At 40.8% G+C, this 1,153,433-nt stretch overlaps 7 protein-coding genes, 3 long non-coding RNA genes and 3 pseudogenes across 36 annotated transcripts in view; 9 read left to right on the forward strand and 4 right to left on the reverse strand.

Annotated features, from left to right (window-relative positions):
- The first annotated feature begins 3,470 nt into the window (after positions 1-3,470).
- Positions 3,471-35,340, forward strand: FRRS1L (ferric chelate reductase 1 like). 6 transcript variants are annotated; one of them, XM_015436683.4, is made up of 5 exons: positions 3,863-4,197; positions 22,001-22,085; positions 24,849-24,987; positions 30,387-30,633; positions 34,404-34,722. In XM_015436683.4, exons 1-5 carry the CDS (start codon positions 3,960-3,962, stop codon positions 34,574-34,576), a joined length of 882 nt encoding a protein of 293 aa, XP_015292169.3. In that variant the 5' UTR covers positions 3,863-3,959; the 3' UTR covers positions 34,577-34,722. The 6 variants fall into 6 exon arrangements, with proteins under 6 accessions (XP_065386322.1, XP_045229530.2, XP_045229529.2 ...); XM_045373593.3 differs by having other exon boundaries at positions 3,863-4,059; XM_045373595.3 differs by lacking the exon at positions 22,001-22,085 and having other exon boundaries at positions 3,545-4,059; positions 34,404-35,340.
- Positions 35,341-53,306: 17,966 nt separating this feature from the next.
- On the forward strand, positions 53,307-159,763 carry TMEM245 (transmembrane protein 245). Of its 18 annotated transcripts, none has more exons than XR_012424480.1 (19): positions 53,307-53,909; positions 64,533-64,650; positions 66,492-66,593; positions 80,701-80,817; positions 83,133-83,366; positions 86,951-87,120; positions 89,620-89,710; positions 93,364-93,468; positions 100,688-100,770; positions 109,857-109,947; positions 113,389-113,487; positions 115,921-116,052; positions 123,320-123,442; positions 123,585-123,730; positions 135,916-136,016; positions 137,666-137,840; positions 140,528-140,722; positions 154,178-154,269; positions 159,416-159,763. XR_012424480.1 is itself a non-coding variant. In XM_005581117.4 (19 exons), the coding sequence occupies exons 1-18, from the start codon at positions 53,328-53,330 to the stop codon at positions 154,221-154,223; spliced, it is 2,643 nt and encodes an 880-aa protein (XP_005581174.3). In that variant the 5' UTR covers positions 53,307-53,327; the 3' UTR covers positions 154,224-154,269; positions 159,416-159,763. The 18 variants fall into 18 exon arrangements, 16 of the variants coding, with proteins under 16 accessions (XP_005581174.3, XP_065386325.1, XP_073872970.1 ...); XM_005581117.4 differs by lacking the exon at positions 89,620-89,710 and adding an exon at positions 88,261-88,284; XR_012424479.1 differs by lacking the exon at positions 159,416-159,763 and having other exon boundaries at positions 154,178-156,433.
- An 868-nt stretch (positions 159,764-160,631) lies between these two features.
- CTNNAL1 (catenin alpha like 1) lies at positions 160,632-233,436 on the forward strand. 2 transcript variants are annotated; one of them, XM_005581116.4, is made up of 19 exons: positions 160,632-160,829; positions 175,694-175,883; positions 182,787-182,974; positions 184,741-184,860; positions 189,040-189,129; positions 190,173-190,343; positions 193,988-194,188; positions 196,736-196,822; positions 200,978-201,136; positions 203,276-203,368; positions 208,157-208,307; positions 217,787-217,824; positions 222,780-222,830; positions 222,910-223,064; positions 227,424-227,472; positions 231,983-232,039; positions 232,184-232,297; positions 232,963-233,046; positions 233,183-233,436. In XM_005581116.4, exons 1-19 carry the CDS (start codon positions 160,689-160,691, stop codon positions 233,246-233,248), a joined length of 2,205 nt encoding a protein of 734 aa, XP_005581173.3. In that variant the 5' UTR covers positions 160,632-160,688; the 3' UTR covers positions 233,249-233,436. The 2 variants fall into 2 exon arrangements, with proteins under 2 accessions (XP_005581173.3, XP_065386326.1); XM_065530254.1 differs by lacking the exon at positions 200,978-201,136.
- On the forward strand, positions 183,037-183,196 carry LOC123569272 (5.8S ribosomal RNA; annotated as a pseudogene).
- On the reverse strand, positions 213,504-216,605 carry LOC141408619 (uncharacterized). The gene is made up of 2 exons (XR_012424481.1): positions 214,845-216,605; positions 213,504-214,447 (listed from the first exon to the last, which is right to left on the reverse strand). It is a non-coding gene; the product is annotated as an uncharacterized lncRNA (long non-coding RNA).
- ABITRAM (actin binding transcription modulator) lies at positions 224,549-241,519 on the reverse strand. Of its 2 annotated transcripts, XM_005581115.4 has the most exons (6): positions 241,371-241,519; positions 240,261-240,312; positions 239,512-239,641; positions 236,696-236,772; positions 236,529-236,598; positions 234,389-236,439 (listed from the first exon to the last, which is right to left on the reverse strand). In XM_005581115.4, exons 1-6 carry the CDS (start codon positions 241,447-241,449, stop codon positions 236,305-236,307), a joined length of 543 nt encoding a protein of 180 aa, XP_005581172.3. In that variant the 5' UTR covers positions 241,450-241,519; the 3' UTR covers positions 234,389-236,304. The 2 variants fall into 2 exon arrangements, with proteins under 2 accessions (XP_065386327.1, XP_005581172.3); XM_065530255.2 differs by lacking the exons at positions 234,389-236,439; positions 236,529-236,598; positions 236,696-236,772 and adding an exon at positions 224,549-224,784.
- Positions 241,520-241,850: 331 nt separating this feature from the next.
- ELP1 (elongator acetyltransferase complex subunit 1) lies at positions 241,851-307,391 on the forward strand. Of its 2 annotated transcripts, XM_065530251.1 has the most exons (38): positions 241,851-242,007; positions 245,033-245,237; positions 246,394-246,546; positions 248,879-248,960; positions 249,709-249,789; positions 253,377-253,462; positions 257,268-257,364; positions 257,714-257,804; positions 258,916-259,039; positions 260,279-260,372; positions 263,132-263,362; positions 264,447-264,617; positions 267,197-267,296; positions 269,071-269,253; positions 271,917-272,023; positions 272,327-272,430; positions 273,587-273,640; positions 273,738-273,843; positions 274,669-274,784; positions 275,150-275,223; positions 276,285-276,363; positions 276,454-276,533; positions 277,742-277,879; positions 277,989-278,074; positions 278,385-278,533; positions 281,320-281,443; positions 282,355-282,452; positions 284,032-284,233; positions 286,037-286,098; positions 293,858-293,920; positions 294,615-294,675; positions 296,230-296,343; positions 296,834-296,945; positions 297,640-297,767; positions 298,242-298,396; positions 300,282-300,399; positions 301,415-301,490; positions 306,856-307,391. In XM_065530251.1, exons 2-37 carry the CDS (start codon positions 245,088-245,090, stop codon positions 301,441-301,443), a joined length of 4,002 nt encoding a protein of 1,333 aa, XP_065386323.1. In that variant the 5' UTR covers positions 241,851-242,007; positions 245,033-245,087; the 3' UTR covers positions 301,444-301,490; positions 306,856-307,391. The 2 variants fall into 2 exon arrangements, with proteins under 2 accessions (XP_065386323.1, XP_005581171.3); XM_005581114.3 differs by lacking the exon at positions 300,282-300,399.
- A 4,892-nt stretch (positions 307,392-312,283) lies between these two features.
- ACTL7A (actin like 7A) lies at positions 312,284-316,593 on the reverse strand. Its single transcript, XM_045373591.3, has one exon. It carries the CDS (start codon positions 313,712-313,714, stop codon positions 312,407-312,409), a length of 1,308 nt encoding a protein of 435 aa, XP_045229526.1. The 5' UTR covers positions 313,715-316,593; the 3' UTR covers positions 312,284-312,406.
- A 2,519-nt stretch (positions 316,594-319,112) lies between these two features.
- ACTL7B (actin like 7B) lies at positions 319,113-321,807 on the forward strand. Its single transcript, XM_074016879.1, has one exon. The coding sequence runs from the start codon at positions 320,470-320,472 to the stop codon at positions 321,715-321,717; it is 1,248 nt and encodes a 415-aa protein (XP_073872980.1). The 5' UTR covers positions 319,113-320,469; the 3' UTR covers positions 321,718-321,807.
- A 12,087-nt stretch (positions 321,808-333,894) lies between these two features.
- Positions 333,895-842,819, forward strand: LOC102138910 (uncharacterized). 2 transcript variants are annotated; one of them, XR_284535.4, is made up of 4 exons: positions 333,895-334,178; positions 780,605-780,859; positions 838,156-838,255; positions 842,706-842,819. It is a non-coding gene; the product is annotated as an uncharacterized lncRNA (long non-coding RNA). The 2 variants fall into 2 exon arrangements; XR_010581725.1 differs by lacking the exons at positions 838,156-838,255; positions 842,706-842,819 and adding an exon at positions 802,842-803,216.
- Positions 340,621-340,883, reverse strand: LOC123569057 (ATP synthase subunit f, mitochondrial pseudogene; annotated as a pseudogene).
- A 220,864-nt stretch (positions 842,820-1,063,683) lies between the features above and the next one.
- LOC102138543 (mitochondrial intermembrane space import and assembly protein 40 pseudogene) lies at positions 1,063,684-1,064,368 on the forward strand (annotated as a pseudogene).
- An 88,418-nt stretch (positions 1,064,369-1,152,786) lies between these two features.
- LOC141408721 (uncharacterized) overlaps positions 1,152,787-1,153,433 on the forward strand; it is a 9,458-nt gene continuing 8,811 nt past the window's right edge. The window contains exon 1 of the long non-coding RNA XR_012425034.1: positions 1,152,787-1,153,127. This is a non-coding gene — a long non-coding RNA (uncharacterized lncRNA). The remainder of the gene's footprint in view (positions 1,153,128-1,153,433) is intronic.

The following is a 1,153,433-nucleotide window of genomic DNA, read 5'->3' on the forward strand; positions in this document are numbered from 1 at the left end:
GTGGCACATGCCTGTAATGCCAGCCACTAGGGAGGCTGAGGCAGGAGAAACGCTTGAGCCCAGGAGGCAGAGGTTGTGGTGAGCCAAGATTGTGCCGTTGTACTCCAGCCTGGGCAACAAGAGTGAAACTCCATCTCAGAAAATAATAATAATAATAATAATATTGTTATGAACATTTGTGTACAAGTTTTTGCGTGAACATCTATTTTAAATTCTCTTGGAATTGCTGGGTCATATGGAAACTCCATGTTTAACTTTCTAAGGAACTGCCACAATCAGCTTTTATTTCTTACAAACCCAAAGTAAAAAATTATATATACTAAACAGTCAGAAGCCTGGGCAAATCAGTTACTCATCAGATACCAAGATGCAGCACTGATTTGTGGGAGTTTTTAATCACAAAAAAGGTTGTTTCAGAGAAATGGCTTTGAGGTGGAGAGAAAATAAAGGTGCTGTTTTTCTTTTTAAGATGAAAATGAATTTAAATCTGGTTCATCTCTAAGTTTTTGTTTGAATGGCCAGCTCTTGTGCAGCCAGTGGTCTCAGAACGTTCAGGCAAAGTTCCTCCCCAGAAAATGTGCACAGTCGAGGAAACTACAATATTTCTTAGCTGTCCAGTAGAGTCACATTGGTGGGGAACAGAGGGTCTCTGCAAACCTAGGATGTAACTAAGAGCGGAGCATGTGCTTAGGGTTGGAATAGGTCTGCCTCCAGTCTTTCCAGGGCGTAAATCTTGTCAGAAAACACACAGAGTAAGAAAATCCCCAAAAGCAATTTGAGTTAATGGGAAAGAATCTCATGAAATGGAAGCGGCCGAATAGGTTGCTAGGCACTGAGAAAGCATAAGGCTTTGAATGATCCATAAAAGCTATAGGTTTTCCCAAATACCGCATGTTCTCACTCATAAGTGGGAGTTGAGCAGTGAGAACACATGGACACAGGGAGGGGAACATCACACACCGAGGCCTGTTGTGGGGTGGGAGGCAAGGGGGGAGAGCATTAGGACAAATACCTAATGTATGCAGGGCTTAAAACCTGGATGATGGGTTGATAGGTGCAGCAAACCACCATGGCACACATAACAAACCTGTACGTTTTGCACATGTATCCCAGAACTTAAAGTACATAAAAAAAAAAAAAAAAAAACTTTGAACATGGAAAAAATAATTCATAAAAAAAAACTATGGGTTTTCTCCCTAGAAAAACCCATACATCACAGCATTATTCCAGCACTTTCATAAGGTCCTCATATCACCCCTGAAGCCTATCTGTGGCCCCCTGTGAGTCTACATGAGTAGAGAGAGAACTGAAATCTACAGATTACCTGCAAACTTCATTTTAGGCTGTAGTTGCAAACTGTCCCCAAAATTCCCCCATGAAAGCAATATAGAAAGCCCACGGGTTTTTTTGTTTTTGTTTTTGTTTTTGGGGGGGGTCTCAGCTCACTGCAATCTCCACCTTCCGGGTTCACGCCATTCTCCTGCCTCAGCCTCCCGTGTAGCTGGGACTACAGGCGCCCACCACCATGCCCGGCTAATTTTTTGTATTTTTAGTAGAGACGGGGTTTCGCCAAGTTAGCCAGGATGGTCTCAATCTTCTGACCTTGTGATCCGCCCGCCTTGGTCTCCCAAAGTGCTGGGATTACAGGCATCAGTCACCATGCCCGGCTGCCCACGTGTTTTTATATCAGATTAATTTTTTTTTTTTTTTTTTTTTTTTTTTTTTTTTTTTTTTTTTGAGACGGAGTCTCACGCTGTTGCCCAGGCTGGAGTGCAGTGGCGCGATCTCGGCTCACTGCAAGCTCCGCCTCCTGGGTTCACACCATTCTCCTGCCTCAGCCTCCTGAGTAGCTAGGACTACAGGCGCCCGCCACCGCGCCCGGCTAATTTTTTGTATTTTTAGTAGAGACGGAGTTTCACTGTGGTCTCGATCTCCTGACCTTGTGATCCGCCCGCCTCGGCCTCCCAAAGTGCTGGGATTACAGGCTTGAGCCACCGCGCCCGGCCTATATCAGATTAATTTACGAGGAGAAGAATGGCCTGGTTTTCATTTGCCTTCTATTTGTGCACCATTATTAATTTCAGTAACCGAAATGAAGGGAATAAAAAGAAAAGTAAAAGGTAAAAGCTTGTATTCCCAAACCAGAGAATCTACACTGAAATCAAAGTCTAATGCTTTCTTTTTTTGGCTAAACCTTGGTCCATTTTAAATTGACCATACCTTCCCTGGTGAACAGAGAGAGAAGAACAGAAAGAAATTTCAATGTTTTTTTTTGAAGGACTACACTTTAACAGATTTTCAATCTGTTGGATTAGCTTTTTTAGAATGTTATGCATTGCCAAGCTATGCTTTTTGGGAAGAAGTCTCTTGATTTTTTCAAGTAATCATAGTTCATCTTACCGTTTTCAAATAAATCTGATCTATTTTTTGTGACAACTACTATGTTGGGGGACCTAGTGAAGCCCAAGGTTTTCATGAATTACACCTCAATTCAGCCATCAGGATTAACATGTTTAAACTCCAGTTGGACAGCCCACTGTTAGCTGATACTTAATAGAAAATACGTGACCTCTAAGTCACCCATCATGTGTCCCCTATTTCAACAGCACTACCCTTATCTCTCAGTCAACCAGGCCATAAAGGGTTAAGATCACTAGTTTCCTTTTCAATATTAACATTTCATAATATTGTGTACAAGTGTGCATGCCGCTTATAGCACTGAACTCTATTGATCCTTACCTCTATGATCTTGCCTAATCTTCATTGCATCACGTCGATGACTAATCATAAGAGATCAGGCAGTCTGACTTCTAGGTCTGCATTTGCTACCTCTATGCTTTTCTGCCTCCATAATTATTTTGTTTATGCAATAAAATAAAATAATAGGAAAAGCAGGTTAAAATGCTGGCTCTGCAACACCAGCATGAAAGGAATTGTGTCCCCGTCTCTAATGGCAAACAGCTTAGCAATTCGAATATATCACCCCAACAACCATCATCAGAAGAAAACCCTGGGACCTGGCATAAAGCAAATGCTTGGTGTGAATCAATGGATGGCTGAGTAAATAGCCAAAACTGAATTGCAAGCAGCAGGAATGGATTTGAGAAAAATCAACAATTCAGCATGGCCCTCAGACATGGGCCTTCCAAGGCCTGTGCGTACTTGCTGCAGGGAAATAAGAGTAAACCAGAAGCCTAGTTTTGAAGAGAGACAGGTTACCTACTGGCACCAGCCTCTGTTGTTTACACACCGCAAGAGCCTGGAGAGGAAGCAGGTGAATCCAGTCTGGAGATCTGGGTTCCAGTTTTTTCTCTGTCTCTAAACACCTCAGTTTACCTAGCTCTATAGTGGGGGTGTTGGAATTTCAAGTTCCTTCTGTGATGATCCAAGAAATAACAGGTCTAGGAAGTGCTTTATGTAAGCCAAAAAGCGCCGGCACAAGGTTGAGGAGGCAGCCCTGACCAGGTGTGTCCAGGGTAAACTCTCTGGAGGAGTGTTTCATAAATTGAACTTGCATTGGGATGTCCTGGGAATTTTGGTGAAATGAACATCCAGCTTCATGGGTCTGGAATGGGGCCTTAGTGAGGCTAACAAGCTTCCAGGTGATGCTGATGCTGCCGGTCCGCGGACCACACTCCCGAGTAGCAAGGGGGTAGAAGGGCCAAATCTGCCGGAGTGGAGGGAAGTCGGGGAGATGGGGAGAATGGAAAGAAGGACAGGAGAAGGGAAGCTGCTAGGAAGGAGAGTCCGGTGGGGGGAGGAGGGGGTTCCAAGAGGAAGAGGGAGGCTGCGGGGCTGGAGCGAGGATGCGCAGACCGAGACAGGGAGGCGGGGGTGCGGGAGGCTCCGCGGCTGCGCGGGCGCGTGCTGGTGGCCTCGGCGGCGGCTCAGTCCCGGCCCGCGCCCGCGGCGCCCCAGCTGCGGCCCGAGCGGCCTGGCTGCGGGATCTGTGCGCAGCGATGGCGCGGCCGCTCCGGCAGCACCCGAGGGTCTGGACGCCGCTGCTCCTGCTGTTGCTGACGGGACCCGCCGCCTGCGCAGCCAGCCCAGCCGACGACGGTGCGGGCCCGGGGGGCCGGGGACCCCGGGGCCGCGCGCGGGGGGACACGGGCGCCGACGAGGCGGTGCAGCGCCACGACTCCTCCTACGGCACCTTTGCGGGGGAGTTCTACGACCTGCGCTACCTGTCGGAGGAGGGTGAGGCTGCGGGAGGGCGAGGGGTTGCGGGAGGGGAGACCCGGGGTGGGGGACCGAGGATGGGGGAACGAGGAGCAGGGGAGAGGGAGGGGGAGGGGGTCGGAAAAGATGTCCGTGGAGGCAGCTCTGGCAGAGGCGAGGCCAGGATGGGGAGCGCAGTGCCCAGACCTTCGCCGGCTTGGAGGAAAGGCCCAAAGAGCTGTCGATGCCTGCCGCCCGCTTTACAGATGGGGAGAGTGAGGCTGGGAGAGGGAGGGATCACCCAAGTTCTGCAAGACTGTGGATAGGGGTGGGTGCTGAGTCTAAGCTCCCCCAGTTCTTAGATCTGGCTTCCACCTTTGCCGCCTGGGGTTGGGTTATAGGGGAGGAGGCCGCCATCTGGCCAGAGCAATTGTGGGGAAGCAGAAAAACCACAACCTAGAGAGAGAGGTTGCCTTATTTCCTCCCTGTCTGTATTGACCTAAATTTGCAGTGACCAGCGCCCACCTCGTAGCGTTCTGTTCTTGCTTACTGACCCATCAGAGCTGGGTCACATCAGCCTCCCCACTCCCATCCCTCTTCTTTTATGATGCCACATATGTTATGGTCCCCTAGTGTGAGCCACCATTGTTGTGGCCTGCTGGGCCCACGGACTGGGAGTTTGTCAGCCAAGGGCCTCCCTGTAGAGCTGCTTCAGTGAGCACAAAAGCCAAGCGGATGGTGGTCAGAAGGAACGGAAACTGGCCTCTTACTTTAGCAACTTTGGGAAGTAGTGATTTTCCTTTTCTTCTGCTAAGAAGGATATCCAACAATCAAGCTGGGGTGTGAAGTGTTGAGTCGCAGAAGCTCATATCTGTTAGTGGATGTCTCTGTTGTTAGGATTAAGTTCAGCTGCATACAACAAGCAAACATTAATAGCTTCAACAAGATAAAAGTTTCTCTCTATGGAAAGAAACTGAGAAATAGGTAATCCAGAACTGGTGTGGAGGCTCCTTGGTCACCAGGGCCTCTGGATCCTGCCCTTCTGGTTCTTCACAGTTCTTAGCATGTAACTTCATGGTTCAAAATAACTGCTTGAGCTACAGCCATTATATTCACATTCCAGACAGTGGGAAAAATGAAGCAGGAAGAAGGTCACTGACTACTTTATAAGGGGATTACTCAGAAGTTTCATATAACAATTTTTATACTTCTTTGGCCACAACTTAATAATGTGGTTGCACATAGGTACAAAGGAGGATGGAAAGTACAGCCTATTAGCTGAGACATAATATGCCCAGTTCAAAAATCAGAATTATTGTATTAAAGAAGATGGAGAGAATGGATTTGGGGAAATGTATTAACTAGAGGCTTAACTGCTGAATTAGAGATTTTTACGTATAGTGGTTTAAATAAGGTAGTTTATTTTTCTCTCTGATAAAAGTCTGGTTGGTCTGGGGCTGGTGGGAGGACTCTGTTCCACAAGGTCATTCTGGGACCCGGGTTCTTTCCATCTTGTTGCTCTACCATCCCCCTGAGGCTTTGTCCTCATCTGTACAGTAGAAGCCAGGTTGCTTGCATGTCCTTGTTCAAGATTGAGAGAAAGAAAAAAAGAAGTTCAGAGCAAGTAGTTACCTTTTAGGCTGGCTGCCCACATTACTGCTGTTCACATTCCTTTGGCAAAAACATAGTTACAATGACCTAGCTTCAAGGAAGGCTAAGAAATGTAGTCTTCTAGCTGGAGAGACATGTGGCAGAATCTGTCACTCTGGAAAAGAATAAATATCCCAAAGCCCATCTGTTTCTGAAAGCATCTAGTGTATCTTTACATTGTACACAACCTAGTGCTGCCAGGTGACTGAAATGTGGTATGCGAGAGCTTCTATTCTGATTGGGTTCATGCATCTAACAAATGAAGGGTAGGGTCAGATTCTGTACGTCCTTTGAGTCTCTCTACAGAGAGAATGATATGTTCATTGTATGGTCCAGAAAGTTTTATGAACATGGACATCAGGTGGGCCACAGCCATCAAGGACAGCTTTATAGAGTCAAGCTATGAAGTAGGAAAGACTTCAGTGACACAGAAGAGGGAAGGCATTTAGATGAGGTGACTGCACAGCAGGCAGCAGGGCTTTGCTACGTGTGTACCAGTCCCTAGTGTGTCTGCTTCTCCCTCCCACCATTCTGCACATAAAACTGGTTTAACCCTCCTGAAGCCTGCTTCTAACCTGTTGGCATTGCACTCAAAAGTCTGTGATGAGGCCAGGCGCGGTGGTTCACACCTGTAATCCCAGCACTTTGGGAGGCTGAGGTGGGTGGATCAGGAGGTCAGGAGTTTGAGACCAGCCTGGCCAACATGGTGAAACCCCGTCTCTACTAAAAATACAAAATCAGGCGGGCGTGGTGGTGCATGCCTGTAATTCCAGCTACTCAGGAGGCTGAGGCAGGAAAATCACTTGAACCCAGGAGGTGGGGAGGTTGCAGTGAGCTGAGATTGTGTCATTGGACTCCAGCCTGGGCAACAGAGTGAGACTCAGTCTCAAAAAAAAAAAAAAAAAAAAAAATTCAACCTGTTCCCCGAATGAATATTCAACTGCTTTATCTGAAATTTCCTCCCTGACTCAACTTCCTTTTATAACCATATCTCCGCTTCCCTCACCCTGAGCTTTTACTCTCCGTTCTTCTCCTACCCTCTTCTCTCTGACAGTTTCACTTCCTCTTTGCATACATATTCTACCACCATCTGGTGGGTGCTAGTTGGGATGTAAGTGGTGTGGGCCTATCAGAGGCAGTGCCTCTGCTAGATTACCCTGGGCCTGGGCTTCAGCCCTGTGGGTCCTGAATAGAGACTTTCCCAAGATGCCTAGAAATAAACAGTGACATTGCCTTAAAAGCGGGGGCTGAGGAGGGGTTGTCAGAGAGAGGGAAGAAGAACCAGGAGAGAGGGGTGTCCCAGAAGGCAAAGGAAAAGAGCCTGTTTCCTACCAAGGAGAGGCCTGATAGCATGAAGACTCAAAATTATCGATGGATTCAGGAGATGAGAGGTTATAGGTGGAACTCTCCTAGGATAGATTCAGTGGAGAAGGAAGGAGGGAACCTGACTGACCTTGGAGGATGTGGCAAGTGAAGAAGTGCAAGGAATGCCTTTGACTTATTCTATCAATACACTTGAGGTTGTCCATTTCTAGTGACTGGGCTACTTGTTCCCTCTGTGCAGGGTACCCCCTTCTTATGTCTCAAATAGCCATGAAACTGAGTACAAAAATCAGAAAAAAGGAATTTGAGTAATGGAGGTGGGAATGGAAATTCCACTGAAACTGAGACAGAGCTTACTGATCATTACCTACCCTACCTAGAGACTATTTCCCCAGTATCCAGATTGCCCAAGGCCCTCAAATCCAGAGGCGGGATGCTGGCTAATTTGCTGTCTCAAAAAAAGATCACCCCCTAATGTGGTCATTTTTAAAAATTTAAGTTGTGTTTTGGTTTAACTGTGCTAGTGTTCAGAATTCTTTGAGGGTCCCACTGTCTAAGCGTATACTACTCATCCTTACAGTCTCAGCTCAAATGCCACCTCTTTCAGGAAGCCTTCCCTGATTTTCTCCTCCCACTAGGCAAAGATATGCTTCCACAGCACACAGTCTGCCATGACCCTCTTTGCTCTCTATGGTCAGGAGTTCAGGTACGGTCTTAGTGCTTGAATCCTACCACTCATACTTCGTTCCCTTGAGGTTCTTAACCCGGAATCTACATATTCAGAGCAGTGATAGAATGTGGAACAGATTACCATTTGATTATGGGCAAATGCTCATTTCTGAGGGTTCTTTGGGGAAAAACAAACAAACAAGACTGAGTTGGATGTTGGCTAAGGGTTAAGTCACAAATGAAGCTTGCTTCTCCCTGCTGCTAAGATGGCCAGGTTTGAGAAGCAGACCCTGAGTCTTAACCCAGCCAGCTACATGGATGATGTTAACTGCCTGACCCTTGGAGCCATACCCTGCCTAAGAAGGAAAAGACAGAACATCATTTGTGGTCACTTATCTTTAAGGCATAGTCATCTGACTACTTGTAAAATGTGGCTCAATCAAGGATTTTCTGACCATTGAGTTCTGATCACAGTTTTTCTTGGGAAAGAGCTAGAGAGGTAGAAATGACAGAACATGGGGCAAAGGGCAGACGTTTCATCGTCTCCCTATATCCTTCCCCCATCTACCATGGACAGTATGTGGTTATATTACTTACCACTCTACTAATCTGGAAGTTCATTAAGGGTAACAATTTACATCTAATTTATCTTTGTATCCTTCATGAATCTAGCCTGATCATAATACCAATTGGAGCAACTTTTAATATGTGATTACTATGCAGCAGGCACCACTTTAAGATACTTTGTCCATATTAATTTTAATCCTTACAGCAACACTGTGAATTAAATACTACTATTATTGCTACTGTAGAGATAAAGAAACTGACCCACAGAAAGTTTGAATATTTTGGCTAAAGTCACACAGCTAGAAAGTAGAGAGAACTCTGTGGATTTGTTGATAGACTTAATGGACAAGGTGGTTTAAGGTGTCCTGTCCACCTGGAATGGAGGGTCCCTGTTGACTTGCACTAGGACATGGATTGGACAGGTAGAATTGGTTTTTTGTTTTTGTTTTTGAGACAGAATCTCACTCTGTTGTCCAGGCTGGAGTGCAGTAGTGCGATCCCAGCTCACTGCAACCTCCACCTCCTGGGTTCAAATGATGCTCGTCCCTTAGCCTCCCAGGTAGCTGGGATTACAGGCATGTGCCATCACACCTGGCTAATTTTTGTATTTTTAATAGAGACAGGCTTTCACCATGTTGGCCAGGCTGATCTTGAACTCCTGACCTCAAGAGATCTGCCTGCCTTGGCCTCCCAAAGTGCTGGGATTACATGCGTGAGCCACCACGTCCAGTCTAGAATTAGGTATTTTTGTGAGTGAACTTGAGAGGGTGGGTTCGGAACTGATATGGTAGACAGTTAGGGCCTACAGTTTCCTAAGCAGTGGAGTGCCACCATGAAGACTGAATTCACTTCTGTGTGGAACTTTACACCTTATAAAACCCCTTGATATTTTTACTTCATAATACGACCCTGAAAAGAGAAGGAACAAAAATTGAGGCCATCCAGAAAGAGGCTGATGCAATAGTTCTCGGATGAAACTGAATGGTGTGGCCAGACAATTAAAACTTAAACTTCAAGGAATCGAGTACTAAATTAATACCTAAAGGCTGTGAGCCAAGCAGTTAATTAGAAGCAATAAATAGCAAACCAGAAGCCATTAACCACTCAGTAGAGTATGGCAAAACAGGCTCAAGGGATTGCAAAAAAGGAAAAGATAGTTTCTTGAATTAGACAAGAATGGAAACCACAAAGCCAGATTAAAAACCTAAAAAATCAACCAAGAAAATAAGTACCTCTCATGGTTCAGGAATAAATGAAGGGAGTATAAAATAATAGAGAGGAAAGGAGGGAGAGAAAAAAAAATGGCTCAAATTGTTCTCCAAAACAGAAGTTACTGAAAGAGCTTATAGAGTCCATGTCAGAAGAAGGAAAGAAATGGAAGGAGAAGAATTGATACACCCTTTTTTAGAAAAGCCCCAAGCCAATATTATTTAGTCTCATTCAGGTTTTTATTTTAGAGGGAAAAAAATAGCATCAAAATGGAAAATGGAGAGAAAGGAACAAGCCAAAACAATTTAAGTGATGAAAAATGGGGGAATGGACAGAGCGAAGGGAAGAGGGAAAAGCTGGCTGTGTCTGGGTGGTTCAACACATATGTCTCAAGACTAAGGAGGACAGGTAGGTGTAGGGGAGATGGAATGTTGAGGAGTACTATGAGGAGCAGTGGGATGACAGCATTAGATTTCTGCTTCAGGCCGGGTGAGGTGGCCTGTAATTCCAGCACTTTGGAAAGCCGAGGCAGGTGGATCACCTGAGGTCAGGAGTTCAAGACCAACCTGGCCAACATGGTGAAACCTGTATCTATAAAAATACAAAAATTAGCTGGGCATGATGGCAGGTGCCTGTAATCCCAGCTACTCAGGAGGCTGAGCCAGGAGAATCACTTGAACCTGGGAGGCAGAGGTTGTGATGAGCCAAGATCGTGCCATGGCACTCCAGCCTGGGCGACAGAGCAAGACTGTCTCAAAAAAAAAAAAAAAAAAAAAGATTTCTTTTTCAAAAAGATGGCGGCAGGGTGGAAGGAGTGAGAGAGAAGCCAGAGAACCAGATAAGAGGTAGAGCTACAGACAAAAGTCAGGCTCTGGTTTCTGAGGTAGGAATAAAAAGAAGTGGTCAAGTGCAGTGGTCCATGCCTGTAATCCCAACACTTCGAGAGGAGCCTCAGAGTTTGCGATCAGCCTTGGGCAACAAAGAGATACCCCATCTCTACAAAAAGATAAAAAAGTTAACTGGACATGGTGGCACACACCTGTGGTCCCAGCTACATGGGAGGCTGAGGCAGGAGGATCACTTGAGCCCAGGAGGTTGAGGCTACCGTGAGCCATGTTCACACCACTGTACTCCAGTCTGGGTGAGAGAGTGAGACCCTGTCTCAAAATAAATAAAAGGAATAACAGGAAGTGATGACTGAGTAAATGTGCCAGGTTGGGGAAAGGGAGAAACTTAGGACTGAGGCTTCAGGATTGCGAGACTGTAGGTGGCTAGTGGGATTATCCACTAAGATAAGAAACATAGGAGCAAGAGCTTTTGGGAGGTGGAGGAACTCATCTGGAATTGATTTGCTTGTGGAATATCCAGGGAGAAACCCCTGGAGGCAGTTGGCTGTTGGATTTAAACTGATAGAAGAAAAGAAGAAAGACCGAAAACTGTGAAGTGAGAGAAAGAAGGGAATAAATCTGAAGATAGTAGAAGGAAACAAATAACGAAATAATAAAGATATAGCAGGATTAATGAAATAGAAACCAAATATTCAGTAAAGGGGATCCACAAAGCCAAAAGTGGTTCTTTGAAAACTTAATAAGACAGATAAGTGTATAATCAGGGTTTTCCAGAGAAACAAAACCAATAGGATATGTATCTATGTAGACAGATTTATGTTAAGGAATTGGTTCACATGATTATGGAGGCTACCAGGTTCCACAATCTGCAAGATTGGTTGGCAGGCTGGAGACCCAGAGATGAGCTGATGTTTGCAAGTCAAGTCCGGAGGCCATCTGCTGCTACATTGCTTGGTGGAGGTCACTCTTTTTGTTCTCTTCAGGTCTTTGACTGATTGGATGAGGCCAACTTGTGTTATGGAGGGCAATCTACTTTGCTCAGAGTCCACCTACTTAAATTTTTTTTTTTGGTTGTTGTTGTTGTTGAGGCGGAGTCTCGCTCTGTCACCCAGGCTGGAGTACAATGGTGCGATCTTGGCTCACTGCAACCTACTCCTCTTGGGTTCAAGCGATTCTCCTGCCTCAGCTTCCTGAGTAGCTGGGATTACAGGTGGGTCCCACCACACCTGGCTAATTTTTGTATTTTTAGTAGAGACAGGGTTTCACCATGTTGGTCAGGCTGGTCTTGAACCCCTGACCTCGTGATCCACCCGCCTTGGCCAAAGTGCTGGGATTATAGGCATGAGCCATCGCACCTGGCCCACCCACTTAAATGTTCATCCACTCCTAAAACACCCTTAAAGAAATATTCAGGTTCTTTAAACCACATATCTGGGCACTTTGGCCAGCCAAATTGACATATAAAGTTAACCATCTGGCAAAATTAATCAAGAAAAAAATAAGAATGACAAAGGGAGAACCTCAGACATAGCAGAGATTTAAAAGCTAATTGTGATTATTACAACTTAATAAAAGGATAATCCAATTTAAAAATAGAAAAAAGCTTTAAAAAGACATTTTTCCAAAGAAGACATACAAATTGCCAACAAGCGCATGAAAAGATGCCCAACATCATTGACTGTTAAGGAAATGCAAATCCAAATCATAATGAGATACCACTTCACACCCACTAGGATGGTGATTTTTTTTTAAAGGAAAATAACAAGTCCTGGCAAGGATGTGAAGAAATTGGACCTCTCATACATTGTTGGTAAGGATGTGAAATGGTGCAGCTACTTTGGAAAATAGGTTGGCAGTTTCTCAAAAAGTTAAACACAGAATTACCATATGATGCAGCAGTTCTACTCCAAGGGAACTGGAAACATATGTTCACACAAAAACTTGTCCATAGCAGCACTATTCATAATAGCCAAAAAATGGAAACAACCCAAATGCCTATCAAACTGATGAATGGATGTACACATGTATGTGGTTGATCCATACAATGGAATATTATTTAGCCAGAAAAAGGAATGAAGTTCTGATACATGCTGCCATGAACCTTGAAAATATTATGCTAAGTGAAGGAAGCCAGACACAAAAGGCCACATGCTGTATGATTCCATTGATATAAAATGTCCAGAATAAGCAAATCCATAGAGGTAGAAAGTAGATTCATGGTTGCCAGGAACTGAGAGGAGGGGGAATTGGGAGTGACTGCTAACAGGTACAGGGATTCTTCTTGGAATCATGGAAGCGTTTGTGAATTAGATAGTGGTGATGGTTGCATAACCTTATGAATACATTAAAAAACACCGATCTGTATACTTGAAAAAGGTGAATTTTACGGTATGTGAATTATAGCTCGCTAAAAGTGAAAGCAGATAAGCTAATAAGAAATACAGCGAACAGCTTTATGCCAATACACTTGAAAATTTAAATGGACAAATTCCTAGAAAAAAATGCAACTTACCAAAAACTGACTCAAGAAAAATTAGAAAAGCCAAATAATTTTTTACCCATCAAAGAAATTGAATCAGTTAAAAACATCTTCCAACCAAGAAAACTCCAGGCTCAGTTCTACCAGACACTCAAGTGACAGCTGATGCTAATCTTAAACACATTATTTCAAGGGACACTCAAAGAAGGAATAGTTTCCAGCTTGTTTTATGAGGATAACATAACCTTATTAGCAAAACCAGACAAGTACACAATGAGAAAGGAACATTACAGAAGAGTTTTGATCACATACATAAATGCATAAATACTATACAAAATATTTCTGAAGGAATGGAAAATGATATTTTAGGCAAAGATGAACCATAAGAAAACCAAGATGACAGTAACATCGGACAAAATATAGAAGATAAAACATAAGGAGCAAATTATGTCATATGCCGATAGAAGAAACCAATCAGGGATGTTTACCTGTAACAGTATCGTGTCCAAATAAAAGCAATAACTGATGGAAATAGTGTAGAGCAAAATATAAACCGACATTTGTAATTGGACATACCACCCTTGGTATTGAAAAATCAAACAAAGTTTTAAAATGAAAGATATAGGGAGACCAAGGCGGGAGGATAGCTTTGAGACTAGGAGTTTGAGACCAGCCTGGACAACATATTCTCTATACAAAATAAAAAAAATTAGCCAGGCATGGTGGCACCTGCCTATGGCCCAGCTGCTTGGGGTGCTGAGGCAAGAGGATGGCTTGAGTCCAGGAATTTGAGGCTGCAATGAGCCATGACTGTGCCACTGCACTCTAGCCTGGGTGACACAGTGAGGCCCTGTCTCCAAAAAATAAAAATAAAAGATATAGATATATATCATATAATAGATATATAGATATATATCATATAATTTCAATTATATGAATGATAAGTTCAATTAAATAGATATGTAAAATCCACAAATACAAAATCATACTCTTTTTGAGCACATAAATCCACTAAAATCAGCCATATACCAGAATATAAGAAAATCAACAAATTACAGTTTACATCATACAGATGTCTTCTGATTCCAATGCCGTAAAATTTGAAATTAACAAAAGTATAAGGGGAAAAATCACCTATGTCTGTAGGTAAAAACAACAATATTAACCTATATGTTAAGGAGAAAATCATAAAGAAAAGATATATGCATATAATGACCATCTAAGCATGGCATGTCAAAATATCTGGTGTGAATCTAAAAGAGAGCTTAGAGGGAAATTTATAGTTTTGAATACATTTATCAGAAAATAAGAAAGATTAGAGGCTTGGTGTGGTGACTTACAACTGTAATCTCAGCACTTTGGAAGGCTGAGAGGGGCGGATCGCTTGAGCCCGAGAGTTTGAGACCAGCCTGAGCAACATGGCAAAACCCTGTCTCTACAAAAAATTTAAAAAATTAGCTGGGTGTGGTGGCTCATGCCTGTGGTCCCAGCAACTTGGAAGGGTGAGGTAGGAGGATCACCTGAGCCCAGGAGGCGGATATTGCAGTGAGCCGTCATTGCGCCAGTGCACTCCAGCCTGGGTGACAGAGCAAGACCCTGTCTCAAAAAATAATAATAATAATAATTAATTAATAATAATAATAAAAGGTTGGGTGCAGTGGCTCACACCTGTAATCCCAGCACTTTGGGAGGCCTAGGCGGGTGGATCACGCGGTCAGGAGATCGAGACCATCCTGGCTAACACCGTGAAACCCTGTCTCCACTAAAACACAAAAAAATTAGCCAGGCATGGTGGTGGGTGCCTGTATTCTCAGCTACTCAGGAGGCTGAGGCAGGAGAATCGCTTGAACCTGGGAGGCAAAGGTTGTAGTGAGCCGAGATCACGCTGCTGCACTCCAGCCTGGGTAACAGAGTGAGACTCCGTCTCAAAACAAACAACAACAAAAAAGTAAGCTAAGCATTTAATTCAAAATGGAAACGAAAAGGAAGGAAATAACAGATCTGGGTGGGAATAAATGAAATGGAAAACACATGTGAAAATGAGAGTGATGACCCCAACTGAATGTGGACTGTTTGAAAACTCTCATAAGATACACAAATTTCTAGGGCCGGGCGCGGTGGCTCACGCCTGTAATCCCAGCACTTTGGGAGGCCGAGACGGGCGGATCACGAGGTCAGGAGATCGAGACCATCCTGGCTAACACGGTGAAACCCCGTCTCTACTAAAAAATACAAAAAACTAGCCAGGCGCGGTGGCGGGCGCCTGTAGTCCCAGCTACTCGGGAGGCTGAGGCAGGAGAATGGCGTGAACCCGGGAGGCGGAGCTTGCAGTGAGCTGAGATCCGGCCACTGCACTCCAGCCTGGGCGACAGAGCGAGACTCCGTCTCAAAAAAAAAAATAAAAATAAAGATACACAAATTTCTGGCATGACTAATCAAGGGAAAGGGTGAAAATACACATAAACTACATATGAAATTAAAAAGGAGAAATTTGACGAGTAAGATAGATGAACTCTCTCTGCATCTACCCCAGACTCTCTAGTGTTCCAGCCCCTGATGCAGAGGCTAGAGTATTACCTGGAATCCTGAGTTCTGGATACGATTTTGATTCCATCAATCATGTACATGACACTTGAGTCAGAACTGGGTATGTGAAGGGAGGGAATGGGATGCAAGACATCCATTGTTTTCTTTTCTTTTCTTTTTTTTCTGCAACAGTTTTATTGAAATATAACTCACATACCACACAATTCACCCATTTACAATGTACAATGCAGCACTTTTTAGTATATTCGCAGGGTTGTGCATTTGTCACCACAATCAATTTTAGAACATTTGCATCATCCCCAAAAGAAACCCTATACCCTTTAGCTATCACTCTGCAGTCCCTCGTTCCCCTCCTCCCTACCCCAGCTCGAGGCAACCACTAATCTTGCTGTTTCAATATTTGTCATCCTGGACATTTTTTTGTTGTTGTTGTTGAGATGGAGTCTTGCTCTGTCGCCCAGGCTGGAATACAGTGGTGCAATCTCAGCTCACTGCAACCTCCACCTCCCAGATTCAAGCAATTCTTCCTCAGCCTCCCAAGTAGCTGGAACTACAGGTGTGTACCACTATACCTGGCTTTTTTTTTTTTTTTTTTTTTTTTTTTTTTTGTATTTTTAGTAGAGACAGGGTTTCGCCATGTTGGCCAGGCTGGTCTCAAACTCCTGACCTCAAGTAATCTGCCTGCCTCAGCCTCCTAAAGTGGTGGGATTACAGGCATGAGTCACTGCGCCCAACCTTATCCTGGACATTTCATGTAAATGAGATTATATAATGAAGGTACGTCCATGTTGTAACATACATCAGTACTTCATTTTTTATGACTGAATAATATTCAGTCTTACATATGTGGCTAGATTTCCAAAGGGAAAAAATCAACAGAATGAGATGTTCTGCACAGTGTCATTTATGCAAATTAAAACATATACAAGTGAAATATTAAGAGCACACCTATGTAAAAATAAACATAGAGGTGAACGGTAAGTTGCAGTGGGCCCTCACTGGTCTGCTCTGTTTGGGCATTTCCAGACTTTGTGCATGGCCATAAACAGGCTAATGCAGTGCAGCTGTGGGCAACATGGCCAGGGGTGCTGTTGGCAGAGTGAGAAATTGTGCCTGGAACCTGAACCTTACATCCAGGATCTGTTGAAGGCCATTTGGTAATTATCTTGTAAGGTAATCATGCAAGAGTTTCAGGATGATGATCTTGGGAATATGAAAAACTTTCTGCAACCTGGCAGGACTTTACCCTGGACAGGGAGAATTCCATGCTACATGGAACGTACTGAGATGAAAACCTTACCCCTACCACCAAATTGTCTGTTATCCATTATTGCTAATGTGTCCTTTCAGTTTATCATAGTAAAATATTGCTTTTCTAAGACGTATGTGTCAGAGTGTTCATTTTTTGTTAAAACTTCTATCCTTGGGAGAAGGATATGCATGAAATACACTGGATCTTGTGTCTAAGGTGGGGAATAAAATGGAATTAGTGATGGATTGGAGAAAAAATCTAAGATTGGCGCCGGGCACGGTGGCTCACGCCTGTAATCCCAGCACTTTGGGAGGCCAAATCACCAGGTCAGGAGAATCACCAGGTCAGGAGATCACCAGGTCAGGAAATCAAGACCATCCTGGCTAACACGGTGAAACCCCATCTCTACTAAAAATGCAAAAAATTAGCTGGGCGTGGTGGTGGGCACCTGTAGTCCCAACTACTTGGGAGGCTGAGGCAGGAGAATGACGTGAACCCGGGAGGCGGAGCTTGCAGTGAGCTGAGATCACGCCACTGCACTCCAGCCTGGGCAACAGAGCAAGACTCCATCTCAAAGAAAAAAAGAAAAAGAAAAATCTCGGATTGGCTTTGCATAGACTGATAATTAGTGTTCCATAAATGAAGAAATATCAATTTAATTCTGTGCACCTAGGGTAGTTAGAATTCTACAATTAAAATAATTTCCCATTAGGATTATGTAATGCATGTAAAACATAGATCCTATTGAATGTCTTTATTTTCTAGCCTTCAGATAAGTACTAATAAGCTACAGTTTTGGCAAACACATTGTGTCAGTATTCAAAGGTTAATCCATTTAGTCTGTATCAGTCAAGGTCCAGTAAGAAAGATAGAAATCATACTAACTGTTTAAACAAAAGACCAGCCCAGGGAATTGTCTAAGTAAGAAGTTGCAGGACTGGAGAAGCAAAAAGGAAGTACCAAGATAGCATACAGAAAATAACTTCAGGAAAGTTACCACCCCTGGGGCTGGAGTTGCAAAGAGAAGGGCTTGAGATTATAAAAAGGTCCCAGACCAGGGCCTTACAGAGCTGTGACCCATCCTTTGAGAATGAGGCTGTGCTCAGCTGCTGCTGATACCTTGGAGCAGCATGGGATGAGGCTTGTTGTGGGAGCCTAGCACCGAACTGAGAACTCAGACCAACTACCAGGATGAAGTAGAGTTGCTGAGAACTTGCTTATTGGAACAGCAATCACACAGGAAGGAACAGTCCTCTTTCCCCCCACGTGCCTTCCTCTAATGCTTGCTATTGGCAGAGTCTAAGCACCTGGCAAAGGAGAAATGGGTTGCAGAGTACTCAGCCTATAGAAGGCTGGGTTGTAGCTGAGACAAGAGCTTAAATATTGGTACATGGTCCAAACTTATTTTATACCAAATAGAGATCATTTAATTTCAGGAAAAAAATCTAATTCTGCTCTGCTTATATTCCAATATCAACTCCCCACTGGTGTACTGCAATTCAGTTCCTACACTAATGACCCAGAGTTAGTGCAGATCCCACAAGTGAAAGGGCATGGTTCACAATAAGACTGTCCACACCTCAGACCAACTGGCTATAGATGTGGGGTCTTCCCACAAGATAGAAGAAGCTTCCCACTTCAGCTTCTGTTATTTGCTAGAATGTTTCACAGAACTCAGGCAAAAAAAGTGCTATTTGTACTATGACAGTTTTGTTATAAAGGATACAACTCAGGAACAGTCAATGAAAAGACACATAGGGTGAGGTCTGAGGGGCTCCCAAAGGCAGAGTTTCCATGCCTTCTCCTCGTAGGATTAGCACATTGCCCTCCCATCACATCAATGTGTTCAACCAGGAAGCTGCACTGAGCTTCAGTGTCCAGAGTTTTTATTGGGGTCTCACTATGTTGGCATGATTGATTTAATCATTGGCCACATGGTTAAACTCAATCTCCAGCCCCACAACCCCCCCAGAGGTAGGTCTAGCACAAAGCCCCAACCTTCTAATCACATGGTTTTTCCAGTGACCAGCCTCTATTCTGAGTCATCTCATTGCTTGGCATTAACTCAGGTGTGATCCAAGGGGCTCATGAAGAACAAAAACACTCCCATTACTTGGGAAATTCCAAGGATTTAGAGTTTCTCTCCCAGAAACCAGGGACAAAGGCCAAATCCTTTATTTTTCAAAAGTTTGCAATATAAGAGGAAAATGTTATTAAAGGCATGTCCAAGTGCATTTGACAGAACACAAGTTCCTATTACAAGTTTTAGAAGCATATATGATAATAGAAAATTAGTGCTAGAAAAGCCCTGAGAAGCCATTTGCCAACATGAATAAACTAGTTCAGAACATTTATAAGTGAGCTTTGTTCCAAAATTTGCTTTCATTTGGAGTTTAGAAACCTGTTGTTCTTAAAGAGACAATTGTACCCAATGGTATTACTTCTCAAGCCAGTTTACAAAATTTAATAGGGATAATAGGCCAGGTGCAGTGGCTCACACCTGTAATCCCAGCATTTAGGGAGGCTGAGGCGGGCAGATCACAAGGTCAGCAGTTCGAGACCAGCCTGTCCAACGTGGTGAAACCCCGTCTCTATGGAAAATACGAAAATTAGCCAGGCGTGGTGGTGGGCGCCTGTAATCCCAGCTACTCAAGAGGCCGAGGCAGGAGAATTGCTTGAACCCGGGAGGCAGAGGTTGCAGTGAGCTGAGATTGTGCCATTGCACTCCAGCCTGGGTGACCGAGCAAGACTCTGTCTAAAAAAAAAAAAAAAAAGTGATAATAATCCAGTAGTAATAATAACTTGTATTTATTGAGCTGGAAATCCGCTTTATGCTGATGTATTATTCTAGATGCCAGGAAGTAGTGAGGATGATATGTTTGAAAATGGAAGAAGATGGGGAACCTGAGTCAGATGCAACATTAAAAGAGATTGTTCGTGAACTATAGAATTTCAAAAACATGCAAGTGAACAATTGTTGAATTCCTGGATAAATATTCTGAGAAAAATGGCCTCAGGATTGTAGTGAGAAGTAAGAGGAAGAAGGTATACGAAGCTGCTTAACATACAGTGGTTCGTAGTGGCTCAATAACTATTCAGAGAAAAACAAAACTCATTCAAGTCAGGACTCAGTCTATAGCAGCGGCCCCCAGCCTTTTTGACACCAGGGACTGGTTTAATGGAAGACAATTTTTCCATGGACTGGGTCAAGGGGATGGTTTTGGGATGATTCAAGTACCTTACTTTTATCACGCACTTTATTTCTATTATTATGACATTGTAATATATAATGAAATAATTATACAACTCACCATAATGTAGAATCAGTGGGAGCCCTGAGCTTGTTTTCCTGCAACTAGACGGTCCCATCTGGGGGTGATGGGAGACAGTGACAGATCATCAGGCATTAGATTATCATAAGAAGCACACAACCTAGATCCCTCACATGTGCAGTTCACAATAGGGATCCCACTCCTATGAGAATCTAATGCCACTGCTGATCTGAGAGGAGGCGGAGCTCAGGCAGTTTTGCAAGCCATGGGGAGTGGCTGTAAATACAGGTGAAGCTTCTCTTACTTGCCTGCAACTCACCTCCTGCTGTGCAGCCTAGTTCCTAACAGGCCATGGACTGGTACTGGTCAGTGGCCTGGGGATTGGGGACCCCTGGTCTGTGGTACTGAAGCAGATATAGGACCTAGCATAAAATAAGCATAAAACTAGAAAAAGTAATGCATTTGACCCAATTACTTAGGTGGTAAAAAGTTAGGATTGTACTTTATCATGTGATCAAGATCTAGGATAGTAAAAATGGACTATTCAGAGTGCACAGAAGTGTGCCTGAAAAGTGTGACCTGGTGGCTTTTTTAAAAGTATAATAAATCTAATAGAGAAAATTAGCAAAGTCTCACTTAAAAAAAAAAAAGTTACAAATCCCAAAGAAAAAACTTAAAAGTTTGTACTGATTTACATTTCCTAATGTCTGTGGGTGATTTTATTTGTTCATTTGACAGTCATTTATTCAGTGTCCAGTGCCACTATGCTGGGCAGAGAATACAAGATAAGTCACACATGGTTCCTGTGTACGTGGAGTAAACAGTCTAGGAGAAAAGATTTCTTTCACAAAGTGGAGGCATAATGCAGCCTTACCCTTCAATGTATGGTTTGGTGCATTATGGTAATATAAGAAAGATAGACAACTGTTAGAAGTGATGTGTTTAAAGAATTTAGTGACAAGCTGGATGTGGTGGCTCACACCTGTAACCCCAGCACTTTGGGAGGCTCAGGACGGTGGATCACTTGAGGTTAGGAGTTCGAGACCAGCCTAGGCAATATGGTGAAATCCTGTCTCTATTAAAAATACAAAAATCAGCCGGGTGTGATGGCAGGTTCCTGTAATCCCAGCTACTCCAGAGGCTGAGGCAAGAGAATCGCTTGAACCTGGGAGGCAGAGGTTGCAGTGAGCCAGGATCGCACCACTGCATGCCAACCTGGGCAACAGAGTGAGACTCTGTCTCAAAAACAACAAAAAACAAAAACAAAGAATTTAGTGACATAAGAAAATGTTACCTACAGCTTAATGCAAAATGGAAGTTAAAAATGGAATGGAAAAATCCTATTATCAAGTATATAAATGGATACTTTGGGAGGCCGACGTGGGCGGATCACGAGGTCAGGAGATCAAGACCATCCTGGCTAACATGGTGAAACCCTGTCTCTACTGAAAATACAAAAAATTAGCCGGGCGTGGTGGACGCCTGTAGTGCCAGCTACTCCAGAGGCTAAGGCAGGAGAATGGCTTGAACCCAGGAGACGGAGGTTGCAGCGAGCTGAGATTACGCCACTGCACTCCAGCCTGGGCGACAGAGTGAGACTCTGTCTCAAAAATAAAAAAATAAATAAATGGAAAAACCCCACTATCAAGTATATAAATGTATCATTGTTAACTTTTTTCTCTTAGAGCATGTATATTGTATTAAAAGTATGATTCTCAAACTCTCAGGGGACAGCGGTAAGCACGTGGTTATATGAAATTGTGCCTCTCTGAGTGCCCCAGGTTCCTCTCCTGTAAAATGAGAAAAAGACACACCTACTCCCAGTTCACATACAAGATTAGGTCCAAAGGTGTGTGTCCTGCACCCTCCCCCATGAAGGGGATGATTAGGCTTCATCAAAGCTGTTTTCTGAGTCTTCAAACATTTCTCGATATGTGTGAGAAAAAACAGTCAACACATTTTTAAAAATTCTCATTGGAACAGTTGTTACTGGATTTTCTAACCCTTCTTTATTCTCACTGCCCAGGTTACCCCTTCCCTACTGCTCCTCCTGTGGATCCATTTGCCAAAATCAAAGTGGACGACTGTGGAAAAACTAAGGGATGCTTTAGGTTGGTGGAACCGCAGGTTGGATAACTTTAAGGCTAAGACTGATTTACTTCTCAGGGTAGTATTTAAATTGCATGCAGTTCCTTCTGATCAGGGGACCTGAGCTCCTTCATCACCTCAGCAGGGTTGTGAAGTTTCGTAATGGCCATCCCGCTTTTCAGTCTTAAAGGCCTTTTAACTTTAGTATGTCCTGGGCCCCGGACCATTCTTCCATGGTTCTTCTGTAGCTGTACCACCATTGCTCCCGGTGTCTTCTACTCACCAATTGCTGATATGCAGAAGACTCATGTGACGCAGAATGTGTCCGTGCTTATTCAGCAGGGGCTGAATAACATTGGAGGGCAGGCAATGATAAACATGTTTAATACCCAATTCCTTTTTTAATAAATAGTCATGACCTATGGATATCTGTGTGATTCTAATTAGTCATTAAGCATTCATTGTTGCTAGCTTGTTATCTCGGGCATGGTGAGTCTCCACATGATTATTAGTAGTATCACGCGACATGACAGACTGGGCTAGAAAACAGTCGTGTGGACAGTGGGCCTCCCATCTAGACAGCTCTGCTTCTTTGGGAAAGCCTCCTCCTTTGAACCCTTTACTTCCTAAAACAAGTTGCCCCTGAGTAATTTGATGGTCGGGGCAATTTGCTGGCCAGGGGCAAAGTTCTGATGGTCACTGCACTGAAGGTTCTGGTTTTGCTGTTGTTCAGTACTTGAGGTCTAAGGAGGAAAAATTGAATACAGGGGCTTTGAGCTTTCTTTGGATTACAAGGCCATTTCTAAGGAATACATAAAAATATCCAATAATATTCTTATTGAAGAAGATGGTCAGCAATGTATAAATCTGGTGATTGGGGGATGTTTTGAGAAGGGAGGGAATTTTAGTACTCTACTGGCTTCAAAGTGACTTGTTTTCTTGTCCATTTACTCCTTTTTTAACTTCCCTTGCTCCTTTTCATCTTTTTCACCCCGGTGCCCTGTGGCCTTGATCCTATATCTCTTCCTGGCTGCTCAGGTATCTCTGCCAATATAGTAGTACATTCCTGTCCCCTCCTCAACACTTAGCACCCCATGCCCTGTTCCTTTAGATACCTTCCATCTGCGATTAGATTGTCCCGCCCATTGCTTCAACTTTCTTTTTTTTTTTTTTTTTTTTTTGAGATGGAGTCTCGCTCTGTCGCCCAGGCTGGAGTGCAGTGGCGCGATCTCGGCTCACTGCAAGCTCCGCCTCCCGGGTTCACGCCATTCTCCTGCCTCAGCCTCCCGAGTAGCTGGGACTACAGGCGCCCACAACCGCGCCCGGCTAATTTTTTGTATTTTTAGTAGAGACGGGGTTTCACCGTGGTCTCGATCTCCTGACCTTGTGATCCGCCTGCCTCGGCCTCCCAAAGTGCTGGGATTACAGGCGTGAGCCACCGCGCCCGGCGCTTCAACTTTCTACCATTCTGCAAATGGCATAATACAGTGTTCCCCAAACCAGGGCTTGCCAATTCTGAAAGGATCCACGCATCCTCTGTAAGAAAATTTAAATTTGTGTTTTCCTTTGAGTGGTGCTCTTGAAAAAACATGAATGTCTGCATAATCTCACTATCTGGATAATCACCTTATATTGTATGTTTTAGTGCCTGAATTTGTAATTGTATTAGCAGAAAGTAGCCCAACAGAACAAAGGCAAATTTTATAAATAAAGCAAGTGCAGTGGCTCATGTCTGTCATCCCTGCACTTTGGGAGGCCAAGGCAGGTAGATCACCTGAGGTCAGGAGTTCAAGATCAGCCTGACCAACATGGTGAAACCCCATCTCTACTAAAAATACAAAAATTAGCCAGGTGTGGTGGCCCACACCTGTAGTCCCAACTAGTTGGGAGGCTTAGGCAGGAGAATTGCTTGAACCCAAGAGGTGGAGGCTGCAGTGAGCCAAGATCCCGCCACTGCACTCCAGCCTGGGCAACAGAGTGAGACTCTATCTCAAAAAAAAAAGAAAAAAAAGTTATAAATATATATCGCATTCATTCATGGTCCATGAGTACCAGATGGAGGTATTCATTTGGTGTATTGCATAAATGAGGGTTTTGCAGCAGTTTAAGCAGATAAAAGTGAAGAGTTGAGTCATCATGCTATAGAGAGTAGTAAGAACATGCTCTCAACTCCAAAGACCCTGTATGATCTAGTCAGATACCACATTCACATAAGCAGAAATTTACTTTCAGTAAAGCCCCATCATCTGTTGCAAGAATGCTGTGAATTTCAATGTTCCTGGTTTATCAGTTTAATTTATATTGAATTTGTAAATTTGTGTTAGTTTGATTATACGAAAATTTGTAAGTTAAAAAGAGTTGGTATACATTTAATTAACGAACAATTTAAATGGTTAACTTGGAGAATCTTTCTCCATTAAAAGGGATTCAGAAATAATTCAGTAGTAACTAACATGTAAAAGACTCTAATATTAGTATAATGTAGAGAACACTGGCTGGGAGTTTGGAGACCCAGGTTCAAGTCCTGTTGCAACTGCTGACTTCACTATACAACCTTGGGCAAGCCCCTTCCCATCTCACAACGGCAGTTCTTGGGTATAAAGAGGGGCAGATCATCTCCAAGGTTCCTCCTAAGAGAGTGAAACTGTGTTTTTAAGATTCCAGGTAGCAAAAATCCAATGTGTTTAATAATATTGCTTAGCATCCCACCTGATACATAGTAGATGCTCTCTTAATGTCTTTTGAGTAAGTAGAAGCAGTGATGTCTCTTTTGATGTATCTTCTAGATATGGCAAACCAGGCTGTAATGCAGAGACCTGTGACTACTTCCTCAGCTACCGGATGATAGGGGCTGATGTAGAATTTGAGCTGAGTGCAGACACAGATGGTTGGGTAGCAGTTGGATTCTCTTCAGACAAGAAAATGGTAAGATGCAAAACATGATAGAAGCTGATTTTTTCTCTTCAGTTGGCTGTGCTATTTTGATTTTAGAAGCAAGTTAATTGATCAAAGCAGTATAATGATCATATTAGTTATGGCTCTCTGATTGCAAGTTAAAAAAAAAAAATTCAGTCTAGCTTAAATGAAAGGGTTGGCTATCAGAATCCAAGCTGTCTTGTGGCACCTCTATTCATCAGCTGTTTCCACAGTAAGGCTACAAGAAGAGACCCGCATGTTATAAGCCTTATATGGCTTACAACAATGAGCATGTATTGCTTGCTCACATGTGCATGGATTGACTGGGGTGCAGCTCATTTTAGGTGGGGCTCAGCTGGACTTGACTCCAGTCCATGAGTTGGGTTCAGGCTTTCTGTGTTTTCACTAGTCATCCAAGGTATATTTTTTTCATGGCAGAAGCAGAAGTGAAAAAACCACTTAAAAGAGGGAAAAACAACATTTTCCCCTCTCTACTCATATTCTCAATACAGAAAGAACATTTCTGTGACCAGATGTGTGGGGGTGTTCCCCCACACCCCAAGCATTTGTCCAGTGGACAGCTGGGTGTCCTCTTAATTCAATTTGTTTCTGACACTACCTACCTGGAGACAGAATCAGATCCCAAGGTTAAGGGTTCAACACACAAGACTGCCCCCATTTCAGACACCAGTCACAAGCCCCAGGTTGTGACCTGTATTTCTGACCAACCAGCTATAAATCTGGGGTGCCACCACCCCCTCACGTTCAGTTAATTTCCTGGAATGGCTCACAGAACTCAGAGAAACACTTTACTCATTCATTCATTCATTCATTCAGATGGAGTTTCGCTCTTGTTGCTCAGGCTGGAGTGCAATGGTGTGACCTCAACTCACTGCAACCTGCACCTCCCAGGTTCAAGCAATTCTCCTGCTTCAGCCTCCCAAGTAGCTAGGATTACGGGCGCCTGCCACTACACCCAGCTAATTTTTTGTATTTTTAGTAGAGATGAGGTTTCTTCATGTTGGCCAGGCTGGTCTCAAACTCCTGACCTCAGGTGATCCACCCGCCTTGGCCTCCCAGAGTCCTCAGATTAAGGCATGAGCCACCATACCCAGCCTGCTTTACTCATTTATTATGAAGGCTATTACAAAGGATACAGATAAACAGTTAGATGGAAGAGACACTTAGGGAAAGGCATGGGGAAAGGAGTGAGGAGCTTCAACACTCTGTTGGGTGCACTACCCTTCAGGCACCTCCACCTGTTCAGCAATCTGGAAGCTCATCTGAACCCTGTCCTTTTGGGTTTTTTTGTTTTGTTTTGTTTTGTTTTGTTTTTTTCGAGGCAGAGTCTCACTCTGTTGCCCAGGCTGGAGTACAGTGGCATGATCTCGTCTCACTGCTACCTTCGCTTCCTGGGTTCAAGCAATTTTTCTGCCTCGGGCTCCCAACATAGCTGGGATTACAGGCGTGCGCCACTGCACCCAGCTGATTTGTATAATTTTAGTAGAGATCGGGTTTCGCATGTTGGCCAGGCGAACTCCTGGCCTCGAACTCCTGGCCTCGAGCAGTCTGCCCCCCTCAGACTCCCAAAGTGCCGAAATTACAGGCACTTCCGTGCCTGGCCTCTTTTTGAATTTTTATGGAGGCTTCATTATAATAGGCATAATGGATTACATCAGGGAAGTTAAGAATTTGGTTCAACAATTTTGTCTTCCTCTGTACCCAGGGGCAAGTAAACATCTGGACCTCAGACAGGACAGTGGCCAGGCACAGGCGGGGCCTCAGGCACACAGGCAGCTGTCATTACTGGCCCCTGCTCTTCACTGAGCCTTGCTGCATTTTTTCTCTCTTTCCTCTGGGGCCCCATTCTTTGCCACTTCACTGGGCCAGGCTTGTTCCCAAATTATCAGACTTTCTCAGGCCTCTGTGCCTTTGCACTTGTTGCTGTTTCTGCCTAGAGCACCCCGCCCTTCTCTTCATCTGGTCTATTTTGAGGCTAGTGTAGGGCTACAGGGGAGAGAGAAGGGCGGCTCAGACCAAAGTTCCAGCAGTGACAGTGGTGAGAAGGGCTCAGATTTTGGATGTTTTGAAAGTAGCACTAACTGAGGCCGAGGTGGATCACCTGAGGTCAGGAGTTCGAGACCAGCCTGGCCAACATAGTGAAACCCCATCTCTGCTAAAAATACAAAAAATTAGCTGGGTGTGGGGGCGGGCGCCTATAATCACAGCTACTTGAGAGGCTGAGGCAGGAGAACCACTTGAACCCAGGTGGCGGAGGTTGCAGTGAGCTGAGATCGTACCATTACACTCCAGCCTGGGCAACAAGAGTAAAACTCTGTCTTAAAAAAAAAAAAAAAAAGAAAACAAAGAAAATAGCACCAACTGGCTGGGCACGGTGACTCACACCTGTAATCCCAGCACTTTGGGAGGCCGAGGCAGGTAGATTGCTTGAGGTCAGGAGTTTGAGACCAGCCTGGCCAATGTGAAACCCTGTCTCTACTAAAAATACAAAACTTAGCCTGGTATGGTGGCAGGCGCCTGTAATCCCAGCTACTCGGGAGGCTGAGGCACGAGAATTGCTTGAGAGGCAGAGGTTGCAGTGAGCTGAGATCGCGCCATTGCACTTCACCCTGGGCAACAGAGCGAGACTCTGTCTCAAAAAAAAAAAAAAGTAGTACTGACTGACAGGATTTGCAATTGGATATGGGTTGTAGGTGTGTTGTAGGAAAAGACTGGGAAGCCGTCTAAGCAGTGGCTGCTCTGGTGGCTTTATTCTTGGAGAGGTCACCAGGAGAATAGCCTTCAATGAGTTCTAGTCCAGGTGGTAAGACAATGGGTACAACTGGTAAGACTGCGTGGATAGATACTAGTCTACTTATCTCTTGCCCTAGAGGCAGTAGGAGAAACAGCAGGGCATGCCACACCCAGAAGCTGGCTTGCATTGAAAGTGACCACTTCCCATCCTAAATGCATTTGCACGCGTGATGGGGCTGTTAAGGTGAGAGGAGTGAGGCAGAGTGAGGAACATTCAAATTTTGTTTGATATTTTGCTATCTAAAGGCCTATAAAGTATCTACTGTCATATTATCTGTGAAAGTAGAGGTCTCTTTTTTTCTTGTATTATTCCAAGAAATAGCATAGATTAATTTTTTTTTAAAGCCTAATGCATAGGAAAAACAAAATGCAACCCCTTTTTAAAAGCCTTTAACTTTTTAAAAATGGTGCATTATTAGCCGGGCGCAGTGGCTCACAATCCCAGAACTTTAGGAGGCCGAGGCGGGGAGATCACCAGAGGTCAGGAGTTTGAAACCAGCCTGGCCAACATGGTGAAGCCCTGTCTCTACTAAAAATACAAAAATTAGCTGGGCATGTTGGTGGGTGCCTGTAGTCCCAGCTATTCAGGAGGCTGAGACAGGAGAATTGCTTGAACCCAGGAGGCGGAGGTTGCAGTGAGCCGAGATCGCGCCACTGCACTCCAACCTGAGTGACAGTGAGACTCTGTCCGGGGGGGATAAAAAGGTACATTTGTGTGTGTGTGTGTGTGTGTGTGTGTGTGTGTTTTAATTAGACTTTATGTTTTACAGCAGTTTTAGGTTCACAGTGAAATGGAGCAGAAGGTACAGATTTCCCTTATACCCCCTGGGGAGCCTCCCTCATTGTCAACATCCTGCACAGGGTGGTACATGTGTTACAACTGATGAACACTTTTTTTGTAACTTTTTATTTTTTTGAGATGGAGTCTCACTGTATTGCCCAGGCTTGGAGTTCAGTGGCACTATCTCGGCTTACTGCAGCCTCCATCTCTCAGGTTCAAGCAATTCTCTTGCCTCAGCCTCCCGAGTAGCTGGGATTATAGGCACCCGCCACCACACCTAGCTAATTTTTGTATTTTAAGTAGAGACAAGGTTCCACCATGTTGGCCAGGCTGGTCTTGAACTCCTGACCTCAAGTGGTCTGCCTCAGCTTTCCACAGTGCTGGGATTATAGGCGTGAGCCATCACACCCAACCAAACTTTTTTAACTTTTTAAAACTTGTTTTGAAAAAAATGTAAACCTAGAGACAAGCAGGAAGGATAGTACAGTAAACTCATATACAGAAAATCTAGATTAACAAGATAATAACTTTTTTATTGTGGTAAAATGCACATAACAAAATTAACTATTTTATTTTTTGTTGTTGTGTATTTTTATTATTATTATTATTTTGAGACAGGGTCTCACTCTATTGCCCAAGCTGCAGTGCAGTGGCACAAACAAGACTCACTGCAGCCTCAACCTCCCCAGCTCAAGTGATCCTCCTACCTTAGCCTCCTGAGTAGCTAGGACTACAGGCATGAGCCCCCAGGCCCAGCTAATTTTTTTATTTTTTGTAGAGATAGGGTCTCACTGTATTGCCTAGACTGGTCTCGAACTCCTGGGCTCAAATGATCCTCCTGTCTTGACTTCCCACGGTGTTGGGATTACAGGCGCCAGTCACCACATCTGGCCAGAATTGACCATTTTATTTTGTTTCTTTGAGACAGGGTGTCACTCTGTCATCCAGGCTGGAGTGCAGTGGCACCAAAATTTACGATTTTAAAGTGTCGATTCAGTGACATCGACTACATTCAGTGTTGTGCAACCATCACTACTTCCTAGTTCCAGAACTTTTTCATAAATAATGACATTAGCCACACATGCTTTATTCTCTCTACTACTGCTGCTACTGCTACAACTACTGATTATTATTTTTTGATTGTTATTTTCTGGAACTTTGGCATTTAAATAACAAATATCATAATCCTTTAACCCTAAATACTTAAGTAAGTATCTCCTAACATCAAGAATGTTCTCTTTTATTATATTGTTTATTAAATTCAGGAAGTTTATGATATGAGAGTATTATTAAATATATTGTTTGTTTTCATATGTTGCTACTTGTCCCAATACTGACCTGTAGGAAAATTTTGGGTTTATAGCCCAAATTTCTATGTAGGAACACCTAGAACTGCATTTTGTTGTCATGTGTATTTTGAAATAGTTTTTTAGCCTTTTTTTTTTTCTTTTTTTGGTCTTTTATGACATTGACTCCTTGAAGATTATAGGCTAGGTTTTTTGTTTATTTTTTTGTAGAATGACCTTCAGTTGAGTTTGTCTTATTGTTTTCTCATGATTAGGTTGGTTTGTGTTTTGGGCAGGAATACCATATAGGTGGTAATGTCTTCTCCAAACATCAGTCAGGAGGCATTGAATGTCACGTATCGTGCTGGTAACTTCGGTCTCCTGGTTGAGACTTTTTAATGGCACTTAAAAGAATTTTTTTGGTGGGATTTCAAATTGCAGAGGTGATCAAATGTATATTTCTAGTGACCAGTGTGCAAAAGATGAACCTTTGACTTTTTTTTTTTCTTAATCATTTCTCATGTTAGGGTGGTGATGATGTCATGGCCTGCGTCCATGATGACAATGGCAGGGTCCGCATACAGCACTTCTATAATGTAGGCCAGTGGGCAAAGGAGATTCAGAGAAACCCTGCCAGAGATGAAGAAGGAGTTTTTGAGAATAATCGCGTCACCTGCAGATTTAAACGCCCTGTGAATGTTCCCAGAGATGAAACAATTGTTGATCTGCATTTGAGTTGGTATTATCTGTTTGCTTGGGGTCCAGCCATTCAGGGTAAGCTTACATTTTAGCATCTGGATTAAACACCAGACATCACTGTGCTTGTGTTCATTCTTAATTGAAGTCACACTGTGTGCACAAGAGAGCGATAAGCACTCTGGGTCATTTAAAGGAAAAGGAGATGCGACTCCTACCTTCAGAAGGTTATAATGGACTTATTATAATGGACTTATTATACAGACGAACAAATGAACAGTTATACACATGCAAAGCTACAGCAGTACAAGATAGTATGTCATGAGTGATGTGCTTAATGAAACAGATCATACATCTGCTGTATGTAGGGCTCTGTTGAATTCTCCCAGCATTCTCATTTACTCCTCACCATGTCCTTGAGAGGTATAGGTATTATTGTCCAGGTTTTAGAGAGATTAAGAAACTTGCTCAAGGTTATACAACTAATTAGTAGAAGAATTAAAATTCAATCCTAAGTGTCTGACCCCAAAGCCCATGAATACTCTTAACTCCTATGCTGTAAATATAAAAAGACTGAACAGGGGCAAGATGTGGTGGCTCAAGCTATAATCCCAGCACTTTGGGAGGATGGTTTGAACCCAGGAGTTCAAGACCAGCCTGGACACTATAGTGAGACCCTGTCTCCATTCAAAAAAAAAAAAAAGAGGAAGAAAGAAATAATAACAAGTACTGAACAGGAAGGGCTTCTGGAGACTTCTCCAGAGATTGATACCAGGCATTTCATTAGGGCCCACTTTGTGACTATTCTGTTAGTCACAAATCTACCAAATTATCCCATAGTTTAACCCATTACTCCTTAAATATTTATGTGTATAGGAATTACCTGGCTATATTGTTAAAGTGCAGTTTTCTGTAGGTTTTCCCCTCTCCTCTCCCCTCCCCTCCCTTCCCCTCCCCTCCTCTCCCAGGGTCTTGCTCCGTCACCCAGGCTGAAGTGCAATGAAACAATCACAGCTCACTGCAGCCTCCCCCTCCCAGGTTTAAGTGACCCTCCCACCTCAGCCTCCCAAGTAGCTGGGACTACAGGCATGCACCACCATGCCTGGCTAACTTTTTTTTTTTCTTTTTTTGTAGAGACGGGGTTTCGCCATATTGCGCAGGCTGGTCTTGAACTCCTGGGCTCAAGCGATCCACCAGCTTTGACCTCCCTGAGTGCTGGGATTACAGGTGTGAGCTACCGCACCTGGCAAGATTCTACATTTCTCATAAGCTCCCTAGTCATGCTGGTTCATTGATGACCTCATTTTGGGTGGCAAGACTCTGCAGCATTTCCCCAAAAAAGACCCAAGGATATCATGAGACCTTTTAGAGACTGCTAAAATCAAGTTACACTGAGCCTTGAGCATTCCTTCTGGTTGATTAGCCTGAGGGCCTGCTCAAGAATGGAAGTGAGTTTGGTTTGCAGTCCTTGCACTGAGAACTCATTCCGGCTCCTGGTAATTGCATCTTTCTTTACTGTGTGCTCATCAACTATGTGCTGCCTAATCTGATCTGGTTGTTTTTTTCCTTCAATTGGTTTCCACCGATCAGCCCAGAGATGACATAATCTACCTTTTATTTTGCCTGTTGCCAACTGGGAAGACACTTGGCTGCCTCCAGATTGGGGACACCTTTTCCATTTGCTAATTTCCCTGATTACCAACAGTGGCGCTGCAGTTATAACTTCAATTCCTTTCGGTACCCTGGGAAATAAATTATATCTCAGCCTGGAGAAATGGAGTCATCTAAAATAGTGGGATTTGAAGTCTAAAAATTTGAGTCTGAGTATTGGTTCTGCCCCTTGGTAGCTGTATAATATTTAGCCTGTTATTTAATTTCTGAATTTCATTTCCTTATATCTAAAGTGGGGATAATAATACTTCCTATTCCATGGAATTATTGTAAGGATTAAGTGAAAACAAGTATTTTAAGTTGCTTTACCAATTGGAAAAAGCTGTATTTTCAGGTCATCTTTTTACATACATGGCAGATATGGCAGACTAGCCTAAAGTTCAAAACCTTCTCCAAATCTGGTCCTGCTTTACCTGATAAGCTCTCTCAAGACTTCTGTTCTTCTCACTAACTCTAAGCAAACAGGCACATTCGTACCCCATATACAGGCTTCTGCTTTTCTTGTTTCCTGAATACCCTTCTTTTTTTCTTTTTTGAGATGGAATCTCACTCTGTTGCCCAAACTGGAGTGCAATGGCATGGTCTTGGCTCAGTTCAACCTCAGCTTCCCAGGTTCAAGCGATTCTCCTGCCTCAGCCTCCCGAGTAGCTGGGATTACAGGCACCCACCACCACACCCAGCTAACTTTTGTATTTTTAGTAGAGATGGGTGTCACCATGTTGGCCAGGCGGGTCTCAAACTCCTGACCTCGTGATCTGCCCACCTCAGCCTCCCAAGTGCTGGGATTACCAGCATGAGCCACCACTCCTGGCCTCCTGAATGCCCTTTTAATGCCTCTTTACTGATTATATCCTACTCATTCTCCTAAGGTCTCTGTAAGGGGAAAAACTTTGAACTAAGGCTTGAAAGGGGTATGAGGTTGGATTTCACTCAAGGAAGGCATGAACTGCAGACACATAGTTGAGCAGCCCATGCAGGTGACCAATGAGCTGAGGTTAGGTAGGAGAGGTGAGTGGGATCTATTGAGAGAAAAGTCTGCTCTGTTACCCAGTCTGGAATGCAGTGAAACAATCACAGCTCACTGCAGCCTCCACCTCCCAGGTTTAAGTGATCCTCCCCGCTCAGCCTCCCAAGTATCTGAAACTACAGGCATACAAACCTGAGAAGTTTGATTTTTGCTAACTGGGGCCAGCACGGACACTAAGCAGGGACCTGGACATGACAAGTTTGGCAGGGCTTCCCTAGCAGATAGGACCTTAAAAACCCTCACTCTGAGCCCTATTCCTAAGGAGACCTTTGCACTGAATGCATATGCCTTAGTCTCCCTAACCCAAGTTTCATATGGATTATTCAGAAGGTCAGATGCTTTCAATCAACTGAAGATTATTAAATATATTTTAACACAGTCTGTACTTCTTGCCACTTGTAACCAAATTAAAAGAAAGTTTCCCATCGAAAGACTTGTTTGGTACCTTAATCATCCCACTTTCTGTACCATTCTACCCTAATCTGCCAGACACACAGACACACACCCAGCATACCACACTCCCTCTGGCATGGCCTGGGCAGGCTACTAAGTGTCCCACAGACAGTAGAGGAGGGCTTCCATCTGTAAGGGAGATGTTAGGAGTTGCTGATGATCCATATATATACACATGTATATATATGTGTACACATGTACACATCCATACATATATATGTATATGTTGATGATATACCTATATATACAAGATAGATTTGAAGGAAAAAAGTTAGTAGTCTCTGCTGTTTGAAAGAAAAATATAGTTTGCCCTTTTGGGTATTAATAAGACAAAACTCATTAGAGCCATTTAAAGAAGACAATCATACAATAATCATAATCATACAATATTGTATGATTATGACTAGGAGTCTTAAAATTTGGATGCCAGGAAACAGACCAACAGCATTGTTCCTATAGGGGAGTGCAGATTAATGAGAACTAGTCTTTTTGGATAAATTTAACTAATTTCTATGTTCTTCATCATATGTACAATGATAGAGAATTCTGATAACTCAAATACCTGAATCCAGATCTTTGTAACCACTGCTTATGTATTCAACACTAAATAGACTTTTGATTTTTCCATTGTTTGCCTATACCATTATAAATCTGTTCTTTTTCAATTGCCCCCCACCCTTCTCCTTTTTTCTTAAAGGCTCTATCACTCGACATGATATAGACTCACCACCAGCTTCAGAGCGTGTTGTCAGTATTTACAAGTATGAAGACATTTTTATGCCATCAGCTGCCTATCAAACCTTCTCATCTCCATTTTGTTTGCTTCTGATTGTTGCTCTGACCTTCTACCTATTGATGGGAACCCCCTAACCACAACTGCAGGGCCAACAGATTACATGGATTGGGAAGTCTTTAGTATAAATATATTTTTAAAGAATATCCAGTATAATTTTAGCTTCAATTATTTAAGGAAAAAAACCCTCATATAATTTCAGCTTTTTGGGAGAAAGAACAAGCTTCTTTTCTAGTCAAAGAAGATTGTTTAATAATGACCCTATACTTTTGGAATGTACTTACACCTTTTCTAAGCACTTTCAAATATGTTTTCTTCTTTAACTTCGCAACATCTGTGAGTTGGATTGATGAAAATTATGATTGCCATCTTCCTGAATGGGATTTGAGACCCAAAAAGACCGCCTTTTTATGATCCACATACCATATAACTTTGGCTAGAAATGAAAAATAGAAAGGCAGAGAAATAATTAGGTATAGAAATAATGTCTCAAAACAGTCTTAACTATGAGTGCCATAGCACAGAGAGTTATTTTGAGTATTACTAGGGAGAACTTTACTGAATGTCATAAGTTCACAGTCACCTTTTGGGGAGAAGAACTTTCAAATCTCCGTAAAGCAGAAGTGCTTTTGGATATTACGCAGCCAGTGGGGAGATTGGAGGAAAATACAATGATACGAAAATAGTTCATATTTATTTGAAATTTTGGCCAAGCACGGTGGCTCACGCCTGTAATCCCAGCACTTTAGGAGGCCGAGATAGGCAGATCACCTGAGGTCAGGAGTTCGAGACCAGCCCGGCCAACATGGTGAAACCCCATCTCTATTAAAAAGTACAAAAATGAGCCAGGCGTGGTGGTGCACACCTGTAATCCCAGCTACTCAGGAGGCTGAGGCAGGAGAATTGCTGGAACCCAGGAGGCGGAGGTTGCAGTGAGTCGAGATTGTGCCACTGTACTCCAGCCTAGGTGACAGAGCCAGACTCTGTCTCAAAAATAACTAACTAAATAATATTTATTTGAAATTTCTTCTCAGTTAGAGAGTAGCTATGATAAAACATTTTTACTTATTTGGAAAGGTTAGAGACCAAACTGTGAGCATTCCTGAAGATGTAAAGTTGTGTTAATGATATTTTTTAAAAAAAGGGAATTCTTAGCAGTTAAAATTTGAACTTTTCTACCACTGAATTTTATAAAACTAAGGTATTCATCTGTGGTTACAGTGAATTCTCTTGTCAGAGCCAGCATGCATTAAGTATGATTTAAAATGTTTTGTTTTGTTTTTTTTTTTTGAGATGAATTTTCCGTCTTGTCACCCAGACTGGAGTACAACAGCATGATCTCAACTCACTGCAACCTCCACCTCCCAGATTCAAGCGATTCTCCTGCCTCAGCCTCCTGAGTAGCTGGGATTACAGGCACGTGCCACTATGCCTGGCTAATTTTTTTGTATTTATAGTAGAGACAGAGTTTCACCATGTTAGTCAGGCTGGTCTCGAACTCCTGACCTCAGGTGATCCGCCTGCCTTGGCCTCCCAGAGTGCTGGGATTACAGGTGTGAGCCACGGCGCCTCGCCTAAAAATGTATTATATCAGACAAAACATCTTAGTAAAAATTTAGGGCATTTTAATAATAAGCCAACAGCTTTTGAGACTGTAGAGATTTAGAGTAGAATTTTTTTTTATGAGGTGGCTTTTTAAAAAAAATTTGAAAATGGGAAAATGACCCATAAAGTGAATTCACCTAGAATATCCATTTAAAATGTTCAGACTTGTGGCTGAGTGCGGTGGTTCACACCTGTAATCCCAGCACTTTGGGAGGCCGAGGCAGGCGGGTCACCTGAGGTCAGGAGTTCGAGACCAGCCTGACCAACATGGCAAAACCTTGTCTCTACTAAAAATACAAAAATTAACCAGGTGTGGTGGTACACGCCTGTAATCCCAGCTACTAGGGAAGCTGAGACACGAGAATCACTTGAACCTGGGAGGCAGAGTTTACAGTGAACTGAGATTGCGCCACTCACACTCTAGCCTGGGCAACAGAGGGAGACCCCGTCTCAAAAAAATAAGTAAAATAAAATGTTCAGACTTAAAAACTGGACAGGTAGTCAGCATAATTCATAATAATGCCTTCACATATGCTTTTTTTCTAAAGGAGCCCCAAAGTTCCTTTGTTCCAAATGTCTGTGCTAACAGCCCATTTTGAGGAGAGAAGTCTGCAGGTATAGTTAGTGTTGCTGAGACATTTCCACTGTGGCATTCTAGAGTTCTCTGGCTTGCCCTTGTTGCTTTAAAGCTGGTTCCAACTTTGTGGGCTTTATGATTGAACAACACTGGTGATTGTGATTTCTAATACCACCCTCCAGGTTCATGTCACAGGTGAAAGTCTGCCTGTGAGGAGAGCTTTCACATTCTCCTGGAGTTGAACCAAAATAAGGAAAACATCAACAAGCACAGTTACCAAAAGTTTGCAAGGGACAGAGGAGAAATACTGTTCATTGCAGATGGGGAGAAATTAAATGACATCAAGTGCATAATGGAACTGGGTAGGATTCAAACTCAGGTCCCCTGGTTCAAGTCCTTGACTTCACTCTGGTCATGGCTAAGTCTGGCCTGTGCCTCATCTTCTCAGCTCTAGCGGCTGTTTAGAGGTGAAGATACTGATAGGCAGGCACCCACGTTGTAAATAAGAAGCAAATATTTTTATATTTCTCTCTCTTATGTGTATAATATTTGAGCTATAAACAGGTTAAAACGAAAGAGAGACTTCAGCTTAGTAGCAGGCAGGGAAGGAAGAAGTGAATGCAGCTTCCTTCCTCTTACATTTCTAATCAAGCTAATTATTTCACTAGTGATTTCTCATTTGATTACCTGTTTTGCTTATTTATGCTTAGAACTTTCAGTGACTTCTCAGTGCCATTAAGGTAAAATGAAGTCTGTGACCTGCAATATCATCGTTTGCCACTCCTCCCCGTTTGCTATGTCTTAGCAAGACTGAGAGGCTCTCAGTTCTTCAGACCTGCTCTATCTCACCTCTCATTTTGTTCATATTCTCCACCTCTTGTGCTTGATGAACTCCTACTCACCTATCAGGTCACAACTTAAATATTTTTTCCTCCAGATCTCTGGACTACATAGGTCCAGGCCCCTATCAAATGCTCCCATAGCACATTAGGCTTCCTCAGCAACATGCTCATCATACTTTTCTGGAATTGCTGGCTTGTCTTCCTTGTTATCTCCCTAATGCAGAGACCGTTACTCATCATTGTAGCAGACATTTATCCATAGCAGGCACTCAGCAAACATTTGTGGAATGAATGTATATGTGAAACTCTACTTTTATGGCAAGTTTGTTTGGCTCAGAAGGCTTGCCTTTCATGTATATTATGAGACTGGCCAACATTTTTATATTCTTCCTCCTGTGCTCAAACCGTAAATAATTATGTTAGCAAACACTGAACTTTGTCTTTTGAAAAATAAATAGAAACATCCTTAGTAACAGTACTAACAAGAATTCACACCAGTGACACAGATGGCCTTTGACCATTATCTCAGAGAACAACCAATTGATAGACATGCTGAAGTAGTAACTCCGCAGACTTCAGTTTCATTCATCCCTACTTAATATAAGAGAATTAACTTCTATTTTATGTCTGTATTCCCATTTTCTAATATACTACTTGTCACAGAGGAGATGCCCAACCAGTGTTTTCTGTAAAGCACCTGAACTGATTAATAATAATGCTAGTGAAATGTATTTATTGCTGTTCTAAGCACTTTACACGAATTAACTCATTTAATCCTTACCGCAACCATAGGAAGTAGATTCTATTATTTATCCAATTTTACAGATGAAAAAACTGAGGCTGGTCATTTGACATAAATTACCAGTGCTGGCCAGGACTTTAGAGACCATTTAATCCAATGCTCTTATTTTACAGAGGTGCAGCTGAAGCCTAAGTAAGTGATATGATTTCCTACACATTCATGCACCTTCATGCACATCCACTAAAACTTCTATTAAATGGAACCGACTATCCACACTCCAATTAGCTAGGTGCCTTCTCCCCCCCCCCCCATTTAGTAATTTACAATTAATTGGAGGACTTTTTATAGTTATATTTAGAGGAAAGGAGCATGTTTTACTTTATATCAACTTTCTTCTCTGCTGAAAAACATTTTGATTCTTTATTTCGCCAGTCATTTTAGTTCTTTCAATAGGGTTAATACACAGATCAAACAAGACTTAAATACATTTTTAACAATTTGACAATTTAAAAGTGAATTGCCTAAAACCTAGGTCTTCTAAGTTGGAGCCCAATGCTTTTTTTTATTGCTCCACTGTAGTCAAAGGTGAATATATAAACGTGATTTCAGATAAAATGCAGAAGCTGTATTTAATTAAGTTGGCTTTTGTCATGAAAGAAATCAGAAAGTTTGGACAACTCAGGAATGGATTTCCATCCTAGATGGTACTTACTACTATTTCTGGAATTAAGTTTACTGTCTATATTCAGGATTTTGTGCATAAGAGATGTGACCACTGAGGTTGTGTGTCATTCTTAGTTCTAATCCAAGGGTCAGCAAACTTAGTCTCTGTTAAGGGTCAGATACTAGTTTTTTGGCTTTTCAGTCTGTTTGGCTCTGCTATAAACAATACATAAATGAATGAGCATGGCTATGTTCCAATTAAATTTAACTGACACTGAACTTTGAATTTCATATGCTTTTCAAATGTCACAAATGTTTTCCTTTTGATTTTTTTTTAAAAAGCCATTAAAAAATCCAAAGACCATTCTTAGCTTGCAGTCTGCACAAAAACAGGAAGCAGGCTGGGTTTGCTGATGGATTGTGGTTTTCCCACCCTTGTTCTTAGACAGGGACACACCAATATATCATGAATGTTGTAAAGGATACTGCCAGTAATGTATTATTACTGGTTAGTTGTAAGAAGATCAAAGTTAGTGAATAATTTGTTTTTAAAATGAATTATTGTTGATTTATTTTTATAAATAAATGGCACAGGGCATTCTCATGCTCTTGCATTCTAATATATTTTCTGGAATTGATGCAAAAGTGGTGGCAGTAAAGTACAGAGCTGACTAAGCAGCAGTTTTGTCTTAAGTGTGGTGATCGTGGACAACGATTACTGCTGAACTGCTCTTCATGGTAAGGATTTCAGTGTTTCAGAGTAATTCATTAACCTAGAGATGTTTTAAAAAGTTGTATCAAAATCTGCTGCACCATGGGAGTGTTTTACACGTGTGATGTACATCTACCTTATGTACCATAATGGAAAAATGTTTGAGAACCACTGCACTAGGCCAAAGGCTGGGATGTGTATACTTTGCTGTCGTGTATAATTGTATGTCCTTGTTCTCTAAACAGAATTGGTTATGTTTACTGAACAGTTAGGTGGTTCTCTGTGTGTTTATATACACAGATGATCCCCCAAATTGGATGGTTCAACTTCAGAGTTTTCAAACTTACAATAATATGAAAGTGATATACATTCGGTACACTCCTACAACTTACAATGGGGTTATGTCCCATAAGTGTTTGACTTATGATATTTTTCAACTTACGATTGATGGGTTTGCTGAGACGTAACCCTCTTGTAACTTGAGGAGCATCTGTATATTTGTACATACATGATGGTGTGTGTTTATACATAAATGCCTGTATATACACACCATGAGCATTTGAAGGTCTTTGTCAAGGTTATTTCTGTTTCTGATCTCTTGCGTACTGTAAAACCCAAGAGATAGAACATTATGCATATTACAGGCAAAACTATGCTTGAGTTTATAGCAATGTAGTTTGTAGAAAGGATTCCTGGATCTTTTACTAAGCCTTGCTTCCTCCATTCAACATTATGTGAATTGTTAAGAACATATAAAGTACCACTGTTGAATGTGACTTTTCTATACTGTTAGTTAAGAAACCGAAACTAGTGTTAGCTGAGTAACTGGCATGTTGATGCAACCTATACAGGTTTTGTATTTAATTAGGTTCCTTATTCAGTTATTCAAGTATCCAGTTATTTAGTTTCAAGTTAGATTTCTTTGTTTTTATATTTAATAAAAGACTTGCATATAAGTTCCTCTTCAGGAAAATAGTGGCTAGGCTAGTGTGATTTTTAAGTATGTCTGGCAACTCAAAATGTAATGGAATCATCAAGCTATTTGGGATTTTTAACATAAAATACACTGCTGCTTGATTAATGTGTTCAGTTTTCCCCTGGATATTTGCTATTAGGCTGATAGCCATTCAGTTGGATTCTTCTGGAGAGTAATTGATTCTCTAAGGTAATGGGGTGCTGCAGTGGGTGTGGCATTCACCCAGGTCACTAGAGTCCTACCTGTTTCATCACATAGAAGGCCCTGGCCATGGGGAAGAGTGAATGCAGCTTCTCCGGATGCCTTATTCCCACAGACATGCTGATATGCTGGAACAATCTGGCTCCAGGAGTATTAATATACTTTTTTGAGACTGTCTACAAAATACTATTTTGTAAAAACTATGCCTTTACATAGACATTGATAGGTTATATTTCTTTTATAACAATTGTGTACCTAATGTTCGATTGTGATTAATTTTGAGATTTATGTATATTTATAAGCCTGTCTCATGTAAATTTTTACTCTAAGATGTGTAGCACATTACTAATAAAGACATGGATTTCTATTTATGTAAAGTAATTGTAGCAATATTCCTAGATGCTACCTAAATGATTGTTCTGTCCGTTTGCCATCATAAATACTTTTATCTTTGGATGATTATGTTAGTCAGAATATGTTAACTAGGTTTAAACTTTAAAATAAGAATTCGCAACGTAGTTTGAAATTCTTCCTGTTGATGTAATTAAAGTTAGTTTATAATTCCTTATTGCTTTGCTCTGGTACATTTTTCTTTTTCTGTTTCTTGTTTTAAATCTTTCATCGGTAAAGTCACTCTCATTTCTCCCTGAATCTATAGACCTTGGAGAAGACGATAGCCTGTCTTGTCTGACAGAGGAAAATCATGTTGCTGTCATCAGGTAAAAATCCCTGTAGAGACACAATTTGTAAAATGTAATCTTACATTTATAGCTTTGGTTTAATACTTTATTAGGTAGTGAATGGAGGCCTATAATCCCATTTCAAGTGTATCATTTGGTTAATTCACATGGCCAGCTCTAAGAATTTCAATAATCGGCCTTATTGGCAACTAAATCATATAATACGTTGAGAATAATTAGAGTTTAGTTGTAGAGCATAATGAACCACCAGGGAGGTCGTTGAGCTGCCAGTACTACAGGGGCTAGCTTGAGAAGATCAAGGAATGGCACGTTAAGAAAGAATCAGGCATTACCACATTCTGCATTCGAGGCTCTAATTTTCACACACACACACACACAAAACTTCAAATATTTTGTCCTTTGTTTAGTAATTCTGCTTGTTCCGTGTAGTATTTATTTTGCAGGATCCTGAGTGGGTAGCCCAGCTGTGAAACCTGAGCCTGGCTGGTGTTTGACTTGGAGATTTCTTAGGGCTCAGTCACAGGTACGAGGATCAGATGATCAGATGATAAGCTATAAGAAGAGACAGAGGAACTGCAATGGACATAAGAGTCACCTGCATCCAGGAGGTTAAGAAGCTTTCACCACTCATTCAATCAATCAATCAATCAATATTTATTTATGTATTATTTTATTTGTTGATTTATTTTTATTTATTTATTTTGAGATGGAGTTGTCCTCTGTCGCCCAGGCTGGAGTGCAATGGCGCAATCTCGGCTCACTGCAAGCTCCACCTCCCAGGTTCATGCCATTCTCCTGCCTCAGCCTCCTGAGTAGCTGACACTATAGGCGCCTGCCACCACGCCCAGCTAATTTTTTCTATTTTTTAGTAGAGACGGGGTTTCACCATGTTAGCCAGGATGGTCTCGATCTCCTGACCTCGTGATCCGCCCGCCTTGGCCTCCCAAAGTGTTGGGATTACAGGCTTGAGCCACCGCACCCAGCCTATTTTACTTTTTTTAGACAGGGTCTTGCTCTGTCACCCAGGCCAGAGTGCAGTGGCACGATCAGAGCTCACTGCAGCCTCGACCTCGTGGGCTCAAAAGATCCTCCCACTCAACCTCCCAAAGTGCTGGGATTACAGGTGTGAGCCACCATGCCCGGCCAATAAATATTTATCTGAGACTCTTATGTGGCCAGTCCTTGTGCCAGACATTACACAGAGAGGACTCTAGGAAGAACAGTTCTTGATTTCTGCCCCACCCCAGGGCTCACCCTGGGGGCCTGTTTGGGGAGTCAGACAAACACACACCATGACAGTACTTCGTGGTGAATGCAGTGGTAAGGAACAGCTCAGGTCTGATGCTAAACCTGAGTGGAGGTCCTCACGCAGCCTGGGGCAACTAGGAAAGCAGGTGATGATACTGAAGTGAACCTTAAGGAAGGCGTGCTATGGACTGAACATTTGTTCCTTCCAAATTCATATGTTGAAACCTTAATCCCCAGTGTGGTGGTATTTGGAGATGGAGCCTTTGGTAGGTAATCAGGCCATGAGGGTAGAGCCCTCATGAATGGGATTAGTGTCCGTATAAGAAGAGACAGGAGAGAATTTTCTTCTTTTCTCCACTCTTCACCATGTGAGTACACAATGAGAAATTGGCCATCTTTGAACCAGGAAGAGGGCCCTCACCAGAACCCAATAATGCTGGCACCTGCTTTCAGGCTTCCCAGCCTCCAGAACCATGAGAAAGAAATTTTTGTTGCTGAAACCAGTCCGTCTGTGGTAATTTGTGAGAGAAGCCTAAATCGATTAAGACAAAGGGGTAGAAATATGTTAGGCAAAGGGTGTACAGGGGCATCACCAAGAAAGGGGAGAACAACCCAACAACCTCAGACGAAAGGCAAGCAGGATGTATTCTGGAGCCATTGTCATCTGACAAGGCTTATCTTAGTTTTCTATTGCTCCTGAAAACAATTTCCACAAACATAGGGGTTTAAAACTACAGAAACACATTTTCTTACAGTTCTGGAGGCCAGAAATCTGAACTGAATCTTACACAGCTAAATGTAAGGTATTGGTGGCGGGGCACAGTGGCTCACACCTGTAATCCCAACACTTTGGGAGACTGAGGTTGGTGGATCAGTTGAGGTCAGGAGCCTGGCCAACATGGCGAAACCCCGTCTCTGCTAAAAATACAAAAAATTAGCTGGGCTTGGTGGCAGGCGCCTGTATTCCCAGCTACTTGGGAGGCTGAGGCAGGAGAATCACATGAACCCGGGAGGCAGAGGTTGCAGTGAGCTGAGATCCTACTACTGCACTCCAGCCTGGGTGACAGAGCGAGACTCCATCTCAAAAAAAAAGTTAATAAATAATAATAATAAATGTAAGGTATTGGCAGGGCTGGTTCCTTCTGGAGGCTCCAGGGGATAGAATTCATTCCTTGTGTCTTTTAGGTTCTGGTAGCTAACCAAATTCCTTAGGCTGTGGCCTCATCACTCCAGTCTCTGTCTCCCTGGTCAGATGACCTTCTTTTCTTCCATAGTCTAATCTCCCTCTGATAAAGATACTTGTGATTATATTTAGAGCCCACTCATATAACCCAGGATAATTTCCCTACCTCAAGATCCTTAATTACACCTGCAAGGTGCCTTTTGCAATGTAAGGTAACACTTCATAGGTTCCAGGAATTAAGGCTTGGTTACCTGTGGGGATGATTATTCCTACCATCCCAAGGCTGGAGGATAAACGATGAAATGAGGATGGGGAGAGGTGAGGCAGGGTGAGCAGGGTCCTGTTCACAGAGGACCTTGCAAATCATAATAAAGAACTTCGACACCTTCCCACAGGGGCTAAGGAGGCTTGGGGAGGGACTAGCTTGTGTTTTAGAAAGATCATGCGGACTGCCATGTTGATTGGAGTGGAGCAAGAGGATGAACTTAAAGACTAGTTAGAGGCTGCAGTGACATCAGTGTGGTACAAAGTGTATAAACATGTAGCACTTAGAATTCAAAACCAGCAGGACTTAATCTACAAATAAAGTTGGTTTCTTTACACATAAAGAAAAATTAGTCTGGCCCAGCATGGTGACTCATGCCTGTAATCCTAGCACTTTGGGAGGCCAATGCTGGAGGATTGCTTGAGCCCAGGAGTTTGAGACCAGCCTGGGCAACATGGCAAAACCCCATCTCTACCAAAAATACAAAAATCAGCCAGTCTCATAGCTAGGTCTCAAAATAAATAATAATTTTTTTGTTTAAAAGAAAGATTAGTCTTGGCAATTTTTTTTTTCAAGATGGAGTTTCGCTCTTATTGCCCAGGCTGGAGTGCAGTGGCATGATCTCAGCTCACTGCAACCTCTGCCTCCTGGGTTCAAGTAATTCTCCTGCCTCAACCTCCTGAGTAGCTGGGATTACAGGCGCATGCCACCAAGCCCAGCTAACTTTTTGTATTTTTAGTAGAGACGGGGTTTCACCATTTTAGCTGGGCTGGTCTCGAACTCCTGACTTCAAGTGATCTGCCTGCCTCCGCCTCCCAAAGCGCTGGGATTACAGGCATGAGCCACTGCACCTGGCCTAGTCTGGGCAATTTGAAATGCATCCACCATCTCCTGTTTTTCAGTCTTCCTCAGGTTTGCAGCAGAAGGCTGATTGTTTAAGCCACTTGGTTGCCTCAGCCTTAGCGTGAGCATATTGTAGGGAGTAGAGCCAAGGAAGCATGGGCTAAGAATTCCAAATCCTGGGCCCTAAGGCTTAAACTTTAACTATTCTAGGTAAAGTGTGAGCCATTCCTGTGAGGAGGAGGAACCACTAGTGATGGACACTGGAGGCCAGCCACTTTCTGGAGAGGGAATTCTGGCTTTCAGCGCATAATTGTTCGTTACAAAGTCCCGCTTGCAAAGCCCATCCTTCCTACCAACTTTCTTTCCACCTTAGGAAGGGAAGGAGGTGCCTTGTCACAGACTTTTAAAAAATTATGGATCTCTACACTTCATTTTATTTATCTGGCCCTCTCCTGGGTACATCAGTTTCAGCAGGGTTGGTTGAATTGATTTGATAAGCTTTTCACTGAAACGTTTCACTAACTGGTAAATCGTTGACATGGCACGATATTGTATGGGAGGTTAGCTGCAGCTGGATGGCACAGACCAAAAGGACAGGAAAGGCTACCCTTGACTCAGTGAACTAGCAGGACCTGCACTGTGAGTAGGGGCCACATGTCCAGCTATGGGAGTGGGAGGGGTGAGGGGGAAGTAGGTAGGGAGTCAGGCGGGGCCTGATGGTATCAGACTTGCTTGCATCATTTATCCTTCAGCCACTGAGATTTAAAAAAAATCTTGGCCTATAATTCCAACACTTTTGGAGGCCAAGGCATGCAGATCACTTGAGCTCAGGAACTCGAGACCAACCTGGGCAACATGGCCAAAACCTGTCTCTACCAAAAATACAAAAAAATTAGCCAAAGTTGGTGACATGTGCCTGTGGTTCCAGCTACTGGGGAGGCTGGGGTGGGAGGAGTGCTTGGGCCTGGGAGGTGGTGGTTGCAGTGAGCCGAGATCGCGCCACCGCATTCCAGCCTGGGTGACAGAGTAAGACCCCGCCTCAAAGAAAAGAAAAATAATTTTTCTTAGTCATTTCTCACATACACACTAACCTTACCTTCCCAAACTCCTTTTTTTCTAAATCAATTATCTACATTTTTAGACTACCAATTTTGTCTAGTAGCAAACACTCAATGGCTAGTTATAGCAGTAAAGGCAATTAACTTTTATCTTTGTGTGGCTACAGTGTTCATTTGGTAGTGGTTCCTTGGAATGTTCTGCTGAGAAAGATTTTAAGGCTATGTCTAGGCTTACTGAGAAATAATTCAGTGGCTGGGCGTGGTGGCTCACACCTGTAATCCCAGCACTTTGGGAGGCCGAGATGGGCAGATCACCTGAGATCAGGAATTCAAGACCAATCTAGCCAACACAGTAAAACCCCGTCTCTACTAAAAATACAAAAATTAGCCGGGTGTGGTGGCGTGTGCCTGTAATCCCAGCTACTCAGGAGGCTGAGGCAGGAGAATTGCTTGAATCCGGGAGACGGAGGTTGCAGTGAGCCAAAATTGCGCCACTACACTCCAGCCTGGGCGACAGAGTGAGACTCTGTCTCAAGAAAGAAAAAAAAAAAAATAGAAAGATTCAGTAATAGTTCAGTGATAGATTAATAATGTTTGCCATGGACTTAGCAAAGGAAAGTAGTAATTCACATGCCAGGCAACTGCCAGCCCTGGTTTACAGTAATTGTAACAAAAGACCTTGTTATAACTATTCCAATAGTCACTGTTTGAATTTCTATTGTAAAGTAACCATCATAGCTGGGTTCAGTTCCTGGCAGCTAAGTACTGTGTATAAAGGGGCCCAAGGGAAGGTAAGTAATGACTACTCTGTGGCCAAGTACCATATTAGTTATTTACATAAACTAGTTCTAGTCCTCACAACAGCTCTGCAATGTAGATGTCTTCTCTCTCGTACAAATGAGGAAACATGCTCAGTAAATTAATTTATCCAAGGGTATACAGCAAGAAAGCAGTAGAGCCGGGATTATAATCCAAGCCTGTCTGCCTTAAAAGCTTGTGTTCTTTCCAGCACATCTTGCAGCTTCTACAATAATATGGTGTCTACTCATTTTTTAAAAAAAATTATTTTAAAAAGTGTGCAAAGTACTGGAGCAAATGCAAAGAAGTTTATTGATGAGTTTTGATCCAATGGGGAATTCAGGTATTTGTGAAAGTGATTACCATATAATGTGGTTGGTACTTGAGAAGAGGCAGCTGTAAGTACTACACGGTAAAGATAGCTGCTAAGTTTCCCTGGATCAGGAAAATTCCACAAAGGAGATGATTTTGATCTGAGGCTTGAAAGATTAATGGGAATTATCCAGATAGGCAAGAGGGAAGAGCTGGGGCTCAATCATCTAGGGCATCATGTACCATGCGAAAGCTTCCATTCTTTTGGCAATGGGGAAGCACCAGCAATTCGTTTTTAGCAAAGGAGTGACATGACTAAGTGCCTATTTTAGAAATATAATCCTTGTAGTGAGAGGGACAAGATTGGGAGCAAAGACACCTATTAGGAGAGCATTTTACAGCTGAGACACCACAAAAGTGGTGAAGGTACAGACTGGAGAGTTATGTATCTGTCTGGAAGGCTGGTGCTATGAAGATATAAAAGATGTCCAACGTATGGTTGGTTGTCTAAGGAGCTCAATGTGTTGCACAACTGCACAGGATGCCAAATGTAAATAGCGCCCCCAAATGTGAATTGTATCCCTGGAATTGTGCAAAGGGGTGGCCCTGGACCATGGAGAGATACCACAATGCAGTCCCGGGTGGAGCCTCGCTCTGTCACCTAGGCTGGGGTGCAGTGGCGCGATCTCGGCTCACTGCAACAGCTACCTCCCAGGATCAAGCGATTCTCCTGCCTCAGCTTCCCTAATAGCTGGGATTACAGGTGCCCACCACCATGCCTGGCTAATTTTTGTATTTTTAGTAGAGACGGGGCTTCATCATGTTGACCAGGCTGGTCTTGAACTCCTGACCTCAGGTGATGCGCCCGCCTTGGCCTCCCAAAGTGCTGGGATTACAGGTGTGAGCCACCGTGCCTGGCCTCTGGGTGTTTAATATATGTTATTCTCCAATTTATTCTTTACTGCCACCCTGTGAACAAGGATCATGCACCATTTATAGATGAGGAACTGAGCTCAGAGATGCTATGTAACTTGTCCGGGATTATACAGATAATAAGTGGCAGATTTGGAATCTGAATGCATGTCACCCTGATTTCATTTTCACATGATCACTTCTTCTGCATTTTACATACTACTTTATACACAACGCACATACCACATTGTAAGCACTGGACTTTGTACAAAGCAGATACTCAGCACACCTTAGTAAATGTTTGTGGAGACACTTGGAGAGCTCTAAGACAGACACCATGCTGGAGAATCCTCTCCCTACCTGTGTTTGTAATATCTCTGGTGGATGTTATCTTGATACCCTGGGAGTCGGTAGACATCAGTTGTTTAAGAGATACCCCTTATCTTTTCTAGGACAAAACTAAGAGTTACCCCGAGAGTCACTGTCAGATTCTCACCATGTCAGAGACACTGTGGTACTGTTTTATACATACTTTCTTATTTCACCTTCACAGCAACCATTTTTATAAATCAGGAAGCTTTCTGTTGCAAGTAATAGAAATCTAACTAAAACTGGCTTAAATGATTACAAAATTCATTCATTCACGCAACTGGAAGGCAAGAGGCAGTGTGGTCTCCAGGGTCAGCTTGATCCACTACTCTGAATGTCTTTCACTTCTACTGTATCCTGCGTGCCGATGGAGGCTGTTTGTCCCTGAGGTTGTTGGAGTGAGTTGTCATGTGAAGGCCAACAGAGAGAACCCGAAGTAACCTCGTATTTTGGAGGAGATATCTAAAATCATATGACTTTTGACCTAGAGATTTGAGTGGACAATTGACTTCTTTCTCAAATTTAGTTTTTAGGTCCTATGTCCCAGTATTTTAATTTTTCTCTGCTCTCAACCACATGGATGCTCAGTAGAAACATCCCCAGGTTTCAGTATCATTTCTCGCAGGAAGCACAGACAGTCTTTTTTGAAAGGACACCACTCATTCATTCTCTTGATCAGCGAACACTGAGTTCCTACTCAGTATGTCCTATGCTGTGCCAGGTGCTGGGCCCACGGAAATGAAGAAAACCCAGTCCCTGTTCTCAAGGAGCTCTGTAGGGAGACAGACACATAAACCACTAACTTTGACTGCATTGTGGTGAGGACAATCATAGGAGGGGTGAGTGAAACCCTGTGTGAACTCAGCCTTGTGCTAGGCCACATAAAGACTAGTCTAGTTAGATTCTCGTGCTTCAGCCTTCATTTCTGTTAGAGTTTCATTGACTAGAAATGCTGAGTGACACCTGTCAGTCCTCTGGCTTTGGCCATTAGAACCATCTTGAAATGCTCAGCAATTTTCACTTTCACTGAGACTTGGAAGCAAAGCACCGTGACAGGGCATTTTTTTGATTTGCTGAGTTGTTGCTAAATTGTGGCCCAACACAATTTAGGCAGCATTAACACCCCATGTCCTGTCCCGCTTCTGCTTGCTTCCACTGATAAATGCTTTTGTTGTGTAACATGGGAGCTCTCATTTTGTAACTAGAGGAAGAGAGTCTTTGGTTGGAGCAGGACAGAGAGGAGGGTTCAGTCTTTGTTCCCTCACTGATCCATTGGATGGGTTTTGAACCCCTGTGGTTAGAGGACTGAAGGCCAGACATGGAAGGAACTATTCATGAGAGGAGTTATAAACACTGGGCATTGGCCAGGCACCGTGGCTCATGCCTGTAATCCCAGCACTTTGGGAGGCTGGGGTAGGTGGATCACTTGAGGTCAGGGTTTCAAGACCAGCCTGGTCAACATGGTGAAACCCCATCTCTACTAAAGATACAAAAAATTACCCGGACGGGGTCATGTGTGCCTGTAATGCCAGCACTTTGGGAGGCTGGGGTAGGTGGATCACTTGAAGTCAAGAGTTCAAGACCAGCCTGGTCAACATAGTGAAACCCTGTCTCTACGGAAAACACTAAAAATTAGCTGGGTGTGGTCGTGTTGTGTGCCTGTAATCCCAGCTACTCGGGAAGCTGAGGCTGGAGAATCGCTTGAACCCAGGAGGCGGAAGTTGCAGTGAGCTGAGATTGCATCACTACACTCCAGCCTAGGTGACAGAGCAAGACTCCATCTCAAAAAAACAAAACAAAACAAAACAAAAAACCAAAAAACTAAAACACTGGCACACTGACCTACTTTAGGGATTGGGTGACAAAATATTTGTCAAGCGAGGGAGAAAGACTTTTTCGCCTTATCAGAATTAAATGCAGCTCTGCTTTGGTACCTTGAGGATTAGAAGTTTGGGAGTATCCAGGATCTGGGGATAATCATACAGGCACCAGAAATCTTCCTATGGGCACTAGACTCAGTTGAGCTATGTGGGCAGCAGGGTGGTTGGTAGCAGCTGACTCATGTCTCTGGGTATATGTGAGGAACCTCTTTTGGGACCCCCCATAGAAATCACCAAGGACTTTTTAGGAAGGAGGTTGAGGCCTTTGTTATTATGTAGATGGGGGCTTAAGTCAGTGTAACATGGACTGAAGGCAAATGTGACCATACTTTATAATCGTAATCCCAGAAAGCCTGAACAAATAAAGAAACAAAGTAAAATGTAGGAACAACTGAAACAAAAATATTTACAGAGTCAAACTGTAACTGAGTACCCTCATTTTTTCTGAGAGATAGTTTATTCTTTCTTCTTTTCTCATTCCCCTAGTTTCTCGCTTCCTACTTAGCCCTTTAAAAAGGCAAATGTAGGCCAGGTGCAGTGGCTCATGCCTGTAATCCCAGCACTTTGGGAGGCTGAGGTGGGTGGATCACATGAAGTCAGAAGTTGGAAACCAGCCTGGTCAACATGGTGAAAACCCATTTAAAAAAAAAAAAAACAAAAAAACTATCTGGGCATGGTGGTGGGTGCCTGTAATCCCAGCTATTTGGGAGCCTGAGGCAGGAGACTCTCTTGAAGCCAGGAAGGGGAGGTTGCAGTGAGCCGAGATCGCACCATTGCACTCCAGCCTGGGTGACAAGAGCGAGACTCTGTCTCATAAATAAATAAATAAATAAATAAATAAATAAATAATTTAATAAAGGTAAATATAGCCTTTTACCTCGTCTTCACCAAACAGTCCCTATAGGGCAAGTTCATCTAACTATGTGCTTAGGAGCTCCAGAAAGGAACTCTCACCCACCAGGAGGATTCCTCAAGAGATAACATCCAATTTCTACAAAACTCCCTCCCACCAGGAGACTGCCTTGAGAAATGTGAAACTCTCTTCCATCTGGGGGGTTTCTGGCTTAGTCCTGCAGACGAAGGTGCCAGCAGTCACCAGCTTGACCACCCAGTAGATAAGGCATGCAGACCCCTCCCCCGACAACTGCTTGCTTCCTTCAATTTAAAAGTGCCTACTTTCAGAGATCGAGACCATCCTGGCTAACAGGGTGAAAACCCGTCTCTACTAAAAAACAGAAAACAGTAGCCAGGCGTGGTGGCGGGCGCCTGTAGTCCCAGCTACTCGGGAGGCTGAGGCAGGTGAATGGCGTGAACCCGGGAGGCAGAGCTTTCAGTGAGCCGAGATCGCGCCAATGCACTCCAGCCTGGGCGACAGAGCAAGACTGTCTCAAAAAAAAAAAAAAAAAAAAAAAAAAAAAAAAGGCCTGCTTTCTGCTCCACAAGTACCGTTAGGGAGGAAACCTGTACTTCTTCCCCTGAGCTAGCTTTGGAATACATCACTTTCTTTCTGCCAGACCTTACTCTTGTTAATTGGAATCTGCAAGTGGTGAGCAACTAACCCTGCGTTATTTCAGATGTATTCAGATTCCAAAGGCCATCTGAAATACTGAGACCTGAAACTTAGAAACGAGATGGATAGGGAATTACTTTTTCCTTTACTTCCTTTACTAAATCCCTTTGTCTCCAAAATCTATCAAGCAATAGTTTCTTCATCTGAAAACTGTGCATTATGATACCTGTCTTGTCTGCTTTAGAAGGGAAACAAAAATTATGTTGAAATTAATAGAAATACTTATTGAAACAGGAAAGGGATAACTTGCAGGGTTTGAAGCAATCACATGTTGAGAACTCAGTCAAGGCTTTCTTAATTTTTTAAAAAAATCATAATGTTAATTGGGATATTTTATGGGTAGTGGGCTTGGATCTCAGCACTTTTCCAATAGGAGAACAGAAGCACCTTGTACCGCCCCAGAGTTTCCTTCCCCCACCCACAATAACCCTAAAGCAAAAGGTATTATTATTATCATCGCCTTGTGACAGAGGAAAACTTGAGATTGGGGGCTTAACTGACTTGACATCAAGTCTCAAAAAGAAACAGTGGCAGTTTGAGACTTTGATCTACGACTCTTTAAGGGTTTAGATTGCTTCCACAGCGAAACCTGCACAAACAGTTGTCAACAGCTGCTGCAAATTACAGGCTTCTGAGGAACATTTAAAAAATGCCAAGAGTTCTTTCCTCAGGCCAAATACTATGGCAGATAAAAGTATTGCTTTTGGAGCCGGAATCCTTGCGTTTGAATCTTGCCTGTGCCACTTGGTAGCTGTGTAACTCTGGCTACGTACTTAACGACTCTGTCTCAGTTTTTCTGTTTGTAAAATGAGGATAATTACACCTTCTTTGTAGGGTTCTTCCAAGGATTAAATGAGTTAATAGGAGTGAGCCACTTAGAATATGGCCTATTATATGGTAATCTCTATTTAAAATCCTGTCAGATACACCAAAGCAAACACTTTAAAAGTTTCTGTTAAATCACTAAAATAGAATCGGGGCATTGGTTCTTTAAAAGTACTCCCTCACGGTATTCTAGTATGTAGATTGGGTTTTAATATCTGAATGTGGCGCCTTTTGGGATCTCGCCTCGCGAGAAATTGACATTAACGAATGAGTGAAAGCAGCTTTTTTCCCCCGCCCCCCCCCGCCCCCTCCAGGAAGATGTAGACCCTACAAACTTGTTATCAGGACCGTGCGGAGACCAAGGGGGCGGACGCGTTCTCCCCATTCCCCTTTGGGAGTTGTAGTTTCCTTTAAGCGCTTGGTGGTCCTAAAAAACCAGTGTGGAACTACAACTCCCACAATCCCGCGCGCCTCCCGCCCTGCCTCCCGCCCGCGATTCTCGCCCGGCTCCCATTACCGCCCCTCGGGGGCGGCTGTGGCGGAGGGATGATGGCCGACGGCGGAGGCTCTCCGACGGCGCCCAGCCCGCGGGGCTCTCCCGGGCCGGCGCCACGGGTTCCGCGCGCAGTCGGACCGAGTGGCGGTGGTGGGGAGACCCCGCGGACTGCGGCGCTGGCGCTGCGCTTCGACAAGCCCATCAAGCAGGCCTTCTACAACACCGGGGCCGTGCTGTTCGTGTGCCTGTGCTGCGGCGCCGCGGTGTTGGTCTACTTCATCCTGGAGGCCTTCCTGCGGCCGTTGCTCTGGGCCGTGCTGTGCGGCACTTTCCTGCACCCCTTCAAGAGCTCGCTGACGCGCCTGGGCCGCCACTGGCTGCAGCGCCTGCACCGCGCGCACACGCCCATCGTCCTGGCCGCGCTGCTGCTGCCGCTCTGCTTCATCGACTACGGCGTCGAGGCCCTGGGCGAGCAGGCGTTGCGTCGCCGCCGCCTGCTCCTGCTGCTCGGCGCCGGCGGCCCGCTTCTGTACGGCCTCTACTGCCTCGGCAGCTACCTGGGCGTGCAGGTGCTGCTGTTGCACGCTGCCGCGCTCATCTGCCGCGGGCTTGACTACTTCAGCAGCCTGTGGGTGAGTGAGCGGCAGTCCGCCTTCGCCCCCAGCCCGTGGTCCTGGCGTACTGGGATGCAATCCTGCAGTTCCTCCCCGTGCAGGGGCGACGAGGGGCCACACTTGTGCTGCAGTGACTGTCCGTCTCCGCTTTCCTTCTCACACCTCAGGAATTTGGCGCACATTCTTCCAAAAAGAGGGCGGGCATAATTTGAAATTGCCTCCCTGCTTCCCGCTTTGCCTCAATCCTCGCAGGCCCTTTTAGGGAGATAGTGCCCTGGATTGAGAATCGCTATTCCGCTTTGCAGACAGAGGCCTCAGAGCGTGGCAGTGGGCCTTGGTTTTACTCCTGGTTGGAGAGGGCGGGAGTGCTTCGGCCACCCTCAGTTCTGCGCATCTGAAAGGGACCTTCAGAGATTCTAGGCCAACTTGCCATCCTGCAGATAGGAAAGGTGACCCCTTACCAGGCTGGGGCTACTTAGGGGCAAAGAGGGGTCTGAGTGTCTTAGATTTCTCACAAGTCCTAAAACAAAGCTTGCTTAACTGGCTGGTGCTGCCTCTCGCTCGGTTCAGGTGATTTCTGTATAATTTGTGCAAGGCAGTGGGTGCTGAGCCGCCTGTGCCTCTTCCTCTCCACGATTTACTTTTTGGTAACTACTACTGTTGTGCACGGACTGGTATACCAGAGCAGACCTCCTTCCGCTTGGAGTAAAGCAGCGGACCGCGTGAAGGAGAGAGACGTAGATTTGTGATGCTTGGATTACCCGGAGCTTACTCTTAGAAAATCAGGGAGCTTTCGAATTGGAAGGGATTTCAAAGATAATCTAGTGACACAATTCCTAACTCAGACTATATTGTGGACTAGTTAGTTATCCACATCTTTAACTGGTGACTGTTCAAAACAAGTGGAGATTTAGTGCGTAAGAATGCCACTTGATTCATAAACAGTACCGTTTACAAATTTTGATTCACTACTTTTGTCAGTGAAATAAAGTTCAGTGTACCTTGACATCATTAAGTTGCAAAATACTAATTCCCCTTATCTGTCCAGCAGTGTTGTGGCTTGCCTGAGGTTATTGGCAGAGTGGTGAATGACCCCAAACACCCTTCTTCTCTTGTTCCTTCAATACCACCTCTTGGTTCGTGTTTAAAGTTGATCGAGCATATGTTAGGTACTGGGCTTTGTGAGGGATTTAAAAAAGGACTAAGATACGGGTCCCGTCTTCAAGGTATATGAGCATATTCTAATGGAGATGACAGACATACAGATAAATGCTCATGACTCACCAGTTATGGGCCACAGGCCCAGAGAATGTGATTGGTCCAAAGTCACATTTTGTGGTTCACTTTTACGGAGTGAATCTGTGGTTCACTTTTATGGAGGCCCAGTTCAGTGCTTTTTATCGTTTATCTTGCAGTTTCACAATTCAACTAAGTGGATCGAATACTGCTTATCTAGAAGGCAGAACACTGTGTGCTAAGAAAAATACACTTGGTTATTTTCCTCAAGAAATTCAGTTTTGTAAAAGACACATAGATTCTGCGAACATTTTTGACTGTTGATACTGCTCAAGGAGCTTATCCATCAAACTGTAGGAAATTAGAAAAGAAAGGCCTGCCATATGTAAATAGTATATTTTCATACTAGAGTAAGAAATTGAATACGTGAGTAATTTGGCATGATTATGAGGCATTTCTAGCAGTCTGTCTCAGATACTCAATGGAAAGAGTTGAGCACTTCTAAAGAAACATCCACAGCTCGGAGTATACCTTTGAGTATCTTTTTACTGAAGATAAACCTTCATCTTTGTATTTCATTTGTATGGGTTGTGGATGAGTGGAAGAGAAGTAGGGGCCAACATTGATTAGACCTGGGAGTGGGAGAAGGAAGGTCCAACCAATTAATGATTTTTTAAAAGCTTGAAATTGGCCGGATGCAGTGGCTCATGCCTGTAATCCCAGCACTTTGGGAGGCCAAGGCGGGTGGATCACCTGAGGTCAGGAGTTCAAGACCAGCCTGGCCAACATGGTGAAACCCCATCTCATCAAAAATACAAAAAAAAAAAAAAAATTAGCTGGGTGTCGTGGTGGGCGCCTGTAATCCCAACTATTTGGGAGGCTGAGGCAGAAGAATCACTTGAACCTGGGAGGCAGAGGTTGGAGTGAGCTGAGATTGCACCAGTGCACTCCATCCTGGGGGATAAGCGAAACTCCATTCCCCCCCCCCCCCCCAAAAAAAAACCCTTGAAATTCAGCTGTTTGGCTCAAGTGTTGGGAGCAAGGAAAAAGAGAGAGGGTTAAAAAAAAAAACCGAACAAACTCAACATAATAAGAGTATGAGTTTAGAAGTGAGTAGGGAGTGGTAGAAGGGCTAAATTTGAAAGAGAAGCTTCAGGTTGATAGAGTTTCAGAGAAACAAGGCATGGAGTTGCATTTTGCTCAAGCAGTGTTTAAGGGTGGATAGTTGGTTGGGGTGAAGTATACCTGGGAAGACAAGGAGTCCTTGCTCTCATCCAAAAGTGCTGATTAAGGCCAGGTGGGGTTGTCCACGCCTGTAGTCCCAGCACTGTAGGAGGCCCACACAGGTGAATCACTTGAGGCCAGGAGTTCGAGAAGATCAGCCTGGCCAACATGTTGAAACCCAGTCTCTACTAAAAATACAAAAAGTCAGCCAGGCATGGTGGCTCACGCCTGTGGTCCCAGCTACTCGGGAGGCTGAGGCACGAGAACTGAGGCACTTGAACCCAAGAGGTGGAGGTTGCAGTGAGACGAGATTGTGCCACTACACTCCAGCCTGGGCAACAGCAAGATCCTGTCTCAAAAAAAAAAGTGTTGATTAAAGGCCAGGCACAGTGGCTTAGTGCCTGTAATCCCAGCACTTTGGGAGGCCAGTTGCTTGAGCCCAGGAGTGTGAGACCAGCCTGGGCAACATAGTGAGATCCCCCCGCCCCCGATCTTTTAAAATAAAAAAGAAAGTGCTGATTAAGGCCTGACATGAAGTGAAAGTAGGTTATGTGACTGGGCAGGAGGCCCATTCTGGAACTTTTCCATCCCACAGTTCACAGTGGTTTGGCTTTATGAGCCCAAGCAGGGCTGCCTGGTATAGAACATGGTCTTTATGCTTTCTAGGCTACTTTAACTATGGGCCTGCTGCTGAAGAGCAGTATAGATGAGGGAGGCAGAGAGAATAGTTAACTTTAAGTGAATCCCTGTTTTGATGAACTGACAGTTCATCCATTTAAGATCCAACTTTTAAGCATCTGCCATGTCCCAGGCACTAGATTAGGTTCTTTTACATGGGTGTTACTTCATTCTCACAATGTCCTGTGAGGTAGGAGGGAGGGATTTCATATGTGAGAAAACTAATTCAGAGATTGATCTGTTTATGCTGTCAGTAAATGGCGTTCAATAGACCTAGCAGCAGTTGAAGTACTGCTGTTATCAAAACTGTTTGTAGTAACCTTCAGTAAGGATTTTTAAAAAGTTTTCCCTAATTCATTGTGTTTAATTATTTTTAATATAAATGGATTCTAGGCTGGGTGCGGTGGCTCGCACCTGTAATCCCAGCACTTTGGGAAGCCATGGCAGGTGGATCACCTGAAGTCAGGAGTTTGAGACCAGCCTGGCCAACATGGTGAAACCCTGTCTCTACTAAAAATACAAAAACTAGCTGGGTGTGGTGGTGCATGCCATAATCGCAGCCACTCTAGGCAGGAGAATTGCTTGAAGCTGGGAGGCGGAAGTTGTAATGAACCCAGATTGCACCATTACACTCCAGCCTGGGCGACAGAGCAAGACTCTGTCTCAAAAAAAAAAAAAAAAAAAATGATTCTAGTTACTAGGAAAAAACAGAAGAATATCAGCATTCTACTCATCTAGAAACCTTATTCATCTCTCTTCTTTCTTCTCTTTTATTTTTATACCTGTGCAGTTTTCCAGATCCCATCAGTTTTCCTTTTTAGTGTTCTTGGGACCTATGTTTTTCTTTTTTCTTTTTTTCATTTTGTATATTGAGACAGAGTTTTGCTCTTGTTGCCCAGGCTGGAGTGCAATGGTGTGATCTCGGCTCACTGCAACCTCCACCTCCCGGATTCAAGCAATTCTCTTGCTTCAGCCTCCCGAGTTGCTGGGATTATAGGCACCCACCACCATGCCTGGCTAATTTTTGTATTATTTTTAATAGAGACGGGGTTTCACCATGTTGGCCAGGCTGGTCTTGAACTCTAGACCTCAGGTGATCCACCCGCCTTGGCCTCCCAAAGTGCTGGAATTACAGGCATGAGCCACCGCGCCTGGCCTGGACTTACGTTTTTCTTTGTCACTAGTTTATCCTTCCAGTTCGGTTCCTCTTCATGCCATTTGTAGATTTCTTCAGTCTCCTAGAACTCCATGCTGCTTACAATTGAAAAACTATCATTTATGGGATGAGTAACTCTTTTTCAGCAGTTTTGGATAGGTTAGAAGATTGCACTGACTTAGTAAGTGACTTCAGAACACTTAAAAAAAAAATCAGCTGTTGCACTGGGTTCATATGTTACTCAGTTCTTGGCATCTTCCCATAGTGGAGTTATGCAAGGTAAATTTGAAAAAGCTGATGGTGTGCCCTGCTCCACCATTTCTCTCTGTTGGGGGGCATTCTGATCTTCCTCATTCTGTTAATTTAGACTTGGTGGAAAATTTGAAGACCATTTAGTTTTTGCAGTAATAATAGATTTGTTTTTTTCTGTGGTCTCTGATCCTATTGTTTCCATCTTTTTAAAGAAGCATGAGGTGGAGAGAATAGTGGCTGAAAGATTAAAAAAAAAAAAAAACAAAAAACCTTAAGTTCTAAAGTTGGCTTTGCTAGTAACTAACTTTGTGACCTTGGGCAGACCAGGGCCCTCCTCTGGGACATTCAGTCCCAGTTGTGTAAAGCGAGGGGTTGGCTTGAACAATTTCTAAGATTTCACAATGTTCTATTTTACAGATCACAAGAGGCTCTTCAGCAGTGGACATTAGTCAGCCATTCACTACTGACTCACTTTTAAACACATTTCTGGGTTTGTTTCTGCTTGCCTGGCAGCAAGAAACAAGGAGAGGAAAGTTTCTAATACTTAGTTTTCTCAGTGAAAGACTTTGAATGTAAAAATTGTTGACTCTAAGTTGCCATATAACAAAGAGAATGTTTTTCTCATTAGAATTAAGTGGATAATTGAAGGACCTGAAGCAGTTGCTGCTTGAGGCTATGATTAGGGCTGTGACTCCTTAACTTGGAAGGAGGTTTGTAGTTGTGGTATTTTTTTGCAGGGAGACGGATTTAAGCTCTTGTTGCCCAGGCCGGAGTGCAATGGCGCGCTCTCGGCTCACTGCAACCTCTGCCTCCCAGGTTCAAGTGATTCTTCTGCCTCAGCCTCCCGAGCAGGTGGGATTACAGGCACCTGCCACCATGTCTGGCTAATTTTTTGTATGTTTAGTAGAGATGGGGTTCCACCATGTTGGCCAGACTGGTCTCAAACTCCTAACCTCAGGTGATTGACCTGCCTCGGCCTCCCAAAGTGCTGGGATTACAGGTGTGAGCCTCTGCGCCCAGCCTGTAGTTGTATTCTCTCTAAAAAAAGCTTAAACTGTTCTGCAAAAATGTGTAACAGAAGCAACCAAGTTGTTTTTCCAGTTAATGCCCAGATGACAATAAATGAAACAAAGACAGTTGAAAAGGCAGAGTCTCTAGTTAATGTTTTCTACATTTAATATGTTACTTAACCAGGAAAGTATATGTGGATAATTGTGTGAAATGAAAGGAAAATGTGATTGCCTATTAGTTCCCTTTACTTGAAGTGCTAAGTAAATGTTGCCAAATTTTATGCAGTCTTATGTAGTGTCTAGCACATTGGTGCTATAAAAACGACTATGGAATGTGTATTTTGAAAAGGACATCTCGTTTTGGAGAACATAAATTTGGAAAAATATGCCCTCTTATCTGTAACTGTGGCTCATTGATTTAATGCCTGGAATAAATTCACACTTGAATAGGTTTGCTCAGAGGCTAAACATATATAAAGTTGACTTGTTAACCTCATGTTTCTGTGTTAGTGAAGATTTAAGAATTAAAAAACTCTTAAGGGTTCCTAGACTAGAAATTATGTGTAAAACATGAATGTACAAATCCTTATTTTTGTTATTTTAAAGGATATTTAGTGATTCAAAATGTTGACTCAAGTAAAATGTTTGTTACATTTGAAAAAAACATAAGCAGAATAGAAGTTTATATGATAAAAGTGAATTATCCCTTTTCTTGTTTTTTCCCTGCGAGACGGATTCTTGCTCTGTCACTCAGGCTGGAGTGCAGTGGTGTGATCTTGGCTCACTGTAACCTCCGCCTCTCTGGTTCAAGCAATTCTCCTGCCTCAGCCTCCCGAGTAGCTGGGATTACAGGTGCCCGCCACCGTGCCTGGCTAATTTTTGTATTTTTAGTAGAGGTGGGATTTCACCATGTTGGCCAGACTAGTGTTGAACTCCTGACGTTGTGATCTGCCCATCTTGGTCTCCTAAAGTGCTGGGATTACAGGCGTGAGCCAACGCGCCCGGCCGAATTATCCCTTTTCTCCACCACTAGTCCCACTATTCAGATGTTACTATTGTTAACTGTTTGATGTAAAGGCTCCTAAATTCATTTCTATGCCCATGTGAACATACAAAGTAGAAGGTTTTGGTTTTTTGTTTTTTAAAACAAAGATGAGATAACATACAGTTCTGTACTTTGCTCTTTCATTTATCATTGTACTGTGGATATCTTTCCTTGTTAGCACTTAGAGATACACGTCTTTCTTTCTTTCTTTTTTTTTTTTTTTTTTTTGAGATGGAGTTTTGTTCTTGCTGTCCAGGCTGGAGTGCAATGGTGCAATCTCGGCTCACTATAACCTCCACCTCCTGGGTTCACGTGATTCTCCTGCCTCAGCCTCCCGAGTAGCCAGGATTACAGGCACATGTCACCACACCTGGCTAATTTTTGTATTTTTAGTAGAGACAGGGTTTCTCCACATTGGCCAGGCTGATCTTGAACTCCTGACTTCATGTGATCTGCCCGCCTCAGCCTCCCAAAGTGCAAGGATTACAGGTGTGAGCCACCGCGCCTGGCCACTTCTTTCTTTTTAATACTGCTACAGTATAAATCTTTTTCCCCCCGGATTTCTAAAACACTTTTAGAAAATGTTTTTAACAGATTTTCTTAGCTCTGAATTTGTATTAGAATACTTTGATAAACATTTTTAACCATTGGTAATTGTATAATCATAATGGGCTTAATATAAACTCTAAAGTGTTTTTATAAATGGCCCGTACCTCTTAAACTGATATTACTTCTGCGAATCTTTTCTGAGGAAACACTTCAAAATACTGGAAAAAAATCCAGAAGCCAAAAGAATTTCCTAAAAGTTAAAAATACTTCTTTTTCTGTTTATAAAGATACTACATAACCTTAGTAGAAAATTAAGTACCTGTAAAAAAAAAACATAAGCAAATTACTCCTTGAAGTCCAACCATGTAGAGATAATATTTTAAAATATTTTTTGTTTAGTATGTTTTCACCATTATAAATTTACAGACGAATAAACTGACATTGTAGCACTGCATATTGATGTCCATCATACTGTTGAAAGTCTGAGTAATTACTCAATTTTTGGAGATAGCATTATTTAAATAGTTCCCTATAAAATACCTAAGTTGTTTTCAATTTTTTATATTGTAAATGGCAACAGTGAATATTTTTATATCTGCCTGCACAGTGTGCTTCTGTAAAACACTCCTAAAAGTAGAATTGGGGAGTATATTTTAAAATGGTTATTTTAAACTGGAATGGGGTAATCTGGGAGTTTCAGGTTGATAGATGAAAATACATGCTTCTTGTTAGATCATAAATTTCTCTTAAAAAATCTGAAGTATGCAGTCTCTTATTTTTTCTCTCCCTGCAAATGATATTAATTCCTTATGCATACAGATAAGAAACAAAAACTTATTGGAGGTACTGTATATATTGTGACCTCCAGTTCAGCTTCTTATTAAGGGTAGTACTTACTTTGTCATCTCTGGTTGACGTTTGCTTAAACACTTTTAGTGATGATTATTCCATTTTGGATAGCTGATTCCTTCTCTTTTCTAAGCAAAACTTTTTTTTCCCCCAGCTACATTTATATATCGCGTTGTGATTTCTATTTCCTTTCCAAGGCTGAATTTTATTGTGTGGTTTGGTGTGCAAAATTAATTGAAACAATCACTTTCCCTGATATGAGTATTGTACTTTCAGAAATAAGTGCTTCTACTAGTCATATGCTGACTCACACTGAACTGAAAAGTGGTTTAGATGTTCTCTTTCGATTCCATACTTGTACAGTTGAGTTTTGAACCTCAAAGCAGAACTTTGCATTTCTTTTCATATAATTTAATCTTATCTGGATTAGCCCATTGTTCTGGCTTCAGGATATCTTTTTGCATCATGATATGTTATCTCAGTGTTTATTGACAACTCAGTTTTGTGTAACTGATTTGTGTAAAATCAGTTTTTTAGATTATTGTGCCTCTAGTCTTTCATCTAAGTGACTGACATATGTTTAATAGGGTGGGGCTAACTGACGTACCTCTGAAGACTATCCATTTACTGAAATTTTTTCTTTTAACTTTCAACAAGTTGTAGTTATCAAAATTGACTATTTTAATTTTCCCTTGTGAAAATCTGAGCAGCTTTTGTTTATCTTTGGTATTCTAGCACCACACTTCTTTCTCCTTATGGTTAGAAAAGTGCACTCTGGAGCCAAATTCCTGGGTTCTAAACCTGCCTCTGTCATTTATTAGCTTTGTGGCCTTGGGCAAGTCACTTCTCTGAAATTTGAGTTTCTTTCATGTGTAAAATGAGGATCATAATAGTACTTATTTTGTGGGGTTATGAGGATCAAATGAGTTAGTATATATAAAGCATTAGAATAGGGCCTGGCACATAGGACTGTTATATAAGTGTACTATTATTGTACTCAGATTTTTTTCTACGCTCTACCATCAGATCTCAAATTCTTTGAATTCCCAGGGTTAATTGGTCTGGTCCAGCAAGACTGGACTTTTTGAAGCAGCTGTAGTCTCACTTCCCATGTCCTCATATTTTTGAGCTTCAGAGCTCTTTAATATTTCATCTGATAGAGTTACTTGAAGAAGATATTTTAATGTCCTTTTTATTATAAAATAATTAGTGCTTATTAAAGGCAATTTGGAAAATACAGAAAAAAGTGAAAGGAAGAACAAAATCTTACCACCCAAATACAGCCACTAACTTCTTAGTACATTTTCTTTTCCTCCCACCATATAGTAGATGTAATCACATCATATACATTCTTTGTATTTTACTTCTAACTTAGTATGATATTGGGAATTTTAAAACTGTATAGTCTTTGTTTTTAAGAAGTGATTTTAATGGTTGCATAACATTTTATTGAGTAAGTCATAATCGTTTCCCAGTTGTTGACCTTTTAGGTAATCACTTTTTCCACTGTTCTGAATCATACTCTGATAAGCTTCTTTATATTTAAAGCTTTTTCAGAATTTATCATTATTTAGTAAGGATAAAGTCTGAAAGTTGAATTCTGAGGTTAGAAGCTATAAACATTTTTAAGATGTGAAGATTATTTTTATTGACAGATTTGACCAAAATAATGTAGGAGATAGTTTTTTTCTGTCTTTTTTAGTAATCCCATCAGTTCTTTTTTCTTCATGCTCTGAATTACATAGCTTGAAGTTTCTTTTTGTCTTAATGTGCTTTTTTTTTTTTGGCAAGATTCGTGTCAAACTTGAATTTTAGCTTCTTGGTCTTATGTTAATTAAGTTCTTTGTGCTCAGATGTGTTCTGGATTATGTATTCCCTGTGTTTTATAAATGTTCTATTAAAATATGAGTTTCTGTGTAGGCTATACTGGTTTCTTTTGATGCTTCTTAAGCTCTAGAGTCATTTAACTTTAGTATAGAAAGAACTGAGGAGGGTATCCTGGCTGATTCTTCTGTTCTGAAATCCTGCTGTTTGTTCCTCTAATAATATTTTTTTTCAGGCACACTTCTTCAGCTGGTACATCATAATTCTGGATTAGGTTCTAATCATCTGTTGCCTAGATTATTTCAGCAGGGTCACACTTCAGCTGGCTGCTTTCTAACTTTTACGGAGTTATTTTCCTAGTAACAAACATATTTTATAAGCTGCAATAGAATCTTAACCTGATTCTTTTTGGAAAGCTTTCCTTTTCTTGTTTTTTTTTCTTTCCATTTCTTTTCTAAACATTGATTAACAGAGAAAACTAGGAATTCCACAAGATTAGACTCTTAATTTAAATCCATGGTTTATGCTTTGTATATTTTATCTCAAACATTTTATGTATAAGATGGTTTTTGAGCTATGTATCTTTTGTTAAACAACTATTTAATATCACTACGTGAGATTTCAAATGCCTAATGTTTCAAAACTTAGATTCTCTAAACGAGGAGAACCTAGGCACGTTTCTTTGGCGCCATCAACCTTTATCTTTTCTGTGCTATGTCCAGAGCCCTCCTGCTGTATAGACACAGATTTTATATAATTCTATGTTCATTTTCATGTGTATAGATTTTACAGCCGTGTCTTTATTTCATTTATTTAAGATCTGGACGTTGGTGGTTGGCTATGTGTTGACTGTTTCATTCAAGTGGAATGCAAGCACTGAACGCTACTTGAGAGCAGTTTCAATTCCTATCTGGATTATATTGCTTTTTCATTTAGGTGGGTTCCTTCTTTTTTTTTTTTTTTTTTTTTTTTTTTTTTTTTTTAAAGTCTGGCCTAAGGTCTGCAGAGGCTGACTGTGAATGGAAGTGATTTTTTTGTAGTGTTATATGTTGCATTTAAAATTCTTTAATCTTTAGAAAATGTTATGCTTTAATCTTTCATTAAATTTTAATGAAAATGATGTGCTTTAAAATGTCTTTAATTATGTTCATTTTCCAAAAGGTCCTTTTAAAAGTCAATACATCTTAAAAAGTAGAGCACCCTTGGATTTTCATATCATTTCTGAGTGTCATACTTAAGGGAGGATATAGATAAGCAGTCAACGATAGGAAGTCCTCAGAATCATGTGTGAGAACCAGTTAAAGGAACTAGAGATGTTTACTCTGGATAAGAGGAGGGAACTGGGGGTCTAGGGTAGAAAGGAGATAGAGGTAAGGAGGATATAAGACATGAAAGCGTATTTCTAATATTTGAAGGACTGTCCTGTGAAAGAGTGCTTTAAACAGATCTCTAACCATGAGGGAGAGATGTCAAGAGTCGTGAGTAGCTTCAGAGAGACAAATCTCTTTTCCACATAAGGATGTTTGATGTCAGAGCTGCTCAGAGTAATGGGTTCCCTGTCATGTTAGCTGGGTGGCTGACTGCTCAGATGTTGATTTTTCAGTGTGGTATTTATGGTTGAGACTTTCATCTCCCAAGTTTGAGCCCGTGGAAACATTAAGTTCTAATTTAACAACACAATTCAGTAACCCAGAGCAGTGGGTAGCCTTAGTTTCTAGAACTACTACTTATTGTTAAAAATAAAATAAAAAACAGCTATGTCTCTGTCTTTGTTTGATGTCAAACAAAGCATTATTCTCTAGCTTTGTTGAGTTGGAATGATAGAGGAATTTATCTCCTAGATCCTATATGTCAGATATGACTCATTTTGAACTTGAGGAAGGCAGAGGAAGGAGGCAGGCAGGCAGGGATGTTTATGAGGTTTTAGGTGGACTCAGGGAAATGGTTATGGCTAGAGACCTGTTTCTTGGTGACTTGTAAACATTTTTTTTTTTTTTTGACACGGAGTCTCACTCCATCGCCCAGGCTGCAGTGCAGTAGTGTGATCTTGTCTCACTGCAGCCTCCAGCTCCTGGGTTCAAGCAATTCTCCTGCCTCAGCCTCCCAAATAGCTGGGATTACAGGCACGTACCACCACGCCTGGCTAATTTTTTTTTGTATTTTTAGTAGAGACATGATTTTACTATGCTGGCCAGGCTGGTCTCGAACTCTTGACCTCAAATGAGCCCACCTGCCTGGGCCCCCACAAAGTGCTGAGATTACGGATGTGAGCCACTGCATGTGGCCAACTTGTAAACATTTTTGCATTATACACTGAGGAGGAGACATTGACTCTTTTGCTGTGCTCTTTTGGGCCATTCTCTTTCTTGAGAGAGAAAGTTCACACCCGGTGGTATTTTCAAGAAACCAAGTCAGACTTTATGACTTTGAGATCTATGCCTAATTCTGGTCATTCTGGGGTGAAGTAGGTGATTTGAGTTCGGGATGGTTTTAGACCCTTGATATGCATTACAATAGACTGTCTTTAAACCACATTAAAGGTAGGCTGCATATACCCTATCCCTTTGACCAGGGGCCTCTGAGAACAGGGATGAACTTAATTTTGGGAAACCTTGAAGTTTAATCTATCTAATGGACTTAAAAAATTTTTTTTGCCTGATAAGTAATTCTGTAATTAACATATATACCAGATTGTTCTGTCAAACTACAAAATTCGGTTTTGTAAAAACAAGTACTATGTTTTTATTTCACTAAAAATGTTAATTCTTAATTTGCAGCATCCCTCGCTGGCTCATGGAGAATTCCAGTATTCTTGGTTATTGTTTTCCTGATGTCTGTGGGCACCCTGTATGAAAAACAGAATGGAAAAGAGTCTTCTGGTAAGAAATAGGGCGTTCTATTAGTATTACTCTTTGAAGCATTTTGGAGAGTAGCTTTTTAAACAATGCTATGATGAAATAACTTTTAATTTATTTAAAAACCTATGATGGTTTCTGAATGGAAAATAAATCGTTTAAAATGTTTTAGGTTGTTAGACCATGCTTTGTTTTGGTATTATTTTATTGAGGCATATATAACTTAAAATTAATCATAAGCCATTGTATTTTAATTTTATTAAAATATCTTATTTTTATAAAATAAAATATTTTTATTTTATTTTTATAAAATAAAATATTTTTATTTTATTTTTATAAAATAAAATATTTTTATTTTATTTTTTAGTGATGGGGTCTTGCTGTGTTGCCCAGGCTGGAGTGCAGTGGCACAATGATAGCTCACTGTAACCTTGAACTCCTGGGCTCAGGGGTTTTCCAACCTCAGCCTCCCAAGTAGCAAGGGCTACCAGTGCAGTAACCATTTAAAAATGGCATACAGGCTGGGTGCAGTGGCTCACGTCTGTAATCCCAGCACTTTGGGAGGCTGAGGTGGGCAGATCACGAGGTTTGAGACCAGCCTGGCCAATATGGGGAAACCCCATCTCTACTAAAAATACAACAATTAGCTGGGCATGGTAGTGTGTGCCTGTAGTCCCAGCTACTTGGGAGACTGAGGCAGAAGAATTGCTTGAACCTGGGAGGTGGAGGTTGCAGTGAGCCAAGATCGTGCCAGTGTACTCTAGCCTGGCGACAGAGTGAGACACTGTCTCAAAAAAAAAAAAAACAAGGCATACAATATATCACCATGTTGTGCAACCACGACCTCTATCTAGCTCCAAGACATTTTCATCACCTCAGAAAGAAACCCTGTACATATATCAGTACTTCATTCCTTTTTATGGCTGAATCATATTCCATGGTAAGAGTATACCACATTTTGTTTATCTGCTTGTCAGTTGATGGATATTTGAGTTATTTCTACCATTTGGCTATTGTGAATAGTGCCTCTGTGAACGTTTGTGTGCAAGTATTTATTTGAATACACGTTTTCAGTTCTTTTGAATATTTACCTATGAGTAGAATTACTGGGTCATATGGTAATTCTGTGTTTAATTTTTTAAGGAACTGCCAAACTATTTTCCATAGCAGATGTACCATTCAAATTTCTACCAGCAATGTATCAGGATTCTAATTTCTCTGCATCCTTGTCGACATCTATTATTTTTCACTTTTTGATAATGGCCAGTCTAGTGGGTATGAAGTGGTATCTCGTTGTTTTCATTTGCATTTCCCTAATAACTAATGATGTTGAGCATCTTTTCATTTGCTTTTTGGCCATTTGTTTCTCTTCTTTGGAGAAATGTTTATTCAGATTCTTTCCCCTTTAAAAAATATTAAATTGTTTGCCTTGTTGCTTGTTGTTTCATTTTAAGAATTCTTTATATAGCTACTAGACCCTTATCAAATATATGATTTGTAAATATTTCATTGGTGGGTTATATTTTTACTCTCTTGATAGTCCGTCTGTTTTGATGCACAGAAATTTTTTTGATGAAGTCCAATTTATTTTTTCTTTTATTGCTTGTGTTTTTGGTGTCATCTGAAAAACAATTGCCAAATCTACGGTTGGTGAATACTTACCCTTAAGTTTCCTTTTAAGAATTTTATACTTTTATCTCTTATATGTAGGTCATTGATCCGTTTTGAAATAATTTTTGTACATTAAGTGAGGTAAGGGTCCAACCTCATTCTTTTGCCTGCATATATTCAGTTCTCTCAGCACTGTTTGTTGAAGATGGCCTTGGCACCCTTGTCAGAAATCAATTGACCATATATGTATGGGTTTATTTCTGCCCTTTGTGTTGTGTTTCACTGATCTATATGTCTATCCTTATGTCAGTTAACACATTCTTTTGATTACTGTAGTTTCGAAATTCAGAAGCATGAATCCTCCAAATTTATTCTTCTTTTTCAAAATTGTTTTGACTATTTTTTGGTCCCTTGCATTTCCATATTTAAGATCAGCTTTTCTGTTTTTACAGAAAAGCCTGTTGGGATTTTGATAGGGATTGCATTCAATCTAGAGATCACTTGGGAAAGCATTGCCATCTTTACAATATAAAAAAACAAAACCACAAAAACCTTACAATTTATGAGCATGGGATGCATTTCCATTTATTTCATTACACTTTAATTTTTCAGCAGTTTTTTTTTTTAAATTTTAAATTTTATTTTTTGTGGCTGCATAGTAGGTGTATATATTTATGGGGTACATGGGATGTTTTGACACAGGCATGTAATGTCTAATAATCACATCAAGTAAAATGGAGTACCCATCTCCTCAAGTATTTATCCCTTGCTATAAACAATCCAATTATACTCTTTGTTATTTTAAAATATACAATTAAATTATTGACTACAGTCAATAATTGTTTTGCTATCAAATACTAGGTCTTATTCTTTTTAATTTTTTTGTTTTTTTGAGATGGAGTCTCGCTCTATTGGCCAGGCTGGAGTGTAATGGCACGATCTCAGCTCACTGCAGCCTCTACCTCCCAGGTTCAAGCGATTCTCCTGCCTCACCCTCAGATTGTGCTATCAAATACTAGGTCTTATTCTTTATTTTTTTTTTTGAGATGGGGTCTCGCTCTGTTGGCCAGGCTGGGGTGCAATGGCATGATCTCAGCTCTTTTCAGCCTCCACCTCCCGGGTTCAAGTGATTCTCCTGCCTCAGCCTCCTGAGTAGCTGGGATTACAGGCACCCACCATTATGCCTGGCTAATATTTGTATTGTTGTAGAGATGGGGTTTCACCACGTTGGCCAGGCTGGTCTTGAACTCCTGATCTCAGGTGGTCCGCCTGCCTTGGCCTCCCAAAGTGCTGGGATTACAGGCATGAGCCACCGTGCCCTGTCCATTCTTTTTAATTTTTTTGGTACCTATTAATAACCACTTCCAGCTTCCCCTTACCCTCCCACTATGCTTCCCAGCCTCTGGTAACCATCCTCTGCTCTCTATCTCTGAGTTCAATTGTTTTGATTTTTAGATCCCACAAATAAGTGATAACATTAGATGTTTGTCTTTCTGTGCCTAGTTTATTTCACTTAGCTTATATGGCCTCCAGTTCCATCCATGTTGTTACAAATGACAGGATCTCATTCTGTTTTTTTTGGCTGAATAGTACTCCATTGTGTATAAGTACCACATGTTCTTTATCCATTTATCTGTTGATGGATACTTAGGTTTCTTCCAAATTGTGGCTATTGTGAACAGTGCTGCAATGAACATAGGAGTCAGCAGTGTTTTGAAGTTTTCTTTGTATATGTCTTGCACCTTTAATTTATTCCTTATTCTTTTTGATACTATCATGTGGAATTGTTTTCTTAATTTTCTTTTTGGATGGTTTATTGCCGCTGGGTAGAAATAAAACAGATTTTTTGCTTGTTGATCTTGAATCCTTCAGCTCTGCTCAATTTATTAGCTTCAGTAGTTCTTTGGTATATTCTTTAGGATTTTGCATATATAAGGTCAGTCATCTACAATAGGGATAGTTTGACTTCTTCCTTTCTAATTTGCATGCCTGTAATTTATTTTTCTTGCCAGATTGCTCTGGTTGGAATTTCTAGTACAAAGTTGAATAGACCATGTGCTTTTAAAGATTAGTTTTGAGGTACCCTGGCTGTGAGTGACCTATATCTGGAAATAGTTTGTTAAAGGTAGAGGTCTCTAAGGAGTTGAAAGTGGGGAGGTTGTCAGGATATAGTAGTGGTCCTCAAATCATCAGACCAGACTTCTGGTTACCCAGCCGTGTGGAAGCAGCTGTGACTGGAGAGGTAAGTCTGAACACAAAGCTTCTGTAGTTGACCAATACTTTGCTCCTTGCTTCTTTCTGATGGCTGTAATAAACTCCAAGAGCAGATTACTAGCTGCAGTATGTTTTAAAAAGAATTAATTTCTCAGATAATATGTGTGTTGCAGTAAAGCGAGGAAATACAGAGAAACAAAAGGAAGAAACTAAAAATCACTCAAAATCTCACCGTCTACAGATTATACCAAAATGTTAACTAATAGTTATTTTGCCTTCAGACTTTTAAAAGCACACAAAAAACTAGATTACAGTGAACATTCTCTTTTCTAACCCACATTTTAAACTTAATTATGTCATGATCAACTTTCTGTGTCAATGAATACACTTATACAGCGTTATTTTTAACGTCTTCATTTTATTCTAATCATGAGGCTGTTTGTGGCACTCTGGTGTGTTTGTACAGGTACCTTGCAAAAGTTTTAAAAAATTAATTTGCTTTTTATTATTTTATTTGATAAATGAGTAATATCTAGCAATTGTAAGCCATATTTTTATTTATAAATATATATTTAGAATTTTAAAATACCTGAAGCAAAGTAACCTTAACTACATATCTCTCTCACAGTGGAAAATAGGGAGGATTTTATTTTATTTTATTTTATATTTTGGTGTCTAAGTTTTCTTTGTTCAGCCTGTCTTTCTGGTTATAATCTGTTAAACTTTGTGGTTATATATCTGCCTAGTGGAAGTAAATTTCCTGTTTTGGCAACTGTTGTAGAAAGCTTGGCAGTTTCGACTTGTTTCTCTGGTTAGTTTTATCTCCTGTGTTTTCGTTCACCTAATAGCAAGTGACTCAGACAGCTCTGCTTACCCTTTACCCCTTACCCCAGAATGGTTTCCCCTTTTGACTACTTTTGTCCAGGGCCAAGTAAGTAATTATTATAAAAATATAAGTAATTCAGGTCTAAACCAAAGGTTGCAATTCTGTTTTCTCTATGGTGTAAATTCTAGTCATCTGATGACGTCAGCCTAGAAAACTGTAAGGATAAGACTTCTAAGACCAATTTTTGAGCAAGGGGAAAAAGGAGACCATGGTCGATGATGATTACCAGCCGTAAACTTAGAATAGTGATATGCTGATATGCAAGCCAGATTGCTGTTATTTGTATTACCGGCTATGACAAGGAAGGAAATCACAGACACACAGAATAAATGTTGAGTACAGATTTGGAATCTTGGTTTTATTTGTTTTCTTTTACTCTCATTTCAACCTGCGTCAAGGTAGGTGATTACTGATCTAGAATCCCTTTCTGGACTTCTAGTCTAAATAATCCTCATCATAAAATAAATCTTTTAAATATTTTTTTTTTTCTAAATTTTTGAGTATTTTTTTCTTCTTGCCCCTAAGAACATTGTTTCTGTTTAAGTATCAGAACTCAAATCATCTGGTGTGTAATGGGACAGCCCTTCTCTTATACTTACAGTTTCCTGCTGTAGATGTCACTGTAATATAGGTAGGTACGGGAATGCTTTAGTATACTGCCACGACAATGTGTGCATCTGCTCTTTCCTTGTCATTTCCAATGTCCCGTTGTGTCACTTGCTCTTGTTTTCCAGTCACTTGTGTGAGTATCCTTCTGTGTGTCTTCTGAGCTTTGAAGGTTTTGTGCTGTAGAAACTTTCGTGATCTGTGGTTCACTAGACTCACAGAATTAGTCCTGGATTTCATCAGAATTCAAAGCCTGAATTTGGTTCCTAGACCCAGAATACTCTTCTATTTATTATTCATATTTTTGTTTTTAGAGACTGACACTCGCTCTGTTGCCCAGGCTGGAGTGCAGTGGTGTGACCATAGCTCACTGCAGCTTGAACTCCTGGGCTCAAGCAGTGCTCTCACCTCAGCCTCAGAAAACTCTTCTTGTGAATCATTGCTGAGTTAGTTTCAGTGGTTCCTTCTCAACCCAAGGGTCTTACTCAGTGGTTTCCTCTTAGACCTGAGAAGTTCTAACATAGTATTTCCCAAAAGCTTAAGATAATAAGGGAAGAATATTTAAGTGCCTGTCATGAGCCAAGAACTTTTTTTTTTTTTTTTTTTCCCTGAGACGGAGTCTCGCTCTGTCACCCAGGCTGGAGTGCAGTGGCCGGATCTCAGCTCACTGCAAGCTCCACCTCCTGGGTTCACGCCATTCTCCTGCCTCAGCCTCCTGAGTAGCTGGGACTACAGGCGCCCGCCACCTCACCTGGCTAGTTTTTTGTATTTTTTAGTAGAGACGGGGTTTCACTGTGTTAGCCAGGATGGTCTTGATCTTGTGACCTCATGATCCGCCCGTCTCAGCCTCCCAAAGTGCTGGGATTACAGGCTTGAGCCACCGCGCCTGGCCGCCAAGAACTTTTAAGTGCTTTTAAATGTGCTATCTTTTTAAATCCACAAGCAAACAAAACAGAACCCATACAAATAAATCTTTGTAAAATAGATGGTATCTTCATTTACAGATGAAGATACTTCTAGAGATTAACTGACTAGCCTGCAGTCACACAGGTGACTAGTGGAGCTAAGATTTAAACTTAGGTCCTTGGCCAGGCATAATGGCTCATGCTATAATTCCAGTATTTTATGAGGCCAAGGCAGGAGGATTGCTTTAGCCCAGGAGTTCAAGACTAGCCTGGCCTGGGAAAGATAGTGAGACCCTGTCTCTACAGAAAATAAATAAATAAAAATAAAATAAAATAAAAATCAGCTGGGTGTGGTAGTGTGCATCTATAGTCCCAGCTACTGGGAGGGCTGAAGCTGGAGGATTGTTTGAGCCCAGGTCAAGGCTGCAGTGAGTAGTAATCATGCCACTGTATTCCAGCCTGGGCTACAGAGGTGAGACCCTGTCTTAAAAGTAATAATAATGATAATAAATAAACGTAGGTTCTTGACCCTAAGCCCAGTGTTCTTTCCCCTCCCCAGGCTCTTTGAGTAAGTGTCAGTCATCCTGAAAAAGTATTGACTACTCATCCTTCTTGCGTCAGTTGTGGTTGTCAGCTCCTTCAGTTTTCCATATTGGTCCTGTTGACTTAACTACATGACCTAGCTTCCTTGCCTCCTAGATCCCAGAAACCTTACTTAGTAGAAACCTTATGTCTTAGTCTGTTTTGTGCTGCTGTGACAGAGTAACACAGACTTGGTAACTTGCAATGAACAGAAATTTATTGGCTTACAGTTCTGGAGGCTGAGAAGTCCACTGTCAAGGTGCTGGCATCTGGTGAGAGTCTTCTTGCTGTGTCATCACGTGGTACAAGGGCAAGCAAGAGAGGACTGGGGCTGAACTCACCTGTTTGTAATGACATTAATCCTACCCATGAGGACTGAGCCCTGATGGCCTAATCACCTCTTAAAGGTCCTACCTATTAATAATTGTGATAATGACAACTAAATTTAACACAAGTTTTGGAGGACAAACACTCAAACCATGGCACCTGGAATCCACCTTCAGTATGTTCCCTTGGCGTCTGAGGAAAGAGGGACACTAGCATCGTTATCTCCTATAAGCAAGGCTGTGTTAGACTCTTAAAAAATGCTCAATTTTTTTTAAGCAGTCTAGTGAGATTGGTGTTATACTTATTTTACAAATGAAGAAACTTAGGCTCAGAGAGCCATTTTTTCTGAGTATAAGAAATTTCTTCAAAAGTTAGTGAAACAAGCATCAGATATATCTATAATAGCCTGGGTACCCAGCCTGAGAAGTACCAGCGAGTACTGCTGAGTGCTGTTCCTCCTGGCATTGGTAATTGTTTGTAAATGACTAGAAATGTCTTTGCAGAGACAAATCCTGATAGTTGCCTTACTTGTTTTGGGATAGCATGAGATATGAACAAGTTTGGTTCAGTCAAGCCCAAATTGGAAAAAGGGAGCAAACCAAATGTTTTACTGTTCCCCTCCCACTCCCCAGTTCTGATAGTGCAAGTTAAACAGGCCTAGAGAAAAGTCTACTGGTCCATCTGCAGGCCCTTGTGACGTGATACTAGAAACCATTGAGAGGGAGTTGTATTTTCCACATTAGTAATGGAAACAGAAGCCTTCTTCAAAGGGAACTTTGCAGGCTGGGGAGGTTTTATTTAGTTGGTATGCAGTGCCTCCTTCCAATAAGCATGTTTGGATGTATTTCTGTTAACTGCTGCTATATCTGTGAAAAAGAATGGAGTGGATCAAGAAGTATCTCCTTATTTAGACTGGCTTTAAAGTATATTTACCAATGCTTGTTAAAAAGGTTAGTCTGTTCATCATTGAGTTGCTGTATTGACAGATACTATCTGACCTGAGGTCTCTTTCTTGTGTGCCGGACTCTTTGAGTTTCTGTCCCCTGGTGCTAGGCTGCTAATGTCAGTAGCATGCTTGCTTGGATTTGTGTAGATCCCTGTTATTTGGCTTCTGCTTAACGCTGGCCCTGTCTCTGGGTAGATTGATACCTGAAACCTTGGATGCTCTTTCCTTTTTTTTTTTTTTTTCGGTCCTTGAGTCCCAAGATTATGTTCCCTTGTTTTTGTGCCTATTTTTAGCTGTGGCTTTTAAATCTAATACCATTCTAATACCACAACTTGGCCAAGAGTCTCAGTCCTGGCATTCTTCTGTTAGGTTTATCATCTCCCTGCCTGGACTGTTGTTTTTTGGGTTTTTTTGGACTCTGGTTCCAGGCCAATTCCTTGAGGTTTTTGAAGTGCTGAAGGGTATCACTAAGACAGAAGTCATTAAAGTACAGATCTGTTGGATAAAAGCAGTTTGCCAAATCTTGTATTCATAATTTTCAAATACTTTGTTGATTTTCTGTATGTGCTACTCCTTTCATGCTTTTGTGAAGTTTGAGGTGCTCGAAAAATTTGCTGAGTCATTTGTGTATTAACTAGAAAAATATTGCAGCTTCCATTGATGTAGCTAAGCTTTATTGCATATTTACTGCATATTTTAGTGCCATTAGCAAGTTGGAGAGTTATTCCTTAAGCCACAGTTTTGAAGATTTAATTGATTGGTTTTAGCTTTTTCTTGAATCTTTCAGTGCCTACTCTATAGATACAAGATACTTTGCTTAGCTTTGTGGGGAGATCTAAAAATATCTACTAAGGGAAAATAGATGGCTATAATATAAAGTAGAAAGGGGAGGAGAGGTGCAAAGAAATACTATAGAAGTGTTAGTGGCTTCTACTTCTAGTTTATACTGTCAAAGCCAATAGATTGATATTGATGATGATGATAGCTAACATTTATTGAGTACTTCCTACATACCCAGCGTTGTTCTAAACTTTATTTATTTATTTATTTTTCGACATGGAGTCTTGCTCTGTCGCCCCGGCTGAAGTGCAGTGGTGCCGTCTTGGCTCGCTGAAGTGTCTGCCTCCCGGGTTCAAGTGATTTCCTGCCTCAGCCCCAAGAAGCTGGGATTACAGGCGCATGCCACCACACCCAGCTAATTCTTTTGTATTTTTAATAGAGATGGGGTTTCACCATGTTGGCCAGGCAGGTCTAGAACTCTTGGCCTCGGTTGATCTACCTGCCTTAAGCCTCCTAAAGTACTAGGATTACAGGTGTGAGCCACTGTGCCCAGCCATCATTCTATATGTATTGTTTCACTTCATTGTCACATTAGATACAAATTTATGTAAGCCTCATTTTTACACATGAGGAGACTGGGACATCTTGATGTTAACTAACTCGCCTATAGCCATCTAGGTAGTAAGAATAGACCTGGGATTTGAACCTGGGGAGTCTTCTTTCCTCACCTGTGCTTCCAGCCACTGAATCGTGCTGCTTCCTCATAGTAAATGTGAGACCTTTCGTGCCCGGATCCCAGCTTCCCTCTGCGTTCTTATGCTACTCTGCTGTTCTCATTCACACTATCTTCCAGCCTGATTGAACTTCCTAGAGTTCTTTGAAGAGGACACTCTGCTTTTGCTTGCCTTTGTGTCTTCACACCTGCTTTTTTGTCTTCCTGAAACACTTTTCTCCCCCTGCCCTCTAAGACACCAGTCTCTCAGGAGCTTCCTTTCCGAGGTAGAACTGTTCTGTCTTCTTTATCTAGCTCACTTTTGTTAAAATGGATTTAAAGGATGGCATCTTTCAATATTCTTGTCAGACAGCTCCTTTGGAAACCTTTCCCAGACCTCCCCGCATGGGTTTGATTTCTAAACTACTCCCTAACAGTTTACACTTACTTTACATTAGCTCTTAAGTATCAGACTGAATTTGAGACCAGGGTCTTAGTTTCTTATATCAGCATATAGCCTATTCGCCTATTTGGTGAGTGAATGCTTAGTAGGCATTTAGAAATGTAAGTTAAAATGCAGCTGAACTGAAAGTCCATTATTTGAAGAGTTATCCAATGATCTTGTTATTTTGCAAAAACCATCAAGGGACTTAATTTTCTTTTTCTTTTTCTTTCTTTTTTTTTTTTTTTTTTGGAGATGGAGTCTTGCTCTGTCGCCCAGGCTGGAGTGCAGTGGCGTGATCTTGGCTTACTGCAACCTCCACCTCCTGGTTTTGCGCCACTCTCCTGCCTCAGCCTCCTGAGTAGCTGGGACTACAGGCGCCCGCCACCACGCCCGGCTAATTTTTTGTATTTTTAGTAGAGGCGGGGTTTCATCATGTTAGCCAGGATGGTCTTGATCTCCTGACCTTGTGATCCGCCCGCCTCGACCTCCCAAAGTGCTGGGATTACAGGCGTGAGCCACCACGCCCGGCCAGGGACTTACTTTTCTTTTTTTTCTTTTTTTTTTTTTTTGAGACGGAGTCTCACGCTGTTGGCCAGGCTGGAGTGCAGTGGCGCGATCTCGGCTCACTGCAAGCTCCGCCTCCCGGGTTCCCGCCATTCTCCTGCCTCAGCCTCCTGAGTAGCTGGGACTACAGGCGCCCGCCACGGCGCCCGGCTAATTTTTTGTATTTTTAGTAGAGACGGGGTTTCACTGTGGTCTCGATCTCCTGACCTTGTGATCCGCCCGCCTCGGCCTCCCAAAGTGCTGGGATTACAGGCTTGAGCCACCGTGCCTGGCCGGGACTTACTTTTCTTACAGTGTCTCTAGATGAGTGACGAAGAGTGACCACTTAATTAAATTACTCTTGAAGAGGCCAGTTTAGTAATTCAAGACCCTTGACTAGTCTGTAATCTTATGTAAGAGAGAATTCTTAATTTTTAAAATTTTTGACCTGAAGGTCTTTGTTTTTGTTTTTCCTTTTTCTACTGTATTGTCCCAGGCCATGAGGTGTTCCCAAACTTTGCTCTTGAGTGGGGCCTAAAAGATCCCCCCTGGGTGTACTGCTGCGAAGCTAAGTCTTGCCCCATCTCTGGTATAGGTCAGTTTGTTTGTGGAACTTTTTTCTTTTTTTTTTGTGAGACAGTCTCACTCTGTCACCCAGGCAGAGTGCTGTGGTCTGATTTTGGCTCACTGGCGTGATATCAGCTGAATGATGTGATCTCAGCTCAGTGACGTGATCTAGGCTCACTGCAACCCCTGCCTCCCGGGTTCAAGCGATTCTCCTGCCTCAGCCTCTTGAGTAACTGGGATTACAGGCATGCGCCACCATGCCCAGCTAATTTTTGTATTTTTAGTAGAGACGGGGTTTCAGCGTGTTGGCCAGGCTGGTCTCGAACTCCTGACCTCAGGTGATCTGTCCACCTTGGCCTCCCAAAGTGCTGGGATTACAGGCATGAGCCACTGCACCCAGCCTGTTTGTGGAACTTCTATCTGAAAGTCTAAAAATAACTCTAATATGCCAAAAATCTTCATCCAGTTCTGCTACATGTTCTCTATCTAACCATAGTCTGGAAACCTGGATACCATCATCTCTTTGATTCCCTTTATTGCTTCCTCACCAAGTGTGGTCCACTTTGACTCTTCTATGTTTCTTTAACGCAGCCACTTTTCCCCATCTCTCCTGTTGTGGCTATAGACTATGCTGGCATCATGTCTTTCCTATAGTACTGCAACAACTTATCTCCCTGTACCCATTATAGGTCCCCTCTAGTCTCTCTTTCTCCAGACAAGCAGGAATGGTCTTATATCTTAAACGGGTTATTTATTTACAGGGTGGTGAGAGGGGTGAGAGGCAGTTGAGTGTGGTTATAAAAGGTCAACATGAGAGACCTTGTAGTGATGATGCTGTTCTGTATCTTGTGTCAGGAGAAACTGGACAAATGGTGGTACACTGGGATTATTTCTTGCAACTGCATATGAGTATACTTTTATCTCAATAAAATTTCAGTGAAAAAAAGACTACTATCCTGTTTGAAACTCTTCAGTGCTTTCTTTTTCCTCTTAGAATATTCTAAGACTAAAGTCCTTCATACAGTGTTCTGTGATCTGCATCATCTGGCTTACCTCTCCAGCCTTGTCTATTTGATACCAGTTTCTTACTAGCTGTCTGTGTTCCAGACACACTGACCTTCTTTCACTGTCTTCAATATGCTGGGTTCTTCTCACAGCTTTCCTTCTGCCCAGGATATTGTTAGGATGTCACAAGATACCCAGGATTTTTTTTTTATAGCAACCATAATTTGTATACACACGTTTATTTGTGTGGTTCTTTAATTAATGTCTTTTACTAGACTCCCTGGGGGCAGGGTCTGTGTCTTTCTCCCCAGCACACAGTACATGTAAGAAATGAAAGACCGTTTTTCTCTGTCAACCCTTGCTGTCTTATTGGCATTTCAGGAGGACCTTGGATACACAGGCCAGGAGAGTAAGGTCCTAATCCAGAAATCTAACTTATGCTTTCCTCTCAGACCATGAGTTTGAATTTCTCTAATATTGAGAGATATGATACCATATCTAAAAATAAACTCTTTCAGGTCACAGGGGCATTTATTAGAGGAGGGACAGGGTATGATTGAGCAAGGTGAGTACTCTTATCCTGATGTCTGAATCTACCAAAGAGCCCCACCTCAGGCTCTGGCTTGCTGCTTTCTGGGAGAGGGCCAGCCTTGGATATTTGGGTGTGTGGAGTTAATTTGGAGCTGAAATTCATCGGCTTTCTGAAGGGTCGTGGCTCTTTTCATTGGCGTGGCAGAATCCTATGTTACCATACTGAGTCTTGGCCTACCAAAAATAATGTCTCAGTTGTATGAGTGTGGGTGTATGATTTGGTGACTAGGAATTGCTAGTGTTCTTAGTTGTGAACAATAGAATCTATTCCAGGTAGTTTAAATAAATAGTAGGAGGTATTGGTTAGCGCTTACAATTTTTGCACATGGAATTTCTGGAAAGACCAGACAACTAATCTTGGAATCTGACACAGGCAGAAGCAGTGCAATCAGGAGAAATGCTCAGTGACACTGAAGGACTGTTTGGGCAGAGGGCCACGGCTGCTGCTGCTCACCGTGAAGTTAGAGATCAGACATCAGAACTTCTGCTAAGTTGCTGCAGAAAAACTATATGCCTTCCTGACAGACTGTGTTTGACGCGAGAGCTCTGTGGCTTCCAGATTACAGTGTGCCACTTCAGGCTCTCAAGTCTTGCACAGGTGTACCTGCTTGTTAGAAACTGTCACGTGTGAGACCTTAGCTACAGGGGAATCCAGAAATACAATTTTTTAGCTCTCCAGTCTAGTGTGCAAGAAAGTGTGCTAGAACCTGATGATGTGTGAGCTATTCTTCCTTGTCTGCTGTAGAAGGTTAAAGGTTGACAGACCTCCTTTGCCAGTGAATGTTTTGCTTGAATTTAGTGCAAATGATTGAGGTTGGCACTACCTATTAGGAATTTAACATGGAAATATATAACATGAAACAAGGTCATGTTGTTCCTTTAGATTTTAAAGTGGTAGATTTTGCCTGTACTGAGTTATGTAATTTATAGATCTATATGGTTTTGCATAATACCCATATATTTGCATACTCATTTGTGGAATGTTTTTATTATGATCACCAAATGTGGGCTGTCTTGTACTAAGATGAGACCTAGTCATACAACACAGCCTAAGACAGATCAGGGAGCTCACAGACTTGATGTGGTAGTGTTTTTCAATAGAAGTATGCATTAAAATCAACTTGTTAACAAATATAAGTGTGGGACTCCAAATTTACATGTGTAGTGTCTGCCACATCCACCAGCATGAAGTTCCCAAAGGAGAAAGGTATACAGAAAGTCGAGGGATTTGCTTTTTTAGCACACTCTCATGTCGATTCTTAATGGTTCTTCCTTGGTGAAGAACCACTTATTCAGTGGGTCAGTAGTAACCATTTTATTTTGTTGTTGTTGAAAACGTTGGACTGTGTTTAAATTTGCAGCCATTATTTCCCACTTTAAAGAGTTTTGAAAATGGATGCTTCTTTTACAGGGGCAGAGTTACCAGGGCAGGTTATCTCCATGGCAGCTTCTACTCTGGCAAACTTGGCCATCTCTATCACAGGGTATGAATCAAGCAGTGAAGACCAGCTCTCCACTCAGCCTGCAGGTGACTGATGTTCTGGTGACATTCAAGGTTATTCTGGAAAATGAAATGTACATAGAATGTAAAATTTAGGACACTAGCATCACAAAATGCTACTTCTGCTGATCCTTCATTTATTCTCTTTGGTTCCTTTTTTTATGCCCTTTTCCCTCTCATCTTCGTTCTCATATATCATGTTTTAAATACATTTAATTATTTACCTTTTTGAGTTTCTGATCTTAGTTCTTTGTTCTTTCCTTTTTAAAAAAAGGCTTTTCTTATTTTTCTTCTGTTCTTCATTCCTTTCTTTTTATTTTCCTTTTCTCAGTCTCCATTTACCTTTCCCACATTTCCCTCCACTTTTTGCATATCTTATCTTGATTTCTTATTTTCCATTTCTTTCTTCTACAACTGTCAGTTCTCCTCCATGATTTTATTTTACCCTGTCTCTTCCTGTTGTTTTTTCTTTCTTTTGTTCCCTTTTCCCAGCTCTCTTTTTGGGGAGGACTTTTATTTTCCATGTTGCAGTCATCCATTTCTCTGTCATTCTTTCTCTGAAAGTTTGCATGCTTCATGTGTTAATATGTTGACCCCTAAAACAGACCTCTCTGATTGTTTTGGACTCATTGTCATGTGTGGCCTGGCTTTGGGAATTGCAGGCTCCTGAGGGATCCAGCTGGTAGATATACCAGCTATAGAGTCATGCTGTTCTCTTGAAGAGTTCTGGAATGTAAAAGGCCACCTTAGTCTGTGCTTAGAGGTCCATTAGTGCCAGAGGTATTTGGAGTTAGGCAATATTTAGAGTGAATTCTCCTTGAAGAACTGACTTTTGAAATGTCAGCTAAGAGAAAGGAATTTGGTGTAGTAGGAACACTTATTTTTCTTGCACATGGAATTATGTTTCCAAAGTGGAGAGGAAATGATGTTTTGGTTTTGGACTCTTTCTTCCAAATATCTGTCACACCCACCAACATGAAGTTTCCAAATTAGAAAGCTACTTAGAGCAGAGTCAAACAAAAGCATCTGTTAACTAGCTTGGGCTTTAGCCCTGAACTTGTAAGGGTAGAATGTTGGTCCTGGTGAGGTGAGCTGACTTACCAGGGTGCAAGTGTTCTCAGTAGTAAAAATTTATTAATAACTGAACATTTAACATGAAAAACATTAAGGAAATTATGATACAGCACTTAGTGGGCTACTGTGTGGGTGGTTGCTTATGAAAATTATGAAACAACAGGGAAGTCATTCATTTACATATTTAGTGAGCACCTCCTGCATATGAGATACTATTGTATGTGCCAGGAATTCAGTGGAGGGAGAACAAAATAGACAAGGTCTTAGCTCTGGTGGAGCTGACGTTCAGCTGAAGAGAAAGAATGAGAAAGGATAAGTAGAACATGCTACGACTAAGTAAAAGACCAGGGGGAAAATGTGAGGTTGGGATTATGGGAGTTCTTATTTCTTTTCTCTTTTTTCTAGACTTTCTGACATATGATACTTTTGTAATTAACAATCCACATGTTCAACATGACATACTTTATTGTAATTAACATTTTTTTCTAATGAAAGGCAAAATGCAAGTTTTAGGATCTTAATAATTTTCATTATTATAGTATATATAGAGTAATACTGCTTTAGGAGTTATGTAATTTCTGATGTATGTGGTATATCTTATTAAAACTAGGAAATAGAAATAATAACACCCTATAGTAAAACGTAACATGGTGGTTGTATTGTTAGGAAATGGTGTCTTATGTGAAATAATCCAGTATGGTTTCCTTTATTTGAAAATCCTCACCCGAGAAATCTGTCACTGTTTTTGTATCTCACTCATGTTTTATATCTTCTATCTGTTTGAAAGCCCTGGGTTCTTGTAAGATCAGTTCGTTCCATTTTAGGTGAAATAACACTGAAAAGTCTTCTTGTGTCAGAAACGGTTATAAATACATCTAATCTAAAGTTCTATTAAAAGAAGAGGGATTTTTAAATATAGAATTTCTAGTATATGTTAGCATTTGTTTCTTTAAATAGTTTGAATAAGTTTTATGGGATAATTATAATTCTCAGCTACTTTGTCATGTATTTTGTTTTAATGACTCCCAATTCTATCACCAACTAACTTACTCTTCTAGATTCAAGCTCTGTTGGCATTGTGATTCTCCACGTTTTTCAGTGCATATGCAAACATGGGTCCAAATAATTTTGTCTTTTTTAACCCAATGTAATCATACCATATCAGCACATTTTGAAGGCCTGAAACAGGCTAGCCTAACGAGTGGCTCTGTATCCCATTTCCTCATGTGGACTAATACGGTGTGTGGTGTTTTTCTTTCCCTTTTCAGAAGCATTGGACAGGGGAGAATCCCCTCCAACGTTGTCCACCTCCCCTTCACCCTCCTCCCCTTCACCCACTTCCCCTTCACCCACTCTGGGCAGACGAAGGCCTGAAATAGGAACATTTCTTAGAAAGAAGAAAACTAGTGACATCTACTTCGTTTCTCTGGTTTGGGCCATTGTCGTCGTGCAGATCTGGTTGAACCTGTGGATTGTACAGTTGCTGCCAGTGCCGATTGCAGGTTGTTATCTGGTTAAGTACGATCTTGTCTTGTCTTTGAAGATTTTTTTCTTCTTTTTTTACTTTTGGATTTTAATATTTGAGATAAATTTACTGTCTTGCAAAGTAAAACAGTCTTACGTTTGCATTTAAATAGTAAACACCATTTTGTTAATTTATTATTTTGATGCATCTTTAATATTTCACTTTTTTTTTCTTTTTTCTGTTTTTGAGACCGAGTCTCACACAGGGTGGAAGTGCAGCGGCGTGATCTTGGCTCACTGCAAGCTCCGCCTCCCAGGTTCACGCCATTCTCCTGCCTCAGCCTCTCAAGTAGCTGGGACTATAGGTGCCCGCCACCATCCCCAGCTAATTTTTTTTGTTTTTGGTAGAGACAGGGTTTCACCATGTTAGCCAGGATGGTCTCGATCTCCTGACCTCATGATCTGCCCACCTCTGCCTCCCAAAGTGCTGAGATTATAGGCGTGAGCCACTGCGCCCAGCCAATATTTCACTTTTAAGCTCAGAAAATGTGTTTAGCCTCTTACAGTTTCATGTAGTATTTGAGATTAATAGCTCCATGTAGAGATTTGACTGATTAGCCATCCATGATTCTGTGGAGGAGAATGTTAACAATCATCTGTGTTTTGGAATTTGAAGATCGAATGATTTTTTTTTCTTTTTTTTTTGAGATGGAGTCTCGCTCTGTCACCCAGGTTGGATTGCGGTGGCGCGATCTCGGCTCACTGCAGCTTCCGCCTCCTGGGTTCAAATGATTCTCCCACCTCAGCCTCCTCAGTTTCTGGGACTACAGGCACGCGCCACCTCCTCTGGCTAATTTTTTGTATTTTTAGTAGTGATGGGATTTCACCATGTTGGCCAGGCCGGTCTCGAATCCTTACCTCAAGTTATCTGCTCACCTCCGCCTCCCAAAGTGCTGGCATTACAGGAGTGAGCCACTGCACCCAGCTGAGATTGAATGATTTTTGAGAGCTACTCTTAGGGAAGCACATTTTACCTTGCCTTTTTAATTCAAAGGAAATGTAGGTTTTGAGAAATATATGTATGTAAAGTCTTGTGATTTGTTTGACAGAAAAATTAAATTACATGTATGTATATATTATATGTATTACATCAAAATGGAATCCTGATTTTCCATAATCCATTAAATCAGGTCTTTGTATCTTAATGCTGTGGTAATTTAAGGCCCACCAGTTTTAATTCTGTCTAAAACTGTCTTTCTTCTAAGACTAGATAAAGAAGAGTTTTCTCTGACAGGTGCGTTGTAGAAACATCTTTTACCTAATACTTTCCTGATTATTTGGGCTTTCCTCTTGCGGCAGCCATATTTTGTGCCAAATTCATTGAGTCCTCAATGGCTGCTGTGGATTTTGCCATCTGGGTACCTCCTACATTTGATTACTCCTTATTTCCTATGTCAGGGTTTTTCATATTGATTAAAACGTAATCTGATTTTTGAAAGCTATTCTCCACCGTAGTCTAAAAGTCTAAACTTATTGGCGCATTTACCTTCTAGATCATTAGTTTTCATCACTTATTTTTATTTTTCCTCACTAAATTGGATAGTTAATTGAATAGGCATTATTTTTTTAACATTTATTATGACCAGAGCACAGTATAGTAGTGCCTGTCCTCAGGGAGCATACAATATAAATGGTTGAAGTGTGTATCTGGGTTTTTTTTTTTTTTTTTTTTTTTTTGAGATAGGGTCTCGCTTTGTCACTCAGTCACCACAGCCTTGATCTCTCAGGCTCAAGTGATCCTCCTGCCTCAGTCCCCCACCAGATAGCTGAGGCTACAGGTGCATGCCACTGGCTTTTTTTTTTTTTTTTGAGACAGAGTCTTGCTCTGTTGCCCAGGTGGGAGTGCAGTGATGCGATCTCGGCTTATTGCAAGCTCCGCCTCCCAGGTTCACGCCATTCTCCTGCCTCAGCCTCCCAAGTAGCTGGGACTAGAGGCGCCCACCACCACGCCTGGCTAATTTTTTGTATTTTTAGTAGAGACGGGGTTTCGCTGTGTTAGCCAGGATGGTCTTGATCTCCTGACCTCGTGATCCGCCCACCTCAACCTCCCAAAGTGCTGGGATTACAGGTGTGAGCCACTGCACCTGGCCACCACTGGCTGTGTTTTTTGTATTTTTTGTAGTTTGCCATGTTGCTCAGGCTGGTCTCAAACTCTTGAACTCAAGCAATCCTCCCACCTTGGCTTCCCAAAGTGCTGGGACTACAGGTGTGAGCCACCGTGCCCGGCCTATATCTGGTTCTTGTGTCCTCAAACAACTTCTGTTAGGCAGTTCGAATAAGATACAGCTTTAATTAAGCAAGTCAGAGAGCAGATACCATCGCCATGCTTCCTGTTAAACTGAGTGGAGCAGTTTAAATTGCTCTTCTAGATTGTTCCATACTTTGTTTTTTTCCAGATGATTTTACTCTGCTGGCAAACTCTGTCAGATGCTGTTGCAACTCTCTTTTCCTTAAAGTTTGTTAGCAGGAATTTCATTTCTCTTAGTTGTAGCTTCATCTTCTGGTCACCATAGGAATTTGACATGATCTTGGGAGAGCAGGCTGTGAATAATGTGGCCCCTAAAAGCTTTTCTACAGCTTGTAATTACCTGGACTTAGTGAAACTATAGGAGCTCTTCTAGGACTTTTTTAGGGATTTAAAAATGGTAGTAAAGAAATTGTGGAACTTGTGTGTAACACTGAGCTCATGGTTCAAAACAGCAAATTGTGAACCTTTAGGTTATAAGGCCAGAGCTATGAACACAAATTTCTAGAGTTAGAGAAATTATATACTGATTGAGATCCAGGGTCCAAACTTCAAGGCAAGCCTCACAGTTGAGTAACACTTCCTTCTGGCCCTACCACCTTCTTAATTGGCTTCTAACAGGAAGCTTAACCTCTGCTTAAAGGCCACTTCACTGCCCAACTCCAGGAGGAGATGGTGTGGTCTGAGAGTGGTCCCCACTGAAGTTGCAGTGCACAGCCTTGGGCCATTTGTCGCAGCCCTGCTAGTACTCAGCTTGCTTCTCTATTGAACCCTGGCATCTGTTCAGATGTTGAGAGCAGCATCAAATGGGGAAATAGGAACAACATTGCTCTGCAGTGGTACAAAATCATGATGCGTATGGAATACCTTATGCTTTTCTGGTCACTAAATAACGAGCAACCAAGGAAAACAAGAAAATTTGAAAAGCCAAGGAGATGAGGAAACGTCAGGGTTTTGTATTCTTTACTCAGGAAGGGGGAAAATATGTGAGGGGCCAGAATTATAGTCACTGAAATCTTCACAATAAGAGTATCTTATGTTTATATGGGCCATAACATAATCCCAGACTCTTCAAGGATTCAGACTTCATGAAGAAGATAATATATAGGCAGTTGGGGATGGTTTGAAAAGTTACATTGTCCAGTTCCATCTGTGTGGAATAGTTTGAGTCCTACCCTGCATTTTAACATTGATCTTCTTTTTAATACTAGTTTTACTATTTTAGAAAGGTCATGTGAAATTAAGGAACCTTTTCATGTTACAACTTGTTAATGTATATCTATAATGTTTATATTTGTATTTTTTACCTTTTTTTAGTCTGGATACTCAAAAAGCTTGTCATTCACTTTGGAGTTGTGGACTTCCTGGAGAAACACTACCATGTGTGGTGGGGTGTTACAGAAAGCTTCCTGAAGGAGCGGCAGGGGGCTCTCGCACCTTGGCCCATTGTCGGGCTTGGAAAATTCTTATTAAAAGTTGATAGCAAGGTATTGTATTTTAAGGACTTGGGCTGTCTTAATGGAGTTAATATATTTCATGGTTTGAAATCTTCCATTCCATGTGTTTATATTGTAACTGTTGATAACACGTGTAATATCTAATTCTATGATGAAAGTTTAACATTTAAAATTATGGTTTACACAAGGATAAGATGGGTTTACTTTAAATAAGGCTTGTGTAAGTATTTTTTCCTCATAAAAATGGGAGAAATGGATCTTCTGATTAAATTCCCTTATTATATTAGGACCAAATTGAAATCCAGAGAGGTTAAGCGACTTGCCTAAAATTATGTAGCTAGGCAGTGGCTCAGTTTAGTGAGTATTTTTGGAGTAATTCCCATATGTCAGATACTATATTAAGTCCTATGGAAAATCAGATGAATCCTGGAAAACCAGATACAGAAGCCTTGTTTGTTGGGGAAAGACAGCAATTCATAAAAATTCAGAGATGGTGGTTAGATTTGGAGCCTTAGTGGTTAAAGAGCATGGACTATGAATCCATTAACTTTCCTAACCTTTCTGTGCTTTGGTTTCCATACCAGTAAAATAGGTACAATAGAACCTACCTCCTAGAGTGGTGGTAAGGGTTAAATGAGGTAATATATGTAAAATCCCTAGATCATTGCCTGGTACACAGTAAGCTCTATGTAAGTATTAGGAATTTATGTAGGAAAAGTGTGTACAGGATACAGTGGCAGCACTGAGCAAGAAATGACTCACTGTTAATAGGGTATGAGAAAGGGAACGGCAGCGGAGGAAATGATCCTGGAGCAAGTTTTGAAGCACAGGTGGGAGTTTCTTAGGTAGACGTGGCCAGAAGGGCAAGCAGGCGGAGCAGTGCAAAGGCATGGAGACACTAAGCCTATGGGCATGCAGGTTATTTTATGTATTTTTAATTGTTGGATTCCCAACAAAGATGTGGTTATCATTTCAATCATTATATATCTTAAAATTCTCTTGATTTTAAAACTTTATTGTGTTAGTTTTTCCATCCCTAGTTTTTCCTTTGTCTGGGACAGTTACCTTCTCATGCTTTCCTTTTCTTTTCTTTTCATACTGTGATTGCATTCTCTAATGATATTCCACTGTTCTTATCTTCTCTTTCTCACCTTACCCACTATCCTCAAGCTCTGGCACTGGCTAAATAAGAAGGTAAATGAACATCCAGATGTTGGTTTTTACTATTGAATTCTGTAATGCCCCCGTATCGCCTTTCTCACTGTTTCTGTCCATGTGTCAAACTAAGTTTTTGTTTTCAAGTTTTAATTATAAGCTATGGAAGGTCGTGAAGCATGAATACTATCACAGTATAATTTGCTAAAAACTCAGCAAAGGCTGTCTATGATATGGATGGCATCTCCTTGCTCAAGTGTAAGAAGTTCTGTCTCCTAGTCCTTTTGTCCACTGTAAATGATTTTCATTCCTTTTCAGTTATGTAAATGTGGCTTAGCCTGACATTCTAGTCTCCTTTGATGTGTGAAAACACGTTAGGCAATAGTTATTGTAAGGGCAAGAGAGAACTCTCTGTTTGCTACTTTTTCTATAAAAGACACAGGAATTTTTTAAAAAGACAAATCTGTGAATTATTTGTATGGTTTCCTTGGCAGATAATTTTATATGTTGTCTTTTTTTTAAATAACTAGTATTTCAAAATTTATTTTTAACTTAAAACAGATTGTAGTCATGACCTGTGACATCGAATTTTGTATTTTCTCCAAGGTATGAGGTTGTATCTATGGTAAATGCTTCACATGATTGGCATGGCATTATAATTCAGTTTTAATAACTTCAGTAAAGGCTAATCCAGATATATTAGGAATGTTCTACCTTGACATATAGTCACATATTGTAATGTTTAAATTAATTTTAATGAATCAAATAGCCAGGCATGGTGGCACACACTTGTAGTCCTAACTACCCAGGAGACTGAGGCAGGAGGATTGTTTGAGCCCAGGAATTCAAGGTTGCAGTGAGCAATAATTGCACCATTGCACTCCAGCCTGGGTGACAGCAAGACCCTGTTTCTTAAAAAAATGATAATAATTTCAATGAATCTCTAGGACAGATAGCAAGAGATGACATCATTTATATATGTTGTGTTTAAACATAATAAAACTCTCTCTATATATATGTCTTTTGTGGAAATATTATATCAGGCCTTAAGAAAGATGTGGTACTTCTTGAAAATAGATCAAAATGGGACTTTTGGATGGGTTAGGATTTCATTTTTTTCTGTTGAAATGGAGGAGAGGGGAGACTTTTTACAATACCTAAAGTTTTAAACTTGGGTTGGAAAGAAGCATTATGTAAAATAAACACTCCCACAGTCTCACATGGTTGTATATATATCTCCATTCCCTATAAAACTAGTATGGGTAAGCGAGTTCAATCCTTGGCAAATGATGTGCAAATATAAGTCACGTTTTAAAATTTTGACCAAAGAAGGTGGTTTCTAAAAAATTTTTATTTGTTTCAATTATCTTTTAGAGACAGGGTCTTGCTCTGTTGCTCAGGCTGGAGTGCAGTGGCACAATGAAAGCTCACTGCAACTGTGAACTCCTGGGCTCAAGCGATCAAAGTAGGTGGTTTTGTACTTTTCTTCAATTTGTGTTATATTGAAATGAAATTGCCCTCAAGAGATGGGGAAAGGAGAACTAAATTCATTGGATTAAATTTGATTTAACCTTCAGTGGACTAAATGAGCTAGATTACCTAATTTATGAGCCTAATTCATAACTGAATCATTGAGTTAATTTTAAAAGATCTCTAAGATCAAGTACCTTTTTTCTTTCCTTTGATGATTCCATGTAACATAGTAAAGCATTGGTGTAAAGATAGAGTAACTGCTTGAGATTTTGAGTAGGTATATTCCAAGAAAGGACATACATAAGTTGAGAACTATTTTGTTATATTACATCACATCTCAAAGTCAGAAAATTGCAGCACTGGGTAATTTTGGTATGTAGAAATTTCAAGTGGAGTGAATTAGGAAACCAATTCGAGAGAAGAGAGGGTGAGAGAGCATACATAGGTTAATTGAAATGTAACCCACAGAGTTATTTGTTTTATTTCTTTTCCTTTTTTGTTTTTTTGTTTTTAAATTTGAGACAGGATCTCGCTGTGTCACCCAGGCTGGAGTGCAGTCACGTGATCTTGACTCACTACAACCTCCACCTCCCAGGCTCAAGCAATCTTCCCACGTCAGCCTCCTAAGTAGCTGGGACCACAGGTGTGCACCACCATGCCTGGGGCTTTTTTTTTTTTTTTTTTTTTTTTGGTATTTTTAGTAGAGACGGGGTTTTGCTATGTTGCCCAGGCTGGTCTTGAACTCCTTAGCTCAAGTGATCAGCCTGCCTCAGCCTCCCAAAGTGTTAGGATTATAGGCGTGAGCCACTGCACCTGGCCTTGTTTTATTTCTTAGTATTGATTATTTGCACTAAAACTCAAGTGGAATTTTGTTTAAAAACAAAGCAAAATGAAAAATCTGTAGGCGCAGAATAATGAAAGAGAAGAAAAACTCGGTAGTGGAATACTCTCTTAATAGCTTGATAAATAAGGCCAGTTAGTGTAAAAGTTTTAGAGTACCTTTTGGTGTAACTATAAATTTACTGACATCTCTTAAATTTAAAAAACGCATGCCCTTCATTCTAATTTGAAACATTCAGAGTGTCATTTTAAAATTATTTCTCTTCTCTTTTTGAAAAATAAACTTTAAAAATTAAAGTCACTTCTCAGTCTTTCAGCATGGAAAGATTGGGGACATTTAGAGACTTGGTAATTTCTATGCGAGGGCAAGTGGATTGGTTTCCTTTGCCCAAAGCAGAACGTGGGACAGGATCAGCCTCATGAGATAGCACCTCTGGCCTTTGGTCCCCTTCTCCATTGCTTCCTCTCTTTCTGTTTCTCTCCTCTCTCCGAGTTGCTGTTTCTTTGTGAGTCTTGTACTATTCAGTCTTTCAGGGAGTTGGTTCATCTTTTCCTCCTAAGTTTTTTATCCTCTTTGCTTTTTTTCCTCTTTTGGTCCTTAGTTTTATGTACCAACTCCTCCCATCCCCATTTTTTTTTCCTCTTGACTTTCTCTGTTTCCTTTTATTCTTGAATAAGTCTTAGTCTCTGTTTCTCTTTCCCACTCTTTCCTCTCTCTTACTGTCTCCCTTCTTGCCCTGTTCTCAGCTAACTTAACTGGCCACATGTGATGAAAACAACTTCTTAGCTTCTTTTTTGAGCATCTTAAATAATTTTGTTTATTTTAAATTTCAATGAAACATCCAACCCTCACTGTCATCCTTTGGATATACATTTTTATTTAGGTGACTGTGAATTTTTTTCTACCTTTATGGCTTGTGTTAGAAAAATTTTACCCTAACTTAAAACTAAAAAATTTGATATTGTAATGTTAATGTACATAATATGTTTTTGAATATTCTTTTGAATATAATTTTATATGTTAAAAATACTCAAACATGTTTCTAAATAGATATTTACATTTAAAAATGCATTTCAGGATATGACTTTTCTGAAAAAAATAGAGGCTCCTACATTATTTTCAGAAATTGTAATTTGTGGTTAAAAATATAGTCTTAATTTTGAAATTATTTTATTTATGCTTGCTTATTCAAACACATAGTAATTGAATGCTTACCACATGCTAAGCGCTTAGATTTTGGAGATACAAAGAGAAGTGATACAAACCTAGCTCTTTCCTCAGGAAGCTGCCTTGGGAACTAGTTTTTCAGTTGGTTTCTAATTGTGAAAGTTTTCAGTTTCATTGATTTTAGAATTTAACTTCGGAATATGACATCTGACCTTCCATATCTTAGAAACCTGTTATTCCTTTTTTTTTAGTCTGCATTGTCTTTGATGCTTTGGTAGCATGCACTGAAAATTAACTCTTCTGTTTGAAGCTGTAATTGTCAAGATTAAAGATTAACTTTTTATCTTTGAGTTCACTTTAGCGTTGATCTCTTAGTGACAGTGTCCTTGATGAAAAACAGATAAGGAGGGCACAAGCTTATAAATGTCAAGTGAAAGTAAATGCTGCAGAAGTCATGTTGTTTTTTCAACCAACATTCTTTGCTTTTGGATGTTTAATTCACTGTTTAGAGAGCATAAATCAGATCTAAATTAAGAATAACTTATTAAGCAATGCTGTTGCTCACGTTGGGGTTGAGCGGTGCATTGTGGTGTTTCAGCAGTTATTAATCTAGTTAAATGTAGTTTTGAGATGTTAGATGGTAGCTTTGCATGAAAGGAATTCTAGCAATCTATCAAGTATATATTCTGAAAACACAAGTTGTTTAAAATGTAGGATTATTTGTGGTTGTGAAAGATGAGGGAAGTTATAGCAAGACAATGTCAGATAGCATTTAGGGAAAGCACAATTTTAATTATTGATTAAGGAACAGCTACTGTATTGATTAATTTATATCAATTACAATCATGTCATAAAGCTTATGTTTTCAGAATAATAGAAACTTAAGTAGAATATCAGATTTTGAAAAGCATTTTAGTATGTATTATGAAATATTTCAAACATAAAAAGATGTAAAGAATACCCATTTATCTATCGGTGACTCCCCCCTTAATAAAACAAATTAACCTGAAGCGTGTTTTGTGCCCCTCCTTGATTGTGCATTCACCTCCCAACCCCTCACTCCTTGGGCAACTGTTATCTTTGTTATTTATCATTGCCTTAACATTCGATTTTCTTTGTTACTGCTTTTGTAATTCTAATGATATCAAATGGAAAAAATATTTTGAATGCAACTCCTCTTTTAATTTGCTCCAATTTTATCTGTATTTTTTAGGCCATGCCTGTATTATAAGAGACTTTTGCTAAAGTCTTGGATATTTGTTAAACTGATAATACAGCTTCATGAGATTTTAGGTCAGCTAATGGATTGTCAATATTTTGTTTAGAATACTTACCAGGTTATAAATTACAATTTGAAACATAGATATCCTACAGTTTGAGAATTTGAATATAGATAAAGGTTATGTTGAAATCGACTGCCTTTTTCTTAGCTATGACAGTAATAAACTATGTAACACCAGCAGTAATGAGTGCTGTGAAGTTTTTAAAGTTGCTTAAAGCTTTTATTGCTTTAATTATTATGCCATAATTTGCTTTGCCATGCTGAAGATCCTGTTTTGTCTTTATGATAATTGAGTATCTGTATTTTTAAAGTTCTACTTTAAAGATAAGTAATTCTCTTTTTCATTTTTGTGCAGATGATCATCTGGTTGGAGAAGATGTTAGATAAAATAATTAGCATTTTCATCATATTTTTGTTAGTGATAGGAACTCTTCTTTTAGCCCTACTCCTGACTGCAAAGGTAGAGTACAATAATTATTATTCTCATTAATAAACCCTTAATTGTTAGAATTGTAGTCTGGATAAAAAGCTAGCAGAAGCAGCATGGAAAATGTTAACTTGACTTACAAGTATATATACTAGCTAAAGGATTTATGATTTGTATATTACTAATTTTGCCATGAATTTGCCTAGTGTTTTTCTTTTCAGAACTCTTTTACATGCATTTTTATTTTATCAAAACCCTTGGGAGGAAATACAAATGAAAAAAAATGAGATAATGAAGAACAAGTGGCGCTTTCTTTTTTTTTAATAGAAGAATTAGGATCTGGTCTCATGAATTCTAATCTGGTTAGTACTCTTCACTAGATCAGAATTTGCTGATTAGCACATTCCATCCTTGTCTCATTGATCCTTCTTCTGATATATACCATAGCACCTTTATTTCTCACTTCCCAGGTCCTTCCAGCTTACAGTTCCTTTCCCCATTTCCATCTCATCAAAGAAAATTATTCTGTAAAGCACACCTAAAATGTTATCTTTATAGTGATATCTCTTACTATTTTTTTTAGGCTTATCAAGCCTGACAAGTTTTTTTCCTCCCACTTTTATAGTACATTTTAATCTTTATTTTATCTGAACCGTATCGAACTCTACAACCCAGATTTTGGTATGTTGTTTTCAAGGAATTGGTGAAGCTTATGTGAAATCATGGATCCAAATTTTTTTTTATTCCTTTAGTCCCATAGAGACCTGTTGGTAACTATAATTGATAATCTAATTAACCAGTTTGCTAAAGAACTGCATTATTTCTTAAGTGGCATCTCCGCTTGGAAGTCCTATTCTTAGTGTCATCTTCAGTACACCCTCAAGCTATCTTATCATTTGCTTCTGAAAGCCTCCTCTTCTTGTACTTCTGTGTCAGTCTATGTATAGTTTCTGTGTGTTCCTTGGGTATTAATTATGTATAGTCTTGTATATATACTGTGCAGACTTATTTAGAGGCTTTGTTTTTGTCATATTTTGCTTAAGCCTGGTACTGTGTAATCTTACATTCCAGTTCTTCATTAGAGAAAGCTTTCATTAGTATGGTCTTTCATTTTCCTTTCTCCTCTCTCCTACACTTCTATTCTACTTTTCCTTCTTTGTCCCTTTGCGTAGCATCTTTTGCCTGGCCATCTCAGTTTTATCTTTTAAGTCTTTTTTCTTTGTTCATCCCCTGCTTCAGTGAGCTTTTGCTTCTCTGAACTTTGATAACAAGTATTACTGAACCATTTCTTTCTGGGTGTAGAATTCATCCAAACTGAGTTTTTGAGGGAACCTTGTTGGTTATCTAATTCATTCTCCCGGCCAAGAAAGCTGTCATTCTCTGAAACATTCATGACAGTATCTACTTGAATGTTTAATAGACATCTCAAATGTAACGTGTCAGAGACTGAATTCCAGACCTTCCTCCGCTTGTCTGTTCTTCTCATAGTGTTCAGTGACAACTCCATTCTTTCTGCTTGCTCAAATGAAAAGTCTCAGGATCATCTTTGACTACTGTCTTTGTTTTGTATCCACATCTAGTTTGCCAGAAAATCCTTTTTGGCTCCTCTTTACTAATATGTCCTGGGATAATAGCAGGGTGAGGATGTCAGGTAATTCCTTTCCACAGAAATCAAGAATAAAACAGCATGAAATTATTTAAAACACCATTTAAAAGCATTAGAAAATGACCAGGTAGGCAACCAGGAGATCTTCCATTGATGAAAAGCTGCTACTGTAGCTAGTGAAAACAGATACCTTTTCTTTACAGGTAAAAACAGGTGGCGTTCTCACATGGGCAGCAAAACCTGCAGCTTTTCTTGAAGGAAGTGTTCTTCGATGCACGGATGTGTTTAGGTTTAATGTAGCTTCATTTGTCAGTTTTTGCCTTTGCTTTTGGTTGTTGCCTGTGCTTTTGGTGTCAGGTCCAACTGGAGATGAGCAGAGCCTCAGACACCTGTGGGGCAATGTCAGACGTTCTAGCAGACATGTAATAGGTATCCTAGAAGATGAGAAGAGGAAGAGAAAAAGGTAGAAAAAATTATTTGAAGAGATATTGCTAAAAAATTTCCCATGTTTGGTGAAAAACATTAACAGATCCAAGAAGTTCAACAAACCTTCAGTAGAATAAGCATATGCAAACACAAAACCATACCTAGCTACATCATAGTCAAACTGCCGAAAGACAAAGATAAAAAGAAAATCTGGAAGGAAGCAAGAGAAAAATTACACATCACAAACAGGGGAACAATACATTTAGTGACTTAATTCTCTTAATAAACAGCAAAGACTAAAAGACATTGGAGTAACATATTTAAAGTCATAGGGAGAAATCTCTGTCAGACAATACTTTTATAGTCAGTGAAACTGTTCTTTCAAAGTAAAGGCAAAATGAAAACATTTCTAGATAAACAGATACTGAATTTTTTGATAGCAGACCTGCACTTATATGGAAAGCTAACAGAATTCCTTCGGGGTGAAGATAAATGACTCCAAAAATAATCTGGATCCAAAGAAAGGAATGAAAGCACTTGGAAAATATGTGGGTTATATTTTCTCCTGTCTTCTTTTAGTTTATTTAAACAAATATGACTATTTAAAGAAAAACAGAAACACTCATGTGGCCTTTATAACATATATAGATGAGTTATGCATATATAAAACCATAGCACAAAGAAGAGGGCTGGAAAGTGGAACTGTACTGGTGTGAAGTTCTTAAAATATTTTCCTGGATATAAGTCAATATTAACTGGAAGTAGGTTGTGATAAAAGCTGAGATAAGATTTAGATAAGTTAAACAGCAGGCAATAAATAACCTAAGGATTAGGGGAACTAAAGTGGTATACTAAAATTTGTTGAACACAAAAGGCAGTGCAGGAAGAACAGAGGACCAATAGAGATGGGACAAATAGAAAGCAAGTAGCAAAATGGCAGACCTAGACCTGGTTATGACAATACTTAGGTTACATGAGAAGCAACTAAACAGTCAAAAAGCAGAGATTGTCAGACTGAATATAAAATGCAAGTTACGGCTGGGCGCGGTGGCTCAAGCCTGTAATCCCAGCACTTTGGGAGGCCGAGACGGGTGGATCACGAGGTCAGGAGATCGAGACCATCCTGGCTAACATGGTGAAACCCTGTCTCTACTAAAAAATACAAAAAACTAGCCAGGCGAGGTGGCGGGCGCCTGTAGTCCCAGCTACTCCTGTAGTCCCAGCTACTCGGGAGGCTGAGGCAGGAGAATGGCGGGAACCTGGGAGGCGGAGCTTGCAGTGAGCTGAGATCCGGCCACTGCACTCCAGCCTGGGTGACAGAGCGAGACTCCGTCTCAAAAAAAAAAAAAAAAAAAAATGCAAGTTCCAACTTGCTTTTGGTATCTGTTAGAGACACACTTTAAATTCAAAGTCACAGGAAGGTTGATAGTAAAAAGATTAAAAAGCATACACTGTAAACTGTCCACAGAAAATACGTGCAGTTGATTATATATTATCAGACAAAATAGATGTCAAAAAGAAATACTACTAGAGGCAAATTAAGGACTTTTCATATGGATAAGAGTTAATATTACCCTAAGATAACAGTTATAAATGTATATGCTCCTAACAGCGGAGCTCTAAAATACATGAAATCAAACATTCAGAATTAAGAGGAGAAATAAATCTATGATTATAGTTCAGGATTCAATACTCCTTGCAATAATTGAGGGAATAAGTAGTTAGAAAATTATAAGGATATTTAGAAGCCTTAAAATCCTGTGAGTCAGCTGGGTGTGGTGGCTTATGCCTGTAATCCCAGGACTTCGGGAAGATGAGGCAGGTGGATCCCTTGACTCCAGGAGTTTTAAGACCAACCTAGGCAACGTGACAAAATCCCATCTCTATAAAGAATAGAAAAAATTAGTTGGGCTTGGTGGCTTAAGCCTATAGTCCCAGCTACTTGAGAGGCTGAGGTGGGAGGATTGCTTGATCCCGGGAGGTTGAGGCTGCAGTGAGCTGTGATCGTGTCACTGCACCTCAGTCTGGATGACAGGCAAGATTTTGTCTCAAAGCAAAAACAAAAACAAAACACACACCAAAAAATGCAGTCAGTCAACTTGACCTAATTAACAATTCGAAATTACGTTCTTTTCAAGAAAACATGGGATACTCACCAGAATAAACAGTATGTTCAATACATTTGGAAGTATTAGGCAAGGCACAGTGGTACACACCTGTTATCTCAGCTACCTGGGAGGCTGAGGCAGGAGGATTGCTTGAGCCCAGGAGTTTGAGACCAGCCTGGGCAACATAAGGAGACCCTTATGTTTAAAAAATCAGGTGGGCATTGTGGTACATGCCTGTAGTCCCGGCTACTTAGGAGGCTGAGGTGGGAAGATTGTTTGAGCCTGGGAGGTGGAGGCTGCAGTGAGCCGTGATTGTGCCAGTGCACTCCAGGCTGAGTGACAGAGATCACTGTCTTAAACAAAAAAAGAAAAAATGAAGCATTTCCTGACACAGAATTAAATTAGAAATCAGTAATAGAAATTTAGGAAATGTCCAAATATTTAGAAATTAAGCAGCATACTTCTAAACCTGAATCGAATAAATTTCGAAGGAAATTAGAAGATTTTAAAATGGAAGAAAAGTCGCTGTGTATCAAAAGTTGTGGGATGAAGCTGAAGCAGTGTCTTGTTGGAAATTTATGGCATTAAATGCTTATATTTGAAAAAGGAAAATCAGTGACCTAAGTTTCCACCTTCAGAAGCTAGCAAATAATAGCAAATTAATCCAAAGTAAATGAAAGGAAGGAAATAAGGGTCGAGTGTAGATGAAGGAAATTTGAAATGGAGATACAATAGTAAACATTTTAACTCAAAAGCTGGTTCTTTGAAAAACACCAATAAAATTGACAAATTTTTAGCCAGACTGATGAAGAAAAAAGGAAAGAAGATACAAATTACCAATATCAAGTACAAAAGAGGAAACATCTCTGCATATCTCACGGATCTTAAAAAGATAAGGGAATATTGTGAACAACTTTATGCCAACAAGTTTGATAACATTAAATGGAGAAATTCCTTGTAGAGAAGGAATGGAACAGACTCAAGAAGAAATAGAAAAATTGTAGCCCACTATGAGGACAAGAAATTGAATTAGTGTTTGAAAATCTTCCTACCAAGAAGCACTCAGGCCCAGATGGTTTCACTGTTGAGTTTTATCAAACATGTAGTGAAGAAATACTGCCTGTTCTACACAATGTTGTTCAGTTAGCAAAGAAGTAACACTTGCCAGCTCATTTTATGAGGCTAGTATTGCCCAGATAACCAAAGTCAAAGGCATTTACAGAAGGGAAACTGCAGACCAATATCCCTTATAAATAGACACAAAAATTCTTAACAAAACGTTAACAGATTAAATCCTGCAATATGTAAAAAGGAAAATGTATCTATGTGAGGTTTATTTCGGGAATGTAAAACCCGTTTAACATCCAACAGTTGGTTAATGTAAGATAGCTCTCAAATCCAGTCACTTCTTTTTCAGTACCGCTACTGCCCTGCTCAAAGCTATCCCTGTTCTCTCTTGAATTGTTCCTTAGCCTCATTTAGTGTGTTTTCAACACAGCGTCCAAACTTACTTTAAACATCTAAGTAAGATTATATCCCCTAGTTTACAGCCATCTCGTTTTCCATATCCCACAAAATGCTAGCCTAAGTCCTCACAAGAACATATCAGGCCTTATTCATTCTGGCTGTATTTTAGGCGTTGCATCTGAGTTGATTATCTCTTCATTGTGTCTGAAATCAGTTTCTTTTCCCCTTCTTGGTACAGTTTGTATTCTGTGTTCTTGCTACTTTTCTGGGGCCTGATAGAATTGGAAGTGGTATCACTTGATGGCTTAGCTGGCTATGTATCTTTGTTAGGATATCTAGACTCTGGTCTGTTCTGGGTTGGTATGTGACTTGCCCTAGTGATTTTGCTACTTGGTTAATCTCATACCCATGCCCATGGAAAAATACCGTCAATCTTTGTACTGTCTCGCTCAATTCCTTGCATTCTGTGGAACTTTCACTGCAGAAAGGGACAGAGATGAGGGGTGGGTATGGGTGGGGGACTTTGATCTCTTTCCTCTGATTTGTTCTTTTCTCCCTCATTACACTTTCTTTCCCTCTGTCATCAGAAAAGGATAAGGATGTGGCTTCTTTTCTCCCTGTTACCGGTGAGTTGTAATATATTTGTCAGCTCACCTGTGTGGCTCCTGGGTGATGGGGTCAGTTTAGAAGTGAGCTGTTACGCTCTCTGTTGTGCTCCAGAATGTTTTGTTTCTTTACCTGATGGCTGAGTGCCAAATTGTATCAGATTATGTTTCTTTCCTTGTTTGGATGTCCTGGGTGAAAAAAAATTTTTTTCAACTGGTTAATTCCCATTTTATCCCCCTCATTTTGTTGGATATTGGGCAAGGTAAATTCAGAGGTGCAGCTTCTGTTGGCTTTTTTTACTCAGAAACCTTACTTAGTTGCAGCTGGGTGCGGTGGTTCACACCTGTAATCCCAGCACTTTGGGAGGCCAAGGTGGGTGGATTGCTTGAGGTCAGGAGTTCAAGACCAGCCTGGTCAACATGGCAAAACCTTGTTTCTACTAAAAATACAAAATTAGACAGGCATGGTGGCGAGTGCCTGTAATCCCAGCTACTCAGGAGGCTGAGGCATGGGAATCGCTTGAACCTGGGAGGTGGAGGTTGCAGTGAGCCGAGATTGTGCCACTGCACTCCAGCCAGCCTGGATGACAGAGCGAGAATCGGGCTGAAAAAAAAACCCAAAAAAACCCTTAGTTCCTTATTTGCCTGTTTGTCTCACATGTCAACAGGTTCTACATGACGAACCTGTTAGCTCACAAAGTGCTGGTATTGCTTACATAGATATACAAACACATGTATACAATATATCCATGTGAATGAAATGTATGCACATGTATGTGTCAAGTATTCGAACATATCTATGTATTTTTTCTTAAGTCATTTGTTGAACAGGGAGCTAGCATGTACTTTTATTTCCCATAGAGTGCATCATTAGATATAATGTATAGTAACTTTGAGGTGCATGTTTCTAAATTAATTAAAGCAAAGATGTGTATTTATTTGGCTCTCAAAGCATTGTTCCAATAATAAAGTAGAAAAATAAATGTTAAATTGGGTTTATTTTTTACTGAGATTCTTTTCTCTCTTTATCCGTAATACAGGTACATCAAGAGAGTGTACACATGATTGAAGTCACAAGTAATTTGATTAATGAAACTCTAGCAAATCACCCTGAGTGGGCAAAGTAAGAATATTGTTTTGAAAAAGAACAGAGATGAATAACCTAATTTCACCATCTGTTTGTATGAAATGACCTTCATTGATGCAGCTGCATTGGAAGATAAAAGATAGGGTTTGCCAGAGCTTTGACAAATATTGTCATTTTTGCAGAAGAATGGCATATAATACAGAGGGTGGGAGGAAAGTGCTCAGGATTTTAGGTACAATTTATGGTAAATGATACTTTATGTTTTATAATTGAGGTTTACAGCATGTTTATAATTTACAAAGCACTTTCATCTTTTTTTGTTTTTTTTTTTTTTTTTGAGACGGAGTCTTGCTCTGTTGTCCAAGCTGGAGTGCAGTGGCGCGATCTCGGCTCACTGCAAGCTCCGCCTCCTGGGTTCATGCCATTCTCCTGCCTCAGCCTCCCAAGTAGCTGGGACTATAGGCGCCCGCCACTACGCCCGGCTAATTTTTTGTATTTTTAGTAGAGATGGGGTTTCACCATGTTAGCCAAGGTGGTCTCGATCTCCTGACCTCATGATCCGCCCACCTCGGCCTCCCAAAGTGCTGGGATTACAGGCGTGAGCCACTGTGCCCGGCCAGTTTCATCTATCTTATGTCATTTGTTCCTCACAGTGACTGTGTGAGATAGATTGAAGAGATTTTCCCCATTTTACACATGAGGAAACAAGATCAAAGGTTAAGGAACTTGAGATGATAATCCCCCAGTGGCAGAGTCATTTATAACCACTGCTCCCGATCAACTGAAGGAAAGTTTCCACTATAACGTGGAAACTGCAACTCCTCAACTTTCTCTATAATTTTTAAATTTGTTATTTATTTATTTATTTATTTATTTATTTTTAAGAAATGAGGTCTCACCATGTTGTCCAGGCTGATCTTGAACTCCTGGGCTCAAGCAGTTCTCCTGCTTTAGCCTCTGGAGTAGCTGGGACTACAGGTGTATACTACCATGCCCAGTTTTATAATTCTTTTTTTTTTTTTTTTGAGATGGAGTCTCGCTCTGTCGCCCAGGCTGGAGTGCAGTGGCCGGATCTCAGCTCACTGCAAGCTCCGCCTCCCGGGTTTGCGCCATTCTCCTGCCTCAGCCTCCCGAGTAGCTGGGACTACAGGCGCCCGCCACCTCGCCCGGCTAGTTTTTTGTATTTTTTTAGTAGAGACGGGGTTTCACCGTGTTAGCCAGGATGGTCTCGATCTCCTGACCTCGTGATCCGCCCGTCTCGGCCTCCCAAAGTGCTGGGATTACAGGCTTGAGCCACCACGCCCGGCCCCAGTTTTATAATTCTTGACATATTCCCATATTGTATTATTTTTGAGGAAGGATAGGTGAACTATGGTCCAGGGCCAAATTCAGCCACCTCCTTTTGTGTTGGGGACCAGCCTCAACACCACCCATAGGATACCTGAAGTCCGCTGGTGACAAAGAAATGAGAAGAGACAGGTTAAGAGTTCATAAAGGTGGGAGTCAGGGGGCCAGTTGCATAATGGAGGCTGCAAAGGCAGTGAGCTCTGGTCTCCAGACTATTTATTTAGTCACTTAGATCTAAGAAGCAGATGTTCAGGGTGAAACAGTGAAAGGGAGGCAATACGTCATAAGTGTAATCTATAGCAATAGCAGTTTAAATGAATCTCCTTTGTGCTCAAACAGCGTATCTTTAACTTACTGGAGAGTAGCTAGTGGGGCTTAACTAGGAGCCTGCACGTCTGTCCACATTCCAGTGTTTCAAAGGAGTGTCTTTCTCCTTGAACACAGTGTTTACAGAGAAGAGAGCAGGTCTCACTCTGAGTATGGGAACATGATGGCAATTAGCAGGCTTTCCTCCTCAGAAGCCTATTGTGGCTTTCCACAACTTACTGTCCCATATTTTTATGGCACCCCACAAGCCTTTTTCCCAACACTTTTGTAAATAAAGTTTTAGTGGAACACACCTGTGTCTACTCGTTTACATATATTCTCTGGCTGTTTTGAGGTTTCAAGGACAAACAGAATTGAGAAGCTGTGGCAGAGAGTATATGTTCTGCAGAGCCTAAAATATTTACTCTCTGGTCCTTTACAGAAAAATTTGCTAACTTCTGTTTTATAGGATCTCTGTGTACATGTTTAATTTGGCTTCGGGAAGAAGGATTTTCAGTTTTTGTGGGGGATGTTCAGCAGAGCTGTGTTATCCACATAACACCTTGATGACACATTGTATGACCTGCCTTTTATTAACCTCAACACAGTCATAAGTCAGGAAATATTCTGCCAGTTTTAGGCTTGTAAGTTGAGATTTAACTTGATTTTTTCCTTTGCCTCTACTTTATTATTTTCTGTAAAACCTGCCTAGGATATTACTTGAACTTGATTTAGAATAATATTTGATTTATTTTATTTTTTTTTGAGACAGGGTCTTGCTCTGTCACCCAGGCTGGAATACAGTGGCGCAGTCGTGTCTCACTGCAGGCTTGATCTCCTGGTCTCAATCAGTCCTCCCACTTGAGTCTCCTGAGTAGCTGGGGCTACAGGCATGAGCCACTATACTCAGCTAATTTTTATATATTTTGTAGGAGTTTCACCATGTTGCCTAGGCTGGTCTTGAACTCCTGGGCTCAAGTGATCTTCTCTCCTCAGCCTCCCAAAGTGCCGGGATTACAGGCATGAATGACTGCACCTGGCCTATTTGAATCTTCGTAAAGGAAGTGTATTTCTTTTGAAATATAAATTGTGGTATATTTATCCAGTGAAATATTACTCAGCATTAGAAAAAAAAATGGACTAATGATACATATACCAACATGGATGACTCTCAAATATGCTGGCCGGGTGCGGTGGTTTACGCCTGTAATCCCAGCACTTTGGGAGGCCGAGGAGGTCTGATTACCTGAGGTCAGGAGTTTGAGACCAGCGTGGCCAATGTGGTGAAACCCCGTCCCTACTAAAAGTACAAAAATGAACTGGGTGTGGTGGCACACACCTGTAATCCCAGCTACTTGGGAGGCTGACACACGTGAATCATTTGAACTCGGGAGATGGAGGTTGCAGTGAGCCAAGATTGTGCCACTGCACTCTAGCCTGGGCAATAGAGTAAGATTCTGTCTCAAAAAAACAACAAAAAAGTGTGCTGAGTGAAAAAATTTGTGCAAAAAACCCGAATGGTACGATTTCATTTATTTAAAGTTCTAGGAAATGCAGACTAATCTGTAGTGACAGTAAGATTAATGGTTGCCTGTGGATTGGGGTGGAGCTCTAGGGAGGACATACATACAGGTGCAAGGAAATTTTGGGGAGTGATAGATATGTTTATTATATTGATTAAGGATATAAGAAGAGAAGTAGAATCATCAGATTTCATTCTAGAACAGGCTTTTCAGCTGCTTTGTGGAGAAAAGATTGAAGGTATACAAGATGTGAGCCTTTGAGACAAAAGCTTCTAGAGTAAACTGGATGAGAAGTGACAAAGCCCTGAACTATAGACAGTTTCAGTGGAGGTGAACAGGAGGGACAGATTTATAAGGTCTTGAGGGGTTAGTTGGTGATTAATTGAATATAAGAGGAAGAAATCTAGCATGACTGATGTTTCTAGCTTTGGAAATTACTGAATGATGACAGATTCACCAAGATAGGAAATAGAAGAGCAGATTTGGTAGGGAAACTAATTCACCTGTTTACCTGTTGAGTTTGAGGTGACTGTTGTAAGTAGAGGCATCCAGTAGGCTGTTGACTCTATAGGTATGAGGTTCAGGAGAGATGGGGTGAAGTTAAAAAATGGGCAGTTGCTGTGTAAGTCCAGGAATCAGACGAGAGGTCTGGGTTGGATCTTGAGTTTTGAGAAGCATCAGCATAAAGAAAGAATGTATATAAGGTACGGAGAGGATGTCTGGAGGTGCGCCCTGTGGGTATCTTAAGCCTTTAAGGGTGAACAAAAAACAATAGGTTGACAAAGGAAAATGAGAATGGGCTATGAGAAAGGTAAGAGGAAAACCAAGGAAAGAGAACATTTTGAGAAAGTAGTAGTGGTCAGCAATGTCAAATTGCTGCAGAAATTTGTAAGAGTGAAATTGGATTTAGCAACTGCAAGAGCAGTTCATTTAATTGGTGTAGCAGAAGCCCATTAGATCATAGTGTGTTGAGAAATTGTTGGGAACAAGGAAGTAGAGAAAGCAGGTATAGACTTCTCTTTCCCAAGTTTGCCTATGGAACGTAGCTGGGAGGGAGGTATAGAGCAGTTTTGTTTAATTTTTTAAGATGGAGAAGCCTTGTTTATATGCTCCAGGGAAAGAACTGGTAGAGTGGAAGGGATTGTAATATTAGGAGAGAGATAATTCTTAGTGCGTTTCTCTGAGGATGAAGCATGAGATGAATCCATGGCATGAATGGAACAGCTGGGGAAAGCAGGTCAGAGTGGGTATGGATATAAACACTGTGAGTTCAGTGGAGTGGGGAAGGTGGGAAATTAGGGGCCATATATCTTTGAAGTAAGAAGTGAGGTCTTCTGTCCTCTGGCTCTTTGGATATAATACATTTTAAAAGGAGGATGGGAAAAAAGAGGAACCAACATGTATCAGGTATGGGATTTTAGGAAGGAGCCATCTTGGATCTAGGCAAGTGGATAGAGCCTTTCATGGGATGATAGACCTTCCAAGTGTTGTCCTCTAGGACTCAGCCTCAGCCTTTACATCCAGAGGGCTCCTTTTCTTTGGGTCATTCTTCTGTACTGGAAGTAAATGCAGAGCCCTTCTGTACTGGTTTTGAATAGTAGTAGCATTCTCTCTGCAACTGTAGCAAAGGCACACGATCTGAGCAGCCCCAGATCAGATAGTGGAAGAAAGGTTTTTTTTTTGTCTTGAAATTTTGAGATCATGATTATAGATTCACAGGGAGTTGCAAAGACATATACAGGGAAGACCCATATACTCTTCACCCCACCTCCTCCAGTGTTGTCATCTTGCATAACTGTAGTACAATAAAACCGGGAAATTGGCATTGCTATAATACACTTCAGATTTCATCATATGTGTAGTTTCATGTCAGCTACCAACACAGTACAGAACTGTTCCATTGCAGGCTTCTTCCCCTTAACAGCCACACCCACCCTCTACCCTCTCCTTCAAGATTTCTGTAACTCTTAGCAACCGCTAATCAGTTCTCCATAGCTATAAAATCATTTTGAGAGTAATACGTAAATCCATTCATGGAGTATGCAGTCTTTTGAGGTTGGCTTTTTGTTGCTTAGCATAATTCTCTTGAAGCTCATCCAAGATGTTGTATATATCAAGTTTGTTCCTTTTTATTGCTGAGTAATGTTCCATTTAGGAAGTTTTTTTGTTTTTGTTTTTGTTTTGACACAAAGTCTCCCTCTTACCCAGGTTGGAGTGCAGTGGTGTGATCTTGGCTCAATGCAACCTTCACCTCCTGGGTTCAAGCGATTCTTGTGCCTCCTAAGTAGCCAGTATTACAGTCACGCACGCAACAGTCACACATGCACCACCACGCCCAGCTAATTTTTGTGTTTTTAGTAAGAGACAGGGTTTTACATGTTGGCCAGGCTACTGTTGAACTCCTGACCTCAAGTGATCCACCCGCCTCGACCTCCCAAAAGGAAGGCTTTTTAAAGCTGCTTAGACTTTGATGATTCATGGAAGGTCTGATTCTTTTGCAGCAGATAAGTGGGAATGGGATTGGAAATAGTAGGGATTGGCATGAAATAATGATAATGGTTTCCTCCAACTCTCAGTACTCAGTGGATTCTGTCAGGAGGAGGGTAGTTGGCCTTGTGGGGGATTCATGTGGATACTCCTAGTGGAGAAGATACAGTTAAGAATAAGTCCAGATGTACTTTCTTCCAACTTGGTGTGGTTTTATATGGCCCATGTAGTCCCTTGACTTCTGCTGGATGTGCCTCGTAAGCTGGTGGGTAAATTAGACAGATTAGGATCATCTTAGTGGAGCTCTAAAGAAAATGAGGTTGATGCACATCCTGATTCTTGTCTTTGGCAGTTCTGTTAGTTGAGAGCTCATTTTCTGCTTTCTCCTGGCTTGTCTCAAGCCTGATTCATGCGTCTCAGGACCCTCATTAGGAGATGGTACTGAAATGGTTCTCAGTTGCACTTATCCCTTCGCTTACTTGGGAGAAACCCAGTAGGCTAAACTAAGTTGATTTTAATCAGGGTTGTTCTCTGGGTAGGTCGTAGGTGATAGAGATTAACCTTTACCCAGGAAGGTGAGGGCAGACCAGTCTAAACTGTAGGGCATTGGTTTCTGCTGAGGAATCCCTCTTGAGTGAGTAGGGGAGTTAGCGATAGGCTGAGGCAGTGAATCTCCAAGGAAGGAGCTCATTTCAGGGCCTGTAGGTGTGTAAGGCCAGAGTACAACCCAGCTAAGGCGGCTCCTGTGTTTCTGGCCCCATGTCTCCTGAGGGAGGCTGGGACTGAGCCAGTGCCTCTACCTTGTCCCCAGAACAGCTCCTCTCATTTGTTGCTCTTAGGAAACCTGTGTGAGTACATTGGGAAAGTGTTTTCATAGTGGCCAGTAAGACATTTTCCCAGGCCCAGTAGATGTATGTGAATCATTAAGAATCTGTCCAGATACCTCTATGAATCTTCACACTTTTTTTTTTTTTTTTTTTTTTTTTTTTTGAGATGGAGTCTTGCCGTGCCATCCAGGCTGGAATGCAATGGCATGATCTTGGCTCACTGCAATCTCTGCCTCCCGGGTTCAAGCGATTGTCCTGCCTTAGCCTCCCAAGTAGCTGGGACTACAGGCGCACACCACCACACCTGGCTAAGTTTTTCATTTTTAGTAGAGATGGGGTTTCACTGTGTTGGCCAGGCTAGTCACGAACTACTGACCTCAGGTGATCCACCTGCCTTAGCCTCTCAAAAGTGTTGGGATTACAGGCGTGAGCCACTGCGCCCTGCCCATCTTCACACTTGTAAATAACACTACAGGATAGTGTTATCAGTATAATATATAATATCAATATAATACCAGTATATCAATATCACATCAATTATGAGTTACCATATAACTGAAAATATTTAGCAATCCCTTCAAGCCACTGATGAATTTATAAAGGAGTAATTTAAAAGCTACCTAATTTCTCCCAAATCACATTTCAGTTTAGTGATCCAGATTTCCTGTTTATGTCCTTATACTGTACATTATTATATTTGTGTCTAAAATTTTGAAATTTTGACTTGCTGAGTTTTTTGAGACAGTCTTGACCTTTTGCCCAGGCTGGAGGGTAGTGGCATGATCTTGGCTCACTGCAACCTCTCCCTCCTGGGCTCAAGTGATTCCTGTGCCTCAGGCTCCTGAGTAGCTGGGACTACAGTTGTGTGCAACCACGCCCAGCTAATTTTTGTATTTTTTAGTATTTTTGTATTTTTTGCCTTGTTGGCCAGGCTGGTCTTGAACTCCTGGCCTCAAGTGATCCGCCCGCCTTGGCCTCTCAAAGTGCTGGGATTACAGGCATGAACCAGCGTGCTGACCTTGCTGAGAAATATTTGAATGGACTGAGGAATTTGCCAAGAAGTTTCACAGATACTTTATTTGGAGTGTGGGGCAAACTGGTTAATACTTACGATTCAAACCTACTAATTTAATAGTCTACTTTTTAATTCATTCAAAGATCTCTTATTTTTTCTAGTTAAAGACCACTTTCCTAGGCACCCAGACTTTGTGGCTGTCAGTGGCAACTGACTTTCTCTTTATGACCATCTTGCTCATACACAACACATACAGCTGCAGTGAGTTGAGGATGTTGCACATTTGACTTTACCTAATTGACCCTTTTATGTTAGAGTTGTAGGATGTGTCATTTTGAGGCCTCAGGAAAGTAAATGACTAGCTTCTTCTTGCCTTCACCTTTTGGCTTCACTTTGGAATAGTTGAAATGAGGACTGTTAAATTTGTGAATGTCAGCATCTCCAGCATATATTATTAAAAGGAACAATTTAGAGAATACGTGAACATGTTTTCTCTTGTGGAAACACTATGGTTGTGTAAAGGATTCTTGATTAAAGTATATGGTGCAGCCTGCTTAGTCAACAGGAGAGTGAGGAGGCCACCTCTCACTGCACAGCAAGTAAAGCTTGTGGACTATGATTCCTTACATAGTTGGAACTCTGTTCAGGAATTCTATCTTTAAAAGATCTTCAGCAGATAACCAAGTTGAGGATAATGATTCACTGTCTTCATTTCCTTCATTCTTTCTGATTTCTTCACTTCCTTAGATGAGTGATTCTCAAACTGTAGCATGCTTCAGTATCATCTACAGGGCTTGTTAAGGTACAGATTGCTGGGCCCCAGTCGTGTTCCTTTTTCAGTAGATCTGGGTTTGGGCCCCAAATTTTTCATTTCTAACAGGTTTCCAAAAAGTTTTGATGCTGCTGATTTGTGGACCACACTTTGAGAACCCTGTCCCGGATGTTGAATATCCCAGTCTCCCAGAACCACTTTCTTTGGTGCCGAATAAGGCGGATGACTCAGGACATGTGAACAGAGAAACCAGGCAGAGTAGAATGAAAGGGAGGTTGTGGGGAAAGTGAGTCTAAAAGCTAAGGAAACATTGAGGCCGGGTGCCGTGGGTCACGCCTGTAATCCCAACACTTTGGGAGGCTGAGGCAGGTGGATCACTTGAGGTCAGGAGTTTGAGACCAGCCTGACTAACATGGTGAAACCCTATCTCTACTAAAATACAAAATTAGCCAGGTGTGGTGACATGCCTATAATCTCAGCTACTTGGGAGGCTGAGGCAGGAGAATCACTTGAACCCAGGAGGTGGAAGTTGCAGGGTTGCACTGAGCCGAAATCGTGCCATTGCATTCCAGCCTGGGCAACAAGAGTGAAACTCCGTCTCCAAAATAAAATAATAAAATAAAATAAAATAAATAAAACTAAGGAAAGATTGAAAGGACTTTTGAATGTTAGACTTAGGCCAGTTAAGTCTGGCAGTCCTGCTCATGATGCTTCAGTATCTGTGTATTGATGAATGATCAACAGTCTGTCTGTTATGGATTAAGCATATCCAGTTCAAAGCATTACTGGTACGCTACACAGAAAGTGTACTTTTTTCATTCTTTTCTTTCTTTGTTTTACATTAGTTGGCTTCCTGAGGCTCAGGTAGTCCAAAGAGCCCTGAATTCTGCGGCTAACAATGTGTATCAGTATGGACGAGAATGGATAACTCACAAGGTAAGGGAAGAACCTTTCTTTGTAGCTTTCTCTTTTCAGGGTCTTTACTGGTGATAGCTTCTTGCTTTGATAAAACATAAATAGAAATGCTATTCGCAGCAGTAAATAGGCTTAAATAAACAGGTAAGCAACATACAATTAAATCTTTTGAAAGATCACATTAAATAGGGGTAGTGGCCTAAATAATCTGAGAGGTTGGTCGTGTACTTTTTCAAGATAGATCTGATTCATTACTTGTGAGTTAGGACAGAATGATCACTTGGTTTGGGTAGTCAAATAAGGCTTTGTAGAGAAAAAGGTATTCATGCATGTTAAATCTTATTATCTGCTGATAACTATCTTTGGCAGTTTCCAGTTATTTTCATTTAATTTTTTTTTTCTTTTACTGTTTCTAAGAAGTCTGCAATATAAATTATTTTGCCTACTTTGCAGATGAGGAAACAAGACTCAGCAAGGCTGAGTCAGTTCCCAGGGGTCATGTAGTAGATTGCAGAGCTTAGTTTGAAACTGAAGCTTAACTTCAAATCCTTTGTGTCTACTGTAGGATGCTTGCAGTGTGTGCCCAGAACTGGATTAAGTGCTTTGATGTGGCACTTGAGATAAACCTTGAAGTAATGACAGATCAAGAAAGAGTGGCTTTTAAGAAGGGTATTTGTGTGAGCCAAGATGCAGAGACAGGAGTGTGCTTGAAGAGATGATTGAGATGCTGAGACAGGAGTGTGCTTGAGGAAATGATCTTGACTGAAGTGGAGGGAGCTTTGTGAAGGGGAAATGAATGATAGAGGAAAAGACAACACAGTTAAGGATTAGGTTCCACAATATGGATTTGGAATATTCTTTCCCTCCCTAGTATTGCCTGTAGGAATAAAGGTAAGTTGCACTTTTAGTATACTGAAGTAATTAGGATTATGTAAGAATCGGCAAGATTTGTTCCCAGGCGAGTGCAGTGGCGCGATCTCAGCTCACTGCAACCCCCACCTCCTAGGCTCAAGTGGTCCTACCACTTTAGCCTCCTGAGTAGCTGGAACTACAGGCATGCACCACCATGCCCAGCCAATTTTTCTATTTTTTATAGAGACGTGGTTTCACCATGTTGCCCAGGCTGGTCTCAAACTCCTGTGCTTACATAATCCTTCCACCATGGCCTCCCAAAGTGCTATGATTACAAGGCATGAGCCACGATGCCTGGCCAAATGGCTTTATTATATTGAGTATTTTGTTTTCAGTTTATGAATAAATCAAATATAAAGGAACAAATTGAACAGATATGTTTGCATTGAATATGTCTAGTAACTGGTTCACATATCTGTAAGGCCAGAATCAAACAGACAAAGAGTAAGGAAATAGATGTTGTAAACTAACACGGGAAAATGGTCACTCCTTTCGTTACTAAATAAGAAAATAATAAATAATGGCTACATTTCATACCTGTTAAACTCCCTAAAAATTGTCCAGTTAGTTCATAAGGCTTTGAGGAAATTGGGTCATTTCTGTAAATTTGAAAAGCATTAATTGGTATATTTCTTATTATAGAAGTCAGTTTACCAGTGCGTAGCAAGAGCCATTAAAATGCTCATTGTCGGCTGGGTGTGGTGACTTATGCCTGTAATCCCATCACTTTGGGAGGCCGAGGCAGGAGGATCACTTGATCCCAGACCAGCTTGAGCAACATAGTGAGACCTTGTCTCTACAAAAAAATAAGAAAATTAGCTGCGTGTGGTGTCATGCGCCTGTGATCCCAGCTACTCGGGTCTCTGAGGTGGCAGGATCGCTTGAGCCCGGGAGGTCCAGGCTTCAATGAACCGTGAACATGCCACTGTACTCCAGCCTGGATGACAGAGTAAAACCCTGTTTCAAAAAAAAAAACTCATTTTCTTTGGTTCCAGTACATTTATTTATGTCACAAGTAACCCTGCAATGAGCATCCATAGATACCCTTAAAAACTGTGTAAAAGGATGTTCATTGCAGTGTTACTCATGACATTAAAAATTAGGATTCATGGCTCGGCACAGTGGCTCACGCCTGTAATCCCAGCACTTGTGGAGTTTGAGGTGGGCAGATCACTTGAGGTCAGGAGTTCAAAACCAGCCTGGCCAACATGGTGAAACTCTGTCTCTACTAAAAATACAAAAATTAGCTGCGTGTAGTGGTGCACGCCTGTAATCCCAGCTACTCAGGAGACTGAGACAGGAGAATTGCTCAAACCTGGGAGGCAGAGGTTGCAATGAGAGCCAAGATTGCACCACTGCACTTCAGCCTGGGTGACAGAGCAATACTTCATCTCAAAATAAAAAAAAAAGAAAAGAAAAAAAAGAAAAAAGATTTAATTATATATCCTTAGAGTGGGTAATGATTAGCTAATACCAGAACATAATGAACTAATAGAAAAGTATTGAAGATGAAGGTTAGTGATGGCTGAAGATTAAATGTTTATAATGCAGTAGAAAATATAGAATTCTAAATTGTCTCTATGTAAACAGGCAGAAAGTTGCAGAGGAAATAGAAAAATGGAAACAATTGTATTAAGGAAGTGGGCCTACAAATTTCTTTTAGGAATTTTTTTTTTTTTTTTCCTGAGACCAGATCTTATTCTATTACTCAGGCTGGAGTGCATTGGCATGATCACGGGTCAGTGCAGCCTCAACCTCCTGGACTGAGGTGATCCTCTCACCTCAGTCTCCCAAGTAGCTGGGACTGCAGGCACACACCACCACACCTGGTAATCTTTTTGTATTTTTTGTAGAGATGGGATTTCACCATGTTACTCAGGCTGGTCTCAAACTCCTGGGTTCAAGTGATCTGCCCACCTCAGCCTCTGAAAGTGTAAAAATTGTTTTTTATGTTATAATATGGTTTTAATAATAACTAAGTGGGATAACATCTACAATGATAGCCTTCCTCTAAGTTACGTCGTCTCAGTGTACTTGATTTCCACAAACCCGAGGCCAGTCTGATCAATTGTAAATGAGACCACACATCTCTCAGCATGCAAATGGAGGGAAGGATTTGTGTTTATAGCCAGCGTCCTAAAATTTTACTTAAAGTTCTGTGGTAATTCTTAATAATAGAGATAAATGTAACATGAGACATATGTATAATGGAAGAGCACTGGGATTACAGGGGAAAGATTTTTCTCTAGACAGGTAAGATCAGATAAGTCAGCAATCATGGCTTCATTTGCATCATTCTCTGATAGCGTGAGGTAGCTCTCTTAGAGACCTGAGAATAGAGCAAACAAGATAGAAGCAAAAAGATGAGAAAGGAAATTTACTGGGAATAGTCAGGAGTAGAGTTTAAGGAAAGAACATAATGTGGCTAGAGATAAATAGTCTGGAACATTTTTGTTTGATTTGAAACAAATGTAAATACGCAGCATATATTAAATTTACTCTATTGTTGCCTGAAATATTGTACCAGGTCGTATCTGTGTTTTTTTCTAGCTCCATAAAATTCTAGGAGATAAGGTGAACAATACTGCTGTAATTGAAAAGCAAGTACTAGAACTTTGGGACAGACTGTATCACTCTTGGTTTGTAAAGGTAAGTTATTTTAGCTAAGGTTTTATGTTGTAAACTAATAAAGTCCTTTTATCGACTCATCAACTAGATAGGATTATATTCACAGCGGGATTTCATTCATGGAAATTTTAAAACAGCAAAACCCTTAAGCTTCAGGTCACTAAAGTCAGTGTGAGTTGATGGTTAGTCTCCATGGCAGAACCTGCCTACCTCTCTGGTGCATCAGTATTCCATCCTCAGTCTGTTGTCATGGACATCTCATCCTCTAGACCAGCTCTGTGCGGGAGAAGTGTAATGCAAGCCACATAAGGTAATGTTAAATTTTCTAGTACTTATACTCAAACAAATTTTACCTGTTTTAGTTTTTCAGTGATACTTTATTTAATCCAGTATACCCCAAATACTATTATTTTAATATATAATCATTAGAAAAAATTTAATAAGATATTTTATATTCTTTTTTTTTCCATACTGTCTTTGAAATCTAGCATGCATTTTATACCAGCAGCACGTCTCAGTTTTTGAGCTAGACATACTTTAAGTGCTCAGTAGCCACATGTGGCTAGCTTCTACTGGCTACTGTTTTAGACAGTACAACTGTAGGCATTAAGAACTTTTCTTTGAGGAAGTGAAACTGGATCTAAAAGCTTAGAGATCTTTTACTTTTTATTTTTTTTTATTATTATTATTTTTTGAGACAGGGTCTCACTCTTGTCACCCAGGCTGGAGTGCAGTGGTGTGATCTTGGCTTACTGTAACCTCCATCTCTTGGACTCGAGTGATCCTCCTGCCTCAGCCTTCTGGGTAGCTGGGATTACAGGTGCATGCCACCATGCCTGGTGAATTTTTTTGTATTTTTTGTAGAGATGGGGTTTTGCCATGTTGCCCAGGCCATCCTATACACTAGTTCTGGCAGGGCCTGTGGGCTAGCAGGAGCTGTGCTATGTATAGAGTGGGCAGAGTTGGTGGTGATGATTCTGAGTTGATGTAAGGAGAGCAAGTATATATGTAAGTCTCTTAATGTAGGGTGGAGGGGGAGGAGGGCTGATTTTAAATTTGAATTTGTTCCTTAGTGACTTGTTTGGGATTACGTACTCTTGCTTTGGGATGAGTTGAGGGAAGATTGTTAGTTTTTATAGATTTCAAAGACTTGGGAAAAAATATCCAGGGAATATCTAGGTGAGTATCATAGATTTGATCTCATCTGCTGAAAAACCAGATAATTAGAAAGGTGTATCTATTTCTTTTGCTAACTCTGGGACTGCTTACAGACAAATAGCTTTTATTACCCCTCATACCTCGTGAGCTTTATTTTATAGTAGAGGAAGGTCAGTGTTTCATAAGCATGGGTTTGTTAAGTGGTTAAGTACAGTGTGTCCCCCAGTGTGCTGGATGATCGGTCCTAAGACACCCCACTGGTACCAAAATCCAGGGATGCTCAAGTTCTTTGTACAAACTGACATATTTGTTGGCTGGGCATGGTGGCTCATGTCTGTAATCCTGGCTGTTTGGGAGGCTGAGGTGGGAGGATCACTTGAGGCTTGAAGCTTCAGACCAGCCTGGGCAACGTAGTGAGACCCCATCTCTACAAAAAATTAGCTGGGTGTGGTGGTGTGCGCCGATAGTCCCAGCTACTTGGGGAGACTGAAGTGGGAGGATCACTGAAGCTCAGGAGTTGGAGGCTGCAGTGAGCTATGACTGCACCATTGCACTCCAGTCCAACCTGGTGACAAGGCGAACAAGACCTTGTCTCTAAAAAAAGAAGACAACATTCCTACCATCATGCGTGTCTAATTTTTAAATTTTTGTAAAGATAGGGTCTCACTGTGTTGCCCAGGTTGGTCTTGAACTCCTAGGCTTAAGTGATCCTCTTGCCTCAGCCTCCCAAAGTGGTAGGATTACAGGTGTGAGCCATTCTACCTGGTCTTTATCTCTTTCAAAGTTAGTTATTCTCGTATCTCTGCCAATGTCTTCCAGATAGACAAATTCTATTTACTGCCTTACATTTGCTTGTTATATTCTTCTCTCCTCGTTTTGCTTATCTTGTATGGTAAATTAAAAAGAAAAATGAGGAAAGGAGGAGAAAAGCAAAGATGGGAGATCAAGAGAAAGGTAGAGGACCTAAAAACTAAAAAAAAAAAAAAAAAAAAAAAAAAGTAAATGCTATTTAGTGTGTTGTTGTAGATACTGAGGAGTAAGATGTGTTTGCAAATGTATTTAGGAGGGAAGCACTGGAGCAAGACTTAGCCAAGGTACCTAGAATATAAACAAAAGCATTTTTTATTTCAGGTCTTTAAATGGAGTTCTTAGCTGATTTCTTAAATAATGGAAAGTTCTTCTCCTTGGAGTACTTACTGAAGTGATTAAGGGGACCTGAAGCAAAATGTGACTTTTATACTTTTTGATCTTTAGATTAAGATGGGAATTTCATGTCTGCACTGTTTTATTCCATAGAATGTAACACACTCTGGAAGGCACAAAGGACAGAAGTTGCATGTCAGTCGTCAGAATAGCTGGCTGGGAGACATTCTGGACTGGCAGGATATTGCTTCCTTTGTTCACGAGAACATTGAGACATTTCTTTCGGTAAGAAATAGTATTTATAGTTAAGCTGAAGTTCAAAATAAAAGACACTCTAATTCCAAGTTTTCCGTATGCATTTTGAGGCCTCATCTATCCTGTTTTTAACGTCATGACATTTTCATGTTTGAGAACTCTGAATGCACTAGGATGATGTTCAAAAGCCACAGGCATCAGGTGTCACCACTCCTTGGTATTTCCCCTGTGGTTGTAGAGTGAGAGATGCTTGAGTCCGGAGTGATGCTGTGTGATGTGAGTGATGCTGTGGGCTGCCAGATTCTCAGATAGGGATCCTCGTCCTCCCTCTAGGCTGATCAGGATGTCTCCAATTGGACTACTAGAGAGGGACCTGCCTTTGTGGTGTATGAAGTCCCTTGACTAGATGGAAATATGGTTCCAGTTACATTGGAGGGATGGGATGTGTTGAATGCTTAGCTTGTTACCTTCCCACCTAACCTCCCACCGTGCGCCATCACCTCTGCAGTCTTTGCAGCATTCCTAAGTGCTAACTACTGCTCCTCCTCATTCCATAGCATATTTTGTATGGTGTCTTGGACATAGAATTTCACAGAGAGTAATTTTCTTGTGCATAAATTTGTGACTTTCATCAAGTGAACAAAAATTGAGGTTTGCTGTACTAAACTTTTTAAAATTAATTTTTTTTTGAGACGGAGTCTCATTCTGTTGCCTAGGCTGGAGTGCAGTAGTGTGATCTCAGCTTACTTCAACTTCCGCCTCCCAGGTTCAAGCGATTCTCCTACCTTAGCCTCCTGAGTAGCTGGGATTACAGGCGTGCACCACCACACCCAGCTAATTTTTTCTTTTTTTTTTTTTTTTTGCATTTTTGTAGATACAGGTTTCTCCGTGTTGACCCAAACTGGTCTTGAACTCCTGACCTCAAGTGATCTGCCTGCCTTGGCCTCCCAAAGTGCTGGGATTAGAGTCATGAGCCATCGCACCTGGCCTAAATTTAATTTTTATCAAAATAATACATGACCATCACTGAAAAGGCAATAACGCTGAAAGATTTGAATAAGCAGCAGTGCCCTGCTGTATGCCTCCCAATTTCCCATCTTTTTCTTTACAAACAACTGTCAATTCTTTTAGCTTTCCCTGGGTATTTACCTCTGAATTTCTAAAATAATGCTTATGCTACTTTTTTCTTTGTTTTGCAGTTTTAGATGTTATCTTTTGCCTTCTTAATGTGGAAGGTGAAGTGCTATTAATCACATATTGGGCCTTTAACATGGATTCCTTAATTTTGAAAGCCTCTTTTCTGTTTTCTATCTCTTTGTTTTCTTTTTCCCCTGAGAAATAGCTTCAGCTTGCCTTTGAAACAGTGATTGAGGGTGGGCGCGGTGGCTCATGCCTGTAATCCCAGCACTTTGGGAGGCCGAGGCGGGCAGATCACCTGAGGTTGGGAGTTCAAGATCAGCCTAACCAACATGGAGAAACCCCGTCTCTACTAAAAATACAAAATTAGTCTGGCGTGATGGCGCATGCCCGTAATCCCAGCTACTCAGGAGGCTGAGGCAGGAGAGTCACTTGAACCTGGGAGGCAGAGGGTGTGGTGAGCTGAGATTGTGTCATTGAACTCCATCCTGGGTAACAAGAGCGAAACTCCATCTCAAAACAAAACAAAAAAAAAACTGTGATTGAAATTTTCATTTTTCCTGCTATCATACTTGTAATATCCAACAGCTCTTTCTTCTGAACCCTCCTTTTTTACTTATTTGAGAATATTACTAATAAAATATTTAAAATGTCTTCTGCTCTCTCTTTGCTCTACGTTTCTTTAAAGTTTGTTTTGTTTTCTCTTTTGTTACCTGTCTGGGGATCCCTGGCAGTATGTTCGTTTTTAAGAGTGCAACACTAAAAGCAGCTGGAAGGTCCCTGCCAGATCAGCCTATAGAAAAGCCCATTAGTCAGTCAGCAGGTTCCATCCAGTATCCTGGACCTTCCAGTTGGCTCTTTAATGCCAGTGCATACACAGAATAGTGTATCATCTAATAATACCTTTGAATGTTTGCTTTCCCCCAAAATTCAGGTGTGTTAACTAAAAGTTACTGAATCCCTTGTTTTGTTTTGTTTTGTGACTGTAGTCATTGAACTTAAAAGCATCTGGTTTTTGTTTTGTTTGTTTTTTTGAGACAGGGTCTCGCTCCGTCACCGAGGCTGGAGTGCAGTAGCGCGATCTCGGCTCACTGCAAGCTCCGCCTCCCGGGTTCATGCCATTCTCCCGGGTTCAAGCCATTCTCCTGCCTCAGCCTCCCGAGTAGCTGGAACTACAGGCACCCGCCACCATGCCCGGCTAATTTTTTGTATTTTTAGTAGGGGCAGGGTTTCACCATGTTATCCAGGATGATCTCAATCTCCTGACCTTGTGATCCACCCTCCTCGACCTCCCAAAGTGCTGGGATTACAGGCGTGAGTCACCGCGCCTGACCTAAGCATCTCTTACTGATGAATGAAGTGACAGTGTTAAATCATACTAAGATAGATGATAAAGAAAAATTAAATTTTATAAATTCTTATGGAAAGAGAAGAGGCAGTTTTTGACACTAAAATAACAGTTTTGCTGTGTAGTCCCTCAAAAAGAAAAGTACAATTTCTGTATCCCTAAACACATTTAAATATTGAGTAATGGACAGTTCAGGGAACAGATGATTATTTAGTAGTTTTTGTATGAAATATTTTGTGTCAAATATTGTGCTAGGTGCTTAATATTTTCCAATTTAATTCTCCCAGTGATTCTGCAAAACTAGTATAATTGCCTTCATTTTAATAACCAAAAAAAGGCTCAGAGGTGTTAAATAGTTAGCATGGTAAATAGCAGTTGATATTCAGATTCAGTTCATCTTTCCTTGGCTCCAGAGGCCAGACTTTATATGTAATGTTGTGTTATCTTTCAAACTGTATTTCATCCTCTAGAGAACTCAACATTTCTTAGTCTCATACCTTTATATTTTTATTTGCTTTGTTTTGTCAGTTTTTTTTTTTTTTGGATATTGTTGTAAATAGTTGGCTTAGGCCAGTCTTGTTCATGAAATCTTCACAGTGTATTTCAGAACACAGTGAGGTTTCTCCACATTCAGATTCCTTTTGCATTTATTGTTTTCACTCTTTTGATACCTAAACATATTTTTGACACTTTAGTGTTTATACCCAATCTTCTGGACTAGATTATAAGTTTTTGGAGGTAGAAGGAATCTCATATATCCCTGCCTTAGAATTTAGTACAGTGTTAGGTCCTCAATTAAACTAAGAGAAGCACATTAGACTGTAGTGCAGTGATTTGACTGTGGCTTACTGCATCCTCGACCTCCTGGGCTCAAGCCATCCTCCTGCTTCATCCTCCTCCTTCTTCTCCCTGAGTAGGTGAGACTACAGGCATACACCACCACACCCAGCTGATTTTTAAATTTTAAGTTTTTTGCAGAGATGGGGTCATGCTATGTTGCACAGGCTGGTCTTGAACTCCTGAGCTCAAGCTATTCTTTCACCTCGGCCTCCCAAAGTGCTGGGATTACAGACATGAGCCGCTCAGCCAATAATTATTTTTGTATTTAGAAATACAGTGGCTGAGTTGAAATGGTGTTTTGAGGTCACCTGACTCATCTCCCTTCCTTTATAGATAGATAAAAAAGATTGGAACTAGAGAAAGATAGCAGAGCTCATGTGGTCCATTGTCTCCAGGCTCCCTCCCAACTCTCTGAGGCAGACAGAGGTGGCTGAGTTCTGCCAGGGGAGACATTTTCCCTTATTTAGACCTCTGCATCTCTGCAATGTCCTGTTCCTCCTCTGTTTTTCTAAACTGTTGCCTTTGAATCTCCTTCACTGGCTCCATAAGAAGATGGGCTGATGGCTCTTAATAAGTACTGGGAAATCAAATTAATAATCAAACAGTTGTTTGGTGAGTGGTGGACTCAGAGTAAAGGACTGCAGAGCCACTGGAGATGGTGAGGCCTTGTTGGTCAGTTCTTATCCACAGTAGAGACCACCTTTCATGACCACATTGCTTAGTTGGTTCAGTAAGTCTCTTGGGCTTTTTATATGTTTCATAATGAACTCTTTGTGATGTTCTTCCAGTACTTACATTGCTATTGTTGATTAAACTGATATCAAACCTGGCTCATGTTTTCTACTTATGAGTTAGGATCCTTTTTTTTTTTTTTTTCTTTTTCCAGAGACAGACTCGCTTTGTCATCCAGTCTGGAGCGCAGTGGCATGATCTCAGCTCACTGCAACCTCCACCTCCTGGGTTCAAGAAATTTTTGTGCCTCAGCCTCCTGAGTAGTTGGTATTACAGACCACCACATTCACCTAATTATTTTGTATTGTTAGTAGGGATGGGATTTCACTATATTAGCCAGGCTGGTCTCAAACTCCTGGCTTCAAGTGATCCGCTCACCTTGGCCTCCCAAAGTGCTGGGATTACAGGTGTGAGCCACTGCACCCAACCTGAGTTGCAATACATTTTGTCTCCATAAATCTGTTTTGTTTTCAGAGTTTCATGGGCCTTGGTATTGTGCCTGCCTTTACCCATTTTCTCCTCCCTAAGCCTGCCATATAAATTAAAACCACTTTACTTTAAGGATTTAGTTAATATTCTAGAAATGTTTTTTCCTCTGTTTTCTCCAGTTGATTCCCTTTCTTTCTTTCAAATAGGAAAGGTTACTTTTTTGTTGTTGGAGACTAACAGTCTAAAATTAATGTATTTAGTTAATTTCTTAAGAATTACCACAAGGTATTTTCTCTTAATGCAACCCAGAAACTTTTTTTTTTTTTTTAATAAAAATTCCAAAATGACTGAAACTGCAAAAAGAATGCTTGTCAAATCACAAGTAAAGGCATTGTTGGCTTGTTTCTTGGAACTGATGGCATTGTTCATTCATTCTTTATCCCACGAGGTCAACTAGTCAATCTTGCATATTTTTGTGGGCATTGTGAAGCATTTTCAAGGTTTTATGTAAGGAGTTTTTGTAAATGAAACCAGCCTGCCAGAGTTCTCTTAGGAAACTGAGCTGAGGTTTGCAAGAAATGCCAAGGGCAACAAAGTATGCCTTTATAAATGGTACATCTGAAGTAGGAAAGGAATGGAGAGGACTTTTCATAGAACAGATGGACATATGACAAAAACCAGAACTGCTGTTTTGGGAAGGGCACCAAAACAAAAATCAGATGTTGTGAGTTCTGCCCCACAGCATATAAGCTCTAAGCTCTAGTTCTACTTACTAGCTTTGTGCCCTTAGGCAAGTTTTTTAAAAAATTTGTGAACTTCAAATTATGTATCTATAAAATAGAGATAATATCATCCACATTTCTTCACTCATGGCATTGTTGGGAGGTCTGTGGAAGCATTTTAGAAATGGTAACGGGAGGTGTTTTTCTGGTCATTTTGCTTTTGTATTTTTCATTAAGAGGAAGGATAGTCCACTTGGGAAGAATGGAACAGATATTATAATAAGGGGATTTGAGATCGTAAATGAAACATGCAGGTATACTATAAATATTGTACCTCTCCTTTATTAATATTTAACATCTATGAGAAACCTTCCTCATGATATCTGGTTCTAGTGAATGTGTAGGTGACAAATCAGCTGAACTCAGTAGACCTCAATATACTGGTCATTGCCTGTCTCAGGAAAGATTTTTGGCCTCAGAGCACTGCTCTTGTCCCTGTCTGTTGATTGCTTTTCTTGTGATTTAATGAAGTCATTGAGGTGATGCTTTTTATATTTGTAGATAGCTCTAAGTTGGAAATGGCAAGGGTGGGCGCCAGGCAGCCAGTAAAGCAAATACTGGAATTTCATGGCCTGCACTTAGGATCCTACAAGATAAATGTCACCACAGGTTGTACTCTAGCATATTCCCCTGGAGGTAAAGTCATGACATGTGTCACATAATAATGTCTCTGTTAATGATGGGTCACACAATGCAATCATGGTCCCATAAGATTTATAGTACTGTATTTTTACTGTACCTTTTACATGTTTAGATATACAAATACCTGTATTGTGATTGCATGTGGTATTCAGTACAGTAACATGCTACAAAGGTTTATAGTTTAGGAGTAGTAGGTTGTATCTCATAGCCTATATGTGTGCCAGGCTTTACCATTTAGGTTTGTATCAGTACACTTTATGACGTATGCAGGGTGAAATCGCCTAATGACACATTTCTCAGAATGTATCTCCATCATTAAGTGATGCATGACTATATTTTTTCTCTGCTTGCCAATTTTGCATAGCTACAATGATATATATATATATATATTTTTTTTTTGGGGGGTTTTTTTTTTTTTTTTTTGAGACGGAGTCTCGCTCTGTCACCCAGGCTGGAGTGCAGTGGCCGGATCTCAGCTCACTGCAAGCTCCGCCTCCCGGGTTCACGCCATTCTCCTGCCTCAGCCTCCAGAGTATGTGGGACTACAGGCGTCCGCCACCACGCCCGGCTAGTTTTTTTATTTTTTTTTTTTACTGGAGACGGGGTTTCACCGTGTTAGCCAGGATGGTCTCAATCTCCTGACATCGTGATCCGCCCGTCTCGGCCTCCCAAAGTGCTGGGATTACAGGCTTGAGCCACCGCGCCCGGCCTACAATGATATATATATGTATGTATGTATATGTGTGTGTGTTATTTATTTATTTATTTATTTATTTATTTATTTATTTTGAGACAGTGTTTTGTTCTTGCTGCCCAGGCTAGAGTGCAATGGCAGGATGTCGGCTCACTGCAACCACTGCCATCTGGGTTTAAGCGATTCTCCTGCCTCAGCCTCCCAAGTAGCTGGGATTACAAGCATGCGCCACACCACACTTGGCTAATTTTGTATTTTTAGTAGAGACAGGGTTTTACCATGTTGGTCAGACTGGTCTGGAACTCCTGACCTAAGGTGATCCACCTGCCTCAGCCTCCCAAATTGCTGGGATTACAGGTATGAGCCACCATGCCCCACCAATTATATATAAAAATTTTTAATCCTGTTTTTTAAATTTAGCATTTTATTGTAAAATATTTTACCATGTTATAACAGTGATGTTTTTAATGGCTGTCTATATTATTTGGTGTGGATTCACCATTTTCTTTACTATTGATTATACAACTGTTTGTGGTTTATTTTTTAATTTTTTTATTTTTCATTTGAAGTAATCCTCAGTTCTTAGCTTTTCAGTTCATGTTACTAAAACACTGTATTAAAAGCACACTAGATGGCTGTAGAAACTTTTTTCATGAGGATTGGTTCTGATATCCAGCTTTTCCTCCTCGCCAGATCTTGGAGTCTCTGTGGATCGTTATGAGCCGGAATGTGAGCCTGCTCTTCACCACTGTCACTACACTCTTGACCATCCTCTTCTACAGCGGGACAGCCCTTCTCAATTTTGTACTTTCTCTGGTATGTCCACATAGATAAGTACACCTCACATTTCCTTCCTTGTTAAAGCATATTTCTGATTTCATTTGCAATTACAGATGTCTGTCTTCCTATAGTTTCCAAATACGATTTTTTTTAGGAGATATTGTCCTTTGTTTTGCAGATAATTTTCCTGACCACACTATTTTATCTATTAAGTTCCAGTGATGAGTACTACAAGCCAGTGAAGTGGGTGATAAGCCTGACTCCACTATCTCAGCCAGGTCCTTCTTCTAATATTATTGGCCAGTCTGTGGAAGAAGCTATCAGGTAGGGATAAGGTTTATGCTATTCTTATTTCTCCCAGAATTTTTTTCCATGATAAGCCTGTTTTTTGTCATGAGCATCCTGATAACATTCAGTGCTAAACTCTGAAGGACTCTGGTATTTTCAAGGTTTTCATCTCATTTTGAGAGGATAAATATGCACAGTGCAGTTGTTAATAAGAAAAAGATTCAGGCCGGGTACAGTGGCTCATGCCACTCAGATTGCTTGAGGCAGGAGGATTGCTTGAGGCGAGGAGTCTGAGATCAGTCTGGACAACATAGTGAGACCCTGTCTCTATAAAAAAAATTTTAAAAATTGTCTGGGCTTGGTGGCATGCAGCTGTAACCCCAGCTACTTGGGAGGCTGAGGCTGGAGGCTTGCTTGAGGAACTTGAGGTTACAGTGAGTTGTAATCACGCCACTGTGCTCCAGCCTTGGTGACAGAGCTAGATCCTGTTTTCTTTGTTTTTTGGAGATAGATTGCAGTGGTGTGATCTTGGCTCAGTGCAGTCTCTGCCTCCAGAGTTCAAGTGATTCTCCTGCCTCAGCCTCCCAAGTAGCTGGGACTATAGGCGTGCACCACCACACCCGGTTAATTTTTGTATTTTTAGTAGAGACTCGGTTTCACCATGTTGTCCAGGCTGGTCTCAAACTCCTAACCTTAAGTGATCTGCCCACCTCGGCCTCCCAAAATTCTGGGATTACAGGCATGAGCCACCATGCCCGGCCAAGACCCTGTTTCTTAAAAAACAAAAAAACAGACCGGGTGTGGTGGCTCACATCTGTAATTCCAGCACTTTGGGAGACCAAGGCAGGAGGATTGCTCGAGCTCAGGAATTTGAGACAACCTGGGCAGCATAGTGAGACCTTGTCTCTACTAAAAATAAAAAAGATTAGCCAGGCATGGTGGTGTGCATCTGTAGTCCCAGCTACTTAAGAGGCTGAGGTGGTAGGATTGCTTGAGCTTGGAAGATGGAGACTGCAGTGAACTTGGTCACACCACTGCACTGCAGCCTAGGCAACAGAGTAAGACTCTGTCTCAAAAACAAAACAAAATTTAACAATTCAAAGCAGTTTTGATAACCTTCTCTCAAACCTGTGATTTACAAAGATGTAATGGTCTATCTCCATCAGCTTTCCATCAGCAGGATCTTAGACTAGCTCTTAGCATCATGTCACTTGCTTAAGAGAACCCCCGCTTCCACCACCCCCATCTCCAACTTCTTTCAGAACCCTCTGCTGTCAGGATTTCTAGCTTTGCTCCAGAAGGAGAGTAGGTGGCGTTCCTGTTTCTCCTCTGTCCTAAAGCCAAGCTGTGCCCTCCGCGAGGGGTAGGTTGGATACTGGAAATGCAGAATCGTTGTTTATCTCTTAAGTTATAGGCTCTGTATGCACTGGAGGTTCTGGCCAGAAACTTTCATTATGACTTCTGGCATCCATGTATTTACAGGCTTGGTTTCTGAATGAACTTCAACTTTTCCTCCCTATAAGCTCTTTCCAGGTCATTGGCTCTTGACTTCCTTTATCTTTTCCTCTTCATCATTTCTGGTAGGGAGGGCCCTTTTGCAGAGCAGGCCTCTCTCAGCCCCTCTTCCAACCCCTGTTCTCATTGCTCATTAACAAGACTCAACTACATTTTTACTTCTTATGCATACATCTCAAATTAAACCCTCCTATTGTCCATTAGAGCTCCTTTTTCTAATATGTTGTTAACCAGGTAGTCTTAAGTGTCTCTTGAATAGTGAATCTTTGGCTGGCATTTCTGTCTCCACATACTTTTAATAAATACCATTGTCTGGAACTAGTCTTCCACAGAAATCTTGATTTCTTTTTTTTCTCTGATAATTGTATCTTATTGATCTTGGTTTATTTTTTCACTGTGTTCATGTAATAGCTAGTGAGAATCCCACTTTGATTGTTAGAAAACCTTCAGTTAACATTCAAACAGGATGCATGCTCCTAAAATATGATGTCTGTATAACTTTTGCTAAGTTCTCTCCCCTTTTCCTACTAGCAAGGCCTGGATAAGGTCTTCACCAATACCTTGTTTGTGCGATTGGCTATCAAGTGGGATTAAAAAAAAATGCTCTTAACACCTATATAGTGCCCTCAGGTATCCGCATGGGGGCCATCTGTAAAGATTCCAGATTTCGGAGTATATTATCCAGTGTAACAGCATTTGGGGTGAAGCTGTTTTGAAGGAAGTACCGGCTATAGCTTCCCTCCTAAGTCCTATATGACCATTGACTATCATCTTTACTGAATAAATGAAATGATGAAAATTCTAGCAATAGATTATCTTTGTTTATCTAGGATCTTTCTGACTCAAAAAAGCTTTTGCAAATGCTGTACCAAAAAGGAAAGCTAATCTTTTATCTTCCCAATAGGATAAAGCTATTGGAGCAGCCATATCAAAGGCTGGTAGGAATTCTCCAGTCAGTGTGGCTTAAGCCAAGCTTTGCAGAAAAATATCTACCTTGTTCATAAAGAACTTCAGGAAAGATGATGCTTCCATTTTCCTCAAGTAACCTTCATTGTTACTGACTCTTATTCTTAGAAAAATATTTCTATTTTCACATCACAGTTTTGAATTTTCTGTTGTTCTGCTTTCTTAGAGCAGACCATCCTCTAAATGTCTGTCACTTTTTTTCTTACCAAATATGCCACCTTTTTTGTTTTAAACTTAATTCCTAGATGTTGTGTTTGCCAGTCAGTGGTAAGTAAAGCTGTTAGTCACACCTAGGTTCAGCTGATTGAAAGCACATATTCTGTTACACCATGATGCCTTCTTTCAAGAGGAGCTGGTTAGGGAAGATCATGACTTATATTTGTGGACATAAGAGGGTGGCACTTAGAAATTCAGGTCTTTGGCTCAGGAGAGAATTTGAGATTAGAAAGAGTGCTGTCATCTACAGGGATATGAGGAAATCGGTCTTTTACAAATTAGATTTGACTTACCTTCTTGGGAGTGCACACACTAATTATGTATTATAACAGTAGCTCATGTCTTGGTTCCATAGTATACTGGAATTTAAAAACCATTTGTTTTATTATCACCTTACTTTAAATACAGAAAAAAATTTAACAACCTTTGGTACCAGAACTATAGTTGAGTGGTTCTCAGAATTGATAGATTTTTATGAATCTGATAAATATGGTACAGACTAAATGGGTTATGGCCTGAGCCATTTTTCTAACCAAAGCTATATCAAGTTATATAATTTTAAGATTGTAATTCAAGGTGATTTTTTTTTGTAATTTAAGTTCCTAGGGCTGTTTCTTTACTGGCGCAAATTCAAGACTTGAAAGGTACAGGTTTTATAGAGATTCCTCTGAAGAGCTTTCTCCTGTGGAGAAGATGGTAGTGAGTTCTCTAAGAGCTCCTGTTGGATTTTTCATCCTGAAGGTTTGTGTTGAAGAGGCAATATGTTTCTTCATGGAAAAAGATTTTGAGGGAAAAATAAGTGGTTATGATTTATAATTTATAAATGACTCTGAAAATACTGTAATGTCCTCAAAGTGCAGTTTAGCCTACAAATATCAGTGATACCAACTTTTATAAGCATCAGTCATTAATCATCATCTATGTTGCAGCTAAGTGGAAATCATTACATTCATTTTTATGATCTGTGAATAAGTCAAAAGTGGAATTGAAATTGGGTGTTAATTGCATGACCAGACAGTGAAAGTGTCTGCTCGTGAAGCTTTGCCTTCTGAAGTATGTGGCTTCTTTATGATCACTATCTCATTGAAGTTTTGAACATTACTCATTATTTTGAATCTGAATAAGTATTCTTCTCAGTTGAATACATTTGCAATTGGGTTTTCATTTCATGAAGTTTTGAGTCAGTGGCATGCATCCTTTATCCCCAGACCATTTTCCTCTCTTTAGCAGCATGTTGTCTCCTGAATGTATACATCACACCCTTCTTCCCTGATGCTCCCATTCTGCTTGCTCTGGTGGAGATATTGCACATTACTAAGTTGCATGTTGTCACGGCCTCAATGCAATTTAGTGTGTGTGATATTTTCACATGAGTGCATGCACACAGGTATGGCTCTTGCTTGCTGGGATTACAGCTTTTCAGTGCCAGTGGGTGGGCGTCCTGATGAATTAGATAAGAGAATGTGTATGCCATGCAATTCTCATTTGGAAAGTGAACATGCTTCCCACTGGTACCTCCCAATTTTGGAGAAATAAAAGTGTTTGGATTAAAAAAAGTGAGCGTTGATCATTTGGTGAATCAGTGTTTCCATTTTTTGCTTTGAGCAAATGAAATATTTATTACAAATTCTCATTGATTTAAGAGTATAAACAATATTTAAATGTGTAAGGAAGAATGTAAAGCTGTAAGAAAATGTATTTTCATTTATTTGAAGAAATCTTTCCCAACACTGGAATAGAGAAGCAGAAATCTCTTACGCCTATTTGGGGAAATTAAATTAGCTGGAGTTCTTAAATAATAATCAAGACAGTAAAGGTATGCTTAACCTACTTGATGAAAGAATCTCATAAACTTAAGTTTCCAAGGTAAATTACCTTAAAAATGTTTCTTTTAGTTTCTCATTGTGATGCTTTGAAAACTACTAAATTCATTTTAATGGGCTTATAATGGAACTAGTTTTGAGTTACATGTTTACTATTTGCCTATGTAATTGAAACAACCCCTTGTTATTTTTTTAGTTAGCATTAGAGTAAGTGTGCACAATCACTAGGTATTGTCAAGGACACAAAACCATGTATTACTGTATAAAAATATTGAATTAATATTTACTACTGCCATAGCCTCCAGATGATCTAGTGTGATGCTGTCATTCTATGTTTCTCTGTTTCACCACTATTTTGGAGGGTGAGAATGGAAGAATTCCACATAAGCAGCTCATCCCCTGTGCCCCTCAGCAGCTCTCTAGGGCTGAATGCACAGTGTGGCCGTTCCCCTCATGCTGGAAATTTAATGTCAGCCAGGTTGCTATATGACACCCTGTGGAGCTGGGTTTCCAGGGCAAATGAATCAAGAAAGGGAAGATGTGACATCTCAAGGGAGGTTGGGGCTGGGAAGGGGTGGGTAGAGAGAGATGTGTTAAAGGATACAAAAAAAAAAAAAAGGATACAAAACTTAGAAGGAATAAGTTATAATGTACTACAGTACTGTAGAATGACTGTAGTTAACAACAATAAATTAGTTTCAAGTAGCTAGAAGGAAGATATGGAATGCTCCCAACAAAAGAAATGAGGCCAGGTACGGTGGTTCACACCTCAAATCCCAGCACTTTGGGAGGCCAAGGTGGGCAGATCACCTAAGGTCAGGAGTTCAAGACCAGCCTGGCCAACATGGAGAAACCCCATCTCAACTAAAAATACAAAAATTAGCTGGGTGTGGTGGCACACGCCTATAGTCCCAGCTACTCGGGAGGCTGAGGAAGGAGAATTGCTTGAACGCAGGTGGTGGAGATTGCATTGAGCTGTGATCATGCCACTGCACTGCAGCCTGGGCGACAGCGTGAGACTCTGTCTCAAAAAAAAAAAAAAAAAACCAAAATGATAAGTGATCAAGATGATAGATATGCCAATTAACCCATCTGATTACTATACATTATATGTATTGAAGCATTATTATGTACCCCATAAATATGTAGAGAGCTGTCAAGGGAGCTGGGGAGTACTTTTCCCACTGGTAATTGTATATGCTGTGTCTCTAAAAGCTGACTGGTCTCTCACACTAGCTCACTTTCTACTTGAGATATGCCATATTGCAGTGAGGCTAGAATACTGGGAAGAGAAATGACAATCCTTTAGAAAAGAGGGTGGAACCAGTGTAAGGAAATGTGGAGGAGGCAGAATTTCACTTTGAACTCTTCACTTCTCCTTTTCTTCATTATTTTTCTTCTTCCTTAGACAGGTAATTCCTACTCAGCTGTGGTCTAAGGCCCTGTGTACACTGAGTTCATAGAGCTTCTCTGGACTGGCTTGTTACTCTCCCCATCCCACTCCTTGCTTCAAATATCATTCCATTAAAAGCAGGTCATCTGATTAAATCCTGAATTGTCTTGTTATTTTTTTCTTACTCAGTTTAGAAAAGTAGCAAGCACAATCTGGTTTGTCAGAAAAGAGAGGGTTGAGAGCTAAAGTTAAGTGTCAGGAAATGTGTGAAAAAGTAAGTTTCATCCTAGAGTTTATAAAGGATGAAGATCAAGAGCTGGTTAGAAAGAGTTAACATTGTAAACAATCATTTGAAGTCAACTCAAGCTCCTGGTGCAGAGGAGTTATTATTATATATAGTTGTGGAAAGGAGGCATGAATATTCACACCTTTAGTGCCATACGGTATAAATATACAACAGGCTTTATTAGGGGAAAATCCTAGCTGAGAAAAAGCTGATCCTGCCTAACTCTTGGAACTTTTATTCCACAGAGAGGTGTGCTTAGGTGGGGCATAGCTGGATTGGATGCACGATGGCCTACCTTCCAATAGACAGGAATCCTGCCCTGTAATAGTCTATATATAGTATGGGGCAGGAGAGCATCTCTAAGACTATGTAGTAATGGGAGGTCTATGAGTAGGGAATAGGCCTTGTTAGAAAGCGGTGCCTCCAGCTCAGTGGCTGGTGTGTCAGTCTCTTCTTCCGTTGAGCTAAATCAGGTCCACCTGAGCTACCAAAAGGAGGGAGGAAAAGAACCTCCAGAGTCTTTGAATTTGATTCTCATCAACTACTGAGTGCTAGGAGAGCTTGGAGTAAAATTAAAGAACAACTGTCAATAATCTTTGAAGAATCACTGAAGAAAAAGGTCCCAGAAAACCAAGAACAGGCAGATATTTTTTGAGACATAAAGGTGGAAGAAGCCTATATATTCCATAAATTTTAGACTGGTTAACTTGATGTAAGTGTTCTGTCAATTTCTGCAGTAAGTGCTTGACCACATGGTTGTGAGCAGTTACAAAGGGAAGGGTAATGACCATTGGCACCGTGGATTCACACAGCATAAGTCATACACGGTCGCCTTTATGGAATGCCAGAAGCCCACGTCTATCGTGATTTTTGCAAGAGAGTTGATGAACTGTATCATAATGTCTTTCATAGATAATAAGACAGGGAAGTGCTTATTGAATTTGAGTATGCAAAAAAATGTTGACTAACTGGTTGATGTCAACCAATGAATGAATGAAATGGGGAAATGATCTTTCAGTGGTATGATTGTAAGTAATATTCTTGCATTGATTAATGATTTCTGGTAGCCCATTCAAACTATATGGTGCTTGCCATTAGTTATATGCCAGATGACGTTTTATTTGACTTTGGGAGTAAATTATTCCTAGCAGTCTCTGAAATTTAGGTTCCAAAGAACCCTGGAGACGAATGATAATTATATGCCCAGTATTATAGGTTATTTAAAATAACCAAACCAAAACTTGTGTGTGCACAGCATGTAACAGTGGTTGGCACGTAGGGGGTTGTGTGTGCACCTGTAGTCCCAGCTACTTGGGAGGCTGAGGTGAGAGGATCACTTGAGCCTGGGAGGTGGAGGTTGCAATGAGCCAAGATTGCACCACTGCACTCAAGCCTAGGTGACAGATTGACACCCAGTCTCAAAAAAAAATTATCAGCTATACCTTTATTATTAATGAAAGAAGAAAAACAAGTTTAGAAAAAGTCCTTATAAGAGGGAGGAAGTTCTAGAATTAATGGTGATAGTTGCACAAATTATGAGTATAATAAAAACCACTGAATTGTATACATTAAAATGATGGAATTTATGTTATATAAGCTTCATCTCAATAAAAAAATTTTATTAGAAAACAAAGGCAGGAGAGTCAGAATGAAGGAGACATGTGGACAGAAGCAGAGCTGAGAGATGGAGAGAGATTGGAGGATGCCACACTACTAATCTGAAAGATGGAAGATGGGGCCTTGAGCCAAGGAATGAAGGCAGCCTTTAAAAACTGGAAAAGGCTAGTCCAAGTGTGGTTGTATTTACAACTAAATGATCACAACCAGTTACACATTGCTCTGTTGCCTCTCAACTCTCACTGCTTTACTTGGCTAGCCTAAAAAAAAAAACTACTGAAAAAGAAGAGAAAACAGATTCTCCCTTAAATCCTCCAGAAAGAATGTGGCATCTTGGTTTTAGGACTTCTGACCTGAATTATAAGATAAAAAGTATGTTTTAAGCCAATTGAGTTTAGGGTAATTTATTACAGCTGCAACAGGAAACTAACACAGCCCACTACATGCCAAGCACAGTTATGTGCTGTGCACATGCAGGTAGCATACCAAAAAGTTTTAGTTTGGTTATTTTAAATTGTAAGGTGAAATAACCTGTAATACTGGGCATATAATTATCACTGAATTCCAGGGTTCTATGGAACCTAAAATTCAGAGATTGCTAGGAATAATTTACTCCCAAAGTCAAATAAAACTTCATCTGGCACATAACTAATGGCACACACTATGCCTGGCTAATTTTTTGTAGTTATACTAGAGACGGGGTTTCACCTGTTGCCCAGGTTGGTCTTGAATTCCTGGACTCAAGCCATCCACCTGCTTTGGCCTCTGACAGTGTTAGGATTACAGATGTGAACTACCGCAACCAGCCAGGCAACACATAAAAATGCTATATATTTATAGTTTGTAATATAATGTTACATTGTGAAATGGTTAAATCAAGCTAATTCATATATTCATTACGTCACATACCATTTTTGTTGTGAGAACATTTAAGATGTACTCTTTGCAGTTTTAAAGTATACAGTGCATTATTATTAACTGTAGTCACCATGCTGTACAATAGATCGACTGAAATTATTCATCCTAACTGAAACTTTGTACCCTTTGACCATCTCTCAGCCCCTGGCAACCACATCCTACTCTCTATTTCTGTGAGTTCAACTCTTACATTCCAGATGCAGTATTTGTCTATCTGTGCTGCGCCTGGCTTATTTAACTTACCATAGTGTCCTCCAGGATCATCCACGTTGTCGCAAATGACAGGATTTCCTCCTTTTTTAGGGGGGTGCTGAATAATATTTCCTTGTGCACACACCACATTTTCTACTAATAGCCACTGCTTATTGAGCATCCACTGTGCACTACGTCAGTTACTAGGAGCTTCAGATGCATTGTCATTTAGTTTTTCATGAGCTGAATTGTTCTTCCTGCCAGCATCCACTCACATAAAACTGTGAGGTTTAACCTCATACCTTGAGGAGATATGCGGTGCGGTAGGAGGCAGTGGCTTCTGGGTTGGTGTCCGTGGACTCTTAGTTTTTTCTGAATTGAGAGATTAAAGCTAGTATTCGTTATAAAGTTAAATAGATACCATATGACCCAGTATCTCCACTCCTAGGTATTTACAGACGAGAAATGAAAGCATATGTCCCCAAAGACTTGTACACAAATGTTCATAGCAGTATTATTCATAATACCCCCAAACTGGAAACACTTCAAATGCCCATCAACTGGTGAATGGATAAACAAATTCTAGTCGATCTGCATAATGGAATACTACTCAGTAATAAAAAGGAACAAACTACTGACATACTCAACAATGTTGGTGAAGCTCAAAAGCATTATGCTAGGTGCAAGAAACACCAAAAGCACATGACAACGTGAATGTACTCAACACTATTGAAGTGCACACTCAAAATGATTCAGATGCTAAATATTGTGCCATGGATATTTTGCCACAATTTAATACAAAGCTGTATAATGTATGGTTGTGTTTACATGAGATTCTAGAGAAGGCAGAATTATAGTGGCAGCATATCTAATGGCCGTCAGAGGCCAGAGTTTAGGAAGGGTTTGACTATAGAAGGGCATGAGGGAACTTTTTGGGGTGATGGAAATATTCTACATCTTGATTGTAATGATGGTTGTAGAATGTTTATATTTGTCCAAATTACTGAATTGAATGCTTAAAATTGGTGAGTTTTATTATTTGTAAATCATAGTTTAATAAAGCTGATACAAAAAAGAAAAAGTTGCTAGGAATTTGAGGGAGTTAAATTCTGTTTTCTGGTAAATTGTAAGAGGATTTTTCTCTGCTGTTTTATTTATAAAACTTCTTGTGTGCCAGATCACGAGTAATGAGGTAGAAGGGAATATATTGTCTTCTCATCCCTCACTAGGTTACATGAATATGTTTAGTAACTGCAAACAATATATAGTGCATTTAAAAGTTGCCTTGAGAACATTACCAGCAACCAGTATTCTCAGCGGTGAAAGAAAGAAGACTGTGCTGTTTTCTGCACGTGATCCTTACTGGATTGAGCCTTGGTTACTTGCCACCCAGAGGGGTGATTGAGTTGCAATATTCTGTTGCACCTTTGATGTCAACTTATTTTTGGCTTAAAATTTTTTAAATAACATAAGGTTAAGGAAGGATCATGATAGCTCTATCTTTTCCTCACTGACCTCCCTAGTTCTAGACAAATTCTATACTTTTTTCCTTTCTTTTTCTCTGTGGTCAATGATGTCATTATTCCCTCCCCCTCAAAACCTACCTTCTCCCTTGGTCTCCGGGAATACTGCACTCTAGTGATTTTCCTCCTACTACAGAAATGATTTCATTACCTCTCTGGCTGTTATTTCTTTGTCTTTAGGTCCTTTATGAAAACACAACCTGTTGCCCTTTTTTCTCTCCACTTGCCCCTTTAGGATGTCCTATACTCTTCTATAATTATTCTGGTGCGTCTCAGATGTCTTGTTCTGAATTTTCTATTAAGCCTTGTCTCTTATTTCAGCTGCCTCTATGGTATTTTCATCATCCTTTTTGAGTTCCTGTTGCCCTTACTAAACAAACTCCCCTTTTCTTCCATGCTTCTTCCATTCTGGCCTTCTCCATGTCTTTGAGACACTGCTATTATTTCCCCCTCAGGTTTAAAACCTGAAGCTCTGTTATTTTCTTTTTGCTCTGTCCTCTCTGTTTAGTTGTTGAGCAGATCCTTGGTATTTTCTTTGGGGTCTTTCCCTTCCTTTTGGTATTTTTGATACCACTTTATTCTGGGTTCTTGTTGCAGAGTCATATGGCACCTTTATGACATTGTCTAGTGAAAGCTATTGGTCAGGATGACAAAGCAGATTTTATAATTGGGGAGCCATTCTGCCACTGGATCCATGTCCCAGAACCCTACTAAATGACTGAATCACTAGATTACAGGGCTTGACTTTGCTCCTAACAGTATACCTCTTTTGGGATGCTTTAGAAAAGCTTGGTGTTTCCTTTTGCATGTACAAGGTCTCCTTTGCTGCTAACGTCTTCTTTTTCAACTACAGCTTTTCTTCTGTGGTGAACGTATGAGGGTGCTTTCCCTGCACCCCTCTGCACCACCCCATAGAGTCCAGGTTTTTATGATTTTGTGCTGCCTTGAGATTACTTACAGGTTGCTGCCTTTGTGCTCTCTGAACAGTTCCTTATTTCCCCTCCTTACAGTCCTGCCTTACTAATCTTCCAACTGAAAAACACAGAGCACCTGACATTGCAGATTTTCATGTACTGAATTCCTGTATTAGTCACCAAATATATGTGTCTGTTTTTATCTCTCTTGTATTTTTCTCTCTGATTTTACTCTGGAGTTAGGAATCTTTTTTTTTTTCCTATAAATTCTCTCCCAATGACCTGCATTCTTTGATAGAATTTGTAAGAGATGTTACTTTGTAGGCTTAGTTGCGTAGTTTAAGAAACGTAGGAAGGTTTTGTTAAATAAAAGAAAGATGGTGAAATACAAGTTACACTGTCCGTTACTGGCTGTTTCCAAAAGGGGAGGACTGGCCAGAGCCTGGGGTTTCTTAGAGTTTAAACTGTATTCTTGGAAACATGTTATTCACACTTGATTTTCTTTCCATTTGTTTTGGTGGTGAAATATCTGCTTCAGAGTGAAAAGTTGATGAATTATTTCAGAGAATAGGGTATTTTAAGGTGTTTCAGTTATTTTTTCCATCAGAAATTTAAGGAATAGTTAGTAAATATATTTCCAAATAAAACATATTTCATATTACATGAAGAATAACTTAGTAAATGTATTTAAAATAAGGTGTTTATGTTTCTTTGAAATAAAATGAAAACAGCATTCTCAGGCCAGCAGAAAAACTAACGCTATTACTTGATTTGGAATCAAGTGGCCACGTGATTTTTCTGAATCATGATATGACACTGTGTTTATTTACTCTTTATTTTTATCTTTGGGCATTCCAGAGGGGTATTTGATGCTTCCCTCAAAATGGCTGGCTTCTATGGATTGTACACCTGGCTGACTCATACTATATTTGGCATCAATATTGTCTTCATACCATCAGGTAACAACCATATTACACCTTCCACTGTTCTCTGTTTAAGGAAAGTTAAACCATTTTACATACGTCTAGGAAATGTCTACTTCCTCAAGTTTAAAAAACTAAATTTTTTGGCTTGAGATCGAATCTAGTCCACATTAGGAACAGAAATATGATTTATAATGTGTTTGTTGCTGTATCCCCAGCAGCTAGAACCATACCCAGCACATAGTAAAATTGCTATTAGTCTGTTCTGTCACTGCTATGAAGAAATATCTGAGATTAGGTAATTTATAAAGAAGAGGTTTAATTGGCTCACGGTTCTGCAGGCTGTACAGGAAGCATAGTGGCTCCTGCTTTGGGGGAGGCCTCAGGAAACATAATCGTGGTGGAAGGTGAGGGGGAAGCAGGCATGTCTTACATGACTGGAGCAGGAGGAAGAGAGGGGAAAGGTGCTACACAGTTTTAAACAACCAGACTCACGATAACTCACTCACTCACTCACTATCATGAGAACAGCACCTAGGGGTGAAATCTGCCCCCCATGATCCAGTCACCTCCTACCAGGTTTTACCTCCAACATTGGGGATTACAATTTGACATGGAATTTTGATGGGGACACAGATCCAAACCCGTATCAGTTGCCCTAAATGTTTGTTAAATGAATGAATGTTCTAGCACTTGGCATAACACGTAGGACATAATTGACTCTCAGTAATGTTTGAATTGAACTGATTGGCAGGGAGCAATGTGTTGTCAAATAGCTTTGTCCATGAGGGATTACATCCCAGGGCAAGATGAATGCTTCTGAGGGCACATAAGCTGCCTCCATACCTCTTAAGATATGTTGTGGTGGTTCGTCTACTTCTCCTTCCTTTATTTCTATGGCTGCTTGTTTTCCTAAATATCTCTGCCTTCCACATTGGCCTCTACCACTATCCCCCTCTTCCCCATTTGTCTGTGCTTCCTTCTACATTTTCAAGTTCATTCACGTTCTTCCCTACTGTGATGTTCACAAACCTACCCTCTGGCCTGCAAGCACCTTGTGAGGTGGAGTGGTAGACTTTTCATATAGATGAGAGACCAGTTTTCCAAGGTCACGTACCTGGCTTCTGGTAGGACCAGAACTAGAAGGTACATCTGCTTTACTCTTAACCTGGAGAGAAGCCAGATGGAGGAAGAGCGCTTGAACATAACTGCTCTGAACGGGAATGACCTTGAAGCAGGGTCCTTCATCTCAGGATTTTTTCTGTTTATTTTTATTAGAAAGAAGCAAAGTAAAGAATATGCTGAGGTTTAGAAAGTGATTTCTGATTGGGCTTTGGATTCAGTATAAGTTTTGACACATGTTCTGTAGGTATATTTATAGGACCGTATATTAACTATTGATTGAGAGTAACAACTCCAGAACCCTCAAATTCTATTGCTTAAGAAGAGATCCATAAATAAGACACAGACTTGGAAAGATTTTTAGTATCACGTTTTAAGATACTGAGCCTTAGCTAGAAAATTCAGTTAGATAGGGCATATCATTTCCCTAATATTTGAGTTTGTGAGTATTTAACTTGTTTTGTTGGAAATTGTTGAGGAGGAGGAGCTACGGCTTCGATTCTTTTGCTTTGTTAGTGTTTTGCCGATGATGTTAAGTTGCTTTTCTTTTACTCTTTTTTCAGCGTTAGCAGCAATCCTTGGAGCAGTGCCATTCTTGGGGACATACTGGGCAGCAGTACCTGCAGTTCTCGACCTGTGGCTGACACAAGGGTTAGGATGCAAGGCCATTTTACTGTTGATTTTTCATCTCTTGCCAACATACTTTGTAGATACTGCAATCTACTCTGACATATCAGGGTAAGTAAGCCACAGAATTTCTTAAGTTATTAGTGAATCCTCCAGGCATTTCTGTTGTTTTTTTTTTAAAGGAGGATTTTTTCCTCTCGGGTATACAAAAGAACTGGTAGTAGGAGTTTTCAGTGAAATAGCCTTTTGTGTTCCCACTGATATAATGAAATTTTCATTTAAAATAATATTGTTTACAAGGCATGATATTTTGGGGTGTTTTTTTTTTTTTTTTTGGTGGTTGTTGCCTGAAAGTTCCAGAGCAACTTTTTTTTTTTTGAGACAGTATCTCACCCAGACAGCTGGAATGCAGGGTGCAGTCATGGCTCATTGCAGCCTTGAACCTTGAACTCCTAGGCTCAAGCAATCCTCCTGCCTTGAACTCCCCAAGGCACTAGGATTATGGGAATGAACCATCATGCCCTGCCAATATTTTATTATTACATATGTATTATTTATCATTAATATATGATGTCCTGGGTTAAAACCAAATTGTGAATAATTTTGTCTTGATTTAGTGACATTTAACCTAGAAAAGAATTATGACCTGATGTACATCAAATATTTTAAGTACAGTGAACCGTTAATGATTATATTTATCTCTTCTTTGGTTTTGGAGAAAATGATGTTAGATTATATGTCTGAGGATTTCCATGTGAAACCAAATCTCAGCAAGTTAATTTCTGGCAAGCAGAACTCTCTAAAGGTATAATTGGAATCGTTCTGTGATAAATACAGATTAACTCTAAGTCAGAATCAACACTTTAGCCATATAATACAATAAATAAATGTCTGTTTTCATAGGTTTTGGTATCTCTTTTAGAAATTGCACTAAATAAATCAAGCCAGTTCTCAGTCATATTAAAACTTGAGAGAGAAAATTAAAAGGCTGAACGTCATAGTGTGGTTAACTAGTGTGTCACAGTTGACATTTGAGTAGGACTAAGTATGATTTATACTTAAGTGCTTTTATTTCTTTAAACTTTGCTGTACATTTTATATTAAGGTTTACAGCTGGAATTAAAGAAATACTGTCTTTTTTTTTTTTTTTTTTTTTTTTTTTAGGCAAAGCCTCCCTCTGTCACCCAGGCTGGAGTGCAGTGGCACAGTCTCACCTCACTGCATCCTCTGCCTCCCAGGTTCAAGCCATTCTCCTGCCTCAGCCTCCTGAGTAGCTGGGATTACAGGCGTGCACCACCACACCTGGCTAATTTTTGTATTTTTAGTAGAGATGGGGTTTCACCATGTTGGTCAGGCTGATCTTGAACTCCTGACCTCAGGTGATCTGCCTGCCTTGGCCTCCCAAAGTGCTGGGATTACAGGCGTGAGCCACGATGCCCGGCCTAAAATACTGTCTTTAAACGTTGTCATTGGGAAATGAAAGGTTTGGCATAAATTGTTTTAGTTTTTAGTAGGTTAAGCTTTTATTAATAAACTCCCACACGTTTTTTTTTTTTTTAAAGCTTTAAGGCTGGGCATAGTGGTTCAAGCCTGTAATCCTATCACTTTGAGAGGCCGAGGTGGATGGATCACTTGAGCCCAGGAGCTCAAGACCAGCCTGGGAAACATGGTGAAACCCCTTCTGCACAAAAATAAAAAGATTAGTTTGGTGTGGTGGCACATGCCTGTAGTCCCAGCTATTCAGGAGGCTGAGGTGGGAAGGTCATTTGAGCCTGGGAGGTCGAGACTGCATTAAGCCGTGATTGCAGCACTGCACTCCAGCCTGGGTGACGGAACGGGGAAAAAAGCTTTAAGCATTTTTGATAGTTTTCCTTGAATGTGTTGTTTAGGGAAGAAGTTTACTTAGCAAACATTGAATACTGCCCTAAATCATTTTTTTGGAATGAGAAAGACAAACACATTATGAATATAATACATTGGTTTCCTGAAGACTGGTTCTCCACAAGTCTTACTTTGATTTAACTGTAATATAGAACATCCTTCCAGGATATTTAGTTATTTGCCCTTCACTGAATTGTTCTTCTCATCTATGTTTAAAACTAGAAACAAACAGAATGTGACTTATTTCCCAGTCCTTCTGATGTCAGTGGTCCTTTCTTGTCATTGTCAATGTGCTGTGCTACTGTGTTCTATTTTATTTCATTCCACTTCTGTAAGTGATACTGTAATAAGCTGGAGGGCATTTGTGATTCTCCTGTGAAATAGAAATCTTGGGCTTTGTGACAGATATTTTCCTCAGGAGGCCTTTTATCATTACCTGTGTTAAAAACTGTATTTTAGGAGGTTGCCAAAAGTCTGACCTTTGAGTAACAGGGATGCTATCGTCGTTGTTGTTGTCGTATAAAAGCATAATTAACTGAATTATACGCTCACTTAATTATCCTTGATGGAGGAAAACTTAACAGGTGACTCCTAACCAGTCCTAAGCCAACATTAACCCATCATAGGCAGGCACCTGAAATGGGTATAAAATATCTATTAACATTGCTGACTTTATTATTTCATTCCTGGAGCTATAAAAAGAGGCAGATGTCACCCATAGGAAAAAGAAAATCTTGCATCTCAATGTTATTGCAGTCAGTGTTCATTGTATGCATCGAGGTGATCTAAAGAAAGATCTAAAGAAAGCTGATAATATGCCAAAAAGCATAGTGTATTAAAGAATGAACATTGTATTAGAAATGTATTTCAGATTTACTCCAGTTTTTGTGTGTTAAAGGTCATGCTCTTTATTCCAGAGGTGGCCATCCTTACCTGACAGGCTTGGCAGTGGCCGGTGGAGCATACTACCTAGGCCTGGAAGGAGCAATCATCGGGCCTATTCTTCTCTGCATACTTGTGGTTGCTTCCAATATCTATAGTGCCATGCTAGTGAGTCCCACGAATTCAGTGCCCACGCCAAACCAGACCCCATGGCCTGCTCAGACTCAGCGGTGAGTTAAAGCAGAATAATCGTAAGCTGTGTTTATACATTGAGCTGTCCTGTCTCTGTATTTGATAAGTAGCTTCATCCAGACTTGTCAGGATAAAGGTATTTGAGTACCAATGCTGTGATAAAGGTTGCAGAAGACACTAAGTGAATACAAATCGTTGGCAGAGTTTTGGGTTTCACATACCAAGAAAATTTAAAACCTATATTGGGGCAGGGAGCAGTGGCTCACACCTGTAATCCTAGCACTTTGGGAGGCCAAGATGGGTGGATCACCTGAGGTCAGGAGTTCGAGACCAGCCTGGCCAACATGGCGAAACCCCATCTCTACTAAAAATACAAAAATTAGCCGGGTGTGTTGGCGCATGCCTGTGATCCCAGCTGCTCGGGAGGCTGAGGCAGAAGAATTGCTTGATCCTAGGAGGCGGAGGCTGCAGTGAGCCCAGATTGTGCCACTGGACTCCAGCCTGGGCAACAGAATGAGAGTCTGTAGACTCAAAGAAAAAAAAAACCTATATTGTTTGAGAATTGTTAATGTCATGAAAAGCCAAAAATAAAGTTAAAAAATTTAATACCATGTGGAACATGGTATACCAGATTGAAAGAGACTCAAGAAATAGGACAACCAGGCCAGATGCAGTGGCTCACACCGCTAATCCCAGCATTTTGGGAGGCTGAGGTGGGCAAATAACCTGAGGTCAGGAGTTTGAGAGCAGCCTGGCCAACATGGTAAAACCCCATCTCTACTAAAAATACCCAAAAAATTAGCCAGATGTGGTGGCAGGCACCCGTAATCCCAGCTACTCGGGAGGCTGAGGCAGGAGAATCGCTTGAACCTGGGAGGCGGAGGTTGCAGTGAGCCGAGATCATGCCATTGGATTCCAGCCTGGGCAACAGAGTGAGACTCTGTCTCAAAGGAAAAGAAAAAAAAAGGAAAAGAAATAGGACAACCAAATGCATGGCATGAGTCTGGGATAGATTTCTGGATTGGGGATGGGAGGAATCTATAAAGAATATTTCTGAAACAATTGGGGAAATTTGAACGTGGACCATATGTTAAATAATATATCAATGTTAAATTTGGTTTAACCAGTTTAATAATGATACTTCGATAACCAGTGATACAATGATAGCCAGTCATAACCAGTGACACTTTTGTTCTGTAGAAGAATGTCCTTTAAAGATGACCGGTCATGATGTCTGCCACTTATTTGCAAGCAGTTCAGCCAAAACAGAGGGAGAGAGGAAGTGGCTGTAGCAAAATATTAACAACTGGTGAATCTAGATGAAGGACATATGGTTGTTAATTGTACCAGCATTTCAATTTTGTGTAGGTTTATACATTTTTAAAATACAAAGTTGGGAAAAAATTATTTGGGACGCCAATATAGCAACGTGTTATTTTGTAAGTACAAATATGAAAATAACAATTGCTGTTATCTGCTGTCACCAGCATTTCATAAAATAAATTATAATGTTTGAAAAATTTTCCCAATTGTCTTATAATTTTCTTAAATTTCTTTAGGTATAATTTATATATGATGAGGATGTACATCTAAGTAGCCACATATACCTCTAAATAGACAGGTTGATTTTTCCATATACTCACACCCATGTAACCACTACCCATATCATGATATAGAATATTTTTGTTATTCTAGGAGGCTTCTCCCTGCCTCCTCTCAGACCCCACTGCCTGCTGATATTCTAACTGTAGTCACTTTTCATTAGTTTTGCCTGTTTCTGAACTTCATGTAAAAGAAATCATATGGTAGGTACATACTCATATAGTCAGCCCTCTTTGCTCAACAGTGTGTCTCTGTGTGATTCATCCATGTTGTTGGATGTTTTACTCTGTTCATGGGTCATTCTTTCATTGTTGTCTAATCTTCCATTACATGAATATATTGCAGTCACATTTAATCATTGTAGGACTAATAGATATTTGGGTAGTTTGCAGTTTATGTCTGTTATAATTCAAGTTGCTATACTTTCTTTTTAAAAAAAAAATTCTTATTTTGCCATGAACGTTTTTGTACATGTCTTTTGGTGGACATGCGCATAGTACTTACTGTAGTTGGACATATACCTAAAAGTGGAATGTCTGGTTATACATCTGGTTTTAAGTTTAGGTGGATACTTAAAAACAGTTTTCTGTGTCGTGTGCCAGAAATTACATTTTAACAACAAAAAAGTAAGAAGGACAGTCTCAGAATAAAAAGTAAAAGATTTTTAACTTTCCATAAACTATATGCATTTACCTTGTTATCTGCAATTGGAAAACACTAGTTTTCCTGCCACTGGATATTCTTGTATAATCAAGGAGTCATTGACAAGTTGTTTCTGACAATGCATTTAATGAAAATATTTTATGCTTTTATGTAAAATTCTTTAACAACATATGATTCTGTTTAATTTTGTTTTCAGTGTTATATTTTGTGAAAAGAGACATGGTCCTTTAACTCGGGACAAATGCAGTACAGTCTCTGAGTTAGAGCCGGTTAGGGGGCCATTTTAGCCAATGCATGATCCTTACTTGATGACAGGGGAAAATCAGTTTTTCCAAAAGAATAAAAGGAGAGATGCCTCGGTGATTTTGACAAGGGCCTTCCCAATTTGGTAGTGGTGACACTATGATATCCTTTTCTGCCTTTGCCTCTTAAAGACAAGTGCTCAGGTACCTGAGATGCCAGTGTGCTCAAAAGCAACAGAATGCACTTGCTAACTTGAGGCTGTGTTCCATGGGCTTGCCAAACACAAAGAAAAAAGAGAATTGATCAATATTTTGCTGTTATTTTGAGTAAAACTTAATGATTTCAAGTTACTAAAGCAAGAGTTAGTTTTTAAGGCGAAACAAAAGCAACTTAAATGAATTCTTTTAGAGGTAATAAACCTTTTTAACCCTCTCTCTTTCTAAAAGTACAAAATGCTTATGTGGTATGGCGGAGTAGAAAAAGATAATGTGAGGACCCATGTATATAGCCTTTGTCTTTCAAAGTTACTCATGCACGTAGTTTAAAGAGTCAAATTTCTACAAAACTCAGTGAAAAATAAGGGCTTTGCCTTCTCCCTCTTCCTTTTTCTAAGAGGAACCACTTTTTGACCCTAATTATTTTGGTATTTACCTCCATATCTTGAAATGACATGCTTATTTCTGATTTGGTCATGTATAGGCATCATCTAATAACTTCCCACTTGGAAGGTTAGAAGTTAGCTTTCACTACCCATTCCCCTGGAACAAACTGTGATACTGGTTAGATCAGTATTCAGGTTTCACATTATTATGACTTTAAATTATATTCATATTTGAGCCTTGTCATATATTCTAATATTTCTTTACCCCTACGACTTTTGCTTTCTCTTGAGTTAGTAAAGATACTGGTTTTTATTTGCTTTGCTTTCCATGTACTTATAACTAATCCCATCTCAAGCTCCGCACCAGGCACTCGCCTCTCCACTTGGTATGTTCAGTTGCACCAGGCATAGTTGGTCTTCTGAACAAGACTCTCCTGAGTATCTTGGTCTGCCCCATTGGAGTGCTGTCCTTTTGGCTTGCTGTTCAGCTATCACCTTGGATATTCCCTCAACTCTCCCTTGCGTTGGAATCCTTATTTCTTATATCCTATATAATTTTCTTTCTTGATTTATTCCTTTTTGGTGGAGCACATCGTCTTGTAGATTTTCAGGAAAATATGCATAGGAGGTAAATTTTGAGGGACGATGCATGTCTGAAAAAGCTTTTCCTAATGTCATACTTAATCCGATAGCTTTCCTATGTAGAGAATTCTATGCTTGACATTTTTTCTTTAACATTTCTTTATTCATTGTTTTCTAGCTTCTAGGATTGTTGTTAAAAGTCAAGCAATTTTTATTCTTGATTCTTGTTAATTTAACTGTTTGAAGACATATAAGATCTTTTTGTTTATCTGTGTTTTTTGTCCTGATGGGCACTTGCTAAGACCTTTAAAAGTGAAAACTTATGTTCTGGTGTTCTGACATTTTTCTTGAGTTGTTTCATTATTTCCTTTTCTTCTTTCAGAAATTTATTTTATTTTGACGTTGACCCTCATGGACTGGGCATTTCACATTTTAAATACTTTCTTTTTTCACTTGTGTCTTTTTGGCTCCATTTTCTGGGTGATTTCTTCAACTTTATCTTGTAGCTTTACTATAGCACTTTCCATTTCTACTTGCACATGTTTTTCAGTCTCCTTTATTGAGGTGTTATTTCCTTAGAATAAAATGTGCCTTTTTAGCCTAGAGGTTTATGTTTTGTATGACATGTAACAAATTACACGTTTAGCAGCTTACTATACATTTACGACACAGCTTCTATGGGTCAGGAGTTCAAGCAAAACTTGGTTGGTTCCTCTGCTTAGGACCTGACAATCTGCAGTCACAGTTGGGGTTTCATCTGTGGATTGGAGTCCTCTTTCAAGCGGTCCTGTTGTTGGCATAATTCATTTCTTTGTAGTTGTGTAACTGAGACTCATGGCTCCTAGAGGCTGCCTCTCTTCATAGGCAGCTGATAATCTGGGTTTTTGCTTCTTTAAGGCCAGCAGGAGAGTATTTTTCTAACTTCAGTCTCTGACCCCTAGACTTTTTAAAAGAAGAGCTCACCTGATTAGACCTAGCCCACCCAGCATAATTTCTCTTTTTTAAGTCAGCTAATGAGGGACATTTATGACATCTATAAAATCCATCCACCTTTGCCATACATGTTGAGCATCCCAAATCCCAAGTTGGAAACTCTACAGAATCAGAAACTTTTTGAATGCCAACATGATACTCAAAGGAAGTGTTTGTTGGAGCATTTTGGATTTTTTTTTTTTTTTTTTTGAGACAGAGTCTCACTCTGTCACCCAGGCTGGAGTGCAGTGGCACGATCTCGGCTCACTGCAACCTCTGCCTCCCAGATTCAAATGATTCTCCTGCCTCAGCTTCCTGAGTAGCGGGGACTTACAGGTGCATGCCACAACGCCTGGCTAATTTTTGTATTTTTAGTAGAAACAGGGTTTCGCCATGTTGGCCAGGCTGGTCTCCAACTCCTGACCTCAGGTGATCTGCCCTCCTCAACCTCCCAAAGTGCTGGGATTACAGGCATGAGCCACTGCACTCGGCCAGCATTTTTGATTTTGGATTCTTGGATTTGGGGTTAGTATAATGTAAATATTCCCAAATGCAAAAAAGATGTGAATCACTTCTGTTCCCAAGCATTTCAGATAAGGGACACTAACCTGTATTAACAGAACCACAATATCGGGTATTGAAGATGTTTGGCTGTTGGCTCATGTTAAGAATGAGATATGGCCGGGCGCAGTGGCTCACGCCTGTAATCCCAGCACTTCGGGAGGCCACAGTGGGTGAGTCACCTGAGGTCAGGAGTTCAAGACCAGCCTAGCCAACATGGTGAAACCCCGTCTCTACTAAAAATACAAAATTAGTCAGGCATGGTGGCATGCACCTGTAGTCCCCACTACTCGGGAAGCTGAGGCAGGAGAATCATTTGAATCTGGGAAGCAGAGGTTGCAGTGAGCCGAGATTGTGCCACTGTACTCCAGCCTGGGTGACAGAGCGAGACTCTGTCCCAAAAAGAAAAGAGACTCAGAAGCTGTGGTGGATTATGATATGTGTTACCATAATATAATGTGGCAGGGCCACTGCTTTGTCCAGCCCTTAATGTCAGTGATTTTGGTCCCCTTTTTGGGCTCGTGTAGTCCTCAAAGAAAGAGCTTCTAATCTGGCTAGAGACTAAAAGCCTGGCTGCCAGCCTCCCGGGAGCCAGGAGGAGGAAAGGGTCTGGACAGCCTTCAAGATGTAAACATCCACTTAATCTCCCAGTGTTGGGATGGATGCCCACTCTCATTTCTGCCTGTTGTGCACTAGTTCAGAGACTTTTTTTTTTTCTTACCTCCGGAGGGGAAAAACCTCTAGTTTTCTGCCAAGGAGGGGAGAGGGTGGAGTCAGCTGCTTGGCTGGGTGGGAGGTGGGGTGAGGCTATCAGAGGGTGTTGTCTTACTGCTCTTTAAGGAAACTGTAGAGCAGTCCTGTGTTTTCCCCCACCTCCGACTCTACTTCCAGAGTTACTTGATGTCACCAGTTCCTAAGCCTGGGGGATTTCTCCGAATAAATCAAAATGTTTCCTGGCCTTTCTCACTACTGGTTTAAGATTCAGCTTTTTAGGGTCTTGTGTTAGTCTGTTTTTCATTGCTATAAAGGAATTCCTGAGGCTAGAAAATTTATGTAAAGAAAATAAGTTTATTTTGGCTCATGGCTCTTCAGACTGTACAAGAAGTATACTGCCAGCACCTGCTTCTGGTGAGGCCCCAGGAAACTTCCAGTCATGGTGGAAGGCAAAGGGGAAGCAGGTGTGTCACACGGAGAGAGAGGAAGCAAGAGAGATGACAGGCTGTTCTAAACAAACTGCTTTTACCTGAAGGAATAGAGCAAAAACTCATTTATCATTATTGGGGGGAGGGCACCAAGCCATTAATGAGGGATCTGCTCCCATGGCGCAGACACCTCCCACTAGGCCTCACCTTCAACATTAGGGATCACATTTTAACATGAGATTTGCATGGGACAGACAGCCAAACTCTATCACATATGCCAGATCATAGCAGTCCCACCCGCTTTCCACCTTCTTAGTATTTGTTGCTTTTGCCTCTTAGTTCTTTTTTGTTTTCTTTCATGGCCTTTGCTGTCCATGGTGCAGCCACACTGGCTTTCCATCAGGCCTCAGATACACTAGGTGCCATTGAAACTCTGGGCCTTTGTGCTTGCTGGTTTCTCTATGTGGATAATCCTTCATCTGGATAATCCCCCCATCTTTCCTTCTTAAGGAACTCCTAACTATTCAGATCTCAGTTCGAATGTCAGTTCATCAGAGAAGCGTTTCCTACCCCCAAGATTAGGTTATGGCCTCCTTGCCAGTTTAATGTGTTTATAGTTTGTACCTTGTACTTATTTTTTTTGGAGTACAGTTTTCATTTATATACTTGATTATTTTTCTCTCTCCCCCATCCCAACTTGACTATAGTTGCTGTTACTGCCAGGGCCAAGTCTGTTTTAATTACTGATGTCAACCTCTGTCAACAGTATTTTGTACTCAGAATGCTCAATTCCTAGTGGAAGAAATGAATGGGCTGTGAGGGAATAGTAGCTACAGAAGCACCAGCTCTGAAAGGGCTTGGCTTTTTCTAGGAATTTGTATATTGTTACAGTGTGACAATACAGGATAGACGGTTGCATTTTATTAAACAGACATACCTCTTAATTCCATACCGCAAAAAAACTTGTTGGACTACTATCTTCACACAGATGAATGCCCATTCTCCTAAGGAAAGATTGTAGGAAGGAAGACCTTCTCTGCTGCTCACTGTTGATAGTGAGAATGTAGTGGATACAGCACAGTTTTGGGCTGCCAACTATTTTGGCCTCTACTGAATAATCAGAACCTTTCACTTCCTTTGTTCTCTATTAATAGTGGGCTTGTTTAGGGAGATGGGATGGTAGGGAAAGGCAAAAACATCCCTGTAATCATGCGTACTTTCTTGATTTTTGGACAGGATAATCAGACTTGCTTTGATAGACTTCTTTCACTTCTACTAAAAATTGAGCAGCAGTCTGTGAATATTAAAGCCCAGAAAATCCTGTAAGGAGTATATCCCAGGAAGTCTTTGGGGGATGCTATTCTCCATATTATAGTTTTCCTTTGCCCTCTGTTACACCTTGACAGTGTTGAAGGTGACAACTGGAATGTGGTCCTTTAGGAACTCAGCTTTATGTTTCTCTAGGGAAGATTTAGTAACTTGTGGCTGTTTTTGTACTCGCTTTCTTAATCTGAGGTTTATATCTTTCATAACTAAATACCCAAAGTATAATAAAAAATGAGTATCTGCTGGGCATAATGGCTTATGCCTGTAATCCCAGCACTTTGGTAGCCCAAGGCAGGCGATCGTTTGAGTCCAGGAGTTCAAGACCAGCCTGAGCAACGTGGTGAAACCCCATCTCTGGGTCTCTGTAAAGTGAGGCATAAAGATACGCGCCATAAACCATCCCCACTTCTGCAGATCTTTACGCTAACCCTAAGAATTTCAGTTGGGGTGCACTTGCTGTCTGTCATTCCACTTTAGAAGATTGAGAAAAGAGAGTAAACTGGGGTTAGAAAGGGAATACATTTGATTTACTTTCTGTTACTTGAAAATTTCCTGAATCTGTTCATCCTCTTTACTCCCAGCGGTGTGACCCACTGCCAGGATTGCTTCAGCAGCCTCTTTACTGGTGCCTGCCTCGAGTTTGGCCCCCCTCTAGTCTGTTCTTCATAGCACCCTCTCTCTGATGTTTCTGAAACATAAATATTCTACTCTGCTGCTGCTTAAAATTCCCACAGTGGCTTCCCGTGGCCTTCAAGATAAAGCTGACATATTAATTTGTCCTGTCAGACTTCTCTTCTCATGCCTTTTTTCTGTCCACTTCTCCAGATTCATCTCTGTGCTGTGTGCCTTGCATTTCATTTTTCAACCTTATTAAACTTGTTTTAGTTACCAGAAGGCAGTGTCATCTTTGCAGTGTTGTCCCCTCTGTAAAGAATACCACTTCCCTCCCAGCCAAGTCCAATATCATGGTCATACAAAGTACCCTTTTTGTGAGAAATATTACTGAAACTGAACTAGGTAAGAAGTCCTTGTTGTGTCCCTGTGGTATCTTATACTTCTGTTGAAACTTAATACATGTTTTATAGATGTGTGTTTAATTCATTGTTTTTTCCCATCAGTTGGTAAACTTTTTGAAAGTGGGAGCTATATCTAACTTGACCACTGTTTTGCTATTCGTAACGTGGTGTTTGGTGCATAGAAAGTGCTAGATGAAGATTTAGTGAAGTTGTGAATTAGTGAAACCAAAAGCAGATTAGATAAAAAGGATTTTTCAGTACAACCTTGAGGCTGATAAAAGAGGATGGGACATAGTAAACCCTAGCCTTAGAACTTTATTCCAAATTTGTTGGAAGGGAGGGGATATGTATAATAGTGGTTGCATGTGGTCTGTCACAGGATTGTATGCTGGCACTGGTGTAGGAAATATACAGTCAGTGCTGGGGAGCCAGCTAAGTAAGTTAAATTAGTCAGTTATAACTTTCAGGCATCCATAACTTATTCTGCACGTCTAGGAAGCTGGAAGTCAACAAGTCTTCCGTTGTTAAATCATAAAAGATTTAAACATTTACATGGAGGGAAGAGGGTAGGGGGTGAAATGAATTTGTAAAGATCTCATTGAAACTTTGAGGCAAGCAGATCCCAAAATATTTTCAAAGAGCAAGGAATAGTGAGAGACTACACTGCACAATCCCTGTTGCTCTGAAAGGAGGTGTAAAATGTTAACAGTCCTGTAGTCCCCCAGTTACCTGTGGTCCCGTTCTGCATTGCTTATTCTTAGATGAGAAATTCTATAACCATGATTCCTTGCAGCATAATAATCCTTAGAATTTGTGAAAGAATACTGTATTTAAATGGTTTAGGTAGGATGTTAAAACATTTTCAGAAAATAGTATCAATGCAGTGTTTATTTTTAACACAGAGAGTTATAGTTTTGTGAACTTTGCTTATTAGTTAGAGCTGTGCCTCTGTAATAAGCCAAAAACCAAATAATTTCTGCATCTCTAGACTATAGATACTGTTTTCCTGGAGATAGAGATTTGTTCAAGATCAGTGTTACTTCAGTAGGGTTCTATACACACACACACCTCCCGCTCCATCACCCTAATACCCTACATACCTAGAGAGAACATTGAGATGAAAGACTCTTAGTAACTAATTTCTAAGCTTGCTTCAAGTTGTTGGTTTTCTTTGTTTTCCTGAGTCGTTTTGGAGGCTTTCTTGGCCTGGAGACAAAATTTAATAGTAGGTAGGAATTTCAAGGTTACAGCTAAGCTTACTTGTCAACAGAGAGCAGTGACTAGACTAACCACAGCCTTAATCTTATTTAATGTGTCTTTGCCCTGAGGCAGAAATCTTCATTCATAATTTAGAGGAAATGAATAGTTAATAGATATAAAATTGTAGGTATCTGAGAAATTTGAAAAGATGTCAGAGAACCCCGTTGGGTATTAGAAAATGCTTTGTAGTATTAGCCAGTTTTTGACTATTGCTTGCAAAGATTTTCCAGGGCTTTTCAGAATTAAGTGCTACCTGAAATTCATATTGTCTGAGACAGCAGCCAGCTTGGCCTGTAGACAAATGTAAAAACACAAACTTGGGTGAGACTGAAAAATAGCTATCTAGAGCTATAGTGCTGACAGGAGTGTGAAGGTGATTTTTTTTCTCCCCAGACATTTTCTCATGTCTGGAGTCATTTTGATTGTCATTCTAGTTGGATAGAGGCTGGGGATGCTACACAACATCTTATAATGTAGAACAATGTCAAGATTGAGAAACACTGGTTATAGATAGATAGATAAATAGATATTAATGCATATAAACATACATGTGTGTATACAAATCTTCACTTTCGGACTTGTTTTCAGAACATAAAAATCTTTAAGAAAAGAAAATTCATTTCAATTATTAGATCAGCCAGCATCTTTAAAAATGGTTGGTGTATTCTTGTCACACATAAACCCTCTCAAAGCCTCAGGATCCATAGCCAGGAGACTCACAGTTTTTCAAAGTAGAGCTGTGCTAGTAGAGGTGTGCTTCAGAGATCCAGCGGCTTAGGGCACCATCCTTGAAAGAGCCTTGAGATAAGTGAACATCCTTGAAGGTAATTTCTTTTCTGTGACATTTTACCTGTTCCCCTCTTAACACTGAAGTATTTTCTTCATTGAGTGCTGCAAGGTTAGTCTTTAATTGAACTCTGCCTTGCCTGTGGGCCTCCTAAATATTTGTATGAATTGAGAGTCAGGAGAGAAAAGGAGTAAGGGAGGGGGCATGATTGTGGAATTACATTTGAAGTTCAGATTGTTTGTTTTGTAAGTTTTTAGGTGATTGTACCTAATGAAAGCTTTTTGTTATCTTTAGTTTCTACTACTGTGAGCTGTTTCTTAAGTTTATGGAACACTTACTTTATATTGTACTTCATTTTATTCCTTCTTCCCTCCCTCCCTCCCTTCCTTCCTTCTTTTTTTTTTTTGTGGGGGATGGTGGTGGTGGTGCAGGGTCTCATTTTGTTGCCCAGGGTGGACTGGAGTGGCATGACCTAGACTCACTGCAGCTTCAACCTCTTGGGCTCAGGTGATCCTCCCACCTTAGCCTCCCAAGTGGATGGGACTATAGGCATGTGCCACTATGCCTGGCTAATTTTTAAAATTTTTTTTTTGTAGAGATGTCTCACTGTTGCCCAGGCTGGTCTTGAGCTCCTGGCTCAAGCAGTTCTACCTCAGCCTCTTAAAGTGCTAGGATTACAGGTGTGAGCCACCATGCCTGGCCTTTAGCTCTATTTCTAATGAAAAAGTTGAGTAATTTGTTGACAATAACCAAGAGTTATTAGTATGAAATAAACTTAGCTTTATTTGACTATGATTTAAAAAATCTGCCAGGCACGGTGGCTCACACCTGTAATCCTAGAACTTTGGGGGAAGCTGAGGTGGAGTTACTTGAAACTAGGAGTCTGAGATCAGCCTGGGTGACATAGAGAAACCCTATCTCTACTAAAAAATTTGAAAAAAAAAAATTAGGCATAGCTCAGTCTCAGCTACCTGGGAGGCTGAGGTGAGATGATCACTTGAGCCCAAAGCTTCTTGAGCCCAGGAGCTGTGATCACACCACTGCACTCCAACCTGGGTGACGGAGTGAAACCCTGTCTTTAAAAAACAAGTGTTTTTATCTATCTATCTATCTATCTATCTATCTATCTATCTATCTATCTATGAAGAAACAACATAGTATATGTGTATGTGTGTATAAAGAAAAAATATAGTGATATTGCAAAGTAATATAACTTTTAACATCATTTACATAATTATAAATTTAATATAAATTATATAACTTTATATTATATAATTAATATAACTTTTATTATAATATTAAAATTATTTGGGGCCGGACATGATGGCTCATGTCTGTAATCCTAGCACTTTGGGAGGCCAAGGTGGGTAGATCACTTGAGCTCAGGAGTTCAAGACCAGCCTGGGCAACATGGTGAAACCCTGTCTATACAAAAAAGTACAAAAATTAGCCAGGTGTGATGTCATGTTCCCTGTAGTCCCAGCTACTCAAGAGGCTGAGGTGGGAGGATGGCTTGAGCCCAGAGGCAGAGGTTGCAGTGAGCCGAGATAGCACCAGTACACTCCAGCCTGGGCAGCAGAGTGAGACCTTGTCTCAAAAAAACAAAACAAAAAAACAAAAACAAACTGTAAAGGCAAATATTTTTCTGTATTTCTAATATGTGGACTTACTGTAAAGGAGCAGCAATATAACTTCTATCTGAAAGGATGGTAATAGACTGTGCTTTATATCTGTATCACTTAAGGTAGTTTAGGCTGTACATAACCAAAAACTAAACAAAAAACCCATCATCAACAAGACTCAAAGTAACAATGACTTAACCTAGTAGTTTATTTCTTGCTTGTGTAAAAGAAGGTAGGCCATCCAGGGCTTGAATGACTGTTGCATAAACATCTGGTCCCAGCCTCTCTTCATCCTGATATACTGTCAGCCTTGGTGCGAGGCCTTTTTGTCTTATATGGATGCTTGAGCTTATGTTCATTGATAAATTCTGACCTGGCCATTTGGCTGCCAGCATAGATGTGAATTTAACCAGGTGATTTATCCCAGCTCAGACATGTAAATTATGTAGCAAAAGCAAGCTAGCTACTACAGTCCTGAGGTAGACATTTCATGTATGCAGCAGCCAGGCATGGTGCTCAGCCACCATCATCCAGCCCAGATATTACCTGCCAATAACATTGTTTGCTTAGCTTGTTTAATGTGTGTCAGAAACAGTAGAAGTACAAGGTCACTTGATTGAAAGACCTACCCCATTTTTCCTGCACTGAACCACATCCCTTAGAGCTTGGACTCTGTTAGATTATAATTTCTATTTTGTAATAAAATGTATCCACTTAGCATTTCATCTTTGATCTCTTAGTGTTTTTTCTCTTTAACATCAATCATCATATCCACTTGGAGCCAGTAACAAGGTGGAAGAGCTGAAGAAGATTGCTCTTTTCTTTTAAGGAACTGCCCAGAAGTTGCACGTCTACTTAAATCTCATTGACCAAAGTATAGTCACATGGTCATGTGTAGTTTCAAGGGAAATAGTCCTTTGGACAATGGATCCAGCAAAAAAATGGAGTTCTTGTTGATAAAGAAAGAGCAACAACTAGCAGACTTTGAAACAATACTCAATGAAAATCTTAAGAAAAAATAGTGACTGTATAATCTTATTAGGGCTCCAAAAGATTGTAAAACTAGGATACTGTTTTATGGTAATCAACTGATCATTCCGTCTTTTTTTCTTTTAGGACTTTCCGTGACATTTCTGAAGATCTGAAATCTTCAGTAGGTTGATATGGTTTCCTCTGCAGTGATTTTTCTAGGAAGTTCAAATTTGACAGTAAGTTAAGCCTTCTGCCCTTTCAGCTGTGCCTAGCAAGCAGAACCCAGGAAAGAAGCAGAAACCTCCTGGCCTTACATATAGAATGCCTGGACAAGAGAGAACTTGCTGCGGGATGCTTTGTATTTTAAAACACAGCTTGAGAGTTCAGAATTGGTAGTTTGCTCACTTAACTGTTGTTAAGATGGCTTGAAAAGTTTCATTTTATACACTGGTACCCTGGCTTGAAATTTTTCCACTTTGGTTATCTATATTACTATATTATATATTTATAAAGTTATTTTAAGAACTCTAAACTACCTGCTGTTAAAAGAATATATGGTGTAATTTTTTCCTGGTTTAAGAAATCTGTTGTTAAACTTTTCTAAGACAGTCACTTTTCAAGGAAGAGGGCTTTCACTTTTGAGTGTGTAGTTGAGTGAGCAGGAAAAATGAATCTTCTACGCTTCTCCCACAATGTATTATACGTTCTTTAAGAAAGAATAAATCATAAGTATAAGGGTGGGGTGGCTTATTTGATGTTCAGTTTTGTGTTGTATCCTTGGAAGATACAAAGATTGAAGCTCTTCCTCCTCTTCCTCTTCTCTTAACGCTCCTTTACACTATTGCCAAATTATAAAACTTGGCTGACCACGTTGAAGTGAAATACTTATTAAGCTGCTATGAATGGTAACAGTATGATAAAATTCATGCTGTTGTTAGGTTTTCTCCTTCCAAGTGTTTGAAGTGAAAAATCTCAGGTGTAGCAATACTTTGATTTGTTAAATGTATCCGTTTCATTATTTGGAACTCTGCCAATAAGTTAGTTTTCAGCAGAATTTTATATTTATGTAGTATTTTCCCATCTTTTAGCACAGTGCCTTGCACATGACTCTAAATGAATGCTTGTTGAATTGAATTGCAACTTTAAAAATATCTCAGATATCACAATAACCAGCATAGTGCTTTACATTTTTACAAAGTCCTTTTGCACATACTATTTCACAAGTACATCACATCAGCTTTCATATAGCTTTATATTATTTTACATCAGTTTTACACTGATGGAGAAGCTAAAGTTCAGAAAAGTGACCAACTCAAAGTTGTAAAGTTTAGTAGGATTTGGCCTCAGATCTTTGACTCCGTTGTCTGCAGATTCTGCTGTACTAGTGTTCCTTCTAAATACTGTATGCAGTTTTCCCAGTGTTACGAGACAGGTGTTGCTATCCATTTGTTGTGAATGAAGACTTGTCCTATAGTATATGACAGGGCTGAGAGTGGACTGTAGTTCTTAGCTGAACCCTTTCTACTGTTTAAAACAGTCATCAGGCCTATCCTCTGCTCCCAGGAGAATGTGAAAAAGAACAGGGTTCTCTGCCAGGCTGTAGGTGGTGGCTCACATCTGTAATCCCAGCACTTTGGAAGGCCGAGGTGGGTGGATTGCTTGAGCCCAGGGGTTTGAGATCAGCCTAGGCAACATGGCGAAACCCCATCTCTACAAAAAATAAAAAAAATTACCTGGGCATGGTAGTGTGCCTATAGTCCGAGCTACTCAGGAGGCTGATGTATGAGGATCACCTGAGCCCAGGAGGTTGAGGCTGCAGTGAGCCAAGATGGCACCACTGCACTCCAGCCTGGGTGAGAGAGTGAGACACTGTCCCAAGGAAAAAAAAAAGTGGGGGTAGTTCTTAAGTGTTGAAGATTTCCTTTTTGGAAAGTATTTAAAGGTAGAAATATTAATAATTTGTCCTAAAACATCTCCCTAAGAAGTTACTGATAATTATGATCAGCTTAAATTTATTCGTACACTGCTGAAGAAAAATGTTATTTAGAAAAGGCCACCATGAGATCTTCTGTTTGTATGGAGTAGGCTGCATACAGATCTCTTTATTTCTATTATGAATGCTTTAGCGATTATAATCAGCTATTTCACTGAGTATTAGATTTGGTCACTAAGTAACTCATGCTCTTCTTTAGTCAATCATTCATTCATTCACTAAAACATTTCTTGAGAGTTTGCTAAACTCTAGGCTCCATGCCAGGCACTGTACAGCGTGATGGAGATCACTCATAAGAAGGCCTCTTGGCCGGCGCGGTGGCTCAAGCCTGTAATCCCAGCACTTTGGGAGGCCGAGACCATCCTGGCTAACACGGTGAAACCCTGTCTCTATTAAAAAATACAAAATAACTAGCCGGGCGAGGTGGCGGGCACCTGTAGTCTCAGCTACTCGGGAGGCTAAGGCAGGAGAATGGCGTAAACCCGGGAGGCGGAGCTTGCAGTGAGCTGAGATCCGGCCACTGCACCCCAGCCTGGGCGACAGAGCGAGACTCCGTCTCAAAAAAAAAAAAAAAAAAAAAAGCCTCTTGCTCTTAGCCAGATAATAAGTAATATAAAATTTAATTTTTTTGCATTAAAAGGCTAAAAAATCATTGATTTTTGTTCATTATGCACTGGTTAGTGTATAGCTGTAATTAGTACATATTCATCAGAGACAAATATATACAATGAGTTACTATACATATACAAAGTGATTTTAGCTGTATAAAGTGATATTGCAAAAAACTAGAGCTAATGTTTCTTGCTGGGATAATTATTAGCATAAATATAAGGTTCTTAGAGGTCTTTAAGATAATAGTTTAGAGCTACCAAAATTAGCAGCAGTGATGTAATATCACCCTGAAATACCAGGAGCAGAGGTGCCCCAGAGTGCTTCACAGCCATGATCAGGAAACTTGAACTGCCCCATTGCTACAGCAACAGCAGAAGGACTAGGAAGGTCCGCCAGCTGGGTAGGTCTTCTTGGAACCCTCCAAACCAGAAAGAAGCATCCCAGCACGATTCCTCAGATGCAATGAGGAAAGTTTACAGAATTTGAACAGGGCAACAGAGATCAAGTGGTATGAAAAGGTAGGAGTTTTAAGCTCAAGTCTCAAAGATAACCTGCCTTTACAATCTCAGTCAGAATTTGACCCAGAAAGAGGAAGTTTCTTCGGAAACAGACGGTACATTGATGAAGTAGAAGTCACTTCAGTAAAAACTGAGTACAGAAATTGGTCATAATATCTTGCATTTTATAGATTTATTAAAGATTAGTTTCAAGTTCACATTCGCTATTCAGTTGTAAACCGAATGGATGGGAAGGGAGAAAATACAAGCTCTCCACACAGGTATGCTCCTCTCTTTTCTGAGAGAGAAGAAGGCATAGGATTTTCAGCATAAATTCCATGATATGTGAGTGCTGTTTGAGTTCTGAAGTGTTCCTATCAATGTCGGTTCCTGCAAGTGATCTCTGTAAGACCACCGTACATGCTGGTCTTAGTTATTGTTAAAATTGCAAGGTTTCTTCACGCCCTCTTTGATAAGAAGTGGTTAGCTGGCAGAGCTTTCCCTTGACTTCTGAGACTAGTGTGGGTTGACCCATGACAGTGGGAAGAAATCCAACATGTTAGATGGAGACCCTGTAAGTAAACAAACTCTGTAGCCTTTGAGCTGCTTATTACAGTTAAAGGGCTATTAAATGGCTTGCAGAGGAGATCATCTGGCTCACCTTGATCTTCACATGAACTCATTGTGACCTATCTGGATTTCCTAGGCCCTGTAGTTTCCATTTGGGTTATATGAGTGCCTCAGGAATGTGTCACTACTGGGCAAGAAATACTCAGAAATTCAGGCTGTGAGGGGTTAGATTAGAGGAAAGTAATTTAGGTGAGCTATCCAGAGCTTTCAACCTCAGGGTTTATAGGAAAAAAAAACCCAAAAACAAAAACCTTTAGGACTTCTCATACTCTAACCCTGACCTTGCAGTTTCCTCAGAGGGGCCTCCTAAGACCCTTACAAGAATATTACACTAGGACTTTGAATGTGCATTTCACAGTGGAAATTGCCTCTGGCTAGCATTACTTCCAAATGCTAGTTCCAGCTAAAAACGAGTACTTTTTATTAGTTTCTTGTCTTTCAACATTCTGCCATCAAAATATATTCATTTTATTAACTTACTGATTATTGGGAACCTGCAAAAAAACACACATGCTATCTGCAGCCACTGGTTATTTTTGATAGTTCAAGAGAATTATAAATCAAGTTGTTCTGTCTGCTAGAGTCAGAAATTCTGTGCTAGAATGGGACTTCTAAAATTAGGTAGTCCTGTCACTTTCTAGAGAAAGACACAAGTTTATAGGTTTAAGTGACTTGTCTGACATACACATACAGCCAGTTAGTAACAGAATTCAGAGTAGAATAGAGTTCTTTTTTTTTTTCTGTCCGTTGTTCTACCTCTCTTTCCTTTTCTTCATGGTCAAGCAGCTTTTGGCAAAATGTATTCCTTATAGCAGTAGTTCCAAGAGATGTTAATAGATGTAAGAGAAAAAAGTATGTGTGTGTTGGGGGTGGGGGATTGCATGGTCAATTAAAATGAAGGAATGCTGAGTTTGTTTCCTGTCTGTAGGACTTCTAAGAGTTTTGAACATGCTATTACACATTGTGAATTTATAAGAGGGGACGAACACTGTTTGACCTTAGACTGCACTCCCCTTCTTTATTCCTCAGAGCATCTCAAAGGACTACAGGGTCCTTTGGGAAACATGGCCCTTGATCAAGTTTACAGCTGTTTGAGAAGACATCCCTAATGGAAATACTGAATGACAGATCTATTACTGTGGTACCATGTAGTGTGTAATAAATCTTGAAGTCTAGAAAGCAAGCATATTTGCTGTTTAGAGCTATACTTAAGGTATAGAGATTCTTTTCCACCTATGGTGTGTAAAATCAGTATTTGTGTTTAATTTTGCAGGTTTTTCAAGGATTAACTAATGTGCAAATACAGTGGTGATATATTGATACTACATTTTAATAATGCTTTTGTATGGCACTTTATAGTTTTCAGACACCTTTTGTAACAGCCCTGTGAGACAGTACTATCCTTGTTGTAAAGTTGGGGGGGCTCTGGAGGCTCTGAAAAGTTTTTGGTGATATTCCCCTAAGTTTATACCACAAAATGATGGAGCCAGAATTTAGGTGCAGAACTTCTGACTCCAAGTCCAGAGTTCTTTACTAGACACCTGGTTTCTTACTAGCTTTTTGCTAGGTTTTTATTTAACAGTGAAAAGTATGGAAGCAAATCCCGATCATTTTGGCTTATTATCAAATACCATTTCTTTTTTATTGCAGAGACCCAGCAGATGTCACTCTCATTGTAGCCATCCCAAAGAAAACCCTTTGCAGTGCCACTTATTTAGGTAACTGAAGTGTATTTCCAGTGCAATTTAATTTTGAACTAAGATTTGATATAGAGTTGTAATTGGCTTACATGACTCTTTGAAAATATATCATCCCCGGGTTCTCAGGCGAAGGAGGCAATTCAAAAGTAAAAAAGAATATTCGAATACAGTAAATACTCTCTGTTCTCACACAAATGCTGTTTCTTAGCTTTAACTTGCTTTGACAACCTACTGATGTAACTTCTTTGTTAATGTGAAATATTTATATTTTGAAATAAAATTACTAGTGTTGAATGAATCAGGTGGTAAACTTAATCTCCTGTGTGTTGAAAAACTTGATCTTTTGTGAAGCCAAACTTCCATGAATCCATCCTTAGGCCTTCTGTCTTGCCATTTCCTCCGGCACCATTTTGTACACTGAATTCTTATGAAATACTGTCAACTTCATAAGGGAAGGTGTGTCTGGGGAGTGGACACTGGGTGCCTTATAGAGGTCAAGGGCCCTCAGTGCACAGGGGAAGGTGGCCTTGTGATAGGTAAGGAAGTGGTGAGATGGTTGGCTGAGAAGTAAGAATTGGAAGAAAAAGTTGGTTTAAGGACCTGTCCTTTTTGAATGAAGAAAAAGAAGCTGAAGCTTGGCTATCTTCAATATCAAAGACATCTGCGCAGCACTGGTAGGTGGATGAAGCTGAAGCGACAGGTTGAAGCACCGTGAAGCACCTTTCAGCGGTGCTTGGGAAAGAGCTTTCTGATGCCTCAGGTTGATGTTACCCAGCTCATCAATCTGGTCTTATGGAAGAAGAAATGATCCAGGCCAAGGTGTCCGAGTGGACTGGCAAGCCTCAGATTCTTTTTTACTCTGATAGGTTCTCACTGGCAGATATGGTAGTTGACAAAACATTTTTTCATGCTTCTCAGTCTGTTGCTTAAGTCTCCTCGCTACCCTGGCGAGATGGTGCCTGGAACCCTTGGAAGGGGTCTGAGACGAGATAGGGGCGGGGCTGTGCGGGGGCGGGACCTGGCTTAGGGGGCGGGGCTGCAGGGAGCCCACCCTAGGCTGTACTGCGGGGGTGGGGCCATACGGGGACGGCGGCGGGGACGCAGGGTTGGGGGCGGGGCCTCGGGCGGCGCGGGTGTCCTGTCGCCACCGCCGCGGGCGGTGGACTGACTGGTGGCGGGCTAGCAGTGGCGCGGAGTCCCGGCTGCGGGATAGCCCGAGGGCCATGGCCGCCTCTCCCGGACCCGCCGGCGTTGGCGGCGCCGGAGCAGTCTACGGCTCCGGCCCTTTGGGCTTTGCCCTCGACTCGGGACTGGAGATCAAAACTCGCTCGGTGGAGCAGACGCTGCTCCCGCTGGTTTCTCAGGTAAAGTGGCGCCCGGCGCTGCCCCTCTTCTCCCTCCCACCGCGGCCCGCGATGGCGGCCGCCGCTCGCACGGCCGGACGAGAGGCAGTCGCTGCCCCACTTTCCGCGCCCGCACTGCGGCTTTGTTGTCCGACCGCCTGTGTGGGGCTCCGGGACGGGCCTCGGCCCGGGCGGCGAGACACTGGACAGTCTAAACTCCGGCGGCAGGGTTGAGTGGACTCGGCAGCAGGGGAGGCTGCGGGGCGCGGGTGCCGGCCCGGGCCTTTACCGCCAGTACCTGCCTCGGGTCTGCGGCTCCCAGGGGTCCCCGGCCGGGCGAGCCGCCCTCCGCGGGGCTAGTGGTCGAGCCCAGCTCCAGAGGGAGAGAGGACCCCCGCGGGGCCCCCCGCTGGCACTTAGGGCCCTCCTCGTTAACCGACTCTGTCACCAGTTCGCAGCCCGGTCCCGAGCCCGGCTCCTCCGCCTGGGATATTCCTCCCGGCCTCCCCGCCTAGCATGCGCTCCCCGATCCTTTGTCCCACCCCGCTGTGGGTCAGTTGGCCGGGCTCCCATTCATCCCAGCCACCCTGCCCCTTCCCCTGAACTTGCTGCTGCTCACTTCTGCCCGCTTCTGTCCGGCCTCGTGGAAAAGTGACGTGGAGACTGTCCGACAGTTAATCCAGATGCACACCGTTTTGCCCAGTCCCGTTTGGGATGTGTGCGTTACTGTATTTGCCAATCAGCTAACCGACGCCCTGAGTTTTAGGAAAGTTTTTGTTTCTCCGAGCTGGGTTATATGCAGCTTCAGGGCTAGAATTCCTCACTTAGGTCTGTGGTAGGATGCCAAGCACTGTGGGGAGTGAATTCTGTGCCTTCGGGAGCGCGTTGGCGATGTGTGACTCACATCTAGGTTGTAACCGCTTCGTGACTCACACTAGGATTACCAAGATTTTAGAGATAGAAGAAATCTTAAAGATTATCCAACTTTAAAAATTCTTTCTTGTAGCATCCTTAACACCTGGCCGCCAGTACCTTGCTTAAACATGTTCAGTGAAGGGGAGCCTGTAGCTGTTGCATAGAATTCTCAATGCTATTATCTCTTCTCCAGCCCAGCCCTGCAAATATTTGAAAACAGCAGTCACACATGTCACTGGATTCCTGTTATGCTGGTTAAATAAACATCCCTATTTTCTTCACCTTCGCATGGCTAACACAGCAGTGATGAATATACCTGACACTCTCCCCCTCTTTTCCTGTGTCTCATAGAGGCTCTGACCAGTGGGAAGGGGTGCTGGGATCCCTCAGTAATGTCAGATCCACCCCTCCTCCCCATCTCCACTAGCACAAACACAACCAAAATGAGAAATATTGGAGCAGTTTTAAGAGGCATTAATTCTCATTCTCATTAATTCTCATAACAATCATGTGAGGTAGGTATATATTCTCGTGGTTTGGGCGAGGAAACTGAGGAATAGTGAGGTTAAATAATGTGTCATTAGGGCTTTCAATAAGTGCCAAACTGGGATTTGAATCCAGGTACCCTGACTCCAGACGGTTCTCTTTGCTACACCGTATGCTGTGTCCTCTCTAGAGATTAGAAGCAGTAATGAGGTCCTTAGAAAAAGATAGTACACAGTGGAAAAACAAGCTAGAAAGTCATAATCTGGAGAAATGGCAACTTTTCACAGTATCACTGCTAAAAATGTATCAGTCTTACAGTTCTGCATTGTGTAATTCTGGGGTACAAGAAGCCAGCGAAGAGTAGGAAAGCAGAGGAAGAAAAGTATAAATCACTGCTGAGAGTTAGAGGTCAATGCCAAAGGGGAAGAATGCCTGCCTTTGTTTTTTTTTTTTTTTTTTCCCCCCTGTTAAAACCTTGTTCAGGGTCACAGCTGAGTTTTTGCATCCCACACATTGTGTATCTACAGCTACGTCTCTACCACAACACCATAACTGATATTCTTCATAATTGGCTGTCCTTAACAAGAAAAAGTTAAAATCAAGAAGTGTATTAAGCATGGCCAGAATACTCGGTTAACAAAGCAGGGAAGTACAATTTAGAATGATTTTAAAGTTTCAGTGTTAGGCGATTAAAACAGCAGTTCTCCAGAAAACTCATATGTCCAAAAATCTCATTCTCTGAGAATGCTGTATTATTACCCAACTCATGTTTCACCATCTCATCCACAAGGATATTTTAAGCATTTTAAGCATGCATTTATTGTGTGCTTATTTGTTGCTGTTTTTTGAGGGGCTTATATTCTAGTTCGTAGATAGGTCATGTATAGAAGAGCACATGCAAAATGTCAAATGAACATCATCAATGGTACATATTCTAAAGGCTCAGAGAAGGCATGAATGAGTCAGCAGCAATGTCATGGAGGAGGCAGGGTTTTGAGGTAAACAAGTAGGACTGGCACTATACAGTTTAACGTAGATAGTTTCTATTCTGGTATCATCTAGCTTCTTCTGACTCGCCAAGTGAAAAGTCCTGGGTTACTGGCCTTATTCTAAGAATGCAAGATTATATCAATATTAGAAAAATGTGTACAGTTTTTTTGCATTCACAAATTAGAAAAGATATATTTTCATAACAATGATGCAGAAAAAGCATTCAACTAAATTCAACTTCTAATAATGATAAGAAGCACTTAGGAAACTAGTATTAGGAAAAAATGTCCTTAACCTGATAGAGTATCTACAGAAAACTTTTAGTTAACATCATAGCCACAGTCAAATTTAAAATAAACATTTCCTTTAAAGCCAGAAACCAGAGTGATATGCCTGCTATCACAGATTCTATTCAACACTGCACTGGAAATTCTAGCCAGTGTAATAAGACAAGGAGAAGAAATAAAAGGAATAAATATAGGAAAGGAAAAACCAAAAATCTCAATGTGATATAATAACCTACATAGAAAACTCAAAAGAGTCTACAAGTAAATTATAAAAATTAGGAGTGTTGGCAAGTTCACTGAATGTAGGACACTAAAATCAATTGCATTTTTCTACGTTGATAACAAACAAGGCACAGGCGCTCTGGCTGCTGCCTGTAATCCCAGCTACTCTAGTCTCAGCTATTCAGGAGGCTAAAAAATGGGAGGATGGCTTGAGCCCAGCAGCGCAGGGCTGCAGTTAGCTGTGATCATGCCACTGTGCTCCAGCCTGGCCAACAAGGACCCTATCTTTAAAAAATAATTTAAAAATAATAAAAAATACATAGAAAAAGTAATTATTAAAAAATCCAGTTATATTAACAATAACAGCAAAATATGAGCTTCCTAAGAATATATCACTTTTGCTATATATATACAGAGATAGAGATCTTTCTCTATACATACATAGCAAAAGTGGTCAAACTTCATGGAGAAAATTTAAAAATTTTTCTGAAAGCCAACATGGTTCTAAATAAATGGGAGAAGAGTACTGTGTTCGAACCTAGGTTGACGTATTATAGACATATCAATTATCCCTTTTGATCAATTTAATGCAATTTCCATGAAAATTTCAGCAAGATTTTTCAGCAGAACTTGATAAAAGTAATTCTGAAGTTTATATGAAAGCACAAAGGGCCAAGATTAGGCAGAAGAGAAACAAGGTGGATGGACTTGCTTTGCCAGATTTCAAGACTCATTATAAAACTATAGTAATTAAGACAATATGGGTATCAGAACAGGGCTGAAAAACGTAGACCTATGAAACAGAATAGAAAACCCTAGAACAGATCCACACATATATGGAAACTTGGTAAATGACAATTGGCATTGCTGGTCGGTGGGGAAAGGAAGAACTTAAAAAAAATTAAGCTGGGACAATTGGATATCTAAATAGAAATATATGAAATTGGATCTCTGTCTTATACCAGTAAAAACATCAATTTCAGATGGATTAAAGACAATGTGAAAGGAAAAGCTCACAACACTTTTAGGAAAAAAAAATAGGGCAATATCTTTTTTTTTTTTTTTGAGACGGAGTCTTGCTCTGTTGCCTGGGCTGGAGTGCAGTGGCCGGATCTCAGCTCACTGCAAGCTCCGCCTCCCAGGTTTACGCCATTCTCCTGCCTCAGCCTCCCGTGTAGCTAGGATGGGCAATATCTTCATTACCTTATGCTGGGAAAGGATTCGTTACTATACCTCGAGTACAAACCTTAAGAAAAAAAATGGATAAATTTGACCTCTTTAAAATGAAGAACCTAGGCCAGGCGCAGTGGCTCACATCTGTAATCCCAGCACTTTGGGAGGCTGAGGTGGGTGGATCCCTTGAGTCCAGGATTTTGAGACCAGCCTGGGCAACATAGTAAAACCCAGTTTCTGCAAAATATACAAAAAATTAGCCGGGTGTGATGGTGTGCACCTGTGGTCCCAGCTACTCTGGAGGCTGAGGTGGGAGGATTGCTTGAGCTGGGGAGGTTAAGCCTGCTGTGAGCTGTGATCACAACACTGCATGAACCTCTGTTCATCAAAATGAAATAAGTCGTTAAGTGGGAGAATATGATTCCAACACAAATAACCAACAAATGATTTGTAGTACCTAGAAAAAACAAAATACTCCAATGAACAAAAATAAAAAGATTAGCCATTAAAAATCAGTTAAAAAATAATTTCACAGAAGAGGAAACAGATAAAAGATCTAAATAAATGGGAGAAGAGTACTGTGTTCGAGCCTAGGTTGACATATTATAGACATATCAGTTATCCCTATTGATCAATTTAATGCAATTTCCATGAAAATTTCAGCAAGATTTTTCAGTAGAACTTGATAAAAGTAATTCTGAAGTTTATATGAAAGCACAAAGGGCCAAGATTAGGCAGAAGAGAAACAAGGTGGATGGACTTGCTTTGCCATCCAGGCACCCTGCATCAAGCCCGGCTAATTTTTTTTGTTTGTTTGTATTTTTGTAGAGATGGGGTTTCACCATGTTGGCCAGGCTGGTCTTGAACTCCTGACCTCAGGAGATCCGCCAGCCTTGCCCTCCCAAAGTGCTGGGATTACAGGTGTGAGCCACCACGCCCGGCTAATGGGTACAATTACTATTTCCATTTTCACAGGTGAGAACACAGAGTCGCAGAAAGGTTATATAACTTGCCACGTGGTCACATGGCAGAGCCAGAATTCAAACCCAGGCAGAATGATGTCCATGCCCTTAACTGCTGGGATATGCGTTGGTGTTTTGCACTTCTTGACACCCTTTGTTAGAACAGCTAAAAGATGTTCAACTTCATTAGAAATCAATGAACTACAAGCTAAAAAAATCCACAGTGAAATTAAGTGTTGGTGAGGGATGTGGACATGGTAGGAATATCCTTGTTACAACCATATTGAAAATGATTTGGTGTAATCTATTATAATTGAAGGTGGGCATTACCTGTGGCCCAGCAATTCAATTCAACTCCTAAGTCAGTACCCCTAGAGAAACCCCTGCACGCCTATTAGAAAAATGGATTGGGGCCGGGAGTGGTGGCTCACGCCTGTAATCCCAGCACTTTGGGAGGCTGAGGTGGGTGGATCACCTGAGGTCAGGAGTTCGAGACCAGCCTGGCCAACATGGTGAAACCCTGTCTCTACTAAAAATACAAAAATTAGCCGCGTGTGGTGGCGCATGCCTGTAATCCCAGCTACTTGGGAGGCTGGGGCAGGAGAATCGCTTGAACCTGGGAGTCTGAGGTTGCAGCGAGCCGAGATCATGCCACTGCACTCCAGCCTGGGCAACACAGTGAGACTGTATCTCAAAAAAAAAAAAAAAAGAAAAGAAAAGAAAAATGGGTTGGAATGTGGGTAGCATTTTTACTTCTGATGGCCCCAAACTGGACTTCCCAAATGTCTTTTAACAGTAGTATGTGTACATAAATTGTGCTATGTTCATATAATGATATACTCTGTCACTGAAATGAATAAACTACAACTATAATTATCAATGGGGATGAATCTCAAAAACATAATGTTGAATGAAAAAAATGAAGATTCAAAACCAGATAAAACTAAACCAAATATCATTTAGGGTATACTGTGTGTGTAGTAGTTATAATAAGGGAGTGATGAACACAAAATTGGGACAATGGTTTCTTTGGGGACAAGGGAGTGATAGGGACCAGGAGTAGCCACAGAGTACAGGGGCTGTCAGAGATACTGACATTGTTCTCTTAAGCTTGGTGGTGGCTGCACAGGTCTTTCTTTCATTTCTGTAAACTGCACACATATATGTTATATATACTCATATGTTTTATATTTTATAATTCAGACAGTTTCTTAAAAAGCCCTGGGCTAAGAACCAAGCATATTTTATGCAGAGCAACTCCCCACCTCCTTTAATAATCACTTTATTCTTCCTGTCAGAACTCCCACTCCCAGTCTTATAATGCTTTTATCCAAGGAAGGGAAGAAGGATATTTGCCACAGAGCTCCACCCTGATGTGGAATGTTATTCTAATCTTTTCCTGTCTATGATAGATTTCCTTTATTCACTATTTGTACAGACCCCTTATATTTCTAAGGTAGCCTACCTCATTTTCCCATTACTCTCTGCATTGTCCTGGAAGCTTTTCAGGATTCTTGTTGCAGTAAGTTGTGGATGAAGAGAGTAGATAAGGTACCCTCTCTGCTCTTTGCTGATTTGTATAGGTGAATATATGCGTGGTTTTTTTATGTTTGTTTTTGTTTTTTTTTTTGTGATGGAGTCTCACTCTGTCACCCAGGCTGGAGTGCAATGGCGGGATCTCGGCTCACTGCAACCTCTGCCTCCTGGGTTCAAGCAATTCTCCTGCCTCTGCCTCCCAAGTAGTTGGGATTACAGGCACCCATGCACCCTGCATCAAGCCCGGTTAATTTTTTTGTTTGTTTGTATTTTTGTAGAGATGGGGTTTCACCATGTTGGCCAGGCTGGTCTTGAACTCCTGACCTCAGGTGATCCACCAGCCTTAGCCTCCCAAACTGCTGGGATTACAGGCATGAGCCACCACGCCCGGCTGATGGGTACAATTACTATTTCCATTTTCACAGGTGAGAATACAGAGTCACAGAAAGGTTATATAACTTGCCACATGGTCACATGGCAGAGCCAGAATTCAAACCCAGGCAGAATGATGTCTATGCCCTTAACTGCTGGGATATGCGTTGGTGTTCTGCACTTCTTGATACCTTTTGTGAGAAGCTATCATGTAAACCCTAATTCTTATTCTTTTATTCCATAGCAGAGTTCTTCAGTACACCAGATCTTCTTTCTTCCCCAAGGGATGCCTTTTCTGCCCTCTTTTCTGGTTCATTTAGGCATTCTCTAGACGCTGGTGTCAGGGCAACTCCAAGTTATGACTCTTAATTTAGTATGCCTCCTATTTTGCAGAACTATAGCTAAGATTGTATTTAGCATACTATAATTTACAAAGCACTCTTGCTAGTTGTCTTTCCCTTGATCCTGGAAGGTAAGAGAGACAGTGTAGTGATTACGAGTGTAGGTAGTTCCCCTGGCTTTGTGACCTTGGGCAAATACTTAACCTCTTCAAATTTCAGATTTTTTATCTGTAAAATTAGGGTAATAATAGTATGTACCTATTAGATGCTGGAGAAGCAAGCATTAAAAGAATTGATACATGTAAAACACATAGGCTAGTGCCTGGTACTGTTGTGCTTAATAAATGTTAACTAGTCTTATTTTTTATATAAGAAGGAAATTAAGGTTTAATCTCAATTTTGTAAAACTATGTATTTAAGTATCTGTATATATAAAGCAAGACTGGGAAGAATTATGCCAGAATTCTCAGAGGATAGTAGAATTATGTGTAATTGTTATTTCTTGAGGCTCTCCTGTATTTTCCATTTCTTTTTATAAACAATCAACATGTATAACTTATGAACCTACCTTTTAAAACATTTGAAACTAATTTTAGAACACAAGTAGACCTTAAATAAGGTATGTTACATATTGACTTAGTTCCTCTAAATAAAATTTTAAAGGCATGCTATATTTGGATTAAACATTTCCCAGACTGCTTTCCAGTAAAAGGAAGGCAGCCACACCTAATTATGCACTGGGGAGGTGCTTCTTTTGGAACTGAACAATAGTTGATATTTTAGCCTAATTGCAGGATCTTTTCTTTGTAACTGAAATTTTAAAACTTTATGTAAATGAAATATTTAATACACAGAACCACCTTAATCTGTTTGGGTTGCCATAAAAAATACAATAGACTGGGTGCCTTAAACAACAGAAATTTATGCCTGACAGTTATGTAGGCTGGGTAGTCTAGGATCAGGGTTCAGGCAGGTTCAGTATCTGGTGAGGGCCCACATTTTGGTTCATGGACAGTTGTTTTCTCACTGTTCTTTCAGGATGGAAATGAGTGAGAGAGCTTTCTGAGGCCTCTTTTAAAAGGCATTAATCCCATTCATGAGAGCTCCTCCCCCATTACCTAATCATCTCCCAAAGGCCCCACCTCCTAATACCATCACAATGGAGGTTAGGATTTTAACATAAGGATTTGCGGAGGGGGAGGGGAATGGGACACAAACATTCAATCTATAGCAAGAACTTTGACTCCTTTCCACTGCAGAGTCTCTTCCAAGATGGTAGCTTGGAATAGTCAATGCTGGGCAAGTTCTCTTTTTTTTTCATGTGATAGTAACAGTTCCCTAGAGTCTGTCAGGTGTGGAAAAGGATTAAGCTGGTGCCAACAGGATTTGTATTTGTTCTCTGCTTCCCAGCAGCATGGCCGACAGTCATTCTCCAAATTAAAATTGTTGTGACTCTTTCACATGATTATGCAATAGGCTTTTAGGTAACATTTCAATTTAAAAAAAAAAAGGAAAGATTGAAAACCTCCAGTAAAAGAAAGAATATTAGGTGGGATTTGGTGTCAGTTTAAACCTGGGTTCAAATTCTAAACTAGGCTACTTATTAGTTGTATGAGCCAAGTATGCAATTTCACTCAGCCTCAGTTTTTTAATCTTTAATAATACCTGAGGATTAAGTAAGAGAGCTAATTATAGTATGTTTGAACGCTTACAATAAACTCTGTTTATGGTACTATGTTAAACACAATACTTTCATTATTTTATTAACTCTTCTTATTTATTTTTTTCAAGACAGAGTCTCACTCTGTCACCCAGGCTGGAGTGCAATGGCATGATCTCAGCTTACTGCAACCTCTGCCTCCCAGGTTCAAGCAATTCTCCTGCCTCAGCCTCCTGAGTAGCTGGGATTATAGGTGCATACCACCATGCCCAGCTAATTTTTGTATTTTTGGTAGAGATGGGATTTCACCATGTTGGCCAAGCTGGTCTCAAACTCCTGACCTCATGATCCGCCTGCCTCGGCCTCCTAAAGTGCTGGGATTGCAGGTGTGAGCCACTGCACGCAGCCAACTCTTCTTGTTAACATTATAAGACAGAGAAGGCAAAATGGCTAAGTGGCTAAGAGGCTAGTCTCTGCAGTCAGAATATCTGGATTTAAATCCTAACTCTCCCACACTTCTTGATGTCCAACCTCCTCATTCGTAAAATAGGGATGATTATTACCCCCATTTTCCAATTTGGGGAAATGAGGATGATTAATATTAACCTATTCCACTGGGTTGTTATGTGACATTATAGGGTAGTGTTTAGGAGTACGGTCTCTAGAATTGAAATGTCTGACTCTGAATCCTAACTCTACCACTTATTAGATATGTGACCTTAAATAAGCACCTTTTGGCATCAGTTTCCTTAGGCTCATCATGTGAGCCTTCCCACTGGGACAGTCAAGTGTCTTCGTGACATGGGAATTGTCTTTCCCTAGGGTGAACAGAGAGAAAGAAAGATGGAAACCACAGTGACTTTATGAGTTGCCCTCAAAAGTAGCATACTGTCACTTCCACTTTATTCTACTAGTTAGAAATAAGTAGCTAAGTTCAGCCTGTACTCAAGGAGAGGGGAATGAGACTTCACCTATTTAAGGGAGGAATAGTAAATAATTTGTGTACATTTTTAGAACTCCCTACACTCTAACCTCTGCCCACAAATTGTTTACCTTATTCCCACCTGCAAGTAACCTCTCCCCATCCTTATCCTTTCCAAAGTCACAACATCAGCTGGAAATCCACAATGTTGGCATCTATTATAAATATGATCCAGGAGAGACTTCTTGTATGTAGTAGTTCCTTGAGTGTAACATCTTTCAGCTTTAGGGTGACCTCTATAGACTCTACTGTTCAAAAAACAAGAAAATATAAAGTGTAGAATAACTGCTATATACTCCTGTTCAAAAATGGAAAAAAAATATGAGACACTGGTTTATGGTATTCTGAACTCCTTGTGGGCAAATGTTGCCAGTTCCTTGATTAAGACTCAAGTCCTGGGAATAGTTCATGGCTCTTCGTTCTGCCCTCTGAGTCATTCTATGTTTGCAGCAGCATAGATTTCTCAGACTATTGACTGCCTTTGGAAGTTTGGAGCAGGGGCTGGTATGAAAGCTTCTTTTCATACAAAGATGTATTCCCTTTTAGTCCAAGCTGATAGTGTTTCTGCCAATACAATTATCTTAAAAATTTTGTCTGTCTCCTGTGAGTCATATTGAATTCATTCTTCTAGACAAAAGCCACACCCACGAGTCTCTTGATATATGCTCTTCTTTAACTTGGGCTTCTGCTGGGACTGCTTTAGGCTTCTTTGGGGATCTGTTGTTTAACTGAATGGTTGTCTGAAGCAACACCTTGGACCTTTCTGAGATCTTAAGAATTTTTTTTTTTTGAGACAGAGTCTTGCTCTGTCACCCAGGCTGGAGTGCAGTGGTGTGATCTCGGCTCACTGCAAGCTCCGCTTCCCAGGTTCATGCCATTCTCCTGCCTCAGCCTCCTGAGTAGCTGGGACTACAGGTGCTCGCCACCACGCCCTGCTGATTTTTTTTGTATTTTAGTAGAGATGGGGTTTCACCGTGTTAGCCAGGATAGTCTCGATCTCCTGACCTTGTGATCTGCCCGTCTCGGCCTCCCCAAAGTGCTAGGATTACAGACGTGAGCCACCACGCCCGGCCGAGATCTTAAGATTTTATAGTCTTACCCTTAGCTTCATCTTAAGGTGCTTTCTTGACACAGCCCTAGATTTTATTTTTGCCTGAAAGCCATTCTTAATTTTAGTATGGTGTGCCATCTGGAGAAGATTTTATTTTATTTTATTTTATTTTTTTGAGATGGAGTTTTGCTCTTGTTGCCCAGGCTGGAGTGCAATGGCATGATCTTGGCTCACAGCAACCTCCGCCTCTCAGGTTCAAGGGATTCTCCTGCCTCAGCCTCCTGAGTAGCTGGGATTATAGGCATGTGCCACCAAGCCTGGCTGTTTTTTTTTTTTTCTTTTCTTTTTTTTCTTTTTTTTGTGAATTTTTAGTAGAGACGGGTTTTCTCCATGTTGGTCAGGCTGGTCTCGAACTCCTGACCTCAGGTGATCTGCCCACCTCGGCCTCCCAAAGTGCTGGGATTATAGGTGTGAGCCCCCATGCACAGCATGGAGGAGGAATTTTTAAAACCAGCAAGTTCTGGCTTGTTTGTATTTATCAGTGTTTCCTTTAATTTTTCTCTTCTCTTACATTGTACTGTAAGCAGCAAAAAGAAACCAGGTAGCACCTTCAAAATCTGCTTTGACATCTCCTTAGTTAGCTCTTCCAGTTCATTAGGTATATTTTCTCCTTTTCATGTTAATGAAGGTGACTTTCTGTCATCATATAACAAGGAACCGCTTTTCTCCAGTTTCCAGAAAGATTTTTCTCACTTTTCCTTAACCTTTCACCCGTAGCTTCTGCTATGGCCTGATTGTTGGCATTCCCCCAAAGTTTATGTGTTGGAACTTAACCCTCATAATGATGATTAAGAGTTGGGGCCTTTGGGAGGTGATTATGTCACTAGGGAGCCTTCATGAATGGGATCAGTGTTCTTACAAAAGAGACTTCAGGGAGCCTTGTGAGGACATAGAAGACACCACTTGTGAGGAATGGGTCCTCCTCAGTAGACACCAAATCTGTTAGTGCCTTGATCCTGGACTTCCCAGCCTCCAGAACTGTAAGCAATATATTTCTGTTATTTATAAATTACTCAGTATAAGGTATTTTGTTATAGCAGCCCTAATTAAGACAGCTTCCTCAAAGGTCATCATGCTTCTGCAAAGTTTCTTTGACATTTCTAGTTTTTATTCACTCAAAGTTCATTTAACTTTCACTGCCCAATTTTAGAGCTGCTCTCACATTTTAAGTTTTGTTACAGCCTCACCCCAGATCCAGGCACCAAAATCTATATTAGTTATCTATTGATGCAGAACAAATTAACTGAAATTTAGTGCATTAAAACAACAAACATTATCTTATGGTTTCTGCGGGTTAATTCCAGAGTGGCTTACCTGGTGGTTCTGGAGTGAGGTCTCTCATAAAATCAAAATAAGGGTGATTGACTGAGCCTGTAGTAATCCAAAGACTTGACTGGGGCTGGAGAATCTGCTCTCAAGTTCATTCATTCAGCTGTTGGCATGAGGCCTCAGTTCTTCACTATCTTTTGGCCAGAGCCTTCAGTTACCTTGTGGGGCTCTCCATAGGGTTGCTTGAGTGCCTTCCATTCTGTGGCAGTTGGCTTGCTCCCACTGTGATTGATCCTGCAGAGAGTGAGTGAGTGAGTGACTAAGATGAAAGCCACCATGTGTTATATGACCTACTCTTAGAAGCACTCTATTATTTTCACTTTATTCCATTATTAGAAGTGAGTCACCAAGTCCAGTCCACATTCATGTGGAGAGAAATGAGGCTCTACCTCTTGAGGGGAGAATTTGTGGACATGTTTTAAAACCACTACAGAGATTATAACACTTTCCTGCTTAGAAAACCTTCAGTGGCTTCAAACCACTGCAGAGATTATATCACTTTCCTGTTTTTAAAAAACCCTTCAATGACTTCAAATTACTACAGAGATTATAGTATTTTCTAGTTTAAAGGCTCTTAAGTATCTTCCTGTAATACATAGAATAAAATACAATTTTTTTTTTTTTTGAGATGGAGTCTCACACTGTCACCCAGGCTGGAGTGCAATGGTGCAATCTTGGCTCACTGCAACCTCCACCTCCTGGGTTCAAGCGATACTCCTGCCTCAGCCTCCCAAGTAGCGGGGATTGTAGGCATGTGCCACCACACCTGGCTAATTTTTTTTTTTTTTGTATTTTTAGTAGAGATGGGGTTTCACTATGTTGGCCAGGCTAGTCTCAAACTCCTGACCTCGTGATCCGCTCACCTCGGCCTCCCAAAGTGCTGGGATTACAGGTATGAGTCATCACACCTGGCCAATATAAATTCTTTATTCCAATTCCAGAACCCTTTATTCCAGGCTGGTCCCTGCCCATCCCATCTCTTGGATATTGGTTTTAACTTGCCCCCGACCCACTATCCTTTAGCCACTTCTGACTTCACCTCGTTCCTTGAACAGGAGAGGCTCATTCCTAAGGGCTTTTTGTTTTTTTTTCCCTCCACTGTTTCTTTTCCTAGAATGCTCTTTATCCTTTGACGTTTGCCAGTCTAACCACTTCGCTGTCATTTAGATCTCAGCTTAAATATCACTTCCTCTTAGAAGGACCAATCAATTTCAGGTAGCTATACAGATACTTTTATCACACTATCCTAACATTTTGCACATAACAATTATATTAAAGTTTATTTTTTGTTTACCTATTTATGTGATTATTGGGTCTCCCCCTTCACTAGAATGTAAGCCCCATGGAAACATGGGCTTTTCTTTCTTGTTGATTGTTATTTCAGGTTTGCCTAGAATTTTATTTGGGATATGATAGTGTGCAACAAATATATTTCGTGTAACTGAATTATTGCTATTCTACCATAATGTAAACCTAATGGGGGCGGGATTGTCTTAGTCTTGTTCATTGATGCATCCTTAGGAACTGGCCTATAGTAGATATTCAACATTTGATGAAAAACAATATTGTAGTTGAGGAAATTTAGAGATTAAATTTCCCTAGACTACTTAGCAAGTAGTCACCGAGCCAAGACTCAAACCTAGGTCTATTAATTCTAAATTATTAATACCTAAACATACATATAAAGTGCTTGACACATAGTAGTTGTACAAAGAGTAAAAGTGATTCTCTTCCCCTTCTTGTAATTCTCTTGCTCTTCTTTTAATACTAGTACATGTACATTGAGCAGTAGTTGTTTTTCATACAACATTTCTTTAATAAATATTCTTAGATGTCAGCATAGTTCATGTACTAGTTTCCTAAGATATTTTGAAGAATTATGTTTGTTTCAGTGAGCTGAAGTTGTCACCTTTTGTATTTTATTTCAGGGCCTGGGATCAAGTGTTAAGACTCTTGGTATTTCATTTATTTTGAGTTGGATGCAACAAAACTTAGCAAAATATAAAATATAGATTACAATGCTCATTCTAAAGTATCCAGTTAATTTGGTAAACATGTATGGCACAAGTACTATTTTGTACAACCTGGGCACCATGGTAGGCAATGGAGTGGAATGGAGAGGAAGAAGAGCTGTCTCTACTCTCATAGCATCTGAAGTCGTAGTAGAGGAAACAAGACCTGAAGTACTTTGACTTTCTGAATGTAATGATCTATCCGCTCCTACTTTTCTCCTTAAGATTTGTTGAAAGATCTGGAGGGCCTCTGGAACTGTATGCCGCAGATAAACTGCATGCCCCAGATAACTGCCCTCAGGTGAACTTGGAGTTGTAATTAATGGAAACATTGTCCTAAGGAATGATGCAGGATACTTTGCTGGTTGTCTCAGTTGAAACATCTCTAACTATTGATTTAGTCTGTTGAGCTATCCTGTATGCTAGGCTTAATTTTCTTTGACTTTGTGGTACAGCTTAAAAAAAAGAGGTGTTGAGATAAAAGTTGCTTTTATCTTTTATTTTTAGATCACCACACTTATTAATCATAAAGATAATACCAAAAAGTCTGATAAAACTCTGCAAGCAATTCAGCGTGTAGGACAAGCTGTCAACTTGGCAGTTGGAAGATTTGTTAAAGTAGGAGAAGCTATAGCCAATGAAAACTGGGATTTGAAAGAAGAAATAAATATTGCCTGTATTGAAGCTAAACAAGCAGGTAGGTGGATATTGATTTTGAAGAGTATTCAAACCACTTTTATTGCTTTGGTTATGATGAAAAATTATTGTTTTATTTTGAATGAAGATATATAGCTCTCTGATTATGGCTGCCTCAAACATTAAAGGTCTGGATTAGCTTCCATAAATATTGCACTTCGCTTGGATCAAGTCCTAAATCTGAAACATAGGACTCCTTCACTGGTCAGAGTTAGTGATTGGCCATCCTCACCATCAGCCATTGAGATGTGAGACAGATAAAGAAGTGGGAGCTGTGGCCTCTATTCTCTAAGAACGTATTAGTCTACTTTCCACGACATAGGAAATGGAAATAAGCATTAGTATCCATTAGTATTCTACAGTAAACAAATCATAGTGACTTCAGACTTCATGATGGTTCATGGTTCTCTATAGATGGTAGCACAGAAGCCTTTGAGAACCTAGGGTGTTCTGAGAACTGTAGCTTTGTTGAAGTATCATTTATCCATTAATTTTTTCAACAAATATTTACTGAATGCTGGTGATATACCAGCGTTCTTTTAGGCCATAGCGAGATAGGCATGGACAAATCAGTCCAAAATCTGCCATTGTGGGCCTTGCATTCTGCTGAGGGAGACAGATCATAAATGAATAAATATGTAATGTCAGGTGGTGATAGTTACCATGTTAAAAAAAAAAAAGCAAGGTAAGAGTTAGGAGACCAATGAAGGTGCTGTTTTACAGAGGGCAGGGTTTTTTAACTTTGGTGCTACTGACATATTGGGCTGGATACTTCTGTGTTGTAGGGGGTTGACCTGTACATTGTAGGATGTTTATCAGCATCACTAACTTCTACCTACTAGATGCCAGAAGGTCCCCTCTCCTACTATGTGACAACCAGCAATAGCTCTAGAAATTGCCCCCAGTTGAGAAAAGTGGCCCCCAGTTGAGAACTCCTGGGATAGGGGATTAGGAAGACCCACTGAGGAAGGGACATTAGAGCAGAGACTGCAATGAAGTGAAGGCCTGAGCTATGTGGATACTTGGGGGGGAAGGGCATTCCTGGCAAGGAGAAAGTGAGAATAGGCAAAGACTGGAATTTTGGACTATGTTCTAAGTGGAATGAGGGATTAGTGGGAGATTTTGTGCTGGGCAGTGACATGATCTCATTTGTATTTTAAAAGGGTAACTGGTGGCTCCTGTATAGAAAATACATTTTAGGGGGTGTGAGGATGGATTCAGAGAAACCAGTTAGGAGGTTGTCACAGCGGTCCAGGTGATAGATGATGGTGACTTAGACTAGACGATAGCATTTGAGGTGGTGAAAGGTGACTGTGTTTCGATATATTGCCAAAGTGGAGTTGATAGGATTGGCTGATGGTTTGGATGTGGGATGTGATAGAAGAGCCAGGGATAACTCCAAGATTTGGGATATGAACAGCTGGGCAAATGGTGGTGCCATCTACTGAGATGGGGAACTCTGAGGGAGGAGCAGGTCATCAGCGAGAGGAGAGTGATTGCGATAAAACCAAGTATATGTGGAGGGGTGGACAAGATCATACACGGTCCTGTATGTTATGTGGATGATTTCAACTATTATTCTATACTAGGAGTCGTTGAGAAATTTTGAGCCAGATGAAAGGCGTATTGCTTTGTGTTATTCTGTTTTTTTTTGTTTTTTCTTTTTTTTTTTTTTTTTTGAGACGGAGTTTCGCTCTTTTTGCCCAGGCTGGAGTGCAATGGCACGATCTCAGCTCACCACAACCTCCACCTCCTGGTGCCTCAGCCTCCCGAGTAGCTGGGATTACAGGCATGCGCCACCATGCCTGGCTAATTTTGTATTTTTAGTAGAGACAGGGTTTCTCCATGTTGGTCAGGCTGGTCTTGAACTCCCGACCTCAGGTGATCCACCTGCCTCGGCCTCCCAAAGTGCTGGGATTACAGGAGTGAGCCACCGCGCCCGGCCTTGTTTTGTTTTTTCAAAACAAGAACATTTCACAGATGTTTTGTGTTAGATAGAAGTCTTTCTGATAGTATGAAGGAAATGAACGAATGAGGACAGACCGAGAGAAGGTTGAGACTGAAGGCAGGGAGACTAATAGGGAAGCTTTTGTGGTAAAACCAGCTAGGCCAAGTCAGTGTAATAGGACTGTAAAGAGCAGGAAGAGTACACAAAATACTCATTAAGATGGGTGAATAGGTAAAAGTAGGTTGTTGACTAAAGGAAAGGGAAGACCCTGGGTTGAGTCTTGGATTTCTAGCCATTCACTGGGATAGAGAATAAGTTTTATGTGGGAAGCAGGGGGAGATATCCTTATTCTATTCATAATTCATATTTTTCCTACTTTAGAAAAGGATATGAAAGCACTTACAATAAAAGACATGTTCAATAAACTTATTAAAATAGGATGTGAAAATAAATAAACCAGAAACTTTGGCAAACATTATTATTTTAATTAAGCATGAAATTTATCTTTGTACTTCCTGGAAGTCAAGACAAAAATGTTGGAAACAAAGGATTATATAATCTCATTGTTTGTTGAAAGGAAACAAACCAGCTTGTAAGAGGAGAGACTTTTTTTCCCGACACTAAATTATTGTGTGGGTGCTTATGAAACAGACATTACATAATGGACAATTCAACAGAAAATGTGGAGATGTTCTTCATATTACTGTTTCTTTTTGAAGAAAGCTTTGTGGTTAAAAAAAAAAGAAATAAAACAATTACTGTTTCTTCTAACAACCACTGATTAAAGCAGGAGTATAGTATTTTTTAAATGAAAGGACAAGCTGAGTCCTGTGCTCCTTGTTGGCTTTGTAGCACGTCATTGTGCTCAGTGTAAGGTGAGAAAGGAGGACGTGGTACACTGACATGAGTACCATACGCCCAGGCAGCTCCATAAATGGAGTATTTTGAAAGATATCAGGTGTCATGGGCTCCACATGTCATCTTCCTCCTAGTGTCACTCAGGTAAGAGTATGAGAATGATACCTTCTGGAGTTGTAAAATATAGAAGGCTTTTTTCTCTTAACACATACAAACTTAAGACTTCATTAAATCACTCCTGTAATGTTTCTAGCCCACTCAGCCCCTACGAATGATTTTCTTTTTTCGGCGACAGCATTCATTTGAGGGAACTAATATAAAGCAGTAGATAAAGAACTGGAGCTGGCTAGGTGCCGTAGCTCACACCTGTAATCCCAACACTTGGAGGCTAAGGTGGACGGATAGCTTGAGCTGTGTTTGAGACCAATCTGGGCAACATAGTGAGACCCTGTCTCTACAAGACATAAGAAAAATAAAATAGCCAGGTGTGGTGGTGCATGCCTCCAGTCCCAGCTACTTGGGAGGCTGAGTTGGGAGGATTGTTTAAGCCCAGGAAGGTTGAGGTTGCAGTGAGCAGTGATGGTGTCACTGCAGCCTGGGAGATGACAGAATGAGACCCTGTCTCAAAAAAAAAAAAAAAAAAAAGAACTAAAGTTTTAGAGTCGGACTGCCTAGACTTTAATCCTAGTGCTTCTACTTGCAAGCAGGGGATATTGGGCAATCTATTAAACATTTCTAAACCTCAGTGTTCTCATCTATAAAATGGGACTGTTAGGGTTTATAGAGGTGTTTTGATGTAATGCTTGTATCATTTCACACATAGTAAGTGCTCAATAAATATTAGTTGTCATTATAATAATCAATTTTTATTCTTACTTCCCTGTGTTGAACTCTTACATTATATTGTTGCTTTTTACTTGGCTACCAGGCAAGGTTTATATTTATGTTTTCTATGGAAGTTCAACAAATATTTGTGTTTGATTGACCTTGGGTTTTCCTATTAAGATGCAACACTAGTAATTACATATAATAAATTAAAAATGATACCTGTGAAGCTGTAAGACAGCTTTGTGACTTTTTTAGGGAACTGATTTCTGAACAGTTTATACTTTGAACAACTTTATAATGTTAAGGAAGCATTTAACCATGGTGGTGGAGCTGACCAAATGCTACTATCCCTCGTACTTATGAGTTAAATGCCTGGGGTCGGGCCAGGTGCGGTGGCTCATGCCTGTAATCCCAGCACTTTGGGAGGCCGAGGTGGGTGGATCACCTGAGGTCAGGAGTTTAAGACCAGCCTGACCAATATGGAGAAACCCTGTCTCTACTAAAAATACAAAATTAGCTGAGGTGGTGACGCATGCCTGTAATCCCAGCTACTAGGGAGGCTGAGGCAGGAGAATCGCTTGAACCCAGGAGGCGGAGGTTGCGGTGAGCTGAGATCGCGCCATTGCACTCCAGCCTGGGCAACAAGAGTGAAACTCTGTATCAAAAAAAAAAAAAAGCCTGAGGTCTACTCAGAAAAATGAAAGGTTGAATAATGCTGTATGTGCAGGCTTATATGTGGTATCTTTTGTGGTTGAGAGGTGTAGAAAAAAATTAACATTTTCCAGAGGATCAGAGGAAATATTTTTATCCTTTTAGCTATTAATGATAGAATGCAAAGTGATACTTTTCCTCCTGCCCCTTCTGTATGCTTTAAGGTTAATTCTAAGCACTTTTGTTCTCTGTATATTTTGCTATCAAAACTTTGTATTAGTTACCTATTGCTGTGTAACAAATTAACCCAAACTTAGCAACTTAAAACGGCAAACATTTGCTATCTCAAACAGTTTTTGAGGGGGCACCAATCAGGGAGTAGCTTCACTGGGTGGCTCCGTGTCAATGTGTCTCATAAGGTAGTGGTCAGTGTTTTGACCAGGCCTCTGTTACCTGGAAGCTTGACTGGACTGCAGGTCTGCTTCCAGCCTCCCTCTCATGGTTGTTGGCCAGAGGCCTCACTTCCTCTCCACGTAGGTCTCTGCGTAGTAAGGGCTGCTTATGACATGGCAACTGGTTTCTCTCAGAGAGAGAGAGCAACCCAGACAGCTGCCTCAGTTATTTTAGAACCTAAGCTTGGAAGTGACATACCATTACTTCCACCATACCAACCCTCATATGATGTGGGAGGGGACAGACAGCACAAAGTTGTGCATAACAGTAGGTGGGGATCATGGGGAGCCTTCTTGAAGGCTGGTTACCACAGAATTCCTCTATCTGTAGAGCTTCAGCAATTGTCTTTATAAACAAGACATCCAAGTCTGCATTACCAGTCCATGTCGCATAGCTTATTTTTGGTGTATTCCTGTGTTATTTCAAGCTCCTGTTGTCTGAAAGTAAAATTATCATCTCCCTTCCAATGCCCTTCTGATTTTCTTTAAGCAACTTAGGTTTACAACTTTGAGGCCATTTTTTCACTCGTTCTTTCCTTCTTATCATTGGTCAGGTACTAATTTTATGTTTTCTCATAAAAATGTCTCCCAAATCATCTTCTTAATGTTCCTATGGCTACTATACTAGTAAGGTCCCTACTATTTCACACCCACAATTGATATAATAGCCTGGCTTTAAGTCTTTCCTTTCCATTCTGTTTTATGTACTCCTACTAGATTGATCTTTCTTTTTTTCTTTTTCTTTTTTTTTTTTGAGACCAAGTCTCACTCTGTCACCCAGGCTGGAATGCAGTGGAGCCATCTCAGCTGACTGTAACCTCTGCTTCCCAGGTCCCAGTGATTCTCTGCCTCAGCCTCCTGAGTAGCTGGGATTACAGGCCCCTGCCACCACACCTGGCTCATTTTTGTATTTTTTTAGTAGAGACCGAGTTTCGCCATGTTGGCCAGGCTTGTCTTGAACTCCTGACCTCAGGTGATCTGCCTGCCTTGGCCTCCCAAAGTGCTAGGATTACAGGTGTGAGCCACCGTGCCTGCCAGACTGATTTCTAAACCTTGACTTATATTTCACCCTGTGGCCTCTCCATTAAGATTCCAATACTTTCTACTCAAGATCCTTAGCCTATGAGCAGACACATTATTGTGTATATGTAATAGAATTGACAGGAGGGCTTTTGTAAGAAAATCAATCCGTTAGGCACATAGGTATATTTAGGACTTTAAAAAATGATCTTGAACACTATAAGTTGGTTAAAAGTTTATTATCTTTAAAATCTTTTTAACTTATAACAGTATGGAGGTTTCAAGAATGTTATAGCCTTGAGGAGGCAAACACTTGTATTATTTTATTAGTAGATAATTACCATTACAGAAATCAAAAGTTTTTATGGCAACAGTGAAGAAGATAATTTTTCTAGAGGGTTGGGAGGGAGTTCAATTAATAGAATGGTTTATGCCAGGCATCATATGAAGTTTATATAAATTCAAACTGCAGCGTGAATGAGGGCCAGCCTGTCGTTTGAATTCTCAGGACGGAGGCTTTAGTTTTGTTTACTTTCCCCACCCAAAGTCCAGGCTTTGTTTGTCTGACAGACAAACTTCCTTATTGTTTCTTTTTGCCTATTGACAGTTATTTATGGGTCTCCAATATATTGAAGATGTCATCCCTTGGGGCCCAAAGCCCTATCTTTTTTCTCTCCCTGAGGATTCCTGAAAACCTAAGCCCCTTCAGCTTGTGGAGATCGGCAGTGACCCCTGACTTCTCCCTGGCCTGGCCCCAGTCCAAGCCTTGGCACCTGCTTACTGCTCTGGTTTTAGGGTATTCTTTAGTTTTTGACTCATGGGACTTCTCTTACTGTCGTGTAGGGCAGGAGCTTTTAGATTGTGTAGTTTGCATTACCACTGGAAACAAAAATTATGATGTTTTTCAAACTGGGTGAGGGCAAAATTTGTCACCATTCTTAAGAGTGTGCTATTATTTTCTGGTTAGAAAGCTTGGTATGATAATCCCTGCAATCGTCAAGGTGAAACTGTTTCTTGTTCCTGAAGTAAGAGTCCAAAGCGGAGTTCCTCCTCATTGTGCCTTACCTTCAAGGTTAGAGAAAAGTTGAGATTTGAATTTGTGTGTCTTACTGCCAGTTTAACTTTACCCTCTCTCCTTTCTTGTTAGGAGAAACAATTGCAGCATTGACAGACATAACCAACTTGAACCATCTGGAATCTGATGGGCAGATCACAATTTTTACAGACAAAACAGGAGTGATAAAGGCTGCAAGATTACTTCTTTCTTCAGTGACAAAGGTGTTGTTGCTGGCAGACCGAGTAGTCATTAAACAGATAATAACATCAAGAAATAAGGTACTTACCTTTCTGATGTTGCTGTATTTTTGTCTTTCTGTGTTGTTCAAAGTGCTTCTTATGACTTTTAGTGGTGGATCACTTGGCTCACATGTGGATGAAGAGTGCAGCTAGCTGTGGGAATTAATGTGAATTGCAGGATACATTGACACATTGATCATCTACACATTGAATACACTTGGGCCCTGGGTTCCTCCTGGAGCTATGCCTGTATGAGCGTTTCTTTAAAAAAAAAAAAAAAAAAAGTTCTTTTTAGGTTAATTTAAGTAATTTGGCAATGCTTGACTATTATTGTTTATAACTCTGTCTGTAGTTTAAATTCTTCTATATGTGTAATTCTTAAATGATGAGTATACTGTGCCTAAACTTCTGAATGCAAGTAATGTCTCCTCTTAGAGAATCATTATCTGCTTGTTGAGGCTTATTGGTAAAAGCTTCAAATGTGTACAACATTTGGAAAGAAAAGGCAAGCACTATGATAGTGTATGTAGCAGAAACTTAGTTGATAAAAATACTGAATTCTTCAGTACTTTTTTTCCCTCCCAAATCAGAGACTAACAATATATAACTTAAGACACAGTTAAATCAGTGGAAATGATAATTATCCACAGCTACAAAATTTCTGCATGCAGAATTCCTAAATGTTATTGAATAATCTCAAAACGTGCAGAACAGATTTAGACTCTTCCAGTCCAGAAGTTAATCTCTCAGATGATGATCATGCTCCATGATCATCTGGGAATCCAGGGTCTGTATGATCACTTCTTTCTTTGGATAATTCCCTAGGCAAAGAGGAGAGCAGTTGGCCAGGGCAGGAGTTGTCCTAGTAGGATTTGAGGATAAAACCACCTGATGAATGTTGAATGAATGAGAAATGGGAGAGGTGGATCTGGCAGCGCTAGAGAAACAGAAACAACCTTCCTCTCTTTGAAAGATGGAGGTTCTGCACAGCAGTGGCAATGAGCCTTATCTGTGTTAGCTGCCTGAACTTCCTGAGCTGCCAGGGCAGATTAACATGCCAAATATTCATCATATTCTCATGAAAAATAAGTAAACACAGGATATCTGTGTTTTTTTAACCTATCTTGTTCTGACTAAAACAATCTAGTCATGTTATTTTAAAGAAAAGTATTTGAAAATATGTTTCACATCTATTTACTTTATTTCTTACATCAAGAAAACACATAACATTTTAGTCATTGGCTCTACCACAGATTCACACTCTATATTCACCCCTGACGGCCCATTCCTGACTGAACCAGACTGATTTTCCTCCTCTTAAAGTCCCACACTTCCCTTTTGACTCCATACTCTGCAGATGATGAGGTTCCTTCTGCTTTCCTGAGAATGTTAGGGTTCCTGTTATCCTGGTTCACTGAGCCTTAAAGCTTGTGTGTGCTGACTTTTATCCTCACCCCTTCCCAGTTCTCTGAAGATTTGATTACTGTAGTCCTGCCCATGCTCACCTCCTAGACTTGGCTACATAAATGATCCCTTCCTTTGTATATGTAGTCATTTCTTTTATTCTTTTTCTTTTCAAATAACTCAAAATCTCATCCTATAAACAAATCATTCCCCTAATAATTCTGTGCCTTGAATCTACTTCTACTTCTCTGAGCATCCCCTTCTGTGTCTTCTTTCTGGCTCCTCCTTCTCAGCTTTCACCTAGAATTCAGAATTTTCCCTTTTTTCTCTCTACTCAGCCTTGACAATCTCAGTCTCTTGCGTAGCTATCACCAAATAATGAAATATTCTCTGTTTTGCAGGTTCTTGCAACTATGGAAAGACTAGAGAAAGTGAATAGCTTTCAAGAGTTTGTCCAAATATTCAGTCAATTTGGAAATGAAATGGTGGAGTTTGCACATCTGAGTGGAGATAGACAAAATGTATGTATTCATCACATTTTACAATCTTCAGATAAATACATACTTTTCAGTTTGGATGGAGGTATGATCTTTAGGATTGTTTGGATTGGTTTCTTTGCTTATTAAGTCTATAGCCTTGGTCTTGAAAGCCTTTCACAAATAAGCCAGCAAAGTAGATCTGTAAGTAGATCTGTATGTCTTTTTTTGTACATTTATAACAGTTAATTTTGTTCCCGCCTCACACACTGGGAAAGGTCATACTTGCCTTCAGGGCTCAACTTAAGTACTTCTTCTTTGTATTTGGTTACTTTCTCTTTTATGAAGCTTTCCATTTGATTCCTCTCCCAGGGCTCAGGCACGTAAAATTGAGTCATCATACGTATTCTTATAGTATCTTGTTAGATATTTGTTATTCTTACCATATTAGATTAATAGTAATAACCCAAGCTATTATTTATTTGCACTGCCTATGTGTTAGGTACTTAATGTACATGATCTCATTTAATTCTCAAAACATCCCTATGAGGTAGGTATTGTTACTACTGTTTTACATACAGGGAAACTGAATCTGAGACAAGGATAAACTTTCCCAAGGTCACTATTCTTGCAGATTGAACTCAGTTATATCTGATACTAAAGCCTGTAGTTCTCAAACTACAACATGATAGTCGTTTTTTATTTTATTTTATTTTATTTATTTATTTTTTGAGACAGAGTCTTGCTCTGTCGCCCAGGCTGGAGTGCAGTGTCATGATCTCGGCTCACTGCAACCTCCACCTCCTGGATTCAAGTGATTCTCCTGCCTCAGCCTCCCGAGTAGCTGGGAATACAGGCATGCACCACCACGCCCGGCTAACTTTTTGTATTTTTAGTAGAGACTGGGTTTCACCGTGTTAGCCAGGCTGGTCTTGAACTCCTAATCTCGGGTGATCCGCCTGCCTCAGCCTCCCAAAGTGCTGGGATTACAGGTGTGAGCCACTGTGCCCAGCCAATATTAGTTCTTTGTGGGTCTGTTCCCCAATTCAGACAATAAGCTCCTCAGTTTTGGGAGACAGAAGACCATATTATGTCTAGGATTGACTTTTCCTTGTTGGGGTATTTGTGTAGGAGTCTGTCTTGTTGGCAGGTTAAATATATATAATAATTGACCATTTCTTGGGATGGTTCTGGGTGTAGTCCCATAGGTATTCTCTCAGTTTTTGATACGAACTTTCCCGGTTGCAGCTGGAGTTGAAAGATGGGTATTGGTCTGGAAAGTGGCAGGCTAAATAATGGCATTGGTTTCTAATACCAATGATGTTTCTGTAGGCAGGTACCTTATTGTTTCATTTTCTCTCTGCCAGTATTGTTCTTTATAAAACACATTTCCTTTCTTTTCCTTCTCTTTCTCTTAATCTTCCTTCTTCTCCTCATTCTCCCCAATGAAAATTATTAGCCTGAATATTTTTTTATTATAATAGCTTATCATCTAGCGTTTTCTTGATCCCTTGAGCAAGTGTGGCATGAGTCATAGGTTCTAAAGCTGCCATCCTTCAGTTACACTTCCTACAGGATCCTCTTCAGCTTCTGGACATAACTGAAAAACTTTCACCATCATTTTGATTTGTAGTTAGAAATTTGGCATGGAGAACATTTTATTTTTCTCAATTCTTGTAATATTGTAATCCAACATTTAAAAACTTCTGGCTGAAGAGATACCTGTTTTTAACAATTTAGCTCATTAAATGTGAGACCCCTGAAACTTACTGGCAGCCTTTTTATCATCTTTGTGTTTGATAAGTGCTACTCCTGGGTCATTTTTGTGGAATATGCATCCAGGGTTGAAATACTTTCTCCTTTAGAATAGTCAGAATATCCTGCAAAGAGCTATAGGTCAGGTGCATTCTCAGTTTTCTCAGCAAATATTCATAAGCTGCTTACTGTTAACCAAATACTACACTAGGTGTTGAGGATTCAGCAGTAAATAAAAGTGACAAAAGCCTCTGCACTCGTGGAGCTTATATTTTAGTAGGGGTGGGAGGAGATAGACAATAAATCAGAAACATGCATGGCGTGTTCAAAGAACACGAAGGCCAGTGGATGGATCAAAGTGAGCAAAGGGGAAGGGTAATAAGATGAAATCAGAGAGGTAGTGGGCAGGCCAAACTGCGTAAGGACTTTGACTTTAAGTAAAATGGGGAGCCACTGCAGGTTTTGAGTAGAAGAATGACATTCTGACTTACATTTTAACAGTATCACTCTGGCTGCCATGTTGAGAATAGTTTGCATGGAGACAAGGGCAGAGACAGGGAGACCACTCAAGAGGATATTACAGTAATCTATTGAGAGGTGATGGTGACCTGGACCAAGGTGGTAGAAAGTGGCAGTGGTAAGGCTGGGCGTGGTGGCTCATGCCTGTAATCCCAGCACTTTGGGAGGCTGAGGTGGGTGGATCACCTGAGGTCAGGAGTTTGAGACCAGCCTGGCCAACGTGACAAAACACCATCTCTTCTAAAAATACAGCAATTAGCTAGGTGTGGTGGCACATGCCTGTAATCCCAGCTACTCAGAAGGCTGAGGCACGAGAATTGTGTGAGCCCGGGAAGCAGAGGCTGCAGTGAGCTGAGATCATGCCACTGCACTCCAGCCTAGGCAAGGGAGGGAGACTCTGTCTCAAAAAGAAAAGAAAGTGGCAGTGGTGACAGCCTTACCCAAGTCTGGGAAAGTACTTCTTCATGGACCATCTGGGTTTTATGGACGCCTCTGTTTTGTCCTGTGGACCAACCCTTTCCAGGCTGAGATGCCTTCTTTTTCTGTCGCTTGTTATCACTATTCATCATATGGTGTCATATGTGGCTTATAAGTGTTAGGTATGGAATACACACCTGATGAATTGTCAGCTAGACCCACAGGTGGTTTTGAAAGGAGTCCTGTCCAAAATGTTAAAGACAAGAGGAATGAGTGGAAATTTTATAAGCAACCTCAACCTTTATCTATAGGTACCCATGATGGATGATACTCACATATAGGACACAGTTCTTTGGGATGTGATCTGCATTAGCTTTGGGGTTATACGCACTTTGTTGTACACTATTTGTAATTCCATCTCTATCTCTTATTAAATCTATATTGGGATGCAAGTGAGTAAGAGTGATATTGTGTAGGACTATCTTCTGAATCCATTCTAATTTATTCAAGCAAATTTACTTTCAAAGGCAAATCATACTCAAACTTTAGGTTTTTCTTATTTGTAAGAAAGGGCCTTTAACTTACAAATAAAAAAGACTAATGTGACAGAGAAAAATTTTATGTAATTCAAATTTCAATGTCCATAAATAAAGTTTTCTTGGAACACAGCCGTTCTTATTTATTTGTGTATTGTCTCTGTTTGCTTTCACACTACAATGATATAATTGAGTAGCTGTGATGGAGACCATATAGCTCAGAAGGCCTCAAATGTTTATCTGGGCTTTAATTGAAAGTATTGCCCACTTCTGATTTAGATATAATAACCAAATTATTAACAGAGTATTTTGTTGTAGATTTGATCAGCAAACTTTGGCTACCTCATATAATAGCACACGTTCTATTGAGGGCTCTGTGAGGAGAAGCCACCCCCCAGCAAAACAAATTCAATCCACAATGCTTTCTTAAGTGTTCCTTTTCAATCTTGTTGGGGAAAGTAATCTACCAAAGAAACATCTTAAGAATATTTCAGAGCAGCATATTGGTTAAGAGTAAGACAAATGAACCCCAATTTGAGATGTATAGCAGTTAGATGGGATTAGACAAGGCTCCTTAAATAATCAACTTTTAAGTATCTGTTTTGAAGGAAATAATAGTCGATAGATGCTCAGAAGACATTTACTTTTAATTAAGTAAGACATAGGCTGGGTGTTTCTGGTTAGGGGTGCAGTGTGTGCACTTGGCGTGAGAATGTCAGGTATGACAGAACACCAGAATGTCAACCATGTACAGCCTCTACTTGTGTCTCAGTTCCTGGCTCTCCAGGCCTTACTAAGAGTAGCTTTTTCTTTCTACTCATATTGTGTTGATGTGTTTATATTGAAGCAGTGACACTTTGTAAAACTTTATCCTGTTTTTTTATTTTCCATTTAATATTATTGAATTTTTGAGTATTATTGTTGAATAAATACTTTCTTAAGAAATTGGATTGTTTACATGATCTTAGAATCCTCCTTGATTTTATTTCATATTTAGGATTTGAAAGATGAAAAGAAAAAGGCAAAAATGGCAGCAGCTAGGGCAGTTCTTGAAAAGTGTACGATGATGCTCCTTACAGCTTCAAAGGTAAGAGAATTTTTGTTTTAATGTGTAATAAATTAATAATTAGAAAACCTGACTAAATGCATTTAACTTACATAATTTGCATTTTAAAAAAGATCAAAGTGATAACTTAGAACATAGGCCTGAATAGTTAAATCTCAGTTATTATTTATAAGAATGCTAACTTTCTTCCCCAACTCCAAATAATAATTAATTTATGAGTCAGCTTTGATTGAACAGCTCAGCAGAACATGGTGTATTAGGTGCTGTGAATTAAAGCCTGTCACACATGGTCGCTGCCTGCAGGGTTTTGCCAGTCTCATTGAGGAGCCAGCATATGTGCTCTAGAAAAAGCGAGGCAAGTTAAGATTTGTTAAGTACAGTGGAGTAAGAAGTCACCCCTTGGTTATTCTGTAAATTCACCCTTTAATTCCTTTTTCCACTTTTAACAAAATTATCAGTCAAGAGTATTTCCAAACAGCAATTGGCCAGAAAATTGGTGCAATTCTAGAAAGAATGAATAAAATGTCTCATTAGCAATTTGTTTGGAATAACCTTTTCTTCTGAGAGTATTTATCCTGTACTAGAATCAGTGAAGCCACAAAAATAGAGACTTCATGGAACCCACTCAGAAGGCTCTGTTTTGTCTAGGCCCTTGAGTTTTTCATTTACAATATTTTTTAAAAGTCAAGATGCATCCATGATCATATTTCATCTCTGTTCATTTCATTTTTCTTCATTCTTTTTCATTTCTTGCATGTGTAAGGCAACATTTAAAAATAGTTTTAATCATGATGGAGAGATTTTTTTCTCAAAAAATTTTTAAGTAAACTTACTATTGAAGTATAAAGGTATAGTTCTGCACTCTGCATTTTTTTATTTAACCTTGCTATCGCTTTTTACTCATCCTGCTTCCACTTTAGTGAGGAGAAGCAGCTGAGTGAGCCAGGGACCCAGGAGATTTTGGTAAAGAACCATTTTTCTTAGCATGACATGTTCTCTGTAAGATTTTTGTGCATTATGACATAAATCAAATATTAAAATAAAAAATTTCAATTGTTTTGAAGACATGTCTGAGGCATCCCAACTGCGAATCAGCCCATAAAAACAAAGAAGGAGTATTTGACCGCATGAAAGTGGCATTGGATAAGGTCATTGAAATTGTGACTGACTGTAAACCGAATGGAGAGACTGACATTTCATCTGTCAGTATTTTTACTGGAATTAAGGAATTCAAGGTAAGAATAAAGAGAGTATATTTTGATTTTTCTCTTTCCATTTTATTTTAATTTTTTGAGATGGAGTCTCGCTCTGTTACCCAGGCTGGAGTGCAGTGGTGTGATCTTGGCTCACTGCAACCTCCGCCTCCTGGGTTCAAGTGATTCTTGTGCCTCAGCCTCCCAAGCAGCTGGTACTACAGGCATGTGCCACCACGCCTGGCTAATTTTTGTATTTTTGGTAGATGCAGAGTTTCACCATGTTGGCCAGGCTGGTCTCAAACTCCTGACTTCAGGTGATCCGCCCGCCTGGACCTCCCAAAGTGCTGGGATCACAGGCATGAGCCACTGCACCCAGTCTTTTTTTTTCCATTTTAATGGAGCACCATTATGTATAGTATCCATATTTTTGTGTAATGTTTTAGAACAATGCTTCACAAAAGCAAATATATCTATTTAAAGCAATGCCACTCTGTACAAACCTGTTGCTCAGTAATATTTACATTAGAGGTATATTTATAAAGAACACTGGTCTTTGGTTATAGTAGCTACTCTGGCCCTTTTTAGCTGTATGATTTAGCTGTAGCCTGCTGTTTAAAAGAATGTTCCCTTCCTGTTTTTTGAGCAGTACCATACATTTTTGAGCAGTACCATCCATGGGATGATGGCGAGCAGCAAATCATTTCTGCTAGAATTCCTGCTTTTCTCTGTGTTAGAGGGTTGATACTTTGAGACTATAGTGATAGAATTAGTAATAATTAAAATTTAAAAATAAACAGTAATACACACTAACAGTTATTGAGTCCTTACTCTGTGCCAGCCCTTTTCTGAGTGCTTTAAATATATGAACTTATATAATCCTCAAAGAATTATTGCTATTATTTCCATCACACTTTTGAGGAGCTTGAGAAACAGAAAGGAGATTAACTTGCTGGCTACTAAGTACCGGAGTTGGGATTTGAAACTAGGCAGTGTGACTCCAGGAAGTCTCACTTCTCATCAGAAGTCATAGACATGGTGAAGATGCTTTTGGGGTAAGAGCAGTGTCTGAGTTGGGAGGGCCCTAAGAAGTCATCCAGTACAATGCCCTCCTTTAACAGATCAGAAAACTGAGGCCCTGAGAAATTATCCAAATGCTAAAGGTTCCCACCTTTCTAACAGACAGGACTGTGATGAGAATGACATTCTTTCCATTTTACTGCACTTTTATTTATTTTATGTATTTATTTTTGAGATGGAGTCTTGCTCTTGTTGCTCGGGCTGGAGTGTGATTGCATGATCTTGGCTCTCTGCAACCTCTGCCTCCTGGGTTCAAGCGATTCTCCTGCCTCAGCCTCCTGAGTAGCTGGGATTACAGGCACCCACCACCACACCTGGCTAATTTTTGTACTTTTAATAGAGATGGGGTTTCACCATGTTGGCCAGGCTGGTCTCGAACTCCTGACCGCAGGTGATCCACCCACCTCAGCCTCCCAAAGTGCTGGGATTATAGGCACGAGCCACCACACCCGGCCGTACACTTTGATTTCTAATTGTGTGAAGGTCTAAGTAGGAACATGGGGTGAAAGACAGTAACGGGAAGAATATCTCTCTTTGCTCTTAGTACATATTTTATTTAATTCCTACCTGCCCTTTAGGTGAATATAATTATATACTGGGTTTTTTTTTTTTTTTTTTTTTCTTTTTGAGGAGAGCTAGTAAGTGGTAGAACCCTTCTTTAGGCCCAGGATTCTCTAATCCCAAAGTCCACGACCTTTCACTTTACACCTCGGGGTTTGTTTATATGATGCCAGTCCTACCACTGAGTCTTCCTGAAGGGAAAGAAGCTTATAGGGACCAAACCTTCTCTTAAAAATTTTATTGCTGAAAGCGATCTTAGAGATTATTTTTCTAATCCTCCCTTTTTATAAATGCTGAGGGAAGAGATGTGTTGTCAAAGGATAATGAGGGAAACAAGTCGGATGAGAGACATCTTTCGCCTCTTGCTGCTGCATTTCTGGTGCAGGTGAAGGAGGGGCAGTGCTCTGCCTGTGGCTGCTGCCGACAGCTCTGGCTGCTGCCCTCTCACCATCAGGCATGCTGGAGGCAGAGCTGTTATAAATAGGCTCAGTCTCACTGTCTGGGATTATCTCTTTGGCGTCTTACTTTTTTTCTGATGGAGAGTATTATCTGTGGAGGGAAACTGGATACTTTATTGTATTTGGTACTATGAATATATGGACACATGTTATGAAACCATATCAATAAATAGCCTCTTTAAAAAAAAAACCCCACAAAACTCCACTAAGTTGCTGTCTAAAAACATGTGTATTTTCTCTCTAAAGGGAAAATAAAAAACCTTAACATAAATGGTATGAGGCCAATATAACTGATTTTTATGTTTTAATTCTGTTTAAATTCTCAAATTTAATTCTCTTAAATTAATAAAATAAATTTAATTCTCTGAGAAGATCCCCATTGTAAATTCCATACCTTACTATTATCCATATTCTTTCCTAGCTTAAATACGAGTTTCTGTCTACCTAGGATGGAGTGATCACCTGACACAACTTGGGCCAAGAGCAGGAGGGGAAGCAAGGACTCTCCTCTGGCATCTTGACTTTCCCAAACTTTGGTATTTTCATGGATCGTGTTAAAATGGGTCACACGTAAGGATTAATTAAAATAACATTTGTGAAAGGACTTTAAAGTGTTAAACAAATGTAAGCTATCCTTATTATCACATTCATTGTGACCATAATCATGATCATTACCACTTGTTGCCTCTTGGCCCAAGTTGTCTGTGTGACATATTTCACGGACTATAGTGTTTTGTAGGGTTGAAGTGGCATGATGCATCGTAGAAAGCTGAGAGAGAAAGACTGCATACGTGAGCATGTGTTCATCACATAGTCAAGGAGCTCCAAACAGGGTGGCTGAAGTGAAAGGTTGTTAGGGGGTTCAGGGGGGTGAGATAGACTGTTAGAGAGGTATATAAAGACAGGCCATAGAGGATTTTGTGCTATAACATAGATGTTTGGGCTTGATTCTCTATAGATAGTGAGGAGCTATTAGAGGGAGGTGGCAGTATCAGACGGTTTACATTTTAGATTATATAGACCCTCTGGTAGAGGATGTTTGGGTTAGTAAGGTGCTGTTGGGGACTTTAAACAAAATTTAGGGAGACCAGTTAGGTAACTAGGAGAGTCTTTGTTGAATTAATGAAGGAAAAATGGATGCCTTCCCTAGTCCTTCTCACACCCCACATCTTCCACATCATCCTTCCCCCTGGGCTCAGCACATGTCATATTTGGGTGTAAGTTATCTTCCAGGACTTTGCCTACGCATTTTCTCAGGTGCAAATCTTTTACCTGGAGGCTGGTTCATTTTTCCTACTGGTTGCTAGAGGATGATGCTCTTTCTGCCTTAGTATTCACTGATTCCACAGAAATGTCATTGTATTAATTATTCTGGGAATGATGCTTTGCATGTATATTGAAGGCTTTTGAGCAATGTGTCCTCCTGGGTTAGTGGAGAATATAGATATCATTGGTGGCTGTATTTCCCCTCAGCTTCGAAAAAGAAAATGTTAGTGTTTTCCTGGGCACTGTTAGAAATTACAACCCATTTTGGTCAAGTGTGTATATTGACTCACATTGATGGATGGATGTCCTTTTTGTTCTCAGATGAATATTGAAGCTCTTCGGGAGAATCTTTATTTTCAGTCCAAAGAGAATCTTTCTGTGACATTGGAAGTCATCTTGGAGCGTACGGAGGACTTTACTGATTCTGCCTACACCAGCCATGAGCACAGGGAACGCATCTTGGAACTGTCAACTCAGGCGAGAATGGAACTGCAGCAGTTAATTTCTGTGTGGATTCAAGCTGTAAGAACTTTTTTAAAAATCAAAGTAAATCTTATATAATGGCTTTCCCATAAAGTTTTGCAAGATGTGGAAGCTAACATAATCACCAGGAGTATGAATTTGTTCCAGAATGGGACAGGATGTCTCATCCCTTTTCTCCCTCCTAGTTGGCCAAAATATCCTTCCCATCTAGCACTCACAGTACTTGACATTTATTTCCAGGCCTGTTGACTCTCATTCTAGCCAGTCTGAATTCTGTGCCTTTGTCACTATCACTAGTTTACTCTGTTGTCCCCACTCTTTCACCAAACTCACCTCTGGAAAATTCCTCCCCAAAATGCTTCTTCAGAGTGAAGAACAGAGGAGTAGACCCCCATCTAGAAGTTCTTGGGACCTGAGCCTGACTGCTGGAGCCATTCAGATGTACACAGTTCTTACCTCTGAGGACAGCTGATTTACAGACACAATGATTTGGAAAACTTATTGGGGTGTAGATTCAATGAAAACAAGGGTAGATCCAGCTGGCAAGTAAAAGCTTTTCACCCTTGCACAAATTCCTGGTCTAAAATTGGTGGGCGGCCACTCTATGAGCCTTAAATGGGCTGTTGGTGTGCTTCAAGCAGAGGAGTTTATTTGGGCAAGAATGAACGGCCAAGACTGATGGAAATGGGACAGCATAAGAAGTGTGTACACAGTCTCTTATAGCAGGTGGATTGCAAAATGGAGAGACAGAGCCCTGGGATATGTCTCTAGGATTATTTATTTCTTAGGCCCAGGCTCTGTCAAAAAAGTATTTAACATGGCTTACAATATACAGCAGCCATAGTACAAATCTGGAAGTCATGAACAAAGCTTTGGCAGTAAAGATGATGAAGGAGGGTGGATATGGCTGAGACTGAAGAAAGAAGCAGCAGTTGATTTCCTTGTAAATAGATTAATTTATGAATGAACATAGATATGAATCACAGATTTCTCAGATATTTTCTGGGCATCACAGTAGTGCACATATTCTTATTAACACGGAATCTTGCCCTAAAGTAGAGTGGTGTGAGAGACTTGAGCATTGTTTTGTGTTTAGTTTGAATTATCTGTGTGATACACAATCTGAAGTGTAGATTGCTTCAGTGTTAAATTTTAAGTCCAACACTCACTATAAAGAGTTGCTTGTGATGAAATACTCTGTGTTGGGAATGTGATTCTATTAATACTCAAATTTGCAATTAGCAAATGTCAGAAATTTTGCAAATTTACCCTGTGCGTATTTCACAAGCACTCAGATCTCTGATCCTGCATGCTAGATGTGTTTTTCGTTCATTCATTTTTTTCAGCAGTTGTTATTGGTACCTTTTATATGCCAAGCACCATAAATCTAAAGATGAATAAGATAAAATCTTTGTCTGCAAGAATTTTACAATAAAGAAATTTGTGGGAAGGGGTGAGACAAGTACAAATAGCTTTGTAGGTATCCTAAGAGAAGGCGTAGACTATGCATTGAGACGGTTTGAAGGAGGACAAACTTATATTAGGGAGAGGGCTCAAGAAGGCTTCATGAAGTATTGATATTTAATTTTTATTTATCATGCAAAGAATTGAATCTCTACTACCTATTGTTTGCTATGCCAGGTACTGTGGATTTAGTGGTGTGCAAAATAGATGTGAACCCAGCTTTCATGGTCTAGTGGGGAAGATAGACTTTAAACAAACAAAAAATAAAAAATTCCAGATGGTTTGGACTGAAAAAATAAATATGTAATTGCAAACTGGGATGATTATTGACCAAAAAGATTACAATGAGTAAGAAGAGGGTCTGATTTAGATTGAATGATCTGAAAAAGCCTTTCTGAGAAAAAGACATTTATGTAAGATCTTAAAGACGAGTAGGATTTTAATTTTTAACTAGGTTAGGAGTGAAAGCATGGACATTCTAGGCAGAAAATAAGAGATCAATTTTAGACTTGATGAATTTATTAAAGAAAATTAGATTTTGAAAGTTCACCTTTCAATATAATCCATAGGTTCACAGAAAAATAAATAAATAAAAAACAAAAGTTCACCTATTTGTAGTTAGCATTGAAAAATATAAAGTGGGCCGGGCGCGGTGGCTCAAGCCTGTAATCCCAGCACTTTGGGAGGCCGAGGCGGGTGGATCACGAGGTCAGGAGATCGAGACCATCCTGGCTAACATGGTGAAACCCCGTCTCTACTAAAAATACAAAAAAAAAACTAGCCGGGCGTGGTGGCGCGCGCCTGTAGTCCCAGCTACTCGGAGGCTGAGGCGGGAGAATGGCGTGAACCCGGGAGGTGGAGCTTGCAGTGAGCCGAGATCGCGCCACTGCACTCCAGCCTGGGCGACAGAGTGAGACTCCGTCTCAAAAAAAAAAAAAAAGAAAAATATAAACTGAAATTTTATTTTCCACTCTAACTTTAAACAGGTAAATTTTGAAAACCTACTTTTATAGTTCACAGAATAATATTAAAATTTATTACAATTTACAGTTCAAATAAAATTGGAATTAACAGATTAAAGAGATGCGGTAACACTACATATATACTTTTTAAAATTTTTAGCAAAGCAAGAAAACAAAAAGCATCGCTGAAGAACTGGAACTCAGTATTTTGAAAATCAGTCACAGTCTTAATGAACTTAAGAAAGAAGTAAGTATAGTTTGAAATTTAGCTTCTTCTAATTCTTTGCTAATTTTCATGTTGTATGGGTGTATGAAATGCATTAGTATTAGTATGCCTCTGTGCCTAGAAAATGGTTTTGAAAGTTTTCCTTTGAGGCCAGGCATGGTGGCTCATACCCGTAATTCCAGCACTGTGGGGAGGCCAAGGTGGGAGGATCACTTGAGCCTAGGAGTTCGAGATTAGCCTGGGCAACATGGCGAAACCCCATCTCTACAAAAAACACAAAAGATTAGCCAGGTGTGGTGGTTAGCGCCTGTAGTCCCAGCTACTCGGGAGGCTGAAGTGGGAGAATCACCCGATCCCCAGGGCTCAAGGCTGCAGTGAGCCATGATTGCGCTGCTGCACTTCAGCCTGGGTGCCAGAGTGAGACCCTGTCTCAAAAAAAAAAAAAAAAAAAAAAAAGGTTTCCTTTGACATAGTTATTTTGAAGCCATGATTTTATTAATGCCCTCATTCTCAAAGTTTATACATGAATTTTCATAGCTTTCTTCATAGTAACAAAAAACTAAGAACCACCTAGAATTCCATCAACAGAGGAATTGATAAATGAATTTTGGAATAATTCTACCAAATACTATTCAGCAATAAAGGAGAACAGTATTGATACATGCAACAATATGGATGAATTAGTGAAGACATACTAAGCAAAAGAAGCCAGACACAAATGATTATATGTATAAAATTCCATTTAGAAAAAAACAATTCTAGAAAAGGCGAAACTAATTTATAATGACATAAATCAGATCAGTGGCTATCTCATGTCAGAGGTTGGGGTATATTTACTGCAAAAGGGCATAGGAGGACTTTTTGGCATGTTGGAAATGTTCAAAATTAATTGTGGTGGTGGTTACATGGCTGTGTATGTTCATCAAAACTCACTGAACAGTACCTTTAAAATGGGTACCTTTTGTTGTATATGAATTCTATCTCACTGAAGTAAATTTAAAAAAATATTCCTTTGGTTGAGAGGGTTTCCCTGTTCCCTGAATAAAAAGTTGGTCATCTCATGACTTACTTGTCCACTCTCAGGTTATTGAAAGTCCTATGGTCACTTTAAGTCAGGTGTTCACAAACTACAACTGGACCATTTTTGTCAGTAGAGTGTACGGGGACACAGTGCTGCCCATGCACCTACTGTCTACTGTTTTCTCACTACAACCGCAGAGTTGAATAGTCGCAATAGGGCCTAAAATATTTACTCTCTGGCCCGTTACAGAAAAAGTTTGCCAATTCCTGCTTTAAGTCACAAAACACAATCTCAGTTGAAAACTTAGAATGTTCCCTCCAATATATTAATCAGTATTTAAATCTTCATTTAGTTGTAGGGCTTCTCCCCTGTTCCCTGTTTTCCCAGCTCCAATTAGATAGAGCTTTTGGGAAGATGTGGTCTCTTCTCCCTTTTTCACATTCCTCACCCTCCATTACGTAGCTGTTGTTGATTTTTGTTAGGTTGTGGCATAGAGACAGAAGAGAGAAAGTTGAGAGGCAGAAGGTTTTTAGTGACCAGCACCCTTATCAAATGGCTTTGGGCTTGGTAGACATTTACAGCAGACTCTCACTCTCATGGATACTTTAGTGGTTCTTCAGAGGCTTTCCTGTTGCCCCCCACAACCCCCACTCCCTCCCCTCAACTCCTATATCCTGTTGCTCCCTCCACTTTGAGGCATGCCTGGAGGAGGGAGTCACAGTGGGCACCCAGCAGCTCTCCAGACAGACCCTCCTCACACAGACCTCTCCTTTCCCTTAACTCTGCTTTCTTAATTCTTTTATTTTTGTTATTTATTTTTTAAGATAGAGTCTCACTCTGTTGCCCAAGCTGGAGTGCAGTGGCGTGATCTTGGCTCACTGCCACCTCCACCTCAGGGGTTCAAGTGCGATTCTTATGCCTCAGCCTCCTGAGTAGCTGGGATTACAGATGCAAGCCACCATACCCAGCTAATTTTTGTATTTTTAGTAGAGATGGGGTTTCACCATGTTGGCCAGGCTGGTCTCAAACTCCTGACCTCAAGGGATCCACCCGCCTTGGCCTCCCAAAGTGAGCCACTGCACCCGGGCTTAGTTCTTTTATATTCTTGAAGATGGTCAAGGGCCCAAGACAATGAAATTAGAATTTTAAAAACATTTTCTTATTTTTGAGATAGGGTCTCACTTTCTTGCCCAGACAATGGTGCGAACATGGCTCACTGCAGCCTTGACCTTCTGGTCTCAAGTGATCCTCCTGCCTCATCCTCCCATGTAGCTGGGCCACAGGTGCATGCCACCATGTCTGGCTAATTTTTTGTAGAGACTGAGTCTCACTATTATAAACTCAGGCTGGTCTTGAACTCCTGGGCTCAAGCAGTGTTTCCACCTTGGCCTCCCAAAGTGCTGGGATTACAGGTGTAAGCCATCATGCCTGGCTGAAATTGGTTTTTGGATGTTTCTTATATAAATTATATACATGGTGATCTGTTTCACATCTTACTTGGTGCTGATATGTCTATTGAAATCATTTAAACATCCTGTTAAACATAGAAAGACATGGGTTTCTATGCTTTATAATAAAGCCTGCTGCCCTTGACACAAGGAAAAAACAAAATAAAACAAAAAGGAAAGAAAAAACCCTACCCATTTTATTCCAGACTATTCAGTTTTAACTAAAGTATTGTTAAAATCCTGACTATCAGTAGAACATGGTCTACTGGTGATAGACTGAGTGGCTTTCCATAGGCTTCATTTTCGTTACCTCTTATATGGGTATATCCATGTCAACCTCATAGAATTCTTGTAAGGATTAAGGGAGATAATGTATATAAGGCTGCTGTCAGGACGTGGCATAGAGCAGGAACTTTGCGTTCGTCCTGCCTCCCTCTCTTACACGTGAGAAGAGTTACGTGACCTTGGCAAGATACAGTCTCTGTGGAGCTGTTTCATAGTCTGTAAAATAAATGACTGGCATTAGATATTCTCTAAGGTCCTGCTGGCAAAGCAAAATCTTTTTAAGTTCTTATGTGGCATTTAGTTTCCTAAGGAAAGTGAATTTTAGTTTCTTTGTTCTAACTGTAATTATTCTCACTTAGTTGCATGAATGTAGAGACTATCCTGTTGTTAATTTTGGAGACAATCCTCTAATTTGAATTGACATTGGATTACTTCCAGGAAAAAAGAAGTCACTTCATTCAAATAGATTTAATTCAAAGTCAGATTTTTCTGAGAACAATGTTATTAAAAATGATCTATTTTTGGACAACCCCAAAATAACCTGTCATGTCATTAAAAAAAAAAAAGGGCAAGATAAGAAGAAAAGATTTTGGAGTAATAGTGTCCAAAGATATCCAGTCAGTGTGAGCCATGCATTCCACCCAAAGTCAATAAAACCACGGGGTTTGTGTCACCCTTTAATCTGTTGTTTTTCCTGGGACCCAGTTTGTTCGTAGAGGTAGAGAGTAAAGATCTGGATCGCAACTATAGACAGATTCTGACCTCCCTGAGAGCAGGGGTTGTGTCCTACTTGTCATGTATGCCCAGCCTCTAGTACAGTGCTACAGTGCTTGCCATGATATAGGTTTTTAATAAATTTTGTTAAATACCTAATTGACTGAATCTCACATTGGTACTTTTTCAGAAGTATGCTAAAGAACTTATTAATGATCACAAAATGCCAATTTTCTTAGTACTCTAAATATTGCACTCTTAATACTCTTAATACTCTTAATGCTGTTTCATTCCTCACCAACTTTAAGACTAGCAGAAGCATTTTTCACCTAAGGGAGAAACTACATGGGAAAGAACTGGTTGATAACAGAATGGAAAAGAGACAAGATTACTCAGCGAATAACCAGTTCATCTTTTAGAAACAGCATTAGCACTAGCACCAGGGGGTTAAAGGATGAATTAGATATCACTCCTGCCCTTGAGAGAAACTGTAAGCTCACCAGTGCTACACAACTCCTACTGTTACACAGGGAACTTTACACCCTCCCCTCAGTGGAACCCATGGAACTGCTTTGCGGCTTCTCTTTATCAATAGTTTTAAAGTGCTGATGTGGTGCTTGGTCACAAAATGTTATTGTTTGTTTTCTTTCCTTCATCACCCTTCTCCTTCTCCAACCCCCACTCCCCCACCCACACACACATCTGCAGCTTCATAGTACAGCGACACAGCTGGCAGCAGATCTATTAAAATACCATGCTGATCATGTGGTTCTAAAAGCATTAAAACTTACTGGAGTAGAAGGAAATTTAGAAGCTTTGGCTGAATATGCCTGTAAACTCTCTGAACAGAAAGAGCAGCTTGTTGAGGTGAGTAAACAAGGTGCTAAAGAAATTGTAGTTTAATAATGGCTTTATTAAAGCCATTATTCCATTCCCATTATGTGGGAATGTTAACACAAATACACTTTTGGGTCAATTTATCTCAGCATTTTCTCTCTCCTTTGGAATCTTGAAAGCATAGCATGTATCTGTTCTGTTCCTGCAACGGTCTGGTCTCTAAAACAAAACCAAAAAAGTGCTAAGACCCACAAAAGAACTTCTTAATCTTCTTTTCCTTATCCTCTCAGAGAAGTTAGACCTTGGAGTAGAGCCATGGAGGTATGTTGTATGACCTTGTTTCTGTTTGAATCCGTCAGGGTCTCAGCAGGGAGGAAATGGCACACTCAAATTAGGATAATTTGAAGAGAGTTTAATAAAGAAGCTATTTACAATTGCATAGACAGGGCATGGGGGAAACATACATGAGAGAGCAGTAATTGGGGCGAGTGGTAGCAAGGCTGGTACCACCCCAGGCCCACATTAACAGGGGAATGTGGAATGTGGAAGCCTTTCAGAGAACTGCCTTGAGAGCTTTGTGATTTTAGGACTAGGCCCAGAGACAGCCCAAGGCGACCCTCCTGGGAGGAGCATGGGAGTCGAGGAGCGTGGGAGTCAAAGCCCATTCTCTCCTTGGTTCTGTTCATCTGTGGATGGGGCTTCCCACTGGATATCCCATTAGGATAATCCCAATTATCCACACATAAGTGTAGACAATATAGGTCAGTCTCCCAGGGCAAATGGCAGATGTGAGAAGGGAGGAGAGCAGTTAAGGAGGGGCAACGAGAAGACATCTGACACACAATTCCAAATCTTAGTTATGAGTTACTGATGCTTCACCTGACACTTGTGTTATAATTCCAGTTAGGCTTATTAATTGATATTCTGAGCCTTCTGCCTATTGAAAATGTCAGATATCTACTAGAAAAAAAAACCCAACTGTATTAGTCTATTCTCACTCTGCTGATAAAGACATACTCAAGACTGGATAATTTATAAAAAAAAAAAGGGGGGGGGGGCTTTTAATGAACTCACAGTTCCACATGGCAGAGGAGGCCTCATAATCAAAGCAGAAGGCAAAGGAGGAGCAAAGGCACATCTTCCATGGCAGCAGGCAAGAGAGTATGTACAGGGGAATTCCCGTTTATAAAACCATCAGATCCTGTGAGACTTATTCACTATCACTAGAACAATATGGAGGAAACTGCCCCCGTGATTCAGTTACTTCCACCTGGTCCCGCCCTTGACATGCGGGGATTATTACCAATTCAAGGTGAGATTTGGGTGGGGACACAGCCAAACCATATCACCAACCAAACAAAAAACTGAACCCATGTATAGCTTATATGTATGAGGTAATTGCTAGCCAACATGTATATAAACGCACAGATATGAACCATTTGGCGATCTTCACATAATCTAACATACCCTGCTCACCAAATCTCAAAGACTAATGGTTAAAAGGAACCTTTAGACGAATTGAACTGCCTTCCTCTCCTTTACTTGTTTACATGGAAGCCTAAAAACTTCTGGGGGAACATTCTTAAAATGACTATAGATATAGCTTCTTCATTTAATAAATTTGATGCTGCTGTGTTTATAAACCAAATATTATAACTATAGGGAAACTGCTTATTTTAGGAATCCGGCAGCAAATCTTTTTAACATTGAAAAAAAAAATGTTCTCTGATTTTCTGTTTTAAGCATCAAGATTTTCAGTAATTTCCTCTGATATAGGGTCTCTCCTTATTATACCAGTCTGCCTAATCCAATGTTAGCTCCATTGGAAGATGGTGTTGATAGAACATGTAGCTTGTAGCAACTCTGACATAGTTTAGCTATGAGACCTTGAGCAAGTTACTTCTCTGAGCCAAATTTCTTTATATATAAAATATGTGGAAGGACACTACTAGGTCCTTCCAAAGGTTCCTTATGTTTCTAATATTCTGTAACCAGAATATTAAATGTTTAAGTTTAATTAACATTTCTTAATAAACAGAAATGTTTAAGTTTATTTTAATAGGTTTTAAGAAATTTTATTTGTAAAATTTTCTTTTTAATTATAAAATGATACTATGTATTGTGGAGGATGAGGATGTGAAAGTTAACTGTAGACATGTTTTCTTGTAGACCTGTCGATTGTTACGACACATATCTGGGACAGAACCTATGGAAATAACCTGTATACATGCAGAGGAGACATTTCAGGTGACTGGCCAACAGGTATGATTATAGCAGATTGCTCCTTCTGTATTGTGTCCTATCTGAGCGTTGTAACAAATTGTGTGGATGGAAGCTATAAATGGTTCTTCGTAACTAAAGTCCAAATCTATGTAGAGAAAGAAAGATAATGGAATTTCTGTCGGTAGTGTGCCAGAACATGGCTAACCTTCCATTGGAGCTGGTCATCTGCCATATTGGAGACTGGTTCATTTAACTAATACTCTAGTTTATATCTATTTTAAAGGAAGCTGTTTACAATGTACTTATTATAACATGTTTGGAGATTAAGTTATCATGACATAAGAAGCCATATGTTATGTAATATTCACATTTCAACCTAATATTCAAATACGTTTCATGGTAATAATTAGGACATGCGACTAAGACACAAACAAAACAATGTTATGATATTACTTATAAGATTCAATTGGGACCAGGCATGGTGGCTAACACCTGTAACCCAGCACTTTGCGAGGCTGATGTAGGAGGATCACTTGAGTACAGGAGTTTGAGACTACCCTGTGTCACACAGCAAGACCCTGTCTCTGCAAAAAATAAAAATTACGCATGTGCAGTGGTGCATACCTGTAGTCCTAGCTACTCAGGAGGCTGAGGCAGGGGGATAGCTTGAGTCCAGGAGTTTGAAGCTGTAGTGAGCTATGATTGTGTCACTGTACACCAGGCTGGGTGACAGAGCAAGTGTCCATATCTGGGGGAAAAAAAAAGATCCAATCAGAAGCAAAATAACTATCTTAAATTAGGCAAATAGTACATTATAGTGTTAAAATAATAATTATGATAACCAGAATTAGCAACCACTGAAAGAATGTTCTGTTCAATGTTAAATGAAAAAAGTAGGGTACAGATTTGTATGTATACAAATTATTTCCATAATTTCATATGTGTAGAAATGTATATACATATGAAAATACCTATATGACAATATCCTTGTGTAGCTAGGGGTTTTTTTCTGGATTTTCTATAGTAGAGGTAACATTTGTCCCTATAATCTTCAAAAGCTTTTTTAAAACTGATCATCTTATTTAATACTGTTCCTGTCAAATTAATCTAAGGAAAGTGTTTAAAGACAGAGCTTCCTCCTTTTTTTTTTTTTTTTTTTTTTGAGACGGAGTCTCGCTTTGTCGCCCAGGCTGGAGTGCAGTGGCGTGATTTCGGCTCACTGCAGCCTCTGCCTCCCAGGTTCAAGCGATTCTCCAGCCTCAGCCTCCTAAGTAGCTGGTATTACAGGCATTTGCCACCACACCTGGCTAATTTTTTTATTTTTAGTAGAGACAGGGTTTCACTGTGTTGGTCAGGTTGGTCTCAAACCCCTGACCTTGTGATCCCCCCACCTCAGCCTCCCAAAGTGCTGGGATTACAGGTGTGAGCCACCTTGCCCAGCTGTTTCCTTCTTTTTTAGAGTCTAAGCTGTAAAATAAAGTTTTGCAGTTGTTCTTTTATTTATATTTTAATTTATACTTTATTTATATCCGTTTATTTACTGTCAGCCAAAAGGATTCCTCCTAACTTGCAGTATTGGGCAGTAGAGGTTGAGTCCCTGGATCTTTGATTTATAGCTGAGAACAGTGCAAGTGACCTAGACTCAATGATGGCATGTGCCCTCTAGGAGAATCATGTTGGATGTTGGAGGGATGATCTCATGCTCTCCTGTAGAGAACAGTGTCAAAGGCTTATCATGAAAGCAGGAATTATATGAATGAACCTCCACAATGATTATCTGCTGAACACTTTATTACAACCAGGAGACATGTTTGCTGGGAGAAACTGTGTCTTCAATATTGGTATGCGAGTCACTCTTCTTGCCTTGGCTGTGAATGTATTCCAATAGAACTGGAGGGCTTGACTCTCCTGCCATATGCAATCAGTTGTTGCTCCTATCCTGAGGCCCTGCTTGCCATCTGGTTGCAATTTTTGGTTTATTGTTTCTATTGCAGCAGAGATATTAGGAATAGTCATATTTTCTTCCCCAGGATAGTGGCAGAGCATGTTGTTAATAACGTGTATAACTTGAGAAGCTTTTTCTGTTCCCAAAGCCTCAGCTTCCACTCCTAGTCTTTGCCATCTGCCTCACAAAAGGATAATTTAAGGACATTGAGCATGCCTCTGGGATAATTTATTTCTGGATATCTCTGCTTTGGCAATGTTATTTTTATACTTCCTTTAAAATGTTAGACATACTGAGGGAACAACTGAACAGTTTGTACACTAGTTGAGAGGAGAGCAATGCCGAAATCTAGCCTGTAGTCCATGGCAAGTTATGTGCCTGCTTTCCCTGAAGGGGGGAACCTTGTTCTTATAACACTGCCATCTGTCTGGCAAGTGCTGTGCCTTTGACACTATGCCCACCCCAGAGGGAGGAGCACCTAGTTGTAATTCATTCAAAGGAACCAACTATTAATATATTAGCTAACATGGCCCTGATCATATTAATCTTCTATAAGTTCTCCAATGACTTTCTCACTCAGAAGAAAATTTTACCATCTATGCTTATCCATTACATGGCCACTGGCCACCTTCCTTTTGCTCATGTCAGTCTGTTCCTCTGGCTTACTTGCTATTCCTCGAACACTCCAGAAATGTTTCTGCCTCATCCCAAATGACTGCTCTTCGATTTCCCTGTAGCTCCCTTACCTTTTCAGTGACCCTCTAACTTAAAATACTGTGACCACCTAAAGCCCTCCATCATTCTCACCCTTTATTTTGATACATATTTTTTATTCCCTTCTAAAATATTTTATAATTTATTTTAATTGTGTCTCTCCCCACTGCTTGTTATAAGGTGAGTCCCATGAAGCCAGGGACATTTATCTGTTTCATTCACAGCTGTTTCCCCAGCACCTGGAATGTGGACACAGTGCCTACCAGTATGTAGTAGGTGAATGAATAGTCGTGTTAGTTGTATACATATGTGTGTGTGAATAATCTTATATAATAAACTCCATGGAACAGCAACATCACTTGTTAGTAATGGGCATCTCTATCACATTGTCCTGTTAATTTCCCTCATAGCACTTATCATAATTTATAATATTTTAATTGTGTGCTTGTTTATTGTTCCAAATCCCCACTAGAGTATAAGCTTCATAATAGAGGGCTTTTATCTTCTTTTTTATCACCTTATCCCCAGCACCTAGTATTATTTTTACACATAGTGGATTCTCTAAAATACTACTTACTGGATGAGTGTTTGATATAATACCCCCGGTCTGTGAAACAAGAAGGTAGAAAGAATCAAGGACTGTTGTCATAAATAGAAGGTGAAGTGGTAGAAGGATCTGCTGTGAATATATCAAGACTGAACTCTGAATTCCTAGCTCCTGGATCTTTGTGTGTGTGTGTGTTTTATTTAATGGGCCATCAGGAGATTTCAGTAGGTTGGTCTGGTCGATGGCTTCTATTTTGAGGTAGAAGCTAAAGTTTAATTTCTATTGAATGTCAGGTCAGGAGGTGTGTAAAGACTCAACCCAGCCATCTATTTTCTGCCTACATTACAATTAGCATCCATCAAGTCCTTTGTGTTAGAGAGTGATTATTATATGAAAGATAAAATGTTAATTGATTCATTAATTCATTCATGTAGTAGCTAACACTAAATAAAACCCCAAATGCCAAAATCTCAGGCTTAATATAATAGCAGTTTATTTCTCACTTGTATTAAGTCCTGATTAATGGTATGTCTTTTTCCCTCTTGGCAATCTGGTCTCCTTTCATTTTGTGCCTCGTTAGCCCTTAGGACCTCAGAGTCCCTACTGGATCCTGTGCACTGAACCATCAGATGTGGAAGGGAGAGAGCACTGAGGGGCATGAGGGAGGTTTGGATCAGTTATGATGGAAGTGGTGACCCACATTCAAGTGAGGATGGAACTCAGTCTCTTGGCCTTACGTCTCCACTAGGGAGGCTGGGAAATGTAATCTTCCTGTGTATCCAGAGGGAAGACAAACAGATTTTGATGAAAACATAGCAGTCTCTGCAACAATTCATTTATTTATTCAACACATTTATTCAGCCCATGTGGTGGTACGTAAAAGTACCAGGATGATTTCTGCCCTCTTTACAAGTGTTTTGTGAGAGGCAGTGTGATGTGATGGAAAGAGCCTGAACTTGAATCAGGTAGATCTGTGTTTAGATATCAACTCTGTATATACTTGTAATAGGATCTGGCACAAGTTACTGGGTATCTCTGAGCTTCAACTTTTCCAGCTGAAAGATGGGAACAATGCTTATTTGGGAAAAGTAGTATTTTATTTGTATATTTTCGGTGATTTTAATGTATTAATATATCTCAAACACAAACACAGTATCTCAAGCATGTATCTACCAACTACTTATGGGTGTATATATATGTTACTTATTATTATCACTACCTTTCCTGCTACTACCACTGCTGCTACCACCACCACTATTACTGCTACCTTTGCTACTCTGTATACAATACACTTTTTATGGTCTGAGTATAACTCTTTGAATTATTCTATGGGAACAACTTTGTTCAAACAGTTTTACTTGAATGAAGAGAATTGCTCCCTGAATGCAGGTTTGTATATAATAATGCATACTATTTATCTGCAGGTCAGATTATAAGATACAGCAAATTTTGTCCTACTGTGTGTCTTCATATTGCCCAACATGGAGCTTGTGTATGGAAATTACTTCATAGTTGTTTATTGAGTTGAATTGAACAGCAGATTTACTTACCTTTGGTCTCCAAAGTTATTCTGAGGGCTAAGATTTTGAAATTCACACAGGTGTGTATTGTGTTTCTTTAGATAATTTCTGCTGCTGAAACATTGACATTGCATCCATCTAGTAAAATTGCTAAAGAAAACCTAGATGTGTTTTGTGAAGCTTGGGAATCCCAAATTAGTGACATGTCAACACTGCTAAGAGAAATCAGTGATGTGTTTGAAGGAAGACGAGGTGAGAAACTATCCACATAACGAAATGTGTTATTATTTTAATGTAACTCTTGTTAGTTTTTTAATGCCAAACCTCAACTGCAAATGAATTCTTGTTGTAACCCTGCTGGGTTATTTTTGTAGTAAAATATTGTTCACAAAAAAATTACAAAAATATTATTTTATCCTCCTTTATTTTAGTAGCCAAGCAGTAAAGTTTGTTGTACAACAGTGTAGTAGGGCAGGTGTGGTGGCTCATGCTTGTAATCCCAGTGCTTTGGGAGGCCGAGGCAAGTGGATCATTTTGAAGTCAGGAGTTCGAGACCAGCCTGGCCAACATGGTGAAACCCTGTCTCTACTAAAAATACAAAAATAAGCCGAATGTGTTGATGTGTGCCTGTAATCCCAGCTACTACAGCTGAGACATGAGAATCACTTGAACCCGGGAGGCGGAAGTTGCAGTGAGCTGAGATGGTGCCACTGTACTCCAGCCTGGGCGACAGAGCAAGACTCTGTCTCAAAAACAAGACAAAACAAAACAAAAACAGCATAGTAGATCTCTGAATTAATATTAACATTCTAGTTTTCCTGTTGAAATTGTCATTTACTTCTTCTAAATTGTTGTTTAGTTATAATACAACAGCTCTTTTATAATGCAGTAATTCTCTGTTTTAATTCTAATAACTTAATAATGAAATGAATGTAGTTATTTGATTTTTGAATTGCTTTCCTTCCACTTGGATGGAATCTCTTTCCTTGATGACTACATAATCTTGGAATATTGCCTGTGGTGGGTAAGTTCATTGGTATTTCTACAACATGTAGAATAGCGCCATACAATGTATAGGAAGGCATCATTTTTATTCTTTATTTTAATATTGAGTGGAAGTTTTGTTTATTTCCCATTGTACTGTGTGTCCTGTTATTTATGTTTACATGTTTATATTTTTTCTCTTCAAATGGCTTCTGTAGTGTCAAAGCTTGCTTATTTTTTTAAATAAAATGTCATTTAAAGTTATTATATCAAATTACATATTTTTTACTGAGTATGCCCATTTAAACATTTCATATTTTAAAAATACTCATTTAGGATAAATGTTAATTTGCTTAAAAATCAGGGCATAATAGAATTATAGCTGTAACATTGGAAAGTATGATAAATGTTTACCATGCTTCCATATTTAAAAATTTCTGTGATAGTCGAATGGCATATGATTTTGATGCTTTGTAACATATTTATAGTTACATAGATTTTTATATGAGCCAAATTTCAGATATTAAAAGGTAAATGATATAATTGATCCACCTTTAAAAGGAAGAGTGGTCACTTAGCCTTAGGGACTGTTGGGAAATGAAGAGAAGTGGCTTGCTGTGGTGATAAGATACCTGGTGTGGGTTATCCTGGAGTATCTGTAAGGCCCAGCTCTTTCTCAAACTGGTGTTAGGCTGTTCCCTGCTCCCAGCCCAAGTGTCCTTGGCTCAATAATGAAAGTCTTAGATTGAGTGATCTCAGTGACCTGTCAGCTCTAAAAGTCTTTTGTGAGCACTACCTGAAGTTAGTGTACTTTCAACTTCTGGGCATAGAATATACCCTGCACTGTGTCTTTATCCTGCCTGGCTCTCTTTAAAGGCCAGAGGAATATTGTCTTCTGGCTTTATCAGTTGTCATCAGCTCATGAAAATAGGGAGGCTGGAGGAGTGCCACAGGATGGCTATTTTTCTGGCATGTGATTAACTCTGCGTACTTGTAAACGTGTTCCACATGCACTGTGAGAAGCTTTACTAATAGCTGCAGCCATTCTGAAAAGAATATGGCGTCAAGCCTGGCCAGCTGCTTCTCCTCTTTACCAGAATGCCATTAAGCGTAGTACAGGTTTCTCCTATACTGTTTTCAGTGCTGAATAGGTTTTTGTTTTCATTCATGTAAACATGGGCTATGGCTGACTTTTCATTACTTGTACTTCTTCCGTGTCCCTAGGCCAGTGAGTTCATCATCATCTGAAACGGACATGGTTCTAGTCTTCTTGACCAAGGGCCTGAGCCCCCTTCCTCTTTGTGTTTAAGATCCTCACAGTTTCTCAACCAGGCTGTTAGACCAACATTTTGGTCTATCTTTTATCTTTTATTTCCTTAAGAAGAGGAGTTATAACAGCCTTTTCCCCCCTCTCAAGAAAGATAGCAGTCATTTAACAGTTATTCTCTGCCTTAATCCCAGGCGATGTTCTGAGTAGCAACTACAGTAGCAATTAAAAGTTGATAAGCTTGGCAAGGGGGTTTTCTTTCTATAAATACGAGTAATTTTTTTCCCTTAAAACAGAAAACAAACCCAAGTTGCATTTTCCATCAAGAGGTCTCTTCCTTCCTCTGAGATCTGAGTGCTAATCTCATGTTAGGGATAGAATTGGGTAGAAGTTGAAATCCAGGTTCTGAAGTGGACAGCCTAGGTTCCAATCCTGCCTCTGCTATTTCCTAACTTAATCTCTCTGTGCTTCAAGTTTTACATCTGCAAAATGAGGATAATGATGACAAAACTACCTAATATGGTAAGTGTGAAGATTAAATAAAATAAGTTAATTCACAGTAAATTCTCAATAAATGTTACCTCTATCAGCCTCAGCATCATGACCACTGTTGCCTTGCAGTAAAACTAAATAGTTTATGAGAAAACATTAGGTCCGATTTCTCTTCCTTAACCTCAGTCTCTCCAACTTTCTGGCATCCCTCTCTCCCTATGTCCTTTCTCCTACTCTACTCTAGGGAGGACTAGCCTGTCTGGCCCCACCATAGAAAAATCTCTAGATCTGCAGAAGCAAAGGTAAACTCCTCGCTGCTTTGTACAAATGAAGTTCATCCCTTCTCCAATGGTGAATTGACACCCTCTGAAAGATTCCTCTCACCGGACATCTAATGCAACATTAATTCAGTGTCCTCCTTTTCTGTCTCCGAGATTTGCCTTTCTTCTACCAAAGTTAGGCTCTTCAAAAAAAAAAAAAAAAAAAATAGCTAGGGAAGTTTAAGGAAAAGTAAAAGCCACAGGCTACTAAGGTCTGTGTGGGTAACATTGTAAACATGATCCTTCAGGGGTCTATGACTATTACAACCATAAAAATAACAGTAGCTGCCATCTATTGAGAATTTACTGGGTTCCAGGTACTTTCATAAGTACTGGATGTCCATTTTCTCATTTAATCCTCTCAGTAACCTGGAGACAGGTATTATTTCCACATATTACGTATGATGAAACTGAGGCTCAAAGTATCCCACAGTGAGTAAACTACAGGAGCTGGGACCCTTACTGAGGTTTGAATGATGCCAAAGATGAAATTTTATTAACTACCCATACTCCATTACTCAAGCAGTTAAACTCCACTCCAATCCTAAAGTTTTCTAACGAGAATGAACCAATTCTGTGAAAAATGCTCAGACTGCAGCTCTGAGTTCTGCTTTTTTCCCTCCCAAAGCTATTCCAGAAATGACTGAGAGATCCCAGGAAGTACAGAGCAAGGAACAAGTAATGACTGGATTCTTGTTTTGGTTGGCCCGCTTATTGGCTGAGGCCGGCTAAATTACAGAAGAGATAAAACTATCTGTTAGTAATGGAATCCCGGGCACATTACCTGCCCTTTTGAGTTTGTTTCTTTATTTCAATGGACATAAATGAAATAATGTGTCATAGTGCTTGCACATCCTATACCTGTTTTCAGACTACATGAGCACTGTAGTTTCTTTTACTTTCAAGCTGGATATTATATAAATAATCTCTTCTTTAGGTTCAGTTAACTTATGTTCAAAAAATCAGCATTACCCAAACTTCCTAAGGATGGAACAGAAATTCCTTCTTATGTGGGAAACTCCTCAGCCTTTAGTCAATGGGACACCTATTGTTTCACTGGGAACGTGCCTCTCTGTTCAGAAAGGGTTTATGTAGGGTTCATTGAGATGGAGTTGGTTGATTGTGTGTACTGCCTTTATTTGTCCTGATTTTTATCATGAACCTCATGAGCATAGCTTTTTCCGCAAAGAAGTCCAACTCTGGGTTAACCATTACTGACTGAACTGAGTCCAGTGCCACAGTGTTGTTTTTCCTGTTATGCATGGTTGGTGTGACAAACCTGCCCATTACCTTGCACCTGCCCACTACTTTCATACAAAGGTGTATTCTTCAGGTCCTGATTTATCTTTGCTGCTGTTATAACTCCTGTTATGACTATTATTGAAAAGCCATTGCTGTATTCTAGCCACTTTAGTTCTGCTCTGCATAACTTGACTCCTGTGATTGGCAAACTACCAGACACACTTGTAAGTATCATTTAACCATCCAACTAAGTCGTAAACATCACGCTAAGCAATAAGAGGGAGGCTTTAGTGTTCACATGCTAAAAGTTAGCCTGAGAGCTAGGTCATTGTTCACCTTAACCCCAGACACTTAAATTTCACACAAGGACCTCCTGGGATTATTTCAAGAAGGTAAAAATCAATACTTGTCTTCCTGTCTTCTGCTTTCATCCCATTCTGCCTTCTCACCTCCAGAGAGGTTGTGGCCCTTGTGTTAGAAGGGACCAGACCTAAAAGACTCCACTTTTCCTTAGTGGTGAATATATGTCAGTTTAGAATTCGAGATTATTTTGAACAATAAATGTCAGAAAAAAGCCTTATTTTAGAGGTTGCAGTCTCTATCCCTCCTTTAAGGAAGCTGAATTCCCTTTGTTCTATTTGAATCATTTCAGAGTAAATATGACTACACTTCAGTTTATAGAGATGCAGCTCTAACTAAACTATGTAGGGCAGTTATGATCATGGATGGCATACTTTCATAAACCACTTTTTTTTTTTTTTAAATCAAGGATCCTGCCAAGAATCTTAATTTGGTTTTCAGTTCTACTGAAATTTTCATTTTCTCATTTTCCTGGTAGCCCTATTTCATAGCCCTGAACTTACATTATCGTTTGGCAGATTGGATGCCACTTAAAATGGGGGCACAGGAAGATAAACATGTTCGTGGGTAAAGATGAATTTATTTGGGGATGGTAGGAGCCTGCAACAAGGGGGTCATCTGTCCAGAGAAGAGATGATGGCCTACACTAGGGTGATGATAGTCAAGATGAAGATAAGGGGACTAATTTAAGAAGAATTTAAAAACTAATATTGGTAGAGTTTATCGGTCAATTGAATATGGAGGTGAGGGAGAGGGAGGAGTTGGAGGATGATAGCTGGGTTTAGAATAGAATACTTCATTCCTGCTCCTGAGTTTAGCTGATAAGCTGCCTATCCTTTAGTGGTCAGGGATTAATTTTAAGTGGGTCTGGGGACGTTAATTTTTTAATTGATCATACTATATAGAGTGCCTCCAGCACTAAAGATAGCTAATTATAAGAAATGTGAATCAGGGATAATTTAGCACATTTTCAGTGAAATAATAACTCTTTTCCATTCTTGGGGAATTAGCTTTATTTTGTAGATATACAGAAAGGCTCTACATATTGTAACTGAGAACATTTCTCAATTAGGTTTTCATAAGAAATAATTGTAGTGCTCCCTTAAGATGAGAGGGCCTTTGAACTTAATTGCGAACTTAATTTATATGAAGGTATAAACTCAGAAGATGGCACAATTGTAGTGTTGACTAAACAGGATTTAGGGAGTATTAAACATATAACACCTCGTTGAGGACAGTGCTTTGAAGACAATTCTATATATCAAATCTGTACTAAGTATATTTTCTCCAAATAGTCCTGTTTTTCCAACTATTTTTAATGTTTATAATATGATAGAGTTTGTTTATGCTACTTCTTTGATATAACAGCTAAACATAATTTAGCCAGTTTATTTTATTATTATATTTTAGAGACAGGATCTCACTTTGTCACCCAGGCTGGTGTGCAGTGGTGTGATCATAGCTCACTGCAGCCTCAAACTCCTGGGTTCAAGGGATCCTCCCACATATCTAGAACTATAGGTGCTGGCCACCATACCCGGATAATTTTTTTTTCCCCCCAGAGATGGGAGTCTCGCTGTGGTACCCAGGCTAGTCTTTTTTTTTTTTTTTTTTTTTTTTTTGATATCAAGTCTCACCCTGTCACCCAGGCTGGGGTGCTGTGGTGTGATCTCGGCTCACTGCGAGCTTTGCCTCTTGGGTTCACGCCATTCTCCTGCTTCAGCTTCCTGAGTAGCTGGGACTACAGGCGCCCACCACCACACCCGGCTAATTTATTTTTTGTATTTTTAGTAGAGACAGAGTTTCACCGTGTTAGCCAGGATGGTCTCGATCTTCTGACCTCGTAATCCACCAGCCTCGGCCTCCCAAAGTGCTGGGATTACAGGCGTGAGCCACCACACCCAGCCTACTCAGGCTGGTCTTGAACTCTTTGCCTCGAGTAACCCTCCTGCACTGGCCTCCCAAAGTGCTGGGATTATGAACATAAGCCACCATGCCTGGCTGAGCCAGTTTATTCTTTTTTTTTTTTTTTCTGCTTAGAATCAATGGCAATAATTAGATGCACATAGAAATAACATCTGTAATTAGCTGAGCGTGATGGCATGCACCTGTAGTCTCAGCTACTCGGGAGGCTGAGGCACGAGAATCGCTTGAACCCAGGAGGTGGAGATTGCAGTGAGCTGAGATTGCACCACTGCACTTCAGCCTGGGCAACAGAGTGAGACTCTGTCTCAAAAAAAAAAAAAAAAAAAAAAAAAAGTGGGAAATAATGTCTATAATTAACTGTAATTTAGATCTCTGTTAGAATTAGATTGCTTTTTCTTGTGTTATTGTCAACTTGTTTGGTTTCTGTTGGCACTGGGGGAAAGAAGAATCTTACCTGCATAGTATGTGGAGGAGGCCTATCTGAAAAAATGATCAATTTTGCAATTATCCTCAAATTCGTATAAATCATTCTGAGTCTAACTGAAGGATGGGAATAGGAAGCAAAACAAAGTATCTGTAAGAGGACCAGAGGGATTAGAACTATCAAGTGATAAATACTACTAGGTGGATGAAAATGGTAGCAAACCAGATTACATAAAAGCTTTCTTTTCACTGGATTTATTTCTCAATGCATTTATTTATACATTCTACTTTCTTTAACTCTGTGGTATCTTAGAGATATAAGAGATACTGAAACAGTTGGTTTTGTCCCAACTTGTGGGAGTGAATATGAACATTTTAGGGCCATGGGCACTATAGAGGATTACTAAGTTAGATAATACAAGATTAATTCTGTAGCTGATTACATTTAAGTAATGATGGTGCCCTTTCAAAATTCTTTTTTATTATTTATTTATTTTTAGTACTTTCCCACTTCTGTTTTTTGTTCTGTTTTTTTTTTTTTGAGACAGTCTTGCTTTGTCACCCAGGCTGAAACAAAACAAAACAAAAAACAGAAAAAAGAACAGACTACAGGCATGCACCACCACGCCGGGCTAATTTTTGTATTTTTAGTAGAGATGAGGTTTCACCATTTTGGCCAGGCTGGTCTTGAATTCCTGACTTTAGGTGATCCACTTGTCTTAGCCTCCTAAAGTGCTAAGAATGCAGGCGTGAGCCACCACGCCTGGGTTCCTACTTCCGTTTAATGTGCTCTTTATAATGTGCTAAGACCACTTTTTAAAGGATATTATGGACAGGATTCAGACTTTGAATTAAGACAAATGGTGAATTTTGAAATTCTGAGTGACCTGAAGACTATCTTCTGTTAATATTGCAACTAAATCGGGCACTTTTTTTGCATCAGAGCTTAGAGACAAGGCATGAAAGTAGCCTCTTCCTTTTTAAGTTTTTTCCCCTCACCATTCTGAGATCAGAAAGCCATTAATTAATAAAATTCCCTTACAATTTTGACATTACAAGGAAATGATTTGAATCATAAAGCTATTCTCAAGTACCATTAATTCACTCTTAGCAACAGTTCTTCTTCTAGATAGGCACTGTCCAAGAGAAATAGAATGTGAGACACATATGTAATTTGAAATTTTCTAGGCTAGGCACGGTGGCTCATGCCTGTAATCTCAGCACTTTGGCAGGCCAAGGCAGGAAGATCCACTTGAGCCCAAGGAGTTTGAGACCATCCTGGGCAACATAGTGAGACCTCATCTCTTAAAAAAATACAAATAAATTAGCTGGTGGCACATGCCTGTGGTCCCAGCTACTCAGGAAGCAGAAGGTGGGAGGATCACCTGAGTCCAGGAGGTTGAGGCTGCAGTAAGCCTGTGATCTCCACCACTACATTCCAGCCTGGGTGACAGAGCAAGACCCTGTCTCAAAAAAAAAAAAAAAGAAAAAAAAGAAAAAAAAATTCTAGTTGGCATAAGAAAAATGAAAAAGAAACGTGAAATTTGTTTTAATAATAATTTTTAACCCAAATATGCAAAATACCATTTAAATGTATAATCAATATTTTAAATTAATATATTTCACATCTTTTTTTCTCCCTTTGTACTACGTCTTCAAAATCTGTTATGTATTATACACTTACAGCACATCTCAGTACAGACTAGCCACATTTCAAGTGCTAAATAGTCACATGTGGCTAGTAGGTTCCACATTTAATAGTACAGTTCTAGATGAAATTTTAAATATTTGTGTAAGCCATTCTGAGACTAACAGGTTTGCCCATTTCATGTAATAGTCATTCTATGAGAAAAGGTGTGATTTAGTGCTCTTATATTATGTTTACTTTTATTAGTTTGGACCATATGAAATTTCAAAATGGTTGAATACCAGCAATTTCATATGGTTCAAACTAATCTATTATAGCTAAATATACTTGTTTTCCTTGAAGAAGAAATTTTTCTTCAAGAAGCAATTACTATGTAGGTCTTGAATTTTTACTCCAGATGACACAAACCAGCTTTTATAAAAAGTCTATCATTCATTGTAACCTGACTGTATTCAGGACCTGAAAGTTGTAAAGATGATAGATGGGGCAGGGATGATGTGGGCATTACCCATCTCCTTCCTTTCTTCATTATCATGCTTCATGCCATGTGTCAGTTCACAGCCAAAAAACCTCCTGTTATTTGCTTTACTTCATCTTCCTATCTTGTACAGAGGGTTTTCTTCTTCCCTGACCGAGAGAATACATTATGAGGTTAGTTGTAAATTATTTGGTCTGGTACTTGCAGCAATGGAAGAAGCGCAGATACTGGTACTGATAAAAGAGGAATCAGGTTTCATTAGAGGTAAACTGCTGTAAAAGGAGCACTCTGTGAATGAAGCTGATTGTAAGTGGCAGTAAATGTCAGTGGGACATTTGCCAGTCTCCCTTTATGTTGGGAGAGGTGGAGATTGGCCAGCATAGGTACCTTAGACATGTAGCTGTTGAGAGTCTTCATGTTCACTAGCCAAATTACAATTTTATTTCTGAATTTTATGTAATGAATAGACTAAGTTATCAAAACTAATGTACTAACATTCCTGTTTGTTTAATTAATACTTTAAAAGTTAAGTGTGAGTAATAGAAAAATATATTAATAGAAAAATTTTTAAGTTATATGTGTTATTTGTAGGAGAGAAGTATGGCTACCTTTCACTTCCAAAGCCAATGGTAAGTAGAAAAATAATGTACATTTTGGAATGTTTTTATTCAGAATTCAAATTATGCTCTTGCCTGTTGCTACTCTCTCCACCACCAATAATTGACGTGACAGAAAAAAGTTAGGATATTAATGTTGACCTCAGAGTTGTTATTCTGGGTAGCAATCTAGATGTGGCTTATACTCTGAATATTTGTTTTAAGTTTAGGGGTTTGAGAGAATAGATAACATAATTTGTGATTAATAAAAAGCCATATCCCAGTAATAGCATCATAAAAATAAATAAATAAGATATTAAAAAGCCATATCTGAGGTCAGAAGTTGTTTTGTTCTTCCCTAATTTGCAAAGTCATGTTGGAATCACTTTCAGCAAACTAAGGACTTTCATATGCTTTCTACCTAGATGAAAATATGTCATGTCATACATAAGAGAAGAGATACAGAGTGGTATATTAACCAAGTAGTGGTCACAAGATCCCTTTTGGGGGTCAAAAATATTGGAAATTGTGGGCCGGGCATGGTGTCTCATGCCTATAATCCTAGCACTTTGGGAGGCCGAGATGGGCGGATTACCTGAGGTCAGGAGTTCGAGACCAGACTGGCCAACATGGTGAAACCCCATCTCTACTGTAATTAGCCAGGCGTGGTGGCACCTGTTTGTAATCCCAGCTGCTCAGGAGGCTGAGGCAGGAGAATTGCTTGAGCCTGGGAGACAGAGGTTGCAGTGAGCTGAGATTGTGCCACTGCACTCCAGCCTGGCCGACAGAGTAAGACTCTGTCTCAAAAAAAGAAACAAAAAAAAAAAAAGGAAATTGTGGATCAAAAATATTTGAAAAAAATATAACAATACAACAATAAAAAATAATGACAGGAACGAAAATCGCTATCTTCTGGCTGACAGCATTTTAACATCAGTCATGTTACCCAGGTGGCATTTTGATGACCTTAGCAATTCATTTATAGAGATCATTCTATGGAAAGTTATAGTTTTGAATAAGATAGATATGGAAAGTAGAAATGATAGTAAAAAAAAATCAATTATCAAGAAGGACTAATCTTCTGAAACTACCAGGTGTCCTAATAACTGTAACTTAAGAAGTAAAGGAAAACAATGGCCCATGTAGAAGTAGTTTCTGAGCAGGAAGTAATCATGACAGCAAATGAGAAAAATGAAAGACTTGTAAATTATGCCCAGTGTAAAATTATACCCAGTTTCTCAATCACAAAGAAAGGAGTACTTTGATGGCTCACAATATTCATAATAGGCCAAATTATAGGTCAAGGAGGGACAAAAATATTTATTTTATATTAAATACTTCTTGATCACCTACTGTTTGCCAGGCATTTTGCTAGGCCTTGATGAAAGAATGATGTAAAAGACACTAAAATATAAATTCCACAGTAGGGATTTAAAAAAATATTTTGTTCCCCTTGCCTAGACTGTCTGGTATTCCCCTTGCCTTGACTGTCTGGCACAAATTTGACACTCATAAAATAATTTGATAATTTGCTGAGTCAATGGAAAAGACAGGCATGGCCTCTGCTACTGTGAAGCTTACCTTCTAGCCCAACATTGATCAATAGAAATATACAGTTGGCCCTCCATATCTGAAGTTTCCACATCTGTGAATTCCACATCTGTGAATTCCACCAATTGCAGATCAAAAATATTTGGGGGAAAAAAATACAAAATAACAATATAATGATAAAAATACCAATTTAAAAGCCAAATACAGTGTAACAACTATTTACATAGCATTTACATTGTATTAAGTTGTTTTGTTTTGTTTTTTTGAGACGGAGTCTCACTCTGTCGCCCAGGCTGGAGTGCAATGGTGTGATCTCAGCTCACTGCAACCTCCACCCCCCAGGTTCAAGCGATTCTCCTGCCTCAGCCTCCCAAGTAGCTGGGATTACAGGCACTCACCACCATACCTGGCTAATTTTTGTATTTTTAATAGAGGCAGGGTTTTGCCATGTTGGCCAGACTGACCTGAAGAGATCCGCCCGCCTTGGCTTCCCAAAGTGCTGGGATTACAGGCATGAGCCATCGTGCCTGGCTGTATTAGGTTTTATAAGTAATCTAGAGATGATTTAATGTATACAGGAGGATATGTATAGGTTATATGCAAATAATATGCCACTTTATATAAAGGACTTGAGCATACTGAGGGATGACTATAAATCAAGACATATATATAATTAAAAATTTTATAGTAGTCGTATTAAAAAAGAAACTTGTGAAGTTAATTTACTATCTTTTATTTAATCCAATATATCCCAAATATTATCACTTAAGCATGTAATCAACATATAATTAGGGTAATTTTCTTACAGTCATTTTGTCATACTAAATCTTCAAACTCTGGTGTGTATTTTACCCTTAGGGTGTATCTCAATCCAGACTAGCCACATTTTAAATGTTCAGTAGCCTTGTGTGGCTAATGGCTACTGTATTGGATAGGTTTAAACTTGTATAAAAAGAAAATGAATAGAGAAGAGAGAAAAATTACTGATGATTATCAATAGTAACAGTGTGGTGAAGAACAGATGGTGAGTATCAGAAGAAAGAACTTGCAATGAAGAGAGATATAAAAGTCTTAAGTCTGGAGTTATAGAAGTGATCGTGGGAATGGTTGATGATGTAGGAGAAGAACAAATGATAAATCAAATCCCCAAATCAAAAAATGGTCCAAACTTAATTAGTACATTTTTTGAAAAGGAACTGGTATTTAATACTGAAATACAACATTAGGAACTGAATGCAGCTGGTGAAAAAGCAATCACAATACTGCAAATTAATTCTGTGACTTAAAAAAAAAGAAAACAGTTTCTATGCCGTAAGCTATTGTCAGAACAGTTTGAAAGTACGGATAGCAATTTGTCTACTTTTGTTATTTGAAGCTAACTTAACCCTAACAGATGGTTTTGTAGCTAATATCCTACTGGGTTTGAGCAAGTAATGATAGACTTACTGTTTTTGTAAGTGTGATAACTTAGGGCTACTACAAATAATTTTTTGAGAATTAGAAAAGGCATCACAAAGCTTTTAACAGGTTGAATGGAGCAAAGATTTTATTCAACTGAATAGTATTTTTGTCTTTAGTAACAAATCATTTCAGAATCATGAAACATTTTCTTAGTTGAGGATAGCATAGCTAATTATATTCCTAGAAAATTATAGTTCTGTCTTTTAGGAAGCAAAGTTAGAGTCTGGTGCTATTTATATTTAGGGGGCTGACATCTTTAGCTTTACGTAACTGAAATGAATGCATCTGACTGCATTCCAAAATAGTGTCCACTAGATGGCAAACTTGGCTACATTATTAAGATGGTTTATTTACCTTTTCAGGCAATCACCTTTCAGTCGTCATTAAACTCTTTAATAATCATCATCATTAGAAAAAGTAAAAATAAAAATAATGAAAATGCAACTAAATTTAAAAGACTAATATAAGGTATAAAATTCCAAATAAAATAAAACCTGAAAACCTTGAGGGTGTTCCTTACTTTTTTAAATGTTTTTTCAATTGCCTATTGTCAACTCGACCAAGGATGGAGATAAAGATGATGTGATCATTCAAGGAGGAGCCAGACAGATCATTGGTCATATATGTTTATTCTCTCTCTCTCTCTCTCTCTCTCTCTGTGTGTGTGTGTGTGTAACAGGAGTTCCTTTATTTTCATTTTCTGTCCTTCACCTATTTCTTTAATAGTAAACATCATTAGAAAATCTCAAAAGGGCTATGTTCCATGAGCAGATCTAAACTCCATGAGACTGTTTTGTTCTGTGGTGAAACTAGTGACAGAATAGTTGGTCAGAAGTAACAAGTCATGGTAATAAGGGCAACAAAATTATATGTATGGGAAGATCTTTTTCCTTAAAGTATTTGTGATCATTTTCCTCCTTAAGCTAAGTGGACACATGAGTGTTTTGTTTTATTGTAATTTATACTTTGTGTGCATGTATGTGAATCCATACCCGATGTGTGTTTGTGAGTGTGTACGACTTAAGTATATGTTTCCATTTTTAAAAGTTCGCTCCCTGCATCTGCTGGCCCCCTTTTCTCTACAAACCCTAGCCGTTCTGGAACTCCTGCCTCTACTATGGGAGCTTTCACCAGATCGCAGAGTTGGAGGAACCCCGTCTGTGGGCTATCAGCTTCAGAGAACTTCGGAATATATTTTTCAAAGAAATATTGCTATTGGTGGTGGTGTGATTTGTCCTGGTGCTCTATTCTTCAAGTACACTGGCATCAGTGGACTAGCCTGGTAACTAACTAGTATGGAATATTTTCTCCCCTTCTAGGGAAAATACACTCTGAGGTGCAGATAGTTTACATGAAAACAAACTCTCTCTTTCAAAAATAGGGAACCATTGAACATTGGTTCACGTATTAAATTCAGAATCCTAAGTATAATCTCTTTACACCTTGGGATATGAGATTAGCAGTTGGGATATCAATGAAACTAGAGTGTTGAAATTTAGCCTTCTAAGAGCAAATTAGTTAAAGGAATTGAATTCTGGAGTCATAACATGAGGAATGTATAGAAAACTACATGTAGTGGCTAATTTTAATATATCATTTCATAAGAATAATTCAAGTATTTTAAGAATCTTGTTGAACAGAGAGGCCAGGGAGGTTTGGGGGCATAGTAATTGGATTCCAGGAATACTGCAGAAGTTGTCTTGTGTCCCTGGAAGCTCTTGTGAAAAGAGGAGAGCAGCTGTAAGCACAGAGGCCACAGAGCACAGAGGGCACTGACCTGCTTTCTCTGGCTCCAGATTTCAAACTAACAACCTATTCAAAGCTGAACTCACCTACTAGTAGAGTATTTGTCATTACATACTGAATATTTTAAACTGTTGTTACAAGTACTTTGTTATGCTTTGTATTACTGTTGCATTTCCTTACAGTTTAATGTACTGCTTTTTAAGATAATCTTAATCTTTTTATTGTCACAGAAGAATAATGCAAACCTGAAATCATTAAAGCCAGACAAGCCTGACTCTGAGGTAAGACCTATTCCTACATCTAATCTGCCTTTTATATCAATAGTGATAAAGTCGTGTGATTAAAATGTATGTTTCGTAGGAGCAAGCCAAGATAGCAAAGCTTGGACTTAAGCTGGGTTTGCTCACCTCTGATGCTGACTGCGAAATTGAGAAGTGGGAAGATCAGGAGAATGAGATTGTTCAATATGGACGGAACATGTCCAGTATGGCCTATTCTCTGTATTTATTTACTAGGTAAATGTAGTTGAATTTTTATTTTTTAAATCCGTATGATAATATCTGGTATAAAGAAAAAAAGTTCCATGTGAAATCATTGATAGGTTAAAGTCAGTATCAAATATATGGTCAAAGACTAAGAATAGTTACTATGACAAGTTACTTAAGTGAATGCAGTAAGAAGACACATGTATTTAATTAGGATTTACATTTAGAAGGGATCTTCTGCTAGGTTTCTGCCCACTCTTTCCATCATTGAAATAATTTTACTTCCTGCTTTTTTGTTTTCCTGCATATTGATGCCTCTCCCAGCCAGCATCAGTACGTTAACAAAACATGCCTTTTATGCCTTTATACAGTGATTGACTAGATACAGATGAAGATTGATTAGACACAGATCACAGAATAGAGCTATGAGGCCTATGTCAATAGCGTGCCAAATCTCTGTGAGTCAGCATTCATTATGTAGAGAATTCCCCTAACTTTAATGTTATCTGACCTATATTCTCTGTCTTGTTCATATTACAAGACTCTTGATCAAATGCCTTGTTGATATCAATGTTAGTCATATTTCGGTCTTCCATTATACTAATCTATACATAAGGTATAGTAATTCTGCTTAGTTAAAATCAGTTATCTGCTCAATAATCCATTCTAGAATTTTCTCAAGGAATAACTTCAAGCTTTCACTCAGTTTCTGAAATCTATCTTTTTCACTTTTGGAAACCTGGGAAATACTTGATATCTCCAGTTTTCTGGCTCCTCTCCTACTCATTCTGATTTTGAAAAGGTTATCCACAGTGGGACACACCTGTAGGTTGCTTCAGTATTCTAGAGACTGAGCTCAACTAAAGTTGTGAAGGATATCTGCAACTGTGTGGGATTTGGGACTCAATAAATAGCACCCCCTGCCGGGCACGGTGGCTCACGCCTGTAATCCCAGCACTTTGGGAGGCCGAGGCAGGTGGATCACGAGGTCAGGAGGCCGAGACCATGCTGGTTAACACAGTGAAACCCCGTCTCTACTAAAAAAAAAAAAAATACAAAAATTAGCCGGGCATGGTGGCGGGCGCCTGTAGTCCCAGCTACTCAGGAGGCTGAGGCAGGAAAATGGTGTGAAACTGGGAGGTGGAGCTTGCAGTGAGCCGAGATCGTGCCACTGCACTCCAGCCTGGGTGACAGGGTGAGACTCCATCTCAAAAAAATTAAAAAAATAATAATAATAAATAAATAAATAAATAGCACCCCCTTTTCCCACCCAAGTTTTGAGCAAAATGAAAAATAAGCAAAAGAGTAGGTGGATGGGAGCTGGTAACATTTATATTGATAAAGCTGATATTGGAGAATGTAGTTTATGTCCATAGGCAATTAAGTTTTGAAAAATGATCCCTAGAATTACAAAGTCTTACCTTATAGGGACACAATGTATCTCTATAAAACACGTGGAAGACCAGTTATATCTGAAAGGCAGCTTCACTTCCAAGAGAAAAAGGAGAAAAGAAAGGGTTAATGTATTCAATTTATTTTCGCCAAGTCACCAGGAAGACTGAAAAGATAAGATCCACTCCCTTTATGGGATGGGATTAGGTGAGGCGGCAGAGAGAAGTGAGGGATGCTGTGCTGGTGAAGATTCCTTCCTATAGGAGGAGGATTAAGAGTGGGGAAGATGCAGTCCCAAGCTTAGAGGCATCATTTTCCTCTTGATGACGTCTTCTACCTTTTCTAGATAGATAATTCTCTGGAAAAAGAAGGCAGAAATGATAGGAGTTAGAAATTTTGCTGCTGTTTAGCTATCATTTGTCAGTACCTTATCATATTTTCCATCATTGGAGATCATTCCTTTGGTGGTTTTCTTCCATTGTTCTTAACTGTTGTTAGCAAGCTTCTCCTGTGATTTGAGTCTTCCCAACATGAATTTTGACCTTTTTAAGTTCATACCTTTTTATAATCTGATGGCCCAGGTCTCCAAAAGAATGCAAAATGGAACTCCTGTGTTTACCCACAATAAATTTGCACAGACTAACTGAAATAACAAAAATCTCAGCTTTTGGCTGGAATCAAGCTAGTTATTTCCATGGTGATGAAAATCATGCTTTTAAAAAATGTTTTTGAATAATAAGACTTGGGGGAATATATTATTACTTAACGAATATAGTTTGATATGTAAAATCTTCCCAGATGAAGGGTTTATCAGTAGACTTTTCTGGTTTTTTTTTTTGTTTTTTTTTTTTTTTTGAGATGGAGCCTTGCTTTGTCGCCCAGGCTGGAGTGCAGTGGCATGATCTCGGCTCACTGCAACCTCCGCCTCCTGAGTTCAAGCGATTCTGTTGCCTCAGCCTCCCGATTAGCTGGGATTACAGGCACACATCATTATGCCTGGCTAATTTTTGTTTTTAAAAAAATTTTTTTTTTTTTTTTAGACAGAGTTTTGCTCTGTTTCCCAGGCTGGAGTGCAGTGGCACAATCTCAGCTCACTGCAGTCTCCGTCTCCTGGGTTCAAGTGATTCTCCTGCCTCAGCCTCCCAAGTAGCTGGGATTACATGTGCCACCATGCCTGGCTAATTTTTGTAGTTTTAGTAGAGATGGGATTTCACCATTTTGGCGAGGCTGGTCTCGAACTCCTGACCTCAGGTGATCTGCCCTCCTCAGCCTCTCAAAGTGCTGGGATTACAGCTGTGAGCCACCACGCCTGGCCTAATTTTTGTATTTGTAATAGAGATGGGGTTTTGCCATATTAGCCAGGATGGTCTCAAACTCCTGACCTCAGGTGATCTGCCCACCTTGGCCTCCTGAAGTGCTGGGATTACAGACATGAGCCACCATGTCTGGCAACTTTTTAAAAAAAGATTATAGTATCCCCTTTAATTAGTTGTTATTTCAGAATATTTCAGGATGGCATGCTCAGTATTTTTTGTTTCAGTGTCAGAATAGTAGAGAGTATCCCATGGACACTGGGAAACATGAGGGGTTGCACTGTGAGGGGAAGCTCTGTGGAATAGGACTTCTTCCTAGAATATAGTTATTGAATAGTAGTGATGACATTCCAGAGAATAAAATGGGTTTTCTGTAATAGATAAATACCTTGTGGTGGTTTTCCTGGTCAAATTTATAGCCGTTCCTCAGGCTACTGTTTAAGGTTCTCTTAATAATTTATATGATTTCTTAATGATTTACATGTAATCATTCATATTTCTTAATAATTTATATATTTAAGATTTTCTAGTGCCTTATAGTTTTTCAAAATTTCAAACTTACTAGTACCTTATAGTTTTTAATGTGGTTTTTGCTTCATCATTTCATTTGACCTTCACAACGGTTTATCAGCGAACAGGAATGATATGTTCACATCTCCTGTCTCTGAAGTGGAAGAACTGGTTGCTACTAGATTCCAGATTTTGTGACTTATCCCTAGTTCTTTTCTCCTCTTAATGCATTTGGTTATTCTTATTATAATTTACTTTACACTTTTTAGGGTTCTTAATTCTTTTTTTTTTTTTTTTTTTTTTTTTTTGAGACGGAGTCTCGCTTTGTCGCCCAGGCTGGAGTGCAGTGGCCGGATCTCAGCTCACTGCAAGCTCCGCCTCCCGGGTTTACGCCATTCTCCTGCCTCAGCCTCCCGAGTAGCTGGGACTACAGGCGCCCACCACCTCGCCCGGCTAGTTTTTTGTATTTTTTAGTAGAGACGGGGTTTCACCATATTAGCCAGGATGGTCTCGATCTCCTGACCTCGTGATCCGCCCGTCTCGGCCTCCCAAAGTGCTGGGATTACAGGCTTGAGCCACCGCGCCCGGCCCTTAATTCTTCTTTGTAGTTTTTAATCTGCTGTTCCTCAATCTTCTGATGAGAGTGGTAGCACAAGTATTATTATGACTACTTTATTCACTCAAAATTGAATATTAAGTGATATGCCTCATCAAGGTTAGATAATTGAGTTACTACCAGAATTGAAATAAGAATTAGAAGTGAAATGTTCTGACTTTTGGTTTGATCCTCTTTCCATTATATAACAAAGGCTTTTGGTCAAGACATTATCAGATCTCATATATTTAATTTATGAAATAAACTGAAAAAGGTTAAAAAGAGAAATGGAACTTCAATATAACTTGTTTGTTTAAATTTTTTTATATTATGAAATTAACATACATAAGGTTTACTTGGGAAAAAAGTATCCTAAGAAATAATTGTTAAATATTAAAGTTGCTTTAAGAATAAAGTTACAATATTATCAATCTATTCATATTATTCTTCAAAATTTAGGATTTGTTAATACACAAATAAATGTATCTCCTCTATTACATGTTAATATAAAATGTTAATATTATAAAATAAATTTTCAGGTAATAACTTTTTGTTACCTTCTTAACAATTTTATTTTAGAGGAGAGGGGCCACTGAAAACTTCTCAGGATTTAATTCATCAACTAGAGGTATGCCTTGTTTCCCTTTTATGCTAGTACTTTGATTTCGGGCTAAAAGTGGGTTATAAATGTTTTCCACATGATTTATTACATCATGTGTATATGCTTACATCTGTACATACCTGTGTGCTACAGAGAGCAGTACAAAAGTAGAAAGGTAGATGGCTTGCAGTGACATTTTGCAAAACTATCCTGACCTCATTGGAAAGAAATTTAAAATATTATGAGCATAAAGTAGAATGGGCTTTACTGATAGTCAACAGATGCAATAATAAGCTTTAGGTTTACCTAAGTAGATGAAAATACCCTGTAAGCAAATGTAAATCCAGAGTTCTAGAAAGACTTTTGGCCTCTTCATTATCGAATTGGATAAAATATATTGATTAAATGAGATAACACATGAGAGAGCATCTGTTAAAATGCTTAAGACTATTAGAGGATATTAAGTACATGTTAGTTTCCTTCTTTCCTGCCGTATTCATGATAATTTAGGGCATGAAAGGAGAGACAGATATGCTAACACTCACTCTTGTGCCATGTGTCTTAACAGGACTCCACGTAGGCCCATCTGTAATTCTACTCCCTCTAGTTAGAAGTTTTAGATTGGCAAGTGGGTTGCAAAATTCCTTTTATGTTTTCCCTGATCCCCATGTTAGCCTGTTTGCCTCTCTAGAACCAAGAGCATTCTTGTATGTAAATTTGAAATTTCTGTCACTTTATCACTCATATAGTTTCCTTTGGCATTCCCATGTATATCTGAGATTTGAAATTTCTATCACTTTAGGCCGGGCGTGGTGGCTCACACCTGTAATCCCAGCACTTTGGGAGGCTGAGGTGGGTGGATCATGAGGTCAGGAGATTGAGACCATCCTGGCTAACATGGTGAAACCCCGTCTCCACTAAAAATACAAAAAATTAGCTGGGCATGGTTGCGGGCGCCTGCAGTCGCAGCTACTTGGGAGGCTGAGGCAGGAGAATGGCGTGAACCCGGGTGGCGGAGCTTGCAGTGAGCTGAGATCATGCCACTGCACTCCAGCCTGGGAGACAGAGAGAAACTCCGTCTCAAAAAAAAAAAGAGAAAAGAAATTTCTATCACTTTATCATTCTTTTTTTTTTTTTTTTTTTCTTTTGAGACGGAGTCTCACTCTGTCACCCAAGCTGGAGTGCAGTGGCCGGATCTCAGCTCACTGCAAGCTCCACCTCCCGGGTTCACGCCATTCTCCTGCCTCAGCCTCCCGAGTAGCTGGGACTACAGGCGTCCACCATCTCGCCCGGCTAGTTTTTTGTACTTTTTTAGTAGAGACGGGGTTTCACCATGTTAGCCAGGATGGTCTCGATCTCCTGACCTTGTGATCTGCCCGTCTCGGCCTCCCAAAGTGCTGGGATTACAGGCTTGAGCCACCGCGCCCGGCCCTCACTTTATCATTCTTATATAGTTTTGTCTGGCGTTCTGCAGGAAAGGGATTTCAGCTTAAGAGGATGATTGTCAACGTAATCAGAAGTATTATAGAAAATATGTCCTCCAGATTTTTCTCTAGACTATAAATGAGCTATTTCGCTTAAGATAGTTGAAATAAATGCTGGACTTTTTTTTTTTTTTTTCCAGTTTGGCCCAAGTCCATTCTGTCATACCGCCCTGTAGGGTTGTTTTACTACAAAAGATCCACTACTTACCTTCTTCCTATGTGAGCTTAGTCATTAAACCAGTGTCCATTGAATTGTCTCCAAACTGTGATGAACATAAAATCACATACTTCATTCAACAAATAATTATGGAACTTGTGCTATATGTCAGATCTGGGAGAAAAGAACTCTGTGGAGAAAAGTGAACAAGGCAAAGCTCCTGCCCCCATAGAGCTTATGTTCTAGTGGCAGAATACAGACAATAAAAATTTAAGCATTCAGTGCACATATGTAAGTACATGGAGATAAAATCATGTAGGACTAGAATACAGAGGTGGTAGAGGGGTGGTCAGAAAAGACCTCTCTAAGGAGCTAATGTTTGAGTAGAGACAGTAATGAAGTGAGAGAGTTGAATGGATAAATGAGGGTAGAGGATTTTAGATAGCCAAAACAAGTGCAAAGCCCTGAGGTGCAGGGTAGGGCTGGGTGTATCACAAGAGTAAGGAGGCAATTATAGATGGGAGTGAAGTGAGCCAGAAGGAAAGTGGTAAAATATGATGTCTCTGTAGGCCATGGGGAGAACTTAAAATTTTTTTTTTTTTTTTTTTTTTTTTTTGAGACGGAGTCTCACTCTGTTGTCAGGCTGGAGTGCAGTGGCACGATCTTGGCTCACTGCAACCTCTGCCTCCTGGGTTCAAGTGATTTTTCTGCCTCAGCCTCCCGAGTAGCTGGGACTACAGGTGTGCGCTACCACAACCAGCTAATTTTTGTATTTCAGTAGAGACGGGGCTTCACCATGTTGGCCGGGATGGTCTCCATCTCTTGACCTTGTGATTCACCCACCTCAGCCTCCCAAAGTGCTGGGATTACAGGCCTGAGCCACCACGCCCAGCCAATCCTATTATGTTTTAAGTAAGGTTTTTGGCTTGGCCAACAGAGTAAGTGGTAGTGCCATTTTCTGAGACAGGGAACACTGAGGGGGAACACTAGATTTAGAGGGTGGAAATCAAGCATTTTGTTTTGCACATGTTAAGTACAGGTCAGATAGGAAATACACTTGGCCTTCCTTATCTGCAGGTTTTGCATCTGCAGATTCAACCAACTATGGATTGAAAATATCCAAAACAGTAAAAACAGGCTGGGCACAATGGCTCACTCCTATAACCCTAGCACTTTGGGAGACCAAGCTGGGAGGATCACTTGAGTCCAGGAGTTTGAGACCAGCCTGGGCAACATAGTGAGACCTTGTCTCTACAAAAAATAATTTATAAAAACTAGCGGGGCATGGTGGCACACATCTGTAGTCCTAGCTACTCAGGAGGCTGAGGCAGGAGGATTGCTTGAGCCTGGGAGGTCGAGGCTTTAGTGAGCTGTGATCCCACCACTTCACTTCACTCTGGGCAACAGAGTGAGACCCCTGTCTCAAAAAAAAAAAAAAAAAAAAAAAAGAAGAAAACCAATAAAACATAACTACAGTTAAAAAAAAAATACATTTTAACAAGTTAGAGTTCCAAGGGGGGAAAAACAATACAGTATAACTACGATTTACTTAGTATTTACATGAACTATAATTATAATTTAGAGATGAGATGATTTGAAGTATATGGGATGATGCGTGTAGGTTATATGCAAATACTACACTGTTTTATTTAAGGGACTGAAGCATCTACAGATTTTAGTATCCTTGGAGAGGTCTGGGAACCCATCTCCCGTGGATACTGAGGGATGGCTGTACAAGACAGATGTCAGGATAGTTCAGGAGTGCAGACAGAGACTTGGGAGTTATCAGCTTTCAGGTAGTTTTAAAACCATCATACTCTATGAGACAGATATGGATTTTGTCCCCAAGGGGTTTGCAGTCCAGAAGGAAAGAGAAAGTGTGCAGAATAGAAAGTGGTAACATGAAGTGATAAGGAACACTTGGGGAAGTGAATCATTTCATTTGGTTGGAATTTAGATGTAAAGTTTACTGGTTTCCCTTTTAAAGGGAAGGTTGCAAAGTACGATTTGACCTTGAGATCACTTTATCCAATGATAGCAAGGTGTTAAGCCTTTTGAATAGAGGGTAAAAACTAACTCTGGAATTATTGCCTCCTCCTTCTTAGTATTCTTTAATTTATTTCGAAGACCTATTACTTTCATTCACAAATCACTCTCAGATTTTCCCTGTTCTCTCCATTATTACTGCTGCCACCTAAAACTAAGCCTTCCTCCCTTTACTCCCCTGGCATCTCACTCCGAAATACTCTGCAAACCATCTTAACATAATATCCTAAATACTTCTATCATACCTGCCCAACCTTATTTTTCATGGTTCTTCTCCATCATCCTGTTCATCTCACTAAATTATAGAATTTATGGTACATGGTGAATAGTGAAAATTAATCTGAAAAAAAAAAAAAAAAAAAAAAACCGGAACAAAACCCAACCACCTGGATTGGTTCTCTCAAATGTCTGGTTATGGATGGGTGACAAATTTTGCCTTGCCTAGATGGAAGTGGGAAGGTCCTAACCCTTTTGACCTCATGCTTGAAAATTCATCATCCTTTTATAATTGAGCATATTTGAGATGAGCTCTAGGTCCCTTGAGTAATCTAGACATAATTTGTGTGGCTGAATATCACACAACTGCGTGACCCTCCAGAATAATTGGAGGTCTGGTGTAGAGAAGCCTCTCCAGGGATGGATTCTGCATCTGGTCTGTGAAAACTCCTTCAGAAAACAGGTAAACACTTGTGCATTCCTGGTACAGGAAAAAGTTTAGGAGTTCCATGACAGACTTTTTATGTCTAGGCTTTATTTTTTAAATTCTATGTAAAAAACATTAGTAAGTGTATTTCTTACCAACTATCCATAGACATCAGTCTAAAATAGTGGTGTTTTCTCTTTCTATCAGGTTTTTGCTGCAGAGGGTTTAAAACTTACTTCCAGTGTACAAGCTTTTTCAAAACAGGTAACACATGTCTACCTGCCTGGTGCTGGTGGTGGTATTATATATACCCACTTTGGGGGTATAATATCAAGGTATAAAGGTATTTAAGGTATTAAAGATGGAGTTTTGTTGCGGGCTGTTATAACTTGCTAAATTACATTTCAGCTGAAAGACGATGACAAGCTTATGCTTCTCCTGGAAATAAACAAGCTAATTCCTCTATGCCACCAGCTCCAGACAGTAACTAAGACTTCTTTGCAGAATAAAGTATTTCTAAAGGTAAAAGAGACATTTGAAAAACGTTCACATATCTATCTTTATCTGGTTAGGGAAAGCCCCTTTTTCTTCAAATAAAGTGTTAATACCCACAGAAGGGCAATTTTATTTCCTTTTTTTCATGCCTTGTCTACAAGAATCATTTATTATCTACCCTTATAACTGACCCCAGAGAGTAGCAGATTCACCAAAGAAAGTAGTTTTTGGGACATCATTAATTCCATAGCACTGAGCAGCTACCCTTCAATTCTGAAGTCATTTCCTCTGTAACTAGGACACAGGTGCCTCCGAGTCTGGTCTCCCATAATTTGTCTGAGAGAATATGGGTTTGTGCCCACAATGCAGAGTGCAAGGAATTGCAAAGGATGAGATTTAATTCCACTATTTGGAGTGTTTTGGGAAGCCCCTAAACAGCCTGCATTAGAATGATGAATTTTCCACCCACTCTTTCTGCTGAGGTTCCATGAGATAGACATGAGATGTAGGCAGTGACCCCTGCACCTGTGTCCTGGGGCTTTAAGTCAACTCATGTGCCTAAATCCATGTATCTTTCACAATCCCTTAGATTTCCATATGGAGAAAATTTTATCATGTTAAAACTAAATAAATGGTAAGGTCTTTTAAATACTACTTTTAGAATATCATTTGCATGCTTTTTGTCACTGTAGGTTGATAAGTGTATTACAAAGACAAGATCCATGATGGCTCTCTTAGTCCAACTTCTTTCACTTTGTTATAAACTGCTGAAGAAGGTGAGATAGCTTTTCTATTTTAGACTCATACTTTAAAAATTGGTTAAAAGGAAAATGCAAAAGAAAATAGTTACTACTTAATTTTGTAATTTTTTTTCAGAGTGAAACAGATACTAATTGTCTTAACTCTTTCCAGCTTCAGATGGAAAATAACGGATGGATCTCAGTTACAAATAAGGACAGTATGGATGGTAAAATTTGAGAGGCTTATGGGATCAGATCTCGGGAACATCATGTGATGAAGCTGACATTTTAAAAAAGCAAATGATCCTTTATGTTTTTGGATATTCATCAATTTTATAAAGAAAACAATATTGAAATTTTGCTCTATTTTCTGATCATGAAACTGTAAAGCTTTTTGACAACTAATAAATGTCATGGCAATTGCTAGATTCTAATTGTAGTGTGATTTAAAAATGGAACATTGCACTAGTGTTCTTTAAAAGTCAAACCAAATATCCCAACTGTCCAAAGGATAATTTAATCCAAAGAAGCTATTTTGAATATGTGTTCGCCTTTGGCATATTTTACCTTAACTGTTTTCTTTCTTTATCATCTAGATCACTAATTTCAGCAGCAAACATACAGTAGTCTGGGTGAACGCAGGGTTTTCCTTAAACCTGTGGACTCTTCTTCAATCCCTCTCTTTACCAAGTGTGACAAAAATCCCCTTGATGACCCTGTCCCAGATCATCCATGCGAGCAGCAAGTTTGTCCCCTAATAAGCATTTTATACAGCAAGGGTGGGTCTGCTGTGCTATGTATGTCCCTCTCCTACTCCTAAAAGCAAGGTAATGGAACTCCACAGAATCCTTGGTTCTAGTTCTAGCGTAGCTGACTGAATTATTAGCTGGGATTCTAAGCCTATCTTTTAGGCTTAAAAGATATTTTGAACTTTCTCAGTATTGATTGATGGAATGGAAGATAAAGACAGAATAAGGAAGCCAAGAAGCTATCTAAATTCTGAATATCATCATATATATATATGAATATCATCATATATATATATATGGCTTTGAAATGTTCACTATAAAACAAAAACATCATTGTTTAGTTTTTTAAATTTAGGAGTTTAAAGCTTTTCTTGTTTTTGTGGGTGGGGTCATGATTGAAGGATCTGTTTTACAGGTTTTCTCCTTATAATATAGTATGGCCAACTTTGTGGTGGGCTCCAGTCATAGTATTTGTATCTTAATGCTTTGACATTCATTTTGAAATCTAACAGGGCATGCCAGTTATCAAATGGCAGTAGATAATATAAGCTCATCTGATGATCTTTATCTGGGTAAGCCACCACAATCAGTATTCACAAAAGATCTGGAAGAACCACAGTACTGTCAACTGACCACAGCTAGTCAATATTTTATTGAGGAAAATTTTCACTGTAGTCCTTCGGGAGAAAATGTGATGCATTCAGCTCTGTTAATAACCTTTGTAAAATTGTTCCTTAAACAGTCAAAATCATTAAGCATGATTTTTATTCTCTGAAACCAAAGTATTATTTTAAATTACAATAGAAATAATGGGAGAATGATGTGAGGTAATGTTATATGTAAAATGCTATACACAATTCTTTTAATATGTTTAGTCTTTGTTTATGAAGCCTTCAAGAGTCATTGTGCTACTTAAAGTGAGGATCTGCTGGTTTGTTTATATTTTCAGCTAATAGCACCATCATGGAGGTGTTTATCCACTTACTACACGTTATCATGTCTGGGGGTTATATTTAGGGAGACAGTTATCCTGGTACTCAGATTGTAAGTTTTTCCTGTGAACCAAAATGTTAAGTTTTATTTACAAAATAATACTTTGTAAATCATTAAAACTTAAAAATCCCAACCCCGACTTGTACTTTCATCAGATAATATTTTTGCATACCTGAAAAAATAATATTCTCTAATGAAAGACCAAGTGGAGGTTGGAAAGGGGTAACTTACGACTTCAACAGCATAAAAGGATAGATAACTAATGGAATTTATATATCGAATGATTTCTTCTGTATAAAAGTGTATTTTATTTAAAAACAGGGATATTGAAATGTATGTTATAGCCCTCATAGAAAAATAACATGTTTTATAGTCCTTTTATTTGAAATTCAGTGTAAATCACTCTTAAACTATAAATTCATAGTTGTTGGAGGTTTTTTTTAGTTTAAATGATGTGAAAGCATTTGTTCCATTCAAAGGCCTCTATGCCTTTGAATGACATATTCTCAGTAACTTCTTTGCCAGTAACTAGAGATTGTGAGACTGAGTGACTATAATGTGCATATTTCAAGAATTCGCTTCCCACTGCATTATAACACATTTCGTAGGAAAGCCTTTGTATTTTTCATAGCCTTTTCACATATCCCTCATTTAAGAAGTCACAGTGTTGCAGTTTTACTTTATTTCAGAGGGGAAGGCCATCTTGTTGGCATAAGCGGGGACAGAAGATACAATATATTCTCCACTCTGGCCTCTTCCCTACAACCTAAAAGGGAGAGGAGTTGAGGCAGGTGGGTTAGGACTAGGCATTTTGGTAGGCACATTATAGGAGACTGGGTAAGAAAGGCAGGTTAGGTTTTTTTAAACTTCAAACTGTTAGGAAAATGAGGCAAAAGCAATAACCATACCATATGTTCAAACAGAAGTAGGTTAAAATGTAGTAGTTATCCCTTGGTTTACATAGGGGACTGGTTCCAGGACCTTCCACATATACCCAAATCCATACATGAGTACTCAAGTCCTGCAGTTGGCCCTTCGGAACTGAGTATATGAACCTGCTCTATAAGTGGGTTTCATGTTTGGTTAATGATTTATTTTTGATTCATTGATAGTTGAAAACAGTGCGTGCATAAGTGGACCCTGGCAGTTCAAACCCATGTTGTTCAAGGGTCAAATGCATTTACTTTTGGATTATGGGATGATGGGTAAATTATTTTTACTTGGCTACTTAAAAATTTTCTGTATTTTCTAAATTTTCATCAAAGAGCTTTGTTTTTAATCAGAAAAACATCCCTTGCATACCAGTTGTTAGAGAGATACAAGAGAACAGGGTGAGTACATGGGCAGGCCAGATCTGGCAGGCTGTAGACAAATGGGAACCAAGGCTCATTATGCAAGACAGAGAGGGAAAACTAAGTGAAGCACTAGGCCTCCCCTGCATATGGCTGGCTGTTAGGTATGCTTTACATATACTGGTTCTTCTCCTTTAGTGCCCTGATGGTTTAGGCCAGGTAACAAGAATCCCGCTTCACTTTTTATTCCATGTCAATCCTCATGACGTAGTTGTGGCATTAATGCGTTTCACCATGACTTCTTCATATTGTTTTTGTGTCAGTAACCCTTCTGTTATGCTTTTACTTTCTTCAAATTTGGGTAACACAACTGCAATGTAGCCTTCAGTGGATGGCTGGAAAGGAAAGAACATTTAGTACTGTCAAATGATGAAAAAAATCCAATAAAAGGTATGCGGATGAGATCATACTTTTTCTCTTTTACCTTTTCTTGAAGAATAGATGGCTTATGGAGAATGTTTTCATTCACTTCCATCAAACGTCCTCTAACACAACTATTAAAAAAATTTAAGATTTCAGCGTGTTTACTTAGTAAAAAAAAAAAAATTCCCTCCCTTTGGTCTTCTAAATGGTGGCTAAAACGTTACTCACCTAGATACAGTATATTCTTCACCATCTGAGCAGTAAATCTTACAGAGAGGTGCAAGCTCTGTTAGAAACTGTGCCCCCTGCGTAATGAGACGGAAGAAGTAATCAATTGATGGACATTTCCACTTTTCTTTGAGAAATAGCCCTTAGGTGTGTAACAGGATGTATTCCTGGAACTGGTGTTTTAAATCAATTACCTCAGTATATAAAAACCATTCATTAATTTCAAAACCTATATGAATATAAGTACTTACTGTGTGCCAGGTGCCATCCCATTTTTTTCTAGGGAAAAAAGCTAATATACATGATAAATGGGAATTTAATTACAGACTACTAATATATTTTATCAACTATAAATGAGAAAACTACATATAACCAGGCATAAAGATTTCAAAAGTGTGGGAAAATCCATCAAGAAATAATATAAAATTCAGTGTGTCATAGTATGACAGCAATATTTTATAAAGTTAGTTTAAGACTTCTACCTCATTTTAATATTAGAACTTAATAGATAAAGGAACTTATTTACCAGGGTCAATCACTAAGACTTTTTGGATATTGTTCTTTTTTCTCCCCCCTCTCTTTTTAAATCCCTAGTGTGTTAGTAAGGTATATTTTTTCTAATTAAGAAAAACAAAAACATGCACTTTGAGGAAAATGTGGAAAACAAAAGTTTTAAGTAGCAAAATAAAAATAATTGACCCCTGAGTCAATACTACATTTTGATGTGTATGTGTTTGAATGTTATGGCATGGTTATTGTTTCATGTACTCCACTAGATGAACATACCTGGGGAGGCTCTCACAAGTATCTACAGGGAGGCTCATGAGAGCCAATGCAGGCATGTTTCATGTGTTGCCCTCTTTTCTCCTATGAATTTTTCCTGTAGTGGACATCGGCATTTCAGGTTAAGACGCTATTCTTTATGACCCCTTTATTTACCACTCAAAACATTTTTAGATGGCATTCAGATATTACTGTATTGGCTTCACTCCTCTGCACGTGGGTTCTTCATTTTAAAGTACTAGTTATTGTGACTCTCTGCTTCTGAAAGGAAGGGGAAGGCTTGTGTCAAAAGAGCAGACACAAAAGAGCTAGGTCTGTGCCAAAAGAGCAGAAGTATTTTGATGCCTTTTTATCACCTCCTTTGGGAGAATGATTGGCAGTTCTGAGATCCAATGAACACTTACCTGTAGTGGGTTCAATATGCAGGTCCTTCTCTGTTCTTCACTTGTAACAAGAGTGTTACTTGTTTTTTATTTTTATTTTTTTGAGACAGGGTCTTTTTCTGTCATCCAGGCTGGAGTGCAGTGGTGTCATCATGGCTCAGTGCAGCCTTGATTCCTGTGCTCAAGCAATCCTCTTACCTCAGCCTCCTGGGTAACTGGGACTATAGGCGCATGCCACCATGCCCAGCTAATTTAATTTTTTTTTTTTTTTTTGGTAGAAATGAGGTCTTGTTATGTTGCCTAGGTTTGTCACAAATTCCTGGCCTCAAGTGAACCTCCCGCCTTGGCTTCCCAAAGTGCTAGGGTTATGGGCATGAGCAACTGTACCTGCCTTAAGTGTTACTATTTTGGACAGAGATTTATCATTGAAACTTTGGAAGTCTTAAGTGTTATTGTAACTTGTAGACTATCTTTTAAGAAAGGTGCATGCTTTTCTAAGTCCACTCGTTTCTTGAGTGAGGAAAAATCAATAACTGTAAGGCACATTATTAGGGGACTTCAGGCCTACAAAGGGGGATTTGAATAAGGGTCTCCTAGAATAGTGAGAGCAATTAGCAGAAACTCTTAGTATGAACTCAGTAAATGAAGGACGTAAATCATCCACAGAAACTTTCCCAACAAGTGGGTTTGTAAAGACATTTTAATACGTCACTAAATTCTCCTTGGTATGATACTCTTTTAATCATCTATCCATTTTGCCTAGAGTTACAGAGGGTAGAGCTAGCATTCTGTATAACCAAGTGTTGTGTGCAGGTACAGGGGGTGGGTAGATGTGTATTACATTGACAATGCTTTAGGAATGGAAAAACGTAAGGAGCAAATACCATATATTTTCTCATATTCATGTTTTTTTTTGTTTTTTTTTTTTGAGACAGAGTCTTGCTCTGCCGCTCAGGCTGGAGTGCAGTGGTGCGATCTCAGCTCACTGAAACCTCTGCCTCCCAGGTTCAAGCCCTTATCCTGCCTCAGCCTCCCGAGTGGCTGGGATTACAGGTGCCCACTACGACGCCTGGCTAATTTTTGTATTTTTATAGAGATGGGGTTTCACCACATTGGCCAGGCTGGTCTTGAACTCCTGACCTCGTGATCCACCCACCTCGGTCTCCCAAAGTGCTGGGATTACAGGCGTGAGCCATTCTGACTGGCCCATGTTTTTTTTTTTTTTTTCTTACTCCCCTGGGAATTTTTTTTCTGTTTAATTTACATGTGGAAATACATGGTAAAGAAGAGTTGATCACCTAAATTTTACAGAACTCGAGATACTAGTTTAATACAACTAGAAGGGACAAAATATCTTGTTATATTGCTATTAGAGTTCTCCTTTCAAAGGCCTGCCTTCCCCCTCCCCCATCCTGGGCATTATAGAGATAGTAGCACAGAACCTAATAAAACAGATACTACACCTCCTGAGATACCTAATTTTTGGGAGTCTAAGAATTTCTTTAGGTGAAAGTACACTTAAAATCAGCACCTCAAACTGCTAGAGAAGTATGCTAAGTATATGCTATTGGATTCTAAGGTTCATTGGATCTATCATTACCATGAATATAGAGGATGTAAGTAGATAATCACAGAATTACAGGAACATACCCGCTTAAATTTCCCAGAGACCTTGTTCTGAAGTCTGCTACAGTTGGTACTGATCTGATAGGAAATGCTTTTAATTGTTTTTCCACTTTGAAGAACTGGATGAGATTCTGCCAATGTGATGACACATATTCTACAAGGAGAAAAAATTGATCCTATGTGATTGCTTGGAATAATTTTTCCTCCCATAATTCTTATTGGAACAAGAATGTATGAACTGGTATTTGTTTAGTCAAACTATCATCTTCCCCCTTTTTTCTTTGGCTACTATTGGGGCATAACTGTAGAAAGGAGAATACAATAATAAAAGAGAAAACAAGATTGAATTTCTTTCCCAGGAAAGGGAAGAGTACCAGAGATCTTTAGGTAGGTTGCACTGGGGTAGAAGACAAAAAAATAAGGCATGCCTGTGTATACAAGATACCATGTATGTCTCTACCGTAGCCCTTTCTGTGGGCTCTTAACAGTTCAGTAGTTGGGAACAGACTGGCCACTTCAGGTAGTAGCTGATGATGTGGTCCTCCATTTGGGTGTTTGAATAATCAAATTTATTTGTTTAGAGTGGCCAGGCACTGGAATACTCATTCTTGCCAAACAAACTCCTATAATAATACCATTTCAACACAGTAGAAGATAATTAATGCATGTTTGTTTAGTGAGCATTTGTTCAATCCAAGACCACAAGACCATACCAGGCTACAATACCAGAAAAAAAAAAGGTTTTGATAATTTAAAATTCCCAATTTGCTTACCGGTTAGAGTGCTGTAGTATACAGTGGTCCTCACAAAATTTTCCTTTGACATCTAGAAGAATAAATGAGTCTGTTGGTGGCTGAAATCAATACTTACTACCACTATGTGGTCCTTTTTTGGGTCATAGAGATAGTTAATAATGAAGATTGGACACATACATGCTGCATGCTGGTCACTTCTATCCCTACATTGCTCAAAAAGACATACCCAAAGGCTTCCTGGAAAGTATTTAAAGAGATCTGGCCCAGACAGAATAATTTATTCAACATTAAGGTAATTAACTCCTTGCTCCATCTTCCTTTACACTCACTTCAAAATGAGTACACACAGTATTTTTGCTAGGAAAATGCAATTAGCATCCCATTCTTTATGATATATATTTTTTGTTGGTGGTTTCCAGGACTGTTCTGATGCTGGTGCAAGTCCGACATTCTGGGAAACCCCTCAGTCATGGGTCAACTAGGACAGGTTGGTCACCCTATGTTTGACCAACAGAAAATATGCTACAATATATATTTTTTTAACTGAGTATAACCATTATCACTGAATGAAAGGAAGAAAGGAGAGTCCCAAACGATGCTCCCGCCACTGGTACTGCTTACACAAAACAGTACAAAAAGAATACCTACTTCTAAGTGGCAGATGAACAATACCGGTGGCGTCTCCTTAAGTAAATGTGTAATTCTGCTTTCTAAATGTCTGTAGCCCACCCTCTTCTCGCCAGCCCTACTGCCTCTACCTTGGTTTCGATCTGATCATTTACATAATTTTATGTATTGCTAATCGCTGTGACAGTGAGCCCCTCAATCCCTCCAGGCACTTCAGGACTGTGGCAACCTAGCCCTGCGCCTACCTCCGGGGCCTCCGTGAGCTACACCCTAGAGCTCGCACTGCAATCGCCGGTCCCAGAATGCGCCCTGAAGTATTTCAGGCCACCAGGTCTTTGCAAATGCCACTACCTGGGCCTAGACGGAACACAGAAGTCCAGCTCCTTCTGACGTGGGGAGGGAGCGCCAGGGAGAGAGCGCGTGGCTTACGATCTGTCAACGTAGTCTCCACAGCATTAGGCCAATGCGGCCAAGGAGGGATCAACATCACTCTGCACTTACCCGGTTTGTACCAGCGAGTGAAGTATCGATCCACGAGCGAAGGCACCACCGGCTCCGCTGCTTCGGGCTCGGTAGCCATGGCGACCTCCGGCGCCGCCACCCCCTCCCTCCCGGACCCCAGCGCTTCCTCCGCGCAGCCCGGGCTGGGCGTGCTCTTCCGGCGCGCAGCGCGTGTCGTGCGCACGCGCGCTTCTGCCAGCTCCGCAGGTTCCGCCCCCCATTACTGTGCTTTGGGGTTCCACATCAAAAGAGATCAAATACAAAAGTGTGGGCAGATGGGCAGGAGGGCAGAGGGACAGGGGATGCGGCCAATGTAGTTCCTCTACCTCTACGGTGCCAGGGCTACAAAGAAGGCCGGTCCCGGTAAGTGACCAAGAAAGCGGACCCGGCCACGCCTCCGCCGCTGGATGACGTCACCCCGCGCCGCCCTCCGCGGGCCGGGCCATCCTAGTTGACGCGACCATTGCGCAGCTGGCCTCTGCAGTGCTTCAGCGCACCCCTGGAGGCCTAGTGCGCTCGGTGAGAGAGCGGGAGCCTAAGACCGAGACGCGTGCGCAGTTCGGGGCGGACTCTGGGTAGCCGGCTGCGCGTGGCTGGGGAGGCGAGGCCGGATGCACCTCTGTTTGGGGGTCCTCAGGTAAGCGATCCATCCGGGGCAGGGGCACGGGAGTGGACCCCTCTGCCGGCAGTGTCCGGGTGAAAGAGACCGGAGGCTCCTCTGCCTGCTGCGGGCCGGGGACTGGAGCGCGGGCTGCACCACCTCTTTCCTAGAGCCTTAAATTCTTTTTGCAGTTTTGCCACCTGCTCCATCGGGGGCGCTGGGAGGCGCGACAGCCCAGGGATACCTGCAGCACCTCTAGCCAGACTTAACCCAGCCTCTTGATTGCTTGCAGGGGGTTGATAATAACGCTGAAAGCTAGAGCATTAATTCACGATGGAAGGCGGCGGTTAATAGAGGCTCGGGTGCTGTCGTGCGGGTCCTTTCTGGCGTCTGAGACTTTTTCGTGGAGGTGGTGTCCTCTGTGCTTCTCCATCTAACGTGGTGTTTTAACGTGGCTTTCTTTCCCGTTAACGATGATCTCCGTGGAGACAGTGGCTGCCTGAGTAATCTTCAGATCCCAGCACTTAGCAAGTGCCCAGTCGGTGTTGGATGTAGGCCACAAACCGGATCGTAAAGAATTCAACAGCATATTGACAGCCACAGCCACGGCGCTAACCAATGAATAGATCAATATGAAGAGTAAGCAGAAAGGCAGCAAAGACAGTTTTCCAGCTCGGGGACATGGCGTAGAAATGGCCTGTCCCGAAATAGTGGGAACTGTCATTTGGGGGAAGAATAGCAAGTTCTTTGCTTTCCAGGTCGCATTTGATGTGCATGTGAGACTTGCTTGTGATATTATCAGGAGGTTAAAAATGTGGGTTTAGTGGTCAGTTTGGGCTAATTCAGTCGGGGCTAGGCATTTAGGCCTAATCAGCGTATTCGTGATCTACCTGGTACATGTAATCATGCATACGATGTCTAGCCAAGAGGTGGATAGTTGAAGGGACAAGGGAAGAAAATGAAGGAGTTGTCAGAAAATTTAAGAGAGAATTCACTATTGACCTTTGGTGTGGAGGAATCTTTAGTACATTCAAGGACTGAGAAAAGTTTGAATCAGTAGAGGCAGGAAGTTTGGAGGTTGCAGATGTCAGAGAAAGAGTATCAATAGGCCTAGGTCCTGTGGCAATGTGGAGGATATTCCTTTCCTACCCTGGAAGGAAGTGGACGGAAGTCTTCCTTTAAGAAGATAAGGGAATAAGGCTGATGGGTGTCAAATTTCAAAGAAACTAGTTTTGAGGCGTTTTTATGATGTTTAAAGATGAAAAACGCGGCCAGGCATGGTGGCTCACGCCTGTAATCCCAGCACTTTGGGAGGCAGAGGCGAGTGGATCACTTGAGGTCAGGAGTTCAAGAACAGCCTGGCCAACATGGTGAAACCCTGTCTCTGGCCGGGCGCGGTGGCTCAAGCCTGTAATACCAGCACTTTGGGAGGCCGAGACGGGCGGATCACGAGGTCAGGAGATCGAGACCATCCTGGCTAACACAATGAAACCCCGTCTCCACTAAAAATACAAAAAAAATTAGCCGGGCGTGGTGGCGGCGCCTGTAGTCCCAGCTACTCGGGAGGCTGAGGCAGGAGAATGGCGGGAACCCGGGAGGCGGAGCTTGCAGTGAGCCGAGATCGCGCCACTGCACTCCAGCCTGGGCGACAGAGCGAGACTCCGCCTCAAAAAAAAAAAAAAAAAAAAGAAACCCTGTCTCTACTAAAAATACAAAAATTAGCTGGGCATGGTGCCGGGCGCATGAAATCCCAGCTACTCGGGAGGCTGAGGCAGGAGAATCGCTTGAACCCGGGAGGCAGAGGTTGCGGTGAGCCGAGATCGCGGCCATTGAACTCCAGCCTGGGCAGTAAGAGTGAAACTCTGTCTCAAAAAAAAAAAAAAAAAAAAAAAAAAAAAAAAACCAACCTGCATGATATGTTAGAGGTTTCAAGTAATTTCTAGAAGTTTTTGAATATAATTGTCACCAAAACTTAATAAAATCATTGTCTGCCTTGATTTCCTCACTTCCATCATATATAAACTTACCTTCCTCTTATCCCACATTATATATTATATAATTCCTATTATATGTGACATTATCTTCTCTGTACTATTAGGATTGATTCATCTTTATTCTTTCTGTGTCATACATATGTGGGGTGCCAAGATGAGAGAATTTTCCTTGGATTAAAGTGACAATGAGGCCAGTATGGTCCTTGTAATTGCTACCCCAACATAACTTAGGGACTTACAATCATAAGCCTTAAAGGGATCTGAATATAAATAACTAGCACAGCAACATTTTTTTTTCCCTACTTAGGTAATGTTATGCATTTAAGCAAGTCTGATTTTGCCAGACCAAAGTAGACATTCTGTTTAGCACTCTTTTCTCACGTTTTCTATTGTCCTGGGAAAAGCCTGGCCAGAAGAACAAAGTTACTGGAAGTAGTTATGTCAGATCATCAAGGTCCTTGAAATGTTGGTCATCATTTTCAAGTAAATTGTTGTCATGTCCCAGTATTTTATCTTCTCCTTTAGAACAATAAATGCTTTTCTATCTTTGATTTCATTTTTTTAATGAATGTATAAAGCCAGTTTATAAATGAATAGACCTGGTGAATATTAAAGTTGTTTCCGATTCTCTTCAACTGCCAGTATATAAACATGGATTTTCAAATAGTGCTAATCAGTGGGATACCCTTTTGTTTTTCCTTATGATTTTATAAAGATGTCCTAACATGCAAAAATAGAACGTTTCCCCATTCATTTGTTCTTTCACCTTTCCCAAAGGAATAACTGATATTACATCTTTTTTAAAGATGAGAATCTAAAGTTGAGAATCTTGCCTCTCCTGAAAAGTGAGAACATAAAATAGGTTTGAGAATTCCTAATTTGTAGACTATAACTGTATAGTGGGTCAGGTTGCTGCTATAATCCACACGTGGATGTGTACTCAGAGAGCTAAGTTTTTTCTTTTCTTGGCTGTTCTGATTCTAACTACCACTTCTTCACCCCCTGAATCATTTCACTTAAATAAATATGGTCATTTATCACTATTAAGCTATTTCTTTCTCTCTCAGGGATTAATGGTTCATCAAGGGATAGTTGTACTCGTCTCGTGGGAATCACTTCATCATGCGAAATCTGAAATTATTTCGGACCCTGGAATTCAGGGATATTCAAGGTCCAGGGAAACCTCAGTGCTTCTCTCTCCGAACTGAACAGGGGACAGTGCTCATTGGTTCAGAACATGGACTGATAGAAGTAGACCCTGTCTCAAGAGAAGTAAGTTACTGATGGAGAATGCTAGCAGATGGATCTGACCCTTGATTTGTCTTCTTCCAAATTTCTTTCCCCACATAGTCTTTCTTTACATCGTACTGAATTTATATCCTCCCAAATAAACATCCTTTGCTTCATGTATGTGCCATGTTAGACATAGGTTAAATAGTAACCCTTCTTTAACTCTGCTACTGTTTTAACCTAAGTCAGTAAAACTCTAACTTTACTTTTTGAGTGGGTTCCCTACTTTTTACCCTTTTTGTCATGCAAATTCTGTTTATAAGAGTGGTTCTTAATTGGGAATGAACACGAAAGTTGCCTGTGGAGCTTTCTAAAAGTTTGAGCCCACATCTCATGTCAACTAAATCAGAATCTTTAGTGTTGGCTGCTAACTATATGTGCTTTAAAAACCTCTGTGGGTTGGTTTTCATATGGTCCCTTGATTATATTCTTCTACTAATACATTTTAGGCAGCTACATCCTTTAGTGCCTTTTCCCTGTACTGTAGCAATCTTAGAAAAACATAGTTATTAGCATCATGTTTTATTGGGCATTTTTAAAGAGACCAGACTTATTGTTTTTGTTTTTATCTTTGTTTGGCAAGGTCATATTACCTATTTTTCTTGTTAAAGATGACAGAGTAGTGATATTTCTTAAATGAAAGTTTGGGTTTTCATCTGGAAAAAACATTTTCTAAAGCTTTTATATAATTAAAGAAGCATTAGGCCGGGCGTGGTGGCTCACGCCTGTAATCCCAGCACTTTGGGATGCCGAAGCAGGCGGATCATGAGGTCAGGAGATCGAGACCATCCTGGCTAACATGGTGAAATCCCGTCTCTACTAAAAATACAAAAAATTAGCTGGTCGTGGTGGTGGGCGCCTGTAGTCCCAGCTACTCGGGAGGCTGAGGCAGGAGAATGGCGTGAACCTGGGAGGCAGAGCTTGCAGTGAGCTGAGATTGTGCCACTGCACTCCAGCCTGGGCGACAGAGCGAGACTCCGTCTCAAATAAATAAATAAAATAAATAAATAAATAAATAAAATTTTAAAAATAAAAATAATAAAAGAAGCATTAAAAAGTATTTTATTTCTGGAAATGTTATCAATTATTCTTGAAAGTAGACTGGGTTAATTTGCTTATGTGTTTACTTTGGTGAAAGGTGAAAAATGAAGTTTCTTTGGTAGCAGAAGGCTTTCTCCCAGAGGATGGAAGTGGCCGCATTGTTGGTGTTCAGGACTTGCTGGATCAGGAGTCTGTGTGTGTGGCCACAGCCTCTGGAGACGTCATAGTCTTTAGTCTCAGCACACAACAGGTAAGTGGAAGAGTCCAGTGAGTGGGGAGTCTCAAGCGTCCTCAAATAGGTTACTTGGTATTTGTGGAAGTTTTCAAATCAGTTGCCATAATATTTAACCTTTTGCAAATTAGTATTTGCATTATATATTTCTTTATTTAAAAAATTGTTAACATGGCTTTAGCTGTATTTTAAGATTCTTCTAAAACTCAGTTTTGTCTGCTGCATCTTTTAATCAGAATAATCAGAACATTCCAAATGAGAATATATTTTTTTAAAAGTTAAAACTGGCTATTCTTGTGTGGTGTAGATCACCTCTTATCAGACCCTCATCCTGAGTTGCAACCTTTGTTTCTCAATTTAGGAAGTCTTTGAATGTTTATCTGACATAGATTTTCTGTTGTGGATGTTGATTGGCTAACTTTAGAGTCCCTGAACTCTAGGCACTGAAGTAATACATTATCATTACCTGCATATTTGATGACTGCCAGGAGAGCTAGACTTCAAGCAATTGCTTCTTTCTCTGCTCTAGTATGTAGTTGAGTTTCAAATTTCTGTCCTCACCTTCTTAACAGCAAGGGTTTCAAATTACACTTGCCTGATTCTTTAAATCTTCTTTGATTACTTCATTAGTTGTGACCTCCTTAACATTGATTATGTCACAGAAGTTAGAGTATTACTAATAGTAGGATAATAGTAACAGCTTACATTTATTAACTGTTTACCATGTGCCTGGCACTTTTTAAAGTGCTTTTCATGCAAATTTATTTAATCTTCACTATGACCTTATGTGGTAGGTTGTTGTTTCCTCTTCTTCAGAAGAGGCAGTTGAGGCACAGAGTGCTTAGGTGATTAGACCGGGGTCACACAGTAATCAAATGGAGTTTGACCCTAGCAGTCTAAATCTGGTACCTTTGCTCTTAACCATTCCGTTTAGTACAATCATAAACCTTACTCTCAGTTCATGGTGGGAAATATCAAACCTGTCATGCCCAGCTTAATTGGTTTTTCTCATATTTAAGTGATAGATGCTTTTACTTTCAAAACATTTTGTAGCATTGTTTCCTGGTTACTGAGCTCTTCCAGTCTATTTATCTTCATTTAATGGTGCTGATTCTACCCTTTAGTGGCTTCTCAATTGTCTGGAAGGCAGAGCCCATTTTACTTATTGTGCCTTATAAGCCCTTTCACTATCTGTTCCCCACATTCCTTTATAGCCCCATCCCCCCATTGTTCCCATGTGTATGTATACTTTATGTTTTAGTTGCAGCTGATTTTTAACTGCTCTTTTTTTCTGGCTTTGTGCCTCTACACTGTGTTTTCTTCCTGGTCTCGTTCCTGTCCTTATTACCACTCTTTGAAACACGTCAGAAAAACTTTTTGTGGACTCTGGGCCACTTGTCATTCTCTGTGCTGAGATGCACTTTGCTTTCCAGAGATCTTGGTCATTGCTGTCATCTTCTGTAGAGTCATCTTTTATCTCCCTCATGAGACAGCTCTGGGAAGAAAGAGATTTATTTCTAATCCCTGTGCCCGATAACAGGTCTATTCTCTTGATATCCATTACTGAAGAACTGTGTGTTGAATAAGTTCTTGTTTTAATTTTTTAATTTAAATTTTTAATTTTTGTGGGTATATAGTAAGTACATATATTTATGGGCTTGGCTATATGAGTTGCTCTGATACAAGCATGCAGTGCAAAATAGCCACATCATGGAGAATGGGATATCCATCCCATCAAGCGTTTATCCTTTGTGTTACAAACAATCCAATTACAGTCTTCTAGTTATTTTAAAATGTGCAATTACTATTGACTATAGTTACCCTGTTGTGCTATCAAATAACAGGTCTTATTTATTCTGTCTATTTTTTTTGTACCTATTAACCATTCCAACTTCCCTCAGCCCCCTCACTACCCTTCCCAGCCTCTGGTAACCATCCTTCTATTCTCTGTGTCCATGAGTTCAATTGTTTTGATTTTTAGATCCCACAAATAAGTGAGAACATACGATGTTTGTCTTTTTGTGCCTGGTTTATTTCGCTTAATGTAATCATCTCCAGTTCCGTCCATGTTGTTGCAGATGACAGGATCTTATTCTTCTTTTATGGCTGAGTAGTACTCCATTGTGTATAGTACCACAATTTCTTTATCCAGTCATCCGTTGATGGACACAGGTTGCTTCCAAATCTTAGCTGTTGTGAACAGAGCTGCAACAAACATGAGAGTGCAGATATCTCTTTCATATACTGATGTTCTTTCTTTTTGTTTTTTTAATTGTTTTGATTGAAGTTGCAGTCAATTTTTACTAAGATGCTAGTGTTTTGAGTCTCTCTTTTCAATTTTCTGTCTCAGCTGGAGTGTGTTGGGAGTGTAGCCAGTGGTATCTCTGTCATGAGTTGGAGTCCTGACCAAGAGCTGGTGCTTCTTGCCACAGGTAAGCTTGTTACTGGTGGCTCACTCGCTTTTCTAAAACGTTACTCCAGGTGTCTTACAGGCTTCAACAGTTTTGGGCTGCTTGAATTTCAAAAAATTTCTTTGAACCAGTATAATACCAATATTATACTGTAGAGTGAATTTATTTTTATTTTTTTATTTTTTTGGTGACTGAAGTTTTACCTCTTAGTCTATCATCATAAAAAGTTGTTTCATATAACTTTCTCAGTTTTTGGGAGTAAGAAACAAAGTCATAAAACTTGGGGAGGCTGCTAAGTCCCCAGTTAGAGTTAAAAATGTCAGCAATATATATTTTAACTCATTCTAAGAGTTGCTGTATGAATACATTCTAAAAGCCCTTCTTGGGTTCTGTTGCTGTTTTTCCCCTTTAAGTCTCATCATTCCAGATGAGTTTAGTAAACAAGCTCCATTGATGACATATATATTTAGAGGTATCTTGGGGACAGGGAGTGTTGAAGTTAGTGGAGGAGGGCTTTGTGGACTTTTATGTTCAACTGTACACACATTAATAGCGGAGCATAAGCACCAGGTGACTCATCTAGGCAAAGCTGTTTGGGTTTTTTTTTTGGTCATTGTTGATTGTTTTTTTAAGTCAAAGCATTTTGGATGAATTCTCTCCGCTTTGTTCAGACTAACTCCAGCTCCTTAGCTTACAGTGCCATAGGTACTTACGGAATGGCAAATTTGTTACGTGGAAACAAAATCATTTTTGTTTGTGTTTCTCTAAGGTCAACAGACCCTGATTATGATGACAAAAGATTTTGAGCCAATCATGGAGCAGCAGATCCACCAGGATGATTTTGGTGAAAGTGAGTATAGGTTTGTTTGCAACATTTTGTGACCTACGTTTCTTCCCATTTTTGACCATTTCCTTGTACACTAATAGCCATGTCATTAGGCCAAAGAACTGTGAAGGTTAAACCCCCAGTTATTAAATGTCTATTAGCTCAGTTCCTTCAGCCCATCCCAAATCTTAAAAGGCCTACTGGTGCCTCTCCAGGTCTGAGGGTTGGCTTTGTCAATAACCTGGAAAATATAAACCAATGTTTAAGGTCACTTAGATAGTTATTACCCAAACCCTGGAAAAGTCTTAGGCTGGGTCTTCAGTGAAAGGGACTGTACAAGCTAGAATAAAGGTAGTATTTCCGGGATACAGTTTTAGGGAGAAGAAAAGAAAAATGGGATAGAAGGCTGGTTTTTGTTCCTACTGATTAGATCCAATCTGCATTTCCATGGAAACAATCAGATTATTTTCTTGCCAAAATCTAGCCAAGGTCATCTGGGCATTACGGCTATGGGAGTATTGAAGGGCAGTGCAGAAGAAGAGAGATGTTTATTAAGTATAAGCTTTGGCCATCTTGAAGTCATCAAATAACTGGCCTGATTGAAGAGGGATGGGGAAGAAGATATTCCAACTTCTGTTAAGGTCTAACTTCCTGCCTTCTTGCTCCATCAACTCTGAGAAATTATTTAGACAACTTCTACCCATTTGTTTACAAATAATGTATTTGTTCAGAAGTGATTTTGGAGGACTGGGCACAGTGGCTCATGCCTATAATCCCAGCACATTTGAAGGATGAGGCAGGAGGATTGCTTGAGCTCAGGAGTTTGATACTAGCCTGGGCAACATAGGGAGACCTAGCGTCTACAAAAAATTTAAAAATTACCTGGCATGTTAGTATCAGCACAGTAATGACATGATGTACAGGTATTAGGGTAGCATAAGGGAAGGAAACCAGTAACTGGAGAGGGATGATTTCCCCAAGGAAGCTGATTTGAGCTGAGTCTCAGCTGAATCGGTGTTGGGTAGGTGACGGATAAGGATGGGGAGTGGTCAGCTGAATTGGTGTTGGGTAGGTGAGAGATAAGGGTAGGGAACAGTCCAAGCAAGTGAATGTGTCCATTTCAAGGGAAGGTTATTTCATAGAAACATTATAGGTTACTCAGGGAACTGTGAGTAAGTCAGCATTGCCGAAGTGGCAGGATGTGAGTGTAGAATGAAATGAATGGGACAGATTTGATTGAGTTTGTAGTGGGGGATTTGGACATTGATCAGCCGTTACAAGTTTTGATGATAAGAGGTTTAAAGAGATTTATCTACTAGAAAGATGGCTTGTGATGGCCATGTTGTTTTTGTGTATGGACAGGAAAGAGACTAGAGGCAGGATGATCAGGTAAGAGGTTGCTGCAGGAATCCAGATGACAGATAAGGAAGGTTTATGTGCGGCTGGAAGCAGGAATGATTCAGGAGAAACTTGAATCTCAATGAGGATGGGAGTACATTTTTTAGAATTAGCTAAAAAACTTTTTTAGAATATACGTGCATGGTTCCCCTTCTGCCCTAGGCCAGTTTGAGAAATACCAGTTTAGAAAGTGAAATAAATAGGCTTTGCGTATGTAAGGTGAATAAGAAAAAGTTGAGCAGGACTCCAGCCAGAACCTCAGGTGATGGGAATAAAGATGCCAGTAACTGAGAGGGAAGATGGGGAAGTGCTGGTCTGTAAGGGGTGGGTGGTGAGATCTGTTTTGGATTTGTTGAAGGACCATATGGGATTGCCATGTGGAGTAGGCAAATACAAGGCTGAAACTCAGAAAAGGCCAGAGCTATGGACTGAGAGTGGTGGGTATGTAGGAAATTCTGACAATTTTGGGAACAGATGGACTTGCTCAGAGAGCAGATGCTGTACAGGAAGAGTCTGGAATCCAGGGTGGAACTCTGGGGCATCCAGCTTTGAGGACAGTCAGAGAGAGAGTAAGAGCACACAGTACACTTTGGGATGGGAAAGTACTCTGGGCCTGGTGTTTCCCACCGACTTTTCCACAAAAATCCTAATGCAGTAAATCAAAGGAAATGTAGTCCAAGTTAAGGTCTTAGGTCTCAGAAATGTGTTTCTCAGTACAAAAATTAAAAAAAGAATCATTCTATGGAGTGTTGAATATTTTTCCTCTATTCTGGGGTCAGTAAACTTGTTCTGAAAAGGGGCTAGGTCATAAATATGTTCAGCTTTGCAGGCTATATGATCTGTGTTGCAACTACTCAATTCTAATGTTGAGGTGTGAAAGTTATACACGATACATAAGCACGGCTATGGTCCAGTAAACGTTTGTTTGTAAAAGCAGATGTAGGCTGTAGTTTTGTAAATCCCTGCTATAACCCCATCATTTCTTGTCTTCCACTGGAGAAGTTCTCTTTCTTCACTCCTTGGTCCTTAATCTTTCTGTGGAAACTTGCAGATAGAAGCCTGGGGGTTTGCACCAGGATAGTCACTACCATTTGTATGCAGCAGCAAGTTATGCTTTGAGGTACTGTAGTGCTTGGATGTGAGCAGACAGGAAATGGTCATATGGACCATGATTTATAGGAATTGCAAACAGCCCTGCTTCATCAGAATCAGAATCAATGGCAGGAGAAAAGTATTGGGTCCTGGATTGGGTGATGCTTTCAGGACCATCTTTATTGTGCCTCTTGCAGATGGATCCTACCTCTGGGAACAGAAGCGTTGTGTTGTTTCAGCAACTCTGCCTTTATAGTTTATGTAAGAGAAGCATTATGATCTAGAAAGAACACCAGTCAGCCTGGAAGGCAGAAGACCTGTGTTCTAACTGTGGGCTCCACCGTTAGGGACGGTCTCAATCTCTTAAGTCTATGTGAGGAGCTATTTTGTGACCTGCAGCCCCTCTATCACCAGTGAGGAGCCTGCAATCAGAATTTTATTCCCAGTTCTCGTCTTGGAGTTTTATGTTCCGGACATATTTTGTAAACTCTTCATGTTTCATTCTTCTTACTTATAAGGTGAGGGTGAGATCCCTGACTTGTGTCATCTAAGAAACTTGGCAAGTAAGTTATAAGATGGCAGTAAAATGCTTTCCAGAATAAGGAAGTGCATTTTAAATTCTTCAAAATCATTGCTGCATATAATATGAAACGGGTTTTGTTTATTTGTTTGTTTTGACATGGGGGTCTCGCTGTGTTACCTGGGCTAGAGAGTGCAATAGTGCAATCATGGCTCACTGCAGCTTTGAACTCCTGGGTTCAAGTGATCTTCCTACTTCAGTCTCCTGAGTAGCTGGGAGCACAGGTGTGTGCCATCGTGTCCAGCTAATTTTGTGTACTTTTTGTAGAAATGGGGGTCTCCCTCTGTTGCCCAGGCTGGTCTTGAACTCCTGGACTCAAGTGATCCATCTACCTCAGCCTCCCAAAATGTTGGGACTATAGGCATGAGCCACCACACCCAGCCTGAAACATAGGTTTCTCAAATACTGACTGCTGGTCAATTTAGTGAGAGGTCTTAGAGGACCCGAGTAATTGCCAGTGACTAACTTCATGAAGAATAGCAGTGAAACTTTTTGTTTCATTTCATGCAGCTTATTGGTTGTCTTGCCAATTGTTCCGTAGGCAAGTTTATCACTGTTGGATGGGGCAGGAAGGAGACACAGTTCCATGGATCAGAAGGCAGACAAGCAGCTTTTCAGATGCAAATGGTAAGTTTGTGGTTTGATGGATAAAGAGCCTTGACTGGAACAAATGTAAGTTTGCCACCCACCAGGAATTCTGTTGTGTCCACTTAGATGCCAGTAATGAACAGTTCTCTTCTGCTTTAGTAAAACTGCCTAGAGCTTTCAGGAAATGAGTCCCCTTAGAAAGATCCTTTTTTTCCTTGTTATTGCCAAGTTGCTTTGTGATTTATTATCACGGTAGCAAATAATTAGAACCAATATTCATCATCCAGTTCAAAAAATAAAACATCACAGACAAAGGAAATCCCTTGTGTATCCCGTCCCGATGTCCCTCGCCTTCGTCCCCGGAGAGAGCTGCCATCCTTCATTCACATGCATGTTCTCATACTTCTCCCATATATATGTATGTTAGATATTTTTCTTATTCTGTCGGATGAAAGTCTTTGTTTTCCTTACTTCTGGATTAGAAAATTCTAAAGACCATATAATGATGTCTCGATGACTCAAGGCAGTATTTCTTAATCTTCTAATGTAGGCAGCCCCTGAAGGCAGAGGTATGTGGACCCAAGAAGAGTGCAAACTCTTGGGGCACCTGGGGAAGTAGTGTGCATGTCACATTAAATTCATTTAAACTCTTATATTTTATTTTAATATGTACAATATGAATATTTTTTTAAAATATGAACTGAAAAGTATTACCCTTGAGTAAAATTAATGCCCCAAGAAGGTGTGCCATATTTACCCTCTGGCATACTGCCAGGTACCCCCAGGAGCAGTGTATGTCTCTGTTAGAAAAGTACAGATTACGTTATCCTCATAACATTTAGAAGCTATGAGACCTTGGCAGGGAAGTTTCCTAACATTTCTGAGCCTCGGTATTCTCTGTAAAGTGGACAGCATAATGTCTCCTTACAAGGGTTGAGATGAGTGGGTAATAACATAAAAAACAGCTACCACAGCATCAGCACAGCGTAGGCACTCAAATAGTAGTTGCTGCTCTTATTTTAGTAGACAAATAACTTTTGAAACTTTTTTTTTTTAAAAGCATAGTTTTATTTCAAAACAACTGTGTAGTGAGTAAAATATGCATGGGGGTCTAATTTAACATTCTGAAGGCTGTTGACTTATTAGAATAGTAAAGGATTATTAGAGGGCGGAAACATAGAGTAAGTGTTCTCAGACACAGCCTTGTTTCTTTGGGGTGATCCACTACACATGCCCAGCTTTGGACGAGTGGTTTTCTTGTCCCCCTGATTTTTAAGTGATTTTTTTTTTTTGGCCGAAGGACTTAAAAGGTATCCATGACTAAACAGAAACTTGACCAAGTAAATAGTTGGTGCAATCTGAATATTCTTTCTTGCTGCAAGCAACAAGTAAATTATGTTACAACTTTCTTTTTTTTTTTTCTTTTTCTTTTTTTTTTTTTTTTTTGAGACGGAGTCTCGCTCTGTCACCCGAGCTGGAGTACAGTGGTGTGATCTCAGCTTACGGCAACCTCCACCTCCCACGTTCACGCCATTCTCCTGCCTCAGCCTGCCGAGTAGCTGGGACCACAGGTGCCTGCCACCACGCCTGGCTAATTTTTTGTATTTTTAGTAGAGACGGGGTTTCACCGTGTTAGCCAGGGTGGTCTCAGTCTCCTGACCTTGTGATCTGCCCGCCTCAGCCTCCCAAAGTGCTGAGATTACAGGTGTGAGCCACCACGCCCAGCAGCTTTCTAAGACCATATATTTTCGATTTAAAAGTAGTACTTTACTCATACATATTATGACATGGATAAACCCCATAAAGATTATGCTAAGTGAAAGAAGCCAGTCATAAAAGATCGCATATAGTATGATCCCATTTGTATGAAGTTCCCAGAAGGGGCACATCCACAGAGGCAGAAAGTAGAGTAGAGGTTGCGTAGGGCTGTGGGGCAGGGTAGGGAAGGAGTGACTGCTAATGGATATGGGGTTTCTTTTTGGGATGATGAAAATGCTCAAAATTCAGATTACGGTGATAGCTGTTCAACTTTGTAAATACACTTTAAAAACAATGATTCTTACCACTGAGTTGAAACAAACAAAAAAAACCATTGTGTAATTCAAATGGGTGAACCTTCATGAAATGTAAATTATATCCCAGTAAAGATGTTTAAAAATAGTACTTTAAGGGAATCTATGGTAGTATTGAGAATAAGGCAGTTTTCCATACTTTGTTAAACTCTGGAGGAGATGACATTTTACTACTGGTACCTGCTAGAGTAAGACTTATCTAGTATTGCCAAAATTAGGATTTATTAGTGATATAGGATGATCCAGGTAATGGGGGAAAAAAACCCCGGGCATCCTATTATCTAATGTACTATCCAGTAAACTACTCTAGCTTTTTTTCATGAACTTTTTCTAAAGGCTTTCTAGGGCCTCGTCTTGGTTTGAAAGTTCACAGCTACCCTTCAGAAAAGAAAACAAAAATCCATGGAGTAGTCAGACGCAAGTACTCATGTGAGCATAATTTACTTTGATTTTTTAAGTTGTGTTGTTCTAGCCCTCAGTCTGTTCCCTGCCTGGGCTCTCCTAGTGCCCAGTAACACTGATTCAAGAGGTTGCATTTAGCTGGGCACGGTGGCTCACACCTGTAATCCCAGCAGTTAGGGAGGCCAAGGTGGGCGGGTCACCTGAGGTCAGGAGTTCGAGACCAGCATGTCCAACATGGCGAAATCCCATCTCTACTAAAAATACAACAGTTAACCAGGCATGGTGGCAGATGCCTGTAATCTCAGCTACTTGGGAGGCTAAGGCAGTAGAACTGCTTGTACCCGGGAGATGGAGGTTGCAGTGAGCCAAGATTACGCCACTGCACACCAGCCTGGGCAACAAAGCAAGACTCCCTCTCAAAAAAAAAAAAAAAAAAGTAGGTGAGAGAGAGGAATTGAGGAGGATATCAAGGGTTGGGCCTGAACAAATGGAAGCATAATTATATGTAGAAATTTCTATGAGCTACTCTTCTAGAATAGATGACTCAATAATACCCTGCTTGCCATCTACGTTGTCTGTCCTCAATTATTTCCAGTTCTATTTCATATAACGCCTATTTCAGGCCTTAACCCTTCACTAAAGGAGGTTTGGTTTCTATACCATAGGACAGTTTCATTGAGAATAAATTTGGTTAGGCTACCTATGTATTCCCTACGGTGCAGACTATAGTATAGTACTAGCAGAATTATTAGGCTGTTACTAGAATATGATGAAGAATGCCCGGGTGGTCATCTGTCTCCCACCCAGTAGAATTGGCTTCAGGATTGAGATACACGTGGTCCTGGAGGAGACGTTTCTTCCCGTCATGCTGCAGAATGAGAACATTTCCATGTTTTCGTCGTTGTTTGCTGCTGCCTTTACCACCTCTGTGGCTCTTGCCTATTCACCTTCTTCACATCTTAACTCATCTGTGCCCTGTTGTGAAGCTTACACAATATTTAAACAAAACTCTAACCTGTTGGACAAACAGAACACTTGTTTCCTTGTAGTTACCTGATAGGTTCCTTAGCTCATTATATTCGGGATCTAGATCTGTAGCTCTTTTCCTCTTTTGCTGTTCTCAGAGGCCACTTTCTTTTTTTTTTTTTTTAATGCCCAAAGGAGGATTTTGTTTGTTTTACATTTTTTTCTCTTTTTTGGTGATTTCTGGGTTAGAAGAACCAACCCTTGGATGGTTTCTGATTCTAGAGGCAGGCTTTCAAGGTAGCTTAAACCTCGTACAAAAGATCTATATCTAGTGGTGTGAGGCTTGTTTGATTCTGGGATACTTAAGGTCCACCAGTAATGTTGGTGTTTCTTCCCCTCTTTAGCATGAGTCTGCTTTGCCCTGGGATGATCGTAGACCTCAAGTTACCTGGCGTGGGGATGGACAGTTTTTTGCTGTGAGTGTTGTTTGCCCAGAAACAGGTATGGAAATATATTGCAGTTAAACAACAATTTAAAAAAAGTCTTATTAAAATTAAGGAAAATTTTCTTTCTTTTGTTTTGAGTAAGGTATTAATTATACATACGAGGCAAGGATGTACTGATTTAAATGTGAAATGAGTTTAGAGTTAAGAATTAGAAGAGTCCTTTGCGGTCACCTGGTCCATCCTCCTACCTGGTGGACACAAATTTTTAACAAGATTAATCTAATTGGCTGTGTAAAACCGTGGCATTTTTTGTTTGTAAGGAAGGTGTTTGAGTAGTTCTGATTTGACAACTTGTATCATAATGTTCTAAGTGTGTGTGTGTGTTTAACTCCACTCCCGTACAGGGGCTCGGAAGGTCAGAGTGTGGAACCGAGAGTTTGCTTTGCAGTCAACCAGTGAGCCTGTGGCAGGACTGGGACCAGCCCTGGCTTGGAAGTGAGTGGGAGAAGAAACCTTAGAGAAATTCTTGGAACCAGGGTAGAGGTGGTGGTACCCATTGATACAGATGATACAGATGTTTGTGTAACCCAAAAGGATTTTTACATTTCTTCATTTGGTTGTAAGCCTGTATCTATGTTTGTTTCTTCTTCTTTTTTTTTTTTATTCTCTAAAGTCTGAATTCAACTTGAATAGTAGATTTTACGCGTCTTCACAGATTCCATCATTCCAAGGCCCCATATATTTTGCATTCCTAATTCTTAAAAGGCTGTGGTTTTAAGGCAGGGTGTATATGAAGCCATTGTACAGAGCAGAAAATGGTGTTTAGAAGGGAAGGCCCAGTTTGCAAGACTCTATGGGGCAAATGGAGCTTTTGTGGAAATTAGGGAAAAAGCTTCCTTCCTTGGCACAAAATTCTCACGGTGGAGGATCTGCTTGCCAAGGAACATGCAGGCTGGATTCAGATCCCCCTCTTTCCTTCTCTTCTCCTCCTTGGCCCAGTACCCTTGTGCAGGTCACAATTTGCCTGTCATATGTGGCTGCCTGATTTTAGATAGAAGATGTATCTCTGCTGTTTCAGTGGTATCTGTTGTATGTAGACCTCTTGTTTCCCACCAGTTATCTGAATGGTATTGTATGATAGAGCAGAAGAGAAATGTATTTGAATTAAAACCCTAGAGACAAATATGAATAAGATGAGGCATTTAAGATGTTTTCAACATTTGGAGAAGTCTTAAAAAAGACCTAGCTGAGCGTAGAATATTTGCTGAAGTCATATAATTGAAGGAGAAATAGATTTTGATTTTTAGGACATTATACGTGCAATGGTTTAGATAACTTATTATTTTTAAAGTCATCCAAATGCAGTGTAAATATGTAAGGCTTTGTAGGCAAATGGAACCTCTGTATAAAATAGGATAAGACACTCTTTCCTCTGGCAAGTAAAGTCCCACAATGGGGTGAACCGCTTGCCAAGAGACAAGGGACACATGGGATTTAAAACTTCCTTAGGTAAAGATACTCATTTATTCATTCATTCATTCATTCATGTTTGCTGTCTTTAGTTAGAGGAGCTTTGGATGTTGTAACACTCTGAGTTTGCTTTAAGACCCTCAGGCAGTTTGATTGCATCTACACAAGATAAACCCAACCAGCAGGATATTGTGTTTTTTGAGAAAAATGGACTCCTTCATGGACACTTCACACTTCCCTTCCTTAAAGATGAGGTTAAGGTAAGTGCCTGAGTTTGTTTCGCCCTCAAATGTAGAGGACTTTCCACAGCTATAGAGGGAATTTTTTTGTTTTGTTTTGTTTTTTGAGACGGAGTTTCACTCTTGTTGCCCAGGCTGGAGTGCAATGGTACGATCTCGGCTCATCGCAACATCCACCTCCCAGGTTAAAGCGATTCTCCTGCCTCAGCCTCCCGAGTAGCTGGGATTACAGGCACCCGCCACCACAGCCAGCTAATTTTGTATTTTTAGTAGAGACAGGGTTTCTCCATGTTGGTCAGGCTGGTCTCAAACCCCTGACCTCAGGTAATCCACCTGCCTCAGCCTCCCAAAGTGCTGGGATTACAGGCATGAGCCAGCGCGCCTGGCCTATAGAGGGGATTTATATTTGATATGGATACATAAATAGAAGCTTTAGAGTAAATAGTAATAAAAATGGTGGTTTCTTAGAACTGATTTTTTTTGTTAAATAAAAGATATATTGTTTTTCCAGTGATTTTGCAACTAATAGCATTTCTCCCCCACCTTAGATAAAAGAGAAATAGGAAATAAAAATGCTAGTTTTTATTGTTTATTTTGACAAAAGCATGATTTTTCCAGTAATGAAGATGCTTTTCATTTATAACATGTAAATCTTAAGCGGTTTGTATACCATTTCTTAATTGGTATACAACTAAGAAATTGACTGAAGTGAGAACACATCAAATGGTATCTCTGTGTAAAATTGTAAACATCTTAAGTTGAGAGACAAGTTTAATGAACTCCCATGTAACTTTTACTCACTTTCAGTAGATACTAACATTTTGCAAAACTATTTTCATCTATCTACAACTCTTTGGCCTATACATACACATACTTACATGTATTTTTATTTCCTGGAGTTTTAATTCCAGAAATCGTATTTTCAATATTTATTTCTAACAGTTAAGGACATTTTTCTTTACATAACCATAACTCCATTATTACATCTTACCTCAGTGTTGTCTAACACCCAGTCCATATTCGAATTTCTCTGATTGTCTAAAAATGTCACCTGGTATTTGGTTAAGTTTCTTAAGTTATGTATTTCTTTTTTTTAAGTCCTCTACATAATAATGACATATTTTACAGATTTGTTTAATGCCTCTATAAATTAGTAATTTACAGCTAGGGATGAGCTCAGGTAGTGGGATTATTTGATTATAAAGATTTGGAAGTAAATCCATAACTGAAAGCCAATGATGGATCTTTTTTCCCTCCTAGGTAAATGACTTGCTCTGGAATGCAGATTCCTCTGTGCTTGCAGTTTGGCTGGAAGACCTTCAGAGAGAAGAAAACTCCATTCTGAAAACCTATGGTAAGACAGCTGTAGTACCCCAACCTTCTGCCCCATAGAACGTAGTTGAAAGTGGACAGGTATTGGGATTTCCTTCATCCCTTCTACTTAGTCCCTTAGTAGAATCAAAGATGCTGAAGTGGGTAGATGGAAATGGGGGTGATTAGGTTTTGGTTGATTGTGGATTTCAGTCATGTATTGGTCGGGATTCTCTAGAGAAACAATTAATACATACATATAATTCGTCCCTCAGTATTCTTGGGGAATTAGTTCTAGGATTGCCCATGGAAACCAAAATCCACACGTGGTCAAGTCCTGCAGTGAGCCCTGCAGAACACTCAGATATGAAAAGTCAGCCTTTTGTATACTTGAGTTTTGCATTCCTCAAGTACCATATTTTTGATGTGCATTTGGTTGTGGATATAGAATCCACAAGATGAAGGGCTGACTGTATTCATTGAAAAAAAATACGAATATAAATGGACCTATGCAGTTCAAGCCTGTGTCGTTTAAGGGTCAACTGTACTTATATAGAGAGACAGTGAGAGAGGGAACAGGAGAGGGTGGGAGGGAGAGAGAGTAATAGAGTGTGGATAGATTTACTTTAAAAGATTGGCTAATGTAGGGGATGGCAAGTTTGAAATTTGTGGGGCAGGTTGGCAGGCTGGAAACTCAGGTAAGAATTGATGTTGCAGACTTGTGTATGAAATCTGTAAGGCAGGCTGGAAACTTAGGCAAGATTTCTGTTACAGCCTTAAGGCAGAATTTCTTCTTTTCTGAGAAGCCTCAGTTTTTGCTTTGAAGGCCTTCAGCTGAATGAATGGGACCCTCCCACATTATGGAGAATAATCTGCTTTCCTTATAGTCAGCCCATTATAAATATTAATCACATCCACAGAATACTTTCACAGCAACATCTAGAGTTTCAGCAGACAGCTGGGCACCATAGCCTGGCCAAGTTGACACAATAAAATTAACTGTTGTAAGTCATCACGTGCTTTTCCTAGTGGATGGTATTACCACAGAAAAAAACAATAACCAAAGGTATTCTGTGGATGTGAAAGAAGGTTTAGATTAAATATAAAAGGAAAGAATATTTTTTATAGCTTTTAAAATATATCAGTGTGTGGTTTTAAGTATGAAATAATACTTGAAAATGTTAGAAAATAAAGATGAGAAAAAAAGAAATCTCATAGTTCTGCCACTCCGTAATAATCGCTATTCAAATTTTCTTGTCTTCTAGTTTTTTCATGTATGTATCTCAGTATAGCAATGATCTCATTTTTGTTAAAAGTATAGGTATGGGCCAGGCGCGGTGGCTCATGCACTTTGGGGGCCCAGCACTTTGGGAGGCCAAGGCGGGTGGATCACGAGGTCAGGAGATCGAGACCATCCTGGCTAACATGGTGAAACCCCATCTCTACTAAAAATACAAAAAATTAGCTGGGCGTGGTGGCGGGTGCATGTAGTCCCAGCTACTCGGGAGGCTGAGGCAGGAGAATGATGTGAACCCAGAGGAGGCGGAGCTTACAGTGAACGGAGATCGTGCCACTGCACTCCAGCCTTGGTGACAGAGTGAGACTCCATCTCAAAAACATGTGTGTGTGTGTATATATACATACACATTGCACAAGAACAGTCACAACATCTGTGCTTACAGAACATCAGCATGTGGTCTAACTTCAAAGTGTTGTAATAATGCGGTTTAAGACTAGGTTGTATTTGCGGTGATCACTAAGTTAAGCATTAGTGAGCAAGGAGATTAAGAAAATGAATTCCTTAATATAACTAATATTTCTTAATATAAATGTAATTCCTAATATAACTAAGGTCTTAATTTATACGTGTCATCTGTTTAGTGAAGGTTGGTTTTGGCATGATTAAGTCTTACTTAATAGATGTTGGAAGGATAATTGCATGCTTATCTTCTTCGGGCAGCTGAATCAGGGTTAATACCCAGATAGCCTGGTACATAAGTGCGTGCAAAGCACCTGAAAGAAAATAAGCATATTAAGCCCAATACAACACAATGATGCTAGTCTAGATCTTGGATTGAGTGTTTTAATACTTTTAATCTAATTGCCAAGTTATCTTCTTCCTAAATCTTCATGAGAAAACCCACTAAAAGAATGCTTTGTCCTAGTAGCCTTCCATCATGATCATAAAGTTTGGAAGTAAAGTTGAAAATAAACATATAGGCCGGGCGCGGTGGCTCACGCCTATAATCCCAGCACTTTGGGAGGCTGAGGTGGGCAGATCACGAGGTCAGGAGATGGAGACCATCCTGGCTAACACGGTAAAACCCTGTTTCTACTAAAAATACAAACAAACAAACAAAAGTTAGCTGGGTGTGGTGGCAGGTGCCTGTAGTCCCAGTTACTCGGGAGGCTGAGGCAGGAGAATGGCTTGAACCTGGGAGGTGGAGCTTGTAGTGAGCTGAGATCGTGCCACTGCACTCCAGCCTGGGCGACAGAGCGAGACTCTGAGTCAAAAAAAAAAAAAAAAAAAAAAAGAAAAAAGAAAGAAAATAAACATAAGAATAAAAATTGAAAGTAGAAAAAAACAGGAAAATAAACATGTATTTCTTACCTTATTGATTCTTGACATTTTATCTGCATGGAGAGCTACTTTTTGGCAATTATTATTGTTCTTATTTTAGAGAAGAGGCTGAGCAGGAAGGGTCCTTTGAAAAAGAAAAGATTGCCCTTGTCCCCCTCTGGCAAGTGGGATGAAGTCTGCTTTCCAGCCTCTAATGGCCTTCTTTTCATTTTCCCTTGCAGTTCAGCTCTGGACTGTTGGAAACTATCACTGGTATCTCAAGCAAAGTTTATCCTTCAGCACCTGTGGGAAGAGCAAGCTTGTATCTCTGATGTGGGACCCTGTGACCCCATACCGGCTGCATGTTCTCTGTCAGGGCTGGCATTACCTCGCCTATGATTGGCACTGGACGACTGAGCGGAGCGTGGGAGATAATTCAAGTGACTTGTCCAATGTGGCCGTCATTGATGGAAGTAAGCTGCTGGGAAGTGTGTCCATGAGCCTGCAAGGGGTCCTGAACCTACGGCCTGCAGATGTGGTGGTTTGATTGCAACAGTGGGGAATCTTTATTTATTTTGGCTGTTTGGGTTACTTGTTTGATTTTTTATTGAATGGGATATAAGGTGGGGTATATTCTTTCCTGAGAACCATTGTCCCCGCTCCCCACCCCAGTTTCCTGTTATACTGCATCTGTGGCCTTCACACATTTACTTGCCTGGCCTTTGAAGACACTGAAAACTTTGACTCCAGGTAGAGAGGATGACCACAGTAGAGTCTTGCGGGATTGGTTAGCCTTGTCTGTTTGCCCTGACACAGATTTATAATTGATCCTTGTACCACCCCACTTGTGCTGCTTTGTTTCCTGATATAAATGCTTGCTGATTATATACTTCTCTAGTATGTTCAGTTCGTGCGTAGATGTTTGCCTAATATGAAGATTAGGTTGATATTTTATAATTAGGTAGAAGGTTTTTTAGGGGGTGGGATGGGGAGGGCAAGATTGAGGAGTGAAGTAGTCACCTTAATGAATAGTTTTATTGCTGATAATAAAAGGGAACACTGGCTTCTAAGATTGTAATGTGAGGTGGTATACTAATTCATATTCTGTGTAATGTTCTATATTATACTGATTTTATAGTCATGTATTCTATATAGAGAACTTAATCAGATCTGCCTTATTACCAAATCCACACATAGGAAAGTGCTTTAAGGATTTTGAAGGTATTAATTTCCTTGGTTTAGTGTGGCTTGCTTGCAGGCCTGGATTTAAAGCTAGAGCTCTGACCTCTTGGCCTTTTTGCCTTAGTCCCTGGCACCTGAAACTCCAGGTTCTGAGATGGACTGCTCTAGGCCTGGAGGTGACGATGGCCAAGTATAGACAGAACCCATGACGTTTCCCCACCCCACACTGTTTTTAAACTTGTTCATGAGAAAAACACTGAAAGTTATTTTTTTGTGAATTGCCATTATTGTTTGGATATACTGTGCTATTCAGATGGCTTATCTTACAAATTGAATATCCCTATGTCTAATCCTCTTCTTTCTTTTTCACTGCAGACGGGGTATTGGTGACAGTCTTCCGGCAGACTGTGGTTCCGCCTCCCATGTGTACCTACAAACTGCTGTTCCCACACCCTGTGAATCAAGTCACATTCTTTGCACACCCTCAGAAGAGTAATGACCTTGCTGTTCTAGATGCCAGTAACCAGATTTCTGTTTATAAATGCGGTATGTTAAAAAACTTTTACCGAGATGTTCTGCATCAAATCCCTTCTACTCCTACATAAAAGCAAATTATGGTTTGGTGTTGCCATAGGTCTAGTGTTTCTCAAAATTTTGAAGTCTGCAGTTGATATCATTATCATTATGATATTTAATTGGCTTGGAATTTTTTTTTTTTTTTTTAATCCTAACACTGGTTTGTATGAGCCATTCCTTTTCCCTTACTAAACTTGAAGAGTCAGTTATTTAAGAATAACATTGAACTCTGGAAATAACATAGTATGTTATACATTGTTAACATGTTTTACTATTTTCATTGCCTTTACACATATTTTCAGTTGATCTCATCCCTCCTAGGAGCTGTGTCAGAGATGGGATTTTCCACTTTTATACATGAGGGAACACAGTGTCAGAGGTTTTGTAATTTGTTTGAACAAGAATGGACAAGGACCTCGACACAGGTGTTCTAGCTCCTAATCCACTTGTCCTTCCACAGCCCCGTTGCTGTCAGTTCCTCATTGTTTTCCTGATGTGCTGGAGAATCTGAAATTAGTTTTTACTTGTGAGTTCTGTGGTTATGTCATAAATTCTGCTGGCATATGGCAGTGGTAGCCTTGTTTTCAAATATCTTTTGAATTTTCAGAAAAAGCCCTAGATAGTTGCCAAGAGAGTAATCAAAATTAATTAATTTAAATGGGAATTCCTTACTTTCATATCAGCTTTTCTGTTAAGTCAGCAGCCCACTGTGTACATGAATCCTATCTGGATATATCACCACTTTCTCTGATTATAGTTTCAGTGTGTCAAATGCTGTTACAGTCCTCCTTAAGCTTTTAAAAATAGCTTTTAAAAAAGTGCAAATATGTTCATTGTCAAGGCAAAAAGAATCAGATGTAAGGTAAGCTTTTGTGGGACTTACCCTATGATGCTAATGAGTTTGTATGTCACTTTATGATGTATGGAATGCTTTGTTCTGTGTTCACTTAAAAAATGGCTTTATATCATTCGTCTATTTAAAGTGTACAATTCAGTGGTTTATATGTGTGCTTATGCATATATATACATATATCTTTGTATATATATTTTCACAGAGTTGCATCCATCACCACGATCAATTTTAGGACATTTTTATCTCCTCAGGATGAAACGCTGTACCACCCAGCATTCATTTTCCTTGAGAGAAAACTCCCTGTGATGAGATAGGACAGGCTGAGAGCTCCACTTTTGAAAGATTGTTCGGCATCAGTATGTGGGGTTGGCCATAGGTTGGGGCACCTGGAGGCAGAGGTTCCAGTTAGGAGAAGCTGTTGCCAAGTGTCCAGGCAGGAGCTAGTGAGAGCTTGAGCCAGGGCAGTGTTCATAGAAATGGAAAGAAGAGAAAGATCATAACAAATCCATGAACTAAAAACCCTGAGAAGTTAAAGAGCCCACTGGGGAGAGTTTGGATATAAGAGAATCTGGAAAAAGAGATCTTGGACTGGAATAGGTCAGGGCTCAGTGCCCAAGCAGAAGGGAAATTAACAACTTGGAGCCAAGTGGTAGACATTTGAGTGGTGTGGAGACAAGTTAGTTCCCTAAATTTTCAAAGATGGTGTTTGATGCATCCTGAGTATGACTCCTTTTTCCCCCTCATTGTTTCTTGTTTATTATATGCCAGCCTTTTTCTAGTACTTGGCTTGTTGTACGAGAAAACTAGTTGTCCTTTGTCTACAACTTGTTATTCTAGGTGTAGACAAAAGATACCAATTAAATATAATGTATCAGATGGCAAGTGCTGTGGAGAAAAATTAAGCAGAATAAGGGACAGGGAGAGCTTAAGGATAAGGTTTTACAGGGGGAAGGTGGCTCTCCTATTTAGTGTGATTCCAAAGGCCTCTCTGTGAAGGTGAAATTTAAGCAGAGACCTGGTGAGAATCACAGTGGGAGCCACGTAGACATCTGGGGTAAGAGCGTCCTAAGTATTCTATGCTTGAAGGTGAAGGAAAAAAAAAGTGTGTTCCAAGCAGAGTAAAAAGCAACCACCGAAGTGTTTAGGAAATAGCCAGGAGGCCAGGGTGGCTGCAGCAGAGCAAATGAGGGGAAGGTGGTGGGTGAGTTCAGAGAGGTGATGGGAATCTGCTCTTGTAGGGCCCTGCGGCTTTTACTCCGAGTGAGGTAGGAGCCACCAGAAGGCTTAGAACAGAGGAGTGCAGTGTTCTGGCTGAATTTTTTAAAGGCTTGCATTGGCTGCTGTGCAGTGAATAAACTGGACGAAGAATAGAAAGAAACTTTTAAGCAGGTGCTTAGGACTTTGGAGAATTGGAGGATATTGAGAGGTGGCTGAAGGCAATGGAGGAAATTGTCCACAGCACTGGGCTGAGAGGGTAGCCCCTCCACTGGGTCTTGCTGAGATGTGGCCTTTATCAGGGAAGATTATGACTGATGTGTTCTTAAGGGAAAAGCAAAGATTTTAAGGAGGTTGAGATGTGATTATTTTCTAGATTGCTGTTTGCCTTCTAGAACTCATTAATTGCAGACACCATCCCCTTAGTATTAGGTGAAATCTTATAATTTACAATGATAGTATTTGCATTTTTGTTTTCCAGGTGATTGTCCAAGTACCGACCCTACAGTGAAACTGGGAGCTGTGGGTGGAAGTGGATTTAAAGTTTCCCTTAGAACTCCTCAGCTGGAAAAGAGATACAAGTAGGTTCTTAATTATCTTGGGCTCTGGGAACAGAATCAGCCAGCATGCAGTCCTAAATTCAGCCAACTGATAGAGTTCTATGCCTGCTGCTGAGTGGAACAAGAAATAAATACAATGGGCAGGTCCTGATTTTTGGATCTGGTTGGAGAAGCCAGTCATGTAGTTTGTCTGAATGCCATATAATTTGATAGGTAGCAGGAGAGCATGAGTTGTAAGCTGGCCTAGGACCTACTCCCAATAGCGCTTGGTTCTCCAGGAAAAGTCACTTGGGAAAGATGGAGATGACAATGATAAGACGGAGTTGCATTCTCTTACATAAATGGGGATGTATGGGTTGTTAACATGGATGACCTAATGCATCCTCTATCTTTGCTCCATCCCAGAATCTAGAACTTCTGGGTGCTGTGTTTTGAGGCTCCTGGGATGGAAATCAGAAAGCAATCTTCCATTGAAACAGTATTATAAACAGTTGGATGTAATTGAATACCTTAGGTACGCTATAGGCATTTGCAAAATGACCTAGAAACCAAATTATAATGCCACTTCTGTGAAAGAACTTTTTAAAAGTACCACTTATTGAGTACTTACAGATTAAAAAAACAAAACATAGAGGTTAGTTAACTTACCCAAGGTCATGGACCTGGTAACTAGAGAATCTAGGATTTGATTCTATTCTGTTTGATAAGTCCATGTTCTTCATTTCTAAATTACTCCACCTCCAGGGAACATTTATTGTTAGATTAATAGAAATAATTAACTAAGTACAACAAATAACAGAATTTAATAAATAATGTTTCTTAAATATGTGTGATATAGTTAGGCTGCCTGTATAATGCTTAGTAGTTTTTAAAGAGCATTTACATGCATTATTTCATTTCACAGACTTGAAACCACTAGAGTAGAGATAGAAGACAAATTAGAAAGTATGAGACAGTTTAGAATATAGTTTCATTTAAAAAAAATTTGATGGGGATAGTGCCAATTCGTCTGAGATTTCACGAAAGACACGAATACTCATCGTGATCCTTGGGGAAGGGATAGGTTTGGGGCTGGCAAGGAATTGGGAACATTGGGTCTGGTGGGGAAGAAAGTGTCAGTGAAAGCCAGAGGTGGGACTGCTCCTCCATGGGATACTCTGTGTGAATGCAGTGGAGAGCCTGAGTCCGGGGACAGATGTTTGAGGAGGAAGAGCAGGCTAGTGACCAACTTCTTCAGTGGGAGCTGCGGATTTGCCATCTGATCTAAAAGGCAGGAAGTAGCCATTATCGGTTCCTACGTGAGGTGACAAGAACAGTGCCATGGTCAGGTGTATAAATGCTGCCGAAGGAATGCATTAGAGACATGGAGACCATCCCTCAAGCTAGTCAGTCAGTTTAATGTGAGGTGCTTAGGAAAGGACCCTACTGCAAGTCACATACGTGCCAGAGCCTGGTTTCAATGCCGGTAAGTTGTGGCAGTGGAAAGGCTCCAGGGTTCTTTAGTGTAGGGACTCGGGCAGGTAATTTTCTTGTGTAGTCAGTTTCCTCAAGTGTTCTCTTCAAATCGAAAGATTTCGGGGTATGAGAAATCTAAGGAAAATATAAAAACATATTCTTAAGCCAGACAAACATTAATTTTAGGTTTTCTAGTATTTGGTAATATCTCAGGTTTTGTCCCTCCAAATAATTAGGAGTTGACTGTATACAGGATGCTTCAGTCTTCCTTCATCCAGGAACATCTCAGTGGTTTTTAAGTTTTATTCATGTCTTGGATATTCTTCAATATTTAAAACAGAATTCAGTTTGAGAATAATGAAGATGAAGACGTAAACCCACTGAAACTAGGCCTTCTCACTTGGATTGAAGAAGACCTCTTCCTGGCTGTAAGCCACAGTGAGTCCAGTCCCCGATCTGTCATTCACCATTTGACTGCAGCTTCTTCTGAGATGGATGAAGAGCATGGACAGCTCAATGTCAGGTATTGCAGTTTTTCCCTGTACTCCGCGTGTTAAGCAAATGGAGTTAGGTTTTTGTCTTTTATGATGATACAACTTTTTTTGACTTCCATTGAGCAAGGTTGAGGAGCAGTAGCTTTCTTGTTAGACGCACTTAAAAAGATTAAATCTAGTTTTGAGCCATGTCAAAATAACAGACCAAAAGTATATCAAAAAGTAGTGGAAAATAGGATAAATATTAATAGATGAAGCAACTTTTTAAAGATGTGTTAAATATTTTAATTCAGCATCTACTCACGTTTTTCCAGGATGTTTGTTATATGTTACAATTGATTTTAATAACTGTGAAGCATAATTAGAGTGGCTAATTCTCATGGGCTAATGTGATAGGAAGAAATTTTGTATAAATGCAGTCATGCGTATATATATACATGGATGTGTGTGTGTGTGTGTGTGTGTGCATACCTTTTCCATGTTTAGATACACAAATACTTGACATTGTATTACAATTGCCTGTAGTATTCTGTAAAGTAACACACCGTCCAGGTTTGTAGCCTAGTAGCAATAGGCCATACCCCATAGCCTAGGGGTGTAGTAGGCTATACCACCTAGGTTTGTGTAAGTACTGTATGATGTTTGCACAATGATGAAATCACCTAACAACACATTTCTCAGACATATCCCCATCGTTAAATGATGCATAGCTGCGTATATATGCTTTGTTTTGATGTGGTGACTTCAAAATGCTTCTTCCAGCCTCCTCTTCTTTATATCCTATTGTGTACTTGACTACATTTACCGTTAGAAAGTCTCTATTCTTCTTTGTTCTCTGGGCCTGAGTTTTGTTTTGATTCCTGACTATATCTTCATTATGTAACAGGTTTCAGTTAATGAATGCTGTTCTCTGAAATGCAAGCCCTGTTGTGTAGTAGAGAGCATTTTCTAGCCAGTTCCCAGAACTCCTTGTTTCCAGTGTCAAGACTTGGCACCTTTGGCCACTGATACTGATCCCCAGATTAATTTGTAATTAAAGCCCTACTGGTGAGATTTCTCTTCTGAGAAACGTTGTTGCAAAATTAGGAACCTTTCCTTTATATATACATTACATACATTTACAGACATAAAACATTTTAATGCAGTCATTTGCTCCTACTCTGACTCATGGTGCTTCGTGATATTTTGAAAAAGCCTTTTGTTAACATGTCTAAATGCAGAATATGTTCTAGAAATATGTAGCACTTAAAGTAAGCCAGTAGATTACCTTTTGAAAAGCAGAGCAATTTACTTAAGTTTCTACTTCTTCAGATTTGAAATTCTTCATCATTAGCTTGTAGAAACAAAAGCTTGATGCAGTCATCTCATTTGCTATAAAGGAAATGAGAAGTCATTTACAGTATATTTCTACTGCTTTGACTTTTGTTTCTCAAAAAGACTGTTTTGTTCATATAAAATATTAATGCTTTTGAGAACTTCAAAGTCCCTCAATTAAGTAGTCTACATTTACTGTAGCTTGTACTTTGTAAAAAGTACTTTTCTAAGTCCTTTCTCTGTCTTAGCTTATTTATTTCTCATAATACCTCTTTAAAGTATGTGCCATTTGCACCATCATTTTACAGATGGGGCAACTAAGACATGGAACAGTTAGGTAACTTGCCTGAGATCATGCAGGTGGAGTCAGGATCGAATCCCAGCCAGTCTAGCTCTAGAGTTTGTTCTCTTCCTGACAGATAGTTTATCCTCATAAAATGTGAGGCATTTGTAGAGGAAGTCCCTATTGTTATAATTTTTAGTTTTTTTGTAGATTGGTTAAAAACTTTGAATTAAATGTTCCCATTAACATCATTTGTTTTTATCACTACCTTTTTGTCTCCTTTTTTTTTTTTTTTTAATCACTACCTCTTCCTTCTCTTTTAAGAAATTCTGCTTCTGTGGCTATGGTCCAAGCTACTTGAGAAGCTGAGGTGGGAGATCACTTGAGCCTAGGGGGTTGAGATTGCAGTGAGCTATGATTGCGTCAACTGCATTTCAGCCTGGGCAACAGAGCAAGATACTGTCAAAAAAAAAAAAAAAAAAAGAGTGAAATTTTACTTATCTCCATTGACTCAGGGAAAAAATGTAACGGTGATAACATATTCCCTTGATCTCGTTAGTGAAAATCCACAATTTTCCATCAATCGATATGCTAGTGATACAGACATTGAGTGTGCTCATTTTCCTACAGAGGAGCTGCTTTAACTATTTTAAGCAGACAGAAATGATATTGGTACCATCCATGTCTAGTGAAGGCAATACATTGTAATAAGTTGCAGTAAGTTGTGGCCAGAAGAGGAGTGATGACTTCACAGTGTAAATAACTGTCTTATTGCCTTATTGGGTTTGTGGAAAATGGTGTCATGTAGCAGATGTGGCTTTATCTGGGCTTTGGTTTAGAATAGTTTTATCTATTCATCCAACCATCCATCTGTCTTATCCAACCATCCATCTGTCTCTAAGTGTGTAAGTGTGTGTGTGTGTGTGTGTGTGTGTGTGTGTAGTATTGGGTCTGTATATATGTACTTAGTCTACATTGTATTGAAATAGTGCAGCACCAAAAGGAGATTGTTGATTTTCAAAATCAGTGAAATGTTACTATTTTTGAGAAAAAAAGATTTACACACCCTCCTCTTTTTTTTTTTGTTTTTGTCAGTTCATCTGCAACAGTGGATGGGGTCATAATCGGTCTATGTTGCAATTCCAAGACCAAGTCAGTAGCATTACAGCTGGCTGATGGCCAGATATTTAAGTACCTTTGGGGTGAGTATCAAGGTGTTAGGAAAGCATATTATGACTTACATAGATGCTTAGTTCTTAAGAACATGTACTTGGATCTTGTCAGTACAACATTGATTGTCAGGTCTTTTAACTATCCTGGAAAACCCTAAGCTTTAGAGTGGAATTGGCAGGTGTATTCTACTCCTGTTTCCTCTTTTAATGAACTAACGTACTCTTACAAAAGTGATTGAAATTGCATGTTGAGTGTTTTAGCAAGTATTGATGTTGATGGTTTTTACAAAGAGCACATCAGCTATTTGTAAACTAGATCTGTTAATCCTGCAGAGTCACCTTCTCTGGCTGTTAAACCATGGAAGAACTCTGGTGGATTTCCTGTTCGGTTTCCTTATCCATGCACCCAGACCGAATTGGCCATGATTGGAGAAGAGGTAAGTGAACACGGAGCAGGAAACTTACTTAGTTACCCAGGGACTGATGGCATTAGGTAGAAAGAAAGTGGGCTTTGGAGGTGGACTTGGGTCTCCACTAAATGCCTAGGCAATAGTGGGAAATGATCTCACTTTCATAAGCCACACCTTATTCATCTATAAAATGGGCAAATCAATATCTATCTATCAGGGTTCAGAAGACTAAATGAGATAATATATGTGATTAGCAACCTTTTATCCCTAGCCGTACAAATCATTCAAAGTTAATTTTATTTAATATCTTTTGAGGAAAACAGAAATATGATCTTGAAAATAGTTTTAGTAGATTTTTATTCAACACATATTAGAATGCCTGTAATTGTGGTGGATGGTAGAATACAGTGGTTGGAAAACAAAACCACTTAACTAATTCCTGCTCTTCTGGAATTTGTGATCTATTAATTTCAATGTAATAATTCCCTTTGTTGGGAGTGTGATGGAAATAGACAGGGTGTGCTGGTAGAGAATACTGAGATGTTTGAGGGGTAATTTGAGGATGGTGGCTATAAGAATGAGAGTCCTGCATTTGGTGGTCCAGGAAGGCCTCTCGGAGTCAGTGAGGTGTGTGCTGAGATGTGAAGAAAAAGAAGGCTCTCTCTCCAGGCAGAAGGAAGAACAAACTCCTTGAACTTAGCAAGAACTCATCTTATTCAAGGGACTGAATGGAAGCATTGTGGCCAGAGCTCAATGACAGTCAGAGAAGGGAGTTTGGGTTTTTTAATTGAACAAAGATTAGAAACTTCTAGTGATTTTTAATCAACAGAGTAATGTGTTCTGCTTCATGGTTTGGACAGTGATTCTGGCTGCCCAGAAGAGAGCTGGTTAGAGAGTGACAAGATTGGAATATGGAATCAACACAGGTTGAGTGGAGTTAGTGAGGGGAAAAAGGAGATGGGTTTGAGATATATGTAGGAGATGGAGATGTCAGGGCTCACTGATGGATTGGATGGCTTCACATTCCATTTTGCACTGGGCCAGCTGCGTTTTAGGTATTTTTAGTCCTGATTACAGGAACTTGGGTGTGAAATCATAGGGCGGTAGAACTATGTGATAGAAAAGGTAGGTTTAACTGATTTGAAATAGAGTTGCTTATGATTTCAGTTTTATTTCTTTGCAGGAATGTGTCCTTGGTCTGACTGACCGGTGTCGCTTTTTCATCAATGACATTGAGGTATCAAGGCTTGGTTTGGTATTGGATCCTTTTCACAGTGTTGGCTCCGAGTAATCAAGCTGCCTTTCCCCCATGCCTTTCTGGTCTTCTCTTGTAGGTTGCGTCAAATGTCACGTCATTTGCAGTATATGATGAGTTTTTATTGTTGACAACCCATTCCCATACCTGCCAGTGTTTTTGCCTGAGGGATGCTTCATTTAAAAGTAAGTTTTCAATGTATAAAATAGAAATGGTCCCACCTCCAATGTCTTTTGGAGTCTTGATGACTTTTTGAATTCTTCATATACTTTGGCTTTTTATCAAGGAATCCTATGCTGGAGAAAATCTTTAGAGTTATTTTACTTAGACCCTAATCTCAACATAATGTCTCAGTTGAATCATTCTGCACTTTAGTAAAGACATCCAAGGAAGGGAGTTCCTTCCTTAAGCAGCACATTCTAAACTGAAAATTTTTCAGGAAATTTTATTATGTAATTGATCTAATATTTTATTTGGAATTACTATGTAGATCCCAAATGTTTTACCTTCTGTGTAGTCTTTTCCCACTGTGCCCACCCCCCACTTTACATCTGGGCTCCATCTCGTGTTTTGTAGGATATTGGCTGCATTTTGTCTTCTGTTCCATGCCCTGTCTATCTCTGCGTGTGTGGCGTGTATGTGTGTGTGTCTTCCTTATTCTAAAAGCCAGCTTATTTTCTTTGCTTCCAACTTGGAAATAGGGAATCTTCCTTTCATTGATATGATTATAGTACACTGATAATGCTAAGAAATAGAGAAGTTGCCCCGATTCTTACTGTGTTTCTCCAGATCATTTGAGAAGCTGTGTATGTGAATATGCGTGAGGGCTCTGTAAGAGAGAGGGCATGTTCATCAGCAGGGCTGATAGTGTTGAGGTTCAGTGGGAGAGCTAAGGCACATGGTTGTTATTTGTTCTCTTCTATTTCACATAGTATGTGTGGTTTCAATTGCAATTAATGGAGAGTGGCTTATTGTGATAATTAAGTCTTATTAGTTAATGGTGTGTTTAGCATTACAGGCTGGCCTGAGCAGCAATCACGTGTCCAATGGGGAAGTTCTGCGGAAAGTGGAAAGGGGTTCACGGATTGTCACTGTTGTGCCCCAGGACACAAAGCTTGTGTTACAGGTAAGCTGGTTTTTCAGACAAGATAGATAGTCTGATTGTCATTCAGCCAAGTACCAAGCATAATTCTTTCAGGTTGTATTTTAGGCTCTCTTATTCTTTGTATCGCTTATTGTAAACCTTTCCTTGATAGCTTTCTGTTCACTTTATTCAAAGTAGTATTGATACAGGCTGTGACCAGTAAGGCTCAAAGGGAAACTTTTCTTGAAAGTCAAGATAAATATAGAGAACAACCAGATTCTGCTAAAAGTGTGCTCATTTTAGAGAGTTGTGGTAGTTCTCTGTGAAGAGTTAGGTAAAATTCTGTATCCTGGCTATTTAAATGTTTTCTACTTAATTAAAAATGTTATTACTTTAATTTATTTAAGATGCCAAGGGGAAACTTAGAAGTTGTTCATCATCGAGCCCTGGTTTTAGCTCAGATTCGGAAGTGGTTGGACAAGTAAGTGCCATTGTACTGTTTGCGACTAGTTGGCTTGTGATAGACAATAAGTATTTTATTACAATTTTGAGAACTTAAAAGTATGAAAAGCACTCATTACCTATATCATCAGATTCTTAGGGACGCTTTTTTTTTTTTCTTTTTTTTAACTTTTTGACTTTAATACAGTATTTTGTAGTGGAGATTCCTAGCAGAAAGAATCGTGACGCTCATCATATAAAGGAGGGCTTCTCTTAACCTGAGGGAACACCTCTGGGTTTTAGGCGGCCTGTGAACCCAGGGAGATAGTACACACCAAACTTTGTCTTTGTGTATTTATCCAAGTAGAAAGCCCACAGCTTTCAACAGATTTACAGAGGGGACTATGACCCAAAAAAGACTGAGCCACTCTTGTGAAGGAAGTGACTGATTTTCTGAACCTATTTGGAGGAAACTTTGTATTAGAAAGATCTATACTAATATTTTGTTTAAAAAGGAGACCTAAATTCCATGATGATTTTCTTTATTTTTGATTCAGAGTCTTGCTCTGTTACCCAGGCTAGAGTGCAGTGGCACAATCTCGGCTCACTGCAACCTCTGCCTCCTGGGTTCAAGCAGTCCTCCCACCTCAGCCTCCTGCATAGCTAGGATTACAGGCATGCACTACCATGCCTGGCTAATTTTTTTTTGTATTTTTAGTAGAGACAGGGTTTCACCATGTTGGCCAGGCTGGTCTCAAACTCCTGACCTCAAGTGATCTGCCCACCTCGGCCTTCCAAAGTGCTAGGATTACAGGTGTGAACCACCGTGGCTGGCCTTCTGTAATGATTTTCTGTTGTATGTATGTGAAGATGTAGTTCTCAGACAGCCATGATGAATAAATCACACCTTTTAAGAAGGTAAATGAATGTGGTACCTGATTTTTGTATTCTGTAATTTCAGAGTAGAAATTCAGTAATAGTAGATTGGCACTGGGGCTGTAATCTGATTATAACTGGTTTGTATCCTAATGAAAATATACTGGGTCCGTGGAGCTCAGTTTTTGTGAATACCTGTTCTGTTTTTTCTCTGTCTCCTCACAGACTTATGTTTAAAGAGGCATTTGAATGCATGAGAAAACTGCGAATCAATCTCAATCTGATTTATGATCATAACCCTAAGGTAACTTTCTACGCTGCCATCCACTCCAGCTTACTTTGTACTTGAACTAATGTGATCTGAACGAAGGTGTTTTGTCCCTTCTTTTGGTAGGTGTTTCTCGAAAATGTGGAAACCTTCATTAAACAGATAGATTCTGTGAATCATATTAATTTGTTTTTTACAGAATTGAAGTAAGTATTCTGAATAATTCATGAGTATCTTTTCCATAATTTTCTCTCTTCTTGTTAAAGAAATCAAATATAAATAGCTAGAGAAGAAAAATTACTTACCGTGCATTTTAAAAAATTGCTATAACTCTTAGATGCCAGTTGGTTTTTTGCTCTTTTCCTTTCTTTTTAAAACAGCCTGTTTAAAACTATGTCTTTAAAATATGTCATTCAGAATTATTTGACTTGATTTTTAGATATACATATAGAACTATTTTTTTTTCTTAGGAGATTGAAATCAAATGGCATCTTTCTCTCTGATGATCTTTCCCCTCAACTTTTTAATGAAACACTTTCAAAATAGAGAAAAGTTGAGAGAATTGTCCAGTAAGCAGCCTATATATACCCTACCTGGATTCGCCAGTTTATATTTTTCTGTATATGCATTCTCATGCTGTATAATCTGTCCATCCATCATTCATCTTGTTTGTAGACAAATTTCTAAGTGAGTTGTAGACATCAGTCCACTCTACCCCCTGTACTTCTTATATATCATTAACTAAAGGGCATTCTTTGTGTGTGGGATGGTTTTGTTGCATTTTTTAAGGTCATATTTATCTACATTGAAATGTCCAAATCTTAAGTGTGTCATTTAGTGAGTTTTGGCAAATGTATACTTCATGTAACCTGAATGAACCTCTATCAAGTTAGAGGGCATTTATTCCTTTTCAGAAAGATGCATCAAATTCCTTTTCAATCAGTCCCTGTCCCATTTCCCAGGCAACTACCCTTCTGAATCTTTCACCATAAATCAGTTTTGCCTGTTCAAGAACTTCACCTAAATGGAAGCATACAGTATTACTCTTCTGCATAAAGCTGCTTTCATTCAGCACATTGTCTTGAAATTCATCTGTGTTTTTCTATGTATCACTAGCTCATTCGTCTTTTATGGCTCAGTAGTGTGCCATTGTATAAATACACCACTATTTGCTTATTCATTCCCCTGTTGCTGGACACCTGGATTGTGCCCTGTTTGGGGCTCATGTGACTGAAACATCTACAAACATTTGTATAAGTCTTTTGTGGAAATGTTTTATTTCTCAATATTTTTATAATTCAACACTTCCAAAAGTCATTTTTATTTATCATCATCAGCATGCCAGGTGTATGTTAGTAATTTGATCGCTGGGCTACATGTTGTTGATGACCTTTCCATACACACCTGTTCTTAGAGAAGAAGATGTCACAAAGACCATGTACCCTCCACCAGTTACCAGCAGTGTCCACCTATCCAGGGGTCCTGACGGGAAAAAACTAGACCTTGTCTGCGATGCTCTGAGAGCAGTCATGGAGAGCATAAATCCTCATAAGTACGTATGCTGTCACCAGGAGGCATCCTTTGAAAAACAAAAGTGTGTAGTTGTCCTTGTCCAGCCTATTCGTCTTTCTCATTCTGGTGTTCTTCACTTATTACCTCAGATACTGCCTCTCCATACTTACATCTCATGTAAAGAAGACAACCCCAGAACTGGAAATTGTACTGCAGAAAGTACACGAGCTTCAAGGTAGAGATCCGCTCACAGAGAAAGTGCTAACGTGGCCGTAACTGCCACTAGTCTCCTGCAGGTGACCATCACCATGTCATTGCCACACCACAGATTTAATACGTGACCTTTTAGTTGCCATTTTAAGACCCATGTCAGTTGTTTTCAGGGCTGCCCTCTAAAGCATATCTAAAAGTATCAGAAGTGTATATAATTCTTCTGATGTCCAGTTCTGTTGAGAAAAAGTTATTGTCTTTTTGGTTATATTGCTGGGTCTGCGGGTTTTTTCCCCAAATGGTTGTATTCTGTTTTGTTTTCTAAACACTGTTAGGAAATGCTCCCTCTGATCCTGATGCTGTGAGTGCTGAAGAGGCCCTGAAATATTTGCTGCTTCTGGTAGATGTTAATGAATTATATGATCATTCTCTTGGCACCTATGACTTTGATTTGGTCCTCATGGTAGCTGAGAAGTCACAGAAGGTATGTGGAGTTGTTACTTGGTTCTTGTTTATATATAAGAACCAAACCTTGTATGTGAAACACTGCTTCTGGTAGTGCAGTATCTTTTCTGCTATCACCCTGTGAGTGCAGGGCTGGAGACAGATCTGTGAGTTTCTAGGGCCCACGTTCCTAAGCCTCTGGATTATGAGATTGAGGAAGTGAAGTAAAATTACATGGCTTTTTTTTGAGACAGAGTCTTGCTCTGTCTCCCAGGCTAGAGTGCAGTGGTATGATCTCGGCTCACTGCAAGCTCCGCCTCCTCAGTTCATGCCATTCTCCTGCCTCAGTCTCCCGAGTACCTGGGACTACAGGTGCCTGTCACCACGCCAGGCTAATTTTTTGTATTTTTAGTAGAGACCGGGTTTCACCGTGTTAGCCAGGATGGTCTCGATCTCCTGACCTTGTGATCCGCCCGCCTCGGCTGCAGGATTACAGGTGTGAACCACCGCGTACAGTCTAAATTTATATGGTTATTTTTAAGATGATGGGCATATGTGTGAGCTAATTTCTTCTCTTGTAAAGGAAATGTAACAAGTGATTCATGTTCCACTCCAGTTCTTTCTCACATGGCTCTTTTTTCTAGTGGAGGGTGGGCACATGGAGCACAGAAGGCTCATGGCCTCCTTTCCTATGTTGGTACATGTGCTATGATCAAAAACTTTGAGCACCCCTGGTATGCTTATTTTTATCTAGTTTTTTGCAGCCTCAGTCTCTTCCCCATGATTTCTCCAAAAAGGAAAATCAGATCCTTCATCTCTGCTTAAAATCTTTCATGAGCGCCGGGCGTGGTGACTCAAGCCTGTAATCCCAGCACTTTGGGAGGCCAAGATGGGCAGATCACAAGGTCAGGAGATCGAGACCATCCTGGCTAACACGGTGAAACCCCATCTCTACTAAAAAATACAAAAAACTAGCTGGGCAAGGTGGCGGGCGCCTGTAGTCCCAGCTACTCGGGAGGCTGAGGCATGAGAATGGCATGAACCCGGGAGGCGGAGCTTGCAATGAGCTGAAATCCGGCCACTGCACTCCAGCCTGGGCGACAGAGCGAGACTGTCTCAAAAAAAAAAAAAAAAATCTTTCATAAGCTCCCACTGTTACGAGGATAAAATTCAGAAGCCATAATACTGCTTAGAAACCCTTCCTTGACCTGGCCTCTGTGTATCTTTCCATTCTCACTTCTTGGTATTGTCTTTTTTTCCTCCGCCCATGGAGGAAAGACAATGCTTTTGTCCCCCTTCCCTCGCCCCTCACCACCACCAGCCACCACATGCCTTGGTAGGCAGCATTACTTCTGCCACCCATGGGCTTTGACTGTTTCCACCCTCACCATTCACCTGGCTCATTCTCACTAATCTAGGTTAAAGGATGCCAAGGTGGCCTCTTCCCAGTAAGCCATTCATGCTTGCCTTCAGGGACTGGGTGAGGTGACCCTCCTATATGCTTCTGTTGCACACAGCGCCTGCAGGGAAGTTGCGTTAAAAACAGGAACACCTCTCCATTAGGAAGAAGAGCAGTTTGCTTACAGGGCATGGCACAGAGCCGGAGATGATAGGGCCAGTAAATACTAGGTTGGCAGGGTCTCAGAGTTTGGTGTCCAACTCAGTATAATTTTATTTTTTGTTTTAATGTGATCTTTTCAGGAGGGCATGGAATATCATGAAAACAGCAATGTCTTAGACTTTTAGGAGAAGCTTACATGCATTTGTTGAATATCTTGTAGACTGAAACCTTATTTCCCTTACTAGCCTATGAAATAAATGATACTGTGAGACTTAGTTAAGGAAGTTACTGTTGTTCCAAATGTAACTTAATATCTGTATGTGAAAGCATTTTTACCAAAACTTGTTTGGTGTTCAGCTGACCCTTGCACAACGTGAGTTTCAACTGTGCGAGTGTGAACTGTGTGGGTTTATCTAAATGGAGATCTCTCGCAAATACAGTTGGCCCTTTTTGTCCACAGGTTCTGCATCCACAATCAGTGTGGATCAAAAGTACAATATTTGCAGGATTTAAAACTTGCAGATGCGGCCGGGTGCGGTGGCTCAAGCCTGTAATCCCAGCACTTTGGGAGGCCGAGGCGGGCGGATCACGAGGTCAGGAGATCGAGACCATCCTGGCTAACACGGTGAAACCCCGTCTCTACTAAAAATACAAAAAGAAATTAGCCGGGCGAGGTGGCGGGGGCCTGTAGTCCCAGCTACTCGGGAGGCTGAGGCAGGAGAATGGCGTAAACCCGGGAGGCGGAGCTTGCAGTGAGCCGAGATCGCGCCACTGCACTCCAGTCTGGGCGACAGAGCGAGACTCCGTCTCAAAAAAAAAAAAAAAAAAAAAAAAAAAAAAAACTTGCAGATACAGAGAGCCAACTTTTTGTGTATCCAGACTCCATGGGGTCAAATGTAGGACTGGAGTATGCTTGGATTTTGGTATCCTTGGGGCGTCCTGGAACCAATTCCCCATGTATACTGGGGAACGACTGTGGTTTGATTTTATATATTATATAATATGTAGTTAATATATAATATACATTTAAAAATTATGTAGCTTTGGGTTTATTGCTGTATATAAATGCTATTTGTTGCTGTATATAAATGCTATAGCAATAATAGCTATATATAGCTATTATATATATAGCTATTATGTGTATAGCTATATATATAGCTATTATTGCTATATTGCTATATATAAATGCTATATATAAATGCTATTTATATTGCTGTATATAAAAATATCACAAGTAATAAAGTTCTCATTAATCATTTTTTTAGGATCCCAAAGAGTATCTTCCATTTCTTAATACACTTAAGAAAATGGAAACTAATTATCAGCGGTTTACTATAGACAAATACTTGAAACGATATGAAAAAGCCATTGGCCACCTCAGCAAATGTGGTAAGCATGGGGATTAGTATGTTCATCTCTACTTTAGATCTTCTTTGGAACTAGGCAAGGTATAAATTAAACTGTTAGTTTAGACAGTGATTGATTTCACTTCCTACTCCTGAAAACTCTAACAATGATGTATGCTCACCTTGTTTTGTCGTGTATTCTGAAAAGCTGAAGGTAAAGAAATCACTTTTAATGAACTGGAAGAGCTCCCTAGGTAAGAACGTCGAGCAGGTCCTTTTATGGTTAAGAATGAGCACCTTTTCTTAACCTTGTTTGGTTAAGAATGAGCACCTGTGAAATTAACGTCAGTGTCTCAGAATCAAAATTGGTTGACAGTTCTTCCTTCTCGTGCTGTTTGCAGATATGTCAGGGAAACTCTGCTTGTCTGGAGTGAGTGATGAGGCCACCTCCCCATGCCCTGCAAGACACAGTTTTAGTTGACAGTGATGGGGTGCCATTTGTTCTTCTCATGCTGTAACAGTTGTGATTCTTTACTGAGGACTGGCGGGGTGGGGTTGGAGGGGAAGGAAAAATCACCTGGGGTGCATGTTAAGCCTTCAGCTGCTGGCATCCTTGGAGAATCTGATTCAGCTGATCTGGGATAGGACTGAGGTGTGCATGTGTCTAATAAGCTTCCCAGGCGATGTCTTTTCAAGGAGGCTGAGAAAACACCGGGCTGGAAAGCTGGGACTCTTAAGTAGGACGCTGATCTCAATCAGTGCTTCTCTTGCCTCAGAATCTGCAGTGGTGCTCATTAAAAATTCAAATTCCAGGATCCTGTTCTTCAGATTCTCTGATTATTTAGGTCTTAAAAAGGTCCCTCATTGATTTTGTTTGGTGACCACTGGTATAAATGAAGTCCATTATGCTTCCCATGTCTTAAGCCTGTCTTTGTGTGACTCTTATTCCTGCAGGACCTGAGTACTTCCCAGAATGCTTGAACTTGATAAAAGATAAAAACTTGTATAACGAAGCTCTGAAGTTATATTCACCAAGCTCACAACAGTACCAGGTATGTGGTGTGTGAAATGAGGCTGTCCTGGTTTTGCTTTTTGCTTTAGTTGGAAAGGAGTGGGGATCTTGAGTTCATAACACCATTCTTGGCTTCAAAATTTATCGTAAAACTGATTAGCCTCAATTTGAACTTCTTATCTGGGAGAATGGTCCTGACGTGTTCTCTGATTCCTCATCTGCAATACCATAGCACCTTCCCTGTGGGGTTTCCTGCTTCCTTCCCACCCCTCCTCTTGTCCAACCTCACTGCTGTGAGACTGATCATCCTAACAAGTACAGATCTTTCCCATATGTTTCAGCATAAAGGGAAAGTTTTGTTTGTTTAAAAAAGCATCCCTTTAGCTTTTTTAATATACCACACATGCTTATAAGCTAAATGTGTTATATGATCTTCTTGACAGCCTAATGGGGTGCTGTGCACACTTTGTAGATGAGGAAGCAACTTGCCTGAGGATCCGGAGCTACAGAGTGCTGGACCTGGGATACAGAACCCAGGCTGCCCGATCACCCTGCCCATGCTATTAGCCACTAGTCTACCATGCCACCAGCATAACCATTTTCAATTTGTCCTCAGACTACATACACATCTTTCTGTGATCAAGCCTGCCAGTTTCTTCAGCACCAGCTTCTGCCACTGTCCACGTTCCCAGTTACTTGTAGGTAGTTCTACAGATGTCACATCATGTGATTCCTCTGCCATCTCTTTACCCACCAGCCTTCCTTTAGCCCCACTTGTCCATCAGAACCCTTGGGTTACTCCTGAATGCAATTCGCGGACAGGCGCCAAACACTGAGCTCCCAGAGCAGCCTGCCCTCACCTTGGTGATTGCGTTTGTCGAACTGCCGATTAGCTGCTTTGTCTCCTCCACCAGGCTGTGGGGCTTCTTAAGGGCAGGGACTCCATGTTGTATTCCTGTCTGCATCTCTGCCTAACATCCAGCCTGGAGAATCGAGGATTTGGCCAGTGGCTGCCTCTTCGCCCTTGTTTTCTGTTCTCTCCCACACTCACTTTGCTCCAGTCACACTGGCCGTCCCGTTGCTCCTCAGACCTGCCATACACATTCCTGCTGCGTGGCCATGGTGCCTTCTGTGCTCTCTGCCTGTACGCTGTCACCTATCTCGTCACGTGGTTTATTCTCCTGACAGCCTTCAGAGCTCACACTCCCTGAGGGCTACGAGGAGACTGTCCTCTGTCCCTTAACCCACCTTTGCCATTATGCTATAGACCGTATTTTGTCCATCAGTCCATCCTCTGTTACTATAAGAGCAGCAACTTGGTGGTGGTTCTTATATGGTTTTTCATTTGTTTGCTTTTATTTTTTGCCTTGCTATATTATCCATACTGCTCAGAATGGTGCATATGTAGTTAAGAGTAATTATTTGTTGAGTGAATACATGGCACATCCTCAGTAAGGTTTTGAATGAAAAAATGATTGCACTAACTGGTCAACTGTAAGATTTTCCCAGGGAATTCTTTCAAGGGAGTTTGAAGTTTAGGAACTAAGGCAGCTACACTGGAGCTTTAGAGAAATGATTGTCACGTTTCCTCCTCAGTCCTAAATCTCCTCTTGTCACAGGATATCAGCGTTGCTTATGGGGAACACCTGATGCAGGAGCACATGTATGAGCCAGCGGGGCTCATGTTTGCCCGTTGTGGTGCCCACGAGAAAGCTCTGTCAGCCTTTCTGACGTGTGGCAACTGGAAGCAAGCCCTCTGTGTGGCAGCCCAGCTTCACTTTGCTGAAGACCAGCTGGCTGGCCTCGGCAGAACTCTGGCCGGTAAGTACAATCATTTAGATGTCTACATCTACAAAGGTTTTAAAACATTTATTTCTTTGTGTTGTTTGGTAATTTTGCAAATAAATTTAGGGCAGAATACCCTGAGACAGTCTCGTTCTCACTGATAAAAATTAATTTAGAATGCTTTAAAGGATAAGCTACTACAACAAGAGTCCCAGAATGCAGTGACCCAATATGGAAAGATGTTTATTTCTCTCTGCCATAGGGATTGATCGGCCCTTCCGTTGTGTGGCTCTGCATCCTTTTAGGTAAATGGTTGTAGCTGGGTTATCTCCACATCTGTGGGGAAGGAAGCAGACTGGGGAGAAGTTAGAGTCATGGTAAAACATTTACTTTTAAGTTGGAAATGACCTGGATGGAAGTTAAACTATCACCTTCTATTCCATCTCGGCCACACCATGTGGCTGGATGGGCTATGCCCTGTAAGAAAGTAAAGATGAATTTTGGGATGGGTCCATTCTGGTATAGCCAGTAGGTTGTTGGAATAGCCAGGAATGAGGTGGGGGGAAAAAAAGGCCAAATGTCCAAGCATTCTGAAAGCAAAGGCAGTTTAGCTGCATCAGGGACAAGGGTTGCCCGAACCAGAGGTGAGGCTGGTACCAGGATCTAGTACTAGAGTGGAGGAAAGGGTAAGGACACCTGTGAAAAGAGATGAGCAGAAGCTCTGGTCCTCTCAGCAGTGCTTGAAGTAAAGCAATGACTAGTATATTTTTTCCTCTAACTTGTAAATATTGTTGAGATCTCAAAGAAAAAAATAAAAAGCAGTCCTAAAAAAATTCCATACTCTATCCTGTTAAATTTATGTACCTGTCCTTCTTTGTCATTTGCATTATTCTTTTTTTCTTAGGATTATAACAATGCATGGGATTATCACTTTTCTTTTTCTGGTTATTAGCCCTTCCCAAATCCCTCCATTTCCAAGCTGGCCTCTTTTTACAAATGTCAAGAATTCCTTATTTCAGGCCTTTTAGTTGTTTGTTCAGTCTCCATTGTTCCTTTCTGCTTTAGAAATTTATGATATTGGTTGTTTATACCTTCTATCTCTGTTCTTGGATCTTTGTCTTCTATTCTTTACAGCTCTTAGCTTGCTATTTCCCATGTCTTATAATGGAGTATTTCTAGTTTTCTCAGATGTTTAGCAAAAGTAGGTGGGGAGGGCAGTGGTCAAAGATGTTTGAGAAATGTTACACACTGGAGTCACTCTGTGTGTACATTTAACATAGGCAGTTTACACAAGAGAGCAAAAGAAAGAAAAGGTAACTATTTAAATAGTGGAGGTGATTTTACCTACCTTTTTTAGTGATATATGCCCTGGAGTGAGCATGCAATGAGAGACCAGAATCTGCCAGCCCCTTCGAAAGCCTCGGGTTCTCTGTGCCTCTCAGTGTGATTTATCTCAACTGGGCTAAGTCTAGGATCTAAAGACACCGCATGACTCAGACATAAGTCAGCTACCTCCATCTAGTGTTCAACCAAAGAAATAGTGGTTTCTTGCTGTTAAGGGACGAAGTGGGTTTGTGAGAGATACCAGGTCATTTTCCCATGTACATGCCTTGGAAGCATCTTTCAAGGCTAATTTTGGCTGTATATGATTTTCAATTCCTGTGCTAATTTTAGATTCTAGCTGCCATTTAAGATAGGACTCTATGTTGTATATCCCTATTCCCTCACAGAAATTCAGAAAGTACATAGTTTCATGCATAATGAAGACATATTAAAGAAGCACTTGAGCCAAAGAATCTGTTTAACTTTGTAGTCAACTGCTGCTTATTGTCTCTACAGGAAAGCTGGTTGAGCAGAGGAAGCACATTGACGCAGCCATGGTTTTGGAACAGTATGCCCAGGTAAACTCAATTTCTCCCTTCTAAATAAACCCCCTAGTCAGCAAGAAAGGTCTTCTCATGATCTTAGTGATGATGAAAGTTAAAGGAACTGTGCATAATTATTAAGTCCAGAGATAGTGTTTGCCCCAGCAGTCTTATCTTGCTGGCTTGACTTGGAAGTCTAAATTTAGTACGTCTATCAGTTTTGTGAGGTAGAATATGAAAGGGCTGTACTTTAACATACTAGTGGTTTGACCTTGGTAGAAAGCACTTAATTACCTCTAAAGGTCTTTGTGCTTTTAAAAATTGAGTTTGCCAAAGTAGAAACAATGAGAAAGGACCATTATAAAACAGGATCATTGAAGACTACATATTCTTGGCTTTTACTCCCATTCTCTCCATTGGAAATGTCTCTTTTACCTCGGGGAGCTGGAGGTTCCAGTTTTACAGCAGATTATAAGGATAAGTACCCATATGAGCATTTGGTAGTATAATAGGATTTATTATGAAAATAAGAACACTGCAGTCACACTGGCCACAGACTAACAGTACACAGGTGCACGGTTGACACCAGGGATTATTGCCTTGTAGAGTTTTGACCTTTGATGAGAGAGTGTTTTTTACAGTTGTTACTGAGAGCACATTTATGTAACTTAATTGTGCTTTAAAAATATTCAATTGTCTCTTATGAAATAACAGTGAGTGAAAGAAGATAACTAAAATTTTGTATCATTAGATCCTGGAGAGAGTATTTGTTGGGTGATTGAGTTGAAAATAATCAGTGAATGAAACATACCTAAAAGAGTAGAGAGGTTGGGGTGGAAAGATATACCACATAGAGGGTTAATTAAATGGATAAGATGCCATTATCTTTTTTTCTTTGTAAATGAAGATTAATGCATAACCTTATTTTGTCTAATTTACATACAATAAAATTATGTGTGGTACAGATGTATAATTTACAAATAATGAAGTTAATTCACCAATTTTAGATGAAGAATTGAGTACATTTTGACAGATGTTTGTAGTTGTGTGACCACCATTGTACTCATGATGTAGAACATTTCTAACACCCCCCAAAATTCCCTACTTCCCCTTTTGCAGTCAGCCTTCTCCCTCCACTGCCAGCCTTTGGCAAACTGATCAGTCAGTAAAGTTTCGCATTATCTAGAATTTCATATAAACAGAGCCATATGGTATGTAGTCTTTTTAGTCTGGCTTCTTTCACTCACATAGTGCATTGGAGATGCATCCATGTTATAGTTTATTCCTTTGTATTGCTGAGTAGTATCCCATTGTATGAATATGTCAGAATTTGTGGATCTGTTCACCAGTTGATGTACATTTGGATTGTTTTCAGTTTGGGGTTATTATGAATAACGCAGCCGTGGACATTCTAGTACAGGTCTTCGTGGGGATGGGAGTGGGAATGCTACATCCCGTGGTAAGTGGATGTTTAGCTTTTTAAGGAGCTGCAGAACTAATCTGCAGTGGCCGTATCATTTTGCGTTCCCACCAGTGATATGTGAGAGGGCATCAGTGGCTCCTATACTCACCAACACTGGGTGTATTACTGTGACACTAGATGTATTATCTATTGCTATGTAACAACTTACCTTAAAAGCTGGCAGCTTAAAACAACAGACCCTATTATCCCACTGTTTCAATGGGCCAAGAATCTTGGCTGGGCTTAGCTGGGGCCTCTGGCTCAGGTGAGTCCTTTACAAGGCCGCATTTAAGGTATTGGCCGGGGCTGGCATCATCTCAAGGCTTGACTAGCTTTTAATTTCATTTTATTGACCTTGTATCCTGCAACCTTGTTAAACTCATTTATTAGCTCTAGAAGCTTTTGGGTGTATTCTCTAGGATTTTCTACATTAACAAACACAGTTTCTATAAATACAGTTTTATGTCTTTCTTACAATCAGTACTTTTTTCTCTATCTCTATTGCATTTTCTAAGGCTTCCAATGTGATGTTGAATAGAAGTGTTAAGAGTGAACATCCTTGCCTTTTTCCTGATGTTGGAGAAAATTCAGTTGTCTTTTATCATTAAGTATCATATTTGCTTTTTAAAAATTTGATTCTATTTTATTTTATTTTTGAGACAGAGTCTTGCTCTGTCACCCAGGCTGGAGTGCAGTGGTGTGATCTCAGCTCACTACAACCTTGACCTCCTGGGCTCAGGTGATCCTCCCACCTCAGCCTCCTGAGTAGCTGGGACTACAGGCACATGCCACAATGCCTGGCTAATTTTCGTAATTTTTGTAGGGATGGGATTTTGCCATGTTGCCCAGGCTGGTCTTGAACTCTTGGGTTCAAGCGGTTTACCTGTCTCAGCCTCCCAAAGTGCTGGGATTATAGGTATGAGCCCCCGTGCCCGGCCTGATATTTGCTTTTTTTTTTTTTTTTTTTTTTTTTTTAATGCTCTCTATTGCAGAGTTGGCAAACTACAACCTGTGACAAAGTCAGCTTATCACCCGTTTTGTAAATAAAGTTTTATTGGAGCATAGCCATGCTCATTAGTTTACATCTTGTCTATGGCTGCTTTTACACCACAGCAGCAGAGTTAAAGAGTTGTGACAGAGATAGTTTGGTCTGTAAGGCCTAAAATATTTACTGTCTAACCTTTTACAGGAAAAAATTGCAGATTCCTGCCCTCTTATTTGAGGAAATCCCCTTCTATTCCTTGTTCTGAGAGTTTTTTTTTTTTTTTTTTTTTTTTTTTTATCATGAATGGGTGTTGAATTTTGTCAAATGCATTTTCAACTATGATGATTTTTTGTTTTTAGACCAGTGATATGGTGGACTAGGTGATTGATTTTCTCTACTGTTAAACCAACCTTGCATCTCTGGGTTCAACCCCACTTGGTATTATATATTTATTATCCTTTTTCTCTCCTGGTAGATTAGATTTACTAAAATTTTCTTGAGGATTTTTGTGTTTGTGTTCATGAGGGATATTGGTTTGTAGTTTTTTAGTGTCTTTGCCATGTTTTGGGTATCAGGATAATGCTGCTGTCATAAAATGAGGGGTGGTGGTCTTTATACTTCTGTTTTCTGGAGGATTTCATGAAGAGTTGGTATGAGAGTCTGACTCATGGTTAAAAACCTATGTGTGATGTTTCAGACCTGACCATAAACAATTACAGACTTTACCTAGGAGGCCACATGAGGAAGAGCTGCCCTCCCCACACCAGGCTTGGCGTACTGCCAATGCATTACAGTTTCTAAAGGGAGTTGCAAGCAAGGACTCAGGGCCCCCTGTTAGTCATGCTCCTGTAAACAGTATTTGCATTCAGATTCCTGGCGCTTTCATTCCTAGGTCTCTATCTGAGGCCATGGGCCAAGGTCTTCTTCAGGCACCTCTGCCAAGTCCTCTTTATGTAAGAAGGAATGGAAAAACCTTAACATTTTTTCCCACTGTGACTCACTACCCAGTACTTTTCCACCCTTAGCCCCCTTCCTTTGCACCCATACCCCCAAGATCCATCAAACTGCTAAAGCCTTTTTTTTCAAGCTCCTTCAACAGTGAACCAACCCTCATGTCTGTGTGGATCCAGCTGACTCTTGAATAGTGAGTTGTTCTTTGGGAAAAAATGGAACAGAGAGAGTTGGTGCTTTCCCTGGTTTTAGCCTCTTGCTTATACCAATGCAATGCCTGAAGGCTTAACTCATTTTTGACTTGTTGCTTTGGTCAGCTACTCCAATACCTGACAGCTCAGCTCTTGGGAGATATTTTTTTCCTCACACGTTTAGTAGAATATACCAGTAAGTCCATCTGGGCCAGGGGGTTTCTTTAATGAAAGTTTTTCACTATTAATTCAGTTACTTTAGTAGACATTAGCCTATTCAAGGTTATCTGTGTCTTCTGGAATGAGCATTGGTAGTTTATGTCTTTCAAAGAATTTGTTCATTTCATCTAAATTGTCAGATTTATTGGCATAAAGTGTTTGTAGTATTCTCTTATTTTATTGTCCATAGGGTCTATGGTGACGTCTTGTCTTTCATTCTAGATATTGATGTGTCTTCTTTTTTTCTGATTATTCTGGCCAGAGGTTTATCAATTTTATTGATCTTATTAAAGAATGAAACATTTCATTGTTTTTCTCTATGATTTTTCTGTATTCTATATCATTAATTTTTAAAATTATTTTCTGTTTATTATTTTATTTGCTCTTTATTTTTCTAGTTTCTTAAGATGATGGCTTTTTTTTTTTTTTTTTTTTTTTTTTTTAAAGAAACAGAGTCCCAGTCTTCTCAGGCTGGAGTGCAGTGGCACGATCATGGCTCACTGCAGTCTCAAACTCCTAGGCTCAAGCTATCGTCCCCCCTCAGCCTCCAGAGTAGTTTGGATTACAGGTGCATGCCACCATGCCTGGCTAATTTTTAATTTTTTTTGTAGAGATGGGGTGTTACTCTGTTGCCCACACTGGTCTGAAACTCTTGGTCTCAAGGGATTCCTCTGCCTCTGCCTCCCAGAGTGCTGGGATTCCATGCGTAAGCCACTTGGCCTGGCCAAGGTGATGGCTTAAAGCCATTGATTTGAGATGATTCCTTACTTTATAGTTTAAGCGTATAATGCCATAATTTTCCTCAAGCACCGTTTTAGTTACATTATACAAATATTGAAATGTTTTGTTTTCGTTTTCTGATTTCCCTTGTGATTTCTTTATTGACCCTTGGCTTATTTAGAAGTATGTTTGCCGGGCCCGGTGGCTCACGCCTATAATCCCAGCACTTTGGGAGGCCGAGGTGGGTGGATCACGAGGTCAGGAGATTGAGACCATCCTGGCTAACACTGTGAAACCCCATCTCTGCTAAAAATACAAAAAATTAGCCGGGCATGGTGGTGGGTGCCTGTAGTCCCAGCTACTCAGGGGGCTGAGGCAGGGGAATGGCATGAACCTGGGAGGCGGAGCTTGCAGTGAGGCAAGATCACACCATTGCACTCCAGCCTGGGTGACAGAGTGAGACTCCATCTCAAAAAAAAAATTTATATATATATATATGTTTAACTTGCAGATATTGGAGATTTGCCAGCCATCTTTTTGTTATTAATTTCTACTTTAATTTTGTTGTGAGTAGAGAGCATGCATTTTATTAATTTAAATTTATAATTTGTTTTAATTTATAATATGGGCTGTTTTACAGAATGTTGTGTGTGTATTTGAAAATAATATGAAAGCTACTATTATTGAATGGAGTGTTCTATAAATGTCAGTTAGATTAGGTTGATCATGCTGTTCTAGTTTTTTATATCCTTATTGGTTCCTCACTACTTGCTCCATCAGTGACTGGGAAAGTGTTAAAATCTCCCGCTGCAATAATTTATTTGTCTGTTTCTCCTTTCGTTCTACCAGTGTTTGCTTCACGTGTTTTGCAGCTCTGTTATAGGTGCATACATGCTTACGGGTATGTCCTAGATGTATTCATTTTGATATCCATCTTTCTCTGTTACTATTTCTAATTCTGAATTCAACTTTAATGTTATTAGTATAGCTTTTCCACCTTTCTCTTGGTTAGACTTTTCATTGCGTATCTTTTTCTATCCTTTTACTTTTAATCTAGCTGAATGTAGTCTTCATTTTGAAGATGGGTTCCTTGTCGATAGCAATAGTTGTTTCTTTTTTTTTTTAAATCTAATTTGACAATCTCTGCCTTTTAATCGGAGGGTTTAGACATTTGCATTGAGTGTGATTACCAATATAGTTAGATTTAACCTTCAATCTTGCTGTTTGTTTTCTGTTTTTTCATTGATCCTTTGTTTCTTGTTTTTTCTTTTTTTGCTTTCTTTTGGATTTAGTATTTTTCATAATTCCATTTTACCTCCACTGTTGGCTTATTAGCTATACATCTTCATTTCAGTATTTTAGTGGTTGTTCCAGGATTTATAATAAAAATCATTAATTGACCATATCTTCAGATAATAGTATACCACTTCATATATAGTATAAAAACCTTACAAGAGTATTCAGTCCGTAATACTTTGTTACTGCTTTTGCTTTAAGTGATCATTATTGCTTAAGGAAATTTTTTAATGACCTGTCTTTCATGTTTATTCTTTTTTTTTTTCTTCAAAAGAAGCTGGAAAGGATTTTTATTCAATATTTTCCGAGTTTTCAAAAACTGCTGGCCACTCAAAATGGATCAACAACAAAAATTTAAGAGCTAAAACTGTAAAACTCTTGAAGGCTGGGCACAAAGTTTCATGCCTGTGATTCTAGCACTTTTTGAGAGGCTGAGGGAGGATCACTTGAGCCCAGGGGTTTGAAACCAGCCTGGGCAACATAGAAAGACCTTGTTTCTACAAAAAACAAAAACACAATTACCCAGGCATGGTGGTGTGCACCTGTAGTCCCAAATCCTTGGGAGGCCAAGGTGGGAGGATTTCCTGAGCCCATAAGTTTGAGACTGCAGTGAGCTGAGTTCACGCCACTGCACTTCAGCCTGGACGACAGAGTAAGACCCTGTCTCAAAGAAAACCAAAACGAAACTATAAAACTCTTAGAAGAAAACAGGGTTAAATCTTCATGACTTTGGATTTGGCAATGGATGGTTGGAATTAATACCAAAAACACAATCAATAAATTGACAAATTGGATTTTATAAAAATTAAGAACTTCGCGGTGGCTCAAGCCTGTAATCCCAGCACTTTGGGAGGCCGAGACGGGCGGATCATGAGGTCAGGAGATCCAGACCATCCTGGCTAACACAGTGAAACCCCGTCTCTACTAAAAAAATACAAAAACTAGCCGGGCGAGGTGGCGGGCGCCTGTAGTCCCAGCTACTCGGGAGGCTGAGGCTGGAGAATGGCGCAAACCCGGGAGGCGGAGCTTGCAGTGAGCTGAGATCCGGCCACTGCACTCCAGCCCGGGCGACAGCGCGAGACTCCGTCTCAAAAAAAAAAAAAAAAAAAAATTTAAGAACTTGTGTGTATCAAGGGCATTGTCAAGAATGTGAAAAGACAGGATATAGAATGGAAGAAGATATTTGCAAATCATGTATCTGATAAAGGTTTAGTATCCAGAATACATAAGGAACTTCTGCAACTCAACAACAGAAAGCCAGATAAATCAATTTTGAAAGGAGCAAAGGCCTGTAATCCCAGCTACTTGGCAGATTGAGAAAGGAGGATTGCTTGAGGCTAGGAGTTCAAGACCAGCCTGGACAACATAGTGAGACACTGTCTCTAAAAACATTTTTTTAATTAGCTGGGTGTGGTGGCATATGCCTGTAGTCCCAGCTACATGGGAGACTGAGGCAGTAGGATCACTTGAGGCCAAGAGGTCAAGGCTGCAGTGAGCTATGATTGTGCCCCTGCATCCCAGCATGGGCGATAGAGTGAGACCCTGTCTGAGAAAAAAAAAAAAAAGAAAAAAAAAAATTTAGAAGATTGGTATTCTAGTCTACTATTTTTTCAAAGTGTGGTCTTGTTAACAATTCTGGAGCCCACCTAAACCTGCTGAATCAAACTTGGTAGTAAAGCTGGGGAGATAGGCATGTCTAACAGACCTTTCTGGTGGTTTTGATGTCCAGGCATGCAGAGAGATGATGCTTAGCTTGTGTTTTGTCATTATTTTCAGAATTTACACTGCTCCCTTGTCTTTTGTATCAATATTTATGGAGACATGAACTCTAGGATAGGCATGATGTTGAGAACTAGGAGTTCTCCCCTGGCCAGGGAGATAGAGGCAAGTCTGTGGTTAGTTTTGCAGTTGGCTGTGATGACATCTGACACACTCTCTTCACCTGTTGTCTTCTTCCTGTTCCCTTGTCAGGATTATGAAGAAGCTGTGCTCTTGCTGTTAGAAGGAGCTGCCTGGGAAGAAGCTTTGAGGCTGGTAAGAATCTTTTAAACCCTCTGGATATTGGGTGCTAAGCAGAGAGGGCGAGCAAGGGATTCCAGATCAGTTGGAATCTCTTGTCTTCTGAGGCTTGTGAAATAAGTAGAAATAGGTCAGGATCTTGGCTTAAGGAAAACGGTGTTTTTAAAACCATTTTTGTTTATTTATTTATTTTATTTGTTTATTTTTTGAGACAGAGTCTCGCTCTGTCGCCCAGGCTGGAGTGCAGTGGTGCAATCTCGGCTCACTGCAAGCTCCGCCTCCCGGGTTCATGCCATTCTCCTGCCTCAGCCTCCTGAGTAGCTGAGACTACAGGCGCCCGCTGCCACGCCCGGCTAATTTTTTGTATTTTTAGTAGAGACAGGATTTCACCGTGTTAGTCAGGCTGGTCTCAATCTCCTGACCTCGTGATCTGTCCGTCTTGGCCTCCCAAAGTGCTGGGATTACAGGCGTGAGCCACCGTGCCTGGCCTTATCATTCTTGATAATATTTTGGAATTAATCCTCTACATTTGAAATATTACTGTCTTTTTACTGAAATGAATTGAATTTCCTTGGCTGCCTTGTAGGAGGCCTGTTTTTCAGGAAAATATTCTGATGACCTCTGAAAGTAATCCATGTCTGTCTAAGTATCTTAACTCTCCAATGACTAGAAGTTTTCCTTCCTAAAATTATTGTGTTTTTCCTTCTAGGTATACAAATATAACAGACTGGATATTATAGAAACCAACGTAAAGCCTTCCATTTTAGAAGGTGAGGGTTCCATTTTAGATAGAATTCCTCATTTGGAAGAAGGAGAGGAGAGAGACACGGGAGAGTCTCCTATTACTGTGTTTTTTTTAATAATATGTCATGTAGACTCAATCAAAATTACCCATTGGATATAATATTTAATTCTCACTAGAATTTTTATATATGCTGAGTAATTAAATGGTAACAAATAAAATATTTAAATGTTAGAAACCTGTCCTGTAATCAAATATGATTAAGAATCTTTGTATTTGGGAATAGTTGGTAAACTTGAATATGAACTATATTAGATAATAGTGTAACGGTGATAAATTTCTGGCATTTAATAATCACGTTGTGGTTATGTAAGGTAATATCCTGTTATTCTTAAGAGATAAATGCTGAAATATTTAGGAATGAAGGATCATATCTCTACCTTACTCTTAAAAGGTTTCACAAAAGTAATAATGGATATGTGTAAGCATGCAGAGAAACAGGAAGCAAAAAAATGTCAAAATGTTAATAATTGGTAAATCTAGGTGAAGGGTATATGTGTGTTCATTGAACTCTTACAACTTTTATGTAGTTTTCAACTTTTTCAAAGTATTTTTAAAAAATTACCTTTTCAAATGAAGTATGTGGTTCTTGGAGAACATATGAATATTACCAGTTCTAGAATACTCAGATGGTCACTGTGACCCCTTAAAAGCGAAGCGGAGAAGGACATCAGTTTGGCTTACAGAAACCTTAGGGAGTGGTTGATTTTAAGCTCTGCCTTTTTATGCAAATCCACCCTGTAAGTAACATCTGGCCTTTCTGACATTTACATGTATGCACATTCTTACCTTGTCTGCACCCCCCTTCCCCCATCCTAATTAAAACGTTGCTGGGGTACTTTTTATGTTATTCACTTTAGGTACCTCTAACTGAGTGCTGAAAGCATGATTCCTCATCTATAATAATCTAACCAGTTCTTGGATTTTCACCACTAATGAGAACCTTTCTTAGAAAAATGCCGATAACTCCATCTGCCTAGGCCCAAAACCTATTAATAAAATACATCCTTGGATAGTACTATTTTGCTTTTTTAAAATGTATTCTACTAGTGTTATTTTCCTCTTGCGTATTTTTCCATTGGACAATATTTTGCAGAAATCATTAGATACATTTTTTCCACGTCCATGGGCATTTTGATGGATGTTTAGCCAGAAATGTTTAGGTAACTTTCTTCTTACTTTTGTTAACTGTGCCCCTTCCCCCCTACCGTTTTTTTTTTTCCCCCAATCCTCTCTTGGTTTAGGTATCAAGTCTTCGTTCAGGTGATTTTACAAGTTCAGTGGTAGCGCGTATTCTGGGATAATATTGATGAACTCTAAGATCTGGAATTTCAGTCTCTAATTTGTTAATGCTTATTAAGGAAAAAAATTCGTAACCGAGTAGAAAAAAAAAACCTACTAGGAAAAAACCTAGTAACCTCTTTCTTTTTGCAGAATTCTAACCCTCCTTCACTGCTCCACACCTGTAGTTTTTTCTCTGCTTAAACCTCATGCTCAAACTATTTACATTCTGCATCTCCAGCCCAGAAAAATTATATGGCATTTCTGGACTCTCAGACAGCCACATTCAGTCACCACAAGAAACGTTTACTGGTAGTTCGAGAGCTCAAGGAGCAAGCCCAGCAGGCAGGCCTGGGTGAGTGTCTGCGTGAAGACCATCGACACGTGCAGGGCCATGGGGGTCGGGTAATGCCACACATTCTCTCGATTGCTTAGTGTTCCTCCTGCAGTCTGATTACTGTGTCATGGGGAAGTGTGAGGCCTCTGTGGAGCCCCTTCAGGGCCATCTGTGTCTGTGTTTGTGTGCTGGTGAGGGCAGGACCAAGCATGAACGGGAAGAGCTCTGCCGACGTTCCCACTGACCCCCATTCAACCAGAGCAGCTGACCACTTCTGTGTCTAACAAAATGAGTTTCCTCATTTCCAGAAAAAAGTTCAGGAAGCTACTGATTTACATTAGTAATTACTGTATTTAATATTATCTCATTCATTTTGAGATCAGCTTTGCAATCATTTTCATCCATCCTTTGATATGCCCCAGTTGACTCTAGTTCATTTACCTCCCTGAAAGTAAACCCACACATTAGCAGGCAGTGTTTTCATCTGCTTCTGGTTCTTCTTTTCTAGATGATGAGGTACCCCACGGCCAAGAGTCAGACCTCTTCTCTGAAACTAGCAGTGTTGTGAGTGGCAGTGAGATGAGTGCCAAATACTCCCATAGTAACTCCAGGATATCAGCGTACGTATCACATTGATTCAGCACATTGACCATGCCCTGGGCATATGGGGAAAGTGGAAGCAAATAGGTTGGTTTTCTACTGGGACAGTGTAGTGGGAGTGGAGAGAATATTATTCAATGTTGTGTGGAAGTTGTTCAGAGACTTTCCCAGCATATCTGAGACATTAAACTTGGCATTGAAAGGTCTTCTTCCTCAGCTTCACGGCCTGTGTGTTTTCCCATTCCCCATGAGGCAGTTCCTCCACTGAGTGCTCAGTCTACATTAACATCCGATTTTACGCTTTGAACAAATGTTGTGACTAAGGTATAGGCACTGAAAAAATGAAAAGATCAAGCTTCTTCAATTCAAAATCAGGATTGGAAGAGACCATACATGTAAAATAAGTCATCACACTTTTACCAATTATAGTAATTTGTCAGAAATATTCATGCAACACCCGTATGGTAGGTGCAGTAGATGTTACCAAAAACTTACAAGGAGGTATGAGTTATAAGAGCTTGAAGTCTTGCTTGGAATATGTAAAACAATGCAGTATTATATATTTAAACTGAATTATGCTTTAGGAATTTGAAATGGAGAACTGTGAAGTTGTGTGGGATGATCAGCAACTGCAAGAAAGTAGCCAGGCAAGGTAGCACATGCCTGTAGTCCTAGCTACTCAGGAGGCTTAAAAATATCTGTAATTTCTAACAGGAGATCATCTAAGAATCGCCGAAAAGCAGAGCGGAAGAAGCACAGCCTCAAAGAAGGCAGTCCGCTGGAGCACCTGGCCCTCCTGGAGGCACTGAGTGAAGTGGTACAGAACACTGAAAACCTGAAAGGTATATTCTCAGTCCTGATGATGATTCCTGACTCCAAACAATAGTAAACAGGCAGCACAGACAGGCAGAGTTCAGTAGGTGATTAAGCTACCATTTTCCCAATTTGAGGAAAGATGAGAACTTTTAGCAGGAAGGGTCATGTCAGCACACATTCCTGAAGCAGCCCTTCTTAGCTGGTAACTGAGAAGCCTTCCTCCGTTTGGCATCCCCCTAACTGAACTGGGAGAGATGCTTAAGCCAGGATAAAGAATTGTGGGACGCTGCTTTCTGCGTGGGCCCCCCAGTGTGCTTGATTTTCTTTTTGTAGTACATGTGTTTAGTTATGCCAGCATTTGGGAAGAAAAAAGATAATGTAGGAGAAAGGACCTGCAGTGGAATCATAGAAATTTTTGGCTTTGGATAGAAGCTATGGTATGATTTGGTCTATGGAGCTGGGAATATAACTTACCACTCTTTCAAATTTCTTCTCTCTAGATGAAATATACCATATTTTAAAGGTACTCTTTCTCTTTGAGTTTGATGAACAAGGAAGGGAATTACAGAAGGCCTTTGAAGATACGCTGCAGTTGATAGAAGGGTCACTTCCAGAAATTTGGACTCTTACCTCCCAGCAGAATTCAGCTACCCCTGTAAGTTTTCTCAAAGACGGTGTGCATGTTTTTCATCATTTTCATGGGTTATTATGTTCACACCCTCCCCAAGTCAAAAAGTTTTCCTGTTCTTAAAAACGTAAGATGCCGTAGTTAAATTATCTTAGATTTATGTTTAAGCTGTCAGTAAGATTTTATATTTGCCTGTAGAGTGACTAGTACACCTTGGCGTAGGTTAAATGGGCTATCATTTTCCTTTCTGGGTGAAGCAGGTGTCATGGAGAAAATGAGAAAGTCACGCAGTTGCTCCTGGCCTTCAGTGAGGTTGGAGTGGGGAGAGAGCGGGGAAGAGGGGATCGGAGACGGCCTCTCACTTGGATGGGATCAGGCTTTAAAGGGACCCCAGGCAATTGCTTTTCCTTTTGTTTTATGAAAAATTTGACTTGTCACTTCTGTGTTGTTACGATGGACTTTGCTGGTTGTGTTTAAGGCTGAATCAGCTTTGTGTTGCAGAATTCTAATGTATTGTCGTCTGTTTGTTATTTATACCTCTGTTCACTCTCTTATACCTCAAGTCTATTGTTAAGAGTTTTTATTTGGATTCAAAAGGCTGGTATATAAGTCAAGATCTAGAAAGGAAAACAAAAGCCTACCTATTATTTTATCACAGAATTTAATACATGGATTGGTTAAATAAGCATTAGAGGACTAAACAAGGCAAAAGGGAAACACAGAGGAAGGACACTGAGATAGTAACTATAGGAAGCAGCTTTACCCTCCCTGAGGGAACAGGAGGAGGAGTTGGGGATCATTAGAATTTAGAAGCCTGGAAGTGGGGCCCTGTAGAGCTGACTCTTGAACCTCTGAGAGGAGGGTGCCAGCCAGCTAGTCCTGGCATTTCTGAGGGGGCTGGTTCCAAGTGTACAGAAGTAAATGGAAACTGGAAGGAATAGTTGCTGCTGGGGGAAAAGCCAGCCAGTCAGGCCAGGTGCAGTGGTGGCTCACGCCTGTAATCCCAGCACTTTGGGAGACTGAGACGGGTGGATCACCTGAGGTTGGGAGTTCGAGACCAGCCTGCAACCTGGCCAACATGGAGAAACCCCGTCTCTACTAAAAATACGAAATTACCCAGGCGTGGTGGTGCACACCTGTAATCCCAGCTACTCAGGAGGCTGAGGCAGGAGAATCGCTTGAAACCTGGGAGGTGGAGGTAGCGATGAGCCAAGATCGCGCCATTGTGCTCCAACCTGGGCAACAAGAACAAATCTCCATCTCAGAAAAAAAAAAAAGCCAATCAAGGAAGAAATCTAGAAATCTTTTGTTTATCCTCCAGCTTTGTACTCCCCGTCTGGTGTTCACTGTAGGCAGGACATGATGGGAAGCCAACAGCAAGGAGGAATATCTTTCAGGTGCCCAGCCCCAGCACCACAAGCAGTGGATAGAAGGGTGGGTTGGAGCTGAGAGATTACAAATCAGCTCACTGTTTAGAAACACATATGTTTATCGTGTCTTGATTTCCTTATTTAGAAATGGGCATAAGACTTCCCTGTGTGCTTCAATAGAATGCTTTGAAGGTTAAATAAGAGGGTGAATGTAAAAGCACTTTACAAACCATTGAAATAAAAGCAACTAGGAATCAGGACCCTACAACCTCTTGAATTGATTATAATAGGTATTTCTTAGAAGAAATGTGATCATCATCTTCAAAACTGTAGTACTTTTGATGATAATTGTTTTTGTTTTTGTTTTTGAGACAGGGTCTCACTCTGTTGCTCTGGCTGGAGTGCAGTGATCACCACTCACTGCAGCATCTGCCTCCCTGGGCTGAGGTGATCCTCCCACCTCAGCCTCTTGAGTAGTTGGGACTGCTGGCACATGCTACAACACCTGGCTAATTTTCAAATTTTCTGTAAATTTTCTGTAGAGACGGTGTCACCATATTGCCCCAGCTGGTCTTGAACTCCGGGGCTCAAGCGGTCTGCCCACCTCAGCCTCCCAAAGTGCTGGGACTGTAGGCATGAGCCACCGTGCCCTGCTTGAAGGTGATAATTTATGATACCACTCCCATGCCGTCCCCTTCCGTCTTCTCTTCTGATCACACGATCACTTTAAGGTCTTATTTTATTTTATTTTTTTTCTTGCTCTGTCACCCAGGCTAGAGTGCAGTGGTGATGTGATCCATCATGGCTTGCTGCAGCCTCGAATGCCTGGGCTAAAGCAGTCCTCCCACCGCAGTCTCCTGAGTAATTGGGACCACAGGTGCACACTACCATGCCCAGCTAATTAAAAATTTTTTTTTGTAGACATGGGGAGTCTTGCTATGTTGCCCAAGCTGGTCTTGAACTCCTGACCTCAAGTGATCCTCCTGCCTTGGCCTCCCAAAGTGCTGAGATTACAGGTGTAAACTGCCATGCCTCCCACATTAAGTTCTAAGACATCCATTTTATTATTGTGGTTTTGATTGGTGAAGTATGGTTGTGGTATGTGCAGGATACTGTGAGTGACTTCTCATGGCGTCGCTCTTGAGAGTGTGCCACCAAGGGTCTGCACTAACCAGGGGTGTGCCCAGAGGCTCGCTGCAGGCTTGACATTCCTGTGGAGTCTTGTGTTTTACCTGGAGCACATGTGCACAGTTTGCATTCTGCTCCATAGTATGCACATATTTGTATTTATTTCAACCTAAAAATGTTTGTTTCCCACAACTCTTTGCATATAATTGATACTCTGCGTATTTATAGCCTCTTGTACTGTTTCCCTGCTCCTCAGGGAGTGGCTTGCTCATTTGGAAAAGGCCAGGATATATCATTGTAGAGTTTCTTTTCTTTTCCCCCACCCCCTATCTTTACCTTGTTCTGGGAGAAAGGAGAATTAGAGGTCTGAATTGCAGCTGGAGAAACTGGCAAATTAAAATCACATCAGGAAAGAGAGTTACTATGTTTCACACCATACCAGTAGAAATGACAGGCTGTTTTCTGCTGGTAGGGATTTGGCCTTTGGTATTGGCAGTCTTGAGAAGTATTAGATAATCTTTGCTGATACAGTCTATTTTCTCCTTAGGTTCTAGGTCCCAATTCTACTGCAAATAGTATCATGGCATCTTATCAACAACAGAAGACTTCGCTTCCTGTTCTTGGTTAGTATTTTTTCTCATTTAATATTACAATACTAAGCAGCAGGACTATCTTTCTGTAAGTATTGAGAAGATCAGCAGTAGAAGGAGAGATTGGATACAATTTTTCACTACAAAAAATTGACTACAATTCTTCCTCAATTCTAAGACCACATCTTTAGTATGATCAGTTTCATGCTTCTAGCGGTGGGGGACCTGGTGCGGGAAAATTCATATATGACCATTGTATGTGTAATTTTAAAAAATATTTTATGTGGCATATGCTTTTTCATAAAGGCACATCACAGTTCCAGTTTCAGTCTAAACCATCTACATTTACATATATATCAAAAGATTCTTCTGAAGCATCATTACTGGCTGTTGGCAGTTACGCGTTGCATCTTGGGGGCATTTTCATAAACTTGCTTATGAGTGGGACCTTTTTATTATGTTTAGAATTGACAATATAATTTGAAGGCAAATCCAAAGAATATTAGCATTTTATACATATTTCCTGTTTAGTTATGCATGAAGTGTTTTATTTGTTGAGGGAGATGATTCTCAATTAGATTACTTATATCCTTAAAAATTAAAAACCCTAAACGCTTTCTTTTGAAAGTTGGTTAGAAACATTTAATGGGTCAACTTGGGACTTTGAGTATTTGCCCTTACTTATAGTTGGGTCAATCAAGCATTTTAGCTTTGAAAAGTGAATATTAGTTTCTAAAATAATTAGCAGTTTTAACTGCTGTTACTTGCATTTCTAGCATGTGACAGGCAATTTTCTGAAATTTTTTTCACCGAAGTGCTACACTGTAATAGCATTTTGATGATATTTGAAGTAGCCTGTGGGGATTCAAATTAAGTTTGACTTTAACAGCTTATGTTGCTACCAGGAAAGAGCAGCTACCTTCCATCCCAGCTCAACTCATACATCCAGACAGTAACTACTGTATTCCTAGCTCCTCTTCTGTCTGGAGAATGGCAAGGTACTTTTGGTATCAATTTCAACACATCCACTTATTCCTTTTTTTTTCTTAAATTTTTTTATTAAAAAAAACAGAGGGGGGTCTTAATATGTTGCCCAGGCTGGTCTCAGACTCCTGGTCTCAAGTGATCCTTCTGCCTCAGCCTCCCAAAGTGCTGAGATTACAGGCGTGTGCCCCTGTGCCCAGCCCACTTATTTCTCAGATGCTAGGAACTTACATTAGACCTGAGGCCATTTGGTCATTGTTTATTTTGTGCGGTAGTGCAATCCAGTTGTGATTTCTGCCTCCTGTGTTCCTCGTTGCTGGCCTGATGCTGACCTTCAGGTCAGGTCAGTCCCACCATCCCCCGGGGTATTCTAGATGGCTTTCCCACTTCAAAGAGCACTTTCTTGTTTTCCAGCTGAGCCTTAAAGACACTCTGTAATATTTGAGAGCCCCTCATTATCTGAGTGTTCATTATCATTACCCTTGTGGTTTCAAGATTGTATAGGAAAAGGGAAGTTCCTATAATTCAAAAATTGCCACTGATGAACTAATCACAAAATTAGTCCCCCTCAAATATTACTCAGCTCCCCTCCCCAGCTAACAATAGTTGAGTATATTCACACATCCCCACAAGCGGAATCAATGACTTGATAGGTCCTTTCTGATTGTTTCCTGCTTTGATACAATACAGCAGCATGCAGATCAGTTGCAAGCCTTAAAAAAATTTAGTATTACATAAAATAGATTAAAATGATGTTGGAAAAGTACTTGAATCACTGCTGGGTTGGACTCGTTGCAGTTGATGACAAAATAAGTGCTTCAAGTGGTTTTGACCATCAAAGGATTGAGAGAGCTCCTTAGAAAAATTGCAAAGCCCTCAAGGTATTTTTATAAAAATGACTTTTTTGTGTGCTGTGAAATTCAAATATGGAAATGTGAAATATGTCATGTCCTGCTGTCATATAATTTGTCAGAATAATTACTTTCTTGCCCAAAAGTCTATACTTTGCGTTTATTTCAAATTAAGTCTGGAATCAAATATAATTGTAGTTATGCCTAATTTTAAAAAATGAGGTAGAGCACATTATTTTCATAACTAGTTTTTTAAAGATAGTCTTATTCCAACTTTAATTGCTATTTATGAAAGTATGGACCTTGTTGACAGTGAATTTATTTAAGTAGCCTTTTTCCAGTATTGATATTCTTTTATCTTTATGGCACCATTTAGTGGAGAGAAATATAAACAAACATAAAGCTGTAGTATGAAATCATAACTGCATAAAATTAACTGTAGTACATACTGCACTACTGTAATAATTTTGTAGCTACCTCCTGCTGCTATTGTGGTGGGTGAGCTCAAGTGTCACCAATATCTGCTTAAAATGCCATGTACCACTAATCATGTCCACATGAGCAGCACATGACAGTCTCCATTAATTGCATATGGCAGCGAAAAGTGATCTCTTGCGTTCTCATGTATTTTTTTATCATGTTTAATGTAATATCGTAAACCTTAAATAACACCATGAGACCTATAGGAAGTACCACAAGTGATGCTTCCAGGAAGCAGAGAAAAGTCATGACATTACAAGAAAAAGTTGACTTGCTCAATACGTACTATAGATTGAGGTCTGCAGCTGTGGTTGCCCACCATTTCAAGATAAATGAACCCAGTGCCAGGATGATTGTAAAAGAAAAGGAAATTCATGAAGCTGTCACTGCAGCTATGCCAGCAGGGATGAAAACCTTGTACTTTTTGCAAACGACCTTTTTATCTTGTATTGAAAATGCAGCTTTTATGTGGGTGCAGGATTGCTATGAGAAAGGCATTCCTATACAACTAATATGATTTGAGAAAAAGCACAGTCATTGTATGAGAACTTAAAGCAAAAAGATGAAGGATCTAAAGCTGGAGAATTTAATGCCAGCAAAGGATGGTTTGATAATTTTAGAAAGAGGTTTGGCTTTATAAATATCAAGATAACAGGAAAAGCAGCTCCTGCCATCCAGGAGGCAGCAGCAAAGGCAGTCAGGTTTATGATCAGGACTGCTCTTATCTGTAAAGCTGCTAACCCCTGAGCCTGGAAGGGAAAAGATTAACACCAGCTACCAGGCTTTTGGTTGTACCATACAACAAGAAGTCTTGGACAAGGAGAGCACTTTTTCTGGATTGGTTCCTTTGTCGATTTGTCCCTGAAGTTAAATAGTATCTTGCCAGTAAGGGGACTGCCTTTTAAAGTTCTTTTGATACTGGAAAATGCCCCAGGCCACCCCTAAACCCATGAGTTCAACACTGTGAAGACGTTGAAGTGATCTACTTGCCCCCAAACACACATCTCTAATTCAGTCTCTAGATCAGGGGGTCATAAGGACCTTTAAGGCTCATTACAAACAGTACTCTATGGAAAGGATTGTCAAACGTACGGAAAAGAACCTTGCTAGAACATGAAAGTCTAGAAGAATTACACCATCAATGATGCCATCATTGTTATAGAAAAAGCTGTGAAAGCCATCAAGCCCAAGACAATAAATTCCTGTTAGAGAAAACTGTGTCCAGATGTGCATGACTTCACAGGATTTATGACAGCCTATCAAGGAAATCATGAAAGAGATTGTGGATCTGGCAAAAAAAAAAAAAAAAAAAAAAGTAATGCATGAAGAATGTCAAGATAGTCAAGATAGGGGTCTTGGAGAAATTCAAGAGGTGATAGACATCACACCAGAGGAAGTAACAGAAGATGACTTGATGGAGAAGAGTGCTTCCAAACCAGTGCCAGACAATGAGGAAGATGACATAGAAGAAGCAGTGCCAGAAAATAAATTGACATTTGTTCCAAAGATTCCAATTATTCAAGACTGCCTTTGGCTTCTTCTACAACATAGATGATTCTATGATATGGGCACTGAAACTAAAAGAAACTGTGGAAGGATTGGTACCTTAGAGATATGAAAAGCAAAAACATCAGAAATTATGGTGTATTTCTGTGAAGTTAGTGACTGAGTGTGCCCACCTCTGTTGTCTCCTCTTTAACCTCCCCTACCTGTTTCATCTCTACCGCCCCTGAGACAGCAAGACCAACCCCACCATTTCCTCCTCCACTTCAGCCTACTCAACGTGAAGATGACAAAGATGAAGACCTTTATGATGATCCACTTCCACTTAAAGAATAGTAAATACTGTTTTCTTAATATTTTCTCTAGCTTACTTTATTGTAGGAGTATAGTATATAATACATATAACATACAAAACATTTGTTAACTGACTTTTTATGTTGCCAATACGCTACCGGACAACAGTAAGCTATTAGCACTTGAGTTTTGGAGATTCGGAAGTTAAACATGGGGCCAGGTGTGGTGGCTCACACCTGTAATCCCAGCACTTTGGGAGGCTGAGGTGGGTGGAACAAGACCAGGAGTTTTGAGAGTAGCCTGGACCGCATAGTGAAACCTCGTCTCTGCAAAAATTAGCCAGGTATGGTGGTGCACACTTGTAGTCCCAGCTACTTGGGAGGCTGAGGTGAATCACATGGACCTGGGGTGTCAAGGCTGCAGTGAGCCATGATCATGCCACTGCACTCCAACCTGGGCAACAGAAGGAGACCCTGTCTCAAAAAAAGAAAAAAAAAAGGTACATGCAGATTTTTGACTGTGCAGCGGGGGTCCACACCCATAACCTACCTTCAAGGATCAACTGTAATTTGTCATGCCTGCATAGCTCATATGTACAGATTCACTGCTGGAAGTTTATCATAAATAATGCTGAAAAAGAAAATCCTTATATATACATATTTTCTCATATCTCTGCTTCCAGTATGTGATTCCTGGTTAGAAAAGAGACTTAACAAATCTAAGTGAAAGAGTGCCTGGGAGTTTTAGGTTGCAATGACAGAATCTTTTCCTAACCCTCTCTCTCCATTTACTTTTTTTAAAGCAGGGGCATCTTTATTGATCGACATGTTTGTCGAAGTTTCATCATAGTTTCTGTCCATTAACTTCACTTACTGAATATGTGCTACCACATTTTGCTATTCTTTAACAATTGAGATAGACTTTATATATAGTGAAATGCAGAGATTTCAGGTGTACAACTTGGTAAGTTTTAATAAATGTATACAGCCATGTAACTGCTGCCACCACCCCTCCCACCAGATTGAAATACAGAACATTGTTCCATTTTGAATCACTGAGTGAGCATGCCTAAGGTTGAAATGCAGTCCCTCCTCTCAGGGCAGGACCTCCAGGCTGTGTTTGCTCTGACCTGGAGGTTGCAGGGGTAGCAGACACATTAACTCTGGCTCTGATGGTCATATTGCTGCAAACCCCACCTGCCTAGTTTGTTTAGTTTGGAGTTACTGCCTCAGCGCCCTCCAACAAGGGTATGTCTGTCACAATTTCCCTTCCTTTCTTACTTTTAGATGCTGAGCTTTTTATACCACCAAAGATCAACAAAAGAACCCAGTGGAAGCTGAGCCTGCTAGACTGAGTGACCACAGTTAGGAGGGATCCAACAGAGAAGACCATTGCCACTAATTCCTGTTGTCCTACCACCCCTTGCTCTTTAAGGCCTGTCTGTTGAGAACTGGAAAGAGTAAAGTGATAACTTACCTTAGCGTTGCCAAGAACTTCAGCAGACAACAAGCAATTCTGTTTTATTTTGTGTATACATCTTAATCATTAGCAAGACGTTAAGCTTTAACCATTATGGCATCATTATGTGAGAATGATTATTCTTTCACTTGGGCTGTTTGAGATTATGGTAATCATGAGATTAATGTTTCATGGTTTCTACCTCAAAAGTGTGAAGACAAGTAAAATAATGTTTCTAAATTGTCTTATTGGAGGAGAAGATTACAATGGCTATTAGTGCTACATTTGGTCAAATGTAATCACTTAAATGGCTTCTTGTCACCTTAAACTAAAGCAGAATAAAAAGTATCCTTTGAAATTATAAGCCCTCCTTTGCTGACAGCTGTTATTTTGTAACATCTTACCAGGTCATGTGCTTTCAGTTATAACTGGGCTGAGCCTCCTATAATTACAGTGTCTACAGGGACTGTTTTACTGCCTGTGTATTTTCTGCTAGAGAGTTAGCAATGTTAGAGCTGGAACAGATTAGAATTTCTAAACAGTATCATGCACGTTTGGTATGAGTGATCAGTGTGCATTGTATGGCATGCATGGTTGTGAATTATTCTCTGTTCTCCAAATGCTGTTTCTTTAACTCAGATATTTTTGTTAGTGTCTAGGCCACTTCATTTATTTTTCTTTATGGTGCTTTACTGACTTCTCTTTTACTCAATTCTCCATCCCACCCCCGCACCAAAAAAAACTGTCTCAAAATGAGAATATTTTATTTTTATGGTGAGTCTAGAAAACGCCCACTTCATTCTAATTAAAAATTCTTCCATGTTTTAAATATCAGAACCAGACCTTCCTGACTGTGTATCTTAGTCCATTTGTGTCTCTAAACAACCAGCTTTCAAAGGAACTAATAGAGTGAAAACTCACTCATTACCACAAGGATGGAACCAAGCCATTCACGTAGGATCTGCCCCCGTGACCAAAACACCTCCCACTGGGCCCCACTTCCAACATTGGTGATCACGTTTCAACATGAGGTTTAGGGAAACAAATGCCCAAACTACAGCACTGTACATAAACAAACAGGAAATGCTGCGTTTGATCCTCAAAGAAGTGATATAGCCAAAATTGTAATTTAAGAAACCTTTCCCAGTATAGCAAGGTGTCAACTACAGAATCAATCTAGGAGTATTCACTGTAAAATTCAACTTTTCTGTATGTTTAAACATTTTCACAAAATAATAGCTTTTAAAAAGAAGAGGAAGAAGATACACTTTACTTTTGAAATCTGCTTTTTGACTTACATGGATTTGCTGTAATTAAGTGCCCAATATTGAAAGGCTGCAAGTACTTTGTAGCCACTCTTTGGCATGGGTAAATAAGCATGGTAGCTTATATTTGAATATATTATAGTGCTCTTGCTTTGGATAATTGTAAAGGGACCCATGCTGATAGATTGGAAATAGAAGTAAATGTGTTCATTGATAATGGTGTGAATTTTCCTGGACATTCAGTTTCCTTAAATAATGTATTGAAGCAGCAAGAAATAATCTGTTTGAATGCAAATTACTATCAATTACTGTTTCTGTCATCTGAGCAGGATTGAATTTTGTTCATTTTTAGAAGCAGCAGGCAGGAGGAGACCTTCCAAATTGAGGCAAAGCCAAGAAGAATTCATGGGGGAAAACCGAGTGTATGAGGAAAGGAGAGAACTCCTCTGAGTGGTGAATGCTTAATTTGGGGGCAAGATTCTGTCAAGTTTTAGAAAAGAGTACATAAATTTGGATTCTGTCCCAAAGCAAGTTCATGCTGCAATAAGGTAAAACCTTCACTTTTCTTGGTTCCATCGAGTCAGATAGCTTTGCTCAGATGCTCTAAACTTCAAGAGGGAACTTGCAGAAGACTGTCTTCTTCAGTTCAAAGTGCATTTTCAATTTATGCTTTTTAAAAAACTGAGGCCGACTGCAGTGGATCACACCTGTAATCCCAGCACTTTGGGAGGCTGAGGTGGGTGGATTACAAGGTCAGGAGTTTGAGACCAGCCTAGCCAACATGGTGAAATCCTGTCTGTACTAAAAATACAAAAAAAATTAGCCAGGCGTGGTGGCGGGCACCTGTGATCCCAGCTACTTGGGAGGCTGAGGCAGGAGAATCACTTGAACCTGGGAAGGTAGAGGTTGCAGTGAGCCAAGATCATGCTACTGTACTCCAGCCTGGATAGGACAAGAATGAGACTCTGTCTCAAAAAAACAAAAAAACAAAAAAAAAAACTTAGGAGCAATTTTTATATGCCTTTATGGATGTAGCTTGGTGCAATTTCTTAGCCCTGCTGCATATTTTAAATTTAATTATATATGCATGTATATATACATACACATTTGAGAGATTTGTCATAGCAATAACTGAAGAGGGTGTTTTTAAAAATAAATAAAACTGACGATGCTTAGTAACCTAAGGTGACTGCAAATTTGAGAAGCAAAATTAGATTTGTTCTTCTTCTTGTGCTGGTTATTGTACTCCCATATTCTCTAGAAGCACCGCCTGGACAAGCCCTGGGGAGTCTTTGGCTGTTCTTTCTTGTTTGTCATATTTATTAGTAACTGGCTGCAAATACATCTTAGGAGCTAGGTAGCTGTACATATTCACGAGGCTGGAGATCAGGCAAGGCTAATTCGGTAACATTTGGCAGTGCTGAAGGCCTGCTTTGGATTCTCGTGCTTCTGTGTTCTCTGTGCTCCCTGGGCCCTTACCACTGGGCTGCTCCACCACTATTCCTACTGGCTCTAAAGTCCCCAGACCTTTAAGAACAACAGTTGTTGGGTTGGTATAAAGGAAAGAACAAGGCTTTGGGCCATGTGTCCAACCCTCTTAGCAGTCTTGGACAAAGTCACTTAATCTCACTGAGCCTTGCTTTTCTTCAGTCTTATGTGTGCCCATCAAGCTAAGCAGAGTTTCTCAATAGCACTGTTGTCGTTTTGGTTCATGTCATTCTTTCTTTGGGTGTTGGGAGGTGCTTCCCTGCACATTGTAAGATCTTTAACGACTTGCCTGGTCTCTAACCCCTAGATGCCAGTAGTACACACTCCCACCCCTGTTATGACAACCACAAATATCTTTAGACGTTGTTAAATGTCCACTACAGGCCAAAGTTGCCCCCACTTGAGAACTACTGTGCTAAGGTAAGTTCCAAATACTTAGTAAAACTATCGCTTTTTATGAGGAAATTCTCTTTTTCTGCGAGGGCATACTTGTGAGCATCAAGTGAGAACATTCATAAAGTGCTTTGAAAAAGACTGTACAATTGCTCAGCCTTCAATTGGTATTTTTTCATTTAGAAATGAACATTGAGACCTAAGAAGGCCTGGAGGCGCCCATCCTCCAGAACCACCTCCCAACTCTCCTCTTCATTAAGACCCTTGCCTTTTTAGGGATCTGTGACGTGGGGTTCATACATCCCGAAGGGATCGGTAGATAGAGCATATCTCTATAAGATAGGTTTCCTCTGTAATCATACACTGTATTTTACGCATTTAAAAACATTATTCTAAGACGAGGTTTATGGGTTTACCACCCTGCCAAAGAGGTCCAAAGGTTAAGAACTAACCAGACTTCAGCTTGCACATCAGTGAATGATCATGGGTTGACAGTAGAGCGGTTTGGGCAGAAACTGAGGTAAAGATGTCCCTCTTTCTCAGGTCAGTGTCCCCAACTCCTGATTCCTTGACAGTCCAGCATAAGGCTTAGTCATCCGTGCTGAACCATGGGAACCTCACATGCCCCTCTGTGGCTCTCTCTCTGCCGGTACCAGCCAGATACTCTTACTCACCAGGCCTGGATCCAGGGTCAGGTACTTTAGGCCTTTCAAGGCTGTGTAGGCAAACCTGGAACCTGTGAGGGCGGCTCTGGAGGGCTTCTCCCTGGAGATGGTGGAGGTGCCAGCTCTCCTCTAAATGCAGAATGCGTGCCTTTGAGTGCCTGTGTGACTAAGGACTATAGTAAGAGACTTTTGGCCTTCTGCATAAGAGGTAGAAACTTAAAGATACTAGCTGGCTGTTGTGAGCACCTCCAGGAGTCTAGTATTGGTATTCAGATGTTTTTCACTGTTTTCCAAATCAGCTGTGTGAGGTAGGCATTCATACTCAGTTTTGCAGGCAGACAAACTCAAGTCACACACCTAGGTGGTAGCAAAATAGTGTTTCAAACCACAGAGTCCAGAGCCCATGTTCCGTCCACTGTTTTATGCACCCACTAGTGTTCAGATTCTGAACTTTAAAGACAGGACAGAGAATGTACTGGGGGCTCTTCTAAAGAATCTCCAATTTAAAGTGCTCATATTACAAACTCCCCCTGCAGGGACACCATAGAGTTTGCTGGGCCCTGGAAGGGCTTCCCTGGCTACTGAGGGTCTCTGTATTCCTTTGGGCTCCCAGTTGGGTTAGAATGACCCACATAGGGCAGCCTCCCACAGACCCATACCATCAGCCCCAGAACCTGCAGCCTCTCTCCTGAGCACACCCCAGACTCCAACTGTGTGTGTTTTAGGCTGATGGAGAATCCAGTCTGCTGGGAGATGGTCAGCTACTACTTGAAGTGTCTAGAGAATGACTGTAGCTTCAATCCCTAACCTCTCTGCTGATAGCCCAAGATCAATCTTACTTCGGTTTTTAAAAAGGGAAATCTGTATGGCACTTGTTCTCTGAAGAGTTGCCCTTTAAGGCACATACATATGCCTTGCTTGTAATATGCTAGGCTTCAGCAGCCAGTCGCCGTGATGGCTTAGTAAGAACTGGTATTGAGATATGTCTCAATAAATGACTGTTGAAACTAAAAGAAACTCCTGTTAAAGCAGGGCTCAGACAGCTTTGCCAGCTCTTTCCAGTCCGTCCGGGTTGCTGATGAAGTGTGAAATGGACACTGATGCTTTGTGGGAGGTTGCACTGTTACAGCATGCTTCCTACTGGCATTGATGGAAAGGGAACTGCTTATATGCCCCAACAGCATTTACCGTCTAATCTTCATTGCACTCCCCCCTCCACGCAGAGTTTAACCATAAAGTAGTTCCTAAAGTGGGGAATGCACAAAATAAGGGACAGCATAATTTTAGAGCAAGTGAATGTTTAAGCAATCCACATACAATGCATGTCCTTTTTCGTTCATCCTCCCCCTACTCCTGCTTTTGTTTTAGGAAATGTATATTTTAAGGCAGATGCCGCATGTGTGAAATTGTTCTCATGAAGTCAGGAAGTAGAGAAACACACCGAGGAGGGGCATATGAGGGGTGTTTAATGCTACAGGAATAAGCACCGGCTCCACCCCTGTGTGTAGGAGTGCGCTCACCCCGCCGAGGGTACGCACTGCCAGTGCAGCGGCCGTCCTCATCGCCGTTCAGAAGCACCTTCTGTAGAGGAAGAAAGGCCCGTGTTCCTCGTACTCAAAGCGGTGGACCCACAGTGGTTGGAAACCCTGAAGTGAGGCCAGGATGGAGCCACCGGTCCACACGGCACTGTCTCTCTCAGGCAGCACGTTTACCTGCGGGGTGTCATTGGGACACATGCTGCTTAGCTCCTTCTGCAGACGGTTGGGGAAGCCACTGAGCATCGTGCTGCCCCCGCAGAGCAGGATGTTCCCCATGAGGTCCCGTTTGAGGGCGATGTCACACTTGTTAAGGCAGGACACGGTCTGGGTGTGGAGGCCCAGCTGCATGGACTTGATGAGAGACGGCTTGAAGAACATCTCTGAGCAGAGGAACCGTTCCTGGCACAGCTGAATCTCCTTCCCATCCGGCAGCACGTAGCGGATCGTATGCTCACTGAGAGGGACTTTCTTCTCCTCAGTGGGATCCAGGGCCACAAAGCAGCATTTCTTCTTGATGTCCTCCACGATGCCCATCTGGTCCTGGGTGAATTCGTTTCCCGCACTGTTCAGCAGGCCTAGCAGGTAGGCTGTCAGGTCAGAGCCTGCATAGTCCAGCCTTCCGGTGATGCTGGGCAAAGGATAACCCTCGTAGATGGGGACCACGTAGGACACGCCATGGCCAACCTCCACCACCAGGCCGGAGGTCCTTCCATAGGAGTACATGGACAGGCGCGACTGGTAGGCGATGTGCATCGCAGGAGTGTTGAAGGCTTCAAACAGCATTTCAGCATATTTCTCTCTGTTGGTGTGTGGGCTCAGCGGTGGGTCTGAAACCAAGACCGCATGCTCCTCCGGCGCGATCTTCATCTCTTGTCGGAAGAGATATTCCCAGATATCCTGCACTGTGTCCCAGTCCACGATGATGCCATGTCGCAGAGGGTTAACCAGCTTGAGATGAACGTTTGTGTTGTTGAGTTCCTGTCCCACGAATGTCTCCTTGCGATTATCCCCAGTCTTGGCGGTCTCCATGTAGGGCTTGCCCACCATTGTTGAGATCTTGTGGGTGGGTCTTGGCAGGCCGGCAAAGCCACATTTACAGTAGCCAGTGCCCAGGTCCACGACCACTGCTTTGGTCACCTCCTGCTTGGGCCTCTCCTTGGCTGCCTTTGATTCAGTAGGTTCCTGTGGCTCTGAACTCCTGCGGCGGACCCACACGGCCCGCTTTGCCGGACCATCCCTTAAAGAGGCAGTCTGGAGGGCCTGTGTCTGCAGGGGGGCCTGGTTACCCACCTTCTTGGCGGGCCCATCCCCCATGATTGCTGCCGGTGGAGCCCACATGTTGTCAAGAGCCGCACCACTCTTAGAAAGTTCTCAATCCCACTGGATTCAAGGCCTGAAAGGCCTACATCAGAGGATACCCTGAGAATTTTCCCAACAATGACATCACTAATTATGATGTAATCTGGTGACCTGGGCTTTCTAGATATTGCAAACCCTTATCCTGTGTTAGGGTACATTTGGGATATTGTTTTTGAAATGGCTCCCCTTTTCCTAAATTTTGTAACAAGACTGATTTATTCAATTAATTAATATTTCTTGAGTGTCTGCTATATACAAGGCAGCTGGGAATTCAGTGGTGAAAAAAAACCAGACAAAATCCCTTATTCTAGTTGGTGGGGGGTGGGGGTGACAGACAATAACCAAAATGAGCATTAAGAGCAAAAGCAGGGTGGCAGTGCTAGGGTGGCCTTGGCAGAGCTTCCTGAGAGGGTGACATCTGAATGAAGGACCTGCAGGAGGTGAGGGAGAGAGCCACGTGTTTGTCAGGGGAACAGCAGGTGCGGGGGACTGGAGGCAGATGTGTGAAGAGTTAGATCAGGGGTCAGCAGGCTGCAGTCCAGTCCAGTCCCCAGCTTGTTGGATTGGAATACAGCCGTGCTCATTCATGTTTGTATCGTCCATGGCTGCCTTTGCAGCACAGCAGTAGAGCTGAGTCACGGCTTTGAAGACTGTGTTGCCCAAAAAGCTGAATGAAAGTAAGTATTGACCGGCCCTTAAAAAGTTTGCTGACCTCTTGAGTTAGAGGAGGAACAGGAAGACAAATGTGGCTGGCATGGAAGGAGTAAGGAAAATTAGATGAGATGGGGTGGGGGAAGGCGAGCAGCTCACAGTAGGCCTCATAGGCCAATGCGAGGATCATGCCTAAGGTCAGAAAGCACTAGAGGATTTGGTGCAGAGCACCGACACCATCTGATTTAGATGTTAGCGGGATCCTTTGCTGCTATGGTGACTATGTCAAGGGCACTAAGGGTGACACTTAGAACAACCTTAAGAGGAATTATTTTTGGATATACATTTGTACACTTACTGTGCCTTCATCAGGGTCATTGGCTAGGCAGTGAAATTAGACCCTAAAAAATCCCACTGACAACACTGAGGCTTGTAGGTGCGTAGCTCATCCAAGGATATCCAACCAGGAGTAGCCAAGCTCTCCCGACTGTGGCTTCCTCCCCAGGATGTGCTGGGACACAGCTTGATGGGACCTAGTATGCATCTTTTGGGCTGCTTGGCCACCATCTTGCATGCCATTTCTGAAGCTGGACACATTGGTGTGGATGCCTGCCACACTCAGGGCAGAATCCAGCCTTATGTGATGCCATACCTTGAACCTGATCCCAGCCCTTCATAAAAGGCAGTCACCACAATAATGGGCTTTCTCCTTTAGAGAGGCTATGGGTCCTTCTTTCAGTTCCTTTGGGGTATGAGAGAAGAAAAGGACCAAGTCCAGTCTCATGAGGTTTGTGACTATCTGATGGGGGCAGCAAGGTGTCATCCCAGGGACAAAATCTCAGTTTCTTGCTTCATTGGTTAGTGGGTGAGATCATGGCATGGAATTTTGAAGGAAAAATAGGAAAGTACTTTCGATACCTGGCTGCCTGAAAAACAGTTTAATTGCCTCTGCTGTTCAGGGATTTGCATGGACAACTCAGATTGTTTGACTTTATTTCAAAAGTTCTGTATATGGTAACCAAAGGCATATGTAATTTAAAACCCTCCATTTTTTTTCTCCCCAAACCCTACTTGAATTTTGAGAAATCTATAGCTGCTTGGTACCTTTTCACTAATCTGGACTCCTAGAAGAGCCTGTATTAGCTTCCTGTTTCTGCTGTAACAAATTACCGTGGATGTAGTGGCTTAAAGCAACTCACAGTTATTATCTTACTGTTTTGGAGGTCGGAAGTTCGTAATTCTTCTTAGTGGACTACAATTAAGGTTCTTTTAGGGCTGTATTCCTTCTGGAGGTGTAGGAGACAGTACTTCTTCTTGCCTTCTCCAGCTCCTAGAGGCCACCTGTGTTCCTTGGCTCATGTCCCTTCCTCCATCTTAAAAGACTTAGAGTCTCAGACTACAGCTATCATTGTCACATCTGTTTCTCTGCCCTTGGCCCTCCTGTATCCCCCATATAAGGACCCTTGTGATTACATTGGCCCCACCCAGGCCATCCAAAATACTCTCCCCATCTCAGATTCCTTCATTTACTCCCATCCACGGAATCCCTTTTGGCATGAAAGTTAATATACTCACAGGTCCCAGGGATTAAGATGTGGACACCTTTGGAGGACCCTTTCACCTGTCCTGTGCCTCCCTCTTCACTAATACACTCCAAGCCTGACATGCTCTGACTCGTTTGCTCTTCCTGGGCTGCCCAGGCTTGCCCATCTATCATCTGTCATTGCCCTTTCTGCATTTGTGTGTGGAAGAGGTGATGCCTTAGTGTAAGGCAGTTATTCTGTCTAGTCTGTAAGGTCCTTGAGCATAGGGATTCCCCTCACATTCTCTGAGCAAAAGCCAACGAAACACTTGCCCTCCTTTTCTTCACCTCTCAGTTTCACATGTTGGGTACCCCCAATCAAAACCCTGTTCCCCCTAAGCTTCCTGTTACTCTCTGTGCCTCTTCTCTCCCTCTGTGGGTCAGCACACGGTTAGCGGTAATGATGGAAGAATGCAGAGACTGTTGACACCGTGCTCCAAACCTCTACTGCCTAGCACACAGCCCCCCACAACTGTCATCAGCTAAGGTCTGTGTGGGCTCCCTGGGGTCCCTAGTGAGGTCCCTCTAGGGAGAGGCACCCTATATTGCTCAAAATATGTTGGGCCATATTTTCTAATGGGATCACACATACTTTTAGTCCTCTGGCTCAAGACCAAAAAAACCAAAAAAACCATGGGATGACTCCTTTTTGAAAGCAACCCTGGGGTCTTTTTTTTTTTTTTTTTTTTTTTTGAGACAGAGTCTCGCTCTGTTGCCCAGACTGGAGTGCAGTGATGGGGTCTTGGCTCACTGCAAGCTCCGCCTCCTGGGTTCATGCCATTCTCCTGCCTCAGCCTCCCGAGTAGCTGGGACTACAGGCGCCCACCACCACGCCTGGCTAATTTTTTATATTTTTAGTAGAGACGGGGTTTCACCGTGTTAGCCAGGATGGTCTCGATCTCCTGACCTTGTGATCTGCCCGCCTCGGCCTCCCAAAGTGCTGCGATTACAGGTGTGAGCCACCGCGCCTGGCCAACCCTGGGGTTCTCTTCTATAGTGGAGGGAGAGAACATGGAAAGATGAGATTAAAGAACACACTTATCCCTGAGGTGCATCCTGGCTCCTGGCTTCAATTTTTGAGACACTACCCGCCCTTGACCTTTGGAGGAGAGGTGAGCCAGGCCCCTGGAAGTTTAGCAGCTATAGGAGGGAAAAAATGAAAATCTGGTGTGACATTTCTTCTCATGAATCACCTGTAGTTTTTCTTAAAAATTACTGGAGTCCACCACAGCCTTTCCAACTCTTGAATATGCTGGAGAACCCCTGAGTCAGGAGCTCTCAACAAAGAAGATCCTTGCCAAACAGGCACTTTGAGCTGCTTTCTCACAGCTCAGACCCCAGTGTGGACACTCAGGTCCCAAGACTGTGCCCATTTCCCTGAGGTGGAAGGGAGAGGAGCTGTCTTCAGGGGGAGATGAGCTACTGAGCAGGCAAATCTGGATCCGAATGCTTCCCCTTCCACGTGCTCCAGCCCAGTGTCCCACAGCCTAGTGGCCTTTGGGCATCTCTAAGTCAGCATGCCCTAGTTGGAGCTCATTCTCTCCCCGCACATGCCTTCCCTTCCTCCCCCTGCATTCCATGTGTTTGTTTGTGGTGCCACCATCCACTTAGCAGCTCAAGGCAGAAACCTGGAGGCCATGGATATGGGTCAAATTGGTGAGGGGACATAGCAATATGGTAATCACATTCAAACGACATTTCAAGTAGTTTATACAAAGTCATACAGATTATAAATAATAAATCTGTGTTTGAACCCAGGTCTCTGGATTCCAGTTCCTTGATCTTCCCTCTGCTCTGTACTGTCTTTCCGTAAGGAGTGGATAAAAAGTAGTCTCTGGCAGTCCATGAGCACTGCCTTTAAATAGCCTAAGAGTTGTCGTGGAAGAATTTGCTTGCTCTGTAGAACTTCAAGAGTAGACGCAAGACCAATTAATGGCTTCAGAGAGGTACACATGCCAATCCAGTGTGACAAAACATTTATCACTCATGGCTGGCCAAAACGGGGTAAGCTGTCCATGTCAGACTGCTGGATGGGATGTTCTAGAGGAAACTGAAGGGTCCAATCCTGAGCTTCTGTGATTTCATGATCCCACCACAGGGCATTTCTGGGTCATGATGTTCATAATTGTAACCCTTAGAAAGTTGTTACCCAAATAATATAGTTGAATGCTGCCATGTTCCAAGAAACAATTCAGCAGGCTGGGTGTGGTGGCTCACACCTGTAATCCCAGCACTTTGGGAGGCCGAGGCGGGTGGATCATGAAATCAAGAGTTCAATACCAGCCTGGCCAACATGGTGAAACCCCGTCTGTACTAAAAATACAAAAATTAGCCAGGCATGGTAGCAGGCGCCTGTAATCCCAGCTGCTCGGGAGGCTGAGGCAGGAAATCCCTTGAAACTGGAAGGTGGAGGTTGCAGTGAGCCGAGATTGCACCACTGCGCCCCAGCCTGGGCGAAAGAGCGAAACTCTGTCTCAAAAACAAACCAACAAAAATTCAGGAAACAAAAATCCCCACACGTTCCTCATTAGCATTCTTACATGCTCCATGGCAGTATTTCTTAACTCTTTTTCTCCCATGCATGTTGCCTAATCAATTCCTGAGGCACCTCTGCTTGTCTTAATTCTCCCAGAAAACTTCCTCAGGCCCAGTTGCTCTTCCCCTTTTTTTCTTGACTCTTCACCACCAAAGCCCTAATCTGCCTTTTTGATTTTGGAGTGGGAAGGGGCAGCTTAAGTTGCAGGTCCCTCTGGCACTCTAGTGAATTGGTCCTTTCTAGATGACAAGCCATCTTTCTTTGCTCGGGTCCAGGTAAGGGATTCATCCTTCCCTCTGCCCCACATCCCACATCACAGGAGCCCATGAGGGAAGGCCTCAAATGCCAGAGTAAGAGCTTGGATTAAAGTGAGGGATGGTTGGGGAAACAACAGATTGGATTCTATTCTACTTTCTAAATTTCTGTAGAACCAGGCTCTTCCTCGCTTCCACACTCTCACAGCCCTAGGTCAGGCCACCTTCAAGTCTTATCGGAATTTCTCCAGTGGCCTTGTTTCAGGTCTCAGCTTCTAGTCTTGCTCCTCCCATCCATTCTCTACATAACAGCCAAATGCCAATCTTTCTAACATTTTTCTTTTTCTTTTTCTTTTTTTTTTTTTTTTTTTTTTTTTGAGATGGAGTCTTTGTCCTAGGCTGGAGTGCAGTGGTGCGATCTCAACTCACTGCAACCTCTGCCTCCTGGGTTCAAGCAATTCTCTGCCTCAGCCTCCCAAGTAGCTGGGATTACAGGTACCCGCCACCAGGCCTGGCTAATTTTTGTATTTTTAGTAGAGATGGGGTTTCACCATCTTGGCCAGGCTGGTCTTGAACTCCTGACCTCGTGATCCACCCGCCTTGGCCTCCCAAAGTGCTGGTAGAATTACAGGCGTGAGCCACTGCGCCTGGCCCTTTCTAACATTTTTCTAGAGAGCAAATCTGATCATTCCCCTGCTTAAAGTCTTCATAGATTCCCTGGCTCTCCTCAATTTAGTCTAAACCTACTCCTGGTATTTGATGCCCTCTCTATTTGGCTCTGTGACTTCTCTAGCTTCATCTGTTTTTCCAAACACTTTCACTGCGGGAAGTTCTTCACTGTGCCTCCATCTGAGCCTTTGCTCAAGCTGTACTCTCTGCCTGGGATGTCTTCCCCTCCTTTTAACTACTTGACAAATACCTACACCTCTTCCAGGATTCAACTTAAGCATCACCCCCTCTCTAGAGCACCTTCTGACTGCCGGTCTCAAATGAGTTCTCCAAGTAGACTTCTTCCTGCAAACCCGCCGGCACCCATTCCATTTTCTTGTCTAGACTGGGCACTGCTGGTGGCCTGGGTTTTTATCATCTATCACTGGCAGGCTGCACTGGGCGGGACCTACTACATACTCCAGTAAATGTTGAATGAAGGGAGGAAAGAACTCTTGGGGCGGTCAAGGGGGCCTAGTGCATTGGAGTTTGATGAATTTGGGTTAAGGTACAAACACCCCAAGTGCTGTTTGCTCTTGGGCAAGTCCTTAGAATTCGGAGCCTCATTTCCTCAGCTCTGCCTACCTGCAGAACAACACAAGTGAAGTACCTAGTGCAGTGCCTGCCTTACTGGAGGGACTCAAATACTTAGGCCTTCTCCACCAAGAGGCAGAAGAGGAAAGGTGTCCAGCAGTGAGCAGGTTAGGCATGGAAATGCAAGGGGGTTGAGCAGAAACCTCTGAGACCCCAGTGTGCTTGGATTTCTAAAACTCCCAACACGTGCTCTGTCCTGGAGCAAACTTGAGTTACAGAGATGGGGGTGACACACCAAGAGTCGGCCAAAGCCAAGCCCTCCCCCCGCTGCCTGAATGGACCAGCCCTGAGTGACATCACAATCCCAGGTGGTTGCCATGGCACTACTGGGGGTGGGTGGGGGGGGGTGTCTCATTTCTCCCCAGGGAGCTCTAGGCTGTGGATGTGAGAAGGGGAGCAAGAGAGGCAGATGGCGACAAGGAACAGCCCCATGGCCCTGGGCACGGCTCAGGGTGACCCTGGAGAGGCAGGAACACGGCCAGGCTCTGACGCCGGCCTCCGGGACACAGGTGCGGCCACTCAGCTCAAGATGAAGCCCAGGAAGGTGCGCAAGATCAAGGCGGTTGTCATCGACCTGGGCTCTCAGTACTGCAAGTGCGGCTACGCGGGAGAGCCGAGGCCCACCTACTTCATCTCCTCCACCGTGGGAAAACGCTGCCCCGAGGCGGCCGACGCTGGCGACACCCGCAAGGGGACCCTGGTGGGCCATGAGCTGCTCAACACGGAGACACCTCTCAAGCTGGTGAACCCGCTGAAGCACGGCATCGTGGTGGACTGGGACTGCGTGCAGGACATCTGGGAGTACATCTTCCGCACGGCCATGAAGATCCTGCCCGAGGAGCACGCTGTGCTGGTCTCCGACCCTCCGCTCAGCCCCAGCAGCAACCGGGAGAAGTACGCAGAGCTCATGTTCGAGACCTTCGGCATCCCCGCTATGCACGTGACGTCCCAGTCGTTGCTGTCCATCTACTCGTACGGCAAGACCTCGGGGCTGGTGGTGGAGAGCGGGCACGGCGTCTCGCACGTGGTGCCCATCTCCGAGGGCGACGTGCTGCCGGGCCTGACCAGCCGCGCCGACTATGCTGGGGGTGACCTCACCAACTACCTGATGCAGCTGCTCAATGAGGCGGGCCACGCATTCACAGACGACCACCTGCACATCATAGAGCACATCAAGAAGAAGTGCTGCTATGCGGCCTTCCTGCCCGAGGAGGAGCTCGGCCTGGTCCCGGAGGAGCTGCGCGTGGACTACGAGCTCCCGGACGGCAAGCTCATCACCATTGGCCAGGAGCGCTTCCGCTGCTCTGAGATGCTCTTCCAGCCCTCCCTGGCGGGCAGCACCCAGCCGGGCCTCCCGGAGCTCACGGCTGCCTGCCTGGGCCGCTGCCAGGACACGGGCTTCAAGGAGGAGATGGCCGCCAACGTGCTGCTGTGTGGCGGCTGCACCATGTTGGATGGTTTCCCCGAGCGCTTCCAGAGGGAGCTGAGCCTCCTCTGCCCCGGGGACAGCCCTGCGGTGGCTGCAGCTCCTGAGAGGAAGACCTCCGTGTGGACCGGCGGCTCCATCCTGGCCTCCCTGCAGGCCTTCCAACAGCTCTGGGTCAGCAAGGAAGAGTTTCAGGAGCGGGGCAGCATGGCCATCTACAGCAAGTGCTGAGCCTGGGCATCTCCACAGACAAGGCCCCCAGCACAGGTGGCCGCAGGCCACTCTGTACACATTTACAGAATTTCACATAAAGCTTTACTCTGAAATGACTCTTGTCTAGTCTGGGTTTCTTGCTTCAATCTGATAGCAGAGGGTTGGGGGGAGTCGGGCTTAGAAGTGGCAGCACCTTTTGCACTGGAGGTGTGGGCTGTAAGGAAGGGGCTACCATACTGGTCCCACCCCCTCTGCCTGCCTCATGATGGTGACATCATCTCAGGGCCTGGAAAGTGGCCTCCTGTTTTGTTAGCACCTCCAGGTTCAAAACCTGATCCAACAGACATGCCTCATCGCTCGCTCAACTAAGGGGGTTGGCTCTGATGAAGGGACTAGCTTGGGTCACCTAGCAGTAGGTTGGAGGAGACGCACAGCTGGGTGTCCGACTCCAGTCTCTTGTTTCTGCTGCTCACAAGTACTCCCAACCTTAACACTGCTTGATCACTCCAGGTTCCCTAACCTCCCTCTAGTGCCTGCCACCCTCAATGTGGGAGCCTAAGACTGTGCCAGTGCATCTCCTGAGTGTGAAGCGCCATTTCTACCCATCTGTGGGTGTACCCCTTTCAACCGCAACCAAAATTGGAGCTATTTTTCCAGAGTTACAAAGCAGAGCTGCTGATTGCAGAGGATGTCAGGGGAACCAGAAGGTCCTTTAGAAATCAGGTACTCTCCCTGCTATAGAAATGGGGAAACTGGGCTGGGTGTGGTGGCTCACACCTGTAATCCCAGCACTCTGGGGAGCTGAGGCAGGTGGATCACCTAACGTCAGGAGTTCAAGACCAGCCTGGCTAACATGATGAAACCCTATCTCTACTAAAAATAGAAAAATCAGCTGGTCATGGTGGTGGGTACCTGTAATTCCAGCTTCCCCAGGAGGCTGAGGTAGGAGAATCACTTGACCCCAGGAGGTAGAGGTTGCAGTGAACTGAGATCACGTCATTGCACTACAGCCTGAGTGACAGAGCAAGATTCCATGTCCAAAAATAGAAAAACAAAAAGAGATGGGGAAACTGAGGACCAGAGAGGAGAGGGCCAGCCTAATGCCAGTGGTCGAGCCCAGGTCTCCTGATCCACATCAAGATTATTCCCAGAAGGGTGAACATGGTTCTTAATGGTTAGTCAGCAACCCAAAGCACTTACCATGCATCTACTGTGGGCTAGGCCCAGTGCTGGGGACTGAGAAATGACCAGAAGAGTCTCTACCCTTGACAATCACACACAGCTAATGGACCACATTGATAGGGAGGGAAGGTCTGAGCTAAGTGTTCATGGTGGCGAGAAGGTAGTGGTGATGCATTGGAATGCTGTAAATGGAGAAGTTGCTGGGCATGGTGGCCACTTACTGGCTTTGGGGCTGAGGGAGAGGCTGTGGAGGCTTGTGAGATTTCAGCTGGTGACTAACTGCCTACTTAGAAGAGTGGGTTCCTGCTCCCTTCCCTACCCTCACCTTCCAATGGAGTTCACGACCCAGTTGGTGCCATCTATGGGATCAGACATCCATGAGCTGCATAGTCTGGGATGGGCTGAGACTTAAATATCGCTGAGTCATCTCTTACCTTAAGCAAAGGGTCCTGATTTGGGGCACCCCATGAGGCTGCCTCTGTCCTGGACCCAGTGCTGGGGGCTGCAGACTTGGGCAAGAACCAGACACAGTCATTATCACTTAAGGCCCTGCTCTTTAGTCCTTCCCCATTGTCCAGAATTGGGCATCTAGCCTGGAGTTTGAATACCCCTGGTCAAGCAGGGCCTTGGCAGCAGGCATGGAACCTGGGCTCTTTCCTGTAGAGGGATGTTGCAGACTGGAAGCCTGGAGGCTGAAGGTGGCCAATAGACGTTTTGTTTGGCCGTCACAGTGTACAAGTGTTTTCTTAAATGTGAATTTTTTTCTGTGGGGCTGCGTTTTCCAGGTTGCCAACGTCCCTGCCACACTGATGTCTTCATATATATTTGTGGCTTCAACACAACTTCTTCCTTAGCATTAGTTTCTGTTGCTTGCAACCCAAGTGATCGTAAAAAGCCTGATGAAATACAGAGAGGGAAGCTGAGGCTTATAGAGGGAAAGTGATGTACCCCAAATCACACAAGCAGTAAGTGCTACATGTGAACCCCACTCCCACACATCCTCAGCACCTTCTCCTGCCTCTAGTCACAGCTTCAGTCCCTTCACTACCTGGTCATCTCCTTGAAAGCATCCCTCATGTGGCAGGGGTTGTAAAAACAGTAAGTAAATTGCTAGATCCCTGACATGAACCTATTTAAGCTAACCAGAGGATTCAGCAGGAGATTTATTTTTGGTGGAAAAACACGGGTCAGTGACTTCTAGCTTAAGATGACCCCCTGACCCGGTGTGTTTATCTCCCCTCCCTTCTCAGAGTCCATGGAGTCATAGTAGAGAATATAAATGCACAAGCTCAGTGCAAATGAAGAGGATGGTAGGGGAACTACAGGGACTAGACATTTCTACCTGATTCTGGAAGAAAGAGAGTGGAGGTGGGAACCAAGGAAAGAAACAAGGGTAGGAATTTCCTGTCCTGCAGAATGGGCAGGAATTTGCAACTTGGAAATTCCAGGCAGCAAAGACATAGGAGTGTAGTGTGGGAGAGTGGGAATGGGCTGAGGAGGGGTGGTGCCCGTGGTCTCTATCTGAAGAATTGAGGCTTTCCATGTTCACAGAGAGGGGTGAGCACACTGGTCACCTCTACAGGTATGTTTCTTAGGAAGAAACAAGTTGAATTCTCTCTCTAAAGATGGTGCTGGTATAGGAAAAGGAGGAGGGAAGCTTATGAAGAACACACCAGGAGCCCCACCTCCACCCGCTTGTCCCTTCTCCAGACCAGAAATCACACTTGGAACTAGCTCATATTCCCGAGGTGGAATATTTGATGCCTCCAACTTTCCTCTTATCCCTTTCCATAACTCCTGGTTTCTGCATGGGCATCGGATGTGACCCAGGACTGACTTCCTTTCCAGCACCAGGGCAGAACATGTGATTTAGGCTCAGCCAATCAGAACATCCATCTCTTAGGTCATAATGATTGGTTCTGGGTGAACATGCGATCTCAGTAGAGTGAGTCCTGGAGAGTGAATCCTATGCTTTTTACTTGGAAGCTTGATGTGAAGTTGAAGGGTGTGTCCTAGCACTGCTGTGGCATTTGTTACTAGGAAAGAAGCCAGCTTGGAACTGACCCACCAAGGATTGTGGAGCTCAGAGAAACAAAGCTGGTGCCCTGGGGACAAAGTGAACCTCTGAATCAAACCATGCCTAGAGTTTGAACCCACTCCCAGGTATTTCAGTTCTGTGAGCCATGCATTCAACTTCATCATTCATGTCCTTTAGGGTTGTGTGTCTGTTACCTGCAATGGAGAGCATTCTAGCTGCGTCAATTTCCTTCTCAACAACAGCATTCCTCTGGAGCAGGTTTGCATGGAGAAGAGACTGGGGTTAGGGAGGCCTCTTTTAATTGAAATATTAAGACCAACAATTCATTTTTTCCTTATGAAAAAACTACATAAGAAGAGTTTTTATCAAGGTACCAGAGGATATCAGATAACATACTACACTGAAGGGCAGAGACCAAAGAGTGTCTGTTGACCATTATCTTATATATTCACTTCTTAGATATTTGTCCCTAAGGTTAGACTCAGAGCTTCTTGAGGGCAGGAACTGTGTTTCCCTCATTTTAGTTTTCTCAGAGTCTGGTGCAGAGTATGGCACAGAGTTGGTGCTTAGTACATGCCAAATGAACTCATTTATTCCCAGTCTGTGAGATGGACATTACAGTATTTCCCCCCATTTTACAGGTGAGGACACTGAGGGCTGGAGAGGTTAGGAGTCTTGTGCAAGGTCACCTATCTGATAAACCAAAGTCTTGTGCTAAATCAAAGTTTTGAGATTCCACAATGCCTTTTTGCCCTTGTCACTTACCTTTCTGAAAATTATCAATCTCTTTTCCAAGAAGAAAAATTTACATATAAAAATTGCTTTCAAATCATGCACAACAAATTTGATATAATTTCATAGTCATTATCCTGAGGTTTCAAAGTTAAAAATGCCAATCTTTTAGCAAAGAAGAGACTTGTCTTGCTGGAACCTTCCACAGACATAAGCATTAGAGTGACATCAAGTGGTGAAGTCCTACCACTTCCACATGTCAAGATCCTGTTTTCCTCACTGTCCAGGCAGTCTGATCTCTCTCCCCAAAATGTTTGTTACCAAGTTTGCCCTAAGAGTTATTTGCCCAAGGTCTTTTTTGTTTTTTGTTTTTGTTTTGTTTTTTTGAGATGGAGTTTTGCTCTTGTTGCCCAGGTTGGAGTGAAATGATACAGTCTCAGCTCATGCAACCTCCACCTCCCGGGTTCAAACAATTCTCCTGCCTCAGCCTCCTGAGTAACTGGGATTACAGGCACCTGCTACCACACCCAGCTAATTTTAGTATTTTTAGAAGAGATGGGGTTTCACCATATTGGCCAGGCTGGTCTCGAACTCCTGACCTCAGGTGATCTGCCCAGCCATGGCCTCCAAAAGTGCTGGGATTATAGGCATGGGCCACCGCGCCTGGCCCCAAGGTCTTTTTAAGAAATTAACTTTATAGCCTGGGCACAGTGGCTCACACTTGTAATCCCAGCCACGTGGAACTGTAAGTCCAATTAAACCTCTTTCTTATGTAAATTGTCCAGTCTCAGGTATGTCTTTATCAGCAGCATGAAAACGGACTAATACAGTAAATTGCTGAAAAGATACCCGAAAATGTGGAAGCAACTTCGGAACTCAGTAACAGAAAGAGATTGGAACACTTTGGAGGGCTCAGAAGAAGACAGGAAAATGTGGGAAAGTTTGGAACTCCCTAGAGACTTGTTGAATGGCTTTGCCTAAAATGCTGATAGCATTTTGGTCTCAGATGGAGGTGAGGAACTTATTGGGAACTGGAGCAAAGGTGACTCTTGTTATGTTTTAGCAAAGAGACTGGTGGCATTTTGCCCCTGCCCTAGAGATTTGTGAAACTTTGAACTTGAGAGATGATTTAGGATATCTGGTGAAAGAAATTTCTAAGCAGCAAAGTATTCAAGAGCTAACGTGGATGCTATTAAAGGCATTCAGTTTTTGTTGTTGTTGTTGTTGCTTTTTTTGTTTGTTTATTTTTGTTGTTGTTGTTGTTTTGAGACCGAGTCTTGCTCTGTCACCCAGGTTGGAGTGCAGTGGCATGATCTTAGCTCACTGCAACCTCCGCCTCCCGGGTTCAAGGATTCTCCTGCCTCAGCCTCCCAAAGAGCTGGGACTACAGGCATATGCCAACACACCCAGCTAATTTTTGTATTTTAGTAGAGACAAGGTTTCACCACATTGGCTAGGGTGTTCTCAACCTCCTGACCTCGTGATCCACCTGCCTCGGCCTCCCAAAGTGCTGGGATTACAGATGTGAGCCACTGCACCCGGCCAGAATTCAGTTTTATAAGGGAAGCAGAGCATAAAAGTTTGCATAAAAGTTTGGAAAATTTGCAGCCTGACTATGCGATAATAAAGAAAAACCCATTTTCTGGGAAGAAATTCAACCTGGCTGTAGAAACTTGCATAAATAGCAAGGAGCCTAATGTTAATCCCCCAGACCATGGGGAAAACGTCTCCAGGCCATGTCAGAGAACTTCCTGGCAGCCACTCCCATCACAGGCCCATAGGCACAGGAGGAAAAAGTGGTTTCATGGCCCGGGCCCAGGGTCCCCATGCTGTGTACAGCCTAGGGACTTGGTGCCCTGTGTCCCAGCCACTCCAGCAGTGGCTGAAAGGGGCCAACATACAGCTCAGGATGTGGCTTCAGGGGGTGGAAGCCCCAAGCCTTGGCAGCTACCACGTGGTGTTGAGTCTGCAAGTACACAGAAGTCAAGAATTGAGGTTTGGGAACCTCTGCCTAGATTTCAGAAGATGTATGGAAATACCTGGATGCCCAGGCAGAAGTTTGCTGCAGGGGTGGGTCCCTCATGGAGAACCACTGCTAGGGCAGTGTGGAAAGGAAATGTGGGGTCAGAACCCCACAGAGAGTCCCAACTGGGGAACTGCCTAGTGGAGCTGTGAGAAGAGGGCCACCATCTTCCAGACTCCAGATCCACTGACAGCTTGCACTGTGCACCTGGAAAAGCTGAAGACCCTCAATGCCAGCCTGTGAAAGCAGCCGGGAGGGAGGCTGTACCCTGCAAAGCCATGGGGGCAGAGCTGCCCAAGACCATGGGAACCCACCTCTTGCATCAGCATGACCTGGATGTGAGACCTGGAGTCAAAGGAGATCATTTTGGAGTTTTAAAATTTGACTGCCCTGCTGGATTTCAGACTTGCATGGGCCCTGTAACCCCTTGGTTTTGGCCAATTTTTTCCATTTGAAACGGCTGTATTTACCCAATACTTGTACCCCCATTATATCTAGGAAGTAACTAGCTTGCTTTTGATTTTATAGGCTCATAGGTTGAAGGGACTTGCCCTGTCTCAGATGAGACTTTGGACTGTGGAATTTAGGGTTAATGCTGAAATGAGTTGAGATTCTGGGGGACTGTTGGGAAGGCATGATTGGTTTTGAAATGTGAGGACATGAGATTTGGAGGGGCCAGGGATGGAATGATATGGTTTGGCTCTGTACCCACCAAAATCTCAACTTGAATTCTATCTCCCAGAATTCCCATGTGTTGTGGGAGGGACCCAGGGAGAGGTAATTGAATCATGGGGGCTGGTCTTTCCCATGCTACTCTCGTGATAGCGAATAAATCTCACAAGATCTGATGGGTTTATCATGGGTTTCTGGTTTTGCTTCTTCCTCATTCTCTCTTGCCACTGCCATGTAAGGAGTGCCTTTCACTCTCTGCCATGATTGTGAGACCTTCCCCAGCCACATGAAACTGTAAGTCCAATTAAACCTCTTTCTTTGTAAATTTCCCACACTTGGGTATGTCTTTATCAGCAGCATGAAAATGGACTAATACTAAAATCTATTAAGTTTTTTAAATGAAGCTAAAAAAAAAGACAATCTACAAAGGCTGGGTGCGGTGGCTCAAGCCTGTAATCCCAGCACTTTGGGAGGCCAAAGAGGGCGGATCACCTGAGGTTGGGAGTTCGAGACCAGCCTGGCCAACGTGGAGAAACTCCGTCTCTACTAAAAATACAAAATTAGCCAGGCATGGTGGCGCATGCCTGTAATTCCAGGTACTCGGGAGGCTGAGGCAGGAGAATTGCTTGAACCTGGGAGGCAGAGGTTGCGGTGAGCTGAGATCAGGCCATTTCACTCTATCCTTGGCAACAAGAGTGAAACTCCATCTTAAAAAAAAAAAAAAAAGAAGCTAAAAAAAAAAATCTACAGACTGAGTGAAAATACTTGCAAACTATATATGTTAAATATAGCCAGCAAAGGACAAGTATATAGAATTTTTAAAGACCCCCCTCAAAACTAACAGTTTAAAAAATCCAATTTAAAAAATGAGCAGAAGACATGACAGACATTTAACCGAAAAAGATATATAGTTGGCAGATAAGCACATGAAAAGAATGTTCCACATCACTAGCCATGGAAATGCAAGTTAAAACCATGATGAGACCTTACTATCCATCTATCAGAATGGGAAAAAAAGAAGAAACCACCAAAGCTGGTGAAGATGAAGATGAGGAGAGACTGGGTCACTCATAAATTGTTGGTGGGAGTGTAAAATGGTACAGTTATTGTGGAAAACAGTTTGACAATTTCTTTAAAAATGAAACATGCAACTACTATGCTACAAGTGGCACTTGCACATTTTTCCCAGAGAAATGAAAACTTACCTATCTTCACACAACACCTGTACACAAATGTTTGTAATGACTTTGTTCATAATAGCCAGAAACTAGACACAACTCAGATATCTTTCAATGGGTAAATGGTTAAACTGTAGTGGATTCAAATTTTTCTAGCAGGGCCAGCCACAGTGGCTCATTCCTATAACCCCAGCACTTTGGGAGGTCAAGGCAGGAGGATTGCTTGAGGCCAGGAATTTAAGATCAGCTTGGGCAACATAGACCCCATCTCTAAAAAAAAAAAATTAAAAAATTAGCCAGGCATGGTTGTGCATGCCTGTAGTCCTAGCTACATGGGAGGCTGTGGTGGGAGGATCACATGAGCCCAGGAATTTGAGGCAACAGTGAGTTCTGATTGTGCCACTGCACTTCAGTCTGGGCAACAGAGCAAGATCCTGTCTCAAAAAACAAAGCAGGTTTTCCAGTTCTTACTGAGAGGCACCCATGAGGACTGGAGAAGAATAAACTATAGATAGATGCAACAACTTGGATGAATCTCCAGGGAATTATGGTGCTAGAAAAAAGTCAATCCCTGAAGGTTACATAGTGTGTAATTCCATTTATGTATCATTTTTGAAAAAACAAAATTACAGAAATGGAGAGCAGATTAGTTGTTCCAAGGGTTAGGGTTGAGTGGGTAGAGGGAAGTAGATATGGCTATAAAAAGAACATTGGGAGGATCCTTGTAGTGGTGAACTGTTGACTTCTTCTCGACTATATGAATGCCAGTATCATAATTGTGACATTATACTACAGTTTTGCAAGATGTTACCATTGGGGGAAACTGGTGAAAGGTACGTAGGATCTCTCTGTATTAATTCTAATAACTGCATGTGACTTTACTGTAATCTCATAATAAAAAATTGAATTAAAAAGTTAAATGAATAGATAGGAAAAAATATATATCCTAATGTCTAAGCCACACCTTTTACATCAAAAGATTTTTAGACCTTTTGAATCAAAATGTCTAAGGGTGGGACTAGGTATTAATATTTATAAGATTTTCAGATGATTCCAGTGTGCAGCCAAGTTTGAAAACCAGTGTCTTGGCCGGGCGCGGTGGCTCAAGCCTGTAATCCCAGCACTTTGGGAGGCCGAGGCGGGTGGATCACGAGGTCAGGAGATCGAGACCATCCTGGCTAACATGGTGAAACCCCGTCTCTACTAAAAAAATACAAAAAAACTAGCCGGGCGTGGTGGCGGGCGCCTGTAGTCCCAGCTACTCGGAGGCTGAGGCGGGAGAATGGCGAACCCGGGAGGTGGAGCTTGCAGTGAGCCGAGATCGGGCCACTGCACTCTAGCCTGGGCCACACAGCGAGACTCCGTCTCAAAAAAAAAAAAAAAAAAAAAAAAAAAAAGAAAACCAGTGTCTTAGCCACCTGTGTGGAGCATGAGGAGCCAGCGTAGGAGGCCGTGGACCGTGGAGAGCTTTGGGGCTGTACACATCAGTGCAGACGAGTGGTGTGGTTTTGGGCAAGCCATTTAAACTCATGTAGCCTTGGGCTCTTCTTTGTAAATTGGTTATAACCTGTCCTTACTTCCCAGAACTGATTTGAAGATCAAGGAGAAAATGTAGGTTAAGTGTTTTATAAATTGTAAAGTGTAATGTAAATGTCCTGATCAACAGGCAATGCATATTGTACATATGTACAGATATGTGTGTTTTTAAATATGTACTGTATGCAGATATTTTCATGCTTAGTATCTCATTTAATCTCATCAACAACTCAGCAGTGTAAGAGTTGTGATCCTAATTTTATAACGAGAAGCCTGAGGCACACAAAAGGTAATAAATAATAATACTTTTGGCTTTAGCAGTCCAGATTCTGTTCCAGCAAAACTCCATCTGCCATAGTTTACCCAACAGAGGTGGTTGTCAAGGTCACTTAGATTTAAAAGTAAGTCCCTGCTTTCAAGTCTAAGAGACTTAAATGAATATGTAAATAAAATTCCTGTAAGGGCAATTTTGGTTGCATTATCTGGGTCATCGTCTGAATTGTGCACTTCACTTTGCCAATATAGATGAAGCTAAGCATAAGAGAGAAAAATGGATGTTGAGAATGAGAAAGCGCCTGATTCCCAAATAATTTATGCCCAGAAGAAGTGAGAGGCCACCTGGGATAAGAACAAGCTAGGACTTGTGGCATCCCATTAGTGAATGTTAAATCCCTTTTAATGCCTGTGTTTGATTTCAAAGGTAGTTAAAAAACACATTAAGTATGGAAAAAGCTGATTCTGGCACCAGGCTTTCACCAAGTAAAAAGAATGACAATGTAAAGGAGAAGGAAGCTATTCTCTTTGTATGTGCTTCTGTTATAAATTAAATTAATTAAATTACTGGCACATTTGTAAAAATAAAGTCAAAGCAGGATCCATTCAAAATATAACAGAAAACTGAGACAATTTTATGTTTAAAAGTCCATATATGCAACTGGAAATGTCTAGTTCAAATGTCTAGATGCTTTTTTGGATTATTAAGACAATTACTTGATTGACCAGCTGTGTTTATATAAATAGAGACCAAGTAATTCAAGGTCTTCTACCTCCCAAATGGATTTGGAGCACGGGATCAGCCTCAGAAGTGGCCATTTGGCAAAGTTTTTCTAATGATCTTCCAAGAATTTAGAGCTTTGCATAAACTAGCTACCCACCATCTTTCCACCTCTGAAGAACATTTTTTCATTCACTTTGAGTTTGCTGGTTCCCAGTTAAATTAAATCCTTAAAATTCTGGTTCAATGAATTAGGGGCAACTCTCCAAATGAATCTTAAGAGATCGGAGAAGGTATAATTAAAGTCAGTGGGCAGCTGGGTTGAGTGGCTCACGCCAGTAATCCCAGCACTCTGGGAGGCCAGGGTGGGGATGGCTTGAGCTCAGGAGTTTGAGACCAGCCTGGACAACATGGTGAAACCGCATCTCTACCAAAAACACAAAAATAAGCTGGGTGTGGTGGCATGTGCCTGTGGTCCCAGCTACTTAGGAGGCTGAGGTGGGAGGATCCCTGGAGCCTGGGAAGTCAAGGCAGCAGTGAGCCATGATCACACCATTGCACTCCCGCCTGGGTGACAGAGCTAGACCTTGCCTCAAGAAAAAAAAAAAAAAAAAGGTATTTTTGTATTTCTGCATCCTATTCTGTTTTTCCTTTTGAAACCAAGAAGAAACCTTTCTACTGGCCCAGGTCTTGGAGAGAGATGGCTGGTTTCAGTCCTAACTTAAGGATGTCTGAGCCTTGAAGAAGTTACACAAAGCATTTCACTGTTCTTGATCTTATTTTCCTAACTGGTGATATGGTACTGATGTGGTTTGGCTTTCTCTTTCTCACCCAAATCTCGTGTTGATTGTACAACATGAGAAAACTTAAATAGACAGGGAAAAAATATATATCCTAATGTCCAAGCCACACCTTAGACCTTTTGAATCAAAATCTGTAAGGGTAGGACTAGGTATTAATATTTAAGTTTTTCAGATGATTCCAATGTGCAGCCAATTTTGAAAACCAGTATCTTAGCCAACTGTGTGGAGCATGAGGCATCAGTTTTAATGTTAATTGAACTAACATCACCTGGGATTCAGACGGTGGAAGAGAGTCTCAAACTTTAATATTTATGTGAAACACCTGAGGATCTTGCCAAAAATGTAGATTCTGATTTTGCATCTCTCACGTTTTCAAGTGAGGCAGATGCTGCCCCCCTGGGACCACATTATAAGTAGCATGACAATGGAATTTCCCGCAGGGAAAATAATCTCATGCCCCTAGCTAAACCTGAACTTCACTCTGCTAATTTTCAGTTTTGTTCTGTTCCTAAGGAAGGCAATTTCTTTTTTTTTTTTTTTTTTTTTGAGACGGAGTCTCGCTCTGTCGCCCAGGCTGGAGTGCAGTGGCCAGATCTCAGCTCACTGCAAGCTCCACCTCCTGGGTTCACGCCATTCTCCTGCCTCAGCCTCCTGAGTAGCTGGGACTACAGGCGCCCGCCGCCTCGCCCGGCTAGTTTTTTGTATTTTTAGTAGAGACGGGGTTTCACCGGGTTAGCCAGGATGGTCTCAATCTCCTGACCTCGTGATCCGCCCGTCTCGGCCTCCCAAAGTGCTAGGATTACAGGCTTGAGCCACCGAGCCCGGCCGATTTTCTTTAAAGAAACAAACTGATATGGTTTGGCTCTGTGTCCCCTCCCAAATTTCATCTCGAATTGTCATCCCCATGTTCCGGTGAAGGGACCTGGTGGGAGGTGGCTGGATCACGGGGGCAGTTTCCCGTATGTTGTTTTCACGAGAGTGAGTGAGTTCTCACGAGATCTGACAGCTTAAAAGTGTGTGGCGCTTCCCTCCTCGTTCTTTCTCTCCTGCTTGGGCGTGGTGTAGGCGTGCTTGATTCCTCTTCGCCTTCCACCATGATTCTAAGTTTCCTGAGGCCTCCTAGCCATGCTTCCTGTACAGCCTGCGGAACTGTGAGTCAATTAAGCCTTTTCTTCATAAATAAGTGTGTGGCGCTTCCCTCCTCGTTCTTTCTCTCCTGCTTCGGCGTGGTGTAGGCGTGCTTGATTCCTCTTCACCTTCCACCATGATTCTAAGTTTCCTGAGGCCTCCTAGCCATGCTTCCTGTACAGCCTGCGGAACTGTGAGTCAATTAAGCCTTTTCTTCATAAATGACCCAGTCTTAAAGGTACTAAGAAAAACGACATGGAAAGCCATTTGGCAATCTTTTGTGAACTTCCTGGCATCAGCCTGGGTCCCTGTGGATTGGGGTTTCTGCGTGGACACCTAGCAGGGCAGTATTTAGGCAGTACCTGCTACTGTTTCCAATGGATACTTCCCCTCTGCTCTTCTTGTTACCATCTTCCTGGCTATCAGGGACCACCTGGCTCTTCTCATCTTTTCAATTCCTTCTCCCTCCTTCTCTGATCTTGCACTTCACCCTGGCTCTTAGATTGCCAAATTCCATGCTATTCCTTAGCAAACTATCAGTAGCTCTCAATATATGAAACTATTGAAAAACTGAATTAGATACAGGCTATTTCCCTATCACTAAATTTGAACTGCCAGTGTTGGTGACAGTCATCCTTCACAGCAGCACTTTGCAGTTACAAAGCACCATTGCCCCTCCTTTGTCACATTTGATTCTCACAAGTAGCCTAGAAGAAAGACTACTAGGTGGGTGTTTAACAGTATTCTCTTTTTATAGATGGGCAAACTGAACTCAGTTTTGTGTTGGATTTAGTTGCTGTGCACATAGCACTGTGTCTAGTGCATTGGGAGTACATAAGAGACTATTCCTTATGGCAGGATGATAAAAGCAGACAAAGGAAGCCTCCTTTTTTTTTTTTTTTTTTTTTGAGATGGAGTCTCAATCTGCCACCCAGGCAGGAGTGCAGCGGCACAATCTTGGCTCACTGCAACCTCCGCCTCCCAGGTTCAAGCAATTCTCTGCCTCAGCCGGAAACCTCTTTTAAGCACCTGACTTCAATTCAGTACAATGAACAGAATGAGTACCCACTTGCTCCACACACTGCCAGCTCCTGAGGGTGGGCGGGTGCAAAGTAAAAATGCATAAGCCCTGCTGTCAAATTGTTTATGGTTTGAGGTGGGGATGGTTGTCAGATTTAGCAAATCTAGATAATGATGCCCAGTTACATTGGAATTTCAATAAATAATTTTTCAGTGTAAATATGAACCATGCAACTTTTGGGGGCAGTATGTTAATTGACAACCCTTCATGGGAGAAGAAAGACTAAAAGTCTGAAATTATGATGATAATAGTAGGGACTCTGGGAAGATTTCCTGGAGAAAGTAACAGCTGAGTTGGATCTTAATGCTGCAGAGGCCACAGAAGGAGATCTAGGTACAGGAGGCACAATGGAGTCTGGGAAGTTAGGGAATGGAGATCTTACTATTTTAGTCTCAGTTTTCTCATCTGTAAAATGGGTATAATAATAGTACCAACCTTGTCAGGTTGTTGTGAGGATAAAATGAGTTTACATTCATAAGGCACTTAGGGGAATGCCTGGTACAGAGTGAGTGAGTGGTGATGATAAAACTAACGAGATCAGTGGAAAAAGGTGAGAAAGAGGGGCTGGGCACAGTGGCTCATACCTGTAATCCCAGCACTTAGGGAGGCTGAGGCGGGTGGATCACTTGAGGCCAGGAGTTGACCAACCTGGCCAGCATAGCAAAACCCTCTCTCTACTAAAAATACAAAAAAATTAGCCAGGCATGGTGATGCATGCTTGTTACCCTAGCTCCTCAGAAGGCTGAGGCATGAGATAGCTTGAACCCGGGAGGTGGAGGTTGCAGCGACCCGAGGTTGCACCGTTGCACTCCAGCCTGGGCAACAGAGTGAGACCCTGTCTCAAAAAAGAAAAAAAAACACATTCCAGAGATTCAAGTTATTACTGGACTGGACTAACTGGAGGAGCAGAGCCATGAGGCAGAGGGAGGAGAAAAAGAATGACATTCCCAATGGGGTTGAGTGAGAAAAGTGGGAGTCTGGGAAGAGGCAAAGAGAAGTAGGTTTCAGAGAAAGTGATCAATTCTATTTGTAACTGAGTGCCCAGTCTATGTGAAGAGATGTGGCTGGAATTAAATACAGGCTCTAAACAAAAGGCCACAGTCAGGTGTAGAGGTCTGGGAGGCTTCAGATTGGAGGGGAGGAAAGCCAAGGACATGTATTATGAAATCTCCAAAAGCCTGAATGAGAGATGAAAAAGAATGCTGAGGTCACCACCTGGCCAGTGCTCTACTTGCAACTCTGATTTTCTTTGATTTAACTTATACTCAGTAAGGCAATCCCATAAAACCCAGGGCAACCATGAAATTCCACAAAGTTACAGACCTGCATATATGCTTGGATAGGTGTGGGCTGACCTGGAAGGCAGACCTCAGAGAGAACTGAGAAACCAGGGAACTGGGGTGAAGGAAGAAGTCACTTTTTGCTTTCTACCTTTTTATTACTTTTATTTTTCTCTCCAAGTATGAATTTTTTTGTTTTTTTGTTTGTTTGTTTTGTTTTGTTTTTGAAACTAGGTATTGCTCTTGTTGCCCAGGCTGGAGTGCGATGGCGTGATCTTGGCTCACTGCAACCTCTACCTTCTGGGTTCGAGCGATTCTCCTGCCTCAGCCTCCCAGGTAGCTGGGCTTACAGGTGCCTGCCACCATGCCTGGCTAATTTTGGCATTTTTAGTAGCGATGGGGTTTCATCACGTTGGCCAGGCTGGTTTTGAACTCCTGACCTCAGGCAATCCACCCACCTCAGTCTCCCAAAGTGTTGGGATTACAGGCATGAGCCACCGTGCCTGCTGAAATTTTTTTCAAAAATCTTAAAAACTAGAGATGTTGGTAAACTAGTGTAAGAACCTGGAAAAGGTGGCTCCTATTTGCATTTTATTCTTTCATCATCCTGGAATGACTTTTGTGGACATCTGTGACTTTGGTCATTTTCACCCCTGGAAACAAGACTCTATGCCTCAGGATGCCTCCACTCACGCTTTGGATGTGTCCATAGAATCTTAAGAAATATTGCTCCAACGATTGTACACATTTTTCTTTTATTTTAGGTTGGGGTACAAGTGCAGGCTTTTTATATAGGTAAACTTGTGTCACAGTAATTTGTTGTACAGATTATTTTGTCACCCAGGTACTAAGCCCAGTACCCAATAGTTATTTTTTCTGCTCCTCTCCCTCCTCCCACCCTCAAGTAGACCCCAGTGTCTGTTGTACCCTTCTTTGTGTCCATGAGTCCTCCTCATTTAGCTCCCACTTATAAGTGAGAACATGTGGTATTTGGTTTTCTGTTCCTGTGGTAGTTTGCTAAGGATGATGGCCTCCAGCTCCATCCATGTGCCTGCAAAAGGCATGATCTCATTCTTTTTTATGGCTGCATAGTATTCCATGGTGTATATGTACCACGTTTTCTTTGTCCAGTCTGTCATTGATGGGCATTTGCTATTGTGACTAGTGCTGCAATGAACATTTGCGTGCATGTGTCTTTATGGTAGAATGATTTATATTTCTCTAGGTGTATACCCGGTAATGGGATTGTTAGGCCGAATGGTGGTTCTGTTTTTAGCTCTTTGAGGAATTGCCATACTACTTTTCACAATGGTTGAACTAATTTACACTCCCACTAACAGTGTATAGGTGTTCTCTTTTCTCCACAACCTCACCAGCATCTGTTATTTTTTGACTTTTTAGTAATAGCCAATTTCACTGGTGTGAGATGGAATCTCATTATGGTTTTGATTTGCATTTCCCTAATGATCAGTTGTACACATTTTTCATTTCTCTCTCTGCCTGATGTCTGCTTCAGTCTCTCCATAGACTTGGATTGTGGGAACCATTTGTCAATGCTGTGTTAAAATCCCTTAGACACCTGTCTGAGCCTAGCCCAAAGTACTAGCCCAGGATCCTGGTCCCCGGAAAGTACAAAGGGAGAGTCACTTAGGAGTCCTAGGATTTTCCACATCTGGTAATGGACATGGGAGAAAGAGTGAGAGAAGAAGGGAAAAACTGTCTATTCCCTATAGTTACTGCTGTACTGTTCCAAAAAGAGAGAAGAGGCCATGGACATGAACCGTTTTTACTCACAACATGTCTGGCACCAAATGTGTGGGATTTCCCCTAATTTTTCACACCAATCAATTTAACAACTCTTTAGACATCAGCTGGGTGTCCTGCAATTCAATTCAATCCAAACATTAAGTATTTAGAGTTGGCACAGACCCCACAGGTTAAGGTCTCAGTCCTACAAAACTGTCCCCCATGCTGGGCAAGGCGTCAGAGCCCAGCATTGAGAAGTGATGGACTTGTGGGTTGGTAAGAATTACAATAGTATAGGTTTGAAAAAGAAAGTTTGTTAGAAAAAACTCTGCAGAAGACTGCAATAGAGGCCGGGCGTGGTGGCTCACACCTGTAATCCCAGCACTTTGGGAGGCCAGGGTGGGTGGATCACTTGAGGTCAGGAGTTCAAGGCCAGCCTGGCCAACATGGCAAAACCCCAACTCTACTAAAAATACAAAAATTAGCCAGGTGTGGTGGTGGGCGCCTGTAATCCCAGCTACTTGGGAGGCTGAGGCATGAGAATTGCTTGAAACCCAGGAGGCAGAGATTACAGTCAGCTAAGATCGTGCCACCGTACTCCAGCCTGGGCCACAGAGCGAGACTCCATCTCAAAAATAAATAGAAAAAAATTAAAATGTATAAAAGAAGAGTGCAACTTGGTGCCTCAGTGAGAGGACTGAGTGTGCCTCAGTGGGTTTTTTCCTTAGAAGCATTTATGGACCTTAAAGCAGAAGCTTAAGGGTAATTTGGACCATGTTAGCCACGTAGGTCATGATAAATGGTTACATATTTTTTTTTTTTTTTTTTTTGAGACGGAGTCTTGCTCTGTTGCCCAGGCTGGACTGCAGTGGCCGGATCTCAGCTCACTGCAAGCTCCGTAGACGTCCTGATGTCAGCATGGTTGCGCAATGAATTTCGGTATAGCATTCTGGAGATGTATAGGAATTCTAATTTTTTATAAACTTTGGGTGGGGGGCGGGAAGACCTGGTACCAGTGCCTGCTTTAGATAATAGGGAAGTCTAGTTACTTCTCATTTCCCCAGATAAGGAGTTTTGCCTCCAGAGGGCCTGCTAGATAGTCACCAGGTGGTCTTCATTTCCTTCTAAATTCCTCAGATGAGTTTTTTTCTCTGGGGCCTCTTCAATGGTCACCAGGTGATTGCCCTCTCCTCACTCCACTTCAGATGCTAGTTACAGGTCCAAGGTTTCCACCTGCACTTCTGACCAATCGCCTGTAAACTGGGGGTTCCTGTGACCCCCTCTTCAGGTTTGATAATTTGCTATAATGACTCATAAAATCAGAAAGATGCTTTACTATTATTGGTTTTTTATACAGGATACAACTCAAGAACAGCCACATGGGAGAGAGGTAGAGCATAGGGTGAGGTATGGGGAAGGGGTGTGGCGCTTCCTTGCCCTATTGGAGTGTAGCACCCTTCCAGCGCCTCTGTGTGGTCTCCAACACCAGCTCCAAACCCCATCACTTCAGGGTTTTTATGGATGCCGCGTTACTTAGGCATAATTGATTAAATCTTGGTTGTTGGTGATTAGCTCAATCTCTAGCTTCTTTTCTCTCCCTGGAGGTCTGAGGGTAGAGAGGGAGGCTGGAATTTCCAAACCTCCGATCCTGCCTTGGTCTTTCCGGCAGCCAACACCCATCCTGAAGCTACCTAGGCGCCCCCACCAGCAGTCTTTCATTAGCATACAAAAGAAACTCTCATCACCCCAAAGATTCCAAGGGTTTAGGAGCTATGTGCCAGGGGCAAAGGCCAGAGGATTTTTTTTTTTTTTTTTAATATCACAGTGGACAAGTAGGAAACTGGAACAGAATGAGAGTTTTATAAACTGTAGGAGTGCAAAGATTAATAATAAATCCAATTTAGTCAACATTTTTTAGTTGAGAAAACAGAAGCTCTTGGTTGGGAAGTGACTTGCCCAAGGACACACAGCTGACAAATGGGGAGCTGAGACCACTGTAACATTTTCCAGTTTCTGGTCTTGCACTCTCTCCACATTATTAAAGCCTCCAGTTCAGCTACGTGCAACTCAGCACATCCAAAGCCTTTGCACTGCCTGCTTTTTAATCCTTTAAGAATCTCTTAAAGAGGAACAGACTTGTCTGCGGGTACCAGTGACCTGGCATGAGCATTCCTTTTGCAGGAACAGTGTTATGTTCTCCACAAAGAGTAGGTGTGAGTCACCTCCAGTCACAGCCAAGCCAGCGTCTCTCACAATATTGTGGAAAAAGGCCCCATACATCAAAACTGTCTTTTTAGAAAACAGCCAGATTTGTGCTCGGAGAAGAGCTCTGGCCCTGGTCCGAGCTCCCAGGGATCCCTCTTTGGGCCCCAGCTTTTCTTTTATTTTTTAACCAGTCATCTTTTATGTGGAGGTTAATTCCCATTAGGATATAAAAGGATTCAGCAAGGATCACATTCCTTAAGGACTGGTGTGGGCAAAGGAGGTCGTGGTCAGGGTGGCAGAGCCTGCTGTCTGCAGGCGCCTCTTCAGTGGTACTTGCATAGCTGCTTATGCTTGAGCTCCTTGCAGGAAAGGCAGTAGCTGAAGAGCAGGTAAGCTGCCAGTACCATGGAAACCTGAGACATCCTTTCTTCACGTCCATGTACTAGTTGTAGTACCAGTAGTAACCTCTTTGAAATGCTCCAGCAGTGCCACTAGGGGTGAAATCTCGCATCAGTATCCAGGTAGGCAGCTCCCCGAGTTTGACATCCAGGAGTTTCTTCTCCTTCACTGGTACAAGTGATGCCATCTTGGAGTGCCACCTGTGGGGCCCAGCTTTTCTTTCAGTGTTAAGAAGCTTGAATGGCTAATCGCACCTCACCAGGAGGTCTGATGGCACTGAGGAGGCTTCCCCCAGGTAAGGCCCAAATTAGTGAATGGCAGAGGCTCACAGCTAGAACAAAGAGAACGTGAAGCAGGATGAAGAGCATGGCAGAGACTGATAGTTGTCTAGGAAAACATTCCCCTCCTTCAACATTAATGAAGTTGTAGCTGGGTGTAGGGCTGCCCAGTTGGAGGCTGCATTACCAATCTCCCTTGCAGCTAAGTGTGGCCGTGTGACTAAGTTCAGGCCAGTGAGGGGTGCATGGAAGTGCTAAATGCAACTTCTGAGTCATCTTCAATGTAAAGAAGCTCCTTGTCCCGGAGCAGCTCTCTTCCTTCTTTTTTTTTTTTTTGAGATGGAGTCTTTGCTCTGTCGCCTGAGCTGGAGTGCAGTGGCCGGATCTCAGCTCACTGCAAGCTCCGCCTCCTGGGTTTACGCCATTCTCCTGCCTCAGCCTCCCGAGTAGCTGGGACTACAGGCGCCCGCTACCACGCCCGGCTAATTTTTTGTATTTTTTAGTAGAGACGGGGTTTCACCGTGTTAGCCAGGATGGTGTCGATCTCCTGACCTTGTGATCTGCCCGTCTGGGCCTCCCAAAGTGCTGGGATTACAGGCTTGAGCCACCGCGCCCGGCCTCTTCCTTCTTCCCTTGAGCTGAATATGAACGTGCCTGTGGCCTAGCACTAACTGTGCAGACAAGGACAATGCCCTTGGTGATGGCAATAGGATGGAGGGAACCTGGGTTCATTAGTGACTGCATGTAGAAAAAGCCTTCACCAACGTGGACCTCAGCATTGTTAGTGACAGAGGAACAAACCTCCATCTCCTTTGAACTATTTTTGAGGTCTTTGGATACAGTAACGTATCCTTTACTCTGACTTCACAAATGAAAAGGTCTTGGCTATTTCATATTATCAGGAAGCTGTAATTTCCATACCCAATTATAAATGACCAGGGATTTGACAATTCATTTATATTCCTGTTGCTTGGGACTCAGATCATGCTCTTCCACAGAATCAATGTGATTCATGGTGACACATGTCATCCCCAGACTCAATTAACTCATAGCCTCAGGTCAGGGTCTAAGGAGCAAGGAAAGAGTCACGGTAGAGATTATGATCCTCCAATGACCAGACAACCCCATGCCCATTCTGCCTACGCTTCTGGCCTGCCTGACTTCCAGGTTGCTACATACCAGGCCTCAGATTGCCACCTCCCCTACAATTCAACCAAATGCCTAACTTGGTCTCATTTCATGTAGAAATAAAAGCAGCAATCTGCCTGAACTGATTTATGCTGACAGGATTTTTATCTAAGAAAATCTATGTAATTCACTATGGTGGACTTAGAAAAGTTTGGGTTCTATACAGTACATTTATTGCAGTGCAGTTGTGGTCTATAAGCATGCTTCCATCTGTCTAGGCAATTAGGTTATCCTACTGACCACATTTACTTCCTGCAGACAAAGTTTAAAATGGAAAGGACCTTAAAGGAGAGTGAGGCAGGGAAATAATTTCAAAAGGCAAGCAGACACTTGGCTGCCTAGTCCAATTGCTAGGAGACTAGATTGCATTTATGGAGTATGGAAAGTAAAGGAGTGATCTGGAAACACAAGAGCTGGTGTAAGTGCTTTGTACCATATCCATAAGAATTGGGTTCAAGAAACAATCCATTCTGAATACTGTAGACAGGAAGAGAATTTTAACACATGGAATCTTACAAATTTTGCTTACCAAAATAGTTGTGAAGTGGGAGTGCTTCACATGTTATCTCATTTAATCTGGAGACTATCTCTAGGAGGCAGGCACTGTTATTCTCATTTTCACGTGAAGAAACCAAGTCTCAAAGTCTGGGAAAATGCCCACTTCCAACATGAAATGGGATTTGAACTGTGTCTCTTTCTAGAAGTTGCTGCTCTTCTCTGCTCCTCACATTCCTCTACCTCTTGAGAGAAAAAGTAAAATCTAAACTATATCCCCCTGATGTATTTATGAACCACTTTAAGCATCACATGACAGGGTTGGGAGTGAGACTTCTCTGAATATAACTTACTTTTGAACCATGTAAACTGTTTGACATTTTTCAAAAAAATAAAATCAAGGAAAATAAAGTTAACCCTGAAATTGAAAATAATAAACTTTATCAAATTGGTTACATAATCACATAGAGAAAAGAATTATTCCAAGTGACTTTGGAACATGTTTCTCTTGTATATATTCTTGGTGGGATATATTCTAAGAAAAAAAGAATTGCAAATAATTTTAAACTTCCCTCAGTAGTTTTATTATTAGATGTAATATTTGTGTTATAATTTTGAAAGTATTTCATATATAATTAGGATAAAAGATAAGAATGTTAATATTGGCTGGGTGTGGTAGCTCACATCTAATCCCAGCACTTTGGGAGGCCAAGGCGGGTGGATCACTTGGGCCCAGGAGTTTGAGACCAGCCTGGGCAACATTGAAACCTCATCTCTTATTTAAAAAAAAAACTTTTTAAAATGAATGTTAATATTATTAAGATCCAAGATTTTGATTAGGAGAGAAAGATACAAATAAAATAAATGAAACACTCTGTAATGTTAAATTTGTATAGGATATATTAATATGAACTCAAGGTAAAACTTTACTTTCTCTGCTCACTTAACCTATAAAAAATGATATTCCAGTAGCAATGTTAACAGAACCTTTCCCTTATTCTTGATAGTTTTGCTGCCAGTTCTGGCAAAGTGTCATCATCTGGATGGGAAGAGATTGGATGCCAGGCCAAGGTTGTAAGGAAGTAATTTAATTTAATTTATTTTTTTTGAGATGGAGTCTCTCTCTGTCACCCAGGCTGGAGTGCAGTGGTGCCATCATGGCTCACTGCAGCCTCAACCTCCTCAGGCTCAGATGATCCTTCCACCTCAGTTATTTTGTTTTGTTTTGTTTTGTTGGTATTTTTTTGCAGAGATGGGGTTTCATCATGTTGCCCAGGCTTGTCTCACTCCTGAGCTCAAGCGATCTGCCTGCCTTGGCCTTCCAAAGTGCTAGGATTACAGGCGTGAGCCACTGTGCCCAGCCAGGTAAAGAAGTAATTTAGTCCTTAATTCTGCAGTTGGGATTTTAAAGTTGTTTGCCAAGCCTCTTCCCTGGCCCTCGTCATCACCCTTACAATATCTTCTGTAAAGGCTACATTGCTTACTAATGCTTTTATGTCCAAGTAGACTCTTCTGAGTGAATCTGAAGGTGGGGTTGTGTCCTATGTCTGAGCCCATGAAAGGTGGGAAGCTGAAGTTGAAAGAGAATCCGGAGAGTACAAAATTCCTGGTAATCAGCACAAATTCCTGGGAGAACTTCCGACTTTCAAAGGCTATGTAATTGGTAGAATCAAAGCTGAGATGACCGAAGGGGTAAAGGATAACCCAGCTAACATCTGGGTTTTAGGTGGAATAAAGAGAAAATAGCACTGCAGTTTATTTATGATTTGATGAAAGAGTAGAATTGGAAAATAGTAAGGTCCAGAGAGGATGGAAGGATTTAGAAGGCCCAGGAAGGGTGGCAAGATCTGCTTGGCTGGATGCTGTTGGGGAGGGATTATGGGTTCACTTTCCTCTTTAACGGCCCTCTGTCACCCCCCAAAGATACTGTCACTGTTCTCTATCTCCATGACGTGGGCCTAGACCTCTAGTCCAGAGCACACATTCTCTGTGCTCAGTTGTCTGAGGCAGCTGTCGGATCAGCTCTGCTCTGCTCTGCTCTGCTCGGGCGCATCTCAGCCGTGGGGCACTAGTTCCGTCCATCCTTTGTGCATTGTGAGGCATCTGTTGCTGTTCCTCTACTATTTACAGAGGAATCAAAATATAACCAACGCTTAGGCCGGGTGCAGTGGCTCACGCCTGTAATCCCAGAACTTTGGGGAGCTGAGGCAGGTGGATCACTGGCGTTTGAGAGTTCGAGACCAGCCTGGCAAAACCCCATCTCTACCAAAAATACAAAAATTAGCTGGGTGTGGTGGTGCATGCCTGTAATCCCAGCTACTCAGGAGGCTGAGGCAGGAGAATCATTTGAACCTGGGAGGCGGAGGTTGCAGTGAGCTGAGATCACGCCACTGCACTCCAGCCTGTGTGACAGAGTGAGACTCCGTCTCAAAAAAAGAAAAAAAATATATAATCAACACTTAGAAAACACAGGCACATCAATCTGGCAAGGGAACCCTAGGGCCAACTTCCAGGAGAGTGCAACCTTTCCCTATTTCCCTTCCCAGTTTTCTAGATCAATTTTGTTGGCACAGAGAGCCACCTGGCATAGACATTCCCAGGAAAGATTAGAATATCATCAAGGGGAACAGACCAGAGGTAGGAGTGGGAGCTAGGGTTTATATCTGAAGCCCACAGATCCCCTCTCTGGGTAAGGTCTCCAGGAAGGCTCCAGGATAAAACCCTAATCCCAGTGATTCACTGGCCATGGATTAGATTATTAAGAGAGTTCAGGGTACCTATAGAACAGAGTTCCTCAACTGTTAGTCATGGGCCACAGTCCCATCTTAGTGTTTCTGGGTCAAGGCTGTGTTAGGGCTGTTTTGTGTTAGGGCTGATAGGGAGAAAAATGCTCTGAGCCTGTGAAAGCCTCAAGTCAGGTGCTGGGGCTCACGCTCTGTCATCAGGGGCAGAGAACCCTGGGATGGAGTACACATTCTTCTGCAGTTCTGGGAATCTGTGCCCTTCATGAGAAAGGAGGGTAGGGACTGAAAAAGTCAACTGAGTATGATATGCAGAAAACCCTTCTTGAAAATTTCAAAGAAAAAGAACATATTTTAATCTACTTTAAAGTGAATAATAGGATGGATCACAGAGCTGTTTATTCAAAATAGAACATCAGATGACCTATGAATAATGAATGTCTGCAGCTTGCCTAGAGGGAGAGGACAGTGAGAACTGGATCCCAACCACTCTTGTCTCTCAATATCAGTGCAGAGTCAAAAAGAGAAACAGAGGCGTAGCATTAAAGGATAAGATTTTGTTTCATCAACGCAAGGCTTCCCCAAGGGCTAACCTTGATCTCACCTTTTTTTTTTTTTTTTTTTTTTTTGAGATGGAGTCTCTGTCTGTCACCCAGGCTGGAGTACAGTGGTGCGATCTTGGCTCACTGCAACCTCCCCCTCCCGGGTTCAAGTGATCCTCCTGCCTCAGCCTTCCAGGTAGCTGGGACTATAGGCATGCACCACCACGCCCGGCTGAGTTTTGTATTTTTAGTAGAGATGGGGTTTCGCCACGTTGGCCAGGCTGGTCTCAAACTCCTGAGCTCGAGCAATCCATCACCCTCGGCCTCCCAAAGTAGATATCGCCTTTCCATGAGGGCCCAGGTCCACAATCTCTGAGGATGTCAGTGCCTAGAGCAGGTCCCTGTTAGAAAACAGAGCTCTCAGAGGGGAGACCCATGGCAGCCTGTCCTGCCTGTCCATCCAAATGAAAGTGTAATGGAGCTGAGTCACTGGTCCTGCCCACCAGGGGCAGGTGGTGTGAGATACATTGGAACCACTATTAGTTTTGGAGGCAGAACTTCCAGGTCCTGATTTTCGACAAGCTGCTTAACTTCCCCAAGGTTCAAGTACCACCTCCGAGGTAATACCTGGCCTCCATACCTCACAAGTTGTTCTGAGGCTCACGTGAGATTATGTCTGTGAAAGGCCTTCCTGTAATTGTCAGGGACCATTTCCCCTTCAGTGCTAATCTTGATGCTTTCAGAGTCTAGTCTTTTAAGAGTCTCCCCAGGATCATTCGACTGAGCCTCCTCACCTATCACTTCATTCCTCTCTTCACCACATTTAGCACAGGCTCTTGGTTCCTCAAGTTGGAGTGGCTGCCTGAAAGGACCTGAGGTAGCAGGGGATAAGCTTTTCCAGGGCACAGGTCATTCTGCTCGTTCCCCTCTTTCTAGGATGGCTATGTAGTGTCAGGGCCCAGTGAAGTTTGAGGGAGGGGAAACCCGAATGGAAGGAACATGGAAGAAAGCCTTGGGGCGATGAATAGGCAGACTGTTGTGAAGCTGGCAGGTGGGAGAATGTGGCATGCTTCCTGCTCTGCCAAGCCACCCCCCAACTCCTTTGGTTTTTGCTTGTTCCTCCTGTCTTTTGCAGTCCCCTGGACAAGCTCCTTGCTGTAGGCAGTTTGTGGAAATGGCTTCCTCAGGATCCCCACTGTGAACGGTGCAGCATAGTGGCCATGGAAGCTGGCAGTCTGCTGTCTGGGGAGCCTGTGGAAGACACGGCTACCTCGGAGACCCAGGGCTTGCCCTGCTCCTCTGTGGGACCATCTTTATCCCTGCCCTCAATCTCTTACCAGCCTCCCAGGAGACCCAAAGTAGCTCCTGTCTCTGAGCCACCTTCTACCTCTCCTTTCTCACTGGATTCTACAGAGGTCCAAGCCAGGCCATCTGCTGCCCCTGTGATACTGGTCACCATCTTCTATGTGGCTTCCCAGAGGCTTCCTGACCTTCCTGGCCTCTTGTCTGAGGACTCCATGGAGACCACTTTCCCTCACTGAATCCTTACTCTTTCCTGACCTCTCATTGTATTCTGTTTTCTCAAAGCACCTCACCGTCACACCTTTCATCCCCATCACCGGCTTTCCTTCTGTGAAAATTTGGTTGGAAAAGCTGTTTCCAACAAACACAAAAGGTTTCTGAGAATTGTTTTGTTTGGTATTGAAACCTTCCCTTCTGCTTATGATGTGGTGGGAGTTTCAGGGTTCTGGATATTTGGCCTGTGACAGTATTTGTCATCCCCAAATAACTTCTTGGTTGAGTCTCATTACTTAGGAAATCAGCGGATTAATTCCAAGAAATTGGTAGCAAAGGAAGCTGGGTGGCACCCGGAGGAGAGTAGGTACAAACTCAACAGACAGTGTAATTGCATGCTATAGCCTCATCATGAGCAAATTGTAGCCTGCTGCTGGACTCATACCAAGGAGTGACTAAGGCTGCCAAAAAAAAAAAAAAAAAAAAAAAAATTAAGGATAAAGACCTTAGAGCTATCATAGTTAATAAACAAGAAGTATCAGCAATTTAAATCTTAACTTGGCAAAGAGGAAAGAACAAAGAAAAAGAGCAAAAGCACATGCAGATTATAGCATAATAATCTTTGGCTCCGGACCACTTGGGTAGTGGGTCGGGGGGAGTTGTATACGTCATGAAGTCACCAGCTTGGTCTCGATCTTGGGTAGAAGGTGCCCCTTCCTGAGGTCTTCTGCTTCAGAATGGTTACTCCAATACATCTGTTTGAGATCTCTGTTCAAACAGCCTTTTTGTGATTCTAGTGTGGCTTAAGTCTTTGTATTTGGGAGGTATAAGATTTACTGTTATGTTGTTAATAATACCTGGTAAGGTCCTTCTCATTGAGGTTCAACAGCAGTCCTTGATGTCTAATCCACTAACAAATAAGAAAATTTGAGCTAAAATTATTCAAGAGAATGCCAGAAGGACAGAGTTAATAAAATATTTTGGTGAGTCAAAAGAAAACTCTGTTATCTGGGCATCAAATAACTTGCTCATTTTATAGAAAGGAAACACTAATTTTACTCTTGGGGTATATCTGTATTAAAATTTGCAGAAAAACATGTATAAGCCTTTTTTCTGTGACTAATTTCAGGCATATTCTATTTACATGGAATATAGCCTAAAATTTTGTCTTTTTATCATTTATAGGATTTTTAAAAATGTTAATATATCTTTATATATGTAGATGTACATAAATACACATAACAAAATTTTAGTTTTAAGATATAATTGCCGGGCGCGGTGGCTCACGCCTGTAATCCCAGCACTTTGGGAGGCCGAGGTGGGCGGATCACAAGGTCAGGAGATCGAGACCACGGTGAAACCCCGTCTCTACTAAAAATACAAAAAATTAGCCGGGCGCGGTTGTGGGCGCCTGTAGTCCCAGCTACTTGGGAGGCTGAGGCAGGAGAATGGCGTGAACCCGGGAGGCGGAGCTTGCAGTGAGCCGAGATCGCGCCACTGCACTCCAGCCTGGGCGACAGAGCGAGACTCCGTCTCAAAAAAAAAAAAAAAAAAAAAAGATATAATTTATCTTAGCATATTACAACAGATGTATGTATTACATTGAATCACCATTTTTAAAAACAAAGTAATAATTCCTTAACATACCGTATTCACCGTCTTGCATATACATTCATACTTTCCTGCAGTTACTGGTTGAGAATCCCTAATATGAAAATCGAAAATCCAAAATGTTCCAAAATCTGAAACATTCGAGTGCCAACATGACCCTACAAGTGGAAAATTCAGTATCTGACCTCATGTGATAGGTTGCAGTCAAAACTTGGTTTCAGGCATAAAATTATAATATTGTACAAGATTACCTTCAGGCTATGTGCATAAGGTGCATATGAAACTTACATGGATTTCATGTTTAGAATTGGGGTCTATCATCAGGATATCTCATTATGCATATGCAAATATTACCAAATCCCCAAACTCCAAAATCTGCAACACTTCTGGTCCTAAGCTTTATGGATAAGGAATATTCAATCTACATTATACTAGTATAGTCGTAAGCATTTTATTAATTGCCACAATTAGCCAAGGTAACCAACTTTTGTCTTCTCCAAATACAGAGAACACTAGAAGGCAAGAAACCAGGAACTGCTTAGCTAAGTTTTGTTTCTTTTTAATTTTTATTATAGATTTTTTTTATTTCAATAGGTTTTTGGGGGAACAGGTGGTGGTTGGTTACATGAATAAGTTCTTTAGTGGTGATTTCTGAGATTTTGGTGCACCCATCACCCAAGCATATACACTGTACCCATTGTATAGTCTTTTCTCCCTCAAACTCCTCCCACTCTTTCTCCTGAGTCTCCAAAGTCCTTTGCATCACTTTTAGGTTTTGCGTCCTCATAACTCAGCTGCCACTTATGAGGGAGAACGTACAATGTTTGGTTTTCCATTCCTGAGTTACTTCACTTGGAATAATTATCTCCAATTCCATCCAGGTTGCTGTGAATACCATTATTTTGTTCCTTTTATGGCTGAGTAGTACTCCATGGTGTGTGTGTGTATGTGTGTACACACGCGCACACACACGTCACATTTTCTTTACTAGGTGATTGATGGGCATTTTGGCTGGTTCCACGTTTTTGCAGTTGCAAATTGTGTGCTATAAACACGTGTGTGAAAGTGTCTTTTTCGTGTAATGACTTCTTTTTCTCTGGGTAGATACTCAGGAGTGGGATTGCTGGATCAAATGGTAGATCTACTTTTAGTTCTTTAAAGCATCCACACACTTTTTCCACAGTGGTTGTACTAGTTTACTTTCCCACCAACAGTGTGAAAGTGTTCACTTTTCACCACATCCATGCCAACATCTGTTGTTTTTAAATTTTTTGTTTATGGCCATTCTTGCAGGAGTAAGGTAGTGTCACATTGTGGTTTTGATTTGCATTTCCCTGATAATTAGTGATGTTAAGCATTTTTTTCATCTGTTTCTTGGCCATTTGTTTATCTTCTTTCAAGAATTGTCTATTCATGTTCTTAGCCCACTTTTTGATGGGATTGTTTTTTTCCTTGGTGATTTGAGATCTTTGTAGATTCTGGATATTAGTCTTTTGTCAGAAGCATAGATTGCAAATATTTTCTCCCACTCTGTGGGTTGTCTGTTTACTTTGCTGATTGTTTCTTTTGCTGTGCAGAAGGTTTCTAGTTTAAGTCCCATCTATTTAACTTTGTTTTTGTTGCATTTGCTTTTGGGTTCTTGGTCATGAAGTCTTTGCCTAAGCCAGTGTCTAGAAGGGCTTTTTTTAAAAGTTAACCTTAGATTTTTTATGGTTTCAGGTTTTAGATTTACATTCTTAATCTATCTTGAGTTGATTTTTGCATAAGGTGAGAGATGGGGATCTAGTTTTGTTATTCTATATGTGGTTTGCCAATTATCCTGCACCATTTATTGAATAGGGTGTCCTTTCCCCATTTTATGTTTTTGTTTGCTCTGTCAAGCCTAGCTAAGTTTTCATGAGTTCACATTTTATATTACCTTTCACATTTTCAGGCAGCAGAATGAACACATCATCCAAAGGCAATTACACATTCTACTAATCTATAGCTTTTATATAATGTATTTAAGTAACAATAAATTAAAACTATATGTTTTGTATTTTTTTTAGCTTAGAAACTGTTCAGGAATCCAAATATTATATATCAAGCCAACATTTTCCAAGATTGTAAAATTTTAACTCATATTTGGAAATTACAATTTTAACTAAAACATAAATTCTCATGATTTGTAGTATTGTAAGAATTTTACAAGATCAAAACCATTTTAAAAGACATCTGTGCTATGATTTCACTTAAAAGCAATTTTATATTTTGTAAGCTTAAGAAATTTGTTCCAACAATGATCCCCTTTCTTGTCCCATAAAATCTGTATAGGAAATTACAAAAGTTTAAATCTTGAGAAGTTATAAATATTGTATAATATTTAAACTACAAAGTTATTAATATATGACTGAATCAGTCTTATATAAATTAGAATATTAGCATTATTTTACATAATCAAATGAGGGCAATATAGATATTGAGTTGTCTTTGATCAACATAAATAACTCATTCCAATTTGTCCAAAATTTTTCTATTTATCAGAAAGATTTCAGGATGCTTTAAAAATATATTTTATAAACTCTGTATTCATGAGACAGATGTTAAATTTAAAAGTCATATTTAAAGTCATTTATATTGAAACTAAGATGTTTTCTCTCATAACTATAGTAACAAAGCCTATTAATTTTAAAATACATTTGTGTACTTTTTATTTTTTCCCTGAGTAGAGAACACCAGTGATATTTGTCTACTTTTTTTTTTTTTTTTTGAGCTGGAGTCTTGCTCTGTCACCTAGGCTGGAGGATATTTCTTTACTTTTTTAATGGAAAAGGGAGTTTAACTCTTTAATGACATTTTTGACTGCCTAATATATACCATAATAACAATGATTTTTTTTCTGAGCAGTTAATCTTTACAATTTCCCAAGGGAGAAGGATAGAACAATATGAAGTTATTACTGTAAGAGGTTATTTTTCCTTCCATAAGAAGGTAGAAAATGTAGATGCAGGGACCCCTTTTTTCATGTACACATAGACACAAAAGAGAAAGTCATTATAGCTAAACAGTAACCCCGGCCCTCAATAATTTTATCAAAACATACAATTAAAAGCCACTGCTTATTAATCCTCAAAGAATGGAGATGGAGGGGAAATCTGCTACGTGAATCGCAGTGATCTCCTCCTTCTAGACCGAGCAGATATATAATCTCCTCTTGAGGGTCTCTTTGCCCTTTTTGCCTCAGTTACTTCTCAAATGAACATCCTTGTTCATGTCAAAGTTCTCTAAGTGGCCACTGTAGTTCTAATTCATCCTCAGTGAAGTTATGTGAGGAGATAGCGCAAGCTTATTAGCAGACAAGCTCATGAGAAATTGCTTGACTGTTGATCAAAGGTAAAATATTACTTGTGTTTCCTACCCTCAGCCCCGAGGTTAAACTGCCTCTACTTGATGTCCTGAGAAGTTAGCAGCCACTTGGCACAGACTGTGTGGAGAGATCTTTCCCAAAGCCAATTTCTCACACCAGGGAAGCCAGGGGGAAGTTCTCTTACATGAACAGAAGATGGGGACACACAGAAGGCAAGAGACAGTGTTAAAAGGCAAATTTCACCAAGAGACACCAAAATCTGACTGGAAACCAAAAATTTCAGGAAACACATAATAAATCTCATACTGAACAGCCAAGGAAATAAGCAAAGCCTAAATTCAGTGTAAAACCACACAATTCAACACAGAGAACTTGAGCTTGACTCAAAGAGTCTCAGATGTGCACATTATTACTGAGTTAAGGTGGCCAATCCATGGTACTGGGGATCTCAAATCTCAAAGGAATCTTACATGTCTTCACCTGGCCAGCCTCAGCCCACCAGGAGCAAATTCACAGTCCGACAAAGTCAGGCTTATTGGCTCATTGCAACAAACGAGATCACACACCCGAAGAACCGTGGACTGTATCACCAAGAAAGGGCAAAGCTATGATACGATTTTGGGGAAGGGTGGTGGTTAGGTGAAGCTGAGAAGAAACGGTATTTTGGTAGGTGAAAGCAAAGCAGGGCTGTGTGTAAAGGGACAATATCGGGTCCGAATGGCAAAGTAGACACAAGGTCTCTTTTCCTTAGAAACAAATCAAGATGTGGAATGTGAGGTCCAAAAGCCCCTACGGAATCTGTACCTGGGTTGAAAAATCAAGGCTGCTCCTCTGTGTCAAAGTGAATTAGATCTTGCAGCCAAGAGTGAGATGTTTTGTTCTTACTGAAATGATTTCAGAAACAAAGTTTCTGATAAGCCAGGATTTTAGAAAACTAGATTTATTAGTACCAAAGTAGTAGTCATGCTACAGTAGTCATGTTAGTGTCATGAGGTAGCTTCACAGCTGCAGTGTATCCTTGGGAGAAATAGAATTTTCTGCTAACTTTGCAGCTGGCTTTATCTGCATCTGTTTTCCCAGCCTGATGAATGGCATAGCAACATTTCATTTTCTCAGGTTAAACGGATTTTCACTTTCCTAACATGTAGCTCAGTCTCCTGCTTTATCAGCTTGTGGAACTCTCCAGAAAAGCTGTGGTGGTGTGGGGCCTTTTCTGGAGGTTATTACTCTCTTCCTTTCTTTGCTGTTTCCCTCTTCCTGGCATGGGCTGTGCAATTTTAGGACCCCGGGTCAGCCTGGGGTTGTTCCTGAAGAAGGAATCCCTAAGGAGCACAACCTGAAAGCAAGCCTTGGGGTGAGTGAGACACAGGAGTTGGTATTACAGAGTTTAAGATGGGGGAGAATGGTAGGGGCCAGCATGCAGCATGCTTCAGGTGCCCATCCCCTGCCAGACCCGCTTGTTCCTACTGTTTCTGGCTGAAGCTTGCAGCCTCTTGCAGCCACTTGGGCAAGCTCCCTGATTAACACAGTTTTACTAACTGTGGGTCATGATCCATGCAGGGAGAGGTGTGGAAGCATGACTGGCTGGTGACCTTGTGCTTTCGGGAAACTGTGAAAGCTGCTGCTCCCTCTGTGTCCCCTGTGGTTCCTGGCTCCTGTTCCTGAGCTTTCTTGATCTCTGGTTTCCAGACTCTTCCCCTGAGCCCTTTCTACCTGTGGCCTATTATCAGCCTCTCTGCCCGGGATCCTCTGAGTTGCATTTCCCTTTCTGTACCCCAGCTGTCTCTGCCTCTGCTCCTGCCTAGGCTGGTTTCTTCTCATTGCACCCTGCCTTTCACAATGGGTCCCACTCTCTCGCCACTCCTTCCGCCCCCATTACTGGCCTCCTCTGCCACAAGAGGCTGTATGATTGACTCCCACATTCTCAGTCATCTCTTTTTCCACTCCCATCATGGCCTCATCTCCTCTGCCATGGGAGTCCTCCTTACCCCGTCTCTCCTAATCTTTCACCCATACCCCTCTTTTACCCCAACTACCAGCTTTCTCATCTTTTCAGCCAACAGATGGAAGGTCCTCTCTACTTCTCCACCTCCCCCTGAGCTCTTTATTCAATCTCAACCCTCAGCACCAGATCCCTTTTTGCCAATATGAACTGCTACATAGTTCTCAAATTTTATTCTCCTCTCAGTTCTTACCATCATCCTGGTAGTTCAGGCCCTCATCTGTTCTCAAACCATGCAGTAGCCTCCTAACTAATCTGTTTCTTTAGTTTTGTCCTTAGATTCTTTCCCCTTGCTACTGTCAGAACAATCCACATAAAACAAACGTGGCCATTAGTTAAAATTCTTCACTGACACTGTTGCCTACCAAATGAAGTCTGCTGTACATTTTTCTACCCCAGTAATCAAGAAACCTCTGTTTTGTTCAGTGCTTTTACATCTCTATTCATTAAGGTTTCTCTATCTGGAATTGCTTAGACAGATAAACACTGGTATTCTCAAAGTCTACTACACTCCCCAAATAGACGGGAAGCTCCTTCAGGTCACAGGCTATGTTCTTTTTCAAGGAATTTATCCATTTCATCCGAGTTGCTGAATTTATTGGCATAGTTGTTGATATGATTTGGCTGTGTCCTCACCCAAATCTCACCTTGAATTGTAATTCCCATGTGTCAAGGGCAGAGCCAGGTGGAGATAATTGAATTGGGGGGCAGTTTCCCCCATACTGTTCTCATGGTAGTGAATAAGCCTCATGAGATCTGATTGTTTTATAAATGGGAGTTCCCCTGTACAAGATCTCTTGCCTGCTTCCATGTAAGATGTGACTTTGCTCCTCCTTGGCCTTCCACCATGATTGTGAGGCCTCCCTAGCCATGTGGAACTGTGAGTCAATTAAACGTCTTTCCTTTATGAATTACCCAGTCTCAGGTATGTCTTTATTAGCAGCATGAGGACAGACTAATACGGTAAATTGGTACCAGGTAGTGGCGTGCTGTGGAAGTGACTTTGGAACTGGGTAACAGCCAGAGGTTGCAACAGTTTGGAGGGTTCAGAAGAAGATAGGAAAATGTGGGAAAATTTGGAACTTCCTTGAGACCTGGAGGGCTCAGAAAACAGGAAGATGTGGGAAAGTTTAGAACTTCCTAGAGGCTTGTTGAATGGCTTTGGCCAAAATGCTGATAGTGATATGGACAATAAAGTCCAGACTGAGGTGGTCTGATGGAGATAAGGAACTTGTCAGGAACTGGAGTAAAGGTCACTCTTACTATGCAAAAAGACTGGTGGCATTTTGCCCTGCCGTAGAAAACTGGAACTTTGAACATGAGAGAGATGATTTAGGGTATCTGGTGGAAGAAATTTCTAAGCGGCAAAGTGTTCAAGAAGAGGCAGAGGATAAAAGTTTGAAAAATGTGCAGGCTGATGATGCAGTAGAAAAGAAAACCCCTTTTATTGAGGAGAAATTCAAGCTGGCTGCAGAAATTTGCATAAGTAACGAGAAGCCAAATGGTAATCGCCAAGACAATGGGGAAAATGTCTCCAGGGCATGTCAGAGACCTTCATAGCAGCTGCCTCCCATCACAGGCCAGGAGGCTGAGGAGGAAAAAATGGTTTTGTGGGCTGGGCCTAGGGCCTTGCTGCTTTGTGCAGTCTTGGCACTTGGTGCCCTGTGTCCCAGCTGTGGCTAAAAGGGTACAGCTTGGGCCACGCTTCAGAAGCTGCAAACCCCAATCCTTGGCAACTTTCATGTGGTGTTTAGCCCATGGGTGCACAGAAGTCAAGAATTGAGGTTTGGGAACCTCTGCCTAGATTTCAGAGTATGTATGGAAATGTCTGGATGTCCAGGCAGAGGTGTGCTGCAGGAGCAGAGCCCTCATGAAGAACCTCTGCTAGGGCAGTGTGGAAGGCAAATGTGGGGTAGGAGCCTCCACACACAGTCCCCACTGGGGCACTGCCTGGTGGAGCTGTGAGAAGAGGGCCACCTTTCTCCAGACCCCAGAATGGTAGACCCACTGACAACTTGCACCATGAATTTGGAAAAGCCACAGACACTTAACGCCAGCCCATGAAAGCAGCCGGGAAGGAGGCCGTACCCTGCAAAATCACAGGGGTGGAGTTGCCGAAGACCATGGGAGCCCACCTCTTGCATCTGTGTGACCTAGATATGAAATATGGAGTCAAAGGAGATCATTTTGGAACTTTAAGATTTGACTGCCCCCCACCCCAATTTTGGACTTGCATGGTGCCTGTAGCCCCTTTTTTTGGCCAATGTTTCCCATTTGGAATGGGAGGATTTATCCAATGCCTATACCTCCCCCCCCCCCGCCGTTGTATCCAGGAAGTAACTATATTACTCTTGATTTTACAGGCTTATAGCTGGAAGGGACTTGTCTCAGATGAGACTTTGGACTGTGGACTTTTGAATTAATTTTGAAATGAGTTAAGACTTTGGGGGACTGTTAGGAAGGCATAATTGGCTTTGAAATGTGAGGACATGAGATTTGGGAGGGGCCAGGGCAGAATTATATGGTTTGACTCTGTGTCCCCACCCAAATCTCACCTTTAATTGTAATAATCCCCATATGTCAAGGGCAGGGCCAGGTGGAGATAATCAAATCATGGGGGCAGATTCCCCCATACTCTTCTCATAGTAGTGAATAAGTCTCACGAGATCTGATGGTTTTATAAGTGGGTATTCCCCTGCACAAGTGCTCTTACCTGCTTCCATGTAAGGTGTGACTTTGCTCCTTCTTTGCCTTCCACCATGATTGTGAGGCCTCCCCAGCCAGATGAAACTGAGTCAGTTAAACTTCTTTTCTTTATAAATTGCCCAGTCTTGGTTATGTCTTTATTAGCAGCATGAAAACAGACTAATATAGTTGTTCATATTTTCTTTTTTTTTTAATGTTGGTAGATCTGGTGATGTTCCCTCTTACATTCTTTTTTCATTTTTGAGAGAGGAGCTTGCTCTGTCACCCAGGTTGAAGTGCAGTGGCACAATCATGGCTTGTTGCAACCTTCACCTCCTGGGCTCAAGTGATCTTCCCACCTCAGCCTCCCAAGTAGCTGGGACTACAGGCATGTGCCACCACACCCAGCTAATTTTTGTATTTATTTATTTTTTGGTAGAGACGGCATTTCACCATGTTGCTCAGGTTGGTCTTGAACCCCTAGGTTCAAGTGGTCCACTCACCTTGGCTTCCCAAAGTGTTGGGATTACAGGTGTGAGCCACTGTCCTTTGCCTTAAATTCTTGATATTGGTCATTTGTGTCTTTTCTGTCTTGATCAGTCTGACTAGGATTTATTTATTTATTTATTCAAAGAAAAACCTTTTGGTTTCATGGAATTTTTTTCTTTTTAATTTGTTTTTCTGAGTTTTATTTCATAGGTTTCTGCTCATATCTTTATTATGTTGCTCCTTATGTTTGCTTTGGATTTATATTGCCTTCCTTTTTCTAGTTTCTTAAACTGAATACTTACTCAGTTTAGATCATTCTTCTTTTCTCAATATGTAGGTTTTTCTAAGTGAGCATAACCTCATGATTTTATTGTTTTCAGAGTAAACAAAAGTTGTAGCTCAGATCTGGATCTTTGACTTTTTCTCTTATGTCTTCTCAGTTCAAAATGCTTGTATCTCTGTTAATAGCTGGCATTTTCTTAGATTTGCAGTTGGAGTTTCTTAGATCAAGTATTCAAGCCTCAGCATAATCTTCTACATAGTTTCAGCTTTTCTTCTGGAAATTTGGCTTAGTCTGTTTACCATAGCCACCCTGCCTCCCATTACAACACTGCTCTCCCTGGGCATACAGAGTTTGGGCCCTCCTGTACCGTGTCATTTTGTGGGCTCAGTGCTTGCTACTCTTCTTACTGAAAGCATGGTGGGTTTTAGGAATGTTCATGTTCTCAAGAATGCTATCATTATAAACTTTTAATGCTATGAATTTCCCTGTAAACAGTGATTTAGCTGTATCCCACAAATTTTAATATATTTTTTCATTTTCATTCAATTTAAATTATTTCTTACTTGACTTCCTCTGAATTATTTAGAATTATATTTTTAATTTCCAGATACTGAGGATTTTCTACATATCTTTCTGTTCTTGCTTTCTATTTTAATTCCACTGTAGTGAAAGAGCACATTTTGCACAATTTTACTTTTTTGAACTTTATTGAGATTTTGTTATGACCCAATATGTGGTGTATCTTGGTGACTGTTTTATTAATATTTGAAAAGAATGTCTCATCTGCTGTTTTGGATGGGATTTTCTTTAAATATTAGTTGCTTTATGCTGTTGTTCAGGTCTTCTATGTTCTTCCTGATTTTCTTTCTGTTTCATTTATTAGTAAGAGAGGATTATTGAAGTGTCCAACTGTAATCACAGAGTTGTCTATTTTTCCTTTGAGTTCTATCAGTTTTTGCTTCATGCATTTTGAAGTTTTGCTGTTAGATGTATATACATTTAGGATTCTTGTATCATGTTGATGAATTGCCCCCTCCCTCATTATCTAATGACTCTTGTATCTTGGGTAATACTCCTGTACCGAAGCCTACTTTGTCTGGTATTCATAAAGGCACTCCAGCTTCCTTTTAATTAGTGTTTGCATGATACAGCTTTTTTCATTCCTTTACTTTTAACATAGCTGTCTCTAAGGTAGGTTTCTTGTAGGCAGCATATTGTGGCATCTTGCTTTTTTTTTAATCCAATCAGACAATCTCTTTGTCTTTTAATTCGGACGTGTAGGCCATTTACATTGTGTATTAGTCCATTCTCACACTGCTATAAAGAAATACCTGAGATTGGATAGTTTATACATTAAAAAGGTTTAATTGGCTCATTATTCCACAGGGTATATGGGAAGCATGATACTGATATCTGCTTGGCTTCTGAGGGGACCTCAGGAAACTCACACTCATGGCAGAAGATGAAGGGAGAGGCTGCCCTTCACATGGCCAGAGCTGGAGTGAGAGAGAGCGAGCCAGGGAGGTGCTACACACTTGTAAACAACCAGTTCTCACAAGAACTCACTTTCACAACCAAGGGAGATGGTGCTAAACCATTCATGAGAAACTGCCCCCACGATGCAGTCACCTTCCACCAGGACCCACCTCCAGCATTGGGGATTACAATTGAACACGAGATTTGGGTGGAAACAGATTCAAACCATATCACATTGTTATTAATGGGATATATATTTAACTTTCATTTTAGTTTCAGGGTTACATGTTCAGGTTTGTTATATAGATAAATTGTGTGTCACGGGTTTGGTGTACATATTATTTCATCACCCAGTTAATTGTAGTACCCAATAGATAGTTTTTTATCCCCACCCTCCTCCCATACTCCCCCCTCAAGTAGGCCCTGGTGTCTATTGTTCCCTTGTTTGTGTCTATGGTATACTCAATGTTTAGCTCCCACTTATAAGTGAGAACATGTTGTGTTTGGTTTTCTGTTCCTGTGTTAGTTCACTTAGGATACTGGCCTCCAGCTCCATCCATGTTGCTGCAAAGGACATGATCTCATTTTTTATGGCTGGATAGTATTCCATGGTGTATATGTACCACATTTTCTTTATCCAGTCTACCACTGATGGGCACCTGTTGATTCTATGTCTTTGCTATTGTGAATAAATTGTGATGAACATACATATGTGTGTGTTTTTATGGCAGAACGATTTATATTCCTTTGGTTGTATACCCAATAATTGTATTGCTGGGTCAAATGTTAGTTCTACATTCTTTGAGAAATCTCCAAACTGCTTTCCACAGTGGCTGAATGAATTTGCATTCCTCCAGCTGTGTATAAATGTTCCTTTTTCTCCACAACCTTGCCACCATCGGTTATTTTTTTACTTTTTAATAGTAGCCATTCTGACTGGTGTAAGATGACATCTCCTTGTGGTTTTGATTTGCACTTCTCTAATGATTAGTGATGAACATTTTTTCATATGCTTGTTGGCCATGTATATGTCGTCTTTCAAAAAGTGTTAATGTCCTTTGCCTACTTTTTAATGGGATTGTTTTTTGCTTGATAATTTAAGTTCCTTCAAGATTCTGGATATGAGACCTTTGTCAGATGCATATTTTGCAAATATATTCTTCCATTCTGTGGGTTGTCTATTTACTCTGTTGATAGTTTCTTTTGCTGTGCAGAAACTCTTTAGTTTAATTAGGTCCCACTTGTCAATTTTTGTTTTTATTGCAAATGTTTTTGGCATCTTTGTCATGAAATCTTTGCCAGGGCCTATGTCTAGAATGGTATTTCATAGGTTTTTTTTTTTTTTTTTTTTTTTTCCCAAGGGATTTTGTAGTTCTAGGTTTTACATTTAAGTATTTAATCCATCTTGAGTTAATTTTTGTGTATGGTATAAGGAAGAGGTCCAGTTTCATTCTTCTGCATATGGCTAGCCAGTTATCCCAGTACTATTTATTGAATATAGACTCCTTTCCCTATTGCTTGTTTTTGTTGACTTTGTCAAAGATCAGATGGTTGGTGTACAGCTTTATTTCTGGCCCGTCTATTCTGTTCCATTGGTCTATGTGTCTGTTTTTGTGCCAGTACCATGTTGTTTGGGTTGCTGTAGACTTGTAGTATAGCTTGAAGTCAGGTAATGTGATGCCTCCAGCTTTGTTCTTTTAGCTTAGTATTGCTTTGGCTATTTGTGCTCCTTTTTGGTTCCATATGAATTTTGGAATAGTTTTCAAAAAAAAATTCTGTGAAGAATGTCATTGGTAGTTTGATAGAAATAGGATTGAATCTCTGAATTTCTTTGGGAAGTATAGCCATTTTAACCCTATTGATTCTTTTTTTTTTTTTTTTTTTTTTTTTTTGAGACGGAGTCTTGCTCTGTCGCCCAGGCTGGAGTGCAGTGGCCGGATCTCAGCTCACTGCCAGCTCTGACTCCTGGGTTTATGCCATTCTCCTGCCTCAGCCTCCCGAGTAGCTGGGACTACAGGTGCCCGCCACCTCGCCCGGCTAGTTTCTTGTATTTTTTAGTAGAGACGGGGTTTCACCATATTAGCCAGGATGGTCTCGATCTCCTGACCTCGTGATCCGCCCGTCTCGGCCTCCCAAAGTGCTGGGATTACAGGCTTGAGCCACCGCGCCCGGCCCCCTATTGATTCTTTTATCTATGAGCATGGAATGTTCTTCCTTTTGTTTGTGTCATCTCTGAATTCTTTCAGCAATGTTTTGTAATTCTCGTTGTAGAGACCTTTCCCTTCCCTCATTCACTTCCTGGGGGGGTTGTGTGTGGCTATTTTTTTTTTTTTTTTTTTTGGAATTTTGAGACAGAGTCTTACTCTGTCACCCAGGCTGGAGTGCAGTGGCATGATCTCAACTCCCTGGTTCAAGGGATTCTCCTGCCTCAGCCTCCCGAGTAGCTGGGATTACAGGCGTCCACCACCACACCCAGCTAATTTTTGTATTTTTAGTACAGACAGGGTTTCACCAAGTTGGCAAGGCTGGTCTCAAACTCCTGACCTCAGGTGATCCGCCTGCCTTGGCCTCCCAAAGTGCTGGGGTTACAGGTGTGAGCCCACTGTGCCTGGCCATGTGTGGCTATTTTGAATGGAATTATGTTCATGATTTGGCACTCATCTTGGATATTATTGGTGTATAGACATGTTACTAATTCTTTTACATTGATTTTATATTCTGAAACTTTGCTGAAGTTGTTTAGGAGATCTAGGAGCTTTTGGGCAGAGACTGTGGTGTTTTCTAGTTATAAAATCATGTCATCTGCAAACAGATAGTTTGACTTTCTCTATTCCTATTTGGGTGCCTTTTATTTCATTCTGTTGCCTGATTGCTCTGGCTAGGACTTCCAGTACTATATTGAATAAGAGTGGTGAGAGTGGGCATCCTTGTCTTGTTCCAGTTCTCAAGGGGAGTGCTTAGTGCTTGATATGGTTATATTGAAATATATCATTTACTATTTGTTTCCTGTTTGTTACATCTGTTTTTTTGGTTACCTTTTCCCTCTTTGCCTACCTGCCTTTGGATTGATTATTTTTTACAATTCTATTTTATCTTTACTCTTGTCTTATTTGTTAAACTTCTTTTCCTAATTTTTCTTTTGTGTGTATTTCTCAGGATTTAAAATACTCATTAATATTCATAAATAGCCATCTTTAAATAATTTACCACTTCATATATAGTGTAATAACTTTACAACAGAATATTTTTCTCTCATTCTTTGTACTATTGTCATATACTTAGGGACTGTATTTTTCAAATAATTTTAAATTTATTAAGTGATTATTTGACCTAAAATATTAAAGCATTTCATGTAGCTAAAGTCCCCTCAGCCAGCTGCAATGGCTCATGCTTGTAATCCCAGTTCTTTGGGAGACACAGAAGAGGGGTGATCACATGCGGCCAGGAGTTTAAGACCAGCCTGGGCAACACACTGAGACCTGTCTCTACAAAGAAATTTTTAAAGTTTTCTTTCTTTTTTTTTTTTCTTTTCAGAGATGGGATTTCACCATGTTCCCCAGGCTGGTCTTGAACTCTGGGCTCAAGCAATCTGCTTGCCTTGGCCTCCCAAAGTGCTAGGATTACAGGTGTGAACCATCGCGCCCAGCCTAAAAGTTTTTAAAAAGTCCCCTTGACCATCCCTTCTGTGGTGGTACACAATGTTACCAGTTTTTTATATATTCTTCCAAATCTTTGCTATGTCTTTACATATGTGTGTGTATGTATACATCTATATATGTGTGTGTGTGTGTATATATATACACTTAGAATATATACAGTTTTTACATAAGAGATAGTATACTATGCATATCATCTTATAGCATGCTTCTTTTATTCAACAATGTATATTGTCAGTCTAGCCATATTAGTACATATAGCTTGATCTTATTCTTTTGAACTGCTGCATAGTATTCCATTAAATGGATTTCCCAGTTTGTTTTTTGGATTGATAGACATCCATTATGGTAAATAAGGCCTCAGTGAACACACTTCTTTATGCCTTATTGTAGGCATTGGCAAAATGCTTCTCTATAGTAGATACATGGAAGTGGAGTTATATTTCTTGTAGATTCCTCTAGCAAGAAAGGGAGAGACAGAAATTAAACCTAGAAAGTTCTAGGGTTGCAGTTAAATTGGGGCTAATGGGGAATGGTAGTGGGGGTAGTAGGTGAGGTAGAAATGCAAGAGGATTTAAAGCCTTGGAAAGTCTTTGGAAAATCTTATATAGCAATGATGTCATCTTTGGAACTCAGGGACATCTGGGGGACATTCATTGGTTATTATTATCATGCTTTGGGTATAAAAAAAAGCAACTTTTTAACTTCATCCGAGATAGGAGAAGGGTATAGAAAAGGGAAGCCCAGTAGGGTTAGGAATGTAATGGAATTTAGAGATCATCTGGTTAAGCACCTTCACTGTTCACATGGGAAGCAAAGATTCCGGGGGAGACTTGGTCCAGGTTCCATATTGAGTCAGTGGTAAAGCTGGACCTCCAGCCCTAAGTGCTGGCATATCTTGGCCCAGCAGTAGGAGGGAGAAAAGCAGAAACAGGAAGGAGATAGCTTAGTCCAGCTAGGGGAAGTGGTGGGGGCAGGGGGGCGCCACACAGACACAGAAGCAAACAGCATTGCCGCCCACTCAGCGCCCGGCAGCTCACTCTCTTCCTTTCTCCAGATTCCTGCGGACTTCTTTCTTCAGCAGCATCAAAGAAGTCCAAAAAGGAAAACTAAACAATCCAAATTACAGGATAGAGAAAAAGACCCATTTCCATGTAAATGTTACCATTCTGCAGCAAAACAAACAGTGGAAATAAGGAGGCTTTGGTTTGGATCTGTAATGTGGAAGATGGACCTTGCTTATAAATAGTCTTTAAACCAACAAGTAGAGCTGCAGTAATTCTGCCTTGGAGGGTAGAAGGATGGGGACTGAACACATCACCCCAAAGCAGCTATTCAAAAAGTGGTCCAGGTCCTCTCGCAATGATTCATAATACATTTCGGGCAACAAAATGAAAGGAACAAAAGGAAACAATAAAAAGCAAGGTTGGATCATTAAAACAAAAAAGCTGGGTAGTCCAAAGACTTCTCACAGTGGGCAAGTTGTGGAAACGAGATTTGAAACTGTTTCCCTCCAGAATCTTGTCCACTTGTACAGCATAAATCCTTAAATCGGCCTGCCCGCCGTAGACTGGATGCCCTTTGAGAGTGCAGCATCCTGGAATGCTGTCTGCTGAGGACTTGAGAACAGTCTTCTGCCCAGTAGTGCTCCAGAGCAAGGTATACCTCCTCCCTGTGTTGGGATGCCTGGGATGTCTTTTACACAGGCACCCTGAATGACTCACCCCACTCCAGTCCTGAATCCGCATTTCTGGGGTGGGCCTGGGAACCTGCATATTAAATAGTCACCCAGGTGACTCTTGTGCCTGCCTGCTGATATCTGGCCTGGAGGGAGCTCGTCCAATGACTTTACAGTGACGAAGACACTGTCTTTTTGAGGGCCTGCGTAAATTACATCGAATCCCTTCAGTGTGCTGCTGTTACTTCTTTATTTTTGGTAAGTCAGAATAGTCCAATATTGGCAATTTCATATGGTTCAGCTGTGTATCTTTTGTTTTTCTTTAAATTTCAACTGAGCTCTGGAAAATAAGCTTTCTAGATCTTTGATTGGACACCTTTGGGGTTAAGAGATTTTTCCAGATGCGAACATCAACTGACAAGTTTAGGAGCCATTTCAAGGGATACCTTAGAATTCTTCTTTCCGTTTGGAGCCAGGAAGTTCAGAGAAACATTTTATGGGGTAGCAGGTCTTCAGGTTTTAAAGGTAATTATATTGTTATTTGTGTTTTTAGATTCAACCTATTTTTATGATCATTACAAACACCATGGGAGGGGTTTCTCCCCACAATGCAGAAAAGGATTTGAGTAAGGTAGCCATGTTCCACCTCTGCTGGAATAAGGTAAGGGGATCAATCAACCAAGACAAAACTCTCCGTGGTGAACTGGTAGGGCCAGGATCCCATATATAGCAAATAGGAAAATTAGACTTTGAACTTAAGTCTTTGGAAATACCCTGGTGCTAAAAAAAAAAAAAAAAAAAAGCTATAAATTAAATTGAATTTTGGCCTAAATTAGGGCTGCCACTTAGTAGTTAGTTGCGTGATCTTGTCAAATGAAGCACCTTCCTCCGGTTCTCTGTGTCTTGCAGAGGTGGGCTGGGGGTACTGTTCTTGGGGGAGCTGAGTGAGACCCTCAGTGCCACGCGTGTCCATAAAAGGTGCTCAGTAGTTTATTACTAGTGAATTTTAGGCTGGAAGTTTTTCCAAAGATGCACAGCAGCCTCTTGAGTAAGAAAAGAAGAAAAGCTGCAACCCTTCCCTCTGCCCCTAATCCCTTCATACATACAACTGCCCTGGGGCATTTACCCTCCAAGGGATAATCCCTGGTTGAAAGTAAAGCTGGCACAGCTACTGTGGGCGCCAGCAGGTGCCAGTACAGGCTAAGCTTTCAGAAGGGTTGCCTGGCCTGACTTTATCATTTCTTCTGTCTTTCAGTGTGACTCATGAAAGCCCAGACTTCCTTTCCTTTCATCCAGAGTGATTTCTGTCTCATAGCCTTTTGTTTGTTTGTTTACATAATATGTCCATCTAACAATCTCATAGCCTTTCTTGCTTGCTATTCTGAACCTGGGAAAAAATGCTCAGGGTTTGCACTGTCAAGTATCAAGGAAGAAGAAAGATCTCCTGTTTTGGAGATCTTCATAACAAAACTAATAAACACCAGTGGCTACTTTTGGGCAGCACTTCACAGTTGGCAAAGTACTTTCGGATTCGTCAGTTCACTGAATATTTTGCAAAGCCCTGGCAAGACAGTGTGATGGCTAAAGGCTGGGCTCTGAGGTCTGCAGATTGCCTTCAAATTCCCATCTTCACCTCTTCCCAGCTGAATCATCTTGGGCAAGTATAATTTGCCATCTCTGAACCTCATAGATTTAAGTGGAAAGTACTAAAATAGTAGCAATAAAAGCTTAATAATTGTTAGCTATTATTTCTATCATGCCCATTTAACCAAGTGACTTCGTTTTTCCAGAACATCTGACCTTAACCTAACAGGTCAAACTTCACTTTATTCACTTTTACACCTTCATCCTTTCCTCACAGTCCCCTGCCTCCACCCCTCCTCTGCCTCCACCCCTCCTCTGCCTCCACCCCTCCTCAGCCTCCACCCCTCCTCAGCCTCCACCCCTCCTCAGCCTCCACCCCTCCTCAGCCTCCACCCCTCCTCAGCCTCCACCCCTCCTCAGCCTCCACCCCTCCTCTGCCTCCACCCCTCCTCTGCCTCCACCCCTTCTCTGCCTCCACCCCTCCTCTGCCTCTCTTCCCCATCACAGCCTACACTAAATTTTCCTGTTGGGTACAGGCTGTCCTCTGTCCTGAATATGCCACGCTTCCTGGTGAATACCCACCCATCCTTCAAGTAGACTGACTTATTCCCATGCTCCTGGTTTGCTTTCTGCACACCTTGGTTACAACAACTATGTAGACTGAGCTGGTCTCTTTCCCCATCTGCTGTCATATTAGACTGAGTGCTTTATGAGAATAGGAACCAGATCTCCTTGCTTTTGGGATCTGCCCCAATATCTATGGGATACCAAATAAGTGTTGGTTTGAATGAACAAATGCTGTAGAATGTATAAATGCAGTTAAAATGATCTTAGGTGAGCACTGGGGTCATGGAACCCAGAGCTTGTGAGCCAGTCCTGGAACCCAAGCTCCTGCTCCCAGTCCCCATGCTTCCTGAGCATCCTCTATGCTGCCTCTGGGTGTGGCCATCTGACATTGTTGAGTAATTTTTCTTAAGCTGGACACAGAAAGATAAAAACTAATGAAATGAAAGCACTAGATTTCATATTTACAGGCCCAATAGTAGTTTTCAATGACACCAAGCAGCCAGTGTGCAAGGCCTGCTTTTAATGTATCAGAAAAGACAAAATTACAGGATGACCGCCTTTTGATGTCCCATCTGTTTCGTCTTTCTGAATAAAAGGGAAACTCTGGCTCCAGGCTGATTTTCAATTGCAAAAATAGACTAAATTCCAACCCTTAAATTATCAAAAGTGCCACATACTTTACAAGCAGCTAAGCAGAGTACAGAAACGACCAAGTTAGTAATTAAACAGAGCTTAAGTCAAATTAACAGAGACAGACATTCTTGTCTGGCGGTCAGAACAGAGGCCTGGGGAGCCCAGGATCTGACTGTGGTGCCTGCGTGTGTCAGAGTCAAGTTCTGATGTGCGGCCGCAATTGCCAAGGAGAGACCCCCTGGGCTCCCTCCACCCCCATCTATCGTGGAAAGGCTCCCAGGGTGGGAGGGGGGATGTTCCTGTTGAAAGATACGAACGGGGGAGGGGAGGGTAGGCCTGAAAGGAGTCAGGAAGAGGCTGAGAGTGCTGCCTCGCTCCTCTCCATTTCAGAATCTGTTTCCAAATATTGCAAGAGGCCGTGGAAGATTATTTTTTTTTTCATATCATGATTGGCACTTAGGAGCCCTTATAAGTATTTTAATATAAATTATCTGTTCACTCAAACAATTTTGAGTGCTTACAACAGTGGACAAAGCAAAATCCTAGATTTGGAGAGCTGACATGCTGGTAGGAAGAGGCAGACAATAAAAAAGCAAGTAAATAGTATTTCAGGTGGCTTTAAGTGACATGGGTGTAACCATAGAGGAGGAAGAGAGAGTTCAGGAGGGAGTTGGGGGAGAGGTAGGCTGGAGTTGCTATTTATATTAGGCAGGGAGGCTTTTCTAATAAGGTGATCATTCAGCAGAAACCTAAAAGTAGAAGAGAATTCCAGGCAAAAGGAACAGCATGTGCAAAGGGCTTGAGATGGAAGAGTGCTGAGCATGTTAGAGGGAAAGCAGGATCCCAGAGCAGGACCAGCATGGAGGGAGTGGTAGGAGATGAGACTGGAAAAGGATTAGGGGCTAGATCATGTAGGCATCCTGAGGATGCTGGCTTTTAGTCTAAATTAAAAGTGAAGGCATTGAAGGATTTTGGGCAGCTCCGACCTGCTGTACAGGGTCACTTGGGCTGTGTGTTGAGAGCAGATCGTAAGGCAAAGGTAGTAGAAAGGCAAGGGTAGAAGAAGGGATACCTCTTATGAAGATGCAGCAAGAATCCAAAGGAGACGCGATTGTGGCTTAGATCAGATGGTGGTCAAAAGTGGTTAGATTCAGAATTTTGAAAGTAGACCTTATAGGATTTGCTGATAGTTTGGCTCTTGGATGTAAACGGAGGAAAGGATTCAAGGAAGACTTTAAGGATTTTGGCCTGAGCAAGTGAAATGATGGAGTTCCTGTTTAATGAGATGGGGAAGAACAGGTCTGGGGGATGGACATCAAAAATTTATCTCTGTCTATGATGATTCTGAAAGGCCTCTTCTATGACCATGACAGGTATTGTGAAGAAGCACAGCTCCAGGGATGCAACCTGAGTCCAACTTTATTTTTGTCTCTGAATGTCCCTTTAACATTTGGTAGAGTAGTGGTCTTCTGTGCCGTCGGGTAAAAACTCTGGGAGGCACCATGATTTTTCTTGTCATTCTTGTGTATCAGAAAGTTCCATGGTTCACTTTAGGAAAATGCAATGTTGATCCAGAAAAAAATGTCCAGTTCACTCTGTTAATCAATACTTATGTCATCATATGGTGTATACTCATCACATGGTGTATACTCAATGTAGAGGCTGATTAAAAAAATACACGTTTTTTAATATGAAGAGGTCATGGTTCTTCTGCTTCCAACTCCCCCATCTTAAACCTCTCAAGCTTGTGCCTATAGCACATAGGCTGCCACACTGGGGAAGAAGTTATGGTCAGCTTTTTTCTCTTTCTTGCTTATCTTCTCATTACCTATGGTTTCAACCACTCCAGAGTTGGAGACCTTGGAGGATAGAGCAAAAAGAGATCAGAAAGTTCTTACTTGAGTGATTCTGTCCTAACATGGTTACACTTTCCCTGGGGCTGGCTAATATTCAACGCTGAATCTTCCTTGGTTCTTTTGTGAATTCTCTGGTGGCTCCTCTTTGCAAGACCGCTGGTGTGGGTAATGCATCCTGTTCCTCCAGCAGCTGCTGGTTTTTCTGCAGCTCACTACACAGACTTTCTCAAGTATAGTCCTGTTATTCTGCCAAGCAGAACACTTGAGAAAGAATGATAAGGGTCCTGGCCCACTCTTTCTCCTGCACGGCCCACCGCTTGTCCACGGGACACACACACCCTATGCCTTGGCTGATCCCTGAGGGGTCATCTTTTCTGCTACCATCCACTGCTTTAGCAGCCTCCTACCTTTACATTACCCAGGTAGGAGTCACACTCCAATTAAGTGGCTTCTTCCCCTTCTCCAAACTGCAGGGAACACCTGTCAGCTGTCCAAGTCATCCTCTGTCAGTAGATCTCTATTTTCCATGAAAAGAACTTATTCACAGCACAGCTTTCTTCAAAGAAAACCTTTCACAAATCCTTCCTACCCCCCCTTAATCTCTAGTAACAAGACCATTTTATGCCCTTGATTACAGTGAGGGGCCCAAGTCAAACTCTTCTCAGATATCTACCTTGAAAATACTCATTTGCATTAGCTTCTGACCTTAATATTTGATATCTGTTGTGTTGGAGCCTTGCCCAAACTTTAACGTCTTGTTACATTTTCAAAATTTGGGAGTCAAGAGCATATGAAGAATCATACTTAAAGCCATGAGATTAGAGAAAACAACCTGTGGAATGAACAGCAGAAAGGTCCGAGGATTGAACCCTTAGGCTTTTAGAAGTTGGAGAAATGAAGAACCAAGAATGGATGTTGAGAAAATGCATTCACAGTCTGCCCTTCTTCTGGATTGGCTTAAAAAATGAACAAGCAAAAACAAAACACTTTAGGCTCTTAGAACTCATTTTCTATCCAGATTTATACTAATACTAGAGCAAGTTTTTACGTTTTTCATGAGGCCATTCTTCGTATGATCTCACTCCTCGTATGTAACTGTCCTTGGCATTTACGAAGTGTTCATTGTCTCTTTTTAACCACCTGATACCCCTGTGAGAAAGGTCTATTACAGATGTGGAAACTGAGGGCAAATAACTTTAAGAGGCTTTCCCAAGTTCTAGAAGTAAGAGGCACAGGGTGGGCTTGAATCAGGTCTTTTGGTTCCAAATTCAGCTCTTTTTTTTCATAACTGCCTCAAAGATACTCATGACAATCGCAGAGTTTATTTTTATTTTTATTTTTTTTTAGGTTTTGCTAAAGTAGACATTTAGTAAATGAATGGTAAACGTTTCATCTCATACCAGCTCCTGTTCGTTAATCAAGGCTATCTAGAGAGCTGTGTTGAAGGATACTGAGGCATAATGAGGTTTGGCAGGAAAGAGTACTTGATCAATTAGTTCAACTGCCATTGGTGTAGGAGGGGTTCTGGTGGCTGATACACCGTGCATTTGCTATCCTTCATTTAATTATTTCGTGAGAGGGAGGGAGTGGGCGAGAGAGAGAGAGTGTGAGTGTGTGTGTGTGTGAATCATTTCCTGGAACGGTTGTATTTTCTCAGCACGTATTCTAAGAATGGGAAAAGGAATAAAGAACAGTCTAGGCCGGGCGCGGTGGCTCAAGCCTGTAATCCCAGCACTTTGGGAGGCCGAGACAGGCGGATCACGAGGTAAGGAGATCGAGACCATCCTGGCTAACACGGTGAAACCCCGTTTCTACTAAAAAATACAAAAAACTAGCCGGGCGAGGTGGTGGGCGCCTGTAGTCCCAGCTACTCGGGAGGCTGAGGCAGGAGAATGGCGTGAACCCGGGAGGTGGAGCTTGCAGTGAGCTGAGATCCGGCCACTGCACTCCAGCCTGGGCAACAGAGGGAGACTCCGTCTCAAAAAAGAAAAAAAAAAAAAAAAAAAAAGGACAGTCTAAATCCACACTGGGTTACATGTATTCTGTATACATGCATTCTGAGAGCATATACTTAAGATGTGGCATGAGCAAAGGAAACAGCCCTGAACTCACAGCAGCCTTGCAAATAAAACTGGTCACTGTTCCCTAGCAGTTTTCTGTCTAATTTTTTTTTAGATGGAGTCTTGCTGTGTTGCCCAGGCTGGAGTTCAGTGGCGCAATCTTGGCTTACTGCAATCTCTGCCTCCTGGGTTCAAGTGATCCCCTGCCTCAGCCTCCTGAGTAGCTGGGACTAAAGGCGCATGCCACCACGCCTGGCTAATTTTTGTAATTTTAGTAGAGACGGAGTTTCACCATATTGGTCAGGCTGGTCTTGAACTCCTGACCTTAGGTGATCCACCTGCCTTGGTGTCCCAAAGTGCTGGGATTATAGGCATTAAGCCACGGTGCCTGGCCTCTAAATTTTTATTTTGACAAATTTTGATCCAAAAGAAAAGTTAAAAGAAGAATAGTACAATGAATGCCCATATATCATTTTCCTGGTTTCGCCAATTGTTAACATTTCTGTCTCTGCTTTAATTTGGAATACTTTGAAAGTAAAAATTCGAGACACTTCAACATTCATTCCTTAAGAACAAGGACCTCCTACATAATCATGTAATATACATAATCATACCTGCAAAATTAATGTTGATTCAACAATATCAGGAACTTATAGGCCATATTCAAATTTCCCCAGTTATCCATAAAACTGGGATGAGACTAAATGTACTACTTTTCTTTTTCTTTTCTTTTTTTTTTTTTGAGACGGAGTTTCACTCTTGTCGCCCAGGCTGAAGTGCAGTGGTGCGATCTCAGCTCACTGCAACTTCTGCCTCCCAGGTTCAAGTGATTCTCCTGCCTCTACCTCCCGAGTAGGTGGGACTACAAGTGCCCCCCACCACACCTGGCTAATTTTTGTATTTTTAGTAGAGATGGGGTTTCACCATGTTGGCCAGGCTGGTCTCGAACTCCCGACCTCAAGTGATCCACACGCCTTGGCCTCCCAAAGTTCTGGGATTACAGGCATGAGCCACTGTGCCCGGCCTAAATGTGCTACTTTTCAACCATACTTTATTTTGGTAAATGATATATTGTAATTTTTTAATTTCATTGATAAAGTATCCTTCAGAAATGAACATACTCTTTTTTTTTTTTTTTTTTTTTTTTTTTTTTAACTGGGATATAGTGCACTTTATTTGACCAGCCCTTTACTTTTGGACATTTAACCTATTTCCTCTTTATTGATTGCTCATGCAAATGCTGCTGTAGTGAGCATGGGGACATGCTGGCATGGTGAAGTGGCCTTATATACATTCCAGCCTTTTTCCGAGGGCCCTTCTATACTGAAAGGCTGTATTTTTTTCCAGCCTGGCTTGCAGCTGGAGGTTTTTTTTGTTTTGTTTTTTGTTTTTTTCAGACGGAGTCTCGTTCTGTCGCCCAGGCTGGAATGCATGGCGCGATCTCGGCTTACTGCAAGCTCCGCCTTCTGGGTTCACACCGTTCTCCTGCCTCAGCCTCCTGAGTAGCTGGGACTACAGGTGCCCCCCACCATGCCTGACTAATTTTCATATTTTTAGTAGAGACGGGGTTTCACCGCATTAGCCAGAATGGTCTCGATCTCCTGACCTTGTGATCTGCCTGCCTCAGTCTCCCAAAGTGCTGGGATTACAGATGTGAGCCACTGTGCCTGGCCTTTTCTTTTTTTTTTTTTTTGAGATGGAGTATTGCTCTGTCGCCCAGGCTGGAGTGCAATGGCGCGATCTCAGCTCACGACAACCTCTGCCTACTGGGTTCAAGTGATTCTCCTGCCTCAGCTTCCTGACTAGCTAGTATTCCAGGCACCTACCACCATGCCCAGCTAGTTTTTGTATTTTTTAGCAGAGATGGGATTTCACCAGGTTGGCCAGGCTGGTCTCAAACTCCTGACCTCAGGTGATCCACCCACCTCAGCCTCCCAAAGTGTTGGGATTACAGGCATGAGCCACCATGTAAGTTAGGTTCCACCAAAGCACTTGCACTTACCTAAGATGGGGAAGGCAAAAGCAAGGCAGAGGTCATGCTTGTGCTGTTCCTGCATTTCTCTTAGGAGTTTGACCGTTGATTTTTTACCTGCCTTGTTGGGACAGGCTATGGAAAGCCATTGGAGGGCTGAGGGCAGAGGCAGGGCACATCTGATGTAATTTTAAAGATCATGCAGGCTACTACTATGTGGAAAATAGACTGTAAGGGGGCATAATTGGAATAGGGAGCCAGTTGGAGGCTCTTGCCACCTGGATGGAGATGATGGTGGTTTGTATTGGTAGATAGGGTGAGAAGTAGTTGGATTCAGAATATACTTTGAAGATGGAATTATGAGAATTTACTGCTGGACTGTATATGGGGTATGAGAAAAATGATCCCTGCACTCCCTTGTAGGTAGCATTCTGGATGTAATTCAGGTTCCACCTATCAGATGCACTCATGTGAGATTTGGAAGGCAAAGTTGGGGTAGAGATCATGCCTTTGCTGTTTCTCCAGAATCTGGGGGGCTTGAGCAACTGGGTGAATAATGGTGTCATTCACTAGACAGGGAGAGTCAACATTTTGGTGGGGTTGGAGGTGGACATTTCATAGTGCTTCTCTGAATGTCTATTAGAAATCTAAGTGAGATGTTAAGTAGGCAGTTGGATATATGGAGATGGGTGAGGGCAGGCCGTTAGTGTACATACTATATTTATGGCTATAAGATTGTATAAGTTCATCTAGAGAGAACTGAGCCCAGGAGCACTCCACCTTAGAATTTGAGAAGAGACTAATCTAACAAAGGAAGGGGAGGAGTGGTGATCAGATACGAGAAAAAGCTGGAGAGTGTGAGGTGTTAGAAGCAAGGAGAAAAGCCTTCTGAGGAGGATGAAGCAATCAGTGTGACCAGAGCTCATGAAACAAGGAGCTAAGGGTGGAGAATTTACCATTGGAATCTGGCAATGTGGAGGTCATACGTGATGCTGACAAAAAGTGTGTTGGAGAAACCTGAGTGGACCTGGGTTAGAGAGAATTGGATTATGAGGAAGTGAAGGAAGGGGACTCTTTCTTGAGGAGTTTTGCTTTAACAGGAGAGAGAACTGGAGCCATAGTTAGAGACAGAGATGGCGTCAAGGGAGGGCTTTTTTTTGTTTTGCATATATTAGGTATTTTGCATGCTGATGGGAATGATTTAGTGAAAAGGAAAGAAAAATGATGGTGCAGGAAGGGATGATTGAAAAGTCCTTGTTTATCTGAGAGGAAATAGACTCAGAAAACAAATTCACAGGTTATTCCCCTTGTTACGGGTTGAACTGTATCTCCCCAAAAGATATGTTGAAGTTCCAACCCCTGGCAGCTGTAAATATGACCTTATTTGGAATTAGATTTTTTTTGCAGATGTTATCAAGTTGATATCCTAGCAATATCCTGAGATGACATCATTAGGGTAGACCCTAATCCAATATGAATGGCAGCCTTGTGAGAAGAGTAAGAGACACAGAGACAGATATAGGAGGAGAATGCCTGTGATGATGGGGACAGAAACTGGATCAACGCATCCAACCCAAGGAATGCCAAGAATTGTTGGGAACCACCAGAAGCTGGGAGAGGCAAGGAAGGATCCTTCTCTAGAGGCCTAGCAAGAGCACTGATCCTACCCAACATCCTAGTTTCAGACCCCTAGAGGATAGCTAGCTTGTTGTTAACTGAACAATTCTCTACTTTCACAGAGTTATCCATAAAGCATCACCTTTGACTTCATGATGAATCAGTGCAGCAAACTAAAGCAAGGAGATTCTCACATTGTCTCACTTGTTATATTTAAACCTTGGGTTTCAAATAATAGTTGTCTTGAAAAGTGCTGCTGGGTTTAAAGATATTTTCTGATTCTGACCTATCCCCAAAGGTCTGTGCCTTTCCAAGACATGCCTGCATCTCCTCAGGAGGCTGATAATGAATGTTTCTGTAAGACAAATGACCACCTGTATTTAAAAACTTGAAAGGTCTGTGCTATCTTTTTGATCATTCTGAGAAAGAGTTTGCTAAGTCAGCCTTTAAAATTTTGCGTGATAAAATCAGTCATTCTTCTCATGATCAGTATTTCCTTTTAGAACATGTTGGGGATTTTTCATTTTTCCCCCCCATCATCTTTTGATATATTGAATTCTAATTTCTTGATTTAAATTTATTTACTAACTTCTAAGTATCCTCAGATTGGAGTTGTTTAGATTTTATGTAAGGCATTTGTGATACCAGTAGTGGAAAAAGTATTTGATTTGGAGCTAGAAGATACAATTTTGAGTTCCTCCCCTACCATGTCCTGACTTTGGGTTATTCAGTTACATTCTCCAGACTGTTTCCTTATTGTAAAACAAGGGTGATACCCACCTCTTATAGTTACAGTAATAATGACAGCTAACATCTCTATAACTGCATGGTTTTTTTTTTTCTTTGCATATCATCCTATTTAATCTTCAACTCCTTGAGCTTGGTGGGGAATAATCATCAACCCTTTCTTTATACATGGAAACTGCAGCTGGGCAAGCCTAATGTAAAAGATCCAAATAGGAAGTGTTTGAGCTGGAATTTGAGTGCAAATATTTTTCCTAGGAAAGCCTATAGGAAATTCCACCCACCATATTTCATTGGGCTTATATAGCATTTTAAGGATCTCAAAGCATTCTGCAATAGTAAAGAATTTTCTTTTTCATTTTTTAAAAAAAATTTTAAGTTCCAGGATACACGTGCAGAATGTGCAGGTTTGTTACATAGGTATACATGTGCCATGATGGTTAGCTACACCTATCAACCAGTCGTCTAGGTTTTAAGCCCCACATGCATTAGGTATTTGTCCTAATGCTCTCCCTCCCCTTTCCCCCCACTCCCAACAGGCCCTGGTGTGATATTCCCCTCTCTGTGTCCATGTGTTCTTATTGTTCAACTCCCACTGATGAGTTGAGAACATGTGGTGGTTGGTTTCTTCTTCGACCATTAGTTTGCTAATAAACTAGAATGATGGCTTCCAGCTTCATCCATGTCCTTGCAAAGGACATGATATCATTCTTTTTTATGGCTGCATAGTATTCTGTGGTGTATATGTGCCACATTTTCTTTATCCAGTCTATCATTGATGGGCATTTGGGTTGGTAAATGAAGAATTCTTATTTCTGTAATGTTACTGTTTCTGAGTGGACGTCTGTACAGTAAGAGTTCTGTTCTGAAGATAGCCAGACCTGAAGTCTGCTTATCTAGAACTGTGCTGGTCATTATGGGGGGCGCTAATCCCGTGTGTCTGCTGAGTTACTGAAGTGGGGTTGATAGTACTGGGGAAGTGAATTTTTAAAATTTTATTGAACTTTAATAAATTTAAATTTAGAAGTAGATACTCAATTTATTTCTTGGAAAACTTTTAAGTAAGTTTGAAACAATAGGGATTTGTGTATCCATTTTTTCAGCTATAAATTTTATGTTGTAAACACAGATCAAATATTTCCCATGAAAATTTAGTATTCTGTTGAATGCTGCTATGTGGAAAATATACTAGATTTTTATATGATAGATGTAAAATATCTCTAATTGTCTTTTTATAATGATACATTTTGAAATAATACTTTGGATATATTGTTTTAAATGAAATAGATTATTAAAATTAATGTCATCTGTTTCTTTTTCATTTTTTAATATGGCTACTGGAAAACTTTACATTTGTATCTTGTATTATTTCTCTTGGATAGCACTGCTCTAGAATTAGCGTGAAAGAATATTTGTGTTAACTAGGGATTTCCAGACCAGAACGGTACAGACCATATGTCAAATTCCACATTTTGTTTCACATGAGGAATTTTCAGGAAAACCTATTCTCTATATTAGGTGCTAATTATTGCTCCCTCTGAACTCGTGGAGACTTTTGTGGCTGCTCATTGAGGTGTGATGATACCTGTGTGGAGGCTTCTTAGTTCTCCTTCTGTCTGTAACTACCCAATGGGTTGACCTTGCCCACTGCCTAGACAGAACTGATTTATCGAGACAGGGGAATTGCAGTCGAAGAGTAACTTACACAGAGCCAACTGTGTAGGAGACTCGAGTTTTACTATTACTCAAATCAGTCGTCTTGAGCATTCGGGGATTAGAGTTTTTAAGGATAATTTAGGGTGTTGGCAGTGAGTCTGGAGTGCTGATTGGTTCGGTCAGAGATGAAATCACAGGGAGTCAAAACTGTCGTCTTGTTCTGAGTCAGTTCCTGGGTGGGGGCCACAAAGTCACATAAGCAAGTTTATCAATATATGGGGGTGCCAGCTGATCCATCAAGTGCAGGGTCTGCAAAATATCTCAAACACTGATCTTAGATTTTACAATAGTGTGTTAGTGATGTTATCCCCAGGAGCAATTTGGAGAGGGTCAGAATCTTGTAGCTTCCAGCTGCATGACTCCTAAACCGTAATTTCTCATCTTTTGACTAATTTGTTAGTCCCACAAAGGCAGTGTTGTTTTGGGAAAAGGCTGTTATCATCTTTGTTTCAGACTATAAGCTATAAACTAAGTTCCTCCCAAAGTTAGCTCAGCCCACGCCCAGGAATGAACAAGGACAGCTTGGAGGTTAGAAGCAAGCTGGAGCTGGGCAGGTCAGATCTGTGTCACTGTCTCAATTATAATTTTGCAATGGTGATTTTATGTCCTTAGTCCCAGCGTGCTAGGAGTAGCTTCCTAATTCTCCTTTCCACTCTCAAGGGCTCTTGAGTTTGTTGACTTGCAGCTCACCTTGACTTGGTGTCTGGGGATGATTCTATCTGATTCTACACCTGTGTGGTTTAGGTGCTGCCTGATGAGCCTGCACCTGGGTCTGCACTGGCTTGCCTATTTCCTTGGTGTGTTCCACTGTGTAAGATACTATCAGACACAGCTATGGAAAAAGCCAGATTGCAGGCAATTCCTTACTTTTATATATATACACCTTCCTGAATACTTATGCAAAAGTTGAACACATCCAGTAATAGATAGACCAGGTATAAGGTGAAGATTGTAAACCTAATAGGTGAATATAGCCTCAAATAATACCTTGTCTTTTAGTCACAATCTTTGATGCTATCTTTCCAACATTTCATATAAGTTCTTTAATTTTGTTATCATAGTCACAATTGAAAAACACCATTAACTAGCTCAATAAACCAATAAGGCTAAAGATTTTCCACTTTCAACATCCCTAACAAGTACCATTATTTTTCTTAAATATATTAAGTTTGTAATCCCATACCTCTTATTAATAGTATTCATATTTTCACCTGCCCGTTGTCTTTTTTTGAAAAAAATGTTAAGGGTAAAGAAAACAATGCTTTTCAAAAATTTTTAGCTTTGGATTTTTAGCCATTTTTTTCAAATGAAACCTTATGTGCAAGCCAAATAAGTAAAACAGATGACTACAGAATGCTATGGTAGGAGCAGGGGGTGTGTGTGTGTGTGTGCGCGCGCGCGCGTGCATAGGAGCAGAGAAGGGGTGGCAGTGATGGGGAAAGGGTGCAGGGGCTCCAAGGGAAGCAGAGAGAGTGCTGATAACTCACTGTATAGAAAAAACAAAAAACAAAAAACCAGTGGGCTGGGTGCAGTGACTCACGCCAGTAATCCCAGCACTTTAGGAGGCTGAAGCGGGCGGATCACCTGAGGTCAGGAATTCGTGACCAGCCTGACCAACATATGAAATCCCGTCTCTACTGAAGATACAAAAAATTAGCTGAACTTGGTGGCACATGCCTGTAATTCCAGCTACTTGTGAAGCTGAGGCAGGAGAATTGCTTGAACCCAGAAGGCGGAGTTTGCAGTGAGCCGAGATCGTGCCATTGAGTTCCAGCCTGAGCAATAAGAGTGAAACCTGATCTCAAAAAAGAAAAAAACATCACCAAATCACTGAAATTAACTGTCTATACAAGGCACAAACCCCTCTTTGGGGCACAGAAGGTTATGCTGCTGAAACTGTTCTTGGCTGTCAGGTGGTACCACCGTAATGGTTTTGGGCTGTTATACAAGACCCTAAAGTTAGCAATTGAAAGATGGCTTAGGGATGTCACTGTGTCATGTACAGAAGTGGGGCTTGTTCACTTGAGGTTTTATTGTTCCCTTGCCAGATTCTTGAATCCCATACTGGGCAATTCTGGAGGGAAGCCCTGTGTGTTTTTTCCTATGAGAACATGCCTGTAATTTGCGAGCGGAGGGGAGAACTACAGATAAAGATACTTTGCTCCATGTTCCACCATGTGGTTTTATTTCCTCTTCATTCAATTCCCCAAGGAGCGTGGGTGATTTTCCTGGCTAAATATGGCTTATAAATCAAGACAGTGAAGTATACGAGGCACTTGCTAAACACATGAAAACAGACTAGAAAGTTCCTGAAGGCCCTCCTTTTCCACTCCCCACTCCCTGGTCCCTACCTGGTATGTTTTGGTGTGGTGGTGGGAAGGGAAGAGTTTCAGCATCTCAGATAGACATGATTGACACCATGTTAATACGTGAATCTTCTATTAGCGGTAAGGAAATCCCCACTTTTCCAAACAAGATCTGGTTTCAGGGAGGGCAGAGACTATGATTCCTATGTAGGTGAATGGTTTATCAAATCGTTCTGTGAATGAAAGGAAGTAAACAGTTTATCAGACACCATCCTTCTCAACATTCAATTTCTTGGTCCCTGCACAATGGCCTGTAGTTCTTGAAGGATGTAAGAAAAAGATGACAAGGGGATGCTAAGTGTTATTTACCATATGATTGACTCCTGCTAGATATTTAAGCTAATTAACCTCATACTCTGAAATTTAATCAGTGACAAAAAACCTACCAACCAAAAAAATTCCTGGACCAGAACAATTCACTGTTGAATTCTACCAGATGTACAAAGAACTGCCGAAATTATTCCCTAACTCATTCTGTGAAGCCAGCATCAGCCTAATACCAAAATCTAGAAGAGAAGGAAAAAAGAGAACTTCAAGCCAATATTGCCGATGAACATAGATGCAAGATTCCTCAACAAAATATTAGCAAAACAATCTAGCAGCACATCAAAAAGCTAATATACCACAATCATGTAGGCTTTATTTCTGGCATGTAAAGGTGGTTCAACATATGTAAATCAATAAAAATGATTTACCATATAAAGAGAATTAAAAACAAAAACCATATGATCATCTCAGATACAGAAAAAGCTTTCAATAAAATCCAACATCCCTTTATGATAAAAAACCCTCAATAAACTAGGCATTGAAGGAACATATCTCAAAATAATAAGAGCCGTCTATGACAAACCCATAGCCAACATAATACTAAATGGACAAAAGCTGGAACCATTCCCCTTGAGAAATGGAATAAGACAAGGAGGCCTACTTTCACCTCTCCTATTCAACCTAGTACTGGGACCCCTGGCCAGGGCAATCAGAGAAATAAAGGAATCCAAATAGGAAAAGAAGCTAAACTGTCTCTTCATTGACGATATTCTATACCTAGGAAACCTGAAAGATTCTACCAAAAATCTAGCACTGATAATGTTAGTAAGTGTATTAGTCCGTTTTCACATTGCTGATAGACATATCTGAGACTGGGCAATTTACAAAAGAAAGAGGTTTAATGAACTTACAGTTCCACATGGCTGGGGAGGGGCTCACAATCATGGTGGAAGGCAGGGAGGAGCATGGCACATCTTATGTGGATGGCAGCAGGCAAAAAGAGAATGACGAAGACGCACAAGTGGAAATCCCTGATAAAACCATCAAATCTCGTGAGACTTATTCACTAGCACGAGAACAGTAAGGGGGAAACTGTCCCCATGATTCAATTATCTCCCACTGGGTCCTTCCCACAACATGTGAGAATTATGGGAGTACAATTCAAGATGAGATTTGGGTGGGGACACAGAGCCAAACCATATGAGTAAGGTTACAGGATATTATATCAGTGTATAAAAATCAGTAGCATTTCTATACACCAATAATGTCCAGGCTGAAAGTTAAATCAAGAATACAATTGCATTTACAATAGTCACAAAGAAAATAAAAAACCTAGGAATATAACTAATCAAGGAGGTGAAAGATCTCTAAATGGAAACTACTAAACACTGCTGAAAGGTATCAGAGATGACACAAATAAATAGAAAAAATCCCATGCTCACAGAGTGGAAGAACTGATGTCATTAAGATGGCCATATCACCCAAAGCACTTTACAGATTCAACACTATTCCTATAAAACTACCAAGGCTATTCTTAACAGAATTAGAAAAAACAGTTCTAAAATTAATGTGGACAAAAAAGAGCCTGGATAGCCAAAGCATTCTTAAGCAAAAAGAACAAAGCTGGAGGCATCATATTACCTGACTTCAAACTATACTAGCCTTATACTATACAAGGCTATAGTAACCGAACAGCATGATACTGGTACAAAAACAGGTACCACTGGTCTCAATGAAACAGAAAACTCAGAAATAAACTTGCACAGTTACAACCATCTGATCTTTGACATATCTGACAAAAACAAGCAATGGGGAAAGTACACCCTATTCAAGTGGTGCTGGGATAACTGGTGAGCCATATGCCGAAGAATGAAACTGGCCCCTTACCTTTTATCATGTACAAAAATTAACTCAAGATGGATTAATGATTTAAATGTAAAGACCTCAAACTATAAAAATCCTAGAAGAAAACCTAGGAAATACCCTTCTCAACATTGGCCTTGGCAAAGCATTTTTGGCTAAGTCCCCAAAAGCAATTGCAACAAAACAAAATTTGACAAGTGAGACCGAATTAAGTGAAAGAGCTTTTACAAAGCAAAAGAAACTATCAGTAAACAGACAACCTACAGAATGAGAGAAAATATTCACAAACTACGCACAATTCTAATACTGAGAAACTATAAGAAACTTAAGCAAAAACCAACCCCATTAAATGGGCAAAGGAGGCCGGGCGTGGTGGCTCACACGTATAATCCCAGCATTTTGGGAGGCTGAGGCAGGTGGATCATCTGAGGTCAGGAGTTCAAGACTACCCTGGACAACATGGTGAAACCCCACCTTTACTAAAAACACAAAAATTAGCCGGGTGTGGTGGCAGGCGCCTGTAATCCCAGCTACTTGGGAGGCTGAGGCAGGAGAACTGCTTGAACCCGGGAGGTGGAGGTTACAGTGAGCCAAGATAGCACCATTACTTTCCAACCTGGGTGACAGAGCGAGACTGTCTCCAAAAAAAAAAAAAAAAAAACAACAAAACAAAAAGGCAAAGGACATGAGCGGACACTTCTCAAAAGAAGACATACAGGTGGCCAACAAACATGCAAAAATGCTCATCATCACTAATCACTTTGAGCTTGGGGAAGGCCTATCATCATTTCAACTATAAGCTAAATGTCTCCCAAAGTTAAGCTTGACAGCTTGAAGGCTAAAGGCACAGTGAGGGTTGGCTAGATCAGATCTCTCCCAATGCCATAATTTTTTTTCTGATATATATTTTGCAAAGGCAGTTTCAATGGGGATGTGCTGCTGTCTCTATTTCCTTCCCAATGGACTGACTTGGGTCTTTGCTTTAGGTGTTGTAATTGTGGATACGTGTGATATAATTAGCCCATTTGGAGAAGAGATCCACGGAATCTGAGAGAATGGTTAGAATAAAACTATTTCCCAAACAATTTTTAAAAGCATTTATTATTTTTAATCAGCAGTTTGATTGTAGGGAAGCTTTTTAGGGAACTGGTGAAATTCATGCAATTTCCAAAGACTTCTCTAGTCGTTTTCCACAGGAAATGTGAAAGCACACATTTAATTTTAGTTCATTTGAATGTCTTTCAGGAAAATAGATCTAATGTGAAAATGGGGAAAGATATATTAATAGGTAAAAACCCACTTTTTAAAAAAAAAATCAGGAAATGAGTGATTGCATGTGATTTTATTGCAACCCAGTGAACACTAATCATGCCTCCCGTTATTTGAAGTTCAGCTGTCTTTTGGAGGCGAAGTTGCTTCTCAGGCTGCCTCTGAAGGACAGGGGTTAGTCCTTTTTCTGATCAGCACAGCGATAAACACAATTAGGGCTCAGCACATCTGTGTTGAGTTAGATGTATACTAACATTAGAAAGAGTTTCAGTAATGAACCTAACTGATTCATATCTTAAAACTGTGAGGAGAGCATCATGTAACCGCCCAAGGGGTTCTTCCAGCCCACTGCATAAAGAAAGATCATGGTATTGTAGTAGAGAAAGAGTTTAATAAACACGAGACTGGCTGTGCAACATGGGAGATGGAGTTCACACTCAAATCATCTCATTAGTAGGTTAGGGCTTTTTCAAAGGCAGTTTGGGGGAAGGGGTAAGGGTGACCAAGTAACAAGTACTTGCTGATTGATTGGGGTGGAAAGGAAATCATAGCGGGTCGAAGCTGTCCTCTTGGGGTCTGAATTGCTTCTGGATGGGGCCACAAAAGTGGAGTCTTTGGGTCCAGGTAGAGTTATATGGGTGTCAGATATGAAAAAAAAAAAAAAAAAAAAAAAAACCCAAACTGGAAAGATATCCCAAAAGGCCAGTCTACAATAGTGGTGTTATTTGCCGGAGTAATTGGGGAAGTTTCATGTCTTATAACCTCCTTTGCTTTTTCATGGGATGCACCAGGATTCAGGCTTCTCTCGTCCCGGCAGCCTGATGGCCTGCCATTAGCTTTACAACTGTGGTTGAGTTTTGGGCAAGGCCTATAATCATTTAAACTGTAGCCTAAATGTCTTTCATTGTTGGCCCAATAACTCAGGAATAATTAGGGGAAAGGCAAGATGGGAGTTGGGTTAGCTTAGCTTACTGTTATAATTTTTTCACTGATAGAACTTTTGCAAAGGCAGTTTCAATCACAGACTGCTGGCCATTCTGTGGGGGAGATCAGTTTGTAAGTTAATTAGTCTCACATATATTACTGTGTTCAATTCTTTTTTTAAATATCAGTTTGCTTTTTCATAGGATGCTTTCAATTCTAACTGCTTGTGAGCTTTAAACAGATGGCGTTGCTTTATATGAGAATCAGTATCTATAAATAAAAATGTTTGATTTTTCTGCACTCTGTTTGTGTCTCTATCATGTATGTTATAGCAAGATCCAAAATTAATAAATTATTTTGACACAGAGAAATGTAGTCAGGAACTTTTTAGTTAAGTGTTTCAGTGGTTCTCCACAGTGGCAGTATAAATAGAATTCTCTTTCTCTCTTTCTCTTTTTTTTTTTTTTTTTTTGGAGAGAGGGTCTTGCCTCTCACTCTGTCACCCAGGTTGGAGTGCAGTGGCACAGTTACAGCTCTCTGCAGCCTTGACCTCCTGGGCTCAAGTTATCCTTTCACCTCAGTCTCCTGAGTAGCTGGGACTACAGGTGTGTGCCACCACACTGGCCAATTTTTTATTTTTTGTAGAGACAGGGTCTCACTATGTTGCCCAGGCTGATCTCGAACCCCTGGGCTCAAGCGATCCTTCCATCTTGGCCTCTCGAAGTGCTGGAATTATAGGCATAAGCCACTGTGCCCAGTTTGAATTTGTTAAAAGATAAAATGGGTCATTTTCATCAGGTCAATCTTTTGCTTATGCAATTAAAAAACAGAACAATTAAGGACACCTTATGGAAACCCTTCTCACGTATTTTATGTAAGTGGCTTATGGAGATATAGCTGTGATTCAGGATATTTTCTTAACACTTTCACGGGACTCACAACAGGGTACCTCGTTTACTCAGGCCACCCTGTTCAACCCCTCATGGGAGGCAGGCAGGAACACGTGTGTGAGCAAGTACAGGAACAGGCCACTTCTGCGCTGGCAGGAGCAAACTCTGGGTGGGCCCTGCGGCAGCACCTAGGTGGGGTGCCTGTGATCCCAAGGCCCCAGAGGGTGTGTTACAATGCTGTCTTAGCTCTGCCATCCACAGACAGCAGCTCACTGGGCCCTCTGCCTCATTGCATGGGGCAGCTGCCTTCTGCCAGTGAGGGCAAAGGGCCAGTGTGACAGCCTGTTTGGATACTTGCACCTGATGTGTTCCAAATTCTTGTCCGGTGCCCAAGAGGAATGAGGTCATGTAGACAAATTGAAGGATGGTGAATGTGAAGAATTTTATTGAGTGATGAAAGCGGCTCTCAGCAAACAGGGGAACTGGAAAGGGGACAGGAAGGGCAGAGCCCTGAAATCAAGCTGCTTTTCTGCCTCTCTCTCCTGAAGTCAAATTGCCTTATCCAGTTGCCGTCTCAGAGTCACCTATCCCTGATGTCCAGTTGCTTCTGCCTGACGTCCAGCTGCTGCTTTTTTCTGCCAGCCAAGTATGGGGTCTTTATAGGCACAGAATGCGGGCAGGGCAGGCCCTAGGTAGTTTTGGAAAAGGAGAAATTTGACTGGTTTAAAACAGTATTCAGAAAGAACCAATCGGGAGAGAGTAGACACACAAGAATGGAAGTTCTCACTTTGGGCTGTGAGTTTCAGGCATTTTGGCTTAAAGGTGGGGTTTTGCCAGGGACCCACCCTTGTCTACCTAGAATTTATCTGCCTCCTGCCTCTATCATTGTATCATTTCTCCCTCTGAAGAGGCACATCTAACTGCCATTAGCATATGGATGATGACTGATCTTAGCTACTTCCTGCTAACTGGGGCGGTGGGGGGTGTGTGTTGTTTTGGGGAAAATGGCAGTCAGATTTCCCTCAGAGGTCTACCTAAGGGTCCCTGGCAAAAGGGAGCCGTTCTCCGAAGTTGTATGACCATTTGGAGCTTGATGGCCTCTAGGTGAGAAGAAACAAGTTTTACGAGGTTAAGTATACATGGATTGAATATATTATACAAAAAGGAGTTAAAAGGAAAGAATCTAGTGCCAAAGATTACAGAAATAAGTGAAATATACTCATCCTTCTGAAAACAATATTGCGCCCTGAGCTGTTTCACCCTGGTGAAAGAAATTAAACCTTATATAAAACCAGTTACACTTTAGGGGAGAGATAACTGTTTAGGGAAATGGATATTCCCATAGGCGTTCAGGATTAAGGGGTCTTTGGTAAAGGCGGCCCATGTTATAGAACAGAATGAAGGTAAGAACATCAAGGATAGGCAAGACTATAAGGAGGATATTCATGGAAAGTTAATTATTAACACTTATCTTTTGTGATTTTTAGCTTGAGTTCCCCAATTTCTTCACATTTGTACTTTGGGTGCTCTTCTGCGTCAACAGAGGTAACTCCATCAGCTTCCCAGGCCTTTACTTTGAGTATAATGAATCAAAAAATCTGTTCCAGTGACATTCACTGCCATAGGAGTAGAAAGAAGTACAGTGTAGGGTTCCTCCCAGTCTGGGCTTATAGAGGGAGAAAGGGAAGGGGGACTATACTTACCAGTACCAGCTCCCCTGGGTTGAATAGACATTGCCCTAGTTCAGTTCCTGTTGGAAATGGGCCAAAAAAGTTACATGTTTAATCAAATCAGAGGTTTCTTGGTCTAGCAAGAAATCATTGTTGAGAGAAGGCTGTCCATACATAATTTCAAAGGAACTCAGACCCAGCTTTGAAGGGGTGTTTCTAACACATAGTAGGGCTATGGGAACAAGGGTAGTTCAGGGGAGGTGAGTGTCCTCACACAGTTTCCTGAGGTTCCTTTTGATAATATCATTTGTCTTTTCTACTTTTCCTGAGGATTGTGGTCATCAGGCACAATGAAGATGGTACTGTATGCCTACTACCTTTGAGACCCCCTGGATGACAGCTGCCTTGAACAAGGGGCCGTTATCACTCTGGATGTACTTAGGGAGTCCAAAGCAAGAATTTATCTCATTAATTGCTACTTTTATCACCTCAGAGGCTTTCTCTGTTTGACATGGAAATGCTTCTACCCAGTTAGTGAAGGTATGTATCTTTCCATACTAGGAGATACTGGGTGCCCCTTGCCTTTGGCATAGAGGTGAAATCCATTTGCCAGTCTTCACTTGGGTAGCCTCTTGTTCTTTGGGTTCCAGGGGAAAATAACCATTGACTGAGGGGTTGATTTTTAAGGCAAGGCTTACAAGCATTAGCAACCTGTTTAACCATTTATATCAGTTTTTTTTTTAAACCTGAGAACAACCTCTGGGCCAGTTGATAGGTTTTATCCTTACCTAGGTGGAAGGCCTGCTGAAGGCCTTAGGAACTTTCCATTGGTTGGCAGCTGGTAGATGAAGCTTGCCATCCTCCAATTTTAGCCATTCTGAGGACTGAAAGATGTATCCACAAGAGGTGGCCCATTCTATTTCCGAAGGAGAATATTGAATTTTTATTTCTCTCATGGAGCCCTCTCAGATCAGAGGGGCTTCAAATGAATCAGAAATCTGGGGCCCTCTCGCTGCTGCTTTAGATGCTTGGTCTGCCAACCTATTTCCCTCTGCTCTTTTATCCATCCCTTTTTGTTGGCCTTTACAGTGTATTGCTGCCACTTCCTGTGGGAGGAAAACTGAGGATGATAGTTTATTAATTTTCTGATAGTGTTTAATGGGAGACATGTTAGCTGTGAGGAAGTTCCTCTCTTTCCAGATAGTAGCATGGGCATAGAGGACTAGGAAAGCATACTTAGAATCAGTATAAATCTTAACTGCTTTCCCTTTGCTTATTTCAAGCACTCTCGTGAGGGCAATTAGCTCAGTTAGTTGAGGACTTGTGCCCAGGGAGACATGCACTCTCAATAATACCATTCAGGGTAACTATTGCATACCCTGCTTTATGGATCCTTTGTTCTGCAGAAGAACTTATGTCCATAAAGAGAATCCAGTCTGGGTTCTTTAATGGGGTTTCCTTGAGGTCCTTTCTGGCTGCATAGGTTTGTACTACTTACAGGGGGTTTCTCTGGCTGCATTAGGTTTGTACTACTATCTGTTCACAGTCATGTCCCAGCTCCCCAGCTTCCTCTTGGAGGATGGTGGCTGAATTTAGGGAGGGGCAGTTTTTGAATTGAGCTGCAGATCCCTGTAATAACAGAGCTTGATATCTGAGGAGGTGGTTGTCCATTAGCTAGAGACTCCCCTTAAAAGACAGTCCTGCCACATTATGTGGAGTGTAAATGGTGAAGTTATTCCCCATCATTAACTTAGTAGCCTCTGGTACCTGAAAGGTACAAGCAGAAAAGCTACTGCTGCAATTGCCAGAGGCAGGCCAGCCATCCTTTGGCTACCAAATCAAGCTCCCTACTTAGGTAGCCTACAGGCCACTGGGCTGGATCTTGGGCCTGTGTTAGAACTCCTGGGGTGTGAGTAGCTGTGAGCCATTCCTCCTTTCTGACACGTAAAGATTAATTGTCTTCCCTATGGGAAGACTAAGGGCTGGTGCCTGAAGCAAGGCTTGTTTTAATTGGTCAAAGGCCTTTGTAGCCTCTGGTTCCTAAACTAGGGAGTGAGTTTTAGCTCCCTGAGTCTCCTTTATTAAGTGATATAAGGGAAGAGCTATTTCATGTACCCAGCTATCCATACTCTGCAGAATCCTGTAATGCCCAAGAATCCCCTCAGTTGCTTGAGGGTTCTGGGGAGGGGAAAGGAGGAGATGGGCTTAATCCTTTCTTCACCCAACACCCTGGTCCCCTCTGACAAGACTAGACTTAGGTACTTTCCTGAAGTCTGCAGAACTGAGCTTTAGATTTTGAAACCTTATATCCTCTGTTAGCCAGAAAATGAAGAAGAGCCATACTGAGAGACTTTTCTCAGTTGGAGTGCAGAGGAGAATGTCATCTATGTATTGTAAAACTTTAACCTGAGGTTAAAGGAACTCAGGTCTTTTGACAATGCCTGCCCAAACAAGTGGGGGCTATCTCAGAATCCCTGAGGTAACACTGTCCAGGTTAGCTGGGTGGTTTGGTTAGAGGGATCTTCAATTGCAAATAAATACTGGAAGTCAGGGTATAACAGTATGCAGAAGAAGGCATCCTTTAGGTCCAGGACTGAGCACCGTTTGGTTCCCTAAGGTATTTGAGCTAGCAGGGTATATGGATTGGGAACCAATGGGTGAATTGGAACCACAGTATCATTAACGAGGCAGAGGTCCTGAACTAGTCTCCATTCCTTGTTAGGTTCTTGTATCCCCAATATCGGAGTATTACAAGGGCTGTTGCAGAGTTTGAGGAGGTCCTGAAACCTTAAGTTATCAATGATGGCTTGTAGTCCTTTTCTGACTTCTGGTTTCAAGGGATATTGTCTCTGGTTAGGAAAGGAGGTGAGATTCTTAAGGTGGATCAAGACTAGTAGGGTGGTTGTGACTCGGCCAATTTTCCGTTGAATAGCCCAAACTTCTGGGTAATATCTATCTCCACCAGGGGGAGATAAAGAGTTTGTCCTGGAGCCATGAGAATGGTGGTCCTCATATGGGGCAGAATATCCCTGCCCAACAGAGGAATTGGGCTTTCAGGCATTATTAGAAAGGCATGGGTGAACAAGAGGTCTCTCCAACTACAACTAAGGGGCTGGGAAAAGTATCAGGTTAAAGACCTTCCTGAGACACCCCTCATGGTCATGCTAAGAGAGGAGAGGGGGGCCCAGATTGGAGAGGAGAACCAAGAGACCCATCCCAGTGTCCAGAAGGAGTTCCACTTTCCCCTCTTCGATTTCCAGAATTCCCTGGGGCTCCTGGATGGTACTGGTGGTCTGGACCACTGGAGCTGGAGAGAGGAGCCCCAGGACCCATCAATCCTGCTAGACCATTTGGGAGATTGGCTCTAGACCCAGCGACCACATCCCTGGGGACAGTCTGCCTTCTGGTGGTCCCCACTGCAGATTGAACAGGGTCGAGGTGGCTCCCTCATGCTGCCTGGACAATTTTTCCTAAAATGCTCTGGCTTGCCACATTTGTAGCAGTTAATAAGTGCAACTTGGGGATTCTGGAGTTTGTGGGCTTCCACGATGGCCATTAAAGACTGTGCCTCTTTCCCATGTCTCCTCTCTCTCTCTCGGGCCTCCCTATTCCTATTGTAAAAGACCAGAGTGACCATTTTTAGGAGGTTCTCTAAAGTACTATTTGGTTCCAGGGCCTTTTCTGTAGCTTCCTCTTGATATCAGGGGTTGCCTGAGTAATAATTCATCCTTTAGGATTAGTTGTCCCTCAACTGAATTGGGATGTAGGTGTACTTTACCAAGGCCTCTCTTAGCCTTTCCAGGAAGGCAGTGGGATTCTCATACAATCCCTGGTTTGTCATGGATAGGTTGGTATAATTGAGAATCTTAGTTCTAGTCTTATATAGGCCCTCTGTTATGTACATCTGAAAGTGTTTCCTCTTCCATTCTCTCATCTCATCATTGGGATCCCATTTAGGGTCATCCAATGGTACTGCTTCTCTGCCAGTCGGGTAAAATGTGTCCCCTTCCCTGATACTACGTGAGTACAAAACTCATCCCCAAATCTCTCTGCCACTTGCAGAGCAACCTGCTTCTCTGTGTTAGTCAGGGTTTGATACAAAAGTAACATAATGTCTTTCCAGGCCAGGAAAATTCAAATACATGGGTTAAATTCTGGAAAGCTTCGATATATCCATCAGGGTCATCTGAAAACTTGCCAAGATTCCTCTTAATTTACCTTAAGTCCTGTAGAGAGGAGACCTGGACCTTACTGGGGCCAAATTCACCAGGCATCTGTTGGAAGGGCAAGAGTGAGACTGGGAATTGTCTAGGGTAAGGATTTCTAGGAGGGGGCAAGTGAGAGAGAGAAACTGGATAGAAACTGGATAGGGGGAAGAGGGTGGACCTGGAGAAGCAGGGCCAGAGGGAGCTGGCTCTCTTGTCCGAGGTGCCTCTGGGGTTTATTTCCTTAGTTCCCTGGGATTACCTCTTGCAGGCTCTCCTGAGATGGGAAAACATGAGGGCAGGATCAATCCTACTGGCTTCTGAATTACCCTGCAAGGTAAAGAAAGCCTGCACATTTGGGGCCTCAGAAATTTGCCCTCACGTTTACAGAAAAAATCCAACTGCAAGATGGTATCAAAATGAATGGTTCCTTCCTGAGGCCAAGCCAGTCCTTCCTGCAGATCATAATTTGGCCAAACCTTTGTGCAAAGGGCTATGAAGTGTTTTTCCTCCAGAGTCTGAGGGTCAAGGCGGTCCCAGTGATTCAGGCTGCACTCCAGAGATGTATAGACTGAGGATAGTGAAGATGGTTGGTTGCCCATTCTTAAAGACAGGGAAGTAGGCGCCCCTCATTTCTCTTCCCTCTTTCAGTGAAAACCCAGGGCGTGAAAGAAAAAAAGGGTGTTCCTCTTTTGTCTTCTGTCTTTTTATCCCTGAGTCCCAGTAACCTTAGACAGACACCGCCCATGGGTGCCAGTGTGGCCTGCACCTGTGAAGCAGGGAGGGACTAGAGAATAGGATTTATCCGCACTCACCTACACCTCCATCCCCCCTACTGTTGGCAGCATTTGGGTTCCCTGGGCCTCATCTATGCCATGGAGCATGGCCTCCTTCCATGAAGCAGGAGCTTAATCAGCAGGAATTAGTCTTGCCCATTAATACTGTGCCTGTTGCCTGGCTTTAGATCCCTTAGATCTGGCTTTCCTTTCTAGAGATTCAACCCAAGGCTTGGAATAGAGTTTGCAACAAAAGGGTGTATCAGGGAGGTGCATGGGTTCATTTAGATTAAGTCCCAGCCAGCGGGGTCACTCCTCCTCTGCTTCCCTATCATAAGCAGAGTGCTGAGGTGGGAAGAGAACCCTCTTGTGTAGAAGAGGAAAGAGGAAAAAAAAAAAAAACAGCTTAAGTGGGAGAAAACCTCTTGCCCTATGCAGATAGGTTCCTTTAATGACTGTATCCTTCCTCTGGTTTGGACCAAGCTGGACCCCTCGGCCAGGGGAGGAAAGACTGTGTAGGTGCAAGGTGGAAGGGGGCGGTGAGTGGGAAATGCTGGCCAGCTTGACCCCCGAGACTGCCCTGGGACCTGGGCGACAGCCATGGTTCTCTCCCACCCTGTGTGGCCACTAGGTATGGCACATGCATGCTGCAGACACGTCCAAGCACCCCAGCCGGGATAGGGGAGTGGAGCCACTGTGTACCTGAAGCTGTTGTGGTGGGAGTGGGGATGGAACCTCTAAGAACAGATGGAAATCACATTGTTCTGAATTGCATATCTGATGGTTGGGCCAAATGCTCATGCTATGTAAACGTTTCTGCAGTTTGCAGCAATACCCTTAACATTATAAAAGAAGAGATAGAAGCCATGAAAGAAGGAAGTAAAAATAGCACAGAAAAGTCTGGGGGTCATGGCTGACACACTTACGGGCGGTTGGGGACAGGGTCAAGTCTAGGGGTCTTCTGGCAACAATGGGGCAGGGCCTTGGCCAGATGCTTTTGGTTGCCCCAGGACCTTATCCTGGTCTCACGCGACGGCTAGACCTCTGTGAAGGGAAACAGCCAACATTCCTTTCACACAAAAGAAAGAGATGTGATAGGGTCACATCCTGTCCTCTGCAGCTGTGCTGTTTGCCCTTAACTGGCCACTCAGTGGTTTGGTGGGTCATTTGCCTTCAGAGGAAAGTTTGAGGGCAAGAAGAGACAGATCTGACAGATCCACCTTTACTCATCCTTCTGACATATCCCAGATGAGCCCCCAGATGATGCAGGATATTTTCTTGACCCCTTTGTGGGACTTGTGACAGGAGTGCCTCATTTACTCAGCCTGCCCTGTTCAACTTCTTGCAGGAGGGAGCATGTGACCCAACAAGTGCAGGAACTGGCCACTTTGGCTGTAGCAGGAATGAACTTGGTTCACTGGGGTCCACTGGGCTCTGTTCCTTGGGAGAGGGAGTAAGCAGGCAAGTGAGTGCAGGAACCAGAGTGAGCAAGTGTGGGAACTGGCTGCTTCAGTGTTGACAGGAGCAAATCTGTATGGGCCCCACAGCAGCATCCAGGTGGGGCGCCTGCAAGCCCAAGGCTGCAGTGGGTGTGTTCCAATGCTCTCTCAGCTCTGCTGTCCACAGACAGCAGTGTGTTACCAGTTCAGTGGACCCTTTGCCTCGTTGCATGGGGTGACTGCCTTCTGCCAGTGAGGGCAAAGGGCCAGTATTACAGCATTTTTGGGTGCTCACACCTGGTGCATCCTGAATTCTTGTCTGGTGCCCAAGAGGAATGAGGATGAATTGAAGGATGTTGAATATGGAGAATTTTACTGAGTGATGAAAGTGGCTCTCAGTAGAGAGGGGATCTGGAAAGGGGATGGGAAGGGAAGGTCTCTCTCCCCTGAAGTCAAGCCATCTCTCTGCCTCTCACTCTTCTGAAGTCAGGTTGTCTCACCCAGCCACTGTCTCAAAGTTGCCTCTACCTGATGTCCAGATGCTTCTCTCTGCCAGCTGAGTATGGGGTCTTTATAGGCACAGGATGGGCGTGGAGCAGGCCATAGGTAGTTTTGGAAAAGGCAACATTTGATTGATAAAAAGACATTATTCAGAAAGAACAAGTCAGGAGAGAGTGGGCACACAGGGATGGAAGTTCTCATTTTGGGCTGTGGGTTTCAGGCTTTTCAGCTCAAAGATGGGGTTCTGCCACGGACCTGACCCTGGTCTGCCTAGAATTTTTCTGCTTCTTGCTTCTATTGTATCAGCTGGACTTGCCACATATTTGAAAAGTCTTACAGTAAAATATACATACAGAAAAACAAAAAGACTGCAAGTATATAGCTTGCATTTTCACAAATGGAACCCACCTATGTAATTAGCACTCAGATTAAGAAACAGAACATTACTAGTACCTAGAAGGTTCTTCTGGGTCCCCTCGCAGTCTCCTGCTGTTTGTTTTTTGACAAACACACAAGTGCGTCTTTTTTCTTAGGCACAGAAGGAAGGAAATCTTTTTGTTTCCATTCATTCTCTATTAGGTCATTTTCACCCTGCTGATAAAGACATACTTGAGACTGGGCAATTTACAAAAGAAGTTTATAATGAACTTACAGTTCCATGTGGCTGGGGAAGCCTCACAATCATGGTGGAAGGCAAGGAGAAACAAGTCACATTTTACATGGATGGCAGCAGGCAAAAAGAGCTTGTGCAGGAAAACTCCCCCTTATCATAACCATCAGATCTCGTAAGACTTATTCACTATCACGAGAACAGCATGGGAAAGACCTTCCCCTGTGATTCAGTTACCTCCCACCAGCTCCCTCCCACAACACGTGGGAATTCAAGTTGAGATTTGGGTGGGGACACAGCCAAACAACATCACACTCTTAATACTATCCAAAAGTAAATGAGTTCTACTAAATGCACAGCTATTCCTTGAATTATTCTTAAGATAATAAGTCTGTTTAACAGCAGTCTTATATTCTACTTAAATTATTTTGGAAGTACTTTTATATTTGTTTTCTCATTTAATTTTTAAAAGCACCCCTGAGATAAGGGATGGTTTTCACCACTTCATACATAAAGAATAAAGGCTCAGGGAGGTCACACAGGCAGCACACCCACCCAGCTGGTCACACATGCAGGACCGAGGGACTCCAGGGCAGAGTGTGTGTTGCTGTACCAGGAACAGAAGAGATGTATGATCTTTCACTGACCAGAAAGTGTTGTGGCCTCAAAGACCTTGAGAATCCCTGGCTTAAGTGACCTCCAAAAGGAGACATCTTCATCCTTCATTCAGAGACATTCCAACTATGCAGAAAATTCAGGACAGGACTGGGGTAAAAGTTACCATTCATTTGTTCACTCTTTCCTGGTTAACTCTTCTTTGCCAGGCACTGTTATAGACACTAGGGATACAGCATGCAACATGATGGGTACTGCCCTTGTTCTCTCTTGGTGCTTAAATTCTAGAGGAGACAGAAAATAAACAGACATAGACAAGATCATATAGTTATAACACCATGAAGAAAATACATAAGACCAACATGAGATTGAGAGTGTTACCGGAAAGGAGTCCTGATCCAGACCCCAAGAGAACATTCTCGGACCTCTTGAAAGAAAGAATTTGGGGCAAGCCCATTGAGTAAAGCGCAAAAAGTAAAGCGAAAGCAAGTTTATTAGAACATGAAGAAACAAAAAGACTAGCTACTCCATAGGCATAGCAGTGGCGTGGGCTGCTTGACTGAATACACTTATAGATATTTCTTTTTTTTTTCTTTTTTTTTTTTTTTTTTGAGACGGAGTCTCGCTGTGTCGCCCAGGGTGGAGTGCAGTGGCCGGATCTCAGCTCACTGCAAGCTCCGCCTCCCGGGTTCACGCCATTCTCCTGCCTCAGCCTCCCGAGTAGCCGGGACTACAGGCGCCCACCACCTCGCCCGGCTAGTTTTTTGTATTTTTTAGTAGAGACGGGGTTTCACCGTGTTAGCCAGGATGGTCTCGAACTCCTGACCTCGTGATCCGCCCGTCTCGGCCTCCCAAAGTGCTGGGATTACAGGCTTGAGCCACCGCGCCCGGCTTAGATATTTCTTATATGCTAAACAAGGGGTAGATTATTCATGAGTTTTCTGGGAAAGGGACAGAGATTTTCTGGAACTGAGGGTCTTCCCTTTCTTAGACTATATGGAGTAACTTCTTAATGTTGCCACAGCATTTGTAAATGGTCATGGCACCGGTGGAAGTGTCTTTTAGGATGCTAATCCATTATAATTAGCATATATGAGAAGTGAGGATGACCAGAGCTCACTTTCATTGCCATATTGATTTTTGTGGGTTTGGGCTGGCGTTTTATTTATTTATTTATTTATTTATTTATTTATTTATTTTTTTTTATTTAAACTGTATCCTGTTTTATCCGCAGGGTCTTTGTGACCTCAGTCTTGTGATACCATTCCTGCCAACTTGTTATTCCATTCTGTGACTAAGAATGCCTAACCTCCTGGGAATGTAGCCCAGTAGTTCTCAGCCTCATTTTACCCATTCCCTATTCAAGATGGAGTTGCTCTGGTTAGAATGCATCTGACAAGAGGGTGGGGAGCATGCGGTGGTCAGGGAAGGCTTCTCTGATGAGGTGACTAATTTTGTAAAAGAAACTTTTCATTGAAGTATAACACATATACAAAAAAGTGCACAAGTCAAATGTACAGCCTGATGAATTTTTGCCAAGTGAACACACCCATAACCACCCCCCATATCAAGAAGTGGGACATTGTCAATCCCCTAGAGGCAGCTCTGTGCTTTGAGGAGGTGACTTTTGAAGTGATCCTTAATGCTCAATTGGTGGCTGTGCAAAGATCTGGGTTCAGAGTGTTCCAGTAAAAGAGGACAATATGAGAAGGCAAGGGGAAGAACTTAGCATGTTTGAGGAAAAGAAAGAAGGCCAATTTGTACCAGTCTATTGATTTAGCCCAGCAGTATTTGGGTTTTGTGTTTGTGGCATAGTTTTCAGTGTGGGACTGGAAGGGAAGCATCACTTTGGGATCCCAAAGGCCCAGCTTATTGATGGATGGTCCTGGAATTGCAGTTCTAATCAAAGTAACATGGAGCAGAGAGTCTTAGCAGAAAGTCTTAGGATATTTTATTGATCACATGGTCTCCACCACATCTAAGGTAGGCAATATCCCAATCCATTCTCAACTGAGATATAGGTACTTTCACAATTTGAGGGCCTATATCTTAGTTGAGGATGGATTGGGATATTGGATATATTCACAGACTTTATAATAGCTCCAATGACAATCACTTCTAGATGCCTTTCAGTCTATTGATCTTCCCCCACCATGGCAACCCATTAAACAAAATCTCTCCTGCTATCATGTCCAAGGCCTTGGTCTTGACACTTGTTATTCTAAGATTAATCATGACCATGTGCTTGAAAATCCCAAATTATCTAAATGTTTGCATATAGGCCAGATTGGTTCCTAAGAAGGAATGTAGGGAAATAAGAGAGGCATTAGGAAGCATTTACATAACAGGGAACAATAGGAACACTGGGAGAATCATCACACAAATGTCTTCTACTCCAGCTTATTATGCTCAAAGGAGATAATGTCAAATTGTGGTAGAGGGTGCAGTCTCGAAAGTATTTTGCCTGCTCTACTGAAATTCTAATTTGGCTTTAACATTTGACTGTCTCAAGATTATTGATATTTCATTCTATTGACAACACTCATTCAGAACCTGACAAATGAGAACTCAGGAGACAGTGCTGCCTTTGCACTGAGCACGTGACACAAATGCTTGGCCCTGACCACCCATGCAGAGGCTTTAGCTGGGCCCCCAGCAACTCTTTAAGGCATGTTTCCCATGAGCTCAGGGTGTGTCTGCTGTTCTCATGTCCATGCCAGGCCACCATAGATGACTGCAGGGTGTGGCTATCTCTCTGGTGGGCATTGCTGCTGTAGGGCAGGTGCTGTGGACTGAATGTGCCCCACTCTCAAATTCATAGGTTGAAATCCTAACTCCCAAGGTGAAAGTATTAGGGGGTGGGGCCTTTGGGAGGTGATTAGTCATGAGAAGGGAGTCCTCATGAATGGGATTAGTGACCTTATAAAAGAGGCTCTAGAGAGACCCTCACCCCTTCTACCATGTAAGAACACAGAAGGCGCCGTCTATGAGGAAGCAAACAGGCCCTCACCAGACATTGACTCTGCAGGCACCTTGATCTTGGACTTCCCAACCTCCAGAGCTGTGAGAAATAATAATTATTTATAAGCCACCTGGCTTATGGTATTTTTGTTATAGCAGCCTGAAAAGACTAAGACAGTGGGTATGGCTGGAATGCTGTTCTGCTCTGTGCTGGTCTGTAAATGGCTGTAATTCTCCTGTAGCTCCTTACCGCTGCCATCCCACGCCCTCAGATGTCTGAGGTGTGTGGAGGAAGACTGTTTCCTTCATCTTTGCCACATTCTGTTAGAGGGGCCCCAAAGGAGGGCTGCCCCAATCCCAAGGTATTTCTGTTTTAACTTACAGCCTCTTGTTCCACTGGGGACTCTGACATGAACCCAATGGTGGCTGGGTCAAGAGACAAATTGGATAGGCAGATACCTCCCTGAACTCAGTATTAAGAGATTGTATCCCATCCTTAGAGCCTAATGGACTCTTCCTTCCCTTAGGATATATCCCTTCCCAGGAGGCTCCTTAGACAGTTCTCCATACAGACACCATCAGGCTGCTTCCCCTCTGTTGGATAAGCCAGACTTCCTGACTCCCTAGCCTGGGCTCAGCACTGGCTCTTTCTCAAGGCAGCTCCATGGCCCAATGATGGTTCATTGTAGATTCAGGAAGGCCTGCATCTTGCAGCCTCAAGCTGGGAGCCCCCACTCCTCTTAAAACTATGTGCAATTAAAACTGTGCTTGTTTATTTTTTCATCAACCAGAGCCAGATCCTTGTTCTGACAAGTCCCGTCTCAACACCAGACGGCAGCACTTGCCGCCAAACCACCTTAACGTGTAAATCTCCTAGGAAGCTGGAGCTTTGTCTTATTCTCGTTAGTGAGGAGGATGAGAGAAGGCGGGGGCTCCTCACAGATCTCTCAGACCAGAGGCTCGCCTCTGCAATGTATCTGCTTGCACAGGGCCACTCAAGTCATCTTTCTAAAATCCGGAGTCACACCTGTGCTTTCAAAACTGCTAATGCTTGTCGTTTAAAGGCCAGATTCTTCATAACAGGCAAGCCCTCCACTGATTTCAATTTCCCCTATTTTCCCCAGCATGTCATACTTCCCAGTCATACCAGACTGCTCCAAGTCTCCCTGCCCCATGCCAGCCAGCCTCTTTTCTCATGCTGTTCCCCTTGTGTGGAATACCACTCCCCACTCCGTACTGCTGCCTGGCAAGCGACTCTTTCTTTAGGTTCAGCTCAAATGTCCCTCATCTGAGAAGCCCTTCCCCCCATCTCAAAGGTCGTCTCCATTCTAGAGAGACGAGTGCGCAGCCAGAACTGCAGGATCTGGCTCACAGCATCTCAGTCCCATTTGAAGTTTTATTCAGGGACTGGTTGTTCCTGAGGCATGGTGCACCTCTCTACAGGGCATGGATTTTTCTCTCTGGTGTGCATTTGTGAAATGCACCTTCTCTTCTTATTTGGCTCCTGGGGCTCAGTGTACCATCCATGAGTACATCAGGGAGTTGCCTGTTTCGTGCGAGCTCATCAGCCTCCTTAATCTCCTTTGTAAGTGGATTATGTCAGACTTTACTGTGTGCCTGGAGGCTTCCCATGGGTCTAATTTCAAAATAGCAGAAATGTCATACTAACTACCCTCTCACCCAACCTCCCACAACAACATATTTATTTTTAAAGCCGTTTAATAGAATTACATCTAGGGAAGAAACAGAAGCAAGAGAAAAAGAAAAGCCAAGTAATCCTCCCAAGCTCACAAGGCAGCTCATGCATTAAGTATGTCAAAGGGCTCTCAGCTCCTCCAGGAGGTCTGCAGGAGAATGAAAAGGAGTCACAGAATGCAGGGGCAAGCTTCCTTTTCCACTGGACAGATGACACCACATTGGGCTGCCAGTAGGGAGGGTCCATTATCAATAGGGTCCTTTCATCAAGGCCCAAGCCATTGCTAATTTACTAGATATTAAAGCAGCAAGAGGCAGATGCTGGGGGTGGCAGTGGGATGGGGTAGAGTAGTAAGGTTGAAGGGTGGGAGGATTAAAGTCTTGGAAAGGCAGAGTTGCACTTAGAATGTGCTGGATTCTCTGGTTTGTGTTATTCATGTCCCTCATCTGCCATAGCTACTTCCCTCCCTCCTCTCTTCCCTAAGCTCTGGTAACTACTCATCTGTTTTGTAACTCTATAATTTTGTCATTTCAAGAATGGTATATAAATGGAATGATATATTACGTAATCTTTTGAGATTGGCTTTCACTCAACATAATGTCCCTGAGATCCATCCAAGTTGTCGCATATATTAATAGTTCATTCCCTTTTATTGCTGAGTAGTATTCCATGTTTAGATGTACCACTGTTTGTTTAATGGTTCTATAAAAGGGTGGTAGCACTCGGATTCCCTGTGATGGAACTATTCTGTATCCTGACTGTGGTGGCAGTAATAGGAATCTACACCTGTGATAAAATTGCATAAAGCTGAACACATGCACAGACACGTGAGTGCATATAAAACTGGTAGAGTTTGCATAAGGTGGGTGGTTTGCATCAATGTCAATTTCATGGCTGTAATACTGTACTGTAAGATGTCAACATTGTGGGAGACTGGATGAAGGATTTCTCTGTATTATTTCTTACAACTGTATATGAATCTATAATTATTTTTTTAAAAGCCTTTGGTGGCACTTTTTTGCCAACAGAATAAAGGCTAAACCTCTTGGTCTGGGACTCAAGAGGTCCTTCCGTATTCTAGCTACCCTGCCTGCCTTTTGTCTTCTCTCTCACGACTTTGACTTGGCTGACTTGTTTGTTTCTCATCACACTATGCACTTCTCTTTAACCTTTTTTTTTTTTTAATTTTTATTTGAAGTATAACATTGAAGTAAAAAAACTCAAATAATAAAGGGACAGCTTGATGAATTTTCACAATGTGAACCAGATCAAGAAGTAGGACATTGCCAAGACCGTAGAATTCTCCACCTGCCCCTTTCCGGTAACTACCCTCCAAAGGATAATTGCTGTCTGATTTTCATCATATGTTACTTTTGCCTGTTTTTGAATTTCATATAAGTGAATTCATGGATTCTTTTTCAACTGGATTCTTTTGTTCGACACGTTGGCTGGATTTACTTATGTTGCAGGTAGCAGTAGTTTGTCCATTATCATTGTTGTATAGTAGTTATTACATTGTGTGAAGAGAATATAATTACACAATTTATACATAATCCTGTTGATTATTATGTTGTTTACAGTTAGGAGCTATTTCAAGTAGTTCTGCCACAAATCTTCTTTCGTAAGTCTTTTGGGCCTCACGTGTACTCTTTTCACTTGGATATATACCTAGAAGTGGAACTGCTGGATCCTGGGATATGCACATGCTTCACTTTAGTAGGTACTGCCAAATAGTTTTCCCAAGTGGTTGCACCAATTCAAACTCCTACCAGAAGCATATGAGAGTTCTTGTTGCTCTATGTCCTTGCCAATCCTTGGCATCATCAGTCTTACTAATTTTAGCCATTCTGGTGAAATATGGAGCCATAACTCATTTTCTAAGACCAGTTGCAGGGGAGTTTCTGCTCCTCCCCCTACAGGAGATGGCTGTGGCTTGTTACTTGGTGTAAGGCTCATAATAGGGCAGAGAGCTTTTCTCCTCCTCCTCCAGGGGCGGGTGGCCTGGTTTCTATCCCTTATCCAGGGACAGGTGGCCTAGTTTCTGTCCCTTCTCCCGACAGTGGGTCTTTGCCCAGGCCTTGGGAGTGGGAGGGTAGCCTGCTCTTACCCTTAAGGCTTTGGGTTCTTATAAGGAAAAGTTCTGGAAAATGGGTGGGATTTCATGCCTGTGGGCCAGTGAGGGCTCTCTTGGCTCTCCTGCCTGGCCCAGTCTGTCTTCTGAGCACCTGGTAGGGGTTGTGGAAAAGAGCTGGGAGTATGAGCTCCTGTGTCTGGGCTCCCAGAGATTCTCAATTGTCACACCCACCCACACTGGGCTTTTCAGAATCTGTTATAGTGAATAATTTATTGTATATTTCAAAATAGCTGGAAGAGTAGATTTTGAATGTTCTCAACACAAAGAAATGACAACTGTTTGAGGTGATGAATATTCAGATTACCCTGATTTGATTGTTACATGTTGTATATGTGTATTCAGAATATCACAGGTACCCCAGAAATATGTACCATAATTATGTATCAATTTTTAAAAATAATTAGTTATGGTGTTAACTCTTCTTCTTTCATATGCAGCCACCACCACTTTCTCCAAAGAGGCTCTGGCAAAGGTGGGAGAGTATGTATGTTCTGTCTCTATGGAGGAGCTTGTCACTCTGGAATTCAGTTCTCCTGATTGCCTTGTAATCTCAGCTCTCTGATGGGTTAAAGGAAGTAGGACCATTTCTATCATCTGGCTTTTCTCTTGTTGATAGAGGGGGAGTAATGTTCTCTTCTGGCTTCTTGTCTTTCACTGTGGTTCTTAACTTGAATTTCTCCAGTGGCTAATGAGTTAGAATGTCTTGATGTGTAACAGCCACGTCTAGCATTTTTGTGCTCCTTGAATGCCCTTTCCTTTCATTCTTTGCTCATTCCTTCGAGGGTTAGTTCAAGGATCCCTTTCTCTAAGCAGCTGTCCCTAACCACTTCTGTGTGCATCTGCCTCCCCCACCAAACCTTGCTCTCTCGTCCCCTCCTTCCCCAGTATTTTGTGTTGTTTGGATTAGACAACTGGGAATTGGGAACAGTACGACTTCTTCCTGGTTTCCGTCAGTTTTCCTTATGATGGTCAGCTGGGAGAAGCAGAGTGGGCGGGTGAGAGGCAGTGTTTGTGTCCAGGGTGGATTTTCCTTGGGTCTTGGAGAGGAATAGTACACAGAGACCACTTGTTCCACCGGAGTTAAGGCTGCAACTCGTTTCTCCAGCAGCAGAGGCAACGTTGCTGCTGTTTGCTGTCTGGGAATTCCTGGGAGGGTCCCCCCGTAAATGCCCCAAAGGCCTCCTCCTGGTTTTGGTTGTATCTTTGTTTCTTACCAGGCACTTTCCCTGCCTAATTGAGCCCAAATTGCTGAAAACAAACTTTCTCAGGGTTATTCTCATCCTGCTGGGTATCAGCTTTCCCTAAAACCAAAATTGCTGCTTAGTCTAGACCTGCGCGTTGTGTTCTATTTTAGGAGAAGCCCCAACTCACTCCACCCCAGAATAGCAGATGTGGCCGCTCCACACAAGGCTGCCTTTCCCTTTGTCTCCCTCGCAGCCGTGACCCCTTTGTACAGTGTCTGTCCCTGGCGGCTTCTGAGCAGACCTCAGCTGCTCTGTTACTGCCGAGGGCAGCAGCGAAGATAAAAACAGCCTTTTCAAAGTGACAGAAGAGAAAAATAGCATAAACTTTGGCCATCAAAAAGTGAACCTGAAATGTGAGGCGGTCACAAAGGATCACCTGTGGATCAGGCCACGTCTAGTGTGCAGGGTGGGGTATCCCTCAGTCTTGCTCTTCCTCTGACTCCATGACCTGGAGTTTCTCTTTCCATTCTGCTTCCCTGCCTGGGCTTCCTGGGTGAGCTGGGAAACACTTTCTGTTTCTGAGATACTCTCTACTGTGACTTCGGGACAGTGGAGGGCTGGTAAATGTTGCAGTAACTGACCCTTCAGGAAAAAACACCTGGTTTGCAATGGTTGCCCATTTCCGTTGTGTAAAGACTCCCACCACGGCCGACTTTAAGCTACTAACATGATATCTCAACATGGAGTTGGGAAAAGATTTGTAGCAGCACACCATTATACAGGGCTTCCGCAGTACAGGTGAAATGCATGTAAATAACCTTCAGGGCAGAGATCAGCGGTTGGCAAATTACAGCCTGTAGGTCAGTTCTGACCTGTGGCTTGTTTTTGTGCAGCCCGTGAGCTAAGATGGGTTTTTATATTTTAAAAAGGTTAAAAAAACACACAACAGTGTGACAGAGATTGTCTGTGTCCCTCAAAGCCTAAAATATTACCTGTCCCTTTACAGAAAATTTCACTGACCCCTGGCATCGATAATAGTGAACCATAGTAAAATAATTAGGAAGTAAGGAATTTGAGCACATTTACTGTTGGTTTTTGGTATAATGTATTTAATTGTAAATGTATATTTACATCTAGTTTTTAATTTTAAAATGCATATTTATATTTATTTTTTCTAATGGCTGTGCTTACCTCCAGGCTCACAAAATTCCCCCCAATTTAACAATTGGTTATCACAAGCCAGTAAGAGTGACTTTAGCACACCACTGCCTCAAGGGCCATTGCTGGAAGGTTCTTTAGTCCAGTCTCTTCACATTGTAAATGGGGAAACTGAGGCCCAAAGAAGAGAATGGTTTACTCAATTTGCTACTTGGCAAATTAGCGGCAGTCAGGTTTCCTAACCTGCAGTTCTGCTATCTTTGCTTATTTGATGCTGCTCAATAAACACCCATGCTTCCCTTTTTTTTTCTTTTTTCTTTTCTTTCTCTCTTTTCTTTTTTGAGACGGAGTCTCGCTCTGTCGCCCAGGCTGGAGTGCAGTGCAGTGGCGCGATCTTGGCTCACTGCAAGCTCTGCCTCCCGGGTTCACGCCATTCTCCTGCCTCAGCCTCCCGAGTAGCTGGGAGTACAGGCGCCCACCACCACGCCCGGCTAATTTTTTGTATTTTTAGGAGACGGGTTTCACCGTGTTAGCCAGGATGGTCTCGAGTGCCTGAACTTGTGATCCGCCCACCTTGGCCTCCCAAAGTGCTGGGATTACAGGCATGAGCCACCGTGCCTGGCGGTTCCCTTTTTCTTGCTGTGACCTCTTTGGACTCGATTTCTTTTGCTGCCTGAGGCGGCCAGTGGGCACCACATGCGAGGAGCTGGCCTGCGATCCCCACAACGAGATCCCCACAACGCGCAGCCTCAGCACGGGCTCACCCTGAGGACTCTTGCCCCCCGCGAAACCATGACCCCATTCAGTTTACTGATGTTTTGCTTTTTCTGTTTACTTTGAGGATAAATATTCTTTCTGTCTCCCTTGGATTGTTGCCCTGGGTATTTTATCAAACCCTGACTTTTTATGCAGTCTGATCTTGGCTTCTTTGGACAGAATGGGTGTTCTTGGATTAGCCTCCTTGATCCACCCACCTCCACTTTGGACGTTGCACTGAGCACTCTTTGTGCTAAATCACTGTTCTCGGCGGACTCAGACCCCCATTTATGGTGACAGAACCTGATGCCTTCTGAGGGGTGAGGCAAGGGTGGGGAAGAGGCTGGCCTGAGGAAGCCAGGAGACTGCCAATGTCAGGATCTCGGCGAGTGGCTGGGGCTCTGTACCCTGTGAAAGAGAGGCGGGGAGAAAGAAAGAAAGAGATGATCACTGGCTTCCCAAGTCCCACAAAGCCCGCCTGAGCTTCTTGTGCTTTTGGGGTGCTGCAGATGTCTCCAGGAATCTTACGATCAAGTCTCACATAACCCAAACTCATTTAAGGGGATTCCAGCTCCTTGTGACCAGTCTCTGATGAAAACACCAGAAATCTCAAAATCCTCATACACTGGCAGCAGTGGAGGTGCTGAGAGGCAGCCCTGTGCAGAGGAGGCACCTTTCCTGCCCTGTCGGCTGCTGCGGAGCCATGGCGAGCTCCCCTTCAGTGCGCCTCTTGCCTTCTGTTGTCTCCTCTTCCCAGAGTGGGGGAGTGACACACTGTTGTTACAGTGCAATAATGCTGCCAAAGTCAAGGAGCAATGGCAGATATTGGCCTGATTTTTTATGTAATTTAAGGTGCCCAAAGAGAAAGTGAAAAATTATAAACGATCCCATGTAAAATACAGAATTAAAAATCCTAGTTTAAAGAAAGACATTGTGTGTTTATTTCTGTAGAGTGAAATTAAATTTCCTTGAGTTGGCAGATAGATAATTTGGGAAAGCACACACATCTGGCACTGAAAAGCCAGCAGGGATGTTATAAACTTACTTGTTTGACGTTGTTAAGATATCAAAATGGCATTAAAAAAACACTTGTAAAAAATGTATCTAGGCCGGGCACGGTGGCGCAAGCCTGTAATCCCAGCACTTTGGGAGGCCGAGACCATCCTGGCTAACATGGTGAAACCCCGTCTCTACTAAAAAATACAAAAAACTAGCCGGGCGAGGTGGCGGGCGCCTGTAGTCCCAGCTACTCAGGAGGCTGAGGCAGGAGAATGGCGTAAACCCGGGAGGCGGAGCTTGCAGTGAGCTGAGATCCGGCCACTGCACTCCAGCCTGGGCAACAGAGCGAGACTCCGTCTCAAAAAAAAAAAAAAAAAAAAAGTATCTAGAATTCTACTTCCCTGTAAATAGTATTTTCATTTGGCCTGGTGTCTTGCCTACTGTGATTTACATAATTATACTTTAACACAGTTGCGTTCATAATATACATACCCATTTTTCAGTTATGAAAACCTATGTTGCTACAATCTATAACATTTTAATTTCTATTGTTGAATAATATTGTCACAGTTTGCTTCATTTTTCCTTTATAATGAATATTTAGATTGCTTCCAGTTTTTGGAATCACAATGAACAATACAGTGAACACTTTTTATTTTTGATTTTAAAATTTGAAAGTAAAATTTCTCAGCATGAATTCCCGGGAGTGGGATTATGGGGTAACCTGAAAAAGCTGGCACTGGAAGGAGCACTGGCTTCAGAGTCGGAAGACTTGGGATTGATCGCTGTGTGATCTTGGGCAACTTTCTTAAAGCCATTGAGCTAGTGTTTTCTCATCTGTAAACTTGATTTGTATTATGTCATACTTCATGAGATATGTGAGTACTAGCACATAGTAATTATTCTAAAATGAGTGGGTTTCAGTAGAAAGGGATAAACTTTTTTTTCTTTTTTCTTTAAGACGGAGTCTCTCTCTGTCCCCAGGCTGGAGTGCAGTGGCACGATCTCGGCTCACTGCAAGCTCCGCCTCCCAGGTTCACACCATTCTCCTGCCTCAGCCTCCTGAGTAGCTGGGATTCCTGAGTAGGTGCCCGCAACCACACCCGGCTAATTTTTTTGTATTTTTAGTAGAGACGGGGTTTTACCGTGTTAGCCAGGATGGTCTTGATCTCCCGACCTCGTGATCCACCTGCCTCGGCCTCCCAAAGTTGGGATTACAGGCGTGAGCCACCGCGCCCGGCCCCGGGATAGACATTTTTCTTCTTGATCCACGATGTCAGATTCCTTTGCAGAAGGTAGAATCATCAGTGATGTAATGAGCAGATGCAGCTCTCAGTGCAAACTCACCAGCGTTGAATTTTCTGATTTCAAAGGTCAACGTAGTAAGTTACAAAAGGTGCTTAGGGAAGTGTGTAAAAGAAATGCTTAGATAGTAAAAGGTTAAAATCACAAAAGCAGGCAAAGCACAGCATGGCATTACTGACTGAAATAAGAGAAAGGATCAGAGAGAATGGGGTGTGGTGGAGGAAGGGAGTCAGTATTTTCCTCTGTGTCACTAACCCATGTCAGGTGGCTGAGGGTGGGCTGCCATGGGAGCATTCAACACTTCCCTTCCTCTAGATGGGCACTCTAGCTTTTTCCCTGGCCTTGGCAGGTGCTCCCTGACTCAGTTCTCTTTCTCTGCCCTCCACCCTTAGGGGAACAGATGTTGCAGGGAGGGAACAATGTCTTCATTGTAAGCCCAGCTGCCACACACAACTCCCTGCTCCCCTCCCCACCACAGGGACTGCCCCCCTAGGCTGCCGGAGCCTCCAGCCCACTCCTCTGCCCACTCAGGCTCAGCCCTTCGAGACCCTGAGGGGCAAACAATGCCTGCCTGTTTCCTTCTCTTTGCGGGACAGTCCACCTCGCTGTGCCCATCTCTGTCTCAGGAGGGCAGGGCTGTCTATACAGGTGGGTCCTTGGCATTGGAAACAGAGATAGCCACTTATGTTCCAGGGGACCTGGTTGAAGTGACCCTGACCTATCCTTTCCTCTTGGGAGGCCTCAGTGGTTTTGACCGTGAACTGAAGGGGAAACATCAGAGAAACTCTGATGAGCCCTAAGCTTCAGAACTGCTCTTCTGGAAACTTCCATGGTCCCTACAACAGCACTTCTTACAAAGCACCCACACTGTGGACTGAAGGAAACAGTCATCTCTGCATCAGGTGGTTGATTTAAATACTGTCTGAGGTAGGGAGAGGATTTCTTCCACTTTGATGGTGCTCTTTATTCTATAAAGCCCATTTCCATCTGTTCTCTATGAGGGAAACAGGACTCTAAATGGGGAAACTGAGGCCCAGGGATGGAGAGTAGTTAATACGTGTGGGAGCTGGGACTTGGGAATCTAGGCCAGTGGTCTTCTGGGTAAAAGTGTGTTCTTCCCACTCTGACACATTGAGCTTGTTAAAGAGGATGTGGGGAAGCAAGGAGGGGTCAGGAGACAGGACAAACCCAAGGATGTGGATGGGGTCCCGGGGCAGGTGCCTGGAGGGACTCTGCCAACAGCAGAGCTCCCCTGGGAAGGGCTTATGGAGTGGAAGTGACACAGGACTCTCTGATTTCTGAGGTTGGATTGCACCAGAGTTTCTTTTTGATTTCCCATGACCCTCCCTCTTCCGGGGTTTCTCTGGTTTCTGGTTCTTAGGACTGAGAGGGCTGTTACAAGCTGAGCGTGCTCAGCAGGTGTGTGAGCCTTTGTGAGAAGCCAGGGGCTGGGGGCAGCTGCCCAGGATGGGATTGTACTGGCGGCGGATCCCAGGTCACCTGTGTTAGAGATTGACAGCATATGCTTCTCTCTTCTGTTGGACCCTCAGTGCTTCTCCCTTCTAGATCCTTCCCTCAAGTATCATTTAAAAAGCAAAATCTTTCTGCTCATTTTCGAAGGCTTCTCATTCGCTGAGGGAAAATACTGTTCCTGTAAGGTGATGCACAAGGTCTTTCTGGACCTGTATTTGGCCTTAGCCCCTGCCCTCCTCCCCACTGCCTTTTCCCACCTGATCCTGTGCTCCCACCATGCAGAACCTTATCAGGTTCCTAAGTGTAGCGCACTGCTTCATGCCTCCGTGCTTTTGTCCACGCTATCTCTCTGGCTGGAGTACCTTTCCCTCCATATTCGCCTGTAGAATTCCTATTCATCTTTGAAGATCCTGGTCAAAGAAACCTTTCTACCTCAGGGGAGCATCCTGTGATCCTCTCCTGTTCCTTCTGCCACCATTGCCCCTATTACAGCACGACTACTCTGTTTAGTTTCTGCCTCTCCAGACCGAGCATTCTTGGAAGACAGAGATCAGCTGGAATCATTTAGGTGTCCCTTGGTGATCCCCTTTGGGAACCATTTTGATTCCCCCAAATGATCAGAGGAATCATTTTGTCTCCTGGCACCAAGCCTAAGTCAGAAGGCTTGTTGAGTGATTGGTCAAGGAGTTTTCCCTGGGCATCTGCACGTTTCCTCCTAGTGGCTCCAGTCCATGTTCACACCATAGCTAGAATGTTCTTTTAAAAACATAAATGGTGTCATATCCCTCATCTGGTTAACACCCCTCAGAGGCCTCCTGATGCATTCAGGATGAAATCTTTATCATGGTGGCTCTTGATTCCATCTGATCTCACTACTGTCAATGGAGCCATAGTAAGTCTTTCAGTTTCTGGAATGTTCTTTCCTGCCTTAACACCTGCAATACTGTCTCTTCTACTTAGAGTGCTGTTTCCCCACTTTTGACATGAAAGAGCAGCCTGCCTCTGTCTCAGCCTATGAATGGAAACCCCTGGGTTCTGGTGGCTGAACTCTATGAGCCATGTGATTGCTTAATGCTAAAGCTTACACTTGTGTGCCCATGACTTGTGTTGACTTAAAGTCATGAGATCTATACATCGGGAAAGGAGAGCTTAATTTTTTATAAAGGGTTGCAGCTGCAGGCTGGCCATCTGCAGGCTGGGAAGCACAGCCTCCAGCAGAAACCAAAAGCAAGCACTTGGAGGAAGGCTGAGACAGGAATTTATGCTGAACAGCTTGGCTAAGTATACATATTCAACAGGTTATAGGAAGAGCTATGAATATTCGTGAAAGGGTGTGCATGCATAGTAAGCAAATATGCACGTTACATATGTCCCATGTTCACTTTGGGGTGGAGACTTAACATTTAAATGCAGTGAATTTAGGCTCCGTAAGTCAAAAGGGGAAATGGAGGACACAGAAGTGCCCCTGTGTGCAGTCTCCATGGACTGGCCAGAATCAGTCTGTGGTCAGTGGTCTCTTATCAGGAAGGAATGCTGGTCAGCTGCTGTGTCAAAACCACAAAAATGGTGGGCAGTCCAGCTGCAGCATCAGGTGGTCGGTGGAAATCAGCGGTGGAGCAAATCTTTTGAAAGGGCTGGTTTCAGCTGAACTCATAGGAAAGAAAGTCTAATGGCATTCAGTGAGGGAGGGGGCACAACAAGGCACATCTGAACTCCTCTCCCACCCTGTCATGGCCAAGAGCTCAGTTTGTAAGTTTCTTTGTGGTCTCCTTGGCCAAGAGGGGGGTCCATTAAGTTGGTTGGGAGGCTCAGGATTTTATTTCTCACCTACATTGGTTATCACCCTTACAAAAAAAATGAAGAGACATAAAGTGTGCAGGATTCCTGAGGATAAATTGTCGAGGGAAAGAAAGAGATCAGATTCTCATGAGATAGTCCTGCATTCAGATCCTGGCCCCACACTTACTATTGGCACTATGGGCAAGTGACTTGATCTCTTTAACCACAATTTCCTTACCTTTAAATGGGGTTAATAATGCTTCTTGCTTCATGGTGTCATCATGAGGTTTGAATTAATGTGTATAATGCAGTTAAGCACAGTTCCCATCACACTGTAAGCAATGAATTTTATCTATCGTTAATGTGCTGTAAGGCAGCATATATAAATATGTAAATAAGTATTTATTTAAAATAACTTCAGAATCCTTCCTCCCTTTTTTTTCTTTTTTCTTCTTCCCTCCTCCTTTCTGTCTCTTTTATCTCCCACTACTCCTTTGTTTCTTTCAAGCATTTAACAAACTTTATTGGGTGCCTACTGAGTGCCAGGCAATATCCCAGAGCCTGGGAAAAGATTTCAGAGAGAAGAATGTGTGTTTTGTTGTCTTCTCTTGCCTGTGTCCCAGAGTGAACTTTGAATTTGTCTATATGACTTAGCCTCAAATGACAGGCCCAGCAAATCTGGGAGGTGGGGGAGGGCCGTGTGGGGCTGAGAAGGGTTTCAGCTGGGTCTGCCTCCCCTTATTCTAGCTCTGCTCCACCCATGGCCCAGCAGGAAGCCTCCACTTGTGATATGAAAATGCCTTTTCAATAGCTCAGTGTGGAAGCTCAGATGTTGGTAACAGTTGCTTAATTTTAGGAACCAAGATATGTTTTGCCAAGTTGTGATCCCAACGGACCTCCAGGCAGTTTGAACTTGGAGTGAAATCCAAACTATGAAGTCTTAAACTCTTGAAACTGGAAAAAAAAAAATTTTCCAGGTTCAAAGAAAAAAGCTTCACCAGACTCCAGGATGAAAGAGTTTATCCAAAATATTACCATCCAAAAATAATACTCTGAAGTTTTATTAAAAAAAATCAGAGACCTATGGGTGAAACTTCTTTTATAACAGAATTATAAAGAAGGTGTAGTGTGGGGGAATGGGTCTCTTTTGGAGAACATTAAAGGAAGAGTTGTTTCGTGATGTCAACTGCTCAGAGAAAAGAAAATGCTTTTTGTTTTTGAGCAGGATAGATTTTTCTATGGCTAATGAATTTACAAGTTTGAATCCCCAGTTGTATTGCTGATGTGGATTTCATAATTAACCTCTCTGGGGTTGGACAGGCCTTAAAATGAGCTATACCAAAGACTATTTGCGTAGTTCAAAGCAGACATGGAGGATCACAAACAAACTGTGATTATGAAGGGCAGTTATGCTGATGTAATATTAATAGTTCCTTCCACCCTTCAGGCTGCAAATCCCATTTCAGCTCTCTGTAAAGCATTCCTTACTCCTCTTCCCCTCAGCCCCATGTCCCCTGACTTTCCCACCTATTTCCCTCCTTATTTCAGCCAGCTACCCATTCTTTCATCCCTCCGTAAGACCTGCTCATTCATCCTCTCTCCTTCCCCAGGAGAAGCCTTAAAAACCCACCCCTAGGGTTCAGGCCCCACAATGCCTGAAATATTTGGGAAAAGAGTGGTGTGGAGTTCTAGCTAGCCCAAGACTATTTAAAATCCGAGGAGTTTTTTATTCACACAGCACTCTGAGTTACAGGGGTTTCTTACTCCATCTGCCTGGTTGAGGGGAGAAATGAGGATACAAAGAAGAGAGGATACAGAGGTTCTTGGCAGGGGGAATCACTGGCTAGAGTCTGAAGGCTCTAGAGGGAGGGACCACATATTGTAGAGCTGGTCTCAGAGGGTCAGACGTGGCTCAACGAGCCTTCCAGGTCATCTAGTGGGGAAGAGAGAAGAGCTTACAGGCGATGGCTCTGCTGGCTTCAAAGTCTCCTTGGACCATGGGAGCAGTGAGGCTTTTGGGGCCTTAGGAAGGTCTGCCTGGGGGCAGGGGCGGCTCAGCAAGCGGGGACCAGGAGTTTGTGCTTCAGGCTCAGTCATGGCTGCCCCAGCAGTGAGGTCTATGAACCTCACTTGATAGGATTAGAAGCTTCCGGAGGAGTAGGAACTAAAACCATGGGGGATTCCTGGGGTGGTGAGCTTAGCCTGGGACAAGAAAGGGAGAAGCTTGTATCCCTAAGGCAGGATCCATTCTGTTTTGTGGCTTTGGATTCAAGAACCACAGTTAATTCCAAGAAAGGCCCATCTGTGGAGCCCTCTGTCTGTCATCTGTCCAGCCCTCTGTCTGTCATCTGTCCAGGAAGCTTGCAGGTGGGCATGGGCAGAGGAGAAGAATGCACATCTCTTGGGTTAGAACTGTAGCTTCAGGAAAGAGCTCCAGTGGGAGAGTTTATAGTAGTACCAAATGTGGCTTTAAAACAGGTTCTCAATTTCTTGGCCACTCCACCCATCAAAAGGTGGAATCTAATTCTCCCCATGATGCTGGCCGGCCATTGGTGACTCATTTCTTTCTTTTTTTTTTTTTTTTGACACAGAGTTTTGCTCTCGTTGCCCAGGCTGGATGGAGTGCAGTGGCATGATCTTGGCTCACTGAAACCTCAGCCTCCAGGGTTCAAGCATTCTCCTGTCTCAGCCTCCTGAGTAGCTGGGATTACAGGCATGTGCCATCATGCCCGGCTAATTTTTTGTATTTTTAGTAGAGATGGGTTTTCACCATGTTGGCCAGACTGGTCTCGAACTCCTGACCTCAGGTGATCTGCCCACCTCGGCCTCCCAAAGTGCTGGGATTACAGGCGTGAGTCCCAAGCGCGGCTGGTGACTCACTTCTAACTGATAGAATGTGGCAGAAGGAATGCTGCATGACTTCTGAGGCTAGGTCTGAAAAGGTGATACAGCTACTCCTTACACTCTTCTTGGGATGTTCACCCTGGGAACCCAAGCTGCCATGTTGTTAGGAAGCCCAGGCCACAAGGAGAAGCCATGTGTAGAGTAGGTGTTCCAGCTGACAGCACCAGCTACAATCTCAGCTGACAGCCAGCCTCAACTTCCAGACACTAAATGGGAGTGTTCCCCCTGCCACTCCACTGTACCTGTCCAAATTGCAGATCTGTGAATGAAATAAATGTTGCATTATTCTAAGCCACCAAGTTTTGGGGTAGTTTGTTACATGAAAATAGAGAATGAAAACACCAAATCCCATAGTTCCCTGGCTTCTCTCATTTCTTCTTTTTTTTTTTTTTTCTTTGAGATGGAGTCTCACTCTGTTGCCCAGGTTAGAGTGCAGTGGCGCGATCTCGGCTCACTGCAAGCTCTGCCTTCTGGGTTCACACCATTCTCTTGCCTCAGCCTCCTGAGTAGCTGGGACTACAGGCGCCTGCCACCACGCCTGGGTAATTTTTTGTATTTTTAATAGAGATGGGGTTTCACCGTGTTAGCCAGGATGGTCTCAATCTCCTGACCTAGTGATCCACCCACCTTGGCCTCCCAAAGTGCTGGGATTACAGGCGTGAGCCACCGCGCCTGACCTGGCTTCTCTCATTTCTTTGTCACATAGGTTTGTTGTTTGCCCACCCACAGGAGAAGGGTTCAGTAAATCATGGCATGCCCAAAATATGAAACATTCTGCAGCCATTAAAAAATGCTGTTTTTGAAAAATTTCTAATAGCTGGGGAAAACGTTATGTATTTATAATATTGAGTTTTTAAAATCAGATAAAATTGCACGCATAATAGAATCCCAATTTTGTTTTAAAAACGTGCATAGGAAAATAACTAGTAAGAAATGTACCTACATGATGGAAGTACTGGGATTATAAGTGATTTTTAATAATTTCTGTCCATTCAAAACTTTTTATCGTATGTTTTCATAATCAGAAAAATTGTTACATTTAAAAAAGGTCGATTCCTTTCCTTTTCTTACATTAAGCATGATGTTATTTTCTCATTCTTCGTTTCTACTTGCCAACTATGCATAAGTGGAGAATCATGTTCGCTCCAGGAAACAGTTCCAAATAGATAATAGTAATTGAAAAATTGGCTTTGTCAAAACTCATTTTGAATAAATGGGCTTTTAGTGTATGGCCTTTCAAAAGTTAGTCTTTTTAGTCCTCCCTTCTTCTCCTGTCTCTCCTTTTTTACAAGCCTGACTCTGAACCCTATTTCATCTCATTGAGTGTCAAAGGCTTCTTGAAACTTTCAGCTTTCTGGAACAGTCTCCTGGAGTGGCCTCCTTGTCCTGCTCTGATTCCCATTCCCAAACTTATGATTTCTTGCTCTGGAATTGTATCTCTAAAAGGTACATGGACTATGTTAAATTAGCCTCCAGATGAAAGTGCATGCACTCTCTCTCTCCCCAGCCCTAAGTCAGCTTTGTAGTCCAGGAGATAGTATAATGGAGTCCAAGAATGTTAGATCTGGAAGAAACCTCACAGATTATCTAATTCCACCCCCTTCTTCCAAAAAGAAAGCAAGCTCAAGGTCCAAGGAGTTTAAATGGCATTTCCAAGATGATATAATAGAATGATAAGAAAGTAGCACCAGGGCCAAGTTTTTCCATCATTTTGGGGCAGCAGAACCTGATAGAAAGAATGAGCATGTTGGTACCAAAAGCTCATTTCTATTTTGCCAAATAATGACCATAAAGTTGGGCAAAGATACTTCATCTCTCCTAGCCTCAGTTTGCCCTATCTGTAAAATGAGAATAGTGTATACTCTGCAGAACTGACGTGATATTAGAAATACTATATTTCATCTTCCTTTTAGATAATCAGAGACAAAGTTGTTATTGCTGGGTTTTATTGGAGCAAATAGCTTCTTCAGGTGAATTGATTCAAGGATTATTGACACAGACAACTGTTCTCCCAAGAAACAAATATAGGCATTTTCAAGGCCCACAGTTTTAAACATCTGAGTTAAAGAATATCTTTCCCAGGTGGAGCCAATGCTCCCCTAATCTGTCCACTTCACTCCTAACCACCTGGTGGCTGGCCACTGCCCCTTGATTTCCTTTGGACACTGGCTGCAACCCTGTTCCCCTCCCATAGAACATGGCTTATTTTACTTCTCAACCCATCTTTTAACAAAATTCCTTTCCTTCTTTTGTATCTCCTGCCACATGTGAATTACCTCAGGAAATCTTTTTTTCTTATCCATAAATTAAAAAATTCCTGAAGTTCTGGAAGACACGTACAATGATACTTATGGTCACAATTCACTTGTGTGCAAGAAAATGAAATCCACATGTTTTTTAGTGTTATTAGGTTATAGTAAAACATGATTGAAAGTGAAGTAACAGTTTTCATCTGTTAGATTGGCAAGAATAACAAAGACTTATAGTATTTATTATTGATAAAGGTGAGGGGAAACTTGTGTTATCATGTAATTTGGTCAGAGTGATTATTGCTATACCCTCTTTGGAGAGCATTTTGCTCTATCTCTAAAAATAAAATATTTATCCTTTATTCATATACATGCACAAAGAGACATGTCCAAGAATGTTCACTAAAGTACTATTTACAATATAAAAAATTAGAGGCAACTTAACTGTTTCTTAGTAAGGAAATGATTAATTATGATTCATTCATTATATGGAATATCCTGAAGCTGTAAAAAATAACTGTCTGTGTCTGCCAACAGATCTTAGCCATTGTTATGTGAAAAGGGCAAGCTAATGAACACTATGCGTGGTATAATACCATTTGTAATAAAGTCATCCCTCAGTATCCTTTGGGGACTGGCCCCAAGACCCTCTCAGATACCAAAGTCTGAGGATGCTCAAGTTCCTTATATAAAATGGTGCAGTATTTGCATATAATCTATGCACATCTCCTGTATACTTTAAGTCATCTCTAGATTACTTATATACTTAATGCAATGTAAATGCTATGTGGATAGTTGTTATACTGTATTGGTTAAAAAATTTTATATTTTTTTATTGTTGTATTGTTATTTTTTACCATTTTTCTTTTGGGTATTATTTGATTCGTGGTTGATTGAATCCATAGATGTGGAATCCATGGATACAGAAGGCCTACTGTATATAATTTTATAAAAAATATGTAGAAGGATATGCTCCAAATGGGTAAAGAGAGGTTATTTTGGGGAGAAAATTGGTTTTTTTCTTTTGAAAATGTTTTAATAACAAGGATTTTTTTCTACTTAAAAAATTTTAAAATAATATTTTAAAATTAAACTATGACTAAAAACATAAAAGCTCTTCATGTGACTTTGATGTCCATGCAGGACATCATAATCTGTAATCTACTGCTGTGTAACAAAGTACCTCAAAATTTAGCATTATAAAACAACACATTTTGTTGTGCACACTTTCTGTGGGTCAGGAATCCAGGCATGGCTTACCTAGGTCTTCTGCTGTAGGATCTCTGAAAAGGCTGCAATCAAGGTATTGGCTGGGGCCTCGGTCTCATCTCGAGGCTTGACTGGGGAAGGATCTGCTTCTAAGCTCACTTCCACATGGTTGTTGGCAGGGTTCAGTGCTTTGTAGGCTGTTGAACTGAAGGCCTCTGTTTCTTAATGGCAATTGGCCAGAGGCCATCCTCGGTTCCTTGCCATGTGATCCTTTCCAGTATGGTGGTTTGCTTCCTCAAAGTGTGCAAACTGAGAAGGCAATAGAGCATGCCAGTAAGATAGAAGTCATAGTCTCTTGTATCCTAATTACGAATGTGACATACCATGATTTTGCTGTAATCTATTCATTAGAAGCAGATCACTAGATTCAGTCCACTCCCAAAAGGAGGCAGTAGACAGGTGCATGAACAACAGGAGGAGGAATCATCTGGAGCCCTGTAGATGCTTCTTACTGCAGAAACCATTAACTTAGGTAATTGAGGAAAAAAACAATCTAAAAATGAACTTGTTTTTCTCAAGCACCATCATTTATATTTTTAATTTGCTAGTTCAATTGCACTTTCAACTTTAATTATAATAATTAAACATTTTTACACCTCATCTCTTAAGCAATATCTTTTATATTGGTAAAATACACTTTTGTGGAACCCAGTCATCCTTGTAGTCAGAATTTCTGTAGGAAATGCATGTTGGGTTCTTTAGAGCACTTCCACAGATTTTTGAAACATCACCCACTTGGAAACTGGGGGCACAGGATCGCTCAATTCAGAGATTAAAAAAAATATCAAATATACTTTGAAATCTTTTTCTTGCTTTGTAATTTGCTTACAATGGGTATCTGTTTCAGTTAGCTGTGCTGTATAAATACAACCCTAAACACAATGGCTTAAAACAATGGCCATTTTATTGTTGTTCATGAGTCAGTGGTTGACTGGGCATTTTGCAGTCAGCTGGCCAGTGGGCTAGGGCTGGATGGCCTAGGAGGACCTCACTCACATGTGTGGAGATTGGTAAGCTGGTTTTTCTCTGGGGCATCAGATGGGACACTCCTCTCTACTTCACATGGTCTCTCATCTTCCAGTAAGCTAGCCTGGGCTTCTGCACATAGTGGTCTGAGGGTAACAAGTGAGGGGAAATCTCATTGGTCAAAGCAAGTTACATATTCAAGCCTAGAGTCAGTATAGGAGGGGACTTCCTAAGGGATGCTTGATTCCTTAGGGGCCATTACTGTACATTACTACCACCATGCCATATAGTTTTCAAGATCTTTGGTCATTTCTGTGTTCTGTACTATTTTGTTAAGCATAGCCACCAAAAGATATGAATCTTGTCAACCAGTAAAAGAGTAGCTACAATTTTAGGTCTCACCAGGGAGTACAGCTCGTTAAGGATGGATGGAACCAATCCTTGTCCAAAGCTTGGCCAGGACTACTGTTGTTTGAGGAAGTGACTCTGAGTGAGGTTTTATCCATTTATCCCTATACTCGGAACTATGTCCTCATCGTAATAAAGACCAATCAGCATTACCATGCCTACCTGAGCTGCGTTAACTCAGCTGCCTGCAAGTCAAAGGCACCACTGAGTAACAGTTTAATGTCATGCTTTAACTCTTATTCATGGCTGATATGAGAAATGACCATGGGAAGAAATCCTATTTGTATACCTTTAGTAAAATCAACATGGAGGATGTTGTTGGGGATGATTTTCAATGTCTCTCATATAAAGTGTCAAATGATAGGTTCCTACCACAAATTAGTATAAGGAAAATTCATGTTTCACTTGATAAATGGTAACCAATTTTCCTTTATAAGGCAATAAGAAGTCTATAACTTCCTCTGCCCCCTGCCAACCCTTTTTCAGTGTTGGAGGCTGGAAATAGCTAAGTAAAGTAATGTTTTGTTACAATTACTCTATTAGCCTTATTGGCTCTGGGTGTTTTTTTAAGACAGGGTCTTGTTCTGTCCCTCGGGCTAGAGTGCGGTGGCGTGGCCTTGGCTCACTGCAGCCTCAATCTCCTGGGCTCAAGCAATCCTCCCACCTCAGCCTTATGAGTAACTGGGACTACAGGTGTGTACCACCATGCTTGGCTAGTTTTTGTATTTTTTTTGGTAGAAATGGGGTCTCACTGTGTTGCCCAGGGCTATCTCTGAGATTTTGATACATATATTTTCCTTTCTACCAGACGACGTCTTTGTGTTTTGGTGATCCTAATTTTTGAGAAATGTTAGTGGGCTAAAATTACAAATACATGAATCAACAAATAAACATATTTGGTTCTGCCGCTCACAAGTTGTGCAATCATTTAAAAATAATTCTCCCATATGTATAAGATGTTGGAATAAATTTGGACTATGTGATATTTAAAGTCCCTTTGCTTTTAGTAACTTCAAAACTGTTTCTCCTGTGACTCTCCCGCTTGAGCATTTTATACTTTATGAGGCATTCCAGCTATTAAATGTCTTGCATGGCTCAGTAGAAAAAGAGGTAAATTCAGACCTGTTTCCGTGTGGTTGAAGACTTTTTCAAACATCTTGTGTTTGGCCACAATATGATGAATGTGGGCAAGCTTTTTGTCCCTTGTGTTTAAAACACAGGTGTACAGTATTCCCAGGGAACCATAAAGTGTGTGGTATTGATTTCTAGTACAACTCACTCACAGTGCTCATCAAAACCCATTAGATACCCAAAAAGCCTTTATGGCTTGACATACAAAAAGTCTTATGTGGCCGTGCGTGGTGGCTCAAGCCTGTAATCTCAGCACTTTGGGAGGCCGAGACGGGCGGATCACGAGGTCAGGAGATTGAGACCATCCTGGCTAACACAGTGAAACCCCGTCTCTACTAAAAAATACAAAAAACTAGCTGGGCGAGGTGGCGGGCGCCTGTAGTCCCAGTTACTCGGGAGGCTGAGGCAGGAGAATGGCATAAACCCGGGAAGCGGAGCTTGCAGTGAGCTGAGATCTGGCCACTGCACTCCAGCCTGGGCGACAGAGCGAGACTCCCTCTCCAAAAAAAAAAAAAAAAAAAAGTCTTATGTTTGACTTGCTTTTTAAAATAACTTTGTTGCTAGCAGTGGCCAAAAGGCAACTATTGACTCAAAAGTGTTTTGAAATTCAGCCAAACACCTTCCTAATTGTAATTAGAGGTGATTTACCTTTTAGACACTATTCTGGGATTTCATTGTTTAGATTGGTTGATTTGCTGTAAGGAAACACTTTTGAAAAAGGGACTTATTGGAGTTTTATATGAAAGCGCGATATAAAATATAGAACCCCTGCAGGGTTATTCCCATGTGATTTACTAACTGCTGCTATAGAAGCAGAAGGAAATTCTATTTGAAGGTGGTATAGTCTGTGAAGACAAGTGGTCCCCAACCCTTTTTGGCATCAGGGACTGGTTCTGTGGAAGACAATTTTTCCACTGATGGGCAGGGGGGATGGTTTGGTATGATTCAAGTACATTACATTTATCATGAACTTTATGTTTATTATTATGACATTGTAATATATAATGAAATAATTATACAAATCACCATAATGTAGACTCAGTGGGAGCCCTGAGCTTGTTTTCCTGCAACTAGATGGTCCTATCTGGGGGTGATGGGAGACAGTGACAGATTATCAGGCATTAGATTCTCATAAAGAGCCTGCAACCTGAATCCCTTGCATTCGCAGTTCACAGTAGGGTTTGTACGTCTATGAGAATCTAATGCAGCTGCTGACCTGACAGCAGGCGGAGTTCAGATGGTAATGTGAGCAGTGGGGAGCGGCTGTCAATACAGATGAAGCTTAGCTTGCTCTCCCGCCACTTACCTCCTGCTGGGTCACCTGGTTCCTAACAGGCCACTGACTGGTACTTGTTCATGGCCCGGAGGTTGGGGACCCCTGGGTTAAGAGATTAACTATGGATATCAAACCCTACATCTGCCTTCCTCTCTGCATGACCCTGTTACTTTTCTAAGACTTTTTTCCCTAATTTTTAAACGGGTGGTAATATTATACCTACATTGTAGAAGTAAGTGTAAACAGGAAATATTGATTAACTCTTTAGAACGGTACCTGGCACTTGGAACACACTTAATAACTGTTAGCTATCATTAAAGCTACTATTATTAATGTTAAATTATATAGGATTAGCTCATTTCCCCCTATTATACCCCTGTTTATGTGCAAAGCTTTTACTGAGACTGAAATGAGTTGGGTGAACTTAGAATTGCTGATAGTTGCTGATAGTTAATTTATCATGTGTGTGAAGAAGGAACCGGAAGACCTGGGCTTTTATTCTGATCCCTTCACTTTTCAACTGTGTTACCTTGCACATGTTTCTTCACATCTCTGAACTTCATTTTTTTTTTTTTTTTTAAAAATCATGATGCCGATTTTCCTGCCAACATGGCTGCTATGTAATGCACAGGGCTCCTCGTTCAATCTGCAAAACAGTTTGCCTTTTCATGAATAAGCACACAAAACTCTGATACCAGAAGTTGTCTACAATGCTGGTCCCTGATGACCCCACATGGTGTTCTCAGGCTGCAGATACTTGGAATAAGTTTGAGGTTGCTTCGAATGTCACAATGATAGGGGATATTGACATCAATTAGCAGGCAGGGGGCAGGGATTCTAATTGTTCTATAGCACATGAGACAGTCCTGCACAGTGAAGAACTGTCCTGCCCCAAATATCCATAGTATCTGTACTGAGAAATACTGGGTTAGAGGGATGAGGGGGAGGGGTCTCTGGTTTGGAGTCACAAGTTTAATCAAGTATGGGTGGTGGTGCCGCCCCCACCCCTAAACCAAGGCTGCTGACTTGTTTGAGGTTTAAGGATGTCTTTGTGATTGGCATCTTCTCCAAGATCTTGGTACTGGTATGTGTACTGAGTGTTATACTTAAAGTGCCGTACAAAAATCACAGCTTTTCCAATAAGATGGCTGTGACACTGCCCATGCTCTTCCTTCAGGGCCTTTGCACTGGCTACAACCTCTGCTAAGAATTCTTCCCCTCAACAGCTCCATCTCCACCAAAGTTCATATGTTCATGGCCTTTCTCAAAGACATCTCAGTAGGGACTACTCTGACCAATCTATATAAAATTGCAACCTCCTTCAGCACTTCGGAATCCCAATACACTGCCTTCCCCACACTGTAGGTAACATCCTGTGCAATATTATATTACCTACATATTGATTATATCTCTTTTTTATTTTTCCCCACTAGAGTGTAAACTCCACAAGGGTGAGGTGTGAGTATGTGTGTAATTCATGCGTGAATGAAACCAAGCCCTTAGGACATAATAGATACTCCATATATATATTTGTTGAGTGAGTGAAAGAATAAATGAATGAATATGAGCAAAACCAGCTAGTATAATATCCGTATAATAGGGATAGAAGGTCCCAAGCATAATGGAAGTAGAAAAAGACTTAACTAAAAGGAATAAACTTGAGAAATATGCAGGCCATGTGTGATGAAAACTAGAATGTGTTACAGAGGGGCTGAAAAAAGACTGGAGTAGATGATTCCTTGATAGGAAGATTTTATATTAAAAAGAGGGGCATAACTTTAGTGACATGTCTGTAAAAATTCTCACGAGCTTTTTCAAACTAGACAAAAATGGTTCTCAAATTCTTTGGGAGAATAAACGTGAGAAAAGCTAAGAAATAGGCATAAAGAAGTGTAGAGAGAGTCACACCACCAGCTTTATTGAAACCAAGCATAACACTGAAATAATTAAAGCAGTGTCCTACTGGTACAAGAGTAATTAGACAAAGCAATGGGGCAAAAGAGAAACCTCAGAAAAAGACACAAATATAGACAGATCTAGAGTGGCATAAAGGCAGTACAGCTTATCCTTGAACACACGGGATTTAGGGGTGCTATCTCCCATGCAATTGAAAACCCATGTACAACTTTTGACTCTCCCCAAATTTAACTGCCAGTAGCCTACTGTTGACTGGAAGCCTTACTGGCAGTATAAACAGTCAACACATGTTTTGTATGTTATATGTATTATATACTATATTCTTACAGTAAGCTAGAGAAAAGAAAATTTAATTAAGAAAGTCATAGGCCGGATGCAGTGGCTGAAACCTGTAATCCCAGCACTTTGGGAGGCTGAGGTGGGTGGATCATTTGAGGTCAGGAGTTCAAGACCAGCCTGGCCAACATGGTGAAACCCTGTCTCTACTAAAAATACAAAAAAAAAAAAAAAAAAAAAAAAAAAAAAAAAAAAAAAAAAAAAAAAAAAAAGAGCCGGGTGTGGTGGCACATGCCTGTAATCTCAGCTACTCAGGAGGCTGAGGAGGGAGAATTTCTTGAACCCGGGAGGTGGAGGTTGCAGTGAGCTGAGATTGCGCCACTGCACTCCAGCCTGGGCAAAAGAGCAAGACTCCATCTCAAAAAAGTAAAAAGAAACTCGTAAGGAAGAAAAAAATATATTTACTATTAAGTGAAAGCGGATCATCATAAAGGTCTTCATCCTTGTCTCAGCATTGAGTAGGCTGAGGAGGAGGAAAGTGAGGGGTTGGTTTTGTCTCAGGAGTGGCAGAAGCAGAAGAGATGGAGGAGGTGGAAGGGGAGGCAGGAGAGGTAGGCACACTCTTACTGAAAAAATCTGCATACATGTGGACCCCAGCGATTCAAACCCTTCTTGTTCAAGGTCAACTGTAGTTTGAATTAATAGGGAAGAAATACTAATAACATTTATTGAAACTTATCTTTTTGCCTGTCTCATGTAAAGGGCTTTCCATACAAAATGATAATGTATTTATTTACATTTATATGAGACAGGCAAAAAGATAATGCAGTATTATTGCTGTATTATTTATTTACTTCTTGCAATAGCCCAGGAAAGCATCAATTATCATTACTCATTTATTACAGACAAAGGAATGAAGCTTAGGCGCAGTCACTGCCCAGCCCAGAGTCACCCTGTTAGTATGATGTTGAATCAGAATTTGAACCCAGACCTAACACTGAAGTTCCCACCCTTAACCTCTACATTATATGAATAAAAGATGTGGAGCTACTGGTTAAATATTTGGAAAAATATGTCACACATAGATTTAAATGTGAAAGAGGAAAATGTAACAAAACTCTAGCTTTAAGAATTTTTTAGTGTTGTTTTCCTTAGAAGAAGGTAAAAAATAAAAACCCAAGAATAATAATAAAAGAAATAAATGGAATAAAAGGACTTTTACAAAAATTTGAAGCCATATAAGCTTCATTTTCTATTTTTAAATAGTTACACATTTCAAAATTAGCTAAATCTATAAATTAGAATTTCAAACAATTATAAAAAAGTGAAGAATATTTAATTGAGAAACTATTCACAGGATAGGTGGAAAAAGGCAGTTTGCAAAATAGTGTGTAAAGTATGATATTATTTCTATAGAAATGTATTTATATACATCAACAAAAGAAAAAAAATTCCTGCCACGTAAATTCTATGTATGTAAAAGACCAGCATGTGAAGAAACCTGTGACTGTTTTTCTCTCTTGTGGGATAGTTTGCTGCCAGTGCCAAGCAGAAAATGGCACCCTGGTACCTTGCAAAAATAGATGCCCAGATCTTCTTTGGCCACAGTCATTTCTTAACCTGTCAGTTCTATCAACAAGCCAAAATAACAGCCTGACTTTCACAGTGTAGAGTTCCCATAGGATCCAGTATCTTCCTTGACCTGACAAGTCAACCCCTGTAAAAGACAAATTGGAAGGCTTGTTAACTCTCTTTTGACTCTGCCTTGACTTGGAGCGTTTGAAGGTTTAGACTGGTTAATGATGTCTGTTTTTTTTACAGCGATTCAACCCAGGGCCTCATTTCTTACATAAGTGTCAGGCTGGAGGCAGGTGGTTCTTCATGTTGGCCTCACTAACAATGCAGTGGTCTACGCACCAGCTCCCTGCTTCCCCGGGCCTGAGTGCTGAGTCAGGGATGCTCTGGGGTTCGGGAGGACTGGGATCCCGGAGCACATGAACTGGACTCCTTTTGCAAACAGCACTTAGGACTTTGCGTTCTGGTGATTTAATATGAGTCTGCCTGCCCAGTTAAAATATGTGAATGCGGTAAGATCAAACAGCCCATCAGGTTCTGCATCTTATTCATCTCTGTATCCTTAACGCTCTGTACTCAATGTGATGTTGGGGAGGGAGCTCTGAACTGGGAATTCCGCAAATCTTGGTTGGAATCCTTTCCAGCTTGGTAAGTCTGAGCAAGTGATTGAAGCTTTTTGAGCTTTTCTTTCATTGTCTATAAAATGGGTCTAGTGAGAGTCACCTACTGTGAGCATTAATGATACTAAGTATGCAATGCCACATAGCCCAGAGCTTGGTCTAAGGGAGGCTCTCAGTTGATATGGACTGATGATGTCCCGGTGAACCTCGGGGCAGGGCCGATGGCTCCAAGTGGGAGAGCAATCCAACTCGGCAGTAATCTGGATACGCCACTAGGAGGCGTGCGAGTTCCGTAGTTGATTTTTGTCTCCCACTCAGTATTAAAAGCCAGTCTCTGCCCAATTCAGTCTCTGCAACTTTAACTTATTATTTAAGAGTGATAAATGGCCTGCTCCTGCATTCCTTTTCCATTCAAATCACTGTCATTAAGATTAAGACAGTGTAGCCTGCTAGTGAAGAGTTGGCACCTTTTTGTTTGTTTCTTGCTGCTCTCCACGTGGGGTTCCAGACCCCTGTGAGCTGAGTACCTAAAGCTTGGCCTTCACTTTGTTCTGTGTAAGCTCAACACACTTGGCTGACAGCATGTGTCTTGGGTCTTGATCCGAAGGTTTGTATTATTTGTGGGAAGGAAAGTGAAACCAGTCTTGATGGATTCTATTTTACGCAACAAAAGACAGCCATCTGTAGCCCCCAAATGGGCCATGGATCCTTCTTTCTCTTGTCTTAGAAGAAGTATACTTGGCTCCATTTTGTTTATTGTTTCTGCCATGTTCCCTTCCAGGCCAGAGATTAGTGCACTTCCAGGCCAGAGAGCTGGGTTTGAGCCTCAGTGGCGCCTCTAGTCTCATAGATGGTTAGATTAGAATGAACCTCAATGGAGGAGTGAGTTTAACTTTCCCTCAGATGAGGAGTCTGAGGGCCAGAGTCGGGCTAGGATCTTGAACTTCAATTCCTTTATGGGTAAAACAAGAGGACTGGGCTGGGTATTTCCAAGATCTTTCCAGCATGGACATTTTTTCACTTTCAAATCCAGATGCCATGCTCATAAGTCTGAATCTCCAGCTCACCTGAACTGTGTGAATTCCATTTATGAAGAGCAGACAGAGATGTTGTGAACATGAGTGTCACTGCGATTTATGAGTGTTGCGGCAGCCTAGCCCTAGGAGCCATACTGGAGCTTTCTCAAAGTAGACGCTACGCCTTGGAACAAGCTCTTCTGATGAGCAACACAAGGACACACCAAAGGCTCCAGAACCTTCCAATTTGCTTCGGCGCCTGTGATTCTCCTTTTTTACAGTCCTGTGACATTGAGACAGCATTAGCATTTACTTCCATTTGCTAAGGGCAGGACAACATGCCACGAGAAGGTTCTGGTATTCTCATGGAAGCCAGTGACCAAGCGAAAGGAGAGTTGTCAGGCATTTGATATTGACTGCAGCAAGAATATGGAGGAATGAGCCCATGACTTGGGGCAGGGCCTGCCAGGATTTAAACCCTACCTGCCATTTACTGGCTGTGTGAATGCAGGCAGGTAACCTAGCCCCTGCCCGTAAAGTGGGATAGTAATAACCCACTGCTCAGGGTTGCTTTTGAGGATCGAGACGAAGGTAGTACTGTGCAAAGTGCTCATGAAATATGAGACTGTTTTTATTTCTTTCATTTTGAAGCCCAAGAATTATAAAACATGTTTTTCTATTCTGAAATGTAGGATTAGGGTAGGGTTAGAAAAGGGAACACAATAATGTGAGAACTTGAAGAACCTCAGTGAACAGCAGCAGAGTCTGAATTAAGGACATCCGAAAAATAAAAGGAAAAGAGTGGGATTAAATGACCTGCTAATGTTGCTGAGCTCCTGAAGGGAGGGAACCCAGTGAAGCTGTGTTGTTGTTTGGGGTTGATACCCAAGATTCGTTGTGTCACAGTCACGGAAAACTAGGATGTGGACACATAAAGAGTGTGAGGTTCAGAGCGCAAGTTTAATGGGTGAAAGAGAAGAGCTGTCTGCGGCAGAGAGGGATCCTGGAGAAGTGGGTTGTTGCTTTCATGGTGAAATGCAGGAGGTTTTATAGATGAGCCTGAAGGGAGGCAGTGTCTGATTTACATAGGGTGCAAAGGATTGGTTGGACCAGGTGTTTCATTTGCATAGGTGTGAGGTTCTGGCTGCCCTCACCCTAATCTTTTGTCTTGCAAATGGTTCTCTGCCTGGCTGGCGCCATGTTGCCTGTTTCTTTACTGTACACGTGGTGACAAAGAAAAGAGAAGATGGCACCTCCATGTTGAACATGCCTGGCCCCCAGGTAGCCCTTTTCTATTGGCACAGCTGCCGGCATTCACCTGTGCAGGCTTCCAGCTTGCTTATCTATGTCTGCAGCTCAAGTTTTCAGGCTGCTCTTTGTTAGAAAAGAAATGATTTTGGGGCTGCTTTTTGTTAAAAGGGAAATTCGGCCAAGGACTCTTTTACCCTCCATCTCTGCCTAAATAATTTCTTTCTAGCTCCCGTATCACCTGGTATCTGGAGTTCATTGGGGATTTCTGAAGGACTAGATTGGCAAGAATCACATCAGGCTGGTGACTGTGACTTACTTTCTATTACCAATTTGCCCAGAGTATCTCTTCTCTTTCTGAGCCTTCTGTTGCATTGGGTTATGCAAACATTGGCTGACCACCTCTGCTAAGCTAGGAACGTGTCACTGCTGGGGACACAAGGCAGCTGAGCACAGGTCCTGGCCTTCTTGGTCTGATAGAGAATACCCAGGAGAAAAGGCAAGTTCATTATTCCTACAACAAAGGGCCTCAGTCAAGGTCTGCCCCAGCAAGGAGGGATGGTGGGGGAGCCTCCAGCCCTGCCTTCTGGATGGAGGTCAGGAAAGACCTGCCCAAGGGGGAAGTGTCTAGGCTGGGAGTAGGGGCTCCTGAGGGGATAGGGAGCCAGTGATGGGTAAGAGGAGAGCCAGCTCCTCCTGGGGAGCAGGGTGCTACCTGGATGGTCAGGGTTTTTGGAGGATGCTGCTCTCTTTCTCATTCCTTTTCATGTCAAACACGAGGGTCCAGATTATTCCACAGAGGAAACTTAAACCCCAGTGGGAGACCCTTCTCCTGCCTTACACTCTAGGAAGGCCATTCAGGTATATCAGTGTCCTGTTTTAACTCTGACATTTGTAACTGCCTGAGGGGTTCTCTTGCCCATTGGATAATGAAAGACCATGGCATTGTAGTGGAGAAAGAGTTTAAGAGACACAGACTAGCCATGCCACATGGGAGATGGAGTTTGTACTCACGTCATCTTGCTCACAGGTTAGGGGTTTTTCAAAGGTGGTTTGAGGGAGGGGGTGAGGGTGGCCAGGTAACAGGTGCTTGCTGCTGATTGGTTTGGGGTGGAGATGAAATCATAGAGGGTTAAAACTGTCCTGTTGTGGGCCGAATTGCTTCTGGGTGGGGACCACAGGAGCTTGTCCTGGTGGAGCCATGGGTGTCAGACATGCAAAAATCCTGGAAAGATATCCCAAAAGGCCAATCTACAACAGTGTTGTTATTTGCGGGAGTAATTGGGGAAGTTGCATATGTTGTAATCTCTGGAATAATGTCTGCACCTTAACAGGATTCAGGCTTCTCTCCTCCCCACAGCCTGATGGCCTCCCATTGGCTTTACAAAAGTGGTTGAGTTTTAGGCAAGGCCTGTTATCATTTAAACTATAGCCTAAATATCTTCCAAAGTTAGCTTGGCCCAGTAGCCCAGGAATAATTAAGGGAAAGGCTAGATGGGGTTTGGGTTAGCTTAGCTTACTGTTATAATCTTCTCACTGACAGAACTTTTGCAAAGGTGGTTTCACATTCATCTGAGAGTGTCTGTCTTGGTTAGTTTGGACTTCTGTAATGGAATACCATAGACTAGGCAGCTTAACATCCAACATTTCTCATAGTTCTAGAGGGCGGGAAGTCCAAGATCAAGGCACTGGCAGGTCCAGTGTCTCGTGAGGGCCACTTTCTGGTTTGCAGATGACCTTCTCGTTGTATCCTTACATGGTGGAAGGCAGAGAGAGAGAGACGAAACACTCTTTTTTTTTTTTTTTTGAGATGGAGTTTTGTTCGTCACCCAGGCTGGAGTGCAATGGCACAATCTTAGCTCACCACAACCTCCGCCTCTTGGGTTCAAATGATTCTCCTGCCTCAGCCTCCTGAGTAGCTGGGATTACAGGCATGCACCACCATGCCCGGCTAATTTTGTATTTTTAGTAGAGACAGGGTTTCTCCACGTTGGTCAAGCTGCTCTTGACCTCCTGACCTCAGGTGATTTGCCCGCCTTGGCCTCCCAAAGTCCTGGGATTACAGGCATGAGCCACCGTGCCTGGCAGGAACAAACTCTTCTGTGTCTTTTTGTAAGGACACTAATCCCATTTGTGAGAGCTCCACTCTTACGCCTAATTACCTCCCAGAGTTGCTGCCTCCTAATACCATAACACTGGGGGTTAGGAATACAACATAAGAACTTTGGGGTGGGACTCATTCAGTCCACAACAGTATCATCTCATATACTGTAAGAAGCCTCTGAGGGAAGAATAAGACTGCTAGGGAGCATATTTAAATCCATAGCTTGTCTTCAGGGACTGTTGTAAACTAACTCAATTGGCAAATGTTTGAAAAAAATGTTAGCACTCAATGCTGATGAGTTTCTGTTGAAAATGACACATTTGCTGTCTCTGCTAGTAGTAAAAGTTGGTAAAATGTCTTGGGAGAACAATGTAGTGTTAAAGCAAACCAAATATGGCCTGAGAAGGACTCCATACTTCTATATCTTGTAGATGAACTGTAATCTAGCTTAATAGTCAAACAAGATTGAAAACCTAACTTAGGAGTATGCACCTGTAACAATTACTGAGTTTTGGCCAATCCCAACAGCCATACTTCAACCACTCATAGACTGCTGAGTGTTCAAACTGTGTTCAAATAAGGCAAGTGCCAACCTGTAACCAATCCAGCTGTTTCTGTATTTCACTGCTGATTTCTCTATGTCATTCCCCCCCGCCACATTTTTTTTTTTGGTCTATAAATCTTCTTCCACCATGTGGCTGTGGTGGAGTCTGAATCTACTGTGATTCTAGGGGCTGCCCAATTCATGAATTGTTCATTGCTCAATTAAACTCCTTTAAAATTAATTTGATATTTTTCTTTTATCAGTAGTAATATTATGGTAGCAACAGCCATGAAGATGCATGCTTCCTTCAGCTGCTCCTGGCCTTTAGTTCTATTTACCTGCCCTCTAGAGGAAGGAAAGGAATCTGCCCTAAGGAAGTAATTCCCTAGGGTGAGTTACATAAGCTCACACAGGATGCAAATGGCATCCCCTATAGTTGTAGGCTGCTACAGTCTGGACAGCAGGGACTTCATCTTATTTACTGCTAGATCCTTGGGGGCCTAGAATTGCATCTGGCACACAGCAGGAGCTCAATAAATACTTCCTGCCTCACTGTGACATGCTCAAATGGTATGCCAAAACATGTGTCCATGGTCCAGAAATGTAAAGTGATCATTGTGAAGATAATGCATGAATTCATTCAGGCTGAAACTTTGGGGAAAAAAAAGCAAGACTTAAATATTGCTTCTATGTAATTACAACCATGCAAAATTGTATATAATTATGAAAACAGGGCCTGAAAGAGAATGGGTAAAAATAAAAATAATTCTGTTAGTGTGCCGAGATTATGGGCCATTGCTTTTTAATGTTAAATATTTCCAAAATAAAGTGAAGTCAGATAATTTTTGACCACACATTTTAGGTTGATTTAAGAAAAACAAGGCAAGGCATTATTAGTAGTAGAATTCGATTAAATAACTACTTTATTTCACAGCTTCATCCTCCCTTGGAGTTAATAAATGTTCTTCAAGCATCTGTAATCCATACTTTGTAGCATCAGTCCCAAGGCAATCAATAAACTCAAAAGCAAAAGGACTGCCAAGAGGGGAACTGAGAGGAGAACTTTTGTTTTCAGTATGTACTGTGAGAATGCACGCAAATGAGTGTTAAAGAACCACAAAGAAAAAGCAAGCCCTGAGTTATGGAGGGTTTAGATTCACTACCTGACTATTGTGAGTCAGGAAGTATTTATTGAGTTCCTGCTGTGTGCCAGATAGAAAATCCACAATGAACTGAGGATGCAGTGAGGGTGCAGTGAGGGTTCAATGGGGTCCACAGTTTTCTAAAGTAGGACTGGCTTTGCCAGTGAATAGTCTAATTTGCCAGCTTCGTTGGTGAATATTCTATTTTGCTAGCCTCTATTCCTTCACACTGCAAGGACGGAGGAACTCTTAATTGTGGAACAGAACCTGAAGTGAAGCTTTCTGGGTTGAGTTTCCCATTCCACAAGGAACTCTGAGTCCTTGGAGGAAGATGCATGTTTTTCCATGTCTAATTTTCTCAATCTGTGGTTGGCCAATGTTGTTTCTTGCCACTGATCGCAATGCGAGGCTGTGTTCAGCAGAGGTTCTCAAAGTTTAGCAGGCATCAGAGCAGCTGGAGAGCTTGCTGACAGACTCAGAGGTGCTGCTGATTCAGTGGGTCTGAGTGGGGTCCACAGATGTGATTTCTAACCAGCCTCCAGGTGATGCTGCTGCCGCTGTTTGGGCGACTACATGGCATCACACTGGCATACAGCTTTCACAGGTGGTCCTCCCATGGTGCTCTGGAGGGGCTTCTGGATGAGGATTTGCCTACCTTCCCATGACCAGGTCACAGTTACTCCCTAACTGAAGTGAACCCCATTGATTTCTTGACAGGCAGCTGGACAGAGTACGAAGAACAGGAGTTTTAGAATTTGGTCCAGGGACAGATCTCTGCTCTGGACTTTTGTCTGTGACTGTGGAACCCTAATCACTCTGAACTTTATTTCGTTGTCTGCAATGGGGCTGTTGTCTATTTTAGAGGTCTTTTAGAAACAAGGTTGGGAAAATATCTTGTACAGTGCCTGGCTCATAATAGGCACTCAATAAGTGATGGCTTTTTTTTTTTTTTTTTGAGATGGAGTCTCACTGTCATCCAGGCTGGAGTGCAGTGGCACAATCTTGCCTCACTGCAACCTCCGCCTCACGGGTTCAAGTGCTTCTCCTGCCTCAGCCTCCTGAGTAGCTGGGATTACAGGTATCACCACTATGTCCAGCTAATTTTTTGTATTTTTAGTAGAGACGGGGTTTCACCATGTTGGCCAGGCTGGTCTCGAACTCCTGACCTCAGATGATCCACCTGCCTGGGCCTCCCAAAGTGTTGGGATTACAGGTGTGAGCCACTGCTCCTGGCCAGTGGTGGCTCTTAATAGAATTCTCTGGAGATTCTACAGATACAAAAATGCTATTCAGTTAATTCTTTAAGCATCTGCAGGGAGGTTCACAGGAGCACCTTTATGGGGTAGATGGATGGAACTAAAGGTTAGAAAGGAAAGTGGAAAGGGGAAAAATTTGATATAATTCATCAGATAACTTCTTTGTTAGCCACATTTTTGTTCTGTGATGGAAAATACTTTCTGCTCTGTTCTATCCTACCCTATCCTACTGTCTCCTCTCCTCTCTTCTTCTCTCATCTCCTATCATATTCATAAAAATGTGAAGTCTCTAAAATGCCACATACTACCCCAAGTGTTTTCTATCCTTAAGGAGAAACTTCATGACAAAATGCCAAAGGATGCAGATTTTGAATCAAGTTGATCTGGGTTTGAATTCAGACTTAACCATCTCCCTTTTATATGATATCCAAGTTGCTCATGTCAGTTGTCTGAGCCTTAGAGTCCTTGTTTGTAAAAGGGGGAGATTAAATAGCACAGGAAGCCCTAGGAGGGAAGGTGCTTGACTGACTTGACTGACAGGGAACATCTGTTGGAGACTGTGAGGGACAGACAGACAGTGATGGATGGATGGAGACTGCGGTGGATGAACAGAAACTGGGATAAATGTATGGAGACTATGCTACATGAACAGAAACTAGGATGGATGATGGAAACTGGGTTGGATGGATGGAGACAGTGATAAATGGATAGAGACTGGGATGGATGATAGAAACTGGGATGGATGGATGGAGACTGGGATGGATGGATGAAGACAGTGATGATGGATAGATACTGGGATAGATGGACAGAGACTGTGATGGATGGACAGAAGCTGTGATAAATGGATGGACACTGGGATGGATGATGGGGACTGGGATGGATGGATACAGACTGGGATGGACGGATGAAGATAGTGATGATGGATAGAGACAGGGATGGACAATGGAGACTGGGATGATGGATGGATCGGGGATCCTGCTTGGACAGGGAGCCCTCCTCACAAGGCTAGATGGCTTCCCTGTTCACTCTGAACAGAACTGTAGCCCCTCCACCAGAATCTTGGCTCTTCAGGCACCAGCACGGGGTGGGTGGCTTTCCCTGTAGGGCAGAACTGGACCTCTGATGTTTCCTTGGAATAACAGTGAAAGGCCAGGTAAATTGTGGTCTATGAAATCATCTAGACCTGAGCTAGATCCTGGTCTCCCTATTTATCATAATGTGACTTCGGGAATACATTTATCCTTTACTTGTAACATAGGACTGTGAGGATAATGAAAATAATCACTTAATACAGTCTGGGCATAGAGTAGTTTAAAAAAGATTCCCTTCCCCCCATTATTTTTCTAATCCTCACAACAGTCTATGTTTATTAAGCACTTACTGGATACCAGGCACTATGTTTAATGCTTTACAGGGTGATCTCATTAAACCTCTCTACCACCACCTACCAGTGAGGTAGGCATCATTATTATCATGCCAGTTTTTAGGCAAGGTAATGGAGTCATAAGATAGTTAAGTAACTTGCTACTGGTCTTGTATTCATGTGATATAGTTTGGGTCTGTGTCCCTACCCAAATCTCATCTCAAATTGTAATTCTCACATGTCGAGGAAGGAACCTGTAATCCCCACGTGTTGAGAGAGGGGGGTAATTGGATCATGAGGGCAGTTTCCCCATCCTGTTCTCAAAATAGTGAGTTCTCACAATATCTGATGATTTTGTAAGTGTTTGGAAGTTCCTCCTTCATTCTTCTCTTTCCTGCCACCTTGTGAAAAGGGTACTTGCTTTTACTTCACCTTCTGTTATGAGTGGAAGTTTCCTGAGGCCTCCCCAGCCATATGGAACTATGAGTCAATTAAACCTCTTTCCTGTATAAATTACCCAGTCTTGGGTAGTATTTTTATAGCTGTGTGAAAATGGACTAATATATCATGTTAAAAGAGGAGAGGACCTGAACCCCAGCAATGTGGCTTCATCCCTGGAAGGTTTTGGCATTTCCATTCTATTGATGGCAAGCCTGGGGCTCACATTGGGGAATGACCTTCCTGGATGTCAGCTCTTTGACTCCAACACCCAGGCTCTTTTTTTTTTTTTTAGTTCCTTGAGCCCATCAAGTTATTCTCTCCTTTCCATGGCTTCTTCCCAACCTTCCTGGCTCAGCTACAAACTCTCTTCTTCAGAAGCCTCTTCTGACCCCTGTACCCGAGGAAGCTCCCACCTCAATCCTCTATCCTTTCTCCATGTTTGTTTTCTTCTTAGCACCTTCTTAGCACTGTTCGTAATTACTTAGTTAATGGTTTTTCTTTTGTTGTTGTTCATTGTCTCTTTCCCCCACTGGACTGTAAGCTGCAGGAGGGCAGGAACAACATGCCTTAATTTAACGCTTATCCCTTGCCTCGTCAATTGTCTGTCAAATATTTGTCTAAATGGATGAATAGACAAGCGAATGAGTGGATGAATGAAATGCAGGCATAGCATAAATCATTGTTTCCTGCCCTGATGTCAGTTACTAAGTGACCGTAGTTACTCAGAGCCTTTGAGTCCTACATCACAGAGATGTTGTGACAGTTACATCAAACAACACATATGAAAGTGCTTTGTTATATGCCATATTGTGCTGTTCTTATGTGAGGTGAATAAGAAATAGTTCTTGTTTCAGTGTAGGACTTTTATAAATATCCAAGGCTGCCCCCACTACCCCTGGCCTTCTCAAGTTTTTTTCTTTCAGTCTGATACATTTCTTGGTAATAGAGGAAAAACTTAATGCCACCTTAATCATGAAATCTAATGACTTGCTGCTAAGGTAATTTTAAAGTAATTGTGCCTGACGTGGTAACAGCAATTCTTCCCAATCTCTGTGGAGGCACTTGATGTCCTGTCTTGTAGTTGCAGGTTTGTTGGTTGGTCAGGTAGTCTGTTGTGGGAAATGATTTCTGAACTTAAATTTAGAGACCCAGGTTTCAATCCCAGCTCTGTCAAGTGATAGACTTTGGGCAAGTGTCTTCCCTTCAACACAAAGACAATGTCAGGGCTGGAAGTTAGAGATCCTCTAGCCCAGGAAAGGCAAACTATGGGCCCATGGGCCAAATCTGGCCCACCATCTGTTTTTGTAAATAAAGTTTTATTGGGACACAGCCATGCTCATTCATTTACATATTGCCTACAGTTGCTTTCTTGCTACAATGACTGAGTTGTAACAGACCAGATGGCCTGTGAAGCTGGAAATATTTACTATCTGCTCCTTCACAGAAAAAGTATGCTAACTTCTGCTCCAGTCCAACTTCCAACCTCTTTTAAAAACAAATGTGGATATTAATTCCAGAAAGAGAAAGGAACTTTCCCAAGATCATATAAAGTAGCAAAAGCAAAAAGGCGAAAACTTAGGAAAGAAAAAAACTAAGATTAGTGAATATTCTGCTACAGTTGAAAGGCTACACGTATCAATTAATCTAAGATCATTCAGAGATACTTGAAGGCTTTTCCCCTCCTCATTTGATATCTGTCCAACTAGGACAAGTATTATATTTAAATGGTTCCAAAGAAATAACTCCCTTGGAGAGTCCTATAACAAAGGTTTTGCTGTGTCAATCTGACTAATTCATTATAATGAATTTATGGCCAAAACATCCATTGCTATTTGTTTTTGTAATAATATCTCTGATATCATGAGTCATTTGAATTTCACTGATTTTGAAGCTGTGCTAATTTGATGACATAGGCTTTGCTAAATTTATATACTGCCTGACAAAATGCCTCATTAAGCAAATCAACAGTGTAAACAAGATTTTAGGGGGGTAGTACTTAAGTTACTGAAGAGGATGAACAATGGTTCAGGCACTGCCAAATCATTTGGAAATGTTTATTTGAAAGTATATGATGACTGTGCAAATCTCAAATCATTTCTATCTGCTTATTAATATATGTTCAAGGTCCTTCTAATTGGAAAATGTTTTGACAACATTTCTGTTTGGATAGTGAAAGACATTTTTTTCTCAGAATAGTCTGTAACTCACATTTTCCACTAATTATGATCATCCTTTCTCTATAGGAAGGCAAAAATGGGATATCAATGCAGGAGAAGACCCTAGATACTGTCAATTGTATCCTACCCCAAAGGAGTATTGAGATAATTTAGGTGATATAGTAGGATATTAACTTTGAGTTCTGTAGTGAGAAGTTATTCTAAGTTCTCTTTCAATCTTTTTGATTAGAAAAGAGGAAAATTTCAGGTGGATGCTGGGATGTCCTCAACACTGCTACCATTTACTAACCTGCCTACTTCAAAAGGAGAGGGTGAATCTCAGGCAGCCAGTCCTCAACAGGCATCCCTTTCCAGAGATAATTAAAAGCATCATTCTCCTTTATTTTATTTACATTCATGACCGCCTCTGTTCAGACAAGTGATTTCTATCCATGGTAATCCTATAAAATTTCTTTTTTTTTTTTTTTTTTTTTTTTTGAGACAGAGTCTTGCTCTCTTATCCAGGCTGGAGTGTAGTGGCACAATCTCGGCTCACTGCAACCTCTGCCTCCTGAGTTCAAGTGATTCTCCTGCTTCAACCTCCCAGGTAGCTGGGACTACAGGTGTGTGCCACCACGCATGGCTAATTTTTGTATTTTTAGTAGAGACAGGGTTTTACCATGTTGGCCAGGCTGGTCTCGAACTCCTGACCTCAGGTGATCCACCCGCCTTGGAAGTGAGCCATGGCGCCTGGCCTAAAATTTCGTTTTTAAAGTCAATTTCAAGAAAAAAATGTGAGGAAGTGAGAAAAGTGTAATTGCAAATGTAAATAGTGCAGATGACATATAGATGTGACAAAAATCACAATGTGGAATATGTCAACAAGGGAGACATAGTAAAAATGGGTCTTACATGACTGAAGTTTGGAAAAAAATAATTGCCTTATTTTATGGCAGATGAAACTGATGACCAGGGAGGGCTAGAGGCAGGCTAAGGTCAAACAGCACAGGTATCAGAGCCAAGATTTGGAAAAGGCCCAACTCTTAGCTTACTCCCTTCCCTCTACATGACACTGCTTTTCATTCATTTTGGTGTTCCCGTTCAGGTACAAGCAAACATTTGGCAATGTGAGCTTGTTCTCTGAGTATAATTTTTTTTTTTTCCACCAGCCTACTCTGCATCAAAACGTTTGCCTCAAACTAGCCCTGTGGCATTGAAAAAAGTTTGTTGGAATGATAGTCAGTGGAACATAGAGTCAGGCCCTCACCCTATCGTGGTTCTAATTCCCTCCATGGCTTTCCTCACACAGCATCAGGAGGCCGTAAAACATCAGCTGTTTGAGAAGAGAAAGATTCTTCCTCAGACTGGAGTCTACTTCTCAACAATATCCCTGAAGTATTCACGTTCCCCTCTCAATGGGAAACCCAGTTCTTTATAATGCAGCCTGTTGCATTCATGACAGTAAATGGAATCTTGCGAGTCCATTTTGCAAGTATTTAACACATGTCCACATGGGCCTATCTACCCTGATATATGGATATGGCTGAAAGACTTAGATATTGTCCCAAACATGGCAGGAGCTGGTACTTTCAGATGATCTTAACCTGAGGGACCAGGTAAGTGACAAAGCACTGCCCACTGTGTCTTTTTAAGCACATGGTATCCTGCTGCCCCAATATAGAAGACAGCCTCCTTCTACCAGTCAGGAGTCAAGTCCAGGCTGGAATCAGTTTGCAAGGCTTAGTACAGAGTCTACTATTTTAGTTTTTTATTTCAAACACTTTAATTGCCCGGGTGAGAGTCTAGTTTTTCTCACATCCATATGATTGCCATCCCATCTCCCCTGCCACTCAAGTTTAACACCCTCTTTCCTAAATCACCAAGTGTATGGATAATGTTCATGTTTTCCCCATTTTTATGTTACCTTAGCTTTTATTCTTCCAAATGTTTTTTTTTTCTTCCCAAGTATACATACAGAACTTGAAGTGGCATGTTAAAACTTTTATCCAATGAGGAATAACATATATATGGTAGAGTGCATAAATGGTACTAACAGTCTTTATAGCTGGATGAATTTTTTTTACTAACATATGTATCTATTGCCTTTAACATGCCCAGATCAAGATAGAAACACTTGATGCTTCCCAGAAGGTTCCTAAAGGAGGCTCTAATGATAGGGTAGGAGTTTCCAGCTTTCTCCCTGTAAGTCTCTGGGAGAGACGTCATAATGCTGCTGTGGTCCAGGTAAGGTACAAGGAAGCGTGGTTTCTTTCTTTTTCTTTCTTTTTTTTTTTTGAGATGGAATTTTGCTCTTGTTGCCCAGGCTGGAGTTACAGTGGCGCGATCTTGGCTCACTGCAACCTCTGCCTCCTGGGTTCAAGCGGTTCTCCTGCCTCAGCCTTCCAAGTAGCTGGGATTACAGGCATGTGCCACCAGGCCCGCCTAATTTTGTATTTTTAGTAGAGGGGGGGTTTCACCATGTTGGTCAGGCTGGTCTTGAACTCCTGACCTCAAGTGATCCACCTGCCTCAGCCTCCCAAAGTGCTGGGATTATAAGCGTGAGCCACCGTGCCCAGCGGAAGTGGTTTCTTCATGAGGTATTAAAAGCTTTCTCAACAGGACTTTGGGGAGCGACTGGTAAGGGGGCATAGGGGATGGGTTAGGGCCTTGAGATTTCAGATGCCAACTTTCTTAGAGCTCAACTGGCAGAGATACTGAAGCCTCAGACCTTAGAATCCTGATGGGAGAACGGGGCTACAGGAATGGCCTCCTTGGTTTCTGTCTCTCCTTACAGAAAGCCTGGAGGAGGACTTGCAGGGCAATGGGGTAGGTGATCACTCCCATTTTCCCCAAATTCGTGGCATCTGAGAGCAGCTGAGATGCTTGGGCTATTCTGGTATGGGGACCTACCCATTTGCTCTGTTTCTGACATCTCAGGCAGGTGGAACACGGACAGATATCACCTTCTTGCTTCAAAGGTAAAACAGCAGAGGGGACAAAACCTCACTTCTCAGAGTATTACGCCAGTATACATATTCCCTATGCATTTTTCAGATGCCACGTGGCGCATCTGAACCATAATTGTCCTGAAACCACATGCCAGCTCTCATGGCACATGATGACATTCGTTTTCAACAGTCACCCTTCAGACGACACAGATGGTTGGTAAATCAAGAGATGAAAGGCCAGATGAGGACACCAGCTAGAGATCTGTGTCTCCCCTTGGTCCAAATTTAGGAATCACTGCAGCAAGATTTAAATAATGGTAATACAGTTGTTTCCATTTATTGAGCATCTACTTTGAGCCAGGCATTATTCTCAGAACTCGATTTCTCTTGTCCTACTTCATTCCTTCAGACAGTTTTAGAGGTAGATATTATAGTCCTTAATTTTTAGATGAGAAAATGAGACTCAAAAGAGGATAACCAACTTGTCTACGGCAAACAGCCACCAAGAGACACAGCTGGGATTGGATTCCGTGTCTTTCTGATGATGGAGCCCATGGTCTTTAAATCGCATCAGCCCTTATACAAACATTAGGTTCTCAGGACTCTCTGGTTTTGCCCAGATTACACTATTAATCAGTGACACATCGGATAAGAGTGCATTAAAGGAGAAATATCATTACAAATTGGGGGAGGGCGGACATGAAAAGGAAAAGATTATTGCTGGCTTGTGTCTAATCCTTGAGGCAGCTGTCACTTGGTCTCAAGTCCACCAGACTGTGGGTGCAGCAAGCATAGGGACCAGTGCCCTGCACAGGGCTTGGCAGGCAGGGGGCTCCCAGGCAAATTGGATTTAGGATGATTTTTACCCTTGAGACCTTGAATAAACCCTCATTGGAAAGAGAAACAGTCATCAAGAACAGATCACATTAAAATTGGAAGAATATTATTCATGAATGTTTCACATTTTTAGTTACCAGTTTTCAAAAATACTATGCTCCTTTCCAATATGCTTCCTGACTGTAATTACATCATTTGGATAACACCTTCTTACATCCAATTTTCCCACCTCTAGGCTTTCTCTTCCAATCCAACTAATCTCCCTTGGTCCTGCCAGGATAAGGAACATTTTTTTCCCAGCACAATCCTGATTAGATCTCTCTTCATTGAACCCCTCCATTCTTACAGAACCCTCTTTACCCTGAAGTTTGGAATATTTTTTATTACGTTTTGATGATTTTTCTCTCTGTGAATACTGCTGTGCCAGACCCAAGTTTTAATAGTTTTTTTTTTTTAATCAAAGACATTTGTAAAACAAGAATGCACTTCTCGTTTTTCTTAATTAAAAGACGTTTCCACTCATCCCTAAGTTTGTGTGGGGTCAGGTTCCTAGAAGTAGCCTTGGGATGGGGAGAGTTACACCTGTGCCTTAGTGAGTTCTCATAGAAGAAAAGCCTGTAAGGAAGCAAGGGACACAGGATAAGGCAAGGATGATGCCAATGAAAGTGATGGTTTCAGCTGCTTCCATTGATTGACAGGTGGTCTGGTCTCACTCTGATCCCACAGGGAGCTCAGGAGTGTGCAGAGCACGCTGGAAGCCAGGGAACCAGACTTTTCTACTCTGAATCAGCCAGGTATTGACTGAGAGTTGCTCTTGGGTTTTTGATGGATGGGGAGGGTGCATAACCTCTCGGGCACTGTCAGGCTAGGTGACTTCTGTCTGCTGCAGGCAGTTCTCTGGAAAGGCATCTAGGGGATGGGCATGCCTACCAGGTAGAGGAGAGCTGGGCTAACAGCACCAACAGCTCCTACTGTAAAGACAGAGCTCAAATATCACCTCCTCTGTGACTCACTGGGGTAGGGCTGAAAAATTACTGCTTTTTACTGTTATAAGCATAGAACTTGCTGCCTTGTTCAACATGTGAATTCCTTGCTAGTAATGGAATAGATTGAGGCTTTGGAGCCAGACACACCCTAGTTCAAATCTAGCTTTGTCCCTTATTACCTTTGGTACCTTAAACATCCTGTTACCAGTCTGAGCTCAGTTTCTGGCTGGTAGAATTGTTGCAGCACTACTTTAGCTATGGGCCCACAGCATCTGGCCCACAAGAGGTTCATAAGAGCAGACAGAACCAGTGAATGAATGAGCAGACTTGCAATGAATTTTATGCTTTTCAAAGAGCTGTTAATTTTCATTGCTGTTCTTATCCCTACTATATGGATGAAGAAACAGTCAGCAGATCTGGTCACTTGGAGAACTGGCAGTGCTAGGTTTTATTCTGGGACTCTGTTAAGGAGAAGCATGAGTGGATTGGCCATGTCTTTCCATGTAGCACAACATTTTCACCTCTGAGAAACCCCAAGTGATAATTAGTTTGAAGCCATATTTTATTTTTCTGGGTGAGAAGGCAGATCCAAAATAGAATTGATAAAAAGACAAAACTGGGCCAGGCACGGTGGCTCACTCCTGTAATCCCAGCACTTTGGGAGGCCAAGGTGGGTGGATCACGAGGTCAGGAGATCGAGACCATCCTGGCTAACACGGTGAAACCTTGTCTCTAGTAAAAATACCAAAAAATTAGCCAGACGTGGTGGTGGGCGCCTGTAGTCCCAGCTACTCAGGATGAGGCAGGAGAATGGCGTGAACCCAGGAGGCAGAGCTTGCAGTGAGCCGAGATTGCGCCACTGCACTCCAGCCTGGGCGACAGAGTGAGACTCCATCTCAAAAAGACAAAACTAAGGAGGCAGCATGGAAGCAGTAAAACAACAGAGCAGTCAGTGGTTGTCAGGGGTTGGGGAAGGGAGGGATGAAGAGGGGTAGCACAGAGGATTTTTTAGGGCAGTGAAACTACTCTGAATGACACTGTAATGGTGGAGGCATGCCATTATACAATTTTCCAAACCTATAGGATGTACAACACCAAGAATGAACCTTAATGTAAACCATGGGCTTTAGGTCATAATGATGAGTCAATGTGTGTTTATAAATCATTAAAAATGTACCATTTTGGTGGGGGGTAGTGATAATGGGAGGCTAGGCATGTGTCGGGGCAAGGGGCATATGGAAAATCTGTTTTCCTCTCAGTTTTGCTGTGAACCTAAAACTACTCTAAAATCTGTTAAAAACAAGAACTGATACTTATTTGGCACCTACTCGGTGCCAACACTAGGGAAGCATTTTTGTACCTGTATTAATCCTCATAATCAGGTGGGAAATTTCACCCCCAATTATAGACAGGGAAGGAGAGTTACTTGCTCAAGTCACACGTTTACTATGTGGACACCAGGCTCATCCTCTTGGAACAGAGGCTGCCTTCTTCGGGAAGGAGAGGTGGCGCCTGCAGTTGTCCTCTGCTGTGGTCTGATCTGACAGTAGCTGCTGCTTCCACCCTCATTCTGTGCCGCCTCCTCCCTTGCTGTGTCTCCAGCCCTGCCCAGTGTGGCTGCAGATGGTATTTTTATTGCTGTGGACCCACAGAGCTAGACTTTTCCCAGGCCAGTGCCATCTGTCTTCCTGGTGGACACTGGAGGCTCTTCAGAGCACATGCCATCCAGAGGCCACATTCCACACACTGCTCAAAGGCAGCCTTGTGTGGGTCAACGTGTGTGCACTTGCCCAAGCCCCTGGGATCAGTCTGTCAGAATGCCTCTCGGGAGAGGTTAGTGTGTCTGTCTCCTGCTGTCTGTCAACAAATGTCCCCGTGCAGTGCCATGGTGCCTGCAGCCTTGCTGCTCCCTCTGTACACAGAAGGGGGATATGGTGGTGGTACAGCCGCTCCTCCTCATTCATTCGTCCGTTCAGTCATACGTTCCACCCCGGCTTACCGAGCTTCAGCTGAGTGCCACCCAGCCTTTGTTCTAAGACGCTCAGAAGGTAATGGGAAACACACTGAAGGGAAAAGATAATTATAATCTAGTTTTCAGAGAGACGAACAATCATCTGAAATTTGCTACAGCCCTCCAAGGCGAGTGGGTGGATCCACATCAGGGACATTCTTTACACTCAAGCCTTTCCTCTTTTGTGTATTCTTCCTTGATGGGTTCAGGCAAGGTTAGCTACTCACTTTTCTGTACACAGCTCCCTGTAGTCACATCTGTGGTGGCAGATGTCACTTCTGTTGTAACTGTCCATCTTCTTGTCATGGTCTGCTGTCACACTGTGAACTCCTTCAGAAGTTGGATACTGTCTGGTCTTTTTGATCTTTGGATGCAGTGTGGTTTTGGAATTAGAGAAACCCAGATTAGACTCCCATAGCTGCTGGTTACTAATTCAGGGCCAAGACTAGAGGGAATGGAGTGAGTGAGTGGAGTGAGGCACTCACCTCAGGTACAAATCTAAGGGGGCAGCAGCAAATTCAGTCATCGAGAGAGAGATATGTATGTGTGTATATATATACACATACACATATATATGTATATATACATATATACACATATAAAACACAAATTTTATATGATTTATATAATATATACATTTGTATTATTATATATGACATTTGTATTATATATAAAACATTTGTATTATATACTATATATAAAATTTATACACACACACACACACACACACACACACACATATTTGCAGACAGAGCCTCGCTGTGTTGTCCAGGCGACAGACTCACTGCAGCCTCTGCCTCCCGGGTTCAAGTGATTCTCATGCCTCAGCCACTTGAGTAGCTGGGATTACAGGCATGTACCATCACGTCCAGCAATTTTTTTTGTTTTTTTTTGTATTTTTAGTAGAGATGGGGTTTAACCACATTGGCCAGACTGGTCTCGAACTCCTGGCCTCAAGAGATCCTCCTGCCTTGGTCTCCCAAAGTGCTGGGATTACAGGCATGAGCCACTGCACCTGGCCCAAGATAAATATTTTAATGCAGTATTTAAAAAAATTAACACTGATGCAAAAAGTCCATGATGAACAAAATGTCAAAATTTTAAATAAAGACAGGATCTGACCCAAAACTTGCATGACCTACCTTTCCATAATACCGGGCCTGTCGTATTAAGTTTGCATGAATTTGAATTAATTTCTACATTAATTTTGACTTAAAAATATTGCCCTCAAGGAGCTGACATTCTAGTGGGGGAGGCGCACATGTGCACAGATAACCATAACAGATTCCCTAAAAAATGTGCCACATACCCTGGGAGTGCAGCAAAAGACGCAACCCATCTTCCAAGATGGCTGCTGCTGGTAGTGGAGTAGATGTTGGGAAACGCTGTCAAGAGGTGATATTTGACCTGGGTCTTGCAAGACAAGTCAGAGTTTACCAGCTGGGTGAGAGGTGGATGATGAAAGGGAAGCAGAGGGAATTGCCTGGGAAAGAAGCACAGAAGCATGGGAGTGCTGCCATATTTGGGGATTGTCAAGCAGGTTGGGTGTTAGGTTTGATAAGAGAGATTTGATTGGTAAGAGGAACGAGGCCAGGTGCGGTGGCTCACACCTGTAATCCCAGCACTTTGGGAGGAGGAGGCGGGTGGATCACAAGGTAAGGAGATCGAGACCATCCTGGCCAACATGGTGAAATCCAGTCTCTACTAAAAATACAAAACTTAGCCAGGTATGGTGGTGCATGTCTGTAATCACAGCTACTCGGGAAGCTGAGGCAGGAGAATCGCTTGAACCAGAGTTGGAGGTTGCAGTGAGCTAAGATCGCACACCACTGTACTGCAGCCTTGCGACAGAATAAGACTCTGTCTCTTAATAAATAAATAAGCAATGATTATTTCCATTCTTGATGTGTTGTGTTGCCAAGAACATTCAGGTGATGTTTCCCTGCAGGCAGGCAGAGATCCAGGCCTGGAAATGAGAATGGAAGAGAGATTTAGGGGTCAGAAGTTGCAAGAGGTAGGAGATAAAGGCATGAAGGAATGTTTCTGAAAAGAATGGTGCAGGCTATCCAGCCCTTCACAGAAAACCTAACACCATGGCCTTCTTGAATCCATGAACCTGATCTATATCTCCATGTACCGAAGTCTTTAATTGTTCTAAGCAGTGTGTTGTAGTTTTCTGTGTAGAAATCTTGCACATTTTTCATTAGATTTGTTCCTGGATATTTGATGTTTTTAAAGTTGTTACTGTAAATAGCCTTGGTTTAAAGATTTTCATTTTCAATTACTTTTTTTTAGGTTATATATATATTATATGAATAATTATATTCATAATTGCATATAGCAAAATGCACATGTAAGTGTTCAGGTGGATGAGTTTTGACAGTTGTATAGACCTGTTTAACCATCATCCCAAACATGATATAGAATATTTCCATTATCTTAGAAAGTACCCTCTGACCCCAGTCTGGTCAATTTTCTCCTTTTCCAGCAGCCCCAGGGAAAACCATTTTTGGATTTCTATTGCCATTAATTTTTTTTTTTTTTTTTGCCTGTTCTTGGACCTTATGTAAATGAAATAATGTGGTATCTACTCTATTATGCTTGTCTCCTTTTGGTTAACATGATTTGAGATTAATCCCTTTGTTGCATATATCAATAATTCATCCCTCTATCGCTAATTGGTATTCCATGGTATGAATCTACCATAATGTATTTATTCTCATGCGGATGGACATTTGGGTTGTTTACAGTTTTGCCTGATAACAATGCTATGAACATTTTTGTATAAATATTTTTGTAGATACATACTTTCATTTATTTTGTTTATACACCTAGAAGTGGAATTACTAGATTGTTTGGGTAGACATATATTTAACTTTACAAAGAACGGGAAAATAGTTCTCCAAAATGGTTGTACACTCCTACCAGCAATGAGAGTTCTTCTCCAGTATCTGTTATTGTAAATTTAAAATTTTAAACCATTTAGTTGGTATAAATTAGTATCTCATGGTTTTAGTTTGCATTTCTCTGATAACTAAGGATGTTGGGCTTTTTTCTCTGTCCTTATTGGCCATTTATATATTTACTTTTGTGAAGAGTTTGTCTTTTGCTCATTTTAATTGGGTTGGGTTTTTTTTGTTGTTGTTAGTTGTAAGGGTTCTTTGTATTTTCATTGTTTCCACAGGAATATACAGTGGTGTCAGTACCATTTTTTTTCACAACAAAAACAAACAACAACAAAAAACCCCCAGCTTTTCTCATTGAAGAATTAATCACTCCGCTTCCCTGGGCTCCCACAGCAACAAGTTTATCCATCTAGTGTAGAACTTGTCATAGTTTGATTTTATTAAATTTATATGCCTTGGTAAAAAAAAACCCTTTTCTCATTAAATTGACTTCATATCTCAGTTAAAAAAACAAAACTGATGTTGTATGTGTGGATCTATTTCTGAACTCTCTGTTTTGCTCCATTGTTCTGTTTGTCTTCCTGTGAAGGTCACATTGTTTTGATTACTGTAGATTTTTAGTGAACCTTGAAATCAGATAGTGTAAATCCTCCAATTTTGCTTTCCTTTCTCAAGGTAGTTTGTTTTGGCCCTTCTAAGAATTTTATCTTTGGCCGGGCGCAGTGGCTCACGCCTGTAATCCCAGCCCTTTGGGAGGCCAGGGCGGGCGGATCACCTGAGGTCGGGAGTTCAAGACCAGCCTGATCAGTATGGAGAAACCATGTGTCTACTAAAAATACAAAATTAGCCGGGAGTGGTGGCGCATGCCTGTAATCCCAGCTACTTGGGAGGCTGAGGCAGGAGAACCACTTGAACCTGGGAGGTGGAGGTTGTGGTGAGCTGAGATTGTGCCATTGTACCCCTGCCTGGGCAACAAGAACGAAACTCCATCTCAAATATATTAATAATAGTAATAATAATTTTATCTTCTATGTAGGTTTCAGAATTACCTTGTCAGCTAGGATTTTGGTTGAGCTATCTTTTAAACTCTAATTTGGTAGAATGGGTACCTAACACCATGGCCTCTTTGAATCCATGAACTTGATCTGTATCTCCATGCTCCGAAGTCTTTAATTGTTCTAAGCAGTGTGTTGTAGTTTTCAGTGTAGAATTCTTGCACATTTTTCATTAGGTTTCCTCCTGGATTTTTTTTTTTTTTTTTTTTTTTTTTTTGAGACAGAGTCTCGCTCTGCTGCTCAGGCTGGAGTGTTCAGTGGCATCATCTCCCCTCACTGCAAGCTCCGCCTCCTGGGTTCACACCATTCTCCTGCCTCAGCCTCCCGAGTAGCTGGGACTGCAGGTCCCCGCTACCATGCCTGGCTAATTTTTTTGTATTTTTAGTAGAGAGAGTGTTTCACCATGTTAGCCAGGATGGTCTTGATCTCCTGACCTCGTGATCTGCCCGCCTCGGGCTCCCAAAGTGCTGGGATTACAGGCATAAACCACCATGTCTGGGCTCTTCCTGGATATTTGATGTTTTAAAAATTGTTACTGCAAATAGCGTTAGTTTTAAAATTTTCATTTTCAATTATTTGTTTTTATGATATAGAAATGTAACTAATTTTTATATGTTGACTTTGTATCCTGAAAACTTAATAATATTTTTTAGGTTCTGCAGGATTTTCTACACACATAGTAATTTCATCTATGATTACAGTTTTACTACTTCCTTTCCAATTTATGTATTGTTTATTTCTTATTGAGCCTTAATGTACTAGGTAGATATCCGATAATATGTTTAATGAAAGTGGTGGTAACATTTTTCTTTGCTCATATTCACATTAGAAGAACATTTCATCACTAAGTATGATAATAGCAGTAAGTTTTTTGTAGAGTCTCTTGATCAGATTGAAGAAGTTTCCCTTTTTCTCACTTCAGTTTTTTTGTATGCATGTGTTAAATTTTGTCAAATACTTTTTTCTCATCTATTGAGTTAACCACATGAATTTTCTCTCTTATTCTGAGAATGTGGTGAATTAATTGAGTTGATGGATTCACTAATGCTAAACTAAGCTTGCATTTCTGGGGTAAATCTCACTTGGTCTTGATGTGTTATCCTTTTTATACATCGCTAATATTTTGTTAAGCATTTTCAATATATAATCATGAGTAATTTTCTTGTAATGTTTTATTTGGTTTTGATATTAGGTAATGCTGGCTTCAAAAAATAGGTTGAGAAAGTATTCCCTTCTATTTTCTTGTTTGTATAAATTTGGTATTATATTTTCTTTAAGTGTTTGAGATGATTTACTGGTGAAGCTATCTGGACCTGGAGTTTTCTTTGTTAGCAGGTTTTTTGATAGTGAATCAAATACAAAAAATAGATATGGGGCAATTGCTTTTCTAATTCTTCTTGTGTCAGTTTTGTTCATTTATCATAGTTATTCAAATTTGTTAGCATAAAGTTGTCTATAATATCCCGTATGTCCATTCCTTCATGTCTTATGTGGGTAATTTATGTTTTCTCTCTTTTTTAGTTATTAATCTTGTTAGCGTTTTATCAATTTTCTTTTTTTTTTTTTGAGATGGCGTCTTACTCTGTCACCCAGGCTGGAGTGCAGTGGCTTGGTCTCAGCTCACTGCAACCTCCACCTCCCGGGTTCAAGTGATTCTCCTGCCTCAGCCTTCCAAGTAGCTGGGACTACAGGTGCGTGCCACCATAGCCGGCTAATTTTTGTATTTTTAGTAAGAGATGGGGTTTCACTGTGTTAGCCAGGATGGTCTTGATCTCCTGACCTCATGATCCGCCTGCCTCAGCCTCCCAAAGTGCTGGGATTATAGGCATGAGCCACTGTGCTCGGCCATCAATTTTATTGTCTGATCAAAGAACCAACTATTGACTTAAATTTTCTTTGTCCACTTCCTATTTTATTAATTCTGCTGTTATTTTTATTTCTTTTCTTCTACTTAGTACTTTGATCTTTTTTTCTAGTTTCTTTTTAAATTTTTAATGTTTGTGCGTACATAGTAGGTGTATATATTTATGGGGTACATGAGATATTTTGATATAGGCATAAAATGTGTAATAATCACATCAGGGTAAATGGGGCATCCATCACCTTGAACATTTATCCTTTGTGATACAAACAATCTCTTTTAGTTATTTTTAAATTGTAATAGTCTGTTCTTATGCTACTAATAAAGACATACCTGCGACTGCATAATTTATAAAGAAAAAGAGGTTTAATGGATTCACAGTTCCACGTACTACCAGGGGAGGCTGGTGAGGCCTAACAATCATGACAGAAGGCAGAGGAGGAACAAAGGCATGTCTTACATGGTGGCAGGCAAGAGAACATGTACAGGGGAATTGCCCTTTACAAAACCAATAGATCTTGTGAAACTTATTCATCATCATGAGAACAGCATGGGAAAACCTGCTGCCATGATTCAATTACCTCCCACTGGGTCCCTCCCACGACATTTGGGGATTATGGGAGCTGCAATTCAAGATGAGATTTGGGTGGGGACACAGCCAAACCATATCATAAATGTACAATAAATTATTGACTGTAGTCACCCTGTTGTGCTATCAAATACTAGATCTTATTCTGACTGTATTTTTATACCCATTAAGCATGGGAAATGGGTACTCCCTCCACAACTACCCTTCCTAGCTTCGGAACCATTGTTCTACTCTCTCCATTAGTTCAGTTGTTTTAATTTTTAGCTCCCACAAATAAGTGTGAAAATTCAAAGTTTGTTTTTCCTTTTTTTTTTTTTTTTTTTTTTTTGAGATGGAGTCTCTCTCTGTCACCCAGGCTGGAGTGCAGTGGCCGGATCTCAGCTCATTGCAAGCTCCGCCTCCCGGGTTTACGCCATTTTCCTGCCTCAGCCTCCCGAGTAGCTGGGACTACAGGCGCCCGCCACCTCGCTCGGCTAGTTTTTTGTATTTTTTAGTAGAGATGGGGTTTCATCATGTTAGCCAGGATGGTCTCGATCTCCTGATCTCATGATCCGCCGGCCTCGGCCTCTCAAAGTGCTGGGATTACAGGCTTGAGCCACCGTGCCTGGCCCAAAGTTTGTTTTTCTGTGCCTGGCTTATTTCACTTAGCATAGTGACTTCCAGTTCCATCCATGTTGTTGCAAATGACAGGATGTCATTCTTTTTTATGGTCAAATAATACTTCATTGTGTATATGTACCACATACTCTTTATTCATTTGTCCGTGGACACGTAGGTTGCTTTCAAAAATTGGCTGTTGTCAATAGTGCTACAATAAACATGGGAGTGCAGATATCTCTTCTATATACTGGGTATATACATAACAGTGGGATCACTGGAACATATGATAGCTCTATTTTTAGTTTCTTGAGGAATTTCCAAACTGTTCTCCATAGTGGTTGTACTAATTTATGTTTATGTATACCAATAGTGTATGAGGGTTCTCTTTTCTCCACATCCTCGCCAGCATTTGTTATTGCCTGTCTTTTGGCTAGAAGGACTTTAACTGGGGTGAGATGGTATCTCATTGTAGTTTTGATTTGCATTTCTCTGATGATCAGTAATGCTGAGCACTTTTTCCTATAACTGTTTGCCATTTGTATGCCTTTTCATATAATTGTCATTTGTATGTCGTCTTTTGAGAAATTTCTATTCAGATCTTTGGCCCATTTTTAGATCGGAGTATTAGATTTTTTTTCCCTGTATAGTTATTTGAGCTCCTTATATATTCTGATTATTAATCCCCTGTTAGATGGATAGTTTGCAAATATTTTCTCCCATTCTGTTGGTTGTATGTTCACTTTGCTGATTGTTTCCTTTGGTGTGCAGAAGCTTTTTAACTTGATATGATCCCATTTATTCATTTTTGCTTTGCTTGCCTGTGCTTGTGGGATGTTACTCAAATAATCTTTCCCTAGTCCAAAGTCATGGAGAGTTTCCCTAATGTTTCTAATGTTTTATTTTAGTAGTTTCATGGTTTGAGGTCTTAGATTTAAGTCTTTAATCCATTTTGATTTGATTTTTTTATATATGGCAAGAGATAGGGGTCTATTTTTATTCTTCTGCGTATGGATATCCAGTTTTCCCAGCACCATTTATTGAGGAGATTGTTCTTTCTCCAGTGTATGTTCTTGGCAACTTTGTTGAAAATGAGTTTACTGTAGGTATGTCAATTTGTTTTTGGGTTTTTAAATTCTGTTCCATGGGTCTATGTGTCTGTTTTTATGCTAGTACCATGCTGTTTTGGTTACCATAGCTCTGTAGTATAATTTGAATTCAGATAATGTGATTCCTCAAGTTTTGTTCTTTTTGCTAAGGATAGCTTTGGTTATTTTGGGTCTTTTTAACTTTTTTTTTTTTTTTTTGAGTCTTGCTCTGTCGCCCAGGCTGGAGAACAGTGGTGTGATCTTGGCTTACTGCAACCTCCACCTCTCAGGTTCAAGTGATTCTGTCACCTCTGCCTCCCAATTAGCTGGAACTACAGGTATGTGCCCCCATGCCTGGCTAATTTTTGTGTTTTTTAGTAGAGATGGGGTTTCACCATGTTGGCCAGGCTGGTCCCGAACTCCTGACCTCAGATGAACCACTTGCCTTGGTCTCCCAAAGTGCTGGGATTACAGGTGTGAGCCACCATGCAGCACCCTCTACCTCCTTTTAAAAGACAGTAACTCTTATACTTGCCTTTTTAGAGCTATTTTCTAGATCCTATAAGTATGCTTCATTCTTTTTTATTTTTCTTTTGCCTCCTCTGACTGTGTTTTTTTTTTTTTCCTTTTTCTTTTTCTTTTTTTGAGACTGAGTCTCACTCTGTCACCCAGGCTGGAGTGCAGTGGCACCATCTTAGCTCACTGCAACCTCTGCCTCCCAGGTTCAAGTGATCCTCCTATCTCAGCCTCTCAAGTAGCTGGGACTACAAACACGTGCCACCATGCACAGCTAATTTTTTGTATTTTTAGTAGAGACGGGGTTTCACCATGTTGGCCAAGCTCGAACTCTTGATCTCAAGTGATCCGCCCACCTCAGCCTCCCAAAGTGCTGGGATTAAAGGCGTGAGCCACCATGCCCAGCTGACTGTGTATTTTCAAATAGCCTATCTTTGAGGTCAGTAATTGTTTCTTCTGTTTGGTCAATTCTGCTGGTAAGACACTCTAATGTATTCTTTGGTATGTCAATAAAATTTTTCTTTTTCTTTTTTTTTTTGAGACAGGGCTCTATTGCCTAGGCTGGAGTGCAGTGGTACAATCGTGGCTCACTGAAGCCTCAACCTCCCAGACTCAAGAGATTCTCCCACCTCAGCCTCCTGAGTAGCTGGGACTATAGTTGTATGCCACAATGCCTGGATAATTTTTAAATTTTTTGTAGCGATGAGGTTTCCCTATATGGCCAAGGCTTGTTTCAAACTCCTGGGCTCAAGTGAACCTCCTTCCTCAGCCTTCAATTGCATTTTTTCAACTCCAGAATTTTTGCTTGATTAACTTTTAATTATTTCAATCTCTTCAAAAGTTTTATCTGATAAGATTCTGAATTCCTTCTGTATGCTATATTGAATTTTGTTAAGTTTCCTCACAACAGCTATTTTGAATTCTCTATCTGAAAGGTCACATATCTCTGTCTCCCAGGATTTATCCCTGGTGCCTTATTTAGTTTGTTTGGTGAGCTTATGTTTTCCTAAATGGTCTTGATGCTTGTAGATGTTTGTCTAGGCATTGAAAAGTTAGGTATTCACTGTAGTTTTTGCAGTCTGGGCTTGTTTGTACCTATCTATCTTGGGAAGACTTTCCAGGTATTCAGAGGGACTTGGGTGACATAATCTAAGTGTTTGGTCTCTGCAGCTATAGCTGCCTAGAATTGGGGACCCTAAGAATCCACTTAGTTCTCCACCCCACTGAGGCAGAGCTGGTACCTAAGCTGCAAGACAAAATTCCCTTTACTTTTCTCTTTGCTTTTCTGAAGCAGAAGGAGGAGTCTCTTCTTATAGCTGCTATAGCTGGTAATGTGCTGGGTTACACCTAAAGCCAGCATGTCTCAGATTCTCACCCAAGGCCCATGGTGATTGCTGCCTGGGTATCACTGCTGATTAGTCAAGGGGCAAGGGCTTTTTAGGCAGCAGGTGATACATCCTGCCAGGACTGGGTCCTTCCATTCAAGAGGGCAGGTTCCTTTGTGGCCCAGGGTTTATATAGAAATGTCATCTGGGAACTAGGGCCTGAAATGGGGGCCTCAGGACTCTGCCTGGTACCCTATTCTATTGTGACTGATATGGTTTCCAAGTGGAAAGACAAAGTCCTCTTTCCTCTTCCCTCTCCTCCCCTCAAGTGGAAGGAAGAAGTAAGTCTCTTTCAGAGCTGTGAGGTACACTATCTGGGGTTGGGGGAAGAGTAACGCAAGCACTCCCTTGGCTGCCCTGGCTGCTGTCTCACTAGGTTGTGTGCCCTCCAAGTCCACTGTCTCTGAGCCCAGCACAGCACCAGGATTTGTCCAAGAATTGCAGTCCTTGTGGCCTAGAGTGCCTTTCAAGTTTATTCAGGATCCCAGGCAGTTTAACCCACTGAGTTGCCTGTTGGAACTCAGGTTCTGACTGCTGGGATGGATAGTTCCCCTTCGGCTAGGCTGGTCTAAACGCTTCCTCTTTGGGCACCAGCTGAGTTCTGCCTGGTGTTGCTTTCTGTGACAGGACAGCACTAAATTCCACTGCAAAGTCCAGCAACCACTCTGCTTTCCCTCCCACAAGTGCAAAGATTCTGTCTCTGCAACCCATGACCCCTGCTGGGGGATGGAGGAGGGGTGATGTTGGCAATTCAAGGCCCTCATCAGTTCCTTTTTCAGTGATATGAAGTTAAAACCAGGTACTGTGATCACTCACTTGACTTTTGGTTCTTATGAACATGTTTTTGTGTGGATAATTGTTCAGCTTGGTGTTCCTGAGGGGGGAGGATAATTGGTGAAGGCTTCTATTTGGCCATGTTGCTCGACCTCCTCTACCCCAAGTATGCTTTTGTTTAATAGCTTTTCCTCTTGGATGTGCTCACAAATACTGGCCCTGCCTGCCTCCAGCCTACTTACTGCTCTTCATATTCCACGGCTGGCACCCCATAACCTTTCTCAGTGAGCTCCAGCCAGACCCAGCATCCAGGAGAAGACCTGACTAAGGGGCTCTAGCTTCTTAATACGCAAGATTAGATTACTGATTTTCATTTTATATTTTTTTCTCATATAGGAATAGTATTAGAAAAAATATTGTATGCTGCATCCCACGCATTTATGTCATGTTTTTGTTATCATTTAGTTTAAAATATTTTCTGTTTTTTTCTATGACTCCTTTTTAAACTTATGTGATATTTAGAATGTACTGCTTAGTTTCCAAATATTTTGGGGGAGTTTTCTAGATAGCTTGTTATTACTGATTTTTTAGTTAATTCAGTTGTGGCCAGAGAACATCCTCTGTATGATTTCAATTCTTTGCAATTCATTGAGGCTTATTTCTTGGCCCAGCGCCTGGTCAAGTCTGGCGAGTGGTCCATATGCGATTAAAAACAAGGTATATTCAGCAATGTGACATATAGTGTTCTGTAAGTATTTGGTTGGTAGTGTTGTTCAAATCTTCTATGTCTTTATTAATTTTTGTCTACAGCTTACATAACTTACGGAGAGAAGAATGTTAAAATCTCCAGCTGTGATTGTGGATTTGTCTATTTCCCCCTTTAGTTTTGTAACTTTTTCATTTATGCAATTTAAGTTGTGCACTTAGGGACATGCGTGTTTGGAATTGTGTATCCTTGATGAATTGACTCTGATTCTCATGAAATGTTCTTTTAGTATTTGATAGTACTTATTGTTTAAAAAATTATTTTATTTTAGATTCAAGGGGTACATGTGCATGTCTGTTACATGTGTATATTGCATACTGGTGGGGATTGGGCTTCTAACGTTCACTAGTGTACCAAATAATGAACACTGGACCTGGTGGTTATGATAGTATTTTTCATGTTTACATTTTTGTGATTCATATGGTCACACCAGCTTTCCTATGTGTAATGTTTGCAAGGTTTATCTTTTTTTCAACTTTACTTCCAACCTGTCTGTGTTATATTTAAAGCATATTTCTCAAAAACAGCATATAGTTGGGCTTTGCTTTTTAAGTCTAGTCTGATTATCTTTGCGTTTTAATTGGTGTGTTTCATCTATGTACATTTAATGCAATCATTGATATGGTTAGTTTAAATCCACAATCTTGGCAGTTATTTTTTATTTGTCCCACTGTTTTTTTCTTTCCTGCTTTCTTCTGGGTGAATTGAGTTTTTTTAAGCAGGGTATTTTATTGCCTCTATTATCTTTTGCCCTATATCTCCTTGTGTTTTTTTGTGGTTTCTCTAGAGAAGAATTTTTCAATCTTGGCACTATTGCTATGTAATTCTTTGCCATGGGGGGCTGTGATATGCATGGTAAAAATATTTAGCATCATCCCTGGTCTCTACTCACTAGGTGCCAGTAGCACCTCCTCTCTCCAGTTGGAACAAACAAAAATATCCAGACATTGCCAGATTTCCCTGGAAGGCAAAACTGCCCCATTGAGAACTACTCCTTTGAAGATTACAATACTCATCTTTACTTTACAGCAATCTACCTTCAAATAATATTATACCTCTTCATAAACAACACAGGAATTTGACAACAATATAATGCAGTCTTCCCCTTCTCAATCTTCGTGCTTTTGTCATATACTTTACTTTTAATTATGCTATAAATCTCATAATACATTGCTATTATTTTTGCCTTAGTCTTTCAAAGAAACAAAGATGTCTATGTATATGTATGTAAAATTTTCCTTTTCATTATCTTTAATATGTATTCCCTCTTCTCTTCTGCTGCTGGTTTCTGCTCCTTGAGAGATCTATCTCCATCCTGCTGTCCTGACCCCAGTCTTCAAATGCCCACTGGAATGTGCTTTGTAAAGCCCTGGAGGGCCTGGCGGGCCTGGTAGAGAATTCTCTCAGTTCTTTTGCTTGCCCGAGTTTTGAAGGTCACTGATGAGCACTCTGTGAAGTCCTGGAGACTCAAAAGGATTTTCCTCAGTTCTCCTGGTCCTACTCTTAGGTATCAGTAGTCTCCTACCTTTTTCCAGGGGAAGTATTTATGTACCTTGAGGGAATCTTTCTCAGTTCTCCTGCCCTGCCCAAGCCCTTGGCATATCCTGATACACTTGGGGAAGGCCTGTGGGTTGTTGGGGGCAGACTTACTCTGGAATTCGGATCCATCACTGCACCCTACACCCAGGTATTAACAGTTCGTTGAAGGTTCAGCTGCTTTCTCTTTTCCTTGACTGTGGTGAGTCTTTCTCTTCTCTCCTGGAAAGTTTGCCACTTTCTGGAATTTAGTTTGCTTGGGTTTCTTTATGTCATCACTTCTCTGATAGGTTTTTTTAAAAGCTATGATCTTGGAGCTTACTTGACTTTGTCGTGTTGTTACTGTGGGAATGATAGTCGCTTCTGACTTTCTACATCCTTACTGGAACTGCGTCAGACTTTTAAACACATACCCAGGACCATGAGTATTATCTCAGTTGAGTTCTTGCTGAAAAGCCCTGCTAAACTTTCAACATCAGTGACTTGTCACTTACCATCCCCCATCCCTACTCCTCACCCCATCAGTCACCCAGCTGCTGAGTCCTTAATGCTCATAGAACGTGCTAGACTCAGCTTTTGTGTTGGATTTGAAGAGTTCTCTCCTCAGGACAAATAGCTTGGTTATTAAAGAAAATAGTATAGGGAAGCAGATGCTGACGTTATGGTTCAGGACTGGGTGCCCTTTAATTTGTGGGCTTTGTGTGTTGAGAAAGAATAAAAACTTCTAGCCTGTGACACACCCTGCCCAGGACTTGTTATAGCAGCTAATGATTATCAGTCATAATATTTTTCATGTTCTGTTTCAGGCTGCCTGCAATCTTGTCCCCAATAGGCAGATAGGTCACAGCAGAAGTGGGTGAAACAGGAATAATAAAACCCATTCTCCAGGGCTGGTAATGATGAAATGAGGTAATGTCTATGACATGGGTGGTGTGTAATAAGTGCTTAATAAATACAACCTCTCATTACCTTCAGTTAGAAGAACGGGGCTCTCAGAATTGAGGATGAGTTTCCTATTTTCATGTAGAGGCCATATGGGACTGTTCAGAGCTTGTGTAGCAAGTGACTCAACTTCAACTTGGCCCCACTGGATTCAAACCTGGAAAGAATGCTGGTGGAGTGTGCCAGCAGGAATCTGTTTTTGTTACCCACCGTGGAGCCTCTTACAAAAAGTTCATCCTATGAGAAGAAGGAATTAGGCATATGAACTTGGTCCAATAGCAAAGTCCCAGGTCTCAAGGGCAGGTACAACTCTGACCCTGCCTCTCCCTGTATTTCTCCTCTGCTTCAGCGCTTAGGAGCTCATGTCTTTGTATTGAGAAGAAAGGATCCTGTGTGTAAAAATAGTTCTGTTTTAAGAAAATTGATTTAAAGTCATTCTGTGATGCTGAGTCCAAGGCCATACAGCTTTAGCACCAGTGTCATAGAATGTGTCATGAAAGCGGGAGGGGGGTTCTCTTGCCTGTCAGGGGACAGCACAGGGCTCTGGCTGTCTCCTAAAGGGTCTTGGCTGAGTGGCTGATGTCAGTGGGTAGAGGCAGGGTCATCAGCTGGAGAATCATGGTGACATTTCAGGCTCTGTCCAACTTAGAAATACCACCTTTCTCTGGGCCTGACCATTTTGCTTTTCTTAATGTTGATGGGATAATAATTTTGGGCCACAGCAGACAGAGATTGGTAAAGAGTTTTATCCAGGTTTTATTCACTACCAAATGCAATGCTTAAGCAATATTTTGATGGAGCCTGCTTGACAGCGAGTGTCTTCCATTGTTTGAATGGTCTTGGATCCCAGTGCTGAATGGGTATAGATCAAGACAGTGGGATCGTCCTCACCCCTGAAACTCTCTTGGCCAAAGCTGCCCCTCTGGCAAAGAGAGGGACTTCTTCTGACCCTTATCATAATTTGCTTTGGTGCAGAAATTGTGGACCCAAAGTGAAATTCAATTATATTTATTTTTGCTTTATTCGGGACATAGAGACGAGTTTCTCTTTATTTACGGAAACAAATATTTCAGAAGAGCAAACAACACCCTGTGAAAGCAAAGGAGGTTTAGGTGTGGGTTTAATGGGCAGTATCTCCTTTCTTTTAATGCAGACTTGCAGATACCTTGGAGGGATGCGGGATTACCTTGGATTGTTTAGCTCTCCCTGTGTCCATAAGGAGAAAAAATCCTGGCAAGACTGGTGCCAGCTGTTTCAGGGCCCAGTGTGGGATTTTCCTGAGGCTCCTCCATGGCAGGTGGTACTAGCATCTTCATTAGGTGGTAGCATCAGGAGCTATGACAGGGATTGAGAGTTGCAGCATTATTAGCAGCAGCATAAAGCTGTGTAATATGAAGTCCCGGTGGTTTTATGGACATCATGGGATAGAGCCTCTGCTGTGACTCACTGTGCCCTTGCTGGTGGGTGCTGATGGCGTGGTGGCAGGAGGCACGGTCACATGACTTGCCACCCAGTAGAACCCCAAGAGCCGACAAAGGATGGCATAACAGAGGCGAAGGAACCCAGTGGGCACTGGGTGGGGGTGGGCAAGGCTTGTGTGCCCACATGAGGTCTGCTTGCTCCATGGAGACAGAGTGGAAACTTTGAAAGATGGGGGTCTATTAATTTCCTGATGTAACAAATTGCCACAAACTGGGTGACTTAAAACAACAGAAATGTATTTTCTCACAGTTTTGTACGCCAGAAGTATGAATCAAGGTATTGGCAGGGCTGTGCTTCCTCCTAGGCCTCTAGGGGACCACGTGTTCCTTGCCTCTTCCAGCTCCTGGAGGCTGTTGGCGTGCCTAGTGGCTGCTTCACTCCAGTCTCTGCCTTCATCTTCTCTTGGCCTTCTCCTCTTTGTGTTTCAAATCTCCCGCTGTCTGTTTCTTTCCTTATCCTCTCTCTCCCACTTTCTTGTGGTAGGAACAGATAACATGAGATCTACCCTCTTAACACATTTTTAAATGTACAGTACAGTTAACTATAAGCACAATGTTGTATGGCAGATCTGGAGAACTCACTCATCTTGCATGATGGAAACTGTGTATCTGTTGAACAGCAATGCCCCATCTCCCTCTTCCCCCACCCCTGGTGACTCCCATTCTACTCCACTGTTTTCTTTTCTCTTTTCTTTTCTTTTCTTTTCTTGACAAAGTCTCACTCTGTCACCCAGACTGAAGTGCAGTGGTGCCATCTCAGCTCACTGCAAACTCGGACTCCTGGGTTCAAGTGATTCTCCCATCTCAGCCTCCTGAGTAGCTGGGATTACAGACATGCACTGCCATGCTTAGCTAATTTTTGTATTTTTAGTAGAGATGGGGTTTTATCATGTTGGCCAGGCTGGTCTTGAATTCCTGACCTCAAGTGATCTACCCACCTTGGCCTCCCAAAGTGCTGGGATTACAGGCATGAGCCACCGTGCCTGGCCTCACTGTTTTCTTATGAGGACACTTGTCTTTGGATTCTGGGTCCATCCAGATATTGCAGGATAATCTTATCTCAACATTCTTAGTTTGATTCCATCTGCAGAGTTCCTTCCTTTTTCCAAAGAAGGCAACACTTACTGTTCCTGGGGATTTGACATGGACACATCTTTTTGGAGGCCACCATATAGCCCACTGAAGAGAGTCAGGGCCTAATGATCTGGTGGGTGAGTTGCAGCCAGAGAGATCAGTCAGTGGAATTGTGAGTCGTCTTCACCCTGTGCTTCTGAGGCTGGCCTTGAGCATCATCCCTCTCTTCAACCAGACACCCACTCTAATCTTGAATCGCAAAGCTCCTTCTTGGTCCTGCCCCTCACACAAATGTGCAATGAAATACCACCTTCTAAAGCCTTCCTTCACCTTTCGATCAAAGGGCCATTTGCTGATATTCATGAAGCCTCAAAGTCTCTTTCTTTACCAGATAATTAACATGGAATTTATACTTATGTGTGTCTGTATGTTAAATGATTGCCTTCTTGCAGAAAACAACTTGGAGGGCCAGCACCTTCCCCGTATCTACAGGCTCATTGACCTTCTTTCCCCTGTGCCTCAGTGTCACCTGGTGACACTTGTGTTTTCAGGCTGGGACCAGTGGGCTGATGGTAGAAGGAAATGAGAACCGCTCTGGAGTCAGACCTTGGTTGGATGTTGACTGAGCCACTTGACTCTGGCAAATCACTTGTCCTCTGTCTCCTTGTCTGGAGAAGGGGGATAATAATCCCTATTTATAGGATGGAGGTGGGGATTTAAAAAAAAGTGCATTTGTGGCACCTGGCACGGGGAGGTGCTTCATAAGTTCCCTTTATCCTGTATTTCCTCTCCATTTAGGTGTCTTGAGAAATCACCTTCCTGTCCCCCTAAAGACATAACTCACTTCTAGTACTTTAGCTCTGAAGACAAACACACAAATTGTTCAGCAGCGACCAATTTTGTACCATGGCAACCTGCTGTTTTTAATTACCCGCCTTTACCCTGTAGCAGCTGTGGAGCACTTGGCCTGGCCAAATGTAATTGCAGTCTTGTGACGTGCTCCAGATGTGGAGGTACTCTGCCAGGTGTTTATTCTGAGCGTTACTGTGGCATTTTAGCACACTCCTCCTTTCCCCATCCCCCCTTACCCTACTCCAAGTGTTCTTTCAGAAAAGGTCCTGGCTTGGCTTAGGCCTCCAGTTCCAGGCCTGGGACTTATAGCCAGCATTGTGAGTTTGGAGTCTTTTAAACTGGGCTTCCTACCTCTTCTGGGGTTCTCCAGGTCCCTGAGGCCTCCTTTGTTAATTAGGAAAATTGCTGCTACTGCTTTGAGAAGGAGCCCTTGCAGTGCCTTGGGCCTTGCCACCTTCCACGGTGGTCTGGGTCAAGTCTTTTGGGCTTCCACTTGGCCAGGATAGGCGTTGCTTGGTGACTTCACTTTCTGGGCACAGGCTTATCCTCTTATGGGGGAGGGAGCACTTCCCCTTAAGAATGAGGCTTGAACAATTAAAAAACACACACATTATTTAGAATCCAACACTCTCCAGCAATGCCAGACTGAACGCATGAGATTGCTCATGCTGCAGTGCCCTGAGCCCTGCCTGGACCCGGGATCTGGCTGTCACTGAGTACAAATAGGGCCACTGTGTCCAAGTGCTGCCTTTGGAAGTGGAAATGTATTTTCAGATTTTGTTTTCCTTTCCTGTGATCTTTGTAAATGTGGGACAAGTCCTTTGGATTTCTAAAGTGTTTTTCCCTCTTTTGCCCTGGCTTATTTGCATTTGATCAAAACCTTTGGGGTAATTTGTTGAAAGCATTGAGCAAATTTGGCTGATGATGGCTGGTATGAAACTGGGTATAGGTTGTCATTTAATTCAGTTTTCACGTTTAAACCAATGTAGTCCACTTCATTACATGTTCAACAAATATTTTTTAAGCACCTACTATATGCTAGACACTCTTCTAAGAAATGATTGTGAGCAAAACAAAGTCCCTGACCTCATGGTGCTTATGATCTAATAGGGAACAAAAATAATTAACAAGTTAAACAAGGAAATAGATGTTATTATGTTAAGTGTAAGTGCTAATAAAAATAAAGCCAGATGAGAGGATAGAATATGAGAATTTACTCTTTTAGAACCTTCCCCCAAACAGCAGAATGAACCAGCTAGAATTACATATTTTTTTTCTCAGGCAAAATCAAGCAGTCTGTTGCTGCTAAAGTAGCTCTGAAATCATCAGAGACCCAGCTCCTTTTTTTTAAAAAAACTTTTTTTTATTATACTTTAAGTTCTGGGATATATGTGCAGAATGTGCAGGTTTGTTACATAGGTATACATGTGCCATGGTGATTTGCTACACCCATCAACCTGTCATCTACATTAGATATTTCTCCTAATGCTATCCCTCCCCTAGCCCCCCACCCGCCTAATAGGCCCTGGTGTGTGATGGTTCCCTCCCTGTGTCCATGTATTCTCATTGTTCAACTCCCACTTATGAGTGAGAGCATGCGGTGTTTGGTTTTCTGTTCTTTGTGTTAATTTGCTGAGAATGATGGTTTCCAGCTTCATCCATGTCCCTGCAAAGGACATGAACGCATCCTTTTTTATGGCTGCGTAGTATTCCATGATGTATATGTGCCACATTTTCTTTATCCAGTCTATCATTGATGGGCATTTGGGTTGGTTCCAAGCCTTTGCTATTGTGAACAGTGCTGCAGTAAACATATGTATGCATGTGTATTTATAGTAGAATGAGTTATAATCCTTTGGGTATATATCCAGTAATGGGATTGCTGGGTCAAATGGTATTTTGGTTTTAGATCCTTGAGGAATCACCACACTGTCTTCCACAATGGTTGAACTAATTTACACTCCTACCAACAGTGTAAAAGCATTCCTATTTCTCCACATCTTCTATAGCATCTGTTGTTTCCTGACTTTTTAATGATTGCCATTCTAACTGGCGTGAGATGGTATCTCATTGTGGTCTTGATTTGCATTTCTGTAATGACCAGTGATGATAAACTTTTTTTTCATATGTCTCTTGGCTGTATAAATGTCTTCTTTTGAGAAGTGTCCATTCATATCCTTTGCCCACTTTTTGATGGGGTTGTTTTTTTCTTGTACATTTATTTAAATTCTTTGTAGATTCTGGGTATTAGCCCTTTGTCAGATGGATAGATTGCAAAAATTTTCTCCCATTCTGTAGTTTGCCTGTTGACTCTGATGATAGTTTCTTTTGTTGTGCAGAAGCTCTTTAATTAGATCCCATTTGTCAATTTTGGATTTTGTTGCCATTGCCTTTGGTGTTTTAGTCGTGAAGTCTTTGCCCATGCCTGTGTCCTAAATGGTATTGCCTAGGTTTTTACGGTTTTAGGCCTTTGTTTAAGTCTGTAATCCAGCTTGAGTTAATTTTTGTATAAGGTGTAAGGAAGGGGTCCAGTTTCAGTTTTCTGCATATGATTAGCCAGTTTTCCCAACACTATTTATTAAATAAGGAATCCTTTCCCCATTGCTTGTTCTTGTCAGGTTTGTCAAAGATCAGATGGTTGCAGATGTGTGGTGTTATTTCTGAGGCCTCTGTTCTGTTCCGTTGTTCTTTATATCTGTTTTGGTACCAGTGCCATGCTGTCTTGGTTACTGTAGCCTTGTAATATAGTTTGAAGTCAGGAAGCGTGATGCCTCCAGCTTGGTTCTTTTCTCTTAGGATTGTCTTGGCTATATGGGCTCTTTTTTGGTTTGATATGAAATTTAAAGTAGTTTTTTCTTATTCTGTGAAGAAAGTCAGTGGTAGTTTGATGGGGATAGCATTGAATCTATAAATTACTTTGGGCAGTATGGCCGTTTTAATGATACTGATTCTTCCTATCCGTGAGCATGAGTGGTTTTCCATTTGTTTGTGTCTTCTCTTATTTCCTTGAGCAGTGGTTTGTAGTTATTTTTGAAGAGGTCCTTCCCATCCCTTGTAAGTTGTATTCCTAGGTATTTTATTCTCTTTGTAGCAATCATGAATGGGAATTCACTCATGATTTGGCTCTCTGTTCATCTATTATTGGTGTATGGGAATGCTTGTGATTTTTGCATATTGACTTTGTATCCTGAGACTTTGCTGAAGTTGCTTATCAGCTTAAGGTAATTTGGGGCTGAGATGCTGGGGTTTTCTAAATATACAATCATGTCATGTGCAAACATCACCACCAATCCCACAGAAATACAAACTACCATCAGAGAATACTGTAAACACCTCTATGCCACTAAGTCACCTCTATGACTTCCTCTTTTCCTATTTGAATACCCTTTATTTCTTTCTCTTGCCTGATTGCCCTGGCCAAAACTTCCAATACTATATTGAATAGGAGTGGTGAGAGAGGGCATCCTTGTCTTGTGATAGGTTTCAAAGGGAATGCTTCCAGCTTTTGCCTGTTCAGTATGATACTGGCTGTGGGTTTGTCATAAATAGCTCCTATTATTTTGATATATATTCCATCAATACCTAGTTTATAGAGAGTTTTTAGCATGAAGGAGTGTTGAATTTTGTCGAGGGCCTTTTCTGCATCTATGGAGATAATCATGTGGTTTTTGTCATTACTTCTGTTTATGTGATGGATTACATTTATTGATTTGTGTGTGTTGAACCAGCTTGCATCCCAGGGATGAAGCCCACTTGATCATGGTGGATAAGCTTTTTGATGTGCTGCTGGATTTGGTTTGCCAGTATTTTACTGAGGATTTTCACATTGATATTCATCAGGGATATTGGCCTGAAATTTTCTTTTTTTGTTGTGTCTCTTCCAGGTTTTGGTATCAGGATGATGCTGGCCTCATAAAATGAGTTAGGGAGGAGTCCCTCTTTTTCTGTTGTTTGGAATAGTTTCAGAAGGAATGGTACCATTTCCTTTTTGTACCTCTGGTGGAATTTGGCTATGAATCTGTCTGGTCCTGGGCTTTTTTTTTTTTGGTTGGTAAGCTGTTACTGCCTCAATTTCAGAACTTGTTATTGGTCTATTCAGGGATTCAGCTTTTTCCTGGTTTAGTCTTGGGAGGGTGTATGTGTCTTGGAATTTATCCATTTCTTCTAGATTTTCTAGTTTATTTGCATAGAGGTGTTTACAGTATTCTCTGATGGTAGTTTGTATTTCTGTGGGATTGGTGGTGATGTCTCCTTTATCATTTTTTATTGTGTCTATTTGATTCTTCTCTCTTTTCTTCTTTATTAGTCTGACTAGCAGTCTATCTATTTTGTTGATCTTTTCAAAAAACCAGCTCCTGGATTCATTGATTTTTTTGAAGGTTTTTTTGTGTCTCTATCTCCTTCAATTCTGCTTTGATCTTAGTTGTTTCTTGTCTTCTGCTAGCTTTTGAATTTGTTTGCTCTTGCTTCTCTAGTTTTTTCAATTGTGGTGTTAGGGTGTCGATTTTAGATCTTTCCTGCTTTCTCCTGTGGGCATTTAGTGCTATAAATTTTCCTCTAAATACTGCTTTAGCTGTGTCCCAGAGATTCTGGTACATTTTGTCTTTGTTCTCATTGGTTTCAAAGAACTTACTTATTTCTGCCTTAATTTTGTTATTTACCCAGTAGTCATTCAGGAGCTCGTTGTTCAGTTTCTATGTAGTTGTGTGGTTTTGAGTGAGATTCTTAATCCTGAGTTCTAATTTGATTGCACTGTGATCTGAGAAACTGTTTGCTATGATTTCCATTCTTTTGCATTTGCTGAGGAGTGTTTTACTTCCAATTATGTGGTCAATTTTAGCATAAGTGTGATGTGGTGCTGAGAAGAATGTATATTCTGTTGATTTAGGGTGGAGAGTTCTGTAGATGCCTGTTAGGTCCACTTGGTCCAGAACTGAGTTCAAGTTCTGAATATTCTTATTAATTTTCTGTCTCGTTGATCTGTCTAATATTGACAGTGGGGTGTTAAAGTCTCCCACTATTATTGTGTGGGAGTCTAAGTCTCTTCGTAGGTCTTTAATAACTTGCTATACAAATCTTGGTGCTCCTGTATTGGGTGCTTATATATTTAGGATAGTTAGTCTTCTCGTTGCATTGATCCCTTTACCTTTATGTAATGCCCTTTTTTATCTTTTTTGATCTCTGTTGGTTTAAAGTCTGTTTTATCAGAGACTAGGATTGCAATTCCATTTGCTTGGTAAATATCCCTACATCCCTTTATTTTGAACCTATGTGTGTCTTTGCACGTGAGATGGGTCTCCTGAATACAGCATTGACTCTTTATCCAATTTGCCAGTCTGTGTCTTTTAATTGGGGCATTTAGCCCGTTTACATTGAAGGTTAATATTGGTATGTGTGAATTTGATCCTGTCATTATGATGTTAGGTGGTTATTTTGCCCATTAATTGATGTAATTTCTTCATAGCATCAATGGTCTTTACAATTTGGCATGTTTTTGCAGTGGCTGGTACCAGTTGTTTCTTTCCATGTTTAGTGCTTCCTGCAGGAGCTCTTGTAAGGCAGGCCTGGTGGTGACAAAATCTCTTAGCATTTGCTTGTCTGTAAAGGATTTTATTTCTCCTTCAGTTATGAAGCTTAGTTTTGGCTGGATATGAAATTCTGGGTTGAAAATTCTTTAAGAATGTTGATTATTGGTCCCCACTCTCTTCTGACTTGTAGGGTTTCTGCCAAGAGATCTGCTGTTAGTCTGATGGGCTTCCCTTCGTGGGTAACTCGACCTTTCTCTCTGGCTGCCCTTAACACTTTTCCCTTCATTTCAACGTTGGTGAATCTGCCACTTATGTGAGTTGGGGTTGCTCTTCTTGAGGAGTATCTTTGTGGTGGTCTCTGTATTTCCTGAATGTTGGCCTGCCTTGCTAGGTTGGGGAAGTTCTCCTGGATAATATCTTGAAGAGTGTTTTCCAACTTGTTTCTATTCTCCCTGTCACTTTCAGGTACGCCAATCAAACGTAGATTTGGTCTTTTCACATAGTCCCATATTTCTTGGAGGCTTTGTTTTTCTTTTTACTCTTTTTTTTTCTCTAGTCTTGTTTTCTCACTTTATTTCATTAATTTGATCTGCAGTCACTGATACGCTTTCTTCCACTTGATCGAATCAGCTATTGAAGCTTGTGCATGCATCATGAAGTTCTTGTGTCATGGTTTTCAGGTTATTTAAGGTCTTCTCTACACTGTTTATTCTAGTTAGCCATTTGTCTAATCTTTTTTCAAGGTTTTTAGCTTCCTTGTGATGGGTTCAAACATCTTCTTTAGCTCAGAGATGTTTGTTATTACCGACCTTCTGAAGCCTACTTCTGTCAACTCGTCAAAGTCATTCTGCTTCCAGCTTTGTTCCACTGTTGGTGAGGAGCTGCAATCCTTTGGAGGAGGAGAGGAGCTCTGATTTTTAGAATTTTCAGCTTTTCTGTTCCGGTTTCTTCCCATCTTTGTGGTTTTATCTACCTTTGGTCTTTGATGTTGGTGACCTACAGATGAGTTTTTGGTGTAGATGACCTTTTCGTTGATGTTGATGCTATTCCTTTCTGTTTGTTAGTTTTCCTTCTAACAGTCAGGCCCCTCTGCTGCAGGTCTGTTGGAGTTGCTGAAGGTCCACTCCAGACCCTGTTTGCCTGGGTATAACCAGCGGAGGCTGCAGAACAGCAAATATTGCTGCCTGATCCTTCCTCTGGAAGCTTCGTCCCAGAGGGGCAGCTGCCTATATGAAGTTTCTGTCGACCCCTACTGTTAAGTGTCTCCCAGTTATGCTATACAGGGGTTGGGGACCCACTTGAGGAAGAAGTCTGTCCATTCTCAGAGCTCAAACACCATGTTGGCAGAACCACTGCTCTCTTCAGAGCTGTTAGACAGGGATGTTTAAGTCTGCAGAAGTTGTCTGCTGCATTTTGTTCAGCTATGACCTGCCCACAGAGGTGGAGTCTAGAGGCAGTAGGCCTTGTTGAACTGTGGTGGGCTCCACCCAATTTGAGCTTCTCTGCCGCTTTGTTTACCTACTCAAGCCTCAGCAATGGTGGATGCCCCTCCCCCAGCCAGGCTGCCACCTCGCAGATCGATCTCAGACTGCTGTGCTAGCAGTGAGCAAGGCTCCGTGGGTGTGGGACCTGCTGAGCCAGGCACGGGAGAGAGTCACCTTGTTTGCTGGTTGCTATAAGACCACTGGAAAAGCACAGTATTTGGGTGGAAATGTCCCATTTTCCCAGGTACAGTCTGTCATGGCTTCCCTTGGCTAGGAAAGGGAAATCCCCTGACCCCTTGGGCTTCCCAGCTGAGGCAACGTCCCACCCTGCTTCAGCTCGCCCTCCGTGGGCTGCACCCACTGTCCAACCAGTCCCAGTGAGATGAACCAGGTACCTCAGCTGGAAATGCAGAAATCACTTGTCTTCTGCATTGATCATGCTGGGAGCTGCAGACCAAAGCTGTTCCTATTCAACCATCTTCTCAAAACCCTTTTTTCTCTAATCTTGTCTTCACACTTTATTTCGTTAAGTTGATCTTAATCTCTGATATCCTTTCTTCTGCTTGATCAATTCGGCTATTGATACTTGTGTATGTTTCATGAAGTTCTCATGCTGTGTTTTTCAGCTCCATCAGGTCATTTATGTTCTTCTCTAACCTGGTTATTCTAGTTAGCAATTCCTGTAATCTTTTTTCAAGGTTTTTACCTTCCTTGCATTGGGTTAGAACATGCTCCTTTAGCTTGGAGGAGTTTGTTATTACCCACCTTCTGAAGCCTACTTCTGTCAATTCGTCAAACTTATTCTCAGTCCAGTTTTGTTCCCTTGCTGGTGAGGAGTTGTGATCCTTTGGAGGAGAAGAGGCATTCTGGTTTTTGGAATTTTCAGCCTTTTTTTGCTGGTTCTTCCTCATCTTTGTGCATTCATCTACCTTTGGTCTTTGATGTTGGTGACCTTCGGATGGGATTTCTGTGTGGAAGTCCTTTTTGTTGATGTTGATGCTATTCCTTTCTGTTTGTTAGTTTTCCTTCTAACAGTCGGGCCCCTCTGCCGCAGGTCTGCTGGAGTTTTCTGGAGGCCCACTCCAGACCCTGTTTGCCTGGGTGTCACCAGTGGAGGCTGCAGAAACAGCAAAGATTGCTGCCTGATCCTTCCTCTGGAAGCTTTGTCCCAGAGGGGCACCCACCAGATGCCAATGGGAGCTTTCCTGTATGAGGTGTCTCCCAGTCAGGAGGCACAAGGGTCAGGGTCCCACTTGAGGATGCAGTTTGTCCCTCAGTAGAGCTCGAGCATGTGCTGGGAGATCTGATGCTCTCTTCAGAGCAACCCAGCTCCTTTTATCCCTTGTTCCACCATCTTCAATATGTGCTTTGTGTATTATGACCCCATATGGCTGCTCCACCTCTGGCCATCACATCTGCATCCTAGTCAGCAGGAGGGAGAGAAGGAAGGGAGAAGGGCACAGCTCTCTCGGGAGATAGTTCCTGGAAGTTGCACATACTACCTCTATGTTCATCCACCTGGCCAGGACTTTGTCATATGGCCATACCTAGAGAGGCTGGAAAGTATTTTCTTTATTTTGGGTAGTCACACATCTAGGTAAAAGTCAGGGGTTTTTTACATAGAAAAAAATAGGAGGATGATATTGATGGATAACCATAGGTCATGAGGGAAGACCTGTCTGAGGAGATGTCATTTGAATAAAGACCAGAATGATGATTTTTTATCCAATCCATTTAATCAGTCAGATCACCTGAGTGCCCCCTCTATGCTTGGTATTAGAGGCAGAAAGATGAATAGCTCATGGCTCTGGCCTCAGTGCTTGCAATCCAGAAAAGAGGGGGCAAATTGCTGGTATGAGGGTAGTATCCAGCCAGTGGGTGTAATTTGTTTGGTCAGTATATGTTTTAACAATTAGGTCTAGGCGTGGTGGCTCATGCCTGTAATACCAGCACTTTGGGAGGACAAGGTGGGAGGATTGCTTAAGCCCAGGGTTTCAAGACCAACCTGGGCAACATAGGGAGACCCCGTCTCTACAAAAACCTTTAAAAAGTTAGCCTGGCATGGTGTCATGTGGCTGTAGTCTCAGCTATTCATGAGGCTGAGGTGGGAGGATCGCTTGAGCCCAGGTGTTAAGGGCTGCAGTGAGCCATGACTGTGCCACTGTACTCTAGCCTGGGCAACAGAGTCAGACCCTGTCTCAAAAAAAAAAAAAAAAAAAAAAAAATTAGGAAATTTCACATAAACAGTCAGAGTTCCAACCTTTCATGAAAAAATCTGTTAGTGTAGGATATGCATTCCCACACGTCCACAGCTGAAGAGTGGTGGACTGTTTCAAGCTGCGCATTAGCTCTGCAGTTTTCCCTAGTCTCCACCACTCTTAATTGTCATACACTTGTTTGTTTCCCTCTCTTTCTTTACTTACCTGCCTTTATAGACATTAGAGTTTGCAGTTCATGATTTAAAGAGAGACAAGGCAATAATTAAAACAAATTAGGCCTCAGTGATCTGCTTTGTCCCTCTCACCTTGAGAATCCACATCTACTTGCCTCTTTCTGAAACCTCAAGTGCCAGAGGAAATCATGGGAGTTACAGGCCCATTCACTCAGAATTTTTGTTTTTCTTGATCACATTGATATAGGTGGATAAAATATCAGACCACGAGTCAGAAGGCCTGAGTTCAGGTTTTTTCCCTTATAGCTAGTTGGGTGAATAATCTTGGAAAATTTACCTCCCTTCTCTGGGCTTCAGTTTTCCTATTGGTAAAAGATGAGCGAGGGTCATCACTCCTGGTCGCTTGTCTTCCAGATGTGAGAAAAACCAATCAAGACAATGGAGGTGGAAATGATTTGTAAGTTGGATGGTGCATCATTGTGTCAAGGAGCAGAAATCTATTTGGGCCTTAGCATCTAAAAGAGCCCTGAGACTCCACTTAGAAATGGAGCACAGCCTCACCTGGTAGGAACTGGGGCTGGAAACTGGGAAGCCATTGAAAATGGAGGCTGCTGCTTTCTCTTTCTCTCTTTGGAACCACATGGATTCTTTTCAGTTTTTCTCTGAGTCAGTCTCCACCTTCTTTGCACTGGCTTTCTCTTGTTATTCTGTATGAGGTCAAAAAGGTTTGTCCCAGCTCTAGTGCTGCATGGCCTTTCAGTTTGGTCACCACTGATTAAGGACAGTCTCTCTGTCTCTTACTTCAAATTCTCAAGATAAAGTTTCTTAACTGATACATTGGCTTCTTCTGGGCCTGGTGACCAGCCATGGTCCAACCCCCTGAGACCGTGGGAGCAGCATCATGTAGTTCAAATATGATGGCTTAGGCTTAGCCCTTTGGCAGAGGCCAAATGCAGTGCAGGCTGCCCTGGGGCAAGGAATATTGTAGGGCAAGGACACCAAGCATGGCTCCTGCAGCACAAAATGTTTATTAACATTGCAGCTGGGATGATTCTGTCTTGAGTAGCTCTGCTGACAGTTCTTCTGGCAAGGGGGCTGAAAGGCTCTTTCTGAAGAGTCAAGTCATCTGAGACAACTCTGTAATGAAAACATGATCACTTCCATGTTATAGACTTGTATACCAGCATCCTTTGCAATATCATACCACCTTGCCGCTCTACAGAGCATATTTAATCCATGGTTGCTGCTAACTTCTGAGCTCCAAAAGAAGGAATGGTGCACAAAGAGACAGTCTGAGGAAATGAAATGAGAGTTTCCATGGCTACGGGCTTGAGTGTGCATAAGACAAAAGTTTTTGAACTGCAAAGCATCAATTCATCCAAAATATTTTCCCTCTTCTGTTTCTCTTGTTTACTTGGTAAGCAGAGAAACAGAGCAGGGAATGTTCTGGTACAAATACATAGCCTGGGGGAGTCAGAACTTTTCCAGCTGCCAGGAACATCCCAAACAGAGCCTTGAATGTTCAGCAAGCTTTGGAGACACTCAGAACTGGCTTGGGTAGATGTGGAGACCAGGAGCTGGGGTCTTATTCCTGCCAGTCTCTAGCTGAGTGATGATGGGTGAATAACTTTACCTCTCTGAGTCTAGTTGTCCCGTCTGTAAAAGAAGAAAATGCTGGGTGAACCGGAATCTGAACCCTATTTGGGTTAGTGTTAACAACTTAGATAGGCTACAATGAGACTCATCTGAATGTGAAGGCAACTCAAAAGTAGCTTTAACACTTAAAGTTTTATTCTTTTGAGTAAAAGGCAATGATGATGTGGGAGAATCACCAGGGACTGCAGCTCCTCATTTCTGTTTTCTGATCCACCATCCCTAGGTTGTGGTTCTGATCTTCATGGGCCAAGATGGCTGCCAGAACTCCAACCATTATATCCATGTTCTAGGAAGGATGATGGAGATTGGTGCTTTTCTGTAATCCTCTTCTCTTGAGTCTGGGCTGGAGTTAGTGATTCACTCCGGAAGAATAGGATACAGCAAAAGTGATGTGATGTCACTCCTGATTTGGGTTAGGAAAAGACTGTAGCCTGTCTTCTCCCCACCCCCTTCTCTCCATCCCCTTCTCTCACACCCCTTCCCTTCTCTTTTCTTTCTCTCTCTCCTTCCTGGTGCTGAGGGAAGCAGCCGCTAGCTTATGAGGCAGCGCTATGGAGAGGCCCAGGTGGTGAAGGACTGAAGCTTGCTGACAGCCAGATGGGTGAGCTTAGAAGGGGATTCTCCAGCCTGAGTTGAACGTTGAGATGACTGCAGTCCAGCTGACAGTTTGACCACAATCTTATGAGTGACCTTGAACTAGAGACACCTTGCTAAACTACACCTGGATTCTTTTTTTCTTTTTCTTTTTAAATTTACATTGAAGGTCTATGCAGCTGGATTCTTGACCCGGCGAAACTTTGAGATAAGAAATGCTTGTCATTCTCAACAGCTAAATCTTGGGGGTAATTTGTTATGCATACATAGAAAACTCATTCACCCTGAAACTGTTTTAGAGGTATTTGGTGGAAGTTTTGGGTAAATATACAGAACCCCACAGCCAGCCTTTTTGGGAAACTGGACTTGGAGCTTCTGGTTCCCGGGCAGCATTTGGGCCAAAGCTTTGCTTAATTTCCTGTCACTTGAATATTTTCCTAAAATTTGCTTAGGGGAAAAGAATGAAACCACCACAAGCCCTCCACGCATAGAGCAGAACTTAGCACACATTCTCAGAGGCTGCTGTGTGCATGCCATGGGTTTGACCCTGTGCTCTGGGGCACGGGGCATAGATCTGGCACAGAAACAGCAGATAGAAGGCACCACTCTTCTTGCCCTCACTGGCTGCGGCGTTGTTCAGTAGTGGGCCCTCTGGCTTCAGGGTCTTCCGTGGCTAGCGTCAGCCCTGCTCAGAGGCCAGGACACACGGCGCCTTTGTGCAACCCCACAAGGGCCCCCTCCCCTGCCTGTTGTGGCTGTGCCAGGGACTGGAACAGGCTGGCTTTCAGCTCCCATGTGTCTCCCTGGATTCTAAGCAGGGCACAGTCTGTACCACTATAGGCGATGACGCTGCCTCTTAGGACCAGTTTCACCAGTCAAAAAGAGGACGATAAATAAACTATTCTGGCTCTTTTCACAGGGCTGAGCTAAACTCAAAAGAATGACTTTCTTAAACTTTTCTTGATTTTTCAACATGTATAACTTGAGTGAAAAAAGAACAGGTCACAAAAGAGCATGATAATATATCATTTCTTAATAATTATAGGCACACACCCACATATAAACACACTCAGAGTGATTTCCTGAAGTCTTAGCATTAAATTGATAATTATCTCTGGATAGTAGAACTTTGGATAATATTTCTTCTTTTTTTAATACTATTTTATTCCTTTTAAAACAGAAGCACATGTTATTTTATTCTTTTAAACAGAAAAACCCAACAAATTCTCTTTTCATTTTTAAAAAACACATTTTTTTTCTCATTTGTGTTGTGCTTTGCAGCTTAGCAAATAGTTTTACATGTATTATTTCCTGTAAAATCTCATAGCTGTTCTAGAAACGAGATATAATTATTCTGAATTCACAGATGTAGCAACTGAGGCACAGACAGGTGGAGAGCCTTCTACTGCAACTTCTCTCTGGTCCCTCCCCTAGGTGTTACATTCCCCCACCTCCAGAATTTTATCTGACACCATCAAGACTATATAACTTGGGCTGGTCATTTCCCTTCTCAGTTTTCTCATATAAAATGAAGCTAGTAATAGCATCTAGCTCAAAGGATTATTGTGAGGATTAAGCGTGATGATGTGCATGAAGCATTTAGCACAGCCCCTAGTCCCTGGCAATCAATAACTGTTAGCATTTGTTATTCTTGGGCAACTTCAGAGTAAGCATTTCCTTCCTTTGGGTCTACTTCTTCAAATTCAGAGTAAATCGGTTGGACTTACTGATTACTGAAAATTCTGCATTTCAGTTCTCTGAATCCAAGATTTTGTTGCTGTTATATGAAGCAAAATTGACTTCAAGATGCTGGATTGCAAGAAACAGCTGTCATTCACTCATTCCTCTGTCCAACTGAAAAAATGATCTGAATGTATGAACAACTAAAAAAAGGCTGGGGGAAGGGTGTTCTTGGCAGAGGAGTTGCATGTGTAGACACACACCCAGGGTTAAGCAGCCTGGAGGAACGGATGAAAGTGAAGTCAGGTGCCAGTGACATGGCCTGGCAACTCTTTTCAGAAACGGGTCCTTAGCCATAGTCAAGGGAACAGTGCCCTACCCCTCACTGAGCCCACCACCCCAGGTTGCAGGATAGTCAACGAGTGTCCCATGTAGGTGTTTTCAAAGACACCCAATATTTTCTCAGTTCCAGTTTTATATATCTGTGTTTGCTCATTTTTGTTGGACTCAAGAATATGAGAAAAGTGTTGAGCTCATGCCACATCATAAATCAGAGGTCTGGATATGACTTTTTCATCTTTAACTATAGTCCACTGAAAACCCTGTGGGAATTCTTGCCTGGCTGAGCTGATGGTGGAGCAGGTAAGGTGGCTGAGGAAGCTGCTGGAACAGTGGCATTCTGAATGTCCCTCTTTGAAGCTGATTAAGGAGGTACAGATGCTTAATTTGGGAACTTGGGATGTCTGGGTCACTGGGAAGTGTGGATCCTTCTAGGACAGGCAGCCAACTGTTGCCATGATCTGGTGGGGGAACAATGTCACGGCCTTTATTAATTAGCTGAAGATCGCATGCCCTTTGCTCTGGTGCCATTGTGCTTCTCTGGTGTGAGAGAATAGGTCAACAACATTGATGGACAGTGAAGAGAGTCATTTTTATTCTGCTTTGTGAAGATGTGAATGGAATGAGAAGGCAAAAACAAAAGAAAACACAATAAAATGGAAGTTGCTGACTAGTGGAGGCTATCCCCCAACACCTTTCCAACTCTCCATCCATTTTTCTTACCTCCTGCTTGGGGACTGATGAAATAATTTTATCTTTGGACTCCTCTTCTCTCCCCTCCCATGCATTTTTCATTCATTCAACTCTTCAGGGTGCTTTGCTAGCCCAGTGACCTGCTCATATTATTTCCCTTTTGTGGCTTCCTACCAGCTAAAGTTCAAGTGCCTGAGCATAGCGGGCAAGGCTTTTCGTGATCTTGTGGTCTTGTGCTAATCCTTCTTTCCAGCCTCTTCTTGAAGCAACCCCATTTTCTCCATGCTCGAATCATAGACTACCAGAACTGGAATGCATTTGGGATCTTCTTTTTTTTTTTTTTTTTCCTAGAAAAAAATGAAAACTTAAAAAATCTGAAACAGTGACATCTAAAGAAAGAGGGCAGAGATTGTTTAGCAGAAGGGGCTGTGATGGTGGTGGGAGCCTCTTGTGGTGGGAACCCCTGCTAGGACTCCTTATATAATTTTTCTCCAAAATCTGCAGTGGCTTCTGAATTTATACAGAGAGACTACAGGGCTTGGTGGAGGCGCTTGAACATCATTGATTTTATTCAGTTCTCTCCTGTTATGTAGAAATTGAGTTGTTTGCCCAGGGTCTCTGAGCTGGTACATGGCAGAGCCAGGACTCAAAATCAATTCTCCAAGATCTGGAGTAGAGGCCTTGCCTACTTGTGTTCCCATGCTCACCCCACAGTGATCCTGCTCTGATTTAGATTGTAAACTCCTTTGAAGTTATTCAGTTCCATCTCCAGGCAAAGTTCTTTCCACAAGGGGCTGCTAAAGGAAGGTGCCTAGTAACCTCGGTCATGGGTTTCTTTCTCAATCGCTTGGTCTTTAGGGTGCCACCTGAGCACCCCAATGGCTGGATTGCTTTGGGATGTCATCAAAACCCACAAAATCACAATAAGGAGCCTCTTCTTTTTTGCAGGTTTATTTACTGATGAGCCCTCTGGAACATCTTTCTACTCTTAGGGAGTATTTTCTTCCCAAGTGGACTTCTTGACACAGTATCAGATTTACCTTTAGAATCCCATCTCTGCTTGCTTATTGAGCTCTCTCTCATCATTCTGAGGAGTCTTCCTCCGGCACCCAGGGGGAACAAGGACAGAGAAGGTGTCTCTTTCCCCAGTGTCGAGCTGTGCCCTTCCGTGTCTCTGCCCTGTCCAGTTTCAGGTGGAATTTAGTGAGAACTGACTTTGTGCCACTCAAGTAGTAACAGTAAGTGTTTCAATTCATAACCAACTGATTATGTTTGGTTTAATAAATGGGACAAGGGAGGCTGGGCCTGACTGGAAATAAATTGGGGTGCTTGACTTGAAGCTACAAAACAGTCTTCCTGACTAAATGAAGATAACGATGATGATGGTGAAAACAACCAAGATTAATTTTGCATTGACTACATACCAGGCCCCAGGCTAAGTGGTTTACATGGGTGATCTTTTTTGTTTTTTAACTGTCATGACAATCCCACGAGAAAGACTCCTTTTACGGTTGAAAAAAATGGAAGCTCAGGGAGGTTAAGTTGTTGCTCCTGGTTTTACAGCCAGAAAATGGTGTTGCTGCCTAAGACTAGGCACTTGGTTACAACTCTCTAAATGATACCATCTCGCTGCTCAACTCAAGAACACAGAAACACAGTGCAAGAAGTGTCAACCAAAGGTTAAGTTGTCAGAGCCCAGGGGAGAATCTAGTTTCCTGAGAACCTCACTGCATCCCCATTCCTAGGAAAGGCTCCTTGGGTTGGACTGGGCAGCCGTTTGGTACCAGGTGATGCCCACCATTGATCAGCGCTGACTGCTCCGGGTGTGGATGCTTGACCACAGTGGTTAATTTAATCACCCTAGCCTAATCAACAACTGATTAGACTCCCCATGCAAATCTGAAGTGAGATGTGGAATCTTGAGGAAGTTGGTCTTTGGCCCTTTGCCCAGTGATGAGTCAGAGTGGAAAAGAAAACTGAAGCCAGTTTCTCTGTGTGCTGATCTCTTTAACAAGTCCATTGAAAAATCTGTTCCGGCACTGGCCAAACTGATGGTAGGGGCAGGTGTGGTGGGCGAGGAAGATGCTGGAATAGTGGACAAGAGACTGCTCTCTTGTTTTGAGACCTGGATAGGGGACAGGAAGGGAACAGGCTTTGAAAGAAGAAGAGATATGGGTGCACTTGTGCTCTGTCCCCCATCCCAGGGTCACTATGATCTTGCCCGGTGACCTTGGAGAGACAGGAAATCCAGGGTGGGGTGGGGGTAGGTGGGGGATGGGGGTAGATATGACTTGGCTTGCCCACCAGTGGGTGGTGGCAATGGGCCTAGATCCCAGGGACTGCTGCTCAACCTGTGGGAGGGAGTGTGGGACGGGGGGACTCAAGAAGGCAGAGGGAAGATTGTGTTTCTTCCCTCTGCATCAGGCATTTGGAAAGGAGAATCCTGTTTCAAGGAGGTAAGTTTCCATTATATATCGCCCTGGTGACATAAAGAAAATTATCAGACCTACATCAAATGCTAATATTTCATAATAATCATTAACTTCTGCCCAGTTTACCAGTAGGGATAGGCATGTGCATATCTGGGTTGATAAAGAAATGCACAAGATTTCATGAAGGTATCTCTTCCTAAAAAACTGGAGGGAGAGGGAAAAAAGGAGACCTGGATGAAGCAGTGACTTCAAGCTGAGCTGAGATTCCCTCCTGCAGTGTTTGGCGTGAACCGCACTTGCACCCTGAGAAATGTACCTTGTCCCATCCCAAGTGCTTTTTCTCCATCATTAAGGTTGGATACTAGCAATGCTGTTTATAATGCACTGTGGGTTTAGTTACTCTTTAGTGTAACATAATCGTCATTAACATGACTTCAGGAAAGCAGGAATTGTTGTTTTGATTGTTGTTACCATGGCGATGAGTGGCCTGCTGGTCTGGTGACAGACAATGCCATAAGTAATAGTTGTTGAACTTCTCCTGTGACACTCAGCATGTTTCCTGGTTCTTCTGTTACATTGTTGCAGACAAGTAGCAGATTACGTTTCCAGTTGCTCACGTCAGGGTTTTGACATGCCTGGGCGTACTCAGGGAAAGGCCAGGAGTGGGCAGAGAGCTTCCTCAAGGAGAGACAAAGGGTGAGGTCTGACGCTGCTGTCATCAGGATGTCCTTACCCTGCCTCTGCTTTGTCACCTTCTCCCAGGCGGGACTCAGTAACCTCCCCTCTTCCAGCTGGCCTCTGCTTGGCCCTAGGTCCTTCTGAACTCGAGTATGCAGCCCCAGCCCCATGGAGACCTTTTTTGTCTCACACTCTCGTTCCAATCAAATGTTTGGTCCGATAGGCCTTTTGTGAGGTCTGAGCCTTAGTCCTGCCTGGGACCTAGTTGCCTCTCAGGGACAGGGGTCTGTTGACCACCTGTGGTCATTTCTGACACATGGTATCAGCTGGTGCAGCCTGGCTTTCCTGTCTCTGCCTCTCATGACACTCTGCCCCTTACTGCAACACCCGTATGTGTGTTCACCTTGTAATCCCACCATCCACTGAACCTACCTCTTTGGACATGATGCTTTGCCTGTGCCTTGCCTACCTGGCTGAGTGTCCACTGACATCTGGACCATTCCTCCCCCAGAATCTTCCATTGTCTTTATAGGCCTGGCTGGATTCATCTCTGACCCTTCTCTGCCACCTGGTCTTCTAGCCAGCATCAGACACAACTTGGTCATCTTTTCTTAAATATGATCGGCCAGTGGGACAGATGTTGAGTCACTTTCTGGGAAAATAGGGCCTAGGGGCATCCGTGAAAGTTCATCACATTTCACTGAAGCTTTCTGCTGGCTTTTACAGAAGAATGCACCAATAGTGCAGGCCCAGCCACAGATCAGAGCCACAGAGAGGTAAATCCCTGGCCTCGACTCTGCCTTAAGGTCCTACAACTCCTCTGATTTTGGGGAACAAAGTAAGCCTCTTTGCTCAAAAAGTATTATTGCTTTCTCTTGGTTTCCAAAGTAAAATTCAGTACTTTCCCAAATCTGTCTTTAACTTGTCTGCAGCTTGTGGCACTGATTTGGTATACTTAGAAAATGGTTTTATTTTTCTCCTGTTAGTGCTCCTTCTTTTACCCCATGGGAACAGCTGGGGACAGAACCCATCACTTGCTGGTCACTTTCAGCCATGAGCCATACCTCATTTCAAGGACAGGCTGAGTATCCGTTTCCGAAATGCTTAAGACCAGAAGTGTTCCTGATTTCAAAGTTTTTTTGGATTTTGGAATATTTGCATATGCATAATAAGATGTCTTAGGGATGGCACTCAAGTCTAAACATGAAATTCAAATTCATTTATATTTTATATAAAATACCTTGTACACAGAGACTGAAGGTCATTGTATAGATATTTTAAAATAATTTTGTGGATGGAGCGAAGTCTGTGTATGTTGAACCATCAGAAAGCAAAGGAGAGGAGAGCTAGCTATCTCATATTGGTGCTCGAAAAGCTTCAGATTGGGAGTATTTTGGATTTTAGATTTTTGGACTAGGGATGCTCAACTGGCATTAAAAGCCCAATTCAAACCAAAATCTCAGTCCACACCCAGTTCAAAACATGGCTCTTCCCCGACCCAGTCCCCACCTCAGACATGGCCTGTAGCTTGGGGACCCACTTTGTGGCATTCTGGCCAGCCTGGCCTCCTGACAGACCCCAGAACTCAGCAGCCGTGTTGTCCTTCAGAGCCCATTCGTCACTCACCCCTGCAGGAGTGTGTCCCCATAGCTCATTGCATGGCTGGTACCATCTCAGCCTTCTGGGTCAGCTTTGGTATCTCTGCTCAGGAGGTGCCACCCTGACTACCCTCTCTGAAGGTGCCCAGCTGCGATCTCTAGCACATAGTAATCTGAGTTCTTTTAACCGTTTTAATTAGTTTGATTTGTTGTTGTTAGCTGAAATATGGTCTGCTTTCTCCTACAATAGTGTTAATTTCACTCTGAGACAGCAGAAACTATGCTTGTCTTGTTTGAGAGTTACGTATCTGTGGCTTCACTCTGTGCCTGTCTACCATAGGTGCTCAAAAATATTTGTTTAACTAATAATGAGTTCCTACTTGGAATTAAATTTCAATATTTTACTTAATGGCCAAATAAAAGTTTAAACCTTTGAAATTACTGATACCTGACCTTTTTTTTTTTTCTGGTTTTAGCCTGGGAAAGTGTCAGTTTCATATGGTTCAATCTGATGTTTGAAGCATTCCCATTAAAGTCAACAGCAAGATCAAGATGGGTTTTATTGCTATTACATGTTCTTGGAAGTTTAGTTCTGGTCAGCATAATGAGGTGAGGAAAAACAGATAAAATATTGGAAATACTAGCTGCAGAAGGTAAAATTGCCTACCTGCAGAACCAACAAAAATCAACTAAAAAATTAAGAGTCCTAATAAATTAGTTCAATAAGATGACCATACAAAATATAGACAACAAGAGAATAATAGAAAATATCTCATTCATGATAGTAACAGTAATGGTGATAACATTATAAGACTATCAATAACAACCACAAACTCTGGCAACTAAGATATCTATGTGATTCCGTATAAAGAAAACTATAAAACTGCTCAGAGGGTCTTTAAAGAAAGACCAAGAAAACTTGGTGATTGGGATGACAAAGATATTTTGGGGTGAGAAGACTCAATGCTATAAAAATTACACTTCTCTCCAAAATTAATGTCATTATTTATTTCCATTCCAATCCAAATTTGAATAGAACTTTGGGGGCAACTTGACAAAAACAAATGCAATGATTATCTGAGAGAAAAAATCAGATCAGCCAAGCGTTTTCTCAAAAAGAGAAATGTGTAGGAAAATGTTCTGTCAGATACTAAATAAACTATCATGCTGTGGTCATTAAAACAGCGTGACAATGACCCATGAATAAGGTTACATATGAATGAGGTGGAATAGGAACTCGAGAAGCCAAATCACTTTTATACAATAAGTTCATATATACCACTGGCTGCACTTAAATCCAGAGGGGAGATGATATACCTTATAAGGCATTTGAAGATCACTAGCTACCATTTAGAAAAATAAATTCCTGCCTCACAACTCATACCTAAATTTCCGATGAATTAATTTAAATATTTCTATACAAGTTAAACCATAAATGTTCTAGAAGAAAATGTAAAAGGATGTGGTTATTCCATCTGAGATACAGATAGACTTTTAGTAAATAAGCTAAACATAAAACTTCAAAGGAAAAAAACTACAGAACTGAAAGGAAGCTGTCAAACTGGGATAATGTTTTTAACATAAATGTTATAAAAATGGTTGAAATTTATAATATATAAAGAGTTTTTACAAATTAAAAAAAGATAAGTATCACAATTAAAATGGGCACAGGACATAAATAGGCAAGTCATGAAATGAGAAATAGGATCAGACGATAAGCCTGTATACAAAGGTGGAATTAACCAGCACAGGAACTGCCCCACCTCAACTCTTCCTGCTATATGAAATAATGCACATTTCAGTCAAATTATGGGACTGTATTGCAGGCCACAGGCAGAAAGAACTTCTCCTAGCAAAGCTGTATATTCTTCTCTTTTGGCATTCAGATGGGCCTATTTCAGTTAAGATTGTCCCTTTCTTACAGAATGGTACTGATGGCAAATAGATTTTAGGCTACCCATGCCAACATCCCAAGTTGTTCTTGCCGTTCTCCCAGTGCTGTGCATCTGAAGGCACAGAGTTAAGGTCCTAAGGTATTGCAGGTGAGAGGTTAAGAAAAAGTTTCATGGCAATATAAAAAGAGTCACCAACTTCTTAACCTGAAGTAATTGGGTCATCTCCGCCTAGGACACTTTCTCTACTAGTTAGCCAATTTAACCTTTAGGGTCAATTTCTTACAGTATTCCACTCTTGATACCAAAGTATGGATCAGTAAGGACTGCAGATAACTTTGGTTGTAAATAACAAACAACAAGCAACAATAGCAATTGCCTCAGCTCAAAATGGCTTAAATGTGCATTATTTCACATAGGATGATGCCCAACAATGTAAGATTAGTTAAATAAACTAACCATGCAATGCTCATGCTATTTAAAGTGAAAAAATGAGAGCGTTACCAGAACATTGGAGATTGGAGAGGAATCTTTGGGCATAATTAATTTTATGATCACTACTGTTTAATAAACAATTGCTATGTATATACCGGTTATTGTGCTAAGGGCTTTACCTACATTACTTCATTCGATCTGCCCAACTGCACTGTGAGGAAGGTACTATTCTTACTCCTTTTGCAGATGAGAAAGCCAACATTGAGATTTCATAACTTGCACAATTAAATGGTGGAACAAACAGTTGAAACTCAGGTCAGCTTCATTGCAATGCCTGTGCTTAATTAAAACTCTGATATATTTTTGCTTTTTCTATCTGTTTCCCTTGCCACGGTATTCAGTAAATTTCCCAATCCTTTCCTTTCTTCCCTTCCCTGCCCTGCCCTCCCCTCCCTCCCCTCCCTCCCTCCCCCCCTCCCCCTTTCCCTTCCCTTCCCTTCCCTTCCCCCCTTTCCCTTCCCCTTCCCTTCCCTTCCCTCTCCTCCTTTCCCTTCCCTTCCCTCTCCTCCTTTCCCTTCCCTTCCCTCTCCTCCTTTCCCTTCCCTTCCCTTCCCTTCCCTTTCCTTCCCTTCCCTTCCCTCCCCTCCCCTCCCCTCCCTCCCCTCCCCTCCCCTCCCCCTCCCTCCCCCTTTCCCTTCCCTTCCCTTTCTTTTCTTTTCCCTTACTGTTCTTTTTCTTTCCCTTCCCTTTCTTTTTCTTTCCCTTTCTCTTTCCTTTCCCTCTTCCTCCCCTTCTGCCTTCTCTTTCTTCTTTTCTTTCCTAACAGGGTCTTGCTCTGTTGCCAGGATAGAGTGCAGTTGTGTGGTCATGACTCACTGCAGCCTTAACCTCTTGGGCTCAAGCAATCCTACAGCCTTAGCCTCCCTTGTAGGAAGGACTATAGACGTGCACTACCACATCCAGATAATGCTTTTTTTTAGATTTTTTTTTTTTTTTGTAGAGACTGAGTTTCAGCATTTGGCCAGGCTAGTCTTGAACTTCTGAGCTCAAATGATCCTCTTGCCTCGGCCTCCCAAATTGTTGGGAGTATAGCATGAGCCACTATGTCTGGCCTATCAATTCTTTCTTTAAATTTTATTTCTGTACTTTCCTCTTATGTCCAATAATAGCTGAGTTCTGGCCCTCTTTATTTTTGGCTTGGATAATCCCTGTAGTCATCTCCCTTTTCCATGTTCTGTTGCTCGTACTGTGAATTCATTTTATCTATTACTTCCAGATTAATCTTCTGAAATGAAAACATTCCTTTCTCCACAAAATGTCTGCTCAAAAAAATCTCCAGGGACATCTAAATGCTTACCAAAGTCTAAACTCAATGACTTGGTATTCAAGGCTCTTCACAATTTAATTTCACCTTACCTGGTCAACTTTTTCTTTCATCATTTCTCTAAATCCAGAGATGTCCTGGAACTGTTTTGTAAATAAAATTTTATTGGGACACAGCTATGCCTATTTATTAGAATATTATCTATGGTAGCTTTTTGTGTAGCAGAGATGAATCCTTGTGAAAGAGATTATATAGCTTACAAAACCCAGAATATTTACTATTTGGCTTTTTATAGAACAAGTTTGTGAACACCTGCTGTAGATGAACCCATTACTCTAACCCAAATGGGTCTATTTGTCTCTGCCTTAAATAATTTTTGGAAAAATACAGGATAGTTAAAAAAATGTATAATATTTCTTGGACACCACTTCAATTTTCTTGCCTCCATGCCTTAAAATTTTTTTTTCTATTCAATGAGTGAGTGGTTAAACAAATTCCATGGTACATCTATACTATGGAATATTACTCATAAATAAAAATAAACTTTTGAATCATGCAACTTGGATGAATCTCAAGGGAATGATGGTGAATGAAATCCCAAAGGTTATATACCGCATGACTCTATTTCTATACCTTTTCTTGAACTGATACAATTATGGCGGTATAGAACAGAGTGCTGATTGTTGGGGGTTAGGAAAGGGAGATGGGGAAAGAAGTTGGGTGTGGTTATAAAGCAACAGAGGAATCATTATGATAAAGTTATCGTATATCTTGACTGTTGGGGATGCATGAACCTACACATGTGATAAAAGTGTACAAATAAAATGAACAAATAAAAAGTACAAATACAATGAAATTTGAATAAGATCAATGGATTATATCAAGGCCAAGGTCCTGGTTTTGATATTTACTATAGTTTTTGTAGTTTTGCAAGATGCTACCATTGGAGAAATGGGGTAAAGGGTACATGAGCTCTCTATTATTTCTTATAACTGCATATGAATCTACAATTATCTCAAAACAAAAAAGTTTAATTAAGAATGCAATATAAAATAAGGAGAAACCATAAGTGGTCAGTTTTTTTTCCGTGTCAATAAATGCTAGACTTTAAATTGGATAAAAAGCCTGTCTTAAGCTTTGGAAATCCAAGGCCTTTCTCTTTTGACAAAGGTTGGTTCAATAAATGTGTAACTATTTATCATGTATTAAGTTGTGTAAGATATCGACAAAAACAACTTTTAGAAATGTGAAATAGCCAGTATGTGAGATCAGGTACAATAAAGTAACTTAGATACAAATGTATATATTGGATCTTTTATTTCAGATTAATACTGTTAATACAACATCACCATGTTTTCCTAATCAGGGAGGCACTTTCCCTGCATCTGCTCAGAAAAACACATCAATGGTTAAAGTCAAATTCTATTGTTACCTGTTAATGTCTGAAAACTTTTTTTTTAATATGGAGAGATTTGTTTCTGAACTCTTCCCGTAAATTACCCTCACCATTCCAGATAGCTTAAACGTTTTATTATACCACTCAGATGTGTTTGTTTTATCTCTTTCAATCAAATTTCTGATTCTTTTAGTGCTTTCCAGGATATAAAGGCACTTGTAAGTTATTTTTTTCCCATCGTATTCACATACGCACAGCAAACCAGTACGGGTTCACAGTGATAGACAAAGAATTGCCTTTTTTTTTTGGTGGAAGAAGGTAAGGCATTCTGAGGTTCCTTGATTTGCCAGTTGTCACACTGCTGGAAGGCAGAATGGCTGTACTGATCCTTGGAGTCCAAGTTTAGTGCTGATTGTCTTTACCATCTCCCTGAGAACAGTAATAAGGTAGCTTGAGCAATTCCATTCTAGTATAGTTCTGGCGTTGGGAAGCAGTCAGGGAACCACAGATCAGTAGTTCTCAAAGAGTGGTCCTTGGACCAGGAGCATCAGCTGCTTCTGGGAACTGTCAGAAATGCAAATTCTCAGGCCCCACCCCAGACCTATTGAATCAGCCACTGGAGGGTGGGGCCCAGCAATCTGTGTTTGAACAAGCCCTGCTGGTGATTCTGATGCACGCTCAAGCTTGAGATCCTCTGGCCTAGGTAATCATGAGACATACTTCCTATTGCTCTTCAGTCTGACCTCGGTACCACACAGCAGGAAGACAGGGACATACCTGACACTGTTTTTGGTAATGATTTTCAATGCAGTTAAATGATCACAGGAATAGCAAGGGAGTTCAGTTCACCAAAATGTTGTAACTGCATGTGCTGTACATGAAATTAATGAAGCTTGTGGCTTTTAACATCGAGTCAAAGACTAGAAATGTCTTCTTGTATTACTTTGGATTTACCCCAATTAAATAACATATACCTTCCCACAGGAGAACGGGAGAGGTTAGCACTTCAGTAAGGGTAGAACTCATAGTGTGCTTTTCTCACAGATGCAATTAATAAATGAATGAACGAATTTATCCATTTAAACATCATCTGTGGAGTGTCTAGTACTGGCCAGACACTGGAATGGTCTTGTAATGCAGCTACAAACAGGTAGATGAATATTTACAATATAATACAATATGGGTTGTGACAGAATTTAGCACCAGACACAAAGTGATATGGAGAAGGGAATAGTGCCCTACGTGTGTGTGTGTGCATATGCGTACGTGTGTGTCTCGTGTAAGGCAGAATGGTTCAGAGAGAGGTGGTGGTCGAGATCTCACAAAGGAGAACTTCTTGAGCTGGATTATTAAGATCAAGGATTTCAGCAGGTAGACAAGGAAGAGAACATTCTGCACACATTGAATAGATCATGTAACTACAGGGAGGCGTGAGATAGATAGCAGAGTGTGTTTAGGGAGCCACCAGGGGCTTGGTGTCGGTAGAGTCCCAAGTGTTTAGGAACAGCTGGCAGGGAGGCTGGAGAGGGAGTCAGGAGGCAGATCATGACTATGAACATGCCCCTAAAGAGTTTGCTTTTGAACCACGGGCTAGTGTTTCCCCAATTGCACACACCATGCAACACGGGGCCCAGGGGCTTGTGTTACATGTCCTTTGAAAAAAAGATTAGTTAAGTAAATGTGAAAAGTTTAATAAAACTAAATGGATTTCTTTTCTTGGAGAACCTTGAGAGTCTTCAATATGCTGATATGCATTAAGAATACCCAAGAGTGGGATTCAAAGGGCATAGGAAACTTTTTTGTCTTTTTTTTTTTTTTTTTTGAGATGGAGTCTCGCTCTATCACCCAGGCTAGAGTGCAGTGGCACCATCTCTACTCACTGCAATCTCTGCCTCCCGGGTTCACGCCATTCTCCTGCCTCAGTCTCCCGAGTAGCTGCGATTACAGGTGTGTGCCACCACCCCCAGCTACTTTTTGGTGGAAATGGGGTTTCACCATGTTGGCCATTCTGGTCTCAAACTCCTGATCTCAAGTGATCCTCCTGCCTCAGCCTCCCAAAGTGCTGGGATTACAGGTGTGAGGTACTGCAACGGCCAGCACAGGAAACTTTCTTTTTTTAATTTTTATTTTTACTTTAAGTTCTGGGATACATGTGCAGAATGTGTAGATTTGTTACATAGGTATACATGTGCCATGCTGGTTTGCTGCACCTGTCAACCCACCATCTAGGTTTTAAGCTCCACATGCATTAGGTATTTGTCCTAACGCTGTCCCTCCCCTTGCCCCTGACCTCCCGACAGGCCCTGGTGTGTGATGTTCCTCTCACTGCAGCACAGGAAACTTTCTAATGTGCTTCTTAAACATCCTAAATTTCTCCGGAACAGGCTTTGGGAAGTGCCACTGTGCACAGGGGGACTGTTATTTAGCTGAATCCTCTTAGGATAAAATCCAAGACCTTAACATAGCCTCCAGAGCTCTGCAAAATACAGGCCTACCTCTCTTTCTGGACTTGCCCCTGCCCCTCTTCCTTTGGAACATGGCCACGTTCATTCCTTTACATATTGCCTGTGGTTGCTCTTCAACTACACCGGCAGAGCAGTTGAGACAGCGCCTACCTAAAATATTTATTATCTGGTCCTTAACAGAAGAGATTTGCTGCTCCTTGCATGATGGCATTTCCACAGTGTTTCCTTCTCTGTCTGTTCCTCTAGATTTGGAGCTCCTAAATGACAGGGCATTTGTCTTGTTACTTTTGACCAATTCATCTTTGTGTCATCCACTATAGAAAACACCCAGTGAATGTTTAATGAAAGAATGAATGCAACTCTGTAATGATTAAGCAGCTAACATTTGTACAGGCTTTTTGGTTTAGCATATATCATCTCTTTTAATCTTTATTCCAGTTCTGTGATGGATGATCAACATCCTTGTTTTACATACGAGGAAGCAGAGGCTCAGAGAAGTCAAGCGAGTTTTTCAAGGTGACACAGCCACTCGGATGTGTGGGTGGTCTTCTGCCGCCATATCCCACATTCCCCACATTGCCCCTGGCTGTCTCACACCATTCCCCTCACAACCAGATCCCTCTAGCAGTTTCAGCGCAACTCATTTGTCCTTTGTATAGCTTCTCCTACCGTTGAATCCTCCCGTAAGTCTAGCTCTCTCTGTCCCAACATCCAGCTGCCTTCCTCCCCTTTCCCCTAATCGTTTCCCTCCCTCTCCTCATTCACTCCTGACCTCTGTGGAGTTTGTGGCTTAATCACTCCGCAGAGGAGATGTGTTTCCTCAGAAGGCCATGCACGGCACGATGTGTGGCCATCTATATTTGGGATAGTTCTTGTTACAGTTAGAAGATGTCGAAGGCCCAGAGGACAGCTGTTCTTTAAACCATGCTTCACCAGGACGGACAGCCTCCTCTGCCCACAGACAGGGCTCTGAACTTCAGGAGACTGGGGCAGCTGCTGCTCTGCTCACAGAACAGTGCTCCAGGCCTGTGGAGAATTGCACGTGGCCTCTCCCCTAGGAAGCTCATGAACTGCCTTGTGGGTACAGTTTACAGGAAAAATATTATATTCAGCACCCCTGAGAGAAAATGAAGTCATTGCTTGCCTGAGAGTGATTTATTCTTTCATTAATAACATATTTGCTATCTTTTCCAGTGGTAAATTAGGTCCTTATGGCAAATGCTTTTGTTCCTAACCTGGCTGAAAGGCTGGGCTGTGCATCACTAACAGGCTGTCAGTTTTCCTGATGTTCTTGTTTAGGCAGCTGACAAATCCCTCAAACTCATCACTAGCTAAAATAGGTTTGAACTTTGTTCTCGAGCTGTCTCATTGTCATACGATACGAAGCAAGCGTCTAGAAGGAGTTGCTTTTTAATTAGCAATTTGGCTTTTGAAGGAGGTATATGCAAAAGAAATTAGGTGAGAAAAAAAAATTAACACCTTCTCTATCGAAGTTATTACCCAAGGTCCAGATATGAACTTGCAAAATAAAATCTGAGGTCATTAACGTGCTTTGCACATCTGGAATCTTGCCTGTGGCAGATGTTCTAAAACTTGAGATGCTGTATTAATGCAAGGAAAAGAATATTTCCTGAATGCCTACTATGTGTTAGGCTTTCTTTCACTTTACCTCATTACAGCAAACCTGTGAGCCAAGGTTATTATTATCATCAGTTTACATAGTCAATAACCTAGAGAAAACTAAGATTCAAATTCCAACTTTTGGAACCAGAATCTCATCATCTTCTGAGTACATTTTGCTGCCAAGTCAAGAATATAAAAAAAATTTACCAAGGACACCAAATAGTTTCACCTGGGGTACAGGAAGGATTCTAGTTCCTCAACACTCACGAGAACAACTATCTTATGTGGGGGGACTGATGGAGAGCCTTGAGCTTAGGTTTGGAACTGGGTTTTGAGATAAGATTTTGCATCCATTGGGTGCCTTTAAAATGAATGCTGACTGGCTGGCTATTTATTTATTTATTATTATTGAGATGGGGGTCTCACTCTGATGCCCAGGCTGGAGTTGCAGTGGCATGATCTCAGCTCACTGCAACCTCTGCCTCCCGGGCTCAGGTGATCCTCTCAAGGAGCTGGCACCACAGGTGTGTGTCACCATGCTTGGCTAATTTTTTGTGTATATTTTTTTTAATAGAGATGGGGATCTCCCCACGTTGCTTAGGCTGGTCTTGAACTCCTGGACTCAAGTGATCAGCCCCCAACTTGGCTTCCCAAAGTGCTGGGATTACAGGCATGGGCCACTATGCCTGGTACCCCCATATTTTTTGTACAATTTTTTTCTGTCAACCTAAAACTGCTCTAAAAAAGTAAAGGCTATTCACAATTTTTTAAATGGCAAAAAAAGAATTGTTCACGTGAGAGTAAGTGTTCTAGAGAAACTCTGAACCTCCATCACAAGCAAAGCTTCTGCCCTGCCTGTTGTCACATTCAAGGTCCACTTCTGCGACCGCATTCACTTGAAGATGATCTGTTTCTGCATTCCTGCTCACCCGCTTCCTTGTGGCTGCACTGGCATCACCAGCCCTTTGTCCTTAGGGCTCACCCCACCCTCACTCCCCACAGGCGGCAACATCTTTATTTCTCTGTCACTTCTTCCTGATGATTCACCTTCAACTGGTTTCCCGGATCTCACCTGCTTCAACCTGGTAGCCTTCTCTGGGCTGTGCCCTAAATATCTTACTCTGCAATTGCACCAGCAGAATTCAGAGTGCATCTTCTTTTCAAGTGTTCGCTCTTTTGGCCTAAGCCACTCCCAGCAGTGAGAACAAATTTTCCTCTGCTCAACTTAGCTTGTGTCACTCTGCTCCTCAGAATGAAATGCTAGCTCCTGGTTGTCTCTTTAAAACAAGATGCACGGGCAAGCATACAATTTTTGTGGCTATTACAAAAGCAATTCATGCTTGATGTGCCAAAATGTCAGAATGCAGGAAAACAAATGGAAAAATAAACAGATCACTTACTATTCAATCACTTTAAGATAATCACTATAAATATTTCGATTTTTTCCTGTGTGTCTGTATTTTGTCAAAATGTTGTCAAATGGTGCACACTATTAATACCTCACTTATTTTTTTGAGATGGAGTCTTGCTCTGTTGCCCAGGCTGGAGTGCAGTGACGTGATCTTGGCTGGGTTCAAGCAATTCTCCTGCCTCAGCCTCCTGAATAGCTGGGATTACAGGCACCTGCCACCACGCCCGGCTATTTTTTGTGTTTTTAGTAGAGACGGAGTTTCACTATGTTGGCCAGGCTGTTCATGAACTCCTGATCTCAAGTGATCCACCTGCCTTGGCCTCCCAAAGTGCTGGGATTACTGGTGTGAGCTACCATGCCTGGCCATACCTCACTTTTAAAAGACTTAGTCATATATTCTGAATACTTTCTCATGTCAGTAAATAGGCCAATTCAATGACTCAATGGCTTCATTGCAGTCCAGTGAATAGATTTGACCATAATCGACTTATTTAATTCCCTGTTTTAAAGCATTAATAGATTTTATTGTAAATAACACTATACTATGTTCCTACATGTATCTTGTACTTACTTACATTTGTCTTGTATTTTATAAAATTTTGGGGGGTAATAAATCTGTAGAGATGGAACTGCTTCGTGTAAGACTACCCATATCTCAAGATTTCTGAGACATATTACCAATTGCCTTTCAAAAAGTGTGTACTAATTATTATGTTCTTAGCCGTAAACAAGAGTGTCAATTTCTAAACACCTTCAATGAGGTGTTGTCTTTGCCAACTTTAAGGAAAACCTACCTCATCTTAAACTTTTAATTTGAATGGTTTTGATTAATAATAGAGTTGAACATTTGTTCATATAATTTACTGACTATATTTATTATTTTGGAAACTGGTTCCCTTTTTATAAGGTAGGGCTATTCTTTTTCTCATTGCACTATAAAATCTTCTAAATGTATTAAACATATTATTTCCTTACCTATCATATATGTTTTATTTAAGTTTTGCAGTTTGTCACTTTTTTCTCTTCAGTACAAATGTTCTTTATTTTCAGATAGTCCTGTGTATCACTATTTCTCCTTAAGCTTTCTGACTTTGTTAAGGAGGACCTTATGTGTGTGTCTAGGTGTGTGTATATATACATATATAAATAAATAAAATATATATTCTATTTATATTTATGATGCCTATATTCTAAAAATATACTATTTATGATGTCTGTGTATATATTGATTACAAATGCTATATGTATATACACACAGACATACACATAAATACATCAAACATATATATTCTATTTATGATTTCTTTAAAACCATTGGCTCTTGAATCCAACTGTAGCTTATTTTGGTTTATGAAGTAAGCTAAAAGTGTGACTTAATTTACTTTCATGTAGCTAATCCATTAGTTCAACAAAATTTTCCATGGAACATAAATGCTGTTTTTGTCATTTAATAAATTCTTAAGTAGTTCTACTTGGGGCCCTCTCTGAGCTTTCTCTTCTGCTACTTTGATCTATCTTTCTCTTCTGGCACCTTTACAGCAATATTTTATTGTAGCTTTATAGTACATCTTAAAATCTAGTAGAGCAAGTTTATTCACATTATTTTTCTCTTTCAAAATTTTCTTGACAGTTCTCACACATTTATTTTTCTATTATAGCTGAACTTAAGAATTATTTTCTCAAGTTCCAAGAATATCATTGTAATTTTGATTCAAAAAGAAGTACGTCTGTAAATTAATGTGAAGGCTGACCAGCTTTGCACAGCCTGACTCCTCATCCAGGAGCATGGAATTTCTCTCCATTTATTCAATCCTTCCTTTATGCTTCACTGTAAAATTCTGAAGTTCAGTGAATACTACTTGTTAAGTTTGTTAGCAGATATTTCAGTGATTTTGTTTCCTTAGTTTAAATGGAGTCTTTTAAAAATACTGTTTTCTAACTAGTCATTGCTGATCTTGCTGATCCCATTGAACTCTTTTTAGTACTTCTAAAATAAATTCCCTGGGATTTTTCTAGGAGAGAAATCTTAGCATCTGAAAATAATTATAATCTGATTTCCTCCTTTAAACTATTTCTATCCCTTATTTATTTTTCCTGTCTTATTGCATTGATTAAAACTTCTAAAACAAGGTGGAAAAAAATATGAGTGAGGGTTGGCAGTTCTTCCTGGTGTTTCACAGTTAAGTAGATTACTGGGTGTTGCTTTCAGATAGTTTTTCTTTCTCATGTTAAAGAAGTAGGTTTCAATTCCCAGTTTTTTTATTTTTTTTATTTTTATTTTTTTTAAATCTTGAATGACGATTGGATTTTATCAGATGTCTTTTTGGCATCTTTTGCAGTGATCATATGGTTTTTCTCCTTTGACCTGTTGATGTGATGAATTATGTTAATATAGTTCCTCATATTAAACTATCGTACATTCCTGGAATAAACTCTACTTAGTCATTCTGTATTATTCTTCAAATACACGGCTGGGTTTGATTTGATAATATTTTATTTAGGATTTTTGCTTCTATGTTTTTGAGATTGGCCTATAGAGTTTTTTTTGGAGTAGTGTCTGTGCCAGGTTTTGATTTCAGGGTTTTTTCTGGGTTTCAAAAATAAAACGGGATGGTCTTCATCTTGAATCAATTAGGCGACATTCCTAATGTGGATATGAAGTCTCTCAGTATGGTGTGATGGAAAGAACACAGGTCTGGAAATTAGAGGACAAAGGTTCAATTCCTGACTTTGCCCCATCAGTTCCATAAATTTGGACAAATTTTTCACCTCCGTAAAATTCAGTTTTCTTATCTTTAAAATGGAGGTTATACCCAGTTTCTGCCAAACTACCTTGAAAGGTTGTGTGACAGTCCAATGAACTAATGAGGAGGGAAACATTTTGCAAAGGAGGGAAACAACATGTATCAAGTACTTGTTCCACACAAGGGGCTGTGTGTGGCATTCTACATAAATTGTCATTACTGAGAGTCCTCACTATAATCTTTGCATGCCCCAGTCACAGTGAAAACTCCTGAGAGCCTCACAGCTCAGTGATCCCTGGACCAGCATCATTAGTATCACCTGGGAGAATGTTACAAGTGCAGAAGAATATCCAGTCTCATACACTGAATCAGAACCTGCATTTTCACAAGACGTGCAGAGCCCTTTGCGTTCATGTTAAAGTTTGAGAAACACTGATGGCTCCCAGATTGTAATGGTGCTGATTCCCCAGCATCCAAATAGAAATACAACTGTAACATTTAGAAATGATTCCAATGATGACTCTCTTGTTCAGTCTTCTGGTTTCTGGATGAGATGGCTGCACCCTCAAGGCTGTAAATGTTAGTCATTTAGAGCAAATGTCATGCATATGCACACTACTTTCCATTCCAAAGGTGACTGCCTTTGGAAACTGAGCAAAACTGACCCGTTATGAGTTATTTTTCTATCAAGTCCAAAATTTAAAAGTAGTTTTAGTGCCTGCAGATGTACTCTCCTCTGGGGAGACTCAATCATACTGCATTCCCATCAGTCAATCCTAAGGAATTTTTCAGCTGATCCTATGAGCAACCACAGACCTTTCACTGGGGCAAGGATTACTATATCATTTTCATCACAAAGATTACACTAGTCACTCCTCAAGCATGTTTTGGCTTCCATTAAGAGCAAAGGGCTGCATGCACTAAGCCTCAGTGCACACATTAATATACATACATGCATGTACACACACGCTTAGAGAACGTCAAAGATCAGGACAGAAACAGATACCATGGAGACTAAGAGATCAACAAGGATTCCCTCCATGGGAGTTTGGAAGGATGTGTAATGCAATCGAGGTAACTGTTTGCAGCCTGTGGCTGACAGTTGCCATGGAGACAGGCAGTTGGGTGAGGGAAACCCTCCTCAGTGACGTTGCCAACAGCTGTTTCATTTCTCTGTGTCTTGCACGCAAGCAGTTCTTTCATACTCTATGTAGGAGAGAGGCACAGGTGTGTCTTTTGCTAAGCTGGGGATGCACAGTAGAAAGTCCAATGTAAAAATATTCTTAATTATGACATTCTTTCATGATGAAGAAACTGTTTCTCTTAGAGTTTCAGTGGACATTAAAACAAATATCCGTTGTGTCAAGAATGCTATTATGTCAACCCAAAGTGTAGAACTTTCTGTAAATGTGAAATGATTTCACTGTGTTAGAACTTCCTTCTCAGTTTAGATGTTGTGTCTGTAATGCCTTTCCTAATTCCCTAGGGTAGAAATAATTGCCTCTGTGGCAACATGCCCTCAGAAATTTGTTTATAAGTCTAATCACTTTGTAAATTATATTGTAGTTTTAGTATAACTATCATCTCTATTTAACTAGTTCACCTCCCAATATCCCTACTTGGGACTGAGTTCTTAGCCAAACCAGGCTTACTATGACTGCTGTGCTTAGAATAGTGCCGAACACAAAGCATATTTATGTCTGTGTTAGTTATGTGTTGTTGTGTAACAAATTACCATAAACTTAGTGGTTTACAAAACATGTATGTATTATCTTATAGTTTATGTGGGTCAGCTGTCTGGCCCTGGTTCCTCTGTTCAGGGTTTCATAAAGCAGCCATCAAGGTGTCAGTTGGGCTGAATTCTCATCAGGAGGCTCAATTGGGGAAGAATTCGCCCCTAAGCTCATTGGATTGTTGGCAGAATTTGTTTCCTTCTGGCCTGTGGGAACCAAAAGCTTCACTTCTCTAGGCTGTCCAAGTTTCCTACCACATGACCCTCTCTATAGGCAGTTCACAGTATAACAGCTGGCTTTGTCAAGGGCAGCAGGAAACATGCATGAACCTGTTGGCCTTGACAAAGTAGACAGAGTCTTACATACCATAATATAATCATGGGAGTGACATCTCATAGCTTTTGCCTTATTCTGTTGGTGAGAAGCAAGTCACAGGGCCCCTTCATACTCAGAAAGGGTATCAAAGAGTGTGAACACCAAGGATTGGGGGGTCACCCTAGGGTCTGTCTGCTATAATGATCCTTTGCAATTTGTTTGATGAACTGGCCTTTCAGGTACATCAGAAACAGGAATATTCCATTTGAGCTGGTTAGGATGGGAAAGGAGACATCCACCCATCACAGAACTCTATTATCATCTACATTCTGTATTCTTATCAGAGTTGAGTTTTATCATATAGAGGATATCTTGAATTGTCTTCTGTGCTGAATCCATGTCTCTTATAAGGGCTTTATTTTATTATATTGGCTATTTTTATATTTATATTTCCCAAAATGGCAAAATGTCTAACCAGATTTACGAATGAAACCACAAGTGTTTTGAAAGAGTTCTAAATGTTTTACGTGATTCTGTAGAAAATTATCACGGCAGCCATGAGAAAGAGCCTCTCTGACTATAGGGAATGTGATCAGCCAAGAGCCCAGCTTCTCTAAAGTTCACTGCATTCATGCCAAAGCCATACTTTACACAGGTTTCTTTTAGCCAGTGACTCAACTTTGTATAGATACTAAAGGGAGCCTGGTTCTGGGTGATGAGAAATGCCTTGATGGGCTACTTTGGCCTGAGGACTCCCTGAAATGGCCTAGTCAAACTTTTCTTAGGCCTGAATGGCATCTGAGATACTTCTACCCCGTATTCCCTCTTTCCTTCCTTCCCTTTCACTCAGGATCAGATCTACATTGTGATCTGATATCTGATGTGTCTATGGCTCTTCCACATTTCCCTGACTCTCTTGTCATTTTTTTTTTCTTGCAGCTGTTTCCTGTAACACATTTCTGGCTCCTTTAATCTTGTCTTGATATCTGCTGGTCAGATAACCCAGACTAATACAATTATCATTTGCATAAGTCTGCAAAAATTATTCAGTGCCAGGTATTTGAGTAAGCTTCTTCCCTTTCAGCTGACTCCAGAAATGGCATAGGGGGCATTAAAAAGAACATGGACATCACACCTAGAAGACTTGGGGTAGAATCTTGGTATTACCTGGGCAACTTTAGGCAAGTCACTTAATCTGTGTGAGACTCATTGACCTCATCTGTAGAATGGGAATAAGAATAATACATTTACCAAATAATTAAAATTATACCTAAGAACATAATACCTGTAACAGAGTAAGTACTAAAAAAAGTGCTATGTTGATATATTTTGCAAGACATAGTAAAACAACGATACTTTTTATAAATCGAGAGGATGTATTTTCATGACAGGCATCTTTTCATAAATCTCATTGTCAGAGGAAGAAGGGCTATAGGAAGCACAGGATGCTTTCCAGGGCATTGCTGTGGGTGAGAACATTGGGAAAAAAAACAACTAAATTAACATCTCTTGACATATGCCCATGGATTACTGGGCAGGGAGTGGGGAGGAGCTCAGTGGCATCAGGTCACTTTCCCCAAGCCACATAGTAAGTGGCAGATTGCAGATGGGGCCCAGGCTTTCCAGTTTTATGTCTGGTAACTAGAATCTAGTGGGGTTTAAAGTTAGGGCAGTGGGAGGAGGCTAGGTTCATGCTTAGATGGGGAAGGTGGGCAGAGTCTGGAGGAATCTGGGTGGATAGGTCCTGTGGCCACTGTGCCCCTTTCTAGCTGGGCAGCGGAACTTGCAATGGGGATGATGACTGGAGGGCCAGTCATCAGAGGGCCTGGAGAGAAGCCATTCCTGGGGCTTCTCTCACTCCTTTCTCCTGTTCAATTTAACCTCTCCTTTACCTTCCAGGTGGGATTTGTGGCTAGATCTAGTGAGATTTCTGTGGTTTCCTTGACCTCTCCCATCCCTCCTGTCTAATTCTTAGCTTACATAAACCACCTTTAGCAGGAAACAGAGTCCTTTCTTCTACTTTTAGGTATAACCAGCTAGAAGTGGAGATGCCTTTGGGGGAAGCATGTGACTCAGGGTGCATAGCTGGTTCACATGCTCATGTTGCAACTAAAAGCTTAGGTTTTGGATTCAATCACGTCAGGCTTTAAACCCTGCACTCCTCTTCCTGTGGGACCCCCAGGCAAGCTGGTCAGCCTCTCTGAGTCTCATTCTCCATCTGGAGAATGGGGTGATGGTCTCTTTCTCTTTTTTATTTGTTTTTGAGACGGTGTCTCGCTCTTGTTGCCCAGGCTGGAGTGCAGTGGCGTGATCTCGGCTCACTGCAACCTCTGCCTCCTGGGTTCAAGCAATTCTCCTGCCTCAGACTCCCAAGTAGCTGGGATTACAGGGGCCTGCCACCATTCCCAGTTAATTTTGTAGTTTTAGTAGAGATGGGGTTTCATCATGTTGACCAGGCTGGTCTCAAACTCCTGACCTCAAGTTATTTGCTGGTCTCGGCCTCCCAAAGTGCTGGGATTATAGGCATGAGCCACCGTGCCCTGCCTGGTTTCTTTCTTTTATACTGCAAGGACTGATGGCCTCTTACAGGGGCTGCATAGGGGATGGACTCAAAAGTTAATGCCTTCCTTTCTTTGTATGCAATATTGTTTAAAATGGTTTTTCCATCATCCTAATAGCAACTGGTTCCTGATAGCAATATATGAAACAATGCAGGAGCGATTTACGTGTGTTTTTCCAAGTTGTGGTCATTGAGCTTCGGAAAGTGAGAAATGCAGTTGAATTGTGTGTCTGACAGTGAAGAGTAAACGGCCTTGGGCCTAGCTCCAGAAGTTGGCCTAAAGAGAAACATACCATCCTTAAAAAAAAAGTAAGAAGCAAAAAGCTTTCATATGTATAAATGTTAGAGTCATTCTGGCAGTGTAGGCCAAAAAGCTGTTTTTAGTGGTCACAAGAAAAAAATACTTGAGGGATAGGCAGAAACCTTCTGTCTAGAACCTTCCCACCTTCTTCTGTCTCTTGTTTTTCCCAGGAAGGGAAGCAAAGTGCTAGCTGTGGGGATCCCCCACTCCAAATGAGGGTTCCAGGGGAAGCAGAGCCAGGGCAGGTTTCTTTACCATGTGACCCTCTCTGTCCTATGCCAGAGGCAGAATGGGAGTGGAAAGTTACCAGATCTAGAATCTGAAAACCTGGGTCCCATCTGCCATCTGCCACTTACTGTGTTGCTTCGGGCAAGTCACTTCACCTCACTGAGCTTCAGTTTCATGATCTGTAAAATGGACATAAAATTAATTACAACAGAGGGCTGTTAGGTGGCTCAAATAATGAATGCCTTGTGAAGCTAACAGATGTTAGCTATTTGTTGGAATATTATGTCCTATTGCAATCCACCTGAGTTAGAGCCTCCTGTGGTTATCATCAAAAGACAATCTTTAAATCATGGAGTCATGAGAATCCAGATTAATGGGGTCTATCGTACGGTGAATGATGATGATAATGGCAACATTTGCATGGTTTGACATGGCTGCTTCTATACAGGAGGGATTGAGGAAAGTAATTTGGCTGGAAGTAGCTGCTAAGAGACTTATCTGGAAACTTCCCTTGCACAGCATGCACACTATTCTTACCTGTAGTATGCATTTATTCATTTAGGGAAGCTGGGGGAAATGTTGGAGATAATGGAGAGGGAGGTGGGGCTAAGGGGAGACTTGAGTCTAAATGTTTACACAACTTTTTAAAAAGAAATTTGAGATCCCTTGCGTCATTTGAGCCTCCCACTTGCTCTTCTGTTCCTATCCCCATTTTACAAGGAAATTGAAATGCAGAGAGGTCAGTTAACTTGCTTTTGGCCACACAGCTCACATTGTGTGAGCTGAGATTCCATTCTATGGCTGACAGGATGCCCCCAAGACAATGCCATGTGTCAGGGCTTTGTAAGCAGTACAACTCCATGAAGGTGGACATCATCACTGCTGTTGCATTTAAACAAAGGTGACAGCAGAAGCCCAGAGAAGTACAATGGTTTGCCGAGGTTACACCGCTTAGGAGTAATAGAGTAGCTGGAAGCTGAATTTCCTCATTCCTAGAACAGGGACTGCTCGACCCTGGCTTCAGCCTTAGGAATGCTCACTAACTCTGTCCTCTTTTCCTTTTTAAAAATTAATAAAAGGCAGCCAAACAATGGCTAATGGGCTCATGAGAGGTTAGGAAACATACTTGTAAGGCAATCACAGGATTGCTTTCAGCGAAACACATTATCTTGGTAACAAAAGAAATATAGAAATAAATTTCTTTGAATGCTCTTCAACCTAATCAGCCCTGATGTTGCTAAACTGTTCCTGACATTCTCTGGTCCCCCCTCCTTTAAAGCCCCAAATAAAGCATAATGAAATAAGCTATAAGCATTTGGGGGTGATTCAACTCTCTGAAGTGCTTGAGGATGCAATTTGTAGGCAAGATGTTAAGGAATTAAAAAAAAAAAAAAAGCTGGCTGGTGCCAAGCCGCGTTGTACCAATTTCTCCGTGGCCCTGCTGCATGTTAGGTATGCATATGGTCCACACATTTTTCGAAAACATACCCCCAGGTGTCAGGGCCTGTTCTTTAGAGCGTATCAACTAAATGTGGAGAGACGGGTGTGCTGAGGAAATGAAAAATAAAATCCCAGCTGCTCCTTAGAACATTGCTGTAATTTGGAGGCTTGGCGTGGGCTGCGCGTTCTTGTCTAGAGCCCCACAGATGCAGCACCCTCAAAGGTGAGCTGCTCCAGGACGGGACCGGGGCACTGACTCCATGGGATCTGGCACAGAGTAGGGGCTCAGGAAACTACAGATGAACAAATGAATAAGTGAGTGACGGGAGCAATTAAATTGGCACAAGGAGAGAAAGGCCCTTTGGATAAAGCTAATGGAAACAAGCCCAATCCCACTCCCACTTAGTCAATTCCTGCCTAAAATTCAACTCCCGTTTTAAAGAATCAGTTGCATGGTGAAGCGGAAAAAGGGACAAGGAATGATCTTAGAAGACTTGGGTTTGTGGCCAATGGGATTGTATTTGAGCCCCTTTATTTTCTAATAAGATACAGTACTTATAGAGCAACTAGTGCAATGTTTGGTGCACAAGCAGCCTTCATTTCATTCATTCATTCATTATGTCATTCAGAGCTCAGTAACCTACAATGTGCCAGACCTGATGTCAAAAGCCAGTGGTAGAAAAGTTATCACCCTCAAGGAGCTCAAACTTGCGTGGCTATGGGGAGCCTTACCTCATTATTTAATTCCTGAAATGACTCCATCGAGTTGAGATGATTCTCTTCCTTGAGTGATAAGGAAATCAAGCATCAGAGACCTTCCATGACCTGCCCCTGTCCCATAGCTGTAAGTGATGATCCCTGAAGTGGAATGCAGCATCAGAAGTCACCAACAGGCAGCTCACAGCTCAGTTCTGTCTCAACCCATGTTTAGCCTGGGGTGCCCGTTGTTAGCAGAGAAAGAGAGTATGGAATGGGGATGCCTTCAGACAGGTTCCTTACGCTTCCTTCACTGCTGAGATCTAACTCTAGGCCCTAGTCACACTTTTCCTTTACTAACCTGACCCGTGGATTACTGAGTGTGTAAATCCCAGCTCAGATTTGCTGTTTCCATGCCCAGTGTTGTTTCCAGTGGAAAAATGGGCATTACCTGCCTCTGAGAGGGCCTAAATCTATGCTACGGATCTCTCTGGATCTTTCCTGACTCAGTGCTGACTGTCACCACTATCCCTTTTACGGTTTCTTCAACCCCATGAACTGACCATCAGCTTTGGGTTGAATAGACCCAAACCATATGTGGCCAGCACATGTTCTGCTATAGTTCCTGAGTGTTTTGGGGACTGGGATGGTGGCAGTAGTGGTGATAGCAGTGGGGATATTGTACAACACATTTGGTCAGTGTTTCCCAAGGAGAAGAAAAATATTTGAAGCTAGCTTCTTCCAATAGCTCCAATTAAAGTTTCTCTTTGCTTCTTTTAAAAATAAGGAATACTCCTGGAGTTACATGCAGTTCACTTTCCTCAGTTCTTTCACAGAAAGGGCGGGTAGCTGGTATTACATCTCCTAAAATGTTTCCATGCTGAAGTCATCTCTTCCATTTCATGTAGAATGTGGAACTTTGGGGTCTCCATTAATCACTGGGAAGTGAATTGGAGAAAATCCAAATCTCCCTTCAGAAAATCACACTGGCCTCTGGGTGCCCATGCCAGCCCTGCCTTGGGCTGCCTTGGGTGTGGGCCAGAGAAGAACGTGGTCCAGAAATGTCCTCAGAAGAGGTGCAGCCTCCCTAGTTAGGAGAAGAAGGAAGGGCCGTTGACTGGGCTTTACTCAGTAGCACAGACTGTCTGCCCCATACCTACTTGGGCAACTTAATAAGGAACTGAGTGAGTTTTAGCAGTTTTCTGGAGCTTGTTAAACACATAAGATGCACAATGGACCATAATCGATCAGGTTGAGGTGGAATAGACTGATGCTTAAGAGTAATGATTCTAAGTCAGACTGCCTAGTTACAACTCTGTCTCCATTACTTACACACTTTAAGACTTTTGGCATATTAATTGTTTCTGTAGGCCAGGTACAGTGGCTCATGCCTGTAATCCTACCAGTTTAGGAGGCTGAGGTGGGAGGATCGCTTGAGGCCAGGAGTTTGAGACCAGCCTGGGTAACATAGTGAGATACTACTTCTACCAAATAAATAAATAAATAAATAAATAAAAATAAAAAAATAAAAAGAATTGAAAAGCCTCTAAATTTTTTAACAATTAAAAAAGTCTAAAATTTTTTTTAAATTGCAAAAAGTGTAAAAATTTAAAAGAGACTCTAAAAGCCTGTAAATGATTGATGCCAGGAGTTGGAGACAAGACTGGTCAACATGGCAAAACCCTGTCTCTACTAAAAACACGAAAAAATTAACTGGGCGTGGTGGGGCATGCCTGTAGGCCCAGCTACTCAGCAGGCTGAGGCAGGATAATCACTTGAACCCAGGAGGCGGAGGTTGCAGTGAGCCGAGATCGTATCACTGCAGTCCAGCCTGGACAACAGAGCAAGACTCCCATCTCAAAAAAAAAAAAAAAAAAAAAAAAAAAAAAAAAAAAAAATTAAAAAGTAAAATGGGAGTAATAGCACTCACCACATAGGGTGGTTTAATGAGGTTATTATATAGAAATGTCTTAGAATAGTGCTTGGCACATAATAAACATTCTTCCATTTAATGTAGAATGTAGAACTTCTGTATTACTTAGTAAAACAAGTATTACTATTATCAGTCTTTTAAGATTCCCCCAATTTCACCACTGAATTAAGTTTGATCCACAGAAAGCAACTGAATTTCATGGACCTAGGTTTGATGTGTGACCCCTTTGTCAATAGCACTTGATGCAAGAATTGCATTTGTATTCTCTTATAAATGGCAGTTGGGGATGGCCTCATTGTCCATGCGAGGCAATCCCAGAAAGACACTGACCTCTGTCCATGTATGTGTTTGCTTTCTGTTGACCGAAAGAAAACGCAAGTGATGTTACTATGTTTTATTTTCTGTCTCACCTGTCAGGAGATTTAGAACATTACCTACTGCTTATTGGGAGTGTTCAGGAGCATATATTTATTCCATGCCACTTAAATGGAATATTTATCCTAAACCAGTGCTGCTTAATTTCCCCCCTGCCTCAAGGCACCACTAAAAATAGCAAAGTATAGTGACTGAAGGGAATTTGAGTATAGTCCTAAGAATCCAGAAGCCTGAAATTCCTCTCAAATCTTGTGTTTGAACTTAAAAATCTCCACATATTTTGAACTTGAGCATGTTACTTATCTATGCTTGTTCTACTATTAAATCAGTGTTTTGAATGATCAACATTCAAGCAAAATTGATGCTCTAGGAAGGTACCCCTCCAAATTGATGCTGCGGCTCCTTGTGTTGTTAATTAATGCTGTTCATCCAATATTTCTGATTCTTCCTCCTTCCAGGCACATAGTAGGACTGGGTGTCCTTGTCTCCTTGAAGTCAAGGGTGACTGTGTGACTAGCTTTGGCCAAGAAAAGTATATAAATTCTGGCCAGTGTGCAGTTTGCCACATTCCCTTGCTGTGGTGAGGCAGGGGCGTGGCCGAGAGGAAGCCTTCATCAGCTGGATCCCTGAGTGACTCTGAGGAGCCGAGTTCTTCTATTAAACTGTGTTGGATAGGTTGAGTGAACAAGAGGCAAATGCTGTTTTTGGCAGCCACTGAGGGTCAGGTTGTTCATTGTCACCATGTGGCCTAGCCCATCTGGATGGACACACTCCTCATACCCTTTGGCTACCCTCAAGTTCCTGAAGGGGAGTCTGTCCCCCATTTTGAAAGCATGACTTAAGGTATCTTGCCTAACTACACATTTGGGAAGATGAGGAACACAGATGTGAAATGAACATTTTCAAATGCTGAATTTCCCCTCTTTTATGAAACCTTTTTTTACTTATTTCTTCTTAATTTTTAAAAAATAGTGAATCGTGTAATATTTATGAGTCCTTCTCAGAGGGCATTATACTAAGTGAAATAAGCCAGACACAAAAAGACCGTATTTCCTAACCTCACTTATATGTGGAATCTTTAAAAGTTGAACTCATAGAGACTAAGAATAGAAGGGTGATTATGAGGGGTTGCCTGGCGTGTGGGTATTCCCCTGGGAGATGTTGGTCAAGGGTCGCAAATTTTCAGTTATAGGATGAATAAGTTCTGGAGACCAAATGTAGAGTGTGGTGACTACAGTTAATCATAATGTATTATATAACTGAAATTTGCAAAGAGGGTAGATCTTAAGTATTTTCATACACATGTACAGATATAACGATGTGGGGGTGATGGATATGCCAATTAGCTTGTACATTTTGAATATACACAATTTTGATTTGTCAATTATACCTCAATAAAGCTGAAAAGAAGTCTCAATATATAGACTAAAATCGACTTGTCATTTTTTAATTCTTAGAATGCATCACTCAACATTTGTTTATGTGAGTGTTCAGGACTATGTGCTGTGTCTGAAAGAAGTATGAATTATAACTTTAAGTTGAGCTGCAAACCTGTGACCCTTGGATTTCTGTTGCGGTACAGTGCCTAGAATATAGCAGGTGCTTGACAAATGGTATGGATTGAATGAGTGTCCAGCACGCAAACTCACAGGCCCTTCACTTGCTTCCATTTCACTTTAGCATCAATTTCATTTTGTCCTGTTTTATAGGCTTGCTGTTGAGATATTAGTCTTTTTGACTAAAATATTAACTCTTGTATGCAGGAATTAGACAATTTCATCTCTGAGTCTTCCAATGGAGATCAGCTTAATTTCTGAGCAGCAGGTGTTTAAGAAAGGCTTGCTGAATTGCATTGAGTTAGGTGATAAATTAGTGTGATTTTGGAAGCCAGTGACACCGTGGTGTGGCCTGACAGTATACATGGGATTCCCCTTGTTCTGACTGGAATTCTTAGCCAAAGCTCACCCCTGTTTCTCTGGCCAAACCTTCTCACCTTGAAAAATGCAGTTCCTGAGGCCTGTTACATGGGCAAACTACGGTAGCAATGTGGCATTTACCATCTCTGTTTTCCCAGCGATGAAATGAAAATAGCCCCAGCTCCTCTTTTATATAATGCTGCAAGATTCCTCCTTCCCCCACTGGTAGAACCAAGGAAACTATCAGGGAATTTGCATATGTCTAAAGCACCTAGGAAACCAGCTGACCGATTTGCATTAAAAAAAATTTGCCATCCCAGACTTCAGGAGAAGAGGAAGAGAAATAAAACAATGAATATGAGGCCTGGTGTGGTGGTTCATTCCCATAATCCCCACACTTTGGGAGGCCTGGGGTGGGTGGATCGCTTGAACTCCGGAGTTCGAGACCAGCCTGGGCAACATGGTGAAACCCCATCTCTACTAAAAATACAAAAATTAGCGGCATGGTGGCGTGTGTCGGTAGTCCCAGCTACTTGGGGGGCTGAGGCAGGAGGATCACCTGAGTCTTGGGAGGTGGAGGGTGCAGTGAGCTGTGATCACACTGCTGCACTCCAGCCTGAGCAACAGAGTCAGACCCTGTTAAAACAAAACAAAACAAAATGAAAGAAGAACAAAAATGTGACATGTGGGAAAGGCAAGAACCCTAGAGACATCACAATGTGGGTGCTTTGGTTATCTATTGCTGTGTAACAAATCCCCCCAAAATGTAGTGGCCTAAAACCATTTGTTACTGCCTTTCACACTTCTGTGGGATGACTTCGGAAGTTCTCTTTTGGGATCTCATATAGCTGTTGCTTGGTGGTGGCTGGGGCTAGGGTCAGTTGAAGACTTCAGTGGTTGGCTTCTGAGTTCTCGTGTCTGTTGCCTCAGTTTCATGGATGCAGTAATTCAAGGCTGGCCAGTCCTCCCTCTCCACACAACTGGCCTGGACTTCGTCTGGCATGGAGGTCTGAGGGGAGTAAGACTTATTTCATGGTATTTAGCTTCCCTTAGAACAGGACTTCTCAATCTCAGCACTATTGACACTTTGGCCCATTATGTTGTAGGGCATGAGACGGGGGTCTGTTCCATGCATTGTAGAATGTTTAGCAGCATCTCTGACCTCTATCAACTAGACATTATAAGAAGGGCCTCTTACCTCCCTCCCCACATTCAGGTGTGATAACCAAAATTGTCTCCAGACATTGCTAGATATTCCTGGGAAGGAAAATTGCTTTAAATCAGGAACCATTGCCCCAGAGTGTTGCAAGAAGCCCAGGTGGAAGCTGCAAGGCTTCTTATGACCTGGCCTTGGAAGTCATGCACAAGTACTACCTCTGCATTTTTTCAGTCCGAAGGGAGTTCAAGGGCCAGCCAGATTCAAGCATAAGAGAACTATGCAGGGAGATATGGTTCGTGGGAAGGGAGTCACCTTTGGAAACTAGGTGTTTAACAGGGTAACTCATGGAAACAATCTTCCAGGACTGTCTGCACTGTCAGATCCCTTCACCAACTGTCTGCTGGATGCCCACTTTGCCCCTGGAGAAGATAACACCTAAGTCATGGTTTCTGTTCTTGAGGGTCTTGGAGGCCATTTGGGGAGACAGATTTAAAGCCAGAGAGTTTCTGCATGATGCAGTATATGATGGGATGCAGAGAGCAAAAGGCGAGGAAGGAGCAGAAGGAAGGGTTGCCATTCCAGTACAGGAGTTCTCTTCCTGGAGAAGGTAACATTTAGGCTGAGACTTAAAAGGTGCGTGAATCTTTCAAGATTTTCAAGCTGAAGGGATATGGAAAAGGCATTCCTGGGCAACAGTACAGTGCAATGAAACAGCACAGCCCACTGGTCCATGCAGTGGCTACCAGCCATAGGTTTGTACATATGGGGTGGTCATGGAGTGAGAGCTGATTCTTTTAGGAAGGGCAAAGGTTGAATATGGGGGCACCTGTGTACCAGGCTAAGGAACCAAGACTTGATGCTGTGTCAATTTCTTGATTATTGATTAGTCATACCCAGTTACCAGGAAATGATACATTACTATTTTTAAAGCGAACAGCAGTGAGGGCTTCCTTCCAGGGCACCTGCAACCTGAGGTTACAAGGGATGCAACACCGAGCACCGTAAACCAGGCTCAACATGATTCTCTCTACCAGGACAGGTGAGGAGGCCACAGGGGCAGTCAGGTGTGTCAGGTGCCTACAAAGCAACAAGGCCCTTTGACAGGGGCTTTAGAGACCTCTCAGTACAGCCCTGTGGGTACATTATCATTTGTAGATGACATAACAGAGTCACAAACTTTGAATGACTTGATTATTGTCTCCTCATTCATGAGTTGGAGAGCTAGGCTTGAGCCCAGGTTTAGAATATTGACATATCTATTAATATGTTGAGTGTTGTCAAAAAAAGGAACAAAATAAGGAAGAGACAGAGAAAATCCAGCAATGGAATGCTATTTGTTTCATGGCCAAAGCCCTAGAAAACATTGACTTGCAGTTATTGCCTTGGAGTGCTGGGGCTCAGTGAGGTGCCTGGGAGTGTCCACATATCCCTGAGGTTCTGGTGCCTTCCCTTCTTGCTCTGTGCATTTGCTGCCCACCCTAAGATTCAGAGGAGCAGCAGCCAGTCTGCATGGGGGCATTTCTAACAACCTTGAAGGACAAAGTGGAGGATCTGGGTTCTCAGTTGTAAAGGGGCCTCCAGGTAGGAGAGACCAGGTGTCTGGGCAGACACCTGGTTGGACCGTGAAATCCTTATGCATTCACTTAACTGTCTGGGCCCACAAGCTACCAAGATGAACACTTTTGCTATTAAAAATAGTCTGTGGAAGGCCGAGCTGGGAAGATCTCTTGAGCCCAGGAGTTCTAGGCTGTAGTGAACTATGATCACATCACTGCACTCCAGCTTGGGTGACACAACAAGACTGTGTCTCAAAAAAATTTTAAAAAGTCTCCAATTTCAAATGAGAAAGTGTGTCTACATGGATCCACCCATGGCAAGCCCCCACTAATAAATTCATCCTTTGTTCCCAGGACAAAATGTGAACTTCTTTGCATGGCATACTAAGCCAGCTTCCTTCTCCAGCCTCATCTCCTGCTGTTCACGGTGCCACACCCATACTGAAATACTTGTCCTTCCCCAGAGGCCCATGCTCTGGGCCTTTCTTCATGGTAACCTTTTCCTGTAATGCACCTCCTTTCTCCATTCTGTCTGGTGACTCCTACTCATTCTTTGAGATCTTGATTACTTATTTGGCACGCATCTATGAGCACCTCCTATGAGCAAAACCCTGTGCTATGCATGGGCGACACGGTGATGAGTAAGACACAGTCCCTAACCTCAGAGAGAACCTCAAGTATCACTTTCTCTGTGAAAATGTCTTTAATCTCTTTGGTAATTCCCAAAGCATGCTCTTAGGGTCTTTATTGTACCACCAATTCCAATGTATTGCAGTTATTTGTGTATGTGTCCAACTAACTTTCTCATCAACCCAAGAGGGTAGACACCACGCCTAACTTGTTCATTGTTGCTCATATTCACAATACCTAGCTCACGTCTGGATCACAGTCAATACATATTTTAAAGTAAATGAATAAATGAATGAGTGAATGAATAAGTAAATGCAGCTTCTTGGCACTTAAGCATACAAATCTTCACCACCATGTGCCTCACACTAGTGGATGGGGAGAATGATTTCCTATTCTGTATGGAAGTTCTCTGTAACGATTTCTATGCATGTACTTTGCCTCTGCAACCTCTTAGTGGAAGAACAGGTTTTTGATATGCAGCCAGCAACCCTGACAGAGTCAAGTCACTTTCTTTAAGAAGATTAATGAACAGGGACTTAAGAGAAGGGATGGGTGAACTGGTTGCTAACAAGTAAGAACCAGCCATAAGCTCAACCCTATTTTGGGAACAAACCAAACCAGGATCTTTAAGGCTGAGCTTGGCTTGGTTCAACTAATCCTTCTCCTCCTCTTTGTGCCTCGGCTGCTCCCACACCCACTACAGCCTTTCTCACTCATCTCTGTTGAATTATGAATCACATCCCTGTAGCACCTCCACGCTCTCTGTCCTCTGTTGGGTCTGGCATTTTCCTCACTTTGCTGTCCTATGAGGACAGAGAAGACTGGAGGTGGAGGGAGAGTCTTAGATAAATATATCATTTCAAGTCTTTCAGGGAGAAGGAAGCTCTGAGTGGGCCTTGTGATTCATGGTAAAGGGAAGATGTGGAGGAGGGAGCTGGGCTGGGCTGGATGAGGATCAGAGGCAAAGAAAGGGAGGTTAGGCCATCTTATGGGGATGCGTGGGAAAGGTGAACCACCAGATCCAGATAAGGAGTGGAAGGTTTGAGGCAGGTGGGTGAAGGACTACAGGCAGAATGGAAACACAGATAGGTGCACCTGACCTCTTCTCCCTGGGCAATTTCCTAGTCAATGTTCAGGATCCAACTTGAACACCCCTTCCTTGGGAAACCTTCTCTGACTCTGTTTTTTTTCCAAATTACAAACATCCTGTGGTCATTTGCCCTGCCATGTCACTTTTCACCCTAGTCCATACTGTCTCCACTGCCTTCTCTTTTAGACCGAACACCTCAAAGGGCCGAGACCATTGCCTCCTTCACTTGTGTATGCCTAAGCAGGGTCTGGCACACATTTACACTGAACATCTTTTCCTAATGCAAACTTGAGTCACATGGTGTGGCACAGTGTCCACCACGTGGTCTGAGCAAGGCACAGAACTTCTGAAATGAGGACCATCTTGGAAAATCTGCACCGTATGGTGAAAACGTGCTGAAGACGCCTTGTGTACTAAGAGTCAGCGGAATTTAATAGTATTCATTTTATTGCCTTTCCCCCCACATTCCTGGGTTTCTGTCTTCCCTAATATGAAGATGCATTTTGCTGAAATGATTCATTTTGCAAAATTCCTGCAGGCCAAACAAGAAGCGGCATGCACTTAGGTTTCAAATGGAGACACATGACGTGGGAATCTGGGGCTTCAGTTCCAGTTTAGTTTATGAAATGTTCAGCTGGTTGTTTCAGACCTCCGTTTCTACTCATGATCTCAGACAGAAAAGTGAGGTGTGCCAACAGAACCAGCCTGCAATGATTGAGCCCCTGCTGTATGCCAGACCCTTTTGCTTACATTATTCCATTTAGAATCATCCCAGGAGACAGGCAGGTATTCACTATGTATTTTAAACAGAGAGGGGACTTTTCTGCTCCTTGAGGAGCAGAAGTGATTTATTGCTTCATTTTGAGGCTAACCACCTACGTCACAATCTAGATAGTACAAACTAAAACGAGCTCTTGTCTTTTTGAGAATCTGGGGACAACAGCCGCTCTTGTTACCTTTGTAGATGGGCAAGAGTCCCTTCTCTGGGACACTGGAGGGCAGTGTCGTACAGTGAATTGAGTTGGGGATTTGGAATGAGGAAATTTGGGTGTGGGTTTGAAAGCTGTGTGGCCTTGAGTAAGTTAGGCAGCCTCTCTGAGTCTCAATTTCCTTGTCCCCAAATGGGAATAATCATTCTAAGAACCACTTTACTGGGCTGTTGTGAGGATCAGGTGGACAGGGGGCGTGGGAAATGCATTGTAAGCTGTGAAGAGCTAAACACCTAATATCATTATAAACGCATAATTTGGGGTCAGGGGCTCCTAGGTCCTACCCGAGTAAAAAATATTTCCTTCAAAACTCATACCTTAATGCTGAACTTTGAGCCTGGAGTTCTCTCTTGGGGTTCAAGAAGGCCACTGCTCAAGTAAGCTTGCATTCCCTGAAATGCAGGTGGGGAGGGGTAGCCCAGGATTAATAGGGGGGTCCATTTATCAATTTCATCTTGTCTCAGAAAAGGGAAGCAGTTTGTTCAGGGTCCAGGACAGGTACATTTGGCTGGGGAAGAGGAATGTGCCCAGCCTGGGTATTTCTGGAGTCCAGAGGAACACAAAGGCCCTGGGGACTCTCTAGGTTTGGAGCCTGTGCTTTGCTGGAGAAAGAAAGACACAAGTCAAAAGTGAATTTGGGTTGGAGGGTGAGTACTGAAGATCCAAGAATCTTGGACTCTCAAGGCAAGGAGGGACCTTCTTGCCCATAGTTTCCTCGTCTTCGGTCGTTGATGAATTTTGCCATGTCTGCGTGCTCCTTCTATTGTCTTTTACTTGATGAATTTCTTTACCTCAATTTCCCCACGTAATAAGCTTCAGCCTCATCTGAATCAAGCATTTTTGTGAGATCTCCATACAACTATTAAAACATATTCATTCATATACCACCTAAAAATCACCCTATGACCACTAGTTGTCCATGCATTAACTTTGCTGGGAACTTGTGTTCCTGATCATACACCCATCTGGAGATGAAGTCTGCTCTGCTGCCCCTTCAACAAGTTCTCACGCTGCCTCCATTTGCACATCTGTAGTGATGGGAAGCTCAGTTCTTCTCTCGAGGCGACTCTGCCCTGCCAGAAAGTTCTTCTGTAGATTGTGCCTGAATTTTCTTGCCCATAGTTCTAACCAGTGGTTCTAACTCTTGCATCCCATAAAGGATGTCTATTTTCACTTCCCAACATGGGAAATCTGAAGCTGGCTCTTAGGTACCCTATCTCCCAGCCAGGCTGGAGACATCCACTCCCATCTAGCCTTCCTCTGCTGACAGGATTTCAAGTGTCTTTGATGTCTTTTGTCACTGTCCTCTAAAAGGCTCAGTTTCGGGGTCATCTCTTAAAAGATAACTTACAGCATGGAACACAATCCTCTAGGTATGGTCTGGACAAGTAAGAGTGAATGGGACTGTCCCATCCCTCATTCTAGATATGCTACTACTATTAATACAGCTTAAGTAACACCCTCTTCTTAATGCACCTGCCAGCAGTCAGTGGGTTGGTACAGAATAACTATCTCCTACATCAGTGTTGATACCTCACCATGACCATTGGGTTGGTAACACTCTCCACCTGACCACCCCAATGCCAGTAGAAGGCACGTGTGGGAACGTCATCTGGAGCAGCATTCTTTAAACCTTTTTGATTATGCAAACATCTCAGTAAAAATATATTGAGCACACATCTCTAATATGTATGTATTTATTATAAATTGTATAATGAACTAATACATGTAGTGCATGCAAGAAATGGGAATTTAAAAGTATGAAATAAATCAGAAGTAAAAATCCTAATCAGACCCTCCCCTTTTTGGACTGTCTTACATATCACCTGTGAATGTTTCCCTCCAGGATCCAGAACACTCATTGCCCTCCTGCTAAACAAAGCCCATCTCTGTATGAAAGGACAGAACCTCTAGTTGTGGTGACCCCAGCACCAGGGTCGAATTCATTGTTTTTCAAACTTCCCAAATAATGCCAGCAACACCCTTGGATATGCACCTGGAAGAATCAGAGTGAACAAAAACGGGGTCATCTCTACCCACCACCCCATTCAACCGTGTGTGTTCTGCTTTGTCAACACACGTAATTTTTCCTCTTCCTTGTGGCTGCGCCTGTCTTCTACTCTACAGCCTTTGTGCATTTTATCCCCAAAGACCAGAGATGTCTTTGGAATGCACAGAGGTGTAGTGACACGCAGAGAGGGAATTTTGTTTTTGAAGTCTTTGGAATAAGAATCCTTCCAACATAAAAATTGCAAGAGATTAAGCAGGAAGTGATTCTGGCCTTGGCATGAGTTCAGAGGAACATGAACAGAGTGCGGGTAAATGTAAAATCACACTGTGGGGAGAGGCTGGGGAATTGGAGGGCTTTTACCAGGAGAAGAGTTCTCAGATGCCTGATGGGTGTTGAGCAGAGGTGGAATTAAACCTTTTTCCTGCGGCACTTGGGGGTAGAACAAGGAGGAGTATTGGACTCTGTATAAGGAAGGCTTTTGAATGGTCAGAGCTGTCTACTGATCACTGGGTTGCTGGGGAGGAGGTGCTCGCCCTTTCTGGGAGGGGTCTAGAGTGAGCTGGGTGAGCAGCTGATGGAAGGGTATCAAGGCCATTGGGTCCCTTGCTGGCAGCCTGGACTAAAACAGGGCCAGGACAGATTGGGGTATGATCGTGAGGACTGTATTCTCTCCTGAACCCCCATGACCCCTTCATGGGCCTGTCTCCCTTGCCTGGAGTTTTGACACTCTACTTTTTTCTGCAGGCCCAAGGTTGCCCCCTTTTGGAGTGGTAGAGAGGCTTGGGTGACCACCACCTGCCATTGTGGGCAGCCTACCCAGCTGGGTGTAGACAAGCTTTGAAAAGATGTGTTGCCCCATTACCTTTTTGCCCTCAGGACATCCTCTTGAGTTTCCATCTATATTCATTAGGAAGCATGTGAGATCTTAGGATCGGGGGTTGAGGGGACTTATTTTCTTTCCTCAAGGCCAGAAGAAGACATTGGGACCATCCCTTGTGGGTGAGTCATTTCCCTGGTGCTGCCTTACATCCTGTGGAGACCGAGTTGACACAGTCTACTAATTTGGCCCAGGAATGTCTTGGGGATCCATCTGTCCCTTCTGCCACTTCTCTGGTTCAGACCCTTGTCATCCTTCACCAGGATGGAGACAAGAGCCTCTCGCTGCTTGGAATCCTGGCCCCTAGGCTCTCTCCTCTAGACCACCCTCTTCAGAGTGATCATGACCAGATCACCCCACTGCCCATGTTACCTGTGCACACAGGACTATAACCTGTAACAAACTCAGCCCTTCACAGCCTCTCCTGTCTCCTCTCCATCCATGAGTCCCATGTCCCTTCAGGGTGCTCCTGCCAGGGCAACTCCAGACTTTCACATATGGGGTTTTAGTTTCTCAGAATGTCCTCATCCACCTTTTCTGCTTGGAAAACTCCTTATCCTCTCTTAAGACCCTCCCAAATGTCGCATTTTCTGTGAAATCTTTCCTGACTCTCCCAGAGTTTGGGCTCCCACCTGTCTGCTTGTGGAGTTATCTGAGCTGCTACAGTGCCATATTTAGGATGCTTGCTATTGAGTCTGTGGCTCACATGTGCGTTCACCAATGGCCGGGACGGAGATGTGCTTATGGTGGCACTTTATGTGCATGCAGTAAAGATTAGTCCAAAAAATGAATCATCAAATCCCCTAACCTGTAATTCATTTGACCTTCTGACCATCCTGTAAGTGGTCTGATATTAGGCTTTCCCATTAAAAGTCAACTGAAATGGTGTCCTGTTCAGAACTATTGGGTACGTAGCAGACAGAGTGCTGTATTTGCGTCCGGGGGCTGCTGTAACAAATTTCCACAAACTGGGTGGCTTAAATGAGAGACATTTATTGTCTCACATTGCTGGAGACTAGAAGTCTGAGATCAAAAGTTTGCTGAGGTTGGTTCTTTCTAGTTTCTGAGAGAATCTGTTCCCTGCTTCTAGTCTAGGTTCTGGTTCTGGTGGGTAGCTGGCAACTTTGGATGGTCCTTGGCCTGTAGAAGCATCATCTGGATTTGTCTCTTCCTTCATTTGCACATGGTGTTCTTTTTTTCCTTTTTCTTTTTCTTCTTCTTTTTTTTTTGAGATGGAGTCTCCCTCTGTTGCCCAGGCTTCAGTGCAGTGGCATGATCTCAGCTCACGGCAACCTCCGGCTCCTGGGTTCAAATGATTCTCCTGCCTCAGCCTCCTGAGTAGCTGGGATTACAGGCATGCACCACCATGCCTGGCTAATTTTTTTGTATTTTTAGTAGAGACGGGGTTTCACCATGTTGGTCAGGCTGGTCTTGTACTCCCGACCTTGTGATCTGCCCACCTCTGCCTCCCAAAGTGCTTGGATTACAGGCATGCGCCACTACCCCGGCTCTGCACATGGTGTTCTACCCGTGCCTCTGTCTCCAAATTTCCCCTTTTTATAAAGATACTTGTCATATTGGATTAGGGTCCACCCTAATGACCTCATTCTAACTTCATTACCTCTCTGAAGACGATCTCCAAATAACATTTCATCCTGGGATGCTGGGGGTTGGGACTTCAACATATGAATTTTGGCAGGGCACAGTTCAACCCATAGCAAGTACCAAGTCTTTCGGAATATGACTTCGCCTCTGTGAGTGTCACTTTTCACACCTGCGGAATGAAAGGATTGGGTTAGTTAGATAAACCTTGAGCCTTTATCTTGTAGTCTTCTCGTTCACTTTGGAAAGTCCAGTGGTAGCGTTATTTTCTTTTTTTTTTTTTTTGTTTTTTGAGACGGAGTCTCGCTCTGTCGCCCAGGCTGGAGTGCAGTGGCGCGATCTCGGCTCACTGCAAGCTCCGCCTCCTGGGTTTACGCCATTCTCCTGCCTCAGCCTCCTGAGTAGCTGGGACTACAGGCGCCCGCCACCGCGCCCGGCTAATTTTTTGTATTTTTAGTAGAGACGGGGTTTCACCGTGGTCTCGATCTCCTGACCTTGTGATCCGCCCGCCTCGGCCTCCCAAAGTGCTGGGATTACAGGCGTGAGCCACCGCGCCCGGCCGGTAGCGTTATTTTCATCCATTTGTTTAACAAATATTTATTGAGTGTCTTCTATGTCCCAGGCACTTGGAATTTGTGCTCTGTAAGCAGTGTTATCTTAAATGGTTCATGCCTTTCTGTTGAGTGAAACATAATGAAGTGTCCATGACATATCTATGGTCGGCATCTTCAATGGAACCTTGTGTCATTCGATTGGGAATCCGCCTCATCAGCTATTTGAATATTGGTTTCATAATCTGAAGAACAGGCCTGCGGTTGCCAGGCTTAAACCTGAGGCATAATCTTGTTATGAAATCTGTTTGGAAACACTATGACTGAGCTGCTTTGCTTGGTCATTCTCCAATCCCACGTTTCTGGCTTTAGGAGGCTCAGGCACCATTTATTTGTAAAGGAAGTAGTAGCGCACACCTCCTAAGGGCCTACGTTGTTCAAAATAAGCCTCATTCTAAATGTGCATAACGTAGCCAGTGTCCATGCAGCAGGAACCAGGGGCTGGACACCTCCTGGGGTGGTAGATGAGCCAGGTCCCCGAGGGGCCTTCTTCCTCATCGCAGTGCACCAGGGTTGTGTTCGTCATTTAAAAATCATCCTTGAGGTCAGTGCTTATGTGCCGTGGGCTCTGTGCTCTGTGCTGAGCACCTTTAGTATTTCCGCAGCATTGTGAGGTTGAAACTATTATGACCATTTCACAAGGAGAAACTGGGTGGAGGCTGGTGTTGGGTAGGCAGGAGGTTCTCATGCACCTGCTCTGGGCCCAGGAGGCCTGCAGGCCCCCACTTAGAGACCCAAGTTCCCAGAGCTGGAGGCTTCTTCTAGAGGAGCTGCCTGGGGTTTTCTGCTATCTCCAGCTTGGCCCCATGATTCTCAGAGCTCCCTGAGCAGCCCTGCTGTGGGCTCAGCCCAGGGGTTCCTGTACTGGGTAGCAGTGGGTGTGGGATTGGGCTGAAAGACCCTTCCTCCCTTTTCTCTCCCTCCCTTCTGCACATGGTGAGGGAGACCCTAAGCCTTTCACTTATGCTTCATTTGAGAAGCTTCTGTGCACTGAGGGTAAGAATGAGCACTCGAGTCCTCTCATCACACCCAACCCATGAGTAAGGCTGGCACCAGTTTCTAGTCTACTCTGTAAGGCAGAGGAGAATCCTACCAGAGCACAAGACACAAAGCAGGGAGACCCCTTTGTCAGTAGCTGCACACTGGTGGCCTCAGCCAGGGAGGCCCTGTCAGCTCTTTCCAAGTCATCTCTCAGAGTCCTCCTGCAGCCCTGAACTGTCTTTACTCTCACTATATCCCAGAGCTCCCACTTTCATATGTCATATTCTTATGAAAAGAAGGTACATGAACAAAGCCCCAACAGTAAATATATGTGTTCAGTGGGGTTCTTATTACTTGAGAGCTGAAAAGCAATATGAAATCCCTATTTTGACCTTGTTTTGGATAATGTAATTTCAGCATGAAGACTATGTTTTCATGTTTTAGTCTTCTCCTTCCCAAGTAAGAGCACAGTCTGGCTTAAGTCCATCAAATGTCTAAATGAGGCAGAAACCTGCCACTATCAGCTTGCTTAAGGCTTTCCAGTTGAGTGAAGTTTCAACTGGAGATCTGAGCTGCTCATTGTTAGTGTCAGCTGGTTAATGCTCCTGTTTTCCAGGCAAGTTGTGTAGGGGACAGTGCCTTCCCATCTCTCCTGTTCATTCTTCTCAGCCTCTCCTGCTGTCCTCCAACATACAGGGAGGTGCTTCTAGAAAGATGTGACTTCCCTGAAAGAGGCTCTTCTAGACCTTTAGGGTTCTGCTGGCAGAATTTTTGCTGACAAGCACGTTATTGAAGGGCAGGGGAGTCCTTTCCTAGCCCAGGAGTAGGCTGTGGACTGTCGAAGGGGTGCTTAGGACATTGAGGGCATTGGACAACCTCCTAGGCTAACTGGGGTTTATCCCTTTCTTTACTCATTCAGCAAATATTGAGTGAATTCCAGGCACCATGCTGGGACCTGGCCCTGTCCCAAGGGACTCAGACTCCTGGTAGGAGAAATAGAAATGTAAATAAGCAACTGAGTGCAGAGTGCAAGGGCAGGGTCAGCAAGGGGGCTATAAAAATGCAGAGCAGAGATTGTAGTTCTCATTTATTGTTTCTGTCATTTTTTTTCAGCCAGTGTCATTCCAAAGCCTGCCATATATTTGCTCTGCTCACATTTATGATGTGGTATGACTCAACTTGTGTATCTGTTAGGAGTAAGAATAACTCCCTTATGGGTTTCTCATCAAACATGGCCACCAACTCTCATTGTTCCCCAGGGGAGAATTTAAATTCTTTAAGAGGAAAAATCATGTCAAGTTGATTCTCTAGTATGCACACAGCATCTAGTAGCAAGATTAATGAAAAGGATAGCGAAGGAAAGATGACCTTTGGGGGTGGCTCCTAAACTTTAACATAAGAATCATGTGCAGAGCTTGTTAAACATAGATTCCCACCCCCTAAGACTGATGCAGTAGATCTGGGGTGGAGCCCAAGTGTTTGCATTTCGAAGGGCCACAGTTTGAGCAGCATCAGCCTGTGGGGTCTTCTTCCCTATCTGAGATTGATGAAAAGAGGTGGCACTGCATGTTGTTCCCAAAGAACTGCCATGGGGTTTGCCACTTGCCACCTTCTTAGCAGGGGCCTGGGCTTGTCATACAGGACAGGTCCAAGCGATTGGGGTTCTGTACAGGTGCAGGATGACATAGCCATGATGCAGGCGTTTTTAACACAACCAGTGGAAGTATGAATGTGTGCCTTCAGCATTCAGCTTGTTAAGTGAAATATGGGGCTGTTAAAATATCTCTGCTTGTGAATCCCTTTTGTCTCTCTTTTAGGATTATTGTCCCTTCTTATGCAATCGGCTTCTTTAAGGAAAAGGACCTGCTCTTGTGGCCACTTGGGTCTTAGTTATTCATTATCACTGCCTATTCATGCTGAGTAAGGTTTAATTGTCTTTGAAATTAAGCAAAGAGCCCAGTGCTGGTGATCTGGCTGTACGAACTCTCTCACCACACTGCTGAAGAATGCATTGACTTCAGGCACAGGACAGCTACTCACCCACCTGTCAAGTGTTTCTGAATGAAGAGATCTGACTCAGTCTCCATGAAACTCTGTTGTTTCTTTCCTTTCCACCAATATTTGGAGGCTAGTGTCCCTGCTTAGACTTACTGCAGACCTCAAGTATCAGGGCACCTTTGCAGTCATTGCTGAAAGCTGTCTGTCATTTGTCTGTTGAAATAAGCAGTGTGGTGAAGTGGAAAGAGCTTTGGAGTCTTTCAGGACCTCATTTGGGTGTCCTCTGCCCCAGGACCTGGACTAGGGCAGAGACCTCATCTCTATACACACAGCACCTGGCTTTTCCCTATCATAGCTTGCAACAGGCCTTACTGAAACCAGGCCGTGTGCCTGCCTGCTTCACTGGATTTGGAGTTCCTTAAGCGTAGGGATTGTCTCTTCTTTCCTCTTTAGCTGCAGAGCCCAATGCAGGGCCGACTGCTTGACAGCAGCTCATTCAGTGACTGCTCTCATTAGGAATTATACAGACCCATGCTCACATCCTAGCTGGGGATCTCTTACTTCTCTGAGTTGTCACTTTCCCTTTCTGAAAAATGAGGACGATAATATGTATCTGAACATGGGCTATCCATATGCCAGGCTTGATTCTATGTGCTTCATGAGTGATGTTTCATTTAAACCTCAAGAACCACCCTATGAGTGGGTATTAACATTAAGTATATTTTCAGTTAAGACCATTAAGGAACAGAGAAGTTAATGTAAGCTCACTTGACAAATGGGTAGTCAGGATTTGAACTCTGGCTGTTTGACTTCAGAGTCTGTACTTTTAGCCACTGCAGTAGTGGTTCTCAACTGAGGATGATTTTGCCTCCCAGGGAACATTTCACAATGTCTGGAGACAATTTTTATTGTCACTGTCAGGAGGAGTTGCTACTGGCATTTAGAGAGCAGAGGCTAGGGATGCTGCTAGGCATCTGACAAGGCACAAGACAGGCTCCCACAACAAGTATTCATTCGGTCCAAAATGTCAATAGTGTCTCGGCTGAGAAACCTTGCACTACGTTGTGCTCCCTCCATAAAATCAAGTTTGCTAAGAGCTGGGCCCAGACCAGGCCCACAATAAATGATGCTCCGTTCTCAAAGTTTGCAGGTTGTAGTTCAGAGAAGAATCACTCAGTCTCCAGCTTCGTTCAGCAGCTCAAGTTTTATTCTTAATGGTTCCCAGCTGCTTGGCATCTGTATCTTGGGAGTTCCTGTTTTTGTGAGACATGCTGACAGTTATCAAGAGTTGGGGCAAAACTCTCCTTGGGAGAAGTCCAGCTTCTCCGAGATCTGGCAAGTTCGGACATTCCACAGAGAATGCACACCTTCCTGGCCTCTGACCTCATGGCACACATGATTCTGTGTGGTTGGGTTTTATGCAGTAAGTTTCTCCTTTCATGGGAACTGACATTTCTTACCCTTTGCATGGAAGACCTTGTGGGGTGCTTGCCACCATCAATGAGGCATTGGTATGAATGCCATCATGGTTTTGGCTCTTGAAAATGGATAAGCCAAGGAGAAACATGACAGATGGCCTATCATCTGGAGTAGCAGCCATGCCTTACACGCTGGGCACTTTGGTTGGAGAGCTGTGAGACCATGGTTTTTCCATTGACTCACCAGGTGACCTTGGGAAATGCCTGGAGCTGACTTCTTTTACTGCCAGCATGAAGTCCTCCCACCTGCCCTGTACAGTTCCATGGAAGACCTTTGGACAAGCTGGAATTCAGGATCTTTTTATTTATACATTTTCTAGCTATGAGTATGAGGAAGTTTGACTTAAAATGTTGACCATGTATGCAGCATAAATTCACTCTGGAGTACCAATGGCAAACAATGAACTCTTATATCCAACCTCTTATATGAGCAGAAGCAACTGGCTTCTCTGAGGTCTAAGGAAAAATCTAGTTTTAGTCAGGTTGTTACTTGGAATTTATGTGCTGAAGAGAATTTGTTCTAACTGATAGACATAGGATTCCAGATGGAAGAGTCAGTTGCCTCTCTTGGGGGCTGAGTGGGTAGGTGAGGGGAAAAAAGCCCACAAGAGGACTTTTCACTGCTCATGTTTCAGATGATATGAGGATATTTGAAGGACTCTGCAGAACTGAGAATGTACACTTATCATCACTGACAGGGTTCAGAGCTTTGAGTTTCATGAATAGAATTGACAAATTGGCCTGGGTTCGCCGCAAGTATCGTAGGGTGTGACTGCTGCCTCCTGGCTGCAAATATGGAAAATTCTTGGCTAAAATGTAAGAGGGCAATAGAGCAAATGATAAAGTCCTCCCATGTGACCTCTTATCTGAACCAAGTTTGTCACCTAAATGTGACCTAGACAACCATATCTGGTGAACTGGTCTCAGTCACACCACAGAAGTGAAAGGAGCAGTTCCTGACTAAAACACGGACTGCAGGCACAGTGCTTGCCCTCAGGGGCACAGTGGGCTCAGACCCATTTTCTGTTCAGGTTGGGAGGTGCCCCTCACATTCTATTTGCAGAGAGGCAAACATCAAATTGAAAGGCTGTTCAAAAGCATAATGAAATTTATGTCAGCTGATTGAGTTTATATCATGTTTCATCAGATGAACTTGACTCTGTGTATTAGTCTTTCTCACATTGCTATAAAGAAATATCTGAGACTGGATAATTTATGAGGAAATGAGGTTTAATTGGCTCACAGTTCTGCGGGCTGTACAGGAAGCATGCAGCTGGCCATCTGCTTGGCTTCTGGGGAGGCCTGAGGAAACTTACAATCATGGTTAAAGGTGAAGGGGAAGCAGGCTCATCTTCCATGGCTGTAGCAGGAGCAAAAGGTTGGCAGGGGTGCTACACACTTTTAAACAATCAGATCTCATGAGAACTTACTCACTATCATAAGGACAGTACCAAAGGGGAAATCTGCCCCCATGAGCCAGTCACCTTCTACCAGGCCCCACCTTCAACATTGAGGATTACAATTCGACATGAGATTTGGGCAGGGACACAGATCCAAACCTTATCATTCTGCCCCAGCCCCTCCAAAATCTCATGGCCTTCTCACATTGAAAAATACAATCATCTCTCTCAACAGTCCTTGAAAGTCTTCACTCATTCCAGGATAACTCAAAAGTCCACAGTCCAAAGTCTCCTCTGAGACAAGGCTATACTCTTCTGCCTATGAGCCTGTAAGATCAAAAGCAAGTTAGTTAGTTTCAAGATATAATGGGGTTGTAGGCACTGGGTAAATATTCCCATTACAAAAGGGAGAAGTTGGCCAAAACAAAGGGGCTACTGGCCCCACGCAAGTTCAAAATGCAGCAGGGCAGTCATTAAATCATAAAGCTCCAAAAAATCTCCTTTGACTCCATGCCTCACATCCAGGGCACACTGATGCAACAGGTGGGCTCCCAAGGCCTTGGGCAGCTCCACCCCTGTGGCTTTTCAGGGGTCAGCCCCTGAGGTTGGCATTGACAGCCTGCAGCTTTTTCATGTTCAAGGTGCAAGCTGTCAGTGAATCTATCATTCTGGGGTCTGAGGGATGGTGGCCCTCTTCTCAAAGCTCCACTAGGCAGTGCCCCAGTGGAGACTCTGTGTGGGGTTTCAAATTCCACATTTCCCCTCTGCACTGCCCTAGTAGAGGTTTTCCATGAGGGCTGCACCCCTGCAGCAGGCTTCTGCTTGGACATCCAGGCTTTTCCACACATCCTATGAAATCTAGGTGGAGGATCCCAACCCTCAACTTTGCATTCTATACGCCCGCAGGCTTAAAACCACATGAAAGTTGCCAAGGTTCATGGCTTGCACTCTCTGAATCAGTAGCCCAAATTGTACCTGGGCCCCTTTTAGCCACAGCTGGTGCTGGAATAGCTAGAATGCAGGCAGCAGTGTCCTGAGGCTGCACAGGGCATCAGGGCCCTGGGTCTGGCCCAGGAAACCATTCAGTCCTCCTCAGCCTCCAGGCCTGTGAGGGGAGGGTCTGCCCCAAAGGTTCCTGTAATGCTTTTGAGAACTTTCCCCATTGTTTTGGATATTAGCACTTGGATCCTTTTTATCTGTGCAAATTTCTACAGCCTGCTTGAGTTCCTCCTCTGAAAATGGACTTTTCTTTTCTACCACATGGCCAGGCTGCAAATTTTCCAAACTTTTCTGCTCTACTTCTCTTTTATATGTAAGTTCCAATTTGAGGTCATTTCTTTGCTCAGACATATAAGCATAGGTTGGTAGACGCAGCCAGGCCACATCTTGAACACTTTGCTGCTTAGAAATTTCTCCTACCAGATACCCTAAATCATCACTCTCAAGTACAAATTTCCACAGATCCCTAGAGCAGGGGCACAATGCAACCAACCTCTTTGCTAATGCATAACAAAAGCAACCTTTACTCCAGTTCCCAATAAGTTCCTCATTTCCATCTGAGACCTCCTTAGCTGGACTTCATTGTCCATATCACTCTCGGCATTTTGGTGAGAATTTAAAAAGTCTACAGGAAGTTCCAAAGACAAGTTTCCCTTGTCTTCCTGACTTCTTCTGAGCCTTCCAAACACATTCAACTTCTACCTGTTATCCAGTTCCAAAGCTGCTTCCACATTTTCAGATATCTTTATAGAAATGCCCCACCCTCATTACCAATTTTCTGTATTAGTCTGTTCTCATATTGCTATAAAGAAATACCCGAGACTGGGTAATTTATAAAGAAAAGAGGTTTAATTGGCTTATGATTCTGAAGGCAGCACAGGAAGCATGATGCTGACATCTGCTTATCTTCTGGGGAGATCTGAGGAAACTTAGAATCATGGCAGAAGGCAAAGGGGAAGCAGACTCATCTTACATGGCTGGAGCAGAAGCAAGAGGGGAGGAGAGGTGCTACACCCTTTTAAACAACCATATCTCATGAGAAGTCACTCACTATCATGAGGACAATACCAAAGGAGAAATCCACCCCCATGATCCAATTATCTCCCACCAGGCCCCACCTCCATATGACATTGAGGATTACAATTTGACATGAGATTTGGGTGGGGACACAGATCCAAACCATATCACTGTTCTTAGGCTATTGGAGCCTGAGAAGTCTAACATAGTCAGATGGTTCCAAGTTGGATGCCACAGGGCACTGTGGTGTTTGCAGTAGTCTAGGAATGATCGTTCACCCCTATAATCCCAGCAGTTTAGGAGGGTGAGGCAGAAGGATCACTTCAGGCCAGGAGTTTAAGATCAGCCTGGGCAACATAGTAAGACCTTCTCTGTAGGAAAAATTTAAAAATTAGCCCAGCATGGTGGCATGTGCCTGTAGTTTCAGCTACTTGGGGGCCTGAGGTGGGAGGATCACTTGAACCCAAGAGTTCCAGGCTGTAGTGAACCATGATCACACTACTGCACTCCAGCCTGGGTGACAGAGTGAGGCCCTGTCTCTTAAAAAAAAAAAAAAAAAAGTAGCAATTTTAGCACTTTTGTGTACGAGTACTCTATGAGATTCATTATTTATAATCCTTTTAACAGCCTTAAAATTTCTTATTCTTTACCCTTTTTTAATGTGGAAAAAAAATGAGACCCAGGGTGACTCGCTGACTGTAGATGATCAGTTAGTGGGAAAGCTGGTATTGGAACTTAGGTCGGTCTGTCTTCAAAAAACACCTACTTTCTGTCATTACCTTCAGATCAATCCTATATAGTTAGGAAAAAGCTAAACTGCTATACAGTAACCCAAATACACAGTGGATTAAACAAAATGAGCATATCTAAATTACTGTTAAATAGCAGTCCCATGGTAGATAAATGGTACATGAGAGGTGGGTAGCTCCTTGAAGTAATTCTGGGACCCAGGTTCCTTCTCTATTGATGCTCCACCATGTTCCAGAATGTTCTCTTCATCTGCATAGTCACTCACTAGTCAGTATCATATCCATGTTCCAGACCTTCATTAAGGAAAAAAGAGAATGAATGAAAGGCAAGCAATTTACTCTGAAGAAAGTGACCAGAGGTTGTCACTACCTGCCTGCGATGGAGGAAACTTAGTTACCTAGGCACACCCAGCTGCCAGGGAGTCTGTAAAATGTGTTTCTGGTGGAGTGGCTGTATGTTCTGCTAAAACTTGAGATGAATGTGTGTGCGTTTTGATGCTAAATAGAAGGAAAGAATGGGGTTTTCAGGACATTTCACAGTTGCTAATATACAACTCTACATGAAATTAAAAGCATACATATTTATCTTTAGAAAAAAAGTGAAGCACTGAAAATTTAATCTGACAAGGTGCTCTTGACCTAGCCAGACCTGCCCACTGAGTCGATACCATTGCTAATGAGGGGTGAGATTTTGGTGCAATGGCCTAGGCTAAGGCAGGCTCCTTGCTGATCTTGCCTGGGGTAAGGTCTCAGTGAATCCTGACCTTAGCCAGACTTATCAAGAGGTGGTCACTGATTATTCTTAGTAATCACTTGGCTCATCATCTAGTATTTAGGATTACAAGTGGAGCACTCTCTCTTTGGAATTCCTGCTGCTACTGGAAAACTCCCCACTCTGTAGATTCTAGGGCATAGGAGGATGGTATCAGCCCAGGATGATGGTGCTGAAAGTTATCAGGATGTTCTGCTTACTTCATTCTGTCTACTTTTTCAGTGAAGACAAAGGAATTAAATAATGCCAGTGTCACTCTCTAATGCCTGAGATGATATATGGGCAATCGTTATAATTTGAAATGCCCTGGAATCTCTTCTGGGATTCTATTCCAGGGACAAACATGTGCCTGAGATTGGGGCACTGTAGTTCCCGTTCTCTTCCTCTGAGGGGTCTTCCTTCACTCCCTGTCTGATCCAGGGCCTTCTTGCCTATGCTGTTGAGGATCTTTGCATTTCTTTCTTTGTAGTGTAGTGCAGTTCAGTTAAACTGCATCAATCAGGGCTTTGCCATTTACTAGCTATACAAACTTGTGAACATTTCTTCCTTTTGCCAAGCCTCAGTTTTGCAGTAAAGTTAGGTAGCAAAGGATCCATCTTTGACAACTACTGTGAGGGTCAGATGAGATAGTGTAGACAAGTTGTTTAGTGCAGTGTCTGGCACATGGGAGGCATTCGGTAAACCTTTGGTTGCCTGGCACCAGAAACCCATCTTGATATTTGGAGGCTGAGTCTGGAAGGCAGTCACACCTTCTTCCACCATCAAAGCTGAAAGGCCAGATGCTGCTTTATTCTCTGCACCAAGAGTGAGAGTGTAGGTTTTGCTCATCAGATTCCCCTGCCTCAGTGAGTTCGTTTCGCATTTCGCTGCACCCTAGAGGGGTTTGTTCTGTTGAATTTGGCAGCAGCAAGGACAGCCTGTCTTCCGGAGCAGCCACAAAAGCAGGGCCAGCCACAGTGTCCTTACCAGATCTTCCCTGTGGTGGGATTTCGGCTGTGGTCCAGCAGTGTGGCCTTTTAGTTTCTGCTCATTTTCTCCGTCTGGTTCTCCAAGCTTCCCAGCAGTTCTGTGAATGTTTTTTTCCCCAATAATTTTTTTTTTTTCCTGCTGAAATTACCCAGAGTCAGTATCTGCTGTTACAGACAGGACCCTGGCCAGCAGAGTTAACTCTTATCATTATCAATGTCGTTGCTATTATCACCCTAGTCACAGTACACAATATTGCAATCACCAACTTACTTGTGTGCCTTCCCTATTAAACTGTGAACCCAGCCCTTGAACTATTCCTGGTACAGTATTAGGCTCAGAGTAGACTTATTCAATTAGTGTATGAACATATAATGATAGATGGAAAAAATGAATGAATGAATGAGTAGATGAGTGAAATATTTGCTCAGTGCTTATGATGAATCACATAGCAGCTAACTTAAAGTTGAGAGGCTCAACATGGCAGAGCTCAGAGGCTTTGCTCTCTTTCCTGCTAGAAAGCCTAAATGACCTACTTTTTCAGGTTGAAAAAAAATTTACAGATAGTTGTGGAGGTTCTCTGATACCTGCTTACCTTATCCTGGCTGCAGCAGGGCTCCCCTGTAGTAACCAAAACCAGTTAGATGAAGTTTTGCTTTATTTGTTTGTTTGTTTGTTTTGAGATGGAGTCTCACTCTGTTGCCCAGGCTGGAGTATTGTGGCACGATCTCAGCTCACAGCCACCTCTGCCTCCAAGGTTCGAGTGATTTTTCTGCTTCAGCCTCCTGAGTAGCAGAGACTACAGGTGTGCGCCATCACACTCGGCTAATTTTTGTTTTTTAGTAGAGTTGGGGTTTCACCATGTTGGTCAGGCTGATTTTGAACTCCTAACCTCAAGCAATCCACCTGCCTCAGCCTTCCAAGATGCTAGAATTACAGGATTGAGCCACTGCACCTGGCCAACGTTTTGTTTTTTGTGATGTTATGTGAATGCCCACTCCTTTATTTAATCTTCACAAAAGTGCTGCTTGGTGAGCATTCTTACCCCCATTTTATAGATGAGGAAACAGAGTTTCAAAGAAGATAAGTAGCTTATAGAAGATGATTCACCCAGGAAATAGCAGAGATGTGTCTCAACCCAGATTTCCTAAGCTCCAAAGATTCTGCTCTTGCTATTTTACTTCCCCACCCAAGGGGTAGTAAACTGTCAGGGAGGGTTATTTATTGAGAGTATTTTTTTTTTTTTAAAAGAAAAATAAGTTGAATTATTCTCTTTGAAGGCACTAATCACATTATCTTAGGTATTCTGTTGGCAACATATCAGGAAGATTTGCATACGTCATAGCCCAGGAGCTACACTTGATGTTTTGGAATGTATCTTGATCATTAGAAAGCCACAGAAGATTGTAGTACATATTATGCTTCACAGCGTAATCAACCAAACCAAACACATTTTCAGTGGTAATAAACCAAGAAGCCTTAGCCAAGAATTGGTATGAGTTTTGTAGGACACTTCCCCAAGATGATCTTGTGTGGTATTTGTCTCCCTCTCATATTGGCTCAGAGTGCTCCTAGTTTTATTTCTGACATTAGTGCTACCTACATGACTGTGTTCCTTATATGAAACATATAGGTTCTAGACCCCACCATACTCAGCAATGTGGGATTTAACCACACTGCGGCTATAGAACTTGGAGACAGGAACACTTAGCAAATTGTCTCCATTTTACTCCATAGCCTCAGGCTGGTGGTCCACCTGAGAGGAGGTGCAAATGACTAAGAATGCCTTAAAGAGGATTGTTGGATGCAATTGCACACTTCTGATGTGCATAATTTCTTTTCAGTACATGTCAGTCTATCTTAACAGGAAGCATTTACCTTGGCCCTTGGATCATTTGTCTTTAGCAGAAGAACTGAGATGAATGGCATCATATACACTCCATTTTAAGTTTTGTTGAGGAAAATATAAACTTTTTAATAAGGGAAATGACAACTTCCATTCTCTTAGTCATCATTCAAATATTCATTTAAATTTTCTTCATTGCACCTGTCACTCCCTGATAGTATCATGTTGATGTATTTGTTTCCTCATTTATTATCTGTCTCCTCCATCTAGACTGTGAGCTCTGAAAGAGCAAAGACCTTTTCTTTTCTGCATAACATGATACTTGCTGCACCTGGCAGCATCCCTAGCCCCTGATTAGGCACTTGGTAAATACTGGTTGAACCAACAAAGTACTGAAGTAAATTATTGAATTGGACTGGGATCTTGATACCCAAACTCAACATTCTCATAGAAATATGTAAAAAATGCAAAAAAACAGATTAATTATGAAAAGATGACTAACTGAAAAAAATGAGTTACAAGTCTATTATGTTCATCAGAGCCATGTTTCCTTATCTGTATATTGAGAATTATGGTGGTTACCTGGCAGTTTTTTGAGAGGATTAAAGTTAATGCATGTACACGTAGGTGGCATGTAGTGGGCAGATACTCAATGAGTATTAATATAGAATTAACAATGGAGGTGAGGGAAGGTGAGTGGATTATCAATCCACAGACTAAACAGAACATGTTCATGGGAATTCTACTTCCAATCCTCAAGTCTTATTTTGGCTTATATTCACATATTTCCTTGTAATTTACAGAGCCCTTTCTCTATACTTTATTTCACCTAATGCTCACTCACCACAGTCTTGCCTGGTGGTTATAATTAATCTCATTTCACTGATGGGAATCAGAGCTAGGGCTCCAATTTAAGTTTGGGGATTCCCAAACTTTCCCTCCCAAGTGACCTCCTCTGGTCATTGCCTTGTCTACCTGGCCAGGCTTGCCTCCCTAGCCCAATTTTGCTTTTTTTTTTTTTTTTTTTTTTTTGTGGAATTCAGACCAGGAGTCCCTTGAGGGCAGGGACTGTCTCTATTTTATTTTGCAAAATTCCAGATGCAATCTAGTTGTTCATGTGTTTATTAGTAAGAGGGTTATGCAAAGACATTGCATACCTGGTTAGTTTACTATGGGTTTAAGCAAACACACAGGCATTTCGTTTCCCTCTGTCCCCACCTCACCCCTCGGCCTCCTCTTCCCTTGCAATCTGAATGCAACCTATGTCAACCAGTGGATTTGGTGGGGAAGGAAAGCAGGCAGAAGTTAGCTTACAGGTAGGAAGGTGATGTCTCCTCCTGGACAGGACATCTCCTGTTTCTCCCTGGGCTTTTCTGTTTCTATCCTGCATCTCAGTCCCCAAACACCAGATTTAAACGTTGCCTCCTGGATGTAGAATTACCAAAAAGACAATCCTATTAAATTATAGATTGGAAATACAAGAAGCAAGGACTAGAGAAGCTTCGGGTTGACAAAGAGGTCCAAAGAGCCAGAACTCCCACCCTCTTCAGTTTAATCACTTTTTATTGACCCCTGTGAGGTACAAGGTATTTGTCCTGCTATTCCCTCTCCAACTGCAGGACTGATGGTTATTTCTATAGTTCCTGGACTTTCTGATGAGTGGCAGTTCACCCAGGAAGACAGTTTAGAACAGTGGTTAACAGTGTGGGTTTTAAAGCCAGAAAGACACGGGTTCAGGCCTAGCATGGTGGCTCATGCCTGTAATCCCAGCACTTTGGGAGGCTGAGGTGGGAGGATCGCTTGAGCCCATCAGTTGGAGATCAGCCTGGGCAACATAGCGAGAACTCGTCTCCACAAAAATTTAAAAAATTTGCCGGGTGTGTGGTGCACACCTGGAGTCCCATCTTCTTGGGAGGCTGAGGTGGGAGAATCACTTGAGACCAGGAGTTCAAGGCTGCAGTGAGCTATGATCATGCCACTGCACTCCAGCCTGGGTGACAGAGTGAAACCTGTTTCTAAAAAGAAAGAAAGACAGACAAAAAACTTGAATTCAAATCCTCAACCCGAAATTGATGATATTAGCTCTCAATGTTTCTAGCTAGGTGACCTCAGACAAATTACATCGTTTTGTAAACCTATTTCCTCTTCTCTCCCACATGGGTAAAGCATCACTTTCCTCTTAGTTTTCACTGAGTGTTAAATTGAACTCTTAATTTCCTCAGGACAGAGTCTGTGCATGGTAGAGCCCCAGTAAATGATAGGGATTCTGACCTCATAGGGCTAACAGGTCCATTTAAAGACTAATTTTCATTTTCAGAATATTTTTGAGCCATAAAAATGCTTATCCTTTTTGATAGTAATCAGTAAAATGAGGACAGTGTTACTTTGTTTCAAGAAAATGATTCTTGAGAATAAAAAAGCTGTAAGCATTAGAAAGTTTGTAGCACTGCTGTTTATGATAAGAATATTTTGGAAATGACTTTAAAAGCATTATAACAGATAATGAAGTAAATTATTATCTATCTTTTCTGAGAGACAGTGTACATCCATTATGATACATAAAGACCATGAAACAAGATGGGTACAACTTACAATATAATGTTAGATTTAACATGCTGAATCCAAAATTATATTATGATTATAAAATGTAAATATATTTATGCATGTGGGCAACAATTGGTGGGAAAAACAGAAAAATGAAAAAGATATTTTGATGAAATTCAGGGTGTTTTTTCATTTTCATTTTTATACACATTGCTTGTGTAATACATAAATACAATATTTATGTATTATAATAAATAGGTATGCAAAATGGTTTTTAGAGAAACATATCTTTCTCTTCTCTTTAATAAGGTGGTGGCCTCTGACCAGAGCTTCCTTCTTTCCTGGCTGAAGAGCCACTTTATATTTTATGTTCTGCAGGACATTGTCTAAATCAGTGTAACCTTACACAAGATCACTTTGGTTGCTAGAAAATGATTTGCAAGTTGGCTTGGCTGGGAAGATCTAGAGCAGTCTCTGACATCTGATGTCCAGTTTTATAGGAGATATGCCTTTAACCACTAACGTTTCCCTCCTGATGGGCAAGTTATGACAAGGCTGGTGGCTAGGATAGTGAGTAGATCTGAGACTAAATCACCCAAGGAACAGTTGAAAGAAAGGGTCAATCAACTGCCTTCATATTTTTGTAGGTAACTCAGGTGGAAGAAAGACTAGACGTGTTCTGTTTATTTTTGGGACAATGAGTAGAAGATGTATAGCAACAGATTTCAGCTTGACATAAGGAAGAATTAAGGAAAATTAGTTACAGATGTCCAAAAGTAGGATGATCCAACTCAGGAGGCGGTAAGCTCACTGTTCTCAGAGGTGTTGCTAATGGAAGCTGAAGGCTCTGGTGGGGACATGGTATTGTATGGGCTTGGAGGTGCTTTTCACACCTGAGATTCCTGACTCCTCCCTGAGCTCCATTCCTAGTTGGTGACAGCAAGTCTCAGGGATCTGCCCTCACCTCCTTTCTTGTCACCCACCCTGAGGCACTCAAGGGCATGACTCCCCATCACCATGTTTCAATATTGCCATTTTCAAAATAGGCAAGTTAATGATCTATTAACTAATCTCAGTTTACTGTGGGGATTAATGGAGATTAGTAAAGAAGATTGTCAAGAGATTAAATTTCCCTAAAGACTAATATTATAATTGGGCTGCAATTTAGGTGAGTCATATTTGAAGAAAGAGTTACAGATGACAAAATATTCTGACTCCATTTAAATAATATTTATTTTATAAATTCATTCATTTATGAGATATTACCTGAGACCGTGTAAACATTAGGAATTTTCTCTAACATACGTGATATGGATATATGATACCATATAATGTGCCAAAACAAATTAAAGCAAAACTATTTTTTCCCCACAAAATCCTCCTGATTAAATCAGTCTAAATCCCTTTTTATTCCTACTTTTTCCACCTTACCTTGAATTAGTGGTCCATTTAATATTTTATGTTAACCTATATGTTCAGATGGATTCAGGGTACTGTTTAGTCATTATCAAAGTACATGAATGAGGATTTTGTTTTACATTATATAAACAGTGAATATAATGATTTTGTTACTTTTGCAGATCATTCTAGTTTATGCTTGTAACTCACAGGTAAGAAGGTGTGGAACAACTAGGCAGCAGAACAGATAATTTTGCACTCTAGCTGCTACAATGAGGCAGCTTTTTTTTTGTGGTGGATCTTCAAGATGGCTGAGGCCAGCAATTATTCTTTTTTTCTAAAAGCAGGAAGGTCTTTATAGGACTTAATGTTGGAGAGAAATTAGTTTTCCTTCTATTTTGAGATTTGCACATATTTAAGGACTCACAGAAAGGAGCTCAAGGAATAGATAGTGAAAGCAAACAGGAAAGGGAGACCTAGAACATCCCTTGGCAGTGATTTACCAAGGGCAGGGGTGATGCTGATGGAGGGGTCAGCCTGAGGTGCCAGTGAGGATGAGGTGCGTGGTCTGTAGAGGATTTAAAAACAATAAAACAGATGAAAAGTCAGTCTGCTTTTTATTATCACCATGCACTCGCAAATCTCAATAATGCCAATGAGAAAACGCTCCATGAGAAAATCTTTTCTTGTTCTAAGTTTTAAACTACTACGATGACTGTTAATAATATACAAGCTTCATATTAACACAGTTTTATATCTTAGCCTTTCATGTACATTGTTTTCTACATGAAGGTTAATTTGGAGAACTCCTAGTTATACACTTGCTCAGGACACAAGGACTCAGCTACATGCATTGGTTTTGAGGGTAAGTTCATAATGTTTTGGAATCTTTCTTGGTTGTTTCAGATGTGCTTTATGTCTCTAACACCTGGAGCGCTACCTATTCTGTTGTTTAAACAGAAGATTGGAAATAAATAACGATAGCACAGTTATTACAAGGATAAAGAAGCAAAATCTAAGCTACATCAATTCTGTTTGTGTGCATGACCATTTGGAGGTTGTTTTTGGGCTGGAAATTTGAAACAGTCAGACAGAGTGTTCACTGTGAGGTGTAATATTTTTGTGTGTTAAGTACAAGTTTAGGTGCATATCTGAAATATTCTACTATTTTGCATAATATACTTAAAATGGAAATTTATCCTTCTTTTGAATTGTTAATTGTTTTAAAGCTAAAGAATGAAGAAAATAATAATTATTTGATGGTAATTATTAAAATAATTTTATTGTATAGAGGCATCATTTTATAAAATGATCTGTTTCAGATGTCAAATTTACTAGGTCTACCACTGGTTTTTGGATTTAGGCAACTTTGGGCCAAGTTCTATGAAACATTGGGTCAAGTTACCGAATCATTCAAAACCTGAACTTTCTCATGAATAAAAGAAGTACCTCCTTTGTGGGGTTATTGTGATACTAAATGAGATAATGCATGTAAGTATGTAGAACAATACCAGGAACATAGCAGATGCTCAATATAGGACAGTTTAACAGGAATAACAATAATAATAAGGACAGTTGTGGATTTCTGTGAAACACATTGCAGAAAGGTTTTGCATATTAAAGAGATCCAAGCTGAAATCTAAAAAATTATAGGTAGAGACAATGAAAACTCTCTGAAAATAGCATAGCCTCCTTGCTATAAAGAATTAACCATGCTCATTCATGCCTTTATTCATTGGAAAACAAACCTTTTGGAGAGTGCATTCTCCATTTTAGGTTCTATCTTATAGTAGCAAATAAAACAGACCCAATCTATTCCCGTGAAGGCTAAATTCTAGTAAAGCCCTCATAGAATTAAAGTCCCTTCAGGTACCACTACCTGAACTAGGTAGACCCATGCACCATTTACAGTCAAAACTGTGGTGCCCACAGTAAGTGGGGAGTAAGCAGAATCGCAGCTCAGCAGTGGAATGTATTTGAAAGAGCCTGCATTGTGCAGTCAGATTGAGTTGAATCTCAGTTTCTCCATGAACTGCGTGACCTTGGGCAGATCATTTCCTGTTGCTATGATTTAGGTTCCTTATCTCTAGCACAGTGATCACAATCCCTGCCTCCCGTGGTTCTTATGAGAAGTAAATATGAAAACCAGGATAATAGGGTAGAAGGTTGCTTTGTGGAAAAACTTTAAAAAAAGAAAAAGGAAAAAAACCCAAAAACAACCCCTTACCAAACCCCAAAACAAAACGAAGATAAATGACATGGTATTGTTCTGACGCATAGAGATACTCAATAGATATTATTTCTCCTTTCCATCTCCCCTTGTCAAATTGTGCCTGACTAGAACCTAGCTCTGTTGGGTGCATCATTCCTTACACCTGCATACACATGCATATGCACACACATATATACATATGAAGACATTCCATTTGGGATGACCACAGTTGGAAGGAGACCAATTGATGTTTAAGGAAAATTACTCAGGGTTGCCATTGGCTGTTCTTTCTAGTTCTTGAAAGCATGCCTACTGATAGTACGTAGTCCACTCCATATTTAATATGGTCTGTCTACTTTTCTCGCCTACTTTTCCCAAACTATACACTTGTTTGTTTGCCAACCTGATGTCTAGAATAAGTATCTGTTTGCTTCTGACAAAGTACACAGATGGATTTCTTAGACCAAGTCCATTACATGGGGAGTATGCCAGTGTTAAGCACTGTTGGCCATTAGATTCTTTGCCACCTTGTAGAGAGAATTAGAGCAAACTAAGAGTCGTAGATTTTATTTCATAAATTTCATAAATTTTCAGTCCAGACAGAAATTGTTTTGGGAAGAAAATCTATATCTCATGTAGACTAATGCTCCCATAGAATCTAAACCTTAATATTACCATGGAAGTCAGCAGAGATAGTAGCAGTCCCTTGAGGGAAGAGATGATTTTCCATGGCATAAGTGAGGTATCCTGATGCCCCAGTTTTGTAAACTTGTATGATGATAATGCAAAATCCCGTTCGGATAAGAGGAACGTATACGCTCTACTCCACTTGACGGAGTAACACTGTGGTGGCCTCATGATTTTTGTTTCAAACTAAGAATGACTCAATAGACAAACTGACGCTGTCATCTAATGGCAACCAGAAAGAAGGGCCTAAGATCAACTATTCCAAGATAAATTTCCTGGATTTTGGTAAAAGCCCTTCAGCATTTACACAGCCTAGAGTTAAGAATCCTTTTCATCTGTTACTTGATTAATTTACGTTCATACATTTTGCAACGATCTAGAGTGTTCACAGGGAATTGGCATTTCTTAATATCTGGTATTATATGGGGGTACTATTGATTCTTTTACAGTCACTGTTGGCATTTGAAAACAACTGCAAAATTTTTTCCCCACTAAAATGAGCATAGCCACGCATATGACATAGAGCTTTGGGGTCTTGATCCTTCATTGTCTGGTACTGGTGATAACACATGAATGTAGCAACTTGAACCTGTAATAGGTATCTGCCTTTACTTCCCTTGGCTAGGGGTGGGTTGGCCTTTTCTCCAGGGAGAATTCTCTTTAAGTAGGTGTCAATTCCCTATGACAGATTCTTATAGTCTCCCTTATCTATTCTACCATTCTTCCTGGTAGTAATATAACACCCTTAAGTTATAGGTGGATATGAGGCTACCCAGGTAAGAGATTTCATTTCTCAGTCTTCCTTGTACCTAGGTCTGGCCATGTCACTAAATTTTGATCAATGGGCTGCAAACAGAATTGATGTGTGCAACTTTAAGATCACATTTTTATAAGGAAGCTATTGGCCTTTTATACTCTGTATTTAATTCTATTGGCTCTAAAATGGTGACAACCAGAGAAGCTTCCTTGGATTCAGAGGAAGCTGCATGTTGAGGATGGCAGAGTCACACTGCCAATCTGGACCCTTACATGACCTTGTGGAGTAGAGCTGCCCACCTGCCTTTGATGACTCTCCTACACTTGACCTGTTACATGAGAAATAAACTTTAGTTATATCTAGGCCATTGTATTTTGAGGTCTCTTTGTTATAGCAGCCCAATCTGCACACTAGCTAATATAGTCTTTTTCAGATCATCTGACAGATACATCATGTGGAGCTCTCTATAGTCCCGCAACATCAACTGTGTTCCGGATGCTTGTCCCTTTCAATTCACCATTACTTAATGCTTATTAGAGGTTTTAGTGTGAGAAATAAAATTCACAGAGCCCAGCGTGAAGAGTGTGCTGTTAAATGATTCCTCCAGAATCTCCAGATGTTCTTTTTGGATTAAGACAGACCATCAGAGAACTGTACACCTGGGCTGTCTTGATTTGGCTCCTTGGAGAATTGCTCCACGGATCTGAGCCTTGGCCTTGTGCCATCAGCCTACACTGCAGAATGCTAGCAAACAACCCTGCGAGCCCTGCTGCTGCACGTCCAGGAGGATTATTGAGGATGTGGTTTGCTACCCTTTGTGAGGACCCAGGGGAGAAGTTTCTTTCAGACCTTGTACCAGGAATAGTCGTGCTTCTCCTGAGCAACTGGCTTGTTTTGTTTTTGTGGACATTCTAAATTGTGTAACTGTCTGTGTCTTTCAAAGCCACCTCAAATCCTCTGGGAATGAGACAGGGTATAAAATACATCTATTCAGAGTCAAGACCAGGATCCCTATTTAGCTCATTATATTGCTTTTGGAAAAGTCACTTCACTTGGCTTAACTTTCTTTGCTTACAAGTCAGAGATAATGAGTTCTTCCTGTGAATAGAGCTCAAATTAATATTTATAACACACCCAGAGTTCCTTCAACATAGGTCATTATGGAAACTAACAGTAATATTTAATTTCTACAAATCTCTGTCATTCTATGACTCCCTCTCTTTGAACTTTCTTACCTCAGCTTTGCTTCTGCATTCATTTATTCAGCAAATTTGAGGACACACTAGAGCACCAAGCCCCCTGGAGGGGTACAATTTAATAAGCCTGAATCCTTGCTGTCAAGTAGCACAAGGACTTAAGAATATGCTTCCTACCAAATTAAATATTTAAATAGCAAACAAATACATCAATTATAAAATTCCCAAACCACAATGAAGAAAAGGACTAGGAGCTGGATGTGGGGCAGAGTGGTGTGGCATGGTTGGTGTTTTAAGGGGATGATTCTGCCATCCTAGCTACTTGGGAAGCTGAGAAGGGAGGATTGCTTGAACCCAGGAGTTTGAGCGCTGGGCAACATAGTGAGACCCAGTCTCGAAAATAAAATAAAAAGTAAAATAATAGGATTAGGGAACAATGAGAGGGAGTAATAGTAGTTCCAGTGGTGGTACTAGAGGGCATCTCTAAGAAGGCAGCATTCAAGCAAAGACTGGAGATTTAAAAGGACAATTCTGCTAAGAGCTGAGGAGATAAATACGTCTTTGGGTGTGAAGGGGTTTGGCATGTGAATGAATCCGAACATAGACAGTGGTATGACAGTCAGTAAGCAAGGGCAAAAGTGAGAGTTTGGAGAGAAGGGCAAGGAACAGTCCATTTAGGACCTTGAGTGCCACATCACAGAGCCTGGCTCTTCTCTTACTTGCCAGAAGATGCTTCTTGAAACATCCTGTGGGGCACAGTGGTGAGCTATGGTTGGTGTTTTGAGGAGATGATTCTATTTGTCTCTAGTGTGAGATTAACTCAACACAGTAAGGTAAATGTTGAGATGCTCTAGACATTGGGATTGTGGGGAGCAAGAAGCGGAGGGGTGTCTTCTGGGTATTTTAAATTTGGGTGCTGAGCAAGACTTCCCAAAGTATATGGTGGCTGAATTGAGTTCTTGAGGAATGAGGAAGAGTTAGCCAGAGGAACGGGAGGAGATTAAACCAGATAGTAAACTGCATGACCAAAGCATGGCAGCATAGTATGGAGGTTGCTGGTTTGAAGCAGAAAGAGAAACAGAGCATTAGGGGACAGGAAGCTGTGGAGGTGGCCAAGAAATGGATCAAGGAGAACCTTAGGTGACGAATGCTTTCTTCCCCATTGTATGGCTGGTAGGTGGTAGGGAGCTGCGTTTTGTCTCCTAATTATTTTAAAATAATTATTTGGAAAAGTATTTGTTGGAAATCTCTTAAATACAAACTTACTTTTCATGCTTTCTTTAAAATAACAACCCTTGGAGTACAGATAGCTACAAGCAACCTTTCTGCAACCTGAGTTAAAGCAGTTGGGAGGAGATGAGTCATCCTCATCCTTGCCTATGCCTTGTCAGTTCCTATCAGCCTTGTTCCTTTCCCTAGCCCTAGTTTATTCCAAACAAGAGTAAGGGAAGAGGGGGTCACTGCTGAGCACCCATCCCACTTCCTAATGGACGTAGAAGTGCTTAGTAAAGTGCTCTGCATATTTGAGTTGTTGTTGTTGTTGTTGTTATTATTATTATTATTATTATGAGACAGAGTCTCGCTCTGTTGCCTATGCTGGAGTGCAGTGGTGCGATCTCAGCTCACTACAACCTCTGACTCCTGGGTTCGAGTTATTCTCCTGCCTCAGCCTCCCAAGTAGCTGGGACTGCAGGCGCCTGCCACCAGGCCTGGATAATTTTTGTATTATTATTATTATTATTTAGTAGAGACAGGGTTTCACCATGTTGGTCAGGCTGGTCTGAAACTCCTGACCGCAGGTGATCCGCCTGCCTCGGCCTCCCAAAGTACTAGGATTATAGGTGTGAACCACTGCGCCCGGCCAAGTTATTATTATTAATATCAATTGTACTAGATCAGTAGTCAGGGTGCTGGTCCTGGCTCCTTTAGTTAGTAGGTGAGTGACCTTGGGCACATTACTTAACTTCTTAAAGCTGCTTCCTTACGTGTGAAAAAGGGATATCACCTCCTCCTCTGAGTTATTGTGAGGGTTAAATTAAAAACTGAATATATGTCAAGCACTTACACAGCATCTGCTTAATAAATTGTGTTATTGTTGTTCATAACAGATAAATAATAATAAAAAGAGAAAGCAAATTCAAAGTTTTTTTTTTCTTTTCCCCTGAAGACTGAGCATGGAAGACTATGAAATGGAGAAGTTACTAAAATACCAAAGTAATTAATCTTGGCTAAGTTCCTTAACTAATTTCCTCATCCAAACAGTTGGGACTACGGTTTCCCTTTTGTGTAATTTATCGTATATTCATAAGGGTTAGATGTAATTGTAGATGCAAAAGATCTTCAAAAAGTGGATGTTTTCTTCTTTGCTTTGTTTACAGGGTTATCTGGATAACCTGTAAGAGATGCCAAGGATTTTATTAGGGGGAATACTTAGGAGAGAAAAAGGGATGGGTGCTGGGGAAGGCTGTAAGCCCTTAGTGAAGGTATAACCTAAATGGAGATAGGTAGGAAAGTTGGGCGCAAGGGTCTGGGATGGTTTGGCATGAGGTCACAACCCTGAACCAAAGTCAACCAATGGAGGAGTCCCGCATTTTGGATCTTTCAGGAATGGGGAGGCCTAGGGATCCTCATGGAGCTCAGTCATTGGCTGGGATGAGCCTTAGGCCTCAGCATGAATAGGTGATGGATTTCAGAGCCCAGCCTTTGGGCCAGGGGCCCTTAGTCAATTGTGCTCCCTGTAGTAGTGCAGTAGTGTGTTCTTATGGCCACTGCATTTACCATGAAGAAGAACCTCTTTTATTAACAGAAGAGTCTACTGTTTGCAACTAAGAGTCTTCATTCTGATTCCCCTTGATTTGTGAGACAACTTTTCCCAGGAAATCAGATGCAACCACTTTCCAGTGAAGGTCAGCAAATAGCATGCAGTGTCTTGACAATGAACTAAAGGAGACTGTGAGCATGGACACTGCTTTTATCATAAGTGGAACCTGGAAAGAGCTAATGGGGATGCCTGAGTGTTCTCAGAGTTGCTACCTTTTCTTTCTTTGTACAGAATAGAGTCAGTAATGACCTTTGCATCTATTGGCTTTTTAAAGAGCAATGAAAAGCACTCTCCTTTTAAATAATGACTTCTGCTTGGAAAGCACTTTACATTTTACTCATCTTCATGTATGTTTTCTCACGTGATAGCTGCAAAAATCTTGAGGAGTAACAACTCCCATTTTAGAGGGATCAAAGTGAGGATCAAAAAGGCTAAACAACTTGTTCCAAGCATGCAGCTCGTAAGTGGCTAAGTGGGGAGTTGCACCTAGTTGGGAATATTTTCACCTCTTGTCACTGCAGCAGAGCTCACAAGCACCTCTAATTTAAAGAGAAAGAAATGTTCCGAATCCTTCTTATCTTTGCTCCCAGTTTGACTTTCTTTATTTTGTGAATAATGGAAACAATCTGGACAGGTCTCCTCAGAAAAGGATCAGCATTTTAAAATGTGTCCTAGGAAGAGCATTGAAGAGAGCTGGAGTTACTCTCCTTGAAAAGAGAGAGTTGAGGATTGACTTCATTACTTACATTACATTCATAAGGAATTATCAAGAGGTAGACATTGAAAAATTGATCTCCATCTCCAGAAACATCAGGACATCAGGAAATAGGGCTCAATGTGGAGGCAGAATAACTTTCTGAGTTGTCAGGGCAATGAAATAAACCACTAAGACCATGGGGAAAGGCTTGAATAGTTTACAAATAAGAGTGAACACAATTGTAGGGCTGGCTTCCTATCTGCTAATGGGGTGGGGGAAGAACTGGGACCTCTTGCCTTCTGTACCACTTGGAGCTGTCATTCTATGACATCAGAACAAAGACTGAGTCTACCAATTAGAATCATAATATGATGATTTGTATCATGTGAGAAGCATGATATAGCTCAGTTGGCCTTTATGTTGGTGTTACAAAAAGCTCACTGTCCTTTCATCTATTCCTTCATGCAACAAATATTTATTGGGTGTCTACCATTTTCAAGGCTATTCTAGGTGCTAAGGATCTATATAATGGTGAATAGACCAGGTCTCTGCCTTTGCAATTTTTATATATTAGTGGATGGAGGCAGGAAATCAATAAATAAACAAATAAAATAACAAGTATAGATAGTGATAAGTGCTGTGATAAGAAAGAATGAAACAGTTTGATTTGACAGAGAAAGACTCAGGCTATGTTAGACTCAGTGGTTTGGAAGGGTCTCTGGGAAGGGGTGCCATTTGATCTGAGACCTTGGAAATGAGAAGAATCCAGTCCTGCAAAGATTTAGGGGAAGAACATCCCAGATAGAAGAGATAGTGGTTTGAGGTAGCATTTGAGTTGAGCTTTGACCATAGGGATGTAGTGGGAACATCACAGGGAGAGGAAAGTACAAGAGAAAAGTAACTTGGCTTATGATTTTGAAGCCTTTTCTTGGAATAGTGATTGGTGCAGTTTGAATGAAGGTGAGTTGAGGTAGAGCCTTGGTTGCCAAACTTGAGTGTGCCTCAGAATCACAGAGAAGGCTTGTTAAATCCCAGACAGCTGGACCCCATGTCCAGAGTTTCTGATTCAGTTGGTCTGCTGGGGGACCTCAACGTTTGTATTTTTAATAGCTTCCCAGGTAATACTGATGTTTACTGATGGTGGGGACCATGCTTTCAGAACCACTGGAAAGGTCAATCACTTTTTAAGGTTCAATTAACTCACTAATATAAGAGAAACTAACATTTACTAAGCCATTATGTATGACAGGTACTTCATGGACTGTCTTTTGGAACTACTATAACAGCCCCATGAAGTAGGGATTATGACTATCCCATTTTACAGCTGTAGGGATAAGCACAGAAAGATCAAATAATGTCCTGAAGCTCATAAAGCTTCTTTGCAGAGGAAGAAAAGGGCAGAACTGTGGGGGCGAAGCATGGCCTTGGAATTTTGGAACCCTTCACTACCATGCTATAATTCAATGACAAAACCCAGAGAGGTGGAGAGGTAGCAGCTAGGTGGGTAATTTAATCAATATGGAATGAAGGGATTGTAGGAGGGAATTGCAGTGTGAGTATACTGGACTTGTAGGTTATCTACTCAGCAGGCCTTTCCTTCTCCTCTTTCCTAAGAGAACGCTTATTTTTTTCAGATACCTCATTTCCAGCTGTAGGGGGTGAAGTTTAGTTACTCTGAGTCTAGGCCCATCAGCACATGGCATTTTCCTGGCAACTGTTTTTGGTTCTGGGTGGAAGATGTATCTTAAATTGGTCAAATAAGACTAGATGATATTATATTTTATAATATAAATTTATATTTATTAATTTATAATATAAATTATATTTATCTTTATTAATGTATTTTATTTTGTAGATATATATAGATTTATATGTATTAATCTATAATATAAGATTATATTTTATGGTTGGGAGAGCAGCTTTCTTCCTGTCTTTGCTTGGGTGTGAATAAGGAAGTGCGTTTTCTTGGTTGCTGTTGGCAGTCACTTTCTAACCATGCAAACAGCTGTACGAAGCTAGTACATGGAGGCTGAAGAGTGGGAAGACAGAAAAATCTGAGTTCCTGATGGCTCTGTGGTTTCATAGAATCGAGGAACTCTGAGAAGCTTGCTTGACCTCTGGACTCTCTTAAGTGAAATAATCGGTTTCCATATCTCTTGAACCTTTTTGAGTCAGGGTAACTGGCAGCTGAAAGCTTCATAACTGATAGAACAGACACTGCAGTATGAAGGAGGATATTTGGAATATAGAAACTTTAACATAAAAGTGATGAGAAGGTGTTCTAAGTTTGCAGGCTGTCAGGGGACATAATGGTGGCTGTTTATTCTGGGCTGTTGTATGGAAGGGAGAAGAGAGGGAGAGAGGAGGAGAATGCAGTTGTGGAGACTTTTCTGTGATGGTGGTAGTCCTTCATACCTCCAGATGTTCTCAGGAAACCCAGACAGCTTTAAAGTGACAATCATCTCAACATAGCTCCGAATTCTTTCCTTCTTCTAGCTCTTCAATCATGGTCTCTAGGATCCTTCCCAAAGTGAACGTGAAACTCGAACGTCAGGATTCTGGGTGATAGGACTGAAAATATTTTGGCCAAAGTCATTTGATAAGAGTCAGCCAAACAGTGATGTGGCTGGAATGATGATTTGGTAAAAAATGAAAGTTTTACAATCATCCTTTTTTTCCCCCCCAGATAAGTCCAGTATTGGTACATTACGAGGGTGATTTTGTAGTTCTTGGGCTTCCTTCTTTTTGTGACAAGGAGAGAATGAAATAGCTATATATCTGATAACAGGCCATTCATTAGAAAAATTAAGTAACCAGTAATAGAAGATTAGTTGGAAGAACTTAATTGGCAAACATAGGGGATTCGTTAAAATAAATTAAATATCTTTTACACGCCCCACAAAAATAAGTCATAGCCAAGTAAAAGGGTAAGCATAAGTGCATGAAAAGGAATTGTAAAAATTTTAACAGGGAAAATTGAATTTCTAACCTCACAAAATTCTGAATTCCAGATCCTTTTCTTTTTTTATTGACCTTTGTTTTTATTCATACTTACAAGATTAGAAATGCAAACAACTAAAAAAGAGCGTAGTCTGCCATCCCGCTTGTTGGAAAATAAACACTGCTAGCATTTATTTCTTTCTAGTTTGTGAATGTAGAAATAATCATTAATATGTCTATACCTGAATATAATATGTATGTTTATATGTTAGTATTTTTCTAACAGACATGTATGCATGTTGGTATTTTTCTACACAATGGATTTATGACATTTTTGGTATAAAACAAAATGCTTGTAACCCAGACAATATTTTTTTAAGTATTCCATTGCACTGGCCAATAAAGTGGCTCCAGAATTTGTGTCTTAAAATAGGAGTAATGCTTGAAAATAAAATAGTAATAAATAAAGCAGGAAAATATTTTTCACACTGTGAAATATTTTGAAAAACAAGTAAAAGTGTTTAAAGACATCCAGAATGTTTCCCAGACTGACCTACTATGCATTCTGGTTTTCAGTACTTAGAGAAATCAGTGATTGGGAATCTTTATCTTTGAATGTGATTGTGATTAATTTTTTGTGTTGATTATCCTTCCGCTATAGCTGGGAATCATTGTTAAGGTGAACCAGAAATGCCATAATATTCAACCAGGAAGCTCTAGGGTGGGTGATCAGCTCATCCTAGTTTGCACAGGACTGACTGGTTTTATTTATTCATTCATTTTTTCAACTCACATAATCAAAAGTTTAATGCACAGATTAATAACATTAACAAATCAATAAACAGAATACAATTCATAAAAAATATGAGTAAATAGGATATGGATAGCAGTTTATGGAAGAGGAAACCCAGTCTGATAAACCTATGAAAATGTGCCCAATCTCACTAGTAATGAGGAGATTCACATTTAAATCACACATGATACACTGTTTTCTATCTACAATGTAAAGTGTCAACAAGGATGTAGAAAATTAGTACCTTACACCTGCTGTTAAGCATGTGTGACACCCACAAACATACTGGTGGATATTACACAAAATTTGTAAAATTCAAGATATATGCATTTCTTCATTACCAAACATTTTACTTCTAATAATAGATCCTAGAGAGATCTTTGCTCTTGTGTATAAGGAAGACAGTCTTGTTTTAAAACTAAAAATCCCAATTCCTGGGAATCCATTCAGTCCCTAGCAAACCAGGACTGTTGGCCAACCCATTAAATGTCTTTCCTCTGAAAGTTGGAGAGTAGTGTAACACGTTTTACCTGAAAGAATGAAGGCATTTCGTATCTGTTGTGTCTCTTGCATTTGCAAGGGTCGCTGCAGCAGCAAACAGAGAAGGAAAAATTAGGACTACTAATTTAAATGTTGACATTTGGTGATTCAAAGGAAAGCAGCAAAGGCCTCCCCAGAGATCCCTACTGCCTTTTGGTCTAGTCATACCACCCTGTGCACGTTTCACAACTCCCTTTGAGCCCATCTAATGAGGGTTATTTCCTGGAGAAGAAAATAGTGGAAGGCTTTCTAAGGCAGCAAGACATGGGAAAAGGAGAGCCGAGACAATAGGATCAACAGAACATAAGATGTTCCTACTTGCTGGTGTAAATTAGAGATTTCATGATTAACAACATGTCACATGGCTCAAAAAGAACCAGAACACAAGCAAAAGGAGGACAATAGGAAATGTTTGCCCAAGAAAAAACTGGAAAGGGAAAGAAAACAGAAACAAAACCAAGAAGCACAAAACCCGTCCTTAAAAACAATCTCAGAGGGGGTTATTATCTGCCAAGGAAGGGGAACATCCAGGAGAAGCATGAGAAACAACTGCAAGAAAGAGAAGGAGGAGGATGAATAGCCTAGACAATCCCTCACAGTGGATGCTGGCTCATCTTGGACTTCGTAAGGGTGGATGTGCTTGACTTTCTTGGCTTGGAAAAATGGTTGGGTATCAGCTTTTAACCAGAAGAGAAAAGACTTAAGGATGATTTACTTGGTTAAACAGTTGATGCTTTGTTGTATTTAAAGAGAAATTTGGTGTCAGGCCAAAAAGGTGACCTAGTAATTATTTCCCCCAATTAATACTGAAATCTGTTCTACAGATATCTGGGTGAGTTTATCTCATGTCAGATCTATCTATGTGTCCATCTCTCTGTCTATTTATCGATTGATCCATCCAACATCTAGTTTGTTTTGTTATCTATTTGCAATTTGGTTTTAAAAGTGAACCCAGGTCTTCTGCTTTAATCCAAGAGGGAGTAAAGGGACTGGATTTATGCGCCTGCTTAAAAGAATTTCCCGAACCAGACAAAATATATGAAACAGCAGTTTCATGACACTGGACATCAGGCAATGAAGTTTCTTTGATCCCTAAGAGATAGGAAACAAATGAGATGAGCCCTATGAACGTCCTAGTTTACTGCCTGGAGTAATTTCCAGGTTGTGATGCAGGGAGAGATAATATCAAAGAGCCCAGAAAATGCTATAGCTGAATAGCTGAGTTATTTTTTAAGAGTCTAAACTACAAAGAAATCTGATGACAGGAGATGGAGAATTTTCTCCCATTCAAGTACTAACCAGGCCAGACCCTGCTTAGCTTCCAAGATCGGATGAGATTCAGGGTGGTATGGCCATAGACAGATGAAGAATTTTCTCCAGGACTTCTGCCAACTCTCCTTTACAGAGGCAAAGTCTCTGGAAATAAACCTGCATGGGGCAAAGTGGAAGGGTATCAGAAGAGAAGAAGCAGAACTCCACAGAAGCAGGGAGCAAAACCAGGGCTGTCTAAGGGCTTCATACCAGGGATTGGTAGTTAATACCAGAGCCACAACGTGGCTTGGCTGGTAAATTATTTGAAGCTTGTTTGTGGTATTTATGCTTAAGAACATACTGAACCATATACAGTTCATTCTACAGGATGAGGTTCCTTTCTCTTGAGTTCCCCTTTTGTTTTTAAAAGTCCGTCAGGAATGAAAACCTCCGTCATCAGCTTGCAAGGAGGAAGGCTGAATCGAGTGTGACCCAACAGGCTCCCTTATCCCGATGCCTTGAGTATGTGCTGCCTCTCCCAGGAAAGGGGTCTAAGGAGGGCTTACTCTTGTTTTTATCTGACTGTGGCTGATGAATAACTTTCACATGGCTGGTGATAAGAATTATGGAAGCAAAAGGGAGGTGAAAAAGGAAAATGTAAAAAGAAGAAAAAGACTAAATGAAATCCATGGATGTGTTTCCTTGTGTGTGCAGGGGAGTGAGTACAGGTGTGTAGTATTTTTTCCCAAATTGAGGTGGGATTTTTCTGGAAGCTTATATACCTCAGAGATTTCCTGGTACTTTAGATTAATTTTATATTCATATACATATAATATATATCTTATAATTAGGTTAATCTCTTAGTAATATTCTTTTTTTAAGTAAAGAACTTGAATTAAATAAATAAGGTGAGTCAAATTCCTACTATGCACCCATCATAGAGGCAGAAAAAGGTGTATCTCTTCTCTGAAGGCTCTTATGGTCTGGACCTGAGGGGCTGGCAGAATGGCCGATGAGGACAGAGTTGAGGGAGGCCACCAGACAGGCACACACGTAACCAGACGGAATGTGGGAACTAGAGCCAGAATTGTTCTTCAGTGGTTTCATGAGTGCGACAGAGTTTTCTGATTTTTAGGAAGCAAAGATGACCTTATATGGATTTCTACCTAAGTGAGAAATCATACCTACAGATCACATGGGCATCCAGAGGCTCGAGCAATGCCCTGCACGTGAAATGTGTTTTGTGGCTTCAATTTAAAAACAAAATTAAGCGCTGAGATATAGGACAGGCATTTTCTGAAATGTCATGATTATACCATAGATAGCTGGGAACATAATGAAATTATTTTGGCATCTTATGTGTGATGTTAGTGATGAGGCTTGAGTAAAGAGTCACGTTCCTGGGGTTGGTATGTCAGGCCAACACCCCAAATTCCCATCAAGTTTAGTCCTGTGGTGGTGGAAGTTCGCTTTCGAGTTTGGGTTGAGTCACTGTCATGATGACTCTCCATTCAAGAACTGTGGCATTTTTGGGCCCTAGAATCAGAAGCAAGTGTGAACTGGTATTTGTGAAGTTTTCCAACTAGAAGCAGTGGCTGAGGTGGGTAAAGAGGGGAGAGGCGTCACTGGGCAGAATGGCAGACATGACACTGAGCACTGTTCTGAAAGGGGCACAGCAGCCGTTGGCCAGAGGAGGGTTAATGGGCAGGCTTTGTTAGAGAAAAATATTTTATAAACTAATAAAAGTCAAAAGGCAGTCTTGCAGAAAGCATCAGCTTTGTGATTAATGTATTCAGCTACTAATTATTCAGAGGAGGTTGTCTGTCTGTCCAGACTTACGTGTTAGGGGCAGCACTGTGAGTCACTGGGGATTTGGTTGTTATAACCAGAAAAACCAAAGTGGGTTTTGGGATTAGTCGAGTCCCTACTAAAATAGCTGAAACATCTAAGGGTTTATTTTCTTACATAAATGCAGTCTGGGAGTAGGTTGTCCCGTGCTTGCAACAGCAGCTTCACAGAGTCATCAGGGACTTGGACTCCTTCCAGGTTATAACATTTCCATCCCGAGGGCGTGGCCTTGTTCTCACAGCCTGAGATGGTGGCTGGAGCTCCACCTGTTACAATCCTGGCAGTGGGAAGAAGGGAAGACAGGAGGACCCTCCTCTTCCTCTTAAGGACACTTCCTGAAGTACCACATAGTACTTAAATCTCATAGGTCAGCCTTAGTTAAAAGGCCACATTCACCTTTAAAGGAGGCTGGGAAATACAGTCCTTTAACTGTGCACATGGTTGCTCTGAATAAATTCAGGAGTTTGGGGTTTTCTTACTAAGAAGGGGGAAAACAACAGATTTTGGGAGGTGACTGGCATCTTTGCCAAGGAAGCTTGCTATTGAATGATGAAAATAGACAGAAACACCATTCACCGAATATGTATTCCAAGTGATAGAAACCAGTTATCATTCGCTTCATTCATTTATTCATTATTTAATAAGCACCAAATGATGCATTGGTCTGGGGAAATGAAGAGGCGACTCCAGACGCTTTCCTGCCTTCTTCTGAGCCCTCCAAATTGTTTCAACCTCTGCCTGTTACCCAGTTCTAAAGTCACTTCCACATTTCTGGGTATGTTTACAGCAGCCCCCTGTTCTACTGGTACCAATTTACTATATTAGTTTGTTCTCATGCTGCTAATAAAGACATGCCTGAGACTGGATAATTTATAAAGGAAAGAGGTTTAATGGACTCACAGTTCCACATGGCTGGGGAGGCCTCACAATCATGCGATAAAGCAAAGGAAAAGCAAAGGCACATCTTACATGGTGGCAGGTAAGAAAGTATGTGCAGGGGAACTTCCCTTTATAAAACCATCAGTTCTCATGAGACTTATTCACTATCATGAGAACAACATGGGAAAAACCCACCCCCATGATTGAATAACCTCCCACTGGGTCCCTCCCATGACCTATGGGGATTATTACAAATCAAGGTGAGATTTGGTGAGGACACTGAGCCAAACCATTTCAAGTGGCATATAAATGTTTGTTTAAAAGGGAACATAAACTTTTTTTTTTAGAAGAGAAAATGATCCAAGGGTCTGTGAAATTGTAATTCTTTTATTCCAACCCTCTTTGTCACTAATAATAGTATATTGTAGGGCCTGAGTATTTTATATCTTATGGGATAAGTTTATGGGCATTATGTAATTTGGTTTGTATAGTATCCTATGGGCTAGATCCTACTAGCTCATTTTTAAGATAAAGACATTGTGAATCAGAGAGGCAACATGACTTAATCTCAAAATTTCACACATCTAGCATGTAATAAGAGCCTAGTGAATGTTCCTACTAGCATTATTAATTGTCATTTTTATAGCTCTTATTGTGTGCCAAGAAGTGTGCTATAATGTTTTTTTTAAAAAAATCTAAACTCTAGCCCTCTTAATAATCCTATAAGGTCTCAATCTTGCAAGTGGCAAAAGTGAGGCTCAGAGGGATAAAAACTGCTTCAGGTCCCATAACTAATGAAGAGTTATCAGAACTCAAAACTAGGTCAGCTTGGGACCAAAACCCTTGTCCTTCTTGTTCCAACACACTAACTCTTGCTAACCTCATCCAGAAGGAAAGACGGATTGTCAGCCTTCTGGCTAAAAGGACTTTGATAACAAGGATTGTGCCTTTTCATGTTTATATTCCCTGGATCACAGAGCTTGGCACCAAGTCCAAGGTCTGGCATGACAGACTCAAGCTTATCTCAATGGAACTGGTTTCTTGTTGTCCATTTCTCCTCTTTCCAGCTAGGTAAGGAGATGAGTGGCCAGCACCTTGACCTTGGCTCAGCTGCAGCTTGGTGCCAGTTCTCTATTGAATGTAGTTTCTAAAGTTGTTTGCTTTCTTCATTATTGGGTGTCATCAACTCTCACTTCTTTGTATTTTGTTCTCCTTTGAAAAACTGCTCAATGGTATGATTTTGCTCATCCATAGCAGAACAAGGGCTCAGTAATACATTGATAATTGAATTGTTAATGAAAACAGGTTTTTATAAGATGGAAACCTCAGTTCTTGGGAATATTCAGAAGTGGGGTTGTAGGGAGCATGATGAATGCATTCAGCTGTGCTATCAATGATGAAAAAGAATTGTAGGGAGAAGTGAGAGGGACAATGTCTGGAGGAAAATGAGATTAAACTTTAAGGTAAACAATGCTTGGCCACTCAGTAGACAAGTGGTACCTGGAAGACAAGTGACTTTGGTGGATCATACCCAAATGTGGGGTCTAGCCCCACTACTCTTAGGTTAGTTATCCATCCAGATGAGGGTTCTGAGACTTAGATGTGGCAGTGGCTAACCTATAGTCCTAAAGCAAGTTGGTAGCGACTTGAGCTCTTCATTTTCCTTCTAGGGCTTTTTTCACACAAGATTTAGTAATTGATTGGCAGTAGGGGGGTGAGGAGAAGAAAGCCCTGAGGATGACCTCCATGTTTTTGGCTTGATGCTGGGGGAAGGAGGGAAAGAAGTATGCCAGTGTGTTGTTTGACAAGTTTATTCCTGACCACTAGTGAGGTATTAGTTTTCATGATCAGCTACTGGTGACCCCAATGGTGATGTTTAAATGGAGGCTTAGGGAATTTGTATTGCGATGGGCTGAGGGCTAAAGGGAATTGAGGCAGTCAAGACAACAGGTGTGGATTACTTTTTCAATACATTTCAATGTAATTTCAATACCTTTTGCAAGGGAAAAACCAAGAGGTAAGGTGGGAACTGGAAGGGGAAAATAAGGTTTTTTTCTTCCTTTTTTTTGGTTTGTTTGTTTTTAAGGATTTCCAATACTTGAGCTTGTTTGCAGGCTGAGGAGAAGAAGCCAGAGTGGAAGTAATTGATGACAGGAATGAGAGGGCATGGCTGATGGAACACAGTCCTGGAAAAAGACAGATGGGAAAGGATCAGGTCCACAGGGTGACAAGCTAGTTCTGGAAGTGAGGAAGGACATGAGAGGGAAGGAGATCAAAAGGAATGGGTGCTGTTATATTTAAGTTCAGAGGAGGAGGCACTTATGTTCAAAGTGTTTCATATTCTCTGTGAAGTAGGAAATATTCATGGATAACATGGTTTGAACTTTAATCAGCTTTGCATTGCTCATAGGGAAGTCCACATCAACCAATACTTTCACATAAAAACAAAGTTAAAGGAATAACATGTGAACTAGACAAATGACCACTGATATTTGGAACTGAAACATGAACAGAAGGAATAGTGCCTAGCTTTGCTAATGGTTTTATCTCATTTGGTAACAGAAGCAGGCTGTTGACCTTCAGCCAGGCTGCTTATGGATGTGTACATGTAACTGGTGTTTGTGCATGCTTGTTAAACCTACCAGAAAACTGCCTCCCACCAGATCATTACCACTCCCTGATTGATCTTGGGCTCCTAATTGATTTAGACTACTATGGTGAATTCTGCTTGTCTTCCCATCCTCTGCTGAAATGTACCCACCACTCTGAGTTGGAGTGTGAGACTATGATAGAACCAGGAAACTCTCCTCCTAGAAAAAATGAGGCTGATGGAGCTGGTGTGTCCAGGCTATAATCTTTGCCTTCTCTGGTACTGACAAGAGTGTGTACTCCCACGTGTACTCCGAGTTGCCCTTATCTGAGCTCTCTGCTCTGATGTGCCATGATTTAAGCTGCTTGATTTAAGATGTCCAGCCAGACTTAAAGTCCCTTGTGTAGAAGCTCATAAAGCCTGGGTGTTGCATTAGAAAGTGCTTCAGTTTGGAGACAGACGTGCCTGGGTTGAAGTCCTGGCTCCATCATATTTTATCCATGGAGCCTTATTGAACCTGTCTGGGTGTTAGTGTGCTTCTTAATAAAAGGAGATGATCATTTCCCCACTGATTACTTTTTTTTTTTTTTTTTTTTTTTTTGAGATAGAGTCTCACTCTGTCACTCAGGCTGGAGTGCAGTGGCACGATCTTGGCTCACTGCAACCTCTGCCTCCCAGGTTCAAGCGATTCTCGTGCCTCAGTCTCCTGAGTAGCTGGGATTCCAGTGGCATGCCACCATACCTGGCTATTTTTTCTATTTTTTAGTAGAGACAGGGTTTTACCATGTTGGCCAGGTTGGTCTCAAACTCCTGGCCCCAAGTGATCCACCCGCCTTGGCCTCCCAAAGTGCTGGAATTGCAGGTGTGAGCCAGCCCTTACCTGGCCCCAGCCCCAGGTTACTTTGGTTACTTTGGTTACTTTGAAGGTTCATTGAAAGGATTGCCTAGGCCAATGAATATAAGAAGTGATACGTTAAGATAAGGTGCTTTATTAAGAACCTTATCTTAGTAAAGGGAGGGAGCCATCAGTTATTAAATACCATTTGTTTGCAAGCACTGGATGCTTCACTTTCGTGGTCATGTTTCATCTTATGGAAAATCTCTGAGGTTAGTTATTGTCCCCATGTTACAGATGATAAAACATATCCACGGGCTGGACTTGTCCTATCATAGACAGAATAACCAAGTATAGCTCATTTTAGCCCATGACAGTCCTAGGTCACACCTATTGTCCCAGAGTAATCATTAATAAACTCTCTTTTCACTCTCAAAAGTTTGGAATACAAATTATATGCTCACTTCCTGTAAGTGTGAGGGCCTGAGGCCAGTTTAAAATCCTACATCTTTTCTTCTTTACCAGATCCGATACTAAGTCTTTCTTAATCCGCAGGTGGAAGTAGAAGGAATTTCCTTGGTGCTTTTTTTTGTGATGATGTATTTCTGCCTTGCAACAAGGCTGCACTTTTCTGCCTGAAAAGCAAACAGAAGACTCCCCGCTAACCCGCTCAGCCCTGCCTGGGGTACTCTTAGCCAGTTCATGTAGGAAAAAGGTCCAGAAATGAAGCTACAGGAGGAGAGAACCATGCGGTTATGTGTATGTCAGATCCATGCATTTATTCACATATACATTCATTTTTTGATTTATTAACTGCTTCTTGCAAGGCCCAGTGAAGGGTATGAGAGCAGGAAAATAGGAAGATGAAAATCACACAAACCAGACATCAAGAAGCTTACAGTCCAGAAGACAAATGCAATGAACAAGATGCAAGGTTGAAAGTGCAGAGTTTAAGGGAGTAGTCAGGGAATGCCTCACTGGGATTCCAGGAGGGGGAGACCACTTCCTCCTTAGGGTAAGTTGGGAAAGTTCCTTTTTTTTTTTTCTTTTTTTTTTTTTTTTTAAATAGAAAGTAGCTTTTGTGCTAACTTGAAGATTTGGTAGGATGTGAACTCACACAGAGCTGGGGAAAAAGCTGTCAGGCAGGCAGATCCCCATAAGTGAGGCAAGACATGTTAGAATCAGGTGCCAGGAACAGTTCAACTTTATTAAGATGAAGGTTATAAGAAAGAGGGTGGCGAGAAAGTAGAGAGAAAACTTGGTTGGGTTTCCATTATGGAGGGCATGCATACTGGACTAGAGAAGTTTAAATTTTAATCCATTTGCAATGGGTAGACATTTAAGAAAGGTTACTCAATTCATTAGTTTAGTTATCTCCTTTTCTACTTTTTAATTTGTCGTAGTAATGTGAAATGATCACATCTGGTAGTTGAGTGGACATGGACTGGATGGAGAGAGCCCAGAGGCACAGAGAGTGTTTTTGAGTGTGTTGTCTAAATAAGAATATCCGTCTCCAGAAAGAGAAAGGAAAAATTAATCCTAATTAGAATATTTTGCAGGGCAGTGCAGTTTTTGTTGATGCATGCATGGATCATGCCATATATGATGTGATTAAGTGCAGTAGCCCCTGGGAAGATGTTTAGTGGTGAGACCCATGAAGTATCACAGAGCTGTAAATGGGAATTTGTTTCAATTTAGATTCTGAGTAGGAAGTGACTATTTCATCCCAAAGGGGATTTAGCTCCCATATACCATCTGAAACAGAGAGAACACTAATCAGGGCAGAGAGATGGCAGCTGATAAAGGGTTTGTGAATAATGTAAAATTCTCAGGTCAGTGAGATAGAGCTGTTGCTTCACCCAACCATTCTGATTAACAAGCAGAGCAGTAGTTCTCAAAAGTGTTGCATACCAACAGTAAAAAACTTTTGATAATAGTCCTAATGATAACAATGTAATCGGTTTCTCAAGAATCAACAGCAGAAATAGAGCCTAACAGTAATTCTATAGGTCTGTTAATTAAAACAAGAGTATAGACAACTAAGACCATAGTCAACCTAAGATCCCAATGATGAAGTTGTGGGAGCAATGCATTTATTTTTCCTAAAATTTGCTAGAATTCCAATCATTTGTGATTATATACACACAGTAAGAGCTTTGTGTCTTGTAGAAATAGCCAGATTTTTTGGGTAACCACTGAATTGATGAATTCAGTACATTTTAACAATGTGCTATTTTAAAAATATTAATACCCAAATTTAGCAATCTTTCATTGCTCAGTAGGTAACCAGTAACTAGTCTTTCATTGTACATGGACCTGAAAAGTTATGGAATATTTTAATATTTGCCAGTTAGAAACGGGTCATTGCTCATTAGGGGTCACTAGAGCAAAAATTGCTGCCGGGATTCTTCACAGCAAGTTGGAGGGAAGTGACATCTCCATAGAAATCAATTGATAAAGAGTCAATCATTTGCTCAAAAGTATAAGCCAAGAGGAGACTTGGAAATGAAAGTCCTAACAGTAAAAAGCACACATACCAACTCAGGTCAAGTCATGTGAGAGGCACAGTCGGAGTAAGGCACACAAAAAAGCATCTAGACCTGCTGTGCATAGACTGTCCCTGCAGCCAGTTTGGGTGAAGGCTCCCTTAGTGGGAGTGCTTGGATTGTCCCACCACAGAGTAACCAGAGCATGGGCTTGGCCAAGCCCATTCCAGAGCTTGGCTTGTCCCACCATAGAGTAACCAGAGCATGAGCATGGCCAAGCCCATTCCATAGCATGGACTTGGCCATGCTCAACAAGTATCTTACCATCTCCCTAAAATTATAATGTAAAAAAATACAGAATAACTCTGCCTTATAATGCAGTGGAAGGAAGCACTCTTATCAGGTCAGATTGGGATCAGTAGTTGGTTGGATTGTTGAAAAGTTGGTTAAAGTGGGGAAAAAGTGATACACACATACCATCAACATTTATCTTAATGTAGAGCACATACATATCTATGACTTTGCCAGTCTTTTGATGTTAGGCCAAAGCTTTTCTTTGGGTATGATTCACTGACTGTGGTCATTCTTCTTTCATAAACCGCAGCCATGATGTGCAATCTACAGTTCCAAGTTCTGCTTTCTTTAAAGTGGAATAAGAACTTCAGCAACTCTTATTGCATTCATATTTCACTGGATTCTGTAATATTTAAATCATGTCATTGTAGAATAAGTACAGTGGGCATGAACACATTTGGATACCATTTCAGGTGACTCTTATAAGCCAGTAACAGACTGGCTGCTAGCTGCTGGTTGTTCTGCTGGTGGCTTCTTCTGTTTGCTTTGGGTGTCTGTCCGTATGCTTTGGGTGTCTGTTCATATGTTTTACGAGAGTGAAGAGTGTGGTTAACTTAACAAGGGAGTTAAGTGGAGAGTTCTCAAGATAGGTTTTCGTACTTGATATGCTCCTCTGCGTAAAACCCTAAAGATCCTAATGCTGGGGTAGGAAACCCAGATGAGTTGCTCCCTCTCCCCCTTATAGAATTCCTTGTGAATGAAAATTGTTTCTGTCTCGGTGAGGGGCATGTTGTAAACACTTTGACTTTTAATTGCTAAATGGCACATTTCTTGAGATCCTAAGATTTCTTTTGTATCCTTAGCTCCTAGCTGAGGGCTCTATGAAACTGTAGGTGCTGAAGCCATGTTCATTTGATAATTGAATAAGCTCTTGCCGAAAGTAAAATTTCAGAGCTTTTTCTGTGCATTTTAGAGATTGTAGTGAAGGTCTAACTACCTCCATGTTATAGGTGAAGTAACAGAGACTGAAGTGTCATGGGATTTGTCGGCATCATCAGGCAGGGACAGAGGAAGTGGGAAGGCCTTCTGACTTGATTGCTGCACCAGTGTCCTTTGGCAGTGCTCTCTCAGTAGCATAACTCTCAAGTGGCTTACTCTAGGTTTGATCTTGGCACTGTCAGTTACTAGCTGTTGACTCTGGGAAGTAACATGCTATACAGCATCTCTGAGCTCACTTTATCTACATGGGAACTAGGGATAAAAATACCTATTTTGCAGAGTGTTACAAGGATTAAATGGGGATAGCACAGGCTAAGTGCTCAGCACACTGTCTTGGCATAGAACAGATGCTCAATGAAGGGTGATTTTTGTGGTCATTGTGACAGTGCTGGCCCACAAGGAAGGGACTTTAACAGTGATTATCAAGTGCTTTCCAAGAGACAGCAGCATTTCCGTGCATCACAGAACATTGACTGTTCCTCTCCATTGTTTTCCCAGGTCGTTCCAGAGTAACACAGTTTTTGATTGAACCATGTAGAAATTTCTACACAAATCTGGAACAGTACTTTATTTTTGAGCAGATGGAGCCTTTTTGGTACCTCCTGGCAGGTCTGCAAACGTGATGGTGTCTACCAGAAAAATGAGGTTCACTCCTGACCTGGATGACTGGGTTGAACTAGCTGTTTGGACTGAGTAAAGGGAGACTTCAACGGAATTAAACTTAACTTTGATATAATGTTTTTCTGAGGCTGTGTGAAAATAGAAACCAGGAATGTTTTGCAATGAGCAATACATACATGGAGCTGAAGCAGGAAGTTAGTTTGAGACAATGGAAACACCAGCTCTCATTCCCATCCCTGGGAAAACAAACAAGCGACAGGCATATCAACCACCACTTAAAACCCTTAGAGTGTACCCAAGAGAAATGTTTTGCCTGTGGACAAAAGTCCAAATCCCTCAGAGCTATACATTGGGCCCTTTATGTTTTGGCCCCAGCCTCACTCCTGTTCCTTTATTAAGCCTCTCTTCTTACTCTGCCTCCTTCCCAAGCATCTGGTGCTTCAATCAAACAAAACCACCAGGCTAAAAACCCACTGTGTACCTTTCAGTGGTACAGGTGCTGTAGGGTTGTACAACTTGTGGCTCCTCCCCATTCGTCAACTGGTGAGCTCCTCTCACCCTTCAGATGAAATCTTCACTCTGAAGTTTTTTTCTAAACACCTTCACCCTGCCCCTCAAACATTTCAATGAAAAGTTAGTAATCACACGATTGATAATTGATGGCTCATTGTGTATACACTTATAATCATACTCACCATACTCTATTCTTTCTCTTCTTCTTCCTCTCTTTCCTTTTTCTGTTGAACTTTCACCTCCTCTTCTCTTTCTTTTCCTCTCCCTATCTTCTTTCCTTCTTATCTCCTCCTCTTTCTCCTCCTTCCCACCTTTCCTCATTCTCCATTTCCTTCCCCTCCTCCTCCTTTTTCTTCTTCCTATCTTTTATTCTAGAGCTGTGCTGCATGGTAGCCATCAGCCATATGTGGCTATTGGTGGCTCACGCCTGTAATCCCAGCACTTTGGGAGGCCGAGACAGGCGGATCACCTGAGGTTGGGTGTTCGAGACCAGGCTGACCAACATGGAGAAACCCTGTCTCTACTGAAAATACAAAATTAGCCAGGTGTGGTGGTGCATTCCTGTAATCCCAGCTACTCGGGAGGCTGAGACAGGAGAATTACTTGAACCCAGGATGTGGAGGTTGTGGTGAGCCAAGATCGTACCACTGCACTCTAGCCTGGGCAATAAGAGCGGAACTCCATCTCAAAAAATAAAATAAAACAGAATAAATATTAACTGACATTAAAGATTCAGTTTCTCAGCCACATTCCCAATGTTCAATAGCCAGTCATGGCTGGTGACTATCATGTTAGAAAAAGTGGACACAAGATATTTCTGTTATTTCACAGAGTTCCAGTGAATGAAGCCATGCTAGAGTATAAACTTCTTGAAGGCAAGGACCATGTTGAATTTACTTCATCTGCAGAACTAGCAAAGTGTCTGGAGGTTAGTGAAAACTCTAGAGAATGAATGAACCCTAGGCCAGACTGTGGGTTTGCATTCATAGTGTCTAAAAATACTACCAATTCCCTTCCAACATCCTAAAATATATCACATAGATACATTTCCAGGATGGAAGCAGAAAATAATGATTTGGGTAGGTTTGTCTTGCATTCCTACTTTAGCAATGCTTCTTACATGCATTTTCCAAAAGTGGTAGAATCTTGAACCAAATAAGAGTGAAAGGAGGGGAAAATGGGGGCAGGTTTTTACCTTAGATGGATGTCATTCATAATCCCACAACTGTTCTAAGAGGCTCATTTGTGCGGAAAAGCTTTTGAAATCCCAAAACCTTGTTTTGACAGTTGGTCACTGAGGTGGCTGAGTTTATCTTTGCCAAAATTCTCATCATTTTTGAGGGAAGCGAAATATGCCTCCATTCCCTGAAGGAGGCCAAACATTAAATGGATTCATTGTAAGCTTTTGAGACAAGAGCTTTAGAATCCTTTGCAGAGGTAGAGAGGTTAGGATCAATGCAGCATATGCTACCATTAAGCATCAGCTTCCATGTAACCCTACATCAGGCCATTTAAAAGTAATGTTTCTCTTTTCTGAGATAATGCCAGAGTTATGAGACTTGGAAAAGTCACATAACTTGTCAGCATCCTGTGGTGACGTAGTCATTGACTCCAGTTGGAACTCAGGTCTTCTAACTCCAAGTCCAAGCCTCTTTGCTTCATACAAGAGTTTTCTGTTCGGGCGTGGTGGCTCACGCCTGTAATCCCAGCCCTTTGGGAGGCCGAGGTGGGCAGATCACGAGGTCAGGAGATTGAGACCATCCTGGCTAACATGGTGAAACCCCATCTCTACTAAAAATACGAAAAAACTAGCCAGGGTCTGGTAGTGTGTGCCTGTAGTCCCAGCTACTCGGGAGGCTGAGGCAGGAGAATCGCTTGAACATGGGAGTCGGAGGTTGCAGTGAGCCGAGATAGTGCCACTGCACTCCAGCCTGGGTGACAGAGCAAGACTCTATCTCAAAAAAAAAAAAAAAAAAAAAGAAAAGAAAAAATGTTTTCTAAATTCATTGGAATCACCTGAAATCTCTTGTTAAAAGTAGCCAGAATTACTGATCAGAATTACCAGATTTGGAGCCTAGGAATCTGTATTTTTACTAAGTGCCCAAGGTAGCTCAATATATATTAAATGTAATGTGGTAATGCCCTTTGCGATTAAAATCTCAGTATATATGCATTTTAGCACAGACTGTCTTAGTATTTAATGACCTGGTGGGAATTTATAGTTGGATTTCGTTATTTTACACAGGTACAGAATCACAGACTTTAAGAGTTGGGAGGAGTGTTGAGATCATTTATTCTCATTCACCTGACATGGGAATTATTATTATAGTACCCCTGGCAGAGGATTGAGTCACTGTTGCTTGATCAGTTCTGTTACGCTCTAGAGAGACTGCTTCCATTGCAAGGCTGCTCCTCTTTTTAGAAAGCACTGCCTTCTCCTGAACTACAGTATATCTGCTTATTGGTCTGGCTAGGTCTTCTGGGGATAATAGGAAATGTGATTTCGTGTCTTAAGGAGATGGCTGTTAAGGCTAAAGGCTAGAGGAAACTCAGCGATCACATGGTCAAGTCCCCTCATTGTTCAGATAAAGAAATGGATGTGTAGTCTTCCAACATTCATTTAACAAATATTTATTATGCATTTACCCTCTGCCAAGCCCCATATCATGTGCTGGGGACAAAGAGGGATAAAAGTGGACCTGGACTCTGCTGTCCTGGAGGTTATAGCCTGGGAGGAAGTCAGACAGATACTGATTAACTAATCACAGAAGTATGTCATTATCAACACACCGATAAGTGCTATGGTGAAAAACAAGACTGGAACGATGAGTATGTCTAATGGAGCCTATCTGATCTGGGGCTTAGGGAAGGTGTCCTCAAGGAAGCCGTCCCTGAGATGGCTGAAAGGATAAAGAACTGCTGAAGAGTTGACAAAGGGAGTTGTCTTAGTCCATTTAGTATTGCTATAAAGGAATACCTGGGGCTGGGTAATTTATAAAGAAATGTGGTTTATTTAGCTCATGGTTCTGCTGGCTGGAAGGTTCAACATTAGGCATCTGATGAGGGCCTCGGGCCTCCCCTCATGGTGGAAGGCAAAGAGGAGCTGGTGTGTACAGAGATCACATGGAGAGAAAGGAACCGAGAGAGCAGGGGAGACGCCACGCTCCTTTTAACAATCAGTTCTCCTCGGGACTATTAGAGTGATAACTCATTCACCACCCTGTCCCATCCACAGGGAGAACATTATGAAATTTGCCCCTGTGACCTCAACACCTCCCATTATGCCACACCCCCAACACTGGGGATCAACATGAGATTTGGAGGGGACAAACAACCAAACCACAGCAGAAGGCAAGAGCCTTTCAGGCTGAGGAACAACACGTGCAGAGGGTACAAGGAGAGAGGGAATTTGGAAACCGAAAGGCTGAAGATCAGGGAACCATGAGGAGAGAGGTAGAATGAAACTGGAGTGCGGCAAAGGCCTTGTGTGCTGTCTTAAGGATTCGATCTTTATCCTGAGAATAAATAGGAAGTGATGATAAGCTTGTGTTTTAAAATTTCAATCTGGCTGTAATGCAAATCTTGGGTGGGAGGCCAGTTAGAGTAGGTGTGAGGACACTAAGGGTGAGTTAGGAATTAACTGCACAAGTTTAAGTGAGAGATGAAGGTGGCTTGGTAGGGTTTTGATGATAGAAATGGAGAGGAATGGTCAGATTTGAAACGTATGCAGGAGGAAGAAGTAACACTTGTGATGGGTGGGATACAGGCTAAGAGGATTTTAAGAAAGGAGAGGTCAAGAGATGCAGATGAAGAGCACAATGACTAGCCTAGGATCACAGAGCTGGCTAATTACAAGTCAGGACAAGCAGGCTGAGGCCAGTGATGCTAAGGCTAATTTTTTCTGTGGTTTAGGATGCTACAGTGTGAAGGAACTCGGCTTTCAAAACAGAAGGACTGGCATTGAACACTGGCCTTGCCACTGATACACTTTGTGATCTTAGGCAGTTTCCTTTACTTCTCTGAGATGGGGATGAAGATGATAAACATCTCTTTCACAGGGGTCTCGTGAGGAGTTAAATGATGATGTTTTAAAGTAGCTAGCACCACGCCTAACACATACCAGACACCCAAATAGTAATTAGCTAAGGTTATTGTTAGTATGATTAAGAGCTACTATATCTTCCTTGAGTCTTCTTCAAGCCCACTTCCTTTACTTCTTTTTTGTATGTTATGATTTTTAGAATCTTTCCACTTCTCCAGATACTAATATAACATAGTCAGTGTATCAGATACTCTGTTAAGGTCTTGTTACACAATACTAAAAACCTTGTGGTTGCTTACAACAAGTGGAGCAAATCCAGTGCCAAGGTGTACAAGAGTTGGATGTCCTGTAGCCACTGGCCCTGCCTCCAATGATTAGGAAAGGCTTCCTGAGCTGATGTTTAGCTCAGCCTGAAAGGATGAGTAGATATTTGTCAGGTGGAAAAGAGGCAGGAGATGGCAGTGATGGTGGTGGAGCATTTTATTAAGAAGGAACACAAAGTAGAAAAACATAAAGGTATGAGGAAGCTTCTCCTGTTTTGAGGATCTGTGAGAAGTTTGGCATGACTGAATTGGTGATTTCTCATGACTACAGTGGCAGACTTTATCACTGGAAAGATAAGCTAGGGCTATAAAAAGATTTGTAGGCTAAGCTGAAGATCTTGAACCATATTCTGTAGACAATGAGGAGACATAGAAGATTTTTAAGCTGAGTGGCATAATCATAATTGTTTGTAGAATAGGTTTTTCAGGAGATCAAGTTTGTATTTTTTTTCTCTACCAAGTCATTGCAAGTAGTCGCTCTTGAAGAGTTGATGTTATAATTACTAGGAAAATATTGTTCAGAAGTAGCCTTTCTCACAAGGGTGTCTACAAAAGGAGATATAATCTGATCCTGTTTTTGAGTGTTTCAATGGAAAGATTGCCCAATCCCTTGGGGCTGATCTCTGGGGTAAAAAGGGGATGTGGTCGTTGGGGTCTCTGTGGCGGTTGGGTGCTGGGACTAGTACTGGGCAGTGCACATGGAGCTCAAGCAGTCAGTGGGAAGCATAGAGATGTGACCACACTTGTGTGCATGTTTGTGGACGAGTACACACAGGTTACAACTACTAAGATCAAAATCACCTGCTTGCATTTCCCAGGAATCTAGGAAGAACAGAAGAGAGAATGTGGTCTTCAAACTGCTCATAGCATCTGAAAGATGGGATGTTTATTCCCATTTGATTTTCCCTCTTGAAACAGAATCTATTAGGCTAATGTATAAAGAAGCATCTTGTTAATATAATGTTCTATGAGTGTTCCTTAGGTAGTTTTTTTTTTTTTTGCTGAGCAGCAGAATCTTGATGATCATAACCAGATTCAAGATCTGTGTCCATTCAAGTATCTGTATATAGTGATATTCAGAGGGGTGCTTTGTGAAGATGACTAAAAGATTTGTTGATGATAACCCTTATCTCAATATAAGGACAATTCCCAAATATACAGTATAACCAATATATTTCAAAGAACCCAGAGGTTCCAACATGCATTTAATTCTGCTTTGAAGTTCCTTAGAAGATCACTCTGGTTTCATCTGGGTTTTCCTCCTATATGTCCCAAGTTGGTTCGCTTCACCTATTTTGGTGTGGATCGTTTGGATTCTTAATCATTTTCTCTTGTTAGCCTTGCATGTCCTCATGATGTTTGCTTGTGCCTTCTTGCTGTCAATTATTTTTTCTTTGGTGGCTGGATTATCTATGTGTTATGATCCCATGGAGGCTTAAAATGTCTTTCGTTGGAAATTGCTCTTTCTGGCATTGGAACTAAATATGAATTTCCCCATTTGTACCATACCTTGGCGTTTCTTCCATCATATTTTAAGCATCTCCTAGACAATATGATCTTGGGATTGTTATTTTTGTATTATGTCACCCCAAATCTAGGGTGGGATACACTTTTGTTCATGTTTAGTATGATCTAGAGGTCTCATTGTGTTCGGTAAATTATTTTCTTGAATTGAGCATGATGGCACTTTCCACCCAACTCCCAGATGTAGCATGGCTGGAATTATTTCTACTTTACCTGCCTCACCTGTGTGGGAACTTCGTGTCCTGCCATCTTCATCTTGGTCTATGAAATGTGATGCTCGAGCATGTAAAGGAAGCCAAAGGGCAAACCATCTTGTTAGTAGCCATCATTTCCTTTAATATATAAGACTTGAAGACTAAATAATGAGATTACTTAAGAAAATAAGAAAAAACAAAGGATCTAGGCCCTAGGTTGCCTTCAGGTGCATAAATACCTGCACGTGACACACAAACCAGAGATGCTTCTTTTATGGATAGTTTAACATTTGTATTTAAACAGAAATGATGATATTGACCTTTTTGTTTTAAAGAATATAGTATATTCGATGGTAAAATGTAGTGTTTAAAATTTGTGAGAAAAGGAATATTTCTCAGTACATCCAGAAAGAGCGTGAAGTATTTTTTTTTTTTTTTTTTTTGACACAAAACTGTTGAGAAACATCTGCTAAGGATGGTCAAAGACCCATCATTGTTGTGAGTGATATTTTGGAATCCTCTTTGCTCATTTCCAGCCTACTTTCTCTATGATCCAGTGTTCTTTAGCCTTAAATTCTTGCTATTTTTGGAAAAATGATCCTACTCTTGTATGTTTAGATTTGATGCTTATATATGGCCCATGATGATCAGGTTCACTTATGAATTCAGGCATATATATTCTCTCTGGGGTTTTTCCTCTTCTGCATTTCTGGTATAGCTTACCTTCCTTAATCAATCCACCTGGAGCCTACTTTCTGGGCATCCAGTCCCAAGTGTAGGAGCAGGATAAGGGATTAAAAATAAGATTTAAGAAAGGGGAAAATCTGTGGACTGGGAGATGAGCAGCTGAAACAAATTGAAAGGCCATTTGAAATAAGATGAAATGCAAAAATCTAAAAATATTGGTTAGCAATAACCCTCAGTTAACTGAAAGATCAATTAACCAGACTCTCCATTCCTCAAACATTTCCATTAACTTTGAAAAAATTCTAAATAAAGTCATTTAAAAAAACAGAACAGATGGATGAGGTCTGGGACTTCAAAAGAGGCAAAGTTTAATACAAGATTTTAATGGGACCCACCTGACAAAACAAAGACAGGACTCAAGCTTGTACTGTTGGAAATAAAGAGACAAAGAAATAGAGGCACACAGAACAATGTCTCTTGGACTGCAAGAGCTTAAATTAACCTTTTATACAATTTATAAAGCACCAAAGCATGCAAAGGACCTAGAGGACCTGCTTGGAATTAACTTCTGAAGTTACTGACTTCAAAGGCACTCAGGCTGTAGACCCCAACAAGACAAACTCCCCACAATAATGCAGGAGGCAGATTTCATGGCCAAGGACGCAACAAAAGAGTTCATTTCTATAGATCAGACAAGAAAAATGAAATATTTCTCTACATTAGAGAAGATAATTTTCTGAATTGTTTGCTTGGTCTAAGCAGAACATCAAAACCCAGTGTTGGACCTGAGGGTCAGAGACCATAGGAAAAAGGTGATGTCATTACCAAAAGGCAGCAGCCAACCTACCTGGAATTTTATTGCCTTTTCTCACAGTTAGTAAAGCTTAGGGCTTAACCAGTTATTGCACAATCAACTACAAGCCATAATGGAAACTCATGGAGAGAAAATTCAGGCTGTGTTATGGTTAGAATCATAACCAGACTGTAGGGCTAACCCAAAACACAGTGCCTTAAAAATGTTTTAGACTAGATTCCATCTGGTCCAGACTTGACAGCCCAGGGTATTCAACCTGGTGGCAGAACATGACAGCAACCATTTTTTAAATTTAAATTTAATGTAATCTAATTTTATTTTTGCTAAGTCTATTTAGCAAGAGATAGCAAGTGTTTTTAGCTTAGCAAGTAGTGGTTCTACTCAGTAATGAGCACAGCTATAGTTATAGGTGGTCTCTTGGCTAAGTGTTTGGGAAGCAAGCAGGGACCAGCCTGTGGGAAGATGATGCTGGTCCAAATTAGGCAGGGTGTCAAGGCTTCACACCACTAGTTGGTGTTCAGAGCAAGGCTCCTCTCTATAACAATGAATAAAGACCAAAAACGGAACCAGGGAAGAAGCTCAGTCATATAGGTTGAATAATTGTGTAATGTTTGTGATAGGGATTGCCTTGTAGATGCATTGTATAATTGGCCTAGGCAGCAAGCCTAATTCCAGAACTTTGTGAGTATGCTAATAGATTGGCTGCCTAGGTCGGCACTGGCTCAGGGACCAAGTAGTAGAAGGCTCCTCAGGGGCTGTGGCAGAATAAGTCTTGGAGGAGGGGATGACCCAGTTCTGAATTTGGCACAAACAGACTTAGGCAAGCTGGGATGCTTTGCACCCATCTGGAACTCAGACAGTGAAAGTTCAGCGATACTGGCTACACAGTGTATGTTCTAAATCTTCACAGTCTTCCTATCTCTAACTTAGAAAGGGGACCAGCAAAGGTGTTGAGCTGGATATTCTCCATCTGCTCTGTGTCTGAAAGGCTAAACTGAATGGACCACATCAATCCAGCCCCTGTCTACTGTGCTCTCTGTCTACTGGCTGGGTTCAACTGATGAGAAGCCATGGCAGTCAGAGCAGTGGCAAGAAGGGGTAGGGTATTTTCTTTCTTCTGGCTTGCTCCCTGCTGGGCCACGGCTTGAGAGTGGTTGCCTTCCTCACCGAAGGACACATGGCCTGTCGGGTGACTCCCTCCTTTTGCTACAACCCTCACTGACTTGACTTCCTGTAGCTCCAACCTCTGCCTTTCCCCTTCTGGCCTGGCTAGGAGTGGCTTCCTCACTGTTTTCGGCTCCACCCCTTTTTTTATGTCATCATCTTTGTTGGTTTCCTTTAACCCCCCAATTCCTTAGTAAATACTCTTTTCACTAAACCCTTTTTTGTATACCATCCTGTCTAGGTCTGACCAATGCAGGGGCACACCCAGATTTAAGTAGGAGGAATTTTTTGTTTTGTTATTTACACTAAAAAAAAAAAACTAAAGACAAACCAAATATCCATGGATGCAGAATTGGTTAAATTATGGAATACTCAGCCAATATAAAAATTATGTTATTAAAATATTTAAAGTCATGGGATAATGCTCAATATATAATGCTAAGGAGATAAAAGGATAAAATGGCATGTACACAATGGTGTCAAGTACCCCCAAATACATAAATTTATAGTGGGTAGAAAGAAATAGAGATAAAATACAGACACTTATTAAAAATAGTTACCTCTGATACAGGTGAAGCTAATTTTTTTTTTTTTTTTTTTTGTATTTTCCATGTATACTGTGATAGACAATGTTACTTTATGATCAGAAAAAATAAACATTATAGAAAACAAAATAGAAGAACCAGTCATGATCTGGAAGTTTTGTGTCACTTGTGGGAGATCCTGTTATATTTCAAGGATTATCATTGTCATATGTACTCGGCATACATTTAGATGGGTCATCACAGTAGGTCAAGGTCTTCAGTCCTTCATATAAGGTGATTGGATGGATGTCTTTCTTCCCATCAAATCCCATGGAGACATGCCCTCTTCCTGTAACATTTCCCTTGTTCAGCCCTTTGAAGATAAAGTGAGTCTGAATGTGTCACATGCCATAACTTTTCCAGGGAGAATGCTTGCCCCAACTCAAAAACCTTTGTGCTGCAGTATGTAGGAGCATACTTACTGTATGTGATGACAAATGACATTAATAACCATAAGGAAGGAAAAATCAAGTACCACATTTCACATATGAAGGTAAAGTAAATATCTTCTCCAATTGTCGAGCATGTCCTTTTTGTTTCTGTTCTTTGAAATGTTGGTAATAAATTGCCTACGGAATACCCCCTGCTTGGAAATGTCTCATAGGTGCCTCCAGCCCATCAGGTCTAAAATAAAATTCATCATTTTTTTTCCCTCTCTCCGTGCTACTCTTTCTCCTGAATTCCTTTTCTTAGTGAATGTTACTATTATCGACCAAGTCACAGTGTCTTCAGGATATGTAGAGATAAAATCCAAATCTGATTATTTCAAATTCCAGGGTCAGCTCATACATGATCAACTGAGGTACTGGACTAGACCTTCTAAGACCTAAAATTCATGTTTGTGTTTTTCTTAGGTGACTCAACAGCCTCAAAATATCATGAGAATGACTATGATTGAAAGATGGCATCTCAAAGCTTGTGGGTTAAAGATATCAGTTTGGTTCTTTGTCATGCCATTAAATCCTACAGGAATCACACCTTGATTAAGTTGATTTTGTTATCAATCTCATAGGTTCTTTATTTTTAACAGGTACTGATTTTGGTTCAAGAAGAAAGGGTCCTAAGTGGTTGAACTATAAGTGAGATTGCGAAAGCATTTTCCTTCATTGTTGTAGACATATGGCCATTATTTATATTCATGGGCATGTGTGATACTGGTGTGCATATTGGGTGATATCTTATTTTCTTTGGGTCATCTCACTATGACCATTGTTTGCCTCCTAGAAGTTTGCTGGGCTGCTTTGAAACTCTCTGCTGGGACTTCCTGGGGTGCCTTTGAGTCTTCTCTGGGTCTGCACTGGAATTCACACTTTGCTGATTTCCAAGTGAGGCTCATATATAACGTTTTAATGAGTGGGGCAATTACTCATGTGCATGAGAAAATCTCTTATAATGCTCACTTGAGTCCTGTCCAAGTTTGAGGTAAGAGATAATTGTGCCTCTGGTTAAGAACTCCATACTCTGTTTATGGTATTTGGGCTTTGTTTGTCTTTGAGTAACTTTGCGATTTCCCTCCCTCCCTGCAGACTTTTATGGAAATGATCTTCCTGCTGCCTGAAGTGTGTCATTCTACATCTTGCCAAGAAAAAAACTCTCTATAGGGAAAATGACCCATCTCTTCCATTCTACAGCCATCTGACTTAATTATGCAGTGTGCTTGGCCCCTGGAGAGCCCAGTGAGGAACATGAGGAAGTCCTGGCTTGATCGTCAAGCCCTAGGGTCTTTGTCAATTATCATCTGGCACCCATGAGTCTGGCCAAATTTACAGGCATGTCTGTCTCTTAAAACATGTCAGGCCTGAAGAGTGAATCATTTTTTTTTTTGAGCAGCTATAAGTAGAACAGTCTTTTCCATTAAAACCCACTTTACTGTCTTCCCAACACCCCAGAGCCTCCCGAACACACCTTCCACGCCACGTGGGATGCCTGGGAGACTACTTGTTGAATAACACTGCTTGTTTCCCAGGACTCATGGCATGCATTGTAGTCTGGAGGCATTGTAGTCTAGAGGGAAGAACACTGTTTTGCAAGTAGACGGGTAGATATGAGAGACCCATTCTTCCTTCTGCTAGCTGTGAGCCCTTGAGAGAGCCACTTACCTCTCTGAACTCTGATTTTCTCATCATTAAAATGGAAATGATAATACCTACTTCATGGGGTCATTGGAAAGCAAAAATGAGATAATGCAGGCAAAAGTAATTTCTAAATAAAATCACAAAATATTAATAGATTTAGTGAAGAATAAGAAGAGCAGCACTTATTGATCGGGATCCTTATCTCTACTCACTCTTCTTGCTAAAGGAAAAAGAAACTAGCTTTGTTGTCATCTCTTTTTCTTAAGATTTCATACCATTTAGAATTCAAAGATCCCATCAAAGACATGCTTTCCTAACCAACTTTGAGACACAAATGTCATACCTTTGTGTACAGATGCCTCTTTAACCCCGACCTCCAATATTTCAAACAGATTAATGATTTCCCCATACCACTTTGAGTGTTTCCATCTTTTTGAGGGGAGAAATGGCACACCACCATTCTAGTGCCTGTCACACTCTCTTGGGATTATTGGCCAGTATATCCCCCACTAGAGTCTAAGAAGAGGCAGGTTTGGGTTTCATTCCTATCAGTATCCCCAGGTCCCAGCATAGGGGCTTATGCAGAGGAGGAGGTCAGGATGTGATTGTTGGAGGAGGGAAGAAGGAAGGGGAAGGGAAAGCAAGAGAAGAAGGGAAGGAAAGAAGAAATCCAGACTTGGTATTCTTAGAAGTGTAATTAGGGCACAGTCGTAATTCGCCATGAAAGCAACCATGTTGGGAAAACCTATTATTACACCCTGGCTTCAAGTGTTGTTTTCATATTTGGGAGGAAATACATTATTTGTGTTTTGGAGTAGCCCCATCAATCTGGTCTCTCCATCCTTGTCCCAGACTTCCTCTGGAGTTGTGTGGGCAGAATAAAGAGGCCGTCGGTTTGTATTGGTAACTAAAGGCTAATGAGGGTTTTCTTGCTCAGAGCCAGCTTGCAGTTACTGCTGTGGAGATGGGGAGGACAGCCCTCCAAGCAGAATTCCTGGGCTTCTGCCTTTTCCTTAGCACTGCACGTAGCTGCCTGCATTATGGGAAGACTCTGGGAATTTGAAAATGACAGCCAAACACTGCTCTTAATGGGTTCATATTTTTAAAAAGTCACACAAATCAGGAGTATTATTGGTTTGATGTCAAGTATCTGTTTTGATACCCATAGAAGTGAAAAACTGAGCTGTTTGCCTTGATTTTCATACATGTCACAGAGGCCACTTTTTTTTTTTCTTTTTTTAATTATACTTTAAGTTCTAGGGTACATGTGCACAACATGCAGGTTTGTTACATATGTATACATGTGCCTTGTTGGTGTGCTGCACCCGTCAACTCATCATTTACATTAGGTATATCTCCTAATGCTGCTGCTTTTTATCTTGAATAGTCCTAACTACATTTGCAATTGAACACAAACACAACAGGAACAGGAAAAGATCAGTGGCCTTAGTGTCGGAAGAGCTGAGCTTTAATTCCAGTTCTGTCATTTACTGGCTGTATGATACCAAGTGACTTATTAAACCTCTCAGATGCTCAGTTCTTTTCTCTTTCAAGTGGGGACAGTAATACCTATTTTTCTAGTTTGTTGTGAGCTTTAAATGATTTGATATACATAAAGCACAGTGTCAGGTCCACAGCAAATCCTCAGAATATGTTTGATGGGAGTGAGCGAGGGGAGGAGGGAATGATGACTTATTTGCTGTATTTTAAGGACTACAGGTAACCTTGAGAACTGACATGGGCTGCAGGTCCCAATCCTTTACAAGAGACTGACAATAATGTTAGCTATACTGGAAATATGGCTGGCTGATGATCACAGGCAGCTTCAGGTGGACTCAAGGTTAGTTGGCTAGTGGATATAGTCACATAATGTGTTGTAAGCACATGCATTCTAGTAGTGTTGGTTTTTTTCTTCCCAAATGATGAAAACAACAAAAAAACCACGCTTAAAATACCCCCTTCCTGATCACATGACCACATGCTTTTCTATTCTCTCCCATCCCTGATCCACATGTAGACATTTATTTTATACTTTGGTACAATTAGAAGGTGGAAACTTTAAAACATTCTTCATTTTCTTTATTATTATTTTTTTAAATAGAGATGGTGATGGGCAGGGGGGTCTCACTATGTTGCCCAGGCTGGTCTTGAACTCCTGGCCTCAAGCAGTCCTCCTGCCTCAGCCTCTGGAGTAGCTGGGACTATAGGCGTGCATCACCATGCCAGGTGACATTCTTCATTTTGAAGCTAACTCATCTGCTGAGTTGACATAGCCTCAATCCTAAAGGGAAGTCACCTGGTTACTCTTAGGGCTGGACCCTCCATGTGACACTCATGGAGGAAGAATGGAAGTGGCCAATGACTCTCTGGAGCACTGGTTCTTAACGGGCAATTTTTCCCCATCCCATTCTCCCCCCACCCCAGGGATATTTGGCAATGTCTAGAGATGTTTTTGGTTGTCACAGCTTGGTGATGGGTGGACTACTGTCATCTAGTATGTAGAGGCCAGGATGCTGCTAAACATCTTACATTGCAGGGTACAGACCTCCACAACAAAGAATTATTCAACCCAAAATGTCAGTGGTGCTGTGGTTGAAAAATGATGCTCTAGAGAAAGAACTAGAGGCAACGATATCAAAGAACTTTCTGAAAGTGTATGCAAAATGTGTTGTGTAAATGCATTTCAGCAAGAGTCTAAAACTTTTATGAGATTTTCAAAGGGCAAGAATGATTCAGAAGCCCTGCCTCGGTGTGAGTGAATGGTTCCCAGGCTTGTTGGCCTTGGCTGTGACCAAATGGATGGCATTACATGCATGTGCCCATCAGCAAAGGGGTGGTCAGTGTAGGACACAGAAAAAGTGAGTCAGTGAGACATACTTGAGCGTTTTCCAGAGGAGGCTGCACCCTGACAAGCAAACAACCACTTACAATCTTCCTGCCAAGTCTTTATCTATAGTAAAGACCAGCATCTGAATCTGTCAGTGTTTGATGGTATTAAACATTCAAATCACTTTAACTTACCTATCTGTGGGTTCATACTCAATAAGGATTATCATTTCTTTTCAGTCTAGATCTGTCTACAGTGTTACTGTAAATTCATTACTGGCCTGTAGAGGGGCTTGGGTATTATTCGTCTGTATCCACATTGGGAGTACCCACAAAGGAGTTAGCATTCGATAATTATGTGGTATTGTGAGCAAGAGAAGTGAACTGATTTTATTAACATGAGCATGTTACTCCATGCTACAGGAATATTTCTTTTTATAAATTGGCATACTGATTTTAGGGCTTATGTCTCAAGTTTCCATGAATTTGGTTAGTGTGAGTTGGCCTACCCAAGACTGACTGCCTTTGGGACAATGACAAGATTGAGTTTCAGAGACTGCAGGGCTGGGAGGCAGATACAGGTATGTTCTGTGAACACTGGGATGATGCTGCACTGTGGAAAACCTTGGAAGAGGGAGAGCAAGTTAGCCTTTCCCTGCAAACAGCCTCATATCTTTGTATCCTTTCAGTCCTAGCACTGGGCACCAAAGGAAGATTCAGTGAGGCTGATACGCCAGTCCTTGGTTTGTTTGTTCTTAGATCTACCCCTTGCCCCTCCCTGCTGTACTTCATAGCACAGGGAGGATGACCTGCAGTCTGTGTTTCCTAGGCCCCCATGCTAGTTGGCTTCTGTCCGGGTTTGTTTGGCCAATGGGAAGTACTGGCAAGAAATTGGGAGGTGGACAGAAAGGAAAAGCCAGGGGATTTCTCTCCACCTCTCTCAGCCTTGGACAACATCTCCAGCAGTGGTAACATTTCCTCTATGGTTCACGGTGGATCCAGGTTTTATGACTCATAGCTTATATAATCTTGGGGACCGCTTTAAATAAAAATGATACAAAATTACGAGTATGTAATTAGATCTAGGGTCTTAGAAGGGACCCTGGATGGCAAGCTCAAACCTCATTAGCTTCATGGTAAATCTGCCACTGCCAAACTTCCAGATCCCACTGAGTGACTGGCCTAAGCTCTCCCTTGTCTATCTAGCCTAGAATATCTAGCAGCTTCCTGCTTCTTGGGTTGCCTCACCAATATCTGCCTAAACATTTCAGCTCCTCCATTATCTGTGTAAGCAATTATTTTTACTGAATTCCCTTTGTATTAAATAGAGCAATTCCTTGTTTTTCTGATGTGACCCCAACAGATGACACAAACTAAACCAAAGTTTAAAAAAAATGATAAAATTATTTTTGTTAGCCATAACCCATAACAAGTATACTTTTTGTTTGATGTGGATAAATAGCCAGTTAGAAACAACTAAATACGATGGAAAGTTAAGATGGGGCATTCATCAGTCTTAGAAATGTTGGGATGCTCAGGTGTATTTTACAATTGCTTTATGACCTTTTAATCATCAAATAACCAGAGAAAGGCATTTTGATTTCAGAGAGCAAGGCTGGATAAGCTGGGGACTGTTGACTGCCTGAAGGTTTGTTCATTTCTTCAAGTGTGTATTGAACACCTACTATGGGTTGGGGTGATTGATACTCAGCCACTGAGGCACGGTTGTAGCTATTAAAAAACTGACAATTCAGTAGTAGTAGAGACAGACCCCAAATGTATGTTCCCACTACCTGTGAGGGAGTGTTGGATGCCACCCTAAGGAGTGGCATTGGGGGTGGTGAGTATTTTTGATCCCTGACAGGTAATATTCTCTGTACAGCGGTAATATTCTCTGTACAGCAGTGACGAGGAACCTGAAATGGCAGGGGAAGCAAGCAGGGAGACCGGTTATGAAGCGATGGCAAAAGTCCAAGCAAGAGGTTGAGAGGTTTTGGTGGGGGATGGGATAGTAAGGATGAAGGTGAAATAGAAGGAGGAGTGGAGACTTCCTGAGCTTTCTCCCTTGGGTGGAGAGGGTGATGAGGCCACTAACAAAGCAGCAAACACAGGCAGATGAGCAGGTTGGGAAAGGGAAGTTGAGAGTTTGGACTGAGACAACTGTGTGTGAGGCCATTGAGGCATGAGCAGGGACGGGTTCCACCAGAGGGGTGGCTTTGTAGTTCTGGACTCAAGGGAGAGAAAGAGAGAGAGAGAGAGGTAGATTCTTGTGGGAATAAGAGGTATCTGGAACAGGAGCAGCTGTGTCATCTTCTAGGAAGAGGATTATGGAATGAAAAAAGAGAAGAGGCCCTGGAAAGACAGCCCCAGACAGCCCATGCCCAGAGGTAGACAGAGAAAGAGGAGTCAGCCAGTGTGAACTGGGGGGAGCCAGGAGAGTGGGAGAGTGTTAGGAACCACAGAGGGACAGCTTTCTGGAAATAGGGGGTGGTCAAAGTGTAAAATAGTGAAGGGGACTGAGTAGGGCGAGGCCTTGTTGGGTTTCAGAAGGCTACTGGTGACCTGCAGAGAACATTTCAGTGTCATAGAGAAGGCAGAAAGGGCTTTTCGAGGCTCTGAGGTAACCACCGGGTGAGAAGCAACAATGGGTGTTGGGTGCTCAGTGCAACAAATAGTGGTAGAAGGAAAGAGGCGTTGTTGGAAAGAGAGCCTGAGAAGTTTCCAGAACATTTGCCAGTGACAGGATGAGAGTCAGGAGATAGGAGAGGAAGAGCTGATAACTGGTACTGAGCAATGTCTTCATCCATCAGTGCCTTCAATTCCCAAGCAAGTGGTTTGCAGCAGGAAACTCAATCCTGTCTAAGCTGGGAGTATCAGAAAATCTGCCACCTTGAATCCTAATTCTGGAGCCAGAACTGTTTCCAGATAGTAAATTAGCTGTATTGATGGCAAAAGCTGTGTTCGGAGCTGGTGCCCTCACAGGGGCACTGTTGCCGTCTAGAAGAAGTGATTTACCTTCTACGTGAGATAGGAATGAAAGGGTAAATACACATGTGCTTAACACATATGTTGATGCTTCCATTCTGCACCATAGCTGCTCTCCTAGACAGAGACAGAAATTGTCAAGTAATCTCTGGGCCTCATAGATTCTGATTGGAAGCTGGGCACTGGGCCAGTGCAGCTTGTCAAACCAGGTTACGTGGGAATGTGCCCAGGGCTGCTGAGAACACGCAGCTCTGGTCGGTGTGTATGGGCTTGTTTGATTCAGGCTGGTTTGTGCTTTCCATCAAAGGGACACCTGAGCCTCCCAGATAGGTAACAACTCTGGGTTCGTCCCCACTGCTCTTGTTTGCTTTGGTTACTGGTGCTTAGCAGAGGAAGCCTCTGTCTTGGTGAATGAATCCTTTCTGATTTCTGAGAGCATTCTTGGCAGAAGACTTTTCCACTGTAATAATGGTGGCTACCACTCACGGAGGGCCTGTTTTGTGCCTGAGGCTCTGCCAGGGACCTTGTGTGCATTTCTTATTCACAGCAAATTGACCAGACTGGCATCATGACTGCCATGTCACACATGAGGAAACTGAGGCTCTGCCCAGTAATCCCTCTTGGCTGAGTTTCCCAGTGTCACTCAACTGATGCACTGAAAAGCTGGAGTATCTGTTGGGTCTTTAGCCCTCTAAGATCACCAGTCTGTACTACCTGCCTCTCAGTCAGCACTGTGTTCTGATCCTCACTCACCTTGTGTTAATCATCCACTGCAGTAGCCCACGTGGAAAGTTACGAGGCCACATGACTGACTCCTTTATTGTTCCTTTTAGAACAGATGCTTCACACAAAAACAGCAGTAAAACTCCTCGTAACCTGCCTCCTAGCCTTCAGGCTTTCCCCTGCCAATCTGCCTTCATGGTGCCCCAGAGAGAGCGCCCTTAAAGATGAATCTGACCATGTCACTTCTGTGGAAGCTCAGTGGCTCCCCTGGCTACTGGACGGAGGCCAGGTTCCTTGCCTTGGCACACATGGCAGCCATAAGACTTGGCTCTTGCCCACATCTCTAACCTCATCCTCCACTCTCCCTGCCTCCAGACTGGCTGTTTTTTCAAGCAGGAAACTGAGCAGGTTCCCATGCTCCTTTACCCTTCTGAGCCTTTGCTAAAGATATTCCTTCTGCCTGACGTATCCTTACCCCCTTCTCTGCTTGGTGAATCCAAATGGCATCTCTTCTGTAACACCATCTCTGACTGCCTTGGATGGAATTGGTTCTAGGACATTCCATATTGAATTTTCCTTGATAACATCTGACTTCCCTAAAGTTGGTGAGCAGAGAAGCCAAGTTCTGCACACCTTGCTCTACCAGAGGTCAACTCTGGGCCTGGCGTGCATTTGGTACTCAATAAACATAGTTCCACTGAGACTCAGTGTATTTGCAGACACCACTGAGTGTGATGATCTTGGAGACTGGTGAGTCTCAACCGTGGTCCTAGATCATTGCAATGTGTAAAACTGAAACTGGCTGTAGATGGCTGGGAGGAGAGAAGTCTATCTAAGCTTCAGGCTGGACTAGGCTCCCCCTACTTATGAAGAACCATATACCTTTTCTATTTCTCTTCTTCTCTAAAGATGCCTTAGGAATCATAGTGAGACAGTTTTGCACAAGGAGCATTTTATGGTCCCCTGAAAAAAGACGACAGGTACTTAATTATGTAACCTTAATTAAGCCTCTGTAATTTCAGAGTTGATCATTGTTCTCATGGAGGTGGGACCCCAATTTCACTTTCCCCCTTCCTTGTTGAATCTTATTATGGTGTTCACACAGGTATCACATCAGATAGCTTACTCTAGATTTCCAGTAGGTGCTTCCTTTCCTAAACCTTCATTGAATTAAAAAGCCCTATGAGGCTGGGAGTGCTATTTCTCAGCTTAGGGATAAGATAACTGAAGTTCAATTCAATTTTCAAAGATCTTATTGTTTGTGGACAAATCATCCTTCATTTTTCCACTTGTAACAGTGGCTTTTCCTATGGCCAGAGGTCCATAACGTGACCGTTTTCGGGCTGGATGGATGTCACCCTCACTACAATGTCAGTTCTAAGGGCAGATGTCCTTCTTCTTCTTCTTTACCATCCTCTAATCTTTACTTTAGGGCCTGGGTATTTATCTGTCTCATTTCCTAGATACTAGCTGTGTGGTGTCAGGGGTGGTATTGACCCCTCTTGGTTTCCATTTATTTGTGTTAGTGTTTGGCATATACAAAGGCTCAATGCTGTGCCTCTTTCTTCCAGAGGCATCCTCTTGTCCTCTTTTCAAGGTTTTTAGTTAAAAATTTAGAAAAGTTACATTTTTCAAAATCTAGGATTTTATGTCTGCTCCTTACTGGACATAGAAAAAACATCCTTTAATTCAACCATTCTGATTACCATTTTGAACAAGGAGAAGAAAGCACATTCCATGGTGAATGAAACATTCCAAAGTGGCAATGCTTTGAGTAGCTGTAGTCCTTTCTGATTATTATTCAAATTGGGCAGGCATACTGTTACTTCTTGGCCCCTCCACTATTCTGGATGATCTCTACATGGACGGTCAGACTTGTCAGTGTGGCCCGGCTCCCGGATTCCTGCTGTGGGCACCTTGTTTCACCCACAGAGTATCAGACCTGGGAGGGGTCCTAGGGACCATCCTGTCCAGTGCTCTCTTATTTTCCAGAAAGATCCCAGCAAGGTCCAGGTGGGGAATAGACTCCTGCAAGGTGCCTGGAGAGTTAGAAGCAGAGCCATCGGTGGACACTTCCTTTCACTTCCTAAATCTCTACCAGGTGCTGTTAGTATTCTTTTTACTTTTCTTGAATTTAGGTTTATTAATATTCTCTTGTTGATGTCAAGCCCTGATGGGGGTTGCTTGAGCCCTTCATAGGTGCCAAACACTAACACGAATAAATGGAAACCAAGAGGAGTCAGTACAACCCCTGAGCCCACAGACCGTATCTAGGAATATTCAAGAGAATATTAATATACCTATATTCCAGAAAAACAGAAATATTACACAGCATGAGTGAGCATCCCTGTTCAGGGTTTTGTCAGTTTACCTCCTGGAGCTCACACACTCTGGAATTCTTGTGCATGTCAGTCTCCCTCAATAACATCTCAGCATTGTCTTTGTATTCTGCAGAAAATAAAATGCGATCTTCTCTAGGAGTGGGAATTAGGGGAGAGAAGGATGTCAGGAGACATTGGTCCACTCTGCAATATTGAAAGGGGACTAAATTGCAGATACTCAGTTTGATTGGGAGACATTGCAGAATCTTGATGCTGATTGCCACGTGGATTCGTGGATTCGTGGATTCGGATGACTGCTTCTCGCGCACTGCTGTGTTGGTACCAATATTGAAGCATATGACACGGACAAACAGAAAAGCTTTGTTTTCTCTCAGCTCCAGCAAGACCTATGTACATATAATATACCTTTCCAAAAGACATGACTTGTGAATTAGTCACAAGAGTCTTAATAAGACATTACCTGGAAAAGGAGGTCCTGGGTTTCTGAAGTGTGACCAGCATGGGGTAAGTGGAAGCCTATTGAATTAGAGCATGGGAAAAGGTTTCAGAACTAAAACTTGATATCCCAGGCTTTGACTTAAAGTCATACAGATCTGCTTTTTTTTGTTGTTTTTTATTCCACTGAAGGAAAAAATAGGTGAAAATAAAAGATTTGATTGACTTTTGTTTTTCATTATTTTTCAATTTCACTCATTTTTGTACTTCTGGCTTCCAACTGTGACTAGGGAAAGTGCCAAAATATCAGGCGAGGTAGTCCCCCTGGAATTTAAGTCTGACCAAAGGCTGAAAATATGAAAACTCCACCAAATGAAAGAGTCCAAATTCCAGGCCTGTTGTGCACACCATGAGTTTAGGGGCATTTTCTTCAGATGTTTTAAGGCTATTACATTTTTATGTTTCACCAGTCTAAGTGTCTGAACATTTTTTAGTTCAACGACTGGCCCTAAAATAGGGAAATTGACCATCCAAACAGGAAGGAGGTAGGGGGAGGAATAAGGAATGACCACTTTTCAAGCCCTTATTGTATTCTACATATTTTATTATATAGAATTCTCATAAAAATTCTATGATTCATTTTGCAAGTGGAGAAATGGAGGCCCATGACCTGTGAGTTTTCTGTGGTCGTGTACCTCATAGGAGACAGAACTGGTATTCAAAAGTAAATTTGATTCTAAAGCTTCCTAGTTCATGGTTACTCATTTGGAGAAAGCATAAAATGGCAATCCTCTTTTTTTCTTTGCTGGTTGTAATAATTCCTGAGCTTTGGTTAATTTTGTTTGGTTCCTTAAAGTAATAGTAATTAATTTACTAAGCCAAAAACATTGGCCAAAATCCGACGTGTCTGTAATTAAATGATGCTAGATGACACCATGGCTTTTCTTTAAGGTTATGATCTCAAACATTCTGGAACTGCCATAATCTAGGCAGGCTTGTATAAATAGGTAAGCACTGAATTTATGGTCAGGAGACTGGGGTTTAAACCCCGTCTTTATTACTAGGGAAAATTTTTCTCCTTTTTGGATCTGAATTTCTCTAAACAATGAAAGGGTTGAGCTGTAGAATCTATAACTTCTGACCCTAACATTCTGGAATATTGTCATGCCTTCATGAAGTTTCCATTTAAATGCCATTTCATTCAAATGGAAGCTTCACGAAGGCAGGGACTTCGTTTATTCACTGCTGCATCTCCAGCGTCCAGAGCATGTGCTAGCACATAGTAGGCTTTTAGTATATGTTTACTGAGCACACAGATGAATGTGCTTCCTTTATGAACTCAGTATAGATTAGTCAACTATTATTTGTACAGTACCTGTTAGGTGCCAGGCACTGTGCAGGGTGCCAGACATCCTTGAATCTGTTGTTAATATGGCCTACATCACATACCAATGAACGTAACTTTTTTGCATTCTCTGTCAAGTACCACTTTCCTTTTAGGTCTTAAAATAGGTCTTTTAAAACTGACAATATTCGGTTTCAATATTACTTAAGAATCTCTTAAGGACAGCTAGGATTCCTAGTTAGTCAATTATGCTCCCTGTGTTCACCTCCCAAGAGTTCTCCAATACTGTCCTGATCTCTATTTGCAAGTACTGTGTAAGTAACTCAAGTGGTAGGTGTCTGTATTACCCACCTCCTCTAAGGTTCAAAGCCAGGTAGAGGTGGTAGAGGTTAAAGTTAGTCAAAGGGGGAGCAAAAGTAAACTCCATAGTGCTAAGAGAATTGTTGTATAATCACTGCTTTTCTGTCTTCTTTTGAGAAGACTGAGAAGTAAAGACTAAGAAATGCCTTACCTGAGACTCCACTGAGAAGGGCCACACAAAGGGCTCCCGCCTACCTCTTCCTCTAGAATTACATTTCAAAAACATAAATATAAACGTGTTCCTCTCCTGCTTGCATTCTTCGTGATTTCTCCATTGTCCTCAGGGTAAAATTCAAGTTCCTTAATACCTCATTTGAAGAAAAAGTAAAAGAGAAGGCATCTGCTCTTATGCATTGCCTGTGAGTTATAACAAGGTCTGGTGTCATTGGCTAGGAGGGAACCATTGCTTCTTTCATCATGGAACAACTGGGAGGGAACTTCCTCTCATTCATTTACATACTTACTCATTCTTGCCTTATACTTCATTTGTTCTTTTACTCTTTTGCTTCTTCATATACTTGATTCTTTTATCCATCCATCCATCCATCCATCCATCCATCCATCCATCCATCCATCCATCCATCCATCCATCCATCCCCTTTGTCCATTCATTGGTCTTCTCACCTACTCATGCAATTTTCATTGTTTATTTACTTTTTTCTCTCTTCCTGTTTGAATTCTTACTGGGTTGTCTCCCTGTCCCAGTTACTTCCTTGGATTTTCCCCTAAGTTGCTTACTGGCATACTGGATTGGGGTTTGGAGCTGGGATAGGTCCCCAGTGAAATCACACAACCCGGAACTATCCTATTCATATACCAAGGGGTCACTAAGGAATGGTAGTGGCAAGGATTGGGAGGCAGAGGAGCTGGCTGTTCTGATTTGCTGTATGGCTTTGCCACGTCTTTACCCAGAAACTCAGGTTTTTCTCTAAACTTGAAGGCATGGACTAGATCAGCTATTACCAAAATGGTCTTCCACTGAGTAGTCTGTGTCTGAGATTTGTAGATATGCAGCAAAAAAGGAATTCTCTAGTTCTAGTCAATAAAGTTTGGGAAACATTAGACTAATTAAAAATAAACTTGATAATAAAATGTTGTAAATGATGTTTGCACTGTAGAGCTTCTCAGAGCCTCTAGTAGAGCCTCTAGTTTCTGTAAGAGGGAGATGCAACACGAAGCTCTGACATCTTGAGAATTCATGAGTATTCAGAGCAGTTGAGTACCCCTCAATTTGTATAGCCCTTAAAGTTTTCAAGGAGTGAGTTGGGCAATTGACTTGGTCCTTCCAGATGTGAAACTGTTGAATTTAATAAAATACAGTAGGCCTACCAGAGAATAAATGACATCATTAAATCATTACATTTCTTTGGTATATAGTTTGACATAAAACCAGCAGTGGCGATGAGATTGGTGGCGGAGTAGGACTTGGTGACAGAGTGGAGAGGATCACTAAATCTTTGACTTTCTTCTTTGCACTTAGTATATGCTAAGTACATGTGAATTGTCTCTTAGAAGTTACAAAAAATTCTTGGCTTAAAGCCATCTATTTATAGAGAACAAGTCACTTAACTACTCAATATATCCCTCTGCAAAGTGGATAAGAGGGGCCCAAAATTATTATCCAGCTCAAATAGTTAGTGATTCTGTGATTTGCTTTTTGGTGAATCAAGAGCAGGCCTGACCTGGAATGCATATGGGAATTAATCATGTCATGGGGAACTGAAATAATATTTGTTTTGATTATGCCACTGTTAATTAGGTAAAGTTTACCCCGGCACAAGTTGAATGGTGCGGGCAGGGGCTTGTAACATTAGAAGTGGATCCAAATGAAAATGCATTACTTGAGCAGAGAGCAGAAAGCACTTAAATTCAGGCTTTTAAAATTGGGATATGACTAGAACAGTTTTTGGAAGGGTGAAACCAATCCTGGTGAAGAACAGGCCTGCTGAGTTGGTGCTTGTATATTCTTATTTATACCATGGTTTCCACCATCCACTTTTGGTTAATGCAATGCAAATAATAAAACTAACATAATAGCTTTTTGACTTATTGACTTCTAAGTGCCATATGTTCTCCTAAGAACTTTACAAATAGTATGCCATTAAATCTTCACAACAATTCATTAGGGAGCTATTTTTCCTGTTACAGGCATGAGGAAAATGAGGCTCAGCGAAGTTAAGTAACTTGCTTGCCATCTCACTTGATTGCCTGAGGATTCAAACTCATGCCTGTCTGATTTCAAAGCACTAGTGTGCTGGTAAATGTTTAACAACCAGGTCTCTGGGGGAAAAAGCACCTTGATTTGTAGTGTTTGCTTATTTCTATGGTGTATTCTCATCATGGTCAATTTCTGGCTACCAGCTTCATGTTATTAAACAGAGAGTTAAAAATAAATCTGCACTATTGGCTCTGTGGAGCTGATATGAGCAGACTCCAACATACCACTGCAAAAACTATACTTTCCGCCTCTACCCTGATCCATTTGTTCATAGTGACGGTCACTGAGGAGTTCTGCCCAGTTCCTGGGTTTAAAACTGAACAGGTAGGGACATACTGTTTGTTTCAGCCCTGTCAGTTGCAAAAGTCTGGAATTTTCTCCTATTGACAAGAAAATAGCGTGGATTGTGTCAGAAGAGAGCCCAGCACCCTTAAGTGCTACTGGGTCTAAGCCTTCTCTAGACATTTTATGATGATGAAGACGATGATGATGAGCTATAGTACTAGCAGTCGTTGAAATAGTAGCTATTTTTCAGAATGTAATATTTGTCCTGGAAGCAAAAGAATAGAGTGGTTAAGGTATTTTGCTCTGTAATTAGACTGTCTGAGTTTAAATCCTACTCTATTTGTGCTTGTTAGCTATGAAATTTGGGGCACAGGAGCATAATAGTGTCTACCTAGTAGAGTTGTTGTGATCCTCTGCTTAGAACAGAGGATTGATGAGATCAGGAATGTAACAAAATAGTAACTACATGCTCAATAAATGCTAGTTTCTATTATGTTACCTTCCTGATCTCATATAATCATCACACAAACTTTTTAAAAAGATGTTGTTATTATCATTTAACAATGAGAAAACTGTGGGATGAGGGATCATGGAAAAGACCCAAGACCAGCAATTTGGAAATGGTGGGGCAAGGACTGTAACTCCAGTGAGTGTAATTATAAAACCTGTATGTTTATCTTCTAAGCCACATTGAATATAAGAAAACTAAAGTAGGAATTTTGTTTTGTAGGCCATGTTCATCCAGAGAAGAAGTCAGAATGGAGAAGTAATGCTAGTATAAATGTCTTTACTCCTCCTGAGAGCCCTTTAATGTGGGCTCTAGCAAAGGTGCCTCTTCTAGTTGCCCATGGGAGGGTTGTTGACATGGTCCAAGACAGTCAGTCCTGCCCAGCCCAGGGTGAATTCTGCACCAAGGAGCTAATGGCAAAATACCAAATCCTACCTAAAGTCTCTATTGGAGATAGCTCATTTCCCATATACAAGGCATTTGCCAGCTCCTTTCTTCTCTTTGCAAAACAGGTGCTGGGTCTCATAGCAGATGATATGGTTTGGATTTGTGTCCCTGCCCAAATCTCATGTCAAAATTGTAATCCCCAGTGTTGGAGGAGGAACCTGGTGGGAGGTGATTGTGTCATGGGGCAGACTTCTCCCTTGCTGTTCTCATGATAGTGAGTGAGTTCTCATGAGATCTGGTCATTTAAAAGTGTGTAGCACCTCCCTGTTCGCTCTCTTTTTTCCTACTCTGGCCGTGTAAGACATGCCTCCTTCCTCTTCACCTTCCTCCATGATTGTAAGTTTCCTGAGGCCTCCCTGGCCTTGCTTCCTGTAAAGCCTGCAGAACCATGAGCCAATTAAACCTCTTTTCTTTATAAATTACGCTGTCTCTGGTAGTTCTTTATAGCACTGTGAGAATGGGCTAATACAGCAGAGTACACAGAAGCAGCATTATGCTTGGGCGCTGGACCAACTGAATCTACTCTCTTCTCAATGATCAGTAGATCAGTGAATGAGCGAGCCAGAGAGAGGGCTTTGAGGCTCTGCTAATGGGGCTTGCTGGGAACAGATACATTTTTGTGTTTTTGCCATTGTGGGGAGTTTTTTTTTCTTTGCTCTATACGATACATTTTAGAATTATTTCAATATGGATTGGGCATGGAAGAATTCAGGTTTCAGCTTTTTCTCTTCACATAAAAGCTTGGATTCTCCTTGGAGAACAGATAGAATGACAGCTTTCAATTAGCTAAAGTCCACTGTGAGGACCACTTAGTGGAAACAGTGTGACAGTCAAGTGCCATGACGTAAAATCTGCTACTAGCTGCTGAGCAAATATACATTGTCTTAGCCACATACATTCTTAGGCTTAGAAAGTTCATCCCCAAGGTCTGTGACCAATGAGACCTCCACAAATTATGCTCCATAATATTTCCATAGCCTGGGATTACAATGCTTTACTAAATAGATCTTAATAAATTAGGTCTCTCATAACTTTCACATGATATATAATCATTAAAATATCAAGCTTGTTGATACACATCAGGCACCTTGGTAGAGATTGGGACCTAGAGCCAGGTATGATGCATCTCCAACTTTTGTTCTCATGGCCTTAGTGGGGGAGACTCATAATTGTAATATAGAAGTGATGAGTGAACAATAGAGTTATCTACCTATGTGCTATAGGGGCATTAGTGAAATAGTAACTTAATCCATCCTGGAGTTGAGTAAGGGAGAGTTGGAACTTCAAGACGGAAATTTACAAAGTATCTCCATTTGTATCCTCAACCAGCACTCTACTTCCCTGAGGGCGAAAATGTGACTCTTTTAGTTTTGGAGTCCTAAGTCCTAGCACAGGTACTTAGTAGGTGCTCGATAAATGCAAATGGAAAGAATTAATAGAAGCATAGAGAGTTTGCTAAGGGCTTCTGACCAGGGCTTCTGGATCGTAAACTGTGCTGTAAAGAAAATAGTTTAGCTTGAAAAGCAGCAAACTATAGCCTATGGATTAAATCTGTCTGTTTTTGTAGATTAGAATTTATTGGAACACAGCCACATCTATTTGTTTATATATTGTTGATGGCTTCTTTCATATTACAGTGGCAGAGTTGAATGGTTGTAACAGAGATGGTATGGCCCATAAAGCCTAGCACTTACTGTCTGGCTCTACAGAAAATGTTTGCTGACCCTTGGTTTAGCAAGTCAAACTCAGAATTCAGAGCCAAGGTACTTAAATTCTCTGAGACCCAGTTTTTAAAATTCTAAGTGGGGTAATTCAATATCAAGTTGAAAATCAAATGATCTGCTATCACATATTTGGATGTAGCTTTTTAGTTATAAATTCCCCTAAAACATGCAACATAATTGAATAGGAACTATCAAGTTTTTCGATTTCTGTCCTTTTTATTGTTGGTGGATTTACCTTCTCTGTTGTGGATTAATACCTATTGGGGCACAGTAAGGTGAAATCTGTATTTTTTTTTCTTGCACAATTAACATTCACTCAAAGGGCATCAGTGGCAACCTCCTATAACTCCATCCTCCTCACAATGCAGTGGAGGAGGTCAACATGGTCTTGTTTAAAGTGTGGAATGCAGGAGAATGATATTTTGGTGTCAGTTTGGCTTCTTCTGCAGCCCCCATAAGAAAAAGGTTTCTTTTGCTTACCCCTGTGGCATGAAGAAACTGAAAGGCAAACTCTTTCCTCTTTCCGGGAGAAACCATTAGAAATTTGAGATTTCTCTTGGTGGGTAGGGTCTTACAGGACATGACTTTATTAACTGTGAGTGGTTTTGAATTGTGATTCGTGGAAGATGGTTCATTGCAGACCCTTCATTTTGAGGTTTCTACAAAGGAGGAAATTCTTCGGGATGATTCTCTGAATGTGCTAAATGTTACTTGAAGGCCTATAATAGAATGTAAATATGCTATCCTCTTAGCACCATTCTTCTGTCTTGTATTCAGAGCAGACATTGTTAATCAATCCCTGTAACTCTTCACCTCAGCCTAGAGGCAACCTTAGAATCTCCCCCAACACAGTATTTCAGGCATCATTTACTATCAATTGACTGTAAAAAGAGAGATTAAATTCATTTGTCCTTTGCCATCCAGGGCCTATGGCATAATAGATGATCAGTAACCTGGGATAGAACTGAGGTAGCCGTATCCACAATGTACTCTTTACATTAGATAATCAATGTTGCTGATTTACCTGAGTTAAAGACTTCAGTCTCAGAGAATCAAGGGTCAACTGAAGACTGAAGAATTTGGAATACACTTCCCTTGAAGAATTATTTCAGATGTATGTTTCCTATTGTGTAGTAATGTAATGACCAGCTAATCATGCTTTATAACCTGCAAAAAAGAATCTTCTGAACTGCAAAGCAGAGGTATCCAAACTATAACATGCATACAAATCTCCTGGGTTCCTGTTAAAATGAGATTCTGATTCAATAGGTCTAGGATGAGCCTCCTGGGGGGTGCTGATTCTGCTGGTCCATGCTTAGAGAGGTAACCTGTAAAGAATCCTGAGCCAGACTTGAATGAAGGAAAAAAATCAAGAGACACTTTAGGAAAACTGAAAAAACTACATGGCTTCTGAGGGTGACCCTCACTTACAATATTCAGCCAAAGTAACAGGCCAAAGACATTTTAGGGAGTCTAAATATGTACCCCACATTTATATTGACCCACAGTCAGATCCTTAACCCAGTATAAACCACGTTGATACTAACCCACAGCCAGATCCATGTCGTTCTGCCCTGCTTCATGCTGATGTGGGAGCTCTACCATAATAATTTTTATGATCACTGCCTATGTGACAAAGAGACCTTGGCAAAATTATTCACATTGTACCAAGGTGTGTAAGTTACTGTGTGTGCTGGGCTCTTTAGAAAGAGGCCATATCCCTTCTGGGATTATAATCAGCTTGTTCTCCATATATTACCTGTTGGATATTCCGGTTCCTGGAGAACAAAGAGTGCCTGACATTGAGCAACAGTACGGAGAATGCCCAGTACTGGTTGGAAGGGTGCCATTGGAGGTGTTATTTACAGCAAAAGCTCCTTGTCATCTTGTCGATATTTCCACTGATAAACCAGGGACCCATGTGCGCTATCTTATAGCCTGCTAGAAGTTTCTGTTGTCACTATTTGTGGAAAATGTGATCAAAGGAAGAGAATAGACTTACTTATGACTATCCTATCTGAATAGCAAAACGTATGCCCATTTTTGGAAGTAAATAATAGTACATAATTCTCAAAGACATGGATAGTGTTCCATGCATTTTCTTATGGAGAATGGTCTACCTAAAGAAGAGCATCTTTCCAGACATTTTCATAAGTCATCAGAGCACAGTAGCCCTTCAGGCAGAATCCCACGTTTTCTTAAAGAATGTCTGTTCATTAAATTGCTGCCTGAGGATTCACAGGGCATACAGATCCATCTCTTTATCCCCTGTTATATGATGGCTGTTGGCGTTAAGGCAAATTCTTTCAATGATTTAGACAACTTTGGAAATGAAGCACCAAAATTTCAGGGAGATTTCCAGCCTAATTTTCTACTTTGCTCCTTCTTCACTCTTGTTCTCCATTTGGCTATCTCTCTGGTCACTACCTTGTCTTGCTGCCAATATCCACTAGGAATCTGTATTTGTCATATTGAATGTGCAATATATATGAACTTGAATTTGAACTGTGTATTACATACCCATATAGCAGCTCAAATTTATATAAAGTGACATTTTTGCCACAGATCTACTGAGGCAATAAGCAGAAATTTATAATAGCCTCAAAAGCAGAGCCTTCAGAAAGGGAAATTTGGGTCAGAATTTCACAGAAGAAATAGCCCTTCCTTGTGTTACTGACTTTTTGTCCCCTTTCTCCATCTTTACATTTTCTTCCTTTTTTCTACTCTTTCTTCTCCACACTAGTGCAGTTCAGGGGAGAATGCCTGGGCTCTGGAGTGTCATTCATTTATTCAACCAATGAATACTAAGTACCTATGATATGTCAGATCCCGTTCTGGGCAGTGGAAAAAGACCCACAAATGAAAGTTGGTAATGTCATTGCTCTTGCAAATTTTTCATTTTGTTAGTAGAAGACAAATGTTAAACAAGACCAACAAATGTTAGGGGGTGATAAATACTTAGAAGAAAAATAAAACTTGGTAAGAGACAGAGTGATGGGGTATTATTTTCAGTAAACTTATCAAGGCAGCTCTCTCTGATGTCTGAGCAGAGCCCTGAATGAATCCAAGTAGATGTTAGGGTGAATATCATGCCCTGGAGATGGAAAGAGGCTACAAAGACCTGTACGTTGCAATGTGCCTGGTGTGTTAGAGAAACAGTGCATGGATAAGTAGATTTAATACATGTGCATATGCATATATATATATATATAAACTTAGAATGATTTTTAACACATGATGATGCTCAAAAAGTGTCCATCAGAGTCCATCATGTCCCCTTTACAAAATGACTGAATGATATTAGGTTGAACCACAGAAAGTTTCCTATTTTGGACCATTTTTAACTTATGAAATAGCAATTTCATATAGTTCAGCTTAGTAACTAAATTAGAACTCTACAAAAAGGGCAGGTCTTTACTAGTCCATTCTCTCATATTAAGATTTCTAATTGCACATTTCCCATCTAATAAAATTCTCCAGGAGAAAACAAGCCCAGTAATAGTTTCTAAACTGCTCTCCAATTCTGCCTTTGTTGTGTATTCACTTTCATATTGGTGCCACATTGAGTACAAGGGCCTAGGGTTATCCCTACAGATCACTTAGTGTTCAGAGCACAGATGTATAAACTCACAAATCAAAAGCTTCCAGTGGAACTCTTCCGATTAGTTCCTGAATGATTGCAGTGATGCTTATCTTTTTTTGGAAGGTCTGATTTTGGAAGGTTGTTTTCTATTAGGTGCTTTGCCTGCAATTTGGGGAAGCTTCTGCCAAGTGAACTGTGATGTCAAGTCTAGGGGTAACCACATCCATCCTGCATTTTTTTCTGCAGGAGCACTTCTCTGTTACAAGGTTGGTGAAATCCATGGGCTTCACCACTTATTAACAGTCATGGATCTGATTAACTAGTGGTCCAGTTTCTTCTCATATCTTCTCTCAGGAGAAACATAGCAAAACAAAATATAACGAAATTATTTTCTGCCCTCCAAAACTTGGCATAAATTAGGAGAGAAAGTGATTAAGGTTCATCAACAGCATAATTTCCCAATGATGCACTTTTTCCAGAGGCATTTTTTAACTAGCTGGCTACCTCTCTTTATCTTAGCCCTTTGCTCTGGAAACTTGGGTTTACTAATTAGCTTACATACTTAAGCTAACTCATTAAAGCTCAGCTGGCCACTGGCCTTACCTCTCACTCTGAAGTGCCTCCTTTAAATGGGCTATACTTCCTTTCCACAAAAGAGCATGTGAATGCATTTTAAAGACAAGATTAAATGTTCCAGTGAAAGAATAGTTTTGTTATTTCTCTCTCCACCATTCCAACAATAGGAAAAACATCTTTAAGATTTCAGCAAGAGAGAGTGAAAATATTATGTAATATTGTCTTATTTGGTGTACAGGGTCACCTGGAGTTTCAGGAAAAAAAATATATTAAGAAAGAAGACCCTGCAAACATATTCTGAGATTTCTAACCTTAAGCATCTGCAACCATATTCAAAGGAAGTGGAAAGAGTGAAGTCATATTGAGAGAGGAGGGAAAGGCAGCTAATAATTACTATGCTACACTACACTACACTACACTACACTACACTACACTACACTACACTACACTACACTACACTACACTACATTTTCTGTGTGCCAGCCTGTGACCCTATTTATGTCTCAGCCATCCTGAGGGCAGGTAATATCTATATATATATTTTTTTTCCCAAGAAGGAGTTTTGCTTTTGTCACCCAGGCTGGAAGTACAATGGCACAATCTTGGCTCACTGCAACCTCTGCCTCCCAAGTTCAAGTAGTTCTCCTGCCTTAGTCTCCTGAGTAGCTGGGATTACAGGCACCCGCCACCACATCCAGCTAACTTTTGTATTTTTGGTAGAGTCGGGGTTTCACCATGTTGGTCAGGCTGGTCTCGAACTCCTGACCTCAGGAGATCCACCTGCCTCAGCCTGCCAAAGTGCTGGGATTACAGGCATAAGCCACCATGCCCGGCCAATATCTACATTTTACAGATGAAAAAGGTGAGGCTCACTGAGGTAAATTGACTTGTTAAAGGTTAAACAGCAGGCAGTAGCAGAACCAGAATTCAAATACAGATCTGTGGGACTCCGGCAGTCTGTCAGTTTCTGGAAGGTATTAAAATAGTCAGTGATTCTGAAGGTGGGATCCAGGGGTACTTGGAGTTTCCCTTTTTTTTGTTTCTTTTCTATAAGGGATGTATTGTAATGGGAGAAGGCTTTTGATATTTGAGCCTACCTACAAATGGCAGAAGTCCCCAAGAGAGGCAGGCAGATGCAAAATTTGCACTTGTCCACCTGACAGAGTGGCACAATGTTTAAGAGCACCGACTCTGAAATGGAGCTGAATTCCTATCCTGAGTGAGTTTGGGTAAATCATTTAATTTCTCTGATCTTTAGTTTCCTCATGTGTGAAATTGGCATGGTAATCAGTTCTTATTTCATAGAGTTTGTTTGGAGCATGAAATGAGTATAAAACATTTTGTCCTAGTACGAGGCAATAGTTAGCTCATTAATTATTAGTGCAGCCTGTGGTCAAAATGTCACCATCACCTAGCTGTGGTGATGCATAGGTACACGGGGAATGCATTGTCTCTTGCGCAATTGCTGTACAAGTTTTAATGTTGACACATGTCTCCTGGTCTCCTTTCACTTCGGTAACTCAGAATAACTCAGTGCTATAGGAAGTAAATCTTTTAAGTAACTTTTAGCCTACTCAGCTTAGGATTTTACATCATAGGAGGAAAATTCATTTCTATATACAGACTCTTCAATCCATCACCAATGCTACAAGATATATCAGTGCATCTGTGTTTACTGTCTACTTAACTTCTTTTAAAAGTCTTCGTTACCGTTGTGCCTTCATGGGAGAAATGCTAGACTGGTATAGTTGGCCTTTGTTGGTTTGACTCTCTAGCATTCAGTCTCCTTCCTTCCTTCTCAAGGACTCCTGATTTCCTTTGGGATTTCCCAGAGTTCCACATTCGTTTCCTGCACTCCAGGCTGCAGGAAAGGAGTGCATGACCCAGGCTAAGTCAATCAGTACATCCCCTGCCTTGACCTCTGTGATTTATTGGTGGGGGTGGGAGGTATATGACCCAAGACATTCCGGTCAGGGCGAATCTCAGGATTTTGCCAGGAGTAGTGAGGCAAAGACCCATTCACTTTCCGACTAGATGCAGAGGGAAAAACACTTGGGCCTGGGAACTGCAGACAGCCATCTTGCAACCATGGTGGTGGCTGGTCTTAGGGCAGAATTGACCCTGGAGAAGGCAGAGTGGAAAATGGGAGAAGCCCGGTTCCTGGTCGTATCACTGACCTGATCAAGCTTTCCTGAATCAGGTATCGTCTCTCGACTTTTCTGTAATGAAAGTAGAAACATATTTTTGATGTTAAAGCCTTACAATGGAAAAACTCTCATTGGACATAGCTAGAGGCAGTCAGCCAGTGTTGCTGGGTGAGTTCTACAAGATCTGTAACCTTTGGCACTATTCTCTCTGAGTCTCAATTTCCAAATCTGTAAATTGGAATTGCATGAAGTGAATATTAAGGTGAAAATACTTTTAAAGCTATAGAGTAACAATTATAAATGTAAGACATTATTATGGTAATTAGTATTATATGTTGACATCATAATGAATGAGTCTGTTTCTTTGATACCAAAGCCTTGGGTTGGCAGCTTGGGTTGACCCCCAAGCTACAGGCAGCCTCCTGGACTGGCATTTGTTGTATTTTATCCTTACAGGTTTTGGTAGGTGATGGAGAGCTGTGGATTTCAGAGTACCTACCTGATGGTTTGTCAAATCACCATGAATAGGTTTACTCTTGAAAATAGTAAATACGATAATTTTCAAGCCAGTGATTTCTTTTTCTTTAATTTTCCTTGACCTGGATTTTAAGATTTTTAAGTCCAAGTTCTCTTTATCAGGGTGTTAAAGCAAAATGTAATGATAACAATGATGAGGTGATAGTGCATCCAAATAACTCCATGAAAGGAAGTCAAATATCTTTAATCCAGAAACCAAGAACAAGGATGAGTGATCATGTTATAGCAGTATCTAACAAATAGATTTTCTTGGTATGGGAAGGTAAAGGAAGAGAAAATTATGTTGATTGAGTAACTATCATGTACTCAACACTGTATCAGGTGCTTTTCTGTGACATCTAAATTAATCTGGTAATGAATCTGTTACCCCATAGGAAGGAACTCTCTGTAAACCCCAGACAACATTGAAAAGAGAACTGCCAGATGAAGCTTTCCCTGGTAGCTTATCTGTAATACCCTTCACTACCCAACATGATACAAAATGGAAAGGTCACCACACTTGGACTCAGAAGCCCTGGGTTTTATTCACTTAACTTCCCACGACCTCAAATTTTAATTTGTTAAATTGGCATAATTAAACTGCGACTGCCCATTTCATAGACTTTAATATAGGATTAGGATTAAAGGAGGCTGCATAAGTTAAACAGTGTGATATGCTACATATTATTATTAATGTCAGATAATAGTAAACAGTGACTTACGCTAATTTTGATTTCAATTGCTGTGTCTGAGTGTCTGACTTGGAGATTCTTCTTTTTAAAATAATTTTTTACTTTTTTGTTTGCAAAACCTAAAGAGAAAAAACTATTATAGCAAAACAAAAATATCACATGTAGGAATTTTTTTTCTCTAAAAGCTTCAGCCATCCCTACTAAGGATGATTCACAATTTAAACATACATGGTTTTATCCAAGTGTAGTCAGTTATGTGAAATATGACATATTGTAGCACTTTAAAGGGAAAGATACATGTACTCATGGATACAAGATATATAAATTTATCACTTTTGTTTGTAAACTACACCTCATATACAAAGCCCTGGGAAGACTGAAAAACAAAACAAAATAAAACACAAGACAACAACAGAATACAGAGAAGTAAAGCTCCGATTCCATCACTGTTCACGAAATCCTGTCCAATGCCAGACTAATTAAACGGCTACTCCTTAAGTGCTCTTGTATCAAGATAGCAATATCTAAAGAGTTGAGACTTTTCATTCTTGTATTCTAGATCAGAGCTGTCTAAAGGAAATAAAATGCAAACCACAGAAATAATTTAAAAATTTCCAGCAGCTACATTAAAGAAAAAGTAAAAAGCAAGTGAAAGTAATTTTAAGGATCTGTTTTATACATATCCCTAAAGTTATTTTAGCATGTAATCAACACAAAAATTATCAGTGAGATATTTTGCATTTTTTTCTCAACTAAGTCTTCAAAAGCTGGTGTATATTTACATCACACGTCGATTCAGACAGCCACATATCCCAGGTGCAATAGCCAGATGTGGCGAATGACTACTGTATTGAACAGGGTAGGTCTAGATTTTTCTGTGTGGGATTTTGGGACTCAGCAAGACCTGGGTTTGAATACCGATTCCATCCCTTATTTTATGCGTGACTTTGAACAAGTTACTGTCCTGTAGAGTTATCATGAGACTTAAATGATACGAGTCATATGAAAGTGCACCTCTCCTAGCATCTGCCTATAGTAAGTGACAACTGGTTGTTATTCTTGTTCTAACTTTTTAAAATAAAGGCGAAAGGTGGGTTGGGAGAAAGGCAGAGGTATTAGCAGCAGGAACACCTGGATGGATTGCCCCACTCCAGGAACTGGGCACAAAAGCCAGGATTGAATGGTTAGAGAGAGGGTGAAGGCACTGAAATGGCTGAACAGATGGAGGCCAGGGAGCATGTTCAGATTAGGGCTATGTGTTTCCTACCTGGACACTTGCAAAGCGGAAGCATCTGTCTTTTTCATGCCAATCTTAAAGGTTAAACAATGTTACTCTCTTCAGAGGAGATTTATCAGGGATGATGAAATGATTCAGAATCATGCCTCATGAATGAAGGTTGAATGAATGGTTGAAGGAGGTGATTATATTTCTATTTTTTTAACTTTTTTTTTTTTTTTTTTTTTTTGAGACAGGGTCTCACTTTGTCACCCAGACTGGAGTACAGTGGTGCAAAGATGGCTCACTGCAACCTCAACCTCCCGGGCTCAAGTGATCCTCCCATCTCAGGTCCCCAAGTAGCTGGGACTGTAGGTGCGTGCCACCATGTCTGGCTAATTTTTGTATTTTTATAGAGATGGGCTTTCACCGTGTTGCTCAGGCAGGTCTCAAACTCCTGAGCTCAAGCGATCTGCCTGCCTTGGCCTCCCAAAGTGCTAAGATTACAGGCGTGAGCCACTGTGCCCCGCCTATGTTTCTATTTTGAAAAAGAGAGACTGGGGAGAACACAGGCTTTATCTTCAAATAAATCAGCTTTGTCTGGCATTAAGAAGCAGAACTAATGTGGAAACTACAGGAAGGAAGGGCCCAGCTCGACCCAGAAATAATTTTTTTTTTTAAAGAAGAGATACTCTGAAAATGTGATGAGTTGCCCTGTGAGGTTGTAAGCGTTTTATCAGAAGATGAGCTACTTCTTTACCACTTGGTGAGGAAGGATCGAATGAAGCAGCAAAGCACTGTGATAATCTTTATATTATTATCATTATTGCTCATATTAGGTAACGATAAATGCAGTGACCACTTAATGTGAGTATAATTGGACAAGATGAACATTGAGATTCTTTCAGTCCCATAGTCTCTCAACCACTACTCCTTCCTTGGGAATATTGCCTATTTATTCAATATTGGACTGTCTTTTTTTAAGGATATGACATACGAGATGTTGAGCTCTGGCTGTGAGAAGAGTGACTTCCAAGAAGCAAAGTGTCTTTCTTGCTTCAGTAAACATTTCAGTCCTAGCCATGCTGGCAACACCTTGTCTCCTAGCTTGATGGACCCTGTGTGTGTTGGGATACTGTCCCACATTGTGGGTCCATGTGACACATTCTGTATCCTCAAGATTCTCCTCTTGGTTTCTGGGGTCTTTCTCCCCATTTTCTTCTTATTTCTGATCTTCCCTTCTCAGATTCCTACTCCTCATCTCCAGGGATTTTTGGGGGTCTGTCTCAGGCCCCCTTCTCTGCTCTCTGTCCCCACTCTTCCATGGTGATCTTACTGATTCTCTTGGTCCTGCTCTTAACTGCCACATCTTTTCTTTCTAGCTAAGATTATCCCCCTTAGTTGCCCACTGGAAGTTCTCACCTGATGTGTCAAAACTCATCTCACCCAACATGCCATACCTGAATTTATTGTTCCTCAAACCTGCTCACCCTCCTTGGCCACTCTACCATGAAAGGTGCCCTCGTCCTCTCCCTTGTCCCAGTTAGACCCTGAAGTCATTCCTAGGTTCCTCCTTTTTGCCTTCTGCAGTCAGTCCATCATCACCAGGAACTGTGGATTGGGTCCTGTCTACATTTTTGCTTCTCTTCCTCTCTCCTCTCTCCCCTGGGGCCACTCCTGTTGTCTTCTTAACACAGTGGCACACATCATTTTCTTCATGGCCCTGGGATTTTATAGAGGGGGCTCAGGCATGATTGTGCTGTTGAAAGAAGGCCAAGTAGCCCCCTTCCTGGCCCTAGATCCTACCTTCCACCAAGCAGCTCTGCTTTTATCTGTTTCACACCACGAGGGCCCACTTAAGATTTGACTTGGAACAAGGGGTGCTGATTTATCTAAAAAATAAGCCGGAAAAGCACACTTTTGCTGGCTTTCCGGCCTGTAGGTACCTTTCTCTTCCAAGACATACTCCAAGCACACCAGAGAGATTTTTTTAAAGTGAAAGTTTAATCATGTCATAGTCACATTTAGAACATTTGCTTGCATCCCCATTACCTACAGAGTAAAGGTCAGCTTGCCTATTAAGACTGCAGTGATCTGATCCTTGTCTCTCCCTTCACCTTTCTCTAAGAGTGCCCCCTCCCTCCCATGGTCAGATAATTTTTGATTCCCTGAATGGTAGGATCATATCAGGCATTTGATCTCTTAGCTTCGTGGAAATTCCTCCGAGTTACCATCTGCCTGGTAAAAGTCAGCCTATCTTTTAAGACTGGGTTCAAGAGTCCTCTCTCTCTGAAGCTTTTTTAAAAAAATATTTATTTTTAAAAAATTTTATGGGCACATAGTAGGTGTATGTATTCTGAAGCTTTCTTGTTTGCACAAGTAGAAATAGCTGTTCCTGTCTTTTGTTCCCATTCTCTATACCTTATATACAGGTACTTGCAACATGTAGTGCTCTGAATGGTTTACCTGTCTCCTTCCTCCATCCCATAGTGGGCAGGAAACATGGCTGTTTTGATTGTATTTGTTTGCTTAGTGTGGTCACTAAGCACAGGGCCTGGCCTGTAGTAAGTGCTTAGAAAATGTTGGCTGAGAGGAAGTTTGAACCCAAGGCTTAGATCTCAAAGAATGAAGCTGTGCAGATGGACTGGTGCTAGGCCCCTTTACAGGAGGCAAGAGGTGATACTTTCTATAAGTTTTCCGTTATGTGGCAATAGAATATATAGCAACCAGTAGACCTTCTGAGACCTGGCATTAGTTTGTAAATGCATTTGTTTCTATGAACCTAATACAATCAAATCAGCTTCTGTCTGGTTTTCCTGGATTTGATTTTTGGACAGTATCTGTTTTTAAATAAATGAAAAAAAACCCAGAAATATGATTTGTGCTGAGTTTTGTACCTATAAACTCATTTTACTTCATCTTGCTTGATATTTACAACAATCTCATGAGTTGGGTGGGGCTGACGATACTCGAATTTTATAGACATATGGAACCAAATGCTCAGATATTGCATGATTTGCCCAGAGTCACACAGCTGGTAGCTAATAGGGTCAGGTATTTATGTCTTTTTATTTCAAGGCCAGTTAATTATTCATGTGTATCTGAGGTTCCCACTGCCACTAAAGCAGCACCCTTCTGTTTTATTGAACATGACAGAGAAATAGGTCACTGGGGTCAGAAAAAACATTCTTGTTGACACACCTGTCTGACACTTGGTCACTGGGAGATAGGGGTTTTCCATCATTTTGTTGACTTGCTCCCCCATTCCTTGCCTCGAGGCTTCCCTGTGTTGGGCTGCCAAAACTTTGCAATGGTCATTGCAATTTGTTGACAAATAACAATGATGCTCCTTGTCTTGCTGTCAATTTTACATCCTCTGGGTTTGCCAAGAGAGCCCGATATGCCAGGAAGGGCTTTGTTGTGGTCCGTGACTCACTGTGTCACTCCCCTGCCGCTCCCTGGGTACAGGCTATTACAGTCTGCCAATTGCACAATTTCAGAACATCTTTGGGTAAATTGGCAGAGGATGAAAAAAAAAAAATCCCAACTCAACAGACCAAGGATTGAGCCACTACTACATGAAGCAAAAGGGCATACCACCATAGCAGAGTTACTCTAATCTCATCTGCACTTTGCTTCTGTCATCATCCAGAGATTTATGGAGGCATTCATTACTGGAGGGAAACCATTTTTCCTAGGTGGTTCCATCAACAAGGTCTCAAATGTCCTGTGGAATAACAGATGTGAGTAGGAGAAAGGGCCCTTCTCACTTGTTCAGAAGTAGCTCACTTCAAGTCCTGTTGGTGAGAGGCACTGCTCGCACGGCCTGCTCAGAGGTTACCTTAGGTGTTTAAGGTTGGGTCCTTCTGCTCAACAGTATCCGAGAGCGTCATTTTTTTGGAGGGTGTGTGTGTGACTTTATTAAGACAGCAAAAAGGTCATTTGTAAATTGGAATTTCAGTAGGAAATAAAGCCCTTCTGTTTCTTCATAGGTAATGTATATGTGATAAATCATAAATTCTCCTTAGGTGTGACTAGAGTTTATCTCAATTACAATGTTAATTGCCACTCAGTCTTCAAAAGGTCACTGGTGAAACTTTTAGCCTGGAGAGGTAAAGGGAGTTAGTGTCTGGATCTGATCAGTATCCTCTCCTTCCACCACCATCTGTTTCATGAATGCATTCACTGGAAATTGGATAAGGGCCTGCCCTGTGCCATCCTTCTGCACAGGATGCCTGAGGGTCCATAGTGAGGAATGAGATACAGTTCATGTTCTTAAGAAGCTCCAGAGAGTAGTGAGAGAGACATAGAGAGAGAGAAAGAGAGAGAGAGAGAGATCTATGAACATATCATTGTAATACACTGGGCTGAGTGAAGAATCTGAAATACCCACAAGATGCTTTGAATGTAGAGAGGAACAGTTCCTAGCTTGAGGAATCAGGGAAGTTTCTTGAAGGAGGCCATGATGCTTAACATGTCTTAAGCAGAACTTCCCTTGGATTTGTATAAGAGAGATCCCTGCCCCGGGGCCCAAGACTTAGAGGGCCCCCCTCTGGCCCTCCTCCAGCTGCACCTGTCCCCATGGATGGAGGAGACCATTTGTCTAAGAGGAAGACCCATCCACACCCAGGGCCTGTGCCCCTCCACCTCTTCTAGACCACACTCCAGATAGTTTGAACCCTGAATTTTATGCCACAACAACTCAGCCTACTTCTGGGTCCTGTGTGACCCTCTTTCCCAGGTCCTTGGGCTGACTGCATCACTTGGTGAACCCCTGGGCTTGAAAAGTGGTCATAGGGTGTTTGGGGAGGGCACAGATGACGTTTGGACATTAGGGCTAGAGCGACCACTTACAGGCATGAAAGGTGGACAGAGCACTGCAAGACAGAGATATGCATGGAAAAGAAGAAAGCAGGCTCAGGGTGAAGGCAAGGCTCTGTTTCCTGTGTCTCCTAGTTCTAGTGCAGAGCCCTGAGGTGTCCCAGGAATCTAAACTTGAACCTAGCCTTCTAGATTGATAATGTATATTTTTCATGGTAGGAGAATAGAGCATATTTCATTTAACAGGAAGCTAGCTTGACTTACAACTTTTCAATAGTTGAGCCATTTGCTATTTGGACCTGTGTTTCAACTTCTGTCCTGGGCCTTACAAATGTTAGGGGTCTGCCTGATCTTAGGACAGAGTGTGGTATATTCAGGCTGTACATTGATTTAGGTTTTTAGGTATGAATGAGACCTTTAGCCTCAAGGGGCTCCACTTTACTGGGGATACAGGCAAGTGACCAATTATGTAATAGGTACTGATGGAGCAGTATGAGTATGCTTAAGATCACAGTAACATGCTGAAAGAGTAGTCCATACACGAGGGATGGAGGAGAGAGCGAGCCGTTCTACTAGAGAAATGAGAAGCTGGTTAGGAAAACTTTGTAGAGGAGCTTTTCAATTTGAGCCTTGAAAGATAAGTATGTGAGTCTGGTGTGAGAGTGCAGAAAGAAATTTTAGACAGGAGAGACCTAAAAAAAAAAAAAAAAAAAAAAAAAAAAACCTTGATATTTCAACACAGTGGGAGCGCAGTGTGTGAGCAGAGAGAGAAGGGCAGAAGCTGAATCATGAGAGGTCTTACAGGTCCTGCTAAGGAGGGTCTTACCCTGTAGGCCAGGGGACTTCTTAATGGTTCTAAGTAGGGGAATGGGGGTGGTTAGCCTCCCCTCTTAGAAAGATCCTTCTGGCAACCGAGTGGAGAGCAGATTGGAGGGTCCAAGCTTGGGTTTCAGCCTCTTCTCAAAGTCTGTTCTTATGTGTGCATAGATTTCACCCATCAGATTTCTGTTGGGCAAGTTCAGCAGTTTGCATCCCAGATACTCACTAGAATTGCTTGGGGGATCATTTAAAAACATCAATGCCCGGTCCGGCACAGACTCATTAAATTAAAATCTTTGGGGCTTAGTTGTCTATAACTTTTAGGAGCGTCCCAGGTGACTCCTATGCACACTGAGGACTGATAACCACTGTGAACAGTTTCTATTTGGCACCATATAGATTGGTGTGAACAATTATATTTAGGAGGTCACCACTAACCCCCATCCCACTCTGGTATGCAAATTTTTCCTTCCCTGTTTCTTGTGCTTTGGTGATTGGAGGGATATTATAAACATTTCTGGCTTTACTGGGGAAAAATGACTTCTGGTTTTGAGTGCCGCATGGGATAGCCTCTCTTATGATCCAGAAGTTCTTGCCTTAATGGTGGATTCCCATTTCCCACCTGCAAAGGTCTCCATGGGCTGCAGAAGCTGGGAGTGAAAATTGCCTACTTGGTACTCCTTTTGGATTTTGCAACTTAACTGTTTCATACCCACCCACAGGTAGGTTCCCTTCAAAATTGGTTGCCTCATTTCTCAAAGGAGTATTTGCCTGTTTGGCTTAAAAGAATGCCCTTGCATGTCAAAGCCCATGGAAACACCATGGTGGCAAACTCCCCTCCACCTACCTGTGCAGAAGGTGAGTAATGCATGAGCTTGGCAGTCACGGAGTGTCCCAATCCCATCTGAACTGAGCTGGAACTCAGGGGAAAGGCTGTGTCCTTCTTTGTTGCCCCCACAGTTAAGGCATCGTGGAGATGACTGCCCTGTCAGATGCTTCCACAGGCACTGTGGGCTTCTGTAGAGTACACTTGGATCATCATTGCCCTTGAGTCCTAGGTAGTGGGAGAAGGCTTTCTCAGAGAAACTTCCTACTCTGTCCCATATCCTAGAGTGGACAAGTGCTGCAGAGGGAAGGTGGAGGACCTGGAGTTTGGGAGAGCATGAATGTGGGGCTTGAATCCACCATATCTAACACTTTGCATATATTAGGGAGGTGCTAATTTGTGAAACGAATGATTGGAAGACATATCCATGAAACTGGGCCACCACAGGAAGCAGGCTGGCCCCTTCAGTGCAAAATGCAGATATCTTTTTTCTCTTCCTGTCCCTAAGTGAAAGATTAGGTCAGCATCCCCCCAAGTAACTGGAGGAACAGAGGCCTCTGCAAGATCTGGGTTCAACTAAAGGGCTTAATTAGATAACTGGAAAGTCTCCTCTAACTTCAAGATTCTAGAACTCTGACTATATACCGAGGGAACTTTAACCTCTGTATCTCCCACTTTTACTTGACACCTGCTGTGCCCAATGGAGACTCTGACATTTGTTTTTGCTACTAATGCCAAGTGTCCTCACATCATTGTGCCTTTCTTCTGCCCTGTGGAATCTACTTCTTCCTATGTGAGTTATTTATAACCTTATAAATAAGATTAGTTCCTTATTTCCATTTTATTTCAAAATACGTATTTTCTGATTATAAAGCAGTGAATATTGAATATGGAAAACTTAGTGGTAAACAGAGTATAAAGAAATAAAAATTGTCTAGTAATCCCATCAATAGATAATTCCATTATTCACATTCCCTTCCTGTCATTTTTCTATGCATATATAAATATATCCTAAAACAAAATCAAGATTTATATAACATTTTGTGTTCTTCCTTTTAAATGTATTATATAATTTTTGTACAGTACATAATTTGTTTATTGTATTATATAATGTATTATATATTATATATAAATATGTTTTATGTTTAAATGTATTATATATTTTTCCATGTCATCAGTTATTTTTAATTTTTGAATTGACTAAAATATGTTAAATTCATAAGTAATGGTTGTTGACTGTAGAAAAATTTGGGAATGAAGATAAAAAGATAAAAATCATAATCTCAACAGCTGGTGATAATTATCGTTAGATTTTTGTGGTCTATCCATGTGTATATGTATATTTTTTTCTACGATAAATTAGGTCTGTATGTGCTCATAGCAATAAATACCCATCAGAAAAATTCAGGCATTACAGGAATAGAATGATGAGTCTCCCTTTCCATTCCCTGATGCAGGTTCTCACCTCTGTAACTAACCACTGTTTACAATTTCTTTGGTATCCTTTGAAGAGATATATGTATATGAAATCATATTCTATCTGTAGCTATATATCTTTATTTTCCACAATGAAATAATAATCTTTATTCTGTACTTTTCCTTGTTTTTTTTTTTTTGTACTAAATATCTCAGAGATCTTTTCATACCAGCACATTACAGATACTCCTCATTCTTTCAAAAGCCTGTATGATATAGCTATACTATAATTAGGTCACTTAACCAGTCTGCATTGATTAAAATCTAGGTTGTTTCAAGTTTGTTTAGTTTATGCTATCATCACATTGTAGTAATAAACATCCTATGTGTATATTTTTATATATTTCTCTCTCTCACTTTCTCTCTTATAGACTTCCCACACCCCTAAATTTTGCTTTGAAAGTCATATTTCTAGTATCTTCCCCCACTCAGTAATATATGACCCTTATTTGTAAATAAACCTACTTCTATAATCTTTTTAAAATGACTATATTGTATCCCATTAGACAGACGTGTCATAATTTATTCAGTGGTTTCCTGTTGCTGGGCATTTGGATGTACCACCTTTGCTTTCTCTCTCTCTACTTCCTTTGCTTTCTTTACTCCCCCCACCATTATTCTCAATATTGACATACATCCTCATAGCTAAATCTTCATGCTAATCTTTAATTATTTTCATGAGTTAAATTTTTGGAGGCAGAGTTACCAGGTCAAAATATTTTTAGGTTTTAAAATACATATAACCAAATTGCAGTTGGAAAAAGTTACCGATTTAAACTTCCACCATTAGTACACAAATGAGAATGAGTCTGTGTCTCTATATCCTCACATCTTCAAATTTAATACTTTTTAACACTTTCTAATTTTGTATTTGATAATCATTGTGCTTTCCTTTGCATTTCCTTAATGGTGATAAACTTTTAAATGTATTTATCGGTCATTTATATTTCATGCTTTGGTCTTGTTTTCCCATCTCGACTCTGCCCATCTTAAAACTTAGAGGGTTTGTTTTCTGAATTTGTAAAATCTGTATTTTATGGATAATTAATCTGATGTCATGTATATAGCACATATATTATCCCAGGTGCCAATGTTTAAACTTTGAGAATCCGTTGCGTCCTTCATGATTGCACTTTGAGTGCTGGACTTAGGAATGCCCTCCTGTCTCTAAGATTACATCCATATTAATATGTGTTTTATTCACATTTATATCTTTAATCTCTTCAATACTTGTTTGTATTACTTTTCCTGAAAGTATTCCCCAAACAATGCCATTTATTAATTTTTTTTCCATTTTCAGTTTTAAGGGCTACTTGCTCTAAAATGAACTTGAATTTGTTTTTGAACTATCTATTGCTTTCTATTGATCCACCTACTTATTTCAGCTTCATTGCCATCTATTTATTATCCTAGTAGAGAACATTTTAACATCTCATTGGGCAAGCTTCTCTCTCAGTTCTTTTCTGGATGTGGATCCAATAGATAAAATCATAACTGGGGTGTGAAAGTTATAGGAAGATAGCTTTGGTTCATTGTAACAACTCAATAACCAAGCTGTTGAGAGGGTTCTAGCTGTAAAGGGGAAAATTGGAGGGGCGGGTATCAGTAATGTAAAGAAGCATGGAGGACACACTAGCACCAAACTGACTTTCTTTGTGAATAATTAAAAGCATTGAAAATGAAAAAGAAGTAATGTTCTTATTCTCTAAGAACATATGCAATTCACGTGTTTTGCCTAGAATCATTTCTCACACTACTGGTGGTACCTGTCCCTCACCTTGGGAAATTCTGTACCTCATTGGGTTATTGTGAGAACTAATGAAGAATAATTATCTAGGTGACCTTCTGGCACATACTGGTGCTCAGTAGGTGGTAATTATTAAAGACGAACTGGTGAATTCTGAAGGAAGAAATCTCCCCTTCTCCAGGGCTTTTCCAGCACAAGCTCAATGGTGATGTGACAAAAGCAGTCTTTCTCAGACCTGAATGTGCACAGGAATCACCTGCCAATCTTATTAAAGCATAGTTTCTGATTCAGTGGGTTTAGGCTGGGGCCCGAGATTCTGAGTTCCTAACAAACTCCAGGTGATGCTGACACTACTGGTCTGCAGACCACATTTTTAGTAGCATGTTTGTAGGAGAACTGAAGAGTTAGATTTGAGACCATACTAGATGATGTAAGAGTCATTTCAGTTTCCAGATCCTTTGAATCTGTGTCAAGATAGACCATTCGCAATTCTAGAAACAGGAACACCAGGGATGGGGGGAGGTGGTGTATATTTAAAGAATTATATTAATTTTTTAATAGATAATGCTTATGCTACAAAATTTAAAAGGCACAGAAGAGTGCTCAGTGAAAAATGAATTTCCCTCCTTGTTCCCTCGCCACCCTGTTTCTTTATTCAGAAGATTTGTTACCAGTTCTTTTGTGTATTTTTTCCAGAGGTAATCTATGCATGTACAAACATATTTTCTTTTCTCTATGATTTTTTTATACCTTGCTTTTTTCACCTGAAAGTATAGTACAGAAATTATCTTAGTATAGATGGAGCTGCTGCAACTTTTAAAATAACCACATATGGATACATTATTATTTAATTAAGCAGTCCCCATAGACTGCTTGGTTTCAGTACTGTTTCCAGGAAGTTGTACAAAGGCTGTTGCAGTGAAAATATTTGAACATGTCTCATTTCAAACAAGTAGAATAAAATCTTAGAAGCAGAATTGCTGGATCAAAGGACACGTGTTTTCAGCATTTCGATGGGTTGTGCCACATTGCTCGCCAGGGCTGTTTTGGGGATTCCCCAGTCGCAGCGGTCATGTCAGGGATGCTGCTTTTCCCACATCCTGGCCTATGCAATATGTTACCAAATATTTCGATCTTTGCCAAAATGGTAGGTGATAAATGATATCTCGTTTTGATTTTAATTTGCATTTCCCTGAGTATGAGTGATACTAAGACACCCTTATCAATGGTTTTGGAAGCACTCGCATTTCATTTCAAAAACTATCTGTTCACCTTCTTTCTTAATGATTTGTAGGTGCTCTTTTGTAAATTCAAAAAAGTCACTTACCTATGATATATATTGCAAGGATTTCCCCCAGATTGCTTTTATTTTGACTTAAAAAGGCAGACGTAGCAATTTTTATGTAGTCTCACATATTAGTTTTTTGTTGTTTTTGTTTGTGTTTTCTGTCATACTTAGAATAACTGCCTTCCCTACTTTGAAAATGTAAAAAGATTCTTCTTTGTTTACTTCTAACATTTTAAAATTTTATTCTTTCATGTTTAAATCTTTGATACGCTTAGAATTCATCTTCATGGAAGATGTGAGGTATGGATCCAACTGTATTTTTCTTTCCAGATGCTTCCTTAGTTGGGAAAACATTATTTATCAAAAAATTCTTCTCCGACCCTCTGATTTAAAATGTTACCTGTTTTCACATATATCCCAATATACATTTGTATTTATTTTGAACTTTCTTCTCCATTTTTTTTTTTTTTTCTTGAGACAGAGTTCCACTTACTCTGCTGTCCAGACTGGAGTGCAGTGGCGCAATCTCTGCTCACTGCAATCTCCGCCTCCCAGGTTCAAGCAATTCTTCTGCCTCAGCCTCCTGAGTAGCTGGGATTACAGGTACACACCACCATGCCAGGCCAATTGTATTTTTAATAGAGAAGAGGTTTCACCATGTTGGCCAGGCTGGTCTCGAACTCCTGACCTCAGGTGATCCACCCCACCTCCCCCACCGGCCTCCCAAAGTGTTGCGATTACAGGCATGAGCCATCGCTCCTGGCCTCTTCTCCATTCTATTGATCAACCTGTTCTTGAGACTATCTTACACTATTTTAATTTTTAATAGATTTTAAAACATTAAATACCTGGTAGGGCTGGTCCTACTCGTTACTCTTCTCTCCCCTGTCCCCAGACATTTTTTGTATTACTCTTACTTATTTCCTACGTAAACTTTAGAATATGTTTGTCTGGTTAAAAAAAAAAAAAATCCCATTGCTATTTTAATTGAAAATGTACCAAATTTGTAGGTTGATTTAAGATAACTGATTTTTAAAAAGTGCTATCAAGTGTTCTTATCGAACAACATAGCCTGCCTTCCATTTGCTTTCTCTTTTTCTGAGTAGCATTTAAACATTTTTTGTATGTAGATCATGTCGGTCTGTTTTCCTCATGTTGACCTTGTCTATTGCTAGGTCTTTTATCTTTTTTCTTATACATGGGGTTTTCCTTTTATTATATTTTCTAATTGGCTCTTGTTTGCATATATGAAAGTCATTGGTTTCAGTATATTAATTTTGTATTCATCCACCTTAAGAATTTTCTCATTGTTTGTAAACATTCATCAATTGCTTCTCTAGAATTTTCTTTTCTTTTTGTGGGGGAGGGGCATTTCTTTGGTGCTTACATGAAACAGGATGGTGGTGTTGAGACTGAAATTTCTGTTTCTACGCTATTCACTTTGGCATGATTAGTGCATTTAAAATCAACAGGGAGAGTTCACGATGTTTTCCAGGGGAAATATTTTTTATTATTTTCATTTCTCTGATGCCACCTCCAAAAACTCAAGAATTTATAAATCCTGAGCTTTAAGCTTACTGTTTACCCTGGATTGTCTGAGAAAATAATGATATTATCTGCAAATGTTCACGAATTTATTGCCTCTTTTTTACTTCTTAACATCTATTATTTCTATATCTTAGTTATTGTGCTGGTAAATAGCTCCAAAACACGTGTAAATACTAATGGCGGTGAAGAACTACCTTGTCCTATTTCTGACATTAATGGAAATGCTTCCTCTGTTTTCTTGATAAGTACCATGCTGCATTTTAGGTTGGGATATAGCCTTTCTACCATTGAATAAATATTCATATTTATTTATTTATTTTTTATGTTTTTTTTTTTTTTTTTTTTTTAGACAAGGTCTTTCTCTGTCACCCAGACTGGAGTGCAGTGGTGCAATCAGAGCTCACTGCGGCCTCCATTCCTGGACTCAAGTGATCCTCTCACCTCAGCCCCCTGAGTAGCTAGGACTACAAGTATGCACTACCATGCCTGGCTAATTTTGTACTTTTTGTAGACACTGGGTTTTACCATGTTGTCGAGGCTGGTCTCAAACTCCTGAGCTCAAGCGATTTGCCTGCTTCCGCCTCCCAAAGTGATTATAGGCATGTACCACCACACCTGGCATGTTCTTATTTTTAAATAGTTTTCTTGGGTTTTGGATTTTCCAAACACCTCTCCAGTGTTTATAGGAATGAGCACATGATTTTTCTTTTTTGATCTGTTAGTATGATGAATTATATCAAACTGTATGTGAAATCATCTTCCTGGCATCTAGTATGTGAAGGATTTCCTCTGCAAAACCTTACTCTTGTTTCTACTACACTACCAGCTAGCTTTCTGTGAACCTTGGAGGTGGGTTATCCAGGGTTATGCATATGTGGTTATATGTTTGTTTGTTTGCTTTCTCTTTTTACTCTGAGGTTTCTTATTGTCCCCAAATGGGACCCTTAGGTCAAGCTGCAGGGGTAGTTTTTAGTTCAAGCCTGATGTCTCCTACTGGAGCAACTCATTTTCTGTGGCCCTTGGCAAACTCTGCTCTTCAGTGCTCAGCTAGAAAGACAAGGAGGATGAGGACGTGGACATCTGATTGTCTGCTTCTGACAGCCCAGAGCTACCGGGGGCTCCCTTCTGACTTCCCTGGCATGAGGCACCCAACATCAGTCTTTACACATGTGCCAGACCAGTTGCCTCACAACAGAGCCCTAGTCAGCAGCTGGCCTCCCAATACTGCTCAGGGCAAGACCATCATCCACTGATTCAGTGAGTCACAGCCCCGGATGAGGACTCAGTCAGGCTGGTCTAACACACATCCTCAGCAGTTTCTCCAGGCGCCGAGTCAGCTCAGCTGCTGGCCTTCTGTGCAGCCGGTGCCCCTATAGTGTGGAGTCATGCCTCCTCAAGTCCTTTTATCTCCTCATCTCAGGCACAGACCTGGGGCCATGGTGGTTTTACAGAGGCAGCAAAGATCTCACCCTGGGAAATCTCATTCTTGCAAATGCGACAAAGTGTCAATTCAGTATGATCCAACCAATGGTCATTAGCTTCTGTTTATCAGCTCAATGCTGGGTGCAGAAGAGGAGTAGTAAGATGAATATGACCACCATTACTTTGATGGAGTGCTCAGTTAAAAGAAAACCCTGATTATAAAAATGGAACAAACCTGGGTTCAATAAATGCTAAAATGCTGTGGACTAAGCTTTCTGCTGACAGTCTCTCCTTTAATCCTTCCTTCGCCCAGTTTCCAGAGAGATCTCTAACATAAACTTAATAATGCCAGTCCTCTTCTCAAATATCTCTTCTTTGCTTTCAGGAGAAACTTCAGATTTAGTCTGGAACACATGGCCCTGCTGTGCAGAGACTGGTTCAAGTCCCATTGACCCACTTCATCTTCCTCTAGCCTCCTTTTATAGGCAACAAAGCCCCATTATCTGAAGACAGCACACTTTCACCTCTGTGTCTTGGACAAGCTGGTTCCCCTGTTTAGAATGCCCTTCCACCTGCCTTTTTTTTTTTTTGCCTGGTCATCGCCTGCTCATCTCCCAAGACTCAGGTCAAATGCCCCTCCTTTGAGACTTCCTCTCACAGACCTTCCTACATTTGATTCCTCTCTTCTCTCTAAGCCTCAGAGGTGCCATGTTCACTTTTTCCTTAGCACCTTCCACCCTATCCTATAGATTTACTAGTCTAGTGGTTTCCAAAATTGGATGTTGGAAGTATAGAATAGAACTCTCATCTCAATTATTTGCATACTGTTTAATGTGCGTAATATGTTGTTACAATAGTAAACATATATATTTGGTAACTAATAAATATGCCTATATTGTGGTTGTGTGCTCAAAAGTTGTTTTTACTGATCAGGGTTAATAATCTGAAAAGTTTGAAAGTCATTACTCCAGTAGTTAGATCCTGGAGGGCATGAACCCTATCTTATTTGTAGGAGCTCAATAAAAATTGGTTGAATAAGTGAATGGCCTCTATGTGAGCACAGTGATGACAAATGCTTTAAATGACATAAAAGCAAGATGCCAATGGTAGAAAGAATGAAAACATGATTGTGCATTAGTTCAGGAATCAGAGAGTCCTGGATTCAAATTATTCATTTAGGAGAGATTCAAAATGCCCACTGGATTATCTTAGATATGTCACCCATCTTTCTAGACTAGAGTCAGAAAACTTTTCATGTAAAGAGCCAGATAGTAAATATTCAGCTTTGGAAGCTGTATAGTTTCTGTAACTACTTAATCCTGCCAAGGCCAAAGACAGTATGTAAACAAATGTGCATGGCTTCATTCCAATAAGACTTTATTTACAGAAACAGGTGATCATCCGGTTGGCCTGGGGGACACAGTGTACTGATCCCTGTTCTAGATATTAATTCCTAGCTGTGCAGTCTTTGTGTCACATGAGATACCTTTGCAACATGACTAGCCCGTGTCTGGGGATGAGTTATTGTTAAATAAGTACTTCAAAATCTCACCAGTAATTAGTTCTGATTTTGGGTCTTGCAAGAAAAGAGATATTTGAGCTGAGTCTTTAGTGATGAGTCCCCCAGACGGGAGAAAGATGGGGGAAGAGACTAGAGAGGGCATAGTTAAGGAAAGAGCATGGAGTGTAAAGGCCCCAATGTCCTGCTGAGGGGACCCTGGAAACTACTGCAGCATTCCCTAGGTGATGGTATGATAGAAACAGTGAGGGGTAAACAGTAGACTTCCTCTGCCCTAGTGATAAAATAGAGATAATAGAAACTTCCCTTCCTGCAGTGAGAATCAGAGAAATTGTGACATCTAACACCCCATGCTTGTCATGCCTACCTTGGCCATGCCCTCTGACCTGCTGGGTTATGTCTTTTGATCCTGACCTCCACCTACTGTCTGATGCCAAGACTGTTGGCTTCTCTGCTTTGCTGAACTGGATTTCCTCCCAGACCATGTGTTTAGGGGAATTTGCTCCCCATTCTGAGCTTTAACCTATCTCAGTAGACATCTTGTCCCAATCCACTGGATAAAAATTGGTGGCTCTGTAGCATCTAAAGCCTAGGAGAAATCAGATTTCTTACCAGGGATTCTCCAGGTGCCATCTGTGGAGCACCTGGAATGAAATCACCTGGAAGTGTCTGTTAAAAAAGAAAATGTCTGGGCTCCATCCAAAGCGCTGCAGTCAGGATCTTTGCTTGGGGCCCATTTTAATGTAGCTTCCCAGGTGATTCTTACACATACCAGAGTAGGAGACTTGCTGCTGTTCTGACTAAAGCATTAAAATAAAGTTTAAAGTCCTCTCTTTAAGTTTCCATAAGCTGACTCTTAGCTCTTTAAAAAGTGCAATTGGCAAAAGATGAAAAATTACACCCACCGCCAATGAATAGATTTGTCTGTGTGGGCTTCAAATGGCAAGACTCTTTTGAGATGCCCCTTATTAAGCCGCCCTCTCCCCAGGTAGAACCTGCATACAGCACTTCCCCAGGTAGAAAGCTCCTGGGAACCTTCTCTCTTTGCAACTTCCTGACTTGCTTCCCCCCACCTCCCCTGGTCTTCCTGGGATGGAGATTGCACCTGGAGGTTTCCAGGTTGGAATCTCCACGAGGAGTTAGAATTCCCCAATAGGTCTTCTTCTCCTAATAGCCTCTTTAAATTAAGGATGGGGCACAGTGGTTCACACCTGTAACACCAGCACCTTGGGAGGCCAAGGCAGGAGGATCATGAGGTTGAGACCAGCCTGGCCAATATAACCCCATTTCTACTAAAAATACAAAAATTAGCCTGGCGTGGTGGTGGGTGCGTGTAGTCCCAGCTACTCAGGAGGCTGAGGCAAAGAATCGCTTGAACCTGGGAGGCAGAGGTTGCAGTGAGCAGAGATTGTGCCACTGCACTCCAGTCTGGGCGACAGAGACTCCATCTAAGAAACAAACACACACACACACACACAAACACACACAAACAAAATTGATGACTGGCTTAGGGAGACACTAATGACCCATCTCAGGGGTTCTCTGCTTTAGTGACCTTTCGATTAATCCAGTGGACCTAGAAGTCTTTTCAGTGGGATGTGAATTCTATCCATTGTATTAGAAAGTTGAAGCCACACATTTGAAAGGTAGTTTTGTCATCTTTATGATCATAGGACTCAAAGTCATAAAATAGCTTCCAGATATTTAATCAATGAATTATTTTTGATAGTCCATGTACCACTTGTGTCAGGACCCACATAACAAGGAATATGTGTGTGTGTTTATTTTCATGAACATGGATGTTTGTGACAAATGTGCTAATTCACACATTAGTGATCTCATTGATATAAAAACTTTCTGGTGATGTAGAGGGCTGGGTTATTCTCTTCATCTTTCAAATGAGTAAACTGAAGCACAGGAAATTAAATGACATGTCCAGGGTCTAATGACTGGTACATTGCTGAGCTCACACACAGGGCCCACATACAGGTTGCTGATTCTCAGTTTGGGCCTGGTTCCACTTCTACCCTGGACTTTATTCAAATAAAATCAAAGACTTGTAGATACCCTAAGAGATGAAATCATGGGATATTCTGCAAGGAAAGAACATCCAAATAGTAAAATGGCTTGGAGTTCTGGCACCCAAGGAAATCTCTCAGCCACAGCTGGGCACAACTATGTCTTTATGACACTTCCCCCGAAGAGTCACAGCAACCACTAGATGGCAGTATATGAACAGTAACAGGGAATAGGCTCCTGACCTTGGTTTTGAAAAATATTCTGGGATTACCATGGGGAAAGCCTTGGCAAGGACATCCCAATGGAACTAACCTTCCAAGAACAATGCATTTGGAGATCTGTTGTGACTTTGGGCTTCAGCCCGAGGCAAGATGGCCATGCTTTGATACTATAAGAGCTAGATCAGCAGTTCTGATTCGCTTGGTTCAGGGTGGGGCCCACATATCCATGTTTTGTTAACATTTCCCAGGTGCTCCAGTGTGTTCCCAGCATTGATAATCTGTGCTAGATAGAGTCCATCCACCCCAGGGTTGTAAGAACCCAATGCAAAGAGCACAATGTGATCTTCTAATGATGTTCCAGGCACAGGATAGGCCACTGAGGCTGCAGAAATGAATGAGACATGAAGACGTGGTCTCTATACTCAGGAAGCCACAGTCCCAAACAGAGCGAAGATTTAAAATCCCAAATAGGGTCTAGGTGTGTTGTGGAGTGTTTCTGTAGTCGAGTTCCTACTCTGCCTGGTATGGCCTTGAGTAAGTCACTCGTCTGCTTCATGACTCACTTAGTTTAATGGGTTTTGATGGGATGCCTTCTTGGGACAATGAGGACAATGAAATAGGTGCCTTCAAGGATCTGTAGAGCAGATCCTTTGAAGGGCAGTATATTTTCTTAGTCAACTTCTGTGTGCCCAGGAGCAATCTGGCTGTTCTGGGGAGAAACGGGTTACCTTGGTCTGGCATTAGCACAGCCCTCTAGACAAGACAGAGGGGGCCTGCAGCTTCTTTCAGGTCAGATGGTTCTCATTTGCCAATGGTGGCTTTTTTTTTTTTTTTTTTTTTTGGAGACGGAGTCTCGCTCTGTCGCCCAGGCTGGAGTGCAGTGGCCGGATCTCCGCTCACTGCAAGCTCTGCCTCCTGGGTTTACGCCATTCTCCTGCCTCAGCCTCCCGAGTAGCTGGGACTACAGGCGCCCGCCACCACGCCCGGCTAATTTTTTGTGTTTTTTTTTTTTTAGTAGAGACGGGGTTTCATTGTGTTAGCCAGGATGATCTTGATCTCCTGACCTCGTGATCCGCCCGTCTCGGCCTCCCAAAGTGCTGGGATTACAGGCTTGAGCCACCGCGCCCGGCCCAATGGTGGCATTTTAAAGCGTTGTGAAGCAGATATTTTGTTGATGATAAAGACTTTAAAAACAGCCGCAAATTCCATGTGCTTGTGTTCCAGATACACACTCTAGAGCAGCAATGGGTGGAGACAGGACATTGTGTCTCCTAACCACAGAGAACACCCCATTCCTGCCCTCATCTCCCCATCTCTGTATCCCCAGTTTCAACACACTGCTGGAATTTTCCCTAAGCTAGGAGGATTTCTAGAAGGTTGCCTCATAACATCATGGCGGGTTGATGGGGCATCTTCAGGAATGGGGAGGAATTGACAGTGACAGTCTGCGAGTCCTGATCTGCAGTTTTTGAACATGAAAAACTTGAAGAGCACAGACTAGATTTTACTCATCTCACTCATTGTAATACCTGGCACAGAGCACATGTGAGTGAATATTTGCTGAATTAAAGTTTCTGTAGCTTGATGTATTTATGACAAACTGACATTAAATATTCAGATCTCAGCATCAGAAATAGCTTAGATGCTATTGGTGTCTTTTAGACCCAGAAAATTATGAAATAGATGTGTTTCCCTCTTTGCTTTGGCTGCTAGCAAGCTCAGAGACAATTAGTCTCCTCTAGCCAATAACTAGTGGCCTATCTCTAGCAAATAACTAAGAAGGACCTTATGTTACACATATGTGGTTATACGATGCCTGATTTCAGTTTATTTTTCTCAAAATTGGTATTTATTGTGCTGAACTATTATATCAAGTTGCCTCAAGTTCTCTTTGGAGCAAGGAGTGAGGAAACTCATTGAATCTGAAACAATGTCTGGGACAATTCTTGATACATAATAAGAGTTCAATATATTTATTGAGTAAATGAATGAATGATATTTTTATCTGAATCTTAAGATTGAATCCAGTGTTTAAACAAATCTATCAATCAACCTGAAAGTCATAGTCTCTCAAAAAAAAAGTGTGGTAAATGGGAGGATCATCTTGGGAAATGGACCCAGAGAGGCAGAGTGACCTGCTCAGGATGAAAATTTAGAGGCTGTAAGTAAGCCCAGCTTTTTTAAACAAACAAACAAACAAACCAACAAACAAACCCTTTGACCTACTTACTGCACTTTCTATTACTCCAAAACCACTCTTTTGATCTTCTGAGAGAGATAACTATCTTCAAATAGCCTTCAAAAATGAAATATAAAGAAAATTATGTTGTTCTATTTGCCTCCTCCACCTCCAGTAAAATGGGATAAAACAATAGAGCAGTATTCTCTGCGTTTGCTGGAATTATCATTTGTTTATTTTATTTATTTTTCTGAGACGGAGTTTTGCTCTTGTTGCTCAGGCTGGAGTGCAATGGTGCAATCTTGGCTCCGCTACCTCTGCCTCCCGGGTTCAAGGAATTCTCCTGCCTCAGCCTCCTGAGTAGCTGGGATTACAGGCATGCGCCACCACGCCCAGATAATTTTGTATATTTAGTAGGGATGGGGTTTCTCCATGTTGGCAGGCTGGTCTCAAACTCCTGACCTCAGGTGATCTGCCCCCGTCGGCCTCCCAAAGTGCTGGGATTACAGGTGTGAGCCACTGTGCCCGGCCCATGGGTTTTTCTTTGACCAAGTCAATGACAGCTCATTTGGTGACCTGTGATGTGATTTTCTTTCTAAAATTCATAAGGAGAAAAATCTAGGGAATGCAGGTAGCTCCATTCAGTAGGCATCCCACAGTCTCCTGGGAGGTTGGGAAAGGATAGTTTTGCTGAAGGTGTTTATCCTAGACAAAAGCCTGCAGATCTGTCGCTAGAAGCATGATCCGCTGTGTCTTGTCAAACATCTTCATCTAAATTGGTCACTGGTCAGGGCTGAGGCAGCTGAATTCTGATGGAAATTCACCTGTCAGGTATTTACTCAGTGTTCCTATAGAGAGTGAAAGAAGTTATGTCCCTGTTTAACGATCTGACCTGTTTACGTTTCCAGTATTTTCCCAGTCACTGCCCTTCGATGCCATAATTTTTACTGCCTTACCCCCATAGTGGAAGTCTGTGCTTGGCAGATACTTTTTTAAATTGATTACTCTGTAACCAAAAGAAGCCTTCTCTTTCCTTTCTTATTTACTATTCCCTGTGTATGTTTGTTGACATGATAGACGTATATAATTTGCTCTGGAGTCAGATTTACATCTACTTCTGGCCAGTGTTCACTGGTATCCCATCAGTGGAAGGCATTAATTCTACCTACCAAAATACTTTTAGTGTTGGGACCATCATCTACAGAAGTTTGATTTGTATTTAATTCTATAATAAATGAAACTCAAACCCATTATTACCCCAAATAGCTGAAGCAGATGTCTTGCCTCTGTGCCTTTGCTCATGTTTTTTTCCTCTCCCTATTACACTTTTTCTTGCTCAGATGATATAATGCCCAGGAGAGCTCCCCAGGGATAATCTGTCGCTCCCTTATCTGTGCTCCCTCAAAGGTCTCACCTCTACCAGGGCGTCCCTCCGTTAGGTTACCATGATGAGATCATGTGACTGTTTTCCCAGTGGACTGTGAGCTCCTCAAGGGCAGGGGCCATCTGTCCTTTGTGAATCTCCTGAGCCTCCCCAGGACAAGGCAGTCATAGGTGCTCACGTGCACGTTCACTCATCCTATTGTTGACTCATTGCGGTTGCTGCTGTTGCCTTACTCAGATTTCCTGCCTTACCTGTGAGGAGCGAACTCTACAGAAAGCCTGGACAGAAAGAAATCTGATGTGCTAGTCATAGCAGCTCACCTGTTGGCACACTGGTGTGAGTGTGATGTGATGATCATGCAGCCCAAAGGCCTGGGCTTTGTTCACAGGCACAGATATGTCTTCTGAGTCATGCTCAGCCAACTATTGCCTGAGTCTCAGTCCAGGGATGGAGAAGACCCACCTCCTGTCTGCAGTCTCTTCTGGGGATTTCAGCTGCTGGTGTTGACTCCTGGCCTTAGCCTCCTCTGGGGATTCTCTGAGTTTGGTTCAGCCTTACTCTCCATTTGAGATGAAATTGCTGAGGCAGACGCCCTTGGGAGAAGAGAATTTGTCTTCTGGGAGTCTGTATTTAATCCATGGCAACATTGCAAATTGTCAGCTGCAGCCTGGGCTGACCAGGCAAACCCCAGGTCCTTCTCAGGCCAGAGTGCAGTGGGGCAGTGAAAGTATAACTTGTCGTCAGGGAGGAGACAGAACTATGTCTGGGGCGATATTCCAAGGCAGGAGAATTGGACAGACAAGTTAGAGGATAGTTAGTGTTTGCTTGTTTTTCTTTTGAGAGAACAGAAGGGAACTTCTTTTGTTTAGCAAAAGGGAATGTCTTCTGATGAATCTAATAGGAAAAATCTCCTTGGCATCTGAAGAGTGGTGTTGGAGCCTCTATTGGCCTTAAAACTTTGGGCTCTTAAAAATTCAGTTACTTTTTTCCTTTTCTCTCATCACCCCATCTTTGTATCTCTTAGGAAGATCATTAAACCAAGCCGCATTCCCCAGCTCCCTCTTGCTTGAATTGTCCCATTGAAGAGATTCTACAAATTGAATTCGGACATTTTCTTTGACAGGTAGTCTCCAGTCCTTCTTTCTAGCCTAGGAAGCTCAATCTGCTTCACACAACACTCTCAGTTAAAAAAAAAAAAATTCTTTCCTAATATTGAGCAGATTTCTGTCCCTGCCACAGTTTCTACCAGTTGTCCCAATTCTACCTCTTAGGGTAGAACAAATACATTCCTTCAGCCCCTGCTCACAAGTCTTGTCCTTTTTTCAGCTAAATAGCCCATTTCTTCAAGGTTTTGTTCATGCAACACCGTTTCAGGGCTTCACACTTGAGCCACTGTGCTTTGAACACCCTCCAGTTTATCCCTCTTGAAGTATGTGTGACCCAGTTAAGGGGGGAGGGCTCATGTCACGCTCCAAGTCTTTGTCCACAACCAAAAGTGACTGAGAAGACATTTAGATACTTATAAAATTATTTGAAAACCTCAAAGTCGGGGCAGTGGCTCACACCTGTAATCCCAGCACTTTGGGAGGCCGAGGTGGGTGGATCATCTGAGGTCAGGAGTTTGAGACGAGCCTGGCCAACATGGTGAAATCCCGTCTCTACTAAAAATAAAAAATTAGCCAGGTGTGGTGGCACCCGCCTGTAGTCCCAGCTACACCGGAGGCTGAGGCAGGAGAATCGCTTGGATCTGGGAAGCAGAGGTTGCAGTGAGCCGATTGTGCCACTGTACTCCAGCCTGGGCGACAGAGCGAGACTATGTCTCAAAAACAAAAACAAAAACAAAACAAAAAAAGAAAACCTCAAAGGGCTCAAAGGGATCATTTCCTAACTCACAGCAAAACAAGAAATTTATATTTACCATCTTTTTCTGTTTTTCTCTGCTTTAACTTTAGTCTCTCATCTTTCTCTGTCAAAATTCTGAGAAACTCTTTAACTCAGCCCATTCAGACTTCCCTGAATTCTCCTCTTCTCTCCTATCTTAGGCTCAGGTTTTTATTACTGAGGCAGAAGGAAGGGTGAGGTGGGGGAGAGATTCTAGGCATATAATGTTTTAAACAGCCTTTCTTATGCAAGGATTTAGAATTGGTTAGAGGAATTACCACAAGTAAAGGTTAATCCGTGCAAAGCAGATCACACCTGTCTACCTCCCTTCTTCTTAACACTCTAGTTCTGGCAGTAGAACTTCAAATACTATTGACTTTTTGGGCAGAGCAATTCTTCTAGTGTCTTGTATTAAGCTTCTCATGAGCTCAGAATCCTCAGATAACTCATTCAGGATCTGAAGTTGAGGTGGCCATACATTCTATAGATTCCTGGTTGGAGTTTCCTGATGAAGATATAAGGGCACAAAGAAGAGAAATTTAGATTCTCGTAGTTTTATTTTGTTAAATTGAAGGGCCAGTTGTTTGTAAGTGAGAGATCATGTCTTTGTTTAGTGTTTTTGTTCTCTTTCTGTGGGGCTGGAGGTTGGAAATGACTGTGATGTCTCCCTACCCCTCCAGTGTCCCTCCCCCACCCCAATTTGATTGCCTGGACTAAGGTAGTTTCCAGAAGTCATTTGTGGGTTTGAGGTTGGCCCTTTCTTTTTGTCTTCATCCCAAACTAATGAGGCCTCCTGCCCATGTTGCTCAGGGTGTGGGGGCTGAGTTGGGGATGCTGTTACTGGCCCTGTGGTTGTCTCCTTTATTTGTCTTGGGTGGTGGGCTTGTCCATCAATTCAGTGATTTATTTACTGGTCCTGGTCTGTCCTACATCTGGCAAAAATTCCTCATGTATTTTGATAGGTTAATAACACCATTCCTGAGATATTTTATTATATAAATGGTCATTTTAACAGGATTTTGGGAAGGAGGAGGATTAAATTCATGGGCACAAGTGAACATCCTCAACTCAACTCAATTAAATTTCAACCACACTGGGTATGCAGGGTGGGAAGGAATGGTGCGTGGTGTCACAGCTGGGTTGTTTAGATCTTAATGTTGTAACTCTCTGTCCATTTCCAAAGCATTTCCATGCACATAATTTAATCTGATTTTCACAAAAAATTTAAATAGGAAAGGTTGCAACTACTAGTCATACTCTGCTAATTCAAAAAAAAAAAAAAGAAAGAAAAGAAAAACTCAAAGAAATTTAGTAACATACTCAAGAGCAGAAGACTTACAATTCCCCTCATGCCTTTTGCCTTCTAAGACTAGAGCTCTATCCACTCTAGCAAGGCACTTGGGTGCCATCCTCACTATTTTTGCAATATGTGCAACTACCTCTAATATTATTTCTTTCTTCTGTTTCTTTAAACTGACTAATGTTTAGCTTACATATATTTAACAAGAAAATGTCATATTACTACAGTAAATAAAAACACTAATATTACTTTCTCTAGTTGGAAAGTAACAATGAAAATAATGAGAATGAAGCAGTGTTACTGTATTTTAGCTAAGTATTAATTTCTGTTGAAGTCTCTGAGCCTAAGATCTACCCTCTCTTTGTTCAAAAAATTTAGCATGTTTTTAGAGAGGTATTAAAGTCACAGAGCATCAAACTGAGATTTTCTCCTTTACATCATTGGAAGGTCTGAAACAGAATTGGAAAACAAATAACTTTCCCAACATTATTTAATATTGTGTCCACATAGAATTCTCTCACACATAATTTAAAAATTCTTAAGTTGTTTCTCACCCTGTGAGAAACACTGCATAATACCATAGTTTCATAATTAAGGAGTAAACATCAGCTATAAGTTTGGTAGTTCTGGTCATTTATGTGGTAGCAATAGGAGTTGTGCTAGTTCATTACATATATAGATAAATTGGTATTCATCTAGCCATTCACTCAGTGACACCTCCTATGAGGTGACCATGCAAAGATAAATGTATTAGTCTGTTTTTACACTGCTATAAAGAACTACCTGAGACTGGGTAAGTTATCAAGAAAAGAGGTTTAATTGACTCACAGTTCTTCAGGCTGTACAGGAGCATGGCTGGGGAGGCCTCAGGAAACTTACAATCATGGTGGAAGGCAAAGGGGAAGCAATGCATGTCTTACATGGTGGCAGGAGAGACAGAGAGAATGGGGATCTGCTACAAACTTTTAAACCATCAGTTCTCCTGAGAACTCACTCACTATCAGGAGAACAGCATGGGGGAAACCACTTTCATGATCCAGTCACCTCCAACCAGATTCCTCCCTCAACACGTGGGGATCACAATTCGAGATGAGACTTGGGTGGAAACATGGAGCCAAACCATGTCAGTAAATAAGGTGTGATCCTATCCCTGAGAAAGTTTGTGTTCTCTTTAACATTGTTCTCTTTCTGTGGGACTGGAAGTTGGAAATAACTGTGATGTTTCCCTACCCCTCCATGAATGATGGCATTGCAGTGATGCCATGAATGTCTGTGTTAGTGATGGCATGAATGTTTATGTTCTCTAATATAAAGTATAAGTCATCAACCAAGTTTGAGTGTGGGTGAAGGAAGGCTGCATATGTGTGTTGACATCTGAGCTGGGTATTGAGGGACAGGGGTTTGTTGGCTTCACATCTCCCAGAAGGAGTACTGCTTCTGTAAAGAAACAGTGGCAGGAAAAGGCATGATGGTCTTGAGAAGCAACTAGTTCTTTAGTTTGGCTAAAGTGTAGCATCAAAAGGGAAAGAGGTGGGATGGGGTGAGGAGGTGTCATTAAAGGAGGCTGGAGTGGTAGACCCAAGCCAATCTGAGAAGCTCTTTGTTTGCCCACCCTGCCAGGCAGTCTGAATGGATGCTGGAGATAGCAGGGTACCCCCCAAAATATGTAAACAGAGGATGTCATGATCAGATGTGCATTTTAGTGAGGTCCCTCTGGTACAGTGAGGAGAGATGTGAAAGGAGAGAGTAAGATATCAGCACAGATGGCTGGCTGGGATGCCAAAATCAGCTTAAGTGATTCCATGTAAATTCTACTCATTAGCTCTCCTTGCCCATGTACAGAGTGTTGTCAGCCACCACCTTGGCCAGAGTAGATGAGGCTCTGAACAGCCTTAGCAGAGATGTCCTGGAAATTCTGTTATTGTATAATTTCTTTTTAAAAGTGGTCCAGTCCATGTAGGCTATTTCAATTTAGGGTGAAAAAAAGACCCTAAAGACCCATTTTACAATCAAACAATTAATGTGATTTTGCCTCCTTTAGACTTGGGATAACTTTAGTAATTAGGGACTGGTTGTATGTGTGGGTGTGTTTTGCAATGTCCTCAACTCATCGATAGACACACGAGATGGGGATCCATGTGTCATGACAGAAAAAGAGGATCTTCAGAATTATCTTGGCCACTTTCTTGGGGAACCTGAGACATGACACTTGTTCTTGATTACAGTAGATGCTCAGTAAAGGAACATGGGTATTCTGTATTAATGCTCCATTTCCCCTACACCATTTACATTGTGAATTGACAACTTAATATTCCTGTAATACTTTTATTATTCCTTTCTGCCTGCTTTATAAATGCAATTTTAACTAAATAGATTGGAAAGTGGGCTCTCTTTTGGTAGTAACATGATAACATCGCAATATGAACTGGACACTTAATTGAAAGTCGGAATTTAAGACTTGGCTTGGCCATTTCCTGCATATGTTGTCTGGGACAACTCACTTCACCAGTCTGAGCCTCACTTTTCCTGTCAGTTAAGATGGGAGTCTTGGGTGATCCAGGATGGCAAATAAGTTTCCTATAATTACATGCCAGCTTTAGAGGGTTGGTAACGATTGCCTAGATTGGTGGTTCTCAACTCCTAAGGAGTCTTTTCAGACCTTTTTTTCCCTAGTCGTTCTCCTTTCTCAAGTAATTCTGATGTGACAGATATACCGCCTATGTGTTTATGTACTGCGACTCTTTGGAAGGCTACAAACCATTATAATATCTAATATTTTTTCATCTTCCAAGAACCAAGTTTGGGTCTCTTGGGTGCTGTACTGCCTGGTTTAGAATGGCTGGCTCAGAAGGCTCAGCTGACGGATTGTGAAGCCATGAAAGAGGGCAAGAAAGAGGGCTGCTAGTGTCTGCTACATGCATGGGAAAAGGGAGCAGCAGGATGTGAACCTCGTGTTGGGCTGGATGATCTGTGTGTCCTTTACCACTCAGACATTTTGGGATTCCACGTTCAATATAAGAAATTAGTTATTGTGGTTAATCTACTGGGTGTTGACTAGGTGCTAATATAACTCTCAAGTGTGAAAATATCTCAAATAATCAATTTAGTAGCCACAAGCAGACAGGCTATATTTGTGGACTATTTTATTTGAAATCTTTAATACTTCCTGGGTAATTAAGATGTTCTCCTAAGATATGCCTACATGCCATTGCAATGCATCTGAAATTATTCGCTTTTGTTCTTGCAGATTTCTCAAGATAAGTTTTGGAGGCAGAAGTATCTGTTTCTCAATGGAATAGTTATCAGATGATTTGTCCAAAGAACAAATACATATCTTAAAGTGAGCCCCTGAGCTTGATCCAGTGTGATCTCTTTAACATGAAAATGCACGTGAATAACCCCTGCACTCTTCTGATCCAAGCATTTACTGCACTCAAATCCCAAGAATTTATGCTAGTTGGTAGAGGTGGAAAGATTACAAAGGCACAGTGCTCACGCTAAAGGAACTTATGATCTAATAGAGACTGTCAGCAGAAATAGCTAGTATGGTCAGGCCTCATCAACCTTTGAATATAAAATGAGGTCACATTCCTTAAACACCTATCACTATTGACTTGAGCCTTTCTCAGCTTTGATGGCCAATGTATATCCTCCTCGGAGAATTCTCAGTCAGTTCTCAGAGTTCTTATGGATGCTGGCTTATGTGTTTAAATGAATAGGCCCTGATAATAGATACATTTTTTACCTCTTTGCCATGCTGTGGAGCTTCCATTATTGTCAGCCACAGCTCAGTGGGGCATGGCCATCCTCAGCTGGTTATCATGGCTGTGACCTGGGTTCGAGAGAGGGCCTGCTCTCCTCTTTCCTATTTCACCCAAATATGGAGCAGACTCCTCTTTTATTTGATCATAGCACACTCAAGCCTAGGCTGTAAGCTTTGAACACAGCTTTATGGAATTTTGGAGATTATAGGAAGCAAATACAAGCAGAGAATATTAAAAAACTGTTGTTTCATATGTCAGCTTTCAGGGACCATAGGTCCAGACCCACCCTCTGTAGGCCCCTGAATGGTCATTGCCAAGCCTACCTATCTCAAAGAGGCCATTTTCCTTTCCTTATGGAAGTCTTTCTGACCTTTAGTGTGTCTCCTTCGCTGGAGTCTAGACCTCAACTTATGACAGCCCAGTGAGAATAGAATTTTATTCCCATCTCCCTCCCACTTCCACCAGCTAGGCCTTGCCTCCTTAGTCCTCATATGTTGGCATAGGCACTTGGCTTCTCTTGAGAATAATGTGCAGTAGGGACATTCATTCTTTCCAGGGGAAGCTCTGCCCATGAGCTCATGGTCCCCCAAAGACCATCACATCAGAGTTCACTATTTCACCATTATTTCACAAAGCGTTGGTTATTATTCATTGTGAATAACATCATAGTCTAGTTCAAGATGACTTAAACATAGCCAAACTCATCTTAACCTCAGCTTAAAGATAGAATCTTCCAGATTTTTTAGGTCTTTACTGCCAGTCTCCTGTGAAAAAATTCTAGAACACACACACACACACACACACACACACACACACACACACACACACACACACACACACACCGGTTAGTGTGTATACAATCACAGGGAAGAGCGAAACCATATGTGGAAAAGAAATGTTTTCTTCAAAGAAGCTGCAAAGTCTGCAAACACATAGCTTATGCTTAGACAAATATCTGACTTATACACCAAAGAGAATTCTCTACTTTTTAATATAAACATTTACATTCAGATTAATGGGGACTTTGTTTTACCTAAAATATAATGGCAGGGTATCTTGCTTTGCATCAGGGCAATTAAAAGGTCCATTAGATTTATTTTTCTAAAACCTTTGGGACCGTATGACCTAAAGGTAAATTCAACCTTTTAGTTCCTAGAAGATAAAAACTACCAGCAACTTTTATATGATTTCGTTTTTCAGCGTCAAGACTCATTAAAAAAAATCTTAGCATCTAGTTCAGCAAGAGCATTCTATTACGTTAGAGCAGATGTTGGCAAACATTTTCTGCAAAAGGTGAGATAGTAAATATTTTAGGCTTTGCAGGTCAGGTCATATGGTATCTGTTACCACTATTCAACCCTGCCACCGTAGTGTGAAAGTGGCCACAGATAATAGGTAAATGAATGAGAATGACTGTATTCTAATAAAACTTTATGAACACAAATATGAATTTCATGTAATTTCCACGTTACAAAATATATGACTGTTTAAATTTTTCCCATCATTTAAAATGTAAAAATTAGCCAGGTGCAGTGAAGTGTGCCTGAGGCTGAGGCGGGAGGATGACTTGAGCTCAGGAGTTTGAGACCAGCCTGGGCAACATAGCAAGATCTCGTCTTTTAAAAGAAATTTTGTTTTAAAGTAAAAATGTAAAAGCGAGTTTTAACACATGGGTCACGCATAAATAGATGGCAGATCAGGTTTGGCTCTCAGGTTTTAGTTGCTGACTAAAACAACTAAAAAGTTGGGGCCCTGAGTTACCTTATAAACTATATATTCATGTCAAATTTTATGGTAAGTATTAAAACAGAGGAAAACGCAGAACACTTTAGAACCACGCAGAACCAATAAACCCACCTTGGAAGAATCTCTGCCTTTTTAGACTTTGTGTGTGAATCTAAACACATTTATCCCCTGCTAAGAGCATCCTGGAATCTTTTGAGATTTCAATATGTTCACTTTGAAAAAAACGACTTCCTACATGGTAAAATAAAAAAAAAAATAAAAAATAAAAATAAAAAAGATCTTGGAAGGCTCCTGGCTGTCCAAACTCAAATGTGAAAGACAATTTTGATGAACTTGGCAGAAATAAACCAGAAGCATATGGTTTAAATTGTACTTAACAGAGACATGTGTTTCCATCTGGCCATTCTGGGGAATGTGACCAGTTGTCCTAATGGTTAGTGAGCACTCCTGGGGCTGGTTGACAGAAACCTCATTGAATGGGTGCAAGTGCATGCAAAGGGACAGTCTGAATGTGGATACCCATGTGTGTGCACATGTGTACACATCATGCTGAGACAACTAACACTTGCTAATCATTTGCCTGGGGTACAATAGTCTTCTTTTACTTCCACCTGTCAAAGCCTATGTCTTCATCAAGATTTAAATCAAATGTCATGTCCACTGAGAAAGCAGCCCCAACCTCCACCCTCTCTTCCTCTTTTCCCATTTCCCTGTCAGAATTAGTGCTTCCTTTTTTCACTCCTAAAAGTCCATCTTGGCTTATAGTTGCCTCTCACAAGATTGTGTGCTCTTGAGGTGAGAATTGTTTATTTTTCTCTTTATATGCTTTTTGCCTTGTTTAGTATTTAGTACAGGGTAGGTGCTAAAAGCAATGTACTGAATGTGGCAAAACAACCAAATTGTTCTGGTAACAGTGACTCAATGATAAGGGTTTAATTTTAAGCACCTCACCTGTGTCAAAGAAGGCTCTTTTTTAAACATTTGCATGTCTCCCTGATGGACAGGAGGGTTGCTTATACTTATAGAGGCTCTTCCTTTCCATTTGTGAGCTTGAAGAGAACCCTGGTTTCTGGTTGTGCTAACTGTTCTTCCCTTTAGTAGATAGTCACCAGCCTTGCGTTTTTAGCAGTAACTCATAGACATGCCTACGTACCTGCTTAGCTTGACATATGACTCACTGGGGCTTGGGCCAACACGTTGTCAGGCTAAGGGCCTGTTTCTGTGAACATGGACTTCGGTGTGGGGTGGGAGATGAGGAGGCAGACTTCGGACGTTGCCTGGCTGAGTGAACTTGGGGCAAGACCCCGAATCAGGTACCATCAGAGGTCATCTAGTCCAACCGCTTCACTGTTCAAATGGGAAGGCCAAGGCCCAGAGGGGAAGTACCTGGCTCAAATCCACACGGCTTATTACTGTCAGAGCTGGCTTCCAACTAACCCTTTTGTTCCCAGTCTAAGGTTCTTTAAAACTACCTAATTAATTAATTAACTAACCAAACATTACTGAGGTCTGCCATTCATCAGGACTTCTCCCAGGTGCTGGGGCATCCAGGATGACTCAGGCATGCTCCCTGTCCTCTCGATCCTGCAGTGCAGTGGAGGCAGAGTGTAGCAAGAAGGGTGCAAACTTGGGCTTCATGCAGATTTGGGTGGGAGTCTCTCTCTTGCCTTTATCTCACTGTGGGAATGAGAAAAATGAAATGCGTATGCTAGCCCTTAAAGCTGTTGTGAAGCTTTAATGAGATAATTCACATAGAACCCTTCACATACTCCTTGGCATACAGTAAATGCTCAATAATAGGTAGCTATTAGTATTATAATGGAGATACTTAGCCCTTGGACCAATCTGCTGCCTCAGTTACCTTATTTGAAAAGTATAGGAAGGCAGGTAAAATATTTGCAGAATATTTGACCTCAAAGAATACAAGGTTAGCTCGCTTGCCTCAGATAGGGTAGATTGTAATCTGTATACAAAAAAAAAAAAAAAAAAAAGGTAATCTGCTCTTTTTTCTTTTATAACTGAGAGTGAGAAGAAAAGATAGAGTGTGATGATCAGACAAAAAGAATTTCATTTGTGTGGTGAGAGCCGCATGCACTGTCTCCCTGGTCACGTTGGGCTGTATGCAACTCCTGGCACATTGGCTTCAGACTTTTCAGAGGGAGCCATCATTTCTTTCATAAATGGAAGCCACCGTCCCATTGCCCAGCTGACCATGGACCCAGCCCTGCCCTGATTTGGCTACCTCTGGGGCTCCCCCTGAGCCAGGCACGGGCTCTAGGCTGCCTCTCCGACTGGCTAGCATAAGCGGGTCACTGCCTTCAAGACACTTTTCCGATCTCATCTGTGGACAGAGTCCCATGGGGTGCAAGTCACCCTGGTTTCATGCAGTGTTGCAATCGAAACTATTGAATCTCAAAATGAAATATAATTAAGGCTGGGTTAATAAAGCGTGTTCCACTTGTAGCCAGCAAAGGGTGTCATGTTTCTCCTTGCAGCTTTAGGCAAGGAAACTTAATCTCCAGCTTTGTCAGGGCAGACTGAATCAGAGATGTGTCATCGAGCGGAAAGCCTCTTTGACTTCTTGCAGTCACTGCATGGCCAGCCTCATCTCTGCGGATTTGTACTGAGCACACAGAATCCAGCCTGTGGCAAGGGCCCCGAGGAAAGGGCAACGCTGCAATATCTTTGAAGACTAATCTGCCTCTGTGTAGGAGAAATTAGGGGACGTTTGCTCTGTGCTGGGTCCTGAAACTGATCCTGGAGATAGTACCCCTCAAGTATAGGAGTTGTCAGGGGCACAGGGATGGACGGCTGTGAGCAAAAATGGAATATGGTGTTTTAGACACTGGGGCTTGAGGGCAGCATGAAGGCTTCGCAGCCTTTGTCTTGCCTTCCTTGCTGCTTTGAGTCCTTTTTCTTTCTTCTTTTCTTCTAGTGACATTTTACTACTCATCCTTCAGGACTCAACATGGCAAGCTTCCCTGACTCTCCCAAGCAGAGACCGCTGATGCTCATTAAGACCCCCTTCGCACTGAAGCCCATTGTATTATTAATATTGAACATGAATGGCCATTTATTTTGCTTGTGGTCATCTTTGCTGGGCTCTATGCTGGACATTTATATGTTATCTAATCCCATCACCTTGGCATCCCCTTTAGTATGGACAAGCAAACTGAAGCTCAAAGAGAATGAGTCCATTTCCTAGGGACACATAGTGAATTCACTCATCCAATGGATATTTATTCAACACCTGCTACATGCTAGGTACTGTTTTAGACCCTGGAGATATATCCCTGAACAGACAAAGATATCTGTCCTCATATACTTTTTATTCTAGTGTGTGTGTACATGTGTGTGCGCACGTGCATGTATATGTGCATAAACAATAAAGAGGTAAGATATGTAGAATGTTAGAAGGAGATAAGTACTATAAAAAATGCAAACGTGAGGCTGAGCTGGAATTTGAACCCAGGTCTGCTTTACACCTAGCATGCTCCTCACCACTCAGTTATATTGCCTGTGGTTCTCAGATCTTCTTGTAATTACCTATTGACTTGCCAGCCTCTCCCTCCTAAACTGTAAATTTATCTGGGGCAGGACCTTTCCTATTAATCAGTTCTCCATCCTGGCGTGAAGCTCAGTGGCTGGCACAGAGTCAGCATCCAGTGAATGTCTGTCCAGCATGTGAACAAATGAGTGGCCACATGATAACACAAGAACCTGCCGGAAAGCAGTAATTTCCCAGGAGGCTGGCCAGTCCTGGAGGCTGGACTCTGCCACAAATGTGTCCTGTTACCTCAGGCAAGTGTTGGAGCCCATAAAATTTGCAGAATGGGAAAAAATAATGATTGTTTTTGACTTCATAGTAGCTTGGTCATGAGGATTGATGAGACAGTGCTCAGAGACATCCGCTTCTTTGAGGACAGGGACTCGCGTTATTCCCAGGGGTGTGCTCACGTTCAGAAGGCCAGCAAGGATCTGGCATGGCGTTTTCAGGAGGGATTGGTCCTATAGAAATGAGTTTTTGCTTGACTAAAAGTTTCAAGGAAGATTTTATGAGCTGCCTCTTTTAGGCTGTGGGCCTGTGCAGAGAGGTTCGCTACCATTTGGAGCAAATGTGAAAACACATTTTTCCCCCTTTGCCAAAGTGGGCTCTAATTCAGCTCAAAATTAAGTTTTTGTGAATGTTTCCTTCCCATTATGGAAGTAACAAATGCTGTGGGGGTTGTTTTTTTTTCTTTTTCTTTGTTTCTTTTTTTTTTTTTTGAGTGAAATCTCATTGCTTGGCTCTACAAGGGCAGCTCTGGATTGCTTGTCGGCCAAATGGCAAATATAAATCATTAAGAAAATTGGTGCTGGATCTGTGGTCCCTAGGAGAAAAGGGCTCTTCCACTGGACACTGGGAACAGGAAATGGGAAACTCCAGGAATGTCCGAAAAGCATGCAAACTAAATTGGAAGCGTAAAGTTTTGTTTAGTTCTCTTTTGTTGCTGACGACTCAGCACCAAACCTGTTCAGTCACTCCTACACTCAGAATGCAGGAGGGAGGCCCTCTCGGGATTTTCCTGTTCACCTGATGCCATGTCGTTAAGCATAATGAACTCGGTTAACTAACAGCCCTGCCAAGATTTCACTTGACATTGGCAAATAGGTCAGCACTGTAGCATTTGCATGGTATGGACAGTGAACATTCTCAAGAGTAGAGAGCTGTTTCCTGGTTGGGAAAATCCCCTATTATTACTCAGCAAAGGTAATAATAGTGTAGATTTCTCTAGTGTCTTTTTCCTGAGAGTTCAGAGGTCTTTCCTACTTTATCTGGGTCATCTTCATAGCTCTGTTGTGAAGATGGAAGCAATTGTTGTCATCTTTATTTTGTGGAAAGGAAAGCTGAGGCGTAGTTTGTTGAATTGTCCCACTTCATGTTGATCTTGCTTGACTGAAGTTCAAGTCTCCTGCCTGCAACAACAGTGAATCGATTTAGGTCTAGATACTAAAGCTGTATTATCTACCAGGAAGGTTCATGCTGGGAGATATATATTCGATAGCTTATTTATTTCACCAAATAAATAATCTGACAAGATAAGCATTCTTATTGCCATTTGCTAGTTTAAATAGGTTGTCCAAGTTGGTGAGTAACTTGCCACGCCAGTTCTCATACGCTGTTGTATCCAAATCCAATGTATTTGTCTGCATCAAGATGCCTCCTTTTGCCTATAGAAAGATAGAGTTGCCTCTGGTTCTGTTAGAGCTTTATTGTGCCCAGGCCTGGGGTGAGATGTGGGATGCCTCAGATGGCTAATTTGGCATCTGTTCTTATCAATGTTTTAAAGATATTTGCTCAATATTTATTTTAGTGAATGAAGAGAGAAGCCGTTTCTCTATTATTCTGAATTTCTTTCAGTCTACGTTAACATTTAAAACAAAGAATTTGCCAGGGTGCAGGGATGCGTGTCTGTAGTCTCAGCTGCTCGAGAGGCTGAGGTGGGAGGATCTCATAAGCCCAGGAGACAGAGGTTGCAGTGAGTCAAGATCGTGCCACTGCACTCCAGTCTGGGTGATAGAGTAAGACCCTGTATCAATAATAAATAAATAAATAAACAAGGATTCATTATGTGCATTGCCTCTAATGTATATTTCAGTATATTTGGAATAGCGATCTAGGTCCTAGATTTTCCTTTTTTTTTTTTTTTTTTTTTTGAGACAGCGTTTTGTTCTTGTCACCCAGGCTGGAGTGCAGTGGCACAATCTTGGCTCATTCCAACCTCGGCCTCTGGGGTTCAAGCGATTCTCCTGCCTCTGCCTCCCAAGTAGCTGGGATTACAGGTGTGTGCCACCACACCCGGCTAATTTTTGTATTTATAGTAGAGATGAGGTTTCACCATGTTGACCAGGCTGGTCTTGAACTCCTGATCTCAGGTGACCTGCCCTCCTTGGCGTCCCAAAGTGCTGGAATTACAGACATGAGCCACTGTGCCCAGCCCTTTTAGAGTTTAAAAAAATTTTTTTCTAGACCAGCACATGTCCTCCAGATCCAAACACTAGTTCAGAGAAAAGCATGTTGGAATTTTAACTTCCAACTATGACATGCGGAGCTGTGATGATGACACTATATTGACAGAATTGAGGCAGTAAATACTGTCTGGGGTGCTTTTGATTTACAAAGGCATACAGAGCCCCTCCCTCCTCTTCACTATTTTCTCTTCCATAAGGATTATTGATCAGTATACACCTTTCCCATCATTGCACAGCTGTGCTCTGCTCCCTTGCTTTGAGTTGGAACGTAAGTCAAGGTGGCTTGGGAAGATGGTGCTCTTCACGATGTTGGAGCTTCCCTCATCCAGTCCACTCTTTCAGGGCCAACTCTCTCTGAATGAGAACTCCTCTACATGGACCACAGTGCACAGAGCTGTAGCAGAAGCCAGGGCAGCCTGAGAAGGGACTCAGAGGGGCTCCACAGCCACATTGTCCATAGGGGATCTGGGACAGGCTGCACCAGGGATGGGCCATGTGTAGCTGGGCTTGGAAAATTGAGCAAGATTTTTCTAGAAAGCAAAGATGGAAAGACTTTCTCCAGGGAAGGAATGGAATGTGTGAAACATGGCAGCCTGCAAGAGTCCTGGGTGTTCAGGGAAATTGTTAGAAGGTTTGTGTGGTCAGAAGTCAGTGTGTCTGGGGAGAGTGGAATCTGTTGGAAGCTAAAAGCTGTGTCCTCTCTCTGGTATCCAGCAAGGGCTGAAACAGAGCAGATGCTCAATCAGAATTTGTTACATGAATGCTAGGTTGCTGAACAAATGAAAGAAAGACAGAAGCCTGGAAAGACCTAGGCCCTTTCCTGAATGCCTCACTTTACTCAGTCCCCTGCTAGGTCCCTATGGAGTTGAGGCCACTAGTGCCACTCTTTGCCCTTTGTCTGCTGACTTAGACCTGTCTTTAACAGAAGAGGCCCTGTTTCCTTCACTTCCTGTCCTTTTTGCAGTTCTTTCTGCTTATATTCAACACAATCTACCTGTCTTTCTTCTCTTAGTTTCTTTGTTTCTCTACCTATCTGGTTTTAATGGAAAAAGACCTAGTTGGGAGTTGGAAGCCTCAGCTTCCAGTCCCAGATTCTGTTGCTTCCTAGCTGGGTAAACTTTTACAACTTACTTGATCACTTGATGCCTCAATCTCATAATCTATAAAATGGGAATAATTATGTTTATATCATAGCAATGTTATGTGTCTCAAATGGATGATAGCATTTCTCAAATGTGATTTCTAAAGATTTTTAATAGGTGTCATAAAAAAGTGAAAGAGGCCAGGCATGGTGGCTCATGCCTGTAATCCCAGCACTTTGGGAGGCCAAGGCGGGTGGATCACCTGAGGTCAGGAGTTCAAGACCAGACTCAATATGGAGAAACCTCGTCTCTACTAAAAATACAAAATTAGCCGGGTGTGGTGGCGCATGCCTGAAATCCTAGCTACTCGGGAGGCTGAGGCAGGAGAATTGCTTGAATCTGGAAGGCGGAAGTTGTGGTGAGCCAAAATCGCGCCATTGCACTCCAGCCTGGGCTACAAGAGCAAAACTCCATTTCAAAAAAATAATAATAAAATAAAAAATTAAAAAAGTGAAAGAAACATTCATCCTGTGGCCATATAAGTGAGGGAGAGTTTGGGTTGAACAAGATATATACGTTCTTAAAACTTTAATATGTTAATATATCTTATGTTCACCAAAAGGATACAATGATGGGTGGGGAGTACAAAAATGCACTATTTTGATGGCAGGCACGGTTTATTGCCTGCCTAATACTCCTTTGCATTTTCTTCTTTGCTATAAGAACCCTTACTTCTTCGTGGCATCAAACATGCCCAGCTCGTTTGCAACTGATCTATGACAGTTCAGGGTTTGGTGCTATTATTCAGTTAGTTCTACTGATTAGTGCAGATTACAGGCAGGAGGTCACATTTGAATGGGGCTTTATGGGATGTGTACGAGCGTCCCTGAAGCACAGAAGTGGAGGTAGGGAACTTGATGCAGAAGGCACATGGCCTGAAACAGCTCATCATGTCATGGCTTGTGTGTGGGAAGGGCCCCAGCTTACTCAGACCTTTGTCCCAGGTCTGAGTAATGGGGCTTCGTTAAAGTAAGGAGTTAGAGGAAAATGACATAAATCATTATTTTCTCATTCTCTAGTGACAGCATTATTTGCTTACAAGATCAGGCTCTGTGACCTCCCTCTGTTGTAGTTGCATTCTGTGTTTGGCGAAATGAGGCATCCCCCAGGTCAACCTCAGAACACGCCCTAATCATCCTGGCGTAAATGACACAAAAAGCAGTGGGGAGCGCAGCTCCTTAACAATGGTCTAGGCATTCTTCGGGCTTGACTCTTCCTCCTGGACACTCCCAGGTGCCAACTCTGGGAGGTGGGTGTGAGTATCTCCTAGTGGAATTAGCTCTAAGAGCTCACACTTGATGTTAGCAGCAGCAGCCACCACTTCCATCACCTTCTGCCCTTGTGCCAAGGAGCTGATGGCCTTGCAGAAGAATATAAACACAGCAGCAGGTGGGAATGACAAGTGCACCCGAGAGACAAGGGCAAAGACAAGAGCATAGCTAATTGTTTCCCTGGGCTGCCGATCCCTGGGGCAAGAATGAAAGGTGAACTTGGTTACTCTGAAGCAAACTGGAGGGGAGTTCATTCTGTTTCTGGGTGGTGCGCCCTTGCAATCATGAAAACTTTTTTGAGGTATTTGTCCCAGATCACCTGATGTTGGCTCAGGTGTCCTCTGGGCTTAGCTCACACCTCAGGACACATGGTTTTATCACCTGCCCTGTTTTCTGGTCTCTTCACAAGATGGTGGTTTCCCTTCAACTGAGGACCTGTGCCTCAGTTTCCCGACTGCCACCTACAAGAGGTGCCTGATCAATGATGGAGTACATTTATTTAAAACATTTCAATAGCATCCAGGCCTGATTTCCTGCATTTAATGCCATCATTGCTGCTCCCCGCTTTTCCTTAATATTCATTATGACTACGATTTTATTTTATTTGTGTCTGGGACTAGCAGTCATGTTGGAAAGACAATTCCTTCATTACAGATAATAAGCCATGGGCCACCATGCTGTTCAGTATCTGTCATGTTCCACATTGAAGAAGGTGTAGCATGGTTGACAGAGGCGTCTCACATACAGAGTTCCAAACTGATACTCACAGAATCCTTAGGCCAGGAAGAAGCAGTCATTCCCAGCTTGAAGACAAGGCACCTGAGGCTTAGGGAGGTTGGCGCTTACTGGAGAGCTGGGATACAGCCTAGTTCAGTGGGGATTTCTGTTTCCATTTGCTGCCTCACCCAAGTCAAGAGTGGTTAGTGCATATTTGTCCATCTAATAATAATGGTGACTAATTCCTAATTTTCTCTCCTGGTGGTTAATATTTTTTAACAGGCAAATAAACTGCTTTATAGAAATACACCAACAGAAAAAGTATTGCCATCTTCGAAACTCAAAAGGAAGTGATTATTATAAGAATGGTGACATGATCAGGCTCTCTTTCAGTTCCTCAGTAACACTGGATTCCTAACTGGGTATGTTATGTCTTTCTCCCAGAGTCTTCCCCACTTAGGTAGTACTACTGACAGCCTTGGAATCTCAGCCAGAGGGGGGATACAGTATAAAAACAAAATTCACAAGTATTTCCTTCTTGAAATTCATGCAGTTGGGAGGAGGGAAAGATCAAACACTTGAGTAAACATGGCAGAAGACAAACAGCTATAACATATTATAATTCTGGGATTTTTTTAGTGTTCGTCAGATTCCTCATTTCATGCTCGTGCTTGTTACTGAACATTATTGCCTCTGAAGGTCCTAATCACGCGATGAAACCAATCTGACCACCCAGCATTTTTTTTTTTTTTTCACCTTGGATTCAAGAAATGAAACAAACTCTGTCTTTGAGCTCCTTGCCAATTTCTACAAGGATTTTGGGGTGACAGATCTACAAGCAGCAGTTAGCAAACGGTTTTCCATTTTCATGCTCCTCAAGGACCAGCATTTGCCTTCATCCTAAGGGTCCTAATGGGAAGCTTTAGTGATGTCCTCTGACGCCATTTTCTGGGTGAAACAAGGGTGAGCACTTTCTACGAAAATCCATGGAAGCTACTTCGAGTCCTCCCATTTCCTCCTCAGGCCACATTCCCGGCAGCTGCTTACAAAGAGCTCAAAAGAGTGATTTAAGTTGAGCTCGATTCTACTCTTTAAGACTGGCTCCCCTTTAAGGAGAGGAGACAGAAGCCTTCTTGGGTTTCTCTCCCATCAGGCGCCTCCTGTGGATGGATGGCCCCAGCCCCACCACGAAGATACACCCTAGACCTCCCCAGCAGCTCAAGGATCAGCAGCGGGTCAGCACAGAGTGCTTCAGGAGGCCTCCCAGCAGCTTTGATCCCAAACCATGTGATTTCTTGGATTGGTCTGCAGTGGAAGGAGTAGGAGAATAGCCCTGAGGCCCAAAGCAACCTGGGAGGGAATCCTTTATCTCTTGGAACCAAGGCGAGGGACCTGAGGGTTGAGAGAAGCTTTGGTGACTAGCCAGACCAGCCACCACATGGTGCCAGGTTTGCACACCTCTACAGATGGGGTGTTGTGCTAGCTCCCTTTATTCCCACCCACCCCATCATAGGGCAGCCTGACTCTCTGGAAGTTCACTAGGAAGAACTCAGGCTATGAGGCTGTGGGCCTGAGTCAGTTCTTACAATAACTTTGCCATCAGGTCGGCTTGGTGCGCTGTAGCAAGCATCAAGTGTTCAGAGCCAGCTGGATCAAGGTGTTCTAATTCCCACCGTGCCACTGACCAGCTCTATGTCCTTGGGCAAGTGGGTTAACAATCAGAATCTCAGTTTACTCATCTGTAAAATGGGGGATAGGAATACCAGCTTCACAGGGTTGCTGTGAGGATTGTCTGAGCCAAGGTAAGTAAAGTTCCTGGCGCACAACTGGTGCCCAATACATGCTCCTTATTTCCCCTTCCCTCCTGAGGAAGAAGGGCTCTTCTCTAACACTAGGCATTGGCTAGAAGATAAGAGGGTGCCCAGAGAATGCTGAGAGAAAATACCAGCTTCTCCAGGCTCAACATCAGTTGGTTTTCATGTGTTCGTTCGTTCATTCATTCGTTTGTTCCTTCCTTCATTCATTCATTCAACAAAGATTGACTGAGCACCTTCTGTGTGCTGTGTATTGTCTTAAATGCTCAAGAAAAATCAGACATGAACCTTTGCTGCCACCACCACTCCCCTACCCCCAACCCCTGTAAGACCACCTGAGGAGGAAAGAAGAATCACAAGGAGCCCTCTCCCTCTCCAGAAGTAGAAGGCCACAGAGCAGAGCCATAAGTCCATTGAGTCCCCAGTGCACCTGCAACTAGAAAGGGCAGGAGTCTCCAGGTGTTCAGATATTGCTTTACATGGAGACAGGGCTGGAGCAGAAGTTCTTAACTGCTCCCCTTCCCCAAGCATGCACCTAGGAGGTGATTTGAGGAAGACAGACCAGACCTGGGGCAAAGCAGATGGGAAAACATTGTGGATGGGGGAAATTGGGACCTAAATCTAAGACATTTATAACTCAGTGATCTTGGTCTATGGAGAGGCTTCAAGTAGGAACTCAGTACATGGGCAAAAAGTCCCCTGGAGATGCTCACTGACTTTCCTATTAATTCAGTTATAAAAGGTCTTTTTAGAGACAAGGAGAATGACAAGGTATCAGACTTGTGGGAGGTGATAGAGGTTTTTCTGATATTTTTCATAGGTACCTCAAATTCGGTTCCATTTGTAATCAGTAATGTGATCTGCATTCTTATCTATGCTAGGCTAGGTCACTGTCTGGCTGTAGGGCTGTGTTATAAAATATAGTAACACCTCTTCTGTTCCCTCCTGGATGCAAATTTCAGGAGGATCTGGACAAAGAGAAACATGATCAGAGCAGAGGACACAGGATGTTCAATCTGCAGCAAAGAAGACTTGGGCCTGGGAGCATGACCCCTGTTTTCAAATATTAACATAGCTACAGATGGCAGGAGGAGGTAGGATGGTGTATTAGTTCATTTTCACTCTGCTAGTAAAGACATACTGAAGACTAGGCAATTTACAAAAGAAAGAGGTTTAGTGGGCCTACAGATCCATATGGCTGGGGAGGCCTCACAGTCATGGCAGAAGGCAAGGAGCAGCATGTCACATCTTACATGGATAGCAGCAGGCAAAGAGAGAAAGCTTGTGCAGGGAGCCTCCTGTTTTTTAAAACCATCAGATTTTGTGAGACTTATTCACTATCACGAGAACAGCGTGGGACAGACCCGATCCCATAATTCAGTTACCTCCCATCGGGTTCCTCCCACAGCATACAGGAATTGTGGGACTTAAAATTCAAGATGAGATTTGGTGGGGTATATAACCATATCAGATGGCTATGTTTGGGACATCAAGGGGTGGATATCTTGGGAGTTCACTGCCATGTTCCCAGTGCTTAGCACAGTTGTGGGTCCAGAGCAGATTCTCAGTCCAGGTTTGTTGGTCAGTTCTCTTCATGGGGACAGTTTCAGGAATTGGCTGGGTTAATACTTGTAAAGCATTTGGAATAAACGCAGAGTGAGTGCTCAATGAAGCCTCGTGTGGAAGGGACTGGCACCAAAGCCACTGCTGCTCTGTATGCCTCACAATCTCTGCTGCCTTGGACCATCCTTCACCCAAATGCTAACTTCCTAATCAAAGACCTTGGCACATCCCAGCCACAGAGGGCCCCAGTTATCCACACTCCCTCATTCTACCCTCTGCTTTATTATTTATTTTTTCTGAGACAGGGTTTCACTCTATCATCCAGGCTGCAGTGCGGTGGTATGATCATAACTCATTGTAGCCTTGACCTCCCAGGCTTAAGTGATCCTCCCACCTCAGCCTCCCAAGTTTCTGGGACCACAGGCCCACCAACTAATTTTTAAATTTTTTGTAGAGATGGGGTTTTCCTGTGTTGCCCAGATTGGTCTCAAACTCCTGAACTCAAGTGGTCCTCCTGCTTCAGCCTCCAAAAATGCTAGGATTACAGATGTAAGCCACCATGCCTGGCCTAGTATCATTTTTTAACTGATGAGGAAACCCAGAAAGGTCAAGTAACTAAGACTTAAACTAGTTTGTAGCAAACTAGAGTTACTGTCTGGGACTCCTGACTCCCGATCTGTTGTTATTTTAGAGAACCCAACATCAAAAAGTTAAGAAAGGAATGGAATACACCCACACACAGAGCAAAAGAGTGTAACTTGAATTTCATTCCTACCACCCACTAACACTCAGAACTCTTGTGATCAGTAATTCATTCCAACAGCTCTGATTTGTCCAAGAGCAGTTCAACGTATATTAATAGTGGCAAGCAGACAGTGTCTGGAGTCTCCATGGGAGAAACACTTCTTTAGAAGTTCTGCCTGACTGAACGGCAGCCCACGTTCTTCCTGGATGGTGCCGGAATTACAAATTACATTCGTTCAGTTCCACGTCCCTGTCTCTGCCTCCCAAAGGATAGAACAAGTGCAGGCTGGGGTTGTGAGATCCACGTGTCAGATAGAGGGAAGACGGTCAGTGGCTCCCTGGAGGGCGTGCTGAGAAGGGCTGGCTCGCCTGCTGGAATTCCCAAATAAAAACAAACAAAAATTCTATCATCACATTGGTGCAGAGTTGGTGCTTCTCCAGAGCTGGATTTCCTGGCGCCTGTTTGCTCCTGCTATATAGCACACAGCCTTCCCACAAGTGAGAAATCCAAATGCCAAGAGAAGGTATATGGATAAGCCTGGGAAATGATTTTGACATTCAAAGTGGCCCCCTAGTAGCTAACCTTAACCTACCTTTGCAGTCTCACTTTTCACGACTCCCCTTCATGCACCCTGTGTTCCAGCCAAAGTGAACTGCCCATCTCATCTGTGACTCTGAGGCCTCCCTGCCCAGGAGCTCAAGCGGGCCTCTCTCCCTGGAATACCTCCCTGAGTAACTGAACTCTTCATCTCCACATAGCGTCATCCTAGCTGGCCTTCAGGATGCAGCTCAGAAGCTGCCTCCTGACACCCTCCCTGATCTCTGAGAGTGAGGCTTCTTCATTGGGCCCCTCTAAGTCCTGTCTCATTATCCATTCAGCACATACTTACTGAGTTCCTCCCATGAACCAGGTACTATTCTAGGTATTTAGGGTGCCTCAGTGAACAAAGATCCCTGACTTTGGAGAGTTTGCATTCTGGTATCTCCCTTAATGTATTGCTACTGCTGGACATGTCTTGTCCTCTTGTCAGACATTATTATGCCACTCAGGATCAGATTGTTGTCATGTCTGACACTTCTATGTATGTCTTCCATGGCTTCTTATCGCTCTTGGTATAAGGACATCAGTGCTGAGTACTTCCTACTACATATTCCATGAATCCAAACTCACCTCACATCATTTCCTCCTTGCATTCTCTATTCCAGCTTTCTTTTGGCGTCTTCTACTCACTATGCCTTTGCCCATGTCTTCCTTCTGCATGAAATAGCCTCTTCTCTCCAGTCAGTCACCTTCAAATCTCAGCTTAAGCATTAATTCTTGTAGGAGAGCTCACTTGACCTCCTTGGCTAAGTTAAACGCCTTGACATTTTTATGACATTATGGCTGTTATATCACTTATCTCAGTGGCTAGTTGACATGTTTCTGTGGTTATTTCACTAACATGTCTCTCCCTATCCAGATAGTAACTAACTTGAGGGCAGAGATGGTGACTATTTTTGTTTATTACTGGCAGCCACGGCATGTAGTAGGAAGTCAGTAAGTGTTGAATGAATAAATGAATGAATGCATACCCATTTGCTCTCATAGATGGCCGTGTTATCCATGATAGGCTCAGCTTCAACATTATGTTCCTGCCTGTACAATTTTGGTTATTAGTCCTTCTGTCCTAATTTGAATTTCAGAAAGTATAGCTACCCTGACCATAGTAAGGTTCTGTGCATATAAAAGATGCTTAATATATTTCTATGACTGCTAATTAAATAAATGAATCCACAGTTTGGTAGGGGGTGATGCTGGCGTGAGTAACACATATTAGAGGATTTTTTTTTTTTCCCAGCCAAAGCTGACAGTGTTGTCTCCTCAGGTACAGGTGTACACATTTCAAAAGGGCTAGTCAAAGGTGGCCAAGGCCTGCTGGAAGTCTGTATATACTATATCAGCAAACGATAAGGAAGATCTTCCCAAAATTGTCACTCAAACAAAATTTTATCTAAAGACCTTGCAGTCAGGATAGAAGACTACTGAAATGGAACATAAAGTTTTCTTTTAAGAGGGAGAAAAAATAACTGAATAGTAATTATTTCCTCTCATCCTATTTGTCCTCTTTAAAAAAGCATTGGTCGTACCTCCAGTTTACTGAAGAAAAACAGCTGTCATTTACAAAACACATCCACATATATCAGGTTATTTTGTTGTTATAATTGCATACAAGAATGGTATTATCATTCTCTTTTTATACAGAAGAGAAAACTGAGAATGGTCCTCTGAAGGATTTTACAGCTATGGTATTAGCCAGGATTGGCTAGGTTAAGCTGCATTAACAAGAACTCCAAAATCTCTGTGTACAACAAAGATTGATTCCTTCTTGCCTATGCAATTTGTCCACTGTCGGTTTCCTAGGGGACTCTGCACCGTGCCTGCTTACTTGGGGATCCAGGTTGACGAAGCAGCTACCATATCAAATGTTGCTGGTCATCGCAGCTGAGTGAGAGTGAGAACTCTGGAGGGTCTCACACTGGCAATTTAATGCCCTTGCCTGAAAGTGATACAGGCCACACCTGCTTGTAACTCTTTGGTCAGAACTAGTCCCATAACCCTACCCAACCACAAGGGGGCCAGGAAGTGAAATGCTACCAAGTGACTTTAAGTATAAAAGTCCAATGTGTAATTTTGTCCAGCTAGATAAAAGCTTCAGTGTTCACTCAAAATCAGGATGTTTATCCTCAAAGAGGGCTATTGGTTGTTCTCATGGTGATGTTTGATGGAGACCCCAAGCCCTATATTGACTCTTGGCATCCACATGCTTAGGACTATTAACATTGCTGTTCTGCCTTTTATCTAAACCAATCACAACAGTATTCTGGCTTCTTATAGTCACGCTCCTAAAACTCAACCTTCGTATGTAGCCAGAATGATCTTTATAAAACACGAAGATGGCTATAGTTAAAACTGTGTAACCATTTTCTGTTTTCCAAAGAATAAAATACAAAAAGGATGCTTCATGATCTTGTTCTCCCCATATCTTCTGTCTTCTGTGTTAACCTTGACTTTGCTGGTTATTCTCTTGTTTGCTGTCAGATGCTCTCTTTGCCCTTTTTTTCCCTGCTCTCTATTATAAAGAACTACATTTTCTAGGCTTTGTTGTTCTCTGGCTTCTCAGTTGGTTTGGTCAATAGGAGGATAAGAAACTGGCAGAAGACTGAAGGGCAGGACGAGGTGATAGTCCAGGGTATTTCTTCCCTCATCTCTGCTTTGGGTAGCAGCTCCAGCATCAGCTTCATCCCTGCAAGACTCCAGCCCCTGTTGTACAGGGCTACCATGGCTCCAGTGTCTTTCTTCTGATCCTGGCACCTGTGCTCCCTTCAGTATTGGGTGTGTTAGAAGTTTCCTGCTGTTACTAATCTATGAGTAACTCACCACTCTTGTGTGTTTTATCAGCTATGTATATAAATAATTTCCTGTATTAAATTCCCTCTGACCACCTAGAGTGGTTTTCTGTTTTCTAACTCTAATTAAACTGTCCTGGACTCTAATTAATCAGTTTTTATTATACATTTGGTAGGTTTATCTGCATGGACACAGATTAAACTACCATTACTTTGAACATTCTAGCTCTGGTATTTTAACTAGAACGGACTCATATATTGCTGCAAAAAGCATGTGAAAGACCCTCCCGAACAGTGACTCCCCCACCCCCTGCCTCTCCAACATGATATTACCACTTATAACCTCTGGCTCTTAGATCCCTTGGCCCCATATTTTGCCTTCTGATACCATTCTCTGATTCTACTTAATTTGGTGGATAGTTTGGATCTCTCAGTCTGCCTTCTGGAATCTCAATTTGCATGCTTTATTGATTTTAGTAAATCCACAGCTCTGAGACCTTAGATCTACAATTTAAGGTGATGCTTCCACCACTTGGACTTCTCAGGAGCCATCCAGCCTCCCATTAGAAGATAAGAACCAGACATTCAAACATAAAAGACTGTTTCATACCTGCATACCTTCCCACATGCTGTTCCTTTCACCTGTGGTCCTCTTCTTCCTTCTCTACCCAGTATGCTTCTCCTTGTTCTTCAAGACTTAGATCAAACTTCACATTTGCTTGGAAATCTTCCCTGAGTTTGGCTGAAGATGGTTCAGATTGATGTTTCAAAGTTCTCTGGACTTAGGCCATAAGGTTATCTTGCAGTTGCTGGTTTACTTGACTGTATTCCCCAGTAGGCTTTGTGCTTCTTAGAGGAACTGTACCTTTGTTATTACCTCATTCTCTGTGCCATTCATGGAGCCTGATGCCAAATAAGTGCTAAGAATGGAGAGGAACCAAAGCATGGTTGAGAGGTTAGCCTGGGAAAAAGCTGAAGTAAAGAATGACATCCTTCCATTCCACTTACTCAAATATAACACTGTGCTGCGTCTAATTGGAGAAATTGGACCCTGTGAGGCATGTCATGTTGATTTATCTGCAAATTGTATTCCAGATAGTTAAGCCATATTAAGCTATTGATCAAGGTGTTTAAGATTCTGATGAAAACCTACCAAGTACATTTTTTCAGAATAATTCATACAAAGCTTCATGCTCCTGGCAACAGTAGATCAACAAAACTAACCACATCTCAAGACCGTTTGGTCTAAATAAATTTGAGTAAAATCTAGCCTGTCAGTTTTTCCAAGAATTAGTTGTATCTTTTTTGTTGCTTTTGGATAGCTGTATAAATTGTTGTTTTTCTTTTCTGTCATAGCTTTTGACTTTGACAGGTCATTGTTTATGATTTGGAAGGTCTCATTGGTAATGTACCTGTGGGATGCTTTATTATGAATATTTAAAATATGAGCTTTCAGTTCATGGGGAGCAGTGATTGTTTTGTGATTTTTTTCTTTTTTCTTTTTCTTTTTTTTTTTTTTGAGACGGAGTCTTGCTCTGTCACCCAGGCTGGAGTGCAGTGGCCGGATCTCAGCTCACTGCAAGCTCCGCCTCCCGGGTTTACGCCATTCTCCTGCCTCAGCCTCCCGAGTAGCTGGGACTACAGGCGCCCGCCACTGCTCCTGGCTAGTTTTGTGTATTTTTAGTAGAGACGGGGTTTCACCGTGTTAGCCAGGATGGTCTCGATCTCCTGACCTCGTGATCCGCCCGTCTCGGCCTCCCAAAGTGCTGGGATTACAGGCTTGAGCCACCGCGCCCGGCCGATTTTTTTCTCATCACATCCCGTTAGCTTCACATCCAAGATGGAGTAGCTCTTAGAAAAACAATGGACACCTGTCCATTGTGGCTCTCTCCACAACTGGTATAGGCATTTCAAGTTTAGACGACTATGTGTGATTTAAGTGCTCGCTGTAGATATGGTGGACCTAGACATTCCCGTATATATAGGCACATGCAGAATGTGAATGTGTTCAGAGAACCAGGCCTTCTCTGAACCCCAGACTGAACATAGAAGCAGGGATGCTAGGACATCCAAGTCTTGGAGTCAGAACACCAGAGACCAAATCTCTTTCCTGGTTTGTGCTTGTTCAAAGATTGATCATGGAAGAGGCGTTTTTTGTTTGTTTGTTTGTTTGTTTTTTTGCTTTCCTGCTGGCCAGTAGCCTTTGACTAAGGGTCTAGTAGGCTGAGGATGTCTACAGGAAGAAATGGTTTTCAATGGAAGTGAATTTTACCATGCTACTGTTTCTGGTGTGTATGTGCTCCTATGTGATCCTGGGCAAGTTGTTCAAGTTCTCTGAGACTTGGTCTCTTCATTTGTTAAAAGGAAGAGGATAACATTTATCCTACAGGGAGTGGCAGGATTAAAGGAGATAGCATTTGTAGTGTCTGGCCATAATGGCTGTCATTAATGATCAGGTCTTTTTGCCATCCTTCTCCAGTGTTTGGGGTGGAGGAAATTGATTCAGTAATTCTTCTCTTTCTTGCAACTCCCACACACATGAAGCCATTCATGAAAGGGACAGGAGAGCCCATCTATGTCAACACAAATATCTACTATGTCAGTCTAAATGGGGTGCTATGTTTTGTTTCTTCAAAGGCTGACATGTTTTAGTTAAAATTCCTTATACTGACATTTAGATAATTAAAATGTTGGCTGGGACTGGGAAACTTTTAAAAAATAATTTTATTTTGTTTGCATTTATTGTTGGCATTGTGATTCTGATTTCCACTAAATTCCAAAATTAGAGAGTTTATGGTACTAGTATGAAGACTCTTTCGAAGGTATTTCTGGTTAGCCAAACCAAAGAGTACAGGAAATATCCCAAGGAATTTTTTTTCCCTCATGGGATGGTAAGGTAGATTTATATAAGTGATATCCATCCAAATGTCTGTTTGGCTCTTTTCAATTGTTCCAACCTGGCTTTGGTCATTCCTAAAAAAGTATTTTTTTTTCTGGAATTTGTTTCTATCAATATAAATTGAAAGCTTAAACTGCATTGAAAAGAAAAAATAAATTCTAGAAACATCTAAAAATGTCTGAATATTTTTGCTTCAAATAGCAAGGAAAAAATAAGGTTGTTTCTTTTTCTGCTCAGCCTCAATCTAAACATATCACTTTCATGTCAAAAGGATTTAGACATTTGTGCCTGAAACACTTATGACTTTTTCCAAAAAAATGGTCATGCCCTTTTCTCTAAAGGAATAAAAATCCAAATAGCAAAGTATATATCAAAACCAAAATGCAGTAATTTAAATAAGCATCTTAACAATGAACATGTACCATATCTGATTTAACCACAGAATGTTTGCCATCAATGTACATCAAAACTGTTAGATGAACAAGCCATAAGTAATGTTAGCTTTCCTCTAGTCTTTCAACATAATGCTGTATTTATTCAGATACTGTTAGTAGGCAATCCTGATTGCCTTGATTTTGACAGAACTATAAACACTGTTGGATAAAATATCTAAGCAAATAACATAGGTTGGGTGAATCCAAATTCTAGGCATGAAGAATGAGGAATAAAACTGGCAACCTGGTTTTTTTCTTCATTCCCTCCCTCCTTCCCTCCTTCTCTCACTTCCTTCTTTCTTTTCTCTTTCTTTCTTTCCTTTTTTGATTTTTCTCTTTCTTCCTTTTTCATTTCTTTCTTTTCTGTCTCTCTTTTTTTGGGTATTTGATCCCAGAAGGCTGCACCACATTTCTGATAAAAGATTTCACCAGGCGCGGTGGCTCACGCCTGTAATCCCAGCACTTTGAGAGGCTGAGGCGGGCGGATCACGAGGTCAGGAGATCAAGACCATCCTGGCTAACACAGTGAAACCCTGCCTCTACTAAAAATACAAAAAAAAAATTAGCCGGACGTGGTGGCGGGTGCCTGTAGTCCCAGTTACTCGGGAGGCTGAGGCAGGAGAATGACGTGAACCCGGGAGGTGGAGCTTGCAGGGAGCTGAGATCGCGCCACTGGACTCCAGCCTGGGCGACAGAGTGAGACTCCATCTCAAAGGAGAAAAAAAAAAGATTTCTCACTCACTCACTCACTCACTCACTCATTGATGGCACTGGTTTCTCAGCTGTGATATTTTCATTAACTTCAGCTTATCATGAAAACGATGCAAAACTTGGAAATAGGCAAATGAGAATGCTGTATATTCCATCAATGCAGTGCTGGGCTTGGCCTTCTATTGACAGGGCTTCTCTACAGCTTGTAGGGACTGGTCATAACATCTTACTAGTTCTATAATTAATTAATTAGTTGAAGAAGGTCTTTGACACATGATCATTTTATATTTGTTAGAGTCTGAAAATTATACCTAAACAATATGTGATGTTTTGTTTATCTTTTAAAGGAAACTATGTTTTGTTTTGTGTTTATTAGTATTGGTAGAATTAATAAATTCGTTACATCTAATGAATTACAAGGCAGCATTGGCTAATATTAGAGAGCCAAGGTGATCTCTATAAAAGTCCTCCATACATTGTCTGAATCCTGGTACGTGCTCAATCAATGAGTTATTGTTGTTGTTATAATTGCAAATGAAAAGATGAGCGGAAAGGCAGGGCAGCTCATGGGCCACTTACTATCTTGGGCCAGAGGATGGAGGTGGGAAGGAAGTCCCAGGGGAGTGTAGATAAGGAGGCCTAAATATGTTCCCTGTATATTCAATTGTGTGTCAACATACATTTAAGGGAAGAAAAAAAACAAGGAACAAATAGTTTTGATTACAAAACCATAGGATTATGAAAATACATAGATGCATTTGAGAATCCTTTGAAAGAAACTGATATTGGAACATGTTTGAGGACAAAATAATCACATAACATTAAAAAAGTAAGTACCACTTGTCTTAAAAATGTTCTTAAAACTTTCCCCATCAAATTTAAAAAGAGATCACTTTAGCTCCCTAATATTAGCCATACTTTAAAGAAAACATAGTTTCCTTTAAAAGATAAACAAAATGTCATATACTGTTCAGGTATAATTTTTAGACTCTAACAAATATAAAATGAGCACATGTGAAAGAACTTATTCAACTAATTAGGGAGCTTGTAAGATGCTATGACCAGTCTGGAGAGTATTTGAGAAGCCAGGCACATAACGGCACTTTAATATATTTCTGTGTTAGATACAAAACTGGTCAACGTCCATCACATCATCACCCCCAATCCTTGGGGCTGTCTTTTCCACCAAACAGGAGTTTTTTGCCTCTCTATTAGACAAAAATGTGCAAGTGATCCTCTGTCCCTAACAAGCTGTAGAAAAGCCCCATCAATAGAAGGCCAAACCCAGCTCTGCGTGATGGAATATACAGCATCTTCATTTGCCTGTTTCCAAGTTTTGGATCGTTTTTATGACAAGCTGAAGTTAGTGAAAATATCACAGTAGAGGAACCAGTGCCATCAATAAGTGAGTAAGTGAGAAATCTTTTCAGAAGCCAGCTCTGCTAAGAGGCTCTTCTGTACCACAATTACCAAGGACAGTGTTAAAAATGGAAATTCCTAGCCCCAGTCTGAGACTCAGTCTAGGCCTTTGCAGGGTGGGTCCAGGAATGCAGAAATGTGTGGGGGTGCTTGTATGTATGTGTATGAGTGTGTGTGAGCACGTGCGTGCTTTGTGAACTTTAGCATGTTCTCAAGGCATGTGCCATTGAGTCTGGGAATCACTGGTAGAGAGATCATTGTATAGATGGGGAAGCTGAGATCTGCATCACGCCAGGACCTTTGCTGATTTTACGATTGTCTCATGCTGCAGACAGCACTGTGAGCTTTCAGAGTCATATGATCCTTGCAAATCTCTGTGGAGAGGGAGTGAGCTGAAGTCTTACCCTAGGGGATCATGTTAGCCTGGTCTAAACTTAAACCTTCTCACTTTTTTTCAAGCTATTTTATGTGTTTGTCTGCCCTCCGAGGAACTCTTCCTCTCTGGGAGTGAAAACCACCGATAGGTATAAACTTCCTGGAAGACAGATTGGCTTCTAGGAAGCCAACTTGCAGATCAAAAATCTTAAAACTAAAATACCCCTTTAAACTCTTTTACTCCATTTTTTGCAGTCTGATTTAACAAAAACCAGTAGTTAGAATTGTGCACACTGACTTTTTTTTACAAAGTTATTCTTGGCAGTGTTTTATAATTTTTAAAAAGAAGCAATAAATGTCCAATAATGGGAATAATTCAATCTTAGCTGCTTAGCATCAATAGGATGCAGTCATCATAGTATTTAAAAACAACTTTTAATGACATGGACAGATAACTAACTATTGGGTGCTCACTTTGTTCCAGGAATTTCTTGTCTATATTTTTCAAATTTTCTATGATGAACATTTATTAGCTTTATGATCATAAAAGTGCCATAAGTTTTATCTTTTCCTCCTCTTTCTACAAAGAAATTTGTTAACTAAATATTGAGAGTTAAAAAGGTGGTATTTTAATAAGAGACTGATTCTGTTAAGAAATTAAGCATCCTCAGCCATACATGGTAGCTCATGCCTGTAATCCCAGCACTTTGGGAGGCTAAGGTGGGTGGATCACTTGAGTCCAAGAGTTCAAGACCAGCCTGGCCAACATGGCAAAACCCTGTCTCTACTAAAAATACAAAAATTAGCCAGATGTGTACCTGTAATCCCAGCTACTTGGGAGGCTGAGGCACAAGAATTGCTTGAACCCAGGAGGTGGAGTTTGCAGTGAGCTAAGATTGCAACACTGCACTCCAACCTGGGTGACAGAGCAAGATTCCGTCTTAAAAACAATTAAGCATCTTCTGTTTATAAGATCATCAGGCAATATAGTGAATGCAAGTGGTGTGGCCTCTCCCTGGCGCTGCTTTAGCAGATCCAATTGCTATATTCATTTTAGAGCCAGAAACTTACTTTTCATAAGTTTCCTATCTCCTTTCCCTAATCTGTCTAAATCAACAATGCTTTATTTATTTATTTTTTCCTCGCATATAAGAACACATGTGCAAAAAGCCAGTCAACTCGTTGGCTGGAGAAAATTGTTGCCACACTCAGAATTTGTCTAGGCTTTTAATTCTAATTCTAATTTGTGAGCTACATTGTCTCACAAATATGGAGAATTAGTGCTTATGGCCCCTACTCAATGCTGCAGACTAGTGTTGGAGTTTTTCCAGGGGAGTTTGGTGGAGAGAGTCAAGGGAGTTGAAGGGGCAAGGGAGTGATTATGAAACACATCATGGAAACCCACCTGGTAAGAGGAAAGTGAGGATATGATGGAGGTGATGAAAAGGAACAAATATGCAGACCCAAGGAATTGGAGCTCATAATTGGGCCCAAGAATTATTGGCATGGGTCTGGTAGAGGATGAAAGCTGGTAAGAGAGGAGGTGAGCATCCTAGGGTGGGATGGTCAAAAAAGAAATTTCAGAGGTGAGCAGGACAGGTTGTCCTTACTTGGACAGTAAGGTCCAAGGTGAAAGTAAGAATGTAAGTGAGAGGCCAGAGCCATGAGTGGGTAATCCACATGGATGATGACATCACCAAGACAGATGATAAGACAAAGGCTGAGAAGAGAAGTCATCAAATTCCAAACTCTTCAGTAAATGAAGAAAACAGTGGGATGGGTCTGATGACCTGCCTTTTAATGGAGCTGAGAGTATTATTATTATTATTGGAGAAAATAGGGAGTAGGAGGAGAATCGATGTGGAAACAGCAAGATCAAAGAGAACATTACCACGTGAGATAGACAGGTTATAATCCCTAACTCTAGAGAACAAAGTTGGAGACCTAGGGCTAGCAAGCTTTCTCCTTAGCTCTTATTCATGCTTTGGACAAAAGTCTTCCCACCCAACTTAGTTTACAGCTTGATAGTGTGTACATGTCTCTGTGTTTGTGTTTCCCTCTGGATTCTAAATAATTCCGTGGGGAGGGCATGCCAGTGCCTGGCCAGCAGAAATGCTTAGTGAGTTTCAGACACAGAGCTTGTTTGATTGACATGCGATTAGAGAGCTTTCAGGATTTTGGTTTTTCTCATGGAACTGAACAAAATCTCTATGGAGAGGTTGCCCTTAGAACCTCAGATGGACTCATCAAATACTTCTGAGCTTAGAATTCTTTATGTGGGCCTCTTCATTTTATCAACAGTTTATTTTCCTAAAACAACGTCTCTCATACGTCTTCCTCCATCACCTGGTCTCTGGTATCCTCCAGTGTGAGGGCAGGCTCCCCACTCTGCGCCAGCACACCCTCAGTGTGTGCAACTTCATGGGTCTTCTGAATGGTACATCCCTGTTAATGTGCAACAAGCCTTCCTTGGATGGAATCTGAATTACAATCCTGGCTCTGTCAGGACCTAGCTGTGAGATCTATAAAAACTTGTCAGCACACAAAGAAATTAAGGATAAAAAAGGTGATATAACTGGCCTAAGATCTTATAACTTAGCAAGTATTAAAAACCAGGTTTCTGGGATTATAGAACCTGGGCTTTCTCCATTGCCCCCAAAATACTTCTCAAATGTTTTCTATCAGTTTGAGAAAAATATTTTTCTCTTGATTCTAACAAAGCATCTAAGTGTAGACGACATTCATTATTTCCATTTTCAACTCAGATGGAACCTGAATAAAAATGACAGCAGCAAATAAACTCCTATGCATCAGGAACCTGCACATCTTCCTGTTAATAGAACATGATTTTAAATTACGTGACCAGCTGTTTTATCCCGGGTCAGCCCGCAACGTTATTTCCGTCATAAACAATGGTCCAAATACTTGGGGTTTGGGAGGAAACACCTTTCCTGCATGGCTTGGTCTTGTGATGATGGCAATTAGGATAACTGTGACTTCACTGCAATCATGAGTTAGGCAACCAGCAGGTCACAAGTAGGGCAGAAGATGACCTGCCCAGCACAAACCATTTTTCATAAGCCACTCCTCTGTCAAAATGAGGGATTTTCAAGTAGTAAACCCACACTGTGTATCATGAGGCTGCCCAGTGGAGCAGGAGAAGACAGGCAGCTCATTTAAAGTAGAAAGGGCACGAGTCTTGAAATTGAAAGATGTGGATTAGAATCCTGGCCCTGAAAGTTTCTGCTTGTGGATCCTTGGGGGGATCACCTTATTACTCTTAGCCTCTGAGTTTTCATACATAAAATGTGGTTGTGATACCCCTTCCACAGGTCAACAGTGAAAAGCATATGGAAGTGCCAAGATAGAGGCTTCATAAGTATTACTTTGTATGAAGCATTTGTTAGAGACTTAAAAATCTTAATATTTGTTTCAGAAGTGGTGTGGTGAATGAAGTATTTTGAATTATGATTTCCCTCCAGGTACAATATTTTTAATATATTAAAGCAAGGGCTGACATGCCTAGTCCAATGAAGATGTTTTTTCCCATATTTTACATGTTTCTGTGGAGTTCCAGATGTTGAGTTCCGTTTTATCAACAAAGAAAACAATGATGTTTCTAACATGGTTCTGTACACCTTAACTCAGCAGGCAACAACAGGCCTTTGGTGAAAGTTAGTGTTCTTAAGATACTAGAGGACAACTTACGTTGTTTTCTTACTATTACTCATACCAACAATAGCAATTCTTCACAAAGCATACAAAGGACTTTCGGGTCCATCATCTTCCTAGAACTAAATCTTCAACACTCTTGTGAGGTATGAAGATTAGAGTTTGACATTGACCTTTATCTTGACCTGATATTTAGAATATCAGCCTTTAATTAAATGTATTTATCCTTCTACAGATTCATTTAAAAATATAATTCTTGGCCAGCTTTGTTGACAAAATGCATTACATTTATTATCTTCATTATAATGCTCTACTTCTTGCAAATTTTCAACTTGTCTTCTACATACATATCTATAAATCTCATCCGTCAACTCCGGATAATAGTGTTTATGATGCCTGGAGTGGGTGGTGTGTTTAGATGTAGAACTAACAAGTTTCCTTTCATCCTTTGCAATGCACTGAACAACTCAAGATAACAGTATCGTGGGGCCTGTGAGACCCAAAGGCAAATCCTTGTTTCGCGGATGGGGAAATACAACAAAAAGAAAACAAACTGCAGAGTTCACCTGAGCCAAGCAGTGCTCCATCCTGTTTATCATTTGCAGAGTGCTGGTGTTATTTTGACCGTATCATCCCTTTGAATGTGCCGCTTCAGTACTGCTGTGACCATCACAATTCCTGCCGTGACCATGGGACTTATCGGTGTAGCCCCCTGTCCTAGGGACGAGCTGTCTGTTTATTGCTGGTGACATATATCCAGAGGATGCAAAAGATCCTCCAGGTTAGAGGTTGGCCAGCTGGGAGAGGGCAGAGGGGATTTAGTTGTTTACAGTTTTAGGTCATGAGTTTCATAGAGTCTCAGTGTTAGAGGAGGGTTTAAGTGCTATGAAGACCGATCAACCCTTATTTATTTATTTGAACCTGGAAATATTATACAAACAATATATATTCACTTTTTAAAATTAGAAAACACACATGAGCAAAATGAAAACAGCAACAATAAGTGTCTTTTCACCACCCAGGGATAAATATAGTTAGCAATTGTGTGCATAGCTACCTAGAGTCTTTTCTACAAATGAGCTCATATTATACATTACTGCTTGTTCACTATATTATCACCATTTTCCTCTACAAATAAATATATACTTATATCAGAATGTTCATAGTGTTTCATGGTGTGGGTTCACCATACTTATGGTAACAAATCATCTATTGTTGGGTTTTAGCTTATTTCTATTTTTTTTCACCATTATAAATAATGTTAAACAAACATCTCTGTGCATTCATCTTTTCACATTCAACTGATGTTCAAAAACTTCCAGTGTTGGGAAAAAGCCCGTTGCCATTACCAAACCTATGGCAGTTCTCACTAGGGTACGGTTTCTAGAAATGGGACCCTCAAATGACTCTGCATGATATGGGGGTCTCTGGAGCATGGTCCCTGTCAAAACATGTTCCCATGGCTCTTCTGTTCTATCCCTATTCTTTAAAGTCACCAACCACATGCTTCCAGTTATGGCTTCCCCCGCTGGATTATTCTTGTTCAATCCTTTAGGCTGCAGGATCACTTATGATGCCAACAATATCATACAATATCAAAAGTCTTCCACCAATCTGTAAATGACTGCTTATCATCTTTTCCCCAATCAAATATTTTATTGTAGGTTATTAGTGATTATGTCCTTGTAAGTGAAAATGAAAAGCAATAAAAAACTGAGTTATAAGCACAAACTTTGTAAAGAAAGGGCAGGATGCCTCTGAGAGGTAAAACTCCTAGGAGATGAGAGGCAGAAGAGAGTCTCTTAGAGCTTCTCTGAGAGTTCACAAGATGCCTTGCATGAACAGAGGACACGTTCTTGAATGAGCAATAGGAAATGTAAGGAGCCCTTGACAATGGGCTATCTGGCAGGGATGTAATATAGATTAAGATTCTGGACATCTGGTAGGAATGTAGTCAAGGCAGTATAATGCACTGTATTTTCTGCATCTAAGCTTATTCTGACCAACTTCCAGCTCACAGGAGTAGGTCAAGCAGATCACTTCTGTGGAGCAACACAAGTGACCATACAATCAGGCACTGAGCAGGAACTTCACCAATCAGCATATAGTCCGGAAAACTAAGAATAGGGACAATCTGGCAAAGCGCCTCCTGATTACCTGCTAGTCTTCAATCTCAGTTTTTTCATCCATTTACTTGGAATCTTAAAATGCAGGAATATTTGCAATTTAACGGCCATTTAAAGTCTGATATGATTTGTCTGTGTCCCCATCCAAATCTCATCTTGAATTGTAGCTCCCATAATCCCCACGTGTCATGGGAGGGACGTGGTAGGAGGTAGTTGAATCATGGGTTACCCCCATGCTGCTCTTCTTGTGATAGTGAGTGAGTTCTCAGGAGATCTTATGGTTTTATAAGGAGCTTTTCTCCCTTTTGCTCTGTGCTTCTCCTTGATGCCACTATAGAAGAAGGATGTGTTTGCATCCCCTTCCACCATGATTGTGAGTTTCTTGGGGCCTCCCCCACCACGCCAGACTGTGAGTCAATTTGACCTCTTTCCTTTGTAGATTACCCAGTCTTGGGTGTGTCTTTGCTGGCAGTATGAGAACAGACTAATACAACATCCAGCAGATTTTTTAAAATTCTGGAAAACTCCAGCACTAGTCTGAAACAGGTTTTGTATTCCACTATGAGTTAAAACACACACACACCCACTCACACACACACACTCGTAACAGATAAACCACACATGTTGCAGAGCACACTCAGTTCAAGGATGGGGGTAGAGTTCCCTTTGATGCCACCTGCTTGGGAGCTCTTGCCGGCTGAAAGCATGTAACAACACCTAAAGTGTGTGAAAACACATGCACACACAGGGCACTGTTAGATAATCGTGTTCATATTTATTTCAAGAAAAATATTTCAGAGTCACAATAGTTTTATTAAATGGATGCTATTTAGGAAGAACGTAAAATGGGCTGGTGTGTCTTATGTTAAAGCTCTCTTCTGTAACCAATTGATTTTAATTAGGGCTCCTTTAGGGCTACTTAGAACATGTCTCCATATATTCTGATTGTCAGAGATGCAAAATGGTTCCTGTGTTTTCTCTTGTGCCCGGGTAATTGGTGAGTTTTAGTTGGAGTGAATATTGTATTTCGAGAATCAGGTATAGTTCTCTTCATTCTGGTTTTTAGAGGGGCAGTCAATGACTGGTGTAGAGGGCACTGGTGATCTAATGGTGAGTGGGGTTTGAGGTAGTATGGAAAGGGAAATGAAGAAGGAAAGCAAATGCCAAAAGGGAAATGTCCTGGACTGGGGCACCACGTCAAATCTCTTTTCTTTTCATCTCCTGAAGTTATCCAAAGAAGAGGAGAAACCCAAAGAACCTGCCATTCACTGTCTAGTGGGAGCCCAGCTCCCCACTGCATGATGATTTCTCATGCTGGTATGCTAGGAAGGCAACAAGCCAAATTCAATAGCTAGAGAGAGAGACTGAAAATTAAAGATGGCAGGATCCAGAAATAGCATCTTCGGGTCAAATCTTCATTTTACAGACCAGAAATCCAAGACCTACAGAGCGGACAGAATGTGGCTGAGGCCTCAGTAAAGACAGAGCAGAACTGAGATGAGAACCCAGCTGTCCTGTTTTCCAGGTTGATGTCCCTCCCAGGGTAACATCTTTGGGAACAATGTGACATGTAGCAGTTCAGATTAGCAGTAGCATTTTGTCACTGGTGTCTTCCAAATATCATCTTAAATAAGAAACTGCTTAGGTAATGCACAGAAGATGCATGGCTCATTACAATTTCATTACTCTAAAAACAACTGCACATTTTTTTCTGGGTTTTTTTTCCCCCCCATTTAAATTTATGGTTTGGTTACTGATCTGGCAGGCAGCAAGATGTATGGTTGTTTTGATAGGTTGTTAAATACCCCTTTCTACTCCCTGTTGAAGGGAAATTTCTTCTATTCCTTTGTGGAATATTTTTGTCATTTGTTACAAAAAGCAGGTTCAAAAATCATAGAATCTCAAGCAAACCTCCCTGGTCCCATTAAAAACTTGAGTAACAATGCTCTTATGTTTCTATAAGACCATGGTTTACCAGAGATTTTGATGTTGCTAACATTATGCCCTGGGAAGTGGGTCACCATTTCAGGGCTGTGGAAACTAAGGCTCAGGAAGGGAATTCAGTGTTTTGGACATTTGTGCAGATTCTTTGCAAGTCAAGTTTCACGAGGTGGTTCCCATCACCCCCACCTACTACATTCCCATTTGGAGCTCCCCATTGGGGGCCCATCCAAAAATGCACCCAGGCCTTCTTTTACTTTCCTTCAGTTTAGCAAGCCTAACCATTTAAACTTCCCATGCTCTTGACATTAGTGGTCCAGATGAGCTAAAAGCACGGGTCGCTCTCCAGCCTGATCACCGTTATTTCACATTTTCGTCAGAGATAAGTAATTAATTAACCTGGGCCCTGGTATTCTCTGGTTAGTATCAGCTATTTGAACAGTTTGTTTTCTCTGTTATTTGTATTTTCCCTCTTAGTGTTCAAATTGAACTTTTCTCCCATGTCGTTCCCATTTTATAACACTTAATTATTATTCTATCATTTAAAAGTAATACCAGGCTTGAATCTGTTTTGGAGATTGGTATTTGAAGTTTGAAGACATGATTTTTGTTTCCCAGTTCCTCCTCTCTGCAGATTTGTGACATTGGTTAAGTCTAGTCCCCACTTTGGGCTTTGGTTTTTTTCATCTGTAATATTAGGGTGTTGGACTGGATGACCTTAAGGATCATTATCGGTCTGAAATGCTCAACTTGCAGTTTTCTTTCTGTTTTATCAAGACTCTATTCATAAAATAAGGTCAATGGCCAGGCTTTTTGGCTTAGGAAGTTTTAGCAGAATTTGAAGATCTTGTTTTAGATGTAAGGATATGGGAACCAGTCATATCTGGTCAGGATGATCTCAGTTTGGGATAATCTCTACATGGTGTCCAGGTTTCTCAGAAATTGTCCAGGCAAAGCCCTCTCAGCTCCAGATCCCTGTAGACATTATGTCAAGTGCCGTGGGCCTGGGCTCTGTTCAGTGTCGGGATTTGACATGTTGGGAATATGGATGCCTTCGCTGTCCCACAGAACCCTTAGCAAAACGTACAATTGCAGGCTTTGTATCTGGTTGTTTCTAAAAAAAAATATGCCTTCTAGCTTCATAGATGATGAACTGGAAGGAAAACTTAATATCCTCATTTTACAGAGGATAATGGCATGGTTTGGAGAATAAGTGAGAGAAACATCAAGGGGAAGGAGGCACTCACTGGGCCTGATCCCATCTCTCTGTCTCTCTGCTTGAAGCCTGCGAGCTTGGGTTTCATTTACGGAGTTAATCCAACATTGCGCCAAGACTTTTTGAGCCACAAAGGTGCCTTCCCTTCTACTAGAGTCAGAGACAGAATTCCAATTCAATTCCTGTTGTAAGAAGTGCCGTTGCTCCTCTCAAGCAGTTCGGCTCCATGTGGGAGAAGCCAACTGACTTCAAGTGCTATGGGGGTAATTTTGCCATTGTCTCACAGAAGAACGTCCAAACACTGTAGCATGGCATTCAAGGCCATTCAAAATTTAGTTATGACCTATTTGCCTTTACCCGCTTTAAGCCTGGCTGGCTCATGGTTCTAAGTCTTCCTAGTCTTCTTGTTCTGCTGTGGCTTACTTTAGTATTCAGTTTATTTTTGCTTTGTCTCCCAGAGATTCTCCCACTCTTAACATTTCAGACTCAATGTTAGTGCTGGGTATCCACAGTTTGGACTCATTTTTGGTCTCAAGAATCTGGCCTGGCATTTCACTCATGTTCTTCAGCTTCTTTTCCAGAGAAGGATACTCACCCATGTCAGCCTCTTAGAGCATACCCTCTGGCTGCAAGTGGCTCATCTGACACTCTGGCTGGCCATCCAGGTCACCTGTGGGGTAGACCAGGAGCAGGGGATTCAGGACAACCATCACGGATTCCCTGGCTGCCTCTTCTGTGCCAGGCCTTGACCTAATCTGGGGATATAGAGATGGATGTGAGACTCTCCTACCCTAAAGGAACCCATAGCCAAATAAGGAAGCAAACGGGCTAAGTAAATACAGGCAAGAATATGTTTTGGGTGCACTTCATATGGAGTGAGTGAGGGGCGCAGAGGAGGGATGAGTCAGTGATGCTAGGGTTGTGGGATGGTTAAGGAAGCCTTCAGAGATAAGTTGCTGAGTCCCAGGGATGTCACATGTGAAGAAAGAATGTCTGGTACAGAACTGGAATTTCTTTCCTGAGACCAGGAAAATAGATTTCCTGGAAAGGAGAAGTCCATGGCTTGTTAATTATGCCTTTGCAAACAGAGCCATAAGAGTAAAAGATCGGAACCTCTTGGATGGAAAGCTTTGACATTTGGAATTCAGATGCTTCATGGCCAGCCAGCCTGGCTGAGGGTCTAATTCAGTCTTCTTCAGAGGGCAAATTCCCAGCAGCGCCTGCAGTGGAAATGCTAAATGTGGAATGCCAACAGAACAGACTCTCATTTTATCCAGCTGAAATGAGGGGGAAATGGCTCTTGATATGACCTTTCTTCTACGTGGGGTTGCCTTTTGGGCTTGGAAAACTTGTCTCAGAAACAAAATGCCAAGTGAAAGGATAGATCCAGAACATCAGAAGATAGTAGTTTCCCCAAGACCATTCTTCTTCATGGGTGTGAGCTGAGAAAGCCATGGTCAGGTGTGCAGCCCAGAGCAATGACATACAGGAGGGTTTGGATGTGGGCTGCAGTGGCTGCTGGGAATCTCTCATCTGACTGGAGAGATGGGACAGGACTATTTGGCAGGAGATGAGCAGAGCAGAGAGGAGAGGACTAGCATGCTGAGCCTGTCCCCCTCCAGATGCAGAGATTTTTGAATGCCTGGCTTGCTGAGAGGGATGTTTCACTGGACACATTTTTCCATAACGATATTGGCGGCGGTGCCCATTGTCCCTGTGGGAGGTAGGGTGGTGAAAGGAATGGAAAAAAAATAATGTTTTCCAGCAGGACCATTACATTATGGAAACCCTGACACTGATGTGCAAATGTCTGTTTTCTCTTGGGATGAGTTAGGGAGGTTATTGACTTCTGACTACCTGTGGCTTTTATTAACATCGGAGGCCATGGTGTTTATGTTTCAGAGTTGACAAAACCAACCTACCTTCAACTAAATGCATGTAGGTGAATCTCAGGATTATATCATTGAGTGAAAAAAAAAGCCACAGAAGAATGCACACAGTATGATTCCACTTACATAAAGCTCAAAACCATGTAGCCGTGTGTGTTGTATATGTGTGTGTGTGTGTGTGTTTAAAGATGCAAACGTGTATACAACTATAAAGCTAAGCAAGGAAATACACAATTTGAGAGAATGATTACTAATTTTGAGGGGAAGAGAAGGTTTGAAATGGGTTGGGACAACTATAGGAGATTTCGAGGTAATGATAATGTCCTTATTTAAAATAGGCAGTGTGAACCAAATTGTTTAGTTTATGTTAATTCTTATAAGTTACATGTATTTTTGAATATCGTATATGTTACAATTATTTTATCAACATTATTTATATCTACCATATTTAGTAAGATAAGCTGAACCCCTTTACCTAACAGGGGTAGGACATGTCTGGGGGGAGGGGGGCAAGGGTGAGTGACTGCCTTGTGTCCGTGCATTTGAAGGAAGGCCATTTGGTGGGTTGCCAGTTTCTTATGAGGTAGCATAACCCCAGTTTTCCTTAAATCCATTGATTTATATTTTGAATAAAAACTCAAGTGTACAAACTGACTCCAGGAGCCCCTGTTGAATCAAAAGGTTATATCTCTTCCTCATATAGAAAATGTGAAAGAAATAACATAGGGTGGAAAAAACCAAGATATGAAACTAGGCATGCCGTTTCATTCACATATTGCTTAAAAATCTGTTTATATGCATTGATTTTAAAAGTCTGGGCAGTGTTTGCTAATGTATTTCGAAGGCGCTGTCTCTTGAATGATTTGTTTCAGGAAGGATGACAGGTTTCACAGTAGCTGGTCCATTGGTTTATTTCACTTCCTTCCATTTCCAGCATGACGGGTCCATCTTCTCTATCTTTCTATCCTGTCCCGTGACAGCCTATGTTTTTCTTTTTGTATTTTAATTGTCTATGGAAGATTCTTCTTTCTCCTTTCCAAAGATGATCAAAATTTAATTTGATTCCTGATACATGTTGATAAAATCAGGAGCCAGGAGACTAGCGGAGGAGTCAGGAAAATCACGTTAGCAGAAAACATGCTGCAGGTTGTGGTGTCCACCTGGACAGGGGATGTCCCAGGAGGTTCAGTGTGTGTGGTTCCAGCAAGCACAGCCTAGTCCACAGCAACTAGCCTCCTGCCTCTTCCCTCTTTCCTTTTCAATCTACTCCACTGCCCCAGTTAGGTTTCCTGAAAAGCACATTGAAACTCTGGTTAGTTTACAGAGGTTTGTTATGAGTGCTGTTGCAATCAACGCCCAGAAAGGGAAGGGAGGAGAAGGAACAGAATCAGCACTGAGTAGGGGATGAAGTCAGGCTGAGATGCAGTCCTAGCCCACCCTGCAGGGAGTTGAGAGAATTACCCTTTAGAGCTGCTCTGAGTTGGGGTGATAGGCAGGGGGCCTTTATTCCCACGTTGGGCACTGGCCACCTCTGGAAGGGGTGGTATGGTTTGGGTCTGTGTTCCCACCTAAATCTCATCTCAAATTGTCATCCCCATGTGTCAATGGAGGGATCTGGTAGGAGGTGATTGGATCATGGGGGCAGATTTCCCCATGCTGTCCTCATGATAGTGAGTGAGTTCTCAGTGAGTTTTCAGGAAAGCTGATGTGTGGCACTTCCTCACTCTCTCTCTCTCTCTCTCCTGCCACCACTCTCTTTCCCTTCTCCTTCTGCCATGATTGTAAGTTTCCTGAGGCCTCCCCAGCCATGTGGAGCTGTGAGTCAATTAAACCTCTCTTGTTTATAGATTACCCAGTCTCCGATAGTTCTTTACAGCAGTGTGAGAACAGACTGATACAAAGAGGTTATCCCTTCACCTGAGGCAATCCTCCAAAGGCACTGACAGCATTTCCAGTAACTTCATTTCAAATCCTTCATTTTGAAGTGAATCCAGGTAGCATGTTACATTGACTGCACCTCCATACTGCAGCCGGAATTTTTTTTTTTAAATTAAAACATAAACTTAATAATGTCACCCGCTGCTGAAAATATTTCTGTGGCTCTTCTTGCAAACAGGAAAAGGACCAAACCCTTACTTTGAAATCCAAGGCTTTTTACAATCTGGTCCTAATTTTTATTCATTCTCTGATACTATTTCCCATCCCTGTCCATGTCCCAACGGAAACACGCCACCATATTCCAGCTACACCAAACATTTTCACCTGCTGAACATATATTTTTATATACCCAGTCACTCTGTCTGCAATATCTTTTCTCTCTCAAACTCTTAACTCAACCTTCAAAGCCTAGCTTGAATGTCCCTTTGTTTGTAACGTCTGCCCCAAATTATCCAGGCGGAGTTTTCTCCTTTCTGTAGCTCTCACAGACCATTTTTTCTTCCCTTCTCCTTCCCTTCTCTCCTCTCCTTTTTCTCCTCCTCCTTGTTCCTGTACTTCCCTCATTTTCTCTGATTTTTCTCTTTGGAGCACATTTTCTTCTCAAGTAGTTCTCATGTGTAAATCTAGAAGCCATGGATTTGCTAGCGTTTGGTATCGTAAGGGAAATCCACTTTCGGTGTATAGGTTAGTTAATGTTGTACCTCCCAAACACTTTATGTAGACATTTGTGATATCACTTCTCCTGCCATCCTCCAATTGTTTGAATAACAATAGCAGACACATCAACATCAGTGGACAGGACTTCTTGCTTTATCAGGCAGGTTATGCAGCCTTTCTTAGAAATAGTATCAGAATTGTTGGAAATACCTTACACTGCAAATAAAAGGCAGTTTACTTGTAATTTTTTGTTTATGCATCGGACACATATGCATTTATGCATCTGACCAGTAGACAAAAAGCAATTTAAGGCTGGGTACTCTGCCTCTCATCTGGGTTTCTCTGTGCCTAGTACAGGCTTTGTTGTAAGAGACGGCTTCATTTGATGTCTGTGGAATAAATGGATGTTGTTACATATACTTTGTTTTTCATTTGAGAAAAGGTGTGGAGGTGAGACAAAACTGAATTTCTTTGTGAGAGAAACAGCAAGAGAATAATAAATGACAACATTTTTTCTAACATACTTTAGGTAGTTTTATATTCCTTTTCACTGCCGAGCTGATGTCTCTTGTGAGTTCTTTGTGCGATAGATTATTTGCAGTAAATGCAAAGACTTTCACTCACTCCCATCTGCCTCTTAGACACACCAGGAGCAGCCATTGATTGAGTCCTACTATGTGCCTGGGCCTGCGTTCATTGTTTCTCATCTTTGGGGTAATCCTGTGAAGTGGATATTGCTACAGCCATTTTGCTGGTGAAGCAAGTGAGGCTCAGAAAGGTTAAACTGACTTATCCAAGGCAATACATTTTCAAGTGACAGACCAGGATTTTAATCAGGGAAGTCTGATTTCAGAACTCTCCCTCTTCCTGTTACTGCCCTACTGCTGCAATCCTATGTACTGATTCCTTCTCTACGTATGTGTGATAGAAAACACTTGCCTATTAGTAGTGAAAAACTTTTTGGGATGGGACGATTCTGCTATCTTTTAAAAGAAAGGCCACATAAGTCATTTTATTTTTATTTTTATTTTTTTAAGAAACAGGGTCTCTGTTCTCAGGCTGGAGTGCAGTGGATGTGATCATAACTCAATGCAGCCTCAAACTCCTGGACTGAAGGAATCCTCCTGCCCCAGCCTCCCAAGTAGCTAGGCCTACTTAGGCCCTTTGCTTATTGGCCTTACCTAATATTCCATTTCATCTCCTGCCACTCCCTGACATCTCACTCACTATCCACTTGAGAGTACTTCTTCCCTGCATTCTCCACATACTTTTAGGCCAGGGGTATCCAGCCTTTTGGCTTTCTTGGACCACACTGGAAATAGAAGAACTGTCTTGAGCCACACATACAAAATGTTAACACTAACAATAGCTGATGAGCTGAAAAAAGAAATTATTAAAAAAACTCACAATATTTTAAGAAAGTTGATGAATTTGTGTTGGGCGGCATTCAAAGCCATCCTGGGCCACATGTGGCCCAGCGGCTGTGGTTGGACAGACTTGTTTTAGGCTTCTGCGCCTTCGCTTTATGCTGTTTCCTGTGCTTGGAAGGTTTTCATCCCTTTTAAATCTTTATGGGTTTAACATGTGGGTCCAGTGCACATGTCCTTTACTGCCGACTGTTTCCCTCTATATCCTCTGAAGGATTTAGAGGCCCTCCAACATGGGCAGAGTTCACGTCTCAGTTTTCTATGCTAAGGCTTGGCATGGCACTTGGTGCAGAAAGCAAACTCAAGAAATACTGGTGCAGGCAGCAAGCTCAGTAAACGTTGAGTAGATGAAATAGAAAAGAAATGCCTTTGAAAAGCCCCTTAGCCACTCACAGCTCCTCTATGTCAGATTCTCTCCCTGCTCCTCTTATGCTCTGCTCTGCATGACTCAGGGCTGACCCCTGCAAACATTTCCTAGGCTTCCTTATCAACTGACTTCCAGCTAGATTCAACCACTAGGAGGCGCTGGTGAGAGATTAAAGAAAGGAGAAGGGTGAGACACCAGGGTATTTTTGTCCTTCTCTCACTGCTTAGGAAAGTGTCCCCAGCAATGGCAGAATCTTCTGCACAATTCCAGCTGCCATCAGCCTCTGTGGCCCCTAATTTTTTTTTTTTGCCAGGCAGCCCCTGCCATGATTCCCGCTCCCTTTTGGAAATCCCAGCTCCTTGGCTCTGATAACATCATCCCTCCTTTTATTCTTCTAGCCCTTGGGACAGTAGTGGCTTTTCACTGTTGATAATCTCTGCTTTGACTCTCTATTCTTTATTTTGCTTTTAGGTCCTTTTGAAACCTGTGTGACTCATTTCTTCTATAGCTAGCCCAGGCTTCATTTTCCTGACTAGATCCTGACTATTACAGTCTCTTGCTTTGTTTGTACCCCAGTTTCTGCATTGTAAAAAAAATGTGATGATTGAGTTGTGTAATCAGTTTTATTCTTGGTAAAATTCAGATTAAAGAGAAGATACACTTGGGCATGCCATCCACATTGGCCTATTTTGAACTTCGAAAAGAGAGAAAGAACTCCTAACACTTCCCCCCAGCACCTTCCATCCTTCTTAATGGAGTATCTGTTCTGTTCAGCCAGAGAGATCATCCACAGGATGGAGGAGTGAGTGTCCACCTGGCTGGCATGGGGATTGAAATGCTGCCTGTCGAGTGCCAATGTCAAAGGCACCCTACCTGACTGAATAGTGGCCAGAGGTCAGTGAGAAGCAGCAGGAACTAATGTGGCATTGAGGAGGGAGAGAGGGACTTGGGACCAATGCTCACCCCTCTCCCCTCTGGCTCCTCCCTCAACACAACCTGGGATCCTGGCTCAGTGTGAGGCTGGAAAAATGTCCAGAGAGGATGAGCCACTTCTCTTCTGGGAGCTGTTAATTCATGGTCACCAGTCATCAGTAAGATTTTACTTAGCCATCTTCTAACGCCCAAGTGTAGCACACTTCTCACCTTATCCGGCTCAGTATTGCATAAAGCATCGTTTTATGTGTGAAAACAAAGACAAAAATGAATATCAAATAACTTCAGATACTTTCAATCAATTAGGGGGATATATAACTCTCATTTATAAAATCTAACATAGCACAGTTGGTAGTACATCTTGTAATCGTGCAAATCACATGTTTGGGGAAAACCGTGAAGAAGAAAGCACTCTAAGAAGAGGGCATTGGAAATAATTGATGGAGAGGTGATATCTTGAACTAGGGCTTGAAAAGTGATGGTTCAACTTAAGCATGAGGCAAAGGACATGGTAGGCAGGAGTGACAGTCTGAGCAAAGGCCCATGGGGAGAAAGGGCAGGGATTCATCCTGACTCAATATGCAATGAGGAATTTAGAATCTATTCTTATGCAACTGGGAGTCCATGAAGGTTTTTGAGCAGGAGTGTGGCAAAATTGGGTCTGTGTTGTACAAAAATTGCCTTTGTGTCATGCGGGCATATGAATCAGACAAGGAGGAGGAATGAAAGGAGCCTAAACAGGAAGCTATTGCAGTAGCCATTTCTACCACCACTTGGACACGTCCTCGATGGTCATAGCCTCCTTGGAGGAGTCAAGACAAAACAGAAGCTAGTCGACCTTGCATATATTAGGAATTTTAACAGACCTTTTATTAGTCAGGGTTCTCCAGAGGGACAGAACCAGTAGGATATACGTATATGTACAAGGGAGTTTATTAGGGAGAATTGGCTCACATGATTACAAGGCGAAGTCCTTCTATAGGCCACCTGCAAGCTGGGGAAAAAGAAAAACCAACAGTGGCCCAGTCCAAGTTTGAAAGCCTCAGAACCAAGGAAGCTGACAGTGGATCCTTTAGTCTGTGGCCCACGAAGCCTCAGCCTCTGGTGCAAGTCCCAGAGTCCAAAGTCTGAAGAACCTGGAGTCTGATATCGAAGGGTAGGAGGAGCAGAAGCAAGCATCTGGCATGGGAAGAAGAAAAGAGCCAGAAGACTCAAACTTATCCAAGCAAGCAAGCAAACTTACCCCCTTCTTCTGCCTGCTTTTTCTAGCCATGCTGGTAACCCGTTGGATGGTGCCCACCCATATTGAGGTTGAATCTTCCTCTTCCAGTCCACTGACTCAAATGTCAATATCCTCTGACAACATCTTCACAGACACACCCAGAGACAATACTTTAGCAGCCATTTCAGCATCCCTCAATCCAATCAAGTCGACACCTAATGTGAACCATTTCAGACCTCAAGGTACTTGGACGAATGAGCAATATTGGGGTTTATACTTGTGGAGGCTCATGGAGTGAGCTCTAGGGGGTGTCAAGGGGTTAGGGTGCTTGTGGAGTTCAGCTGAACTTATTGACTGTGAAGCCCAACACAACAAGGAGGGAATTAGTTAGAGGGTCAAATAGAAGAAGTAGCTGTCCCAAAGCAGGAAGCACTCAGCTGCAGTAGGAATAAGGGACAAGGACAGACACCAAAGAGGATTCCATAGGTGCCCAATGGCCCAATGGTCACTTCTTGTACTCAATGTCATCTTTTGTATCAATAATGGGAATTGGTCTTTACCATTTTGCTCTTCCAAGCACATGTGGAAGCAGAGGGTAGTAGGGACAGCTTAGGGTCTAGAGTAAGGGGTCATAGATTGAGTTCCAGATCTGCAATTACTCGTCCTATAACTTCTGAAGTGGCTCTTAACCACTCTGTGCCTTTCTTTGTCATCCCCAGTAAAGCAGCCTGGGTCAATGGACTACAGGGCGGGCTCTGGAGTCAGTCAGTGCAACCTTGTATATGGCCATCTCAGTGTCTCAGTTTCTTCCTCTGTAAAACAGACACTAGCATTGCCAAGGGCTTGGGACTGTGAAGATTAAATGAGATAAAGCAAGCCAAGCTTTTAGCACAGTGCCTAGAACACAGTAGCTAATTAATAACACAATGTGATTATTATTAATACATTATAATAATTATTAACAACTATAAAATGAGGATAAAAATCTATAGCTCTGAGAATTGCTATGAAGATCAAAGTGTCTTTAAAATTGTAAATTGCTGTACAGATGTTAAGATATTAATTATGATGATAACAATGACCCACTCAAAGTGAGACGCTCCCCAGGCATGCATACAGAGCCAGTGTTGCATGACTGTTGAGGGAGCAGCTAATTCCTTGCTGGTTGGCCTGATCTGCGTGCCTTGGCTTCTCTCTCTGCTTGGAATCAGCTGATCACTGCTCTTTAGCCTGTGCTTTGCTGAGAGCCGTGGTTGGTCTGGGAGCCAGCTGTTCTCAGTGCAGCTGGTAACAAAGATGTTGCCTCAATAAGCATATGATGGATGAAGTCAACAACCACCCTGAAGGCAGCCTTGGGTGGTCACAGAAGTCAGTGCTCGCTGGTTCTTTAATGATGGAGAATGCAAAGCCCTGTTGCCATTTTGAGAGTCAGCACTTACAGATCCATTAAGAAACTTGCCCATGGTCCCATATCTTGGCCATGGAGGAGTCAGCATTGGAGACCTGCTCTATCTGATTCTAAATGTTGTGGGTTTTTTTTCTGTCCCTATTGCTTCCTTTAGGGGTGAAGGAAAAGGGTTAGCTAGTGTGTTGGAATGGGGAAGCTGGCAGAAATGTGGTGATGATCTGGAAAGTCCCCTTGGGTATTGATATTCAAACCAGTCCATTGAAGGAATGGGTAATAGACCTATCCTGAAAGAGATGGTAAGCATCGTCTGTTTCAATAAAATGACTGTTCAGAGAGTCATGGCAGGAGCTGGTCAGCCCTGGTAGTATCCCAAGTGAGAATGAGCATCAGGCCAGGGAGACCCAGGGCAAAATGATCTTTTTCTTCCCAATCTTTTTTTCTCCCAATTTCAACAAATACAGAATTCCTCCCATTTACTGTTTCAAATATTGGAGTCATCCTCACTCCTCCCTCTCCCTCTTTCTCTGCCTCTAGGCGTTCCCAAACCCTGACTGCTTTACTCCCCAAAGTCTCTGTTTTGCAGTTCCTCCTACCCCAGCCTTGGTCAGGGCCCCTCATATCATCACAGGGTTGCAGCAGCAGCTGCCTAACTCCCTAACTGCATTTGTTGGTGGCCTGTTCATTCCATGCATAGGCACCAGCACGAGCTTTCAGAAGCATAGCTCTTTTCACATCACATCCTTCTCAAAGCAGTTGATGATATGTCCACAGCCCACAGGATAAAGCTCAAGTTCGAAGGCCTGGTGTTCCAGCCTCTTCAAGACCGGACATGTCTGTCATTGCTCATGCTGGCCAGCAATATCCCCTCACTTTCTTGTATTCATCCTTCAAGGCTGAGCTTAGAAATCATCTTTTTGTCATGAAGCTTTACTTAATTCCCTTAATCAGGAATAGTGAGTCCTTCCTCTGGTTGGAGTGTGCTTATTTCATGTTTTACATCTTTTGACTTATCTCAGTTTTCATTTTCCTGCTGAGATAGCAGACTCCATGCTAGCATAGCCTGTGCTGTGTCCACCCAGCATCCTGGAGACACTCATCCTAGATCCAGGCACCAGGCCACGAAGGCGCTCAGTTAACACATAGCCATTCACATGCATTTCACTGCAACTACCTACCTGCACCAGATTTAAAACGTAAACTGCCTTTGCTCGATTAACCCATGTCTAGAAAGCTCCTGAACTCTCTATACATTCACAGTCAGAGGACTCCTTTTTTTTCCTCTTGATTAGGAAGCTGACCATATGGGAAATAAGGCTAAGCTGGCAGTTTGAGTATTTTGTTTTTCTCACCAGCAGCTTTTCCACTAGATTAAAATTTTTAAAGGAAATATTAATTACACAAATCAAGTCAAAGTAGTAAAACAGACTTTGATTGCTCTGTTGGGATTGTGCTTTATTTATTATTACTATTTTTTGTACCACACATCAGGCCAGCACAGGAACCACGTGGGCCCACATAGACCCTTGATTAACTTTTTTTGCAAAACAGTAGAAGGAAGATAGAAGACCATTCTCCTATCTCAGAATTGGACATATATTTTCTGACAGCTGAAAAGGAAGCTTAAAAATCATCTAGATCTGTTACATAACTGTTCATAGATTTGATTAATTTCTCTGAGATTGGATAGCCTGTCAGCATCCCCTCAGTGCCTGTGATCCATTTATTCCTATAAATCTTGGATCAATAAAGAATTTGGTGCCCATTTGTACTTATATAAAACATATTAGAAAAAAAGGATTTGAAAATGAATATTGTAGTTTCTTTTTGTTAATAAAAATATGTGACACTTTAATACCTATGGCAATCAAGAATGATGGCCACTATTCAATTCACATTCACAGCCAGGGTCTGAGCTCCTGCTTGGTACCAGACAGCCTCTCTTATTCATTTCTGTTTCCTTCTTACAGAGCTAGTCTGTGCGTATATTTTACTTCATGAGATTGAAGCTCATTGTGTGCACTCTGTTAGAAACCTTAGTTTTTTCTTGTTATATCTGGGGCATATTTTCATATCAGTTCATCAAAACACATAGTCACTTATTCAATTGCCTAGAATTCCATTTTATAAACATACCAAATTTATTTTAACTATCTCCCCATGGATGGGCATTTAGGTTGTTTATAGTATTTTGTTATTACAAACAATGCCACAACAAACATCCCTAGACATCCATTGTTAGGCACACGGAAGACTGGAATCTAAGTTTCTAGAGTTCAAATTATTGAAACATGGTATTTCCCTTTTGATGTTACCGTATTGAGCTGGTTGTTAGGTTTACTGTAAATATAACAGGGAGCTTGAGGTTATCTTAGACAATAGGAGCCATTTTTTTTTTACATACATTCCTAAAATAAAACCATAAAGAGAACATATAACAACTTATGTTTCAGAAAGCCAATTTTATCACGCTTTATGGTACTCCTGTAACTTCCACCCTTTATTCTGCATTCTATTCAGTGGAAGTCCACAGAGTCAGTCCAATTCCTTTTTCATATGACAGTACTTCCGAAATGTGAAGATATTGGCTATGAAGTTCTGGAGTCTTGTCTTCTCTAGGTGCACAAATCCTGTATCTTCAGTCCTTCCTCATGGGGCTGGCTTGAGTTCCCTGTACCTGTACCACCCTTTTCTGGGCGATTTTTGTCTCAGTCTCTCTTGAAATGTGAATAAAATGGGATGTTCTAGAGGTGGTTTGTGTAGAATAGCATTATCACCACCATTGTCCAAGATACGATTCTTCTGGTAATGCAGTCTAAGTTTGCGATAGCTTTTCTTGTTAGCTATAATCTATGGGAACAACTGACACAGTCTATGAAAATTCTGTGTCTTTTCTCAGTACTAAATCAAAACTCCCTCTTCCTCTTTATGCTCGTAAGCTGATTTGAAGAGGCATGTACATTGATCCTTATTAAATTTCTTGTTGTATTGTTAGATTCTGATGATTCTTCCAGCTTGCTGTGGATTTTTTTTTTTTTTCATTCTGGTTGCCATCCAAAATATTTATTTTCCTTTCCAATTGTATGTAATTCAAAACAATGCAGAATAGAATACAGCCCTTGTCGGGCTCCTAGAGACTTCTTTTGATGCTGATCTTGAGCTGCCTTTGGGAAAGGTGGTCTTGCCATCTGCAAGTCACCTAGAGAATATGCTGACATGAATTCACAAGGAGGCTAAAAGCAACACCATTCCCGAATTGCTCTTTATTATTCTGCTTTATTCCTCCATAGATCTACCTTCTTCAAACATGCCATATAACTTACTCATTTCCTTTGTTTATTATCTGTCTTCCATGACTAAAATATAAGCTTCATGAAGACAGGGATTGTTGTCTGTTTTGTTCACTGATGGATCTCTAGTGCCTCCATCTAATAGTGCCTGGCATGTGGTAGTTACACAGTAGCCATTTGCCAATGAATGAATGACTTCTTAGGATCTATGTATGCTATGTCCACTGGATTTCTTCTACCTACCCATGATGACAGAAAGTATTTTTGATTCAGTTTAATCAATTAAAGGTGTTTCCTAACTGTTGTCGAGTGCTCCAAATGTAACACTAAACTTAAGATGAAGTAAAATGTTTATGTCACCACAAATCTAAATAGCCCACTTATCCATAATCCTAAGGAATTTCTCTTTAAAAACATATTTTTCATATGAAGAAATGCTCAACATCACTGATCATCAGAGAGATGCAAATCAAAACCACAATGAGATACCATCTTATGCCAGTCAGAATGGCGATTATTGAAAAGTCAGGAAACAATAGATGCTGGCGAGGCTGTAGAGAAATAGGAATGCCTTTACACTGTTGGTGGGAATCTAAATTAGTTCAACCATTGTGGAAGACAAATGGTTCATTATTTCTGAACCATTGTGGGATCAGAAATACCATTTGACCCAGCAATCCCATTGCTGGATATATACCTAAAGGAATATAAATCATTCTACTATAAAGATACACACGTGTGTATTTACTGCAGCACTATTTACAATAGCAAAGACATGGAAGCAACCCAAATGCCCATCAATGATAGTCTGGATAAAGAAAATGTGGCACATAAACACCATGGAATACTATGCAGCCATAAAAAGGAATGAGATCATGTCCTTTGCAGGGACATGGATGAAGCTGGAAGCCTCAGCAAACCAACACAGGAAGAGAAAACCAAACGCTCATTATCCTCAGCAAACCAACACAGGAAGAGAAAATCAAACGCTGCATGTTCTCACCCATAAGTGGGAGTTGAACAATGAGAACACATGGACACAGGGAGGGGAACAACACACACCAGGGCCTTTTGAGGGGTGTGGGATAAGGGGAGGGAACTTAGAGGACCAGTCAATAGGTGCAGCAAACCACCCCGGCACACATATATCTATGTAACAAACCTGCACATTCTGCATATGCATCCTTTTTTTTTTTTTAGAACAAATAAAAATAAATAAATGTAAACACGTAAGAATGAAATAAAATCCAGGATCTCATTTTCTGAAAACAAAACTTTTTTTTTTTTTTTTTTTTTTTTTTTGACACGGAGTCTCTTTCTGTCGCCCAGGCTGGAGTGCAGTGTCACGATCTCGGCTCACTGCAAGCTCCGCCTCCCGGGTTCACGCCATTCTCCTGCCTCAGCCTCCCGAGTAGCTGGAACTACAGGCCCCTGCCACGACGCCTGGCTAATTTTTTGTATTTTTAGTAGAGACGGGGTTTCACTGCGTTAGCCAGGATGGTCTTGATCTCCTGATCTCGTGATCCGCCCGCCTCGGTCTCCCAAAGTGCTGGGATTACAGGCGTGAGCCACTGCGCCCGGCCAAAACATTTTTATTCCTTGAGCAATGATATGTATAAGTTACTTTAAAAAAAAAAAATCTGATGGCAGGCCGGGGGCGGTGGCTCACACCTGTAATCCCAGCACTTTTGGAGGCTGAGACAGGGAGATCACCTGAGGTCAGGAGTTTGAGACCAGCCTGACCAACATGGAGAAACCCTATCTCTACTAAAAATACAAAATTAGCCGGGGTGGTGGTACATGCCTGTAATCCCAGCTACTCGCGAGGCTGGGGCAGGAGAATCGCTTGAACCCAGGAGGTGTAGGTTGAGGTGAGCCAAGATCGCACCATTTCACTCCAGCCTGGGCAACAAGAGTGAAACTCCGTCTCAAACAAACAAAGAAACAAAACTAGTGTTTAAGACGTTATAGGTATTATCACATTTATAAAGTATATTTTGTTGTAAGTATATGGTGTGTGTATATATATATAATCACCTAAGAATCAACAAGGAGAACTGCACTAAGTAGAAAATCCAAGGCTCTTTTGAGGCCCTTAATAGAAGCAGACATGGTTTAAATTCTAGATCCTTCATTTACTGGCTGTGTGATTAATTGCAATTTACGTAACTTCTCAGATCCTCAGTTGTCTCATCTGTGAAATGGGGATATTAGTACCACCTCATCATGTGAATGCAAAGATTAAATGACATGATGCAGGCAAAGCACCCAGTACACTAAATGGTCGTTTCTTTCTCATTTTTCTAACAAAGAATAAGTCTAAAATAAAGTAGAAAGCTTATCTAAATTCTTTAAAATAATTTTCTATTTAAAATATAAACAAATTGCTGGTCAGAAGGGAGGTAAATCATTCACTGGATAGAATCAGATATGATGTCATTATAATAACTTTTGGTAAAACCAATTAAGCACCCAACTTTAACTCTTTGAATACTCTTATTAAGAGCGTTGCAGAAAACTTTCCTACTATAATCAGGTCCGCAAAAGTAGATCTCGTGACCATGCTGTGCCTACAAATTACAGGAAAAAGAGGTTCTCAGGCTTAAAATCAATGAGCAAAATCTCAAAGGTAGAGAAGCAGATTCAGGATACTTCTCCCCTTCTGGGTGCAGCTAATCCTGCTGTCATCACCTTTAGAGGTGGTGGTGGCTTCATTTATTTGCATATGTCATGTATTCTTTTACTCTTCTTTTCCCTCTTACATTGTAAGTGTTGTCAAGTTTCCCTAAACAGGGATTAAAATGTGCATGCCATAGTGTTTTAAAATGGCAGCTTGTGCGTATGCTATGGTTACTCGTATGTCACTAACTCCAGGAAACAATAGAGAAGACAGACCCTTAAGATAAATCTGTATCTACTTGATATGGGGCAAGAAGGGACATAGTGAACTGGGAACTATGAGGAAATTTGGAAAGACAGAAAACAGATGGGTTTGGATCAAACAGGAAAGGGTAGCCTGGGATGTGGGAGAGAGAACTGCACCACAGAGGTGAGAACAGCACCAAGAACGTGGTGGGTCTGGGGGCCACAGGAAGCTCAGGAGGCACCAAGAAGGCAGGGAGTAGGGTGACGGAGCAGCTGGTGTGGGTACGCTGATCCCACTTTTTGGGTAGGGGAGGGGCATCTGCTCTCAGGCAAAACCAGCATATGGGGTCTTCGGGCTGGAGAGATGGGCCTGAAGTTTAGGTGGTTGGCAAAGGTGGGAGTAACATTTTAGACAAATTGTCCTTAACAGTCAGTAAGAGAGAAAAACCAGAGCACATGAAGCAATAGTGTTGGTTGGAGAAAATGTTTGCTAGGTCCTTTAAGCTAGAAATAAAATTGGGTCAGGGTTACTAATTCAACAGAAAGTTTCAGTCCTTAGTCCTCACCATGTAAAGTGACGATCATCTCAGTTTTCCCAGGACTGAGGGCATTCCAGGGTGGAAGAACTAACAGTGCTAAAACCAGGAAAGTCCCAGGAAAAGAAAGGTGAATTCATCACTCCACCAGCATCCTGCCCCCTCTCATCCCATAGACCAACGCAAGTTCTCATTTGACCCCTTGTTTAAAGAGGCTCCTGGCTACTGTGTGGCTCACTTTTTGGCTGATCCTGATGACGGTGTTGTGGGTCTCAGGTCACTTAGGTGACACATTCTGTTGCTCCCTTGAGATGTCTATGATTTATTGTTGTCACTAATAACATTTACACTTACATTAATTTAACACACATTGAATGTGATATATGGTCATTATGATGCATGGAAATCTGGAGAAATATGTTATACTTGTCATATTTATTCTTTTTTTCATGGCCGAAACAAGTTTTCCTTTTTATTTTTTATTTTAAGTTCTTCAGGATCTATAACTAATGCTGATGTCCATGGCCTCCTTAATTACATGTTTCTTCTAATCAATTCCAGCATTAAATTTTGCATACTTACATGCAGGTAAGAAGACAAAGGTTCTGGGTCTGATTCTCTAACAGTTGGGAATCTCTTGCCCCTACTTGCCTTTGCATGTTCCAAGTTTTCGAAACTGTCTGTGAACTTTTCCTGGGTACTCATCTAACCAGATCTTTCCCTGTCTGAGGGTTTCAGAAGCTGTGTCCTGTTACCCAACTTCAAGTCAAAATCTTTAAGCATGAGCAACTTTTATTTTTTCATTCATTCATTTGTTTGGTCAGTAAATATTTATTGAAAAACTACTATGTTCCAGAGAGTTCTAGAATTGAAGATTTAATAGTGACAAATAGATTATGTCTCCAATTTCAGGACATATATCCTACTGGAGGTGAGGTGGGTGATTAAAGAATGAGCAAATGACAATCACAAAACTAACAGCAACTAGTAAATGAGAAAGTTATCAGACAGTGCTGGGTGTTATGCAAAGAATTAAGGTTAAGTGTTTTGATGAAAAGTTTCTAGGTGACAACTTCTTGGTGGTCAGGAAAGGCCTTTCCAAAGAGTTGACATTTAAGCTTAAATCAGGATGGAAGAGGAGATAGCATTGTAGGGATGGGGGAATGGAGCAAAAAGGGCATTAGAAACAAGCCCTAAGAGGAAAAGAAACTTGAAGTGTCTGAAGAACTGCAGGAAAAAAAAAAAAACCAACAAAACAACAACAACAACAATGAAACTCAGAAAAACCCAGTGTGGGGTGGGGGGACGGTAGGTTAGAAGGTTTGAGCCACAGATAGGGGCTAGATCATGGCTTCTCAGGAGGCTATGGTGAGGGGTTTGGTTTTTATTCAAAGTGAGTGATAAATCTTTGGAGGGTTTTAAGTAAGGGAGTGATAAGGTATGATTTTTTGAAAAATCATTCAGGATACTCTAGGGAGAATGAATGGAAAGGTCTGAGTAGGGGCAGAGAGTCCAGTTAGGCTGCCACGGGAGTGGTCCAGGGAGAGATGATGGTGGTGCCAGGCTGAATGGTAGCAATGAAGATGAAGAGAAAGGAAAGATAATGGAATATATAGTAGAAGTGCAGTCGGCAGGACTTAGGACAGATATGATGGGGGGAGGAGGGCGTAATGGAGGAGGGTGTAATTGTGGCCCTGAAATGATATGTCAACCTAGAACATCAGGATGTGACCTTATTTGAAAGAAAAGTCTTTACAGATATAATTAAGGTGAGATCATTCTGGATTAGGGTAGGCCCTAAATCCAATGATGAGTGTCCTTATAAGAGACAGAAAAGAGACAGGCACAGAGACCCAGAGGGAAAGGTCGTGTGAAGACAGAGGCAGAGAATGGAATGATACATCTGCAGGTGAAGGGATGCCACAATTGCCACAGGTGCCCAAAGCTAGAAGGGGCATGGAACTGATTCTCCTTCAGAACCACCAGAAGGAATCAACTCTGGTGCCATCTAATTCAGACTTCTGGCTCCACAAGAGAGAATAAATTTCTATTGTTTTAAGCCACCAAATTTGTTGTAAACTTATTATTGAGTTTTTTAGTGTTAGCTACTTAATAGATGCTGATAATATTTACCAAGATGGGGAAACTAGGAAAAGAGTAAGATTCTCTACTACTGGTTCTGTCTTCTGGCAGTGGCAAGGTGGAAGGAATTCTGTATGAAGTAGAATTCAGGTCCAGCGAGCAGGTCCAGCACAGAGGGAGGGGTAAGTGGAGGTGGATCCAGGTCTGGGGTTAAAGTTATAGGGAGTGAGGGCCAAGGTCATAGCTCAAGGAAAGGATTGACAAGGGAACTAGTGATGTCTCACGCTAATTGTCCACCCCTTACTTGATGTGACACACTGAATATTTATGTCCCCCAAATCCATTTGTTGAAATTTAATCCTCAATGTGATGACATTTGGAGATGGGGTCTTTGGAAGGTGATTAGGTCATGAGGGTGAAGCCCTCATGAATGGGATTAGTGCCCTTATAAAAGAGACCCCAGAGACCTCTTCACCACTTCTGCCATGTGACGACACAGTGAAAAGACAGCTGTCTGTGAACCAGGAAGCCACCCTTATCAGAAACCGAACCTGCCAGTGCTTTGATCTTGGACTTCCCAGCCTCTAGAACTGTGAGAAATAAATTTCCATTGCTTATAAGTCACTCAGTCTATGGTATTTTGTTACAGCAGCCTGAACGAACTAAGACATTTGATACATGACTTTGGGTCATTTATATAATTTCTTTGAGTTCCACTTGCTTCATTTTAAAATAGAGATTTTTTAAAAAGCAGCACTTTATTTCAGAGTCAAGAAGATAGTCTTCATTTTACCATTTTCTTCAGATGTTTCTCTGAAGACCAACATTTTCTTCTTTTTATTCCATCTCACAATATTAAGAAAATTAGTTGTAACATGCCAGTGCTGTTAGGGGGATGAGTTCTCCATCACTAGAAGTAAGCTCTGCTTCCTTGCAATATTTGGAGGCCGAAAGGTACCCAAACTGCTGTGGTTTGAACATGTGACCAGATTCTAAGTGCATTAAAACTCAGTTAATTTGTTTTTCCAGAAATTTCCCAATTTTCTATCCAAGAAATCCCAAAGCCTGTGGTCCAGAAAGACTCACTTTATTGTAATATGGTATTTATAAGCATGTCAAGGTATTTTATTGCAAAACAATTTTCAGGTTGTGGAATAAAAGAAAAAGTATTTCCAAATCATTAATACATTTACCTCTTCCTCTCTATGTAAGATCATGGGTGCTATGATAAAATCAAAGGAAATACCGAATTATCCTGTGTCAACTGACTGTAAATTTTCAAGGTTCAGTCAGCAATCCCCGAATGTGCTGACAGATTCTTTAGGCTTTGGTTTCTGTGGTTAGAAAACATCTAGGAAGCTGTAAATAATTGCCTCTCTGCCTTTCCTCAAACTGTTTTCTTTGCCTGAAAATCTTTTCCCACTTCCCTCATTGTCACATCCCCAGTTTTTCAGGACATTGCTTGAAGGTACCCACTTTCTATAAAATTCCCTCCTTTTATGATATTCATAATGAAACAGAGATATTTGCAGCACTCTAGGAGTTCCCTACTCACACTTTTCTCACTCCAATGTGACCCTACCTTTCTCGGAGCTCCCTTCCATGGCAATTTCTGTGCTTCTCTTGGCTCACTGGACACTGTCTGCCTTGAGTGCTACAGTTTCCCTTGTCTTATTTCTTTCTTCCTTCTAAGCATCTTTACCTATATTTCATTTACCTCTGCATTCCCCTCAGCACAGCCTCACACAATGATTTACACATTCCAGGCACTGGGAAGGGTTGTGTGCATGGATGGATGGATGCGTGCATGCCTGCGGGCTTGCAGGAGAGGCACTGTGTGCATCGTTTGGAGGGGCTCTTTCTTTGCCCAGTGCTTGCCTTGGCAGTGTGCTGCAGGTGGCACATAGATGGAACATTCCAGCGTATGGAACTTGTTCTTCAACTTAGCTCCTTGAACCACTAGTTTGGTTCCTTCTTCCTTACTCTTCAGCTCTTTCTTGATTTATCTTGCTGCTCAGTCTACCATCAAAACACTCCTTCAACTCACAGCTAGTTTTTCCTGGATAATTCAGCTTGTCTCTTGACCATGGCTTCACGTCACTGTGGATTCTTTGCCTTGACAGTAGAGTCTTAGATTACACTTTTGAGCTCAAACTGTTTTCCAGGACTCTCCTGCCTATATGCTATTATTGGGCCTGTCTTGTCTTTTTCTTTTATTGTTTCTTTTTCTTTTTCTTTTTTCTTTTCTTTTTTTTTTTTGAGATGGAGTCTCACTCTGTTGCCCAGTCTGGAGGGCAGTGGTGCGATCTTGGCTCACTGCAACCTCCTGGGTTCAAGTGATTCTCCTGCTTCAGCCTCCCAAGTAGCTGGAACTACAGGTGCGTGCCGTTACATCTGGCTAATTTTTGTATTTTTAGTAGAGACGGGGTTTTGACATTTTGACCAGGCTGGTCTTTAACTCCTGACCCCAGGTGATTTACCCACTTTGGCCTCCCAAAGTGCTGGGATTACAGGCGTGAGCCACCACATCTGACCATGTCTTGTCTTTTTCTCGGGCTGGTTTTCACCTTATTGACTGTAACCCAAGAAAGCCTTTTACTGTCTCTAGACAGACAAAGATTTAGAAAAAGGTATATGATGGTGACAGCTTATTTATCGATCAGGTTTCATAGAAACCTTGATTTAGAGTACAGAAAAACCACCTGTGCATTATAGGCTCATTTTCTAAGCAGCTGGAGTTTTGGGAGACCCCAATCCATGTTACGACTTAGTCAATCATAAGAGTCAATCATGGCGTCTATATAGGACGCCATGACCAAGGAGAAGAGTCATTGTAAAGGTATAAGACTGTTTTTCCAAAGTCAAGCAGGAAAATCAGGTTTATTGCTTCCTCAATCCATTTTATATAGTCATGCCTACCTCACATTGATCATTTTACTGATGTTGTAATTTAAAAGACATCACTATAACAACCTAGAATTTCTGAATGTGAGAGTTCGAAGGCTTTTAGAGCCCATCTAATTGGGGATTCTCTAAAGTGACGGATTTACCTCTTATGGTTTCTAGGGTCATTTTGGTGAGGTATCTGGATACAATGCTAAATACTATAGCCTTATAGTGAGAACTCATTCCCTTTTTAATTCTCCAGACTTCAGATTAGCCAAAGAGAAGCTTGCAATTTGGAGCCAACATGCCCTTATCACCTCTCCTCTACCTGATCATCTTTATGTATCCATTTGTTTTTAAAAAAGTGAAATCAAGATTCAGGCTCAAAAGCTTGTAAAAGTAATGCTGTCTATAAGATGAAATTCATAATGCTTCTGTTGTCACTCTGTTTATTTTTCACAGTTAATATCTGCATGTGGCAAGGGCTATTTTCTACTGAGGTGATATAAGGTTTCAGTGTGTAAAACATTTATGTATGTAAAAATGTGAGGTAATTAAAAGAAAAATAATAACATTTATCGAGACCCGGGTTGGGGACTGCTGCTTTAGAATTAGGTTGATTTTGTGGAACTTCACAGTCTTTGTGTGTCACTCACCTTTGTCCCTCTAGTTTGAAGCTTCCAAGAATTATTTCCACTGAGTATGTGCCTTAACTCTTTCCTGTGGCAGTTAACTTCTCAAGAACATATGGTGCAATGGGAAGCCAGGTGAGGCTGGAATGTGTCCAGGAATTTCAGATCAGAGCCATGCCTGCAGCAACGGCTACCCATGAGCCTCCCTCCTTCTTACCAGGTAATTTAACTCATGGCTGATCCAGGAAAGAGTTAGGCCACCAGATTTTTCCATAGCTTCCATCAGAAGATAGCTGGGCGGTCATCTCAGAACCTCTCAGAACGGGTAATCCCATTCCCCCAGCAGAAGGTGACTGTTGCTGTATCTGAGAAGGGATGGGTAATGCAGTCTTCAGGAATCACTTCCTCTCAATTGTCATCTATTTCACTTTGTCAGATGAAATGGGAGAAAAATATTGGGGCCTGGAGAACATCTGGGTAGCACATTGGTCAAAGGGATCTGTTTCTCTTTTCCTCTTATGGCAAGGAAACCATCCTCTGTTCCTGAGAAAATGATTAATGATAGCACACGGAAGCCAAAAACATATGAGCTTTTACTTTCTTTTTTTCTCCTACCTGTGGATGCATAGGTTCTTCCTGTGCATTTTGGCTCAGGACATTCAAAATTCCAAGCATCTTCCCAAGCCCTGTTTCTTGAAGGGCCTGTGGATTTTGCTGCTGGCTTTCCTTCTTGTTGTACTTGAGCAACTATCCCAGCGTAGGCAACACAAAAATTCTGAAGCATAAAGACCTGCCTTTGCTGTCCTCCTCAGTTTCTGTCTCTCTCTCTTCAGTGAAGGCAAACCACAACCCAGACAGACAGGAAGGGGCATTCACAGGTATGTGGTGACCTGAAAGGGTTGGCTGACTCATCAGTGAGGTCAGGGTCACCTCCTGTGGCCACCTGACTTCAGGGACCACAAAGAGAGCAGAGGCCTGGCTGCGAGCCCCCATCTCACCCCTTCCTGCAGTGGCCTGAGGCCTCACAGCTCCCTCTTCAGTGCATAAGAGCCTTGAAGCACGGTTTGACTGTGCCTATGGGTGGGGAGTAGGGGTCTTGGTGCCTTTCTGCAGCCTCAATACACTATACAATCTCTGCTCCAAGACCCACCCCCTCCACCACCACCACCACCACCACCACCACTACCACCACCACCACCACCATAATCCTGACTCCCACCTGTATTATTTTCCAGATTGGTAGCTCTCCAGCGTCGGGGTTTCTCCACAGGTCTCCCTTTTCCCATTTCTGAGTATACAAGGCAACCCCTTTGTCATGATCTGAACCCATGAGATGGCTTCTCTTCCATGAATATGCCTCCATATGCCCCCACCTTCATTAACTCCTCTCGGTGCTTCTTCTACTCCGTTCCTCCCACACAAGGGCCAAGGAAGGCCTGCTAAACTTGAGCCAAACATGGGCCACACTTCTCCTACAGGGAAGTCACACCCCTTTCATCCATCTGGCTTCCAGGCTACCTTTATATGGGAATTAGTCTTGTTTATGGTTCATTTGTCCTCATAGGCCTGAAGGTTGAAATTAAAAGCAGGAGAACTCAGCCTAGTGTCTTCTGAAGCCCATCCATCTCCTGCCTCCTTCCTCATTTCTGGGCTCTGTTTCCTGCCTTTTCCATGAGTATTCTTCCACTCTTTCTAGGCCCAGTTCTTCCAGTCTGCACCCACACCTACCATCTATCTGTCTCCTGGCACTGTTCCCTCTCACCTCAGAACACAGGGTCTGTGCTCACCACCTTTCTCATTTTCCTGAAGTTCCTGTGAGTCCCTTGAAGGCAGAGAACATGCTTGATTCACCTGAGTTCTCCCTCATTCACAGAACAGGGTCCAGCGCATAGAAATCACTTCATTTGCTGACTGAACATTGAGACAGATGTTAGGGTCACACACTGATTGCATGATATTAGGGATGCCATAGAGCCCTGTGTGGTCCTAGCCAGCCCCCAAGGACACCTTGGGGAAGCAAAAGCCAAGAAGGGGAAGATACAAAGCACAGGTGTTCCTTCCAGAGACTCAGAGACTCTATCCAGGCAATATTGACTGAATGTCAGGTGCTGGGCTGAGGAGAGACAGAAAAGCTTCCTTGGAGTTTACTGTCTAGGGGAATTGTATACATGTAGGAATGACCAGTACTAAAATTTAGTAAAAATGAACAAGAGAGTTAGTGATGTTATGTGTAAAAAGGAAAAGAAGTTAGTTTTATTTTTTATTTTAAAAAGCAAATGGTGCTCAATCCTTCCAAGACCTTGTAATTCAGGAGAGATTTGACTGTATGTGCTGCCAACTGGTCGTTACTACATTTTTGCATGTATGATGCTTGGTCATTACGCTCCACATCTCTAGATTGTTTTTGTCGCATGAGCCTGTATTACCTGGATAATTAAGCAAAGCTTTAATAAAAAAGGCAACATTTAGTCAATAGCATAAAATATCTAGAAGACAACATGGGAAGTAAGCTTATTATTAAGGTTGATATGTTTATTCTTATCCATTAGATTTGGCAGTGTTTATTGCAGAGCAGAGGGGCATATGGTGATAAGATCCAAGTATATTCTGAATCATTAGTTTCTTCTCATTTCAGGGACAAAGAAATAGACTTTAAACCAGAACGAACCTGTCTCTCAGAGAGAATAATTCAATAAATAATGTATATGCCATTTCAATGTCTCTGTGCAATATTTAACATTTGGCCCTTTCTAGTTTATAAAGATGTTATAAAAACAATGTCATAACACATGTTACTGAAGCTACAATTTTTGTATAAGGTCATTCTCCACTGTTCTTTCAATTATATGTTAAATAGAGCATTATTAAAATAGAATTTATGAAAGTATGCAAATTTACTAGACATTATATATAGTTAAAAATTAGAAATAAACAAGATTCTGCTTTAGGTCTTAAAATCAACATATCCAAAAGATTATATATTTTCCCATTAGTCAGTCAGTGAGCTATTTCTGCATCTACCAGTTATTTGTATAATATCTCGGACTATAAAATGCAAAATAGTATGGAGTTTTAAACAATAAGAACAAAACAGCTTAACAGTGGCCACTTGAGGAAGTCTCTGTCACTAAAACATTCATTTTTTAGGTATCAATTTGTTTTGAAGGAGCTGCTTTAGCCTTCAAAATATATTGGTGACAAGTCTGAATTTTTCAGAAATGTCTAGTGAATTCCAAACTATTTTAGCTATGATCTATAGAGTAGAATTTTGAACACAGGCCATCCATTCTTCTGGATGTTAAAGCAGATTAAACCATTTTTTCAAGTGGAATCCTGGCCTAATCTCTGGTGTGTGGCTCTCAGAAAGGTGGGTGGCAGGAGAGATATGGGGACAAATGACCAAATAGCAATTGGCCTTTGGCCGTGACTCCTGGTTGGGAACCCAGAGCCCACTAGAGCAGTGTTTCTTAACTTGTAGCTTGGGACCCATCATACAGTTAGTTTAGTGCACTGTCATCTGGCAGAAATGTAATGTGAGTCACATATGTAATTTAGAATGTTTTGGTAGCTGCCTTAATAAAAAGAGTTGAACTTAATAGTACATTTTATTTAATCTAATATATACAAAATATTATCATTCAGCATGTAATTAATATAAAATTGTTAATGAGATATTGCACATTCATTTTATTGAATTAAATTCGAAAAATCTGGTGTGTATTTTCTACTTTCGGCAAACCTCAATTCAGACTAGTCACATTTCAGTGTTCGCTAGCCATGTGGCTGCGGGCTACTATAGCACACAGCACAGGTGTTCAGTGCTTGTAAGATTATACATTGAAATCGAATAGAATGGAAAATTTCAGAGAGCATTGCTCATAGTAAATAATTTTTTTCTAGGGACTTAAAATGTGCTTTTGAGCAGGGAGTCATGGTTAAAAAAAAAAAAAAAAAAAAAAAAAGACTTGAAAGCTGATGTAGTAGAGCACATTGATTCCTTCCAGCACACGTGTCTATGGAGCTGTACTGAAGACAACTGTAATCTTGGCAACATGAAAGAGCTCCCAGGTGCACTTCTCTGGCCGTGCATTGACCGTTAGGCTCACTACTTCTTGATATCTATTCAAGGCTTAGCTAATCATCACATAAGACATTAGAGGATTGCTGGAAGGACATATAGCTCACCAATCTGCACATACACTAAAACCTCCCTGGACCCAGCCAGATAAGCAGAGATAGGGCCCTCAACAATAATCAGCTCATTCTTTCTATAATTTGACTTTGCTATGACACCATCATAATAGGGTTCAAAGTTGTTGCAAGAAACAGTATTGTCAGCACATATATGGACATTCTAATGCATTAATGGGAGGAATGTGTGTTGGTGCAACACTTCTGGTGGGCAATTCAGTTACTTGTATCAAAAAATTTCAAAACTTCTGCGTCCTTTGGTCCATCACTTCCAGGAGTTTATTCTTTCATTTCCAGGAATAAATGGAAGTAATACAGATGGTCCCCAACTTAATGATGGTTCTACTTAAGAGCCTTGGACTTGACTCTGGTGCAAAAGAAATATGCATTGGTAGTAACCATGCTTTCAGTACCTACACCATCATTCTGTTTTTCACTTTCAGTATAGTATTCAAGAAGTTACATAAGCTATTCAGCACTTTTTAATAAAATAAGCTTTGTGTTAGATAATTTTGCCCAGCTGTAAGCCCATGTAAGTGTTCTGAGCACATTTAAAATAGGACAGGCTAAGTTATGATGTTCAGTAGGTTAGTTGGATTAAACGCATTATCAACTTAGGATATTTTCAGCTTATGATGGGTTTATGGGGACAAAACCCCACTGCCTAAGTCAAGGAACACTTGTATATGTGTGCATAAAAATTCAGCTACACTAAATGCAATGTGATTTGGATCCTGGAACGGAAAAGGGACATTGGTAGGAAAGCTAATGAAATCCAAATAAAGTCTGGAGTATAGTTAATGTTAACATACCAATGTTGGTTTTTCAGTTATGACAAATGTGCCATGGTAATATAAGATGTTAACATGAGGGGAGCTCTATATTATGGGAACTCTATACTGACTGCAACTTTTCTGCAAACCTAAAATACTTCTAAAATAAAATGTTTATTAAAAATATTCCTCCATAAGGATCTGCATTGCAGTATGCTGTAAGAGCAAAAAGTTGGAAAGAACTTATTTAAGCAACCACTGAGGCTCGCTTAAATAATTTTAATTTTATTCATAGAATGGAATATCAGATAGTTATCCAAATGATGTTTTAGAATTCTATTTGTTAGCAAAGATGTTCATAATATGTAAAGTGAAAAAGCAATTTTCAAAATATTATTTTATTAAAATGTGTACATAAAGAGAATTGACAGAATGTTCTGAGTCATTGGGATTAAAGGAGATTAAATCTGTGTGTGGATGTGTGTACATATGTTTACCAGTTTTTAAATATAGTGATTATGTTGGTTTTGTAATAAGAATTTTTAAAGTTTTTTTTTTTTTTTTTTAATTTGCAAAAGTGAAATGGGTGAATCAGACTGTTCTGACACAGGGCTGACAGTGATGAGTGTACTCTCACCACAAACTTGAAAATAAGGCACATCAGGTTGCACTCTGGGAATTAGGCTCAGAAATCAACATAGAAAGTATTAGTGTTGAGTAGGGCAAAATCTCTTTAAAGAATCAGAATGACTCACAGGCCAGTGTGAGTCCTGGCTACAGCCAAACTTGACATTCAGAAATGTAGTTCAGAATGTATCTGTCAGAAAGGAGTTGGTACAAAACAAACTCAGCTAAAGGAGGGTCACAGAGGGTGCCAGTATCGTCTCAGCAGCCCCATGATGACACACCTGGTTAGACTGGCCTCAGTTTCTCTCTCTCTCTGATAAGTCTGTCCTGCAGTGAGACAGAAGTGTCATCTGTTATCCCGCTTCTTACCACTAAACATTTTGATCATCCAGTTAATTCTCTGCCACTAACCAGGGTGAGGCCCATGAAAGAGCCTCTGGTTACTTGACTCTCCCTGCAGCTGCCCGCAGCTGGTCAGGCTGACACGAGCATCCATCCCCTTGACAATGAGTTTCCTCATTGCAAACGAGCAGATTTGGCAGCTAATTTGATGAATGTCTCTGTGCGCATTACTAGTGTGAGTCAGTGATCTGGGCCCAGTCAAATCTGTAGCTCTGACAGGAGGAATTTATGAGCCTGTGAGGGGAAGGGCCAGAACATGGACCCTGTGAATTGCCCATAATAACGGTTCCCTTTGGGTCTTGTCAGGCACTCCCTTGGCCTGTTCTCAAAGATCCAAGCAGCATTTCTCCTGGGATGTAGTAGCTCACTCATTTCGTTTGTGACACTTCTCCTAGCCCAGCCATCTGGCATTGGGAAAACCTGCCTAGTCCCCTTGGGTTAGGGCAGCAGAGTCTGGTGAGATGAGTGAGTCCTACAGGAACATGGTAAAAGAACTCAGATAAACATGGGAACCCAACAAACTTCCACCGAGGGTTGAATAGTTCCCAGACATCAAGCTTGGTGGAGATCCTTCATGTTCACTGTGCATGATGGCTCTGTTGTGGCAAGAAAAGCATTAGACTTGGAGTCATCAGATTTTGTTTCTATGGCTTTGGCCTAATTATCTGGGTGACTCTGCACCAGTCAATGTTTTGACGTCTTGACCATAAAATCAAGGATAGCAATACCTACCACACAGCATTGTTATAAGTTTAGTTGCTATGATGGATAATAAAGTATACTAGAAACTAGAAAGAAATGTACAAATAAAAACTACAGTCATGTGCCACATAATGATGTTTGGTCGACTGTAGACTGCGTATATGACAGTGGTCTCACAAGATTATGATGGAGCTGAAAAATTCCTATCATCAAGTGACATTATAGCCATCATAATTACTCACATGTTTATGGCGGTTCTGGGGTAAGCAGCAATATGCTGTACAGGTTTTGTAGCCTAGGAATAATAGACTATGCCATATAGCCTAGGTGTGTAGTAGGCTATACCATCTATATTTGTGTAAGCGCACTTTATGATGTTTGTACAACCATGAAATCACTTAACGACACATTTCTCAGATGATATCCCTGTTGTTAAGCAATGTGTGACTGACTGTATTGTTATTTCTCTTTTAATGAGTCATAATTCAAATGTGTGTGTGTGAGCAATTTTTTGAAATGCAAACAAATTGGAAACTTTTATGTCCTGGAAAGTAGAGAGCTGATTTAGTTTCTGATATATTTCTGTATGGAAATACATCAGTTACTAAAGAGATAGCCAGCAATTCCTCAGCGTGCATAAAACTTCATAATTGAATATTTAACTTATATTAAGTATCCAATAACTGGGTTTTGTTCTGAATGCTAGCATTGCATTGAGACTTGATTTCTACATAGTGTTTTAAAGATGCAATTTCACAAAAGGGATTCTTTTGATGCCATAATTCCAAAGCCCTGGTTGAAGCCTCTCCAATCTAGGAGTCCCTGTAATTCTTATGATTTTGTCTGCATTAGAGACATGTTGATTCTCTTGTCTGGCCCATGTCCTACATCTTGTATATTATGTTCACTTGTGACTGTTCCATGGCCACACATAGTACAGCAGGAGAAAGACCCCGGAATCGTAGTCAAAAGACCCTCAATGTGTGCATGTCTCAGATTCCTATCTATAAAATGAGATAAATGATTTACTTTGCATGATATGGTTTAAATGGAACACTGAATTGTTATTGGATTCTTACTTTGTTCCATAAAACTCTAAAACTCATCATTTTATTGTAAGACTGAGACATTGTGTAGGGCAGGTAGACCGCCTAACCTCGACCACGTGATGCTTGGCCACCATCCTGGCAAGGCTTCGGGGCTTGGACTTGTCCATGAACAGAACATTTCCTGCTGGTTGAAGCAACTGCTTCTATTCTGGAAGAACTCTGGTTCGGATATTCTTTCTAGAAATAGGAATGACGAACACTGATGGAGCACTTACTCTGGGCCAGGCACTGTTCTAAGAACTTTATATAAATTAGTTCACTTAATCCCTACAACAGCCCTATAAAATAGGTACTCATTATCCCCTGCCAACCTTTTTTTTAGAGAAAAGGAAACAGCAACAGACAGTTGGTAACTTGCTCACCCAAGAATTAAGTGGAGAATCTGGGATTTGAACACAGACCTCCGCTGTACTATATGGCCCGGTATGAAAAAGAGTATTTGTCCCTATCTTTGGACAGATGAGCACAAAAGGATGCTAAACATTGTTCTTTCATTAGTAGGCCCTGTATTTAACACACACTAAGTTTTACTCTACTGCACAAGCCCAAAAGGCTTCCTTCTGGATCTTGCTTTTTCCAGATACCGTATGAAGCGGTTTGATAAAGTAGTTTCTAAAAGACTTTCGTAGCAATATTCAATAAGTTCATGGCTTAGAAATGTACACCAACTTGAAATGCCTGGTCTACTTCGTGTGACAAATATATGGTAATTTATCCATGATTTTACCTTTCCAAAGGTTGTTGAAAGCATTTTTTCTACTGAGAAAATCCTGTTCTAATTTTGGCAGTTTTTCCGCAGGATGTCGATATTTTAAAGAAAATTGGATCTGGTCAGATTTGTTTCCGATCTGGTCTGCTTATTAGCCCATAGGACATTCGTAATTGAATTAGTCTTTTAAAGCCCGGATCTTATCTAGCCCACAGGACTCTTGCGATTAAACTAATTTTTTAAAGCCCAGATCGGACAGCTCATTCCAGTGATGAAAAATCAGGACTCTCCAGTGTCTACTGAATGAGGCCAAACTTGTTAGCTCGGTATTCAAGACCTGCAATTGATATTTCCAGTCCTTTTCTCTATTGTGCATCTTTATCCACCATTTGCCTTCTTAATCTGGTTCACACTTCTCCCTCTACTTGGAATTCCCTTAATCCCTTTCTCCTGTTGAAATCCTATGTGTCTTTTAAGCTCAGCATGGATAATACCTGTTGTTTGAAACCTTCTATTCTTTCTTCAGTCAGATGGTCTCTCAGGCCTACACTCCTGTGGCATTTAAACCATGCTTCTCTTTCACCGCATTTACTTCAATTTGATCGCTGTAGTAATTATCTGTGTATAGGAGAAATTACTGTATCCATGTAGCAGAGCTTTGTTTTTGATGAATATGAAGTTCAGTAAAAATGTATCTAGATACCTGCTTTAATGATCTTAAATTAGTTTTCAATGAAATAATCATAAGAAAAGGGATAACTGAAAAGAAGGTTCATTTCGAGGGGAGACTGCTGTTAAAACTATTTTAGCAAAGACAAAATAGGGTTCATTTTAGAAACTCTACTTCAAGAATAAAGTTTGGGGCTTTCTTTTTTAAAAAAAAAAAACAGGTTATTAGGTTTCTAGAATCTGGAAGGACAATGAATATGTCAAAGACGTGACTTCGTTGAGAGCCACTTTGTTAGGTTTTCTATAGGTGGCTTGTATACGTGTGGACATGCCAGAGTTAATTTTCCCATGGCATGGTGGTATGGAAATATGATAGTTTTAGAGGCCAGAATAGGTAAATTCTGGCTCTGTCTCGGAAACTTTTATCCCTAAGTGTCTTAGTTAAACTGAATGGAAAGAAAATTGCCCTGTTTGTGACTGCTCATAAACTTTTAATATACTCTTCTTATATATCTGAGATATTTTACACTACAAGTTCTACTCCATCTTCTCTGGAAAGAGTCTGAGATCTAGTTTGGTAGTGGTTTGGGTGTTGCTCCTGGCCGTGTAGACTCCAGACTGAATTCTCAGCTTTCTTCAGAGTTTCTGTGTACTTCTTCAACAAATCTCTTTTCTGCTTAAATTAGACGGAGGGATTCAGTTGATTGCACTTGGGGTTTCTGACTAAGAGGATCATAATTCTATGTGATGGGATATTAAACATGGTTCTCCTACTTTCCTTGGAATTTCAGCAAAAATCCCAAAGGAGGAGAAAAGTACAATTGGTTCACATCCCAAAGCAAGGTACGGGGCCACCTCTGCCAGACCTACTGAGAGACTGCAGGTCTGGTTCTGCCAGCATTAGTAAAATACCCGCTTCTAAGCTATGTCAGAGCTGGAGGCTGAACCCCCAGGAGAGTGATGTATTCCTGTGGAGAAAGTTGTCTTCATTCCCTGGTGCTTTTTTTCTCCTCTCAATCTGAGTGAGAGAGCCTTCAAAAGAAACATCATGTGATGCTTGATGTCTTGTGTCTCCTGTAGACTTAGGGGATAGAGCAGTGAGTACTTAACTCATTCCTTGTCTGGGACTCCGAAGGCCATGATTCAACGAGGCTCTTTTGTTTCTTTCACTGGAGACTACTGCTAGATTAAAATGTACATGCACATATTTAATTTATGTAACTCATTTTATAATCTCTATCTGTAAATCCTCTGTATTACTGTAGCTAGCAATCTAAAGTGAATGAACTCCAAATCTTGCTGTAAGGATGTTGATATCTGGAACAGAAAGAACAGTTGGCTAACTCTTCCTCCCTCCCCACTGGTATCCCTCTTTCTTGACTCCCTTTTCCCCAACACAGGATTGCTTTGGGAATTCTGATCAAATCAGGCAAGTGTCTATCTGAGTGTGCTCCGAGTTCCAAAAGCCCCTAGCTCAGTGCCTAGCAGATGGCAGATGCATCTTTCCTAGAAAACACCCATTGTGTTCAATATCAGTTTTTGTATCAGTAGCTGACAGCATTTTAGCAGTCTAAGATGATGATTAATGCTTGTGACTATCTGCCATTCAGTAATGTTATCCCCCATTCTCACTGAGGCTGGCGAGGACAGGGATATTGCACTTGTCTTACAAATTTGCTGGGGCAGAGCCAGAGTAAACATCCACCGGAGGTTCCATTTAAGGCCAACTCATTAGAATTTTAACCAATTTGCAAGAATAATCTCAATTAGCAGAGCTCATTAGACTTTAATTGGACTTTAAGCTCTTCCTTTAACCTGGTAGCCTTGGTGGGGCTCCTGAGGATGCATTGCTGGGGGTGGATGTCTACATGGATGTATACGTGTGGGCATGCCAAAGAGTTAATTTTCCCACAGCAGGGTGGAGTAATCCAAAGAAAACAAACAAGGAATCAGACTGGCTTGACAAAGGCACTATGTGATTGTAAAAGGCAACAGGACCCAGGTTTTGCAAAAAACCAAACCAAAACAAAAAAACATGCACACACACAGACAGCTTCTTAAAAATTTCTCTCTTATCACAGCCAAAAGATGCTGCTGATGCGTATCTGTGCTCAAGACTGGTCAACACAAATGTCTTTGGAGAACAGCCACCACTCCCTCATTCCAGGCCGGCCTTAGGTAACCTGAGGATGACTCGGTGTTAAGCCAACAATCTGTCCTGGCCCTGATCCTAGCAAGTACCTATCGTGTGCCTGCAGCAGTGTCTGGGCACCTCTCCTCTCAATCTGTGCAGTGTCCAACCTGTGTTCTTCCAGTTAACCCTTTCTTGATGTTGTGCTCCCCTCCCCCTTATCATCCTTGATACTATAAAATCTTTAAAATATGTTGCTTTTGATTGTGAACTAGGTCACCTCAAGACTCAAGACATCCCCTGTCTTTTCTTGTGTTTGATTCCCAGGAGTTCATAGACTTGGAAGAGGACCCGGGATTCCTGTCCAGCAGAACTCTGCATTTGATACCGCGTGGACAGGTGCCCATTTTGTCCACTTCCAGAAACAGGTCCCCATCCTGTCTTCCTATGTGTCCCACTCACCCACCCACATCTCTTGATTTCCCAAGCTACACTGAATATGCTGAATCCAGCTTCCTTCTGACAGCCTTTCAAAGCCGCCCAGGACTTCCTTGAGATTGCTCTTCTTCAGATGAAGAGCATCTTCCATGGATGGTGCCATTTTGAGGTCTTCCTCCATCCTGACCTGCAACACTTCTCCATGTTCTTATCCCTTCCCACTTATGGTGAAGGACTTAAAGCACAGAACATCCTACCCACAGCTCCGCATTCTTAATGCTCACATAGAACAGAATTTCACCTTCCATGCCCTGGCCTTTATACCTTTGTTGATATAGCCAGCTGTGGTACCTTTAACTTTATTTGCCAGGCCTGTGAGACCTTTGCCCTGTGACAAACATCATGTCAACCGGCCCCTCTCAACCTGGCCTTTTCCAGCCCAGCTGGGTCCATCAGGGCTGTGACCCACCCAATGGGCAGGGCTTTGTATTGACCCCATCTCACTTTGTCTTGTTGAATGTGGATGGTCTTTATTAGTAACCCACTCAGGAATCCAGAAATAGGAACTGTCCAGAGCTGTTCACTGCGGCCCAGGGTATTCTCTATTGTTCACATAGGGGCATGCTGACTTTTATTTAGAAAATTCAATTTGTGATTTACTCCCAAATCTCCAACCTACTGAATTTTGTGTACTGGCCTTTTTTTCTGCTCACATGGCCGTTTCTTGGAAGTAAAGAGAACTCTGAAGAGGGTAAAAAGAAAAAAAAATTAAAAGAGATAATGTTCTTCAATTCTTTTTCATTTTTTCCCAGAGATTGCATAGTTTTTTCTCATAAATCCAATCAGTCTTTCAAGCTTAAATATAGCATTTTTTTTTTGTTGTTACTTAGAATTTATGGAGTTGGGAATGGCAACAAGGAGAAAGGAGAAGTCGGCAGGTAACAGAGGAAAGGGCATTAGATCCAGGGCCAGGAGGCTGCATGGGTGTGTGGCCCTGCCGTTGCACTGAGCCTGTGCTCAGAGGGCCCTGAGTTTGACTGAGTGCTGTGTTTTTGCCATCTTGAAATTCTTGACTTTTTAAGAAAGGGATCTTGCATTTTAATTTTGCACAGGGCCTCAGCTGATCCGTCCTGATTAGGAGCCCAAACTGTCTCTCCTCCTCTCCCTCTTCCAATCTTGGCACATTATTCACCTCATATCCACTAAGTAAAATGAAGGTGTTTCCACATCTGGTGATCTGTGAATATAAAACAGAAAAGGTAGGAAAATGGGACAGTGGGCCATGTCACGAATAGTGAATGGAACTGGGGCTTTACACAAGGTCTTTGACTTTACCTGATTCAATTCTTTTATTTTTTATTATTTTTGTTTCCTTTTTTGAGACAGGGTCTTTCTCTGTCAGCCAGGCTGGGGTGCAGTGGTGCAATCACAGCTCACTACAGTCACCATTTCTGGGTTCAAGCCATCCTCCCGCCTCACCCTCAGGAGTATCTGGTACTATAGCCATGTGCCATCATGTCTGGCTGTTTTTTAAAATTTATTTTTAGTAAATACAGGGCCACACTATATTGCCCAGGCTGGTCTTGAACTCCTGGCCTCAAGCAATCCTCCTGCCTTAGCCTCCCAAAGTGCTGGGATTATGGGTATGAGTTACTGGGCCAGGCCCCAAAACTCGTTCTCAAAGGGGAAAATGGCCTCCTCAAGTCCTATAACACACTGGAGTAGAGTAGTCTGTGAGTGAGTCTCTCCCCCAGGGGCCCATAGGGAAAGTGATGGCCATTGGCAAGGAGTGGCCAGTTATGGGCAGGGAAAGTGAGATCAGACTATTTCCTCCTTACTCAGGTGCCTGCCTTTCTCTTACTCTGTGAAACACATACAGATACTCTAATACAGTAAAATAGCAGACAGTTTTTGTGCAAAGGTTCCAGTGATAATTCCAAACCACTCAGAGTCCAGGGTGGAAAATTGGGCCCAGTGTTGTAGAGGAGCATGGAGACCTGCACCTGGGCCAACTGTGCATCCTTTGCAGACTCCCTCTGAGTGTGCTGTGTGGGTGCTCTTTCCATCCAATGTGAGCTCATCTGTTCATGTCATGTTGGAGCAGGTGCCCATTGTGTGGGAGATGCTCCACTGCTTTTCCAGTTTCTGGAATGTGCTCTGTATTCTTCACTATAGAGCTTCTGCCTTAAACAACTCCTACCCCGCCTTTTCAATATACTTCCCCAGGGAAGCCTTCTTTGATTACCAGTCTAATATACGCATGCCTAGTGTTCACCTTTACTATCATACCACTCGTAGCTCACTTATAATCATGTTGGTTTCTTTCAGTGTCATTTTGGTTAATGTTTGCGTCCTTCACTAAAATGACTAAAATTTACTGAGAGTTTACTATTTTTCAGGAGCTTTGCATTTGTTATTTAACTTTTATAATAACTCCAAAAGGTAGAAATTTATTATTATCCTTCCCATTTTACAGATGAGGAAACTGAAGCATAGAGAGGTTAATCCATTTATTCAAGGTTATGTGGCTTACAGATGGCAGAGTTGATAATCAGATCAGACGGGCAATTTGGTTCCAGGGCTCGTGCTACTCATGCCAATGTTATTTGCCATGATGATAGGGGTTGTGGATATATTTGCTTACCATGGTATCCTCTATGCCTAACTCCTAGCTCATAATAGGCCCTCAATAAATACATGTTGACTTATGAGAGTGTACCAATTCCTTTGTCTTAATTTTAGAGTTTCTCTGCTCTTGTTGCAGGGAGAAAGGGGACAGATATGTGTACACAATAATGTTGGTGGTTAAAACTCTGCCTTCTAAGCATTTGGACCCTTTAGAAACAGGCCACAGAAACACCAGGAAAAGACAGCTGACAATAGGGCTGTGACTCCAGGGCCTTGTGTTGCACCATCACTGCTTGCCTTTTCGTCACTGTGGCACATCCCACCCGTGCTCCACCTCGGTGCCAATGGAAGACAGCTCTACAACACTTCCTATGAAACCCAGTCCAAGAATCATGGTAAAGGCTGGTGGCAGTGAGAGCCAGTGGACATTTTCCATTTCAGTTGTGGTTAAGGTCTGAGTTCCCTCTTGGTTTGTCCTAAACTTGGCCCCAAGGTGACTAAGGAGGATGACTCACCAGTAGTCTTCCTATTTTCACAATTAAAACAATTCTAACCCAATCTAGTTTCCATTGCTGTGGAAGGCAAACCACAGCCGTGTTGAGTTTGTTAATACTTAAAGCAGAGATTGAAAGGGAGACGAGGATAAAGGCAGTCTGCTGGGGAACATACACTTGATTTATGGTCTCCTGCAGAGGTCAAGGATAAGGGAGCTCTGATCACACCCCATTTTATTTTATTTTTCCAGCTCTACAAGAAGTACCCTGGGCCAGACTCTGGGGCATCTGCTGTGGATACAGAGAGGAATAAGGCGAAGTTACTTCCTTGAGTGTGTTGTATGAGGCATACATTTATATCTAGTGTGATACCATGTAGACTGTGCTGGGTTGATCTAGTTAACTGTGCTAAAATCCAAGAAGGTCCTGAAAAGAAATGCCATTTGAGTTCTTCCAGGAGGATCTGGAAGTTTGACAGGAAGAAATGGTGAAAGGGCATTCTAAGTGAGGGAGTGAAATCAACAGAGCTTTGAAAGATCGAGGCGGGTTTGAGGCATAGAAAGCTATTGGTCTGGAATGGACAACATATCAGGTTTTGCAGGTCATGTTACTACATGATGTGGAGAAAGCATAATGGGGCCATACCATGGAGGAGTTTTACACTTTAGCCAACTGAGGGAAGTCAGTGGGGGAGGAGCTCTTCCACCATCCTCTCTCCTATCTCCAACAACCTGCAGTTAAATTCAGATCTCAGAAAAGCAGGCTGAAGGCAGAGAAGATGAGTGCCACAGTTCACAGGGCTCCTTCTTCAACAGGCCTGACAGGCTCTCCTGCTTCCTGAGAATTTAATCCACAAATGCTCATTTCATATCATCCTTTCAACACCATTCCATCTTTCTATCAACTAATCTCTAGATCAACACCAAATTAAATCATAACCAAATTTTGCTGATGCAGACAGGCAAGTGAGCTCCAATACTGGGGCTTAGCTGTGGAGGGTTCTTGGCTTGCCCAGGAAGGAACCGAAGGGCAAGCCAGTGGTGTTAGACAGCAATCTCTTATTGAATTAGAGTTGCTCTTTGTGGATAACGGCTAACTCAAGGCCTTGTGGCCAGAGTTAGCATTCGTGCTATTGGCTAGCTGGATTTATACTCATTTTTAATTACATGCAAATCAAGGAGTCGTTTATGCAAAACTTTCTAGAAGAGGAGTGGTAACTTTCAAGTCATTGTCATGGAAACAGGAGGTAACCTTCGGGTCATTACCATGGCATTTGTAAACTGTCATGGCACTGGTGGGAATATATTATGCTAATGAGCAATGAGGGCAACTAGCCATCGCTTTCAGCGCCACCTGCTGGTTCTGGCTGTTTTTTCCACTTCATCCTGTCTGGACCGGGAAAAAGGTCCTGCTGGACTCCTACCTCACTACTACTTTAAGGCACTCTGTTAGATGTCGAAAAGATATATTGAACGGAGTAAGACAAACAGCCTTTGTGTGTCAAGATTACTCTCTATATTTGTAATAGTTTCATGAGTTTGGTATAGATGATAAACTGAAGCTTTAGGAGGTTGTGTAGCTTGACCAAACTACTCAAGGTCATTCGGGGAGTGAGTGGAGGAGCCTGGAGCCAAACTCCGGAAGTTCCTCCGAGCTCAAGTTCCTAATCTGTTATGTGAGGAGATGATAACTACACCGTAGAATGGCTGAAGATTAGAAGAGAATGCATCAATGACGCCCCGGCACAGTGCCTCACACCTGGTTACTATTGTTATTCTTACTACTTTCCACAGAGTGAGTGCACGTTCTTACTGCCTTCCCACACTGTCTCCCTGCAAAACAATACAGTATATTTTGGTTTAGCCTCTCAGTATAAAAACTAAAGGCAGAAATAGAGAAGGGAGTGACATTAAAATGAGGCTGGGAGAGAGATTACAAAGTAGATGACTAGTCTGAAGTACATGCCAATCCGCCATTCTTCGGAACTCACCAAGCTCTCTCCTAGGATCAAGTCCAATTCCGTGAAAACTGACCTCTGCGATTGTTGGACTTTGGCCCTGTTGGTGTGCCTGCCGATGACAGTGGCATGACCATGCTCTTTGCTTCTAAAGCAGTGGCCACATCCAAAATGGCTTTGGAACTTGGAATACTTGGGTTTATATCCCAATTCCAACATTTGTGTGCTGATTACAGGGTGCTTACTGAACTTCTTTTAGTTTCAATTTCCTGCACTGTCAAGTGAGAACATGAATACCTAGTCACAGAGGTTGTTGTAAGGTTATATAAAAATAAAAATTATATTCAGGACTTTGCATTGTATCTGACTAATAGAAAGCTCTGAATGTGTGCTAGCTTTTTCTATAAGGAAGTTTTGCATCTTTTGTAGGAAGGCTGATGATAGTCATGATAGTCCATGTTTTATGTATACTTTTATAAGTGCTTCTTTGAAAGAGAGAGCCGCTTATTCCAGCCTAGCTCTTTCTGTGACATTGCACAGAGAAATATGCTAGGAGCCAGAGGGAAGCCCAGGAGAGATTTGCTACCAGCCTGAATTTTATTCTAAACAAAACTGCTATGTGGAAGACTGTACTTACACAAAGATAAATCACAAAGCAGTTACTCTTTTCATCAAGGACTTGGAAAGAGTATATGTAATATATCCTAAAGTCATTTAGAAATGTTTAAATATAAAATAAATAATACATTTTATATCAACATCTGGGTGATTATTTAAAATTTTTTTTCCATTTTATTATTGCTTCCCCTCCCCAAAGAAACAAAAACAATTAAGCAAAAAGTATAAAAGTGATTAAATACTTTAAAAAGTATCTTTTTTTCAGCTTTCTAGGAGGGGCAACATCTATGTGCTTTATTTCCTTTATTGTTTCTTTTTTGCTATCTCATTTTAATGTCCATTATTATATTTTCATCTTAACCCCATTATTTCTTATTCTATTTCTTTCTTTCCTTTTCTGTTTTTAGGTTATGTCTTTTTGATGCCAAAACAGCTAGCTCATTTGGTCAGTTAGTCAAATAATTGTTAGTTCAATTTTAGGGAAGAAAAATCAAATCCACAAAACAAAATCAAAACCAAACCAAACCAAAAAACCCAATCAACCTCCGCCACCAACCCATAACCATTAAACCTACATGCAGACTTTGTCTGAGGTACTGAATAGACCAAGTTCAAAAGGCTGGCTGTGCTATTCAGTGTTTGTTGGCAGTGTTGGTGAAGCCACTCTTCCTTTGTTCATATAGTCAGCCAAACTAATCATTTATTTATCTGTCTAATGCTTAAAGCTGAGGGTACTTTCATGGTACTTTTCTATTCCTGGAGTTATTGTCATTTTAAAGCAATTAAGAACTGTGTTTTTAGCCCTAACCTCATTGCTTATGATCGAGTCACATAATTGGTCTACGACTCAGTCTCGTCATCTGTAGAATGGGACACTACTGTGAGGATCAAATTAGATAAGAGATGTGGAAGGCCAGTATGGTGGCTTACATCTGTAATCCCAGAACTTTGGGAGGCCAGGGCGGGTGGATCACCTTAGGTCGGGAATTCAGGACCAGCCTGGCCAACATGGTGAAACTAAAATGTGTCTACTAAAAATACAAAAATTAGCCAGGTTTGGTGGCAGGTGCCTATAATCCCAGCTACTTGGGAGGCTGAGGCACAAGAATCGCTTGAACCTGGGAGGCAGAGGTTGCAGTGAGCTGAGATTGCGCCACGGCACTCCAGCCTAGGGGATAGAGCAAGGTTTAGTTTCAAACAAAACAAAACAAAACAAAAGAGATGTGGAAACCCTTTTTAGTGGTAATATGATGTACACTTACAGGTGATTATTTTCCCTTGTTGAAATCCTATTGCAAAAACTATTTTTTCCCCTAAAGAGATGAGAGTTTAATAGCCTAAAATTATTTGGGAGTTGGGAAAATAATTGCCAACTTCTGTTTATTTTGAAATTCCTATTTTTTATTGAATGATTAAAATACATCTTAAAAACATTAAAGATTCTCAATTAATTGAATTTAAAAGCAAGTGTTCTATTGAATTCTGAAGACTTTTGAAGAATCTTTAGCCTCCTGAATCCTTATTCTTAAGTCAATTTGGAGTTGCCTCTGTTCATGTGGGTTATAAAGCTGATCTCTTAGAATTAAAAGGTATGGGACATCACATTGCCATATCTGTTGTTTTTATAAATCTGTATAAAGAATATAAATTTAATATAATTTAATTCATCCCAATTCAATAAAGATTGATGAACATTCCAGGTACCAGTGCAAGAATTGGAGAATAAAAACTGAGGATGGGTTGTGGAGAATGATGGGATGACATGCATCTATGCAAGTTAGCTTGCTTGAAAGTTTTTCTACTTGCATTGTAAGAGAACAATAGTTTAACATTTGTGCTATGAGACTTGGTGGCCTATTAAGTGCCTTACATAACTTACTTTATCATAATGATAATCATATGAGACAGATATTCACTATTTCTCTGTTATAGGTGAGAATCCTGAGATTTAGCAAGGCTGAAAGTTGTTTAAGGGTCGACCCCCAGCTAGTCTGTGGCAGGGCCGAGGTTCACACACATCTACATTTAAGTTCTGTGTGTTTTTCTTTTTCTTTCTTATACCACACTGCATCTATCTGAAGAAAAAATATTCATCAAATAAATTGTGGTTTTGTTTTTGTATTTTAATATGGCACACATAACATTTATTTCTCCTTTCCAAGTTTACTACTACCTGTCTGTCTGTTCTCATGATACATCAGAGCTTTGAACTTCTTGGAAGAAAGCAACTGTCTAAATTCAAACTATTATTATTGTTGTTGTTACTATTTGCCAAGACAAATGAAAAGTGGTGAATAGAGCAATGCTTGTCTTACTAGAACTCTTTAATTAAGAAAATTGGTTGTTTTCATTTTCATTCCCTGTAGCTATGTCACGATGAATGCAACACAGCACAGCACATTCAGAATTTAAGGCATATTTCACCAAGAACAAGAAATGAGTCTGCTTCTCTGAAGAGAAATAAATGGTAGCCAGATTAGATCCAATGATACCACCTTAGTTCTGTAGTAAAACATTATGCTAGATTTTACAAGTTCCAAATAAATTTTTTTACAGTCTAGGAATCATAGAGTTACCTAGTAGAACTAATTTTTAGTATATTTCCTTTACAGGTGGAACTGAAAAAGAGAGAAAACAATTTTTGCTACCTAGAGCAAAGAGAAAATATCAAAAGGCAGATTATTAATTGCTTTACCATACAACAGCCCTTATAGCTACACAAAGAGGACAATGCCCAGTTGTTAGTATAATAGAAGCAAGACAGAATTGCTATAAAATCAGTTAAATAACTTACTTTGTCTTGGCTGCAAACTTCATGGCTGCTGGTGGAGGCTCTGTGTGTGTATATCAATTCACGGTTTTCATCCCGTAGAGAGTACTGAGCTTCCCTTAATAGCTGTGTGATGTTGGGCAATTCACCCAGACTCTGAGGGGCTCAGTCTCCTCCTCTGAAATGGGGAAACGATACACACCTCATGGGTTTCTGTGTATAAAGTGTGTGCTTTGAATAGGGTCTAGCTGGAGTAAGTGAATAATGCATCACAGTAAAGATGTTGGTGCTGACGGTGGTACTTTGGCACCAAGCTTTCACCATCTTTTTGAATAAGCCAAGAAAGCATTGCTCAATCACTGGCCTTTGAATTCCATAGGCAAGCATTGGGTCTCAGCCACAGCTCTGGCTCTCTTCTTAGGAATTTGGCTGTGTCCCATAGTCCCACATCCACTCCTTTTATTCCATCTCAGACATCCAGCATAGCTCACATGTGGTAAGAGGTTTTGAGAGCCCTAAATAAGGAACCCTCTTAAACAAGCTGTGTCCCTAGGATATTTGAAGAACAGTCACTAAGTCCTCAGGCTCACAGCATCTTGAGCCTCTTGAGCCTCTTGTTCTTCTGTGACCTTGATGGAGTGCTTGTGAAATGGTCACCATCTATCTATGGGATTCTGGGGTCATCACCATGGGTGTATGAGGGACCACAACTGATAAGATGAGAATTAGAATCTTGATCAGACTCACTTCTGTGCAGCTGAGACCTCTTTCTTTTAATTGAGGTATGATTGATGTACACAAATCTGTACATAATGTATTCACCTTGATGGGTTTAAAGATAGGTACATACACACCTGCAAAATCATCACCATAAACATTAATATAACCATCATCTCTAAAGTTTTATCTCTCTGGCCTCTTTTTATTTTTTGTGTGTGTGTGAGAAGAATTTAACAGACATAATTTTAAGCATACAATACAATATTGTTAACTATATGCGCTCCGCTGCATAGTAGTTCTCTAGGATTTAGTTGTTTTGCATAGCTGAAACTATGTGTACTTTGACCAACATCTCTCCAGTTTCCCCTACCTCCAGCCCCTGAAAACCACCATTCTACTCTCTGCATCTGAGTTTGACTATTTTAGATTCTTGATATGAGTGGGATCATGTAGTATTTGTTCTTCTGCGTCTAGCTTACTTCAACTAGCATAATGTCTTCCAAATTCATCCATGTTGTAGTAAATAGTAGGATCTTCATTTTCAAGGCTAAATAATATTCTTGTGTGTGTGTATGTAATATATATAATATATATAACATTATATATATATAAAATATATAACGTACACACACATTTTCTTTATCCATTCATCTCTTGATGGACATTTAGGTTGTTTCCATTTCTTTGTCATTGTATTACTGCTGCAATTAAAGTGGGAGTGAAGACAGCCCTTCAAGGTACTGATTTCAAATTCTGTTGAGTGTACACCTGGAAAGGAGATTGTTGGATCATATGGTGGATCTAATTTTAATTATTTGAGGAACATCCATACTGTATCCATAGTGGCTATACCGATTTATACTCCCACCAACAGTGTACAAGAATCCCCTTCTCTCCACATCCTGGCAAACACTTGTTAACTTTGTCTTTTTGATCATAGCCATCCTAACAAGTGTTAAGTAATGTCTTAACACTTATTTTGGTTTTGATTTGCATTTCTCTGATGGATGAGTGCTGTTGAGCACCTTATCATATACCTGTTAGCCATTTATATGTATTCTTTGGAGAAATGTCTATTCAGAATCTTTTGTTCATTTTTAAATCAGATCATTTGTTTCTTTGCTATCGAGTGGTAAGAGTTCTTATGCATTTTGCAGACATATAATTTGCAAATATTTATGCTCTTTTCTGTTGTTTACCTTTTCACTTTGCTGATTGTTTCCTTTGCTGTGCAAAAGACTTACAGTTTGATATAATCACATTTGTGTATTTTTGCTTTTGTCACCAGCCATATCCAAGCAATCATTGCCAATGCCAATGTCAGGAAGTTTTCCTCTTTGTTTTCTTCTAAGAATTTAAGTCTTTAATCCACTTGGAGTTAATTTTTGGATATGTATAAGATAAGGGTTCAATTGCATTCTTTGGCATATAGATATTATTTTCCCAAAGCCATTTATTGAAAAAACTATCCTTTTGCCATTGTGTTTTCTTGGCCCCCTTGACCACGATCAGTTTACTGTAAATGTGTGGGTTTATTTCTGGACTCTCTATTCTGTTTTTATGCCAATACCACACCATTTTGACTACTGTAGCTTCATATTTTGAAATCAGCAGTCTGCTGCTTTATTATTCCTGCTCAAGATTGCTTTGGCTATTCAAAGGCTCATAGTTCTACATGAATGTTAGGATTGTTATTTCCATTTTTGTAAGAAGTGTTGTTGGCATTTTTACAGTGATTGCATCTGTTGATCACCTTGGGTAGTATGGATATTTTGACAATATTAATTATTCCAATCTATGAACGTGAGACATCTTTCTATTCATTTTTTTCTGTCTTCTCAAATTTCTTTCATCAATATTTTATAGCTTTCAGTGTATAGAGATTTCACCTCTTTGGTTAAATTTATTCCTCGTTATTCTTTTTGATGCTATCATAAATGAGTTTTTTTATTTTAATTTTCTTGGATAGCTTATCATTAGCATAAAGAAACACTACTGATTTTTGTATATAGATTTTGTATCCTGCAACTTTACTGAATTAATTAGTTAGTTCTAATAGTTTCTTTAATGAAGTCTTTAGGGTCATTGTGCCATCTTCAGAGATAATTTTATTACTTCCTTTCTTATTTGGATGCCTTTTATTTCTTTTTCTTGTCTAAATGCTTTGGCTAGGGCTTCCATTAATATGTTGAATAGAAGTGGTGAGAGTGGGCACACTTTCCTTGTTCCTAATCTTAGAGGAAAAGTTTTCAGTTCTTCATCATTGAATATGATGTTAGCTGTGTGTTTGTCATATTTATTGTATTGAAGTACATTCCTTCTTTACCTAATTTGTGAAGAGTTTTTATCATGAAAAGATGTTGAATTATGTCAAATGCTTTTTCTGCATTTACTGAGATAATCATGATTTTTATTCTTTATTCTTTTATTCATTTTCAATAATGTGATGTATCACATTTATTGATTTGTATATTGACCCATCCTTGCATCCCATTAATTGATTATGATGTATTATACTTTTAATGTGCTATTAAATTCAGTTTGCTAGTATTTTCCTGAGGACTTTTGCATCTAGGACTATAGTTTTCTTTTCATGTGGTGTCTTTGGTTTTCATATCAGAGTGATGCTGGCCTCTTAACGTAAGTTCAGAAGTGTGCTCTCTTTTTCTGTTTTTCAGAGGAGTTGTAAAAGGATTGATATCAATTCTTCTTTAAATGTTTGATAGAATTCAGTGTGAAGCCATTTGGTTCTAGACTTGACTTCGCTGGGTGGTTTTCAATTACTGATTCTATCTTCTTGATTGTTTTTGTACTGTTCAAGCTATTAATAATCTCGATTCATTCTTGGTGGGTTGTATGTTTCTATGAATTTATCCATTTCATTTAGGCCATCTAATTTATTGGCATATAATTGCTCATAATAATCCCTTATGGTCTTTTTATTTGTGTGGAATCAATTGTAATGTCTTCTTTTACATTTCTAAGTGCACTTGAATCTTTTCTTTTTTTTAAAAAAAAAAATTAATCTAGCTAAAGGTTGTCACTGTTTTATCTTTAAAGAAAAACTACTCTGTTTTGTAGGTTTTTTCCCACTATTTTTCTATTTTCTACTCAATATTTCTGCCCTAATTTTTATCATTTCTTTCCTTTGGCTAACTTTAGTTTGTTCTCTTACTAGTGCTTTCAGGTACAAGTTAGGTAGCTTATTTGAAATCTTCCTTTTTAAAAACAAAAACAAAAACAGGTGTTTATCACTGTATACCTCCCTCTTAGTACTGCATTTGCTGCATCCCGTAAGTTTTTCAATGTTATGTTTTCATTTGTCTCAAAATATTTTCTCATTTCCCTTTTTATTTCTTCTTTGAGTCAGTGGTTGTTCATAATTGTGTTCTTTCACATATTGGTGAATTTTCCCATTTTCCTTACATTATTAATATCTAGTTTCATTCTACTTTGGTTTGAAGTATATTTTGGGTGATTTTAATCCTTTAAAATTTATTGAGACTTGTTTTGTGACTTAGCATGTGACCTGTCTGGAGAATGTTCCCTGTGTGCTTGAGAAGAAAGTATATTCTGCTGTCGTTGGGGAAATGGTCTGCATGTGTTTCTTAGGTCCATTTGGTCTATAGTGTTGTTCAAGCCTATTATTTCCTTATTGATTTTTTTGTCTGGATGATCTATCTGTTATTGAAATGGGGGTATCAAAGTCTTCTACAACTATTGCATTGCCATCTGTTTCAGCTGCCTGATCACATTATACCCAGACTCCTGTACTTGTTCACATCTCTACTAAGAGAAGTCATGTGCAAATCTCTGAAATTGCATTTTGTCTGAAAACCAACTTCCTTTCAGGTTCTTTCACTTATATTCATAAGTAATATAGAGAGTAAAGTCTTTTTAAACCCAAGGCTCTATGTATTGCAATACAGCAGAAACATTTTAGCCCACTAGACTGAATATTAAGCTAGAAATGTTTTAAATCCCCTGAAATCTCAGATCTAAGTTCCTTGAAGCAGCGTGGTACAAAGAACAGAACTCTGCATTTGATGCCTGGAGACCCGGACTAGTCTAGATCCAGAAAAGCTTGAGTCCACTGCTAACTAGCTGTGTGACCATGGACAAGTCTCTTGTTTTCTCTAAACCTCATTTCCCTCCTGTGAAAATAGGAGGAGTTTGAATGAGATGTTCTAACGTCTATTCCAGCTCTGGAATTGGCTGTGTCACATCAACACAGCAGGTTATAATGAAGTCCTGCTTCCCTAAGGGAATTGAGTGATGGTCCACCATGGCTAATTTATTCATGAGCCATGGTAAGGAAAGCTGTGGCTATTTTCCCTTCACACTTTCTTAGGTTCAGGGCTACTTCGATGTTTTCAATGCTGCCTTCCACTGTTAGCATTTCTCAAGCAAGGAATTAACTATGACAAGCTTCTTGAATTCTCTTTTCTTCTCCATAAATAATAATGCTGTTTTATGCACTCATTGACCTACTATTGTCTGGCTCTCTGCCTCTCCAGGTAGTAGAGCTAGACCTTTTGACCGATGGTCTGTGTCCAGATAATTATAATAACCTCATCCCTGGTCCATTTTTTTTTGGTTGTTCACTTGACAGTACTCTAAACTCAATACTCTTGAACCCTCAGGTCAAGAATATCACAATTAGAAAGAGATTGAGACCTGGGCATGGTGGCTTATGCCTGTAATCCCAGTGCTTTGGGAGGAGCGTTGCTTGAGTCCGGGTGTTTGAGACCATCCTGGGCAACACAATGACAGCCTGTCTCTACAAAAAAAAATTAACAAACAAACAACAACAAAAACAAAAAAACAAAAAACAGCCAGGCATAGTGGCAAGTGCCTATAATCCCAGCCACTTGGGAGGCTGAAGCTTGAGCTCAGGAGGTAGAGGCTGCAGTAAGCTGTGATTACACCACTGCACTCAGCCTGGGCAATAGAGTGAGACCTCAATTTAAAAAAAGAAAGAAAAGAAAGAGATTGAAAAAGTTAAAAAAGGAGTTACAGGCTGGGCGCAGTGGCTCAAGCCTGTAATCCCAGCACTTTGGGAGGCCGAGACGGGCAGATCACGAGGTCAGGAGATCGAGACCATCCTGGCTAACACAGTGAAACCCCGTCTCTACTAAAAAAATACAAAAAACTAGCCAGGCGTGGTGGTGGGCGCCTGTAGTCCCAGCTATTCAGGAGGCTGAGGCAGGAGAATGGTGTAAACCTGGGAGGCGGAGCTTACAGTGAGCTGAGATCCGGCCGCTGCACTCCAGCCTGGGTGACAGAGTGAGACTCCATCTCAAAAAAAAAAAAAAAAAAAAAAAAAAAAAAAGGAGTTATAGTTGGCACAGAGACTGATTATCTATCTATTTTCAACCTACTTGTTATATATAAATAATCATCAATTAGAAAATATTCTAAAAGATTTGATTCATGATAGCAGTAAAAAAGCATAAACTAGCTAACTTACAAAGAAAATGATAGGACCTATATGAATCCTGGGGAACACTACTGATTGACAAAGACTTGAATAAATGAAGAGATCACTTAGTTTTGGTTAGAAAAATTCAATTTTAGAAAATAATGATTGTCCCTAAATTAATCTATAATACAAATGAATTACCATTTAAAAGCACAACAAGATTTTAGAGAATGGAACAAAATTATTTTAAAAATTAATTTGGATGAATAAGGATACAATAGCTTACAAATTAGGAAAAGGGTCTAATGAGGAAAAATATCATACCAGTTACTAAAATTTTGTAAAGTAACATAAATTAAAACAATATGGTATTTACTGATGGAGAAATTAACTGATAAACTAGTGAACCAGTGTAGAAGCCATCTTAAGCATGTGGGAAGTTTTTTATATAATGAAAATTGGGGGAAATGTTTTACCTTAATTGGGGAAAATATTTAATAAATGGCATTGGGAGATAGAGATAAGCAAGATAAGTACCCATCTTGCTTCTTGTCCCAAAGTAATTCTGAAAAAGATTAAATATTTAAATATTAAAAACAGGACAATAATACCTGAAAAGTTATAAATATATTTGTAAAATAATTTGACCTTGAGTATGTCCCAAAAACCAAAATCCAAAATAAAATAGATTTTAAAAATTTGATGACATTAGAAAACAGAAACCTCTGAAGACTTTATCTTTTAGAAATACCTACTGAAGTATTTGTAGATGTAATAATTGGATGTCTGGGATTTGCTTCAAAAGAACACAAAGTTGGAAGAAAGGAGGTTTGAAACTGAAACAGGATTGTCCCTGAATTAATAACTGTTGAAGGTGGGTGATGGGCACGGCGGGTAGGGGTTTACTTACATTATTCTCTCCTTTTTTCATGTATGTTTGGAATTTTCAATAATTAAGGAAAGTCTTTTGTGTAGCTAAAAACAATTTCTTCTTCTTCTTCTCCTTCTCCTTCTCCTTCCTCCTCTTCTTCCTCTTCTTCTTCCTCTTTTCTTTTTCTTTTTCTTATAGAGGCCAGGTCTCGCTGTGTTGCTCAGGCTGGCCTCTAACTCCTGGGCTCATGTGATCCTCGTGCTTTGGCCTCCCACTCCCAAAGTGCGGGAATAGAGGTGTGAGCCATGGTACTTGGCCTAAAAACAATCTTAAAAGGTAAAACCTCCACTGGAAAATATTTGTAGCACCTGTGATAGCACAAGGGGTAATATTTCTAATACACAGATAACTATTAACAAATGAGTTTTTAAAAGTTTATACAGATAAAAGAGTAATGGCAAAGGACATAAGTAGCCAATTTACAAATAAAGAAATACTAATAACCAATGAATATATATGAAGATTTTCAACTTCACTGATAGTCAAAGAAAAGTTAATGAAAACAAAACTCAGTATGTATTTCACCCATCAGATTGGCAAAAATTAAACGGGTTCAGAAACAAAACAAAACATACCAAAGGTAATGAGTGTGGGTAAATGAGATAATTTCCTATATGATTACTGGAACTCACTTGGCAGAAAACAATAATTCAAGATATAAAATGTAAATATACACTGATAGACATATTCTACTTATGGATATTTGAAAGCAGTATTGGCAGAAATAATTTTTTTAAAGTGGGCATTAGAATATCTGTTGAAGCATTCTTGTTAATATAGAAAAATTAGAATACAATGTCCATCAATAGGGAGCTGGCTAAATACATTATGGTATAGGCAAATAATGGGATATTTTACAGCAATTAAATGATGATGTAAATTCATATATTGCCAAGGGAAGAGGTCCATGACATGTACTTGAGGGAAAAAACAGTATTTTAAACATCGTATTTTCCAGTTGAAAGAAAAGAATATACATGGAATTTATGGGTACATGCACAGAGGCATCTGAAGGAAGTTCACCAAGTTATTAAGTATGACAATCTCCAGTTGATTGTATTTCTGTTTTTTTAAAAATATTCTTTGATTTTTGTATACTGTATAAGTTGCCAATAATGGAGAAGTAGAATTTATCAGAACCAATTTTTTAAACATAATTTTATATGCCTGCCTGTCTCACTGAGCATTGAGGTGCTAAAGGATGGTGAATGTGTAATTCATCCATCTTCATATTTCTCTTACTGGCACCTAGTAGGTGCTCAGTGAATATTAATGCATCAAATTGAATTTTATCACCATCTTTCCTTGACATCCATTCAGGCAGGTGTTCTGTATGTTGGCATGATGCATGTTCTGTGCATATTTAACTAGCATTTTTAGAGAAGCACAGAGTGTTTGAGTTTGAAGAGACTTCTTTCTCTTTAGATCAAAGCTCTTACTTTGCAGATAAGGAAAACATAGTTCAGAAAGGTAGAATGAGAGGGTCACAGAGCTAGTGGTTTTCTGAATGTGAGTTCTGTGAGAGCAGGGATTTTAAATGGTTTTGTTTATTTCTGTATCCCCAGTAGTTAGAACTGGCACATAGAAAATACTCAGTAAATATCTTTTTTTTTTTTTTTTTTTTTTTTTGAGACAAAGTCTCGCTCTGTCACCCAGGCTGGAGTGCAGTGGCGTGATCTCGGCTCACTGCAAGCTCTGCCTCCCTGGTTCACGCCATTCTCCTGCCTCAGCCTCATGAGTAGCTGGGACTGCAGGCACCCATCACCACACCTGGCTAAGTTTTTATATTTTTAGTAGAGATGGGGTTTCACCGTGTTAGCCAGGAGGGTCTCGATCTCCTGACCTTGTGATCCACCCATCTTGGCCTCCCAAAGTGCTGGGATTACAGGCGTGAGCCACCGTGCCCGGCCAATATCTCTTGAATGAATAAATGAATGCATCTTACCACCACCCTGTGTCAGACAGCCTGTTCCACATTTTTTCTCTCCCATTCTTTTGTGTAGGATAGCTTCTCAAAATGTGTGTAATGCCTTCCTTTCCTCATTTAAAGTGAAGACTCATCTTTTATAGGGTTTATGATTGACTGGCATGCTGATCATCATTATTATTGACAATGAAATGAAGGCAATGAAAATAATTCTAAGGGAGCCTTGTTTTCTTTGTCAATGATAATTCACTGTCATAGCTCTTACCTAATGCATCATGGGTCAAGGCTGGCAACACCACATATGCAGAGGGGAAAGGAGCCAGGGCTGGGCAAAGACACACTCGCCAGTGCTGAAGGTAGACCCAGGTGCATGACTGAGTTTAGAGAAGCCAGGAGCAGTCCGGCGAGAGCACCTCTGGGTCCAGTATTCCAGGGCGATTTCTGGAAGCATTTGGTACTGAAAGTTCATCCCAAGGTCATCCAGCATCTGGGAATCCAAGCAGTGACCACTATTTAGGGCTGAGACTGGGAAGCAGCAAAATAGGAGCTCTGCAAAGTTTGGGGAAAATGAACTGGGATACAGTCCCATGAAAACAGCTGGAACAAAGTCATACAGGGTCCCAATGTTTCACCAGAAGGAGGGAGATCTAGGGTTGGACAACTGTAACTCAATCAGGTCAAGTGATGGATGATGGGAAGTAAAAGCATAATGTTAAGGGCAGGGCTAATGTAGAATAATGGAAACAGGAGTGTTAAACTATGGAGCTAGGCAGGTGCCCTGGAATGAGGGAATTGGAATTTAGTTATAGTTTCATTAGAGCCCCAAATTTATCAGATTTATCCAGATTGGAAGCATATGGCATAATCCCAAGACCTGGCATACTGCAGTAAAGTGGAAAGGGTGATAGGGAAGATGACTTGCTGTACTGATTTGCTTAGCTGGTACTGGCTTAGCCACTGGGATATGAATAGCTCTTCTGGAAGAGAACATTTTGGGGAGGTACAAGGCAATCAGTGGCACCATCTGACATCATCCATTTTCCATCATTTATAATGAGGTTGGTTCATGCTTCTTATGAATCTGTTGCTCTGTTTACTTTCAGTGTATCTAGTTCTTGTTTACTTCTAGTTGACTAACCCTCACATAATCCTTTGGACAAGAAATATATTCACTGGAAGACAGTCAAAGGAAAATATTGTGACACATGTAAAATATATAGGACAGATAATTTTCATGCAATCTAAACATAGTCTAAAAGCCTTATCCCTTCGTCTCAGGCTTTTGCATTCATTTAAATTAAGGCTAACATTTCTTCTTAAGTTTGGGCTCCTGAGTAAGAGTTTAATCTCTTTATCATGGACAATGAAATAAACAAAAAGGTGTGTGTATGGGAAGAGACTGAAAATATTGCTTCATTTTATGACATTCTTTAAAGCATATTTTGATTTTTTGTTTTGTTTTCAAGACTTTTTCCTTTTCTGTTGTGGGATCAATTGGGTCCTTTCCACTTTTCTTCTGCTATGGAGTCAGCTGGTTCCTAGATGAAGACCCTGAAATGCAGTTCAGTATGATTTAACAGAACTCCAGGGAATGACTTTAAATGAATACTACCCACACTGTGGCATTGAAACTGGGGACTGTCAGCAAACAGATATGTCAATTTTAAAGATTCTTTAGGGAAGCTGCACAGAGCTCCTCTCACTGTTGATGGCCTATCCTGTTCACAGCTTCAGCCTCTGGAAATGCTTTGATTCAGTAGCAAGTTCGGGCTTTCAAACATTGCAATGGGCCTTTGTTGGCAACTGCTCTGCCTGCGTGCACAGAGGACTCATTCTTCCATGAAGGGCCAGACGGCCTGCTGATGGGCCAAACCAGTTTACACTGATCTTGCTTGTGGGAGGGAGAAGAAGGCAGACAGGATTGGTATGGCCCATAATGGGGCCATTTATCCCTTTCCTTCCCAGTATCCTGTTCCCTCAGTGCATGCCACCTTCAGTGTGTCTCTTGTTCAATGGTCTTTGAGCTGCAATTCTTAAAGCCTAAAATATCTCTGACACTCCTTTAAAATAAATTCCTGAATATACAACAGAGGCTGTTACAAGGTACCGTCTCCAGTGTCCCTGGAGGGAAATGCTTTGCTGAGAAAGTAATGTCATCACACGCCCCTCCATACACCCACTTTTCCCTTTGATCTTACAGTGTTTACCTGTGGCTTATTGGTACTAAGGCAAACTGAGTATTGAGCATTCGACTTTGAACTAGGTCTGGTTCTCCAAGAGGCATTCTTTGATGTCAGATCCATTATGCATTGTTTATTACCCTTTCAAACATACCCACATGTATTTCTAAGACCAAGGCTCTTCTTTACTCATTCAAAAGGAGAGCAGGGGTTTGTTGCCATATTGGCTCTCCTTTGATATTTTTAAAATGAGAGAAGTAATATCTCTGGAGTCCATTTTGTCCACTTACAAATTATTTTAACAATATATGTGAAGGGCAATTTTACATTCTCTCTATCCCATTACTATCTTCCAAAACACAATTATATGTCAATTGCATGACTCAGAACCTCTTCTGCCCAAGTAATAAATCATAAGTGTAATGAGTAAAAAGAATTTGTCATTGTTCAGTGTGTATACAGAGTTATGTGGCATATAACCTCAGATTTCTTTCAGATCATATATAAATACATAATAAAATAATAATGCTCATTAGTCAACACCAAATATAAGTTCCAGATGTCTGAACATCAAAGTATTTATAGGCCTATAGGAACCGCCTTGAGACAGGAACAGTTCTTCAAAAATGGTACTGGAAGAAAGCAGGCTACAAAAACCTCCCAAATTTGCTGAAACAAAAGCTATTCTTGTTTATACATAAATTATGAATGACTTTTTGAGGGCTGACTCATTGGCCAGTGCATGTGCCTACAAATCCGGTTTCACAAGAGGATGGGAGCTGACTGGACTAACAGGAATTCTACAACAAATCATATTTTCCCAGCTTGTCTCTAAAGCAAGTCATTTTGTCCGGAGGTTCAGGCACGGCTCTTGTCAAGGCACAGCGGGGGTTGTTGCTTGCCTGAGAACTCTGCCAAAGCTGCAACACCACTCAATTCACCTAGCAGGGGCCACCTGCTTCAGGGGCATTGTGGACCAGTCCTCTGGACACTAGTCTTTGGGAGAAGGGACTTGACAGCCCCGGCAAGTGGTGAGATTGAGTGGCAGCAGGTGGGCTGCTTGCCTGAGGCCGCTCACCCCATGCAGCTGCAATTCCCAAGCCTTTTCCCTGGATGTCAGCCTCTATCCACAACGAGGTAGGTGTGGGAGAACCGCCCTGGAGGTTCCTAATCCCAACTGTGCCATGTATTCGCTGCCTGGCTTTAAACAAATGAGCTGACATTTCTCTTAAATTTTCTCATCCATAAAATGTAGTGTCGCACAGAATAACCTTTCAGGTCCTGTCCAGCTTTGATAAGTTTTCCTTTACACAAAAGGACATAAATGTACATATTGCTTAGTTCATCCACGTGCTGCATGAGATCTTGATGACCAATATTGCTAGTACGTGGCTTAATCATGACTCAAAATAAAATGTCATGACAAATACAGATCTTCCAAGACTAGAAGCGTTTCTCTCTTGCAAGGAGGAGTTGGGGCAAGATACAACAGTTATTTTCTGAGAGTTTAATATGAAACGTTAGAGCCCAGGCAAATTGTTTGCACCATGAAAAAAAAAAATCCTATTATCCTTCTCTGTCTCATATCTTCCTCCTACAGGCAGGAGGGAAAAAGTGAAAACACTTTTTCAACATAGTGATTCAAACCTTCCAGTGACGGATAGTGTATGAATGTCAAGAATTTTGAACATGAGTTATCCATCCCAATTTTTCTATCCCAAATGCTTTTTGTTGGTTTTTCTAACCATGGGAGAATGCTCCTAAGAAGGAAGTATTTCATTTTTGAAGTGTTAAATAGGGAAGTTTGTATTTGAATCCGAGCTCCATTGGAGCTCTTTGGAAAGCTGTTTTAAGTGGAGATAACTACACATCTTTCCCTCCTTTTTTTCAGAGGGAATTTGTTTTTCTTGGCACACTTGTCCACATGAAGAATCCTGAATTTCCTCTGATAAAAGTTTGATCAATACAAGGTGGTAATAGTGCTCACTTATCACTTTTCATTAATCAATAAATGACTACAAACTTCTACAGTCATCATGGAATAAAGTCAACATGAAATGGAGATTACTTAAACCTTGAAGCTCCAACGTTGCACAATTAACAATAAATCCATTATTATTTGATGCATTTGCTCAAACAAAAAACACATGTGACTGGAAATTCAAAAACTGAACAGGCATTGGCAAATGTTTTCTAAATATAATACACTATCCTGACAGCTAATGCATCAACAGTGTTTACTTCAGCAAATGTTTCTAATTTGCAGGGAGAAAAAAAAGCAAGTGTCTTATAATAATCTTTAACATTTGAATACATGTATGTTGCTTTACAGTTTACAAAGCACTTTCAATGTATACATCCCCTCAACTGATCCTTAAAATCACGCTGGGAGGTAGACAGAACATGTATTTTATTATCTTCCAACAATTTTTGGTTACCCCAACTTGTCATGGCGTTCTATGTCTCTGTGATTTCACACGTGCTCTTCTTGAGTCCTGGAATGCCCTCTTTCCCCTCCTCTGCCCCATTTTTCATCTAGTTAATTCCCAATCAGCTTTAAAAATCAACACAACCGCTGCCTCTTTTCAAATCCTCTGGAAATCTCCAGACTGATGTAGACATCTTCCTTCTGTGTTGCTCCAATACCTTATGTGTGGCTGTGATCACATTTTGCTGTAATCTGTTCGCTTTTCTGTCTCTCTTACTAGACTGTGCGCTAACTTGATTGCATGGCTCTTGTTTTATTTACTTGACATCTGTAGCACCTACCCTATCCCTGTTGTATAGTAAGGACTCAATAAATGTCTGGTGAAAGAATAAATGAAGTCCATTTATGAGATGAGGAGATGGAAGTTCACAAATGTAGGTGTCTTGTTCAAGGCCACACAGTTAGTAAAGGGCAGGGACTGAACTTTAACCTGTACTGCTGGTTTTGCAGTCCAATAGTCTTTTCCTTGATATCACCCCATGTTTGCTCTGCTTATTTCTATTGAAACTTATGAAATATTCATGGATATAACATAATAGCATTTTGAGGATATTTCTGCAGCATATACAAGAAGTCACTGGGAAGGAATTTTTGCTAACTTCTCATCTTAGTTCTTTATTCATTATTTTTTACTCAGTTCCTATTTTCTTCTCTCAAGGATCTGAGGCAGCTTTATAACATTAACATAAAACAAGGATAAAAGATAAAGAGCCACAAAAAAGAGAAAGTAAGGAGGGAAGGTTTCATATCGAAATTCTAGGCAATGAGAAAGACTGCAATTGAGCTTAAAACTTGTCCTTGAGCATCCTGAGATCCCAGTAGAAAAGGGGAACACAGGGTGCTATATTACTATTATTACATGAAGAAAGAGAATACCCCAGAAGGCTGTTTTCCCTCATAACATTAAACTCTAAGGGGAATTAACTCTATGGGTATTTATATGACTCCATGAGAAACATAGTGGAAAATGCCTTCACCTGCAGCTCACATAAGAGGAATTCCTTCATCAAACATTTTAAAAAATCTCCTATAAGTTGGACGCTGTATTAAGGATTAGGACAAAGATGAGTAAGATGAGACCCTACTTTCAAGGGACTTCATAATCTGCTAGCAGAGAAAAGCAATACACAACTAACTAAATGGGCAGAAGCCTTCTTAAGAGATGTTTGTTGTAGTTACCCTAATAATAACTGGAGGCATAGAGATCCCTTGAAGACGTCTCTATGAGGAAGTTCAATGCAGAATATGTATGTAGGTTGTATTTTGAGATTAATACTTCCTACTCAGTCCTTATTTTTAAAAAATCACATAGTTCAACAAATATTTATGCATACTGTAATGCTTAATAATGAAGGGATTCATGTCCTATTCTGTTTGAATTTCTCTTAATTCTTTCATTTAAAATCTGTGCACATTGTATAATTGCTGTTCAAAATAAGAATGTGTGTGCTTGAAAAGCTTAAAAATATTATCCATATGTGGAGACATCTTTTCCAACTATAGACCATTAGGAAGTAAACCTAATAATAAATTGTCTGGCCTTAGAAAACATGGTTAGAGTGAAAAGTCCACATTTTGTTCCTGTAATTTGTAACGCACTCAGAAAATACCAAAGCTGGCTCAGAACCAGCTGACGAGCCCTCCAGCACTGGATTCATAATGGGGAGCCTATTTTTCTTTTATTACTGGTAACTGGAAAAGCCTAGCAACTATTTTCCATTGACATTCCCTCCAGGATGGAGAGCTTGTTTTTCCTAGATTTTTGTGTATTTTTAGGCAGTCATCTTGGGCAGTCTGGCTTTGTATCAAAAGTGTTATTAATTGAAGAGTTTCTCCCTTGGGCTATTGGGTAGAAAAATACACTCTCTGTATCTTGATGTCTATTTTGGGGGTCATGGCTGGTTCCAGTTCCCCATCTTTTTGCAAAGCGGCTGTTCTTTCATCTTATCATCCCTGTAGTGTGCTTGGAGAAAAAAAGGAAGAAACAGAATCCCAGAGCTGTGATCACCTTTCTAAAAGTCTTACTTGGAAGTGGCAAAAGCGACAACCTTGGGCCTCTGAATTCCTTTCTAGAACTTATGGAAATGGAAAAAACCGTTGATGGAGAAGCAGAAGGTTGATTAGCAGGCAAAGATGGATGGCGGTCTCCACCTTCAGGATGACCACTGGATACAGCTTTTGGGAGATTTTAATTATACTTGACTTTATCTCTGCCTGGAGTTCTCCATTGCATAGTTCTTCTCTTCTTACTAGCCAAATATGCTTGTGCTTAGTTTGGGTTCAAAAAACATTTTTACAAGTCCTTTCTCCTATGCATGGGTTTTGCTCCTTTTGCTTGGAACTATGAAGCAAAGCATGCTTAGTTATCAAGGAGAGATGGGTTTTATGCTTTATCATTTAAAAACATCATTTAGCAATTTGGAAAGTACTGGGCTAGCACCTAGGCCTCTCACTTGTGTCTCACATGAACACACTGGGAAGTGAACTAACAAGGATTGATAGGCTGTAGGTCACTTGTGTTATGGTAGGCATGTTAATACATTATTTCATTTAGTTCTCTTGACCAATGTGTAAGAAAATGATTACTTCATTTTCTAGTAACAGATTTTAGAGGTCAGCTAACTTGTGAAGGTCACATTGTTGGTAATAGGGAAGCAAGGGATGGTCTGAAGTTGGTATAACTCCAAAGCCTGGTACTCCATCCTATTTACCAGCACACTATAACCTTCTATGATACATCTTTAGGAGAGTAAGGGATATTGACATATTCCCTTAATCGTTTTTCCTGAAAGGATTCTTTTCACAGCTTAGGATTATCATCAGTTGAACAGTTTCAGGCGATAGCCGAGCATGCATATTCTGAGGAAAACACTGATTCACCCGGTTATATTATTCAGTGGAGACTAAGAATATGAGGCATGAGTGGACGTGAAATTCCTTTACAATGAAGCCAGAGATGTCAGAGGAAAAAGTTGTTAATGACATTTCATAATACTTTATACACAGTGTACTTATCTGATTTTAAAGTTCTCTTGTCCTAGTTAAGAGGACAAAATAAGGGGTGTGATGCCCACATAGTTTCACTTAAAAAAGAGACACATAATGAAGTCAAACCTTTGAGGTATTCACTGATATGGCTTGTTGGGAGTGGCTGCTTTTCAGTCGAGGACATCATGATTCAAGTGTGGAGTTTAGAGGCCAAGATCTGGGCTTCTGAGAGTTTAACCGTTGTGCTCTATAGAAAGTTGTTTTGCTAAAAAGGCTTATTTTCTTTCATTGATAATAAAAATATTGTTAAACTCTAGTCATAAGTAAACATTCTAGGGCATCCTGAATTATTAGTCAGCATGTATGTCTCCTAGGGTTTTGTTCAAAATATTAAATATCTGCTTTGGTGTGGCCACTGACCGTTAGCATGGACCCAGGCTTTGAAGTTGGGGCTGAGTTGGGGAGGACCCTTCCCCTGTACAGCTTTAACCCTTCAGAGGATTGACTATGGGAACTTCTGGGGGGCCCCAAGGAAGGGACCAAGGTGTCCAGGATAGCAGAAAGGATCTATGGGACAATTTATCAGCTGAAGAAAAGGATCAACATTTTAATAATGGCTACTGTCTCACTAGCATGTATGAGATGAATATCAGATCTGTGTACATCACAGGCAATCTAATATAGTAATAAATTCCTACATACACCAGCCACTATGGGGCTAAACAAGAGAGACCTTGAAACCAACGTGAAACTCCTCTTATGGAGTATTTTCTAGAAATATTAACATCTAACACTGGAAAGATAATATAATTGAATAATTAAGAACAAAGTCTCTTGGGTTAGGCTGCTTGCATCTATTAGTTTCCTATAACTATTAGCTGCTGTAACAAATGGTCACAAACTTAGTGGCTCACAACAACACAACACACATTTATTCCCTCACAGTTCTGGAGGTGAGAAGTTTCAAATCATGATGTTGTCAGGGCTGCATTCCTTCTAGTGGCTTCATGGCAGAATCAATCTGTCTTGCCTTTTCAGCTTCTAGAGACCATCTGCACTCATTCCTTGACTCATGAACCCTTGCTTACATCACTCAACTTCTTGCTTCTGACATCACATCTCATATTACTGACTCTGACTTTCTCGTTTCTCTTATAAGGATCCTTGTGATTACATTGGATCCACCTAAATAATCCAGGATACTCTTCCCATCTCAAGATCCACAATTTAGTCACATCAGCAAAGTTATTCTCGCCATAAAAGGTAACAAATTCATAGATTCTGGGAATTCAGTCATAGGTATCTTTGGGAGCCCATTATTCTCTCTACCAAAATGGATTCCCACCCTGGCTTTGTCACTTTTTAGCTATGTGATCTAGTGAGTAGCTATAAGGCAAGTTACTCATTCTGTCTGTGCCTCAGTTTTCTCATCTGAAAAATGGGAATAATAGCAGTACTTCATATTAATAGGGCGAAGATGGGGTGAATTAGTACAGGAGACAGGCTTGGAACCATTCCTAGCCTCTTGCGTGCATGCAGTGAGAGACATCTGCTGTAACAATGGGACTGTATCCATGCTCTTGGGGTATGCGTACTACCCCCACGAACTCTGTTCAGCTCTCTGCAGCTGAGCTCAGAGCCAATGTTCTTGTCAGGCCAACTCAGGAAGACAGTGACTTTCAGTGCTTCATGATTCTGTTGCAGTACAATGATGTGCCTGGCATCCTATCCCTGCAATCATTCCCGGATTATAGTTGGGGAGCTTCTTGAGTTCCCATTGCAGTTTCAACCTTGTTTCAACCTCTGGGACAAGAAGAGGAAGGATAGACAATGTTTAAGAAATTGTAGCTCTAGATTCCAGAACTCACCTTGAAGCCATGCCCCAGTTCTACCAATTTCTTCTTTCAGTGATCATCCTTGTAAGAATCTTCCAAAATGGAGTTCCATCCTGTTCTCTGCCATCTTCCTAGCACAGACAGGGTTCATGATCAGATTGCTGTTTCCTGTCCCCACCCTAATATTGCCATCTTCTAGTCTTTCTGCTTCCAGGGCCCCTGTGGGTTTTCCTTAGTGTTGATCCCCTGCATGAGATTGTTACTCACATCCTCCAAAGCCTGGAGCAGCCCACCCCTCGCCTCTGCCTCCCCTCTGGAAGAGATTTCGAAGCACTGCCTTCATATCAAATGAGGGGAATAAAAATTGTTCCTTTTTATAGAATAAATTGGATTTGGACTTTCAGGCATCGGTTGTCTGAGGGTTGTCATGAAAGAAGAAAGTGGCATGTGAATCTGCGGGTGGAACAGATGGCTCCTTCCAACTTGGGGATAATCTATGTATTCAGTGGAAACACTCTAGGGAAAGTTAAAAGACATTCTCCTGGCATAACTGCCTATAGAGAAACTGTTTCTCCAGAGTACTATAACGATTTATTTCATTTCTTTAGTGTTCAGAGTTGCCTTTTTTACATTCCTATTTGTGGCAATGTCTGACCAGTAAAACCATAGAAAAGTATATTCTCCAACACTAAAAATCAATCTGTTGAAACCACTGATTCTCCCCACCCCCCATACTACCTTTAAAAAAATTCCAGTTTGTGGCTTCACTTTGGTAACTTCTTTTGCTTCTAAACTAGGTTGTACTATTTTGAAAAACAAAAAAGTATTTTACCCAGACCTATTTTCCTTGTCAACTGCTTTGCCACAAAAGACTAAATTTATCTCTGAAATTATAAGTAGACCTTAGTTATAGACAAGTTTTACTGGCTACCTTAAAAGAGGCATGGCTATTTTAATGAGTAGAATAATCTAAAAGTTTTATTTTTTTTAAATTTTCTAGCCCTCTTTTCAAATAATTAAATCCTTCATTAAAAGATATGCAAATCATCTATATAATATAAAAGCATAACAACTCTCTAACATTAAGTATCTGAAGAGTAAGACACAAACATTCAGTCCAAAGTAGATGTTTCATCTTATGAAGTGGAAGGAACTCTTGATTAGAAGTTAGAAAACCAGCGTCTACTAGTTCTTAGTTACTAATTACTAAGACTTAAATTTTTTGTGCTTCAACTTTTAATCTGTGAAATGTGGATCATGATTCCTCTGTCTCATAAACTTGTAAAAGGGCTCAATGGAAATAATCTTTAAGCAATTGCATTGAAGAGCACAAAGAGCCATTTTAAATGTGAATTGGCAGCATGACATAGCAGACAAGGCATGGATTTGCAGTCAGCCAGTGCACTGGATGCTGGTTCTGCCATGTAATAAACTGTGTGACTTGCTCAAGTTAACTAGCATCTCGGAGCTTTGATTTCTTTATCTGTAAATATAAAACCCTTCTGAGTAAGTGTGAGAACAGAAAGAATGCAAGGCAAGTGTTCAATAACAGTAGCTCTTATTACTTTTCTCCACTGAACAAGGCATTCCTGTCAGTGTATACAAGTTATAAATATACCATTCCCTGCACCAGCCATTCTTGGAACATTTGACTCAATCGCCTTTCTCCTTTTTTATGAAAAATTGATACTGTGGGTAGGCTTGTGGTTCTCCATGTCATTAAGTTCAGAAATAAATGTGCTCAACCACAAACTTCCCGTTTTGTCTTCAAGGCAGATCAGGTTTTCAGTGTGCACATAAGTTGAGTGTCTTCTTGCCTGCAAGGAGCATCTTTATCTCTTAGGGCCCAGGGCCCAGGCGGGGCTCAGGCCCCAGCAAATATTGCTTCTAAGGGTATTATGTCTAAAAATGTTTCCTTACTTTTCTCAGACAGGCCCAGTGTCACTTGTTGCTCAGTCTGGTATGGCCCTAAGTCAAGGAGTACAAACTCAGACAGGGATAGGGAAGTAACCCAGTGGGTGGTGTTGGTGGGGCTTGAGGGTGGGAAATTGGGAGATGTACAGCATGGGCACTATGGCCCACAGCAGGCCTGTGCCCTGTCTAAAGGATGGCAGCTGTCAGCACAGCTGATGGTTGCCAGGCAGGAATTTGGCCCAATTTTGTTACGCTCTGTTTGTTTTCCCCACGCAAAGCCACAAATTTGAATTTTCGTTGGATATTTCTCAGTTTTTAAATGTTGGCAACTAATCTAAATTTCTTGCTAACTCTGTGGAAATTAGAATGGGCTCCTGGCCCACCAGTGTGCATTCTCTGATATGCAGTTCCACCTGTGCCCCCCTAGTAATTGTTATGGATTAGGGAAATACTACCTTTATCTGCACAATCTTGGGTCACTTAGAATCATAATTACTTTCAAGTGAAAAAACTACAGACTCTTCATAGAGAGGATTTTAGCTCTGAAATGATGAGATATCTTTTCTGTTCTTGAGTATAAATAATTTTTTAAAGCATAAGAAAATATAACCCTCCTTGACCATTATCTCTTGATAAATATTATAGTTTTCAAACCAGGTTCATGTAGGATCAGGATACTTTAAATTAGGATAGGTAATCTACTTATACATCCAGACTTTCAAAAACAAGCGGAGTTTTGGAATGGGATGGAGAGGTCTTGTCCAGATATGATTTCCATCAGCATCAAGTCTTTATAACTTGAACACCTATCTATGCTCAGAAATTAGTAGGTTGAAAACCCAGTTGGAGTAGAGTCTGTGGGGGCATTTATGGAGATAAACAGCTTTTTGTCTCCACTCCCTCCAGATTCCTTACACTGGATAGAGAAGAGGAAGCTCACACCTCTGGGTAAATGGGGAAATAAGGTAGTGAAGCTGATAGCCAATTCTTTGCTTAGAATATCAGTGTTGGAAGGGAAATTGGACTCTTGGAAATAGTTTAACTCAATAACTTTTACAAGGGATTCTGAGGTTTTCAGAGGACTTTGGGGATCTCACAAGGGGGCTGGTCTTTTAAATGACACTAATCTTTACTAGAGAGTATTGATATTACATGTAAGAGGTGATTTGATGAAAAGATTTCATTAATTAAAGAAAGCAAGCCCCAGTGGTCTCATTTTGACTTTTAGTTGAAGAAGCAGCCCAGCATCTGAATTGCCCAAGGCTACCTACTGACTGGTGAAGGTCAAGCCCTGTCTGCAATCTGACTCTGCTGCCTCCACACCCTTTCCTGCATCCACCCTCCACATTAGCCTCCTGCAGCTAATAATCAGCACCTGATTCATCTCTTCTCAAAGGTGTTGGAGACATTTTTCATTGCTTGCTGAAATATGAACTAGCTTGAACTGTTTTTTTTTTGTTGTTGTTGTTGTTCATAAGTTTGGGTAATTCTGACATATTGACAAGGGCTTACAGTCACTAGTTAGCACAACAACCACATGCCATTTAGACACAGATATCTTTTGCTAGTGTGTCCCTGGCCACAACCAGTCCCTCTACCTGGCCTCTATCTATAAGGACTGTGGTCAGTTGGGAGGATCAGATGCTGATATGTTCCGGCGCTGTGCTAATAAGTGTTTAACAACTGCTTCTCTGGGAATGGGTTGCCGTGATTCATAGCATTTGCCAATATCCATTATGTAAATAATCTCACCCCAGCTGACCTGAAGCTACCAATGAGACGTCAGAAGTTGGAGAAAGAAAGATACACACAGTTGGCTCTCTCCAGTGGTACTAGCTGGCTCTAGCACACCATTACACATTCTCTTCTTTTCAGGAATTCATGGGCCCTTAGTTTATCCCCAATTATTACCCCCACAACCAGTATTTTTCCATCCTTCCTTACTCCAGCATTTCTCTCCCCGTAATGCCAAACCAAACTTGAGATGATCACTATATAGAGTGACTGATTGAATCAAAAGCATCCTTAAATAATCTAAGCATTTAAAACTATATTTCAGGTAAGAACATAGGCAAATTCTTGCCCATCCCATCATTAAAAAACACAACTTTCATTGATTTATGAAATCAATGATTATGATTTCTTTGTCTTTTAAAAGCCCAAGTATTCTAAGTTATTTCACTAGATGGTGCTATATGTAATTAATATAATCAAGCATTAGGACAAATGTCAGCTAAAAAACCTGGGAATCCTCAGAAGAAAGCACTTCTTATGACCAGAAGTTGTCAAATCAAAACTAGGGCATTCCGATTGACTTTATTATTTTCCATGCCTTTGTTGGTGGGATTTGTAAAAGCTGCTCACCAAGACAGATTGTCATTTGGCACTTGCTTTAAGCATGACTTTCCCCAGTGGTGGAAAGTTCTTTAAATTTTCTCTGTCATTGTTGCGGGAAGTCGGGGACCCTGAATGGAGGGACCAGATGAAGCCATGGCAGAAGAACATAAATTGTGAAGATTTCATGGACATTTATTAGTTCCCTAAATTAATACTTTTATAATTTCTTATGCCTGTCCTTACTTCAATCCCTGAACATAAATTGTGAAGATTTCATGGACACTTATCACTTCCCCAATCAATACCCTTGTGATTTCCTATGCCTGCCTTTACTTTAATCTCTTAATCTTGTCATCTTTGTAAGCTGAGGAGGATGCATGTCACCTCAGGACCCTGTGATGATTGCGTTAACTGCACAAATTATTTGTAGAGCATGTGTGCTTGAACAATATGAAATCTGGACACCTTGAAAAAAGAACAGAATAACAACGATGTTCAGGGAACAAGGGAGATAACCTTAAACTCTGACTGCCAGTGAGCCGGGCGGAACAGAGCCACATTTCTCTTCTTTCAAAAGCAAATAGGAGAAATATTGCTGAATTCTTTTTCTCAGCAAGGAACATCCCTGAGAAAGAGAATGTGCCCCTGAGGGTAGGCCTCTAAAATGGCCCCTTTGGGAGCGGCTGTCTTTTATGGTCAAAGACAAAGGGATGAAATAAGCCCTGATCTCCTGTAGCATTCTCAGGCTTATTAGGATGAGGAAATTACCACCTAATAAATTTTGGTCAGACCGGTTGCCTGCTCTCAAACCCTGTCTCCTGATAAGATGTTATCAATTACAATGCGTGCCTGAAACTTCATTAGCAATTTTAATTTCGCCCCATCCTGTGGTCCTGTGATCTCGCCCTGCCTCCATTTGCTGTGTGATATTTTATTACCTGGTGAAGCATGTGATCTCTGTGACCCACACCCTATTTGTACACTCCCTCCCCTTTTGAAAATTGCTAATAAAAACTTACTGGTTTTACGGCTCAGAGAGCATCACGGAACCTGCCGACATGTGATGTCTCCCCTGGACACCCAGCTTTAAAATTTCTCTCTCATACTCTTTCCCTTTATTTCTCAGACCAGCCGACACTTAGGGAAATAGAAAAGGACCCACACTGAATATTGGGGGTGGAGTTTTCCCTGATAGTCATAAAGATCTTACCATATATTTTGCACCATTGAACTCTGCCACAGGTCATACTTCATTTGGAAGGTGTCTATCCTCTATCCTGTGACCACTCCTTAATCATTGCTCTTTGGATGCCAGCATTCTTTGTTCCTATAGTTGAATTTCTGAGCTGTAGAATACTTTAGTGAATTATTTTCAAAACATTTCGTGCAGACAAGAGTTTTGAAAACCTGATTTAGTATCTATAATTTGTTAGGAAATGTGTAAGCCCTCTACACATTTTGTTTTCATTTATTAAGTACAGAAATTTTGTATATGTACTCAACTTTTAAAGTATTCTTTCAACCCTCCATACTCAGGAGACACACAAAGATAACTGCTCAAAAAGGAGGATAAAAATCATATCTACATCTCACCACCTTTAAAATAGTCATCATTTTCATTGTTAACCAGAATGAGATATAGCTTTTAACTTAAAGTTCTGCTTTTAAGCACAGAAATGAAGAAAAGGATATTAATTGTTTTTGAAAGTACCTTCCTTACAACACTGTCATATCCAAGAAGGAGCCATGTTTTGCTTACAATTGTATCACTTGGCAGGGTACTAGACATAAATTGGGGATCAATAAATACCTGCTACATGGATGGCAAGGATATGTACTTATTCTAACCCAATTATTCTTTACAATACTAGAAGAAAGCAATATTATTCCCAAAAGTCCCATAAAATGAAGAAATAGATTATCAGAGACTTGTCTTGGGTCTCATAGGCAATGCAAGCAAAAGAGCTAGAATTTTCTCCCAGGCCTGACTCTAAAAGCCACCATCTTGTTGGTTTCATGAAGATTAAACATTAGGCCAGTCAACTGGAATTCTTTCAAGTCCTGAAACCTGGGAGAAAATTACAAATGCTTATTTGCTTATTTTTGGGAGAACGAAATAACAAAACGTTTTAGCAAATTTGAATAGTGTGGTATTCAATTTTGATAACCATGTCTTTGTGTTGTTCACATAAATATTATTCACCCTACCCAGAGGGGCAGTACATTTCATATTGCATCCTGCAAATCTTTACAAGTGGCCACAGAATTATAGTTAAAAATATTGCAGCATATTTGATAATTCTGATAAGCCTATTTGATTAACAATAATTCCATTTCTTGTTATAGGTTCAGATAATCTATTGATTCTTGAGTTAGTATTGGTAGTTTGTATTTTTTGAGAAATTTGTCCATGTCATCTAGATTTTTATTGTTGTTGTTGGCATACAATTGTTTATAGTATTTCCTTTTTATTTTTGTAAAGCCAAGAGTAGAGTCCACTCTTTCATTTCTGATTTAGTAATGTGAGTTATCTTTGTTTTTTTCCTGGTAGGCCTAACTAAAGTTTTGTCAATTTTGTTGATCTTTTCAGGGAACCAACTTTTGTTTCAATAATTTTCTCTTTTTTTTTTTTTTTTGTTCTCTATTTCATTTATTTCTTCTCTAATATTTATTATTTTCTTCCTCTTGCCTGCTTTCGGTTAAGTTTGCTTACCTTTTCCTAGTTTCCTAGGATAGAAGGTTAGGTTATCGATTTGAGAATGTTTTTCTTTTTTTAGCATAGGCTATTATAGCTATAATAGTCCCTCTAAGCATAGCTTTTATTGCACCACATAAGCATTGATATGTTGTGTTTTGGTTTTCCTTTATCAAAATATTTTCAAAATATTTTCTGATTTATCTTTTGTTTTCTTCTTTAACTCACTGGTTATTTAGAAGTATATTGTTTGATTTTACCATATTTGTGAACTTCCTGAATTTCCTTCCCAATACTGATTTTCAATATCATTCCATTGGGTTCAGAGAACATACTTTATATAATTTTAATCCTTTAAAATCCATTGAGACTTCTTTTATGGCATAAAATATGTTCTACCTTGGAGAATGTTCTATGTGCCTTTGAGAAGAATGTGTATTGTGTTGCTATTGGGTGGAGTATTTTGTAGATATCTGTTAAATGTTAGATATATTTTCATATAGGGTTGTTCCTGACTTCCATTTTCTTGTTGATCTTCCATTTGTTCACTATTAAAAGTGAGATATTGAAGACTTTATTATTGAATTGTTCATTTCTCCCTTTAGTTCTGTTAGTTTTTGCTTCATGTACTTTGGAGCTCTGTCATTATGTGCACATAAATTTATAATTGTTATATCTTCTTGATGGGTTGACTCTTCTGTCATCATAATGTGTTTTTATTTATCTCCAGTAACAACATATAACTTAAAGTCTATTTTGTCTGATATTATTAAAGTCACTTCAGATGCTTGTTGGGTACTGTTTGCACTGTATATATATATTTTATCATTCTGGTATCAAACTATTTGTGTCTTTGAATTATAGTGTGCCTCCTGTAGACAGCATATAACTGGATCATTAAAAAAATTAATTCTTCCAGTCTCTGCCTTTTAATTATAATGTTTAGTCGATTTACATGTAATGTAATCACTGATAGGGTAGGATTTACAGTTGCCATTTACTATTTATTTTCTATATCTAATGGAGTTTTTGTTGTTGTTATTCTTGTATTTCTCCATTATTGTGTTTTTGGCATTAATAGATATTTTCTAGTGTATAATTTTAATTCCCACTTCTTTTTCCATATATGCATATTTATTTTAAAGTTTTTTAGTGGTTATTCTAGGATTACAATGAACATAATTCATAACAATCTAGTTTGTATTAATACCAACTTAGTTTTAGTATTATATAAAAACTTCAATCCTATATAACTCTATTCTCTCCCCCATTTTCTTTGTGCTTTTATTCCACATATTACATCGACACAAATTTATAATTATTGCTTTATGTAATTGTCTTTTAAATCAGATAGACAAAAATGTCATATACAAAAAATAATTTTTGGAGTGTCTTTTATATTTACCTAGGTAGCTACCTTTATTGGTGTTCTTTACTTCTCTAAATGATTTAAACTGGTTAACATTTTTTCATTTTGGCCTGAGGGACTGTATTTCATGTACAGCATATATACCAGCAATAACTTATCTTAGTTTTTGTTTATCTGGGGATTTTGAATTTCTCTGTCATTCTGAAGGGTAGTTTTGCTGAATGTAGAATTCTTGGTTGACAGGTTTTTTTGTTTGTTTTGTTTTGTTTTTTAACACTCTGAATATGGCATCCCACTGCCTTCTGTTCTCTATAGTTTCCAAAGAGAAACTAGCTATCTTACTGAGGGTCCCTTGTATGCTTTCAAGATTCTCTGTCAGTCACTGACTTTCAACAGTTTGATATGATATAGCTAGTTCAGAATATACTTGAATTTTGTCTACTTGGAGTTTGTTGAGCTTCTTGAATATGTAGATTAGCATTTTTCATCAAATTTTGGAAAAGTTTTGGCCATTATTTTTCAAATATGGTGTCCGTCCCTTTGTCTCTCTCTTTTCCATCTAAGACTCCCCTATGCATATGTTGAGATGCTTGTTGGTGTCCCGCAGGTTGATGAGACTTTCACTTTCTTAATTCCTTTTTCTCTCTGTTACTCAGACTAGATAATCAGTTGACCTAGATCAAGTTCCATGATTCTTTTTTCTTCTTGCTCAACTCTGTTGAGTCCTTCAAGTCATTTTTCGTTTTAGTTACTTTACTTTTATACTTCAGAATTTTGATATGATTCATGAAAGAATAATTTGTCTATCTATATTTTATTTTATGTTTTTTGAGATGGGGGTCTCACTCTGTCATTTAGACTTGAGTGCCATGGTGCAATCTCAGCTCACTGCAACCTCCACTTCCCAGGCTCAGGTGATCCTCCCACTCAGCCTCCAGTAGCTTGGGAGTACAGGCATGCACCACCATGCCCAGTTAATTTTTGCATTTCTTTTGTAGAGATGGGGCGTCATCATGTTGCCCAGGCTGGTCTTGAACTCCTGGACTCAAGCAATCCACCCATCTCAGCCTCCCAAAGTGCTGGGATTACAGGTGTGAGCCACCATACCTGGCCAATTTCTATATCTTTAATGTTATTCTGTATTTGGTGAAACCTTGTTCTCACATTTTCATTTAGTTGTTAACTTATTTGAACTCTTTAAATTTTAACTGACTTAAGGTTTTTGTCTTGTAAGCCTACTCTCTTGGCTTCCTCAGGGACAGTTTCTATTGTTTGCTTTATTTATGTTTATTCTGTTTATGGTCCATACTTTCTTTTTTTCTTGTATGTGTTAGGGGGTGGGGTTTTTTGGCACATCTTATATATATTTTTTTGTCTCAAACTGGATACTTAATATAATGTGATTACTCTGGAAATAAAATTCTGCCACCTTTCCTGAGGTTTTTGTTGTTGCTGCTTGTCATAGTAGCTGTTTGTTTAATGACTTGGAAACTAACTCTGTTGTTTGTTTAATGACTTTTCCAAACTACCAGACACTGTAAAGTCGATATTATTTGCCATCTGTGGCCTCTGAAATCTCTGCTCCATTAGCTTACTGGTCAGCTAATGATTGGACAGAGATTTTCTTAAATGCTTCGACCTAATGTCTCTGTTTTTACTCAGGAGCTCTCTTTACCACAGTCAGCAAATCGGTTAATAATTCAGCCTTGATCTTCACTTCCTGCTTGTGCAGAGCCACAAGATACACCAGAGATGAGAGCTTAGGGCCTTCTCAGATTTTTCTTGAACATACACTAGCCTAGTGCTTAGCCTTCTAGATTTCCAGAAATGTGTCAGAGCTTTTCAAAGCCCCTATGGGAATCTCATTCCCCAGCTTTTTCTTTTGAGCTTTTTGATTAGTCTATTGTTTGCCCTAATTGTTATCCACCACCTCAGGCAGCTGCAGAATTAAACAATTGCCTCTAATTTTTTTTTTCTGACAGATGCTCCCAGCTACAACTCTTTTTGCACTGGGAAAGCTCCAAGTTAGGTCAAATAGACATTCTTCCAGGGAACCACAGGACAGTATAAATAATGGCAATTTTGGGGGGAATGAGGTTCTGAGGCAGCTCTACCCTTATTGTTTCCTTCTAGTGGCTGTCAGGCTATTATTTCCTTTTCAGGGGCTGTCAGGCTGTTGGTTTTCAAGAAAATCATAGAGCTGGAGAAAGGGATGGGACTAGAGCATATTAAAAGTGTCACAAAGCTCATGTTCTTATTGAGATTCAGATGGTTTTTGAGTTAATGCTCCCTGAGTGCTGCAAGTTTTAGGTTAAATTCAGAGTTCTGAAAAAGTTGATTCAGACTTCTTTTTGCCAGGTTTTTATTGCTTCTATGGAATAGAAAAATTTTTGAAACCCTTTCTCCACCGTTTTTGCTGATTTCACTCAACTCCGTACAAACTGATCTGAACCAAAAAGAATACGAACATGAAAAAAAAGGGAAGTCTGAGAAACTATCTCAGATCAGAAGGAACTAAGGATAACCAAATGCAAAATGGTAACCTGGATTGGATCTTGAAAAAATAATAACAAAAATATTATTGAAGAAATTGGCAAAGTCTGAATAAAGGTTGTAGTTTAGTCAATATTATTGCACCAATGTTAATTTCTTAGTCTTGAAAAACATACCATGATTATGTAAGATGCTAACACTAGAGGAAGCTGGAGGAGGCATATACAGGAAGTCTCTTTCTCTGCAACTTTTCTGGAAATCTAAAATGATTTCAAAGTTAAAAATTTATTTGAAAAATAGGGAAATATATGAACAGTCACCTAATCAATGAAGATATATGTCCAGCAAATCAATATATAAAAAGATACTCAACATCATTTTGTCATCAGGGAATTGCAAATTAAAACAACAATGAGCTACTACCACACACCTATTAGAATGGCCAAAATCCAAAACACTGACAACTTCAAATGTTGGTAAGGGTGTGGAGCAACAGAAGCTCTCATTCATGGCTGATGGAAATGCAAAATGGTACAACGGCTTTGGAAGATACTTTGGCAGTTTCTTACAAAACTAAACATAGTCTAACCATATGATCCAACATCACACTCCTAGGTATTTAGCCAAATGAGTTGAAAACTTATGCCCACACAAAAATGTGTACATGAATTTTTATAGCAGCTTTATTCGTTATTGCCAAAACTTGCAAGCAACCAAGTTGTCCTTCTCAGGTGAATGAAAAACAAACTGTGATACTTTTAGACAATTGAATATTTAGTAATAAAAAGAAATAGGCTATCAAGCCAAGAAAATATATGGAGGAAATTTAAATGCAGATTGCCAAGTGAAAGGAGCCAATTTTAAAAGGCAGCATACTGTATGATTGTGATTCCAATTATACGACATTTTAGAAAAGGCAAAACTATGAGATAGTAAAAAGATCAGTGGTGGCCAGGGGTTTGGGGGGAGAGATGGTGAGATAAATGGAACTCAAGAGATTTCTAGGGCAGTGAAACTGTTCTGTGTGATACTGTAATGGTGAATACATGATATTATGCATTGTGAAACCCATAGAATTTAACAACACAAAGAATAAATCTTTTTTTCCTATAGAATGTTGTGAATTTGTTATTCTTACTTATTTTTTAGTTTAACTTCTAAGTTCAGGGGTACATGTGTAGGTTTGTTATGTAGGTAAGTGTGTGTCATGGGGATTCGTTGTACAGATTATTTCATCATCTAGGTATTAAGTCTAGTACCCATTAGTTATTTTTCCTGATTATCTCCCTCCTCCAATCTTCCACCCTTTGGTAGGCCCTAGTGTGTGTTGTCCTCCTCTATATGCCCATGTTTTATCATCATTTAGCTACCGCTTATAAGTGAGAACATGTGATATTTGGTTTTCTGTTCATGTGTTCGTTTGCTAAGGATAATGGCCTCCAGCTCCACCCATGTCCCTTCAAAGGACATGATGTCATTCTTTTTTATGGCTGCATAGTATTCCATGGTGTATATGTATTAGGTTGGTGCAAACATAATTGCGGTTCTTGCCATTACTTCCAATGGCAAAAACCACAATTATGTTTGCACCAACCTAATACCGCATTTTCTTTGTCCAGTCTACCTTTGATGGGCATTTAGGTTAATTTCCTGTCTTAACTATTGTGAATATTGCTGCAATGAATATATGCTTGCATGTGTGTTTATAATAGAATGATTTCTATTCCTTTTGGTGTATACCCAGTAATGGGATTGCTGGGTTGAGTGCTGTTTCTGTTTTTAGGTCTTTGAGGAATCGACACACTGTCTCCCACAATGGTTGAACTAATTTACATTCCCATCAACAGTATAAGAGCATTCCTTTTTCTCCACAACCTTGCCAGCATCTGTTATTTTTTTACTTTTTAATAATAGCCACTCTGACTGGTGCGAGATCATATTTCATTGTGGTTTTGTTTTGCCTTTCTCTAATGATCAGTGATGTTGAGCTGTTTTTCACATGATTATCGGCCACATATATGTCTTCTTTTGAAAAGTTGTCTGTTCATATTTTTTTCCCTCTTTTTAATTGTTTTTTTTTTTCTTGTAAATTTAAGTTCCTTAGAAGAAATAGCTATTGGGTACTAGGCTTAGTACCTAAGTGACAAAATAATAAACTCATGCACCCCTGTGACATGAGTTCACTTATGTAACAAACCTGCACACGAACCCCCGAACCTAAAATAAAAGTTAAAAAAAATTAAAAATGTGTTTTAAAGTTATAAAGCTATAAGTTCCTTATAGATGCTAGATATTAGACCTTCATCAGTTGCATAGTTTGCAAAATTTTTCTCTTATTCTGTCAGTTGTCTGTTCACTCTGTTGATAGTTTCCTTTGCTGTGCTGAAGCTCTTTAGTTTAATTAGGTCTCATTTGTCAACTTTTGCTTTTATTGTAATTACTTTTGGTGCTTTCATCATGAAACCTTTTCCTGCTCCTATGTCCAGAATGGTATTACCTAGGTTGTCTTCCATGGTTTTTATAGTTCTGTGTTTTACATTTAAGTCTCACAAAGAATAAATCTTAATGTAAACTATGTACTTTTTTAAACAATAATGTATCAGTATTATACCCATTGTAACAAATGTACCATACAAATGCAAGATGTCAATAATAGGGGGAACTGTAGGATAAATGCAGATAATATGGGAACTGTATACTTTTTGGTCAGTTTTTCTGTAAACCTAAAACTGCTCTAAAAAGCAAAGTCTATTAATTAAAAAAAGAATGTAAATTTCTGACTCAGATCCATAAATAGTCACATTTTGAGTTTTTAATGAAAAAAATTTAGGTAATTTTGGAGACTGGAATATTTTAGGAAGAGGGAGAAAGAAAACTAGATGAACCTACATTTATTGAAGCACATGAGGAAACAAATGTATAGAATTGTTCTTTCCAGTTACGATTTGTTCTGGACTCAAGGTTAAACTTAATGATTTTTATTTTTCATCAGTGAACACAAATACATGTTGAGCATCCCTAATTAGAAAATCTGAAATTTGAAATGCTCCAAAATCTGAAATATTTTAAGCACTGATATAGTGTCACAAAGGGAAAATTCCACATCTGACCTCATGTGATAAGCTATAGTCAAAACACAGTCAAAACTATGTTTCATGCACAAAATTATTTAAAATATTATATGAAGTTACCTTCAGGCCATGTCTGTAAGGTTTATATAAAAGATTCATATAAGTGAATTTTACATTTAGATTTAGGTCTTATACTCAAGATTTCTTATTATGTATACGCAAATATTCAAATATCTGAAAAAATTTGAAATCTGGTCCTAAGCATTTTGGATAAAGGATACTCAACCGGTAACATGCTTCCAAAAGAGTTTTTCCAAGTCAGTGATAACACTGTTTCCATGAATGCCTAAACAATTCTGTAATCTTGACCCCTTCTGGGTATCCTTCACTTTGCTGTCAAGAAGAGCAAAGGCAACAAACAAAAAAAATAAACAAAAACCTTCCTCTATTCATAGTTATTTAATAGCTTTTGTTTCGCCATAGGATAAAATAAACACCTTAGTCTAGCATATAAATCCACTCATGATTTGGTCCTTACCTACCACATGGTCCCATTTGTTGCATAAGAATGAATGGATCAGTGAGCATATTTAATGAGCACCTACTTAAAAAAGATCACTCTGCAACATTCTAGAGACCCAGCATCAGGGACATAGATGTGTTTTCTAGCACCATTTTCATAGCTAAGTGTCTAGGAACTGTTATAAACAGAAATCTAGAACTCGAATGCACTTTAAGCTTTCTAAATCTGTCATGTTCTTTCCCACTTTCATGCCTCTGTGATTGCTAGTTCTCTCTCTCTCTCTCTCTCTCTCTCTCTCTCTCTCTCTCATTCTCTGTCTGTCTGTCTGTCTCTCTTTCCCCACCTCTCTCCTCTCTCTCTCCCTCTCCTGTGTTTCCCCTTTAAAACCTAGTGCTGCTCAGCCTGGGAACCTGGGATGGGGGTACACCCTGTGTTGGCCTTACCAGTGCCAAGCTATGGACCAAGATTCAGGAAAGGTGCCTGAGAAAATGCCTGCCTCCTTTCCCAGGACAGATGGGCAGTGTCTCTGTTAATGAGGCCAAGGGAATGTAAAATGACTGACCAAAGACAATTTGGGGTTGTACTTCCTGTTCTTTCCCAGCATGCCATTTACACAGGGAGGCAAAACCACTCATTTTTATAAGGCGGGATTTTTGTACCATCCTAAACAGGCTATATAAAGCCCATTTAAGATAGTAAAGAAAGGGGGAGAGATGGAAAAAAGTGTGCCTAGTGGTGGGAAAAGAGAGTCACTGCCTCCTTGTTTGATTTGGCAACACTCACCTTTTTCCAAGGATAGTTGTTGGGTATCTCTTCAAAATGGAAATATTTTAAGGCTCATTAAAAATTGCCTGGCAAATGTCCTACAAGATAGCCAGGCAAATGTTAAACAAACAAACAAAACAACCAAATTTTAGGGAGCATTAAACATTGTGTTTCTATCCAGAGATATAAATAAGTAGAGAAGGATGGTAATTAACAGCATGTTTTAAAACTAAAACAATGCTTATATAACTGGATGCTTTATCCTGAAGGATCTGGGCCATGCCTTGCATTCCCTCAGGGTGTGCAGCACAGGATATGCACCTGAGCCCGGTGGAATCTGAATGAGGCATTTCCCAAAGGTGTCCTCTTGTTTCAGAGCAGGCACAGGTGATGAGATGGCCTCTCTTCCTCTCCTGTGTTTGTTTCCCCAGTGCAATGCCAGGTCCCCCGGCACGGACATTAGGCAGCCTGTAGAGGGAGGTTCGCCAGTGAAGCTCCCACAGCATTTATGGTGCCAGCTGCTTCCTTGGCATCCAGTGAAGTTTCATCAGCTTTTGTTTGGGATTTTCTTGGAGCTCATGCTAATTTCTTTAAGATCGTAAAAGGATGACGTATTTCCACATTTGCAACCACCAATGCTTGCTCAGTGGAAAATGATGAGAAATTGCTTGGTTGCCTCTTTAGGGAGCCAAAGGAACGGGTCTGTAGCACTTTACAGAGTGTTCTCACACCCAATGTTTCACGAGTCTCTTGGCAAGCCTGGGAAGTAAATACCATTTGTACCAGCAGTTTACGAGGCTGAAAGAAGTTGACTAGCTCAGGGCAACTTAACTAGTAAGCATCAGAGCTAGCCAGGAGTTGTGCTTTTTTTTTTTAAAAAAAAATTACTAAACTGTATTTCTTACAGCAGTTTTAGGTTTGCAGCAAAACTTGAGTGAAAAGTACAGAGTTCCCATTTTCCACCTGCCCAAACATGCACAGCTACCCCATTATCAGTATCTCCCACCAGAAGGGTACTTTCGTTATAATTGATGAGTCTACATTTTACACATCATTATTACCCAAATTCCATAGTTTACATTAAGTTTTACTCTTTTCGTTGTTAAGTTCTATGGGTTTGACAAACACCTAATGTCATGTATCCACTGTTACTATAGCATCATACAGAATGGTTTCACTGTCCTAAAAATCCCTTGTGCTCTACTAAAGTAGTCCCTCTTATCTGTGGTTTCACCTTCCCTGGTCTTAGTTACCCTCAGACAACCACAGTCCAAAAATAGGGGAGTACAGTACAATAAGTATTTTGACAGAGAGAAAGAGATAGAGAATAGAGAGAGAGAGAGAGAGAACAGAGAGGCTACAGTCACATAACTTTTATTACAGTATATTGTTATAATTTTTCTATTTTATTGTTAATCTCTCACTGTGCTTAACTTATAAATTAAACTTTATCATAGAAACATAGTATACAATATATAGGGTTTGGTACTATCTTCAGTTTCAGGCATCCACTAGGGCTCTTGGAGTGTATCCCCCTGGGGATAAGAAGAAACTACTGTATTTATTACTCCTTCCTTTTTCCCCAAACACCTGGAAACCACTGACATTTTTAATATTTCCATAGTTTTGCCTTTTCTAGAATGTCATATAGTTAGAATCATACAGTATGGAGCCATTTTGGACTGGCTTCTTTCACTCAGCAGTACGCATTTAAGTTTCCTCAATGTCAGGCCGGGCGCGGTGGCTCACGCCCAGCACTTTGGGATGTTGAGGCGAGTGGATCACCTGAGGTCAGGAGTTTGAGACCAGACTGGGCAACATGATGAAACCCCATCTTTAGTAAAAATACAAAAATTAGCCTGGCATGGTGGTGGGCACCTGTAATCCCAGCTACTCAGGAGGCTGAGGCAGAAGAATCGCTTGAACCTACGAGGCAGAGGTTGCAGTGAGCCGAGATCGTGCCACTACACTCTAGTCTAGGCGACAGAGTGAGACTCCCTCTCAAAAAAAAAAAAAAATTCCTCCATGTCTTTTCATGGCTTGATAGCTCGTTTCTTTTTAGCACTGAATAATACTCCATTGTCTGGATGTATCACAGTTTGTTTATACATGCACCTAATAAAGGATACCTTGGTTCTTCCAAGTTTTGGCAATAACGAATAAAACAAATAAACATCCATGTACGGGTTTTTGTGTGGGCATAAATTCTCACTTCCTTTGGGTAAATACTAAGGAGCATGACTGTTGGATTGTAAGTTGTGTCTATCTAGTTTTGTAGGAAACTTCCAAAGTATCTTCCAAAGTGGCTGTGCCATTTTGCATTCCCACCAGCAAATTCCTGTTGCTCCACATGCTCAGCAGCATTTGGTGTTGCCAAGTGTTTAGGATTTGGGCTATTTTAATAGGTGTGTAGGGGTATCTTGTTTTCATTTACAATTTCATGATATATGATGCTGAGCATTTTTTATATGCCTGTTATTTGCCATCTGTATATTTCCTTTGAGTTTGTTACAATGAAGTGTAAGGTTAGCTGTAGATTTTTTGTAGATGTTCTTTACCAAATTGAGGCAATTCCCTTTTAGTCCTAGATTGCTGAGAGTTTCTTTTTTTTAAATCATGGATGAGTGTGTGATGTTGTCAAATGCTTTTTCTGCATGTATTGATATGATCATGTTATTTTTTTCTTTAGCCTGCTGATGTTACATTATTGATTTTTGAGTATTAAACCAGTCTTGTATACCTGTGATACATCCTACTTAGTAATGGTATATAATTCTTTTCATATTGTTGTATTTGATTTGCTATTTTGTTGAGGATTTTTGCATCTGTGTTCACGAGAGATATTGGTCTGTAGTTTTATTTATTTATTTTTTTTTGTAATCTTTTCATCTTGTTTTGGTATTGGGGTAATGCTAGCCTCATAGAATGAGTTAGGAAGTGTTCCCTCTGTTTCTATATTCAGGAAAAGATTATAGAGAATTAGATAATTCTTCCTTAAATGGAGAATTCACCACTGCATACATCTGGGCCTGGTGCTTTTTCTTTTGGAAGGCTATTAATTATTGATTCTGTTTCTTTAGTAGATACAAGCCTATTCATTTTGTCTATTTTTTCTTATGTGAGTTTTGGCAGATTACATCTTTGACAGAACTAGTTTATGTAATTTAGATTATCAAATTTGTGGAGGTAGACTTATTCATAATAATTTTAAAACTTTTCCCTTTAATATTTATGGAATCTGTAGTCATGCCTTCTCTTCAATTTCTGGTATTAACAATTTGTTTCTTCTCTCTTTTTAACTTAGCCTGGCTAGAGGCTATTAATTTTGTTGATCTTTTCAAAGACCCAACTTTTGGGTTTGTTGAGTTTTGATATTCTGTTTTGATTTTTATTGATTTTTGCTCTAACTTTTTATTATTTCTTTTACTTTTCTTATTTTGGACTTAATTTGCTCTTCTCTTTTTTAGTTTCCTAAGGTGGAAACTTAGATAATGGATTTGAGATATTTCTTCTTTTCTAATAAATGCAGTCAGTGCTACAAATTTCTTTCTAAGCATTGCTTTTGTTAAATCCCACAAATTTTGATAAGTCATATTTTTAATTTTATTTAGTTAAAATATCTTAAAACTTCTCTTTGGATTTCTTTTTTGATTCATGTGTTATTTAGAAGTGTTTTGTGTAAGCTTCTAGTATTTTGGGATTTTCTAGCTATCTTTCTGTTTTTGATTTCTAACTACAAATTAAACTAAATTCCATTGTGATCTGAGGGTAGAGATTGCATGATTATTATTTTTAAGAATTTGTTGGCCAGGTGTGGTGACTCATGTCTGTAATCCCAGCATTGTGGGAGGCCGAGGCTGGAGGATTGCTTGAGGCCAGGAGTTTAAGATCATCCCGGCCAACATAGGGAAACTTTATTTCTACTAAATTTTTTTTTAAAAAGGAAAAAGAAATAATGTTTTTCATCAAGATAGAATGTGTCCTAGTCTATCTTGTGATGAATTCTATCATGTGATGACTATTCCATGTTGGCTTGAGAATAATGTATAATCTGCTATTGTTGGATGAAGTAGTCTATAGTTGTCAATTACATCCAGTTGATTAATGGTGCTGTTTAGTTCAACTATGTCCCTACTGATATTCTTCTTACCAGATCTGTCTACCTCTTTGTTTGAAAGAGAAGTTCTAAAGTCTTCAACTATAACAGTGAATTCATCTATATCTCCTTGAAGTTCTTTTAATTTTTCCACGCATATTTTGACACTCTATTGTTAGGTTCATACGCATTAACAATTGCTATATCTTCTTGGAACATTGACCCCTTTGTTATTATGTAATGCCCTCTTTATTCCTCATAACTTTCCTTGTTTTAAAGTATGCTCTGTTAGAAATTAATATTGCTACTCCTACTTTCTTTCTGTTTTTCGAGATAGAATCTGGTTATGTTGCCTAGGCTGGTCTCAAACTCTTAGGCTCAAGCTATCTTCTTCCTGCCTTAACCTCCCAAAGTCCTGGGTTTACAAGTGTGAGACATTGTACCCAGACTCCTGATTTCTTTTGATTAGTGTTAGCATAGTATATGTTTCTCTGTCCCCTTATTGTTAATCTGTATGTGTTTTTATAGTTAAAGGGATTTTTTAAAGACAACATATACTTGAGTCTTGGTTTGGTCAATCTCTGTCTTTTAATTGTTGTATGTAGATCATTGACTTTTAAGATAATTATTTATATACTTGGATTAATATCTACCATATTTGTTACTCTTTTCTACTTGCTGGTCTTGTTCTTTGTTCCTATATCTGTCTTCCATACCTTTTCTGCTTTTTGTGGTTTTATTAAGCATTTTATTTTATTCAATTTTCTTTCCGTTATTAGCATACAATTATACATTAAAAAACTTTTAAAAATGATTACCCTAGAGTTTGCAATATACATTTGCAACTAATCCAAGTCCACTTTCCAATAACACGATACTACTTCATGGGTAGTGCAAGTATTGTATAATAATAAATTACTTATAATTTCTCCCTCCGATTTCTTGTATCATTGCTATCATTCATTTCACTTATATATATATATGCATATATAATTGAATATATTGATATTATTATCATTTTGAACAAACTTTTATCTATTAGGTCAATTAAGAAAAAGAATAATTTTATTTTACCTTCACTCATTTATTTTCCAATGCTCTTTCTTTCTTTATGTAGATCTGAACCTCTAATTTATATTATATTCCTTCTCTCTGAAAAATTTCTTTTAAAATATTTTGCAAGGCAGGCCTGAACACTACATCTCTCAATTTTTATTTGTCTGAAAAAGTCTTTATTTCTACTTTACCTTTGAAGGATAATTTTTCAGGGTATGGAATTCTAGACTGGTGTCTTTTTCCTTTCTCTGAATACTTAACATTTTTCACTTTACTCTTCTTGCTTGCACAGTTTGAGAAATTAGACGTAATTTTTATCTTGCTCCTCTGCAAGTGTCTTAGTCTGCTTGTGTTGCAATAACAAAATACCATACATTGGGTAATTTACAAAGAACAGACATTTATTTGTCATAGTACTGGAGGCTGGGAAGTCCAAGATCAAGGTGCTGGCAGGTTTGGTGTCTGGTGAAGGCTACTCTCTGCTTCCAAGATGGCACATTGATCATACATCCTCTGGAAGGAAGAAATGCTGTGTCCTCACATGGTGGAAGAAATGGAAGGCCTAGAGGGCTGAATACTATATGAAACCTCTTTTATAAGGGCCTTAGTTCCATTCATGAGAGAGAAGTACTTATGGCCTGATCAACCTCTTAATGGACCCACCTCTTACTGTTCTCACATTGGCTATTAAGTTTCAACATCTGAATTTTGGAGGGGACACATTCAAACTACAGCAAAGGGTTAAGTGTTTTTTCCTCTAACTTTTTCCAGATTATTTTCTTTGATTTTCTGAAGTTTGAATATGCTATTCTCAAGTGTAGTGCTTTCGGCATTTATCCTGATTGGTGTTCTTTGGGCTTCCTGGATCTGTGGTTTGACGTCTGACATCAATTTTGGGGAAATGCTCAGTCACTGTTGCTTTAAATGTTGCTTCTATTCCTTTATCTCTTTCCTTTTGTTATTCTCATTGTGTGTATGTTATACATGTTGTAGTTGTCCCACAGTTCTTGGATATTCTATTCTGTTTGTTTTTTTCCCTAGTATTTATTTATGTATTTTTAGAGACAAAGTCTCACTCTGTCACCCAGGCTAGAGTGCAGTGGTATGATCACAGCTCACTGTAGCCTTGACCTCCTGGGCTCAAGCAATCCTCCCACCTCAGCCTCCTGAGTAGCTGGGGCTACAGGTTCATGCCACCACATCCAGCTAATTGTTTTGTTTTTTATTTTTTGTAGAGCCAGGGTGTCAGTATATAGCCCGGTGGTCTTTAAGTCCTGGGCTCAAGTGATCTTCCTGCCTCGGACCCCTAAAATGCTGAGATTACAAGCATGACCCACTGTGCCTGGCCCTTTTCTCAGTATTTTTTTCTTCGTTTTTCAATTTTTAAAGTTTCTATTGTCCTATCCTGAAGCTCAGCAATTCTTTCATCAACTATGTCTAGTCGACTAATGAGCCATCAAAGGCATCCTTCATTTCTGTTACATTTTTTTTTTAATCTCTGGCATTTCTTTATAACTTTTTCTTAGGATTTCTATCCCTTTACATACATTATTTATTTGTTTTTGCATTTTATCTACTTTTTCCATCAAAGCCCTTAGCATATTAATTATAGTTTAAAAAATTCCTGGTCTGGTAATTCTGTTTTTTTGCAACTACAGTAAATAGGCCTTTAAAAATGTAGTAGTAAGATGTAAAGGGAGGGAAAGTGTTCTATAGACTTATGATCAAGTCTCAGGGTTTTGGTGAACCGGCGCCCTGAATGGTGAACTTCACCAGTGCTTTTCAGCACCCCTCACCCCTTAGGTGGGACAGAAAGGCTTCAGGGAGCTGAATTTGGTATTTCCCTTCCCGCAGGTAGGTTAGGCTCTGATAAAATGTAGTTTCTCCTCAGGTCAGGCTTTGCTAGGAAGAACAGAATGCTCTGGCACATTTCAGAATAATGCCTTTCTCCTTCCCCTGTCAGAAGGGCAAGATTTTCTCCAATTTTTACCATGTGGACCCGGTTGAACTCCTGGAGATAACACTCATAAAAGTGTGGGGGCCACCCCCTGTGACTGAATCTCCCCGTAGTTTTTAATTCTCAGAGTTGTCCTCTGAGTTGTCCTGAGCCTCCAACAAATTGTTAATTACAGTTCAAGTTTCCCTACTCTGGCACTAGTTTCCAAGGAGATTTCTTCTGGTGGGTTTCTACTTGGTAAGTTATGATTCTCTGTGTCTACGTACCTGTCTTTCAAATTTGGGGAACAGCATTTTGCCCTGTGACCTCACTTTTCTGATGAATAAGAAGAATTGTTGATTGTTCTGTTTGTTCAGCTTTTTACTTGTTAGGACAGAGTGGCCACTTCTAAGCTCCTTATATGCTGGGCCAGAAAGTGGCAAGACCCATTCGCCTAAAGCTGGTGCCCTTTCCTCTGTGCCACAGCTGTTTCACATGACTGAATTTCATAGGGAGGCTAACACCAACTGCCACATCCTGTATTGTCACTCATCACGTGTGGGCTAATAGCAACCTTACTTCATAGCTTTGAATTACTACCCAGCAACAATCCTGTCATCTGTCTTCTCATGGGCTCTTGCCTAATTTAGGTAAAACTTGGACCCATGCTAAGGTTAACTCATAACAGGACGATAGGATGATACACATGCAATTTTATTGACCTTAAACATAAAAAGTGTGTGTGTTTCTGTGTGTGTGTGTGTTTCTGTGTGTGTGTGTGTGTAAGCCTGTGTGTGTGTGTATATATATGAGTGTGTGTGTATATATGTGTGTGTGTGTATATATATGTATGTATATAGTGTGCTTAGGATGGCAAAGGAGTTATGTCTTATTCTTTATCACCTTTTATGGCACAGTGACTAGCACAGGCTTAGTATAGTTCTTAAGGGTATGAATATTCTTAATTCTTCTATCATAAAAGTACATTTTTATTTACCCAATACATTTATTTATAGAATTCTTTGTGCAGACTCTCACTTTACAAACATATATTGTATCAAACGCATATTTGTTTTAGGGAAGCCCAGGGAGAATCATAACTAAAAAGAAAATGGGGGTACTATGGGAATATTTATTAGGATGCAGATTGCAAATTGACAAGCAAATGCTAGGATCTGCAAAGGGAGGAAAGGATGATCATACCAAGAACAGGCATTTATTTTCTGTGTATTCATACATTTTGGAAAAGATCATGATGGTGGATCGACCAAATGGTATTTATTTTTTAATCAAATACCTAAATGAAATTGTCTGGGATAATGCAAAATAACTGAGTATAAAATCAAAGGTGCTCGGAGGCCCAGGAGACATAATTCTGCAGGCTCACCCCCAAATCTGTTTTTAGTAATTTAAGAAGGATATGATAATGTCGGCCATACTTCCTGAGTATACACTAAGGGTGTGACATCATGAGAAACACTGGGAGGAGTATCGAAGGGCTAAACAAGATGACAAACTCTCAGCTTCCACCGAATTCTAATATGAGAGAAGACATTGACAGAGGTATGTACGGTACAAGGGATTGAGAATGGAGTCATCCGAGACCCCGACTGAAAGTGTCAATGCCTTGTCTTTTGTTTTGGTTGCAAGTTATTTTATCCTGGTGATGAAGAAGGAGAAGGAAGGTGGCTCCTGGGAGACCAGGAAAGGAAGGGGCTCAGGTTCCTAGCTGGGTATAGAGACTGCTCCTCCAATTCAGTGTGTCCCTCAAAATGATAATGTAACCAGTAGTAAATGCTGCTGGCCTCCTTGACAGGTGGGTTTGTTAGCATGTCATTCTCAGCATAGACACAAGTCTGAGCTCTCCTCAAACTCCAGGTTTGCTTTAAGCTCAAGCTTATTTCTTTTTCTAGTTGGGCTTTCAGACCTTTCAGGCCAGGTAGATTCCCTTAAACTTGCTCAACTGCATCCCCACCCATTCCATATATTTAGAAACATGCTCCAACTCATACAATTTAATAGCTTATTTTCTTTGGGAAGAAAATATTTTTGTTGTTGTTTTAATTTGTGGCCTGTGACATTTATCAGCAAGACAATGTTTGATACAATTAACAGTTTTAAAACTTAAAATGAATTTCATTTTAGGCTCTTCCCTTTATTATTATTATTTTTTTGAAGCTTAAGAGTATTTCTGAAGAAATTAAGATGGATACTAACTTTACAACATCTGGGCTAATTCAATATTCTTTATTTGCCTTTTAAATTTTAATTTAGATGCATATGAACAAAAATGGGCATTATATCAGCCATGCTTTACTATACATTGTCACAGACTGTGGAACACAGGAGGTAATAAGAGGGTTAGGTGCAGAGTGTATTCATTCTATACGTAAATTGCCCCACACCAGAAACCCAAACTTACATCCCAGAATGCACTTGGGTACACAGAAGCTTCAAAGAGAAATATTTCCCTGGAGGGAATTGGTAAAATTGGAGTTGGGTGAACCTCAAAGCATCTCGATTCACAAATGTTGCTTATGTTTGGATTTGGAATTGAACTTGGCTCCAGCGGTTGGCATCTCTACACTGTGCTGTGTACTACCCAGCCACAGGGAATGGGGGAGGAAGAGGAGGAGAGGAAGACTGAATTGAGGAGTAGAATTTCTAAAAACACACAATAGCGCAATGTTGATGCAATTAAGAAAATTAGAAAATGGGGTTTAAATTGAAAAAGTCCGTTTATCTTTTGCTTTCTTTGTGATATCCTTTTAGTTCCATATCCTCTGTCTTCTTTGATCTCATTTGCCCTCCCTCTATTTTTCCTTCCTTTGCTGTTTCTTGTAAGATTTCTATTGAAGCCCGTTCCTCCCTTTTTTCAAGAGTTTGCCTCAAGGGCTTGAGTTATGAATTTCAGGGCCTAAAAAGGCCTGGCAGGTTACAAAACAGTATGTCCCATATGAGCTAAATGTTGGGAAGGGAAATTATGCATTTATTTATGCATATATATGTGTGTGCATAGATAAGAGATTAGAAGGATACTTACACAGCTTCAACGGTGTTTTTTACTGGATCATAAATGCTTTCACATTCTTCTTTTTCTTATATTCTTTGTAATGTAATGTGCTGTTTCACTTTTCTGGAAAGAACACTTATACTATAATAAGTGCAATATATTAAAAAACCGGAAATTTGGCATGGTTTTCGTACGAATTTTTAGAACCTTATATTATTTTCTGTCTTCTTTTATTTATTTTTTATTACCAGTTTTTAGTTTTACTAAAATTCTGATTATGTGCCTTTTGCACTTCAATTATGAAAAGATGTTTTGCTGCTTCTTCCTTAAAATTTTGTTTTGTTTTAATTTTAAATTAAAATTGTTTGAATATGTGTCATTAAGCAGGTATAACCTCACTTTAGAGAGTGGACAAATTTCTGATATGCTGTGTGTAGATAAGGTTTAACAAATATATAGGGCTTTAGAGAAATATGCTCTTCTTGCAAAACAATGAAAAATATTTCCTTTGGAAATAAAGAAAATGATTTTTTCATATAAAACTTCCCTTTAAAGTTTTGGATATTAATTTTTCATTATTAAGCAGGTAATGATATAGCTCAATAAAATAAGAAAATAATTAGAACTTAAGTATGTACAGATCACATATAATTTAGCAGAAAAAGTGAATTATTAGGTATTTGTGCACACATGTCTGCATGTATGTATATAAACAGAAAAGGATTAAAAATGGCTCTTAAATAAATACTTCAAAAAAGACTAAAAATAATACGTGTTAAAGATATTGCTAAATAAGAAGCATTGAAAGGAATGGACATTATTTCAAAGCTAAATGTGTAAACTGGTAAAGATCTTGGCTGCTGTTAGCTACATTCTCTACTAAGAATAGAGTGAATAATCCATAGGGGGATATAGAAACATAACTCTCCTCTAAATCATGGTAATACTCACAGTTTAGATTTTCAGTAAATCACTGCCCTTGGGGTTTTAGCTGGGAGTCTTCCTTTGAGAAGAAAGTACTTCCTTATCTGGGAATACTTTTGTAATTTCAAAGATTTTACTTTCCTCACTAAAGAGTTCTCTTTCCAGAACTCTCAACTATATACATAGTTGCATGTTCTGGAAAAATCATTTGTTAATTCATTCTCAGCCATTGAAGACTTATTAAGCTATTACTATGAGCCAGGCATTGTGCTAGAGGCCAGGGATGAAGGGAAAACAATTTGGCTAGTTCATTTAATTTGCAGAATAGTGGAGTTCCAAAAGGATGTCTGCCAAGGAGGGCTGCTCTCCTCAAAATGAGCTAAATGGCACATGAGAGCTGCATGTTTGGTCACTTCAATTGGTGTCTGGGTTCTCGGCAAATGTCTTAGAACTAGAGCGGAGCCAGGGGGATCAAGGGAATGTCACTGCTCCAGTCTGATTTTGCTGGGAGGGAGAGCCTTATCAGGGTGACTGAGGTCAAAAAGAAACACTGACTCAGACATTTTTTGTTTTCTTAAATGCATAATCTTTAGTGAAACTCCCTTTTCATGGGCCATGACATACAGCAAAGCTAGTTTAATTCCCATTGAAAGGAAGGACAGTCATGATTAGTAAAAATCTGCATTATAGAATATGTCTAAAAAGATGGAAATTTGATTATCTATAGGCTCATTTACTGTAACTAGCCACAGAGTTTTTAAGGAGAGCTACCATAAATTCTGCATTACAGAGGCTTAATTTATCATGCATCCTAGTATGGTGGTTGAAAAGCATGAGCTCTCTGGCCAGACAGACTGGATTCAATCACAGCCTACCCTCTTACTCAGCCTGACTTATCTTCTCTGTGTCTCAGTTTACTCATTTGTAAAGCAAGGGAAATAATAGTACTTACTTCATAGAATTGTTATGAGAATTAGTTCTCGTATCGTACATACTCCTAGAACAGGGCCCAGCCATAGGTATTTAATAAAGATTAGCTATTATTGTTTTAGTAAGTCAGCTTAATACATAAAGGCAGATGTTGGAACGGTGGCACTGTGTCATGGTGAAGACCCTAGATTTCTGAGCCAGACTGCCTGGGTGTAAATTCTGATTTGTCTCTGATTTGCTGAGCGGCCTTGGCCAAGTTATTCAACCATTCCGTTCCTCAGTTTCCTCACATGTAGATGTGTGCTAATAGTAGTGCCTACCTCATTGGATTATTACAAAGACTTAAAGGTTATTGTAAAGAAATAACATATATAAGACACTTAGAACTATGCGTGGCACATACACATTTGGTAAATATCGATATTATTGCTAGATATTGAATCCAGTTGCAGCAATCACTTTTTTAAGCCTTTTAACTCTCAGGTCAAGCATCCTTCTAAATTCTTTTATATCTCAGAAGACTATCTCTCATCTCTAAACCCACCCTTCTACATTCCACTTTGTGGAGCTGGGACTGGGAGCCTGCAAACCTCATTTCTGCTTTGCCAGGTTCTGTCCATAGGGGGCGCTTGTGGGAAGAGACGTGCTCCTTCCTGTCTGTTTCCTGCTCCTGCGAGTCACCCCAGCCTTGCTGCTTCATCTGGGCAGCAGCAGTTCTTCCTGTAGGAGTAGCTGAATGCGAGTCAGATTTTTCCAACACTGGCAGATCCAGCTGCATGGTGTCCACCTCAGATATATCAGCACTCGTCAGCTGATGTCCCCTCCTCAGAGTCTTGGTCTAGCCCCTCCCAGCTCATCTGCAGAGATCAGAGACACCAGCACTGACCACGGGGAACCCTGTGCAGAAATATGAGTTTCATTCCAAAGGAATCCTCTGAACTCCTAAATTTTGGTATTTACAAACATGTTCTTTCGTTCTCTCAGCCTGAAGAGTGACAGTTGCTTCTTGCAGTTGCTTCCCCTGTGACACCTTAGCATCCCTTCTTATACTTTCAGTATCCTAGTTAACAGTGTTAGGCCTTCTTAACAATTCTCTCTATTATCTATGTTCAGACAACTTGTGTGGCTTCTGTTTCCTGGATGGATCCTGATTGATAATTTAGAAAGTCACAGACTTGTTTAGGAAGCAGAGCACCTGGAGCTTAAAATATTTGGATCAAAGTCTTATGAAAGACTGTTACATTTCATCTATACTGACAGAAGACACCATTTTTTCTTTATCAGCTGCAATTGTCTTAGCTTACCACTAACAATTAATAATAAGTCAAAGATCTAATTTAAATCCATGGAGGAAAAAGACTAAAAGTTGAGAAACTTCCTTCTACTAATTTTATTTTCTTGACAACATATTGCTAGAATTGTATTTTGGCAGTGAATCACTTTGATTACGCTCAGAAGAAATCAATGTACCTTGGTAGCAAAGTTAAAATACTTTACTTCTCTATATGCTTCAGCTTTAAGGAATCATATTTTTTCCCCTGTGTGATGGGAAGGTAAACTGTAACCCAAGTGCACTTAATATAAATTCTGCCTTCCATTTGTAGGGTTTAAATTTAAAGGAGCCTGCTGCGTTCAAAGCTTCTTTAAAAACAAGAAGTCTACTTGGAGAGAGACAGCAGTGTTCTGAGACCAATGTGGAACTGAATTCAAACCTTGTTGTCCAGCTCAGTCTTTTTAATTGTGGCAAATTGTGACTTCCTGTTTTTTTCCGGGGCAGAGTCAAGGCTAATGAAAAGGCCCCATAAGGAAAGTTGGACATCAAATGACTCTTACAAAAGAGCATTTTTATGATTTAAGTATAAATAAATTAAAAACATACTACAGTATTTGACGTCTTTTAAAGTCCCAGTGAGGTTAGAAATGGAGAGCCAGCAAAGAATTAGAGAAAATGAGAAACTTAGAGGCATAAAATATCTTAAGTAGTTTTGGGCCATTTGATGGGTACCAAAATGTGGGCTGATTTGATTATTAATTGCTAATGAAAGTGTCTCAAGTTAATATTTATCATCAAATAATGGAAAAATAATATAAGCAACAACTAATTACACTTGGAATCTGTTTCATTAAATAGAGATGCATGTCTTTTTATATGCTACTAAGGTATGGCATAGAATCAAGAAACCAGTTTATCTTCTTTTAACTCTTAAAATAAAAGATTCTAACAACCAAAAGTGATCTATGAATTTTTTTTTTTTGGTACTGGATGGCAAATTAATGAAAATATCCAGATATATAGGAAGCCTCTGTGCTAATTAATAAATTTTAACGTATAGGTATTTTTTCTACAATTCCCAAAATAAATGTGTTTTATGGGGAAAGCAAAAGCTTTTTTAGTTTTGGTAACACATGGAGGAAAGGATAAAAGAAAAAGACCTGGTCATACTTGTGATCACTTTCTAAGCTAAAATAAATTATGAAAAACGTTTCCTGTTGCATTTGTTAGTTTTGACGTCAGTACTTCTCATCTTATTAACACTTCTTCAGTGATTTCATAGAGATCAATAAAAGCACATCTTGTATTCTTTTCTTCTAAAAAATTCTGTCAATGGAACTTTTGGCACTAGAAGGTGGAAAATTAAAGAAGCACTGTGTTTTCACAATTCCTGAAATACGTTTACAACCTTGGGCCAGTACTTCTCTTTTCTGGAGCTTCGTGTCTTTAGCTGTAAAATGACAGCCTTGGGGTCAGGGATCTTTAAGACTCTCCCCTCCCCTACCTTGAATCCCGGGAGTCAAACATTTTACATGAAGCATTTAATATCCTTTACTTCCTCACTAATTTCCCTTTCTCCTCATACATAAACTTTATTAACATAATCATAGCCTTGGTTACCAGATTACAGATATTAACAGTTTTACCTCACGTTTTTTATCTTTGAATACTTTTTTTTTTTGGTACAGTCACTTTGTTTTGGAGCCATGTTCACAGTTCTTAACTTAGTTCTATGTTTACTTTTCAGTAGTTAGCAGTGTTTTTTATATACCCTGATTTCTTCATTCTTGAGTTCTTATCTTTCTCTTGGCTGGTGTATATCTTCAAAAAATCTTTAAAAAGATTTTGCCTGATAATTTTCAAATCTGAGAATAACTTTCTCTTCTATTCACAGATGAATGACATTTTGACTTGGTGTAAAAATTCTTGGTCTCTAAATGTTTGCCCTTTTGGTACTCTGTAGACATTACAGTTTTCTATAATTTAATGATGTGCTGAAGTCTGAGACAAGCTTTTTTATCTACTTATCTATCTAATTATTTTTGTGTTAATCTACTAATTTTACCTTGAATGTTTGATTGATTATTTTCTTGATGCTTAAATTTTAAAAATAGCTGCCAGGGTGTGTGTAGAAATAATTGCCTTAATTTTACTTTTGCCTGATATGAGTGATGCAACTGGCTTGGCTTTTACTCTCAATGGTATGTGTGTGAGTATGTGAGAGTGTGAGAGCGAGTGTGTATGTTTTCATTGTTTTTCTCTACTGTTTTTTGGTGTCCTCTTTGAGAAAACCTAAAATGCTTAGGTTGGATCATTTGTTCTTCATATTTATTGCCTAATCTCTTACCTTTCTCTTTTTTTCTTTTCCGTTTGATTTGATTTTTTAAATTTAAATTTAAAATAAATGTTGAGATTTAAAGTGTACACTGTGATGTTTTGATACACATATGCATAGTGAAATGATTACTACAATCAAGCTGTCTTATGTAAGTTACTTGTTTTGTGGTGAGAATACTTAAGATCCACTTAGTACATTTCAGTACAGTATTATTAACTGTAGTCACTATGCTGTACATTAGATCTCTAAAACTTATTAATTCCACATAACTGAAACTTTGAACCCTTTGACCGACATTTCTCTGTCCAACTCTTACCTTCACTGCCTGTTCCTGGTAACCACCATTTTATTCACTTCTTTTGTGAGTTCAACTTTTTTAGACTCCACATAGAAATGAGATAATGCAGTATTTTTTCCTTGTAATTTTAATTTTCTAAAGTTTTTCTCCACGAGACTGTCGATTCTGTCTGTGAGTTTGTGTGTAGCTAAGTCCTCTTTTCCTTGTGTATTTTTGGAAAATTCTGTCATTTCATTTTTTTCAGCTCATTCTTTCCTTTCATTTCATTCTTCTCTCTTTTCATCTCATCCTGTTCTTTCCTCGTTGGCTTACGCTCCTGTCCCTTAATCCCCATCCCATTTCAGAGCAACCATGTCTTGCTTCTTCATCCTACAGAAGATACCAAATAGCTTTCTAGAATTGTTTTCTGATTCCTATCATAAATCATTTTAAGGAAGTAACCTATTCTCTGAGCTGCTAAGATAATATTTTGGGGGTTGTTCTGTAAAATTTTTCAGCAGCTCTAGGCTGACTTTCCCTTTTAATTTTCCTCATTAAGAAAGCTCCACAGGGATTTGTACTTTAGCTGGCATGATTCTGTGGGATTGAAGTAGAATGTTCTCCATTACCACCTGGCCATTTGACATGTGGAACTCATGGGAGCCATGACATTTTAGAGCCCAGCATGCATTGCTCTCTGGCTCCTCCTCTTCCTGATCCGGTTATAGCACCCACTGTGTTCAGGTGTGGGCTTCACCTCCTAGCATTCACCATGCCTCTACCCTACCCCCATGTTCCTATATGAGATTACTTGGACTTTTAGTCTTCAAATAGATATAAACCAGCATTTTAGTTACTTCTCATACTGCAGAGTGGGGTTTTCAAGTTTTCTGGTTGTCCCTGTCAAGCTTAATTTTCAGTAAGCTTGGAAGTTTTCCTCTTTTTCTCCAACTTTACATGCATTTTAATGGCAGCAGCTCCAGTTGGGGCTGGTAGCCAGATGCCATCGTAAAGCATAAATAAAATGATTGTGCCAAAGAATCTGCACACTTAAAACTCTTGATATATATTACTGAATAGCATTCCAAAAACTTGGTACTGATCTGCACTTCTGTCAGCCAGAAGTTGTTTTTCCCAGGGTTGCTTTTGAATCTGTATTACTGATATCTCTCAAGAATGACTCAGCTAAACATTTTTATCATCTGCCTGTGCCAGTTGTCAATCACCTGTGATATTTGTATCGTTAAATCATCTGACTTACAAATTTGTATTTTGTTTTGTCTTTCTTAAGTAGATTATCAATGTGGTTTACGTAGCAAAAGTCCAGCGTTTATTATCAGGAGTTCAAGCCTTGCTTCCCTCATTTACCTGCTATGTGATCAGGACAAAGTGTTCAAGTTCTTTGGGCCTTGTCTACAAAGTGCACAACTACACGCCTAGTTGTAAGGGGAACATGAATTGAAGACTGGACAGGTGCTTTGTCAATGTAAATTCCTTAGGAATAGTGACAGAGTGGTTGAATGAGTGGACTCTCTAGTCAGAAAGGTATCGCCTTAGCCACTTATTTGCTGCAGGACTGAAAGGCTTTGGGCGAGATTTCCAACCTCCCTGAGACTTGGTCTTCTCATCTATAAAATGGTGATAAAAACAAACACATATCCTTCGGAGATGCTGTGAGCAATAAATGAGGAGAAGTATATAAAGATCTCAGCTGAGTAAATGGCACAAAATAAGTGCTCAGTAAATGTTAGTCATTGTTGTTATAACCATTAACTTCTGTGGCAAGACATAATACATATCACCCACATATACATGTACCTGTGGGCAAAAATCTAAGTAAAATGATATTTAGCAATTTCATATATCAATTTTTTTTTCTCTCTTAGACTATGGCTTCAAGACTTTTCTGGAATAGTGCTTTAGTTCTTGTTGTCATTAAAAATTATTTTTTGGTACTGTTGTTTTGTTTTGTTTGTTTAAGGAAAAGCCAGCTGACTGTTTGCAGTGGTTTATTTGCAAAGGAATTTTCTTTGTTTTCCTCATCTTATGCGCACAAAGGGAAAACCAAAAAAACTCACAAAGAAAACTCAAAACTTACCACCCCCTTTCTACTGTCCCACAATTCCAAATAATTCTCTAAAAAATTTTCCCACACACATATTTTTGTTGAGTGCTCTTTCTAAATCCGTTTGTTATATAGCGTTCTCAGTATCATTCTTACTTACTCACTGATCTTACCTGAATTTACTTCTCAGGTCCTTGACACTATGGCTTGTTAACTGGACATCATGTACAGGATTTGGGGAAGATTAAACAAGGTTATAATATGTCGAGGAACGTGCCTTAGCAGAGTCCCTGGCACATATAAGGAACTCAGCTTGCTGCGCTGCATTGTTTATAGGGATGAATAGAGTGAGCAAAGGTCACCTGCAACTTTGGGGCTTCCAACAATGACTGACTTGTTGCTTGTTCATAGCAGCAGCTGGAACCAGCTGAGGCCTTTGTTGTGAGGGACTCACAGCTTCTCCCTCTGCCCAGTCCTGCTTCCTTCACTTCCCCCAAAGCAGAGAGCCTTCTGGAACTCCCCAGTAATCTTCTGCATGCAGATCCATGTCTCTGAGCAGGCTTCCCAGGGAACCCCACCTGTAACACAGCATCTTTCTACTTAAATGCCTAGATGGACTTTTTGTTGACGCCAGGATGAAGTTCAAATTCATTAGCATTTCTTCCAAGGCCCATCTCAGTCTAACCCCAAACTGCTTCTCTAGCATTCTTCTTGAGAATTTCCTGCTTGTGAACTTCAGCCAAGAGTCACTTTTCCGTAGGCCCATGATAAATGACGTACTTTTTCTATTTCATTGCTTTATTCTGTATGTTTCTCCTTCTGCTGATGCTTGTTCATCTTTTATCTACCTGATAAATTCTTAATGGAAATATCACTTTTGAAGTTCAGTTTCTTCCATGGTTCTCCTAGAGTATCTTGTGCTTTCTTTGACCACCCTACTTGATGTCAGCTGATGAACTCAGAGAAACTTGACCTTGACCCACCCATTCTGCTATACAAGCCCAATATGCTGTCCGTGGTGTTAACAGATAAACCAAATTCCGTAAGATATTTTAAAGAGGTTTATTCTGAGCCAATGAATGACCATGGCCTCAGAGAACACAGTCTCAAGGGGTCCTGAGAAAGTATGCCTGAGGCAGTCAGATTACAGTTTGGATTTATACATTCTAGGTGGGCAGGAGTTACAGGCAAAGTCATAATCAACACTCGGAAGGTATACATTGGTTTCGCCAGAAAAGGTGGGATATCTTGAAGCAGGGACTTACAGGTTACAGGTGGAGTCAGAGATCCTTTAATTTACAATTGGTTAAAGGAGTAAAACTTTGTCTAAACATTTGAAGTCAGCAGAAACACGTGTTTTAAATTAAGGAAGTCTGTTAACCAAGTCACTGTGTCAGAGTGACCTGTAGGGGTGTATGACTTAACCAGGGTTTGGCATGGCCATAGGTCCTATTTATAATTTGACATCTTACTTTCACAAAGAGTCTACTTTGTTAGTCTTACCATCTCTATTTTAACATTAATGCTGGTCAGTTGTGCCTACTCCAGAAGTAAAGGAGGTATAATAAGGCGTGTCCTACTTCCCTTCTTGTCATGGCCAATAACTCAGTTTTTTAGGTTTCTCTCAGGTCCTCTTGGCCAAAAGCAGGCGGGGGAGGCTTAGGATTTTATTTAGTTTACGACGATGGAATTTATTATTAGCCTATACATTCACATTTCCTTGCCCTAGTCCTAGCCAGTCCTGCCAGCTCTGATCATGAACTTGTCCCAGGCTTTTAGTTGTATTTCTTACTTTTTTTGAGATGGAGTCTCATTCTGTCACCCAGGCTGGAGTGCAGTGGCACAATCTGGGCTCACTGCAACCTCTACCTCCCAGTTCAAGCAATTCTCCTGCCTCAGCCTCCTGGTAGCTGGGACTATAGGCACGTGCCACCGCGCCTGGCTAATTTTTGTAGTTTTAGTAGAGACAGGGTTTCACCATGTTGACCAGGCTGGTCTTGAACTCCTGACCTCAAGTGATCCGCCTGCCTTGGCCTCCCAAAGTGTTGGATTTACAGGCGTGAGCCACCGTGCCTGGTCTTGGTTGTAGTTCTTGTCTCTGCTTGGTCTTGAAGGTTCCTTTGTCTTAGATTTGGGAGTTGACCTTCATTTATTCACAGCAACTGCTTGACTCCCCTCAAAAGTTGTTGGTTTCGTCTTGTCATCTTAGTATCTTATGACTGTTCTTTTCCATTTTCAGCTTTCCCATTCTGTCTCTGCATTGGCAGTTGGAATAAACTCCATTACCTTTCTGTTTTTCAAGTTGGGAGTGGGGAACATTTTGAATATTTTGATTTCCACGTAACTGTGAACTCCTTGAGCGGAAGCACTCTGATGTGTCTTTCTGTTTCCATTTCCTAGTCCAGGGTCTGCACTCAGCAGGTGGCAGTGTGATGCGTTTATGGGGTTAATGATTGTCAGATTACAGAGGCTTTTCATCAGCTGTGCTAAAGTGAGAACCTAACACAAAGACATTTATGGTGCTCACATAATTGAATTGCTCGAAATATGATACTCTTTTTAAGAAGGTGGGCTGGTGCAGAGAAGCTTCACCACTAGGATTCAAAGGATGTTTAGGGCAACTGGCAGTAACGGCTTCTGGGAGGAGAACCTCCTGCATTTCAGACATGGGACTGAGCGCCATGGCAATGTAAACATAAAACCTGTAAGGATGATGCACCTACTATGCTTACAATCTTGTGGGGCTGACAATAAATACATATAAAACAGAATAAAAAGCAATATGTTTGAAGAGAAAGCTGCCAATTTTAGAACCTGGAAGTCCAGAGGGAAAAAAGAGGACAGGGATCCAGGAGGAAGTGGAATCAGAATGGAATTTTAGTTCATTATCAGCCTCACCATATTGCTTTTCTCCAAGGCAAAAAGCATGCCTTATTTATATTTATATCTGCAGCCCCTCCCAGCTAATTCCCTAATAGAAAGCCTGGAACATGGGAGGATGATAATAAATATTAGATGCAGGAAGGAAATGTAGGTTTGGGGAAGATGAGATCGGGTCAGGGAGGATTGACTAAATTTTATTGAACTATTTTTATTAGGTTTGTCTCAGTTGGGCCTTTTGGTTACATAAAGAGTCTGTCTTTGGCTACTTCAATGGGGTGAGAAGTTACTGAAAGACTGGATGTAGGGTAGCATGCAGAATCATTGAAAGGCCAGAGAGTCAAGCTCAGAGGACGGACAGGAGCCCTGGAGGATTAGCAATGGGGAACAGCTATAGGAACAATGTCCTTAGGCCTCTGCTACTGGCACCACTGATCTGACACCTTCAGTCTGTGTCTCTGGATTATCAATACTCTTACTACGTTTGTGAATAATTTCCCATGCTTGCATGCTTTGGGGGGTCATGCTTTCATCTCTTCCCTGAAAGTCAGTGTTCCATAGAGGTGCATCCTTTGATTGAATAATCCAGGCTTGTACCACATGCAGCTGTCCTAGCATACAGGGATGGCAGATGGGAAGAGCTGCTAATTCTATAGTAGCAGAAGCAAGTTCTGACCTTTCCTGGGGACTCACCCAGTGGTGATTCTCTCCTGACTTCCCACCTCTATATATGAAGGGCATCTAGGTGCTAGTTAGCCAAAAATGACAACTCTGCTTCAGGGGACAATGAGTTATGAGCTTCGGCGTATGGACAACTTGTATAAATTTTCTAATTCTGCCAGTTGGCAATGGGCTGTACTCACAGAAGACTTAGAAGTGGATACTTGTCTTTCACATCTTCACTAAGGCTCTGACAGTTGGCAGTTTTTAACTAGTCTTAAAAATATGATCTATGAAATTTGTCTGGACCTTTTTCAGGTATGAAAACGAAATCCAGCTTCCTCCCTTTTGCCTGCATATCTTTGATGTGCATTGTACAATTACAGAGATACCTTTGTAGTAAGGACAGTTTTCCCTAAAGGAGAAGCACACACATGGGAGACAAGTGAAACAGCCAACACTGAGTAGGCAACACAGTTGAAATTGGCTTCATAACCATCCTACACTCCCAGAATCACTGGAGAAGTTAGCGTCTAGTGGCAACAGATACAGAGAGTTGGTTATATCAGCCATATAATGTACCTTTTGTATGGGATTAAACAATTTTTCATGTTGATGTTTACACCATGTTTTCAACATGTTGATGTTTACAACATGTTTTCATGTTGATTTTCCCCCCTTTGGGGGAAAAATCCACCACTCTGCCTGGAGGATTCTTGGGTCTCAAATGAAATATTTCAAAGGTCAGGAAATGGGTTATGTTTCTGAGAGCTGATTAGTTCAGGCAGTAGTTCATTAACATGTATATCACCAATTTCAAATTTTGTTAATTTTTTATGAATCCTCACAAGCAAGGACTGCATTTTTATTAATTTCTCACAGTGGTTCACATAGTGAGGAAGGCTCCTTCTGTGGTTCACATTCACGTAGAATCCTACTACTTAGATCTTACAGTGATCTGTTCTTCATCATGAAGCTCTGAGGAAGATGAAGTGCTGTCCTATTGTACAGGGAAAAAACTAAGACTCACAGAAGTCTAATTTGTTAAGGTCACATAGTTGGTAAGGGACAGGTTGAGGTCTAAGTCCTACATCTCTTAGTTTCAAGTCCATGACTTTTATAATTGACATCACAATGAAGATTAGTGAAAGAACTGGCCAAGAAATAATGTCTGAGTTGAGACTTCGGTATTATTTACAAGGCCTTCCTGAGATCTTTTAAACAAAGGATATTTCTCTTTAGTGTTTTTGATGGTTACAAAACCAGCAGACTGATGTATTTTGAAAGAAATGTTACTGGATAATTCTACTCCTCCCTTTTTATGAATAACAGAATAGGTCAAGTCAAAGAATTTTCCTCTTCAATCACTGCAATGTAGTAAGAAAGCACCTGGATTTATGTTGATTTGCTTTGGAGGAAGCTGAGGCACACTGGCAATTCTAGCACCAAGAATGTGAAGCATGCCTAGGAGGCTCCTATGCCATAAGCTCTACCTGGATTAATTTATGCAGTTTCACAGTTATTAATAAAATATTAAAGATATTTTGTTCATATAGATCACTTGAGATACAATCAGTACTCTTACTATTCTTCTGAGAAAGTAATGAATACTAATCCATGGCTGACTATATTTTAGGAACTGTAAATGGATTCAACCACATTGGTTCCTTTGACCAACTCTAGATTACACAGAATTGTAATAAACACGTTTATGAACTGTATTATGACCAAAATAGATGGCATATATTTAACTCTAAATTAGTTCTTAAAAAATTAAGTTAATATAAAATATTCAATGCTTATAGTCATCACTACCTGCCTGTCACCTGTTACTGTCAGCATTTATAGATTAGCTAAAATAGTTTTCCCTTGATTGCTACGTGCTTGTGTCTTCATTGACTTACATGATTCTGTGAAAGCCACATTCAGTTGAAACTTAGCTAAGAGCAGGAAGGTTATAAAAAACTGAATTTAAGGCCAGGTGTGGTGGCTTACACCTGTAATCTCAGCACTTTGGAAGGCTGAGGCGGGTGGATCACTTGAGGTCAAGAGTTCAAGACCAGCTTGGGCAACATGGTAAAACCCCGTCTCTACTAAAAATGCAAAAATTAGCTGGGTGCAGTGGCCCATGCCTGTAATCCCAACTACTCAGGAGGCTGAGGCAGGAGAATCGCTTGAGCCTGGGAGACGGAGGTTGTAGTGAGCCGGGATTGCGCCATTGCACTCCAGCCTGTGCGACAGAGTGAGACTCTGTCTTAAAGAAATAAAACAAAAAACAAAAAACTGAACTTAACGAAAAAACTCCTAGCTAATTTATATATAAAAAGTCCCTACTTTAAGTACAAAATCATTTAAATCATTATAGAATGTGAATGTCTGCTTCCTCTCTTTAATTCCTCTTTTCTCTTCTTAGTAACTTTTAAGTATGTAGATAGATTTCATAGATAGATAGATGATATATTAATCCTAATGCATTGTACATTGTTGGTAGACTACCATTTGTTCATGAGCTTTTTTTTTGTTTATTTGTTTTTGGTCTACCCAAGGCCTTGTCTTGTTGTGAAACTTCACAACTATCCTTCAAAAAGACACACAAGGCTGGGCGCGGTGGCTCACGCCTGGAATCCCAGCACTTTGGGAGGCCGAGGAGGGTGGATCACCTGAGGTCGGGAGTTCGAGACCAGCCTGACCACCATGGAGAAACCCCGTATCTCCTAAAAATACAAAAAATTAGCCGGGCACAGTGGTGCCTGCCTGTAATCCCAGCTCCTCGGCAGGCTGAGGGAGGAGAATCGCTTGAACCCAGGAGGCGGAGGTTGCAGAGAGCCAAGATCACACCATTGCACTCCAGCCTGGGCAACAAGAGTGAAACTCCATCTCAAAAACAAAACAAAACAAAACAAAAAAAAACAAAACACACACACACACACACACACACACACACACACACAAAACATTTCATGGGTTAACCTGGTGAAAGTACTCAGAAATAATTTAGTTTTGAGTTGTGTTACTCAAACTTTTTCCCGCCCAGTCTCTCTTAGTGTCCAGTAATATTGATTCAGGAGGCTGCAGGTATGTTATTTTCCATCTGTGTGTCTTAGATGATTAGATGACTGATCCTTAATTATAAAGTGTCTATTGAGTACCTACTATATTCACTGTGTTTGTGGTGCTGGTTCAAATTTCAATTACCAAGATATATTAATTGTTAATAATTGTATAAAGTACAGACATTGCTGCTAGTTCTTCAGTGCACAAATAACTATGTAAATAACAGGTGCGCATTATGATCAGTTACCGGTGATGACAAATTCACCATGAATTTGTCATTTAGTTCTCACACAGACAGCAAAGCATGTAGCTGTGTTGTCTCCTTGTTGCCCAGTGATAAAACCACATACATCTTACGATAAAAATACTCATGAAAACATAAGAAAACACACAGATATCCAATACCACTGGAAGTTAAGTGTATGAATTTTCAATACAGATGGATGGCTTTAAGAATGATCTGGGGGCAGAATCTTATCTATAAATAGAATGACTCCACCAGCTGGAAAGAAATTATAGAAGAAAATTTCCATCCACTTCAGTTATACTCCTCAGACAGGAGGCAGTCTCAGGTTAGAAAATCTCACAGTCACTACCAGGGACTGTGAGAGAGTTTACTTTTGGGGTAGCCACTGCTTCATCCCATTTCTACCCTGCTGGCCACTGAGGGGATCATTGTAGTTGAACAACTCTCCCTAATCTATGCTACGACCACAATCTGAGAGATAAATTTTATTAATCCTCTTAAATTGAGAGAGTTTAGAACCAACTTTAGTAAACTGTTATACTTTTACCTTTTCATTTCTTTGTCCATTTAAAAAATTTTAAACCTCTAAAAGAAAACTCATAGGAATGTATTATGAAGGTAAAGTGTTATTATTTTATTTTCCCTCAATGTTGAATTACAGTATAATAAACACCTATCTACTCTTTATCTAGATTCAACAATTGTAAATATGCTGTTCTATTTACTGTCTCTCTCTGTGTCTCTCTTTATTGCTTTATAAAACATTCCATACCATTTGAAAGTACATTGTATACATCATGACACTTCATTTCCTAAAACTTGAGCAGACATCTCCTAAAGATAAGGGCAATCTCCTACATAATTATAATACTATTATGAGTCATAAGACTATTAACAATAATTTCATAATGTCATCTGATACCCAGGTTAGATTTAAATTTTTGCACGTTTCAAAACTATTTTTGGTGCTTTTAAAACATTTTTGAAAATAGGATCCAGTCTAGGATCACACAGTGCCTTTTGTTGTTATTTCTCATAGACCCCTTATATGTGGAATAATCATACGCCATACCTCTCTCTCCTCCTCTCTTCCCTCCATTACCTTCCTTTTCCTCTGATATTTTGCAAGTTCAGGTCAGTCATCTTATAGAATGTCCCACATTCTGAACTTCTCTAATTATTTCCACTTAGTGTCACTTAACTCATTGATCTATCCCTTTTATTTCCTGTACATTGGAAACTATAAAGACTTAATTATATTCAGGTCAGACTTTTTTGGCAAGAATCCATCATTGGTGATCTTATATGTTTCAGATCACCACACACCAAGGGGCACAAAATATCAGCTTGTCCTACTATTACTGGTGCTAATTTTTTTTTTTTTTTTTTTTTTTTTTGAGACGGAGTCTTGCTCTGTCACCCAGGCTGGAGTGCAGTAGCCGGATTCAGCTCACTGCAAGCTCCGCCTCCCGGGTTCACGCCATTCTCCTTCCTCAGCCTCCCGAGTAGCTGGGACTACAGGCGCCCGCCACCTCGCCCGGCTAGTTTTTTTGTATTTTTTAGTACAGACGGGGTTTCACCGTGTTAGCCAGCTAATTTTGATTAATTAGATTGGTCACTGTCAGATCAGGTCAACACTAAAGTTGAAAATAGAATGTAAAGAATTCCCATGTAAATTTCACTTGGATTCCCTAAATGTTGGTATTTAAAAATGTTTGCATCATTGTTTCCTTCCCTGTGTCTCTTTGTTCCTATATGCTTCAGTGTGTATTTCCTAAATGCAAGGACTTTTTTTCAATATAACTGCTGTATAATGCCACAATCAGAAAATTAGCACTGATGCAATATTATCATCTAATCTACTATCCATATAATTTCACCAATTGTCCTATTAATATTCATTAGAGCAAAAGAATATATTTTTCTAGTCTAGGATCCAATCTTGATTACATACTGAATTTAGCTGTCATGTTTCTTTAGTCTCCTTTAATCTGAGACAGTTCTACAATATTTCACTTTTTAGCATGGCCTTGACATTTTTGAAGAAATACTAGTCAGTTGTTTTATAAAATGCCCCCCAATTTGGGTTTCCTTATTGTTTCTTCATGATTAGATATAGGTTATGCATTTTTAACAAGAATACCACAGAAGATATTTTTATGCTCTTCCCAGTGCCTTACATTAGCAGGCATATAATATCTACTACTACCCATTATTGGAGATGTTATATTTGATTTCTTGTTCAAGGGGACTCTTCTAGCTTACTTCAGTACAAAATTATTTAACTTCTTTTTAATTAATAAGTATCTTGTGTGAAAATACTTTGAGACTATATAAATATCCTGTTTCTCTTCAAACTATCACACATTTGTTTTAGGACTCATTGATATTTTTGCATGAGACAGTTTTTATTATGGTGGCTGCTAAGTGAAAAATAACTTACAAGCAAATTATAAAACTAATTTCTTTTCCCTTTTATAGTTTTATTTTATTATTCACTTTATGTAAAATATTTTATATTTTTGTTGTAATGTACAAATACTCATGATATTTTAAAATAAGGAAGCTGTTGGAGTAATATCAAAATGTGTGATTTGTTGACTTATTTTAATATATTCTCCATATACTGTAAGCTCATTGAAGGAAGCAATTTTTGTCTTACTCACCGGTGGATTGCCAAGGGGTCAGAACATACAGTAGGTACTCAACAAATATTTTAAAATGCATTTTATAGTTTAGGAAATAGAGGCTTAAGGAGACAAAATAGCTCTAGGAAATGGAGCTGGGATTCAAACCAACTGATATTTTTTCATTACACCTCATCACTACAACAAATAGGTGATGTTTATTTTTTGAAAGTTTCTTAAGTTTGAAGAATGCATGTATTGTGTTTTGTTTTAAATGATATTCTGATACTTATGGAATATACCAGGAATAAAAATTAATGAGACAGAATGAAAGTTAGAACTATATGACTAACTCTATCCAATTATATCAATAAAAAAATGAAAACAAGATTGTCATACATAACCCAATGGTGGATTATTCCATTGTATTTCATGATGCTAGCAAGAGCTACTGAGACAGGAGGCTTCTACACAGCAGGATGCTTTTGTATTTAATATGTACGTTTCAGAGCAGGTGGCACACTTCCTAAGCTCTAGGCGTGACTTAATATAGAAACAGCCCATGAGCACAACACATTCCTAATTTCTCAGTGTAGTTGATGACTCGCTGTAATCTGAGACAAAGAAATAAGATCTGAAAAAATTGGGGAAGTCTATAGAGAATATGCATAGTATTTCCTACTCGTGTGTCCTGAATTGAAATAGTTTCAACTTCAGCAATGTGACCTCAGAGGGAATTCCTTGCTTACATTCACTTACAACTGTGCTGGGAAGGACGTCAGCTCTCCCTTTCCCTTCTGCCATGATTGTAAGTTTCCTGAGGCCTCACTGGAAGCTGAGCAGGTGCCAACATCATGCTTCCTGTACAAATTGCAGAACCATGAGCCAATTAAACTTCTTTTCTTATTAAATTACCCAGTCTCAGGTTATTTCTTTATAGCAATGTGAGAATGAACTAGGATTTAGTCAATCAGTGCATTATATTACTCTGGCCACAGCAATTGCTACAAGGATGGAAATGTGACTAAATATAAACCAATGCAAACCAGATCCAGAACCCAGTACAGAAGCTCACCAATCTGTCTTCTCTGTGTGACCGAAGTCTGAGGCAGAAGACTCAGTGACTAATGATAGATCTCAAATAGATGTGACAATCTATCTGTTCCTTTGGACACTCTTAGTTCTTTGCCCCCATTGGTCTCAACAGGACTGAAAATTAGATTTGGGACATGAGAAAAATCTTTAAATCCAGAATCTTTAGGTCATAATAAAATATTTTGGGAGTATAGTAATCAAAATTAGTTACATTTATATATTTTTTATGCCTTCAGCCACAGAACAGTGATGGGTCAAATTTAATCCATCTTTATTGCTATTTAAAAAATATAAAAAAATTAATCCATGGAAAATTTATTGTGAATAAGTTAATTTCCTAGATTTCTGAAACTTATCCATTTAAATGGCACAACATTTCTGATTTTAAATATTTCCAATGGAAAATATTTTCTAGACTATATTACAAAATTCAGGAGATACACAGAATAATTTAGGCCTGCAATATTGGGACAAACATAGTTTATCAGTCTTTTAAAAAAAAAATAGGTGAATCCAACTTTTGCTCTTTCAAACTGTTAATTAAGATATATGCTCTGGAAATACATGGGCTTCAAAGTCCAAGTGTAGTTAGCTTCCTTAACAAGCAATTGCTTGTTGTGCAAGGCTTTTGAGATAGAACTTGGTGCTGCGTGAGACAGACATATCAAGTGTAGGATTTGTCAGTGAAAACTATTTAGTTGCAAATGAGAGAAAAATCTCATTAAACTGGCTCAAGCAAAGGGTATCTATTTACTCACACAATTGAGAAGACCAGGAGTAAATACAGCTTTTGACAAGACTGGATATAGGGGCTCAATGATATTACTGGAACCCAGTCTCTCCATCTCTCCTCTGCTTCCCTCTGGATTGCTTTCATTCTCAATCTCTCCATCATAGGGGCAAAATAGCAGCAAATAGTTCCCACCTTGCATTTACAAAATTCTGAAGCTTGAGAAAATGAATCCTCCCTTTCTTAAAAATAATTGGAAGAAAAAGTCCTGGATCTTGTTTGCATTGGCTCATATTTGGTCACAGTTTTATCCTTTTACCAATTGCTGTGGCCAGAGTAATGTAATGCATTGATTGGCTAAGTCCTAGTTTACTGTATTAGTCCATTCTTACATTGCTATAAAGAAATACCTGAGACTTGGTAATTTATAAATAAAAGAAGTTTATTTAATTGGCTCATGGTTCTGCGAGTTGTACAGGAAGCATGATGCTGGTATCTGCTTGGGTCTGGTGAGGCCTTAGGAAACTTACAATCATGGCAAAAAGTGAAGGGAGAGCAGGTACCTCCCATGGTGAAAGCAGGAGCAAGAAAGAGAGATGGAGGAGGTACCACACTTTTAAACAACCAGATCTCCTGAGAACTCACTACCATGAGGACAGTATCAAGGGGGTGATGCTAAAACCCTTCATGAGAAAGCACTCCCATGATCCAGTCACCTCCCTCCAAGCCCTACCTCCAACACTGGGGATTACAATGAAACGTGAGATTTCTCTGGGGACAGATATCCACATTATATCAGTTACATTTCCTTTCCTGAAAATCTATGTGGATTCAACTCCCTGCAAACCACTTTGCAAGAGAATGCTGGAGTGACTGATTCCCCCAGATATAAAACCAGCCCAATGAAAGAAAGGGGGAAAAGATGTTCATTGCCAATGAACATTAAATGCCTACATCAGGCATCAGGTTGAACTCAAATCATAACAAGGACTCTCATATGACACTTCATAGTGTATGAATGCCTATGCCTATGATCTTGTTTAACCTTTAAAACAATTCCATTAAGGATGTTGGAGTGATTGTTAGACCTATTTTAAAAATGAATGGTTTGCTTGGGAGCTCCTAAAATTTCCTCCCTGCCTGCAGCAGCAGCCCAGTTAAGCCATGTTAATGTCTCTGACCAAATCTCTGCCTGCCTGGGGAGAGGCAATGCTGCTAAGATCCAAGGCTCTGCTTTGGTTCTATTTTGGTAACAGGCCATTTGCAATCGTCAGTCTCCTCACTGAACTTAAACTTCAGGTTTCAGTTTTTGGAACAAGCACAATACCTCACAGAGAAATTTTTACTGGAATACAGAAAGAGGAAGTAATCCTCATATGTGTTAGGTTTTTTATTGTTCCTGTATGGATTAAGAGCAACAAAATGGGCTTCACTAAATTAAGTAAATGTGATGAATACCATGGAGCCATTGAAGCCTGGAGCTGAAGGAATCATTACAAATAATTTAGCTCTTTTACTCCCATTCTTTAGATGTGGAGACTGAGAATCATATAGGGGAAAGAAGGAACCCGATTCCACAGACATGCTTAGAGGTAGACCTGGCACAGTAACTAGCCTTACTTGGCTTCTAGCTAGTGTTTTTTCCACCTCATACCATGCCGCCTTTCTTCCTAGGTGTGTCTAATGTGAAAATGTTGTTATTCATTTATAGGATTGCACGGTTTTATTTTATTTGTAATTTCTTGTATAACCAATGAAAAATAAAACAAAATGATCTGAAATATTTTGGTTCTGGAATTTAGCCCCATCCTGCTATTCCCCTGTAAGATAGTCAGCAATCCCAAAGGGTCAAGCTTTCTAGCCATTGCTCTTTCATGTTAGGGTAGGATTGTCAGATTTAGCAGATTAAGAGACAGACTGTCCGGTTCAATTTGAACTTCAGATAAACAACGAATCGTGTTTTAGTATACATATGTCACCTGCAATATTTACAAAGAACTTACACTAAAAATGATTCCTTGTTTATCTGAAATTCAAATTGAACTGAGCGTCTGATATTTTGTCTGGGCACCCACTTGCTTTTGTTGGCAGAGGGGAGGAGTTAATAAATGTTTACTGATACTTGTGTTGAATCTTGGAGAAAGCAAAGGTTGACTGGCTCAGGAAGACTCTCTCCTGGTCTCTCACAAACTTAAAGCTATGAGGAAGAAGAACTCAAATTGCTGGAGTACTATGATGGGGTTAAAGAATGATCTTTCCCCAAAAAGTGCAGGTTTCATTCTGAGCCAGAACCTGACTCAGGGAATATAGGGGAAATAGAGGAAAGAGGTGGGACTCCCCTTGCTATGCTATGATGATTGAATCTTAGGGCACCAGGTGTCTACTTGGTAAATACACAAGTCCGACTGCTCACCCACAAGCTCACCTTATCTTAAAATTGAAATACGAGCCACTTCTATGGTTTCGGTTTATTAGTGCAACCAGTCACACACACTAACTGGAAGCCAGCCACTTTCCCACTGACCTCTGTGCCTTTATTCTTTAACACTTTTCCGATTAAGAAAATCCTTCAGAATTAGGGATTCAGAACAAAGAAGGAAGAAAGTGACATCTAAGGAATACATCTATGTGGCAGATGGCTACGCCAGCTGCTTTAATGTTCAAACTGTTTTTTATTCCCTCCTTTCTTCCTTCCCTCTCTTCCTTCTTTCCTTCCTTTCTTCACTTTATTTCCCTCTTGTTCCATAAGCAACCATTCAAACGGGCTTTATGTATTTTTTATTTGTATATTTTTGTTAAATGTTCATTTTATTTTTGTACTAATGCATTTTGTATTTACATAAATACCATTGTGTTATATGCATCATCCTTTTTAAATTAGCTCAGCAACATGTATTTTAAGATGCATTTCGGTTGGTGTGTCTACACTGGCTAGGCAATTGGTTGATTACTTCCAACTGCTTAATTTGTTTCTTTACCCATATTATACTCCTTGAAGGTTAGATCTGTCTTATTTAAGTTTGAATCTCCAAAGCCAAGTTTAGAGGCTGGCACTTATAAAGTGCTTAAGTATTTTGTGTTGAGGATTGAAATATGATATGAATATTAATTCTTCAATTAAAGTTTTGTTGAATCAAAAGGAATGAAATGTTACTAAAGGAAGCAGCTGCTTATTATGGGATTCAGGATTCACTTAGGAAAAATTTCTGTTTTCAGAATCTTTGACAATCATTAGTTAGCTTTTCCAGCTTCAACTTAAAACGAAAGAATCATAGTCAAAACTGTCATTACCCTAGGACTTCTGAGCATAGTTGAAAAGGTTTTAACATAGTCCTACTTAAAGTTCAGCTTTAGGGAAACAAAAGTGATACACCCAGCACATAAATTCTGACTTAACTCACAACCCAGGTAGGCTTAACCTTTAATGGATATCAGTCAATAGCGTTGCTCAAATCCTATCAGTTCTTATGAAATTCAAATTCCTGTTTTGAATCAAATTAAATGAAGAAAATTTCACCTTGATTTCCCTCAAGCAGAGTATGCAAATATTTTGCAAGAAGAAGACAATGACCCTGACAGTAAGAACATAACAGCCATGGAACTAGTTTAAAAAATTATTTTTTTGAAATCTTGGGTGAAAAATGCCAAGAATATTAGTGGATTCACATTTTGTTCTTTGGTTTTCAATACTGTTTATTAGAAGACTCCAAACATACATGTGACTGGGGACCCTTGCAGAGAAAGGCATCACTCTGCATCAGCACAGCATAGGAGGTGGACTGGGGTAGAAAAACCATGATGCTACAGAGTGGGGACTTCTCAGACACAGGGCCCTGGAAGCCAGTCGCTCTCCCGCTGATATCTGCCTGTGCCTCAGGAAGACAGGACAAGCTCAAAGGACACTTTGCTTGTGCGCTGGGATTCCAGGGCCTGGCTTGGGTCTGGGATTCAGGGGCCTGGCCCCATACAGCAGTAGGAATGGAGGGACACCTGAGCAAGTTCACCTCTGTGTTCCTGGACTTTCGGGAAGAAGATTTCTCATGAGAATAGTAAGTTCCTTCTTAATCTTACAATGTTGTGGAGTCGTTGAGATCTTGGGCTTTGGAGCCTGACCACGTTGGTTTGCAGACCAGTTCTGTCACTTGTCAGCTGAAGAACTTTGGCCACATGACAGGACCACTCTGAGCCTCTGTTTCATCATATTTTGAGTGATCCCAACAACAAGACTAAACAGTTTTCTTTTCAGTAGGACTTGCCAGGGCCTTTAATACAGCTAATGTCCACTGAATCTCTAGGAGATGGTTACATGAATATAGGAGTTCTCAAACATATTTTATTATGGAGTACAGTACTTTACCTCTCAGAGAACCTTATGGGACTAACTTTTTGAGCCACGCACCTGGGATATGGTACCCTAGAAGAATATTCTAGATACTTATTTAACTCATGACTGAACAATAGTTCTTGACCGATAGGTTGACTGATAACTTACTAGAGCCCAGGCACTATTCTGAGTGTATTCGATTTATTTATTACATGTATTATACTTATTTCTACACCTCAATCCTATAACATAGGTATTATTATTATCCCTACTTTTCAAATAAGCACACTGTGGCACAGAGAGGTTAATGAACTTGCCTAAGATCATATAGCTCTCCTCAGCTGTCCAGTCTGCTGTTTAACCTAGACCTTAAGGTTTTTAGTTTCAGTGACTACATTTTCCATTTCTACAAGTTTTGTTTGGATCTTTACAGACAGTAAATAGTGTCTTCACAGACACTGCAGATTTTGTGGTGTTCAGACACTACAGAATAAATTTTGCTTTCAAATTTCTGGCTCTTGGAGTGCATTTCCTATATCTTCTAACTGTTTATCCTAGTGGCTCATTTTGTGTGTATGTGTAATTTAGAAATTTGCGGCATGATCTTATCTCCAGGATACATTGTTGCTACTCTTTGCTGTTGTTTGTCTCTGGCACTTGAGGATTGCCAGATTTAGCAAATAAAATACAGGGGTACTGAGTTACATTAGAATTTCTGAAAGGAAAACAAATGATTTTTTTAGAATAACTATGTCCCCAAATTGCAACTTAAAAATTGTTGCTTAACTGAAATTCAAATGTAACTGAGCAAACTGTATTTTATCTGGCAAGCCTATCTTACAGCCTGCTTTTAGGAAGTCTCTCCGTGAAGTCTGGTTGAGTCCTGTTGAGTCCTCAGGGATTCCCAAGGGTCACACCAGTTTTTATATACTCTCTTGGCTTGGGATTTCTACAAAATATATAATTCAAAATCGTGTAGATTTGGATGCTACATGATATGACCAGGTTTTTAGGTTTTGTTGGGACAGAGAGGTTGCCTGGGATGTTGGGTTTTCAGTGCTAAAACTGGGAAAGTTTCAGCACAATGGGATGAGATGAGTTGGTCACCCAAATGCCACACCCATGTGTAGTATTGAAGTATGGACTTGAAGTCTAAATTTGTTATAAGTTCTATTCCCCTCCCCGCCCTGCTACTCCTTTTTGACTACTGGGCACACAGCAAATTCCCTTGATATTTCGAGGGTTATTGCTTAGGATTATTTTAATTATTTTCTCATGAAAAGGGCAGCTCTTTAAAGGTGTACAGTTAGTGCAGATGCCTCTCCACCTGGCCATGTCCCCTGTCCTCACAAGGATGTTAAATTCCCATCTCTTGGCCCTCTGGCTTATTTCTGCATTTAGTACTCACGGAATGCCAAGGTGTCTACTGAACCATTCTAGTTAGGCTTTGGGTTTCTCTTTCATTTCTGACTCTTAGATTTTCCTTTTTTTCTTCCTTTCAAGCTTAGCTATGTATATTTTTCTAGTTGTTATATTAAGTAGAGCATTTTTTTTTTCTGCCTTTCTAGTCAGATAGGTCCTCATTAGCAGACCACTATCTTGCCAGAGTCTTAAACATCTCTATAGTAATCGAATTTTCTACAGCAAGTGTGTAAATTAAAAATAATATTGTGAAGGTTGCAATGAAACTGATCCTGATGGTGGAGATATAATTAGGTGCTAACTTTTCAGCAGGTAACTTTGATAAGAATTATCAAGAGCCTTAAAAATATTAACATACTTCAATTGAGGAATCTATCCTAAGAAAATATTCCAAAATGTAGGAAAAGTTTCAAACACAAATATTTGAAAAATAATTTTATATATGATAAACAACAATTGGAAAAAAACTGGAAAACAGAGAATGGTATAGTACTTTCAGATCCTAGTGTCTTGTATAAAGTTTTGTTTGCAAAAACTTTTTACTGAAATGGAAAATTGTGTTCCATATTTCTGCTGAGGATTATATATGCCAGAAACTGTGAATACTTTATATTAATTTAATCTTCATAATTTATGAACTAGATGTTATTGATTTTACAAATGACAGAATTGAGATTCCATTTTCAGAGAGAATCCCAGTCGACCTGACTCCAAAGCTTATTTTCCAAATCACTAATCTCAGATTTCATGATGTATTTCAATGTTAAGAGCAAGAATCAAAAGTAAGTGAAATAAAAGATTAATTGTGGTTCCCTTTGGGTGGTGAAATTGTGGAAGTTCCACTTTCTACTGTATTCTTTTCCATAGTTTCTACATTTTCTTCAGTAAGATATTATTTTTAGAACCAGAAAATAAGTTTTAATTGTTTTTTTTTTTTTTTTTTTGAGATGGAGTCTCTCTCTGTAACCAGGCTGGAGTGCAGTGGCGTGATCTTGGCTCATTGCAACCTCCGCCTCCTGGGTTCAAGCGATTGTCTTGCTTCAGCCTCCCGAGTAGCTAGGACTACAAGCGTGTGCCACCATGTCCAGCTTATTTTTGTATTTTTAGCAAAGACGGGGTTTCACCATCTTGGCCAGGATGGTCTTGATCTCTTGACCTCATGATCCGCCCGCCTTGGCCTCCCAAACTGCTGGGATTACAGGTGTGAGCCACCACACCCAGCCTGTAAGTTTTACATTTTTTACAAAAGTATGTTGAGGTAGGCATGCTGGCACACGCTTGTAAATACCAGCTACTTGGGAGACTGAGGCAGAAGGATTGCTTGAGCCCAGAAGTCTGAGATCAGCTGGGTAACATAGTGAGACCCTGTCTCAATTTAAAATAATATATTTTAAAAAATATATGTTGATACCATTCTTTTTCTATCTATCAAAATTCCAACTAATTACACAGGTTTTTATTTTACATTTATTTGGCATAAGTTAAAAATAAAGACAAACACTCTTTAAAATGATAATCCCCACCAAAAGCACCTTTTTAACTTGAAGTGTTTTTTTTTAAGTTTATGTTTATTGAGATATAATTTCTACATAATAAAATTCACCTTTTTGACCGTATAGTTCTAGGACTTTTGACAAATGCATACAGTTGTGTAACCAGCACTCTAATCAAGATTTGGTAAAATTCCATTACGCCCCAAAATTCTCTGGTGTCCTTTTGCAGTCAGCTTCTCCTATGACTTACAGTCCCTGGTTACCACTGATTTGTTTTGTGTCCCTGTAATTTTCCCTTTTCCAGAGTGTCATATAAATGTAATAGCATGTATTGCCTTTTGAGTCTGGTTTTCTTTTTCCACTTACCATAACACATTGAAATTCCTCCATGCTGTTGCACATATTAGATTATTATTATTTTTTTTTTCTGAGAAGTACTCCATTGTATGGATGTGCCACGATTTGTTTATCCAGTCATTGATTTAAGGACACTTGGGCTGTTTATACTTTTTGAATGATTATAAATAAATCTGCTATAAACATTCATTTCAAGTTTTTGTGTGAACATAGATTTTCCTTCATAAATGTGAAGGAGTGTGATTACTGAGTTGTATGGCAATTGTATATTTAATTTCATAAGAACCTGTCAAACTGTGGTTCAGAGCGGTAGCTGTACTAAATTTGCATTCCCAACAGTAGCGTATGAGGGTTCCACATGTTTTAAATTTGTACAGCACTTCCAGCACTTGGTATTGCCTAAGTGTTTGATTTTCTTTTCTGTTTGTGGGAGATGGGGATATGTGTAATCATTGTCTGATTGTGATGATAACTTTCATTTTCCTAATGAGTAATGATGTTGAATATCTTTTCATGTTTTTGCCATTTGCCTTTCTTTTTTGGTGATGGGTCTTTACATTCTTGCCATTTAAAAAACTGGGCTGCTTGTTTCTTATTGCATGTCAAAGAATCTTCATATATTATGGATATAAGTTATTTATCAGATATGTATTTTGCAAATATTTTCTCTAAGTTTATGGCTTGTCTTTTCATTTTCTTAACAGTGTTTTGAGGAACAGAAGTTTTAAACTTTGATGGAGTTCAATTTTTTCTTTTGTGGATTTTTTAATTATATGTAAGATATCTTTGCCTAACCAAAGGTGGCAAGATTTGACCTGATTTTTTTTTATTATTATTATACTTTTAAGTTCTAGGGTACATGTGCACAACGTGCAGGTTTGTTACATATGTATACTTGTGCCATGTTGGTGTGCTGCACCCATCAACTTGTCAGCACCCATAAACTCGTCCTTTACATCAGGTATAACTCCCAATGCCATCCCTCCCCCCTCCCTTCTCCCCATAATAGGCCCCAGTATGTGATGTTCCCCTTCCAGAGTCCAAGTGATCTCATTGTTCAATTCCCACCTATGAGTGAGAACATGCGGTGTTTAGTTTTCTGTTCTTGACATAGTTTGCTGAGAATGATGGTTTCCAGCTGCATCCATGTCCCTACAAAGGACACGAACTCATCCTTTTTTATGGCTGCATAGTATTCCTTGGTGTATATATGCCACATTTTCTTAATCCAGTGTTTTCTTTCTAGAAGTATTGCAGTTTTCGGTCTCATTTTTAGTTCTATGATTCATTTTGAGTTAATTTGTCTATGTTGTGCATAGTATAAATCCTGGTTTACTTTTTCCTTATGGTCATACAAGTTTTTCAATACTATTTGCTGAAACTACTATTTGTTGAAGTTTGTTTCACCTTTGTTGAAAATCAAATGTGTGAGTCTGTTTCTGGACCCCATTTGACTCCACTGATCTATGTGTCTGTTCTTTTGCCATCACTGTACTGATTATTGTGCCTTTTTAATAATTATTCAAATCAGATAATGTGAACTCTCCAACATTATTCATCCGATTCAAAATTGTTTGGCTATTCTAGTTCCTTTGCTTTTGCACAGAAATTTTATCAGCTGGTGAATTCTAAAATTCAAATATCTTGCCAAGATTTTGATTGCAATTGCATTGAGTCAGTAGATCAATTTGAGTAGAACTATAATCTTAACTACATAGTCTTCCAATATGTCAATATGATAACTCTATTCACTTAGTCCTTCTTTGATTTTTTAAATCTGTATTTGGTTGTTTTCAATATACAGATTTTATATATATCTTGTTAGATTTATACTTAAGTTTTTCATGCTTTCTGATGCTACTTTCAATCTTATTATTTTTCAATTTCAATTTCAATTTCTAATTGTGCATTGCTAGTATATAGAAGGACAATTTATTTTTGTGATATTAACCTTATATCCTATAACCTTGCTTATCTCACTTATTAGTCCTAGTAGTTTTTTAAAAGATGCCTACATTTTACACAGACAATCATGTTGTCTGTGAAGAGAAATAGCTTTATTTTTGTATAATCCATATGCCTTTTATTTCTTTTTCTTTCCTTTTTGTGCTAAGACCTCCAATATGAGGCTGTATAGGAGTGGAGAGAGTCGACTATAAGTTAAGTGTTATGTAGTTAGAGCAGTTTAAAGCAATTGAAATTAGAGGAAAATGTATATGTGTATGTTAGAGTGACCAGATCATCCTGGTTTTCTCAAGACTTCCCTAGTTTATCAATGAAAGTCATATGTCCTTAGAACCTCTCTGTCTCAGGCAAACCTAGACAATTGGTCATCTCACTGTGTGCACTGTGTGTGTTTGTGGCAGTGTGTGTGTGTTGGGGGGCTGTGGGTGCTGAAGGTGGAGAATAGGGGATAAAATGGCTTAATTTTCTACCTAGATTCACCTTTAAATTACATGGTCACTTGATACTTATTAACACTTTCCTTTATTATGAGAAATGCATGCAAGAAGAGGAGACTTTAGCTATCATTAATTTAGTTTGGACAGTAACAAGTATAATTAAATAGAAATCAATATTATTCATGAGTTTGTCTTTGAAAGGAGCAATATTTAATTGAGAAGTGCAGAAGATTTAGAAAAAACATTCTCTCTGGATGTAACTTTTAGTTCATGAATAAGCAAGTTCTGCTTTTCCAATGTAGTAAAAATGCTTTTTATCTTTCTGTTTTCTGAGAAAGTAGTCAGAAGAGGAAAATTCATGTAGCCGTGTATGGCTCATGCCAAAAAGAAGGCAAAGAAAAGCCCCTAATTATTTAAACATTTCCAATTTAGAGGTTTGTACAGATCTGTCATGTGTCCCAGTGAATAAAATTCATAATTATTTGTCCTAATATATGCTCTAGTATGTGGTCGCATGCCAGAAAAAATAGTTTTGGCATAATCTTCCATAGTAATCCCAAGGATGCTCATGAAAACCATATTTAAAGTATTGTCTGAGTCATTAAGGCTTTGAATATGATTTGTGGAGTGGAGTTAAAATAAATCTGAAATGAAGAAGCCCTTAGTTTCATTGACTACAAATATTATCATAGTAATTCCTCTTCTTGTTTTTCTTGTCTTTGCATGAATCATGGGCAGTCATGCAAGTATCCAAGGTGAGCAGACAGACACTATTGGGGCTGAGCAAGGGTAGTTTAATCCACCCAGTTTTATTGAGTCTGAAAAGAAAACTCCCGTCTCTTTTCCAGTTTCCCTAACAGGTCACCAACAGTCTTCTTCACACCATTTAGCCAGTTATTTCCCACCTCTCCCTCTTCATGCCTGGGACCCACTTTCTGCCATTATTTTCACAGCAGTCTTCTGTCTCTCATTTTACTGTAATGCCTACACTAAATATGGCAGTGATGTTGTGAGTGTTATTTTTCCAACAACACAGATATATCTCATGTGCATACCATAATTGTGGTTGTTATGGAGAAATAAAATTAGGAGATGTCTGGATCTTCTTGGAAAATATTCAGCTTTATACTTTGGCTTCTGGACTATGATCCAGTGAGTACTTACTATGAACCAGATGTTGTTCTTCAAATTCTACCACATCATATCAAAATTTGCAGGACTTTGAGGAACTTTCTCATCCTTCCTTCTTTTCTTTAATCCCTTCCTTCCTTCTGTTTAATCTAATGTACTTGGAGAAAATCATATAGCCTTACCTATCTACCTTCTACTGCAAAGTTTAAAGAACAATAAACTATATTAATTTTATTTTCAATGTGTGACCTCTTTCTTCCACATCAGTGCTTCCTCTTATGTTCTCAGTCTGATAATGACTCAGACAGAAACTACAAAACCATCTTTGATTTTCTCTCCCCATCTCCTCCTCAATCAACCAGTGACCAATCTCTATCTATCTGTTATTCATTCCCTTAGTCTGGCCTCTCCTCTCAGTCCTCTCACTTCCACCCTAATTCAGAATTTATCTTCTCTCCTTGACCAGAGCAATAACCACTTAATTAGTTTCCATGTGTATTTGTTTCTTAGGGCTGCCACAGCAAATCACAATCTTGGCAACTTAAAACAATGAGAATTCTTTTCTCTCACAATTCAGGAACCCAGAAGTCTAAAAGCTTTTGAAAACATCTTAGGAAATTCAAGCGTCAATATACATTAAATAAATAAATAAATAAATTTGACAAGCATTTAATAAGAATTTATTAAACATACATCATATGTTTGTCATTGTTCTAAGGCCCAGAGACTAAAAAAGTGAATAATAACAGGACTTATGATCCTTATCACCCAGAACCTTCTTGTCTAGTAGACAAGGATACACTTGTTCAAAATAGGTTTAAAATACCTTTTGTTTTATAGATAGTGAGGCCCTGGTGAGGATTGAGCTGTAATAAACTATTTGAAAGGACTGAAATCCATTTAAGAGCATCTATTCCTAAGTTTTTTATTGTATTATCTACAGATACAAAATCTGTTTGTCTTTTCCTCCAATAATATTGGGAAGCATGACTAATTAGGAAATGGTCAAAGAGAAAGAAAGGTAAGAGCCACAGCAAGACAATGTGTCAGCAAGATTAAAGGGCACCCCTTTCCTCTTGCTGCTCTTGTAGGCAGCTGGTCACCCAGTGCAGGAGTCTAGGAGTTACTCTTCTCTTTGCTTTACTTTCACATCTAGTTAGTCACCCAGTTTCACCTATTCTGCTACTATTGCCTCTGAGATCCACTCTTTCTTCATCTCCCCTCCTATATTCAGTCCCACATCATCTGACCCCTCTTTATCACAGATGTCTTAACTGTTCTTCCTCCTCTATCCTTCACTCCTTCCCATAACCCTTGTTCTAAGTATCACTTCTCATCTCCTGGCTGGTGGTGGGGTCGGAAGAGTCATTGTAAAATACAAATTTCATTCAGACAGTAAGTTATTCCCCAGCCAAAACCCTGTCTTCATCCCCATAGCCTTCAGTATAAAGTACAGACTCCTTGTTTGAATATATTTGACAAGGTCAGGAGCCTAGGATGAATTAAATTGGATTGCTGTCTATTTCTAAGCTTCATCTCTTACCACTTATAAGAGTGGTAAGAGACCCTTTTGCTCCAGGTATACTACACATCTTGCAATTCCAGGAATGTCACCATATCTTTCATTTTGCACACACTGCTCCCTTAACCCTCCTTCCTTAAATTGCCTTCCTCTGCTGTCTCCTTTACTCTTCAAGGAAAATGCATGGGTCAGGTGACTTACAACCAACCTCTAGCTCCCTCTGGATGGAGTCCTTCCTCTGGGCTACAGTAGATCTTGAATTCCCTCAATAACAATATAGGACAGTCATTTGTTCGTCTGTCTCTTCTTGAGTGATTCTCAAGTTTGGCTCTACTTTGGGCTTCACCCCAGTGATGATAATTTAATCCATTAGCAGGGGGGCCTATCAGTACTTTTTCAAAGCTGTAGGTAAACTTATTGTGCATCTGGCTTACGAAACACTGCCCCAAACTGTTAAGTTCCTCTGATCTTGGGCCTTTTCTTAACTAACTTTATATTCTTAGTGTTTCTTCTCCCAAGCCATGTTTAGAGTGGGTTCTCCAGGCCCCAATTCAATATTTGTTGAGTAAATGAGTATAGATCATAAAAGAGGAAGTTTGTTGGGACATATTTAGAGGCTTAGGAAGGGGAGGGGTTATTCCAGTATCTGGCTGAGACCAAGCATCTTTCCTTGAATACTTATCCCTGAAGAGTTTGGCCAAGTTTAAGATGCTGGAAAAGTGCCAGTCTCCTACCCTGGAGTTGTTTAATCTTGGGATGTTTCATCTCCATTTGCACATTTTAACCTCATTGGTGCATCAATCACAAATGCTCCATGCATGAGTGAGTCTATGGAAAGAGTGGGAGTTTCTTAGCTCTGCAGCTTATGGAATAATACAATAATTAATAGAATAGGCAGAGTTTATTTAAGTAGGAGGGCAGGGAATCACAGCTCTTAAAATTCTTTTTCTATGTCTCTTCTCTAATCTTTCAGAGTTGCATTTAGTAGACGACATTCCTGTTATTCAAAGAAAAGCTATTAAGGTAGCTTATGTACACCACAAATAAGAAAAAAAATAAGCCTATAATATTAGTTGTACTCATAGCAAAGGCTTTAGTTCTGAACTCATGTTTGTCTCCATTATGTCTTTAAAATATGGACCCTATCCACTCATTTTTGGCACTTTGTCCATAGCAAATATTGCAACTCTTTCTGAATTTAGGTGAAAAATTGGCATATATTTTCAACAGACAATAGACTCTAGTCTTTTATGTTTCTTTTCTTTCTGCTGGAATGATAGGCATATTCTATTTGACCATTTAGAATTGTGTTATTTTTAATATTTTAATGACTAGAGTAAAAGTTTGAGCTAAGACTGTGATAAAATACTTGAAATCCAATGCAGACCATCCAATGAAGACATTCTCTTTCCTATTTTCTTTCTGTTGATTTTGTAGCCTTCAGCATATCCTGGGTCTTAAGGCAGAGATTAATGGTTCCATAAACCCAGGAAGTTTTCCAGGACTCAAGTTGTCATTTCAGAAAAAGGCAGAGGGAGAATAGATATTTACAATCTTTCTGACACTAAGTAGATCTTTCCTTGCAAATACTACACAAATAGAAATAGGGCTGTGACATGATGGGTGCATTCCCGAGCCCTTCTGATTCTGGGGTGAGGCCCTGCTTTTACTCTTGTCACCAGCAACTGAGAATGGGCTGTTGGGCTTCCTTCCTGCATATTATGTGGCATTGGTCTGCTTACTTGTCTCAGTCCCTCAACTTAATTCTCCACACTATTTCCAGAGTAGTCCTCAAAATACATGAGGTTTTCCTGTGTTCCTAAGTTTGAAAACCTTTACGTTTCACTGGCTGCCAACGGGATAACTTCTCAACCTCTTCCTCTGGTATTCTGCAAAGTGAGCCTGTTAGCCTGATTTTATAATTGAGGAACATGAGGCCTGAGAAATGAAGTGACTTCTTCAGGGTCCAATTGATAGCCGCAGAGTTGAGGTTTGGCCATCTGACTGCTGTTCAAGTACTCTTTCCGCCACTCCATATCGTCTTTGCATTTAATCTCTGCTATTTCATCTGCAAAATGGGCTTCATGATAGTGACTTACGTCTCTGATGTCAGGGAGTGTGCTGGCAAGCCTCCACCGTGTTTCCTATTAGCTGCAGCTGCTGTTATGTAAGCCCTGTTTAGTCTCCTCCTACACTGAATAGGTCTGACCTGTGTAAACCAATAGGATATTCTGGATATGATGGTGTGTAAATTTCAAGGCTAGAAACACCTGCTCTGGATGTCAGCCTGCATGTGTTGAGGACATGTGGCAAGGAACTGAGGAATCCAGCCAATAGATGTGTGAGTGAGCCATCTGCCAGGTGGACCCTCCAGTTCCAGTCAAGCTTCCTAGGACTGCAGCATGGATGACGTCCGGACTACAACTTTCTGAGCCAGAAACACCCAGCTAAGCCACTCCTGAACACCCAACCCACAGAAACTGTGAAGTATAATAATAAATATTTATTGTTTTAACTTGGAGTAATTGATTATGCATCAATAGATAACTAATATAGAGATTAGGAAGAAATAGCCTTTTGAAGTTTTTTTCAACCCTTAAGTCTGAGATTTTATGAGAAAATGATGACCTGCCCTTCTCAGACAGATAGGGGTCTCCTCACTTCTACAACTGGATAAAAGGGCTGTTCAGTGGCTAATCTGATAGACTTTTATTCCAGTGATTATAATTAATTTATCAAATTAATCCTATTTAGATAGAGAAGTATTTAATAAAGACATAAAAAGACAGTCTTCCTAAATTTCTTCTTGTTACTCATGCTCTGCCCTGTGGATACTGAAACCTGTGGATTCTATCTCTAGAGTTCTCCTCCCTGTCTGTCCCCTCCCCTGTCCCACACCCAGAGCCACCATTCAGGCTATTGTCATGTCATCACCTGCTAAACGGACTATACCAATGACTCTCAATGTCTTCCCTTCTATTTACCTTCCCAAATGCAGACCTGGCAATATCACTACCTTGTTTAAAAAGAGCCTCTCTCCATTATCCTTAAGTTCCTCAGCCAGTGGCACAAAGTCTGCTGCACCCGAGCTCCTGCTGGCTTTTCCAGCTCTCCCTTGGCTAGTTCTAGGTTCTGACCTCACCATATTACTTAGATCACTCTGGCTCCCACACACCTCCCCACCCTTGCTCATACTGTTCCCTCTCCCTGGACTGTTCCTCCCCTCCAATGCCTACAATGCTCTTCTCTCTTACCTACTTGGTGGGTGCCTTTTCATCTTCAAGGCCCAGCCCCTGGAGAAATCCCCTTTGGTGTTCCATGAAGTCATTTACTTCTTCTCTTGGGCCTCCAGGTACTTAATGTCCCTTTCTATTACAGCACCTAACACACGAGGTTGGAGTGCTTTATTCACTAGTCTACCTCCTCACTCCAGGCTGGGAATTCCTAAAGGACAGTCATTACTTAGTTTGGGGCCTGGTATGGAGTAGATCCTCAGTACATTTTTTTTTGGAATGGAAGGATGAATGAGAAGATTAAAAATGCTTTAATTTTCCCTAGGAAGTGATTGTACTCTAAATTATTTAGGGTGCACCTGCACAGTTGAGTTGTCTTTTTAATAGTTTGTTTACCTCTTTCATTTCCTGAAGCCTTTTGAACATTTCACTTGTTAGCTTTCATCTGTGAAAGCTATAAAAACTCCAAGTCCTGAGGAGTTGGCTTAGGACAAGGCTGGGCAGGTGTGGGTAACTGCTTGAGGCCCAGTTTGATGGCGATGGGTCTGGACTGTGCCCTAGACTGGCCAAGTGGGTGAGGCAGGAGCTGGAGATGGTTCTCAAGTATGCTCATGCTGGCCAGCAGAGTGATATATGGAATGGATAAGGCAACAATGGGAAGGGGGCATGGGAACAGCTAGTGCCTAGAGACACAGAAGTCCACATTGGTGGATGGGAATCTGGAAGCAGGTGATGTCTGGAAAGAGAGCTGGACAAAGAAATCTCTCTGAAGGCAGTAAATTTGGCCAAATCATCTAACTTCTGAATACCTCATTTTCTCTATCTGTAAAGAGAGGAAAGCAATAGTAGTTACCTGACATAATTGTTGAGAGGATTAAATGTATAGATACATGTGAAATTCTTGGAACAGGGCCAACTACAGAGTAAGCCCTCAGTGTTTATTAGTTTTTCATGTTAGTATTACTATGGTTTTAGTATTAATGCAAGGTGCAGGGACTCTAATCCCTGGGGGCTGAGTCAAGAGGTCTGATGGGCTGGAGAAAGGTAGAAGCCTATCTCAGGACACAACTCTAGGACATAAAGGAAGGCAGAGGCTTGATACAGGGTTTGGGGCATGAAGTCAAGATTGGGTCTGGGGAATATGACAGAAAGGCAGTCCAAAGATAAAAGCAAAGCAAAACAAAACAGAAAAACAAAACAGAAGGCAAAAGATGTTTCACTGCAGGTTGCTTATGTCTCAGTCTCTACAAATTCTCCTTAAAATATTAGGAAAAACATAAAATTGTTTGTATAGATCAAAAGTGGTGGGAAATTGGCATTTCTTAGAGTTTAACCTCAAATATCACACAGTATAGCTCAATATTTTACAGTCTGATCTCTGGGGACTCCATGGACTAGCAGGGTGACTTTGCACAAATTACTTACATTTATACCTCAGTTTCCTCATTTGTAAAAATGGGGAACATATTACTTCATTAGATAATTGCAATGATTAAACAAAATAATTCACACGAGCAATTGTGAAAATTTAACCTGTTAGAAATGTGAACTGTTCAGAAACAACTTCTTTAGAATGTGCCTGTCACATAGTAAACACTCAATAATATTAACTATTGTTGTTATTCTTCTAGACCCCAGAAAACCATGCCCAATACATGGTAGGTATTCAATGAATATGCACCAAGTGAATGAGTGAATCAGTGTAAAGAGCTGTGTACAGAACTCGGCTCATTTTATACCCTGAATAAATGTTAGCTACTACTATAATTATGCTTTCTCTTTAACTCTTCCAATAGTCTTTTGGAATAACTATTGTTGTCCTTGCTTTATTAGGTGAGACACACAAGTTATAAAATGGTGAAGGAACTTTCCACAGGATACACAGTTAGAAATAGGCAGAGCAAGCATTTACAACCATGTTTGATTAACTCCAGCATCACAATATGTTCAGAAATCTCTTAGTCTGTTCAGGCAGAGATAGCTGAGTAGACTGGGTGGTTTGTAAAGAACAGGAATTTGTGTCTTATGGTTCTGGAGCCTGGGAAGTCCAAGATCAGGGCACTGGCAGTTCTGTGTCTAGTGTGGGCCCACTTTTTGGTTCATTGGTGGTGTCTTCTCACTGTGGCCTCACATGGTGGAAAGGGCTAATGAGCTCCCTTGGACCTATTTTATAAGGGCACTAATCCAATTCAGAAGTATTAGTTGTCTCCCAAAAGGCTCCACTTCTTAATATCATCCCCTTGGATGTTAGGATTTCAACATATGAATTTTGTATAGACACAAACATTCAGATCATAGCAAAATCAGAGCTTGGAAAGGACAAAGGATATTTGATGTTTCCTATTTTTGAGCAGGACCTGCGTAAATCCCCCTTGCCTCAAATCTGGATGGGTCTCCAGTTATTTTGTGAGGCTGAGCCTATGGTCACATGACCCAGTTGCATGCATAAGTGGTTAGACTAAGGCTACAGTCCTAAAGCCTTAGATTACAGTCAACGGTCCCATTTACTTTTTAGATTTAACTCTGAAGAAGTATTTGGCCAAAAAGATTATTGTAATGAAAATAAAGAGGGGATCATGATGAGACAGTTGCTTCTGGAAGTCCTGAGCTGCAGCTGAGAGAGGTTGAGTGGTGAGCATATGTTTGACACTGGCCAGCTCCTGGGTGTAGGGCCTGGTCTGGAGGGACAAACAGGAGGCTCAAGCCAGCCTCTGCCCAGCTCTACCTTCCTGGAGACTGAGATTATAAGTTGATGTCTCAGGCATTATGGCTGCAGCCTCATTTCACCTAATAGGGTTCGTAGGGTGCCCCTGAGAAGGACATTTTTTATGTTCAGCTTAATAGAACTTCCTGGATATCCCTTCTTCCCCAGAGCCAAGCAACTACCTTTGCAGTTTGAGTCCTCCTGTGCTGAATATGCAGAGCCTACACAGAGCACCAAGTTTACAGTCCATGCCTGTACCTGCTCACAAAATCTCAAACCCATGAGCAGTTACTTTGTGTTCACTTATAAGCAATGCTCATCTTAATCTGAACACTGAACGTGAAGCAATTTCTATAGTAGCTTCCACTCATTGCATATGTACTGTGTTCCAGGTAGAAAGCATTTAGGGACAAGAAAACTGAGGCTGAGACCGGGTTTTCCCAAACTTTGCTGTGCATGTGAATCATCTTGGGATCTTGTTAAGAGGAAGACTCTGGTTGAGTAGGTCTAGGATAGATTCTGAGATTCTCCCACATGATGCTGATGCTGCTGATCATGGGTCACACTTTGAGTTGTAAGTGCTTTGCAGAATCTGCATTGTAACAAGATCCTCCAAATGAGTCACATGCACATGTAAGTTTGAGAAGAACTGTTCTACATTACTGAGCCAATTTTTTTGGAATGATTATGGAATTTCTTTTTTATCAAAGTTGTAATGGAAAACTACTTTCAACAAATACCAGCCTGGGGAAAATTGCCTAGGATTGCAAAGAATTTAAAAAATGGAATAACATGTTGAGAGATTCTTTCCCTTAGGACCAAACACGTGGCATCTTTTTCAACACTACTCTACCTGAAGTTAGTGTCAGATCCCACAAATCAAAGGGCTTGGTCCCACAAGACTCTCCCCTTTCAGATGCCAGATGGAAATGGGGTTTCCAGGACACTCCCACCTCTGCCTAGTGGACTGCATATTTTAGCATTTTTAAGATCCCCCTCAGGTTCAACAATTTACTTTGACAAATAATAGAACACAGGAAAGCACTTTATTTGCTGTTAGTATTTATTATAAAGGATAAAACTTAGGTAAAACAACTGTAAAACAAAAATAAAATTCCAAGGCTCCCCAGCCATCTAAATGAACCCCTCCTATCGGCCAGGGCACTCCAAAGTTAACCTGAAAAACTGGTTCAGGCCATGATGGGAAGAGGTGTCAGGCACGCTTCATTATCCCTCCCTCCCTTTTGGAGTTCAGGAAAAGCCAACCAACATTTGACATCAACAGAGACCTTAAGTCTGATAAGAAACATTTACAGACTATTCTCTCTGAAGCCTGCTACCTGGAGGCTTCATCTGCATGATAAGACTTTGGTCTCCACAACCACTTACAGTAACTCAGACATTCCTTTCTGTTGAAAATAACTGTTTTAACCAATTTCCAAGCAGAAAAAATTTCAAGCTATCTATAACCGGGAAGGCTCCCTGCCTTTGAGTTGTCCCACCTTTCTGGACTGAACCAATGTGTCTTCCATGTATTGATTGATGTCTTGATGTCTCATATCTCCCTAAAATATATAAAGCTATGACTATGCCCTGACTGCTTTGGGCATATGTTCTCAGAATCACCTGAGAGCTGTGTCACAGGCCATCAGTCACTCATATTTGGCTCAGAATAAATCTCTTGAAATGTTTTATAGAGTTTGACTCTTTTCTTCAACACAACTCAGGAAGTTGGAGCCTCCATGACCTCTCTGGGTGTTCCACCCTCCCAGCACTGGAATCTCCCTCAACCCTGTTACTTAGAGGTTTTTTTTTTTAATGTAGACATGATTGATTACATCATTGGCAGCTGGTGATTGCACTCATTCTCCAGTCCTCTCTCCTCTTCCAGGAGGCCAATGAGTGGGGCTGCAGTTCCAGTCCTCTAGTCATGGCATGGTCTTCCCAGTGTCCAGTCCCCATCCTGATGCTATCTTGGGGCCCACCAAGAGTTACCTCATTAGCATAAACTTCAGTATGGTGTAAAGGGCTTTTTTATGAATAATAAAACAAAAGAAGCCCCTATTAATCTTATTCAGGAAATTTCTAGGGTTTTAGGTGCTCTGTGCTATGAACTTGGGACAAAGGCTAAATATATATTTCTCAAGATACCACGTACATAAAGGCAGATTTAAAGGCATAGCATAGTAATTCCATTTTCTGCAGGTACCATTGCTATTTAGAAAGAACTTTCCTGTATTTCTCTTCTTTGTTCCCCACCAAGCCCTATTCAATATGGGTGGAGTAGTATTAGCCCAGCAGGTACATCAGTCACACCCATAGTTTAGATAACTTGCTAGGTAGCCATGGTTATGAATTTTTAAAAGTGTACCCCAAACAACTGAGGCTCATACACACCACATTCATAACAAGAAATGGCATTTCTTTTGAAAGGAAGAAGGGCAGAGATAAAATAATGAAGTGTGAAGTTGACTGGGATTTGCTGGTCAGCATTCTTCATTTGCCTGGGCTGGGCCTGGGAGCGGATAGGGAGCAGGAGAGTCAAGAGGACTTTAGGATCCCAAAGAAGTTATGCCTCAGATTGAGGAGAGGAGAACTGGCAAAGCTTACAGTAAGGGCTCATCCAGAGCTGCCAATGAATGGTTTGGGCCAAAGGCCACGAAATGTTCTTACCTTTATGTAACAAATCTTGGTACTGGGCATTCATTTTAAGAAAAAAAAAATGTTTACATGATATCTACAGCAACTTCCTTGAAATAACACAAAATTGAAAACAAATGCGTATTTAAATTACTAGAGGACTGACTATGTTGCAGTATTTGATGAACTCTGCCAGAAAAATTGTCGATTTGTACCAAAAATGCAATAAAAAATAAAAATTATACATCAACATGGAAAATGTTTACAACTGGGAATTAAGTGAAATAGCAGATTATAAAAATTTATGTGTTCTATGATTGCAATTATATAAACTAAGATAGGATGAGGGATATAGTAAAAATAAATTGTTTTGATGTCGTGTTGGGATTAGAGATAATTTTTCTCCTTTAAAATATCCTTATTGTTACTCCTTTTACAATAAAAATGTAAATAGTATTATGAATACAAGTTCTGTGTATCTCTAAGCACAATTTCTGTATCCTAACAGTTCGTGATGAGGAGGATAAAAGGTATAAACAAATTTTATTAACCTAAAAATATATCTATGAGTAAAATTAATTTTTGGCTTCTTTTTTCTTTGCAGGTATCTCATGAAAATGACTATAAAACTTCTTGGCAAATGGGAGTACTTTGGAATATTTAGGGGAAATTGTCCGATAGGAGACAGGACTAAAGTGCAGCTCCCACTTGGATAAACCAAACAGCATGTGGAGACTCACGTTGTGAATTTTTGCTCCAAGAACTCCCTCAGGAAAATACCAGAAGAACCAAAAGAATTCAGAGACCCTTTGAAAAAAGTGACTTGCCACTCCAAACTCCATGAGACAGCTAAAAAACTGTGAGTTCCCAAAGTGTGAGAGGAGGGGAAACGTCTGCCTCTGAACACACATTGCCACCGGGGAACCTGCAAATCCAGGTCATGGGAGAAGGATTTAATCATACCTAGAGTTGAAAAGGATTTAAGGAGCTGGGTGAAATATAAACATAGAAGAAGCAGTGGGAAGAGCCCTATAGGCACTCCCAGTCTCCAGCTTCAGCCCAGAAAAGCCATTCCTGGCTTTATCTCACAGGGGTCCTTGGAGGAAGGCAGCTAGTGGAATTCAGGAGGGGACACGGGGTGAAGAAAGCTTCCAGTGGAATTTTGTAATAATTTTGACTGAGCACAAATTTTTCTGAGCAGAATCTAGCAGTGGGGAGAGGGGAAATAGGGGCACAAATGGGAAGTGCAGATATGAGTACAGAAACTGCAGCCAAGAGTGTGGGTGGAGGGGTAGGGGTAAGGGGTGAGGCCTTAGAACCATGCTTGCTTTCTCAACAGGAAGACTTGTAGCCTGGGGCAAGATCTCAGCCCTGCTCCCCAGCTGCCTGGATGTAAACTTGGTGCTGTTAGTGAGGCATGGAGGGAGTGAGACTGGCCTTGTTGCATGAGAGCTGGGTGAGGCCTATCACTGCCAGCTTTCCCCTAGTTCCCTGGTGACCTGCATGGTGCAGCAGAGGCAGCCAAAATCACCCTGAGAACATAATTGCATTGTCCTGTGAACCACCCCCCATTCCCCACAGTAGCCACAGCAAGCCTCGCCCAAGGATAGTCTGAGCTCTGACCCACCTAATTCTGCCCCCACCTAATCATTTTTCTCTGCCTGCCCTGGTAGCCAAAGACAAAAGACATAAGCTCTTGAGAGTTCTGTGGCCCCACCCATCACCTGAGAAACCCGAGTACTTATCCTGGACAATATAGGGCAAGTGTATATGCCCCTTCTACCACTGCAGCTAGTGCTGTCTTGAAAGTGCCACCTCCCGGCTGGAGGCCAACCAACTTAAGCCATTACAGCAGCTCATACCAGACAACCCTGATCCAAAGAAGAGAAAACCACAGCTAATTCCATCACCTGCACCACCCTGGCTAACCAGAGGTCCTGAGTCTGTCCTTGTGACAGCATCACTGCTAGCATAACCAGCATTTGAGAAAAACAGGACACTAAACAAAACTACAGCCAAGGACTCCCACAGAGTCCACTTTATGCCCCTGCTACCTCCACTGGAGCAGGTGCTGGTATCCATGGCTGGAAGACCTGAAGACAAACAGGTCTCTTTGCAGGACTCTTTGCAGACATTCCTCAGAACGAGCCCACAGCCTACTAGCCTCATTGAGGGGCTAGACCCAGAAGAGCAGTAACAATCACTGCAGTCTGGCTCTCAGGAAGCCCCATCCCTGTGGGAAGCAGGAGAACACCACATCAAGGATCACCCTGTGGGACAAAAGAATCTGAACAGCAGCCCTTGAGTTCTAGATCTTTCTACTGAAACAGTCTACCCAAATGAGGAGGGACCAGAAAAGAATTCTGGCAATATGACTAAACAAGTTTCTTTAACACCCCTAAAAGATAACACTAGCTCTCCAGGAATGGCTCCAAACCAAGAAGAAATCTCTGAATTGCTAGGTAAAGAATTCAGAAGGTTGATTATTAAGCTACTCAGGGAGGTGCCAGAGAAAGGTGAAAAACAACTTAAAGAAATTTAAATAAATACAGGATATGCATAAAAATGTCTCCAGAGAAAGAGATATTATAATGAAAAGACAATTACAACTTCTGAAAATGAAAAACACACTTAAAGAAATGCAAAATATGCAAGAAAATTTCGACAATAGACTCAAGTAGAAGAAAGAACTTCAGAGCTTAAAGACAAGGCTTTCAAATTAACCCAATCCAACAAAGACAAAGAAAAAAATAATTAAAAAAATAAACAAATCCTCCAAGAAGTTTGGGATTATGCTAAACCACAAACATAAGAATAATTGGTGTTCCCAATGAAGAAGAGAAATCTAAAAGTTTGGAAAAATTCTTTGAGGGAATAATCGAGAAAAGTTTGCCTGGCCTTGCTAGAGATCTAGACATCCAAATACAAGAAGCTCAAAGAACACCTGGGAAATTCATCACAAAATATCATCACCTAGGCACATAGTAATTAAGATTATCTAAATCAAGACAAAGTAAAGAATCTTAAGAGCTATGAAGTGAAAGCATCAAGTAACCTATAAAGGAAAACCTATCAGATTAACAGCAGATTTCTCAGCAGAAACCCTACAAGCCAGAAGGGATTGGGGTCCTATCTTTGACCTCCTTAAACAAAATAATTATTAGCTAAGAATTTTGTATCCAGCGAAACTAAGCTTCATAAGTGAAGGAGAGATAAAGTCTTTTTCAGACAAACAAATGCTGAGAGAACTCACCACTACCAAGCCAGCACTACAAGAACTGCTAAAAGGAGCTCTAAATCTTGAAACTGTCCCTCAAAATATACACAAAAATAGAACCTCCTTAAAGCATGAATCTCACAGGGCCTATAAACAATAACATAATGAAAAAAAAAAAAACCCAAACCCACAAGGTCTTTAGGCAACTAAATGAATAGAACAGTACCTCATATCTCAATACTAATGTATAATGTAAATGGCCTAAATGTTCCACTTACAATATACTGAATGGCAGAATGGATAAAAATCCACCAACCAAGTATCTGATTTCTTCAGGAGACTCACCTAACACATAAGTACTCACATAAACTTAAGGTAAAGGGGTGGAAAAAGATATTCCATGCAAATGGAAACCGAAAGCAAGCAGAAGTAGCAATTTTTAAATCAGACAAAACAGACTTTAAAGCAACTATAGTTAAAAAAGACAAAGAGGGACATTATATAATGATAAAAGAATTAGTCCAACAGCAAAATAGCACAATCCTAAATATATATGCACCTAACAATGGCCGGGCGCGGTGGCTCAAGCCTGTAATCCCAGCACTTTGGGAGGCCGAGATGGGCGGATCACGAGGTCAGGAGATCGAGACCATCCTGGCTAATACGGTGAAACCCCGTCTCTACTAAAAAAAAAATACAAAAAACTAGCCGGGCGAGGTGGCGGGTGCCTGTGGTCCCAGCTACTCGGGAGGCTGAGGCAGGAGAATGGCGGGAACCTGGGAGGCAGAGCTTGCAGTGAGCTGAGGTCCGGCCACTGCACTCCAACCCGGGCGACAGAGCGAGACTCTGTCTCAAAAAAAAAAAAAAAAAGAAATTAAAACAAACAATACAAAAGATAAAATAAAAAGCTGATTCTTTGAAAAGATAAACAAAATTGATAGCTCATTAGTGAGATTAACCAAGAAAAAGAACATCTGAATAAGCTCAATTAGAAATGACATGGGAGATACTACAACTGACACTACAGAAACACAAAAGATCATTCAAGGCTACTATGAACACCTTTATGCACACAAACTAGAAAACCTAGAGGAGATGAATAAATTCCTGGAAATATACAACACTCCTAGATTAAACCAGAAGGAAATTGAAACTCCGAGCAGACTAATAACAAGCAGCAACATTGAAACACTAATAAAAAAAATTGCCAACAAAACAAAGTTTAGGACCAGATGGATTCACAGCTGAATTCTATCAGACATTCAAGGAAGAATTGGTATCAATCCTACTGAAACTATTCCAAAAGATAAAGAAGGGATCCTCCCTAAAAAATTCTATGAAGCCAGTATCATCCTAATACCAAAACCATGAAAGGACATAACAAAAAAAGAAAACTGCAAACCAGTATGAACATAGATGCAAAAATTCTCAACAAAATACTAGCTTACTGAATCCAACAGCATATCGAAAAGATAATCCACCATGATCAAGTGGGTTTCATATCAGGGATGCAAGGATGGTTTAACATACGCAAGTCAACAAATGTGATACACCACATAAACTTAATTAAAAACAAAAATCACATGATCATCTCAATAGATACAGGAAAAGCATTTGACAAAATCCAGCATCCCTTTATGATTAAAAAATTGGCATAGAAGAGACATACCTTAAGATAATAAAAACCATCTATGACAAACCCACAGCCAACATTATACTGAATGGCAGAAAGTTGAAAGCGTTCCTCCTGAGAACTGTAACAAGACAAAGATTCCCACTTTCACCACTTCTATTCAGCGTAGTACTGGAAGTCCTAGCCAAAACAATCAGACAAGAGAATAAAATAAAGGGCATCCAAACCAGTAAAGACAAAGTAAAACTGTTACTGTTCACTGATGATATGATTGTGTACCTAGAAAAACCTAAAGACTCATCTAAAAAGCTCTTAGCTCTGATAAATGAATTCAGCAAAGTTTCAGGACACAAAATCAATGTACACAAATCAGTAGCACTGAAGTATACCAACAGTGACCAAGTTGAGAATCAAATCAAGAACTCAACCCCTTTTACAGCAGATATGGAAATAAATAAATACAACACAACACAACACTTAGAAATATACCTAACCAAGGAGGTGAAAGATCTCTACAAGGAAAACTGCAAAACATTGCTGGAAAAAAACAGACAACACAAACAAATGGAAACATCCTATGCTCATGGATGGGTATACTCAATATTATAAAACATGACTATACTGCCAAAAGCAATCTGTAACATTCAGTGCAATTCCTATCAAAATACCATTATCATTCTTCAGAGAACTAGAAAAAAACTATCCTAAAATTCATATGGAACCAAAAAAGAGCCACATAGTCAAAGCAAGACTAAGCAAAAAGAACAAATCTGGAGGCATCACATTACCCAACTTCAAACTATACTATAACACTATAGTCACCAAAGCAACATGGTACTGGTATATAAACAGACGTGTGGACCAATGGAACAGAATAGAGAACCCAGAAGTAAAGCCAAATACAGCCAACTGATCATCAGCGAAGCAAACAAAAACATAGAGTGGGGAAAGGACTCCCTGTTTAACAAATGGTACTGGGATAATTTGCAAACCATGTGTAGAAAGATGAAACTGGATCCTTATCCCTCACCTTATACAAAAATCAACTCGTGATGGATCAAAGACTTAAATCTAAGACCTAACACCATAAAAATTGTACAAGATAACATCAGAAAAATTCTTCTAGACATTGACTTAGGCAAAGACTTCAGGACCAAGAACCCAAAAGCAAATGCAACAAAAACAATGAAAAATAGATAAGACTTGATTAAATTAAAATGCTTTTGCACAGCAAAAGAAATAGCAGAGTAAACAGACAACCCACAGAGTGGGAGAAAAATCTTTGCAAACTATGCATCTAACGAAGGACTAATATCCAGAATCTATAAGAAACTCGAATCAGCAAGGAAAAAACAAATAATCCCATCAAAAAGTGGGCTAAGGACTTGAATATACATTCTCAAGATATACAAATGGCTAATAAACATATGAAAAAATGCTAAACATCACTAATTATGACAGAAATGCAAATCAAACCCATAGTGCAATAAATACTACCTTACTCCTGCAAGAATGGCCATAATTTAAAAATGAAAAAAAAATTGATGTTGGTGTGGATGTGGTGATAAGGGAACACTTTTACATTGCTGGTGGGAATGTAAACTAGTACAATTACTATGAAAAACAGTATGGAGAGTCCTTAAAGAACTAAAAGTACAACTACCATTTGATCCAGCACTCCCATTACTTGACACCTACCCAGAGGAAAGTAAATCATTGTATGAAAAAGACACTTGTACACACATTTATAGCAGCACAATTTGCAATTGCAAAAAATATAAAACCAGGCTAAATGCCCATCATCCAATGAGTGGATAAAGAAAATGTGGTGTGTATATACTATGGAATACTCCTTCAGTCATAAAAAGAAATGAGATAATGGTATTCACCACAACCTGAACTGAGTTGGAGACAATTATTATTATTATTATTATTATTTTTTTTTTTTTTTAAGACGGAGTCTCGCTCTGTCGCCCGGGCTGGAGTGCAGTGGCCGGACCTCAGCTCACTGCAAGCTCCGCCTCCCGGGTTCCCGCCATTCTCCTGCCTCAGCCTCCCGAGTAGCTGGGACCACAGGCGCCCGCCACCTCGCCCGGCTAGTTTTTTTTTTTTTTTTGTATTTTTAGTAGAGACGGGGTTTCACCGTATTAGCCAGGATGGTCTCGATCTCCTGACCTTGTGATCCGCCCATCTCAGCCTCCCAAAGTGCTGGGATTACAGGCTTGAGCCACCGCGCCCGGCCGGAGACAATTATTTTAAGTGAAATAACTCAGGAATGGAAAACCAAACATTGTATGTTCTCACTTGTAAGTGGGAGCTAAGCTATGAGGGTACAAAGGCATACGACTGATACAATGGACTTTGGGGACTCAGGAGGAAGAATGGGAGGGGGTGCAAGATAAAAGACTACACGTTGGGTACAGGGTACACTGCTTGGGTTATGGGTGCATCAGAATGTCAGAAATCACCACTAAATATCTTATCCATGTAAGTAAACACTACTGGTTCCCCCCAAAACTATTGAAATTTAAAAAACAAAACAAAACAAAACAAAAAACAAACAGCTAGAAGAAATCTGTGTGACAATGGTTTCAATAGGAAGTGAAGGAATGAAATTGGAGTTAAAGAAGACAAGAAGGCATCAAGACCTCAGTGTTGCCAGAGGAAGGACTCTGATGCTGGCAGAAGCAATCTACCATGTCCCTGAGTCTCCCTACATTTTTTTACTGGGCATGTCAACAATGCAAGGGTCTGGCCACTCTTTACCTGGGCCATTTCATAGAGTCGTGTGTGCAGTCATAAATCTTGAGAATGGATGTTTGTCACCTCAAACCTCATGTTGAAATTTGATCCCCAATAGTTTAGGCGGAGCCTATTAGGAGGTATTTGGGTTGTGGGACAGATCTCTCCTAAATGGCTTGGTGTCATCCTCATAGCAATGAGTAACTTCTTGCTCTAGTTTCCATAAAACTTCCCCCAAGAACTGGTTGTTAAAAGGAGCATGGCACCCCAAAACTTGCATCCCTTCTAGCCATGTGATCTCTGCACATCCCCTTCACCTTCCACCATGAATGGAAGCTTCCTGAGGCCCTTACCAGAAGCAGATACTAGTGCCATGCTTTTTGTACAACCTGCAGAACTGAGCCACATAAGCCTTTTATAAAAAAAAAAAAAACAAATTATGTGGCCTCAGGTATTCCTTTATAGCAACACAAATGAACTAGCACAGCATCTTACCCCAGACAAGGCACAGGCTTGCTTCCACTGACTATAAAAGCAGTGAATCCTTTAATTTCAGTGTTCCCTTCCTATAATGCAACCCATAGCATGCTCAGACATGCCCAAGGCCTCTCTCTGTCAGTTTCACGAGACTTGGAAGAGTGGGCATGGGGAATCAGCAGATACAAACCAACATGAAATTGTGGCTACTCCTTTTGCCACGAGAAATAAAGTCCTTTGTCTCTGAAAAAATATTGTTGTCAAATTCAAACCTCTATCTGGGTGGGTCTGACTCAAAATATAGGCCATGCAACATTCCTGACCTTGTCTTGAAAGGTCCTGGTGCTGTAGCTCATAAGCAAGGCAGATTCCAGAGCTTCTAAGCTCAGAACTGAGCCTTTGTGAGAAACACTTTGACAATTATGCATTAACATGACATGGTCAGAAAAGACAAATCATTTCAAAAGTGAGCCCAAGTCAATAGTTACTTGACAGATACTTGAAACTCTGTGCATTGATTTTGATGAAATTTTTGCAGGGACAACTTGAGGTAGAAAACTGACAGTAAATTGAACAAGGATGTATGTATTAAAGGATAGAAAAAGAGTTGTCTCAGCAATATTTGGGAATTTGACTGGTTACCTAATAATTTAAAATATCTTACACATCAAAAAGTGTTTCTATATCACAATTAAAAAGAAGGATAATGTTTCCATGCTTGTACTAGTTGGTACTTGCATTGCTGTAAGGAACCTGAGACTGGGTAATTTATGAAGAAAATAGGTTTAATTGACTCACAGTTCACAGGCTGTACAGGGAGCATGACTGGGGAGGCCTCAGGAAACTTATAATCATGGAAGAAGGTGAAGGGGAAGCAGACATATATTCACATGGCTGAGCAGGAGAGAAAGAGCAAAGGGGGATGTGCTAGACACTTTTAAACAACCAGGTCTCATGAGAACTCACTGTCATGAGAACAGCAAGAGAGAAGTCCGCCCTCATGATCCAATCACCTTCCACCAAACCCTTCCTCCAACACTGAAGATTACAGTTTGATATGAGATTTGAGTGGAGACACAGAGCCAAACCATATCAATGCTTATTAACACTGTACATGCTGTAACCTTGTTGGTGCTAATATATAGGCAATTAAGGAAAAATAAAATGCTTTGCTACTCAGGTTGTTACTTTTACTTACTCAATTGATGCTGTGGGAGAATAGATGAAGTCAGTACTTATCAAATTGCCCCATCTCACCTACCTTCCCAGGAGTATCAAGTGACACTTTTACTAAAGGCACTGACACAGGCTTAGGGGAATGTGCCAGCTACCCAAAGGCTCCCGTTACATTCAGGAGCGGGGTCAATACCATAGCAATTGAGCAGGGATTCAATGCTTGAATTCTGTCTGCCAGTGGCCTCCTGATATATCTCAATAAGTTCCTCCTTAGCAATGCTCTCCCTTTGGTCCATGCCCACCATTTATTTGCATCCATTCCCAGAAGCCTCAATTTATAGTCCCTCTCTCATTACCATTGCCGATTAGGTACTGGGCAATGTGTTGGTCCTACAAGACCTACTAAACAAATTTCAGAAAATGAGATTATTTGGCCAAACCAACCAAGGCATTTGCCTCGCTTCTCTTTTCCTCAGCAGTGAGTAATAATAATTCCACAAATATAGAAAATAAATATTATTAAGATATAGATCTCTGGAGATAGATTATTGATAGAAGAAAGTCTTTTAAAAGAAGACCTTAATGTTTTATTAGAAAGCTTACAACACTAAAACACTAAAACAACTATTCCCTTTCAGCGGCTGCACAAGTAAAGTCATCTTGAAACTATTTTTAAAGGATAATTTAACCTCAGCATCAAAATTTAGTACTCGAAACCTCTAAACAAATAGTAGAGATGAAGTTACAGCAGTATGTTTACTAGAGAAGGATTTGGGGTCAACTTTTGAAATAGAAGTGGATGCCATCATGATAGACAGGCATGGCATTCTTCCAGCATTGTTTAGAGGTATGACCAGACGAACAGGACACCCCATCTTAGCACATGCTGCTCCTTCTTGCTTGCCATCCTCTCTCCTCTTCTTCCTTGATACCTGGCTAACACACCCATTTGACTTGGAAGACCTGGCTTAACTCTGGATCTAGAGTTAGAAAAAAAATTTGAATAACTTTTTAAGCTTACATAGCTAGAAAGTGGCTGGGTCAAGACAAACCTAGATTTGACTCCAAAACCCATAATTTTATGCTCTGTGCTTTACTGCCTCTTATTTCAACTATAAACTACCTCCCCACGGATTTCTGTGTAACTGTCATCCTTTCTGTTCTCTAGGAAAGGGGGAACATATTCCAAGCTCCTGCTGGAAGGGGCGTCCGGGCCTGCTTGAGCCAGCATAATTCATTTCTTTCTCTCTGTGATATGGTTTGGTTGTCTCCCCACACAAATCTCATCTTGAATTGTAGCTCCCATAATTCTCACGTGTTGTGGGGGAGACCCCACGGGAGATAATTGAATCACAGGGTGGTTTCCCCTATACTGTTCTCGTGGTATTGAATAAGTCTCATGAGATCTGATGGTTTTATAAGGGGTTTCCCTTTTGGCTTGGCTTTCATTTTCTGTCTTGCCTGCTGCCATGTAGGATGTGCCTTTCACCTTCCACCATGATGGTGAGGCCTCCCCAGTCATGTGGAACTGTGAGTCCATTAAACTTCTTTTTCTTTATAAATTACCCAGTCTTAGGTATGTCTTTATCAGCAGTGTGAAAATGAACCAATACACTCTCCTACTCCTAATAAAAGTAAAAATGGAAATGAAAAACAGTTGAATATTGTGTCACTAAATGTGATGTGAAAGCTCAACTAATGGCTCCCAAGGAGTTTCTTAGAATTGTCAACTTGAAGTTCAGCCATTGGAAGGCACATTCAGGGAAGAGGTTTTGACAGAGTCGAAAACTTGTGTCAAACTTTTGACACAGCACAGTCTTTTGACACTTGTTTGTGGCCTCTTTCAGAAAGACAGACCCAGTGCCTGCCCAGACTCCTTAGTAATAAGAAGCAGAACTTTTAGAATCACTTGATGGAGAAAGTTCGGCATGGTGCTTAAAACTGATGTCTTTCACATCCTCTAGACTTGGCTTTGAATCTGTGCTCCCTGGGTAGGTTACATTGAGTCAGTTATGTAACCTCTCTGAGACTCAGTTTCTTCCTCTGTGAAGTGAGAGCAGTATCCCTTGGAGGACTGGCTTGAGACTAAATGAAATAATAAACCACAGGAGATACAGAGGGGTTATGGAACTCAACCAAAATGACTTAGGCCTCAAAGCCTGTAGGTGGCAGTTTCAAGATTTGATCTCAAGCAGCCTGACTCTAGGTCCCTCCCCACCTCCCCTCTGCCTTATAACCACCTTGCTATGCAATGTGATAAAGGTTATAATGGGTCATTGCCTGGCCTAGAGGGAGAAGACAGGAAGGACCTCTAACCTAGACCAAGGAGAAAAGGGTCACAAATAACTTTTCAGGAGTCATAACATCCAAGCAAGAAACTGTGAGTTAGACAAAGAAAGGGAGGAATGTCAGTGGTGGAAAAGGGGGATATTGGGTGATGAGGGTAGGATGGCAGAGAATGTTCTAGGCAGAAGGAATAGTATGTACAAAGAAGTCAAGAGAGAGCATGGCATATTTGGGTTGCAATTCATAGCTGGCTAATCAATATGTTGGAAATTGCTGTGCAGGTGCCTTCTGTGTCAGGGCTATTACACTGAACAACTTTTGCTTTGTGCATAGAGCCTCTTGAGCACTATGGTGCGTGACTTGTGGCTTCCTATAGTGCCCTTATATGCTCCTGTGATTCCAACTCAATTACAAACTCCCTGAGGGCAGGATCCAGACTTTGGGCTTAGTTCCATCTCCGGAACAGAGCACATGTCAAGAACTCCAATCATACTGGGCAATACCTACTGGAATACATTTATCTGTGAATGATTTATAATAGTAAAGCTACCCTTTCATCAGCAGAAAATGTCAATTAATATGTTCTCCAAATACCTCACATATATGAAGTGGTGACCAGAATTTGTTTTTATCCATGGGGAACACAAAAGCCACATGATTTGTGTGCAGATTGCCCTCGTGTACAATCTGTATTGGCATAGACTCATGAAACAGACAGCTGACAGGCAGTGCCCAGAATCAAATGGCAAATTCAGAGAAAAGGATTTGCTTTCCCTGGGATGAGCAGGCATTGCTATTCTGGGCCTGAGTAAATAAGACTGTGTAAATAAAACTGTCATGAACCTCATTGTTCAAGCCATCAGGGAAATGGTTTTTGTCTTTCCTCATTAGAATGAGGTCCCTCAGAGTGGCCTAATGTGACCGTGTTCCTGTTCATATTCAAGAATGTAACCTACAGTTTTTGTAGCTTTTTTTTAAAGAGAAAATATGTGAGTTAATTATTTGGCTCCATTAAAGAGGTATCAGTTTTCTCATTGCAACTTTTAAGATAATAGAAAATTATTATATTTATTTTCTTCATTATGAAAGAGCATAACAAAATCGATCAATGACAGCAGGCCTATAGGGCATTAAGCCAGCCCAAAATCAAGGCACAAACACCAAGCTGGAAGCCCTTCTGGGGTGACCCTATTCATTGCTTGTACTTACTGAAAGTTTGGTTTTGTGGTAAATATGCATAAAGGATGCCATGACTTTAAAAGACTATATTTTTGGAGATGTTCTTTAAATGCCCTTCTTTGCTCTTGAATAGAGGGTGGTTGTAATTTTGTGGTGTTGTTGGTAATCATTTGCATGGCTTGTTTTTCTAAAAAACGTTTTATTTGGAATAATGTCAGACTTACAGAGAAAAGTTACAAAAATAGAGCAAAGAACACCCTTCTACTCTATATCCAGTTTCATCAGTGTTAACATTTTGCTCTATTTGATTGTTTTCTTTCTATTTTTTTCCTGACAAAATTAAGAGTATGTTGCATGCCATATTTATTCACCCCTAAATATTTCAGTGTCAATTTCCTAGGTACTGTTATCAACCTCAGTAAATGTAATAGTGACAACAGTACTTTTATCCAATTTATGGTCTATATTGTAATTATCAATTGACCCAATAATGTCATTATGACACTTCCTCCTCTAGCACCATCTCACCTAGTTATGTATTTCATTGTAATGCTGATTAAGTTTCTATCTTAGCTCATTCAGGCTGCTCTACCAGAATACCATAGCCTGGGAGACTTACAAATTACAGAAACTATTTTTCACAGTTCTGAAGGCCATAAAGTCCAAGATCAAGGTGCCGGCAGATTTGGTGTTTGTCAAGGGTTTGTCTCCTGGTTTGTAGCTGATGCCTTCTTCTTGAGTCCTGTTGTGTTGGAACAGGCAAGGGAACTCCCTGGGATTTTTTTTTTTTTAACTTTTAAGTTTAGGGGTAAAAGTGCAGGTTTGTTACATAGGTAAACTTGCATCATAGGGGTTCGTTGTACAGATTATCTCATCACTGATAAGATTTGGCTGTGTTCCCACAAAAATCTCATCTTGAATTTTAGCTCCCATAATTCCCACATGTCTTGGGAGGGAGGCAGTGGGATGTAAGTGAATCATGGAGGTGGGTCTTTCCTGTGCTGTTTTCGTGATAGTAAATAAGTCTTATGAGATCTGATGGTTTTATAAAGGGGAGCTCCCCTGCACATGCTCTCTTGCCTGCTGCCATGTAAGACATGGCTTTGCTCTTCCTTTGCCTTCTACCATGATTGTGAGACCTCCCCAGTCATATGAAACTGTGAGCCAATTAAACCTCTTTCCTTTATAAATTACCCTGTCTCGGGTATGTCTTTGCTAGAAGCATGAGGACAGACTAATACAATCACCCAGGTATTAAGCCTAGTACCCATTAGTTTTTTTTTTTATCCTCTCTTTCCTCCCAACCTCCACCCTCTAATAGATCCCAGTGTATGTTGTTCCCCTCTGTGTGTCCATGTATTCTCATCATTTAGCTCCCACTTATAAGTGAGAACATGCAGTTTTTGGTTTTCTGTTCCTGTGTTAGTTTGCTAAGGATAATGGCCTCCAGCTCCATCCATGTCCCTGCAAAGGACATGATCTCATTTTTTTGTGGCTGCATAGTATTCCGTGGTGTATATGTATCACACTTTCTTTATCCAATCTACCATTGATGGGCATTTAGGCCGATTCCATGTCTTTGCTATTGCAAATAGTGCTTCAGTGAACATAGACATGCATGTGTCTTTATAATAGAATGATTTATATTCCTTTGGGTATATACTCAGTAAGGGAATTTCTAGGTTGAACTGTTTTTAGGTCTTTGAGGAATCACTACACTGTCTTCCACAATGGCTGAACCAATTTACACTCCCACCAAGACTGTGTAAGCATTCCTTTTTCTCTGCAACTTCACCAGTATTTGCATGGTTTTTTGACTTTTTAATAGTAGCCATTCTGACTGGTGTTAGATGGTATCTCATCGTGGTTTTTGCATTTCTCTAATAATCAGTGATGTTGAGCTGTTTTTCATATGATTGTTGGCCACTCGTATGTCTTATTTTGAAAAGTGTCTATTCATGTCCTTTACTCAGTTTTAATATTTCATTTTTCTTGTAAATTTCTTTAAGTTCCTTATAGATGCTGGATATTAGACCTTTGCCAGATGCATAGTTTGTGAAAATTTTCTCCCATTCTGTAGGTTGTCTCTTTACTCTGTTGGTAGTTTCTCCTCTCTCACCTGAGGTCTTTTTAAATAAGGACACCAATGTCACTCATAGGACTCTGCCTTTGTTACCTAATCACCTCCCAAAGGCCTCACATTCTGAAAATATCACATTGGGGTTGGAATTTCAACCTATGAATTTGGTGAGGACACAAACATTCAGTCAGTAGCAGTCTCCTTTTGTCAGGAATAATTCTCAGCCCTTCTTTGTCTTTTATGACGTTGATATTTTTGGAAAAACAATCTATTTCTCCTTTGGAAATTAAAATGGTTCTCATTCTGTGTATACGTGATGATTCCCCCAGTTAGATTCAGGTTATTCATTCCCCACCACCGGATGCATGACTTTTAAGTGAGACTTGGTTATGTATGTATCACAGATTCTTTGAAACAAAAATAACCTAAAGAATCTCCCTATCCAAGACAGAATACCTGCATGAGCTGTGTGTCACCAGCCTAGAGCCTGAGTTATGAGCTCAGCCTTGCCATGAACTCCTTGGGCCATTCCTGGCTAGACATCCTTCTGGGCTTCAGTTTCCTCATTTATAAAAGGAAGGGATTGAGTTAGATGATCTTTAATAGTCCTCTCAGTTAAACCATTCATGATTTTTAATGAATCCATAACAAATACTTGTGTTTAAAGGCAATTAATGTCCTTATTAAGAGTGAGAATAGTAATAACAATTCTCTTAGTTGCCTAGATCTTTGGAGAGCTTTGTCTGAATTTGCAAAAAAAAGCTGAAACTTTAAACCAGCAAAATTTATTGTATTTTGATTAGTGAGTGGGGAGATTTTGCCTTGGCCTGGCACAAAATGCCGTTTATCTCATGAAGATAAACTGACACATTAACACTGAGATTCCAAGATGCTCACATATTTCGAAGCAAATACTGAGGATCTAAAGCTTGCTTTCTGGCTGTTAACACAATTCATGTAATAACATGCATTTAGGGCACTTTCCAAATACCCCAAGGCACGCATGACTTTAAAGAGCACATGTGTATTTCATTTCAGTAACCCATTTTTCTGCTTAATTAAATTCATTTGGCAGAAGTGGCAATATGAATTTGATACACTGTTATCACATAGCATTACCGGTAAGCCTCTCAGGCTTCTACCTTGGACAGCCCTGGTACAAAGCACTCTGGCAGAAAGAAGGTCTGTGGAGCTGCCAAAAGGCAGGCTAAGAATTCCCCAGAGCAGCCCCCAAGACCTAGAAAGAGGAACATGAGAGCGCATGGGATGTGCAGGCTCTTGGTGCTTCAAAAGGCTGCTCAAGTACCCTTTGCCTGAATGGCTCTTCTCTCAGTAATTACAAGTGGTGAGAGGCCCTTTTTGACTGTACTTGGGCACTCACCTGGGCTCTCAGACATTTGTCTTGTGTGTAGTGTTAAGGGAAGTATGTATAGTTGCCAGACAGTTTACAAAGCATTTATGTTTACGGTGCATACGTGGCAGTTTGGAGGAACTTGTGTTCAAAATCTGACTTTAACCCTTACTAATCATACAACCTTAGTCAATTTACACAGCCTCTTTGAGCTTCCTACATCTGAAAAATAGATTTATAGGTCCATGTTACCTGTATGATACAAGGTTACCTATGTTACAAGATCATTGTGAGGATTAAGATATACAGACATTTAAGTTCTCTGACACATAATTGATACCCAATATATAGTTGTTTTTTCCTGTCTTCTGAAGTAGGTAGACAGGACGAGTACTGCTAATCCTGTTTTATATGGGAGAAAATGGTGGCTTATCAAGTTTTAAGGTCACTCAAATGGTAGGGTCCCATGATGGATTTGAACTTGTGACTTTTCACTGGCCCATTCATGTTTATCTCACGTAGAAATTGGTTTTTTGTAAGTTGACTATATCACTGAGCAGATTTCAAAAAGGATTGGGGGAATTTGTTTTTTAATAAATTAAAAAGTATAGAATAGTCTTAGATTTACAGAAAAGTGACAAAGATGGTGCATAGAGAAGGAAATCTGTGTACCATCTTTGTAACGTTTCTGTAGTTATAAAGATTATAAAAGTTACAAAGGTTGGTGCAAAAGTAATTAGTTTTTGCCATTACTTTCAGTGACAAAAAACTAATTACTTTTGTACCAACCTAATATATACTTCTCATCCTGTTTCCTCAATTGTTAACATCATACATCATGATAGCATACTTACCACAGTTAAGAAACCAACATTGGTACATTCCTATTAACTATTAGTACATTACTATTAATTAAATCCTACTCTTTATTTATATTTCGCTAGCTTTTCCCTAACGTCTTTGTTCCGTCCCGAATCCCATCCAGGACTCTGCACTGCACTTCATTGCCATGCCTCCTTAGTCTCCTCTGGTCTGTGACAATGTCTCAGATTTTCCTTGGTTTTGATTACCTTGACAGTTTTGAGAAGTACTGGTCAGGTCGAATGTCTCTCATCTGTTTTTCTCATCGTTAGATTGGGCTTATGGGTTTTAGGGAAGAAGACTATAGACATGAAATGCCATTCCCATTAGATAATATCAAGGCTCCCTGCAATCAACATGTTATCACTTATGATGTTAAGCTTGATCACCCAAACAAGGTAGTATTTGTCAGGTTCCTCTACTGTAAATTACTTCCCCACTCTTTATAATCTCTACTCTTTAAAAGTAAACCATTAAGCACAAGCCATGCTCATGCAGTGGAAACATGTTAAGTTCCACCTCCTGGAGAATGTTTTCAATTGGGTTATTTTACCATACCATAAAACACTGTTTTCATCATTTGTTCTTATTTTCTAACACATCTGAATAACATTTTATGGTGCCTCAAATTAGATACTAGCCAACTTTGGAATTCACTCAAGTCAGCCTTCAGAGAATGAGACTATTTTACAAAGAAGGATTGGGTTGCTGAGAATCTTTACAATTCCTTTCTCTATATATGTATTTTACCTATACAATACATGTAATTATCCATCTCATAAATTTCACTCCATATTATATGTGAGAATATGTGTAATATGTATTTGTAATTTGTGAAGACAAATGCATTGTTCTTAGGTGACTTTAAAAATGTTTTAGCATTAATAATAATCTTTTCCAATTTAAAAATTATTGTTGCTTCCAGTATTGCTTCCATCACCTTAAGTAATTGGAGTAGGGGAATATTTTGTTATTTATTATGCATTTTTCATTTCCTGTAGGACCTGCCTTTCAGGTACCAGTCAGTCAGCAGCAGTAGTTTTCTGTATGCATTGCCAAAAAATGTAGGAGCAATTCAGAGACAAATAAGTCATCAAATTATTAATCTTTGAACTCTGATGTGGCATTTGTGAATCAATAGCAGACCCATGTCTTGAAAATTGTATCTTTCAATTGCAAGAGCTAGGTGCTGAAGTGAGAAAAGAAATGGCACATTATTGTTTGTTTTCTTCCCAAGTTGACTTAAAATATGACGAGCTAAATCCTGGAGGATTCAAAACATTAAATTTATATTAAATATATACAAAATGAGAAGAGTGAGTCTTTTATGTCCAAAAAGAAACAAATATTTGACCAGGAGATAGAAAAAGAATTAGAGAAGGAAAAACTACCTTGGTTGCTGGTAGAATCATGAAAAGTGATCCAGCATCTTTTTTTTTTTTTTTTTTTTTTGCTTGAAATATTTTTGGGAAGGCAGTGAGGATGGTGTATTGAATACCTGATTTTCATAGTTCCCAGATAATTTGTTGGGAATCCCAGAGCAAAAAGATACACTACTTTGCTTCCCAGGATTAAATCTTGAAACTACAGAACTCATAATGAAATCTGGCGTTCAAGTCAACAAATGAGAAGTTGAGTAACAATGCCTAGGTGGCAGGAACTGAGGGGGCTTCGTAGTGTATCACACATTCCAGGGTGATGGAGGAAGTAGCTGGGTATCCTTGAGTCCAACAGCAAGGTGAGGGCTTGGCTCCAGCTCTGAGCTCACCAGCAATTTTGAAAGTATTTTGTGGTATAGAGGAGGAAGATACAAAGCAGTGTTGAATGGAAGCATGACAGGGAAGAGGTATCTTTGCCTTGCTCCTGATCTTAGGGGAAAAGTATTCATTTTCACCACAAAGTATGAGGTTACCTGTGCCCTTTATCAGGGGTTGAGGAAGATCTTTCTGTTCTGCGTAGTTGAGAGTTTTACAGAAATGGATTTTGGAATATTTTCAAATATTTTTCCCCTCACATCTATTGAGATGATTGTGTAGGTTCTTTTTCAGTCTATTAATATTGGCATACTAGGTGGAATAGCCAAAGTTGTGTCTTGCTTAAGAAATCATTTCCTATTCCAAAGTCTAAATTATATTCATTTATATTTGCTACAAAGTATTTTGAAAGTTTCATTTTTGACATACAAATTCTTAACATGATTCTTAACATGATCATTTATATATGGTGTTAGGCAGATATCCAATTTGATCTTTTGCCATATTGAACTGGGTTGAATAGTGTCCCCTCAAAATTCATGTCTACCCAAAACCTCATTTGGAAATAGGGTCTTTGCAGATGTAATTAGTTAAGATAAGCTGAGGTCATACAAGACTATGGTGGGCCCCAGTTGAATTACTGGTATCCTTACAAGAAGAGAAAAACAGAGACAGAGACATAGAGGGGGCAATAACATGTTAAAAACAAAGGCAGAGAGTAAAGGTTATGCTGCCACAAGCCAAGGAACGCCAAGGATTGCTGGTAACCACCAGAAGCCGGGAGAGACACATGGAGCAGATTCTCCCTCCAAGCCTGGAGAAGAAATCAACCTTGCAAACACTTTGATTTTGGACATCTAGCTTCCAGAATTGTAAAAGAATAAATTTCTGTTTTAAGTCACTTAATTGATGGTACTTTGTTATGACAAACCTAGGAAACCAATATATGTGAATTTTTGATTAAATTCACATTGGTTGAATTTTTAAATATTAAATCAACCCTGTATCCTTATAATTGTTCCTCTGTAGGTAATATGTAATTCTGATCTAGCTGCTTATAAGGTTTTCTCTTTATCATTTAAGTAGTTTGATTTTATGGTGTGCTTTGTTGTAGTTTTCTTCATTTATTTGTGCTTAAGTTTCAAAAACATTTTTGGAAATGTGTGGGTTTATAGTTTTCATCATATATGACCAAATTTTGGCCATTATATCTTTAGATATTGTTTCTACACCTCCTTCTATACTAGAGACTCAAATAATCTTACGTTAGGCCACTTGTAATTGTCCTACAACCTAGTGATGTTTGTTCAATTAATTCTGATCTTTTTTCTCTTTATGTCTCATTTTGGAATTCTGTTGCTATAGCTCCAGGTTTCATATATATATATATAATTTATTTATTTTTGAGATGGAGTCTGCTCTATTGCCTAGGCTGGAGTACAGTGGTGCTATCTCAGCTCACTGCAACCTCTGCCTTGGGTTCAAGTGATTCTCCTGCTGCAGCCTCCTGCTGAGTATCTGGGATTACAGGCATGCACTACCACACCCAGCTAATTGTTTTGTATTTTTAGTAGAGACAGGGTTTCACTGTGTTGGCCAGGCTGGCCTTGAAGTCCTGACCTCAGGTGATCAGCCTGTCTCAGCCTCGCAAAGTGCTGGGAATTACAGGCATGAGCCACCATGCCTGGCCCAAGTTCATAATATTTTCTTCTGCATTGTCCAATCTGCTACTGGTTCCCTGCAGCATGTTTTAATCTCAGGTATTGTAGACTTCATTTTTATAAGTTCAATTGGAGAGGTACATATATTTTTCCATGCCTCCACATAAAATGTTCAACTTTCCCTCTATCTTCTTGAACAGATGAAATACAACAATAACCCTTGAACAATATCCCTATCTACTTATCCTATCATTTGTGTTATTTCTGGGCCAATTTTGATGAACTCAGTTTTCTTCTTGTCATTGCATTTTTTTATTCTTTGCCTTCTGCTACTTTTTCTTTTATTGGATGCCAGACAGTGAATTTTACCTTGCTGAGTGCTGGATATTTTTATATTCTTTCAAGTATTTTTGAATTTTTTTCTGAGATGTGGTTAATTGCTTGAAAGTAGTTTAATCCTTTTGGGTCTTGCTTTTAAGTTTTGTTAGGTGGGACAGAGCAGCTTTTAGTTCAGGAATACTGTTTCTCCACTACCAAGGCGAAGCATTTTTTGATTATCAAAGTGTGTTTCCAGGTGAGACTGGGTAGGGCAGGGCCGTGTTCTATTAACCTTTGAATACCTGAGTCTTCATCCAGTTTCTGGGTCCTAAGTGGAGTTCCATAAATTCTTACTCATTAAAATAAAGTTTTTTTTCTGTCCTGAAAACATTTTCATCATTCATCTCTAGCACTTTCAACTGGAATCAATTTTGTGATTTTTATTTTACCAAGCACAGCACCTAATTCCTAGGTGAAATCTTTTGACCAAGCCCGAGCTGCCGAAAAGATTCCTTCTAGTGCTATTTAGTTACATCTCTGGATTGACGTCCCATTTACTTTTCCATGCATTTATCCACCAGATTGCTATTGGTAGAGTATTTTGTGACAGTCACCTTATTGGAATGCCAAAAAGTGACTAAAATAAAATTTATGAATTATTTACAAGGTTTAAAAGTTAGTGCCATGTATTAGTTCACTCTGACACTGCTATAAAGAATGACGTGAGACTGGGTAATTTATAAAGAAAAGAGGTTTAATTGACTCAAAGTTTCAGATGGCTGGGAAGTCCTCAGGAAACTTACAGTCATGGCGGAAGGAGAGGGGAAGCTAGCACATGTTACCATGGTGAAGCAGAAGAAAGAGAGAGCATGAAGTGGGAAGCACCACACTTTCAAACCATCAGATCTTGTGAGAACTCACTCACTATCATGAGAACAGCAAGTGGGATATCGGCCCCCATGATCCAAGCACAGCACCTCCCACCAGGCCCCTCATCTGGCATGTGGGGATTGCAGTTCGACATGGTATTTGGGTGGGGACAGAAATCCAAACCATACTATACCATTTTTTTTTCTGTACTTCAGCCAGGTACATTCAGACATTATTTTCTGTGTAGCCTTCCTTGATCCTCCTGTTTATTTTTTTCTGTATCCATTTAGACCTTTTTGGAGACATATTTATTACAGTGTCTGTAAGATACATTCCTGGTTTAAAAACTATATGCATAGGAGAATTACATGGGCAGGTGGGAGTTGCCCATTTGCTGTGTCTCTAGTACCCCAATGTACCATGACCCCATCTCAGATGTTATGTCAAATTTTGATCAGTGTGTACAGTTATGTTTGCTTCAACTGTGAATATATACTCTGAGAAATCTAGTAAAGAGAAAAATCAAGCAGCATTGAAACATGTTTTTGAATTGATTGGAATACACAGAGTGATTCGCCTCATGAGTGTATAAGAGAGGGTACACTCTTGTATACCCTCATAGTGATTTGCCTCATGAATGTACAATCAGAATAGTGAAAATTCTCAAGGGGTGCTAAAGGTTGACAAAGTCAAAAATGCAATAATCATGAATGTAGTTTAGTTCCAGCAGGGTGCCATAAAAATTTGCCACCAAAATGTATTTGTGCAAAAAGTCTACATATTAGTGTGGGTAACAGCTGTCCTAATGAGGAACACGCTCCCTAAGGACAAAGGCTTTGAATAATCTGTCTTTGCATTCCTCATAGAATTTAGCCCAGTGTCTTTAACAAAATGGATGTTACTTTGATGAGCATGTTTTGTTAATCCTAGAGTGAAAAGTGAGTGTAAGATACAAATTTTACACTTTGAACAGCTCACAATCTGATGAGGTAGAGAGAAGATAAGAAGTCCGATGGCTAGGTTTTAGTGCAATCAGTGTTCCTTTTTTTTTTTTTTTTTTTTTTTTGGAGATAGGGCCTTGCTCTGTTGCCCAGGCTGAAGTGCGGTGGTACAATCATGGCTCACTGCAGCCTTGACTTCCCAGGCTCAAGTGATCGTCCCACCTTAGCCTCCCTCTTAGCTGGGACTACTGGCATGAGCCACCACACCCAGCTAATTTTTGTGTTTTTTTTGTAGAGCCAGAGTTTCTCCATGTTGCCCAGGCTGGTCTTGAACTCCCGGACTCAAGCAATCTGCCCTCCTTGGCCTCCCAATGTGCTAGGATTACAGGTATGAGCTGCTGTGCCCAGATAGCAATGAGTGCTCTAATGAAAGAAAAACATTACTAGCTTTATCTGGAAGTGTTTCAATGGCTTCCCAGGGGATGGGTTCCATATACTGGGTCTTGAAGTGTGCTTAAGAGATTATGAGTTAGAAAAAAGGCAGGAGAGTAATCCTTGCAAAGTAATAGCCTGTCTTATTGAGAAGTGAGTTGTCAAGTAATGTTGGAGGAGAAGACATGTGGTTTAAGGTGGGAGACATCAGGTTGGTAGGTTGGGACCAGATTTTCAAGCCCCCATCTCTCTGCCACATTGATGAGTTGGTACCTTAGTCTCTAGGTTTAAAGTAGCATCAAGGGTTTTCAGCAGAGGAGCAACATGAAGATATTTATATTCAGGAAAGATCATTCTGAGATGATCCTTTGGAGGTGAGAGAGAGGCAGGAAAACTGGTCACGAGAGTCTTGTGCAACAATCCCACCAGGAGATGATGTGAGTGTGAATTCACTACTAACCAGAGTCAGTTGCATTTACTTACTGTCTTATTTGCTTGGTAAAACACCTACTTTGCGTTATGCATGATAAATATAATCAAATCATGCAGTTCTGAGAGGTAAATAATCTCACTTTGCTAGATCAACACAGAAGGAGATAGGTGAGGGCAATAGGGAAGTGGTTACCTGAGGTGCAAGGTAGGGGCATGCCCAGGATATGAGGTAGACTGTGTGAGGCCATCCTCGGGAATCCGGATGGCAGTCCTTCAGAGCAGCAAGAACCGGCGCCCATCAGAAGTACAAGTTCATATTTGCATGTCCCTTTCCTTCTTCCTGACCTCCGCTCTTGTTGATTCTGCCATCTGCAACATGCACAGACTCAAAAGGCAAACCTGCGGAATTATCTAATAAGGTAGTCATGCTTTTAGCAATCCACATTAACCTTATTTGACAATCCGTCAGAGTGCAGGGACAAAGAGAGATCTTTATGTTACAGGTTTAAATGTTAAATCCTGTCATAAACTGTTCAGCTACACTTCATAGAAAGAAAAATATATTTGGTGAACAATGGAGTCAAGTTAAAACATGAAACAGAGCACCTTGTGTTGTTTGGTAGATGCTGCTCTGCCAAGTCTAGAAGATCTGCAGTTTTCAAGGCCATAGACAAAGCTGGTGTCTTAAAAGTCCAAGTGCTGTATGCAAGGCCACCGTGGGCAGACAAACAAAATTCACAGAGCTGATGGGGTCAGAAGGTGGTGTCATGGGTAATTGTGAAGCATAATTTAAAGAACACTTAGCATTAGCTCTCTTTTGGATTGAGCTGATAATTTGGTGGTATGGCTGGTGGTTTTCAGTCTTCTCTACACGTGGTAGCAACAGAACAACAAGAGGCATCAAAACAGAGCTTATGGTTAGGGTTAGAAGGTGAGGATTTAGGGATTAGCAGGTCCCCAACTGAGGTCACAGAGCTGAGTCCAGGTCCAGCCTCCAACCCTAACTCCTGTGAGACCTTGACAAAGTCACTCTGGCTACCTGGGGATTATTTTCTCCATCAGTAACGTGAGTGTTCGGTTAGATCATCTCTGAGCTCCTTTTCACTGTGACAGATCTTTTCCTCAATGATACCTAATTGCAAAGAGTTAATAACAGCCCATATGTAATAGTAGAGTTCAGTTTCTTTTTCTGTAAAACAAGGGTAACAAAGATGGCTTGAGAATTACACTTAAAGCAAGATCACATGCAAAAGGAATTAACACAGAACCTGTCAAATTGTAAATTCTCAGTAAATCCAAGTGTTGTTTATATAGGTCTCCCATCTGTTAAAAGTGTTTATTGAGCACCTACATGAGCCAGGTAGTGTTCTAGGAGGTAGGTACAGAAAAGTGAAAAAGTCAGATACATTTGCTCCCTTTATGGAGCTTGCAATAAATGAATGAATATCCACAGACACTATATTTTCTTCCCTCCTTTTCTCTCTGCCTTCCTCTTTCCCCCCGTCTCTTTAACCCACCTGCTCTCAGGAAACTGTTGCAGGTCCTGGTTGCATAGAATCTAACTCCAGGAGTGAGAGATTGAAGGCCAGTAGGATTGGTATGTGAGACTCTGAATGTTTTTGCTCAGTGGCCACCCTTGACCGTTTTTAAATTTTTTTTAGCCATAGAGCTTGGAAAGGGGTTTTACAAATGAGAACAAATTGTGAAAAGAGTAGGAACAGAGTTTGTGAAAGTAAGCAGATACCAGAGATGTATCACAAGGTTCCCTGCATCTAAGAATGTTGACAACACTATACTGATCATTTTGCTAGAGGAAACACCTGAAAAGCCATACACATTGATTAGCATATGAATAAAATTAAAAAAATATATGACTCTACAATGAACCTGTGTCTACTTAACAGCATCTTGGGCAGGTTGGGCAAGGCACGGGCTTCACAGAGGTGAATAATACATAATTTCCACCCTCAAGGAGCTCACATTTTCTGGAGAGAGGCAGACATGAATCTCAATATACTGTGCCAAGTGCTTTTATAAATGTATAAATCCAGGAAGCTGCAAAATGTAAAGCAAGATTTTTTGATCCCATCACTTTGATGTTGCCATTTTAATCCTACCTAGATAAAATTAAAAGTTCTTCTGAAATTAAGCAATCTCTGTAAATAGTAATTTTATTTTAGGTGATGAAATCAGAAGTAAATATTGTGGGTAGAGACAACCAACATAAAGTAACATTGAAAATAGCAACTATACATATATTTAATCTTATTATTGATTAAACATTGATGGAAGATTGAACTACCTTAATGAGATTTTTATCTGTAAAATTTTACTCAGATTAAAAAAATGGAGTTGGTATAAATAAAAACAACAACAACAACAAAATCACAATGGCAGAAGATATGTAAAATTTAATACAAGAAAAAACCTGATAAATTAAAAAATGTCCTTATTATGATATACATAGAAAATAGCCTGTGGATATTAAGTATAGTAAATATTAAAATATAAAAGTGCATTTAGTCTTACTCTCCTATGAAGAATACCTATCAAGGAATTCAAATGGTTTAGTGGGCTGCTTATAGAAAACATATTTTGGAGGACAGTCCATCAATATTGAAGTCTATTAAAGGTGAACTTTGTGGGTCACAGAGTGGAGTGGGAAACATGAATGACAGATCCGGAGAGCAACAGAAAATATCCAGCACATGCATTGCCTCTCTAAATAAAACTCTTGGCATACAATTTTATCCAATTCATTTTTGTTGATCCCAGAGCTATGAATAGAACAATTCATACTATGGCTATTTGGTAAAAGTTTTCTGAGTGAATAGTTGAATAAAAACATGAAAACAAAAAGGACAGTATATCATCTATTCTCATAGTACCATGAGTCCACCTGTAGACAATAATACCTCTTGTCACTTCGTGCTGTCACAATCTGTTTGTATGGTTATTGCCATCAGAGGGTGATTTTCTTAAAAGTGGAGACTGAGTCTTTTATGCATATGTTTATGTACAATGCCCTGTAACTTAGCAGGGATTCAGAGAATGTTTGCTAACTGAATGAATGACAAAATTGTACATTAAAGGTCATGTTATGTAGCCTAAGAATGCACAGATGCTTCTCTCATACTTCATTTCCATCAGAATAGAAGTTCAGATGAGAGCCAGGGTACAAGGTTTTGTGCTTTTGTTTCTCTGTAGAATCAGAATATGAAAAGAAAAATGCACTTTGTAAGGGTAACACCTACACCATTTAGAAGAAAATATGAAGTAAGAAGATGTCTACTGAGGATCCTTCCCAGAGCTGGTTTCCACTCCGCTGTTTCCCTGGAGACACCTGGCTCAGTTTGCTCTCTTCTTCTTAGCAAGGCTTTTTGTCCCAGCCTTGACAGCCGCTTGGCGGCAGATAGGAACATTATTTCATGAAGTAATTTAGATACGATTTTTAAAAAATCTCATCTTGGCACAAACTGTGCAAGAGCTTGGGTTTAACAGGTTATTATGAGATTGCAGTAAATAATAGGTTTAAAACTGAAAAATTGTAGAAGCTTGGGGAGAAAGAACTTAGGTTACAATTTGCATACAAGCCACTTATCATGAAAAAAATAAGGACACTCAAAGGAGTGAAGTACATTAGTTAGTGTAGAGTCGCCATTTTCCCATATAACTACAGAAAGAAAATAAAAACTCACTAAGAATTCCTTCTTTGTTCTAATATCTAGAAAGGGTAGGTACGTGACATTTCACAACTATGGAGACTGTAGCCAAAAATGGTTGGGAATACTTGATCTTAGGCCAGAGGTTTTAAGGGTCCAGTCATGATTTATTTATGACAAGAGTTCTTCAGAGCTCTCACCCTTATTAGGTCTCAGACATTCATTTCATTCTCTACTCCTGAAAGATGACAGAGTATCTGAAGATCTGATCCCTGGAAAAGAAATATATAGACATGTATAGAAATATGTGCCAAAATGAGTCTATGAATTGCACCTCTAGATATTGGCTGCACTAATGGGATAAGAGAGGCAAAACAAAGCAGAAAAGGAGACAGAGATGGAGATGCCAGAGTCAGACATACACCATGATGACTCCCATCAGCGTGCACAGAAGATAAGCGTCTGTGGAGAAATATCTGCAAGCCCCTGATCTTGTCTTTTTGGATGCTACCCGGAACATACTATGACCTAAAGGAGCGGATTCCCAAAAGGTGTTTTGAGCAATTGTTAGACATTTCATCTCTGCTTCCCAGATGTGTTGTTTCTAATTATAAAATCATTGGGTACACAATTTAGGAACATTTGCTGCTCAGGAATTGAGATTTTTACCATACTGTATGTGCTGCAGCAGAGTTTTATAAATGGAATTATCAATGTGGTAGAATAAAATCCACTCAAAGACTGGTAATTTTTAATGAACTGGGGATGGTCACACTTTTCTCACTTCTAGGACTTTATTTTTCTCTGTTCTTAAAACATCCCCCCAAAGTTGAGAGTTTACCTAGACTTTTAATGAACATTATTCATTATTTTTCCTCACAGACACCCAGGTAATCAAATCCCTGGGCATCCATTTTTCTAGCCAAGGAAACTGAAGCTCAGAAAGATGAGTGACTTGCCAAGATTGTACGGAGAAGAAATGGCAGAGCTAGAATAGGAGCCTATGTGTCTAGCATCCAAAGCCTAGACTCTTCAGTCTGCCCTTTCCTCGAGGAGGTGATGCAAAGACCCAGGCCCTGCATCCAGCTTCATTAAAGGAGTTAGGAATTGGGTAGGCTCCCAAAACACAGAGACTGTTTCCCTTATGAGGGACGCGCCAATGCCACATGGCATACTCCACACTTACCAATTGACTAGTACAGGTGGGTAAGCCTCAGCAAAAGAGAAATTTCACCTCAGCAAAAGAGAAATTGGAAGATGTTTCTGGATTTTTTTCTGCTCAGGATATTCCTGGCCTTTTCATAAAAGAAGAAAATCAGAGAAGTATCAAGTCAGAAGAGAGATAAGACTTTAAGGAATTAATGATATGGAAAGAAAATGACACTGAGAAGAGGAATGGCTTATTGGGTGAGAGGTTTGATTGGGTATTCAGATACTGAGGTTCTAAGATATCTTTCTCAGCATGAAAAGTATATTGAATACTTAGCATATGAAATCATGTGCAGTTTCTCAAATATGCCCTGCTTTCCTCACCTCATAACTTTTTTTCATGTCTGCCTCTCTTCCAATATTGCTCTCATTGAGCAGTGATGAACTCCTACTCATCTGTCAGGTCCTCAGTAAGCGTCACATACTCAATGAAGGCCTCATGAACCCCAGAGGGAGTTTCCTGCTCTTCCCTTCTATGTGCCTTCTCTATACCTTTAACTCATTTCTAAGAAGTAAGATACAATATTATTATTCAAATGCATTGAAACTATTCGAATATGTCTACCTGTTTAACTCTAGGGTTCCTTAAGCAGGAGATTGTGTCTTATTAATTTTTTCATCCCAGCACCTACATAAAGGCTGGCATTCAGCAGACCCTCAAAAGTCTTTGTAGCAAACAAAGAAACAAAACACTCACAAGAGTGGGAAATTCTGTTACACATGCCTTATATAAGTTGGAAAAGAATTTCATAATAAAATACATATTTGCATTTTGTCTCCAGGTTAAGAGCAATACTAAATAGAAATAAATGTCAGCATGTAATGAGATTTCTGTTTATAGTCACGCTGTGGAAAGAGAACATTGCCACTGCTTGTAGAATTTCTTGACATCCAAGATTACTTATTGCTTTTGGAATGCACACCATGAAATAGAACAGGAATAGCTAAGGAAATGGGTGAAAATGTGACTAGGTTGGTAGAAAACATTTAATCTCTAAAATTGTTTTTGAGTATATTTTATTTAATTATCATAGATAACACAACTGTGCACATTCTCCTAGATGTTACTTGACTCTAAAACAACACAGAGGTTACCCATCATCATCATCATCACCAAAAACCAAATAACACTATAGGACAAAAAAGTTTGTATATTGTGTATATATATTTCCCTTTGGGGAAACATGAAATAATGCTCAGTCATTTTCTCGCTATCTGGACTAATACATAAATTCTGTGATGTATGTTTCCCTGTCACTACTTTATAGGTATGAAAATGGAAGTAGTTTAATGATGTTTTCAAGGTCCTGCAGATAGTATATATGAATACTGAACTCACATCCCTTACCTGAAAGTTTAGTTCTTGTCACTGAACTATAACTGAATAGAAACTCAAAGATATCCTTTACCTTTCTTATATATTATTTAATTTTTTATGGAAATGGAGGCCTATGAAAATGAGTGACTTGCCTAAAGACACACATTTCCTGAGTAGGAGAGCTGCACCCAGGTTTAGGTCCTTTGATGTGAAAGGCCTCAATAAATTTTAAAAGCTTAATTAGTCACAAAGTTTAGCTCAAAATCCCTCTCAAATTCAGTTCTAACATGGTTTTACGCAATTTCTGAAAGAAAGAAGAAACATAATGTCTGCCCATTTTCAGCAGAGAGAATGCTCTGAGCATTAGTTAGTACACACCCAAAGGCACAGGAATTTCCCGCCTGGTACTTTATAAGTGTTAGGGGGAGGTTATGTCTTCCTGACTACGGTTATATATTTGCTTTTGGCCGTTAGCTCAGTATATCTGTATCAGGTGCTTCAGTTTAAAGTTCCAATCTGAGGTCTTTACCCTAATCTTTTTCATTCATTCAGAAGTGCTTTCACACTCTGTTTTCCCATAGAGTGGGAAAGTATATTTGTATATGGTTTTAAGGGTCACAGGAAAAGAACATAGCATTGCTGATGCCTGAATAAACATAATGGTGTGGAAACAAAAGATATGCCACCTGAAAATATTTGGCATTTCAAACTGTAAGAGTAGGCTGTGCAAAGTCATCCTAAAAAACTGATATTTTAGGAGGTGTTGATTTGGACTTAAGCATCCATAGCTTTTTCTCTGAAGAGAGTAAAAGCATTAAAATACTCCACAGATCTGAATTACTTAAGAAAGTGCATAATTTTGAGATCCAGTGTTAGTGAACAAGACTGGTGTTTTACAAACAAAATTAATCATCTTGGAGACTTATGTTTTCTTCTTCAATTGTCTGCAAGTGAGTATAAGCATCTGAGAACCGGGGACAAAATACCAATGACCTTTCTGTAATTTTTTTATTAGTCATGACATTATTCATTTAATGAGACTACTTAACCACATATTAATTAAAGGCAAATTGAAGCAAATATGTGGGTGATATCCTGGGAACATAGTAAAGTAGCCTAAATTTTGAGATCATGTTAAAGATGATAAATAATCTTAAACAGAGTGTCTCAGATAATCAGAGCAGGAAGAAACCTAGCATATGAGCTAGTCAAGATAAGGAAACCAAGGCCCCAAATGGAGGAAACATGAGTTCAGGTTAGAACTGGAATTCACATTTATACCTCCTGATGGTCTAGCTGATGCCTCTTTACTGTATTAGCAAGGTATAATAAAAAGAGTGTGGATTTTGTGACTTAACTGATTAAATCTGGATTCCACTGCTTTTTACTGCTGTGAGCTCCTGAGACTTTTCGAGCCTTGTCAATCAAATGGAGGCAATGCATGCTTGCACACCTACTCAAAAAAAACACATTTAGAAATTTTTTCAACTTTTATTTTAGATACAAGGGGTACATGTATGGGTTTGTGGTTTAGGGTACAGATCCCACCACCCAGGTATTAAGCATGGTATCTGATAGATAGTTTTTCAACCCAGGCCACCCCTCCCTTTGTCTTCCCCAGTAGTCCGCAGTGCCTGTTGTTTCCGTGTTTATGTCTATGTTTGCTCAATGCTTAGCTGCCACTTATAAGTGAGAACATGCAGTATTTGGTTTTCTGTTCCTACATTAATTTGCTTAGGATTGTGGTCTTCAACTGCAGCTATGTTACTAAAAAGGATATGATTTCATTCTTTTTTATGGCTGTGTGGTATTCCATGGTGTATATATACCACATTTTCTTTAATCCACCATTGATGGACACCTGGGTTGTTTCCATGTCTTTGAAATTGTGAATAACACAGTGGTGAACATATGCATGCGTCTTTTTGGTAGAATGATTTGTTTTCCTTTGACTGTATACTTACTAATGGGATTGCTGGGTCAAATGGTAGCTCTGTTTTAAATTCTTTGAGAAATCTCCAGACTGTTTTCCCTAGTGGCTGGACTAATTTACACTCCCACCAACAACATATAAGCCTTTCCTTTTCTCTGCAGGCTCACCAGCGTCCATGGTTTTTGATTTTTTGATAATAGTCATTTTGACTGGTGTGAGATGGCATTTCACTGTGGTGTTGACTTGCATTTCTCTGATGATTAGTGATACTGAGAAAATTTTTGATATGTTTGCTGGCTACTTTGTGCCTCTTTATGTCCTTTGCCCATTTTTTAATAGGTTATTTGTTTTTTGGTTGTTGATTTGTGTGTGTGTGTGTGTGTATAAAATAAAATGAAGTGATAAAATCATCTCTGGGTAATGTGGTTATGGATGATTTTTATCATTTTTCTTTAGACTTTATTGTTTGAATTTCTTATAATAAGTATGTACTTCCTTAATGATAAAACGGTCTAAGCTTTGAATCATCTTTTTAAAATAAAGTTAGTAGAACAGGAATATTTCAAGAACATAATAAATTTGCATATTTCTAGTTTATAGTAATTTCTATGATGTTTTGGTGAAAAGCTATGGTTTTAGGGAAATTGCTTATAGTAAAAGACCAGTGACATTGAGTAAGTTACCAATTTTGACATTTAAAATTGTAAAACACGATCTACACAATTCCTATTTTGAGAATTACTACTTTGGGAATTTATTTTGGCTTTATTTTTGCAGCCAAATAATGATTTATATTGGTAAATGTTTCATAGAGTCTTGGAAAGAAGGTATATTCTCTGCTTCCTCCCTTGAAATCATGTGTACATAAATTATTGTCTTTATTATTCAAATCTTCTATATCTTTGGGTTGGTTTTTATCTACTTAAATGGCCAAGGTAAAGGTGGTATATTGAAGTCTCTTTTTACTGTGTATCTGTACGTTTTGCCTAGGGTTTCTAGCATATGGCATTTTTATTACAGACTTTGCTTTTTATTAATATTCAGTGATATTCCCTGCCCTGTGTCATCCTACTTGCTGCATATTCTCTTTTGTCTGATATTAATATTGTGGCCCCTACTTCCTTTCTGTTTGCGCTTACTAAAACAAAAGTGTGTCTCTCTCTGTGTGTGTTCTTAATATTTAAAGTAAATTAAATATTTTAGTTTTGGAAGTATCTTCCATAGTTAAGCTTTAATTTCCGATTATTTGTATTTGTTGTGACAATTGATACACTTGGTCTCACTTCTACAGTCTTCTTTCCACGATGCTTCTGTACTGATTTATTTGCTATAGCTTTGTTCTCCAAAGTGGGATGCATAGAACATCAGTTGGAGTCCCAGAAGAAAATACTAGTTTTAAATTTCAAAATTAAGAATGATATTAAACTTGACTTACATTTAATATAAATCGGCACTGGCACTTTGAGCAGGTCCACAAATAAGACAGATGCTCTCTGTTTATTCACAGTAAGCAATGTGGAAGGGAGTGATTTCCAGAGGGTGGGGGTGAATGACAGTGACACTTTTACATTCTGCAAACCTTTGACTCACTGAAGTTTGTGTGCCCAGTTAGGTGGATTTAAGAGTTATTTAATTTGCTTTTTTGTAAGCTAATTGTCAAAATTGACACGAATCTTAAGATAATTCCAAAAAAAAAAAAAAAAAAAAAGCAGCAGCAGGTTGAAAGTAATGCCCACAATACAAACACAGAAGAGCAATAATGACAACCCCTCTGTCTCCCCACCCCCTCCCTCCCACCCCCACCCCAAAAGGCCCAGCTAATGCTTTCCATTTTCCTGGCAGGAGTGCACCATCAGCCACATTATGAGGTAATAGAGAGCATTTTCAAAACGGATGTTTGGAAATGTTTCTCAGTGTTTCCATTGCTATGTGATACATTGCTGAAAACGATAGAAATGTTACACCTATAAAAAATAATCTGTCGTATCAACACACTTAAAGGATTTAACATAGAATTTTTATAATCTTTGAAAGTTTTTAGAGAACTTTAAACCTTTTCGTTGAGGCATAAAACTATAACACATACTGATTCCTTTTCAAGAACAATTGATCCTGGAAGATGGAAATTTACTACCAAATTTCAACAAGAACAATTACATAATTGATGGGTGGAATTGATTATAAATGTCATGATTATTAAGTACAGCCAATGACATACTTCTTTCCCTTGAGTTTCTCTCTCTGTGAAGGATCTTATTCAGTTACTACAGCCATGAAAACCAAGTTTGAAATAAAAATTGACCCAGAATCATACCTTTGGATTGCTATATTGCAAGATATGTAACCAACAGTTTTAAAAACATTGAAAAATTTAATCATTCTGTTCTCACTGAGTGTTACTATTATTTCAGTGAAAGAAAAATGCTGTTTGTGTTATTAATAAATACATTTATTTTAAACTAGTGTTAATTTCATCTTTATAATGATTTTATTATATATTTTATAATGCATGCACATATACATATATATACAATAGTACATATATTTATATACAATGTATTAAGAAATCACTAAAGTGAGTATACGTTGCTTAAAAAGTCTTACTAATAAAAATAAAAGTTGCAATCTTGTTATTTGGTCTTTTTTTTCCCTTTGATTTCTTAAACATTTTGAATATATTTTCTTTAATTGGTGATACTGAAAATTAAACTATTTATTTTCATTGTGTAAGAAATGTAATATACTTGTCTGTAGCTTTCCCAAATGTTCTATTTTTTTTTTTTTTTTCTGAGATGGAGTCTTGCTCTGTTGCCCAGGCTGGAGTGCAGTGGTGCAATCTTGGCTCACTGCAAGCTCCACCTCGTTCACGCCATTCTCTTGCCTCAGCCTCCCGAGTAGCTGGGACTACAGGTGCCTGCCACCTCGCCCGGCTAATTTTTTGTATTTTTAGTAGAGACGGGGTTTCACCATATTAGCCAGGATGGTCTCAATCTCCTGACCTCGTGATCCGCCCACCTCAGCCTCCCGAAGAGTTGGGATTACAGGCGTGAGCCACGGCACCCAGCCCACATGTTCTAATTTTTATTGATAATAATTTGTGACTCTGGCCCAGATGATTATCATTTTCATTACACAGCTTCTCTTTTAAGAATCGTAAAAAAATCTGTATTAATTTATGAAACTGTATTTATAATTATTTAAGCAACTATTTCATTTCATTTGTACCACTGAGGCTTTTGGCCACAACCTCCAATTTAAATTTTTAAATTTTGGTTTATGTCTTGGTTAAATCTTCAAATAATTTTATCCATATATGCTTTGCTGGGAGCATAGGTAGATGATATAATTTATGTGTCTTATATCCCTAGGTACAATTTTTGTCAGCCATATACACAGAGCAATTATTTAGTTGTAGAATTTATTGTCACATCTTTTCCCCTAAATGCTCCAGAGATTATCACTTTTTTTTTTTTTTTCCTGGAAGTTTGCAACACAGGGGCATCTATGACTAGCTGAAATCTTATCTCTATTGTATTTTTAAATGCCATTTTCCCTTGAGTTTTACAATTCTGTAGTTCTTCTCCTGGTTTCTCCTAGGTTCACTCCGATGGCTGCAGTCATCAGTGGCTTGCAGGGCTAGGGGTCTAAGGTGGCCTTACACACAGTCTGCGGCTGGTACTGGCTGTCACAGGGTCTTTCTCTATCCATTCTTTTAGCTTCCTAGTCTCCTTACTTGGTGAGGGGAAGGTGTTCAAGAGGTGAGGTCAAGAGCTCAAGGGCTGAGCTCCACACGCAATATCACGCCTGCCACATTCTATTGGTCTAAACAAGTCACAAGGGCAGGCAGATTTCTTCCACTTCTGGACAGAAGGTGCAGCAAAGTCACATTGCAAAGGTGCAGGTAGCCTGGGAGGGGAGGAATTTGCAGCCATTAAGCAATCTACCATACCAACAATCCCCCAACATTCAGCTCAACAAACAGAAGTTTTTCTCCTTCCACCTGATGATTCAGGGTTCAGGTTCCTTCTATCCCTGAGGGCCTCGGAGCCCTCCCTCTCCAGCCAGCCAAAATGGAAATATGTGGTGGGGAAGGCACACTTGCTGCTTCAAAACCCCAGCTCACAAGAGATCTTCACTTCTGCTCATGTGTCTCTGGCAAGAAGTGTTCATATAGCTGTAGCCTGAAGGAAGGGGCAGGTGGCCCCCAGAAAAATCGTGGAAGGTAAACCATGAACTTTTGGTAGACAATTATGGGTTTTTTTTTTCTTTTTTTTCTTCCACTGATGACTCTATTATCAGTGATTGGTTCAGAAAAACCCTGGAATCTTTCTGAGATACAAATTAACGTGTGTGTGTGCTTATTTCTTAGAGTACTTATTTCAAAAGAAGCATTTCTATCTCTTCAAGACAATCTTCTTATTTGGACCTGCAATATCTTTTCTGTACCTAGGATCCCCAAGGTGGCCCTGTTTGGTGGCCTTCCAATGTTATAGTGGTCTCTTGCTTCTCTTGTGAGCAATTTCTTCTTGAAGCTTTCCTGGCTTAAGGAAAATGCCTAGCCTCAGAACGGCATTTTGATTGTTGGATTTTCCTTTGCCAATATCTATTTTTCCCTTTTCAAATTAATTGGTCTGACATAAATTGTCTAGGTCCCTCCCCTCCCTTGCCACTTTCTTTGACACAAGGACAATCATAAATAGAGTCTGAACAGTATCTTAGGTTCATTACCATCAGCCTATATGAAATATACATTCCCTGGTGTGGCAGGCATATGTGTGGCACCCTTCCTATTTTCCAACACTGATGCTGGTTTTTCCCTAATTTTATATCCACTGGTCATCTCATATGTCTGAGGGTGGAGGGCCGAGTGTTCAATGCCTGCACTTACATCATCATCAGATGCAGGGAAATTACAGTCTTACATTTAAATGCTATGGAAATTATAGGGCCTGTGATATCAGTTTCTTTAAAACACCTTATAAACTTTCACTTTTGCAGAACTATCATAAATCTGTTTAATTCAACAGTTTACATGAAGTACTCCAGTATTCCACTCGGAAGTAAACTGTTTTTCTGCTTGATTAAAACTTTGCGCTGTTGGAAGTGGTTAAGAATACCACATATTGTGGTCAAATATCTCCATATCTGATCATCAAAACTAGTAATAGCTCACAGGTGTGTCCACTTAGTGAGGAGTTCCTGAGGCTACAATGTTCTAGAAGTGACACTCAGCACTGGGGTGCAAGCATCAGGTATAGAGATTCTGCCTTCCAATTGCCCACACTCATTGGAGAGCAGACAGATAATTCAATGATAATGATGTGATGACGTTTTGGAATATCATCATTGTGCTTTCCTTTCTCTATGCCATTGCAGGCAGCCTTTCCACTGGAGCATTCACAGTGTCTTTGGGGGAAGCAGGACTGAAAGGGTGAAAAATACCAGCGAGCTTTTCTTTTTGTTTTTGCTTTTTGACCTTCAAAATGGGCTTTTGATACCCAAACGGAAGGTTTGAGGGAAGCATGGTGCAAACTTATGCCACACAGTTAATTTGAAATAGTTCCCTGTCTCAATTCTGGAGAAGAGTTCCTGGGCTGGGGCATGGTCTGGAGGGAAGGAAGTGAAGTTACCTTGTGGAGTTTGGTGGTCCTAGACAGGAGAGAGTCATATTTGGGTGCCCACGGAAAGGAGGGCAGGCTCAACAGAATGACTGTGTCCAACTTCATCCAAGACCTTGCTGAGCTGTGAAAGTGGCCTCTGTGGATGGTCCCTCTTTTCCATGGTTTGGGGTAATTATATACCTCCCTCAAAAAATTTTCAAAAAGACTAAGGGTTATGACATCACAGGAAGCTGTTAACGATAATAAGACTGCACAAAGGTGAAACCACTTCCTTTTCCCAGAGAGTCACAATTCAAGAGCCTAAAATCAATTTTTCTGTGGATGACTATTGAACAATGAGGAAAGGATCGGTGTTGAGAGGTGGGGTGTCACCAAAGGGAGTTTCTATAACCTAAACTCATGTATTGCTGGATAAGGCCAGCAAGAGGGTGTGTCTGATAACACAGGCAGCATGATTATAGTTGTAGGATTTTAGTAACCTGGTTTTTGAACTCAATATGAAGACAACATCCAGCAAAAGACTCCCAAATGTATTTATATGAGAAACTTTACATGTGAATCAAATCATGTACAACCATATGTTGAATAAAATCCACCTTAATTCAATAAATAATTACATAAAATCAGTATCTTCCTGGAACACCCTAATTACCACCCAAAGCACAAAGTAGAGAAAAGATTATGAGCATTCTAAAATTGAGCATGTACGTATGACATACGTAGCACGTACACATACTTTTATTTGTTAAAAACAAAAAAACATGGTTGATGGGATTGTAGGAGGGCTTATTTTTCCAGTTTCAAATAATGAGCATGTATTTTATAATTAGAAAAATGTGATTATAATTTTTTTGAACATAGAAAATTGAGGATATATTATAACAAATAAAGAATTCTTAAAATTTTCTCCCTCAGTTTTCTTGATATACCTAACATAATAATAATTTATGTAAAAACTTGAAATTTAATGTGTTAATTGTTATCCTGATAGGTGTATCAAGAAAATTGAGAGAGAAAATTTTAAGAATTATTATTATGGTTTTTTAGAGGGACATTATTTTTTGTCCAACACCTGTTGGAGCTGTAACTCTACTTGAAGAATTTGACATTTTCATCATGACTAATAAAAGACTGCTGCTTTGAAAAAAAGAAAAAGTGATTCTTTGTTCTTGAAATCAAAGACAAAGAATCATGTAGCTCTGTTTCCTCTAACTTACTTCATTCAGTTTGACTTATTTTAGCATCTATTCCATGTCCTGTTTCAATACCCTGCTTGACTTTGATCTCAACATTTCATTAGGAATTCATGGTGGAAAGAAATTATTCTGAACATTTGTTCCTTGTTCTTACAGTAAATGAAGTGTCATTTAGATTTCACATCTTTTCCTGCTAACCTGTAATCTCTTGAAGACTTTGGTAGTTTTCCATTATTAGCTCACAGACATTTATTATCATTTTCCCTCTTGATTTATGCTGAAACCTCAGTGATTGAATCATAATTCTCAGAATCATTATATAAAATTGTGTAAGTGCTCCATGAGCAAAAATATTTCCTTAAACTTCTTGACAACAAACTAAAGGAATTGGTTTGCTAGACTTTCTCTTTATAAAAGGACTGTGTTATTATAATGGCACAATTTTAACTTGATCCTCTCTGTGTGAAGAGGTACAAATGTAGATTCTGGAAATGACATTTTAGGGTGGAAAGAGCACCATCATTAGAAGTGACAGACCTGAGTTTTCATCTTCAACACTCGGATAATTACTTGCTGTGTGTTCTTCAGACAAGACTCTTTACTTCTGAGTCTCTGTTTTCTTGTTTTAGAGTCAGATTAAAAAAGAAAGTGACAAATATAGTATAGTAAGTACCTTGTATGCAGCAAATGCTCAATAAATGATAGTAATAGTTTATTCATATTTTTGCTTTTTGCTGTATCAGTTCCTACTTTGGCAGAATGGCTGGCACATGGTAAATGATGAAAAGTGTGGCTCTGAATTTTGGAATTTAGGAAGGCATAGTTTAGGATACAGGAGCTCTTATCTGTATAGTAGCCTTAAAAGTTCAACTGCTTTTTTTAGTGTGCAAAGAGCAGAGTGCTCAGTCACACGCTTACGGTAACTAAGTAAGACAGCTACCATTACTGACATTTTAACTATGAACTTTGAAATACAGCCAGAAAATCAGGAGGTTACCTCATCTTGTTAACTGTGAAACTCATTTACTTTTAAAATCAATAAATATTCATTGAGCACCTACCAAGTCCCTGGATATAGTGTGAAAAGGACAGGCAAGGCCTTTGGTTGCCTGGAAATGGCTTTTGAGCAGGGAGAGAGATAAATGAATACACAAAATAATTAGAGCTTGTCTGACATGTTGAGTAGCTCAGCTGAGAGCAACAGTGAACTTAGGACAGAATGATTCCAGTCCTGGAAAACCCAGGTGTAGGGTAACATTTAAGCTGCAATTCTGCAGTGAGTGGGATAAGATTGGTTCAGGAAGCCAGGAAGACATGTGCAAAGCCCTAAGTTCAGGAATATGAGAAATTTGATAAATATCCAGGTTGTTTTCAGGGGCATGATAATCTTTTCTTTGATCATTCCACTTAATAAGAGCTGATAAAGTGGAACGTGACTCTTGCTAGTCATATATTAATATATTCTGGTACAAGGTAGTCCAGAAGATTATGTATAGGCAGGCAGAATTTTCTCTAAAACAGGTTTAATAGTCACTAAATAAAAACTATTCCGCCCTCTTGTTTGTTATTATAATTAACAATAATGACAATAATACCATAGTTATTATATAGTACACTTGTAATTCACAGAATGTCAAGGAAGTATTAGACTATTAAGTGGAGCTGGGGAATTGGGGTTGAGATCTATTTCCTCAGGTTCTCATGGATACTGTTGATGTTCTCATCATCCAAGACCACAAAATATCTTAGTTCGGAGAGACCTGAAGCTTCTATAGCAAGCTTGATTCCAAAATCTTTGCTTTGCCTGGGAGCTCCAGTGACAGGACACTCACAGGACCTCTCAGATCTCATCACCTCTTGTGCTATAGAAATCCTCTCTCCTCTATGCGTTTTTTTTGGGGTTTTTTTTTTTTTTTTTTTTTTTTTTGAGACGGAGTCTCGCTCTGTCGCCCAGGCTGGAGTGCAGTGGCAGCAGCACTGCAAGCTCTGCCTCCCGGGTTCCCACCATTCTCCTGCCTCAGCCTCCCGAGTAGCTGGGACTACAGGCACCCGCCACTACGCCTAGCTAATTTTTTGTATTTTTAGTAGAGACGGGGTTTCACTGTGTTAGCCAGGATGGTCTTGATCTCCTGACCTCATGATCTGCCCGCCTCAGCCTCCCAAAGTGCTGGGACTACAGGCATGAGCCACAGTGCCCGGCCTCCTCTATACTTTTGTGATCCTCTGTTCTCCACTCAAAGGCACTCACTGCTCCAATCTCCTCAGCAAAGCTTTCTTGAGGTCTCCCTTTTGGAAGCCAAGAGCCTGGGAGAAGATTGACTGTAGGCAAGAGAATGACTCTGGCTGCCCTTTTGAAATGGGGTAGGGAAAATAGAGTAAGAGCCAGACCCTAACATTTTCCATAGCAGGAAGCCCAGAATATAATAGAAGTTTAGGTTCTATTTTATCAAAGCTAAACAAGTATATATTTCTGTAAAAAACATCTGTTCCTGTGTTCCTGCACACAGAGGTCATCACCTGCAACCCTTCTAATAGAATCTTTTAGCATATATCTCTATGTATGTAAATCAAGCTTATGTCGCTACATCTTGATTTGTAAAAATTATTTTAGGTATGATTATTGATTCCCCACTATTGTATATGAGGATTTACCTTTATTCATATTTCTCATTCCCCCATTCTCTCAATATAATTTTATAGCCATATAAAGATGATCTATAGCTGAGCATGAGGTATTGTGTGATTACTTTTCATTCACAGTATTTTGTTGTCCTTGGAATTAATCTTGTTTCTATCTTTTGCTTAGATTTCTATGTAATCGTCATTAATTCATCCCCAGTCTTATCCCCTGTTGTGTAAATTTAAAACACGTTAGGCATTCTACTAATTTCATATCTTAGAAGAATGTTCTTCTGTACTCTTTTCACCAGCTCCAATGTAGACCAGTGTGGTGGACGTGGTAGATGCCTTGTCTAGAAGCCCCTTCTAGGAGGGACCTGTTATTCCAGTTGCTGGGAATGAGTCAACAGGCAGATGTTAGCTTCTTCATCTTCTTCCTTGGCTGTAAACAGCTCTCTTGCCCTAGAGCATGCCCTACCCATATCCAATGAGTGATAATGAGAAGGCTATAAAAGTCACTTCAGCCCACTGTGGGACAACTCTACTGGGCTGTAATGCTCCAGAGCTCCCTGAGGGGTTGGCTGAAGCTTTGTTGTGTCTACATCATAATTCACCTTCTCCCTCTGCTCAATCTTGATTCTGCCCTCTCCTTTCTTTCCAATCCCTTAGAAGCAATAAATAGTGTCTAATAAATAGCCTGCATCCCAGTTCCTTCTCCGCATCTGTTTCTGGAGAACCCCACTTAAAATAAATAGTTATTCTCCAGGGCTTCTGCAAGGAGTCAGCTGGTAATTTGCCTTCACTGTTAACCTGAGATTCTCTTGGTTTTGCTGAGGTGGTTTTTATTGTGGCAAGAACACTTACTGTGAGATTTACCTGCTTAATAAAATTTTAAGTTGCAATACAGTATTGCCAACAGATACTGATATGATTAGGCTTTGTGCCCCCACCCAAATCTCATCTTGAATTGTAATTCCCAGTGTTTAGAGAGAGAACTGGTGGGAAGTGATTGGATCACAGGGGCAGTTCCCCCATGCTGTTCTCATGATAGTCAATGAGTTCTCATGAGATCTGAGAGATCTGATGGTTTTATAAGGTAGTTTCCCCAGCTCTTGCTAGCTCTCTCTTTCCTGTAGTCATATGAAGAAGGTCTTTGTTTCCCCTTTGCTTTCTGCCATAATTGTAAGTTTCCTGAGGCTTCCTTAGCCAAGCAGAACTGTGACACCATTAAACTTATTTTCTTTATAAATTACCCAGTTTCAGACAGTTCTTCATAGCAGTGTGAAAATGGACTAATACAGATACCATGTTGTACATCAGATCTCCAGTACTTTTCGTCTTGCCTAACTGAAATTTTACATCCATTGAACAGCTACTCTCCATTTCCCCCTTCTCCAGCCCTGGCAACCATCATTCTATTCTCTGCTTCTATGAGTTTGATTATTTTAGATGACTCATAGGCATGGAATCATGCAGTATTCAACATTCTGTGTGCATTGTAATGTTGGTGGCACTATTTCCCAGGTCACATGCCTTATCTTTGCTTCATTCTCTTGTTTTGGTGGAGCACATGCTGTAGTGGTGTCACGAGGAATAAAATATGGTAGATAATTTTTTTTTGTTTGTTTTTCTTTTGAGGCAGAGTCTCGCTCTGTTGCCCAGGCTGGAGTGCAGTGGCGCAATCTCGGCTGACTGCAAGCTCCGCCTCCCGTGTTTACACCATTCTCTTGCCTCAGCCTCCCGAGTAGTTGGGACTACAGGCAACCGCCACCTCGCCCGGCTAGTTTTTTTGTATTTTTTAGTAGAGACAGGGTTTCACCGTGTTAGCCAGGATGGTCTCGATCTCCTGACCTCGTGATCCACCCGTCTTGGCCTCCCAAAGTGCTGGGATTACAGGCTTGAGCCACCGCGCCCGGCCAATTTTTAAAGAAGTTTCGTATGTCTAGAAATGGCTTTGTTCTGTCAACACATTTAATTGATAGTTGGGTATAATTATCTGGAAAGGACACATTTTCCCTTAAAATTTAAAGGCATTGCACAATTTTCCTTTGGTTCTAAGATTTCTGTTTACAATTAGGATGCCAATATAATTATTGGCCTTTTATATGAAAACTCCATTTCTTCTTTGCAAACTTGGGGGATCTTTCCTCTTTCCTATTGTTTTGAAATTACATCTTCTTCCAGCTTGGGATTCTGCTCAGTCTGTCACTAACTCATTCAGTTACTTTCCATTTTTCAAAATGCTGTTACTCTTAGCTCCTCTTTCTTTTCCTTTTTCTTGAATCTTTATACCTTAAAAAAATTAATAGGTAGACAGACAAACAATAACAAAAACTTTTTAGTGTCTAATGGCATTTAAGTAGATTTTGGGAAAGAGAGAGCTGAGGTTAGGTGAGTGTGTTCAACCTGATATCTTAAGCAGGGCTTTAATTAGACTTTTTGTTAAAGGAAAAATGTTACCTTTGTATCTTTTTAAATTTTTTTTAAAAAAATTATGAGTACATAGTAGGTGTATATATTTGGGGTACATGAGATGTTTTGATATTGGCATGCAATGTGAAATAAGCACATTATGGAGAATGAGGTATCCATCCCCTTGAGCATTTATCCTTTGAGTTACAAACAATTCAATTACATTCTTTATTTTTAAATGTGCAATTAAATTATTATTGACTATAGTCACCTATTGTGCTATCACAAAGTAGGTCTTATTTACTCTTTATTTTGTGTATACGTTAACCATCCCCACCTCTCTCCCACCAACTCCCAATTACTCTTCCTAGCCTCTGGTAACCATCCTACTTTCTATGTCCATGAGTTTAATTGATTTGATTTTTAGGTCCCACAAGTAAGTGAGAACATGTGATGTTTGTCTTTCTGTGCCTGGCTTATTTCACTTAACATATTGATCTCCAGTTCGATCCATGTTCCATTTATTCTTTTTTATGGCTGAATAGTGCTCAATTATGTTGTGTGCCATATTTTTTTATCCATTCATCTGTTGATGGACACCTGAGTTGCTTACAAATCTTAGCTATGGTCAACAGTGCTGCAATAAACATAGAAGTGAAGTTATCTCTTCAATATACTGATTTCCTTTCTTTTGGGTATATCCCAGTAGTGGGATTGCTGGATCATGTGGTAGCTCAATTTTTAGTTTTCTGAAGAACCTCCAAACTGTTCTCTATAGTGGTTGTGCTAATTTGCATTCTCACCAACAGAAAGAGTTACCTTTTCTCCACATTCTCATTAGCATTTGTTTTTGTCTGTCTTTTGGATATAAGCCATTATAACTGGGATGAGGTGATATGTCATTTTGGTTTTGATTTGCATTTCTCTGATGATCAATGATGTTGAGTACCTTTCATACACCTGTTTGCCATTTGTATGTCTTTTTTTAGAAATGTTTACTCAAATCTTTTGCCCATTTTTTTTTCATTATAAAGATCTTTCACTTCTTTGGTCAAGTTAATTCCTAGGTATTTAGTTTTATGTGTGACTATTGTAAATGGGATTACTTTTTGATTTCCTTTTCATATTTTTCATTGTTGATATGTAGAAATGCTATTGATTTTTGTATGTTGATTTTGTATCCTGCAACTGTACTGAATTTGTTTATCAGTTCCCATCGTTTTCTTGTGAAGTCTTTAGGTCTTTCTAAATATAAGATCATATTATCTGCAAACAAGGATAAATTGACTTCTTTCTTTCCAATTTGGATACCCTTTGTATCTTTCTCTTATCTAATTGCTCTAACCAGAACTTCCAGTACTATGTTAAATAACAGTGTTGACAGTGAATATCCTTGTTGTGTTCCAGATCTTAGAGGGAAGGCTTTCGGTTTTTCCCTATACAGTATGATACTAGCTGTGGGTCAGTTGTAAATAGCTTTTATTATGTTGAGGTATGTTCCTTCTCTCTGTAGTTTTTTGAGGGTTTTCTTCATGAAGGGACATTGAATTTTATCAAATACTTTTTCAGCATCAATTGAAATGATCATATTATTTTTATCCTTCATTCTGTTGATGTGATGTCTCACATTGATTAATTTGCATTTATTGAACCATCCTTGCATTCCAGGGATAAATTCTATTCGGTCATGACAAATGATCTTTGATATGTATTGTTGAATTTGATTTGCTAGCACTTTGTTGAGAATTTTTCCATCAGTGAGAATGATCCATGTGCTGAGGAAAAGAATTTGTATTCTGCAGCTCTTGGATGCAATGCTCTGTAAATATCTATTGGATCCATTTGATTGATACTGAAGACTAAGTCTGATGTTTCTGTGTTGATTTTCTGTCTAGAAGATCTATCTAATGCTGAAAATGGGGTGTTGAAGTGCATACCCTATTCTATTATTGTGTCATGACCTATCTCTCTTTTTAGCTCTAATAATATTGCCTTTATATATCTGGGTGTTGGTGTATGTATATTTAAATTTGTAATATTTTCTTGCTGAATTGACTCTTATCATTATACAGTTAGTTTCTTTGTCTCTTCTTATAGTTTTGGCCTTGAAATCTATTTTGTCTGAGTATAGCAACTCCTGCTCTTTTTTGGTTTCCATTGGCATGAAATATCTTTTTCCATTCCTTTCTTTTCAGTCTATATGTGTCTTTGTAGGTGAAGTGTGTTTCTTGTAGGCAACAAATCAATGGGTCTTGTTTTTTCATCCTTTCAGTCAGTCCCTGCCTTTTAATTGGCGACTTTACTCCATTTACAGTCAATGTTGTCACTGAGAAGTAAAGACTTATTCCTACCATTTTTATTTACTTTCTGGTTGTTTTATGATCTTCTCTTCCTTCTCTCTTTCCTTCCTGTCCTCCTCTAGTAAATTTGATGGTGACATGATTTAGCTTTTTTGCTTTTTATTTCTTGTGTACCCATTGTATGTTTTTTGGTTTGAGATTACCATGAGGCTTGCAAATACTATCTTATAACCCACTATTTTAACCTGATAACGACCTAACACTATAGGCATAAACAAAGAAGGAAACAAGCAAAAATGAAAATTATATGCCTTAACTTCATTGCCCCACTTTAAACTTTTTCTAGGTCTGATTATCTCTTATTGTATTGACTATGTCTTGGAAAGTTATAGTTATCATTTTTGATCAGTTCATTGTTTAGTTTATTTTTAACATAAGAGTAGTTTACACACCACAGTCACAGTGTTAAAATATTCTGTTTTTCTGTGTACTTACTATTACTAGTGAGTTTTGTAACTTCAGGTGATTATTTGCTCATCAATGTCATTTTCTTTCTAACTGAAGTGCTCCCATTAGCATTTCTTGTAGGACAGGTCTGGTATTGATGAAATCCCTTAGCTTTTGTTTGTCTGGGAAAGTCTGTTTCTCCTTCAGGTTTGAAGGATATTTTCACCAGATATACTATTCTAGGGTAAAAAAAATTTTTTTCCTCCAGCACTTTAAATATGTCATGCCAGTCTCTCCTGGCCTGAAAGGTTTTCACTGAAAAGTCTGCTGACAGACATAGTGGAGCTCCATTGTATGCTATTTATTTATTTTCTCTTGCTGCTTTTAGAATCCTTTATTTGTTCTTGACCTTTGGAAGTTTGATTATTAAATACTAAGGTAGTCTTCTTTTGGTTAAATCTGCTTGGTGTTCTGTAACCTTCTTACACTTGGATATGGGTATCTTTCTCTAGATTGGGGAAGTTCTCTGTTATTGTCCCTTTGAATAAACTTGCTACCCCTATTTCTTTCTCTATCTTCTCTTTAAGGTCAATAACTCTTAGATTTGTCATTTTGAGGCTATTTTCTAGATCCTGTAGATGTGTTTGTTGTTTCTATTCTTTTTCCTTTTGTCTGCTTTGACTGTGTATTTTCAAATAGTCTACCTTCAAGCTCACTAATTCTCTCTTCTGCTTGATCAACTCTGATGCATAAAGGACTCTGATGCATTCTTCAGTATGCCAATTACATTTTTCAGCTCCAGAATTTCTGCTTGATTCTTTTTCATTATTTCAATGTCTTTGTTAAATTTATCGGATACAATTCTGAATTCCTTTTCTGTGTTATATTGAATTTCTTTGAGTTTCCTCAACAGAGCTATTTTGAATTATCTGTCTGAAAGGTCACACACCTCTGTTCTCCAGGATTGGTCCTTGGTGTCTTATTTAGTTCAATTGGTGATGCCATGGTTTCCTGGATGATATTGGTGCCAGTAGATGTTCTTTAATGTCCAGGCATTGAAGGGTTAGATATTTATTGTAGTCTTCACTGTCTGGGCTTATTTGTAGCCATCCTTCTTGGGAAGGCTCTTCAGACATTTGAAAGGACTTCTATGTTGTCATCTAAGCTATATCTGCTTCAGGGGACACCCCAAGCCCAGTAACACTGTGGTTCTTGCAGACTTGTAGAGGTACCACCTTGATCCTTAGACAAGATCCGGGAGAATTCTCTGGGTTACCAGGCAGAGACCCTTGTTCCCTTCCCTTACTTTCTCCCAATCATAGAGAATCTCTCTCTCTCTCTCTCTCTCTCTCTCTCTCTCTCTCTCTCTCTCTCTCTCTCTGTTCTGAACCACCTAAAGCTGAGGGTACAGTGACACAGGCATCCTTGTGGCCACCACAACTATGACTGCACTGGGTCAGACCTGAAATCAGCCCAGTGCTGGGTCTCACCCAAGGCCTGCTGTAATAACTTCCTAGCTACTGCCAGTGCCCACTCAAGGCTCTGGATTTCTACAATCAGCAGATATCAGCAGATGGCAAAGCCAGCCAGGCCTGTGTCTTTCCCTTCAGGGTGGTAAGGTCCCCTAAACCCCAGGTGGGTCCAGAAGTGCCATCTGGGAATCAGGGACTAGAGTCAAAAAACTTAGAAGTCTACCTGGTGTTGGCACTCAAACCACACAACAGTCCTTCTCACTCTTCCTTCCCCCTTCCAAAAGCAGAAGAGCCTCACCCATAACCACTCCCACCCGAGGCCATGAAGAGTACTGCCAGACTACTGCCAATGTTCTCTTAAGGCCCAAGGTCTCTAAAGTCAGCTTGTCATTAATACTGTCTGGCCTTGGACTCACCCTTCAGGGCAGTGGGCTCAGTTCTGGCCCAGAGTTGATCCAGAAATGCTGTCCAAGGGTCAAGTTCTGGAATCAAGGACCCCAAGAGCCCGCTTGGTGCTCTACTCTCCTGTGGCCATGCTGGTACTTAAGGTGCAAGACAAAGTCCCCTTTACTTTTCCCTCTGCTTTTCTCAAGCAGGAGTTTTGCCCCATACTCACCACTGCTGGTTGTGTGCAGAGTTTCATCTGAAGCTACCAAGTCTCAGATGTTCACCCAAGGCCCTTGACATAGTATCTGGGTATTGCTGCTGGCTATTCAGGGTCCAAAGGCTCTTCAGCTGGCAGGTGATAAATGCTTCCAGGACTAGGGGTCCTTTCTTGAAGGCAGCAGATTCCCTTCTGGCCCAGGGTGTGTCTAGAAATGTCATCTGGGAGCTAGGGCCTGGAATGAGGGCCTCATGACTCTGATTTGTGCCCTATCCTGCTATAGCTGGGCTGATATCCTAGATGCAAGTCCTACTCAGTCTTAATTCTTCTCTTTTCGAGCAGAAGAAAAGGGTCTTTTTTGGAGCCACAAACTGTGCAGCTTGGGGTCTAATAAGGGATAATGTCAGCACTCCATTGGCTGCCCCAGCTGGTGTCTCTGTATGTCCAGTGGCCCCAAGACCACTGACTCTGGGCCTAGTTTGGTACTAGGACTCACCAAAGAGTTGAAGTCCTTATGGTTTATACAACCTTTCAAGTTTACTTGGAGACACAGAGCATAGCCCTTTGTGGTGAGGTTTGCAAAAACCCAAGTTCAGATACCTGGGATCAGTAATTACCCTCTGTCTAGGGCTAGGGCTGGTTTAAATGCTCCCTCCATGGACAAGTGTCACTGAGTTTGGTCCAGTTTTCCTTTCTGCTCTAACAGGACAGTACTGAGTTCAGTGCCTCACAATTGCTGTGTTCTCCATCCCTCAGTGCCCAGAGATGCTCTCTGCACCACGCCAAAACTGCCGGGGGAGGGGGAGGGTTTTTTTAATTTTCAGTCTCTTCAGTGCCTCTCAGTGATATGAAGTTACAACCATGTACTGTTAGTGCTCACCTGATTTTTGGTTCCTATGAAGGTGTTTTTTCTGTGTAGATCATTGTTTACTTGGTGTCCTTGTAGGAAGGGTGATGGGTAGAACTTTCTATTCTATCATCTTGCTCCACCCTCTCTAGCTGCTGTATCTTTGAAGTTAAACTACTGTATCTTTCTTCTCTTCCTCCATTCCCCTTTTGCCTCTTTTCCGCAAGCGTGAATTGGATAATTATACTATCCCAGACTTTACGTTTATAAAGTTGTGCCTTGGTGTCTTTGAGTCTACATAGCCTCAGCAAGGGTAAGAAATATCTCTGTTCTTCCCAAGTCCGATCTTTTGTACACCGTGCTAAGAGTTAACCAAACTGCTGCCACCATGTACTCAGAGTCATATTTCTGAATTAGAGGGAGCTGGTCACCTGTGAATTTCCTTAAGACTTAGACCTAGGATGCCCATCTCCAATGAGTGTGAAGAGCTCATGTTCTCTAGAGGAAATATAAATAGTAAAATAGACCCTTAAGCACACCAGTGAAAATTCCTACCCACAATCCTTTTTTTGGTAGGAATGACTATATGGTGAAAACAGAATCTCCTTAGCTGAAATTAATGAATAATGACTGCTGAGATGAGTAATAAATGAATCCTAATGAATCAGCTGCTTAACTCTTTACATCCTTTGGAATTAGACATGTTCTATACATGTCTAAAAACAATTGTTTAGCATTATGTGCTAAATTTTGTGAGCCTGTAGGCCATAATTCTTATGGACATTAATTAGTTAGGAAAATGAGAAATAACATTGAAAGCTCCTAACTTCTTGTTCTGTGTATTGTAGGGACAAAATCACCTGCAGAAGAACCAGAAATTCCTGTTTGTTTTTCTTTTTGTTTGGCCATTATGCTTAATAGCCTTGTCACTTTGGGTTAGTTAGTTATCTCTGTAATATTTATTTTCCTTATTTATAATCTGGAGAAGATATGAATTTCTCCATAGGGTTGCTATAACTGAGTCAATGTATATAAAGCTGTGAGCATACACCAGGTCCGTTTATGATAGGTCTTCAATCAATGGTAGTTTTCTTCTCTTGTGTATATATATTTGACCAAGTACATTATAAATTTATGTGTAATAAAATTCTGGGGCCATACTTTCTTTAAAGAATCCATAAAATAATCCAGTTTCATCTGTATTAACTGAATTATGCATTCAGATGGATTTTAATCTCTTCCTCACACTCAATCCTCAAATTAAGGCCAGTCAATTTAAGATGGCGCGACAGCTTCAGAATCAAGGAAGATTTCATAACTAGATTTAACTGCAGCAAAGAAAATTTGGGTGTGTAAATAAGAACTGACAGCAAAAGCAAAGATTAATCTTAATGGCACACATTAACAATATGCGATTTGAGATTGGCGGTGGAGAATTGTCCCTGAGAACTGGCATTAGGCAGTATGGGTCTTGACGTGGGAGTTCTCATGGGAAAGCTTTCGTTCAATACACCCTTTCCATCCCAAAGACACTAGCATACCCAGAGACACACACGATCAGGGAAAGTGGCCTATTTAGATCAAATCATCATGGGTATGGACTGTTTCCATTTAATATAATAGTCATTCAGCAGTAACGACTCCCTTAGAATAACTTAGAAGTGACAGGGAAATTGGATGGAACTTCAAGTAGTTGACTCTAGAAAAACAATGAAGCACTGACTAGAAGTCTTAAATTAAACCTTAAAGTCTACAAGGACTTGAAGGGTTTGTGACCATCTAAAAAGTGACAACAGAAGAGAATCTGGTTTGGTTATTGGAGACTTTGAACAGGCTTGTTTTACAGGACTGTTGTCTTGGGTCAGATTCCAGAGAATGATACCACTATGATCACCAGCTCCTCTTCATGACTATGGGGGGCAAGGAGCCAAAGAGGTGAGAAATTATGAGATGCCTACATGTTGCCTGCTTCAGGGCTGTTTACACTAGGTTGACTTTCTTGACTAGGAAGCAAAACATAGGTTTTTGTGCCTCAGTTGAGTAGATCCAATAACTACTATATCTGTCCTGCCTGACAAGAATAATATGAAGACTAAAGAAGTTATCAGAATGTCTCAGAAAAAAGGAATATACAAAAACATTATAGTTTTTACATTCTAAAGGATAAAATTGTTATCATTTTGTAAAAAGCTTATTTTATTAACTGTAATTTATTAACAGCTGGAAGGATAGAAGAACAACTTTAATAACTGGGAAAATGCATTTTCTTTTCTAAGAAATTATGTTTGTATTGTCTGAGAAATGCATTTTCTCAGTTATTGAAGTTGCTCCTTTATTCTTTTATTAAATGAGTAATAGATTTTTATTGTAGAAGAAATTATATTTTCTAATACTACATATTCTGTATTGGTATGTCTTTACAGAAAATACAAATACGTACCAGTAGTTATTGAGTAATCAAGTATTTCCCAGAAGGGCATCATCTTGGGAATCGGTGTGAGGTGGGATGGTTGTTGGTGGGGAGGGAGGGTCAGATTACCTGTGAAGTTGTGACAAGGATTTGAGAAATCTACACATGTCCCAAGAACTACCTGTAAATTGAATCAATATTCCATATTGTACATATGCAGTAGATATTAGGAATAGCACATGAAAATTTCTTTCACTTTATAAAACTTTCCTCACATTTCAGAAGTTTAGTGGCTACCTCTCTGTTCTAAATTTTCAAATTTTCAGTAGATCTATCTACTGCCTCATCTGGTGTAGACTGCTATGAACCAGAAAGAGGTGCTAATGTATGTACATGGAACTTCTCCCTGGGCCAAACACTAAACTCAGGCTCAGGGGTTCTGTAGTGTGCTCAAGGCCATGCAGCTAGTCAGAGATAGGGCCAGGTTTAAAACTCAGATTGGTCTAATTTTAAAGCCAAAATATTTTTACTTTACCATGGTGCCTTCCAATTGAGCAGATTGTCTGTTTTTGCATCATACTTTCAAAGATTCCGTTCCTAGGTGGAAGTGGCAAGAATATGTGTGTGTGGCGATGTGAAACTTTCATTTTTGTGTGTTGCTTTGAGCCTCAGTATTCAGCCATTTAATGTAATGAAAGAGAGAGAACTAAGTAGTACCCAATGCATAGTAGGAAAAGGAAATGACCCTAAGCCCCTGGGAGAGTGGACAGTACCATGCCTGGGGAGTGAGGAGGCCTAGCTTCTCATTGCAGCCCAGCTGCTGATTCGTGTGACCTTGGGGAAGTCCTATCCTACTCTGACCTCTGTTCTCCCATTTATAAAATGAAAATGTAAAATCAAGCCCCAGAAACACAGCAGATATATTTCTGGCTTTCTAATCCAACCAAGTGAAGTGCTCAAGCTATGGAACAAAATTAGACTTGATTCAAGCCCTCTTTGTTATCATCGGCTGTATTTCTGGAGCAAATAATTTAATCTAATTTTTTAACCAATTCATTATCTCCCAAAATCATAGTGATGAAGAAATCACAACAAACATTGTTCTCTCGTTTACTTTGCCAAGAGGCATGTGATGCCATAAACCCTGCTTCTGCAACTTTAGCATGTTGACTTCATTGTCAGAAAAGAACAATGGGAAAATTACAAAAACTTTCTTCATAAATGGAAAGTATTGCAAAATAGCCACAGGAGAAATCATGTTAAGTCAAATGGGTCCCAAGGACAGATTGTAGGTTTATATGTATCATTCACCACAGAAATATGCTCAATGAAACTTTCAAATAAAGTTAGTTGATAAATGAAAAGACTGTATTTTATTAGCAAACTACCTTAGAAGTAGCTGTTAAACAAATTAAGATACAACAATAACACAAGAGTTTCTGGAACCCATTGGTACCTGACTGTAGTGCCCAGAAAGGGCTCTTAGCTTGTGGCCCTCAAAGAAGGAATAAATATTGAGGGACCTACCCTGGAGTAACTCCTGACTCCCATCCTACCTGACGGGTCAGAAAAAATCCCAGGGCTCTTCTAGCAGTGGACTGTCTAGGACCCAATATAGCTATCTTCATTTTGAATTGTAGAGAAAAAAGGGATTGTCGACATTACTCTTTTGGAATTATCTGAGAGTTAAAAGGTTGCTCAGCACTAACAGAGAGGAGCATTTTCTTTTGAATCAGAGCACTTTATGGCTGGAAAATAACCCTGATGTTATGAAGTTTTGCAAACCATAGGAAAGGGATAGAGGCTTTAAGGGAGAGAATTTCTGACTTACACAATAAGGAAAAAAAATCAGGGACAGGATGGCTGGTGGGTCGAAGCAGGGGCAAAAAGATGATGCATTTCATGTCACTATAAGTTCTTGGAGAAGAAAAAGAAAAACTCAAAAACTCAAGTTTCCATTAGGAACTGAGAGCAAAGTTTCCATCAGGAACTGAGAGATCAAGAGGGAGCCAGAGATCACTACCAACAGAGAGCCAATCAATAAGAAGGAGCATAACAACGAAAACAACAATTTCCTTCAAAGGAGTTTGAACAACTGCTTTGCTCTTTTTAGGAACCCAACATTTCCTTGACACAGACAAAAAAACAGTCAGGAAGGTGGTCTTGATTTGAATCTTCCCATTGTGCATGCATACAAAGAAGACCTTCCATCTTATCAGTAAAATCTAAATTCTATGGAGTTCCTCAGTGTTATTAAACAACTGCCCTATGGCACTTTGAAAGGAGAGGGCAATAGGGCTTAAAATGACAACATATGAATGTGCAGCAGTGAGAACGAGGGCCACTCTGTCCAACCCCACAGCACACTGACAGAGAAAGTTGCCTGGATGTGTCAGGCAGCCTCCCTTCTAGTTCTGGAAAAGCCACCCTCTGTCAGAACACTCATTTGTCAGATGAGAGGTCATTGGTATTATCTAGTCCATCCATCTTCAAGGGTTGCTAGGGTGATAAGGGGAGACGAATGGTGCCAGGCAACCCTAGGAATTTCCACTTTCAATGCTTGAGCCAAAGAATCAGTTTTGTCCAAGCATGGTAGGGGCTGAGAATTGCTATATTTGTGCAACAATTTTCAAGGAAACAGAAAAAAGAAGAGGAGTTACATTTAATCTAAGAAAACTGGACCCAATGAGGCTGCCCTGTAAGGAGGATGGATAGCCCTCCTACTAAGATCCTTCACACCTTTCCCTGCACTACTTCAGTCCTTCTTGGAAGCCTAGCCCTTTAAACATATTAAATAGTGATTCTTTGGCTACATCTCTGAGCTTCTTCAGGTCAGCCTGGCAGCTCTTTATCCCACATACAATCCAGGAAAATGGCTTTGACTGGTGTATTAGTCCATTCCCACGCTGCTAATAAGGACATAGCTGAGACTGGGTAATTTATAAAGGAAGGAGGTTTAATTGACTCACAATTCCACAGGGCTGGGAAGGCCTCAGGAAACTTAACAATCGTGGTGGAAGGAGAAGCAAACATATCCTTCCTCACATGGTGGCAGCAAGGAGAAGTGCAGAGCAAAGAGGGGGAAAGCCCCTTATAAAACTGTCAGATCTTGTGAGAAGTCACTCACTATAATGAGAATAGGATGGAGGTAACTGCCCCTATGATTCAATTACCTCCCACCAGTCCCTCGCACACACATGGGGATTATGGGAACTACAATTCAAGGTGAGATTTGGGTGGGGACACAGCCAAATCGTATCAACTGGTTTCTGGAGAACCAGGTTCTTGTTCAAGTGGCTTTGATTTTGCCCAACATCCACATTTTTATTTATTTTTCTCAACCATTCTTACCTGGTGACAGGCCTTGGTGAGTCTGCAAGTGACCAAAAAATAAAATCACATTCCGTTTTGAGAATGTGGGCTTGAGACAAAGACCAAGGTCTTTGGCAAACTCCTTCTGATGGACTCTATAGAAGCGAGGGTGAGGGAGTCTCCTTTCTCAGGTCATTAGTAGGCTTCATGTCCTTATCCATGCACTCAACATAGTCCACCCCAGGGAGGAAGGCTGTTGGAGAAATGGCCTGCCAGTGGGAGTTGTTTGGAGCCCCAATACCAGCATCTGTCTTCTTACTCAGATAGTAATATGGGAAACACCATTTGAGTAGTTGGTGAAGATGGCCCTGGTCCCCCTATGACGTGCTTCTCTAGATTTCAAGGCAAAGATTCATGAAGACCACGTGTCTTTTATGCAAGCCCTGTTCATCCAATTGTGATGTTCTAGGGTCTAAACTCCACTTGTATATCAATGTTGAAATCCCCAAAAATGGGAGAAAGCAAAAGTGTTTCAGGTGCTTTAGGACCCTTGGTTGGGGTTGTGCCATCCCTGGTAATTGTACATTTTACTGGGAGTGCATCTGCTTTTGTCAGGTTCAGGGCACCATAATTATAAAAGCCCATGGAGTGGACAAATGTGTGGGGAAAAAAACCCACATAGTAAGGACATATCATTTTGGTTTTCCAACCATCACTGGGAAGAGCTTTGCCATGGCTCTCAGTCCATCAGACAGATACAGGGCACCTGGCCCTGGGCCACTGCACATAAGCCCTTCTCAGCCTAGAGTGATGCATGCAGGGATGCTCTGACCCCACGCACACTGCTGATCCCCAGTGGTCAACCCTGGTGGGAAGTAGAGCAGTGATACCCATTTTCCCATTTAGCCTTTCTGAACCATAGTCCTCTCAAGTATAAACTGAGTGGAATAATAGCTTCTGGTGAAGCAGGTCCTTGCTGGGGTATTGTGAGAATCAAATGAGATAACTGGTTTTATTTCCCAGCACAGTGTCTAATTCCATTCTTTTTCTGCTTCTATTTTCCATTTCTGAATTAGAACTAATCCAGATTCACTCTGGAGTCAATCTCCAAAGCCAAAATCCTCTAATCCAGTGGTCCCCAACTATCTTGGCACTAAGAACTGGTTTCGTGGAAAACAAATTTTCCACGGATGAGGTGGTGGGGTGGGAGGATGGTTTCGGGATGATTCAAGCCCATTACATTTATTGTGCACTTTATTTCTATTATTATGACATTGTAATATATAATGAAATAATTATACAATTCACTATAATGTAGAATCAGTGGGCGCCCTGAGCTTGTTTTCCTGCAACTAGACGGTCCCATCTGGGAGTGATGGGAGACAGTGACAGATCATCAGGCATTAGATTATCATAAGGAGTGTGCAATCTGGATCCCTTGCATGCACAGTTCACAGTAGGGTTTGCACTCCTATGAGAATCTAATGCCCTTGCTGATCTGACAGTAGACAGAGCTCAGGTCGTAATGTGAATGATGGGGAGTGGCTGTAAAGTACAGATGAAAAGTAAAGCTCACCCACTACTCACCTCCTGCTGTGTGGCCTGGTTCCTAACAGCTCTGTATGAAATGGCTGGCTAGCCACTCAAACCTTATATCCCACCTCTCTGTCTTCACAGGACCCCCTCCTGCCCCTACCCTTCGGCACTAGCTATACCAGAGCCTCAAATCTATTGCATTCCCTGGGCCACCCTGACCATTGCTCTCAGCACTGTGAGTCACATTGTACTGCAATGTGCACGTCTAGTTCCTCTTCTAGACTCAGTGCTCCTTGTGGGAAAGGATCAGATCATGTCTTGCTCATATTTGATATAGTGCCCAGTGTGTAACTAACATACTTTTGATTAATCAAACATCAAAGCAGACACAGGAGTTGGGGGTGAGTTGTAAGGATGGCCTGAATATTTTAGAGAGATCCTGTTAGTTTCTTTGAAGATTTCCCACCAAATAAATACATATGAATTCATTTTAGAGGGGAGGATAATTGATTTTTCTCTGTGAACAAGGAGGACACTTCCTTCTTCTCCTTTTTTTTTTTTTTTAACAGATGTGTGATGAAGGACATAAATTACACAGGAAACAGGATGAGAAGACATAAACCTGCTTAACCCAATTATATATTTCCATCAACAGGCGGGGTCGCAAGAGAAGGGAGGGTGATTCAGGAGACAGGGGCCATTAGGAAACCTTCTTCTTCACTCTTTGTTGGAAAGAAAGAGAGCAAAGGAGAGGAGAATAAGATAGAGCAGCTCTCATGGGAAGTGAGAAGCAATGCGTTTGTTACACAACACAAAACTATCTTGAGAAGAGTGTCCTGTCTTCGAAATGTTAAACAGTGGGTGCAGAAACCATTCTTTGAAGACAAACGAAAAGCAAAAAACACCCAAACAAAACAAAACAAAGAAATCGAATTGGGAAAAAAAAAAAAAAAGAACCTACCTTTTAAAAGAAAAGGCGATCTAATTTAGCTGGGAAAAGTCATGCTTGAAGCCAGATGCAGACAACACAGAATTCATAATTCCAAGGACCAGGTGTCTAAGGAAGAGCACTGGGGTGGGGGCAACAGAGGAACAGCTGGCACACTTTCATTTCACAGATTCCACCTGATTTCAGTCTTAATATAGTAATTCCATAAAGCAAAAGTTTGTGACTTACATTTTGCAAATAAAATGAAGTTCAGAATTGAACTATTTTGAGGTTAAGATTTTTCCTCAGCTGGTTAATGGGACAGTGAAGATTTGATCCCGTGTCCACATGACATCTTATCCGTCTCCTTCACTGTACCATGCTCCCTCCTATAATGGAAGGTAGCCCATTGAACCCTATTCCCCTGGCTGCTGGCTCTGGGCTATTTGCTCAGCTGATCTTGAACCCCAGGGCAGGACCTCACAGTAACCCTTATTGCAATGCTCAGAATTCAGTGTTCATTACTTACCCCAGTGGACCTCTCTCTTTTTCTTTCATATAGCCTTGTTCCTCCTTCCAGATTCACTCTAATCCAGTGGTCCCCTACCACAGAGGCTGACTCTGTGGTGCTTACCTGTAAGTCAGGCTGATGGAGTGAGCACCACCTGGACTCTTGCCCATCAGCATGGCAGGAGGCAGAAAGGGGGTCGGAGGGTCTTAAACTAGCAATTACACACTCCAGCCCAGAAGTGAAACTGCTCACCATTCATTTGCCAGAGCCAGGCACATGGAAACCCAAGCCCTGGAAATATTTGGTAAACAGCATCAATGACTACTGCGGCACCTGTTACCTTATATTTAATTGACATACCATGCATTTTACATGTTTATTATGCTTATTGTCTGTCTCTCCATCCAGGTGCTGTCTGTACACAGAGGGTTTTGTCTGGTCGCCGGTGTATCTTCAGTGCCCAGAACAGTGCATGGCAATGGCAGACTCTCAAATGATGGTTTAAAGAGTGAGTAAATATTGTCAGTTCTGCTCCTAACTTGCTGAGTGGTCTTGGGCGAGTTGTTTGTACTTTCTGAGCCTCCAAGTGTCTTTTTAGAAAATGAGGATAAAGGGATGATTTCTCACAGAATAGTGGCTAGAATTAAAGAGATAAGCAGCAGAGTGTCTAACACAAATCCTAGCCCTTAATAAGCTCTGAATAAATATTTGTTTCTTTCAACCTCCTGTAGCCAAATTAGCCTCTGACTTTTAATCAAATTCTCAAGCAAATTTATGTTAAAAAGATAGAGCAACTATGTAGTTTGAATACATTCTGTAACATTTCTTTCCTGCCCAGTGTGCAGAACAATACTGATGCTCTTTCCAGAAAATTTTTTTCCTAGAATTGCTGGAAAACTCTGTAAATGGAGCAAGCTTTAAAACTCAGGGTGGGGACAGGTCTGGGTACAGCCACCAGTCAAGCCTTTCAGACAGTGTAACAAATGATGTGTGGATGCAACTAGGGAAAACACACTCATTCTTCACAAATCTGGCTGAATCACGTTTAGCCCACAGGTGCACTTGACCTGTTAACAACATTTAGACAGATTTATCAGCTGTAAACTTTGCACCAGCAAAAAACAAAACAAAACAAACAAACAAAAAAAACCCCACAGGCATTATGGACAACAGTATGAAGGTTCTTCAGAAGACTAAAAGTGGAATTACCACACAATCCAGTAATCTCACTTCTGGTTGTATATCCAAAGGAATTAAAATCAGTATGCTGAAGGGATACCTGCACTCACATGTTAATTGCAGCATAATTCACAATAGCTAAACTATAGGAAAAACCCACATGTCCATCATCAGATGAATTGATAAATAAAATAGGGTATATATTGACAATGGAATACTACTCAGCCTTAAAATGGTGAGAAATCCTATCATTTTTGACAGCATGGATGAAGCTGGAGGGCGTTATGCTAACTGAAATAAGCCAGGCACAGAAAGACAAATACCACATGATCTCAAATATATGTGGGATCTAAAAATATGGAATTCATAGAAGTGGAGAGTAGAATGATGGTTACCAAAGGCGAGGAACAGGGGTGGTGGGGAAAGGGAGATGTTGATCAAAAGGTACAACATTTCAGTTAGGCAGTAGGAATAAACTTTAGTCTATTGCACAGAATGGGACTCTAATAATAATGCCTTGCGTATTTCCAAATCACAAAAATATTTTAAATGTTTTCACCCCTGCCAAAAATGGTAAGTATGTGAGGTGATATGTTTAATTAGCCCGATTTAGTCATTCCACATTGGAAATACATATCAAAACATCACATTGTAACATGTACCTAGATATAATTATTATTTATTAATTCAAAAAGAAACCAAATAAATGTTAATAACCCACTTATTTTTCTTCTTCTCTACATAAACAAGAAGGATTTGTTGGTGACAAGGGACATTCAAACAAATTAAGTAAAGGATTTGATCCTCTCTGCCACTTCCTCAGTGGCCACCTGGTGTGGCAAACTGCACATTCACTTCAGGTGTCAAGTTCATGGAAGCCTGAAGAGTTTCTAGGGACAAACGAGCATGTGGTGTTTGTGCTTCAGCTAGGGCTGGTGAGCATAGTTACAAGAGCCTGGACTGAGTAAGGAAAGAAAGAGCATGTCCTTCATTAACACAGAAACAAAGAGAGAAAAAAGAAAGCAAGCATACAAGTCATATAAAACTTTCCACTTTGGGGGATTCTCTTCCTTTTGTATTTTTATGAGATCATTTGCTTGGAAATGTATTGTTTGAAAAAACTAAATGGAGTTCTTTTAACATGCCCCAGATCGAACTGATTGCAATGAATCAGAGTACAATAAGCCTTGTGTTTATGAAACATCTTTCAGGATACAGTGGAAAGAGAATGAAATTTGAACTCAAGAAGTGAGTCCATGCTCCACAGTTTACTGGCTGCATCAGTTTGTGTAAACTGTTAACTCTGTAAACCTCACTTTCTTCGTTTTAATATGGGGATTATAAAACCTAATTTATGGGGCTGTGGTGAGAATTCCATGAGCTAATGTTTGTAAAATGTTGTTAGCAATATTAAAGTGCAATGATGGTATTTATAATTATTCAGGAGAATTATAAACAATTCAAAAAAAATTTCTACTTATCCTGGGAGAAGAGATAAAGACTTATCACTCTCTTAGAGTCACCCTTCGCTTTTTTATAGCACCAATTAGTGTGTGTGCATTAATATACTACTATATATAATATACATTATTACATATTTGTATATATACTAATAATGCGTTATATTACGTAGATGGACAGAAAGAGAGAGAGAGAGAGAAAACATCCCTTGGTTAATATTTCCATTGTCATTTATAATTTCTTCTCTAGATTGTTGCAATAGCTCCTGAACCAGATTGGCTGTCTTTGTGTGGTGTTTCTAATCCAAAATAATCTGAGTTAACTGCATATCTGACCATGTCACTTCACCTTAAGAGACTCTAAACCGGCCTAAAGCTCAAAGTCCTTAGTTTAGTCCAATGATTCTCAACAGAGGGAGGGGAAGGTGTGAATTTACCCCTACCTCTGCTGGTCATTTTATAGTATCTGGAGACATTTTGGTGTGTCCTGACAGTGGTGTGTTAGAGGGACTTGCTACCGGCATCCAGTGAATAGAGGCCATGGCTAAACATTCTACAATGCACAGTATAGCCTCTCATAGCAATCACCCTGTCCAGAGTGTCAATAGTGCTAAGGTTGAGAAATCTGCATTCAGCTCATGGGTTCTCCCTAACAGGCCTCTACCTACCAAGCCCCAAACTCATCACTGCCTTCGCACTCCAGCCTCTAGCTTAAGTGAATTACTCTCACATCCCCAGGTCATTCCAATTGTTCCCAGATGGCATGGCATCTTTGGGCCCTTGTCCTGGCTGTTTCCCATGTTGAACTTGCTTACCCTGACTTCTCCAGCTGCCAAATTCTGCCTCCCATTATTTGGAGGACCCCCTTGCACCTCCTGTCCTTTAGAAAGCCTTTCACATACCTCAGGCCTCTTCTGTGTGTGTCCACAGTCCTCTCGGTCTCCCTGTCTCACTTGACTTATCACACTATAATAAAATAGAGCTAATTCGGTGATGATGTCTTTTTGGATCGAACTCTCCCAGCCATCTGTGAGTTCAGAAGGGGCTGGGACTATTTCTTCTTCATCTTTGCAGCCTCAGAGCCTCAGGGCCCAGCATTGGCTGGACACATGATCTCAGTAAATATGTGCTGACTGAAATGGAGGACAAAGCCAAATCAGTGACTATCTTCGAGTTGAAGCTGCAAGGTTGTTTTGGAATATCGTAAGGGGAACCACTGAAACAAAGATTCTGTCCTTAAGGACAAAGTTTACCGCGTATCCTAGACTGTCAAGGATAGTCCCATTTCACTAATGATGCTTAACATTTATTGATTTGTTTGTGTGACAAGAACTTGCAAGGGTTTTATGTTGAATCTTCACTTTACTGAGTGCATACTTTTGTATGTCCTCTCATTATTTCCATTTTATAGGTATGGGGACTGAGACTTGGAGTTTAAGAAAAGATGTCACACAACAAGTAGTGAAGCCAGGATTCAATCCAGGAATCCAGACTCTCCAAACCACCCACTCAACTACTGTGCTAGATCAATCAGCTGTTAGATCCATTGTCCTGATGTATGGTCCCCTGGGAATACAGTTTCAGTGTGTCTACATTTCAGAGACAAAAAAAAATAGAGCTAGCAGGAGACAGTCATTAATAACATGTCCATGTCACAGCCAGACATTAGTCTGAAGTCTTTCTATTCAACAGTATCACAATGATTCAGTGGTATTGTCCACTAAGCCTATTATTTGTGAAAATTTGCCCATCAGCTGGGGCAAAGAAGCCTGCACTTGCAGGTCTTGCATGAGAACAGACATTGCATCTTAGCACCCACCTTGGGGACCCGCTGCAAATAGATCTTTGACAATTACATAAGCCCTCTGAAATCTTTACCAGATCTGGGACAACTTTGATTCCTGTCTGGTACAAATCCTTCATCCTGGGAGGTCTCTGTGCTGAATCCCATTTGCTACAGATCTCTGAAACCTTGCAGGCTGCTTAACTCTTCCCAAACTTTTTGGTTTAAAAATACATTCCTAGTCAGTGGGTCTGAGTGCATTCTTTGTGCCTAGAGAATGCTGTTCCCCTCAGCTTTGGAGCAGGCCAGCACACAGCTCAGACCAAAAAATGTGACACTCCATTTTCAGGCTGTGTGGCCTCAGAGCATAATGTGAGCAGACGGGGGTTCCCATGCAATTCTGAGAAGAAGGCAGTGCTTTTCCAGGGTGGTCTAGTGGTCTTGGATTGCAGTCGGCTCCATGTGCTCAGATCTTTTGGAAAATCTCACGGAAAGTTTATTTACAGAAATTCTTACTCTTGTCTTCTTTCCTCTAGGGGTTGTCTTTTCCAAGGCCCATCACCTGCTTCACAGGTATGTGGTTGTTATTCATCAAGTGTGTTTCCTGACTTGCTCTATAGTTCTTTTCATGTATCTGTTCTATAAGCACTCCCTGAGTACCCCTTCTGTGCTGGGCACTCTGGTAAGTGCTGGAGTACAGGAGTCTAAATGCAGGTCCACTCTCAGAGTGTTTACAGTCTAATGGGAAAGACACAATAAAATCAACTAAAGGTGATTAGTCTTAAAACAGAAGTTTAGCAAGCCAGGGGTACACCCAAGAAGGGCCTCAAATAAGTCCTGGAAGTCAGAGAGAACTTCTCGGATGATGGCTAAACTGATTTACGAAGGACAGAGATGAGCCGGGAAGAGGGTATTGAAGGAGATGGGAGGCAAGGATCCCAGGCAAGAGAAATAGGATGTACAAAGTCCCTGGGGCAAGTAAGGGTGGAGCGTGTTTTCGAAGGGCAAGTAATTCAATCTGGCTGGAAAGTAGAGGATGCCTGTGGTGCTGGTTGTGGCAGGTGGAGGGGCAGGTAGTGAGAGAGGAAGTTAGAGAGAGTGCCATGTGTTGTGTCCTGTGGGACACGGCAGGCCATGCTAAGGATTTTGAACTTTATCTTGAGGAAATATGAGACAGATTTTAATCAAGAACATGACATGATCAGGTTTATCTTTTGTTAAGCCCAGTTATACAGAGATTCAGCAGAAATGCCTGGAACCTTTGTGACTGAGTTTTTATCAGATCAGAAACTTGTTTCCACCCTTGTCATCAGAACCTGTGCAGGGAATGTTAGGGCAGACCCCCTGGGCAGGTTGATGATGGAGAGCTGTGACAGAGTCTGGGAAGACCTCAGAGATCCAGAAGCAAGGGGTAGACAGTATTAATCCTGGGAGTAGTTGGAATGCCAGGACCTAGGGAGACAGGATGAGCAGGAAGGAACAGGAAGAGGACTGGCTTCCAACAGGCTCCACTCCCTGGGGGCAGCTGCAATTTCAGACAAGTAAGTGCCAGCAGAGCTAAAATTTAGGGATTCAAATCAAGGTTGAAGCCTAAGGTTCCTGATGGGTTACCCACAAAAGGAGAGGGTCAAACATTAACCTAGCACTAGACACCGAGGAAGGCACTTTGCAAACGTCGGTCTTCCATCTGTGTTGTCAAGTAGGCATCATTATTTGCATCTGCCAACTGAGAAGAGAGAAGCTTAGAGAGGTGCAGTAACTTGCCCAAGATTGCACAGCTAGTAAGTACGGAGCCAGGATTTTACGTCAGCGTTCTCTGCTTCAAACCTGTTTTCACCAAATGTTAGAGTTGGCACTCAACCCCAAATCAATCCTAATAATCCATTACGCTCTGATGTCCCTTTTATTTTTCATCTTTAAATGAGAAGTGGGTCTTCATGAACGATTTCCCCACATGAAATCTGCATCCTACAATACTTTGCATCAAGAACTGTGTGGCTCCGGATCCCCTACCAGAACTATCATCTCACTTAGGGGGCTGCTGCCTGCACACCATGCTGAAGCTTCCCCCACTTCTCCCCATCCGCACCCATTGTCGCAGATGCCCAAATGTGGCTCCTTGTTCCTTCACAGACTGACATCCCTCTTTCTTTTGGAACTCAATGTCCATCCACCAGATAAGAGAGGCATTGGCCTCGACGTGATTTTTGGGGTGCAGACCACATTGTCCTAGACATGAAGTTCTATTGACTCTATCTCAATCTTCTCCAAAGGACCACTCTTAGCCAGCACCCCTGAATAACTTTAGTTACTGGGGAATAAATTTAGTCAGTGCAAATAAAAATAGTCCCATTTATCTGAAATATGGAGCCAATATGGTGGTATGGAAAGAGCTGGAACTTCGAGTCCATCAGACCTAGATCCCCAGCTCTGCCACTTGCTACCTGTGTGAACTTTGGTAAGTCTCTTAAATTTGCTGAGGCCCAATGTTCTCATTTGTATATGGAGATTATAATGCCTACCTCCCAGGACTGTTTTGAGAATTACATGAGTAGATCTTGGTGCAATGCCTGGCTGATAGTGCAGTAGAAAAAATAATCAGTACAACCGTTACTACCATAGGCAACCCTCCTCCATATCTAGGCAATGAACCATTCAAAGCATCTTTATAATTTGTGTGCATAGGGAGTGGGTTTTTTTTTGTTTTTTGTTTTTTGTTTTTTTTTTGTTCTTATTCCCCCAAGGTGTGTGGATGAATTCCAGAGCCAAGTGAGACACTGTAGCTCAGGAACAAAACACATGATTTTGTGACTTTTCCACAATAGGAGCCTGTATGCATGCCTACTTCACAAGGTGGTGGTAAGGATCAATATCAAGCAAACAATCAAACCCCTCTGTAAACTATAAAATAGTATGTATGTCCCTCTTTATTTTATTTTATTTTTATTTTTTTGAGACGAAATCTTGCTCTGTTGTCCAGGCTGGAGTGCAATGGTGTGATCTCAGTTCACTGCAACCTCCGCCTCCCGGCTTCGAGCAATTCTTTTGCCTCAGTCTCCCAAGTAGCTGGGATTATAGGTGCCAACCACCATGCTTGGCTAATTATTTATATTTTTAGTAGAGACAAGGTCTCACCGTGTTAGCCAGGATGGTCTCGATCTCCTGACCTTGTGATCCACCCACTTCTGCCTACCAAAGTGCTGGGATTACAGGCATGAGCCACTGCACCCAGTCCCTCTTTATTTATTTATTTATTTATATATTTTTTTGAGACGGAGTCTCGCTCTGTCGCCCAGGCTGGAGTGCAGTGGCCGGATCTCAGCTCACTGCAAGCTCCGCCTCTGGGGTTTATGCCATTCTCCTGCCTCAGCCTCCCAAGTAGCTGGGACTACAGGCGCCTGCCACCTCGCCCGGCTAGTTTTTTGTATTTTTTAGTAGAGACGGGGTTATTTTTATGATCTTTATTTTTTGAACCAAATTTCTTCCACTGTAATTGATATATAATACAGTGCTTACATTTTAAGTGTACATTTTGATGAGTTTTTGAGAAATGTATACACAAGTGTGACCACCACGTCAATCATGACACATAACATTTTCATTGCTCCAGAAACTTCCCTGATGGCCCTTTTAGTTGATCCCCCATATATTCCTTGCCTCAGGGAAAGATTTATCTGATTTCTGTTATTATAAATTAGTTTTACGTGATCAAGGACTTTATGTAAATTAAATCATCCTGGTTGTGCTCTTTCATTTCTTCTTTCACTCAGGATAGTGTTTAAGATTTGTCCATATTGTACCTATCAGTGGTCTGTTGCTTTTTATTACTGATTAGTATTCCATTATTTGAATATACCATTGTTCAGTTATCTACTCACCAGTAGATAACATTTGGGCTATTTCCCATGATGAACTTGGGCTATTTCCAGTTTGGTGTAGTTGTGAATAAAGTTGCTTTAAATATTCATGTAAATGAATATTTTTTTCATGTAAGTGAATGTGTTTTTATTTCTCTTTGATACCTAGTATTGAAACTGCTGAATTATATATTAAGTGTATGATTAACTTTAAAAGAAACTACCAATCTTTTTTTCTAAAGTGGTTGCACCATTTTGCAATCCAAGCATCAATGTATGAATTGCCCCATGTCTTTGCCAACACTTGTTATTGTCACTATTTAAATTTTAGTCATTTAAGTGGTGTGTAATGGGATTTAATTGTGGTTTTAATTTGTATTTCCCTGATGATTACAGATGTTTGCTCTTTTTCTGCTCTATGGCCATTAATATATCTTCTTTTATTAAGTGCCTATTCAAATCTTTGGCCCATTTATTTATTTGTTAAAATTTTTCTCTTATTATTATCGAGTTGGAAGGCTTATTTTTATAATCTAGATTCTAGTCCTTTGTCACATATCTGTATTGTGAATATCTTCTCCCTGTCTGTGGCTGATCTTTTCATTTTCTTAATATTTTTAAGAGCAGAAAGTTTTAATTTTTATGTAGATAAATTTATTATTGTTTGCCTTCATGATCCTTGCATATTGTGTTTTAAGAAATCTTTGCCTATCCAAGGTTTATGAATATTTTCTCCTATGTTTTCTTCTAGAACTTGTGTTGTTTTATCTTTATGTTTTGGTCTGTGGTTCATTTTGAATTAAATTTTGCATATGACAACAGGTAGGAGTAAGATTCTTTCTTTCTTTCTGTTTTTGCACATGGATATTCAGCTGTTTTAGAAGCCTATATGGAAAAGACTTTTATTGAATTATGCTATTGCATTTGTCAAAAATCAATTGACAATATATGTATTCATATATGGACTATTTAGTTAAACTATGTCTATATCTTTGGCCAATAGAAGTATGTATTGCCTCTTGAAGTTTATGGTAAATCTTTATATTAAGTAGCATGAGTCACCCAATATTTGGTCTTTTCAGTACTGCTTTTGCTATTCTTGTTTTTTTTTTTGCGTTCCCATATAAATTTTTTAATCATCTTGCCTGCTAGAAATTTGGTTGCATTACATCAATGGATTAATTTATAAATCAGTTAAATTTTCTAACTCATAAACATAGTATCCCTAAACTTTTATTTAGACTTTCAAATATTGACAATACTGAGTTTTATAACACTGAGCTTTCCGATGCATAAACATAGTACTTTTATACATGTATTTAGATGTTTAAAATTTTTTCTAGCTGGGTGCAGTGGCTTGTGTCTGTGATTCAAATGCTTTGGAGGTCAAGATAGAAGGATCACCTGAGCCCAGGAGTTTGAGACCAGCCTAGGCAACATAGCAAGACCTTGTCTGTACAATTTATTTATTTATTTTTAAATAGCTGGGCATTGTGGCATAACTGTAGTCCTAGCTACTCACAAAGGTGAAGCAAGAGGATCACCTGAGCCAAGGAGTTTGAGGCTACAGTGAGCTATGATGGTGCCACTGCACGCCAGCCTGGGTGACAGAGCAAGACTCTGACTCTTAAAAAATAAATAAACAAAAATTACAAAACTTTTTCTCAGGAGATTTTATAGTTTTAAATGTAGAGTGTTTGTATATCTTTCATTAATTTATTTCTAATATTATATTTCTGTGCTATTGTAAATAGTACTTTAAATTTAATTTTCTAATTGTTTGTTGCTACTTTTAAGGATTGTGGTGGGAGAGCTTGTCTGGTACCAGATATTGTATGATAGCCAGAGGCAAGATTTTCTTTTTAGTAATAACTATGGAAAAATTGAAGCATCTCCTCCCGAATTGATATTTTTCTTCTTTTAAAAATGTTTCCAGGATTCTGCATGAAATAGAGTATTTTTGGTCTCTGTTACATTCCAAAACATTAAGCAGATGAGTAGGTTGTATGTGTATGTATATGTGTGTGCGTGTTTGTGTGTGTGTGTGTGTTTGTGTTTGTGGCTGCTGCTTGGATCATAAGTTCTCTTCTGAAGAAATTTATCACTGACAACTTTCTACCTGCCCCCCACCCACACTTTTTTACTTTTTGGCACCAGTGAAATAAGAACAATCTGTGAGCACAGCAGGTATTATACTGTGTATGTTTGGTTCATTTACAAGCTTGGAAGCCTCTCAGCCTTTCTTATGACCAGTTTAGAGACATTGCTGAAATATTAGCTGAATTACTAAGCTTAAATTAGAAAGCACATAGAAGGGCAAATATTGATTTCTTCCACAAAGTCGTTGTATTTGCATTCAAGGCACTCTTGGAAACTTGAAAAAGACAGTTTATGAGCAAAATAGAACATACTAAAGTCACACTAAAAAGAACTACGTAAATTCTCAGACAGGAGGGTTACAAAGTATTAATGGCATATTTTTGTATTCTACTTACTGCTTTTGTTTGTTTGTTTTTGAGATGGAGTCTTGCTCTGTCGCCCAGACTGGCGTGCAATGGTGCAATCTCAGCTCTCAGCTGACTACAACCTCCGCCTCCCAGGCTCAAGTGATTCTCTTGCCTCAGCCTCCCAAGTAGCTGGGATTACAGGCACCCACCACCATGCCCAGCTAATTTTTGTATTTTTAGTAGACAGGGGGTTTCACTATGTTGCCCAGGCTGGTGTTGAACTCCTGACCTCAGGTGATCCACCTGCCTCGGTCTTCCAAAGTGCTGGGATTATAGGCGTGAGCTACTGTGCCCGGTCTACCTTCTGCTTTTTAAAGCATTTTCAGATTCCACATTGAACATATGTTCTTGTGCATGTATGTTTATTCTGTTTGCTTTGCCTAGAACAACCCTCCCCTCTTTCTCTGATCTTTTAGTCCTTTTTCAAAATAAGCTTGATCTGTTACCAACCTCCCCACCTTCAGCTGCACAACTCCCCTCCAGATAACTTGGCTCACATCTCCCTGATGTTCCCATTATAATGCTTTGTATATCTAATTCAATTTAACAAGTGTCGGCTGGGCGCGGTGGCTCAAGCCTGTAATCCCAGCACTTTGGGAGGCCGAGACGGGCGGATCACGAGGTCAGGAGATCGAGACCATCCTGGCTAACACGGTGAAACCCCGTCTCTACTAAAAATTACAAAAAACTAGCTGGGCGAGGTGGCGGGTGCCTGTAGTCCCAGCTACTCGGGAGGCTGAGGCAGGAGAATGGCGTGAACCCGGGAGGCGGAGCTTGCAGTGAGCTGAGATCCGGCCACTGCACTCCAGCCTGGGCGACAGAGCAAGACTCCGTCTCAAAAAACAAAAACAAAAACAAAAAAACAAGTGTTACTTGTGTCCCAGTTATGCTCAAAATAGGGGGTCAATGAGACTTCTTAGGCGTTCTCAAATGCCCTAAGTAGCATTTGTAGATTGCTTTTGTCTTTTTTTCTCTAAGTGTGAGCCTGTCCATACTTAGGGTTTATTTGTAACTTAAAAAAAATTTTTTTTACTATACTCAAGGAAGGAGAATCAACCTTAAATACATGCAGAAAAAGACAGCAAGATTTACCTGTGCTCACACAGTGATTTCTGAAACAAAACTAGCTCAAAGGCAGCACTGGAATAAGATTGGAAGGAACTCTGGGTCAGAGGTCCCGGGTCCTGGTCTGACTTTGTCAACAACAAAGCTCAGAGCTTGCCACATAAAAGGTACTAGGATGAGTGAATGAACTTGAAGAAGTCTCTTAACCTTTGTTGGCCTCTGTTTCTCAACTCAATACATTATAAATTTTTTTTTTTTATCCTTCAGGACTTAAATCAATTACTATAGTTAAAAACTCATTATTTAGATTAATTGGGAAAGGGGAATAGAATTGACACTTATAGAGTGCTTATTGTGTGTTAGATATTTTTGGTATATTGGGAGATGTTTAAGGAGAATAAATCATACTGGTCCTGCCCTCTCATTCCCATGGGATCTGATGGATTGTCATTCATCCTTCTAATTTATTTAAACCAAACTTCAAAGCGAGCAAAGTCTCAGGACCACTCTTCTAGGGTGAGAAAGGGAAAGAAGGCGCTGCTCTATGGAGAGAGATAATTGCTTCGAAGTTGATACAGCCATTACTTACATTCAAGTGTATGTTTCAAACATACTTGAAACCGATCAAAGTAAATATGACAGTTTCTTTGAAGTTGAATGATTGATTTTCTTTATAACCTCATTTATACCCTATATAAAGATGAACTTAATACACTTCTATCACAAAATCCAAATATGTAGGAGGTTTGAATTAATGAGATCTTAACTACCTATGCTAGGACTGTAAGAAATAGACTAAGGAGATTTGATATGACAGATATTTTCTTGGGTGAGAGAATCTTTGGATATGGGTTGCTCCCTGAAATATGACCCTGCTGTATGGCTGCCAAAAAGAAATCTGCATTGCTATGAGGCCACCATTCTTCCCTTCCATTACTTGAGAGATTGATTACCTTGGCTTATGCTTCTTTCATAGGGAAATGGGTCAGATGTGGTCATGGGAAGCAACAAAAGACATGAAGCTTATCCCCACCCTTTGGGTGCTGGGTTCTAGAATCAAGATTTGGCTCCATGTTACTTTTTGAATTGCCTTTGGCTTTAGTTTCCTAGGGCTGCCATAACAAAATATCATAAAATGGGTGGCTTAAACAACATTTATTTTCAGTTATGGAGTCTGGAAGCCCATACCTAGATGTTGGCAGGCTTGGTGTCTCCTGAGTTCTCTCTCTTTCATTTGCTTGCAGATGGCCATTTTCTTGTTATGTCCCCCTGTGGCCTTCTCTCTGTGCATGTACATTCCTGGTTTCTTTCTCTCTTCTTGGGAGGAGGCCAGACATATTGGATTAGGGCCCATCCATATGACCTCACTTAACCTTAACTACCTTTATAAATACCTTATATTTAAATACAGTCACATTCTGAGATCCTGGGGATTAGGACTACAACATGTGAATTTGGTGGCGGGGAGGCCGGGGCATAAATAAACCCATAACACCCCTAAGAGGACCTGAGCATCTGAGTCTGTCCACTAATGCTTCCATTCTCTCCTGCCTCCTTCGGCAGAAGGCAGTGACCAGCAGATTACATGTGATTTATGTTAGAGCCAGAGCTCTCTGGTCCTTGAGACAAAGAAAGATTCAAGTCTCCTGTGAGAAGAAGCACAGAGAAGAGCCACTCATCTCTCTTTGACCCTAACATGCCACAGAGGTAACATACAAAGACCCTCCTGAAAGAGTCTTTTGGGAAAGCAAACAGCATGCTTACTGTGTTCAGTGACAGATCTAGAATTTTAGGGGTGCACAACCTGCAAGAAAGAACTTCTATTAGGGAAGGCCATGTAGGCCTATAGCTGGGTGCATCTGATAATTCACACCCATACTGCTATATTTGTGAGCAAGGGGCTCACTTTGGCACAAGTCACGGAAGGTACAGTGTGTTGCTCTGTGGCATGTCTGTGCTTAAATGTTTGCATCAGGGAAATGATCAGCGCCATCCTAGGTCTGCCACTATTAGATAGACATGGCGTTGATAGGGAAATCCACTGGGGTCTGGCGGGCCATATATAGAAAGCTACAGTTGTAAAACCAGAGGAGGGAGTGTCTGACAAAGCTAATAAGGTTCTGTCTTCCCCAAAGCCAAAGCTTTTGTGACTTTGCTCCGCTCTGACGTCTACCTGTCATCAGAGGCAAGAAATTTGATGGATCTGGGAGACTCCCTGCCCTGGCTCAAATAATAAGCTCTGGGTTCATGCAGGGTGGTGCCAAAGGCTGCCACAATCCTGGAGGGCTAAAGGCCATGTGATGGTAATACTGTTTAGCAAATCATGCTGGGTTCTGCAACCAACTCACTGTGCCTCTTTGGGCAATTCACTTAGCCCCCTGCTATCTCAGTTTACTGCTCTATGAAATGGATGAAAAGATCTCAAAGGTACTCTCCAGCTCTAACACTCACACTGTTTAAGCAGTAATTATCATAAAGCGCCTGCACACTTTGGAACGAATGGATTCACCTAGGAATTATTTGGGACCCCGGAATCACACAAGCAATCTCAGATTACTAGACGGGAGCTCATGTTTATAAAGTCCACTGATTTTTTATAATCTCTTAAGAAAAGTAAAACCTCAGTCTTTCACGTCTTTCAGATCATGCTCCAGTGGCATTACAGGTAAATAAATCATTCGTTTTAAAAATGCTAACTTTTTAATAGGGCAAATTATTAGCACTTAGTTTCTAATTAGAGTGCTTAGTCATATAATGACATTTGGGAGTAATTTACAAAGTGGATATATTTGGGGTTCTAGAAAGATAGATTAAAAGTTTAGAAGATTATAATATACATGTGTACACAGATATTATTTCTGCACCTTTAATGCTGGTCTGGAATACAAAAAAAGGACAAAAACTGATTTATCCTAGAAATCAGATCAGGCCAAGCTTCCTTCCTTCTTTTATCCCCACGGTGAGCTGATGATTTCATCCTGGTATTTAAAATATAGGTCATGAAAACATTTCTTTATTCTACCTGGAATACTAATAAAAACAAGTTAATGCAGTTGTGTCATGAAAATGCTGTAGTCTTATAAATTTGTCACTAATAAAATTGCAATATTAATAATTACAATGTATTAATTTAATTGAGGTGTTGCTTCATGCCATAAAGGTTCTAAATTTTGCCTTCAATTAAATCAAACAAACTGATTTGTCATTGGGGTGAGAATGTCTTTTAAAATAACCTCCCTCAAGATTATTCCTACTGTGAGTTTCAAACCCACATTTTCAAATGGGTACTTTTCCTTCCATGTCAGCCCAGACCACACTCACCTCATGATTTCCTCCTGGTCACAGGGACAGCCACTCTAACTCAACACCTCCCACGCACTTGTAACACCTCCCTTTTCTCTTGCCGAGTCACACTGACTCTGCTTAAATCCACCCTTCCTTGCTATTTACACGACTGTTGCCTTTTGTTAGGCTCTTAATGTTATGCAGTTTAATCTTCTGCCATGTCCAGATTGAATTTCCAAAAGAACAAATCTGGTCATCTCACTGTGCTCAAAACCTTCAATAACTCTCCAGGCATGTGGAATAAAACCCATCTGATAACTGAAGAGCCTCTGTGGTCTCATTCTGCCTAGACTGCCAGTCAGCTTCTCCAATATATTTCCTGGTGACCCTCAAGACATAGCTGCCTTGCATTAGTCGCTTTTCTCCACTCTGGACTGTGGTCATTGCTTTGCTTAGAATCTCTGCCAAGAATGTTCTTCCTTGCATTGCCAACAGAGAATCTTCTGGTTCTATAAACTTCTTCTGAGGGTTGAGTCTGGAAGACAGAGCCCATGCCTGGTAGTTACATCCAGGACATTTACTCTAGGGAACGAATCAAAAAGCTGTTGGGAAAGATGAAAAGTCCGACAGGAGATGGTCAGGTACGTGAGGGGCTAGCATCAACAGGAAGCTGCCACCATCTCTGGGGCTGGAGGGATAACAAACGGGAAGTGCTCAGGGACTCCCTAGGTCCGGCAGTGTTAGATAGATGTGGCATTAGCAGAGAGATTCCTAACAAATGGAGGTGGTGTTACTGGAGGAGATGGGGCTCTCCAGTGGCATGGAGGCATGATGGAGATTCAACCATAGCCAGAGAAGCCACCTGAAGCATAGAGAAAGACAGAAATATGTTTGCCTCCTGCCTGCCTCTAATCTCCTGCATGAGTCTCCCATTGGCAAAACCTAGCCTAGAGCCAGGTGTCAAGGAGCTGGGAAATGCAGTTTTCGGGAGTCAACCTTCCTGTGATATGGGGCAGAGCAGGGGAAGGATGAGGAATGTATCATAAAGAGGCAGATAACTAGCATGTACCTCTTTCATGAAATCACCCATTTTCTATTGGAATTATACTCAGACCCAATCGCTTTTTCATGCTGTTTGAATCTCTATGATAATTTCTAACATCGTTCCTACATAAGATCTACTTCTTTTGACTATGCTTATTGGTACCACTAGATTGGAAGGTAATTGAAGGCAAGGACTCTGTTTTATTCATCTTTGTAACCCCAGGACCTAGTACAGTGTTTGGAATATTGTAGCAGCTCAGGAATAGTCCATGCTATTAGAGAGGAAAAAGGATTTACAGTAAGAGATATCTTGGGATGGTTGGTTAAGGGAGTCTCCATGCCATAAGGAGACACAGATGAGAAAAAACAGTCAAAAGATTCATAAGAGTAGAAGAGAAATGAGTTTCAAAAAAAAAATGGTAAGCACTTAAGTCTCATGGATTTATAAGCTGTCAACAATATCAGGGTCTGCATTTCAGCTTTTCTCAGCCTGGAATCCTTTGACATGGCATTTGCATTGGGAGATTCTGTGAGAAGCTCCAAAATGCCACGTGCAGTTATGCTCTCTAATGCTTTTTCATGATTTATCTACGGAAGAAATCACTTACTGGCTCTCCTAATATGAAAGGGCAGTCCGTTGAAGGGAAATTAAAAGTGGAGAGGGAAGTGTGTGTCATTTCTCTGAGCGTTCATAGTCGAGATTCAGTCTTGTGCTTTTTATACCTTTGATAATTTAAGAATAAGCTTCCAAATTCTGAACTGAGGAGAAATTTGGTCCCTTCCCTGAGCCAGCAACTCCTCTGGTTTACATATACATTTCCTGTTTTATAAAATGAAAGGATTGGTGAAAAATAGGCTTTTGTTTAAAGAATATATATTTTTTCTAATTATAGAATCAACACATTTAGTGCATCATGGTTGGAGAATACAGAAAAGTACATAGAACATAGAAAATCCCAACATTGATGATAATTACTCTAAGTAATGAATATATACTTTCAATCTTATTTTTTCTCTCTCTCACAATGGGGTCCTACTATATACGCTGCCTAATAAATTGCTTTTCACGTAAAAATATACACATTCTCTTCAATAAACTTGAATCAACACTTTTTAAAAGGCTGCATTATATTCCTTTATAACTTGTAATTCCCAGTGGTTGGGCATTTTAGCTGTCACTCAGTATTTTTGATACAGTGCACTACACGGTTATATTAGTTATGTATTGCTGCTGTAACAAATTACCACAAACTCAGTGGCTTAAAACAATGCAAATTTATTCTCTTACAGTTCCAGAGGTCAGAAGTCCAGAATCAGTGTCACTGGCTAACGTCAATGTGTCACTGAGCTGGTTCCCTCTGGAGGCTTTGGAGGAGTTTGTTTCCTTGCCTTTTCCAGCTTCTACAGGTGACCTGCATTCCTTGGCTTATGGCTCCTTCCTCCATCTTCAAAGCCCATCATCCAGTTACCACTTCCATTTTCACATGTTCCTCTCTCTCTGACTCTGGTGTCTTCTGCTTCTTCTTATAAGGACTCTTGTGATTGTATCATGCCCACTCAAATAATCCAGAATAATCACTTCTGCTCCAAATCCTTAATCATATGTGCAAAGACCCTTTCTCATACAGAGTAATGTTCACCAGTTCTGGGACTCAGGCATCTTTGGGAGCTATAATTCAGCCTACCAGACAGCAATGGAAGAAACTTTTCTATCCCAGCTCTACAATTCTATGATGAGGTTTTTGGAAGGATGACTGTAATTGTTTTAGCTTCAGAAACATTTATGAGGGCAAGTGAAATAGTAGACAGAAAACTGAGATTTGGGATACTGGGATAGGCCTGGATCTGCCACTGACTTGCTGTGGCATTTTTTTCCAGCTTCAACATTCTCATCTGTAAGGCCGTGGAGCTGAAGACTCCCTTTAAATAGATATTCCATAATTATTTGAACTGAAGCATTTTAAGTGGCATAATATAAAAACATCAAAGGTATGTTCAAAACATTAATGGAGATGATGTATGTACAGTATCCTAGAGCCAGATACACTGTGATCGTGTTTGAATAATTAAAATCTTCGAGGAAAGCATCACCTCAAACTTAATGATAAATACTATTTACTAAGCATCTACTGTGTACAGGATGTTTTATATATATATATCATCTCACAAAAATCTCATAAATTACAGAATACTCTGTATGTTATTCAAGCAGTTTAAGTAATTTGTTCAAGGCTTCACAGTTATGAGTAACAGAATTTTTGACTTATGCCCTATCCATCTAGATCCAAGTTTAGGCTCTTTCACTTAGATCCTGCTGCCTGTGCACACACCATATGGAATTAAAGGCAGCAGTGGAGTTAGAACATTTACCAGGCATTTTTAGAATAACTGGTAACATCATCTCAGTGGGAGGTGGGCATTTCTGATGCAGTTAAATGGGCAGTTCTTTATGAACGTGCCCACTGTGGTTTGAATGGGCCTCTCAGATTTTATGTGCTGAAAATGTAATCCCCAAATTCATATGTTGATGGTATTTGGAGGTATAGCCTTTGGTAAGCAACTAGGATTATATAAAAACATTATGGTGGAGCTTCCATGATGGGACTGGTGGCTTTATAAAAGGAAGAAGAGAGACGTGAGTGAGTACACTCTTGCCCTCTCGCCGTATGATGCCCTCCGCCATGTTATGACACAGCAAGAAGACAATTATCAGATGCCAGAGCCATGCTCTTAGACTTCCCAGTTTCTTCCAGAACAGCAAGCTAAATAAACTTATTTTCGTTATGAATTATCCAGTCTGTGGTTTTCTGTTATAGCAACAGAAAGTGGACTAAGACATTGCCCCATAGGGTTGTGGAGCACTCTGTTTCTCTTTAAAGCAACTCTTTCTTCCCTAGACTGTACAGAGGAACAGAGAGAAATTTGTCTATTCCCTTTGGCTCTTTTTACTGGTGCTCGTGGTCAGGATGTGCACGTGCTGAAGTTACGTGGCCAGCCATTTGCCAAGTTCTCTTGCCTTATGGAAACCAGATGGAAGCTGGAGTCAAAGTTCTCAGCCACAGAAGTGAGGCCGGGCTGCCTCTCTGGATTGATTGTCTGAATTTCAGGAGGCACAATCCCCTCTTCTCTCCCTCCCCCTGCCCCACTTCTGTTTCTAAAATCCAAGAGTCAATTTCAGAGACACAGTCTTTCCTTGTGCCTTGCCCAGACAGTCTTTTTCAAAACTTTATTTTGTAGTTGCAACTTTGTTTGTAGGAAAAGCTCTGTTTGGTTGTCATAAATTGTAACCAAGAGGAATAATATCCACAAAACAGTCAGTGCTAGCATATGCTTTGAATAGCCTAGATTGATAATGTGAGGTCTAGCATAACTTTACTAATCTCTACTAGCATTTTGGGAGAATTATACACAGTAAAACAATCACTCAAACAAACAAAAGCAAAAAACAAACAAACAAAGCTGGGAGAGTGGGAGGGGAAATTGCAAGTATGTTAGTGACCAGTGAAAGTCAACAGATTGATTTGAAGCCTCATTCTGAAGTTTTCAAGGAATCAGCATTTCAAATGAAGGAGAGATCTTAAAGTTCATCCAATAATTAATGTCATCTAGCTCGTCCCTATTTGGAAGAGCCCAAAAGAACCCAAGAGTAGTTCAATTGTGAAATATGTTTGCCACAAAAGTCCTACTCACTACTTATGAATTTGTATACTAGTATGAAAGAGTAATGATAATTATAAAAGTAGAACAACGGGTGGAATGTAAGATCTGAAGGATTCAAAATTTCATGGTTAAGTAGTTACACTCTAGTTACAGAGTGTAACTCTGGGGAATTCAGTGCTGTGGTAGGAGCATAGGATGAGTCAGAAACACACTAGACTCTCTTACTTATTGGCTGTGTGGCCTTGAGGGCATATTTAACCTCTCTGAGTTTCTGTTTTGGCATCAGAAGCAAAGTTAGAATGAGTTTAAAATGTGCTGAGAATATGGTGTATGCTTACCAAATGGTAAGCATCCACGTTTTTTGTACCCATTCCATAAATTCTTGGCCTGTGTGTCTACCCAACCCTTAAGGCAAGTATGCCACAGAGAAATATAGAGGAGAATTTATCTTTGGACCCGTCCCCTGTTTTTCACTTACAGTCCTTACCCTTTTCCAGAGAGTCATGGTCTTCTTCGGAGGAGTCACGGGAAAGTGGAAATAGGAGCCATGCATGTATCTTGAGCTCAATCTTTGAGCTGTATTTCCTTGAGACAATTCACTTAAAAGAGGACCAGCCTCACTAAAGAGGCTAAATAAATATTTGTTTAATAAGTGAAAAAGGAATGGGTTGCGCTTTCTTATGCCTTTCTACCTGGAAATTTTTTAATGCATTCTTCAAGCCCCCACTTGCATTACTTCTGTTGGCAATTTCCTTCAAAACATTGTACAGACCTGTTATTATAACATGAGTCTCAGCCTATGCACCCCAGAGATGGGTTATGAGCTTCTCAATGGCAGCACTGTGACTTTGCATTCCCCAAGTGTAGCACAGTTTTTGGATATTGATTGCTAAAGAAACACATGTACACTTTGGGAGGCTGAAGTGGGCAGATTGCTTGAGCCCAGGAGTCTGAGACCAACCTGGGCAACGTAACGAAACCTTGTCTCTACAAAATACAAAAAGTAGGCAGGCATGGTGGCGTGTGCCTGCAGTCCCAGATACTCAGAGGCCGAGGTGGGAGGTAAAGTCTGCAGTGAGCCTAGATCACACCACTGCGCTCCAGCCTAGGCAACAGAGCAAGACCCTGTCTCAACAAAATAAAATATAAATAAATTCAAAGGTCAATGAAAAAAAATTATAAAGACGGCATCCCAACTTGCTCCCCTCCTCTGAGTTTACACTATTTTGTAGTTCCCACACTCAGGTCCTTTACAGAGAATTGGCCCCATCTTGCTTATTCCTGCCCACTGTACAGTCACAGTAATTTACGTCAGTTCTTTGCTTATCTTCTCAGGAAGGTGACCCAGAATATTTTCTGAGTAGAAGCAGAAAGTCATTGCCAAGGTGTGTGTCAGAGTTCTGCAGTATCTAAGACAGATTGATCTATTAAGTAAACATAATTTTGGCTGATAGCTTTCAAGACATCAACCTCCTGAGAAATTTCGTGTTGCTCAGTGAATTCAGAGCACGATACTGTCCAAACCAAACCCATCTTTCCTGTCCCAAAGATTCTTTTCTCCTAATTTTCTTATTTCTTTTCATGGAAATGTTCTCTCAGTCAATGAAAAAGCCTATATCTTCTCTTTGTTCCTCAACACATTCAATCACTTCTCAGGCCCTATTATTTGTATTTGTTAGCAGATCTGGATTTTGGTCTTATTCCAGTACATATTAGCTATTAGATTTCTGGTAAGTCACTTGCATTCTCTGAGCCCCAGGTTTCTTCAATAAGTAAAATGGAACAGTAACCTGCTCTGTCTTTCTCACATGATTGTTGCCAGGATGAGATCTGATAATGAAAGAGAAAGAGCTTTGGAGTCTGTAAAGCGCTGGCACCGTTAGTTGCTGCTTACCTCGATGACTTGACCTTCTAGGGTGATCAACCATCTTAGTTTGCCCCCAGACTGTCCTTAGCACCAAAAGTTTCATATCCTGGGTTTCATACCCCAAAGTTCTGTGCAAGCCAGGACAGTTGGTAACCTTCCCCTTTATTTCTTTTTTTGCCTCCTTCCTGGTTCAGTTCTTTCCCATTGTGCACACAAGCTTTTCCAAGACCTCTCCTGTCTGTCCTTGTTCAATCCCACCCACCTGTCACCACCAGTGTGATTTCTCTAAAACATAGTGTAGGTGGAGAATTGCTTCTGCACACTAAAACAGAGTGGCATCTCATGGGAAGAGAGAAGGAAGGAGACAATGTGGACACAATCAAAGCTGCCATTTGGGCAAGGAGAGTGGTGGATGTTCTCCCTGGCAGCTGGTGTGGGGGCCCAGCATTGCTGCAGCTGAGCTGCCAGGATCCTGCCTAGACATTTAATGTGAGGCTGGCTGAAGCACTCTGACCTCAAACTCATACCCTGCCCTGCATGATCCCCATCTTTGTGGGACATTGCAGGAAACAGAGGCTTTGAGGTCATTCTGATCTGGATTCCTAGTAGGGACGGTCACATAATTTGCAGAGCCCATGGAAAGTGAAAACGCAAGGCCCCAACAGGGGAAGTCAATCTCCCTTTCCCACAGGATTGCTATCCCAAATGTGCATGGGTGTCCTCTAAAGGCCTGCTACCTCTGTAAAGTGACATTCTCCCTATCCTCATAGGAGTGGGTGACAGTTCTCCACCAAGTCACCTGCCAGAGGTGTTGAAATGCTACTAGTTCATGGCAAGGACAGTCACTGCCTTGACCCATTCAGAGAGACTGCAGGGCACATGCCAGGTACTTCCCCTCTCCATACCTGCAGGCCCTTGCTGGGCTGGAAGGCAAGGGCAGAAGGTCAGGCAAGGACAGAAGGCAGATCTTGCTGCCCTGGATGAAGTACCCAGTGGTTGTGGGATATAGAGAGGAGCCTTGAGCCAGAGTCAGGGAGCAGGAGGCCAAGATGCATTCAGGCAGATAGGGACGTGGTGGGAACTGAGAGTGTATAGGAGCTGGACGCTCCCAGCTCCAGGAACATGCTCTATTGTCCTATCAGACTTCACTTATGAAACTCAAATTCAAAGATAAAATTATTTAAAAGTTCAAGATGGTGACAACTAGGGCCTTTCTGAGCACAGACTGCATGCCCATGAAGTCAATGCTGGCTCGAGATGAAGGTCAGCTATCTATTGCTTCTTTAGTACTCTGTGCCTATTTAGTATACTCTGCTGTGCTCTTTTGCCATCTGGTTTCTTGCCTGTCCCTCCTTCTGGGCTTAATTTATGTTTAGTGACTGTGATTTGCCCGTCCTTGGCTTCTACACAGAGCCTCACAGGCAGGAAGGCCTCAGTCGGAGCCACATGTTGGTTGAATGCATGCTTGAAAGTGAAAGAAGGTAGGCTCCACCTAACATGACTATTAAGTTTGCAGCCAGTATCATCTCTACTTTTTATTGCAGCCACTTCCTGGGAAGACTTGGATTTTCTGCTAGCAATTCTGGCTGTGAATACCAGCTTCTCAAAGTGAAAGCAACCTCATATTTTAAAACGTGTTTTTAAATATCATAATATCAAGAAAACAGATATTAAATTCGAGTCTAGGTCCCCCAAAATGGAGGCTGTTCTATTCTATTTTAACCCAAGTATGATCCAAAATTCCGAGTAACAAGAGCTTGTAATCCTTTGGTTTTGGTTCCTGAAGCACTGGGACAGATGTTATTTATGTGTTGCTGAACCAGGATGGAAGAGTTTTTGTTTTGTTTTGTTTTTGTTTTTTTGTTTTAACAATAATTTAGGTGTTCAGGTTGATGGTCTGACAAAGCAGTGCTCCTGAAAAGCTCATTAGTTTATAGTTTTTAGGAGGTGTTTCTGGGGCAGAATAAGGGCTTGTTTGATACTAGAAATTAGAATTCTTTTTATAGGCTTCTGTCACTTGTTGCTCAGGCATCCTCACCCAATGGGTCCCAATCCTGACATCTTTGACCTGAAAACTGAAGATGCTGCAAAAGTCATGTTTCACTAAATATATATATGAAATTGCAGGGCATTTTCTTTTTTTAGGATATAAGAATTTGTTTTCCTCTCTCTTCTTCCCCATCCTGAGAAAGTAGCTGTGTTTATGGTTTGGGGGCCTGGTTGCTTCCAAAACGAGACTTTGAACTTAATACAATAGATTTATCCATCCAGCAAATTCTCCCTCTCTGTGAAGTTGCTTCAAGGTTGGTTTCTGCCACTTGCAAACCAGAGAGCCTTGTGTGCATGTCTGTCACCACCCTTGCTACTTTGTCCTAAATTTGTGTTTTAGTCCCCGGGTCACTTTCCCCATTAAATTGAGATTTTCTTATAGTCAGAGACCTGTTTTCTTTCATATCCCCTGCATTTAGCTTATATCTGGCACAGTGATTACAGAAATGGATAAGTGGATAGAAGATAGTAGCCTATCAGCTTAATGCATTCATTTAAGCGACCTTCTTGTTAGAACAGTATATAGTTACCACTCATTTTGAAATGTACGAGTGTACAGTAGTCCCCCATTTATTTGTGGGATATGTTCCAAGAGCCTCAGTGGATGCCTGAACCTGTGCATAGTACTGAACCCTATACTGTGTTGTTTTTTCTATATCTGGATACCTATGATAAAGTTTAATTTATAAATCAGGCACAATAAGAGATTAATAACAATAATAAGAAAATAAAGTAATCATAACAATATGCTATAATAAAAGTTAGGTAAATCTGGTTTCTCTGTCTCTGAAAATATCTTACTGTACTGTACTCACCTATTTTTGGTGGACTGTGGGTAACTGAAACCATTCAAAGCAAAACCACATGTGAGAGGGGACTACTGTATTTTGGTTTATGTTAGATATATCTGAAGTCAATAATTATATATTATATATGTGTGTGTGTGTTTACATTATGCACACACATATATTTAGGATGCTCAAAACCATCATGGCAATAAAAAGGGGAAATCAATTTTTTGTTGCATAGTGGATGTTAGACAGATGAATTTAGTAAACTGGGTTGCATAGCTAGAAGGACTGGTTCTAGAAAGGTTATGAGAACTGAGAAACTGGTCTGGGGCCAGATCAAAGAAGAATGACTTTAGGTCTATCTTGAGAAGACTGTGTTTCCCAGAACTGACTCCAGAAGGACTCCTGAATCCTCCACTTTTTGTGTGTCGTATTGGTAAGTTCTCCAACTTTCAAGGGGGCTCTATGCATAGAGAACTTTTCTGTGCACGTGGTTTCCTTGGGAGAGATGGAGAGTAATTGAGAGCTGATTACCATGCCCGGGCACACTCATAGGAACCTGCCAAACTCAATAACTAAAGAGGCCTTGACATGTTTCCATTTCTGATTCTGCCCTTATAAAATGTGTTGCTAATTAAAATAACTGCCAGCTCAGACTCCTGCAGGGAAACCCATCCACGTGCTCAGAGACTGTTGTTTTCCATGTTTCTAGCTCTGGCTAAATAAATAAAGCCTATAAAACCAGCAGCAGAACCCAACTATCTGGGGCAGCTCGAGAAGGGCCCTTCACCATGTGTAAGTAATCAAGCAGTGTATTAACTCAAACTTCCCTGCACTAGAGAAGAAAAGGGTTAAAGAGCAGATTATGCTACTTCCACACAGTGCTATAGGCATGTTTGATTTGGCAAGTGGATAAAGAAGCATAAAAACACGTCCTGACAAAGTCAAGTATTAAATCAAATTCAGTATACTTACCAAATTGAATTTGGAGTGTGTGTCTTTCTTTTTATCTGAACCATTGTTTGTGCAATTGCTAAAATTTATATCTGGTCATGTTATTCCTTGCCATTCCTCCTTCATTGGTTTCCCATTGCCCTTCACATGAAGTTGAAACACCTTCACATGGGTAGAAGATGTTTTGTGGTCCAGACCTCAGCCCTGTAGCTTCTCGTTCCATTGTTAGTTCTTTGGCCATACCAAACTACTTGCAATGCCCTGAAAATGCCATATTCTGTCTTCGTCTCATGCCTTTGCACATGCTGTTCCATCTGCCCTGAATGCCCATCATATGTATCCTTACTTCCATGGTCAACTCATAAACAACTCTACAACCCATGTCAGGAATCCTCTCATTTAGGGAGTCCTCTCTGACATCCTTTCTTCCCCACTTTCACCCCCTCAATCTGGAGAGATACATCTTTTGAGCTTCCCTGGCTCTTATACTTACACTTACCAATTACAATTGACATGAATGAAAAAATAATCTGCTCCATACCAATGGTTAGAACCCATCTGAGGGCATCCAACACCCTGATATGGAACATACCTGATTGACAAAAGAGGGCTTGCAAAGCTGAAACTGTATGGAAGACCGAAGATCACAAGTACTAGCCAGTCTTAGAAATGATGTATTAATTAGATATACGAAATGATAAATTCACACATTCATTCATTTATACTTTTAATAGATTTTTATTAAGCATGTACTTTGTTCTAGGCCTATAAAGAGTGCTAGGGATTACAGACATGACTATGACCTATGTGGACCCTTACAGCTTGGAACTTGCAGTTTAGTTAAAGAGACATACATATATACAAGCAATTATTTTTACTCACACACTTGATTAGACCTACAAAGTAAAAGCAAGACATTGAATGAGGGTCTTCACTAGGGAGCTCTAACCCAATCTTAGAGTCAGGGAAAGTACCCCTAAAGAACTGCTATAATCCCAGCACTTTGGGAAGCTGAGGCGGGCAGATTACGAGGTCAGGAATTCGAGACCAGTCTGGCCAACATGGTGAAACCCTTTCTCTACTAAAGATACAAAAAATTAGCTGGGTGGAGTGGTGCATGCCTGTAATCCCAGCTACTCAGGAGGCTTAGGCAGGAGAATCGCTTGAACCTGGGAGGCAGAGGTTACAGTAAGTCGAGATCACACCATTGCATTCCAGCCTGGGTGACAAGGCAAGACTCCATCTCAAAAAACGAAACAAAACAAAACAAAAACTGCTATTGGAGGTGAAATAGTACAGATATCTATGCTACAAAGCAGAGCATGAGCAAAAACATACCAGGAAAGAGAACAGCATATGCAAAGCCTAAGAAGCAGGAAAAAAAAGGACATGTTCAAGGAATCAGAGAAAACCACAGGACATGGAGCAAAATAACAAAAAAGATACAGAGGAAGAACGTGAGCCTGGAGAAGCAGATGGAATGCGGATTATGCAGAGCCTCATGAGACAAAGTAAAACTCTTGCATTTTCTCCTAAGTGTGATTAGAAACCACTGAAAGGATTCAGGCCTAATTTTAAATCCAATTTGCAGTGGATTTAAATGGATTGGAAAGTAGAGAATGGATTGGAAAGGGGCCCAAGTGGATAGATTAGGATGCTGTCGCAGTGTTTTTTGGGAGACAGGGTGGCTTGCTCTAAAGCAGTGAGAGAAACAGTGCAGAAGATGGAGTCAAGAGATGTTGAGGAAGTAGGATCAATGGCCCTTAGGATTGATTGGCTGCTGGATTGAAGTAGAATATGGTATCAATACTTAACACAAATAGCTTCATTCATTTGACAAATAGCTATCAACTGCCTGTTATGTGACAGGTGAGTGAGGATGATGCCTTATACAAGCCCCTCAAACATTGTAGTGCAAATCTGTAAGAAAACATTGAAAAGTTTACTTTATTTCTGACACTGAATTGACTGTAATATAGGCTTTTTAAAAGTTTTCCACTAAACTTTTCTTGAGTCAAATGTTGAGCTGGTCACAACACCACAGCCTCATTTCCTTTATTGGAGGCAATACTTTGTCCATGGTTGTGCCTTGTGGTTTTACTTTCTTGCTTCTTCATTAAATTCTACTTTGTCCATCTAGGATAGTTTGAGAATATGTCCATCAGCCCTCACTCCCTGACTTGACTATGACCTATGTGGACCCTTACAGCTGGGGACTTGCTTCAGTCTCTTAACACTTGAATTCTGCTTCAGTCTCTTACTAACTGTATGACTTCAGGCACACAAATAACCTCCCTAACTTCAGGGTTCTCCTCTCTAAATGGGCCCAATTTGATAGATGTTAGTATCACTAATATCTTTATGGGCAATCAGATGATGAAGAAAAAAGACTCACCTCACCTATGATATATTCTTGCCAAAAACTTTTAAGTAGCATATAACCTAACCTTTAGATCCAACTTCCAGCTTGCTGGAAGCAAAAGGAATAGGCATCATAAGAAAACGACACCATGAGGGAACAGGATTTGAAAATGGACACTCCACATGATAACTGGCTTGACCTCTTCAATTGGCCTAGGAAATTGGGGCTGCTCTAGATAGAAAAAGAGTTAAGAGACAAGAGACATAACAGATATGCCATATGTGGTCCTGATTGGTCTAAGTTTGAAGATAAAACTGGGATGCAAATGTGAAGATGTGGATATGAAAATTATAGTAGATGATATTAGGAAGTTGCTGTTGATTTTGTTGTTAATTTTATTAGATATTATTATCTGAAGGAAACAAATCTTACCATTTAGTAATCTATGACAAAGTATTTAAGGGACAAATATCCTGATACCTCTGTTTTACTTTGAAAGTTGTGTGTGTGTGTGTGTGCATGTATGCATGTGATTATACCAATGAACTAAAATATTACGAAGGGTTATTAACTGTTATTTCAAGCCAGGTGATATACATAGGGGGTTCATTACACTAGTCCCTCTACTTTTCTGCATTTAGTAATAAAAAGTGAAAGATAAAATTATATCCACACTACGATGTTGTAAGCATAAGGGACGTGTACAAAAAGACCTAATTTGGATGAAATATCATTAAATAAATGAGTATTCTCTTTCATAACAATTTTCTTTTAGTGTGTGCATCAAAACCTCAGTCAAGTCCAGAATCTCATTGCATTCTATCAGCAAAAGTTGGCCAGAAATCTCTGGAGCCCCTTGGAGGGTAACATGGATATGAGTTGGCCTGCTGGTGAGAAATAAAAGTAAAATTCTAAGCCCTCCAATCAACTGAATGGACCCTCTCTTGGCCAAGGGGACCCAAAGGTAACCCTGAAACTGAGTTCTTGGCCATGATGAAGTAAGAGGTCGGAAACACCTTAGACCTCCTGTCACCAGTAACCTTTCTTCTCTAAGGTTAAACAGAAACCAGCTTTTTATGTTTGTCTGTTTTAAACCGAGTCTCGCTGGAGTGCAGTGACGTGATCTCTGCTCACTGCAACCTCCGCCTCTTGGGTTCAAGCAATTCTCCTGCCTCAGCCTCCCAAGTAGCTGGCATTACAGGTGCGTGCCACCATGCCCGGCTAAATTTTGTATTTTTAGTAGAGATGGGGTTTCACTATGTTGGCCAGGCTGGAACTCCTGACTTCGTGATCCACCCATCTCGGCCTCCCAAAGTGGTGGGAAGATTTTACCACTGGTAGTAACCAACTATCTGAGAGTGCCTTGCCTTTTGGCCTGATAAGAGACCACTGATCATGGAGTTGTCCTACAGATAATGCATAGTAAGAGTTTTCCTATCCTCTGCCTCACCTTTTGACATCAGAAGGCAGAAAACTACACCCTCGAATAATGCTAATGCTGCTGTTTTTTATACATGGGACCTATGAATGGGGCATGAATCTTAATTGCACATGCGTGTGTTTCTCCTTTCATAAATATTCATGACTCCTCTTACGGCTTATTAAATATGCATATTCAACCACTCTGCTCAGCATAAATTCCTGTTCCCTTTGTCCTCATCTCCAAGTGTCTGTTCTCAGCTTCTGACCAGAGGCTATGCTTCCCAGCCTACCAGAAGGGCTATCCTGCAGGCTGCTGCTCCTTATGAGAAATAAAAATCTTCTTTATGAATTGATGAACCTTGTCATTCTTCAGTTGACACTGGCATCATGCTTGCTGAAGTAAACTTTTTAAATGCCTGGCTCATTCGCTACTGTGGACAGAAAGTCCGCAATCCTTTTAGCATTTATAAATCAAAACTCATACAGATGTTCAAAAGCGTAGAAGTGTTCAAAAGTGGAAAGATCTTTGCTAAGTTGGTCACATGGTCCTTCCACACAAGTAGTGATACTGGCCCAAACATGGTTTGAAACCTCACATTTATAAAGGGATCTTACTGGGTTCCTAATCACAAGCAATTTTCCTGACATTCTTTGTTTCCCTGAGGTCTTCCCCTTATACTAAAGAAAAATAAAATAACTCCAACACCTAGGGAAAGTGGAAGAAGCACTACATTGAGGACAATGTCAGGAGACATAAGCTTGCTGTGTACTGCAGATGTATTATATACATACACATTCCTGTTTGATCTTACTGCTTTAGCAATTATGGGTAATACCTTCTTTCACCCTCAAATGTGTCCAAGTTCAATGATAGACTAGCTGGTCCTCCTAAATAAACAGTATGTTTCTCTCCTGGGTTCTGTGAACTGGCCCTTTTCTTCATCCTTAGGCAATCCCTGTCCTGCCGCCCACTTCTCCAAGCCACCTTGCACTGAGGCAGCCATATCAGTCTACTTGCAAGTGCATCTGCGTGCTATGCTTGCTCTCTCCTATATGGTTGTGCATTTGCTGACAGCCCTACCTTTCCCACCCTTCTTTCTTTGCCTGGCTAACTCTTGCCCTTTCACAAAGGCTTGGATTCCAAGTCATCCGCTCTGGGAAAATTTTTGGATTCCACAAAGGAGAACTGGGTCTTTCTCTGTTGTTTTTCTACCAGGGCCAGGACAAAGGTGAGGTAAGTGAGGCATCTTGGGTACAAAATTTAAGGAAACCCTCATTCTCAGGGTGGTATAAGTACCAACTCTGCAAGTCCCATGACACTGAGAGTACAGGTCTTCTGAAGTTTTGCATCCTAGTCACCTAACTTACTTTACCCTATCCTGGCACTGGTTTCAACAACATCTCATATCCCTCTATCATGATTACACTGTAGAATTTATTTGTTGATCTGTCTCCCTTATGGAAATGTAAACTTTTGTAGCTGAGGAACGACAAGTTATTCATTCCTACAACCTTAGTACATAGCACTATGCCTGACACACAGAAAGTGTTTACAAATGATGGTAAAATAGAAGAATAATGGGAAAAGTCAAATGGTATTGGAAACACATATGGTATTAGAAACTTATCAAACTATCCAAGACCAAATGGCATCTGCTGGAGAGCTAGGAGAGGATCTACAAATAGAAAAAAAATGGATAAAATATAAAGTTCATCATCTGAAATATTTCTAGTAATAAAACTACCTGCCCACTAGGGAAGCCTGAAAAAGACGGCCTGAGTACAAGATCTAAAACATCAGCAAAGATTTGGGTAGGGTAAAACCAGATTGTCCACCAAACCATTAAATCTAGGTTTCCTCCAAAGAGAGAATCTTCCCTGGCCCTTTCCATCCTTCTCTATATCCATTTACATGGTATGTTCATGCTTACAGTTCAGAAGGAATGGCATGGGGCATGGGCTGGACATTGGTAAACATCTTCAATATGCCCATCATCATGCTAGGCTGCTCACAAAGATTATAATATTTAATCAGCACAACAGTGCAATGAAGCAAAAGCTCGTGTCCCTGTTCTATGGATGGGAAAAGCCAGAGATGCTGTGTAACTTGTCTGAAGCCACGTAAGCTAGGAGGTGGATGAACAAAAACATCCCCAGTATTCAGAGCAATTCAAACAAATGTAATTATCATCCCACAAAAAATTCTTACAGACTAGAAATAAAAATATATTCATGAAGCACTTATATTTATTCATGCAAAAATCAGATCACCTACTCGGTGTTCTATTGTTAGTGGAAAGCCCTAAAAGTTTGTGCAGGAAAACTTTGTTGGGATGGAGTTGTGGGAGAGACTATAGATACTGAATAATTCATAGATAGCTTTAGAAGAGCAAACATAATCTCTTATAAAACGTTCTTCTGGGGCGAATGCGTGAAAATTGCAGTTACCATGTTTGCCTTAGTGCCAAAAGCCACAAGACCAAAGAACCCCAACAACAACAATGGCATCTCCTGAAATGTTCCCAGAGAGAAGCACCTCCTGCATGTTGTGCCTGTAAATAACATAAGGTAGGTCTTTGTATGTGGATTAAGGCAGATAATAAGACTATTGTACAGACACTTTTCAGGATAGGTAGCTGGCAATTGTTTGGTGCACTGTTTTGGGGACGGAGGAGGCAAACTTTTTAGGATAAGGAGCTAAAATCTCAACCTTGTTTTTGCATGTGTAAACAGAGTCTTGGCCTTCACCTAACAGACTTACTGAGGTATGACTTCAGGACTCACGGTTGGCCCTTTGATTTATGTGTTTCATGGACAAAATGCTATTGTGTAGGAGCCCTCTGAAAGCTTCAAAAAGGTAATTAAGGGTGAAACATTTCTCAGTTCATTTACAAAGTACTCACTCATCATTCCCAAAAGCCAGCATCGGGAGGGCTCAAGTGATTTCAGTCAAACTGCTCCCAACCAAAGCCCTACTTTCTATGACAGAGTTACAAATGCTTTTAGCTCCATTTTGCATACACTCTAGAGAACTTCTTGGCATGGTCCATAAAGCGTGTTTTCATATTCTTTGGGTTTCATCTTTGTAGCACAGCCTCATGGAAAAACATCACATTCCAAGTGCGACTGGGAAATTTCGTTCACCATAGTGGTTGCCAATAACATGTGGGGAGTTTATGGGCCCTCTGGCAAGCTCATCAGCTCCAAACAAAATGTGTTCACTGCAATTTCAGCTGATTCGTTTCCATAAGATGCAAGACGATGCTATTTACTAGATATCTTAAGACCAATTTAAGTCTCTAAACTATGGTGGAATTATATATACACTAGTTTTTAGCTCAATACTGTATCATTAGAGTCTTAGCAGGGAACAAAATGGTATACTCAAAAGGGTTTAGCTGAATATAATTTCATAAAGACAGGATCTACAGACACATGCGCAACGTTAAAAGAATCAACAGGGAATGGTTTAGACATCCAGGAATTGTCAATAGCAGGAAGGTCTTATTGTCCCAGGTAGAAGAGCCAAAGATAGAACTTGAATGCTGGAGCCTTAGAACAAGCATGGCTTAATAGACCTAGAGTGGTAGAAATGCAGCCACAGCTCAGTGCAAGGCTGCGAGGATACAGAAGAATAAATACCTCAATCTCTCTCTCCTTTCACTTTCTAATCACTTGCTGGCACTTCTCATTGGCAAAGCCCAACCAAAAACCAGAGGGCAGGGAGATTTGTGATACTCATTATAGAGATCAGTCTCCTGGGGATCCATGGCAGATAGAAGAGAAGGTAAGAGACTTGTCTTGGGGGAAAGGGAGTGGTCTGACAAATGGAAAATAATCAGATGGCCTAAACCAACTGATTTCAGATTTACTCCAAGACACAGAGTGGCAGAATGAACATAGGTGTTGATGTCAGGAAGATCTAGATTCAAATTCCACCTACTAGTGGTGAGATGCTGGTATCTTTTTGGAGAAAACCTGTTGAACAGCTTCAGGAGAAATCCAACTTACGTCTCTGAGTTTCAGTTTCTTCACCCAGTTAACTAGAAATAATAACGAGCTATCTAATTGAGTTATTGGGAATATTAGATAAGTTAACCAAGGAAAAGAGCCTGACAAAATATTTGACACATGAAATGTGTGTGATATTTGTTGGTTTCCTTCCCTGTTAGCTCTTTCCATCTGGTACTCCTATAGGGTAAGCTGCCTGCCATGTTGAGGTGAGAGAACCAGTCTGACCATTTTTTTAAAATTATTATGGGGTCTCTGTGGGGAATCCCCTGTTGACTCACAACTACAATGATGAGTGGGACTGTCTCATTCCTGGAACCTTGTTTGCTGTGGCCCCCCTGTCAGGAAGGAACCAACCATTTTGCTGGTGTCACTCCACAGAAGAAAACCTATTGGGACATTTTCAGGAGAACAATTTTCTCTCTCTCCGGGGACACTGGTTCTTAAGTAGCTGTTCTCTTCATTGTTGTACAAATCTTCACCATTTCTTTAGCAAGTTTCATTCCCCCTTCATAAGCTGATGCTCAAAAAACTTGCTTTTCCTCCTTGGGTGTATTAGCTGTTGACAAGGTATGTCAGCATATTCCAGGTCTGCTTTTGCAAAACCTTGACCAGTTCAGTTCCTGATAGGCCATCTCCTTTCTACCTGAAGCCACCAGGGAGGTTTTTATTTGTTGTTGTTGTTGTTGTTTGCTAGTTTTGGAACAGGTATGACTTTTGACTGGACCCTTGGAAATGGTACCGGTGATTGAAAAATAAAAAGCCACATTAGTCATTTATTTAACTACTCTGATTCATACTAGTACTTACATGCTAGGCATATTCCTGATTCTCACCACCATTCTGTAAGATAGTGTCTTATTTTAAGTTGAGGAAATTGAGCCTCAGATAGATGGGACAACATGTCTAGGTACTAAGAGGCAGAACTGGGTTAAAGACCATAGGTCTACATGAATCAAAACACAGGATTTTCTTTATCTTTAAGATGGTTAATGAGTAATGAGAGTCAATTGAAAAATTTTTATCTAGCCATGATCATTTAAAAATATAAATCACAAGCCTGTGAGTTTTCCTCAATGACAAGGGATAAGTCTCTCTCTTCCCACTGCTGACCACTGCTCCTGTCATAACGTAGGTGACTAATTAATGTTTGTTGAATTAAAAAATGATTGACCATATGAATCATCGATACAAGATATATTTGTCTCCACACAGCATTTTTCTAATGCATATTTATATTTTATTTGACAGTGTTTGCAAATTGCCTAATATTCCCCTTCAGCACAACTTGTAGAGTGGAAATGCTTCCATATGCTAGATGTTTCCCTTCATTTGACTGAAGGGGAAAAAAGACTAAGAAAAAATCACATAGTGGCTAAGTACCCATATAAACACAAGTTATAGCATGTACTGTTCACAAATGGTATATTTTTGAAAGGGAGATTTTGCAGAAGTTATTAAAGTAGACATTAAATTTGGATTAATATGGGTTGGAAAATGTGCTTTCTCAGCTAAATATAGTTTTATATGAATACACTATGTTTTAGGAGGTAGAACAGCGAGGAAGAAGAGCATGGGCTCTGGAGCAACTTCCTATATTCACATCTAGGCCCTTTTACTTCATAGCTATGTGACTTGGGTGGCTTACTCAATCCTATCCAGATATTAGTTTAACTCCTATGTAAAATGGAGCTAAGAACACTATTTCCCTCATGAGATGGTTGAGAGAACTAAGTTAACACAGGTGTAATAATTAAAATAGTGCCTGGTAAATGGCAAGGCTCAATAAATAGTATCCATAAGCCCAATAAAGTCTAGTTAAGAAAAGCCGGATCTGTTCTATATTCTCCATCCCCATTAAACCTGCCTTTTTCAGGAGCTCATCAAGTCTTGCCTGACTTATTTTACCCTCAAGCTCACACTTCATATGGTTACTGGAGTGAATTCTTGAAGACTCACATTAAACTAGACCCTCTGTTTTCTTGAAACTCTGCCATTGTTCTCTGTCAACTTAATGAATAAGTACAATCCTCAAAGCATGATGTTCAAGGTCTTTTATGAACCCATTCCCCATTCCTCCTGTGGCCTCGTTTCTCATCATGTCCACATACATGCTATACTACAAGTACCAAGGGATGCCCAAAGTAGAAAAGTCACATGGGCTTGTTGAATAAGAAACACTTGAATGACAGGAGTGAGTAGCTAATTTTGCTGTTGGGCTCATGAAGGCTACAGAGAAGAAGGAATATTTAAGTTGTGCCTTAAAGAATGAGTTGATATTTGTCAAGCAGTGTCAGGTAGAAGGTGACCAAGTGTATCACCTGTATTGAGGGAAAGATTTATACCCTGACACAGAAAACAAGGTGTACTCATGGAATGAGAATCTGTGTAATGCTGACAGGGATGACCTAGAGGGAATGCTTAAATGCTGGAATGAGGAAGAGGGAATAGGATCCTTAAATCTAGCATGAATGCCTGGTTGGATAGTTTTGTTAATGGAGATGAAGGGTATAAAGGAGAAAGTGTGTGCGTATGTGTGTGTGCATGTGCATGGGAAACAATCGGTGTCTGTTTTGTATACATGCATACAAAAACCACCTGGGAATATTGAATACTAAACTTCCAATCTTTTCCCCAGTCCCACCCCCAGACCTGCTTCTGTCACACTTCCGCTTCTCAGCAAATGGTTTAAGTGTCCACCATGATTCCTCTCCCTTGCACCCCACATCTGATCCTTCAGAAAATTCTGCTGCCATTTTCGTCAAAATAGATTCAGTATCTGATCATTTTTCATCGCTTGAATGGCTACCACACTCATCAGAGCCACCATCATCTTTTGCAGGATTATTGAAATAGCCTCCTAAGCTGCCCCTTGGTTTCTACCTTGCCCTCCTTCAGCCTGTTCTGAACACAGTGGCAAGGATGGTCCCTTTAAAGAGAAGTCAGATCCTGACTCCTCTGTCCAAAGCCTCCCAAGGCCAGCCCATTTCGCTCAGAGTAAAATCCCAAAGTATTCACAGCGCTGGTCTGCATGATGCACCCCTCCCAACCCTGCAGCCTTGCCCCATTGCCTCTGGGGCTTCCTATTCTCCTGCTCCAGACTTCTCTGCACCACTCTGCCATCTTGGATTGCTTAGCATTCCTCAGACACGCCTGGCATGCTCTGCATAGGAGCCTTCCAGCAACCGTCCCCCAGTCCGGAATGGCTTTTCCTCAGGTGCCCACCTAAGCAGCTCCTTCTCCTCCTTCAGGTCTTCACTGTGACATCACCTCCCCAGTGAGGTCTCCTATGGCCACCTTCCCTAAAAGGTAGGTTCCCTTCTGCCTCTGATCTCCCAATCCCCTTTCTGTTTTTTCTCCTTTAGTACATATCACCATCAGTCTTACTCTATACTTTACCTTTAAATTTTATCAATTGTTTGTATTTCTCCCACTGTCTTGCATCGATAATATATGTTCCACAAAGGCACTGATTTCTGCATTGTTTTCCACTGTAGTCCTTGTACCTAACAATGCCTGACCACAAGTTATAATACTTAATAGATATTTGTTGAATGAAAGAATAAATCCAGGTGGGAGTTATAGCAATGTGTTGCTACAAGAATCTGGTATTTGCAGGGCAGACCTGAGTTAAAGATAGATTTGGGAATCCTTAGCAATGAAATGACAGCTGCATGAGAGTAGCTGACATACCAAGAAAAGGATATTTTAGTGAGATTTAAAAAAAAAACAACCAACATAAAACCTGAAAAAAATAATAAAGACTCTGCAGATGAAGCAGCAGAGTTGAGAGCCACAGCCTCAGGGTTATAGACTTGTGTTAAAAATCTTTGCTTCCCCATTTACTAGCTGTAGGACCCTGGGAAAGTGACTGGACCATTCTTGGCTTCCCTCTTCTTAAGGGTAATTAGAAAATAAGATTTCCACTTCAGAGTGCTGTTAAGAGGATTAACCAATAAACTGCGTATAAACCAGTTAGCAGAAGTTAAGAAAGAACATAAGTTCTTGTTGTTGATACTAATACCATCACATTCTCAAAATCCAGGAAAGAATCCTGAAAAGAAAAAAAAAAAGGATATGTAATGGAAGCTAAATGAGGAGAGGCTTTCGAGAGAGAGGCAGTAAATGGTGGCTGTTGGTCTGCGGCTGAGGCACAGTATTCTGGGAGATTCATAAGGCTCCAGGATAGAGCTATTTGTGAGAACAGTTTCACTTGAACCAAAAAGTCATAAATCCCATATTTTAAAATAGGCTAATGTTTTGTGGAAAATAACAATAATTGTCCTAGAAAAAAAAATCAAACGAAAACAAAACAAAACAAAACAAAACAACACTAGGCACTCAATTGTGTCCAGCTGACAAATGTAGGAACATGGTGACCCAAAAACTTGCTTCTCTCTGGTGTTTAGGAGATTTACTCACTCACTAGTCAGAACTAGTTTGCTAGTTTATGAGGTTAAGCTATTGTGCAATATTGTTCAGCTGGCTCTGTGGGTGTTTATTTACAGATGGCTGCCATCTTGATTTATTGTCTGTCAAATTATAATTATTAAGGATGGAGTTAATTGTCATTTCAACCACCTGGTAATTACCCACTGTGCTTTCATGTGGTGACAAATCTGTCTTTTAGATCAAAACTGGAAGGTTCATAAGATATTTCACTTCCATGTTCATCTCCATTCATGTCTTGTTCGAAATAAAAGATTAGTAGACATTATTGATACTTTTAAGTGTAATTTGTGAGCCTTCAAGTACAAGAATTGCTGATTGTCGTAAATACTTTTTAGTAGTAGGACTGGTGTAACAAGAATCCAGTGACGTGAGTTACAATAATTGAAATTAAAATTACAAGTCATGTTCTTTCAAAGAGTGGTCTAATAAAAAATTTAACAATGCCCCTAGTATATTCCATCATGCATCACATAGAATGATGGTTTATTAGCCTCATTATTTGTTTGCGCCATTGTTTACCAAAGCCAATTTATCCTCATGCCCTCTGAACTTTTAGGACAGAATTCAGCAGAGACAGTGCGGTTACCCTAGTCTTATAAGGCGTTCGTCACTTCCACCTAAGGCTACAAAAGGGATTTTCTGCTTGCCTCATTAGGGAGAATCTGATAGTACCCATGGGAATAAAGAGAAAGAGAAGTTTAAGTGCCATAGAAGCTGCATTCCTCCTCCCATTTTTGGTCTCTAGTCTCTTCTTCATGTACTTTTCCTTTTTCAGCTTTTCTGAATGTGTACATTTTCAGGAGGGCATACATAATTTGTTAAATTAGGCAGCAGAGGGTCAGATGGTAGCTTTCCTACCAAAGCACTACCCTGGGATGCTCCCATCATCTGATCATCTTTTTTGTCTCAGGAAACCCATCAAGCAAGCATCATGTGTCCAGGCTTATCTAGCTTTTAGAGGAAGAGCATAGAAGGAAGAAGATCATGTCTCTCTGGCTCCTCAGTATTTCCATGCAGAATCACCTTGTATTTGACAAGAGCCAAATCAGAGTCTTTGGTGGCCATGAAGTCTCACCTTGGCATCTGCTCCGCAGTGAGACAGCCTGTGCTGATTTCTGCTAACATCCCTTCCCAGCCAAAGAGGCAGCCATCCAACAGGCCCAGAGAAAATCTGGGAGCAATTTCTGCTTTCCTTTACCCCGTGAGATTGTGAATCAGTTCATTGAGGAAGAAAAGCTCAGGGTTAGAAGTGGGTAGCTAGGACCACCCTGTCCTTCCTTCCTTCCTGCCTTCCTGCTTTTCTTTCTTCCTTCCTTCCTTCCTGGAAATCTTTGGCAAAAACACAGGGCTGTTAGCTTCTATAAAGAAAACGTGGAAAATCTGATAACATGTCAGTAAAATTCTTCTAATGGCAGATTAGGCCATCTCATCATCAATGCAAGATTATAACTGAGATAGATATTTCTGTAAAACTCTTCTCTTAATGCCAATGTGAGGATTATTGTATTCCTTGGCCCAACATGGAGACTAGGTCCATGAAGGGGAATTTTCTTTCTTGGTTGAAAGTGTACAAGAACTATACTTTATGAAATAAACAAAGCTCTGTATGAAACCTTAGTCTACTCCTAGCCTGTTCTATTCAGATATCATCAGGAACTTTTCAATGCAAAGTTGACAGCTAAGTTCTAGAGTGGTTTGAAAATTGTACTGAAAGAGTGGGTAACTCTTTGAGGCCATTCCATTCTCTAGGAACCATTAATTACTGTCATGATGATTTATATGAATGCATCCATTATCTTCATATCAGAAAAGTACTGCTCAGTATTTGCTTCAAAGTCTTGTGAGAGAAGTTGCTGTCTTTGTACCTCCTACAGAAAACAGTTGAATGGGAAGAGTTTAAATGACAGGTTTGGGGACAATGCTGTGCTGGTCAGATTCAGATTCTCCCTTGGTCTTTTGATACTGTATGAAAGACAAGCACAAATCCTCTTCTTTATCCTGCTTGTTGTTATGTCAACTTGGAATCTCAAAGGGGAAAGGAGTGAATGAAATAGCATATTTAAATTTATCAGTAGAAAATAAAGCATATCTATCACATTTTCTTTCCTTAAAATCATGGGTCCTAAAAGCTTGAGGAAGCAGCATTACTAAGCCCAGTAGGAACATCCTAATTACCATCTTGGCCAAAGGGTGGGTGGGAAGAATGATGACCTGAAAGTCAGCGGACCTGGGGTCCAGTCTTTGTCTGATATTGACTGGTCAGAGTACCTTGGACAACTCAATTCTTTAGTCTCAATTTCTTTCCTTGATATGATGAGATTATCGATAGGATTTCTCACAAATCTGAATTCTCCCAGAAGTTGAATGCTGCTGGAGAATGGGTGAATCACTTGGCAAACCTCTAAGTCCTGGCTGAGTGTCTGCCAAGAAGCTTCCTCTTATCACCACTATCAAAACCTACTCTTAGGGCCATACAATTGTTAGCACCCATCAAATTAGTAATTTCATTCCTGGGAATTTACTGTAAAGAAATATACTCCTTGGGAAGAAGGAAAGAACTACATTTTTTAAAAGTTGCTAATCATGTAATTCAAAATTTGATGTAAGCTCAATGGCCAACAGTTGGAGAATGGACCAGATGGGCTGTTTCAGTCATGGGAACTACAAGGAGAAATGTTTTTGATAATACAAGAAAGCAAAAAGCATTTGCTCTGTGGATTGCAAATACGTATGCGAACAAGATAAATATAAGAGGAGCAGACATCGTTGGTATACCTTCTATGGGTTGGGCACCGTGCTCGGCATTTGATGATATTAATCATCTCACTTACTTTTCAGAACAGCCATGCAGATAGGTGCTATCATTACCAATTTACAGATTAGGAACCCAAGGCTGAGTTAAAGTCACTTGCCAGATCACTACCGCTGTTAATGGGCTAGTGCTCAAGATTCAAATGCATGAACAGTTGATCTTTGTTGCTATAGTAGTTCTTTGTTGTGATAGTAGTTATGATCTATAAAGTCTCAGTCTCTTTGAACACTGAATTAGTAAATACTGAACAGTTGCCCTTAGGGGAAATACAGGTTTGTGTTCCTGGAAGTCTCTGTTCACAATATTTTCATCAACCAATCAATATATTAATATAACCTTGTTTTCTGTGTGCTTCTGTTTAAGGACACCTTATTTAGTATATATTGTCCATTCATTGATGTTGAACTCATGGCCAATAGCACTATAAGCTCAAGCCTGAATGAAATTTATCTAACACACGTATTTTCTCTGTAAGGCACATCACAACCTTCTTGCACTTAGGAATGCTAGATAGCACTTCAGTACTATGTTTAGAGGTCATTTTAAACAGTGACATCACCAAAAAAAAAAAAAATGGGAAAAGCATGGTACCAGACAGACTGCGAAGAGGACACATGTTTACATCATGAAAGCTGAAACCAGAAGACAGTGTCTTATTCAACCTCAGCTGAGAACAGGTGTTTTGGGCAACTCAAATTTTTCACTGCTCTGCACATGTACGAATAACTTCGAAATTGCCATACGGATTTTAGGGTTACAAATAATTTTAGCGGGTAAACAAATTCACAAATGTAGAATCCAAGAATAGTGAGAGCCGATTGTACATTCATTCATTGGGCAAATATTCATTGTGTCCCTATTATGTGCCAGACACTGTTCTAGTCACTGGGGATTCAGCAGTGAACAAAACAAAGCCTCCGTCTGACATTCTGGGGAAAGGGTAAATGCAGGTAGTAAAGTACATCATGGTCAAGATGGTGATAATCTATGGAGACAGATTACACTGGGAGTGGAGTAGGGAGGGATTAGTGGAGGGGACGCTATTCATACTGGGTAGTCAGGGGGAAGCCTGACAGGTAATATCTGAATGCTCAAAGAAATCAATTCATATGGACATGTGTGGAAAGAGCAATTTGGGAAGTAAGAACATGCAGTGTAGATGCTGAGCAAGAAACCAGGATGGCTGGAGTTGGGGGTGGCAGAGAGGAGATGAGATAATGACTGGGGTTGGCAAATGATGTAATATTCTCGGACTTCAAAACCTGGGCTCTCGAAAGGAACATGGGATGAGGATGCAGTATCAGCACTGGGATGCATTCTAAGTTGTCATAAGGTTGGCAAAATAAAAAGACTGTGTGCTTTTGCTCCTGGGAAATGTTCCAGTAAGATCCAAAGAAAGAATCTTTGCAAAGGGGTGGAGGCTTTGCCAAGGCCCCCAGACCTCTACTTCATCTGAAGCTTCAGGGTGGGCACCTGAGGGTGCCTCTTTTAGGGAAGTGACTTAAAATCAGCTTGAGATTGGAGGAGATTCTCTGGGAGATAACCTGGCCCAGAGCTGCAATACTGAGGACAATTTCATCAGCATTGACAGTGCATCTGAGGAGACGCTGGTCACAACAAACAAACCATCCCCAGGACAACAGGAGGAGTGAAGGCAGAGGATTAACTTGTACAAAAACACTGCCCAACCAACTCAGCTCTGCTTACTGCACTCGTCAGAATATGAATGCTACAGCCCATGTTGGAGTCAGTTGCAAAACTCATCTGCAGTTAGACATCCTAAGACTCAACCCATACTACTGACTGATATGGAAACTGAGGCCCAGCGAGGGAAAGTAATGAACATCCCATCAATCACCAAGGGAGGGGCTGAACCAGGATGGAAACTTAGCTCTGGCAAAACCATCATTCTAGACAGTTATTCCTAGAATTTTAAAAAAGAAGAAATTTGACAGAATTCCCAAGTTTGCAGAAAAGCCACTGATTGAGCTGTTGTGTTTATGTCCATGCAAGCAACTGCAGCCACCTCTGCAATTCAGTTTAGTGACTTTATTTACTTATTTATTTTGGCAACCTGGCCATTCGACATCTGCCTCTTGGAGTGCCCTGTGGAAAATTGTGTGGCCATAATATGAGCCTCTCCCAAAAGAAATGTTCTCAGTCAGCAAAGAGTCAAAGGAATTAAACTCCTGTCCTATGTTCTTTAGATCTAACTGAGGCAGTGGGTCCTTCTTTAATAGCTTTTTGTAGGAAGGCCTGTTGTTTGTGAGGCTCTCTGGCTTCAGGCTTCTGCCTATCTTCTGTGAGGCACTGAATCCCAAAAGAAGTGGAAAGTGGTTGGTCAGGGATGGTGGTGTGCTGGTAAACCCACTTTCTAGGGGATGGTGAAGGAAAGCCTTGGTTTCCTGAATTTGCCCAATATCTGTGGTGTAAATACTTTCCCCATGGTGGATTTCAAGCTACCAAGGATTCACAGCCCACTCTCATGCGCCTGCTCCAGCCATTTCCAGCCCACTTCTGTAGCTCTCTAACGAGCAGGGCCTCGTGGATGAGACTAGAGAGGGGAGATGTAACTGATTCTGTTTAATTCTGTGAAGTCAAACCACACCTGGGAGGGTGTGTCTGGTTTCAAAGCCTACATTGTAAGAGGAACATAGGCACACTGAAAATTGTTCGATTTGGGCAAGAAGCAATTTCATCTGAAAAACCCACCGGGTGAGCTATTGCTGGAATGAGAATCCAGGGGAAGAAAAACACAAGGTATCCTGGCCATTGTTTCCAGATCTCTGTGGGGCTGTAAGATACTTTTCCTGAGGCGTGGAATCTGAAAGAATGGGATGGGTAGGCGTCTAGAAGTGGGAGGCTGATTTCAGCTCAACCTAGGACTTTTCAGATAAAGCCACCCAGAGAAAGGCAGAGCTGCCTGGCACCATGAGGGATGCCATCACCAAAAGAATAGCATAAAGAACATAGGGCACCCACTAGGTGGGGCTGTGGCCGTGGGGACTCCAGGGGCCCCTTCTAGTTCCTGGGGTCTGATCCTGCAACAGACTCTTCTTCCTTTTCCTACGTAGCCAGTTTTATCTTGTCACTTTCCACTCCCCTTTTCTCTTTCTCCTCTCTCCTGGGCTCTTTTTCTTAGCTGCCTTTAGCCTCTTTACTGGGTTGACCTTCCTTCTGGGACATTGACCTCTAGAGCTTTCTGCACAGAGCAGACCCAGCCCCTTCTCTTTCTCAGCACCCACTTACGCCTCTGGGGGAGAAAGCAGGGGCTATCCTCGTCTGATTTTTCCTTGCTTTCTCTTCTCTCTTCCAACATTCTCAGCTCCACATTTATGATTGAAGAAGGGCAAATAAACAAATTGAAACTGAAACTGAGCTTTGGCCATAAAGTGAGGACATCTGGGAGGCCTGTAAGGAAATTTACATGCTTGCCTGGTTTCAGGTTGCATATTTTGTGTTGCCTGGTAACAAGCCCAGGGTTCCCTTTCATGCTTTATTCTCCCCCTATCCCCTGTTTATAGTGTAATTACCACTGTGACATCATAATCCCTCATTGAACAGCTGTCAGGGGGGCCCAACTGCTGAGTAAACAGGGCTTTATAATCTCTCCTCCCACGGGCTGGTTTACTAAATAGATCAATATTTGGTTTGTAGGCACAGAGATTAGGAGGTGGAAATGTCTTTTGAAAAAGCCCAATCTCTTCCCAGGGCCCCGAGTGCACCTGAGAATGCTGAAAGAAAAGCCAAGTTCACGGACAGAAAAAGAATCACCCAAGCTGCTTTCACCTGCCTACGATTTCCCGAGAAGCCAGTTTGTCTTTAAGAAGTGAGACCCATTTGAGAATGAGTAATGTCTTAGGCTCTTTAATGCTTAGGGAATTCCACTTTCTTCTTTCGCTCGGCCTCCCCCTGAGCTCCCCTTTCTCTGTCCCCAACTCCATTTTATTTAATCTTTCTAAATGGATATTGTAGCCTCAGGGACTAAAAGAATGACACATGGATAAACAGGAACTAAGCTCCTAAGCTTTTCCCCTACCTGCCATTTTCCTCACCACGCATGAGGATTAGAAGCTGCACAAAGAAAGCAGTCTCGGAAGTTTGTCAAATAGAGATTTCTGGGTGATGGTTTGGGAAAGGATGATTTAGATCGTGCCTCTCCTGGGTCGGGAAAGTGACTGAAACACATAACAGCAGAGAACTTGAAGTGCTGGTTTGAGCTTCAGGAGATGTGAGTTCTAACCCCAGTGCTGCCTGTGACTTGCTCTGTGACCTGGGACAAGTCCCTTGTGGATACAACAGGATATGTGGGCTACAAGGGTCTCTGAGGCTTCTCCCAGGTAGGCAAAGTGGAGTGTTAGACCAAGCTGGGCTCAAAAGTTTGTCCTGACACTAGTAAACAGCAAAGTCCTCAAATCACCGGCAACTATTAAGAGTTGCACTTGCTTTGCTGTAAAAAACGGGAGAGTTAATGAATTCGCTGTGAAGACTAAATGAGATAATGAATGGGCACACCTCGCTGGGGGTGTGATACTTTGTAGATGTCTTTTTAAAGCATAATTCCTATAAAAGTAATTGCATAATTCCTATAAAATCCTAAACTATGGTTTTTAAAAAAGGCTTGGAGGTAAAAATTAGAAGGAAAGGAAAGTAAAAGAATAATAACAGTCAACACCAGTGTAACCCACTCACAAGAGACAAAGTGCCTTTCACATATATGATCTTAGGTAATCTTGACAACAACCTTGAAGAAGAGAAAAGCACCACATTTATTGATCTCTTTGGGCCATTCACTGTCCTAGTTTTCCCAATCATCTTGGTGGGTTATTTTCCTATTTTGAAGGCCGGGGTCCAAGATTACCCAATTGGTGAGTGTTGGAGCCAGCTCGGGTGATTCTGGTTCGACATCTCTAGATCCCATGACACAGAAGTGGCAGGATCAACGTGGAAAGCAAGGCAGCAAAATGATGAGGTGCTAAAAACTAATGACCTAGGTGAAGGAAAGAAATATTTACACAACATCATATGCTTCTTTCACAGTTGTCATGCAACATCATAGTACTTTGCTGATTCAATCATTTCACAGAGTAATTAGAGTCTGTCTCTGAAAAATAAAATACTGCAATTGGCTGCTGTCTCTAGGATTTTGTGACTTCCTTTGGACAGGTGGTTGCAAAAAGCCTATACCTTTAAAAGTGCCCCCGAAAGTAATGAATCACTGTGAAGACTAAATGAGATAATGGATGTGACACACCTCTCTGGGTACCCAGAATGGAGGAGATAGTAGGCTATGGCAGATGGTAGGGGAGGGGTTGGCTTCAGACAATCTGCAGAAACCCAGTTTCCTGATTTTTCTGTGCAAGGAATAGCACAGGCATCTGATAATTCTACTATTCTCTCTGGCTGGTGGCCGTCTCTTTGAAAGACTGCATGGTTTCAGTTCAGTTTCATATAGATCTGTGTGTAGATCTGTACAGCGATAACATTCCTTCGTGCTAAGTCAGTCCAAGATAACTAACCTGTTTCCAAGATCTAATTTTGTACGTGGGAATCTTGCCTTGCCCTGATTTCCAGACCATAGGCAGGCTTGCAGGCTGTAGCAGGGGAAGACCCCATGCTTATTCTGGTGCCCTGAGCAAGGCCTCCTGCTCTACTGTTAGGCAGAAGCACCTGTTCCCCACAGGAGGCGCTGTCTTTTGCTGGAAGAGCTCAGTTTCCCTTAAGGGGAAGTTCCTTGGGATTTAAGGCCTCATGACTATCTCAAAACCTGTGTTTATTTGCCAGTAAAGAAAATAAATAATGTGTACTAAGGGTTCCTTCCTATATCAGCCTCTGAATTATATGCTATTTTTCTTTAAAGCTACAGCCCTCTGGTGACTACCCATAAATTAGTAGTTCTCAAACTGTAGTGTGCATCAGAACCACCTGGAGGGCCTGTTAGAACACAGGTTTCTCTGCATCCTGAGAGTTTCTGACTTAGTAGTTCTGGAGTGGAGCCTGAGAATGTGCATTTCTGACCAGTTCCCAGGTAATGCTAGTACTGCTGTTCAGGCGACCACACTTAGAGAAACACTTGCCTAAACCATTCACCGCAGCTTGAGTTTGCAGAGCTGCTGGTGGCTGATTTCTTTTGGAACTTTCCACATTTGTGTGTGTGTGTGTGTGTGGTTAGCTATTAGTTTGTTCCCCTTTTCCACCACAGAGTTTTAGGAATGCCTTTCTCCTCACAAGCAAGAATGCAAATGAAGTTGCTTTATCTGGTATTATTCTCCATACCCTCTTGCAGCCTATACAGTTTCAGTTTGTTTTCTGGAAAAATCCCTAATCTGTTTTCCCTTTCACACCTCTGTATCTTTGGACTTGCTGTTTGCTGTCTGGGCTGGAAGGCCTCCCTGGCTTTGCCTGGTAAATTCCAAATTGGATGTCAGAATGGAACTCATGCCGTGATCCCAGTAGAGTCATCCCTGAACAGCCTACCCAAGCAGAGCTCCTTTTCTTCTCTTTCTCTAACCTTTTAGCTGCTCGTCCAGTCTTTCATTCTAGCCCTTAGCACATTGTAATGCCAGGATCCATTTGCAGGCTTCCCCTGCCCACTAGACAAGGAGATACTGAAAGGCAGAGACCAGGAATGACTCAACTTGAGGCTCCCTGAGTATCAAGCGTAGTGGATCTTAACCCTGGCTACACCTTGGAATCACCTGTGGAACTTGCCAGAAAGTTCCAACACTTAGGTCTTTCTCCACATCAATTAAATCAGAATCTCTGGAGAACAGAGCTGCAATTAGGGCCTCCATTCTCAAGTTTCCTAAGGAGAATGGAGAATGCCTTTAACATTCTGCAGCTGCATTCTGACTGTGTGCCTGTTGTTTGTTCTCTGTGATACAGAATAGACTTTATGGGTCCCATTTTGTAAGTGAAGAAAATGCTCTGAGAGCAGATCATTGACTCAGCAAATCATTGGTTCATTGGTTTATTAATTAACTCCCTATTCATTCATTCATTTGACAAGTATTTTTGTGGTATCCACCATGTGTCTGGACACATTAGTAAATAATAATAGACATTGTCCCTAGTGTCATGAAGGTTTCAGCCTAGTGAGTGAGGTCGATTGTGATCAATCACCCAAATAAATGTCAAGTCACACTCCAAATAAATGCCATGAAGGAGGAAGTTTTACTCAGGAGAGAGAACCACAACAGCTTTTGGAGTTTGTAACAGGGGAGGCGTTGACTAAGTCCTGGAGGACAAGGATGTTTTCCCTGGTCAAGGTCTGTTGACTAGAGCGTGGCAGGATGAGACATTCACTGGGTGAAGAGGGAAAGGCAGAGTGTCTCAGGTAGAGGGAGCTGTGGAAACCAGCAGAGTCCAGGATCCTTCAGCCAGGTGTACCCCATGGTTCCCGGCTCCCATCCTCAGCCTTTCTCTTCACCATTGCCTTGGGGCAGCAAGCAGGGCTTTAGGGAAGTGTAATCGTTGTGCAGGAGAGTGTGTGTACACACACACACAGGTGTGCATGCATGTACATATACACAAGCACACACATGCATAAACACATATTACATACATACATACGCCCACACGCCCACATCACTCCTTTGCTCAGATCAGAGCTAGGCTGTCTGCCTGCGGCTATGCTGAAATGTTGATGCCCAAAGACTCCTTTCTCCAGGAATTAGAACAAGTTTTAAACCACATTATCTCACTGACTATGCAGAGACCTCTGACAAATGGTGTCTTTTCATTCCACCAGCCTGGGGCAGATACAGGGAACCCAGACAGCCGGCAGACAGGATCGGAGGGTCATGCTGCCCAGAAACATGGGGCACACCCTCACCCAATCTTGATTAAGCTCTTCCTTTTTGCTGTTGGAATAGACCAGAGGAAGGATTGGGATGCCCTGTCACTCAGCTCCAGGCCTTTTAGTTGTTCATGTCATATCAATTTTTCTTTTTTCAAAATGCTTATTTTTAAATGCTAAGAGAAACCCTTTTGTCCTACATAATAGAACTTGGCTTTTAAGCATTGCTGCTGATAAGAGCCTGTGGCTATCCAAAGGGAAAACTTCATGCTAGTCAAGCTAAAAGACAATCTCCTAGGCTTTTTATGTGTGATGCTGTATTAGTCCGTTTTCATACTGCTGATAAAGACATACCCGCGACTGGGAAGAGAAAGAGGTTAATTGAACTTACAGTTCCATGTGGTTATGGAGGTTGCAGAATCCTGGCGGGAGGTGAAAGGCACTTCTTACATGGCAGCAGCAAGAGAAAATGAGGAAGACGCAAAAGTAGAACCCCCCGATAAAACCATCACATCTCATGAGACTTACTATCACGAGAACAGTATGGGGGAAGCCACCCCCATGATTCAAATTACCTCCCACCGGGTCCCTCCCACAACCCATGGGAATTCTGGGAGTACAAGATGAGATTTGGGTGGGGACACAGCCAAACCATATCATTCTACCCATGACCCCTACAAATCTCATGTCCTCACATTTCAAAACCAATCATGCCTTCCCAACAGTCTCCCAAAGTCTTAATTCAGCATTAACTCAAAAGCCCACAGTCCAAAGTCTCATCTGAGATAAAGCAAGTCCCTTCCACCTATGAGCCTGCAAAATCAAAAGCAAGCTAGTTACTTCCTAGATTCAATGGGGGTACAGGTATTAGGTAGATACAGCCATTCCAAATGGGAGAAATTGGCCGAAACAATGGGGTCTCTTCTTCCTCAAGGGAATTGGAGGCAGTTGGAGCATTCAGCAATTTCATTAACATTTTAAATACGCAAATGGCAGATATACTCATTCAATTGTCTTCTGGTGTAAACTGATGTGAGAGCAAGCCCCTGTGAAAGCTGGGTTACAGATGGGAATGTTTTTGACCCTTGGGGATGGCCAAATGGATAGGTGGAGGCCATTAGGGAAAGCACAGAGTAGTCACTCAGGAGATAGGAATAAAGTATTTACTGAAGAAGAAAGAAGAGCTCAGAATTGCAGTGGGTCACGAGTTGTATAGGAGACATAGTGGGGAGGTTTTTCCATTGCTGGAAAATCTAATTCTCATAGAGGTGATTTTGATCATAGGAGTTATTTATTGGGATTCTTTGGCTCAGGAAATATGAAATTTAGACAGGACCTAGGGATGAGCTGACAAAAATAGTTTAATGGTCCTAAAAGGGATAATGTGAGGAAGAGACAAGGGAACTGAATAGAGTTTAAATTAGAATTGGCACAGAAGGAGGCCATATACTCAGTGATACTGTAAAAGGAGAATGTATGAGAGGCCCGGGGTTTTCTCAGGCAGGACAAAGTGAGCAGAACAACCAGAACAACATCCCTTGTTTCCCCTCCTTTCTCTGCCAGCCATGACTTAGAAACTTCTTCCCACTTAAAAGTATTGCTCTGCTTCCTAGCTTTTGCCTCTGATTGCTGAGATATTGAAAGCATTCTTTGGCGGACGTTCCTCTTTTGGATGGGATAAACAATGCTTCTCATGAGTAGTCTTTCCCCTTGGATTCTATACACTCGGCAGGGCAAGTTAAGGTGCTCTAGGAAACTGGGAGGTGGCAGGCTCAACTCACATCACATGTGGGTCCCAAGATCTAGAATTTAGGAAAAAAGAGTAGAAGCTCATGTAGGTCTCCCCTCTCACATTTCCTAATGCCATTTTTCCATTGATAATACTGTTATTCAGACTCCTGTTTGACACCAGTGGTCCCTTCCTAATGGATTCAGAACTCAAATGGGAGAGGATGTGATTAATTGATCCCCTAAGTAATCTCAACTAACTTGTACAGGCAGAATTGTAGTTTAGTTGTGAAGAAATATTTTATTTTATGATTGTGAGGTACAGATAGAAATGAATCATGCAGAAGATGAAACCTTCTTTTGAGAATAACAAAATGAAATAACGAAAACAGGAATGAACGTTGAAATAATATTTTAAGTGTTGGACTGAGGGTAGTCTCTTCCAAGGTCCCTTAAGTTTCTGTTGTTTGACAGATAATTAAATCCAAAGAGAGATCCAATGGAGAAATCTGTGTATGTGTCTTGCTCCCAGGAAGGCTGTGAGTGGGGGCTTTACTCATGTGATCATGGAGACGTGAATGGCCATGCAGGACCAGGTTGGAAAAACACTCAAAGATAAATCATTATGGAGAAATATGGACAACTATGACATATCAACTAAATTTTTTTTTTTTTAAATAAAGCAATATGGAGGAACTTTCACAGGTTGCGAAGGAACAAGGCTCTGAAACCAGATTATGCTGCCTGGTGGTGAAGGAAAAGCAAGAAGCCTGTGGCTGGGCAGAACAAGGGCGGGAAAACCACTAGTAGATGGAATCAGTGAGTCACCTCAAGTAAGGCCTTGTAGGCTGTGGGAAGACTTGGGAAGCAACGAAATCAATTCATTTAATTACCATTTCTTACATAAACCTATTACTAGCTACAAGATTTTTCAACAGACATTTACAATGCAATTACTTTTGCAGATCTAATATAAAATACATTTTAAGCATGATTCATTGGGCTGGCTTATCCCATTCTCAATTTAATCAAAACAGGTATTCCAAATCTCTGGTTGCTATAGGCTTTACAACCACTTATAGGGAGGGTGTCTGTCATCTGAAGCATAGGAAAGTTATCTATTTTTTTTTTTTTTTTTTTTTTTTGAGCTTCAGTCTTGCTCTGTCGCCCAGGCAGGAGTGCAATGGTATGATCTTGGCTCACTGCAACCTTCACTTCCCGGGTTAAAGAGACCCTCCTGCTTTGGTTTCCTGAGTAGCTGGGACTACAGGCATGTGCCACCACGCTCAGGTAATTTTTGTATTCTTAGTGGAGACGGGGTTTCACCATGTTGGCCAGGCTGGTCTCAAACTCCTGAGCTCAGGTGATCCACCTACTTCGGCCTCCCAGAGTGCTGGGATTACAGGTGTGAGCCACCGTGCCCAGCCAGGAAAGTTATCTTTTAAGAGGAAATTTGAAGTTGGGAAAATAATGCAACCTAACATTTCAAGTGAAATTTGGAAAACCACTTTGACACAGGCCAAAACCAGAAACTGTCTTCATCAGGTTTCTGTGGTCAAGTTAGTGTGGTTCCTTTTCCAGGACCACTCAGAAAAACTGATAGTATTTTTATGAATATTCCTGCCTTGAGACTGGTTGCAACACCCCAAACCTGAAGGAAAGACCAGAAACGGAAGACTGTAGCTCTAGCAGAGCCCACCTCCTCTTGTTCTGGAGCATTCACTGCTAGGCTTTTCTGGTGTGAACATAGGGAACATGCATAGCTCCCCATTGAGGTGGCTCTGAGGCCACCTGCAGAGATGGAGAAGCTTGACCTGCAGTGAAGGGTGTGGTCATCTAATCCTGCCATCCACCATAGGGGAACTATGTATTATTCCCCAGCCTGACTTTGCTCCTTGGCTATCCTGGAGCCCTGGACACCAAAAGAGCCTTCCCTCTTTGCTGTTACTAAGGAGACAGAACCAAGAGGGAGGAACAGCAGAGGCTGAGCCAGTCCTGTGAGATCTATTTAAGCAAGGCCTTAGCAGAACAGGAATGAATGGAAGGGGACCCCAGAAGGGAAATCCCTGTTAACTTCCCACCGTCCTCACTCACTCTAGAAGCTCTGATGCAATCCTTATTTCCCAAATCTCAAGGAATGGTGAAGGGAGTTAGGCAACAACCACCAAACTCACACCCAGTCTCTATGTCTGTCTCTTCCTGATTTTGGAAAATGGTGAGTTGGGGATCTAGAAGTTTTCTGCAGTTGGGCTTTTTTCTGTTATTGGGATTCTGGAGGTTGAGGCTCAGTAAATGAGAGTAGGTAGGTCTCTTGGGCCAAAGAGTGAGTTCAGTCCTTCGATGGAAGGTTCTAGCATTAGCACTTCCTCTCCTGTGGTACCTGTCCAGGAGGAAGTTGGAGCTATTCTCTACAGCTGCAGCAAATGTCTTCCCCACTCACTATGAACTTATCCAGGTATCTAAGTCTTCAGCATGTCAATTCTTTCCTCCTGGTGGGGGACATTGGTCTTCTCATCCTGGACCATGAATCCTACTGACCTCAGGATACCTACTTTCATCTCCACGGTCTACTTTAAATTTCCTGGTGTGGGAAGTGGCTCCCATATTTTATTAGTATTCAGATTAAGCCCTGCGGGTTTCTCACAGCATCACCTACCCTACCACTACAGTTGAGGAAATTGAGGCCAGGAACAGATAGTGGCTCGTTTTAAGTCCCCAACCTCCTTTTCTTTTATGAAAGGGCTGTTTTTCAAAAGAATGTTCAAAATTTATCTACAGTCATTTTCCCATAAACACTTGGGGGGACTCGTGATGCAATGGCTTCCTCTAATTTGCTCATGGCTAAAACACCCAAACCAAATGATATCCCTTACCTGAAAGTGACCCTCCTCAAGGGACTGCCATGCTCCTTCTCATTCCCTTCCTAGGGAAAGAAACACTTGAGCAATCACTATGGAGAGGCAAGTTTGGACTTCTAAAAGCCGTTTGCTTCAACGCAAAGGTAGCTTTTGGAAATGGATCTTGCCAGTTTAAGTCTGAATTTTCATTAAACTTTTAAAGTATAATTCTGGTCATATAATCTTGGTGAGAATTTTAAATGGCTTCTGACTAATTTTCCTAAAATTAGACAAATGTGACATGCACATGAACACTCACATATACACCCCACAGCGCGCGCACATGCACACACACACGCGTGCACACACACACACCTCTTACTCAGTCCACTTGCTACATTCCATTTTATTTTTTAGTGCATGATCTTGTAATTAAGAAGCAAATTTTCTTTGAAGAGACAATTATAGTTATAGATGGTTAGCGAGAGGCTCAAAGAATGTTCCCCAGTATTAATCAAAGACTATTTGCATTACCACTTAGAAACCTTGCTGAAGTTTCAAAATAATAAAGTGAGAATGCTTATAAAAATGTCAAGAACACTTCTCTGCTTAAAGCTGTAATTATTTAAAGAATTGGTATGTCACTGCAAGAGTTCAGGACAGATCTCTCCTCCCTGCATTCTCCTCCACATACAATTTGTAGAATCTTGGAGCACCTGAGCTGCAGCTCGTAAAGTGTACAAAATATTTTATCTAACTCCCTTACAATACAAATATGGCGACCAGGTACCCAAGAAGCAAAGTGACTTGACCAAGGTCATACGAGAGCTGGGTATAGAGTTGGACCAGGGTCCCCTGGACTCCTGAATCTCAGTCCAGATGGTCCGGTGTCTCAAGCTGTTCTTATCCAACCTGAAATCAAAGGCAGTTTTTCAAAAACATACTTTCTTGATCTAATTAATCTCTAAATAGGGAAAGGCCAGGCAATTGGATGAGCAGAAACAGAAAAAGCCAAGTATATATAAAGGTAAGGATACTTTAGCACCGTTGAAGGTATAAGTGACATTCATAGGAGTAGAAGCCAAACCTGTGCTTTATTTATTTTGGTAAATATGGTATTCAAATTAGTTCCTAGATAAGAAACTAATATTTAATGAGCCCCTATTATGCAATTGACTCTGTAGGCATCACAATGATTCTGTAACATAAGTTATGGTATTTCCCAGAACCCTTAATCCCCTTGCTCTATTTTTTTCTATTTTTTCATCTATCACTGTCTAGTTGAACTATCTAATTTACTCGTAGTACTTATTATTTTTACCTATTTCCCCTTAAAATGCTTCTCAGACCTCCACTCAACAGAATTTAAGCTCCACCAAGAAATGAATTGTTGTGTGTGTTTGTTTACTAATGTAACCAAGTACCTAGGAGTTTTGCTTGGCCCATAGTAGGTATTCACTCAGTATTTGTTGAATAAACGGATGGATGAGTGCTCCTGTACTTTTTTTATGGTTGGGGACATCTGCAGAAGGTACCTACTATATCTTGTTCCTGACCACTTACTCCTCAGATGCTTGACTGATACCATCCTGCATTGACATCTTATTAAAATGTCTAAGAAATGGAAACACATTGCAAGTACCCTGAAATATGGTAGTGGCAGCAGAAATTCAAAAAAAGGAATAAAATAGGGAAATTTGAGATTCAATTCGAAGAACTTGAACGATTTCACATAAGGATTGGGTAGTGTTCTGTGGTATAACACTGCTGGACAGGGCCTCAGAAGACTTTTTAAGTCCTGCAAACCCCTTTCCACATCTGCATGTGTCATTTATTTATTTATTTGTTCATCATCTGTTCATCCATCCATCCATCCATCCATCTATCCGTCCACTCACCTAGTCATCCATCTAATATATATTTCTTAAAAAGTTTCTATGCCTCCAGCATTATTTTAGGAGTTGGAAACATAACAGTGAATATGACAGCAAGGGTCCAGCTTTACTGGCGGTTATAATCTTTATTTATTTATTTATTTATTTTGATACAGGGTCTTTCTTTATCTCCCAGGCTGGAGTGCAGTACTTAAGGTTATAACCTAACACATGAGCTAGAAAGGGGCCTGAAAACATTAAAATTAATCATTTGAATTCATGATATGTACTCTGAAGAAAATAAAGCAAGGAAAGGAAAAACAGATTGTTAAATTGCATAATTTCCAAGTCCCCTTCTCAGCTCTGACATTTGTAGACTCTGTGATGTCAGTTCCTCATTTTAAAAAACACCACACAGTTTAGCCACCTAAATAATACCAAAGAAGTTCAGGAAATGCTGTATCTAAAAGCCCTCCATGTACATGTTATAAAGAACCATCCCTTAACTAGGATTTGATAATTATGCTTTGACATTTAAAAAAATCTTAGTTTCATTTAATTTAAGCAGTAAATATCATGTAATTGTTCGCACAGTAAATATCATGTAATTATTCACATGTAAAATAACTTAAAATGCTTCTTGTATTGATGCAACAAACATTATTGAGTACCTACTATATGGCAGGTACTATGTTAGGTGCTGAAGTTACCAGGAAGAATAGTCTCTTTCCTCATGAGAGACTTACCATCTCCTAGGACTTGTGAACAAATAGTGACGGGACACCAAGCCAGTGGTAAGATCTTTTAAGGTGATGTTGGCATGCAGTGCCGAGGAAGCACAGAGGAGAAAGTGACTGACACTGGGGTGGTAGGGGAAGGTCAGGGAAACTCTCAAAGAGAAGTTGGCTTTTAAGCTGGGTCTTAGGGAATGAGAAGCCCTTGCATGTACTTACCATTCGTCTATATTTGAACTAAGTCAAGATGAGACGATGTGATCATTAATCACTCCAAAAAGCCTCTTGATATGGGAATAGTTTGGCCTGATTTGAAAAGAACAGCATGGTCATTTCAGCATGAACAGGTCACAACATGAGAGTGAAACTTTAGCAGTTCCAATGATACACAAGAAGTGTGTGCAACTGCAGCTTTTTTTAATAGAGAGGAAAAAAGGACAAGAAGATAAAATTGAATCTCATAACAACCTTTGGAAAAAACTTGCAAAGACCATAAACATTTACCAAATGCCTTGTAATGCCCTCACTTTATTGCCATTGAGAAAATTAAAGCCTCTGCCAGAAGTGGCCTGCTGAGGTCTTAGCTCCATATGCCCTGGTAACAACCTCAGTGTCATTCTAGTGAATGAGTCAAAGTCCATCATGCAGTGGATCCTGCCCAGCCTGTCTGTAATGGCTAGAGGAGGGGAGTTGGCCAAGAGGCCTTGGGCAGACACAAAGTATTCCTTCTACTCTAAAATCCTAACTCAGACTCGGTCATAAAATTATGACCCTTGTGAGTGCTGGTATGGGCATTAGGCCATTTAGTTCTCACAGTGGGCTGTGAAACAGGATCATCTTTTCTCCCCTTTATGGACAAGGGAGCTGAGGGAAGGACAGGTGAAATAACTTTTCTCATTTGTAGAGCTGGACAGTCGTCGAGGTAGGTTCTAAGTAAGGTTTTATGAATATCAAAAAAAGATTAGTTGGGAATTTCAGAAATGATGCAAATGAGGAATTATTGACATCTGTTTGTAACAACATGGCAGAACATTGATGCAGAGAAACATTCCCAGTGCAGGAAACACAAAGATAGATCAAGTAGCTGTGTCAAACAAGACTGAGTGCATGGTAAAGTATGAAAAACACGGAGAGAAGAAAAAAAAACACACACACACACACAAAAGTATGATTCCAGAAGTATAAACAAGTTCAGATTGCCCAATGAAATTTGAAGATCTTAGCTTCTTAGTTTTAATGGGCCAGGAAGGCAGAGCATAGGAGACAAAGTCCAGGGTTTGAGCACAGTGAGATGTGACAACAGGAATTATTACAATTATTGCAAAGAAAAAAGAAATTCCCCAAGATGCCCAAAATGTGTGACTTAAAATAAAAGTTGCTCCACAGAGGGATTGTCTTGGCTTGATTCTTGGTGGAGTGGCCAGGCAGGGGTGGAAGGGACAGTAATACGTCTCCTTTGAGAATTTCTAACCACAAGCCTACCTATGTCCATATTGGGACTAGAATTCACTCTACGTCTTTGGACCAGAAGCCCCAAAAGCCCCAAAGTAAAAAATTTAGTTTAATGTGTCCCTGGTCAGTATTTTCCAATGTATGTTTAGTTGGGTTTCTACATTTGATTTTAAATATCTTAAAATCAAATAGGAAAAAAAAGAGAGATCATCCAAGAACTGACAGCTTGGCAGCTGACTTCTTAACAATCTCTTTCTGCTGAAGGTCAATGTGAATTACTCCTACAAGTGTGGTGACTTCTTTCTTCATCTACTGTTCTCTTGGTATGGGAACCCGGAAGTGGCCAGTTACAGCCAGAGCTTAAAAGTTCAATGAAACAGACTCTCATTGTGTTCTCTGGTGGGAGTATTTACTCTCTGTGAAGGAGCAGGATTTTCTAGATCTGCAGAGCCTAGGACTTCAAGGATGAGAAGCATAAATCCCCCAACTGGGTCACTGGGGATCACGATAATTGTATCTACTCTGCTTCCACCCCTTGGCTCCTAGACCCATATATTCTACCTGTGGAGGAGATATTACTGCAAAAAGATTATTGACTTACAGTATAGACCACCTCCTGGAGGATGGTGCCCCATCTTAGCAAGGTCTCCTCTCTGAGATGGCACTCTGCTGCATCTTCAAGAGGCCATTCTGCCATTCATTCCATCAGACTGGCGGAATGAGGGTGAGATGGATTGTGAAAGAAACAGTGGATTCCCTTGGTACCCACTGCTGTACTTCCTTTGCTGGAAAATGGGGCCTTTGATCTGAAACAGTGTTGGACGGGATCCTATGTTGGAGACATTCACTTCACGAGTTTCATTATAAAAAATGGACCTATTATCTATTCATTTCTGATTTCCACAGTTAACTTTCTTTTGATAAGGAATAAACATTTTCTTTTCCCCATGACTCTGTTTGGAATTTAGAAAGAATTATCATACCAGTCAGATTTTTGTTAATGCAGGACTGAAACAAATTTGTAGCAGGAATGTTTAATGCCCAGCAAGCCACGGAATCCATGTGACATTTATTTGTAACATTTGTTGGTAGTATATTTAGCACCTCGCTTTTGCAAACAGGGAAGTTATTTTATATGCAATGAGGTGGGTGTAATCGTGATGTTGATGAGACCTGTGGATTTTTTTTTTTTTTTTACACTGGAACGGACAACAGCAGAAAAGGATTTACTCCAAAGTTGCCAAAGCTTAAACTTCAGAGCAACTCACTTGCTCAAGCCCCTTTCATGTGCTCATGTGATTTTGTAATATTTTCAAAGAAAGAGCTTTGTGATTTGTTGTGATTTTCTTTCTCATTCCAGATAAATCCTCACTTTTATAATTTACATTGTAGTCATAATTTAGTGTTCTTTTTCTTAAAGAATATACCCGCCCGCCAATTCATTGTCTAAAAACTGGGTCTACCCTTGAACCAAAATGAGCAGGAAGTTGCTCCCTGCTTAAATGTAAATATTTGCGCTCCACTAAGAGACAGACAAGTTAGTACTTATTGGCCTGAGACTGCCTAGGCTGAGTTTTTGAATGTTGACATGTTTCCAGGCTCTGGCTGACTCTGCTTATATAATGGCTTGTCCTCTGAATTAGAAGTGTGCCACTAACGACTTACATATGAACAGCATAAATACCTACATCATTACAGTTTGAGTCTCTGAATAACTTACAAGCTAGTTATTATAGATGAGGAAATGAGAATTAGAGAATTTAAATAACACACTCGATGTCTCAGGGTCGGAGGTGGCAGCTGTAACTCACAATTAGCCTCTGATGTCTCACCCACGGGCCTTGCTGCTCTGCCATAGTGTCCTCTCAGTGGAATCTTTATCCAGATCTCTATGACAATTCTTTTTCCTATTAAAATGGCACCATTATGGGCATGGCTATGTTCCAATCATTATTTATGAATATTGAAATTTGAATTTTATATAACTTTTTTTTTTTTTTTTTTTTTTTTGAGACAGAGTCTCGCTGTGTCGCCCAGGCTGGAGTGCAGTGGCCGGATCTCAGCTCACTGCAAGCTCCGCCTCCCGGGTTCTCCTGCCTCACCTCCTGAGTAGCTGGGACTACAGGCGCCCGCCACCTCGCCTGGCTAGTTTTTTGTATTGTTTAGTAGAGACGGGGTTTTACTGGGTTAGCCAGGATGGTCTCGATCTCCTGACCTCGACATCCGCCCGTTTCGGCCTCCCAAAGTGCTGGGATTACAGGCTTGAGCCACCGCGCCCGGCCAATATATAACTTTATAATGCCATGATATATTATTCTTCTGTTGATTTTTTGAAACCATTTAGAAAAGTAAAAACCATTATGAGTTCATGGGCTGTACAAAGGAAACATGAAACAAAGCTATAGTTTGCTGACCCCTGAAAGAGAGGAATGGTCACCAGAAAGAGACAAACTGTCTTTTAGGCTAGCAAGACAGTCATATAACTGAAGATATCACCACCTCTAAAATACAAACATGCCAACCTGATGGGGATCTGGTCAACCAAAGCAACCACAGAAGAAAAGACAAAGGAGAGTCCCAAGGCTATCATGAGCAGTGCCCGTTCCACCATGACTCAGGAAAGGTCATCTTAGCCAGTGGAGGTCACATATTGAGACTATTTTTAAGGGTTCATTTTGTAACGGGAAAAGATATCTCAAATGACATTAGTTGAATATTTATTTCTTTTTTGTTTGTTTGGTTGGTTGTTTTTGGAGACAGAATCTAACTCTGTCACCCAGGCTGGAGTGCAGTGGCACAATCTCAGCTCACTGCAACCTCCACCTCCTGGGTTCAAGCGATTCTCATGGCTCAGCCTCCCAAGTAGCTGGGATTTCAGGCACATTAACTATAAAAATTAGCCAATTTTTATATTTTTAGTAGAGACGGGGTTTCACCATACACATTTTTTAATTAAAAAAGAAATATTCGGCCCAGCATGGTAGCTCACACCTGTAATCCCAGCACTTTGGGAGGCCGAGGTGGATGGATAACTTGAGGTCGGGAGTTCGAGACCAGCCTGACCAACATGGCGAAACCCTGTCTCTACTGAAAATACAGAAATTAGCCAGGTGTGGTAGTGGGCGCCTATAGTCCAGCTACTCGGGTGACTGAGGCACAAGAATTGTTTGAACCCAGGAGGCGGAGGTTGCAGTGAGCAGAGGTCATAGCACTGCACTCCAGCCTCAGTGACAGAGTAAGACTCTGTCTCCAAAAAAAAAAAAAAAGCTTCAAAAAGTGCATATATACATATATGTGTGTGTATACACACAAATATATATTTAGCAAAGTAAACATGTATTTATAAATATACATTATAAATAAAATTATCTAGTTGATTCTTATCTTAACCACTTGCTACTCTATGAACTTGTTAAGTTTTTTTACCATTCTGTGCTTCTCATACCTATCATAATGAGTTATTTCGAGAAATAAATGAGAAAATGGATATGAAATGTCTAGCACATAGGAAATATGTAGTATACAGAAAGTACTACATAATAACTCTCACTGTATTTGGTGTTTACATTACATAAAAACATATGCATGTATACATACACATATATGATGTATGTTATATATCATATTATCTATCTATAAACACATACCAAAGAAATATATCATAATAGAGATCCTTCTGTATATCTGCTGTTTTGAAATTTGCTTTTTTCCCTTCATATATTATGGATAGCCAGGGGACAATACAGAACTGGGGTTAAAAGCATGGCTTCTGCTATCTGACTACTTGGGGTTGAGTTGTAGCTTCACCATCATAAGAACTTGGGCAAGTGACTTCAATTCTCTAGGTTGTAGATCTTTTCCTGGAAGATGATGATAAAAACATGACCTACTACATAGAGTTGCTGTGAGGATTAAATGAGAAAATATATGTAACAGCAGACTGCAGATTCAAATAAATAAATAAAAGTCATTAGCAAAAAGCCCAGCTTATAGTAAATGATCAAATGTTATTCTAAAAATGAAAATGTATTATTTAAGAAAAATTATAATGACCTGGAGTATTTATTCAGCTTTCTCCTAAAATTCGTAGCATGGCAGCAAGAGAGAACACATGGGAAAAATATGTTTGAGGAGGAAAAAAAGAACTTTTAATTTGCCTCCTGTGGAAAGGACAATAGAACATCTACAAAGTGAGGCTATGACTTAACAGTTAGGATAATGCTTTGCATTTATGCAGCATCATTAATAAAGCAATTTTCAGAAACCTTTTGGAAAACATTTCTAAGCACGAATCTGGATCATCTCCAGATTACTGTGATAATTAGGCTGTGGATATGCTTTCAAAATGTGACTCAAAACCTATTTCAAACATAAATTATTTGCTTTTTAAAAGATATCTCTGATATATGGTATTTCCTTTAAGACAAGACCATAACTTCCTATGTTATTTATGGAATCACCTTTGAAATATAGGATGAATTGATTTTTTGCTGTTTTATTTATGTTGTATATAAGGCAATATGAGTTAATTTCAGAGAATGTAAGTGTCTGGAGACACGTGAAAAAGGAAGTTGTCAATGTCATCAAAAGAGCTTGTCAAAAGGTAAAAATTTAAATCATTGATTGTTTTTTACGTTTGTGTCTGTGACATCAGGGAGTTTCTGTAACCAGATTTTTAGTGAGATGAATTAATCAGCTAATGCTGCAGAGTATGAGATGACAGGCAGCTCCCACAAAGCAGATGCTCAATTAATGTGAGTCACAATCAATTATACTATTTATTGAGGGTTTGCCATGTTCCAGCAGCTTCTAGTTGCTGTCTTATTTAATTTAAATCCACAAAACCCTATCAGGAAGTTAACGTGATCACAGTGTTACAAGTGAGACAATCCAAACTCAAAACAATTTCATTCAGAGACTACACAGACTGAAATGGATTGGATGAGTCCTGCTCTTTTTTTTTTTTTTTCATGAGTCATATTTCTTCATTATTATTTAAAAAGAAGATTTATTAGGCTGGGAGTGGTGGCTCATGCCTGTAACCCCAGTCTTTTGGGAGACTGAGGCAGGAGGATTGCTTAAGACTAGGAGTTGGAGGCTGCAGTGAGCCATTATTGCACTGCACTCCAGTCTGAGTGATAAAGTGAGATCTCAACTCTTAAACACACACACACACACACACACACCCCATACACAAAAACTTTTCCCTCCCTTCCTTTGTTCTTCTTTCTTTCCTTTAGCAAGTGAACCACCCTATGGATAAAATACAAAAAACTTGGTCTCTTAATATATGAGTATGTGCCTGTGTGTGTGCTTTTGTACAGAGGTACTTGTTCTTTTTCAGTGAAAATACCAACCCCATAATAAGTCTGATGAGTAAATCAATCTCTATTAAAAGTATTTTGAAATACACATTTTCTTCAAAGAGAGATGATGAGAGGGAATTACGTATAAACTTCACTGCATGCCATGTTTATTACGTCAAAGATGTTTTTTAAATTATACTGCTTATGGGAGAAAATTACCTGTAAACTTCACAGAATGTCATCTTTATTATGTCAAATATGTTTTCCAATTGTAATGCTTATTAGAGTCTGCTATGTATTATAGTTACTTAGTCATGCATCTGCCTTCTTGAATGAGGAGTGAGCTCCTTAATGTCAAAAATGATGCCTAAATCTCCTTTTACCAATTCCAGTATTAAGTTGAAATGAAAAAGATTTTGAAAAGATAATGACCTTATTGATAATTCACTGGATTACAATTCCAACTGATACATTATTCTGAGTTCTTCTGTGGGTGTACAGCCTCAACGCCCTGCTAAGATTGTAGAGAACATAGATACGGTGAGGAAAATGCTTCTTTCAAGAGAAAAAAATATGAACATTTGGGGTGTGGATTGTTGAGGTGGAAAAAGCTCATCCACATGGAATAGGGCAAAATTTGAGGCAGTAGAAAGCACATTGAGGAGTAGAAAGCACTGTTCTGAAGCTAGGAGTACTAGGTTTTGGTGTCAACTCTAGTACTAATTAGTCATGAAACTTTAGACTATTTAGCTTTGCTGGGTTTTGGTATTATTTGTGAAACAAACAAGCAAGCAAACAAACAAAGTGCTGAGTTCCCAGAGCAGGGCTGACCGAATCTGCCTACTCAGTCATTAAGACACAGAATAAGTAGTCCATTTTCTACCTTTCTAATCACCAGGGAAAAAATTACCAGTGAAAACATAATTCATATAAAGAGAGATTTTTAATGAAGCAAATAAACATTTAAATCACCAACTCTTGAAAAATTATCCAGTGAGACCTAATGTACTTTACAAGCATAAACAGAAAAGAGCCAGGGTTCTCTCTTTAAGAAACAAAGACTTTCAGATTAGAGACTCCACCCCCCAATTCAAGCATACCTTATCTAAAAGAGATACATCTAAACCATATACTGCAGAATGATAAAAATAAAAGGATGGGCAGGATATAAGAGGAAAGGGCAATTAAAAGAAAAGCAAGAATTGCAATAGCAACACAAAATAAAGTAAAAGTAGAGAAAAGAATAATTGGAAAAAACAAACTCAAGGAGAAGTGGAAAAATAGATCAATAGCCAGGAAAAAATGTGATCAAATTAGTAAACATAAGAATACTATTCATCTGAACATTGTTACAAATTTTAAACTTAAATAATTTTTTTACTTACATATTTTTTGCTTGCAGTTTGTTTCTTAATAGGTTTTTTAAAAAAGCGATTTTAGGCTCACCTCAAAACTGAACAGAAGGCATAGAGATTTCTCATAGATCCCCTGCTCCTACACATGCATAGCTTCGTCTATTATCAATATCCCTCACCAGAGTGGTACATTTGATGAACCTGTATTGACATATCCTCATTACTCCAAATTCATAGTTTACATTAGGGCTCACTTTTGGTGTTGTATGTTCTCTGGGTTTGTACAAATTTATAATGACCTGTATCCACATTATAGTATCATATATCCACTGTGCTCTAATTGTTCATCTATCTCTCCCTCCCAATGCCTAGCAATAACTGATCTTTTTACTAACTCCATAGTTTTGCCTTTTCCAGAATATCATATCCTATATCTATATATAGGATATAGACTTTTCAGACTGGCTTCATTCACCTAGAAATATGCATTTAAGTTTCCTCCATGTCTTTTCATGAACTGATAGTTCGTTTCTTTTTAGTGCTGAATAATACTTCATTGTCTGATGTACTACAGTTTATGTATCCATTTACCTACTGAAGAACATCTTTGCTGCTTCCAAGTTTTGACAATTATGAATAAAGATGGAACTTCTGTGTGCAGGTTTTTATATAAACATACATTTTAAACTCCTTTGAGTAAACAGATGGAGAGATATTCAATGTTCATGGATAAGAAGACTCAATATTGTCAAGATGTCAATTTTTTCCAACTTAATCTACAGATTCAATGCAATCCAATTTGAAATCTCAGCAAGTTGTCTTATGGATGTTGACAAACTGATTCTAAAGTTTATATGAAGATTTTAAAAAACACCTAGAATAGCCAACACAGTATTGAAGGAGAAGAACAAAGTTGTAGGACTGACCCTACTTGACTTCAAAACTTACCATAAAGCTACAGTAATCAGGAATGTGTGATATTGTTGAAAGAACAAACAAAAAGATCAATGGAACAGAATAGAGACCAGAGACCAGAAATAAATCCACACAAATATAGTTCATTGGATTTTGACAAAGGAGCAAAGGCAATAAATACAATGGAGAAAAGACAGTCTTTTTAACAAGTGGGTGCTAGAACAACTAGATATTCACATTTTAAAAAAATCTAGACACAGACTTTGCACCCTTCAGAAAAATTAACTCAAAATAGATCACAGACTTAAATGTAAAAATGCAAAACTATGAAACCTCTAGAAGGCAAAATGGGAAAAAATTGAGATGACCTTGAATACGGGGATGACTTTTTAGGTATGACAGCAAAGGCACAATCAATGAAAGAAACAGTTAATAAACTGGAATTTATTAAAATCTAAAAATTTCTTCTCTGTGAAAGACATTGTCAAGAAAATAAAGAAACAACAGACTGGGAGAAAATGTTTGCAAAAAACATATCTGATAAAGGACTATTATTTAAAATATAAACAGAATTCTCAAAACTCAACAATAGAAAACAACCAATTTAAAAAATGGTACAAAGACCTAAACAAATATCTCACCAAAAATAAAAGGTACACAGATGGGAAGTTAGCTTATTAAAAGATGGTCTATCTCATATGTCATCAAGGAAATGCAACTTAAAACAACAATGAAATATCATTTCACACCTATTAGGATGGCCCAAATCCAGAACACGGACAATGCCATATGCTAGAATGTGAAGCTACCAGAACTCTTATTCATTGCAGATGAGAATGCAAAATGGCACAGCCACTTTTGAAGACAATTTAGTGGTTTCTTATAAAACTAAGCATATTCTTATATATGACCCAGCAATTGTTCTCCTTTGTATTTACTCAAAGGACTTTAAACTTTTAAAAAACAAATACAGAAAACATGCTTCAAAACCTGAAAGATATAAAACTCAATTTTATAAAATCGCATAATTATAATATTGAAACCTAGACAAAAGTAACAGACACCAAAAAATTCAGACCTATCTCACGTATAAATGAAATTTAAAAAATTTTCCATATACAAAACACTAGGAAAGTAAATACAGCAGAATATTAAAGGAACCATACATAATGTCCAACTTGAGTTTTTGAAAGGAATGTAAGAATAATTTTACATTAGAAAAATGGACGGGAGGTAGGCAGGAAAGAGTGTGGCACTTGGGTGGCTATGGAGAGTTCACATGTAAGGTGCAGGTGGAAAAGCCCGTAGAGTAACTGATAGGTGCAGTGGGATAACTTACTTGGATAACGTCACTGAGTCATTGAAACTGACTTGACTAAACATCCCTTGGACATCATGGCATTGGTCTAACAACATGTCAATCATTGAACCAAAGAGGAGAAAATGATATATGGGCATTTCTATGATTTCCCCTAAGTCAGAGAAAGATAACATTCATCTTTAATTTCTGATGCTAAAAAGTCTTTATTAACTGAAAATAGAATATGCCAATTTAGTGAGAGATAGATGGATAAGCAATGGCTGCAACTTGATAGTGGGAAGATGGAAAGCCAACTCATGCTATTCAGAGGATTTAAATTGAATTCAACCCATTACCTCTGCTCCATATGGGGTGGTGAAAAAAGGCACAGTAAATCTTTTCATTGTGAAAGTCTAAATGTTGAGTAAGTAAAGATATAGCAGGCCACTTGAACTTGATTTCTTCTCTGCCCAACATTAATCATTTGTCCTGAATCTCTACTGAGTCCACCATACATCACAGTTTTTAATCCTAGGAACCTGAAGTGATCACAGAGTTACTAGGAAAACTTCCTTTGCTACTTAATGTTTCTTTATGTATCTTATTATAAACTTCATTTTGAAGTCATCTATGCATGGTTCATCCTTGAAACCTTAAAACATCTATTATTTTTTACAACTGGCAAAAATCTTAAGTATGGCCTATATAATGGATTGAATTGTGTCCTCAAAAAACTAAAACAAAAGAAAACAACAACAAAAATATCTTCAAATCCTAATCCCCCCGGTACCTGTGAATGTGACCTTGTTTAGAAATAGGATCTTTGCAGATTTAATCCAGTTAAAATGAGTTCATATGCGATTAGGGTGGACCCTAACCCAATGATTGGTATTCTTATAAAATCAGGAAAATTTGAGCATGCAGACATGCTGAGGAAAGACAGCCACGTGAAGGCAGGCACAGATGGCCTCTGTCACAAGTCTGGGAATTCCTGGGGCTACTAGAAGCTGGAAGATACTAGGCAGGATTCTTCCTAGAGGCTTTGGAGCAAGCATGCCCTCTTTAACTGTCTGACTCTTTAACAGTTAAAGAGTCGTCTTATAGGCATGTGTTATATAATTTATCATATTTTAATATTTTCTATATCACTTAGAGGATAGGTTTTCTGGGGTTTTCTTCTGAGCATTCAGCAGACAATTAACTATCACTTTCCACCTTCCCACTATCAAATTGTAGCCATTGCTTATCTAGCTCTAGTTAAATTGGCACACATATCCCAATCCAATGTACTTGCAGTGTTATGGCATCCCTGGGAAACGAATAATGAGTGTGGGTATGTTCACACCTGTAAGTGTTGCTTTTCTTACCATGACTCGTAATTCTTAAAACCACGTTAATAAAATTATCCAAAGAAATGTTTTAATAGAAACCCAATCTCTATTATTTTAAATAAAAAATCATGCCATTAATCATTTTCCAGATTATGAAGAGATGTTACTGCAAAATCAAGTAACAAGAGGATATGGTGTGTTAGAAAAGGTTGGGAATCATTTTTAATTGCTTTAAAAATTCTAAAAACTGACTGTTAGTCCCAGTATCAATCCATAATATAATAATATATATGTCTAATACCAATATATTTTAAAATTCTGTCCTCTTATTCATATTTCAAATCTATAATTTATACAGCTTTTATTAGGTTCTTAGCAGCTCATGAATCAAGCAAAAATCCTTCTTTAAAGAAACTTAGAGTCTTTTAGGGAAGCAAAGACATTTAGCTAAAAACGGTCTTATCTGGTAACAAAAAAGGTAGCGGAGAGTAGAGTAAATTACTCTGAAGTTCAAAGGGGAGAGAGCGATCACTTTCAGTAGGAATGAGGGATTGCTTTCACTAGGCACAGAAGGCATGAAGGAACGGTGAGTCAGTCCTTGAAGTTGAACACAAGAGTAAGGCTATTGCAGGACAAGGGGCAGGTAAGCCAAAATACAGAGTTGGCAATCATACAAGTCAATTATGACTTGAAGAACAGCAAGTAGAGCTACTCCTAACATGTCTACAGCTATGCTGTTCCATTAAAACATCCATTAAGAGCAAGTAAAATCAGTGAGTTATCTAGATAATATCATCATCAGGATCAAGCCAGAGTTATAAAAGCTGGTGGAGTGAATTTAAGTAGAAAATTTGCTTTCATAACTCATAAGATAATATTTGGGAGAAGAGTAGGGTTGTAATTGTGTGTAATCCATACAGTGTATTGGGATGGTCTGTGTGCAGTGGGTTGTGATGCTGTGTGTGCAGTGTGTTGGGATGGTGTGTGTGCAGTGTGTTGGGATGGTGTATGTGTTGTGTGTTGGGATGGTGTGTGTGCAGTGTGTTGGGATGGTGTGTGTGTAGTGTGTTGGGATGGTGTTATGTGCAGTGTGTTGGGATAGTGTGTGTGCAGTGTGTTGGGATGGTGTATGTGCAGTGGGTTGGGATGGTGTGTATGTAGTGTGTTGGGACGGTAGGTGTGTGGTGGGTTGCGATGGTGTATGTGTAGTGTGTTTGGATGGTGTGTGTGCAGTGTGTTGGGATGGTGTGTGTGTAGTGTGTTGGGATGGTGTTATGTGCAGTGTGTTGGGATAGTGTGTGTGCAGTGTGTTGGGATGGTGTATGTGCAGTGGGTTGGGATGGTGTGTATGTAGTGTGTTGGGACGGTAGGTGTGTGGTGGGTTGCGATGGTGTATGTGTAGTGTGTTTGGATGGTGTGTGTGCAGTGTGTTGGGATGGTAGGTGTGCAGTGGGTTGGGATGATGTGTGTGCAGTGGGTTGGGATGGTGTGTGTGGTGGGTTGGAATGGTGTTATGTAGTGGGTTGGGATGATGTGTGTACGGTTGGTTGGAATGGTGTTATGTAGTGTGTTGGGATGGTAGGTAGGCAGTGGGTTGGGATGATATGTGTGGAGTGTGTTGGGATGGTGTGTATGTAGTGTGTTGGGATGGTGTGTGTGCAGTGGGTTCGGGTGGTGTGTGTACAGTATGTTGGGATGGTGTGTTTGCGGTGGGTTGGCATGGTGTGTGTGCAGTGGGTTGGGGTGGTGTGTGTGCTGTGGATTGGGATGGTGTTATGTAGTGTGTTGGGATGGTAGGTGTGCAGTGTGTTGGGATGATGTGTGTGCAGCAGCTTGGGGTGGTGTGTATGCAATGGGTTGGGATGGTGTGTGTGCAGTGATTGGAATGGTGTTATATAGTGTGTTGGGATGGTATGTGTGCAGTGGGTTGGGATAGTGTGTCTGCAGTGTGTTGTGGTGTATATGCAGTGTGTTGTGATGCTGTGTGTGCAGTGTGTTGTGATGGTGTGTGTACAGTGTGTTGGGATGGTGTGTGTGCAGTGGGTTGGGATGATGTGTGGGCAATGGGTTGGGATGGTGTGTGTGCTGTAAACAGTATGGGAAGCCTGGGCTGGGAAGGACCAGAGAATGATGCTTCTGGGTCGTCACCGGCAGCAAAGGATACATGTTAGGACTGGGCCTTGTGCGGAAGCACTGTGTGACCTTGTGGCTTTGAAATATGTTGCTAAAAAAGGTTGTCCACTTTCTCCTGAACACTTACGTAGCTGGAATAAATTATTCTCTGTCTGAAATGGCTTAATAATAAAATGTTCACCTTTCTTTTCAAGAGTATACAAGATAGTCTAGCAAAATCAGCCATCCTGTGGAGCTCTGGGATTAGACTTAGAAAGCCCAGACAATGATCCTTTATGTTTTTTGCATATTTGTACTCTGACCATTGTCAAAACAGACTTGAAGCACCTTATAATAGAAATCTCAGATAGAGTAAAATAAAAATCTTTTTCAACTTAGATACTGTTGGCAAATTGAACACTGCTATTGGTTAAGATTAGGGTGCATTTTTTGTTTGTTCTTTCTTTTTTTGGTAAATTTTATTTTTTAAATTATACTTTAAGTTCTAGGGTACATATGCACAACATGCAGGTTTGTTACATATGTATACATGTGCCATGTTGGTGTGCTGCACCCATTAACTCATCATTTACATTAGGTATATCTCATAATGCTGTCCCTCCCCACTCCCCCCACCCCCCACAACAGGCCCCGGTGTGTGATGTTCCCCTTCCTGTGTCCAAGTGTTCTCGTTGTTCAATTCCCACCTATGAGTGAGAACATGCAGTGTTTGGTTTTTTGTCCTTGAGATAGTTTGCTCAGAGTGATGGTTTCCAGCTTCATCCATGTCCCTACAAAGGACATGAACTCATTCTTTTTTATGGATGCATAGTATTCCATGGTGTATATGTGCCACATTTTCTTAATTCAGTCTATCATTGATGGACATTTGGATTGGTTCCAAGTCTTTGCTATTGTGAATAGTGCCTCAATAAACGTATGTCTGCATGTGTCTTTCTAGTAGCATGATTTATAATCCTTTGGATATGTACCCAGTAATGGGATGACTGGGTCAAATGGTATTTCTAGTTCTAGATCCTTGAGGAATTGCCACACTGTCTTCCACAATGGTTGAACTAGTTTACAGTCCCACCAACAGTGTAAAAGTGTTCCTATTTCTCCACATCCTCTCCAGCACCTGTTGTTTCCTGACCTTTTACTGATCGCCATTCTAACTGGTGTGAGATGGTATCTCATTGTGGTTTTGATTTGCATTTCTCTGACGGCCAGTGATGATGAGCATTTTTTCATGTGTCTGTTGGCTGCATAAATGTCTTCTTTTGAGAAGTGTCTGCTCATATCCTTTGCCCACTTTTTGATAGGGTGGTTTGTTTTATTCTTGTAAATTTGTTTGAGTTCTTTCTAGATTTTTGATATTAACCCTTTGTCAGAGGAGTAGATTGCAAAAATTTTCTCCCATTCTGTAGGTTGCCTGTTCACTCTGATGGTAGTTTCCTTTGCTGGGCAGAAGCTCTTTAGTTTAATTAGATCCCATTTGTCAATTTTGGCTTTTGTTGTCATTGCTTTTGGTGTTTTGGACATGAAATTCTTGCCCATGCCTATGTCCTGAATGGTATTGCCTAGGTTTTCTTCTAGGGTTTTTATGGGTTTAGTTCTAACATTTAAGTCTTTAATCCATCTCGAATTAATTTGTGTATAAGGTATAAGGAAGGAATCCAGTTTCAGCTTTCTACATATGGCTAGCCAGTTTTCCCAGCACCATTTATTAAGTAGGAATCCTTTCCCCATTTCTTGTTTTTGTCAGGTTTGTCAAAGATCAGATGGTTGTAGATGTGTGGTATTATTTCTGAGGGCTCTGTTCTGTTCCATTGGTCTATATCTCTGTTTTGGTACCAGTACCATGCTGTTTTGGTTACTATAGCCTTGTAGTATAGTTTGAAGTCAGGTAGCGTGATGCCTCCAGTTTTGTTACTTTGGCTTAGGATTGTCTTGGCAATGTGGGTTCTTTTTTGGTTCCATATGAACTTTAAAGTAGTTTTTTTCCAATTCTGTGAAGAAAGTCATTGGTAGCTTGATGGGGATGGCGTTGAATCTATAAATTACCTTGGGCAGTATGGCCATTTTCACGATATTGATTCTTCCTACCAATATGAGCATGGAATATTCTTCCATTTGTTTGTGTCCTCTTTTATTTCATTGAGCAGTGGTTTGTAGTTCTCCTTGAAAAGGTCCTTCACATCCCTTGTAAGTTGGATTTCTAGGTATTTCATTCTCTTTGAAGCAATTGTGAATGGGGGTTCACTCATGATTTGGCTCTCTGTTTGTCTGTTTATAGTATTCTCTAATGGTAGGTTGTATTTCTGTGGTACTGGTGGCAATATCCCCTTTATCATTTTTATTGTGTCTATTTGATTCTTCTCTCTTTTCTTCTTTGTTAGTCTTGCTAGCGGTCTATCAATTTTGTTGATCTTTGTTTGTTCTCTATTTACCCAATTTATTTAAAAGGGCAGAAAATCCAGCAATAACCTAAATAAAATATTTTTCCACAAGTTGGACAACAAATAAGCAAAATTTTGAAAGCCAATGATGAAGAAGCATAGATATCTATTTTAAATTCCAATTCTGATTAGTATTTTTTTCTTCATTAGTGAACTTCTCTAATACTCTATATCTTAAGACAATGGATATATTTTCTCAAACTGGTCAGACAGTTAAAGAGTCATCTTATAGGTATGTTTTATATAATTCATCATATTTTGATATTTTCTGTGTCACTTAGAGGCTAGGTTTTGTGGGGTTTTCTTCTGAGCATTTGCAGGCAATTTTCTTAACTATCACTGGACAAAAGGTGCCTATAAAAAGGTTGACCAGAGGTGGGAGGATCACATGAATCTGAGAAGTTGAGGCTGCAGTGAGCTGTGACTGTGCCACTGCACTCCAGCCTGGGTGACAGAGTGAGACCCTGTCTCAAAAAATAAATAAATAAAAAGAAAAAAGGGTAACCAATGAGCCTCTATGGAGAGGCTCCTTGTTACTATGCATAACAGAGAAGGAGGGAAAACACAGATTTTAGCCAATACTATTTTTTAATGAAAAAACATAAATCACTAAGCATCTACCATTGTTTTCAAACTTAATACATATACAACCTGGAGCAGAATTTATAACATGCAAATAGGTAGGTTCAAATCAAACATCTTTTTCACTAAGTTCAACTGCTATTAGGCAGCATTTGACTTTAGGTTTTTTTTCTCCTCTCGGGAAATTCCCAACTCTCGGTGCTTTTAAGTGTGGGAAAACTGAAGGACCACAGGACCAATATTCTTCTTTGTAAACTGTTTGTGGTTTGGCATTCAGAATTCTCACAATTGTGCCATGTTTCTTTAGAGTTTTCCATGAGCTGGCCTCCTCATGCTAGGAGTCATCTCTGGTGAGTTAGCTAGTCCCACTTTTGTCTAAGTGACTGTGCAAACACAAATGATTGAGTGTGTATTGGCTGAGGCCAGGGGATGATTTAAAAAATTGTCTTCCTATATATCATATTATTTGTTTAATAAAAGGATCAGACTGATTTTTTCATTTATGTTTACTTCTGGCCTGTACACAGTCCTAGAGAATACTAGTTTTCAATAAAAGTTATCTCTAACAATTCAATGTCTCAACAAATATATTTTGTCGGCTAGAGAAAGAAATGGCATCTTTCCTAAGTCTTATGGCTGAATAAATGACTCTGGCAGACCCAACCATATCTTGAAGTCATAATCTTTCTTTTTTCTTTTTAAATCTAGATTATAAAATACATACATGGCAAGAGAACCAGGACAATGACTGACTATGTGACTATGACTATGTGACTATGACCATAAGACACTATGAATAGCTCTTTCTTCCCTAAGCCTGCATCTGGCTTCAGACCCTTCTCAGCAAGAAGCTCCAGAAAGCTACTAATGATTGATCAAGATTAAATGCAACTTGAAACAATTTTCCATCCTTGCTTTAGATTTCATCACCATTTGAAGTTAGTTGTCTAATTTCCTAAAAGTGCTTATTCTAGTGATTTTCCCCCTTCTGGTCATGATAAATGAGGCTCTTTGTGAGCTGGTATCCAAGGGTTTTATTTGTTTGTTTTCTTCTGTTTTTGCTCACACTTCTCAGTTTGAAGTTTTCCTTATGAGACTTTTAGAATTGTTTAAATGACACCAGATTTGGTAATACTTACAGAATAACCAGTATAGATGGGTTTAAACTCCATAGTGCTAAATTTTGCTAATTTAACAAATGATTATTGAGCATGTATTACATGGCAACTTATTCTTTACATAGAATGTAAAAGATGGAGTCTTGCCTTCAAAACCTTATATTAAAATAAAAGAAAATATACTGTGGGAACTATTTATGCTGTCTTCAGGAGAATTGTTTGGGGTGTCTGGACTCTTTCATAAATGTTTTTGGATAAGCAACAGTCTCAGATACAAATTCTATGTGCAGCATTCTTCTGAAACAATCCAGCCATTTGGTTGCATCTGTGATCAACACCAACTGCTACTAAGCTTTGGAGAAAGGCATGAGCATGTGTATGCTGTGTGTGATACAGGAATGCCACTGAAATCCAACTTAATCCATTAACTCATAAAACAGATTCAATGTTTGTTTAGTGCTTGGTAATGCATTTTCTCCAATTTCAAAACTCATTGGAAATCCCACTTGCATTTGACCACACTTTTGTTTTCTCCTAAAATTCTTCAAAGTAATCTTTGCAAAATAGGAACACCAAACAGATCATGTAATAAGGGTTGAAATTCTTATCCACACTTGACAACTTAGCACAGTGGAAACAGCATGATCTTTGATGTCAGAAAGGTCCTCTAGTCTCTTTTATGTGAGCCTTGGCAAGTCAAATGACATACAGAACCTCATTTTTTCATCTATTAGTGGGAATAATGCTGTTTGCCTGTGAGGATCATTACAAGGATAAAAAATGTAATGCGTATTTAAATCTTGGTGAATAGCAGGCGCCTCATAAAAATTAGCTTTTGTTATTATTCTTCTTACTATAGGTAGTTAATACTGTCACGTGACCTGAGTTAAGGTTGTACATATCATTCATTCATTCATTCATTCAATGAGAGTTTACTGCACGGTGTCTGCTGTACAGGATCCTGTGCTGGGCATTATAGGGTGTGTGTGGGAGTGATACAAACACATGGATTTTGCTTTTAATGGTCTTATTTTCCGGTTGGGAAACAAATAGGCACATAGATAACCAGAGTAGAAAGTACCAAAGCGATTAAATAGTATAGGGCTTAGAAGGAAGAGTTCAATTTTACTAGGAATGGAGGTGGAAGAGGAAGTTGAGAAAGGCTTTCTGGAGCAAATACAACTCTGTCCCCATTCCCCAGTGGGCAAGTTGGTCCTTCAGGTCAGTTAGTTCAAATCAAAACTATCTGCTCCTCTGCTCTGGCATTCTTTGCCTGCCACATTTCCAATGGCTGCTGGCTCCCTCTACTTCTAGTAGACTGTCATATTTGCTTAAAAGAAGTGAAAGAGACATGAAAGACCAACTCTTTCATCCCTCTGAAGGATCCCATCAATTTTAAAAGCAACTGTACAACTATCTCTTACCTGCCTATGGCATCTTTATTTTGGTTTCACATTATAAACCCGTTAGATGATGTGATTTGAGGTTTTCCACATAAATACTCTGTTTAATTTTATGGCAGTCATTTTGCCCTCCTTAAACAGTTTATATGTTATCATTTACTTTTAAAAATACTCTTAACATTTTCACAATGTGGCTAAACTTGAGATTACAGGAGATGTGTCTTGACAGAATGAAAGAGAGATTTGTCTTTTCTTTTCCTGCTACCAGCAATGAATGCAATATAACCAAAGTTATTCTCCCATTTCTCTTGGAAACTCCCTGTCAAATGCAAAGCCTAGTGGTAGGAATTACTTCCTGCAAGTAGCATGACAGATAATGGCACGTAATAACTTTTATCAATCTTTCCATATTAAAAGCCTAAAAGGAACAGAATCAAGTCTAGAACTTAAAAGTTTATTTGGCCGGGCGCAGTGGCTCATGCCTGTAATGCCAGCACTTTGGGAGGCTGAGGCGGGTGGATCACGAGGTCAGAGATTGAGACCATCCTGGCTAACTTGGTGAAACCCCGTCTCTACTAAAAATACAAAAAAAATTAGCCAGGCGTGGTGGCGGGTGCCTGTAGTCCCAGCTACTTGGGAGGCTGAGGCAGGAGAATGGTGTGAACCAGGGAGGTGGAGCTTGCAGTGAGCCGAGATCGCGCCGCTGTACTCCAGCCTGGGCGACAGAGCAAGACTCCATCTCAAAATAAATAAATAAATAAATAAATAAATAAATAAATAAATAAAATAATAGTTTATTTAAAAGATGCTATTTCCTCAATATGATAAACATATATATGCATACACATTCATACACACACCATAAAGACACAGATTTATATACAATGTTATTTCCATTAAAGGCAGACACAAGTCAAGTATGTCTGTTATGGCCACTATTACTTCACGTTATTTTGGAAAAGTGATGCAAGTAGCTAAGAAGATAAAGTAAGACATAAAATGTTTAAAATGTCAAATTTCCAATTTCATAAAAACCCAAGAAATCAACTAAAAATTCTTAGATATTAAAAGAGAAATCAATAAGATAGCTGATTAAATAATGAATATACAAAACTAGAAAAGCTCTCATCTAACAAGAAAGAGCAGGTAAGAAATATAATAGAGAACATTCTAATGCAAAAGACAGATTAATGCATAAAATATTTAGAAAAAATATGAAAAAATAAAGGTTCAGGATTTACATGGAGAAAACTATAAAACTGAATCAAAGATCATAAGAAAGAGAGAATAAAGGAAAAGTCACACATTGTTCTTGTGTGAATATTTGTTCTGGTGATGCTGTTATTATCTGAGAAAATCTATATGTTAAACACAATCTCGATTAACATTTTTTAAATAAATTATTTAAAGTTCAACTAAATGTAAATATTGGCATAGCAAAAACATTCGGAAAGTAGCAACAATTGGAAAGAGCACTGAGCTGCCAGATATTTAAATGCAATAAATAAAAGATTGCCAAAAAGCATTTGAATAGATACTGTACTACACTAGTAATCAAAGAAACACACATTGAAATAAGAATGCGAGTTCCTTTTCTTGCTATACAAAATACAAAGTTATCTAGTATTGATAACTATGGGGATCAAACATTCATATACGGCTAAGGTTAAATGGGTATAATTTTCTTGAGATAAATTTGGCAATGTATTTCAAAATTTTAAATGTGCATGCTCTTAGGGTTATGTTCCTGAGTATGTAGGTACAAATGATGCATGGTGCATCAATTATTTTGCCTTGAAAATTTTCCTGTGCAAATAGTTAGATCAGTGACTCAGATATATGAGCAAGAATATTCATTGATGCTTTATTTATATGTAAAAAGAATACAGAGAAGAAAGAAGAAACAGAGCAATTGAGTTTCCAGTCATGAAGGATTCACTATTCAACCATTTTATGCAGGAGTAAAAGTCATTAATAGTAAAAATATAGATCTACACTTACAGACTAGGAGAGAGGAAAAGAGAGGTGAGGAGGAGAGGGAACAGGAGGAGAGGAAGGGAGAGGAGGGGAAGAGAGGGAAGGAGAGGAATGTGTTTTGGCAGGCTACATACAAAAATGTTAATAACTTTAGTCACTGCATGAAATTAGTAATATTTATATTCTTTTTATTTCCTTGCTTTATTGCCTGAATATTTAGAAATAAGCACTTATTAATTTTAGGTATTTCTGGCTCTTGCTCTCCCAATTGTTACCCAATCTCCTTTTCTGTGAGCCCTGAGCAGACATCTCTGCTACTTTATAAAAACAGCCATTTTCTTTCTGACTTTTATTAGCAGATGTCCCCTACCTTGGGCCTTTCTTGTTGACTATGAAGCAACAGCAAGGGGTTGCTTTCCCACCACACGAACTGGAATCCTCTTTCAGAATGCTGATATCTAAATTATCTGATGTTCTCAAAGCTGCTAATGCCAGTGGGCTAAATTCCCTGAAGTCATTAGCTGGTTACTAACCTGTTTTTTCCTTTTCTTTTTTTCCTTTCATGAGCACCTAGCAAGACTACATTTCCCAGGCTCCCTCACAGTTAGATTTGGTCATGTAACTGATTTCCAGCCAGCAGATGTGAGTGGGAGTGAGGGGCATCATTTCCAGGCCTGGTGCATTGGAACCTTCCTGTGTGGTTCTCTGCGTTTTTCCCATCCTCTGACATCAGTGCCTGAGGTGACTTTGAAAACCATGTGTTGAAGGTAACAGAGCCTAGATCTTTGAATGAGCCTAGATCTTGTGAACACAGCTGCCTGCCAAACTAGAATTGTCTATTATTTCTGAGCACCCCCACACGTGCGCACACAAACCAAAAACATAAAAGCAAAAAAGCAACAACAGGAAACACTTCTATACTTGACCCATTTGGTTTTTTTGGGGTCTATTTGTGATTGGAAATAGCTGATCCCAGCTGACACCAAAGCCATATAATTTTCTGTGCAGAGCTGGGGCAGTGCCTTTTCTCCCACTCTGGTTTACATGTATGCCCTGGTCAGCACAGCTTACACCCTGCATATCACAGTTCTTCATGAAAAGAGGTCCTTCAGCTGGGGCTTCACCCCTTGTCTGCAAGACTCACATATGAGTTCATCGGTCCTAGCAGGGAACATTCTCAGATACCTTCACTGTAGTATTCTCCCTTCCTCTATCACTTTCTCATTGGTACACCTATTATAAACTTTCTATCTTTCCTGCCAAAATCATCATGGTCTTTGACCCATAGAGAAAACTCCTCATACACCTTCTTCTTAGTTGGTTAGCTATGCTAGAAAGCTTGAGACGGAGCTGGGATTCCTGTTATGCCTGCAGAAAGCTGTCTTATTTTATGTTTATAAACTGCCAAGTCTGAATCAAATGAATAAGGAGCATGATCAATGAGGAAGTACAGTTTAGTGGAGAATGCCCCAGAAGGACCTGGGTTCGAGTCCTACATCCTGCTCATGAGCTGTGCTGATCTCTGGTTTAATTTCCCCAGTACCAAAATAGAAAAAAAAAAAAAAAGGTAATTCCTACACAACAAGCACATTCTGAAATTTAAATGAGATCATCTTTGCAAATTACTTGGCATTTAATGGTCACAATAACTGACAGATAAATTTGATAAACTGGAGGATAATAACAATAATAGAAAAATGATCAAAAAATCTATTGGTTTGAAAATTTATAGGAGAGGAGAGAGACTGAAGAAAAAGAGGTACTTGGACCTTTAAAGGATAAACACTGACCTTAACCAAATTAAATTGCAATTGGTGATGTTTTAGTATTACATGTGATCCACAGTTATAAAATACTATTACATGTGAGCTGCACCGTCAAACCTTGCATGGCGTTAGTATCAGCTTAGTCTCATGTCTGTGGTGCTCATTTTTCCCCTCCCCCAAATTTCCATTATTCCCCTTTGCTATAGTTTAGTGAATGCAGATATTTTCAGCTGGTTATTATGCCCCATTGAGTTATTAGCACCTCCTAGAGTACTTTATGATTTCATCCCCTTAGTATGTATTCCCATGGAAACAGAATATAGTATAACACAACTGAGAAGGGGCCCCTTATGCCTTTCCTGTGTATATCTTCAAGAATGACATTACTAGGGGAGTAAGTCTGGGGGTATGGGGTTTATTGTGGATTTTCACAGTGATTCTCTTTGCATCTCTGAGAGTTCTGTTTTTAATAAACTTAACTAGAAATGTAACATTACCAAAAAGTATAATCAAGTTTATTGTACATGTATGAATCATAATAAATGGGGGTTAGATAATGTTTTTGCTTACATAAATAAGCTGTTTCACAGTTGATATTTATTTTTTTTAGTGGAAAAATTTGTTTGGGTGAAGTCAGGGAGTCTGGGCTTTAGAATGGAGTTGACTGATAGTTAAGTAAAATTTACGAATATACGTGCAACTGACCACAATGTTTCCTCTAACAACATATGGTTAACTTTACCCCGTGCATGAGCTGAGTTAGTGTGCCCCGTAGGCTCTAAGGATGGCAATCATCTAATCCTAATGAAGGTCTCTCTTCATGATAGTTCTTAAATTGGGGGCCTCAAACACCTAACTTCACTGAGTTTTGGTTTTCTCGTTTGGAAAACACTGCTGCTGAAAGTGGTATGCCTAGCATGCTTGACACATGGAGGCAGATCATTTTTAACACCTCTCTCCTCTAAGTGACAAAATGATCCTCCACAATAATCATGAAATTAATGAATAATAACAGTGGCAAGAAAAGAAATGCAGACAGTAAGACTTTACTATGAACATATATATAATTATGCCAGTAAAAAAGAAAAAAAAAGTGACATTACCAAAAAAGGGAAACAGTTAAAGGAGTCATACTTTCTAATTACATTTATGTATTTGTTAAGAAGGGAAGAAACTTACACTTATATGTACATAACAACATTACAAGTTCTGTTATTGTGCCTTCTCCAAATTTGTCAATGACTGTCAAAACTGGTCCTCTTTGCCTATTTATATTCAATGAACTGCATAGCCAGACTTGTCCATCTGTCATCCCTGATAGTTGATTAAAATTTGAATTTTTATTAATTTTAAGTTCAAAATTTTTTTGGAAGAATCAACAGATACACAAATAGGATAACTATCAAACATAAGGATAGATATGGTAGACTGATGACATTCCAGAAATTGTTATACTGGCCACGTCTTTGTTTCTTTGGGATCAATTCTATCAGCTTTCAAGTGTCTCAAAAATAAAAATAAAAAAGTACCTTCACCAGAAAATTTATCAAAAGTATCTATTATATTTTGAAAAATTGTCTGTAAAGATCAGGGAAAATTACTGTGTGATAACTAATGTTAATTGCTTTAGAACAAGTGTCCAGTTCTTTGTGAAGCTGATTGAGGCAGTTGAACATCCTTTTGTCTTTTTGATTTATTCTAGCAAGGTAAAACCAGCAGATTGTATTGTTTCTCCTGGCATTTTTCTTAGAAATTTGAATCTCTTTCCCATGTCAAAAGTCTATTTCTTTACATTTTGTTGTATAGTCAATGGCCTTCTCCATTAGATCTGTGCTAAACTTCAAGCATTCATTTTAAAGCATGGTGTTTTACTGCACGTTTAATCAGGCTGATTCTGGCTATCAGTAAATAGTGGTTTTGGCACCTAATAATGTCATATAAAACTTCACATCAGAAAATATTCAAATTTGGAAAAATATTTTATTTCTGAACTGAAATTTGCACTTACCAGACAACATAACACTCTGTTCCTTTACTGTGCTTTGCTGTTTTAATTTTTAAATGTAAATTATCTCTAAGTTGTCACATCGAGTGTCAGAAATGAGACAACTCCAGTTTTGCTTATTCATCTTCTTCAATCACTGTGCTATCAATGTTCATTCAGAGTCACCTATTTCACTATAGAGATAGTTGGTATCACAAGTGCTAATTTTAAATGATCGCAAATGTAGTCTCAACACGAATGCTCATGGCGGGGTCTCTGCTTGTTGGGGGCCAACTGTATAACTGGGAGCTCTCTGAATTAACTTCTGTGTAGAATATAATGTTTGTTAAAGGATAGGTAACAACAGAAAGTGTTAATTTAAAGCTTACTTATGTATTATTAAAACTTAGTAATAACTACAACAATTGTTTAGAATTTAGGCTAACAAAACATTTTTCTTGAGGTGAAACATTTTATCACAGATACTGTTTAAAATTTCTAGCTCAGGTGATAATAAAGAGCAGAGCAACTTTTCAGTCCATTTTTCAGTGTTGTTTTTGAATTCTTTACAGTCAATGCAACCCTCAGTGCCTGCACCCAGGGTAGACTGCTCACACCATCCTGCCCTTGGTACTACATTGGTTTGGGAAATCCAGCAGGACAAGGGCTCTCTTACATAAGGTTATCAACAAATGCTAGTTTCCCTTCTTTAAACATTTTAGAGTGTACTCACATTCACCCCAAAATTTACTGTGCAATTTGCATGTCTATGTAAGTACATGCATGTATGCTTCACAGATTTCCTAGGCATCCACAACGTGCTAGATCCTGATCTAAGACTTAGGTGAAGGACCCAAATGTCCTGGCTCTTGAAGAACATACTGACTCAATAACAAGGAAATTATTTGTCAAAGTTTTAGTCATCATTGGAAGTTTTCTTAGTATATACTTAAAATAAGGGTAGCTGCAAGTAACAGAAATCTCTGCATGATGGCTGAAACTCTAAGGTCATTTGCTTTTGGATTAGTGGGCTCTCTAGGGTTGTGAGGACTCAGGTTTGGTTTCCAGCTGAACAATGCCATCAAAGATTGTGATTCCTTTGGTTCTTTGGCTCTACCATCCTCAGTTTGTACTCAGTGTCTCCTCATGGTCACAAAACGGCTGCTGCAGCTCCAAGCATCATTTTCTAACTGAATAATCTTAAAAGTAGGAAGTGAGGGTGCAGGTTAGAAAGCAAAATGACTTTCTTCCCCTGTATCTCTGTGCTAATGGAAGTGGGGATGGGGGTGGAGATTCCTTTTACAGAACTCCACAGTAACTTTTCCATATGTCTCATTGGTCAGAACTGAATCACCTGCTTAGCTCTGAGTAAATCACTGATGAAAGGACATGGGGTTGTCATGACTGGTTCACACACAATTGATTATCTGAGCCTGTACACCTGGCTACATGAACTAAATCAGAGTCTTGTTAGCCAGGAAGAAGTGGGGTATGGCGGTTGGACTAGGCAGTCAACAGTGTCTGCATGCCTGACTCGGTAGAACTGTATGCAAACCCTGTGACAGTACAATCTCTCAGACCACTGAGTTACTTCTTTGTAAATGAGATTGCACCTGACCCTACTTAGCTCCTAAAAATGCTTGAGTCAGAGGTTCAAACTTTGGGTAAGATAAGTTTAAAATTCTTTTTATTTACAGCTTTATTGATGTATCATTTATAAAAATAATATCTATTTCAGTATACATCTGAGGTTTTGATACATGTATGCATTGTGAAATGATTACCACAGTCAAGCTAATTAACACATCCATCCTTTATATAGTTATCTTTTTTTTTCCCCCTGTGATGAAAATTACTTAATATCTACTCTCTTAGAAAACTTCAAGTATATACTACATTGTTATTGACTTTAATCACCATGCTGTATATTAGGGCTCCAGTAGTTGTTCATCTTATAAGTGAAAGTTTGTGCCCTTTGACCACCATCTCCCCATTTCCCCCTCCCTCAACTCCTGAATAACCACCTTCCTACTCTGTTTCTATGAGTTCGATGTTTTTAGGTTCCACATATCCATGAGATTATACAGTTAATTGACTTTCTGTGTTTGACTTATTTCACTTAGAATAATGTCTTTCACATTCATCCATGTTGTTGCATATAACAGGATTTCCTTTTTTTAAGAAGGAAACACATATTCCATTATGTGTTTATATATACATGTGTGTGTGTATATATATGTGTGTATGTGTGTGTATATATGTGTGTGTGTATGCCACATGTTCTTTATAAGTTCTTTTATTGACAGGCATTTAGGTTTTTCCTATATCTTGACTATTGTGAATAATGCTGCAATGAATGTGGGAATGTAGTTATTTCTTCAACATATTGATTTTGTTTCCTTTGGATAAATGCCAAAAAATAGAATTCCTGAATCATATGGTAGCTCTATCTTTAATTTTTTAAGGAATCTCCATGCTGTTTTCCATAATGGCTGTACCAGTTTACATGTCCACAAACAATATACAAGAGTTTCATTTTCTCCATACCCTGACAACACTCGTTATCTTTTGTGGTCTTGACAACACCCATCCCAACAAGTGTGAGGTAATATCTTATTATGGTCTCGCTTTGCATTTCCCTGATGATTAGCGGCCATTTATATGTCTTTGGAAAAAAGTCTATTCATGTCCTTTGCCTGCTTTTTAATTGGGTTATTTGGTTTTTTGCTATTGAGTTGTAGGAGTTCCTTATATATTTTGGATATTAACCCCTTATCAGATAGATGGTTTGCAAATATGTTCTCCCATTCCATAGGTTGACTTTTCATTTTGTTGATTGTTTCCTGTGTTATGCAGAAACTTTTTAGTGTGATGTGGCCTCACTTGTTTATTTTTGCTTTTGTTTCCTGTGCTTTTGGTGACATCCAGAAAACTCATTGTCAGGACAAATGTCATGCAGCTTTTTCCCTATATTTTCTTCTAGAAGCTTTATGGTTTCAAGTCTTACACTGAAGTCTTTCCATTTTTAAATGCGGAGTTCCAGATTAGATGAACTTTTAGGTTTCTTCTTGCCCAGACACTGCATGAAATAACTCACTGGTGCTCAGCATTTATCAATTACGGCAACCTCTGCTTTCCTGTGCCCTTATCACCCATCAAACAAGATTCTCTTATAGCCCCACTACATGCCTTTATCTAAGCCATTTGCTCCAGCCATTAAATGACTCGCTAAGAACCTCCCTGCTCCATGGTAGGTCAGTCAGTGAAGCAAAAATATGGCTTGTCTCTGAATTATTTCAGGCCAGCTACTGTCAAAATAGCATAAACATATGACAATTTTTTCCAGCTATGTAAAGAATCAGAGTACTGGATGCAATTCAGACAGCATAAGTTACTGCAGCAATTCAAATATTTAACACTCCCCGAGGCACTCTGGCCATTATAATATGTAATCCAGCCATACAAAACTCCTTGAAGAATGGACAAGAAAATATTCCCATAGAGCGATGCCTATTTTTTTCTTAAGGGAGAAAGTCTGTTAAAAATCATTATCTTAGATGTTTGAAGGGCACAACAAGCTACATCCTCTTGCATGTCTGAGGACACTTCAAGGTACTTAAGAGATGTATTTCCTCCAAGAGACATGAGTGATTCTTATTTATTTATTTATTTTTAATGTATTTTTTAATGCTTTATTTTTCCATAAGTTATTGGGGTACAGGTGGTATTTGGTTGCATGAGTAATACCTTTAGTGGTGATTTGTGAGATTTTGGTGCACCCATCACCCAAGCAGTGTACACTGCACCCTATTTGTAGTCTTTTATCCCTCGCCCCCTTCCCATCTTTCCTCGCAAGACCCCAGAGTCCATTGTATCATTCTTATGCCTTTGCGTCCTCATGGCTTAGCTCCCACATATCAGTGAGAACATACGATGTTTGGTTTTCCATTCCTGAGTTACTTCACTTAGCATAATAGTCTCCAATCTCATCCAGGTCACTGCAAAGTCCGTTAATTCATTCCTTTTTATGGCTGATTAGTATTCCATCATATAGATATACCACAGTTTCTTTATCCACTTGTTGATTGATGGGCATTTGGATTAGTTCCATAATTTTGCAATTGTGAATTGTGCTGCTATAAACATGCCTGTGCAAGTAATCTTTTTCATATAATGACTTCTTTTCCTCTGGGTAGATACCCAGTAGTGGGATTGCTGGATCAAATGGTAGTTCTACTTTTAGTTATTTAAGGAATCTCCACACTGTTTTCCATAGTGGCTGTAATAGTTTACATTCCCACCAACAGTGTAGAAGTGTTCCCTGATCACCACATCCACACCAACAGCTACTGTTTTTTGACTTTTTGATTATGGCCATTCTTGCAGGAGTGAGGTGGTAACACATTGTGGTTTTGATTTGCATTTCCTTGATCATTAGTGATGTTGAGCATTTTTGCATATGTTTGTTGGCCATTTGTGTATCTTCTTTTGAGAATTGTCTACCCGTGTCCTTAGCCCAGTTTTTGGTGGGATTGTTTGTTTTTTTCTTACTGATTTGTTTGAGTTCATTGTAGATTCTGGATATTAGTCCTTTGCCAGATGTATAGATTGTGAAGATTTTCTTCCACTCTGTGCATTGTCTGTTTACTCTGCTGACTGTTCCTTTTGCTTTGCAAAAGCTCTTTAGTTTAATCAAGTCCCAGCTATTTATCTTTTTTTAATTGCATTTGTTTTGGGGTTCTCGTTCATGAAATCTTTGCCTAAGCCAATGACTAGAAGGGTTTTTCCAATGTTATCTTCTAGAATTTTTATAGTTTCAGACCTTAGATTTAAGTCCTTAATCCACCCTGAGTTGATTTTTGTGTAAGGTGAGAGATGAGGATCCAGTTTCATTATCTTACATGTGGCTAGCCAATTATCCCAGCACCATTTGTTGAAGAAGGTGTCTTTTCCTCACTTTATGTTTTTGTCGCTTTGTTGAAGACCAGTTGGCTGTAAGTATTTAGCTTTATATCTGGGTTCTCTATTCTGTTCCATTGGTCTATGTGCCTATTTTTATACCAGTACCATGCTGTTTTGGTGCCTATGGCCTTATGGTATAGTTTGAAATCAGGTAGTGTGATGCCTCCAGAATTGTTCTTTTTGCTGAGTCTTGCTTTGGCTGTGCAGGCTCCTTTTTGGTTCCATATGAATTTTAGAATTGTTTTTTCTAACTGTGAAGAATGATGGTGGTATTTTGATGGGGAGTGCATTGAATTTGTAGATTGCTTTTGGCAGTATGGTCATTTTCACAATATTGATTCTACTCATCCATGAGCATGAGATGTGTTTCCATTTGTTTGTGCTGTCTGTGTTTTCTTTCAGCAGTGTTTTGTAGTTTTCCTCGTAGAGGTCTTTTGTCTCCTTAATTAGGTATATTCCTAAGTATTTTATTTTTTTGCAGCTATTGTAAAAGGGGTTGAGTTTTGATTTGATTCTCTGCTTGCTCACTATTGGTATATGGAAGAGCTACTGATTTGTGTACATTAATCTTGTATCTGGGAACTTTGCTGAATTATTTATCAGTTTTAGGAACTTTCTGGAAAAGTCTTTAGGCAATCATATCGTCAGCAAGCAGTGATAGTTTGACTTCCTCTTTACCTATTTGGATGCCCTTTATTTCTTTCTCTTGTCTGATTGCTCTAGCTAGGACTTCCAGTACTATGTTGAAGAGGAGTGATGTGAGAGGGCATCCTTGTCTTGTTCCAGTTATCAGAAGGAATGCTTTCAACTTTTCCCCATTCAGTATTATGTTGGCTGTGGGTTTGTCATAGATGGTTTTTATTACACTGAGGTATGTCCCTTGTATGCCAATTTTGCTGAGAGTTTTAATCATAAAGGGATGCTGAATTTTGTCAAATGCTTTTTTAGCATCTATTGAAATGATCATGTGATTTTTGTTTTTAATTCTGTTTATTTGGTGTATCACATTTATTGACTTACCTGTGTTAAACCTTCCCTGAATCCCTGGTATGAAACCCACTTGATCCTGGTGGATTATCTTTTTGATATGTGATTGGATTTGGTTAACTAGTATTTTGTTAAGAATTTCAGCATCTGTGTTCATCAAAGTTATCAATATTGTCTATAGTTTTCTTTTTTGGTTAGGTTCTTTCCTGATTTTGATATTAGTGTGATACTGGCTTCATAGAATGAATTGGGGAGGGTTCATTCTTTCTCTGTCTTGTGGAATGTGTCAAAAATATTGGCACCAATTCTTCTTTGAGTATCTGGTAGAATTCTGCTGTGAATCTATCTGGTCCTGGACTTTTTTGTTGTTGGCAATTTTTGAATTAATATTTCAATCTCTCTGCTTGTAATTGGTCTGTTCAGGGTATCTAATTCTTTCTGATTTAAGCTAGGAGGGTTGTATTTTTCCAGGAATTTATCCTTCTCTTCTAGATTTTCTAGTTTATGTGCATAAAGGTGTTCATAGTAGACTTGAATGATCTTTTGTAATTTAGTGGTGTCAATTGTAATATCTTCTGTTTTGTTTCTTAACGAGGTTATTTGGATTTTCTCTCTTTTTCCTTGGTTAATCTTGCTAATGGTCTATCAATTGTATTTATCTTTTCAAAGAACCAGCTTTTTGTTTCATTTGTCATTTGTATTTGTTGTTGTTGTTTCAGTATCATTTAGTTCTGCTCTGATTTTGGTTATTTCCTTTTTTTCTGCTAGGTGCTAGGTTTAGGTTTGGTTTGCTCTTGTTTCTTTTTTTTTTTTTTTAAGATGGAGTCTCGCTCTGTCACCACACTGGCGCAATCTCGGCTCACTGCAACCTCTGCCTCCCAGATTCAAGCAATTCTCCTGCCTCAGCCTCCTGAGTAGCTGGGGTTATAGGCACACACCACCATGCCCAGCTAATTTTTGTATTTTTAGTAGAGATGGGGTTTCACCATGTTGGCCAGGATGGTCTGGATCTCTTGACCTCATGATCCACCCACCATGGCCTCCCAAAGTGCTGGGATTACAGGCATGAGCTACCACGCCTGGCCTGTTCTTGTTTCTTTAGTTCCTTGAGGTCCTTAGACTTTCTAGTTCTTTAGAATGTCAGTTCGTGCTCTTTCAGACTTTTTGATGTAGGGATTTAGGGCTATGAACTTTCTTCCTAACACCATCTTTGCTTTATCCCAGAGGTTTTGATAGGTTGTGTCATTATTGTCATTCAGTTCTAAGAATTTTTTGATTTCCATCTTGATATCATTTTTCACCCAATGCTCTTTAAGGAGTAGTTTATTTAATTTCCATGTATTTGCATGGTTTTGAAAGTTCATTTTGGAGTTGATTTTCAGTTTTAATCTACTGTGGTCTGAGAGAGTGCTTGATATAATTTCAATTTTCTTACATTTATTGAGGCTCATTTTATGGCCTATCATATGGTCTATCTTGGAGAAAACTCCATGCATTGTTGAATAGAATGTATATTCTGTGGTTGTTAGATGAAATGTTCTGTATATATCTGTAAGTCCATTTGTTCCAAGGTATAGTTTAAATTCATTGTTTCTTTGTTGACTTTCTGTCTTGATGACCTGTCTAGTGCTGTCAGTAGAGTATTGAATTCCCCATTATTATTGTGTTGCTGTCTATCTCATTTGTTAGGTCTATTAGTAATCATTTTATAAATTTGGGACCTCCAGTGTTAGATGCATATATGTTTAGGATTATGATATTTTCCTGTTGGACAAGGCCTTTTAACATTATATAATATACCTCATTGTCTCTTTTAACTGCTGTTGCTTTAAAGTTTCTTTTGTCTGATGCAAGAATAGCTATCCCTGCTTGCTTTTGGTGTCCATTTGCACAAAATGCCTTTTTTCATCCCTTTACTTTAAGTTTATGTGTGTCCTTATGTGTTAGGTGAGTCTCCTGAAAACTTATCCATTTTGCAGTTCTGTATATTTTAAGTGGAGCATTTAGGCCATTTACATTCAATGTTAATATTGAGGTGTGAGGTACCATTGCATTCATTGTGCTATTCGTTGCCTGTGTACCTTGTTGTTGTTTTTTGTTTGTTTGTTTTTTGTTTTTGCTTTTTAACTTGTATTTTTTGTTTTATAGGTCCTGTGTGATTTGTGCTTTAAAGAGGTTCTGTTTGGATGTGTTTCCAGGATTTATTTCAAGATTTAGTGCTCCTTTTAGCTGTTCTTGCAGTGGTGGCTTGGTAGGCGAATTCTCTTAGCATTTGTTTGTCTGAAAAATACTGCATCTTGCCTTCATATATGATGCTTACTTTTGCTGGATACAAAATTCTTGGCAGATAATTGCTTTGTTTGAGCAGGCTGAAGATAGGGCCCCAATTCCTTCTAGCTTGCAGGGTTTCGGCTGAGAAATCTGCTGTTAATCTTATAGACTTTCCTTTATAGGTTACTGGGTACTTTTGTCTCACAGCTCTTAAGATTCTTTCCTTCATCTTAACTTTAGATAACCTGAAGACAATATGCCTAGGTGATGATCTTTTTGCAATGAATTTCCCAGGTATTCTTTGTGCTTCTTGTATTTGCATGTCTAGGTCTTTTGCAAGGCCAGGAAAGTTTTCCTTGATTATTCCCCCAAATATATTTTTCAAACTTTTAGATTTCTCTTCTTCCTTAGGAAAACCAATTATTCTTAGGTTTGGTCATTTAATATAATCCCAGACTTCTTGGAGGCTTTGTTCATATTTTCTTATTCTTTTTTCTTTGTCTTTGTTGGATTGGGTTACTTCAAAAACCTTGACTTCAAGCTCTGAATTTCTTTATTTTACTTGTTCAATTATATGGCTGAGTCTTTCCAGAGCATTTTGCATTTTTATAAGTGCATTCAATGTTTCCTGAAGTTTTGATTTTTTTAATGCTATCTATTTCCTTGAATAGTTTTCCTTCACTTATTGTATCATTGTTTGGCTTTCCTTGCATGGGGCTTTATGTTTCTCTGGTCCTTCCTCATTAGCTTAATAAGTAACCTCCTGAATTCTTTTTCAGGTAAATCAGGGATTTCTTCTTGGTTTGGATTCATTGCTGGTGAACTAGTATGATTTTTATGGGGTGTTAAACAACCTTGTTTTATCATTTTACCAGAGTTGGTTTTCTAGTTCCTTCTCATTTGAGTAGCCTCTGTCAGAGGCAAGGTCTAGGGCTGAAGGCTGTTGTTCAGATTCTTTTGTCCCAAGGGGTGTTCCTTTGGTGTAGTACTCTCCCCCTTTTCCTATGGATGTGGCTTCCTGTGAGCTGAGCTGCAGTGATTGTTGCCTGTCTTCTGCACCTACCCAGAAAATCTACCCAGTTCCAGGCTGGTATTGGGGGTTGTCTGCATAGAGTCCTTTGATGTAAACTGTCTATGGGTCTTTCAGCTGTGGATACCAGCAGAGTATTTGTGGTATCTCCCGGATCCTGCAGGAGCAGTCTGCTTCCTTCAGAGGGTCTGGGGGGTCCTCTTGGGATTGCTGGTTTGTTCTTGCAGTCAATTTGGAGCTAGAATTCATGACACGAGCCTCTGCATGCTGCTGTGTCCATCCGTGTCAGAGCTGCAATCTGGTTCTGCCTCCCATCCGCCATGATCTCGACATGAGTGATTCTTAGCATTGATCTGTTTTCATAGGTTTTCCCAATATAGTATACAAGGAGAAAATGGTAGAATAAAAGATTCCAGGTTTAAATGCTTCCTTCCATCATTTATTATCTGTATGATCATACTCAAGGAACAAAACTCTTCCCAAGTTTCTATCCTATCATCTTTGAGAAAGGAATGTTCAAGACAGTAGACTGGATCACCCAAAATGAAGGCTTGGCATCAGGGGACAAGGAGATGTGGAAGGGAGGAATAAGCCTCCTCAAAACTGTGTGGTTTTAGTGAAGTCCCTTCCCTTCTTAGAAGCTAAGGTCCCATATGTGTGCAGTGAGGGCTTGTACCCCGCTTAGGTAACCTGTAACTCACTGTAGCAGTTTTTATATAAATGATCCCAAGAGAAGGCCATATGTTAAAAAATAAAAGAACCAGAGTAAGCCTAGGGACTGAGCCACAGGAAATTATGTTTAGTGACTATTTGTTGCAGGGAGGTATATGGGGAAATAACAATCAATAGCAACTTTAGGAAAACTGCTCCACAGCTTCAGGGCTGTCTGGAGCATAGACAATCACATCCTGACCTTTTGACTTTTGAAGAGTTTCCTTAATTACTACAAAATAGATCCTGAAGTCAGCCAGTGGTCTCAGTATAGAGTGACTACATGGCAGCAACTTTGATAGTCACTTTGTTTATCTTCTCATTCATATTTGCCACATTTTCCATGGTGAAAGTAGGACAACCAGGGAATTTAGAGTGATAGGGGCTGGTTTCTAGTTCCTGCTCCACAATAATGAGACTGAATTCTTCTTAGCTCCCTTCATTCTATTCAACAAGCAGCCAGCATAGTAAAGAAGGAAGCTTTCCAGGCCTCTCTTCTCCATGCACCCACGCTTCCATCTTGCCTTCTCTCTCTACCAACTGCTCAGCTGTTCTATCTGATTCCCCAGAGCGTACCAAGTAGTCTTGCGTTAAGTGTCATGCACATCCTCAGGGACAAAATTTGGGGCCCTCGGCAACTTTGGGTATTCCAAAATCATTTTTCATATGGTACATCTGAAAAAACTTTATCTCCCTCTTGATCTTGTGAATTCTATTCTCCCTACATCAGGCCTTGTTAAGCCTTCTATTCTGTCTTTCTTACTTTCGTATGCATCTATTATTACACTGTATTCTAGTTACCTGTTTACTGGTCTTCACTCGCACAAACTTTTCGAGTTCTTTGATGGCAAGACCTGGCTCTGGCCATCCTTGAAGCAAGGTGCCTGGTATAAGACATGGAAAAAGGAGAATGTGCTGGGCTTGGTGACTGGGGAGTGAAGGCATAGGCTGTGATTCTGACCCCACTGACTGATGGTGAGCCCAATCTCCTTGACAGCGAAGGAATTCTGCACCCTCCACAGGCTCTAGTTTGGAGCTCCATTCCAGTTTGTGGGGAGGGACTTTCCCCTTTGGATGCAAATCCCCATCTGGACCACATTCCACTGCCTCAAATGTAGATAAATCCAGGAGTTGATAAGCTGACTTTTTGGACATGGGCTCAAACTGAGGAATCTAAAGGCAAATGGAAGATGAGATACTGACTATTTCAAGCTGCCATGTCAAACACACACACACACACACACACACACACACGCACGCACACACACAGGCAGACACACACCCATATCCATCCAAATCCAAAGGACACTGAAGCAATTCACAGCATTGCTGAAGAAATCTCTCATAATGGAACAGGAGGCTGGCTCGCTTAGGCAAAGACCAAGCAAGTTTCACGGGATAAAAGAAAGGGACATCCACTTCACATCCTTTCGATTTGAGAAAATTCAAGTGATTTAGCCCTGAAGCTAGCACAAGAGGCTGTGCTTGGTATCAAATTAATACGTTACCTAAGTCCTTAAGTAATACTCACTAAACACTCATTCTGCCTTAGTCTCTGAGAATTGAGAAGTGGAAAGGATCTCACAGGACTGGGAGAGACAGCCAGTTATAATGCCATGTGCTAAGTGCTGTAATAGAACATGGCATGATGTAGAGGACCTTCCCTCATGACCTGGGGAAGGAAGAAGTAGGAGCTGAACTGAGTTTTGTGGAATGAATAAACAATCCTCAGACAGAGAGGGTAGAGTGAGGGGGAGAAGTGTTCCATGCAGTAGGAAGGCCTGGACAAAGGCATGGGGATAGAAAATCTAGCAAATTGGGGAAATGGTCTTTTAAAATTACAGTGTAAAGTCTCTTGGTAATCTTCAGCATGATTGCAAAATGTTGAAGAGTATACATATTGAATGTAAGCTAGACTTCCTTCCTGTAGGAGGTAAATGGTTGCAGAGCAGTATATTTGTGTTTTTTAATCCAAGTATTTGTTGAAGAGTTATTTTTACCATTAAAATGTATCCTGAATGCACACAAATTTAGGGCATTCGGATAAAATAACTGGTGAATTATAGAGGAAAATTTCATTTCAAAGATAGTTTTACAAAAACATATCAAAACGATTGTTACAAACTGGTGAACAGAAAGGTGGGAACGTTGTTTTTTTCTTTTGAAGCAAATCCCGAAGGGCAGCATTTTCCCTTTTCTCATTGAAAGAAAGAATAGCTCTCATTTCTGTGACTTCCCCTAACATCTCAAAAGGACACACTAAAGGGATATGCTTAGAAGTTGGCAAGCAGGCTTAGTGTCTTAGGGAGGAAATCTATTACATTTGAGGACTTCCATGCAGCTGCTGTCCAAACCACAGTAAGCCTGATAAACCATAAGTTAAGCTGACCTCCTGCTGATATGCTTGGGACACCATCCGAATCTATTTCCAAATATTTCAGAAGGGACTATGTGGAATCCTCTGACTTCTGGAGCATCAAATTGAATGGGGAACCTGTTTTTTATTATGGTTGGGAATGAAAAAAATAATGTTTAACTATTCCGTGACTTTAATGGAACACAGATTTGGTTTGTCTTGGAAGTAACTGTTCAGCATTATAATTACAATTTGCTTGCAGCGTCAGTGAAGGCACACAGTGGTCCAAACCACAGAAGCAAAGAAGAAAGGGGACACGCACTGAGATACATGTGTGTGTACATGTATAGACATACACACACATACATCACCCATTGGTTCATTTGCAATTCATGACACTCTGGAACTGGGAGGATTTTTTTTCCAAAAGGCCACATCCGTTCCCTGACAAACTCATAAATCATTTTATTTCTCTACTATAAAGCAAAACCTGTTTTTAGAACCAGCACGATCGTTGAGTCTCTGTTCGTTTGGCAAATGCATCTCATGGTGAAATAAACCTGCTGTCAAGTTTGACAATAAGTCCACATTCTCTGAATGTATGCACTTTGCAATGTTCATCTAGAGGCATACCATTTTGGATAATGCCCTCAGGGAGCTGCTTTTGCAGGGGTGCTGGACTCAGCATTTAGTTCATCCCTTAGGCTCCTACCAGTGTAGCCCTTTCACTAGGTTTAAGGGCTTTCAAGTTTCACCCAAGGCTTAAATGTGATAGTAGAGTCTGGAAAGAAGCCAAATGGGGCAGGGGTAATGAAGCAGATCCCAGCTAATGAGGTTCTGCCAAGCACCACATGTTAATTCTGGGGCTTTTACTGCTCTCTTTTAGAAACTATAATCCGAGGCTGACTGAATATTGCAGCAAGGATGTGGCTGTTGGCTGTAAAGTATTCAGTGTCCCATGTTTCATCAGCTGGGCCTTTGTACTCACCATTTTCTCTCCCTGAAAAATGCATCCTCCGTCTTTGCATGGCTGACTCCTTCTCATTCTTTAAGTCTCAGCTCATTTAATTTTGATAATCATTCGTTGAGTTCAGTGTCATTATTATCACCTTTTAAAAGATCAAGAGACTGGGCTTAAAGAGTCCAGATAGTTTGATAACTGGCTAGTAACTAGCAGAGACAGGATTCTAATGCCGTGAGTTTGAACTTGGAGCCTATATTCTTAAAGGTTACAATGTTGCTTAGTTATCTGCTCTAAAACATACATCAGGCGAGTGTATAACGAAAACGTATTGAAAATTTCCACTCCCTCAAAAGCAATTTTAACTTTTCAGAATGCTTTTTATGCTCTCCATTGTTGGACCCACTGCAGTGGGGTGCGTTGAAGGATTCCTGAAGGAAGCAAAGCTTGAGTTGGTATAGAAAAGGTATTCTATACAAAGAAATGGAACACCAGGAAAAAGGGCACATGTCTGTGGAGTAGCAAGAATTGTTGAGAAAGCTACTCAAAGAAATTCAGTATTATTTGAGAATTATAATGAGGAGAGTGATAGAAGCTACGGCTGGAGAATCTGACATGAACATGCGTAAGATGTAAGATACCAAGTCAAGTTGCCTCCAACCCAGGAGACAATGCAGTGATTGTAGGGAGCAGGGTGACATGGTCAGGCTTGCCTTTTAGGAGTATCACTATGGCTGCCATGTGGCAAATGGGTTGGTGCAGGCAAGGCTAGAGGAAGGAAGACCTTTTAGGAACATTCTACAATACGGCAGGTAAAAGATGTTGTGAACCTGAAGCTGGGCAGTGACAGTAGACAGGGTGGGGATGGGTTTGACTCATGAAAATGTAGAAGGCAAAGTTGATACGACTTGCATTAAGGAGATGGGAAGCATGAAAGGTGAGTTTCCCCAGTTTCTGGCTCATGTTCCCTGACTAGATGATGGTGCCACTCTCAAGGAGATAGAACCAGGTTTAGTGAAGAAAATGATAAGTGACAGTGGTTTAGTACATGATGGGACACAATGGGACAAGTGTCCATTGTGCCCCTGCACATGAGGTGCTGGGGAGTTGACCACACTGGGAAGGTGATTTAGAATTCATAAGCCTATATGAGTTTGTTCAAGCCATCACTTCAGAGAAGTGTGTAGAGAGAGAAGAGTTGAGTTCTTAGACCCTTGGGTGCACAGCATTTATAGGGTCGTCAGAACAGGTGACAGGTGAACCCACGGTAGAGACTTGAACTCTGAATAAAGCAGGGCACCTAACAGCATGAGGTCCCTTTGGTAGCCTGCAGCTTCTCTTCCTTCTTTGAAATACAAATGAACTTCTTTTGGGGGATGAAGAACCAGAATTATTGTAAACCCACCAGTTTTCTGAGTGTCAATTTTTCCAATTGTTGGGACTTCTATTAGGTCTAACAATGGAGGACATAAAATATATACTGAAAAGTTAAAACTGCTTTTGAGGGAGTGGAAATTTTCAGTGTGTTTTTCTTAGCAAAACCCACAGGATTGAAGTTCAATTTAAATAACATAAACATTTTGAATGCAATAGCTGTTTATTTTGTGTTTTTTGTTTGTTTGTTTGTTTTTGTTTTTTCAATTTGGCTCCATATTTCTATGTTAGTAACTTTCACAAAATTCTGGCCCTTAATTGTGACAGTACATCCAATGTTAAATAGAGAATGGAGTAGAGAGATGTCTTAGTCTGTGTTGCTATGAAGGAATATCTGAGGCTGGGTAATGTATAAATAAGGTTTATTTGTATAATAAACCTTATTTTATTATGTATATGTATAAATGAGGTAATGTATAAATGAGGTTTATTTGGCTCATAGTTCTGTAGGATCTGCAAGAAGCATGGCCCTAACATCTGCTTCTGGTGAGGGATTCAGGCTTCTTCCACTTACGGTGGAAGGGGAAGGGGAGCCGGCATGTGCACAGGTCACATGGCAGGAGAGGAAGCAAGAGAGAGAGGAGGAGGTACCAAGAACTTTTCAACAATTAGTTCTTTCAGGAACTAAGAGTAAGAGCTCACTCAAGTGAGAACAACATCAAGCCATTCAAGAGGGACCAATCCCGTGACCCAAATACCTTCAACCATATCCCACCTCCAACATTAGGGATCAAATTTCTACATGAGACTTGGTGGGGCCAAACCAAATCCAAACCATGCAGAGGAAAAGGAGATTTCTATTTCTTTTTCCATTAACCACTCAAATGTTTGGTTTATGCAATGCTACTTTCTAGCTAGGCTTCATTTGCCATTAGCAAATTTAACAAAGACTGAATACATACCTGCTATCTCCCTGGAGCTATGCTAGGTGCTGTGATGGGCAATGTTTCCTTTAAGATTCACAAATGGGCCAGAGAGGGTTTAGAATGCTTTTGTCCATTTGATAAAGAAATTGAGGTTGTAGGAGATGAAGTGATTTATTCAGGTTTACTCAGTGAGTTAGAGGAAGGCAAGGATTTGAACAGGTGTGCACACACATACACATACATTTCAGATTCTAAGTCTTGTGAGTTTTTTTTCTTTTAATACAACTGCTCTGTTTCCGATTCTAAAATATGGTTCACATCTTGCTCGGTTTTTAAAAGTTGAATAAGTCTTTTCTCTGTTTTTAACTCCTTAGCTCTCAATTCCATTAAACAAATGCTCAAAAAAGAGAAATCAGTGAAATTATGACCTTCATAAAATAATCATTTCTAAATCATCTGTGCAAATTGTTCTGGTCTACACATTTAAGTCTTATGAGAGATCATTTTGAGTACCAGTCAAAGGGAAATAAATGGGTGGTATGTAAAATTTAGTATCTGTGATTTTTCTCATCAGTGTCCTTTAAATACATCCACATTATTTCTGTGGTTTAAAAACAAGGCAACTGGGCACAGCACGCTTCAGTAGGATGGTCCTTTGTGGCTGTAGAAATGAGCCTTGGCTAACATAAGCCTGTGTGGTTCCAATACCTAAGTAGATCCCTATACATAACTCAGCAAAGCACACATAGTTGTTATTCAATTGTTATTCACTTTTTTGTCTACTTTTATTTCATTTCCTAGGAAACTGAGTGGACATTAAGTCTGTATATGGGAAGGGAATTCTCGTATTTTCTAACCAGATTTGCCAGGACCTAAGAGCAGATAATGGGGGGGGGGGGAAGGAAAATTGTCCCCCATGTATCCAATACACCAATAAATTGCACCAAATACACCAAACTTTGGATGGATGAACAAAGTAATTTTTAGAAAACCAAATAGGGATTGTCTAGGGAGAATAAGAAGACATAGTGTTTGTCCAGTGTATTTATTGGCATGGCACATGTTGATTGATTACCTACTGTAAGCTAGGCCCTCTGCTAGACATTGGAGGCATAAAAATAAACAAGACAGATGTGGTTACTCTTGCTAGTTAAGGATATCACCATGAGTGCCTACTAAGTGCCACATGTTTTCTATCAAGTTTTCTATTCATAGTGGTCACAGATATTAGCCATGGCTCAGATGTTTGATGCTTGATCCCTCAGAAGCATCTCTGAGTAGGCAATCAAGCACTTAATTTAAATGGAGGCTTTCTCTTTTTAAATTTTTTTTGTAGAGCATAGCTACTGATAGAGAAACTATGCAATAAGATCTGACACATAGCCAGATGCCATGGCTCACGCCTGTAATCCCAACACTTTGAGAGGCTGAGGTGGGAGGATTACTTGAGGTCAGGAGTTTGAGACCAACCGTCTCTACTAAAAATACAAAAAAAATTACCTGGGCGTGGTGGTGCATGACTGTAGTCCCAGCTACTCAGGAGGCTGAGGCAGGAAAATCACTTGAAATTGGGAGGTGGAGATTGCAGTGAGCCAAGATCGCGCCACTGCACTCCAGCGTGGGTGACAGAACAAGACCTATCTCAAGAAAAAAAAAAAAAAAAAAAAAAAGACAAAAGATCTGATATATAGGTAGGGGAAAAGAGATTGAGATGGGGAACCAAAGTATAAATACTTGGACTTAGCTGATGCATTTAAGAAGTAAAGAGGAACTGCAAAATATGATGAGGGTCTCAATATATGATGAGGGTCAAAATATGATGAGGGTCTGCAAAATATGATAGGCCTCAATCCAGAAATTCTTCTTTACTCACCTGTAGCAGGTCCCTGAATGCCATCCTTATTAGTAAAACTAATACTATCTAGAAAATTATTGCAATAATGGCTGGAATCTATTGAGTATCTATTATATGTAGGTCCTGTTCAAAGTATTCTACAAACATGATGTCATATTATTAACCTTCAGAACATCCCAGTGATGTGGGCATGATTATCGCTCTACCAATGAGATTAAGATCAGTGACGTAGAATGCCTGTACCATGGTCATGTAGCTACTGTGCCTCCCAAATTTTTGCTTCCCAGGATGCTGCCCTTCAAAACTCACCATTGTATATAGTTGACATTATTAAGACATTCTCCTGTGGCAACATTTTCCTGTTTTCTCCTCTTTCGTATTTCAACTGGCAGGCCAGCCAAAGGCATTATCTCTTCTCATGAAATGAGATATATCGCCTCATTTAAGCTGGTCTGTATCACTGTGCTATGGGCATCGTTCCTATTTTATTAATGTAGGTAAGAGGTTTCAGAGTTCTAGTAATTTGCCCAAGGTCATATGGCTTGTAAATAATCAATTTAGGGCAAGAAAATGAGATTTTGCTTTGAGGATAGAAGGTTGGCTGGAAACCTCATCTCTGTGTCTTACCACCTGTATTAGTTTTCTATTGCTGTGTAACAAATTATTGAAAAACTTAGCAGCTTAAAAGAACACACATATATTATCTCACATTTTCTGTGGGTCAGAAATCTGGGAAGAGTTTAGCTGGGTCCTCTGGCCTCTCACAACGCTGGAACCCAGGTGTCATGGACATCTCAAGGCTCAATGGAGGTGAGATCTGCTTCCAAGAGCACTCAGTCATTGTTGGCAGGATTTAGTTCCTGATGGGCTGTTGGCCAGAGGCCACCCTCGGTTCCTTGCCATGTGGGTCTCTTGATAAGACAGCTCATAACATGGCAGCAGGTTCCAACAGAGTGAGCAAGCAAGTGAGAGAGGAAGAGAGAGAGCAAGAGAGAGAACAAGCAAGATGGAAGTCACAGTCTTCTATAACGTAATCTTGGAAATTACATCCCATCACTTTTGCTGTGTTCTATTTACTAGTAAAAGCCACTAGGTCCAGCCCACACAAAAGGGCAGCAAATTACATAAAGGTGTGAATACCAAGAAGCAGAAGTCACTGAGGGTCATTTCAGAAGCTGCCTACCATCCTGTCTGAGCTGGTTGAATTTACTTAGCCTCATTTTTAAATTTAAATGTAAATTTTTATTTAACTGTTAATCTTAGGGGTACATGTGCAGGTTTGTAATACAGGTAAACTTGTGTCGTGGGTGTTTCTTGTATAGATTATTTCATCACCCAGATACTAAGCCTAGTACCCAATAGTTATTTTTTCAGATCCTCTCCTTCCTCCCACCCTTTATTCCCCAATAGGCCCCAGTGTCTGTTATTCCCCTCTATGTGTCCATGTGTTCTCACCATTTAGCTCCCACTTATAAATAAGAATATGCAATATTTGGTTTTCTGTTTCTGCATTAGTTTGCTAAGGATAATGGCCTCCAACTCCATCCATGTTCCTGCAAAGGCATGATCTCATTCTTTTTTTATGACTGCATAGCTTTCCATGGTACATAGGCACCACATTTTCTTTATCCAGTTTATTATTTATGGGCATTTAGGCTGATTCCATGTCTTTGCTATTGTAGTAGTGCTGCAATGAACATACATGTGTATGTGTCTTTATAACAGAATGATTTATATTCCTTTGAGTATATACCTAGCAATGAGATTGCTGGGTCAAATGGTATTTTCGTGTTTAGGTCTTTGAGGAATCCTCACACTGTCTTCCACAATGAGTGAAGTAATTTGCACTCCCACCAACAGTGTAAAAGCATTCCTTTTCCTCCACAACCTCACCAGCGTCTGTTATTTTTTGACTTTTTAATAATATTCACTCTGACTGGTGTGAGATGGTACCTTATTGTGGTTTTGATTTGCATTTCTCTAATGATAAGTGATGTTGAGCTGTTTTTCATATGATTGTAGGCCACATGTATGTTTTCTTTTGAAAGTGTCTGTTCATGTCCTTTGCCCACTTTTTAATAGAAATTTTTTTTTTCTTGTAAATTTGTTTAAGTTCCTTATAATGCTGGATATTAGACCTTTGTCAGATGCCTACTTTGCAGAAATTTTCTCCCGTTCTGTAGGTTGTCTGTCCACTCTCTTGATAGTTTCCTTTTGCTGTGCAGAAGCTCTTTAATTAGATCCCATTTGCCAATTTTTGCTTTTGTTGCAATTGTAGTTAACCTCTTTTAACCTTGGTTTCCCCGTACTTAAAGTCAGAATAATATACCCATTGCACTGTTATTGTGGAAATTTAACAACTTGGACTATAGAAAGCCCCTGGTCTCCAATTTTTGCTTATTAAATTATTACTACAATTGTCATCATTTTGTTGATATCCTAAGTAGGAGAGCCAGAATCTGAACCCAGATAATGTGTGTGATTTTAATCCATGCTGTCTCCTCCTACATGGTGTTGCCTTTGGCCTGAAGTAATATATTCTGAGATGGGCTCTCATTTTCTAAGATAATTTGCTTAAAATAGTCTAAGAAGAGTCATCTATCCTTGTGTCATGTGTCAAGGGAAAGGCAAGGTGATTTTTCTTTTTTTTTGCTTTAACAACTATAAATTTGAAGAAGCCTTCATATGAAAGGTTTTCTTTGTGCAAGTGTTTAGCTCATCTCATAAGACATTTTAATGTTAACAGGGCTCCCGCAGGGGCAATATAATTGATACAATGCTCTTCCAAAGCTGTTCTAAACATTGCAGTCACCCGAGTACAGTAATATATCTTCCCGGTGTCAGAAAGCGCAGAGTGGTTACTGAACTCCAACTTGCTTGACTCTCAGATGGCTTCTTTGAAGATGAATCTTAATGGGGAGGCTGACGTTGGAGCCATGGGAGCAAGTCTGATGAATGTGCTGGAAGTGCCGCAGTGGCCTTTCAAATGCCTGAATGTCACTGGGGGAAATAAAAACGCTAAGGAGAATTAATGTGATAGGCAAGTGCTGTCGGTGAGCCATCTCAGAATCACGGGCTTGGGGTTTTAGCAAAACCACATAGTGTGGTGAAAAGACCATGGGCTTCAAGAGTCAGCCAGAGAAAGCTGAATTGGAGTCCAAGTTCTGCCTCTTTCTAACTGGGTGGGACCTTGAGACAATATTTTAACTTCTCTAAAACTTTCAGCTACTTGCTCTATAATGCCAGGTAATAATAACTATATCACAAGGTTGCATGAGTGTCAGGGATCACAACAAAGGTGCTTTATACATTTTAGTTCTCCTCTTCCTCTTAGAGCTTGCTTTTTAATTCAGTGGTGGCAAATACTTAACGACTGCCTCTCCCAAGGGTAAGAGGGGGACTGCTGATCTGTAGCCTTTGCCTATTTCAGTGATGTAAACATTTCACCATGCTGATTTTGAGCTACCAACTGGAAGTCAGGGAATACTGTTAAAGTCTCTGTTCAACTTTCTCTCTCTCTTTCCCGCGGATTTATGTCTTTTTATTTAATTATTTAGAGAAGGGATCTTGCTATGTTGCCCAGGCTGGTCTCAAACTCCTGGCCTCAAGCAATCCTCTTGCCTCAGCTTGCCAAAGTGTTGGGATTACAGGCAGGAGCCACCATGCCCAGCCCTGATTTATGGCTTTTGTTGGAGCCATAACCCATTCTCTTGCCTCAGCTTGCCAAAGTGTTGGGATTACAGGCAGGAGCCACTATGCCCAGCCCTGATTTATGGCTTTTGTCAGAGCCATAACCCATTTTTGTAAAATAAAATAATGTGTGTTCCCTTCCTCCTGCCCCCCAGCCCCTGAGTGGACCACACCACCTTAAGGGTAAGTCTTGGTAGCAGGTGGTACCTTTGTCCAGAGAAAAAGGCAACTCTTTCTCCATTCCTCTGAAAGCATGTGGCCCTAAGTTAGGGCACATGGCTTGGCAAGAGGAACATGGACTGGATTTCAGTGGCCTCTCACTGTCTTGGCTGGGTACCCTTGTGTAGGACACAACCTTTCAACTCTATCTGGTGGCCTTGCCTTTTGTGGTTTCCCTTTCTAATGTACAATGCCCTCTCTGCCTTTGACAAAGTAACTGCTCATTAATAGGCTACACCTCCCAAGATAAGCAAATAAGCTCCTTTTCCCCATTTTCATTGCTTCCCTGAACAAGGAAGAAGGTAAATCTGTCATCTCTCAGTATTTTGTTTAGGGCAGAAATATGTATTCAGATGTGAGCGTGTTGTAGGAGTTGTAAGGTTGGAGAGAAGAAATCAGAATGTGTGTGAAATTTTCCTGATCATTAAAAGAGTTGTTTGGGAGTTGGCTGTTGGCCTAATCATTGAGATTCCTTCTAGTTCAGGGACAATGCTTACATCTGAAACACACAGGACAGATTACAAACCACTTTCAGAAATGTTATCTCATTTGACACACACCTCCTGAGGTCAGTAGTGGTAATTATCAGATTTAATAGATGAGGAAATTGAGGCTCAGAGAAGTTAATGTCAGAGAATATTAAAACTGGGCCTCAAACCAGGGTCTCCTAGCTATAGGTTCCTGGCTTTTTTGATGCATTATTTTTGTTCTATTATTAACTCATCTCTCTAGGCGCTTTTTTGTGACTGGGCTTTCTCATTAGAACCACAAAATATACAAAATAATTTGAAGCCAGGCATGGTGGCTTGTAATCCCAGCATATTGGGAGGCGGACACGGGCTGAATAGTTGAGGCCAGAAGTTTGAGACCAGCCTGAGCAACATGGCAAAAACCCATCTCTACAATAAATACAAAAATTAGCTGGGCGTGGTGGTACTTGCTTATAATCCCAGCTACTCTGGAGGCTGAGGTGGGAGGATCACTTGAGCCTGGGAAGGCAAGACTGTAGTGAGCTGAGATCACGCCACTGCACACTCAGCCTGGGCAATAGAGTGAGACGCTGCCTCAAAAAAAAAAAAAAAAAAAGAGAGAGAGAGAACATAAATTGAATAGCTATTATCTCCATTCTCCCAAGGTTGCATCTAGGGCATTCTAGATACACTGGGGAGAAATTCATTCACTACAAACAATGGATGCCTTAGGGCAATTGGGCTTAATTCTTTTGCCAAACCCTGGTTGAGAAAAACTGTTTAATCCATGACTACATGCTTCACTACCTCTTACCACCAACAAAACCTAGGGTGACCTATTCAGGCCTGTGCTCAAAGACATTTTTCTTCTACTCCTTCACTGCTCCTTCTCAACTCTTACTGGCCAACACCCAATTCTCTTTCAGGACATATGAGATAAAGTTATGCTCCTGGAAGATGTCCTGGGTTATATGTGTAAGAATGATGATCTGGGTTTCTGTGTGATCTTGAGCAAGATTCTACATCTCTGAGTCTCAAGTTCTTCATCTGACTGCTTCTGTCCAAAGCCACATTCAGAAGTCACGGTGAACGCTCAGGAACAGCAACACAGGGCAAGGCGTGCTGCCTTCATCTACTGTGCAACAGTGGGGGATTCAGGGACAGAACACAGGCACAGCCTGGTAAAGACACCGGCATGGAAACAACTTATGATAACTGTAGTAAAAGAGGGATCCCAGGGCACAAGCCTATGGAAGAAAGCATGTGTGGGAATCTGGGGAGCCTCAATAAGGAGAGGGATTTTTGAGCCATGTGGTAAAGGAAAGGCAGGGGTTTACCAGAAAGGGTGGGGATTTGGGGGCAGGGGATCAATAGACTTGATGAGGAGGTGGTTGCCTGTAACCCAGGGTGAATGCCATGACGTATAAGGAAAGAGAGTGGGGTGCTGTTCAAGAAACAAGGAAGCACAAACATGATGGAGAGCAAAAAGGGATGCCTTAATTACTGATACAGCAACCTATGCCAACCCCAAAAGCATAAATGAAGGACAGTAGACACAAAAGGCTACATGCTCTGTGACTCCACATAAATTAAATCTGGAAAAGGCTAATCTGTAGCAAGTAAAAGCACAACAGCAGCTTCCAGGAGCCAGAGTAGGGGTGTGAGTTGGCTGCACAGGAAAGGAAGAGAATTTGGGGGGTAACTGAGGTGTACTATAACTTGATTTTGTTAGTGGCCACATGACTGTGTGCATTTGTCAAAATCCATTGACTTGTATATTTCAAAACAGTAAATTTTACTGTGTATAAATTACCCCCTTAATAATGCTAATTAAAAAAAAACAAATATCTATAGGAGGGAGAGGATTGGGACTTGGATGTAGGAATAAAAGGAAACAAGTGAAATGAGAGAGAGATTAAATAAATAAAATAAAATAAAAGCTGTGAGAGGTGTACCTTTGTCTTGCTTTTTACATGTTTTATTTTTTTGAGACAGGGTCTCAAAACCAGCAGGGGTCTCAAAGTCGCTCAGGCTGAGTGCAGTGGCGTGAGCTCGGCTTTCTACAGCCTTCAACTCCTGTGTTCAAACAATCTTTCCACTTCAACTTCCCGAGTGGATGGGACTATAGGTGTGCACCCCCACCCTTGGTAATTTCTTTTTTGATTTTTTGTAAAGAAGGGGTCTCACCATGTTCCCCAGGCTTTGTTTTTCCCTTAATAGAAGTGTGTATGTTTTTCCACATTAAGTATGCTGATAACTTCAGTTCTTTCATTATAACTTGATGTGTTTATTCCCTTTTGTTTTATTCAGAAACACCAATGAAGTGTCGCTGTTCTTTGTCTTACAGATGTACCATTTTTTCTTTCCTCATTCTTCTCTCACTTCCCCCTTTTTATTTCTGCTGCATTTTTCAAGAGATGTTTTTCCTCTGCCTTCTACGTTACAGCCCGGAATTCACACAATTTCAATTTTGTCCTTTACTGCTTCTAAAGCAAATTTTAAGGCTACGATTGCATTTTACTTTTTTTCTAGAATTTTCGTATTTTATCCAGCTCCCATTTATTTATGCCTGACTCTGAACCCACATCTGAGAAAGCAATTAAGTAGGGGAGATTCCTGTAGGTGACAAAATTTTCCAAATTTAGAACAGGTATTTGGCTGTTTTACTATGGTCTCATCTTGTATCTTTTACTTTATAGCCCAAGTTTCTCTAGAATTTTATTGAGAGTACAAAGTAGATACAGTTCCTTTTTTATATATAAAACATTTTTTCTCAAGTATATGTGCTTTCTTTGCCTCTGTAGTACTAAATTATTTATTATTATCCCTACAATTTGTATTTCACTGGGAACATTCCCAATATTGATTTATTCAACTTTGCATATGGGTGAATGGAGGACCTTTGCTTCCCGTTCATCCTCGAACAAAGGTGAAGGAGTGGCCCAGGTTCCCCTTACTCTTCACCTGGTTCCTCACATCACAGGCTGCAGGGTGAGTGGACATGTTTATGTCCAGTCTATGTTTAAAGTAGTCAGAGAGGAAAGGGAAAAGAGCTGAAGCCCTGAGCCATCTCATCTTCACTTGTTCTTTGTGCTTGTTTAAATCATTAATCCAAAGGTCACCTTTTTTGCATCTGTTTTTTTATTCAATCTTGTTTCTTATCCAGGTACAAGGTGTGGCAATCGCCAGGTACCACAGCTTTGTGAATAGAGGAAAAGTCATCTCCTTTCCTAATTTCTGGTAAAGCTGCTGCCTCAGAACTCTGATAATTCCCACAAAAGCTCTGAATACAAAGCTTCCTGTGTATCCTGTATCCCCTTCTTGCCTTTCTCCATTTGGAAATGTGGGAGGCCTGCATCAATCGCCTTCATTTATTTGCTTTCTCCAATGTAGGACTGACCAGTTACTTCTCACCAATTTCCTTCTAATTTTAGTCCCATCTAGCAGAAGTCTGGGATATAGAGATGGGATTGCCCCTAAAGCTCCATGAATACAGCCTTTTTTCTAATTCTTAAAAAATGATCTGGCCAGGCATGGTACTCATGCCCGTAATCCCAGTACTCTGAGAGGCTGAGGAGGGTGGATCACTTGAGCCCAGGAGTTAGAGACCAGCCTGGGCAACATGACCAACCCCGTCTCTACAAAAAAAAATACAAAAATTAGTTAGGCATGGTGATGGGCGACTGTCGTCCCAGCTACTCAGGAGATTGAGGTGGGAGGAATGCTTGAGCCCAGGAGGTCAAGGCTGCAGTTAGCTGCTATTGCACTCAGCCTGAGTGACAGAGTGAGACCCTGTCTCAAAAAGAAAAAAAAAGGTAATAATTTGATAATTTCAGTAGAGATGTAGGAAGTGAGAAGTTACATCCTGTTTTCCAGTTACCATCTTCCTTGGTATTAAATAGTATAGAGAAATAAAGAAAAGGAGTGTACATTTCCACCTCCCACTGGAAAACGTGTATTGGGGATGAGGAAGGCTTTTAGAGCTTTACATATTCTTCTCTCTGGATGCCTATTTAGTGTACCTATCAATAAGATTAGTCCAAACATAAGTGAAATAGTCCATTTAAATGTCGGTTCTATTATAGATAAATTGTTTTCATTCTACTAGACTGGGAAAAAACAAAAGCAGTTCGTATTATTATTATAATTGCTTTAAGAAGCTTTTAAAACTGTCTCCCACCATTCCAGTGGGATCCAAGCCTTATTCCCTTTTTTGTATTACAAGCAGTGCAACACAGGTTATAGGAAGCCCTTACAGGTATGCCAGGGAGGGTGTGCAATATAACCTATCCTTCAAGTTCTCTAAGCATCCTTTTATACCTATGTAACCATCTCTACAATAAAGAGGTTTTAGGGAGAGTTTGTGGAGCCACAAAATTGCATGTACCCATGTTCCTTAGGATGAAAGAGTGTTTAAATGGAATATTTTCTACAGAAATGACTATGAGTCTTCCATTGTGTTTTGAGAAATACTGACTCTGTTCCTGGACACAGCTGATTGGAAAAATCACTGGGCTGGAGGGAGGCCAACTACTTCTGGGATGTCTTCTTGGGAACTTTGACCAATGGGGACATTTTGTACTGAGTGGTAGCAAATTGGGCCAGTGGAAACCTCTTTGTGGGAAAAGAGCTGTAAAAGCCTGGTTAATTAGGGAAAGGGCAGTCACTTCAGCTCAGGCTCCTGCCCCCCCAAAATTGAGTAAAGCTTGCAGTTTCTGTAACCCTATTGTCCACCCCAGGTTTGGAAATACTGAGACCTCACAGTTCCCAGTATGTGTCTTTTCCTTGCACCATCCTCAATTAGACATAACTATCAAGCAGTACGTCAAATATTTCAGTAGTTCAAGAAAGAGAGCTTCACTTGCCTTTCAAATAGGGTGTTGGTCTTGAAAAGAGGAGTCCAATGCAAATCCTTTATTCTTTCTGGAAAGGAAGCTGGAATAAGGGTCCCCACTCCGCCCATACCATCCTCCAGAGGACTCTAAGCTCTCTTGTCATAGCAGAAATGCAGATTAGGATCTAGCAGTATAAAACCTAGGCAAATGCTCCCTTTGATTTGTTTTATGGGGTTACCCCTCATAGTATCCCGAGAGCTGTGCCTCATTCAGATGAAGACAGTTTAGAAAGTTGGATGGGGTTTCTGTTGACAGTATTAACTTGGCACTAGGTGCCTTATTACACATCCAAGTATTGGAAGATAATTTTATGACTAACATTTGGGTTAAATCTGTAAGTATTGTTTATCTTTGACATTATTCCCTGAAATAAAAAGGCAATACGAGCAACAATTTTCCCCCTGTCATTTTGGCCAGCACCAAGGGGAAGGCGGCTGGGGAATAGGGAGAGGAAGGCAATGATGACAGGATGTTGCAGTGCTATCTTTCTTTGTATCTTCCAATTTTGCTGGTAGAGGGAAAAAAATGTTGACATGACACAGGGTCATGCCTCAGGGAGTCCAACGAGTGAAAATTGATGGATGTTCACCACCACATCCCTTTCTTTAAGAGATGCTATCATGTCACATTTCTGAAAATACAGAATGCACACTGGATAATATTTTCACATATGCTGATAAATGGAGCTGCCAAAAAAAGCATGCTTTAAAAAAATGTCCAAGAGAAGTCAAGAGTTGTGGCTCTCTTGAACAGAATTTATATTTTCATGGTCTTTCTTGGTTCTCTCAGTGATGTTATAAGGTTTACCTAGTTCCCTCACTGCTTACTCTCATTTTAACCCTGTCCAGAAAGAAATGACTAGAAGTAAAGTTTTATTCTTAATCTTCTAATGATATATGATAATAAAGATAAACTTGCCCTATTTTCGGTGAGAAAAGTGCATGTGCACACACACACACAAACACACACACACACACACACACAAAAATACACCCCCAAACCAAACCAAACCAAACTGAAAGATACATTTTTAAAATAAGAAGCAAAATCATCTGTAATCCATCTATAATAAAACATATTTACTTTTATTTTCTTGTCTTTAGTTTATATATTTTACATCCACACAATCATTTTGAATTTTACCTTCCAAATTTTATGAAAGAAAGTGAGCCAACTGGCAGTCATGATTATCATTTTTATGTCTCTAAAGTAATTAATAGAAAGACTCTTCCCAGGCCGGGCGTGGTGACCCACACCTGTAATCCCAGCACTTTAGGAGGCTGAGGTGGGCGGATCACCTGAGGTCAGGAGTTCAAGACCAGCCCGACCAATATGGAGAAACCCCGTCTCTACTAAAAATACAAAATTAGCCAGGCATGGTGGCACATGCCTGTAATCCCAGCTGCTAGGGAGGCTGAAGCAGGAGAATTCTTGAACCCGGGAGGTGGAGGTTGCAGTGAGCCGAGATTGCACAACTCCACTCCAGCCTAGGTAACAAGAGCAAAACTCTGTTAAAACAGGAAAAAAAAAAAAAAAAAAAAAAAAAAAAAAAGAGGAAGAAAGAAAGACTCTTCTGTAGTTTACTTCATTATTTTCCCATTTTTGCATAATTAGGTTGTTTTCATTATAACCAGTCATAAATAAAACTGCAACGACCATCTTTATCCTTTGGCCTTTTTGTTTTGTTTTTGATTGAATCACTTTCTTAGAAAATATGATTTTAAAATCTTGAAAATTGGTTAACATTGCTACCACATCTACCAAATTATATTCTAAAAGAGTTTTGCCAAGTGTTACTATAGGTACCATTACTTACATCCTTAATTTCAAGTAGCAAGAATTTCTTACATTGGCACTAGAGCTTTTGTAAAATGTTCCCAGACATTCAGGTGTGGAATTTCAGGTGGCCAGGGGATAGAAGATGGAAACAGGCATCTATGATCATGGTGATGCAGGAATCGTGGATGACACTTTGAAAGACACTCAGTAACTGGTTGTCTTTCTCTTTGCATTGTTTCCTATGAGTACAAATTTAGCCCATCTTTATCAGTATATAGAATTATATCTTAGTTCTCATGAGTTACTTTTGTGTTTGGCTTCATTTCATTTTTCTGTCTTTATATTTCCTTAACCCCAATTTCTTCTGTTACCTATTTTTTAATCCATCTTTCTCTAATTATTGACATAAGACTACCTGTTAACTAGATCAGAACAATTTTTAAAAAGAATCCTGCTAGCAAAAATTTTGATGTAGTATATGCTCACTGAATAATTGTTGAATAAATTAATGAGTGAATACACTGTTTAGAGGACTCTTGAATGTTTGTTTCTATTCATACTCATTTTTGTCAGCTAAAGCTGGGCAATATAAATCCTGGCGTGGTAACTTAGGTACTAACTTGAGTTTTTATTGTCATGCCACTACAATTTAAAAAGTGATTTCATGTCCGTTGTCTTATCTGATCTTTATAACAATTTTATGAGTTCAGAAAGACTGACACTACTTTCTCCATTTCACCACAAGGGGAACAAAGGCCAAGAAAGGAAAGAAAAGATTTGAGGCCCTACTACAGACTGGGCCCTGTGCCAAGAGCTTTACCCATTAATTTTTAGCAGGTATCATTGGGCCTATTTTATCAAAAGGAAACAAAATTTCACAGGAATTAAGTAGCTTGCCGAGGAGCAAGGAGGGCACCCAGGTCATTTGGATCCCAAGATCATGCTACACTTTTTACATTGCTTACCCCACGGTCCCTCCAGCCACCATTTGGCAGAGCTATGACCATTCCCCTTTTGCAGAAGAGGGAACTGGGGCTCAGAAAGCCTTGGAACTTGCCTATGCTTACGCAGTTCATAAATGGAGCAACCAGAATGCAGGCCACAGTCTTTGTCAAATAAGTCTGTGCTCTGCTCATCACTTCTGCAGAAAAATAGAACACGGGCATCTGAAGCTATCTTTGAGGTTATCTGATGTAACAGCAGTAACAAATGAAATAGCTAACATATTGCATACATATACGTCAAGATCACACTAAGCAGTGTATATATATATATGTACACACACATACACATACACACACACACAGTTCTCAAAACAACCCTGTAAGGAAATACTGTTAACTCCCTTTCTCATTTTATAGATGATAAAACTGAAGCCCAGAGACATTAATTGCCCATGGCCACAAAGTTAGTAAGGACAGAGCAAATCTTGCTTTAAAATTGACAAAGAGGGCCAGGCACGGTGGCTCATGCGTGTAATTCCAGCACTTTGGGAGGTCAAGGTGGACGGATCATTTGAGGTCGGGAGTTTGAGACCAGCCTGGGTAACATGGTGAAACCTCATCTCTATTTTTAAAAAAATACAAAATTTGTCCAGGCATGGTGGTGCATGCCTATAATCCTAGCTACTGGGGAGTCTGAGGCACGAGAATCGCTTGAACCCAAGAGGCAGAGGTTGCAGTGAGCCAAGATTTTGCCACTGTACTCCAACTGGATGACAGAGTGACACTCCATTTCAAAAAACAAAAAATGAAAACAAAAAAACAATAAAATAGACAAAGAGCATGTTGTTCTAGGAGGTATGGAAAAGTGGTAAAGCAGTAAACATGAAATGATGACCCTGAGAGCCAGAGGGCTGCTGCTTGTAGAGACAGCCGTTGGAATTCAGAAAGGTACTTCTGAGATGCCGGTGATGGCCTCTTGGTCTGGGTAGTGGTTATTCCTTCAACAACACTAAATACTGTATAAGTTTAAATCACTTTATCTATGTGCATATATCATCTCACAATAAATAAATCTTTTAAAAAACACAAAGGATAACAGTTAGGAGAAGAAAAATAAAGCGCCATGTGCCTACTGCTCAACTCTACTGTTGAAAACACCTCAGTGCATTTCCTTGCAGTCAAGAAAACACACTTCTTGCCCCTCTTCTGTTTCACTCATGGCTTCTGTAGAAGTACAATGGAATGAATGAGGGAGCGGAGAGGGAGGATCGCTTTTGTTTGGTTGCCTTTCAGTATTTTTCTCCCTGCATTTGAATGAGCCACATTGAATAAACAATGAGTTGGTGGAACAATATGTGTCTAATTAAGCTCTTGCTTCTCTGATTCATTTCAGGTTCCTAATATTTACCAAGTTAAAGCAAAGGAAATGTTAGATTGGCCATGTGCTGTTCTCCTCTGGTGAGATCGCCTTTTGTGAGATGGCAAACAAACTGCCAGCTTGTGGATTTTATTAGAAGCAGTAAGGAGTGGCAGGAATACTAAGTAGTGCCAAAGTGATTCCTACTCTGCCTTTCAGCCTTGCTCTCCTCTGTGAGGAAGGCGAGGACCTTGTTTCCACTGTGTTACATAAGCTGAGAAACAGAATCGTGGTGCATGGATGGGCTGCACACGGCTCTTAGCTGTCTTCTTGCCAAGTCTTCCAAGACATCTTGCTAGTCCTGCGAATAATCCCCCAGATGGGCATTTGGTATGCACTCTATATGCTCCTTCGCTGACCCCACATACATCACAAAACATTTTTGTTTTATTTGGATTGCAACATTGCCTAAATATTTGTCCTATTTTTCTAAGATGATGGAAACTGGATCAGGCTGAATATGAAGCAAACCAGACCTGCCTAATTCATCCAGGCTACTCATTAACATCCTCTCGTTCCACTCACTGTGGTCTGGGGCTTATTTAGGGTCCTTCCCATGATGACTAAGACTGAGGCTCAAAACATCAATAGCTGCTAGGTCTTATATCTCTTCGAGGTTCTTATACCAAGGCTCAGGACCTTCCCACACTTGGAGGTGATGAACAAGCTGGCACAAGTCTGTTCCCAAGACAGCCTGATTTGCTCTTTTGAATTCAGCAATGACTTCAATAGAGCAAGTACATTTGTCCCTGATTAAATTTATTCAGGACCACAGTAACTGGGGACCCACTGTCTGACAAACCCTGGAATAGGCACTGAAGCTTAGAGGGAAATTAATTTTCACAATTGACATGGAAGCAAATGCATGTCAGTCAAGTGAGTGAAATGCAATGTCTGGGGTATTTATGGGGCATTGAGGAAGAAATTCCTAGTGAGAAATAATATTGAGGTCATTAATATTGAGATGGGCAAAAGCAGGGAAAGTTTTACAGAGACTGATATTTCTATGAAGGAAGGAAAATTCATTACAGCACTGACAAAGCAATTTGGAAAATGCAAAACTAAACCAACTTTGGACAAAGTAAGGGGCCTACCTGAAATTGTGAAATGTGACAAAGGACACTCTTAGTTAAATAAAGAGCAGTAGGTAATTAAGAGCTTAATTCCATTAGCCCATCAAAGTAATTAAAAACAAAACAAAAAACAACAAAGAACAACAACAAAAACCCTCTAAGTTTCTTTAAGATTGAAATACAGCATAGTAGGCCGGGCGCAGTGGCTCAAGCCTGTAATCCCAGCACTTTGGGAGGCCGAGACGGGCAGATCACGAGGTCAGGAGATCGAGACCATCCTGGCTAATCCGGTGAAACCCCATCTCTACAAAAAAAATACAAAAAACTAGCCGGGCGTGGTGGCAGGCGCCTGTAGTCCCAGCTACTCAGGGAGGCTGAGGCAGGAGAATGGCGTAAGCTTGGGAGGCGGAGCTTGCAGTGAGCTGAGATCCGGCCACTGCACTCCAGCCTGGGCGACAGAGCGAGACTCCGTCTCAAAAAAAAAAAAAAAAGAAAAAAGAAATACAGCATAGTAAATATTCAACTAGGACTTCTTCATTTTTGTATTCTGAGCATCCAGTATATTTCACTAAAAAAAAAAAAAATATATATATATACACACACACACACACACACACACACACACACACACACACACATATGCACATACATTTTGAGACAGTCTTGCTTTTGCTCTGTTGCCCAGGCTGGAGTGCAGCCATGTAATCACAGCTCATGGCAGCCTTGAATTCCTGGGCTCGAGTGGTCCTTTCCCCTCAGCCTCCCAAGTAACTAGGACTATAGGTGTGCACCACCATGCCCGGCTATTTTTTTTTTAATTTATATTTTTTGTAGATGCAAGGTCTCTCCATGTTCCCCAGTCTGGTCATGAACTCCTGGGCTCAAGCAATCCTCCCACCTCAGGCACTGGGATTTACAGGTATGAGCCACCACACTTGGCTTCTAAATACATATTGATGAAGTGAATGAATGAATGATTTATTATATGACCTGAAAATACATGTATATGCATATGTAAAAAGTATGTGGGGGCAGGTGTCATGTGTATAATATGTGGAAATGAACATAGTTGCAGAGAGGGTCTGCTCTACTTGGCCTAGCGGTTGGAAGCATGATACTAATAGTGGCTTACTTTCAGCACTGATTTTTGTGTAACCTGAAGAGTAAACTCCATCCACCCCAGCCACCTGTGGTAGACTACCTTGATAGGTGTGATGGTTAATACTGAGTGTCAATTTGATTAGATTGAGGGTTGCCAAATGTTGATCCTGGGTGTGTCTGTGAGAGTGTTGCCAAAGGAGATTAACATTTGAGTCAGTGGGCTGGGAAAGGCAGACCCACCCTTAATCTAGGTGGGCACAATCTAATCAGGTGCCAGTGAAGGCTGAATAAAAAGCAGGCAGAACATGAAAAGTTTAGACTGGCTTAGCCTCCCAGCCTACATCTTTCTCCCATGCAGGATGCTACCTGGCCTTGAACATTGGACTCCAAATTCTTCAGTTTTGGGATTTGGAGTGGCTTCCTTGCTTCTCAGCTTGCAGATGGCCTATTGTGGGACCTTGTGATTGTGTGAGTTAATACTCCTGAATAAACTCCACTTTATGTATACATCTATCCTATTAGTTCTGTCCCTCTAGAGAACCCTGACTGATACAACAGGTTTCTGTTCACTTTCTTCCACATGGTTCGCTGCATTAAGAATAGTCCCAAAGTCCATAAAAGATAGCAAGTCCTCAAGATAGCAAATTAAAGTCAGGAGCTCTATTTCTGAGCCATCTTTCAATTGCTCATACCTCTGTCTTCCTTTGGCCACTCAGCCAGGCCTTCACTGTGTTCCTCCAGAGTTCTGACTAAATATGTTCTAAATGTCTTTGGTGACCACATTGAAGGTAACTCCAGAAGTTTTGCCCATCCTGCTGTATTAGTGTAAGCTGTGTCCTCTCTCTCCTTGCAGTGGCATTTGATCATGGATCTTTTTTTAATCCATCGCCTCAAGAATTTATCCTTTGAGTTAAAAGCAATCCAGTTACAATCTTTAAGTTATTTTAACATGTACAATTAAATTATGATTTACTATAGTTACCCTCTCTTGTTACCTGATAGTAGGTCTTATTCATTTTTTCTGTTTTTCATACCCATTAACCATCCTTACCTCGCTCCCAGCCCCCAACTACCCTTCACTGCCTCTGGCAACCATCCATCTACTCTCTATGTCCACAAGTTCAATTGATTTGATTTTTAGATCCCACAAGTAAGTGAGAATATGCAGTGTTTGTCTTTCTGGTGCCTGACTTATTTCACTTAATATCATGATCTCCAGTTCCATCTATATTGTTGCAAATGACTGGATCTCATTCTTTCTTATGATTGAATAGTACTTCATTATGTATATGTACCACATTTTCCTTATCCATTCATCTGTTGATGGACAGTTAGGTTGCTTCCAAATCTTAGCTATTGTAAACAATGCTGCAATAGATATAGGAATGCAGGTGTGTCTTCAAAATACTGATTCACTTTCTTTTGGGTATATACCCAGGAGTGGGATTGCTGGATCATATAGTAGCTCAATTTTTAGTTTTTTGAGGAACCTTCAAACTGTTCTCCATAGTGGTTGTACTAATTTACATTCTCACCAATAGTATACAAGGGTTTCCTTTTCTCCATATCCTTGCCAGCATTTGTTATTATCTGTCTTTTGTAGATAAGCCATTTTAACTGGGGTGAGATGATACCTCAGTGTAGTTTTGATTTTCATTTCTCTGATTATGAATGTTGAGCACATTTTCGTATGTCTGTTTGCCATTTGTATGTCTTCTTTTGAGAAACATCTATTCAAATATTTTGCCCATTTAAAAAAATTGGATTATTAGATTTTTTTCCCTATAGAGTTGTTTAGGCTACTTACATATTCTGGTTATTAATCGCTTGTCAGATGGGTAGTTTGCAAATATTCCCTCTCATTCTTTTGATTGTCTCTTTAATTTGCTGATTGTATCCTTTGCGGTACAGGAGCTTTTTAACTTGATGTGATTTCATTTGTTCATTTTTGCTTTGGTTGCTTGGGGTATTTCTCAAGAAATTTTTGCCCACATCAATGTCCTAGAGATTTTCTATGCTGTTTTGTTGTAGAGAATTCATAGTTTGAGGTCTTAGATTTAAGCCTTTAACCCATTTTTATTTGATTTTTTATATGGTGAGAGATAAGGGTCTGGTTTCATTCTTCTTCATATGGATATTCAGTTCTCCCAGCACTGAGGAGACTGTCTTTTCCTCAGTGTATGTTCTTGGCACCGTTGTCAAAAATGAGTTTATTGTAGGTGATAGATTTGCTTCTGGGTTCTGTATTCTGTTACATTGGCCTATGTGTCTGTTTTTATGCTGGTTCCATGCTGTTTTGATTACATAGCTCTGTAGTATAATTTGAAGCCAGGTAATTGATTCATCCAGTTGTGTTCTTTTTGCCTGGGATAGCTTGGGCTATTCTAGGTCTTTTGTGATTCTGTATAAATTTTAGGATTCTTTTTTCTATTTTTGTGAACAAAGTCATTGGCATTTTGATAGAGACTGCATTGAATCTGTAGATTGCTTTGGGTAGTTAGGCATTTAAACAACATTGATTCTTCCAATCTATGAAACATGGAATATGTTTCCATTTTATGGTGTCCTCTTCAATTACTTTAATCAGTGACTTATAGTTTTCATTATAGAGATCTTTCACTTTTTTAAGTTAATGCCTAGGTATTTAATTTTATGTATGGCTATTGTAAATGGGATTACTTTTTTATTTCTTTTTTATGTTGTTGACTATAGTCATATAGAAATGCTATTGATGGGCCAGGCGCGGTAGCTCCCAGCACTTTGGGAGGCCAAGACGGGCGGATCATGAGGTCAGGAGATCAAGACCGGCCTGGCTAACACAGTGAAACCCCGTCTCTAATAAAAAAAAAAAATACAAAAAACTAGCCGGGCAAGGTGGCGGGCGCCTATAGTCCCAGCTACTCAGGAGGCTGAGGCAGGAGAATGGCCTGAACCCAGGAGGCGGAGCTTGCCGTGAGCTGAGATCTGGCCACTGCACTCCAGCCTGGGGGACAGAGCGAGACTCCGTCTCAAAAAATAAAAAAATAAAAAATAAAAAAAAAGAAATGCTATTGATTTTTACATGTTGATTTTATATCCTGCAACTTTACTAAATTGATTAGTTCTAATAGTTTTCTTGTGGAATCTTTGGATTTTTCCAAATATAATATCATATAATCAGCAAACAAGGATACTTTGACATATTTCTTTCCAATTTGGATGTTCTTTATATCTTTCTCTTGCCTAATTGCTCTACTTAGGACTTGCAGTACTATATTGAATAACAGTGGTGACAATGGACATCCTTGGCATGTTCCAGATCTTAGATGAAAGGCTTTCAGTTTTTCCCATTCAATATGATACTGGCTGTGTGTCTGTCATATATGGCTCTTATTATGTTGAGGTATGTATTCCTTCTATCCACAGTTTTTTGAGAGTTTTTATTATAAAGCAATGTTGAATTTTATCAAATACTTTTTCAGTGTCAATTGAAATGATCATAACGTTTTTATCCTTCATGTTGTTTATATGAGTACCATATTGATTGATTTGTGTATGTTGAACCATTCTTGCATCTGAGGGATGGATCCCACTTGGTCATAATGAATGATCTTTCTAATATGTTCTTGAGTTTTGTTTGCTAGTATTTTGTTGAGGATTTTTGCCTCAATATTTTTCAGGAATATTGTCCTATAGTTTTTTTAACGTATATTTGTCTGCTTTTGGTATCAGGGTAATATTAGCCTCATAGAATGAGTTTGGAAGTATTCCCTTCTCTATTTTTCAGAATAATTTGAATAGGATTTGTATTAGTTCTTCTTCAAATGTCTGGTAGAATTCAGCAGTGAAGTGAAATGGTCCCAGGCTTTTCTTTACTGGGACATTTTTTATTACAACCTCAATGTTATTTGTCTGTTCAGGTTCTGGATTTCTTCCTGGCTCAATCTTAATAGATTGTATGTGTCTAGGAATTTGACCATTTCTCCTAGATTTTCCAATTTATTGGCATATAGTTGCTCATAGTTGCCACTAATGATCTTTTGAATTTCTGCAGTATCAGTTGTAATGTCTCCTTTTTCATTTCTGATTTTATTTATTTGGATCTTTTCTCTTTTTTTCTTTTTTATTTTATTTATTTTTTTTATTATTATACTTTAAGTTCTAGGGTACATGTGCATAACGTGCAGGTTTGTTACATATGTATACTTGTGCCATGTTGGCGTGCTGCACCCGTCAACTCTTCAGCACCCATCAACTCGTCATTTACATCAGGTATAACTCCCAGTGCAATCCCTCCCCCCTCCCCCCTCCCCGTGATAGGCCCCAGTGTATGATGTTCCCCTTCCCGAGTCCAAGTGATCTCATTGTTCAGTTCCCACCTATGAGTGAGAACATGCGGTGTTTGGTTTTCTGTTCTTGTGATAGTTTGCTGAGAATGATGGTTTCCAGCTGCATCCATGTCCCTACAAAGGACACAAACTCATCCTTTTTTATGGCTGCATAGTATTCCATGGTGTATATGTGCCACATTTTCTTAATCCAGTCTGTCACTGATGGACATTTGGGTTGATTCCAAGTCTTTGCTATTGTGAATAGTGCTGCAATGAACATACGTGTGCATGTGTCTTTATAGCAGCATGACTTATAATCCTTTGGGTATATACCCAGTAATGGGATGGCTGGGTCATATGGTACTTCTAGTTCTAGATCCTTGAGGAATTGCCATACTGTTTTCTATAATGGTTGAACTAGTTTGCAGTCCCACCAACAGTGTAAAAGTGTTCCTATTTCTCCACATCCTCTCCAGCACCTGTTGTTTCCTGACTTTTTAATGATTGCCATTCTAACTGGTGTGAGATGGTATCTCATTGTGGTTTTGATTTGCATTTCTCTGATGGCCAGTGATGATGAGCATATTTTCATGTGTCTGTTGGCTGTATGAATATCTTCTTTTGAGAAATGTCTGTTCATATCCTTCGCCCACTTTTCGATGGGGTTGTTTGTTTTTTTCTTGTAAATTTGTTTGAGTTCTTTGTAGGTTTTGGATATTAGCCCTTTGTCAGATGAGTAGATTGCAAAAATTTTCTCCCATTCTGTAGGTTGCCTGTTCACTCTGATGGTAGTTTCTTTTGCTGTGCAGAAGCTCTTTAGTTTAATGAGATCCCATTTGTCAATTTTGGCTTTTGTTGTCATTGCTTTTGGTGTTTTAGACATGAAGTCCTTGCTCATGCCTATGTCCTGAATGGTATTACCTAGGTTTTCTTCTAGGGTTTTTATGTTATTAGGTCTAACATTTAAGTCTCTAATCCATCTTGAATTAATTTTCGTATAAGGAGTAAGGAAAGGATCCAGTTTCAGCTTTCTACTTATGGCTAGCCAATTTTCCCAGCACCATTTATTAAATAGGGAATCCTTTCCCCATTTCTTGTTTTTCTGAGGTTTGTCAAAGATCAGATGGCTGTAGATGTGTGGTATTATTTCTGAGGACTCTGTTCTGTTCCATTGGTCTATATCTCTGTTTTGGTACCAGTACCATGCTGTTTTGGTTACTGTAGCCTTGTAGTATAGTTTGAAGTCAGGTAGCGTGATGCCTCCAGCAAAGGTTTAACAATTTTGTTTAACCTTAAAAAAACAACTTTTTTTGGTTTTTTATTTCAATTTCATTTATTTCTGCTCTGAGTTTTATATTTCTTCTACTAATTTTGGGTTTGGTTTGCTGTTGCTTTTCTAGTTCTTTAAGATGCATCATTAGATTGTTTATTTGAAGTTTTTCCTCTTTTCTGATGTAAGTACTTATAGCTATACACTTCCCTCTTAGTACTGGTTTTGCTGTATCTCATAGGTTTTGATACGTTGTGTTTCTATTATCTTTTTTTTCAAGCAAATTTTCAATTTTCTTCTTTATTTATTTATTGATCCACTGGTCATTCAGGAGCATATTGTTTGATTTCCATGTATTTGTATAGTTTCCAAAGTTCCTCTTGTTATTAATTTGTAGTTTTATTCCATTGCGGTCAGAGAAGACACTTGACCTTATTTCAATTTTTTGAATGTTTTAAGGGTTGTTTTATGACCTAACGTATGTTCTGTCCTTGAGAATGATCCATATGCTGAGAAAAAGATTGTGCATTCTGCAACCATTGGATGAAATGTTCTGTAAATATCTATTGGATCCATTTGGTCTTTAAAGCAGATTAAGTCTGATGTTTCTTTGTTGATTTTTGGTCTGGAAGATCTGTCTAATGCTGAAAATGGGGTGTTGAAGTCTCCAGCTATTATTTTATCAGAGCCTAGCTCTCTCTGTAGCTCTAATAATATTTCCCTTGTAAGTCTGGCCGCTTCAGTGTTGAGTGCATTTATATTCAAAATTGTTATATCCTCTTGCTGAATTGACTCCTTTATCATTATATAGTGACTTTCTTTGTCTTTTTCCATAGGTTTTGTCTTGAAGTCTATTTTATCTGATACAAGTGTAGCTACTCCTGCTCTTTTTTGGTTTCCATTGGCATGGAATATCTTTTCCCATTCTTTATTTTCAGTCTATGTGTGTCTTTCTAGGTAAAGTGTGTTTCTTGTAGGCAACAAATTAATAGGTCTTGTCTTTCATCCACTCAGTCTATGTCTTTTGATTGGAGAGTTTAGTTCATTGACATTCAGTGTATTATAGATAAGTAAGGACTTACTCCTACCATTTTGTTATTTGTTTTCTAATTATTTAGTAATCTTCTCTTCCCTCCTTCTTTCCTTCCTGTCTTCATTTAGTGAAGGTGATTTTCTCTGGTGGTATGATTTAGTTTTTTGCTTTATATTTTTTGTGTATCCATTCTGTTTACTGGTTTGAGGTTACCAAGAGACTTGCAAATACTATCCTATAAACCATTCTTTTAACCTGATAATGACACTATTTGCATAAGCAAACAAGCAAAAGTAAAACTAATAAAAACTCTATACCTTAATTTTGTCCCCCTGCTTTTTAACTTTTTGTTGTGTATAATTATATCTTATTGTATTATGTCTTAGATAATTGCTGTAGTTATTATTTTTGATTGGCTCATTGTTTAGTCTACTTAGAATAAGAGTAGTTTACACACCACAGTTACAGTGTTATAATATTCTGTGTTTTTCTGTGTACCTACCATTACCAGTGAGTTTTGTTCCTCCAGGTGATTATTTATTGCTCATTAATGTCGTTTTATTTCTGACCTGTCCTACAAGAAATAACTTTAACATTTGTAGGACATTTCTAGTATTAATGAAATCCCTCAGCTTTTGTTTGGGAAAGTATTTCTCCTTCATGTTTGAAGGATATTTTCACTGGACATACTATTCTAGGATGAAATTTTTTTCCCTTCAACCCTTTGAATATGTCATGTCACTCTCTCCTGGCCTGTAAGGTTTCCACTGAAAAGTCTGCTGCCAGATGTATTGAAATTCCATTGTATGTTATTAGTTTCTTTTCTCTTGCTGTTTTTAGAATCTTTTCTTTATCCTTGACCTTTGATAATTTGATTATTAAATTCCTTAAAGTAGTCTTTTTGGGGTTAAATCTGCTTGGTGTTCTATAACCTTCTTGTACTTTGATATTTGTATCTTTCTCTAGGTTTAGGAAGTTCTCTGTTATTATCCCTTTGAATAAACTTTCTACCCTTATCTCTTTCTCTACCTTCTCTTTAAGGCCAATACTCTTAGATTTGCCATTTTCAATGCCATTTTCAATGCCAGTCCTGTAGGTGTGCTTCATGGTTTTTTTTTTTTTTTCTTTTGTCTCCTCTGACTGTGTATTTTCAATTAGCCTGTCTTTAAGCTCACTAATTCTTTATTCTCCTTGATTAATTCTATTAAAGGACTCTGGTGCATTCTTCAGTATGCCAATTTTATTTTTCAGCTCCAGAATTTCTGCTTGATTATTTTTAATTATTTCAATGTCTTTGTTAAATTTACCTGATAGAATTCTGAATTCCTTCTCTGTGTTATAATTCATTCTTCGGTATGCCAATTTTATTTTTCAGCTCCAGAATTTCTGCTTGATTATTTTTAATTATTTCAATGTCTTTGTTAAATTTACATGATAGAATTCTGAATTCCTTCTCTGTGTTATCTTGAATTTCTCTGAGTTTCCTCAACACAGCTATTTTGAATTCTCTGTCTGAAAGGTCACATATCTCTGTTTCTCTCAGATTGGTCCTTAGTGTCTTATTTAGTTCATTTGGTGAGGCCATGTTTTCCTGTTTGTTGTTGATGCTAGTAGATGTTCTTCAGTATCTGGGCATTGAAGGCTTAGGTATTTATTGGTGTCTTCACTGCCTGGACTTATTTGTAGTAGTCCTTATTGGGAAGGCTTTCCAGATATTTGAAAGGACTTGGGTGTTGTGATCTAAGCTGTATCTGCTTTGCAGGGCACCCCAAGTCCAGTAACACTGTGATTCTTGCAGATTTGTAGAGGTACCACCTTGATGATCTTGGACAAGATCTGGGAGAATTTTCTGGATTACCAGGCATAGACTATTGTTCTCTTCCCTTACTCCCTCTCAAACAAACAGTCGTCTCTCTGTTCTAAGCCACTTAAAGCTGGGGGGAGAATGACGCAGCACCTTTGCGGCCATCACCACTATGATTGTGCTGGGTCAGAACTGAAGCCAGCACAGTGCTGGGTCTTGCCCAGGGCCTGCTGTAACCACTCCCTTGGTACTACCTATGTTTGCTTAAGGCCCTGGGGCTCTACAATCAGCAAGTGGGAAAACCAGCTAGGACTATGTCTTTTCCTTCAGGGTGGCAAGTACCCCCAGGACCTAGGCTGGTCCACAGGTGTTGTCCAGGAGCCAGGGACTAGAGTCAAAAATCTTAGAAGTCTACCTAGTGTTCTATTGTACTATGGCTAAGCTAGCACACAAACCATAAGATGCTGTCCTTCCTACTCTTCCCTCCCCTTTCGTAAGGCAGAGGAGCCTCTCCCTCTAGCCACTGCCACCCAAGGCTGTGAGGAGTACTTCCAGACTACCAGCCAAACTCTCATAAGGCCCAAGGGCTCTAAGTCAGGTTGTTGTGAATGCTGCCTGGCCTAGGACTCACCATTCAGGGCAGTGGGCTCCACTTTGGCACAGGGAAAGTCCAGAAATGCCATCTGAAAGTCAAGCCCTGGAATTGGGGGCGACAAGAGCCCAGTTAGTATTCTGCCTCTCCTGTGGCTGTGATGGTACCTAAGGTACAAGGCAAAGTCTCCTTTACTTTTCTCTGTTTTTCTCAAACAAAGGGAATTTTGCCCTGTAGCCACCACAGCTAATTATGTACTGAGTCTCACCTGAAGCCAGCATCTCTCAGAGGCTCAACTAAAGTCCTTGATGTAGTACTTGGATATCACTGCTGCTGGTTATTCAGGGTCCAAGAGCTCTTCAGTTAGCAGGTGATGAATGCTGGCAGGGCTGGGTTCTTTTCTTCAAGGCAGTGGGTTCCCTTCTGGCCCAGGATGTGTTTAGAAATGTCCCCTCAGAGCTAGGGGCTCACAACTCTACCTGGTGCCCTATCCTGCTGCGGCAGCTCAAAGACCTCCCTACTCTTTCTTCTCCTCTCCTTAAGCAAAAAGAAGGGGTCTCTTTTGGAGCTGTGAGCTGTGAGGCCTGGGCTTAGAGGAGGGTTGATACCAGCACTCCCTTGGCTGCTCAAGCTCGTGTCTTAGTATGTTGTGTGTCCACCCCAGTCCACTGTCTCTGGGCCTAGTTCAGTGCTAGGACTCACCTAAGAGTTGCAGTTCTTATGGCCTAGACTGCCTTTCAAGTTTTCTTGGAGACACAGAGCACTGTAGCCCTCAGTGGCGAGGTGTGTGGGCACTCAAGTTTGGACCACTAGGATCAGCAATTCTCATCTGACTAGGGCTAGTTTAAATGTTCCCTCTATGGGTGGGTGTTAGCTGAGTTTGGTTCTGTTCTCTGTTCTGCTTTAACAGTACAGCACGGAGTTCAATTCCTCATAATTGCTGTGTTCTCCCTTCCTCAGTGCCCAGAGACAAGCTCTTAGCACCATACCATTGCTGCTGGTGTGTGGGGCAGGGGATGGCATTGGTGATTCACAATGTTTTTTTCTGTTTTTTTTTTTTTTTTTTTTTTGCCTCTTTCAGCTACATGAAATTAAAACCAGGTATTATGAGTCCTCACCTGATTTTGGGTTCTTATGAAGCTGTTGTTTCTTTGTAGATAGGTGTTAACTTGGTGTCCTTGCCAGGGTTGGGGGAGGGGGATGACCAGTGGAGCCTTCTGTTCCACCATCGTGCTGTGCCTCCCTGCATGATCATGGATCTTTGAGATTTGCCTGTCATGACTGCACACCAGCTGTCACATGCTCCCCTGATTAGAATCAGCCCAGTCTCTCCCACCAGGGTGGGTCTCTCACAGGCACATTCATTCATCCTACCAGACACCCCAAATCTCTCTGTATCCAACCTCAGGGACGCTGGTTGAACTTGTTATCATCATGCATGTGGAACCCCGAGCCTCCAATATTCACATCAGAACAGTGCAGGACAGAATGAGTCGCCGTTAAGCACACATCTTTTGATAGCAGGAAATGATGATGCACTAGGATTTTCCTAGCTGTCCCCTCTAGGACATCATTGTAGCTAGCAGGTGGTTGTGTTGGATCTGGGAGGGGTGGGCACCTGAACATGGAGAAGCTGTTCAGAAGAAAGCAACAACTAGGCTGAAAAGAATCAATTAGAAGCGTGGCCATGCGACGTGCCAGGTGAGGCTGGAAGATGCAGGGGAAAAAAGGGAAACACCTCCCTCCTCATTGGTTTGGGGAAGAGGATGATTGACATCATCTGTTTCTTTTTATCCAAACTCATGCCTTCCTCTCCAGCTGTGCAATAGATTCTGGCACTGTTGTAAATGGAAAAGGCTTTAGTTGGCTATGAGACCATTTTCTTATACTGACTAATGGTGTGATAATGGGCAAGTTACACCCCAGCTCTAGACCTTGATCGCCATCTATAAAATGGCTGGGATTTGATATGTAAGAGTCCTTCCAGTTATCACAATCTGTTACATTTCAATGTGTTCTTGCAAATGTAGTTTGGAAGAAAAAATTTAAAAGAAGTTGAAAGAAAAGAGTTCAGAAGCAAACCAAACCCTCAGTACTTTCACTTAGGGGAAAAAAATACAGATACAAATTCCAACAGTGACTTTATTATCCAGTGACTTCCTGTAATATATTTTTTCAATAAAATGCAAATGACTTAGCAACAAATGCTCTGCATGAAGGGCTTGCCCTGTTCAATGTTCCAGCTTTTTCATAGTATATCCTTTCAAAGATTTTATATTTTTAAGTTATTACTTCCTTACCCATTTCTCAAAAGAAACTAAAATTTGGAAACACAAATGTCACAGTTCATGTAAATGAAAAAAGGGACACTTCATTTCTTTTTGATATTTAGGAGGGGCCTTTTTATGACTAATCCCAGTTACTTTAAGGCTCAATGCATCGACTCTTGTACCCTCCACTCATTCCTCTATGCACACAGCTGCCAATTCTTATCACTCTGGCTCTCACCTATTTCCAGAACTACATTGCCACCTGGCTATTGAACATTGCCTCTTAGATATCGCACAAACTCAGCACGGGGAACATTCAACTCCTAAACCCTGCCCCACTCCCTACTCTTCGGTTTTCATTATCAGTTAATAATTACACTTTATATCTTAAAACAATTGTACATTTTAGAAAAAGTTTTTACATGCGTTTTTCATTTGATTTTCATTTTAAATTATCCTCACTTTTCAAATGAAGCAATTGAGGCTCAGAGCAATTAAATGTCACATAACTAAGAAGCTGAGTACAGATTGCTTCCCATTCATCACATCTGCTTTACCTGCTCTCATTTGTCTGTTAAAAACCCTTTGCTGACTGGGGGCGGTGGCTCACACCTGTAATCCCAGCACTTTGGGAGGCTCATGTGGGAGGACGGCTTGAGCCCAGGAGGTTGAGACTAGCCTGGGCAACACAGGAAAATCTCATCCCTACGAAAAAAAAAATTTAAAGAAGTAAACAGAAGTGGTAATGAACACCCGTAGTCCCAGCTACTCAGGAGGCTGAGGCAGGAGGATGACATGAACCCAAAAGGTTAAGGCTGCAGTGAGCCGTGATCATGCCACTGCACTCCAGCCTGGGCAACAGAGCAAGACCCTGCCTCAAAAAAAAAAAAAAAAAGAAAATCAATTTGCTAGTTTCCCATCACCTGCAGAATAAAGTTTAGCCACCTTAGCCTGATGTCCAAGACCCCATCAGACTCAAAACATCTTTCCAGCATGAATTTCCTGTAAATTTAAAGATTCTGCCTCCTGATGACTTCAGACAAATTACTACTCCTTGTTACACTGGCTGCTCTGCCCTTGCACATTCTGTTCCTGTACAGTTCTGCCTATTGGGATCCTATTCATCCTCTAAGACAGTTCAAATCCTGGGCCATCATTCTTTATGTGAAACCCTTGGGGCCAGACATGTTTTGGAGCCCAGAATCTTTTTGGATTTAAGAAAGGTAATAGAATTCATATACTGTATATTACAAAATATATTCAATGTACTCCAGGGCAACCTTGCAATAATGGTTACTAATGTTTTGCAGCAAAACATATGAGTACTCACACTAAGCGGAATAAGTAAAGACACAGTAGGCCAAGTGAGGCTTTACCACCTAATGGGAGAAGAAAGACTTTTGGTTTTTAGAGCTGTTGAATTTGGAATCACTTATAAATGACTAGAGACCTGCTCTGCTTGTTTCTGGAAGCCTCCCCGAGTTGGCCTCTTCTCTTTCCAGTGCTTTCTCCTTCTTTGCCCTTGAGAATTTTATTTTACCCATTCATTGATTCAAATACTTAATCTGTAAATATTTATTGTATATTGTGTTAGACATGGATGATACTGTGATAAATCAGATAAATCAAATTGCCTCCTGTAGTTTCCAGTCTGGTGGTTAAAACTGAGCCACAAAAAGGCAAAAAAAAAAAAAAAAAGAGGCAGGTTGAGTCCTGGAATGGGGATGGAGGTGAGGTGAGTACCAGGAGTTTTAAAGAAAAGAGGAGGAGAAGTGAGGAAACAGTAAAGATTTTCTAGAAGTGAAATCATCTGGGCTCAGCCTCGAACAAGGAATAGGGGTGAGCCAGGTTAAGACATGGAGAATGGAATTGAAAGTAGAGAGAACAGCATGTTTATAGCAAAAGGTGATTTGTTATAAACAAAAAGTGATTTGTTTATAACAGAGGGTGATTGTCATCTGCTAGTGCTGGGTTTTCAGAAGACTGAGGGACATGTTTAAGGAGGGGATGAAAAATGAAAACAATGGAGCTCAGTTGAAACCAGAACTTGAGATACCTTATTTAGGTGCTAATGAGATTATACTTTATCCTTAAGGACCATGAGCATAGTTTGGAGTACCCACTGTATTGCAGAGAATGAGCTGGAGGAGGCAGGACTGGAGGCAGGGAGGCTGTCAGAGGACCTCATAACAAACAAGGGAGGAGAAGGAACATTGAGAAGACACAGGCTCCAGGGCTTTTTCACCCCCATTCCAGCACTAGTCCCAGATTGCCTTCTTTTCAATTTAATTTTAAAAGTGAATGATCTTTCAGGCAGGGATCATGTCTTAAATTATTCATTCAAGAAACTTTATTGAACATCTGTGATAGACCAGGGACCTTTCTAAACTCTGGAGGTACTGCTATGAACAAGCCAAGCCAGATCCTTCTTCTTATGGAAATATTTATTCAAAGGGGTGGAGGGAGGGAGTCAAACAATAAAAAGTTAACAAAGAAGCGAGCTAACTGCAAACAGTGAAAAGTGGTTGTTCTGAAGGAAATGAAATGGGGTTATGTGATGAAGACAGTGAGTGGAGGAAAGGAAACTCTCAGAGGCCCAAATGATAGGGAGGCAGCCATGCAAAGATCTGTGGAAGGGGTATTCTAGAGAGGAGGAATAGTGATTGCAGAATTGCTGGGGTAAGAACCGGCTTGGATGATGAAGGCATAAAGAAATGCCCAGTGCAATTGAAAAACAGAGAGCTTCAGGGATTAGTGGTGTGTCCAAGTTACCTTATACAACAAATTATATCTTGGGAAGTCACTGGGAGGTATGAAGCAAGTGAGTGTCATAATATGGTTTAATTTTTACAAAGTTGACTTGGCTATTATGCAGAAAATGAATTGAAAGATGACAAAAATTGAATTAGGAAATATTGAAATCTTCAAAGATCTATCTAAGTAGTAATTGATCAGAGTTGGAGCAATAAAATGGAGAGAAGGAAGAGATCATTGCTCTGTTTTGGATTTGCTTATGGAGTGTGTGTGTGTTTGTGTTTATGTGTGTGTGTAAAATAAAGACTAATGCCAGAAATCAAAGGAATTGTGGTCACCTCAAGGTTTGGCATGTAAGTAGCTCTAAATAAGTGTTTGATGCATTGACAGCGTGTGTTTCTTTTTATTTAAAAATTATCATCCTTTGAATAATGACTTAATAACTACACAGCCTATGCATCATACAAGTTTAATGAAAGTGTTCTGAAAGGAGTTTCAACAAAATTGCATTTAGAAGTAAATATTTACTTGAGTACAACTCATTCATGAAATTAAGTCATCTTTATGAGACATACTTGATTATTTTTATAACTAGCGAGCAGCATAATATCTATGGAATTATACCATGTGAAGCCTTTCTAATTATCTTACTTAGAAAACATAAACACAGGCTTTTTAAAAAAATGCAGTTATAGGCAAAACGAATTTCTTAGCACCTCCACAATGTCTAGCAAGTATAAGTGCGGTGCGTAACTGGTATAATCAGAAATCTTTGAAAAGCAGGAAGCCATGACTTTTGCAGGTCTCTTCCCAGTTACAAAGCAAATTCCTCCGTTCTGTAATAAAGTTCAGTTGTGTATCTAGTCTATGATGTCTGTGCATAGCACATTCCAGACCTACTAGAGACATTAAAAAGAAATAAGAAAGGGTCTCAGCCTTAAGGAGCTCCTAAGCTATTAGAGAAAGAGAGACATACAAACAGACCACTGATAATTGAGTGTGGTAAGTGCTAAAGATAGATGCAAACTCAGGATGCTGCTATGGGAGCCTCATGGGGGCAGCCAGCTCCTGGAGGGGTGGGTGAGGTGTACCAGCTAGGGTCCCACGAAAGGCTTCCTTGAAGATGGGAGGCGTGATTGAAAGATAAGCTGGAGTTACACATGTGAAGACAGGGGAAAAACAGAGACAGAAACCTGTATATGGGCTGGAGGTGAGAAAGAGCCTAGTGAAGAAATGGTGAGTCCCTCTGTGTGGTGGGAGCATAAGGTGTGATGGAGGTGAGGATCACAGCAACAAGTGAAGTGTGAACCCAAGAGGTAGCTAGAAGCGGAGTCACAGAAGGTCTCAGCAGCCAAGCTAAGAACTTCATGTTGAGGACCATAGAGTACCTCTGAAGGGAGTAGGCAGACAAGAGGTATGGGCAGATTTGTGTTTACAAAGATTTATCTGTGCTCCGTGTGGAGGGTGCATTAAAAGGCAGAGTCTGGGGAAAGGAAGAAAGGATAGGAGGCTACTAGGCTCCAAAATAGGCAAACTGAGGCTCTAAGTGTGGGGAGAGAATCTGGAAGTAGAATGGACCACTGCAATGTAAAAGGCAGATGAAGAAAGAGGGGATGAACTCACTTGAATTTAGGCTGAACCCAGATGACTTTATTAACCAACAAGCAAGCAAGTGGGCCACCAAAGTAAATGCTCTCAAGCTTAAATAACTACAAAGGACAAAAAAAAAAAAAAAAATTGTGTTTTCAGACTAAGACTTTTTTGCCATATTTGTGTGGCCTCCTTAGCATTTTGCCTTACCAAGGCATTGAACAAGACTCATAAGACGCGAATCTGCAGTCTGGGGGCAGAGTGGTGTGGTGAAGGGGCTGGGTACTGAAAGCACCTGGGGAAAAGCCTCCTCCTCGCTTTCAATGATTTAAACCAGCCACTTTCCCCTTGTATAACTGTCTTTCACTCATCTGTAAAATGGGGAGGTAAAAAAATTATCTTGAGACCCTTTGCGTTATGCCATGGTATTTAGTAATTCTAGATTTTTTGTTTTGTTTTGTTTTGTTTTTGAGATGGAATCTCACTCTGTCACCTAGGCTGGAGTGCAGTGGCACGATCTCAGCTCACTGCAACCTCCATCTCCTGGGTTTAAGCAATTCTCCTGCCTTAGCCTCCTGAGTAGCTGGGGTTACAGGCATGTGCCACCACACCCGGCCAATTTTTGTATTTTGAGGAGCAATGGAGTTTCCCCTTATTGGCCAGGCTGATCTTGAACTCCTGACTTCAAGTGATCTGCCCACCTCAGCCTCCCAAAGTACTAAGATTACAGGTGTGAGCCACTGCACCTGGCCCAAGATGCTTATGTTAACTAATTTTATATTTTTAACTTATTTTAATCCTCACAACATCCTTATGAGATATATAGGTATTATTACCCCCATTTTACAGAGGAGAAAATTAAAGCACAGAGAGATCCAGTAACTTGCTCCTGGGCACACAGCAAGTAAGAAGAACATGTAAGATTCAAACCAAGTAATCTGGCTCCAGAGTCTTTGCCATTCACCACTGCACTCTCTAGCTGCCTCTCTTGCCTTGGCTTAATTTTCCATTCTACTCTAGATGGGTGTTTAAGTTGGTTACAAGCACTGCTTTGATAAACATACTTCCACATAGGTCTTTGTGCTCGTGGGCAAGGGTTTCCCGTAGACTATGAGTGGCCATGCTGAGTCACAGGGTGCCATTCACTCTCCTATCCACTGCACACTGATTTTTGGCCCCTCACTTCTCCAAAACAGCTCCTTTAAAAGTCGTTGAAACTCTCCTGGCTACAGCATCCAGTGGAATGTGTTGGATGGAGCCTGCTATCCAGCTTGCCATCCCAGCAGCCTTAGACGCCTCCTTCCTCAAACACTCCTGTCCTTTGCTTCTGGTTGTACCACATTCCCACAGATATGTCCCCTCTCCCTCTTCTTAGTTCCACCAGTCAGCATTCCTAGGTCTTCCTACATGTTAACACCAAACACTAGAGATCCTAGGAGATGCAGTTCCAAGATCTCTTCTCGTTCTTCTTAGAATCACTAAGTAATCTCATTCACTTATGTGGATCGTTAAAGATTATTTACCTACCGACAACTCTGAAGTTCACCTCTCCAGCCCAGACCTCTTTGGAGCTCTAGGATTGGACATCAAACTGCGCCTTTGACAGCGCCACTTGAATGTCTCGCAGGCATCTTAAACTTAGATTCAAAACCATGCCAGACATGCTCCTTCTCTAATTCTCTCCACCTCAATAAATGGTGCTGCCATCCATCCAGATGATTATCTCAGAAATACCATAATTTTGAAAATCATGTCTCCAAGATTCTCACACAAACCCATCACCTCTCCAGTCTACCTCCCAAATACATCATGACTCCTTTCATTTTTCTTCACCTCCATCCACTGAAGCCCCACTCCTAGCCTCCACATCTCTCACGTGGGCTATTGCAAGCTTGCTCACTTGCCTCCCCACTTTTGATCTTTACACAGCATCCTAAGTGACACTTAAAAATGCAAATCAGGTATCGCTCCACCTCTTGCTTTAAAATGTTCAATACGTTCCCATTAGAATAAATTGACACAACTTATCCTGTTCTAAAAGGTTTAGCCCAGTGGGTCTTAACCACGGTTGTACATTAGAATCATCTAGAGGGGACCAGGCATGGTGGCTCATTCCTGTAATCCCAGCATTTTGGGAGGCTGAGGCAGGTGGATCGCTTGAGGTCAGGAGTTCAAGACCAACCTGGACAACATGGTGAAACCCCATCTCTACTAAAAATAAAAAATAATAATAATAAGTTGGGCATGGTGGCGGGTGCCTATAGTCCCAGCTACTCGGGAGGCTGAGGCACGAGAATTGCTTGAACCCGGGAGATGGAGGTTGCAGTGAGCCGAGATCACGCCACTGCACTCCAGCCTGGGCAACAAAGCAAGACTCTGTCTCAAAAAAAAATCATCTAGAGGGGACAGAATTTTTAAAAATTCTTTTGTCCATAACCCACTTTAGACCAACTACTCTGATCTCTACCTGTGAGTACTGGACACTGATCCTTTTCCAACCACCCCTTACCCAGAACCCCGCTGGGTGATTTTTAGGTGAAGCCAGTATTGAGGGCCACCAAGCTGCTTTCTGTGTGATGCTCCATCTAATCTCACAATACCTCCCCCCACTTGAAAAAATACAGGCCACACTAGAGCCCTTGCAGTTTTGTATCTTAGGGCTTTCAGCTATGCTTTTTCCTCTGCCCACTTCAGAGTCATTTGAGATTCAAGTAGGATGCTATAGTACCGTAAGACATTATTATATACATATAGTAAAATGTCCAGTCCTTTCTGCTAATTATCAGTTCAACCCATCTGTAAGCAGGGTCTATTCTTTTTATACATCAGGAAAATGATTCAGGAAGTTCAAATGATTTGCTTTAATCCCCAAAGGTGAACTTGCAAGCAGAGAGTAACCAGATCCTGCAACAGCCTATCTCTTTTTCCTCTTTCCTCCCATTCCCCTTCTCCCTCCTACCCTCCTCCTCCTATCTTGGCTCCCCACTGTCTAGGCCTCCACCTCTGTGGCTCCACATAATTACTTTTTAACACCCATAATACTTGCTTGACCTCATCCTCAAAACTATTATGCACTAAGGGACCATCTCATACAAGCTCCTGCTATAGGAAATTATTTAATAGTGCCCAGTGTGCTGCTGAGAGCCAAAGCAACTCCCCCAAATGACGATGGAAACCCGAAGCCAGGGGAATCTGGCCCCTTCACAGCTTCAGATCATTCAATTATCCTCTTCTCCAACTGGAAGGGCAAGGGAATGATAAAGCACAGAGGACTGAATTCACAAATGGGATTTGTTTTAAGATCCTGACGTGTTTTTGATGAGGAGAGAGAGAGAAAATACAAAAACAACATTCATTCAGTAGACACTGAGCATTTACTGCAATAAGTGCCAGTATTTATAGAAGCACTTTATAAAGTCATATCCTCATTTTCTTGTCTGATTTGAACAATAGCCCAGTGAATCCCATTTTATAAAGGAAAAATTTGAACTCAGAAATGCTCTGTAAACGTGTCCCGGTCACATAGCTGGGACATGGGCTAATGTGACTTGAAATTCTGAAGCCAAATCTTAGACATTTTTTGCACTATCCCAAGCTACCAGACATGAAGAAGGCTAGGGCAGGCATAAAAACATGTAGAATGTCCCCTTGCTACTACTACCCTATCCTTCTGGTGATCACCACTTCTTGGAGAAGCTCCACTTCTAGAAGTTTTCTGCCCAGGCGGAGTCCTTCTCTGCCTTCTCTGTGCTGCCCTCATTGGGCTCCTGTAGCTGCTTTGTCAGTCATTCCTACATCCCTTCCCCTCTCCCTTCCTGGAATGGTTCTTATGTGAATATGGCCCTTTTGACTGGCTGGAGTCTGCAGGTTCCTATTGTACATAACAGGAGTCTCTCTCTTGTCTTCCTCTTGCATTGGCTTTATAGACCATTTGTTTGAATTTCACCTAATCAGCCATAAGTCAACCAAAGAGTGGATGCCACTCCCCCACAACCCAGGCCTGCTTAGCTTAACCCCCTTCCTAGAGCCCTGAATGCCCGGGATCCAGATCAACCAGAATTGTCACATGAAGAAAATAGTCATATATACAATAAATATTTTGTTGGTATAAGTATGTCCCAAATATTTGTGGGGATATATATGTGTGTGTGTGTATATGAGACATTACAAGTATATTTGGGACGCACTTGTAAATGGTGATAGCTACTGCTTATTATATTAGCTTATGTATGTATATATACATATATATACACACATACATAAGTACAAAAAAAATCCTTTATTTGTTGTTTATTTGAAATCCAAATTGAGCTGGGCATCTGTTTTAGTTTTTGCTGAATCTAACAACCCTAATCCCAACTCTTTCCTTCCTTGGGGGCCCAGGTAGCAGGAAGGGCCACTGGGGAGGGTAGTGTGGTCCTGGCAGCAGGAGGCTGGGTTCTGGTCCTAGCTGTTCTACATATTCACTGTGAGGCCTTTGACTCAGTTTCCCCATCTGCACAGTGAGGGGTTGAATCAGATAGTCTCCAAGGACTTCACTGGCATAGGAAAGAGGTTGTTTTTTTCTTTTTGCTCCTACCATCTTGCTTAGGGTATAGGAGGTTGCAGTTATTTCATTATGGAGCATGTTCCCACTGGACTGAACCTTCTGAGAGCCAGGATTGCTTTTCATTCACAGGAAGTATGGCATCATGGGGGAAAAAAACAACAACAGTAAGACTTTGACATCCTGAGTTAAAGACTTGGCAGCATCATTTACAAGTCACTTAACCTATGTTAAGCATCATTTTCTGCATCTTATTACAATTGGAAGGTTGATGTAAGCCCCTTCTTTAGCACAGAAAAAGCACTTAATAAGCAATAGCTATTATCATTGAGTTTGAATTTCTAGAGCCTGGCCAGGTTTCTGACCCAGGACTGACACTCTTAAATTAAAGGTGGAAAAATACAATTGGAGAGGGTGATTGGACAGCCAAACTTCAAAGATTAATTAGCCATCGGTACTGAGGGTGGCCTGGAACCTTCCTCCTTGTACAGAGGATTCCAATAGGCCCTCATCTACTTGACTTCAAGAGAAGACTGTTGCTTTAGAGTACTAACTTTATAGTCAGCTCGCAGGAATGGGTATGGCCTGGCGCCGTCATCCGGGCTTGGCCAATCAGCTCCGAGTAATGGATATTCCAGCAGGGGATTTCTTGCAGCTGTCAAAGCCTGGCTCCAGTGCACACACTCCAGGCTCAGGATACTTGGCCACCTCCCAGGCTGCTGGAAGCATCCAGTGCATTCTTGGCCACAGCACATCTTGTGTAGATGAGGAAGTGGGAAGCATAATTTATTCTTCGGGCAAACTGGGGGCTGGTGAATGGGTGTGTTGACCCAACTTTCTGATTAGAATGCCAAGTGCAGAAGACAGATTGCGTCCTGAATCTGGGGGAGCTGAGAGTGAGAGCATATCCAGGGAGAAAGTGGAGGAAATAGAGAAGAATGAGTAGGACTGGTACCCAGGAGGGCAAGGCCCAGGCATGCGGGAATATCTATGCTGCCTGAAGGGACAGTGGAGACGCAGCTGGAGGAAGGGGAGCTCTCATCTTTCAGTGAAATTAATCCACTCAGAACAGAGTTCAGGCCCCTGGGAGGCACCAGCTCACTATTGATAACCATGTTAATAGCTAGCATTTCTTAAGTATTTACTGTATGCCAGGCATTGTGTTTAGTATTCTTGACATGGATTGTGGCATTTAATCATGTTAATTGCTCTCTGAGGCATTTACTAATAGCAGTGTTCATAATTAGCTGGTATGCCTGGGTGTTAAAATATTGAAATAGTTCAAACCTGGTTAGTAAATGCTGCTAATGTGAGCTCCCTAAGTGGTCTCTGCCCTCTCATGAGGCAGGAAAGCAGAGGACCATGCTGAGGGATCTGTGTCATGCTATACTGGTTGATACATATTTTTAATGTCGTTGTTATAGACCTAATAATGGTCTTCAAAGACAGCCAGGTTCTAATTCCTGGAATTTGTAAATGTCACTTTAGGTGGCAAAAGAGACTTCACAGATGTGAATAAGTGAAGGATTTGGAGATGGAGAGATTATGCTGGTGAGCCGTAAGTGCAATCACAGGTGTCCTTAGAAGAGGGAGGCAGAGGCCAGGCATGGTGGCTCACACCTGTAATCCCAGCACTTTGGGAGGCCGAAGCAGGTGGATCACCTGAGGTCAGGAGTTTGAGACCAGCCTGACCAACATGGTAAAACCCTGTCTCTACTAAATACAAAAAATTAGCTGGGTGTGGTGGTGCCTGCCTATAATCCCAGCTACTTGGGAGGCTGAAGCAGGAGAATCGCTTGAACCTGGGAGGCAGTGGTTGCAGTGAGCTGAGATTGCACCATTGCCCTCCAGCCTGGACAACAAGAGTGAAACTCCGTCTCAAAAAAAAAAAAAAAAGGGAGACTGAGGGAGATTTGACACAGAAGGCTGAAGATGCTGTGATGATGGAAGCAGAGAGAGATCTGAACATGCTATGCTACACTCCTGGCTTCGAAGATGGATGAAATGGCCATAATTCGAGCAATGCAGCTCTAGAAGCTGAAAAAGACCAGGAAATGGATTCTCCCTAGAGCCTCTGGAGGGAGCACAGCCCTGCCAACGCCTTGGTTTCAGCCTAGTAAAAAGCTGACGTCCGGCTTCTGGCCTCCATAACTGTAAGCAAATAAGTTTGCATATTTTAAGCCACCAAACTTATGACAATTTATTAGCATGGCCGTAGGAAACAAATACAGTTTTCCAACTGAGGAGACTAAAGCTGGATGGAGTAAGTGATTTGCTCCAAGTTTGTGGCCTGAGTTTGAATTGAGACTACTTGATCCTAGAACACTTGTCCTTTACCACCAAGCTGCCTTCCAGTAATGCTGCAAGGAAATTGCCAATGAACCCATTTTCAATATGAGATCGATCACAGTGGGTTAGAGAGGCATATGACCTGTTTGAGGCCACAGCCTTCCCTAAAGGACAGAGCTGGGATCTGGAACACCGATGTATTCATTCTGATGCATGAAGTCCTCCTGCCCTCTGGCCTGGGCTAAAATATTGGCTGCAACTTGGAGGCTTTGTGGGTGTCCAAAATTCACCCCCAGCCACCAGGTGCTGATCTCCAAAGGAGCAGCAAGACTCCCACAAACACCGTCCAACACTGGAGGCAAGGCTGCAGGTATGCATCTTGGCCAAGCAGTGTGGCTTAGGAATGTAGGTGGAGAAGCAGTCCAGGCCTGCCAACTAGGCTGCTGCAGGGAGCCATAAATACCAGAGTAGGGAAAGGAAGCGGGCCTGACTCAGCCAAGCCACATGCCTCTCTTGAACAGCCTGCTTTCTGGATTCAGCTCTATCCGGAGAAATCAGTGGGGGGACACTCCTCGGCTGGCAGCAGGCTGAGGCACACACCACAGAGGGACCTGGGGACGCCCATTGGTCAGGGCTTTCCTGGCCAACTGTGGTGAGTTTGTGCCAGTGCTTTCATTCAATCCTGAATTCTGTGAGAGGCTTCCTGGGGCCAGATCCCTCCACAGTTTCAGGTCAGGCCAAAGAATGATGACAGAAACCGTAATCTGTGAGAGGCTATGCAAAGCACAAAAGAGTATTTATGGACCCAAAGTAACATTTTCTTCTCCCTGCACACCTCATTTCTCTGTCACGTCTTTCAAATTACCACATCTATGAGGGAACACGGTACAAATATCAAAAGATGGAGACCAATGCCTGGGACAGTAGAGGAAGGAAAGGTCCTACCTGGTTGCAGCCTCTGGGAGCATTTCCCACTGTTAGGAGTCTGAGCCTTGAAAAGTAAATGAGAGCCATTAGGAGTTGAATTCTATCTTCTGAAATGATATGCAGAAGTCCCAACTCTTGGTACACATGAATATGACCCTACAGGGGTTCCCTTTTGTCTGAGATTTCCCTTTCCATGATTTTGATTTCTGTGGTTTCCTTTACTTTCAGGCGACAACGATCTAAAAACATGAAACAGAAAATCCAGAAATAAAGAATTCCTAAGTTTTAAATTGTTTATCGTTCTGAGTAGCTTCATGAAATTTTGCACCATCCTGCTCTGTCCTACCTGGGACATGAATTGTCTTTTTATCCAGCATATCCACACTGCGTAAGCTACCTGCCCACGAGTCACTTATTAGCCATCTTGGAGATCAGATTGACTGTCATGGTATTGCAGTGCTTGTGTTCAAGTAACCCTTACTTTACTTAATCATGGCCCCAGTGGGGAAGAGTAATGAGGCTGGCAATTTGGATATGCCAAACAGAAGCCAAAAAGTGAAAGTTCTTGACTTGTTAAAGAGAGAAAGAAAATTGTACCCTGAGATCGCTAAACTCTATGGTAAGAATCAATGCATTAGTGAAATCATGAGGAAGAAAAAAGAAATTCACACTGGTTTTACGTCATAACTCAAACTGCAGAAGTCATGGCCACAGAATGTGATGTGTTTAGTTAAGATGAAAAAGGCATTGCATTTGTGAGTGGAAGACATAAACAGAAAGATGTTCCAATTGATCGCAATCAGATTCAGTACTATCCATGGTTTCAGTATCCACTGGGGGTCTTGGAATGTGTCCCCCATGTATAAGATGGGACTACTGTATTTGGAAATAGGGTCTTTGCAGATGTAATCAAGTTGTGATGAGGTCATTAGGGTGGGTCCTTAATCCAATGTGACTGGTGTCTTTATAACAAAAGGAGAATGCCACATGAAGACAGAGATACACAGACCTATAAAGGGAGAGCACCACGGTATGATGGAGGCAGAGATGGGAGCGATGCTGCTGCACAAGGAACACCAAGGATTACCGGCCACCACCAGAGGCTCGAAAGGGGCAAGAAAGGATTCTACCCCTCAGAGGGAGCATGGTTCAGCAGACACCTCGATTTCAGACTTCTGTCCTCCAGAATTATGTGAAAGTACATTTCTCTTGTTGTAAGCCATCCAGTTTGTGGCACTTTGTCCTGGCAGTCCTAGAAAACTAGGATCAGAGAGTTTGTGTCTTGTGATGGCCCATTCTTCTTTATGTCTCCTGCAGACCAGGGTCAAGCCCTGCTGCACCGAGTCTCATACTGAGACTGAGAGTGGAGATGTGGGAAGCCCCGTGTGAGCCAAGGCCTGGTGGCTGGAAGGATGGGATCACGTTTAGGGAAAAAAATGAGTCTGGTTGCAGGACAGCCAGTCATGGTGAATGAGTCTAGATAGGTAGTCCAGGGCCAGATTGTGACTCATTCCCAACAAAATAGAAGAGCCTCAGCTTTGGACTTCCTCTTTCTTGGAGGGACAAAGCATGTGAAAGTCACATAAATTACCACGAAGATGAAATGTCAGAGCCAACCTCCCTTCTCTCCACACCTTACATGGACACAGTTTTTGTTTTGAAAATCTCTGCTTCCCTGTTTTGTTTTGTTTTCTGAAAAGTGGATACCCTCCCTGATTTCCACCTATGGTTGGAACAAATTGAAAGGTAGACAAAGGAGTAAGATGGATATCAAAATATGACTTTCAATACCATAAAACCTTGTTGAAATGCATGGTGTTTAGAGTCAAATGCATCTGATCTCAGAGCGGTTAAATGGTGAGAAAGTTCAAGTTTGCAGAGCAGACCCACTAAGCTATCATCATTGCCTCATCCCGTGTGGGGTTGGAGGTGAGAAGTCAAGCAAACCCCCAGGCTCAGGGTTTCTGATGAAGACACCCAGAGGGAACTGTCGAACAACAGCTATTCCTCTAGCCAGAGAGCTTACTATACCTCCGAAGGGAGGAGTCAGGGAAGGGCCGGATGCCAAAATGCCCAAGGAAATTCAGAGGTGTGGAGAATAAGCTTTCCACCCCTTGAAACCTTAACATTATGCCTACCTGTGTGTGTACATGACACTATTCTGGGCAAGGGAGGGCCTGAGTGCAAAATGGGGAAAGAAGAGAAAAACAGCCTTCAAAAGCCACATTGGGGTGGTGGAGGCCTTTGGTGGAACATGGATGAGGAGTTAGGGGGAAAGTGAGCATCAAGTTTAGAGTGAAAAGACATGGGATATTTTCAGCTTTGTCATAAGCTTGTTGAGCTTCTTGGGAGCTACTTCTTTTGGTCATCAGTTTGTCAGTTGAGCCAAAAAAAAAAAAATGTGTGTATATGTGTCATATCTATCATATATATGTGCATATAATACATAGCTCATATGTGTATATATGTCTCTATATATAATTCTTCTAAGCCCAGAGCTAAGGTGATGATCTTGGGGAGAAAAGCCAACTGAAATGTTCCTGAAAAAAAATGGGTAGACTGTTCCTTAGATAGAGCAAAAGCCCACTGATAATATTTTGCTGCTAACATTTAATATAATATAAAAAGAGAGAAAGTCGATCTGGCATTGCAGGCTACCAAGATAGTCCACTTTTCATTCTGGCATTTGGCATCACTTTGATGTGACCTGGCGGCAATGCTCAGGTTGTTATATGAAAAATGATAAGATCCTGTGGATCTCTCAGAATGGGGCAATTATTAGGTGGGAATGGTGGGTTCCCTAGAACAGAGAGGCAGATGGGAGCTCCCTACAACTCCCCATAGCTCCCAGAGTGGAGGCAGAGAGGGGCGTCCCCTCAGCTGCCAGCCCTGCTCTGTCTTGGTAGGAGAGGAAGAACATAGGGTTCTGGGCTCCTGTGTAGGAAACAGACTTCCCTAGAGCCCTGGGCTCCTCAGGCTTCTATCTGCCCCTAGTTGAGCTCTGGAAAGTTCCCAGAGCCCTATACTCAGTCCACAGCTCTTCTCTTTGCATATCCTTTCTCCTGCCTCTTTAATCACCTCCTCTGACACACTGACGACTTGAGAGTTGTGTCTCCAAGATGCTCCAGTGTTGGTTATTCTATTACCTGGAGGACATCTCCAGCTGAATATCCTTAAGGAGCCTCAAATTCAACATATTGAAAGACAAATTCTTCCTTCCCCATCCCTAAACCTGGTTTTCTTTCTTATATTAATAAATGATACAACATGTACCCGGTAATGCAAGAGAGAAACAGGGAGTCATCCTGAACACCCTTCCCCTATCTCCCGCCAAGCCCTAAGTCTTGATGATTCTACCTCTTAGCATCTCTCCTGTCTCCCCCTCCTCTCCATTCTCTCTATACTGGCTACCGGCAAGCTGTAACTGATCTCCTTGTCTCTGAATTCTTCTCCCTTTTCCTGTAGACCAGCAGTCAACAGTTTTTCTCTAAAGGGCCAGGTGGTGAATATTATCAGCTTTGCCTGCTGATGGGCTCCATCACAACTACTTAACTCTGCTGTTGTGAAAAAGCAGCCACAGACAATACACAAATGGATGAGTGTGACTCTGTTCCAACAAGACTTTTATTCACAAAACCTGTTAGAGGGCCAGACTTGTTCCACAGACCAAGGTTCACGTCTCCTGATCTACACCAGGGCCAAAGTAATCTTTCTAACAGGCAAGTCAAGTCACAACTCCTTTCTTGCTTAAAGGCCTTCAGTGCCTCCCCATCACCTCCAAGCTCTTCTCAAAGCCCTGTGGGATCTGGCTCCTTGCCACCTCTCACACTGAAGATTGCACTATGTCCCCAGCAGCATTTGCAGCTCTGTCTTGTTTGCAGTTCCCAGAACACATGGTTCTACTTGTCAATCCCATCCGTAGGCACACCTGTCTCCTGGGCTTAGCAGGCTGTTTATCTTCCCACCACGAAGTTTCTGGGGCTACTGTTCATCTTTGTAGCCTCAACTCTTGTGCCCTTCTTTTCCAACTTTATTCATTCATTCCTTTGTTTGCGGATTTGTTCAGTATTTATGCATAAGCCACTTGGTAAGCACTTACTATGTGTCAGAAAGAGTTTATACAGAGAATGGCGAGATGAGGATGGGACATGGGGATTGCTTGGCTGGACTTCACGTGGATAGGTAGACCCCACTTTCAGTACCAAAATCTGTATTAGTCAGGGTTCTCCAGAGGGACGGAACCAAATAGGGTATATGTTTATATAAATGTTTATATCATTGGCTCACACAATTACAAAGGTCCCTTGACAGGGCATGTGCAAGGTAAAGAATGAGAAAAGCAGGTATTGTGGCTCAATCCAAGTCCCAAAGCCTCAAAACCAGGGAAGCCAGCAGTGCAGCATCCAGTCTAAGGCTGAAGGCCTGAGAGCCCCCAGGAGGCTGCTGGTGCGAGTCCCAGAGTCCAAAGGCTGAAAAACCTGGTGTCTAACGTCCAAGGGTAGAAGGGCAGAAGGCAAAGCATCTCACGTGGGAAGAGAGAAACAGAGAGAGAGAGAGGAAATTAAGACAAGTCATTTATTTTACAATTTTAAATTTGTGTCTCGTTACTGGAACATACTGTCCAAGGTGCACTGTAATTCAGTTTTTTTTAAATATTGGAATTATCCTGTGATTAAAAAGATAAAATTGCGTTCTGTTTAAGATGTTAATTTGTATGTGCAAATATTTAAAACAGCATGATTTTTTGTAATCTCTTTCTGGCACTGCTTCATCTTAAAATTACATTACAAGTTTAAAATAAGTGAAAATGGGCCTCTCTGAACTTCTAAGGGGCCACGGGACAGAGGTGTCTCAAGGGGTGGCTAGGAGTGTTTCGAGCTGCTTTTCCCTAATTTCTGACACTCTTCCTACCAATGCCATGCCAAATAAACTTGCGAGGGTCAAAACAAGCAACACAGGACTTGCTGTGAAAATGGAGCTTCAGTACTACTCTCATTCTGCTCAGGTTGCTATCTCTAAACAGCACCTGGACAGGAATTCTGGAAGTGTCACTGTCCAGTGCTAACCTCGATTCTGATAGGGGACATCACAGTGACTAGGAGAAACAAGGCGTCCTAGCTCCTGGAGCTGCCATCACAGTGTAAGTAACAACTAAACAAGATGGCTGGTTTAAGCTTTAGCAGTGAAGGACGTTATATAAGGTGATGTGACATTCAAGGACAGAAGGGTGTGGGAGAAAAAGAGAGGGCTGGGCTGCCAGACACTTCCACATTCATTCGAGTAGCTACAGGGGGGTCTCCTGAGTTGTTCAGTCTCTGGCTGTAATCTCACATCTCTCTGCTAGCTCTAAAATTAAGGCAGTCCTGTTTCACTTATTTATTTGTTTATTCCTCTGTCTCCCCTGGTCAACTGGGAGCTCTTCCTCAGAAGAAACCCTCCCTCAGTGCTCCGCGCATCCCTAGAGCCTGGGACAGCATGGCTCATTCGCTGGAATTTGTTGAATGAGTACATCTAGTTGCACTCTCCAAATGCTGTCTGCATTTCTACCACCAGCCACCCGCATTAAGTGAATTAGGGAGACCAAGGAAGCGTCACGGGAAACCTTGAAGTTGAGTTCAGTGGCAAGCCCACTTCAAAGGGAGAGGACTAGAGGGAGATGGTTAATACATGTGCATTAAATTTACGTTAGGAATTAAGGGCAAACATCTTCCAGATAAGCGCCTTTGGGGTTACTCCAATCATCTAGACTTCTGAAAAATAGTCCATAACACACCGAACATACACAAAATGTGGGCTAGGTTTAGCTGGTTGTGGTGATGTCAGTGGATAAAAATAGCTGCTCTATGGTCTGATCCCAAAGGGAAGACAAAGCCCTCTCAGTTCTGATCTGATAGAGGGGGGGAAGAATCACTTTTTCAATCCTACTTAAAAAAAAAACAAAAAACTCTTTTTTTTACATGTTCTTTATTTTCCAATCATGAAATGAATACTGGCTTACTAGAGAACATTTGGAAAGTACAGAAAATTGCAAAGAGCCTCTTCGAATGTTTTGGCATATTTCCTTCTAGTCTCTCAATCCAACTCATGCTAACAGCAGAGTTAGGAAGAAGTAGAAGAGCGGGAAAATGCAGTCGTTTTGCCGTTATTTTTTATACAGAGAATTATCAAAGTAGCCCTCCAGACTCCGAGAAGAGAGCCTTGCCTTTTTGCATATATTTTTACTTTTTTCTGATTATGAAAACAAAATATTCTAATTTTGGAAAAGATAGGGAAAAAATGCCTGTCACCCATAATCCAACCCCCAAAAGATACTCTGTTAATGTTCTGATGCACGTGTCTTGGGCCTGTTTTCTAGGCAAAGAAATATCAGGGAGATCTCACTGGATAGGCAATGCTGCATTCTAAAAAATTATTTTCCCGGCCGGGCGCGGTGGCTCACGCCTGTAATCCCAGCACTTTGGGAGGCCGAGACGGGCGGATCACGAGGTCAGGAGATCAAGACCATCCTGGCTAACACGGTGAAACCCCGTCTCTACTAAAAATACATTAAAAAAAATTAACTGGGAGTGGTGGCGGGTACCTGTGGTCCCAGCTACACAGGAGGCTGAGGCAGGAGAATGGCGTGAACCCGGGAGGCGGAGCTTGCAGTGAGCTGAGATCCCGCCACTGCACTCCAGCCTGGGCGACAGAGCGAGACTCCATCTCAAAAAAAAAAAAATAAAATAAAAATAAAAATAAAAATTATTTTCCCTTAATTTCTACATCAAAAACATTTCACCCATATTTTAAAAACCTTATGTTAGTGAATGTTACCAATGATTCAGTCACATTTTCTGGATGGAGAATATTTAATAATTTTTAAATTATTTGGCATTTCAAAATTTTCACAACTGTAAATACAAATGTTGTGACCAATATCTTAGATACAAATTTTGTTGAGTTTCAAGTTCTCATTTTAGGAAAAGGAGGAAAATCCACATCTGCATTTATAGCTACGTATTTATATATCTATATCTATCTGTCTCTCTCTATATATATATAGCTGTATGTTCAAGTATATAATCTTTAAAGTCTCAACAGGAGTTTAATTCATACAACTGCTTTGGAAAACTGTTTGGCAGTATCTACTAAATTAAACACAAGCTTACTCTGTGACTCAGCAAACTACTCCAAGATCTAAACCCAAGAGAATATAGTTCATATGTGTACAAAAAAACATGCACAAGAGTTTTCATGGTTTTATTCACAGTAGCCTCAAAGTGGAAACAACCCAAGTGCCAACAATAGAAGAATGAATAATTAAATTATGGTATATTAATATAATAGAATAGTACATGCTATGGTGTGAATATTTGTGTCTTCCCAAAATTTATATGTTAAGATCTAATAACCAATGTAATGGTGTTAGGAGGTAGGACTTTTGGGAGGAGATTAGGTCATGAGGGCAGAGTCCCCCATGAGTGGGATCAGTGTCCTTATAAAAGATGCCCAGAGGGCTCCTTCACACCTTCTGCCATATGAGAACACAGCAAAAAGGTACCTTGTTTATAAGCCATCCAGTTTACATTGTAAGCTACCCAGTTTACGGATTGCTATAATATTTTATTATAGCAACCTGAGTGGACTAAGACACTCCATAGTTAAAAAGAATAAACTGTTGCTATGTACAATAAAATGAATAGATCACTCAGAAATTATATGAAGCAAAAAAAATCAAGACTCAAAAGGATGAAGACTGTATGACTCCACTTTTATGAAAGAACATATAAAACTGATTATGGTAGTAATCAGAATAGTGGTTCCTCATGGGTAGATGTGGGATGATTTCTGCCTAGGAAAATGCATGAGGGAATCTCTGGGGATGCTAGAAATATTGTGTGTTGATCTGTGCCATGGTTATATCAATGTATTCAAATGTGAAAATCTGTGAAGATATGTGCTTAAGAAAATTATTTAAATAATAATAATTTAAATTATTTATTTAAATAAATGTTTAAGATTACTTAAATCTTCAGGATATGCCACAAAAAAAAAGTACAACTGGTGCAAGGACATCATCTCACCAAAGTAGAGCTTTGGTCACTTGTGCATATGGTGAGTACTCGCTGGGAAAATTTTGTGGCAGGGTTTTGTGAACTAGAAAGCAACATAGTGCAACGATTATTTTGTTTCCTGTAGTGTCTTACCCTTGAGAGAGACTGAGCCTTGGCAAAAAGAATGAAGTGGTCAAAGTCTGCCTTCTGCTCTATGTCTTAGAAATACTGACCTTCTGAGGTCAGGCAGAGTCATCAGAGATGACCTGATATATTCCTTCACCTGAGGAATGAGGATGCTGAGATTGGGAACGGGAAAGTGACTTGCCCACAGTCAGAGTCAGGCCATACCTGGTTGTCTTTTTTATTCATTTAGTGATCCTGTGCTGGGCATATAACTGGTGCCAGGCCCTGGGCTATTTCCAGCTTTTATCATCAACAGAACAAAAGCATAAGGGTTTTACAGCCATTAGGATATCTACTATCAAAAATCCAGAAAATAACAAGTGTTTTTTTTTTTTCTTTTTTTCTTTTTTTCTTTTTTTTTTTTAGTTTTTTTTTTTTTAATTTATTTATTATTATTATACTTTAAGTTGTAGGGTACATGTGCATAACGTGCAGGTTTGTTACATATGTATACTTGTGCCATGTTGCTGTGCTGCACCCATCAACTCGTCGTTTACATCAGGTATAACTCCCAATGCAATCCCTCCCCCCTCCCCCCTCCCCATGATAGGCCCCGGTGTGTGATGTTCCCCTTCCTGAGTCCAAGTGATCTCATTGTTCAGTTCCCACCTATGAGTGAGAACATGCGGTGTTTGGTTTTCTGTTCTTGTGATAGTTTGCTAAGAATGATGGATTCCAGCTGCATCCAAGTCCCTACAAAGGACTCAAACTCATCCTTTTTTATGGCTGCATAGTATTCCATGGTGTATATGTGCCACATTTTCTTAACCCAGTCTGTCACTGATGGACATTTGGGTTGATTCCAAGTCTTTGCTATTGTGAATAGTGCTGCAATAAACATACGTGTGCATGTGTCTTTATAGCAGCATGATTTATAATCCTTTGGGTATATACCCAGTAATGGGATGGCTGGGTCATATGGTATATCTAGTTCTAGATCCTTGAGGAATCGCCATACTGTTTTCCATAATGGTTGAACTAGTTTACAATCCCACCAACAGTGTAAAAGTGTTCCTATTTCTCCACATCCTCTCCAGCACCTGTTGTTTCCTGACTTTTTAATGATTGCCATTCTAACTGGTGTGAGATGGTATCTCATTGTGGTTTTGATTTGCATTTCTCTGATGGCCAGTGATGATGAGCATTTTTTCATGTGTCTGTTGGCTGTATGAATGTCTTCTTTTGAGAAATGTCTGTTCATATCCTTTGCCCACTTTTTGATGGGGTGGTTTGTTTTTTTCTTGTAAATTTGTTTGAGTTCTTTGTAGGTTCTGGATATTAGCCCTTTGTCAGATGAGTAGATTGCAAAAATTTTCTCCCATTCTGTAGGTTGCCTGTTGACTCTGATGGTAGTTTCTTTTGCTGTGCAGAAGCTACAAGTGTTTGTGAGGATGTAGAGAACTATTAGAACGTTTGTGTACTGTGGGTGGAAATATAAAATGGTGCAACCAATTCAAAAAACAGTGTGGTGCTTCCTCAAAAATTAAAAATAGAATTAGCATTAGCAATACCACTTCTGGGTTTATACCCCAAAGAATTGAAAGCAGGGACATGAAGAGATATTTGCATACCCATATTCATTGCCCCATTATTCACAATAGCCAAGAAGTCAGAGCAACCTAAATGTCCCTCAGTGGATGAATAGATAAAAGAAATGTGGTCTATACATACAGTGGAATATTATCAACCTTAAAAAGGAAGAGAATTCTGACATATGGAAAACCTTGAAAACATGATGCTAAGGGAAATGAGCCAGTCACCAAAGGACAAATAGTGTATGATTATGTATATATGAAGTTCCTAGGGTAGTCAAGTTTACAGAGACAGTAGAATGGTAGTTGACAGGGTGTCAGGGTAGAGGGGAATGAGGAGTTGTTGTTTAATAGGTACAGCTGTCCTTTGGTAACCAGGGGGAATTGGTTCTAACACCCTCAGGGGCTACCGTAATTTAAGGATAAGCAAGCCCTTTATATAAAATGATATAATATTTGCATATAACTCATCCTCCTGTACACTTTAAATAATCTCTAGATTACTTAGAATACCTAATAGAATGTAGATGCTATGTAGGAAGTTGTTATATTCTATTGGTTTTTTGTTGGTATTATTTTTCTTGTATTTAAAAACAATATTTTCTAGTGTCTTTGATTCATGGTTGGTTGATTCTGGGAATGTGGAGTCCATGTATGTGAAGAGCTCACTCTGTAGAGTTTTAGTTTTGCAAGATGAGAAAAGTTCTGGAGATTGGACAACATTAGAACTTACCACTGAACTGTGCACTAAAAATTGTCAAGATGATAAATTTAATGTTGTTATATTTTACCACAATCATAGGGGCAGATAGGAGGGAGGATGAGAGACCTCTAATTCAGCTTTGGGGGTCAGAGAGAAGGGGGGCCTGCTGAGAATGAATCCTCTCACCTTTGGTGCACACATTCTCCCCTAATGACCTCCTATTCCACATATACCTGAAGGGAGAATTCCATGACTATAGACTAGAGTGAACGTGAGTCTTAAATATCCAGCCTGGGTGAGATTCCATGATATTAGATCAGAAATACACAGATAAGAAATATGCAGAAAGAAGATCCATGTCGACTTTCAAGTATCCAAGGCAGATAGGAGTCCCTTAACAATGCTGGGTTAAGTAGAGCATCTTGGTATATGTGAGCAATTTGGTCACTGAAATCAAAATAAATGTGGCAATTTCCAACCAAAATTTAGATTAAAATTGCATAAAACTTTACACATCTACTATCATCAGTAGGTCACAACTACTGATGATCACTGATGAGATGCCTCTGGGAGCTTCTGAGGAGTGTTATAAAATAAGTCTCAGGTCTTCCTGGGGAATGAAAGAGGAAGCCATTGATCCATCAACCCCATTTCCCAGGGGCTAAAGGCAAACCTGCACATATTAGTGCTTCTCTACTTCCCAGATGTTCATGTGTGAAGGCCAGGTGGGTGCCTATAGCATCACATGTTATGGTACCATGGGAGTTCCAGGGAAGGAAGCGAGGGAACTGAAAAGCCCTGGGTGTATTGCAGACTGGTTGCAGCTGAACTAAGCTAGTAGACACCTGTCAGAGCTGATCACAGTTGCAGCTGAAAGAAGTGGTAGGCCCAAACAGGCTTGAAATGGTGCACAGGAAGTTTCTGACACAGTCCATTTCTGGTACCACCCAGATCTCTTCTTATTCCAGTGGAAGATTAGAAAATAAGAGCAGTTTTCATATTCCATGGACTCAATAAATAGCTGGCTCCTGCTACTGCTCCATCTGTTCTCTCCATTGTCTTCAAAACAATTGAATGAAAAAATGCCAGAGCTTGGTGCTTTCTTTGAAAACATGGCTCTTCTGTCCATTTTACTGATGAGAAAACTGAGGCTTCCCTATGCCTAAGGGAGCACATTGGAGATAAGAGCATACGGAAGTGCAAGACACTAGCTTAGTTTCTTCAAATGAATCACTCTGCCTCTTGGTGAATGGCGTTATTCCCCCAACCTATATTCACCTTTTCTCCTTACCACAAACTTTTACCTTCACCTTTGATATGATCAATATCAGAGTGAATAATAAATGCACTACCTGGAAGTCCTAGCCAGAACAATCAGAGAAGAGAAAGAGATAAAGGGCAGTCAAACTGGTAAAGAGTAATCAAACTGTCTCTATTCACTGATTATATGATCATATACCCAGAAAATCCTAAAGACTCCTCCAGGCCAGGCGCGGTGGCTCACGCCTCTAATCCCAGCCCTTTGGGAGGCCCGGCCGAGGCAGGCAGATCACAAGGTCAGGATCGAGATCATCCTGGCTAACACAGTGAAACCCCGTCTCTATTTAAAAAAATACAAAAAATTAGCCTGGTGTAGCGGCCAGCGGGCGCCTGTAGTCCCAGCTACTTGGGAGGCTGAGGCAGGAGAATGGCGTGAACCTGTTAGGCGGAGCTTGCAGTGAGCCAAGATCAGGCCACTGCACTCCTGCCTGGGCGACAGAGCGAGACTCTGCCTCAAAAAAAAAAAAAAAAAAAAAAAAAAAGAGTCTTCCAAAAAGTTCCTAGAACTGATAAATGAATTTGGCAAAGTTTCAGGATACAAAATCAATGTACACAAATCAGTACCACTGCTATACGCCAATAGTGACCAAGCTGAGAATAAAATCAAGAGCTCAACCCCTTTTATAATAGCTGCAAAAAAAACCCCAAAATACTTTCGAATACACCTAACCAAGGAGGAAAAGACCTCTACAAGGAAAACTACGAAACACTGCTGAAAGAAATCACAGATGACACAAATATTTGGAAACACACCCCATGCCCCTGGATGGGTAGAATCAATATTGTGAAAATGACCATACTGCTAAAAGCAATCTACAAATTCAATGCAATTCCCATTAAAATACCACCATCAATCTTCACAGAACTAGAAAAAAAATTATAAAATTCATATGGAACCAAAAAAGAATCTGCATAGCTATGCCAAGACTAAGGAAAAAGAACAAATCTGGAGGCATCACATTACCCTACTTCAAACTGTGCTATAACACTATAGTCACACAAACAGCATGGTACTGGTATTAAAATAGGCACATAGACCAATGGAACAGAACAGAAAGCCCAGAAATAAAGCCAAATACTTATAGCCGACTGATCTTTGACAAAGAAAACAAAAACATAAAGTGGGGAAATGACACCCTATTCAACAAATGGTGCTGGGATAATTGGCAAGTCACATGTAGAAGAATGAAACTGGATTCTCATCTCTCACCTTATATAAAAATCAACTCAGGATGGATCAAAGACTTAAATCTAAGACCTGAAACCATAACAATTCTAGAAGATAACATTGGAAAAACCCTTCTAGACATTGGCGTAGGCAAAGACTTCATGACCAAGAATCCAAAAGCAAATGCAATGAAAACAAAGATAAATAGATGGGACTTAATTAAACTAAAAGACCTTCTGCACAGCAAAAGAAATAATCAGCAGAGTAAACAAATAATCCACAGAGTGGGAAAAAATGTTCTCAAACTATGCATCCAACAAAGGACTAATATCCAGAATCTATAAGGAACACTTACAAATCAGTAAGACAAAAACATAATCCCATCAAAAAGTGGGCTAAGGATATGAATACACAATTCTCAAAAGAAGACATACAAAAGGCCAGCAAACGTATAAAAAAATACTCCACATCACTAATAATCAGGAAAATGCAAATCGAAACCACAATACGATACCACCTTACTCCTGCAGGAACAGCTACAATTTAAAAAATAAAAAAATAATAGATGTTGGCATAGATGTGGTGAAAATGGAACACTTTTACACTGCTGATGGGAATGTAAGCTAGTGCAACCACTATGGAAAACAGTATGGGGTTTCCTTAAAGAACTAAAAGTATATCTACCATTTGATCCAGCAATCCCACTATTGGGCATCTACCCAGAGGAAAAGAAGTCATTACACAAAAGACATTTGCAGACACATATTTATAGCAGCACAATTCCCAATTGCAAAAATATGAAACCAACCCAAATGCCCATCTATCAATGAGTGGATAAAGAAAATGTCAGATAAATATAGATATAAATACACACACATACCATGAAATACTACTCAGCCATAAAAAGGAATGAAATAATGGCATTTGCAGCAACCCAGATGGAGAAGGAGACTATTACTCTAAATAAAGTAACTCAGGAATGGAAAACCAAACTTTCGTATGTTCTTATAAATGGGAGCTCAGTTATGAGGATGCAAAGGCAGAAGAATGATACAATGGACTTTGGGGACTTGGGGCAAAGGGTGGGAGGGGGTGAGGGATAAAAGACTACACATTGGGTAAAGTTCCACTGCTCAGGTGATAGGTACACCAAAATCTCAGAAATCACCACTAAAGAACTTACCTGTATAATCAAACACCGCCTGTTCTCTCAAAACCTATTGAAATAAAAAATAAATTCACTACCTGTAAGAAGTAAATTCTGACTTTAAATTTAATAATAAAATTTTACATATGTATAAAATGTGTTCTTTTAGCTAACCATTTTGCATACACCTTCTCATTTTATCTTCACAACAACTTATAAGGTAGTCTTGTACTCTTTCTCTCTCCGTCCCTTCCTTCCCCTTCATTGTGGAAAAAATAAAAATAAAAATAGAAAAACAAAAAGAAAAACAAAACATATAACATAAAAGTTAGCATTTTAACTTTTTTTAAGTGTACAATTCAGGGGCGTTAAGTACATTCATGATGTTGTGCAACCAGTCCCACCAATATCCGTTTCTAGAACTTTTTCATCATCCCAAACTGAAATTCTACATCCATTAAACCATAGCCTCCTATTTCTTTCTCCCTCAAACTCCTGGTCACTTTTATTCTACTTTCTATGTCTATGAATTTACCTATTCTAGGTGCTTCATATAAGTGAGATCACACAATGTTTGTCCTTTTGTGTCTGGCTTATTTCACGTAGCATAATCTTTGTGACATTTAATAGAGTATGCCAGAATTTCATTACTTTTTAATGCTGAATAATATTCCATTGTATGGGTATATCACTTTTTAAAATTAATTCATCTGTTGAAGGACCCTGGGGCTGCTTTTACTTTTGGGTTATGATACATAGTGCTGGTGTAAAGATAAATTGGTGTAAAAATACAGATACTCCTTGATTCACGATGGGGTTTCAACCCACCATAAGTTCAAAAAATCATAAGTCAAAACTGCATTTAATACATGTTGCGTATAGGACATCATAGCTTAGCCTCACCTTCCTTAAGTGTGTTCAGACCACTTATATTAGCCTATAGTTGACAAAAATCATCTAACATGAAGCCTGTTGTATAATAAAGTGTTGAATATCTCATGTGATTTATTGAATACTGTACTGAAAGAGAAAAAATCCACAGTAGCAGCTAGAGCAAGTGGTGGGCCCAAACAGGTTTGTAATGGTTCAAGAGAAGTGTCTGACATAGTTAGTCTCTGGTACCACCCAGATCTCTTCATATTTCAATGGAAGATGAGGAAATGTGTACAGTTTCCATACGTGTATGGAAGATTGTGTACAAGAATGGTTGTATGGATATTTGCAGGATGGTATGTGTACCACTTTTGCACCATGGTAAAGTTAAACTATCATCAGTTTGGAAGTGTCTATATCTGTTTGAGTTTCTGCTTTCAAATTCTTTGAGTATATACCTAAGAGTAGAATTTCTAGATATATGATAATTCCATGTTTAACTTTTTGAGGAATCACCATACTGTTTTCCATAATAGCTACATCATTTTACATTCCCCCCAGCAATACATCAGGGTTTCAATTTCTCCAAACTCTCACCCACACATATTATTTTCCATTAAAAAAAGTAGTAGCCATTCTAATGGGTGGGAAGTGGTATCTCACTGTAGTTATGATTTGCATTTCCCTAATGTATGTTTCTTTTTTCATGGAGGAGGAGACTAAGTCACAGCAAAACTAGGTAACTTACTCAAGATCATGTAGTTGCTAAGTTGCAGACACAAGATTCAAATCCACTTCCTGCTGACTCCAGTGTCCATATTTTTAATTGCCTCCCTGGTTTGTGTCCCTTCAGATCAGAAATGCTAGAGGCAGCTAGTGGTATAGGTCAGAAATTGTTTTCAGCAAAAATCCATCCCTTGCATGGAATATTTCTCACTTATCCAGACACTAAAAGATGGCCCCTGCTTTCAAAGATCTCTCACACTTGGGTACAGTGCATCTCAAACTTGAAGAATCAGTTTTTATTTTTTTAATTTCCAGTGTGTTACATACTGACGCTTTTGTAAATCACAATAAAAATAAATTACTAGAAAAGGAAAATTTTAAAAACATACATAGTATAAACCCAAATATTTTGTTATTTGATTGATTACAAAAATAATTGCTCTGTCAATAGCTATAAATGTTTATGTACTTTCAATCTCTGTTCCTATATCATAATGGATCAGTGTATTAGTCTGTTTTCACTCTGCTGATAAAGACATACCTGAGACTGGGCAATTTACAAAAGAAAGAGATTCACTGGACTAACAGTTCCACATGGCTGGAGAGGCCTCACAATCATGGCAGAAGGCAAGGAGGAGCAAGTCACATCTTACGTGGATGGCAGCAGGCAAAGAGAGAGCTTGTACAGGGAAACTCCCCTTTTATCAGATCTCGTGAGACTCATTCACTATCACAAGAACAGTGCAGGAAAGACCCACTCCCATAATTCAATCACCTCCCACCCTATTCCTCCCACAATGGGTGGGAATTGTGGGAGTTGCAATTCAAGATGAGATTTGGGTGGGGACACAGCCAGACTATATCAATCAGTAACATTTTACAGACAGCACCATCCATAAATTACATACTGAGGGGTACTATCCTAAAGGAGCAGGCACATGTTGAATTTTGAAGAACAAACAAGAGTTAGCATTGTTAATTTAGAATGCCTGGGCCTCTGTTGTTTCCATGTCTTTTCTTAAGGAACCAGCACGTAGAGCACATGAGAAATTCCATGGGCATTAAAATTCCATGGGCTGACAAGAATTGATGTGGTGGTAGAATTAGAATAGGTTATGAAGCTAGGCAGATCTAGAATTAAATTCCAAAAGCTGTGTGTCCTAGGTGGATGACCTTGAGCAATTCAGTTCTTATCTCCAAACTCTATTATAATATCATCATCCCCAAAAAATGAGGCTAGAAGGTCCTATTTTGCAGCAATATTGTTAAGATTGAATGTCACCATGTATGTAGATCACTTAGCAGAGTGCCCAGTTCATCATAGCCACTCAACCAATAAATAGGAGTTCCTTCTCTTTATCTTTGCAGAGCTTTGACAGCCTTCAAAAGTTGCCAGAAGAATACCAGACCACAGCAGTCTAAAAATGCATCCCCTCTTAATTACCATTTGGTTTGGAAGGAGACTGACTCATCTGTAGCCCTGGCAGCAGCAGGTCCTGGTTGGGATAGAGGTGATGCTGGGTCACTGGACGTGCCTGGAACTCTGCCTCTTCCTGCCTCACTCTGGACTGCTGCTTCATTGGGTCATTCAGATTCAACAAAGCAAAAATTCTGTGAATGTGCCATTTTACTTAAGAAGCTTGACTTTGGGAGAGCCAAAGAAGGAATGCCTACAAAGAAATATTCAGTGTTTCCCATTACCTTGGCTTTACTTCAAAAAAATCACACATTCTACCAAAGGCTAGCACTCTCTGTGAAATCTTGATGTCCCTGATATTAAACCATGAGAAATAAGCCATATTCCCTATCCTTCCGACACTCCTTTTGGCAGGACACTTTTGGACATGGTGCATGGTAGATGTTTGGTTTTGGGATCTGGATTTAACTTCTAAATCCGTAACACCAGCTGTGTGACCTTGAAGGAAGGAATCATGTAAAATGGGTTAATGCTCTAATTCCAGTTTTTGAAAGAAATAAATAGGACTATGAATGTGAGACTGTTATACAATCATTCCTCTCTCTCCATTTTATTTTTTCAAGTGGTAAAGGGCAAATGGGTTGAGGCACAGCCAAATATTTTAGAGTCGATGGCTGAATGAACAGAGTGTCAGGGCCATTCTGCTTCCCATTCAGAATACCAGGATTACCTCTGGGCAGGTGTATTATAAACTTTTACTGTTTAGAGGGCATACATCAAAGCCTAGTTTGACTGCTTGCATACTTCATAGTTTTTAATCCTGAAATGTGAGCACAACTTGTGAGTTTTGTGTGGTTGAACAAGGAAATAATTTGTTCATCATTCTTTAAAAGGGCTCTGAACTTGCACCGATAACAAAGAGCTTGTGCTTATCTGGAATCTTTCTCTAAAAAATTTATAGCTTAGCACAGACCTGGATGGTGAGTGATGGGGACCACATGGCCCTAGGAACGCAGCTCCATGCATACTACATGGAGAGTGTGTTGCCCCTGTTTCTTCTTAGAGAGTCAGACTGGGCTGTAAGGATGTCCTCAGGCGAAGCCATTTGTCAGCCAGGCTCCTAGAGGGTGGACGCCGAAGCAGAGTGCACGCAGTAGTTCCAGCTTTGGGACAGTGCTCCCTAGAGCTCAGCAACGTGTCTTTACCCTGGTGCCACCCCCTCACTAGCAATTCATGCACAAGCCAGTGATATCACTACCTGCTCTGCTATTATGTCCTGTTATTGATGCTCAAATACATTTTGGTTCTTCGGTGAAAACCTTGACAATCTGTTCAAGCTGCCTTATGTTGCCTTGTGCAACATTCCTTCCGCTTTAACCTTGGCCTCAGAAAGCTTTCCACTCCAAAGCTGTTCTCACAAGCAGCTCTCCAACTTGATTTACCCATGGCTGGCATCACTTGTTCAGGTGGAATAGGTATTGAACTGGTGGGATTGAACCTACAGCACCTCTCTTGAAATTAAATTAACTATAGAATGAAGCATAACCATGTTTTGAGTTCTCCTCTATTTATATTGTTGATCGATTTTTAACTTTTTAAGGAGACACTTCTCTGAAAACATGCTGTCTTAAATAGATGGGAGAGAGCTAACTTTTCATTTTATGTGATAAGAGAAGAACAGAGGCAATAGGTAACCTAGAAAAGCATACAACCTTTTAATCCTTGATATTTATATCTTGACCTCCATCATGATAATGGTACAACCAGTAGAATATATACCACCGGAAAGATGCAAAGTAGATCATGTGAGATGCAGGGCTTTTTAACCATTGTTAAGGATCTGTAGGCAAATTTCCCCCCAATAATTTATGCAATATTTAATCCCCTGGGAATCCCCAGGGCAACCGAACAAACAACTGAAACTAAAATCCTTCTGTAGAAAAGTTGGCTTTGTGCTTGAAGAGCTGCGTGGTTCAGGGTAAAGAGAATGGGCTTTGGACTTTAACCTTTTTACATGTAGTAGAACAAAAGAAGCAAAGTCCATTTTTAAGGAACTGTAGCTATTTATATACTTAAGCTGAGTTTGGCTTGGAAAAAATATTGCTGTTTTGTTGTAAAAACATTTTGATCAGTCTATTGGTTATTCAAGTAAGACCTTGGACCTAGTATGAAGAGGAGGTGTTAAGACAAAGGGAAGATACGTTGCTTTGCATAAAAAGTTAAAAGGATCCTTTTCAAGAAGAGAGATTGTTTGATTGTTTGTGTTTTACATCCTCTGGAGGTAAAGAATTCAGAAACTTGTTTGGGGCTTTAACAGATAGAGTGAGGAGAACAGTGAGGAGGAGGAACTCAGATGTGACAGGAGTGGCCCTGGCATCACGGCGGCAGGTGGGTGGCAGGGGAGGCAGGGAAGGAGCAGAGGCAGGGCTGTGGCTCAGACACAGCCCCACACCACTGCTGCAATCATCGCTACACTTCTCCATCATCACCCCAACTTACATGATGCTGGGAGAGGAAGGGAAAACAAAGGAGGAAAACATCTTGAGCTAGCTGAGCTTTTATCTTGAGTTGGTCAAATTTACATAAAGAACCAACTAAGTTTGCTATGAATTTGATTAAATTTTATGAAATTAAAGTTGCAGCTTCACTCCTGGTTGACTCAAGTGACTTTAACATTCATACCTGCACTCATGGCATCTGCTGAGTTTTCATCTAACTTTTGTTATTTCTCTGGTCCTTTTGTTTCCCGAGTTCCCACACTCGGATGGCTATCTGCATGCATGCCTCCTTGCGCTCCCCCTGTTCCAAGGCAAACTCAGCCTCTTCCATGTCAGTTTACTTTTCTTGTGCTCCGTGAGGGCAGAAACTCTGGAGAGCACTTCCACAGTTGTATCCCCAACCCTTATCAGAGTACTCACTATAGAGTGGGCACGAAATAGCTCCTTGTTGAATGAATGCCTGATAGAAAAAGAAGAAAGTGACCAGGAGAGGAGAACAAGCCAGAATGAGAGCAAAGAAAGGGATGGTCAACAGGTCCTTGGGATGAAAGAGGCTAATGGCTGGGTCAACACACAATTGAGGGCAGAGGAGCTAGTAGCAGGGCTGCAGGGTGTGAGGACAAGAAAGTTAAATGTGGACCAGAGAGGGCAAAAAGGAGTTGCTCCAATTCCACATCAAGCCCTGAGTGAGCTGAGGAATGGTTGATTCCCTGGGATTGACTACCAGCCTGGTGAAAGGTTGTCAGGTGGGGAAGCGGGATGGAGCAGATGGTATTGGGACAAGGTGTTCAGAGTTTTGCAAACTCTCACTGGAGAACAGATGTGATGCCAATTTTAGGATCAGTGCTATTCCCCTGAGCATCTGTGATCATTTTCTTATCGTTTCAAGCCCTCCTTTAGAATGCTCTGCCAGCTTGAGAAGCCAGAGCTCAGGGAAGACCAAAACCCTCTGCCACAAATTCTAAAACACCACCTGGATGATATTATTCCCTCTTTCACACCTTCCATGACTTCCTCTTGCCTTCCAGGTTCATGTTAAGGAAACAGGACTTGTTTCAGGCTTCCCACACAGAAGCTATGAAGAGTATTTGATGCCTTTTCCATAGAATAAATCTTCTTGGATGGATCAGCTTCTCCCTTCCTTGGAGATTCTGTTAGGAAAGAGGAATGAGAATAGAAGCACTAGGAATAAAATCCCCGCGGATGGAAGACTATGGGAGACTATTGCTGGGCAGAAACGTCAGTAGATTGTGTGATTACAGAAGGAAGGAAAGAGAGTTGGCCTTTCTCTTGGCAGCAGGCTTTCCTCTTCTCTGTGTTCTCATTCATGAATCGCTCCATGGCTGGAGTCTTCATGTGCTGTCTATCTTATTATTAGTTAATAAATATGGAAATAATCCTCAGTAACTCTGAATAAATAATTGCCACTCTTTGCACAATTCTATTACATTCTTTTTTTTTTTTTTTTTTTTTTTTTTTTCTTTACCTAGGCTGGAGTGCAGTGGCAAGATCTCACCTCACTGCAACCTCCACCTCCCGGGTTCAAGTGATTCTCCTGCCTCAGCCTCCTGAGTAGCTGGGACTATTGGTGCCCGCCACCACGCCCAGCTAATTTTTTGTATTTTTAGTAGATTCAAGGTTTCGCCTTGTTAGCCAGGATGGTCTCGATCTCCTGACCTTGTGATCTGCTTGCCTCAGCCTCCCAAAATGCTGGGATTATAGGCGTGAGCCACCGCTCCCAGCCCTCTATTACATTCTTTCTGTTTCTTACTGCTTATGTTCTTCTACCTGTATTCAAAGTTTCGGTCAATGTGCAGCATGTTCAAGGTGGGTGTGTGTGAGGTGATATCCGGAAGGTTTGGTGAGAAGATTCATTCATGTGAGAGTCTGGAGGGGAGTGGCTGTAGAGTGCCTGGTGGGAGAATCACATTAAAATGGCTCCCTTCTGCTGCAGGGCTTGGGTGAGAGAGGTGGCAGCGGTGTCTATTAAGCAGTTGCTGACCAAAATGCCTGGCAGCATTTGGACTAGGCTTTGAAGTGCGGGGAGAGGGGTAGAGTTATCTGCCAATCAGAGAAAGAGATGTCAAAGATGATGGTTTTTCAGATGGAGAACTAGAGGCAGCAGAGAGAAACAATTCTGTGATGGTAATATAAAAATGTGAACCAAATGGGGGAAAAAGGAACAAAAGTGTGAGTAAAAGCATGAGAGAACTTTGCCTTCGTATTTCTGAATAAGCTTTACTCATGCCATGGGGCTTAGAGAAATCGCCATCAAAGTCAGATGTGTGCCATGACACCAGGTGGGTGGTCTCCTTGCACAGAGACGTTGCGCCCACCCACCAGCACAAGGGAAGGGGTGAGCATGGCTCCCAGAGATGCCAATAGATTGTGCTGAGTCGCCCATATTTGCTCTGAAGCTGCTTTCCTAAAAGTAATGTTGGGCAGGACGCCTCCCTGCCTGGTTGCCTACAGGATAAGCCCAGGCTGTTTAGCTTAGCCAGGTGTCCTGCTGATTTCACCAGCTGTGTTCCTGCAAACCTCACCCGCCCCCCTGCATACTGCAATCTTTTACCATAGGAATGTTGGTGGGCACCCAAACACACCATCCTCTTGTCCACCTTCATTACTATGTACATAGCATTTCCTTTACCCGGGTTTCTTTTCCTCTTTTATAAGCCTGCCAAACTCCTATTCATGCTTCAAAACTCAACTCAAATGGGGTTTTTCTTTCAGTAGCTTTCTCTGAAAGATCACAGTCCCTTTCCACCAACCAAAAGCAGAATTACGTATTTTATCCTCTGTTTGCTTTGTTACTTTGATTATAATTTATGATAGCAGTAAAATAACATGTACTTATTTATGTTCTCTTTTAAATGTGGCTTTCAAGAGCATTTTCTTATTCAATAAATATTTATTATCTACTATGCGTCCGGCATTACTGAGGATAAGGGCTATATATATTTATGACTAATATTGCTCATTCCAACCTCAATATTTCCAGAAGCTAGAACAAATCAGTTCTCTGGGAGTATAGAATGAATGAATTAATTAATTAAATCATTTCCCCTAGGCCCTTAAAACTTCTTGTCCAAATCTGGTTTGATATAACATAAAAATTTGGATGAGCCCCCAGGGAAGATGCTGACAGTGTTTTCTGCGAGAGTCTATACAGTTGTCCAGAGAAGAACTCTCTCTGATGGCCAGTGGGTCTTTTCTATTCTGAAACCATGTATTCCTGTGGTTCCAGAAGCTGAAATAAAGCAGTTATATCATGAGTCACCACTCCCTCAGCAGACCATGAATGAGCTGCTTGGCACAGGCTCCACCAGTGGGAAGCCTGACCACTGAAACTGGCCTTGCTGCCCATCTGTGTCCTGTTGGAAACCTTGGACCAAGGTTGCAGCAATTTGGGAATTTTTAAAAAGTACTCTGCACCAATTTCAAAGACAACTTTCAAAATGGGGTTTGAGGAATAAATAGGCAGCCATATAATCACACTCTCTTCTTCTTTGGGAGGGACATAATAAGCTCTTATTTTGATTTAATGTTGGGTAGCTTGGTCCATGTGTTTCCCAGGCCCTTGGCTATGATTAGGATGTTTCTGTAAGGGGTGACTATGAGTCAATATCACTGATTGCTTCTAACCAGCACACCTGAATGTAGGTATCAAAATCATGGGCAGCTCCCTTGAGATGATCTTTTTCTGGACAGCTGTGTAATGAGAATAGAACTCCACTGGGAGTCAGGATACTGGGCATCAGTTTTCACTTCCACCATTTACTAAACGATGACGTTGGGCAAATCACCCATCTCATTTGTGAAAAAGGAGATAATGTTTACTTTGTAGCAATGTTTTAAAGCTCAAATAAGGCAATAGGTAGAAGGTTTTTGTCATATAGGAGAAAGTTAATAAATGTTAATTTCTTCTGTTTCTTAGGAAAACTTTTGTTCCTTCTAGTAATGCCGTCTTTGGAGCTCCACCTTGAAATTGACTACCAGTGAAGTGATGATATCATAGCTCTCATTTATGGATGATCTGGGACACTTCTATCAATCCCTGGGCTTTGCTGGCAACTGCTAGTGATTTATTCTGTACTTTGCTGTCATGGTTGGTCTTGGGGCTTACATCTTCAAGGACAGGAAGGCATTTGTCTGGCCAGGGGCTGCATTCCGACTGTTGAGGACCTTGCCTGCCTCTGTCTAAATACTGATTCAATCCAATTCAGCCAAGACTGACACCATTGTCAGGGTTTTCAAGGTGCCTAATGAATGATATGCCCTCCCCTGTCTCCATTTTGAAGAATTCAGAAAAACAGACAAATGTGTCAGTGACTGGAGAACCAAAATACCACTTTTGGTATAGATAAAGCTATTTTGAGGTGGTAGTTCCATGTAAGTGCCAAAATGGGATGTATCTCCCTGGTTCTGAGTCTGAACTTTGCCCACCTGAGGGCAACTTTGTATTTGCTGAGCAGATATACTTGCCCAAGTTATTGTCTCCTTCCCACGAGTCCTGGTGGCCATGAAGAGAGAAAGAGATCTATTCTGACACTTTAAAGATATTTGAGAGAATTAACTCCATTTAACTGAGATCAATGGCTGTAGTCCACCAAAAAGGTAACATGCTCCAGCACCATTAGGTGGAGTGAGGGGTGGGGCAAGGACCAAGAATGCTTTTGGAGACCTCATCCAAGAGGAGCTGGATGTGTCAGCCTTGTCCTTGTCCCCTATGACTGTCAGAATCCTGATTTAGCAGCTTTTACTCCCAACCTGCACCCTCTACAGACAGGCAATGCACATTCTGAAGCTCCTCCTGTCTTAGTATTGCCAGCTTAGCCCTTTCTTATATCTGGTTTCCCCCTCCTCGTTGTCCAGATTATATTGGTGTTTCAGCCTGGTTCTTCTTAATGGGGCTTTCAAACATTTCTTGGCTTTACACTTTTGCAGATGGACTGTTCCCAGTCCACCCCTTCTCACACAGCCAAGGACTCCAGCGCCTATGCTGGTCCAGAAGAGTTCAGTGTCTCAGCTGTCTGATTTCCCCTAAGACTGAGGAGCTGAGACAACAATAGAGACTTTGAGAGTCACCTGGTCCCACACAGTGCCTGCTGAGAGCCTTGGGTCAGAAAGAGAGGGAAACCTTTCCCAGACTGCACAGTCCAGCCTGAAATGCTATGCTGTGCTTCCTCCTGGGGAGCTTCTGTGAAAGCTGCCCTTGGGCAGATGACTTTTGTCCCTGTTTGAAACAGAAAATAAAAAAGGTCACAAGTCCCCGGGGTGACTAAATGCTGAGCCAACTGATTTCTTCAGTTACTCAAAATTGCTATTTTCCAGGAAGGGGAGTCAGCGATTAGGAAGACAAAACTGACACTTTATATAATGATGTCAAAACAAAACCCTGCATTTTACATTATTGAAGTGTCAGCATGCGATTTTGCTCCTTATGTTGTTTTCCCTGACCTCTACTTCAGGCAGGTAGCAGGTTGTAATTAATTTCACTTTTCTTGAAGTTTTTCAATATGGCAAATAGAAGCCTCTAGAAGACCACAAGGGTTTTTTCTGTTTGTTTTTTGTTGTTGTTGTTGTTTGTTTGTTTTTGCGTTTCGCTGAAGCCTTAACTGAAAACATTGTACTAAATGTCCTCAATGAAGAGAAGAGTTGGAAAATGTGAGCAGGGAGTGGAGAGGGTGTCTCAGAGATGGAAAAGGGCTATGAGTCCAGTGCTTAGCCCAGGCTCATGCCCTGCTATGTTTTGCTTTCTAGGAAAATGACCAAACCTGGGAGGGATTGGCCGCTTTGTGTGTATAGAAGGTAGGATTCCGGGCACGGATGGCAGGGAAGCAGCTGAGCTTTAGGGACGTGCTTTAGGCTTAGACAGTGAAGATGTTCATGATGACCCTGGTGGACTGAAAATTAAAGAGCCCTCTTCTTTGGTCTTCTTTGGGGGGATTTTGATGTGGCTTTGTGGGGAAAGGGGACAACCCCTTGTGACTGAGATTGGGCATTTTGCCATCCTGGTAGGATGATAGCTTGGGGTCACATTTAATTTTATTTCAAGAGAAGGCAAAAAATCTGATATTTCTTAGAGACCTGGAGATGCAAATTGAGATTCACACTTTCACACATAAAATAAGCTGAGTCTTTAAAGATGGCTACTTGTAGATGGATCTTCAATGGGACTATTAAATACAATTTTAACCTTAAAATGTAAGTTTGGTATTTAGCTCTTTCTTCAGAACAGTTCTTATACAACACATCAGTGTACAATACAGGTGAAAATGGGGGTGGCTTGAATGGATTTGCTGGAACCCAAGATCCTTCTATTTGGCCTTTCTCTCATATGACTGACCCCTAAGTGCCATCTGTGAAGCCCTAGGGCTCTGAGAATCAGTTTGGAGCCCCCACCGCCACCGCCTCAGGTCACAGACTTGCTTTGATAAGTGGCTGGCTGAGATATCAAGTAACTATTAATTTTCAGGTCATGCCAAAATTCCTTAACACTTTACTTAAGGTCCTTCTTAATGTGACCCCTTCTTCCCTCCCAGCCCCATCCCTTGCCACTTGCATTCATTCTTGTATTCTGAGGGATTACTCCAGTGTCCACCTCTGAGCCTGGTGCAGAGTAGGTTCTAACTAAATGTCAAATAAGCAATGTAATGCATGTTGTATGAGGAAAGCCATCTTGCAGCCCAAATGATGCAGGAAAATAGAATAAAATTTGTGGCATTACGGATAAAATAGAATACGTTAACCTTTACTCTTTTTTTTTCTCTTTTAGTTTGAAGCAACTTCTATATACTTCTACCTATAGTGGGGTTAATGCATGGAAGCTATTTACATCTTTCATTATCCTTCTTATAACCTTACTGGGGGTGCGCATACACACAAGCACACACATTGTGTTTGAAACCACTTGGGAGATAGAGAAGTCAGAGAGATGGAATCAAAATCATTTTCTCTTACTAGTAATGTCGGGTGAGAGAATGTAGCTTGAACAGGCTTCCTTCTACTTGTCCCTACATCTAGACTTTGGAATGAGCTGCCCTAGTACAGTAAACAGGGTTAGTTAACAAGACAGCTTAGCCTCAAGGAAGCATGGGCCCTCACACCTGAAAGTCCTCTGAGTAATAACAGAGAGATGTTGGTCTCCAGAACTGACTCAGGGCTCTGATCCAGGTGTGCTTCCACTGGGAGGCAGATGCAAAGCAATAAACACACACATACACACACCCCCCAAAAGAGAGAGAAAAGCCGAAACTGCTCAGAGAAATCTTTTCTACTTTCTGAGGATGGGTTGGGTGTTGGAGATACAGAATCAAGGGTAGAAGGACTACTTCCTAATGTTTGTGAATGGATGGTAGTTCCCAGTTTATAAAATGGGGTAGAAAATTAAGGAAGAGGAAGTCTCTAAGAGTCATTTTCACTACATTAAACCCAGTTGCATTTCTAAAAGGCCCTTACGTGGATCTTCATGTCAATCATTTTGAATTGTGGTTTTGGTGTTTGTTGACTGGGACAAGCCTTCAGCTCATTTCTGGCAGAGTGACTACACTTGGTGGGTACTGCACAATGGCCGCATTCTGAAAAAAATGAAAGTAAACCAACCCAAAAGTTATGAGGATCATGTTTACAAATGTATGATAAATGTGTGCATTCAATGCCCTAAAAGAATTTGGCATTAGCCCTAGTGTACACAATTTAGCCCTAGCATACACCAAACATGATATGTATAAGTCTGAATTAAGAACTGTGAACAGATGGGCAGAGGCAAAACACAGCAATGTAAGTGAAGAGATACAGGGCCAAACAGCCTGTTAGGTCTACGAGAAGCATGAACACAGTTAAACATCAACATATAAAATTAATCATCCATTTCAACTCCTCTGTAAGTGAGGTCCTTAATTCTGGCAGTTTTCAAGAGGAGAGACCAATAAAGACTGAAGTCTGAGACCTGGATGGAGAGAGAGAGAGAGAGAGAGAGAGAGAGAGAGAGAGAGTGTGTGTGTGTGTGTATTATAATTATATATATAAGGAATCTATAAGGAATCTGGATTGGGCAGGATCCTATGGGGAATAAGACATGGGGTGTTAGAGATGGTTCACAGGGAGAAAAATCATGTGCTGGCCAGACTTCTTGGTTGCAAGCAAGAATATCTAACTTACTTGTGGGGGATAAAGATAATTTTTATAATTCATAGAAACTTGGAGAGGTAGTTTTGGAGCATAGACAAGACTTAAAGAGCATCTAGAAGCCAGGCAGCAATAGGTCCTTAGACCGGTACCACACATCTTATTTATCAAGAGTAAATAAGCACTGCTGCTGGACCACTGCAGCTGGTGACACTTGGTTTCCACTGCTATTAGACATTGCTTTGGACTCTCCATCATTACAGCCACTACTGGGCACTGATATTGGACACTATGGCTGCTGCATGCTACCACAGTCAGTTTCAACTTTGCTTCTTTTTGGCACTTCTTGCTTCTGATTCTAATCTCCTAGGTGGAATGTTTTTTGGCTCAGTCTAGATCATGTGCATGCACTCTTGCTACCAAGGAAGGGAGAGGAGAGTACCTTTCATTTACTACCAAGAAAATGCACAATGGGAAATGCTTCCCTTGGCCCCTGCCCACAGACCCCAGCTGTCAGAAGAGCTGAATGATGGACAGCTGAAACTGTAAAACTAGTAGATACATCAATCATTTGTCTTGAAGAGATTTAGCATTCAAATGCCAAAATTAAAAAACACCTGAAAGTATTAAGTGCCACAAAGCCAACAAAAATATTTCTTCAAGTCTCAAAGAAAGTGGTATTTATTTAGTTTTATGATCATATTTTAAAAGATAGAAATCGTTATGTGTCTTCTTATATTGATAAATTATAAACTACCTAGCCCACACTTCCTCTCTTATTATTTCTTCTCCCCCTTCTCTATCTATTCATCCTTGCAATTTCAAGCATATGTACATTATATAAATAGTTAGGTGCTGTTCAACGAAAATTACTTGAAAAAATTCAGAATGGAGCAATGGAGCAATGACACAGTTGACCTTTTATTGATCATCAGAGTTGGTTCACATATTAAGAGGTAGATTGCCCTAGTTATGTTTGCTAAATGAAATACTTGAGACAGTAACAATTGATACTATTTACTGAGTGTCTACTATGTGTCAGATGCTTTGCATACGTTATCTTGGTGAATCATCACGGTAATTTGGTTGAAATGGGGTTTATTATCACTCTTTGATGAAAGAGGAAACCAAAGGTCAGAGAAAATAAGTGACACTGGTCAAGGTTGTGAAACCAAGCAGTGAGATAAACCGCAATCTTAACCCCCTTTCCTCCACAACCCTGACTATGTAACCCAGAAAGTTCTTCCCCTATGCCACGCCTCCGCTGAGTATTACCATATTTAATAGACCCGAGTCAATGTTACTCTGATGGGTGTTGGCTTCCTGCACAGGCACATTCCTTCAAAGATAAAAGCATTGCTCTCATGAGTTCCTTAGAAGAGAGAATGGGAATCTCATCTCCAAAGTGAAATTGAGGGTTGATTTCAGGAAGTGGGAGTTGGCAGAAAAGGGAAAAGAGGGTCTTGAATTGCACTGGCTGAATAAGACCCTCTGGAAAAGCAATGCCCTGTGCTGATATCTTGGTCAGTGAAATTGCTTTTGGCAAAGATGCCTTCTTCACAGCAGATAGAAACTAATGGTCACCCCAGGATAATACAACACACTTTGCCTTGTTTTGATGATTCTTTCTGCCTGTGTGATGTTTCCAGGCTTCTTTTTATACCAAGTATTGACTTTAGAAGTGAAAAATGAAAACGGTTGTTATACATTTTGTAAATCATGGCCAGTTTGCCTTGGCGTGGGATTTTTTAAAAAAATACTCAAACTGCATTGCAATTAAACTGGAAGTACAAATAAATTTTCTCTTCCAAAAACACCAAATATATATTTAAAACCCTATAGGTCTATAATACTTCATGTACAGTACTAAAGTATTTTCTCCCCCCAGAGAATACATAAGTTATTAAGAGAGTAGGAAAAAAAAGAACCAACTGAATTTAAGACTCTTCTCTGATCTTTCTTTTACCTATAAAGATTTATTTCTTGAATATTCAATAGTATAACCATGCCAGAAATAAATAAGTAAGGTAGAAGAATTACAAATTATTTTGCCATTCTAATACATCGAACATGTTAACTGTTTGTTCCTTTTTCATACAAAGACATGGTATTTCTGCTTTCCCCCCTTAACTCTGTGTCATAGACCTTTCCCAGGAATGTGTAATATTTTAAATTATAATTATATTTGCAGTATCAAATTCAGTTGAGGGGATATAGCCCAATTTATTTAACTGGTTTATTTGGGGACTTTAAAGTTGTTTCTAATTTTTCACCAGTGTGGAAGGTGACAAATTTAGTTTTGTATTTAGTTTCCTCTACCTCACACTTACACTTTTAGGGAACTCAATCCTTAAAATAAATTTCCTGGAGTTGAGTCACTTGGTCTAATGAAATGAAGTATTTTGCTGTTCTTGGTAGGTATTATAAAACTGCTTTCCAAAAATTTTTTTATCAATTTACACTGCCACAAGCAGTGCTTTCCTAAGCTCTTTTTTTTTTTTTTAAACTACAAACTTAGCAGCATAGGGTGTTATATTTCTTTTAAATTGAAGTTCTTAAGGAAAATTTTTAAAAATTAAGTGAAAGTTTGGCTAAAAACTCGCCACTCCGCTATTATGTGAACTCTTAGCGACTGACTGTGAAATCACAGTGATAAAAATTAGAGACGTCAGGGGCCTTTTCGGTTTGATCTGCCTTCTGTGGCAGGTGTTGGATTGTTACCCGCATGCCAGTGCTTTGGGGATACAAACGAGGGGAATATGTTTGTCAAACATGCCAGTCAGAGTTCCCGGAAGACTTGGCCACAGAATGCAGACAAAGTTAGAATACAAAGGCCTGGCTCTTTGCCTGCAATCCCCTGCAAGTCTTGGGAGCCCATGAAAGCAGGGGCACCTCTTGGGTACGCTCCAGAGCCTTTCTGGGTTCCAGAACTTTGCTTGGACACCTGGAATTCAAATTCCCACCACTGCTGAGCCGGAATAAACAAATGCACACCAGGGCTGCCTTCTACGATTTCATTCTCTGAATGTGTTGTTTGTAATGCTGAAATGTATTCTGCTAGAATGACATTGGACATACAAGTTGCTAGGGCATTAGACACCATCTAGTGCAACACCCTTAGTTAAAGAGGAGGAAGCTAAAGCCCAGAAAGTGGGAGGTACTAATACCTAATTTTCCTCACTCCCAGCATAGTGTTCGTACACCTTGCCTTCACACATTATCTGAGCAATAAAATGTCTTTTGTGAAAGCTGATTCAGTACTGTCTTGCTAAATTAATATACTGGTGGGATCTTACTTGTTCCTGATGATTATTACTGGCATGTCTGGCAATAATTGCAACATGTGTACTGAGAAATAGTGGGCATTAATTTCAGAATTTTGGGGGTAGTTTAGGTATAATGATAAGTAACATTTATTTAGTGCTCACCCTGTGCGAGATTCTGTTCCAAATGTTTTGCATGAATTAAATAATTTTCTCCAACCGTTTTCTAAAATATACATTTATATAATTCCTATGTTAAAGAAAGGAAATCTGAGAGTGGTTTCTTAAATAGTGTAGTAAACAGTATAAGCTAAGTTATGCTACAATAACAGACAGCCCCAGATCTCGCATACAACATACAACAGTAAAGCTTTGTTTCCCTCTCATGTTATTTGTGCATGATAGGTTAACATCACTTCTTTTCTCTGGGACCCACATTGAAAGAGTTGCCCTTATATGTAACCTAGCTGTCTTTTGGCAGGTGGAATAGTTTGCAGCTAGAACATGCAATGGCTCCTAAAGCTACACATTGAGAAATGACACATTGACACTTGTTATTTCATCTCTATTTCACTGCCCAATGCAAATAACCTGGCCAAGTCTGACATTAATGAGGCAAGTAGTAAGATTCTTTGGTAGGGAAAGTCCAGTGAACATACTGAAGAAATATAACCTACCAATGTCAATAACTTCTTCAAGTTTCCGTATAAAGTAAATTCTGGAGGCAAGATTTGAACTCAGTATAACTTCAGTGCCAACACAATAAACTTATCTGCTTCACTCTCTCAATAATCAAATGCTGGGAAATATTATTAGAAGCCATGTTGAACCTTAGAATCTATTCATTTGTCCCTGTGAAAAATGCCATTGTGAGGGAAAGCATGCATCTATATATATTAGGCCAACTATTTCACAATGTTCATGAATCTATCAAAGCAATAGCACGTTCTGAGTTTGTGTTTCATTTCTGTCAGGGTGAATGAGATCTCTCCAGTCACTTGATATTCTCATGCACAATAATTTCTTCAAAGCCCTCCCACTCTCACAGAATTCAGGGCCTCAGAGAACGGCTAGGCCAGCCCCTGCCAATGCTAGTGTGCTCATTCTGGAATCTTACCAGGAGGCCATGGGGTCTATCATGTGCATCTCTAACCAAGGAAGGCTCTTTCCTTTATGCACAATTGTAACTGTTGGAAGGACTTACCTTGAATTGAACACCCTCTGCAGTTTTCATTCTGGGGCTATATTTAAAGATAAATGTAATCTGTCATATATATATGTATAAAAATGTATAAGGTACTATATGAATATATAATATACAAAATATATGTAAATATACTTTATATACAACATATACTTATTTATTTTATGTATTTAATATATACTTGTATAACATGTACTTTGTATACTATATATAATATATACCTACATATAGTATATTGTATACTTAGTATATGATATGCATCCATTGCATATGTATATATTTATATTTATATTTTTATATTTAATAAATACAGATTTATTATGCTATTATATATTATACATTATATATAATAAATATTAAAACGTATTTAATTATATGTAAATATATATAATTATGCCCCACAGGTATTTTTTTCTCTAGCCGCAAAAGGCAACTTCTGCCTAATATGTTATAATTTTGTGTCTCAAAGCATCCCAGTTGTGATTTTTGAAGGTTTTCTGGACGGTCTCTAACAAAAATGGGCTTTGCATAATGTTCTTCACTCCTCCCCTTTTATTTATCCTAGTGGAGTTATAACTGTCCTAATAGTAACATATTTCATACTTAATATGATGCCATGACTTTTCTGTGATGAATTAAATTTATTTAGGAATTTCCATCAATACAAACCCAGTTTGATATGAATGCTGAGAGGCGAGGTAAGACTATCTCAAATTCTTTAATACATGCCACAGAAATTATTACAGGATAAAGAATATCTTACTCTTGATAAGTAAGTTTTTTTGCTTTTGTACTCATTGTGTACTTTAAATAACTGGTTGTTTATATATAGTTTATTTCTCTTTAGTAAATGTTTGACAAATTCTGTTTATCAATTAGCTTTTAATTTTGGGAAACTTTTTGAGAAGTAGACGAATCAAATCACTTTCAGAGATAGTTTGAGATATTTTACAGATTTTAAAGTAATATTTTTTATGCTTTATGGAAGCTCTGTGAGGGAACTACTATATTTTTGTTATCCATCACTGACCTCTCTGGTTGGTATAACATGTGTTACCTAATAGGTACCCACTGAATATTTGCTGAATTTAAAAAATAAAAGTAATGGAGACCATAGGATAGTGACCATATATGATGCTTTGTTTTTGCCCATAGGAGTTGGTCATTTTCAATAAATAAACTAGTGGCACAAATTATCATGATTAATCTAAAGGCAATGACAACAGGATGGAATAAAAGAGATCTGAGATCTATTTAAGAGGTAAAGACTAATACCATTTAGTAAATTACTGAAGGTGTGAAGATTAGGGGAAAAGAGGAATCTAAAATGACTTAGGAGTTTCTGTTTAGTGACTGTAAGTAGGTGGTTCACAGCCCACAGGACAAATCCAGTCTACTCTTTGTTTTTGTAAATTAAGTTTTGTTGGAACATGACCATGCACATTCATTTACATGTTGTCTATTGCCACTTTCACAATATGACGGCAGAGACAGGTAGTTGTGACAAAGACCATATGTCCCACAAAGACAAAAAAAAATGGCTATCTGTCTCTTTACAGGAAAATGTTGGCTGAATCTTACCCTACTTAATGCAGACAGTTCCTGACTTACTATGGTTCCACTTATTTTTTTTTTTTTTTGACTTTAGGACAGTGCAAAAGTGATATATATTCAGTACACTCTTCAACTTACGATGAGGTTACATATGATAAACCCATCCTCATAACCCCATTGTAAGTTAAGGAGCACACGAAAGTTTTCGGTGGGGAGGTGGAGATATTGGGGGAAAATAGTTACTATTTATTAATATGCTGAGTTTGTGGTGCCAGTGAAGATGTTCAGCCAAAAGTTCGAGATATAAGTGTGGGACTCAGCATGAAATTATGGCTGAACATATAGATTTTAGTAGGCTGTGGTCAAGTTGTGGCTTTGTCTGCCATGATGAAACAACATGGTGGCTAAGCATCTAAAAATGAAGATATCATTGGTGATGTACACTTCTCATTGAAGTCTAGCTTAGGAGGCGAGTCAGAGGTGTTTGATTACATGTTGTGAAGGCACATGAGGAAAAGGATAGAGGTGTGTAGGGGTACATTTACTCCTTCTTCCAGAACATGGGGCTGAGTGCCAACCGAGCATGAGGCTCAGGCAGAATCCTCCAGCTATCACCACATGTTTGCCTCAGCGTGACTGACACTACTGCAGGTCCTCTCAGTAGGCCCCAAGGCAGCTGTTGCCAAACTAAAATCAGAAGTGTCCCTTCCAGCTTTGCTGTGCAGTCTTGCCAGCCCAACCACAGAACAGCTCATCTAGGTTGATTAAGGGGAGGAAAAACTAAACGTTGGTTACAGTTCTAAAATAATGCCAGTCCTGGAGATGCAAAGCTTTTCTCTAGCCATCAGAGTTGAGCCTAACGAGGCAGTTCATGTACTTTCCCAGCTGGTAAGTGAATATTTCTGCACTACGTGTGGTACAGAGGGCTCAGCCCAGTGCAAGGACAGTTTGTCCCAACATTCCTGTGCATCCTCTTACTTCCGGAGTGACTCACTTCCATTTCCTCTTTTGCCAAGTAGAGGAAATAGCAATCCCTTTTTCTCATTATTGGTGAATGTTGTAGGGACAAATATTTTTAATAATATGGAGATGTGTGTAACCACATAGATGGTGAGCCCCTGGAGGGAGAACCCTGGAGCTTCTATAATGCTGACCGATGGGAGTGGACACTCGGGGCATTGAGTGGGTCCTTGAAGAATAATTGACTTTGTATGTTGTTGTGAGACTTTCTAAGGTAATAACCCATGCAATAGACCTTGACTATACTAAGGAAGCAAAATTATTGGCAACTCTGCTAAGATTTTCTCCCCGACTCCACCTTTTTTTTTTTTTTTTTTCCCCATAAGCCTCTGGAGAGAATGAACAGAGTTAATTTGATTTTTGGCGGGGATGAGAAAAATGACTATTTACCTATCAGAATTCTATCAATAGATATGGGAAACCCTATTTATATCTCTGAACCTATGCCAATACACATTCTTGTATGTATTTCTGGAAATGTAGTTTCAGAGAATACTTGTTTGACTTTCTCCAGTTGGAGGAGAACTCATTATGCTAAATGCTGCAAAATACAGTGAGAATGAGTAGAGCCAAAGTGGGAAGACACTTAATACTAGGATCAGATATTTCTTCAGATCCCACTTACAATTTTTTTTACCCCATTAAGAAAGTCTTGGATGATATTTTTGTTGTTGAATGTTCATACCACCTTTTTGAACATCATGCATATGCCAGTGTGTGCCAGTGTATATGTGAATGTCAGAATGGGCATCAGAATGTGTGTGCATGTCTGTGCATCCGTGCATGGCTGGAATGAACTTGTGGGTCTCTGTGCATCTGTGTATGTGTGTGGATATGTGTGCATATATTTTTCTTGTGGATGTCCTCGTCTAATGAAAGGAGCTCTTAGATCCCACAAAAGCCACATGCCTAATAGGTTGGATCTTCGTTAAGCTTTCCAGCATGTGCATTTGCAGAATTAAAGGGTGCAGGCACTAGGATAACCACAGAACCCTACATGAACTATTCTGGGTCCCCCCAAGGACCTTTAATTTACGTTTGTATTTAAAGACAATACATGCCTTGCATAGTTACAGCTGCAAGTTCTTGTCTGCTCAGTAGCCTTGGAAGACAGACCATCACCTAGCTGGGACCAACTCAAAGGTTAAACTGGCATCCACCAAACCTTAGTTGAATAACACATTTTGCTAGAGAGTTTTTGTTTGTGTGTTTGTATTCCTGCTGGCTCACTCTTGGCCCAGACTCAAGATAAACTTTGCTGCTTTTCTGCCTGCTGTGCTTAATTTTCTGTGGTACCTAAAATGCTGGATTTGTAGCCTTTTTCGTTTGGCTGTGGTTTGGCTTCGCCTGTCCAATTCAGCGTTCAAGTTTCCTCTGTGTGCAGGACTCAGAAATGTTTCACTTGAGAGTTTAAGTTTCATGATTTTAATTATTCACATCATCTAAACTTGGCTTTGAAATCAACCATATCAGGCATGACAATTCACCCAAGAGTCTGAAATGAAATAAAGAAAGCAGAGATGAGGAGACAGCTGGTGCCAAGCCACCCCAGTGAGGTGCCCTGTATTTATGAAGGGGGCTGGGGAGGAGGAAGAGACTTCGGAAGAGAAGAAAACTAACTTTTTGAAACACCTACAATAAGATAAACACTGGATTTTAGGTGCATTCTGCACTTTGCCTTCCCAATAATCCTTTTAGAGGTAGGGATTTTTTCCAAATTATTTTTCTGTTCCTGCTTGCATTTTTACACATTTGTGCTCTAGTGTGGTTGCTACAGCTGCAGAGAGTTAATAAAAATGGTTTCTTTAACACTCTGAATTACTTAGAAGATTTGCTGTATTATGCAGAAGTTCTCATCTCTCCGGGTGCTTTCTGTGTCCCACTGGCAAATGCCACCCTGGTTTTATGAACTGAAGTTAAAGACTGCCAGCTCATTTAGGGGGCCACGAGGAGTTTCTTGTTAAACTGTTTCCTGCCCACAATGTGTGTGGGTTCTTTCTATAATGAAGCATCAGTCTAATACTAAAGTGTCTACAACATCAGTCACGGAAAGCTTCTGTAAACACTTTTATCTGAAACTGTGATATTTAGAAGTGAAGAAATTCTTCCAGTCCCTTAATGACTGAGACTTTTTCCTTTTTGTCTGTCTTGAGCATTCTTTGGAACTTTCATTTAATAAAGCCATATACCGTGTAGGTACCAAGAATAGAGTCTTTTGTAATGGAGGGTGTAGATGCATGTAAAAATTATCTGTCTTATTATAAAGATAATATGTGTGAAAATATTGGAAAGAAAACACAATAGAAAATAAAACCCATGCATCATCTACCGACCCAAAATAGCTCTACTAATTTTTTGGTGTATTTCATTTTCTTTTCTTTTATTTCTCTTTTCTCCTTTTCTTTCTACCATTTAAAAAATGTGATATAACTCGTTTCTTGGATTGGACGAGAGAAACTGTTGGGATACAATTACAAAGCAAATTTATTTCGTGTATTTCACTGTCTCTTTAAAATTAATTAGAAGAGACAGTTCTTCCCCTATCCTTAATAAAACACTGAGCATCCCATTACTTTTCAGATCATTCCTAAGAGTTAAGAGATCCCATGGTCCTTTTTTCAACATATGCAACTGAAATTCAGAAATTACAGTTCCAAGCCCCTTATGATCATTGAAACTTTGATTTTGATTTAAAATGGTCTTCTCTACTTCCTCAGCTAGGCTGACAGCCACAGGAAAAGCTGAAGAAGGCCCATGGAGTGTGGTTAGCTTCCACTCTCAGTGTTTGCCCTTCTCTCCCAATTTTTGTCAATTTCTCACCCCTCTAGGATTGGAGTCAGGGGAGGAGCTAGAAGTCTCTTACGTGGCCAGCCCTGTCAGAGGTGGACTTCCTACTCTCTGGATCAGGCAGATCTCTAAAGCCCATGTTCTCACTGGCCCTTATGTGTTCTTCAGGACACTCTTGCCCCATACCATGCCTCTCCAGGAGCTTTGATATGCAGGTCTCTTGATGCTGATCATGTTCTCTCTTTTTCCAGTCCTTATTTTTTTCTTTACTCAGCCCTCCGTAAACCAACTCTACCTTCAGCTTCTCTCTAGTGGGGCCTCTAGTGTGCACAATGTAGGAACATCTCTCCAGGAGTACTGCTGGACAGGACTGAAACCCCAGACTGGTTCTCCCTCACTCTTGATCTTTGGTCCATGGGAAACATACATTTTTTTATTCCTGCAGGAGTATTGCCATCCAAAACATCCATCTCTTCTTGACTCCCACCCCCAGAACAGCTGGCCAAGTTGGCCCTCTCCATCGAGATTTTCCACTCTGTGACTCCCAAATGCAAGGAACATACATCCGATTTTCAGGTGGTCCTGTTGAAACTCTTCTCAATGGGTTTGAGATCAGTTTCAAGCATCATCCTCTTAAATACAGAGAGACACACACACACTCTTAAACACTTGGTGGTGTGAAAGGTACTCACGTTCAGCAGCAGGTCTCTCCAAAGAAATTTCCTCCCAATTTCTCTTTCTTAATTTCCAAAACTGGATCTTTTCATACTCTAGAGGTGGGCAAGGAATTAAAGAGTCATGTAATTTTTTGGTAACCATTTCCTTTAGAAATTTGCATTTTGATCCTTTACCTCACTTTGGAATATTTTACCTGTTGAATCTTGGTGATGGTTGAAACATGATTTAACATTTACATCAGCTAGCATAATCCTTGTATTCCAATAGCATTTCTCTTGATAATGATCCCACATCATTGTTTATTTTTAAAACTATGATTTTTAGTGATGCTTCAGTAGCCCATTGCATTAGTTTCGTATTGCCACAGTTACAAATTACCACAAATGTAGCTTAAAACAACACAAATGTATTATCTTACAGTTCTGAGGGACAGAAGTCCTTGGTCAGCTTCAGTGGGCTAAAATCAAGGTGTTGATAGGGCTCTGCTCCTTCTAAAATATTTGGGGGCAGGTCCATTTCTTTACCTTTTCCATCTTCTCACACTCCTTGGCTTGTGGCCCCATATTGTTCCAACCTCTGCTTTTGTCATCATATCTCCTCCTGTCCCTCTACTCTGACTCTGTCCTCTTGTCTCCTCTTATAAAGACCGTTGTGGCTGGGCACAGTGGCTCACGCCTACAATACCAGCACTTTGGGAGCCCAAGGTGGGTGGATCACTTGAGGTCAGAAGTTCAATACCAGCCTGGCCAACATGGTGAAACCCTGTCTCTACTAAAATTATAAAACTTAGCCAGGCATGGTGGCACGCGCCTGTAGTCCCAGCTACTTAGAAGGTTGAGGCAGGAGAATTGCTTGAACCTGGGAGGCGGAGGTTGCAGTGAGCTGAGATCGTGCTACTACACACCAGCTTGGGAGACAGAGTGAGACTCCATCTCAAAAAAACAAAAAAAAAAAAGACCTTTGTGATGACAGTGGTCCCACCCAGATAACACAGGATAATCTCCCCTTCTCTAACTTAACTGCATCTGCGAAGACCGCTTTGCTATGTAAAGTAACATATTCCTGGGTTCTGAGGATTCAGATCTGGATGCCTTTGGGGGATGAGGGGGATTATTCAGCCCACCACACCCATGTTCTGGATACTTTACATTTTAACTAATTTTACTTTCAATTCTTTAAGTAAATAAATTATAAATAGTGCTTCAGTGAATTTCCTTGTGAATACATTTGAATGAGTTTCTCTGATGGTTTCCTCAGTGTACATGCCTAGAAGTAGAGTTATTCCGTAAGAACATTTTTAAGGACTTTTGATGTATATTGCCAAATTCTCTTCCAGAAAGGTGTGTACATTTTTTACTCTACAGCTAAGTGGAATCCACCTTTACTAGTATTTTTTTTTTAAATAATTTCAACTTTTAGATTCAAAGGGTACACATGCAGGTTTGCTACATGGGTATATTGCATCATGCTAAGTTTGGGGTATGACTGATCCCACCACCCATGTAGTGAGCACAGTACCCAATAGGTAGATTTTCAAATTCTGCCCCCTGCCCTCTCTCTCCCTCGAGTAGTCCCCAGTGTCTATTGTTACCATCTGTATGTCCATAAGGACCCAGTGTTTAGCTCCCACATATACATGAAAACACACGGTATTTGGTTTCTTGTTCCTGTGTTAATTCACTTAGAATAATGGCCTCCAGCTGTGCCCATGTTGCTGCTAAGGCCATGATTTCATTCTTTTTTTATGACTACATAATATTCCATGATGTATATGTACCACATTTTCTGTGTCCAGTACCCTATTGATGGGCACCTAAGTTGATTCCACGCCTTTGCTAATGCTTCACCAGCATTGATTGGTTTTGTTATTATTTCTCATTTTTTGGGTTAATTTGATAGTTAAAAATGGTGTCTCTTAATGTTGAATACTGGCAGACTAAACACTAATCAAATGTTTGTTAACCAAATACTTTTCTTCCTCTTTGACATAGGTACTCATTACTTTTGGCCACTTTTATATAGGATCATATTTAGAAATAAGACCTTTATAGACAGTTGTATATAAAGGTTTTGATTTTTTCTCTTTTTGGCCCAGCTGTGTGACCTTCTGCAAATAACCATTGTCTTAGGATTCTCATTTTGTGTGCATAAATAACCCAATGCCATAGTGTGAAATTTAAATGAAATGATAAATACAGAGCATCCAGGTGAATGTTTCCGCTTGGTGAGAACGGGCTAAGGCATAGCTACTAGTATGATTATGCAAATGGGTATTAGAAATTGTTTAAAAATTATTTCTGAGATATATTTATATATATATATACACACACACCTATATGTATATCTATAAAAGTATTATGCTCTTATTTTTATTCATTGAAAATGCTTTTCTAATTTCACATTTTTCTTCTTTTGTATTTTTTTGCAAAGTGTCTTTTTTGTGACTTGTGTTATCATTTCTGATTTTTTGCATTTATTTTAGATTTAGAAGTTATTTCTGTATACAGCAAACTCCTGTGACACAAGTTTACCTGTGTAACAAACCTGCACATATACCCCTGAAAATAAAAGTTTAAAGAAGTTATTTCCTGCTTTCACTATAATTTAAATATTTACTATAATTTTCATATTTTGATAATTGTTTTCTTTGTTTTAACATAAATCTGGAAAGCATATGGAATTTGAATTGGTAGATATGTGATATTAGGATTAAGTAAATGTTTATTTCTTTCCATATTTTTAGCCACTTTTGCCAGTATTATATGGTGAATATTATACCTTTGAATTTTGCATTTAATTTTGCTACTTCAATTATGATCATATATTAAGTTCTATATCATCTTATGATCATTCTAGAACTTTCTGTCCTGTTCCACTGGTAGATCTATCCAGTCTTGTGACAATATAATCCTGTTTTAATGATTGCAATGTTATATATCTATCTTTTGATGGACAGACTCTCTCTTATTTCTCTTGTTTTATACTTGTTCTTAGCTATTTTACTCATCTATTCAGTCTTTTCTGAATAACTCCACAACAATGTTTTTAATGTAAAAACCTTATTACTCTCATGATAAATTTATGTATTAGTTTGGGAAGATCTGGCATCCTTGTTCATGCATCTCATCTGAAAACTTAAAACATCTCGATTTTGTAAAATTTTCTTTTGAGTCTCTGTAAAACTCTGGTTTCATTTAAATAGATCACACAATTTTGTTAAAGTACTTAGGGGTATATATTAATACAAGTATAATCCATCTTTTTCCATTGTGTCTTTTAAATGGAGATTGCTGTTATGTAGAAAAGTCATTGATTTGATTTTAAATTTTATTTGGCTAATTTACGGAGTTCTCTTAGTAGTCCTATGAGGTTTTTACAGCCATTTTTCTTAGTTTTACACTACATAATCAATTATCGAATAAAGCAGGATTCTTGCTTTATTTTTCTAATTTTTCTCCATTTTATTGGCCAAAGTGTTAAAAAATAATAATAAATGTTAATGCCACTGGTGGGCATTCTTGTCCTTTTTCTTATAGTGCTTCTGGTATTTCAACATGAAGTAGGACAAAATAGGTTTTATCCTGATGGAGGTATTCAAAGATCATTCTGATTACCTCCACTGAATATCTTTATTAGAATTATTAGAGAAAAAAATTATTAGAGAAAAACGTATGAGACACTTATGTGTAAGTGACACTTGTATGTCTCTTAAATGACATTTGAGTGGCATTTTAGCACAATGAAAAGAACACAGGCTTTGAGGTGAGGGACACTGGGGATCTAATGCTTGTTCCAATACTTGCCGCTATTGGAACATACACACCTACAATTTTTATTTCTTTCTGTTTAATATATAGGTAATAATATTTCTTTCTAAGGCTGTATTGCAGATTCAATAAGCTATGGGAAAAATACCTAAGACATTGCCTGATAGATAGTTGGTACCGATTGTGAAAGACATCCTACATGCATTAACTTTCTTTTGCAAAATGTGGATTGGAAACAGGCAAAATGAATTTTAGTAAGAAAGGATAGACCTTGATGATGACTTCCATAAGCTTCAATTTCTGTCTCTATTTACATGCACACTGGAGGATTAAAGTCTCCCCTAACAGGGAAAATTCTGAAAATTCTGTGACTCTAATTACAGCCACAAAAGCGCCCATTTCTCAGATTCTGTTGCAAAGTGGGTTTCAGAGCAACCCTGGCCCCAGCCAGAGGAAGAGGAAAAGCCACAGGAAACCTGGGCAACAGTTGCAGTTTCCTCCTTGGCCCCTTCTCTGAGAGCAGTGCTGCGTGTTGTTGCAGTTCTACTGTACTGTTCTACCGTGTGGATTCATAGTTAACATTTTTCTTCCAGGCACATTTAAAACGTTTGGCTCACATCCTCCTTGAGCTGTTTTATAAGGGCAATAACCAAGGCCAGGGTGTGCTCTTGTCAGCAGGCAAAGCACGCAGTGGAGGCTGCCAAAGAGTTTCCTGCTCGGGGGCCACCCATCCTTGGCCACAGGATGCATGGCTGGAGTTCATGGCAACTTACACAGAGCGAGTGCTGGGACTTTCTGTTCTCAGGGTTCATGCTTTGGATTCCATCCTTCAGCCCTGCTGCACTGATCAGTGGAGGCTGTTGTGTTTGTGCTTGTTTGGGACTAGCTCAGAACACATGTCACAGCAGCGGTCCAAGGCCTAGCTCTAAGGCTTGGGGCTGGGAAAATGCTCTTGAAAGACTAGCAAGCTGCCGTTCCCTCCTGTTAACGCAGGCTCGGAGTTCCCATGAATCAGCTGCAGGGAGGCAGGCATTCCCTCATGCTATTCTCTGTGAATTAACTTCTGGAATGGGCAGACAGCACAGATGCCAAGTGGTGGGTTTGAGCACTGTTACCCCACCCTCTTTGAAGTCCACCTTCGCATAAGCGGATCTCTTTTCATGTATTATTTATTGCCAAGGACTGTGATAGGAAGAATCCCCAGAAGATTGCTGAAGGTTTTTTTTTTCTTCAGAATTCCCTTTGATTAGAAGCTGTTGGCTCTGCCTTCGACAGCTGGCTCTGTCACAAAGCAGGGGCTCAGTGCATCCTCCCAGTGACAGCTGCCGTGCCAGTACCAATGAGATTCTGGCTGTGACATGCCTTGGACACCCTAAAGAACTACACAAGTAGAAAGGGTATCATACTGCTTCACTCACCAGAAGGGAGGCAGTGAGGTCTCATGAGAGGAAAGAACGTGGGCTCGAGCCAGAGAGATGCAAGTTGAAATGTCAGCTCTTCTACTGACCTACAGTATGATGTTGACTTCAGTGTTCTCATCCACAAAATGGCAATTAAAATATTCGGATTCACCACCAAACTTGTTGCAGAGAATCAATAAGCCATCTAGAGGGTTTCATTTCTTTCCTCTAAAGTCCAAAGCTAGTCTGGAAATTTTAAAGCAGGCTGAATGACAACTATACTCTCTCTTTATCTTCTTTATTTATTTTTAAAAATTTTTATTTATCTTTTTAGAGACAGGGCCTTGCTATGTTACCCAAGCTGGAGTGCAGTGGCTATTAATAGGCTCCATCGGAGCTCACTGTAGCCTCGTATTCCTGACTACAAGCTATCCTCTTGTCTCAGCCTTCTGAGTAACTGGAAGTATAGATGAGTGCCACCATACCTGGCTTTTCTTCATTTATCAATCATTCATTCAGTCAGCATTCAAGAAATAATACTAAATTAAGTAAATAAATGATTAATTAAATAAGAACATTTCAGTGCCTTTAATATTTTAGGTAGTGTATTAGATGCTAAGAATAAAGAAATACGTGTTCAAGACATGGTCCCTTCCCTTGTCTATCTCAGAGATTAAAAGTTTAAATGACAATAAAATGTAAAGGATGTTATGGTGTGGAAGGTTCAAGGAGAAAGAAATGCACCCAGACAAGATATTTGTACTATTTTATGGAATGACAGAAGGCCCTCCAGAAAAAAAGGAACATGTAAGCAAGTAAATTCTGTCAGTCTTTAGAGGATAGCATAAAATATTACAAGAATTTGGAAATAGAGACCCTTTGAGAGTGACTGGAAGTGACCTGCCTTTACAGGTGGATAGTCCATGCACTGCCAAATAAATGGATGGAAATGTTAAGTCTTGCCAAAGTATTCAGGTTCAGATTGTTAATAGTCTGTCACTAAATTCAGCCAGGTCCCACTCAACAGGACTGCCTTTATCACTTTGAAGTAAAGATAGGCTCAACCAATCAGGGGCTGCCTGGAAGCCAGGAAAAGAGATAGTTGATGTAAGCCCAACCAGGAAAGAGATCTGAGGGACTATGAGGCAGAATCTAGCTCATCAACCTCATTTCTTGTTCTTGAACACATAAAGGAAGCTCATTTCATAGCCTCCTCAGAGCCATGTGCCTTGGTGCTGGCCAACTGAATGTCAACAGAATGTTGTATGACATTTCTAGCCTAGACCATGAAAGGTTTAATAATCTCCCATGCAGCATGTCCCCCACCTGCATGGCAGATTCACACACCTGGATACCTGACTTATTGCCTAGAGGAGAGCTACCCAGTTGCATTGCCCAACCTACATTGGACCATTATGTGAGCATGAAATAATGACCATTATGTGAGCAAGATCTGTGAGCAGGTCTATGGTGTTAACCTGCTGAGATTATAGAGGTGGTTTACATAGCAGCTAGCCTTACATAACTTGGCTAATATGTGTATCTAAACCATCTAGAACTATGACCAATTCATAGTTGACATCTAAGGTCATTAAATTGAATATATGGTAAGAGGTCATCAGTATTTGTTGTACTCTACCAAAGGCCTTGTTTGGGTGAATGAAGGGCACAGTACCTGGTGAGCTTGAGGATTCTAGTAATCAGTTCATTGGGTCTAACTCTGGGTCAGGAAGGGTCCATATAGCTGAGGCCTACTGGAGCTATTCTGCATGCTGACCAGGTTTCTGGAAGCACATTCAGCTCTCCTAACTAGAAAGAGGTATCTGGAATAGCAAAACCAATTATTTTTGCTCTTAGAAGGGTCTCTATCCCATTATACATTTTATATTGGTAACCAATCTGCATATTCTTATTTTATGAGTTTGGCTATTGCAGTTGATCCATCAAAGTTTGGTCACTTTGAGGTATGCTGGTGAGATTGACTTCCTGGAATTTTACAGTTGAGGAACTGATCCTGGTAACTTCATCAAAAGAATATGCAACTGGCTAGCCTGGATTGAGTGATAAGCTGGTCTCCCTTTTAGAAAATCCTTTGCTAATTACATGTGAAATCATGATGACGATGATGATGATGATGATGATGGCTATCATTCATTCAGTGCTTACTCAGTTTCAGATACTCTCTGTTAATCACCTTTACATCATCTCATTTGATTTTTCACAACAACTCTTAGAAGTACAGTCATGTGTCCCATTATGACATTTCAGTCAATGATGGTTTGCATATGTAATGGTGGTTTTATTAACTTATAATATCGCAATTTACTCTATCTTTTCTATGCTTACATACACAAAATACTTCCCATTGTGTTACAATTGCCTACTGAATTCAGTTTAGTAACATGCTGTCCAGGTTTATAGCCTAGGAGCGATAGGCTATGCCACAGAGCCTAGACGTGTAGTAGGCTATACCATCCAGGTTTGGGTAAACACATTCTATGATGTTTTCCCAATGACAAAATAACTAAAAACATTTCTCAGGACATATCCCTGTCATTAAGTGAGACATGACTGTAGTTGTCATTGCCCTTATTTTTAGATGAGGGAACTGAGGATTGGAAAAATGTGATGACTTGCGTTAGAACACATTTCCTATAAATGTCAGAGCTAAAATTAAAACTCAACTCTCCTGGACTGCAAAGTCCAAGTTCCCTTAATCCGATCAATCATTTTCAAATTGCTCTCTGCTGAGCTGTAAGTGGCATAAGAAGCCAATCCAGGATTGGGACTGGAGCATGAAAGAATAGATTTCTGCCTCCTTACCCTACTTTTTACCAGAACAGAGCCTCTTCTCCTTGACCTCTATGTTACTGATTCCACCTAACTTTTGTTTGAGCAAGGGGTTCTAGGCTGAATAAAGACTTTGAAAATCACTGCAGCCTACCATATTATGTAGGAGGACATTTTGTAGAAAATGAGTTTTATTTCTGAACACAAGGAGTGCATTGTGATTTATGGGTTCTCCTCTTCTTTTGTATCTTCTTCCACATTATCTGAAGATACTTGTTCTCCCAGGAGTCTAAGCTTCTTGAGAGCAGGGACTTTGGCTAGTCATAATTTCCCCCTGCCCATCCGCAATACTAGAATACTAGGCAGATAATTTCCACCCTAGTTCACTCTCAACACTGCTTCCTGAACAATTATTTTAAAGCGCAATTCTGATTATGCTACTTACCTAATGTTACTTAATATTTTTCAGGGACCATCGTTACTCCCAGAATAGACCAAAATTTCTCACCAAGGTGTCCAAGTCTGTTCTGATAGCATCACAGAAAGTTAGTTGGCTTCATTTCCTCTATATATCACATTCCAGTAATATTGAATTTCTTGCTGCACTCTGGACCTGACATATCTTTTTGTACCCATCTCTTTTGTGCGCGTGGCTGCTCTCTGCCTCAAATTCCTCCACCCCTCCCCATGGAAAGCTCTTTCTATTCATGTCACATCCCAGTAACTTCTTACGTCCTCCTCCAGGCCAATTCAAACACTCCCCTCTGCATGATTGATTCCTTCTCATCGCACTTACCTCCAACTTAGCAGTTCTTAGCAGACAGAGTAGATTTGAAGGACAAGGTGTTCCCCATCCAAAACAGAAGAAAGCAGAAGGATGATAACAATAATGCATGCTGCATAGCATTGAATGAACTACCTATTGGATTTGTTAATGTGTATAAGAATCTTTTGAGATGCCCATAAATACTGAGTGTTGGGGGTGGAGGTATTTCTTATTGTGTGTGGCAACATATAGTAGCTAATAGGAATAAGAACCATTGAAATACCAGCTAAGAATGAATGATTATTTGGTGCATTAAATTAAATTCCTCAGTTGGTTTAGCTCAGTGGGATGAAAAGTTGGATATTTACTCAGCCCCTTCCTCCGTCTGCCTGTGGTCCTGGATCATCAGCATGTGAAGTTAATGACTGGCAAGATCTTCTAACCCTCTTCTATCTCTCCTAGAGAGATCAAAATAAACAACAACAAAAAAAGCCAACACTAGTTGGCTCCCAAACAACGTGGGAAACTACAAAACAACACTGGGCATTGGACATATTTTGCACGGTCCTTTCTTTGCAGGGATTCAAGCCAGTGTGGGACTCAGTGATCTTTCATAACAATACATTGCGAATTTTCAGTGCATGGTGTCTGTTCAGCAATCTTCCTGCAATGCATAGCTGGGTATATTGTCTCATGCTGGTTAGTCCAGAGATATGTTTAAGTAAGAGGTCATTCTAGAGTTTAAATTCAATACAGGTCTAGAGAATACAGCTCCAGTGAAATTTATTTTCAGGCAGTGGAGAGCTACTTAAGTGGCAAAAGACTGAGTTTCCTCTTGTGGTTATTTTAATGTAGAATGAGGCGCTGATTACCAATGCTAACAATTGCACACTGAGTGAGAATAGAGGGGAACACTGTGTTTGATGTTTGTTTGATTTGCATATGTGGCACACCAGGCCCTGTACATAACAGTGCTAATCTGCCTGAACAGGGTCTTCTTTCCTCATTCCTTCTGATTTAGTCTATGCTCTAGCACTTGGCATTGTTCAATGCAGTGTGCCTTCACTTTTACACCTATGGGTTTGTGTATCTTGCTCCATTTGTCTGGAATATTCAATCCCTTTTCCTCATGGCAAACTCCTATTCATCTATTGAAATGCAGGTCACCTCATAAGCCATTGTCTGAGTACAGCAGTCACTCTGCTTTTTCTGTGGTCTCCCATTACACGTTGAGGTCTGAAATCTTAGGCAATAACTGTGTATTTTCTCAGCCAGTACCAGAGTGCCCAGCTCATAGTAAATGCACTATAAGTGTTGATTGAATTGACTTGCATTTTATCTATATAAGGGAGATGCCAAGCTATCTGTAATTCATGTGTAAATATCAGGATATGAAATGTTGAAAAATGGTAATCATGCCCAACTCACTGAATAGATGATATCTAAGGAAATAAACTTCTAGAATAGCTTTCAGTTCAGCAAACACAAGCACCCATCCTTGTGTCTGGTGATAGGACATAACCATAGGTAAGTCACTTTTTCTCATCTCAAAGAATTTCTAATCTAGAAAACAAAATAGTTACATAAACAGAAAATTACAGTACAGTGTGCACACAATTTTATGTGGCAGAGATTTCCTAGGTGGTTTCCAATCCAGTTTCTTCTTCTTGGATACACAAGACTACATTTCTCAGCCTCCTTTGCCACAGTGTTGTGAATATATATTTACGGCTCTGGCTAAAGGAACATTGGGAAAAGTGATGTACACCGTTTCCAGGGTTGGTGCCCAAATTCTCCTATGATATTCTTGACTTGCTATTTCTTCTCTAGCTGGTTATCCAACTCAAAGACTCCAGTGGAAGACTCTAAAGCCCTAAGAAATGACAGAGCCACAAATAGAAGGAAACTTGATCCCTGTATCACTATGTGGAATCCTATCTACCAAAAACCCTACTGGGCTCTAACATGAGCAATACAAACAATCACTGTCATTTTACTTCTTTTTTTAAGTACCTAATATATCATTTATTTATTTAAAAATATGTATTGAAAACTTATAAAGTGTGAGGCATTGGTGGTGGGAGTGAGGAAGGAATATCAAACACAGTCTGTGATGAATAAGGAATATCTCCTTTCCTTATGATACCATTTGAAGTTTAATCACAAAGGAATTTATCACAGGGACAAGGTATGGAAGGAGTGTGCCAGGAAGAGGAGCAGAGATGAATGATGGCCAAAAGATCTAAGTAGATAATAGAAAATAGACTTGGGGTCTCTTGGTTCTCCTGTCTTACTCCCAGGCCTTATGGATTTCCATCACAGGTCTCCTGAAAAATATTCTGAGGAGATAAAGACGTTTTACTCTTAATCTTTCCTTGTAGTAAATGATCCCTTTGAGGGACCCTACTAGAACCAGGACAATACCAGACTCTCCACTTTAATAACATCCTTTATTAGGGAAGGCTCTCAAGAATCCAGAAGGGCTCAGAATGACCAAACTAGGTGGACAGGTGAAATTGTTGAAGCCCCGTTTTACAGATGGTGACACAAACTCAAAGAGAAAATGAGGTAACCAAATTCTCACCAATGTTAGTTTCTTGAACTAGAGCCCAGATTCTCAAACTCCTAGCCCAGTGGTTTTTGTACTAAGTTTATTTGTGAAAAGGGATCTTTTGTCTACTTCAAGGTTGAGAAGAGCGTTAAGGCTAATTTAACTTTAATTAGAGGAGGAAAATAATGTTTGTTAAATTCCCGCTATACACCAGGCATGGGACTAACCACTCCATGCTTTCTCATTCATCTTCATAGTAATGGAGTAGGTACCATTTATTCAGTTAAAAATGAGGTGCTGAAGACTCTGGGATACTATGCGAAGCTTTCTACCTTAAGGCCTCTTAGGATCATCTCTTCATCCTTATGTCAGGCAAAACTATGTTCTGGAATCAGCTTTTGCTTGGAGTCAGTGTCTCATAGTTTTCCCCTAGTGATACATCAGAGGATGGTAGAAACCTCGCCATCTCACTGCCACTCTACTTTGTGGCATCCCATGACACAAGCCCTGGCTCTCCATTTGTTTATAAATTGTGACTGGTGTCAGGCATAGTAATAGCCTGACATTTAAGAGCATTTAATCCTCCGAAAATTGTGTCCTGAAATTTTATTGGAGAAAATGCAATTAAATCTCTTCCTGGGTAGATATTCATTTTGACATATAATTTCTCTAAGTTTAAGTTGCAAATAGAGTATTCATATATATTAATGATTTGAAATGGAATCAAATAACTTGTTCAAAAAGACTACTGCCTCTGTCATTTATGAATAGACGCAATTTTTACCAATTTTATTGTTTTACTGGTCAACATAATAAGAAAAATACCGGCAAATGCTTATTGTGTGTGTGTGAGAGAGTGTGTGTGAGTTGTCTGATCAGTATTATTCATCAAATTAAACTTAGTCTTGGAAGCCATTGTGTAAACACAGGAAGTAATTTTGAAATTAATTTTTTGCATTATCATTATTTGCCAGTAGTGTATTTGAATTGTTCACACAAATGCCATATCTTACAAATAAGAAAGCTAATCATAGCTGGATGAATATTGAGGAAATGTGATAGCCTGATTATTTCCAGTATCTGTGGGTATGAGGTGCTAGAGAGTAAGAGAGTAAATATGTACAAGACCAGGTTTATGAACAAAAGTTGCAAGTCAAATAAAACGAAAAAATTCTGTGCTGGGTGGCCAAGGTGAGGTCAATATCAATATTGGCATTGGCACTGCCAAGTCCATGTTTTGCATGATGATAATTTAATCAAGACTTGTTAGTGACAAAAGGCTTATCAAACATAGGATGTTTTAATACACAGGTTGGTTTGTTTGACAAAAACGACACCCATCTTCTTTCACAAAGCTACTGCAAAATTCACATCCGGCCTTGCAAAATTTTATGTTGACAGCAAAGACTGTGAGGTGCAAATTCATTGGACATTTGACATACTTATTACTCATCATTAAAATAATGATGTTTCTTTTCTCAGGAAACAAGGATGTTTGTCTTCACTCCACAGAAGCAAAATGTATATCAAAAATTATAACTGTAACCTGGAAGTTCAAACACAAACGTTTTGAATCTGAAAATATTTTTACACACTAAGAAAACTAAATATATTGTCCTATTTCCCGAATTGGAAAACTAATATATAACGAGTTTAAAATACATACCAACTTTTTCTATTTCTTTAGGTAATTGTAATAGGCAACAGTCAGGTAAAGCCACTCAATACTAGACTTGGATTCCTGACAGACTAGGTCAGTAGTATGTTTTATGTATGAATGTATTTATTTTACACATTATTTATTATTCATTTTGTGTATTCATTATTGATTTTATTTATGCATTCAACTTTTGCCAAATTTCCAAAGGGAGTTTTGCTCTCTCAAATTCTTTGGAGAGGAGGGAAAAAGTAGTTTTAACAAAATTCTATTCAGAATAAATTTCGACATGAAATAACGATATTGAGTTGAGTCTTTTGTTAACCAAGACAAAAAAGAAAATGGGATGTAACCTTACCATCATTATTTGAATAAAATAAAGTGGACCTTTTTATAGCATAGGTAGAGACATTTTCCAAAGCCGTAAACTAAAGGAGAAATTCATCTACTGCTTTATGTGTACATGCATACACACATACTCTTCACTTATATAACAAAGATGGTTGTCAACGAAACCATCAGATCACCTGTGGTACAGATGAGAGAAGCAATGGGTCTCCTTCATGAATCATTCACAGGGTTTCAAGGGTGGTGACTGGCTACAGGAAATTGGAGGTCATTTGTTGTTTATTTCCAGGCCCAATAGATAGTGAAATCTCTTGATTAAAAGATATCATACTTCCTAAATGAATTTCTCATCCATGAAGATTGACTCTTCGTGGGAAAAGTTTCCAAATATATTTAAGTGTCACTAATAAAATGTGAAGTGGGTTTCCAACCATATTCAACACTCATTGTGTGTACACCAGGACTCTTACTCAGGTCTGTTTTAGCAGAACTATAACTGCTTCCTTGGAGCCTCCACCAATTTGCTGAAGTTTTTAATCTGGGCTATACCTGTTAGTTCCATTTCTTCCTCTAAACTGCAGCCTTTCACCTGTTTAGAGATGTTTGCCCTAAGTGGCAACTCCAGAATTTCAGTGCAGAGAGGGTTGAGGGGTGGTCTTCTGATTGCTGAAGGGGCTGGAGAGCTTGCTGTAAATCTACCTCTATGCAACAAGTGTGTTGTTCTGTTGTCTGCTGTGTATTGATTTATGCTGACTTGGAGGAAAAGGTGTTGTATAGACTATGACATTGATCTTTAGCCATTCCCATCCCTAGCCAATTCCTGGTACCATCACTGTCTATCAAAAAAACTTGGAAGTTTACAGGTAGTGCCCCCTGATCTATGAAAAACAAATTAGAATAATTCTACTCCCAACTCTCCATCACTCAGTTACTTACAGGGAGGAGCTAGAGTGATACCTCTGTTTGAAGCCATCTGTGAGGACAATGTCCCTGCAAACCCATATTGTATCCTAGAGAAATAAGTGGATCAAGGAATCAAGACCCCCAGTTAAAACCAGCTATTAAAGACATTAGGTAAAAGGGGTGGGTGGGCTGACAAATAAGGTTCTCATGACCGATGTGTCCTTCTCAGAGACCTCTTACCTGGTGCCGGCTGAATAACAACATTGAAGTTTGAGTGTAGTGTCACCTCTTAGAATTATCAGGGATGCTGGCCCTGAAGCATCAACATTTTCCTGAGCCTCCTATTTATTTAAAAATTCATCAAATAAGTGTTTTAGCCTCTGAGATAAATGACATGATTCCAGTTAGATTTTTTCTGATCTTCAAATATATTCCCTAATAAGTGCCCAAATCCATAGTCATAATATTGACAATCGCAATAACAATAATGTTTTTTTGTTTGTCGTTTTGGCTGCATATCAAGGATCTTGACATTTGTTCTTCAAGCATCCCCAAATAGGTGGTGTTAACACTCTGTTTTATAGCAAACAAAAATGTGGTTGCAATAGGTGGCATGGCTTGTTTTCCACTGTGCAGCTGAGAAATTGCTGTAGCCCTGGGAAAACTGAAATGCCCCCACTTAAAGGAAGTCCTTCCTTGAAGTCAGGTAAAGTTCAAAGGTAGTACTTGGGTACAGTGCTTGAGAGTAAAGCTTTATGAAGGAGCAAAGAAGTTCAACTCTGAAGCCAGAAGGGTGTGGAGAGGCAAGAAGAGGCTGAGAGAGGCTGCTGCCCCTGGGAAGCAGTCCAGCCATCTGTTTAGGTCACTCTTGGCTTTCTCATTCTCTCTTTTACTGCTCACTCCTGTCCAATCAGGTTTCACAAAATTAGACAAGGTCAGAATCTCTTGTTGTTGTGTCCTATGAAGGTCTGGGCCAAAAGACCGAGGTCAGCTCTGCTCCAGGTTTTGGGAAAAGCTCTTTGGCACTTGCATGGAGCAGCTTGCTCTTCCTGGACTGGATTTTCCTCTGCATAAGAGTGGTTCGACTCAGGGAGCTAAAGTACTGTGGTATACGTAAAGACTCCCACCGTGGCCCATTTCAAGCTATCATCTTGACACCCACTGGCTGGCAAAATCCCAAAAAATTCAGCTATTGGCTCTTACAAGCCAGTACAAGTTTCTCCAGCACAGAACTGGTTAGAAAATGTCCAGAGGAGAAAGCATTCAGCTTTGTCTCTTGCCAGGCATTTTTCACACCACTCAGTCTAGCTCACCAGGGACTGACTATGTAGATATTTAGGGTCAAAGTGCAAAGTTACAAGGAGAGCACATGGTTTTGGCTTTATCCTTGGTACATTTATTTCCCTTCAAAATTACAAGGAGACCAATGGGTGACGCAACAAAATAGAATGTCCAGAATATTCTAGAATTCTGATAATTCTCCCTCTCCCAACAAACAAATGTGTGTGTATATGCACGTATACTCACAAACGTGAACATCCCCATGGCGTGAACATGATTTATAAGCTCTCACCTAAGCAGTGCAAATGTTTAAGAGGTTGGGCTTTATAATGAAATAGACATAAATTTGATTCCAAGGCTCTTTCCCATAGACAAGTTGCTTAAATTCTAAGTGTCTTGTCTGTAAATGTGGGGTATTAATAAATACCCGATAAGATTGTTCTAAAGATTATATTATATAATAGTGGTTTAAGACTTACTAACATTCAATTTTTATGCAGTTTCTATTTTCTCCATACCTGACTCAATAAATTCTCAACTGCTGTCAACATCTTGCCTCCTTGTTCTTTGTAGACACTTGGCGGATAAGCTGCCAAGTAAGTAGGTGAAGGCAGGGTGATATTTATTTTGTTCCTGTTTAAACTGATTGATATGGGTGTTGATAATCTTGTGCATTTTTATTTAAATAATTTTCCCACATGTTCAAATAATATACTTGTCACCTCACCTCGTACAGTCCTGGGAACAGATCTTATCTTCTTTGTCACAAAATGGCACCTGCCTGAGTAAACACAAATGCAGAATGGAGAGGCTGAGTCCTTGCTCACCATTCGAAACCTGATTCAGAAAGGCAAACAGACAATATGGCTGCTGGGCTTAGCCTTCCAGAGCAATTGTAATCACAAAAGCCATGATATAGAAATCTCTAAAATGCAAATAAAACATTGTTAAATTGACAGAAGGGCTATTTTACATCCTTAAAGAGCAAGAGGGCTGGTAAATATGAATATTTAGAAAGTAAAACAGTCCCTAAGAACCAAGGGTAGATAGAGGTCAACATCTTACTTTCTCTACAACTTGATAAATTCATTTTTTACAAATTTAGTTTTTATTTTTGTCGATGTGATTTACACGCATAGCTTAAAGAATCAAATAATTCAATGAGACAAGTGCATTCAGTTCTTTCAGCTTGTGCTTTCCATATCTGCCTCCATATCCTCTAAATAATATGCTTATAATATTCCTTCTTAATTTTTATTTTAGTTTAGGGATTACAAATTAACTTCCCAGCATGGGAAACTAGGATTTAGCTCTCTTTCACCCTCTGCTCCACTTAACCTAGGCACGCTTTTGTTCATCGGTCCCAAGAGATAGCTATATTTTCACTGTGGCTCAGTTTTCAATATTTATATTACAATGATTATATGTAACTGTTATTTGCAGTTCATTGTGTAGTATATTTCCTTCCCTGCACAGTCCACTCATTTTCCAAAAGATTTTTCTTTTGCTTAGTTTTTCTAATACATATCGCTAATTTATCCCCAAATTCTTCCCGAGTTGTGAAAAACCTCCTTTTAATACATTCAAATACATTAGGTAATTACTGATTTCCTCTTGAAGAAATACCCGCAGAGCCTCCTGAACTGGTCTTATGCAGGGAGATTGTTCTCTAGACCTCTTGGATGGCTGACACTTTAGAATCTTCCTTTGCCATTATCTTGGGGACTTATATGTTCATATTCTGTGTTGGATCCACCGTTCCCTGGATTCCACTTTTGTCTTGGTTTCTCTCAGTGTATGCTTTCTCAAACTGCTTCCTAAATGAGGTTATATGATAAGTAATTTTTTTGAGAACTTTTAAGTTGAAAAGATTTTTATGTTACTATCCCACTTAATGAATGACTTGGCCAGATATAACGTTCTCACCTTGAAGAATCCATTTTGAATATATTGTTCAATTTTCTCCTAGCTTTTAGGGAGGCTTTGAAAAGCCTATTACCTTTCTGGTTTTTGATTCTTGGTATGGAAATATCCTTTTTTCCCCTTTTTCTGAAAGACTTTAGAGATTTCTTTGTGCCCAGTGATCTATAGTTTTATAATGATGTGTTTTGATGTGGGTCTATTTTCATTCATTGTGCTGAATCCACTTAACCTGAAAACTCCATCCTTCAATTCTGAACATTTTTTTTTCATTTCTTTAATAATGTCTTACCCTCTGTTTTATAGATTCTCTTTTTCCTGAACTTTATATTTTCCGATGTTATACCTTCTGATATGGTTCATTTATTTTCTTCCATTTTTCATCTGTTTTTTGTATTTTTTTCTGGATTATTTCTTCAGATTTATCTGGAAATCCTCCCACTTACTGTTTTCACTTCAGCTCTCATTTTTAACCTTTCATCCAATGCTCCTTTCCTACATAGTACTATTCTTCTTTCACCAACACAAATTTTTCTCTCATTGCTTGGAGCATATTAATAATAGTTTTTAGAAGTTTTCATCTCCCTGCTTAGGCTGTGTTTCTTGTCTGTTCTTTTTGGTCTCTGGATTTCAAAATACTTTCTTTGAATATCTCATATTTAAGTGTAGGACACCAAAAAGCTCTGTGTACAGAGGACTGTCCATGGGATCCAGTATAGGATCATCTGGCTGAGCCATTTCATACCCCAATGTCAGATTTTTTTCCTCGTGGAATGATCAGATTCCCCAGAAAAAGTCTCCTCCAGTCTCTACGTTGAGGGTATAAGCCTGGATGCCTGCATCCTGGAGGTTGTGTGAGGAGAAAGTCTGATTATTTAGTATGTGGTGTGTATACATTTGATCACCCCCTTTTTAATTCAATAACCCCTTTTCACTGGGCATGGACCCACTTTTCAACTCTGCTCAGTATTCTGCGATCTGAAGATCTGCTGTTTTACCCTCTTCAGAGAAAGAAACCTCCAATATGCCAGGATAGTCACTTAGCTGCTGGCAAAAGGTAAGGGGTCTCACAGATTTCTAAATACACTTTCAACCAGTTCTCCTACATGGACCTCTCTTTTCAGACGTACCTAATGCTACCCAGCATGGGGATTCTGCGTTGGCTTCTGAGTAAATAGATAAGTCTATATTTACTTCTTCTTCTTTTTTTTTTTTTTTTTTTGCTTATATATGGCTCATATTTCTCTTGCTTATATTTGAATTATAAGATTTTGAATTATAATTATGCTTTACTGGGTCTGCTAATTCAGTTCCCATCTGCTTTCCATCTTCCAAAAAGCTCTGTTTTCTTCTGATTTCTTTATTATTTTGGGTTTCTGTATTTTTTAGTCCTTAAACTATTGTTCAGATGGAGTTCTGAGACAGAACTAGAGAAAAATGCATGTGTACAATTGATAACATTTAACTGAAAGTCTATGTATTTATTTTTCAGCATGATTTATCCTCAGTTGTCCTCACTGTATTTTTCACCTTTTTTTTTTTTTTTTTTTTTTTTTTGAGACCGAGTCTCACACTGTCTCCCAGGCTGGAGTGCAGTGGCGCAATCTCGGCTCACTGCAAGCTCCTCCACCAGGGTTCACACCATTCTCCTGCCTCAGTCTCCCCAGTAGCTGGAACTACAGGTGACCACCACCACTCCCGGCTAATTTTTTGTATTTTTAGTAGAGACAGGGTTTCACCATGTTAACCAGGATGGTCTCGATCTCCTGACCTCGTGACCTGTCCACCACGGCCTCCCAAAGTGTTGGGATTACAGGCGTGAGCCGCCGCGCCCAGCCTTCACCTTTTTATTGTTCTTTGTCCACTTTGTCCATTCTTTGTCTTTTTTTTTTTTTTTTTTTTTTCTGAGACAGAGTCTCTCTCTGTTGCCCAGGCTGGCATGCAGTGGCGCGACCTTGGCTCACTGCAGCCTCAACCTCTTGGGTTCAAGTGATTCCCCTGTCTCAGCCTCCTAAGTAGCTGGGACCACAGGCATGTTCCACCACACTCTGCCAATTTTTGTATTTTTAGCAGAAATGGGGTTTCACCATGTTTGCCAAAATGGTCTCGAACTCCTGGCCTCAAGTGATCCACCTGTCTCGGCATCCCAAAGTGCTGAATTACAAACTCAAACCACTGCGTCTGGCCAATTTTTTTTTTTTTCAAATTCTTTGTCTTTAATGTCTAATTAAACCTCATATACAAAATAGCTATTACTAGTCAGACAGTGTTCCTAGTGTTGTGGATACAGCAATATAAGAATAAAACTCTCACAAGGAATGTTTGTGGTGATAAGAAAGTCATAAGATACTTGGAAGCAGTCATTCTACTGAACTTAAATCTATTCCTGTTTTTCTCTACTTTCCTATCACCCTTTTGGTTAATGTAAAATTGCCAAAATGTTTGTAGGAAGCTGCATATGTAACCAATAAGTTGAAGATAATATAGCATATGCAGCAATAAATGCAATTAGAAATGAGTTATCCCTTCTTCAGATCAAGGAAAACTGCCTGGAGATGGTGGCAGCTGAGCTATTTTGAAGAATAATGAGAAGTTGACCAGGTTCTTTCCATTATAATCTCACACAAGCAAGTTGTCAGTTAGCTTCCTTATTATGCTATAAGCATATTAATGCAGAGAAAGTGTTTGTGTCACTTCCTGAATACGTAATGCATAGCATGGCACCTGGCACAGAGTAGAAGCCCAGTGAATGGTGAATGAGTTAAAGATATAGAAGAAACAGAAGTTTGAATTAAATCTATATTGCTCTCAGAAGTTTTCCTGAGTTAAATAGATAAGAAAATACAACCAATGGTATAACCTGATTTTCCTATGACAATTTTGATTAGTTAGGTCTAGTTATTTACGTTTTATTCTTTTCTAATAAAACTGTATTTTAAAATCATATTTACATTTCAAAACTACCTGGCACCAGTCTACTAGCTTGACTGGAATAGACTGCACTTGATAAAACCTTGTAAGAGACTCAATTATTTCTCTCCATCCAAAATGATCCAATTATTGTAGTTTTCAGTCAACTGTCAGGTGGGTGCAAAAAAGTAATTGTGGTTTTGGCCATTACCTTCAATGGCACTTTTATATTTGTAGTCCTTTGTTGCAGACAAAGATAAAAAGAGAAAGCCCTTGCTTGACAGAAGTGCTTGTTTTACTAGGAAAGCGAATATGTAACTAACAATTTTAAGATAGTATAGCATAACCACTAATAAATGCAATTAGAGCATATTACTATAAAAGTAATTGTCATTACTTTTTTTTTTTTTTTTTTTGGTCAGAGTCTTGCTCTGTTGCCCAGGCTGGAGTGCGATGGCATGATCTCAGCTCACTGCAACCTCCGCCTCTCGGGTTCAAGCGATTCTCCTGCCTCAGCCTACCAAGTAGCTGGGGTAACAGATGTGCGCCACCACACCCGGCTAATTTTTGTACTTTTAGTAGAGGCGGGGTTTCACCATGTTGGCCAGGCTGGTCTGGAACTCCTGACCTCAAGTGAGCTGCCTGCCTTGGCCTCCCAAAGTGCTGGGATTACAGGCATGAGCCACTGCTCCCAGCCTGCCATTACTTTTAATAGCAAAAAGACATAATTACTTTTTTGCACCAACCTAATAAAAATGTAGGGGTTTAATCCAAGATTCAGAACTGACCTCAATGCAAAGTTTGAGAAGTAACACTAGAAGTTGAGACTGTGGTGTTCTGGGTAACTCAACAAGAGGCCGAGTTGGAAACTTTGGTTTCCTCACTAATGAGACACACATAAAAGCAGAAAGCACCTGCTGAAGTTGCTCACTTATACAGAGAATTGTTGATCTGGAATGAAGCTTCCTGTACTCATTTATATTCATATTTGTATCCCAGATTTTTTGAAGACATCAGAAGCATCAGTTGAAGATTTCTGAATCCACATGTGGGACTCAGAATTGATGCATGCTGCTATACCGTTAATTTAAATATAAATATCTACAACAAGTAGTCAGCAGCCAATGGGACTCTGATGCCAACTTCCAATTCCTCTTCCTAGAAACTTTGAAGTGCTCCAAGTGCATTTAAGAAGAATAGTTCTGTTTAGTCAGGATTTCTCTCTTTCACACTATTAGGTCCTGATGATCCCCTAAAGAGGTCCCCCCCCCCAAAAAAAAAGTGCTTACAGGCTCGCAGGTGCCCCCTGTGGGTGAGACAGGCAGTCTCAATCTCACTGCAGACTCCATTGGACCCCCTTCACCTCCAAAGGCATTTAACTTTTTCATCTCTTATTATCAGACTATTTGCCCCTTATGTTTGTATGATCTGCCCGATACCCAGGACATTCATTAATCCTTCAATTTTTAAAAATAATTTTGTTTAATGCCAAATCGTGTCACTGGTCAGCAGCGTAAGCACAGCACACACTGCATAGCACAGCAGCCTGGGCTGTGGGTTTGAATCCCAGCAACACAGCTAAGAGACCTTAGGAGGTAGGTTACTTAGCCTGTGACTTCAATTTTGTCTCAGAGCTTGATATCATGTCTAATTTTTGTAAATCAGAAATAACACATCTTTGTAAATCAGAAAAAAATTTGTAATTTTCAGTCTAATTTTTGTAAATCAGAAATAACACATCCAACTTGCCAGTTATAAAGACTGAATGAGATTATTCCTAGATGGACCTATTATAGCATAGGCAGTAAATATTAGTTCCTTTTTCCCCTTTTTCCTCCTTCTACTGTTGTCATCATCATTATTATTACCATTATTATATTATTTTGTAGTTGTCTTGTGCTAGGTATAGGAGATCTAAAAAAATTGAACAAGACAAGATGTTCGAACTTGAAGAACTCACACTTCAATAGTAAAGAGATACAAACAGTGTAACACGTGGAATAAGAGATGCATTTCAGGACTTACAGGAGCAAACTCATAGGAAAGGAAGGAAAAGTAGGAAGAGTCAGAGGAGTCACCGCCCAGATAATATCTCAGAATTGGAAACTTGTTTTGGGACAATGAGTAGGGTGTATGTGCTGAACTCAATATTAGGCTTTTAAAATATGCTCAGTCTTGTCTATGAGGTCATAGTTGAATGCCTTAAAAAAATGTTCTTATCTCAACATGTTAAAAGTAATGTGTTATTTATAATGTTTAGGAAAATATGTAGAAGTAAAAGGAGCAGAAAAAAAAGTTATGTTTTCCACTCCTAATATTTAGTATATTTCTTTTCAGTCTTTTTTTTTCTTTCATGCATGGTGTTTTTTGGTTTGGTTTCGGCCATACTTTATGAAAGAGCTGCTTTAAATTCACTACCTCAGTCCACAACTGGTGATAATAGAATGACTTGTCCCCTAGTGCTCTGTCTCAGTTACCAGTGACAAAAAGGAGGGGCTGTGGTGAAATAGTAACACTATGCCATTCCCATTTCCTGGCTAGGATACACAGGAAATACACATGGTGCACCACTGGGCTATTACTAGAGATGAATGAGGTCTGAGTGCTGAGAACTGCCTTTGCATAATAGCAAGAGTTTGTTTCCAGATTCAGGGCCCCAAATGCTTTCCTTCTACCCGGCTTTCCTTCTGTGGTCCTGGAGCCCATGTCTAGAGTTATTTAAGAAGAGAGAGAGAGAGAATATTTTTGCAATAATATAGTTAGCCCAAAAATGTAGACTAATTCCTCCCTCTGTCATTTCCAAACAGAGAGCTTTGAAAATAATTTGTTTTTTACCTAAGTATTAATAAGCTCAAGGAAGGAACGACAAAAGGAGGAGATTAACCGAGCATTTACCACAGACTATTCCTGTGCTGGCACATTCACACTATATCTCCTAGAATCCTCACCATAGTCCTGGAAGACAGACCCTGGATTACAGACGGGTAAACTGAGGCTCCAGAAGTTTAAATTTTTTTTAGAAGCCCATGTGATTAGAAAGTGGCAGAACTGTGATTCCAACCCCTCAGATAAGATCAAATTTCCCTAATAAACATTCTTGGAGCTGTGTATGCTTCTGCTTAGCCTATTTGCAAGATTAAATGCAATTGTATTGTTATTATTTGAAATTGATTAATCCCTTCCTTCCCTCCCTGAGGCCCTGAATTCTAATCTTAGTTGATTTACTGTTATAAATCCAGCAGAAAGTATGGAGTATGAAAAAAGAAAAAGCTAAATTTTAGTAAATAGCTGTTCAATATATGAATGAATAAGTGAATAAAATCCAGGTGTCTTTAATTTCCCAATTAGAGATTTTCCAAGTCCTTAGAGAACTTCTTCAGTTCTCTGGAAACTGCATTTAAACTGAGTAGAGACAGAATGTCCTTCTACTACAAAGGAATAATCAAGGTCACCTGTTTACATTTTATCCTCATTTAAGCTAGGAAACTGGAACTTTCCCCCAACTCTAATGAAGTTATAGAAAATAGAATTTGTGACAAAAATTGAGGGTGTTAAAATAATAAAATCTGGGTAGGATCAAAGGCAGCCCTTCAATGCTCTTTCCCCTAAATGTTAAAAAGTGAGTATGACAGGAATGTCTTCATTTAACATCTAAATTTTCAATAGTCTTTACTTCCTGGGATAGGGCAGAAGGAGAGAAATCAGAGATGGACACTGGATGAAAAACGTCAAACCCCAGCCTAGGAGACCTGAAGACTTGTAGCATAAAGTATTTAGAAACATCTTTCTTCGACCAAAGCAGTGCCCTGTGAAGTGTTCACTTTTAAATGAACCTTGTATTTCAACGGAAGGCAAATGATCCTTCACTCTGTTTTTGAAACTTCCAGCAGTCAGTCAATGGCACTCTGAAGTGAGGCCCAGTTGCAGATGCAAAGGCATCATTTTCACCCAGTGTGGGGTAAACGCATCTGACAGCAATAACCTAAGCAAACCCTTTGAATGACCCTGGCAGATGCATGTGAATGTATGTTCTGAGCTAGGGAATCTGGGAGTGGCCAACCCAAAGATTTATTCCTTGTCTATGAGAAACATCTGAGCTCCACCCTGTCCCGTGGAACATGGGGCTGTAAGGGGATTGAGGCTCTGAGTTTCGGATTAAGTAAAGGTGGCCAGGTGGAGGTCATTATGGGGAGGGTGTTAAGTGAAAACGCTCTATAAACTGGATGATGTTTGCCGGTGATTTTCTGCCCAGCCCACTGCCACTGGGCTATGCGGTTATCTTGTCCAGCTCACACGACTGTGTTACAGGTAGAGGGTCTTGACTTAAGTTGTCCAGGTTCTTTGCATTTTGAGCAAAGAATTGGACAAAACGTGCAGCAAAGCAAAGAAAAAATGAGGCAATGAAAGAAAGCAGGGATTTATTGAAAATGAAAGTACACTCCACAGTGTGTGAGCGGGCCTCGCAGCAGCTCAAGAGCCCGGATGCAGAATCTTCTCAGGTCCAAATACTCCCTAGAGGTTTCCCAACGGCCACCTCATGCTCACCTCATGTAAATGAAGTGGTGGCCTGCAATCGGTCTGATTGGTTGCAGAAAGCAACCAGTCAGAGGGTGCAGTGGAATTACAAAGGTCACACTCCTATGCAAACATCTGATTGGCTGCAAAAAGCAACCAATCAGAGGCTGAGGTGAATTACAAAGTTGTACTCCTATGCAAAGGAAGACTCAGTCCACAATAAGTCTGATTGGTTGTGCACAGCCAATTTCCCATCTGCAACACAGAAAAGGTGGGGAATTTGCAAAGGGAGTAGCCTCTGGTCCTTTTGTTACTTGGGAGTGAAAAGTTAGGGTTTTCTTTTCAATTTAGTTCTAGGAAGTTGGCGTGAAATGGCCTTAGGTTCCCTGCCTCCAGACCCTATTCCCCTGCCTCAACTGGACTCTCTCTCCTGTATGTAAACCCATAATGAAACCCCATGTCTTGTTTGCTGGCTCTGGGTCTCTTCTTGGTCCTCTTGAACCTGGTGTCCTCCCTGCTGAGGTTATTGGGAGTTTGAAGACAACACCCAGTTGCAGTTTTACATCCCTAACTCTCATCACAGAGCACCCTAAAGGGTCTCAGGAAGGAACCCAACACAGAGCTCTGGAGGTTGGTCATGACAGGTCTTAGAACTTTCCATCCCAAAGGTTTCCTCTCCCAGTTTTCTTTCTCTCGCCACTAAAATTATGTTTCGATGTAAGACCGTCTAGTGTACATTGCCCTTGGTTCCATCTTTGTGTTTTGTTGGTGGTTTTGTTTGCTGTGAGTTTTTCTTTTAAGTTTTATTGAACATATACTTTGGCCAAATTCCATGTCAAATACTTTATATGAATTATTATTAATCATTAGAATTCATTTCATCCAATGAAATGGTTCCATTGTATTATCCCCAGCTTACAGAAGAGGAAACTGAGGTTTAGAGAAGTGATTTTTACTGGTACAAATTAAATCGTAAGGATTGGAAACTGAAGTTGTCCCCAGATGGCATGACACAGGAGCCCACGTTTTAAAGCCATGCACTGTATTCTGTCTCAGGGATTATTTCTCACCTATACAATTACAAATTTCCCTCGGCTGTTCTTCTTGACTCTAGTCCAGTCTCCAACACTCCATCCTTCATAGCAACCTCCAGTGTAACTTTTAAAAAACTTCACTTAGTGCTATGTAAATGTATGCTGACATAAAAGTAGCTATATACTCCTTACACTTGTAGCTCTCTTAAAACGATTAAACTCAAACTATAAAAATGATACAATTCAAATGGACAAAATAGATTTATTCAGTTTGATATGCTGAAAATGAATTATTCAGTTGAGGTTTCACAACAAATTTCAGAGAGGTATATTTCACTTGATGTTGACTTGAACTTGATGATCCAGAGTGTTTTCTTTTTTCTTCTTTTTTTTCCAAGCAGGGTCTCACTCTGGTGCCCAGGCTGAAGTGCAGCGCCACAATCTTTGCTCACTGCACCCTCAACCTCCTGAGCTCAAGAAATCTTCCCACCTCAGCCTCCCAAGTACCTGGGACTACAGAAGTGCGCCATGACACCTGGCTAATTTTTGTATTTTTCGTAGAGATGAGGTTTCGCTATCTTTCCTAGGCTGGTCTCGAACTCCTGGGCTCAAGCAATCCTCCCACCTTGGCCTCCCAAGGTGCTAGGATTACAGACTCGGACCACCATACCCAGCCCCAGAGTGATTGTTTCCAATTCAGATCTGACCACCATCTCCCTGACCATCAAGATCTGGACTCTGACACCCGTTCAGTCCCATGTGTCAACCCCTATGCACTTCTTTGCACTTCACATTCTCATCACAACACAAGATGGGGAGTTCCCACAGCAGGCTTTTGGGTGCATGCTGCTGCCTCTGTTCTGACTGTCCACTATCTTCACCTATGGGACGAGCTGCTTAAAAACCTTGCCAAAGTGCCACTTGCTCTGAGAAGCCCTTCCAGGTTCTCCCTTGGACAAACTGTCAGTCCTTGAACAAACTGGGTACCTTGTATACATCGCTAGTATACTCATCCTGTACTATGATTGGCTTGGGATCATATCTTCCTAAGTGAATTTCTCATGATCAGGGACAATGTGAGAACCGTGATCGTTTTTGTCCCTCTATTACACATTCAGAGAGGAAAAGCAATTTGTGCAAATTCACACACAGCTGTGTCTCTAGGTGCCTTAGTGTGGTGAGGGGTTCCAACAGGAGGATTACTATTCAGAGACCTCACCTGACTGTTTCCCTCCATGAACTGTGGTTCTGAATGATGTTGGGTTTCTTTCATTGTCTGTTTCTTTGGTGACTGAGCACTCAAAGAGGGAGTCAAAAGTCTTGGGTTCTTGCCTTGATGTTGGTAGCTTTAGGTGGGACCTTGAATTAGTCTCACCCTCTCTCTGGGCCTCAGTTTTCTCATCTGTCAAGTAAGGGTGTTGGGCCAGATGGCACTGAGCCTCCTTTGATTCAGTGCCTTGCATATGTGTAGCTCACATCTCCCGGGTGACCTTGTCACGTCAGCAGCCTGGGCTTTGCCGAGAGAGCTGACAGCCAGGCTGTGTAAAGGGGCAGAGAAAAGAATGGGTCCTTCACACAGGCCCTTTACACGGGGCGAGTGTTATCGCCAGAGAAAATTGACTCAAGGAGATAGCACCTTAGTATCAGAACAAGCCAGGCTATCAGCGGGCAGCCCCCACAATCCCAGCCCTCCTTGCCAAGGGTGCCTCAGTCTGGTTGGCCTTCCTGACACACAGCAAATACGGTGCCAGGCCTAGGACAGAACACTGTGAGAAAGTGCAGTATAGAGTCAGACTCCGGAGACTGGGGGAGCTGGGGCAGGCCTGGGCAGCTCTTTGTGGCCCTCATGGCATCCAGGCAGCCAGATCTCAGGCTCTGTCATTTCTACATTTACTGTGATGGAGAGACAATATTTCCCTTGAGAAAGACTCTGCTGTTCTCATGGTGCCTGGTGCTCCATCCTATGTAGGTCTTACCTAGACCCCTGTCCTTCTACCCTGTGCTCTCCATAGCTGAACCAGGGAATACCAGCACTGGTTCCATTCTGCCTGCCATTTTCCAAACTTAGGGAGCATTGGGCAGAAAACATTTAAGCAGCTTCAGTCCATATCTCAGGAGCTGTGTCAAGTTTCTGCAGCTTTTCTTGCCATCTTTGCTGGGCCAACTTCACCTTAAACTTCAAACCTTAGCCATGGGTCACCTGCCCCAGGAGGCCTTCGTTGACTGCCCATGGTCTAGGTTGAGTACTGAGCCTTGGGTTTTCTTCTACTTTGGCATTGTCGCTATTTCCTGGGTTCTGAGCAATTAGAGAAAAAAGAAATCATTTTTTCCCCTCACTCATCCATGCATTAGTTAAGCAAATATTCTTGAGTGTTCACTCCCTGGAAGACACGAAATACATTGATTTAAAAAAACAAACAGCCAAAAGTGGTCCTCGATGTCACAGTACATACAGTCTAGTAAGAGAGTTAACAAAATCATAATCTAATACATGAAAAAAAAATTGAAACTTACAGGTGTTAAGAACAGCAACTACACAGCACACTGACTAGCAGGAGAATTTAATATAGTCAAGGAGGTGAGCAGAGAAGTGCTGATGGAGGTGAGGAATAGTAGGAGTGATAGACAAAAGGAGTCAGGAAGATCATTCATGTCTCATTGATCTGTGTCCCCAGACTATCGCAAGGACTAGGATGCGATAACTACTCAATAAATGCCAATAAATATGGAAGCCACATTTTCTGCAAAGTTGACTGTAAGGCCAGGGTCCAGTCCCTGCCTTGGTCCATTTGCCCTGTCTCTCTCTCAGGGAATGTTTTCATTCCACTGTCATTCTAAAAAATGTCCCTGTCTGGCCCATAAAACTCCCTCTCAGATCCAGTCTTTTAAGTAGCCTTGACCTGGAGCCTGGAGCCATACTATCTGCTGCAAACCTTCGTATGTCCTCTCTCGGTGAGGGTCTCAAAAATCATGCACCTCTGCTTCCTTTCCCTGAAGAACCCATGTGGATTCCTACCTTTTCTCGTCTGTTATGCCCATGGACACAGTTTGCCTAAACTATCTGAGCTTCTCTATTGTCATAACTCCAGCTATTGCAAATTTCGGCTTGCTGATTTGGCGCTTTTGAGCATGTTGCCTACTTCTCCAAGTGCCTCCCTGTCTCCCAGGAACAGGATTAGTTCTGGGATCCAGACATCCTTGATTAATGCAGCAGACCAGCCATGCCCAGCACCCTCCTGAGACACTACCCAAATTTTCTTAATGTTGGATTCATCACAGCCAAGAACACATTTGGTTAATCAACTCTCTTTTTCCCAACTGGAGCCACTGTGATAAAGATTGAAAATGTGCCCCCATTGTAAGTGGCTACTGTTTCCAATTACATATGTTTCTCCCAGCCACCATGCAATCTGTTCACTTCATGCTGGTTTGCAAGAGCTGTTTGCACCAAACCATTGACAGCCACTATCTAAACTGAAACCATCTGCTTAGCCATTTGCCATGCACGGCTGGGTCTTGCAGGCTTACCCAGTTGAGGCCCTGTGGAGCAGTCCATTAAACAAGCATGAATTAACGCAGCCTGTTTTTATTAAATGTCTTGCAACTGATGGGAAGATGGACAAGCCTGTCTGGCAAGGATAATGGCCAATCCTCACAGCATCTGAAGTCTTGGATAAATTCCAGCAGCACCCCGCACCTCAATACCATTCGTTGAGTGTTTCAGGAGTGTGGTCGTGCTTAGAAACAATTTATCTGTAAAAGGCTTTTTAAAAGATTTTATGGTTTCTCCTCTTTCTTGTGAAAAAACAGCCATAACTTACACTCCTTCTGTTTCTTTGATATTAGATGGAAACTCAGGGAGAAGCAAATAAGAGTGACTAAGAACTTTAGTAGAGTGCCAATATTCACTGTTGCAGTTATCAAATCCAGAAGATGGGGTGGGAGACTTTTTTCTTACTGACATGGGTGGCCTGCACAAGCATCAGGTCTGGCATATTCAGTAAACTCGAATAGGTTTTCATGCACTTTGTCTAAATACCTTGGCTAATGCAGTGAGGCCCTAAGGGAGAGGATATCTTGACCCACTCACACTAGAGTCTGTATGGCTGGAACTTTTTCTGAGCATTGGAGAACACGTCATTGATCATACTCAACAGCACCCCCAATAATTAAGAAAATTCAGCAAACTCTGCCTGCTCTGATTCAAGAGTCATCAAGCAACTTTCTTATACTTTGACTTCCTAGATAGAAGAACTACCTGTGAGAAGAGACTGGGCTCTTGAGCAAACACAAGCATCTATTTCACTTGATATTCTATTTCATGCTGTAAAGTAATACAGTGGCATAATATAGTGGCATTCAAGGTTTCTATTATTATTATTATTGTTATTGTTTTTATTATTATTATTTTGAGATGGAGTTTCGAGCCCAGGCTGGAGTGCAATGACGTGATCTCAGCTCACTGCAACCTCTGCCTCCCGGGTTCAAGCGATTCTCCTGCCTCAGCCTCCCAAGTAGCTGGGATTACAGGAATAGGCCACCATGCCCGGCTAATTTTGTATTTTTAGTAGAGACAGGGTTTCTCTATGTTGGTCTTGAACTCTTGACCTCAGGTGATCCGCCCACCTCGGCCTCCCAAAGTACTGGGATTACAGGTGTGAGCCACCGCACCTGGTCATCAAGGTTTCTATTATTTTTTAAATAGTTTAAAATGAAAGAAGTGAATTCATGAGAAAGAGTTGAAGCAAAGAATGCTACACCCTCCTCCTCTGCGGAGGATATTCAGAATAGTCAACATCCATCAACCAATTTCAATGGACTCTGACTACACACAAACGGGTCAGCCATGCTGGCATGGTCAGGTTGAATATTGGTGCTGCCTCTCCCATGGTCTACTTTTATTCTCTCAAAATTAGATGAATGAAAGCCTTTTAACTTGGGTCACATTCCTTACCTTCATTGATCTGCTCTTTAAGAGCACATACTGAGATGTTTGCAAACATTGTTATCAGCATCAGTTGTAGGAAATTTGCTTTGGTATTTGCTGTTAAGACTACAATCAATTAGTCTGTGATACACTGATTCATTCATCCAGCAATCATTTGTTGAGCTTCTAACCAGTCGTATCCCTGCACTCTAGGAATCTGAAAATGAAGAATAGTGTGGTCCCTCCCCAGAAAGCTCATACTCCAAAGGAGAGGGACTTTGTCTTTTCTGTTTTTCAGTGTTCTTCATGTCAAGTCCTAAATCGGGTGTTACTTTAAAAATACAGCCCCGGGGAAAAAGGAAAAGAAAAACCCAACAAAGTAGAAGTACAATAATCCCCCCAAACACTTTTATATTTAATCAACTTTTAGAGCTTTTGCTGCTCAGAGAATAAGAGCTATAGAATTTTATACTCGTACTTTTGCCACTGCTGGAAAACTCGGAGCCCAGTATGATCCTCCACCATGTCAAGGAGAATTATATTATCCTATGAAGCTCTGAATCTTTCCCTTTTTCTCATTTTTTTGGTTCTGATTTACTATTTTTTAGTGAATTTCCATATGCCTGGCCCTTATTGTAAACAGACTCAAATCCTTTTTGGATAGAGCCTAAAGTTTTATACGTATATATCACTTTATATATATACACATATATATATATTTATTTATATATTATATATAACTTTATATATAATTTACATATAACATATAACTATATATATTCATATATAATATATGTAACTATTATGTAAACATATATATGTGTGTGTTTTAATAAAACATGATTTGGTTTATGACTACATCTTCTGTTTGGACCGGGAAAAAGGAATTCCAGTGCTCATATTATTGAAAAGTTGTAGCCCTCTTTGCTCATCCATGCCTTCTTCTCTGACCTCCTCCCTTTCTCTTTTCATACTGTTTGATGAGCTCTTGAGATTGTTGACTGGAGAACATCAATATACTGAAGGGGTCATCTGGCCAATTTCTAGGAATAAAAATTATGGTTATGGTTTATTGGACCTAATCATACACAGAGACAGTGACGCTCATTCTAATAAATAAATCAGAACTGGAGGTGCCTTAAGAACAAACATTTTTTTCTGACTTTTATTTCTTATTTATTTCTATCTGCAGGATCCAGCATAGAGCATAGTAGAGAAAAATGCTCAGAGAAGTGATGCTGAGTAAATGAGTGTCTGAATGAATGAATGAATGAAATAGTACCTACTCTGACAGTCATATTTGGTCTCGATTCTTGCTTTTTCTGAATATTTTACAGTGATTACCTGCTGCCAAAGCACGCAGTTGAAAATTGAAGAAAGATCAACCATAATAGGCATTTTCATATTCTGGATACATGTCTATAGATAGACAAATATATATGTGCATTTGCATATATATATGTATATATATATCATACAGTTGCTTGCTCTTTCCTGAGGTTAGCCAGGCTACTTCTATGTAGGTATTGCCAGAAAACACACAAAATCACCTCCATAGACCCTTGCATTTTCATTATTCTGGTTGACCTTTGAACGATGCTGACTCCCATAGAATGGAAAATCAGAGTATACCTTTGACTCACCAGAAACTCAACTACTAATAACCTATTGTTGACTGGAAGTCTTACTGATAAACAGTTAATTAACACATATTTTGTATGTTATATGTATTATATGCTGTATTTTTGTAGTAAAGTAAGCTAGAGAAAAGAATGTGTTATTAAGACAATCACGAGGAAGAGAAAATACATCCTCTTCATGCTTATCATCTTCACATTGAGTAGGCTGAGGAGAAGGAAGAGAAAGGATTGGTCTTGCTGTCTCAGTGGCAGCAGAGGCAGAAGAAAATTCACGTGTAAGTGGACCTACGTAATTCAAACCTGCATTGTTCAAGGGTCAACTATGCTAATCTCTTATGTGCCATATTCCTGACCCACCCTTCTTCCGGACATGACATGTCTAAGCAGAAGTACTCAGTGTGGAAGCAATAGCACAGCTAGTGATAGATAGGAGGTTTGGTTGAGTCCTGGATTTGTCCGCACTCACCATGACCTCAGTAAGTTACATGGTCTCAACTGCAAAAGGTGAACCATGCAGGACTGACATGTCAATACTACAGGAAGTATAAGTGAAAATGGTTCATGAGCTAGGTGAATATTATCCAACTGGTCCAACTCTGCCACCACATTTGCCTGGATGCTCTGGGCTCTAGGTGTCTTTGCTGTCACTCGTGCCTACTTTCTGCTTCCCCATCATATGCACCAGCTCCACAGGTTTTTCATTTTTCCTTTTTCTTGCACAAGTTGTTGAAGATCAAGAAGGATGGAATTCCTTTTGAGAGAGTCTGCTGGGTGCCAGGCTCTCTGTAAACATATTGTACTATTTGATCCTCATGCAAACTCCAGAGAGTATTATCCTGTTTTGCAGCTAGGAAAAGGAGCTCAATGAGATTAAATAAAGTTCTTAGTAAGAGAAGGGGAAATTTTTTTTAACTCTTCAAAGCCAGTGTCTCTGCTAATTTATCATGAGTCAGGCCATGGACATCCCCACTGCCAGCAATAAGCCTGAAGGCAGAGGAAAAAAATAAATCAGAGGAGAAAATGGGATAGTAACAGGAACACGGCAAGAACTTCCTCTTTTAGTAATAGGATGGATCCTTGAGTTCTTATTCTTTCAAAAATGCCAGAGACAACAGAGAGGCCTTGAACTGGGCTTTAGTGAGTTGGCCTGTTTCTCACTCTGCACAGACTGGGGAGACTGATAACTTGAAGATACCTTTATGGAGAATAAAGGGAAGCTCTAAGCAGCAGGTTCACTCATTGGCATAATTACTGGAACATTCCTTGCTACCTGGTTCTATAATAAATGGAAGCCTAAGTAAACTTCACCAATTCTGAGTCCTCATTTTTGCAAACCTCCAAGCCAGGAATTTATCTTACTTAGTCTAGTTTGGTTCATATTGTATTGTCCATGGGCTCTAAAAGTGACAAATGTGAATGGTCAGAGGTGTCTGATTTAACTAAGTGCTATCTATGGGCCAACAACTGGGTTAAGTGTCTTTCATATCAATTATTTCTTCTAACAATCCTGTATGTTAGAAACTATTGTTATCTTGATTTGAGGTCATTTAAGTTTCCTGCTTTTTGGTGTGTCGTTTTGTTTTTGCTGTTATAAATAAGGCTGAAATGACAATCTTTGTTCACATTACAGATCGTTTTCCAGGAAGTGAGACCAGTTACTCAGCCAATTCTTTTGAACAGCTTTAAGACCCTTGAAGCAGATGACCAAACTGCTTTCTGGAGGGTCTGTATCACAGTGGACCCTGAGGTCCGCAGGGTATGTGCTTGCTGGTGTCCCCAAAACCTTGCTGCTACTGTGATGTACAGCAAGGAGATTGTCAGGAGTCTCATTTTAATGAACCTGGCAATAGTCTGGAAATATTCTGGCCTGAGATTCGAAACCTGGTCCTGTTCAGGTATGCTGGCTCATGCCTAGAATCCAGTACTTTGGAAGGCCAAGGTGTGGGGATCGCTTGAGTCCAAGAGTTCAAGACCAGCCTGAGCAACATAGTGAGACCCCATCTCTCCAAAAACCAAATCAAAACAAAAAATTTTAAAAATAGCCAAGTATGATGGCGCATGCCTGTGGTCCCAACTATTTGAGACGCTGAGGCAGGAGGATCCCTTGAGCCCAGGAGGTTGAGGCTGCAGTGAGCTATGATTGCATCACTGCATCCACCTTGGGTGACAGAATGAGACACTGTCTTAAAAAAAAGTAAAGAAACCTGGTCCCTGCTGTGCCATTGGAGCTGTGTGACATTGGGTTAGTGCTTGTCTGTCTCTGGGCTTCAATTTTCCCAAGTGTGACACATAGGAGGTAGGAAAGATTATCTGGTAGGCATTTTCAGCTCTAATTTTTCTTGATATTTTGGGGGGAATATAAAGCCTCTTCAGGCAACAGGTGTCTCCAAATATAAACAAATTTTCATGTGTTGTCTCCAGTTGTATAATGTATATCATTTGATCAAAGGATATATAATATATATTACATATATCCTTTGATCAAATGATATATCATGGCATGGTAGACTCTCAATCAACAACAGTACCTTTTATAGAAGAAAATGTAACACTTCCCCTCCTCTTATTCTTGTGTAAAGAATAACGAGGTTCCTAAAAGCATCTATAAGTAACTATTAAAAAATTCTGAGCATCCAGAGGCCTTGGGATTCTGGTTTCTCATCCTATGCACGTGCAGTTACAAGCATCTTTCAGCTTAACCTCTCAGCCTGGAGCATCATCCACCCAAGTCCAAGTGTTTTCAGATGTAAAGTGAATTTGAAAGTTCCATGTTGACCCTCCGTGTTGACTAGAGGCACCGTTGCACGGATACAAATCTGTGCCTGACATCATGGGCTGTCCTCAGCGTCTTTGATGTTGCAAAAGTTTACTAATGGCTCTGTCAGTTCAGGGAGCTCTTTGAACTAAACACTGATTGATTAAATAATAAATTCATTCTGTGGGTTTGCATCTGTTCACCACGCATTTATTGATGTGTACTTCCTTGGGTGATAGTCTTACAGGGATGAATAAGAGTTAATCCCTGTTCTTTGGAGTTCCCAGGCTAGTGGGTGAGAGGCCCAGGTAAACAAATAACTGCAATACAATGTGACAGATGCTATAACAGAAGCAGATTCAGTGATCTTTGAGAGGATAGGGGAAGCAGTGATTCATTCTATGGAGAAAAAGAAGTAGAGACAGGCTTCCCAGAAGATGAACATTTAATCTCCATTTTGAAATCTTGAAATCTGGAGCACCTGACACAAAGGCATAGAGGTTTAAAAAAAGAGTTTAGCTTATTTGAGGAAAAACCAGATAGGAAACATGGTATGAAATAAAACAAATAATGTAAATAGGGACTAGATCATAAAGGGCTTTCAGTGCCAGGGTAAAGGGCTTGGACACCATCCTGTAGATTTGCAATGTCTAATAGGGTAGTCATTAGACATGTGTGACTTTTTAAATAAAAGTAATTGAAAGTAATCTCAATTAAAGTTTCAGTTTCTCAGTTGCATGAACTATATTTCAAAGCTCAGTATACACTTGTGGCTAGTGGCTGCCATATTGGAGTAGATGAAGAGCATTTCCATCATTGTATAAATTTCTGAGGACAGTGCTTCTGCATATGATGTAAAGTGAGTGATGGATTTTAAAAGGAAGACGATGGATTTTTTTTTTTTTTATAACGTGGAGAATGGGTTTGAGGTGCATAAAAGCAGGAGCAGGAGAAACACTGAGGAGGTTATTGTCACACTCAAGTCAAGAGATGATGAAGACCAGCATTACAGCAGGGACTATCACTATGCCGGAAGAAATCAAGACCATCTTGCAGCTTGTGAGACAGCAAGAGACCAAAGACCATAGTCATCAACGCAGTTTTCCAATTGGAATGTGACAGGAGTCCAGGAAGACATTAATCTCATCTTTTGTCATCAGTACCCTTTGGCTTGAAGCCTTAATCCCCAAGCTTCTTGGTTGACTCTAGGCATATGGACAAACTCCCAAGTGCCTAGAGCTCCCTGCAGTCTCCCTGCCCCTGCTTGCCTCGTTTCGTCATGCCATTGGGTCTTAACCAGATGAGTATCTCATTTGGCCCATTTTCCACCCAGGATGAATGGAGTTTGGGAAAAGAAGATTATATGACCAACCCAGGCATCTGTTTTGCTCTGAGCATCTGGATTCCATGGTTATAACATGGCAGTGGATACCTCTGAAAGGCAGGGGCAGATTGGATGATAAGATGCAGTTCCTTGTCTCCTCCCTTCCTGCTAAATGTAAACAAATCACTTCCATTAACAGTTGACAGGAGGAAGCGCTATACCCTGCAGAAGAAGTTGCTGAGGACACTGTAATAAAGAATGTGGACTGTTTCTCCTAGAAATATAAAGATGCTCTCAGAGACAGTCATGGTGCTGAGGGCAGTTTATTCATACCCAAGAATATAGGGCCTCCATATGTACTTGAGCCATGTTACTCTGGCTTAACTTGTATGCCATAAACAGTTCTTATTGTCATGGCCTCCTTAACCCCTTCCCTGTTGAACCCCTAAAGAAAGAAGGAAATCTTCTGGTGGTAAAGCACTAATTTTCTGAAATCCACTCATCCTTCAGGGCCTAACTCAAGCACTACCTGCCCTGTGAGACCTTCAGATCCTCAGTCCTGCTCAGATGGATATTTCTTCTTCTTTTTTTTTTTTTTTTATACTTTAAGTTCTAGGGTACATATGTACAACGTGCAGGTTTGTTACATATGTATACTTGTGCCATGTTGGTGTGCTGCACCCATGAACTCATCAGCACCCATCAACTCGTCATTTACATCAGATATAACTCCCAATGCAATCCCCCCCTCCACCCATAATAGGCCCCGGTGTGTGATGTTTGCCTTCCCGAGTCCAAGTGATCTCATTGTTCAGTTCCCACCTATGAATGAGAACATGTGGTGTTTGGTTTTCTGTTCTTGAGATAGTTTGCTGAGAATGATGGTTTCCAGCTGCATCCATGTCCCTACAAAGGACACAAACTCATCCTTTTTTATGGCTGCATAGTATTCCATGGTGTATATGTGCCACATTTTCTTAATCCAGTCTGTCACTGATGGACATTTGGGTTGATTCCAAGTCTTTGCTATTGTGAATAGTGCTGCAATAAACATACGTGTGCATGTGTCTTTATAGCAGCATGATTTATAATCCTTTGGGTATATACCCAGTAATGGGATGGCGGGGTCATATGGTACTTCTAGTTCTAGATCCTTGAGGAATCGCCATACTGTTTTCCACAATGGTTGAACCAGTTTATAATCCCACCAACAGTGTAAAAGTGTTCCTATTTCTCCACATCCTCTCCAGCATCTGTTGTTTCCTGACTTTTTCATGATTGCCATTCTAACTGGTGTGAGATGGTGTCTCATTGTGGTTTTGATTTACATTTCTCTGATGGCCAGTGATGACGAGCATTTTTTCATGTATCTGTTGGCTGTATGAATGTCTTCTTTTGAGAAATGTCTGTTCATATCCTTTGCCCACTTTTTGATGGGGTGGTTTGTTTTTTTCTTGTAAATTTGTTTGAGTTCTTTATAGGTTCTGGATATTAGCCCTTTGTCAGATGAGTAGATTGCAAAAATGTTCTCCCATTCTGTAGGTTGCCTGTTGACTCTGATGGTAGTTTCTTTTGCTGTGCAGAAGCTCTTTAGTTTAATTAGATCCCATTCGTCAATTTTGGCTTTTGTTGCTGTTGCTTTTGGTGTTTTAGACATGAAGTCCTTGCCCATGCCTATGTCCTGAATGGTATTACCTAGGTTTTCCTCTAGGGTTTTTATGGTATTAGGTCTAACATTTAAGTCTCTAATCCATCTTGAATTAATTTTCGTATACGGAATAAGGAAAGGATCCAGTTTCAGCTTTCTACTTATGGCTAGCCAATTTTCCCAGCACCATTTATTAAATAGGGAATCCTTTCCCCATTTCTTGTTTTTCTCAGGTTTGTCAAGGATCAGATGGCTGTAGATGTGTGGTATTATTTCTGAGGGCTCTGTTCTGTTCCATTGGTCTATATCTCTGTTTTGGTACCAGTACCATGCTGTTTTGGTTACTGTAGCCTTGTAGTATAGTTTGAAGTCAGGTAGCGTGATGCCTCCAGCTTTGTTCTTTTGACTTAGGATTGTCATGGAGATGCGGGCTCTTTTTTGGTTCCATATGAACTTTAAAGCAGTTTTTTCCAATTCTTGAAGAAAGTCATTGGTGGCTTGATGGGAATGGCATTGAATCTATAAATTACCTTGGGCAGTATGGCCATTTTCACGAGATTGATTCTTGGGCAGTATGGCCATTTTCACGGTATTGATTCTTCCTATCCATGAGCATGGTATGTTCTTCCATTTGTTTGTGTCCTCTTTTATTTCACTGAGCAGTGGTTTGTAGTTCTCCTTGAAGAGGTCCTTTACATCCCTTGTAAGTTGGATTCCTAGGTATTTTATTCTCTTTGAAGCAATTGTGAATGGAAGTTCATTCATGATTTGGCTCTCTGTTTGTCTGTTACTGGTGTATAAGAATGCTTGTGATTTTTGCACATTGATTTTGTATCCTGAGACTTATTTCACACAAACCTCTGTTTGGCACACATCAACTGTAGTTAGATGATTATGTTACTGCCTGTCTCTCTACATAATAAGCATTGCTGAGCAGGGTTTGGCCTAAGTCAGTTTTGCATCAAAAGGACCTGCACAGAATTCCATTCTGTAAAGGTTCACTAAATTGTATAAATGATGACACATAGTCTCCATTACATCTAAGGAGAGGCAAATCAGAAAAAGTCTAGGAAAGCATCACAGAAGAATCTAGGAAAGAAAATATCCGTTTATTTTATGGGTTTTGTCTTGCATTCATATACTCATTCTTTCCTTCATGCATTCATTCCATTGTTGCACAAATATTTACTGAGTCCCCACTGATGATCAAGAAATTAGCAAACGTGGTAGAGGAGGCAAAGCTTAAGTAAAATTCTCAAACATACTTCAGAATTGCCAGACCTCTAAGTACTTAGTTAAAGAGAAGAGAAAAGGAGATAATATTTAATATTTAAGTCCACTGTGAGACCGATTCTGCTAGAGGGATGTACCAAGTTCAGGCGAAGGGAATCAGGGAGAACTCATTCTGTTAAATGAAGAGAGTAGACTCTAGACTTCAAATTCTGGCTCCATAATTAGCAGCTGCCTTGGGCAGTTCATCTCTCAGAGCCTCAACATCATCATCTATAAAACGGACCTGGTCGTTGTGGGGGAAAGCATGATGATGTTTACAATTGTCTTGGTACAATATTTGGAATAGAGCAAGTGCTATTTTTCAGGCCATTATATTTGTCAGCCTAAATGATCAGGCCCATTTTTAACTTGTCTTTGTGTGGGAAGATAGACCAATGTGAAGAACTTCCAGCGAAAGTCAAAACTCAGATGTCTCTGACAATGTATTTTAGATGACTCAGCATTTGAGCAGACATCTTTCAAATACACATTCCCCTAAATTTGTCTTCCAGAAGAGCAAACAAGATAAATCTGATTATGCACTTTCCTACAAGACAGAAAAATGTGAGTAAACAGACAGAAATGTAACTATTTGGGGCTGGAATTCGTGAGCTCTATTTCATAAGCATCATTGTAAACACACTCATTGAGATACAAAATTCTAAAGGGGCCATAGAACTCTACTGAAGATAGCAAGTTGATACATTCCATGCAAAGCACATTTATACCTAAATCACAATTATGATTACTATTGTCATCAGGCAATGAGGAGTTAGTATTATCATGACTGCAGAAGATGGTTATGATGTTTACAGTGTTTGTCAAAACAGGAAACAGATGCTACTGCCAAAACTAATTTAAATCCTAAGAAAGACAGACAATGAAACTCAGAGATACTAACCAATAAGCAATGCTATTGTCGTTCTGTAGAGTAAGGAAAGGACTGTCTGGTTTATATGCCCACAGACTCCTCCCTTCACTCAGAATAAGAACCAGGGATAAGCCGTGTGAAGTTTTAATGATTATCTCAAAGAGGCAGACCAAGGACATTAGTGGAAGGAGGGAAGAAAGATGCCTCATTGGCCTCTCTCTCCTCAGGTCTTCTTGCTCCTTGTTAACTGAGAACAAACATCCTAGACAGTCAATAATCTCTATGTATTTTTAAAAGCCTAATTTCTAATCTACTGATTAAGACCAATCAACTTTCTCAAACATACTTGGGAATTGCCAGGCCTCTAAGTACTTATTTAAAGAGAAGAGAAAAGGAGATAATATTTAATGAACCTTCGCTTCAAGACGATGGATTTTCTTTATATTTCATTCAAAAAATCAAAAGCCTTTTTTAAAAAATGGCATGTTGAGAAAAACAACGGTAAATGTTTACATTAACCCAGATTTCCTTGATTTTAGATTGTAAAAATCTAACTTGAAAGAGTTCAAATAGAATATCTTGGCTTATAAAACCATGAGAAAGAAATAGCTTTAGGAATAATTTGAAGGTAGGAAATATATTTTATTTCTCTCTGTATTCCTAGTTCCTTCTTCAGCGTATCATTCTGGACTAGCCTTTCAAGGCAGGATATTCTTTTTTTAATTTAATTTATTTTAAGTTCCGGGGTACATGTGCAGGATGTGCACGTTTGTTACATAGGATAATGTTTGCCGTAGTGGTTTGCTGAACCTATCAACAGGATATTCTTAATATTGTGACTGAATCTACATTCCGAACGTTTCTTTTTCCATTTGCTTCTGGGATGTTTCTAATCAATGGCCCTAGACAACTAGTCCACTTTATTTATTTATTTATTTGTTTGTTTATTTTTTGAGACAGAGTCTTGCTCTGCCGCCCAGGTTGGAGTGCAGTGGCTCAATCTCCGCTCACTGCAAGCTCCACCTCCTGGGTTCACGCCATTCTCCTGCCTCAGCCTCCCTAGCAGCTGGGACTACAGGCACCCGCCACCATGTCTGATTAATTTTTTTTTTTTTTTTTTTTGTATTTTTTTAGTAGAGACGGGGTTTCACTGTGTTAGCCAGGATGGTCTTGATCTCCTGACCTCATGATCCACCCGCCTCGGCCTCCCAAAATGCTAGAACTAGTCCACTTTCTTCAAATCAATGGTTAAGTCTCTAAATCTCTTCTTCCAAAATTGCCCCCTCTGCCTAAGCATTTCCTTGCTCAAAAAACTCACTCCCTTCCAGGGTGTTTAATTAATTTCCTGAAATATGTTAGAACCCCTTTATTCCTTTAGCTCACTTAGTTCTTTTTCTTAAATATACATATTTTTCTATGGTACTATCGTGCATCTGATCATTCAGACTAGAGATTTCAATGCTGTTTATTCTCACGTCTTCAGTTTGATTTGATTCAACCAAAATTTGCTGAACATTTCTTGAGTATATGGAACTCTGATTCAGGGGACACAGGGCAGTACAGTATAGTCACTGCTGTCAAGATTTTTTGCTATAAATTGTGGCAAAAACATAATTGTAAAATCATATGTACTTTGGAATAAAACAGAAATGTATATGAATGGAGGAAGTGGACAGGTGTTCTCCTAGGTACTGGGAATACAGGAATAAAATATTGTCAGTATTCTCAGTGAGCTCCAAGATTAGCAGGGATCACAAAATTATTGTTCATCATAATAAACATATTAATATAACACTTATAATAACATAATATCAATAATATAGTAATAATGTATTAATATGTTAAATTATATACTAATATCTCAATGAATATGTTAAATTACACACTAATAATGTACTGATATTATTGTATAATATATTAATGTTATTGTATAATATCAAAATACATTATTTGTCATAAAATTATTTGTGATTGAGACCATAACTATATAACATATTTTTATATTAGTAAATATATTATATTTATAATCTTGTAAATATAATACTTGTGTTTATATAATCTCATACATATAACACTTGTATTTATATATATTTATATGAAACTCTACATATAATGTAAGAGAGGCAGTGGTCAGTTTTAGCCTGGTGATGTGGGAAGGGGCTTCGAAAGTCAGCCAAGTCTGTCACTTCTCCTTTCAGACATTCTGTCACCCTTATCCCTGCCACCACCTCAAATCTCCTCCACCCCTCATAGCTTGCTTCCTATAGCTGACTCCTGCTATTTACTTAGTTCAAAGAAAAGAAAAAGAAAAAACTCTAAGACAGGCTGATGGCAGGCCTTGTGATAGCATCTGAGTGCCAATGCAAATGTCCACATTTTCTCTGAGTTATTACCCTGAGAGTAAAATATATGCAGAGGGACAGACTCTCTCCTGGCCAGAGGGAGCGCAGTTCAGCCCTAAGCCCTTTCTGATGGGAACAGGGAACGCTGAGGCTCCCGCTGCGGGAACCAAAGGGGTGGGTCTCCTGTGTCTGGATCATTTGGCCTGAATTTTACATTCCCCAGGAGTTTAGTATGTCAGGGCTGGGCAGGGTTGAGAGAGGCCATTAGGACAACATTCTCTTGTTTTCTTTTAATTTCCTCAGAGGAGAAGGGTCTACAATTTTGTTCAAAACGTTTTCTATTCTCTCAATATCATTTACAGCAGGCAGTCCTTCTTTAATGGTGCAGGTGGAACAACTTTTTTGTTGTGCTGGACTCTGCCTTGATTTGCAGGGTTTTTATCATTCTTGATCCCTGCCACTAAATGCAAGTAGTACCCCCACCTGCAACTAAGGCAGCCAGAAATGCTCTATACATTTCCAAACATACACCTCCAGGGGAACAATTCCATCCAAAATTAAGAACCACTGAATGATGTCATCAAATTTGCTTTTAGTTGAGTCTGAATTATTGATTCATTAATTTAAACCATGCAAGAAGCACAGCACCTAAACCTCTTTGTGCACTTTTTATTGTCTTGCACTGTGAAGGCTACAGAGAGGAATAAGACATCTCCTGGGATCTTACTCCAAGTAAAAAGAAAAGATGAACACAAATGCTAATATTTGTTGATTTATTCATAATCATTCATTTGAATACATATACCAAATATCTATTTACTCTGTGTCAGAGTCTGTGATTCAGACACTCTCCCCCATATATAAGACAGAAGGGGGTACAAATACCATATGAGTTCAGAAGAACAGGGGAGCCTTCTGGTAGGAGATCTGGAAGGTTCCCGGAAGTAACATTTCAGGCAGTACTTGGAAGGATTTGGATAGCTAGATGGGTAGTGTCCAGGAGAAAAAACTCCAGGTGCGAAAGCCATATGAGGAAGTGAGATGCCAGGTAACCTACTTTGACTGGAGTGACAAGTGAGAACAGTGAGTGTGACAAAGGCATCTAGAAAGCTGGGAATAAAAGACTCGTACTCTTGGGGAGTTTAGTTTCCATTCTAGTAGCCATTGAAGGGATTTCAAAGGGCATATTCATCCCAGATCCAGAGGCTGTCACATACTTGAAAACACTTCTCAGGCTCTACACCCTATACTCTACACCCAAGCACACGAACATGCATACACACTCATACCGCTCCTTCCCCCTTTCCAGGTAAAATAGACTTTGTCCATTCATTCTCACAAACACCACTTTCCAGTAAAAGGGGAGAAGCTAGAGATGTGCAGATAGGTTTTATTCAATAGGTTTTATTGGTATAGGTTTTATGCCAATCTGCTGTGACTGGTGGAAGTGGGATTGACTGTGTTTAATCCACTCCAGCTCCCCATTGGTTCAACACTTCCTAATGCCTGCCATTCTCTTATTCCTTGGCTCTCTCCAGGTTGCAAGTCCTTTGCTGACCTTCAAGGCCTCTCATTACCTGGCCTGGACCTACTTCCCCAGCCTCTTCTTCTGTACCGGCCCTCACCATGTACCTCACCCCAGCCATCCTGAGCGGCACCGTTTTATTTCACTCTCCTCTGCCCAATTTTCATGACTAGTTCCCAGCCTTTCGGTTCTCAATTCACACCCCACCTCTCCCCAGGGCCCTTTCTAAAACCTCGAGCATCAGTTAAATGCCACCCACCTCCCACTCCCCACCTCCTTTATGGATTCCTTTCAAGCCAGATTCCAGCCCACGTGATACTCTTTGAAACTATTCCAGCTCTTTTTCTCTTTTAACATTTATTGTCTGAATTATTTATCTGCCTGCATAGCACCCACGGTTGTTATAATAAGTTTCTTTTTTATGTATTAACATATACTCCCATGGCTCTCCAACCATGCTGACTGTTTTCCAGTTCCATTCTGCCCCAGGCCCTTTGCGCCTTTTTCCCTGTGCCCCAGATGCAGTCCTCACCTTCACTTCCTGCTCCCCAACCCTTGCCCTAACCATCCCTCACTAAACTATTCCCCACTCTTCTTCTGGGTCTCAGCCCAATAATTATTTTTTTCAGAAAGCCAGGTTTCTCTGATCAATATATGTCAATTTCACAAGTTATCCATTTCATTGCACCAGTCTCTGCTCTTTTACATTTATTTGGGTAATTTACTGATGAGGTATAGCTGCTCTAAAAATGTTGTAAGCTTAAGAAGGCAAGATACTATATTTGTTTTTGCTCACCATTGTTACTGCTTTAACATCCAGTAAAGCACCTGGCATGTAACTGTTCCAGGGGCCCAGTAGCTATTTGTTGCTAAATATATATGTGAATGAATAGGTTGGCGTCATGTGGTATGGGACCTCATATACCGTGCCATGGGATTTCCATGACTTCTAGCTACAGTGATGGATGAATAACAACAACAACAACAAAAATGCAGCTAAAATAGCATTTTAATTTCAGCTTCTCCTTAGCCTGGAAGGTTTTAGTAAAGAAAATGTGACCATTTTCTTAAGACTACATATTGAAAGTGGTGGTTTTAACAGTTTTGTTTATCTTCAACATTGAGATTTTGTGTGTGCATGAGACCTTACACTAAGGCTTGGCTCCCAAAGGATGCTGTCACTGACTCATCGAGAAGAGATTTTAAAATGTGGTTTCTAATCAAATCATCTGTAGAGCTATCAGGTGCTTCCTATGAATTCTGTGGTAATTAAGATACTGCCATGAGATATCAGTCATTAGGAGCTTTTCTCATAATCGCATCAGTTGTCCTGAAAATAAAGTCTCTTAAGCCACTACTCAGGCACACTGATTTATGAAAGCTAATGACCTGGGGCCACAGTTAGGATTTCATAGTGATGGAATGCTTTCTGGTAACTCCTTTGCTCTGGAGACCAGAGAATGAGTTTACAATTCTTAAGATCAGGACGTGGTTGTGCATATTTCTGAACCTGGAAACGAAACAGAGTATTAGTCAATTGAACTCCGCATCCAGAATCCACCTCCATACCAGTCTCTTAAAGGCCCTGAGCCACAAGAACAAGTGAAAAATTTAGAAAGTCAGCATTCAGTTCTCCATTCAAGCTGCTAAGCAGGCTGTTACCCCCTTGCCGTCTTATCCAGCACAGGGCAGAAGAGGCTAGATTTCAACTGTGGCCTTCAACCGAGAACAGAGGATTCCAGTCAGAAGGAGAGGTGCCTCTGCCAGTGACCACCTTCCTCTCTGCAAAGCAGCAGGAAGAGGGCCCAGGGAAATGCCAACATCAGAACAAGCAAGCAGACCAACCAGGCACAGTTCCTCCTTCTCGTGCCACAAAGTCCAGGATAAGATTTTCTGTATCTCTCTGGCTTCCTTCTCTCCTGTCTCTCTGCTCTGCCTATGGTATATATATAATTTTACTTCTCAGCAATATCCTCATAAGCATCTTTTCTTCCAGACTTCATTCTCCTGTATTTATCAGGATTAAACATCCTGTGCTTGCTTCTCTGTACCCTTCTGAGTCCCCTACTCCCCACGACATACACACACCATGCAAATAATTCTCCTTGTTATATCTGACTTCTTGGAGACACTCTTCAGCCATAAAATAACGAAGGGCTGTTAATGGGATGATAGACATCCACTGTGCTGTGACAGATGGAAGGATTGGCCCTTCCAGGCTGACGCTATTGCGTACTCCCTCCAAGCCAACCTCAGGGTAGTCAGAGTGATATTTTTTGAAATAGAGATTCTATCTTTTCACCGCCTCCTCCCCATTTAACAATCTTGGATGTCTCCACAAAGCCTAAATAACAAAACTAACTCCTTATGAGCATTCGTTGACCTTCATGCCCTCTGTCCAGTGTTACCTTCCATCATTCTCCCTGGGGCTCCCATTCCATACTTTCACACATCAACTCTCCTCATGTGGCTGTCATAGCAACATTCTCCATGTCTCTCTGCCTTGCCAAGGCTGTTTTGTCCAGCTTACATAAGTTTACCCTTGGACACCTCCACCTGGAAAACAATGCCTTCCAGAAACATGTTTTAAACCCCTTCCCTTCCCTTCTTCCCAACCCACTCCCAGATATGGGAATCGCTTTCCCTATGCTCTCTTAGCTTCTGATTACACTTATCTTTCATTTCTAAACTTCTAGATTAGGAGACCCTGGAGGATCAGATATAAATGAAGGGTCTGAGAGCCAAAATCAAATTATCATAGGGGGAAAGGGAGATGAACCATATATGGTCACACTAGCCATCAAGTGTGGATGAAATGGGAGTGTGAGGAACAGTACCTACAGTCAAGGTCATATTTAAGAGTACGGACAGAGGTTCAATCCAAGGGGCCATAGACAGGCAGAAACCAGACACATTGGAGCTAGATAAGAAGGGGGAACTGTACAAAATCATATCAGAATGTAGAGAAGGGAAGAAAACAATTGTGTTTGGAGGAGTTGGTTAAGTCAGCTTTCACCAAACCAAAAAGACGACATTTCAATGGAATTTTGATAAATTTGTATTTGTCAGTCTCAAAAGGAAGAAAGGGTATCTCAAGCCCCTGTCATCAATGTTCCCAGCAGCCAGGGAGATAAATGGATGATCACAGCAGACAGTGAGGAAGTAGCAGCTCTATTTATTTTCTGTAGAAATGTTATTGCTGCAATTTGCAATTTTGAAAACCATTTGTAATTTGTCAGCAGATTATATGGAAATAATGATAAAAATTATCTAGGGTTTTCCTTCAAGCTGATTCGACCTTATGGCATACTTAAGCTCATGGAGTCAGGAAAATTTATAAATTCTGATTCCAAAATCATGAGGACCCTATTGGGTCATTGTGTTATAATGATAAGTCTACTATTTATACAGAGATTTGCATTTTGTTGTAAGAACAAAACAACTGGCACCTTCTGTGTGTTTGTAAGTTTTCTCCAATGCATTATCCTATTTAATCCTTACAGCAATTTTGTAGCTAGGTCCTGATGTTACCCACATTTTACAGATAATGAAACTGAGGCATAGAGAAGATACATAACTCAGCCAAGACCATAACACAAGTGTTTGAAACTAGGCAAGTTGACACCAAAAACTCAAGTTGTTGTTTTTCGATTGAATGCCCTCCAGCACTTCTAAATGAGGAAAGGGCAGATTTTGTGAAGGGAGTTCTTTGGGGGGAACTGTTCCATTGAGTTCTTTTCAACTCCAGACGAGTGAGGGGGACTTCAGTAGGACCACTGTGGAGCTTTGAGTTGTGTTCCCTGCAGTTGTTTGATGTAGAAATTGGTATCCCACATTTTCCCACATGCCTGGGAATTCTAGAGAGTGAGAAATAAAGGGGCAGAGCCAGGAGAGAATATTTGCTGTTATCAGTCTGCTTTCTCAGGTTGTTGGAACAAGGGATTTGTGGGTATTTTTTGTGGCCTAGTTGTGGGCCATGTGCAGGAGAAAAGCCTGTGTGTGTGTGTGTGTGTGTGTGTGTGGTGGGGGGGAAGTGTATCTTTCAACATCTTCAGTAGTGTCATCTTGAGGTAGGGAAGGAAGTGGTGGTGGTAGTTGGGGAGATGGATATCTCTGCAATCCTAAGACTGAGGAAAGAATTGAAAGAGACCAGCTAGAATAGTGGTACATCCACTCCTGTCCAGGAACTGAAGGATAGAAGGGCCTAGGAGGGACCCTTCAAAGAACCCACAAAAATGCCCAGTAAAAAAGAGTGAGCCGTAGGCATTTTCCTGATCCAGAGAGCTCAGAATCAGCTGAGAATATAATTCATTCCAAAAATACTTACCTGTCTTTATCCCTCCTCTGTCTTCCTCCTCAACCTGAGAACTTGGGGGAAATCAAAACAGAAACCAGCAAGGGGATTGAAGGCCAGAATGCCCCAGGTGAAGGACAGATGGAGAAATGAAGAATCTAGCCATGCCCTTCATGCCATTGCTGGCTTCAAAGCCAAACAGCTCAAAATAAGAGTGGGGGAAGGCTGGACACTAACCCAAATTTGGCATTGTGATTCATTTCTGGCAGTAGACACATTTGAATATCAGCATTGAGATTATGATTTCAAAGGGCCTGTTACACGCTGACCTGTGAGGAAGTGAACAATGAGAGCTGACTGGGGCAGAAGATTATCCCATTGAATAGTTGTTTTTTGTTTTTTTGTTTTTTTTTTTTTGAGACGGAGTCTTGCTTTGTCGCCCAGGCTGGAGTGCAGTGGTGTGATCTTGGCTCACTGCAAGCTCTGCCTCCCGGGTTCATGCCATTCTCCTGCCTCAGCCTCCCAAGTAGCTGGGACTACAGGCACCCGCCACAATGCCTGGCTAATTTTTTGTAGTTTTAGTAGAGATGTAGTTTCAACATGTTAGCCAGGATGGTCTCGATCTCCTGACCTCGTGATCCGCCCACCTTGGCCTCCCAAAGTGCTGTGGTAACAGGTGTGAGCCACCGTACCTGGCCCCATTGAATAGTTTTTAAAGGTAGAGTAGGAATCACAAATAAAAGTGCATTACCTATGAAGCAGCCTCAGAAGTTTTACTACCCAAAACTCCACTTTAAAAACACTCCTGGTAGAAATGAGCAGGTAAAAACAAAACTAAATACAGGAGGGAACTTGAAGAGGTATAGAAGGGAGTGATCAAGTTACTTAATAAAGTTGTTGTCTTTTTTTTTTAAGACAAGCACTAAAGAAAACAAAAGAAAAATAGAATTATAATTTTAGACAAGTCACATCAGAGTTGGGGCTGAGGGTAGGATTAAAGATAAAAGCAACATGAGAACATGCTGCACAACCTGTATTTTTATGAAAGACATAAATAGTAATACATTTAAAATACTATTAGCATATGTAAACATTGATATTAACAATGTAAGCTGGAAAAGGGAAAGAGAAAAAAGAAACAACAGATGTTTCGCATTGAATAAATCAAACTTTGTATTTAAGAGTTTAAGTGTATTTTATTATCAAAAGCTTTCATAATAGAAAGCACACGAGAATGTAGTATTACAGTAATTAAAATAGATGTAAATGGTTAAGCTCACCAATTAAAAGACAGAGTCTCAGTTGAGATTTTTTAAAACACAAATTGTGTGGTCAACAGACACACAAATCAAAAGGATACAAGAAAATTTCAAAATCTAAGGATGGGAAAGAAGTATCAGGCCAATATGAAGCAAGGGAAATCTGGAATAACAGTCTTAAAACCATAGGGAAACAGTATCTTAAAGAAAAATATTCTAAACCAACAGAGCAAGATAAAAGGTCCATCATGAGCACATATGCCTCTAAAATGTAGCCTCCAAATACATATATATAATTTATAAAACTGTGAGAAGTAGATATAGCAGCAATTATAATTAGAGATTTTTAAACACCTCTCTTTAAAAACACAACAGATCAAATACCCAAAAATCAATAGGTGATTACCTGATCTGAATAATATAAGTTCACTAGCCAATTAAGAATATATCTTATACTTAAATAAGATTTTGGGGGGGAATGAACGTAAGTTTTAACATCAGATAATCTATAAAAATAATTTATCTGTATCAATATATAAAAGAAAACTGCATATGATTACCTGATGCATGAAGAAAATCATGTGATAAGTTCAATGTCTACTTCTGATCACAAGAGAAAACAAAAACAAACACGAATTTCAGCAACCAAGGATAAAGATTTCATATCAACAATCTATTGCAAACATCACACTCAGTGGAGAAACTTTAGATACATTCTCTTGAAGATCACATAGAGGTGAAGGATGTCTCCCATCACTGCTACTTTTAAGACAGAGTAGAGTTTCAGAATTGAGGCAGGGCCTTTCAAAAGATGATCAGCTGATGTTCAAGAGGGAGAAGGCTCATTCGTGGAAGAGCCAATGAGATGCAAGAAAGGGATCCTTGAGCATCAGTTTACTGATGATCAAGAGTCCTCATGTCCTTTACTGGTTCTGCATTAACTGATAACAGAAAGTGCCTCATGAAGGAGCCAAGTCAAAAGGGAATGAGGGTGAAGGTGTGTGGACACTCACTCTTGGCCGGGGGCTTCACCTTCATTACCTCATGCAGTCCTCTCAATAACTCTGCCAGGGAATGGCTATGATTTAATCCATTCCACAGACAAAAAAAAAAAAAAAAATTGAGATCAGGAAGATTAAGTAATTTATCTCCGGTCTGCACAGGCCTCAGAGGCACCCACCCTGCCTGAGGAGAGGGAGGTCATCATGTGAAGTTGCAGCAGCCACTGCCCCTTCTATAAGATCTAAGGGCTGGGCTGCAGCCATGTGCTACTGCCGGCAGGAACAGAAGGATCGAATCATATTTGTGACCAAAGAAGACCACAAAACTCCAAGCAATGCAGAGCTGGTGGCTGATGACCCCAGTGATCCCTCCCTAGGAGGAGCATGGATCGATGCTGCCAAATGGGGACCTTAACTGGCACTGCCTCTTCCTTGGGGGAATGGCCAACGGCTCCTAGAGGGAACAGCTCAAGGCAGCCTTTTCCTGCTTTCACCATAACATGAGTAGGTCAAGGGATCAGACTGTGTAGACCAGTTCTGAGCCATTCAGGAAGGCAGGCAGGAATACCCAGATCTCTATCCCCAAGAAGGGGTGGAAGAGGTAGAGGAGAAGCCAGCAGAACATGTAGAAGAAACAGTTCCCAATGAGGCCACTGCAACCAAAGAAGAGGAAGGGTCAAGTTAATGAAGGCCACACAACTGTGGGCTCCAGTCCTTTCACTTCAGAGTAATGCAAATCTTTTGCAAAAGACCTTTTAGTCACCCTCCAAGAGAGCCTCTTTCCCTCTGTTGTCCTGTGCACTGTAATATACAAAATCGCTTATTTTGATGATCAGAGGTTTTGGCCTCTTGACACATACACTGAAAAAAATGGGAGTAGTAAGTGTGCGTGTCCTACCTAAACCTGTCAGAAAATGTAGCCACCACTTTTGAATTCTTTCTCAGATTGCCCTGAATTTGTGCCACTTTTAAATAATGTGCTGATTTTCAACAACTAAAAGTCATTATCCAGGAATGTTCCTTGTGTGTGAGCAGATTTATTCTCCTTCATTATATCCCATTTAGTAGACTGTATACCCCTTTGCAAAGTAATGCAAGTAATAGAAACACAAATATCTTCCTTTAAAAATGCTAGACTGGGGCCCTGTGTACTAGAAGAGGCCAGATGTTCAAATACATCTTTCCCCAAACCCATACTGACCTTGTGTATATGAGCAGGTATTGTACTTCATTCCTGATGCATTCTGGTTTCCATGTTGGCATTGAGTTCCTGGTTTTCTGTGTTTGGATGGTAAAAATTTGGACCCTCCCAATCATAGCCCCTTTCTAAGTGAAGGGAAAGGCTGGTTTTTGCTGTTCCTTGTTATTCTGAAAGACTTGGTTTGGGGCCCATGTTCACACTGGCTCTCAGTCGGGTCAGATGCAGTGTTCTTGATAGGTGGGGACCCAATTATTACCAGAGTAGCAACCAAGAGGAAAAAAAGTTGTGAATTAAGTATTCAGTTAAAAGGAAACATGATTTCTACCTGGAAAAAAAAAAACCGTAATTTCTCTAAGATCAAGGGACAGGACTAAGGGGGCAGATGAGATTAGGACTCAAATTGGCCTGACCCTTGCTTGGTCCATAACAATAAACTGCCTTGTGGAAATAAAGCATTATCACAGTGAGAAAGGCAATGAGGAATGGAAAATGGTTAAGTAGAAACAAAAAGAGAAAAAAGACTAATACAGATGGTGGGCTACCTCCCTGCTCCCCTAACATACCTGACAGAAATCAAAGGTTTCAACCACTGGAGCGCACACTCAGGGTCATTATCTTTTCATTATTACTATCATTATTATTATTTCAGGGATCCCTTTCTTGAAGGAAGTCTGCTCCACAGCAGATAGGCTATCACACAGTTATAGGGATGTTCCTTACAAATCTAGGAACCCACAAGGTCCAATTCCAGATCAATTTCACTTCCAAGGAAATGCCTCTCTGACAATTCAAAGCAACTATGGCCAGGCGCCATAATCCTGTAATCCCAGAACTTTGGGAGGCTGAGGTGGCAGATCACTTGAGGTCTGGAGTTCGAGACCAACCTGCCCAATATGATGAAACCCCATCTCTACTAAAAATACAAAAATTAGCAGTGTGTGTTGGTCTTCACCTGTAGTCTCAGCTACTTGGGTGGCTGAGGCAGGAGAATCACTTGAACCTGGGAGGCGGAGGTTGCATCGAGCTGAGACTGTGCCACTGAACTCCAGCCTGGGTGATGGAATGAGGGTCTATCTCAGAGAGAAAAAAGAAAAGAAAAGCAACTACAATGTTACTAAAAACCTCTATTTGCATTTCTTAGAGGACATCAATGGGACACCATTCCTGATCATCTATAGCTCTGTAGGACTTTCCCTTATTCCTCACAGATTCCTTATATCCCAGAGCAGCTTCCCATCAGGTTTATTTTTCCCCCCTATCATTTTTCCACAGAACTCAGCCTGTGTGTTTCTTTCTCTTTGTCCCCAAGGAATGTTTTCTCATTCCTTGATTGTATAGATCATATAGATTGACTTTGTCTCTCTGGTAGAAAAACAGGAGTCCTGAGAAGATGGACATGGTGAAGCAGAGGGCAACTCTAGAATTCCCTTGAGTGGCAAGGGCAGGTAGGAAAGCTGTGAGAGCAGTTATATGACCTTCCTTTCTGCTTCATCAAGGAGACAACATCCTAGAGTAGAAGAAGGAGATTTGCACAGTTCTGACCTGGCTGTGAGTCCCAAGCGTGTGACCATGGATAGATGATTCCACCATTTAAATCTTGCCTTCAAAGACAGTATTAACAACCATCACATCACAGACCTGTGAGGATCAAATGAAGCATGGAGTATTTTCAAAGTGAAGTTTTGTGTGGTAAAACTACCGAGGCTTTGAATGCCTGAAATTATCTTTACTGTCCCTTCACATTTAAGTGAAAATTTTGGAGGTTATAAAATTCTAGCATTAAAGTTATAGTCGTCTAATACTTTAAAAATATTGTTCCATCATCTTCTTATACCAGTGGTTAACCTGAGTCTTGTCCTTTTTGCAAAGTGATACGTTCTTTTCCTCTGGAAGATCGTAGAATTTTCTCTATGATGTTTTCAAATTCAATTAAATCACATTTGTTTGGGGTTTCAAATCCTATTTGACACTTTGATTCCAAAGTCTCTCTTCCCTATTTCCTTTGTTTCTTCTTTTAGAAAATCTAACATTAATATATTTTCTGAGTATTTTCCTCCCTTCGTTGTTGTCTCTACTTCTCTATTTTTTGAACTTCTGTTATTCAAATACTGGCGGTTCCATTTCTATCTTCCATATCCCTTAATGTTTCTCATTCTCCCTCATGATGACTTTTAGGAGGAATCTGATCCCCACGCCCATGAATCAGTCTTCTGATGTATTTATTCTGATGTTTTTCTTTAATAGATGTGTTCAGTATCTTATTTTCTTTATTTTAACTATCACACTTTTAATTTCTAAAATGATTACTTGAAATACTAATCCTTGGTGTGTGGTATACAGAGACTCAGGAATGTCTTTTCAACCTACAGGCCAATTCCTTATGGGTAGATGGTTAGAAAGTTAATTAGTAGCTTAGAAATCATTACTCTGTGGTTACTGTTGTTAGACTTTGCCCAAGTCATTCACATCTCTGAGTCACAGTCTCCTCATCTGTTGGATGGGGATAAGAAAAGCCTCTCCCATTCCACCCCAGTTGGCTCTGTGTGTAAAGACTATGGTGAGCCTGAGTGAGAGGTCATTTGGAAAGTGGCCAGAACTATGCAAATAGTACTGTCAGTAACTTGGCCCAATCAGACTCCCAGAGCTTCATGCCTTTGTTCCTTTGGTTCTTCTCTTGGCGAGTTGAATGGTGGCCCTTCCCCAGAGGTAGCACCAAAGCTATCATGACCTGTGAATGTAGCAGGTCAAAGTTCCTGAAATAAGTGTCATACTCCATGGGTCTGTACCCTGTTCTTCTGTGCTCTTAGAGTTCTAAGACCAGGAGGGTGCAGGCTCTGTCTGGATTCTTTGCTGGCTGGAAGCCTACAGTGCTTACACATACAGCTCTTATTCAGCACCTCGAGTCTCAGCTGGCCCTCAACAGAAAGCATTTGCTTTTACTAATTACTGGAAATCTGCAGGCTGAAAGATCTTATCTATTCACCTTCTCCTCCCTGGGCATATGTACAAAGGATGAGGAAGCTCAGGCAAAATGCACCAGCTATGGCCTGTGGGGCTATAAAAAACAAATAACCCCCTAAGGCAATATCAACATTTCAGGGCTCTATGCACATACCTGGATGTGCTCTGAGAGATCCTGGGCTGTTTAATAATTGACAACTACAGAACAGAGAACCCCGAGGAAACTCCTGTCAGCTTACGTAGAAATTCCTGGAAAGGGCAATATTGATGACACTCCCTCCTCTTCTTTTTTTATTTTTTATAAAATGAGTTTGACTTAGCACTAATATAGCATGAGACAATTAAAAGAAAATGGACTTTGGAGTCATGAGTCCTGGGTTAAATCCTCCCTTCATCACTGGATAGCTGTGTGTCCTTAGACAAATCACATAACCTTCCTAAAGCTAATTGTCCTGACTTGGAAAGTGTGACCATAATAATTGATATACTTTTGAGTTGCTGAACTAAATGAAATATATGATGGCATAAAATTAAAACTAATGATCAATGTAAATAAAATATTGGAAACTATAAGAAGCTCTGCAGTTTTGGCTGTCATTAGTATTGCCGGTTAAGTTCTCAGCAGGATGTGAAATTTAATAACTAGATTTGTTTGACAGTAATTGTGCTGGGATGACTACTATACTCTGAATTTTTAAGTGTGTTCTTTGGGTTTCAAAACTCATGTATCTTCCCATGAGTCCATAAAACAGAATTTTTTGTTTTTTGAGAGACAGCTATGTTGTATGCACATAAAAACCCACATTACAACTCTATATGGGAGATGTTGTGCTTAAACTCCAAGATGGCCCCAGTGATCTTTCCTACTGGGATTCACTTCCTTGTGTGGTTCCCCCTTCCACCCTGTGCAAGGATTGGTCTCTGCAACCAATAGAATATGGAAGAAGTGATGGTATGACACTTCCAAGATTAGGTAACAAAAGACCTGTGGCTTCTGTCTTGGGGGCTACCTCTGCCTTCCTTTTAGTTTTTCTCTGGGGAAAGCTAGCTGCCATACTGTGAGAGGCTCTCATGGAGAGGAGCTGAGAGTCCTGCCAACAAGTATATGAGTGAGCTTGGACGTGAATCTTTAGCCCCAGTCAAGCCTTTGGATGATGACAGTTCTAGTTGACAACTTGACTGCAACCTCATGAGATACCTTGAGCTAAAACAACCCAATTAAGCTACGCCTGGATTACTAACCCTCAGAAACTATGTGAGATAGTAAATGTTTGTTGTCTTTAACTACTAAGTTTTGAGGTAATTTGTTATGCAACAGTAAATAACTAGTATGGGAAGTACAATCATTCCTCTTTTATAGATGAGAAAACTACAAATCAGAGAGGCTAAGTATTTTTTCCAAGGTTATAGAGTTGAAAATACAAGATTTGCACCAGGTCTTCCAGACTTCAAAACCAGCATGACCTTACCACTAAATATGCTGCCTTCCTGAAATGGAAATATACTATTTTCCTGAAGAGAAAAAAAAAATAAGAGAAAAATTCAACTTTTTGAAGATGACGTGCTGTTTTTATATATAGTTTTTATAATTATTCTCAGTAATGACTCAAAGAAAAGTTATTGTGAGTAATGAATATAAACTAAATATAAAACAGATTTGAGGGGGAAGGAGAATAGATTATTTTCAACACAAATATTTTGCTATCTACTGAATGTCAGGGTGTGGGAATAAAATTAAATAAAATAACCATGTTTCCTGTTCCCACGGAGCCTACAGTCTCCTGTGGAAAATAATTGAAGAGAAGGTTACAACTGACAAGACAGTATAGGATTTTGGAATCTGGCAGAATTTGGTTAAAATCTATCATTTAATATCTGTGTGATCTTGGGCAAATGACCAATTGCTTACTCTGCTAAAGGCTGTGCTAAACTCTTCAAGTTTGTCTTCTCTTCCAGTCTTAGCAAGTTCTGAGCACTTCATGTGCCTTATTTTACTTTATCTTCACAACAATGCTATGAGTAAGTATTATTACTCTAATTTTATGAATTAGCACTTATCTCATTGAGTTGCTAAGAGACCTAAATTATATAATGCATACAAAGAGCTTGACCCAGTGTCCAGCTCATGGTAAGTGCTAAGTGGTTGTGACCCAGTGTGGATAACTCTAAAATCAGACCCTGAGAAAGGATATGTGTACTAGTAGTTTATTTGGGAAAAGATGCAAGAAGCTGTGAGGGAGTGGAGATGGGACACAGAGGAAAAAAAAAAGACCACTAATGAAGGATATGTTTATGGACAGGTAACTCCTCTGGGTAACTGGGGCTTAATCCCATTGAAATTCTGAGACATGTTGTAGAGCGCACCTCAGAAAGGACCCACTAAGGTGAAGAAGATGGGCTATTTATTCACTAACTCTTAACCCTCATTAATTGAGGTTAACTTTGCAGTGCTTCTGGCCTGCCCTAAGTGCGAGTCAAGCACGCTGTGTGATCAAAGAGCATCTTCAAGGACAGGTGCAGAGGCTCTTGAGTAGGGGAAATGTCTTCAGATGACACAGGGGTAGTCCCAGAGAGCATCTGTTATGAAAAGTTATTAATATTACTGTTACTGTAATATTATGGGGATGGATAATATTGTGATAAGGATACATTGTCATGGAGCACAGAAGAGGGTCGCTTCCCAGACTTGGACAAGGAAAGTCAGGACAGCCTTCTCAGAGATGGGGGTCAAAGGGAGAAGAATAACTGGGGGAGAAAAGAGAACAGAGGAGTGTTCTGGGCAGAGAGTAGTTTGTGCAAAAAGTCTTGTCAAGGAATGAGAAAAAGGAAGGCTTATTCTGGAAAATGAAAGACATTTGAAGGCCTCAATTTTGAGTTGAAAAGAATGAGTCATGAGAAGTAGTTTGGACAGGTCAGCAGCAGTCAGATCATGTAGCCCTCACAGACCACATTGGGGAGTTAGGATTTCTCCTAGGAGCACTGGAAAATCTTCAGAGGATTTTCAGCAGATTCGTACTTTGACATTTCACTCAGGTCCACATAGCGAAAGTGAATTTCAGAAAAGGAAGAACTTTGAAAGCAAAGAAACCTATTAGAGAAGCAGCTGCAGTGGTTTAGTGAAGAGTTAACATGACTGGGCGGAAATGGAGATGATGAAGTCTTGCTAATGGGCACTTGCATTTCACACAATCTGTGGGTCAGGAATTCAGCTTATCTGAAGTTTCTGACTCAAGGTTTCTCCTGAAGTGGTCATCAGAAAGTCAGTGAAAGTTGCATCCGAAGATGTGACATGCTGGAGGATCTGCTTCCAACATGGCTCCTTCACATAGCAGTTGGCAAGAGGTCCCTGTTCGTGGCTGTGTGGGCCTCTCCACAGTGCTGCTGGATGCCCTCATGACATAGTCTCTTGCTTCCCCCATTGCGAGTGATACCAGAGGTAGAGAACAAGACAGAAGCCATTGTGTCTTTTATGACCTGCCCTCAAAATCACACTCCATCATTTCTGAAATATCCTACTGGCTACTCAGGCCAGCCTCATCCAATGGAGGCAGAATCTGTACAAGGAAGTGAATACTAGAAAGCTAGGAACATGATGGCTATCCTGAAGGCTGGCTCTGACAGTGTGACTCCAGCCCCCAATGGTTCACATGCCTCCCACATCCAAAACACATCTGCCCCTCCCCAAGGCTCCCCAAAATCTCATTCTATCCAAGCAATCAGCTTGAAGTCCGGAGTCTCATCCTCTAAATCAGGTTTAGGTGTCAACACATCTTCTTGGGCATATTTCTTTAAGTATAGCTCCTCGAGTACAGATTCTCCCAATTGGAACTCCTGGGAATGAAAGAGACAAATTATCTGCCCCCAACACAGTGGTGGGACAGATATAGGGCAATGACTATAGATACTCATGAAAGTTGTCACCAGAGTCATTCTGAAATCTAGCTGGGAAAATGTGGGAATTCTCTTGATTAGTGGTCAGTCTTGCTCACAGAGTGGAATGACTGTCCGTGGTTCTGATTTGTCCTACTGCCGCCTTGCATTGGGTATGTAGCCTAAACAAATAACAAATATGTGTCACTGAGATCTTAAGGGTTGTTTGTTAGTGCAGTGTAACCCATCTTGACTAGTAGAATTATTGCAGGGGGGGAAGGCATTTAGAGGGAAGAAAGAAAAAGAGAAGTCTGCAGAGGCAGAGGAAGTGAAGTTGGATATGTGGCCGAGGAAAGAGGAGAAAACCCCACAAACTCCAGGATGAAGGAAGGGAGATTTTAAAGAGGCGAGTATCAAATTCTTTTGAAAGGTCAAATTAAAAATGCCTTGGGAATGATTAGACTTTTAGACTTAGGAAAAAAGATGGTTTGAGGAAACAATGGCGAGGAGTAATTTCAGTAAAATGGAAAGACTAAAAATCAGATTACAATGAATTGAAGAGTAAGTAGGAGGTTGATAATTAGTGGCAGAAAGTATTGGCTGTGAAGGGTGATAGCTGGGGTGAAACATGGGTATTGAGGAGTTTTGTTAAAATGGGAGGGAGTGAGCATTTTTAAGTTTATATAAAGGAACAATGAAGCAAAAAAATAAAGAAAACAGAGGAAAGATGAGGTCCCTGATAAAGCAACAGGGCATACCCAGGGTCTAGAGATACACAGAAGGAAGGGCACTTCAGCCATAATAACAGGAGAGGAAGAAAGGATGGGCATTTTCCCTGGAAGTGTCTGGTATACCTGAGGAAGGCTGAGGATAACCTGGTGTGTTCAGATTATAGCAAGAGGTTCTTCAAGGCTGGAGAGCTGGCTGCCCTGGAGGCCAATGAGGGGAAGCCCATGGAGGAGAATGAGAGAGTAGGAGAGGAAGCTAGGTAGGGAGGAGCTAACACCTCAGGTGCTAAAATGATAAGCTTAGACCTCATGTATAATGCAGATTCACTTAGAAATTTCAAGCAGCATGTGGGACTAACCTTGAAGACTGGATTGGTGATAGATTACACAGGAGGACAAGGGAGGAGCAGGCACTAATATTTGTAGTAGCTTGGAAGGCTTTGGGATGTTGACCTACACAGGGACTACAAAGAATCGGGATTCGACATTTATTTTGGCAACCTTTGAATGTATTTAGAATTGCCGCAGAGCTGGGAGAACCAGGCTCCACGTCATTAACATAAAGGAGGCCCAGCAGCTCTAGGTTACATAGTCAGGGTCTGTCAGAGCCTCCAAGGCCACACTGAACACAGAGCAAGATGCCGATGCTGAAAACGGCCTTTCACATCACCAACAGAATTGGAGATTCCCCTGCGAGTGAACCTTTCCTACGTCTAGCTGGTGCCCACAAGAACTAAGGGACACGTATAATCCAGGCAAAGTTGTCAGTTTATAAAGATGGAATCTCTGAATATCAGAATTGGAAGTCATTTTATAGCTGATCTAGCCCTGGTGACAGTAGAAAAGTGGGGTGATGGCCAGGTATATTACCTTGGGGACATCACTGACTACCTAAGCCTCAGATTCCTTTAGAGAATGCCTATCTAAAATGGTTACTGTAAAGACTAGTGACACTTTTGGGTTCACTATTTAGATAGTATTTACAATGGGCACTTTTTAAGGCATTTTACAAATGTTAACTAATTCAACCCTCATAACCATTGTATGGAATAAAACTGTTATCATCCCCATTTAAAAAATGGAAAAACTGAGTCCCCAGGAGGAGAAGGGACTTTGCCAAAGCCACCTAAGTATTCAGAGGCAGAACAAGGACCGGCACACAGGACTCCTGACCTCAGGACTGGTGCCTTTCATGCTTTCAATGGAATAAACACAGATGTTGCCAGCTGCATCTTCGTGTACCTGTACACGGCTTGTTTCCAGGATGTGGCTTCTGCCCGAGGAAGTGCTGAGAACACTGTGATGTTACACAGAAGGTTCTATTAGTGTTTCACAAACATCCTCTTTCCAGGCCCTTGGCCAGGTGTGTGCTAATGTTGTTCACTGCACTCTGTGCAGGGAAATGGACACCCAGAGGCTGCTGGCATCACAGCGGTTTCTAAGATTATGGAATCTCATGTCCTGAGAGAACCACCACCTGGGATCTGCCCTTCCTGACATTGGTAATCTGGAAAGAACTGTTTCTGCATTGACTGTTAATTTGTTTCTGCATTGACTGTTAATTAATTTGTTCATTCATTCATTCATTCATTTTAAGAAAGCTACCAGCTAGAATTATGGAATTATCACAGTAATGTCAAGCAATCAATATCTTCCTGCTTGTATGGTAAATATGAAAATTTGGATTCTTCATTTGTCTCCTGCAAAGATGGAAAAGGAAGTCGGTAACTTTAGCTTTTAGGTATAAACCAAAAAAAAAAAAAAAAAATAGAACCACTGGGTTAGAAAAAAACAATATCTCAGAGTCAGTAGAATCAACTAACACAGGTTGCCAGGGTTGTTAAGAACCTTAAACTCTATCTGGTCCAATTGCCCATTTGATGCTCAGAGCTTCTCCACCCCTCTGCTGAATGGGCATAAACCAGCAATTTTCTCATTGCTTCCAGGGATAAGCACTTCACTGTCTTATGAGTTGGCCAAATCTCCATCTGGAAATCTCTGAATGCTAGAATCTCTTCATTATTCTGAGGCCAAAGATTTCTTTCTGCAATGTCTACCTACTGGGACTAGTCTCAATTTACTAAATGAGTGACTCTGTAAAGTCCCTTACCAATATTATGAACAACAGAATCTGAGTTATTACCGTCTCCCAGAAATCTCTCCTGCTGTTTCTTTGTTTAAAATGGAAATAGCTGTCTTTCTCTTCACCATCAAAGTCCTTTCTTCCCCAAACTTCAAATAAAGTACTTTCATGATTTCAAAGCTTTTCATATTCTAAATGACCTAATTGTTTTATCGAAAGAGAAAAGAATGGAGCCACCCAAACCCCTCCACGTGCAGATACTTGGGGAACACCTGGTACCTGGGAAGTATTAAGCCAGGTCCTGGTCACAGGAGGAAATGATTTGGATAATCATGTCTGGTGCTGGACACCATCATTCTGCTATTCTGCATGGACCCAGGAACCAGCCAGTGTCTCAGATCAAAGGAACAGTCTTGGCCGCAGGGGAGCTAGTGAGGAATCACTTGAAGGGAGGCAGCCAGACAGTGACAGTGAGACAGTGAATGAGGAGGAAAGCAGGTTTCCTGAGAAGGACCAGCTACATGATTTGTGGGTCCCAGTGCAAAATAAAAATGCAGGGCCTTATTAAAATTATAAAGAGTTTTAAGATGGCAACAGCAGAGTATTAAGCCAAGCAAAGAGCCCTGGACAGCCATGCAAGAGCAACAGCAAGCTTCTGGGTTATGTGGTTGGTTCCATTTGTTCTGCTCAGGGAACCTCAAGGTATGTAGGGCATGGGAGGCAAAAGAAGGACCCTCCTTATCCCCTCCCTGAGGTCCTATGGAAAGATAACAGGACCAGGTCTCCTGACTTCCTATTGAGTGCATTTCTTACCCATTCATATTATTTTCTCATACAATGGCAAGAAGGCACTTACATAGATTAGAATAAATGCACATAACCACTTTCCAAATTTTTCCAAGAGGAGGCAGTATACAAAATGGAGGGGAGAACAGCATTTACCATCCAATTCCAAAGTCCACTACCCTCTAGCCACCCACCAGGATGTCCCCTAAAGTCCTCAAGCCACACTTGTCTCATCTCTGTGGTGGGAGTGATACAGAGGAGATTATCTTTACATCATAGGCAGCATTAGATAAAAATAATACATGTTAGCATAAAAATAGCGCAAGCATTTCATTAGTATTTTGTTGAGATAAGAAGATGGAAAAGAGGAGAAGGGAGATGAAGAAAGGAAAGAGGGAAGATAGAACCAGGCATCGCCTTTCATGTCATGTTTTTGCTTGCAATGTCCTGGTTCCTTTCTCCCTGTGAAAGATCCTCCATATGGATGAAGTAGCTCTGTTCTCAAACTGCTTGTTCCCTTCCCTTGGGCTTCTCTAGCCATGGGCCTCCCTTTGGGAGCTGCGAGCATCTGCTTTCTTTTCTGCCTCTAGATCTGGTGCTCCTGGTAGGCTTGCTCTCTGACTGACTCGCCTCTTGTGTCCCCAGGCTCTAACCAGAAAGGGAGAAAGGAGAAAAAAAAGCAATGATGATGTTACTGGAAAGGGGTCCCGATCCAGACCCCAAGAGAGGGTTCTTGGGTCTCCCGCAATAAAGAATTTGGAGTGAGTCCATAAAGTGAAAGCAAGTTCATTAGGAAAGTAAAAAAATCAAAGAATGGCTACCCCAAAGACAGAGCAGCCCCCAGCGCTGCTGGTTGGCTATTTTTATGGTTATTTCTTGATAATATGCTAAACAAGAGGTAGATTATTCATGAGTTTCCAGGAAAGGAGTGGGCAATTCCTGCAACTGAGGGTTCCTCCCCTTTTTAGACCATAGAGGGTAGCTTCCTGATGTTGCTATGGCATTGTAAACTGTCATGGCACTGGTTGGAGTGTCTTTTAGCATGTTAATGCATTATAATTCGTGCATAATGACCAGTGAGATGACCAGGGGCCACTTTTGTTGCCATCTTGGTTTGGGTGGGTTTTGGCTGGCTTCTTTACTGCATCCTTTTATCAGCAAGGTCTTTGTGACCTGTATCTTGTGCCGACCTCCTATCTCATCCTGTGACTTAGAATGCCTAACTTCCTGGGAATGCAACCCAGTAGGTCTCAGCTTTATATTACCCAGCCGCTATTGAAGATAGAGTTGTTCTGGTTCAAATGCCTCTGACAATTACAAATAAGAAAGACCTGCTAGATGCCAATTCTATTGGGCAATTGTTTTATTTTGGAGTTGCTCCTTATAGTGGGGCCAGTTTTTCAATGCCTTTGAATCACTCAGGACTATCAAGCATCCTCACTGTCTCTCCGTAAGACCCAATTTGTAGCCCATCTGACCATAATGTCTTTTTTGGAAACATGCAAAAGAAGAAATGTGACAGGAGGGGTGGCAAAGATGGGGAAGGAGATGCTACCATCTTCTGCTCACCTCCCACCTTACCATCCACCAAATCCCAACCATGGGCCAAGGCAAGGTAAGAGACTCAGAGAATCCCTGTTCTGAGCAAGTCCAGGCAAGGCACTAGGCAGAGGAGGAGGGAGAGGAGTGGAGAGGAAGTGCTGGAGGGGCGGGGGTGGAGGGTCTGAAGGTGTTTGGGCAATTGCTAACCTGTGGTTGAGGGGGCAGAGAGATCTGAGGTCAGGATTCCAGAGCTTCACAGCAAGTTCCCCTTGACGCTTAGGCAGAGTGGTGGAGGCTGGAACTGCAGGTCTAGAACACCCACTCCAGTCCTTGCAGTGGATGGTCCCACAGGGCTTTTATTATAGGAATATACAAGCTAAGATTCTCCTTAGGCACCTAAAATCACATAGCCCACCCAGCATGGAGTGGGTTTCCTGGATTCATGACCAGGTGGCTCCTAAATCAACCCTCATCTCAACTGTACCCTTTCCACCAACTCCCCCAGATTTGCACCCCCACCTGAAGTCCTCATCTCAGTTCATGGACCATATCTAAGTCATCCCAGACAGAAATGCAGATTTTCCTCCATTCCTACCTCACTCCTCTCCCTGCAACCTCTGATGGACAATTATATGAGTTCTACTCATCCATTCCCCTGGCACTGCTCCGATCAGGCCACCATCATCTTAAACTTGAAGTGTTGCAACAGTTTCTGTTCTGTCTTCCTTCCCTTGGCCTCCTCTCTTCAGTCTTGTAGGCTACATACAGCCAGTGATCTACAATACAGTCCCGATCATGTTCCTTCCCAATCAAGCACTGCCATATTGCCTTTGGCATTTACAGACTCAACTCCTTGGCCTGACTTTTAAGGCACTGTGTGATCAGTCCCCATGGTGTGTGCCCTCATCCCTTCCCACTCTGTCCATATACCCCAGGCATCAACCACATGCTAAATATCTGCTTTTTTGCACCTTTATGCCTTTACTCAGGCCGTTTCCTCTGCCAGGAACGTAGTCCTGCTCCATGTCTGCCTGATAAATTCCCACTGCTCCCTTTTGACAAGCCTGGCTAAATTGTCCCATCTTCACTAAACTCCAAGCCTCCAGTGGAACTCCAAGTCCTCAGCCCACAGGACTGGTTTAGAGCACTGAACACCTTGCATGCTAATTAGTCATCTGTGTCTGTCAAGCCCCCTCCCTGGAGGCTGAAAGCTCCTCAAAAGCAAAGACTACCTCATTCACCTTAGAATAAAAATCAGTGGATGGTTGTTGATCTGAACTGCTTTGCAGTAGGCCTGGCACCTGGCGCTCACCATGACTGGAGACCAATTGCCTAATTAAAACACACCAGGGACACTGTCTTTCCTTGCATCAAATCTGCCCTGGCAGATCCTCTGCGGAAAGAGAAAATATTAGCATGAGCAAGTACATTACCGTAAGTGGCACATCAGATTCTTAATTAGGAGATAAACATCTGGCATGCGTGCATTCCTGCAGTTACAGTGTATACTGAGAGCCTGCAGACAAGTCCCAGAGAATTGGTTTCAGGTCACACTGCCAGAGACAGGTGGCTGTTTATCACTGCAGTTATATAATGCCTGCATGCTTGTCTGAGGGAGTGTGGAGAAGTGGGCAGGGGCTCAGGCGTCACCTTCTTGCTGAAGCCTCAGAGTTGCAAGTTCCAGATAGGTAGAACAACCTGATCAAGAAGAGATCAAGATGGCCAATTTAGTAAAAAGCTCTGGGGCATCCTGATATGTATGGGCATTTGAGGAAAATATTTTCAGCTGCTACTCAGAAGATTCCAGCAAAGCCCTACTTTGTCAGTCTCTTTTCTCACAGGGTTCCCATTTATCCACTCTCCAGTCATAAAACCCACTTAGCCTTAGGTAAAATTTTACAAAGTTCTGTCTTCTGCATGGTCTCATTATAGGTGATGTTGGGAGTGAGCTGAGGATCGAAGGAAGTAATGTGACCAGGGTTACCCAGCAAGTGAGTGGCAAGTGGCAAAGCAAAATTAATTATATTAATCCAGTACCCTTTTCTCCTGTGAAATCTGCCTGTAGTTAATTGAATAGCGAGCCCCACCTCCCTAAAATTCATGTCCACTGGAAACTCAGGACGTGAGCTTATAAGGGTATTTACAGATGGGATTAAGGTAATCTCAAAATGAGATCATCCTGGATTCGAGTGGGCCTTAAATCCAATGACAAGTGTCCTTATGAGTCTACAAGCCATGGATTGTCAAGGACTTCCATCAGGGACCAGCAACTAGGGGAGAGTCTGGAAATGAATTCCTCCTCAGAGCCTCTGGAAGGAATCAAACCTTGACAACACCTTGACTTTGGACTTCTGGCCTCTAGAACTGGGAGCAAATACATTTCTGTTGCTTTAAGATACCAGGCTGGTGGTTATTCATTACAGCAGCCACTGGACACTAATGCATCATCTGAGTTACCCTTTGCTGCCAATTGCAAATGGAGGTTCGAAAACCCCTAACACCAGCAAGCCATTAAAAATTACTTTTCATTTCATTTCATCCTTGCATGGAAATAAAATCTCATCAATGCCTTCTTCAGATCATTTGTCAAGGAAGACAGAGTTTGACGGAGAAGATGGGGAAGGAAACAAAAGTATGGTGGCCCACTATGTGTCATCAATAAGAGCTATATTATCTTACTTAATTGCTAATCAAATTAGCATTGTCAGTAGTGTTTTGACCCTATTTTATAAATGAAGTAAACAAGACTTTAGAGAGACCAATCTAAGATTGAAATCCATGTTGACTGATGATGGCAAATTCTATGTCCTGCAGAAATGATTTGATGCTATTTGCTTCCTCTTCAAGTTTCTCCTGTGTGTAGGGTCCACAATCATGCCCTACACACAGGAGTCTGGAGCCTGAATTATCAGATGGCCTCAGCCCAGCTCACCCTGTGTCTCACTCTTCTCCCTCATTCTCCTACAGCATCTGGTTGGGTCTTGTGTAAATCTCTTCTCCCCAACATGAGTGCAATAGAGACCCCAGGCTCTCCCCAAGGGACTAAGGCCAGGAGCCTTGAATCCTTCAGTCTGGAGACAGGGTTTGACATAGGACTTCATACATACTTATCACTAATCCCATACAAACAGCTATGCTGGGCTCCCTGTGAAGAAGAGGGTTTATCTTACTTAATCCCTCTGGGCCTTGGTTTCCCCTTATGTAAAATATAGATGAAGTAGTATGCTTATTTCGGGCTGAGTTCAAATCCTCATTCTGCCACTTACCACTAAAGTCACTTTCCCCCTCCAAGTCTTCCACATTCTGCATGGAGTTTGAGCAGCCATGAGAGGTTACTCACTAAAAGTGCACATGCAAAAGCTATGCAGAGGTTAGTGCTTATTCTTCAACAAAGTTAATCGTACTTGATTAAGCAGCACATGCCAAAGAGCTATGCAGAGTTTAGCAGTTGTTGTTCAACAAATCTAATAGTATGTGATTTGAACCACTTCTTCAGCTGCCAAAATATTTTTGATAGCCCAGCATAGCACCTAAGAATGTGGCTCTGGAGGCAGACAGCCTGGATTGAATCCCAGCTCTGCTATTTTTTAGCAGTGTGACCTCTGACAAGTAACCTAATCTCTCTATTCCTTACTTTCCTCATCTGGAAAGCTGGAAAAAACTAGTACCTTCCACATGGGGCTATTGTGAAGATTAAATGAACTAGTACATATAAGGTGCTTAAACAGGACTTGGTACCAGGGAACAGTGAATGAATATTGGCTTCTTAACATTTACAGTTTTCAAAAATACCTTTTTTTATCTAATGATTTTGTAGTCATAGGAAATGACCCAGACTAGGCTTTGCTGTTCTTCTGCTGATGTCACCTAACATTTGGACAGGAACTAAGAATGCACTTCTGTAAAATATAGGTTGGATACAATAACCCAAAAGGATTTTCTTCATTAGAACTGAAAATGGAGGGATGGCTTCTTATAGTGAAGTCTCTACCTTGAGCTGAAACTCTACCACATACAGCTGTGTGCTTTGGGGCACATCACTTCTCTTTTGTGAGCTTCAATTGATGAGTCTGTAAAATGTGCACATAGGTACATGTGTTTGTGGATGGTGGGAAAGGTGGGGAGATACAGTGATTGGATCAGGCGATGATCTTACTTTTATCACTGTGAGGTCATGTCTGGCATGCAGCAGACGCTGTGGATTCCCAAAGTCCTCAGGGCATCTCCACCATGTAGCCTTGAATGTGTGGCCGGGATAATGACAGAAACTGTCCAGTTCAAGCCAACATCAAGACAAGGACCAGGCATCAGACTCTGGAGGCAGGCCAGGCAGGGAGAGGACAGATCTGCTCGGGTCTTTGGGCCCAGATGAGCTGCCAGATGATACACAGGCAGGGCATCTCAATGTCCTACGTGGAGGCCAGCACAAAAACCAGCAGGTGGGACACTACCCAAGCCATGCTCTGGTTGGGAACAGAGCAGCACGCTGAGCCAAACCCCAGAAGGTCACTACTGTCAGGAACTGAGGATAGCCTATGTGTGCTGCTTGTCTTGCTAACACAGCCATGCAAAACCCAAGGTGCTTTTCTGTAAGACTAGCCTCTCTCAAACATCTAAACAACCACATTTTAAAGACTCAAACCCCAGGAATGCTAATCTACCCAAACAACATCATTTTTGTTCACTGGTCCTCTGAGAATGGCATGAAGAAATGTCATATGGCCAACTTGCAAGATTGGGGTTGAGGTGTAAGTCATCACCCATCACACTTGCTGTGAGACCTTGTAGGCAGTATTCCATCTCTCGGCTTCTGTTTCCTCATCTGTCAGATGAAAAGGGTATTAAAGATCAGTTGATCTCGAAATATTTTCCTGCCCTGAATTCTGCGATTTCAGTTTCTTATGTAAAATCTCAGCTTTTGTGCCAAGAGTCCCAGTCCACATAAAATAAAACATTCCCTATACTTTCCTTAATAATCTTAAAGGGAAAGTGAGCTTTTAATAGGTGTCCCTAGCTATATAAAATGTATATTCACCTGGCTGCTTTCTTCCTAGAGAAACTTTGGAAAATGCTTACTAATTTACCTAAAGAACACAAGTTTTGGAATTAAAGGATTTGGGCTTGAAAATTTCCTACTGTGCTTCAGATTATGTCAATCTGTTCTTAGCCTTTTAACACTCCTGTGCACTCTACTCAGGAAGCAACTCAAAAAGCCAGCATGAACATCAGTTTCTTCAGTATTTCCCAAGATTATGTTCCAGTACTCTCTTGGTTTGGTTCTTCCCAAGATTTTCAATTTCTGACATCTCAAGTCCCTCTTGTTTCAAGGACCCTTTTATATAGACATCCTGGGGTGGCAGTCTTAACTTCTGACATTTGACTCAAACCCCATAGACTGCCTGGATTCCAGCAGCACCACCTACTCTGCAGGAGAGGTGCCCATCCCAAGGAACCCTCCTGCCTCTCTCCTTTCCTTCCCCAACTCTCTTGTTCAAGAAAGGACTTTGTTAATAACCTCATCTCTCAACTGGGCATGATACTATAATACATTACCTAGCAAATGTAGAAAAGGGGGCATTATTAATAGAAAACACCCACCCGGACTTTGCTGATTTGAATACTGGTTCAGAACACTGTTGAAGGCAGCCAACGGGGCTGGGTTCCACTGTTGGCTCATTTTGTACCCGGAAGAAAACCGTCCCTGCACAAATGCAGTTCTCACCTTTGGAGAAGGCACATTTCAGAATCTGCCAGCTCTTTGCCTCAGAGGGGTCATGATGCAGTTCCTCATAATACAATGGGGAATTCAAAACATACAGTGTGGCATAAAATGTCAATTCAGCCCAGGCCCTGAGTGCTTTGCATGCTGGAGAGGGAAGAGGGAAGTGGTGGGAGGGGGTGTAATTTGTGTGGAGGAATGGCAGATGTGGTTGATCCACTTTGGATTTATCTGCCCATCTGGACTTTCAAAAGAAAAGAAAGTGGTGTGGTAACAATTTCATAGCAAAGGCCACAGGCTGGTTAATCTTCAGGGATTTTTTTGAGTTAACTTCTGAAAACGTTGATTTGGCCTATTGGTTTCATATTAATTGGCTCTGACTAGCTGGAGCGCCGCCAGAGAAATCCGGCACGTTGCACGTTGCACGTTGCAGTTGTCAATCGACCTTCTTTGGCACTCTCTGGGGTGCAGCATGGCTGTGTGGCTTCTGCCGCGGCGCGTGGGCCCTTTCCTAGGAAGCCTTTTGGCCAGACTCAGGCATTCTGGAATGGGAGGGAAGTTGATGACGAGGTAAAAAAATTAACTCTCAATGTGCAATGTTAGCTATTCTGGAAACCGAGCCTATTTCATTTGGGACTTGGGCCAAGCTTCTGAGCTTCAAAGAGAAATTCAGAAAGAGAGAGGGGGGTGGGGCAAGGGAGAGAAAGAAGAAGAGAGGCTCAGAGAAACAGAGTCAGAGAAAGAACAGAGAGGGCGACAAAAAGAAAACAGAAAGATGGAGAAATGAGACACTGAGAGATGCAGAGACAGAGTGAGAGATACAAACTTACAGAGACTGAAAGAGACAAGCACAGAGACACACACAGAGAGCCAGACACAGACAGAAGCAGAGAAAGACATTGGGAAAACAAAGACACGAGACAAAAAAAAAAGACAAATGAAACAAAGATAGAGACATAGAGATGAGACAAGCAGAGAGGCTCCCAGAGACAGAGTGAGACAAAGAAAGAGACAGAGATGCATATAAAGAGAGACCTAGACAGAGGTGGGTGGGTAAGAGGCCCTTCTGGCAAGAGAGGAAACAGAAATCAGGAGCCCACATGAATGCAGAGATGAAGAGAGAGAGAATGAGAGCGAGGACCCAGGCCCAGAGAAACCCAGGGGGCCCTAAGGACAGCCTCACGCTGGGGCTGCCCACCCACTGTGGCTCACCCTGGCCAGGTCTTTGGGGAATCACTTGGGGCCTTTGCCTGAAACCCCCCAACCCCAGGAACCAGGGTAGCTGTGGCCCCAGTGCAGTTCAAATCCCAGGGCCTGCAGAACCGGTTAGTACGTTGTGTGATGGAACAATGACTGAATCATGAACGACTGAAAACAAAACAGGAGAACAAAGCGGGGAGGAAAAAACCCACAGGAATAGTTCGGAATCCCAATTTCCTACGTGCAGTTGCTAAGCAGTTCCCTGTGGTGTGCGTCTCTCTCTGGGTCTGGAGAAGTACAAGGACTATGAGAAAAGCAGGTGTCAGGGATGTCTGCTGTGTGGTCTCCAAGTTTTCTGGCGTGAAGGGGCTGTTCTTGGGAGGCCAGGAAAAAATGCAACTATCCTGAGAAACAAAATAAAAAGGGACTGACTTCTGAGTTGTAGTGGCCCAATTCCCTCAAGGCCACTTATTAAACCATGGGGAAAAAAAGGTAGCCCTTTAATATCTCAGGAACATACCGTCCCCCAGATCAGGGAACTGGGTCACTTGGGCTTCTCTCTTCTTGTTGCTCTGTTGGTCACTGAAGCCCCTTCTGCCTCTATACCATGGCTGTAGCCCTGGTTATCCCAGGCCAGGACAAGTGACCCAACAGTCTTTGTGCCTCTAGCCTGGCCTCTTTTCCTCAGACTCAAATCCAACCATATCACCTGAGGGCAGGGGCTGCATTCCACCCATCTCTTTGAGCCAGTACCTAGCAGAGTACAGAGTGAGGGCTCAGTTTCGGTTTTATCACATTGAAAACACCAGTGTGGCAAAATCACAGATTTCCAGCATCTAGTCATCAGGCCTACCTCCCACATCATAGATGAGTGAACTCAGAAACAAACTGGGAGAGACACTCAAGCAAGCTCCCGCTTTGTGCCCATTCATTATCAGTAAAGGTTTTGGTCATTTTTAGGTTCATTCTCAACTTTCCATCCCAACCTCTTTGGTTATTGTTGTTCAATGGGGATGTGCCCTTGCCGAGTTCAGACACATCGGACATGCCAATGGGCTGTGACCAGAGCCTCCAGCCTCAGTATGTGAGGTTTTCATTTATTTGGGACTCTGTGAATTAGGGTCGTTTTGATTGTAAGCAACAGATGAACTGGATAACTTGAGAAAAATAAACCAAAAAAGAAAATTTGGCCGGACATGGTGGCTCATGCCTGTAACACAGTACTTTGGGAGGCCGAGTTGGGTGGATCACCTGAGGTCAGGAGTTCGAGATCCAGCCTGGCCAACATGGTGAAACCCTGTCTCTACTAAAAGTACAAAAATTAGCCAGGCATGGTGCTGGGCACCTGTAATCCCAGCTACTCAGGAGGCTAAGGCAGGAGAATTGCTTGAGCCTGGGAGGTGGAGGTTGCAGTGAGCCGAGATCACACCATTGCACACCAGTCTGGGTGACCAGAGCAAAACTCTGTCTCAAAAAAAAAGAAAAGAAAAGAAAATTTATTGGAAGATAAGTTAGTTCACAGAAAAGACAATTGAGAGATAAAAGAGGATGCAGGGCAGCCCTGAAGATTTAAGTTGCAAGAATCAGGGAACAAGCTTCTCCCATCTCGGCCCTGGGATGCACTAGCCCTCGTTGCCTTCCACCTTGTGGCACTGTGCTCAGAATTTCTGCGAAAGAATCTGAGGGGTTCAGACTGAGTCAAGTGTCTCCCCTTGGCCAAAAGAGGAGAGAAACTCTTGATTAAAAATCCCGCCAAGACTGACTCACAGTCCCACAATGATAGCATGAAATGGGGGTGTAGAATTTCCCTAAAGAATAGTTTTTGTGATGTTATGACAAGAGGAGGGAAGGGGTGCCAGGGGAGGCAACAACACCCACTCTGGGAATTCCACGAATCTGACCGGGTACCCCAGGAGGGCAATAGGAAGCCTTGTTCTGTGGGTCCTGCAGCAATTAGGATGAACGTAGTCCTCCTTTTCAAGTTGTCTGGGGGACATGCCGAGGAGGTGGGGCATCAGAAGGCCCTAGTTTTTGGGGAGAGAAAAAGAGGAGATGACCCCGGGGCTTGGTTTGTGGGAAAATATCTAGGGAGGAACAAAGGAATGGGTGTTGGTGATCACCTGAGCCTGGGCAACAATTAGCAAGGGTGGGGACGGATCTGTCTGCAGAGTATCTCTGCAAGAGCCCGGAATCAATGCTGTCTCCCTAGCTCCAAGGCAGAAGAACAAAGAAGAACGCATGATAGGGGCCTGTTTTTTTCTTTGCTTTGATTGTCGGAAAACTCCAATTTTGTATAGGCCAATGTGCTTCCCTGCAACAAACTTGTATGAGACTATACGAATGTATGTTTAAAAGACAACAGTCCCAGCCGTTCAAAATGATCTTACCCTTTGGCAAGAGTTATAAGATTCATATAGCTGAAATGGATCAAGGCCACAGGATTGGAACCTTTAATATGTCAGTGAACACCCACTGCCCACCAGGACCTTGTCCTCAACTTTCTCCTAATAGAATACACCATGAATGCCTTGACCATTCCATTGTGTTTCCCATTTACAATATTCCAAAGGCTTTAGTTTAAGAAAAGCAAAAACTTTCTACATAGAAACAGATACCACTCCCAAATATAAGCATCAGATTTGAAACTTGGCAGATCTTCACGCTGAACACCTGGGCCACTCTGGCTGCTGCCGGTGGCTCAAGGAATGTACATCTATTTCAGTTCAGCCCACACAATAATTAAGAGGACAATTTGCTTCTACATAAAGAATCACAGAATGTAGCCTCAAACCACATAAAAGCCGTTTGTGCACTCGCTGCAGTTTGGTTTTTCCCGGCCAGCCACAGTCTGGTCTGGGAATGGTGAGTGCTTTGTCTAGTGGTGCTTCATTGACTTTTAGGGGCAGCGAGGTGGTGGGGAGGATCCCCCGGCCCTCCTCCTTGCCTGGCCCCATCATTCCCATGCAGCCACTTTGAATTGCAGTTTTCCCATCTGCAAATTGTAAATAAGAGTACTAACTCTGTCTTTCTCAGGGTTGTGGTGCAGATCAAAAATAAAAAAAAATACATGTGACATCACTTCAAACAATATAAGGGTTCTGTACAAATAAACGGTCTATTTATTCATACCGCTTTGACCTCTGTGAATGTAACCTTAGCGTTCTCTAGAAGTATACACCAAGAGCAAATAGAAGGATACAATTCAAAAACACCTTGGGAAGAGAGGAAAAGAGTATAATCGAGAAAGCATGAGCAAAATCTTGGGTTCTACACTTTAATGCAACTTTAAGCCAATGGTTTGTTGGTAAATCGTTAACAACCAGGTCTCTGGAGGAAAAGAAAAAAAAAAGACCTTAGTTGTAGTATTTACCAATTTCCCTTGTGTAAATACTGCCAACCATAACCAATTTTGAGATATCAACGTGACATCAATTGGCTACCAAAACTAAAAATTTAACAATTCTCTCTCTCTCTTGCTGTCTCCAATAGGAGCTGCCTCTGGCATGCCCCTATGCTAAGTTATAACTGAAGTTGTCCTGCAACACAGGAGCCATTGGATTTCAGAGCCCACTGACTGAGCAAAACAGAAATGGAAATCCCTAAAGGGTACCCCCTCCTCCATGCTGCATTCAGAAGGAAACTTGCAGGGGTGAGACCCTTTTGCACTGTGTTGTTGACTCAGGGCCTTGTCCAGTGAGGAACTGTTTGATCTCCCTTGAGCAGTCTGATGAGAAAAGCCCTCCCAGGCTGGACCAGGAAAGAAGAGAGTCCTTCCTGTTTGCACATTTCATGTGCACATTTCTTCTGCCTGTCTTTGTCTCTCACTGCCTTCCCTGTACCACACTGTGGTTTCAAGGATCCATTCATTACATTGTTTTCCGTCAAGTAGGGAAATGAAGGTAATGCAATAACAGTGCTCTGGTGGAGTGAAGCACAGAAGATTCTAGAACAGTTTCACCCAGGCTGGGGAGCTCAGAGGAGACACCCAAGTTTTTGCATTAAAAAAGCATGCCTTCTGCTCATAAATGGCATTTGTAGAGTGCTGTGATGTTTGCAGACGTATTCACACCTGTCTGCTTGTGTCATCCACACAGCAACCCCAGAAGCAGATTCGGCGAGGATTCTCACGCTGCCCTCCTGCCATCCTCTTTTGCATGGACAAAGAAGAAAGGAAACAACTAGAACCCAAAGAGAGATAACAAGAATAAGTTACATTGTGGATGCTTTACCAATCAATACCAAAATTTTGAGATTTTGATCCCCAAGAAGGTGTATTGGTTATTGCTTCTTTTCAAAGTGAAGAAAAAATATTGTTCCTGGTCAATTTCTCATTGTCATTTGTCAGTTCAGGAGTCCCTAGCGATGTCCTTAACTGTGGGAGTAGAAGCACAATAGCCATGAATTGCCTCACAATTCCTAGAGGCAATAAAAGATTCTGAATCTGGCTGGGGTGGTGGCTCACTCCTATAATCCCAGAACTTTGGGAGGCTGAAGCAGGCAGATCACCTGAGGTCAGAAGTTCGAGACCAGCCTGGCCAAAATGGTGAAACCTTGTCTCTACTAAAAAAATAAAACTTAGCCAGATGTGGTGGTGCATGCCTGTAGTCCCAGCTACTCAGGAGGCCAAGGCAGGAGAATCACTTGAATCAAGGAGATGGAAGTTGCAGTGAGCCGAGATCACACCACTGCACTCCAGCCTGGATGAGTGGCTTTTGGAGCTAAAAATAGGTTGCAAGATGTGTGATTGTGTGTGTGTGTGTGTGTGTGTGTGTGTGTGTGTTTAACCTCCCTCAGTATTTGTGAAATGGGAATACCACAGCCTCCTTCAGAGAGCATCATGACGTAAATGATGTAAACAGGTGGATGGCTGATGGTGCCCGTGCAGTTAGTAGCGGTCCTCACCCCACAGTCAGCCCTCCTTTTGTACCCAGTTCTTCTGCACCAGATGGGGTCATTGGTGACAAATGAGTCACACAATCAGTCATCTGTCTTCTTTATCAGGAGCAACCTGGCAAAGATCTCCTTGAGGAATCATCTCATGGGCAGCTGGGGTATTGTCAATTTCCATACCCCTTGGACTTGGCTTTCTAGGTGGGCTGTGACATCAGGACACAGGAAAGTTGAGAGGCTCTCAGATCTAAGTCATGCTTCTGAAGGATCTGATGATTGTCAGTAGACAATTAATAAGGCGGGAGCTCAGAGATCTCCAAAAGAATGAATCTCTCTCTCTCTCTCTCTCTCTCTCTCTCTCTCTCTCTCAATCTCTCTCTCAACTTATGCAATACCAGAGATCCAGCCCAAATCCTCTGATAGTTGAGTTGGGAAAGTGAAGTACTTTCCAGGGCCCCAGGAATCCCTACTCACTTTTCTTACTGAAAACGAGTCTGTGGTTTCAAGCCTGAAGAGCTGTGGCTTAGGTAAGGAGCCTTGGTTCATTTCACTCCAAATGGAGATACAGCCCAGGAGAGCCACAGGGCTCTTCTAAATGGGGGAATGATTTAATCCCCAAATCCTAGCCAGGGGAGAAATTACTGCAGAGGAGAAATTCTTTCTGATATCCAAATAAAAAGATACAGTGCCCATTCATTTCCTGGAAATTTTTGTTGACAAATACCCTATCTAGAACAGCTTGCATAATGGCCATGCTTTGGGGAGCACAGGAGTGGACAGTTCTGCTTCCTTTACCTTTTCAGCTACGTCAATCCAGGTTGTGGCATTTTTTGTTATTAAGAGTAATAATGAGACATGTCCATTGAGCTAGGTTCTGTTTCAACTGAATCATTTAGGAGTTATAGCCTGTTGACATAACTGTATATAAACAAAACCCAGGATTCATTCCAAAAACATGTAAAGTACATTTGTGTGATTTTATGCTTGGTTTGGTGAGAAGGAACTTAGTTTTGGAGTCTGACTCTGAACTTCAGTTTTCATTGGTGAAATGAAGATCTAATGACAGTCTCTTTCCTGTTATCTCAATAGCATTCTTAAGAGAAGATCGCAGAAAGTTAAGACTATGAAAGCATCTATAAACTGTAAGGTGTTGTATACACAATAGGCAAATTAGCCTGGGAGTTTCCCAGTACCATGAGGCATTCCTGAATAGTGGGAGGAAAAATGCTTTTGTTTTTCTTTCTCCAGTGGGTCGTGAGTACTATCCTGAAGACAGCGATGCTGTGAAGGACAAACTCCTAAATGCAACTCAATAATTTTTTACATATAGCTCAAGTGGAAGAAAATTCGTGGCTTGATGTCCATAGGAGAATGGGGTAGTGACAACAGCTGAATAATTGTTCTTTAGAACTCATGCTTGTAGCAGAGGAATTAAAATAAAGATCCCTGGCAATCTCTTGGAAAGATGGTATCAACTTAGAAGTTCTGGCAAACTCCAGCTAGCATCGCTTGGTAAAGACTGGAACTCACAGGCAGAAGCACCAGCAGGCTGCATGAATGCCCAGTGCAAAGTGGTCTGTGCCAGGGCAGAGCTGAACATGCTGCAGCGTATACTGTAGAATGGGGGTCCCCAACTCCCAGGCCACTGACTGGCACTGGTCTGTGTCCTATTAGGGACCGGGCCACACAGCAGGTGAGCGGCAGGCAAGCAAGTGAAGCTTCATCTGTATTTATAGCCACTCCCCTTCACTCAGATTACCACCTGAGCTCCATCTCCTGTCAGATCAGAAGTGTGTTAGATTCTCATAGAAGCACAAATCCTATTGTGAGCTGTGCCTTCAAAGGATCTAGGTTGCATGCTGCTTATGAGAATCTGAGAATCTAATGCCTGATGATCTGTCACTGTCTCCCATCAACCCCACATGGGACCGTCTAGTTGCAGGAAAACAAGCTCAGGGTTCCCACTGATTCTACATTATGGTGAATTGTATAACTATTTTATTATGTATTACAATGTCATAATAATAGAAATAAAGTGCATAATAAATGTAATGTGCTTGAATCATCCCAAAACCATCCTTCTCCCTGGTCCGTGGAAAAATTGTCTTCCACTAAACCAGTCCCTGGTGCCAAAAAGGTTGGGGACCACTGCTCTGGAAGAGGGCCACCCCATTGCTCCCTGCTTGGTACAGGGCAAAAAGGATAGGAATTTTGTAAGCCTGGGGACAAGGAGTCCAAGCTTGGGCATCAGCTACCCAGAAGAGGTGCTGGCCAGTGCTGGGAACAGCATTCGGAGACCTGGAGATAGGCAGACTTCGTGTGCATGTCTACCAGCTGGAGGGAGGCACTGAGGTTATCAGAGGATACCCCTACTTGTTTCCCTACAGAAGTTCTCCCTGAATTTATAGAGGAAGAATGTGAGAAAAAAAGACAGAAATTCCAAGTTACTGAATGCTTACTATGTGTCAGGCTGCATCGTTTGCTTCCCTTATTTGAAACCCTTTAATTTTTCCAAAGCCCTATGAGAAAAGTACTAAATCACAGTTGAAAGAGGAAGGTCTGAAGCTCAGATTGAATGACTCCTTTAAATTCTTGGAGGAGAGAGAGGAATCCAACCTGTGCTTCTCACTCCAAAGCCATGACTTTTCTTCTCCATGATGATGAGAGAGCTCTCACGAGCTTAGAGAGGTGGTTCCCAATTACAGAAGAACTTTGGAATCACCTGGGGAGTGGAGAATTTTAAAAATTCTCAGAAAATAAAATCACAGTGGCGGGGTTATTTTAAAAATAACCATACATAAGCCCCACTCCTAACGACTCTGTTTTCATAGCTCTAGGATGGGTCTTGGGCACTGGTGTATCTTAAAATCTCCAGACTGTTCTAAGAAGAAACCTTAGAATACTTTTTATTATATTTTGTTTGGTTTCAAGTAGTGTTCAGAGGAGCTCCTAGTTCAATGGGAGCTAGCATAAAATCTAGTTCCAAGGAGAATTCATTCATTCATTTATTCATTAATTCAATAAGGGAGACCCATAAGCAAACAAGATTGATGAGTGAATAGAGGAATTCTGAGCTGTGGGAACCAGAATGCCCCTGTGGTATGGCAGGAATAGCCAGTGGGATCCCCTGCTAGGTCAACTGATCCAGCTTCTTTTAAAGTGACCTGACAGTGTGGCAGCTTGTATCTGCGGTCTTTAAGAATCTCACACACACACACACACACACACACACACACACACACACACACACTTCAACTGACCGCCAGTGACATTAAGTGTGGACCAAGGAAATGGTTCTGCTGCTTTCTTGTTCTAAGGCAGGAAGAACAAAGGTGCTGGGAGTTGTGAAATAATAATACATTTCACTGGAAAGATCTGCAGCAGATTTATCCATCCTCGAGAAATACCTCTTTGGCTTTCTCTGTTTCATTTTCCTCAACTTCCTTTTTTTCCCTCTTAGCCTTTTCTAGTTGCCTATCTGCTCACACATGCTGCTCTCCCTCCATGATAAACAAGACCAGCACAGAGAGGGAGCCAGTCATAAAGGAATGATGCTTTATTTCCCTGAAATTCATTCACCAGGCTGATCTCCCTAACCCTTAGTTCTGATTGTCATTCTCCTGTATAAATTCCCTCAAGGCCTCCACATTGCCTGTTGGAGGGGTGAGATTAGACAGGAGACAGAGCCAGACTGCAGGAATGAAATCCTAGCATGGCTGCATTGTACCTATGTGAAGCCTTCTCTGTGACTTGGTTTCCCCATTTGTAAGTGGAGATAATAATAGTCACTCCTGGCCAGGCATGGTGGCTCATGCCTGTAATCCCAGCACTTTGGGAGTCCAGGGCAGTTGGATCACTTAAGGTTAGGAGTTCAAGACCAGCCTGGCCAACATGGTGAAACCCCATCTCTACTAAAAATACAAAATTAGCTGGGTGTGGTGGCGCACACCTGTAGTCCCAGATACTCGGGAGGCTCAGGCAGGAGAATCATTTGCACCTGGGAGGCAGAGGTTGCAGTGAGCTGAGATTGCACCACTGCACTCCAGCCTGAGCGACAAAGTGAGACTGTCAAAAGAAAAAAAAAGAAAAGAAAAAAAAAGTCACTACCTTATAGGATGGCTTTGAGTTTTAGAGTTAACACATGTAAAATGCTTAGATGTGTATCTGATACACATTAATTGCCCACTGAATGTTGTTGCTCCCATTGTTATCACTGCTCTTATTAAGGGTCTCATTCTCTCCAGCCCATCTCTTGTTTCTTTCACCCGCATACAATTCACATTCCGGCATCGTGGAATGACTTGCAGTTATTGGAAGCCACCATTCTCTCCTATGGTATTTGCTCATGCTTCCCCTTTCAAAGCATTCCCCCATTTTGTTAGTTTTCTATTGTTGTTGTAACAAATGACCACAAGCTTTGCGGCTTACCCCAAGGCAAATTTATCATAAGGCAAATTTGTTATCTCACAGTTCTGGAGGTCAGAAATCCCACACAGGCCTCACTGGCTAAAGTCAAAGTATCAGAAGGGCAGCATTTCTTTCTGGAGGCTCCAAGGGGTGAATCTGTTTCCTTGTCTTTTCCAGCTCCTAGAGGCTGCCCACGTTTCTTGCCTTCCTCTGTCTTCAAAGGCAGCAACATCAGTGGGTTGAGTCCCCAGATCACATCCCTCTGACCATTCGTCAGTAGTCACATCTCCCTTTGACCACAGCCAGGCAGGAAAGGTTCTCTGTTTCCAAGGACTCATGATTAGATTGGACTCACCTGGAAAATCCAGGTCGCTCTCCTTACCTGAGGTCCTTAACCTGAATCACATCTGTACAGTCTCTTCTTTCTACATAAAGTGACAGATTCATAGGTTCCAGTGATTAAAACATGGACATCTTCTGGGGTAGGGGACATTATTCTGCCTACTCTACCTGTTAATTTCTTGGAACCTTTCAGGACAAATCTTAATATTGATATCTGTTTGCCTTCATCTTCATTATACTGCTATGGCAATGGCAAATAAGTCTCCATTTAGCAATTGAAAAAAAGTGAAACTCAGAAAGCTCAAGAGCCTTGTCCAAAGTTGTTTATACAGCTATTTATTGGCAAAGGGGGAAATTTAGGCCTGCTGTGTCGTGAAATTTTGGAAGCGAAGTCGTAACTAATGAGACACAGATATACAAGGTGTTAAATATGCAGGACGGACATCGTTGATGTCAAGGAATTAATATGCCCCTCTCCACTACATTCAGTCAAAGCTACTCCATGTGGCCGCATTTGGGTCATATCTGTAATTGTTACCAGTGTTTTATATTTTATCAAGTATCTTTGTAATAAAAAGTATGCAGTTATGCAGTGACTTCTGTGTCTCTAAATCAGAATGGGGTTGGACTCTAGGGGTTCATTTACTGTGTTTTTTTTTTTTTTTTTGAAATTCATAATCATTCTCCCGAAGAATGTGTAGCTTCCTAAACTTTCTAAATGTGTAGCTTCCTCAACTTTCCCATAAAAATCTATTGAAGTCCTTTAATCACACCAGCACTTTCAGGGACACATATTCAGTGGCATTGAGTAGCTAATGAAAATATGCTTGCTAATATGGAGTGTAGTGGGTGGCATGGAGAAAGAAGCAGAGGTAGTGCAGGTTTACTTCTTGACTCAATTCAAGTGTCAGCTCCTCTAGAAGTATCTCCTCCCAGAATAGGTTAGGGGCCTCGTGGACTGACTCCTTCAGCTTTTGGGGCTTGCTTTTCTCATGAGCCTGGGGTCCTTGGGCTCTGAATCCCCAGTGCCAAGCACAGAGCCAGACCCATCTAAGGCTCTGAATTACAAAAAGAGTGAATGACCAATATTGGGCACTAGTAATGTGTAAATCCTCCTGTATTGTTTAAGGTGCTTTAATGAGAAGCTATAGAAACCAACTTTGGCCAACCTAGATTGGAATGGAATGAGAGAGTGTGGCTATCTATATTCTATAACTGCTCAGACCTGCAAGAGGACAGGCCAAGGTAGCCAAACAAATAGATAGCCTCTTCAAGACACTATCTTTTGGGTGGGGGGGGAAAAAAAACTATAACCATTTTATTCAGTTTTTGTGTGACTCTGCTAAAGATTCAAATTCCAGGGAGAATGAGGGATTGACTTCATGGGTTTTAGGAGAGGTGGAGGCATCCTGATGGATTTGCCAAAACTGCACACAATTGGGGAAAAGTAGTTCCTAAATAAAAAGCAGGGAGTGGGAGGGGCTGTGCAGGAAAGAAGAAAAAAACAATACCAGGAGATACCAGGATTCCACACCTGTTCATTTTCATGAGAAGGTATATCCCACTGTTCTACTTACATAGACTTTGCACACAGAGAGTCACCTGTAAGGTCATGCTTCAGTTTTTCATACAGCGCTCCTACCCAAGGCAGGACTTCTCCAGTAACAGAGATTGCCTTCCTTTCCCAGTTGGTCTAGGCTTTTTATTTTTCCTCCAAAGTCCTCTGGGATGTTGAAATAAAATTATGTGTATTTATTTTATTGAGCAGAAGTCTGCCTGATATGGTTTGGCTCTGTGTCCCCACAGAAATCTCGTCTTCAATGGTAATCCCCATGCATCAAGGGAGAGACTTGGTGGGAGATGATTGGATCATGGGGTGGTTTCCCACACATTGTTCTCATGATCGTGAGTTCTCAAGCGATGTGGTGGTTTAAAAGTGTTTGACAGTTCTTCCTTCACTCTCTCTCTCTCCTGCTGTCATGTGAAGAAGGTCCTTGCTTCCCCTTTATCTTCCACCATGATTGTAAGTTTCCTGAGGCCTCCCCAGCCATGAGGAACTGTGAGTCAATTAAACCTTTTTTATTCATAAATTATCCAGTCTCAGCTAGTTCTTTATAGCAGTGTGAAAGCAGACGAATACGCTGCCTCCCAGGAGCTTCTGCCCACTTCTGCCCTTCTCTCCTCCATGCCCCATAGGGTGCCTGGAACAAATTAAATCCTTCTTCCATAGGGCAATTCTCTGAGCATTGACCCTATGTTTTTAAAACTACTTAACTTCATACCTTCACACCACATAGCCGTTATAGGTACAATGCCTCTCTCTAAGCAGGGTTCACATTATTGCTCATGTGCACCCTTCTGCTTTTGGCCTTTTGGTGTTTTCCTTTCTTTTCTTTTTCCTTTTCTTTCCTTTCTTTTTTTTTTTTTTTTTTTTTTGAGGTAGAGTCTCGCTCTGTCACCCAGGCTGGAGTGCAATAGTGGGATCTCCTCTCACTGCAACCTCCACTTCCTGGGTTCAAGCGATTCTCCTGCCTCAGTCTCCTGAGTAGTGGGGATTACAGGCATGCACCACCACACCCAGCTAATTTTGTATTTGTAGTAGAGACGGGCTTTCACCATGTTGGTCAGGCTGGTCTCGAACTCCTGACCTCAGGTGATCTTCCCACCTCAGCCTCCCAAAAGTGTTGAGATTACAGGTGTGAGCCACAGTGCCCAGCCCTTTTGGTGTTTTCTAAGGTTTGTACTTGTATTTCTCCCTGGCTCTTCCTACCCTTGACTGCTTCATGTCCTCTAGAATACCCAGCCCCAGCTGCCAGGACATACCTCTTACTGAGCACTTTTATCCTCTTTTGCAGCGAAGGACATGGCCTCTGCCAACAGGCAGGTTTTGTCCTTATCTGGCTTCACAGCTTAACCTTCATATGTTCAGACAGAGGTTATCTAAACTCTCTAACACTGGGTTGCTTGATCTCTAATATGACAAAATACATACCTTAACAGGTTGCTCAAGGGTTCTATGAGATGACACGTTTGAACATCAGGATATTTTGAACCTAGGTGCTTAACAGATCCTTTTAAATATTAAATAACTAATTAAATATTAAATATTAATTAAATATTTATAAATAATAAACAGTTATCCTTTTAAATATTAATTTTATCATTTACAAAATGAGACAGGTTATATTCCTGTCTCATTTTTTAAAAATCAAGCTATAAATCAATAAAAATGAAGGACTAAATAAAAAGCGAACTTTCTATTCTCCCCCAATCTCATAACTTTCCTCAAAATTAACCACTGGTGTTCACTGTTCCAAAAAATGTATAATTCATATCTATCTTCATGTCTGTGCATATCTTGTTTTTTCAGGATATAATATGACTGGGACAAATTTTCATGTCTCTAGTGTATGTTTTTAAATGGCTCCATAGTATTCCATAGTATGCATATGCATAAATGGTTGGCCATTTCTCCCTTTGATGAACATTTGTTTCTACTGTTTTGTATATATGTGCACATTTGCTCCTCCTAGAATGGAATTGCTAAGCCAAAGAGTTTACACATTTTACTTTTCAGCCAATCTTAATAAATTACTTTTGTAAATAAACCTTATCAATTATATTCATACCCACAGTATATGAGAGTTACTGCTTTTTCACACCCTCACCATTATGTAATATCTTTATGTAAGCTTTTTTCATGTGTTGCAACCTGTATGGGCTAAAAGAAGAATGTGGTAGATGGCTTTCTGTTTTGCTGAATTATTAATGAGGCTCACTATCTTTTCCTGTGTTCATTGGTCATTTGTATTTTCTAGTCTATAAACCTATGAGCCTTCTTATCTCATTTATCCATTATTCTGATTGGGCCACTTTTTAAATGTATTGAACTGTTTAAGTTATTTACATATTATTAATACCAATCCTTTGCGGTCTATGTAACAAATATTTTCCCCCAGTACATCTCTTATCTTTAAGCCTTACTTAGGTTAACTTTGTCCAATCAGAATTTTTAAAATTTAAATTGTTATAGCTATGTTTTTTCCTTTTAACTTTTTTCTGTGTGTATAATTTCAGGTGTACCTACCCCATGAATATATATTTGTATAATATCACTATAATGAGCTTTTTTCATATTTGGGGTTTTAATTCATCTGAATTTATTTTTAAATAATATAAAGTTCTGTAGATAGTTAATGAAGAGATAATTGCTGATGTAAGATGCCCCTTTTACTATATACTAAATTCATACTAAATTATACAGTTGAACTCATGTCTAGGTTCTCTCTTCTTTATCATTGAGTTATATAGATACTCTTACATCAATACCAAAACCTTTTAATTATGTAATTTAATTTCATAGATAATTTAATGCATTTAATTTATATATATTTACTAATCTATATTTAATTTTCTATAACTTAATTATATAAAATAATTTTAATTTAATAGAATATATGATACATTATATAATATTCTATGTGTATTACATACTATGGGTTTTATATATAAGTTACATACATGCACATGCATTCAAATTTGGAGGCACAGAGAAAGGGCTATGGGATTTCAGAGACAAAAACATCTATTTATAATTTGGGAAATCAGAAAACAATTTAATGTGGAGGTGGCATTTGAACTGTAGCTTGAGGTAGGATTTGGCCATGAATGAACGAATGAAAAGGCATTCCAAGAAAAAGGAATTGCTTTAGCAACATGACAGAGACAGGAAAACACAGGTTAGGACCCTGTCCACCACCAGCCCATAAAAGCAAGTGTTATAGCTTGGTTGGATTATAAGAAATGTTCAGAAAGGAGAGAAGTTAGAAATTAAATTTGAGAGAGTCAGATTGCATCAGGATCATAGGTGCTCTGAGTGCCAGGCTAGGAAGAATGAACGATCTTGATTCTGAGGCAAGAGGAGCCCTAGAGAGTTTAGCAGTGGCATGACTTCACCTGTATTTTGGGAAGATGATGGCGGCAAGTAGATTTGAGGGAAGGATGGAAACGGGAGAACAACCAAGTCGCTGCTGCAGTGTTTTAGGCAGAAGATGAAGAGGCCTAAAGAAGTGGCAAAGAAAAGTTTCCCCATGATCTTAGTCAGCATTTTCTATTTCTTCCTAATACACTGCATTAAAAGAAACTGATTGAAGGTTGCAAAGCCAAAAGCCTTGTATTTAGGCAACAAACAGAACAGAAAAGCTGACTTTCCCACTTCCCCCCGACGGTCCCCGCAAGAGCCTCCAAGGCACTTAAAGTATTAAAGTTTGTGTATTCTGGCTATATCTGAGTAGCCCTGTAACAGATGGATCTTTTAGGAGAGCAGCTCTGGCCAGGGACTTCCGTCTTATGCAGAGCTTCTCAACCTCAGGATGACTGACCTTTGGGGCCAGATAGTTCTTTGTTGTGGGGACTTTTCTGTGCATTGATGTTTAGTAGCATTCCTGGCCTCTATCCACTAGACGTCAGTAGCATACCCCAGTCAGGTGACAAACAAAAACGTCTCTAGACATTGCCAAGTTTCCCCCGATAACCTCCTGTTTAGTGGGCCCTAGAGCCAAAGCCTCTCTCTTAGTGAATTAGTAGTAGGACTATACAGTTAGAGGAGCTGAGGGGATGATATGTGCTTGGATTTTGGTGTTGGGCACCAACCCATTCCCATTACTTAATAGATATAGATCCTTGGACAAAACATATATAAGCTCACTAAGCTTATTGCCAAGAAGATGAAGACAATAATAACTATTTCACAGGATGGTTTAGAAAAGTAGATGAGATGATGTGAGTATGAAGAGATAAATGCAGTGATTTGCACACTGTAACTGCTCAATAAATGTGTTAACTCAGATGCGTTTTCCTTAGCTCTTTAGTGTGGCTTTTTTCTTGATACAAAGTACTCTTTGCCGTAAAATGCTTTAAAATGCCCACCTTTGAGTCCAACGTAAATCCCAGGCTTCCTTGTTCATGGAAGGCACATGCAGAATGTTGAGCTGATAATCAATAACCCACAGTACAAGGTCCATCTCTAGTCAACAGGGGACAGCTGGTCCTAGGTTTGGTTGCATTCAGCCTCTGAAATGATTGTTCTGGGTATTGCCATAGCCACCCAGAATAAACGCTCCCTGTGGGGCTGCAGTGGCAGTTCCCATTTACATCAGAGACTCTGAAGCTTTAAGAATGAGAACGTGAAGAGTGGAAAACAGTGGGTCTTCATCCAGCTCATGAAGATTGCAGATGGTCATTTCTTCTGAACTTTTTAATAACTGACTCTGCTTCCTTTTCTCTCCCTCTGACTCTTCTCTCTCTCTTCTTTTTTTTTTTTTTTTTTTTTTTATTTGAGACAGAGTCTCACTCTGTCATCCAGGTTGGAGTACACTGGACGATGTTGGCTCACTGAAACCCCCACCTCCTGGGTTCAAGTGATTCTCATGTGTCAGCCTCCTAAGTAGCTGGGACTGCAGGCATGAGCCACCATGCCCAGCTAATTTTTTGTATTTTTAGTAGAGATGCGGTTTCACCATGTTGACCAGGCTGTCTTGAACTCCTGACCTCAGGTGATCCGCCCGCTTCAGCCGCCCAAAGTACTGGGATTATAGGCGTGAGCTGCTGCGCCCAGCCTGACTCTTCTCTTTTTACCAAGAATTGACTTTCGATTTTTTTCTCCTTAAACTTTACCTCTTCCCCTAATACTCTAATTTGTATTTTTATTTTTTTATGGATTCCAATCCTTCTCTCTTTGCCCCCATGCCTTAGCTCTTCTCCTTATCATTATCTGTTCTACTTCTCAATGTCTTTCTCTTAATTTTTCCTTACATATCTAGTATTTATTTACTTAAAAATTACACTCCCTAATTCATGATTTTCAAAGGAGAAGACTTAAACATTAAATTTATTTTTAAATTTTAATCACCTTTTAATGATATTTAAATTTTTAAAATTTTCTGGATCCAACACCTACATAGAAAAATTTCTAGCATTCTGCCACATTTCCCCAACTTCAACTCTTTCCCTTACCACTCTCTAAAGGAAATCTATTGGAATTGTTTTAAGTTTTTATTAGCAGCTGATTTAAACAGAGCTGGGGGATTAACGTGAAAGTATGTGAAAAATACTGTGTATTTAGATAGCACAGTTGTTTCAAGAATCTCTGGAGAGCTTGGTTATTCTTAACAAGAATAGAAATGGAATCATTAACCCTCACCTCAGCTAAATTCCTGCTAAAAGAGAAGTAGTTAACACACCCCAAAACAAATACCTCTTCTTTCCACTTCCTCATTCTCTTTGCTCCCTCTAAAGCAAACATTTCGGGACCCTTTGTCCCTTTGACAATCGTCCTGCTGCTACTGGTGAGGGTGGTGCTGGCAATGGAGGATCGATCATTATTTTGGACAGAAAACCACCTTTTGCACACAGTAGGCACTCATTATGGGATTGACTGGATGCCATAATGCAGTTGCCCCATAGCTGGGGGTGGAATTTGTCACAACACCCTGTGATTTCATCCTTAGTACCTTGTATAACATGTATACACACACCAAATAGACACAACACGGAAGGACTTCAAAGAGGCACCGGCTTCGCTGTTTTCATACCTTGATCAAACAAGGATAAAAAATAATCCAGGGCAATGGTTTAGTAAAGTTTGCTCTGGAAAGTGCCCACCAGTTTCCTGGGAAATTTTACTGGCCTGGGCCAAGCCCAGGACTTGGGAATTTTCATGGAGACACCCCCAAACCTTATAGGAGAAGAAACCCAACACACAGCCAACTGAACAGGCACATGTAGATAAACGCCTACTCAGTTTCTGCAACTCAGACTAGATCCCTTCATTTGTGAGGCCTTCCTTATTGCCCAGAGGAGATCGGCTTGCTTCCTTCTCTTTGATCTCACAGCACTTGGTGTGCATCTTGTTTATTGCTCTTCATATGCTACATTGCAATGATGCCTTTTCTAATCTCTCCCAGTTACTTGAGGGCAGAGACAAAACACTTCTGTATCTATACACAGTTTAGCACAGAGCCAGGCCCAGGCAAAGTCTGATAAATGAATGCCCCAGGGAGAGCCAAATTCCATCCACTGTCTGTTTTTGTCAATAAAGTTGTATAGGAACACAGCCACACTCATTGGTTGATTGATATATTGTCTGTAGCTGCTTTCAGGCTACAATGGCAAAGTTGGGTAGTTGCTACAGAGCCTGTATTGCCTCAAACCGAAATGATTCACTCTCTGGCACTTTACAAAAAAGGCTGGCCAATCCCTGCACAAGCACACACAGCCAGTTTGAAAGAATCAACCAAAATGTTGCCTCAGGAATGTGAACAAGAACTAGGGAGCAGAGTATCACTGAAACAAGAGTCTATTCTGTCTTCTCGTAAAGACTTTATCTTTTGCCTTAAAACCTGCAACTCAGCTCACCATTTTGTTTCTGCATTTGGTTTTTGTCATTGTTTTTCTCCCCTTTGGGGGTGTTTCTCTAATACATATTTTTTATTTTCAGTAATGGAATGTGATTCATCCATTAAATATAATCTTTTTGAAACATGTTATATATCATAGTAAATAATACTAATTACATCAAGTGCAAATTCACATACAGTCTAATTCCAGACAAAGTTTTTAAAAGGCAATGTTCAGGGAGAAGGAAGCAACATACAGCAATATCATGAATAATTGCTTCTAGCTATCTAGACGTGGGTGAGTTTTATTCATTTTTTACCCTTTCTTATATTTATAATAATAATGAATCTATCCTATCTGCCAGGCATCTCTGATAAAAGCAGTTCGGATTTCAGTGCTCCTGTTACTACACAGACACTGTCTCTGCTAGGGCATCCCACATTGCTAAATGTTAGACTCACTCGTAAATCCTACGTATGATTCATCTCTATCACATTTGTGAAACTGCTTTGGATAAAAGTCATTGTGTATATGGAAAACATTATCTTTATTTATTTATTTTTTCAATCTTGTAAAAAAAATTAAAAATCAGGTTATCCTCTAAGTCTAATTTGCAATTTTAATTCTACTTATTAGGTTGATTCATAAAGATAGATTTCACTGTTTCAGCTGCTTTCTTTAATTACCTCCTTTCTAATGCAGACATCTAAATTTTGCCAGAGGCTAAAAGAGAAAGTAGCATATACGGTTTTGATGTGGTGGAAAGATACAGGGGCATAATGCCTTCAAAGGTGGGCTCCACCTTTGCTGCCTCCTAGATGTGACCTGGGGTCAGTCATTTCAGTTTTCAGAGGCTGTTTCCTCATCTGCAAAATGGGATTACTAATAACCTACTGGGTTACTGGAAGAATTAAAGAAAGCAGTTTTATGCAAGTGCTGGATTAAGAGATTTTATGAAAAAAGAATGCCTTTAAAACTAGTGAAAGTATTTGCTATAGAAGGAAAATGCAGTGTGCTTCCAGTGGAAGAACCCCAGAAGGAAATGATACTTCCTGTCTCTCTGACTCAGTCAGAAGCAGGAAGAATCTTCCTTCACATGCTCTTCTATTATATACTGTAATTTATTTGAAAGAACACGGAAAGATGAGTCAGGGAACCCCGGTCCAGCTTTACCTCTAACTTGCCGTGCAATCTTAAATAAATCACATTCCCTCTCTGGGCCTCTTTTTGCTCATTTGTAACGTGAGAGCTTTAAATAAGAATCTCTCTAATATTTGTAATTTCTAATATGAAAACTCCATGGATTCAAATGATTGCAGAAGTGTGTCATATTGACTAAATAAACCAATGAACTTTTTTTTTTTTTTTCCTAAAGTCACCTTGAAAAGGAAAACATTCAACACAGGTATAGTGTTTTACAGCTTACCATGTACTTCCATGATCCTCAGAACAGCCCTGGGAGCTTGGAAAGACAAGTATTATGATCCCATGTAACAGAGATGGAAAACAGAGCCATGATCACATAGCCAGCAAGTGATTGAACCTGCATATGTACCCAGGGATGCCTGAAACCAAACTTTGCAAACTGTCTAGTCTACCAGGAAGAATACATTTCAATGTTCTGGTTGTTCACCTTGAACACCTTAAGTTTCCAGTGAATCTCTAATTAAATTACCCACGTATCTTCTGTTTGATTATAGGTCTTCCTTGTTCTGCTGTAAGATTTACCAGCACGGAAAATTCATTTGCACAGGGCCATCTTTACAATGTTCACAGTCCAGATTTTCACTGAAGGAGAGTCCCCAGTTGGGAGACACTCCTATAGAGGGCAGCCGGTAACATCAGGAGAAGGCAAGCTCAGAGATTCCTAAGAAGCTCCGTTGTGGCCAAGCCTTTTCATTTCATGACCTCAGCAGAAAGCTAGAGGAAAACAACCTCAAACACAGCTGAAACTGGGTCTGCCCACAGGCAGGCAACTGCTCTAGTAGGAGGTAAACTGGACTGGTACCTTAGGTGTGGGGTAACTGGGACAAACCACATACATCCTTGGAGTATAAGTGTCTTTATGGGCAAATCTGTAGGGTGAAATGCCTAACAAATTGACTGTTTTCAACTTAACAAGTAGGCCCAGGTGTCCTCTCCTCTAGGAAATCTTCCCTGGTTCCCCCAAACAGGATCACAAATCGTCCCCTTTGCTCCCAAGTCAAAGCTTTTGTCTTTTGTTGTATCTACTTATCACACGTAAGATTGTAATTCTGTTTACTTATCTATCTTACCCACTTGACTGTGAGCTTCTTGAAGATAAGAACTACATGATTTTTTCTGTATATATGTAAATATTTTTTATTTTTCTGTCTAAGCTATTCAAGTCTCCTAGGGCATTCAGACATAGTGTTTGCAATATTTTACTCTGGCAATATCTTCACAATGTCTCTGAGACCTTTCAGGCCCTCCCTTCAACCCCTTGTTTCTCTGAACCTCCATCCTCTTGCCTCAGTACTCATTTCACCTTAGCCACGCTGGATTTCTTGTTTTTCTTTTGACACACATGAGCACATTCCTGACTTGCCCCTTTGAGGCATACTGTCCCTCACTCTTCCTGGATGCCCCCTAGAAACCTCTAGGCTGACCTCATGACCTCCAACATGCCTTGCTTGGATCTCTCAATCTTGATGAAGCCCAACATCTCCACCCATTTCGTTGTGTTTCCTGCTTCCCCAGGTAGCCCTTGGCACTCCTAACACTCCTTCCCATGCTTAGCCGTCTTCTTTTCCATAGCACTGTCAACGTTAACCAATGATGTATCATTGTGGCTTTTATTTTGTGTCTGTATCTCCTTCTAGAATGTGACCTTCACGAGAAAAGGGAATCTTTGTCTTGTCTGCTGAAACAAAACACATCCCTAGAAAAGTGTCAGGCACATAGTAAATGCTCACATAGAGTTTTGCATTGATTTAAATCTACTGACTTTTTTTTTTTTTCCTACTTGAGCTATTTAAGTCCCCCATGAGAATCAGGCTGAGCCCTTCCAGTATTTTGGACCTAAACATTTCGGCTGATCACTCTGGCTCTCTCCTGGTCTTTGTGCAGACGTGACCTTAATGATGTTGAGCCCCATGGCAAAGCTTTGCCCACAGGAAGCGATGAGTCCCTTAATAAAGCAGATTTCCTTTTGCTATTCAACAGCAAGGGCTTTGGGCTATTTAAAAAAAATTGTGTTTCTCCTTATAAAATAGTTTCAAAACTGTATTTTCAAAATGGGTGAAGACCTCCTAGACACCCTGAAGATGGGATGAACTCCCCTTATTCGTCAGAGAGTGCTGGGTTGGAGCAGGGACCCCTTTCTGTGTGCTCATCGTCCTCATTTCCATTGTCTTTCCACCTCTATGAGTCGTTAACTGTATTAATCACAACCAAAACAAAGCTAATAATTGCTTCTTGGAACGTTGTGTAACACCATGGAACATTGCCATGGGCCTCTGAGAATCGGCCTCTAACTGCTCGGAGTAATTTCTCAGGGATTTTAACGCAGCCCGTCTTTAAGCTGAATGTTTATCATTTTCCTTTTTATTGTTTCTGGCTCCTCCCCTGCCTTTGAAGTTTCTGAAATCTTTAAGCATTTGGCTAGTCTCTATACACCACAGGTCTTCTCCCTCAAAGAGGGCACCTGGCCAGGAGAAAGGAACTGGAGCTCCTCTCTTGGCTGGGCCTATAAAACAATCAGATTGCTCTGCAGCCTGCCATTTGAAACGTGAGCTGTGCTAAAAGTACAGATAATGCAGCGTGTTCCAAGGAGATTAGAATATCCCAGTGGGATTTCATGTGAATGGAGAGAGAGAGTAGCTCAAGTCCTTCACACACCATTTAACCCTTTCTTCTCCAGTCTGTGTTGTCTAGGAGGGTAGGTCAAGGGCACAGATCTGCTCCCCTCTTTTCCATAACCACCCTGACTTGTGAAAATAAGGGGTTTGCAGCTGGGAGATTTCCATGAAACTGTTGATTATTCTCCTCTGCTGCATTTGGTAACTTATGTCTATAGTTAGCTTTTCTTGGCTATGAGCATCCCAGATCCCATGGCTTCCCTCAGAGGAGGAATAGCCTTGTCGTTCTACTCCAAAGTAGGGACAGATTTAATTTTTCTTTTTTTTTTTTTTGAGACGGAGTCTTGCTCTGTCGCCTAGGCTGCAGCGCAGTGGCACGATCTCAGCTCACTGCAAGCTCCGCCTCCTGGGTTCATGCCATTCTCCTGCCTCAGATTCCCGAGGAGGAGCTGGGACTACAGGCACCTGCCACCACGCCCGGCTAATTTTTTTTTTTTTTTTTTTGTATTTTTAGTAGAGATGGGCTTTCACCATGTTAGCCCGGATGGTCTCGATCACCTGACCTCATGATCCGCCCGCCTCCCCTCCCAAAGTGCTGGGATTACAGGCGTGAGCCACCGCGCCCGGCCAATTTATTTTCTGCCTCTTGCTCCTTCCAGCATTTTCAGCTCTTTTGACAATTTCCAAGAAAAGGGATGAGTTCCAGCCACCATGCCCTGGGGAGACCCTGGATACCCCAACTCAGAGCCTAGAGTGACTGTTTGCATTGAAGAGAAAACATGTCATATATTTGAAGTTTAAGTTTCATGAATAAGATCTGGGCCCAAACTGGCTTTATTCATTCAAACACCCAGTCAAAACCAGGAAGTTAAAAAAGTTGAGGTGGCTGGTTTCACCTGGCTCCAGTGTCCATTCTTCTCACTTTCTCCACATGTGTTTGTCATCCTTTCTACATCATCGATGAAGCTCAAACTCAGTCTCACATGGGAGCAGCAGCACCAAAATAAAATTTGTGTATCCTACAGGAATAACCCAGCAGGCAAGCCTGCAGGATAGAGCCAAGTGAGGCAAGTGGTGGTGGAGCTCAGAGTGTCACGTAATTAAGTGTTGTTGCAAGGACTGGAGGGGAAGATGGGGTAATAGATGTCTGCCTGGAGTGAAGACATGGCAGGGCCAAGCCTGCTATGTGTCCCAAACCTCCAATGATCCCCAACCCTGTGCAATAAAAGCCGGGTAAACCAGGCAACTGACGAAACCACAGCTCCTGATGAAAGAGGGAGTTTTCTTCTGCCTGCCTGCTGAGTTGTGGAATTCACAACCTTTGTTTTATCCAGCTTAAATCCCTGTCACTCTTTAGCAGGGACTCAGGAGGAGGAGTTATGAGGAATGTGGCAAACGATGATGAATATTCCCTTGTGGGGAAAAGCAGCAAATGCCACAATGTCCCTGCCATGCTCATGCTCTCCTTAGTTATGGAATTACTGATTCCTGGGAGTTGAAAGGATCACCTAGGTGATTCCCTCTCACTCAGTTGATGTTGGAATCTCAGCTACAGGGTGCCTCACAAGATCCCCTCCCATCCCATCCCTGTTTGGATGTTTCCATTGATGGCGAGTCTCCAATCCCTGCAGGCAGCCCAGCCTAATAAGCCTGCATCATATTTTTTTGGGTTATTAGAAATGTGTGGTAATGTGGTCTAAATAAATATTGAATTGATAGCCATCTCTTGAAAAATAGCAGAATGTCATGTCCCCATTATTTCCTAGGAATTCTCGGGGAAAATGTGTGTGTTCTCCACATTCATGAAGGTGGCCACTTGTAACCACCTCCAGCTGCCAAGGCTTGAAACAGTGGCTGCTATAGAGGTCGCAGGACACTTGGCATTCCCCAACCCTAAGCAACAGCAGGCTGCTGGCTCTCACACTCTCTCCCTCTCCCTTGATTCGTGATGAGTTAAAGCACCATCTTCTTCACAGCACCCAGCAGGGCTGTGGATGTTCTTAACATTGACAGGCTGCAACCCATCCTAGGGATCCCTGCCTTGCTCCCCTCATGGGGGTGGAAAGAATCAACTTTATCCCTTCAGAGAGAACTAAGGTCTCATCCAAGAAGCCCCCTTCATGCCATGAAAGGAGGCTGACAATAATTAAGTTGCACATGCACACACACACACACCATTTCAATATGAAGCGTTTGGATTAATGTACTGCCTTAGGTCAGTTTCCTGAGAAGCCCTCGAGATGATAATTCAAGTACAAGTGATTTATTAGGGGAGAGTTCCCAGGACAGCCTAGCAGAGGAGCTCAGGAAGCAGGAAAGGAAAGGAGAAGACATTGAGCAAGGTACAATCTCGGGCAGTATGCAGCCTCAGTCTGATCCCACAGGGAGTCTATAGAGTGGAAATTACACCTTAGAGTTCATTCAGACTCAAGGCAAGGAGACTGAGGGTTCATATTCTTTATTACAGTCCATCACTGGCATAGGTCACTCCAGCAGGTTGCAAACTCAGGTATTTCCAGCTCTCTGAGGTCCTAGGCAAAGTGGCTCTAGCAGCCCAAGGGCACTGTCTGTTAGACATGAAGGCACCCAGAAGTCAGGAAGGGGATACACAGTAATGTAAAAGGGATCTGAGAGGATCTGGGCAGAGCATCAACATGTCCACTCATTCACTTGTGTCATTCAAACAATGGGTTTTATTGGCCCAGACTTGATGTACTTCTAACATAACTTGGTATCTGTATAGTAAGAAACAGTCAACAATCTTTCAATAGTAGTTAAACTCTAGGGTAGGTTGGGACTGGGAAGGTTCTGCCTCATACCACACCCCAATGCATAGATATAATTCAGTCTAAGTCTACACTAGCTCTTTGGTATACATTCACATTTTGATGGACACTGTTCAAATAAATTCTTGAAGCCACTTTATAGAGGCTGCTGCAAAGTCTTGTTTGCTGAGCCTCTGTGGGCATATGAGCTTGGTCACATCCCGTCCTTCATTAGAATTTTCTATCCAGCTGGCCATCAAGACTAGTCAAATCACCTCCCAAACAGTGATAAAGATTTTTATGAGCAAGTCTGGAGCACGTCTCCCCGTTCTGCAGATGATGGCATCTCTTGGAAAGTAGATATTATATGCAAAATCACCCACGTAAAACTCCTCTACAAACACAAATCCAAACCCAAATAAAGCTGCTCTTACTTCCCTTACAGTAAACAATCCAAAATCTATAGGACTATCAAATCAGGTCTTTATCTTTGTGGGTGTGTTTTCATTTAATTTGCCAGTAATAACTACAAGAACCCTGATGCTCCATCATTTTATGCCCAGGAACCTATAACATGGCAAGGAAATCTCAAGACATTGCCATTTCAATTTTATCCGAGTTTTAATGGCCCAGTTTTAGGTTCTGTTTATTTTCTGTCTCTCTTTTATTCCTCCCCGGAGTAAACAAAAGCATATGTTCCTTTCTCCTTCTCCCTGTAACACCTAAAAAGGCAGGCAAGAGAAAACCCCAGGGAACATCACTCTTAAGTCAAACCAGCCCACACAAGTTGGACTCTCATGTCTGTTTAAAAAAGTTTATCCTGTTTCCTCTGACACCCCTTCTAATCTCTGGCACACAGTGGTAGACATTCAGTAATACTGGGCTCCTCGGTTCTTCCTCTTTCCCCTTGAGTAACTCAGGCTCTACCAAATTTCCTCTTCCACACACTCAATCAACCCTTGTCTCTTGCCTTCAGAACTTGTTTCTCTGTTTATCTGGTTGTCCACTGCTTCCATGGAGACAAAAAAAATGAATGAGACTCTATTTTTGAGCACTTACTATGTATTGGGAACCTTCTACCTATCATCTTATTTTAATCCTCACACATTCTCCTGTAAAGTATCATTATTTTCCCATGAAAGCTAAGGTACAGAGAAGGTCGGTGACTTTTCCTAGATCACGTAGCCAGGAGAGAAGCAGGATGTGACATGGAAACCAAGTTTGGCTGAATCTAAGTGTAATAATTTCTGTCCCCTGAAGTTTCCATTTTCTAGACTATGCTTTGGGTCTTCAACTTCCATACCAACACCAGAGGATAAGTATTTGAGACCCCATATTGGTCATCCAACTATGAAAAAGTTCTCATTTTAAGCATATACAGTTTTAAAAAAGAATCAACTTCATGTATTTAGAAAACCATAAGCGCTGTCTTCCATCATTCAAAAATGTCTGTAACAGACCAGCATTATTGACAGTTCTGAGCTAGACCGAAGGAACTCTTGTTTGTGACTTCAACAGAAATATTCTGTTATTACAATGTTTGCAAGCGTGTTTAAAGTATTGTTCAGTCAAATGACAGTCCCTATAGCTTGCAACTCAAAATATCATGGTGGTGAAATACTCATTAGTCACCTGCTACAAGTTCAGTGGAATGTGCTAGGATACGGAGTTTATAAAAGCAGATACTGTCTTGTTAAGCTGTCAGATCACGTAATGTACAGCCTCACGCAAGGACGCTGTCATCAGGAAAAAGGCTTAGATTATGTGCTCCAAGCACACCGAGAAACTGGTTTCTGGAAACCCGACTTTTCAATGAACGCTTGTTAAAGCAAAGTTAATGTGTTTCCTACTGTTATAACAATGACATGTGAGTCACATATGTGGTTTCGAGATTCCTGAACTGGATCTGCCTGGCTGCTGATGTAATCAGAAATAACCTCTGGCTGTTTGAGACTAGAATATTCAGGAGGAAAAGTGCCCAGCTGATGCAACTGCTGATTTTTGTTAACACTATCACCGACATTCCCAGCACTCAGAACTCTTTAAGATATTATTCATTAATACTTGGTTTTCATTTGGAAAATGTATTTACTATCAGGGCAAAATATTTTGGGGATTTAGCCTGCAAATTTATCTTAATTCCCAATGTCTGAAGGTCCTTTGTTATTGGGGAAAAGAATGTGGGGTTAGGTGTCAGATTTGTGTTTGAATTTCAGCTCTGTCACTGACCTGTGTGATTTCACAGAGGTTACTGAACCTCTCTGAGCCTTGAGTTTCTAATCTGGAAAAATAGGAAGTTATTCCTATCTCATAATGTTCTGAGAATAAAGTTAGACATAGAGCAGCATTTGAGAAAACAAGAGAGTACAACATAGACAACCAGGTATTTGGACCTAGGCTTGTCTCCAGGGATCCTGGCTTGATGAATCCTCTGGGTTTTGAGCCCTGTGTGCCCAAGACAGAAACCTGCTCTAGTTCTGGGCCCTCCAGGCCGGGCTGTCCTCCCCAAGCCCTAAACAGGGGATTCATTCAGACTCCCTAGGTCTTCATAGAAAGCAAGAGAAAAATGATGGGAGGAGGTTGTTGAGCCATTTTCTTGCAAGAGCAGTCTTTCCTATGGGATGCCATCGGTCGGTCGTTAAGTGTACAAAGCAGCAGGAATATGGGACTGAGAATTTTGACTTTCAAAATTTCTATGAGCAGCCTCTTGATATCAGAATAAGAAGTGAAAATGTCAGCTGTGAAAGGAAGAAGATCATGAAAATGCTGCCATTTCAGAGGGGCAGAGATCAGGGCAGAAAAAGAAATCATAAGCTTCCTGAGACCTGTGGCTGATTCATTAAGCAGTAAAGAGGAGGATGCTTACAAGGTGTTTCAACCACCAGGGACCCAAAAGGTGAGAGTGTAAATTAGTTCAACCGTTGTGGAAGACAGCGTGGCAATTCCTCAAGGATCTAGAACTAGAAATACCATTTGACCCAGCAATCCATTACTGGGTATATACCCACAGGATTATAAATCATTCTACTATAAAGACACATGCACATGTATGTTTATTGCGGCACTATTCACAATAGCAAAGGCTTGGAACCAACCCAAAAGCCCATCAATGGTAGACTGGATAAAGAAAATGTGGCACATATACACCATGGAAAACTGTGCAGTCATAAAAAAGGATGAGTTCATGTCCTTTACAGGGACACGGATGAAGGTGGAAGCCATCATTCTCACTAAACTGACACAAGAACAGAAAAACAAACACTGCATATTCTCACTCACAAGTGGGAGTTGAACAATGAGAACACATGGACACAGGGAGGGGAACATCACACACTAGGGCCTGTCGGGGGGTGGGGGACTAGGGGAAGGATAGCATTAGGAGAAATACTTAATGTAGATGACGGGTTGATAGTTACTGATGGTTACAGCAAACCACCATGACACGTGCATACCTATGTAACAAAAACTGCACATTCTGCACATGTACCCCAGAACTTAAAGTATAATACAAAAAAAAAAAAGAGAGAGAGAGAGAGAGAAAGAAAAGAAAAAAAGAAAAAAGAAAGGAGCATGAAGAATTTGCCTTGAGGACCACACCATAGTACCTGTGTCCTTAGTCACCTTCCAGTTAGAAAGCATTTCCATCTATACCATGCATTTTCAACCTCACCCCACACTATGAGTCAGGAATCCCCTTTTGAGAGATGAAAAACTAGAGGCACAGAAACCCTGGATGACCTAAAAATTCTCTGTGAAATCACACTAGAGAAATAGCCACATGTTGCTGCCGTGTGGTGAGTGTCCCTTGGTTTAGACTTCTTTCTTAACTGCATCATGAAATTGAATTCTATCCCAAAGACCTGGGAAAGAGCAGAAGATGTTATCCAGTTTATAAAGTCTTTTCATGTTTTTGGTGGTTCCATTCCAAAAGAAGCAAGAGGAAAATAATGCAAAAATTGAAATGCTGACTTTAAAATTGAATAGTGAAACTCAATGTTGTGGATTCGCTATGTTCTTAAAAGTTCATTTTTTAAAAGAAGAAGAAAAATCTTTAAGGAATAGTAAGCATCTTTATCTTATCAAAATCTGATCTCCAAATGAGAAATTGCTTTCTCTTTCTAATAATAATAATAAGCACTTACTATATTCTGGACAGTATAAACACTTTGCAATCATTATCCCCTCAACTCAGTGGAGTGGATATTATTACTATCCTTTTATTAGAGATGAAGAATAGGAGACTGAGAAAATTTAAGTGACTAGCCTGAGAACAATCTGCTTCTATGTGGCAGACCCAGGATCTGAACACACTCTGATGCCAAAGCAAGTTTCTCTTATTCCTGATTGCAACCCTTCAGAAAGTACTGGCAGAGCATACGCATTTTTTCCATGGAATTATGAAAAAAAAAAAAAAAAAGGCCTCATGAGGTAAGAAATACCACTTCAAATTTTCAGATAAGAAAGCTGACTTTCCATGATTTCTCTGTGTCATACAAGTAGACAGGTGAAGATTCAGAATAGCTCTAAGGCTGAAACTGGAACCCAGAACCCTTGAGTCCAGAACAACCTAAGTCTGTTTCTTCTCTGTATCTGGCATTGTGATTCCTCATGAGAAAAAAAATTGGGGGTTAGTGCAAAATTTATTTCTCCATAAGCAAGGAACTGTTAAGTTGTACAGATATTTAGATACAGCAACTGGGACCATCCCACTTACTGCCCAAATACTCATTCACTCAATTGCCAACTAACATTTATTGAGTACCAAGTATATACAAGGCATTGTCAAGCCTTGGAGTACAGAATAAGCAAAGAGTAAAAGATGTGTCTGTAACCTCATGGTGCTTATTGGGTCCCCCGGTGCCTTCTTTACCAGGCACACTTTCCCAATATTAATGGAAAAAGAAATCTATTGTTAAATCTCAATGATTTTCTTTGAACTTTTTTCCTGAAATCCCCATTGCCTTTGATATAATCTGGCTACTTCCTGGGTTCTACCAAGCTTTGACCCAATGAGGTTGACTTTGGTGACTCTTTAACCAATACCTTAGACCCTTCCCTCTCATTTACTAGCCTGGATTAACAAACAGCTTGTCCTGAGCAACTCTGGATGTAGCCAACACCATGCGGTGACCTCAGAGCACAAACATGTGCCTCGATGTTATCCTGAGGGCAGACATCTGCTCAGGGAGTCTTTTTGAACTTTTCTTGAGATGGCTTGATCTCTATTGGGAGATCACCTTCTGGGTTCTGTGGATGGACTACATATTCCAGTGTGTCTGCTGTCTGGAAGTTGTCAAAGATAGATTCCTTGGAGTGGTGATGAAAGTACCTCTTGTTTGTTTGGCTTCCCCGAATGCAGAGGACTGGAAAGAAGCAATCTTATAGGATGATTGGCCATTAGCAGTTTCCAGTTGACTTTGCCAGACCCAGAAGAGCTATGTATGACCTAACCTCTGCTTCAAGGAGACTACACACAAATATAAACAATCAGTTTCCAAGGCTAGTGTCCAACTCCTGGTGTCCTGGTCCCTCTGCATTGTAATGTATACCTCAGTATCTTGGTAACTGCTGAAGAGAGACTTTCAGTTGAGATGACCAGTATAGACTGCAATCTCAGTAGAAGGCAGGGTCCATGTGTGCACATCTTTTTACAGTTAACAAGATCCTGCTATTTCTAATACCTCACTCAATACTCATGATAATATCAAAAGGCAAATTTTGCTATTCTCAGGTCACAGATGAAGAAACTAATGTACAAAGCTAGTGTCAGAACTGGGACTAAACACTAGGTCTAACAACTACCAAATAATTCCCATCTTCTACTTTACCATAAAATGAAATGATTAATGTAATAGGAAGAACTTCGTTGAAATTTTATATACATATATATATATATGGCATCTAGCCTTGTGCATGGCATAAAGTAGTCCCTTAGTAAGGAATAGCTTTATATTTTTAATGTAAGGCAGCATAGTATAATATAATTGTTCAGCCATGAGAAAGGAGGTTAACTTGAGATAACATCCAGTTACTTGGACCAGTTGCTTAGTCTCATTTTCTTATCTAAAAATGAATAATGATTAAAAACTTTCTAAGGTTAGCATGAGAATTGTATACATAGAAGATAGGAATTTGGTCCCCAACACTGAGGTGCAACTTTTGTAAGACAGAGTGGGAGGGAACACTCACCTCCTTTCTAGGCTACATACTAAGACTGAGGACACTTCCATGGCACCTGATAAATGGAAGAATATATTCTATTTTAAAATTCACAGCTATTCACTGAGATGTAAAATGAAAATGTTTCCATTCACAAACAGAGAACTCTGCCATCACACTAAGGCATTTTTTGCAAATCTCCTAAGGCTTTGCCTCTCAGTGGTCAATTTCATGGCACCGTGGACTGCCCCATCACTCACGGCCTGGCATTCCTCAGGTGCTGCATGAGTTCCTGGCACTGGTGGGACCTGCCACAGCATGCTCCCCCACCCTAGGCTCTAAGATGATAACCTTCACTTACTTTGCAATCTCAGTAGAAGGCAGGGTTCGTGTGTGCACTGTAGGGCCAGTTCTGCCTCCTTCTCCACTTCATATGCCAGCCTCCCTCAGTATCTCAATACATTCTTCAAACAAAGGCCAGAGAGTAGGAGTAGATAAGAGCCTTTCTTTAGATGTCTTCTCTTTTCAGAGCTGCAACACAAAAGCCTCTAATAATGCCCTCAGGGAAAAAGAACATATATTCCATACACATTTTTTCCAACCTTCTATCATATGGAAAACACTAATTAATATTTCAATAAGTTGTCCCGCCAAAAAGGAGGAGGAGGTGGAGAAGAACTAATATATGTATAGTGTCAAGTATGGTATCATATGGCATACCGTAAATACTTAACTACCATATTATTGGTTGAACACTTAACTACTGTATTATTGGTTGTAAAACTACTGTATTATTGTAGTTTTCTTGGTTGTCTAACTACTGTATACAACTGTAGAACTACTGTATTGTTGTATAACTACTGTATCATTGTAATTTGTATAACTACTGTATTATTGTAGTTTTATTTTACTGAGACTGCCCTCAGTAAACTAAGGTTGTATAACTACTGTGTAACTACTGTATTACTGTCATTTTACTGAGACTGCCCTGTGATGCTTTAGTACTTCCTTTCAATGCTTTGCCAACCTTAAAATGAGAAACTGTGATATAAGCACTTTGTCACATGAACAATTATCAGGTTCTCCAAAATAAGTAAAAATTAGATCCTGAAGCCTCATCTGGGCCTTTCCTTGTTTACCTACTTTTTAAATGTAGTTTGGCTTGGTTCAAGAAAGGGAATTTGTCATATATTGATATGGGGCAATATCATTTGTGCAAGTATCATAAATGTAATGGTAGCAGTTCCAAAACAGAAGTATCTTAAAAGAATAATGCACTTTTACTAAGCAGGATTCATTCCAGAAATGCAAGGATGGTTCAATACTAAAAATGTTGATAACTGCATTATATCATTTCATTAAGTGATTAACAGAGCAAAAAACAGATAACAAGAAATTTACCATACTGTCTGGATTCAACTAGAAATAGTACAGAAGGAATAGAATGATAGTTTTGACATGGTAAAGAATATCTGAAGTCAATTTTGGACAAACACCAGGGGCATTACCACTAAATTTCAGAACAAGATACAGATGTCCACTATCACCTATTATTATTTAACATTATTTAGGATGTTTAGGTCAGTAAAATAAAGTAAAAAGCAATTTAACTATTCAAAAAGGGAGATTTAAAAATTAATCATTGTTTTCCATTTTTTAACCTTGAAAAAAAAAAAACTAAAATCTTCTTAGAGTTTAGAATGGCTAATGGTTACAAATAAATACACACAAATCAACATATTTTCTATAAAACTGCAGTACGTAATTGAAATGTTAATAGAAAAAGAGTAAATTTATTGTATAAATCAAATGATATAAACCATCTAAAAATAAATATACCAAAAATAACTTAAAATTTGTACAGACCTATATGTAAAAGCTATAACTATATACTCTTAGAAGAGAAGATAGGAGTAAATTTTTTTTTAATTTTTTTTAATTTTTTTTATTATTATACTTTAAGTTCTAGGGTACATGTGCATAATGTGCAGGTTTGTTACATATGTATACTTGTGCCATGTTGGTGTGCTGCACCCATCAACTCGTCAGCACTCATCAACTTGTCCTTTACATCAGGTATAACTCCCAATGCAATCCCCCCCTCCACCCATAATAGGCCCCGGTGTGTGATGTTTGCCTTCCCGAGTCCAAGTGATCTCATTGTTCAGTTCCCACCTATGAATGAGAACATGTGGTGTTTGGTTTTCTGTTCTTGAGATAGTTTGCTGAGAATGATGGTTTCCAGCTGCATCCATGTCCCTACAAAGGACACAAACTCATCCTTTTTGATGGCTGCATAGTATTCCATGGTGTATATGTGCCACATTTTCTTAATCCAGTCTGTCACTGATGGACATTTGGGTTGATTCCAAGTCTTTGCTATTGTGAATAGTGCCGCAATGAACATATGTGTGCATGTGTCTTTATAACAGCATGATTTATAACCCTTTGGGTATATACCCAGTAATGGGATGGCTGGGTCATATGGTGCTTCTAGTTCTAGATCCTTGAGGAATCGCCATACTGTTTTCCATAATGGTTGAACTAGTTTACAATCCCACCAACAGTGTAAAAGTGTTCCTATTTCTCCACATCCTCTCCAGCACCTGTTGTTTCCTGACTTTTTCATGATTGCCATTCTAACTGGTGTGAGATGGTATCTCATTGTGGTTTTGATTTGCATTTCTCTGATGGCCAGTGATGACGAGCATTTTTTCATGTGTCTATTGGCTGTATGCATGTCTTCTTTTGAGAAATGTCTGTTCATATCCCTTGCCCACTTTTTGATGGGGTTGTTTTTTTCTTGTAAATTTGTTTGAGTTCTTTGTAGGTTCTGGATATTAGCCCTTTGTCAGATGAGTAGATTGCAAAAATGTTCTCCCATTCTGTAGGTTGCCTGTTCACTCTGATGGTAGTTTCTTTTGCTGTGCAGAAGCTCTTTAGTTTAATTAGATCCCATTTGTCAATTTTGGCTTTTGTTGCCATTGCTTTTGGTGTTTTAGACATGAAGTCCTTGCCCATGCCTATGTCCTGAATGGTTTTACCTAGGTTTTCTTCTAGGGTTTTTATGGTATTAGGTCTAACATTTAAGTCTCTAATCCATCTTGAATTAATTTTTGTATAAGGAGTATGACCTTTGGTTAAGCAAAGCTCTCTCATCTGGGACAGCAAAAAAAAAAAAACAATGTTTTGTTTTTTGAAACACTGAAAAAAATGTTGATAAATTGAATGCCAGACCACAGAAATGGATAAAATGTGGTGGCAAGAGACAACCCTTCTACATGTGAGGGCAAAGTTTGGACATTAGTAGATCCAGAATTCGAGAAGATCACTCTGGCTTCCACGTTGGAAGTTGTATTGGAGCTGGGAGCTTTTAACAGGGGGAAAATCTGGGAGTATGGGATTAGTTTATGGCTGATGACAGGTAGAGCCAAACAAGAACAGAGATGGGGTCGGTGGAGTTTCATGCTTTAGAGAAATAAAGGAGAATACACCTGTCAATAGAGCCATGGTTTGGACAACTAGGCCATTATGGGAACATGTCAAAAACGGAGTGGTAGACTGCAATGGAAATTTGATTAGAGTATTCCCAACACCCTCTTTAAGTAAAAGGTTCAACCTGAAGTCCTGCTTCTCTGATCTTTGCCACAATAATTAGACAAGATTTACATTAAAAGTTTCTTTATAAACCAGAAGGGCTCCTGGACAGTGTGATTCCATAGAACAATGCCCTTTGGACATACAAGGCCCAGCTCTGACACTCACAAATATTATGGGTGTGTGCGAGTTACTTAACACACCTGAGCACTAGTTTCCATTTCACTAAAACAGAGATAGTAATCTCTCCCATGTAGGACTACAGTGTACATGGGAAAGGCCTGGCTCAAGTCATGCAGCCAGTAAATACAGATTCTCTTCTCTTCCTCTCTTCAGTGATGCATCCCAGCCTTCAACCCACTAATGGTTCTCCCTGTGAGTCTCTGCACGTGCTCTCTACAGTTGAAATTTGCTGCTTTGTGCTTATTTTTCTTAGGGAATTGATAAAGAAACTATCATGGCCTTTTCCCAATCTATTGCTTTATAAATCCATAACCTTCATCTGTGCCCCTTCTCTGATATTTTGCCTTATTTAACTATATATTTAGCAAACCTAATCCTGCTTCCCAAGTGATACTTGCATGAGCTCAGAGGCATTGCTAAAATAAGACCACCCTGCTACCAGCAGTAGGTGACACTACTGACTAGTTTCCTCTCCTCTCAAAGTGGCTTCAATGAGGGATCACATGCTCAGTGCTCAGCTCCACTTTCAGAGTCTGCCTGTCCATCACTGTCTGTTCCCCAATAATGAGCAGCAGATGACCAAGGGTGGCTTCCTACCTGATGCCAGCTGGTGTTGTGTGAATGGACCTCTTAGTTTGAGAAGGAACCAGGTTGGACACAGAATGATTTTTGGCAGACAACAAGGAGGATGAGTCAAGGCAGAAAGCAGAACTGAGCCATGGTGAACTTTAGTCACCAGAATGGCATTTGCCATCCAACAAACATTTATCAAGCTGTGCTGTGGACTGATAATTTCTCACATGTCATGTCACCAACTCCTCAGTTACCCCATGAAAAGGCATTAGCTCCTTGTTTTACAGATGAGGAAGCAGACACAGACATGTTAGGTAATCTTCTGTTAGGTCTCAGCTCATAATTGCTAAATTATCCTTCAGATAAGGAGTTGTTTCTTCCAAGTCCCAGATACTCTGCATCAACATGAAGTGTGTTCGCCCTGGAAGTGTGTTCATGAATCCTGTCTACAATTACCTGAGAAGGTCTCAGGTTGAAGAGGGTAAGATTTCAAATCCTAGAGTTATACTTTTCTTAGGTCAATGTGTCCACCTTCCCCCACCCCAAAACACACATTCCCCAGCTCTACATGTTTATTCCTAACCTCTGCAGTGATTTACTGAACACCTCCCATGTGCCTGGCATCATGCTCAGTTCCAGTAATACAGAGAAGACCAAAGACTGGGACAGGGTCTTTACCAACACAATAGCTTCGAGTCAAGCAGAGAATATATTTAACTAGTGTCTGTACAAAAAGTGAGAATGCAGCTGTCAGCTCCTGCTTTCCCCAGGCCCAATCTCCAGCAATCCACAAGGCCTTCAGCTTAAAAGTCCAGCCCTACCCTGCGCTGTCCGAATCAATGCAGCAGTGTGGTATATATAATTTAGAAGCATAGTCCAATGCCAACTCCTCTCTGAGAGCAGTCATGTGCTGGTCACTGCTGCTGTGTCTGTTGTCTGGTGAGTCAGCTCTGTGCCCCTGGGCTGCTACGGAACACCCCCATCTAGGACAAGATGTACTCATTGATACCCCAGCCTCCCCCTCACTCCTGACACAAGTCTCATTTCCTGCTTTGACAAGTGCCTGGTCTGACACCTGAGGTCTCTTGGCTGGGGTCCTGAGGACCTATCTCTTTCAAATCACCTTCTTCCAGAGGGCCTATTCTCAGCCCTATGCCCTTCTGTTAATAAATGAAGCTGTTTTCTAAACCAAACAAGACCAGAATCAACCATGCAGATTGAAGGAGTGAAGACATGTGGCCTATGGCTCTCCTCTTCAGAGCAGCTTCCTGTAGGTCTTTTTTTTTTTTAAATTTGCGGGGGCAGGGGGTGACAATTGTATAACTGTATTTGATGTATTTGACAATCAGTGGTTAGTTCCCATCCACCCTGACTGTCTGTAGAGTTGAAAGTGGTAGCAGGTACATAGGCAACCAAAGTATACAACTTACTTGGTGAATCTTCATCCTCATTACGTTTTCTAGACAACTGCACATAGATACTGTATGGGACATTCCTTATTCCTTTGGCTCAGACAGGTTTGTTGCACCTAGTGTCAATGCGCACATCTGGAGTTCCCGTCTCCTTCATGGCAAATTTCCAGATCTCTTTGAATGCCTGGCGGGGATGCTTCTTGAAGCCCACTCTGTGGATGCGCTTGTGAAATGATGATGGTATATTCTTGGGTCACTGCTTCGTTGATGGCAGAATGGCCATTTTTCTTCTCACCACCCTTCTTTGCAGGAGCCACTCTGCCAAGCCCCAGTTGGAGAGTGAGATCTTTGTAAGTACATAATGTAATATTGTGCACTTCTATAGGGCAGATTCTCAAGCCAGGGCACATACTAGGCTGATGCTCGTTACTCTATGTCTAGATGCTAGCTAGAGAGTGAACATTTGCTCCAACCAGTTGTCACTAGGAAGACCATGAGAAGATCACTCTACTGCTCTGTGGAGCAGTTCACCCTGAATGAAAGAGGAGAAAATTGGGGCTGAAGGGCAGTAATAAGTGAAAAATGGCATTGGACACTCTAAAGACTGTACACAGGCAATGCTTGAGTCTAGTTACAGTTTTTGTTTTTCTGTAAAGGAACAGAGTGATCCAGGAACTCCTCAGGAAAGCACTAACTGGAGGAACCTTGGGAGCCACAGTCATACATTGTCTAATCTGCATAATTCTTACACAATCACTCTGGGAGGCGCTCCCTTTTATGGCTCCATTTAGAGCTGAGAAAACTGAGACTCAGGAAATTTGAGTGAAGTTAAGAAGATAAGATCAATTTGAGCATTTTGGAATTTCCAGGTGACTCGCTGCATGGAATACACACTGCCCCATGGCTTGAATCTGCCACTATTGATACTAAATATGAACTGCTTGCTTTGTCTATGCCAAGCTCCATTCAGAAACTACAACCTGGTTTCTTCCATAAAGATACATGAGGTTACCTTGCAAGTTTCTCCTCAGCCCTGCCACCTGAACAGCAACGCCTACAGCAGCCAATACAGGTTATATGAGCACACGTGCTAACTCTTCAAGGTCCATCTTATAAACCCATGGGAATAATGCTCTGTATCTGTCTGGAACCTCATAGTTATATCTGTACCACAATAACTCTGCAAGTTCATTAAGGGCAGGTATCACTACCTCCATTCATTGATTCACTGGTTTATGTATACATCAATTGTGGCATTAATTCAACAAATATTTACTGAGTACTTACCTGTACCAGGCTCTGTGCTAATTCATAGAGGAAAATGATGTAAATAAGGTTTGTCTGACTCTCAAGCAGCAGTCTTGGGGTGGGTACAGTTTCCCAAACAGACAATGACTTCGAAGGTTTAAGTGCTTTAACTGTAGAGCTATAACCAAGAGGACAAGGAACTCTGTCCAGTGCTTTCAGAATGGTTTCAAAGAGAAGGCAGAATTACAGAGGTTGGGGTGCACGTGGAATACCTTGATGCCAAGTTAAGGGTCTGGACTTTATCCTGAGGGCCATGAGATGTAGGCTCAGAGCAGTTAGAGACATTGTCTGGGCTGCAAGAAGTGTATTGACCGTTCTTGCTTTTCTATAAAGGCACAGAGTAATCCAGGAACTCCTCAGGAAAGTACTGGCTGGAGGAACTTTGGGAGCAACAGCATGGTTTGATAGAAAGAGATCAGAGGAGAAAGAGAGGAAAATAGCACCGAATGGGTAGCTTGGGTAGCTGCTATGTGCTAGAAGCTTACATATGTTTTGTATGTGTGTGTGTATATATATATATATATATATATGTTGGGGGCACCAAGGACATTACTTCAACCCAACATTAGAAATAGAGAAAGATCTAGAAAGCCTGGTTTCAGATCCAGGTCTCACCTCTTCTTCCTGGTCATGAGACCTTGGAAAGATCACACTACTGCTCGGTGGACCAGTTTCAGCCTGGATGGAAGAGGAGATAACTGGGGCTGAAGGGAGGCAGTAACTGGAAAATGGCATCGCATGCTTTAAAGGCTGTACACACACAATGCTTTGTGTTTGCTCGCTTGTTTGAATAGGGAATGATGACCAAAACCTCGTGGTATCTCTAGGCCCATTCTAAGATAAGAAAGCAGGCAGTGAACAGAAAGGAGCTACAGGAGACATGCAAGGGAAGGGAAGAGGAATAAGAACCAGGCCTGGGTTATAGTCAGCATTCACATCCCAACTCACGGCATGAACACAGGTGCATCACTTCATTGTGCCCAGCATTTCTTTCCACACAAAGAGAGGGTCTTTCCAGCATCAGGACTCTATGTGCCTACAAGCCAGTAGAGAAGAAAGTAGTTGCTCTGTAGATATAAGAGCAATGGAGGCAAAAAAAAAAAAAAAAAAAAGGCAAGTCAAGCATACACCACCCACCCTGTCCTAACCCCACTTGCGTGATTTTGGAAATTCTTTCTGTTTCATGCAGACAGGGAGTCACTTAGTGGAGGCTTACAGGAAAGCTGAGGGTTCATTTTCTCTCCACCTGGAAAAGGGAAAAAAAATCTGTTCCATGAAAACAAATGGATAAATAAACCTCCTCCAACTTCTGAGTCTCTTGTTTGGGTGAGCAGTACCGCCCTTTGTCTAGTGCCCCAGCTGAATACCCAACAACCATTCCAGTCACTGTCTCTCGTCTCCCACATCCAAGCGGTCACCAAGCCCCAAGGATTCTAGCTCTCTAACCGTTCTAAAAATGGTACCTCCCCTTCCTTCTCACTCCAAGTGATTTGCCTCCCTCCCTCACTACTTATTACCTGGTCTATGGCACCAATTGTTGCCTAAATGGACTTTCTGTCCCTATTCACCTCTCCCCAGTCTCAAACTGTCATGAGATCTTACATTCACACCTGTGCCCTGCCTCACATCTTTTCAACCCACCTTCTACCCTAGCCATTGCCAGTGGGATCTAGGCAATGCCCCCAGCTGCACCTCCACCTTGCTGACTTACCGTCCTGGGGCTTCTGGAACATCAAGAAGAAGGGCAACTATGGGACCCTGCTCAACATCTACGCTCAGGAAAACTTGAAAATGCAAGGGAGTTAACCACCTATGGGGCAATCCTTAACCAATGGGGGCAGAAAGCAGGTGGATTTTGTGACCCCATTTCTCACCGTCAGGCAGACAATTTTGAAGGACTTTCTCTATGGTCCTCAGAAGGTCCCTGCAGAATCCAGCCTCCATTGTCCATGGTGATGATTAGCTGGACATGGCACCACTGGTATTGGCTTTCTTCCTTTCCTCATGTCCCACCTCCTTGTTACTGTTCCCTCAGGTTGTATCCAAAAAGCAACTACCTGCCCACGAATGCTTATCTCAGGCTCTGCTTTCTGGGGAAATTCCCAGCTATGATAGTTCCATAGGTAACTTTCAAACAGCAGTTCCACCTCTATTTGTTCTTTATATTGGGCTTCTGTTTAAGATTGCTTTCAAACGAAAAGTTCAGTTGCCAAAAGGAAATGAAGAGAGTGGAAGACAGGGAGGAAGAAAGGAAAAGAAAAGAAGAAAGGAAGGAAAGAAAGAAGAGAAGAGGAGAGGATTGAAAACCATTGGTCTACAAGACAAAACCTATACATTGACATCCAAGATTCTTGAAGTCCTTGAAGTGACTCTTCATCTTTCCAAGCACCTGCAGATGCTCGAGAAGGAGCTCAGCCTTCATATTAACCCATATCAAAGCTGCTATTGTTTTCCCAGAATGTAGTAGCATCTCATTCCTCCCTGCCAGTTCTCTTTCTGCATTGATCCCTCTGGCTACTTGACTCTTATTCATCTTTTATGTTTTAAACCAAATGTCACCTTTTCCATCCTCACCATACATCCACTGCCCCCCACTTTAGTGACTCAGGACAACACTTATCACCACTATCATCATAATAAGTAGCATTTACTGAGCTCTTAAAATGGGCTAGGAGCTCTGCCAATTGCTTTACTACTAACTACTAACTGCTTTACTACAGGACTGTTGCACAAAAGCCTTGGAAGATAGCGTACAATTATGATACCAATTGTATAAGTCCAGATGGGGAAACTGAGGCTTTGAGAGGCTCAGGAGCTTGGGATGCTGCAGAGTGTTCCTGCAGGCTTTGCACAATTGTGTGATTATACATGTATGCTCTTTCTCATCAGACCTATGGGCACTGCGGGGGCAGAAATTGAGTCCTATACATCTCTGTGATCTCCTCAAAGCATAACCTAGCATAGATTCCAGCACATAGTGGGTAGAAAAAAGTATTGGTTTATATGATAACGATATACATCAGCCTAGAGGATGAAGGGCCCAGTCTCAATTAGATTACCCTCCTGCCCCTGCCAAAACTTCCCTCCTTTTCGCACCACAGCATCCCACTCCCAAAACTGAGCTTAGAGCCTTCTTGCTGCTTCAAAAGCTCCTGTGCTTCCCTTTTTATAAGAGTAATTGTTCGCTATTCTTGAAGACTTGTTACAACTAATTTAATCCTCAAGCCCTCAAGCTTTTGCTGTCACAGCTTGATCATATTGCATTCTATCATAGTCTCTTGCTTTTTCAGAGTGCCCTGGTGGGTCTCCAGGGCTGGGTCCTAGAAGGCTGGGCCTCTGCCTCCCCGACCTCCTGCCCAGGGCTGGACACTGAGGAGAAGCATCGTAACAGTGCAACAGGCAGTTGGCCTGGCCATTAAGTGTGGTGGCCTGGTGTTTTCCCCAGCTGGGCCTCGGCCCTGTGGTCAGCCTCAAGGCTGACCTTCACATGTCAGACCTACTTTTGAATCTGGCTTCTCCCAGGAGCCCAGGTTTATAAACAAAAAGCAAACAGAACAAATAAAAACATTATCTCATTGGTGCTTGAGTCAGCTGCTCCAGATGTCTTGGGAGGTGAAGAGGGGAAGGGTGTTTGCTGCAGAGCCAGACAGAACTCAGCCCAGCCTGCAGTGGGGCTGCCGCGGGGTGCATGGGGAGTGAGGGTGACTCCTTGGATTTAGTGTCTGCAGCCAATGGGGCCACTTTCACTGGCATCTCTACCCCAACCTGCCCCTACCAGCCAGCCATGATAGATGTTCACAGCCTCCTGGGCACCAGGCTGGCAGCTCTGTAGCTTAAAAGCAGGCACAGGATAGCTCTTCTCATAAACAGAGCTGTTAAATTAGCTACTTTCTATCCATTATCTCATTTAATTTCCACAAATGACCTAAAAGGTCAGGTTTACAAGGCCCATTTCACAGATGAGAAAGTGAAGTCTGGAAAGCTAAAGGATGTGTCCACAGTCACAAGCAAACAAGTTAAATAACCTGACTTGATGCAAGGTCATCTGCCCCTACTTCTGAGCCTGTCTGAATCTACTCCTACTGAGATGTGACAGCCCCAGAGCAGACAGCCAGCTTCTCAGTCCTCCATTCTCTGCTGGGGGCATTTTGAAGAGTGGAATGGGAGAATATTAAGAAAAAAATATCAGTGTCTGTTTCCCAAACCCCTATTCCCTCTATTGTTGAGCTACAGCAGAAATTGCCCTGACCTGGGAGTCAGAGAGCCTGGACTTGAGACCTAGACTTCCTTGCTCCAAAAGTTCTCCGTGCATTCAGCAAAGTCACCTCCCTTCTCTGGGATGCAGTTCCTCTGATTATGAGTGAATGTGTTTGAGATGAGCCCTGACCCCAAGCAGCCCATACAGCTGTGGCTTCCTGTCCCATATTAGGTGTTACACATTTTAGAGCAATCTTCAACCCTTTTACCTCTTCCGAACATTCCACAGACATGAAACTTTCATCAACACGACAGGTTCACGCAACACTTCCCAGAGCAAAACTCAGAGCAAGGAGACGTTTGGCAAGGCAACCTCCTAGCTCCCCTCAACCACATGAATTTTCCTCCTCCTGAGGATGTTACAAAGACACAAGAAACTCCAAGGAGAACTGTACTCCCTTCTACTATTTTTCTCATGTGTTTCAGGATTTGGCTCTCCCCGGCTTTTCATTCTCCAGACGTGATTCAGAGAAGGAGTTTCATTATGTCTTGACATTTTCCACCCAGTCTGAAAGTCCTGCATGTGGGCCTATCCTGAGGCTCTCTTGCTGTTTATTTAGTCACTAATTAGTGCTGATAGAAGTACAAGTGTAGCCTCAAGGTTGCTGCCAAGACCAGCAGCAACCAATTATCTCCTGGAGGTAGGAGAGGTTGGGCGGGGATGAAACAGACTCCAAACTCTGGTGAAGCCCAACAGAGCAAGACCATATTGTGGGTGGGAAAGAGGAGGGGGGGGGGGGCAGAGGGTAGAAGGTGGAAGAATGTGTGGTGGGGGTCAGGGCACTTTTCATGGGAAAAGTCTAGCTGGACTTACAAGAGAAGTTAGACTTAAAGTCATGAAAGTGATCACTTCTCCCCTCCCTTCTGTTGGCTGACATCGTATGTTCTGACTTTAACCCCAGATGAAAACACATTTGAGAAAGTTGGGGGCTGTCACGGTGGGTCAGTCCAGGTGAATTCAGTAACTCAATTCAATAATTTTCAAAGGTGCTAAATGAGGACCTTTTCTGGCCAAGACAGCATTGAGGATATAGAAATAAATGACAGATGGCTTCTTGTCTTAAGGAACTGACCTGGTATAGGAGGATGGTGAAACAGGTAGAGGAAACTTTGTAAACAGAGGAGTGACACTGAAGGAAGGATATCTTAGTTCTGCCTGGGGGTGCTGGGGGAAGGCTTCCTGATGGAGGAGGCATTTGAGCTGGTACTTGAAAGGTGAGCAGGGACTAATGGAGAAGGGAAAGCCCTGAAAAGCTTTCTAGACTCTGCACTGCACCACCCTGAGAGGGAGCACATCATTCCATTTTGTGCCTCAGATGCCACTTTTGTCTTGTCCTACTCCCAGGGCTGCACAAAACCATGGAAAGACAAAGTATCTCAGCTGGATCAAGAAACTGAAAGCTGATGCAGGTGAAAGCAGCATGATTAGAAAACTCTAGACTGGATGAGAAGTAATGCCCAGGTTAGGAAAGATCTTATTGTCAGGCTAAGGACCCGGGACTCCAGACCTGCACTGGTCAATATGGTATCTACTACCCACATGAGGCTATTTAAATTAACTAGAATTAAATAAAATTAAAAATTCATTGAAGGTTTGCAACCTGAAAAGTAACCTGGCTGCAGGGCCAACAGACTAGCAGTGATTTGCAAGCCTGTTCTGGTACTCCAGGTGAACCTTCAAGACAATGGAGAAGAGAAGAGGCTGGAGTATGAGTGCCATCCTTTTTGTACTTCAGGTGACTTTCATGAGGATGGAGAAAGAGGTAGGGGATGAGGGCGTTCCTTTTAGTGCTCCAGGTGACCTTGATAAAGATGAAGAAGAGAAGGAAATAGGAGATTAGTGCTGCCTTTCTGATGTTCCAGGTGAGTTTTGATGAGGATGGAGAAGGGGATGGGGGATGAGTATTATCCTTCTATTACTCTAGTTGCACTTTGATGAGGATGAAGAAAAGGAGGAGATGGGGGATGAGTGCTGCCCTTCTGGTACTCCAGGAGACTTTGATAAGGTTGGAGAAGAGAAGGGAATAGGAGATTAGTGCTGTCCTTCTGATACTCCAGGTGAGTTTTGATGAGGATGGAGAAGGGGATTGGTGGCCAGTGCGGCCCTTCTGGTACTCCAGGTGACTTTTGATGAAATTCAAGAAGAGAGGGAGTTGTGCATAAGTTACTTTTTCAAACCCAGGGCCAACTTTTCCCCAGGGCTGTTGCCTTCTGTAGCTGATGGACTTGAGTGCTTCTCCTGCAGTTCTTAGGACCCAGTGTTTTCCGCTTGTCTACTCAGAATCCCAAGCCCCAGTCAGGTCAGAAGGGACTCAGGCCCAGTCTGCCTGGGTTTAAATCCCATGGTAGTACTTGCTAGATGGATACATTTCTGAAAGTTTAAAACTTTTCTATTCTTCTATATCTTCGTGTGTAGTATCAGGCCAATAATAGCACTATATTTTGTGGTTACTAAGGGTCAAATGTGATAACATTTTTAATGCCCTTAAAACAGGACCTAGCACATCATTAGCCTCAGTAAGTAAAAGCTTGTGTCGTGACCAAGAAGCAGCACTGTCTTGGGTTTAGAACATAGATTCTGCATCATTCTTCAACTTAAAACTCATTTGAGTCACTTCTTAGCTAGTGGCCTTGCAAAATTTATTTCAATTTCTCTGTGCCTCCATTTCCTCATCTCTGAAATGGGGGTAACTTGTCTATGTAATAGTACTTGTCTCATGAACTTATTATAAGGGTTCAATGAAATCATGTATGTAATAGACTTAGGAAACCACCTGGCATGTATGAAGAGCCCATAATGGTAAAATCTTGTAGTTGCTGTTATTATCATTACTATTGTTACTATACTTAAGGAACCAGGGTGGTGTTCTGATTCCCTTGTAGCTACTGGAAAAGTCCATCACCCCGCCCCCTAAATATTGACTCCCTCAAAGAGTGAGGGTAGTAAAGACACTGATGTGGAGACTTGATTCTATTAGGTTGGTGCAAAAGTAATTGCGGTTTTGCCAACTATTTCTTCTCCATAAACTTTCCAATGGAAGCATTTCCTTTTCCTCTGAATGCTTCTAGGAGGCTCCCTGTATTAGTCTGTTTTGCATTGGTATAAAGGAATACCTGAGGTTGGGCAATTTATTTAAGAAAAGAGGTTTGTATAACTTGCAATTCTGCAAGCTGTACAAGAAGCATGGCACCAGTGTTTACTCATGACAGAAGGTGAAAGGGGAGCAGGCATGTCACATGGCCAGAGTGGGAGCAAGAGAGATGCCAAGCTCTTTTAAACAATTAGCTCTCACATGAACTAAAAGAATGAGAACTCACTTATTACCATGGGGAGGGCACCAACCCATTCATAAGGTATCCACTTTCATAACCCAAACACCTCCTACCAGGCCCCACCTCCAACATTGGGGATTGCATTTCAACATGAGATTTTGGGGAAATAAACATACAAACTTTGTCACTCCCCGAACTCATATACCAAGTTGCTCAGAGCAACACACTAGAAGTATCTCCTGATAAGTAAGGGGGTTTTGGGGATTTCAAAATCTCTTCTCAATGACATCTACCTTCTAAGACTCTTGACTCACTATACCCAAGGGGAAAATATAAAAAGCTGGATAGTGATGTATTCCTCCTATGAACTATTTCTCAAAAATTTTAAAGTTATCTCCCAGGGAAAAGAGGCCTTGGCTAACCGGGAAAATAAGGTTCTGTGCAAGAAAATGCGAAAGAAAAATGTGATCTAATACATTTCAGAAGCACGCTGGCCTTGTGAACTATGTGTCTGTGGAGTTTATACTGCAAAGTGCAGGGCCACAGTATGGAACTAGGATGAGTGAACATGGGCCTTTTCCTCTGTTCTTCATATGTTTTCTATGGATGTCCCTTTACACAGGACTTCTCAATGATCCCCTGAATTTTCCCCAGACCTTTCCAAAAAGGACTCAGATAGACATCGAGTACATATTGAAACCCCTTGGCAGATGGCCCATATGTCTGAGAAACTGTTGAGTGATGGAAGTGACACCCATGTTTTTTAAAGCCACTTAATTCCTGTCACTAATCCCCCTACATTCTTCCCCGCATGGTCATGCATATAAATCTAATATGATTATGCCATTCACCACTCCGCTTCTCTGCCTTGCATTAACAACCGACTCCAACAAGCTTACTTGTTGCTTTGCAACAAGAAGAGTCTGGGGGAAGCCTGGGATTAATTTGAGTCATTAAGTTATTGAGTATGAATTGAAAAACTGGATATTAGAGTATTTGTGATAGGAATCTGGGTTGGCAGTTGGCTTCTGCCTGCTAAGCATAAGGTCAGACCTCTGGCACTCTGTATGGATGGACTACCTTGTTTTCTCCTGCCCACAGCTCAGTGAGACGGGCATTACTGTCCTTGATGGATAGAAAAGAACACCAAAGCTTGCAGATCTCATGGTTATGCAGCTTATCAGAGATGGAACATTAATTTGAGTTTGTATCTCCATTTCCCCAAGGCTCTTTTTTTTGTCGAATTTTTCTTGGCACATTCTGGATGCTGTCATTTTAGCAAGCTGAGAGGCCTTGAGGTGTACTAGGGCAATTGACATCTCTGACTTCATTCAGAATCCATATCCATTCCAAAAATTTAGGCTGAATATGGTTTTTTTTGTTTTTTTGTTTTTTGTTTTTGAGACAGAGTCTCATTCTGTCACCCAGGCTGGAGTGCAGTGGTGCGATCTTCACTCACGGCAACCTCTGCCTCCAGGGTTGAAGTTATTCTCCTGCCTCAGCCTCCTGAGTAGCTGGGACTACAGGTGTGTGCCACCATGCCCAGGTAATTTTGTATTTTTAGAAGAGACAGGGTTTTGCCATTTTGGCCAGTCTGGTCTCAAACTCGTGACCTCAGGTGATCTGCCTGCCTCGGCCTCCCAAAGTGCTGGGATTTCAGGCATGAGCCAACGCTCCCAGCCGAGGCTGAATATAAAATTTATCATCTACACTGAAGACTTCTGAAAGGAGAAGGGGGAACTGTTCATAATTATGCCTGGACAACAAGTGAAAATTAGCCTAGAGGGTGAAAGATCTGACTCCCCCTGGTAGTTTATAGCTTGAAGCTCCCTGCATAGATCAAGGATTGGGAGTCAGACACAGAAGTAATTTGCTGGGGGTAGAGGTGGGAATCAAAGAATGGATGAAGTAGAGTTCTGGCAAGAGTAAGTTGTTTTCCTAATAAATAGTTTCTGATGATAAAAATTTTCTCATTAGGGAAGATGTGGACAAGGCAAAAAATGAAGGAAGAAAGCAAAGGAAAGCTGATAATCCTGGCATAGTTCCTTTCAGTCTTCTTTTTTATACACCTATGTATTTTTTTAAATATTATAATTAGAATTATACAACTTTGTTTCTTGAATTTTTCACTTAAAATTTTAAATGAACTTTAAAAATATGTTATTGTCACCTAGTTTTTTATTATAAAGCTTTAGCAACATATACTTAAGCAGTCCCTCTCATTGGGCGTGTAAGGTGTGATAATGGATTGGCTATGTCCCCACCCAAATCTCTTCTTGAATTGTAGCTCCCATAATTCCCTCATGTTGTGAGAGAGACCTAGTGGAAGATAATTGAATCATGGGGGCAGGTCTTTCTCATGCTGTTAGTGAATAAGTCTCATGAGATGTGATGGTTTTATAAATGGGAGTTCCCCTGAACAAGTTCTCCTTCCTGCCGTCATGTAAGATGTGCTTTGCTTCTCCTTTGCCTTCTGCCGAGATTGTGAAGCCTCCCTAGCCATGTGGAAGTGTTGAGTCCATTAAACCTCTTTTTCTTTATAAATTACCCAACCTCAGGTGTGTCTTTATTAGTAGCAGGAGAACAGACTAATACAAGGTATTTCCAATTCTTTGGTTTCATAAATGATATATCATATCATAGATCAATCTCTCTCCATATTTCTTTTGGCTTCTAGGGAAATTGTAGTGTTTCTGATAAAGGGAACATACATTATCTTTATGCTCCTCCTCCTTATGGTTTCCTTGGCAAAACCTCCTCCCCTGCCATTCCTTTTTATTCTTGTCTTGGGAAAAAAAAAAAAAAAAAGAAGAAGAAGATAACTGGAGCTGTGACAGCTATCTTTTAACCATGAAGTACCAAGCATGAATTAAAGGACAAAGGAATGACATGATCCCTGGTCCTGAAACCATGAAGCATTGAACCAATTTCAGAAGCCAGAGTTAATATATGTGAGAAAATTTCCCTCTAAGTATTTAAGTCACTGTGTCTCAACGTCTCTGTTCCATGCAGGTGAATACTTTCCTGCTTGTCATGAGTCGGAAAGGTGAAGAAACTGGACAGGCAAAGACAGAATTTCCTTTAATGGACTGCAGAAAAGGGAAAGGCAGTAGCATTGAGAATGCTTATAATTAGTTACTTTTTCTTGTGGTCCCTGACACACATTGTAATCCCCTACTGTATATGAAGTGCTAGCAAACACCTTGAGTCCTGCCCTAACCAGCTACATACCTATCTCCCTTGCCCATTTGCATGGCCAGTTTCTTTCTTATACTGTGTATCATAGATAAATTTTGAACATTGAATCTCAGATTCCCATGAGGGCTTAAATCTTATACATGAACAATCCTGTGTATATGACAATCATGTAGTAGAGCAACTTGTAGTAGAGTCAAAATTACTAGCACACTTATGAAAACACATACCTGAGAAAATTCCTTCAAGCAGTAAAGATTGACTCGGAGCAGAAAGTAAGCTGGGCTGTCTTTTGTGCCCCACACCAACCTGGGCTGCACATCCAGGCCTATGCCCCATGGCTCAGATAGCTCTCCTTAGTTTTCTATGGGCACTTTAATGCTAGCCTCTGTCTTTCCTAAGGAAACCATAGGAAAATATGTACACTAATAAGCTTATCCTTCCATTAGCCAAAGGAAGCACAAATATTAGGGCCCTGTGTATGGGATAAAAGGGAAAGATAGGAAAATATTTATTTAGACCCACTTTGTGCATGGCAGTATATTAGGCATTTTAATCTCTAGTTTTTCTTGAATGGCTCTTGTTTTAATGACTTTTATTCCAAAGTGATAATGTGTTTCACCAATTTTCTCAAAAAAAAAATGATTAAAAGAATGTTGAACTTAATAAATTATTCTATACACTCAGATACAAAATCAAACAATACAAAGATGTGTAAAGGAAAAAAAAGAATTTTTCTTCTCCCCTGTATAACTCTCTCCTTGCCATGTGCAGCGCCCTTCCTTGAGGAATCAATGCTACTTGTTTTTCTGTAGAATTGGTCTACATTTTTCTCTATATTAGAACAGACATTATTACCATCAGTTACATTTACCGAGGAACTACTATATCTGGTAAAAGCACTGAATCCTTTTATGTGTGATAACATATAGGGACACACACACACACACACACACACATAATGTAAATATATATAAACTTGTGCATGTATGTATATGTACACAAACATGTGTTTGGGGAGGATTAAAAAATACAAGAAAAACATAAGCCCAATGCAACATGGCAGAAAGCAAACCCACAATATACATTGGCTATTGTCACTTTTGTTATGCTTGTCTTTGTTGTTATCATTGTATTTCTACAATCACTCTATGAGGTCGGTATTATTGGATAATATTACACATGTGTAAAGATGCAGAAAATTCCATTGAGCTTGCCAAGATCACACCTCTGCAAGAGTCCAAGCCTGAACACTGAGCAGTTCACACTGGATAAAGTCTGCTCGGAATGAGCAGCAAGACTCCTGATGTAAAAGACTGAACTTTGTACTATTGCTGACAGAGAAATCGAGGCCTCTCTTCACAAAACATATCATCTCTGGTACAAATGACCAGTCTAATTCACACTTCTGGTGACTGTAGAACCTGATTGTAAAAAAGTGATGGAAAGAGCCAGGTGAGGCCTTGGGGAAGGTCAAGGAGCTCCTGTCCCGAGAGTACCTTCTGCCCTAGGAGGGAGTGAAGAGATGCCCCTGGGTTCACCACACTGGAATCTGTTGACTCCTGAGCACCTGCTTCTTGCCAGCCCCATCCTGCTCCCAAAGACAAAGAGAGAAGCTCTCCATCAAGTCAGGGAGATGGTAAGGTAAAACTGCAAGTAGGGTATAGGTCATAAGTTTCCCGGGACTAAATGAGGTTGCATGTAACATACTTGGAGTAGAGCCCAGTAAATGTCACCTGTTAGCAGAGTTTCCGTTCAGTTCACTGTAGTGGGCATTCTAGCTTCATCATTCATTTGGCTGAAGGTACTGCTTAAGACATTCTACTTAGCTATAAAAAGTGGATTTAATTTTATTATTATTATTATTATTATTATTATTATTATTATTTTGAGACAGAGTCTCACTATGTCGCCCAGGCTGGAGTGCAGTGGCGCCATCTTGGCTCACTGCAAGCTCCGCCTCCCAGGTTCACGCCATTCTCCGGCCTCAGCCTCCTGAGTAGCTGGGACTACAGGCGCCTGCCACCTCGCCCGGCTAATTTTTTCTGTTTTTAGTTGAGACAGAGTTTCACCATGTTAGCCAGGATGGTCTCGATCTCCTGACCTCATGATCTGCCCGCCTCGGCTGGGATTACAGGTGTGAGCCACCTTGCCCAGTCAAAGTGGGTTTAATTATTTTCAAGGAATGTTTGTTGTTATCCTTAAAAGTTCCTGAATGATAATCCAACCCCAGGGCTTGGTAAAAAGAGGAAATCAATCAATATTTTGGTCATGCTTAGGGAAGACTAAAGGGTTGCAGTCACTGCAGTAATGAAGAACATAGGACCTGGGGTTGAAGGCTTGCTCCATCACTAATGAGTGGCATGATCTTGGATAAATTGCTTAACCTGTCTGAGCCTTAGTTTCTTCTATCGTAAAATGAAAATATTATGCATGCCCATGTCACAGGGCTGTTGAATGAGATGATCTGTGTGAAAACATGTCATGCAGTGCCCAAGACATGGTAAGTTAGCTTTCCTTGCCGGTGTTTTTCCTGTCCAGCAGTGTTCTACAAGAAACTTATTCCTTTCCCTCCTCCCTCTTCCTTCCACCGCCCTCATCCCCAACTCCTGGGCTCTGGAGGAAAGACTGACGTAGGGAAAGCAAACTGAGTCTGTTGTCATGTCTGCAACCAGAAACAATGTATTAGGAGAGGCTCTGTAGTTTGTTTATAGACAAAAGGGAGTCTTGGAAAAGGGAGCATGAATGGCCTTCATTCTCTGACTGATGGAATTAGTTTGTCATCTGGAAACCACCTTCATTTTCCTCATATTCAGAATCTTCCCTTTAGTGAGCATGGAGCACTTTTCAAATACAGCCCTCCTTGTCTCAGTGCCTCACAATATACTCCCTGGAGGGCAAGTAAAATGCCTCTTCCCCCAGACCCCCTTGTTGAATTCTCCCTTTTCTTTGGCTTCTCACTTTGAAGTCAGATGTTTGCTTAGAATTTAGACTTTAAAACAATTTTTTCTGCTACTCAGACAAGTACATGGACATGCATAGCAGCATGATTCATAATAGCCAAAAGGTAAAAACAACCCAAACATCCATTAGCTGATGAATGGACAAATCAAATGTGGTACATAAGTCTACAATGGATTATTATTCAGCCATGAAAAGGAAATAAGTACCAGTAAATGCTATGACACGATAAATCTTAAAAACATTATGCTAAGTGAAAGAAGCCAGACATAAGAGATTGCATTGTATCATATAGTCCCACTTAAATATTAATAAAATATCCAGGCTGAGTAAATCAACAGAGACAGAACACAGATTGACAGTTACCAGGCACAAGAGGATTGAGGAACCACTTCTTGGTGGGTATGGTATTTCCCTTCTGGAAGATAAAAATATTTTGGATAGATAGAAGTGGTGGTTGCATGTTATAAATGTACTAAATATCAGCAAATTGTTCATTTTAAAATAGTTACCTTCATGTTACATTAATTTCATCTCAATAAGAAAATGATTCACATTTTTTCTGTTTTCTCTCTCTATGTCTGTCTATGGTCTTATAATCTTTGTCTCCCAGACATGACTCTTTCCATCAAGTCCCTCAAAACATTGTCACAGTTTCATTGTCTTCCCACTGTAGGAAGATCTATTATCAAAAGAAGTTTCTGATCTCTGGTCTATGATAGAGTTAGTTACCATTTGTCTTCCACCACCATTATTTCCAGAGATTCCTTCTGCTTAACTGGCATTTACATTTACACTTGAAAGGAAATGTGCTTGAAACCTGTTGTGATGTCCCAGAATGGAAAGTCTCCAAAAGGTAGACGTGTAATAGCTTCAACCTATTTCTTCAATTGTTATTCATTCATCCATTTATTCATTTAATCAATCAGCAATAGTCTGAGGTCTGCATTGTGTCTAGCTCCCTACAGGGCACTGCTGGACTAATGGAAATGAACCAGAACAGCTCCTGGACTTGGGGTGCTCATAGAATAAGGAAAGAGATGACCCCTATGAGAACAGCTATGCAGGGAGAGCTACACATGGTAAGAAATGTAAGTGGGTGAGCACAAAGGAAAGGAATGTGCCTGAAGGGAAAGCTTCAACGAGGTACAAAGTTGAGACACCCCACCATTCCACTCCTCATTTTAAAGCACACCCATCCCTTTAGCTAACCCTATTTATATGTTAGTCTTCTCTTCCTCTGCCACTTCCCTAGTGTATCTGGTGTCTTTCATCATCTCTGAAGCAACAAAAGACTCTCCCTTAAAAATCCACCCCGAAGTTCCCAAGCACTCCCCTTTTATTTTTTCATTTACAGAATTAAAATATCTTGTCCATCTCTTGCTACTTCTTTTTTGGTTGTTAACAGATGTGGTTTGGATGTGTGTCCCCTCCAAATCTCATGTTGAAATGTGATCCCCAGTGTTGAGGCTGGGGCCTGTTGGGGGATGTTGGATTATGGGGGTGAATCTCTCATGAATGGCTGGGTGCCCTCTTTGCAGTAAAGAGTCATAAGGAATTTGCATGAGATCCGGTTGTTTAAAAGATTGTGGCAGTTCCCCATCTCTCTTGCTCCTCTTTCATCGTGTGATATACCGCCTCCCTCTTTGCTTTCTACCATGATTGCAAGCTTCCAGAGGTCCCCACCAGAAGCAGATGCTGGCTCCGTGCTTCTTGTACAGCCTGCAGAACAGTGAACTAAATAAGCTTCTTTTCTTTATAAATTACCCAATCTCAGGTATTCCTTTATAGCAATGCAAATGGACTAACACATTAAAATTAGCGTTAGAATTAGAATTAGAATATCTGAACTTAGAATGGAGCATGGAATATGTAGGATCAAAAGATTTGTGTTTTAAGTAGAAATAGGAGACAGGGATGGTCACCATCAAAGTGGGAAGTCAAAAGATCACAGCTAAAATCTTAAATTCACCTACAATTCCATAGTCTTGGGCAGGAGATTTAACTTCTCTGAGCTTTAATGTATTCCTTTATAAAAAATGTTAACAATCATGTCATTAAACTTGCTGGAGATAACACAGAAGAGAAATTTCTACACAAATCTTTGCCACTACTGAAGCTGTTACACAAATACCTAAAAGGAATCTACTCTGAGCATTTTTAGATGCCATTGACTTACTGCAGTAGTCCTTGATGTTGTGATCTCATTGAATCCTATAAAAGAAAATATATCCAGCCCATGTCACCTGATTTCTGTCCTTGGTTATGCGGACTAAGTCTCTTCTTACGTGGTCCTCACCCAAGCTCTTGAAATGACCTCAATGGAAGCAGGATGTCTTCCCTGTAGGACAGGAAGATAGCACACATGGGATCCTTGAGTCTCTCCCTTTTTCTTTGGTTTCAGTCTGTTTATGTACTTACTATGTTTGGGTGCCTTCATCATCAGCCCTGGTTAGCCTAGAGGTTAAAGATTTATTCATGAGAAACAGATGAAGCTCATAAGGAATTAGCTACATGTCCCTACTTGGCCAGTCAGCTGGAGTCAAGATGATATGAAGACAATGACTCACCAGTAATAGGAAGTCCATTTTTCAGACTAAGCTTTTATCAGTGGAGCCTGCCAAGTGTGAATAATGATCAACCATGAGATGCTTCTTCTTGGAAGCCACTTGTCTTAAATAGAGAGAGCCTTGAGCTAAATCAAAGACCTGGTTTCTAGTTCCTGTTACCGATATCTCCCTGGGTACCCTTCAGTAAGTTACTACCACTCTGAGCCTTCAAGTCCTTTAAACTGTGATATCATAAGATGTTACATTAATTTTTTCCTATAGTCTTTGATAATGATCCTAAAGCATTTTGTGCCCTTCCACAGCTCTCTGCTATGAGTGGGTTAGATTGTCAAAGCTAGAGTATGAGGCCCCCAGGTGTGCCAGGCAGAGCTGACATGATGTATGGCTCTTATTCATAGTGTTAGGGGCACAAAGATAAACTAAGGAAATTTGAATACATATGGACTTTAGTTTACTATTTATGTTGGTATATAGAATAGATCTGAATATTAAACGTTTCCAGAGACAGTGCAGATGGTAAATTATTTCCTTCCTGTCAACCCGCTTTTCTATTTCATTCTCAGCAGAGCAAGACCCAGGACATTTGAAAGTTTATGCTAAGAATTTAGTTGATTACTACTCTAAGGAAGCAGTATAAAAAGAGGATGGTGAGAAGGTCAGAGTTTGGAGTCAGATCTAACAATTCGTCTCCATTCTCTACTTATTAGTTGTTTGACTTTGGGAAGATAGCTTAACCTCTCTGACTCTTAGTTTTCCATTGAGACAGTTGTGACAATCAATGTGGATGTTATTTAAAGTGTTGCTTATTAAATCAAAGCATAACTGTAGCTTAAAAATGAATTATAACTTCTCATAGGGACTCCCTTCTAGAGTACAATATAGAAATTTAAAAAAAAGAGGAACTGTACAGTGGAGAAACCTGACAAGCACTGCCTTGGCGAAATGACCAAGGTTACTACCAACAGCGATAAATATTACTGATGGTGAGTACCCTAGATATGATGTGATAAGAGTGTCACTTTACATCTGTGAGATCTTCTTTTTTAAAAAAAACCATAATCCCTGTCTAATCATGAGGAAAACATTGAATTCCAATGGAGGGACAGTCTACAAAATACCTGACCAACATTTCCGCAAAACTATCAGCCAACTATCTCAGCCAAGGATAGCATAAAGAGACATGAAGAGGAAATACGGACAAAACACAAGACATCTCAAATGATAGTAGAGTTAGAAATCAATCATTGGCACGAAAGAGGCAAATGTGAAATTAGCAGTGAATTCCAACAGTGTGTATGTGGGGAGGGTGAAGGTGTTACTTGGATTAGGTGACTGTATTAGTTTTCTAGATCTACTATAAAAAATCACCACAAACTTGATGGCTGAAAAATAACAGAAACATAGAGTCTTATAGCTCCAGAAGTCAGAAATCCAAAATCAAATCAGCAAGGCTGCTTTCCTTCTGACAGCTCTAGGGGAGAATCTTCCTTGCCTCTTCCAGTCTCTGCTGGCTGTCAGTATCCCTTGACGTGGGCTGCCCACTCCATCTTTGCCACCGCCGCCACATTACCTTCTTCTCCCTAAATGTCTCTGATTTCTCTCCTCTTCTTATAAGGACACCTGGCATAGAATTCAGGACGCACCTCAATCCAGAATGATCTCACCTGGAGACCCTGAACTTTATTACACCTGCAAAGACCCTTTTTCCAAACAAAGTCACCATTATAGGTTCCAGGGGTTAGAATTTGGATGTGTCTTGTTGGAGAGGTCACCATCTAACCAACTACAGTGGCCACAAAAAGACTTTCTGAGATGGGAACCTTTATGTGGAAGAGTCTGCCTTGCAGAGAACAGGGAGGAATGTTCCAGGTAAAGAGAACAATGTGGCCAAAGACTTTAAGAAAGAGCTCTGTGACTGAGGAGCTGAAAGGAGACAAGCGAAGCTGGAGGAAGTGGAAGGGAAGAGAAGACCTTGGTGGGCCCGGTGGGAAGGTTCTGATCAAAGAGCCTACTAGCCTGGCTGGGCTAGTAGGGCCTCAGAGTGACTCGCCTTTGTCTGAAATCTCATTCTCAGCCCAGAATTCTCCTTTTCACCTACTCACTGCTCTGGAAGCTTTCTGCTCAGAGCATCACAATAGCTCCTGGGCCTTGGTAAGGGGACACTACACACTGCAGGAAAAAGCCTTTTGTTCTCGTCCATTTCAGTGTCATCCAGCTGATGTGGCGGCAGCTTTGTAGTGCCACAGTGAGCCTGGGTCTCAATGCCAACTTCTAGTTTCAATGCAACATGTCCCATCAGGCCCCATTGTGAGCTGCTAGCTTATGTCCTTGAACAAGCCCTGCCCGGTTTTGTTTCAGGTCATTGAGGCAGCCATAGTGTTGAGGCTTGAGCTCTGGCCTGAAATCCAGGAAGCTGAGGTTGAATCCCATCCTGGATTCTTGCTAGCCATGCAGACTTGGGAAAGTCAGCCTCTCACAGCTTCTGTTTTCTCACCTATAAAATGAAGATGAAAAACCTCAATCTCATAGCGAGGTTGTGAGATGCAAATAAGATGGTGCATTTGAAAATGTTTTGCGAATTATAAAGTGTTTTCTATGCAGAAAGAGATGTTATCAATAGTACTGACACCCTGAGGGTCTCTAACCCTCTTTCCAGAGAAAGGGAATTCTCAGGATGCACTTTATCTCATCACAAACTCATAGACTCTGCACTGAAAGCTGTGCGCTATTGGTTTTCACTCCCCCAGAGGCTAATAAGCATCATCGCCTATGGAGCTACCACCATGCAGCAAGCTCCAAAAAATGGAAAGAAACAAAACTCAAATCTGTCTCTCTATAAAAAGCAACTACCTTTGAAACTTGACCCTCTTGAAAACCTACTAAAATGAACATGGAGGGGAAAAGGAAGAACAAAATACCTAAGTAATTAATCAGCATTTTGTCCAACCCAATTTTGTTTAAAAGGACATTCATCAAGATCAACATCCCTGCCAAGGCAAACCCTGTGAGCCCTGTGACTGGCCATGTGGACTCGACATCCTCCTTGTCCACCATCCACTCACTTGGAAACTGGTGTCAATGAAGGTAACAGTTTGTGGTAATGGGAACCATATGGGCTGGTGACTGCTGTCAGTAAAAATAGCCCACATGGCCTGTGCAGCTAGACACAATGTCAAGCTAAGAGACGGAGACAGAAAGCTGTGTAAAGGAAAGAAAAAAAAAATGGTTTTAAAAGACTGGAGACAGAAGTCTGCCTGACTATGAAGGAGGCTTCGGGGAGCTAGGACACGCAGTCAAGCGGGGCTCATCAACAGTAGAGACATTCGCATGAAACACCAGCCCTCCCCAGCCTGGCCTTCCATACTCTCATGCCCCAGATGAGAGGGGATAGAAACAGGATTCTATCTGGGAACAGAGCCGAGGCTCAGCACATGTACAGAAGGTCTCTCTGGGATGTGTACGGGGCACAGAATATTCTCCTACCTAACCAACCCAGTAGAGAGCAAGGAGGTAGGACCAGAAAATGTAAACAACAACAACAAAAACCTAAGCATAAATTTTAGGCTCCTTTAAAAATGTATTATGTTTTGTAGCCTAATAGAAACAACACGAATTTGCAAATTGCCACACCTGATTTGACTCTCACAATAAATATGCTATTGAATAAACACAAGCAAATTATTTAATCTCTAAGAGTTTCAGTTAATTCGTTTGCAAAATGGAGATAATGTAACCAATAGTTATTATGAGGAGTACATGAGCCGATGATGTTCCTTACACTTAATAGAATGTCCTATTCATTTATTCACTCATTCAACAATTATTTAATAAATGCCTACTAGGGTCAAGCACAGTTACAGAGGAATAAGTCAGTGCATAAAACAAAATGGCCTTTTTTCATAGGGTTTATATTCTAGTTGTAAGTGGAACACAGAATGTCAGAAGATGAAAAGTGCTGTGAATAAAAATAAAGCAAGGAAGGGGGGTGAGGGGGCAGGAATTGGGGGTGCAATTTTAAGTGGGTGGTCTGGGAAGTTGACATTTAGGCAAAGATTGAAGGAGGTGAGAGTGCAGGACATGGAGCTAGGTGGGAGCAGAAGCAGCCACCAGAAGGAAAGTCCTGATAAGAACAGGGCAGAGTACTCAGGGGCACCAAAGGGACCAATGAGGCTGGAGGGGAGGAAACTAGAGGTCAGAGAGGCCACACAGGCCTGGGGGACTAGGGTAAGAACTTGGACTTGAGTCAGTTCAAGTTGAAAGTCTTAGGAAGGTTTTGAACAGAGGAGTGACAGGATCAAACTTATTTTTTTAAAATAGAATGGCACTGGCCACCATGTTCAGAGGTTTCTATGGGAGCAAGTACAAAAGCAGAGACTAGCTGGGCATGGTGTCTCATGCCTGTAATCCCAGCACTTTGGGAGGCCGAGGAGGGCAGATCACCTGAGGTCGAGAGTTCAAGACGAGCCTGACCAACATGGAGAAAACCCATCTCTACTAAAAATACAAAATTAGCCGGGCGTGGTGGCACATGCCTGTAGTCCCAGCTGCTTGGGAGGCTGAGGCAGAAGAATTGCTTGAACCCCGGAAGCAGAGGTTGCAGTGAGCTGAGATCGCACCGTTGTACTCCAGCCTGGGCAACAAGAGAAAAACTCCATCTCAAAAAAAAAAAAAAAAAGAAAAACAGAGACTAGTCAGGAAGCTGCTGTAAGAATCCAGGTGAGAATAAATGGTGTCTTGGATTGGTGTGTGATATTTGGAGATGGTAGGTAGTGGTGGGATTCTGGAACATGTTATGATCATAGGGAAGGCCTCCAGAATTTGCTGATAGCTTGAATGGGGGTTAGAAAGGGGAGGAGGTCAAGAAAGACTCCAAGGTTTTTGAGCCTCAGCAACTGAAAAACGTTGCTATTCACAGAAAGGAGGATAATTGTAGGTGAAGCAGGTTGGAAAGAGGAGATTGGAAACACATGTTGCATATGATAAGTATGAGATGCTCATTGGACATTCAAATGGAGACATAGAGTTTCCAGAGAGATGAGAATCATGAACATACAAATAGTATCCAAGATCATGAAATACCAGGGGATCACCATGGGAGTGAGTGAAGATAGAGAAGAAAAGTAGAGATGTTTTTCCATGGGGCATCAATAAAGATTTACAAAATTTAAGTAGCCTTTTACACGACATTTTCCAAATTCATCAGCTACATCAAGAATAAATATACTGAATATAAAAGCAGTCCATATAATGCGGACTTGAAATTCTATAAAATAGATGGTGCTGTTATTACTTGACATACAAGGAAATTAAGAACCAGACAAGTGAACTAATTTGCTCACTGTCAAATAGCTAATGAAAAACAAAACAGGAATTTCAACCCAGGCATCCTCACCCCAGTTCTGATGTTCTTTCCACTACAGTCATCTGCCCACTGCTGCACTTCCTTATTATCCAAGGTAGAAATGCATCGTTTGACCTCAACCTATTTGTGATACGTCTCCAAGTTTGAAATAAAAACTAGGTCTTTTTAGCAGTTAAGTACTCTTGCTTTCTAAGTTGAAAACGTTGCCAGCCTTAGAAAATAAAAAATATATCTATTTTTAAAATTGTCTTTGCCAAAGTTTAATTCAGAGAGAGAGAGAAAGAGAAAGAGATAATGAAAAAAAGTTGTGCCTTCAGTTTCCCCATAGGTACTCCCTGTCTTCTGGACTCTAAATCTTCTCTGTTTTGGAAGAGGTAGATGTAAAGCAGATACAATCTTCCTTGTCTTCGAAATCCAGCACAAGGGATAGAAAAAATAAAATGATCTATGTGGGGTCACCAAGTGATTTATGTATGTAACTTGGAAAAGGTTCTAGCTGTCTCACATCGTTCTCTTTCCCTACGGCCTATGTAAGACTGCTTATACAATGTATATAGAAACTGGTAAAAATAAAATAATATCTGATAATTTGCAAAGCACTTTTCCTCCAGTACTGATGCAAAAACCCTTTTTGAAATAGTTACTATGCATGCTAGCATCCATTTTAAAGATGAGTAAACCACGGCTTGGAGAGATTAAATAATTTGGCAAAAGTTACCATAAGACAAAAAGTTGCAATTTTGTAAAAGGCTCTTATAATATAAATATACTTGGTACCTACAGGACCTACACAATCAAACCCAGTTCTGTTTTGGCACTATAATTTTCTGCAGTATGGTTTAAAGTCTTACCTGTATCTGCCTTCTCTCTTTCCTGGTTGGGTAACAATGCTCCTTCTTGAGAAACACCAAATATGGTCCCTGCCAAAGGAATGGTCTGAGTCTTGCCCATCCTAGTAACTCCAATGCCTTTCCAGTTTCTCGGTGCAGTGCAGGGCATGATAAATGTTGGTTGGGCTGTGCTGAGCCAGAGTTGGTGAGCTGAAGAGGAGGAGGAGTTAAGTTTGTAACAGCAGGTCGGGTGAAGACCACGAAGAGTTCTGGATGCAGAGCTAAGCTATTTATATTTCCATCTATAGTTAATAGGTTGCCAGGGCTGCTGCCTTGTCTGGTCCCCAGGTTCTGCATCTGCACATAGGTTGTCCTATAGAAAGAAAAAGTTTGCTTAGCAAATAAAATGAGGACAAACATGTCTTCATTGCAGGCCTCAGAAAAACCCATGCCAAGACTGATTATTTTTCAGATTTGAAAACTTGATTTTGTTTTTTCTTCCCACCCACACCTCAAGGCTTGTTATGGCTTTGGCCAAAGAAAACCAATTTCAACAGGGACCATTTCAGGCTTGTCCTGAGCCCAAAGTAGGGAGACAGGAAGTAGGAGGTGACATTTGATTTTTTTTGTTTTTGAGGTTTCCTGCTCAAATTTAAGACCAAGAAATTTTGTGTGGGTTGTTTCAGTCAAATGAACTAGGAAGTGTTCCATTTCATATTTATTAGCTATGCTAGAACCAAAAGGAAGAGAGAAAATAATCAGTTTCTATTCTATACAGCTGTTTGTTTAATGGGAAGAGAAGAAAGAAATGCACGGACAAGTGCAAAATAAGGCAGAATGTGATGCTAAGTGATGGCAATGTGCTATGTGGACTTACAGATCATACTCAGTTGGGGAGAGAGAGTAGAGATGGCTTCTTTTGACAGTGACATTTGAAATTGATCTTTAAGTATTCTCATTGTTCAATCCCCACCTATGAGTGAGAACATGCGGTGTTTGGTTTTTTGTCCTTGCGATAGTTTGCTGAGAATGATGGTTTCCAGCTTCATCCATGTCCCCACAAAGGACATGAACTCATCCTTTTTTATGGCTGTATAGTATTCCATGGTGTATATGTGCCGCAATTTCTTAATCCAGTCCATCACTGATGGACACAGGAAGGGGTACATCACACACCAGGGCTTGTTGTCGGGTGCGGGGAGGGAGGAAGGATAGCATTAGGAGATATACCTAATGTAAATGACAAGTTAATGGGTGCAGCACACCAACATGGCACATGTATATATATGTAACAAACCTGCACGTTGTGCACATGTACCCTAGAACTTAAAGTATAATAATAATTAAAAAATTGATCTTTAAGGCCATTTAAGATTTTTACAGGCATACATGGGTTGGGAGGAGAACATTATAGTTGGAAGGAACAGAGCAGGTTAAGTGAAAGAAGCAGCAGGTCTCAGGTTAAGGAAACACATTTAGGGAGCAGTGGTTATTTATATTTGGCATGAGCTATTTAGGGAGTCTAGTGACATTTTATGAGCCCTATAGTGAGGGAAATGAAACCTGGTTAATTCTGAATACACTGGGTGTGGTGGTCAGGGCCAACACCTGTATTTGAAAACACCTCAAGAGAAAGAGATAGGAATCAAGTACAGATGTGATCTCCAATAAATTTATAGAATGGGGCAGATAATACAAGGATAGCATGAGAATTAATTTGTGTATCACCTCTGTACAATAGATACCTTACAAGAGCTATCAGAAATGACAGATGCAGGGCTGTGGAACCTTGGATAATACAGAGATGATTATGCCATAGAAAACTCAAAGAAAACTTGGAAGAGGTGATAGCTGGATGGGTAGAATTCATATTTATAAGAAGAGGGCTCTGAGACTATTTCAGATTGAGGGAAAAAAAACATAATAAACTTGGGCAAGAAAACATCAGGAATATTTAGAAAAACTAGCATAGGTTTGACTAGCAGGGGTTCTTAAACTGGGGTGCATGGATTCCTGAAAAGGTCAGTGGATAGAATTCAGAGATGGCAAATTAAAAAGAAAACAAAATCCTCACTGAATTCACACTGAAATCTAGCATTTTCTTCAAGTGTGAATGCAGACAACAAACCACAGTAGTATTAATAGCACCTTGACCTTGTATCGGTAGAAATCACAGATATTTTTATAACACGTCACTTTTGTTGAAGATACCTTAGAATAGCATTTACACTCATTTTAACTTCAAAATTCCAATGGCATTAGACCTAATGCTAGAGCTTGTTTTTTGATGTGTTAGTGAAGAAGCATGTTAATAACCCTATCACACTTTCAGTTATTTTGATAATCATATCTTAACATCATTGTTTTCCTTTGCAATACTACGTATTTTATTTAATGATTTCAAATCCTTACTTTCAGAAGAGGTCCACACTTTTTCCAGGCTGCCAGGGATGTCCTGGGCACAGAGTTTAAGGACCCAAGGGATTCTGAAGAAGGAGACAAATAAGGTTCTAATGGCAGGTGGAAATAAGATCACAAAGAGACTTGAATGCCAAGCTAAGCTGTTTGATATAAATCTATAATTACCAGACAGCCAGCACCAATGACTTGTCTAGACATCAAATTGTTTCAGCCCTGGTCTCATCTTCCAAGTGTGATGCCAGGGATAGTCCTTTTATATACCCCTAGTCTATTTAGTCTGTTACTAGACACAGAGTTAAATTTTTAGTTCTGTAGAACTAAGACTGCCCTCCCAAGCTACATTGGTGAATCTGCTTCTTTACATTAGAGATATAATTAATAAATTCTTCCTAAATTTTTCTTCAAGTTTTTTTTTTTTACTTCATGAGCCATGGAAGTTTTTTTTAAAAGGGGAAAGCAATCCTGAGTCTAACTTTTTATTACTTTATTCCAAGCAGTATAATTTTAAAAATAATAAAATCAGGTTCCATCAATTGTCACAATCACTTCATAAAAGAATGAGAATTTTAACAGCCTACCCCTCAAAAACAAAAGGCATAACCTCAAAAACAACAACAAAAAAAATCTTGGCAATCTAACACTCTTTTTAAAAGGTAGGCTTTTTACATTTTAAAATTAAAAATAGAATGTAAAATGTTATTTTATGAGTTATGCTGTAGATAATATTTTCCTTGACAGAAGTTGTCAGCTGGGAGAGTCCCTATGCAATATAGTAAAATAGAGTGAACTTGAGTCTCCAAATAGTTTGGTCACTTCATTTTTAATGCTGTCATCAAAAATCAAATTTCAAAGAAATGTATATAAAAATGAAAAGCATACACTTTCACTACTTCCTTGAATTCATAATATTCTGGGCACTTCAGAGAAGTTAATGAGCTACTCCGCCATATCTCTAGCAGTGTTCTTCCCTGTTTTGGCCCAAAGCTGAAAAGAAAGTTCACTAAGGTAGCCCAGGAGTCTGGCTGGTGAGGGTGGCAGGAAAGGACATGCCAGTGTTTTTTTCTATGTGGCTATTCACAGCAAGGAGCAATTTTTCTCCCTAGTATCCCAACATAGAACAGTCAGGAAGTTATCTGAGCAGGATGTCATGGATTGGACTCCAACATAGGCCAGCACCTCTCCAAGACTGTATATTTGAGAACCACTAATCTGGTCCAGCCCTCTCATTTTGCAAATGAAGAAACTGAGAGGCCCAGTGACCAACCGATCCTGCAGGAAAGTGGATTAAGCGAACTCCAGCCAGAACTGTGGAAATCAGTCTCATCCTTTTCGCTGCCAAGATAACTTTGACTTTTTGCCCTAATTCAGGTACTGTGGGCCACTTCCTGGTAACCGAGAATTTATGCCCACTGTTGGGTGTCATTCTGGTTAAGTAGATGACTGTCTGGAATCTGATTAATGCCCCAAGTATACTAAAACTGTGTCTTTTCTTGAGCTTGAAATTTTTCACACACACACACACATTCATAGAGAGAAAAATCAGCCTTTCCTGAACCCACCTGAAGACGGAAGGCCTGATCCTAAATCCAAGTCCACAGGTCCTGCGTCCTTGCTGTCTATGTATAGATGTCTCTGGATTTATCTGGATATTAACAGTAAGCACCTTTTTAAAATACAAGCTTCAGGCCAAGCTCTGTGCTCATCATTCTACATTCATGATCGCATTCATTATTACTCACAAGGTCCTATGAGATTGAAATTATAGCATCCGTTTTATAAATAAGGAAAATGATGCCTAGCAAGCCTCCATGACTTTCCCAGAGGCACACAAGAGTTTATGCATAAGTCCTTCTGCAAGGTCCTAGGGCTTCCTAGGCTGATATTCCATGTTGTCCAAGACCCGGCACAGGCCTGGCATGTGGTAGGTGCACTGAGAGAACTGCCTGGTTAAAGAGATTTATAAGCATCTTCCTCCTTCATCTGAAGATGCTGTCCCTCTACCATCACTCCATCTCCAACATGACTCACAAAATGTCCCATTAAACCATCTCCAAGGTAATTCATAAAATGTCCTATTAAATATATGCAATGACTATGAATATAATTGTCACATAGACTCAGGGTATGCTAGTTTGTGACACTTTTTTTTTTTTTTTTTGAGACAAAGTCTCACTCTGTCACCCAGGTTGGAGTGCAGTGGCGTGATCTCGACTCACTGCAACTTCTGCCGCTGGGTTCAGGTGATTCTCTGCCTCAGCCTCCTGAATAGTTGGGATTACAGGTGCCTGCCACTGCACCTGGCTAATTTTAGTTTTAGTAGAGACAGGGTTTCACCATCTTGGCCAGGCTCGGTGGCTCACGCCTGTAATACCAGCACTTTGGGAGGTCGAGGTGGGTGGATCACGAGGTGAGGAGTTCAAGACACATTTAATTCAAATACTTGATGCAAGTTTGGTTTGAGGCCTGGTGAAGTCTCTAATCTCTCTTATGGCCAGAGGCTAAGCCAGGTTCCCTTCTCCTATTCTTGAGCAATTGATTATTTGGAAGACAGTTCTGGCCCACTGTGAACCCTTGCTGCACTTCATCTTAGTGTTTGATTCATGGTTCCAGACAACTGAGATCATTTAAAAGTTTGATTTTGACATCAATCATATTTTCTATCCCTCCCAGCTATGTGCCAACCACAGATGTGATAAGCGGACTTTATATGTCTTTGTCTAAATCATTGGTACCAAATATTAAACAGGGCTAAGGACATTTTTTGGGACATACCTCTGCCATGATTCCAGGGCATTTGCCTGGGCCTTCATTTCAGCATTTGTCCCTTGACATTATCAATTTTTTAAAAATTTATCTTGAATTCAAGCTCTTCAAGAGCTGACCATTGATATTATACTGCTTTTAGTCCTCACTGGGCACCATGCCAGGTGTGGGAGAAAAACTCAGTCCATGTTGGCTGAATGGTGTGACATACAGAGCCACTGATTTGGCTCTGAATCAGTCAGAAGATACAGGTTCAGGTCACAGATAACCCCCTTCCTGCACACATGTTGTTTATCCTCCCAGGGTCTCAGTTTCTCTGTTCAAAAAATGAGGATAAGGATGTTTGCAGACAACCACATTAGGGTGTTGCAGAGTGCAAATAAAGTAATGGATACAAATGTGCTTGTTCACTCACCCCTATTCATTCTTTCATATACACATTTCTTCAATCTGAAATACCTATTCTCTTTTCTTTCCCATCAACACTGCCCCCACCATATTCTCCTTCCTCTGTCTCTCTGAGAATCCTTCCCTGACCCCCTGATTAAGCCATGACCATCTCCTCTGAGTAAGCCACCACCATCTCTTCTGAGCTTCCATAGCACTCTGCAGAACTTGAATTGTCCCATATGTTTTCAATTGTCTGATAACTTGTTCATTTTCCCCTCCATGAGATGGTCCTGGAAATCCAGAGCCATATCTTAGGTATCTCTATCTCTGGCACCAGCACAGGGAGACAGAGGACACTCAATAATAGGTTTATGGAACTAATATGAGTGATTGTCAGCTACAAAGTTGATCCTGCTCTTGCCTTAATGATGGTTGCATGGAGTGATGTAGCTACAAAGGTCTTTGCTCAGGACATTGCCAAGTGTCACCAAGAGCACAGCCCTACTGGGGCTGGATAGTTTTTGCTTGTCCTAGGGGACAAACAAAGGTAGTTATGATGGACAAAGCTGGCCCTGAAGCTCTATGATAACAGGTGTCATATCTCTTATTGCCATCATGGCAGGCTGGGTTCCTCAGCAATCAGACTCTGGCATGGAAATTTGCACACAAGAAGTTTACTGGGGAGGGTCTCTGGGATCAACTCCAATGGGAAGGTGGCAGGAACAGGATTGGGGAGATAGAGAATTCCAACTGCAATGCACTGGACACAAAGAACTCAACTGGTCCTGTGGAGAGATCTAGAGCTGGTGATAGCCCTTCAGAGTTGCTCCAAATTGAGATAAGAGAGTCAAGCTTCTACCAACACCTTCCCAACAACCTGTCTTCGAGGAAGGCTGGCCATGTAGAGAGGTAAAACCTTGAGCTAGGTGTTCTCTTCCACTGGGGACATTTCCAGAGAGGAACCCAGCTGAGAACCACCAACATTTGCAGCTGCTGGAGATATGAACACTGAAGTACTGAAATGGGGAGTGCCTATTCCATTGCTTGTGCCTAACGGTAACCGGCTCATTGCAGTCCTTCCATTAGTACTTCTTGTGTGAACGAAGGACTCTGTGGTCACAGGATTCTCAGATAGAATCCTGTAGGTTCTCTGTGGGGCTTCCAACATCCATTCAGTCTAGGAACCTTTCAAGTGTGCAATCTCCCTGCCAGGGCTCAGGGAAAAGGAAAACAAGCCCCCTTCCCTTGAGAAAAGAGGCAGCCATACAAAAGAGCCAATCTCACCCAAGGTGAGGATTTTACATGGGCAAGCTCAGAACATGGAAAAGACAGACAGGTTCTTGAAGGTATCTTTGAAGCGGAGGCCTGAAAGACAAGAAATAGGTAGATCCTAGGAAAATATGCAATGCAAGTCAGCGCGGCTGGCGTGAGACCATCACATGGACACTAAGGTAATATAGGCCAGGTCAGGTTCTCAGAGCCTCGAGTGCCAGATGACAGAGCCTGGACCAGATTCTGATATTGGCAAGGAGACCATGACAAGGGTTTCAGCAGAAAAGTGACAGGCCAGGCTTTCCTTCTAGGAAGAACACAGGGTTTATTTCCTTGTTGTGTCCTTTTTCCATATGGGGTTCTGTGGGGAAGGACCAGTCGCCCAAGCACATGCCATACCCATGGCCTCCACCCAGAGCACGCATGAACTCTCCCCACTGCCGGGTCCTCTGAGAAGCTGAAGGAGCTGCTATCTCTCAGGAGAAAGGGTACTTTCCTTGATACCCAGGGCAGTGAGTTCCTGAGGGTGTGGCCCCGATGAAAGGGAACCCAGAGAACAATGCTGTAAACACAGAGAAATCCAGGCAACTCTTTACATATTACATAGTAGGAAGAGCACTGCCTGAGGAGACCACTTGGACTGGCTTGCAGTCCACTCTCAGCCACCTACTGAATCTCTGGTGTGGGCAAATCACTCAATAAAATGAGTATGAGAATTAAACCACTGCAGTGATGAGAACACACAAATTAACCCAATAATGAGACATAGTTTTATGCTTATCAGATTGACAAATATTTTTTGAAAAATAATGTTCAGTACTGATGAAGACGGGTAATACAAGTTGGCTCATTCACTGTGAGTAGGCATGGTCACTTGGAATAAATAATTTCAGGAAGCATCAAGTTTTAAAATGTGCATATCTTTCGACCCAGAAATTTTGCTTCTAGGAATGTATTCTAAGGAAGTAATTAGAAACACATGGGTGAAACATATGTTAAAGTATATTCAGGAAGGCATTATTTATGAGTGCAAAAACTGGAAAAAACTTAATGTCCATCAATATGTATCAGTAGATAATAGTATTACTAAAGTATAGCATACCTTTACATTGTAATATTATGCAGCAATGAAAATTGGGCTTGTGAATTTGATTTATTGACACAGAAAATGCTTATAATCTCATGCTAAAACAGAAACAAGAATATAAAGCACTTATATTTCAATCCCAATTTTGTAACTATAGAAAAATGCTAAAACATATAACCTGTTATTATATAATTGGATTTGAAATATAATTTTGTATTTTTTCACTTGCTATCTGCTATAAGCAACTGGTTTATCAACATATTAACAGTAATTTTCAATCAGGGTACTAGGGCAATTCTAATTTTCTACTCCTTTTTAAAAAGTATTTCAAGCATTGTACAATGATTGTTTCTATACTATCTATAATCAGTAAAACAAAAGCACAGTTTTGAATAATGATAATGTGTGCCTCTCAGGACTGCTGTAATGACCAACAAGATGACGCACCTGAAGGAGCCCTATAAAGAGTAAACCCCTGTATGTACATGAGGATCCATGTCTTCCTGAAACTCTGCATCTCTCTTTACTAAAGCATCTCAAAATAAGGGGAGTAATTCACCCTGAGGCCCCAGTACCCTGCAAAGGTCTCTGGCAGGCAATTGGTGACCTCCTTGCAGGGTGGCATCACAGCAATCTCCCAAGGACACCTCTTAGCTCTCTGCCTCGTGCTTCCTGTTCCTTCAGCCCTGCTGTCCTGTCCTGGTCAGGTGCTGATCACTTCCCACCTGAATGACCATATCAGCTCTATTCCTGGTCTTTCTGTCTCCTGGATCCCAGTCTCTTTCTTCTACCATGCTGCAGCCAAGGTCACTGTTCTGCTGTGCACCTCTGACCGCATCACTCCAATGTGGTTGCCACAGGAGACAGTTTGAGCTTGGTGTAGAGTACAAAGCCATGCATGATCTAAACTCCATCTAATTCTCCAAGGACATTTCCTGCTTCTCCTTCACATCTGGAAAAACAATCTTGGTCCCAGTCAAATTATGTTATGTGAATTCCCTAAACACTGTTCTTTTTTTTAGGCCTCCATCTTCCTGTGTTCACCCAGCAAACTCCTCGTCAGCCTTTCTAGGCATTCTCTATGGAGCTGACTTCTCTCCACCTCCCATCTCATACCCAGTGAGTATTTTGTAACACAGGCAATACTTCTAATGCAGGATCACTGTTTTTTTTAAAAAAAAAAAAAATTAAGCTGTATGTTTTATTTAGAATTTATGAGTTTTTCATCAATGTTCTCTTTTGGTTCCAAGATCCAATCTAGGTTCCACATAGCATTTAGGAGTGCTTTACTTTTATCAACTTATTTCATCCTTATAGTAACCTATGAGGCAGATACCATCATTTTCTCCTTTTCACAGATGAGGAGACTGAGACACAGAGAAACTAAGCAATTGGTTGAATCTGAACCCAGTAGCCTGGCTCCAG

Source organism: Macaca fascicularis, chromosome 15 (assembly GCF_037993035.2).
Source record: "Macaca fascicularis isolate 582-1 chromosome 15, T2T-MFA8v1.1".
Taxonomy (NCBI): Eukaryota; Metazoa; Chordata; class Mammalia; order Primates; family Cercopithecidae; genus Macaca; species Macaca fascicularis.

Bases quoted from the DNA above. Each gene is read 5' to 3' on its own strand.
- TMEM245 (XM_005581117.4), top strand. From the start codon at position 53,328: ATGATGGCCGACGGCGGAGGCTCTCCGACGGCGCCCAGCCCGCGGGGC. The intron at 116,053-123,319 runs GTAAGAAATAGT...CCTCCTCGCCAG, and splicing joins ACATTGAGACATTTCTTTCG to ATCTTGGAGTCTCTGTGGAT. The intron at 123,731-135,915 runs GTAGGGATAAGG...TGGGCATTCCAG, and splicing joins TCTGTGGAAGAAGCTATCAG to AGGGGTATTTGATGCTTCCC.
- ACTL7A (XM_045373591.3), bottom strand. From the start codon at position 313,714: ATGTGGGCTCCACCGGCAGCAATCATGGGGGATGGGCCCGCCAAGAAG.
- FRRS1L (XM_045373594.3), top strand. From the start codon at position 3,560: ATGGGTCTGGAATGGGGCCTTAGTGAGGCTAACAAGCTTCCAGGTGAT. The intron at 24,988-30,386 runs GTAAGATGCAAA...TTCTCATGTTAG, and splicing joins TCTCTTCAGACAAGAAAATG to GGTGGTGATGATGTCATGGC. The intron at 30,634-34,403 runs GTAAGCTTACAT...TTTTTCTTAAAG, and splicing joins TTGGGGTCCAGCCATTCAGG to GCTCTATCACTCGACATGAT.
- CTNNAL1 (XM_005581116.4), top strand. From the start codon at position 160,689: ATGGCCGCCTCTCCCGGACCCGCCGGCGTTGGCGGCGCCGGAGCAGTC. The intron at 189,130-190,172 runs GTAAGAGAATTT...ATTGTTTTGAAG, and splicing joins TGCTCCTTACAGCTTCAAAG to ACATGTCTGAGGCATCCCAA. The intron at 190,344-193,987 runs GTAAGAATAAAG...TTTTGTTCTCAG, and splicing joins CTGGAATTAAGGAATTCAAG to ATGAATATTGAAGCTCTTCG.
- ELP1 (XM_065530251.1), top strand. From the start codon at position 245,088: ATGCGAAATCTGAAATTATTTCGGACCCTGGAATTCAGGGATATTCAA. The intron at 245,238-246,393 runs GTAAGTTACTGA...CTTTGGTGAAAG, and splicing joins TAGACCCTGTCTCAAGAGAA to GTGAAAAATGAAGTTTCTTT. The intron at 259,040-260,278 runs GTAAGTGCCTGA...TTTCCCTCCTAG, and splicing joins TCCTTAAAGATGAGGTTAAG to GTAAATGACTTGCTCTGGAA.
- ABITRAM (XM_005581115.4), bottom strand. From the start codon at position 241,449: ATGGCTACCGAGCCCGAAGCAGCGGAGCCGGTGGTGCCTTCGCTCGTG. The intron at 236,773-239,511 runs GTATGTTCCTGT...CTCATTACGCAG, and splicing joins TCTCTGGGAAATTTAAGCGG to GGGGCACAGTTTCTAACAGA. The intron at 236,440-236,528 runs GTAAAAGAGAAA...TTTCCTTTCCAG, and splicing joins CATCTATTCTTCAAGAAAAG to CCATCCACTGAAGGCTACAT.
- ACTL7B (XM_074016879.1), top strand. From the start codon at position 320,470: ATGGCGACAAGGAACAGCCCCATGGCCCTGGGCACGGCTCAGGGTGAC.